This window comes from Rhinatrema bivittatum, chromosome 6 (genome assembly GCF_901001135.1).
Source record: "Rhinatrema bivittatum chromosome 6, aRhiBiv1.1, whole genome shotgun sequence".
Taxonomy (NCBI): Eukaryota; Metazoa; Chordata; class Amphibia; order Gymnophiona; family Rhinatrematidae; genus Rhinatrema; species Rhinatrema bivittatum.
The window spans coordinates 351,041,661-352,195,093 of NC_042620.1; the positions used below are offsets into that span (position 1 = coordinate 351,041,661).

The 1,153,433-nt window shown below is 46.4% G+C and overlaps 1 protein-coding gene, 3 non-coding genes and 1 pseudogene across 4 annotated transcripts; 4 read left to right on the forward strand and 1 right to left on the reverse strand.

Moving 5' to 3' along the window:
• The first annotated feature begins 19,568 nt into the window (after positions 1–19,568).
• On the forward strand, positions 19,569–968,024 carry MAP7D3 (MAP7 domain containing 3). The gene is given in 21 exon segments (XM_029607816.1): positions 19,569–19,819; positions 202,797–202,898; positions 202,999–203,079; positions 279,097–279,260; positions 332,799–332,913; positions 381,436–381,540; positions 449,747–449,845; positions 457,881–457,979; positions 465,902–466,027; positions 473,802–473,959; positions 521,400–521,533; positions 547,385–547,635; positions 597,928–598,063; positions 717,712–717,825; positions 717,827–717,890; positions 730,899–731,003; positions 759,553–759,606; positions 808,885–808,960; positions 819,418–819,625; positions 920,776–921,074; positions 965,268–968,024. Coding segments are annotated over 21 exon segments (2,544 nt in total). The 5' UTR covers positions 19,569–19,773; the 3' UTR covers positions 965,276–968,024.
• Positions 968,025–1,063,390: 95,366 nt separating this feature from the next.
• Positions 1,063,391–1,070,159, reverse strand: LOC115094736 (annotated as a pseudogene).
• Positions 1,070,160–1,123,136: 52,977 nt separating this feature from the next.
• On the forward strand, positions 1,123,137–1,123,209 carry TRNAV-CAC. Its single transcript has one exon. It is a non-coding gene; the product is annotated as a tRNA-Val (tRNA).
• Positions 1,123,210–1,125,459: 2,250 nt separating this feature from the next.
• TRNAV-UAC lies at positions 1,125,460–1,125,532 on the forward strand. Its single transcript has one exon. It is a non-coding gene; the product is annotated as a tRNA-Val (tRNA).
• A 3,842-nt stretch (positions 1,125,533–1,129,374) lies between these two features.
• On the forward strand, positions 1,129,375–1,129,447 carry TRNAI-UAU. Its single transcript has one exon. It is a non-coding gene; the product is annotated as a tRNA-Ile (tRNA).
• Positions 1,129,448–1,153,433: the final 23,986 nt, after the last annotated feature.

Here is a 1,153,433-nt window from a genome sequence, read left to right on the forward strand (position 1 = left end):
CTATCTCCGAGGGAAGTTCCCCCTCCTCGGGGGGGTCCGGACTGTCCTCCGAGACATCAGGGTCCGCATGAGCCGACTGCCCGGAGGCGGGTGCCCGCAATAAGGGCGAGAAGGACGGGGGGCTGGGTCAGCCGGAGCAGCAGCAGGGCCTGGACGGGAAGCCGACTACATCTGTACAAAGGCGTGGATCCCCTTAAATAAGTCCACCCAGGGAAATGGAAGCAGTCTCCAGCCGTCGGGGTACCAGGTCCCCCGGGATTCCTGGCTGTTCGAGACGGCCCGCTAGATCCGGGGTGGCCCCTGGGGAACTGTCGGTAAACCTCGGTTGAGACTGGTCCTTGGCCCGAGGCTCCCACGGCCTCCTCACATTGGGCACAAAGGGAGTCTGGCTCCTCGCTCTGTGTGGCTCTAAGCTGGCAAGGCTGAGCACAGGCCGAGAGCTTTCACGCCGGAATCAGGAGGTGCAGCCTCTGGAGACGCCGGGGCGTTTAAGTGTTCCATCGCGTCTTGTGAATGAAATATGCGCTCAATAATATGCGTTCAGCAATATGCGCTCAATATACAATATGCGCTCAATAATATACAATATGTGGTCAATATACAATATGCGGTCAATAATATGCGTTCAGCAATATGCGCCCAATAATATACAATATGCGCTCAATAATAGACAATGTGGGGCGGATTTTCATACTCCGCGAATAGGCCCTACTTTGTTTGCGCTCCAGGCGCAAACAAAAATACGCTGGATTTTAGTAGATATGCGCGGAGCCGCGCGTATCTGCTAAAAACCTGGATCGGCGCGCGCAAGGCTATCGATTTTGTATAGCCGGCGCGCGCCGAGCCGCGCAGCCTACCCCCGTTACCCTCCGAGGCCGCTCGAAATCGGAGTGGCCTCGGAGGGAACTTCCTTTTGCACTCCCCTCACCTTCCCCTCCCTTCCCCTACCTAACCCACCCACCCGGCCCTGCCTAAGCCCCCCCCTTACCTTTGTCGGGGGATTTACGCCTCCCAGAGGGAGGCGTAAATCCCCGCGCGTCAGCGGGCCTCCTGCGCGCCGGGACGCGACCTGGGGGCAGGTCCGGAGGGCGCGGCCACACCCCCGGGCCGCCCCGGCCCGTAGCCACGCCCCCGGGCCCGCCCCCGGAACGCTCCCGACACGCCCCGAAAACGCCGCCGGTTCGGGCCCGCCCCCGACATGCCCCCTCCGAAAACCCGGGACTTACGCGAGTCCTGGGGCTCTGCGCGCGCCGGTAGGCCTATGTAAAATAGGCTTACCGGCGCGCAGGGCCCTGCTCGCCTAAATCCGCCCGGTTTTGGGCGGATTTAGGTGAGCAGGGCTCTGAAAATCCGCCCCTATGCGCTCAATAATATACAGTATGCGCGTTCAGCAACAAGAACATACGCTTAGCAATCTAGATGCTGCGTTGTGCGCCCATCAACAGGCGCCTATCATGACGCTCAGTACCTGAACAAGGCAGACAAAATGGCGACCTCCACGGCGTGCCACATGCAGGCAATGCCGCCGATCGTCGTACCTCGGAGACCCAAAAAGTAAGAGATGTACGCCTTACCTGATCCTCGGCGCTTCCCGGCTGTAACCCGGGCAGTCTCCGGCTGCGGGGGGAGAGGGGAAATACCTTCACCGCCGCGCTTGAGGAAATGCACCCGCTGCCTCTAGGCCGCCGAACTCGTCTCGCTCGGGGCTTAGTCCACGCCGGCACCGATGGCGCCTCTCAGCCAGGCCCGAGCCCTTCTCGCTCGGGGGCTAGATCCCTGCCGCGATTCGGCCACCGGACCGAGGCGTAGACCTCCGAGGGATCACGGAAATCACCTCGGGAAACTCAACTGGGGGAGGGACCCGAGGGTATCACCGCAGGAGTGCGGGGCTCGTCTTCTGAGAAATTTGGAAAGTAGAAAGTAGAAAGTAGATTTGGAAAACACGCTCAGCGAGCGTGCAGGCGCTCCAAACTGCTTTGGAGACAGAAATTACTGAGTTGCTTCACTTCCTGTGGGGGTATATGTACCCGTGCTGACGTCAGATCCGTCTCCAACTGCTAGCACGAGCACACTATACCCACTTGTTCTGAGTCCATCTGCTACACGCTAGGAAATAGCCTCTTTCACCTCACCAATTAACCATGCCGAAATCGTTTTTACCTTCCTTCCACTTTTCTTAATGTGTGGAATACATCTGGACTGTGCTTCTAGGATGGTATTTTTTAACAATGTCCATGTCTCTTGCACACTTTTTACCTTTGTAGCTGCTCCTTTCAGTTTTTTTTCAAACTATTTTTCTCATTTCATCAAAGTTTCCCTTTTGAAAGTTTACCAGTAGAGCCTTGGATTTGCTTACTGTCCCCCTTTCGGTTATTAATTCAAATTTGATCATATTATAATCACTATTGCCAAATGGCCCCACCACTGTTACCTGTTTCACCAAATCCTGTGCTCCACTAAAAATTAGATCTAAATTTGCTCCCTCTTTCATCAGTTCCTGAACCAATTGCTCTATGAAACAGACATTTATTCCATCCAGGAACTTTATCTCGCTAGCATGTCCCAATGTTACATTAAACCAGTCATTAATGGGGTAATTGAAATCTCCCATTATTACTGCACTACCTATTTATTTATTTATTTATTTATTTATTTTAGAATTTTTATATTACCGGTGTTTAGTGGGGACATCACATCAGTTTACATATGAACAGCAGGTAAGAAAATTACATTTTAACAGGGCATGGGAACTGGGAGGGGGAGAACAACAGCAAAGCATAGAAGGATAGGGCAAACCAGTAACATTAAACGAACATTAAAGGCATTAGTAACATTAAATACATCAGTGACCTAAGGTGATGATAATGGGGTTTAACAAAATGAGAGGAGTCCAAGAGTTTGGTGCGTATCCGGGGAAAATTTAGAAACATGGACTATTCTGGGTAGGCTCGTTTGAATAGCCAGGTTTTTAATTTCTTTTTGAACTTGGTAGGACAGGGTTCAAGGCGCAGGTGAGGGGCATGGTGTTCCAGAGTGATGGGCTGGCAATAGAAATGACACGGTCACGGGCGAAGGAAAGTGTGGGCTGTCTTTAGTGGGGGTACACATAGTGTGCCACTGTTGGCAGTTCTGGTAGGGCGGGGTGGAGTGGTGGAAGGTTGAAAGGCATATCTAGCCAGTTAGAGTTGTGCGAGTGAATGGATTTGTGTACAATGGTGGGGGCTTTATACTGAATATGGGAGAGGATGGGAAGCCAGTGAAGATTTTGAGATGATTTGAGATGATTCTTGCTGTTGCATTTTGCAACATTTGTAGGGGTTTAATTGTGACGTGGGGGAGGCCCAGGAAGAGAGCGTTACAGTAGTCCAGTTTGTTAGCGATGGTGGCCTGGATCACTGTACGAAGATCTTGGGGGTAAAGGAGGGGTTTAAGTTTTTTTAGGACGTTGAGTTTGTAAAAGCCTTCTTTAAGTATGGAGTTAATGTATTTCTTCATACTTAATTGATGATCCAGGAGGACTCCCAAGATCCTTTACGAATGTTTGGGTTATGGCGATGTTAATATTGGGATCATTGGCAAATGGAGGGGGGAGGGTGGCATGTGGGGAGATAAGTAGGATCTCAGTCTTGATGGCACTGAGTGCTAGATGGAGGTTGGAAAGGAGAGAGTTGATGGCATCAAGGCAATTTTCCCAGTGCTTTAGGGCATGAGAGATGGAACTTTGAATAGGGATGACGATCTGCACATCGTCGGCATAAAGGTAGAATTTAAGGTTGAGTTCGGAGAGGAGATGGCAGAGGGGTACAAGATAGATGTTAAAGAGGGTGGAGGATAGCGATGATCCTGAGGGACCCCATGCGGAAGGGGGCGTGGGGTGGATATAGTTTCACCGATTTTTACAGAGAAATTCCTGTTCGAGAGGTAGGACCTAAACCAGGCGAGGGCAAGGCCTGAGATGCCGATGCTTTCTAGTCGCGTAATGAGTAGATTGTGGCTGATGGTGTCGAAGGCTGTGGAGATGTCAAGGAGGGCAAGGAGGTAGCTGTGGCCTTGGCTCAAGCCCCTGAGGAGGGTGGTCCGTTAGAGTGAGGAGGAGCAATTCGGTAATTGAGGTGTTTCCGGAAACCAAACTGGGAGGGATGGAGGATTGCGTGATTTTCAATGTAATCCATGAGTTGTGCATTGACAACTCTTTCCAATAGCTTGGCAATAAAAGATAGATGTTTAGCTTCCCTAATTTCTCTTAGCATTTCACTGTCCATCTCACCATCTTGGACAGGTAGATGTAGATAGAATACTCCTATTTAGAGATGTGAATCGTTTTTTGACGATTTAAAATATCGTCCGATATATTTTAAATCGTCAAAAATCGTTAGAAGCCGCGATACCTATAACAATTCCCCGATTTATCGTCAAAAAATCATAAATCAGGGGAAGGGGGGAGGGCGAAAAAACCGGCACACTAAAAAAACCCTAAAACCCACCCGACCCTTTAAAATACAATCCCCCACCCTCCCGAACCCCCCCAAAATGCCTTAAATTACCGGGATCCAGAGGAAGGGTCCCGCTGTGATCTTCCACTCTCGGACCTCCGGTGCTTGTAGAAATGGCGCCGGCGCTACCTTTGGTTTTTCCGTACAGAAAAACGATTCGCGGGCAGGAGATCGCTCCCGGACCCCCCGCTGGACCCCCAGGGACTTTTGGCCCAGCTTGGGGGGGCCTCCTGACCCCCACAAGACTTGCCAAAAGTCCAGCGGGGGTCCGGAACGACCTCCTGCAGTCGAATCGTGTTGTCTATGGCCGGCGCCCATTTGCGCCGCCATTTTGTGCAAAATGACACCGGCCGTAGACAACACGATTCGACTGCAGGAGGTCGTTCCGGACCCCCGCTGGGACTATTGGCAAGTCTTGTGGGGGTCAGGAGGCCCCCCCAAGCTGGCCAAAAGTCCCTGGGGGTCAAGCGGGGGTCCGGGAGCGATCTCCTACGCTCCTGACCTCGGGGGACAAAAACAAAATGGCGCCGGCGCTACCTTTGACCTGTCATATGACAAGGCAAAGGTAGCGCCGGCGCTGCCGGCGCCGCCATTTCTACAAGCACCGGAGGTCTGAGAGTAAAAGATCACACCGGGACCCTTCCTCTGGACCCCAGGTAATTTAAGGCATTTTGGGGGGGTTCGGGAGGGTGGGGGATTTATTTTAAAGGGTCGGGGTGGGTTTTAGGGTTGTTTTAGTGTGCCGGTTTTCCCGCCCTCCCCCGCACTGGACCATAGGTAATTTAAGGCATTTGGGGGGGGGGGTTCGGGAGGGTGGGGGATTATTTTAAAGGGTCGGGGTGGGTTTTAGGGATGTTGTTTAGTGTGCTGGTTTTCGATTTTCACAATTTTTAAAAAACCCAAACGGCAACGATCCGACTTCCCCTCCCAGCCGAAGTCGATCGTTAAGACGATCGATCACACGATTCACATCTCTAACTCCTATCACTATATTCTTCCCCAACACACAAGGGATTTCTACCCAAAAAGATTTGATTGTGCATTTACTCTCATACAGGATCTTTATCCTGTTGGACTCTATGCCATTCCGGACATAAAGTGCTACCCTGCCTCCTAGATGCTCTTCTCTGTCATTCTGATATAATTTATTACCCCGGCCATAGCACTGTCCCATTGTTTATCCTCCTTCCACCATGTCTCTGAGATACCAATTAAGTATATGTCATCATTCACTGCTATACATTCTAATTCTCCATCTTACTTCTTAGACTTCTGGCATTAGCATACAAACATTTCAAAGTGTGTTTTTATTTGTATTTTCATTCTGCTTTTTAATTGATAGCGATAAATTGGAATCTTTTAGCTCAGACGAGTTTTTAATTACAGGCACTTGGACTACTTTCTTATTATTGGAATCTCACTGTTGGGATGCCCTAATTCTATGCATCATTAGTATCCTTTGAAGATACCTCCCTCCAAACCATGCGCTGCTGAGCGACTTCAGCTTTCCCCTTTGTTCTAGTTTAAAAGCTGCTATATCTCCTTTTTAAAGGTTAACGCCAACAACCTGTTATGGCTTGAAGGTGTGTGGGCCCTGGACCGAGGTGAGAGATGGTACCGTCCACAGGGAGGAGCCCTGTGAGCCTCAACGTCGGGAGGCGTGGTCTCAGCAGATGTCAGACACAGCTGTGGAATAGAGCCTTTATTATCAGAGTAGAAAGGGCACAGTCCAAGGAGCAGGGGGGGCAGGAGGAGAAGAGATAAGGTCTGAGAAGGGGTATACCCAGAGGGAATGCCTCAGATGTGAATATCCAGTAATAGTCCGCAGAGCGGGGTACACCAAAGAAGTCTCGCCTAGTGATTGAAGTGGTAGTGGCCTGCAGCACAGGGTACACTGAGGTATTCCCCAATAAGAGATGGTATTGTAGAGGTCGGGGTATGGGTACACTGGTGAGTAACTCGTGGCAATGACCCTGCAACGCAGGGTACACCAAGGTGGTTCCTTACTAGATTCTGGTAGTGACCCCAGACCCAGGGAAACACCGGAGAGGATTCTGTAGCAATGACGTGGCAATGGCCTGCACACAGGGTACACTGAGGTGGTTCCTCACCAAGCTGGAACAGCAGTTGTCCGTGGAGTCAAGGTACTCACAGAGAGAGGTCCCGGGGAACAGGAACAAGCCGCAGTCAATGGCAGAAGGCCCTCCGAGGAGCAGATAGCCAGAGTCGAGAAAGGGCTCCCAAGGAGGTGGGTACCAAGAGCGTCTCATGCCGAAGTGCAGGAACTGGAACAGGAAGTCCGTACGAGGAGAAGCGGGAATCAGCAATGAGTGAACTCCTTGTTGATAGGCAGGGCAGGGCAGGTTAAGTAGAGCAGAGTGTAGACATAATCTGGAGGGTACGCCTCCGCGTGGTTCCCGCCATGATGTGCTTAATACTGGCCCATTCGCGCGCGCATGCCTAAGTGATCCCATGAGCAAGATGGCGGTCGGCAGCGCCCAATGGCTGTCCCGGGAACGCCAGGAAGTTTGGCGGGTAGCTGGCAGAGGTCGCCACTTTCCCCAGTGATATCAGGGCTGCATAAAAAGAGGGTGAGAATTAATGGTCACAGTCGTCTGTGACCGATGAGAATAACAGTATCCCCTTTTTAGGGTCCCTCCCCGTGGGTTTTGGTTTCCGAAGATGAGAGATGTGGAACTGTCTGATAGTTCTTTGTCGAGGATGTTGGCATGCGGGCTCCCAACTATTCTCCTCAGGACCAAAACCCTCCCATGAGATGAGATACTCCCATCGCCATTCCGCACTTCCTTACATCTAGGATGTCTTCTGCCTGATAGGTGATATCCTCTTCAGCTGCTAGAAGTTGGGGTTCAGGCAGTTTCCTAGAGAATCAGACACGATGAGTGGCTTTTAAGAGAGCGATATGGAAGGCATTGTGGATCCTAAGTAAAGTGGGTAATTGGAAGGCTGTAAGTAACTGGACCCGGCGGCGAAGGTACTGAAAAAAAGGCCCAATGTATCTGGGCACAAAGTGGGTAAAAGGCAGCTTTAGACAGATGAAGCGGGTACTGAGCCATACTTTGTCTCCAGGGTTCAACTGTGGAGCTGCCAAGTGATGAGCATCGTAGAACTTCTTAGCCTTTTGACCGGCTTGTTGGAGAAGTTGGTTAGGTGTGCTCCCCACAGTCGATGTAGTTCTTGTGCCGATGGCCTGGGCTGCAGGAGGATGGCACAGAGGACAGAGGCACTGGAAAGAAGGGGGCAGAGGCTGGGCGTCCGTAGACAATTTGAAGAGCAAGAATCCAGTAGAAGCAGACTGTTGGGATGTTTAAAAGCAAACTTGTGGCCCAGGAGGAGCACATCGGACCAGTCACTTTGCCTTGAGTTATGTCTGCCCGGAGAAACTGTTTTAAAGTTTGGTTCGTCCTTTTGTCTGTCCATTAGCCTGTGGATGGTAGGCTGATGTGAGGTCAAGGGCTATGTCAAATCTTTTGCATAATGACCTCCAAAATCTCGCTGTAAATTGTACGCCTCTGTCCGAGAGGATGTGTCTTGGGAGGCCATGGAGAAGAAAGATGTGGTGGATGAATAGCTTCTCTAGTTCTGGGGCTGAAAGCAGACCAGGCAGCGCCACGAAATGAGCCATCTTTGAAAAAGAGTCCACGGTGACCCAGATGGTGTTGTTGCCACAGGAAGGAGGTAAATCAACAATGAAATCCATGGCTATGTGTGTCCACGGTTCGCTGAGTGCAGGTAGTGGTTGAAGAAGTCCCCAAGGGTGGCCTGCCAGCGGCTTTTGATGAGCGCACGTAGGGCACGATTCCACATAAGCATGGACGTCTTTCTTCATGGTTGGCCACCAATAGAACCTTTGAAGGGTTGAAAGTTTTCTAGGTTGTCCGGGATGGCCTGCAAGTAGGGAATCGTGTGCCCATCTGAGGATGTGTGTAGCGGAGATGAGCAGCCTCGTAGGGTCAATGATATGGCGTGGAGTGTCTGGAACATCTTCTGTGGTAAATGAAAGGGGAGAGTGCATCGGCTTGGGTGTTTTTATTAGCTGACCTGTATTTCAAAAGGAAATTGAACTGGGTAAAAAATAAAGACCAGCGGGCCTGTCTATGGTTCAGGCGTTGAGCATGATGTAAGTACTCAAGGTTCTTGTGATCGGTGAAAACCGTTATTTGGTGTTGTGCCCCCTCGAGCCATGGATGCCATTCTTTGAAGGCTAATTTAATCGCCAGCAATTCCTTGTCCCCTATTCTGTAGTTACGCTGCGCAGGGAAGAAGTGTCAGGAAAAGAACGAGCATGGGTGCAAGGTGTGGTTGGCTGAATGTTGGCTGAGGACTGCACCAATGCCAACGTCAGAAGCATCCACCTCGACAATGGAAGGTGGTCACTGCCTCAGGAGACCACTGTGAGGGGTTGGCTCCCTTTCGAGTCATAGCTGTGAGTAGAGTGGTCAGTTTTGAATAATAGCGGATGAACGACCTGTAGTAGATAGTGAAGCCCAAGAATCTTCACAGTGCCTTAAGACCTGTGGGTTGCGTCCAGTCCCGAATACTCTTGGTCTTTTGTGGATCCATTTGGAACCCCCGGCTGGAGACCACATAGCCTAAGATGGGAACAGACTCCTGGTGAAACGAGCACTTTTCTAGTTTGGCATATAACTGGTTGTCCCTCAATCTCTGTAAGACGTTGGCGATGTCCAAATGATGGCTCTGTAAGTCTTGCGAGAAAACCAGAATGTCATCCAGGTATACCACTACACAGTTGTAAAGCATGTCCCTGAAGATTTCATTCATCATATTTTGAAATACTGCCAGGGTGTTGCAGAGGCCAAACGGCATTATTAAATATTCAAAATGGCCGTTGCGGGTGTTAAATGCGTTTTTCCATTCGTCGCCCCGGCATATCCTGATCAAGTTATATGCTCCTCTGAGGTCCAATTTAGTGAATATTTTGGCCCCTTGGAGCCTGTCAAAAAGTTCAGAGATTAATGGCAATGGATAGCTGTCCTTCTGGGTGATCTCATTTAAGCTAAGGTAATGTATGCACAGCCGACTCCTGGCTCCAGCAGGAGATTTAGAAGGCCGGATGAAGCCTTTCGCCAAATTCTCTTGTATGTACTCAGACATTGCTTTGGTTTCTGTCAGAGAAAGTGGGTACACCCTTCCTCTGGGAGATTCGATGTTAGGTAACAAGTTTATAGTGCAATCAAATGAGCGATGAGGTGGTAGAGTGTATGCCACTTTTTTGGACAACACATCGCTAAACAATGAATACTGCTGGGGAAGTGTTGCGATTCTGCTTGCGGCGTCTACCGCAAGCAGCCTCTCACCTCTTCTTGCAAGCAGCTGTGTTCCTGATGCGGCCCGGAGTCCGCCGATATCAAAGCCTCATTCTGCAGCAGTCAGGGCCTGCCGCTGATGTCGTCCCCCGTGGCCCGGAGGCCGCAGCCGGCTCCTGCCTTGCGCAGGGCAGCCTGTGCCATCTGACGCGTCCTCTTCGCAGCTGGAGCTGCTGCCGGGGTCCTCGAGCGGCAGAGGCTGTCTCTGCCGCTGCCTTCATGGCAGGAACACCACCATCAGCTGTCTCTGCTGCTTCTGCCTGCTTCTAGGCGCCGGCGCACGCCTATTCATGATATTTAAAGGGCCCGCGGCCGGATATGCCCTGGGCCTCACCTGATGCCCTGGGCCCCACCTGATGACGTCTTTCAGGGCGTCTTCCTGCTAGCCCTATAAAAGGCTTCTTTAAAAAGGAGTGCTGGAGAAGCCCTATAAAAGGGTTTCTCCAGCATTCCTGCCTTGCCTTGCATTGGAGTTTCCTGCTCCTGGAAGTCTCGTCTACCAGCACTCCGTCAGGTCTTCATTCCTTGTTCTTCATTGGAGCTCCATGTCCTGAGTCTTCATTGCTTCCTGTGGCTTCCTGATGTTCCATGTCTTCATGTTCCAAGGTTCCTAGTCCAGGCTTCCTGATGTTTCACTTCTTGATGTTCCATTTCCTGATGTTCCGAAATTCCGTTCCTCCTTCGCTTGTTCCGAGCCCTCTTGACCCTCCAGCTCCTTTGGTTCTCCAGATGACACCTTGTTGGGGTAAATCCATCTCATCGGTTCCTGTTCTTGTCATTGGAGTTTTGTCTTGGCTGGCTTCCCTTCCTGTGCTTGTCCTGCTCTCCGCGTGGTCCGTGACCAGCCTCTCCAGGTTGTGTAAGGCGTGCAGTGGGACAGGGTGGTCCGTGACTAGCCCATTGGATCCACCCGTTTCGGTGGGCTGTGTAGGGTGCCCTGAGAGACAGTGCTAATGTCTGAACCTTCCAAGCTCCTCGTCTCGTCCAGAGTCTTCCATGCACCTCGTCTCGTCCAGAGTTTTCCAAGCTCCTAGTCTCATCTATAGTCTTCTAGCTCACAAGGCCTTCGTCTGCCTGCTGTCCTCAATCCAGCCTGCTGCTTCTTGCCGATACCTAGTGGCAGGTTCGAAAGGGCTGGGAACAGTCTGAGGACTGTTCAGTAACCAACATTGCGTTGTTGGCCTTCCAGAAGCATGCAGGTCCAGTAGAGGGTCAGACCTTTAGTCTTCACCCATGCTGGGAGACGTCTTGTCTACCTCGGTGCTGCTTTGGAGTCTTCTGGGGTCATGCCGAAGCCCAAGGGCACACAATCCCCTCAAGATGGGACCGCTCTCCTAGCATTCCTAGAACAGGAAGACCTGGAAGAGAAGTGGGGTTGTCAGACAAGGCATATGAGTTATGACCTCTAAAGCACCTCCCATGGCAGGATTTGCCCCATTGATACAGCTGTAAGGTGTTCTAATTGAATTGTGGTGTGTGCATTTGTAACCATGGCAGTCCAAGCACCACAGGATGTATAGTCTTATCTTAAACCATAAAGGAAATGGTCTCCGTGTGTAGCGAGCCGGTGCGAAGTTGGATTGGTGTGGTGCAGAAGGTGACTTCGCCTGGTAATGGCTTGCTGTGAATTGAAGACAGTAGCAAGGGTATAGGCATCCAGATGGTGGGAAGTCGTAGGTGTTCCACGAGCTGTCTGAGTATAAAGTTTCCACCGGCCCCAGAGTCGAACAGAGCTAGGGTATGAAACTCTAAGGTGCCTGTGTTTTTTACCTTTTACCTTTAGAACCTTATCAATACAGTATATTCTATCTTGTTGAGTGGTGACTGTCAGTAATTCTTCAGGCTTAAAAAGAACCTCTTGAATGGCTTCCTCACCATAATCTGAATCTTGTACACTGATTTCTGCCCCCTGGCCTAAGATGTCAGTTTATTATAAATATCTCATCTGTTCCATGTTTGTCATAACCTTTTTCAAATTTCCCTTTAGTTTTTTGACAGTCTAACATGATCCCCCTTTTAAAAAAAGGCTTAGCAGGTTCTATTGGTTGTTATTGCCGTAGATTACTTTCCAGAACAGCAGAGAGTTTGAGGCTACCTACATCGATGGGGCGGGCCTGTATTGTTCTGTGAAAGCTGTGGTTATACTGTTCACAAAAGCCTGAAGCACATCTTCATATCGAAAAGTGTTGTGCACTGTAAAGTATCGCCACATTTTGGATTTTAAAGTCCCTGTTAAATCTATCCACAATCACAGCCTTAACCATTGTTGTTGGTCAGAAAATGACGAACACCTCTGTAATTAAAAAAACTTTTCACAGAGCTATTTAAAAACTCTTTACCCCTGTCTGTTTGTATTTTATTGGGAACACGGCCGCCTTTAAATATATTTTGAAATGCCTTGGCCACCTTATGACCTGTTTTTGTTTTTAGGATCATAGCCCATGTATATTTTGACAAAACATCTATTACTGTCAAAATGTATTTGTAGCTGCTGTTATAACTAGACAAGGCAGTCAGGTCAACCAGATCAGCTTGCCATTGCGCATCGACATCAGACACTATGGGCCAGATTTTCAAAGGGGTACGCGCGTACCCCCGAAAACCTGGCTAAAGTACCCCCTGTGCGGGCCGAGCCTATGTTGAGTAGGCTCGGCGGCGCGCACAAGCCCCGGGACACGCGTAAGTCCCAGGGCTTTCCTGGGGGGGGGGGGGGTGTTGCGACGGCGCGTCATTTGGGGGTGGGGGCCACGGGCGTGGTTCCGGCCCAGGGGCGTTTCGGGGGCATGGCCGAGGCCTCCGAAATGGCTCCCGGGCCTGGGAATCGCGCACCGGCAGCCGGCCCGGCTTCAGGCAGGCGTAACTTGTACAACAAGAGGTAGGTGGGGTTTAGATAGGGGTGGGTTAGGGAGGGGAAGGTGGGGGGAGGCGGAGGGAACGGAGGCAGGCTGCGCGGCTCGGCACGCGCAGGCTGCCGATTTTGGGCAGCCTTGCTCGCGCCGACCCTGGATTTTAATGCATACGCGTGTATCTATTAAAATCCTGCATACTCTTGTTTGTGCCTGGTGCGCGAACAAAAGTACGCATGGGCGCAAATTTATAAAATCTACCCCTATGGTTTTTTTTTTTTTTTAAATATACCTAGCAGGTTTGTGTAGTGAATAAGCATCTTGATCTGTAAGCCAATCAGTCACTTGTTTTTTGGTCACTGTCTGAATACATGTTTTAGCAGCCTGAAAAAGAGGATTTATACCAGCAAAACTACCTACAGCGCCTGGTTCATAATAAATTTTCTATAAGAGCTGCTGGTGCTCTTTGTATGGCTTGTAACCCAGAGGCCTGTTTTTTTTTTTTTTTTTAAAGAAAACTAATCCTTGCTTATTCACTTTTGAAGCCCCACAACTTCCAACACCCAACACCCTGCTGTTAATTATCCTCTGCTCAGATTTCTCTCTGCCAGGATAGGGGCGGTTGGGGCACGTGTATCTACAGTGAGGGGAGGAGGGCAGGGAAGGAGATTCTCCATGTCTTAGGAGCCGATGCAATAAAAAGCGCGGAAAGCGGGAGCTGAAAAGTCAGTGCCCGCTTTCTTAATGTGCGCATGGCACCCGAAAGTGTAAATAATCGATTCACATCTACTCATGATCTTAAAGATCTCTATCATATCCCCCCTCAGCCGTCTCTTCTCCAAGCTGAACAGCCTTAACCTCTTCAGCCTAGGTCTGCGTGTTTCCTGGACAGATAGGGCAGGTTTGAACTGCATGACCGGTCTATCCACAATACATGCACAGACCCATCTTCTTACGAAAGCGCATTTCTTTGGCGGTCAGATAACTACGACCTAATTGCCTAGGTTAGTCTTCTTTTTCAGAACTAGGTGAAGCCTAGACAGGAGTGGACGGCAGATTCCGTGAATGGATACCACTAGATACATGCTTCTTAGGAGGTTTTACTTCCACTGAACTTTCACGTATACGGTGGTCAATACGCCCACAAAGGTCCATCAGTGAGCTTAATGTGTCAGGTAACTCCTGGGCGGCAAGTTCATCTTTTATGCGGGAGTTAAGTCCTTGTAGAAATATTTATTTATTTATTATTTTTGTATACCGACATTCGATCTGAGATATCACATCGGTTTACATTCAGGTACTGTAGGTATTTCCCTATCCCCATAGGGCTTACAATCTAAGTTGTTGTACCTGAGGCAATGGAGGGTAAAGTGACTTGCCCAAGGTCACAAGGAGCGACAGCAGGACTCGAACCCTGGTCTCCTGGTTTGTAGACCACTGCTCTAACCACTAGGCTATTCCTCCTCCATGTGTAAAAAAAAAAAAGGGGGCATTCCAGGGCAGGACCAACATGCACAAAAGTAGCTCTTAGGCAACCTGAATCCCATAGGAGTTCGGAAGACAGGGTCTTGAATTCAATCACGTAGTCCGAGAGTGACTTGGATCCCTGTTGTAGGTCCAGGAGTGCTGAACCGGCGATTGACTGGTGAGCGGGGTCATCAACACTGACTTAAAGAGAGCCAGAAACCCAGGAAGTCGTTTAGGATGGGGTCATTACGTTCCCAAAGGGGAGAAGCCCAGGCCAGGGCTTTCCCGTCCAATAGGGACAGAATATACATAGTCTTGGTAGTAGCTTAAGGAAAGTAAGCTGGTTGTAATGAGAAGGGCATACAGCATTGATTGAGGAAGCCCCTACACAACAGGGAATCTCCTGTGAAACATGTGGGGGCTGGTAGAGGTACTATAGTTCGTCCGGTAACCACCGGGAGAGCTGCATTCTTGTTTGAAGTAGAAGAATCCTTCAGTCTGGAATTCAGCTGGTTAAAGGCAGTAGCCAATGTGTCGAGAGACCTCTGTTGCTCGTCGATCTGTTGGGCCAGGCCAGGAATGGCCTGTAAGGCTGAGAGCTGAGCCGGGTCCATGGAGTTAGCAATTTGTTACGTTCTGTGTGTCTTGAACTATCGTGGGCCCCTGGGTTGTGGTAGAGAAGACTCCACCCACAGGGAGGAGCCCTGTGGGCACTCATCACAACAGGCGAGGTCTCAGCAATGATGGACAGCAGAGGAGAATAAAATTTATTATACAGCAAACAGTGATCTGAGGAGCAGATCAGTAGGATAGGTCCATAGAGTAAGCCCTGCAGGCTGGTCCGTCTGTAGAGATCCGCAGTGCGGAATAGTCCAGTGAATACCTTCTTTAGGCGTAGCTTGTGCTGATAACTCCGGTAGTGGTCCGCAGCACGGGGTAGGCCGGGAGTCGCTGGTATAGTTGCACAAGACAGGATGGATCCGGTAGTGGCCCGCAAGCGGAGTAACCCAAGGATCCGTGCCACAAAGATATAGGAGCAGATATCATACTCACACCGGCAAGCTGTAGATGATAGACGATCAGGCACTGAGGAAAACCAGGAACTGGAACAGCTGGAGTTGTCAGAGGATGGGGCAGGAACTCACAGAAAGGATCAAGGAAGGCAGCAATGGCTCTCCGAGGAGCGGATAGCCCTGAATGCGGCAAGGCCCCCGAGTAGCGGGAACCTAGGTCACTCAGTTAGGACAGCGAGGTGAAGTCCTAGAATGGTGGAACTAGCAGGACAGGAATCCTTGCTAACTCGTATTGCTAGATGTCAGCTGGGTTTAAGTATCGTGAGTGGTTGATGTCATGTGGTGGGGACGCCCCCGAGGTTCCCACCTTGACACGTTTAAGAAGGGGACAGGCGCGCGTGCCTAGGTAACCCCTGATGTAAGATGGCTGCAGGGAGCGCCTACGCCGTCCAGGGCCCACCATGAGGGTCGGCGTGTGGAAGCGGAGGCCGCCATCCTCCCCAGACGGAGCTGAACAAAAGAAGGAGGTGAGCAGCAAAGGTTGCAGCCTCCTGCGACCGATGGGCGCAACACTCCTAATATGGAACCTAATATTGTGTAACTATAGCATGGGTTATTTTTCCATATATGCATTACCTTGCACTTATCCACATTAAATTTCATCTGCCATTTGGATGCTCAATTTTCCAGTCTCACAAGGTCTTCCTGCAATTTATCACAATCTGCTTGTGATTTAACTACTCTGAATAATTTTGTATCATCTGCAAATTTGATTACCTCACTCGTCATATACCTTTCCAGATCATTTATAAATATATTGAAAAGTAAGGGTCCCAATGCAGATTCCTGACGCACTACACTGCCCACTCCCTTCCACTGAGAAAATTGTCCATTTAATCCTACTTTCTGTTTCCTGTCTTTTAGCCAATTTGTAATCCACGAAAGGACATCGCCACCTATCCCATGACTTTTTACTTTTCTTAGAAGCCTCTCATGAGGAACTTTGTCAAACGCCTTCTGAAAATCCAAATAACCTACATCTACTGGTTCACCTTTATCTACATATTTATTAACTCCTTCAAAAAAGTGAAGATTTGTAAAGCAAGACTTGCCTTGGGTAAAGCCATGCTGACTTTGTTCCACTAAACCATGTCTTTCTATATGTTCTGTGATTTTGATATTTAGAACACTTTCCACTATTTTTCCTGGCACTGAAGTCAGGCTAACTGGTCTGTAGTTTCCTGGATCACCCCTGGAGCCCTTTTTAAATATTGGGGTTACATTAGCCACCCTCCAGTCTTAAGGTACAATGGATGATTTTAATAATAGGTTACAAATTTTTACAAATAGATCTTAAATTTCATTTTTGAGTTCCTCAGAACCCTGGGGTATATACCATCCGGTCCAGGTGATTTACTACTCTTCAGTTTGTCAATCAGGCCTACCACATCTTCTAGGTTCACCGTGATTTGGTTCAGTCCATCTGAATCATTACCCATGAAAACCTTCTCCGGTAAGGGTATCTCTCCAGCATCCTCTTCAGTAAACACTGAAGCAAAGAAATAATTTAAAATTTCTGCGATGGCTGACCTAACCCTTCCCTCCTGGAGACACATCCTCAGTGCAAAAGGACAATACACCACCTGGAGAGCAGGTCCTTGCTTCAGGATCCTTTCCTGCTATACCAGGTTAATGCTCTCCAATCATGAGAACTTCTTCCTCCAAGGCAGCACCAGGGCTGCCAGTCTGAAGTTGGGACTTGGCTACTATACCCCTTAAGCTCTCATCTATATTCCTCTCTGTCTGCCTCAGTTCCTCCAGGTCTGCCACTCTAGCCTCCAGAGATCGGACTCATTCTCTGAGAGACAGGAGCTCTTTGCATCGCATGCACAAGTACAATTTCTCATACATGTGACACTCAATGACTGGGAAGCCCCCCTCTTGCTGCTGGACTGCTGCCTTCATCTCAAATTCGTTCAGGTCCTAGTTAAGTTTTAGGTTGCTATGAGCGTAGGAATGTGTCTGTTATGCCCGGTCGCAGACGGCTGCGACCACTTATGCTCACCTCTTTCTTTGCTGCCTTGACACCATTGAGGAAAGTAGCGGCCTCCGCCAGCCACCTCCGGCCTGCCTGGCGTCCCCGGGACGCTGTGGGCGCTGCCGACCGCCATCTTGCCCCCAGGATCACTTACGTGCGCGTGCATGGGCCAGTCTTATGCACGTCATGGCGGGAACCTCGGGGGTGTCCCCTCCGGATGACGTCTTTACTCCACGATACTTAAGACGGCTGGCCCAGACCACTGACAAGTTAGCAACGAGCTCCCTCATTGCTGAATCCGCTTCGCTCACTACGGACTTCCCTTTCCAGCTCCTGCACTCTTGGCGTGAGACGCTCCGGGTACCCGCTCCTCGGGGGCCCTTTCTCATCTCTGGCTATCCACTCCTCGGAGGGCCTTTTCACCTTGGACTTCTGCATACCCCCTGCTTCCCAGGGCTACTGCTGGGACACTCTCTACTGTGAGTACCTAGACTTTATGGAGATCTACTGAACCATCTCTTGTGGGAGATCCTCTCTGATGTACCCCGCACTGTGGGCGACTACCGTACCATCTCTAGGAGACCTCGTGAACACTCTATTTATTTATTTATTTATTTATTTATGGCTTTTATATACCGACATTAGTATGCAAACATCATATCGGTTTACATTGTAACTAAAAGGAAGGAAAACACTCTAGTACATATTCATGTAAAGCTAATGCAGGAAAACTGCAAAACCATGCGCAAAAACTCTCAGCAGCTTTAGAGCTGTTTACTATTGAGAGCTATGATAAGAAAGTTAAGAAGTTGGGTAAAAGACATGGAAGGGGACGGGGAGTTATGTATGAGAACTTGTATTGCCCTGTATCCAAAATGGTAGGGGGACCATAAAGGGAAGTAAAAAAAATGACTTAAAGAGCATAAAATATTAACATGGCAAAATTATTTATTTAAAATATTTGTATCCTGCCCGGTCCAGAATCCACAATGGGTCAAACCATACATAAAAATAATAATAAAAAAATAAAACGTAATTGAAATACCACAGATATAACTCAACTAAATATAACCTCTTCAAGAAGATTTTCAAAGCTTTCCTGAAGGACTTCGCTATTATGAACAGCCGAATCTACTGCGAATATATTTCACTGATGTAAAATAATTTTAAAACATATCAATGATTCAAGCAATAGCACTTCTAGACGTCAGCTTCTAGACCAGGGGTCGGGAACCTTTTTGGCTGAGAGAGCCATGAACGCCACATATTTTAAAATGTAATTCTGTGAGAGCCATACTAACTACAACCCACCCTCCTGACTCCCCCAAGACCTACCAAATTCATTTACTACAACCCCCTACTCTCCTGACGCCCCCAAGACCTGCCAAATTAATTTACTACAACCCCCCATCCTCCTAAATCCCACCCCCCCCGACCTACCAAACGTCCCTGGTGATCCAGCGGGGGTCCAGGGCTCACAGACAAATCTTTAATAAAAAAGTAAAAATCTAACAAAACCCCCACCTCCTGATGCCCCCCAAGACCTCCAAAATTAATTTACTACAACCCCCCACCCTCCTGATGCCCCCCAAGATCTCTAAAATTAATTTACTACAACCCCCACCCTCCTGACCCCCCCAAGACCTGCCAAAAGTCCCTGGTGGTCCAGGAGTGATCTCCTGGACTTGGGCTGTCGGCTGCCAGTAGTCAAAATGGCGCCGACGGCCCTTTGCCCTCACTATGTCACTGGGGTAGACCAACGGCGGCGGTACCCCGTGTGACATAGTAAGGGCAAAGGGCCGTCGACACCACTGGCAGCCGACGGCCCTTTGCCCTTACTATGTCACAGGGGCTACCGCCGCCGTTGGTCGACCCCAGTGACATAGTGAGGGCAAAGGGCCGTCGGCGCCATTTTGACTACTGGCAGCCGACAGCCCAAGTCCAGGAGATCGCTCCCGGACCTCTCCTGGACCCCCAGGGACTTTTGGCAGGTCTTGGGGGGGTCAGGAGGATGGGGGTTGTAGTAAATTAATTTTGGAGGTCTTGGGGGGCGTCAGGAGGGTGGGGGGTTTTGTTAGATTTTTACTTTTTTATTAAAGATTTGTCTGTGAGCCAGATGCAGCCATCAAAAGAGCCATATCTGGCTCCCGAGCCATAGGTTCCTGACCCCTGTTCTAGACCAAGAATAGATTCAGATAATTATATTAACATGACAATTTTACGTCTTGCCAAAGTGATACATAAAGTGATTTAGAATAAAAAGGGAATATATGTATAAAACCCCTCGCCTTCTCATTTCGCTTGTTCTGGCAAAGCTCCTCGGGCAATGCTAAGAAGTTGGCACAGTGTCTGCATTTGCGGGAAGCGCAGCTAACAGTGCTGGGGACAGAGGAGGCGGTTCGGGCACAGTACTGCAGGGCCGCAGAGACGCAACCGCTACCTGGCAACAGCAGCATCTGGCGCATCCCCGCTCTCCGACTTCCCGCGTGCTCTGGAGCCTGCGCACTGCGGATAGCAGCAGTGGCAGCAGTAGTCGGGGAGATAGCAGCTCCGGACAGGCGGTAGAAGATGGCGGATAGCAGCACGTCTCTGAAGGGGTTGCGGGAGCAGATGGGTAAGACGGCGGTCTCTCGGTGTCTGCACTTGACAGGGTGCTGTTTCTCTTCGGCTGTTGCTCGTGACTCTAGGCTGCGGAAACAGCTCCAACGGCTATGTCGACTCCGTTAACTGTCTGGGGGGAGGGGGGAAGCTGGGATTGGGGAAATAACTTTTCTGGGGTTTCAGATTCTGTCTGGAAAACGTGTACCGTTCCCTTGTGCGTAGGCCTTCCTCCGGCCTGGAATTTGTAAAGTTTCTGTTGGGTGGGAAAGAGACACCCGGCTCTTCTGACGGCCGGAACCATAACAGAGAGGAGAGAGCGGCTCAGAGATTGAGGATGTGGGGGGAGGGGCTGCACCGCACCACTGCGGTTACCCCAAAATTTGCCAAAAATGTTTAACAAACACAAAAATGAATGTAAAGCGGCAAGAAAGTTTGGGGCCTGGCGAAGTTCATGGAGACGACTTCTGACGGCTTTATACCGTTAAGCTCAACGGAGGGAAATGCAGACTGTACTTGCTTATTGTAGGGAATCGGAATAAGATGAGCAGATAGTCAGATCGACTTAGTTTAGAGCGTTTTACTAAATAAGTATGGCATTAATGATATTCTATCAAAAGCATAATAATATTGACATGGATATTTTTAATTTCCAAAGTCAAAATTTAACTGCCCACTAGGTAGATTTGTATATAGATTAAGATTTTTCAAGTAGTTCCTTTAGAAGGTGGGGAGAAAACATATATGTAGTTAGAATGAGAGAGAGTATAAAATTAGTTTTCTCATGTGATAGCTCCGATGAACTTCTGGTAGAAGGAAACGGTTAATTAATTTGCAGATCACAGTCCTTTTAATATAATAATTGAAAATCTTCGTTCAGCATTTATTTCAAATTAAATATGCAATTGTTCTTAGCTTAGAATCTCTTACACAAGTTGTTGCTAATGAAATGAGAAGCTGAATCTGGAAACCTAATTGCTTCCGCTGGATGCAGATTTTTAAATGAAAGAAAAAATATGCAAACTTGATCATCTGTTCACTACAGAACCTAAAGTGTACTGTTCACTTCATTTTCTAGATGCTTTTGATGTGTGCTAGACATTATGCACACATTTTCTTCAATTTAATACAGGAGCGTACCATAATATAGTGTCTCGATGAATCATGTTTGTTTCAAGAGGATACAATTGAATATCAACAACTAAATTATGATGCATTATTTTTAATTCACTGGAGAGAAAGCAAACATTTTAAAGGTAGTCATACCAGGTAAGGTGGTGTATATGTGCAAGTTAGGGTTCACAAAGAAAATAAAACAGGTTATTAGCAACCTCTTATTTCTTTGGTTCAAATTAATATTTTTTGCTTTAAAGCCTGAAGCCCAAGAAAATTGTGCAGAAGTCAAAATTGATAGCACAGTTTAAGATTGACTAGATTCGGGCATATTTCAGCATCTGCAGTGAAAATTCTAGACTAGTTATTTGCCATGAGATATTCACAAACAAGCAGTTATGATTGGAATGGAATCATACCAGTGCTGTAAATGGTCCACAGATTTGCAGAAGCAATGTTCTGTGCACTCAGAATTTCTACTAAAATGAAACACGAAGACTAAATGCCTTGTTTAAAAACTGTAACTTAAGAGAATGTACATATAGAGGTTAATTTTAAAGCCCTACACATGTTATTTGGGTTGGTGCGCTGCTCGGATTGTAAGACGTGCCCAAGTACACGTGTATCTCCTGGGATGCGCATAAATCAAAAAATTAAAAACAGAGGCGGGGCATGAGCTGGTTGGGGGAAGACCAAGAGATGTGTGTGTAAATATATGCACAAGCACGTGCCGGGGGTCCCTACAGTGTAACTTTACTTCTGCTATGGCTGGCGTGTAAGTAAAAAAATAAAACAATCGGGCTAGTAGCGTGGTTTTAAGGGTCCGATCCATTAACTAGGCAAATTGGGAATGAACTGGGAAAATGGGTAATTGCATCAGTGTGTGTAACCTAGCAAAATCCCTTAACTTACACAGTAGAGCCGGCATTTGGGCACGTCCATATAAAATTGCTTGCACATGGTCATGTGTGCAGCTGATTTTATAACATGCGCACATATGTTGTAAAATGGCTATGTCCATTTGTGCGATCTGGCATACATGTGTACATATACGCCCGCACACCAGAATGAAAGTTACCATCATAGTATTTATTTACAATTTAAAGTCTGCCGTTTTACCATGATCTGTTCATAGTAGACTTGCATTACATATAAAAATGTATTTCAAAGCATTATGATTTGATTTAAGAATATTTTATAAAGACAAGATAGTATGGATTATGTACCATGCACACTTCCCAGGTGATTGAATGCATTCTGCTGTTTTTCCTATGTACCAAATGATCTGGAGAGGAATACGACGAGTGAGGTAATCAAATTTGCAGATGATAAAAAATTTATTCAGAGTAGTTAAATCACAAGCAGATTGTGATAAATTGCAGGAGGACCTTGTGAGACTGGAAAATTGGACATCCAAATGGCAGATGAAATTTAATGTTGATAAGTGCAAGCTGATGCACATAGGGAAAAATAACCCATGCTGTAGTTACACGGTTAGGTTCCATATTAGGAGCTACCGCCTAAGAAAGAAATCTAGGCTTCATAGTGGCAGTCAAAAAAACAAACAATGTTAGGAATTATTAGGAAGGGAATGGTGAATAAAATAGAAAATGTCATAATACTTCTGTATCGCTCATGGTGAGACCGCACCTTGAATACTTTGTACAGTTCTGGTCGCCCCATCTCAAGTTGCGATGGAGAAGGTATAGAGAATGGTGCCAAAATGATATAGGAGATGGAACTCCTGTGAGGAAAGACTAAAGAGGTTAGGGCTGTTGAGCTTGGAGAAGAGAAGGCTGAGGGGGGGATATAATAGAGGTCTTTAAAATCATGAGGTCTAGAACGTGAACTTGAATTGTTTGTTTACTCTTTCGGATAATAGAAGGACTAGGGGGCACTCCATGAAGTTAGCATGTAGCACATTTTAAAACTAATCAGAGAAAATTCTTTTTCACTCTGCACAATTAAACTCTGGAATTTGTTGCCAGGGGATGTGGGTAGTGCAGTTAGTGTAGCTGGGTTTTAAAAAAGGTTTGGATAAGTTCTTGGAGAAGAACCTGCTACTAATCAATTTGACTTAGAAAATAGCCACTGCTATTACTAGCATCACTAGTGTGGGATATACTTAGTTTTGGGTACTTGCCAGGTATTTATAGCCTGGATTGGCCACTGTTGGAAACAGGATGCTGGGCTTAATGGACCCTTGGTCTGACCCAGTATGGCAAGTTATGCTCTTATGCTATTTTTACAGTTCTACAGTAGCCATCATTCTTATTGCTTACAAGTAGAGAAATATTCTAAGAAACTTAGTGCATTCATATTACATAATGACCTGCAGACACCTGAAGTGTTAGTGATAATTTGCACTTTTTCATGTTTAGACAGTTTTGTCAAGTAGATGTCTTGTGAAGAAATATGAATGTTTGGTTTATGTTCTGAATTGCTCAGAAGGTATGCAATCATATTACATGGGAATTGAGATTTTTTACACTAGTGCCCTTTCAAACCTGATTTGCCATGGTTCAGATATGTGCTGTGCTTTTTTGTATTTGCTATACTGTATATGAAACTCATTAAAATGCAACTTTCCTAGCGTGTAGCCAGATGGACTCAGGACCAGTGGGTTATGTGTTCTTCTGCAAGCAGATGGGAGACGGAGTCAGATTTCAAAGCTGACATCGCCCTAGATATACCCCTGCAGTGAACTCAGCTCCTCAGTATCTCTCCGTCTCCTAGCAGATGCGGACACTATCCCACACACTAGCAGTGTTAGGAAAATTACAGCAAGAAGAAAAAAATTACCTTAAAGAAGATCGAGCCCCGCTCTCCTGCGGTGATACCTAAGGGTCCCTCCCCCAGTTGAGAATTCCTGAGGTGAATTCCGATATCCCACAAGAGGTGTGCCTTGGTCCGGTAGCTGGTTCCCGGCACGGACTTAGCCCCAGAGTGGCTGAAAGGCAGTGGGTGCATAACCGAGCACGGCGGTGAAGGTAAAACCCTCTCCCCCAGCAGCTGGAGACCATCCGGCACATGATCGATAAGCACCAAGACCAGGTAAGCAGAAATCATTAAATTCAGATCTCTGGTCTCCAGAGCTCGAATTGCCATACCGGTAAAAAGGGAGCACCGATTGGTTGAGCAGCCTTGGTTGGGCTAGGCCCCGATCCGGTGCAAGGGTCCACACACGTGGAGACCCTTGGGGGGGGGGGCGCCATCTTGCGCGCGGGGGGTTGTCGGCACCATCTTCCCTTCTCGACCGGTGGTACGCGAGGGGCAGGCCAGACGGCCTTGCGCCTAACTTGTGCGCGTCCAATACAGACACACGCACAATTGAACGCACACCGCGCACACAACTGAGTGCACTCCGTGCGCATAACTACATCCACAGCTGTGCTTACAACTACACGCGCATATTGAAACTTTACCTGTGCGCCTAGACGTAGAGACAATGGCACTGGCGTCCAAGAAGGCCAGAAGGCACTCTCTTTGCACAGCACATCCTGCCACATAAGAGCCACGCAGGCTGAACTGGAGTCCTGCCTATGTCAGCATTGCGAAGGAGCCCAGGGGGGACCAAAACCTGGTCCCTCACTGTCTGAAGATGGGTCCAGAACTGCTGTATATGATAGCTCCAAGATGGCTATGCAACTCCAAGATGGCTCCAAGATGGCTTCTCCACAAGAGGGCACCTCAGGGGCCCCTACCCCAACTCTCCCTGGGATTAACATGGACCCAGGAACCTTCTCCTGGTTAGAATTTTTCCAAGGGTTGCAAGCCTTCGTTCAGGCACAATCAGCCCCGGCTGCGCCCCTGGCTCAACCCCTGCCGGAAGCACAAAATCCTCCCGGCCCTACTCGTATGCCTAACCAAGAATTTCCCTGACTGGGACCTGGACACCTCAGATGATGATGGCGGCTCCCTGCAAGAAGGAGAAATCCCTCCAGGTCTGGAACCATACTGAACCATGCTTCACTTCTTCCACAGGGATGAGTTATCAGCCTTTGTTTCCCAGACTCTGAAGACTCTGGGTATTCCAGGCACAGACCCTATGGCGGAACCAAAGAAGAACCCCATCTTGGTGTCCCTTTGTAAAGCCTCATGCTACTTCCCAATGATGGAAGCCATCCAGGAACTGAGTGAACTGGGGTAGGATGCCCCGGAGGCCAGCTTTAAAAGAAGTTGGGCCATGGAAGCCTTATACCCTCTGGAAACGACCAAGGTATGCCTGCGTTTTCAGAAAGTGGACACCATGGTCTGTGAAGTCTCAAAGCGAACAACCATCCCCTTTGAGGGAGGGGCTGCATTGAAGGATACTCAGGATAGATGATTGGAATCCATTCTTAAGCAGGCCTTTGATGCAACAGCAATGACACTGCAGATTGCGTCCTGCTGCGCACTGGTGGCACGTTCCTGCTTGCTCCTCTCAAGAGAGGCAAATAACTCCAGAACTTATACCGGTGAGACGATGGAACCTGCAGCAGCCTTCCTGACGGGCGCAAGCTCAGATCTGGTGCATACCTCAGCCAGAGGAGTAGCCTCGATAGTGGCAGCCAGAAGACAACTATGGCTGCGGAATTGGTATGCTGATGCAACCTCTAAAGCAAATCTCACAAGAATGCCCTTTAAAGGATCTCTCTTATTCGGAAGTGAATTGGAGAAGTTAGCCAGCAAGTGGGGTGAATCTCCAGTGCCTCGGCTACCGGAAGACAGGGGTAAAAGATCCCAGTGCCCTCCACCAGAAGAACCAGCGGCAGAGGCTCATAATGCTTTAGATCCTACAGGAACTTGCAGTTCCAGGCACCTTGTCCCACCGGAAGGTCCCAACCCTTTTGGAACCGACAGTCCAAGAGAGGAACAGGCCCGGGGGCAGGCTTCAGCCATGCTCTCCAATGAGAATGGGCTGACCCATCCACAGGAAGAGGAAATAGGGGGTTGACTTTCCCTCTTCTACCAAAGATGGGTCAAGATCACGTCGGACAAATGGGTACTAAACATCATTCCAGAAGGTTACTCTGTGGAGGTCCGCAGCAACCCTTGGGACAAATTTATGATGTCACCCTGTCACTCCCACACCAAGAGACTGGCAGTGGAAGCCACTCTGGCAAGACTACTCGGTCTGAAAGCAATATCTCCGATTCCTATGCCCCAACAATATACGGGGCGCTATGCCATCTATTTTATTGTTCCCAAGAAGGAAGGATCATTCCGACACATCTTGGATCTCAAGAACGTCAACCATCATCTGTGGATACTACACTTACGCATGGAGATTCTTCGCTCCGTAATAATGGCAGTACAACCAGGAGAGTTCCTAACCTCCCTGGACTTCTCCGAAGCCTACCTTCACATTCCACTCCATCAAGATCACCAGCGTTTTCTACACTTTGCGATACTGGGTCACCATTACCAGTTCCGAGCACTACCCTTCGGCCTAGCAACCCTCCCCAGAACATTCTCCAAAATTATGGTGGTCGTGGCGGCAACACTGAGGAAGGAAGAGATCTTGGTACACCCTTACCTGGACGACTGGCTGATCAGGGTAAAGTCTTCGAAAGAGAGCCGGCAGGTGACCAGCAGAGTCAAGAACCTATTGCAGGAGCTCGGTTGGGTTGTGAACACAGGGAAGAGCAGTCTGCAGCCCTCTCAGTCTCTAGAGTACCTGGGGGCCCGTTTCGACACCAAACAGAACAAAGTCTTCCTCCCCCGAGGAGAAGGAAGCTGATGGAACAATTATGACGATTGATGACCAATGCATGCCCCAAGGTATGGGACTACCTTCAAGTCCTCAGCCTCATGGCAGCAACCCTGGAGGTCGTCCCGTGGGCAAGGGCCCACATGCGACCGCTCCAGCATTCCTTACTGTCACACTGGAACCCACTGTCCTAGGGCTACTCAATTCGCCTCCAACTACTAGCAGAGAGATGTTCTCAGCTTCAGTGGTGGCTACAGGAAGACCACCTAAGCAGAGGAGTAAGCCTATCCCTACCGAACTGGATCTTGCTCACCACAGATGCGAGCCTGCGAGGGTCGGAAGCCCACTGTCAGGAACTGATGGCCCAGGGACAATGGAGCAAGGAAGAGGCGGGATGGAACATAAACCGCCTGGAAGCTCGAGCAGTCAGACTAGCGTGCCTGCGATTCAGCCACAGACTCCGAGGCAAAGCAATTCAAGTAATGTTGGACAACACTACAACGGTTACCTACATCATCCACCAGGGAGGAACCAGGAGCCAGCAGGTGTCTCTGGAGATAGATCCTCTCATGGCATGGGCAGATATAAATCTACAAGGGATCTCGGCCTCCCACATCGCAGGAAAAGATAACATCTCAGCAGATGTCCTCAGCAGAGAGAGCCTGGACCCAGGGAAATGGACGCAGTCGACTAAATCGCTGGGGCCTCCCAGCCATGGACCTACTGGCCACCTATCTTAGTGCCCAAGTCCCCAGGTTCTTCAGCCACAGACGAGAGCCACACTCCCAAGGGATTGACGCTGTCGTTCAGACCTGGCCGGAGGAAGACTTACTATATGCCTTCCCCCCCATGACCACTACTGGGTAAGCTCATCCGCAAGATAGAACACCACAGGGGACTAGTCTTACTAGTGGCCCCGGACTGGCCAAGACGCCCATGATACGCAGACTTGCAAAGACTCCTTTCGGGGAGCCCTCTGTGCCTACCTCCACACAGGGACCTTTTCCAGCAGGGCCCGATTCTTCATGAAGATCCATCTTGATTCTCTGTTACGGTCTGGCCCTTGAGAGGACTCGCCTGAAGAAGCGCGGTTACTCAAAGCCCGTGATTGACACCCTGCTCCGAGCACGCAAGTTCTCAACATCCCTGGAATAAATACGGACCTGGAGAATATTCGAAGCCTAGTGCGAGGACTGCGAGATACTCCCGCAGACAGCTAAGATACCCATGATTCTGGAGTTTCTACAGGACGGTATGAAGAAGGGCTTGTCACTCAACTCCCTCAAGGTCCAAGTAGCCGCCTTCTGCTGCTTCAGAGCCGAAATGAACGGTATCTATCTATCAGCTTATCCGGATTTGACACATTTCCTAAAAGGAGTTAAGCATCTTCGACCATCCCTAAAGTGGCTGGTGCCCCTATGGAACCTCAATCTGATATTAGATTTCCTAGTGGGGGCTTCCTTTAGACCAACGTGCGGTCTGTCACTACGCCTCTTAACATTGAAGACGGTATTCCTGGTGGCAATATGTTTAGCTTGTTGCATCTCCGAACTACAGGCACTATCCTGTCGGGAACCATTCCTTAGGTTCACCCCTGTAACCATACAGCTGCACACTGTCCCCTCCTTCCTACCGAAAGTGGTTTCCAAGTTTCATTTGAACCAGGCCATCTCCCTACCATCTCCGGATGCACATAAGGTCTCAGAGGACTCCCGCCTTCTTCACCATCTAAATATTGGCAGACTCTTGGTGCGATACCTGGAAAGATCGGAACCAGTGCGCGGTTCGTTTTTCATAGCGGGAAGAAACAAGGAGAAGCGGCCTCGCGGGCAACCATAGCCCGCTGGATCAAGGAAGTAATCAAGGCAGCCTACATAGAGGCAGGAAAGCCTTTACCACTGCAGGGTGTTTTGAACTAGGGGTAGGCAACGGCTTCATTCTACTAGGGCCCAGGCAGTATCTTGGGCAGAAACCAAGCTGCTATCGCCCTCCGAGATCTGTCAGACGGCGACGTGGTGCTCCCTACACACCTTCTCCAGGTTCTTCCGCCTGGATGTTCAGGCCCGAGAAGATGCAGCCTTCGCAAGGGCAGTACTAATTGGGCCACAGGCAGCCTCCCGCCCTGTCCTGGAGTAGCTTTTGTACATCCCACTGGTCCTGAGTCCAGAATCCATCTGGCTACATGCTAGGAAATGGAGAAGTTACTTGCCTGATAATTTTGTTTTCCTTAGTGTAGACAGATGGACTCATCATCCCGCCCACGGCTGCTCCAGAGAAGGAGGACCCTGTAAAGCGAACCTCGAGAGTAAACAAATACGGGTAAGCCGTTGCCTACCCCTAGTTCAAAACACCCGCAGATAGTCTGGCGTCGGCGGTAACTTAGTTGAGTGCACTGGCGGTCTCCAGTTTTGAAACCAGTTAAATTAATTTAATCAAGTTTGAGAAGTTTAATCAAGTTGTTTATGCAAAGATATATATCCACAATGGCTTTTCGAGGAGGATACTGAGGAGCTGAGGTCACTGCAGGGGTATATCTAGGGTGACATCAGCTTTGAAATATGACTCCATCTCCCATCTGCTAGCAGAGGACTGCTCCAGCGGGCCTGTTCCAGCGGGACCAGACCGTGCGAGGCCTGCGCAGCCGGCGCCGAGACCCACCGGGGTAAGGCCCTAAATCGCACCCTCACCCCGGCAGACCTCCATGCCGACCACGAGGCACCGATTCGAGACCCCAGGCACCTCCTTCAGCCCTCTTCCGGGCCGGCAACCAATCAAAATCTACCGCAGCGCCACCAATCGCAGCAGGGCCAGGAGCCCTTTAAATCACCCGCGGCGACGAAAACCTACCTCTTCTCTGCCTGCTCCAGCGGGACCGGACCGTGCGAGGCCTGCGCAGCCGGCGCCGAGACCCACCGGGGTAAGGCCCTAAATCGCACCCTCACCCCGGCAGACCTCCGCGCCGACCACGAGGCACCGATTCGAGACCCCAGGCACCTCCTTCAGCCCTCTTCCGGGCCGGCAACCAATCAAAATCTACCGCAGCGCCACCAATCGCAGCAGGGCCAGGAGCCCTTTAAATCACCCGCGGCGACGAAAACCTACCTCTTCTCTGCCTGCTCCAGCGGGACCGGACCGTGCGAGGCCTGCGCAGCCGGCGCCGAGACTCACTGGGGTAAGGCCCTAAATCGCACCCTCGTCCCGGCAGACCTCCGCGCCGACCACGAGGCACCGATCTGAGACCCCAGGCACCTCCTTCAGCCCTCTTCCGGGCCGGCAACCAATCAAAATCGACCGCAGTGCCACCAATCGCTGCAGGGCCAGGAGCCCTTTAAATCACACGCAGCGTCTAGGCGTCGCACGCCGTGCGTCGCACGCCGAAGGAGCACGACAAAGGGGCTGGCCCCTTTGTGCGCCCCTTAGTGCAGCCCAGCAGAGCAGCCCAGAAGCCAGGTCTCCATCCCAATCGGCTTTCAAGGTAAGCCCAACACAGCCTCGCCCGCTTATTTAAGGCAGAGCCTTCCATTGGACCTAATTCTATTATCACTTGACTTGCCCCACGGGGTAGGACCCACACAGAGACCACCTCCCCCATCTGGATACTACTAACCTAGAGTTTCCCCTGCCTTCTGGCCATACGCCCGCTCTTCTCTCCACCATGCACCCCCTAACTATTCCCATCATCCACAACCAAAGGTGGAGAGCACCTAAGCTCCCTACACCCCCCCATAACTGCCAACAGAGGCTCAGGCCCATCCTGCTGACACCCGTCACCCAATGTCTCGGCCTGGCTCTCTTCTTACTCACGCTGCTAAACGCGCAATCCATATCCAAGAAAACTCATATACTCAATGACTTCCTATCCGACTCAAAACCTGACATCTGTGCCATCACAGAAACCTGGTTAAAACCCACCGACACAGCTCTAATCAATCAGCTTCCCATCCAGACCTACGACCTAATGTCCATACCCAGATGCAAAAAAAGAGGAGGAGGCCTCCTCCTGGCAGCCAAAAAAGTGCTAGGTCTGACATTGCAGACATCCAATACCATAGCAAATATCGAATTCGCTCTATTCAACTCTAAACATCTGACTATCGTGCTAATCTACGCCCCACCTGGAATGCTGGAATCAGACCCTTTCCCAATCATAGAACTAACAGCAAAACACCTAAATTCCGGAAAACCGGCCATATTGATGGGAGACTTCAACCTCCACGTGGATGTCCATCCTCATTCCTCCAACTGCAAAACTCTTCTCTCCTCCCTCAACCATATGGGTTTCAGACAAATTGTGAAAGAACCTACCCACAAAGCTGGTCATACTTTAGACCTTATATTCATAAACGAAGGATTTTCATCCCACACTACCCCAACCTGCCTTGCGGTACCGTGGACCGACCACCGAATCATCTCATCAATGTTAGAGATCTTCGAGCCTCCTCCCCAAACAAATCAAACAATCACCATATCCGTCAGGAAACAGTGCTCAGGAGATCACCTCAGCGAACACCTGACCAAGGAACTAATGAATCTGGACCTTACTGACGCCAACTCAGCTACATCATCATGGATCAACATCACTAACAAGGTTGCAGATAAAGTGTGCCCCATGACAACAAAATCTATCAATCCGGACAAAGACAACAGGAAACCTTGGTTCACCACAGAGCTGAAGTCACGTAAACACGAGCTTAGATGCAAGGAAAACCAATGGCGAAAAAGCCCATCTACAACAATCCTACTCACCTACAAATCATGCCTCAACTCATATAGAAACGAAATCAACAAAACCAAGAAAGAATTCTTCTCCAAAAAGATACACCACTTCTCATTTGACTCAAGAGCCCTCTTCTCTTATGTATCAGCCCTCACCAAACCCCCCGGACCCAGCATCCCCCAGGACCCAGCATCTCCGCACACAAGCTACGCAAGCAACCACAGCCCTCAAACATCGATATCACCCGTTCTACAACCCAACCCATACACAGCAATGCTCGAAACCCTTGAACCCACGTCCACCTTAGAAATAGTGAACATCCTTAAGAAGATAAAACCGTCCTCTCACCCTCTAGATCATATTCCCTCAAACCTGCTGAGTTCAATCCCTGACATCATTGCTAAACTAGTCGCAGATATCATTAACCACTCTCTCGCCCAAGGCCAAGTACCTAACCAACTCAAGTTGGCAATGCTCAAACCTCTCCTCAAAAAACCCAACCTTCCCACCACAGATCCTGCTAACTACAGACCTATAGCAAACCTTCCTATGATAGCTAAAATTATGGAGAAAGTTGTTAACAGACAACTCTCAGAATTCCTTGACGACAACAATATCCTCACCCCTAACCAATTTGGATTCCGGAAGACCAAGAACACCGAATCACTATTAGCCACACTATCGGACACCATTATCTTCAATCTGGAAAAAGGCCAACCTTGCCTCCTCGCACTTCTGGATCTCTCCTCAGCGTTCGACACCGTGAACCACTCGAGCCTCTTACAACGGCTAACTGACATCGGCATTACAGGAGCAGCTTTCAACTGGTTCAAATCCTTCCTAGAGAACAGAACATACAAAGTCAAGATAAACAACAAGGAATCTCACCCCATTCAATCCAAAATGGGGGTACCACAAGGATCCTCGCTCTCCCCCACCCTTTTCAACATATATCTTCTCCCACTCTGTCATCTACTTACTAACCTCAATCTAATCCACTTCTTATACGCGGATGACATTCAAATTCTCATCCCTATAACGGATACTATACACAAAACCATGGCTTACTGGAATAAATGCCTCACAAACATCAACAATCTACTCGCCAGCCTCAACCTAGTTTTAAACACTAACAAAACCGAAATCCTTATAATAACACCTGAACACTGTGTCCCGCCCATCTCCCTAACCACCAGCAATTCTCCAGATACCGCTGGATACACCACCTCACCTCAAGTCAGAGACCTGGGTGTACTTCTAGACAATAGACTCAGCCTCAACAAATTCGTAAATAACACTACAAAAGAATGTTTCTTTAAATTACAAGTTTTAAAGAAACTAAAGCCACTTCTACTCTACAGAGATTTCCGCACAGTACTTCAAGCCATCATTCTCCTGAAATTGGACTACTGTAATTCACTCCTTCTGGGCCTTCCCGCCTGCACCACCAAACCCCTCCAGATGGTCCTGAATGCCACAGCAAGAATTCTCACCAACGCCAAAAAAAAGGATCATATCACCCCTATCCTCCAGCATCTCCATTGGCTTCCTATTAAATACAGGATACAGTTCAAAACCAGCATGATGATTCATAAGGCCCTACATAGCATCTCGCCACTCAACTTAACCTTCCAGCTCCAGCTACACACTTCCAAAAAGCCGACCAGAAGGGCATACCAGAACAGAATGATCACCCAACCTGCAAGATCCTCCCTGAGGAAACGCGCACTATCAACAGCGGGCCCATCTCTCTGGAACTCTCTACCACCAGACATTCGCCTTGAGCCGTGCCATACTACTTTTAAAATGAAACTCAAGACTTGGCTCTTCCTACAAGCATTCCCAGAGAGCTAAGAGCAGGAAGAATGACAACCCTCATGTCTTACAGCAATAATGTAATGTTTATTTGCTTTATCTTTGTGTTTTAATTTGATTCATGTTGTAATCTGCTTTATAATAGTTTTAATTGTTCGATATGTTCCATGTAAACTGCCTTCCAGGCGATAGTTATCTCTGTTACCTGTAAACCGGAGTGATATGTATATTATACAGGAACTTCCGGTATATAAAAACCAAAAATAAATAAATAACCCACTGGTCCTGAGTCCATCTGTATACACTAAGGAAAACGAAATTATCAGGTAGGTAAGTTCTCCATTTTGACATCTGTGCATGACAAAGGTCCTACTGTAGGCACTCTCACTCTGAATTTATAAGGTATTGGATCTCTAAAATTTGTATTTTTCAGCATTCAGACAGGTTAATAAACACCAGTGGTTTATGCACTTCTACCAGCAGATGGAGACGGAGCAAAGTTGACGTCACAGTACTATATACTCCTGCTCTGACATCAGCCAGCCAGTATTCTCCATCTCCAACAGATGGTGGACAAGCATCTCCCTACTGGGGATTGCTTGTTTAAAAAAAAACAACAGAGAGAGGTCACGTGATGTGGTGAGCTCGGAGAGACGTGTCTACTCGGGGCTCCGGGTGCTGAATCGCCGAAACCAGTAAAAATTTAGCGTTTCATACCTCCTTAGGATCACGGGCAGAGCCTCAGCTTGAATATTGGGTGCAAAGCCTCTCGACGTTATCCTGCGAGCCGGAGATGACCGCGAAACCGCCGTGGAAAGAAAAAATAAAAACGCTGGGAGCCGAGTCCAAGATGGCCGATGGACGCAGAGCTTCAGACGGCACAGGGCTGGATGATGCGGCCGTGGAGAAGACTGACTGCGGTGGTGGTAGCAGCTTTGGAACACAAATTTGAGGGTATAAATGAAAACTTCCTGGCTGTGAAGGAGTCTCTAGGCGATATAGGACGCAGGATTGACAACGCGGAGGGCAGGCTATCTGCGGTTGAGGAAGATCACCAGGCCCTCACAGCACGTGTAACAGCGCTGGAATCCTTTGCAAAAATGGCGGAAAATAAGCTAGAGGACTTGGTAAATCGGGCCCGTCGAAATAACCTCAAATTCCTGGGCATTCCGGAAGATGTGCAGGAAGGGGATCTACAGGCTTTGCTGATGGAATGGCTCCCAAATGCACTAAACCTGCCAAATCTGACAGGGAAAGTGGAGATTGAAAGGGCGCATTGCCTTGGCCCCCGGAGGGACTCTGACAGATGCCCGAGGTTGGTGATAGCGAGATTCCTGAATTGGGCGCAACGGGCGACAGTTCTTACAGCCTTTCGCAAAACCAAAGAACTGAGAGATAAAGATCACAAGGTGGTTATCTTCCAAGATTTCTCAGCGGCCGTCGCAACCAAGAGGCGTCTCTTTTCTGGTATTTGTAAAGAGCTCTTCAATCAAAATATCAGGTTCGCCTTGCAATACCCTGCTTCGTTAAGAATCTGGAAAGAGGGCACTGCGTTCACGTTTGAAGACCCAGATAAGGCGGCTGCCTGGTTAAAGAATTCGTCCAATCCGCCTTGATAATACAGAAGGCCAGGACTACCCAGTATTCAGTATGGTCTAGGGCTTATACCATAACGCTGTTGAGACTTAAGGCTGCACATGAGTTATGAAGGGTAACTGAGAACGATATAATCTCTAACAGGTTCCACTGGGAGGAATTACATAAGTTGAGTATGTATACTGTTCAGCGTAAGATAAGGGGCAGAGCTCGGAGGGGGTTCAGCACCTGAGCACATATATGCTGACCTCTAGCCCGCTTTCTGACGGGCTATCATGTGTTTTTGGTTATTTATAGGGGGGTAGGGAGGGAAGGGTATATGGGCATAGGACTTCTTGTCATGCAGCGGGGATGTGGGGTATGTTCCTTTCAGTTTGGAGGGGGGTTGGTGGCCCAGGCTGGGGGGCCGTCACCACATATGGGTAATGTGTCTTTAACAGCATTTTCTACCGGTTTGGTGACCAGATAGGTAAGATACGCTATATATCTTGGAATGTGGGAGGTATTGGCTCAAGTGACAAAAAATATTGAGTGCTCTTCAAAAGCAGAAAGTGGGAATAGCTGCGCTCCAGGAAACCCACTTAACAGCTGCTGAAAGTTTAAAATTGAAGAGACAATGGGTCGGATATTGTTATTCCTCTCCGGCTAATAGCTGTAAGGCAGGGGTTTCAGTGCTGATTCATAAATCCTTGAAGTTTGAATTGTCTACCCAAATTGTGGATTAGCTGGGCAGGTACCTGATACTGATTGGGCAGCTACAAGGTCGAACTATTACCATATGTACTCTGTATGCGCCAAATGTGTACTATTACCAAATGTGAACTATTACCATATGTACTCTGTATGCGCCAAATTGTATAATTGTATATTTGTTTAATTGTTCAATCTGTTTGATGTAATTTTCTGTTCCTTGTTCCGTGTAAACCGAAGTGGTATGCACTAGTGCATGAACTCCGGTATATAAAAGCCTTTAAATAAATGTGTATGCACACTCTTTTTTCAGGGAATTAGCAGGTCGGATTCTCACTAACATGAAGGGACCCCTAATTATGATGGTGGATTTTAACTGTGTAAGCGACCCAAGTGTCGATAAATCTCATCCACCAAATATTATACCGGATTTATCTGGTAAGGGGGTTTCATACCTATGTTCTGAGCTTCAGCTGCTTGACATCTGGCGGACCATGCACGCTACTGAAAGGGACTACACACATGTCTCCAAAGCTCATTCTACCTTATCTAGGATTGATTACATTTTGGTCTCGACTTCTCGTTTGCTAGAGTTCCCCAGGCAAAAAATAGGACCAACAGAGATTTCGGACCATGCATTAATTTGGGTAGATATTGATGATGGTGTAGGGGAGAATAGGATACGCCTCTGGAGATTCCCAAGTCATCTTAAGTGGCGATGACAATTTTAGGGAATTCATGCAGAGAAAATGGAGAGAGTATGAGTATCATAATAAAGCACACAAGGGCGAACCCCTGGGCTTTCCTGGGCTACCAGTAAAGTGGTAATGAGGGGGGGCCATTACCTCATATATGATAGCTAAATCAAAGCAATGATCAAAAACATACTAGACCTGGAAAGGCATTTGGTACAGGCAAAGCGCAGCTTGGCTCAGTGGAATACCCACAAGCCCAAGTGGAATATAATGATATTTTGAGAGCATTGAACACACTCCTACCTGAGCGTGTCTCAACAGATGCTGAGGGGCGGGAATCAAATTCTTCCGATTCGGGAACAAGTCGGGGAGACTAATGGCCAACATGGTACGTCTGGCGCGGGGTTCTACCACTATAGATAAGTGGAAAAAGAGCGATGGCAGACCATTAGTGTTGGGGGTGCGGATATTTGCGCGGAATTTCGCAAATTTTACACATGTCTGTATACTGAGGACGGGGGAGGTCTCAGGAATAGGAATTCTTTCAAGGTTTGCATGTTCCACAAATTAATACACAACAGTTAGAATTCCTGAACAGACCCATTGGGATAGAGGAGCTCTGGGAGGCAATTCACTACGAGTAAAAACACACAAAGCCCCGGGACCTGATGGATAAGTTCAGAGTTACTATAAATGTTGGAGCACCAAGTAGGAGAGGATCTTCTCCGTTTCTACCAGGAGGCAACAGAGGGAATGGGCACTTCCCTGTGGAAAGAACTAGAGCTTTAATATGACAGTAATTGGAAAAAGCCTGGAGAAAGACCTGTCTTCTCCGGTGGCATATAGGCCAATTTCCTCTGCTAAATTTCGAAGGCTAAATTGTTGCTAAAATCCTGACGGATAGACTCAGTACGGTCTTTTCCAGATATTATCGCACCTAACCAGGTGGGTTTTGTTAAAGGGAGGGCTATTAGTACCAACATGACCAAGCTGCTTCCTTGCCATGGAAGAATGTAAGACAAAGGGGATTGCAGCATGCTAGTAGGCTTTGACTCAGAAAAAGTCTTCGACCGGGTTGTCGTGGGGACTATCTTTTTTCTGTTCTCCAAAGATATGGTTTTCAGGGAGAAATTTTACGCAGCATAGGGATGCTGTATCATGATCCCAGGTTCACGATCATGGGCTAACGGCCCACGTTTTTGCAGACTTTCGTTTACACAGAGGAACAAGACAGGGGTGTCCATTGTCCCCGTTACTATTCATTACTGTAATAGACCCCCTTTTATGTAAAATTGAAATGGATACACAGATACAGGGGTTTCGATGGAGAGGCCAGGAATTCATGGTGTCTGTTTTTGTAGACGATGTCTTAGTATTTCTGACTTCCCCGCAGAGGGTCTTTAGAACGGATTTTACAGCACCAGAGATTGTTTGGGAACCTTTGCAGGCCTGAAGATAAACATTGAGAAATCAGAGGCCATGGATCTGACTGCGGCAGTGAGGGCTGAATGGAGGGGGGAGTTCCCCTTAAAATGGGGTTAACAAGACCATGAAGTACTTGGGTATTCTCCTCTCTAGGGACCCGGCTAAACTGTATGAAGTAAATGTTCACCTGATGTTGACCAATATGACTAACAAATTTAAATTGTGTGAGAACTTGCCGTTGTCCTTGACAGGGAGAATAGCTCTTTTAAAGATGCTGAACTGCTGTGTTGGCTTTACACATCCTTCAATAGATCCCACTTTGGCTAACCTCGGGAGATATAAACAGTATTAATAAGATAGTGCGGAAGTTCCTTTGGAGAGGACGTAAAGCTAGGCTCTCACTGATACATTACGGCTTGAAAGAAATCAAGGAGGTTTGGTATGCCCGAGCTGGAGAGATTATAATCTTGTCTGTTTATTACGCCATATCCGAGACTGGTTGGATGGGAACAGGCATATACACACAATCGAATTCCTAATGGAATGGTGCAGTCCTTATAGCCCCGCTGCCCTTATACAGCTTCCGGGATCACTGGTACCAGCCCATTGTAAAAGGAGTATGATTCTCTGCTCGGGTAGGAAAGCCTGGCGTTTCTTATGCTTAAATAAACTAAAATTGGGGACATGTTTGACTCCACATATTCCGCTGAGGGGAAACCCCCATTCCCTGTACATACCAGGATCAGTCCAGACTGCTGGGTTATGCCTCCCCTCCAGCAGATAGAGTCAGAGAGAAAACTGAAAGCACCCCCTAGATATACTGGTGTGCCACCTGCCATCCTTCAGTATTTCCTCTGACTCCAGCAGATTGAGAGACATAACCTGCAGTCCTGTATATCCTGACACAAAATCTTTTTCAGGTGTCATTTATTAATTTCTTGACTTGTACTGTCTAGATCGATTAGTTATTTCTCTGTTTAGTTTAAAAAAAAAAAAAAAAAAAAGTGGGACTCTTTTAGTTTCTTGTTGTTTCCCTGTTTTCAGCGCAGCGTGCTATTCTTTTACAGGCAGGCTGAGAGAGCTTTGCTCTCCTTTATTTTCCCGGTTGGTGTCCCTTTGGTCGGGGGGAAAGTCGGGGGAAAGGTCCCGGTCACCCTCCCCCGTCTGTTCCTGCTTTATTCCCAGGGGTTTTTTTCCTCCTGAAGAGGGCTTCTGTTTTAAAAAAAAAAAAAAAAGCTTAAAGGCTATTTTAAATTCAGCGTGAGGACCCGTAAGTCCTGTTGGTGACAGGCTGTGGTCCCTTGTAGCCTAGCCTGCCGCGCGAACCAGGGACTCCGGAGGGGGTGAGGTCTCTTCACCCGGTGATTTTTTTTTCCCCTTGCTGTTTTTTTGGCGCGAATCCCTGCTCCCAACCAGATACTCACGGTTCTGCCGTAGGATGCCCCGAGCTTCGGCCTGCACGGCCTGTGGCAAGGCGGGGGGCGCGACTCTCCAGGGAGGGTCTCTGCTCCCATTGCATTGCCGGGGGCGAGGGACCCTCCCGGGGGCCGAGCGCTGCTCGCAGCGCAGCTTTTCGTCCCTCTTCAGTGCAATCAGGAGCCTGGCAGCCGCGCGGTCATCAGCCCCGCCCCCCACTGTTAGGGAGCCGGCGGCCATTTTGACCACGCGGCAGCCTGCTGATTCGGCATCGGAGGAGGAGGATTCTGCTCATATCTCTCCTCCTGCCTTGAGCCCGTGCAGTGGATCCGAATTGGATGCTCCTCGAGCCCCTCCCCCCCCGGGACCAGCCCGCGGGGGGCCTCCAAAAGGAAAGTACCCTTTTCTTCAAATTTGTCCTATTGATGCACCAGGCATTTTTAGACGCGGAGGCAGGTTGGGAGCCGGATGAACCCCCTCCCCCTAAGGTTCCCAGGGTCTCTCCTGAGCGGGGCAGAATCTCTCCTGAGCGGGGCAGGTCTGGGCCTAGGGACAACGCGGGGGGTTCATATCCCACCAGACTTTATTCATTAGGCGGCAAGGGGGTCCGGTAGCTCTGGATCTCACTCAGGGGTCTCCGGATGGCACAGGATCGCCGGATGGTACGGGGACAGAGGTCTCTGACGCTCCGGGGGCGCTCGAGGGCGATTGACCCCAGATCCTGCGCCTGTTTAGCAGGATGAGCTTAACTTTTTAATCCTTCATGTTTTGAAGGAATTAGAGATCCCCAGCGCCACAGACAGAACACTTACACTTCCACGGGGGACATAGCTATGGCAGGTTTAAGGGCTCCCCCACAGTCTTTTCCCTTACATGCCAAGGTTTTACAGCTAGTTTCCAAAGAATGGGAGGTGCCGGAGGCATCACTGAGAGTCAGCAGGGCCATGAATAAATTATATCCCCTGCCTGCAGATTCTTTGGATATTTTTTAAAGTCCCTGCCGTGGATTCTGCAGTGACGGCTGTGGTTAAGCACACTACCATACCTGTCACAGGAGGTGGTGGCTTTGAAAGATCTCCAAGACAGAAAGTTAGAAGTGCTGTTAAAGCGCATCTTTGAGATAGCGGCAATTGGGGGTCCGAGCAGCGGCATGTAGCAGTATGGTTCAGCGCGCTACTCTCCGCTGGGTCCAACAGTTGCTTACCACACAGGAGCTACCAGCCGAGGCTGAGCAGGGCTAATTGCGTGGAGGCAGCGGTTGCTTACACGGCGGATGCCTTGTATGATTTGTTGAGAACCTCGGCCCGCACTATGTCATCGGCGGTCGCTGCTCGGCGTTTACTCTGGCTTAGGCGTTGGTCGGCTGATGCCTCGTCAAAATTGCGCCTCACATCTTTTCCCTTCAAGGGGAGTTGCTGTTTGGGGAGGAGCTAGATCAGCTTATCAAAGACTTGGGGGAGAACAAAGTGTATAAGTTACCGGAGGACAAGCCCCGTTCGTTTCGCTCTTTTGGGAATGTACGATCCCGCTTTCGGGGACAACGCCGGTTCCGTATGGGAAGGGGGGCTCCTTTCCCACAGAAAACAGCAGGTTCCCAGGTTTCAGCCTTGGTCTCCTTCCTTTCGAGGCAGGCGGCCACAGCGTCTGGGATCCTTGCAGAAACCTCCTCCACCGGCAAGCCTTCGCAATTGAAGGCGTGCAGGCCCATTCCTCCCTCCCCTGCATCGGAGGTCGTTTGTCCCTGTTTTGGGAGGAATGGGTCAAGGTCACGTCGGATTCAGTGGGTTTCTCGACGTAGTTCTTACGGCTAACGAGTGGGACTTTGCTTGGCCCCTCCGGGATCTTTTTTATGGTCTCTCCCTGCGGTCCTCAGGAGAAGCGGCAGGTTATCGCCCACACTGTGCAACAGGTTGCGATTGCTGGGGGCGATATTGCCGGTTCCTCCGGAGGAGACCAGAACAGGCAGGTATTCCATTTACTTTCTGGTCCCAAAGAAGGAAGGTACGTTTCGCCCCAATTTTGGATTTAAAAAAGTGAACAAGGCATTGCGGGTTCCCCGGTTTTCGGATGGAAACACTAAGGTCTGTTATTGCGGCCTTCCACAAGGGAGAATTTTTTGGCTTCTTTGGATCTGGCCGAGGCGTACCTTTCATATCGGGATCAGGGAACGTCACCAGAGGTACCTCGGTTCACAGTTCTGGGGGAGCACTTTCCAGTTTTGCGCCCTCCGTTCGGGCTAGCCACGGCCCGAGGGTATTCACCAAGGTTCTCGTCGTAGTTGCAGCTATCTGCGACGTCAAGGAATTCTGGTTGCATCCCTATTTGGACGATTGGCTCATCCGCGCAAAGTCGGAAGAGGCGTGCCGACGAGCAGTCCAGTCGGTCGTGCAGCAACTTCAATCGCTAGGTTGGGTAATCAACTTTGCGAAGAGCCAGTTGGTCCCGAGTCAACAGTTGGAATTTTTGGGGGCGCGCTTCGATACCTTAGAGGGCAAAGTATTCCTCACGCAGCAGCGCCTAGAGAACCTGATGTCTCAGGTGCAGACCTTGCTAGCTCTACCGTTGCCTACGGCTTGGGATTATTTACAGGTCATTGGACATATGGTTTCTACTCTGGAAATGGTGCCGTAGGCCTTTGCTCATATGCGGCCTTTACAGCGAGCTCTCCTCTCCCGCTGGGACCAGAAATCGGAGGATTACGGTGTCCAATTGCCGCTGTTGAGCCAGCTCGGTCCAGTTTGGCTTGGTGGCTGATCCCAACAATTTATTGCAGGGGGTGGACCTAGAGCCGCCCCCCGTGGATCGTAGTGACGACGGATGCCAGTTTGACAGGCTGGGGAGCGGTCTGTCAGTCCAGCGCGGTTGCAAGGCCTGTGGACCCCTCTTCAGGCAGCTTGGTCCATCAACCGTCTGGAGACCAGAGCGGTACGTCTCGCCTTACGCCACCTTCTTCCATTGGTTCGAGGTCGGGCGGTGCGAGTTCTATCGGACAACGCAACCACGGTAGCGTATATCAATCGTCAGGGCGGCACAAGAAGTCGGCCGGTGTGGAGGACGAAGCGTCGCTGTTGATGGCCCTGGGCGGAACGTCACCTAGCCGCATAGCGGCTACCCACATAGTGGGCGTCGACAACGTACAGCGGATTATCTCAGTCAATACTTGGATCCCGGAGAGTGGGAGCTCTCAGCCGAGGCGATGGGCCTCATCACCCGACGATGGGGAACTCCGCATCTGGGACCCTAATGGCGACTCGGCAGACAGATGCGCAGGCGGTTGCGTTTTCTTCAGTCGACGGCGAGAGAGCACGGGTCGGAAGGGGTGGATGCCCTGGGCTTCCATGGCCTCGGCACATCCTCCTCTATGTGTTTCCCCAGTGGCCCCCTAATAGGAAAGGTTGTTAAGCGCATAGAATCCATCGAGGCCCAGTGATTCTAGTGGCTCCGAGAAGTGGCCAAGGAGGACCGTGGTTTTGCGGATCTCGTCAACCTGGCGCAGGACGGTCTCTCAGATTGGGTCATCTTCACCACCTGCTTCGGCAGGGACCGTATTTTTCGATCAGGCGGACCGCTTCTGTCTGGCGGCTTGGCTTATGAGAGGCGGCAGTTGAGGAGGAAAAGGATACTCAGAAACCGGTCATTTCCACGCTCCTTCGGGCGCGCAGGCCCTCCACTACGCTAGCCTACGCCAGAGTGTGGAAGGTGTTTGACTCCTGGTGCTCTGCATCAAAAATCCCGCCGCGAAAGGCCTCGGTAGGGGATATCCTTACGTTCTTGCAGACGGGTTTAAAAAAAGGGTTAGCTTACAGTTCTCTGAGGGTTCAGGTGGCGGCCCTGGGCTGTTTGAGGGGCAAGGTGGACGGGTATTCGCTCGCTGTCCACCCGGATGTGGCGCGTTTTTTGCGGGGCGTTCGGAACTTGCGTCCACCATTTCGACCCCCTTGTCCTTCCTGGAGTTTGAATTTGGTGCTCAAAGGTCTCGTCAAGGCCCCCTTTGAGCCCCTCAGGAGGGCATCGCTAAAGGATCTCACGCTCAAAACCGTGTTCCTAGTGGCAATTGCGTCAGCCCGTCGGGTGTCGGAACTCCAGGCACTTTCGTGCAGGGATCCGTTTTTACGGATTTCCAGTGCCGGCGTGTCGCTACGTACGGTCCCGTCGTTCTTACCAAAGGTGGTGTCGGCTTTTCACCTTAATCAGACCGTAGAATTACCTTCGTTCTCAGAGTCGGACCTAAAGTCTTCGCACGGTTCCGATTTGAGGCGCCTAGATGTGCGGCGAGTGCTCATGCGGTATTTGGAGGTAACTAATGCATTCAGAAGGTCGGATCACTTGTTTGTCCTGTGGCAGGGGCCCAGAAAGGGCCTACAGGCGTCCAAAGCAACTATTGCTCGTTGGTTGAAGAGTTCGATCGCATCCACATATATTGGCTGTGGTAAGTCTGTTCCTGAGGGGCTCAAGGCGCACTCTTTGCGTTCTCAGGCGACTTCCTGGGCAGAAAGTCGTTTGGTTTCTAGCCAGGAAATTTGCAGAGCAGCCACGTGGAAATCATTGCATACCTTCGCTCGTCATTATCGGCTTGATGTTGGCAGCACATCAGCTGATTCCTTTGGCAGCAGTGTCATTCGAGCGGGACTCTCTGGGTCCCACCCCAATTAAGGGGGCTTGGGTACATCCCAGCAGTCTGGACTGATCCTGGTACGTACAGGGAAAGGAAAATTATGTTCTTACCTGATAATTTTCGTTCCTGTAGTACCAAGGATCAGTCCAGACGCCCGCCCATTGTTGTCTATCCAGAGAGTCTGCTCCACTAGCCAATTCTTTTTCAATATTTCAGCACGGTAGGTACCAATCCCTTTTCTTTGATTTTAGAGGGTGGTGCCTTTTTGAGGTTCTGTTAATATTCACCAGTTTTTGGCGTGTGAGAGTTTAACTATTTGATCTAGACAGTTGCCATGGTTTATTCGTGGTTAAGTTGGCGGAGGATTGTTTTGGCTTTCTTCTGCTTTGTTATACTTTATACTGAAGGATGGCAGGTGGCACACCAGTATATCTGGGGTGCTTTCAGTTTTCTCTCTGACTCCATCTGCTGGAGGGGAGGCATAACCCAGCAGTCTGGACTGATCCTTGGTACTACAGGAACGAAAATTATCAGGTAAGAACATAATTTTCCTATTTATACCAGGGCTTTCGAGTTCGGTGTTCCCGTCTTGGGGAATAAAGGGCCTGAAAAATGTATATCAGCTATATGCTCCACGGACAGGGATATTATGGAGCTTTACGGAACTCCAAGAATTGTATGAGATACACAAAAATGATTTCTTTGCCTACTTGCAGATTAGGCACTATGTGTCCCAGGTTTTTGGGCTTCAGATAAATAGGGCTCAATGGGACAATTTAGATAATGTCATAGATCCAGGATGCAAAAAACGGCATTCTTGCTCTGTGTTCTCTCGAGCCTTAAAAGGTTTGCCAAACACCTCAGCGTTGGTATCTATACAGAATAAATGGGTCATTCATGCTGATATCTATTTATCAATACCGTCTATTATACAACTCTTGCAAAGTAGTTATAAGGTGTCAGAAAACGTGATTCTCCGTGAAACGAGGTTCAAAATCTTGCATTGCATATATATATCTCAATCCCAACTGTATATTGCAAAATTAGCTGACTTCGATTTGTGTATTAAGTGTCAGACTCATAAAGGCACATACTTACACGGTTTGTGGGAGTGTGACAAGCTGGGTTTGTTTTGGGAGGAGGTATTGGAAAGGTTGGGAGGGATTTTGGGCATCCAGATACCTAAGGATCTTACACTGTGTTTTCTGCATTTGCCAAATGATTCTCTTATAACGTTGTCCGACCATGATCAACAGTTTTTGCATAAGGCCCTGCTCGTAGCTGTTCAAGCTATTCTGTCAATGTGGATTTCAACGGAGAGACCTACGAGGGAGCATTGGCAAGCCAGACTTGAAACTTTATGTCAGCACGAACCTAGGACGGCGTCTACGCAGAAGTTGGTGAAACAGACTGAGTGCCTCTCCATATGGAATAAGTTTTGGTGGTCACTCCCAGTTTCCAAGAGAGACATTATTCAAAAAATCACCAGACATCAATACCAAGAGAATATGCGGCTATCATCTAATCATTAGGTATTCAAAATGGAGGGAGATACCTTTGCCTTTGTTAATGTTAGTTTGTTCTGCTGCAGGGGAAGGGGGTGGTGGGGGGGGGGGAACTAGGGGGTCTTGGAGGTCAATGTTTCATCTTTTACCCTGTTCAAGGTAACTTGTTAAGTTCTTTAAACTTGAAAATCCTAATAAAGAAAGATACAAAAAAAAACCAACAGAAAGAGGATTAACAAGCACCGCCTCTCCTGAGGTGATATCTTAAGGTCCCTTCCTCAGTTGAGTTCTCCTGAGGTGATATTTGGTGATCCCTCCCTCAGTTGAGTGCCTCGGTCCAGTTGCTGGCGTGGACTTAGCTGCCAGGTGAGATTCAGCTAAGAGGCTAGCTGGTGCAGGAAGAAGAGCATGGCAGTGAAGGCATTTGCCCTCTCCCCCATGCTGCCGAAGACCGATAGTGTACTTGGCCAGAATGGGCTGAGCTCAGGTAAAGAGTTATAGAAAAAAAAAAAGTATGAGTGAGAGGGACCCCTCTTTTGTTTTGGGTCTCCGAGTCTTGACGCGCCAATCGACATGTGTCCCCATCTGTGTCGGGGACTGGGGAATTGCAGTAGTTTGGCGGGGTTGAGCAGCCCTTTTGGGCTAGGCCCCCACTTTCAGGCTTCTCTGAGATGCCACGTCTCTGGTTGCGTCAGCATTTGCTCGCTTTTTCTGCATAAGTTGCTGCAAAAGCAGTGCATCATTTGGCTCGCATCCACATGCCCAGGCTGGGCGACCCATCTGGACCGTCTGTAGTTGGACATCTATAGTGTTAATCTGCAAGGGTTTGGGTGATATGATCTCTTCTGCCTTTTCCAAAACCAAAATAGGTTTGGTTTCTAAATTATCCATAGGGTGCCAAGATTTCTACGGTGACATAGTTTCAATAATATACTCTAAAGGGGAATGGGTTGGGATTTACCATTTATATGATTTGTTAGGATAATCATATATGTTATATACTGTCTGTCTAATTTAATACTTAAGTATGAGAAAATAATAAAATGAAGCAATTCTGCTTTTTAATAGGTGACTTTCAGAAACTGTGAACCGTTTGGATGCGTTTATTACTAAATGACGGTATAGAAAAGTTTTAAATTAAAATAAACTACCTCCCCCCCCTTCCCTGGCGGTGGATGGACTGGCTCGGCAACTCTTTTACCCTTTCCTCCTCCTGTGTGTAACTGTCCGGCAGTCCCTACTCCCTCCCCCATTTCCCAGCGGCGGAGGAACGGGCTAAGCCATTTCTCGGAGCGTGTTGCCGTGGCTCAGTGTGGTTTAATTTCACAATGGGCATTAGCTCTGCTCCGGCTGTCCCAATCCCTTCCCCCGGCGGAGGACGGACTGGCTTGGCGACTCTCTTACCCTTTCCTCCTCCTGTATGTAAGTGTCCGGCAGTCCCTACTCCCCCCCCCCCCCCCCCCCTTCCCCAGCGGCGGAGGGAATGGGCTGAGCCGTTTCTGGGAGCGGCGACTCGTCTGCCCTTTTCTCCTTCCCTCTGTGACACCCAGCACGTAGTGCAGAGCTCTATGGTCCGCACATGCGCGGTAGAGCTGCTCTCTACTGCGCTTTTGCAGTCCGTCGGTCAGAGCCCATTTATATTGTAGACAAGCCGTTAAGCCCGTTAAAACGGGCTACATCCCTCTGTCTCTCACCTCCCCCTCTTTCTCTCTCCCCTCACTCTTCACCACCCCCTCCCTCACCCACTCCTCCCACCCTCCCTCTCCTATCACTCAGTCCCTCCCTCCCACTCAGTCTCCCTCACTCCCTCCCCCTCTCTCCCTCCCTCTCACTCACTCAGTCCCACTCACTCTCACTCAGTCCCCACTCCCTCCGTCCTCTCCCTCAGTCCCACTCCCTCCCTCCCTCTCTCCTCCCTCAGTCCCACTCCCTCCCTCAGTCCCTCCCCCTCACTCAATCCCTCCCTCCCACTCAGTCATTCCCTCCCCCCTCCCTCTCACTCACTCAGGTCCCACTCACTCTCCCTCAGTCCCACTCCCTCCCTCTCTCTCCCAGTCCCACTCCCTCCCTCAGTCCCCCCTCTCCCTCTCACTCAGTCCCAGTCCCTCCCCCTCACTCAATCCCTCCCTCCCACTCAGTCCCTCCCTCTCACTCAGTCACTCCCTCCCACTCTCTCTCTCCGTCCCTCCCTCCCACTCAGTCCGTCCCTCCCTCTCTCTCTCTTCTCCCTCCCTCGCTACCGCCGTCGCCGCCCGCTGCCGGTACCGCCGCCGCTCGCTACCGCCGTCGCCGCCCGCTGCCGGTACCGCCGCCGCTCGCTACCGCCGTCGCCGCCCGCTGCCGGTACCGCCGCCGCCTCCCGCTGCTGCCACTGGACGCCGCAATTTTTTTTTCTTTCTGAAGCTGCCTCAGAGCGACGTTGCTCGCCCGCACATGCGCGGTAGAGCTGGTCTCTACTGCGCATTTGCGGGCCGTCGGTCACAGGCCATTGTAGATAGCGTGTGTTGCTTTTACGTCCAACAGATGGCGCTGTTTTTTGCAAAAAGCATGTTTTTACCTGTCACAGGTGTGACATCTATATAATATAGGTATATAAAAACATGCGCGAAATTGAATGCAACGTTGTGTCAAATTTGAAAGCAATCGGTGAAATGAAGAACTTTCGGAGATATAAGATTTTGAACAAACGAACATTTACATTTTATTTATATATATATATATATATATATATATAATATATCTATAATCTCTTCTATTTCGGGTTAGTACGCATAACATTTTAACGTTAGCACGCACTAACCGAAAAACAAATTTTTCCCGAAATTTCGTGAAAAATCCATTCAAGTTTCAGGGTCCTGAATGATACGTTTGATCACGCCAAAAAAAAGGAAACCCTTTCACCGCGTGATCGGGAGCTTAGGACTCCCATGACAGCATGGCTAATTCAGCTCTGCTATCAACTGGAAAAAGCAAGTTTGCTTACCATAAACGGTGTTTCCGTAGATAGCAGGATGAATTAGCCATGCTAACGCACCCACCTCCCTGGATAGTTTGTAAATTATTCAAGGACTGCTACATCACAGACTGGGGAGAGACTGTTTTTCTGCACAGGAAGGCACGCGCAGCTGCACAGAGCAAAGCTCTGTATTCTACTAAGAAGCTCCGCCTCCTAGCCTTGATGGACAGTTCCCATGACAGCATGGCTAATTCATCCTGTTATCTATGGAAACCCCATTTACGGTAAGCAAACTTGCTTTTTACAAAATTCTGGTTCCTAGACACTGCTTCCTTAACTCCCTTTAATTGAGACTCATTAAGTCACTCATGTTAGCTCTGTTTGCTGCCTCATTATCCCATCGGGGTCTGTGTTAGGATACTTTTGTTCTGTGGGGTCTCTTCACCCTGGTGGGTGTTCTCTTCCCCACATCCTCATCCCTGCTGCTCTGATCATAGCTTACTCTTCTCCCATAAATAAAATGCTGAGTATTGACATCAGTCCTGCCCATGTATATATATCAGGACCTAAATACTGATCTAATTGATCCGCTAATCCACTGGGATCATCAATTTCATTTCCTATTTAAAGTTTCTCACTTCCCCACTAGTGAGAGTATTACTCACGTATCCTATATTACCACCCCCTATAGGTACCTCCCTCAGGGGATACAGGGGTCTGAGTTCTCCGATCATTCTGATCTTTTATCTTTTCTCCTAGCCCCAGATTCTAGAGCATCTGGGAACGGATACTGCTCTGTATCCTTTATTAACTGCTTTAATTCTTTAGCCCCGAGGCACCGTGCTGGTGCCCTTATTCTTTTTGCCTTTCCTCTTCTCTCTGTTCCCTTGCTGCTGCTTCTTCTACTGCACCCCAATCTACTCTGGGATCACCATCAGTCTCCCCATGAACCCCCTTAACTATTGGGTGTTAGTCTGATTCCCCGACATCTTCACTTTCATATGCTGGGGGAGGGGAAGGGGCACTAAGGTGCATGCACTGGATCAGGACTGTGGCAAATGATCCAGGTGGTCCCATTTCTTTCCCTCTATTTCCAGGGAGGGTCATTTTTAGGAACTGTTCTTAGGCTATGATATTTTAATGGGCAACATTGTTTCCCTGCTGCCTGTCAAGCAGGTGGCATATTCCGCCTCTTCCTGAGAAAACGGTGTTTTCCTATTTACATAATAACCAATTCTCATCTGCCCCATATGTTGGCCAAAATACTTCTGGCTGTTTTATACTCTGGGCCATTTAAAACAACAATATTTTATCATTTTCTTTTCTTTTTTATTTCTTGTTCAAGACCTGTCCTCCCAGAACCCTTAGCATCCTCCCCATCTGGAGGAATGTCTGAGGGGGTCTTCCCAAGTCCCCCCTCCCCTTCTTCTTATCTCTGGCCATTTTATTTCCCATTGTGAACCATCTGAAGCCTCTAATCTCCACTCCCGTTGTTGCCGTCTCTGGCTTTCCTCCCGGGTCCACAACACGTCTCAAATCCCTTCAAAGTTCAAAATACCAACCAACAAGGTCATACTTACTAGTCATTTTTCTTATCTTGCTTAGTGCACGAAGTTACCCGGTTGAAGCTAGCTTTGCCTACTTGTTGTCCTTTAAAGTTTCACCAAGTTCACTGCCATGTACCATTTACCAGTCCAGACACTGACCCTGGTACCGACTCAAGGACTGTTGAAAAATGCAACAGGGCGCGCCTTCCTTCCCTCGGCACCTGACCTTCAGTACCTGGATGGCTCAAATTCCGGGCGAGCCCCCAAGCTGTAAGAAGTGGTAATGCACCTTCTCAGAAAATACAGTGAACACAAGAGTGGTGAAAATTTCTTTTTCTTTATTTTATGAACTTGCAAGCATGGGTGTCACAGAAGTAGGCATGCCCACAAAACAAAAACAATTTACTATTGTACATTCGCTTATCATTTTACTCCTCCCCATCTCAGGATACTCAGCCTATCTGATGCCTTCATTTCAGTGTTATCTCTGCTTCAGGCATTTTCTCATGCATCTCAGACTTTCCATATTTTTCATTCTGCTTAAAACAATATATTCTAATGCCAAGTTTTCAACTTTCAATTTTAACATACTGTTGCTGCGTCCTTCATCCCTGTCTGCCGTTTAAGAACAGCATGTAGGCAATTTTTCTTGTTAGTTTATATTGCCTATGAGAAAGTCTGTTAGAATCAGTTGCAGGGAGGGATGTGGGAGGAGATACATACTTACACATTCCTTTCCTTGTCTGTAACTATATGTGCCATCCTCAGCATAATATATCATGTTGTGTAGTTAGTGTTTCTCAGCAAGAAGAGGGGGAAGGGAAAAAAAAGGGGGGGGGGGGGTTGGTTGGGTCTTGCCACTCGGGCCTGCTACAGCTAGAGATTTCTTTACCAGAAATTAAAATATAAGAGAATAAAGAAATACAGTTCTATTTCTATATTATATTACCATCTGTAATAGCAAACATTAGTGAGTCCTAGCTCACAATTTGGTCCAAAATGTGTAAGGCATAGCTTCCCTCAAAGCCTGAACCCTTTCGTAGCTTTGTCTGGGCTCCCTCCATACAAGATCCTTAGCTCTCTTCTTTTTATCACCCCTATTCTCAGCTTGCTGTCTAGCTTTCTTTCAGGCTTTATTCTTACTGCTCCCTCTTCCACTTTGGGAGCACGGTGGCTACCATCATTACATAATCCACTCCAGCCAGTGCAGATTGAATGGCTGCTTGTACAGCCACCTCTCTTCTGGCCTGTGGAGGTCGGTTGACATGGTGCTGCAGTTGCTGCTGTCTCTTGGTCTCTATGCCAAATTATCTGGGGCAAATGCAGAATTCTGCACAAATTCTGCATTGGACAGTTGCATAGAGTTCCTCCAGGAGTAAGCTTCTTTGCAGTAACACATTTTAAAACAGGATGTTCACTCCCTTCAGGATTACGTTGTCCGGCATAGCAATGGCATTTCAGTATTCTGCATCCATGGAGAGAGGTTCAGCAGGAGACCACCAGGAGCATTCTAGAACCAGACTCACTCACATCCAAATTGCAGTCAGTAGCGCATGTACTGTGATAGCCTATGATTATTATAAGCGGATAATGTGCATGGTTTTTAAAAATTTACTTAAAGTAGTCATTTGTCATGTATTTGGGGTGGGTTTATGGAAATGGTTGAATCTAAGCATATGTCTGTGGTGTCCCGATCACATATGATCTGTAAAGGGATGAGAATCTGGCTAAGAGTACCAGAGGGGAGACTTGACTATTTCTTCTGATGTTTCTTGAGGAGCTCCTTGCAGAGTGCTGCACAACTAAGAAACATTCAACAGCTGCAAGAGGAGCGTGCCATTGATTTGAGTAGCAATGCCCATCTACAAGCGGCAGCTTCAGAGGATTTACTCTTGCTTGGAGCAGTTGTAAATTTATTTCTTCTGAAGACACCTTTTGCAATGTACTAGATGCTGTTGGAGTTGTGATAGGGGATGGAATTATGGTTGTCTATGGAATGTCACATAGTAACCCCTCCCACTAAATGATAGGAGTAAATCTCACAAGGTTGAGTCCAGAAATTCCCTAAGGAAATGAATATTTATTTATTTGTATTTATTTAAAATAATTTGACCATGCCCTCCAGTATTCAGAGTGGTTTACAAATAAAAACAGCATAATAAGGTAAAACTAAGAGTACATTATAAAAATAAAATACAAATCAAAACATAACATGTCAGCAGATAAACATAAAAACAACAGACCTTAAATAAGGCTCTCAGGGAAGATGGTATATAACGTTCCATATAATAGGGCCAGCAATGGAAAAGGCCTGATCTCCAGTTACTGCAAGCCTGGTGCTTTGGGGGAGGGAAACTTGCAAAATAAATTGGTTTTTTGATCTGAGGTTACGTGAGGGATTTGTTTTGTAACATTACAATAATTGCTACTGGTGTGGGAATATTGTAAGATTGGCTATTTGCATAGTTTAGGAATTCTGTAGAATAAAGGACTTCTAGTCTCCAATAGTGCTGGAAGGCATGCGTGATTTTCAAAACAGCATATATAAGTTGGTGTCTGTGGCTCTTGGTAAAATGGGGCCAATTCTTCTGAAAGGCACAGTTAGAAGTTGAAGAGCTTAACTCTGTCATGGTTGTGAACCCTTGGGCAGTGGTATGGTTGACATAGACTAGTAGACAAACCTACTAGGCCCATGCCGACAGCTAGCCAGACATGTCCTCACTTGAGACTGGAGCTGGAACTTCACCTGTACTAGCCCCATTCCCCACGGGTTGAACCTTTGGGTTCCATGGGTCGGCAAGAGTCCCTTAAGGAGCGGTCAGGTATGCCAGTGAGCAGAGGATATCTGGATCTAGGCCAAAGGATAGGGTAGGCAGTGAGCAGACGATATCTGGGGTCTAGGCCAAAGGATTGGGTAGGCAGTGAGCAGATGATATCTGGGTCCAGGCCAAGGATTGGGTAGGCAGTGAGCAGACGATATCTGGGTCCAGGCCAAAGGTCAGGGTAGGCAGTGAGCAGACAACATCTGGGTCCAGGCCAGGGGTTGGGGCAGATAGTGAGACAGATGTAAATTCAGAATCCAAGCAGAGGCCAGAACCGGATAATCGGGTCAAGGCAGAAAAAGACACTGAGGGACATGACAGGGCAAGATGGACAAAGCAAGGCACAACAGACAAGATAAGACTCCGAGGACCAGAACAAGGCACTCGGGTAATGGAGGTAGGACAAGGGCATGGACCAAGACAAGGCAATATAACAGGATGACAGACAGGCCACAGATCCAGCCAGACAAGGCACAAGGAGTAATCAACATTGCGCTGCAAGCCAGGAGGGCCTGTTGCTGAGGCATCTGTAGTAGCGTGGCTGGGGCTTAAGTACCCAGATAAGTGTATATCGTCACTAGGCTCCGGCAAGGAGGTTCTTGCTGCGGGGCCTTCAATAGGTAGTGCACCATGCGCAAGCCTTCTCGCTAGGGAGAACCAGGGGGAAGCGGTACGGCGGAGTGGCTGGCTAGGTTGGCGGTGGGCCCGAAGATGCCATGGCTATAAATTTGGCCAAAACGTTAGACTGTCTACAAGTAGCATAAAAAGGGAAGCTTATATCACTATCAATATAAACTGACATTTCAGTTACTCACTGTCTAAAAACATACTTGTTTAGTTTATTTATTTATTTAAAATCTTTTCTATACTGTCGTTAAGCGGGTGCCATCACAAACTGTTCACAATAGGGCACAAAACTATATGTTGTAAAAGTGTCTAGAATTCTAACTCTTAAAAAGGTGCCATCAAAATACTGTAACATAATTTCACAATAAATATTATTTGGGTGGGTGTTATAAGTCATGTCCAGTTTTTCTTACTCCACTATAAGATTAGTACTACTTAACTCTAGTTCTTTGTTGTTTAAAATAAAAAAGGAAGAATTTAGAATATAAAAAGAGAAAGACACGATTTAAGATGGTGTGTGTGTGTGTGAGTTTGCCTGATCGCCCCTACATTTCCCTGGGTTCTACTCTCAATTCTCTTTGTGGTATGCTTGCTTAAATAGCCAGTGTTTTTAAATTTTTTCCTGAAGCGTTTTGATGTCTCTTTGCAGTCTGATTTCCATCGGCATGGTGTTCCATATTATAGGTCCTGCTAGGGATAGGGCCCTATCCCTTACATGTGTTAGTCTGGCGTCTTGACTGATGGAATAGTTAGCAGGGCTTTGCTTGCTGATCTTATATTTCTGGGGGGGGGGGGGGTGGGGGTATGTACGCGGAGGCTATGTTCAGCCACTCTGCTTTTTTGTCGTGTATTAATTTATGAATGGTGCATAAAGTTTTGTATTGTATTCTTTGTTCAGTGGGTAACCAGTGTAATTCTATTAAGGTTTCAGTGATATGATCTCTTTTACTTTTCCCCAGTTAAAATTCTTGCTGCTGTGTTTTGTAGTATCTGTAATGGTCTTATTGTGGTGTATGGTAGGCCCAGTAGGAGGGCATTACAGTAGTCGGTACTGAAAAAAATTAAGGCTTGTAAGACTGAGAGGAAGTTGGTGGGCGTTAGTAGTGGGTTTAGTCTTCTAAGAGTCATAAGTTTGGCTTATGACTCTTTTTGAGATATATGTTGTTTCATACTTAGTTCTGGGTCAGTTATCTCTCCCAGGTTTCTTACTTTCTCAGCTAGTTGTATTTTTTGGTTGTTGTTGAGTGTAATTGGGTTCTGAATGATCGTTATGTTTTTTCGTTCTAGGTCTAAGAATTCAGTTTTCTCTATATTGCATCACTAGTTCCATTTGGTTTAGAAGTTGTTTTATTATATCTAGGTCCATGTTGGCTAAGTTTAATGTTTTCTCAATTGTGTCATCAATTGGGAGTATTAACTGAATATCATCGGCGTGGATATAGTGCGAAAATTCCTAAACCTGCTAGTAGGTGACATAAAGGCAGCATGTATATGTTGAATAGTGTGGCGGATAGGGCAGATCCTGTGGAACTCCTGTTTGCGCAGGTTTATTTTCTCTGACATTACTTATTTGATTTGCTCTTGAAAGTATCTGTTATTTAGGTATGATTTAAACCACTTGATTGTCATGTTGCTTAATCTATTTCTTCTAATCTATTTATCAATATGTCATGGTTAACTGTGTCGAATGGCGCTGATAGATCAAGCATTACTAAATGTACTGTTTACCACTGTCAAACCTCTCATGACGTTGTCTGTTAGTGCAAGTAGTAGTGTTTCAGTGCTGAAGTTTTTGCGGAAGCCATGTTGTGATGGGTACAATATATAGTTGCTCTCTAAGTGTTCTGTTAATTGTTTTTGTATGGCTTTTTCTATTAATTTTGCAATTAAAGGCAGGTTTGATACTGGTCAATAATTGCTCAGGATTAGATGGTCGCTGTTTTTTTTTTCTTTAAAATTGGTTTTACTATTGCTCCTTTTAGTGAGTCTGGCATGTTTCCTTCTTTTAGTGATAGGTTAATGATTTTTGTTAGAGTTGGAGAGACTACGTTGGCTACTTTTTTTAAGTCTACGGTTGGAATTGTGTCTTGTGCATGTGGGGCTGGGTTTAGTTTTTTTAGCATTGATTCAACTTCAATTTCGGATATTTCGTCGAATGCTTCCCATTGTTTAACATCTCTTTTTTGCTTGTTGGTTTTTTGTTTATTTTAGGGATTTTTGCTTTTAGATTCGTGACTTTGTCATTAAAGAAGGTAGCTATTTCATGACATTTGGTTATTGGTAGGCTCTGTGAATTGTCAGTTTTGTCAGTTGTGAGATTTTTTACTATGGTGAACAGGGCTCTTGGATTATTTGAGAATTTCTCTATCTTAGTGCTGTAATTGTTTCTTAGCGTTGAGAATTACTTGTTTATAGTAGGCTAGCTGTTTCCTGTATTTAGTCAGGTAGTCCGTTTTATTGGCCCGCGCCATTTTTAAAGATGGCGCCGGCCGTCCATTACTCCTACCATATGACAGGGCCTGGCCAATGGCACAGATACCCTGTCATATGGTAAGGGCAAAGGGCCATCGGTGCCATTTTTATTAGTGGCAGCCGATGGCCCCGAGAGTGGGAGATCGCTCCCGGGACTTCCACTGGACCACCAGGTACTTGTAAAAAGTTTTGGGGGGTTCGGGAGGGCGGGGAAAGCTAAGGGAACAGTTTTAAAGGGTCGGGTGGGTTTTTTTGTTTATCGGCTCGGGCGCAGCCGATAAACAAAACCGCGATCTGGCCGCACAAAAAAAAAATTAACGATGTGAACCGGAATCTGTTTATAATAGGCTAATGCCCTTTTGCAGTCCAATGTATGCAAAAGTTTTTCTCTTTCATTTTGATGTGATCTTGGACAAATCGTTGACTGTTCAATTGATTGATTCAGGTGAAATTGGGAGACCACCTTTGGTGAAAACGATGGGTGAGTTTTGAGGAGCACTTTATGATGATAGAATTCAAGATACGGGCTATAATGAACCAACGCCTGTAGTTTGCTAAACCGATGAGCCGATGTAATTGCTGTCAGGAATAAGACCTTCCAGGTGAGAAATTTGAGATGAGCCGAGTCCATAGATTCAAATGGAGATACCATCGGTTGTTCCAAGACGAGGTTCAGATTCCACGGCACTGGTGGTTTTGAAACTGGGGGCCGGAGATGTGTCAGCTCTTTGACAAAACGAGACACCAATCGGTTGAATCAAAATAGATTGACCATTGTGTAGTCTGTGGAAGGCTGCTATAGCACTGAGGTGAACACGGACCAAAGCCGTAGCAAGACCTGCAATGTATAAGGTGTGGAGATAATCCAATAAAACGTCCGGTGTACAGGTGAGCGGGTCAAATCACTTTGACTCGCACCAGGCTGCGTAACGCTTCCATTTGAATTGATAATTTCTTCTAGTGGAAGGCTTCCTGGATGCTAAAATATCTTGTATAGTGATTGAAAATCCTTGTTCTGTTAGAAGGATCTGCTCAACCTCCAAGCTGTTAGATGCAGGGAGGAGTGTAGCGGATGGAGAAGGATTCCCTACTCCTGTGACAGATCTTCCCGATTCGGTAACTGAATTGGTGTTCCATGGACAAGTGGAGGAGGTGTGTGTACCATGGTTGTCGAGGCCAGGCTGGCGCCACGAGAATTAGTTGCGCCGCCTCCTGCATGCATTTTGTAGTGTCCTTGTAATGAGTGGAATTGGAGGAAACGCATACAGCAGTGGTTCTGTCCAGAGGATGAGAAAAGCGTCCTGGGCCTCCCTGCGTGGGCTGGGCTAAATGGAGCAGAAGCGAGTTGCTTTTCTGTTGATCTCAGTGGCGAAGAGGTCGATTGATGGCCGTCCCCACCTTTGGAAGATTGTCTCTGCCACCTCGTGATTGAGGGACCATTCGTGTGGATGGAATACACGACTTAGTTTATCTGCTCGAGTATTGGCTATGCCTGGTAGGTATGTTACTTGTAACTGAATTGAATGGTGAGGGCTTCCTGGCAAAGAGTCCATGAACCGGACCCGCCTTGTTTGTTGTTATAAAACATGGCCACTTGATTGTCCATGTAGACCGTGACCCGGTGACCTTGCAGATGAGAGATTAAAGTTTTCAATGCGTAACGTATCGCCCTGAGTTCTAGGAGATTGATTTGAAATCTCTGTTCCTGTCTGGACCAGAGGCCTTGTGTCTGGAGATGATTGAGATGAGCCCCCCCATCCCTTGCGGGAGGCGTCGGTGGTGAGCACTGCATTGTGTGGCAACAGATTGAAGGGGGCACCCTTGGTGAGTGTTGTTTTGTTTAATCACCAGTCTATCTCCATTATCATTGCTCCTGTCAAGAACACTTTCCATGTTAACGGCTGAGAATGCTGTTTCCATTGTCGCTTGAGCTCCCACTGTATTCGTCACATGTGTAGCCTTGTATTGGAAACTGCGTGAATCGAGGCAGCCATATGACCCAAGACTGTTAAGACTTGACGAGCTGACGGTGATTGCGTGAGCTTGAGTTGTCTCAAGCGAAGGCGAATGGTGTATCTTCTGTCGTGCAGCAGAAAAACTCTGTGTTTGGTTGTGTCCAGACACGCTCCTATGAATTGAATAGTTTGCTTAGGTTGTAGGTGGGATTTTTGGTAATTGATGACTAGGCCCAATTTGTCAAGACAAATGATTGTCTCAACTCTCAAACCACAGGTCCTCATTGACTCAATAACACTAGCAGTCACAATGTTAATTAAGTCGCATTTCTCATTCAATTTTCAATGCTATACAGGTACAACAGAATATAATATTAAGATTAAAGCAATACATAGAAGCAGTTTTCAAGTTACAATAATGTTGGCAGTCATAATTGTTAATCAAATTGCATTTGTCATCTAAAGTTATACTGTTAAAGTTATATAGTTATAATGATAAAGCAGTACGTTGAGGCAGTTTTTCTTACAAGTTACAATGTAAAGATAACATGACCTGTTGTCACACTATCACACAAGTTGTCATGTAAACCGATGTGATACCCATGTTTGAATGTCTGTATATAAAACCAAATAAATAAATAGATAAATTAATGATTGTCTCCTGGAGATGCTTCTGTAGCATGTTAGGGTTGGAGGCCACAATTAGCCAATTGTCGAGATATGGAAATATTATGATTCCTTGCTGATGGAGGAATGCCACCACCACTGCCATGCACTTGGTGAACACCCTGGGTGCTGCTGATAGGCCGAAGGAAAGGACCTTGTATTGATAGTGCTGGCCATTAAATTGGAAGGATATGTATTGCCAGGAGGAATGGTGAATTGGAATATGAGTGTATGCATCCTTGAGATCTATGGAGCATATCCAGTCGTTGGGCTGGATTAGGGGCAATATGGATTTTAGGGAGATCATCTTGAATTTTTCCTTGACTATGTATTTGTTGAGCTCTCAGAGATCCAAGATCGGGCGGAGATCCCCCGATTTTTTGGGGATGAGGAAATAAGGGGAGTAGAACCCCATATTCTGGGTTGATGGGAGCAGACGGCGAATTGCTTGTTGTCGTAATAATGAAGCTACCTCTATCCCCAGCTGGGTGAGATCTGTTCTGCTCCCTCTGGCTGTTAGGTAAGGAAGCGGTGGTGGACTCAGAAATTGAATCTGGTACCCCTTGTGGACTATGTCCAACACCCAACGATCGGTGGTGATCTTTTCCCACTCTTGAATGTGCGATGTTATTCCTCCTGCTAATAACGTATGTGAGGGTGGCATGACTATCTTCAAAAAGACAGAGGAGTCTTGGATGCAGTAGGGGGGTTTTTGAGTGATGCATAAAGGGAAAAATAACCCATGCTATAGTTACTCAATGTTAGGTTCCATATTAGGAGCTACCATCCAAGAAAGAGATCTAGGCGTCTTAGTGGATAACCATTGAAATCATCGGTTCAGTGTGCTGCGGCAGTCAAAAAAGCAAACAGAATGTTGGGAATTATTAGAAAGGGAATGGTGAATAAACGGAAAATGTCATAATGCCTCTGTATTGCTCCATGGTGACTCCGCACCTTGAATACTGTGTACAGTTCTGGTCACTGCATCTCAAAAAGGATATAGCTGCGATGGAGAAGGTAGAGACAGGCGACCGAAATATTAAAGGTAATGGAACAGCTCTCCTATGAGGAAAGACTAAAGAGGTTAGGACTTTTCAGCTTGGAGAAGAGATGACTGAGGGGGGATATGATAGAGGTGTTTAAAATCATGAGAGGTCTAGAACGGGTAGATGTGAATCGGTTATTTACTCTTTCGGATAATAGAAAGACTAGGGGGCACTCCATGAAGTTAGCATATGGCACATTTAAAACTAATTGGAGAAAGTTCTTTTTCACTCAACGCACAATTAAACTCTGGAATTTGTTTCCAGAAGATGTGGTTAGTGCAATTAATGTAGCTGTGTTTAAAAAAGGATTGGATAAGTTCTTGGAGGAGAAGTCCATTACCTGCTATTAATTAAGTTGACTTAGAAAATAGCCACTGCTATTACTAACAACAGTAACATGGAATAGACTTAGTTTTTGGGTACTTGCCAGGTTCCTATGGCCTGGATTGGCCACTGTTGGAAACAGGATGCTGGGCTTGATGGACTCTTGGTCTGAGCCAGTATGGCATGTTCTTACGTTCCTGTGGTGATACCTAAGGGTCCCTCCCCCAGTCGAGAGTTCCTGAGGTGATTTTCGAGATCCCTCAGAGGTAAGCCTTGGTCCGGCAGCCGGTTCCTGGCGTGAACTTATCCACTCCGGGTGGCTGAAAGGCAGCGGGTGCAGAATTGAGTGTGGCGTTTAAGGTATTTCCCTCTCCCCCCGCAGTTGGAAACTGCCCGGCACGCAATCGGTAAGCGCCGAGACCAGGTAAGGTAGAAACCTTTAAATCTAAGTATCTGGTCTCTAGAGCTCGAACAGCAGTACCAAACGTTTCTCCCGGCGATGTTTAAAGGGCACCGATCGGGTTGAGCAGCTCTGGTTAGGCTAGGCCCTGATCTGGTGCAAGGGGCCACACATGTGGAGACCATGGGGGGGGGGGGGTATTTTGTAAACGGGATTGTCTGTGCCATATTCCCTCCTCATCTGGCGGCCGATGTGCCCAACTTGCGCCTGTCCAGCCTTGCCATACACATAGCTGTGCGCACAACTTAGTCACGCGCACAACAAAGCGCAACCTGTGCACACACCTAGGCACACCCAGCACGCACAACTAAGCACACCCGTGCGCATAACTACACACGCAGCCACCTTGAGGTTTTCCATGCGTACAAACATGGCACCACCGACCAAGAAGGCCCTTTGCACAGTCTTTCGCATAAGAGCCGCTCAATCAGAATTGGAGCCCCTCTTTGCCAGCAGTGTGAAGAAGCTCAAGGGGAACTGAAACCTGGCCCCTTACAGTCCAGAGAGGGGTCCGGTACCACTGATGATTGTGCTCCGGACCTATGTATCTCCAGCTCGGCGCCATCACAGGAGGGCACCTCGGGGGCACCTACTCTAACCACCCCAGGAATCAACATGGACCCAGGGACCTTCTCCTGGGTGGAATTCTTTTAAAGGGCTGCAAACCTTCGTTCAGGCACAACCAGCCCCTGCGGTGCACCACCCTCAACACCGCATGGAAGCTCAGGATCCTCCCAGCGCTACTCAAACCTCTCAAGATATGCCTCGCCTAACCAAGGGCCTTCCTATTTCAGATCCAGGCACATCTGAGAGCGAGAGCGACTCCTTGGAAGAAGGAGAAATCCCTCCAGGAATAGAACCTTACTGAACTATGCTTTGCTTCTTCCACAAGGACGAATTACCAGCCCTTGTTTCCCAGACTCTGAAGACGCTGGGCATCCCGGGCACTGACACTATGGCGGAATCAAAGAAGAACCCCATATTGGTGTCCCTCCGTAAAGCCTCATGCTATTTTCCCATGATGGAAGCCATCCAGGAACTCATCGACCTGGAATGGAATATCCCGGGGGCCAGCTTTAAAAGGGGGCGAGCCTGGAAGCCCTATATCCTCTGGAACCCGCGGCCAAGGAATGCCTGCGTTTCCCTAAAGTTGACGCCATAATCTGTGCAGTCTCCAAGTGAACAACAATTCCCGTTGAGGGAGGAGCGGCACTGAAGGACACGCAGGACAGACGATTAGAGTCCATTCTTAAGTAGGCCTTTGACACAACAGCAATGACACTGCAAATTGCTTCCTGCTGCGCACTGGTAGCACGTTCCTGCTTACTCCTCTCCAGAGACACAAATACCCTTCGGCCTAGCAAACCGCTCCCAGGACCTTCACCAAAATTATGGTGGTTGTGGCGGCGACATTGAGGAAAGAAGGGATCCTGGTACATCCTTAGCTAGACGATTGGCCGATCAGGGCAGTCTTCGCAGGAGAGACGGCAGTTCACCTACAAAGTCAAGAGCCTACTGCAGGAGCTCGGGTGGGTCGTGAACAGAGGCAAGAGCTGTCTCCAGCCATCTCAGTCAATAGAGTACCTGGGGGCCCGTTTCGACACCAAACAGAACAAGGTCTTCCTCCCTCCTCCAAGGAGAAGGAAACTGATGGAACACTTGCGAAGACTGTTGTCCAGTGCACGTCCCAAGATATGGGACTACCTTCAAGTCCTCTGCCTCATAGCATCAACCCTGGAAGCCGTTCCGTGGGCAAGGGCCCTTATGCGACCGCTCCAGCGCTCCTTACTGTCATGATGGAACCCACTGTCTCAGAATTACTCAATTCACCTCCAACTACCAGCAGAGGTTCGGGATCAGCTCCAATGGTGGATAAAGGAAGACCACCTAAGCAGAGGAGTAAGCCTATCCCCACCGAACTGGATTTTGCTCACCACGGATGCGAGCCTGCGAGAGTGGGGAGCACACTGTCAGGAGCTGAAGGCCCAGGGACAATGGGACAAGAAAGAGGCGGAACAGAACATAAACCGCCTAGAAGCTCGGGCAGTCAGACTAGCGTGCCTGCAATTCGCCCACAGGCTCCGGGGCGAGTCAGTGAGGGTAATGTCTGACAGTGCAACAGCAGTCGCTTACATCAACTGCCAGGGAGGAACCAAGAGCCAGCAAGTGTCTCTGGCACTAGACCCCCTAATGGCATGGGCGGAAATAAACCTGCAAGGGATTTCGGCCGCCCACATTGTGAGAAAAGACAATGTCTCAGCAGACTACCTCAGCAGAGAGAGCCTAGACCTGGGGGAATGGACACTGTTGATCACAGCCTTCCTGCTGATAGTAAATCGCTGGGGCCTCCCAGCCATGGATCTACTGGCAACCCGTCTCAATGGCCAAGTTCCCAGGTTCTTCAGCTGCTGACGAGAACCTCAATCTCAGGGAATCAACACTCTCATCTAGAACTTGCCAGAGCAAGACATACTGTACACCTTCCCTCCATGGCCACTACTGGGCAGAGTCATCCGCAAGCTAGAGCATCACAGGGACTAGTCCTACTAGTCGCCTCAGACTGGCCAAGACAACCATGGTACGCAGACATACGAAGACTACTTGCGGACAACCCTCTGTGCTTACCTCCAAACAGGGCCTGATTTTCCATGAAAATCCGTGTGTATTCTCTCTTTCGGTATGGCCTTTGAGAGGGCTAGCCTGAAGAAGCGTGGTTACCCAAAGTCTATCACTGACACCTTGCTCAGAGCACGCAAGTTTTCCACATCCCTGTCGTACATACGGATCTGGAGAGTATTCGAAGATTGGTGTGAAAACCGCGGGACCTACCCGCGGACAGCCATAATTCCCATTATCCTGGAGTTCCTACAGGATGGGATGAAGAAGGGGTTGTGTCTCAACTCCCTCAAAGTCCAAGTCGCCGCGTTGACCTGCTTGAGAGCCGAAATTGATGGCATCAGACTTGCAACCCGTCCAGATGTGTCCCGCTTCCTGAAAGGAGTAAAACATCTCCGGCCACCCTAAAGTGGCCGGTGCCCCTATGGAATCTCAATATTAGACTTCCTAGCAGGGGAGTCTTTCAGACCAACACGTGGTCTGTCACTATGCCTCCTAACATTAAAAACAGCATTCTTGGTGGCAATCTGTTCAGCTCGTCGCATCTCCGAACTTCAGGTACTATCCTGTCGGGAACCGTTCCTTAGGTTCACGCCTGGAACCGTTCAATGGCACACTTTTCCCTCCTCCTTACCGAAAGTGGTTTCCCGGTTTCACATGAACCAAACCATCTCGCTACCATCACCAGATGAGCATAAGGACTCGGAAGACTCATGCCTTCTTCGCCATCTGAATGTCGCCAGACTCCTAGTCCGATACCTGGAAACATCATAGAAACATAGAAATGACGGTAGAAGAAGACCAAACAGCCCATCCAGTCTGTCCAGCAAGCTTTGCACTTTTTTTTTTCTATCATACTTATCTGTTTCTCTTGGCTCTTAGTAACCTTTTGGTTCTATTTCCCTTCCACCCCCACCATTAATGTAGAGAGCAGTGTTGGAACTGCATCTAAGTGAAATATCTAGCATAATTAGTTAGGGGTAGTAACCGCCGCAATAAGCAAGCTACACCCATGCTTATTTGTTTACCCAGACTATGTAATTCAGTCCTTGTTGGTTGTTGTCTGTATATAGATCCACTTTTCTTCATTCCCCCTGCCGTTGAAGCAGAGAGCTATGCTGGATATGTGTGAAGTAGCGGTCTTTCTCCCCTGCCGTTGAAGCAGAGAGCTGTGCCGGATATGCGTGAAGTAGCGGTCTTTCTCCCCTGCCGTTGAAGCAGAGAGCTGTGCCGGATATGCGTGAAGTAGCGGTCTTTCTCCCCTGCCGTTGAAGCAGAGAGCTGTGCCGGATATGCGTGAAGTAGCTGTCTTTCTCCCTGCCGTTGAAGCAGAGAGCTATGCTGGATATGCGTGAAGTATCAGGCTTATTTGGTTTGGGGTAGTAACCGCCGTAACAAGCAAGCTACTCCCTGCTTTTTTTGTGACTGCAAATCCTTTTTTCCACATTTCCTCTTGCCGTTGAAGCTTAGAGCAATGTTAGAGTCGCATTAATCGTGTGTATGTTTATTGAATAAGGGTATTATCTCCAGGTAGTAGCCGTCATTCCCGCGAGCCACTCACTCTTCATTCACGTCCTCTAGACTTTATGGATCCACAGTCTTTATCCCACGCCCCTTTGAAGTCCTTCACAGTTCTGGTCTTCACCACTTCCTCTGGAAGGGCATTCCAGGCATCAACCACCCTTTCCGTGAAGAAATACTTCCTGACATTGGTTCTGAGTCTTCCTCCCTGGAGCTTCAAATCGTGACCTCTGGTTCTGTTGATTTTTTTCCGACGGAAAAGGTATGTCGTTGTCTTTGGATCCTGGGTGCAAAACGGATCACCTGTTTGTTTTTCACAGCGGGAAGAAGCAAGGGGAAGCGGCATCGCTGGCAACCATAGCCCGCTGGATCAAAGAAGTAATTAAGGGACCCTGAATAGAGGCAGGAAAGCCGTCACCTCTACAGATTAGGTCTCATTCTACAAGGGCCCAGGAGGTCTCCTGGGCGGAAACCAAACTGCTGTCGCCTGCCAAGATCTGTCGGACGGCACACAGCATGCACAAGGGCAGTATTAAGTGGGCCACAGGCAGCCTTCCACCCTGTGCGGGAGTAGCTTTTGTACATCCCATTGGTCTTGAGTCCATCTGGCTACACGCTAGGAAATGGAGAAATTACCGTATTTGCCAGCGTATAGAACGTGGTGGCGTATAAGATGCACCCCCTTTTGTCTACACACTTTAAGGAAAAAATAATTTTCTAACTTGGCCGGTGCAAGCCCCTTTTGCCCAGCACCAGCCAAGTTAGAAAATTATTTTTTCCTTAAAATTGTGAAAACAATCAAAATTCCCTGTCTTGTGCATCATTCTCCGGTGCTGGGCAAACCCCTTTTGCCCAGCACCGGCCAATCAAGCGGCGTGCCCTCGTTCCCTAACGCCACCGCATCACTTCCCCCCGGACGCTATTAGTAATTTCGATTATACTAACAGCATCCAGTGGGGTGGGGGGGGGGAGAGTGATGCAGTGGCGTCGGGGAGTGAGGGTGCGCCGCCCAATTGGGCGATGCTGGGCAAACCCCCTTTGCACCGGCCAATCGGGCAGCGCGCCCTCGCTCGCCGATGTCACTCCCCCCCCCCCCCCCCCCCCCCCCCCACCGGATGCTGTTAGTATAATCAGTAAAATTGTGCAGCTGAATAATCACATCGCATGGGAGATTACCCTGCGCTGGTGCTAGGGCTCTTATGAGCATGATCAATTTTAATAGGTTGCTTAGAAAGCCAATTAGAAAATAAGCAACTGGATTGTTCCTCAGCGCGTCACTTCCCCCCCACTGGACGCTGTTAATTTTCATTACCGGTGCATAGGACGCACTCCATATTTTTCCCCTATTTTGAGGGGAAAAAGTGTGTCCTATACGCTGGCAAATATGGTACTTACCTGATAATTTCATTTTCCTTAGTGTAGACAGATGGACTCAGCATCCCACCCACGGCTGCCCCAGGAAACGGCTGCCCCAGGATAACAAACCGTGAGACTAAAGTAATACGGGTAAGCCACAGCTTACCCCTAGCGCAAGATACCCACTGTCTCGTTTGTTGTCGGCGTTGATCAATTGAGTGCACTGGCGGTCTCCAGTTTGAAAATCAGTTGAAGTTTAATCAAGTTAATCTAGTTATTCAAGTTTATCCAAACTAATCAAGTTAGTAAACAAACATATATCCACAATGGCTTTTCGAGGACAATACTGAAGAGCTAAGCTTCCTGCACGGGTATATGTAGAGTGACGTCAGCTTTGAAATCTGACTCTGTCTCCCATCTGCTAGCAGAAGAGCTCTATACCCATTGGTCCTGAGTCCATCTGTCTACATTAAGGAAAATGAAATTATCAGGTAAGTAATTTCCCCATTGGTTTCCTTGCGTAAAGCCTCTTGTTTTTTTTTTTTCCTGTGATGGAGGACATTCAAGAATTGATTGATCTTGAGTGGCTAATTTCAAAGGGGGTTGGGTTCTGGAAGGCCTCTACACTCTGGATCCAGTGGTAAGAGAGTGCTTATGTTTTCCGCAGGGAAATTCCCTTGTGTGTGCAGTCTCCAAGTGGACCACTATTCACGTGTAATGAGGAGCGGCCTTGAAGGATGCGCATGATAAAAAGATTGAGTCTATCCTTAAGCATTTAAAGCAGCGACATTGCAGATCGCTTCTTGTTGTTCCTTGGTGGCTCACTCTTGTTTGCTTCTCTCCCAAAGGTTGATGATTCTGCGGTAAACTTCAGGGCAGTTATGGAACCAGCCACTGTCTTCTTGGCAGACACGGGCTGTGACTTGGTCCGCACTTCAGCCAGGGGATGGCTTTTATAGTAGCAGCCAGGCATCAATTATGGCTGAGAAATTGGTCGGCCGATGCGACTTCCAAGGATAACCTCACCAAATTGCCCTTTAAGGGCTTGTTTTATTTGGGAGTGAGTTGGAGGAACTGGCCAATAAGTGGGTCGAAACTCCGGTTCCTCGTTTGCCGGAGGATTAGAAGCAACACAGTGCTCCTATAACTTCACAGGTCGTGCTTGAGAATCCAGCCATTTTCGATCCTGTAGAGTAGCGACCTTTCAGAGGATTCGACCTTTCAGCAGGTCTCAGTCCTTTCGTTGCAGACAACCCAGAAGGGGCATAGACTCGGGTATTGGCACCTGCCGAGTCTCCCAATGAAGGTTTGCTGATGCATCCCTGGGAACAGGATGCCTCTCTCTTTTATTAGAAGTGGGTTGAAATCACAATGGATCCTGGAAGTGATGTGAGAAGGATATGCGATGGAGTTTCACAGTGTTCCTTGGGATGTGTTCATGGAGTCTCCCTCCCACTCCCTGCAGAAGATGTGGGCAGTGGAGAGAACACTGACAAGGCTCCTTAGTCTGAGGGCTGTGATCTCAATGCCCACATGTCAGGAAAATATGGGGCGATATTCCATTTATTTCGATGTGCCATAGACAGAGGGCTTGTTTTTTTCCATCCTGGACCTCAAAGGTGGAACATTTTTGCATGAATACCTTGTGCATGGTTATAATGGCCGTGCAGTCAGGGGAATTTCTGACCTCACTGGATCTGTCTGAAGCATATCTTGGCATTAATGTTTTCTGTGGTTTACAGTTCTGGGGTGCTGCTTTCAGTTTCTGGCGCTGCCCTTTGGTCTGGCCACCACTCCCAGAACCTTTTCCAAGGTAATGGTAGTAGTTGTGGCAGAGTTGAGAAAGGATGGAATCCTAGTACACCCGTAATTGGCTGATTCGAGCCAAGTCACCGAAAGAGAGCCACCTGGTGACTCGCAAGGTGATTTCTCTATTACAGGATCTTGGGTGGGTGGTGAATCTAGCCAAGAGCAGTCTTCAGCCTACTAAGTCGCTGGAATAGCTTGGGGTTTGGTTCAACATGAAGCTGGGCATGGTGTTCCTGCTGGAAATTCGAATTCAGAAGTTGCTAGCTCAACTTTATCTGTTGTTGAACACTCTGCGCCTGACTGTATGGTCTTATCTGCAAGTACTTGGCTTAATTTATTTTATTTATTTATTTATTTAACAGTTTTTTTATACCGACCTTCATAGTAAATTACCATATCGGATCGGTTTACAATTTAACAAAGGGAAAAAAAGGGAAAAAAACTAGAGTAACAAATTCACGTAAACGAAAGATAACAATAAGTAGGAATAAGTCAAAGTTACAATCAACAGGGGGAGAGAACTTGGAAGCTTGCAACAAGCTGGAAAGAAGATAGGCCGGTAAAAGAAATTTTACCATAGAGTGTACAAGTTAAAAACTTAAGGACGGTGCAATGGCAACAACCCTGGAAGTGGTACTGTGGGCAAGGGTGCATATGCATCCTCTTCTGTGCTCCCTGCTGTCTCTGTGGAATCCAGTCTCAGGACTATTCTATTATGGCTCCACCTGCTGATGGAGATCTCCTCCCAACTGCAGTGGTGGCTGCAGATGGATCATCTATGAAAGGGAGTTTCCCTAACCCCACAGGACTGGCTAGTATTGGCAAAGGATACGAGTCTCCTTGGTTGGGGAACTCAACTGTCAAGAGCTGACCGTGCAAGGTTGCTGGAGTGCAGAGTCTCTCTGGAACATCAATCGGTTGGAAGCTCGGGCTGTTCAGTTGGCATATTTACAATTCGGCGACAGGCTGCAGGGTCGATCAGTCTGAATTATGTCGAAAATGCAAAGACTGTGAGTTACATAAATCGGCAGGGAGGTACCAAGAACCAACAAGTGTCGCAGGAAATTGATCAACTTATGGAATGAGTAGAGGTGCATCTCCAGATGATCTCAGCCTCGCACATTATGGGCAAAGAAAAAGTAAGAGCAGACTTTGTCAGCAGGGAGAGTCTGGACCCAGGAGAGTGAGCATTGTCAGATGAGGCATTTCAGCTGATTCAGAATCGCTGGGCTCTCCCATTCCTAGACCTGTTGGTGACTTTGTGCAGTGCAAAAGTTCCGCGTTTCTTCAGTCTCAGGAGGAAGTCATTGGAGATCGATGCCCTAGAGCAGAAGTAGCTGGAAGGTAAGTGGCTGTATGTTTTTCCTTCATGGCCCATGTTGACGGATCAACCCCAGAGGGATGGTGCTCTTGGTCGCTCCAGATTGGTCCAGGAGACCGTGGTATGCAGATCTGCGGAGGCTCCTGGTGGATTTGACTCTTCGACTTCCAGCGCATAGGGCCCTGTTGCAGCAGGGACCTCTTCTTCATGAAGATACAACTCTATTTTGTATTATGATATGGCCCTTGAAAGGGCTCGCTTGCTGAAACGTGGCTACACTGAGGCAGTGATTTCCACTTTGCTAAGAGCTAGATAGTTCTCCACTTCCTTGGCCTATGCACGGGTTTGGAGAGTTTTTGAGGCCTGGTGTGAGGATCAAGGTACTCTTCCTTTCTTTGGTCAGGATTTTACTGTTTTGGAATTTTGCAGGATGGCTTGAATAAAGGCTTGGCTCTCAGGTAAATGGTGGATCCTTGTCAGCTCATCCTGATGTGGCTGTTTTCTGAAAGGAGTGTAACATCTTCGTCCTCCTTTGCAGTTTCCGGTGCCCCTATGGAGTCTTAATTTGGTTTGGGATTTTTTGTCAGGCCCTACATTTAGACTGCTACGTACTCTGTCCTTGCGGTTGCTGACCTTGAAAACGGTGTTCCTTGTGGCAATTTGATCTGCACGTAGGGTTTTGGAACTGCAGACCTTGTCTTGCCAGGAACCATTTCTCCAGGTGACTCCAGGAGCAGTACAGCTGTGTACTGTTCCTTCCTTTTTATGGAAGGTGGTCATTGAATTTCACTTGAATCAGTCCATCTCCCTGCTTTCTCTGGACAAAGAGAGAGATGTAGAGCACTGGTTCTGAACCGGTGTGTCGCGACACACCAGTGTGTCTCCAAGAACACGCAGGTGTGTCGCCACACTTCCCGGTCCCCCGCTGATCCAGCTGCTCCCCGGTCCTCCTGCGCCCGGGCGGAACGCGGCAGAACAGCTGGAGTCAGCGGCACCAGCATGGTCTGTTCTTCGCCTCCTCCCCCGCGGCCCGGAAGAAGTGGTGAGCAGCGCGTGCGTGCGCAGGAATAAGAGACCATGCTAGTGTGGTCAGCGTCGGCCCGAAGAACAGAAGAGAAGCGCGGCCGGAGGAATGAGCAGCGCGGCTCAGAGAAAAATGAAGAAGAACGTCAACCCCCGCATGTATGTATGTGATTGAAAGCCTGTGTGTGTAAGCGTGAAAAGATAGCATGTGTGTAAATGTGTAATTAAGAGCCTATATAAGTGAGAGAAAAAGCATGTGTATATGTGAGTAACTGAGAGCATGTGTGTATAGGTGTGTAATTGAGAGCGCTCGAATGTGACTCAGAGAGAGGAGAAAGTTCTAAGCAAACCGCACCTCCTCCAGGTATGCAGAGCAAAACATTTTTGTATCCTTATTTTTCATTACTGGGTCTTTGTGTCTGCTATTTTGAAATATTTTATTGGTATCTAGAAATGTTTTATATGAGTTTTTAATTATTGGATATTCCACTCAGCTGTTTCGAAATAATCTGTTCTTTTTGTTAGTATGGTTTTACTGCTACTGATTTTATTTCTCTTGATTTGTTTTATAAGGATGCGTGATGTTTCTTTTTTCCTTTATTACACTGCATACAGAGACTCTGGCTTGTTGCAGTTTCCAATTCAGTTTTTTCTGCATGCTTCTAGTTATCCGTTTTGGTCTCTTTAGTCTTTGCTAGGTGAGGGTCAGCACATGTGATTCAGGTGAGGTTTTCTGCTGGCGTGTAGTTTCTGTGTAGGGCTCTATAGCAGCCTGACTTGGTCTGTTTTCCTAATAGGAGGTGTATTGGTGTCTTAAGGCCTGGTGTAATATTTTCAGTGTTGCCTTTTCTTAGGTAAATGCTGGAAATTGGTGCTGTTTTGATGTGGGATGTTTACTATTTATGCAATTTCTGTTCAGACAGACTATCTATCCTTTCCTTGTGTCATTTTCAACATTAAAAATAATTACCGAACCTTTACTTTTTATTTCCGCCGTGAATTGAAATGAGCAGTGTGTCACACATGTGGGCGTGGCCTGTCAGGTGTGTCACGATGGGAAAAAGGTTGAGAACCACTGCTCCAGAGAATACCGTGAGAATTTATAATGGAATTAGCGGAACTTAAACTGTATAACAACTACTTTATGTATAATGACAAAGCAAAATTGCTTACCTTGTAATAGGTGTTATCCCAGGACAGCAGGATGTAGTCCTCACATATGGGTGACTTCAGTAATGAGCCCTATGTACGGAAAACTTCTTTAAAAAGTTTCTATGAAACTTTTGACTGGCACCAGAGTGCCTACTGAGCATGCCCAGCATGCCATGATATTCCCTGCCACAGGGGTCTCCCTTCAGTCTTATTTTGTAGGGAATTAGCGTTAGCCAAAAATAAAATAATAAAACGTATCGGACCCAACTCCGCGTGGTGGCGGGTGGGTTTCGTGAGGACTACATCCTGCTGTCCTGGGATAACACCTATTACAAGGTAAGCAATTTTGCTTTATCCCAGGGCAAGCAGGATGCTAGTCCTCACATATGGGTGATTAGCAAGCTAGAGGCTGAGTCATTTTAAGGTGAAGCAACAGTGAAGTATCGTTGTTGAAATGAATCAGCCGAAAAACACAGCAGGTTGGATGTAGAAGGAGTTGGGATTACACTGGAAACAAGTTCTTTAAGACGGATTGTCCATAGGCTGAATCTTGTCTTCCTTCTTTGTCTAAACAGTAGTGAGCTGCAAAAGTGTGTAGAGAACTCCATTTTGCTGCTTTACAAATGTCCAGAATAGGTACAGAGCGAAGGTGTGCTACTGAGGTTGACATCGCTCTGAGTGTGCTTTTACTCGCCCTTGAAGAGTAAGGCCTGCTTTGTCATAACAAAATTGTATGCAATCTGCTAGCCAATTTGACAAAGTATGTTTACCCTCTGGTTTACCAGGTTTGTTTGGATCATAGGATACAAATAGTTGATTGGATTTCCTTTGGACTGTTGTGAGGTTTAAATAGAAAGACAGTGCGCGCTTACAGTCCAAGGTATGTAAGGCTCTTTCACCTTGTGAGAGTGAGGCCTTGGAAAGAATGTTGGTAAAACTATAGATTGATTGAGGTGGAATTCCGTGACTACTTTTGGAAGAAATTTTGGATGAGTACGGAGGACCACCCTGTCATGTAGGAACTTTGTAAAAGGTTCGTATGTGACCAAAGCTTGTAGTTCACTGACCCTTCTAGCTGATGTAATGGCTATGAGGAATACAGTTTTCCAAGTAAGATATTTAAGGTCACAGGTATCTATGGGTTCAAATGGAGAACGCATAAGCCTGGTTAATACTACGTTCAGGTCCCATTGTATGCTTGGGGAATGAACTGGAGGTTTCATGTGAGTTAGGCCTCTCATGAATTTACTGACGAGAGGCTGGGTAGAGATAGGTGTGTCTTCCAGCTTGTTATGATAAGCTGAGATTGCACTCAAATGTACCCTTACAGATGAAGTCTTAAGACCAGAATCTGAGAGATGGTATAGGTAATCTAGTAGTGAGGTAGTGGGGCAAGTGAAAGGATCTAGTGCTTTCTGAGTGCACCACAAAGTAAACCATTTCCATTTGTAGGAATAATTCTTTCTAGTGGAAGGTTTACGTGAAGCTATCAGCACTTGAGATATAGTGGTTGGAAGGTTGAGTGGTTGTAAGATCAAGCTCTCAACATCCATGCTGTTAGGGACAGAGATTGAAGGTTGGGATGGCGCAGCTGACCCTGTTCCTGAGTTATGAGATTGGGAGCTACTCCCAGGCGAATTGGATCCCTGACTGAGAGATCTAGAAGTGTGGGAAACCATACTTGTCGAGGCCAGTATGGGGCTATGAGTATCATGGACCCCTTGTCCTGTTGCAGTTTCACTAGAGTTTTGGTTATGAGAGGTATCGGTGGATACGCATATAACAGGCCTGAATTCCAATGGCGAGCAAAGGCGTCCCTCTGTAGGCTGTTCTGCTGCCAGAGGAGAGAGCAGTAATTGTTCACTTTGTAGTTCAGATGGGATGCAAAGAGATCTATTGTTGGTTGACCCCAGCGTTGAAAGATCTTGGTTGCTAGCGCTGGGTCTAAAGACCACTAGTGTGGTTGGAAGTGACGGCTGAGGCGATCCACTACTGTGTTGTGGATGCCCGCTAGGTAGGTGGCCCGTAGAAGAATTGAGTGTGCTAGGGCCCAGTCCCAAATTTGAGCTGCTTCCTGACAAAGGAGGTAGGAACCTGTTCCCCCTTGTTTGTTGATGTACCACATGGCTACTGTGTTGTCCGTTTGGATCAGAACAGTCTTGTGTGAAAGACAGTCCTTGAATGCATGTAGTGCATAACGTATAGCTCGAAGCTCCAGGAAGTTTATTTGAAAGGAGGCTTCTTGCTTTGTCCACGTGCCCTGTGTCTTTAGATGACCAATGTGAGCTCCCCAACCCAAGGTGGATGCATCTGTAGTTAAAGTCACTTGTGGAACTGGTTGCTGGAAAGGTAGGCCTTTGAGCAAGTTGATCGTTGATGTCCACCAGAGAAGGGAAGATTTCAGGTCTTGTGTTATCTGAATGGGAGTGGACAATGGTTGAATGGCTTGAATCCACTGATCTTTGAGAGTCCATTGCATTAGTCGCATGGTCAGTCTGGCCATGGGAGTGACGTGAGCTGTTGAGGCCATGTGTCCGAGTAGGGTGAGGCACTGATGAGCTGTAACTCGAGACTGATTGATTGCGAATGGAGTGCACTAAGAGAACGAGAGTTTGAGCACGGTCTCTTGGAAGAAAAGCTTTTGCTGTGATGGTGTTGAGATCTGCACCTATGAACTGCAACTGGTGAGATGGTGTGAGATGGGAATTCTCGTAATTGATGAGAAATCCTAAGGAGTGAAGCAACTTTATTGTGAGCTGGAGAGAAGTGAGAGCTCCGCTGTGCGTTTGACTCCTGATGAGCCAGTCGTCTAAGTAAGGAAATACGTGCACTCTTTGTTTGTGAAGATGTGCCACCGCTACTGCAAGACACTTTGTGAACACTCGAGGTGCTGAGGCTAGGCCGAATGGTAGCACTCTGTATTGGAAGTGTTGACCTTCCACCAGAAATCGCAGGTATTGTCGATGAGGAGGAAAAATGGGAATGTGAGCGTAAGCATCTTGAAGATCCAGAGAGCAGAGCCAATCTCCTTTTTGAAGAAGAGGTAGCATGGTGCCTAACGATACCATCCTGAATTTTTCTTTCTTTAGAAATTTGTTGAGATTTCTGAGGTCCAGGATAGGACGTAGGCCTCCGGTTTTCTTTGGAATGAGGAAATATCGGGAGTAGAATCCTCTGCCCCACTGAGGCCTGGGAACTGATTCTATAGCCCTGGCACTCAGAAGGGTGGACAATTCTGCTTGTAGGATTGTGGAGTGATGAGTCACTGTCCAAGATGAAAGAGGAGGATTTTCGTTTGGTACAGTGAAGAAATCCAAGCGGTACCCGTGAGCTATAATTGAGAGTACCCATTGATCTGTTGTGATGGAGGTCCAAGTTTGATGGTAATAAACTATTCGACCTCCGACTGGTATGTGTGGTAGAGGGTTTCGAGAAGGGGTTCTGCTCTCTGGGTGGTTTTCAAAAGCCTGATGTGGATGCAGTAGGCGCAGGCTGCTGGGGCCTAGCAGGCCTCTGTCGAACTTGAGAACGCTGAGTAGGGCGTGGTTGTCTCGCTCTGGTAGCAGGAGGGTAATATAGTCGAGGGCGATTAATATGGTTTCCTCACTTCTCTTCTAGGAGGCCTCCTAGAAGGTTGGTGTGTCTCTTGAGGAAGTTGAGACAATTGTTTTAGGGTTTCTGTGTGGTCTTTTATGGTTGCCACTGCCTCTTTGACCTTGTCTCCAAAAAGGTTTTCACCTAGGCAAGGTAGGTCTGCTAACCTTTCCTGCACTTCTGGTCTAAGTTCAGAGGATTTTAACCAGGCCCATCTGCGAGCCGTGATACCAGAGGCTGATAAACGGGAGGCCGTTTCGAAGGAATCATAAGTGGCTCTCACCTCGTGCTTGCCTGCTTCTAGGCCCTTATGCACGAGATGGAAGAAACCCTCTTGAAACTGGTCTGGTAGTTGTTGGGAAAGAGCTTCAACCTTTTTCCACAGTTCACGCTGATACTGGTTCATGAATAATTGATAGGAGTTTATCCGTGAGACCAGCATTGCTCATTGGAAGATCTTTCTTCCTAAACTGTCTAGGAAACGACTGTCTTTGCCTGGAGGTGTGGAAGCATGTTGTTTCAGTCTCTTAGCCTTTTTCTGGGCTGATTCAACCACTACAGATTGGTGTGGCAACTGAGATTTTTGAAACCCTGGAATGGGTTGGACGAGATATGTGGCATCAGCTCGTTTGTTAACTGCTGCCACAGAGCCAGGGTGCTCCCACATCCGGTACATTAGCTCTTGCAGGACTTCGTGCACTGGAATAGCTAGTATTTCTTTAGGAGGATCCACAAACTGAAGGACCTCCAAGGTCTTTTGCCTAGTGTCTATTTCTGACAGGAGTGAGAATGGAATAGTGTCAGACATCTCTTTGATGAAGTTAGAGAAGGAAAGATCTTCTGGAGGTGATTTCCTTCTGTCTTCTGGTGGTGAAGGTTCAGATAAGATATCTTCTTCAGATGAGATATCATCCCCTGAGTCAGTACCAGTATCCAGTGGATGACCTGATGGTCTAAGAGGCTTAAAAGGAACCTCTGATAGTGGTGTATGTGGCCTCATAGGTGGAATAATCCCTGATGGACCAGGTACTGGTTCTGGAAGTGTATCTGAATCCAAACCTTGAGGTGAAGTAGAAAAAAACTTGAATTAGTGAATCCAATTTATCCATTAATGGTTGAAAAATGGAGGATTCTGGACCTGGCATCGATGGTGGTATCTGTGCCGGTGGCCGAATGGGAATCGACGGCATCGGCGGTCCATACGCAGGAACCGGCGGCATCGGCATCATCGATGGTATGGCTGGAATCGGCATAGAGGGTACCGGTGCTGGAACGGGCAATGTCATTGGAATCGGTGTCGATGGCATCGCTGGTGTAGAAGGCTGAGGTCGTGGCATCGACTCGATGAATGCATCTCTGACCGCTTGACGTATATACACATCAAGTTCCGCCCGCATGGATGGTGAAAACAGAGCACCCATGGGGGGAGGCGGTAATGGCGATGCCGGTACCTCCTCAGGGCCCTGAGGAGGCACGGTTCTCTGCGCCGGAATCGGCGGGAATCTCCCTGTCGACGGCTCCGAAGCCTGATCCTGGAGCCGAGGTTTCTTAGCCGCTGTACCGCTTTCTGTCGATGGCTCGCCGGGTAACGAGGTTGCAGATGCCGTATGCGGCCTACGGTGGCGATGGCGATGCTTTTCTTTTTCGCGGGCTTTTTCACTGCCCGATGTCGATGCCCTGGACGATGGTGAGGGGGAGGAAAAGGGAGCATCTCCCGACTCACCTGGTAGACGCTTTTTCAACACGACTTTTCGAATCGACCCAGCCGGAGACTATTGTGTTGAAGTAGATGGAGCTGATAAAGCTGTATTTTAAACAATTGCTCCATTTTTTCTAGTCGGAGACGACGGCCCTTTGATGTCATCGTTGCACATAAGGGACAAGCCTTAACATCATGGGATTCACCAAGACAGAGGACACAATCCTGGTGAGGGTCCGTAATGGACATGTTCCTGGTGCACTTGGGGCACTTTTTGAAGCCTGAAGCCATTTTGGGGCCAGACAACCGTCGACGGCCAATGACCAGGGACAACAAAGTTGTCGAAAACGGAACGGCACCGTGAAAATTCAAAAACTTACCGCGATGGTGTTTACTAAGGGGAGACCCTTTGCGGCTGAAGTTTTCTAAACTTTTTTGAAAAGTTAAAGTTGTGGAGAATTCCACAGGACTCCTAGAGACCGCGAGGCTAACTGCTTCACGGAAAAAAGAAGACTGAAGGGAGACCCCTGTGGCAGGAAATATCATGGCATGCTGGGCATGCTCAGTAGGCACTCTGGTGCCAGTCAAAAGTTTCATAGAAACTTTTTAAAGAAGTTTTCTGTACATAGGGCTCCATTACTGATGTCACCCATATGTGAGGACTAGCATCCTGCTTGTCCTGGGATAAATGTTATTTACAAATGCAGGGTATAGCCATGGGGTCCCCAATGGCCCCTAGTGTGGCCAATCTTTATGTGGCTGAATTTGAGGAGAAATCTATCTACCCTTCACAGTGGACACCCTTTTTTGAAAGCATGGTACTGGGAAGGCATGATTGAGTAACTTCAACTGTTTTTTGAACGGAATAATTTGTTGAATCCACGTTTGAGATTCACAGTGGAATATAACATGAGGATTATATCCTTTTTGGATATAAGCATCAAAATCTCGGGACAAACATTTTCCTCATCATACACTGGAAAAGCACAGAATGTAACAATCTGCTTTGGTTTGAAAGTTTTCATTCATGTTCTTTGAGAATGAATCTCCCAGTAAACCAATTCCTGCAATTGAGAAGACTTAAGTTCGGACAAGGAGAATTTTAAAATACAAGTGAAAGAGCTGCTAATTTGATTCATTCAATGCGGATATCTATGGACATCTGTCAAAAAAAACATACAAAAGGGCTCTCTATTCAAATAGAGAGTTGTTGAATTATTGTATTCCTAATGAAGATTCTAGGTTGAAGTATGTATCATGATATTCAGATAAATCCCAGAAAATTGTGGCAACCATTAAAAAAACACTGGCACATATTACAGGGTCACAAATCTTTACAAGAGGTAGAGGTACCATGTTTCGCATATACCAGGGGAAAAACAGTCAAAAGAATGTGACTAAAGTGGCATTCCCTTCTACATCTCATACTCGTATGGCAGTACAGGGACATTCCAAATGTGGAATGTGTGCCCATTGTCACAAACAATTGAAGGGGCGGATTGGTATCCCCCGAGGAAGAATCAGCATATTAAACTGAGATTTTCCATCAATTGTAAATCTAAATGCACGGTATATGCTCTGATTTGTCCATGCAACCTTATCTACATATGTCACACAAAAAGAATGATCAAAATCAGATTACATGAGTATAAAAGTTGCACCATCACCCAAAATATTACTGTCCCGATTGTACAACACTGTTTCATTCTCATAGTTTCATGGAATTGAGTGGATAGGAATTGATCACATCCCTGAACACATTCAGGGTGGCAATAGGGAGGCCAAACTCAATTTGTGTTAACGATATTGGATATATCATTTAAGCACAGTACAACTCTTGGTATTAAGTGAGAGAAAAGGCATGTGTATATGTGAGTAACTGAGAGCATGTGTGTATAGGTGTGTAATTGAGAGCCAGTGTAAGTGAGAGCACTGGTATGTGACAGAGAGAGGAGAAAGTTCCAAGCAAACCACACCTCCTCCTGATAATTCAGAACAATCTCAGGACACCTGGATATCAAATGTTCCCAGGTATACAGAGCAAAAAAATGTTTGTATCCTTATTATTCATTACTGGGTCTTTGTGTCTGCTATTTTGAAATATTTTATTGGTATCTAGAAATGTTTTATATGAGTTTTTAATTATTGGATATTCCACTCATCAGCTGTTTCGAAATAATCTGTTCTTTTTGTTACTATGGTTTTACTGCTACTGATTTTATATTTCTTAATTTGTTTTATAAGGATGGGTGATGTTTCTTTTTTCCTTTATTACACTGCATACAGAGACTCTGGCTTGTTGCAGTTTCCAATTCAGTTTTTGTTTGCATGCTTCTAGTTATGTATTTTGGTCTCTCTATTCTTTGTTAGGTGAGGGTCAGCACATGTGATTCAGGTGAGGTTTTCTGCTGACGTGTAGTTTCTGTATAGGGCTCTATAGCAGCCTGGCTTGGTCTGTTTTCCTAATAGGAGGTGTATTGTTGTCTTAAGGCCTAGTGTAATATTTTCAGTGTTGCATTTTCTTAGGTAAGGTGGTTACTGTTAAGTGCTGGAAATTGGTGCTGTTTTGGTGTGGGAAGTTTGCTATTTATGTAATTTCTGTTCAGACAGAATACTTATCTTTTCCTTGTGTCATTTTAAACAATAAAAATAATTACCGAACCTTTACTTTTTATTTCCACCGTGAATTGAAATGAGCAGTGTGTCACACATGTGGGCGTGGCCTGTCAGGTGTTTCACGATGGGAAAAAGGTTGAGAACCACTGATGTAGAGGACTGTTGTCTGTTGCAACCCTTGGATGTCAAGGGGCATATTGTCAGGTATCTGGAAGTTACTGAGCCTTTGCAAATGTCGGATCGCCTATTTGTCCTTCATGACAGCATTAGGCAGGGTGAGCCAGCTTCGCGGGGTACAATAGCTTGCTAGATTAAGGAGGTAGTCTTGGCTGCATACGTGGATGCTGGAAAGCCATTACCTAGTCATGTTAGGGCTCATTCCAGTAGGACTCGGGCAATGTCATGGATAGAAATTAGATTGTAGTTACTTGTCTAGCTATGACATGGTCCTCCTTACACACCTTTTGCAAGTATTATCACCTGGATGTTCAGGCCCGGGAGGACGCGTCCTTTCCATGTGCGATTTTGACTGGACCGCGGGCAATCTCCTGCCCTATTCGGGAGTAGCTTGGGTACATCCCACTTGTTCTAGATTTCTCTGACTGGGCCCTAAGAAATGAGAAATTATACTTACCTGATAATTTCCTTTTCTTTAGAACAGTCAGATGAATCCAGCTTTCCTCCCTTGGCTGCCAAATGATTGCATAATGATCCTCCTGTGTGCCTACATGTTACAGGGATTACTGGTAAGTGTTACTCCAGTCCCTAGACTAGTGTTGATACATTCTTGTCTGAGTGCAATGTTGCCTGTTGGCTGTTATCTGTTTTTAATCAAGTTTTTTGCTAATCTGATCACAGTTGTTTTTGAAGAAAATACTGGCAGGCTGATGCCACTGCAGGGGTATATGTACTGTGACATCAGTTTGCTCCGTCTCCATTTGCTGGTAGAGGTGCAAAACCACTTGTTCTGGATTCATCTGACTTTCCTAAAGAAAATGAAATTATCGAATAAGTAATTTCTCATTACCCTGTTAATGCGGGAAATTTAATGACAGCCTCTGAACTGGCATTAAGCCTTGCTGCATGTCAAGGGCTCACAAAAAACAAAAATTCCTGCTTTCTGTGGTATCACAACGATACCAAGTTGGAGGAACCACAGAAAGCTGTAGCATGACAAAATGAAAAGGGGAAAAAAATTCTGGGTGCACAGTATACATGCTCCAGTCCATGTATATTGTGCCGGTAGTGGGATAGAACGGATGCTCATATTGAGCGTCCATTTTCCTAACCCGCACACAGCCATGTATGTATCCTGGTGCTTGATGCCAAGGACGTGCTAGGGGCACACAATTTTCCCTAGTGCTTCCTTTTTAGCGCAGCAGCTCATTTACCTATTGCATTGGGCACCCAAGATGTGAATATGTGTGCTTAAAAAGACCAGCGCCCAGTTTGTACGCACGTTTTTTATGTGCACTTTACTATATCGACCCTGTGAAGTAGACCAAACTTGGAGGTAGATTTCTAGAAATGAAAGTTAAATGTATTAACCCTCAGCACTACTTGCAGTAGCCCCATATCTAGTTATGTTTTAGCCATACATAACTGTTAAAAAAATATATATATTAAAAAAAAAATAAACTTCCTCCTAAACCAGTCCTTACATACAGGATTTTTCTCCTCTACAATAGGAGGTACACCTTTTTGTGACACCAGGTGTAGCTTTAAGGGAGGTGTGAACCTAGGCAGTTGCCAGTAGTGGCTTCTAGGAAAATTAAAAAGTCATGGGATAGGTGGTGATGTCCTTTCGTGGATTGCAAACTGGCTAAAAGACAGGAAACAGAGAGTAGGATTAAATGGACAATTTTCTCAGTGGAAGGGAATGGGCAGTGGAGTGCTTCAGGGATCTGTATTGGGACCCTGATCTGGAAAGAAATAAGACGAGTAAAATAATCAAATTTGCAGGTGATACAAAATTGTTCAGAGTAGTTAAATCACAAGCAGATTGTGATAAATTGCAGGTAGACCTTGTGAGACTGGAAAATTGGGCATCAAAATGGCAGATAAAATTTAATGTGGATAAGTGCAAGGTGATGCATATAGGGAAAAATAACCCATGCTATAGTTACACAATGTTAGGTTCCATATTAGGTGCTACAACCCAAGAAAGAGATCTAGGCGTCATAATGGATAACACATTGAAATCGTCGGTTCAGTGTGCTGCGGCAGTCAAAAAAGCAAACAGAATGTTGGGAATTATTAGAAAGGGAATGGTGAATAAAACGGAAAATGTCATAATGCCTAGGTATCGCTCCATGGTGAGATCGCACCTTGAATACTGTGTACAATTCTGGTCGCTGCATCTCAAAAAAGATATAATTGCAATGGAGAAGGTACAGAGAAGGGCTACCAAAATGATTTTTATTTATTTATTTTTATTTATTTATTTAGCATTTGTTTATATACCGAGGTACAGCTGACAATGCCTTCACTCCGGTTTACATTACAACGAACCAGTTACATTTGAATTCATAACATTAAAAACAGAGATTGAAACAGAACATTAACTTAATAAAAGTTAATAAGTACATTGAACATTAGATAAGAATGTATGCAACGCTTGAGGTTGACGGTTGAAGCCGTTAATGAGAAGGAAGGTTTCTGCAAGTCGGGGCGAGTGTCAGAAGGATTGCTGGAATAAAAAGGAGCGAGAGATGGATATGAAAAGGATTTATGCTCTGTTATCAATGGGTGCACAGTCATTGTAAGACTGTGAGAGTAGCCATTCTTTAAGTTCTTTTTTAAAAGATTTAAGATTTTCTTGTGAATTGAGGTGTAGAGGTAATGAGTTCCATAATTTTGGACCGACTATAGAGATGGCTCTATTTCTGGTGGAGGAAAGTTTGGCTTGTGGTAATGAAGGGACATCCAGTTGAATTTTATATGTAGATCTTGTTGTACGTGATGATTTATGCAGATGTATAATATTGTCCAGGGCAGTGAAGTCTGCTTTGTGAATTGTCTTGTGTAGAATTGTGATGACTTTGTACTCTATTCTTTTTTTAACAGGTAGCCAATGTAAGTTGTGGAGTACTGGGGATATATGGTCGGATTTTCTTTTACCAGTCAGGACTCTGGCAGCTGCATTTTGGAGTAACTGCAGTGGTCTTAAGGTTGCATTGGGAAGGCCAATTAGAAGGGAGTTGCAGTGGTCTAGACTGGAGAAGATGAGGGTTTGAAGAACGGTTCTGAAATCCCGGGGGTGAAGCAGCGGTTTTAGGTGTTTGAGTATTTGAATTTTGAAGAAGCCTTCTCTTGTTTTTGTTGCGATGTGTTTTTTAAGATTTAGCTCATTATCTAGCCAGAAACCCAGATCTTTAACGTTGTCTTTGAGTTGGATTTGAATGTTGTCAAATTGGAAGGGAGGAGTCTATGTTATACCAGAGTTTTTTCTTGTAATTAGTATACATTCTGTTTTGCTCATATTTAAGCATAATTTTAGGTTGTTTAGCAGTTTTCGTATTGCTTCCAGGTGTGAGGCTGCTTTTGACATTGATTCTTCTAAAGATGAAGTAATGGGAATGAGAAGTTGTATGTCATCAGCATACATGTAGAAAATGATGTTAAGGCTAGTTAAAAGATGGCATAAAGGAAGAAGGTAGATATTAAAGAGAATGGGTGATAAAGCCGACCCTTGAGGAACTCCAGTATCCAGAGGGATGGCCTCGGATGAAAAGCTGTTGTAGGAAACTTTGAAAAATCTGTTTTTAAGGAAAGAGGAAAACTAGTTAAGGGTTTTTCCAGCGAGTCCGATGGATTCTAGACTAAAAATAAGCCTTTTGTGGTCCACTGTGTCAAAGGCTGCTGACAAATCGAGGAGGATCAGAAGGTGATCTAGTTTGTTATCGAGGCCTCTTAATAAGGTGTCAGAAAGATTGAGTAGTAGGGTTTCTGTACTGAGGTTTTTTCTAAAGCCGTGTTGTGTAGGAAATAGAATTTTGTGGTCATCAAGGTGTTCGTTTAGTTGTTTCAGAACCGCCTTTTCTGTTAATTTAGCAAAGAGGGGAAGGTTTGATATTGGGCGGTAGTTGTTTAAATCTTCTGGGTTGAGGTTTTTTTTCTTAAGTAGTGGCGTGATTGTAGCGATTTTTAGTTTGGTAGGAAGCTCACACTCAATAAGAGATTTGTTGATGATTGCTGCTATTGTTGGGGCTATGGGATGAGCGATTTCCTTTAGAGCTCGGGTTGGGATGGTGTCCATGTCATGATGTGCAGGGTTTATTTTTTTCAACATTTTCTCTGTTTCCAAGTTGGAGATAGGATTGAATTCAAGCCAAGGACTTATGTTTAATAAAGGATGCTTTTCTATGATTGATGGGGTGTTGAAGGCATCAGTAATTTTTGAAATTTTGTTCTTAAAGAAGATAGCTAAGTCTTGGCTTAAATTTTTTGTTGTGGTGGTATTGTGATTGTTGTTTTCGGCGATGAGGTTGTTTACTACGTTGAACAGTGATTTAGATTTGTTGGCGGAGTTATTTATTTTTTTACTGTAGTAATCGCGTTTCATGTTCTGGATGGTTTTTTTGTAGGCGGCTAGATGTGTGCGGTATGATAAGGGGAATGGAACAGCTCCCCTATGAGGAAAGATTAAAGAGGTTAGGACTTTTCAGCTTGGAGAAGAGATGGCTGAGGGGGGATATGATAGAGGTGTTTAAAATCATGAGAGGTCTAGAACGGGTAGATGTGAATCGGTTATTTACTCTTTCGGATATTAGAAATATTAGGGAGCACTCCATGAAGTTAGCATGTGGCGCATTTAAAACTAATCGGAGAAAGTTCTTTTTTACTCAACGCACAATTTCCTGTCATGTAGCCAGATGGACTCAGAACAAGTGGGTATAGTGTGCTCGTGCTAGCAGTTGGAGACGGATCTGACGTCAGCACAGGTACATATACCCCCACAGGAAGTGAGACAATTCAGTAATTTCCATCTCCAAAGCAGTTTGGAGAGCCTGCACACTCGCTGAGCGTGTTTCCAATCTACTTTTTACTTTCTACTTGCTAAACTTCTACAGAACAACGAGCCCCGCACTCCTGCGGTGATACCCTCGGGTCCCTCCCCCAGTTGAGTTTCCCGGGGTGATTTCCGCGATCCCTCGGAGGTTTAGGCCTTGGTCCGGTGGCCAAATCGCGGCAGGGACCTAGCCCCCGAGCGAGAAGGGCTTGGGTCAGGCTGAGAGGCGCCTCGGTCCCGGTGTGGACCTAGAGGCAGCGGGTGCATTTCCTCAAGCGCGGCGGTGAAGGTATTTCCCCTCTCCCCCCGCAGCCGGAGACCGCCCGGGTTCCAGCCGGGAAGCGCCGAGGATCAGGTAAGGCGTACATCTCTTACTTTTGGTCTCCAAGGTACGAGGATCAGCGGCGTTGCCTTTATGCGGCACGCCGCAGAGGTTGCCATTTTGTCGGCCTTGTTAAGGTATTGAGCGCCCATGATAGGCGCCTGTATCGTATTGAGCGCATATCTGCTGACTGCTTCTTATTGAGCGTATATTGTATATCATTTAGCGTATATTACTGACCGCATATTATTGAGCACATATTGTATTGAGCGTATATTGCTGACCGCATATTGTTGAGCGCATATTGTATTGAGCATATATTGCTGACCGCATATTATTGAGCGCATATTGTAGTGAGCGTATATTGCTGACCGCATATTATTGAGCGCATATTGTATTCAGCGTATATAGCTGCCGCTTATTATTGAGCGCATATTGTATTGAGCGCATATTGTAATGAGCGTATATTGCTGACCGCATATTATTGAGCGCATATTGTATTGAGCGCATATTATTGAGCGCTTATTGTATTAAGCGTATATTGCTGCCGCTTATTATTGAGCGCATATTGTATTAAGCGTATATTGCTGACCGCATATTATATTGAGCGCTTCTTGTATTGAGCGCATATTGCTGCTGCATATTATTGAGCGCTTATTCTTCAGCGTGCAATGGAACATTCGAACGCCCCGGCGTCTCCGGCGGCGGCGCCGCCTCCTGATTCAGGCGTGAAAGCTCTCGGCCTCTGCTCAGCATGCCAGCTCAGAGCCACGCACAGCGAGGAGCCAGACTCCCTTTGTGCCCAACGTGAAGAGGCAGTGGGAGCCTCGGGCCAGGACCAGTCCCAACCGAGTTTTGCTGACAGTTCCCCAGGGGCCACCCCGGATCTAGCGGGCAGTCTCGAACAACCCGGGATCCCAGGGGACCTGGTGCCCCGACGACTTGAGACAGCTTCCATTTCCTGGGTGGATCTCTTTAAGGGGATCCATGCTTTTGTGCAGATGCAATCAGCTTCTCGTCCAGGCCCTGCTGCTGCTGCTGCTGCTCCAGCGAATCCTGCCCCTGGACCTTCGCGCCCTTATCGTGGGCAAGCACACCCGCCTCCGGGCAGTCCGGTTCATGTGGACCCTGATGTTTCAGAGGACGAGTCCGAACCCTCCGAGGAGGGGGAACTTCCCTCGGGGATTGAGCCATATCGAACAATGAGGCGGTTCTTTCCCAAGGAAGATCTCTCCAACCTAGTATCTCAGTGCCTGGTGGAGTTGGCTATTACAGGCCCCAGCACTACTGTGCCTTCTACACAGAACCCTCTACTGGAGGGTCTTCGTCCTACAGCCCGCCATTTCCCCTTCTTGCAAGCCGCACAGCAACTGATAGACCTGGAATGGGCTGCACCAGCGGCCTCATTCAAAGGGGGTCGGGCCCTGATGGGCATGTACCCCCTGGATCCGGCAATCAAGGAGATGCTGGTGTGCCCTCAAGTGGACGCCTTGGTTAGCGCGGTGGTCAAGCACACTACCATTCCAGTTGAGGGGGGGGGCGGCCCTCAAGGAACCTCATGACCGGCAACTGGACGCCATCCTGAAACAGACATTTGAGCTGACAGCTCTGTCTTTGCGAATCGCAACCTGCTGCACAGTGGTGACGCGTTCCTGTTTGTCACAGGTCAGGAACAATGCTCCAGCAGCGGACATGGAGTCTGCTCTCTCGTTCCTCACAGATGCTGCGTCCGACCTAGTTCGTACAACAGCCAAGGGGATCTCATCTTCTGTAGCTGCCAGGAGGCAGCTCTGGATACGGAACTGGTCAGCCGATGCTCCTTCGAAGACACGCCTCACCAGAATGCCCTTTAGGGGTTCTCTGCTGTTCGGCAGCGACCTTGATAAACTGGCCAGCACATGGGGTGCCTCTCCAATACCTCGCCTGCCGGAAGATAGGTTCAAGAGGAACCAGCGCGCCTTTCCGAGGCCTTCCAGAGGCAGAAGCTCTCAGCGCTTCACTCCCTTTAGGAGTCGCTACCAGGCATCTCGTCCTCAGGCCAGGAACCAGTCCTTTCGGACCAAGCAGCATAAGAGGGGAGCCAGCTCGGGTTCAGGGCCCGGCCGTGCCTCCCATTGAGAATCAGCCGATCCATCCAGGGGACGGAGCCATAGGGGGCAGGTTAACCCTCTTCTACTCCAGATGGGTCGAGATTACGTCGGACCAGTGGGTCCTCGCCATTATCCGAGAGGGGTATTATCTGGACTTCCATCATCTCCCTCCGGACAGGTTTGTGGAATCTCCGTGTCCAACCCACAAGAAGGCAGCATTGGAAGCTACCCTGGCGAGGCTCCTGTCCTTGAAAGCCATAGTCCCAGTACCAGCATGGGAAATGGATTCTGGACATTATTCCATTTATTTCATGGTACCTAAGAAAGAGGGCACCTTCCGGCCCGTACTGGACCTCAAGTCAGTCAACCGATACTTAAGGGTCCCGAAGTTTCGCATGGAAACTCTGCGCTCAGTCAAGACCGCAGTACAGCCAGGAGAATTCCTCGCGGCCTTAGACTTATCAGAAGCCTACCTGCATATCCCGATCCATCCGGATCATCAGCGCTACCTACGCTTCAAGGTTCTGGGATGCCACTTCCAATTCCGGGCTTTGCCCTTCGGGCTAGCCACGGCGCCGTGGACCTTCACCAAGGTAATCGTAGTGGTAGCAGCGGCGCTCAGACGGGAAGGAATCCTGGTCCATCCCTACGTAGACGATTGGCTGATCAGGGCGAAATCACAAGAGGAGAGCCATCGGGCAACGAACAGAGTGATCGCCCTTCTGGAAAGCCTGGGATGGGTAGTCAACCTAAACAAGAGTTGCCTACAGCCTTCCCAATCACTGGAATACCTGGGAGTCCAGTTCGACACCCAGGTGGACAAAGTCAGTCTCACCACCAAGAGAAGGTTAAAACTTCAGACACGTCTCCGGTCCTTGATGGGAGCCAGCCGGCCTATAGCTTGGGATTATATGCAGGTTCTCGGCCTCATGGCATCCACTCTGGAAGTGGTACCCTGGGCAAGGGCCCATATGAGACCTCTACAAAGCTCCCTGCTCTCTCTCTGGAGTCCCCACTTCCGGAACTACTCCGTGCATCTACCTCTACCAGCCAGAGTGCGGACCCAGTTACGGTGGTGGTTGCAGTCCAACCACACGAGCAGGGGGTCGAAGATGTCCTCCCCCACGTGGATTCTGCTCACCACAGATGCCAGCCTGAGGGGATGGGGAGCACACTGCGAAGAACTCACCGCCCAAGGGTGGTGGAATAGAGAAGAAGCAGGGTGGAACATCAACCGCCTAGAGGCACGGGCAGTCCGGTTAGCCTGCCTGCAATTTGCTCACAGACTGCGGAACCGGGCAGTCAGAGTGATGTCAGACAACGCCACCACGGTGGCACACATCAACCGTCAGGGCGGAACCAGAAGCCGACAGGTGTCCCTAGAGATAGCCCCGCTGATGGCTTGGGGAGAGGCGAATCTTCAGGACATCTCCGCTGTCCACATTGCTGAAAGGGACAACATCACGGCAGACTTCCTCAGCAGAGAAAGCCTAAATCCGGGGGGAATGGCAGCTGTCGCCCACAGCCTTCCAGATGATTGTGGATCACTGGGGGATTCCGGACATGGACTTATTAGCGGACAGGTCCAATACTCAAGTACCCAGATACTTCAGCCGCAAGCGAGATCCGTTCTCTCACGGGATCGACGCCCTGGTTCAGCCATGGCCTCCAGGGACCCTGCTATACGCTTTTCCTCCGTGGCCCCTGCTGGGCACCCTTATCCACAAGATTCAGACGCACCAGGGCCTAGTTCTTCTAGTGGCACCAGACTGGCCAAGAAGACCCTGGTACGCGGACATGAGAAGACTACTGGCAGGGGAGCCCCTTCCCCTGCCTCCTCTCAGGGACCTGCTACGTCAAAGTCCCATCCTCCACGAGGATCCGGCTCAATTCTTTCTTATGGTCTGGCCATTGAGAGGGCTAGGCTGAAGAAAAGAGGTTACTCGGAGCCGGTGATAGATACACTCCTCCGAGCTCGCAAGTTTTCCACTTCCCTCAGCTATGTAAGGATCTGGAGAGTATTTGAAGCCTGGTGCGACACTCATGGCACCAATCCACATGCGACCACAATCCCTATTGTTTTGGATTTCCTACAGGATGGGCTTCAGAAGGGTCTCTCCCTCAGTTCCATCAAGGTTCAGGTGGCTGCGCTGTCTTGCTACGGTCCCAGGAGGGATGGCAAGACCATTGCCACGCACCCAGATGTTTCTCGCTTCCTGAAAGGAGTCAAGCACATTCGTCCGCCACTGAAGTGGCCAGTGCCTTTGTGGAACCTCAACATAGTTTTGGATTTCCTCGCGGGATCCACCTTCAGACCCCTTCGGGGCCTGTCTCTCCGTTCTCTAACTTTGAAGATGGTGTTTTTGCTGGCCGTTTGTTCAGCACGCCATATCTCGGAGCTACAGGCGCTGTCCTGCCGGGATCCCTTCCTTAGGATCAGTCCAGAGGCTATCCATTTTCGCACGGTTCCATCCTTCTTGCCGAAGGTAGTCTCACAATTTCACCTCAATCAAACCATATTCTTGCCTACCATGGCGGGTTTGAAGAAATCTGAAGAAGGGCGTTTGCTACGCCATCTCAACATCGGCAGATTACTGCCCAGATATCTGGAAATGACAGAAACAGTACGAAAGACGGACCATCTGTTCGTCCTGCACAGCGGGAAGAAACAAGGTGAAGCGGCCTCTCGGCCCACCATTGCCCGCTGGATTAAAGAAGTTATCAGAGCGGCCTACGTAGAGGCCGGGAAGTCACCGCCTCTGCAAGTCAAGGCTCATTCTACCAGAGCCCAAGCAGCATCTTGGGCTGAATCTAGGATGCTGTCGCCTGCAGAGATATGTAAAGCGGCGACATGGTCCTCCCTCCATACCTTCTCCAGGTTCTATCGTCTGGATGTCCAGGCCAGGGAGGACACAGCATTTGCGAGGGCAGTCTTACACGGTCCTCAGGCAGCCTCCCGCCCAGTCCGGGAGTAAAGCTTTTGTACATCCCACTTGTTCTGAGGCCATCTGGCTACACGACAGGAAATGTGGAGATTACTTACCTGATAATCTCGTTTTCCTTAGTGTAGACAGATGGACTCAGCATCCCGCCCAGCTGCCAGTATACATGGGTTTCACCGATTCAAGGTAAGCCTTATCACTTCTTACATGAGTGCGTCTACCCTGCCAGGTGTCGACGCCTTCCGGTTGGGAATGCTGGCGGTCTCCAGCTCCTATCAATTGGTCAGGGGAATCCTGTTTTCACTATTTCATTGATCGTCAGTACACATATATCCATAAAGCTTTTGCAAGGAAGATTACTGAATTGTCTCACTTCCTGTGGGGGTATATGTACCCGTGCTGACGTCAGATCCGTCTCCAACTGCTAGCACGAGCACACTATACCCACTTGTTCTGAGTCCATCTGTCTACACTAAGGAAAACAAGATTATCAGGTAAGTAATCTCCACATTAAACTCTGGAATTTGTTGCCAGAAGACGTGGTTAGTGCAGTTAGTATAGCTGTGTTTAAAAAAGGATTGGATAAGTTCTTGGAGGAGAAGTCCATTACCTGCTATTAATTAAGTTGACTTAGAAAATAGCCACTGCTATTACTAGCAACGGTAACATAGAATAGACTTAGTTTTTGGGTACTTGCCAGGTTCTTATGGCCTGGATTGGCCACTGTTGGAAACAGGATGCTGGACTTGATGGACCCTTGGTCTGACACAGTATGGCATGTTCTTATGTGTCTATCTTCAGTAGTTGCAAACTAGTGAGGACTGTAGCTCCCGGGTCCTGGTTAATTCTCTGCCTGGTTGAGCCAATTGACTTCTGGGATAACAATCCTTAAGCATTGTTTTCTGTCAGAAGAAGCCTGCTGTTAAAGAAAAAAATTTTTTCCTCTTTGTTTTTTTCCCTTAGCCTGTTCCCAGTTCCCCTAGGAGTCTGATAGATCATCTTTGGTAGCGGGTTTCCTCTCCTTTGTGAGGTAGGGGAACTGGGGTGAGTTGCAGGAGTTGTCGTTCTCCCTCTCCTCTTCCCCACACTTAGTCTCCTTTATGGCTCTTTTTTGCTTTTGCATTTGGGGATAAAGCTTATTAAAAAATAAAAAAGGAGAAGTGAAGGAAATTGGAGCAGAGATTTTGAAGAGTCTTGCCTTCAGGAACAGCCATCAGGCCCTCTTGGGGTGGTGATTAAGGCTGGGGTTGCCCTGTATTGATTTTTTAATTGGGATTGCGGTGTTGGGAAAGTTTGTTGCTTTGTATTTGACTATCCTGTAAGCTAATTAACTCACAGGTAACTTATGCTGTATAAGCTTTCTCCTTTGGCAGCCTCAAACAAAGGTCACAGGTGTGCAGCTTGTGGCGTGAGGATTCTCCCAACAGTGGCAAATTCCCTCTATCCCATTTGTGACAAGGACACAGAGCAAGTAATACAGAATGCTGTTACTACAGGGACTGCGCCTCCTCTTCACTACCCCTCTCCCCTCCCGGGAAGAAAGGGGTGAAATAGGAGGTGCACATGAGCACAGTTTTGGAGCTAAGAATATGGAGGCAGAAAGATTCCAGATCCCAGCACTCCTTTCTGAAGCCTCCTTCGCAGCTGGGTACTAAGCCCTGGCCTGTGCTCGACATTGTCCCACCAGACCTTCAAGGGGACTCCACTGTGGGGCCATTGGGGGCATCTTTTCCAGAATTTGTGCTGCTCATGCATTTTGTGCTATGAAAAGGCCTGGTATGGGGCTGGTTCCTTCCTTACCTGGCCATTCTTATGCCTTTTATTATAAATCCACTCCCTAGAAGTGACCTAGAGCCACCCCTAAAATCACAGGGTCTTCCTCTTAGAGGGGTCCCTGTCAGGGGAAGTTTCTGATCATTCAGATCCCTTGGGTTCTTCATATGAAGGGAAATGTTCTTTTGAGGAGGAAGAGTCTTCAGTTGGTAAGTTGTTCCACAGAGAAGAACTCTCAGCTTTAATCACTAATGTAATGGTCACCCTCAAAATTTTGGGGTCCAAGAAAGTGGGCCAAATGGAAGATGAACCCCCCCCCCCAGGCCTTTCCGTACACCCAGCTTTAAGGAGCATGGTTTTAATTGGATAGGATTGCCCCAAAGAGGATTGAAAGCCAGTAGATGTATAAGTAGGATTTATCCTTTGCCATTAGACAAAGGATAGTCTTGATAATTCCAAGGGCCAGTGCCCTGGTGTCAGCAGTTACTCACAAAATTACTATTCCTGTCATAGGTAGGTCAGGTTTAAACAACCCCTAAGATAGGAAGATTGAGGCTATTTTGAAATAAGCCTTTTCCACTAATACTGTGTCCCTGTGGAGGCAGTGTAACGCGGGCAGTAGTGCATTGAATCCAGCAACATCCTGAAAATGAAGATACAGCAAGAATTGAGTCCGGTGTACCTTTCTTTGCAGATGCATTGTATGGCCTCATTAGGGTGGCAGCCTAGAGGCTTTTTTGGTTCCGTAATTGAGTGGCAGATACAGTATCCAAGACTCAATTTTGCAAACTTCCCTTTTGTGGATGCCCGCTTTTAGAAAAAGAATTGGTAAAGTTGATCTAGGATATAGGTGAATCTGAACCTTAGAAACTTCCAGAAGACAAGCTCTGATCATGCGCACAAGGACTAAGGCACTAACATCGCTATGATTACTAAAAATGTATAATAAGTAAATACATGCTTCAGCAAGCTGGTAAGGAGCTAGAAAGGCCAAAGGTTATTCTACAATTACTATAGGCTTCAGACACCCATCCCAGTGGTATTCAGCGAGTCTCACCTGCAGTAATACTGAGAGGATGATGCCTCTGGTAATTTTGCACAAAATGAACCTGCATCACTTCAGACCAATGGATATTCAAGGAGGAACTTGTGCCTCCAGTCCTCTAGGCTTTTATAGCCTCTCCCTTCATCTGTCTGATCAAGAGAGAATCCATATGGGCCACACAGTCAAGGCTACAGGATCTTCAGCCTATAGTCCTAGTCCCTTCTGGAGAACTGGGATGATGGGATGAGGGACACGCTGAACTGATTTTGTGGCCTCAAAAAAGGATGGTTCCTTTCACCCTGTTTTGTATCTAAAAGGGGTCAACAAATGTCTCCAGGTACTTCATTTTTGAATGGAGATGCTTTGTTCTAACATCATGTTGATATGGAAAGGAGTGTTTCTTACATCCCTGGATCTGGCAGAAGCCTATTTTCATATCCTGATACTTGATACCTAAAAATATCTTCTCCGATTCTATGTCTTAAATAGGCACTTTCAATTCCAAGCACTTCCCTTTAGTCTTGCAAGCACTCCACAGACTTTCACCAAAGTAAGGATGGTGGTAGTGGAACAGGGTGTATTGGTTAACCCCTATCTGGATGATCAGCTTATTAGAGTCAAATCTTTCCAGGAAACCAGCAAGCTTCTCAGTACTACGTCTGATGGAACAGCTAAAATGGGAAGCAAATTATGCAGTGAGCCAGAGCACGTATGTGTCCATTGCCGTGATCTTTCCTGTTTTTTCTTGTGAATTGCGAGACTATGAATTTCATCTCCACCTACCTCAGATGGTAAGAAGAAGTCTGAAATGGTGGTCGGAGCCCCCCAACCTCTTGAAGGGCATGGCTGTAGAACCTCTCTCTTGGGACACCATAACCACAGATGCCATGGGTCACAATAAACACAGATGCACGTTGGCTGGGAAACTCATTGCTTGGGCCAGTACCACAAGGCCAGTGTTCAAAAAGTTAGTTCGACATTGTCAGAAAACAAGTTGGAAGCAAGAACCATCAGACTAGTCCTGCATTTCTTCCTGCCTGCAATAAAAGTAATAGCTGTTAGAGTTCTAGCAGACAATGCCATGGTGATAGCATTCCTAAAGAAGCAAAGGGACACCCAGAGTCGGGAGCTAGTAATAGAAGTAAACATGCTATTCGGGTGGGCAGAACTAAATTTACGCCTTCTGTCCACGTCCACATTGTGGGAATCAAGATTGTTAAAACAGACTTCCTGAGCAGAAACAGGATAGACCCTAGGGCAGAGCTTTCCAAACTTTTCATGTTTGTGACACACTTTTTAGACAAACATAATTTTGTGACACAGTAATTCATTCTACTAGCAAACCAGAGGTTAGGTTAAATGAACAAAATGTATTTCTTCAATTTATGTATATTTTCTTAAATATATATATAATAAAATGTTTCATGACACAACCTATCTTGTGAAAACCTTTCATTTATATTAAATATATATAATATTCCAAGATTAATGTTATTGTTATAATTTATGAGTAACAATAATAAAACAAAGTTATTGTGTTATTCAATTTACCTCTTTAATGAGATATGAGCTTGATGGCATGAACACAGCTTTTGAATATTTGATGTTAATAAAAAAGTCCAAAGGGTATGCTGCGTAATTTTAAAAAGCTGGCCAGTTTCACACTATAAAATTATTTGATAGCCTCATTCAAGTAATTCTATGTGACTGAGAGTGAAGTCTGGAATTTATAGGAAAGGACAAAATGTCAATATAAATCCTGCACCTCCAGTTCTGTAACTCTGTGCATCCACTGAAATTCCCCCAAACAATGGAACTTGGATGTTTCCCTTACAGCTAATCATACTAAAAGATATTTTCAAATTCTGTGTCACCTCACAGTAACAGCAGCACAAACACCTTCCACTGCCAGGCACATTGTGAACTAACACAAAACCCCGCAAAAAACCCACTCAAAATCTATATTGCAATCCCATTGTAACATAACAGTAATAACACCAAGGACTCAAACAACAATAACCCTACCTGTGAAAAAGCAAGGGTAAATATTACACTGGGTCCTAGAATACCAATACACTACTGAGGAAACAAAACAAACCAGATTGCGATAGATCCCTATGCTAGCAGAATCTATCATCATGGTCACACACACAGAGCAGAGACAGACCCTCACCAAATACAGCATACAAAATAAAGGAGCACAAATTAGGCAAAAACTGAAATGGAAACCCCAAGAAGCCAGACTCTGTGTATTAACAATGGAAAAACAGAACCACCATTCCTCATAAAACAAATAAAATCAAGAAACATAAAGCATCAGTTATAATAGTAAAACTATACTAATAAAAGAATATTTTTAAACTACTGATAAATAGAATTTCTATTAATTAAAATCATATACATGTTTTACAAACACCAATAAAATATTTCAAAACAGCACATATGTCAAATAACACCCAATAATTAAAACTAATAAGGATTTTAAAAGGCCCCTGCTTGTCCATACGTGGGAGCTCTTGATTTCCAGTCACCCTAATATTGTCCAGGATTAGGAGGTTATCCTCTCTCTCTCACACATACTCACATGTCCATTCTCTCTCACACATACACTGTGTGGTGCAGTGCGGCGCCCCTAGTGGCAGGTCCTTGGGGTGACTTCAGACTTGGAGGCTTCTTCTCAAGTACTACTGCAGCAGATTCCTTTGTTGCCAAGTCAACACTGAAGTTTCTCCTGCGAGTAATGCTGACAGTGTAACCTTTAGGCAGGGAAGCTATTGGTTAAAGCTACTTATATAGGAAGGCCCTCATAAAGCTGGGGAATTGAGACTGATCTGTACTCATTCCCTACTGGAGGTCAGTCACCTTCCCGATATAGCACCCCTTTGCCATAACTTAAAGTAAGATATTACACCCAGGCAGTAGCTTCATATAAGGCTCTGAAGTTTATTGAAATCAACTTCACAGCAGAGAAGTCACACATAACATATAAGTATAGCCTGAAATACATTTCCCCCAATCAATGTGACCTTGGGTCCCCCCCCCCCCCCCCCTTTTTTAAACCAAGGCTTTAACCCAAAACAACCAGCTCCTTCCTTGTGTTCTACTAGGCTTTCCTTCCTCATACCTGCAGGCACAGCTGGTTTAATACAATCGTAACTCCTAATTCTCCCAGCTATAAAGTAGTACTGAAAAACCCCATTAAAAGAGAGACTCCCTAGGCCAGCTACATGGCCCTAATTACAACTCTCAACAGCTGCCGTAGCTTAATGCAACAACCCTTTTTGCAGGGCTACTAGCTCCTAGTGCTGTTAACTCCAAAACATTTTTTTTACTTCACAGCACTTCCCCCTTGGTTCCCAACCACCAAAATAAGTGCTTTCAACATTTAAATAAAATCCTCTAGTTCCCTGTACATACCAGGATAATTCCAGACGGTGGGTTATGTTCCATGTCCAGCAGATGGAGTCAGAACACAAAATTCCCAGGGGAGGAACCATATAACCACGCCTCCCCTGTAACAGCTCTCAGTAACATTCTGACTCCAGCAGATGTGAGCAGGGGACTTGTGGTCCCCAGCTTGTTAGCTTAGGGCTACCTCCTCAGGGGGATCAAGTTTAAAAAAAAAGGAAGTTTTAAATTTACAGTTTAGGTCACTTTGCTAAGGCTCCTCTTACAGCAGGGGGAGAGCTCTCCGCTGGTGCTGGCTCATCGCTCTCTAGCCTGGTGACTTGCTGACAGGCTGTTGCCTGTTTTCTTTCTTTCTTTTCTCATTTTCCTCACTGAGGGCTCAGTAGGGGTAAGTGTATTTTTGTTTCATCTTCTTTTTCAGCAGAAGACTGCAATTTTTTGGACTCCGTTCGGCTCTCTGAGGTGAAAGTCGGTAGCGCCGGCCTCTCCCTCCTGACCCAGGTTTTCCCCCCTCCCTTTTGGGGAGCGACCGACGTCCCGACCTGCGGCCCTGCGAAGCTCCATTCCCCGGGGCCGCCTGCTGTCGGGAGGGTAATTTCCCGTCTGTTCTTCTTCAGGTCGGTGGGGGACCACGGCAAGCGTCCGTTGCCGGGTCAGCGCACATTTTAGGCGCGAACCACCTGTAGAGCCTTCCCCCCCCTCTCTCCCTGCAGCGATGCAGTTCGCGGCGCCTTGTGAGGGCTCCGACAGGGCCGGATTATTTTCTGAAGAGGGTCTGTGCTCAGGCTGTTTCCCCAAGGGGGAATGTGCGCCACCTACTAACAAGGACGTTTGAGCTGCAGACCGCGTGGGAAGGAAGCGCCAGGCCCCGTTCCCTCTCAATGCGGGAACGGCGGCCATTTTGTTGCAAGATTCTGATGCCGCGCTTTCTGAGGAGGACACGGATAATCCGTTCCCCACTTCTAGGCCCATTTTTGACCCTTACTCCGAGTCTAATCCTGGTAGGCAGAGGGGGGATCCCCCGGAGGGTGACCCCTCAGGATGCCAGGCCTTTTCCCCTGAATTCATAGTCCTGATGCACAGGGCTTTTCTTCAGAGCAGAGACACGACCTTCGGGACCTGGGGACCCTCTCCCCCCAAGATACCATGTCCTATCCCCCTCCTGAGTGGGACCCTCCCTCAGGCTTCCCCCCTTTAGTAGGCGGGGGAGCGGGGACATCTCGTGGCCCTACCGGGACACCATCGATAATACAGACTTCGGGGGAAGGACAATCCCAGGACCCTGACGTGGACGACCCCACCTTGGCTGCCCAGGTGGAGGGCGACGACCTTAGGGCCCTCCGCATCTTCCTAGCGACGGAGTTAGATGACCTCATTCCCTACATCTTCCAGGAAATGGATATTGATCCCCCTCCGGAACCGGTGGGGCCTGAACCGGCTCTCAAGAAGGGGGACCCCCTCCTAGCAGGACTGCGGCCTCTAGCCAAGTCTTTTCCCACTCATCACAAGATCTTGCAGTTGATCACTCGGGAATGGGATTCCCCGGAGGCCAACCTTAGGGTCGGTAGAGCCATGGAAATATTGTATCCTCTGCCGGCCGATTTTTTGGAAATTCTCAAAGTTCCCGCCGTAGATTCTGCGGTATCAGCGGTCACAAAGCATACCACTATTCCTGTCACTGGAGGGATGGCGTTGAAGGATATGCAGGATCGGAAGCTGGAGGTTTACCTCAAGCGTATCTTTGAGGTCTCGGCCTTAGGGATGCGGGCGGCTATCTGCAGTTCCCTCGCATAGCGAGCGGGTCTTCGGTGGGTGCAGCAGCTTCTCACCTCCCAGTCCTTACCAGACGCTAAGGCTCACCAGGCGGACAGACTGGAAGCCGTGGTTTCCTATGGAGCGGATACTTTATATGATCTTTTAAGGGTCCTAGCCCGAACCATGGTGGCGGCGGTCTCAGCGCGTCGGCTCCTTTGGCTTCGCAATTGGTCGGCTGATGCCTCTTCCAAGACTCGTTTGGGGTCCCTTCCTTTTAAGGGTAGGTATTTTTTTTTGGTGAAGACTTGGATCAGATCATCAAGTCCCTTAATGAGAACGCGGTGCACAAGTTGCCCGAAGATCGACCCCGTTCGTCAAGATCATATAATTACTCCAGAAACCGTTATCGTAACCAGCGGAGAGCGCGTCCTCAGAGGCAACAGCCACCTCGGGCTCCCTCTTCTCGTTTGCACTCCTGGAACCGGCCCTTTCGTGGGTGCCTCCAGGGTAAGGAAGCGCAGGGTGCTGGTACATCCGCTAAATCTACCTAATGATTCCAGACGGACCCATGAGGTGGTCCCTCGACTGGGGGGGTCGCCTTGCTCTCTTCTACGAAGAGTGGATCCAAATTATGTCGGATCAATGGGTTCTGGTATTCTAAGATGCGGTTACGCTTTGGATTTTGTTTGCGCTCCTCGGGACCGGTTCCTGTTTTCCCCTTGCGGGTCCTTAATCAAACAGGGAGCCGGGCGGCAGACCCTCGATCGTCTCCTTCAATTGGGGGCTATAGTGCCGGTGCCAGCCGCCGATCTGGGCCGGGGGCATTATTCAATCTACTTTGTGGTTCCCAAGAAGGAAGGTACTTTTTGTCCTATCCTGGACCTCAAGCAGGTCAACCGGTCCCTCAGAGTTCCTCGTTTCCGCATGGAGACACTCCGTTCAGTGTTAGCGGCAGTTCATCCGGGAGAATTCTTGGCTTCGTTGGATCTCACGGAGGCATTTCTCCACATACCAATTTGTCAAGCTCATCAGCGTTACCTACGCATCCAAATTTTGGGTCAACACTTCCAATTTCGCGCTCTTTCCTTTGGCCTGGCCAGAGCTCCACGGGTTTTCTCGAAGATCATGGTGGTAGTGGCGGCAACCTTGCGCAAGGAAGGCATTCTTGTGCATCCTTACCTAGACGATTGGCTCATACGTGCAAAGTCATGAGCGCAGTGTATCCTCGCAGTGGACAGAGTGGTACAACTTCTCCAATCTCTGGGATGGATTGTCAACTTCACCAAGAGCAGCCTGGTCCCGTCCCAGTCGTTGGATTTTCTGGGAGCTCACTTTGACACCAAGAATGCCAGGATTTTTCTGCACCCGGACAGAGCTCATTCTCTGCGTCAGCAGATTCAAGGATTTATGGCGCTCGAGACGCCCACTGCCTGGGACTACCTGCAGGTACTGGGGACCATGGCCTCGACCATCGATCTGGTTCCTTGGGCATTTGCGCATCTGAGGCCTCTGCAGAGATCCCTACTCTCCCGATGGCAGCCGGTGTAGAGAGATTTTCAGACAATCCTTCCGATTCCGAGAGGAACCTTCATCAGTCTCCATTGGTGGCTGGAACCGCGGCACCTAGCTCAGGGGGTGTCGCTGGAGGACCCAGATTGGGTGATTATCACCACGGATGCCAGCCTCACAGGCTGGGGAGCAGCTCAATCCAGGGTCGATGGACGGAGGAACAGTCGAAGTGGCCCATCAACCGCTTGGAGACCAGGGCGGTCCGTCTGGCGTTACAGGGTTTCTTCTCCATAGTACGCCATGAAGCAGTCAGGGTGCTGTCGGACAGTGCGACTACAGTGGCGTACATCAATCGCCAGGGAGGCATGAGAAGTCGGTTGGTCTCTCTGGAAACCGACAAATTGATGGAGTGGGCAGAGCTTCACCTCCAACGACTAGCGGCCTCGCATATAGCGGGAGTGGACAACGTACAGGCGGACTTTCTCAGCCGACAAAACTTGGATCCTGGAGAGTGGGAGCTCTCGAGCAGGCGATGCGGATAATAGTACGGCGATGGGGGACACTGCAAGTAGACCTAATGGCAACCTCCGGAAATGCAAAGGCTGCCCGCTTCTTCCGCCGCAGGCGGAAGCACGGCGCCGAGGGCGTGGACGAGCTGGTCCTGCCCTGGCCGCGCCACTGTCTCCTATATGTTTTCCCACCGTGGCCCCTCGTGGGCAAGGTCATCCGCTGGATAGAGGCACACTAAGGGCCGGTGATCCTTGTGGTGCCAGAGTGGCCCCGACGACCGTGGTTCGCTGATCTGCACAATTTGATGGTGGAGGGTCCCCTTCGTCTCGGTCAGCTGCCACGTCTTCTACGCCAGGGACCAATATTTTTCAAGGAGGCAGATCGCTTCTGTCTTGCGGCCTGGCTTTTGAGAGGCGTCAGTTGAGGAGGTGCAGTTATCCGGAGCCGGTTATTTCAACGCTACTGAAAGCACGTAAGATGTCCACCTCTGTTACCTATGTTCGAGTCTGGAAGGTCTTTGAGGATTGGTGTGGAGCGAATGACATTTCTCACAGGACAAGCAGGATGGTTGTCCTCACAAATGGGTGACATCGAGGATGGAGCCCACCACGGAAAACTTCTGTCAAAGTTTAAACAGAACTTTGACTGGCCCCTACTGGGCATGCCCAGCAAGGCACTGACCCTGCAGCCAGCAGGGGTCTCCTTTCAGTCTTCTTTTTTCCGCGCAGCAGTTGCCACGCGGTGAAAGGAGCTCTCTAACCACGTTCCTGACAGGAATTTGGAAGTTAATTTCCTAAGAAAATTTGCCCCTCAGGGGTCTCCCTTCGACAAATTTTTAGTCATCTTACGGAACCCGGTAAGTTTTTTGCCTTTTTCCATCGACTACCGTCGATTTTGGCCCTTGAGGCCTGTTGGCACTTACCGATCCCCAGCCTAAATTTTGGCTTCAGGCCATGGCAACGGGGTTTTGCCGTTGTCCGGATTGTACCCGGACTATGTCCATCACAGACCCCCACAGGGTTTGTGTAATGTGTTTGGGTAGTGAGCATGATGTCCTGACTTGCACCAAATGTGCCTTAATGACACCCAAGGGTCGCAAAGCCAGGATGGAGAAGATGGGGCTCCTCTTCCATGCACCTACCCCAACGCCATCGATAGCATCGACGTCATCGGAACCGGCACCGTCGAAGTTGTACCATTATCGTCAACCCTCCGGTGACCGTCCGCCATCGATCGCTTCTCGGCCGTCGACTCCCGTCCCTTCCCCGGATGGGCGAGGGGATCGGAAGGAAAAGCACCGCCATCGACGGCACAAGTCTCGGCCTGTCGAGGATCCACAGCCATCGACCTCTGCTCAAGCCGAGCCACCGACAAAGAAGCCGCGAACAGACTGGACACCCTCCACGTCTCGTTCGCCGGCATCGAGGAAACCCTCACCCTCTCGGGGTGTGGGGGCCGTGATCCCACCGGTTACGGTGGTCCCTCCGGCCCTGCCTCAGCCTCCCTCTCCCGTCGAGCCGGGTATGGTTACCCCTGGTCTCCGGGCAGAACTGGACCGGCTGGTCCAGGAGGCCATCGAGAAAGCGATGAAGAAATTGCAACCTCCATCGGCACCGTCTCCGGCACCGGTTCCAGTGCCGCCCCCGACACCGGCACCGGCTTCGCCACCGAGGAGGGAACCGACCACCGAGCCGTTGATACAAGCGCTAGCACTGCTACTGAGCCGCATGGAGGCGCTCCTGATGGCCCTTCCATCGGTGATTCCAGTACCATCGACAACACCACCGTCTCCGACTGGATTTTCATCGGCAGGAGAAACACCGTTCCGGATTCCCCCTTCCGGGGTGGTTCCATCGGTGCCTTCTGGTATATCTCCACCGATATATCCTTCGGTTCCATCCATTCCACGCCAGGCACCGATTCCATCGGCAGCACCGAAGCCATCGATGCCATTTCTGGTTCCACCTACGGCACCGATTCCACCTCTGTTTCCATCGATGCCTTCAGAGCCTCAGCCAGGTCCATCAGGACTACAAGCCCCGCTTGATCCCTACGATACCTGGGGTGATGATGATGATACATCTTCTGACACAGATTTGCCTTCACCACCATCTCCTACAGAGAGTAGAAAAAGATCTCCTCCTGAGGATCTATCTTTCATTAATTTTGTGAAAGAGATGTCAGAAGTTGTACCTTTTCAACTACAATCTGAAGCTGATGACAGACACCAGATGATGGAACTCCTTCAATTTCTGGATGCTCCAAAAATCATCGCTTCCATCCCTATACACCAGGTGTTTTTGGATCTGCTCAAGAAAAACTGGGAATCTCCTTCATCAGTGTCACCAGTTAACAAAAAAGCTGACTCCACCTACCTTGTCCAGTCAGCACCAGGTTTCCAAAAACCTCAACTGGATCATCGCTCTGTTGTGGTTGAGTCCGCGCAGAAGAAGGCCAAGCGTCTTAAGCCACACTCTTCTACCCCACCTACCAGGGACAACAAGTTCCTCGATAGTGTTGGACGGAAAGTCTATCATGGAGCTATGTTGATTTCACGCATAGCTTCATATCAACTTTACATGACTCAGTACAACAGAGCCATCCTTAAGCAGATGCAAGACTATGCTGACACGTTGCCAGACCAATACCAACCGCAGCTTCAAGCCCTTCTTCACAAGGGATTTGAGGCAGGGAAGCACGAGATTAGGACTGCCTACGACATATTCGATGCTTCCACAAAAGTTTCAGCCACAGCCATCTCAGCCAGACGTTGGGCTTGGTTAAAATCATCCAACCTTCGCCCAGAAGTTCAAGATCGTCTTGCTGATTTACCCTGCTTAGGCGATAATTTGTTTGGAGAGCAAATTCAGCAGATTGTGGCGGAGTTAAAAGACCACCATGAGACGTTAAAACAACTCTCATCTGTCCCACCTGAGCTGACCTCCAAGCAACCACAAAAGAAAGACTCTAAGAAGTCATTCTTTCGACCACGCCGTTATTACCCTCCATCGGCGAGGCCTCGTCCAGCTCGATCCTCTACTAGGCCTCAACCGCGTCAGCCTAGGAAGCAAAGGCCTACTGTAGCCCCTCCTCCTGGGCCTGCGGCTGGCCTTTGACTCCCCTGTAGGGAACACATGCCAAACCCCTCTTCCGGACGGTACAGTCGACCTCCCTGTAGGAGGTCGACTGTACCATTTTCTACAACCTTGGTTGCAGATCACCTCAGATCAGTGGGTGCTAACAATTATCGCACAGGGTTACCACCTCAACTTCATAACTCTTCCGGCAGACTCCCCGCCTCTTCAAGCGTGGAGTCTATCCACCCATTTGGCTCAATTACAACAGGAAGTATCCCTTCTTCTGCAATCAAATGCTATAGAACCCGTTCCTCCCTCTCAACGAGGCAAGGGATTCTATTCCAGATACTTCCTAATACCAAAGAAATCAGGGGGACTACATCCCATTTTGGACCTTCGAGCCCTCAACAAATACCTTCAAAAAGAGAAGTTCAAAATGGTAACCCTAGGTGCGCTGCTCCCTCTGCTACAAAGAGGGGATTGGCTGTGCTCTCTCGACCTCAAGGACGCTTATACCCACATTGCGATCACACAATCCCATCGCAAATATCTGCGGTTTCTAGTAGGCCACGACCATTATCAATACCGTGTCCTCCCTTTCGGTCTAACTTCTGCCCCACGAGTCTTTACCAAATGTCTCGTAGTGGTAGCAGCATTCCTAAGGAAGGAAGGTGTCCACGTCTACCCATACCTGGACGATTGGCTAATCAGGGCCTTCAGCCAACAGATAGCTCAATCCTCCCTAAAATTGACTATTCAAACACTCCTTTCCTTAGGGTTTCTCGTCAATTACGAGAAATCTTGCTTAGTCCCGTCTCAAACCTTATCCTTCATTGGGGCAGACTTGGACACCTTACAGGCAAAGGCTTACCTTCCTCTTCAGAGGGTCCACACCCTAATATCCCTGGCTCGCCAGCTCCAGTCTCAGAACACTGCCACGGCTCGCCAGTTCCTCATTCTCCTAGGGCACATGGCATCCTCGGTTCAAGTCACTCCCATGACCCGACTAGCCATGAGAGTAACACAATGGACTCTACGACACCAATGGATTCAAGCTTTTCAGCCTCTGTCCTCCATAGTCACAGTCACACAAGCGCTGCGCCTATCCTTAACCTGGTGGACGACTCAGGTCAACCTCCTTCAGGGCTTACCCTTTCTTCCACCGGATCCGCAAGTAATCCTAACCACCGACGCTTCTCACATCGGTTGGGGAGCCCATGTGGACGCCTTTCAAACCCAAGGGTTATGGTCCAAAGAGGAAGCCGAACACCAGATCAATTTCCTGGAACTTCGAGCAATCCGCTATGCGCTCCGCACTTTCAAAGATCATCTCTTTCATCAGATAATCTTAATCCAGACGGACAACCAAGTGGCCATGTGGTACATAAACAAGCAGGGAGGCACAGGCTCCTTCCTTCTGTGTCAGGAAGCTGCGCAGATCTGGGCGGAAGCCCTCTCCCACTCCATGTACCTCAGGGCCACTTACCTGCCGGGAGTAGACAATGTATTGGCAGACCAGCTGAGCCGTGTCTTCCAACCACACGAGTGGTCACTCGATCCTCTGGTAGCGACCTCTCTGTTTCACAAGTGGGGTTCTCCCCGCATAGACCTCTTTGCGTCCCCTCAGAACCACAGAGTGGACGATTACTGCTCTCTCATTCGGAGCCAGCACTCTCGGCCGAGGGATGCATTCTCCCTCCAGTGGACAACCGGTCTGCTCTATGCATTCCCTCCACTCCCTCTTGTGTCAAAGACTCTCGTGAAGCTACGCCAGGACGGAGGAACCATGATCCTGATAGCACCTTACTGGCCACGCCAAGTATGGTTTCCAATACTCCAGGATCTCTCCATCCGCAGGCACATTCCTCTGGGAAAGGACCCGCATCTGCTCACTCAAAACGACGGATGCCTCCTCCATCCCAACCTCCAAGCTTTGTCCCTGACGGCATGGATGTTGAAAGGTTAGTCCTTCAACCTTTCAGATTCCGTTTCTCGGGTCCTGATAGCTTCACGAAAGCCTTCCACAAGAAAGTCTTACTCATACAAATGGAAAAGGTACACATCATGGTGCACTTCTCAGTCCCTTGATCCCCTTTCCTGTCCAATCTCCAAATTCTTGGACTATTTATGGCATCTCTCTGAATCAGGTCTTAAAACCTCTTCTATCAGAATGCATGTCAGTGCGGTAGCCGCCTTCCATAAGGGTATTGGGGGTAATCCTATTTCAGTACAACCCCTAGTAACACGCTTTCTTAAGGGCTTGCTCCATCTAAAGCCACCCTTGCGTCCTCCGGCCCCATCCTGGGACCTTAACCTGGTTCTTGGTCGTCTTATGAAACCTCCTTTCGAACCTCTGCGCTCCTGTGACTTTAAATATCTCACTTGGAAAGTGTTATTCCTTTTGGCTATTACTTCAGCTCGCAGGGTTAGTGAATTACAGGCCCTAGTTACCTATCCGCCTTACACTAAGCTCCTGCAGGACCGGGCGGTACTCCGCACTCACCCTAAATTTTTACCTAAGGTAGTTTCTGAGTTTCATATCAATCAATCCATCATACTACCTATCTTTTTTCCCAGGCCCCACTCCAACTCTGGAGAGCAGACCCTGCATACCCTAGACTGTAAACGAGCTCTAGCTTTTTACCTAGGCCGTACAGTTTCCCATAGGAAGAGCACTCAATTATTCATCTCTTTCCATCCTAATAAGTTGGGACAACCTGTGGGTAAGCAGGCTCTTTCTTCCTGGTTGGCGGACTGCATTTCTTTTTGCTATGAGCAAGCTGGCATTCCTTTTCAAGACCGTGTTAAAGCACACTCTGTGAGGGCCATGGCGACGTCAGTGGCACACCTTCGATCGGTGCCGCTTCCTGACATCTGCAAAGCTGCAACCTGGAGTTCTCTCCATACCTTTGCAGCCCATTATTGTTTGGACAAGGCTGGAAGACAGGACTCCATCTTCGGCCAGTCTGTCTTGCGTAACCTTTTTCCAACCTGATGTACCAACACCCTTCCACCTACCCGGTTGGGTGCGGATGCCCTTTCCCAAATTTCTCCTCACTTATTGTGCCTGCTGCACACCGTTGGGTACATTTGGTGCAAGTCGGGACATCCTCAGCTCGGTACTCACCCATTTGTGAGGACAACCATCCTGCTTGTCCTGTGAGAAAGCAAATGTTGCTTACCTGATGTAACAGGTGTTCTCACAGGACAGCAGGATGTTATTCCTCACGAAACCCGCCCGCCTCCCTGCGGTGTTGGGTTCGTTTTATTCTTACTTTCTAGGCACTGCCTGTAGCTTTGAAAATCAGACTGAAGGGAGACCCCTGCTGGCTGCAGGGTCAGTGCCTTGCTGGGCAAGCCCAGTAGGGGCCAGTCAAAGTTCTGTTTAAACTTTGACAGAAGTTTTCCGTGGTGGGCTCCATCCTCGATGTCACCCATTTGTGAGGACTAACATCCTGCTGTCCTGTGAGAACACCTGTTACATCAGGTAAGCAACATTTGCTTTTTCCCATGCAGGCCTCAGTGCCACAAATCCGTTCCTTCTTGCAGGCAGGTTTGGATTTGGGTCTTGCTTACAATTCTCTTCGGGTTCAGGTGGCGGCCTTGGGGGCTTTTCTTCGCAGTGGAAATAAGGAGTTTTCTGTCCTCGCATCCGGACGTCTCCCGTTTCCTTAAAGGAGTGAAACACTTGAAGCCTCCGATTCGCCCACCTTGTCCGTCGTGGAATCTGAATCTGGTGCTCAGAGTCCTCTGTGGTTCGCTGTTTGAACCTCTAAGCTCGGCTACCATCAAGGACGTCACTCTCAAGACCATTTTTCTGGTGGCAATCAGTTCAGCAAGATGTATTTCCGAGCTGCAGGCCCTATCTTGTCATGAACCATACCTTCGTTTCACGCCTGAAGGGGTTTCGCTGAGGACGGTTCCTTCTTTTCTCCCTAAAGTGGTTTCGGCATTCCACCTCAACCAATCGGTGGAATTACCATCTTCTGAGTCTGGAGACCTGCGTAGACTGGATGTACGGCGGTCTCTGATATGCTATCTGTAGGTGATTAATGATTTTCGGCTCTCCGATCATTTGTTTATCCTCTGGTCCGGACCCCGGAAGGGTTGCATGGCCTCCAAACAATCTATAGCGCGGTGGTTGAAGGGAGCGATCATAGCGGCGTACCTTGGCGTAGGTAAGTCCCCTCCACTGGGTGTCAAGGCTCATTCTCTTCGAGCCCAGGCGACATCTTGGGCGGAGAGCTCCTCCGTCTCCACTCAGGAGATTTGTAGGGCGGCCACCTGGAAGTCTATCCATACTTTTGCGAGACATTATCGCCTGGACGTCGGTGTTCCGTCGGGCGGTCAGCTTGGAGACAAGGTAATACGAGCAGGGCTGTCTACTGCCCACCCGTGATGGGAAAGCTTTGGTACATCCCACCGTCTGGAATGATCCTGGTATGTACAGGGAAAAGAAAATTATTCCTTACCTGCTAATTTTCGTTCCTGTAATACCATGGATCATTCCAGACACCCTCCCTTGGTTTGGGGGTTTTGCTTGTGGGACATCCCTGCCTACCTGTCTTAACAATCTTTTACTCTGTATTTCGAATACTGCGCGTCTTTTTTGTTCACGCACTGCTGTTCGCAAGTTCACTGTTCAGAATTTAGTTGCTGTTTATTTGGACAGCGGTTATTTCAATTCCTTCTTTGATTACTTGATCCCTCTGTTTTTAGTCTCTCTCTTTTGGGCTTTGTTAGCCTAGTTACTGAGAGTTGTTACAGGGGAGGCATGGTTTTATCGTTCCTCCCCTGGGAATTTTGTGTTCTGACTCCATCTGCTGGACATGGAACATAACCCACCGTCTGGAATGATCCATGGTATTACAGGAACGAAAATTAGCAGGTAAGGAATAATTTTCTTCTGTGCTTCTTCAGTAATAAGAGCTAGCCCCTCTAATTAACCCCATAGCAGTGCTAGCAACTTTTATTCACCCAAACTGCTGCACAGAAGTAAAAGGGAAAGAGATATCTTAGAGCTGACTTAGCTTTAGAATAAAGGTGCGCCTGGGCACTGCTCTCCTTCTGCCTCAGCCTCTCCATCCTCCTCGCCTTCCATTGAGCTCTCTTCTATTGCCTCTCCTTTTCTGGAGGGTTCTTCTCTTTATGTGAGATAGACTACCCCCACCCTAGGAAGACACTGCCTCTTTGTTTCCCTGCCCCCAACCCTTCCTGGGGCCGACTACCAGGGCATCTGGAAAATGTAGTTTCCTTCCTGCAACATAACCTTCATACCTTAAGGAAACCACCCAAAGTTTTACAGCAGAGAGACTCACCTCTGGCTCAAATCACCACACACCCTCCCCCTTAAAAGTCTCTGCGCGGGGTATGTAGTGTTCCTATCCCCTTTTAAGTTCAAACCTAAACGCAAACATTCTCTGAGAAAAGAACATACCAATAGGGATATGTAGAAAGGCTTTATAAGCAGTAGCCTCATCTACTTTCCTCTGGTTTGTTCTGAGTCTTTGATACTTCGCTATAAGGAATGTCTCCGATTTCTTGAATGTCCACCACCCTCTGTCTTTTCTATTCCTGGCAGAGGATGTGTCAAAGATTTCTACTGGGACTTTGTTATTATCCATACCTTTGAGTGGCTGGCACCAACCCCTATATCCCCCAGATTTTCTTAATCTATTCTGTCTCCACCAGCTCACTCCCCTGATTATCTGGAACCATGAGGACTCCTTTCCCTCCTGAAACTGCCCTTTTTCCCTGTCAGCTGGTTGAGGCAGCTTGGTTTCCTCTTGATCTGGCTTGCGGGGCTCCTGTGACTCTGCTCTTAATAGAGTGAGTTCTCTAGCTAGCTGCATAATCTCCACTTCCCTCAGCAACCCCCCTGAAATCTCTTGCAGTTCTCCCTGAAGCTGATTCGTCTTGTTTCCCCACCTCTGTAATGCCTGGCCTTCCTCGACCGACTGCACTAGGCAACAGGGCTGTTCCTCATCCTGGATTTCCAAAGTCTGCTTGTTCAACTCCACTGGCAACTGACCCTTCTCCCCAAGGTAGGGACCATCCTCCCACCCACTTGATTGAGTCTGAACATGATGGCCTTGGGCTTCAGATACTTCACTAACTTCTGGCCTTACTGCTTTTGACTTGACTTGACAGGTAGACCCCAAGTGAAATACACACTGAGTCTCCCTGGTATCTAAGCAAGCTCTCTCTGCTCTTCTTTCAACCTCTCTAATTCTAGATTCAGATTCCTTTTCTCGATCTCCGCTTCCCAGTGCAACAACTTCTCTGCCTCCAGAGCCTCTTGCAGCCCAGTAACCTGAATTTGCCGTTCCTCTTCTTTCTGAGTTAGCTGTCTGACCCTAGCGTCAACTGAGACCTTGTAATTTTGGTCTTGCAGCCACTTGATCCTGCCTTCCATCTCCCATTGCTGTTTAGCATGCACCTCACCCTCCTGGTCTAATAACTGTTTTAATCTGGCAGCTTCCTCCTCAGCAACCTCCCAAAGTTGCTGTTGGGTGGCTACAAGGTCTGAGAGCTCCTGGCATTTTGACTCCCCCATTTTCACAATTGCTTCCTGCCTGCCCCTCTGTTCCTCTGTCACCCGTGTCCACCTCTCTTCCGACTCAGCATGGCTCTGGTGTGCTTGCTGCAGCTTCCCCTGTAAGCATGCAACTTCCTCCCTAGATGCTGAATGGCTATCAAGTAGTCCTGACATTAGCAAATTCAACTGCTGATATTGTTCCATTTGCTGCTGCAATAAATTCAGAGCTGTCTCCAACTCCAGCTCTACCTTCACCTTTTCCTGAAGGGCAAGTGTGAGTTGTTTGACTAAGGACCTTTCCACTGAGTCCGGGTCCCCTCTCCCAACTGGCTCGAACAGACTCCCCTGCTCAACCCGCATGTCTTGTACTGAGGAAATTTTCTCTTCTATCCTCATCTCAGAATCAGCTTGCTTCTTCCTTGCTTTCCTCGCCTTTAGACCTGGGGTCTTGCATACTTCCAGACTTCCTTCAACACTCCCTATCTTCAAATAACCCTCCCCCTTTAGACCACAGCATGGGAAGTCTCTTCCAGCTCTGTCAGTGGTGCTGCTTTCCTGTTCAGTATCACCAGTCCTTAACCCATTCAGAGCTATGCCCCCTTCTCTGGCTGGGAAACTAGCTTGGGGAAACTCCTTCCTTTTATTCCCCTCTACTGTCCCTTCCTGCCCAGAGAGTGACTCTCCTACCTTGTTGGATTCTGGTGAAAGACAAAGCCCTGTGAAGACATCTGGGTCATCCGCACCTTGAGACTGTGAGGTATTTCCTTCAGCGTCCCCCATCATTATCTGCCTAGCGTGACCCCCCTTAGTCTTCTAGGTCTTATTGTCGTTACTAAAACTTTGCCAAACTCCCATTGACCATTCCGCCTTCAGACCACTCCCATTCTCAATCTGGGTACAAATGTTCGAGGTACCTATAACTCTCACCCCTTCCATGTTGAGACACATCAGGGACTTTTCCTTCCCCAACCCACTCTCTGTATAACATTTCTAGTGGGTCTTTGGGACAAGTCTTCCCTTCAGGGCTGTCTTCCCCACAAATCTGGCAAGAGCTACTGCCCCACCGGCGTCCACCCCTTTTCCCCTTTCCTTGGGATGTCCCTCGGGCTCCTCTACTTACGACCCCTCCTGTGCCAGGCCCTAACTTTGCCACATTAATCTCCTGCCCCTCTCTGTGTACTTCTTCACACGGGCAATCTCTCTTAACATGGTCTGGCTGTGGGCCCAATAATCATTCCTCTTTCTCCTTTTTAGGCGCCTTCCCTGCCATTTCTATCTTTGGCTGCTGGTTGGTGGGTTCAGTCCCAACCACTGGGGCTCTAGCCTTCTTGGCCCCTGCTGTGTCAGTCTCCCACAGTTCCTCGTATATCCCTTTCTCCTGAGGACACTGCTCCTTATTCCAGCCCCTCAGGCTGCCTATAAAACCACCTGATATACAGTATTCCCCCTCAAAATCCTTTTGCAGTTCCCCGAATCCCTTTTTCACAAGGACACTGCTCCTTATTCCAGCCCCTCCGGCTGCCTATAAAACCACCAATTTTAACATCACAATCTACACCCTGTTGACACAGTCCCAGTGATTTCTTAACTGAAGGTATACAGTCCCATCTCTTTTTCCACAGTGGGTTGTAATAGCTTCTGTTCTGTGAATCACAGGCGTCCATTTCTCTTGGCTTTTCCATCGTTCTCAGGCCTCCTTCTCCCAACACGGCCAGCTTCTGCATCCTCTCTACGTGGTGCCTCTCGCTGCTTGCCAGGGTCTCTTCGTACAACCTCGTAGTTGTTGGGCACCTGGTAACGAAAGAAAAAGGGGATCCGAGTGCAGACTGCTTCACCAAAATCTGCCAGCCCCCAGGCTCTGCTTACACCCTTACCAGAAGAACAAATTACACCAGCACTTCTGCAGTATACATCCCCGCCATCGATTGTATAACCCCTGGACCTCTCCTTGGCACCACCACACACCACAGTACCCGGAGCCCCCTCTCCTTCCGAAGGTATGGCTAGCCCCAGGTACGCTTACCGGAACCTAGACACAACAGGCATCCAGAGCTCTCCAGGGCTAATCCCCAGCCTGGTCTGCTCCTCCCAATCCTGTCCGGTCCTCTCAGCGGTCTGGTCAGGCTCAGCAACCTCGTCTGTAAGTTGGGCACTCGTCTGGGCTGTATCCTCGTATAAAGTGTGATTCGATTATCCCACTTCTAACACCATTTGTGGTGAAGTGCGTCGCCCCTAGTGGCAGGTCCTTGGGGTGACTTCAGGCTTGGAGGCTTCCTCTCAAGGACTACTGCAGCAGATTCCTTTGTAGCCAAGTCAACACTGAAGTTTCTCCTGCGAGTAATGCTGACAGTGTAACCTTTAGGCAGGGAAGCTATTGGTTAAAACTACTTATATAGGAAGGCCCTCATAAAGCTGGGGAATTGAGACTGATCTGTACTCATTCCCTACTGGAGGTCAGAGTCACCTTCCCAATATAGCACCCCTTTGCCATAACTTAAAGTAAGATATTACACCCAGGCAGTAGCTTCATATAAGGCTCTGAAGTTTATTGAAATCAACTTCACAGCAGAGAAGTCACATAACATAAGTATAGCCTGAAATACATTTCCCCCAATCAATGTGACCTTGGGTTCCTCCCCCCCTCCCCCCCTCCCCTTTTAAACCAAGGCTTTGTTAACCTAAAACAACCAGCTCCTTCCTTGTGCTCTACTGGGCTTTCCTTCCTCATACCTGCAGGCACAGCTGGTTTAATACAACTGTAACTCCTAATTCTCCCAGCTGTAAAGTAGTACTGAAAAACCCCATTAAAAGAGAGACTCCCTAGGCCAGCTACATGGCCCTAATTACAACTCTCAACAGCTGCCGTAGCTTAATGCAACAACCCTTTTTGCACGGCTACTAGCTCCTAGTGCTGTTAACTGCAAAACATTTCTTTTACTTCACAGCACTTCCCCCTTGGTTCCCAACCACCAAAATACGTGCTTTCAACATTTAAATAAAACCCTCTAGCTGTGCTTCTTCAGTAATAAGAGCTAGCCCCTCTAATTAACCCCATAGCAGTGCTAGCAACTTTTATTCACCCAAACTGCTGCACAGAAGTAAAAGGGAAAGACATATCTTAGAGCTGATTTAGCTTTAGAATAAAGGTGCGCCTGGGCACTGTTCTCCATCTGCCTCAGCCTCTCCATCCTCCTCTCCTTCCATTGAGCTCTCTTCAATTGCCTCTCCTTTTCTGGAGGGTTCTTCTCTTTATGTGAGATAGACTACCCCCACCCTAGGAAGACACCGCCTCTTTGTTTCCCTGCCTCCAACCCTTCCTGGGGCTGACTACCAGGGCATCTGGGAAATGTAGTTTCCTTCCTGCAACATAACCTTCACACCTTAAGGAAACCACACAAAGTTATACAGCACAGAGACTCACCTCTGGCTCAAATCACCACAACTGTCACAAACATACACATTCATGATCTTATACCCACCATAACCTCTCACTCTCACAGACACTGACACACTCTCAGGCTCTAAGACACTCTCTCCCCATCCACCCCCCCCCCCCCCACACACACACACAAACTCTTACTCCCCTGGATTTTCTCATACACACTCATGCTCTCACTCTCTCTGGCTCCCTCACATACATACACACAAACACACCCACCCAGGCAAGCTCCCATTCATTTTCACACCACTCCCTCACCATCCCCCAGGCATGCACACATTCATTCTCTCACACACAGACCCCCAGGCAGGCACCAATTCATTTTCACACACACATACATCACACACAGGCAGGCACCTATTCTCACACATACAAACCCTAGGAAGTCACCCATTCATTCTCATACACAGACACACCCTCAGGCAGGCACCCATGCATTCACACACATAGACCCCCAGGCAGACTCCCATTCATACACATGCACACACTAAAGGCAGTCCCCCTCTCTTTCTTTTGCCAGCAACCTCTGAGCCTCTCTCATTATCTGCTGCCACTGTCACTGATGCTGCATGGCTATTGGGGAAGCGCTGATTGCTGCTACTGGCACTGAAGCCCATTCTGCTGCCTCCTATGTGCAGGCCCTGTGGGTTTCCACTTCCTCCATGTTAATCTCGTACATTTTGAGATCCGCATAGAGAAAGTGCTACTCTTGCACATTACCAAAGATGTATGTGCCAATTAGTAAAAAGTAATTTATTTATTTTTTACCTTTGCTGTCTGATCTTAGTTTTCTAATCGGTTGGTCACAGGCTTTTTTGTTCCACCTTCCCTTTCTTATTTTTATGCCAATTCCTTCATATTGTCTTTTTTTCTATTTCTTTTCTCTCCATCTATCTTCTTTCCTCAAACACACAGTCGGGTTCTCATTCTCACATGCTTCTCTCTCTCTCACACACACACAGGCTCTCACTCTCACTCCCACATGCTGTCTTGCTCAAGCACAGGCTCTCTCTTGCACATGCTCTCTCTCATGCAATCATTCATACACACAGGCTCTCACTGTCACATGCTGTCTCTCTCTCACACACACAGGCTCTCACATGCTGTCTCTGCAAACATTCAGGTCCTCACTCCCACACACAGTCTCTCAACTCACTCTTACCCACAGACACACAATCTCTCAACTCATCTCATACACGCACACAATCTCTCAACTCATCTCATACACTCTATGGGCCCTCAGCCTCTCTCTTACCTCTGGGCCTCCTCTTCATGGGTCGCTGCAGGATGGGCTCTGCAGCGGCCCTGATCTTCTCGGGCCGATCCGCGGTGGCGGCCCTGCTACCGGGTCTCCTCCTCTTCTCAGCCCGCTGCAACAACACTGCTCCTCTTCTGCACGTGGCTGATGCTCCTCCTCCTTCCTGCCCACGCAGCTCTGGCAACATTTTTCTTCCTGGGCCGCGCGGGCAGGAAGGAGGAGGAGCACCTGCATGTTTAGACGTGACCTTTTTCTTTGGGCCGTGGTGACGTGAGCTCCACCACGGCCCTGCCGATCTTCCTGCTGTGTGTCTCCGGCACAGCACAGTGATACTTCACTACTCAGCCGCCAGTGGGATGAGGTCCACCGGCGGCCGCATTGGCTCCCTGTGACCTCTCCTCGGTATACCACTTGCTCCGCCCAGTCATGTGCACCGGGTTTGCGCGACACACCGGCACACTGCAGGCGACACACTAAAGTGTCGCGACACACACTTTGGAAAGCTCTGCCCTAGGGAATAGAAACTCTGTCAGGAGGCATTTCATATAGTGGTACGCAATGGAGACTTGATGGCGACCTGAGCAAATTTTAAGATGGACGGGATCTTCTCCTGTCAGAAGGAACCATGCTTGAGTGGGATAGACACCCTGATAAGTGTAATGTTTGTTAGTCACGGGGTTGTCCCATGACAGGCAGCACTCACCCCAGGACAATGACTGCCTCCGAAGAGGGAGGAATGCTGCCATGATGCTGTCAGCAATGCTGCTCCCCAGGATCCCCTAGGCATGCATACATGCAGTATGGTGCCTTAGGAAAACCCCATGGTGGAAAACCCGGTTGCTGGCACACAGTGATGACATCATGTGATAGGTATAAAAGGTCCAGCCACGCTCCATAGGATTGCCTCAGCAATAGGTCTCCCTGCTCACTCATAATGTGTGTTGCTCCTGCTTCGTTTTCTTATACTACTTTGATTCCAGGCAGCCTTGCCCAGCCTGTCCTGCCTTGCTCATCTTGTCTTGCCTAGTCCACTCTGTCCTTGGCTTCCTTTTATCCCGGTCCTTTACCAGTCTATTCATTTCTGGTTTTTGCCTTGGACCCAGTCTATCCATTTGCCTGCCGCCTGCCACTAACCTCTGCCTTGGACCAGGATTATCTTCTTGCCTCCTGCCTACCACAGATCACTGCCTTGGTCCTGGATTTCCCTCTTGCCTGCTGCCTGCCACTGACTTGAGCTACGAACTCTGCTTATGCCCTGCTAGCTGCCTGTCTCAGCCTCCGGGTAGCTCCTGCAACTGTCTTTCTGCAGTCTGTCCAGACCTTGTCCTTGTCCCGTACTCTCTCTCTATACGCTATAGGGCTGTATAGGTGAAGCTCCAGTCTAATCCCAGTCCAGGGTGTGTTTGCCAGCTGCTGGCGTGGACCTAATAGGTTTTCCTACTAGGTTGTGTCAACCATGCCGTAGCACAAGGGTCCACTATCCTTACAATAAGGCCTTGGCTGAATGACTTACTCTTATACGTGTTCCCACCATGACCCTTTGATAAGAAAAAAACAAAGAAATGGATGCCACAAGATAGTCCTTTTCAACGTTTAATCAAGGAGACGTAAAATTCTTATAAACATGCCCGACTCTGGCCGAGTTTCGCCACCAATGGTGGCTGCCTCAGGGGCTACAAACAAATATATATAGGTGTTTAATAACCCATACATCATGTTAAAAGCATAAAAATTAAAAACATAAATAATCGTGAACAAATAAATACATCATTCAAAAGGATTTTTGAATAAATAAAAACTATGTAAATTCTATCAGAGTGACAATGGACAATGGAATTTCATCTTAAAAAAGGAGAAAAACTGCTTAAGAAGAACTACAAACAATTTCAACAATACAAAAATATTTTCAATAATGAATATAAAAGATACCTTGTTGGTCACAGAGCAGTATTCAGATGGTGGTCCAAATAAGATCAAATGTATATCTATGTCTATTTAAAAATAATAAATCATGATCAGCTATATTATAAAATATAATTCAGTGGTTCAATCATATATAAACCATACATTGATATATGATTCAAGTAATTAATGTTACTAATGTGACACATAAAACAAAATACTAGTGTAAGGAAATATTTGTTGTACAATCATTGGACTCAATAAAATCTGTCCTCTCTCCAGGTAGAGAGTCCATCAAGCTAGGTTGAGAAACCCTTGCCCAAATCTCATCTTGGAGTGAGTTTCCTCACTCCGAAGGCCAGCCAATCCTCACAAGAGACCACTGTTCTGTTCGTACGTCTCATGTACAATGTGAAAGCGGCCCCTAACCCCCTACACTCTTACCTAATCCCCACCTCGAGTTACTAGGTGGGCCTATCCTAGGGATACAAATACCTATGCATGGGACATGCTATTATGGCCAGGCTCGCTCTCTCTCTCTCTCTCTCTCTCTCTCTCATTGAAAAATGGGTCCCCCAGTGGTTGAATGCAGGAAATACATCAGGTTTGGCACGTATCGCAGAATATGAAGTGGTATCGCAATGTGCACTAACTTATCTCTTTGCATAGGTAATTATCGCAAAATCCGATAAATACTACATTAGCATAAACCACGCCCATTTTGCTATCGCATGCGGTACTTACCGCATTTTGATAAATCTAGGCCATAGTTTGTTACCCCACCTGAAACCCTGCCCCATTGTTAATTAGTCTCAGTTTTGGAGCCAAGTCAGTTGTAAAGGGCAATCTGTTCAGCGTCCTCCTTTCTTATCTGTTATTGAGAGGAGACGAATCGCTACGAGAAACGCGCGATTGGTGAGTTGTTCCGCTGACATTCAAAAGATATCTATCTTGTGAGGTTTTTTTCCACCCAGCAGTGCTATTTAGTTAGAAATATGTCAAAGTTTGATGGAAAGGTTTGCAGCACATATTAGAGTTATAGGAAGCCCAGCCAGACATTTTTATGTTTTATTTTCAATGAAAAGAGGCGTATTGTAAAAGATTTGGAACAGAACTTGCATAGCCATCTTTTAATTAGCGTGGCTAGATCAAAATTTGAATAACATTAGGTATGGTTTTTATTCTCACTTTGCTCCGATGTCCATAGAATTAAGTTTGCCTCAAATACCAGATTTAAGGGTAACCCAGTCAGGTGTTTCCACTCTACTGTTATATAGGCATTTTTCAATTAGCTTGCTTAGATCGATACTGCCGTTCAAATTCAGTTAAGATCCATAAACAAACCTTGCTTTCCATATACAGCAACTTGATCATTGCTGTTACCCTGCACAGCACTATGAGTGACCAAATGATATTACTAGCATGTTTGGAGTCATTTAACTTTTTTGGTTTTTGTTCTGATTTATTATTTGAGCATATGGGGTATTCTGGAGAGAGGACAGATTTTATTGAGTCCAATGATTGTACAACAAATATTTCCTTACACTAGTATTTTGTTTTATGTGTCAGATTAGTAACTTTAATTACTTGAATCATATATCAATGTATGGTTTATATATGATTGAACCACTGAATTATATTTTATAATATAGCTGATCATGATTTATTATTTTTAAATAGACATAGATATACATTTGATCTTATTTGGACCACCATCTGAATACTGCTCTGTGACAAACAAGGTATCTTTTATATTCATTATTGAAAATATTTTTGTATTGTTGAAATTGTTTGTAGTTCTTCTTAAGCAGTTTTTCTCCTTTTTTAAGATGAAATTCCATTGTCCATTGTCACTCTGATAGAATTTACATAGTTTTTATTTATTCAAAAATCCTTTTGAATTATGTATTTATTTGTTCATGATTATTTATGTTTTTAATTTTTATGCTTTTAACATGATGTATGAGTTATTAAACACCTATATATGTTTGTTTGTAGCCCCTGAGGCAGCCACCATTGGTGGCGAAACTCGACCAGAGTCGGGCATGTTTATAAGAATTTTACGTCTCCTTGATTAAACGTTGAAAAGGACTATCTTGTGGCATCCATTTCTTTGTTTTTTTCCTCACGGCTGTACTGGATCGCCTACCCTGCTGTTTTTTGGGCCCTTCGATAAGAAAGACACTAAAGAGAATGATGGTATATAAAACTCAATAAATAAATAAATGGCAAGTTTTAAATGAATTACAAAGAACTTTGCATTGAGTTGTTATCTGGAACGCTTGCTATATCTTTTAGCTGAAGACATTTCTCGGGGAAAGGTTACAGCAGTCACAACTGGTAATGTTCTTCTTAAAAACTGTATTATATCTCTGTTACTCATGTGTCTCGGGGTCAAATGAAATCCTAGGTCAGAGGACTCTGTCTGCACTCCTTTATGTAAGGTACCTGATACTGAGGATAAAGCACACATCCTTGTTATTGCTGCTTGAGGTTCCCGCTTGGATCATCAAGGACCGATGGGTACTGAAAATTGTGGAATATGCCTCTTGCTTATGCTTTTCTCACCATCCTCCAAGCCAACGGACTTTGGTCTTCAACTGCAGATGGAGGTAGAGTTGTTTCCTTTCAGAAGGTGGTTAAACCTGTACATATCCAAAAGTGTGGCCAGGGATTCTGTTCTCATTTTTTCCTAATCCCAAGAAATTGGGGGGATTGAGACCTTTAGAGGTTCAAGATAAACTCCGTCCAGATGATTCTTCCTTTCATTAATTGTGTGCTCTGGATCTAAAAGAAGTTTATTCATACATTCCTGTTCATCCCGCTCATCTGAGGTTCCTTGGGTTTGTGGTGGAATGTGCACCATCAATACAAACTGGTGTGATGTGGACCCAGGGATTCTGGTTCCCTGTAGAGTCATCTGCAGATCATCTGCAAGCCATTCTTAATGCTCTGAGAACTTTCATCTCTTTTGGGAAAGAGAATTTTAATCGGGTGGACACTCAGCCATGTTCTATGTATTCAAACAGGGAAGTATGGGCTTTTATACCTTCTGTGAGGAGGCCATCCAGATCTGGTCATGAGCAGGACATCACAATGCACATCCCCTCCCCTTGTAACCTACCTTCCGAGAATCCAGAATACTTTAGCAGACCGACTTAGAGTGGTCATTGAATCAGAGGATCACAGATGACTTGTTCAGCTGTTTGTATCAGAAATCAACGGGAAAGTCAGAAAGTTGGGCTCGGGGGTAGAGCCAAGATGATGGCATAAGCAGCTTTGAGTACAGGTTGTAGGATCTACGAATTATGTTTTTCTCCTAGGACAAGCAGGATAATAGTCCTCACACATGGATGACACCATCAGATGGAGCCAGGCACAGAAAACTTCTGTCACAGTTTCTAGAACTTTGACTGGCACATTGAGCATGCCCAGCATGTCAATGTGCTGGGCATGCTCTTTCACTTTCATGTCACTTTCCCACCTTTTTCAGTTATTATGTAAACCGGCGTGATGTTTCCCACGAATGTCGGTATAAAAAAGTTAATAAATAATAAAAATGTCACTTTCCACGCGTCAGGCGGGGTCCCCCTTCAATCTTTTTCTTTTCGCGGTGCTGTTGCTTCGTGGTTGTGGAGCACTTCTCTGTTTTTTTCAGAGATCTCATTTTTTGTGGTTTTTCACTTCTCATCTGCGCCATGTCCCTCTTCCTTAGGTTCCCTAGATAGTAGGGCAGCACGGTAAGTTTTATACCTTTTTTGTGGTTGGTTCCTGGGGTTTTTGGAGACTGTGTCTGCCCTGCACCGACTACTTGCCAGCCTGAAGCATGGCTTCTTATGGGTTTCTTCAGTGCCCCCAGTGCCTGCGGACCTTGTCTTTGACTGATCCGCATGAAGTTTGTATTCTTTGCCTGAGGGCATTGCAAGATGTCCGGGGTTGCTGGTTCTGTGATCAGATAACCCCGAAAGGTCATCAGGCACGTTTGGACAAACTGGAAAAGCTTTTCTGCTCCAGGAAATCAGGGCTGTCCACGCCGGCATCTAGTGAGTTGATGTCGTTGGGTCTGAGGAGCCCATGGACACTGTACCATTGGTGTCCACTCCCACTCTGGCTCCCCCAGAGAGGGGCACCAGGGATCGACCATTGTTGGTATCGTTATGCTCCAAGACGTCTGATTCCTCGCTCTCCTCGACAACGGAGGAAGACCGGGCCAAACACCATCTGAGATCAAGGAAGCACCATCACTGGACGCATGGCACCGGTTCCAGGAAGGCACTTGTATCGGCTGTGTTGCCTCCGCAGCCCTGTGGAGATGATGCTTTGCTCTCAATCGAGCCCGGGAGACCGAGGCGATCCCCACTGATGCCCACTGATGCCCATGCCAGGCACCGATCCCCCTCATTTTTAGGGCTATTTGGTGGTGCCTGCACCTCCTCCACCCACCTTACACATAGCGACCGTTGAGGAGGAGCTGGATCACAGGGTTCAGTTAGCGGTGCTCTGAGCCCTCATTGATATCGAGCCACTGGCCCCATCGGTGCCACTGCTGATGTCAGAGCCTACTCCTTTGATCCTAGCACTACTGCTGGAGCGCCTTGATGTCTTGCTGGACATCCTCCCTTGGCAGCCAGTGCCCAGGGGTTCCTCAGTCCCCTAGCGGCCATCATTGCCTCCCCACTCTGGGGTGATACTCATCGCCGGTTCCTCTAAGGAGGAACACTCGGCACTTCCAGGGCCATCAGGGCCTCTGCTGCCACTCCCGGCTTCGGTGCTGGGGTCTTTGAGGGCCTTGGTGCCCTCTATGCTGTCAGTATCCCCGGGGCCTAGGCCAAGGGCAGTGAGAACAGGTCTCCCACTGACCTCGCCCGGGAATTTCAGTGAGGAGGAAGCTCCGTATGACCTATTGGGGGACGATACTTCTGAATCCTCCTCGGATGTCATCTCAGAACCCCCCCCCCCCCCTCCCCCGAGGAGCTCCATTAGAGGACTTAATCTTTTCTGGTTTCATCCGCTCCATGGCGGAGTCTATTTCCTTCCAACTCCTGATGGAAGAGGATGTCAGACACCACATGCTGGAGGTCCTCCAGTTTGCTGCTGCGCCAGAAGAGGTTGTAGCTGTTCCCGTGCATGAGATCTTCAAAGAGTTACTCCTACGCATTTGGGAACATCCTGTATCCGTGTCATCTTTAAACAGGAAGGCTGACACTGTCTGCCTTGTACTGAAATCCCTGGGTTTTGAGCGGTGCCAGCTCTCCCACCAGTTGGTGGTAGTGGAGTCCGCTCTCATAAAGGCTAAACGGTCCCGGACCCATGTTTCCGCACCTCTGGGTCGAGAACATAGGGAATGGGATGCACTAGGTAGGAAGGTGTTCTGGGGGCAATGTTAATAGCCCATATTGCCTCCTACCAGTTGTATATGGCTCAACATTCCCAGAACCATTGGAAGTGGGTTCAGGAATTGGTGGAATGCCTTCCTCAACAGCAGCAGGATGCATTCCTGGCGCTGGTCCAGCAAGGCTTCGAGTGTGGTAAGCACGATATGCGTTCCACATACGATGTTTTCGTGACATTTGCTTGTGTGGCCGCAGTGGGCATCGAAGTCTGCAGGGTGGCCTGGCTCAGAGCTTCGGATCTCCAGCTGGAGGTCCAGGAAAAGCTGGTGGACCTCCCCATGTACAGGGGATAACCTTTTTAGGGATAAGGTTCTAGATGCTGTGGCTCAGCTAAAGGATCATCATGAGTCCCTCCAGCATCTTTTGGCTAGTATCTTGGATGCCCCTCCCGCCAAAAAGTCGATGAGGCAAGGGGCTCGTCGGTCCTTCTACTGCCAGAGGAAGTATTACTCTCCAGTTTCCTGTGGATGCTTTCAGCGAGTGTCCTCTAGAGGCTGATCTAATCAGCTGCGGGCCCCTAGACCTCAACCAGCACCTCAGATGAGTCCCACTATGGAGTTTTGACTGGGAGAGAGGGAGCGCAAGTCCAGTCACCATGACCTCGGCACTGGACCCTCCAGTAGGAGGCCGTCTGCGACTCTTTCGGGTTTGCTGGCTAGCGATCACCTCGGACCGGTGGGTCCTCTCCATCATTTGCCAGGGGTATCATTTTAGCTTCCTGAGTGCACCTGGGGATGTTCCCCGTGCCCCTCTTAGGGTCAGTCTAGTACAGTATTTATAAAAAGGGACACACTCCAATCTTACTAGGTATATGCAAAGTCAGAAAAAATAAAGATGATTGCACAAACTGAAAATATCAACTCTAAATTAAAAAGTAATAGGTCATGGCCAGATTAGATCATTAAACGAAATGTGGCAGAACCTCCCAGTCTGGCCACTAGATGCCACTATCCCTGACCTTAACACCTTAGGTAGGAGTCATCCATACCCTTCAGTCTCTCTCACTCGGAGGCTCTGGATTGGATGACTCAGTGTAGTTTCCCCTGCCATGTTAACATTCAGGGGGTTGAGTTAGATAAGAGGATCCAGAGAGTAAAGTTGTTTTTTTTCCACAATCTAGTAGGGCCTCCCAGTCTTGCCCTAAGGAGTTTTCTGTCAAAAAGGAAACCTCTTCATGCACTCCCTGCCACAGGACCCTTTTTACTTTAACTTACAGAGAGACAGAGGGTTGAGCCTGATACCCTTTGCGGCAAAATAGCTCTCACCAGAGGACCAAAGACCTGTCAGCCTTCTGTAAACCCTTCAAGGCAAGCACCAGCGATGGATCCTGTTGCGAGAGACAGCGAAGACTAGAGGAGTCCTGTTTTGGAAGGGACTGTGTTTCACCCTGTTCCTTTGGGGAAAGTCATCCTCGCCACCTACACCAAGAACAGGGGCTGAAGATCAAAGAGCTAATTCACAACCTGAATGTGGCAAGCCCTTGTGAGAGCAAGAATGCCAGCCTAGGAAGAAGTATCCAGTTTAAGCTTTAAGGTATTTTTTGGAACCAAAGAATAGTGGGGAGGTTTTGGATCCCCTTTCGCCAGATTTTTCCACAAGAGAAATCACCTGAAGAACAACCAAAATGAAGGAAGAACCAGAGAAGTGGACCCCCCATCTGGATCTCTACCATCTGTAGGACCAAGACAGGCTGGGTGTCTCAGGAGACACATCTATTTCTAAACCTTCAGTTCTTCTGAACACTTAGTGAAGCATCCAGTCTCACCAAAGCTTCCCCTCACCCCATCGAGCATTCAAAATGACCACTGAGGGCAACTTAAAAAGGATAGCTTGAGACTCACTGGGCACTGACACTGCAGGTGTCTGGAGCAATTGCACCTGCCGTTAGAGGGAGAATACATAAGAACATAAAATATATCATACTGAGTCAGACTAAGGGTCCATCAAGCCCAGTATCATGTGTCCAGCAGTGGCCAATCCAAGTCACAAGTACCAGGCAAATAACCAAACATTAAATACATCCCAAGTTACTAATCTTTTTGATTAATAGCAGTTTGTTGTCATCTCTTTTTTTAAACACAGTTAAAAATAGCTGCCGTTAAATAGCTGGCAGTAATTCCAGAACTTAACTATGCGTTGAGTGAAAATAATTTTGCCCAATTTGTTTTAAATGAGCTACATTCTAACTTCATGGAGTACCCCCTAGACCAGAGCTTTCCAAAGTGTGTGTCGCGACACTTTACTGTGTCGCCTGAGGTGTGCCGGTGTGTCGCGCAAGCCCGGTGCACGTGACACACCGGCAAGTGCAGGGGCCGGGAACCCATGGCTCCGAGCCAGATATGGCTCTTTTGAGGGCTGCATCTGGCTCGCAGACAAGTGTCGCCACGCTTGTCCCGCTGACCCAGCTGCTCCCCGGTCCTCCTCCGCCCGGGCGGAACGCGGCAGGACAGCTGGAGTCAGCGGCACCGGCGTGCTCTCTTCTTCCCGGCCCCCCCCGGAAGAGGAAGTGGAGAGTATCGGGTGCGTGTGCGGCAAGAAGAGGCCACGCTAGTGCGCTCGGCATCGGCCCGAAGAAAGAAGACTGCAGTGCAGCTCGGAGGAAAATGAAGAGCTTCAACCGCGGCCGATGGGACTCCGCCTCCGCGAGGGCTGAAAATGAAGAGGTTAGCGTTGGGAGGAGGCTGCTGCTGCCGCGAGTTCCCGGGGTGGGAGGGAGAGAGAGTGAATGAGCGAGCAAACACAGCTTGCTCGCTCATTCACTCTCTCTCTCCCCCACCCCCACCCCCACCCCGGGAACTCGCGGCAGCAGCAGCCTCCTCCCAACGCTAACCTCTTCATTTTCAGCCCTCGCGGAGGAGGAGTCCCATCGGCCGCGGTTGAACCTCTTCATTTTCCTCCGAGCCGCGCTGCAGTCTTCTTTTCTTCGGGCCGATGCCGAGCGCACTAGCGTGGCCTCTTCTTGCCGCGCACGCACCCGATACTCTCCAATTCCTCTTCCGGGCCGCGGAGGGGGGGCCTGTGTGTGTGTGTGTGTGTGTGTGTGTGTGTGAGAGAGAGATTGCATGTATGTGAATGATTGAGAGCCTGTACATGTGAAAGAGAGTATGTCTGTGATTGAGAGCCTGCCTGTGAGAGAGAGAGAGCATGAATGTAAGTTTACCATTGGGAACCTGTATGTGTAAGTTTGTGACTGAAAACCTGTTTGTGTGAAACAGTATGTGTGTATGATTGAAATCCTTTGTGTGTGAGAGAAATCATGTGTATGTATGATTAAGAGCCTGTGTGTATAAGTAAGAGAGAGATCATGTGTGTCTGTGTGTGATTGAGAGCTGGTTTAGGTGATGGAGCATGTGAGTATGTGATTGAGAGCCTGTGTTTAAATGAGAGAGAGAGAGCATGTGTGTCTGTGTGTGATTGAGAGCTGATTTAGGTGAGGGAGCATGTGAGTATGTGATTGAGAGCCTGTGTGTAAATGAGAGAAAGAGAGGGACATGTTTGTAAGCATGTGAATGAGAGTCTGTGTGTGAGAGAAAAAGACAGCATGTATGTGTGTGATTGAAAGCCTGTGTGTGTGTAAGCGTGAAAAGATAGACAGCATGTGTGTAAATGTGTAATTAAGAGCCTATATAAGTGAGAGAGAAAAAACATGTGTATATGTGAGTACTGAGAGCATGTGTGTATAGGTGTGTCATTGAGAGCCAGTGTGAGAGAGAGCGCTGGTATGTGACTGAGAGAGGAGAAAGTTCCAAGCAAACCACCCCTCCTCCTGCTAATCAGAACAATCTCAGGAGACCTGGATATCAAACGTTCCCAGGTATGCAGAGCAAAAAATGTTTGTATCCTTATTATTTTTCATTACTGGGTCTTTGTGTCTGCTATTTTGAAATATTTTGTTGGGATCTGGAAATGTTTTATATGAGTTTTTAATTATTGGATATTCCACTCATCAGCTGTTTCGAAATATGTTCTTTTTGTTAGTACAGTTTTACTGCTGATGATTTTATATTTCTTGATTTGTTTTATAAGGATGGGTGATGTTTCTTTTTCCTTTGTTACACTGCATACAGAGACTCTGGCTTGTTGCAGTTTCCAATTCAGTTTTTCTGCATGCTTCTTGTTATGCGTTTTGGTCTCTTTATTCTATGTTAGGTGAGGGACAGCACGTGATTCAGGTGAGGTTTTCTGCTGGCGTGTAGTTTCTGTGTAGGACTCTATGGCAGCCTGACTTGGTCCGTTTTCCTAATAGGAGATGTGTTGGTGTCTTAAGGCCTGGTGTAATATTTTCAGAGACTTATTGTACTTTAAAAGTGTGATCTTACATAAAATGCACACATTTACTTGTACTTAGTTTTAAACATATTGTATGGCTCTCATGGAATTACATTTTAAAATATGTGGCGTTTATGGCTCTCTCAGCCAAAAAGGTTCCTGACCCCTGGGCAAGTGGGAGCCAATGCGGCCGCCGGTGGACCTCATCCCACTGGTGGCTGAGCAGTAAAGAATCGCTGTGCTGTGTGCCGCGGACACACAGCAGGAAGATCGGCATGGCCGTGGTGGAGCTCACCTCACCACGGCCTGAAGAACAAGGTCACGTCGAAACGTGCAGATGCTCCACCTCCTTCCTGCCCACGCGGCCCCGGAAGGAAAATGTTGCCGGAGCCGCACGGGCAGAAAGGGGGAGGAGCATCAGCCGCGTGCAGAAGAGGAGCAGCGTCGTTACAGCGTGTGAGAAGAGGAGAAGGCCCCCACCGCGGATCGGTCCGAAAAGATCAGGGCCGCTGCAGAGCCCGTCCTGCAGCGACCCGTGAAGAGGAGGCCCAGAGGTAAGAGAGAGGCTGAGGGCCCGTAGAGTGTGTGCATGTATGAGGTGCGTTGAGAGATTGGATTGTGTGTATGAGGTGTGTTGAGAGATTGGGTTGTGTGTATGAGGTGCGTTGAGAGATTGGGTTGCGTGTATGAGGTGCGTTGAGAGATTGGGTGTGGGAGTGAGGACCTGAATGTTTGCAGAGACAGCATATGAGAACCTGTATGTGTGTGCGAGAGACAGCATGTGATAGTGAGAGCCTGTGCTTGAGCAAGACAGCATGAGGGAGTGAGAGAGAGAGAGAGCCTGGGTGTGTGAGAGTCAGACAGCATTTGCAAGAGAGAGACTGTATGAATGATTGTATGAGAGAGAGCATGTGAGAGTGAGAGCCTGTGTGTGTGTGTGTGTGTGTGTGTGAGAGAGAGAGAAAGCATATGAGAATGAGAACCTGACAATGTTTGAGGGAAGAAGACAGATGGAGAGAAAAGAAATAGAAAAAAAGACAATATGAAAGGAATTGGCAAAAAAATAAGAAAGGGGAGGTGGAACAAAAAAAGCCTGTGACCAACCGATTAGAAAACTAAGTTCAGACAGCAAAGGTAAAAAAAAAAAGAAATTACTTTTTACTGATTGGCACATGTAATCTTTGGTAATGTGCAAGAGTAGCACTTTCTCTATGCGGATCTCACAATGTACGAGATCAACATGGAGGAAGTGGAAACCCACGGGGCCTGCACAGAGGAGGCAGCAGAATGGGCTTCAGTGCCAATAGCAGCAATCAGCGCCTCCCCAATAGCCATGCGGCATCAGTGACAGTGGCAGCAGAGGAATGAGAGAGGCTCTGAGGTTGCTGGCAAAAGAAAGAGAGGGGGTCTGCCTTTAGTGTGCAAGTGTATGAATGGGAGTCTGCCTAGGGGTGTATGTGTGTGAATGCATGGGTGCCTGCCTGAGGGTGTGTCTGTGTATGAGAATGTATGGGTGTCTTCCTGGGGTTTGTATTTGTGAGAATAGGTGCCAGCCAGTGTGTAGTATATGTGTGTGTGTGAGAATGAATTGGTGCCTGCCTGGGGGTCTGTGTGTGTGAGAATGAATGTGTGCATTCCTCGGGGATGGTGAGGGAGTGGTGTGAAAATGAATGGGAGCCTGCCTGGGGGTCAGTTTCAGTGTGTGAGAATGACTGGAAGCTTGCCTGGGTGTGTGTGTTTGTGTGTACGTGAGGGAGCCAGAGAGAGTGTGTATGAGAAAATCCAGGGGAGTAAGAGTTTGTGTGGGGGGGTGTGTGTGGAGGGGGAGAGAGTGTCTTAGAGCCTGAGAGTGTGTCAGTGTCTGTGAGAGCGAGAGGTTATGGTGGGTATAAAAGCATGAATGTGTATGTATGTGACAGTGTATGTGTGAGTGGAGGAGCACAAAGAAGAATATTTGTATCAACTGAGGGAGACGAAGAAAACAATCAAGTTGGCAAAAAATCAAGCAGAAGAGAGGATTGCCAAGGAGATAAAAAATGGTGACAAAACATTTTTCAGATACATCAGCGAAAAGAGAAAGGTCCAAAGTGGTATAGTGAAATTGAAAGGTGGTAATGATCAATGTGTGGAGACAGACGAAGAAATGGCAGAAATATTAAACGAATACTTCAGCTCTGTGTTCACTAAAGAAGACCCTGGAGAAGGACCATCTCTACACAACAAGAAACTGGAGGGAAGTGGAATAGATGAAAATCCTTTTACAGTAGAAAATGTGTGGGAAGAGCTAAAGAACCTGAAAGTGGACAAAGCCATGGGGCCTGATGGGATTCATCCAAGGATATTGAGGGAGCTCAGAGATGTTCTGGCGGGTCCGCTGTGTGACCTGTTCAATAGATCCCTAGAAACGGGAGTGGTGCCGAGAGATTGGAGAAGAGCGGTGGTGGTCCTGCTTCACAAGAGTGGGAACAGGGAGGAGGCTGGCAACTACAGGCCGGTTAGCCTCACTTCGGTGGTGGGAAAAGTAATGGAGTCTCTGCTGAAAGAGAGAATAGTGAACTATCTACAGTCCGGAGAATTGATGGACCAGAGGCAACATGGATTCACCAGGGGAAGATCCTGTCAGACAAATCTGATTGACTTTTTTGACTGGGTAACCAAGGAATTGGATCAAGGAAGAGCGCTCGATGTCATATACTTGGATTTCAGCAAAGCTTTTGATACGGTTCCGCACAGGAGACTGGTGAATAAAACGAGAAGCTTGGGAGTGAGTGACAAGGTGGTGACCTGGATTGCAAATTGGTTGACGGACAGAAGACAATGTGTGATGGTAAACGGAACGGTTTTAAGTGGTGTACCGCAAGGATCGGTGTTGGGACCGGTCCTGTTCAATATCTTTGTGAGCGACATTGCGGACGGGATAGAAGGTAAGGTTTGTCTTTTTGCGGATGACACTAAGATCTGCAACAGAGTGGACACGCCGGAAGGAGTGGAGAGAATGAGACGGGATCTAAGGAAACTGGAAGAGTGGTCGAAGATATGGCAGCTGAGATTCAATGCCAAGAAGTGCAAAGTCATGCATATGGGGAGCGGAAATCCGAATGAACTGTATTCGATGGGGGGGGAAAGGCTGACGTGCACAGAGCAGGAGAGGGACCTTGGGGTGATAGTGTCTAATGATATGAAGTCTGCGAAACAATGCGACAAGGCGATAGCAAAAGCCAGAAGAATGCTGGGCTGCATAGAGAGAGGAATATCGAGTAAGAAAAGGGAAGTGATTATTCCCTTGTACAGGTCCTTGGTGAGGCCTCACCTGGAGTACTGTGTTCAGTTCTGGAGACCGTATCTACAAAAAGACAAAGACAAGATGGAAGCGGTACAGAGAAGGGCAACCAGGAAGGTGGAGGATCTTCATCGCATGACGTACGAGGAGAGATTGAAGAATCTAAATATGTACACCCTGGAGGAAAGGAGGAGCAGAGGTGATATGATACAGACTTTCAGATACTTGAAAGGTTTTAATGATCCAAAGGCAACGACAAACCTTTACCATAAGAAAAAAATCAGCAGAACCAGGGGTCACGATTTGAAGCTCCAGGGTGGAAGATTCAGAACCAATGTCAGGAAGTATTTCTTCACGGAGAGGGTGGTGGATGCCTGGAATGCCCTTCCGGAGGAAGTGGTGAAGACCAGAACTGTGAAGGACTTCAAAGGGGCGTGGGATAAACACTGTGGATCCATAAAGTCAAGAGGCCGCCAATGAAGAGTAGGTGACTCGCCAGAATGATGGCTACTGCCTGGAGACAATACCCTTATTCAATAAACATACACATGGTTACTGTGACTCCAACATCACTCTAAGCTTCAACAGCAAGAGGAAATGTGGAAAAAAGGATTTGCACTCACAAAGATGGGAGAGGCTGGCTTGTTACGGCGGTTACTACCCCAAACCAAATATCCAAATTACTACCTCCACCTTCCTCTATTCCTGATGCCTTTCAACTAGCTTGATCACTCCATTCTTATACTTCACTTTCAGTGCATATCCAGCATAGTTCTCTGCTTCAACAGCAGGGGAGAAGAAAAACTGTTACTTCACACATCCAGCAGAGCTCTCTGCTTAAACGGCAGGGGAGAAGAAAAACTGATACTTCACGCATATCCAGCATAACTTCAACGGCAGGGGAGAAGAAAAAAGGATTCACACTCACAAAGCGGGGAGTAGCTGGCTTGTTACGGCGGTTACTACCCCAAATCAAATGTGCCTGATACTTCACTTTCGATGCATATCCAGCATAGCTCTCTGCTTCAACGGCAGGGGAAAAGAAAAACTGATACTTCACGCATATCCAGCATAACTTCAACGGCAGGGGAGAAGAAAAAAGGATTCACACTCACAAAGCGGGGAGTAGCTGGCTTGTTACGGCGGTTACTACCCCAAACCAAATGTGCCTGATACTTCACTTTCGATGCATATCCAGCATAGCTCTCTGCTTCAACGGCAGGGGAGAAGAAAAAAACTGATACCTCACGCATATCCAGCATAGCTCCCTGCTTCAACGGCAGGGGAGAAGATAAACAACCAATAAGGGCTGTATAACATAATCTGGGTAAAAACAAATAAGCATGGGTGTAGCTTGCTTATTGCGGCGGTTACTACCCCTACTACCTCTAACTAATCAAGCTAGATATTTCACTTGGATGCAGCTCCATCACCGCTCTCTACATTAATGGCGGGGGTGGAAGGGAATTAGAACCAAGAGCTAAGAGAAACAGATAAGTATGAGAGAAAAAATGAGGGAAGCTTGCTGGGCAGACTGGATGGGCCATTTGGTCTTCTTCTGCCGTCATTTCTATGTTTCTATGTTTCTATATGAGAGAGGATAACCTCCTAATCCTGGACAATATCAGGGTGACTGGAAATCAAGAGCTCCCACGTATGGACAGCAGGGGCTTTTTAAAATCCTTATTAGTTTTAATTATTGGGTGTTATTTGATATATGTGCTGTTTTGAAATATTTTATTGGTGTTTGGGAAATTGTAAAAAATGTATGATTTTAATTAATAGAAATTCTATTTATCAGTAGTTTTAAAATATTCTTTTATTAGTATGGTTTTACTATTATAACTGATGCTTTGTTTCTTGATTTTATTTGTTTTATGAGGAATGGTGGTTCTATTTTTCCATTGTTAATACACAGAGTCTGGCTTCTTGGGGTTTCCATTTCAGTTTTTGTCTAATTTGTGCTCCTTTATTTTGTATTCTGTATTTGGTGAGGGTCTGTCTCTGCTCTGTGTGTGTGACCATTATGAGAGATTCTGCTAGCATAGGGATCTATAGCAATCTGGTTTGTTTTGTTTCCTCAGTAGGTGGTGTATTGGTATTCTAGGACCCAGTGTAATATTTACCCTTGCTTTTTCACAGGTAGGGTTATTGTTGTTTGAGTCCTTGGTGTTATTACTGTTATGTTACAATGGGATTGCAGTATAGATTTTGAGTGTCTTTTTTACGAGGTTTTATTTTAGTTCACAATGTGCCTGGCAGTGGAAGGTGTTTGTGCTGCTGTTACTGTGAGGTGACACCAGAATTTGAAAATATCTTTTAGTATGATGAGCTGTAAGGGAAACATTCAAGCTCCATTGTTTGGGGGAATTTCAGTGGATGCACAGAGTTACAGAATTGGAGGTGCAGGATTTATATTGACATTCTGTCCCTTCCTATAAATTCCAGACTTCACTCTCTCATAGCCATATATAATTAGTTGAATGAGGCTATCAATTTTATAGTGTGAAACTGGCTAGCTTTTTAAAATTACGCAGAAGACCCTTTGGACTTTATTAACACCAAATATTCAAAAGCTGTGTTCATCCCATCAAGCTCGTATATCTCATTAAAGAGGTAAATTGAATAACACAATAACTTTGTTTTATTATTGTTATTCATAAATTATAACAATAACATTAATCTTGGAATATTATATATTTTTAATATAAATGAAAGGTTTTCACAAGATAGGTTGTGTCGTGAAACATTTTATTATGTATATATTTAAGGAAACATACATACATTGTCGAAATACATTTCGTTCGTTTAACCTTTAACCTCTGGTTTGCTAGTAGACTGAATTACTGTGTCCCGAAATTATGTTTGTCTAAAAAGTGTGTCACCAACATGAAAAGTTTGGAAAGCTCTGCCCTAGACCTTCTATAATCTGAGAGAGTAAACTGATTTACATTTAACTGTTCAAGTCCTTTCATGATTTTGTAGACCTCTATCATATCCCCTTCAGCCTTCTCTTCTCCAAGTTGAACACCCTAACCTCTTCAGTCTTTCCTCATACAGGAACCATTCCATGACCCTTCTCATTTTAATCACCCTTCTCTGTGCAATTATATCTTTTTTGAGATGCGGCGACCAGAATTGCACACAATATTCAAGGTGCAGTCTCACAATGTAAGAGATGCAGAGGCATTATGATATCCACCGTTTCATTTACCTGGATCTCTTTCCTGGGTGGTAACTCCCAAGATAGAACCTAACATTGTGTAACTACAGCAAGGGTTATTTTTCCCTATATGCATCACTTTACACTTGTCCACATTAAATTTCATCTGCCATTTGGAGACCTAATCCTCCAGTCTCACAAGGTCCTCCTGCAGTTTATCACAATCTGCTTGCGATTTAACTACTCTGCATATTTTTGTGTCATCCGCAAATTTGATCACCTCACTCATCGTACTCCTTTATAGATCATTTATAAATGTATTAAAAGGCACAGATCCAAGTTCAGATTCCTGAGGCACTCCACTGTTTCCCTTTTTCTACTGTAAAAACAGACCATTAAATCCTATTCTGTTTCCTGTCTTTTAACCAGTTTGCAGTCCTCAAAAGGACATTGCCTCCTATCCCATGACTTTTTAGTTTTCTTAGAATGCCTTCTGAAAATCCAAATACACCACATCACCAGATCACCTTTGTCCACATGTTTATTCACCCCTTCAAAAAAGTGTAGGAGATTTGTGAGGCAAGACTTCCCGTGGGTAAATCCATGCTGGCTCAATCCCATTAAGCCATGACTATCTAAATGTTTTGTGATTTTATTCTTTATAACGGTTTCCACAATTTTTTCATGCACTGAAGTCAGGCTCACTGGTCAGTAGTTTCCCAGATCACCTCTGGAGCCCATTTTAAATATTGGGAGTTACATTGGCCACCTTCCAGTCTTCAGGTATAATGGATGATTTTAATGATAGGTTACAAATTAATTGTAATAGAACTGAAATTTAATTTTTGAGTTCTTTCAGAATCCTGGAGTGTATACCATCCGGTCCAGCTGATTTACTACTCTTTACTTTCTCAATCTGGCCTACTACATCTTCCAGGTTCATCATGATTTGGTTCAGTTCATCTGAATCATTCAGTTCATCTGAATCGTCACCCTTGAAAACCTTCCCCAACATCCTCTTCAGTAAACACTGAAGTAAAGACTTTGTTTAGACTTTCCATGATGGCTTTATCTTCCCTAAGTGCCCTTCTAATCCTTGATCATTTAATGGTCCAATGACTCCCTCACATGCTTTCTTCCTTGGATATATTTTAAAAAGTTTTTACTATGAGTTTTTGCCTCTACGGCCAACTTCTTTTCAAATTCTCTCTTAGCCTGTCTTATCAATAGTGATGTGCATTGGTTTTTGTTTTTTTTTGTTTCATGGTTTGGTTCAGGTCCCCCATGGGTAATTTCATTTTTTCCGTGGTTCAGGATTTTTTTTTCCGTGGTTCCCGAATTTCAAGTTACTGGGCGAAAAAATTTATGAATGCACATCTCTACTTATCAATATTTATTTATTTATTTATTTATTTGAAGTCTCTCCTATACCGATGTCCGTTCGCACATCGCATCGGTTCACAATAAACAAGAACTTTTAGGCGGAGCCCTTACATGAAACAGAAAAACAGAAAATATACAGTTAACTATAGGGTGGAGCCCTTACATATAACCAGAGAAAACAAAAACCAGGGGAAGGGTCAAGGGTAGGGGGGGGGGGGTCATGGGTCAATATCTTACAGTTAACTTGTCAATGCTTATGCTTTACCCTATTTTCTTCTGATGGATCCTTCTTCCAATTTTTGAATGAAGATCTTTCACTTCACGTTTTAACCATGCCGGCAATTGTTTGGCCTTCCTTCCACCTTTCTTAATGCGTGGAATACATCTGGATTGCACTTCTATAATGGCATTTTTTTTTAACAATGTCCATACTGTTGCACACTCAACCTTTGTACCTGCACGTTTCAGGTTTTTTTTTTTCAAACTATTTTTCTCATGTTATCCAAGTTTCCCTTTTGAAAATTTAGTGCTATCCAATTAGGAGATACTGTTGGCCAAGCTCTCCGCCCTCATACAAGCCAGCACGGTCAAGCCAGTTCCTCTATGGCAGCAGGGAACGAGATTTTACTCCTGATATTTCCTGATCCCCTAGAGGACTGGGGGACTCCGTCCCATCCTGAGATGACCTGAGAGCTTTGAACTGTTTCTCAAATGGGAAAAGTTCAAGATGCTCTCCCTTGGCTCTCTGATCACTCTCTTGCAGAGAGGCGACTGACTTTGATCCCTCGATCTCAAAGACGTGTACGCGCACATCGAGATCTCACGCAGTCACTTGAGATATCTCCATTTCCTGGTAGGCACCAGGCATTTTCAATACAGGTTGCTGCCATTTGGCCTTGCCTCCATGTCTTGTGTCTTCAACGAATGCCTAGGGCCGGTGGAAGAGCACCTGTGCCATCTGGGAGTGCAGGTGTTCTCCTACTTGGACGGCTGGTTAACAAAGAGAAATTCCCAAGGGAGAACGTTTCAATCTCTGCACTTAATCATTCAGGTGCTGGAATCTCTCGGGTTTGTCAACTACCTGAAGTCCCATCTGACCCCGTCGCTACACCTGAATTTTATTGCTGCTCACCTGGATGCGGCGGAAGCCAAGGCCTATCTGCCCCACAACTGGGCACTCACTCTGGCGGGCTCGGTGTGCCGGAGTCAGTGGGTCACCGGATGCCTTATGCTTCGCCTTCTGGGTCATATGGTGGCCACGGTCCATGTAACACCCTTTGCCCGCCTGCCTATGCGCAGGGCACCGTGGACCCTGTGGTCCCAGTAGTGGCAGATCTCCCTGGACCTCGATGTATGTATATGTATGTATATGCCGCCACTCCAGATCTCCTTGTCCTGGTGGGAGAACCTGGCCAATTTGGAGCAAGAATTTTTTTTTCCCAAGCCCCCTCCTTCCAGGTTCTTCTCACTACCGATATATCCACTCTGGGTGGAGTGCCCATGTGAAGGGGCTCCGCACACAGGGCCTGTGGTCGGCTGAGAAAGCTCAGTGCCAAATCAACTTCCTGGAACTCCAGGTGATCCATTTCAGTCTATTTGCATTCCTGGATTGCTTGGTAGCCAAATCGGTCCTAATCCAGACTGACAATCAGGTGGTGATATGGTACATCAACAAACGGGGGGGGGGGCTCGGGGTCATTTCTCCTGTGCCAGGAGGCAGTTCAGATTTGGTCCTGGGCCCGCTCTCAGGGTATATTACTTTGAGCTGTATACCTGGTGGGAACAGATAATGTAGTGGCGGATCATATCAGTCGGGCTTTTCAGCCCCACAAATGGTCCCTGGACCCAGTAGTAGTGAAAAAGATGTTCCGTCTTTGGGGCATCCTAGATGTAGATCTGTTTGCCTCCCCCTGCAACTGCAAGGTGTGGAGTCTTTTTGATCTCTCTGCGGGGAGGACGGCAAGCCAGCCTCGGATGCCTTTGCCCGCCATTGGGGCAAGGGGCTTCTGTATGCGTATCCTCTGCTTCTGCTGGTGATAAAGGCGCTCCGACAGGACAGGAGAACCATGATCCTCACAGCCCCCTATTGGCGTGGCAGGTTTGGTTCCCACTCCTGCAAGACCTCTCTGTTCGGAACCCGATCAGTCTTGGAACCTTCCCGACCTTAGTCACACAGGATCAGGGCAGACTGCGCCATCCCAACCTCACGGCGTTGTCTTTAACAGCCTGGATGTTGATAGACAAGTCTTGCAGCCCCTGGCATTGATGATGTAGCTCAAGTTCTGATTGCCTCCAGGAAGCCTTTGACTAGAAAGTCGTACAGCCTGAAGCGGAGAAGGTTTGCAGTCTGGTGTGAGCAGCATGGAATGGACCCGTTTACTTGCTCCACCCTGAAGCTCTTGGGCTACCTATTGCACCTGTCAGAAGCTGGTTTAAAGACCAACTCAGAGTGCATCTCAGCGCTATTGGGGCTTATCACGAGGTGAATGGTACACCCGTCTCATTAAAGGACTTGGTGGGACATTTCATGAGTGGTCTGCTTCAGTTGAAACCACCTCTGCATCCTGGGACCATAATGTGGTCTTAGCTTGCCTCATGAAGGACCCTTTTGAGCCTATGTGCACGTGACCTGAAATATCTGACCTGGAAGGTCATATTCTTGGTTGCGGTCACCTTAGTGCATCGGGTCAGCGAACTTCAGTTGTTGGTGACGTACCCACCCTATAATTCGTTCTTCCACGATAGGGTGGTTCTCTGTACTCACCCTAAGTTCTTGCCTAAGGTGGTATCTGACTTCCATCTAAACCAGTCTATCATTCTGCCCACCTTCTTTCCCAGACATGATTTGCACTCAGGCAAACAAGCTTTGCATATACTTTGGATTGTAAGAGGCCTTGGTGTTCTACCTTGAGAGGATGACAGGTCATAGGCAGTCCACACAACTTTTCATCTCGTTTGATAAGAACAGAATGGGAGTTGCCATGGCCAAGCACACCCTCTCTACCTGGCTAGCAAACTGCATCTCTTTCTGCTACGCGCAGATGGGACTGCAGCTTGGGGGCCATGTTAAGGCTCACTCTGTCAGAGCCATGGCATCTTCAGTGGCTCACTTAAGCGCGGTCCCTGTGATGGAGATCTGCAAAGCTGCGACGTGGAGTTCTCTCGCACATTCGCTGCTCACTATTGCTTGGACAGAGAAGGATGCCAGGGTAGTAGCTTCGGCCAATCTGTCTTCCGTAACCTTTTTTCAAGTCTAAACCCAACTCTCCACCTAGGGCCCTGTTTTTTCGGGTTCAGGCTGTCTTTCTCTGTTACCAACACAACCTAGATTGTTGTGCCCATTGACACCTGTTTGGTGACTGTTTGTCTGCTCTGTTCGGAAACAGCCTGCAGCTAGGTATTCACCCATGTGTGAGGTCTACCACCCTGCTTGTCCTAGGAGAAAGCAGAGTTGCTTACCTGTATCATGTAGTCTCCTAAGACAGCAGGATGTTAGTCCTCACCAAACCCACCCATTTTAAGTTTGTCATTTTATTTTTGTAATTCTCTGTAACGAGCCTGAAGGGGGACCTCATGTTGCCGTACGAATAGTGGCATGATGAGCATGCTCAGCGTGCCAGTCAAAGTTATAGAAACCTTAACAGGTTTTCCGTGCTGGGCTCCATTTGATGACATCACCCATGTGTGAGGACTAACATTCTGCTGTCCTAGAAGAACACCTGTTAAGGTAAGCAACTCTGCTTTCTTCCTTTTTTCTTTGAGATGCCATTGAAGAGGAAAGGGAGAGTGAGGGTGCATTCCTCTGAGGCCTTAGCTTCCACCTCTGTACAGTACTGAATTGAGTGCTTCACTCTCTGTACTCCTGGAAGTTCAGAGGACTCGAGTCCCTTTCTGGTGAAGGAGCATTGGATTGGCCAGAGAAGATGGGTCCCTAAATCCCTGAGATCAGCTGTTCCCATTCTGGGGAGAGTGTTCTTTGAGCCCAGCAGTAAACATGGCACAGATGGATGGTGTCAGCACAGGTAACTGTGGAGAGAGCTAGATTCCAGAATGATTTTCAATCAACTTTGCAGGTTGCAGCAGAAGGAGAGACTGGTTTGTGGTCTTAAGGTCAGAGAGTAAGCTGGAGGAATAGTTGAAATGAAAGGTGGTTCATTGGTGGAAGAATCTCAGGATAACTAACTAAATTGTAAATCTCCAAAGGGATTGTTTTGTACTATCTTGCCTTAGAAACACAAGATATATTGCAGGAGAAGAGCTCAGTAACCCACAATCCAATGGGAGCACTGATAGGAGAGAAACACCTTGCTGGAGGCTGAAGATAATCAGTAAGTACAGCTTGGGAACATTTTAGAAATTAAAAGTTTGGGGGAGAAGTAAACTATTGACGTATATTCTTTAGTGTTTCTGTATTAAATAGCTAGTCAGAAGGCAAACATAAACCAGGAGTTTGTTCATATTAAATTGCTAGTCAAAAGGCAGGCTATGAGGACTGGCCGAGCAAAATCCTCTGGGCTGGACCAGTAAACACTGAGGGGCGGATTTTAAGAGCCCTACTCGCGTAAATCCGCCCGGATTTACGCGAGCAGGGCTGGTGCGCCTATGTTCAATAGGCCTACCGGCGCGCGCAGAGCCGCGGGACTCGCGTAACTCCCGGGGTTTTCCGAGGGGGGCGTGTCGGGGGCGGGGCCGAGCGGCGCGCCGTTTTTGGGACGGGACGCGGCGTTTCAGGGGCGGGCCCGGGGGCGTGGCCGCGCCCTCCGGAACCGCCCCCGGGTTGCGTCTAGGCGCGCCAGCGGCCCGCTGGCGCGCGGGGATTTACGTCTCCCTCTGGGAGGCGTAAATCCCCCAACAAAGGTGGGGGGGTTTAGACAGGACCGGGGGGGTGGGTTAGGTAGAGGAAGGGAGGGGAAGGTTAGGGGAGGGCGTTAGCAAATTCCCTCCGAGGCCGCTCCGAAATCGGAGCGGCCTCGGAGGGAACGGAGGTAGGCTGCGCGGCTCGGCGCGCGCTGGCTACACGGAATTGGTAGCCTTGCGCGCGCCGATCCAGGATTTTAGCGGATACGCGCGGCTACGCACGTATCTACTAAAATCCCGCGTACTTTTGTTGGCGCCTGGAGCACCAACAAAAGTACGCCAACGCGCCGTTTTTGAAAATCTACCCCTCTGGTTCCAGCCTTTTCTCTTATAATTTCACTTTATAAACGTCATATAGCAAAATAAACTTCACAACACTGCCTACCTTCGCAGTCTTCTGTACACACAATTTCCCAGAGCGATTCAGGAGCTCCTACTCCTGAAGGGATGGGGCCTCTGTATCCCAGCTGGGCTTCCATTCCTATTTCCTCTCTAGTTGGTCACACCCTCTGAGTTCCTCCTGCCTTGTAGGGTCCTGTTCATAGAGTATTCTCCCTTTTGGGGATTTAAGGTGAACCAGGCATCTAGCCTAGTTCTGCATAAGTTTCTAGGGGAAAACTAGGGGCACTGTCTCACATACTCCTCTCCTCAGTTTGGACCCGTCAGGCCAAGCATTCTCACTCCCCCTGGATTTTAACCACAGAAGTGCTTCATATTGCCACTCCCCATCATCTGGCCTTCTGCCTGCTAGGCTTGGATCTGGGGTTCTAGATTATGCTCAGTGCCTCCTACTAGGGTTTCCCTAGACAGCACTACCACCACCACCCAATTTGCCATTCATGCAGTGTGCAGCCCCAGTCTTTTTACTGAGTCCTTTGCTGGCTCTAGGTTCAAATCCCACAACGAAGCTTCTTGCTGGAGGACATCAAGTGCTGATTCCTCTGTTACCAACCTTGAGCGCTTCCTGGCATCTGGTGTCTCTTTGGTAGATCCACCCCTTGGCTCTTCTGTATTTCCATTTGCTGGGGTCTCCACAGCACCACCCTCTGGGCTCTTCATGGTCTCCTCTGGGCTCTCTGCGGTTTCCTTTATGATCTCCACAGTACCTTCCTCCAGGCTTTCCGCGATATCTCCCTCTGGGATCTCAGTGACAGTGGCTCCATCTGGTCTCCCTGCATTTTCCACACTAGAAACATATAGAAACATAGAAATGACGATAGAAGAAGACCAATTGGCCCATCCAGTCTGCCCAGCAAGCTTTCTTACTTATTTTTCTCATATTTATCTGTTACTCTGACTGCTGAGGTCAGGGCCCTTATTGGTAACTTTTTGGTTCCAATTTCCTTCCACCTTTGCCATTGATGTAGAGAGCAGTGCTGGAGCTGCATCAATATGAAGTATCAAGCCTAAATGGTTAGGGATAGTAACCACCGCAATAAGCAAGCTACTCCCACGCCTATTTGTTTATCCAGCCTGTGCACTTTAGTCCTTGTTGGTTGTTGTCTGAATATAAATCCTCTTTCCTTCATTCCCTCCTGCCATTCACACACAGAGCTGCTTGGAAATGCAATGATAGTGAAGCATCAGGCTAACTTGGTTTGGGGTAGAACCGCCGCAACAAGCAAGCTACTCCCACGCTTATTTGTTTTTTCAGGCTATGCGATTTAGTCCTTGTTGGTTGTTTGAATATAAATCCTCTTTTTTTCTTTCCCCCGTGCCATTCACGCAGAGAGCTGCTTGGAAATGCAATGAAAGTGAAGCATCAGGCTAATTTGGTTTGGGGTAGTAACCGCCATAAAAAGCAAGCTACTCCCAACGCTTATTTGTGAATGCAGATCTTTTTTCCCACATTTCCTCTTGCCGTTGAAGCATAGAGCAATGTTGGAGTACATTAACCTTGTGAATGTTTATTGTATAAGGGTAGTAGCCATCATTCCCGCAAGCCACCCCCATGCCTCTTCTCTTCATTTCATTCCATCCTCAAGACTTTATGGATCCACAGCGTTTATCCCACGCCGTTTTGAAATCCTTCACAGATTTGGTCCTCACCACTTCCTCCGGTGTTGCAGCCGTCGCTGCCCGATGGCTTCACTCCGCTTACCTTTTTTTCTGCGGCGACTCCTGCTCCCTATGGATGTCTGGATGCCGCGGTGTCTGCCCGCCGTCCTCTCTGGCGTCCCTGGACCGGCTTGGGCGCTGCCTCCCGCCATGTTCCTCAGGTACCTTAGGGCGTGCGCGCCGCACGGCCCTCATTCTTATTTCCTCTATGGCGCGAACCTCAGGGGTGTCCCCCTGTGATGACATCACGCTGCCCGGATATTTAAGCCTGTTGTTTATTGCTAGCCTTTGAGTTAGCAAGGGGGGAATTCCTACGGATGGGATTCGCTCTCTGTACCCACCTACTCTGCCTCCAACTTCTATTTGGACTGTTTGCTGTTAACGAGGTACCCGATCCTCGGGGGCCTCTCTGCTTCTTTCAAGCCGCTATCAGGAACCGGTACTCGTTCCTCGAGGGCCCATGTTCCCTGACTCCGCTGCCTGTATCCATCTCCTCTTCTACTTGGAAGAATTCGCTACAGACACCATCTGTGAGTACAATTACCATCTACTCCTCAGAGCTGTTTCCCTGGAACCAGGTACTCGCTCCTCGAGGGCCTGTCTCTATTCCAGCACCAGTGTCATCTTCCACGGAGAACTGCTGTGTGAGTACTTGCCAACGAGTCTCTGTGCCCAGGGATCTGGTACTCGCTCCTCGAGGGCCAGCTCTCCCTATCTCGGGGCTTCTCCATAATGGGGATTCTGTGAATATCTCTGTACTCATTTTCTCAGTTCTTCCTATAGCACTGCTACCGGAGAAACCACTGTTCCAGCGCCCTGAGGAATACTTGCCCAGCCGGGCTCCATCTTCTACTCACTACCTCCACCTCTGGTGGCTTCATAAATTGTCTAATAAAAGATATAATCTGTGTTTGTGTGTCCAGAGCTGAGCCTGACCTGTGGCCCCTCACGGGACCTCCCCCGTGGGCGTGGTCAGCTGCCACAGTATCCAAGGGTCCACCCAAACCCTACAAAACATAACAGATTGCTAACTCCATGGATCCGGCACAGCTCAATGCTCTGCAGGCCATTTTGGGCCTGGCCCTGCGCATTGCTGAACAACAAGACTCATTGGAGAAACTCACTTCTGCGTACCATCAGCTACACGCACAGAAGAATCAAGGCGCTACTTCCAGTAATGAAGGTCAGCTACCTGAAGTAACTTTAAAGACAACTGCACCTCTGGCTGCTCCAGTTCGTTTCTCTGGCGAGATTCAAAGGACTAGAGGTTTTCTAAATCAGTGCTGCATGCATTTCGCATTACAGCCTTCTCACTTCCCCACGGCCTACGCCAAGACTACATACATTCTATCTTATCTTGATGGAAGGGCCTTGTTTTGGGCCTCAACGCTATGGGAACGTAAGGATCCAATTTTGCGGGATATTGACGGATTTTTGGATTTGTTTAAGTCCGTCTTTGACGAGCCTGCTCGAGTGACTGTTGCTGATTCTACCCTGGTGGACCTGAAGCAAGGCAACTGACCACTGGCTGATTTTGCAATAGAGTTTAAGACTCTTGCTGCGGAACTATGCTGGGATTCCAAATGCCTGAAAAACCTCTTCTTCAGAGGTCTGGATACTCGCTTGAAAGACGAGCTGGCTGCTCGTGAGACACCTGACTCTGTGGATGAACTAGTGGCTTTGGCTACTAGAATTGACCACCGGCTCCATGATAAGGTGAAAGAGCTCAAGCCTACCATTAGACCGGTTCAGAAGAAGGTTTGTGCTAAACCTGCACTCCAGACAGTTCCAGCAATACCTGTCGCCAGTGGAGAAGAACCGATGCAACTTGGTCGCAGTCATCTGACTTCAAAATAGAGAAGACTTCGGAAGAGGCGTGGCCTGTGTATGTACTGTGGACAGACTGGTCACGAAGTCCCAACATGCCCAATTCATCTGGGAAACGGACAGGCCTAAGTCCTGCGGGAGGACTGTTCTTAGGCCTTACCATGACCTCTCCTCCACTCTCTCTCCCAGTCTCCCTGATCTGCGGACCGTCTGAAGTTCAAACTCTTGCCCTGGTGGATTCAGGGGCAGGAGGGAACTTTATACTTTGATGCCTAGTGGAACATTTGAGGATTCCCCTCGTCACTTTGGAAGTTCCACTGCTCTTATCCTCCATCCATGGAGAGCCTTTGCCGAGTGACGTAACCTGGCGTACCGAACCGGTAACCCTTCGAACTGGAGCCCTCCATAGAGAATCAATTTCCTTCTTTGTGCTGGAGAAGGCTATGCACCCTATCGTTCTGGGGTTACCCTGGTTACAGTCGCACCAGCCTCAATTCGACTGGGCCACCTTGGAACTCTCCCGCTGGGGCCCAGGTTGTCATGGCACGAGCCTTAAGGAGGTGTCTCCTGTCCTCTGCATGCCTATGACTCCAGTGATGTCAGGACTGCCGCCTCAATACGTATTATTTTATTTATTTATTTATTTATTTATTTAAAATTTTTATATACCGACATTCATCCAGGATATCATATCGGTTCACATTGTAACGCAAAAACAAACGCACGGCATGGCGCTTTACATTGAACAGTAAAAAACATGATAACAAGGCATTAACGAGAGGGGGGAACAATAATATGGGAAGTTTTGCAATAAAATTATATACAAGAATTGCAATTATATACATATGTACAAAAGAAAGAAAACTATGAGGTTAATTTTAATCAGGCTAGGAGATAAGATGGGGAAGAGAAGGGAGGAGAGCAAGGAAAGAGGGGGGCAGAGAGAAAGAAAAGAAGGTGGGGGAGAAAAGGGAGGGGAGAGTGGGGCGGAAGAAAGGGAAACAGGGGAGGAGTGTGGAGAGTGGGAACAGTGGTGAGGTATAGTGAAAAATTAAGTGTATGCTTTTGCAAAGAGCCAGGTCTTGAGCTTCCGCTTGAAAGATTTGAGGCATTCTTCTTGCCGTAGTTCAACAGGCATTTTGTTCCAGAGGGTCGGCCCGGCTATCGATAGTGCACGGGCTCTTGTGGAAGTGAGTTTATAGAGTTTAGGAGAGGGGATAGGCATGGTTGCTAGATGTGCTAGTCTGGTGGGCTTATTAGACTGGTGTAAACGGAAGGATTCATTGAACCAGTTCATTTCGGGATTGTATAGGGCTTTGTGGATGAGAGAGAGAGCCTTATATTGTATGCGGGAGGCAATTGGAAGCCAATGTAGGTCTTTTAGAACAGGTGTAATATGGTCATGTCTACGTAAATTCGTCAAGATCCGGGCTGTGGTGTTTTGTAAGATTTGAATGGGATGGATGGCATTATTAGGTAGGCCGAGGAGTAGGGAATTGCAGTAGTCGGTTTTGGCGAAGATTGTGGTTTGGAGAACTGTACGGAAATCGGGGGGATGTAATAAGGGTTTGAGTTTTTTTAGTGTGTGGAGTTTAAAGAAGCCGTCTTTTAGAATGTTATTTATGAATTTCTTTAGTGTGACGTGACCATCAAGAATGATACCCAGATCACGGACTTGTTGAGTAAATTGGAACTGAGGAAAAGGGGGGAGGATCGGTTGGCTTTGGGGTGAGATGAGCATAATTTCAGTTTTATTGGTATTAAGAGCAAGGTGGATGGAGGAAAGGAGATTGTTAATGGACTGGAGGGTTTCATTCCAGAAGTCCATGGTTTTTGCTAGGGAGTCAGTGATGGGTATAAGCAGCTGAACATCATCAGCATATATGTAATGAGGGAGGTTTAGACTGGAGAGGAAGTGACAGAGGGGCAGAATGTAAATATTGAATAGGGTTGAGGATAGGGAGGATCCCTGAGGGACACCTCGGTTGAGGGGGATGGCCTTGGATACGTGATTTCCTAGCTGGATTTTGTAATCTCTATTACTAAGGTAGGAGTTGAACCAATTGTGGGCAACACCTGTAATACCGATTTCAGTTAGCCGCTGTAGGAGAATGGGATGGCTAACGGTGTCGAATGCGGAGGAGATGTCAAGGAAGGCAAGAATGTATGATTGCCCTTTCTCAAATCCTTTGATAATGTGGTCTGTCAGGGAAAGTAAAAGAGTTTCAGTGCTATGAGATTTTCGAAAACCGTATTGTGCGGAGGCCAGGATATGATTTTCTTCTAGGTATTCTGTGAGTTGCTTGTTGACAGTTTTTTCAAGTAGTTTAGAGATGAATGGAAGATTGGATATGGGGCGATAATTAGCTGGATCAGAAGGGTCAAGTTTGGGCTTCTTTAGAATAGGTTTGACTATTGCCTGCTTCAGGGAGAGCGGCACCTGTCCAGAGCTAATGGATAGGTTGATGATTTTTGTTAAAGGTTTGGCAATGATGTTGGGTATTGTAAGAAGATGTTTAGTGGGTATGGTATCAGATGGGTGGGTGGAAGGTTTGGCTTTCTTGATAAAGGTTTCTATTTCTAATGTTGAAGTGCAGTCTAGGGAGGAGAGGGCATTGGTGTAATTGCTGGTTTTTGTTTGATTGATGTTAGGTTCGAAGTGGTTGGTAGGATTGGCAGAGGAGGAGAACTTGGATAGCAAATTGTCGACTTTGGTTTGGAAGAATGTGGCAAGTTCTTCACATTTGGATTTGGCTACTACATCAGGGATGTGAGGGGTAGCTGTTTTAGTGAGAGAATTCACGTAATCGTATAATACTTTAGGGTTGTATTGGAATTGATGAATTTTGTTGGCATAGAAGTCTCGCTTTGTCTTGTTAAGTTTGTCACTATAGAGATTTAGGGAGGATTTAAATTGTGCCAGGTGCGTTTGTGAGGGATCCTTGCGCCAGATCTTTTCAGATTTCCGAAGGAGTTGTTTGAGATTTTTTAACTCTTGGGAATACCATGGTTTCTTACTCTTGTTGTTTTGTGGGCAGACACTTTTGGATTGTAGGGGACAGGTGGTGTTGGCTATACTATTGGTGATGTCAAACCATGAGGTAAGCGCTGTGTCTGCATTGGTGAGCTCTAGGTGGTCAAGTTTGTTGGCGAGAGCCGATGTAAGGTCGTCTCTTGTGCAATTTTTTCTGTAGTGAATGGTTATGTTAGTGTTGTCATGGCAGGTGGGTGTCTTAATGGAAAGAGAGGTTTCAATGAGGTGATGATCTGACCAGGGGATGGGTGTGTGGGAAGGGTGATCAGTTTGTATGAGGGCATTGGTGAATAGAAGGTCGAGGGTATGGCCCGCCTTGTGGGTAGGAAAATGGATAGATTGCTTATATCCTAAAGCATTTAGTGAATCAAGAAAAGCGTCACAGGAAGGGGTGCGAGGGGAGCTATCAACATGCAAGTTGAAATCTCCAAGTATGATGGCTGGAATGTCAATGGAGATATTCGTTGCAATGTATTCTATAAGGGTTGAGGGGTTGTTATGTAGGGTGCCTGGGGGGGCGTATATGAGACATAATTGTAAAGAGGGGGATTTGAAAAGGCCTATTTCAATTTTCGGAGGGGGCGGAGTAGAGTGGAGAATCATGTTGAACTTTTTCTTTATGATTAAGAGTAAACCTCCTCCTTTCTTTTTTGGCCTGGGGATGGAGAATGTATCATATGTTTCGGAAGGAAGCTGATTAAGGAGGACAGAGTCGGTATCCTTTAGCCAGGTCTCTGTTAAGGCACAAATATCTGGGTCTTGGTCAGAGAGTAGGTTGCAGAGAAGGGGTATCTTTTTGTTTAGAGATTGGACATTGAGAAGGACAAGAGATAGTGCAGTAAGACCAATAATTTGGGTAAGAGGGGGGGCGATCATGGAGGGGAGAATAGTTTTTATATGAGAGTGGTGTCGTGGGTATAGGGGGATGATGGGTCTGCGTTTGTTATAGTTGAGGATGGAGATCTGGTGCTGATGCATTTTGTAGGATGGGGTGTTGGGAGGAGGTGTGAGAAAGGAAAGAAGGAAACAAGAAAAAGAAAGGATAATGAGGGATAATTGGGTGATTGGTACAGCTGAGTTGTGGTGGTGGAGAGAGTCACAATAATAGGTAAATACTTCAATTTTGAGCACAGTGAGAGGAGCACAATGATAGGCAAAACACTTCACTTTTTGAGCACAGTTAGAGGAGCACAATGATAGGCAAAACACTTCACTTTTTGAGCACAGTGAGAGGAGCACAATGATAGGCAAAACAATTCACTTTTTGAGCACAGTGAGCACGTATTATTCAGTGATGTGTTCTCCAAAGATGTTGCTGACGTCCTTCTTCCACACAGATCGTACCACTGAAACCTAACACTGAACCTCCTAAAGGACGTGTCTGTCCTCTCTCTGCCATAGAGAACAAGGCTATGTCCGAGTACATCGAGGAGAATTTACAGAAGGGATTCATTAGACCATCAAAGTCTCCAGCCGGTGCAGGTTTCTTCTTCGTGGGGAAGAAGAACGGTACCTTGCGTCCTTGTATCGACTATCGAGGTCTGAATGAGATCACGATCAAAGCCGATATCCCCTGCCTTTAATCTCAGAGCTGTACGACCGGCTTCAAGGTGCCAAAATATTTTCGAAACTTGACCTGAAGGGGGCCTACAACTTAATTCGCATTCGCAGTGGCGATGAATGGAAAACAGCCTTCAACACTCGAGATGGTCATTTCGAGTACTTAGTAATGCTTTTCGGCCTGTGCAACGCACCCGCCGTGTTTCAGAACATGATGAACGACATCTTGCGGGACCTGTTGTACAAGAGTGTCATGGTATACCTAGATGATATCCTGATATTTTCTCAGGACTTTTCTACCCATCTAGAGGACATCAAACAAGTACTACGAAGACTACGAGAATATCGGCTCTACGCCAAGCTATCCAAGTGTGAATTCCATAAGGACTCTGTGCCTTTTCTTGGCTATATTGTGTCTAAAGATGGCTTCCAGATGGATCCCCAAAAACTCAAGAGTATTAAAAATTGGTCCCAAACTACCAGCCTGAAGGCCCTGAGACTATTTTTGGGGTTCACCAATTATTATAGAAGCTTTATAAAGAATTGTTCTTCAACTGTGCCCTTAACTGCCATGACCTGGAAGGGGGCCAACGCTTTTAAATGGTCTGCGGAGGCCATTTCCGTGTTTGAGAACTTAAAGATTGCCTTTTCCACTGAACCCTGCCTGCGTCATCCAGACCCCAACAAGCCATTCATCTTAGAGGTTGATGCCTCTGACATCGGTGTGGGGGCTGTATTGAGCCAAACCGGAGACTCCAAAGCATTACGTCCCTGCTCTTTCTTCTCGTGACGTTTCTCTCGGGCAGAGAAGAACTATGGATCGGAGATAAAGAGCTCCTGGCTATTAAATTGGCATTCGAGGAACGGCGGCCTTGGCTCGAAGGCACTCAACATCAAATTACCGTGTTTACGGATCATAAGAATCTAGAGTATCTCCGCCATGCGCAACGTCTTAACCATAGACAAGCCAGATACTCCTTATTTTTTAACCGTTTTGACTTTCTGCTCAAATATCACCCCGGAGACAAGATTACCAGAGCTGATGCCTTGTCACACTCCTTGCTCTCGGAGGTTGTTCCCGAAGAACCTCAGCACATAATTCACCCGAAGAAAGTCATCTTGGGTGCTACCCATTCTGTACCCACTGGTAAAACCATTGTGCCTAAACATCTCAGGAAGAAAGTGCTCTATTGGGCTCACGATTCCAAGTTGGCTGGCCATCCTGGTCAACGCCGTACCCTGCTGAAGCTCCAGAAGTATTATTGGTGGCCAACTATCAAGGAAGATACATTCTCCTAATGTCAACTGTGCCGAGCACAAACCTACTTCTGGCCAACCGTGGGGATTGCTGCAACCGCTTCCAGCTCTGGAGCAGCCCTGGACACATATCGCTACTGACTTTGTAGTTGATCTTCCCCCCTCTGGAGGTATGAATACCATTTGGGTCAAAGTCGACCGCTCAGCAAGATGGCCCATTTCGTGGCGCTGCCTGGCTTACCTTCAGCCTTGGAGCTTGCAAAGCTCTTTATAACCCACATCTTTCGCCTTCATGGCCTACCGAAGCACATAGTATCAGACCGAGGATCACAATTCACGGCAAAATTCTGGAAGGCCTTGTGCAAACTCTTCGACATCTCTGTAGACTATACATCAGCCTATCAAATGGCCAAACAGAACAGATGAATAGGATCCTGAAACAGTTCATTCGGGCCTATGAGATTTGCCGTCAGAATAACTGGGCCGAACTGTTACCATGGGCTGAATTCGCCATTAATCCTCATCCAGCAACATCCAATAGATCAACACCTTTTGAAGTGGTATATGGACATTTACCACCACCGCCACTTCCACTGAAGCTCTCAGTGAAGTCCCCAGCAGCTCAGTCCACTGCTGATGATATCCATCAATTATGGACTCAGACGAAAGAAATGCTACTCAAAGCGAGTGATCGAGCCAAAAGATGTTATGACGCACCATTTCAAAGTGCCTATCTTTGAACCTGGAGACAAAGTCTGGCTTTCCACTAAGCACCTTAGACTGAAGTTACCCTCCACTCGATTTTCTTCTTGTTACGTTGGACTATTTCCAATCCTCCGAAGTCTTCTCAACATCACTTACAGTCTGAACCTACCACCTGGATGGAATATCCACAGTGCATTTCGTGTTTCACTCCTGAAACCACTCATTCTCAGTGAGTTCTCTTCCAAATATCAGGAACCATCTCCCATCAATGCAGAAGATGACCTAGAATACAAGGTCGAAGCCATTCTTGATGTCCGAAGATGAGGCAAGACTTGGGAATACCTTCTTTCATGGAAAGGTTTCAGCCCCGAAGAAAATTCTTGGGATCCTCTGGCAAATATCCTTGTCAAAGAGATGCTCCATCATTTTCATCTCTCGTATCCTTGGAAACCAAAACCTGGTACCCGCAGAGGAAACCACCCTTTGAAGGGGGAGTACTGTTGCAACTGTTGCTGCCCGACAGCTTCACTCTGCCTACCTTTCTTTTTCTGCAACTCATACTGCTCCCTATGGACGTCTGGCTGCCGTGGCGCCTGCCCGCCATCCTCTCCAGTGTCCCCGGACCGGCTTGGGCGTTGCCTCCCGCCATGCTCCTCAGGTACCTTAGGGCGTGCATGCCGCGCGGCCCTCATTTTTATTTCCTCTATGGCGCGAACCTCAGGGGTGTCCCCCTGTGATGACATCACGCTGCCCGGATATTTAAGCCTGTTGTTTATTGCTAGCCTTTGAGTTAGCAAGGGGGAATTCCTACGGATGGGATTCGCTCTCTGTACTCTGCCTCCAACTTCTATTTGGACTCTTTGCTGTTAACAAGGTACCCGCTCCTCGGGGGCCTCTCTGCTTCTTTCAGGTCGCTATCAGGAACCGTTACTCGCTCCTCGAGGGCCCATGTTCCGGTACTCGCTCCTCAAGAAAGAGCCTGTCACCGTTCCAGCACCAGTGCCATCTTCTATGGAGAACTGCTGCGTACTTGCCAACGAGTCTCTGTGCCCAGGGATCTGGTACTCGCTCCTCGAGGGCCAGCTCTCCCTATCTTGTGGCTTCTCCATACTGGGGACTCTGTGAATATCTCAGTGTACTCATTTTCTCAGTTTTTCTTCCTACAGTAATGCTATTTATTTTATTTATTTATTTATTTATTTAACATTTTTTTGTATACCGTCGCTCAGAGTCCATCGAAACGGTTCACAACAAATAAATAAATACAATAAAAAATGTAAAATATAATAAAAGCCTAGAGCTAACCTACATTACTAAAATACATTGTAAAACCTAAGGCTAGCATACATCACATCCGTAACATAAAATCATTAACCTAACATTATTCCCCTACTTTAAAACTCCTAAAAGCTAGATTCCTTCAGGTCTTACAACCCCCCGGATTCTCCTTCAAAATATAAATATGTCTAAAATTACTACCAGCATCTCCTAATAAAATATCTCCTTCCTCTAATGTAAAATTGACATACTTCAGGCTCACCATAGAGATACTACTCTAGTCTATTTGTAGTAACAGAAAATGTATATTGAACTAACCCGGATAAGCTAAGCTAAAAAACCAAGTCTTGAGCTCCTGTTTAAACTTTTTAAAATTTGACTCTAGTCTCAGGGGCGCTGGGAGAGAATTCCAGATTCCTGGACCAGCCAGCGATAGCACTCTTTCTCTCACCTGATTAAGACGTGCTGACTGAACAGCTGGCAGAGTCAGCAACCCCTTATTTGCTGACCGCAAATTTCTCTGTGGAACATGTAGTTTTATGGCTGCATTCAGCCAATCTACATGCTACCGGAGAAGCCGCTGTTTCAGTGCCCTGAGGAATACTAGTCGAGCCAGGCTCCATCTTCTACTCACTACCGCCACCTCTGGTGGCTTCATAAATTGTCTAATAAGATATAATCTGTGTTTGTGTGTCCGGAGCTGAGCTTGACCTGTGGCCCCTCACGGGACCTCCCCCCGTGGGTGTGGTCAGCTGCCACAGTGTCCAAGGGTCCACCCAAACCCTACAAAACATAACATCCAGAAGGGCATTCCAGGCATTCTCAACCCTCTCCGTGAAGAAATACTTCCTGACATTCAGCTCGATACAGTAAAGTTCAGTTGAAGATTTCTCGTCTGTAACGAGCTCGCTGCGCACAATTCGGACGCGTAAGGCAAACCAGCGATACAGTCTCCAGTTTTGCGCGTCCGTAGCGCTTCTTAAAACAGACGCGTAACCCTTCCCGCACCCGGCATGTAAATGAACGAATTAGCTGTATAATGAAGGAATTAGCTATTCCCCTCCGATACCGTAACGGGCACTCAGGTTCTCTCATTAGTAACGCACTGTTTTGCCGCGGCCGTAACGTGTTAGTTTACCGCCTCCCCCTAGTAGGAGTTAGGACTGTGAGTCTAGTAACAAATCCATCGACACCGCTTAAGATACTCAAAAACAATAAAACACAATTTTAAAAAAAAGCCATACAGAGATGATCGAGAAAATGTAATGATGTGGGACACATAAAACCTGTCAGAAGAAAAAATAAAAATTTTTAAATACCTGTCGGAGGGCCGGCGGCGGCGGGAGCCGGGTGGTCGCGTGTTAAATCTAGGCCGCGGGTGGGTGGGCGCCTGTTCCAGGCGGCGGCGGGGGGACACGCGTTAGTTCGAGATGACCGGCGGGCGGCGGGTGGTCGCGTGTTAAATCTAGGCCAGGTCCGCACAGGCGCGCATTCATTCACTGCCGGTGGGGGCTGCCGAGGCAGCCCCCACCGGCAGTGAATGAATTCATTCATCCAGGCGGAGGAGCCGGCTGCTTTCGCCACCGGCTCCTCCGCCTGGATGAATGAATGAGCGCCTGTGCGACCCCTGCGATTCGGCGCTCAAGGCAGTCACATGCCGTGACGTCACGCCATGAGCGCCGAATCGCAGGGGTCGCACAGGCGCGCATTCATTCACTGCCGGTGGGGGCTGCCGGAGGCAGCCCCCACCGACACTGAATGAATGCGCGCCTGTGCGGACCCGGCCTAGATTTAACACGCGACCACCCGCCGCCCGCCGGCCATCTCGAATTAACGCGTGTCCCCCCGCTGCCGCCTGGAACAGGCGCCCACCCGCCCGCGGCCTAGATTTAACACGCGACCACCCGGCTCCCGCCGCCGCCGGCCGCCTGGACCCACGCGGCCGTCTGAAACTAACGCGCGTCCACCCGCCCCCCCCCCCCCCCCCCCGCCGCCCGGAACAGGCGCCCACCCGCCCGCGGCCTAGATTTAACACGCGACCACCGGCCCCCCGGATCCCGCCGGCCGCCTGGACCCACGCGGCCCTCCGACAGGTATTTAAAAATTTTGATTTTTACACTTCCTGGTGCCTGTCATTTCAAATGCGCTGGTATCTGTCATTTGAAATGACAGATACCAGCGCACCCAGGTTACTGTATAGGCGCTGTATTAAGCGCCTATACAGTAAAATGGGTTACGCGGGCATAACCCTTCCCTATCGCTTTAAAGCCGCGGCATGCATTTGCATGCGATTAGAGGAGAGTATCGGGGAGTTAGTGAAGAGAACTGTGCGGGGGGGGAGGAAGGGTGCGCCTGACACTACCTCACTGTTTCTACCTCGACCTTACTGTATCGACCTGATTGATTCTGAGTCTTCCTCCCTGGAGTTTTAAGTCATGACCCCTGGTTCTGCTGATTTTTTTCCAACGGAAAAATTGGTACCGCAGGCCACTGTATTCCATCCTAGCTGGGGTCTCTGGGTTGCTGCTTCCTGCTACTGCTACAAAGCTCCACCATGAGCTCTCTCTTTCTTCCAACACAGTTCTTGCAGGACTTAGCCCTTGGCACTCCTCCTGCCAGCTTGAGCTGCAGTCAGGGCAACCCTCAGCTGCTGGGCTCCCACTGGGATTTTTGCCATTGCTTTCTCAAGAAAACTGCCAGTATGTTGTTCCTACTCCCAGGCGGTGCAAATTCCCCTCTATACTGAAGGAGATGTGAGCTAACTGGGCTTCCTGCTTCTTTTTTTTCCTTAGCAAAGGAAGCTGGTGCTTCATGAGGCTCTCCTGTAATTTCCTTTGCCTTTCCAGGAATCTCTGAATTGCAGCTTGCAAGCCTCCTGCAGTCATGCTTCCAGACAGTTGCATTTTGGTGCTGCTTTATTTTTTTTTCTCTCTTCAAAGCCTGAGCCTATTAGGGCCAGGCCATGGGCACACACACTGATCTCTTCGGTGTACAGAGGGACCACACCCTGTTTCAGCCCCATGCACAACTGTGGGCTTTTTTGTTTGTTGTTTTTCTGCTACACTGTTTTTTTTTTTCCAAAAAGTAAAAAAAAGTAAAACAAAAACCTACCTCACTGGCACTTACTATACTTTAGATACAGGTCCTATCTTTGGACAGAGCTTGTCACTTTAGTCCACAGAAAACCTAAACCTACTCTTCTCCAGGCCCCACCACCACTCTGTGCTTTAAAGGCAGTTACTTAGCGTTCAGACAGTGGGTTATGCACTTCTACCAGCAGAAGGAGACGGAGCAAAGCTGACATAACGGTATATAAACTCCTGCAGTTACATCAGCCCGCCAGTATTCTCTGACTCCAGCAGATGGTTGACATGCATTTCTCTACTGAAGATTGCTTAAAAAAAAATAAATAAATAGAGAAATATTTTTCAAAGGAGAAGAGAATTATTTGCCTACTCTCCTGTGGTGATACCTTGTGGTCCGTCCCTCAGTTGAAAAATACTGAGGTGATTTCTTTGGATCCTTCCCTCAAATGAGTGTCTTGGTCTGGTAGCTGATGTTTCAGCTGGTGTGGACTTAGCTGTTAAAAAAAAAAAAAAAAAAAAAAAAAGCTGAAAGGCAAGCGGGTGCAGGGGAGACTGAGTGCAGCAGTGAAGGTCCTTGTCCTCCCCCCCCCCCCCCCCCCGCACTGGAGACCGACCTTGTACTAAGCCAGGGTACGCTAAGCTCAGGTAAAGGGTAATTTAAAAAAAAGAAGGGGAGTTATGTAGGGGTTTCTCCTCCCCCCCCCGTCTCCATGCTCGTTGTGCCAATCAGACGGTCATTCCCCCTCTGTGGGAGCTTAGGGGATGTGGGCAGCTTGGCCGATTGAGCAGCTGTTTTTGGGCTAGGCTCCCCTCTCAGGCTTGTTTTCTTAGTCGTCTGATAGGTTGTGATGCTGCTTTTATGCATTTTTCTATGCACAAGACTGCTCTCTTCAATTCCATCAGTTCGTGCTTGTGTGCCAGGTTGTGTGCCTGGTTGTGCATTTAGTTGGGTGCCTATTTGGGTGTCTGCTTGGGCGCTGAGTTAGGCACATAGGGGCACCTAATGGGGTGCTTAGTTGTGCATTCAATCACCCGCACACTCTTATTTGCGTGCACTATCTGAGTGTCCTGGTGGGAACTCAGTTTATGCACGGATCAAGGCACATTGTTGCGCGCCTAAATTTTGGGCACACTATTTATTACAAGACTGATGGTGCCCAGATGACATGGATGATAAAGTTGATTCCTTCCTCCCTGGAAGATGGGGAAATTCCTCTGGGATTGGAGCCATATAGAATTATTTTGTGTTTCTTTCATAGAGATGGTTTTGCAGACATTGAAGATGCTGGGATTTCCCTGGGTGGAATCCAATTCTTAGCCAAAGAAAGATCCATTTTGATTTCTTTGTGTAAAGCCTCTTGATTCTTCCCTGTTATGGAGGCCATTCAAGAATTGATTGATCTTGAATGGGGTTCCCTGGAAGCTAATTGCGAGAGAGCAATTGTGATTTCTGAAGGTGGATGCACTTGTGTGTGCCGTTACCAAGCTGATGACTATCCCATGTAAGGAGGAGTGGCCTTGAAGGATGCACAGGATAGGAGAATTGAGGCTATCCTTAAGCAGGCTTTTGAAGCAATGACAATGAGTTTGCAGATAGCTTCCTGTTGTTTCCTAGTAGCTTACTCTTGTTTACTTCTCTCTAAGCAGGTCGATCAATCTGGTGTGAATTCCAGGGCAATGATGGAACCAGTAGCCTGCATTTTTTGGCAGATGTGGGCTGCGATTTGGTCTGCACATTGGCTAGAGGAGTGACTTTGGTAGTAATGGCTAGGTGGCAGTTATCGCTGAGAAATTAGTCAGCCGAAACAACCTTGAAATCTAACCTTACAAAGTTGCCCTTTAAAGGCTTGCTCTTGTTTGGGAGTGAGCTGGAGGAAATGGCCAATAAGTGGAGTGACTCCCAGAGGATAAGAAACAGGTGCCACACTCCTCCAGCATGAGAGGTCGCAATGGATGTTTTCGACTCTATAGGGGACTAATCTTTCAGAGGACTTTGAATAGGTCTCAGTCTGTTCAGCCCAGACAGGGTGCAGGCTCGGGTAGTAGAGTACCCCGAGCCTCTCAATGAAGGTGTGCTAACCCACCCCTGGGATCAGGAGATAGGAGGTTGTCTCTCTCTTTTTTATTAGAGGTGGATTGAGATCACGTCAGACCAGTGGGTACTGGAGGTGATTAGAGATGGCTATGCACTGGAGTTTCGCAGTGTTCCTCGAGTCATTTTGTTGGTGTCTCCCTACAACTCTTTGCAGAAGAGATAGGCAATGGAGGTATGTGTCAAGACTCCTTAGCCTGTGGCCTATGGTTCCAGTGCCCATGTCTCAAGGAAATACAGATTGATATTCCATTTATTTTGTTGAACCCAAGAAGGAGGGCTCCTTTTACCCCATCCTAGATCTCAAAGGGGTCAACCATTATTTGCGGGTGACTCATTTTTGCATGGGCTGTGATAATGGCAGTACAGTCGGGGGAGTTTTTGATGTCTCTGGACTTGACCAAGGCATAGCTTTATCTTCCCATCTGGCTTAGAGTACCAATGATTTCTGCGTTTTGCGTTTTTGGGGTGTCGTCATCAGTTTCAAATGCTACCTTTTGATTTGACCACCACGCCCAGAACTTTTTCCAAGATTATGGTGGTGGTGGCAGCAGAGGGATGGGATGGGATGGGATTTTGATACACCTGTACTTAGACGATTGGCTGATTTATAGTAACATAGTAACAAGTAATGACGGCAGAGAAAGACCAAAATGGTCCATCTAGTTTGCCCAGCAAACTTCCCAAGGTAGTAACTGCTGTTCCCTGTAGATACCAGGATCATTCCAGACGGTGGGTTATGTTCCATGTCCAGCAGATGGAGTCAGAACACAAAATTCCCAGGGGAGGAACCATATAACCACGCCTCCCCTGTAACAGCTCCCAGTAACGTTCTGACTCCAGCAGATGTGAGCAGGGGACTTGTGGTCCCCAGCTTGTTAGCTTAGGGCTACCTCCTCAGGAGGATCAAGTTTAAAAAAAAAAAAAATAGGAAGTTTTAAATTTACAGTTTAGGTCACTTTGCTAAGGCTCCCCTTACAGCAGGGGGAGAGCTCTCCGCTGGTGCTGGCTCATCGCTCTCTAGCCTGGTGACTTGCTGACAGGCTGTTGCCTGTTTTTCTTTCTTTCTTTTCTCATTTTCCTCACTGAGGGCTCAGTTGGGGTAAGTGTATTTTTGTTTCATCTTCTTTTTCAGCAGAAGACTGCAATTTTTTGGACTCCGTTCGGCTCTCTGAGGTGAAAGTCGGTAGCGCCGGCCTCTCCCTCCTGACCCAGGTTTTCCCCCCTCCCTTTTGGGGAGCGACAGACGTCCCGACTTGCGGCCCCGTGAAGCACCATTCCCCGGGGCCGCCTGCTGTCGGGAGGTTAATTCCCCGTCAGTTCTTCTTCAGGTCGGTGCGGGACCGCGGCAAGCGTCCGTTGCCGGGTTGGCGCTCATTTTAGGCGCGAGCCACCTGTAGAGCCTCCCCCCCCTCTCTCTCTCCCTGCGGCGATGCAGTCCGCGGCACCTTGTGAGGGCTCCGACAGGGCCGGATTATTTTCTGAAGAGGTTCTGTGGTCAGGCTGTTTCCCTGAGGGGGAATGGGTGCCAGCTACTAACAAGGACGTTCGAGCTGCAGACCACGTGGGAAGGAAGCGCCAGGCCCCGTTCCCTCTCAACGCGGGAACGGCGGCCATTTTGTTGCAAGATTCTGATGCCGCGCTTTCTGAGGAGGACATGGATAATCCGTTCCCCACTTCTAGGCCCGTTTTAGACCCTTACTCCGAGTCTAATCCTGGTAGGGAGAGGGGGGATCCCCCGGGGGGTGACCCCTCAGCATGCCAGGCCTTTTCCCCTGAATTCATAGTCCTGATGCACAGGGCTTTTCTTCAGAGCAGAGACACGACCTTCAGGACCTGGGGACCCTCTCCCCCCAAGATACCATGTCCTACCCCCTCCTGGGTGGGACCCTCCCTCAGGCTCACCCCCCTTTTAGTAGGTGGGGGAGCGGGGACATCTCGTGGCCCTACCGGGACACCATCGATAATACAGACTTCGTCGGGGGAAGGACAATCCCAGGACCCTGACTTGGATGACCCCACCTTGGCGGCCCAGGTGGAGGGCGACGACCCTAGGGTCCTCCGCATCTTCCAAGCGGCGGAGTTAGAAGACCTCATTCCCTACATCCTCCAGGAAATGGATATTGATCCCCCTCCGGAACCGGTGGGGCCTGACCCGGCTCTCAAGAAGGGGGACCCCCTCCTAGCAGGACTGCGGCCTCTAGCCAAGTCTATTCCCACTCATCACAAGATCTTGCTGTTGATCTCTCGGGAATGGGATTCCCCGGAGGCCAACCTTAGGGTCGGTAGAGCCATGGAAAAATTGTATCCTCTGCCGGCTGACTTTTTGGAAATTCTCAGAGTTCCCGCCGTAGATTCTGCGGTATCAGCGGTCACAAAGCATACCACTATTCCTGTCACTGGAGGGATGGCGTTGAAGGATATGCAGGATCGGAAGCTGGAGGTTTACCTCAAGCGTATCTTTGAGGTCTCGGCCTTAGGGATGCGGGCGGCTAGCTGCAGTTCCCTCGCACAGCGAGCGGGTTTTCGGTGGGTGCAGCAGCTTCTCGCCTCCCAGTCCTTACCAGACACTGAGGCTCACCAGGCGGACAGACTGGAAGCCGTGGTTTCCTATGGAGCGGATGCTTTATATGATCTTTTAAGGGTCCTAGCCCGAACCATGGTGGCAGTGGTCTCAGCGCGTCGGCTCCTTTGGCTTCGCAATTGGTCGGCTGATGCCTCTTCCAAGACACGTTTGGTGTCCCTTCCTTTTAAGGGTAGGTATCTTTTTGGTGAAGACTTGGATCAGATCATCAAGTCCCTTAATGAGAACGCGGTGCACAAGTTGCCCGAAGATCGACCCCGTTCGTCAAGATCATATAATTACTCCAGAAACCGTTATCGTAACCAGCGGAGAGCGCGTCCTCAGAGGCAACAGCCACCTCGGGCTCCCTCTTCTCATTCGCACTCTTGGAACCGGCCCTTTTGTGGGCCGGTTCCAGGGTAAGGAAGCGCAGGGTGCTGGTGCATCCGCTAAATCTACCCAATGATGCCAGACGGACCCGCGAGGTGGTCCCTTGACTGGGGGGTCGCCTTGCTCTCTTCTACGAAGAGTGGGTCCAAATCACGTCGGATTAATGGGTTCTGCATATTCTAAGACGCGGTTACGCTTTGGATTTTGTTTGCGCTCCTCGGGACCGGTTCCTGTTTTCCCTTTGCGGGTCCTTAATCAAACAGGGAGCCGTGCGGCAGACCCTCGATCGTCTCCTTCAATTGGGAGCCATAGTGCCGGTGCCAGCCGCCGAACTGGGCCGGGGGCATTATTCAATCTACTTTGTGCTTTCCAAGAAGGAAGGTACTTTTCGTCCTATCCTGGACCTCAAGCAGGTCAACCGGTCCCTCAGAGTTCCTCGTTTCCGCATGGAGACACTCCGTTCAGTGTTAGCGGCAGTTCATCCGGGAGAATTCTTGGCTTCGTTGGATCTCACGGAGGCGTATCTCCACATACCAATTTGTCAAGCTCATCAGCGTTACCTACGCTTCCAAATTTTGGGTCAACACTTCCAATTTCGCGCTCTTCCCTTTGGCCTGGCCAGAGCTCCACGGGTTTTCACGAAGATCATGGTGGTAGTGGCGGCAACCTTGCGCAAGGAAGGCATCCTTGTGCATCCTTACCTAGACGATTGGCTCCTATGTGCAAAGTCACGAGCGCAGTGTATCCTCACAGTGGACAGAGTGGTACAACTTCTCCAATCTCTGGGATGGATTGTCAACTTCACCAAGAGCAGCCTGGTCCCGTCCCAGTCGTTGGATTTTCTGGGAGCTCACTTCGACACCAAGAATGCCAGGGTTTTTCTGCATCCGGACAGAGCTCATTCTCTGCGTCAGATTCAAGGATTTATGGCGCTCGAGACGCCCACTGCCTGGGACTACCTGCAGGTACTGGGGACCATGGCCTCGACCATCGATCTGGTTCCTTGGGCATTTGCGCATCTGAGGCCTCTGCAGAGATCCCTACTCTCCCGGTGGCAGCTGGTGTCGAGAGATTTTCAGGCAATCTTTCTGATTCCGAGAGGAACCTTCATCAGTCTCCATTGGTGGCTGGAACCGCGGCACCTAGCTCAGGGGGTGTCGCTGGAGGATCCGGATTGGGTGATTATCACCACGGACGCCAGCCTCACAGGCTGGGGAGCGGTCTGTCGGGACAGCTCAATCCAGGGTCGATGGACGGAGGAACAGTCGAAGTGGCCCATCAACCAGAAACCCTGTAACGCCAGACGGACCGCCCTGGAGACCAGGGCGGTCCGTCTGGCGTTACAGGGTTTCTTCTCCATAGTACGCCATCAAGCAGTCAGGGTGCTATCGGACAATGCGACTACAGTGGCGTACATTAATCGCCAGGGAGGCACGAGAAGTCGGTTGGTCTCTTTGGAAACCGACAAATTGATGGAGTGGGCAGAGCTTCACCTCCAACGACTAGCGGCCTCGCATATAGTGGGAGTGGACAATGTACAGGCGGACTTTCTCAGCCGACAAAACTTGGATCACGGAGAGTGGGAGCTCTCGCAGCAGGTGATGCGGATAATAGTACGGCGATGGGGGACACCGCACGTAGACCTAATGGCAACCGCTGGAAATGCAAAGGCCGCCTGCTTCTTCAGCCGCAGGCGGGAGCGCGGCGCCGAGTGCGTGGATGCGCTGGTCCTGCCCTGGCCGCGCCACCGTGTGGATAAAGGTGAACCGGTAAATGTAGTGTATTTGGATTTTCAGAAGGCGTTTGACAAAGTCCCTCATGAGAGGCTTCTACGAAAACTAAAAAGTCATGGGATAGGAGGCGATGTCCTTTCGTGGATTACAAACTGGTTAAAAGACAGGAAACAGAGAGTAGGACTAAATGGTCAATTTTCTCAGTGGAAAAGGGTAAACAGTGGAGTGCCTCAGGGATCTGTACTTGGACCGGTGCTTTTCAATATATATATCAATGATCTGGAAAGGAATACGATGAGTGATGTTATCAAATTTGCAGATGATACAAAATTATTCAGAGTAGTTAAATCACAAGCAGACTGTGATACATTACATGAGGACCTTGCAAGACTGGAAGATTGGGCATCCAAATGGCAGATGAAATTTAATGTGGACAAGTGCAAGGTGTTGCATATAGGGAAAAATAACCCTAGCTGTAGTTACACGATGTTAGGTTCCATATTAGGAGCTACCACCCAAGAAAGAGATCTAGGCGTCATAGTAGATAATACATTGAAATCGTCAGCTCAGTGTGCTGCAGCAGTCAAAAAAGCAAATAAAATGTTAGGAATTATTAGGAAGGGAATGGTTAATAAAACGGAAAATGTCATAATGCCTGTATATCGCTCCATGGTGAGACCACACCTTGAATACTGTGTACAATTCTGGTCGCCGTATCTCAAAAAAGATATAGTTGCAATGGAGAAGGTACAGAGAAGGGCAACCAAAATGATAAAGGGGATGGAACAGCTCCCGTATGAGGAAAGGCTGAAGAGGTTAGGGCTGTTCAGCTTGGAGAAGAGACGGCTGAGGGGGGATATCATAGAGGTCTTTAAGATCATGAGAGGTCTTGAACGAGTAGATGTGACTCGGTTATTTACACTTTCGAATAATAGAAGGACTAGGGGGCATTCCATGAAGTTAGCAAGTAGCACATTTAAGACTAATCGGAGAAAATTCTTTTTCACTCAACGCACAATAAATCTCTGGAATTTGTTGCCAGAGGATGTGGTTAGTGCAGTTAGTGTAGCTGGGTTCAAAAAAGGTTTGGATAAGTTCTTGGAAGAGAAGTCCATTAACTGCTATTAATCAATTTTACTTAGGGAATAGTCACTGCTTTTAATTGCATCAGTAGCATGGGATCTTCTAGGTGTTTGGGTAATTGCCAGGTTCTTGTGGCCTGGTTTGGCCTCTGTTGGAAACAGGATGCTGGGCTTGATGGACCCTTGGTCTGACCCAGCATGGCAATTTCTTATGTTCTTATGTTCTTATGTTTTCCCACCGTGGCCCCTCGTGGGCAAGGTCATCCGCAGGATAGAGGCACACCAAGGGCCGGTGATCCTTGTGGCGCCAGAGTGGCCCCGACGACCGTGGTTTGCGGATCTGCGCAATTTGACGGTGGAGGATCCCCTTCGTCTCGGTCAGCTGCCACGTCTTCTACGCCAGGGACCAATATTTTTCAAGGAGGCAGATTGCTTCTGTCTTGCGGCCTGGCTTTTGAGAGGCGTCAGTTGAGGAGGCGCGGTTATCCGGAGCAGGTTATTTCAACGCTACTGAAAGCACGTAAGATGTCCACCTCTGTTACCTATGTTCGAGTCTGGAAGGTCTTTGAGGATTGGTGTGGAGCGAATGACATTCTTCCCATGCAGGCCTCAGTGCCACAAATCCTTTCCTTCTTGCAGGCAGGTTTGGATTTGGGTCTTGCTTACAATTCTCTTCGGGTTCAGGTGACGGCCTTGGGGGCTTTTCTTCGCAGTGGAAATAAGGAGTTTCTGTCCTCGCATCCGGATGTCTCCTGTTTCCTTAAAGGAGTGAAACACTTGAAGCCACCGATTTCGCCCACCTTGTCTGTCGTGGAATCTGAATCTGGTGCTCAGAGTCCTCTGTGGTTCGCTGTTCGAACCTCTAAGTTCGGCTACCATCAAGGACGTCACTCTCAAGACCATTTTTCTCGTGGCAATCAGTTCAGCAAGACGTATTTCCGAGCTGCAGGCCCTATCCTGTCGTGAACCATACCTTCGTTTCACGCCTGAAGGGGTTTCGCTGAGGACGGTTCCTTCTTTTCTCCCTAAAGTGGTTTCGGCATTCCACCTCAACCAATCGGTGGAATTACCATCTTTTGCCTCTTCTGAGTCTGGAGACCTGCGTAGACTGGATGTACGGCGGTCTCTGATACGCTATCTGGAGGTGACTAATGATTTTCGGCTCTACAATCATCTGTTTATCCCCTGGTCCGGACCCCGGAAGGGTTGCATGGCCTCCAAACAATCTATAGCGCGGTGGTTGAAGGGAGCGATCATAGCGGCGTACCTTCGCGTAGGTAAGTCCCCTTCGCTGGTTGTCAAGGCTCATTCTCTTCGAGCCCAGGTGACATCTTGGGCGGAGAGCTCCTCCGTCTCCACTCAGGAGATTTGTAGGGCGGCCACCTGGAAGTCGATCCATACTTTTGCGAGACATTATCGCCTGGACGTCGGTGCTCCGTCTGGCGGTCAGCTTGGAGGCAAGGTAATACGAGCAGGGCTGTCTGCGGCCCACCCGTGATTGGAAAGCTTTGGTACATCCCACCATCTGGAATGGTCCTGGTATGTACAGGGAAAAGAAAATTATTCCTTACCTGCTAATTTTCGTTCCTGTAATACCATGGATCATTCCAGACACCCTCCCTTGGTTTGGGGGTTTTGCTTGTGGAACATCCCTGCCTACCTGTCTTAACAATCTTTTACTCTGTATTTCGAATACTGCGCGTCTTTTTTGTTCACGCACTGCTGTTCGCAAGTTCACTGTTCAGAATTTAGTTGCTGTTTATTTGGACAGTGGTTATTTCAATTCCTTCTTTGATTACTTGATCCCTCTGTTTTTAGTCTCTCTCTTTTGGGCTTTGTTAGTCTAGTTACTGAGAGCTGTTACAGGGGAGGCGTGGTTATATGGTTCCTCCCCTGGGAATTTTGTGTTCTGACTCCATCTGCTGGACATGGAACATAACCCACCGTCTGGAATGATCCATGGTATTACAGGAACGAAAATTAGCAGGTAAGGAAAAATTTTCTTCTCCGTGCCGGTTTAGCTTTTTTATTTATTCCCATCCTCTAGTTTTTTAGGGATCTACAGTGTATATCCCATGCCCCTTTTAAATCCTTCACATTTAGTCTTCACCACTTCCTCTGGAAGGGCATTCCAGGCATCCACCACCCTCTCAGTGGTGGTGGATTCAGTCCAAGAGTCTGGAAGAGAGCCTTCGGGTCTTGCACAAGGTGATTTCCTTGTTGCAGGAACTAAGTTGGGTGGTGAACCTGGCCAAGAGCAATCTTCAGCCATCACAGTCATTGGAGTGTTCAGTTTGACATGAAGTAGGGCAAGATGTTGCTGCCAAAGGGCCACATTCAGAAGCTGATGGTGCAGGTGCACCTATTGATGAACACAGTACTTTCGCAGTGCGGTCCTATCTACAAGTGCTCGGATTGATGGCGGCGACCTTGGAGGTGCTGCGGTGGGTGAGGGCACTTATGCTTCCTCCTCAGCGCAATCTGTTATCTCATTGGAGCTGACAGTCTAAATACTATTTGATTTGGTTCCACCCGCCGATGAAGGTCTGCATTCAGTTGCAGTGGTGGTTAAAAATGGATCATCTAAGAAATGGGGTTTCCCTGAGATCACCGTATTGGCTAGTGCTCATGTCAGATGCGAGCCTCCAGGGTTGGGGAGCTCACTGTTAGGAGCTGGCAAAGTAAGGGTGCTGGAGTGCAGAAAAGTGTCTCTGGAACATTAATCGGCTGGAAGCCCCTCACGGGCTTCCAGCCGATTAATTGGCATGCTTGCAGTTCGGCGACAGATTGCAGGGTCGAGTGCTCTGAATAATGTCAGACAATGCAATGGCAGCGGCTTACATTAATCAAGGAGGGAGGAACCAAGAGCCAGGAAGTGTCGCAGGAAATAGCCCAACTTATGGAATGGGCGGAACTGCATCTTCAGGAGATGTCATCCACGCCCTTTGGAGGAAAGACAATGTAAGAGCCGACTTTCTCAGCAGACAGAGTCTGGATCCAGGAGAATGGGAATGGTCAAATGAGGCATTTCAGTTAATAGTGGATCGCTGGTGCCTTCCGTTTACTGGTGACTGCTCGCAATGCAAGCTACTGTTTGCCTTTCCCCCGTGACCCATTTTGGGCAGAATGATGTGGAGGATCGAGAGTCACAAGGGGATGGTGCTTCTGGTGGCACCAGATTGGCCCAAAAGACCGTGGTATGCAGATTTGCGAAGGCTCCTGGTGGACTCTTCTCTCTGTTTTCTGGCTCACAGGAATCTGCTTTGGCAGGAGCTGGTTCTTTACGAAGATCCGACTCATTTTTGTCTTATGGTATGGGCCTTGAGAGGGCTCATTTGCTGAAGCATGGATAATCTGCTGCAGTGATTGCCACCTTGGTCCGAGTGCGAAAGGGTAAAAAATGCGGGTTTGGCGAGTGTTTGAGACTTGTGTGAAGATTGAGGGGTTCTGCCTCGTTCAGTTAAAATCATGTTCATTTTGGAATTTTTGCAGTATGGCTTGAGCAGAGGGTTGGCCCTTAATTCATTTAAGGTACATGTGGTGGCCCTTGCCTGTTTTCGAGGTCTATTGAATGGTGGACCCTTGTTGGCTTATCCAGATATGGCCTGTTTCTTAAAAGGAGTGAAGCATCTTCATTCCCCCTTGTGGTTGCTTTATGGAGGCTTAATCTAGTTTTGAATTTTTTGGCAGGCCCTACTTTTCGACCTTTCCTTGAACATTGAAAAGGTGTTTCTTGTGGCAATTTGTTCAGCACATGGGGTTTCCGAATTGTAGGCTTTGTCTTGCCGGGAGCCCTTTCTATGGGTGACTCTGGCAGTGATACAGCTATGTACTTGTTCCTTCGTTTTTGCCAAAAATGGTCTTGGATTTTCTCTTGCCGCCACTGGACAGGGAAAGAGATGTAGAGGAATATCGCTTGTTATGGCCCTTGGATGTCAAGAGGCATATCTTGAGGTATTTGGATGTTTCTAAACCTCTTAGGAAGACTGATTGCCTGTTTGTTTTCCATGGAGGAAATAAACAGAGCGAGCCAATGTCGCAGGTACAGTAGCCTGCTGGATTAAGGAGATAGTCATAGCTGCATATGTGGATGCTGAGCAGCTGTTACCTAGTCAGATTAGGGCTCATTCCACTACGGTTTATGTAGTGTCATGGGAGAGGTCTTCTGTCGACATTTGCCAAGCTGCGACATGGTGGTCCTCACACACTTTTTCCAGGCATTTCTGCTTAGATATGCAGGCCCAGTTTGCATGTATGGTGTTGATTGGACCATGGGCAACCTCCCGCCCTATTCAGGAGTAGGACTAGTATCCCACTGGCTCTAGATTTGCCTGTCTGAAAGCTAAGAAATCAGAAATTACTACTTACCTGATAATTTCCTGTTCTTTACTACAAGCAGGTGAATTCACCTTCCCGCTCTTGGCTGGTGAATGGTTGTGCTATGATCCTCCTACATGGCTGCATGTTCCAGGGAGTATTGGTAAGGGTCAGTCCAGTTCCTAGATTAGTGTTAATATACTCTTTGTTTGAACTCAGTGTTTTTCTTTTGGTTGAGTGTTGGAATGGTTATCTGTTAATAATCAAGTCTTGTTAGTTTGTCTACAGTTGGCTTTTGCAGAGAATACTGATGGGCTGATGTTACTGCAGAGTTATAAATACCTTGATGTCAGCTTTGCTCCATCTCCATCTGCTGGTAGAGGTGCATAACCCATTGGTTGTGGATTCATCTGTCTGTACTAAAGTAAAGGAAATGTATCAAGTAAGTAGTAATCTCTCCCTTCACTTTTTTTTTCTCTGTGTTCTGTAGTCCTAGCAGCGCTGCTTTTGTCTTCAACTGCTGCTGGTAGGCACCACGACAAACACTTTTCTCTTGTTCTGGAGGCTTTGGGCTTTTCTCATTATCAGGTTTAGAGAAAAAATCCCAAACATGACACCATATATGAGAACTGGCTGAGCAAAATCCTCTGGGCTCGAGTAAGAAACACTCTGACTCCAGCCTTTTCTCTTGCAATTTTACTTTATTAACTTCACACAGCGAAATAAACTTCATAACGCTGTTAATCTTCGCTGTCAATCTTCGCAGTCTTCTGTACACACAGCTCCTACTCCTGGAGGGATAGGGCCTCTCTATTCCTACTGGGCTTCCACACTTATTTCCCTTTTAGCTGGTCATGGTCTCTGAGCTCCTTCTGCCCCGCAGGGCCCATAGAGCACTCTCCCTTTTGGGGATTTAAGGTGGACCAGGCTAGATGCACAGGGTTTAGAGGGGAAAACAAGGTGCACTCTCTCATAGAGGCATAAACCAGGAGTTTGTTTTTTTGTGCTAAATAGCTAGTCAGAAGGCAAGCATAAACTAGCAGTTTGTGTGTTTGTATTAAATAGCTAGATAGAAGGCAGGCATGTGTGTTTGCTTTCCCTCCCTTTCACTTTTAGCTTATCCCTTGATTTATAGGCAGGTGACATTCAGCCTTTCAGCTTAAACTCAGGATTGGCCCCAGATCTTACCAAGTTTTTAACCATCCCCCTTGTAAGTCACTACCAGATAAATAGTGAATAAACTAATACATTTAAAGGGCTCTAATTGTATGTGAAAGAGGGTATTATTGCTAAACAAAAATACTTAAAAAATTGGAAGAATGATCCATCTGAAGAAAATAGGAAAAATTATAAGCCTTGTCAAGTTACGTGTAAAACATTGATAAGACAGGCAAAGAGATAATTTGAATAGAAGTAGGCCATGGAGGCAAAAACATAATAAAAACTTTAAAAAAATATATCTGAGGCAGAAAGCCTGCGAGTGAGTCATTGGACCGTTAGATGAAGGTTAGAAAGGCCCTTAGGAAAGATAAGGTCATTGCGGAAAGACTAGACAAATTCTTTGCTTCGGTGTTAGGATTTGGGGCGATACCTGTGGACAGTTTTCAAGGTTGATAATTCAGTTGAACTGAACCAAATCACTGTGAGCCTGGAAGATGTAGTTGGCTAGATTGACAAACTAAAGAGTAGTAAATCACCTGAACTGGATGGTTTACACTACAGTGTTCTGAAAGAACTAAAAAATGAAATTTCAGACCTATAACAGCTATAGACTGCTGAGCCTGACTTCAGTGCTGGTAAAAATAGTGGAAACTATTCTAAAGATTAAAATCACAGAGCATGTAGAAATAAGTGGTTTAATGGAACACAGTCAGCAAGGATTTACCCAGAGGAAATCTTGCCTCACAAATTTTCATTTTTTTGAAGGGGTTAACAAACTTATATAAAGGTGAACGGTAGATGTGATGTTGTGTATTTGGATTTTCATAAGAGTTTGACAAAGTCACTCATGCAATGTCCTTTTGTGGATTACAAACTGGTTAAAAGACAGGAAACAGAGTAGGATTAAATGGTCAGTTTTCTCAGTGAAAAAAGTTAAACAGTGGAGTGCCACCCAGGAAAAAGATCTAGATGTCATAGTGGATAATACATTGAAATCTTCAGCTCAGTGTGCTGCAACAGTCAAAAAAACAAACAATATTAGGAAGGAATGGTGAATAAAATGGAAAATGTCATAATACCTCCCTATCGCTCCATGGTGAGATTGCACCTTGAGTACTGTGTACAGTTCTGGTCACGGCATCTCAAAAAAGTTATGGTTGCACTGGAGAAGGTAGAGAGAAGGGCAACCAAAATGATAGAGGTGATGGAATGGTTCCCTCATGAGGAAAGGGTAAAGAGATTAGAATTGTTCAGCTTGGAGAAGACATGGCTGAGAGGGGATATGATAAGAGGTCTGTAAAATCATTAGAGGTCTAGAATGGGTAAATGTGAATCTGTTATTTACTCTTTCAGATAATAGAAGGACCAGGGGGCACTCCATGAAGAAAGCAAGTTGCACATTTAAAACAAATCATAGAAATTTCTATTTCACTCAGTGCACAATTATGCTGAGGATGCCAGAGGATGTGGTTAGGCCAGTTAGTGTGGCTGGGTTTAAAAAGGTTTGGATAAGTTTCTGGAGGAGAAATCCATTAACTGCTATTAATTAAGTTGACATAGGAAATAGCCACTGCTATTACTGGTATTAGTAGAATGGGATCTGCTTAATGTTTGGGTACATGCCAGGTACTTTTAACCTGGGTTGGCCACTGTTGGAAACAGGATGCTGGACTTGATAGACTCTCAGTCTGACTCAGTAAAGCAACTTCTTATGTTCTTATGTACTCCCATAGCAACCTAAACTGAACTAGGAACTGAAAAAAATAAAGATTAAAGCAGTGTCCAGCAGTCTTCTGCATTGAGTGTCATATATATGATTTTTTTTTTTATCCGCTGGTGAGAGGTTGTATGTGTGTGCCTGGTGGAAAGAGCTCCTGTTTTTCAGAGAACGAGCCTGATCGCTGAAGGCTAGAGTGGTGAACCGGAAGGAGCTGAGGCAGCCAGAGAGGCATATAGATGAGACCTTCTGGGACATAGTAGCCAAGTTCCAACTTCAATCTGGCAGCCCTGGTGCTGTCTTGGAGGAGGAAGATCTCCCGGTCAGAGAGTACCTACCTGGTGCAGCAGGAAATGTTCCTGTAACAAGGACCTGCTCTCCAGATGAGAAATTTTCCTCTCGCACTGAGGGCTACTGCTCAGGAAGAAAGGTCGGCTGTCATAGTTGGTGATTCAATTATTAGGAATGTAGACAGCTGGGTGACTGGTATGCATGAGGATCGCTAGATAACATGGCTACCTGGTATGAAGGTGGCTGACCTCACGCTTCACCTAGATAGGATTTTAGACAGTACTGGGAAGGAATCCGACTGTTGTGGTCCATGTGGGCACCAATGACATAGGAAAATGTGGGAGGGAGGTTCTGGAAGCCAAATTTAGGCTCTTGGTTAGAAAACTGAAATCCAGAACTGCCAAGGTAGCATTCTCTGAAATGATCCCTGTTCAATGTGCAGGTCCCCAGAGGCCGACAGAGCTCCAGTGTCTCAGTGCGTAGATGAGAGGATGGTACAAGGAAGAGGAATTCAGTTTTGTAAGCAAATGGGGAACCTTTTGGGGAAGGAGGATGTCTTTTCTGAAGTGATGGGCTCCACCTTAACCAGGGTGGAACCAGGCTGCTGGCGCTTCGAAGGATACTAATGAAGCACTAGAGTTAAGGTATCTCAACAGAGAGGTTCCAATAATAAGAAAAGTAGTCTTTACGCGTATAAGTATAGAATCACCTATGCTAAAAGATTCTAATTTATGCCTGCCAACTGAAATGTTAATACAAACAAAAAACATACTTTGAAATGTTTATATTCTAGTGCCAGAAGTCTAAGAAGTAAGATGGGAGAGTTAAAGTGTATAGCAGGGAATAATGACTTAATTGGCATCTCAGAGAATTGGTAGAAGGAGGATATCCAATGGGATAGTGCTCTACCAGGGTACAAATTATATCGCAATGATAGAGAGGAGCAATTTGGTTGCAGGGTGGCATTTTATGTCCAGGATAAAGATCTTTCAAGAGACTAAATGCAGAATCTAATCTTTATGGGTAGAAATCCCTTGTGTGTTGGGGAAGAGTACAGCGATATGAGTATACTACCTTCCACCTAACCAGAATGATGAGCTGGGCAGTGAAATGCTAAGAGAAATTAGGGAAACTCAACAAATTGATAGTGCAGTAAGAATGGGAGATTTCAATTACCAGAAAACAAAAAAGTGGAACCCAGCAAATACTTATAGAAGGTGTCAGCAAGCCTGACATTGTGTGACTTTCAATAAAAGACTCCGCTTTCAATAAAAGCTCCACTTTGCTCCTGATGATACGGTTGAGACTCTACGTCCTGTTTAAATGGGTTAAAGACTCTTGTTTACATGCTTGTTACATGAAGAAGCTAACCAGCGAAACACTGGCCGTGTCGGGCTATATAATTTAATGAAACATCTTCAAGAGTCTCTATTACCTTTATGGATGGAGGATTATTTTAAGAAAAAAGAAGAAAAAAAGCTATAAAAATAATTTGTTTAAAGTATTAAAATTTGAAGAAGGTGAATGATTGAGAAGACCGGTTGGTGTCTTTTATTGAAAGTCACACAATGTCAGGCTTGCTGACACCTTCTTAGGCTATTACTTATAAGTATTTGCTGGGTTCCACTTTTTTGTTTTCTGATTTTGGTTGTGGTGGTTAACCGTTGACTCTTTTTGATAAAAGATTTCAATTACCCACAAATCTAGATTGTAAGCCCTCTGGGGATAGGGAAATACAGTACCTGAATGTAAACTGATGTGATATCTCAGATCGAATGTCTGTATATTAAAAAAATAAATACATAAACATTTTAAAAAAAGTTCCTCCAACACCGGTACCGATCATGGAACCGACCGCTGACCCAATTTTGGCAGCGTTGGCATCGCTGCTCTCAAAAATGGAAGCGTTCATTGCCACTTTTCCACTGATGGATCCCGGGTCACCGATAGCTCCGGTGCCCTCTCCGCTTACCTTGTCATCGGGAGGAGAAACACTGTCCCGCATCCCTCCATTGGGAGTCCTACCAATGCCTCAGCCATCGATGCCGATACGTCCATCAATGCCGATATGTCCGTCGGCTCCACAATCCATTCATCGATGCCTGCACCGGTGCCTTCGATGCCTTCATCGGTGCCTCCAATTATTCCTTCGATTCCTTCAGAACCTAGACCAGGACCTTCAGGGATTCCACCATCCCGTCCCCCTAGGGCTCCTAGAGGGACAGATGCTGATCCCTATGATACCTGGACAGATGATTCGTCACCAGACACAGATGACTTGCCTTCACCACCTTCTCCTTCTGAAAGTAGAAAGCGTTCTCCTCCAGAGGACCTTTCCTTCATAAACTTTGTGAAGGAGATGTCTGAATTGGTTCCCTTCCAATTACAGAGCTCGATGACAGGCACCAAATGATGGAGTTGTTGCAGTTCCTGAATGCTCCCAAGGAAATAACCTCCATCCCCATTCACCATGTTCTTCTGGATCTCCTCAAAAAGAACTGGGAACACCCTGGCTCTGTTGCTCCAGTCAACAGGAAGGCTGACACCACTTATTTGGTACAGACAGCCCCAGGTTTTCAAAAATCTCAATTGGATCACCACTCTGTCATCGTGGAATCTGCCCAAAAGAGAGCAAAGAGGTCAAAACCTCATACTTCCTTTCCCCCAGGCAAGGAGCAAAAATTTCTAGATGCCATTGGACCGCCGGGTCTTCTAGGGCTCAGTGCTCATCTCTCGGATTGCATCTTACCAGCTAAATATGACCCAGTACAACAGGGTCTTATTCAAGCAGATACAGGACTTTGCAGAGTCCCTGCCGCAGCAATTCCAGGAACAGCTTCACACCCTAGTAAACAAAGGTTTTGAGGCGGGCAAGCATGAGATAAGATCATCTTACAATATCTTTGACACTGCTACCAGGGTATCTGCAGCTGCTATCTCGGCGAGAAGATAGACCTGACTCAAGTCTTCGGTCCTTCGCCCCGAAGTGCAGGAGAGATTGTCCAGCCTGCCCTGTATGGGAGACACTGTTCGGCGAACAGATTCAACGAACGGTGGCAGAACTCAAGGACCATCATGAGACCCTGAGACAGCTCTCTCTGATGCCTTCTGATTCTGCCTCTAAGCAGCCATTCAGGAAGGATACTAAAAAGTCATTATTCCGCCAAAGAAGTCCTATCCACCACCGTCTAGGACTCGTTCCACGAGACCTTTCCATAAGGCCCAATCTCGTCAGACACAAAAACAAAAGCCACAAGCAGCTCCTCAGCCGGGCCCTGCTTCCGGTTTTTGACTCCTGCATAGAGAGCAGCAGCCAGCTTCCACTGCCTCAGATACCAGTGGGAGGTCGATAGTGCCATTTCCACAACAAGTGGCACACAATCACCTCAGACCAGTGGGTCCTCGCCATAATCTCTCAGGGTTATCACCTGAACTTTCTCTCCATCCCACCGGACTCCCCACCTCGGCTGACGTGGGGAACATCCGACCACTCACCACTTCTGGAACAGGAGGTCTCCCTCCTCCTTCAGTCCAGAGCAATAGAACCAGTACCCTATTCCCAACGAGGCCTAGGATTCTATTCCCGGTACTTTCTAATCCCCAAAAAATCAGGCAGCGTTCGTCCAATTCTGGACCTATGTGCCCTCAACAAGTACCTCCAACGAGAAAAGTTCAAGATGGTAACCTTGGGTTCCCTCCTTCCTCTTCTGCAAAAAGGAGACTGACTCTGCTTTCTAGATCTCCAGGATGCATACACTCATATTGCAATAACTCCTTCTCATCGCAAATACCTGAGATTTCTGGTAGGTCCCAAGCACTATCAGTACCGAGTGGTTCCATTCGGCCTCACGTCTGCACCACGAGTCTTCACAAAATGTCTCGTAGTAGTTGCAGCCTTCCTCAGGACTCAAGGTGTTCACGTCTACCCCTATCTAGATGATTGGTTGATCAGGGCTCCCACTCAGCAAACTGCTCTGTCGTCCCTGCATCTTACCTTACACACCCTGATTTCGCTAGGATTTCTCGTCAACTAAGACAAATCCTACTTAGTCTCCTCTCAAACCTTATTCATAGGGGCAGACTTGGACACCTTGCAGGCAAAAGCTTTTCTACCTCGACAACGAGCTCTCACTCTCGTCTCTCTTGCACACCAGCTGCAGTCTCAGTGCTACACGACTGCACGCCACTTTCTCATCCTACTGGGACACATGGCGTCCTCAGTTCAGGTCACCCCAATGGCCCGCCTAGCCATGAGAGTCATGCAGTGGACTCTAAGCTTACAATGGACTTAATACATTCAGCCCCTGTCAACCATTGTCCACGTCACCGACTCACTCCGTCAGTCTCTCGCCTGGTGGAAAAATCAGATCAATCTTCTCCAAGGCTTGCCTTTCCAACCTCCAGACCCTCAAATAATTCTCACCACTGATGCTTCCAATCTCGGCTGGGGAGCCCATATGGCCAATCTGCAGACACAAGGAAATTGGTCTCCAGAGGAAGCCAAACACCAAATCAATTTCCTGGCACTGCGAGCAATCAGATATGCTCTCAGGGTATTTCAGGATCGCCTGTCCAATCAGGTCATCCTGATTCAGACGGACAACCAGGTGGCCATGTGGTACGTCAACAAACAGGGAGGGACGGGCTCCTACCTTCTGTGTCTGGAAGCTGTGCAGATATGGGCGGAGGCCCTCTCCCACTCGATGTACCTCAGGGCTGTGTACTTGCCGGGAGTGGACAATGTGTTGGCAGTCAAGCTAAGTCGCGCCTTTCAACCACACAAGTGGTCTCTCAACCCCGTAGTGGCAGACTCAATCTTCCAACAGTGGGGTTATCCTCATATAGATCTCTTTGCAACATGTCAAAACCGCAAAGTACAGAACTTTTGCTCTCTCACTCGCAGCCAACACTCACAACCAAGAAATGCGTTTTCCCTCTCGTGGGCAACAGGTCTCTTACATGCCTTCCCTCTACTTCCACTTGTCTCAAAGACTCTCGTGAAGTTACGTCAGGACAAGGGAACCATGATCCTGATAGCACCTCACTGGCCTCGCCAAGTGTGGTTTCTAATACTTCAGGATCTCTCCATTCGCAGGCACATTCCCTTAGGAAAGGACCTGCTTCTGATTACGCAAAATGATGGGTGCCTGCGCCACCCCAATCTGCAAGCCTTGTCCCTGACGGCCTGGATGTTGAAAGGTTAATCCTTCAGCTACTTAACCTTTCTGAATCAGTTTCCCGTGTCCTGATTGCTTCAGGAAGCCTTCCACGCGAAAATCTTATTCTTACAAATGGAACAGGTTTCAGTCATGGTGCTCTTCTTAATCCCTTGACCCCTTTACTGGTCCAATTACGAAGTTTCTGGACTATCTCTGGCACTTGTTGGAGTCAGGTCTAAAAACATCCTCCATCAGAATGCATGTTAGTGCGATGTTGGGGATGTTCCTATATCAGTACAACCCCTTGTAACACGTTTTCTGAAGGGCTTGCTTCACCTCAAGCCTCAACTTCATCCTCCGGCCCCTTCTTGGGACCTCAACCTAGTTTTAGGAAGGCTCATGAAACCACCATTCGAGCCTCTCCACTCCTGTGAACTTCGCTATCTCACACGGAAAGTGATTTTCCTTTTGGCAATCACTTCGGCTCGCAGAGTTATTGAGTTACAGGCCTTAGTTACCTATTCGCCTTACACTAAACTTCTGCAAGACCGGGCAGTACTGCGCACTCACCCAAAGTTTTTGCCTAAGGTAGTGTCAGAGTTTCATCTCAATCAATCCATTATACACCTACCTTTTTTCCCAGGCCCCATTCCAATCCAGGAGAGCAGGCTCTGCATACCCTTGACTGTAAACGGGCTCTAACGTTCTACCTAGACCGTATAGCTGCCCACAGGAAAAGCACTCAATTGTTTGTCTCTTTCCATTCCACCAAATTGGTGCAGCCTGTGGGTAAGCAGACTCTCTCCTCCTGGTTAGCGGACTGCAAATCCTTTTGCTATTAGCAAGCAGGCATTCCACTTCAAGACCGTGTTAAAGCACACTCTGTGGAGGGCCATGGCGACTTCAGTAGCACACCTACGCTCGGTGCCGCTTCCTGACATTTGCAGGGCTGCCACCTGGAGTTCTCTCCATACCTATACAGCCCACTATTGCTTGGACAAGGCCGGAAGACAAGATTCCATCTTCGGCCAATCTGTCCTGCGTAACCTATTCACAACTTGACGTACCAACACCCTTCCGCCTGTCCGTTAGGGTTCAGAATGCCCTCGGCCAAATTCCACACCAGTTGTTGTGCCTGTTGCACGTCATTTGGTGCATACTCTGACATCCTCAGCTCGGTACTCACCCATATGTGAGGACTACCATCCTGCTTGTCCTGTGAGAAAGCAAATGTTGCTTACCTGTAACAGGTGTTCTCACAGGACAGCAGGATGTTAGTCCTCACGAAACCTGCCTGCTGCCTCACGGTGTTGGGTTTGTAACGTTTCTTATTTTATTTTTCGGCTCTTCCTGTAGCTTTTTAAACAAGACTGAAGGGGGACCCCTGCTGGCTGCAGGGTTAGTGCCATTCTGGGCATGCCCAGTAGGGGCCAGTCAAAGTTCTAGAAACTTTGACAAAAGTGTTATGTGATTGGGCTCCATCCTGTGATGTCACCCATATGTGAGGACTAGCATCCTGCTGTCCTGTGAGAACACCTGTTACAGGTAAGCAACATTTGCTAAACTTTGAGGTGCTTGTTCTTGGGCACATTCTTAGGGAGGATTTCTTCCCTGAGAGAACTAGTTTCCATGGAAAAACGGCTCCTTCCTTCCTCCCTTCCTTCCTTTCATTCTGTATTATATTACCAAACTAAGAGAAGCCTTTAGAGTGCTGACACAAAGCTGGCAGTCTTAGAATAAATCTACATTCTTCTGTTCTGAAAACCTCATTTCACACTATTAATGTAGTAGTTATTTTACTGTGTTCATATCTATTTTTAAATGTTTAGAATATTTACTATTCTATTATAACTCTAATAAACCATCGCAGTGGCAATTTTAAGCATTGCACCGAGTCTGTACATTCTGCAAATTAGGGAAATCTAGTGTTGGTATTCTCTAGACAATTTATATCTATTTCCCCATAGTTGGCAAATTGACCATAGTAGATACATGCCTAAAATGGATTTTTCAGAAAACCTTATACTTATATTTTCTTTACTTTTGAGATTTTAAGAGAAATAATTTATTTTGTCTTATTTTCCTAAATTTTTTTTTATCATGTTTTCAGTTTGAGATTACCTTTTAATATTCAGCCATGGAATAGACAGTTTTGTAGCATGATAAGAAACTCAATATTTTTTTTAATCTTTTTGATTAATGTGTTTTCCATGTTTTAATTTCACTGCATCTTCACTGTTAGGCAACAGATCAGACAACTTCATAAATCAATTGCTGTAGCATTGTAGGTAATTCCTACTTGTGATATCATTCTACTTTCCCTAATTATAAATTATTTGGGGAACAAATCAAGTTTCACAGTAAGTTCACTGCTTCATCATCCAGTCAGGCTAGTCTAGACGTATGGGTTGTCCTACCGACCAGAAGAGAACAATAGGCTTGCTGACATCATCCCTTATAAGCATCCGTGCTTCCCTCAGCCTGCTGGAATTTTCTTTCTCCAGCAAATAGCTGGTCTCTACTGTTAGATTTAGGTCTGTTAGTCTGGGTGAAAAGGAAAAATTTCTGCTAGGCAGCTCTTGAGGTGAAATAATCTCCCTCCCTCGATTGAGCATGGCCCATGCTTGAATTTATGATTTCTATTTGGCAGCTCCTGAGGTAAACGTATTAACTCCCTCCCTAAGTTGAGCATGGTGGGGTGGACCAGAGGGCTACTGATGGGTGAGGTACTTGGTGTTCCCTCTTGCCTTTCCCCCTTCCACCCCCCCCGACTCCTTTGTTTTCCCCCTCTTCCCCTGGTCTAACCCTCTGTTTATCCTTTCTTGCTAGCCATTCTATTTCTTTCTAAGGCTGATGAGCTGAGTGCTAAAGGACAAAAAAAGGGGAGGAGCAAGGCATAGTGCAAGTGTGGAGCAGGATGCTGGCACCCCTTTCCTGCATTGAGGGGCTCTGGGAGAGACAGTGCAGGGGCAGGAGCACTCACTTTTAGTATGGGTGACTTTTACTAGGCTGTTCCCTGTACGTACAGGATCAGTCCAGACGGTGGGTTATGTCCCCCGTCCAGCAGATGGAGTCAGAGTAAAACTTCGAGGGTGCTGGTATATAAACTGGTGCACCCTCCTAGATCCTCAGTATCTCTCTGACTCCAGCAGATGTGAGGAGGGGATCTCGTTGTTTCCCCTAATTAGTGTTTATTACGCTATATATACTTTTTATTCTTCTCTCTTTCGTTGATGGATCAAGTTATTTAAAAAAAAAAAAAAAAAAAGTTTTGTTCCTGTCAGAAGGGAGCCGGGTTTTTTTCTTGGCTCCCCTGATCATCCTGCCATCAGGACTGCCTCTTACCTCGTTTAGTTACCTCCTCTTCTTGTGATCTTCAGGGGTAAGCTTGGGGGTAGTTTTCTTTGCTTGTGTTCCTTTTCTTTCAGCGCAGGTTTGGGCGCATTCAGAGGTGGATGCTGGTGGGGCCAGCCTCTCCCCTCCTTCCCGTTGCGGCGTCTCACCTCCCCTGCGGCCCTGCGACGCTTCATTCCCCGGGGCTGCAGGCGGCACGGAGGTCCCATTCCCCTGCTGCCCCTGGGGTTGAGGGTTTTTGGGCGGGTTTCTGAGGGCACGGCGAGCCCGCTCTTCCCGCGCCGCAATCTCAGGCTTTCCCGGGGGGGGGGGCTTCTCCCGGCGTGCTGCGCCCGACTTTGGCCTCGCACGATGCAACGCGCGCGCTGTCCGTCCTGCGGCGGCCCGGGCCAGGGCACCTCGAGGGACGGTCCATGCGGCCGTTGTCTCCCCGGGGGGGGAGACGAGCGCCGCCCCGCCGACAATCTCGCCGCCGCGCCCGGAGCGCCGCGGGCCTCGAGGGCTAGCCCCGCCCCCGTCTTTGGCGGGAGCGGCGGCCATCTTAGACCTGGAATGCAGCGCGGACTCGGACGCGGAGGAGCCCACTGAAGATTTCTTGCCGTCCGCCCCCCCGACCTCAGATTCGGGGCCTCTGCCTTCCACGTCCGGGCTCCCCAGAGACCCCCTGCCCCCTCCCTCGGCGGGTCCGCTCAGTTTTTCAGCGGACTTTGTGGTGCTTATGCACCAGGCTTATTTACAGAGCCTGAGCCCTCAGGGGGGGGCAGTTTTCTCTCCTCCCCCCGCCAAGGCCCCCAGGCCCTCGGGCGTTACGACTTCGGTACCGGGGACCGGAGGGGGCGGCACCAGGTTGCCCCTGAGTATACCTCTCTCCCTGGGGGGCCTGTCACCCTCGCCGAACCTGGGGGGCGACCCAGTGTCACAGGTGGATGACGATTTGGGCTTAACAGCGCACCTGGAATGCGATGATCCGCGGGTCCTTCGCATCTTTCGCAAAGAAGAATTGGCGGATCTCATTCCCCACGTTCTCAAGGAGTTGGACCTCGACCCTCCCGTGGAACCCCCGGGACCCCCGGCTCCTTCCGTAGCCTCGGCTACCTCCAAGGGTGACCCTGTCTTGGCAGGCCTGCGCCCCATAGCGAAGACATTTCCCATTCATGATTCATTTCTCCATCTTCTGGTGAGAGAGTGGGATAACCCGGAGGCGTCCCTTCGGGTCGGCAGGGCGATGGACAAGCTCTATCCTCTACCGGGGGACTTCCTGGACCTTCTCAGGGTCCCCAAGGTTGATTCAGCGGTGTCCGCCGTCACCAAGAGAACTACCATCCCGGTCACAGGGGGCACCGCGCTGTGAGATATTTCGTATAGAAAGCTGGAGGTCGCCCTCAAGAAGATCTTCGAAGTCTCGGCGCTGGGGGTCCGGGCGGCTATCTGCGGTTCGCTGACTCAGAGAGCCGGGCTTCGATGGGTTCAACAGCTCCTCACCTCTCAACAGTTACCGCCCGAGGAGGCAGCCCAGGCGGACCGTCTGGAGGCGGTCATTGCTTACGGGGCGGATTCTCTGCACGACCTGCTGAGGGTCCTGGCAAGGACCATGGCCTCGGCCGTCTCTGCCAGGAGACTCCTGTGGCTCAGGAACTGGGCGGCGGACGCCTCCTCCAAGGTGAGTCTGGGAGCTCTGCCCTTCAAGGGCAGGTTTCTCTTTGGAGAAGACCTTGATCAGATCATCAAGACCCTGGGGGAAAATTCGGTCCACAGGTTGCCTGAGGACCGGCAGCGTGGTTTTCGTTCGTACTCTGGAACTTCCAGGAATCGCTACCGCGCCCAGAGGCGTTACCGAGGCTCCAGGACGCAGAGCCCTAGGACACCTTCCACCAGGTCGCAAACGTGGATGCGGCCCTTTCGGGGTCGCAGACCTGCCAGGGACTCCTCGGCACAGGGAGCCTCAGGCAAGCCTTCACAATGATGCCAGGCCAGTCCACTCCTCGCTGCCCCGGATTGGAGGTCGCATCGCTTTGTTTCGCGAGGAATGGACCAACATCACCACGGACCAATGGGTCCTGGATATCGTAAGAGACGGTTACGCGTTGGAATTTGTGCGGGCTCCCAGGGATCGGTTCATCTTCTCCCCCTGCGGGTCAAGTCTCAAGCGCCAGGGGGTGCAGCACACGCTGGACAGGCTGCTGACCCTGGGAGCCATCTCGCCCGTCCCCTTAGGAGAGGTGGGCTCGGGGCATTATTCGATTTACTTCGTGGTTCCCAAAAAGGACGGAGCCTTTCGTCCCATTCTGGACCCCAAGGAAATCAACAAGGTGCTCCGGGTCTCCAAGTTTCGCATGGAAACACTCCGCTCTGTCATTGCGGTGGTTCATCAAGGGGAGTTCTTAGCTTCCCTCGACCTCACGGAAGCTTATCTACATATCCCTATTCATCCGGCCCATCACAGATTCCTTCGTTTCAAAATCTTGGGTCAACATTTTCAGTTCCAGGCGCTGCCCTTCGGCCTGGCGACCGCGCCCAGAACCTTCACAAAGATTATGGTGGTGGTAGCAGCCGCGCTCCGGAAGGAAGGCATTTTGGTTCACCCTTACTTGGACGACTGGCTCATTCGTGCGAAGTCTCTGTCGCAGGGACGGGCGGCGGTCGACAGAGTGGTGTCTTTCCTTCAGTCCCTTGGCTGGGTGGTGAACTTCATCAAGAGCAGCCTGCGGCCAGCCCAACAGTTGGATTTTCTGGGAGCGCGGTTTGACACGGCTCTGGGCAAGGTCTTCCTGCGTCCGGACAAGGTTCAATCTCTGCGGGATCAAATCATCCGGTTTGCGTCTCTTCAGACACACACGGCGTGGGATTATCTCCAAGTCCTGGGTTCCATGGCGTTTGCGATCAGCTTGGTGCCCTGGGCCTTTGCACACCTGCGGCCTCTGCAAATGTCCTTGCTCTCGAGATGGAAACCAGTCTCTCAGGACTACCAGGCGATTCTCCCGCTTCCCCCGGCCGCCAGGTCCAGCCTGAGGTGGTGGCTGGACCCCAGAAACCTAGCTCAAGGATGTTACCTGGAAACGCCGGACTGGGTAGTGGTCACTACCGATGCCAGTCTGTCCGGTTGGGGAGCAGTGTGTCTCAGGAGCTCGGCTCAGGGCAGGTGGACAGGGGATCAGTCTACCTGGTCAATCAACCGCCTGGAGACCAGGGCGGTTCGTCTAGCCCTTGTGCAGTTCCTGCCTCTGATCAGGGGCCGAGCGGTTCGAGTCCTCTCAGACAATGCGACGACGGTGGCGTACATCAACCGACAAGGGGGCACCAGGAGCCGCCTTGTCGCGTGGGAGGCCGCGCGCCTGATGGCGTGGGCGGAGCGTTTCCTGGATCAACTGGCGGCATCCCACATTGCCGGGGTGGACAACATTCAAGCAGACTTTCTGAGTCATCAAGCGTTGGATCCGGGGGAGTGGTCTCTCTCCGACGAGGCGATGTCGCTCATCTCCCGCCGGTGGGGGACGCCGGCGATGGATCTCATGGCGTCCGCCGCCAACGCAAAAGCTCCTCGTTTCTTCAGCCGCAGAAGGGAGCGCGGCGCGGAAGGCGTCGATGCTCTGGCTCTCCCCTGGCCCACTCAGATTCTACTTTATGTCTTTCCCCCCTGGCCACTGGTGGGAAAGGTTGATACAGAGGGTGGAGCGGCACCACGGTCAGGTCATCGTAGTGGCTCCGGAATGGCCGCGGCGTCCATGGTTCGCAGATCTGCTCGGTGTGTCGGTGGACGGTCCACTCCGACTCGCGCACCTTCCACGTCTTCTGCATCAGGGCCCAGTATTTTTGGAACAGGCGGAACCCTTCTGTCTTGCGGTGTGGCTTTTGAGAGGAGGGCTCTCCTGAACAAGGGCTACGCTATTCCCGTGGTGGACACACTCCTCAAGGCGCGTAAGGCTTCAACGTCGGTCGCCTATGTGAGGGTCTGGAAGGTCTTTGAAGTTTGGTGCTCGGCGCGGGGGGCCCTCGCGACCGCAGCTTCCCGCCATCACATCCTGGCGTTTTTGCAGGACGGGCTGGAAAAGGGTCTTTCCTACAATTCGCTCCGAGTGCAGATGTCGGCCCTCGCGTCCTTGGCTCGCGCCTCCGGCAGGCCGGATCCGTCGTCTCATCCGGATATATCCCGGTTCCTCAGGGGAGTTAAGCACTTGCGGCCGCTGGTGCGTCCTCTCTGTTCCTCCTGGAATCTCAACTTGGTGCTGAGAGCCCTGGGTGGGCTCCCCTTCGAGCCTTTGCGTCACGCTTCCATCGTCACCTTAAAGACGATTTTCCTGGTTGCAATAGCCTCGGCAAGGCGTATCTCGGAGCTACAGGCGCTGTCGTGCAGGGAGCCCTTCCTGCGGTTCACGGACTCCGGGGTTTCCCTGCGGACGGTTCCTTCGTTCTTGCCTAAGGTGGTCTCCTCGTTTCACATGATCCAGGTGGTGGAACTTCCAGCCTTCCCAGGGGACGCCCCTGCGGCGCTTCGGTGCCTGGACGTCAAACGAGCGCTTCTTCGCTATTTGGAGGTGACGAATGACTTTCGACTCTCTGACCATCTCTTTGTCCTCTGGTCTGGTGCTAGAAAGGGCCGACAGGCGTCCAAGACTACCATCGCGCGCTGGCTCAAGGAGGCGGTGGCTGCTGCTTACATTGGTTCCGGGAAGGATCCTCCGCTGGGTATCAAGGTGCATTCGTTGCGAGCCCAGGCCACTTCCCATGCAGAGTCTCAGCTCGTCTCCATACAAGAAATCTGCCGGGCGGCAACTTGGAAGTCTCTCCACACTTTTTCCAGACACTACCGACTCCATGTACCGGTGACGGAGTCTGGTTCATTTGGGGACAGGGTACTTCGAGCAGGGTTCTCAGGGACCCACCCGGTGTAGGGAAGCTTTGGTACATCCCACCGTCTGGACTGATCCTGTACGTACAGGGAAAAGAAAATTACTTCTTACCTGCTAATTTTCGTTCCTGTAGTACTAGGATCAGTCCAGACGCCCACCCGGTGTGAACCTGCTCGACTATTCTCTACTGTCCTTCTGTTCGCTGCTCCTTCCCTCTCGGGGGTAGTTGTCTTTTGTGTGTTGTTATGTTTGACAGTTCTCATTGCATGTTGCATAAATTTGTTCACAGTTTCAATCTTTCGGTTGAGTTTATGCTTGATCCATCATCCTTGGTCTGTCCAGTTTTCTGGCTTGGCTTTGATATTCTCGATACTGAGGATCTAGGAGGGTGCACCAGTTTATATACCAGCACCCTCGAAGTTTTACTCTGACTCCATGTGCTGGACGGGGGACATAACCCACCATCTGGACTGATCCTAGTACTACAGGAACGAAAATTAGCAGGTAAGAAGTAATTTTCTTTTTTTTACTCTGCTGTTTGCATCGTCTGTGACAGTGCGCTGGGGGGGAATGGCAGTGCCGCTGCAGCACTTGTAAAAGATGATTTTTTGCTGCCAGTGCACTGTAAGAAAGCCACTCCCAGGAGGCACTTTCAAGCTGTGCCATGACTGTTTTGAGGCCAAGGCAGTGCAGGGAGATATGATCTCTCCTCCCTCCAGGGTAAGTTGGATACAGCAGGAACATCTTGTTCATTGTCTCCCTCAGCAGGCAGTAGCTCCACAATGATTATTTTAGAGCCGCATGTGTTAGAAATAATTGGAGGGCCTCCTATTCCTGGCCCCAGTATACAGAAATCCTCTGCAGGAGTTTTCTGCAGCTTCTTTGGTGGTACCTGCAGGAATTTCACCAATAGAGGCTTTATGGGCTGCTATATCCCAGGAAATTTTAAAGTGCATGAGGCAAGTTTTGCTTTGGGACAGAGTTTAGCCCTAAGTTCACTCCAGGTTGTGTTGCTCCCTTGCTTCCTGCAACTAAGAAGGCCAAGACTGGAAGGTAGGGAGGCATGCCTGAGGAATCTCTATCGGAGTCTGAGGGGCTCTCTGGAGGATTTTTGGATGTTTCATGCGCCTGGGGCTTGAAGGAGGGAGAATTCCCTCCGGAGGAAGAGGATTGCTCTCCCATGGTCTGTTTGTTTCATAGAAATAAACTGCCATTAGTGGTTTCTCCAGTGATGAGCACCCAGGGTTTAGCAGAGTAGAGGTCAGAAGAGGAGACTACGCGATTCATAGAAGATCCCATTTTAATCAGTCTCAAGAAACCTTCAAGGTCCTTCTTGCTGCATGTCATTGCAGGACTTGATTGATCTGGAGGGGATTTCCCCAGAAGCAGATTTCAAAAAGCGGATGGTTTTTGCCTAGATTGTTCCCCTTGGGCCCTCAAGAGGAGGAAAAGTTCTTTTTCTGTGAGGACAAGCAGATTGGCAGTCCTCCACATGGTTGACGTCATCTGATAGAGCCTGGCACGAAAAACTTAATGTCAAAGTTTCTAGAACTTTGACTGAGCCTCTCTGAGCATGCATTATACCACACAAGGTCCCCCTCAGTCTCTTCTTTTCTGCGGAGCCTCGTGTGTCACAGGGAAATTGAGGCTCTCTGAACTTCTTAAATTGACTTTTCTCGTTGTTTTCTCAAGTAGTTTTCTTGAGGGATTGCGTGGTCAATGCGAGGTCCCTCCTGCTTCTCCCCCTTATCCTCAGTAGCAAGTTTCTTGATGTTTTTGGATGTTTTATTTTGTAGTGATTTGGAGTCTGCAAGTCCCGTGGGTTTAGGATTGTAGCTGCCCTATGTTGGGGTGCCCTGAATTCCTTTACTGCTTCTAGCTCCCCTGCTTTCACCACATATGTTGACGCCTTAGGGCCACATGGCTGCAACAGTATATATATCACTCCCTTGGCACAATTGCACATGGAAGAAGCCCAATGGACCTTAAGGTCCCAGTGGCTCCAAGCCACTTGATCTTTGTGACTGCATCCATTACTCTGCCTCTCTGGGATTCTAACCTGATAGAGGGTAAATTACAATCTAGAATGGACGGTATGCTTCCAAAGTCTTCAGGTTCAAATTGTGCTAACAACGGATGCGTCTACCCTGGGCTGGGGGAGGGGCGGTGGCTCATATCAATGGGCTTTGCTCCCAGGGTCTATGGATACCTAGGAAAAAGTGTGTGTAATCAATTTCCTGGAGCTCCAGGTAATCAGGTACTCTCTGAGGTCTTTCAGAGATCGGCTGTCTTCAGAATTGGGCTGATACAGACTGACAACCAAGTGGCAGTGTGGGATGTCATCAAGTAGGGATATACGAGATCGTGCCTCCTGTGTCAGGAAGCGTTCCAGAGATGGCCATGGGCCTTCTCCTATGAGATGGCGCTCAGGGCCATGTATCTAGCCAGAATGAAGAATGCACTTGTGGACAGACTTGAGTTACTCCTTCTGACCCCATGAATGGTCTGAGGACCAAGGAGTGGCAAATCAGATCTTCCGCCTGTGGGGAAGCTTGGAAATGGATCTGTTTGCTTGCCTTGGAACAAGAAGGTTCCTGTGCAGGAGGGGCTCTTAGGAAAGAAAAGGCCATTGCAGAAAGACTAAATGAATTCTTTGCTTCCGTGTTTACTAATGGGTGATGAGTCAGATGAACTGAATGAAATCACTGTGAACCTGGAAGATGTAGAAGGCCAGATTGACAAACTAAAGAGTAGCAAATCACCTGGACCGGATGGTATGCATCCTAGGGTACTGAAGGAACTCAAAAATGAAATTTCTGATCTATTAGTTAAAATTTGTAGCCTATCATTAAAATCATCCATTGTACCTGAAGACTGGTGGGTGGCCAATGTAACCCCAATATTTAAAAAAGGCTCCAGGGGAGATCCGGGTAACTATAGACCAGTGAGCCTGATTTCAGTGCCGAGAAAAATAGTGGAAACTATTCTCAAGATCAAAATCGTAGAGCATAAAGAAAGACATGGTTTAATGTCTTTCTATATGCTCAACATGGATTTACCCAAGAGAAGTCTTGCCTAACACATCTGCTTCATTTTTGAAGAGGTTAATAAACATGTGGATAAAGGTGAACTGGTAGATGTAGTGTATTTGGATTTTCAGAAGGCGTTTGACAAAGTCCCTCATGAGAGGTTTCTGTGAAAACTAAAATGTCATGGGATAGGAGGCAATGTCCTTTCGTGGATTACAAACTGGTTAATAGACAGGAAACAGAGAGTAGGATTAAATGTGGAGCAATTGGTTCAGCAATTGGTTCAGGAACCGACGAGAGAGGGAGCAATTTTAGATCTAATTCTCAGTGGAGCACAGGACTTGGTGAGAGAGGTAATGGTGGTGGGGCCGCTTGGCAATAGTGATCATAATACGATCAAATTTTATTTAATGACTGGAAGAGGAACAGTGTGCAAATCCAAGGCTCTCATGCTAAACTTTTTGGTTTGGAGGCCTATAAACCACTCCAATAAAAATGGATGTCCCATTTTAGGTTGGCCCATACTGCTTTTTCATTACTCCATCTTCCTTGCAGCTCAGATGCTTGGACATTGTTTGATATAAAGAGCCACTCCTCCACAAGTTATAGCCCGGCATTGCCATATCCCAATCGTGAGATTCCGTGAACCACGTCTCCGTGACAGCAACAATGTCCAAGTCCGCCTCCACCATTAGAGCACAGCATCTTGTGTCACGCATCCTCCTCCTCGGTGGAGCACAGGATTTGGTGAGAGAGGTAATGGTGGTGGGGCCGCTTGGCAATAGTGATCATAATATGATCAAATTTGATTTAATGACTGGAAGAGGAACAGTGTGCAAATCCAAGGCTCCCGTGCTAAACTTTCAAAAAGGAAATTTTGATAAAATGAGAAAAATTGTTAGAAAAAAACTGAAGGGAGCAGCTACAAAAGTAAAAAATGTCCGAGGCACGGTCATTGTTAAAAAAACAAAACAAAAAAACCATTCTAGAAGCACAGTCTAGATGTATTCGACACATTAAGAAAGGTGGAAAGAAGGCAAAATGATTACCGGCATGGTTAAAAGGGGAGGTGAAAGAAGCTATTTTAGCCAAAAGATCTTCATTCAAAAATTGGAAGAAGGAACCAACAGAAGAAAATAGGATAAAGCATAAATGTTGGCAAGTTAAATGTAAGACATTGATAAGACAGGCTAAGAGAGAATTTGAAAAGAAGTTGGCTGTAGAGGCAAAAACTCACAGTAAAAACTTTTTTAAATATATCCGAAGCAGAAAGCCTGTGAGGGAGTCAGTTGGACCGTTAGATGATCGAGCGGTTAAAGGGGCACTTAGGGAAGATAAGGCCATCGTGGAAAGATTAAATTATTTCTTTGCTTCGGTGTTTACTGAAGAGGATGTTGGGGAGGTACCCGTAATGGAGAAGGTTTTCATGGGTAATGATTCAGATGGACTGAATCAAATCACGGTGAACCTAGAAGATGTGGTAGGCCTGATTGACAAACTGAAGAGTAGTAAATCACCTGGACCGGGTGGTATACACCCCAGAGTTCTGAAGGAAGTAAAAAATGAAATTTCAGACCTATTAGTAAAAATTGTAACTTATCATTAAAATCATCCATTGTACCTGAAGACTGGAGGATAGCAAATGTAACCCCAATATTTAAAAAGGGCTCCAGGGGCGATCCGGGAACTACAGACCGGTTAACCTGACTTCAGTGCCAGGAAAAATAGTGAAAAGTGTTCTAAACATCAAAATCACAGAACATATAGAAAGACATGGTTTAATGGAACAAAGTCAGCATGGCTTTACCCAGGGCAAGTCTTGCCTCACAAATCTGCTTCACTTTTGTGAAGGAGCTAATAAACATGTGGATAAAGGTGAACCGGTAGATATAATATACTTGGATTTTCAGAAGGCGTTTGACAAAGTTCCTCATGAGAGGCTTCTAGGAAAAGTAAAAAGTCATGGGATAGGTGGTGATGTCCTTTCGTGGATTGCAAACTGGCTGGAAGACTTTCTGGAAGCTAAAGGACCAGAGACACATACTCAGAGAGACTGAGTGGTCATAGAATCAACCTCTCAACATCCAGGCTGTGAGTGACAAGACCTGGAGGTTGGGATGTGACAACCTGCCCCGATTCTACATGATGAGGTCTGAAGTAGTCCCTAGTCTTACTGGTTTCCTGATGGACATCTTTTGAAGGAGTGGAAACCAGTCCTGTCTCGGCCAACGTGGGTATGTGAGGATCATAGTCCCTTTGTCCATGGGAAGCTTCAACAAAGTCTTTCCCACCAGTGGAGCTGGAGGATACATTTTCAGGAGACCCTTGACAGAATGGCAAACAAAGGTATCCAAAGCTGGTCTGCCATATGTCCTATACAGAGAGCAGTACTAAGAAATTAAGAAATTGCCATGCTGGGTCAGACCAAGGGTCCATCAAGCCCAGCATCCTGTTCCCAACAGAGGCCAAACCTGGCAATTACCCAAACACTAAGAAGATCTCATGCTACTGATGCAATTAATAGCAGTGGCTATTCCCTAAGTAATGGACTTCTCCTCCAAGAACTTATCCAATCCTTTTTTAAACACAGCTATACTAACTGAACTAACCACCTCCTCTGGCAACAAATTCCAGAGTTTAATTGTGCATTGAGTAAAAAAGAACTTTCTCCGATTAGTTTTAAATGTGCCCCATGCTTACTTCATGGAGTGTCCCCTAGTCTTTCTACTATCCGAAAGAGTAAATAACCGATTCACGTCTATCCATTCTAGACCTCTCATGATTTTAAACATCTCTATCATATCCCCCCCTCAGTCATCTCTTCTCCAAGCTGAAAAGTCCTAACCTCTTTAGTCTTTCCTCATAGGGGAGTTGTTCCATTCCCCTTATCATTTTGGTAGCCCTTCTCTGTACCTTCTCCATTGCAATTATATCTTTTTTGAGATGCGGCAACCAGAATTGTACACAGTATTCAAGGTGCGGTCTCACCATGGAGCGATACAGAGGCATTATGACATTTTCCGTTTTATTCACCATTCCCTTTCTAATAATTCCCAACATTCTGTTTGCTTTTTTGACTGCCGCAGCACACTGAACGATTTCAATGTGTTATCCACTATGACACCTAGATCTCTTTCTTGGGTTGTAGCACCTAATATGGAACCCAACATTGTGTAATTATAGCATGGGTTATTTTTCCCTATAAGCATCATCTTGCACTTATCCACATTAAATTTCATCTGCCATTTGGATGCCCAATTTTCCAGTCTCACAAGGTCTTCTTGCAATTTATCACAATCTGCTTGTGATTTAACTACTCTGAACAATTTTGTGTCATCTGCAAATTTGATTATCTCACTCGTATTTCTTTCCAGATCATTTATAAATATATTGAAAAGTAAGGGTCCCAATACAGATCCCTCAGGCACTCCACTGTCCACTCCCTTCCACTGAGAAAATTGTCCATTTAATCCTACTCTCTGTTTCCTGTCTTTTAGCCAGTTTGCAATCCACGAAAGGACATCGCCACCTATCCCATGACTTTTTACTTTTCCTAGAAGCCTCTCATGAGGAACTTTGTCAAACGCCTTCTGAAAACCAAGTATACTACATCTACCGGTTCACCTTTATCCACGTGTTTATTAACTCCTTCAAAAAAGTGAAGCAGATTTGTGAGGCAGGTCTTGCCCTGGGTAAAGCCATGCTGACTTTGTTCCATTAAACCATGTCTTTCTATATGTTCTGTGATTTTGATGTTTAGAACATTTTCCACTATTTGTCCTGGTACTGACGTCAGGCTAACTGGTCTGTAGTTTCCTGGATCTGCCCTGGAGCCCTTTTTAAATATTGGGGTTACATTTGCTATCCTCTAGTCTTCAGGTACAATGGATGATTTTAATGATAGGTTACAAATTTTTACTAATAGGTCTGAAATTTCATTTTTTAGTTCCCTCAGAACTCTGGGGTGTATACCATCCAATCCAGGTGATTTACTACTCTTCAGTTTGTCAATCAGGCCTACCACATCTTCTAGATTCACAGTGATTTGATTCAGTCCATCTGAATCATTACCCATGAAAACCTTCTCCATTATGTGTACCTCCCCAACATCCTCTTCAGTAAACACCGAAGCAAAAAAAAACATTTAATCTTTCTGCGATGGCCTTATCTTCTCTATGTGCCCCTTTAACCCTTCGATCATCTAACGGTCCAACTGACTCCCTCACAGGCTTTCTGCTTCGGATATATTTAAAAAAGATTTTACTGTGAGTTTTTGCCTCTACAGCCAACTTCTTTTCAAATTCTCTCTTAGCCTGTCTTATCAATGTCTTACATTTAACTTGCCAATGTTTATGCTTTATCCTATTTTCTTCTGTTGGATCCTTCTTCCAATTTTTGAATGAAGATCTTTTGGCTAAAATAGCTTCTTTCACCTCCTCTTTTAACCATGCCGGTAATCGTTTTGCCTTCTTTCCACCTTTCTTAATGTGTGGAATACATCTAGACTGTGCTTCTAGAATGGTATTTTTTTTAACAATGACCACGTCTCTTGGACATTTTTTACTTTTGTAGCTGCTCCCTTCAGTTTTTTTCTAACAATTTTTCTCATTTTATCAAAGTTTCCCTTTTGAAAGTTTAGCACGAGAGACTTGGATTTGTCCACTGTTCCTCTTCCAGTCATTAAATCACATTTGATCATATTGTGATCACTATTGCCAAGCGGCCCCACCACCATTACCTCTCTCACCAAATCCTGTGCTCCACCGAGGAGGAGGATGCGTGACACAAGATGCTGTGCCCTAATGGTGGAGACGGACTTGAACATTGTTGCTGTCACGGAGACGTGGTTCACGGAATCTCACGATTGGGATATGGCAATACCGGGCTATAACTTGTTAAGGAAGGACAGAGAATATAGGAAAGGGGGAGGAGTGGCTCTTTATATCAGGAACAATATCCAAGCATCTGAGCTGCAAGGAAGATGGGGCAATGAAAAAGCAGTATGGGCCATCCATTTTTATTGGAGTGGTTTACAGGCCTCCAAACCAAAAGAAGAGGTTGACAGAGATCTGGTTGAAGATATCCAAAAGATGGGAAAGAAGGGAGAAGTGGTGATTGTTGGAGACTTTAATTTGCCAGATGTAGACTGCAGAATCTAACAATAGTAGAGAAATAGTGGATGCTCTGCAAGGAGCTTTTTTCAAACAAATGGTAATGGAACCCACGAGAGAGGGACTATACTCAATTTAGTACTCACTAATGGAGATAATGTCTCTGATGTCCAGGTGGGCGCCCAGCTCAGCACCAGTGATCATCAAACGGTATGGTTTAATATCACAAAAAGGATACAGAAAAGAAGCACACGGACCCAAGTTTTGCAGTTCAAAAACATGGACTTTGAATGAAATGGGGAAGTACCTGGAGGAAGAACTATTAGGCTGGGAGAATGAGAGATATGTGGAACAACAGTGGACCAAACTAAAAGGAGCAACTACCAAGGCAACTAATCTATATGTTAGAAAAGAAAAGCAAAAGAAAAATGAAACCTATCTGGTTCTCCAATGAGGTGGCTGACAAAATAAAGGCTGAAAGAACAGCGTTCAAGAAATATAAAGGATCCCAGAGGGAGGAGCACAAAGAAGAAAATCTGGTAGAACTGAGGGAGACAAAAAACGTAATCAAGACAGCAAAAAGTCAGCGGAAGAAAGGATTGCCAAAGAGGTAAAGGGAGGTGACAAAACATTTTTCAGATACATCAGTGAAAGGAGAAAAGTTCAAAGTGGTATAGTGAAATTGAAAGGTGAAAAGGATCAATGTGTGGAGAGAGACGAAGAAGTGGCAGAAATATTAAACTAATACTTCAGTTCTGTGTTCACCAAAGAAGACCCTGGAGAAGGACCGTCGCTAGTTAACAAGAAACTAGAGAGGAATGGAGTAGATGTAACTCCATTTACAGTAGAGAATGTATGGGAAGAGCTGTGGAAACTGAAAGTGGACAAAGCCATGGGGCCTGATGAGGTTCATCCCAGGATACTGAGGGAGCTCAGAGATGTGCTGGTGAGTCCACTATGTGACCTGTTCAATAGATCCCTAGAAACGGGCGTGGTGCCGAGTGATTGGAGAAGAGCGTTGGTGATCCCGCTTCACAAGAGTGGAAACAGAGAAGAAGCTGGTAACTACAGACCGGTTAGCCTCATCTCAGTGGTGGGAAAACTAATGGAGTCGCTGTTAAAAGAAAGAATAGTGAACTATCTACAGTCGGAAGAATTGCTGGACCAGAGGCAGCATGGATTCACCAGGGGAAGATCCTGTCAGATAAATCTGATAGACTTTTTTGACTGGGTAACCAAGGAATTGGATCGAGGAAGAGCACTCAATGTCATCTACTTGGACTTCAGCAAGGCTTTTGATACAGTTCCGCACAGGAGACTGGTGAATAAAATGAGACGCTTAGGAGTGAGTGCCGAGATGGTGGCCTGGATTGCAAACTGGTTGACAGACAGAACTTACTCTGAAGAGAGAACGGTGTTGAGCGGAGTGCCGCAGGGGTCGGTGTTGGGACCGGATCTGTTCAATATCTTTGTGAGCGACATTGCAGATGGGATAGAAGGTAAGGTTTGTCTTTTTGCGGATGACAATAAGATCTGTAACAGAGTGGACACGCCGGAAGGAGTGGAGAGAATGAGATGGGATTTAAGGAAACTGGAAGAGTGGTCGAAGATATGGCAGCTGCGATTCAATGCCCAGAAGTGCAGAATCAAGCATATGGGGTGTGGAAATCTGAAATAACTGTATTCGATGAGGGGAGAAGGGCTGATGTGCACGGAGCAGGAGAGAGACCTTGGGGTGATAGTGTCTAATGATCTGAAGTCGGCGAAACAATGTGACAAGGTGATAGCTAAAGCCAGAAGAATGCTGGGCTGCATAGAGAGAGGAATATCGAGTAAGAAAAGGGAAGTGATTATCCCCTTGTACAGGTGAGGCTTCACCTGGAGTACTGTGTTCAGTTCTGGAGACCTTATCTCCGAAGGGACAGAGACAGGATGGAGGCAGTCCAGAGAAGGGCAACGAAAAAGGTGGATGGCTTTCATTGAATGACTTATGAGGAGAGATTGAAGAATCTAATTATGTACACCCTGGAGGAAAGGAGGTGGAGGGGTGATATGATACAGACTTTCATATATTTGAAAGGTTTTAATGATCCAAAGACAGCGACAAACCTTTTCCGTTGCAAAAAAATCAGCAGAACCAGGGGTCACGATTTGAAACTCCAGGGAGGAAGACTCAGAACCAATGTCAGGAAGTATTTCTTTACGAAGAGGGTGGTGGATGCCTTTGGTCTTCACCACTTCCGGAGGAAGTGGTGAAGACCAAAACTGAAGGATCTCAAAGGGGCGAGGGATAAATACTGAGGATCCATAAAGTCTAGAGGATGTAAAAGAAGAAAAGAGGCTTCGTGGTGGCTTGCAGGAATGACGGCTACTACCTAGAGATTAATATCCTTATTCAGTAAACATACACACGGTTAATGCAACTCCAACATTGCTCTATGCTTCAACAGCAAGAGGAAATGTGGAAAAAAGGATTTGCAATCACATAAAAGCAAGGGAGTAGCTTGCTTGTTATGCCGGTTACTACCCCAAACCAAAAATGCCTGATACTTCACTTTCAATGCATATCCAGCATAGCTCTCTGCTTCAACGGCAGGGGGGGATGACAAAAAGATGATTTATATTCAGACAACTACCAACAAGGTCTGAATTACATAGTCTGGGTAAAATAAATAAGCATGGGTGTAGCTTGCTTGTTATGGCGGTTACTAGAATAATTATGCAGCCTTTACTTAGAATACATATCCAGCGCAGCTCATTGCTTCAATGGCAGGGGGGGTGAAGAAAAGAGGATTTGTATTCAAACAACCAACGAGGACTGAGTTGCACTGGCTAGGTAAACAAGCATGTCAGTAGCTTGCTTATTACGGCGGTTACTACCCCAAACCAGTTAGCTAGATACTTCACTTAGATGCAGCTCCAGCACTGCTATGTACGATGGTGGGGGTGGAAGGGAAAACAAGAGTAACAGACATGTATGAAAAAAAAAAAGTGTGAAAGCTTGCTGGGCAGACTGGATGGACTTTTTGGTCTTCTTCTGCCATCATTTCTATGTTTCTATGTTATTCCAGTTCGTCGACGCTCCTAAGGAGATCGTGGCGGTTCCCATCCTCGACATCTTCCAGGACCACCTCCTCCGGATGTGGGACCACCCAACCTCTGTTTCCCCTAATGCCACCTACTTGGTGCAGCAAGTTGTGGGGTTTGAGAAGCGTCATCTTTCCCACCAGTCGGTGGTTGTGGAGTCCACTTTAAAAAGGCCCGGCGCTTCTGCACCAGTGCCTCTGCCCCCCCCCCCAGGGCGAAAACATAGGGAGCTCAATGCCTTGAGCAGGTAGGTCTTCCAGGCACTACGCTGGTCTCCCATCTTGCCGCCTACCAGCTGTACATGACCCAGTACAACCAGAACCTCTGGAAACATGTTCAGTACCTCACAGAGGGTTTGCCTCAACAGCAACAGGAGGCACTTTCGGCCATCGTCCTGCTGGGTTTAGAAGCTGGCAAGCATGAGGTGTGATTCACCTATAATGTCTTTGAGTAGGTTTCCCGCACCTTCTCCTGAGGTACAGGAAAAGCCAGCTAACCTCCCCTGCACAATTGACAACTTCTTTGGGGGTAAGGTCTGGGTTGTGGAAGCCCAATTGAAGTACCAACATGACACCCTTCAACAGCTCTCCGCAAGTGCCTCCGACTCCCAGTCCTTGGCTAGGAAATCTTCCAGGCCAGGATCACGGAAATTCGTCTACAGGCAGAGGAAGTATTATCCTCTGGCCTCCTGGGCTCGCTTGCCACTCACTACCTCCAGGGGCCGCCCTCGCCAGCAGCGAGCACCTAAGCCCCAGCCGGTGCCCCGGCCATGGGCTTTTCACTGGTGGCGAGGGAGCGAGAATCAGTTGAACACACCCCTGACGCCGGATCCCCTGGTGGGAAGCAAGCTCCTCAGCTTCGCCCATCACTAGGAGGATGTCACTTCGGACTGATGGGTCCTAACCATCATCCATCTCAACTTCAGCTAGCTTCCAGGGACCTCTCCCCCATGTCCATCATGGTGTTTATCCGTCCAGCAGGTCATACTTCAAATAGAACTCTCCGCCCTTCTAACAGCAGGCGTGGTAGGTATTTCCTCACCCCGAAAAGGAACGGTGGCTTGTGCCCCATCCTCAACCTCAGGGCATTGAACAAGTTTCTCTCGAGAGAAAAATTCAAGATGGTCTCTCTGGGTATGTTGATTCCCCTCCTTCAAAAGAGGAGACTGTCTCTGCTCCCTTGATCTCAAGGAGGTGTTCGCTTACAGAGCAATCTTCCCCAGCCACAGAAAGTACCTCCGCTTTGTGGTGGGGAAGGCTCTTTACCAGTACAGGGTGCTGCCTTTTGGGATGGCCTCAGCCCCCCGCGTTTTCACCAAATGCCTGGCAGTGGTGGTGGCCTATTTCAGGCGTCAGGTAGTGCAGGTCTTCCCGTACCTAGATGACTGGTTGGTCAAGAGTGATTCCCACTCGGGGGGCCTTGAGTGCCCTAGCCCTTGTGGTTGTTCAGAGATCGGTGGACGCACAAGGAAGTCCTCATCTGGACAGACAACCAAGTAGCGATTTGGTATATCAACAAACAGGGAGGCATGGGCTCGTTTCTCCTCTGTCACGAAGCGGTGCAGGTGTGGACCTGGGCCCTGTCACAGGGGATGTTGCTGTGATCGGCAAAACTGCCTGGACATCTGAACATGCTGGCGGACCGCCTGAGTCGCTCCTTCCAGCTGCATGAGTGGTACCTCAACCCAGAGGTAGCGGCCAAGCTGTTTCGTCAATGGGATACACCAGATGTGGACATTTTCGCCTTCCCACACAATCACAAGTTGAGCAGGTTCTGCTCCTTGTCTGGAGGCAGACATCTGGCCTACGATGCCTTCTCCCTCCACTGGGGGAGAAGCCTGCTGTATGCATACCCCCCTCTACCTTTCCTCTTGAAAACGCTGCTGAAGCTTCGACAGGGGACCCCGATCCTCGTGGCACCCTTTTGGCCTCGAAAGATCTGGTTCCCGTTCCTACAGGATTTGTCGGTCAGGGCCCCCATCCGGCTGGGGACTGCACCCAATCTGATCACGCAGAATCAGGGCGCTCTGTGCCATCCGAAACTCCGGGCATGCGCGCTGACGACCTGGATGTTGAGCATGTAGTCTTTTAGTCCTTTGCTCTTTCGGACAGTGTCTCCCAGGTGCTGGTGGTTTCTAGGAAGCCTTCCACCAGGAAGTCATACAGCTTAAAGTATAAAAGTATAAAAGTCCAACATGTAATTCCCTACCTATTGTCAGTCCTAAACTCTTTACACAACCCCACACCGATGTTATCTGCCTCAGCCTATATTAGGCTTTGTATATTGTATTTCTTTGTTATTTAACCCCATATATTTATCTCCAAGTTATTTCTACCTGTTTTTTGTAAGACATTTTCTTGTCACTGTTATTGTTCAAAATGTAAAGCGAATTGATCAGTAATTCTGTTATTGGAAAGTCGGTATAGAAAAGTTCTAAATAAATAAATAAATAAATAATAAAGTGGTAAAGATTCTCCATCTTATGTGCGGGGCATGGCTTGGATCCCTTCTCATGCCCCCTCCCCCAGCTGTTGGACTACTTGTGGCGCCTTTCCGAGTCTGGGCTTCAAACCAGCTTGGTCAGGGTTCCCCTTAGCGCTGTCAGTGCGTACCATCGAAGAGTCGCTGGCACGCCCAAATTGGTGCAGCCTTTAGTAGGTCGCTTTATAAAGGGGTCTTCTCCAGTTGAAGTCCTCTCTTTGGCCTCCTGCTGCGTCCCCAGACATAAACATTGTCCTAGCGCAGCTCATGTGTCCTCCCTTTGAGCCTCTTTCTTCCTGCGACCTGAAGTTCCTCACCTAGAAAGTTATTTTCCTGGTGGCGATTACTTTGGCTTGCAGAGTCAGTGAGCTTCAGGCCTTGGTTATGTACCTGCCATACAAGATGTTTTTTTCACGATTGTATCTTGCGTAGGCACCCTAAGTTTCTGCCTAAGGTTGTGACTGATTTCCACCTAAATCGGTCCATCGTTTTACCCACTTTTTTCTGAGGCCTCATTCCCACCCAGGGAACGGGCTCTTCATATCCTGCACAGCAAGGAGGACCTTGGCTTTCTATTTAAATCACGTAGCCGGCCATATGCAGTCCACTCAGCTCTTTGTGTCCTTCGATACCAACAGGCTGGGTGTGGCAGTGGGTAATCAGACCTCATCCAACTGGCTGGTGGATTGCATTGCCTTTTGCTATGCGCAAGCAGGCTTTCCGCTAGCTGGCAGAGTAAAGGCTTGCTCTCTGTGGGCCATGGCGACTTTGGTGGCTCATTTGTGAGCAATCCCCGTCATTGAAATTTGCTGGGCCACATCCTGGAGTTCTCGTCACATGTTTGCGCGGCCCATTACTGCCTGCCCGTTCCCTGGGTGGGAATGAGGCCTCAGAAAAAAGTCTCAGGATAGTGCCTTTAGTCAATCCATCCTGCGCAGTCTGTTCCAGACCTGAACCCAACTCTTCGTGTTCCATGTTTCTGGTGGGGACCAGACAGTCCCCTGCTCACCTTCAACATCGCCGTTGTTGTGCCCGTTGGCACTTTGTTTGGCTGCTCTTGGTCTTATCTGCTGTGGGGACAGTCTGGAGCTTGGTATTCACCCACATGTGAGGACTACCTTCCTGCTTGTTCTAGGAGAAAGCGCAGTTGCTTATCTGTAACAGGTGTTCTCCTAGGACAGCAGGATGTTAGTCCTCAGGAATTCCACCCACCTCCCCACAGAGTTGGGTTCTTCTTCCAGTTTATTGTTCTATTTTTTCGCTTGTATTTTTTTCTGTTACGAGACTGAAGGGGGACCTCACATGGACGCGTGGATAGCAGCATGCTGGGCATGCTCAGTGTGCTGGTCAAAGCTTCTAGAAATTTTGACAAAAGATTTCCGTGCTGGGCTCCATCGGATGATGTCACTCACATGTGGGGATTAACTTCCTGCTGTCCTAGCAGAATACCTGTTACAGGTAAGCATCTGCACTTTCTCCTAGGACAGCAGAATGTTAGTAGTCTTCACAAAACCCACCTGCCACCCTGTGGAGTTGGGTTTCTCTTATTTTTATTTATCTTTATCGTAATTCTTTGTTACGAGACTAAAGAAGGACCTCGTGTGGATGCCTGGATTAGGGCATGCTGGGCATGCTCGGTATGCTCATTCAAAGTACCAGAAACTTTGACATAAGTTTTCCGTACTGGATTCCATCCGATGTCACCCATTTGTGAGGACCGGTGATGTTGGCTACAGTAGCCCGTTGAGTTAAAGGGATTATTATGGCTGCCTTTGTAGCTGCTGAAGCAGATTAGACCACATTCCATGAAGTTTCAGGCAGTATCGTGGGCGGAATTTAATTTGTTGTTGCCTACTGAGATTTGTAGGGCAGTGACGTGGGCATCTTTGCACACCTTTTCCAAGCATTACTGCTTAGATGTTAGGGCTCGGGAGGACTCTGCGTTTGCACAGGCAGTGTTGACTGGACCGCTGGCAGCCTCCTGCCCTTTTCGAGAGTAGCTTTGGTACATCTCATTTGTGATGATTGACCTGCCTGAATGCTAAGGAAGGAGAAATTATTACTTACCTGATAATTTCCTTTCCTTTAGTGAGGGCAGGTCAATCCCCAACCCACCCTCAGCTGTTGATGTTTGAATTTGTTAGTCTTTCTTTTGGTGAGCTATGAACAGTATGATTCTTGTTCTTCATTGAAGACAGTAAGTGGATTCCTTAGCACTTAGTTTACTAGATTTGTTCCTTCTTTTGGCTGAGCTCCATGTTCCTGTTGGTTTGAAAGTATGAATGCTTGATTGTTGATAATAATCAAGTATTATCAGTTTTGTTCTGGAAGCCAAATTTAGGATTTTAGGTAGAAAGCTGAAATCCAGAACCTCCAGGGTGGCATTCTCTGAAATGATTGTTCCATATGCAGGTCCCCAGAGGCAGGCAGAGCTACAGAGTTTCAATGCATGGATGAGACGACGGTGCAGGGAAGAGGGATTCACTTTTGTAAGGAACTGGGGAAACTTTTGGGGAGGGGAAGACTTTTCCGAAAGGATGGGCTCCACCTTAACCAGAGTGGAACCAAGCTGCTAGCTCTAACTTTTAAAAAGGAGATAGAGCGGCTTTTAAACTAGAACAAGGGGGAAAGCCGATAGTCACTCAGCAGTGCATGGTTTGGAGGAATGTATCCTTGAAGGATACTAATGAAACAGGAGAGTTAGGGCATCCCAACAGAGAGGTTCCAATAAAAGCAAATGTAGTCCATATGCCTATACGTAAAAATTCACCTGAGCTAAAGATTTCAAAATTATCCCTAAGAACTGAAAAGCAAGTTGTTAATACAAACAAAAAATACACTTTGAAATGTCTATATGCCAATGCCAGAAATCTAAGGAGAGTTAGAGTGTATAGCAGTAAATGATAAGATTGACATAATTGGCATCAAAGAGACCTGGTGAAAGGAGGATAACCAATGGGACAGTGCTATAACGGTACAAATTATATCGCAATGGATAGGGAGGATCAACTTGCTGGGGGTGTGGCACTTTATGTCCGGGAGGGTACAGAGTCCAACAGGTTAAAGATCATACAAGAGGCTAAATGCTCAGTAGAATCTATATGGGTAGAAATCCCATGTGTATTGGGTAAGAGTATAGTGATAAGAATATACTACCGTCCACCTGGACAAAATGGTCAGACAGATGATGAAATGCTAAGAGAAATCAGGGAAGCTAACCAATTTGGCAGAGCAATAATAAATAATGGGAGATTTCAATTACCCCAGTATTGACTGGGTAAATGTAACATCAGGACTTGCTAGAGACAAAGTTCTTGGATGTAATAAATGACTGCTTCATGGAGCAATTGGTTCAGGAACCAACGAGAGAGGAAGTTATTTTAGATTTAATTCTTAGTGGAACGCAGGATTTGGTGAGAGAGGTAACGGTGGTGGGGCCACTTGGCAATAATGATCATAACATGATCAAATTTAAACTAATAACTGGAAGGGGAACAATAAGTAGATCTGCAGCTCTAACACTACATTTTATAAAGGGAAACCTTGATAAAATGAGGAAAATAGTTAGAAAAAAACTGAAAGGTGCAGCTGCAAAGGTTAAAAGTGCTCAACAGGCATGGACATTGTTTAAAAATGCAATCCTAGACGCGCAGACCAGATGTATTCCAAGCATTAAGAAAGGTGGAAGGAAGGCAAAACAATTACTGGCATGGGTAAAAGGTGAGCTGAAAGAGGCTATTTTAGCCAAAAAAACATCCTTCAAAAATTGGAAGAAGGATCCATCTGAAGAAAATAGGTTAAAACATAAGCATTGTCAAGTTAATTGTAAAACATTGATAAGACAGGTGAAGAGAGAATTTGAAATGAAGTTGGCCGTAGAGGCAAAAACTCATAAGAAAAACTTTTAAAAATATATGCAAAGCAAGAAACCTGTGAGGGAGTCAGTTGGACCATTTTGATCTTTAGAATAGTTAAAGGGGCTCTTAGGGAAGATAAGGCCATTGCAGAAAGACTAAATGAATTCTTTGCTTCCGTGTTTACTAATGAGGATGTTGGGGAGATACCAGTTCCGGAGATGGTTTTCAGGGGTGATGAGTCAGACTAACTGAACGAATTCACTGTGAACCTGGAAGATGTAGTAGGCCAGATTGACAAATTAAAGAGTAGCAAATCACCTGGACCGGATGGTATGCATCCAAGGATACTGAAGGAACTAAAAAATGAAATTTCTGATCTGTTAGTTAAAATTTGTAACCTATCTTTAAAATCATCCATTATACCTGAAGACTGGAGGGTGGCCAGTGTAACCCCAATATTTAAAAAGGGCTCCAGGGGCGATCCGGAAACTATATACCAGTGAGCCTGACTTCAGTGCCGGGAAAAATAGTGGAAACTATTCTAAAGATCAAAATCACAGAGCATATGGAAAGAGATGATTTAATGGAACACAGTCAACATGGATTTACCCAAGGGAAGTCTTGCCTAACAAATCTGCTTCAATTTTTTGAAGGGGTTAATAAACATGTGGATAAGGATGAACTGCTAGATGGTAGTATATTTGGATTTTCAGAAGGCGTTTGACAAGTCCCTCGAGAAGCTTCTAAGAAAACTAAAAAGTCATGGGATAGGAGGCAATGTCTTTTTGTGGTTTACAAACTGGTTAAAAGACAGGAAACAGAGAGTAGGATTTATTGGTCAATTTTCTCAGTGGAAAAGGGTAAACAGTGGAGTGCCTCAGAGATCTGTACTTGGACTGCTGCTTTTCAGTATATTTATAAATCTGGAAAGGACTATGACGAGTGAGGTTATCAAATTTACGGATGATACAAAATTATTCAGAGTAGTTAAATCACAAGCGGATTGTGATACATTACAGGAGGACCTTGCAAGACTGGAAAATTGGGCATCCAAATGGCAGATGAAATTTAATGTGGACAAGTGCAAGGTGTTGCATATAGAGAAAAATAACCCTTGCTGTAGTTACACAATGTTAGGTTCCATATTAGGAACTATCACCCAGGAAAAAAAATCTAGGCATCATAGTGGATAATACTTTGAAATTGTTGGCTCAGTGTGCTGCAGCAGTCAAAAACGCAAACAGAATGTTCGGAATTATTAGGAAGGGAATGGTTAATTAAACAGAAAATATAATGCCTCTGTATCACTCCATGATGAGACTGCATCTTTAATATTGTGTACAGTTCTGGTTGCCACATCTCAAAAAAGATATAGTTGCGATGGAGAATGTACAGAGAAGGGCAACCAAAATGATAAATGGGATGGAACAGCTCCCCCTATGAGGAAAGGCTGAAGAGATTAGGGCTGAACACCCTGGAGAAGAGACAGCCGAGGGGGGATATGATAGAGGTCTTTAAGATCATTTGAGGTCTTGAATGAGTAGATGTGACTCGGTTATTTACACTTTCAGAGAATAGAAGGACTAGGGGGCATTCCATGAAGTTAGCAAATAGCACATTTAAGACTAATTGGAGAAAATTCTTTTTCACTTAATGCACAATTAAGCTCTGGAATTTGTTGCCAGAGGATGTGGTTAGTGCAGTTAGTGTAGCTGGGTTCAAAAAAGATTTGGATAAGTTCTTGGAGGAGAAGTCCATTAACTGCTATTAATCAAGTTGACTTGGGGAATAGCCACTGCTATTAATTGCATCAGTAGCATGGGATCTTCTTGGTGTTTGGGTATTTGCCAGGTTCTTGTGGCCTGGTTTGGCCTCTGTTGGAAACAGGATGCTGGGCTTGATGGACCCTTGGTCTGACCCAACATGGCAATTTCTTATGTTCTCTGACTTTTCCAGAGATTTCTGATGGGTTGATGTCGGGATGGGACGATATAGCTATGATGTCAGCTTTTGCTCCATCTCCATCTGCTGGCAAGGTGAATAACCCACTCGTGGGGATTGATCTACCCTCACTAAAGGTATGGAAATTTATTTATTTTATTTATTTATTTAGCATTTGTTTATATACCGAGTACAGCTGACATAGCCTTCACTCCGGTTTACATTATAACAAACCAGTTACATTTAAATTCATAACAGTGTGACAGAGAGTGAATCAGAACATTAACTTAATAAAAGACAATAAATACATTGAACAATACATTGAACAATAGATATGAGTGTAAGCAACACTTGAAGTTGACGGTTGATACCGTTAATGAGAAGAAAAGGTTTCTGCAAGATAGGACGAAAGACAGAAGGAGGGGACTGCTGGCATAAAAAGAACGTGAAGGTGGATATGAAAAAGATTTATGTTCTGTTGTCATTGGGTGAGCAGCCATTGTAAGACTGTGAAAGTAGCCAATCTTTAAGATCTTTTTTAAAAGATTTAAAGTTTTCTTGCGAATTGAGGTGTTGAGGTAGTGAGTTCCATAATTTTGGGCCTACGATAGAGATGGCTCTATTTCTAGTGGAGGATAATTTGGCTTGAGGTAATGAAGGGACATCCAGCTGAACTTTATATGTAGATCTTGTTGTACGTGAAGATTTATGTAGGTGTATAATATTGTCCAAGGCAGAGTAGTCAGCTTTGTGAATTGATTTGTGTAGGATTGTGAGTACTTTGTACTCTATTCTTTTTATAACTGGTAGCCATTGTAAGTTGTGGAGTACTGGGGATATATGGTCGGCTTTTCTTTTACCAGACAGGACTCTGGCAGCTGCATTTTGGAGTAACTGCAGTGGTCTTAAGGTTGAATTAGGGAGGCCTATCCGAAGGGAGTTGCAGTAGTCCAAACTGGAGAAGATGAGGGCTTGAAGAACGGTTCTGAAATCCTGGGGATGAAGCAGCGGTTTTAGGTGTTTGAGTATTTGAATTTTGTGTAAAGCCTTCTCTTGTTTTTGTTGTGATGTGCTTTTTAAAATTTAGCTCATTATCTAGCCAGAAACCCAGGTCTTTAACGTTGTCTTTGAGTTGAATGTGAATGTTGTCAAATTGGAAGGGTGGAGTGGAAGTTATACCAAAGTTTTTTCTTGTAATTAGTATGCATTCTGTTTTGCTCATATTTAAGCATAATTATCAGGTAAGTAGTAATTTCTCCTGTTCCTGTCAGTGGATCGATAGCTGTAAGACAGAAAAAAGTTATATAAGAGCTACCACAAAATTTGCAACCTGTTCAACTGTAAAAACTTGCTTGCCATGAAAAGCAGATGAATGGATTTTTAAAACCCTGTTTATGCACAGTGTCTTCAGTTCTGCCTAATGACTGATTTACTAGGTGGGCCTCCCATAGAGATATAAATACCTATCTAGGGTTGAGGGCATTATGGCTAGTCTCTCTCTCTCTCTCTCCTTCAAAACTAGTAAAACTGGCCTTTCAGAACAGATCGCAAAATGCAATCAAGCCTTAACGCTACTGAAAAAGGTGTAGCTAAATTCGGTGTTAAAGCCGTGCGATAGGAATTCGCAAACTGGTAAACCCAGCCCACTCCCGCCCCTAATTCCTCCTCTTTTTCGAATTTGCATACGTTATGGTGTGATCGCATGCGTTAAAAGCATTTTTGCATGCGTTAAGGGCTTATCGCATGCATTAACGGCGCTTTTCGCATGCAGTAAGCCCTTAATGCAGGCGAAAACGCCTTATAGCAATTTGATAAATGACCCCCTGAGTTAGCAGGATAAGCTAACTGTGCTATTGAGTAGGTCTAAAGTTATCTCTATACACTTATCTGCATATATTCAGCAGCGCAACCACACCGCTAAATACCCTAAATTAGCTGGATATTTAAATTTGGCTACCTTTCTTAGCTGGATTTTCTTTGAATATGGACCTCTACGTCTCTAAGGCACATTAATTACACTAGCTAACTCCTTAACTCAGAATTATTTTTGCAATTTAAATAATTTGATATATTAAATGTAAAAGTTTATTTGCATATTGAACGTCCCAATAAGCCAATTACGGAACTTTGGAGTTAGTGGGTTCTTGTAGCTCTTTGTTTTTAAAATTTCAATTTTTTTCTCCCCAAACAGTTGCTGCAGCCCAAGCAATAGCAGATGAACGAAGAAACCAAAGTGGAAATAGTGCTGTACTAATCCAATCTCCAATAATCATGAAGTCAACAACCAAACCAGGTATAATCCACATAGTGATACATTCAAATTGTACTTTCTTTGAAACTGTATTTTTAAATTCTGCTTTTTCAAAAATTACTTATTCATTTTTTTTAAACAGTGATAGATGGTTCTACTCTGAGAACAGATGAGAGGCAACGACTAGCCAGAAACCGGAGAGAAGAACTAGAAAAGCATAATGGTAAGTTCATGTTTACCTATCATGCCAGTAGTTGATGAAATGCATAATAACAGAATGACTGCATATTCTCTGTGCGAACAAGTTATATAATTATGGTCTTATTTTGAGAAGCACTAATACTAGAGAGCTATTTTGTGGTTTACAAACTTGCTCAAAGTTTTGGGGGTAGTTTTCAAAGGGTAGAGCCCCAGCTTCTCTTGAGCAACACCACTACTCTCCTTTCACCTTTTGCATAAGGTTTGTTTTCTGCTTTCAGCTATTGCTTGATTAACTAATATTTCCCCCATCTTGAGAATCTTTGAATGCTAATATATCAGTTATGGTCTTTGTGAGAGCCATATTTTTCACTTGTCTTACTATGTGTTCAACATAAGCACATGTAATTTTTCCCATTGATAGCAGGCTGATTTAGCCATGTTGTATGGGAGCGTGTTGTGACCTTCATAGGCAGAGCTTCCCTCAGTGAGTCACAGAGCTTATGGTCTTATGTTCTAATGGCTGTAGGATTTTCATAAAGATGTTGCTAAGAATGGTTCAATCCTACAAAAATAGGCTCTGTGTCTACCGTGCTGCTGAATTCAAGTCCAGCTCTGAGAAACTGGCCCCAAATGCTCAACAAATGAACCAGAGAGTTAATGATGGTCACACTGGTGACCAGGCCTTGCCAAAGAGGTGCTCAGCTTCTAGTGTCTCACTCTAAGGATGATTTTTGAGAGTTCAGAGCCAAATCTCACTCTCCCCACTTAAGTTTTCGCAGGACTCCAAAGACTTGCATCAAGAGCTAAAAGATGCAAGCACCAAGTTTCACGCAGAGGCTCTATGTCAGCTCAACACTTCAGTGTATGGCTTGAGAGCCAAAACACAACAAAGTTTCCTATTGTTTTGAAGCTGGTGTTCATTGAGGGTGCTCTGCACCACTATCCCTAGAGCTAGTCTGAAGCCTTTGAGCTGTCCCTCGAAGGTGCCATTTAGATTGTACAAGTGGCACTTTCATCTGAATTGTTCAAGACGAACTTAGATTAACTAAACGCTACCAAATATTCTCTAATGTAGTTTCAGTGTTGAGGGTTCAATGTTAAATTATTTTACCCTAATAGATGCATCAAATAATCTACCAGCTGATGTTATCTCCTTTGGTTCCAAGTGTGCTAGTGCTGATATTTGTTCAGCTCACTATGCCTTTGTCAAAACCAGCCCACTCTGAGATTTGAGATAATGATGCAGGCCCAGAAAACTGCCCATTTCTTCGCTATCCTTGTCATGGAAGATCCATTAAACAATTGCACTCATTGGTGCCATTACAACATTCATCACCTAAATAATTATGGCAAGCATTTTTCTGTAGACAGATAAATCTTCAGTTTTCCCTTCAAAGCCCTCTCTGCAACAGGAGAAAGTGCATTCTCTACCTGAGATCTTTTATATCTGAGGTATTTTTTCTTCTCAGGTTTTGTTCAAAGGATGGTTAAGGCTATCCACTTTGGTTAAAGGCAGCAGGAAAGCCCAGGGCACCTTTACTTAGTTTCATCAATACCTCAATTCTCCTAATGTTTTATCAGCACCTCTCCTCCCACACTTCCAGAATGTACCTACGAGGCTGCAAGAAACTACATATAGAATATTTCTTATGCGTGAGAAAATGGACACAAAGTGGCATGTCCAGATAGCTCAAGGATTCAACAAATCCCAGCTGCCATATCACAATGTGGTTATCGAAACTGCACTTAAAATATCCAAAGGCATTAAGACCTATATCTTGGTATCCCTGGGTTGTGAGTTTGATTTCTGACCATATTGAGAGGTACAGTTTTCAGAATGCTTTACTTCCATCCCATATAGCTTCTTACCAGATTATGTGGTTGAATATTTGCATAACATATTGCAGGACACACCGAGTCAGGTAAGATTTCAGGATGTCCATAATAAATATGCATGAGATAGATTTGTATGCATTGCCTTTGATGTATAAAAATCCATATTCATTGTGGATATCCTGAAAACGTGATTGGCTGAGTGTACCCCAAGGACTGGGTTGAGAGCCACTGTCATATTAGAATATTCTGTAAAATTTGCAGACTTTCTTACTCAAGTGAAATAAAACAAATTTTTCCATAGATAAGCAAGGATGAATTAGCCCTGCTGTCTAGGACGTCCTCTGGGCGCCAAGTGGTGGAACAAAGTCAGCATGGCTTTACCCAGGGCAAGTCTTGCCTCACAAATCAGCTTCACTTTTTTGAAGGAGTTAATAAACACGAGGACAAAGGTGAACCGGTAGATGTAGTATACTTGGATTTTCAGAAGGCGTTTGACAAAGTTCCTAATGAGAGGCTTCTAGGAAAAGTAAAAAGTCATGGGATAGGTGGCGATGTCCTTTTGTGGATTGCAAACTGACTAAAAGACAGGAAACACAGAGTAGGATTAAATGGACAATTTTCTCAGTGGAAGAGAGTGGACAGTGGAGTGCCTCAGGGATCTGTATTGGGACCCGTACTTTTCAATATATTTATAAATGATCTGGAAATAAATACGACGAGTGAGATAATCAAATTTGCAGATGACACAAAATTGTTCAGAGTAGTTAAATCACAAGCAGATTGTGATAAATTGCAGGAAGACCTTGTGAGACTGGAAAATTGGGCATCCAAATGGCAGATGAAATTTAATGTGGATAAGTGCAAGGTGATGCATATAGGGAAAAATAACCCATGCTATAATTACACAATGTTGGGTTCCATATTAGGTGCTACAACCCAAGAAAGAGATCTAGGTGTCATAGTGGATAACACATTAAAATCGTCGGTTCAGTGTGCTGCGGCAGTCAAAAAAGCAACAGAATGTTGGGAATTATTAGAAAGGGAATGGTGAATAAAACGGAAAATCTCATAATGCCTCTGTATCGCTCCATGGTGAGACCGCACCTTGAATACTGTGTACAATTCTGGTCGCCGCATCTCAAAAAAGATATAATTGTGATGGAGAAGGTACAGAGAAAGGGCTACCAAAATGGTAAGGGGAATGGAACAGCTCCCCTATGAGGAAAGACTAAAGAGGTTAGGACTTTTCAGTTTGGAGAAGAGACGGCTGAGGGGGGATATGATAGAGATGTTTAAAATCATGAGAGGTCTAGAACGGGTAGATGTGAATCGGTTATTTACTCTTTCGGATAGTAGAAAGACTAGGGGACACTCCATGAAGTTAGCATGGGGCACATTTAAAACTAATCTGAGAAAGTTCTTTTTTACTCAACGCACAATTAAACTCTGGAATTTGTTGCAGAGGATGTGATTAGTGCAGTTAATATAGCTGTGTTTAAAAAATGATTGGATAAGTTCTTGGAGGAGAATTCCATTATCCCAGGACAAGCAGGATGCTAGTCCTCACATATGGGTGACGTCACCGAACGGAGCCCAGGCGGGAAAACTTTCTGTCAAAGTTTCTAGAAACTTTTGACTGGCCCTGTGAGGCCACTGAGCATGCCCAGCATGCTATGATATTCTCTGCCACAGGTGTCTCTCTTCAGTCTTCGTTTTTCCGCGCTGCAGTTTGCATCGCGGTGTAGGAGCCTTTGAGAAGTTTCTCAATACCTTCGTGACTAAATAGTCACATATATTCATCGATATTCTCTGTCACAGCTCTCAGGGGGTTTTTTCTTCACCGGCTGGTGAGTACCCTATTCTCATATTATTCTCTTTAGGAGAAATTTTTTCTCACAGAAAATTCCGTTTTTGCCTCGATGGCCGTCGATCGCACTATGGCTACCGGTTTTAAAAAATGCCCGGTATGTGCCCGTAAGATGTCGTTAACTGATCCGCATCTCGAGTGCGTAATTTGCCTCTGTGAAAACACGACGTACAAAATTGCCCGCAGTGTGCCGAGATGACGCCGAAAACAAGAAAATCCCGACTAGAAAGGATGGAACATTTAACACCATCACCTTCGACGTCATCCCAATCGTCTCCGGCCGGAGCGACAAAGCGCTTACTGCTTAAAAAATCCACCCCGGGACCGTCGGGAGATCGTTCCTCCTCCTCGTCCACTTCGATGACATCCGCTGACCCGCAAAAGTCTAAACATAGACATAGACACAGACGGTCATCGACGACTGAGTCAGAGTCCCACGATCCGTCGACTACAAAGCGGCTACGTTTGGAGGAAACCTCGGGGTCTGGGCCTACTCCTCCGATCTCAACACCTGAACCCCTGCAGGGCCCTGCAGCGGTTCCAACGCCTCAGCCTTCGCCACCGCTTACAACTGCTCTGGTACCAACAGTTGTAACGCTGGAATTGTCTGAGATCATCAGACAAGCGATTTCAAAGGCTTTCAAGGAGCAACTAATTCCGACGGGATCGTCGATGCCGATGCTTCCAGCATCGATGCCGGCTATGTTGCCGATGCCGGTGGGACCACCGATGCCGGTGTCCTCCATGACGCCGAGGACACTAGAGGAATCGACGTCGACACCACGGATAATCACCACGTCGACGTCGATCTACGCGCAACTACCATCGACTGCTACGAGGTCTATGTTACCACCTCCATTGGAGAAAAGACCTCTCTCGACGTCGACGTCGAGACCAACACCAATACCATCGACACCCATACCTATGGATGAGGATGAGGTCCATGACCTACCATCTTTACAGCGTCTACTTCAGAGATACCAAGATGTCATCGACACCTTACCCAAGAAACCTGATAAACAGGTTTTTCCACCTACTCCAGCTGAAGACCCATTACCAGGTCCATCAGGTCTGCACTTTCCAAAAAGATCCACTCATAGACAAGAGGAAGAGGAATCCTGGGATAGCCAAGATACAGAATCCTCTTCAGAGGATTTCATGTTGGATCCCTCCCCTCCTGACTCCAGAAAGAAGTCTCCACCTGAAGATCTGTCATTCTCAAATTTTATACAGGACATGGCAGACACCATCCCTTTAAAGTTGGAAGCGGAACAGGACTCTAGGCAACATACTTTAGAGGTCCTGCAATTTGTGGATCCCCCAAAACAAGTTTTAGCCATCCCAATACACGAAGTGCTTTTAGACTTACAGCACCGTATCTGGGAACACCCATCTACAGTGCCAGCTGTAAACAAAAGAGTGGATTCATCCTATTTGGTACAATCAACTCCAAGGTACCAGAAGGCTCAACTACCACATCAATCTGTGGTAGTTGAATCTGCACAGAAAAAATCAAAAAGAATCCGGCCTCATTCCTCCAACCCACCTGGCAAGGATCATTGCTTCCTTGATTCCTTGGGAAGGAAGATCTACCAATCTTCAATGTTAAACTCCAGAATCTCTGCATACCAGCTGTACATGACACAGTATCAGAGAAATTTATGGAAGCAGATGGAGGAACTCACCAACTCACTGCCTGAACAGCTTCAAGAACCTGCACAAGCCATTATACATAAAGGCCTGGAAGCAGGTAAACATGAAGTAAGGGCAGCCTACGATAGTTTTGATACTGCCTCCAGGACTGCAGCTGTGGGCATCTCTGCACGAAGATATGCATGGCTTAAGGCCTCTGACCTCAGGCCTGAGGTCCAAGAAAAGCTGGTTGATCTTCCATGCAAGGGAGATAACCTATTTGGAGAAAAAGTTCAAGAGGCAGTCCAGCAACTGAAGGAACACACAGAGACTTTACGTCAATTGTCTCAGATGCCTCAGGATCCTTCCTCACAGCCTCCTCGTCGGCTTCCTCGGAGAGAAACAAGGAGGCCTTATTATAGACCGCGCAGATACTACTCCCAGACATCAAGGGGTAGATCCACCAGGCCTCAGCAGCAACGTGCCCAAACTAGACAGCCAAGGGCACCCCGTCCTCAACCCCCACCTCAGACGGGCCCTGCTACTGGGTTTTGAGATACAGCCCAGAGAACAAACCACTCCTTTAAATCCTCACACACAACTTCCAGTGGGAGGAAGGGTATCCCACTTCTACACTCACTGGGAAACAATAACAACAGACCAATGGGTGCTCTCTATAATTGCTCAAGGATACAAACTAAATTTCCTGTCAATTCCACCAGAATTTCCACCGAGAGCCACCCCACACCAAGAGTCTCAACTAATTCTTCTTCAAACAGAATTATCCACCCTTCTGAAAATCAGGGCAATTCAGTTAGTGCCCCGTTCTCAGAAGGGAAGAGGATTCTACTCCCGTTATTTCCTCATTCCAAAGAAAACAGGAGGCCTAAGACCCATCCTTGACCTCAGAAATCTCAACAAATTTCTAAAAAAAGAAAAATTCAGGATGGTTTCCCTAGGCACCATGCTTCCTCTTCTTCAAAAAGGAGATTGGCTTTGTTCTCTGGATCTTCAGGATGTTTATACTCACATCCCAATATACCCTCCTCATCGCAAGTACCTGCGCTTCATGGTGGGCCATCAACATTACCAATACAGAGTCCTTCCCTTCGGTCTCTCCTCTGCTCCCAGAGTATTCACAAAGTGTCTAGCAGTCATTGCAGCACATCTACGCAAAAGAGGTGCTCATGTATTTCCATACCTAGACGACTGGCTCATCAGAAGTCAGTCTCTATTTATTTATTTATTTATTTATAGTTTTTTATATACCGCCGCTCATCAAAGATATCACGTCGGTGTACAATGAACAGGAACTTACGCCGGAGCGTTATACATTTAACAGGATTAAATAAGCATTATACATTTAACAAAAGTAAGAATATATATATTTGAACATAAAACAAGTAGAATCTTTTAAAACAGAACTATCATTTAGGATTAACTGAGCTGAGTTAAACAGAGCTGGAAAGTAAAGGGATTTTAGGAAATTAGGTATGAGGTTAGGGACAGGTTAGGAGGAGATGGAGTTATAATTAGGAGTGATAAGAGAGGGGAGAAAGCGCTTCAGGTGCAATTAAGAGCAAAAGTATGGAATGGTATTTACAGTAAGGACATAAAAAAGGGGAAATTAGAGATAGTGTAGAGAAAGGGGGTGTTGGGTAAATAAGGCAGGGCATAAAAAGGGGAAGAAAGACATATATATTTCAGGTATAGGCATGTGTAAATAACCATGTCTTGAGTTTTTGCTTGAAAGTTTTGGGAGATGGCTCAAGGCGCAGTTCAGTGGGCAAGGTATTCCATAACAATGGGCCAGCAAAGGAGAGCGCTCGTGCTTTGGTGGAGGCATGGTTATATATTTTGGGTGAGGGGGTCTGTAATGTGGCGAGGTATTGATTTCTGGTAGGTTTAATAGAAGTTTGAAATTGCAGTGAATTATTAAACCATTTCATTTCAGGATTGTGGAGGGCTTTATGGATCAGTGTTAATGTCTTGTACTGTATGCGATATTGAATGGGGAGCCAGTGAAGGTCCTTCAAAACTGGCGTAATATGTTCCTTTGAGTTTGTGTTGGTAAGGATACGGGCTGCAGTGTTTTGCAGAATTTGTAAGGGGCGGATGGCATTTTTAGGTAGGCCTAGGAGGAGTGAATTGCAATAATCTGTTTTGGAAAACAACATGGCTTGTAAAACTGTCCGGAAATCAGATGCGTGAAGCAAGGGTTTCAATTTTTTGAGTGTATGTAATTTGAAAAAACATTCTTTAAGGATTGCACTGATAAATTTTTTGAGGGTCATTTGGTCATCAATAATGACTCCTAGGTCTCGGACTTGGTGAGAGAATTGTATGTGCGTTGGTGTTATAGGTAAGGTAGGCGAAGTATGTAATGGAGTAGGAGGAGATATGATCATGAGTTCTGTTTTTGTGGAGTTGAGGGCAAGTTGTAAGGAGGTTAATAGATTGTTGATAGCAGTGAGAGTAGTGTCCCAGATTTCAAGGGCTTTGGATATAGATTCTGTTACTGGAATAAGAATTTGTACATCATCAGCGTACAAAAAGTGTGGAAGTTTAAGGTTGGCGAGGAGATGGCAAAGCGGAAGAAGATAAATGTTAAAAAGGGTAGATGAAAGTGAAGAGCCTTGCGGGACTCCTTGCTTCAGGGGGATTTCTTTTGATAGGTGGTTGCCAATTTTGACTTTATAATTACGATTGGACAGGTAGGAAGTAAACCAGTTATGAGCGGTACCAGTTATGAGCTCTACAAGGAGCTCTCTATTCTCTCAAACAATTGCAACACTACATTCAGTGGGATTCTTGGTCAATTACCAGAAATCTCATCTCACACCAGTACAGCTGCTTCAATTCATAGGAGCAGAATTGAACACCAACCTGACAAGAGCTTTTCTGCCAGAGGACCGGGCAGAAACAATCTCATTACTAGCAAGGTGGTTCACATCACAAACACATGTAACAGCTGACCTGTTCCTAACTTTACTAGGCCACATGGCCTCTACAGTTCACGTCACACCCATGGCACGTCTAGCTATAAGAATAACACAATGGACTTTACGATCACAATGGATCCAAGCCATTCAACCATTAAATACTCAGATTCAAGTAACCCACCAACTACGTTCTTCTCTACTATGGTGGGTGAACAAGGACAATTTACGCAAGGGCCTACCCTTTCAACAACCAATTCCACAGATCACTGTAACTACAGATGCATCCACCTTGGCTTGGGGAGCTCACATAGGGAATCTCCAGACACAAGGCACTTGGACAAAACTCGAAGCAACATTTCAAATCAATTTCCTGGAACTTCGAGCTATACGTTATGCTCTACATGCCTTCAAGGACTGCCTTACACACAAGACTGTTCTGATCCAAACGGACAACACAGTAGCCATGTGGTACATCAACAAACAAGGAGGGACAGGGTCTTACCTCCTCTGTCAAGAGGCAGCTCAGATATGGGGTTGGGCCCTGAGCAACTCCATGTTTCTCAAAGCCACTTATCTGGCGGGCATTCACAATGTAGTGGCGGACAGACTCAGTCGTCAATTCCAACCACACGAATGGTCCCTGGATCCCTCAGTAGTGACCAGAATATTTTGCCTTTGGGGATATCCAACAGTAGACCTCTTTGCATCACATCTGAATCACAAAGTAGACAACTACTGCTCCCTATACAACCTGAACAACAAGCCAGCCAAGGACGCATTTGCTCGCCCTTGGAATTCAGGCCTACTCTACGTGTATCCTCTGATACCACTCATAACCAAAACTCTAGTAAAGCTATAACAGGACAAGGGGACCATGATACTCATAGCCCCATATTGGCCTCGACAAGTGTGGTTCCCCACTCTCCTCGACCTCTCAGTCAGGGATCCCATTCGTCTAGGAGTAGCTCCCACTCTCATAACTCAGGATCAGGGTCGGTTGCGCCATCCCAGCCTCCAATCCCTAGCCCTGACAGCATGGATGTTGAAAGCTTGATTTTACAACCACTCAATCTTTCATCCAATATATCTCAAGTACTTATAGCTTCACGTAAACCTTCCACACGGAAGAATTATGCTTCCAAATGGAAAAGATTCACTTTGTGGTGCACGCAAAACAACATAAATCCTTTCACTTGCACTACAAACTCTTTACTAGACTACTTATATCATCTTTCAGAATCTGGTCTCCAGACTTCATCTGTAAGAGTACATTTAAGTGCAATCTCTGCTTACCATAACCAGGTAGCGGATGCACCTATTTCCACACAACCTCTTGTCAGCAGGTTTATGAGAGGTTTGACTCACCTCAAACCACCAATTAGACACCCAGCCACACCATGGGATCTCAATTTGGTTTTATCAAGGCTTATGCGTTTTCCTTTTGAACCCATACATTCTACTGACCTAAAATTTCTTACATGGAAGACTATTTTCCTCATAGCCATTACATCAGCTAGAAGGGTGAGTGAGTTACAAGCACTTATCACATATGAACCTTTTACTAAGTTCTTACATGACAGGGTGGTTCTCCGTACTCATCCTAAATTCCTCCCTAAGGTAGTCAAGGAATTCCACTTAAACCAATCAATAGTCTTGCCCACATTCTTTCCACGGCCTCACTCTCATCAAGGAGAAATGGCCTTACATACCTTGGACTGTAAACGTGCTTTATCCTTTTATCTCAACCGCACTGCAGTCCACAGGAAATCCAATCAGCTTTTTGTTTCCTATGATCCAAACAAACCAGGTAACCCAGTGGGGAAACATACTCTATCCAACTGGCTAGCAGATTGCATACAATTTTGTTATGAACAAGCAGGCCTTCCTCTCCAAGGGCGAGTAAAAGCACACTCAGTAAGAGCAATGTCAACCTCAGTAGCACACTATCGTTCAGTGCCAATCCTTGACATATGCAAGGCAGCAACATGGAGTTCTCTTCACACCTTTGCAGCTCATTACTGTTTGGACAAGGAGGGAAGACAAGATTCAACCTATGGACAATCTGTCTTAAAGAACTTGTTTCCAGTTTAATCCCAACTCCTTCTACATCCAACCTGCTGTGATCTTCGTCTGACTCATTTCAACAACAATACTTCACTGTTGCCTTCATAAAAAATGACTCAGACTCTAGCTCGCTATTCACCCATATGTGAGGACTAGCATCCTGCTTGTCCTGGGATAAAGCAAAATTGCTTACCTTGTAATAGGTGTTATCCCAGGACAAGCAGGATGCTAGTCCTCACATATGGGTGACGTCACCGAACGGAGCCCAGGCGGGAAAACTTTCTGTCAAAGTTTCTAGAAACTTTTGATTGGCCCCAGTGAGGCCACTGAGCATGCCCAGCATGCTATGATATTCTCTGCCACAGGTGTCTCTCTTCAGTCTTCGTTTTTTCCGCGCTGCAGCTAGCATCGCGGATCCGGAGCCGTTGAGTTTACCTCAACTGTTATTCGACTTAATAGTCGTAAATTTGAAATTCTCTGTCACAGAAATCTCTCGGGGTTTGTTCTTGCCGGCCGGTAAGTAACCCAGTCAAAAAAATCTTGATTTCGGAGATATTTTTAAATTCTCCTCAGTCGAATCGACTGCCGTCGATTTCACAATGTCCACAGGATTTAAAAAAATGCCCTGTGTGTATGAGAAAAATGTCTCTTACAGACCCGCACACGGAATGTGTGATATGTTTAGGAGATAAACATGATGTCCATAACTGTCCACAGTGCGCGGAGATGACTCCAAAAACTAGGAAAATCAGGCTTGAAAAGATGGAACATCTATTCAGCCTGCAACTCATTCCTTCCACATCGCAGTCATCGAAGTCGTCTCCGGCTGGAGCGACTAAGAGGGTAATACTTAAAAAACCTCAACCGGGACCTTCGGGAGACCACTCGTCCCCTTCATCGTCCTCGACGTCGACGAAATCGATAGAAAAATCAAAGTCGAAACATTGACACCGTCATCGAAGCCCCTCGTTGTCCGACTCGGCTTCCCAGGAACCCTCGACAGCGAAGTGGCCTAAAAATCAGGAAACCTCGGAGTCAATAACGCCTCGGCCTACCTCTACTCCGATATCGACACCAGAGCCACCACAAGGTACGTGTCAGGAAATTGTGCTTCAGCCTACGCCACCGCCCTCAACCGCTCTGCTCCCAACGGTTGTGCGGCTGGAATTGTCGGAATTAATCCGTCAAGTGATTTCACAGGCTCTGAAGGAACAACTTACCTTACCGACTTCATTGTCGATGCCGATGTTCTCCATATCGATGCCGGCAAATTTGCCGATGCCGGTGACTACACCGATGCCGGGGTCAATTTTGGCTCCGACGGCTCAATCGACGTCGACACCAAAAATAATCACGTCATCGACGTCGATATACGCCCAAATCCCGGCTGTAATGTTACCACCGTCGACGGAATTGACACCGAGAGCATTACACTCGACATCTACTTCGAGGACACCCATCCTTCCCTCGACAATTACAGAGCAGGAAGATACTGAGGCCCAGGAATAGGCACTTTTTCGACGACTTTCACAAAAATATCAAAAAGTTGTCGATAAAACTCCTCAAAAACAGATGGACATAAATCCTCCAATAATCTCCATCGAGGACCCATTACCTGGACCATCAGGTATTCCTACTAAAACAATCCCAAGAACTCCATATCAACATCCAGATGAAGATGACTCTTGGGATGAGCAACAATCTGAGACATCTTCAGAAGAGTTCATGTCAGAAACATCACCACCTGAAGTAAGAAAAAGATCCCCACCTGAGGACTTATCCTTTTCAAGTTTTGTCCAAGAGATGGCGGATACAATTCCATTCAAACTTTCCACTGAAGATGATTCAAGACAGCATACCTTAGAGGTACTACAATTTGTGGACCCACCAAAACAAGTTTTGGCTATTCCCATCCACGAAGTTCTGTTGGACCTACAACAACGAGTGTGGGAACACCCATGCACGGTCCCAGCAGTGAATAAAAGGGTAGATACCACTTACCTAGTGCAGCAGGCACCAGGTTTTCAAAAAACACAGTTACCACATCAATCTGTGGTAGTGGAATCTGCCCAGAAAAAATCTAAAAGGGTACGCCCACATTCATCAGCTCCCCCAGGAAAAGATCATCGTTTTCTGGATTCTTTGGGAAAGAAAGTGTATCAAAGTGCACTTTTATCTTCCAGAATCTCTGCTTACCAACTGTACATGACACAGTACCAAAGGGATCTCTGGAAGCAGATGGAGCATTTCACGAATTCTCTTCCAGAGCAGTTTCAAGAGTCTGCACAATCAATCATTGCCAAGGGCCTAGAAGCTGGGAAACATGAGGTTAGGGCTGCTTATGACAACTTTGACACAGCCTCAAGAACAGCAGCAGCGGGCATCACTGCTCGAAGATGGGCCTGGTTAAAAGCGTCAGATCTCAGGCCTGAAGTACAGGACAAACTTGTAGATCTGCCATGCCGTGGAGACAATTTATTTGGGGAAAAAGTGCAAGATGCCGTCCAGCAACTTAAGGATCACACAGAGACCTTAAGGCAATTGTCACAATTACCTCAAGAACCAACCACCCAGGCCCCTAGACGTTTCCAACGTAGGGAACCTAGACGTCCATACTACAGGCCAAGGAGGTACTACAATCAACCTACGAGAACTAGACCTTCTAGACCTACCCAGCGTTCTCAAGCCAGGCAACCAAGACCAGCCCGTACCCAGCCTCCTCCACAGACGGGTCCAGCTACGGGTTTTTGAACACAGATCCAGGGATCAGACCCAACCTCCAAAACCCCAATCAAAACATACCAGTGGGAGGAAGAATTTCCCTTTTCCACAACAACTGGGAAAAGATAACAACAGACCAATGGGTACTTTCCATTGTAGCTCACGGCTACAAACTAAATTTTCTCTCAATTCCTCCAGAATTCCCACCAACTTCCTACCCACATCAAAATTCCCAAATAATTCAGTTACAAATAGAATTATCCACCCTTCTGACAGCCAGGGCCATTCAACCAGTGCCCAGGTCTCAGCAGGGCAGAGGATTCTACTCCAGATATTTCCTCATTCCAAAGAAAACTGGAGGCCTACGACCCATCCTAGACCTCAGAAATCTCAACAAATTTCTAAGAAAAGAAAAGTTCAGGATGGTTTCCCTAGGCACAATGCTCCCACTTCTTCAAGCAGGGGATTGGCTCTGTTCTCTGGATCTTCAAGATGCTTATGCCCATATACCAATATACCCTCCTCATCGAAAATACCTACGCTTCAAGGTGGGCATTCATCATTACCAATACAAAGTACTGCCATTCGGACTAGCTTCTGCTCCCAGAGTGTTCACAAAATGTCTGGCAGTAATAACAGCACACCTACACAAGCAAAGTGTACATGTTTTCCCATATCTAGACGATTGGCTCATCAGAAGCCAATCTCAACAAGGAGCAATACAGTCTCTCAACAAAACTATTGCTCTACTGCACTCCATGGGATTTCTCATCAATTATCCAAAGTCCCATCTCACTCCTTCTCACCTGCTTCAATTCATAGGAGCGGAATTAAACACCAACCTCTCAAAGGCATTTCTACCAGAGGATCGAGCAAACACACTGTCTCTACTAGCAAGCTCGATTCACTCCAAGAAACAAGCAACAGCACATCAGTTTCTCACGTTACTAGGCCACATGGCCTCCACAGTTCATGTCACTCCTATGGCAAGACTAGCCATGAGGGTAACTCAATGGACTCTAAGATCACAATGGATCCAAGCCATTCAACCACTTTATTCTTCAATTCAAGTAACCCACCAGCTATGCTCTTCTCTACTATGGTGGGTGAACAAGGACAATTTGTGCAAGGGCCTACCCTTTCAACAACCGGTCCCACAAGTAACTCTGACTACAGATGCATCCACCTTGGGTTGGGGAGCTCACATAGGGACTCTCCAAACACAAGGAACATGGACAAAGCTCGAAGCAACATTTCAAATCAATTTCCTGGAACTTCGGGCTATACGTTATGCTCTTCATGCCTTCAAGGACTGCCTTACAAACAAGACTGTTCTGATCCAAACGGACAACACAGTAGCCATGTGGTACATCAACAAACAGGGAGGGACAGGCTCGTACCTCCTCTGTCAAGAGGCAGCTCAGATATGGGGTTGGGCCTTGAACAACTCCATAATTCTCAAGGCCACTTACCTAGCAGGCATTCACAATGTAGTGGCAGACAGACTCAGTCGTCAATTCAAACCACACGAATGGTCACTAGATCCCATAGTAGTGACCAAGATATTTCATCGTTGGGGACAACCAACAGTAGACCTCTTTGCAACACATCTAAATCACAAAGTGGACAACTACTGTTGCCTATACAACCTGAACAACAGGCCATCCAAGGACGCCTTTGCTCGCCCTTGGAACTCAGGCCTATTATATGCGTATCCTCCGATACCACTCATAACCAAAACTCTAGTGAAGCTACAACAGGACCAGGGGACAATGATACTCATAGCCCCATATTGGCCTCGACAAGTATGGTTTCCCACACTTCTAGACCTCTCAGTCAGGGATCCCATTCGCCTGGGAGTAGCTCCCACTCTCGTAACTCAGGATCAGGGTCGGTTGCGACATCCCAACCTTCAATGCCTGTCACTGACAGCTTGGATGTTGAAAGCTTGATCTTACAACCACTCAATCTTTCAGCTAACATTTCCCAAGTTCTTATAGCTTCACGAAAACCTTCCACAAGGAAGAACTATGCTTCCAAATGGAAGAGATACTCTTTGTGGTGCAGGCAAAAAGACATCAATCCTTTCACTTGCCCCACAAAGTCTTTATTGGACTACCTGTACCATCTTTCAGAATCTGGTCTACAAACCTCCTCTGTAAGGGTACATTTAAGTGCAATTTCAGCTTACCATAATCAGGTATCAGATGCACCGATTTCTACACAACCTCTCATAAAAAGGTTTATGAGAGGTCTAATTCTTCTTAAACCACCAATTAGACACCCAGTCACTCAATGGGATCTAAATTTGGTTTTAACTAGACTCATGCGCTCTCCTTTTGAACCCATTGATTCCAGTGACTTAAAATTCCTTACATGGAAGACTATCTTCCTCATAGCCATTACATCAGCTAGAAGAGTTAGTGAGTTACAAGCACTTGTCACATATGAACCCTACACTAAGTTCTTACATGACAGAGTGGTTCTCCGTACTCATCCTAAATTCCTTCCTAAGGTAGTTACGGAATTCCACTTAAACCAATCTATAGTTTTACCCACTTTCTTTCCAAGGCCTCATGCTCACCAAGGAGAAAGGGCCTTACACGCCTTAGATTGCAAACGCACTCTATCTTTTTACTTAAACCGCACTGCAGTTCACAGGAAATCCAATCAACTCTTTGTTTCCTATGACCCAAACAAACCAGGTAAAGCAGTGGGTAAACATACTCTATCAAACTGGTTAGCAGATTGCATTTAGTTTTGCTATGAGAAAGCAGGCCTTCCTCTCCAAGGGCGAGTAAAGGCACATGCAGTTAGGGCAATGTCAACTTCAGTTGCACACTATCGTTCAGTGCCAATACTTGACATATGTAAAGCAGCAACATGGAGTTCTCTTCACACATTTGCAGCTCATTACTGTTTGGACAAACAAGGACGACAAGATTCAGCCTATGGACAATCTGTCTTAAAGAACCTGTTTCCAGTTTAAACCCAACTCCTACTACAACCGAACTGCTGTGATCTCGGCTGACTCATTTCATCAACAATACTTCAGCACAAAATGACTCAGCCTCTAGCTTGCTAATCACCCATATGTGAGGACTAGCATCCTGCTTGTCCTGGGATAAAGCAAAATTGCTTACCTTGTAATAGGTGTTATCCCAGGACAGCAGGATGTAGTCCTCACAGAACCCACCCGCCACCCTGCGGAGTTGGGCCTCATACCTTTATTATTTTATTTTTGCTAACGCTTTATGCTATATAACAGACTGAAGAGAGACACCTGTGGCAGAGAATATCATAGCATGCTGGGCATGCTCAGTGGCCTCACAGGGCCAGTCAAAAGTTTCTAGAAACTTTGACAGAAAGTTTTCCCGCCTGGGCTCCGTTCGGTGACGTCACCCATATGTGAGGACTACATCCTGCTGTCCTGGGATAACACCTATTACAAGGTAAGCAATTTTGCTTTACCAGCTATTAAGTTCACTTAGAGAATAGCCACTGCCATTAGCAATGGTAACATGGAATAGACTTAGTTTTTTCGGTACTTGCCAGGTTCTTATGGCCTGGATTAGCCACTGTTGGAAACAGGATGCTGGGCTTGATGGACCCTTGGTCTGACCCAGTATGGCATTTTCTTATGTTCTTATGTTCTCTTAGCACATAGAGTTTTATGTGTGTGCGTCTGCATGTAGATTCCCACGCAGCTCCTGGCTTGCCTCAGTCCTTTTCATACGCGCTACTGGTCGCACGTGGAGCTCTCTCACTCTCTTAAAAAAAACAAACCAAACAACAAAAAAACAAACATCGAAGAAAGCTTCAATGCCACGGCAGCCTGGCTTTAGATTTTGCCAGTGTGACAAGATCATGTCCACGACCGATGGCCACATCAGATTGTACATCTGCCTTGGTCCAGACCATGATCAGGCCGCCTGCAGAAACTGCGGCCGCTTGTCTCCTCGGGTCTAGTACCAACGGGCCATGAGGATTGCCAAACTCAGAGGCAGTGTCGGGCTCATATGCCCCCAGTGCCGGGTCTGCCCAGTCATCTCCGATACCCAGTCAAACCAGCCAGACCTCCAAGCACAGAAGGGCCTCCTCTGTGGGACCTTCGGGTCACCCAGGCTTCCTGCACATGCGTGCCCCCATTGCCCCAACGCAAGGAGCTTGTGCCAGCGCCGGTGAGCGCCGACCCACTGACACTCCATCATGACGCACTATGCACCGGCGCAGGTGCGTTGAAGCATTGGATGCATGACCACGTGTCAAAGCATGCCTCCAAACACAAGAAGGCATTGATGCAAGACGACGCTGGTCCCGATGCTTTTGACTCCATCGATGTATGCCTTATCCCGGAACCCCTCACTACCCACTCGTCCAGCCTCCAGCAGTGGGGATCAGCACGCCAAAGAACATCCAGTCCGAGCTCCTCTCCTGGACCCGCTACATTCCGATGTGGGGGCCCGCCTCTGACGAGGAGTCCACAGGATCCTCCAGGTCTACTTGGGCTTGTCCTTCGCCTCCCATTGCAGGTGCCCTACATCATGATTAGGCCATCTGCAGAGACCTGCGGCTACATGTCTCCTTGGGTCCAGCGCCAACGGGCCGCGAAGATTGAAAACTTAAAGAGGCGGTGTCGGGCTCATATGCCCCCAGTGCCTTCAGATGTTGCCAGTGCGGCAAGATCAAGAGAGAGGTGAGGAAGGTGATAAATATCTATTTTGAACAACCTATGATTTTAAAACTGAATTAAGACCTTCTGAAATGGCCATTGATGTCCACAGATTCTTATGGCTGAGAGTGTCAGGATTTAAAAAAAGCTTTAGTTAGTGCTGTACAACAGAAACTGTTTGAAGAGATGGTTCTCATAAAAGACCACATTCCATGCTTGAGACACACTCTTCTGCTACATCTGAGCCAACAGGCATCCTAGATGCATCTGAATGGTTAGTCAGAGAAGCAGGAGATGGTATCAGTGAACCTTTCACGGTAAACAGGGCTCATGACCTCGCCATTAAGATCAGAAAAGCTCGAAGGCCCATACCATCATTCAGTCAAAACCAGGGTTGAGGTTTTAACTGGATCCAGAGAAATAGCCAGTGTCTCAGTTTTTTTTTTTTTTTTTATATTTTATTAAGTTTTTGAACAATTAACATTGCAAAAAACCAAGAAAATACCCTTTTTTACATCAAACCTTCTTAACAGGCACAATACCCCTCACAAGCAAACAGTAACAGTAGTATCAAGTCCACATTACGGGAGGCTTATTACATAAAATTAATATACCAAAAATTTGTGTAATCACACATTACAAATTCGGAGAATATACATTTATAGCAGTTTAAACTTTCTCAACCAGCTTCTTTGTCCACTAGGAAGGACTCCAAATGGGAAGGGTCCTGAAAAATAAATTTATTCCTCAGATAAGACACCGAGCACTTGCAGGGAAACTTTAAGTAGAAAGTAGCCCCTAAAGCTACCACTCGAGGTTTTAAAGACAAGAATTGTTTTCGTCTCTCCTGCGTGGCTCTGGCCACATCTGGGAAAATTTGAATCTGTTGTCCACAAAAATTATAATCTTTATGTTCAAAATATTTTTGTAACACTAGATTTTTATCCTTCTCCCTACAGAAAGTTACAAGTAAAGTAGATCTTTGTGAGATATCATCTGTAGAGGCTTTTAAAAAGGAAGTTAAATTCGGGGAGTGTTGGACAACATCCATTTCTTCTTGTCCTTCTTATGTCCTTACTCTAGATTTAGGTATATAATAAAGTTTGGATATACCTGTATCATCAATTGTTGTAATAGATAATACTTCAATAAAATATTTTTTTAGCAATTCAATGGCAGACAATAATCTAGTTTCAGGGAAATTTAATAACCTTAAATTTCTATTTCTATTTTGATTTTCTAGTATTTCCATCTGCTGATGAATTGCCAAGCCATCTTTAATAAAGGAGTTGTTTGCTTCTTTAAGATTATCTATCTGATTAGACATAACTTTAGTGTGTTCCTCTAACTGTACCAAACAATTATTATGTCTTTCCAGCACATTTTTAATTTCTGCTGTGGTATTTCTATTTTGCCCAATTGAATTAGTTACAATTTTCTGCAGGTTATCCAAAGACATCCAAACATCCCTCAAAGTAATATTCTGAGGAACCATGGATACAGGGACTGTTGAAACCTGTCCCTGATTCAAACGCTCCTCAGTTTTCCCCATATTTAAAGAAACATTTGTTATCCCAGGACAAGCAGGATGCTAGTCCTCACATATGGGTGACGTCATTCACGGAGCCCTAAAGTGGGAAAACTTCTGGCAAAGTTTCTAGAAACTTTTAACTGGCAGCCTGGGGCTACTGAGCATGCCCGGCATGCCATGATATTCCCTGCCACAGGGGTCTCACTTCAGTCTTCTTTTTTCCGCGCTGCTAACTACATCGCGGTACACAGGAGCCCTGTGAGGTTCTCCTCACAACTAAAAAAAAATTAGTGTTAAATTTGCCCATTATGGGTCTCATCCGCTTTGTCACCGGCTAGTGACAAAGAACATATTTTCGCTAAAGAAAATACCTATTTTTCATTGACGGATGTCGACGGAAAAGACTTCAGGCTTCAAAAAGTGCCCGGCCTGCAACCAAACAATGTCCATAACGGACCCGCATGCCAAATGCGTTCGGTGCCTTGGCGGAGACCATGACATCGCGGCCTGTTCAAAATGCCAGGAAATGACGGTAAAAGGCAGAAAACTCCGCCAAGAAAAAATGGCACAAATTTTCCAGATTCAAGCAGGGCCTTCACCGACGACTTCCACAAAATCTTCGCCGGTAGGCCTCACAAAGAAGATACTGATCAAGAAAAGACTTCTGGAGGGTTCGGGGGATGCCTCCTCTCCAACACCCTCCGCATCATCAACAAGGTCGGTATCTGAGTCACGTTCAAAGCATAAACACCGACGGCATCGATCCATTTTGCTGCTTCCACCGCCGGAGGAACCGATCCCTAAGAAGCAAAAGATTTCATCCGCTTCCGTGACATCGGTTCCGGAATCGATACCATCGACATCGCAGCAAGTATCAACTTCGATTAACGACTTGACTGCTTTAATCAAACAGATAGTCACCGATGCCCTGCAGCATCAAATTCCGGTGTCATCGCCGATGCCGACCACCGTGTCGATGCCGACCACCGTGTCGATGCCGGCAGAATCGCCAATGTCTTTAACTTCGATACCGGCTTCACAGCCGATGCCGGCGACTCCACCGATAATGCCGATACTTCATTCGATGCCGGCATATACGCCGATGCCAGCGATGACTTCATCGATTCCGCTGATGACCTCTTCGATGACAGTTCCATTCTCACTACAAGAACCATTGATGACATCGATTCCTTCACAAAATCTGATGCCCACGATGACTCCTAGGCCAATTTCATTGATGATTCCAATATCGATGTTCACCTTCAATACTTCATCGATTCCACCTACTGCACAATCGATGTCTCTCTACACAATGGCACCATCTAAAGCACCTGTGCCAAGAAAAACACCTTCAGCTCAAAAGTCATCGGGAAAATTTAAACACTCTTCATTTACAGCTCCAGAAACTTCTACTTCTGAAGCACAGTTACATAGCATCCTCACTAAGAGGTACCAAGACCTCCTAGCCTCATTGCCCATAGCACCTGGTCAAGAAGAAGAGGACAGAGAGTATTCACCGGATCCTCAAGATCCCTTACAAGGACCTTCAGGAGTTCCTCCACCTCAAAGGCCGGAACCTCCTCAGTATCATCTTCCTATGTCAGATACTTGGTCAGACTCAGAATCTGAGCATTCCTCAGAAGATTTCTTGTCTGAGACTTCTCCACCTCAAGCCAAAAAGCAATCACCTCCAGAGGACCTTTCATTTTCCTCTTTTATTCAGGAAATGTCTGAGTCCATACCCTTCCAACTCCAGGCTGAAAGGGATGAGAGGCAGCAAACACTTGAAATACTGCAATTTGTGGATCCTCCTAAGCACAATCTAGCCATTCCAGTGCATGAAGTGCTATTGCAGCTTTAACAGAGGATATGGGAACATCCATGCACAACCCCTGCTGTAAACAGGAGAGTAGACTCTACTTACCTCGTTCAAGCAGCACCAGGATTTGAAAAACCTCAACTCCCTCACAACTCCCTGGTTGTAGAATCTAATCAGAAAAAATCCCGCAGATCCAGGACTCATGCCTCAATCCCTCCAGGAAAGGACAGTAGATTTTTAGATTTAATGGGAAGAAAAATCTACCAGGGAGCCATGCTCAACTCAAAAATTGCTGCATATCAGCTTTACATGACGCAGCACCAGAGGAATCTCTGGAAACAAATTGAAGAGTTCCTACCATCTCTGCCTCAGCAACAACAGGAGGCAGCACAGCAGATCATCCAAAAAGGCCTAGATGCAGGAAAGCATGAGGTAAGGGCAGCCTATGATGCTTTCGAAACATCATCTAGAACAGCTGCTTCCGGCATCAGTGCAAGAAGGTGGGCCTGGCTAAAGGCTTCAGATTTACGCCCTGAAGTCCAAGACAAATTAGTTGACCTTCCCTGTCAAGGGGATAATTTGTTTGGCACCAAGGTGCAGGATGCCGTTGCCCAGCTTCGAGAGCATTCGGAAACATTGAAACAACTTTCCACCTTACCTCATGACACTGCAACTCATACAACTCTCAGACCACCACGTAGAGAGGCTAAACGTCCCTTCTACCGACCAAAGAGGTACTATCCTCCGGCCTCTAGGTCAAGACCTCCAAGGTCTCAACAAAGACCGCAACAGAGACAACAACGGTCTGCAAGGCCACAGCCACCTCCTCAAACAGGTTCCACCTCGGGCTTTTGAAATAAATTTCAGAGCGCAAAGCCAATTACCCAATCCTTATCCCAAATTGCCAGTTGGAGGGAGAATTTCCCATTTCTACAAAGAATGGACAAACATTACAACCGATCATTGGGTCCTGTCCATAGTTCATCAAGGCTACCGCCTAGACTTCTTATCTCTCCCTCAGGAGTTTCCACCACAAAACTCCCATTTCAATCACATACCTCAGTTACAAACAGAATTATCTGCTCTTCTGAAGGCAAAAGCTGTGGAACACGTACCACACGCATAGAAGGGAAGAGGATTCTATTCCCGTTATTTCCTAATTCCAAAGAAAACCGGAGGCCTACGTCACATTCTAGATCTCAGAAATCTCAACAAATTCCTAAGGAAAGAAAAATTCAGGATGGTTTCGCTAGGCACCATGCTTCCACTAATACAAAAGGGAGATTGGCTTTGTTCTCTGGATCTTCAAGATGCATACACACACATTCCTATATTCCCGCCTCATCGCAAGTATCTGCGATTCACAGTAGGACATCAGCATTTCCAATACAGAGTGTTACCATTCGGCCTGGCTTCAGCTCCCAGAGTATTCACCAAATGCCTGGCAGTGATAGCGGGACATTTGCACAAACAAGGTGTTCATGTCTTTCCTTATCTCGACGATTGGCTAATCAAAAGTCAATCACAACAAGGAGCAGTAAACTCTCTGCATTACACAATACAGTTACTTCACAAGCTGGGATTCCTCATCAATTATCAAAAATCCCACCTGAACCCTTCTTATCTACTCCAATTCATAGGAGCAGAATTAAACACAAACATTGCACAGGCTTTTCTTCCAGAAGATCGTGCAATCACATTGTCCCGGTTGGCCTACTCAATTTCCAAACAACAACAAGCGACAGCTCACCAGTTTCTAATCTTACTAGGCCACATGGCTTCAACAGTTCATGTCACTCCTATGGCGAGACTTGCCATGAGACTAACCCAGTGGACTCTTCGATCACAATGGATCCAAGCCATTCAACCACTACATTATCAAATCCAAGTAACCCACCAGCTACGCTCCTCGTTACATTGGTGGACAATCAAGGACAATTTACGCAAGGGCCTACCCTTACAAAAACCAGTCCCTCAGATAACATTAACTACAGATGCATCCACCTTGGGGTGGGGAGCTCACATAAACTCTCTTCAAACTCAAGGAACTTGGGCAAAACTCGAAGCCACATATCAAATCAATTTTCTGGAACTTCGAGCTATATGTTATGCGCTGCATGCGTTCAATGATTGCCTTTCACACAAAACTGTGCTGATCCAAACAGACAATACGGTAGCCATGTGGTACATCAACAAACAGGGAGGTACGGGCTCGTATCTCCTTTGTCAAGAAGCTGCACAAATTTGGGACTGGGCCTTGACTCACTCAATGTTCCTACAGGCTACTTATCTAGCAGGAATTCAAAATATACTAGCCGACCGACTCAGTCGCCAGTTCCAACCACACGAGTGGTCTCTGAATCCCTCGATAGCGACCAAGATATTCCAACGTTGGGGACAACCAACAACAGACCTCTTTGCGTCGCATCTGAACCACAAGTGGACAACTTCTGTTCCCTACACAAACAGAAGAACCAGCCAGCCAAGGATGCTTTTGCTCGCCCTTGGAACTCAGGCCTACTATATGCATATCCTCCAATACCGCTTATCACCAAGACGCTGGTGAAGCTACAACAGGACAAGGGGTCCATGATTCTCATAGCCCCATATTGGCCTCGACAAGTATGGTTTCCCACACTGCTAGACCTTTCAGTCAAGGATCCAATACGCCTGGGAGTAGCTCCCAATCTCATAACTCAGGATCAGGGTTGGTTGCGCCATCCCAACCTTCAATCCCTATCCCTGACTGCATGGATGTTGAAAGCTTAATCCTACAACCACTCAATCTTTCAACTAATGTTTCTCAAGTGCTTATAGCTTCATGCAAACCTTCCACAAGAAAGAATTATTCTTTCAAATGGAAACGGTTCACTTGCTGGTGCAAGCGAAACAATATTGATCCCTTCACTTGCCCCACTACCTCTCTTCTAGACTATTTGTACCATCTTTCAGACTCTGGCCTTCAGACTTCATCAATCAGAGTACATTTGAGCGCAATCTCAGCTTATCATAACAAGATAGGAGATGCACCTATATCCACACAACCTCTCGTCAGTAGATTTATGAGAGGTCTAAATCACCTTAAACCACCAATTCGGCCTCCAGTCATTCAATGGGACCTGAATCTGGTTTTAACAGCATTGATGCGTTCTCCCTTTGAACCCATACATTCCTGTGATTTTAAATTTCTCACATGGAAGACTATCTTTCTTATAGCCATCACATCATCTAGAAGGGTTAGTGAGTTACAAGCACTAGTCACGTATGAACCTTATACAAAGTTCCTACATGACAGAGTGGTACTCCAACACACCCAAAATTCCTTCCTAAGGTAGTCACAGAGTTCCACTTAAATCAATCCATAGTTCTACCCACATTCTTTCCAAGACCTCATTCTCACCAGGGGGAAAGAGCTTTACACACTCTGGACTGCAAACGTGCATTATCTTTTTATCTGAATCGCACTATGTCCCTCAGAAAATCCAATCAGCTTTTTATATCTTATGATCCAAATAAGCCAGGTAAAGCAGTGGGAAAGCATACTCTATCCAATTGGTTAGCAGATTGCATACAATTTTGCTATCAAAAAGCAGGCCTTTCTCTCCAAGGGCGAGTGAAGGCGCATTCAGTAAGAGCAATGTCAACTTCAGTAGCACATTTCCGTTCAGTGCCAATCATTGACATCTGTAAAGCAGCAACTTGGAGTTCTCTTCACACCTTTGCAGCTCATTACTGTTTGGACAAACAAGGACGACAAGATTCAGCCTATGGACAATCTGTCTTAAAGAACTTGTTTCCAGTTTAATCCCAACTCCTTCTACAACCAACCTGCTATGACCTTCGGCTGCATCATTTCCTCAAAAACGCATCACTGCTACCTGCATGGACAATGACTCAGCCTTTAGCTTGCTAATCACCCATATGTGAGGACTAGCATCCTGCTTGTCCTGGGATAAAGCAAAATTGCTTACCTTGTAATAGGTGTTATCCCAGGACAGCAGGATGTAGTCCTCACAGAACCCACCCGCCACCCCGCGGAGTTGGGCCTCAGACTTTTATTATTTTATTTATTTATTTATTTATTTATTTATTTAATTTCTTTTACTATACCGATGCTCAAGACTAGGTCTTATCGTACCGGTTTACAATGTAACTGAGGGGAAACCAATTAACATCAAGGTAGAAAGTAAAGTTACATTAAACAGGGAGCGTAAAACCTGGGCAATGGAAGACAGTACAGAATTTAAACTAAGAAACAATTAGAGAGAGATAAATATATATATATAATCAACAAAACTATAAGATACGTAAACATAGATTTATCCTAGGCAGTTATTAGCATGGTATGTCCAGTGGGAGAAGGAAAGGGTGAGGTTGGGTGGGGGGGAAGGGGAGAGGGAAAAGAGGGGGGGGGTAGGGATTAAGGAGGGGTGGGAGAATGAGAGACAGTGATGGTTGAGGAGATCCTTCAGCGGTAGGCTTTTACTTTGCTAACGCTTATTGCTACATACCAGACTGAAGTGAGACCCCTGTGGCAGGGAATATCATGGCATGCCGGGCATGCTCAGTAGCCCCAGGCTGCCAGTTAAAAGCTTCTAGAAACTTTGCCAGAAGTTTTCCCGCATTAGGGCTCCGTGAATGACATCACCCATATGTGAGGACTACATCCTGCTGTCCTGGGATAACACCTATTACAAGGTAAGCAATTTTGCTTCACATCAATATTTGTTTTAACCATTTCTCTAGGCCCTGAAGAATTAAACTGGGATGCTGAGGCAGACTCCATGCTTGATTGAGATAACTGCAGTGGTCCCTGGGCTTCAGGGGATCCAGAGGAAAAAGAAATATCTGGAATTGTTCTTAAATTAAGTTGACTTACCCCCCTGGTAATGTGCGAGTCCATTGGTCCCCTCACAGGCAACCCTGGAGAGGAAGTCCAGACCTTTACTTTTCTCTTTCTGCCCATAAAAGCAGTAAAAGTAGCGAAAAATCTTTTTCAAGAAGGGGCGCGCCCCTTTGGCGCGTGGCTTAGGCTGCGCGCCGACAGCTGCGCGCCGTAGCCAGTTCAATTTAAAGGGAAAATCAAGCCGTCCCCCCGTCGATGACCTCACGTGGGGGGCGGAGCGTATCGGTCCGTGTAGATGTTCCCGGCTGCACTCTCAAGGGGCTGGAGCACCGACCTCCGTCCCGACCAAACCCTCTCACCAGAGGGCTCTCTCCTCCACAGCACCTCCCCAGTGTCTCAGTTTCTGATCTGAAAGTCTAGAGGCTGAATTTTTTTGTAATCCATTGGTCCATTATAAGCTTGGACAGCTGCTTTCTCTGAATCATAAGGGATGTTACAGATTGTCTACCCAAAAGAGCATATCAGCACTTATTTAGGTTAGAAATCTTCCGTTAGCCAAAGCATTTGAACCTGTCTCACCAAAGGAGAGGGGGTAGGATGTGTACTCCACATGTTTCCTGGTCCCCAAAAAGAGTGGAAGATCGAGATCCATCCAAGATCTAAGGGTCTTAAACAAAACGAAAAAAAAAAACAGATGGACTCAAAACCAGTGGGTTTATACTCTCCTGCCAGCAGATGGAGACTGAGCAAACTGATGTCGCAGTATATTTAGCCCTGCAGTGACTGCAGCCTGCCAGTATTCTGTCTCCAGCAGATGGTGGATGTGTATCTCCCTATGGGGATTGCTTCGAGTTTTTTGGAAGGAGAAATTTGAAATCTAAATTAAGGAAAAGAAAGTCCACTGTCCTGCGGGGATACCAAAAGGTCCCTCGCCCTGTTGAGAATTTCTGAGGTGATTTCCATGGTCCCGCAGAGGTGTGCCTTGTCCAGTAGCTGGGTTTCCCGGCATGGACTTAGCTGCTAGTTCAGCTGAAAGGCAGCAGGTGCAGGAGGCCGAGTGCAGCAGTGATGGCAGATACCCTCTCCCCCCACAGCTGGAGACCGTCTCTGTACTCTGCAGGTAAGCGCTGAGCTCAAGTAAGGTTTAAAAAAAAAAAAAAAAAAGCAGTTTTACATTTGAAACAGAGACAGTTAGAGGGGTTTCAAGACTTCTCCAAGGACAAACAGGATGATAGTCTGGCATGGAAAACTTTTGTCAAAGTTTCTAGAGACTTTGACCGGCCTACTGAGCATGTCCAGCATTCTGCTAATCACATGTCCATGTGGGGTCTCTCTTCAGTCTCTTCTTTTCTGCGAAGCTGTCGCCACGCGGTTCAGGAGCTTGTGCTTTTTTTCCAAAATTTGTTTTTTTCCTTGCTTCCATACGTCTCTTAGGGTCTGTCTCTCCTCCCCTTGGAGATCAGTAAGTTTCCTCGGATATTCGCAATCAATCATCGACTGAGCTCCTTCCGGATACTGCTGACCATGCGTCACGTGCTTTTTTCGATGGCATTGTCTTGCTTTCACCGGTGCCCCCAGTGCCCGCGGATTATGTCCCTCACAGACCCCCACGAGGTCTGTGTCCTTTGCCTGGGGGGTCTCCCATGATGTCCATGTTTGCGAATTTTGCACCCCAATCACCCTTAAGGGTTCCAGGGCTCGCCTCAACAAAATGCAGAAATTGTTTGTGGTGAAATGTCTGGAGCAGTCTCCGGTGTCAGTGCTGTTTGGGAAGGAGACTCTTCCTCTTAAAAGGACCGAGAGAGGGCATTGACCTCTGTGCCTCCTATGAAGTGATTTAAGGTGGAGGACGTCATTGCTTCCGAACCCACTGACGCCTCCAGGCGACATGCACCAATTCCGATGGAGAGATCGGTTCCCCTTCAACCAGAGGGTCCACCGATTCTACCTGCTCCTCCTCAAACCATGCTGTCTTCCCAAGTATTCGAGGAGGAGCTCGAAAGGTGTGTGCAGATGGTGGTGGGCCAGGCCCTGCAGGGCCTCGAGCCTCCAGTTCCGCCACAGGAGCCATGGGAGCCTGCTCCACTGATGCTCACACTGTTGTTGGAAATGCTCGACATGCTGCTCGGGATGTTCCCTACGCAGCCAGCACCGATGCCTCAAGCTCCTCAGAGGCCTCTGAGTGCACCACTGCCATCACCACCGGCCCCATACTGGTGAGCGACTCCTTGGAATAGGATAGGCCATCGGGCTCGTGGTGACCCTTCACCGTCCAGCTCTCCCAGGGCCCTCTGGGTCAATTGCACCGATTCCTTCGGTGCCCTCAATGCCAATGGTGCCTTCAGATCCCATGAGAATTCGAGGCCCTCCGATGCCTCCCTCTTCATGCAGGTGAACATCCCTCCTCCTGCTTCCCCGGAAGGCCCCTGTATGATCCCTGGGAGGGGGAGGCTTCCGTCTCTTCATTGTATGAGTCAGAAGATTTACCTTCTGAACCCTCCCCTCCAGAGGAACGGCGGCGATCCCCCCCGAAGGACCTTTTCTTTGCAGGGTTCGTCAAGGCCATGGCCGAGTCCGTCCCCTTCCAGCTGTTGGCGGAGCAGGATTCTAGACACAAAATGCTAAGATCCTGCAGTTCATTGGATGTGCCAAAAGAAGTAGTGGCGGTGCCCGTCCACGATGTCAAAGACCTGATAAACCCGCTTGTGAGAGCACACAGTCTCGATGCTACCAGTCAACAAAATGATGGACGCAATGTACCTGGTACAACCGGCCACCGGGTTTGACCAACGTCAACTCCGACACAGTCGGTGGTAGAGTCAGCCCTTAAGAAATCTAAAAGGGTACGCACCCATGCATCGGTGCTGCCGGGATATGAGCGCAAAGCCCTAGATGCCTTAGGTTGCTAGGCATTCCAGAGTGCCATTCCCCGCATAGCATGTTATCAGCTTTACATGGGGCAATATTCTCGAAACTTGTGGAAGCAAGCTCAGGAGTTCGTTGAGAGCCTTTCTCAGCAGTATCAGGAGGAGTTTCAGAGTGTGGTTCAGCAGGGCCTTGAATATGACAAACACGAAGTTCGTGCGGCTTACGACCTATTTGAGACTGCCATGAGGTTGGCTGCAGAAAGCATTGGGGCCCGTTGCACATCTTGGCTACAGGCATCCTACTTGCGCCCAGAGGTCCAGGACTGTCTCGCAGATCTGCCGTGCACTGGGGAGAACCTGTTTGGCAATTGGATCAAGAGGCTGTGGCTCAGCTGAAGGACTATCAAGAGACCCTTCAACAATTGTCGGCTAGTACTTCTGACACCCAGCCTGCTAGGAAGCCCAATCGGTCATATCCGAAGCACGCTTTGTTTCTGGCCCTGCAGGTATTACCCTTCTGCCGCAAGGATTAGGCCTCAGCGGCCAGTGGAGAAACCCAGGCAAAGGCAGTCTTGGCCCCCTCGGGCACCCAAGGCTCCACTGCAAAACCCTGCCACCAGTTTTTGACTGACGGCGAGGGAGCCAGAGCCAGCGCCAGCCACGGAACCCTGATCCTCAGTTGGGGGCCGTCTTCAACTCTTTGCTGACCGTTGGAGTTCGATTTATTTATTTATTTATTTATTTATGGTTTTTTTATATACCGGAGCTCCTGTATACAATACATATCGCTCCGGTTCACAGAGAACAGTAATAATTACTGCCGGGTGGCAGTTTACATGGAACAGTTTACATGGAACAGTTTACAAGGAACAGTTAACATGGCCATTTACATGGAACAAATCAGAATACTCGATCTAAGTAATAAGAAAACAAAACTAATTAGTCTCAACTTTAAACATATAAATAAGGCAATTTATAATCTTGGATAAATAAGGCAGTACATTAGAACCAAAGGGCAGGGGTTGTTATATCTTCTAGTTCTTAGCTCTCTGGGAATGCTTGCAGGAAGAGCCAAGTCTTTAGTTTCGCCTTAAAAGTAGTGTGGCACGGCTCAAGGCGGAGGTCTGGTGGTAGGGAATTCCAGAGGGAAGGGCCCGCAGTTGATAGAGCGCGTTTTCTTAGGGAGGATTTTGCGGGCTGGGTAATCATTCTATTTTGATATGCTCTTCTAGTCGGCTTATCTGAAGTATGTAGTTGCAGTTTGAAGGTTAAGTTGAGTGGGGATAAGCTGTGAAGGGCCTTATGCATCATCATGCTGCTTTTGAACTGTATCCTGTATTTAATGGGGAGCCAGTGGAGGTGCTGGAGGATCGGGGTGATGTGGTCTTTTTTTTGGCGTTGGTGAGAATTCTTGCTGTGGAGTTTAGTACATCTGGAGGGGTTTGGTGGAGCAGGCGGGGAGTCCCAGCAAAAGAGAGTTGCAATAGTCCAGTTTCGGGAGAATGATGTCTTGGAGTACTGTGCGGAAATCTCTGTAGCGTAGAAGTGGCTTTAGTTTCTTTAAAACTTGTAATTAATCGATCATGTTGGATCATTGGATCCTGTCCATCGTCCGCCAGGGTTACCGGCTTCATTTCCAGTGACTTCCACCCCACTCCTCCCCAGCTCCAGCGTGGGGAGCAGTACAGAATGATAAAATACTTTAGGTGGAACTTGTGGCCCTCCTTTCTGCGCAAGCGGTCGAGCCAGTGCCCGCTGGTCAGCAGGGCACAGGGTTCTATTCCTGGTATTTTCTTATTCCCAAGAAAACGGGAGGCCTCTTGCCCATTTTGGACCTGAGAGCCCTAAACTGGTTCTTTGTGAAAGAAAAGTTCAATTCCTCTTCTCAAAGAGGGCGATTGGCTCTGCACCCTCGATCTGCAAGATGCGTTTGCCCATATTTCCATTTTCCATGGGGAATTGGTAGTACATCCGTTTTCATGTGGGCCAGCAGCATTACCAATACTGCGTCCTGCCCTTCGATCTGACCTCTGCTTCCCAGGTTTTTACCAAATGTCTGGCAGTTGTCTGTACCCATCTTCGCAGGCAGGGGGTTCATGTATTCCCTACTTCATTAACTGGCTCATCAAGGGCAGCTCGATCCAGGGGGCTCGGACTGCCATGCGCCTCTCAATCGACAAGCTGGAAACCTTGAGCTTCTTGATCAACTATCCCAAGTCCCATCTTCAGCCGGCTAGACAACTGGACTTCATTGGGGCACACCTGGACACTTTCCAGAACAAGGCCTACCTACCTCAGTACAGGGCAGAAACCTTAGCAGCTCTTACACTTCTTATTTCCGGCTGCATCCAGGTCTCTGCTCGCCACTTGCTCCAGCTGATTGGTCATATGGCGGTGACGGTGCATGTCACCCTATTTGCTCGACTACACGTGCTGTGCACAGTGAACACTGCATTTCCAGTCGTGTTTGCGTCCCAGGACCTACATGCCCCCATTGTCACGGACGAGCTGCGTCATTATCTTCTTTGGTGGACTGTCCCCGAGAATCTATTATGGGGGTTTGCATTTCAGGCGGCTCCCCCCCAGGTCACGCTCACCACCGGCGCTTCTCAGATGGGTGAGGAGCGCACATCCTATGGCATCGCATGCAAGGGTTCTGGTCACCTCAAGAAAGGAGGCTCCAAATCAATCTTCTGGAGCTGAGGGCGGTTCGGTATGCCCTACGGCTGTTTCAGGAACTTCTAGTGAACAAGGTAATCATGTTGCACACAGACAGTCAGGTAGCCATGTGGTACCTGAACAAACAAGGAGGTACCAGGTTGTTCTCCCTCTGCCGGGAGGCAGACCTGGTTTAGACAAGGGCCATCGTCAGTGGTATAACTCTTTGGGCGGTGTATCTGCCGGGGGTGGACAACACCCTGGCTGATGCCCTGAGTCAGACTTTCAGGCCACACGAGTAGTCCCTCAAGCAGGAGTTGGCAAATCGTCTTTTCAGCCGCTGTGGGATCCCAGACGTGGACCTGTTCGCCTCCCTGGAGAACCGGAAAGTACGCCACGTTTGCTCCCTAGGCAGGAGGGGCAAGTGATCACTGGCCGATGCATTCTAGATCCATTGGGGGACGGGCTAGTCATATGCTTACCCACCCCTTCCCCTCATCTTCAAGATACTTCAGATGTTGCAGTAGGATCAGGGCTCAATGATCCTAATTGCTCCCTCGTGGCCCCGTCAGGAACTTGTGGTGCGTCTTCTAATCCGACTGGGAATGGCTCCAGACCTGATCACACAGGACCAGGGCAGGCTCCGCCATCCCAACCTCTGGTCCCTAGTCCTCACAGAGTGGATGTTGACCGGCTGATGGTTGAGGCCCTTGGCCTACCGGCAGAGGTATCCCATTTTCTTCTGGAGTCTAGGAAACTTCCACCAGAAAATCCTACAACCTGAAGTGGAAACGGTTCTCCTCCTGGTGTGAAGATTGCAGCTTAGACCCTTTCACCTGCTCCTCCTCGGCTCTTCTGAACTACTTGTTATTCCTCTCTGAGTCTGTCCTATAGACCGCCTCCGTGAGGGTACACCTAAGTGCATAGGAACATACCATTGGGATGTGGATGGTTCTGCTATTTCTTGCCATCCGCTAGTGGGACGTTTCATGAAGGGTCTCCTTCAGCTCAAACCCACTACTCGCGCCCCCCCCCCCCCCTGGCGGTTTCCTGGGATCTGAACGTGGTTCTCTCACAGCTCATGAAACACCCGTTTCATGAGCTGTGGAAAGTGCTTTTCTTAGTTGCGGTCACATCGGCTCCCAGGGTAAGTGAGCTGCAGGCGCTGGTGTCGTATCTGCCTTTCATGAAGTTCTGTCATGACAGGGTAGTGCTCCATACACATCCTAAGTTCCTGTCCAAAGTGGTGTCCATCTCAACCTGTCCTTTTTTCCCAAGGCCCCACACTCATCGAGGTGAATCTGCCCTCCAAACCTTGGAGGGCAGATGGTGCGATGGTGTGCCTGGAAAGGACGGCACACCATCGCACCTCCACTCAACTATTCATTTCGTTTGACAGAAATAGGTTGGGTGTCGCTGTTTCTAAACAAACGCTGTCCCACTGATTGGCTGACTGCATCGCCTTCTGCTACGCGTAGGCAGGACTTCAGCTTCCTGGCTCTTTTCAGGCCCACTCCGTCTAGGCCATGTCAGTTTCAGTAGCGCACCTATGGGCGGTTCCTATTCATGAGATCTGCAGAGCGGCAACCTGGAGTTCACTCCATACCGTTGCCTCTCATTACTGCCTAGACAAGGATGGGCAACAGGACTCCCATTTTGGACAATCTGTCCTACAGTATCTCTTTCAGCCATGAACCCAACTCTCCTGCCGTGGTTTCCCTTTTGGGTGACGGCCAGCTGCAGTTGTTGCACTCGTTTTTGCTACTCATAGTCAGAGAGACTTGAAGCTACTTAATCATCCAGTTGTGAGGACTACCATTCTGCTTGTCCTTGGAGAAAGCAGTGGGGATGGAACAGCTCCCCTATGAGGAAAGGCCGAAGAGGTTAGGGCTGTTTAGCTTGGAGAAGAGACAGCTGATGGGGGATATGATAGAGATCTTTAAAAACATGAGAGGTCTTGAATGGGAGGATGTGAATTGGTTATTTACACTTTTGGATAATAGGAGGACTAGGGGCATTCCATGAAATTAGCAAGTAGCACATTTAAGACTAATCGGAGAAAATTCCTTTTCACTCAACGCACAATTAAACTCTGGAATTTGCAGTTAGTGTAGCTGGGTTTAAGAATGATTTGGATAAGTTCTTGGAGGAGAAGTCCATTAACTGCTATTAATCAAGTAGATTTAGGGAATGGCTTCTGCTATTACTGGCATCAGTAGCATGGGATCTTCTTGGTGTTTGGGTACTTGCCAGGTTCTTGTGGCCTGGTTTGGTCTCTGTTGGAAACAGGATGCTGGGCATGGACGGACCCTTGGTCTGACCCAGCATGGCAATTTTTTGTTCTTATGTTCCAGGTGTTCTCCAAGGACAGCAGGATGCTAGTCTTCACTGAACCCGCCCACCTCCCCACAGAGTTGGAATTTTTTCTTATGGATTTTTTGGTTGTTCCTATTTTGCTAATTTTATGTTATAAGACTAAAGAGGGACTCCGCGTGGTTAGCAGCATGCTGGGCATGCTCAGTAGGTCGGTCAAAGTTTCTAGAAATTTTGACAAAAGTTTTTCATGTCGGGCTCCATCTGATGTCACTCCCCCCAGTTGTGTGGACTAACATCCTGTCCTTGAAGAACACGTGTTACAGGTAAGCAACTCTGTTTTCCTTTGGTCTCCATGCTTGGTGCACATTTATTCCCGCTTCTGTTGGGGTTGGGGAACTGGGCAATCTGGCGGGTTGAGTGGCCCCCCGGTGGGCTAGGCCCTGTAGTTAAGCTTTTTCTTGCATACCACTTGGTAGGCCACGCTGGTGTTTTTCGCACACTCCTGTGCAAGCTCTGCTGCCCTCTACAGGCCATCAGTCTCCGCAGTGTGTCGGCTTTGTGCACATGTTGTGTGCTCAGTTTTAGGTGCACCTTTTACACACACAAGTTTTAAAAAACTGTTCACATACTTAGCTTGGCACATGAGTTGTGTGTGCGTCATGCTGTGCTTCCCTTCTGCAGTGCTTATTTTTTTGTGTACGTAACCTCTTTGAGCGCTAGCTGTTCAGACGCACGATTACTGCTGCGATGACGCCGGTAAACAAGAAGCCTAAGCATCTTCCTATTTCTGTTGCCTGTTATGTTAGGGCTTCTCAGCCTGACCTGGCTTCTAACCTGTGTCAGCGCTGCTCAGGGCGAGTCGTCCGTGGATTTTGCTAAGCCTGGCTCCTCTCATTCTGATGATGGGTTGGAAATGGGCTTGGCTGGAGGGACGCCAGACCTTGATTCTCCCTTGACTGACTCCTCCGCAGGTGAGGGCAGTTCTGTGGGACCAGCTCCAGTTCCGTCTGGGCTTGGTCTGGATCCAGCTGCTTTTTCTTGGGTGGAATTTTTTCAAGGCTTACAAGCATTTCTTCAGGCGCAGTTCTCCGCTTTACCTATTCCTGTCTGGTTGGACCCTCAGCTAGTGGCTCCTCCCTCTTCCACTCCTATGCTTAAGCACCAGAGTTCACCTTGGCTCCCTGTGGGTGTTCCTGACAGGAATCCAGATAGCACTGATGATGAGTTTGATCCTGATTCCCTGGAAGATGGGGAAATTCCTCCAGAACTGGAACTATATCGAACCATGTTGTGGTTCTTTCATAGAGATGAACTGCTGGCCCTGATTTTCCAGACTTTGAAACAGCTGGGTGTCCCTGGTCCGGTGCCATGTCAGATCCGAGGAAGAATCCCATTTTGGTTTCCTTACATAAAGCCTCTTATTTTTTTCCCTGTGATGGATGCCATTCAGGAATTGATTGATCTGGAATGGGATGCCCCAGAAGCAAATTTCAAATGGAGTGGGACATTGGAAGGCCTGTATCCCCTGGATCCGGCTGTGAGAGAGTGTTTGCATTTTCCCAAAGTGGATGCACTGGTATGTGCCATCTCTAAGTGGATGACTATTCCCATGGAGGGAGGAGTGGCCACACGAGTGGTCTGTCAACTCCTTGGTAGCGAACTCCATCTTCCGACAATGGGGATATCCTCAGACAGACGTCTTTGCGTCCCCTCAGAACCACAGAGTGGACAATTACTGCTCCCTCATTCGCAGCAAACACTCTCAGCCCAGAGATGCATTCTCCCTCTCATGGGCAACCGGTCTGCTTTATGCATTCCCTCCACTTCCTCTTCTCTCGAAGACTCTCGTGAAGCTGCGTCAGGACAAGGGAACCATGATCCTGATAGCACCTCACTGGCCACGCCAAGTGTGGTTTCCAATACTACAGGATCTTTCCATCTGCAGGCACATTCCCGTGTCTTTATTGCTTCACGGAAGCCTTCCACGAGAAAATCTTACTCCTATAAATGAAAAAGGTTCACATCATGGTGTGCTTCTCAGTCTATTGATCCCTTTTCCTGTCCAATCCCAAAGTTTTTGGACTACCTCTGGCATCTGTCAGAGTCAGGTCTAAAGCCCTCTTCCATCAGAATGCATGTCAGTGTGGTAGCCGCCTTCCATAAAGGTGTCGGGGATGTCCCTATATCAGTACAACCCCTCGTAACACGCTTTTTAAAGGGCTTGCTCCACATCAAGCCACCTTTACGTCCTCCGGCCCTTTTCCTGGGACCTTAACCTGGTTCTTGGTCGGCTCATGAAACCACCATTTGAGCCTCTTCACTCCTGTGACCTAAAATATCTCACATGGAGAGTGATTTTCCTTTTGGCTATCACTTCAGCTCGCAGGGTTAGTGAGTTGCAGGCCCCTAGTTACCTATCCGCCTTACACTAAATTCCTGCAGGACCGGGCAGTACTCCGCACTCACCCTAAGTTTTTACCTAAGGCAGTTTCGGAATTTCACATTAATCAATCCATCATACTACCTACCTTCTTTCCCAGACCCCATTCCAATCCAGGGGAACTGGCTCTGCATACCCTTGACTGCAAACGAGCTCTAGCTTTTTATCTAGACCGTACAGCTGCCCACAGGAAGAGCACTCAATTATTCGTCTCTTTCTTTCTTTTTTTTTTTTATTTAATCTTTATTATAATTTTTCAAATTTTAAAGTAAGACAAAACTTACAACAGAAAAAGGATACAGCCTTATTCATAATTATGCTAATTATATATACATCCAAGATCAATAATCAATATAGTTGGCCAAAATCCTTTACAAAGAAATCTGAGGAGACGAATTTTTAGGAGCACTACTCAGGTATTTCTACATTTTCATATTATGTTGGAACGGCTAGCATTGGGTGACTGAAATTATCTAGATCCCTCTTAGTGCTCGCTAGGAGATATTACAGAAATCACCCTAGCATTTACAAATGACTTGAGTTGCTCTGGATAATAAAACACAAAACATTCTTCTTTTCGTTTTATAATGCACCTGCTAGGATATCTCAAGACATAAGAATAGCCCAAATTTTTAACCTGTGTTCTAAGCATCAAATATTCCCTTCTCCTTTGCTGTGTAACACGAGCAAGGTCCGGGAAAATTCTCACCCCAGCTCCAAAAAATGGAGTTGAGATGTTTTTAAAGAAATTTTTCATCACAATTCCCATATCTTGCACAGTAGCAAAGGTAACTAGAAGAGTTGCTCTATCACACAATTCTATTGAAGAATCTTCCAGATATTCAGTCAAATTTTCCATAATCTGAACCTGATTTTCAGCATGCGATCTAGACACCTGTGGGGGCTTTAAAAAAATTTGCTTGATGATGCAAGGTAAACCTTGTTCATCAAGTTTTAAATTTTCAAGAAAATATTTCTTAAGAGTCACTTCCATCGTTTGCCCCACAATCCTTGGAAAATTTGTAAATCTAAGGTTGAGATGTTTGGAATAATTTTCAAGATACTCAATTCTACATGAAGCTAAAGTGACATCTTTAACTTAGTTTGAACATTAACATTTTTTTCTATTACAGCTTCCATCTTATTTATTCTAGATTCACTTTTTTCTAATTTATCTTCCATTTTTTCCATCTTAGTATTGAGAATTCCAACATTTGCATTTGTCTCAAATAGAGCTTTACTCAAACCAGCCACTAAGTCCCATAATGAGTCAAGTGTCACAATTGCTGGCTTTGCTGGTACCGAGAAATGGGCTGACTCGCCCACCCTGTCAGCCATGCTTTCCTCCACCATCATCGGCTTTCCCATTCTTTCTCCCACTCCCTGCTCTGGGGTCAATGTTGATGCTACCGCCTCTAATCCTCCAACTACACCTACCGCGGCGCCTTCGGGAGATTCTGGAAAGCTGAGACACTCTCACCTGGGTTCTACTCCTGCCAAGATGGCCGCAACCCCTTCGGTTGACTGCTCACCGGCAAACACGGGTGAGCCGGTGGGTGACATCATTATTAGGCGGCGGGGATCGGGAGGAGACAGAGTCACTTCCCCTGACGGCGAGGGGGCTCCTACTTCCAACGCCAAAGCGGGGGCATTCTCCTCTGAAGCAGTCACCAACGCAGGAGTATATGAAGTTATTAAACGCCGACTTGTATTCGGGGGAAGTTTGGAGGGGTAGACCCGAACTCTCCCCTTCCTTTTTGGAGGCATATTTCAAGGAAATTACAAATAAAGTTCAAGCAGCTTACTCACTGCGTTTATATGCAGCCTTCTGTCTCCTCTTGGCGAATTGTGTTGCTTCACGGTTCCTCTCCACTCCACTCCTCCGTCCTGCTCCGGACTAAGCCGGTACAAGCCGGCGCGCCCCCTGTGCGCGTGCGGCTTGGCGGCGCGCCGGGGCGCTGCACAGGTACCGATTTTATGGGCGTCTCGTCCCCTTCCAATGACGTCAGGGGCTTCAGTGGTGGAGCTCCGATGTTCTCCCCGGAACTGCAGGCAGCTCTCAGCGTACAGGGCCAGCACGACGCCAAAAGCCAGATGGTCTCACCGCTCCCGGGTAGGTCCCTCTGCCGCCAGCACAGCCGCACCACCAACCACACAGGCGCCGATTTTATGGGCGTCTTGTCCCCTTCCAATGATGTCAGGGGCTTCAGGGGTGGAGCTCCGATGTTCTCCCCGGAACTGCAGGCAGCTCTCAGCGTACAGGGCCAGCACGACGCCAAAAGCCAGATGGTCTCACCGCTCCCGGGTAGGTCCCTCTGCTGCCAGCACAGCCGCCTATTCGTCTCTTTCTACCCCAACAAATTAGGGCAACCTGTGGGTAAGCAGACTCTCTCCTCCTGGTTGGCGGACTGCATATCCTTTTGCTATCAGCAAGCAGGCATTCCTTTTCAAGACCGAGTTAAGGCACACTCGGTGAGGGCCATGGTGACTTCAGTAGCATACCTACTGTCGGTGCCACTTCCTGACATTTGCAGGGCTGCCACCTGGAGTTCTCTCCATACCTTCGCAACCCACTATTGCTTGGACAAAGCTGGAAGACAAGATTCCATCTTCGGCCAGTCTGTCCTGCGTAACCTGTTTCCAACGTGACGTACCAACATCCTTCCTCCTGCCCGGTGGGGTTCAGGATGCCCTCTACCAAATTCCACCCCGGTTGTTGTACCTGTTGCACGCTGTTGGGTACATTTGGTGCATGTTCGGACATCCTCAACTCAGTACTCACCCATATGTGAGGACTACCATCCTGCTTGTCCTGTGAGAAAGCAAATGTTGCTTACCTGTAACAGGTGTTCTCACAGGACAGCAGGATGTTAAGAACATAAGAAAATGCCATACTGGGTCAGACCAAGGGTCCATCAAGCCCAGCATCCTGTTTGCAACTGTGGTCTATCCAGGCCATAAGAACCTGGCAAGTACCAAAAAACTAAGTCTATTCCATGTTACCATTGCTAATGGCAGTGGCTATTCTCTAAGTGAACTTAATAGCAGATAATGGACTTCTCCTCCAAGAACTTATCCAATCCTTTTTTAAACACCTTTATACTAACTGCACTAACTACATCCTCTGGCAACAAATTCCAGAGTTTAATTGTGCGTTGAGTAAAAAAGAACTTTCTCCAATTAGTTTTAAATGTGCCCAATGCTAACTTCATGGAGTGCCCCCTAGTCTTTCTACTATTCGAAAGAGTAAATAACCGATTCACATCTACCCGTTCTAGACCTCTCATAATTTTAAACATCTCTATCATATCCCCCCTCAGCCGTCTCTTCTCCAACCTGAAAAGTCCTAACCTCTTTAGTCTTTCCTCATAGGGGAGCTGTTCCATTCCCCTTATCATTTTGGTAGCCCTTCTCTGTACCTTCTCCATCGCAATTATATCTTTTTTGAGATGCGGCGACCAGAATTGTACACAGTATTCAAGGTGCGGTCTCACCATGGAGCGATACAGAGGCATTATGACATTTTCCGTTTTATTCACCATTCCCTTTCTAATAATTCCCAACTTTCTGTTTGCTTTTTTGACTGCTGCAGCACACTGAACCGACAATTTCAATGTGTTATCCACTATGATGCCTAGATCTCTTTCTTGGGTTGTAGCACCTAATATGGAACCCAACATTGTGTAATTATAGCATGGGTTATTTTTCCCTATATGCATCACCTTGCACTTATCCACATTAAATTTCATCTGCCATTTGGATGCCCAATTTTCCATTCTCACAAGGTCTTCTTGCAATTTATCACAATCTGCTTGTGATTTAACTACTCTGAACAATTTTGTGTCATCTGCAAATTTGATTATCTCACTCATATTTCTTTCCAGATCATTTATAAATATATTGAAAAGTAAGGGTCCCAATACGGATCCCTGAGGCACTCCACTGTCCACTCTCTTCCACTGAGAAAATTGTCCATTTAATCCTACTCTCTGTTTCCTGTCTTTTAGCCAGTTTGCAATCCACGAAAGGACATCGCCACCTGTCCCATGACTCCTAGAAGCCTCTCATGAGGAACTTTGTCAAACGCCTTCTGAAAATCCAAGTATACTACATCTACCGGTTCACCTTTATCCATGTGTTTATTAACTCCTTCAAAAAAGTGAAGCAGATTTGAGAGGCAAGACTTGCCCTGGGTAAAGCCATGCTAACTTTGTTCCATTAAACCATGTCTTTCTATATGTTCTGTGATTTTGATGTTTAGAACACTTTCCACTATTTTTCCTGATACTGAAGTCAGGCTAACCGGTCTGTAGTTTCCCAGATCGCCCCTGGAGCCCTTTTTAAATATTGGGGTTACATTTGCTATCCTCCAGTCTTCAGATACAATGGATTTTAATGTTAGTCCTCACGAAACCTGCCCACCGTCCCGCGGTGTTGGGTTCGTAACGTTTTGTTATTTTATTTTTCGGCACTGCCTGTAGCTTTCAAATAAGACTGAAGGGGGACCCCTGCTGGCTGCAGGGTTGGTGCCATTCTGGGCATGCCCAGTAGGGGCCAGTCAAAGTTCTGGAATCTTTGACAGAATTTTTCCGTGATTGGACTCCATCCTGATGATGTCACCCATATGTGAGGACTAACATCCTGCTGTCCTGTGAGAACCCCTGTTACAGGTAAGCAACATTTGCTATCTGCGGTACCACATAGTAGAGGAAAAGAAATTTATGACAATCCAGAGAAGTATATGACGCCCAACAAAAATTACTTGATCTCTTACCCTTCCTATCCCCTCCCGACCCATCAAACCAATTCGTTCCCCATTCTCTGTGGTGCACAAAAGATGTGGACGGGTGCCCCACCTCCGTAGTAACAGTTAGCGAGAGTTTTTCAGATAATATCAACAAATATAGCTAGTAACCAACATGGAAAAAGATTATATTGAAAACCTATCCAACAAGGTCTGAAACATTTCGAGAGGTCTTCAGGTGCAATGGGGAAGCCAATCACCTGCTGCTTCCAAAAGTGAACCAGCCAGCGAGCATCGGATAAGAGTCATAGTGGAAAGGTGTAATCACGGCCTGTTGCAGTCTGGTATATACAGATCAAAACAGGAGAGTTGATATATACCAGACTAGACCTAACCCAGCATCCCATGACTCTGTCACTTGAACTAGCCTGCAAGGCGAACCCGACGAAAAAGAGCACATTGCAGCAACATAAGAACTTCGCAGGAGCTTCTGTAGAAGATAAATAGCAGTTTGTAGAAAGGCGGGTTCTTCTGCGGCAGAGGCTTATGTTCCAGATTTGGTAAGTGCAGCAAATCCACGAATACGCCAAGAGGGTTGAAAACCCTATGCCTCTGAGGGCTCACCAGTCAGGGTGCAAACGGGGGCATTGAGACAATAAGGACACCCTGGAGTAGAGAGAAGCCGGCAAAGTTGAGCAAAGGTATCATAGGATGGACTTAACCCAGTCGATCACACCTTAGCCCGGATGTTTGTGCTGGTTTGCAGGTGTTCAGAGTCAGTAAGGCAGTGCTGCTGTGTCACAAGTAGAACATGGGGGTCATTGTAGGTCACTGACGATTGTGTGCAAAACGGTCGGCGGCTTGCAGTGCGAAGGTCAGAGTTCTTAGGTTGATGGAGTCAGCGTGGGAGCACTAAGAATCCAGTTGGAGCACTGAGAGGAGAGGATCACCTTGCTGGTGGCTGAAAGGAATCAGTAAGTTTTTACTTACTGCAAACAAGCAAACTTGCTTACTGCAAACAAGATTTTACTTACTGCAAATAAGTTTTTACTACTGCAAACAAGCCTTTCCCGAGTCTAATATCCATTGAGAGACCTTACTGCACAATGTACATAATATCCACAAAGAGACATTACAGCACAATGTAAATAATTCACCTCTGTAAAGTCTCTATTATTCTTGTCTATTCTTGTCTCCTTCCTCCCCCAGTTCCAACAACCCTGTTATATTGTAACTTTTTGCTTCTTCTTCACTTGTTAATAGAACAAAGTTATTGCACCCCCTGTTATTTGTAAACCGGCATGATATGATTGTATCATGAATGCCGGTATAGAAAAGCTTTAAATAAATAAATAAATAAATAAATAAATAAAAATACAGTTTTTGCTTGGGAAATGTTTCTTTTTTAAAAGTATTGGGGCGAAGTTAACTATTGGGGAATATTATTTAGTATGTTTGTGCTTTTAATAGTCAGTAAGGCAGCGAATTAACAGAAGTTAGTGTTTATATATTTAAAAAAAAAAAAAAAAAGGTAGCCAGAAGCTAGAAATAAGCTAGGAGCAGTGTATACCTAAGTAAAAAGGTTGAAAAGTTCAGGTCAGTTACTCACCTTGGAAAGATGTTAAGGTAGTGTGATTTGGTTTGATTAGGTACCAACATTTGTTAATCAAGAGAGCAGTGAGTCACTCGGCTGACTAACAGAAGGTAGACTGTATTTCCAAACCCTCCCACCCCTCACTCACCCACCCCTAGCTCATCCTTTAATGTATAGGCAGGTGCCATTTTCATACACAAAAAAAGCAAACAAAAAAACAGCCTTATTGAGAGTTTGATCATTCCCCTGTAGACTACTAACAGACATATAGTGAATTCACTAATACATTTAAAGGACATTAATTAGACACTGTTGCGTTCGTCGGCCTCAGACGGCTTCGACCTCTGTGCCTCACCTTTCTTCCTTCTCTCTCCTCAAGCCTTGGGAAGATGGCTGCTGCCACGTCTTCATGCCGCTCTCTCCAGCGTCCCCGGATTGGCAACGGCGATGGTGTTCACCATGATTTTCCTGAGGGCCTCCTAGGGTGTGCGCACGCACGCCACTCACGTCTATATCCACGTCGTGGCGGGAACTTCGGTGTGTCCCATCCAAGTGACGTCATCACACCCTGGAATTTTGCCTGCCCTTCGTTTGCTAACAAACCGAGTTAGCAAGGATTGGACTGCCTCCAGTCTAAACTGCTCTACTGCTTCCCTGCTACCGCAGGAAGCTTTCTCTGCCCTTCGGGGTATCTCTTCACTAACCTGGGTACCCGCTCCTCGGGAGCCCTTCTGCTCTATTTCAGGTGCCTATCTGGGATATCGGGTACTCGCTCCTCGAGGGCCTGCTTTCCCTAATCTGGTGCCTGCCACTGAACAACTTCTATCTGCCAGGACCTTCTACTATACAGCTTTCTACTTCAGTGAGTACTAACCCTTCAGTCTGTCTCACCTGCAGCTTCAACACTCTGGGTTTACATCCGGGACCTGTCCCTGCCACCCCGCGCTGCCATCCATCTACTCGAATGTGAGTCTGGTCTCCACTGCTGAGGACCCCTGGACTACTCTACTGGGTTACCTTCACTGCTGCCCGCTCCCCGAACAGTACCATCGAGCTGTGTAATAAATTCAACTTCTCTGTGTCTGCATGTACAGAGTCTAGGCTACTACTGCTGTTCTTCATGGGGCTCCTCCCCGTGGGAGTGGCCATCACTGCAGTACCCAAGAATCCAATCCAACACCTGATAACCATAACAGACACATTCCTACTCCCATACCAACCTAAAACTTAACTAGGAACTGAACAAATTTGAGATTAAGTCAGCAGTCCAGCAGCAAGAGGGGGGCTTCCCAGTCTTTTGCATCGCGTGTCACATGTACGATTTTTTACCCACCAGTGAGAAATTGTACAAAATGCATGCGATGCAAAGAGCTCCTGTCTCTCAGACAACGGGTCTGATCGCTGGAGGCTAGAGTGTTATTAGGAATGTAGACAGCCAGGTGGCTGGTGGGCGTGAGGATCGCCTGGTAACATGCCTACCTGGTGCGAAGGTGGCGGACCTCACGCTTCACCTAGACAGTGCTGGGGAGGAGCCAGCTGTCGTGGTACACGGGGGCACCAGCGACATAGGAACATAAGAAAATGCCATACTGGGTCAGACCAAGGGTCCATCAAGCCCAGCATCCTGCTTCCAACAGTGGCCAATCCAGGCCACAAGAACCTGGCAAGTACCCAAAAACTAAGTCTATTCCATGTTACCATTGCTAATGGCAGTGGCTATTCTCTAGGTGAACTTAATAGCAGGTAATGGACTTCTCCTCCAAGAATTTATCCAATCCTTTTTTAAACACAGCTATACTAACTGCACTAACCACATCCTCTGGCAACAAATTCCAGAGTTTAATTGTGCGTTGAGTAAAAAAGAACTTTCTCCGATTAGTTTTAAATGTGCCCCATGCTAACTTCATGGAGTGCCCCCTAGTCTTTCTACTATCCGAAAGAGTAAATAACCGATTCATATCTACCCGTTCTATACCTCTCATGATTTTAAACACCTCTATCATATCCCCCCTCAGACATCTCTTCTCCAAGCTGAAAAGTCCTAACCTCTTTAGTCTTTCCTCATAGGGGAACCGAAATAACCAAAATGATTAGCAACATTGTTGCTAGAATTTCGGTATATAAAAAATGTTAAATAAATAAATAAATAAATAGGGGAGTTGTTCCATTCCCCTTATCATTTTGGTAGCCATTTCTGTACCTTCTCCATCGCAATTATATCTTTTTTGAGATGCAGTGACCAGAATTGTACACAGTATTTAAGGTGCGGTCTCACCATGGAGCGATACAGAGGCATTATGACATTTTCCGTTTTATTCACCATTCCCTTTCTAATAATTCCCAACATTCTGTTTGCTTTTTTGACTGCCGCAGCACACTGAACCGACAATTTCAATGTGTTATCCACTATTTATTTATTTATTTATTTAACATTTTTCTATACCGACCTTCATGGTTAAATACCATATCAGGACCATATGACAGCTAGATCTCTTTCTTGGGTTGTAGCACCTAATATGGAACCCAACATTGTGTAATTATAGCATGGGTTATTTTTCCATATATGCATCACCTTGCACTTATCCACATTAAATTTCATCTGCCATTTGGATGCCCAATTTTCCAGTCTCACAAGGTCTTCCTGCAATTTATCACAATCTGCTTTTGATTTAACTACTCTGAACAATTTTGTGTCATCTGCAAATTTGATTATCTCACTCGTCGTATTTCTTTCCAGATCATTTATAAATATATTGAAAAGTAAGGGTCCCAATACAGATCCCTGAGGCACTCCACTGTCCACTCCCTTCCACTGAGAAAATTGTCCATTTAATCCTACTCTCTGTTTCCTGTCTTTTAGCCAGTTTGCAATCCATGAAATGACATCGCCACCTATCCCATGACTTTTTACTTTTCCTAGAAGTCTCTCATGAGGAACTTTGTCAAACGCCTTCTGAAAATCCAAGTATACTATATCTACCGGTTCACCTTTACCCCTCTGTTGTTTAACTCCTTCAAAAAAGTGAAGCAGATTTGTGAGGCAAGACTTGCCCTGGGTAAAGCCATGCTAACTTTGTTCCATTAAACCATGTCTTTCTATATGTTCTGTGATTTTGATGTTTAGAACACTTTCCACTATTTTTCCTGGCACTGAAGTCAGGCTAACCGGTCTGTAGTTTCCTGGATCGCCCCTGGAGCCCTTTTTAAATATTGGGGTTACATTTGCTATCCTCCAGTCTTCAGGTACAATGGATGATTTTAATGATGTTACAAATAGGTCTGAAATTTCTTTTTTTAGTTCCTTCAGAACTCTGGGGTGTATATCATCCGGTCCGGGTGATTTACTACTCTTCAGTAGTGTGGGAGAAAAGTTCTGGAAGCCAAATTTAAGCTCGTAGGTAGACAACTTAAATCCAGAACCTCTAGGGTAACATTCTCTGAAATGCTTCCTGTTCCTCGCACAGGTCCCCAGAGTCAGGCAGAGCTCCGGAGTCTCAATGCTTGGATGAGACGATGGTGCAAGGAAGAGTGATTCAGAATTGTAAGGAACTAGGGAACCTTTTGGGGAAGGGGGAGTCTCTTCCGAAGGGATGGGCTCCACCTTAACCAGGGTGGAACCAGACTGCTGGCGCTAACCTTTAAAAAGGAGATAGAGCAGCTTTTAAACTAGAACAAAGGGGAAAGCCGACAGTCGCTCAGCAGCGCATGGTTCGGAGGGAGGTATCTTCAAAGGATATTAATGATGCATTAGAATTAGGGCATCCTGACAGTGAGGTTCTAATAATAAGAAACGTAGTCCAAGTGCCTGTAACTAAAAACTCACCTGAGCTAAAAAATTCTAACTTATCCCTATCAATTAAGAAGCACAATGAAAATACAAACAAAAAACAAACTTTGAAATGTTTGTATGCTAATACTAGAAGTCTAAGAGGTAAGATGGGAGAATTAGAATGTTTAGCAGATAATGATAACATAGATTTAATTAGCATCTCAGAGACATGGTGGAAGGAGGACAACCAATGGGACACTGCTACACCAGGGTACAAATTATATCGCAGTGACAGACAGGAGCACCCGGGAGGGGGTGTAGCGCTTTATGTCCGGGATGGCATAGAGTCCAACAGGATAAACATCCTGCATGAGACTAAATGCACAATCGAATCTTTATGGGTAGAAATCCCTTGTGTGTTGGGGAAGGCTATAGTGATAGGAGTATACTACCGTCTACCTGGCCAAGATGGTGAGACGGACAGTGAAATGCTAAGAGAAATTAGGGAAGCTAACCAAATTGGTTGTGCGGTAATAATGGGAGATTTCAATTACCCCAATATTGACTGGGTAAATGTATCATCGGGACATTCTAGAGAGATAACGTTGCTGGATGGAATAAATGACAATTTTATGGAACAATTAGTTCAGGAATCGACGAGAGAGGGAGCAATTTTAGATCTAATTCTCAGTGTAGCACAGTAAGAGAGGTAACAGTGGTGGGGGCCGCTTAGGAAAAGTGATCATAATATCAAATTTCAATTAATGACTGGAAGGGGGACAGTAAGCAAATCCACGGCTTTCGTGCTAAACTTTCAAAAGGGAAACTTTGATAAAATGAGAAAAATAGTTAGAAAAAACGGACAGTAAGCAAATCCACGGCTTTCGTGCTAAACTTTCAAAAGGGAAACTTTGATAAAATGAGAAAAATAGTTAGAAAAAAACTAAAAGGAGCAGCTAGAAACGTAAAATGTGTGCAAGAGGAGTGGTCATTGTTAAAAAAAAAAAACCAAAAACAAACCATCCTTGAAGCACAGTCCAGATGTATTCCACACATTAAGAAAGGTGGAAGGAAGGTAAAATGATTACTGGCATGGTTAATAGGTGAGGTGAAAGAAGACTTTTTAGCCAAAAGATCTTCATTCAAAAATTGGAAGAAGGATCCAACAGAAGAAAATAGGATAATGCATAAGCATTAGCAAGTTAAATATAAGACATTGATAAGACAGGCTAAGAGAGAATTTGAAAAGAAGTTGGCTGTAGAGGCAAAAACTCACAGTAAAGACTTTAAAAAATATATCCGAAACAGAAAGCCTGTGAGGGAGGCAGTTGGACCGTTAGATGATCGAGGGGTTAAAGGGGCACTTAGAAAAGATAAGGGCATCCCGGAAAGATTAAATGATTTCTTTGCTTCGGTGTTTACTGAAGAGGATGTTGGGGAGATACCTGTGCCGGAGAAGATTTTTATGGGTAATGATTCAGATGGACTGAACCAAATCTCGGTGAACCTAGAAGATATGGTAGGTCTGATTAACAAACTGAAGAGTAGTAAATCACCTGGACCAGATGATATGCACCCCAGGGTTTTAAAGGAACTAAAAAATGAAATTTCAGAACTATTAATAAAAATTTGTAATCTATCATTAAAATCAACCTTTGTACCTGAAAACTGGAGGGTGGTTAATGTAACCCCAATATTTAAATAGGGCTCCAGGGGCGATCTGGGAAACTACAGACCAGTTAGCCTGACTTCAATGCTGGGAAAAATAGTGGAAAGTGTTCTAAATATCAAAATCAAAGAGCATAGATGTTATGTTTTCGAGCTGTTTGGTGGATTCTTAGTGGCAACAGTGGTAGTGACTCCCCTGGGGGGAACTGTAGCACCAGGCTAGACTCAGATGCACAAACACAGAGATTATAACTTTATTATGCAACTTGTAAAGTTCACCAGAAGTGGCAGTAGTGAGTAGATTCTTGCAGCAACATTCTGGGATCCTCGGCGGAAACCCGTCCCACAATGGTGGTATAGGGCTCCGATGCAGGTCTTCAATGAGGAGCTGTAGGTGAGACAGACTGGAAGGTATTATTACTCACTGTCTTGTAGCTGAATGATAGAGTTCCCAGCAGGCAGAAGAATAGTGGCAGGCACCAGGATAGACAACACAGGCCCTCAAGGAGTGAGTACCTGGATTCTGGATAGGCACCTGGAAATAAGCAAAGAGGCCCCCGAGGAGCGGGTACCCAAGTTAGTAGAACCCCGGAGGGTGTAGAGAGCTTCCAGCAGCAGCAGCAGAAGCGGCAAAACAGCTTAGACCGGACGAATCCAATCCTTGCTAACTCAACGGTGGTTAGCAAATGGGCAGGCTAAATAGTCGGAAGCCGTGACGTCACTCAAGGGGGATGCTCCCGAGGTTCGCGCCAACACTGCAATAACGACTTGCACAAGGAGGCCCTCAGAACACGGCAGGACTCCACGCCATAACCGTTCCAGGGACATCGGAACGGCTATGGCGTGTACAGCAAGTAGACTCTACGGATGCCATTCTCCCGAGGCTGGTGGAGAAAGCAGAAATTGAGGTGAGGGATGTGGGACGAAGCCGTCTGAATCAGATGGACGCAACAGGACCCCCCTTCAAAGGGCCTCCTCCAGACCCCCTACCTGGTTTTGGTTTCCGAGAATGCGATTGATGAAACTGGTTCATTATCTCTTTGTCCAGGTTATTAGCCATAGGTTCCCACGAGTTATTTTCTGGTCCATAGCCTTCCCATGACAGGAGGTATTCCCAAACTCTGCCTCTCTTCCTTACATCAAGTATAGCATCGACTTTGTACTCAATGTCCACTTCTCTGTCAACAGGAGGGGGATCTGGTGTCTTGGTGCTGAATTTATTGAGAATAAGCGGTTTCAGTAATGAGACGTGAAACGCATTATGGATCTTCATTGCTGGGGGAAGTCTGAGACAGAGAGGTTGCCCAGATGTCGGAGGATGGAGAATGGTCCGACATAGCGTGGAGCAAAGCAAGCTGATGGCAACTTGAGTCTAAGGTGCTTTGGAGACAATCAGACTTTATCACCAGGCTTAAATTCAGGAGCCTTGCCGTGATGCATGTCATAGTCTCTTTGAGCTCTGATTCCAGCTTTGATGAGCATCTCCTTGGTCTTCTTTCACAGTTGTTGAATCTCATCGGCAGTAGCTTGAGCTGCCAGGGACGAGACAGATAGCGGAAGTGGCAAAGGTGATGAAGGTAGTCGTCCATATACTACTTCGAATGGTGTTGATCCAGTAGATGTAGCTGGATGAGAGTTGATGGAAAACTTCAGCCCAGTCATTCTGGCATAAAGAGACATAGGCTCGGAGGAACTGCTTGAGGGTACGGTTCATCCTCTCAGTTTGGCCATTAGATTGAGGATGGTAGGATGAAGTGAAGTCGAGAGTGATATCAAACTTCTTGCATAGATCCTTCCAGAATTTGGCCGTGAATTGTACACCTCTATCTGAGACGATGTTCTAAGGTATTCCATGCAGGTGGAAAATGTGGCTGATGAAAAGTTTTGGTAGTTCACTGGCAGATGGTAAGCCAGGAAGCGCCACAAAGTGAGCCATCTTTGAGAACCGGTCCACCGTTACCCAGATGGTGTTATTGCCTCCTGAGAGTGGTAAGTCCCCCACAAAGTCTGTGTCGATGTGAGTTCAGGGCTTATCTGGTACTGGCAAGGGTTGAAGCTGACCCCCAAGGATGTCTGGACGGAGGTTTCTGTCTGGCACAGGTGGTACAGGCCACTACATAAGCAAAAGTGTCCTCTTTCATAGATGGCCACCAGTAGTATTTCTGTAGCTTCGCCAGGGTTCTCCGTTGACCGGGATGTCCAACCACTTTAGAGTCGTGAGCCCAGACTAGTATTTTCTTCCGGAGGTTGTTAGGCACAATCGTTTTGCCCGCAGGTACTGGGTGAGTAGCAGATAGAAGGACTCTCTCTGGGTCAGTGATGTGTTGTGGAGCATCAGGCACATCTTCAGAAATGAAAGAATGAGATAGGGCATCCGCTCTGATGTTTTTATCTCCAGGTCGGTATTTCAAGACGAAATCAAACCTGTTAAAGAACAGGGACCACCTTGCCTGTTTATGGTTGAGGCGCTGGGCGTGACGAAGGTATTCTAGGTTTTTATGGTCTGTAAAAACTGTGATCTGTTGTTGAGCACCTTCAAGCCAGGGTCTCCACTCCTCGAACGCCATCTTTATCGCCAACAATTCTTTATCTCCGATTCCGTAATTCCTTTCTGCCGGCTTAAATCGTCTGGAGAAAAAGGTACACGGCCGCAGGATCTTGGAGTCACTGGTTTGACTTAACACAGCCCCTACGCCAACATCAGAGGCATCCACGTCTACGATGAAGAGGCGTGCAGGATCCGGGTGATGGAGACATGGCTTGCTAGAGAAAGCGTCCTTCAGCTTTTGGAAAGCGGTGACAGCCTGTATAGACCAATTGGCAACATTGGCACCCTTCTTTGTCAGAGCTGTTAATGGCACAGTTGGTGAGGAGTAATTCTTAATGAAGGTTCTATAATATGTAAATCCCAGAAACCTTCTGAGAGCCTTTAGACCAATAGGTTGACACCATTTCTGAATGCTCTCCAGCTTTTGTGGCTCCATCTGGAACCCCTTGTTAGACACTATGTACCCCAAGAAAGGTACAGATTCCTTGTGGAATTCGCATTTGGACAGCTTAACGTATAGACGGTTCTCCTGCAGTTTCTGTAACACTCTCTTGACATCCTCCATGTGGGTATTCAGGTTTTGAGAGAAGATCAGGATGTCGTCCAAGTATACAACTACAAATTGGTAGAGTAAGTCACGCAGGATTTTGTTCATCATGTTTTGGAAGACAGCTGGGGCGTTGCATAAGCCGAAGGGCATCACCAAATACTCAAAGTGTCCGTCCCTGGTGTTAAAAGCTGTCTTCCATTCGTTGCCTGAACGAATACGAACAAGGTTATATGCTCCTTTAAGATCCAGCTTGGAGAAGATATTGGCCCCCTGTAGTCTGTCAAACAGCTCTGAGATGAGAGGTAAGGGATAGCGGTCTTTGACCGTGATCTCATTTAGACCACGATAATCAATGCATGGACATAGGGTTCCGTCCTTCTTCCTCACAAAGAAAAAACCTGCTCCTGCAGGAGACTTGGACAGTCTTATGAAACCCTTTTGAAGATTTTCTTGGATGTATTCAGCCATCGCTTTATTTTCTACCACAGAGAGGGGGTAAACCCTTCCCTTAGGTGGTTCAGTATTCGGTTTCAAATTGATAGCGCAGACATAAGATCTTTGTGGAGGCAGTATATCAGTGGTTTCTTTAGAAAACACATCTTGGAACGATGCGTATTGAGGTGGCAACCCAGGCATCAGTGGGATTGTAGGCATACAGGGTAATGATGAAACCTCCTTCAGACACTTGCCATGACAATCTGGACCCCAACGTGAAAGCTCCAGAGTAGCCCAGTTGAATTGAGGCATGTGCTTTTGTAGCCAAGGTCACCCGAGTACTAAGGGGGGTGCACAGCCTTCTCTAGCTCAAAGAAGGAAATGGATTCTGTATGAAGAGCTCCTGTCCTTAAACTTACTGGTTCCGTAAGTAGGGTTACCTCACCTGGTAAAGGCTCCCCATGGATAGAGGATAACAGAAGCGGAGGCTTCATTGTAGTAGTGGGGATCCACAGATGTTCCACTAGACTTCATAGTATAAAGTTCCCTCCTGCCCCGGAGTCCACTAGGGCAAGAATCTGGAATTCAGGTGGTCCGCTTATCAAGGAGACTGGAAGAGAGAGTGGAGGAGAAGGTGCAGTTAGACCTAAGAAGAGTCCTCCCACAGGACTTAGGTCTGGTCGTTTCCCGGACAGATAGGGCATGTTTGTACCGCATGGCCAGCTTGTCCACAATACATGCAGAGGCCTAATCTTCTCTGAGTTCTTCTCTCTTTAGAAGTCAGGTGACTGCGACCTAGTTGCATAGGTTCTTCTTCGCCAGCAATCGAATTAGACTGAATAGGCTAGGGCAGGGGTCAGGAACCTTTTTGGCTGAGAGAGCCATAAACGCCACATATTTTAAAATGTAATTCCATGAGAGCCATACAATATGTTTAAAACTAAATACAAGTAAATGTGTGCATTTTATGTAAGATCACACTTTTAAAGTACAATAAGTCTCTGAAAATATTACACCAGGCCTTAAGACACCAATACATCTCCTATTAGGAAAACGGACCAAGTCAGGCTGCTATAGAGTCCTACACAGAAACTACACGCCAGCAGAAAACCTCACCTGAATCACGTGCTGTCCCTCACCTAACATAGAATAAAGAGACCAAAACGCATAACAAGAAGCATGCAGACAAAAACTGAATTGGAAACTGCAACAAGCCAGAGTCTCTGTATGCAGTGTAACAAAGGAAAAAAGAAACATCATACATCCTTATAAAATAAATCAAGAAATATAAAATCATCAGCAGTAAAACTGTACTAACAAAAAGAACACATGTCGAAACAGCTGATGAGTGGAATATCCAATAATTAAAAACTCATATAAAACATTTCCAGATACCAACAAAATATTTCAAAATAGCAGACACAAAGATCCAGTAATGAAAAATAATAAGGATACAAAAAATTTTTTGCTCTGCATACCTGGGAACGTTTGATATCCAGGTGTCCTGAGATTGTTCTGAATTAGCAGGAGGTGGGGTGGTTTGCTTGGAACTTTCTCCTCTCTCAGTCACATACTAGCGCTCTCTCTCACACTGGCTCTCAATGACACACCTATACACACATGCTCTCAGTCACTCACATATACAAATGTTTTTTCTCTCTCACTTATATAGGCTCTTAATTACACATTTACACACATGCTGTCTATCTTTTCACGCTTACACACACACAGGCTTTCAATCACATAAATACATGCTGTCTTTTTCTCTCACACACAGACTCTCATTCACATACTTACAAACATGTCCTCTCTTTCTCTCATTTACACACAGGCTCTCAATCACATACTCACATGCTCCCTCACCTAAATCAGCTCTCAATCACACACAGACACACATGGTCTCTCTCTCTCATTTAAACACAGGCTCTCAATCACATACTCACATGCTCCCTCACCTAAATCAGCTCTCAATCACACAGACACACATGGTCTCTCTCTCTCATTTAAACACAGGCTCTCAATCACATACTCACATGCTCCCTCACCTAAATCAGCTCTCAATCACACAGACACACATGGTCTCTCTCTCTCATTTAAACACAGGCTCTCAATCACATACTCACATGCTCCATCACCTAAACCAGCTGTCAATCAGACACAGACACACATGATCTCTCTCTTACTTATACACACAGGCTCTTAATCATACATACACATGATCTCTCTCACACACAAAGGATCTCAATCATACACACATACTCTTTCAAACAAACAGGTTTTCAATTACAAACTTACACATACAGGGTCCCAATGGTAAACTTACATTCATGCTCTCTCTCTCACAGGCAGGATCTCAATCACAGACATACTCTCTTTCACATATACAGGCTCTCAATCATTCACATACATGCAATCTCTCACTCACACACACAGGATCTCAAACACACATGCTTGCTCGCTCATTCATTCACTCTCTCTCTCCCCCTTCCCCCCCCCGGGAACTCGCGGCAGCAGCAGCCACCTCCCAACGCTAACCTCCTTCATTTTCAGCCCTCGCGGAGGCGAAGGCGGAGTCCCATCGGCCGCGGTTGAAGATTTTCATTTTCCTCCGAGCCGCGCTGCAGTCTTCTTCCCGCGCAGGCACCCGATGCTCTCCACTTCCTCTTCCGGGCCGCGGGAAGAAGAGAGCACCGGCGTGCTCTCTTCTTCCCGCGGCCCGGAAGAGGAAGTGGAGAGCATCGGGTGCCTGCGCGGGAAGACCCGCGCAGGCACCCGGCTGACACCCGATGACTCCCGCGCAGGCACCCGGATGACTCCAGTCGGCGTGCTCTCTTCTCCTCCCCCCCGCGGCCCGGAAGAGGAAGTGGTGAGCATCGGGTGCCTGCGCGGAAGAAGAGACCACGCTAGTGTGGTCTCTTCTTCCCGCGCAGGCACCCGATGCTCTCCACTTCCTCTTCCGGGCCGCGGGGGGGGGGGGGGGGGAGGAGAAGAGAGCACGCCGGTGCCGCTGACTCCAGCTGTCCTGCCGCGTTCCGCCCGGGCTGACAGCATTTTAAGCCCGGGCGGCGGAGGACCGGGGAGCAGCTGGGTCAGCCGGGAACCGCGAAGTATGGCGACACGTGTCTGCGAGCCAGATGCAGCCCTCAAAAGAGCCATATCTGGCTCGCGAGCCATGGGTTCCCGACCCCTGGGCTAGGGTATAGTTTTGACTCGGATTTCTCCCTGGCTAGGTCTCTTGGAAACTTTGACCTCTTGAACCTTATCGCGAAGTCGGTGGTCAATTTGTGTGGCCAACTTCATCAGGTTCTCCAAGGTCTCAGGCATTTCTTGAGCCGCCAATTCGTCTTTCAGCTGGGAGTTCAAAGAAAAGGGTCTTCAGGCATCTTGAGTCCCAATTTAACTCTGAAGCCAAAGTCTTAAAATCGATGGTGAAGTCTGGTAAAGGTTGATTACCTTGCTTCAGATGAACCATTGTAGATCCTGTGGTAGTGTACCGAGCAGGGTCATCAAATACGGATTTGAACAGTTCCAAAAACTTGGTAAGATCCTTCAGGATGGGGGTCATCTCTCTCCCACAGTGGAGAAACCCAAGTTAGTTCTCTTCTGTCCAAATAAGACAGGATGTATGTGGTCTTGGCATAAGCTGTGGGAAAATGGTTAGGTTGAAGAACAAAATGCATACAGCATTGGTTGATGAATCCTCTACATCTCCAGGCTTCCCCTGAGAAGCGTGTAGGAACGGAGAGAGTCACAACAGTCTTAACCGTCACTTCTGGCAGTGTTTCTTCTTTACCTGTGGTAGTAGAAGCATTTATCTGTGAGTGCAGTAGATTAAAGGCCACAGTCAAACTATCCAGCGAGTTCTGTTGTTCGGAGATTCGCTGGGCCAGGCCTGGAATGGCCTGCAACACTGTGAGCTGAGCCAAATCCTTGGAGTTAGCAATCTTTTATGGTTTCGAGGTGTTTGGTGGATTCTTAGGGGCAACAGTGGTAGTGACTCCCCCGGGGAAGAGCCCCAAGGGGATGTATAGCACCAGGCTAGACTCCGATGCACAAACACAGAGATTATAACTTTATTATGCAGCTTGTAGAGTTCACCAGAAGTGGCAGTAGTGAGTAGATTCTTGCAGCAACAGTCTGGGATCCTCGGCTGAGGAGACCCGTTCCACAATGGTGGTATAGAGCTCTGATGCAGATGTTCATTGAAGAGCTGTAGGTCAGACAGACTGAAAGGTGTTATTACTCACTGTCTTGTAGCTGAATGATAGAGTTCCCAGCAGGCAGAAGAATAGTGGCAGGCATCAGGATAGACAACACAGGCCCTCAAGGAGCGAGTACCTGGATTCTGGATAGGCACCTGGAAATAAGCAAAGGGCCCCCGAGGAGTGGGTGCCCAGATTAATAGAACCCCGGAGGGTGTAGAGAGCTTCCAGCAGCAGTAGAAATGGCAGAGCAGCTTAGACCTGATGAATCCAATCCTTGGTAGCTCTACGTTGGTTAGCAAATGTGCAGGCTAAATAGTCGGAAGCAGAGACGTCACTCGAGGGGGACGCTCCCGAGGTTCATGCCAACCCTGCAATAAACACGTGGGGCGCGCGCCCTAGAAGGCCCTCAGAAAGAACATGGCGGGGCGCCACGCCATAGCCGTTCCGGGGATGCTGGTGCAGCAAGCAGATGCTATGGATGCTATTCTCCCGAGGCTGGTGGAGAAAACAGAAATTGAGGTGAGGCATGTGGGACGAAGCTGTCTGAGTCCAGATGCAACAATATAGAAAGACATGGTTTAATGGAACAAAGTCAGCAAGGCTTTACCCAAGGCAAGTCTTGCCTCATAAATCTTCACTTTTTGAATGAGTTAAAAACATGTAGATAAAAGTGAACCAGTAGATGTAGTGTATTTGGAATTTCAGAAGGTGTTTGACAAAGTTCCTCATGAGAGGCTTTTAGGAAAACTAAAATGTTATGGGATTGGTGGCGAAGTCCTTACGTGGATTACAAAATGGCTAAAAGACCAGGAAACAGAGTAGGATTAAACTGACAATTTTCTCAGTAGAAGGGAGTGGGCAGTGGAGTGCCTCAGGGATCTCTATTGGGACCTGTACTTTTTAATATATTTATAAATGATCTGGAAAGAAATAGGATGAGTGTGGTAATCAAATTTGCAGATGATACAAAATTATTCAGAGTAGCTAAATCAGAAGCAGATTGCGATAAATTGCAGGAAGACCTTGTGAGACTGGAAAATTATGCATCTAAATGGCAGATGAAATTTAATGTGGACAAGTGCACGGTGATTCATATAGGGAAAAATAACACATGCTATAGTTACACAATGTTAGGTTCCATATTAGGAGCTACCACCCAAGAAAGAGATCTAGGTGTCATAGTGGATAACACGTTGAAATCATCGGTTGAGTGTGCTGCGGCAGTCAAAAAAGCAAACAGAATGTTGGGAATTATTGGAAAGGGAATGGTGAATAAAACGGAAAATGTCATAATGCCTCTGTATCGCTCCATGGTGAAGACCGCACCTTAAATACTGTGCACAATTCTGGTCACTGCATTTCAAGAAAGATATAGCTGCGATGGAGAAGTTACAGAGAAGGGCTACCAATATGATAAAGAGGATGGAACAGATCCCCTATAAGGAAAGACTAAAGAGGTTAGGACTTTTCAGCTTGGAGAAGAGACAGCTGAGTGGGGAATTGATAGAGGTGTTTAAAATCATTATAGGTCTAGAGTGGGTAAATGTGAATCGGTTATTTACTCTTTCGGATAATAGAAGGACCAGGGGGCACTCCAAGAAGTTAGCATGTGGCACATTTAAAACTAATTGGAGAAAGTTCTTTTTCACTCAACGCACAATTAAGCTCTGGAATTTGTTGCCAGAGTATGTTGTTAGTGCACTTAGTGTAGCTGTGTTTAAAAAAGGATTGGAAAAGTTCTTGGAGGAGAATTCCATTACCTGCTATTAATTAAGTTGACTTAGAAAATAGCCACTGCTATTACTAGCAACAGTAACATGGAATAGACTTAGTTTTTGGGTACTTGCCAGGTTCTTGTGGCCTGGCTTGGCCACTGTTTGAAATAGGATGCTGGGCTTGATGGACCCTTGGTCTGACCCAGTATGGCATGTTGTTAAGTTCTTAGGATATAGTGTCGACATACTTCTGCACTTCCTGATGTGAGTCAAACAGTTTAACTTGCCCGTCCTTCCAAAGCTTATTTAGCCTTGAAAAGTAAGGCAAAATTAATTTGGCGTTTTGTGAGCTGATCACTGAGGGGAGAGAAACTTCTGTGCATGACTGTCACACGAGCGGAGTAATATTAGAAGACACGTACTTTCTGTGTATTGTAGAATTATGGGGTTTTACGGTAAGCCTGCAAGATGACTTGCTTGTGAGCAAAATCTAGGATCTTTGCGATCGTGATGCGTGGCCACTGCTTATTTTTTATGTGGACCCAGCCGGTGAGCTCTCTTTCTATGGAAAAAGATGAGTGCAGATCGGGAAGATTCAGGCTGTCTGGAAGCCATGATATAGTTGACACCATATCATAAGAACATGCCGTAATGGTTACTACCTTGGGAAGCTTGCTGGGCAGACTAGATGGACCATTTTGGTCTTTTTCTACCATCATTACTATGTTACTAGGATTCCAGAAAAGAACTGAGGTTACTGTCCTCTATAGTTTCGGGAATCCCCACAGAATGTAAGTTAGAGCCTTGGGAACTGTTTTCTAGGTCATCAAGCTTTTTGACTTGCTCAGCTAGGGAACGCTCTAGGGCCCCCAGTTTTATAGAGCTTACAGTCGTGTCGTCCTCGAGGACAGAGACCTGTCCTTGGACATGGATTAAGCTCAGAAAGTGACTTGTTAATCTCTTACAGCTGTGTCACTATTCCTGAGACTTTGTCATTCAAAGCTGCAACCAAAACAGCTTTAATCTCAGCCAGCACCATTTCATTGAGACTCGATGTTTCCCCAGGAGCCTGCGAGGCTGCCATCTTTACTTTCATTAATTTCATCAAGGAAATGTCTGAAACCACCACTTTTCAACTTCAGACAGAAGAGGACTCTAGGCACAAGATGTTGGAAGTACTCCAATTTCTAGATGCTCCTAAGGAAATCATGTCTATTCCTATTCATGAAATCCTGCTTGATCTTCTGAAGAGAAACTGGGAACACCCATGTTCGGTTCCACCTGTCAACCACAAGACAGATGCCACCTATCTTGTGCAGTCAGCTCCTGGCTTCCACAGTTGGAGCATCATTCTGTTGTTGTTGAATCAGCCCAGAAGAAGGCATGACGTTCAAAACCTCATTCCTGCATACCTCCAGGGAAGGAACAAAAATCCCTGGATGCTTTAGACATGGCTCAAGGCTCATATCTCGCATTGCCTCTTACCAGTTATACATGACCCAGTGTAACAGAGACCTTTTTAAGAGGATCCAGGATTTCTCTGATTCTTTACCAGAGCAACTCCAGGCTCAACTTCATACTCTGGCTCAAAAAGGTCTGGATGCTGGAAAGTACGAGGTCCGTGCTACGTATGACATCTTTGACACTGCCTCTAGAGTGCAGCGGGGATTAGTGCAAGAAGATGGGCCTGGCTCAAATCCTCGGACTTAAGACCAGAAGTCCAAGACAGGTTAGCAAATCTACCCTGTGTGGGTGATAATCTCTTCGGTGAAAAGATCCGAGAGACCGTGGCACAGTTGGAGGACCACCATGAAATGTTGCTCCAGCTTTCTTCTGTGCCGTCTGAGTTTCCTTCCGCCCCTAAGAGAACTTTCAGGCGGGACTCTAAGCGGCCGGCCTACAAGCCAAGGAAATTTTATACTCCGGCTTCTAGAGGACACCCTTCCAGACCTTACCAGAAAGGTCAATCCAGGTAGACTTGGTCTCAAAAGTTTCAGCCAGCTTTTCAGCCTGGACCAGCGTCAGGGTTTTGACTCCTTCCTAGAGAGTGTAAGCCAACCTCCTCTTCCATCTATACCAGTCGGCGGTCGGGTCTGTCACTTCAACAGCATTTGGCATACAGACACCACAGACCACTGGGTACGTGTAGTAGTCACTCAGGGTTACCACCTGAATTTCCTGACTGTTCCAGCGGTCTTTCCATGTCGGCTAACGTGGGGGACATCCGATCACTCTCCCTTGCTCGAACAGGAGCCCTCATCCCTCCTCAAATCCCGAGCAATAGAGCCAGTGCACCTTTCCCAGCAGGGGCAAGGGTTTTATTCCCAGTATTTTCTAAAACCAAAAACGTCAGGTGGCGAATGCCTGATACTGGACCTCCGCGCCTTAAACAGATTTTTACAGAGGGAAAAATTCAAAATGGTAACCTTGGGCGCTCTACTTCCTCTTCTACAAAGAGGAGATTGGCTATGCTCTCTAGATCTCCAAGATGCTTACACACACATCTCAATTACTACATCTCATCGCAAGTACCTGCAATTCCTGGTCGGCCCTCATCACTTCCAGTACGGTGTACTACCATTCAGCCTAGCGTCCGCTCCACGAGTATTCACCAAGTGCCCTGGAAGTGTTCGCAGCCTTCCTCAGGAATCAGGGTGTGCATGTCTACCCTTATCTCAACGATTGCTTTATAAGGGCTCCCTGTGTCTCACTATCCACACCCTGATCTCCTTAGGGTTTCTAATCAACTATCCCAAATCCAAGATAGTACCATCCCAACCCTATCCTTTATAGGGGCCGACCTAAACACTATACAGGCGAAAGCCTTCCTCCCCCAGGATCGTGCTTTCACCATAGCATCTCTGGCGCATCACCTACAGACTCGAGTATCTTCAACTGCTCGTCACTTTCTCATACTGCTGGGTCATATGGCGTCCTCGGTGCATGTCACTCCGATGGCTCGCCTAGCCATAAGAGTGATGCAGTGGACCTTAAAATACCAGTGGATTCAAGCTTGTCAGCCAACTTCCAGCATTATCCAGGTTATGAAACAACTCCGTCTTTCTCTAGTCTGGTGGATACACCACTCCAGTCTCATTCAAGGCCTTCCATTTCAGGCTCCAGAACCTCAAATTACCTTAACAACAGACGCATCCAACCTCGGGTGGGGTGCACATGTAGGCGACCTGCAGACTCAGGGAACCTGTCTTCAGAGGAAGCCAAACACCAAATACATTTCCTGGAGCTACGGGCGATCAGATATGCCCTCAAGGCCTTTCAGGATTGCCTATCAAACAAAGCCATCCTGAATCAAACCGACAATCAGGTTGCAGTGTGGTTACATTCAACAAACAAGGGGAACGGGCTCCTACCCCTCCTGTGTCAGGAAGGAGCTGCACAGATATGGGGCATGGGCCTTTCCCGCTCGATGTACCTCAAAGCACCTATTTGTCGGGAGGGGACAATCTTTTGGCGGACAGGCTGAGTCGCACTTTCCATCCGCACGAGTAGTCTCTCAACCCCACGATAGCGGGACATGATATTCCAACGCTGGGTTACCCCTCGGGCATAGACCTCTTTGCGTCGGTCCAGAACCACAAAGTAGACTTCTTGCTCTCTCATTGCAGTCACCACTCGCAATCTTTGCCCTCTCCTGGGCCAATGTTCTTCTTTATGTGTACTCTCCACTTCCCTCTCATTTCACAAAGGACTCTCGTGAAGCTCCGGCAAGACAAGGGAATAATGATCCTGATAGCTCCCTACTGTCCACGCCAGGTGTGGTTTCCAATCCTCCAGGACCTATCACTACGACGACACATTCCTCTAGGGAAGGATCCCCTTCTAATCACTCAGAACGAAGGATATCTGCGTCACCTCAACCTCCAAGCTCTTTCTCTGATGACCTGGATGTTGAAAAGTTTATTTATTTATTTATTTATTTGAAGCTTTTATATACCGAGGTTTAGCGCATGCCTTCACCCCGGTTTACATTGAAATGAAACAATGATACATAGAACAAGTAGTGAAACAAAAGTATATGCATATAACAGGTCATGGAGCAGGTTGTAACAGGAAATAACTAAAATATTTTAAGCCAAATAACGAAAATGAATATAGAAACGAAAAACGAGGAAGGTATATACAAACTCATGCTCTAATAACAGAAGTATGAGTGGGAAATGAAAGAAAGAAGGGGGGGGGAATGGGTGGGAGGTAGGGGTCGGGGGGATAGAGGGGGAGGCAGTGGGAGGAGGAAGGGGTAAATATCTGCGGAAAAGAGAAGAGGGGAGAAGGAGGTGGAGGCTTAAGGCATCACAATTGTAATTTGCTTAAATCATCATTGAAAGTCTGGCTGAAGATCCAGGTTTTCAGTTCTTTTTTGAATGATTTATTATCGATGATATTGGTGAGGTAGCATGGTAGGGCATTCCAGAGTTTTGGCCCAGCTATGGAGAGAGCTCTATTTCTGGTGTTCGTAAGCTTTGCCATGGGATATGTGGGTATTTCAAGAAGTCGTTTGTCAGAAGTTCTGGTGTTCCGTTGAGGTTTGTGGGGGTGGAACATTTTACTGACTGCGGAGTTATCTGTATTGTGTACTGCGTCATGGATGATCGTCAGGGTTTTGTATTCTATTCTCTGAATGATTGGTAGCCAGTGTAGACTTTTTAATACTGGGGTGATGTGATCCGATTTTTTATTTCCAGTCAGTACTCTAGCAGCGGCATTTTGCAGTAACTGTAGTGGTTTTATGGTGGATAATACTTTATGGTTAATACTCTAACCTTTTAACCTTTCAGAGTCGGTATCCCAAGACCTTGTGGCTTCTTGAAAGCCTTCAACGAGAAGGTCTTATCGCTCTAAGTGGAAGAGGTTTATGGTCTGGTGAACTTCCATGTCCATAGACCCCTTCCTGGACTACCTCTGGCACCTGTCAGAGTTAGGGCTAAAAACTGGATGTTGAAAGGTTAATACTCCAATCTCTTAACCTTTCAGAGTCAGTATCCCGAATCCTGGTGGCTTCACAAGAAGGTTTTATCGCTGTAAATGGAAGAGGTTTACGGTCTGGTGTACTTCTATATCCATAGACCCCTTCACTTGTTCCACTGCGAGGTGGCATCTGACAGAGTTAGGTCTAAAAACCTTCCTCTCAGAGTGCATGTTAGTGCAGTGTCTGCATACCATAAGGGTATAGGAGATGTTTCCATTTCGACACAACCCTTAGTATCACGTTTAATGGCTTGCTCCATTTAAAACGCCCTGCCCCTGCTTGGGTCCTTAATGTGGTTTTGGGACAGCTCAAGAAACCTCCGTTTGAGCCTCTCCACTCCTGTGATCTCTGATATCTTACCTGGAAGGTAGCTTTTCTTCTTGCGATCACGTCCGCTCGCAGAGTTAGTGAATTGCAGGCATTAGTTACCTACCCGCCTTACACTAAAATTCTGCATGATAGGGTAGTGCTCCGCACTCACCCTAAATTTTTGCCGAAGGTAGTGTTGGAATTTCATATTAACCAATCTATTATCCTACCTACCTTTTTTCCGAGGCCCCATTCGAACCCAGGAGAACAGGCTCTGCATTCTTTGGATTGCAAACATTCTCTAGCTTTCTATCTAGACCGCACGTCGGTCCACAGGAAATCTACTCAATTGTTTGTTTCTTTTGATACCATCAAATTGGGAAATCCTGTGGCAAAGCAGACCCTCTCCTCCTAGTTGGTGGAATGCATTTCTTTTTGCTACCAGCTAACAGGCATTTCGCTGCAAGACCGTGTAAAAGCATACTCGCTCAGGGCCATGGCGACATCAGTAGCGCACCTCTGGTCAGTACCACTTGCTAATATTTGTAAGGCTGCTACCTGGAGTTCTCTCCATACTTTCGCAGCCCATTATTGTTTAGATAAGGCTGGCACAGAGGATTCCATCTTTAGCCAGTCCATTCTACGCAACTTGTTTTCAGTTTAACTTTCCAACATCCTTCTACCGACCCGTTCAGGATGCCTTCCTAACCAAATTTTCACACCTATTGCATGTCTTTGGGTGCATTTGGTGCTTTGCTCTGGCATCCTCAGCTCGGTACTCACCCGATTGTGAGGACTACCATCCTGCTTGTCCTGTGAGAAAGCAGAGTTGCTTACCTGTAACAGGTGTTCTCACAGGACAGCAGGATGGTAGTCCTCATGAGACCCGCCTGCCACCCCGTGGAGTTGGGTTCGTTTTCATTTTTCTTCTTTTATTTTTCGCACATACATTTTTACTATAATTCGAGACTGAAGGGGGACCCCTGCTGGATGCAGGGTCAGTGCATTGCTGGGCATGCCCAGTAGGTGCTAGTCAAAGTTCTAGAAACTTTGACATAAGTGTTCCATGATTGGGCTCTATCCTGATGATACTTAATGCTGAACAACATCAAAAAAGTGGAAACTATTGTATCTAATATTTATATGGTGAGTGAAGACCTCATATATAATTTAGTGGAGGCAACTTGCTGTTTTACTTACACTAAATAGAGACAGTTCTTGCTCAATGTTCCCTGTAATTCCACAGGAACATTAAATCACCATCTGACATCCTGATGATGCCACCCATATGTGAGGACTAACATCCTGCTGTCCTGTGAGAATACGTGTTACAGGTAAGCAACTCTGCTTTCCTTCAAGGGGAGTCTCTGTTTCTTCCATTCCTTGGGAGTACCAACAGAAATCCCAGTGGAAGGATCTAGCCCCCAACTATTTCTCTCTACAAAAGAATCTATCCAGTCTGAGTGGGATACACGGGACACCACCCCTGTAACATGCCCTGGGAATAATTCCCTCTGAGATCACTGAAGACACTACCCTGATTGTCTTTATCATCGGTATCATCGGTTAGTGTTCCTTCACCTATAGGTTCCAAAGAAGGGTATGGAAATTCCCACAGACCTTTTACCTGATCCATTGTGGCATTCTTCACCACCAGACGACATCTCATGCTCCAGAATTGTGAACATGCTGAGTAAGGTGATGGGAGACAATGTCCATATGGTCAAGGATTTCCGCATTGAGGTCTTCAGACTTTGGGATTCTTGAAAGTCCATCAGAGACTGGAGAAATCCCAATTCACTCCATCCTTCTGCATTTACAAACAGGAATATGGGAGAAATCAGCTTTATGGTCTCTACTAGCCAGGAAATTGAAATATAGAGTAGAAGAAACCCCAGGGTTTGGAGTAGTTCAACTACCACGTCAGTCTGTGTTAGTGGAGTCAGTGTAAAACAAGTTATAAAACTTAGAATCTTTTCCAACATGCCACTGAGTAAGGACCCTATATTGTTGGATTATTTTCCAGAGCTTGATGCTCAGTGTCCGCATTGCAGCCCAATAATTTTACATTGTGCAATACTTACACAATTGCTGTGTTACGACTGTCGCTGCCTGACGTCTCCATTCCGCCCACCTTACCTTTTTTGCGACTCTTCTCGTGGTTGATGGACGTCTGGCTGCCGAAGGGTCCACCCAAAACCTTACAAACAATAACAGATTGCTAACTCCATGGATCCAGCACAGCTCAATGCCCTGCAGGCCATTCCGGGCCTGGCCCTGCGCATTGCTGAACAGCAAGACGCATTGGAGAAACTCACTTCAGCGTTCCATCAGCTGCATGCACAGAAGACTCAGTAAGGAAGGTCAGTTACCTGAAGTAATTTTAAAGACTTCTGTACCGCTAGCTGCTCCAGTTCGTTTCTCGAGAGAGATTCAGAGAACCAGGGGCTTTCTAAACCAGTGCTGCATGCATTTTTCATTACAGCCTTCTCACTTCCCCACAGCTTTTGCCAAGACTACTTACAATCTATCTTATCTTGATGGAAGGGCCTTGTCTTGGGCCTCAACACTGTGGGAATGCAAGGATCCTATTTTGCAGGATATTGATGGATTTTTGGACTTATTTAAATCCGTTTTTGACGATCCTGCCTGAGTGACCGTTGCCGATTCTGCTCTGGTGGACCTGAAGCAAGGCAACCGACCACTGACTGATTTTGCGATAGAGTTCAAGACTCTTACTACAGAACTCTGCTGGGACCCCAAATGCCTGAAAACTCTCTTCTCCAGAGGCCTCGATACTCGCTTGAAAGATGAGCTGGCCGCTCATGAAACCCATGACTCGCTGGATGAACTAGTGGCTTTGGCTACTAGAATCGACCACCGGCTTCGTGATAAGGTGAAAGAACTCCGGCCTAATAGAGCACCAGGTCAGAAGGAGGCTAGTGCTAAACCTGCACCTCGGATGGTTCCAGTAATTCCTGTTGCCAGTGGAGATGAACCGATGCAACTTGGTCGCAGTCATTTGACTACTAAAGAGAGAAAATTTCGGAAGAGGCATGGTCTGTGTATGTATCGTGGACAGGCTGGTCACGATGTCCCAACGTGCCCAATTCGTCCGGGAAATGGACGGTCCTAAGTCCTGCAGGAGGACTTTTCTTAGGCCTTACTACGCCCTCTCCTCCGCTCTCTCTCCCAGTCTCCTTGATCTACGGACTGTCTGAGTTTCAAACTCTTGCCCTGGTGGATTCAGGGGCAGGAGGCAACTTTATTCTTCGACGCCTAGTGGAACATTTGAGGATTCCCCTCGTCACTTTGAAGGTTCCACTACTCCTATCTTCCATCCATGGGGAGCCCTTACCGGGTGACGTGACTTGCCAAACGGAACCGGTAACCCTTCGCACCGGAGCTCTCCATACAGAGTCAATTTTCTTCTTTGTGTTAGAGAAGGCCATGCATCCTATCGTCCTGGGGTTACCCTGGTTGCAGTTGCACCAACCCCAATGTGACTGGGCTTCCTTGGAATTTTCCCGCTGGGGCCCAGGTTGTCATGGAAAGTGCCTTAAGGAGATTGCTCCTACCATCTGCATGCCTACAACTCCAGCTCATCCCGGGACTGCCGCCTTAATACTCATCTTTTAGTGATGTGTTTTCCAAAGAAGCTGCTGACATTCTTCCTCCGCATAGGTCCTATGACTGTGCCATAAGACTGAAACCCAATACTGAACCTCCTAAAGGATGTGTTTATCCACTCTCAGTGATTGAGAATAAGGCTATTTCTGAATACATCGAGGAGAATTTACAGAAGGGGTTTATTAGACAATCGAAGTCTCCAGCCGGCGCAGGCTTCTTCTTTGTGGGGAAGAAGGACGGTACCTTACGTATCGACTGCCGAGGTCTGAACGAGATCACGATTAAAGACCGCTACCCCCTGCCTTTAATCTCGGAGCTGTTTTACCGGCTTCAGGGGGCCAAAATATTCTGAAAACATGACCTGAAGGGGGCCTACAACTTAGTTCGCATTCGCTACGAATGGAAAACAGCCTTCAATACTCGAGACGGCCATTTTGAGTACTTAGTAATGACCTTCGGCCTGTGCAATGCACCTGCTGTATTTCAGAACATGATGAATGACATCTTGCGGGACCCTTTGTACAAGAGTGTCGTGGTATACCTGGATGATATCCTGATATTTTCTCAGGATTTGCCAACTCATCTAGAGGATGTCAAGCAAGTACTATGCCGACTCCGTGAACACCGGCTCTACGCCAAACTATCCAAGTGCGAATTTCATAAAGACTCTGCCTTTTCTTGGCTATATCGTGTCTAAAGATGGCTTCCAGATGGACACTCAAAAACTAGAGAGTATTAAAAATTGGTCCCAACCTACCAGCCTGAAGGCTCTGAGACGATCTATGGGGTTTACCAACTATTATAGAAGCTTTATAAAGAACTACTCTTCTTTAATAGTGCCCTTGACCACAATGGCCCGCAAGGGTGCCAACGCTTCAAAATGGTCTGCGGAGGCCATTTCCGCTTTGAGAAATTAAAGACTTGCCTTTTCCACGGAACCATGCTTGCGTCATCCTGACCCCAACAAGCCATTCATCGTAGAAGTTGACGCTTCGGATGGTGTGGAGGCTGTATTGAGCCAAACTGGAGACTCCAAATCCTTACGTCCCTGCTCTTTCTTCTCACGACGTTTCTCCCCGGCAGAGAGGAACTATAGGATAGGAGATAAAGAGCTCTTGGCTATTAAGCTAGCATTAGAGGAATGGCGGCCTTGGCTCGAAGGCGCTCAACATCAAATAACCGTATTCACGGACCATAAAAATCTAGAATATCTCCGCCATGCGCAACGTCTTAACCACAGACAAGCTAGATGGTCCTTATTCTTCAATCGCTTTGACTTTGTGATTAAATATCGCCCCGGAGACAGGAATACCAGAGCCAATGCCTTGTCACGCTCCTTTCTCTCGGAGGATGTACCTGAAGAACCTCAGCACATAATTGACCCGAAGAAAGTCATCTTGGCGACTACACATTCTGTGCCCGCTGGTATACCAACGTACCTAAACACATCAGGAAGAAAAAGTGCTCTCTTGGGTGCACGATTCCAAGCTGGCTGGCCATCCTGGTCAACGCTGCACCCTGCTCAAGATCCAGAAGTTCTATTGGTGGTCTACTATCAAAAAAGATAGACTATCCTACGTGGCATCTTGTACCAACTGTGCCAAAAATAAACCTGCTTCTGGCCAACCGTGGGGATTGCTGCAACTGCTGCCAGCTTCGGAATAGCCCTGGTCACTCATCACTACTGACTTTGTAGTCGATTTACCCCTTTCTGGAGGAATGAATACCATCTGGGTAACAGTCGATTGCTTCAGCAAGATGGCCCATTTTGTGGCGCTGCCTGGCTTACCTTCAGCCTTGGAGTTTGCGAAGCTCTTCATATCGCACATTTTTTGCCTTCACGGCCTACCAAGACATATAGTCTCATCACAACAAGATTCTTGAGGGCCTTGTGCAAGCTATTCGACATCTCTCTAGACTACACTTCAGCCTATCATCCGCAATCAAATGGCCAAACAGAATGGATGAATAGAACCTTAAAACAGTTCATTCGAGCCTACGTGAGTTGCCGTCAGAATAACTGGGCTGAACTGTTACCTTGGGCTGAATTCGCCATCAATTCTCATCCAGCAACATCAACTGGATCAACACCTTTTGAAGTGGTATATGGACGTTCACCAACACCGCCACTTCCACTGAAGCTCTCAGTGACATCCCCAGCAGCTCAATCTACTGCTGATGAAATCCATAATCTGTGGACTCAGACGAAAGACATGCTAAGTAAAGCGAATGACCGTGCTAAGAAGTTTTATGATTCTCACCATTCTCAAGCGCCTGTCTTCAAACCTGGTGACAAAGTCTGGTTATCCACCAAACATCTCAGACTGAAGTTACCCTCCACTCGTTTTGCTCCTCACTATGTTGGACCATTTCCAATCCTCCGACGTCTTGGCAACATCACTTACAATCTGAAGCTACCACCCGGACTAAACATCCACAACGCTTTTCACGTTTCACTCTTGAAACCTCTCATACTCAGTGAATTCTCTTCCAAGTCTCAGGAACCACCTGCCATCAATGCTGAAGATGACCTAGAATATAAGGTCGAAGCTATTCTTGATGTCCGAAGACGAGGCAAAACATTAGAATACCTTCTTTCTTGGGAAGGTTTCGGCCACGAAGAAAACTCTTGGGAGCCTCGGGCTAATATCTTTGATAAAGAGATGCTCCATCAATTTCATCTTGCGCATCCTTTGAAGCCAAAACTTGGTACCTGCAGAGGAGACCGCCCTCTGAAGGGGGGTACTGTTACGACTGTCGCTGCCCAACGTCTCCACTCCGCCCACCTTACCTTTTTTGCGACTCCTCCCGCGGTTGATGGACGTCTGGCTGCTGCGGCGTCTGCCTCCCATCCTCTCCGGTGTCCCCGGTCCGTCTTGGGCGCTGCATCCCGCCATGTTGTCCAGGTACCATAGGGCGCACATGCCGCGCGGCCCTGCTTCTTTTTCTCTCTTTGGCGCGAACCTCAGAGGTGTCCCCCTGTGATGACGTCACGCAACCTGGATACAAAAGCCTACACTTTTTGCTAGCTAATCGAGTTAGCAAGATGGGATCTCCTTACGGAGAGTACCTAGCTATTCTGCCTCTCCAACTTTTGGACTTTATCCTAACGGGGTACCTGCTCCTTGGGGGCCTCTCTCAATTTCTTTCAGGTCGCTATCAGGAACCGGTACTCGCTCCTCGAGGACCCATGTTCCCTGACTTGCTGCCTGAACTTAACTCTTCTGCTTGGAAGAAACTGCTGCCTACATCATCAGTGAGTTACCAACTTTATTTCCTCAGAGTTGTTCCCTGGAACCAGGTACTCGCTCCTCGAGGGCCTGCCTATATTCCAGCTTCTGTGTCACCTTCCGGGAGAAACCACTGTGTGAGTAACTTTATCAACAAGGCTCTATACTTGAACTCTGTGCATGCTCCACTGTACTCACTATCTCAGTTTTCTCCACTACAGCACAGTCATAGAGAGAATCGCTGTTCCAGTATCCTGAGGAACCCTAGCCCAGCTGGGCTTCATCTCTACTCACTACTGCCACCACTGGTGGCTTCTCAACTCTGTTTAATAAAAGAGAAAACTCTGTGTTGTGTGTCCCAAAGCTGAGCCTGACCCCTCTCGGGACTTCTCCCCCCGTGGGCATGGTCAACTGCCATAGGGGCGGATTTTCAGAGCCCTGCTCGCGTAAATCCGCCCAAAACCGGGCGGATTTACGCGAGCAGGGCCCTGTGCGCCGAGAAGCCTATTTTACATAGGCCTCCCGGCGCGCGCAGAGCCCCGGGACTCGCGTAAGTCCCGGGGTTCTCCGAGGGGGGCGTGTCGGGGGCATCGGGGGGCGGGCCCGGTCGTCGCGGCGTTTCGGGGGCGTGTCGGCAGCGTTTTGGGGGCGGGTACGGGGGCGTGGCTACGGCCCGGGGCGGTCCGGGGGCGTGGCCGCGCCCTCCGTACCCGCCCCCAGGTCGCGGCCCGGCGCGCAGGAGGCCCGCTGGCGCGCGGGGAGGCGTAAATCCCCCGACAAAGGTAAGGGGGGGTTTAGACAGAGCCGGGCGGGTGGGTTAGGTAAGGGAAGGGAGGGGAAGGTGAGGGGAGGGCAAAGGAAAGTTCCCTCCGAGGCCGCTCCGATTTCGGAGCGGCCTTGGAGGGAACAGGGGTAGGCTGCGCGGCTCGGCGCGCGCCGGCTATACAAAATCCATAGCCTTGCGCGCGCCGATCCAGGTTTTTAGCAGATACGCGCGGCTCCGCGCGTATCTACTAAAATCTACTTTTGTTTGCGCCTGGAGCGCAAACAAAAGTAGGCTATTCGCGCGCCTTTTAAAATCCGCCTTATAGTGTCCAAGGATCCACCCGAAAGGGTGCGGCCAAAGAGTCCAAGGTTCCACCCAAAAGGGTCCGGCCAGAAAGCTTTCTCTTCTCGGCCTCGCTTTTGGGAGTCCAGACGTTTTCATCAGACGAGGTCCTTGGCAGCCTCGGCCCCAAGACAGTCCTCGCATAGGCAACATTCCTTTCGAGGGGCTGGAAGGTCATCTAGAGGCGGATCCACCCAGGGTGTGGGTGGCAATAAGTCCTCACAATGAGATTCAGCAGGTCCACTTTGGTAATTGGGGGCAGGCTGGCCCGATTCTACGGGCAGTGGACCAAGATCACTTCCAACCGGTGGATGTTGAGCGTGGGGAGAAACGGCTACGCCTTAGAATTTTCTCACCCACTGCGGTTGGTCTTTCTGGAGTCGCGTTGTCTTTCCTGAAGCAAGTGGGCAACGGTCCAGGAAACGCTTCAGCGGTTGTTAAGTCTGGAGGCGGTTGCACCGGTGCCAGTGTCTGAACAGGGACAAGGCAGATATTCCATCTATTTTGTGGTGCCCAAGAAGGAAGGCGCATTCTGACATATCCTAGACCTGAAGAAAGTCAACCAGAGTTTGAAGGTACGACGTTTTCGGATGGAGATGTTGAGCACCGTAATTGCAGCGATTGACTGATAAGGGGAGGAGAGTTTTTGGCGTCTCTGGATGTCACCGAGGCTTTTCTGCATATCCCCAAACATCAGGAGCACCAGACGTTTTTCAGATTCATGGTTCTGGTACAGTACTATCAGTTTCAAGCGCTGCCTTTTGAGCTAGCCACCGCCCCGCGGACCTTTACAAAGGTGATGGTGGTAGTGGCGGTGGCGCTGCAACAGTTGGGAATCCTGGTGCACCCGTACTTGGACGATTGGCTGATACAGGCGAAGTCACTAGAGGAATCAGTGCAGTCCGTGGACCGAGTTCGGTTGCTCCTGGAATATCTAGGATGGGTTATCAATGTGCAGTAGCGCCATCTGGTTCTCTCCTGTTCCCTCGAATACTTGGGAGCCTGTTTTGACACCCAGCGGAGCAGAGCATTTGTTACAGACAACAGGGTGAACAAAATTCAGGAGCAGATAGCGCATCTGCTTCGTCTACAGGTGCCGAAGTTGTGGGATTACTTACAAGTCCTGGGCTCGATGCCATCCACATTTTAACTGGTGCTCTGGGTGTTTGCCCATTTGATGCCTCTGCAGAGAGCCTTGTTGTCCCGTTGGAATCCTCTGTCACAATATTTCCTGCTCCTGGCTCTGATGGAGTCAGCCAGGGCCAGTCTGGCCTAGTGAATGACGCGGAACAATCTGGAGAAGGGGATGCCTCTCGAGGTCCTGGAGTGGGTGGTGGTCACCACGGATGCAAGTCTTCGGGGCTGGTGGACAGTTTGTTTGGGCAGGTCTGCTTAGGGCCTTTAGTCGATGTCGGAACAGACATGGACCATCAATCGCCTGGAGACGAGAGCGGTGCACCGAGCTCTGGAGCAGTTTCTACCCTTGGTCCGCGATCGGATGGTGCGAGTTTTCTCGGAGAATTCGACCATGGTGGCTTACATCAGCCGCCAGGGAAGAACCAAGAGACCCACGGTAGCGCAGGAGGTTCAGCTGCTGTTCGAGTGGGCAGAGCTTCATCTCGAAGGAATCACCACCTCCCATGTCGCAGGAGTCAACAGCGTCCAGAAACTGCTCCAGAGCTCGGCGCACCGCTCTCATCTCCAGGCAATTGATGGATCATGTCTGTTCCGACATCGGCTAAAGGCCCTAAGCAGACCTGCCCAAACAAACTGTCCACCAGCCCCGAAGACTTGCATCCGTGGTGACCACCACCCACTCCAGGACCTCGAGAGGCATCCCCTTCTCCAGATTGTTCCGCGTCATCCACTAGGCCAGACTGGCCCTGGCTGACTCCATCAGAGCCAGGAGCAGGAAATATTGTTGTGAAAGAGGATTCCAACGGGACAACAAGGCTCTCTGCAGAGGCATCAAATGGGCAAACACCCAGAGCACCTCAGGCTGCAGGAGTTGGATCCGGGGGATTGGGAATTCTCTCAGAGGGCCTGATTCTCTGCAAACGGTGGGGAACCCCGCAGTTCGATCTCATGGCAGCAAGTCTCAATACCAAGATGCAAAGTTTCTTCAGCTGCCGGAGGGTGTCTGGGGCAGTGGGGCTCGATGCCCTTGTATGTCCATGGCTGACAGGAGTCCTCCGAGGCAGCTGATAGCAAAGGTACTCAGGCGTGTAGAGGGCCACGCGGGATCAGTGATTCTAGTGGCTTCAGAATGGCCTTGCCATCCGTGGATCTGGTGCAGCTGGCAGTGGACGGACCGTTACGCCTGACCCATTTACCGGATCTCCTGCGTCAGGTTCCTCTATTTTCCGATCGGGAGGATTGCTTTTGTTTTGCGGCCTGGCTTTTGAGAGGAGGCGATTGCGCATGAGGGGGTATTCGGAACCAGTAATTACCATGCTGCTCCAAGTGAATTGCCCTGCTACCTCTTTAGCCTATTCCAGGGTATGAAAGGGGTTTGAGACTTGGTGTGGACAACAGGGATTGGACGTTCTTCAGATGTCGGTATCCCATATTTTGTCATTTTTGCAGGTGGGTTTATCCAAAGGATTAGCCCATAGTTCCCTTCGGGTCCAGGTTTCCACTTTGGATTGTTTCAGAGGGAGAGTCTAGGGGAAGGCCTTGGCATCTCATCCGGATGTAGTGCGTTTTCTTCGAGGAGTCAAACATCTCCGTCCACCTCTGCGCTGCATTTGTCCGGAATGGAATCTTAATCTCGTGCTACAGGTCTTTTTCAAGGAGCCGTTCGAACCTCTGAATCGGGTTGGGCCTAGTTCTTGCATGGACTCGACCCTAAGGCTTTGACCCCTCCAATAAAGGGAGGGGGTATTCATCTTTTCCTGGAAGAGTGGCAGAAGATCACCAGAGCTATTGAATTGAGTCCTAAAACATTGTGGAGTCTGGATACTGTTAGCCCTTCTCCCATCCCACAGCACTGCACCATTGTTCAGCCTTCAATCCAGATCTGTCTCACTCGGCCCTCTTTGTTTTGAGGTGGATTAATTTCTTAGCCACCGGGTGATAGTTCTTCTACCCTCAGGGAGTTTGGCAGAGGATTCTATTCCTACTATGGCATTATCATTCTGGATTTACAAAAACTGAACAAGACCGTTACAAGAGAAGTTTAAAATGAACTCCCTCCACACCATTCTGCCCTTCTTTTAAGCAGGGGACCAGATGTGTGCATTGAAATGAAAGATGCATATGCTCACATACCCATCCACTGGAAATACCTCCATTTCTTAATGGATTCCTCTCACTACCAATACCTTATTCTCTCTTTTGGAGTCTTAGCCTCCCCGAGGGACTTCATGAAATGCCTGGCGGTAGTGGCGGCACACCTTTGTCACCAGGGAATTTGTGCCTTTCCTTACCTGGATGACTGGCTAGTGATGGGGCCTTTGCAAGGAAGGGTGTTTGAGTCCCTGTAAAAGACGATCCAGGTCTTTAGGTTGCTAGGTTCATTATCAACTTTACCAAGTTGAACGTTGTTCCTACCCAAAGAATCAAGTTCATCGGGATGTGAATAGACTCCCTAGAGGAGAGCTTTCCTCCCATTGGAACAAACATTTTGCCTTAGAGCCTTGATCCAAACTGTACTACAGAAGTGTCAAATCCTAACTTGAGAAATTCTTGTTGTCTTGGGACATATGGTGGCAGTGGTCAATGTAGTTCTGATATCTGCCTCTAGACGCAGATTATTCAGTGGGGTTTCCATGCTTGGTGGGATCAGTTGCTTCAGCCCTTATCGATCTGTGAAAGGGTCACTGCAGATAAGAAGGGAGCCCTCCAATTGTGGCTAGGCCCAAATGTTCTAAAGGTAGGAATTCCCGTTCGGTTCTAGTGCATCAAGTAATGCTGGCAATGGATGCTTCCAACAGAGAGTGTGAGTCGCAGTGTCCAAGCATATCTTGTCAAACTGGCTGGCAGATTGTATTTATTCTGTTATGCATAAGCGGGACTGCAACTTGAGGGCCTTATCAAAGCTTATTCTGTATGAGCAATGTCAGCTTCGGTGGCTCACTTTCGTGCGATACCTGTGAATGAGATCTGCAGGGCGGCGACTTGGAGTTCCCTCCACACCTTCGCCTCTAGCTGGCCTTCAGCTTGTGGACTCTTGTCAAGGCTCATCAAGTAAGAGCCAGGGCTACTTCAGTGCTCATCTTTGAGACATACCTATTGAAGATATTTTCAAAACTGCAACTTGGTCATCAGTTCACACGTTCACGACCATTAGTATGTGGATAATTTCTCAAGAATGATAGTAATTTTGGGCAAGCTGTTTTGTGTAGCCTGTTTACTCAAGAGTTCATGGGTGAGGGGAGCAGATTGTTTTTCAGTAAATGCACCGTTGCAACCCTCAGTGGGACTCCCCACGTATCATGGCTAATTCAGCCCAGCTTGTCAACGAAGAAAGCAATTTGCTTACTGTAAACAGGGGTCTCTGTAGACAGAAGGATGAATTAGCCATGCATATCGCTCGCCTGCCTCTCTGCAGAATCAACTACCTAGCTAAACTCCAAGGAACTGAAATTATACTTTCTGCTGTGATGTTGATCACCATGGTAAGTTATATCAAGTGCAATTGTTTAAGTTGACTGTAATCCACCTTGAGGCCAGTCTTGGCAAAAGGTGGAATATTAAATATTTATAAATAAATAATAAAGCTAAGCTCTGCAGTCAACTTTGAGGCTCATGAAGCAGCATGCACCTGGGAATTCTCGCACATGCCTAGTAGAGGAAAAGCTCTGAGTTACGAGAAATGGTCCATTCAGTGCTGTCAGATGATGTTACCCATAAGCAATTGCTTTTTCATCCTGCTATCTAAGGAACATTTTGTTTATGGTAAGAAAATTTGCTTTCTCATATTTTATCATCAGCAAACCTGGGAATGTAAAGATGCTTGTATAGTTAGTATTTATTCTAGAGTTTGATACCTATGGTTGAAAGCTCTAGCTGTATATTTAAGAAAGTTCAGAAATTACTTCCATTTTTATTTTTGTTATTGTTGAAATCGATGTATTCCAGATTATCCTCCTTGGTACGGCCTAGCAAGCTTGTCTCTTAGATTTTGCCAGAGCAGAGGTCAGGAGAAAGGAAACAGAGAGATTTTAAAGAGGAAATGGGCAAGAATATGTTATTAATTTAAGACATGCTGTTGTGCCATAACTCTTTTCTTACACCTATATTTCCAGCTTAACAAAAAGAAAATTTCATAGCACTGCTGAAGTAGATTGTCTTCATTTCGATGTAACATTCCAATATTTTGTCTTATTTGTAAGCTGCTAAAGAGTCACAGATATTGGCACGAGAGAAGAAAGCAAAACTTCAATATGAAAAACAAATGGAAGAACGACAGAGAAAACTGGATGAACAAAAACAGAAAGAAGAGTTGCGAAGAGCTGCAGTAGAGGAAAAGAGGAAACAAAAAGTAGAAGAAGAAAAGGTATAGCGGGTGCTTTTGTAGAATAGTTTTGTTTTATACATGGCCTTATACATGTACTACAATTCATTTGCTTTGTGGCTTGAAATGGAGGACAGTTAATTTTAAAGTATTTTTGTTGTCACAGTAGACCTACTGTTTCCTTTAAAAGAAAAGCAGGTGTGAAACCAATGGGGAAAAAGAGGCGGAGCTGTCTCAAAGACTGTGAGCATGCACCATTCACAGTCCTATTCTCAGTTCTGCTTTTATTATTGCTTGTTTTGAAAGCAGTACTAGCCATATATTGACAGAACTCTTCTGGAGCGCAGTGCCCTATACACCTTTCCTGGGCTTAAATTCAGTTTGGGGGAGCAATCATTGGTCATAGAGGAAAGGGAAGGGGCAAGTAGAGAATTGGAAGCAAAGGGGCATGCAAGTTGGGTTTACTTTGGATTCTTAAAGTTTGATAAAATCTTTACTGCAGCCACAAGGCAAGTGATTAAGAAGCTACTAAATGCCTTTATAAAAATCAGGGATTATGATAGCAAATTGATCGGTTCATAGTACGGATGTGCATTCATTTGCGACGAAATAGGAAATATAGACGATATTTCCTATTTCGTCATGGTTTGGGGGGGGTGTGTGTGTGTTTCCTGAAACGATAGGGAAACCCACGAAATTTCGTGTGGTTTTCTTATCGTTTTTTTTGGGGGGGGGGGGGGGAGGAGAGGGCACATAAAAAAACCCAAACCCCAACCCATCAGATTTAATTAATTACAATCCCCCAGCCTCCCGACCCCCCCACAAAACTTACCTAAAGTCCATGGTGGTCCAGCGGGGTTCCCAGGAGCAATCTCTTCCTCGGGCTGTCGGCTGCCACTAATCAAAATGGCGCCGGTGGCCCTTTGCCCTTACCTTGTGACAGGGGCTATCGGTGCCATTGGCCGGCTCCTGTCACTTGGTAGGAGCAATGGATGGCCCGTGCCATTTTTTAAGATGGCACCGGCTGTCCATTGCTCCAACCATGTGACTGAGGCCAGCCAGTGGCATCAATAGCCCTTGTCACATGGTAAGGGCAAAGGGCCACTGATGCCATTTTGTTTACTGGCAGCCGATGGCCCGAGAGCGGGAGATCGCTTCCGGGACCCCCGCTGGACCACAGGGATATTAGGCAAGTTTTTGGGGGGTCGGGAGGATGGGGGATTGTAATTAATTAAATCTGAAGGGTTTGGGGTGTTTTTTTTTTTTTTTCGGTTTGGGGCAGCCGAAAAAAAATCAGCTCGAACCGTGGGAAACAAAATTTCCCACGGCGGGCCGATAACGAAGGCCAAACCGAAAGGTTCTGCCAAATCACATCCCTAGTTCATAATGTTAAGCCACCAGATCCAAAGCTTGTCTGTTGATCCTTAGAACAACTTATTTCTGTTTGTTGTTCTTTATAGCTTTAATAGACCTTTAATGAGGTACTTCGTGTTTGAACAAAATATTAACTGTTTTGTCAAATAAAGGAAACCACCTTACAATTTAAGAAGCTTTTAATCCATGTTTATTGCTATTTTGTGTTTTGAAACAAAAATGTTTTAATGAGCTGTCCACTGACAGTGAGAAGAAACATTGTTCTAACTTCCTCCCTTTCCAAGATAATCCATGGTGCTACCTTCTTTTCCCATATCCCATACATTCCAATTGCTTTAATACTTTTTTTCATATAAAGTGCTGCCCTTTTCTGCCTTCCCTATCCTTCCTGAATAGATTATAGCCTAATACAGCCATTTCTAAGCCATGGAACTCATTGAAACAGCTACCCATGTTAGCAAAAATATCTGGATCCATCTCAACCATTAGTGCTTTCAAGTATGGAATTTTAATACTATGAGCATTTGTGTACATAGCCTTCCCAACATCTTACCCTACCTCGCCATTCCCTTTTTATAGACTCATACCTGCTTCCCTTGCATTTTCTTTTAATTACAGGTAGTCTTGTGACACTTTTTTGTGTTCTCTACTAACTGGATTTGTTTGTGCGGATGACAGCCTGATGTAGTCAATACTGCTGAGGAAATTCTGTGCAACAGGGGAATTCCTTTCTGTGAAAAATTTTAAAATTTCCTGTAGAATTTGGCTTTGGGAACAAGTAGCAAATATAACAGTGTCTGCATACTTGGGCCGGAAGAAGGAGGCAGAGACCGTATTAGCACATGTAGGCAGGAAGGGAGGAGACCTCAGCTAAAAAGGTGTTGGCTGCATCATCCTACTAGGGCGGCAAGAGAAGAGGAGGAGGCCAGGTGGCAGTGCTGCCATGGTTCCCGCGTCACGGTGGCCCGAGAAGAGGCCTGGCAGCAGGGCCGCTGCACATCCCATGTCGCAGCGGCTCGAGAAGATCAGGGCCGCCGCAGAGCCCATCCTGCGGCAACCTGTGAAGAGGAGGCCCAGAGGCGAGAGAGAGGCTGAGGCCCTGTATAGTGTGTGTGTGTGTGTGTATGAGAGTGAATTGAGAGATTGCATGTGAGAGTGAGTTGAGAGACTGTATGGGAGTGAGAGCCTGAATGTTTGGAGAGATAGCATGTGAGAGCCTCTGTGTGTGAGAGATAGCATGTGACAGTGAGAGCCTGTGCTTGAGCAAGACAGCATGTGGGAGCGAGAGAGCCTGTGTGTGTGCAAGAGAGACAGTGTGTATGTATGTATATATGTATGAGAGAGAGCATGTGAGAGTGAGAGCTGTGTATGTTTGAGATGGCATGTGAGTGCGAGAACCTGTATATGTGTGTGTGTATGTGTCAGCATGCATGTGCATAAGAGAGCATGAGAGAGTGAGAATGTGTGTCAGCAAGCATGTGAATGAGAGTATGTGAGGGTCAATGTGTGTATGAGCATTCCCGCTTCTTAATCCAGTTTTGATTGAGCCTGTGTGTGAGCAATAATGTGTGTTTTAATAGAGTGCGGGTGTGTTATATGAGAGAGGAGAAAGTTTGTGCACACCCTTCACCCCTGACTAATGCACGATAGCTTATTTGATTTTATATTCCCCCTTTCAGCCACTTCCAAGTGGATTTCATTCTCATGTCTGTAAAAAAAAAAAAAAAAAAAAAAAAAAAAAAAAGGTTCCCAGGTATGGGGAGTGGAGATTTGTTTTTAGTCATTATTAGTTTTAATTATTGGGTGTTACTTCAAACAGGATTCATATCAATTATGTTGTCGGTGTTTAGGAATTTTTAAGAAAGTAGTTTTTAATTATTGGATGTTCTATTTGTCAGCTGTTTTGAAATATTTTTATTAGTATGATTTTGCTATTATATTTTATTTTTTTTATTTTATGGTTTGATGTTTTGTGAGGAATGGTGATGTTTCTGTTTTCCATTGTTGCACTGCATACAGAGTTCAGCTTGTATTATCCAGTTATTTGTATTTAGTTAAAGTCTGGCTGTGTTCTGCAAGTTTGATTAAGATGAGGTATTTATTCTGCTAGCATGTAGTTCAGTTAATTTACTTTCTATTTATTTATTTAAAACTTTTATATACCGACGTTCATAGACATATCACATCGGTTTACAGGTAATGGGGAGTAATATTTGAACTGAGAGGGAAAGATAAAGTTACATGTAACAGGGATATAGATGAATTTGGGAGAGTAGGAGAAAATAAAGGGTCAAGTGACCTAGGAGAGGATTTTTCAAGAGAGAGAACAATAACTATATTACAATTGCTTGTAGATTTTGGGGGGAGGGGGAGTTAGAAGAGGAAAGTGACCTGGCGGAGGGAGATAATTCAAGTGTAGGCTTGTTCAAACAGCCAAGTCTTTAGCTTTTTTTGAAGGTGGCAGTGCAGTGTTCCTGGCGGAGTTCAGATGGCATAGAAGTCCATAATGTTGGTCCTGCTAAGGATAGCACATGTTTTTTTTGGTGGATATGAGTTGGGAGAGATTGTGAGTGGGAGTGGCTAAGGATCCTTTGTAAGTAGTTCTGGAGGGTCTATTGGAGGTGTGGTATTGGAGGGAGTCTTTAAGCCAATGAATGTTTTGGTTGTGCAAGGTTTTGTGGATAATTGTAAGGCTCTTATGGAAGATTCTAGTTAGCTTTTAGATCTCTACACCAGAAAAGAAGCTTGGCTTGATCTGTTTTCCTTATAGGAGGTGTATTGCTGACTTAGGGCCTGGTTTAATATGTGCAGTGTTGCTTTTTCATAGGTAGGGTTTTTGAATGCTGGCAGTTTTTGAATGCTGGTTTTTGAATGCTGGCAGTTTTGGCATGGGAATTTACTATATTGTAATGGTAATTGTTTTTTCATAAATTTCTGAGGGCTAAGCGTACACTCAATGATTGTTACAATAGGCCTAATCAAAAACAGGAGGATGTATAGCATCAAAGTATAACCATTCAATATATGTAACGTCAATTGTATTTTGTGAAAAAGTGTAGTTCTCACAGGACAAGCAGGATGGTTGTCCTCACAAATGGGTGACATCGAGGATGGAGCCCAACCACGGAAAACTTCTGTCAAAGTTTCTGGAACTTTGACTGGCCCCTACTGGGCATGCCCAGCACGGCACCAACCCTGCAGCCAGCAGGGGTCCCCCTTCAGTCTTCTTTTTTCCGCGCAGCAGCAGCCACGTGGTTAAGGAGCTCTTACCACATTCCTGACAGGAAATTCTTCTCGAACTTCTTTGAAGTAAAATACACCCCACAGGGTTCCCCCCTCTATCTAAATTTAGCCCGCAGTGTTTCGGTAAGTTTTTTGCCGTTTTTCGCCAATTACCGTCGAGTTTGGCTTTCGCGGCCTGCTGGCCGTCGACCGTCCTGCGGCTAAATTTTTGGTCAATGGCCATGGCGTCGGGGTTCCGTCGGTGCCCAGATTGTACGCGCACCATGTCTATCACAGACCCTCACAGAGTCTGTGTATTATGTTTAGGGAGTGAGCATGATGTCCTGACTTGCACCAAATGTGCCCTTATGACACCAAAAGGTCGCAAAGCCAGAATGGAGAAGATGGGACTCCTTTTCCATGCTCACACTCCGACGCCGTCCATCGCATCGACGTCCTCGGAACCGGCACCGTCGAAGTCCTTCCATCGTCGGCAACCTCCCGGTGACCGTCTGCCATCGACATCTCCACGGCCATCGACTCCCGTCCCTTCCCCCGAGGATCGCGGGGATCAGAGAGAAAAGTATCATCATCGACATCGCAAGTCTCGGACCATCGAGGAATCGAAGTCTTCGACCTCGATACCATCCGAGCCGCCACCGAAGAAGTCTCGATCAGAAGCGGCACCGTCCACTTCTGTTTCTGAGACATTGAGGCAACCCTCACCCCATCGGGATTTGGGAGCCGCGATTCCACCGGCGACGGTGGTCCCTCCGGCTCAGCCTCAGCCTCCCTCTTCCGCGGAGCCGGGTATTGTTACCCCAGGTCTCCGGGAAGAACTGGACCGGCTGGTCCAGGAGGCCATCGACAAGGTGATGCAACGGTTCCAGACTCCTTCGGCACCGACTCCGCCACCGAGAGTGGAACCAGTCATCGACCCGATTCCAGCAGCACTGGCACCGCTGCTCGCCCGGATGGAAGCGCTCATGACCGCCCTTCCACCGGTAATACCCGGGTCACCGACAGCACCGGTGCGCTCCCCGATGCCAACTTCATCGGGTGCAGAAACACCGTATCGAATTCCTCCTTCGGGAGTAGTTCCATCGGTGCCATGTCGTCCCTCGCCACCGATACATTCCTCCGGGGCGATACGCACATCGGCTCCATCAATGCCTTCGATGCCGGCACCGATGCCTCCAAGGGTATTTTCGATGCCCCCGGTGATTCCTTCGGGTTTCTCGGAGCCTCAACCGGGGCCTTCAGGTATCCAACCCCCTCGGGGTCCTACAGGTCAGCAACCTGATCCTTATGACACCTGGGGTGATGATTCTTCCACGGATACAGATGATTTACCTTCACCACCCTCTCCTGCTGAAAGCAGAAAGCGTTCTCCTCCCGAGGACCTCTCTTTCACCAATTTTGTGAAGGAAATGTCGGACCTGGTCCCTTTTCAACTTCAGTCAGAGCAAGATGACAGGTACCAGATGATGGAGTTACTCCAATTTATAGATGCCCCAAAAGTCATAACTTCCATTCCAATTCATCAGGTTTTTCTGGACCTTCTAAAAAAGAATTGGGAAACTCCTGGATCTGTTGCTCCAGTAAACAAAAAAGCGGACTCTACTTACCTCGTACAGTCAGCACCTGGCTTTCAAAAACCTCAGCTAGACCACCACTCTGTTGTGGTAGAGTCAGCACAAAAGAAAGCTAAAAGAATGAAGCCATACTCATCCATACCTCCTACTAAGGAGAGCAAGTTCCTAGATAGTATAGGCAGAAAAGTTTACCAAGGGGCCATGCTTATTTCTAAAATAGCTTCTTATCAGCTGTATATGACCCAATACAACAGGGTCATTTTTAAGCAGATACAAGAATTTTCAGATACCTTACCAGAACAATTCCAACAACAACTTCAAACCCTCGTGCTTAAAGGTTTTGAAGCTGGAAAGCATGAGATATGAACAACTTATGACATCTTCGATGCTTCCACTAGACTGTCTGCTACAGCCATCTCGGCAAGACACTGGGCTTGGCTTAAGTCTTCTTTCCTTCGCCCGGAGGTTCAGGACAGGCTCTCCGACCTGCCCTGTTTAGGGGATAATTTGTTTGGTGAGCAAATTCAACAAATAGTAGCTGAATTAAAGGATCATCATGAGACCCTTAAACAGCTCTCATCGATTCCTTCTGACTTCCCTTCTAAACAACCATTTAAGAAGGAACCTAGAAAGTCATTCTTCCGTCCACGGAAGTATTATCCCCCACACACCAAGTCCAGGTCAACGAGGCCGTATCAAAAGCCTCAGCCTCGCCAACCTCGAAAGCAAAAACCCACACCAGCTCCGCAACCAGGCCCTGCGTCGGGGTTTTGACTTTCAATTAGAGAGCAGATGCCTAATCCCTCTACCAAACATACCAGTAGGAGGTCGACTAAGCCGCTTTAGAGAACAATGGCATCACATCACCACAGATCAATGAGTGCTAGCGATAATTGCACAGGGTTACCATCTAAACTTTCTAACTCTTCCTGCGGACTCTCCACCTCTGCAAGCGTGGAGACTTACCGATCACTCTGTTCTTCTAGAGCAGGAAGTATCTCTTCTCCTCCAGTCCAACGCTATAGAACCCGTTCCTCTTTCCCCAACAAGGACTAGGGTTCTATTCCAGGTACTTTCTGATCCCAAAAAAGTCAGGAGGACTTTGACCAATCCTGGACCTACGGGCCCTCAACAAGTACCTTCACAGAGAGAAGTTCAAGATGGTAACCCTGGGCTCGCTTCTCCCTCTGCTGCAAAGAGAGGACTGGCTCTGCTCTCTAGACCTCAAAGACGCTTATACCCACATTGCGATAACTCAGTCTCATCGCAAATACCTCCGATTTCTAGTAGGCCAAAACCACTATCAATACCGAGTGCTCCCATTTGGTCTAGCATCTGCACCGCGAGTTTTCACCAAATGTCTCGTAGTGGTTGCAGCGTTCCTCAGGAAGGAAGGCGTCCATGTCTACCCCTACTTGGACGATTGGTTGATCAGGGCCCCAACCCAGCAAATCGCTCGGTCTTCCCTGACCTTGACAATTCGAACTCTACTTTCTCTGGGATTTCTTGTCAACTACGAGAAATCCTACTTACTCCCATCTCAAACCTTATCCTTCATTGGAGCAGACTTGGACACCTTACAGGCAAAAGCCTTCCTTCCTCATCAACGTGTCCAAACCCTGGTGTCCCTAGCTTGCCAGTTGCAGTCTCAACCCACAGCAACAGCTCACCAATTCCTCATTCTGCTGGGACACATGGCCTCCTCAGTTTATGTGACTCCAATGGCCCGTCTAGCCATGAGAGTCATGCAGTGGACTCTGAAATCACAATGGATCCAAGCCACACAGCCTCTGTCGACCATTGTTCGCATCACCGATGCACTCCGTCTGTCTCTTGCCTGGTGGACAAATCAATCCAACCTCCTCCAAGGCTTGCCCTTTCATCCACCAGATCCTCAAATAATTCTCACCACCGACGCTTCCAATGTCGGCTGGGGAGCCCACGTAAACAATTTACAAACTCAAGGATCCTGGTCTCTAGAGGAAGCCAAACACCAGATAAATTTCCTGGAGCTTTGGGCAATCCGATACGCTCTCCGGGCTTTTCAAGATTGCTTATCAAATCACATAATCTTGATTCAGACGGACAATCAGGTGGCCATGTGGTACATCAACAAGCAGGGAGGCACAGGCTCCTTCCTTCTCTGTCAGGAAACTGCGCAGATTTGGGCAGAAGCCCTCTCCCGTTCAATGTACCTCAGGGCCACCTACTTGCCGGGGGTAGAAAATGTCTTGGCAGACCGGCTAAGCCATCTCTTCCAACCATACGAGTGGTCACTCAATCCCTTGGTAGCGACCTCTCTCTTCCAGAAATGGGGTTATCCCCACATAGACCTCTTTGCGTCCCCTCAGAACCACAAAGTGGCCAATTACTGCTCTCTCATTCGAACTCAGCACTCTCGGCCAGGGATGCATTCTCCCTCCCGTGGTCAAACGGTCTACTTTATGCATTCCCTCCACTTCCTCTTCTATCGAAGACTCTTGTGAAGCTACGTCAGGACAAGGGAACCATGATCCTGATCGCACCTCACTGGCCACGCCAAGTGTGGTTTCCTATACTCCAGGATCTCTCCATCCGCAGGCACATTCCCTTGGGAAAGGACCCGCATCTGATCACTCAAAACGACGGATGCCTCCTCCATCCCAATCTCCAAGCCTTGTCCCTGACGGCATGGATGTTGAAAGGTTAGTCCTTCAACCACTTAACCTATCGGATTCAGTTTCTCGTGTCCTCATCGCTTCACGAAAGCCTTCCACAAGAAAATCTTACTCCTATAAATGGAAAAGGTACACATCATGGTGCACTTCTCAGTCCCTTGATCCCCTTTCCTGTCCAATTCCTAAATTTTTGGACTATCTTTGGCATTTGTCGGAATCAGGTCTAAAGACCTCTTACATTAGAATGCATGTCAGTGCGGTAGCCGCCTTCCATAAAGGTATCGGGGGTGTCCCTATTTCAGTACAACCCCTTGTAACACGCTTTCTTAAAGGCTTGCTCCATTTGAAGCCACCTTTACGTCCTCCGGCCCCATCTTGGGACCTTAATCTGGTTCTTGGTCGCCTTATGAAACCACCCTTTGAACCTCTTCACTCCTGTGACCTTAAATATCTCACATGGAAAGTGATTTTCCTTTTGGCTATCACTTCAGCTCGCAGGGTTAGTGAGTTACAGGCCCTACTTACCTACCCGCCTTACACTAAACTCCTGCCGGACAGGGCGGTACTCCGCACTCACCCTAAATTCTTACCTAAGGTAGTTTCGGAGTTTCATATTAATCAATCCATCATACTACCTATTTTCTTTCCCAGGCCCCACTCCAACTCCGGGGAACAGACTCTGCATACCCTCGACTGTAAACGTGCTCTAGCTTTCTATCTAGACCGTACAGTTGCCCACAGGAAGAGCACTCAATTATTCGTCTCTTTCCATCCTAACAGGTTAGGGCAACCTGTGGGTAAGCAGGCTCTTTCCTCCTGGTTGGCGGACTGCATCTCTTTCTGCTATCAGCAAGCTGGCTTTCCCTTTCAAGACCGTGTTAAGGCACACTCTGTGAGGGCCATGGCGACTTCAGTAGCACACCTTCAATCGGTGCCGCTTCCTGACATCTGCAGGGCTGCTACCTGGAGTTCTCTCCATACATTTGCAGCCCACTACTGTTTGGACAAAGCTGGAAGACAGGATTCCATCTTCGGCCAATCTGTCTTGCGTAACCTTTTTCAACATGACGTACCTACACCCTTCCGCCTACCCGATGGGTTTTGGATGTCCTCTACCAAACTTCACCCCAGTTGTTGTGCCTGTTGCACGCCGTTGGGTACTTTTGGTGCACGTTCAGACATCCTCAGCTTGGTACTCACCCATTTGTGAGGACAACCATCCTGCTTGTCCTGTGAGAAAGCAAATGTTGCTTACCTGATGTAACAGGTGTTCTCACAGGACAGCAGGATGTTAGTCCTCACGAAACCCGCCCGCTGCCCCGTGGTGTTGGGTTCGTTTTCTTCTTTTTTTTTTCGGCACTGCCTGTAGCTTTGAAACGAGACTGAAGGGGACCCCTGCTAGCTGCAGGGTTGGTGCCGTGCTGGGCATGCCCAGTAGGGGCCAGTCAAAGTTCCAGAAACTTTGACAGAAGTTTTCCGTGGTTGGGCTCCATCCTCGATGTCACCCATTTGTGAGGACTAACATCCTACTGTCCTGTGAGAACACCTGTTACATCAGGTAAGCAACATTTGCTTTCCCGCTGGCTTAAAATTAATAACATTGAAGTTATATATATTGAATGGTTATACTTTGAAACCACACATCCTCCTATTTTTGATATTCATTTGTATGTGTGTGTTTACTCTGCATCTTCAGTTTACAATGGCCCTAATACTATATGGGCTCCATGTTGCATGATATGAAAAAATGCAAATTGTTGCAAAAGAGAGGGAGGGAATAAACATCGCCCTCTGTTCTCAAGTGTCCAGTCGTGATCTGTGGAAAAGTTGGCATCCCTATATCCTACATAGTCCAGAGTAGAAAGAGCGTTGTGGGGAAGTGTGGGGGTGGGGGAAAAAAGAGCTGTTGGGTCATGCCTGAATGGGAGAGAATTTTTGGTTTGAATTTGAGTGGGAAGGGAAAGAATGTTGGGGTGGAGAGCTGTGAATTGACTCTGATAGAGGGGTGTGAAGGAAAGAACGGAGAATGAAGGTTAAGTCTAGGTGGGAAGGGCATTACCTTGTTACAGTATTTCTTGAAGAATTCTGTACAAAAAAAATTTAAAATTTCCTAGTGTGTAGATAGATGGACTCAGGACCAGTGCCACCAAATAGAGATGGAGCAAGCTGATGTCACAGTATATATATTCCTGCAGTGACCCCAGCCTGCCAGTATTCTCTGTCTCCAGCTGATGGTAGACATGCATCTCCCCACTGGGGATTGCTTCAGATTTTGGAAGGAGAATTTTAAATTGAGAACGAAAAGCCCCACTCTCCTGTGGTGATAGAAAATGGTTCCTCCCCCAATTGAGAATTCCTGAGGTGATTTCCATGTTCCCTCAGATGTGGGTCTTGGTCCAGTACCTGGTTCGCCAGCGTGGACTTAACTGATTGTACAGCTTAAAGGCAGCGGATGCAGGAGCCCGAGTGCGGCGGTGACAGCGGAATCCGTCTCTGTACTCAGTGGATAAGAGCTGAGCTCAGGTAAGGTTTAAAAAAAAAAAAAAAAGTAATTTTACTTTCAGAAACAGAGACAGAGGGATTTTTAGGACTTCATCTGGTCTCTGTGCTCGGTGCACTGTTCTGACGTTCGTTTCCTCTCCCATTGGGGTTAGGGGAACTGGGCAGCCTGGCGGATTGAGTGGCCCTGGTGGCAAGGCCCCACAGTGAAGCTTTTGCCTGCATGCCGTGTGGTAGACTGTGGCGGCGTTTTCACACGCTTCTGTGCCTGCTTTACTGCCCTCTACAGAACATTAGTGTGCGCAGTTTTGGGCGTGCCTTTTGCACGCACATGTTTTTAGTTTGGATATACGCTCAAGCTTTGGCGCACAAGTTGTGCATGTGTTTTTATGGCACTTATTTTTGAGACCTAGACCACCTGGCAACTTCTCGCAATGCGAAGGTTCCTCACTTTTTCAGTCTCAGGAAAGATCCGGGTTCCCTGGGCATAGATGCTCTCGTACAGGGATGGCCGGAAGATGAGTTGCTTTATACCTTTCCTCCTTGGACCTTGCCGAGCACGATAATTTGCAAGATCGAGGGCCACAGGGGGTTAGTATTCCTGGTGGCACTGGACTGGCCCAGGCATCCGTGGTATGCAGATCTGCAAAGACTCTTATTGGAGACCCCCTTTCGACTTCCGCCACACATGGATCTGTTGCAGCAGGGACCAGTTCTTCATGAGGATCCGACTCAGTTCTGTCTTACAGTTTGGCCCTGGAGAGGGCTTCCCTGTTGTAGCGTGGATATTCTTCTGTGGTGATTGCCACCTTACACTGTGCTTGGAAATTCTCCAATTCCGAGGCCTGTGTGCAGGTTTAGAGAGTGTTTGAGGTCTGGTGCGAGGAGCGTGGCATTCTTCCTCATTCAGTTAAGATCCCGCTCATTCTGGATTATTTGCAGGATGGGTTGAATAAAGGATTGGGTCTTAATTCCTTGAAGGTACAGGTTATGGCTCTTGCCTGTTTCAGAGGCCTGATGAATGGTGTTTCCTTATCATCTCATCCTGATATAGCCCTTTTTTGAAGGGAGTGAAGCATCTTCGGCTTCCCTTGAGGTTACCGGTTCCCTTGTGGAGTCTTAATTTGGTGCTGGATTTTTTGGCAGGCCCTACATTTCCTTGAAGAAAATGTTCCTGGTGGCTATATGCTCGGGGCATTGAATTTCCGAGCTGCAGGCCTTGTCTCACCGGGAGCCATTCCTTTAGGTGACTCCAGGGGCGTTACAGCCGCATACTGTTCATTTCTTCTTGCCATCCCTGGATAAGGTCAGGGATGTGGAGGAGAATCACCTCCGGCGTTCCTTGGATGTCAAGAGACTTGTGTGGTATCTGGAGGTTTCTGAACCTTTCCGAAAAATCAGTTGCCTGTTTGTCCTGCATGATAAAAGGAAGGAGGGCGAATTAGCTTCGCGAGCTATAGTAGCTCGCTGGATTAAGGGGGTCATAGCTGCCTGAGTGGATGCTGAAAAGCGTACTCAGGTTGGAGCTCAGTCTCCTAGGGCTCAGGCACTGTCATGGGCAGAGGTTGTATTGTTGTCTCCCATCTATATCTGCCGAGCTGCGATGTGGTTCTCCATACATACTTTTTCCAGGTTTTATCGTCTGGAAGTGCAGGCCCAGGAGAATGCAGCCTTTGCACTTGTGGTGTTTACTGGACTGCAAGCAACCTCCCATCCTGTTCAGGAGTAGCTTTGGTACATCGATCTGTCTTCAGGCTAGGAAATGGAGAAATAACCTGATAATTTAATTTTCCATAGTGTAGACAGATTGACTCAGCTTCCCGCCCATAGCTACCGACTGATTGTGTCAATAGTCCTTGTGTGGGGCTACGGGTCCCCAGGGATTACTGGTAAGTGTTCATCCAGTTCCTACATTGGGGTACCTATGTTCTTATTAGAATTCAGTGTTTCTTGTTGGTTGAGTACTGTTATGGTTACCTGTTTTTAATCAAGCTTTTTGCTAGTCTGTCCACAGTTGCATTTGAAGAGAAAACTGGCAGGCTGGGGTCACTGCAGGACTATATATATTGTGACATCAAGCTTGCTCCATCTCCATCTGCTGGAGCTTAACCCACTGGTCCTGAGTCCATCTGTCTACATTAAGGAAAACGGAATTATCAGGTAAGTACTCTCCTGTTTGTCAAAGGAGAATGGAGAAATTAATCAACCGAATGAGTGGGTTATATATCTGACAATGTGAAGACAGAAAAGCTATTGGTTTTTCTGTGCATTCTCAAGACTTCCTGTGCAGCTACTCTTGTATGAGTCTCCTACTCTTTTTTTCTTCCACTTATGCAAAGCTACTTATCAAATGTTTTTGCTTGCAGAGTTATGACTTCATTTCTTTATTTATTTGAGTAGTATTTTTTGTTCTTCGAGGGTCTCAAAAAAAGAAGAGTAGATTTTTTTTTCTAAATTGAAGGTCTGAAAATGAGTTTCAATGACTGATGAGAAACTGGGCTTCAAAACGTGTCCCAGATGGTCTTACCATTAGTGGATCTCCATGTCCTCTGCTTTTATTGTTTGGGACTGTCACATAATGTCCCTAAATGTGCTGCCTGCACCCAAATATCTCCCAAGGCCATAAAATTCAGGAGTTTCACACTCAAAGAATTTTTTAGTTCTCTTCAACTTTCTAGTTCAGCGAAAAGGAAATAATCAACAACTAAATAATCACCAATTGATGGACCAGAATCTAAAGCAAAAAAGACCAGAGTAATTTCATGCTGAGTGTCATGACTTGGTAAAGTGCTGGCGTAGACATCACTCCCCCTCTACGAAACAAGAAGAGAAATTACAATTTTTGGTACTGAAGCGGATAGGTGCCAAGTTGGATCCTGTCCACTCTGATGACCCCTTGGCACACAGAATTACTTTACTTCTTGGCACTGAAGCCTCACTGGCACCATCGACAAGTAAAGGAACTGTATGCTTGTCGATGTCAGCAGCTTCTCGGAACTGAGATGCAGATTCGGCACCAACCATTCAAAAAGCTTAATTCATTTGGAATCTAAACAAACTATGCAAGTTTTAGTTCTGCAGTTGGATAACTTTTCTACAGGGAGTCCTCCATATAATTTGAAATACCACTCCTTTGTGAGGAAAATGTGGCTTGACTTTGTCAAAAATTACTTTGATAACATTCCTAGTTCTCCTTCTTCTCCATTTCTGAGTTTGCTATTTTGAAATCCATTAGCCAGAAATCTGAAATTCCAGCTACTATTCCACCGTATAAGGCCAGACAAGAAATCATGCAGCCAGATGTGCATTTTAAATCTTAAGGTTCATCTTTGTCCAAGGATAGGACAACATCAGAAGAATCTGAAATATATAACATTGTCGGTCTCTCAAGAGGGATCACAATCATATGATTCTTTCTCACAGGACAAGCAGGATGGTAGTCCTCACATGTGGGTAACATCATCTGATGGAGCCAATCACGGAATACTTTTGTGAAAGTTTCTAGAACTTTGACTAGCACCTACTGGGCATGCCCAGCATGGCAATAGCCCTGCATCCAGCAGGGGTCTCCCTTCAGTCTCTTTTTTCCGCTCAGCTAACAGCCACGTGGATTATTGGAGCTCTTCACAGTTCTTGACTGGAAATTTTCCTCAGGAAATTATTTTCAAAACTTGTAAATGTTTACACCCCCTAGGGGCTCCCTTCTTCGCCATCGAATACCGGGTCGTGCGGTAAGTTTACCACCGTTTTTCGGTCGGTTCCCGGCGGGGACCTCTGTAGGCCTTGTCAGCGCCGACTACGGCCAGCCTAAATTTTCGACGGCCACGATGACAACAGGTTTTCGTCAGTGCCCTGCCTGTCCAAGGACTATGTCAATCACGGACCCTCATTTAGTCTGTGTTTTATGCCTCGGACTGTCGCATGACGAGGAGACGTGTACCGATTGTGCCCATATGACCCTGAAGGGCCGTAAGGCATGGTTGGAAAAGATGGCACTTTTATTCCATCGCCAGTCTCCCCAGGTACCATCGACTTGATCCTCGCCGAAGCTTAGAGGCTGAAGACACCCAATCGCTGTCCCAGTCCTCGGCGTCTACATCATCGATGCCGGAATTGAGGAAAGCGGACCGTCGTGAAAAGCACCGACATAAGCATCAGCGGCCGGTGCCCTCCGCTACATCGGTGGAGCCGTCGACAGAACCACCGATGAAAAAGACCCGAGATGAGGAGCGTCCCAGGCTCTCGAAGGCCGATGCACCGAGGTGTCCCGTGCCTTCGGTGGAAGGGGCTACCGAGACTCCACCGGGATCGGTGGACCCTTCAGTACTGCCTGTAGTGCCTCCCACTCTGGACCTGGGGCTCACCACCCCAGCGCTCTGAGAGGAATTGCACCGAATGGTGCAAGAGGCTGTGGTCCAGGCAATCCAAAGCCTTCCACGACCACCGATGCCAACACCGGTGCCTCTGTTGGAACTGGCACCGAGGCCCCTGGTGCTGCTGCCTCTCCTGGATAAACTGGATCTGCTCATTGGTACCCTACCAGGGGCACCGAGAAAATCACCGTTACCGATGATTCCATTGACGCCCAGCCCGCTTTCATTGGGAGAGGAGGATACATCACCGGAGCCGGTTCTGGGGCTGTCAGGAGTACCACCATCGAGGCCACCGATGAAATCCCCGATGCCTTCGGTTCCTGGGCATCCGATATCGATGCCAGATCTCGAGTTCTCGATGCCAAGACCAGGTCCCTCGATGCCAGCACCGATACCTGTCCAACCTGGACCTCCGGCTGGAGAAGTTCCAAATTTTCCACTTGGACCACCGAGGGATGCAGGGGATCAGCCCTATGATCTCTGGACGGAAGATTCCACAGATACCCAGGACTCAACAGAAGTTTCGTCGGAGCCGTCTCCTCCAGACAAAAGGCTCAAGTCTCCAGTGGAAGACCTCTCCTTTATTCATTTTATAAAGGAGATGTCAGAGACTATACCCTTTCAACTGCAGATGGAGGAAGATTCCAGGCATAAAATGCTGGAAGTCCTGCAATTCCTGGATTCCCTAAGAAAATCATGTCCGTCCTAGTTCATGAGGTGTTGCAGGACCTGATGCAGCGCAACTGGGAGCATCCTGGGTCGGTTCCCCTGTAAACCGGAAGACTGACACTATTTACCTAGTCCAGCCTTCCCTTGGTGGAGTCCGCCCAAAAGAAGGCCAAGCATCCAAAACCCCATTCTTTGGCGCCACCTGGGAAGGAACAGAAATTCCTCGATGCTTTGGGCCGCAGGATATTTCACGGAGCCATGCTTATCTCACGCATTGCGTCATATCAATTATATATGACCCAGTATACCCGTAACCTGTTTAAACAGCTACAGGAATTTGAAGAGTCTCTTCCAGACCAGCTTCAAGACCAGCTGAATTCCATGATAAAGAAGGGCTTCGACGTGGGAAAACATGAGGTCCACTCGGCATACGATGTCTTCGACACGGCCTCCCGTTTATCTGCGGCTGGTATCAGCGCCCGCCGCTGGGCCTGGTTAAAATCCTCTGATTTCTGTCCTAAAGTGCAGGACCATTTGGCCGACTTCCCCTGCACAGGGGATAACCTATTTGGCGATAAAATCCAAGAGGGTGGCCCAGCTGAAGGACCATAGTGAAACGCTTCGTCAGCTCTCGGCAGCTCACGTGGATCTTTCCACTCCATCCAAACGATCCTTCCGGCACGACACTAAACAGACGACTTACAGGACCTGTAAATATTATCCACCTGCGTCTTGAGGTCACTCGTCCCGGTCTTTCCAGAAGTCCACAACTTGATGGACCACTAGATGGTAGCCTTGTCCACATCACCTAGTCTCCTGGTGATGTGGACAATTGGATGATGTGCTTGTGACCACTGGGACTCTAATGTCCATTGAGTTACTCACATGGCTAGACAAGCCATTGGGGTTACATGGACCGAGGATGCCATATGCCCCAGCAAGACTAGTAGATGACGAGCCGTCGTGATTTGACGAGATCGTATGTTCTGCGCCAACGATGCCAGTATGTGAGCTCGGTCCCTGGGAAGAAAAGCTCTTGCTTGAATTGTGTCAAGATCCGCTCCGATAAAGGAGAGGAACTGAGACGGAGTCAAGTGAGATTTCTGATAATTGATTAGAAATCCCAATGAGAGAAGTAGTTGCACTGTAAGGTGGAGGGAGTGAAGAACACCTTCTGATGACTGAGCTCTCAGCAACCAGTCGTCCAGGTAAAGATAGACATGAATGCCCAGGCATCTTAAGTATGCAGCTACTACTGCTAGACACTTCGTGAACACCAGAGGGGCTGACGCTAGGCTGAATGGGAGGACATGTCTAGCCATGTGAGTAACTCAATGGACATTAGAGTCCCAGTGGTCACAAGCACATCATCCAATTGTCCACATCACCAGGAGACTTCGTCTCTCACTGGCATGGTGGATCCTGGAGTCCCATTTACTTCAAGGTCTACCCTTTCAAGCTCCAGAACCTCAAATAATCTTGACGACCGATGCTTCCAATCTAAGTTGAGGAGCACATGTAAACAACTTGCAGACTCAGGGAACCTGGTCAGCAGAGGAGTCGCAACATCAAATAAATGTTCTGGAGCTCCGAGCAATCAGATATGCTCTCTCTGCGTTTCGGGACTGTTTGTCCAACAAAACAATCCTGATCCAGACGGACAACCAGGTAGCAATGTGGTACATCAACAAACAAGGAGGAACTGGATCCTACCTCCTTTGTGAGGAAGCAGTACAGATTTGGGCTTTTGCTCTATTCCAGGCTATGCTTCTCAGAGCGACCTACCTGGCAGGTGTGGACAATCTTCTAGCGGACAATCTCAGTCGGGATTTTCAGCCCCACGAGTGGTCCCTCAATCCTGTAGTTGTGGACAGTTTATTCTGGAAGTGGGGGTGGCCAACCATCGACCTATTCGCGTCTCCGCAGAATCGCAAGGTGGACAACTTCTGCTCTCTGCATCGAAGTCACAATGTTTCACCTTGGGACGCGTTCGCCCTGTCCTGGAGGGAAGGTCTCCGAAATGCCTACCCACCACTTCCTCTCATCAGCAAAACTCTTGTATAGCTATGCATGGACAAGGGTCTAATGATTCTCATAGACCCTACTGGCCACATCAAGCTTGGTTTCCAATCCTTTGGGATCTCTCACTGCATCCAAAGATTCCTCTAGGCTCGGACCCGTCCCTGATATCTCAGAGGAACGGCCAATTGCGCCACCCAAAGCTTCAGGCCCTGTCACTGACAGCTTGGATGTTGAAAGGTTGATCCTTCAGCCTTTCAATCTTTCGGAATCTGTATCTAAGGTCCTTGTAGCTTCACGAAAGCCTTCTACAAGAAAGTCTTATCATTCAAAATGGAAAAGATTCTCATTGTGGTGCACTTTAAAAAGGTGAGATCCTTTTACCTGCCCCACGAATCAGTTTTTAGACTACCTCTGGCATCTCTCGGAGTCTGGTTTACAAACCTCCGCTATCAGAGTGCATGTCAGTGCAGTGGCCGCCTTCCATAAAAGTACAGGGGATCTCTCTATCTCAACCCAGCCCCTGGTGGTGCGCTTTATGAAGGGGTTGCTTCACCTGAAGCCTCCTTTCCGTCCACCGGCCCCGTCTTGGGACCTTAATATGGTTTTGGCGCAGCTCATGAAACCTCTGTTTGAGCCTCTGCATTCCTGCAAGTTTCGGCATATCACTTATTTATTTATTTTATTTATTTAAAGTTTTTCTATACTGGCATTTGTGATACAATCACATCATGCTGGTTTACGTATAACAGGGGGTGTAAAAACAGAAACAAAGAACATGTGCATAGAAAACTGTAAAGTTACATTAAAACAGAGTTTATCAAACTGGAGGAAGAAAGAGAGTAAGATGAACTATACAATAATGGGATTAGTTATTTACATTATATTGTAGTGTCTCATTGGAGTTAAAGCTGTGCTTCAGTTAGGATCTGGGAAGGCTTGTTTAAACAGCCAAGTCTTAAGACTTGGAAGGTCCTTTCCCTTCTGGCGTTCACTGATCCTGCGAGCAGACGTCAACTGCAGGTGCTGGTTACATAGCCTCCTTACACGAAATTTCTTCATGATCGGGTGGTCCTTCGCACTCATCTTAAATTTCTACCGAAAGTGGTATCTGAGTTTCATTTAAATCAATCCATAGTGCTGCCTATTTTCTTTCCAAAGCCCCACTCACTTCCTGCTGAGCGAGCTATCCATTCCTTGGACTGTAAACGTGCGCTTGCCTTTTATTTGGAACATACTGCAGGCCATAGGAAATCCACCCAGCTCTTTGTTTCCTTTGATAAACTTAAGCTGGGAACTCCAGTCGGAAAGCAGACCCTGTCCTCCTGGTTGGCGGATTGCATTTCCTTTTGCTATCAGCAAGCAGGCCTTCCGCTTCAGGACTGAGTTAAGGCGCACTCCATTAGGGCTATGGCAACGTTGGTTGCAAACCTTCATTTTGTACCTCTGATTGATCTCTGCAAAGCTGCAACCTGGAGTTCTCTTCATACCTTTGCAGCTCACTATTGCATAGACAAGGCTGGTACACAAGATTCTATCTTTGGACAGTCTGTTCTACGCAATCTATTCTCAGTGTAATATCCAACTTCCTTTTACACCTGCTGGGATATTTAGGCTGCCCATCTACCAAAGAAGCACCCCTGTTGTTGGGCCTGTTGCAAGTCTTTGGGTGTTTTCGGTACATGCGCGGGCATCCTCAGCTTATTATTCACCCACGTGAGGACTACCATCCTGCTTGACCTGTGAGAAAGCAGTTACCTGTAACAGGTGTTCTCACAGGACAAGCAGGATGGTAGTCCTCACATATGGGTGACATCACAGGATGGAGCCCAATCACAGAGCACTTTTGTCAAAGTTTCTAGAACTTTGACTGGCACCTACTGGGCATGTCCAGCATGGCACTAACCCTGCAGCCAGCAGAGGTCCCCCTTCAGTCTTCTGTTTTCCGCGCAGCAGTAGCCACGCGGTTAAGGAGCTCCACAGAGATACCTGACAGAAATTTTCCTCACAGAATTACTACAACTTTTTTTACCCCACAGGGGTCCCTCCTTCAATTGTTTCAAGCCGCGGTACTCCGCTAAGTTTTCTACCCGTTTTCGGTCGATTCCCATCGAGTTTGGCTCTTGCGGCCTACTGGCCGTCGACCGTACTGCGGCTCAAATTTTTCATGGCCATGGCAACGGGGTTCCGTCGGTGCCCGGACTGCAATCGCACCATGTCCATAACAGACCCTCATAAGGTCTGTGTAATGTGTCTTGGATGTGAGCACGATGTCCTGACCTGCACCAAATGTGCCTTAATGACACCAAAAGGTTGCAAGGCCAGAATGGAGAAGATGGAACTTCTCTTCCGTGCTCAAACTCTGATGCCGTCGATTGCATTGACGTCGTCAGAACCGGCACCAATATCGAACCGGAATCGACGACTACTTGGCCTTCAACCACCTCTACTCCCCGTCCGGACCGAGGGGATTGTAGAGAGAAACATCGCCACCAACATCGGAAGTCTCGGATAATCGAGGGTCCAGAAAATGCACCGACCTTTTTGGCGAGCGGGACACCGAGCAACCCTCACCTGAAAGGGGATTGGGAGCTGCGACTCCGCCTTTCACGATGGTCCCTCCGGCTATGGCTCTGCCTCCTTCTTCTGTTCCGGAGCTGGGGCTGCTTGCTCCAGGACTCCGAGAAGAACTGGACCGGCTGGTTCAGGAGGCCATCGGCAAGGCGATTGCATCGACTCCAAGTTCCTCCGGCACCGACACCGGTATCAATCATGGAACCGACCACTGACCTGATTCCGGCAGCGTTGGCACCACTGCTCTCGAGGATGGAAGCGCTCATTATCCCAGGACAAGCAGGATGCTAGTCCTCACATATGGGGTGACATCGGTAATGGAGCCCTATGTACGGAAAAACTTCTTTAAAAGTTTCCATGAAACTTTTGAATGGCACCGGAGTGCCTACTGAGCATGCCCAGCATGCCATGATATTCCCTGCCACAGGGGTCTCCCTTCAGTCTTCTTTTTTCCGCGAAGCAGTTAGCATCGCGGGCTATAGGAGTCCTGAGGTGATTTTCACCTAGTTAAAAAAGTTCGTTTTTTCGGAAAAAAATTACGCTCATCGCAGGGGTTTCCCTCGGTTATCACCGGCGGTAACTTTTTCCGTTTTCGGTTTCCGGCCGGGACCGATATTTTTAGGCCATCCTCTTTGGTGTCAAAGCGGACTCCTAAGTATTCTAAAGACTGTGAGGGTTGCAGACAGCTCTTGTTTGTGTTGACTACCCATCCGAGGCTCTCCAGTAGAGTTTTGACTCTGTTGGTTGCCTGGTGACTTTCCTCTGGGGATTTCGCCCTGATCAGCCAATCGTCTAGGTAAGGGTGTACGAGGATCCCTTCCTTCCTCAGTGTTGCCGCCACCACCACTACGATCTTGGTGAACGTCCGGGATGCTGTGGCTAGCCCGAAGGGTAGTGCCCGGAACTGGTAGTGACGGTCCAGGATTTTGAAGCGTAGGAAGCACTGATGATCTTGATGGATCGGAATGTGTAGGTATGCTTCCGACAGATCCAGGGATGTGAGAATCTCTCCCGGTTGTATCGCTCTTATTACGGAGCATAGGGTTTCCATGCGGAAGCGGGGAATCCGCAGGTGGCGGTTGACAGACTTGAGGTCCAGGATGGCCCTGAACGTACCCTCTTTTCTTGGGGACGATAAAATAAATGGAATAATGTCCAGTATTTATTTGTTGTGGAGGCACTGGGGTTATGGCCTCTACGGCCAGTAATCTGCTCAGCGTAGCCTCCACTGCCACCCTCTTGTAGGGGTCGTGCCAGGGGGATTCCACAAGCTTGCCCGGAGGGGTCCGGAGGAAATCCAGATAGTACCCCTCTCGAATGATGGTTAAGACCTACTTGTCCGAAGTTATCTCGACCCATCTTTGGTAGAATAGGGCAAGTCTGCCCCCTATGGCTTCTTCCTTTGGACGGGTCAGATTCTCATTGTGGGGTGTGGCTGGGGCCTGGACCAGAGCTGGTTCCCCTCTTGTTGAGCCTGTTCCGAAAGGACTGGTTCCTGCCTGTAGGACAAGGCGCTTGAAAAGTGTTTCTGTATGGATTGAAGCGCTGTGAACCTCTGCCCCTGGAGGATCGGGGGAAGGGTCGCTGGTTTCTCTTATTCCTGTCCTCCGGTAGCCACGGCAGTGGGGACTCGCCCCATTTGTCAGCCAGTTTCTCTAGTTCGCTGCCGAACAGGAGGGATCCCTTGAAGGACATCCTTGTGAGCCTTGTTTTGGAGGACGCGTCGGCCGACCAGCTTCGAAGCCAGAGTTGTCTCCTGTGCTGCCACAGCTGATGACACTCCTCTAGCTGCGGTGCGCACTAGGTCGGAAGAAGCATCCGCGAGGAATGATACAGCTGGCTCCATGGCTTCCCCAGGGGTGTTGCTCCTGGTCTGTGTTAGGGCAAGCACATGTTATCACAGTGCAGCAGGCGGCTTATCTGTAGGGACATTGCGGCGACATCAAAGGACTGTTTAAGGATGGACTCCAAACGTCTGTCTTGGGCATCTTTGAGGGCCGCGCCTCCTTTCACTGGGATAGTAGTGCACTTCGAGACTGCGCAGACCATGGCATCTACCTTTGGGCATGTCAGAAGGTCTTTGGCCGCCGGGTCCAGAGGATACATGGCTGCCATAGCCTGTCCCCCTTTGAACGAAGACTCTGGAGCAATCCACTCCAGGTCAATTAGCTGTTGGACGGCTTGTAACAGAGGGAAATGGCGGGAGCTCTGACGGAGTCTCTCTAGCAGGGGATTCGTCTTAAGCTCCCCCGAGGCACTTTGCCCGGGATAGCAAGCTCCTTCAGGCTGCGGGTGACCAGGTCTGGAAGCTCGTCCTTGGTGAAGAAGCGTCTCATGGTCTGGTCTGTCCCCAGGGGGAGTCCCCCCTCCTCCAGGGGCTCTGACTCCTCCTCCGAGATGTCCGTGTCCTCGTACGTGGGACTTCCGGGCTGTGGATTCCCTGGGCCTAGAGGGACCCGGAGCGTAAAGGTCCTCTGGTGAAGGCTGTGGCCGTGATATCGGAGGCTCTGTCTGCATGTGAACGAAGGTGTGCAGACTTTTGAAAAATTCCACCCAGGAAATAGACGCCTGGTCCAAGCTAGGGGGCGCTGTGTCCCTGGGGGGCCCAGTTTGACGGGGTGTCCCGCTGTGAATTGCTAGGCCCGGAGTACTTAATGAGGAGCTAGCACTCAGGCCCGGATGGGACTGGCCCTGGGCTTGATCCCAGAGGGCCTCCTCGCACTGGATACACAGGGCGTCGGCCTCTTCGTGTTGTGCGTCTCTACTGTGGCATGCTGGGCAGAGGCCCTGAACCTTGAGCTCCTTTTCCGGTGGTGCCATGGATATAGGCGCATAAAATTTCTTATGCGCTCCGGTGCGTCAAATATGTGCGCGTGGATGGATGTGCACCTAGGATGTGCGCGCTGGTGTGCGCACAAGTCACAGTTATGCACCCGACACAGTAAGCGCAAGTTGCGTGCGTAACCTGTGCGTACAATTCTTGAGCGTGTAATGTTGTGCGCACAAGAGATGCTGTGTGCAAGGCTCGTCCTATGTGCACGGATTGAAACGGTGGACAGGGCGGCGAACAGGGTCAAAATGGCAACGGTGACCATGCGGGCAATATGGCGACCACCTCGGGGGATCTCCACGTGGGAGGACCCTTGGATCTAACCGAAACCTAGCCCTGCTAAGGTGGATCAACCCAGTGGCACAGGTCCCGGCTGGCGACCTGTGCGACTCCTCGAGCTTCGGAGACCGGAGTCTTTAAAGAAGATTTCTACCTTACCTTGTCTCGGTGCTTCCCGGTTTCGTTCCGGGCGATCTCCGGCTGCGGGGGGAGAGGGCAAATACCTTCACCGCCGCGCTCGAGTTTGCACCCGCTGTTTCTCAGCCGCGCCCGAAATCGGGGGCTAGGTCCCCACAGAGGGTCGGCCGCTGGACCGAGGCTCACCTCCGAGGGACCACGGAAATCACCTCGGGAATTCTCAACTGGGGGAGGGACCAGAGGGTGTCACCGCAGGAGAACGGAGCTCGCTGTTGAGTAAGTTTTCTTCTTATTCTGGGTTTTCTCCGTTAATTTTGCTCTAACGCTGGGAGAGCATGCATGTAGTCCCTAACTGCTATGGAGACGGAAAATACTGAAGAGCTGCACTTCCTGCAGGGGTATATGTACTAGGGCTGACGTCAGATTGAAATCTGATCCGTCTTCAACTGCTATCAGGAGTACACTATATCCATTGGTCCTGAGTCCATCTGCTACATGCTAGGAAATGATCTGATTTTTCCACCAGGTGAGAGACTGACTGAGTCAGTCGGTGACGTGGACAATGGTCGACAGGGGCTGAATGCATTGAGTCCATTGTGAGCTTAGAGTCCACTGCATGACTCTCATGGCTAGGCGGGCCATTGGGGTGACCTGAACTGAGGACGCCATGTGTTCCAGTAGGATGAGAAAGCGGCATGCAGTCGTGTAGTGCTGAGACTGCAGCTTGTGTGCGAGAGAGACGAGAGTGAGAGCTCGTTGTCGAGGTAGAAAAGCTTTTGCCTGCAAGGTGTCCAAGTCTGCTCCTATGAATGATAAGGTTTGAGATGAGACTAAGTAGGATTTGTCGTAGTTGACGAGAAATCCTAGTGAAATCAGAGTGTGTAAGGTAAGATGTAGGAACGACAGAGCAGTTTGCTGAGTGGGAGCCCTGATCAACCAATCGTCTAGATAGGGGTAGACATGAACACCTTGAGTCCTGAGGAAGGCTGCAACTACTACAAGACATTTTGTGAAGACTCGTGGTGCAGACGCGAGGCCGAATGGAAGCACTTGGTACTGATAGTGCTTGGGGCCTACCACAAATCTTAGGTATTTGCGATGAGATGGAGTTATCGCAACATGAGTGTATGCATCCTGGAGGTCTAGAGAGCAGAGCCAGTCTCCTCTTTGTAGAAGAGGAAGAAGAGAACCCAAGGTTACCATTTTGAACTTTTCTCGATGAAGGTACTTGTTGAAGGCACGTAGATCAAGAATTGGACGAACGCCTCCCGATTTTTTGGGGATTAGGAACTACCGGGAATAGAACCCTAGGCCATGCCGAGAGTAGGGTACTGGTTCTATTGCCTTGGACTGGAGAAGGAGGGAGACCTCCTGTTCCAGAAGGATGGAGTGATCGGATGTTCTCCACGTCGGTAGAGGCAGGGAGTCCAGTGGGATGGAGAGAAAGTTGAGATGATAACCTTGAGCAATTATCGCTAGGACCCACTGGTCTGAGGTGATTGAGTGCCACCTATTGTTGAAATGGCACAATCGACCTCCCACTGGTATGTGAGGCAGTGGAAGCTGGCTGCTGCTCTCTATGCAGGAGTCAAAAAACGGAAGAAGGGCCCGACTGAGGAACTGCTTGCAGCTTTTATTTTCGTATCTGACGAGAATAGGTTTTTTGAAATGGTCTTGTAGAGGGGTTCTAGCCGGTGGTGGGTAGGATTTCTTCGGACAGAAGAAGGACTTCTTACTTTCTTTTCAGAAAGGCTGTTTTGAGAAGTACTCAGAAGGCATCAGAGAGAGCTGTCTCAGGGTCTCATGATGGTCCTTGAGTTCTGCCACCGTCCACTGAATCTGCTCGCCAAACAGATTGTCTCCTACACAGGGCAGGTTGGACAATCTGTCCTGTACTTCAGTGGGAAGGTCTGAAGACTTGAGCCAGGCCCATCTTCTTGCCGAGATAGCAGCTGCAGATACTCTGGTGTCAAAAGATATCGTAAGATGATCTTATCTCATGCTTGCCCGCCTCAAAACCCTTGTTTACTAGGGTTTGGAGCAGATCTTGAAATTGCTGAAGCAGGGAGTCTGTCTTGTATCTGCTTAAATAAGACCCTGTTGTATTGGGTCATATATAGCTGATAAGAGGCGATTCGAGAGATGAGAATTGAGCCCTGGAAGACCCGGCGACCAATGGCATCTAGAAATTTTTGCTCCTTGCCTGGGGGAAAAGAAGTGTGGGGTTTTGATCTCTTTGCCATCTTTTGGGCAGATTCTACCACCACAGATCCAATTGAGGTTTTTGAAACCTTGGGGCTGACTGTACCAAATAAGTGGTGTCAGCCTTCCTCTTGACTGGAGCAACAGAGCCAGGGTGTTCCCAGTTCTTTTTGAGGAGATATAGAAGAACCTGGTGAATAAGTACAGAGGTTATTTCCTTGGGAGCATCCAGGAATTGCAATAGCTCCATCATTTGATGCTTGTCATCTTGTTCTGTCTGTAATTGAAGGGAACCAATTCAGTCATCTCCTTCACAAAATGTATGAAGGAAAGGTCCTCTGGAGAACGCTTTCTGCTTTCAGTAGGAGAAGGTGGTGAAGGCAGGTCATCGGTGTCTGGTGAAGAATCATCAGTCCAGGTATCGTAGGGATCAGCACCTGCCCCTCCAGGAGCCCAAGGGGGGGGGGGGAACGGGACGCTGGAATCCCTGAAGGTCCTGGTCTAGGCTCCGAAGGAATCGAAGGAATAATGGAGGCACCGATGAAGGCATCGAAGGCACCGGTACAGGCATCGAGGGCATCGATGAATGGATCGATGGCACAGACGGACGCATCGGCATCGATGGACGTATCAGCATCGATGGCTGAGGCATCGATAGGACTCCCGATGGAGGGATGCGGAACGGTGTTTCTCCTCCCGATGACAAGGTAAGCGGATAGGGCACCGGAGCCATCGGTGACCCAGGATCCATCGGTGGAAAAGCGGCAAAGCAAAATTGCTTACCTTGTAATAGGTGTTATCCCAGGACAGCAGGATGTAGTCCTCACATAAGGGGTGACATCGGTAATGGAGCCCTATGTACGGAAAAACTTCTTTAAAAGTTTCCATGAAACTTTTGAATGGCACCGGAGTGCCTACTGAGCATGCCCAGCATGCCATGATATTCCCTGCCACAGGGGTCCCCCTTCAGTCTTGTTTTGTAGCAATAAGCATTAGCAAAAATAAAATAATAAAACGTAACGGACCCAACTCCGCGGGGTGGCGGGTGGGTTTCGTGAGGACTACATCCTGCTGTCCTGGGATAACACCTATTATAAGGTAAGCAATTTTGCTTTATCACAGGACAAGCAGGATGCTAGTCCTCACATATGGGTGATTAGCAAGCTAGAGGCTGAGTCATTTTGTAGTGAAGCAACAGTGAAGTATTGTTGATGAAATGAATCAGCCAAAGATCACAGCAGGTCGGATGTAGAAGGAGTTGGGATTATACTGGAAACAAGTTTTTTAAGACGGATTGTCCATAGGCCAATCTTGTCTTCCTTCTTTGTCTAAACAGTAGTGAGCTGTAAAAGTGTGAAGAGAACTCCATGTTGCTGCTTTACAAATGTCCAGAATAGGCACAGAGCGAAGGTGTGCTACTGAGGTTGACATCGCTCTTACTGAGTGTGCTTTTACTCGCCCTCGAAGAGTAAGGCCTGCTTTTTCATAACAAAATTGTATGCAATCTGCTAGCCAGTTTGACAGAGTATGCTTACCCACTGCTTTACCTGGCTTGTTTGGATCATAGGAAACAAACAGCTGACTGGATTTCCTTTGGGCTGTTGTGCGGTTTAAATAGAAGGATAACGCACGCTTACAGTCCAAAGTGTGTAAGGCTCTTTCACCCTGATGGGAATGAGGCCTAGGAAAGAATGTTGGTAAAACTATTGATTGGTTTAAGTGAAATTCCGTGACAACCTTAGGAAGGAATTTCGGATGTGTACGGAGGACTACCCTGTCATGTAGGAACTTTGTAAAAGGTTCATATGTGACTAGCGCTTGTAGTTCGCTGATTCTTCTAGCTGATGTAATGGCTATGAGAAATACCGTTTTCCAAGTAAGGTATTTAAGGTCACAGGTATTTATGGGTTCAAATGGAGAACGCATAAGCCTGGTTAAGACTACGTTCAGGTCCCATTGTATGCTTGGGGAATGAACTGGAGGTTTTATGTGAGTTAGACCTCTCATGAATTTACTGACGAGAGTTTGTGTTGAAATAGATGCATCTCCCAGCTTGTTATGATAAGCTGAGATTGCACTTAAGTGTACCCTTACAGATGATGTCTTAAGACCAGAGTCTGAGAGATGGTAAAGGTAATCTAGTAGTGAGGTTGTGGGGCAAGTGAAAGGATCTAAATCTTTCTGAGTGCACCACAAAGTAAACCGTTTCCATCTGTAGGAATAATTCTTTCTAGTGGAAGGTTTACGGGAAGCTATCAGCACTTGAGATATAGCGGTTGGAAGGTTGAGAGGTTGTAAGATCAAGCTTTCAACATCCATGCTGTCAGGGACAGGGATTGAAGGTTGGGATGGCGCAACTGACCCTGTTCCTGAGTTATGAGATTGGGAGCTATTCCCAGGTGAATTGGATCCCTGACTGAGAGATCTAGCAGTGTGGGGAACCACACCTGTCGAGGTCAATATGGGGCTATGTATCCTGGGACGAATCTTCGGTCCAAGGATTATAGGGCTGATCTCCAGCACCTAGTGGGTCTCCAGCAGGGAGAAATGGTGCTAATCCTGAAGGCATCGACAGCATTGGAGGTGACACCGACGGCATCGAAGGAGGCATCGACGGCGGAACCGATGGCATCGAAGGAGGCACCGATGGGACCGGTGACATCGATGGACGAGTCGGTGGTAAGATCCAAGATGGTGGAATGGGTATCTGTGTTTCCTCATCATCTGATGATAATGGAATCGGTGTAGAAGGCACTGGACCCACCAGTGCTCTCAGTTACATCGGAGGCAGGGGACCAATCAACGCATCCAGTCTACCCAGTAGCGGTGCGAGCACTACGGGAATCGGGTCGGTGACCGGCTCAGGGATCGGTACCGGCATCGATGGAGGATGGAAATCCTGAAGTGCTTTACCGATGGCCTCTTGGATCATCCGATCCAAGTCTTCACAGAAGCTTGGGGCATGGCACCCCGGCACCGGAGTAGGAGGCAGCACTGGCGTAGCCAGAGGATCCACCGGTGAAGGTGGAATTGCGGATCCCGGCACCACTGAAGGTGGGAAACGCCTCGGTGACCCGGTCTCAGAAAAGAATGAGGTCTTTTCTGGATGGTGCTTCTTTGTCGGTGGTTCTGTCAATGTCGATGCCAAGGACTTGCCTGGACTGAGCCTTCCGATGCCGGTGTCGACGTTTTTCGCGATGTTTTCCTCAGTCCTTTTCTTGAGGAGACAAGGAGGCAATCAATACCATTGGAATCGTCGACGCCGGTCGACCAGCAGCAGTGTCCCGGTGCTGGCGAGAAGTCGATGGCACTGGCTCGGACGACATCAAAGCTATCGATGGAGTCGGGGTTTTTAACTGAAAGAGAAAGTCCATTTTCTCTAAATGAGCCTTACGGCCCTTCGGTGTCATTTGGGCACATTTGGTGCAAGTTAAGACATCGTGGTCGGACCCCAAACACATAACACAGACCCTATGTGGGTCAGTGATGGACATTGTTCAAGTACAGTCGGGGCACCGACAAAAACCCGATGCCATGGCACAGACAAAAATTTAGCCGCGGTGTGGTCGATGGCCGGTAGGCTCCGAAGGGATAACTCGACGGGAATCGACCGCAACAAGGGTAAAACCTTACCGTTCGACCGCGGAATATGGATATCGATAGGGGGACCCCTATGGGGTAGAATGTTTATGAAAATTTTGAAAGAAGTTCCATAAGGAAAATTACTGTCAGGAATCTCAAGAGCTCCTTAACCCGCGTGGCTACTGCTGCGCGGAAAAAGGAAGACTGAAGGGGGACCCCTGCTGGATGCAGGGTCAGTGCATTGCTGGGCATGCCCAGTAGATGCCAGTCAAAGTTCTAGAAACTTTGACAAAAGTGTTCCGTGATTGGGCTCCATCCTGATGATGTCACCCATATGTGAGAGCTACCATCCTGCTTGTCCTGTGAGAAAAGTTATTACTTAAAGATGCAGAATTTTAAATATTTTGAGCAGTTCTTAGTACTGCCCCTCTCACAGGCTCCCTCTGTCCCTCCCTCTCTCACACACATGCTCCCTCTCTCTAATACACATACACACACCCTCATACAGGCTCCCACACATTCTTGCACACACACACACACACACACATACAGGGCCCTCTCTCTTGTATACACACCCACACAAGCTCCCTTTCTCTTTCACACATACATCCTCACACATGCTACCTATGTCTCTTTCTCATACAACCCTTCACACAGGCTCTGTCTCACACATACACAATCCCTTCACACAGGCTAGCACCCTCACATACACACAATCCCTTTTTCATACACACGAGCTCCCAATCTCTCACTCACACACAAACACACACACTCCTTCACAATCTCCTCATATAGGCTCCCTCTCTCTGAAACCCACACTCAAGCATCCCCCTCGCTCTCCCCCACACCCCTCCCCCACACCCCTCCCCTCTTTTAGGCTCCCTCTCTCTGAAACCCACACCCAAGCATCCCCCCACCCCCCCTCTTATCTCCCATGCTCTCTCTCACACCCTCCTGCTCTTTTGGCGGGGAGAAAGGCCGAGGCTGTTCCTCCGGGGGGTCAGAGGGGTAACCTGTTGAAGAACCAGGCAATGTAGAAGATGACTCGTAGGCAGAAGCTTCCTGAGGTGCGTCTCGAGGGGGCCTTAGTACTGGCCAGTCAGTGCCCTCACTTGGTGAAGGTGGAGCCCTGCGTGGGGAATGCGCTCCCTTCCCGTGAAACTGTTCCAGCAATGACAAAAACTGTTTCAGTATTTGCGAGATTTGTGTCATCGCCTGGGTCTAGGGGAGGGTTCCCTTGGAGGCAATACATCCAGTAGAATATCCGGGTCTGGTACTCTGGGCCGTATAGGCACTTGTTCTACATGAGGGTCCTGCCTGGTCTTTTTTCCAAGGGCTCTTGCAGATATGACCCTTCTTGCTTGCGCCTCGACGCTGAAGATAGATCAGAGAAGACCATGGATGACAAGGAAGATCCCGATGACCCATGAATTGACATTGGTTCCATGTTTGAGAATACAAGCTCCAGATCTAGAACAGGGTCCCCATGAAAGACTGGTGGCTGGGCGATAGGTGACAAGCCCTTATCCGCCGGAGAAGTACGTGGGACCCAATGGTTGTGTGGGTCTTCCCTGCTTTGATACACTCTTCGGCGCCGCATAGTGCCTCATAAATGGATCCCTGCATCAGTGCATCAACAGACGCTCTCCGGTACACTGATCCTGCGTTGCGATTCTTATGCTTTGACGCATGTGCGTCAGCGTGGTGTTGTGCATTGCGTCAATGCATCAGCATCGCCTGACACGTGCCTGGGCCTTTCAAGCTGCTGATCTTCCAGTGCTTCCTGCATCGAGTCAGCAGGGGCACCCTTCCGCGGGGCCCTTAAGTCATCTCAGGAGCCTACTGAGGATGTCCTTTTTGTCCTGGCTCTTGGGGGTTCCCGGATGAGCCCTGGAGAGGACTTAGTGGATCCTTGAGCTGGCTCTGTGGCGCAGGATCCTGCTGCTGCCTCCTTCAGCTTCTCTATCTCTATCTCTATTTGCTGCTTGAATGCTCTTGGGGACATGTGGCCGCAGTCCCTGCAGCTGGATGGGTCATGGTCGGGCCACAGGCAGATATAAGAGCACATGACCTTCTGTTACTGACATCACCTTTCTGCTATGGCAGAATTTAAAGCCAGGCAATCTCAACATCACTATCTGCAGTTTGCAGCAAAGCACTCACAAAAGAGTTAAGTTGTAGTCAAAAATGGCAACAGTAAGGTAGTCGAGGAGCTCTGCGTGCAGCCTGCAACATGGAAGAACAAGACTGAGGCAGGCTGGGAACCGCGTGGCAGAGGACACACATGGGCACATAGAGCAGAACTGTGTGTGCTTTGAGGAGCTCCGCCACATAGAGCAGTGGTCCCCAACCTTTTTTGCACCAGGGACCGGCTTCAAGCAAGGCCATTTTTCCATGGCCCGGCAGGGTGGGGTGGGGGTGGGGTTATGGAGGGGATTGGATTTTAGTGCATACTTATTTAATTATGACATTTTTAATGTGAATGTGACTCAACTCACCATACGTTTTCACATGCATGACACACTGACCCATGATCATCACGGGGCTAGATGTAAAAATACAGTTTGCATCCACGGGAACCCCCTGACCCACAATAATGGATGTAAAGCAGAATTATGACATTCCCCATACAACTCACCCTACAAAAAAGATATTCTGGTTCTGGTGTCATCTCAGTAACAGCAACTCAAACTCCTTCTATTTCCAATAGCCCTACTTATGAAAAGACAGCAGTTTACCACCAATGCATGTCCTCTTGAGAAAACACAACAAATAAGACTGATACAAACGCTTACATGCTAGTAAAATATCTCATCTCAGTAACAGACACAGAACCGACCTAACATACTCCCAGGATCTGTAGTAATGCACGTAAACTAATCCGCACACAATTACACCTGTATTATGGAATACACTCAAACAGGAGCACCCCTATCTATGAAAAGGCAACACTACAAATATTAAATCAGGTCCTAAAAACCAATACACCTCTTATTAGGAAAACAGAACGAGCAAGCAGCTATAGATCCCCACACAGAAATAATTGTAAAACTATACTAATAAGCAGAATAAATGTTTCAAAACAGCTATGAACAGAATAACATCCAACAATTAAAAACTCATAAAAACTATTAAACATTCTCCAAACACCAATAAAATATTTCAAAAAAGCAGACATCACATAATTAAAATGGCAGTCAATCAAGAAAAATAAACTTAAAACGCCACCTTTACTTACCTCCTCCAGCAGCTCTCCTATTCCCCTTCCATGCAGGCCATGGCACACACCAGAAACAGCAGTAGAAGCTAAGCTCTATACTCATGGTCCTCTTCCTTACTGCCCATGTCTCTCACACACACACACCATACCAGTCATGCCACCATGACCAGTTTCTGTCTCTCACACACCAATCATCTTCCAAACAGTCTTTGGCACACACACACCAGTCACCTTCCTGAACAGTTTCTCTCATGCCATACACCCACACAGGCGTCCCACTCCCGTGTTCTACTTACATATATGGGCTTCTCACTCTCATAATCACTTTCACTGTCTCTCACACACACACACTCACCAGTCTCTCACTCCCATGCTTGCTCTCTCCACATGCACAGGCTTCTCATTCCCATAATCACTTTCTTTCTCACACACACACACACGCCTCCCACTCCCATGCTCACTCTTCACATGCACAGGCTTCTCATTCCCATAATCACATTCTTTCTCTCTCTCACACACACACACACCCACCAGTCACCTGATCTCTCTCATGCATACACACATAGGCTTCCCACTCCCATGTTCTCTTTCAGATATACAGGCTTCTCCCTCCCATGCAGTGTCTCACACATACCCAGGTTTCTCACTCCCATGCTCACTCTCTTCACATGCACAGGCTTCTCATTCCCATAATCAATTTCTCTCTGTTACACATACACCAGTCTCTCTCATTTCCATGCTTACTCTCCACGTGCACAGGCTTCTCATTCCCTGAATCACATTTTTTCTCACATTCACACACACCAGTCTCTTTCTCTCACACACACCGTGACCTTACCAACCAGTCTCTCTCTCTCATGCATGCACATACACACAGATTCCCACCCCCATGCTCTCTCTCACATAATCAGGCTTCTCACTCCCATGCTTTCTTTCACACAACCCCCCCCCCCCCCCAACACCAGACTTCTTACGCCCATGCTTTCTCACATACCCAGATTTCTCACTTCCATGCTTTTTCTCTCTCTCACACACACACACATCAGTCACCTCCCTGACTGTCTCACACTCTCACATACACATCAGTCATCTCCCTGAGCAGTCACTTTCATTGTCTCGCACATATACACACACTCATCAGCTCTCTGACCATTTTCAATCATACACAGGCTCTCAATCATACACAGGCTGGCTAGCTGGCTGCTTCTCTCTCTTTCTCTCACTCACTTCCTCTCCCCCCACCCCAAGCAGAAATGGTAGCTGCAGCAGCCTCCTCCTTCAGCCCCCGCAGGCCAAGAAAGAAGAATCCTATCGGCCGTGGGAGGCTCATGCTGCTGTCTCCTTTCCTGATTACCGGCTGCTTCGATTACTCGGGGACCGCTGCTGCAGCCGCCGCTGCTACTTTTCCACGCGGCAGGGCTCTTTCTCCTTCCTGCGCACCGCGTATCACTTCCTGTTCCGGGTCACGGGGGGGGGCAGGCGCGGGAAGAAGAAAAGGCCAGCCGCGGAGCTCAGCTTCTTCTAGCACCGCTGCCGTTCCCACTGGGCTTGAATGTGCTGATAGCCCGGCGGCAACGGCAGCAGGGAAGGAAGAGCAGCGGGCGAGCCCGGGAGCACGCGACACACTGCCGGTGCTTGGCAGCGCCGCGGACCGGCAAAAAAACCCCCAACGGCCCAGTCCCGGTCCGCGGACCGGTGGTTGGGGACCCCTGACATAGAGGAGCGGAGGATGTTCCCCAGGCAGCATGGCTAATTCAGCCTGCTTATCTGCGGAAAAAAGTGCTATACCGGGGTACAAATTATATCGCAATGACACAGAGGAGCATCTTGGTGACAGAGTGGCGCTTTTTGTCCGGAATGACATAGAATCCAACAGGATAAAGATCCTGCACACTCGAATCTTTATGAGTGGAAATCACTTGTGTGTTGAGGAAGAGAATAGTGATAGGAGTATACTACCGTCCACCTGGCCAAGATGGTGAGACGGACAGTGAAATGCTAAGAGAAATTAGGGAAGTTAACCAAATTGGTAGTGCGGTAATAATGGGAGATTTCAATTACCCTAATATTGACTGGGTAAATATATCATCGGGACACGCTAGAGAGTTAAAGTTCCTGGATGGAATAAATGACAGTTTCATGGAACAATTGGTTCAGGAACCGACGAGAGAGGGAGCACAGGATTTGGTGAGAGAGGTAACAGTGGTGGGGCTGCTTGGCAATAGTGATCATAATATGATCAAATTTGAATTGATGACTGGAAGGGGGGGCAGTATGTAAATCCCTGGCTCTAGCACTACATTTTCAATAGGAAAACTTTGATGAAATGAGAAAAATAGTTAGAAAAAAACTGAAAGTTGCAGCTAAAGGTAAAAAGTGTGCAACAAGTGTGGACACTGTTAAAAAAAATACCATCCTAGAAGCACAGACCAGATGTATTCCATGCATTAAGAAAGATGGAAGGAAGGCAAAACAATTACCAGTATGGTTAAAAGGTAAGGAGAAAGAGGCTATTTTAGCCAAAAGATCATCAGAATGGTGGTAAGAGAGAGAGAAAGCAGAGTTGCTTACCTGTAACAGGTTCTCACAGGGCAGCAGGATATTAGTCCTCATATGTGGTTGACATCATCTAATGGAGCTAATGACGGAATACTTTTGTCAAAGTTTCTAGAACTTTGACTGGCACCTACTGGGCATGCCCAGCATGGCACTAACCCTGCAGCCAGCAGGGGTCCCCCTTCAGTCTTATTTAAAAGCTACAGGAAGTGCCGAAAAATAAAATAAAAACGTAACGAACCCAACACCACGGGATGGCGGGCGGGTTTCGTGAGGAGTAACATCCTGCTGTCCTGTGAGAACACCTGATACAGGTAAGTAACATTTGCTTTCTCACAAGACAAGCAGGATGGTAGTCCTAACATATGCGTGAGTACCGAGCTGAGGATGTCAAAGTATGCACCAAATGTACCCAGGTGTGCAAGGCACTAGGACTGGGGTGAAGTTTGGCCGAGGGCATCCTGAACCCTACCGGGCAGGCGGAAGGGTATTGGTACGTCAAGTTGAGAATAGGTTACGCAGGACAGATTGGCCGAAGATGGAATCTTGTCTTCCGGCCTTGTCCAAGCAATAGTGGGCTGTAAAGGTATGGAGAGAACTCCTGGTGGCAGCCCTGCAAATGTCAGGAAGCAGCACTGAGCGTAGGTGTGCTACTGAAGTCGCCATGGCCCTCACAGAGTGTGCTTTAACACGGTCTTGGAATGGAATGCCTGCTTGCTGATAGCAAAAGGATATGCAGTCCGCTAACCAGGAGGAGAGAGTCTGCTTACCCACAGGCTGCCCCAATTTAATGGAATGGAAAGAGACAAACAATTGAGTGCTTTTCCTGTGGGCAGCTGTACGGTCTAGGTAGAATGCTAAAGCCCGTTTACAGTCAAGGGTATGCAGAGCCTGTTTTCCTGGATTGGAATTGGGCCTGGTCAAGGGATTGAGAAGAGCACCATGACTGAAACCTGTTCCATTTGTAAAGGTAGGATTTTCTCGTGGAAGGCTTCCATGAAGCAATCAGGACACGGGAAACTGATTCAGAAAGGTTAAGTGGCTGAAGGATTAACCTTTCAACATCCAGGCCGTCACGGACAAGGCTTGAAGATTGGGGTGGCGTAGGCACCCGTCGTTTTGAGTGATCAGAAGCGGGTCCTTTCCCAAGGGAATGTGCCTGCGAATGGAGAGATCCTGAAGTACTGGAAACCACACTTGGCGTGGCCAACTTCACGAGAGTCTTTGAGAGGACTCTAGGCACAAGATGCTGGAAGTACTCCAGTTTCTTGATGCTCCTAAGGAAATCATGTCTATACCTATCCATGAAATCCTGCTTGATCTCTTGAAGAGAAACTGGGAACATCCATGTTCGGTCCCACCTATCAACCACAAGACAGATGCCACCTATCTGGTGCAGTCAGCTCCTGGGTTCCAAAAGTCACAGTTGGATCATCACTCTGTGGTCGTTGAATCAGTCCAGAAGAAGGCACGACGTTCAAAACCTCATTCCTCCATAACTCTAGGGAAGGAAAAAAAATCCCTGGATGCTTTTGGCAGGCGTGTCTTCCATGGCTCAATGCTCAAATCTCACATTGCATCTTACCAGTTATACGTGACCCAGTATAATAGAGACCTTTTTAAGGGGATCCAGGACTTCTCTGATTCTTTACCAGAGCAACTCCAGACTCAATTTCATACTCTAGGTCAGAAGGTCTAGATGCTGGAAAGCATGATGTCCGCGCTGCATATGATATCTTCCACACTGCCTCTAGTGTGTCTGCAGCGGGGATTAGTGCAAGAAGATGGGCCTGGCTTAAATCCTCGGACTTAAGACCAGAAGTCCAAGACGGGTTAGCAGATCTACCCTGTGTGGGCGATAATCTCTTCAGAGAAAAGATCCGAGAGACCGTAGCGCAGTTGAAGGACCACCATGAAACGCTGTGCCAACTTTCTTCTGTGCCTTCTGAGTTCCCTTTTGCCCCTAAAAGAGCTTTCAAACGTGACTCTAAGCAGCCGACCTACAAGCCAAGGAAATTTTATCCTCTGGCTTCTAGAGAACACCCTTGCAGACCTTACCAAAAAGGTCAATCCAGGCAGAGTCGGCCTCAAAAGTCTCAGCCAGCTTCTCAGCTTGGACCAGCGTCAGGGTTTTGACTCCTTCCTAGAGAGTGTAAGCCAACCTCGTCTTCCATCCATACCGGTCGGTGGTTGGCTCTGCCACTTGAACAGCGCTTGGCATACAGTCACCACAGACCAGTGGGTACTTGCAGTAGTCACTCAGGGTTACCACCTAAATTTCCTGACTGTTGCAGCGGACTCCCCACCTCGACTTATGGGGGGACGTCCGACCACTCTCCCTTGCTTCAACAGGAGGTCTCATCCCTCCTCAAATCCCGAGCAATAGAACCAGTGCCCCTCCCCCAGCAGGGGAAGGGGTTTTATTCCCGGTATTTTCTAATACCAAAAAAGTCAGGTGGCATGTGCCCGATACTGGACCTCTGCGCTCTAAACAAATTTTTGCACAGAGAAAAATTCAAAATGGTAAACTTGGGCTCTCTACTACCTCTTCTATAAAGAGGAGATTGGCTATGCTCTCTAGATCTCCAAGACGCTTCCACACACACACACACATCTCAATTACTACATCTCATCGCAAGTACCTGCGATTCCTGGTCGGCCCTCGTCATTTCCAGTACTGTGCACTACCATACAGCCTGGCTTCCGCAACAAGAGTATTCACCAAGTGCCTGGTGGTGGTTGCAGCCTTCCTCAGGAATTAGGGAGTAAATGTCTACCCTTATCTCGACAATTGGTTGATAAGGGCTCCAACTCAGCAGGGCGCATTAACCTCCCTGCGTCTCACTATCAACACCCTGATCTCCTTAGGGTTTCTAATCAACTATCCCAAATCCAAGATAGTTCCATCCCAAACCCTATTCTTTTTAGGGGCCGACCTAAACACTATACAGTCGAAAGCCTTCCTTCCCCAGGATCGTGCTTTCACCATAACATCTCTGGCGCATCAACTACAGACTCGAGTATCTTCAACTGCTCGTCACTTCCTCATACTGTTGGGTCACATGGCGTCCTCGGTGCATGTCACTCTGATGGCTCGCCTAGCCATGAGAGTAATGCAATGGACCTTAAAATGCCAGTGGATTCAAGCTTGTCAGACAATGTCCAACATTATCCAGGTTACCAAACAGCTCCGTCTGTCACTAGCCAGGTGGATGCACCACTCCAATCTCATTCAAGGCCTTCCATTTCAGGCTCCAGAACCTCAAATTACCTTAACAGACGCATCCAACCTCGGGTGGGGTGCACATGTAGGCGACCTGCAGACTCAGAGAACCTGCTCTCCAGAGGAAGCCAAACACCAGATAAATTTCCTGGAGCTACGGGTGATCAGGTATGCCCTCAAGGCCTTTCAAACAAAGCCATCCTGATTCAAACCGACAATCAGGTTGCGACGTGGTACATCAGCAAACACGGGGCAACGGGCTCCTACCTCCTGTGTCAGGAAGCTGCACAGATATGGGCATGGGCCCTTTCCCGCTCAATGTTTCTCAAAGCAACCTACTTGCCGGGAGTGGGCAATGTGTTGGCGGACAAGCTGAGTTGCACTTTCCATCCGCACGAGTGATCTCTCAACCCCACAGTATCGGACACGATATTCCAACGTTGGGGTTACCCTCGAATAGACCTCTTTGCGTCGGTCCACAACCGCAAAGTAGACAACTTCTGCTCTCTCATTCGCAGTCACCACTCGCAACCAAGAGATGCCTTCGCCCTCTCTTGGGCCAGCGGTCTCCTTTATGCGTACCTTCCACTTCCTCTCATTTCAAAGACCCTCGCCGGCAGGACAAGGGATTAATGATTCTGATAGCTCCCCACTGGCCATGCCAGGTTTGGTTTCCAATCCTCCAGGACCTATCACTACGACGACACATTCCTCTAGGGAAGGATCCCCTTCTAATCACTCAGAATAAAGGGTATCTGCGTCACCCCAACCTCCAAGCTCTTTCTCTGACGACCTGGATGTTGAAAGGTTAATACTCCAACCTTTTAACCTTTCAGAGTCTGTATCCCAAGACAATGTGGCTTCTCGAAAGCCTTCAACGAGAAGGTCTTATCACTCTAAGTGGAAGAGATTTACGGTCTGGTGAACTTCCATGTCCATAGACCCCTTCACTGCGAGGTTCCTGGACTACCTCTGGCACCTGTCAGAGTTAGGCTAAAATCTTCCTCTGGAAAAACACAAAGATAGATGCCTGGACCTTTTTCAGTGTTTATTAGACAGAGACGTGTTCATAAATTGCCCGACTCAGGCCAAGTTTCACGGCTCAAAAGCCACTGCCTCAGGGGCTTGAACACTTCACAGTCGTAAGTGAAACTCATTAGTGTAATTTCATCCAATATACAATCATTGATTGTCAGCAATGCATAAGACAACTTTCACACCAGTGTGCAGCGTATAGTCTCTGCTTCTATGTTCTCACCCTAAATTCTTGCCGAAGGTAGTGTCAGAATTTCATATTAACCAATCTAGTATCCTACCTACCTTTTTTCCCAGGTCCCATTCAAACCCAGGAGAACAGGCTCTGCATTCCTTGGACTGCAAACGTGCTCTAGCCTTCTATCTGGACCACACGTCGGCCCACAGGAAATCCACTCAATTGTTTGTTTCTTTTGATACCATCAAATTGGGAAATCCTGTGGGAAAGCAGACCCTCTCCTCCTGGTTGGCGGAATGCATTTCTTTTTGCTACCAGCAAGCAGGGATTCCGCTACAAGAACGTGTAAACGCACACTCAGTCTGGGCCAAGGTGACATCAGTAGCGCACCTCAATTCTGTCCCGTTTGCTGATATTTGTAAGGCTGCTACCTGGAGTTCTCTCCATAGTTTCGCAGCCTATTATTGCTTAGATAAGGCTGGTACACAGGATTCCATCTTTGGCCAGTCTATTCTACGCAACTTGTTTTCAGTTTAACTTCCCAACATACTTCCACTGAACCGTTTAGGGTTCAGGATGCCCTCCTAACCAAATTTCCACCCCTGTTGTGCCTGTTGCAAGTCTTTGGGTGCATTTGGTGCTTTGCTCTGGCACCCTCAGCTCGGTACTCACCCAAATGTGAGGACTACTATCCTGCTTGTCCTGTGAGAAAGCAGAGTTGCTTTCCTGTAACAGGTGTTCTCACAGGACAGCAGGATGTTAGTCCTCATTAAACCCGCCCGCCACCCCGTGGAGTTGGGTTCGTTTACGTTTTCTTATTTTATTTTTCGCACGTACTTTTACTATAACACGAGACTGAAGGGGGACCCCTGCTGGATGCAGGGCCAGTGTATTGCTGGGCATGCCCAGTAGGTGCCAGTCAAAAGTGTTCTGTGATTGGGCTCCATCCTGATGATGTCACCCATATGTGAGGACTAACATCCTGCTGTCCTGTGAGAACACCTGTTACAGGTAAGCAACTCTGCTTTTTCTGTATTAATTTAAAATGTATTTACTTAAAGACTGTCATGTAAATTGTGTTATTTTGACCAATATAAAGTTTGCAGAATTTTGCAGAATTTTAAGTTTGTGTACGCAGAATTTTACATTTTTTTGCGCAGAATTCCCCCAGGAGTTCAGTATGTCCAAAACTATATTTTCTCCTAGGGCAAGCAGGATGGTAGTCCTCACAAGTGGGTGACATCATCCGATGGAAGCTTTGACCTGCACACTAAGCATGCCCAGCATGCCACTATCCATGCAAGGTTCCCCTTCAGTCTCTTTTTTTTCGCGGTGCAGTTGCCTCGCATTTCGTGGAGCTCCACTTTTTCTTGTTTTTTGCTAAAAGTACAGTGTTTTTTCCTGATTGCATTGTTGGGTCCCCCTTTGCGGTTGGGGCCTCCTCCGCGTGGTAGGTCAAAATCACAGTTTTTTCGCTTTTTTGGGTCGATTCCCGGCAATTCGCCTTTCGGAGACCGTCGGTCATTGACCACATGTAAGGTAGCTTTTATGGTGTCATCCGGCATTTGTCGGTGCTCGGCATTTGTCGGTGCCCTCAGACCATGTCCATCACGGATCCACTTGAAATTTGTATCCTCCTCCTGCGGGCCTCACATGATGTCCGTGGGTGATAAGATATAGCAAATTTTTGGCTCCGCAAAGTCGGCTCCATCCACACCCACATTGGAGTCATTGTTGCTGAGGGCTCGAGGGGAGCCCCTCAATACGCTTCCTTTTGCTTATCCTCTCTCTACCTCTTCCAAGGATCGCGGGCACGGTGACTGATCCTCCATGATCTCATTGGAGTCCTGAACGTCTGGATGCTCCATTTCCTTGGCACCGGGGAAAGTCCGGGCCAAGCACTGTGGGAGATCCCACAACCATCGCCACCGATAGCCTTCAGTGCGCAGCTTCAGTTCCAGTGTGTGCCGGCGGCGGCCGCACTGTCACCGAAATGACCCCAGCCATCGGAGACTCCTTCCTCAGTCGCCCCCGGGAGTCCTAGGTGTTCCCCCACTGATATTGGTGCCGGGCACCATGCCACCTCGGAGGACCGAAGAAGAGCTGGTGACCTCTCACCCCCTTCCTTAGTCCTGGCATCCCTGAACTTTCAGGAAGAGTTGAACTGCAGGGTGCAGACCACAATGCTCAGAGCTCTTCAGAGCGTTGAGCTGCTCATGCCACCGACCCCCAGGCTGGTGCCAGAGCTCCCGCCGTTTGTCCTAGCACCTCTGCTTGAGCATCTGGACATCCTCTTAGGTGCCCTACCGATGCAACTGGTGTCTAAGGGACTTTCGGTTCCCCGGCAGCCACCGATGCCCCCCCTCCAGAGCGATTCCTATCTTGGGTCTTCTGAAAAGGAAGACATGACTGATGCCATGTTCCCGAGGCTTCAGTTCCCTGAGCCTTTACCAGGACCCTCTGGCCTCCCGTGGTCCCTCGGGGCCTTCGAAGCTGTCTGAGCCCAAGGCTGATATCCCCCACAGGCCTCACCCGCGTCGTGCTAGCCCTAGTGAGGAGGAAGGGCCTTATGACCACTGGGGGGACGATTCCATGGAGTCTTCTTTCGAATACTCGGATGACCCACTCTTCTTGAGGAATGGCATCGGTGCCCTCTGGAGGATCTGTCCTTCGTGGGCTTTGTCAGGGCCATGGCCGAGGCTATTCCCTTCCAACTACTGAGGAGGATGTGCGACATAAAATGTTGGACGTACTCCAGTTTGTCAACATTCCTAAGGAGATTGTGGCAGTTCCCATCCATGACATCTTCAAGGACCTCCTTCTTCGGATATGGGAGCACCCGATCTCCATCTTCCCTGTCAATAGGAAGGCAGATACTACCTATTTGGTGCAGCAACTTGTGGACTTCGAGAAGTAGTACCTCCCTCACCAGTTGTGAGGGAGGTTGTGGAATCCGCCCACATCTTGACCCCTCCTGGGCGTGAGCATAGGGAACTCGATGCCTTGGGCCACAGAGTCTTCCAGGGCACTATGCTCATCCACTGTATTGCTGCCTACCAGTTATATATGACTCAGTACAATTGAAACCTATGGAAGCGGGTCCAGGATTTCGCAGAATCCCTGCAGCAGCAGCAGGAGGCGCTTTCGGCTATTGTCCTGCCAAGTTTGGAGGCTGGCAAACATGAGGTGCGGTCCATCTACGATGGCTTTGAAACTGCGGCTTGTGTAGCTACTGTGGGCATTGGTGCCAGTAGAATGGCTTGGCTCATGGCGTCTGACCTCTGCCCAGAGGTGCAGAAAAAGCTAGCTGACTTCCCCTGCACAGGTGACAACCTCTTTGGGGATAAGTTCCGGGATGCGGTGGCCCAGTTGAAGGACCACCATGACACCCCTTCAGCAGCTCTTTGGTAGCGCCTCCGATGCCCCTTCATCTGCTAGGAAATCTTCTAGGCCTAGTTCCAGGAAGCCCTTTTACAGATAGAGGAAATATTATCCTCCAACCTCCAGAGCTCGCATGCCTCACACTAACTCTAGGGGCCACTCTCAACAGCAGCGAGCACCCAGGCCTCAGCCAGTGCCCTGGCAAGCCCCAGCTACGGAGTTTTGACTGGCAGCAAGGGAGCACAAGTCAGCTGAGTATACTCCTGATGCCAGATCCCGCTGTAGGGGGCAGGCTTCTCAGCTTCACCCATCGCTGGGAGGAAATCACCTCGGATCGATGGGTACTAGCTACAGTCCATCAGGGGTACTGACTCAACTTCAAATGGCTCCCAGAGACCTGTCCCCCAGGTCTGTCATGGGGTTCTTCCACGCAGGCAATACTTTGGACAGAACTCTGCCCTTCTCGCAGCAGGGGCGGTAGAGCCTGTCCCTCACCCTCAGCAGGGCTGAGGTTTCTAATCGAGGTATTTTCTTATACCAAAGAGAAGCGGGGGCTTGCACCCCATTCTCAGCCTCAAGGCATTGAATACACTTCTCTTAAAAGAAAAGTTCAAGATGGTCTCTTGAGTACGCTGATACCTCTCCTCAGAGGAGACTGGCTCTGCCCCCTCGATCTCTAGGAGGCTTACGCTCACATAGCGAACTTCCCCAGCCACAGGAAATACCTTTGTTTCATGTTGGGGAAGGTTCACTATCAGTGCAAGGTGTTGCTTTTCGGGCTGGCTTTGGCCCCTCATGTCGTCACCAAATGTCTAGTGGTGGTGGCGGCGTACCTCCGACGTCGTGCAGTACATGTCTTCCCATATCTAAACAACTGGTTGATCAAGAGCAACTCCCGCCCAGGGGTCCTGAGTGCTGTGGCTCTAACAGTGTGGATGCTGAAATCCTTGGGGTTCGTGATCAACTACCCCAAGTCGCAACTCTGCACTTCTCCTCAGCTAGACTTTATAGGGGCCAGGCTGGACATGGTGCAGGCCAAAGCATTTTTGCCTCACGACCGGGACCTTACCCTCATCTCGCTGACTACCTTTGTGCTCAGCAACCAGTATGTGACTGCCCATCTTCTGCTCCACTTGTTAGGCTAGATGACTGCCTCGGGTCATGTTATCCCTCTCACCCACTTGTGCATGCGCGGGGCGCAGTGGCAACAGGCCTCCCAGGACCTTGAGACTTCTCTTTTGTTCACGGAGCCTTTGAGGTTGTCCCAGTCCTGGTGGGAGAGCATCTCCAACCTGCAGCACGGAATTCCCTTCCAATCGGCACTGCCTCAGGTGCTACTCACAACTGATGCATCTCCTCAGGGCTGGGGAGCCCATGTGGATGGCCTCCGCACACAGGGTCTCTGGACCGCCTGCGAAGCCCACTGCCAAATAAACTTCCTGGAGCTTCGGGCGATTCACTGCGCTCTATGGGCATTCAAGGACTGGTTATCCCACAAAGAAGTCCTGATCAGGATGGACAACCAAGTAGCTATGTGGTATATCAACAAACAGGGAGGCATGGAGTTATTACTCCTCTGTTGCGAGGCGGTGCAGATGTGGTCCTGGGCTTTGTCACAGGGGTTGTCGTTCCGGACGACATACCTGCCTGGGAAGCAAAATGTGCTAGTGAACTGGCTGAGCCGCTCCTTTCAGCCACACGAGTGGTCCCTCAATCTGGGGGGAGGCAACCAGAATCTTCTGTCAGTGGGCTACCCCAGATGTGGATCTCTTCACCTCTCCATACAACCACAAGATGAGCAGCTTTTGCTCCCTGTCGCCAGGGGGGGGCGGGCATCTGGCCTGCGACACCTTCTCCCTTCACTGGAGGAGGGGTCTGCTGTATGCATACCTTCCTTTCCCATTCCTCTTGAAGACCCTGCTGAAGCTCCAGCAGGATGGGGGCACCATGATCCTCATGGAGCCTTATTGGCCTCGACAGGTCTGGTTCCCTCTTCTTTGGGATCTGTCGATCAGGGACCCTATTCAGCTGGGCACTGCGCCCAGTCTGATAACTCAGAACCAGGGCACCCTGCGCCGCCCAAACCTCCGGGCGCAAGAGCTCATGGCGTGGATGTTGTGAGCATAGTTCTCCATCCCCTGAACCTTTCAGCCAGTGTCTCCCAGTTTCTGGTGGCCTCTAGGAAACCTTCCACCAGGAAGGCCTACAGTTCAAAATGGAGACGTTTCTCCATCTGGTGTACGGGGCATGCACTGGATCCACTCATATGCCCCCTTCCCAAACTGTTGCACTACTTGTGGCACCTTTCAGTGTCTGTGCTTCAAACCAGTTCAGTCAGGATCCATCTCAGTGCGGTTGGTGCGTACCATCAAGGCATCGCCGGCACCCAATATCAGTACAGCCCTTGGTGGGTCATTTTATGAGGGGCTTACTTCAGTTGAAGGCCCCTCTTCGGCCCCCTTCTACGTCCCAGGACCTTAACGTTATCTTGGCACAGCTCATGCATCCTCCCTTCGAGCCATTGTGTTCCTGCTATCCGAATTCCCTTACCTGCAGTCCGATACAGTACAGTGCGCTCTGACGGAGCGCACTGTTAGCCTGCTATTGGACGCGCATTTTCCCTTACCCCTTATTCAGTAAGGGGAGGAAAACATGCGTTCAACCCGCGGCACCTAAAAGCGCCCTCAACATGCAAATGCATGTTGATGGCCCTATTAGGTATGTGCGCGGGATACAGAAAGTAAAATGTGCAGCCAAGCCGCACATTTTACTTTCAGAAATTAGCGCCGACCTTTGGGTCGGCGCTAATTTCTTCCGGCACCAAGAAAGTGCACAGAAAAGCAGTAAAAACTGCTTTTCTGTGCACCCTCCGATTTAATATCATAGCGATATTAAGTCGGAGGTCCCGAAGAGTAAAAAAAGTAAAAAAAATTGAAGTCGGACAGAAAACGGACGCTCAATTTTGCCGGTTTCCAGGCTCGAGAACCAACGCCGGCAAAATTGAGCGTCGGCTGTCAAACCCGCTGACAGCAGCCACTCCTGTCAAAAAGGAGGCGCTAGGGATGCGCTAGTGTCCCTAGCGCCTCCTTTTGCCCGGATTTACCGCCGGACCTAATATAAATACAGAATCGCGTGCGCCGGCGGGTCGGAGGTCCTGAAGAGTAAAAAAAAAAAAAAAAAAAAATTGAAGTCGTCCGAAAACCGGACGCTCAGTTTTGCTGGCGTCCGGTTTCCGAGCCCGTGGCTGTCAGCGGGCTCGAGATCCAACGCCGGCAAAATTGAGCATCGGCTGTCAAACACGCTGACAGCAGTTGCTCCTGTCAAAAAGGCGGCGCTAGGGACGCGCTAGTGTCCCTAGCTCCTCCTTTTGCCCGGATCTACCGCCGGACCTAATTTAAATACAGAATCGCGCGCACCGGCGAGTGGCCGGTGCATGCACCGGGAGAGCGGGCGTTCGCCCGCTCTCCCGCAGACTTTACTGTATCAGCCCGCTGGAAAGTAATTTTCCTAGTGGCAATTACTTTGGCTCGTAGAGTCAGTGAGCTTCAGGCCTTGGTCATGTACCCACCATACACGAGGTTCTTACCTGATCATGTGGTTTTGCATATGCACCCTAAATTCCTGCCTAAGGTAATGACTGATTTCCACATCAATCAGTCCATTGTTCTGCTCTCCTTTTTTCCCAGGCCTCATTCCCATCCAGGGGAACGGGCTCTTCATACTCTGGACTTCAAGAGGGTCTTGGCTTTCTACTTAGAACACACATCCAGACATCAACAGTCCACTCAGCTCTTTATGTCCTTTGATCCCAATAGGCTGGGCATGGTGTGGGTTAGCAGACTTTATCCAACTGACTAGCAGATTGTATCGCCTTCTGCTATGCGCAGGCAGGCCTTCAGCTGACTGGCCAAATCAAAGCTCACTCTGTGCGGGCCATGATGACGTCTGTGGCTCACCTGCGAGCAGTTCCCGTCGTCAAAATTTGTCGGGCTGCAATATGGAGTTCCCTTCACACATTCGTGGCTCACTACTGCTTGGACAAAGATGGACGACAGGACAGTGCAGTTGGTCAGTCCGTCCTGCGCAATCTTTTCCACACCTGAACCCAACTCTTCCAGCCTAGTGCCCTTGGTTGATACCAGGCAGTCTCCTGCCAACCAGCAGAGCCGCAGTTGTGTTGTGCCCGTTGGCATCTTGTTCGGCATCTACTGGTCTCTCCTATTCGGAGAGACAGCCTGGAGTTTGGTATTCACTCACATGTGAGGACTACCATCCTGCTTGTCCTTGGAGAAAGCGCAGTTTCCTGTCGTGTAGCCAGATGGATTCAGAACAAATGGGTATAGTGTGCTCGTGCTAGCAGTTGGAGACGGATCTGACGTCAGCACGGGTACATATACCCCCACAGGAAGTGAAACTCTTCAGTAATTTCCGTCTCCAAAGCAGTTTGGAGAGCCTGCACGCTCGCTGAGCGTGTTTCCAATCTACTTCTTCTTTTCTACTTCTATTACGAAAATCTTTACAGGAACATCGAACCCCCGCGCTCCTGCGGTGATACCACTGGTCTTTCCCCCAGTTGAGCTTCCCGGGGTGAGTTCCGTGCTCCCTCGGAGGTTTAGGCATCGATCCGGTGGCCGAATCGCGGCAAGGACCAAGCCTGCGGGCTAAGAGGCGCCTCGGTCCCAGCGTGGACCTAGGAGGCAGCGGGTGCATTCCTCCGCGGTGGTGACGGTACTTCCCCTCTCCCCCGCAGCCGGAGACCGTCCGGGTTCTAGCCGGGAAGCGCCGAGGATCAGGTAAGGCGCACAACTTTTGCTTTTGGTCTCCGAAGTCGAGGATCGGCGGCGTTGCCTGTCTGCGGCTCGCCGCGGTGGTCGCCATTTTGTTGGCCCGGTTCAGGTATTGAGCGCCCATGATAGGCGCCTGTATTGAGCGCATACGGCTGACTGCATGTTATTGAGCGCATATTCTGTTTAGCGTATATTGCTGACCGCATATTATTGAGCACATATTCTGCTTAGCGTATATTGCTGACCGCATATTATTGAGCGCATATTCTGTTTAGCGTATATTGCTGACCGCATATTATTGAGCGCATATTCTGTTTAGCGTATATTGCTGAACGCTTATTATTGAGCGCATATTGTGTTAAGCGTATATAGCTGACGCTTAGCATTGAGCACATATTGTTGAGCACATTTTGTTGTGCGCATATTGTATTGAGCGCATATTGCTGCCGCATTTTATTTTAGCGCAATGGACCAATCGAATGCCCCGGTGTCCCAGGCGGTGGCGCCTCCTGATTCCGGCGTGAAAGCTCACGGCCTCTGCTCAGCATGCCAGCTCAGAGCCACGCATAGTGAGGAGCCAGACTCCGTTTGTGCCCAATGCGAGGAGGCAGTGGGAGCCTCGGGCCAGGACCAGTCTCAACCAGGGTTTGTGGATAGTTCTCCAGGGGCCACCCCGGATCTCGCAGGCAGTCTCGAACAGCCGGGAATCCCGGGGGACCTGGTACCTAGGCGACTTGAGACCACCTCCATTTCATGGGTGGATCTCTTTAAGGGGATCAATGCCTTTGTACAGATGCAATTAGCTTCCCGTTCAGGCCCGGCTGTTACAGGGGCTGCTGCTCCTGCTGCTGCTCCAGCGGACCCTGCCCCTGGACCTTCGCGCTCTTATCGGGCACCGCCTCCGAGCAGTCCTGATGTCTCGGAGACCGACTCAGAACCCTCCGAGGAGGGGGAACTTCCCTCGGGGATGGAGCCATATCGAACTATGAGGCGGTTCTTTCCCAAGGAAGATCTCTCCGACCTAATATCTCAGTGCCTGGCGGAGTTGGATATTTCGGGGCCCAGCTCTGCGGTGCCACCTACACCTCTGCTGGAAGGTCTTTGTCCTTCAGCCCGCCATTTTCCCTTCTTGCAAGCTGCACAGCAACTGATAGATCTGGAATGGGCTGCACCGACGGCCTCATTCAAAGGGGGACGGGGCCTGATAGGCATGTACCCCCTGGATCCGGCTATCAAGGAGTTGCTGGCGTGCCCTCAGGTGGATGCCTTAGTTAGCGCTGTGGTCAAGCGCACTACCATCCCAGTTGAGGGGATGGCGTCCAGTCGCCTGTCATGAGCCTCAGGGAGGCTCATGACAGGCGACTGGACGCCATCCTGAAACAGATATTTGAGGTGGCAGCTCTGTCGTTGCGAATCGGAACTTGCTGCACAGTGGTGACGCGCTCCTGTTTGTCACAGGTTAGGAACAATGCTCAGGCAGCGGACATGGAGTCTTCTCTCTCGTTCCTCATGGATGCCACATCCGACCTAGTCCGTGCAACAGCTAAGGGGATCTCATCCTCTGTGGCTGCCAGGAGGCAGCTATGGATACAGAATTGGTCTGCTGATGCTCCTTCAAAGACACGCCTCACCAGAATGCCCTTTAAGGGGACCTTCCTGTTCGGCAGCGACCTTGATAAACTGGCCAGCACATGGGGTGCTTCTCCCATACCTCGACTGCCAGAAGACAGGTTCAAAAGGAACCAGCGCACCTTTCCAAGGCCCTCCAGAGGCAGACGTTCTCCACGCTTCAATCCCTATAGGGGTCGCTACCAGGCACCTCGTCCTCAGGCCAGGAACCAGTCCTTTCGGCCCAAGCAGCAGCAGAAGAGAGGAGCCGGCTCGGGTTCAGGTCCCGGCCGCGCCTCCCAATGAGATTCAGCCGATCCATCTGGGGGACGGGGCCATAGGGGCAGGTTAACCCTCTTCTACCCCAGATGGGTCGAGATTACGTCGGACCAGTGGGTCCTCGCCATCATCCGAGAGGGTTATTTTCTGGATTTCCATCATCTCCCTCCGGACAGGTTTGTGGAATCCTCGTGTCCGATCCACAAGAAGGCAGCATTGGAAGCTACCCTGGCGAGGCTCCTGTCCCTGAAAGCCATAGTCCCGGTACCTGCACGGGAAATGAATTCTGGGCATTATTCCATTTATTTCATGGTACCCAAGAAAGGGGGTACCTTTCGGCCCGTCCTGGACCTCAAGTCCGTCAACCAATACTTATGGGTCCCGAGGTTTCGCATGGAAACTCTGCGCTCAGTCAAGAACGCAGTACAGCCAGGAGAATTCCTCACGGCCTTAGATCTATCAGAAGCCTACCTGCATATCCCGATTCATCAGGATCATCAGCGCTACCTACGCTTCAAGGTGCTAGGACGCCACTTCCAGTTTCGGGCTTTGCCCTTCGGGCTGGCCACATCACCGCGGACCTTCACCAAGGTGATTGTAGTGGTAGCAGCGGCGCTCAGACGGGAAGGAATCCTTGTCCATCCCTACCTAGACGATTGGCTGATCAGGGCGAAATCGCGAGAGGAGAGCCTTCGGGCAACCAACAGAGTGATCACCCTTCTGGAAAGCCTGGGATGGGTAGTCAACCTCAGCAAGAGTTGCCTACAGCCTTCCCAATCTTTGGAATATCTGGGAGTCCAGTTCGACACCCAGGCAGACACAGTCAGTCTCACCACCAAGAGAAGATTAAAACTTCAGACGCGTCTCCGGTCCTTGATGGGAGCCAGTCGACCCACAGCTTGGGATTACCTGCAGGTTCTCGGTCTCAAGATTCAGAAGTACCGGGGCCTAGTTCTTCTAGTGGCACCAGACTGGCCAAGAAGACCCTGGTACGCGGACATGAGAAGACTACTGGCAGGGGAGCCCCTTCCCCTGCCTCCGCTCAGGGACCTGCTACATCAAGGTCCCATCCTTCACAAGGATCCAGCTCAATTCTCTCTTACGGTCTGGCCATTGAGAGGGCTAGACTGAAGAAAAGAGGTTACTCGGAGCCAGTGATAGATACACTCCTCCGAGCTCGCAAGTTCTCCACATCCCTCAACTACGTCAGGATTTGGAGAGTATTTGAAGCCTGGTGCGACACTCATGGCACCAATCCACATGCGACTACTATCCCTATTGTTTGGATTTCCTGCAGGATGGACTTCAGAAGGGTCTCTCCCTCAGCTCCATCAAGGTTCAGGTGGCTGCGCTGTCTTACTATGGTCCCAGGAGGGATGGCAAGGCCATTGCCACACATCCAGATGTTTCTCGCTTCCTGAAAGGAGTCAAGCACATTCGTCCGCCACTGAAGTGGCCAGTGCCTTTGTGGAGCCTCAACATAGTTTTGGATTTCCTCACGGGATCCATCTTCAGACCCCTTCGGGGCCTGTCTCTCCGTTCTCTCACTTTGAAGATGGTGTTCTTGCTGGCTGTATGTTCAGCACGCCGCATCTCGGAGCTACAGGCACTGTCTTGCCGGGATCCTTTTCTCAGACTCACTCCTGAGGCTATCCATCTTCGCACAGTTCCATCCTTCTTGCCTAAGGTAGTCTCACGATTTCACCTCAACCAGACCATATCCTTGCCAACTACGGCAGGCCTGAAGAAATCAGAAGGGCGTTTGCTACGCCATCTCGACATTGGCAGATTGCTGCCCAGATATCTGGAAATGACAGAAACAGTTCGAAAGACTGACCATCTGTTCGTCCTTCACAGCGGGAAGAAACAAGGAGAAGCGGCCTCTCGGCCCACCATCGCCCGCTGGATTAAAGAAGTCATCAGAGCGGCCTACGTGGAGGCCGGGAAGTCACCGCCTCTACAAGTCAAGGCTCATTCTATCAGAGCCCAAGCAGCATCTTGGGCGGAATCTAGGATGCTGTCGCCTGCAGAAATATGTAAAGCGGCGACGTGATCCTCCCTCCACACCTTCTCCAGGTTCTACCGTCTGGATGTCCAGGCCAGGGAGGACACAGCATTCGCAAGGGCAGTTTTACACGGTCCTCAGGCAGCCTCCCGCCCAGTCCGGGAGTAAAGCTTTTGTACATCCCATTTGTTCTGAGTCCATCTGGCTACACGACAGGAAATGTTGAGATTACTTACCTGATAATCTCGTTTTCCTTAGTGTAGACAGATGGACTCAGCATCCCACCCAGCTGCCTGTATACATTGGTTTCACCGATTCAAGGTAAGCCTTATCACTTCTTACATGAGTGCGTCCACTCTGCCAGGTGTCGACGCCTTCCGGTTGGGGAATGCTGGCGGTCTCCAGCTACTATTAATTGGTCAGGGGAATCCTGTTTTCACTATTTCATTGAGCGTCAGTACACATATATCCATAACAGCTTTTGCAAGGAAGATTACTGAAGAGCTTCACTTCCTGTGGGGGTATATGTACCCGTGCTGACGTCAGATCCGTCTCCAACTGCTAGCACGAGCACACTATACCCATTTGTTCTGAGTCCATCTGTCTACACTAAGGAAAACGAGATTATCAGGTAAGTAAGAACATAAGAACATAAGAAAATGCCATACTGGGTCAGACCAAGGGTCCATCAAGCCCAGCATCCTTTTTCCAACAGTGGCCAATCCAGGCCACAAGAACCTGGCAAGTACCCAAAAACTAAGTCTATTCCATGTAACCATTGCTAATGGCAGTGGCTATTCTCTAAGTGAACTTAATAGCAGGTAATGGACTTCTCCTCCAAGAACTTATCCAATCCTTTTTTAAACACAGCTATACTAACTGCACGAACCAACCTATACTAACTGCACGAATCTCAACATTGCTTACTTCTAACAGGTGTTCTCCTAGGACAGCAGGATGTTAGTCCTCACGAATCTCACCCGCCTCCCCGCGGAGTTGGGTTCTTCTGCGTTTTTGTTAATTTTTTCGCTCGTATTTTTCTCTGTTACAAGACTGAAGGGGGTCCTCGTGTGGATAGTGGTATGCTGGGCATGCTCAGTGTGCAGGTCAAAGCTTCTTGAAACTTTGACAGAAGTTTTCCGTCCCGGGCTCCATCTGATGATGTCTCCCACATGTTGAGGACTAACATCCTGCTTTCCTAGCAGAAAACCTGTTACAGGTAAGCAACTGTGCTTTCTGTTAAATGTCTTTTCTATAGTATTTTTAATTTAACTGAGATAGTATTTTCTTAATAGGAGCGGTATGAAGCAGCACTACGGCGTACCTTAGAACGTAGCCAACGATTAGAACAACGACAGAAGAGATGGTCTTGGGGAGGATCACTGACTTCAGAATCAGATAGCAAAATCAGTAAGTTAATGCAAATTTTTTAATGTATTAAAAACTAAATATTGGGGTAAATGGAATGTTTCTATTGGTAAACAGTTTTGAAAGAAAACTAATTTTGTAGAGAAACATAAAATATGGCAAAATATGAGCATGGAGACCATCTAGTCTACCCATCGTTTTCTTTTATAACCAGTGTTCGCTTTCATTTTTTCTGTGGTGTACACATAACTTTTGAAAGTGGGGGGAGTCCCCCATCTTTATTCCTCCCTCCTCCAACTCCATGAGCTATTTCTGTTGTGGTACTGCCACTTTCATTCTCCCTTATTCTCCCCTTCTGTCGTCTCAGCTTCCATCTCTGCCCTTCATTGGTATCGCTTCTCTTCTTACACTTCCTTAGCTTTACTCCATTCTTTTCTTATTCCTCTTCTTCATTTTCTCTTTCTTACCCTTCCATTCCTGTTTTGTCTCCCATCCCTTATCCATATAATGCCTCATTTCCCACTTTCAACCCTTGCCTCCACCAAACCTTCATTTTTTTCTCCCCTGCATTCATCCCCCTTGCTTTTCACCAGCATCTCCACATCTTACCACTCTTTCTCCAGCGTTCATCCTCTTGTCTTTCCCCCTGCCTCTCCCCCTTTTTCCTCACCATTTGCACTCTGCCTCTTCCCTAGCATCTGTTCCACCCTGCTACTTGGCCTCATCCTAGCATCTGCCTTCCCCCATCCCAGCATCTGCTTTCCAGCTGAGTGCATGTAGCCAAAATAATCAACCTCTGTCTTTTCTGTGCTGACACCACAAGCAACTTCAAAACTCACAGTGAGGCACTTACTGCCTGCAGATTATGTGCCTCACAATATCAGAAGGCAGGAAGTGCAAGGCTGAGAGTTTTGAAGTTGCTCGTAATGCTGGTACATACAAGCCAGAGCAATCAGCAGTTATTGCATGAACTCCATCACTCCTCCTGTCAGGTTGTGTGCACAATTGTATGTGCAGCATATGTGGCTACTGGAAGAATGCTATGCAGTTGTTCATGCTCTCACCTTACAGATAACATTGTTCCTGTACGTACCCGGATCAGTCCAGACAGTGGGTTGAGCCTCCTTTCCAGCAGTTGGAGACAGACTAAAACTTGAAGGATGCCCTATATCAGGACAGAGCCTATCCTCTACCCTTAAGTATTCGTCTGTCTCCAGCAGGTGCAGCATCTCCCCTTCGGTTCTCTGCTGTAGGCTAGTCAGCCTCTTCTTCTTTCTTTTTCGGCTCAAGCAAGTAGTTCTTTTGATTCCCGCTTGTTTTAGAAACAAAGAAAAAAATCTATGAAGGAAATTTTGCCTTTTTTTAGTGCTTTTACTGTTTTTGTGTGGGAGACGTCCGTCTCCCAGCTCTTGCCCGGCTCAGGGAGGCTTTGCCCCTTTTGCAGGAGGGGGTTCCCTGCATAGTCCTGAGCCCGTGGACGCTTCCAGGTGTGGGGACCGACGCTCTCTGGGCCTCGTTCCCCCTCTGGCTGCCGAGAGGGTTTTTAACCCGCTGCTGCGCTCAGTAAAAAAAAAAAGGAGTTTAAAAGTTTCAAACTTTCAATAAGTTGCAGGTACTCACCTACCTCTAACTTATTTGCAGCAGTTGACCAGCTTTTTTATTTTTTTCTGGTCATAGTAGGGCTAGAACCAGCAGCCAGAGAAGCAGAAGGCAGCAGGTTTCCCACCTGCTCTCTCCTGCTGTGCAGGCTGTCAAGCTTTTTTTTCCCAGCTTTTTTTCTTCAGCTGCGGCTTAGCTATGTCCCAGCTGGCAGCCTGCCTTTCTTGTGGGCTGCCCTCTTTGCGTTTTTCGCGGCAGGGCCTCTGCACTGCTTGCCTGCTGGGTGGGGAAGGTCCCACCTCGGCAGGACAAGCATATTTAGCCCGGGGCTCCACTCCTCCCGGCATGGCTAGGCCTTTCCCGGGTCGGCAGAGCCCAGGAACGGCCACCATCTTGGATTTTTCATAGGGGCCGATTTCAGTGCTCCCTGGGGTTGGGGGGCCAGATTTTTTTTGATTTAACCCCCGATTTGGCTCCCGCGGGTGCCCAGGAGGGGGGTCTTGACCTTCCCTCGCCCCCCCGCCTGCCAAATCCAGGGTCCCTTTTTCAGCGGATTTTGTTCTCCTCATGCACAAATCTTATCTAGCTAGCCTGCATGAGCTGGACGAAAGCCCCCCCGCCAAAAATCCCTCGCTCAGCGCCGTTGACCACTGGACCGGCCGCGGAGCCCCAGGGACCAGTTCGGGTGCGGGTGGTCCCGGGGGTGCCCCCCGGGTGTCTCCCGTGTCCTCGGACCCCGCTGCTTCCTCGGATTCGGCGGATGCCCCCCCCCCAGAGGGGGATGACCCTAGAGCCCTCAGTCTTTTTCGTAAGGAGGAATTAGAGCCCCTCCTCCCTTTTGTTTTGCAGGAGCTGGGTCTGGAGAGTCCCTCCGTGGATAATCTCATGGCCTCGCTCCCTAAGGATATGAACCCGGTTCTGGGAGGGCTCCGGGCTCCGGCCTCGGCCTTTCCCTTCCACCCCATGCTTAAGCTCCTTATCCTGCGGGAATGGGAGGCTCCTGAGGGTGCGCTTCAGGTGGGGCGTGCGATGGATAAGCTCTATCCCCTCCCGGAGGAGGGCTTGGAGCTGTTGCGATATCCATCGGTGGATTCTTATGTTTCTGCAGTGGCCAAGCACACCACGATTCCGGTGGAAGGTTTCACGGCCTTGAAGGATTCACAAGATCGTAAGCTGGAGACTCACCTGAAGCGCATCTTCGATGTTCTGGCCCTTGGGGTCCGAGCGTCTTGCTGTAGCAGTCTCATGATGCGAGTGGGCCTCCAGGGGGTCCAACAGTTACTCTGCACCCGGGAGCTTCTGCCAGTTGAGGCAGAACAAGCCGAACGTCTGGAGGCAGTAACCGTTTACGTATCGGACGCCCTCTACGATCTGGTCCGTATCCAGGCGAAGGCGATGGCTTCGGCAATGGCGGCCCGGAGGCTCCTTTGGCTACGCCACTGGTCGGCTGATCAGTCCTCGAAGACCCGGCTGAGCACGCTGCCCTTCAAAGGTAAGATGCTCTTTGGCGAGGATCTCGAGAAGCTTATGGACTCCTTGGCTGACAACAAGGTCCATAAGCTCCCAGAGGACCGCCCTAAGTCTTCCCGATCCTTCGCGGCCTCTCGCTCTCGCTTCAGGGGCCAGCGTCGCTTCCCTTCTCGGGGGCGGGGCGGTTCTGCGAGGGGTCTTCTCGTGCGCAGTCCTGGTCGCAGTCCTTTCGTGGCAGATGGCCCTTTCGCGAGGGCCAGCCCATGCGTGCCACCGCTAAACCTGCCACGCAATGAAGTTCAGCCGACCCATTCCTCGGTTCCTTACCTCGGTGGACGCCTCTCCCTGTTCTTCGAGGAATGGGTCAAGATCATGTCGGATCAGTGGATCCTCGACATTATCAGAGACGGGTACGCTTTCGACCTAGTCAGGGAACTTCCAGATCTCTTTCTTTTCTCGCCTTGCGGCTGGGCCAAGAGGGACGCGGTGGTCCAGACTCTCTCCAAGCTTCTGGATCTGGGAGCGGTGGTCCCAGTCCCGGAAAGGGAAATTGGCGCCGGCCAGTATTCTATTTACTTCACCGTGCCCAAAAAGGACGGGTCCTTCCGCCCAATATTGGACCTCAAGAGGTTCAGTCGGGCTCTCAAGATCCCCCACTTCCGCATGGAAACCCTGTGGGCGGTCATTGCGGCGGTCTGCCCCGGAAAGTTCCTTGCTTCCCTCGATCTCGCAGAAGCTTATTTTCATATTCCCATTCACCGCGACTATGAGAAGTGTCTCTGATTCCACATTCTCAACCAGGACTTCCAGTTTCGAGCTCTCCCCTTCGGCCTCGCAACCGCTCCTCGCACCTTCACGAAGGTCATGGTAGTAGTAGCGGCGTTCTTGTGCCAGAGGGGATTCTCGTCCATCCCTATCTGGAGCTCCTTGCCTCTCTCGGGTGGATAGTGAACTTTTCCAAGAGCAAGCTTCAGCCCTCCCAGGAGTTGGAATTTCTGGGAGCCCACTTCGACACCCGAGTAGGCAAGGTTTTCTTACCTCGGGCGCGAGCCCTCAAGCTGATCGATCAGGTCCAGACTTTGATTGCCTTACCTTCCCCGACAGCCTGGGATTATCTCCAAGTCCTGTGATCCATGGCTTCTACCATCGACCTTGTCCCCTGGGCTTTTGCTCATATGCGTCTGTTACAGAAAGCTTTGCTGTTCCGTTGGCAGCCAGTGTCGGAGCAGTTCCACGTAGTCCTTCCGTTCTTGAATTCTACTGCCGACGAATTACAGTGGTGGCTGTCTCTTCCTCATCTTCTGCAAGGGATGCCTCTTCAAGCTCCACAGTGGACGATAGTGACCACGGACGCCAGCCTGTTGGGCTGGGGTGCGGTCTGCCTTTCTCAGTCCACCCAGGGACTGGTCGCAGACTCAGTCGCGCTGGCACATCAATCGACTGGAAACTTTGGCGGTCCGCCTGGCTCTTCAGGAGTTCCTTTCCCTGATCCGCAGCAAGGCAGTATGAGTCCTGTCCAATAACTCCACCACAGTCGCCTACATCAATCGCCAAGGGGGCACTCGCAGTCCCGTAGCCTTTGGCGATTGATGTAGGCGACTGTGGTGGAGTTATTGGACAGGACTCATACTGCCTTGCTGCGGATCAGGGGAAGGAACTCCTGAAGAGCCAGGCGGACCGCCAAAGTTTCCAGTCGATTGATGTGCCAGCGCGACTGAGTTTGCGACCAGTCCCTGGGTGGACTGAGAAAGGCAGACCGCACCCCAGCCCAACAGGCTGGCGTCCGTGGTCACTATCGTCTCCTCGCTTGGGCGGAGCGTCACCTACAGTGCCTTGCGGCTTCTCACATCGCCGGAAAAGACAATGTTCAAGCCGACTTCCTCAGCCGGCAGTCGTTCGATCCGGGAGAGTGGGAGCTCTCGGACGCGGCCATGGCTCTGATAGTGGACAGGTGGGGTCCTCCTTACCTCGACCTCATGGCGACTCTGCACAATGCCAAGGCCAATCGGTTCTTCAGCTGCTGGAGGGAGCACGGCGCAGAGGGCGTGGATGCTCTGGCTCTACCTTGGCCAGCGGACGTCCTTCTGTACGTGTTTCCCCCGTGGCCACTGGTGGGGAAAGTTCTCAGGAGAATCGAGCTCCACCAGGGACCGGTGATTCTCGTCGCTCCCGAGTGGCCGCGAAGGCCGTGGTTCGCGGATCTCATCAATCTAGCGGTGGACGGGCCCCTGCGCCTCTGTCATCTTCCTCATCTCCTCCGGCAGGGGCCTGTATATTTCGACCAGGCCGATCGCTTCTGTCTTGCGGCCTGGCTTTTGAACGGCGTCGCCTGAGGTGCAAAGGTTATAGGGAGGAGGTCATCTCCACCCTGCTGCGAGCCCGGAAGCAGTCGACTTCTCTGGCCTATGTGCACATCTGCAAAGTTTTTGAGTCCGCGTGATGGAGGCGGGTGTCCCTGCGCGCTCCGCCTCGATTCCTTTGATTCTTTCTTTTCTTCAGAAGGGTCTCTCTAAGGGCCTCTCCTTCAGTTCTCTACGCGTTCAAGTCTCTGCACTCGGCTCTCTCCTGGGTCGGGTGGACGGTCATGCCTTAGCAGCTCACCCTGATGTGATTAGTTTCCTGAGGGGCGTTAGGCACCTCCGCCCCCCCTCTCGGGCCATGTGTCTGTCGTGGAGTCTCAACCTTGTCCTTTGTGCTCTCTGTGCGGCTCCCTTCGAGCCTCTTCGCCACGCTACGCTCAAGGATCTTACTTTAAAGACTGTCTTTCTGGCCTCTATTTCCTCTGCTCGCCGTATTTCCGAGCTTCAGGCGCTGTCCTGTCGGGAGCCCTTCTTGCGTTTCTCGGATTCCGGGGTTTCTTTCAGGACGGTTCCTCCTTCTTGCCTAAGGTTGTCTCCGCTTTTCATGTCAACCAGTCGGTCGAACTCCCAGCATTCTCTCCGGAGGAGATTGTGGGTACGGCGGGTGGCGACCTCCGTCGGCTAGATGTAAAACGAGTCTTGCTTCGCTATCTCCAGGTCACCATTGACTTCCGGGTATCGGACCATCTCTTCGTCCTTTGGAGTGGTCCCAACCGCGGGTAAACAGCTTCTAAGACCACGATTGCGCGTGGTTGAAGGAAGCCATTTCCTCGGCGTATCTTTGTCAAGGTTGTCCGCTTCCTGAGGGTCTGAAGGCCCATTCTCTGCGTTTCAGGCTACTTCTTGGGCGGAGAGTCAATCTGTCTCCCCGCAGGAGATTTGCAGGGCCGCCACTTGGACGTCTCTGCACACTTTTGCTCGGCACTAACCGTCTGGAATGTACACGCTCCGGTGTTGGTTCCTTTGGGCGGCAAGTGCTTCGAGCGGGACTGTCTCAGTCCCAACCGGTTTAGGGAAGCTTTGGTACATCCCACTGTCTGGACTGATCCAGGTACGTAAACAGGAAAAGGAAAAATTAGTTCTTACCTGTTAATTTTCGTTTCTGTAGTACCACGGATCAGTCCAGATGCCCTTCCCTGTCTGTCTTCTGTCCTCTCGAAGCTTGTTTTCTTGCAGGTCTGCAGATTTTCATATATTTCTTTGTGCAAGATTACTGAGCAAGAGCTTTACAGTTACTTGCTTGATCCTATTCTTGGGTTTGTTGTTTTATGCTTTGACATACGTTATACTGAAGGGGTAGAGAATAGGCTCTGTCCTGATATAGGGCATCCTTCAAGTTTTAGTCTGTCTCCACCTGCTGGAAAGGAGGCTCAACCCACTGTCTGGACTGATCCGTGGTACTACAGGAACGAAAATTAACAGGTAAGAACTAATTTTCCTTTTATATCCATAGCCCCTGCTTTTTGTAGCAGTTCACGAGGGTTCTATGGCAAGAGCTATAAAATATGGCACAGATTTTTGGATTATGTGGCATATGTACAAAAACATTGAAAATGTTTCTTTAAAATAAAATATTTATTTACTTTTTTATCTGAATCATTTGCTTTTTCTTTTCTAATTTAGCTTTCTCGCATTAGTTTTCATCACCTTTTTCTTCCACTTTCTTGCATCTCTTCTTTTTCTTTACTTAAATCTGACACTGACTCACTACAACCTGTATCCCTCTTCTAAAAATCTTTCCTTTTCATCCTGCTACACCAATCCAGATGTGTGGATTTATTCCTCAAACCAGCAGATGAATGCAGAGGAAACAGCTTTTTGGTGATACCATCACTGGTATTAGGATGTTGCAGCCCAGCAAAGCCAGTATTCTCTGTCTCCAGCTATGGCTGGATGTACTGTTATGATGCAACAGGATTTTATCTGTCAGCTTGAATCTTTCTTGCCTGGTGGAGTAATTTTTGGCAGTTCCTCCATTAGCAGCCTTTTATTTGCAATTGGAACATTCTGAATGCCAAGCTGCTGGGCTTTTCCCCAGTTTAACTTGTCCAGTTTGGAGATTATCAGTCCCGGAGGGGACTTGGTAGAGTTGAGGGGTACGGGGTAACTTTTGAAACTTAATAGAAACTTAGAAATGACAGCAGGAAAGGACCAATGGTCCATCCAACCTGCCCAGCAAGCTTCCCATGGTATATCTGCTGCACCGTGCAGTTACCCCCATGCAACAGTCAGTTTTGCTTGACATGCTTTGCTTATGGACTTGGCTGTAGAAGCAGCCCTGTGTTTTTTCCTTAGTGTCTGAGCATCAGTACCCAGACTGTAAAAAAGTCATTGCTCATGTTGGCTGTTTCTGAATCCAAATTTATCTTTCCTTTCAACCCCTACCCCCCTTCTTTGAAGTAGAGAGCAATGTTGCAGTGGCATCAAAAGCATCAAGACATATTGGTTAAGGGTAGTAATCCCATGCCGTCTGTTAAGGGTAGTAACTGCTGCTCTGTGCTGGTTACTGCTATCTCATCAGTTCCGCAGACCGTAAAGGTTGGGGCCCTCAGTTACCATCTAAATCCAATTCCCCTTTTCCCCTGCCATTGAAGCAGAGTACAATGTTGAAATTGCATCAAACATATCAAGGCTTATTGGTTAAGGTAGTAACCGCTGCACCAGCAAGTTTTCATAGGACAGGCAGGGTGGTAGTCCTCACACATCGGATGGAGCTCGACATAGAGCTTTGATCTCAAAGACTTTAGAGCTTTCAACATGCCGTACTGAGAATGTGCAGCTGTAGTCATGGAATAGATTTAGTTTTTGGGTACTTGCCAGGTTCTTATGGCCTGGATTGGCCACTGTTGGAAACAGGATGCTGGGCTTGATGGACCCTTGGTCTGACCCAGTATGGCATGTTCTTATGTTCTTCTTATCCCATTTCCATGCTTCTGGTGAATCAAAAGGCTGATTCTCTTTATTTGGTACTGCGGGCCTTGGGGTTTGAGAGGCATCAGCTCCCACATCAGTCAGTCGTGGTAGAGGCTGCCCTCAAAAAGGCCAAGAGTTCCCACACCCATGCATCCACCCCTGTGGTCGGGAGCACAGAGCATTGGATGCGCTTGGTGGGAAGGTATTTCAAGGTGCCATGTTGATCACCCGTATTACTTCCTACCAGCTGTACATGATGCAATACATTTGGAATCTCTGGAAGCAGGTCCAGAAATTATCAGAGCGCCTGCCCCAGCAACAGCAGAACACTGTTTTGGCAGTTGTCCAGCAGGGCCCTGGAATGTGGCAAATATGCGGTGTGCTCATAAGAATATAAGAACAATGAATACTGGATCAGACCAAGGGTCCATCAAGCCCAGCATCCTGTTTCCAACAGTGTCCAGTCCAGGCCATAAGAACCTGGCAAGTACCCAAAAACTAAGTCTATTCCATGTTACCGTTGCTAGTAATAGCAGTGGTTATTTTCTAAGTCAACTTAATTAATAGCAGGATATGGACTTCTCCTGTAAGAACTTATCCAATCCTTTTTTAAACACAGCTATACTAACTGCACTAACCACATCCTCTGGCAACAAATTCCAGAGTTTAATTGTACGTTGAGTGAAAAAGAACTTTCTCCGATTAGTTTTAAATGTGCCACATGCTAACTTCATGGAGTGCCCCCTAGTCTTTCTATTATCTGAAAGAGTAAATAACCAATTCCCATCTACCCATTCTAGACCTCTCATGATTTTAAACACCTCTATCATATCCCCCCTCAGCCGTCTCTTTTCCAAGCTGAAAAGTCCTAACCTCTTTAGTCTTTCCTCATAGGGGAGCTGTTCCATTCCCCTTATCATTTTGGTAGCCCTTCTCTGTACCTTCTCCATCTCAATTATAGAAACATATAGAAACATAGAAATGACGGCAGAAGAAGACCAATCGGCCCATCCAGTCTGCCCAGCAAGCCTCACACCTCTTTTCTTCTCATACTTATCTGTTTCTCTTGGCTCCTAGTAACCCTTGGCTGTATTTCACTTTCACACCCACCATTAATGCAGAGAGCAGCGATGGAGCTGCATCCAAGTGAAATATCAAGCTTGATTAGTTAGGGGTAGTAACCGCTGCAATAAGCAAACTACACCCATGCTCATCCGTTTCACCCAGACTATGTTATTCAGCCCTTGTTGGTTGTTTTTCTTCTCCCCTGCCATTGTAGCAGAGAGCTATGCTGGATATGCGTGAACTATTAGTTTTACAAGCAGAGAGCAACGCTGGATATGCGTGAAGTACTAGTTTCTCTTCTCCCCTGCTGTTGAAGCAGAGAGCTTCAACAGCAGGGGAGAATTATATCTTTTTTGAGATGCGGCGACCAGAAGTGTACCCAGTATTCAAGGTGTGGTCTCACCATGGAGCGATACAGAGGCATTATGACATTTTCCGTTTTATTCACCATTCCCTTTCTAATAATTCCCAACATTCTGTTTGCTTTTTTGACTGCCGCAGCACACTGAACTGACGATTTCAATGTGCTATCTACTATGACGCCTAGATCTCTTTCTTGGGTGGTAGCACCTAATATGGAACCTAACATTGTGTAACTATAGCATGGGTTATTTTTCCCTATATCCACATTAAATTTCATCTGCCATTTGGATGCCCAATTTTCCAGTCTCACAAGGTCTTCTTGCAATTTATCACAATCTGCTTGTGATTTAACTACTCTGAACAATTTTGTATCATCTGCAGATTTGATTACCTCACTCGTCGTATTTCTTTCCAGATCATTTATAAATATATTGAAAAGTAAGGGTCCCAATACAGATTCCTGAGGCACTCCACTGCCCACTTCCTTCCACTGAGAAAATTGTCCATTTAATCCTACTCTCTGTTTCCTATCTTTTAGCCAGTTTGTAATCCACAAAAGGACATCGCCACCTATCCCATGACTTTTTACTTTTCCTAGAAGCCTCTCATGAGGAACTTTGTCAAATGCCTTCTGAAAATCCAAGTACACTACATCTACCGGTTCACCTTTATCCACATGTTTATTAACTCCTTCAAAAAAGTGAAGCAGGGGGGCGTGGCCTGACACCAATGTGAGCGGACGTGCAGCGGCTCGGCTCCTCTCCCCACGGACTCCACAACCCCTAATTCCAGCTACTTTTCTCTCGTTTTTGGACGTAAATTGCCTCCTCACCTTCTGCTCATACAGCGGTGACTCCGGCTATGGCTAACAAACGAAAACCCACCGATCTTCGTCAGTTTTCGTATAGCAAAACGGCTATGGAGGGAGAACAAGATGGCGCCGCCGGCGGGGGCCCGGAGCAGACCGACCTAGACGACTCAGGCGAGCCTACCCCCGGGCCGGACAACCCGGAGTTGCCAAACGCAGCCCTCCTCCTTACGAGAGAAGAGGCTCGGCGCTGGTTCATTGAAATTCGCAGCGACTTGAAACAATACAAGGCAGACATTATGGCCTCCGTGGCAGACCTCAGAGAAGACATGGCAGCCATGGGCAATCGCGTCGATGACGCGGAAAACAGGATCGATGGCCATGGGGACGCGATAAATACGCTGTCGACTCGACAGGACGCAACAAATACAGATATAAAAGCTTTGCAGGACAAAATTGAGCACATGGAAAATAGAAGCAGGAGGAATAATCTTAGAATCAGAGGGGTTCCTGAATCATCTGAATTTGCTGATGCTAAACAGGTAGCTATGCAAGTGTGCAGTTTTCTCCTACAAAATGGCAGCGAAGACCTCTCTACAGGGGCGGTGGCCCCACCGACAGTGAGTCTGGAACGAGCTCATCGTGCCCTTGGTCCACGCAGGGATCAATCCCCTAGGGACATAGTGCTGTGCCTCACTAGTTTCCCAGTGAAGGAAAGCATACATGCTAGGGCTCGCCAGATGAAATCCATAACCTGGCAGAATCATCAGATCTCTATTTTCCAAGATCTGGCGCCCTCCACGTTAAAAAAATGCTACGAACTGCGAGAGGTCACTGCGGCCCTGAGGGCCAAAGACATTCAGTACCGGTGGACATATCCCTTTGGTCTTGTGTTTCAACACCAGGGGGCCTCTCATAGGATCACGTCCGTGGCCGAGGCTGGGGAGGTTCTCACCAAGGCTCAAATCCCGGTTTCTTTCTCCAGTACACAGGCGGCGGCCACAGCACCAATCAGGGATCAGGCACCACGTTGGCAAAGAGCCGGCAAAGGAGGGAAACGGCTCCGACGTCAGCATGAAGAAAGCAGGCCACAAGTGCAGGGCCAGGGCTGACGGCCAGACGGCGCTCAGATACCTTTACTTTTGCTGGGATGGGCCGGTCTGCTCCTGGCTCGCAAGGATGGTCTGATTGCTTTCCAGGGAAATTTATCTGGTTTTCAGGATTCATCCTTTGACTGGTTGGTTACAGTTATGGTGTTTCTTATTGTTTATTGGATTAAATGCACTTCTTCTGTTTTCCAGCATGTTGCATAAGGGGTTTTACACTCATGTTCTCTCTCTATAATGTTCATGGAGTCCGTGGGGGGGAGGGGGAGGGGGTCGAAGTCTGATGTGCCTGTCTCGGATTGGGCAGCCACGTGCTCCCTGGCGAGCATTATCCCGCAGCGAGTCTGGGGATACAGTAGGACGTCAGGGGTTGGGGACTGACCAATTGGGGATAAATGGGGAAGAGGTAATATGGAAGTCTTATACCACCTTATATTATGGGGATTATGGCCAGCAGGGGGTCCAAAGCGCACCAGGTTCCCTCGTCTATGGGGGGGGGGGGGGGGAGGATGTATGGCCTCTCTTTATGATTAACCATGGCGACTAAATTGCTGTCCCTTAATGTTAGGGCCTTAACCCCCCAAGAAAAGCGTCTCTTGCTCAAGAGGAAGCTTCAGCGGCAATCCGCAGGGATTGTCTTTGTTCAAGAAACGCATGTCCGAAAGCACCATGAGCGCCTTCTCCAATTTCAACATTATCCCACTACTCATTGGGCAGCCAGCACAGCCGCACATAAATATGCTGGAGTTGGCATTCTGATCTCCTCCTCCTGCATTCATGAGCTGCTCTCAGTTGTGAGTGACCCTAACGGCAGGTACCTATTGCTTAAAATCAAACAAGACAAGCGTATCTGTACATTATTAAATGTTTATTTTCCCAATAGTAATCAGGTGCCGTTTACAGATCAACTGCATACCCTCTTGCAGACACACGCGGAGGGAGAGTTGATAGTAGGAGGCGATTTCAATTTTGTTATGGATCCTGTTAAGGACTCTAGTTCGGGCAAGACGACCCAATCAGCCACACGACAAGCCTGGCGGAGCCTTATGGAAGCCTGGTGTCTAGTTGATATCTGGAGGGAGAGACATATACACTCGAGATCTTACACGTTTTACTCGTGCCCACATCATACATATACACGCATTGATTATGTTTTCACCTCAACCACCATGCAAGCCAGGGTTCAGAAGGTCGATATAGACCACATTACTTGGTCTGACCATGCACCAGTTTGGTTATTGTACGGCATGGGAGATGCTGGTGTGGGTCATCGGCCGTGGCGGCTCAATGACAACCTCCTTAAAGATCCCTCTTTTGTCACTACTGTTGATAAGCATTTAAGGGATTTTTTTTATTGAAAATCAGACGGAGGGTATGTCACCATTGACAGTATGGGAATGCTCCAAGGCAGTCATACGGGGCATTTGTATTTCCAGGGCGGCCTACTGTAATAAGGAGCGAAAGGCCCGCAGAATTCAATTACTTTTAGATCTTACTTCTCTAACCCAGCGGCATAGCAGATCCCACTCGGAGAAGTTGTACCAGAAGATATTAGCCGTGCGCGGCCAATTACGGTCCCTCGAGGACGCTGCTATTAGCCATCACTTAACCATCTTGAAACAAAACCATTTTGAGGGCGGTAACAAGGCGGGCAAATACTTAGCTCGCCAATTAAGGGTTGCCCAAGCCCAAACGGTGGTCGCCAAAGTTAGTAATGTCAGTGGTACGCTGGTTACCTCTTCAGAAGAGATCCGTCAAGCTTTCAACTGATTTCTACGCGCATTTATATGCACAGGGTGATGGTGCTCCCATAGAAAACATACAGGCTTATTTGGCGAATATCGATTTGCCCCACCTGTCCCCCCTCCAGCAACAGTTTTTGGACAAGCCCATCACGCCGCTAGAAGTTGTGGCGGCCATCAAAAAAATGAAACCTGGAAAAGCCCCGGGGATGGATGGCTTTACGGGGTTATATTATAAGAAATTCGCTTCCACGTTAGCCAGTCCCCTTACCCAAGCTTTTAATTCTCTATTGGAAGGCTCAAAATTCGCCCTTGACGCTAATACAGCGGGGATAACAGTGCTAGCCAAGCCGGGTCGTGACCCTACACAATGCAGTTCTTATAGGCCAATATCTTTGATTAAATTAGATTTGAAGATATTGGCTAGGGTTTTAGCCGCATGCCTGAATGGGGTGCTTCCAGAGCTAATTCATAATGATCAAGTGGGCTTCATACCCGGCCGCTTAGCTGCAGATAATGTCCGCCATATCGTGGATATTATCGATCTATTTATTATTTATATACCAACATTCATCTCAATTGAGATATCACACTAGTTTACATTCAGGTACTGTAGGTATTTCTCTATCCCCAGAGGGCATCATGAAGGCTTACCGGCGATACTTTTAGCGTTGGACGCCGAAAAGGCGTTCGACCTGGTGCGGTGGGAGTTCCTATTTCAGGTGCTTCATAAAATTGGATTTGGAGTCTCTTTTATCTCCTGGGTTCGCCAAATGTACGACCGTCCACGTGCTAGGGTTAAGGTTAATGGTGGGTATGGTCCCCCGTTCGCGATGCAGAGGGGAACTAGACAGGGGTGTCCTTTGTCCCCACTCTTATTTGCCTTATTTTTGGAACCCCTGGCGCATAGTATTAGACACTCAGATGCTGTTCGAGGGGTGGTGAAGGGACATACTCAGTTTAAAATATCTCTTTTTGCGGACGATATCCTTTTTACTCTTACTGATCCTGGCCGGTCCCTTGGGGAGTGATGGATGAGCTGGGACACTTTACGGCTCTCTCCGGCATGAAAATAAATTTTGATAAGTCCGAAATACTTAATCTCACCCTGCCTGTCCCTGATGCCACTGTTTTGCAAGCGGAATTCCCATTTAAATGGGCCTCTACCTCACTTAAATATTTGGGGGTATGGTTGGGGGTACACACTGACTCCCTGTATGACCTAAACTATAAACCTCTTACGGACACCATCCAGGCAGACTTGAATAAATGGGCGGAGCTTAGTCACTCATGGTTGGGTAGGCTGGCAATCGTTAAAATGAATGTCCTCCCCCGTTTTCTGTATTTTTTCACCACTATACCTCTCTTTCTACCATCCAAATTACTCAAAAACTGGCAACAGATGTTGGGTTACTTTATCTGGAGATGACGTCCCCCTAGGATTGCTAGAGTCATGCTATTTCATCCTAAAATTAGAGGTGGTCTACAGTTTCCGAACCTGATGTGGTACTATGGTGCAGCGCAATTGCGGGCACTGGTGGCGTTTCATGGTTCTAGGGATGTTCCACAGTGGGTCAAATTGGAACAAGCTTTACTGGGGCCCTTCCCTATTGCTGCCCTCCCTTGGCAGCCCCGTTCCTCGTGGGGGGGGATTGTTTACGAACCTTTTGCTTTGCGAACCACTTTGCGAATCTGGAGGCTTTGGCAGCCCTTGTTGGTGGGCAGGGAGCACTTCTCCATGATGACTCATGTATTCTCTAATCTTATATTGCCTCTTCGGGACTGCTCCAAGGCTCATCAACAATGGTTCCAGGCTGGTGTTCGTACTTTGGGGCATGTTTATAAGCAGGATGCTATAGTAACACAAGACTATTTATGGCAAAATCATGCTCTGGATCCTATTGATTTTCTTCTATATGCCAAGGTGTATCATTTCTTGCGTAAGGGGGTGCGGGAGGGCTCTATCCGGACTAGAGGTACTCTCTTTGAAACATTGTGCAAAAATGCATCCTCCATCCGGGGAGTGAACTCCAAAATTTACGCTCTTATCAATGGCAGAAAACTGGACCGTGTGAGACACCGGACTTTGTGGGAACTGGACTTTAACCAGAACTTGGATGATAAGGATTGGGAACGGATCTACACCTCCGCCCACAAGTGCTCTCCACAGGGCTACAGGAAAACTGCTACAAAATTATTTATAGGTGGCATTTTACTCCAGTTGCGCTCCACAAATTTGCTCCTGACATACCTGACACTTGCTGGCGAGGGTGCACGGATAAAGGCACTTACTTCCATATCTGGTGGACATGTCATAAGATCCGACAGTGCTGGGGAGAGGTGCTCGACTGGGTGGCCCAGCTCATTAATGTGCGCCTTCATGTCGACCCTTGGCATGCTTTACTGGGTGCCCCGCTTCCGGACGTCTCCCTTTCTACCCAACGGCTAGTCCTACAAGTGTTTATTGCCACGAGATCCGAAATTGCGCTTCACTGGAAGCGGGTGGACGCTCCATCATTGGCTACCATTCAGCAACGTCTGTACTCCTATTATCAATTGTACAGACTCACGGCACTTCATCAAGATCGTATTCTCCACTTCCGGAAAATATGGGATCCTTATATCCGCTGGCTGGAGCAGTTGGAAGACTCAGGGATATAAGCCGTGTGTGCCTGTACTGTTAGAGGGGGCCTTCCGTATGGGGGCACTGGACATTTAGTCTGCTTGTCTCAGGCTGTCTGGTTACTTACGGTTATTGTACAGTTACATGAAGGCCTCCTTTGATGGCCTATTGTAGATGTGCTTTCTGGTGACCTCTTTATTTTACTATACTTTCTTTTTGTACCCTTTGCTATTTGCCATTTTCCCACATATCTCTTTTGCTCTGATTCCTATATTCCTTTTTTCGGTGTCACAGTGGTGTATTGCCTCCTCTATAATATGCTCTCTATTGAATTGGTCAGGGGGGTGGGGGGTATGGGAGGGGGAGGGCGGGGGGTTGTATTGTTGGGGCATATCATGGAGCCAGTTGATGCTTTCTCTGTTCTGATGTCAATTAAGGTTTGACTCACATTATGTTATTCACTTTGCTCAACATGTATTATGCTACATACCTTGTACTGCTTTCTTTATGGTTCCTAATAAAAACCGTTTAAATATATAAAAAAAAAAAAAAGTGAAGCAGGTTTGTGAGGCAAGACTTGCCTTGGGTAAAGCCATGCTGACTTTGTTCCATTAAACCATGTCTTTCTATATGTTCTGTGATTTTGATGTTTAGAACACTTTCCACTATTTTTCCTGGCACTGACGTCAGGTTAACCGGTCTGTAGTTTCCTGGATCACCCCTGGAGCCCTTTTTAAATATTGGGGTTACATTAGCTATCCTCCAGTCTTCAGGTACAATGAATGATTTTAATGATAGGTTAAAAATTTTTACTAATAGGTCTGAAATTTCATTTTTTAGTTCCTTCAGAACTCTGGGGTGTATACCACCTATGACGTGCTTGAAATGGCAGCTAGAGTGGGGCAGCAGGCATTGGTGCCCGCAGAATGGCCTGGCTCTGAGCCTCTGACCTCCAGCCAGTGGTCCAGGAGAAGCTCGTGGACCTGCCGTGTACTGGCGATAACCTCTTTGGTGCCAAAGTGAGGGATGCTGTGGCTCAATTGAAGGATCACCATGAGGCACTTCAGCATCTCTCTGTTAGTACGTTGTACCCGCTGTCCTCTGTCAGGAAATCCTTGCGATGGGGCCAAGGAGGCCCTTTTATTGCCAGTGGAAGTATTATTCTCCCTCTTGTGTCTGTTCCCAGCGTGTGGACTCTTGGGGCTGCTCCAGATAGCAGTGAACCCTCAGGCCTTAGCTGGGGTTTTGACTGACTGCGAGGGAGCATAAGTCAATTGGCCGTACCCTTGACACCAGGCCCTCCAGTCGAAGGCCGGCTACAGTTCTTCGTGGACTGCTGGCCCAGTGTCACCTCGGACTGGTGGGTTCTGTCCATCGTTCATCAAGGGTATTGGTAAAACCTCCTGAGTGTCTCCTCGGACTCTTCCCTGTGCCTTTCTTGGGGTCTGTCCTTGCATTAGTAAATATTCTTGACGGAGCTCTCCGCCCTCGTAAAGGCCAGAGCAGTCGAACCGATTTCGCTGTGGCAGCAAGGGTGGGGATTCTACTCAAACTATTTCTTGATTTCAAAGTGAACAGGTGGACTCCGCCCCTTTTTGGACCTGAGAGTTTTGAACAAGTTTCTAAGAAGAGAAAAGTTCAAAATGGTCTCTGTGGGCACTTTGAGTCCCCACCTGCAAAGAGGGGACTGGCTTTGCTCCCTTGATCTGAAAGATGCATATGCCCACATCGAGATCTCCTCCAGTCAGAGGAGGTATCTTCAGTTCATTGTGAGTGAGAGGTATTTCCAATACAGGGTGTTGCCATTCAGCCTTGCTTCAGCCCCACATGTCTTCACCAAGTGTCTGGCAATAGTGGGTGCACACCTCTGTCAAATGGAAGTGCAGGTGTTTCCCTACTTGGACGATTGGCTGGTCAAGCGTGCCACACAGGAGGGAGCGCTTTGGTCCCTGCACTTGACCATTCGAGTATTGGAGTCCCTGGGGTTTGTCATCAGCTATCCGAAGTCCTATCTTACCCCGTCGCCTCAGATGAGCTTTATTTTAACTAGTCTATTGTCCTACCCACCTTTTTTCCCAAGCCTCATTCGCCCTAGGGCGAGTGGGCTCCGCACAGCTTGGATTGCAGGAGAGCCTTGGCCTTCTACCTGTAGCGGGACAGCAGGCCACAGGAAATCCACGCAAATCTTCATCTCTTTTGACAGGAATAGATTAGAAGTTGCGGTTGCCAAACAGATCCTGTCTGACTGGTTGGCAGAATGTATTTCCTTCTGCTTTGTGCAAGGCTCACTCTGTCAAAGCCATGGCGGCTTTGGTAGCTCACTTAAGAGTGGTCTCTGTGAGCGAGGTCTGTAAGGCCGCGATGTGGAGTTCTCTTCACATTTTTGCCGCCCAATACTGTTTGGACAGGGATGGCCGACACGATAGCAGCTTTGGCCAGTCTGTCCCTTGAATCTCTTTTAGCTGTAGAACCCAACTCTTCCTAGCTACGGCCCATTGTTCGGGTTCAGGCTGTATCCCTCTGTCACCAGTGTTGTTGTGCCCGTTGGCACTTGGTTAGATGCTGGTTAGTCATGCTGTTGTTCGGGAACAGCCTGTAGCTAGGGATTCATCCATGTGTGAGGACTAACATCCTGCTGTTCTAGGAGAATACCTGTTACAGGTAAGCAACTGTGCTTTCTCCTAGGTCAGCAGGATGTTAGAGGCATGGAAAAACTCCCAGGTGTTCTACTGGGACATCCTGCAGTCCTAGGAGAAAGCAGAGTTGCTTACCTGTAACATATATTCTCCTAGGACAGCAGGATGCCCCAGTAGAACACCTGGGAGTTTTTCTATCCATGTATTAGCTATATCATGGACTGAGGGGTAGGGTGATAACTACAGCTGCACATGCTCAGTAGGGCATGTTGAAAGCTCTAGATTCTCTGAGATCAGTTCTGTGTTGGACTCCCTATGATGATGTCACCCATGTGCGAGGACTAACATACTGCTGTCCTAGGAGAACTCTTGTTACAGATATGCAACTCTGCTTTCTCACAGGACAAGCAGGATGGTAGTCCTCACATATGGGTGACATCATTAGGATGGAGCCCAATCACAGAACACTTTTGTCAAAGTTTCTAGAACTTTGACTGGCACCTACTGGGCATGCCCAGCAATGCACTGACCCTGCATCCAGCAGGGGTCCTCCTTCAGTCTTCTTTTTTCCGCCCAGCAGTAGCCTCATGGGTTAAGGAGCTCTCTTGAGATTCCTGACAGGAATTTTCTTCATGGAACTTCATTCAAAAATTTTCAAAAAAGTCTACCCCATAGGGTCTCCCTATCGATATTCATACTTCACAGTCGAAAGGTAAAGTTTTACCCTTGTTGCGGTCGATTCCCGTCGAGTTATCCCTTCGGGGCCTACTGGCCATCGACCGCACCACGCCTAAAATTTTGTCGAAGCCATGGCATCGGGTTTTCGTCGGTGCCCTGACTGTACTCCGACTGTCCATCACTGACCCGCATGGGGTCTGTGTTATGTGTTTAGGGTCCGACCATGATGTCCTAAATTGCACCAAATGTGCCCAAATGACACCGAAGAGCTGTAAGGCCCTTTTAGAGAAAATGGACTTTCTCTTTCAGTTAAAAACCCCGACTCCATTGATAGCTTCGATGTCCTCCAAGCCGGTGCCATCGACCTCACGCCAGCACCGGGACACCGCTGCTGTTCAACCGGCGTCGACAATTCCAAAAGTGTCGCTAGCCTCCTTGCCTCCTCAGGAAAAAGACTGAGGAGAACATCGTAAAAAGCGTCGACACCGGCATTGGAAGGCTCAGTCCGTCGATCCAGGCAAGTCCTAGGCATCGAGTCGATAGAGCCACCGACGAAGAAGCCCCGTCCAGAAAAGTCCCCATCCTCTTCTGTGAGCGGGTCACCGAGGCGTTCCCCACCTTCAGTGGTGCTGGGATCTGGTATTCCACCTTCACCGGTGGACCCTCCGGCTATGCCAGTGCTTCCATCCTCCATCGACGCTGGTACCGGTCCCCGAGCTGGTCACCGATTCGCTTCTGGGTAGACTGGCTGCGTTGATTGGTGCCCTGCCTCCGATAGAACCGAGAGCACCAGTGGGTCTAGAGCCTTCTACACCAATTCCTTTATCATCGGATGATGAAGAAACACCGATTCCCATTCCACCATCTGGGATTTTATCACCGATTCTTCCATCAATGTCACCAGTCCCTTTGGTGCCTCCATCGATGCCGTCGGTGCTGCCATTGATGCCGTTGGTGCCTCCATTGATGCCGTCGGTGCCTAGGCCTGGTCCTTCAGGATTAGCACCCTTTCTCCCTGCTGGAGACCCACTAGGTGCTGGAGATTAGAGATGTGAATCGTGTGCCAGATCGTCTTAACGATCAGATTCGGCTGGGAGGAGAATCTGATCGTTAAGATATGTGAATTGGAATCGTTTCCGATTCCAATTCACATCGCTAAAGTAAAGATGGCGCCGGCCATCTTTACTCCTCAGCCCCTATTATAGAGTATAGTATAATAGGGGCTAATGAGTAAAGATGGCCGGCGCCATCTTTAAAGATGGCGCAGGCCATCCAGTGCTCCTACCATGTGACAGGGGCCGGCCAATGGCACGGATACCCTGTCACATGGTAAGGGCAAAGGGGCATCGGCGCCATTTTTTTTTAGAACAGGTGATGCCTGGGAACAGGAAATCTCTTCCCGAGGCCCCCCTGGATCTCCCCCCGAGGCCCCCCTGGATCTCTCCCCGAGGCCCCCCTGGACCACCAGGTAAATTTTAAAAGGTTTTGGGGGGTCGATTTAAAGGGTCGGGTGGGTTGTTTTTTTTAGCGGCGTGGGCCTCCCTAAAAAAAATAGGGTCGGGAGGGTGGGGGAGGCTAAGGGGGGGTCGATTTAAAGGGTCGGGTGGGTTTCTTTTTAATCGGGCCATCGGCGCCATTTTAATTAGTGGCAGCCAAAATGGCACCGATGACCCGAGAGTGGGAGATCGCGCCGGGACCCCCCCACTGGACCACCAGGTAATTTAACATTTTGGGGGGGTTTGGGAGGGTGGGGGAGGGTAAGGAATTGGTTTTAAAGGGTCGGGGTGGGTTTAGGGGTTGTTTTGGTGTGCCGGTTTTCCCGCCCTCCCCCAAATAATTCCCATGCCCTATTTAACGATACAATACAAATGCCCCTGACGATAAATCGGGGGCATTTGTATTGTATCGTGCACTCTAACGATAATTTTATTGTATCGTGCACTCTGACGATAATTTTGATCGTTCAAAAACGATTCACATCCCTACTGGAGATCAGCCCTACAATCCTTGGACCGATGATTCCATGCCCCAGGCTTCCGCGAGTAATTGGATCGAATGATCCAAGATGCCATCGGTAAAGCACTTCAGGGCTTCCATCCTCCATCGATGCTGGTACCGGTCTCTGAGCTGGTCACCGATCCGCTTCTGGGTAGACTGGCTGCGTTGATTGGTGCCCTGCCTCCGATGGAACCGAGAGCACCGGTGGGTCTAATGCCTTCTACACCGATTCCTTTATCATCGGATGATGAAGAAACACTGATTCCCATTCCACCATCTGGGATTTTATCACTGATACTTCCATCAATGTCACCGGTCCCTTTGGTGCCTCCATCAATGCCGTTGGTGCCACCATTGATACCTCCTTTGATGCTGTTGGTGCCTCCATTGATGCCTTCGGTGCCTAGGCCTGGTCCTTCAGGATTAGCACCCTTTCTCCCTGCTGGAGACCCACTAGGTGCTGGAGATCAGCCCTACAATCCTTGGACCGATGATTCGTCCCAGGATACAGATGATCTACCATCAGAGCCCTCTCCCCCACATAAAAGATGACGTTCTCCACCAGAAGATCTGTCTTTTATCAATTTCATCAAGGAAATGTCTGAAACCATTCCTTTCCAACTTCAGACAGAAGAGAACTCTAGGCACAGGATGCTGGAAGTTCTCCAATTTCTTGATGCTCCAAAGGAGATCATGTCCATACCTATTTATTTATTTATTTATTTTTAATTTTTATATACCGAAGTTCTTGTAGGGACTACAAATCACTCCGGTTTACATAAAACGAAGAACTGCTCAACAGAGAGCGGAGCTTTACATGGAACCGTAGAACATATGGAACAGTATAACTGGTTGACAATGTAACATAGTGCTAAATAAAATAATAATAATAGTTTAACTGGTAATAAATAAAGAAATATAATATTTTATATAAGAAGTTTAACTATTTAACATAGCAATAAATATAAATATAAACAATGCCAAATATATATATGAAATAAAGTGAATTTTTGAGCTCAAAGATAATTGTCCAGTTGCAGATTCTTAAAAGTAGTACTTGATACAATGTCCATAATTAAGGGATACCTAGTAATTAGGAAGTCTGTCCGTCACAGTAAGATTAAGCGTCTGGGAAAGCTTGTTGGAAGAGAAATGTCTTCAGTCTTTTTTTGAATTCTTGATGACTGGGTTCTAGTCTAAGATCTGGGGGAAGCGTGTTCCACTGGTGTGGGCCTGCTGAAGATAGCGCTCGTTTGCTCAATGATGATTTTATTTGCGGAGCATGCAGTGTTCCTCTGTATGCGCTTCTGATTGGTCTGGAGGAAGTGTGCGGTTGGAGTTGAGAGCTTAATGTGATGGGAGCTAGTTTGTTTGTCGCTTTGTGGATGATAGTGAATACCTTATAGAGTATCCTTTGTTTAATGGGAAGCCAATGTAAGTTCCGAAGGATTGGGGTGATATGATCTTTTTTGTTAGTGCTAGTTAGAATTCTAGCCGCTGAATTCTGAACCATCTGTAATGGTTTGATAGTGTTGGCGGGTATACCTAGTAGCAGGGAGTTGCAATAGTCGAGCTTAGAAAGAATGATGGATTGTAGTACTAGCCTGAAGTCGGAGAAGTGAAGGAGGGGTTTAAGTTTTTTGAGGACTTGCAGTTTGTAAAAGCAGTCCTTTGTGGTATTGTTTACGAACTTTTTTAGGTTTAGATGATTATCAAGCCATGCTCCAAGGTCTCTGACGTCAGATGAGAACGAGTTGTTTGTGTTTGGTAGAGAAAGGCTGGAAGAGATTGTGCGTGGATCCTGGGAGACAATGAGCATTTCGGTTTTATTAGCATTCAATACTAAGTTGAGGCTTGAGAGTAGGTTTTTGATGGGCTGTAGGCATTCGTTCCAGTACGTGATGGTTTTTTGAAGGGATTCTGTAATCGGAAGGAGGATTTGTATGTCGTCTGCATAGAGGTAATGGGTAAGCTTAAGGTTTGAGAGTAGATGGCAGAGAGGGAGGAGGTAGATATTGAAGAGGGTGAGTGAAAGTGATGATCCTTGTGGGACTCCTTGCTCTGTCAGGATTGGATGCGATTCTTTGTTGTTTATCCTTACTTTGTAGAATCTGTTGCTTAAGAAGGAATGGAACCATCTGAGGGCTGTGCCTTTGATCCCTATGTTGGCTAGTTGGTCTATTAGAGTAGAGTGTTTTACCGTATCAAATGCAGCGGAAAGATCCAGAAGAATAAGCAGGTAAGATTGTTTATTCTCCAGATTAACGAGGATTGTGTCAGTGAGAGATAGTAAGAGAGATTCGGTGTTTAGGCGTTTTCGGAATCCATATTGAGCTGGGGATAGAATGTTATGATCTTCCAAATAATCTAACAGTTGCTTGTTGACAATTTTTTCCATCAGTTTGGCGATAAGTGGTAAGTTTGCGATGGGTCTAAAATTAGCTGGGTCTGATGGGCAAGCGTTTGGTTTCTTTAGTAATGGTTTCAGTATTGCCAATGTTAACTGGTTAGGAACTAAACCTTGAGAAAGGGATGTGTTGATAATTTCTGCAATTGGTTTTGAGATGGTGTTTGGTATGGCGATGAGGAGATTTGTTGGTATTGGGTCTGATGGGTGGGAGGAAGGTTTGAATTTTTTGAGTGTGTTTTCAATCTCCAGTGAAGAAGTGAGCTCGAATGAATCCAGGCTTGTGGTTTGTTGCGGCAAGGATGTGAGATGGTGTGTTAGGGTAAGGCTGTTGGATGTGATTGATTGAGTAAGGTTGGTGATTTTTGTTTTGAAGTAGTTGGCTAGTTCGTTTGCTTTGTTGAGAGCTTGGTGGTCTGGGATAGTAGGAGGAGATGGTTTGGTTAAAGAGGAGACGTAAGAAAAGAGAGCCTTTGAGTCGAATATAAAGTAGTGTATTTTTTTTCCGTAGAATTCTTTTTTTGTTCTAAGGATCGTATTCCTGTAGTTGTTGAGGAGGGATTTGTAGATGGCATGTGTTGAAGTGGTTGGGTTTTTTCTCCAGCTTTGTTCTTTTTTTCTAAGAGATTGTTTAAGGGATTTAAGTTCGGGTGTAAACCAAGGTTTCCTATTGTCTAGTGTAGGTTGTATGGTTTTGGTTGTAGTTGGGCAGATTTGATCTGCAATTTTATTGTTAATATTGATCCAAGAGGTAGTTGCAGTTGTTGCGTCTGTGAGGTCTAGTTGCTTTAATGCTTCAGGCATCTTTTCACTGAGTATGTCTGGAGAGCATGGTTTCCTGAAGTGGATGGTGGATTTGTTAGTGGTTTGAGGTGGTGGGTTGTTGATTTTGAGGGTTGTGTGGATAACTTTGTGGTCTGACCATGGAACTGGTGAGCAAGTGGGGTTGGTATGAATGTTAAAGGGTTCGTTAATAAAGATGAGGTCCAGAGTGTGGCCTGCCTTGTGGGTAGAACTGTTGATAATTTGAGTAAAGCCCAAATGGTTGAGAGAGGAAAGAACTGTTTGGCAGTTGATGGATTGTGGAGAAGCATCTACGTGTAAATTAAAGTCTCCGAGGATTATAGCAGGTTTGTCGGCGTTTATGTGTTTGGCTATAAGTTCTATCAGTAGAGAGGGATCCAATTCTAAGGTTCCTGGTGGTGCGTAGACTAAAGCTATTTGGATTTGTTCAGATTTAAAGAGGGAGAATTCTAGTTTGTTGGAGGAGTTGGTAAGTTGTAAGGTAATATTAAGACCTTTTTTTGCTGCAAGAAGGAGACCTCCACCTCTTTTTTTGGGTCTTGGGACAGAGAATAAGTCGTAAGATTGTATGGGCAGTTGATTTATGAGTACAGTATCTGTGTGTTTTAGCCATGTCTCTGTAATTGCACAGATATCTGGGTTGGCTTCTATGAGGTAGTCACTGAGGATGTCCATTTTTTTTGGAGAGCGACTGAGCGTTGAATAGTGTTAAGGTAAATAAAGAGAGTCCTAGGAATTGTGTTATCGGTGAGATCATTATTGGTAATAGTCTTTGTTGTCGTGTGATGTGATGAATTGCAGGTTTTGTGTGCTTTCTGATTTTGTGCCAGATTTTAGGTATGGTGCAGAGGTGCATTATTGTGGCTCAATTGGTTGGGAACAGTGGTGTAATATTGAAAATGGTGCATTAGGTATTGGACAATCTGGATGAATGGTGTCGAGGCTAGTTGACTGCTGGTGTGGCTGGATGAGAGCTTTCAAGGCTGGATGATTGCTGGTGAGGCTGGATGATTGCTGGTGAGGCAGGATAATTGCTGGTGAGGCAGGATGATTGCTGTCGATGTTAATTGCAATTCATGAAATCCTGCTTGATCTCCTGGAAAGAAACTGAGAACACCCATTTTCAGTTCCACCTGTCCAACCGCAAGACAGATGCCACCTATCTGGTACAGTCAGCTCCTGGGTTCCAGAAGTCTCAGTTGGATCATCATTCTGTGGTTGTTGAGTCAGCCCAGAAGAAGACACGACATTCAAAACCTCATTCCTCCATACCTCCAGGGGAAGAGCAAAAATCCCTGGTTGCTTTTGGCAGGCGTGTCTTCCATGGCTCTATGCTCATATCTCGCATAGCCTCTTACCATTTATACATGACCCAGTATAACAGAGACCTTTTTAAAAGGATCCAGGACTTCTCTGATTCGTTACCAGAGCAACTCCAGACTCAACTTCATACTGTAGCTCAGAAAGGTCTAGATGCTGGAAAACACGAGGTCCGCGCTGCTTATGATATCTTCCACACTGCCTTTAGAGTGTCTGCAGTGGGGATTAGTGAATGAAGATGGGCCTGGCTCAAATCCTCGGACTTAAGACCAGAAGTCCAAGACAGGTTAGCAGACCTACCCTGTGTGGGCGATAATCTCTTCAGGGAAAAGATCCGAGAGACGGTGGCGCAGTTGAAGGACCACCATGAAATGCTGCGCCAGCTTTCTTCTGTGCCGTCTGAGTTCCCTTACGTGCCTAAGAGGACTTTCAGATGAGACTCTAAGTGGCCACCCTGATCTCCTTAGGGTTTCTAATCAACTATCCCAAATCCAAGATTGTTCCATCCCAAACCCTATCCTTTATAGGGGCCGACCTAAACAATATGTTGGCGAAAGCCTTCTTCCCACAGGATCGTGCTTTCACCATTACATCTCTGGCGCATCAACTACAGTCTCGAGTATCTACAACTGTTTGGCACTTTTCATACTGTTAGGTCACATGGCATCCTCGGTGCATGTCACTCTGATGGCTCGCCTAGCCATGAGAGTGATGCAGTGGACCCTAAAATGCCAGTGGATTCAAGCTTGTCAGCCAATGTCCAACAGTATCCAGGTTACCAAACAGCTCCGTCTGTCACCAGCCTGGTGAATGCACCACTCCAATCTCATTCAAGGCCTTCCATTTCAGGCTCCAGATCCTCAAATCACCTTAACAACAGACACATCCAACCTCGGGTGAGGTGCACATGTAGGCGACCTGCAGACTCAGAGAACCTGGTCTCCAGAGGAAGCCAAACACCAAATAAATTTCCTGGAGCTACAGGTGATCAGATATGCCCTCAAGGCCTTTCAGGATTGCCTATCAAACAAAGCCATCCTGATTCAAACCGACAATCAGGTTGTGATGTGGTACATCAACAAACTAGGGGGAACGGGCTCCTACCTTCTGTGTCAGGAAGCTGCACAGATATGGGCATGGGCTCTTTCCCGCTCAATGTGCCTCAAAGCAACCTACTTGCCGGGAGTGGACAATGTGTTGGCGGACAAGCTGAGTCGCTCTATCCATCCACACGAGTAGTCTCTCAACCCCACGGTAGCAGATGCGATACTCCAATATTGGGGTTACCCTCGAATAGACCTCTTTGCGTCGGTACACAACTACAAAGTAGACAACTTCTGCTCTCTCATTTGCAGTCACCACTTGCAGCCAAGAGATGCCTTCACCCTCTCCTGGGCCAGCGGTCTCCCTTATGTGTACCCTCCACTTCCTCTCATTTCAAAGACTCTCGTGAGGCTCCGGCAGGACAAAGGATTAATGATTCTGATAGCACCCCATTGGCCTAGCCAGGTGTGGTTTCCAAACCTCCAATACCTATTGGTACGCCGACACATTCCTCTGGGGAAGGATCCCCTTCTAATCACTCAGAACGAGGGGTATCTCCGTCACTCCAACCTCCAAGCACTGTCTCTGATGGCCTGGATGTTGAAAGGTTAATACTCCAACCTCTTAACCTTTCAGAGTTGGTATCCCGAGTCCTGGTGGCTTCACGAAAGCCGTCAACGAGAAGATCTTATCGCTCTAAATGGAAGAGGTTTACGGTCTGGTGTACTTCCATGTCCATAGATCCCTTTACTTGTTCCACTACAAGGTTCCTAGACTACCTCTGGCACCTGTCAGAGTTAGGCCTAAAAACTTACTCTATCAGGGTGCATGTTAGTGCAGTGTCAGCGTACCATTTCAACACAACCCTTAGTATCACGGTTCATGAGAGGCTTGCTCCATTTAAAACCTCCACTGCGCTCTCCTGCCCCTGCTTGGGACCTTAATGTGGTTTTGGGTGACTCATGAAACCTCCGTTTGAGCCTCTCCACTTCTGTGATCTCCGCTATCTCACCTGGAAGGTAGTTTTTCTTCTAGCGATCATGTCCGCTCGCAGAGTTAGTGAATTACAGGCATTAGTTACCTACCTGCCTTACACTAAAAGTCTGCATGACAGGGTAGTGCTCCGCACTCACCCTAAATTTTTGCCGAAGGTAGTGTCAGAATTTCATATCAACCAATATATTATCCTATTTACCTTTTTCCCCAGGCCCCATTCGAACCCAGGAGATCTGCATTCTTTGTACTGCAAACGTGATCTAGCTTTCTATCTGGACCGCACGTCGGCCCACAGGAAATCCACTCAATTGTTTGTTTCTTTTGATACCATCAAATTGGGAAATCCTGTGGGAAAGCAGACCCTCTCCTTCTGGTTGGCGGAATGAACATAAGAACATAAGAAAATGCCATACTAGGTCAGACCAAAAGTCCATCAAGCCCAGCATCCTGTTTCCAACAGTGGCCAATCCAGGCCATAAGAACCTGGCAAATACCCAAAACCTAAGTCTATTCCATGTTACCATTGCTAATGGCAGTGGCTATTCTCTAAGTGAACTTAATAGCAGGTAATGGACTTCTCCTCCAAGAACTTATCCAATCCTTTTTTAAACACAGCTATACTAACTGCACTAACCACATCCTCTGGCAACAAATTCCAGAGTCTAACTGTGCGTTGAGTAAAAAAGAACTTTCTCCGATTAGTTTTAAATGTGCTCCATGCTAACTTCATGGAGTGCCCCCTAGTATTTCTATTATCCGAAAGAGTAAATAACCGATTCACATCTACCCGTTCTAGACCTCTCATGATTTTAAACATCTCTATCATATCCCCCCTCAGCCGTCTCTTCTCCAAGCTGAAAAGTCCTATCCTCTTTAGTCTTTCCTCATAGGGGAGCTGTTCCTTTCCCCTTATCATTTTGGTAGCCCTTTTCTGTACCTTCTCCAGAATTGTACACAGTATTCAAGGTGCGGTCTCACCATGGAGCGATTATAGAGGCATTATGATATTTTCCGTTTTATTAATCATTCCCTTTCTAATAATTCCCAACATTCTGTTTGCTTTTTTGACTGCCACAGCACACTGAACCGACGATTTCAATGTGTTATCCACTAGACACCTAGATCTCTTTCTTGGGTTGTAGCACCTAATATGGAACCCAGCATTGTGTAATTATGGCATGGGTTTATTTTTCCCTATATGCATCACCTTGCACTTATCCACATTAAATTTCATCTGCCATTTGGATGCCCAATTTTCCAGTCTCACAAGGTCTTCCTGCAATTATCACAATTCTGCTTGTGATTTAATACTACTCTGCACAATTTGTGTCATCTGCAAATTGATTATCTCACTCGTCGTATTTCTTTCCAGATCATTTATAAATATATTGAAAAGTAAGGGTCCCAATACAGATCCCTGAGCGTAAGGCCCAGCCTTATGAGCATGGTGGGACCTTACGCATTCTGGGCAAATCTTTCAAGAGGCCCAGCCACGAGCGTAAAGGCTAGGACGCGATCAAGTCCCCGGGCCTCTTTGGAAGGGGCAGGCCGGAGGGCATGTTTTGGGCGGGGTGGAGGGGAGGTCCAGGACAGCGCCATTGTTCGCTGTCCCGTTGGTGTCCGCTCGCTGGCCGGCTGCTGGCGCGCAAGTTACTTCAGGTCGGGCCTTGAAGTAACTGGGAAAAAAAAAAGTTAAAAAAATGTAATTTGCTTTTAGAGGGGAAGGAGAAGAGGGGAAAGGGAGGTTAGGGTAGGCGATACCCTAACCTCCCCAGTCTGCTCCTAAATGTGTACAAGAACTTCACACCCCCCCCCGTTGCGTGTGCCACTGGTGCGCATGCATGTTAAAAATCGCGTGTAGTTTTAAAATCTACCTCGGTGTATTAGGACCTAAAGTTATATTCTGTTATAGTGTTCTAGAATTTATGGATGTGGGTCATTTTTTTAAAGCTTTATAAGACAAACTCTCTTTGATTAATTTTACTCAAGTTTGATAAATCCCACACCAAATGGGGGTTAAAAAATTATGTGATGGTTGAATGGCCTCATCTAGAGTTACCATTATTAAGGAAAATATACTGTTTTTAACTGATCTAAATCTGAATTTCATCCTGCATTTTCCCCATGTTGTAATTTTTTTTCTATTTATGTATGTCAAGTGTAACCACTCTTGTAGATTTAGTTGACAAAACTTCTTGTTCCACAGTCACCGGCTTGCAAATGAAGTGGTATTAATTTCAGAAGAATATGTTTGCTTTCTTTTTTACGCTAACCACTAATATTTTCAACTGAAAAGTCGTTTTCTTCTTTTGGGAAGAAAGGAAGAGTAACAAAATTGCTATATTTTTACAGATATTTCTGGAGATGCATTAATATTATGGGTGAACATTTTTTCCTGTTGATAGCAGGGCTGAATTAGCCATTTGTCATGGGAACTATCAGGCCTGGGAGGCGGAGCTTCAAAGTAGGCGTCAGAACTTTGCTCTGTGAGGCTGCGCTTGTGTTCCCGCGCAGGAAACCAGAATCTCCTCTGTCTGTTTTTTTCCACGTGCGGGAACGCACACGGTGCTTCAGTCTCCTCAGGACTTTCAGTTTGATCGTTCTTCAAAAAAAAAAAAAAAAAAAATGACAAAGGAGGATAGAAAAAATGCCACGACCCTCAGGATTTTAGCCCTGCTCTGCGGAAAAGAGATGGACATGACAAATGTTACTGCTGGCCTAGACCCAGACCACCGGCAAGAAATCACGCAAGCATCGTGGCCGCATGTCTCCAAGGGCCCGTCGTCAAAGGACCGAAAAAATCCAGGACCTAAAACAGGCAGTGGGGGGCTCGTATTCCCCTCCATCGGAGGCATATTCATCCCCGGGGCCTTGAAAGACACCGACTCTACCGGTGTGTAGAGCATCTTCAGTGGAGCCTACCACCTCCAGGCCTGGAGGTGAGCAAATTCAGAAAGAAAAAAGAAACCAATCGAGGGGTCTAGACCCCGAAAAAATGAGGGATCGCGGTCGCCACGAGAGCGAGGCATCACTGCGCCGTATTGAACAGGGTTCAGTGGCGCACGAAAAGGCCCACTCCAGTTTGAAAGCGCCGACTCACAAACCATCAACACTCAAGCGCCTTCCACACAACGCATAAAGCAACCGCTATTGACGCATACAGATCCGACGCGTGCACCACATGCATCTGTATCGACGCACATACTGATATTGCCGAAGCGAAAATAGTCGACTTCGGCTCTTTAAGCACCTTCACTGACACATACAGCATTGATTTCGGCACATGGACAGACGCCTACGGTACACTCCACGCCGACTCCGACGCAAGGAACGGCGCGATTGATGCACTTATCGGCGAATAAGAAGCAGCCATCTAAAAGACCAACACAGTCCACACAACTAACACAAATTCAAGCATCGAAACCCTCAAAAAGGAAGAAGACTAGTACGTCGACACATGAATTCGTCATTCCTCGACGAAGAGTATCTCCCATAAGACCAAATCCAAGATCACCCCGGAACATCCTCCACAGTGGAGTTCTCAACTCTCTAGACGTTCTGCTTCTCCCTTGGGCCAAAATACTCCGGGATCTATAGTTTGTTCCGTTGAAGAATGGGTCCAGGTAACGTCCCATTCTTCATCATCATCTTCTTCATCCTTACAGGTTTTTTCAGACCTGTCATCGACTTCTAGACACCGTAGCTCGGGATGCATGCTGCAAGAACCATTGACCAAGAAGCGTTCAATAATTGAGGAACTACAGCCCCAGAAACGAAAGCGGTTAGCACCGGACTTGGACATCTTATTAGCAGAGTTGCCATCACTGGGTCTGACGAGGCATTTCAAACCCAGCATGTTTTTACGCAGCTCTCTGCGGCCCTTTCAGGCTTCTTTGAGTCTATTCAGGCATCTTATACACTCCCACCGTCTTCGCCGAGCAGCCCTGCTCCTTCACCGAAGCTTAAAGAACAGCTGTCGCCCGACCGTCCAATTTCTCCATTACCTTCACCCCAGCCAAGACTGCAGAAGGAACCTCTGGATATTCTACAACAACCGGAAAAGCCGGACTCTCCACCGACGTCCCCAAATAATTCCACTGGGTCCCCTTGGACCCGCCGGATGAGCCTCCAGAACCATACTCCCCGCTGGAGGACTTAGGATATCCAAAATTCTTGGAGAAGCTAGGGTCTATTCTCCATCTGGATATTCAAAAAATTCCAGACCCATGGGCGGAGGCGTTAGGCCTCTTGAGGATTTTTGACCTCCCGGCAGAACCTACGTCTCTTCCTTCACATAAGGTATTGGACACCGTCTTAGAAAAATCATGGGAGACCCCGTTCACTAATCTCAAGAAAGGCAGACCTAAAATTTAAATGAAGCAATCACCGTACTATAACGCTTCCTCAGCTGCCGCATACATCAGTCGTCATGGAATCGGCGATGCACCGAGCAAAGAAAACAAGGCTACACTCGGCAACTCCTCCTGGGAAAGATTATCATTACCTGGACGAATTTTCCAAACAACCCTTCTCCACCCGATCACCTAACAACGTGGAAGTTGAGCGGGTCCTCCTAACCGAGCAAGGTTTCTCCATCACGATGCAGGACATCATTCTAGCATCCAGGAAACCTTCAACAGAAGAAATCACTACTTCGAATGGAGACGATATTCCTCCTGGTCCAGGATACAGGTATCAAACCATTGGACTGTACCCCATAAGCCTTTTTGGATTACCCTCCACACCTTATAAGCCAGCAGGCCTAGCAACTGCTTCCGTCAGAGTCCATCTTGTGCCATAGCGGCTTCCATAGGCCGCATCGAGGGTCAACCGATTTCAGCACACCCGATGGTATCCTCATTTTATCATGGTCTCTCTCATTTACGTCCCCCCTGTGTCCCAAACCACCGGTGGCTTGGAATCTACATCTTGTCTTAGAACAACTTATGCTCTCGCCATTTGAACTCATGGACTCGGCTCACATTAATAGCTCATGTGGAAAGTGGTCTTCCTCGTAGCAGTAACATCAGCTCACAGAGGTCAGTGAGTTGCAGGCCTTAGTTAACTATACCATCATAAAGTGGTCCTTAGAACTCATCCTTCGTTTCCTCCTGAAGATTGTCTCACAGTTCCACCTAAATCAGTCATTAGAACTGCCAACATTCTATCCAAAACCATATCAAAACGATAGATAACGCCCTCTTGCAGTCCAGCGTGTGCACACGCTGGACTGCAAGAGGGCGGTTAGCCTACTACAAGAAAAGAACCCACTCACAGTCATGAACCTCTCAGTTGTTCGTATCCTTCAACCCGAATGCAACCGGGTCTACCGGTAGCTAAACGTACCATCTCCTACTGGATTGCTCAATGTATTCAATTCTGCTACCACAAACAGAATTTAGTCCTATCTTCCCATCCTAATGCTCATCAAGTGCGAGCAGTCGCCACGTCGATAGCACACCTGAGACATGTCCAACCACTGGACAGTATGTAAGGGCGGCTACATGGTCATCCCTTCACAAATTCACGTCCCACTACTGCTTAGACCAGCATACTACTGAGATGCCAAACTGGGATCTGCAATTCTGCAATCACTGACAACCATAGAGGCCATAGTCGACTGCCCACTTCGACTGGATCACGCTCATAAGAACACTACATAATAATCGAAAACAAAGCATGATTGGGAGTTTAGGACTCCCATGACAGCAATGGCTAATTCAGCCCTGCTATCAACAGGAAAAAAGCAAGTTTGCTTACCGTAAAATTGTGTTTCCGTAGATAGCAGGATGAATTAGCCATGCTGACCCACTCGCCTCCCTGGACAGTCGACATACTCTATTTGCTATTCATATACTTACTTTATTACAGACTGAAGAGATTCTGGTTTCCTGTCGTGCGGGAACACACGCGCAGCCTCACAGAGCAAAGCTCTGACACCTGCTTTGAAGCTCCACCTCCCGGGCCTGTTGACAGTTCCCATGACAGCATGGCTAATTCATCTTGCTATCTACGGAAACACCGTTTATGGTAAGCAAACTTGCTTTTACTTTTTAAGTAAAAGCAAGTTTGGCTTACCTCCCCTCCTTTTCCCTCCCTCTCCCCTCTCCCCTTACCTACCCCCTCTCACTTCATAGTGCTGCCTAAATTTATATTTCATATTATCTCCAATTAATGTACATATTGTATATACTTGCAAATCTTGTTTATAATATTTAATGCTATACTCCCATTATATCTCCCCCCCCCTTCAATTTACTCTCTTGTTAACATGTTATATTTGTTCGATGTAAAGCGCCACCCCAGGCGTCTGTTTGCGTTACACTGTGAACCGATGTGATATCCTTGATGAATGTCGGTATCTAAAAATTTTAAATAAATAAATAATAAAGTGAATAAATATTAAATTATTCAGCATTTGACATATTTAGCTTATAAAGCTATTCAAACCTATCAGTATTATAAGCATTACTAACCTGTGCTCCATCTGCTTTTCACATTTGATGCAGTTTGTAGTAGAGGCAGTAGAAAACTTAATGGAATTAACTACTACAATTTTTCTTATTGTATGAATTTTTTTTCGCCATTGATTGCCTTATCTTGACACAGTATATAATTACAATTACTTAAGTGAAAATTTTAAAGCAGCAGTGCAGTGGTCTTTTCACCAAATGTTGGCTTGTTTTGAAATGAATCATAAATCTCATTTGGCTTATTACTTCAGTCAGTTTACTTCTTTGTTCTCAAAATTAGTAGAATCATGTTTTTAAGAATAATTGTTTAATATCTAGTTTAAAAGATGTCTGCCAGTGCATAACTTAGGTTTCTTAGTTTGTATGCTACCTCTTCTCTTACATTATGAATGGAAATAGTTCATGTTAGCTAAAAAGCAATGATGGGGAGAGAGAGGTTTACAGTTTTGCAAGGTACACTCAGATGAACAGAAAAGTAAATATGACCAGTACCAGGCTTTATCAGGACCAAACAGAAAAATGTGAATTAAAGATGAAATAATTGGAGAGAAGAATACTTCTAAGATGAAGAAAGTCTTATTACAACTTTTCTGGATGTTTCTGGGAGGCAACTGCTGATCTGAAAACAGTTTTTTGTTTGTATGTTTTAAATCTTTCCTTAAACAAAAAGCCTTTTTAAAAATATAGTCTTAAACTGCAAGTTTGTTTGCAGTTATCTAGGTTTACTGATTATAGCTTACAGCAAGCACACTATTTGATGTGTAATGAAGGGGAATGGTTCTGCACACATCTGAAACGCATTCTATCCTGAAAGCAAAACTATGTTGAACCTAAAAGTCACAACAGCAAAAGTGAAAAAATAAGACTAAGATTTATATGTGTTCTGCATACATCACATTTCATAGCATGGAAATAATAGTCACTCTAGTTTATAGTTAAAAAAAATTAATTCTTTGGGTGTAAGTGTTTTGTTTACTGCATAGTGATGTTGACTTATGAGACTTACTGTGTTCTTTTTAACTACAGGGTTGTTAGCAGATGATTGAGTGAATATACAATATTTTGTTACGATTGTAAACCATTTACAGTGTGCAGCAACTGCATAAAGAATAAATGATTTTTGAAGAAAACACTGAGATGTTATGATTTGGTAATCTTAGGACAGAAATATATGTATGAGATCAGTTTTATCTTTATTTTACAGAGTTATGTATAAAGTGAGTCCTTTATGAAGCATGTACTAGTAATCTGACAGTTCTTCTTTATCAGGGAGCAAAGTAATAACTGTTACTATAACAGGTCTGAATTGAAACAGCAGTGGTGCCTGTTTGCAGTAAAATAAATATTTTCACGTAGATAAGCAGCTGAATTGGCCATGCTGTCTGGGTACGTCTTCCATGCCACTAGGTGGCGGAGCTCTCTAAGTATAGCAAAGTCTTTCAGCCAGGTGCTCCCTCATATATCATCTCTGATTCACGTCAGGCTCCTCAGTCAGTTTCTTTCCGCGTGGCATTTGCTCTCCTGTGAGAGAAACTTTCTGAAGTAAAAAACCCCCAAAAAACGAAAGAAACCAGTGAAAAACAGCAGCGCTTCTTGAAATCAATAACAGAGAGAAGAATGCCACGTCCTGGTTTCAAATTTTGCTCTTGTGGCAAAATTATGTCGGCCACTGATTGCCACAAATCTTGTTACTTGTGTCTGGGACCTTCCCATGACCAAGTAAATTGTGAGGACTACGGACGTATGTCCCCATTAGCCCAGCGTCAGTGGGCAGCCAGGATACAGGATCTTCAAGCCAGGACCTCGGGGTCCTATGCCCCATCTGAGGCCTCGGTAAGGTCTTCACCAGGCCCAAAGAGAAGAAAAAAGTCTTCCTCAATCGAGGGAGCCTCCTCAGTAGACCCCCCCCCATGAAAAAATCGGGGGCATGGTGCTGGGGATGCATTGGTGGAATTATCGACACACGTAGCGTATCAACGATCAATAGTCAGACGCGCCAACGTGACCCAGAAATCAAAAGCATCGATGTATCAGGAGAAGTACAGCGCATCGGCACACCAAAGGACGTGAGATGCATCGAGGGCTTTTCGATGCATCGATGCACCAGAAGATGTCTGGTGCATTGGCGCAAGGACGCCTTGGCATCAAAACTGCCGACGCATCGATGCACAGACACTGCTGCATCGGTACCTCTTTTAAAAAGTGCATCGTCGACGCGTACCGGTGCACTGCTGACGCAAATACCACAGAAACAACACAAGGAACACCATTCGGGCCATACGAGACCAAGTGTATTTCTCCTCTGCCAATTGGGACCCTGAACCAGAATTTTCGCCTCCTGATATTTCGCCAACATCTCCTACTTCACATGGAACATTCTCATCTGAGTCCATAGTTTCTATTGGTACATAAGCTCTGGTCAACCTCAACCGGAATCCAGGTCATGATTCAGAGGACGTAATCCCATCTACTCTTCCGCCTGTCCTCTACTTCAGGTCTAGCTACTCAAGCCATGACCCAAATTACCAATATTCTATCTCATTTCCTACAATCAGTAGAAAAATCAAATATTCCACCTCAACCGGCTAACTTGCCGACGATTCCAGTGGTCCCTACCGTACCGGATCCGGTATCCAAGGTCCATCCAGTACCACATTCATCCCCAATTGAATACGATACTGATTCCTCTGCAGATGATTCCATGGGCTACCCATCCGATCCTGCAGAGGTACCTCCAGAACCATCTTCACCCCCAGAAGATTTATCTTACTCTCAATTCATCGAGAAGGTTGGCCAATTCGTAAAGGTTGAAACCAGGAAACTACCTGACCCACGTCAGGAAATGATGGGCATATTGAAGATTTTTTATGCCCCCACAGAACCGATAGCCCTATCTCAGCATTCTGTTCTCACACAGCTGATAGAAAAATCCTGGGAGACTCCACTGTCCACAACACCAACATCCAGGAAGATAGATATGAAATATAAAATGAAGGATTCTCCTTTTCATGCTTCCACTCAGCTTCCGCATAACTCGATTGTTGTTGAGTCGACGATGCAGAAGGCACGAAAACCTCGTATTCATGCCAATACACCATCACATAAAGACCATAAGATGTTGGATGAGTTTGCAAGGAAATCCGTTAATTCAGCAATGTTAAACACGCGTATTCAGAATCACCAATTCTATATTACTCAGTACCTGTTTGAAAATTTACAGGCACTTAAGTCGGACCTACAGCAGAAATTTCCGGATTTGGCTTTACCTCCTCAATACCACAGCATGGTAGAAGGCTTAAGGCACTTGCTCAGGACCGTTTATGAAGGATTTGATATCTTATCAAGGGGTTCAGCAAACGCTCTGGCTGCACGTCGTCTCGCATGGCTTCGTTCCAGTGTCATACGAGACGATGTCCATGACAAATTGGCAAATTTGCCGTGTCGTCCAGACAACCTTTTCGGAGATAAATTCACTGAGATGGTATCGAAGATTAAGGAGCAGAAGACGGCTGTCCTCTCCTTAACTTCACCACATCAGCTATCCACTTCTTGACGACAATATCCTAACCTCGGGTTCATCCCTTCAGGTCATTTGAACAGTTTTCAAACAACAAACCTCAGCCCTTACCAACCTTCGAGGCAACAGCCGTACCAACCTCAAGCGCCTCGCCAAAGGACAAGGGCCCCTCGCCCTCTTCGACAACAGGCAGACCCTCAACCCGCCAAAACTCAGACCAGTTTTTAAGAATTCCGCCGCCACCATCTCATCACCCCCCAGTCGGGGGTAGATTGTCAAATTTTCTTCCCGCCTGGAATCATATCACATCAAATCAATGGGTGTTATCGATCATAGCCCACGGTTACAATCTTCATTTCTCATCCCTCCCAACCCTTCCACATTGGGTTCCGCAAAAAACAATTAACATCTCACAAAGAACCTCTACTGAAAGAAATTCAGAATCTTCTACAGAACAACTACATTCCGAGGTTATCTTCCCAGCAATTCCGTCAGGGATTCTACTCCCAATACTTCTTTATTCCCAAGAAATCAGGGGGACTGCGGCCGATACTGGATCTGCGTTCCCTGAACAAACATCTCTACAGGGAGAAATTCAAGATGACTTCTCTCAAATCCATCCTTCCCTTTCTTCAACCAGGGGATTGGATGTGCTCCCTGGACTTAAAAGATGCGTATGCGCACATCCAAATGCACCCCAATTCCTGGTGTTATCTATGTTTCCAGGAGAACACTCAACATTACCAGTACAAGGTTCTTCCATTCGGCCTTTCTTCTGCCCCCAGAGTCTTCACCAAGTGTTTAGCAGTGGCGGTGGCGCACCTTCGTCGTCAGGAGGTGCAAATATTTCCTTATCTGGACAATTGGCTCCTGGTAGCCTCCAATCAGACTCTGCTGCGGGACAATCTCCTACGCTGTATCTCTTGCCTAGACAGTCTAGGCCTTCTCATAAACTACAAAAAATCACATATGCAGCCCACTCATACCTTACAATTCATAGGAGCCGTCATCGATACGATATGGAACAAAGCTTTCCTTCCCCATCTGAGAGCATTGACGCTCTCTATACTCTTGCTACCGATCTCCTTCAAACTTCGACGACATCAGCTCGCCATATCCTAACCCTTCTCGGCCACATAGCAGCGTCCATATATTAGTCCCACACACTCGACTCCACATGCGTTGCTTACAGTGGGGCCTGAAAAACCAATGGAGTCAATTCCTCCACCCATTGTCTACACCCATTACCATGACGAACAGTATGAAAACAGACCTTCATTGGTGGATTTCTCCGTCCATACTGCAGATAGGGGCGTCATTGAGACCGTTACGTCATCATTTCATACTAACCACGGATGCCTCCCCAAAGGGCTGGGGAGCTCATCTCGACCAATTAACAACTCAGGGTTTACGGTCAGCATACAAAAGGACTCAGCACATCAACCTCTAGAGCTCAAAGCGGTCAGAAACGCCCTTCAAGCTTTCGAAGAATCCCTTCGAGGGAAGATAGTCATGATTCACTTGGACAACCAAGTCACAATGTTTTACATAAACAAAGAAGGAGGGTCCGGTTCCTGGAATCTTTGCAGGGAAGCAGTCCAACTACTGGAGTGGGCTCACCAACGAACAATATCTCTTCAAGCAACTTATAATCCTGGAATTCAAAACTCCAGAGCAGACAAACTCAGCAGGATATTTTATCCTCACGAATGGCAGTTGGACAAGAAAATAGCTCAACGCCTATTCACGATTTGGGGGTCATCCCTCAATCGACCTTTTTGCAACAGAACGCAACACACAACTGGAAAATTTCTGTTCAATTACCTGAGCTCACAAAGACTCGCGTCGGATGCCTTTCTCGTAACTTGGTCTCACAACCTACTGTATGCGTTTCCCCCGATACCTCTCATCTCCCGTACCATACAGAGATGCATAGAAGACAAGGCCGATCTAATCTTAATAGCGCCAGCTTGGCCCAGACAACCATGGTACAGCTACCTAGTTCGACTATCGATATGCAACCCCCATTTCCCTGGGAAACAGCCCTCAGCTGCTAACCCAGGACAACGGATCTCTCCTACATCCTCTTCATTCCTCCCTACATCTCACAGCCTGGAGGTTGAGCAGGTCACATACCAGCACCTAGATATTTCTCCTGCTCTTCAGGACATATTGGTATCCTCGAGAAAACCTTCAACTCGACTCAATTACAAAAGAAAGTGGTTCCTCTATGCTTCTTCGTGTTCAACAACGGAAACAGACCGTTCACTTGTCCACCTGAACAGCTTCTCTCATATCTGCATTTACTCTATAATGAAGGTCTAAGCGACTTCCTCACTCCGAGTTCATTTAAGTGCTATTGCACATTACCATACTTACGTTAATGGAGAACCCATTTCGTGTCATACTTTAGTATCCAGATTCATGAAAGGAGTACTATGTCTACGCCCTCCATTGCAAAACCACCAGTATCATGGGACATTAACATAATCATCGAACAGCTAACGCTTTCCCCCCTTTGAGCCATTATATACTTGTCACCTTCGATACCTCTCATGGAAAGTTCTCTTCCTGGTTGCTTTAACATCAGAAGAGTAAGTGAACTGCAAGCACTAGTCCATGCAATTTCACCATGACAAGGTGACTCTTTGCACTCAACCCCAAAATTCCTTCCAAAGGTTATTTACAGTTTTCACATTAACCAGACCATAACCTTACCTATTTTTCAACCAAAACCTCATGCAAATGACAATGATAGAAAACTCCACACTTTGGACTGTAAATGTGCCCTAGCCTACTACAAGCAGCGCAACTACTTCACCTATCAGACCTTCGCAACTCATTCTATCTCTCAACCCAAATGCACAAGACCGTCCGGTGACTAAACGAACGCTTTCCCACATGGATTTCAACTGTATTCAATTTTGCTACCAGCAACGGTCGCAAACCTTTTCTTTCACTTCAATAGCGCACCAAGTTCTTGCACTGGCAGCTTCGATGGCCCATCTCCATGAAGTTCCCATCATAGATATTTGCAAAGCTGCAACATGGTCATCGCGGCACACTTTCACATCTCATTACTGTTTGGACAAACAACTGTGGATGATGCAGTAATGGGTAGTACTATCCTATAGAAGAGCACACGTTCATCGCATTTACAGCCTTCATAGGAACTGTCCGCCTAAAGACTTTGTATTGAGCAAATTACCAATCAATCTACATGACAGCTCAATACTTCAGCTGGGGACTCCCACGACAGCATGGCTAATTCAAGCACGTTTGCTTACCGTAAACGGTGTTTTCTGTAGATAAGCAGATGAATTAGTCATGCTTACCCACCTGCCTCCCCGAACAGTTCCAGCATCACCTGCACTTGCTTTAATACTGACTGAAGAGCCTGAGGTGAATCAGAGATGATATAGAGAGGGAGCACCCGGCTGAAAGACTTTGCTATACTTAGAGAGCTCCGTCACCTAGTGGCACCAGAAGACGTACCCAGACAGCATGGCTTAATTCATCTGCTATCTACGGAAAACACTGTTTACGGAAGCAAACTTGCTCTTATAGCAAATTAAGACAGTCCTTTCTGTATTAAGGGAGTTGAACACTCAAATGATTTTTCTAAAATACTTCTTTTCTTAAAAAAATTTGTATCAGAGAGAACTGGGAGATGAGAGCATACCCTGTGTGTCTTCTATTTCCCTCTTCCACCTTTTCTCTTCCTTTTGTCTTGCCCTTAACCACCAGTTGGTGAGAGGTGGTCAGGCTAATTAAAAGCCCTCTGGCCTTTCTTTGCTCTTAATTAATTCCATTTTAACTGCTTGTCTTCTGAGAATGCGGCCATTTTAGTAGAAAAGCTTGAATGGTTCTGCTTCCTTACTACAGGAATGATTGTCTCTACTTGTGACAGTATTTTAATTTAGCAGTGAATAGGAGGCCAAAAGAGGCTATGTAGTTTTGAGGGGGCATGCCCCTTTAATTTAAAAATGTTTTGGGGCTATTGCAAGTCTTAGTTTTAAATTATACAGAATTTTAGTGGGGAAAAAATAACAATTTTTTTTGCATATTTTCCTATGATAATTAAGTATTGCCACTGCCCTAAATGTTCCAGCATAGTCTTATGAATTAATTTTGAAACTTGTGATTGACTGTAATGATATATCCATAAAAAAATAATTCAAAAGCAGTAGTAAATTTGCGCATCAGTTTAACAATTCATTCCTGAGCATTATTTTTTTTTCCTCCTAGGACAAGCAAGATGGTAGTCTTCACACGCGGAATGACATCATTAGATGGAGCCTGGCACGGAAACTTCTGTCAAAGTTTCTAGAACTTTGACCAAGTGCTTTGAGCATGCCTAGCTTGCTACTATCCGTGCATTCATGCAGGGTCCCATCTTCAGTCTCTCGTTTTCCGCGGAGCATTTGTCTCACGGATGTGGAGCTTGCGCTTTTTCTACTTTGGAAAACTTCCAAATTGAGCCTCTCTCGGTTGTCTTCTCTTGCCAGGTCCCATCGATCATTCTCCAGTCCTTAGTTAGAAAGCGACATGGTGATTTCCCGTTCTTTATGGTTGATCACCAACGGTGCCGTCTCCCGGTGGCTGCCGTCCATCGACCGCTCTCGATCTCTTTTTTTCGATGGTGTCATCTGGGTTCTGCCACTGAACCCAGTGCCCCTGTGTCCACACAGGACCCTTGAGGTCTGTATTTTGTGCCTGTGAGCGTTGCACGATGTACGCAGCTGTTCTTTTTGCACCCAGATGATCCCCAAGGGTCGCCATGTGCGCCTTGATAAGATGGAGAATTTGTTTGGGCCCAAGAAGTCTTAAGCCCTTGACTCCTAGGGGTAAGGAAGACCCTTTAAGTACCAGTCCTGTCTTGCCATCTCCTCTACCGGTTCCCCAGATTGAGTTAGGGGCTGGGGATCGGCCCATGCTATTTCTTCCTATTCTAGGTCTGGTTCATTGCCATCGCCCTCAGCGCTGGGGAAAGACTGGGCTGAGCATCGTGGGAAAGTGATGAAGCACGGTCATTGGTCATCTTCCTCCCATGACACCATGCTTGGGAAGGCATCGACAGAGATGCCCCCGAAGCTGCCCCGCATCGACAAGGCATCGACCTCCATCGAGACTGAGGGCCCGAGGCGGTCCCCATCGGTTCCGGTGTCGGTCACCTGTCTCCCTCAGGATCCGAGGGAGACCCCAGGTACCACCTGTTCCTCCTCCTCAAGCTGTCCTGTCATCGGCAGCTTTCGAGGAGGGTTTAGAGTGCAAGGTGTGGTTGGTGGTCGGATGAGCTCTACAAGGCATTGACCTGCTGGCCCCTTGGGGCCACCACCACCACAGGCGCCTGCACAGTCTGTGTTGCACCATTGCTAGAGTGTTTAGATTTGTTCCCATCGCTGATTCCTCGGATAAGGAGGGCCAGTGATTATTCCTCCGCGGGCCCCTCCACGCCCGCATGCACTGAAGCAGCCGGGTCCATTGACACCGAGATGACACTGGTACCGGCGAAGCCTCTGGTGCGCTCTGTGCTTTGGGTGCCCCCTCCGGACCCTGGATGTCCTTCGGGCTGTCGGTGCCTTCAGGGCTTTTGTTTGGTTCTCTACTCGGTGCCTGCGAGCCAAGGCCACGTTTCAAGCTCCTCCACCGGTGTCACCGGGTGATCTAAGTGAGGAGGAGACCCCCTATGACCCATGGGAAGATGAGTCTTCCAAGTCTTCCTCAGCGGAATCTGAGGTTTACCTTCTGTGCGCCATCCCCGCTGGATGAGAGGTGCCGCTCTCCTCCAGAGGACCTGACATTTGTAGATTTTGTCCCGGGCCATGGCGGAATCCGTACCCTTCCAGCTCCAGATGGAAGAAGACTCTGGCACAAGATGCTGGAGGACTTTCAATTCGTGATGCTCCAAAGGGAAATGGTGGCAGTCCTGGTCTACGACATTTTCAAGGAACTGTTTGTGTCCGGCTCTGGAAAACACCCTATTTCAGTTCCTCCCGGTTTAACGGGAACCTGACTCTGTATATCTGGTTTCATCCCATCACTGGTTTGAGTGGCATCAGCTTCCTCAAACAGTCTGTGTGGTGGAGTCCGCCCTGGAAAAGGCTGAGATCCCACACCATGCCTCGGCTCTCCAGGATGTGAAGCACAGGGCCCTAGGGTGCCCTGGGGCTTAGTTTTCCAGGGCTCCATATTGGCAGCTCGCATAGCCGGCTACCAGCTGTATATGAGCCAGTATTCCAGAAACCTCTGGAAGCAGGTTTCAGGACCTGGTAGGCCACCTTCCTGGTAGGCCACCAGCTACAGGAGATTTCCTGAAGGTTGTGCAGCAAGGTTTTGAATGCGACAAGCATGAAGTGTGGTCTGCATATGACATCTTTGAGACAGTGGCCAGAGTAGCTTGGAGTAGGCATTGGTGCCCATCATATATGGCCTGCCTACGAGCCTCTGGCTGGAGGTTCAGGACCGATCGTATCACGGACTTGCCTTGCACCAGAGAGAATCTCTTCGGTCATAAGATTAAGGAGGCAGTAGACCAGCTGAAGATCATCATGAAACCCTGCAACACCTTTCAGCTAACACTTTCCAACCCACAGTTCTCAGGCAAAAAGTCTTCCAGGCAGGGGTCTTGGCGCCCTTTTTACTGGCCAAGGAACTACCTTGCAGCCAGTAGAGTATGGTTCTCAACGCCTTGGACTGAGGTCCCTCGCCCTAGACAGGTGCACAACCTAGCCTCAGCATTTCAGCCTAGCCCTGCCACGGGGTTTGGACTGGCTGTGAGGGAGCATAAGCCACACACCTGTGCCTGCGATGGCTGACCCTCCGATTGTGGGATGGCTGCGGTCTTTTGCGGACCGGTGGACGAGGATACCGGTTGCATTTCCAGGAGTTTCCTCCGGACTCTCCCCCATGCCCCTATTGGGGATCCTTAGTGGATCAGGAAATGCTGCTCAAGGAGTTTCTCCGCCCTCATATTGGCCAGGGCAGTCGAGCCAATTACATCCAGTCAGTGGGGCAGTGTCTTCTACTGCCAGTATTTCCTCATCCCAAAGAGAACAGGGGGACTTCGTCTGATTCTGGACTTGAGGGCCTTGAACAAATTCCGCAAGTGGGAAAAGTTCAAGATGGTCTCGCTGGGTGCCCTTATTCCTCTCCTGCGAAGGGGAGATTGGCTTTGCTCCCTTGATTTAAGAGACATATACACCCACATAGAATTTCCCGTGTCCACAGAAAATACCTCAGGTTTGTAATGGCCGGGAAGCATTTTCAATACCGGGTGTTGCCCTTTGGGTTAGCATCTGCTTCCCCGTGTCTTCACCAAGTTCCTTGCAGTAGTGGTAGCCTATATGAGGCAACTGCGTGTGCAGGTTTTTTCCTATCTGGATGACTTGTTCATCACGAACCCCCCCCAGGCATGGGGACACTGCAGCCCTTGGAAGTTACCATTCGTTGCTTTGGAGACCTTGGGTTTTCTGATCAACTACCCGAAGTCCCAGCTTGTCCCATCAACCACAACTGGACTTCATCGGGGCCAGGTTTGACATATCTCAGGCTTGGCATTCTTGCCCCGGGATTGAGCATTTACTTAGATTTGCTAGCAGGTAACAATCTCTTGATGTCCCTAGGTCACAATGCAACACCCCTTGGGATATATGGCTGTGACAGTCCATGTCACTCTCCTTTGCTTGCCTACACATGCGCAGAGCACAGTGGACCCTGTGATCTCAGTGTCACCAGCCACTCAGAGTCTTCGGGTGCACATCTGAGTCACTCTGCTGCTTCGGGACTCCCACTCATGGTGAATGATTCCATCCAACTTGGATATGGGAGATTCCATTTCAGTTTTCCCCCGCATCAAGTGTACTCACCACGGATGCTTACCACCAGGGCTGGGAGCCCATGTTGGGGATCTTCACACCCAGGGTCTTTGGTTGTCACAGGAAACATGTTGTCAGATCAACTTCCTGGAACTATGGTCGCTCTAGTTCGTCCTTTGGATGTTTTGGGATCGTCTGGTCAACAAAGTGGTCCTCATCCACACTGACAATCAGGTAGCATTGGTGTATCTGAAACAAATAGGGGGGGCACAGGGTCCTTCCTCCTCTGTCAGAAAGGCGGTCAAGATATGGTCATTGGCCCTGTCTCAGGGCATCTCTCTTCTAGCCATGTACCATGAAGTTAGCAAGTAGCACATTTAAGACTAATCGGAGAAAATTCTTTTTCACTCAACGCACAATAAAGCTCTGGATTTGTTGCCAGAGGATGTGGTTAGTGCAGTTAGTGTATCTGGGTTGAAAAAAGGTTTGGATAAGTTCTTGGAGGAGAAGTCCATTAACCGCTATTAATCAAGTTTACTTAGGGAATAGCAACTGCTATTAATTGCATCAGTAGCATGGGATCTTCTTAGTGTTTGGGTAGTTGTCAGGTTCTTGTGGCTTGGTTTGGCCTCTGTTGGAAACAGGATACTGGGCTTGATGGACCCTTGGTCTGACCCAGCCTGACGATTTCTTATGTTCTTACCTGCCAAGACAGGAGAACGTACTGGTGGACAACCTGAGTCGGTGTTTCCACTCACATGAGTAGTTTCTGAAGCAGGAGGTAGCGGATTAAATCTTCCGTCTTTGGGTGATCCTGTACGTGAACCTCTTTGCTTCTCCCAACAACAGGAAAGTAGATTGGTTCTGCTCATTCACTTGGGTGGACGGCAGACCCCTTCACTGGGGCAGGGGCCTCATGTATGCCTATCCTCTTCTTGCCTTGGTATTGAAGACCCTCCTAAAACTCCAGCAGGACCATGATTCTCATTGCACCCTGTTGGCCCCTGCAAATCTGGTTTCCTCTCCTGCAAGATCTCTCCCTGAGGAAGCTGATCCATTTGGCAATATCCATGGACCTAATAATGCAGGATTGGGATAGGCTGCGCAATCCCCACTCCAGGCCTTGTCCCTCACAGCGTAGATGTTGAGAGAGTAACCCTACAGCCCCTGGATCTCTCGGAGGGTGTGTCTTAGGTCTTGCTGGAGTCCCGAAAACCTTCCACTAGGAAGTCTTATAGCCTGAAGTGGAAGAGGTTTTCCGCTTGGTGTGGGAGCAATGGGTTAAACCCATTTTCTTGATCCATCTCCAAGCTGTTAGATTACTTCCTGCACGTCTTGGAGGCTGGCCTGAACACTACCTCTGTCAGGGTTCACCTTAGTGCCTTCAGGGCCTGTCAGCAGAGGGTAGATGGTACATCATTTTGGTATAGCCTTTAGTGGGCCATTTCATGAGGGGTCTGCTCCTGTTGAAACCTCCCCGGAGGCCCCCTGCGATCTCCTGAGACCTCAGCATTGTTTTGTCCACTCTGATGAAGCTCCTTTTGAACCCTACACTCTTGTGATCTGAAGTACCTCACTTGGAAGGTCCTCTTCTTGGTGGCGATTACTTTGGCATGCAGAATCAGCGAACTTCAGGCTCTGGTGTCATATCCACCCTACATGAAGTTGGTCCTACATACTTACTCTAAGTTCCTTCCGAATGTGGTGTCCAACTTCCACCTAATTAGTCAAGTGTCCCACCCACCTTCTTCCCTAAGCCTCATTACATTGGGGGGGAACGGGCTCTTCATAGCCTTGATTGCAAAAGGGCCTTAGCCTTCTACCTGGCATGAATGACAGGCCACAGATAATCCATAAAAGTCATCTCTTTCGATAAAAACAGGTCGGGGGTTGCTGTGACCAAGCAGACTTTGTCCAGCTGGCTGGCCAACTGCATCTCTTTCTGCTATATGCAGGTGGGCCATGCAGCTCGGGGGCCATGTCAACGCTCATTTCATTCGGCCCATGGCGGCTTTGGTGACCCAATTGCGAGCGGTCCCCGTGGACAAGATTTACAAGGCTGCAACATGGAGTTCCCTCCACACCTTTGCTTCACATTACTGCTTAGACAGGGAAAGCTGTCGGTCTTGCAGAATCTTTTCAGTAACTAAACCCAACTCTTCCTGCCTCAGGCCCTTTTTCCGGGTTCAGGCTGACTCCCTTTGTTCCAACAATATTAGTTGTTGTGTCCGTTGGCACTTAGTTAAATGCTGCTTGTGCGATGATTGTATGGGAGCAGCCTGTAGCTAGGTATTCACCCACATGTGAGGACTACCATCCTGCATTTCCTAGGAGAAAGCAGTGTTGCTTACCTGTAACAGGTGTTCTCCTAGGACAGCAGGATGTTAGTTCTCAGGACTCACCCGCCACCCCGTGGAGTTGGGTTTCTCCGGGATTTGTTATTTTATATTGTCATAATTATATATTACGAGACTGAAAAGGGACCCCGCATGGACGTGTGGATTGTGGTATGCTGGGCATGCTCAGTGTGCTTGGTCAATGTTCTAGAAATTTTGATAGAAGATTTCCGTGCCGGGCTCCATCTTATGGTATCACTCCACATGTGAGGACTAACATCCTGCTGTCCTAGAAGAACACCTGTTACAGGTAAGCAAATCTACTTTATTGATAAGATCAAAGAAAAAAATCTCAGAAGAAAGCTTTCAGGATATAATACATTTGCTTCTAAGAGTAGTGTCCAGGAGTTATATGAGAGGCCCTTTCTTAGGACACTTTTTGTAAGATATGAAGATAGCAATTATGGCATTGAAATGTTTTTTTTACAGCCAGCAAGCGCTCTACCTCCACCTCCAACCTTAAGCAAACAGAAATGGTCATTAGCAAACGTTTATCTTCATCGTCTGCAGTACTTCCAAACTCTTCTGACAAGAGTAAGGGGTTTTTATCATTTTGCCTATGAACGTATTCCCCTATTTGAGCTTTACAACTTATGTTTAAATTTGTTTAATAGGATATCTACAGATACATATAGCAGAGCGTTTATTTGTTCCTGTTACGTGCTATACAACAACATAGATTACAATAAACAATAAAATTGTTCTGTTTATATATGCTCCCCAGCATAAGTACCTACCACCCCCCCAACCCATGAATAAAATGAAAAAAAAAGAGATAAGGTAAGATGAGCAAAAGGGGGTAACCCATACATTTCAAACACATTTATAAATAATTACTTAGGACTAAGCTACGAGCTCGATGAGGTAACAATAAGGCATCCATAAGTCCAAAATCAGTTTCTTCCTGCTTTGGCGGACCGGAATGACATGACAGTTCCATAATCATTAAATTATGAATTCTGTTTCTCCAATGCATCACAGTATAATACACAGAGTTTTATCAGTAGAAAAACGTTGCCAATCCATAGACCTGGACCCAGAAAAGACAAATCTCCAAATAGGGCCACGGATGCATTAAAGGTCACTTTCTGCATACATAAATAACTTCTTCCAGAATGTTTGTATTGACCCACATGACCAAAATTAGAGAGCAAGTATGCCCTCTTCCAAACCACATTTAACACAGTTGTCGGAATCAGTTAATTGCACTAAATATACTTATCTTTATTTCGGATTTTTATATACCGGCATTCTCAATACAAGTATCGAATCAGGTCGGTTTACATAGAACAAAACTGTCGCAATAAAGGCGTTACATTAAACAGCGTTTCTTAACATATGAGTAACATATAACATATCATATAAAAATATAAATAAATAATACAAATTAAATATTACATAGACTATAATAATAATAATAACTCGTCAACAGGACGTAAATAAATACAAAGGATGTTTAAGGCATGAGTATATATCTTGAATAATTAGAGGGGTAGTCTAAATTGTGATATGTGGGTACATAGACCTTGTTGCTGTGCAAAGTCCGAGTTGTGCATGAGTAAAAGGAGATTGATGAATCAGAGAAGGAGTCTTAAACAGGTGTGTTGTTCAGATCTGACGTGGTTAGATCTGGAGGGGAGTATGGCTGATCGAGGATCTGATGTTGGACTATTTTTCTCTTTGACCGGTGTCGGAGTGATCTTGTGATTCTGTGTAGGCTTGCCTGAAAAGCCACGTTTTTAGGTTTTTCTTAAAAGTTGGATGACAAGTCTCTTGGCGAAGATCCGGCGGTAATGAGTTCCAGAGGGTGGGCCCGGCTGTGGAGAGTGCTCGTTTGTTCGTTTGGTTTGATCGGGGGAGCATATAAGGAACCTTTGTAGTTGTGCCTGATGGGTCTTTGTGAAGTGTGAGGGCGGAGTTGTGAGTTTAGATTTAGGTGGGCAATGCCCATGATATCCTTGTGGATCATTGATAAAGTCTTGTAGGTGATTCTAGCTTTTATAGGAAGCCAATGAAGGATGTGAAGAATAGGTGTTATGTGGGCTCTTTTATTTGTGTTAGTGAGTAGTCCTCGCTGCGGCATTCTGCACCATCTGTAAAGGGTCTTGTGGATAAGGCTGGAAGGCCTAGCATAGAGAGTTGCAGTAGTCCAGCTTAGACAGAATTATGGACTGGACTACTAGCCGGAAGTCACTGAAGTGAAGAAGAGGTTTAAGATTTTTTAGCACTTGGAGTTTGAAATAGCATTCTTTAGTTGTGTTGGTAATGAAGGATTTAAGGTTGAATTTGTTGTCGAGACGCACCCCCAGGTCTCTGACGGAGGTGGAGTGGTTAATAGTTAGTTTTGAGAATTGTGTAGCGCTTTGGGAGTTGGTAAGGGTATGGTTTTCGTCAGGTGAGATGATGAGGATTTCTGTTTTGTTTGGATTGAGTATGAGGTTCAAGCTGGATAGCAGGGTGTCGATAGCTTGTAAGCAGTTGTTCCAATGTGCCCAAGTTTTTTGCAGTGATTCTGTGATGGGCATGAGGATCTGGATGTCATCTGCGAAAATATAATGTTTTCGACATATTTGCTCTTTGCGACATATATGCTCTGATTGATAAATCCAAAAACAAGAGACATGTGAGGGCAAATACAATATATAAAAAAATCCTCACCAATTTATGAAATGCTGAAAATAATCTGCAAGGAGGAAAAAAAGCTCAGAAATCTTAGTCTATCAATATCAGGGCAATAAAAGTTTCAATCATGGGTCTAAAAAACCTCCCAAACCTCTCCTAATTTTATTTTATTTAGAAAATTGCTTTTAATCTCTTTAATTTGTATTGATTATTTAAATTTTTATGTTTTAGTTTTTGTATTTTTGTATTTTGAAAATCAATAAAGCATAATAATTGGCTTGACCCCGTGCTGGACTTAATGCAGAGATGGAATATACAATAGATGTAAACATAATGAAGATGCAATATCTGACAGCTAAACTCATGTATCTTATATTAGAACAAATTAAAAAAAACTTTTTATAGCACTTCTCTTATGGATACCAAAAAAATTGTTGTACTTGTCTCATCATTGTCCAGTTTTCACAAGGAAGAAAAATGTTGTACATCAAAGCACTAGACTCAGAAAAACAGAGCTGACTAAAGAACTAATGTTGGCCAGTGTTTCGCCAGGGTCTGCCTCAGGGCTCTTCAGCATTCTTGTCTTGATTACCCATAAAGATTTTAGAGCAAAAATGTTCACAGTGTTTTCTAACAATTAAATTTTTCCTAAACCAATACAAAATATTTGTCAAGGAAGACAGAGAATCAACAAACTAAATAAAATCTATACATTCACATCATTACAATTTTTCTCTATCACACATTTTTTAGTGGCAGTACTCCACTGTCTACTACTTGTTTCTAAGAGTTCAGCAACCACCCATGGCATCTCATTTCATCATACAAACCACAGACATATGATCACTATCCAATAAATCTAAGGGTTTGATTGGATTCTTCAAAACCCTCTCCAGATTAAAGAGAATGACCCCATGAATCAAAAGAGAAAGTTCCTTGAGCCGAATAGAACTCGACGCCATTCAGTGAAAACAGAAAGTCCCATAAGATCAAGAGAACTCAACTTTAACATTTCACACTGTTCCAGTGAACGCAGTAGTTGAGCATGGGTGTTCCCTTTCATAACCTTCTGACACTGTCCCGTGCCAGACATATCAAGAAATGGGAGGGAATGTACAGTCACAAATAGAACATTAGTTTTGTTGGATTGTAATTGGTTGAGAACTGATTGAGTCTGTGGTATGTCCCTGTTCTGAAAGATGTATTGGCATAACAACTAGATTTCATCCATATGTTTATTGGAATATAAAATAATTTGAAGATTGTTTGTATTGTGAGGTAAGTTTACGGGAAAGACAATATTTTCAGTTAAGGTATCTGTTCCTTCAGTCTTGTCCTTCTGACAGAGAAGACTGGAGGAAGGCATAATTCAAAAATCTCACAGAGGGAAGAGACTGATTCTGGCTTACTGCAAGGGACAAAGTCACAGAAGCTCTCGCTACTCTGTTGGATGGGATACTTTCTACCAGGGAGTCAAGAACACAAGAGCTCCACTGCAGATGGTCTACTTGACTTGTAACTTGAGCTTAATTTTAAAGGGATCTGGCCTCACTTCTTCTCAAGCCTCTTATGGCATCCTCTTTGTCTTGTGTGTTGAAGGCTGTCTCCTCAGAACCAACATCAGGAAACCTTTCTTCATGGAGAGGGTGGTAGATGTATGGAATGCCCTTCCGGAAGAGATGGTGAAGACGAAAGCAGTAAACAAATTAAAAAAGGCATGGGATAAACACTGTAGATCCCTAAAGGCTAGAGGTGGAAATGAAGAAAAGGGTGCATGGTGGGTAACCTGCATAGAGCGACAGCTACTTCTTCTAAAAAAGACATGGGGATTATTACCCTGAACGAATTAGCTTTCATGATTTTGATGCAACTACAACATCGTTCTCCGCTTTGACAGTTGGGGGGTGGAGGAGTAGTCTAGTACAGTGGTTCTCAACTTTTTTTGGCTGGGACACACCTGACAGATGGTTCTCACATGCGTGACCACTGAACATGTGAACATGTGACCAAATGTAAACATGCACTGTGCATCCACAGGAATCCCCTCAAATGCCAGCAATGAGTGCAAAGCAGATCTAGCGCATTACCCTGTACAACTCGCCATACAAAAAAGATATTTCCTAGCGTGTAGCAGATGGACTCAGAACAAGTGGGTATAGTGTGCTCGTGCTAGCAGTTGGAGACGGATCTGACGTCAGCACGGGTACATATACCCCCACAGGAAGTGAAGCAACTCAGTAATTTCCGTCTCCAAAGCAGTTTGGAGCACCTGCATGCTCGCTGAGCGTGTTTTCCAAATCTACTTTCTACTTTCTCCTTTCCAAATTTCTCAGAAGATGAGCCCCGCACTCCTGCGGTGATACCCTCGGGTTCCTCCCCCAGTTGAGTTTCCCGGGGTGATTTCCGCGATCCCTCGGTGGTCTAAGCGTCGGTCCGGTGGCCGAATCGCGGCAGGGATCTAGCCCCCGAGCGAGAAGGGCTCGGGCCTGGCTGAGAGGCGCCTCGGTCCCGGCGTGGACTTAGCCCCGAGCGAGACGAGTTTGGCGGCTTAGAGGCAGCGGGTGCATTTCCTCAAGCGCGGCGGTGAAGGTATTTCCCCTCTCCCCCCACAGCCGGAGACCGCCCAGGTTCCAGCCGGGAAGCGCCGAGGATCAGGTAAGGCGTACATCTCTTACTTTTTGGTCTCCGAGGTACGAGGATCGGCGGCGTTGCCTGCATGCGGCACGCCGTGGAGGTCGCCATTTTGTCTGCCTTGTTCAGGTATTGAGCGCCCATGATAGGCGCCTGTCGATGGGTGCACAACACAGCATATTATTGAGCGTATATTGCTGACCGCATATTATTGAGCCATATTGTATATTATTGAGCGCATATTGTATATTATTGAGCGCGTATTGTATATTATTGAGCGTATATTGCTGACCGCATATTATTGAGCGCATATTGTATATTATCCCAGGACAAGCAGGATGCTAGTCCTCACATATGGGTGACGTCACTCACGGAGCCCTAATGACGTCACTCACGGAGCCCTAATGCGGGAAAACGTCTGGCAAAGTTTCTAGAAGCTTTTAACTGGCAGCCTGGGGCTACTGAGCATGCCCGGCATGCCATGATATTCCCTGCCACAGGGGTCTCACTTCAGTCTTCTTTTTAACGCGCTGCCATCGACATCGCGGTCACAAGAGCCCTGTGAGGTTTTCCTCACAACGTGACAGAGAAAGTTAAAAATTTTCTGTACCAAATTTGCCCATTTTGGGTCTCATACCGTTTGTCACCAGCCGGTGACAACAACTTAGTTTTCGCTAACAAATTCAAAACTTTTTCCATCGACGGACATCGAGTCAAAATGTCATCAGGCTTCAAGAAGTGCCCAGCCTGCAACCGAACAATGTCCATAACGGACCCGCATATCGAATGCGTTCGGTGCCTTGGGGGGGAGAGCATGACATCGCTGCCTGTCGAAAATGCCAAGAGATGACGGCAAAAGGCAGAAAACTCCGCGAAGAAAAAATGGCACAGATTTTTCAAATTCAATCGGGGCCTTCACCGATGACTTCTACAAAATCATCGCCGGTAGGCCATACAAAAAAGATCCTGATCAAGAAAAGACTTCCGGAGGGTTCAGGGGATGCCTCTTCTCCAACATCCTCCACGTCATCGACAAGGTCGGTATCCGAACCACGATCGAAGCACAAGCACCGACGGCATCGGTCTATCCCGCCGCTCCCGCCGCCGGAGGAACCGATCGCTAAGAGGCACAAGTCTTCCTCAAGCACGGTTCCATCGGATCCAGAATCGATACCGTCGACATCACAGCAAGTATCCACTTCGATTACTGACTTGACTACTTTAATTAAACAAATAGTCACTGATGCCTTACAGCATCAAATTCCGGCGTCATCGCCGATGCCGACAACCATGTCGATGCCGACCACCGTGTCGATGCCGGCGGGATCGCCGATGTTAACCTACTCCTTTGATACCGGCTTCACAGCCGATGCCGGCGACTCCGCTGATGGTGCCGACGTCCCAGTTGATGCCGGCATATATGCCGATGCCACCGATGTCTTCATCGATTCCGCTGATGACTTCTTCGATGACGGATCCAGTTCCAACATACATACCATCGATACCATCGGTTCCTTTACAATTCCCGATTCCTTCGATGCCAGCCAGACCTATACCATCGATGATTCCAATATCGATGTTTACCTTCACTACTTCATCGATACCACCGATTACAAAATCGATGTCTCTCTACACCAGTGATGGCCAACCTTTTGAGCTCAGTGTGTCAAAATTCATAAAAAAACCGAGCATAACTCGGGTGGTGTGTCACTTCTAGAAAAATCCATAATTGTGATATTTGTAGCTCTAATTAATAACAAAGTTATAATTTTAATATATATACTGTATTTATTAATAAAGCAAAAACAAATAATTCTTTACCTTACCTGCTTAGTGACTTTTTTGTTGCTGAATTTCATCTGCTAAATCTTCAATTAAAACACTCTCTCCCCCTCCACCCAAACTCTTACTCCCCTGGATTTTCTCATACACACTCATGCTCTCACACTCACTGGCTCCCTCACATACACACACACCCAGGCAGGCTCCCAGTCATTTTCACACCACTCCCGCTCCATCCTCCAGGCAGGCACCAATTCATTCTCACACACACAGACCCCCAGGCAGGCACCCATGCATTCACACACATACACCCCCAGGCAGAGTCCCATTCATACACATGCACACACTGAAGGCAGACCCCCCTCTCTTTTGCCAGCAACCTCAGAACCTCTCTCATTCCTCTGCTGTCACTGTCACTGCTGCCACATGACTACTGGGGATGTTGCTATTCTTGCACATTCCCAAAGATTACATGTGCCAATCACTAAAAAGAATTTTTTTTTTACCTTTGCTGTCTGATCTTTGTTTTCTAATTGGTTGGTCACAGGCTTTTTTTTTTTCCACCTTCCCTTTCTTATTTTTTTTTTGCCAATTCCTTTTATATTGTCTTTTTTTCTGTTTCTTTTCTCTTCATCTTCTTCCCTCAAACACAGTCAGGTTCTCATTCTCACATGCATTTCTCTCTCTCACACACAGGCTCTCACTGTCACATGCTGTCTCTCATACAATCATTCATACACACAGGCTCTCACTGGCACATGCTCTCTCTCATACAATCATTCATACACACAGGCTCTCACTGGCACATGCTCTCTCTCATACAATCATTCATACACACAGGCTCTCACTGGCACATGCTCTCTCTCATACAATCATTCATACACACAGGCTCTCACTGGCACATGCTCTCTCTCATACAATCATTCATACACACAGGCTCTCAATGCACATGCTCTCTCTCATACAATCATTCATACACACAGGCTCTCACTGGCACACGCTCTCTCTTACAATCATTCATACACACAGGCTCTCACTGGCACATGCTCTCTCTCATACAATCATTCATACACACAGTCTCTCACTGGCACATGCTGTCTGACTCACACACACAGGCTCTCTCTCACTCCCACATGCTGTCTTACTCAAGCACATGCAGTCTCTGCAAACATTCAGGTCCTCACACACAATCTCTCAACTCATCTCATACACGCGCGCGCACACACACCCACTCACCCTCTACAGACCCTCAGCCTCTCTCTCACCTCTCTCGGCCTCCTCTTCGCGGGTCGCCGCAGGATGGGCTCTGCAGCGGCCCTGCTACCGGGCCTCTTCCTCTTCTCGGGCCGCTGCGACTTGGGATTCGCGGCGGCCCGTAAGCGCAAGCGATGCTCCTCTTCTGCACGCGCTGATGCTTCTCTCCTTCCTGCCCACGCGGCTCCGGCAACGTTACTTCCGGGGCCGCACAGGAAGGAGGAGGAGCATCAGCGCGTTTAAACGTGATCTTTTTCTTTGGGCTGTGGTGACGTGGGCCTCACTTCGGCCCTGCCTATCTGCCTGTCGCTGCGCCGCATGCGCCCGGGGGCATTGGGGGATACTAAAAAACTAATTTTAAAGGGTTGGCGCAGCCGATTAAAAAAAAAAAAAGGCTCGGCGCAGCCAATTAAAAAAAAAAATTTCGATAGTCCCGAAACACTACGCGTGTCAGCAAAAACGGTTCGGCAATGTCACCTCTGACACGCGTGTCATAGGTTAGCCATCACTGCTCTACACCATGGCACCGTCCAAGCCACCTTTGCCAAGAAGAACATCTTCCACACAAAAATCATCGGGGAAATTTAAACATTCTTCACTGAAGCCTTCTCCCACAGTTCCAGACACTTCTAGTTCTGAAGCACATTTACACAGCATTCTCACTAAGAGATATCAGGACCTTCTCGCTTCATTGCCCATAATGCCTGGGCAAGAAGAAGAGGATAGAGAGACTTCACCGGACCCTCAAGATCCCTTGCAGGGACCTTCAGGGATACCTCCACCTCAAAGGCCTGAACCTCCTCAATATCACATACCAACTTCTGATACTTCGTCAGACACAGAATCGGAGCCTTCATCAGAAGATTTCTTGTCTGAGGCCTCTCCACCTCAAGCCAAAAAAACAATCACCTCCGGAGGACCTTTCATTTTCATCTTTTATTCAAGAAATGTCTGAGTCCATACCCTTCCAACTCCAGGCTAAAAAGGATGAGAGGCAACAGATGCTTGAAATTTTACAGTTTGTGGATCCTCCTAAGCACAATCTGGCCATCCCGGTACACGAAGTGCTGTTACAGCTTCAGCAGAGGATATGGGAACATCCATGTACAACCCCTGCTGTAAATAAGAGGGTAGACTCTACCTATCTTGTTCAAGCAGCCCCAGGATTTGAGAAACCTCAACTTCCTCACAATTCCCTTGTAGTGGAATCCGCTCAGAAAAAATCTCGCAGAACCAGGACTCATGCCTCAATCCCTCCAGGGAAAGACAGTAGATTTTTAGATCTGATGGGAAGAAAAATCTACCAAGGAGCCATGCTCAACTCCAGAATTGCTGCATATCAGCTTTACATGACGCAGCACCAGAGAAATCTCTGGAAGCAGATTGAAGAGTTTCTACTCTCTCTGCCTCAACAACACCAGGAGGCAGCACAAATCATTATCCAAAAGGGCTTGGATGCAGGAAAGCATGAGGTAAGGGCGGCCTACGATGCTTTTGAAACATCCTCCAGAACAGCAGCATCCGGCATCAGTGCCAGAAGATGGGCCTGGCTAAAGGCTTCTAATTTACGCCCTGAAGTCCAGGACAAATTAGTAGACCTTCCCTGTCAGGGAGATAATTTGTTTGGCACCAAGGTGCAGGATGCCGTCGCCCAACTTCGAGAGCATTCAGAGACACTAAAACAACTCTCTATGCTGCCTCATGACCCTGCAACCCACACAACTCGCAGACCACCACGTAGAGAAGCGAAACGTCCCTTCTATCGCCCAAAGAGGTACTATCCTCCCGCTTCTAGGTCAAGACCTCCAAGGTCTCAACAAAGACCACAACAAAGACAACAACGGTCTGCGCGGCCCCAACCACCTCCCCAAACAGGATCTACTTCGGGCTTTTGAAACAAATTTCAGAGCACAAGGCCAATATTCCAATCCCTATGCCACCTTGCCAGTTGGAGGGAGAATATCCCATTTCTACAAGGAATGGACAACAATAACAACCGATCATTGGGTCCTGTCCATAATTCATCAAGGCTACCGCCTAGACTTTTACATCTCTCCCTCAGGAGTTTCCACCACAAAACTCCCATCTCAATCACATACCTCAATTACAAACAGAATTATCCACTCTTCTGCAAGCAAAAGCTGAGGAACAAGTACCACACAGTCAGAAGGGCAGAGGATTATATTCCCGGTATTTCCTCATTCCAAAGAAAACCGGAGGCCTATGTCCCATTCTAGATCTCATAAATCTCAACAAATTCTTAAAAAAAGAAAAGTTCAGGATGGTTTCACTAGGCACCATGCTTCCACTTCTACAAAAGGGAGATTGGCTTTGTTCTCTGGATCTTCAAGATGCTTACACACACATTCCTATATTCCCGCCTCATCGCAAGTATCTGTGATTCACAGTAGGACATCAGCATTTCCAATACTGAGTGTTACCATTCGGCCTCGCTTCAGCTCCCAGGGTATTCACCAAATGCCTGGCAGTGATAGCAGCACACTTACACAAACAAGGTGTTCATGTTTTCCCTTATCTCGACGATTAGCTCATCAAAAGTCAATCAAAACAAGGAGCAATAACTTCACTGAATTACACCATAGCTGTACTTCACAAACTGGGATTCCTCATCAATTATCAGAAATCCCACATGAACCCTTCTCATCTACTCCAATTCATAGGAGCAGAATTAAACACAGACATTGCACAGGCTTTTCTACCAGAAGATCGTGCAATCACACTGTCCCTGTTGGCACACTCAATTTCCATGCAACAACAAGCGACAGCTCATCAATTTCTTACCTTACTAGGCCACATGGCCTCCACGGTTCATGTCACTCCTATGGCACGACTCGCCATGAGAGTAACCCAATGGACTCTACGATCACAATGGATCCAAGCCATCCAACCATTACATTATCCAATCCAAGTAACCCACCAACTACGCTCCTCGCTACAATGGTGGACAGTCAGGGACAATTTACGCAAGGGCCTACCCTTCCAGAAACCGGTCCCTCAGATAACATTAACTACAGATGCATCCACCTTGGGGTGGGGAGCTCACATACACTCTCTTCAAACTCAAGGAACTTGGACAAAACTCGAAGCCACATATCAAATCAATTTTCTGGAACTTCGAGCTATACGTTATGCGCTGCATGCTTTCAAGGACTGCCTTTCACACAAGACTGTTCTGATCCAAACGGACAATACCGTAGCCATGTGGTACATCAACAAACAGGGAGGTACGAGCTCGTATCTCCTTTGTCAAGAAGCTGCACAAATTTGGGACTGGGCCTTGAACCACTCAATGTTCCTACAGGCCACTTATCTAGCAGGAATTCAAAATGTGCTAGCAGACCGACTCAGTCGTCAGTTCCAACCACACGAGTGGTCCCTGAATCCCTCAGTAGCCGCCAAGATATTCCAACGTTGGGGACAACCAACAACGGACCTCTTTGCGTCAACTCTGAATTACAAAGTAGACAACCTCTGTTCTCTACACAAACAACAGAACCAGCTAGCCAAGGATGCTTTTGCTCGTCCTTGGAACTCCGGCCTGCTATATGCGTATCCTCTAATACCGCTTATAACGAAAACTCTAGTGAAGCTACAACAAGACAAGGGGACCTTGATACTCATAGCCCCATACTGGCCTCGACAAGTATGGTTTCCCACACTACTAGACCGTTCAGTCAGGGATCCAATACGCCTGGGAGTAGCTCCCACTCTCATAACTCAGGATCAGGGTCGGTTGCGCCATCCCAACCTTCAATCCCTATCCCTGACAGCATGGATGTTGAAAGCTTAATCCTACAACCCCTCAATCTTTCAACAAATGTTTCTCAAGTGCTTATAGCTTCACGCAAACCTTCCACAAGAAAGAATTATTCTTTCAAATGGAAAAGGTTCACTTTGTGGTGCAGACAAAACAATATTGATCCTTTCACTTGCCCCACTACTTCTCTTCTAGACTATTTTTACCATCTTTCAGACTCTGGTCTTCAGACTTCATCAATCAGAGTACATTTGAGCGCAATCTCAGCTTATCATAACAAGATGGGAGATGCACCTATATCCACACAACCTCTTGTCAGTAGGTTTATGAGAGGTCTAACTCACCTTAAACCACCAATTCGGCCTCCAGTCACACAGTGGGACCTGAATCTGGTTTTAACAGCATTAATGCGTTCTCCTTTTGAACCCATTCATTCTTGCGATCTCAAATTTCTCACATGGAAGACTATCTTCCTTATAGCCATCACATCAGCGAGAAGGGTTAGTACGTTACAAGCACTTGTAACGTATGAACCTTATACAAAGTTTCTCCATGACAGAGTGGTTCTCCGAACACACCCAAAATTCCTTCCTAAGGTAGTTACAGAGTTCCACTTAAATCAAACCATAGTCCTACCCACATTCTTTACCTGCTGAGGAATATCGTCTTTACCTGCTGAGTATTATCATATCATTACCTTGCACTACTGTGTCTTATTTATTTATTCTCTTGGTTACTCACTACCGTTTCATTTTATTATCATATCTTTCCATGCACTACTGTGTCTTATTTATTCCCTTGATCACTTATTTTACCGTCTCTTATTTATGTACCATCACATGTATCCACATAGGCTTATTTATTTACTCTACTATACTATTTCATTAATTGGAAGAAATGTATATATTGCATTGTTCAATTTTCCCCCTATTCCAGCTCCAAGTTAATTTTCCCTGTTTTATTGTAACTTTCTCACACACGGTATTGATACACTGTATTTAAAGTTTCACAGTTTATTGGGAATATACGTTACGCTATGCTTTACACACATTGTTAATTGTAAACCGGGTTGATGTGATATCTGTCATGAAACTCGGTATAACAAAAATAATAAATAAATAAATAAATTCTTTCCAAGGCCTCATTCTCACCAAGGAGAAAGAGCTTTGCACACTTTGGACTGCAAAGGTGCGTTGTCCTTTTATCTGAATCGCACTACGTCCCTCAGAAAATGCAATCAGCTTTTTGTCTCTTATGATCCAAATAAGCCAGGTAAAGCAGTGGGTAAGCATACTCTATCAAACTGGTTAGCAGATTGCATACAGTTTTGCTATGAAGAAGCAGGCCTTCCTCTCCAAGGGCGAGTAAAGGCGCATTCAGTGAGAGCAATGTCAACTTCAGTAGCACATTTTCATTCAGTGCCAATCATTGACATGTGTAAAGCAGCAACATGGAGTTCCCTTCACACCTTTGCAGCTCATTACTGTCTGGATAAACAAGGAAGACAAGATTCAGCCTATGGACAATCTGTCTTAAAGAACTTGTTTCCAGTTTGATCCCAGCTCCTTCTACAACCAACCTGCTGTGATCTTCGGCTGCCTCATTTCCTCAACAACGCATCACTGCTAACATCACTGTTATTCCTCCCCCACCGCCCTGTTATAATGTATTTTCTACTCTTTTGTTGTCATGTGAACCGGCATGATGTCTCCTACTAATGCCGGTATATAAGTTATTAAATAAATAAATAAATAACTATATGGACAATGACTCAGCCTCTAGCTTGCTAATCACCCATATGTGAGGACTAGCATCCTGCTTGTCCTGGTATAAAGCAAAATTGCTTACCTTGTAATAGGTGTTATCCCAGGACAGCAGGATGTAGTCCTCACAGAACCCACCCGCCACCCCGCGGAGTTGGGCCTCAGACTTTTATTATTTTACATTGCTAACGCTTATTGCTACATACCAGACTGAAGTGAGACCCCTGTGGCAGGGAATATCATGGCATGCCGGGCATGCTCAGTAGCCCCGGGCTGCCAGTTAAAAGCTTCTAGAAACTTTGCCAGAAGTTTTCCCGCATTAGGGCTCCGTGAGTGACGTCATTAGGGCTCAGTGAGTGACGTCACCCATATGTGAGGACTACATCCTGCTGTCCTGGGATAACACCTATTACAAGGTAAGCAATTTTGCTTTATTGAGCGTATATTGCTGACCGCATATTATTGAGCGCATATTATTGAGCGTTAATTGCTGACCGCATATTCTTGAGCGCATATTGTATATTATTGAGCGCATATTGTTGAACGCATATTATTGTTGAGCGATATTATTGGCAGCATAAGCGCCGGCGCCCTGCATTCGCAAGACGCGATGGAACATTTAAACGCCCTGGCGTCTCCAGAGGCGGCACCTCCTGATTCCGGCGTGAAAGCTCTCGGCCTCTGCTCAGCATGCCAGCTTAGAGCCACGCAGAGCGAGGAGCCAGACTCCCTTTGTGCCCAATGTGAGGAGGCCGTGGGAGCCTCTGGCCAGGACCAGTCTCAACCGAGGTTTGCCGACAGTTCCCCAGGGGCCACCCCGGACTTAGCAGGCCGTCTCGAACAACCAGGAATCCCGGGGGGACCTGGTACCCCGACGGCTAGAGACCGCTTCCATTTCCTGGGTGGATTTATTTAAGAGGATCCATGCCTTTGTACAGATGTAGTCAGCTTCCCGGCCAGGCCCTGCTGCTGCTCCGGCTGACCCTGCCCCTGGACCTTCTCACCCTTATCGTGGGCACCCGCCTCCGGGCAGTCCGGCTCATGCGGACCCTGATGTCTCGGAGGACGAGTCCGAACCCCCCGATGAGGGGGAACTTCCCTCGGGGATTGAGCCATATCGAACCATGAGGCGGTTCTTTCCCAAGGAAGTTCTCTCCGACCTGGTTTCTCAGGGCCTGACGGAGTTGGCTATTCCAGGCCCCAGCATCATGGAGGCATCTACGCAGAACCCCCTGCTGGAGGGTCTTCGTCCCACAGCCCGCCATTTCACCTTCCTGCAAGCGGCGCAACAGCTGATCGATTTAGAGTGGAATGTGCCCCCTGGATCCGGCAATCAAGGATATGCTGGCGTGTCCTACGGTGGACGCCTTGGTTAGCGCTGTGGTCAAGCGCACTACCATTCTAGTGGAGGGGGGGGGCGGCCCTCAAGGAGGCTCATGACCGACGCCTGGACGCCATCCTGAAACAAACCTTTGAGGTGGCAGCTCTGTCTTTACGAATCGCAACCTGCTGCACAGTAGTGACGCGTTCCTGTTTGTCACAGGTCAGGAACAATGCTCCGGCAGCAGATATGGAGTCCGCTCTCTCGTTCCTTACGGATGCCGCCTCCGACCTAGTCCGTACGACAGCCAATGGGGTCTCATCCTCCGTAGCAGCCAGGAGGCAGCTCTGGATACGGAATTGGTCAGCCGATGCTCCTTCGAAGACACGTCTCACTAGAATGCCGTTCAAGGGTTCTCTCCTGTTCGGCAGCGACCTAGATAAACTGGCCAGCACATGGGGTGCCTCTCCAGTACCTCGACTGCCGGAAGACAGGTCCAAGAGGAACCAATGCGCCTTTCCGAGGCCCTCCAGAGGTAGAAGCTCCCAACGCTTCACTCCCTATAGGAGTCGCTACCAGGCACCTCGTCCTCAGGCCAGGAACCAGTCCTTTCGGACCAAGCAGCACAAGAGGGGAGCCGGCTCGGGTTCAGGTCCCGGCCGCACCTCACAATGAGAATCAGCCGATCCATCCGGGGGATGGAGCCATAGGGGGCAGGTTAACCCTCTTCTACCCCAGATGGGTCGATATTATGTCGGACCAGTGGGTCCTCGCCATCATCCGAGAGGGGTATTATCTGGACTTCCATCACATCCCTCCAGACAGGTTTGTGGAATCTCCGTGCCCAGTCCACAAGAAGGCAGCATTGGAAGCTACCCTGGCGAGGCTTCTGTCCTTGAAAGCCATAATCCCAGTACCTGCATGGGAAATGGATTCTGGGCACTATTCCATTTATTTCATGGTACCCAAGAAAGAGGGCACCTTCCGACCTGTCTTGGACCTCAAGTCAGTCAATCGATACTTAAAGGTCCGAGGTTTCGCATGGAAACTCTGCGCTCAGTCAAGACCGCAGTACAGCCAGGGGAATTCCTCACGGCTTTAGACTTGTCAGAAGCCTACCTGCATATCCCGATCCATCGGGATCATCAGCGCTACCTACGCTTCAAGGTTCTGGGACGACACTTCCAATTCCGGGCTTTGCCCTTCGGGTTAGCCACGGCGCTGCGGACCTTCACCAAGGTGATCGTAGTGGTAGCAGCGGCGCTCAGACGGGAAGGAATCTTTGTCCATCCCTACCTAGACGATTGGCTGATCAGGGCGAAATCACGAGAGGAGAGCCATCAGGCAACCAACAGAGTGATCTCCCTTCTGAAAAGCCTGGGATGGGTAGTCAACCTAAGCAAGAGTTGCCTACAGCCTTCCCAATCACTGGAATACCTGGGAGTCCAGTTCGACACCCAGGCAGACAAAGTCAGTCTCACCACCAAGAGAAGGTTAAAACTCCAGACCTGTCTATGGTCCTTGATGGGAGCCAGCCGGCCCATAGCTTGGGATTATCTGCAGGTTCTTGGTCTCATGGCATCCACCCTGGAAGTGGTACCCTGGGCAAGGGCCCATATGAGACCACTACAACGCTCCCTCCTCTCTTGATGGAGCCCCCGCTTCCGGAATTACTCCGTGCATCTACCTCTATCAGCCAGAGTCCGGTCCCAGCTACGGTGGTGGTTGCAGTCCAACCACACGAGCAGGGGGTCAAAGATGTCCTCCCCCACATGGATTCTACTCACCACAGATGCCAGCCTGAGGGGATGGGGAGCACACTGCTGCGAAGAACTCACCGCCCAAGGACGGTGGAACAGAGAAGAGTCAGGGTGGAGCATCAACCATCTAGAGGCACGGGCAGTCCGGTTAGCCTGCCTGCAATTTGCTCACAGACTGCGGAACAGGGCAGTCAGAGTGATGTCCGACAACGCCACCACGGTGGCATACATCAACCGTCAGGGCGGAACAGAAGCCGACAGGTGTCTCTAGAGATAGCCCCGCTGATGGCTTGGGCAGAGGCGAATCTCCAGGACATCTCCGCCGTCCACATTGCCGGAAGGGACAACACCGCGGCAGACTTCCTCAGCAGGGAAAGCCTAAATCTGGGAGAATGGCAGCTGTCCCCCACAGCCTTCCAGATGATTGTGGATCAGTGGGGGACTCCGGACATGGACCTACTAGCGGACAGGTCCAATGCTCAAGTACCCAGATACTTCAGCCGCAAGCGAGATCCGTTCTCTCACGGGATCGACGCCCTGGTTCAGCCATGGCCTCCAGGGACACTGCTATACGCCTTTCCGCCGTGGCCCCTGCTGGGCGCCCTTATACACAAGATTCAGAAGCACAGGGGCCTAGTTCTAGTGGCACCAGACTTGCCAAGAAGACCCTGGTACGTGGACATGAGAATACTACTGGCAGGCCTTGCATAGTCGGGGTCGGGTTTTCCTCTTCACCGCTATGGGGATGGTCTCCCGTAGCAGCCTTGCATCGTCGGGGTCGGGGTTTCCTCTTCACCTTTACGGGGATGGGCCCCCGTAGCGACCTTGCTTCGTCGGAGTCGAGTTTTCCTCTTCACCGCTACAGGGATGGGCTCCCATAGCGGCCTTGCTTCGTCGGGGTTCGACACTGCCATTCCTCCAACCCCTTCCCAGGGCTATGCGATGCCTGCCTCACCGGCCAATCAAAGGCTTCCTCCCTTCTTCCTACTGGCAGGTAGAAGGGAGGAGGCTTTCGAGGGGCAGTCAGAATGAAGGAGGCTTCCCATTGGGCAGTGAGGGTAGGAAGAAAGGAGGCTTGCAATTGGCCTGCGGGGGCTGGAAAAAAGAAGAAGGAAAGTACAACGGGCAGTGGGACACCGGGAGTCGCAACACACCTGCCAGTGTTTGGCAACACACTGGTGTGTCGCAACACACCGGTTGAGAAGCGCTGGGCTAGCGGTTAGAGCAGTGGGCTACGAACCAGGAGACCAGGGTTCAAGTCCTGCTATCGCTCCTTGTGACCTAGGGCAAGTCACTTTACCCTCCATTTCCTCAGGTACAAACTTAAATTGTAAACCCTCTGCGGATAGGGTACCTGAATATAATCCACTTTGAAGCACTGAAAAAAAATTGCAAAAAGTGGAATATAAATCATAAATAAATAAAAGGGGAATAGGATTCAGATGACAGCCAAGCTGGGCCCTGACTTTTACAGTCCGGAGTACTGATATGCGGACATTAAGGTTTATGGTTTATTTGGTTTTCTATACCGTCATATCAGTCGGAACCTTCATAACGGTTTACAAACATTTAGCAAGGAAATTAGAGTAATGCTATAGGAGAGTACAATAATGATATAGTAAAGGAATGATCACAGCTATAATATATATCAGAGGTAGGTCATTGGAAATAGCAGTTAAATAGGAGTGAAATAGCAGTTAAAATCTAAAATATTGTTGACTAATATATATAAATATCAGAAGACAGTAACAAATCGTGGGAACGTAATTAAATAACATATCTATGAGATAAGCAAAGCAAATGCCAAGGGTTGGTCACTGGTTTTCTAATCAGGCCTGTCCTTTTACCTAATTTACATTAGGTAAAAGGACAGGCCTGCTTCTATTGCCAAGTCCAAAAGCAAAGCATGTTGGGGAAAAAGCACGATTTCCTCTATGGCCATGTTCAAAAACAAAGCATTGGTTGAATTTATCAAGAAGGCTGTTCACACTGTAAAAAAGATGTTAGCAGTAATTTTTTTATGGCTTTGACAGTGCTTGGTTTTTATTGTTAATATTACTTCCCTTCACATAAGGCTTGGAGGTTACCTGCACTTACTACCATAAGAATCTTGCTGGGTTTTTTTCTGCTGTCATTACTATGTTACTATGGTGTCTTTTGGTAATTTTTAAAGGAAAAGGTATCTCTGCACTTAATACTTTCCTTCTTCTAAGGGTAATGTTTTATTTCTGTCAGAATCCAGCTTTTCTCACTTATGATGTTGAGAAAATCAGGCCAGGACAGGAATGGCCATTCACAAGTTCATTGTAGGTCATTTTTGAGAGTTTTGTAGGTGATAAGTTTTTCCTGGATGCTTCTTTAATGTGTACAATTAAAACACAGTGGTTTTGAAGGTATTGATTTCAGGATGAATCAAGGAAATGAGCACTTTGGAAAACTCCAGCAAGAGTTTTCAGGTCCCAAAGGGCTTTTGAGCCCACTCAGTAAGAGTGCAGACTGATAGGCAGAAGATAATGACAGTATAGCTCCTCTGTCTCTGTTGGCATCCCTATTCTGTGTACCTCCTTGCAGGTGTGCAGGCTGGGAAAGCCTGTGTCTTGGAGATAGGAGTCCTGAGCTATTGTGACTTCCTCCCACTTAGTATGGGTGAAGCTTAGGTACATCCTACTTATCTAGATGGGCTTGTGGCATACGAGACCTCCAGTCGCTAAGTCGCTGGTACCATGGGATCTCAATGTTGTATTGGCACAACTTATGAAATTACTTTATGAACTATAAGAGTTGGCCCCCTTGAAGCTCTTCACCTGGAAAGCAGTGTTCCTTGTAGCCATTACGTCAGCTATAAGAGTCAGTGAGCTTCAAGCAATGGTTAATTACTCTACATACATGCAGTTTTTCCTCAACAGTTGTGCTCTGCACTCATGCCATGTTTCTGCAAAAAGTAGTTTGAGCTTTTCATTGAATCAAGCCATTGTATTGCCCATGTTCTTTCCAAGATGCCATGCATAAGAAGGGGAAAAGGCCCTTCGTTTGCTGGACTGAAAAAGGGCCTTGGGATGTTATCTGAAGAGAATTCAACCACATCTTCAATCCACTCAACTTTTCATGTCTTACAATCTTAGGAAGACAAAGCTTGGAATAACAGTTGCTAAGCGCACATTATCAAATTAGCTGGCAGTTATGCTCTAACTGGCCTCCAGCTCAAAGGCTTATCAAATAAGAGTCATGTTTACCTCAGTGGGTCATCTGTGAGTCATGCCTATCGAAGACATTTGCAAAGCTGCAGCTTGATTGTCAGTTCACACCTTCATGTCCCATTACTGTCAATCTATCAAGAAGTGACAGTAACTTTGGGCAAGCGGTTTGTGCAGCTTGTTCACTCTCCATGAGTGGGTCTAGGTTGCTTTTCAGTAAATGCTACACTGCAACCCTCAGCCTGGTACTCCCCATGTGTCATGGCTAATTCAGTCCTATTTGTCAACAGAGAAAGCAAGTTTGCTTACTGTAAATAGGTTCTCCTTAGACAGCAGGATGAATTAGCCTTGCTTACTATCTACCCATCTCCCTGGAGAGTTGACTACATAGCTAAAGCTAAATTGTACAATCAGTTGAGGGGCTCATGAGGCAGCACACGTGAGGGAAGTCTCGTGTGCATGCTAAAAGCTCTATGAGCTAGGAGAGAAGCATCCATTTAGTGCCATCGGATGAGGTCAACCATGTGTCATGACTAATTATATATCAATCAAAAACCACTAAATGTAGTGATATAACAAATCAAGAAAGGAAGAAGAAAAACATCACTCAAAATTCATAGGAAAATTACCAAAAGTATTTATTTATTTAAAAATGTTTATATTCCACTTACAGCAATAGTATGTGCTAAGCGGATTACAGTACATGGTTATACATTAATAAAACAATACAAAACAGTATAAATAAACACTATATAAAAATAAAAACACAACCTGTTCAAGCTGCATTGGTACAAAATCAAGGTTGGTTATTTCAATTTATAAGCCTGCCTGAAAAGTACTGACTTCAAATGTTTTTGAAACTGACTAAAATCATTGAGCAAATGCAAAGTAGGTGGCAACAAGTTCCACAATAGGGGTCCTGAGACAAAGAATGATCTTAAACATGTCTCATTCAGCTACACCATTTTTACTGTGAGAACAAAAAGGAGAATTTTATCTGCGGACATCAATGTCCTTGAAGGGACATAGGTTTGCATTTGATTTGATAAATAACTGGGGGCAATAGACTTCATAGATTTATATACCAGAGTTAGAATTTTAAATCTAATCCTATATTCTATAAGTAACCAATGAAGCTCTTTCAATATTGGCGATATATGTTCTCAGCATTGAGACCCAGTAATTAAGTGAGCTGCAGAGTTTTGCAAAACATTTATCTCAATAAACAAAGAGTTACAATAGTCCAGAGTACTTAAGACAAATGCTTGAACGATAGTTCTGAAATCTTTTTGATTCAGAATATATTTAAATGTCTTAAAAGGAGAAGTATATAATACGTTTTTTCAGGATATTTTGGAAATGCTGTCTAAATGGTAGCCTACTGATGTGGTTCTGGCCGCGAGCACCGTGGCCAGGCCCTTACCTCCGGGCTCCCGGACCTGCTTCCGCTTCCAGAGGCCTGGTTTGCGGCCTGTTTGGCGGCGTCCCCGCTGGGGCTGCGCCGCTGCGTGGACTCTCATGGACGCCTGGCTCCTAGGCGCGTGCGCGCGCCACTTGGGCGCTTTTCTAGGCCGTTTCCTGCCAGTGGTGACTCCGCCCAACTCCTGACGTCAGACGCCACGGCCTTGATAAGCTGGCCGCGGCCATCCAGTCTTTGCCTTGCAACGGGTTAGCCTCTCGGTTTCCTGTTGCGCTGTGCCCCGGAGTGACTCACTTTGCTTCGTCGCTCCGTTCCTGCTACAGTACCTGCCTGGTTCCTGCCTGCCTGCTTGGTTCCTGCCTGCTATAGTACCTGCTTGGTTCCTGCCTGCCTGCTACAGTACCTGCCTGGTTCCTGCCTGCCTGCTATAGTACCTGCTTGGTTCCAGCCTGCCTGCTCCAATCCTGCTACAGTTCTTGCCTGGTTCCAGTACCCAAATCCTGCTACAGTTCTTGCCTGATTCCAGTACCCGAGTCTTGCTACAGTTCCTGCCTGGTTCCAGAACCCGAGCCCAGTTACAGCATTGCTACTGTCCTAGTCTGGTTCCAGTTACCTGTCCTAATCCACAACCTGCCTAAGTCCCAGCGGCTGGGCCCCTACGGGCTCCTCCCGGGGGGGCTTCGGCTTCCAAGGGTGAAGCCACCTAAGTCCCAGCGGTTGGGCTCCTACGGGCTTCTCCCGGGGGAGTACCAGCTTCCAGGGTGAAGAGCATCTACGTCCTGCCTGAACATCTGCCTCCCGGCCTGCTATTCATGGTGGATTGGCCTGCTTCTGCCTGTCAAGTCTTTGAGGCCCTTAAAGAAGCCTTCTTGTTAGACACCTGCCTTCGCCATCCGGATCCCAGCCGGCCCTTCGTGGTGGAGGTTGATGCCTCCAATGTGGCCGAAGGGGGCCGTACTGAGCCAGTACTCTGATTCTGGACAGCTGTTGCCCTGTTCATATTTCTCAAGGAAATTCTCCCCGGCAGAGAGCAACTACTGTGTTGGTGACAAAGAGTTGCTAGCCGTGAAACTTGCCCTGGAGGAATGGAGACAGTGGTTGGAAGGCGCCAACTATCTGGTTACGATTTACACCGATCACAAAAACCTAGCATTCTTAAAGCAAGCCTGAATCCAAGACAAGCCCGGTGGTCACTGTTTTTTGACCGGTTTGACTTTACATTATGCTACCGACCTGGCTCGAAGAACGTTCGAGCCGACGCGCTCTTCTGAGGTCGAAGAGACTCCTGATACACCCCAATATATTTTGGACCCTGAGAAAGTAGGCCTGGCTGCAACCTCAGTGTCCTCCCAAGGGACACTGAGGTTCCATGTCACTCCCGGAGGGCAGTTCTCGCTTGGGCCCATGACTCCCTCACTGGGGGCCATGCTGGTTGGAAAGGGACTTTGGACTTGTTAAACCGTTTCTACTGGTGGCCAACGGTGAGACAGGACGTCCAAGCTTTTGTGGGCTTGTGCCCTACCTGTACTGTTCAAAAGCCGCTCATCGGGAGGTCCAGGGGCCTGTTGCAACCATTGCCCATCCCGGTGGAGCCTTGGACACACATCTCCACCGATTTTGTCGTGTACCTTCCTGCCTCAGGAGGTAATTCTGTCATTTGGGTAACCGTGGACCGATTTTCCAAGATGGCGCACTTTGTCCCTTTGCCTAAGCTACCCTCTGTACCTGACCTGGCCGGCCTGTTCGCCCAGCATATCTTTAGACTTCACGGTCTCCCCGCAGGATATAGTCTCCGATCGAGGACCACAGTTTACAGCTCGTTTCATGGAAAGCCCTATGCAAATGCTTCAATGTGCAACTTAGCCTTTTGTCAGCATTCCATCCTCAAAGTAATGGGCAAACGGAACGAACCAATCGAACCTTGAAGACTTTTCTTCGTGCTTTCGTGAACGAACGACAAGATAATTGGGCTAAGCTACTCCCGTGGGCGGAAGTCCTCGATTAATAATCACACGCATGCTGCTACTGGAAGTTCGCCGTTCCTCGTTGTTTATGGGAAGCAACTTTGTCCACCCTTACCTTCACCTGAACCTAGTGCACTCCCGGCAGTGTAACTCTCAGCTCCCCAGCTTTATTCCTTGTGGATCTCTACCCAGGAAAAGATCCGTAAAGCCGCCCTGTCCACTAAGAAGTGGGCAGATAGGCATCGTCAGCCAGCACTCATCTTCCTCCCAGGAGACTGTGTCTGGCTTAGCACCAGAAATCTACAGCTACGTATCCGTCTAGAAGACTAGCCTCCGAAATTCTGTGGGCCTTTTCGAGTCGCCGAACGAGTGGGAGCAGTCTCATACCGTCTGCGCCTACCCTCCTCCATGCGCATACATATGACGTGTTCCATGTGTCATTGCTGAAGCCTCTCGTGTTATACAGGTACCACTCCTGGGCTCCTGAACCATCGGATCCTTCAGTTACCGGATGAGGTCAGGTATCAAGTGCGTGAAGTTTTGGATGTCCGGTTTCATCAATGCCGATGGGAATACTTGCTGGCCTGGGAGGGTTGCAGACCCGAGGATAATTCTTGGGAACCGGCACGTAACATCTCGACAAGGACTTATTACGGCAGTTCCATCTGGACCACCCAAGTAAAACCCGGACCGGCTAAGAGGGGGCGTAAGAGGGGAGGTACTGCTGCGGTTCTGGCCATGAGCACGCAGCCAGGCTCTACCTCTGGGCTCCTGGGACCTGCTCCCCGCTTCCAGAGGCCTGGTTTGTGGCCCTGTTTGGCGGCGTCCCCGCTGGGGCTTGCGCCCGCTGCGAGGACTCTCATGGATGGCCCAGCTCCTAGGCGTGCGCGCGCCCTTGGGCGTTTTTTTCTAGTCCGTTTCCCACCAGTGGTGACTCCGCCCAACTCCTGACATCAGACGCCGCGCATTGATAAGCCGACCGTGGCCATCAGTCCTTTGCCTTGCAACGGGTTAGCCTCCCGGTTTCCTGTTGCGCTGTGCCCCGGAGTGACTCACTTTGCTTCGTTGCTCCGTTCCTGCTACAGTACCTGCCTGGTTCCTCCTGCCTGCTACAGTACCTGCTTGGTTCCTTCCTGCTACAGTACCTACTTGGTTCCTGCCTGCTTGCTACAAGTACCTTCTTGGTTCCTGCTGCTACAGTACCTGCCTGGTTCCTGCCTGCCTGCCTGCTACAATCCTGCTACAGTTCTTGCCTGGTTCCAGTACCCGAATCCTGCTACAGTTCTTGCCTGGTTCCAGAACCCGAGCCCAGTTACAGTATTGCTACTGTCCTAGACTGGTTCCAGTTACCTGTCCTGATCCACAACCCGCCTAAGTCCCAGCGGCCGGGGCCCCTACGGGCTCCTCACGGGGGGGGGGGGGGTTTCGGCTTCCAAGGGTGAAGCCACCTAAGTTCCCAGCGGTTGGGCTCCTACGGGCTCCTTCCCGGGGGAGTACCAGCTTCCAGGGTGAAGAGCATCTACGTCCTGCCTGAACATCTGCCTCCCGGCCTGCTATTCATTAGAGACAGTGACCACCTTTCCCAGTATCCAGCAGGTCGGCCCAAGGGTCCACTAAACAGAGACTCTCATAACACCTACATGTTGAACAAAATACCTAAATTACGAACAGAGGCCCTAAATGGGATAATCTCATTTAGCATAGATTAAGGAACTTATAAGAATGTTAAGAACATGACATACTGGGTCAGACCAAGGGTCCATCAAGCCCAGCATCCTGTTTCCAACAGTGGCCAATTCCAGGCCATAAGTACCCAAAAACTAAGTCAATTCCATGTTAATGTTGCTAGTAATAGCAGTGGCTATTTTCAAAGTGAACTTAATTAATAACAAGATATGGACTTCTCCTCCAAGAACTTATCCAATCCTTTTTTAAACACAGCTACACTAACTGCACTAACCACATCCTCTGGCAACAAATTCCAGAGTTTTAATTGTACGTTGAGTGAAAAAGAACTTTCTCTGATTAGTTTTAAATATGCCACATGCTAATTTCATGGAATGCCCCCTAGTCTTTCTATTATCTGAAAGAGTAAATAACCGATTCACATTACCTGTTCTAGACCTCTCATGATTTTAAACACCTCTATCATATCCCCCCTCAGCCATCTCTTCTCCAAGCTGGAAAGTCCTAACCTCTTTAGTCTTTCCTCATAGGGGAGCTGTTCCATTCCCTTTAACATTTTGGTCGCCCTTCTCTATCGCAACTATATCTTTTTTGAGATGCGGTGACCAGAATTGTACACAGTATTCAAGGTGTGGTCTCACCATGGAGCAATACAGAGGGCGTTATGACATTTCCCGTTTTATTCACCATTCCCTTTCTAATATTTCCAACATTCTGTTTGCATTTTTGACTGCTGCAGCACACTGAACGGGACGATTTCAATGTGTTATCCACTATGTCCCCTAGATCTCTTTCTTGGGTGGTAACTCCTAATATGGAACCTAACACTGTGTAACTGTAGCATGGGTTATTTTTCCCTATATGCATCACCTTGCACTTATCCACAGTAAATTTTCATCTGCGATTTTGATGCCCAATTTTCCAGTCTCACAAGTTCTTCCTGCAATTTATCACAATCTGCTTGTGATTTAACTACTTTAAACAATTTTGCATCATCTGCAAATTTTTTTTTTTTTTTTTTTATATATTAATCTATTTGTATTGTCCCAACATGAAAAACAGGATAACAGGCAAAACAGGTACAAATTTACCAACCTCATCGTATTTCTTTCCAGATCATTTATAAATATATTGAAAAGTACAGGTCCCAATAATGATCCCTGAGGCACTCCACTGCCCCACTCCCTTCCACTGAGAAAATTGTCATAAGAACATAAGAACATAAGAAAAATGCCATACTGGGTCAGACCAAGGGTCCATCAAGCCCCAGCATCCTGGTTTCCAACAGTGGCCAAGTCCAGCCATAAGAACCTGGCAAGTACCCAAAAACTAAGTCTATTCCATGTAAACCATTGCTAATGGCAGTGGCTATTCTCTAAGTGGAACTTAATAGCAGGTAATGGGACTTCTCCTCCAAGAACTTATCCAATCTTTTTTAAAAACACAGCTATACTAACTGCAACTAACCACATGCTCCTGGCAACAAATTCCAGAGTTTAATTGTGCGTTGAGTAAAAAAAGAACTTTCTCTCTCGATTAGTTTTTAAATGTGCCCCATGCTAACCTCATGGAGTGTCCCCTAGTCTTTCTACTATCCGAAAGAAGTAAATAACCGATTCACATCTACCCGTTCTAGAACCTCTCATGATTTTAAACACCTCGATCTATCCCCCCTCAGTCGTCTCTTCTCCAAGCTGAAAAGTCCCTAACCTCTTTATCTTTCCTCAATAGGGGAGTTGTTTCCATTCCCCTTATCATTTTGGTAGCCCTTCTCTGTACCTTCTCCATCGCAATTATATCTTTTTTGGCCATAGAGGCAAAACTCACAGTAAAAACGTTTTACAATATATCCGAAGCAGAAAGCCTGTGAGAGAGTCAGTTGGACCATTAGATGATAGAGGGGTTAAAGGGGGTACTTAGAGAGATAAGGCCATCGCAGAAAGATTAAATTATTTCTTTGCTTCGGTGGTTACTGAAGAGGAAGTTGTGGAGGAACCCGTACCAGAGAAGGTTTTCATGGGTAATGATTCAGATGGACTGAACCAAATCATGGTGAACCCAGAAGATGTGGTAGGCCTGATTGACAAACTGAAGAGTAGTAAATCACCTGGGACTGGATGGTATAACACACCCCAGGGTTCTGAAGGAACTCAAAAATGAAATTTTCAGACTTATTAGTAAAAAATTTGTAACCTATCATTAAAATCATCCTTTGTACTGGAGGGTGGCTAATGTAACCGCAATATTTAAAAAGGGCTCCAGGGGTGATCCGGAAACTACAGACCAGTTAGCCTGACTTCAGTGCCAGGAAAAATAGTGGAAAGTGTTCTAAAGATCAAATCACAGAACACATAGAAAGACATGGTTTAATGGAACAAAGTCAGCATGGCTTTACCCAAGGCAAGCCTTGCCTCACAAATCTGCTTCACTTTTTGAAGGAGTTAATAAACATGTAGATAAAGGTGAACCAGTAGATGGATTTTCAGAAGGCGTTTGACAAAAGTTCCTCATGAGAGGATTCTAGGAAAAGTTAAAAAGTCATTGGGTAGGTGGCGATGTCCTTTTGTGGATTAACAAACTGGCTAATAGACCAAGCGAAGGAAATGGCTGATCGTTTTTTTACAACGCGGCTATCCGACCCAGTGTGTTAAGAAGGCATATCGGCGAGCACTCTATTCCAATAGAGATTATTTGTTTTGCCAAAAAATCCAGAGCCGGGATCGAACCCACAGACTGTGGTTTTGAAGCATACCTTGCTCTCAGCACCTATCAGTAGAGCCATGAGAATGCACTGGAGGATTATTCAGCAAATCCACCCTTTATTCAATCAACCCTTTACGAATTGCATATTCTCGAGGCAAAAACATCCGAGATCATGTTGTACGTTCAAACTGCTCAAAACCTGTAATAACGTTGAACCAACTCAAGCTTGCGCTAAATGCAAACTCTGTCCATTGAAATCATCCCAGACCCACATCACCACAGCATCGGGAAAGACAATCTGTTGCCTGAATTTTCCTGCCACTCGACTCATGCTGTTTACGCGATCTTCTGCCCATGTCCCTTAATTTATGTGGGCATGACTAAAAGGAAAATCAAGACCCGTCTTACCGAACATAAGTGTTGTATTAATACTAACCGGGTTGAGGAACCTTTGGTTTCTCATTTCAAGGAATGTAACACGAGTTCGATGAACATTAAATGGACAGTGCTTAAATGGCCTCTATGGCCAACTTCTTTTCAAATTCTCTCTTAGCCTGTCTTATCAATTTCTTACATTTAACTTGCCAATGCTTATGCATTATCCTATTTTCTTCTGTTGGATCCTCCTTCCAATTTTTGAATGAAAATCTTTTGGCTAAAATCGCTTCTTTCACCTCCCCTTTTAACCATGCCAGTAATCGTTTTGCCTTCTTTCCACCTTTCTTAATGTGTGGAATACATCTGGACTGTGCTTCTAAGATGGTATTTTTTAACAATGACCATGCATCTTGCACACTTTTTAACTTTGTAGCTGCTCCTTTCAGTTTTTTTCTAACTATTTTTCTCATTTTATCAAAGTTTCTGTTTTGAAAGTTTAGCATGAGAGCCGTGATTTGCTTACTGTTTCCCTTCCAATCATTAATTCAATTTGATCATATTATGATCACTATTGCCAAGCGGCCCCACCACCGTTACCCTCTCTCACCAAATCCTGTGCTCCACTTAGAATTAAAGTCAGTTTGTCTAGAGAATAGATCATCAGTTCTTCTGAATGTCCAAGAAGAGATGATTTTTGCCCACATCTAATTTGTTTGCCACACCGGTTAACTATTTTATTTTGAATTGTATTAAGAGCAAAATGGAGTTGTAAATCATCAGCGTACATCCTGAATGGTATCTGTTAGCTCATCAAGAAGCGTACAGATTGGGTTGCAGATGTATGTTTAAAAGTGCATTTGCCAGTACCAACCCTTATGGAACTCCACTTGAGATGGTTAACCAAGCAGACAGTGTCGTAACCCCCCTCCCCCCCCCCCCCCGATTACCCACTGCTGTCTTGATTTAAAATAAGAATAAAACCATCCAAGTACTGTCCCAGATATACGAGTTTATTTTAACCTCTCCATCAGAATACTGTGAGAGACAGTGTGCATTGCTGAGGGAACATTAAGAAAAAGCCCTATGATTGCCTCACCTCTATCTAAAAGACTGCATTAAAAAATCAATAACACATCTCAACAAAGTTTCGGTGCTTTGACGCTATCTTAAACACATTGAAATGGATGCAAAATCTGATTTGAAAATAAAAATTCTGATAATTGAGAATTAACCACTTTTCCCAGAAATGTTTACCCATGGAAAATAGATTGGAGATTGGACGAAAACCAGTGAAACCAAACTTTCACTAACCTCTTCTTGCAAGATATACAACAATGAGAATGGACAAGAGTCAACCAAACAATATGAATTCTTTACTTGACTCATTATCCTCTCAAATTCATAGATCCAGTTTCATCAACCCAGACTACCCTGGGTTCCTCAGTACCAGTCACAACTGCCGGGATTAAACTTTGGTCAACTTGACTATTATTAAAGTCACCAATGACACTCAATTTAGTTTTTAAAAAACTTGCAAATTCTTCAGCAGTGAAATTATAAGAGGTTTTAGCCTGATGAGGTTGTTCATTAATTCGTTTAATAGTACTATATAAATCCAATAAGCCAATTAAGTGAATTATGTAAGAGAGTTGTATAGTATCTTTTCCTTGCAACATTATAGGTATTTCTATATTCCTGATGACTACTATCAACAAATGATGAATTTCATCAGATTTGGATTTCCTCCCAGACCCTCTCATGATGCCTCATTGCCTGCTTTAACTAAATCAACGGATTCATCAAACTATAGGACTTGACAGCTTGGATTCCGTCATCTTCGCTGAACCATGGGGGGTGCAACATTCATAAATGGTAGCCAATGAATCAACAGAAGAATCGTCAATACTGTCAGCTGAGTTATTAGAAAGGTGATCCTTAATAGTGGCCCATCCAATTTTAAAATTATCTAGATCGGTCGAAGATCTTACCAATGTTTGTTATAATATTGGCACGACTCAAAAAAGAACTCAAACAATTTCCATCAAAAACAAATCAACAATGAAAAAGGAAACATCAATCTATGTGCCGCTTCCCAATAGAGTTTTATTAATTTTTAATTTTTATTTTTTATATATAATATCTAGCCGCATCACAAGCCTGTCGGCGTGCTTTCTTATGATGTTCAAAACGAGAGCCGCCCGGACTTCTAATCATTTGCGGCAGTCCTTGATATTCTTTTGTTATATATTATGATACTGTAGCCTTTCTTAAAAGCAATTCATTAAATCTTCTTTTCAAATCTTCATATTGTATTTCAAACAAAGCTCGCTCCTCATAGAATATTTTGAGAGGGCCATCATGGCAACAGCATAAAAAGCCAGAGAACAAGTATATTCCTAATATAATTGCTGGCAAAGTTGCCAGCGAAGGAACCGGCAAAAGGGTCACTGCCTTTTGCTGTGGCCATTTGCTGGTGGCCCCTGTGCTTTTTAACACTCCTGCATGACGCCATAGATATTGCTGACGCTAGTAGGGGGCAAGCAGCCAGCTCATATGCACCAATAGCATCGATGTACAAATTCAGTTCTGTCCTCAGACAAGCTTTAGTTGAATGAAATAAAGTGCACCCTGCATTATAGCAACAGGAACAAGTATCAATAGACCATCATAAAGAGAGAAATTATTGGTAAATAAAATTTAAGTTTTACTTAATACATCTCCTCTGTTCACTTCTCAGATATTGAAATAATGGTCTCAGGATACAATGTTTGTTTTTTTTTAAGAAACATTTTTCTTGAGCACTGCATGTAAAAATGGTTTAATTAAAGAAATATCAAAACTTAACTTAGAATATTTCCAAGCTTATCCACAGCCAGCTTAGAAATAGACCCAGTGTGCAGTCATCAGTGTAAGCATTGAAAAACAGCTTCCATCAGCGAGCCCAACAATGGCATATTCGGCATCTTCTTCAGGAGCTGCCTGCCTGAAACAACTCTCTTAAGCTGTAAAAATTAATTAAAAAAAGAATGTCCCGCATATTCAAATAAAAATTAACAATATCAGATACTCACTATTTGCTGCAAAACTTGTAAGCTAGTATGGATCTGTGCTGCCTGGTTTAATGAACCTGTGAAAGCATAACCCACTATTTATTTGAAACAACAACAGAGATAAGAAAGACTATTCATATTGCAGGAGCATGAATCTTTAAACCAACCCAGGTAGTGATAGAACCATACAGCTTGAACTCTGAAGCGGTAAACTTACATTACTTAACGTTCAGACAGGTGAATCCAAAACCATTGGGTTATGCCCTCTATCAGCAGATGGAGATGGAGCAAAGCTGACATCACAGTAATATATATTCCTGCAGTGACAGCCCGCCAGTATCCCCATCTCCAGCAGATGGTGGAGTGCATCACCCCATTGGGGAGTGCTTAAAAAAAACAGAAACGAGAAGGATTATTCGTCCCCACTCTCCTGTGGTGATACCTTATAGTCCCTCCTCAGTTGAGAATTCCTGAGGTGATATCCGAGGTCACTCAGATGAATGCCTTAGTCCGGTAGCTGGTTTTTAATTGGTGTGAACTTGGATGTTAAAAACAAAAAAATAAAACAGCTGAAAAGGAAAGCAGGTGCAGGAAGTGAGCGTGGCGGTGAAGGTACATGCTCTTTCCCTCTGTAGCTGGATACTGACCTTGTACTCAGTCGGGATGGGCTGAGCTCAAGCAAAGGTAAATTTAAAAAAAATAAATGATAGTAAAGAGAGAGAAGGGGAGTTAAGTAGAGATTGCTCCTCCCCACCAGTTTCTTGTGCTTGTCGTTGCTGTCTCTGGAGGAGCTCAGGGGACGTGGGCAGCCTGGCGGGTTGAACAGCTATTGGCTAGGCCCCGCTCTCAGGCTCATCTTGTTCACTGTTTTCGCATGCTTTTGTGCGCCTGGCTGTGGGGCCCATTGTATGCTTAGTTATGCGCCTACTAGGGCATCTAGTTTGGGGCATCTGATTAGGTGCCCAAACTAAGAGGAGTGGCCTACCAGGATGCTCAATTGTGCGCACACATGCACACGGTTGTTTTTTGTGCGCTTGATCGAGAGTCCTGGGGGAGCTTAGTTGTGTACTTATTAAGACACAGTGCTGACCACATACATTTTGGGCACACTACTGTCAGATGCCTGTTCAGGCGTATTGACTGACTGATGGCGCCTAAGTTCCTTGCCCTATGTATTGCTTGTCATATTTGGTCATCTCAGCCTGGCTTTCCCTCTAACTTATGTCACTGCTGTTTGGAGGCTCAGGGAGAATTTCCTTCATCTGATTTTACTAAGCTCTGTTCTTCCTAGCCTGTTGCAGGAACGGAAAAAGGGTCGCCTAACTTTGGAGCTTTCCTAACTGTTTCGTCAGCGGGGGGGAGGTAGTTCTGTGGGCACAGGGCAGGTTGCCCCTTGGTTTTGGCATGGATCCCTCTGCCTTTTCTTGAGTAGAACTTTTTCAAAGATTGCAGTCTTTTTTCAGGTGCAGGCCTCGGCCAGTCTTTGCAGGGCAGGGTTGCAGGCAATGAAATCCCGCATGCCTGGTGCTCTGGGTAAGCGTCGGAGTATGTCTGGATCCAGTTTTACCGTTAGGGACCCAGATGGCACGGATGATGAAGCTGATCCTTATCCCTTGGAGGATGTGGAAATTCCTCCGGAATTGGAGCCGTATAGAACTATATTGCAGTTCTTTACATAAGAACATAAGAAATTGCCATGTTGGGTCAGACCAAGGATCCATCAAGCCCAGCATCCTGTTTCCAACAGAGGCCAAACCAGGCCACAAGAACTTGGTAATTACCCAAACATCAAGAAGATTCCATGCTACCGATGCAATTAATAGCAGTGGCTATTCCTAAGTAAACTTGATTAATAGCAGTTAATGGACTTCTCCTTCAAGAACTTATCTAAACCTTTTTTGAATTCAGCTACACTAACTGCACTAACCATATCCTCTGGTAACAAATTCCAGAGCTTAATTGTGCGTTGAGTGAAAAAGAATTTTCTCCGATTAGTCTTAAATGGGCTACTTGCTAATTTCATGGAATGCCCTCTAGTCCTTCTATTATCCGAAAGTTAAATAACGGATTCACATCTACTCATTCAAGACCTCTCATGATCTCAAAGACCTCTATCATATCCCCCCTCAGCCGTCTCTTCTCCAAGCTAATCAGCCCTAACCTCTTCAGCCTTTCCTCATAGGGGAACTGTTCCATCCCCTTTATCATTTTGGTTGCTCTTCTCTGTACCTTCTCCATTGCAACTATATCTTTTTTAGATGCAGCGACCAGAATTGTGCACAGTTACCTGCGCTGATTTCTCAGACATTAAAGATGCTGGGAGTACCTGGGGCTGAATCTATGCCTGAGCCAAAGAAAGATCCCATTTTGATTGCTTTGCGTAAAGCCTCATATTTCTTCCCTATTATGGAGGCTATTCAAGAGTTAATTGTTCTTGAATGGGGCACCCCGGAAGCTAATTTGAAGGGAGATGAATCTTGGAAGGACTGGAAGTCTTGGAAGCTGTGTGGTCCAGTTGGCATGCTTGCAGTTCGGTGACAGATTGCAGGTTCGAACAGTGTGAATAATGTCGGACAGTGCAACGACAATGGCTTACATCAGATAAGCAGGGAGGAACCAAGAGCCAACAAGTGTCACAGGAAATTGTCCAACTTTTGAAATACAACACAAAGGGTTATATTCAAAATTCTTCTTTATCTCTAAAGTTAACAACACATACATAGAAGAAATCTACACCTCACAATATCATTATTGTATTTATTCAAAACAAGATATCACACCATCTTTCTAAACAATTAAAATCTGTCTCATACATCCCCATGCATTCAACATCCATACCATATAAAACATATAGGAAACATTTATATATGTGGCTTTTTTGGTAATATGTTTTATATGGTATGGATGTTGAATGCATGGGGATGTTTGAGATAGATAGATTTTAATTGCCTAGATAGATGGTGTGATATCTTGTTTTGAATAAATACAATAATGAAATTGTGAGGTGTATATTTCTTCTATGTATGTGTTGTCAACCTTTGAAATGGGCAGAATTGCATCTTCAGGAGATCTCAGCCTCGCACATTGCAGGAAAAGACAATGTAAGAGCCTACTTTCTCAGCAGACGGAGTCTGGATCCAGGAGAATGAGAATTGTCAGTCGAGACATTTCAGTTAATAATGGATTGCTGGGACCTTCCCTACTAGCAACTGCTCGCAATGTGATAGTGCCTCACTTCTTCAGATGCAGGAGAGGTACAAAGTCTTTGGGTATTGATGCCCATGTGCTGCAGTGGCTGGAGGACAAGCTGCTATATGGCTTTTCCCTGGGGCCCATGTTGGACAGAATGATTCGGAAGATCGAGAGTCACAGGGGGATGGTGTTTCTGGTGGCACCAGATTGGCTTAGAAGACCGTGATATACAGATTTGTGAAGGCTTCTGGTGGACTCCCCTCGGGTTTCTGGCACACAGGGATCTGCTACAGCAGGGACTTTTTCTTCATGAAGATCTGAATCGATTTTGTCTTAAGGTATGGCCCTTGAGAGGGCTTAGTTGCTGATATGTGGATATTCTACTGCGGTGATTGCCACCTTGCTATGAGCGAGAAAGTTCTCCACTTCCTTAGCCTATGCACGGATTTGGCAAGTGTTTGAGGCTTGGTGTGAAGATCGAGGGGTTCTTCCTCGTTTGATTAAGATCCTGCTCATTTTGGAATTTTGCAGGGTGGATTAAGTAAAGGGTTGGGTTAAGTAAAGGGTTGTATTCGATGGGGGGAGAAAGGCTGATGTGCACGGAGCAGGAGAGAGACCTTGGGGTAATGGTGTCTAATGATCTGAAGTCGGCGAAACAATGTGACAAGGCGATAGCTAAAGCCAGAAGAATGCTGGGCTGCATAGAGAGAGGAATATCGAGTAAGAAAAGGGAAGTGATTATCCCCTTGTACAGGTCCTTGGTGAGACCTCACCTGGAGTATTGTGTTCAGTTCTGGAGACCGTATCTCCGAAGAGACAGAGACAGATGGAGGCGGTCCAGAGAAGGGTGACCAAAAAGGTGGAAGGTCTTCATCAAATGACTTATGAGGAGAGATTGAAGAATCTAAATATGTACACCCTGGAGGAAAGGAGGAGCAGAGGTTGATATGATACAGACTTTCAGATACTTGAAAGGTTTTAATGATCCAATGACAACGACAAACCTTTTCCATAGGAAAAAAATCAGCAGAACCAGGGGTCACGATTTGAAGCTCCAGGGAGGAACATTCAGAACCAATGTCAGGAAGTATTTCTTCACGGAGAGGGTGGTGGATGCCTGGAATGCCCTTCCGAAGGAAGTGGTGAAGACCAGAACTGTGAAGGACTTCAAAGGGGCGTGGGATAAACACTGTGGATCCATAAAATCAAGAGGCCGTCAATAAAGAGTGGGTGGCTCGCCAGAATGACGGCTACTGCCTGGAGATAATACCCTTATTCAATAAACATACACATGGTTACTGTGACTCCAACATCACTCTAAGCTACAACAGCAAGAGGAAATGTGGAAAAAAGGATTCGCACTCACAAAGTGGGGAGTAGCTGGCTTGTTACGGCGGTTACTACCCCAAACCAAATAAGCCTGATACTTCACTTTCAATGCATATCCAGCATAGCTCTCTGCTTCAACGGTAGGGGAGAAGAAAAACTGATACTTTACGCATAGCTCTCTGCTTCAACGGCAGGGGAGAAGAAAAACTGATACTTCACGCATATCCAGCATAGCTCTCTGCTTCAACGGCAGGGGAGAAGAAAAACTGATACTTCACGCATATCCAGCATAGCTCTCTACTTCAACGGCAGGGGAGAAGAAAAAAGGATTCGCACTCACAAAGCGGGGAGTAGCTGGCTTGTTACGGCGGTTACTACCCCAAACCAAATAAGCCTGATACTTCACTTTCAATGCATATCCTGCTTCAACCGCAGGGGAGAAGAAAAACTGATACTTCACGCATATCCAGCATAGCTCTCTGCTTCAACGGCAGGGGAGAAGAAAACTGATACTACACGCATATCCAGCATAGCTCCCTGCTTCAACGGCAGGGGAGAAGAAAAACAACCAATAAGGGCTGAATAACACAGTCTGGGTAAAACAAATAAACATGGGTGTAGCTTGCTTATTGCGGCGGTTACTACCCCTACTACCCCTAACTAATCAAGCTTGATATTTCACTTGGTTGCAGCTCCATCACTGCTCTCTACATTCATGGTGGGGGTGGAAGAGAAATAGAACCAAAGAGCTAAGAGAAACAGATAAGTATGAGAAAAAAATGTGAAGCTTGCTGGGCAGACTGGATGGGCCGTTTGGTCTTCTTCTGCCGTCATTTCTATGTTTCTATGTTTCTATGTTTCTATGTTGGCCCATAATTCATTAAAGGTACAGGTGGCAGCTCTTGCCTGAGAGTCTGGTGAATGGTGCGCCCTTGTGGCTCATTTGGATGTGGCCTGTTTCTTGAAAGGAGTGAAGCATCTTATTCCTCCCTTGCTGTTACAGGTGCCCTTGTGGAGTCTTAATCTAGTTTTGGATTTATTTGCGGGCCCTACTTTTCGACTGATGCATAACCTTTCCTTGAGGTTACTGACCTAAAAAATAATGTTTCTTGTGGCAATTTGTTCTGCATCTCGAGAATCTGAACTACAAGCCTTGTTTTGCCGGGAGCCGTTTTTACTCGTGACTCCAGGGGCAATACAGCTACATACTGTTACTTCCTTTTTGCCAAAAGTGGTATTGGAAATTCACTTGAATCAGTCTATTAACACTAGCAGCCACCACTCTGACCCACTTGTCTGTCAACTCTACCTCCTTGTACCTTAGATGTACCTTAGATCACAGTTATTCATTCACTTGTATAAGATGGACCACACAGAAAGTGACGTTGGTAGAATAAGGCCACAGCTTTTATTTAACATATCATGTCAAAAACTTCCCTGGGTACCCGAGATGGTAAGATGTGTCCACTGCTGCCCGCCGTAGGGACCAAGCATGGCAGCATTACTCCATGGGCCCCTCGCCTTATCCTTGAGCAAGGGGCCCCAACCATTGGGGCCTTCCTTGCCGCCACCTTTTTGCACCTCCCCCAGCGCTGATTGGTTACTCAGCTGTCCTGTGATGCCACCGGCACCACATGCAATATGCCCAACCGGCCCGGGTCACCGCCCCTCTCTCCATGCTGTGACAGTGGCCCCAAACATTACATAACATTTTTAACTGAAATTCACTAACATAATTTCACTATCAACTGTCTGCGTAAACCTGTTGAACAAAGGTATGCATGCTAATATTATTATCCTAACAGCATAAACTGCTCCTCAATCATGTAATCTTTAAGGACATACGTTTTTGTTTTATTATTAACTTCAAATTGCAGGGTGGGTGGGTGGGTTTTCCTTGGAGGGATCCAAAAGGGATCACCTCCTGTCCGTCGTGGCCTTTTAAAGGCCTGCCACATCATTTTAATGCGTCGCCATTGCTCCCCTCCGCGTCATAGCCCTTGGCTGGGCTATGATACGACCGCATCCTTTTTCGCCACCCACGTGGAGAAGGGGGATATGGGGCTGCCTGCGACCCTCAAGGAGTGCGCACCAGTGCTCCTCCTCTTCCGACGCTGCCTCTCTCACCCCCTCCCCCGTCACTGTCCATCGCGGGGGAGCCCGTCGCGTTTAAGGGATGGGCTCTGGCGATTGTGTCAGGCCCACCTATTTCCTTGCCGTCTCTGCACAGGGCAAGAGATGCGGAGAAATATCTCCTGTTACGGCCCTTGGATGTCAAGAGGTATTTAGATGTGTCTGAATCTCTCAGGAAAACAGACCGGCTGTTTATACTCCATGATGGCAGTAAACAGGGTGATCCGGTGTCATGGGCTACAATAGCCCGCTAGATTAAGAAGGTGGTCACGACGGCATATGAGGATGCTGAGTACCCATTGGCTAGTCAGGTTAGGGCTCATTCCACTAGGGCTCAGGCAGTGTCATGGGTGGAGGTTAGATAGTTGCCTCCCATTGACATTTGCTGAAATGTGACGTTGTCCTCTTTACACAACTTTTCCAAGATGTATCTCCTGGATGTGCTGGCCCGAGAGGACACAGCCTTTGCACATGTGATTTTGACTGGACCACGGGCAGCCTCTCGCCCTGTTAGGAAGTAGCTTTGGTACATCCCACTGGTTTTGGATTCACCTGTCTGAACACGAAGAAAGGATAAATTGATAATTTCCTTTTCTTTAGTTCTGACAGGTGAATCCATCTTTCCACCCTTGGCTGCTGAATGGTCGTGTTATGGTCCTCCTGCGTGGCTGTGTGTTCCAAGGACTACTGGTAAGTATCAATCCAGTCCCTAGACTAGTGTTATTACACTCTTTGTCTGAGCTCAGTGTTTTCCTGTTGGCAGAGTGCTGGAATGGTTATCTGTTAATAATCAAGTTTTGTTAGTTTGTCCACAGTTGGCTTTTGCAGAGAATACTGGTGGACTGATGTTACTGCAGGGATATATACACCATGATTTCAGCTTCGTTCCATCTTCATCTGCTTTTAGTGGTGCATAACCCACTGGTTTTGGATTCACCTGTCTGTACTAAAGAAAAGGAAATTATCAGGTAAGTAGTAATTTCTCCTTCTGTCAACTATAAGAAGGACCCATCAAATTTTAGAAAAACATTTTTGGCCATTTACATTGTAGCAGTCAGAAAACCTTATCTTCTTAGACCAGAGAATGCCAGCGAATATTTTCATTGGATTGAACAGAGTTCAAAAGGAAAATCTACTGTTGTTCTTTAAAATTTAATATAGATTAATGTCTCCCCCACATTCAGATGAAGTCACTGAATTAATCACACTCCAACTCAATGATTCAAAAGAGTGACCGAGTGTGGTACAGTGGTTCACTATCAGAGCTTGCATTTTACCGGTCTTCAGGCAGCTACGATGCTCACTCTGTCTGGTTCTAATTGGTCTCTTGGATATTCCAATATACAGTAAAGGGCACAGCCCCAGCAGGTGTCAACGTAGTCCACCCAATGCCCCTTAGTAAACCAGCCCAGACCTACTCACTCCTTCCCCCATCCCCCCCCCCCCCCCCCCCCACACACACACACACTCCTTCCCTCTGCCCTGTCTGAAACCCACTGGGTAGGTAAAAGAAAACCAGACAGTTTTCAGGAGCAAAGCAACATTTTATCGGTATATAATTGTGCCGTAGCAATCAACACAATGCAGTCAAGTTAACAAAACACATGTTCTGAACTGTTATAGATAATTAACACTACTAACTGTAACCTAAAAAGAAGCCTCCACTAACTATAACCTAAAAAGAAACCTCCACTAGCAACACCCACTGCACCACAAAACTCCACAACGAAACGTCCATCAAGGAAACATCTTCTAACTCAGCCATCATGTCATTTAGAGGCAGCCTGCATTAATGGGGCAAGCAAGAAATGTGCGATGTAGCCGGGGAAAATCGTCTTCACGAGGTATGCCTTCACGGTATTGGTCATAAAGCCCAGCACTCACCGTAGAAAAGCGTAGTCATGGAAGTTGGGAGGTTAATAAGCTGTAGAACTTGATTCCTGCTGTAGATGTCCACCATGTGATCCCTGTCTGTTGAAGCGCGTATTCGTTAACCAACCGGTGGAGCGAGATTGCTGATAATGTTTGCTTTGGGTTGCCGTTGAAATGCATCCCCACTCAAACTTAACTCACGTTGGAGACAGAAAAACTATTTAAAGCATGTCCTTGCTAATATAAGGTTATCAAAATGCTGCTAAATGTGGGACATGTACGGCCACCCCTGCCACAGCATTTTGCAGTGACACTTTGCTTGCAGATCGTTATTAAATATATCTAATCCTTTGTCGGATAGGTGCACCCCATCCGGCCTGTATAATCTGGGACAGCTTTCATCAATGATGTGGTGTGGCATGCAGGATCACCCAACAGTACTCATACATTTTTGCATTCACCTGTTCAATTTCTTGTGATGTGAATCTATGATTATGCCACACTCTGCACAGGAGGATGAAGGACCAGAGAGTGTGAGTTGCTGGGAATGATCTGGCTATAGCTAAGCAGTCTTTCTGAAATTTTTGTACTAGTTCAATACTGGGGGTTGTTGTGATGTCCTTTCCTTCTAAATGGATAATAGTGACCCAGGGGGAGGCATGCCATTTCTTCGTCTGCAACAGCAAAGGCATTAACTGGTCCCAGGGCATCCCATGCTGACACATCAACATTAACAATATGCCCTTGGCTGTCAGTCCCAGGTGCTCACCCAATGGTTTTGCTAAAGCCCTCTTATGGGCCGACTGAATGAATGAATGCCCACAAATCCATACTTGGCAAAGGAGAATATTAACTGTGATGAAACAAAATAAGGCAAGCTTTGTAAAACATGCAGTCTCAATTTTCAGCAAGTTAAGGCCCAATATATAATTTGTATTGACTGGACTGCCATCCACCAATGGACATTTTTCGTGGAGGTATACACAGCTCAGCTGCAGTTGTCGTCATCCCTATATGAAATGAATGTGTACCATACAGTGATGCATCTAAACCTAAACTTATCAAGCACCTGTTCAAGGCCCCCGAGAACTGGGCCCTTGACAAAGGACAGCCGGCATTGTGTGTCAAAGAAAAACCCCTACTTGTTGCATAAAAGTTTGACCGGGCAAGCTCCATTGCCAGGCAGGCTCTCAGCATTTCCTCCTGGCCTTGTACTAACCAGTTGGCCTTACCCTTTTTGATCTGCAACACTGATCTGTCCCTGTTGTAGGAGACATTGCGTAATCATAAACCCAATGACTCCCCAGCTGTAGAGAACTGAGATGCCAGTTCGTTTGCTCGGAAGGCCCCAAAGAAGGCCAAAGAAAAGGCACATCAAAATCAAGTTTCAAAGGGTATTATAGCATTTAAGGGGAACCACATCCAAGAGTGCATGCAAGCATTCATATGTAGTAGGGCGGTGACTATCTGGCGAGCGGATCTTTTTGTGAACCCACCCATGCATCAAATGTCGTATGATGAAATTAGTAGAGGGGCTGGGACCCCTGTAAGCTTTTGAGAAAAAACTGATCCCTGCCAGCTGGCACGCCAATGCTGACCTCGACATTCCATTTCCTTTACAGGACAGGAGGCAGGCGCAGATGATTTATTTATTATTTATTTATTTATTGGTTTTCTAAACCGACGTTCGTAAACAAACATCACATTGGTGTACAACTTAATTTACAAATGCACTATTAAAAGCATTTGAATGAAAAAAACAAATCTAAAGAATGAACAAATGTCCCTTCTGCTTGATGAATTTGAGATAATCCTTCCAGACATTAGAGTAACATTTCCAAGGGCTCGCAACTAGGGAGTTCATCATCATGTTCCATGCTGTGTCTGCCCAAGTTCTCAAATCTGCTTCTTGCCTCTGCACAAGCAGCCAGGTATCTGAAGCGTGGCCACTTAAAATGGGAAAATGTTTCAGCAATCGCATTTCTTTTACCAGGCACATATAATGCTCAGAATGTAACATTTATGCATTAAACATTGTAAGACCATTTTCCTGAGCAGGCTTACAACCCTTTGCGTTTTAGCTACTAGCCAGTTGATGGCTTCTATGACTGCCATGTTGTCAGATCTAAACACTACCGATTTCACTCGCAGCCTGTCGCCCAAATGTGTAATGCTACAACAACTAGAAACAACTCCAGGAATATATCTCTAGTTAAGCCCTGTAGGTGCCAGTCCCCAGGCCACATTTCTGCTCACTTCGCTCCTTGAAAGCAAATTCCAAACCCTGCCCCCCCTTCCCCCAACCAAAGCATCAGTGAACAGTTCCAACTCACAAATGAAGATAGGAGGGGAAGGCCATAATTTACAAGCATTGTATGCTTGTAAAAAAGCTAACCATATGGCTAGGTCATCCTTAAAGGCTCGTGTTACTCATATAAAATGGTGACACCTTGCCGTCCCAGAGGTCACTAAGGCTAAACGCCCAGTGAAAACTCTGCCCATAGGATTGACTTGACTGGCAAAAGTGAGAAGACCTAACAGCACCTGGAATTGTCTCAACGTTGCCTTCTTTGCTAGTTTTAAGTTTTGCAATGCTTTGTGCAGTTTTGCCAATTTTTCCTGCAGAAGCCTGAATAGTCTGGCCTGAATGTCATTTTCTGTGCCCAAAAATATCAGGAATGTCGAACTGGGAGGCTATATTCTGAAAGGCAGAAAGCATGCTTTTGCATTTGGTGGCATGTTTTCCAACCAAAAAGAAATCATCTAGATAGTGAAGAACGCTTTTGTTGCCTGTGATTTGCTTCACCACCCAGTATAGGAAGGTACTAAATTTCTCAAATTATGCACATGAAATGGAGCATCCCCAGGGTATGCACTCCTCAAAATTATAGCTGTTCCCGAATGCAAAACCAAGCAGATAGAACTCGTCTGGGTGCACAGGAAGGAGGCGGAATGCTGCCTCCTGCCTGTGTCTGCCTTCGTCAATCACGCTTCACCATTGAGTCTCTAATGATAGACAGTACCTGGTCCAAAGTAGCTTATTGTACCAAGCACAGGTCTGGGGCTATAAAGTCATTCACAGATGTCCCTTTCGGATACAATAGATTGTGTATGAACCAGAATTTACCAGGCTCTTTCTTGGGAACAATCCCCAGTGGAGAAATAATCGTGTGAAAAGGGGATGTCTATGAATGGGCCTTTAATCTTGCCTAAAGAAATCTCGCTTTCACTCTTTTTTGCTAACTATGTACTGATGCTGATGGAGCAACCTGGTGTTGTTCTGTGGAGGATGAGGGGAAGCCTGGGGGCCACTGCATGGGATGGGAAAACCAGAAGTGAAACCTTCTCTTACGAGGCTTTTTACATTCTGTTGCGGGTACCTCTCCAACCACAGTATCAATGCCTGGAGTATAATTGGTGTTGGCACCAGCGACCTCAGTGAGTTGGGGGACTGAACCATCTAAACCTCTTCTGTCCCACAGGCTCTTGCACTGGGAAGTGAGGTGGGGGGGTGGGAGAAGGGAACTTTGCAATTCTGGCATAGATGCTTGAACTTGCAAGGGCTCCATGAACACTAACCTGAATTAAATTGCCTTCAGGTCGGCCTCCCTATATTACTCTAGAGGTTTCTGCTGCGCTGCCTGAGTAGTAGTATAAGACCTATTATTATTGAATTCACATGTCTTGTAAGGCTTCTCCAGATTACTGGACTTTAACAAGGTAATTTCATCTAGCCAGAGATCTATGACTCTGACACCAAGTAGTGGACTTATCCTTAGTCATACTTTTGTGAAATTTTGTATCTTAATTTAACCAAGTCCACTCTCCAAAATGCCTGTGGGCATGCATAATCGTATCCAAATAATGCACTTGATAAGGGCTCTTTTTTGACAATTACATTCATGAATCCAAAATTCAATCGAAGACACCTACAAGAAAACCTCGGCTCTACTTATCTCAATTAAACATCTCCTAAATTCTCTGAAGCTCATAATAAACATAAACAAAACTGAAATAATTCTCATGGACAAAAAACCCAATCCATCTCCGCCACCCCTGCCTTTACTTGACAAACAAATGAACTCTATATTCCCTACCACCCACACCAGGAACCTCGGAATTATCATCGATAAAGAACTTTCATTCAAGAACCACATATTGTTTATCATCTCTGCGTTTTGCTCTTTTTGGTACTACTGTATCTATGTAATTATTTATACTCCCCTCCCCCCCCCCCCGTTCATTGTATTTTCAATCTTTCAGTTGCAATGTAAACCGGCATGATGTTTGCACACTAATGCCGGTATATAAAAAATTTTTTTAAAATAAATATCAAATAAAACTAAAAAAGGATATCCCAGATTTCTAACCCTAAGACATTGAAAACCGTTTCTTAACCCTTATGATTTCAGAACTGTCTTACAACTACTCATTTTCTTCACCTTTGACTACTGCAACTCCTTTCTAATTGGAATACTTTATTCAAACCTCAAACCGCTCCAGATTCTGCAGAACTCAGCAGCCAGAGTTCTGACTGGAACAAAGAGAAATGAACACATAACGCCCATATTGATCTCACTTCATTGGCTCCCAATTAAAGCACGCATCGAACACAAATCAGTGACCATCATTCATACAATTCTAAACAATGATCATCAAGGACTAAATGACAAACATAACCCCCAGAATCCTCAAAGAAACCTACGTTCAAACAACTCAGGATGCTTAAACATCCCCCCCATCAGAGATGCACATCTCACAACTACAAGAGAAAGAGCCTTTTCCATTGCCTCCCCTAAATTTTGGAACTCCCTACCAAAAGATCTGAGAACCCACCCCGACCTAAAAACATTGCTGTTCCGCAAATTCTACACTGACCTTCATACTTCTGAACATCCTAACTCCCAATCGAGCTTTCATCCAAAAACCTCAAAATAATTTCTCTCCAACCAGAACAAAGAAGCCTCCTCCCAGTTAATGATACTTTCTGGACTTGAAATGTTTAACCTCTGTTTAATATGCACATTATTATACTTTTGCACAAATGTTAAAAGAGTTACAATTTAAATTTTGTAAACTGTTATGATGGCTTTACCGAATGATGGTTTATAAAACTCAACAAACAAACAAACAAATAAATAAATGAAAATGTGAAAAGCAGAAATCCAATTCTTAATCAATTTGTAAATACGGAGCTTCTTTTTCCTGTCATCACCCCCTACCAGTCTATCTTTTGAATCGCTACCATTTCCATCCTGGTTCCTCAGCAACAAGGAAAATATGTCAATAAACCTCTTTTTCGAAATCTTTTACTTGATTTTTTTTTTTGTTAGCACACCTTTAGCAAGGGAGTTCACCCCATATATCGCATCCTCTTGTGTCCTTTTTTCTCGCTTCAAAAGCAACTTTGGCAATGCCTTGGACTTGTTTTTCTTGGAACTAGAGCCCTTAGACCCCCACACGCTGCTAATGTCACTTTTCTTTTTCTTTATATATTTTAAACTTTTTAAATGCTTCCCGCACTACTGCAACCAACTTATCTTCCCCCTTCAGAGGAGGAGCCTGTGCTGGCAGTTCCTCCACTGCTGTCTTGCAAAGAGGAAGCTGACCTACCCAAATTGGAAGGCAATGATAATGGGAATGCACCCTTTCATTTTCAAGGCCACCCCTACCGATATGGATTCGCTGTGCTGTGCCTTCTTGGGTCTGCCCAGCTGTTGCCTTTCAGTCCTGTTATTAAGGCGCTCTTATAACCAGCTGGTGCCATGCTGCTCTTCTTGCGCATGGATCTCAATATTAGCCTGTTGAGGTCTTGCCTCTGCTCTGCAGAAACCGTACTGCTTTGCCGACTAGAGGGGTGTGGTAGCTGCGCCTCCACGGATGTGTGCCCCTTCTTTTTAGAAATTCCTTTGGGTGCAGCCTTCACTCATGCTTTCCTTCCAGCAGCCTTCTTAGGTGGCATGGTACCAGTCTGATGAATACGAGAATAGCTTTGAGAGAGAGAGATAAAAGAAATTTGTACCAAAAGGCATACCCCCAGTCGAACATTGTCAGTGGACCCTCAGGTTATCAGTTCCCAATTGCTTTAATCAAGATCAACAACCCTGCTTGAGCCATGCTTGTAGGAAAAGAAAAGCAAAACATTTTTCTTAGCGTCCAGTCAGATGAATCCAGGACAAGTGGGTCATGCACTCCTATCAGCAGATGGAGACGGAGCAAGCTGACATCACAGTACATATATCCCTGCAGTGACCTCAGCCTGCCAGTATTCTCGGTCGCCAGCAGATGGTGGATGTTCATTTCCTCACTGGGAACTGCTTCAATTTTAAGAAAGAGAATGCAGGATTTCCATGATTTCCATGGTCCCTCAGTGGTGTGCCTTTGGCCGGTAGCTGGTTTTGCAGGTGTAGACAGCTAATTGAGCAACTGAAAGGCAGCGGGTGCAGAAAGCCGAGTGCAGCAGTGACGGCACTTGCCCTCTCCTCCTGCAGCCAGAGACCGTCTCTTTGCTCATCCAGGTAAGGCTGAGCTCTGGTAAGTTATAAAAAAAATAAATAAATTAAACAGAGACTTAGTGGGAGGTTGTTTTTTTTTTTTTTCTGTCAGGGCTTCCTCCTCCTTTTGGTCTCCGAGCTTGGTGCACTGTTCCAACGTTCATCCTGCTCCCTGGGACGTGGGCAGCCTGGCAAATTGAGCAGCCTCTGTAGGTTAGGCCCTCCTCTTAGCTTTGTGCTGCGTGCTGGGTGGTAGGTCGCAACGGCTTTTTGTGCTCTTTCTTAGGCTGCCCTCTACAGGCTTGTCAGTCTGGTGTGTGCCTCTCGCTGTGCGCCTAGTTGTAGGGCGCACAGTAACGCCTTGAACTCTGAGTGCCCATGTTAAGCGCTACCTAGTGGCCGCATGCTTACATCAGCACACAAGTAGCACCGTGTGCTTAAGTTTTTTGTGCGCTTACTATTTGGCTGCCTAGGTGATCACCTAGGTGTGCTCGCATAAATATTGTATGCATACATTTTTTGGGCACCTAGTTGAGCGCTTATATATATATATAAAAAAACAAAGCAAAACAAAACAAAAACAGCTTGACATACGCCTCTGGCTGCTGCTCAGCACTTTGTCATCCAGTATGGCACCTGTACTTAAGCTTAAGTGCTTTTCTCTTTACACTGCTTGTCATATACGGGCATCTCGGCCAGGAATTCCTGCTGAATTGTGCCTGCGCTATTGTCTGCCAGTGAATTGTCATCCTCTGATTTCACTAAGCCTTGTTCTTCCCAGCTGGATGTGGGTCTGGGTAAAGATGCCTCAGGTGGGGCACCTAAATTTGGAACTCCCCTAGCTGGTTCCTCAGCAGGGGAAGGTATCTAAGTGAGTACTCGTCAGGTACCTCCGGTCTGGATGCTTCTACTTTTTCATGGGTTGAATTTTTCCAGGGGTTACAATCTTTTCTTTAAGCACAGTCCTTTGTTCTGACCCTTGCTTGTAGAGCAGAGGCAGAGGTGGGAAACTTACCTGGACCTTCTATTCCATGCCGGAATACCTCCTCTGGCTGGAGATCCGGGCGGCATGGATGATGACGCTGATCCTGCCTCTCTTGAGGATGGGGAAATCTTCCCTGCATTGGAACAGTAAAGAACTATGTTACAGTTCTTTCACAGAGATGAACTGCCAGCCTTGATTTCCCAGACCTTGACCATGCTTGGAGTTCCTGGGGCAGATCACGTTTCTGAGCTGAAGAAAAATCCTATTATCCCAGGACAAGCAGGATGCTAGTCCTCACATATGGGTGACATCATTGATGGAGCCCTATTGTGGAAAACTTTCTGTCAAAGTTTCTAGAAACTTTTGACTGGCCCTGTGAGGCCACTGAGCATGCCCGGCATGCCATGATATTCTGTCCCTTCAGTCTTCATTTTTCCGCGATGCTGTAGGCATCGCAGAGCAGGAGCCTTTGTAAGTTTCCTCACAGTTTTGTCTGACTAAAAATCAGATTTCACACCATTTATTTTCTCCCATATCGGGGTCTCTCAGGTTTCCACCGGCTGGTGAGTAAATCTAAGTCTCTTTTTTACTCTTTGAGTATATTTTTTTCCTCTCACGTTCCTCTCATTTTCATCGACGGCTGTCGAAGATAAAATATGGCCAAGGGATTTAAAAAATGTCCCAACTGTAATGGGACAATGTCCATTACAGACCCACACCTCGAGTGTGTGCTTTGTTTAGGGGAAAAACACGATGTAACAACCTGTCCCAAGTGTGCAGAAATGACCGCGAAGGGAAGAAAGGCCCGCCAAGAAAAGCTGGAGCATTTATTCCATCTACAACTTCTGCCATCCCCTTCCACATCGACTCAATCGTCTCCGGCCGGAGTCTCCAAATGCATAATTTTGAAAAAACGTCGTCCGGAAGGGTCGGGGGACCATCCATCGCCGACACCATCGATAGCATTGACAAAGTCAGCGACCAAACACCATCCGAAGCATTGCCATTGGCTCCGACACCCGTCGATACCAGAGGCGCTTCTTTCTCCGGAGGAATCGACCGCGAAACGGCCTAGAATCCAGGAAACATCGGTACCTCTGATGCTGAGGCCTTCATCCCATGGGGAAGCACCAGTTGTCGAACCTCCACAGGGCTCTGTGTAAGGACCATCGACACCTCCACCGCCACCACGTGCAGCTGCTCTGCCTGCACCAGCTGTCACGCAGGAATTGTCAGATTTTATACGTCAAGCAGTACTTCAAGCCTTAAAGGATCAACAGACGTTGATGCCGGTGCCCGCACCGATGCCGGTACCCATACTGATGCCAGTGGTTTCATCAAAGCCAGTGCCCGCACCGATGCTGATGCCGGCACCACAGCCGAAGTCGATACCGAGGCAACCATTGATACCGATGCCGATTCCATCGCCGATGCCTGACCCGATACCATCGATGCCAATGTCAGCGCTATTCCATCCAAGCCACGAGAAGAAATTCCTGAACGGATACCCGTAGATGATCCGCAGCCAGGTCCTTCAGGACTTCCTCGTCCACCGAGGTCTTTTCCAATGTCTCTACATCAGGACGATCCATATAATACATGGGATGACAGGCATACAGACACTTCTTCTGAAGGATTTATGTCTGATCCTTCCCCTCCAGAAGAACGGAAGAAATCTCCACCGGAGGATTTATCCTTCACAAATTTTGTTCAGGATATGGCGGACACCATACCGTTTACTCTGGTAGCCGAAGAGGATGCTAGACAGCAAACACTGGAGGTCCTCCAATTCGTAGACCCTCCAAAACATGTTTTGGCTATGCCTGTCCACGAAGTCCTCCTGGACTTGCAGCACAGACTCTGGGAGCATCCATGTTCAGTACCAGCCATAAATAAGAGAGTGGACACCACTTATTTGGTACAATCTGTCCCCGGTTACCAAAAAGCACAACTGCCACATCAATCAGTTGTTGTGCAGTCCGCACAAAAGAAATCAAAATGGATAAGGTCGCATTCCTCCACTCCTCCAGGCAAGGATCATAGATTCTTGGATTCCCTGGGCAGGAAAATTTATCAAGGAGCCATGTTAAATACAAAAATTTCATCATATCAGTTATACATGACTCAATATCAAAGAAATCTGTGGAAACAGATGCAAGAATTTTCAAATTCGTTATAACAGCAATATCAAGAAGCAGCCCAAGCAATCATATACAAAGGACTTGAAGCTGGCAAGCACGAAGTCCGAGCCGCTTATGATAGTTTTGAAACAGCCTCCAGAGTAGCGGCCTCTGGTATAAGTGCAAGATGCTGGGCATGGCTTAAAGCCTCGGACCTCAGGCCTGAAGTCCAGGAAAAGTTAGTTGATTTACCATGTGTTGGTGACAACCTTTTTGGTTCTAAATGCAAGATGCTGTAGCACAATTAAAGGAACACACAGAAACCCTGCGCCAGCTATCGTTAGTTCCACAGGACTCTGCTACCCCGTCATCTCGCCGACCTCCAAGGAAGGAATCTCGATGACCTTTCTACCGACAGAGGCGTTATTACCCTCCAGCATCAAGAGGCAGATCTTCTAGGCCGCAGCAAAGATCTCAGCCCAGGCAACCTAGGGCTGCTAGGCCTCAACCTCTGCTGCAGACGGACCGGCTGCAGGCTTTTGAGGCCATCACCAGAAACCAAAGCCATCTCTACAACCCTCAACCAGATCTACCGGTAGGAGGCCGAGTATCCTCCTTTTACAACCATTGGGTACAGATAACAACAGACCAATGGGTACTCAAATTAATATCTCGAGGATACCAACTCAATTTTGTCTCAATTCCAAGAGATTCTCCTCCAAAACATTTTCCATTAACGGAAAATCCCATAACCCATCTACAAGTAGAATTATCCATCCTTTTGAGAGCCAGAGCTGTAGAGCTGGTGCCCCGGACTCAGCAGGGCAGAGGATTCTATTCCTGTTATTTCTTCATTCCAAAGAAAACTGGAGGCCTATGTCCCATCCTAGACCTCAGAAATCTCAACAAATTTCTGAAGAAAGAAAAGTTCAGGATGGTCTCTCTAGGCACCATGCTTCCACTTCTTCAAACAGGAGATTGGCTTTGCTCTCAGGATCTACAAGACGCTTACGCTCACATTCCCAATATTCCCTCCTCATCACAAGTATCTGCGCTTCATGGTGGGTCATCAACATTTCCAGTACAGAGTACTACCATTCGATTTGCCTCAGCTCCCAGAGTTTTCACAAAATGTCTAGTAGTAATAGCAGCACACTTACACAAGGAAAGTGTCCATGTCTTCCCCTATCTAGACGACTGGCTCATCAAAAGTCAATCTCAACAAGGAGCTCTGGCTTCTCTCAGTCGAACAATTACTCTACTTCACTCCATGGGCTTTCTCATCAATTATCAAAAGTTCCATCTCATTCCGTCTCACCTGCTTCAATTCATAGGAGCAGAATTGAACACCATGCTTTCAAAAGCTTTTCTACCCGAGGATCTGGCAGAAACACTTTCCCTATTGGCAAACTCGCTATACTCAAAGAAACAAGCATCAGCTCATCAGTGTCTAACCTTACTAGGCCACATGGCCTCTACAGTTCATGTCACTTCCATGCAAGGCTAGCCATGAGGGTAACCCAATGGACTTTAAGATCACAATGGATACAAGCCATTCAACCACTGTACTCTCCAATTCAAGTCACCCACCAACTACGTTCATCTCTACTTTGGTGGGCAAACAAGGACAATTCGCGCAAGGGCCTACCCTTCCAGCAACCAGTCCCACTGATAACTACAGATGCATCCACCTTGGCTTGGGGAGCTCACATAGACAATCTCCAAACCCAGGGGACTTGGACAAAACTTGAAGCAACGTTTCAAATCGATTTCCTGGAACTTCGAGCTATACGTTATGCTCTGCATGAGTTCAAGGACTGCCTTTCACACAAGACTGTTCTGATTCAAACAGACAATACAGTAGCCATGTGGTACATCAACAAACAGGGAGGTACGGGCTCATATCTCCTTTGTCAAGAAGCCACTCAGATTTGGGACTGGGCCCTGACACACTCCATGTTTCTCCGGGCCACTTATCTAGCGGGCATCCACAATGTAGTTGCAGAGCGACTCAGTCGTCAGTTCCAACCACACAAGTGGTCCCTGGATCCCTTAGTAGTGACCAGGATATTCCAACGTTGGGGGCAACCAATAATAGACCTCTTTGCATCACACCTGAATCACAAAGTGGACAGATTCTGTTCTCTACACAAACAGAAAAACCAGCCAGCCAAGGATGCCTTTGCTCGCCTTTGGAACTCAGGCCTTCTATACGCGTATCCTCCGATACCACTGATAACCAAAACTCTAGTGAAGCTGCAACAAGACAAGGGGTCCATGATACTCATAGCCCCGTATTGGCCTCGACAAGTATGATTCCCCATGCTTCTAGACCTCTCGATCAAGGATCCAATTCGCCTGGGTATAGCTCCCATTCTCATAACTCAGGATCAGGGTTGGTTGCACCATCCCAACCTTCAATCCCTATCCCTCACAGCGTGGATGTTGAAAGCTTGATTTTACAACCACTCAATCTTTCAATCAATGTATCTCAAGTGCTGATAGCTTCACGAAAACCTTCAACACGAAAGAATTATTCTTCGAAATGGAAAAGGTTTACTTTGTGGTGCAGACAAAAAAGTATTGATCCTTTCTCCTGTCCCACAACTTCCCTACTAGACTATTTATGCCATCTTTCAGACTCTGGTCTTCAGACATCATCTGTAAGAGTACATTTAAGTGCAATGTCAGCTTACCTTAACAAGATGGGAGATGCACCAATATCCATACATCCTCTTGTCAGTAGATTTATGAGAGGTTTAATTCACCTTAAACCACCAGTTCGGCCACCAGTCACAGAATGGGACCTGAATCTGGTCTTAACAAGGCTCATGCGTTCTCCCTTTGAACCCATGAATTCCTGTGATCTTACATTTCTCACATGGAAGACTATCTTCCTCATAGCCATTACATCGGCTAGAAGGGTTAGTGAGTTACAAGCACTTGTCATGTACTCACTTTATACAAAATTCCTACATGAAGAGTGGTTCTCCGGACACATCCAAAATTCCTTCCCAAGGTAGTTACGGAATTCCACGTGAACCATTCCATAGTTTTACCAACATTCTTTCCAAGGCCTCATTCTCTCGAAGGAGAACGGGCCTTACATACCTTGGACTGTAAACGTGCGCTAGCATATTACTTAGACCGTACTGCAGTCCATAGAAAATCCACTCAACTCTTTGTATCTTTTGATCCAAATGAACCGGGTAAAGCAGTGGGTAAACATACTCTATCCAATTGGCTAGCAGATTGCATACAGTTTTGCTATGAAACAGCAGGCCTTCCTCTCCAAGGGCGAGTAAAGGCGTATTCAGTAAGAGCAATGTCAACCTCAGTAGCACACTATCGTTCTGTGCCAATTCTTGACAGATGTAAAGCAGCAACATGGAGTTCTCTTCACACCTTTGCAGCTCATTACTGTTTGGACAAAGAAGGACGACAAGATTCAGCTTATGGACAATCTGTCTTAAAGAAGTTGTTTCCAGTATTTATTTATTTATTTATTTATTTAGTAACTTTTATATACCGACGAACGTTGGGAACATCTCGTCGGTTTACATATAACAGAACTGAGCAACAGGCTTTACAATTTTTGCGTAATTAGATAATTAAATAAGGAACATTCAGAGCATACAAATAACAGATTAGATTATATAAGTAAAATTATAAAAGTGTGATACATGAAAGAGGTTATCTAAAAGGGGGTGGGTGGGGGGGGGGTGGGGAGGGGGAGATTCTGATATATAGGGGGGTATCCACAATTAAAGGAGGTATATATAATCCCAACTCCTTCTACATCCAACCTGCTGTGATCTTCGGCTGCCTCATTTTGAACAGCAATACTTCACTGTTGCTTCACTACAAAATGACTCAGCCTCTAGCTTGCTAATCACCCATATGTGAGGACTAGCATCCTGCTTGTCCTGGGATAAAGCAAAATTGCTTACGTTGTAATAGGTGTTATCCCAGGACAGCAGAATGTAGTCCTCGCGAAACCCACCCACCACCCCGCGGAGTTGGGTCCGATACGTTTTATTATTTTATTTTTTGCTAAAGCTTATTGCTACATACGAGACTGAAGGGAGACCCCTGTGGCAGAGAATATCGTGGCATGCCGGGCATGCTCAGTGGCCTCACAGGGCCAGTCAAAAGTTTCTAGAAACTTTGACAGAACGTTTTCCGCAATAGGGCTCCATCAATGATGTCACCCATATGTGAGGACTACATCCTGCTGTCCTGGGATAACACCTATTACAAGGTAAGCAATTTTGCTTTTTGGTTTCCTTGAGTAAAACCTCTTGTTTTTTCCCTGTGATAGAAGCCATTCAAGAATTGATTGATCTTGAGTGGGGTGCCCCGGAGGCTAATTTCAAAGGGGGTCGGATTTTGGAAGGTCTGAACCCTCTGGACCCAGTAATGAGAGAGTGATTACATTTTCTGAAGGTAGATGCACTGTTCCCATGGAAGGAGGAGCGGCCTTGAAGGATGCTCATGATGGAAAGATTGAGACTACCCGTAAACAGGCATTTGAAGTTGTGGCAATATCCTTGCAGATCACTTCTTGTTGTTCTTTGGTGACTTCCTCTTGTTTGCGTCTCTCCCAGGAGGTCGATGACTGGAGTAAATTCCAGGTCAGTTATGGAACCAGCTGCTGCCTTTTTGGCAGATGCGAACTGTGATTTGGTCTGCCCTTCGACCAGAGGGGTGGCTTTGATAGTAGCGGCCAGGCGCAAGTTATGGTTGAGAAATTGGCTGATGCGACCTCCAAGGCTAATCTCACCAAATTACCTTGTCATGTCTTGCTCTTGTTTGGCAGCAAGTTAGAGAAACTGGCCAGTAAGTGGGGTGAATCTCAGGTTCCTCGTTTGCCGGAATATAAGAGAGAGAGGCTCAGCGCTCCTTTGTCATGAGAGGTCATGCTAGAGGATCCAGGTGTTTTCGTCCCTATAAAGAAGCGACGTTTCAGAGGACTCGGTCCTTTCATACCCGACAGCCCAAACGAGAAGCAGGCTCGGGTGGTGGAACCTTCCAACTCTCCCAATGAAGGTCTGCTGACCCATCCCCGGAACAGCAGATAGGGGGTGGCCTTTCTCTCTTTTATTAGAGGTGGATTGAGAGCACATCGGATCAGTGAGTCCTGGAGGTGATAAGGAAATGCAATGGATTTCTCAGTATTCCTCGGGATATGTTCATGGCATCTCCCTGCCACTCCCCATAGAAGAAGCAGGCAGTGGAGGTTACATTGACAAGGCTCCTCAGGGCTGTAGTCCCAGTGCCTGCTTCTCAAGAAAATATGGGGAGATATTCCATTTATTTCATTGTGCTAAAAGAAGGAGGGCTATTTTCGTCCCATCCTGGACCTCAAAGGTGTCAACCGTCATCTTCCCGTGAGGTATTTTCACATAGAAACATTGTGCTTGGTGATAATGGCTGTGCAGTCAGGGGAATTTCTGACCTCTCTGGATCTGTCCGAGGCATATCTTCACATTCTCATCCAGGTAGAGTATCAACGCTTTCTGCAGTTTGTAGTTCTGGGGCACAACTTTCAGTTTTGGGCCCTGCCCTTTGGTCTGGCCACCACTCTCAGAACCTTTTCCTAGATAATGGTGGTAGTTGGGACAGTGTTGAGAAAGGATGGAATCTTGGTACACCCGTATTTGGATGACTTGCTGATTTGCGCCAAGTCGCTGGAAGAGAGCCGCCTGGTAACTCGCAAGGTGATTTCCCTGTTGTGGGAGTTTGGCTGGTTGGTGAAACTAGCCAAGAGCAGCCTTCAGCATACACAGTCTCTGGAATACCTGGGGGTTCGGTTCAACTTGCAGCAAGGCAAGGTGTTTCTACCGGAAGCTCGAATTCAGAAGTTGTTAGTTCAAATCCGTCTGTTGTTGAACACACTGCACCCGACTGTATGGTCTTGCCTGCAGGGCCTTGGCTTAATGGCAGTGACCTTGGAAGTGGTATTGTGGGCAAGGGCGCATATGCTGTTTCAGTGTATTCTTCAGTCTCAGGACTATTTGATTCATCTCCACCTGCCGATGGAGGTCTTCTCCGAACTGCAGTGGTGGCTGCAGGTGGATCATCTATGGAAGGGAGTCTCCTTGCCTCCACCAGACTGTCTAATACAGACAATGGATGCAAGTGTCCTAGGTTGGGGAGCTCACTGTCAGGAGCTGATGTTGCAAGGGCACTGGAGTGCTGAAGAGTCTTTCTGGAACATCAATGGGCTGGAAGCCAGGGCAATCCACTTAGCATGTTTGCAGTATAGCGACAGGCTGTAAGGTCGATCCGTCTGAATAATGTCGACAATGCAATGACTGTGTCTTGCATTATTTGGCAGGGAGGTACCAAGAGCCAGCAGGTGTCACTTGAAATAGATCAACTTATGGAATGGGTGGAAGTACATTTCCAGATGATCTCAGCCTCGCACATTGCAGGCAAAGACAAAGTCAGAGCAGATTTTCTCAGCAGAGAGAGTCTGGACCCAGGAGAGTGGGCATTGTCAGAAGAGTTTCAGGTGATTTAGGATCACTTGGGTCTCCCGTTCCTGGACCTGTTGGCGACTCTGCACAATGCGAAAGTTCAGTGATTCTTCAGCTGCAGAAGAGATCCGAAGTCATTGGAGATCGATGCCCTAGTGCAGGAGTGGCTGGAAGACAAGTTGCTGTATGCCTTTACTCCATGGTCCATGTTGAGAAGATTGATTTGAAGGATCGAATACCACAGGGGCATGATACGCTTGGTTGCTCCAGATTGGCCCAGGAGATCGTGGTATGCAGATCTGCGGAGGCTTCTGGTGGATTCTCCTCTTCGACTTCCAGCGCACAGGAACCTGTTGCAGCAGGGACCTGCCCTTCTCGAAGATGTGTCACAATTTTTGTCCTTGAAAGGGCCCACTTTCTGAAACATGGATACTCTGCAGCAGGATTTCCACCTTACTAAGAGATGGAAAGAGATGGAAAGTTCTCCACTTCCTTGGCTTATGTGCGAATTTAGCATGTTTGAGGCCTTGTGTGAGGATCGAGGTGCTCTTCCTTCCTTGGTCAAGATTCTGCTTATTTTGGAATTTTTGCAGGATGGCTTGAATAAAGTCTTGGTTTTTAATTCCTTAAAGGTACAAGTAGGGGTCAGGTAAATGGTAGATCCTTGTCGGCTCATCCTGATGTGGCCCATTTTCTGAAAGGAATGAAACATCTTCATTCTCCCTTGCAGTTTTAAGTGCCCTATGGAGTCTTAATTTGATCTTGAATTTTTTGGCAGGCCCTTCCTTTAGAACGCTACATACTCTGTCCTTGCGGTTGCTGACTTTGAAAACAGTGTTCCTTGTGGCAATTTGTGCTGCGCATAGGGTTTCCGAACTGCAGGCCTTGTCTTGTCGGGAGCCATTTCTCCAGGTGACTCCAGGGGTGGTACAGCTGCGTACTGTTCCTTCTTTTTACTGAAGGTAGTCACTAAGTTTCACTTGAATCAGACCATCTCCCTATTGTCACTGGATAAAGAGAAAGAAGCAAAGGAGTATTATTTGTTGCGACCCTTTGATGTCAGGAGACATATTTTCAGGTATTGTGTTGTGATGGCTGGCCACAGAACTACAAGACCAGCCTCACTCACCCCCCTGTTGAGCTTGTCCTGGTCTTTTGGCGCCTCCCAGGGCCACCACCACTGCTTCCTCTCCACGTGGCAGGAAGATGATGCCGACACACAGCCAGCCCCAGCTGCCTCTCGGCGCGTGCGGCTCTCCCTGGGATTTAAAGGGGCTGTGGCGGAAAAACTCCCCGAGGCCCCAGATGTGGATGTCAGCCCTCAGGCAGCTCCTGCTGCCAAATCCTTGCCTCAGCAGAAGGTCTAATTCATCTAAGCAGTGAGTTGCTCCATGTTCCTGCTTCCATTCCTGGCTCCGCATTCCTGCTTCCTTTCCTGGCCCTGCATTCCTGCCTCTCTGCTCCGGTTCCTGTCTCTGTGTTTTCTGTCCCTCTGACTGATTCACTGGCTTGACCTTGGTTTGTTCCTCTGACTTCAGATTGTCTGCTGCCTACTCCTGACCTTCAGCCTGTTTCCTGGACTCTGCTCTCTTCACTGCCTACCCTGACTCTGGCCTCTATCTGGACTTGTCTGCTCGCTGCCTGTCCTGATCTTCGGCCTGTCTTCTGGTTTCTGCTAGTCTGCCGTCTTCCCCGGATTCGTCACCCGAAGATATGTGCCTAAGCCCATCTGGCCCCGGTACCCAAGGGCTCAACCTGCGGGGACCGAGGGCTGGTATTGGTGAAGGTCCTTTGGGCTTCCGCATCACCTGTACCGCCTGCCGATGACGAGGACCTGCCGGGGGGCCTCCTTCTGCAGGTAGCATCAACCTCGTCTCAGTCCAAGAGTCCACCCTGTGCAACACTTTGCAGAAGTCAAGATCGCCTATTTATCCTTCACAGCAGTACTAGACAGGAAGAGCCAACCTTGCGAGCTACAATAGCTCGCTGGATTAAGGAGGTAGTCACGGCTGCATACATAGATTCTGGGAAGCCGTTACCTACTCAGGTTCAGGCTCATTCCACTTGGGCTCAGGCAGTGTTATGGGCAGAAGTTAGATTGTTGTCTCCCGTCGACATTTGCCAAACTGCAACATGGTCCTCCTTACTTACACACTTTTTCTAGGTATTATCGCCTGGATGTTCAGGCCTGGAAGGACATAGCCTTTGCGCATGTTGTTTTGTCTGGACCGCGGGCAGCCTCCGCCCCTAGCTTGAGTACATCCCACTTGTTCTGGATTCATATGTCTGGACGCTAAGAAATGAGAAATTACTACTTACCTGATAATTTCCTTTTCTTTAGGACAGTCAGATGAATCCAACTTCCCTCCCTTGGCAGCTGTGTGGTTGCATTTTACTCCTCCTATGAGCCTACGGTTATGGGAATTTACTGGTAAGTGTTACTCCAGTCCCTAGATTAGTGTTGTTATGTTCTTATCTGAGCTTAGTGTTGCCTGTTGGCTGAGTTATCTGTTTGTAATAGGGTTTTATGCTAGTCTGCCACAGTTGCTTTTGAAGAGAATACTGGCGGGCTGAGATCACTGCAGGGGTATATGTACTGTGACGTCAGCTTGCTCTGTCACCATCTGCTGGTTGAAGTGCATAACCCACTTGTTCTGGATTCATCTGACTATCCTAAAGACAAGGAAATTATCAAGTAAGTAGTAATTTCTCTTTTTTTAATATATAACTACACTGATCCTGGCCCAAGCAATTTTCAGTGAGCAATTACCTTTGTAAGACCCTTGCCTAAAGGATGACGCAGTGGAGTGGGGAAGGGAGGTGTCATATGAGCTAATCCGATTGGCTCATATCCCCCTGAATAGCACCAGCAGTGACTTCCGAGACAGAAGCCATGCTTCCCAGCCTGTTTGAGTTTTCCCCGATTTTCGTTATAATTCTTTGTTAGCTGCGCAGCCCCCTCCCCACCGGCATTGCATTTGCCAGATTCTGTCGCTTTTCTCCAGGCCGTGTACAGCTAAGCGCCATTTCTATATAATTCTTTGCTAGCCTTGAGGCTCTGCTCCTCGTCGCCATCAACTATGTGTCAGTAGGGTGCCCTATACAGCATAAATCCGCAAAAATACTTGTTTTATTTGATGTATTTGATTTTTTATTAACAGCCTGACCACCTGTTCCTCCCCTAGGATGGCGTTCTCCCTAATGATTTATTTATTTATTTATTTTTTGTTTTTTTTTATACCGATCTTCCTACATTAGATGCAAATCAAACCGGTTTACAAAGAACAAAAACTTGCCATAAGGCCTTACATGGAACAATAAACATATAAACATTTAAGCAACTTTAAGTAATAGTCAAAGAGAAGAAAAACTAAATATACGATTTAAATTACATAGAAATCTAGGTAGATAAGAATTGGATTACATAGTAATGATGGTCATAAGTGATAAGAGTCCAATAAATGAAAAATTCAAAGATTGTTGTGCTTGTACTTGGCTAAGATTAGGGAGAAGGAACTAAGAAGATATGTAGAAAAGGAGTGGAGAATAGCGGAAGAAATAAATGGAATGAAATAACATAAAATAAAATAAAATGCAATACAATACAATACAATACAATAAAATAAAATAAAAATAAAATAAAATAAATAAATCAAAATAATAAAATAAAAGGAAAAGTCAAAAAATTGACTGAAGGTCAGTGATATTATAGTAATGATATTTTTCAATGGAAGATACAATAAAAAACAACACTCCCTCCACCCCCCCCCCCCCCCAGTGTTGAATCTTCCCCAGGACCAGCTTTGCAAGTGGTGGGATGCGCACATATATTCCTGTTGAGAGGATCATTGTAAATATGACTTCAGCCTTATATTTCGGCATTAACACGATCTGCTATATGGGGGCTGGAAACAGAAACAAAGTGATTTGATCTGGTGGAGAAAAGTTAACAGAAAAACTGAGGCTGATTAATATGGTGAAAGTGATTAACATATTTAAGAAGTTGAAGCAGTAAAATAAAATACAGAAGTGATATATTAACAAAAAAACCCCAAAACTTTGCGTAGGCAAATCAAGAGTCTCCCAAATAAATAGAGAGGAAAAAATCTTCAGATTATCTTGTTGGTAGAGGGAGTAGAAGTAATCTCCCAGGAAAAGAAGGGAAGAAAATCTCTGATTTACCTGCTAATACCTGAAGTACAATATCCATATTTATTGCAAGTGGATGCAAGGGTCAAAATAAAAGTGAAAAAACCTATAGAATTGTGAACACTAAGAAGAAAAATGTTTTCTTTGCATTCTGCTCCTCTTCAGAAAAAGGAAACTAATTCTGAAAAATCACCCTGTATCTGATTTTTAAATGCATCCATAAACCAACAGCTACTTGGAATATAATCTTCTTATTCAGAATCTGACAAAAGATCTTTTTTCTGCTGTGAAGCAAAGAAAAAGCCAGTCCCAGTGTATGAAAATCATAGAATAGACATATTAGATGTCTCCATGCTAACGCAAATGAGAAATTAAAGGCCAAATTTTCAAAGGCCTACGCATGTAAAAACTGGAGTTTAGGTGCGTGGCCAGGTCTTGCGCGCAAACCCCAGTACACGCACAAGTGCCGGGCCCTGAAAAAGGGGCGAGCCGGGGGTACGTGGTCTGGGAGGAGTGGGGCGAGATGAAGACCGTCTGGGACAGTGGCCATGAGCTGCTGTTCCTGGGAAGCGCGCGCTGGCAGCTGGCCAGCACGCGTAACTTGCTTCTGCAGTATTAATAAAATAAAAAATTTAGGTAAAAGTAGGTTATAGGTTTAGGGGGTGGGGAGGAGAGGGAAAGAGGGAGGAAATGTAGAGGGGGTTAGGGAAGTTCCCTCCCAGTCCGCTCCTTAAGTGGACTGGGAGGGAAATGCTAGAAAAAAATGCCAGCTTAGAAACTATATGAACTGGCCGTTGGCTCATTGCAGATTCCTACAAAAAATATCTATGCTACCTTAATGGAAAACTATCTTTTTATGGATAATATGCTTGATAAAATTTTATCTTAAACTATATATTATTGAAGTTACCAGCAGAGACTGGAGTAAGACATATAAAATATTTTTATATTCTGGGTGAAAGGTATGCAACAGAAAAATTGATTGCTGTAAAAAAAAAAAAAGTTGATATTTTTTCTTTTTTTTTGGTGGTTCTTTTTTGGCGTCTATTTCCCTCACACAATTTTAAAAGCGGTGCGCGCCAAAACCGGGAGATATGCGCGTGTCTTGGGCTGGTGCGCGCCATTCAGATTTGAAAAAGCATGCGAATATACACGCATCTTCTGGTACAAGCACAAATCAAAAAGTTTAAAAAGGGGTGTGGTGTCGGCATGGTCTGGCTGGCGCATGGATGAGACTTGGGTGCTCCGGGAAATTAACTTGAAATGTGCGCTTAAGTATTTACTTCTGCTATGGATGGTATATAAAATTTTTTTTTAAAAAGTAGGCGAATGAGCGTGGTTTTAAGGGTCGGGTGAAAAGGGTAAAAGGGAGGCTAATTAATAGAGGGATAGGAAGTCCAATCCGTTAAATAGGTGAACTGGGAATGAACTGGAAAAAGGGCTATTGGGTCGGCATATGTTGTTTTTAAAATCCCACCACTTACACAGTAGATCTGGCATTTGTGCGCACATTTGCGTGCCCATTTAAAATTATGCGGATCTGTACGCATCTACAGGTGATTTTATAATGTGTGCACATAGGCGCGATGTTATAAAATGGCTGCATCCATTTGCACAAACTGACATATGCGCTTACATTTTTGTGCCTGTGCGCTGGTATGAAAATTATCCTCCCAGAGAATAAAATGTTATTTCTGCAAATTTTTTTACAGCCATCTTGTAAGGTCAATATATGAAGAAGATTACATTTTATAAAGCATTAATGGGTTAACAGCCTTCTTTAGGTATTTAAGTATACTTTTCTGGAAATTTAATATAATAAAAAAAATAGGGTTCTTAACTTACAATGCCAACAATTCAGGTGTAGTGTAATATAAGCAATCATTTTGTGTCATTATCTTATATCTATTATATTTTTTTTAAGTACTGTAGATAATTTTCTTATTTTTTTAAACAAACTTTATGGAGTCAATGCTAAAAGTATCTGCAACCTCCTATAGGCTTTGTTTTGTTAGGCCAGTAAAATGAAAAATCTAGTTGGTCCTTTGTGTGAGTTTTTAAAACTGTATTCACTTACTAGTAAGTACAGTAATTTACTTACCCAGTGGTTAGGATAGCTACAGATTGCGAAAGTTAGTCTTCACTAGCTTGATACCTGGAATCCTAACTTAAACCACAGGTTGTTTTCTAGCTGATCTTGTTCACCTTGACGAGTTGGTTACTTTAAATTTAATTGCTAAGTAACAAATCTAAGGTAACTTAAAATCTCCAGATGGAATATTTACAGTTGAGGTTTATGAGAGTGTTTACCTAAAATATTGTAAAGCCATGTTCTCACAGGTCAAGCAGCATGGTAGTCCTCACATATGGGTGACATCACAGGATGGAGCCCAATCACAGAAACGTCTGTCAAAGTTTCCAGAACTTTGACTGGCCCCTACTGGGCATGCCCAGCATGGCACTAACCCTGCAGCCAGCAGGGGTCCCCCTTCAGTCTTCTTTTTTCCGCGCAGCAGTAGCCTCGTGGTAAAGGAGCTCTGCAGAGATTCCTGACAGGAATTTTCTTCACGGAATTACTAAAAGTTTATTTGCCTCACAGGAGTCCCTCCTTTAACTTTTTTTTAAGCCGCAGTACTCCGGTAAGTTTTTACCCGTTTTTTGTCGATTACCGTCGAGTTTGGCCCTCGCGCCCTACTGGCCGTTGACCGTACCGCGGCTCAATTTTTTCTATGGCCATGGTGTCAAGGTTCCTTCGGTGCCCGGACTGTACTCGAACCATGTCTATCACAGACCCTCATAAAGTCTGTGTAATGTGTTTTGGACGAGAGCATGATGGCCTAACCTGCACCAAATGTGCCTTAATAACACCAAAAGGTCGCAAGGCCAGAATGGAGAAGATGGAACTTCTCTTCCGTGTTGAAACCCCGACTCCATCCGTTGCATCGACGTTGTCAGAACCTGCACCATCAACTTCGCGCCAGTATCGACCACAGGCCGGTGACATTCCGGCATCGATGACATCTCAGCCTTCGATACCTTCTACTCCCCCTCAGGACCGAGGGGATTGCAGAGACAAACATCGCCATCGACATTGTAAGCTTTCGGACCATCGAGGGAGCGAAGTCATCAACCTCGCCATCGTCTGAGCCACCGTCGAAAAAAACCCCGTCCAGAAAAGGCACCAACCTTTTTGGCGACCGGGTCACCGAGGCAACCCTCACCCGACAGGGGGTCGGGAGCTGCGACTCCGCCTTTAACGGTGGTCCCTCCGGCTATGCCTCTGCCTACTTCTTCTGTTCCGGAGCCGGGGCTGCTTGCTCCATTTCTCCAAGAAGAACTGGTCTGGATGGTTCAGGAGGCCATCGACGCGATGCAACGTCTCCAGGTTCCTCCGACACCGGTACCGATTGTGGAACCGAGCACCGACCCAATTGCAGCAGCGTTGGCACCGCTGCTATCCAGGATGGAAGCGCTCATTGCTGCTTTTCCACCAATGGACCCCGGGTCACTGATGCCTCCAGTGCCCTCTCCACTTACTCTGTTATTGGGAGGAGAAACACCGTTCTGCATCCCTCCATCCGGAGTCCTGCCTCAGCCATCGATGCCGATACGTCCCTCGCCACCGATCCAACCATCGGTGCCGATACATCCTTCGGCGCCACCGAGCCATCCATCAATGCCTTCGATGCCTTCATCGGTGCCTCCGATAATTCCTCCGACTCCTTCAGAGCCTAGACCAGGACCTTCAGGTATCCCACCACCCCGACCCCCTCTAGTTCCTAGAGCAGTGGTTCTCAACCGGTGTGTCGCGACACACCAGTGTGTCGCCAAGAACACGCAGGTGTGTCGCCACGCTTCCCGGTCCCCCGCTGACCCAGCTGCTTCCCGGTCCTCCTCCGCCCGGGCTTAAAATGCTGTCAGCCCGGGCAGAACGCGGCAGGACAACTGGATTCAGCGGCATCGGCATGGTCTCTTCTTCCCACCCCCCTCCCCTGCGTCCCGGAAGAGGAAGTGGTGAGCATCGGGTGTGTGTGCGGGAAGACGAGACCATGCTAGTGTGGTCAGCGTCGGCCCGAAGAAGAGAAGAGAGGCGCGTTCTGAAGAATGTGCAGTGCGGCTCGGATGAAAATGAAGAAGAGCGTCAACCCCCGCGGCCGATGGGACCCCTCCTCTGCGAGGGCTGAAAATGAAGGAGGTTAGGGTTGGGAGGAAGCTGCTGCTGCCGCTAGTTCCGGGGGGGGGAGAGAGAGAGAGAGTGAATGAGCAAGCAAGCATGTGTGTGACTGAGAGCCTGTATATGTGATTGAGAGCCTGCCTTTGAGAGAGAGAGTATGAATGTAAGTTTACAATTGGGAACCTATATGTGTAAGTTTGTGATTGAAAACCTGTTTGTGTGAAAGAGTATGTGTGTATGATTGAGATCCTTTGTGTGTGAGAGAAATCATGTGTATGTATGATTAAGAGCCTGTGTGTATAAGTAAGGGAGAGAGCATGTGTGTCTGTGTGTGACTGAGAGCTGGTTTAGGTGAGAGAGCATGTCAGTAAGTGACTGAGAGCCTGTATGAAGAGAGAATGAGAGAACATGTTTGTAAGCATGTGAATAAGAGTCTGTGTGTGAGAGAAAAAGACAGCATATATGTGTGTGATTGAAAGCCTGTGTGTGTAAGCATGAAAAGATAGACAGCATGTGTGTAAATGTGTAATTAAGAGCCTATATAAGTGAGAGAAAAAGCATGTGTATATGTGAGTGACTGAGAGCATGTGTGTGTAGGTGTGTAATTGAGAGCCAGTGTGAGAGAGAGAAGAGAAAGTTCCAAGCAAACCACCCCTCCTCCTGCTAATTCAAAACAATCTGCTATTTTGAAATATTTTATTGGTATCTAGAAATTTTTATATGAGTTTTTAATTATTGGATATTCCACTCATCAGCTGTTTCGAAATAATCTGTTCTTTTTGTTAGTATGGTTTTACTGCTACTGATTTTATATTTCTTGATTTGTTTTATAAGGATGGGTGATGTTTCTTTTTTCCTTTATTACACTGCACACAGAGACTCTTGCTTGTTGCAGTTTCCAATTCAGTTTTTTTTTTTGCATGCTTCTAGTTATGCGTTTTGGTCTCTTTATTCTTTGCTGGGTGAGGGTCAGCACATGTGACTCAGGTGAGGTTTTCTGCTAGCGTGTAGTTTCTGTGTAGGGCTCTATAGCAGCCTGACTTGGTCCGTTTTCCTAATAGGAGATGTATTGGTGTGTTAAGGCCTGGTGTAATATTTCAGTGTTGCCTTTTCTTAAGTAAGGTGGTTACTGTTTAAGTGCTGGAAATTGGTGCTGTTTTGGTGTGGGATGTTTACTATTTATGCAGTTTCTGTTCAGACAGAATACTTATCTTTTCCTTGTGTCATTTTAAACAATAAAAATAATTACCGGACCTTTACTTTTTATTTCCGCCATGAATTGTAATGAGCAGTGTGTCACACATATGAGCGTGGCCTTTCCGGTGTGTCAACTACGACAAATCCTACTTAGTCTTATCTCAAACCTTGTCGTTCATTGGGGCAGACTTGGACACCTTGCAGGCAAAGGCTTTCCTGCCTCGACAGCGAGCCCTTACTCTCGTGTCTCTTGCACACCAGCTGCAGCCTCAGCAATCCGTGATTGCTCGTCACTTTCTCATCCTTCTGGGACATATGGCGTCCTCAGTGCAAGTCACAGAAATGGCATGATTGGCCATGAGAGTCATGCAGTGGACTCTACGTTCGCAATGGACTCAAAGCATTCAGCCCCTGTCGACCATGGTCCACGTAACCTTCTCATTCCGTCAGTCTCTTGCCTGGTGGAGGCATCAGACCAATCTCCTCCAAGGCTTGCCCTTTCAGGCTCCAGACCCTCAAATAACTCTCACCACCGACGCTTCCAACCTCTGTTGGGAAGCCCATGTGGCCAATCTGCAGACACAAGGCTCTGGGTCTCCAGAGGAAGCCAAACACCAAATAAATTTCCTGGAGCTTCAAGCAATAAGATATGCTCTCAGGGCATTTCAGGATTGCCTCTCAAATCAAGTTATCCTGATCCAGATGGACAACCAGGTGGCCATGTGGTACATCAATAAACAGGGAGGCACGGGCTCCTTCCTTCTGTGTCAGGAAGCTGCACAGATATGGGCAGAAGCTATCTTCCATTCGATGTACCTCAGGGCCACCTACTTGCTGGGAGTGGACAATGTGTTGGCAGACAAGCTGAGTTGTATCTTTCAACCGCACGAGTGGACTCTCAATCCCTCGGTGGCGAACTCCATCTTTCAACAATGGGGATATCCTCAGATGGACCTCTTTGTGTCTCCTCAGAACCGCAAAGTAGAGAACTTCTGCTCTCTTATTCGCAGCAAACACTCTCAGCCCAGAGATGCATTCTCCCTCCCGTGGGCAACCGGTCTGCTCTATGCATTCCCTCCACTTCCTCTTCTCTTGAAGACTCGTTAAGTTACGTCAGGACAAGGGAACCATGATCCTCATAGCACCTCAGTGGCCACACCAATACTGCATGATCTCTCCATTCGCAGGCGCATTCCCTTAGGGCCGGACCCATTTCTGATCACTCAAAACGGCGGGTGTCTCCGCCATCCCAATCTTCACGCCTTGTCCCTGACGGCATGGATGTTGAAAGGTTAATCCTTCATCCACTTAACTTTTTTGAACCAGTTTCCTGTGCTTTGATTGCTTCACGGAAGCCTTCCATGAGAAAAGCTTACTCTTACAAATGGAAAAGGTTCACGTCATAGTGCTCTTCTCAGTCCCTTGACCCCTTTTCCTGTCCAATCACGAAGTTTTTGGACTATCTCTGGCATTTATCAGAATCAGGTCTAAAGACTTCTTCCATCAGAATGCATGTCAGTGCGGTAGCCGCCTTCCATAAAGGTTTCGGGGATGTTCCTATATCAGTACAACCCCTTGTACCACGTTTTTTGAAGGGCTTGCTTCACCTCAAGCCTCCACTGCGTCCTCCGGCCCCTTCTTGGGACCTTAATCTGGTTTGGGGTCGGCTCATGAAACCACCATTCGAGCCTCTTCACTCTTGTGAACTTCGATATCTCACATGGAAAGTGATTTTCCTTTTGGCATTCACTTCAGCTCACAGAGTTCGTGAATTACAGGCCCTAGTGACCTATCCGCCTTACACTAAACTTCTGTAGGACTGGGCAGTACTCCGCACTCACGCTAAATTCTTACTAAGGTAGTTTTTGATTTTCACCTCAATCAATCCATCATACTATCTTTTTTCCCAGGCCCCATTCTAATCCAGGAGAGCAGGCTCTGCATACACTTGACTGTAAACGGGCTTTAGCATTTTATCTAGACCGTACAGTTGCCCACAGGAAGAGCACACAATTGTTCGTCTCCTTCCACCCTAACAAATTAGGGCAACCTGTGGGTAAGCAGACTCTCTCCTCCTGGTTGGCGGACTGCTTATCCTTTTGCTAACAGCAAGCAGGCATTCCACTTCAAGACCGTGTTAAAGCACACTCTGTGAGGGCCATGGCGACTTCAGTAGCACACCTGCGATCGGTGCCGCTTCCTGACATTTGCAGGGCTGCCACCTGGAGCTCTCTCCATACCTGTGCAGCCCACTATTGCTCGGACAAAGCTGGAAGATAAGATTCCATCTTTGGCCGGTCTGTCCTTCGTAACCTGTTTACAACGTGACGTACCAATACCCTTTTGCCTACCTGGTGGGGTTCAGGATGCTCTCTACCAAATTCCACCCCAGTTGTTGTGTCTGTTGCATGACTTTGGGTACTTTTGGTGCATGTTCGGACATCCTCAGCTCGGTATTCACACATATGTGAGGACTACCCATCCTGCTTGTCCTGTGAGAAAGCAAATGTTGCTTACCTGTAACAGGTGTTCTCACAGGACAGCAGGATGTTAGTCCTCATGATACCTGCCCGCCGCCCCGCGGTGTTGGATTCGTAACGTTTTATTATTTTATTTTTCGGCAGTGCCTGTAGCTTTTAAATAAGACTGAAGGGGGACCCCTGCTGGCTGCAGGATTAGTGCCATGCTGCGCTGCCCAGTAGGGGCCAGTCAAAGTTCTGGAAACTTTGACAGAAGTTTTCTGTGATTGGGCTCCATCCTGTGATGTTACCCATATGTGAGGAGTAACATCCGGCTGTCCTGTGAGAACACCTGATACAGGTAAGCAACATTTGCTTTTCTACATTACATTTATTTAAATCATGCCTATTTAAATGTTGTTTATTAAGATTATCTTAACTGGTATAATTCACAAACAGATTTTCAAAAATATAAATATGTAACTATACATCACCTCAAAGAACAGAAAATAATGCATTGTTCTGAACATAGATGCCTAGTATCATGTTATCCAACCAAAAATAACACATTGTTTTCCCCATAATCATCACTCATTCAAACCACATTCAATATTCATGCATACCTAGTTGCTTGCCTTTTTAATTAGAATTGTTCCGAAAATAAATTATGTATTTCTTTTTTTGGTCAAAGGTACTTCAGCATACGTTTATTGATTATAAATTTTCAGATATTTGATTTGTTCCACTACAATTTTTTATAATTGTTATGAGGATTTTAATATTGTATTTTCTAGTTATCTTTTTAAGATAAGTTTGTTTAATGAGATCATTTACACTTTCACTTACAGGTATCAAACAGAGAAGTGCCTCATTAAACAGACTGAATAACAAAGCTCCTGTTCATTCCCAGCAGCTCCTACCCAAAAAGTCACATGTGGAACAGGAAGGTGCAGGAAACTGTTTCTTTGTAGATTTCTCAATTGCTAGAAGATCAAATACATGGAATTTGAATTTTCTTATTATAAATAAGATGTTTATTGCAGTAGCTTCTTTTCTCACAGGACAAGTAGGATGGTAGTCCTCAAATATGGGTGACATCACAGGATGGAGCCCAATCACGGAACACTTGTCAAAGTTTCTAGAACTTTGACTGGCACCTACTGGGCATGCCCAGCATGGCACTAAACCTGCAGCCAGCAGGGGCCCTCTTTAGTCTTTTTTTTTCCCCACGCAGCAGTAGCCAAGTGGGTTAAGGAGCTCCATAGAGATTCCTGACAGGAATTTTCATCACGGAATTACTAAAAACTTTCATACCCCACAGGGGTCGCTCCTTCGAATTTTTGACTCCACACTACTCCGTTAAGTTTTTACCTGGTTTTCGATCGATTCCCATCTAGTTTGGTCCTCGTGGCCTACTGGCCGACGACTGTACGGCGGCTAAATTTTTCAAAGGCCATGGCGTCGGGGTTCCGTCGGTGCTTGGACTGTACTCGCACCATGTCCATTACAGACCCGCATAAAGTCTGTGTAATGTGTCTCAAGTGCGAGCATGATGTCCTGACTTGCACCAAATGTGCCTTAATGACACCAAAAGGTCGCAAGGCCAGAATGGAGAAAATGGACCTTCTCTTCTGCTCTCAAACTCCGATGCCGTCTTTTGCATCGACATCGTCTTAACCGGCACCATCCACTTCGCGCCAGTATCGGCCACCAGCCGGTGACCGTCTGGCGTCGACGACTTCTCGGCCTTTGACTAACTCTACTCCCCCTCAGGACCGAGAGGATCATAGAGAGAAACATTGGCATCGACACCGCAAGTCTTGGACCATTGAGGAAGGAAAATCTTCGACCTTGCCATCGTCCGAGCCGCCATAGAAGAAACCCCGTCCAGAAAAGGCAACCCTTTCTGCCACCGGGTCACTGAGGCAACCCTCACCCAGATGGGTATCGGGAGCCGCGATTCCGCCTTTAACGGTGGTCCCTCCGGCTATGCCTCTGCCTCCTTCTTCCCTTCTGGATCCAGGCCTGCTTGCTCCAGGTCTCCGTGAAGAACTGGACTGGATGGTTCAGGAGGCCATCGATAAGGCGATGCACAGACTCCAAGTTCCTCCGACACCGGTGCCGATTGTGGAACGGACCACCGATCCGATTCCGGCAGCACTGGCACCGCTGCTCTTGAAGATGGAAGCGCTTTTTCACCAATGGATCCTGGGTAACCGATGGCTCCGGTGCCCTCCCCGCTTACCCTGTCATCGGGAGGGGAAACACCATTCCATATTCCTCCATCGGGAGTTCTTCCGATGCCTCAACCATCGATGCCGATGCGCCCATCAGTGCCACCGATTCATCCATCGATGCCCTCAATGCCTGCACTGGTGTCCTCGATGCCTTCATCTGTGCCTCCAGTACTTCCCTCTATCCCTTCGGAACCTAGACCGGGACCTTCAGGAATACCATCGTCCCGTCCGTCTCAGGCTCCTAGAGGGGCAGGTCCTGATCCTTATGACACCTGGACAGACAATTCTTCTCAGGACACCGATGACTTGCCATCGCCGCCACCTCCTACTGAAAACAGGAAGCGTTCCCCTCCAGAGGACCTATCCTTCATAAATTTTGTGAAGGAAATGTCTGAATTGGTTCTTTTCCAATTGCAGACTGAAATGATGGAGCTGTTACAATTCCTGGATGCTCCCAAGGAAATAACCTCCATCCCTATTCACCAGGGTCTTTTGGATCTCCTCAAAAAGAACTGGGAACACCCTGGTTCTGTTGCTCCAGTCAACAGAAAAGCTGATACCACTTATTTGGTCCAATCAGCCCCAAGATTCCAGAAACCGCAGCTGGATCACCAATCTGTGATTGTAGAATCTGCCCAAAAGAGGGCAAAAAGGTCAAAACCACACTCTTCCTTTCCCCCAGGTAAAGAACAGAAATTCCTGGATGCCATTGGCTGGCGTGTCTTCCAGGGATCCATGCTTATCTCTCGGATCGCCTCCTACCAGCTGCATTTGACCCAGTACAACAGGTCTTATTCAAGCAGATACAGGACTTTGCAGAGTCCCTGCCTCAGCAATTCCAGGTACAACTTCTCACCTTAGTACACAAGGGTTTTGAGGCAGGGAAGCATGAAATAAGATCTTCTTATGATATCTTTGACACTGTTTCCAGGGTATCTGCAGCTGCTATTTCGGCAAGAAGATGGGCCTGGCTTAAGTCTTTGGACTTGCGCCCTGAAGTACAAGACAGATTATCTGATCTGCCCTGCATAGGAGACAATTTGTTTTGCGAACAGATTCAGTGGACAGTGGTGGAATTCAAGGACCATCATGATACCCTTCGCCAGCTCTCTCTGATGCCCTCTGAGTATTCCTACAAGCAGCCTTTCAGGAAGGATACTAAAAAGTCATTCTTCCGTCCAAAGAAGTCCTATCTACCACAGTCTAGGACTCGTTCCACGAGACTTTTCCAAAAAGCCCAGTCTCGTCAACCTCTTAAACAACAGCCGCAAGCAGCAGCTCTTCGGACTGGCCCTGCTTCTGGTTTTTGACTCCTGCATAGATAGAGCAGCAGCCAGTTTCCACTGCCTCAGATACCAGCGGGAGGTCGATTATGCCATTTCAAGAACAGGTGGCACATAATCACTACAGATCAGTGGGTTCTCACCTTAATCTCTCAAGGTTATCGCCCGAACTTTCTCTCCATTCCAGCAGACTCTCCACCTCTACAGGCGTGGAGAACATCCGACCACGCACTACTCCTGGAGCAGGAGGTCTCCCTCCTTCTCCAGTCCAGAGCAATAGAACCAGTACCTTACTCTCAACAAGGTCTAGGATTCTATTCCTGGTACTTTCTAATCCCCAAAAAATCGGGAGGCGTTCGTCCAATTCTGGACCTACTTGCCCTCAACAAGTACCTCCAACGAGAAAAGTTCAAGATGGTAACCTGAGGTTCCCTCCTTCCTCTTCTGTAAAGAGGAGACTGGCTGTGATTTCTCGATCTCCAAGATACGTACACGCATATTGTGATAAAACCATCTCATCACAGGTTCCTGAGATTTCTAGTAGGCCCAAAGCACTATCAATACCGAGTGCTCCCATTCGGCCTGGCATCTACACCACAAGTCTTTACCAAGTGCCTCGTAGTAGTAGCAGCCTTCCTCAGGGCTCAAGGTGTTCACGTCTACCCCTATCTAGACGATTGGTTGATCAGGGCTCCCACTCAGCAAGCTGCTCTGTCGTCCCTACGTCTTACTTTACACACTCTGACTTCGCTAGGATTTCTCGTCAACTACGCAAAATCCTGCTTAGTCCCATCTCGAACTTTATCATTCATAGGGGCAAATTTGGACACCTTGAAGGCAAAGGCATTTCTGCCTCGACAGCGAGCTCTCACTCTCATCCCCCTCGCACACCAGCTACAGTCAAGCGCCGCACGACTGCACGCCACTTCCTCATCCTACTGGGACACATGGCGTCCTCAGTACAGGTTACCCCAATGGCCCGCTTGGCCATGAGAGACATGCAGTGGACTCTAAGGTTACAATGGATTCAGTCCGTCCAACCTCTATCAACCACTGTCCCCATCACCGACTCACTCCATCAGTCTCTAGCCTGGTGGAAAAATCAGATCAATCTCCTCCAAGGCCTGCGCTTCCAGTCTCCAGATCCTCAAATAATTCTCACCACCGATGCTTCCAACCTTGGCTGGGGAGCCCATGTGGCCGATTTGCAAACATAAGGAACTTGGTCTTCAGAGGAAGCCAAACACCAAATCAATTTCCTGGAGCTTCGAGCAACCAGATATGCTGTCAGGGTATTTCAGGATCGCCTTTCCTATCAGGTCATCCTGATTCAGACGGACAATCAGGTGGCCAAGTGGTACATAACAAACAGGGAGGGACGGGCTCCTACCTACTGTGTCAGGAAGCTGCGCAGATATGGGCGGAGGCCCTCTCCCACTCGATGTACCTCAGGGCCACCTATTTGCCGGGGGAGGACAATGTGTTGGCGGACAACCTAAGTTGTGCTTTCCATCCGCACGAGTGGTCCCTCAATCCCACAGTAGCGGACGCAATATTCCAATGTTGGGGTCATCCTCGCATAGACCTCTTTGCGTCACCTCAAAACTGCAAGGTAGAGAACTTTTGCTCTCTCACTCGCAGCCAACACTCACAGCCAAGAGATGCGTTCTCCCTCTCATGAGCAACTGGTCTCCTATATGCATTCCCTCCACTTCCACTTCTCTCGAAGACTCTCATGAACTTAAGTCAGGACAAAGGATGCATGATCCTAATAGCACCTCACTGGCCTCGCCAAGTCTGGTTTCCAATACTCCAGAATCTCTCCATTCGCAGGTACATTCCCTTGGGAAAGGACCCGCTTCTGACCACTCAGAACGCGGGTGTCTACGCCACCCCAACCTTCAAGCTTTGTCCCTGACTGCCTGGATGTTGAAAGGTTGATTCTTCAGCCACTTAACGTTTCGAAGCCAGTTTCCCGTGTCCTGATTGCTTCACGGAAGCATTCCCCGAGAAAGTCTTACCTATACAAATGGAACAGGCTTAAGTCATGGTGTTCTTCTCAATCCCTTGATCCCTTTACCTGGTCCACTATGAAGTTTCTAGACTATTTCTGACACTTGTCAGAATCAGGTCTAAAAACTTCCTCCATCAGAATGCATGTCAGTGTGGTGGCCGCCTTCCATAAGAAATAAGAAAATGCCATACTGGGTCAGACCAAGGGTCCATCAAGCCCAGCATCCTGTTTCCAACAGTGGCCAATCCAGGCCATAAGAACCTGGCAAGTACCCAAAAACTAAGTCTATTTCATGTAACCATTGCTAATGGCAGTGGCTATTCTCTAAGTGAACTTAATAGCAGGTAATGGACTTCTCCTCCAAGAACTTATCCAATCCTTTTTTAAACACAGCTATACTAACTGCACTAACCACATTCTCTGGCAACAAATTCCAGAGTTTAATTGTGCGTTGAGTAAAAAAGAACTTTCTCCGATTAGTTTTAAATGTGCCCCATGCTAACTTCATGGAGTGCCCCCTAGTCTTTCTACTATCCGAAAGAGTAAATAACCGATTCACATCTACCCGTTCTAGACCTCTCATGATTTTAAACACCTCTATCATATCCCCCCTCAGTCGTCTCTTCTTCAAGCTGAAAAGTCCTAACTTCTTTAGTCTTTCCTCATAGGGGAGTTGTTCCATTCCCCTTATCATTTTGGTAGCCCTTCTCTGTACCTTCTCCATCGCAATTATATCTTTTTTGAGATGCGGCGACCAGAATTGTACACAGTGTTCAAGGTGCGGTCTCACCATGGAGCGATACAGAGGCATTATGACATTTTCCGTTTTATTCACCATTCCTTTTCTAATAATTCCCAACATTCTGTTTGCTTTTTTGATTGCCGCAGCACACTGCACCGACGATTTCAGTGTGTTATCCACTATGACACCTAGATCTCTTTCTTGGGTTGTAGCACCTAATATGGAACCCAGCATTGTGTAATTATAGCATGGGTTATTTTTCCCTATATGCATCACCTTGCACTTATCCACATTAAATTTCATCTGCCATTTGGATGCCCAATTTTCCAGTCTCACAAGGTCTTCCTGCAATTTATCACAATCTGCTTCTGATTTAACTACTCTGAACAATTTTGTGTCATCTGCAAATTTTATTATCTCACTCGTCGTATTTCTTTCCAGATCATTTATAAATATATTGAACAGTAAGGGTCCCAATACAGATCCCTGAGGCACTCCACTGTCCACTCCCTTCCACTGAGAAAATTGCCCATTTAATCCTACTCTCTGTTTCCTGTCTTTTAGCCAGTTTGCAATCCACGAAAGGACATCGCCACCTATCCCATGACTTTTTACTTTTCCTAGAAGCCTCTCATGAGGAACTTTATCAAACGCCTTCTGAAAATCCAAGTATACTATATCTACCGGTTCACCTTTATCCACATGTTTATTAACTTCTTCAAAAAAGTGAAGCAGATTTGTGAGGCAAGACTTGCCCTGGGTAAAGCCATAAAAGTGTCGGGGATGTTCCTATTTCAGTATAACCCCTTGTAACATGTTTTCTGAAAGGCTTGCTTCACCTCAAGCCTCCACTGCGTCCTCCGGCCTCTTCTTGGGACCTCAACCTGGTTTTGGGTTGGCTCATGAAACCACCATTCGAGCCTCTCCAATCCTGTGATCTTCGCTTTCTCACATGGAAAGTGATTTTTCTTTTGGGAATCACATCTGCTCGCAGAGTTAGTGACTTACAGGCCCTAGTTACCTATCCGCCTTACACTAAACGTCTGCAGGACTGGGCAGTACTCCACACTCACCCTAAGTTCTTACCTAAGTTAGTATCGGAGTTTCACATTAATCAATCCATTATACTACCTACCTTATTTCCCAGGCCCCACTCCAATTCAGGAGAGCAGGCTCTGCATACCCTTGACTGCAAACAGGCTCTAGCCTTCTATCTAGACCGTACAGCTGCCCACAGGAAAAGTACTCAATTATTTGTATCTTTTCATTCCATCAAACTGGGGCAGCCTGTGGGTAATCAGACTCTCTCCTCCTGGTTAGCGGACTGCATATCCTTTTGCTATCAGCAAGCAGGCATTCCACTTCAAGACCGTGTTAAAGCACACTCTGTGAGTGCCATGGCGACTTCAGTAGGACACCTATGCTCGGTGCCACTTCCTGACATTTGCAGGGCTGCTACCTGGAGTTCTCTCCATACCTTTACAGCCCATTATTGCTTAGACAAGGCTGGAAGACAAGATTCCATCTTCGGCCAGTCTGTCTTTTTATATCTTGATGTACCAACACCCTTCCGCCTGCCCATTAGGGTTCAGGATGCCCTCTACCAAATTCCACCCCAGTCCTTGTGCCTATTGCACATCTTGGGTACATTTGGTGCATTTCTCGGACATCCTCAGCTTGGTACTCACCCATATGTGAGGACTACCATCCTGCTAGTCCTGTGAGAAAGCAAATGTTGCTTACCTGTAACAGGTGTTCTCACAGGACAGCAGGATGTTAGTCCTGAAAATGGTCAGTACAAGAGACATCAGAACTGAGAAAACAAAACCTAAGAAGACTGATTTCAGAGAATCTAATAGCAAGTGCATCCGGCAGAACGAGCATCCCTAGCAACAAGGTACATACACATGCAAAAATTAACAATTGGACATGGGATAAGGGGCAGACACCTTGTGATTGGCTGAAGGTATACTCTTATAACGCTGTGCACAAGCAATAGATCTCTGAGTAGGTTTGAGCTTACACCACTTGCTTTGTAACACTTGCTACTCCTAAAGAAACCACACATTTCTTTATAATAAATTTCTCTGTTTGACTTTTAAAGATGGTCTTTATTAGTCTTACTTTATCCGAGGTTTTTACAGTCCTCACAAAACCCTCCCGCCGCCCCACGGTGTTGGGTTCGTTACGTTTTCTTCCTGTAGCTTTAAACAAGACTGAAGAGGGACCCCTGCTGGCTGCAGGTTTAGTGCCATGCAGGGCATGCCCAGTAGGTGCCAGTCAAAGTTCTAAAAACTTTGACATTCTGTGATGTCACCCATATGTGAGGACTAACATCCTGCTGTCCTATGAGAACACCTTTTACAGGTAAGCAACATTTGCTATATAACACATCTTTTTAGAAAATATGGCAATACTTAGGCTATAGTCTTGGCTTTTGAACATATTTTTATTTTGTTTGTAGCCTTCAACCTGCTCAGAATTCTACTTACTCCAATAATAAAACACATTTCATCTCAAATTATGCTGCAAGATGTAAATCATATGTAATCCACAAGGAATTACTTTTGTAATGTTTGGCAATTTCTTTTAGTTTTTTTTTTTTGTTTTTTTAAAGAAGTCTAAGATTTAGTGTAAATTTAAACTATTGTGTTTTAATTACCGTAGCTTACTAATCAATAATATCCCTTTGCCATTGGTCTTTAGGACGATTAAACCAGAAGAGAAGCTCATCTTTGAGTAGACTGACTAGTAAGCCTCATTCTCCTTTACAGCTAGAGAAAGCGAAAAATGAAGAAAAACCAGGTGGCTAGCTATCCATAGATCCTACTGTTAAGCGTGTAACTTAAAAAAAACCCAAAAACAGTAAAGCTGGGTTGAATTTTAATAATGAAACAACTGCATTGGCTTGTTTGAAATAAGAAATACACTGATTTCAAATGTACAATTAAAATCTAATTAAACTGCTTTTGTGATCTGCTTTTACATAAAATATAATGTGTGAAATTATGCAGCAGTTGCTGTTTGCTCCAAAATGACAATGAGTTCTTTTTTATTCTAAACAGTAGATAGCTTTTCCCTATATGTGGGAAAATGGGGTTCTCACAGGACAAGCAGGATGGTTGTCCTCACAAATGGGTGACATCGAGGATGGAGCCCACCACGGAAAACTTCTGTCAAAGTTTCAGAAACTTTGACTGGCCCCTACTGGGCATGCCCAGCACGGCACCAACCCTGCAGCCAGCAGGGGTCTCCCTTCGGTCTGCTTTTTTCCGCGCAGCAGTAGCCACGCAGTAGAAGAGCTCTTAACCACGTTCCTGACAGGAATTTAGAATTTCTTATTCTGAAGAAAATTTGCCCCTCAGGGGTCTCCCTTCGACAAATTTTTCACTCCGCGGAACTTCGGTAAGTTTTTGCCGTTGTTTGGTCGACTTCCGTCGAGTTTGACCCTCGAGGCCTGTTGGCAGTCGACAGTCCCGCGGCTAAATTTTTGGCTCATAGCCATGGCGTCGGGGTTCCGTCGGTGTCCTGATTGTACCCGGACTATGTCCATCACAGACCCCCACGGCTTCTGTGTTTTGTGCTTAGGTAGTGAGCATGATGTCCTGACTTGCACCAAATGTGCCTTAATGACACCAAAAGGTCGCAAAGCCAGGATGGAGAAGATGGGGCTCCTCTTCCATGCTCGTACCCCAACGCCATCGATCGCATCGACGTCTTCGGAACCGGCACCGTCGAGGTTTCATCATCGACAGCCCTCCGGTGACCCCCCACCATCGACGATTGCACGGCCATCGACTCCCGTCCCTTCCCCGGATGGTCGAGGGGACTGGAAGGACAAGCATCGCCATCGACATCACAAGTCTCGGCCCGTCGAGGATCCATTGTTATCGACCTCTGTTCCGACCGAGCCACCGACTAAGAAGCCTAGATCAGATCTGGCACCGTCCACTTCTGGTTCGCAGGCACCGAGGCAACCCTCACCCCCTCGGGGTTTGGGAGCCGCGATTCCACCGGTGACGGTGGTCCCTCCGGCTCAGCCTCAGCCTCCCTCTCCCGTTGAGCCGGGTCTTGTTACCCCTGGTCTCCGGGCAGAACTGGACCGGCTGGTCCAGGAGGCCATCGAGAAAGCGATGCACAGGCTCCAACCTCCACCGGCACCGACTCCGGCACCGAGAGTGGAACCGGCCACCGAGCCAATTGCTGCAGCACTGGCACTGCTTCTCACCCGGATGGAAGCGCTTGTAACAGCCCTTCCACCGGCGATTCCAGTACCATTGAGACCACTGTCACCGACAGAGCTTTCATCGAGTGGAGAAACACCGTATCTGATTCCCCCTTCGGGGGTGGTTCCATCGGTGCCTTCTCGTCCATCGCCACCGATATATTCTTCGGTTCCACCGAGATTTCCGATGCCGGCACCGATTCCACGGCGACCGGCGCCGGTGCCCTCGATGCCATCACCGCCTCCGACTCCAGCACCAATCCCATCAAGGTTATTCTCCAAGCCCTCGGTGCTTCCTCCCAGTTATCCAGAGCCTCAACCAGGACCTTCAGGAATTCAACCTCCTCCTGGTCTTACAGGTCATCCTGATCCTTATGACACTTGGGGTGATGATTCTTCTTCTGACACAGATTTACCTTCACCACCTTCTCCTACGGAGAGTAGAAAGCGTTCTCCTCCTGAGGACCTCTCTTTTATAAATTTTGTGAAGGAGATGTCAGAACTAGTCCCTTTTCAGCTCCAATCTGAACAAGATGACAGGCACCAGATGATGGAATTACTCCAGTTTCTGGACGCCCCCAAAGTCATCACCTCCATTCCCATCCATCAGGTTTTTCAAGATCTTCTTAAAAAGAATTGGGAATCGCCTGCAACTGTTTCACCAGTAAATAAAAAAGCTGATTCGACATATCTGGTACAGTCAGCTCCCGGTTTTCAAAAACCTCAACTGGACCATCGCTCAGTAGTCGTTGAGTCAGCTCAAAAGAAAGCTAAACGACTAAAACCACATTCTTCTACACCACCTACTAAGGAAAATAAATTCCTAGATGCTGTAGGAAGAAAGGTGTATCAAGGAGCTATGCTGATATCAAGAATTGCCTCGTATCAGCTTTATATGACTCAGTATAACAGAGCCATCCTTAAACAGATGCAGGACTACTCAATTACCTTACCTGAACAATTTCAACCACAGCTTCAAGCCCTTATAGACAAAGGACTTGAAGCTGGGAAGCATGAAATAAGAACTGCGTATGACATCTTTGATGCTTCCACAAAAATTTCAGCCACAGCCATCTCAGCTAGACGTTGGGCTTGGCTTAAGTCATCCGATCTTCGCCCAGAAGTCCAGGACAGGCTCTCGGATTTACCCTGCCTAGGCGATAATTTGTTTGGAGAGCAAATTCAGCAAATAGTAGCTGAATTGAAAGAACATCATGAGACGCTGAAACAACTCTCATCCACTCCTTCAGACTTACCCTCCAAACAGCCATTTAAGAAAGACTCTAAAAAGTCCTTCTTTAGGCCACGACGATATTATCCACCATCGGCTAAGTCTCGGCCTGCACGTTCCTCTCACAGAACTCAGCCACGCCAGCCTCGTAAGCAAAGGCCTGCCACAGCTCCACCTCCTGGCCCTGTGGCTGGTCTTTGACCGTCACATAGAAAGCAATTACCAGACCCCTCTTCCAACTATCCCATTAGGAGGTCGTTTGTGCCATTTTCTACACAAGTGGCTTCACATCACCACAGATCAGTGGGTGATAGCAATCATTACACAGGGTTACCACCTCAATTTCACAACTCTTCCTACAGACTCCCCGCCTCTACAAACATGGAGTCTTCCCAATCATTCTGCTCTTTTAGAGCACGAAGTATCCCTTCTCCTACAATCAAATGCTATAGAACCCGTTCCTCCCTTACAACAAGGACTGGGATTCTATTCCAGGTACTTCATGATCCCAAAAAAGTCAGGGGGCCTTCGTCCCATCCTCGACCTGCGGGCTCTCAACAAGTACCTTCTCAGGGAGAAGTTCAAGATGGTAACCCTGGGTTTGCTTCTCCCCCTGTTGCGAAGAGGGGACTGGCTATGCTCCCTAGACCTAAGAGACGCATATACCCACATTGCGATTACACAATCTCATCGCAAATACCTGCGTTTTCTGGTAGGCCAAAACCATTACCAGTACCGAGTACTACCTTTCGGCCTAGCATCCGCACCACGAGTCTTCACCAAATGCCTCGTGGTAGTGGCAGCATTCCTCAGGAAGGAAGGTGTCCATGTCTACCCCTACCTGGACGATTGGCTAATCAGGGCACCAACCCAACAGATTGCTCAATCCTCCCTAACATTGACAATTCACACTCTCCTTTCCTTAGGATTTCTTGTCAATTACGAGAAATCTTGCTTAGTCCCATCTCAAACCTTATCCTTCATTGGGGCAGACTTGGACACCTTACAGGCAAAAGCCTTCCTTCCTCATCAACGAGTCCAAACCCTTGTGTCCCTAGCTCGCCAGCTGCAGTCTCAATACACAGCAACAGCTCGCCAGTTCCTCGTTCTACTGGGACACATGGCCTCCTCGGTTCAAGTAACTCCCATGGCCCGTCTGGCCATGAGACTTACACACTGGACTCTAAGACACCAATGGATTCAAGCTCTTCAGCTTCTGTCCTCCATTGTCACAATCACAAACGCATTACGTCTGTCTCTTGCCTGGTGGACACATCCAGTCAACCTTCTACACGGCTTACCCTTTCTTCCACCAGATCCCCAGGTAATCCTCACCACCGATGCTTCCAACATTGGGTGGGGAGCCCATATCGACAATCTACAGACTCAAGGAGTCTGGTCTCGAGAGGAAGCCAAACACCAGATAAATTTCCTGGAGCTACGAGCAATACGCTACGCTCTCCGGACCTTTCAAGATTACTTATCACATCAAATAATATTAATCCAGACAGACAACCAGGTGGCCATGTGGTACATAAACAAGCAGGGAGGCACAGGCTCCTTCCTTCTGTGTCAGGAAGCTGCGCAGATTTGGGCAGAAGCTCTCTCCCACTCCATGTACCTCAAGGCCACCTATCTGCCGGGAGTAGACAATGTATTGGCAGACCGGCTAAGCCGTGTCTTCCAACCACACGAGTGGTCACTCAATCCTCTAGTAGCGACCTCTCTCTTTCTCAGGTGGGGTCACCCCCACATAGACCTCTTTGCGTCCCCTCAGAACCACAAAGTGGACAAGTACTGCTCTCTCATTCGGTCTCACCTCTCTCGGCCGAGGGATGCGTTCTCCCTCAAATGGACAACCGGTCTGTTTTATGCATTCCCTCCACTTCCTCTTCTGTCGAGGACTCTCGTGAAGCTACGTCAGGACAGGGGAACTATGATCCTGATCGCACCGCACTGGCCACGCCAAGTGTGGTTTCCCATACTCCAGGATCTCTCCATCCGCAGGCACATTCCTCTGGGAACGGACCCGCATCTGCTCACTCAAAACGACGGATGCCTCCTCCATCCCAACCTCCAAGCCTTGTCCCTGACGGCATGGATGTTGAAAGGTTAGTCCTTCAGCCATTCAACCTTTCAGATTCAGTTTCTCGGGTCCTGATAGCTTCACGAAAGCCTTCCACAAGAAAATCTTACTCATACAAATGGAAAAGGTACACATCATGGTGCACTTCTCAGTCCCTTGATCCCCTTTCCTGTCCAATCTCTAAATTCTTGGACTATTTATGGCATCTATCAGAATCAGGTCTAAAGACCTCTTCCATTAGAATGCATGTCAGTGTGGTAGCCGCCTTCCATAAAGGTATCGGGGGTGTCCCTATCTCAGTACAACCCCTGGTAACACGCTTTCTTAAAGGATTACTCCATTTGAAGCCGCCTTTACGTCCTCCGGCCCCATCTTGGGACCTTAATCTGGTTCTTGGTCGCCTGCTGAAGCCGCCTTTCGAACCTCTCCATTCATGTGACCTAAAATATCTCACATGGAAAGTGTTATTCCTTTTGGCTATCACTTCAGCTCGCAGGGTTAGTGAATTACAGGCCCTAGTTACCTATCCGCTTTACACTAAGCTCCTGCAAGACAGGGCGGTACTCCGCACTCACCCTAAATTTTTACCTAAGGTAGTTTCGGAGTTTCATATCAATCAATCCATCATACTACCTATCTTTTTTCCCAGGCCCCACTCCAACTCCGGGGAACAGACTCTGCATACCCTAGACTGTAAACGAGCTCTAGCTTTTTATCTAGACCGTACAGTTTCTCACAGGAAGAGCACTCAATTATTCGTCTCTTTCCATCCTAACAAGTTAGGACAACCTGTGGGTAAGCAGGCTCTTTTCTCCTGGTTGGCGGACTGCATCTCTTTTTGCTATCAACAAGCTGGCATTCCTTTTCAAGACCGTGTAAAAGCACACTCTGTGAGGGCCATGGCGACTTCAGTAGCACACCTTCGATCGGTGCCGCTTCCTGATATCTGCAAAGCTGCAACCTGGAGTTCTCTCCATACATTTGCAGCCCACTATTGTTTGGATAAAGCTGGAAGACAGGATTCCATCTTCGGCCAATCTGTCTTGCGTAACCTTTTTCCAACTTGAAGTACCAACACCCTTCCACCTTCCCGGTAGGGTGCGGATGCCCTTACCAAATTCTACCCCAGTTGTTGTGCCTGTTGCACGCCGTTGGGTACATTTGGTGCAAGTCAGGACATCCTCAGCTCGGTACTCACCCATTTGTGAGGACAACCATCCTGCTTGTCCTGTGAGAAAGCAAATGTTGCTTACCTGATGTAACAGGTGTTCTCACAGGACAGCAGGATGTTAGTCCTCACGAAACCCGCCCGCCACCCCGCGGTGTTGGGTTCGTTTTATTTTTATTTTTTCGGCACTACCTGTAGCTTTGAAACTCAGACTGAAGGGAGACCCCTGCTGGCTGCAGGGTTGGTGCCGTGCTGGGCATGCCCAGTAGGGGCCAGTCAAAGTTTCTGAAACTTTGACAGAAGTTTTCCGTGGTGGGCTCCATCCTCGATGTCACCCATTTGTGAGGACTAACATCCTGCTGTCCTGTGAGAACACCTGTTACATCAGGTAAGCAACATTTGCTTTCTAAGGTGTAAAAACATAAGAGAACACCATAGATTTATCCCATTTTACAATATGACTATTGCAAAATAGATAATTGATACAAAAATACTCTAGTAATGTTTTTTATTTTTAAAATCTGAATTGCATCTTAATGTAAAATTTTATTAGTTATCCGTAAAACTTATCATAGTAGAATAGGCAACCTCGCTTCCTGCCACCCTCTAGCTTCCTGCTTCATTTTGGGAAAATATCTGCTGTGTTTTGATTTATGTATTTTCTGTATGTTGGTATTTAAATAATAAGGTACTAGCTTACTAATCAAACTATTTTCAAACAAATTTTAAGATTGCTTTTTAAACGCAAGTTTTTTATTGTTTTTTTTTTTTACTAACAATTTCCCTTTTGACAGCCAATTTAATACTTTACTACAGGCATCTGACAAGAAAAAGAAATATAGCATTTGATTAACATGCATTTAAAAATTATTTAGCACTATTCATAATAAAAAAGAGTCAAAGTGATACGGTTATATGGCAGGCAAAGGATCATTAAAATTTTACAGCTCAAATTTAAATAAAATCTTAACAGCTTAAAAATATTAAACTCATTTTAAAATAAAGTCTACAACTTGGCATTGCTGTCTCCTCAGGGGTATTGTCTTCATACTCCCGGCGGACGTAAATTGTACATTGAAGTTGTGATTGTTTGTACAGTGGAAAATAGCAGATTATTTACACATGAATGCATGCGTAATATCCACTATGGTTTTATGAAGTTAAATTATAAAAGTGTAAAAATGCTTTGCCCACTGTTAATCATTCACTAACATTTCTCTTCAAACGTTTGCCCTATGCTTAGTGTTTTTTGCTTTAGCACTTTTTTTCCTAGCTTGTATTATTTCTATTTACATTTTGTCTTCGACAAAACTTCCATGAACTAATCTTTTTGCATCTAGTTTCTAACTGAAGGATCATTCCAGAAATGTAAGATTCTAAATGCTTTTTATGCCTACTTTTTTTTTTTTTTAACATTTGTTAACCCTTACAATTAGACTATAATTTATGTCATCTTTAGATTTGTGCATGACAACAGCTCTAAAATAGGCAAGCAAAGGGGGTTATTTTCTAAGGCTATCGCATGCAAAAAGGGACTTTTCGCATGCGATAGCTTGCCCTGGTCAGAGTCGGGGCGGCAAAGAGTTGGACGCGGCGCTATCTTTGCTGGAGGCGATAAGGTAAGACACGTTATCGCCGCCAGTAGCGCGCCCAATAGCACCACCTTTCACGGTGGCGCTATTGGGTGCGAAAGCCGGTAGCGATAACATCGCGGTGCTGCGATTGCTGCCGGCTTTCGCAGGCCCCCCCCCCGTTATTGCCGGGATTCACCATTCTCTGCGAAAATGGAAAATCCCAGCCAAAATTTGGTCAGATTGACATAATTCAGCTGGAATATTGCTACATTTCTTTTTTATTTAACTTTTCTCTGATTTTGCTTTACTTTTCTTTTTGTTAATCTTAAAATATAATTTGTAACAGTGCTCATTAATCATTAGTGTTTTGCTTTGCTCTTTTGTTATTTTCTTCATTGTATAACTTCTACTTGAATCCCTTTTAATTTGTTCTCATCATTTAGCTCGGCGCTCCCAGATCAATCCTCTGGAGAGTAATATTATCAGTCGCCTCCTCGCCCCCACGCAGGCCTCCTTAGCTAGGAGTAAAAGTGCTGCTGCATTATCGTCTGATGGAAAACATCCCCCAGGTAACAGGCACAGAGTACAAGCCTGAAAGCTTAGCAATTGCTAATGAAGCAGAATCCAACTTATGACTATGTTTAAGCAAAAAATCATAATGTTATGTGCAAACACTGTGATCACTGTGGATTTTGCTTGTCCCTTTGTTAGCACAACTGTAGAAAAATGTATCCATATGCACAATGCATAACTGGCTTATATTAATTTGTGAATTTATAATATAATGTTGCTATTTTAAACTACTTGCTAGTTCAAATTTGTTTTTTTAAACTATTTGCCAGTTTAATCAAATTTGGAGTGGTATAAAGTTTGTCGTTTTACTGGCCTGTCTGAGATTTAGGATTGTACTTGATCATAAATTAGTATATCTGGCAACATTGGTTCAATTCTGGAAAATGATAGTAAGAGCTAAGAAAATTTCCTGAATTTTTTAACGGAGGCCTAAAAACCAAGAGTGAACAAATTATATTTCCTCTTAGTAAAAAAAAAAAAAAAAAAGTAGAATAGGTTATGAAGCTTGCCTTCAAAATTCTTAATTCTCTGCTGGATATAGAACTTTATAGTAGTCCTTTAGTTTGGAAAGTAATTTTCTATATCTACCCTTACATACACCACTGTCCATATATCTATCTATCTATCTATCTATCTATATTTCATTATTGAGATATGCTGTAACATTCATTTCAAAGTTTTTTTGTATTTGCATATTTTATTTTGTCTTTTGATACCAGTACCTATTGACAACTCCCATTCAAAGAAGTAACTGTTGCAAAGACGTAGCTGCTGTTTCAAAGGCTTTCCAGTTTAGTCTATTGGTCCATGAATATGTACTTGCTCAACTAAATTTCCATCTCTTCAATTTTTCTACTTCCCTCATCTGAGGAATATGCTTCTCCTAATATGCACTGAAGTACTAGAAGATTTTAATTACTGTGACACATGACCCTCATAGTTTGAAATTTAACTGCATGCTCAACAAGCACTCCCAGCAACCATAATTTTCAAAGTCTGAACATATTCATCTTGCTACTCTGCTATCGCACAACTTGTTGGGTGAAAAAACTATAGGTCTTACTACATAATTTCAGTAGATACTAGAAATGAAATGTTTATCCTCTAAATCACCCTTTTTGATATTAGAATGAATATAATACTTTGACTTTTTTAAACAGTAAAATATGTTCAGTAACTTATTTATTCTGATCCATGAGATCATATTTTAGTTATGGCCTATATATTGTAGGTTGATACTGTGAAACTATGTATTATAAATTTTTAGTCATACTAGATTACATTTCATGAAGACACCTACATTAATGTAGGTATAGTTATTTAAATCATAATGTTATATGTACCTGGATCGATTTATAAGCAAGTGATCGATCTGTGGACTGTTTTTATTCAGGGATCATTTACAATGACAATTCCTCCTGCCACATTTAGTTTATTACAGTTTAAAGATTCTTAAAATCATTATTTCTCCAAGGACAAGCAGGATGATAGACTTCACACATGGGTGACATCATCAAATGGAGCCCCCATGCGGAAAACTTTCATTAAAGTTTCTAGAACTTTAGGCACATTGAGCAGGCCCAGCATGCTCTATACCACACATCCATGTGGGGTCCCTCTTCAGTCTCTTCCATGAAGCTGTAAACCTCACAGTTTGGCTGTAATTAGCTTTGTAGAAAATGTTTCTCATATTTTGCTGATTTTTCTTCAAATTCCATTGCCGGTTCCCTCTCGATGCCTTCCCATAGTGTCACTAGTCAGGGTTTTCAGCATTTTGGGTAAGTTTCTTTTTGCGGTCAATTCCCCTCTTGGAGGCGGTGCCCCTATGCCAGACCGCCATCGACACATGCTGCCATCGCTTTTGGCTTTGCGGCCCTGTTGTTTTGCCCCGACATGGCCATGTCCTGTTTTCGGTGATGCCCCCAGTGCCCGAGGACCATGTCTATCTCTGATCTCCATGAGGTATGTATCCTCTGGGGACATCGCAAAACATCTGAGGTTGCCGCTTATGCGCCCAAATGACCTCAAAAGGACATCAGCTTCGACTCAACAAGATAGATCAGCTTTTTGAGTCGAGGAAGTCCGAGCTATTGGCATCTGCATCAGCGGCGACGGCATCAATGGACACCATGCCATCAACATCGGCGGTTCCATCAGTGCCGTCAGCGGATAGGGGTGCCGGAGACCCACCATTGTCGATCTTCTCCGGGCTGAGGATGTCAGGATTATCATCTTCGTCCTTGGCACTGGGGAAAGAATGGACCAAGCATCCGGGGAGGCCTAAGAAGCATCGGCAATGGTCTTTGTCGATGCACTGGCTTTTGCCACAATGCCCCCAGAGTGACCTAAGGCAAGGAGGGCCCAACCTCTATCGGTGCCGGGGATCCACGACAGCCTCCTCCACTCCAGGTGCGAGACACCTGTCCGATTCACGGGTCCAAAGAAGATGTAGCCACCCCTCCTTCCTTCCAATTGGCGTTGGCATCGGCAACGCTTGAGGAGGAGGCGGAGTTTCAAGTCCATGTGGTGGTGGATTGGGCACTGTAGGGCATCGGGCTTATGGCACCAACGTTATTGAAGCAGGTGCTGCCTGTCGTCCGACTGCTGCAGGAGAAGACCAGTGTGCTTATCGCTGCGTTACCGATGCAGCTGACGCCAGTTTCTGGGATGGCACAGTGGTCATTGCCGGTTCTTCTGAGGAGGAAGCTCCACCAAGGCCGGCAGAGACGCTGAGGCCTGAAGTCCCCTGTCCAGTTCTACTGGTGCCTGCACCTCTGGATGAAGGCCAAGCACCTAGGGCCCCATCCCCTGTAGCATACAGTGAGGATGAGTGTCCCTATGACCCCTGGGGGGGATGATCTCATGGTGTACTCCTCCAAAGACTCTGGCCTCCCATCAGACCCATCTCCAGATGAGCAAAGGAAGTCCCTACCTGAGGATTTGACCATCGCAGGGTTTGTGAGGGTGATGACAAAGGCCATCCCATTTCAACTTTTGACAGAGGAGGATGCCAGGCACAAAATGCTTGCAATCCTCCAGTTTGTGGAACCTCCTAAAGAGATCGTGGGGGTCCCGGTACATGATGTACTTAAGGAGTTGCTGCTGAGGATATGGAAACAACCGCTCTCAGTGCCTCCCATTAATAAGAAGGTGGATAGGGACTATCTCATCCAGAAGGCTCCCAGATTCGATAAGCATCAACTGTCTCATCAGTTGATGGTGGTTGACTCCACACTCAAAGGCCAAGCACACTTGGACCCATTGGCCGCTCTTGGGAGGAAGGTGTTCCAGGGCACCATACTTATTGCCTGCATCCCTGCCTACCATCTCTATATGAGCCAGTGCTCATGAGATATCTAGAAGCAGGTGCAGGACGTGGCTGAACAGCTGCCTCAACAGCAGCAAGACACCCTCATGTCTCTGGTGCACAAGGGGCTTGAGTGCGGAAAACACGAGGTCTGTGAAACCTATTATGTTTTTGAGACTGTCTCTGCAGCAGGAGTTTTCGCCCTCTGAATGGAATGGCTGCAGGCCTTGGATCTCCGACCAGAAGAACAGGAATGACCACTGACTTGCTGTGTACTGGAGAGAAACTCTTCAGAGATAGGGTGAGGTATTCTGTGGCCCAACTCTGGGACCACCATGAAACCCTCCAACAACTCAACACCTGTACTCTGGACTTGTCCTCCTCACCCATTGAGACCGGGGTCCAAGGAATTCTTTCCTTCACCAAAGGAAGTACTATCCTCTGTCTCCTCACTCCCGTCAACATGTGCAGGGCTCCCATGGTCGTCCCAGGCAACAGAGAGCTCCCAAGTCACACTGGCTTTCAGTCAATTCCAGGGACGTGGGGTAGGTTGAGGCTAGACCTTCCGCTTGGGGGCAGGCTGTGGTTCTTTGCAAACTAGTGGCCCAGTGTAACCCAGTGGGTTCTGTCCATTGTTCACCAGGGGTACCAATTGAATCTATTGGGTGTCCCTCCAAATTGCCCTCTGTGCCCATATTCGAGGCAATAGCACATCAGGAGGTACTACTAACAGAACTCCCTCTTGATGGCCAGAGCAGTCAAGCCCGTACCACCTAGGCAAAGAGGGCAGGGATTCTACTCCAAGTATTTTCTTATTCCATCGAATAGGAGGACTCCGCCCCATCCTCGACTTAAGAGCCTTGAACAAGTTTCTAAAAAAAGAAATGTTGAAGATGGTTTCCCTGGGCTCTTTGATCCCCCTTTTGCAAAAAGGGGACTGGCTATGCTCACTGGACCTAAAGGATGCATGCATCCATATTGAGATCTTCCCCGGTCACAGGAAGTATCTCCAATTCGTGCTGGGAAAATAGCATTTCCAGTACTGGGTATTGCCATTCGGACTCGCGTACGCTCCATGGCTCTTCACAAAATGCCTGGCTGTGGTGGTAGCGCATCTCTGCAGATTAGGAGTGCATGTCATCCTGTACCTAGACGATTGGTTGCTCAACAATATGTCTCAGAAGGGCGATGCCAGGTCCATGCTCTTGACCATTCAGGTGTTGGAGTCACTAGGGCTTTTCTCAACTACCTAAAGTCCCATCTCAGCCCGTCACCTCAATTGGACATCACAGGAGCCCTGCTAGACAAGGCTCAGACCAAGGCCATCATCTTGGTGACCATTGTGGCAGAGGTTCAACAGAGCCAGCAGGTGTCAGTCTGCTGGCTGTGTTGAGGTTGTTGGGCCATATATACGCAATATTCATGTCACCCCTTTGACACGTTTACACATGTGCAGAGCCTAATGGTCACTGAGGTCTCAGTGGTACCAGGAGACTCATTCTCCAGCATTGTATCCAAGTCACCCTGTCTGTTTGGGACTCGTCCTTATGGTGGGTACTTTTCAATCTGGAACTGGGGATTTCTTTTCAGAGTCTCCCTACTCAAATTGTGCTAACCATGGATGCATCTACCTTGGGGTGGGCAGCTCATGTAGATGGGCTTGTTACCCAGGGTCTGTGGTCCGCTCAGGAATATTCACTTTCTGGAGCTAAGGGTGATCCGGTGTCCAACAAAGTTTTCCTGATCCAGACCAACAGCCAAGTAGCCATGCGATATATCAACAAGCAGGGAGGCACGGGATCATACATCCTGGGTCAGGAAGCGGTCCAGATCTGGTTGTGAGCCCTGTCCCATGGAATGGTGCTCAGGGCCATGTACTTGGCCAGGACAGAGAAGATGGTAGCGGACAGGCTGAGTCTAGCCTTCAGACCCCACGAGTGGTCCCTGGATCCAGGGGGTAGTGAATCGGATATTCCACCTCTGGTGGAGCCCGAACATCAATCTGCAACAGGAAGGTGCCTTGGTCCTACTTCCTGTCAGATGGCAAACCAGCCTCGGATTCCCTTGTCCATCATTGGGGTAGGGGTCTTCTGTACATGTATCCTCCAATCCCCTTTGTGGCGAAGACTCTCTTGAAGCTTCGCGAGGACAGAGGCCAAGATAGGTCTGGTTTTGCTCCTACAGGAGTTGTCCATCCGAAAACTGATTAGTCTGGGGACTTCCCCAGATCTCATCATGCAAGATCAGGGTAGGCTGCGGCATCCCAAACTCCAGGGGCCATATCACTCACATCCTGGATGTTGAGAGGTTAATTCTGCAGCTGCTTGATCTTTTAGAGGATGTGTCTAGGGACCTGTTGGATTCTAGAAAGTCTTCCACTAGTAAGCCCTTGGATTGAAGTGGACGAGGTTTTCTGAATGGTATGAGGAGAAGGCCCTAGATCTATTCTCTTGCACCACACAAAACTGCTTGATTACCTTTTACACCTGTTGGAGGCTGGCTTAAAAGCCAATTCCATTAGCGTTCATCTTAGTGCGATTGGCGCTTACCACCATAGTGTAGATGGTACGCCCATCTCTGTGCAGCCTTTAGTTGTAAGTTTCATGTGGGCCTGCTTCAACTGAAGTCTTCCCGCTTTGTCTTTGCACCTCAGCATGGTGTTAGCTCAGCTGATGAAAACTCCTTTTGAGCTGCTGCTCACCTGTGACCTGCATTGCCTGACCTGGAAGGTCATGTTTTTGGGGGCAGTCACTTCAGCACACAGGATCAGTGAGCTCCAGCCTTTAGTGACTTATCCACCTTATACTAAGTGTTATCATGACAGGACATGCATATGCCCCCTAAGTTCCTGCCTAAGGTAGTGACAGATTTCCATCTTAACCAGTCAATCATGCTGCCAATATTCTTTCTCAGGCCCTATTTGCACCAAGGCGAACGAGCACTGCACAGTTTGGACTGCAAGCAAGCCTTAGCCTTCTATCTGTTTCTTTTGATAAGAATAGGTTTAGCATTGCCCTTGCCAAATATGCACTATGTAGTCGGCTAGCAGATTCCATCTCCTTCTGTTATGCCTAGGCGGAACTGCATTTTGGGCTTCATGTTAAGACTTGTTCTGTCAGAGCCATGGCAGAGTCTGTGACCTACTTGCGAGTGGTTCCTGTGGAGGAGATCTGTAAGGTTGCATCGTGGAGTTCTCTCCACACATTCACATCTCATTACTGTCTGGATATTGTTAGCCGTCACAACAGTAGGTTCAGCCAATTCATCGTCTGGAACTTGTTTGAGGTGTAGAACCCAACTTAGGATCCGTTATTTGGGTTCAGGGTGTCTCCCCCTCTGTTACCAACAGCATTGGTGGTATTGTGCCTGTTGGTACTTAGTTAGATATCTGTTGGTCCCCCTTTTTGTTTGGTGAGCAACCTGTAGCTAGGGAGTCACCCATGTGAGAACTTCCATCCTGCTTGTCCTTGGAGATGATGAGGTGTTCTCCGAGGACAACAGGATGTTTGACATCAGGAAACCTGCCCACCACCCCACGGACTTGGGTTTCTCCTATTTTTTATTTTAATCATAATTCTACCTTACGAGACTGAAGAGGGACCCCGCATGGATGAGTGGTGAAGGGCATGCTGGGCATGCTCAGTGTGCCTAGTCAAAATTCTAGAAACTTTGATGTTTTCCACATCGGGCCGCTATCTGATGATATCACCCATGTGTGAGGACTACTATACTGTTTGTCCTCTGAGTACACCTGTTACAGGTAAGCAACTCTGCTTTAGCAAGGATACTGGTTGACTAGGAATCCCTAGTTTAATGCATTATGTACAGGTTTTTTACATACTTCTCAACCTACTGACTTGGAAATGTGGAATATAACATGTTGGAAATATACAGTAGTTTTTCATATCTACTTAGTAGAGAACATGCATTAACACTTTTACTGCTACTACTTATTTCTAAAGTATTATTAAATGTATACAGCCTTGCTTTTTAAAAGCATGAGCTTTTCAGTGTGGTGCAAAACCAGAATATTTGTAACAAATGTATGTTAAACTATAGAGAGATTAGCAGTTTCTTCCATACAGTAGGATTTTTATGTCTTAAAATACATGCATGATTTCTTCGAAAGTCACCTTAACAAGATGGTATTCCAGGACAGCCAAGATTCATAAATTGCAAAGTTCTTTCTATTGCAGGTTCAGTTAGGTTATTGTTTGGAAAAGCATTTTATTTGTATTTACAAAAAAATGACAGCTTTTATTCTTGGTGCTGTTGCTTCTGAAGTACTAATTGTGTGCTGAACTTATGTTGTGTCTTTGATCTGTTGCAGTGTGTGTTTCCTGTCATGCATCCTCTGTATGGTTTCTAACAGCATGATCTTTTTCTCTTTCTCTTTCCTTGTTCTTCTTCTTATGATCTGCACTTTGTTCTCTGTTTGTCCTATTAAATTCCTAACTTTATAGAATCTCACCTCTGTCCTCGTTCAGCTTCAGCCACTTTCATCTGTCACCCAGTCCACACCCCTAAAGGGCCAATGCGTAGTCGCAGTATTGACAGACAGAAAGCAACCCCAGGTGCAAGTATATCATCAGCTGAAGCCAGTTCCCCAGAATCTGCACAGGTCAGTTGAAATGTTTCCTATTACTAGTAGCTGGAATTTCAGACTAGTAATGTATGAAAAGTGTGTGCCATACAGTTTGCTTCTTACTTGAAAATAAAGCATAAATGATAGTAAGTTGCTATAAGAAGATTTTTCTATATTTTACATGGATATTCAGATTCCATTGTCGTGTACTATTTCTTGGAGAGACTTATGATGAATTAAGTTTAATGTACATTTTTATTGTTTTTGTTTTGGTAAACAAGCCACCACTTGAATTATTAAGTACTAATACATTAACTTGAAGGTATAGAGCAGAGCTAGCCAACTCCAGTCCTCAAGAGATTTTCAGGATACCCATAATGGATATGCATGAGATATATTTGCATACAATGGAGGTAGTACATGCAACTCTATCTTGTGTATATTCTTTGTGGATTTACTGAAACCATATCTGTTTATGACCCTTGAAGACAGGAGTTGGGCCACCCCTAGTGCAGAAACACTGTTCTCTGTAAAAGTCTATCTTTTATGGTAGACAAGGGGTGGAAAAACTTTTTTTTTGAAGAGGGCCACATTGCTGGCACTTAGAGCAAAGGGCTGTAGTCCCTCTTAGAGCTTTGTGAGCATGAGGTAGGGAGGGACAGTTACACTGGCAATTATACCCCACAGTCAGAGGACCAAAGCAGCAACCATACCAATAAAAATAATAATTTAACACAATTTACAAATAAAATAACATCAAATGGTTAAAACCTCATATAAAAATGTTACAAACACCCATAAAATATTTCAAAACAGACACATCAAATAATACTCAATAATTAAAACTTGTATGGATTTTAAAAAATTCCCCGCTCTCTATATCTGGGAATTTTGATTTCTAGATGCCCTGAGTGTTGCAGAGGCAGGCCTCGGCCAGTCCCTCCTACCTGCTCTACCGCCAGCCTCCGCTGCAGCCCGGCGTGGCGCAACCCGCTCCACGGCAGGCCGACTGTGGCCTACCGAATGGCCGCGAACGCTATTCTCCTACGTCCAGCGGGGGCTCTCCCTAGGCACGCATGGGAGGCCCTGCCCTTTAAAGGGTCCACGGCAGGAAACCTTGGCCCGGCCCCGGGAGATGACATCACAAGGGAGGGATATTTGAACCCATATAGTCTGCAGTCCTTTGCCTTTGCAACAGGTCATCTCCTCAGAATGCGAGTTGCTGTTCCTGATGTCTTCATTCCAGTTCCTGCCTTGATCCTGTTCCTGGTTCCGTTCCTGCTTCAGCTCCAGTCCTTGTGTTCCTGTCCTGGCGTTCCAGTTTCCGCTTTCCTGCCCATGCCTTCGTTCCAGTCTCCGGTCTTTTCCTTGATCCTCAGTTCCTGTGACCCCATCCTCGGCTTGATCTCCTGGTTTGACCTTGGTTTGTCTCCACGTCTCTGCTTGTCTACTGCCCATCTTGACCCTTGGCCTGGTACTTCGTGCTTGCCTGTCTGCTGCCTGCCCCAGATCTTTGGTTTCGACTTTGTTCCATATCTTTGCTGCCAGCCCAGACCCGGACCTCTGACCCTGTCTACATCCTCAGCTCCACCATCTTCCTCGAGGCACTAGCACCTAAGTCCTGCCGGCCCCGGCACCCAAGGGCTCAACCTGCAGGGAACGAGGGCTGGTATAGGTGAAGGTCCAGCCGGGTTGTCTTCACCAGCTCCACCTACTGGAGACGAGATCCATTGGGGGCAATCCCTCAGTGTTCACATCACCACTCGCTCTGGTGCAAGGGTCCACAACCATAACACTGAGCTTGTCATGGATTAGCAGGCAGAGAGGAAAGGGGGGGAGGGGGAAGGAGTGTGGGAGCACTGAGAGGAGAGGATCACCTTGCTGGTGGCGGAAAGGAATCGGTACGTTTTTGCTTGGGACATTGTCTTTTTTTAAAGTATTGGGGCAAAGTTAACTATTTGGGAATATTATTTAGTGTGTTTGTGCTTTTAATAGTCAGCAAGGCAGTGAATAAACAAGTTAGACTGTTTGTATTTTTAAACAGTCAATAAGGCAGCTAGTAAGCAGTAGGTAGTGTGTTTATTTATAAAAGTCTGTAAGGCAGCTAGTAAGCAGAACTGAGTGTTTGTATTTAACCCCTCCCCCCCCCCCCCCAAAAAAAAAAAGTAGCCAGAAGCTAGAAATATGCTAGGAGCAGTGTATACCTAAGTAAAAAGGTTGAAAAGTTCAGCTCAGTTACTCACCTTGGAAAGGTGTTGAGGTAGTGTGATTTGGTTTGAATAGGTACCAACATTTGTTAATCAAGAGAGCAGTGAGTCACTCTGGCTGACTAACTGAAGTTAGACTGTTTGGATTTCCCAACCCTCCCTCCCTCCCCTCGCCCACCCACCCCTAGGTCATCCTTTAATTTATAGGCAGGTGCCACTTTCACACAAAAACAAACAAACAACAACAACAAAAACTTTATTGAGCGCTTGATCAGACCCCGGAAGGCCACTACCAGACATATAGTGAATTCACTAATACATTTAAAGGACGTTAGACACATTCCTACTCCCATAGCAACCTAAAACTTAACTAGGAACTGATCAAAATTGAGATGAAGGCAGCAGTCCAGCAGCAAGAAGGGGAGCTTCCCAGTCTTTTGCATCAAGTGTCACATGTATGATTTTTTACCCACCGGTGAGAAGTTGTACATGTGCATGCGATGCAAAGAGCTCCTGGCTCTCAGAGAAGGAGTCTGATCTCTTGAGGTTAGAGTGGCAGACCTGGAGGAGCTGAGGCGGAGAGGTATATAGATGAGACCTTCAGGACATAGTAGCTAAGTCCCAACTTCAGACTGGAAGCCCTGGTGCTGCCTTGGAGGAAGAAGATCTCATGATTGGAGAGCATCAACCGGGTGCAGCAGGAAAGGATCCTGTAGCAAGGACCTGCTCTCCAGGTGATGCATTGTCCTTTCGCACTGAGGATATCTCCCCAAGACCTACTGCCCAGGAGGGAAGGGTTAGGTCGGCCGTCATAGTTGGTGATTCGATTATTAGGAATGTAGATAGCTGGGTGGCTGGTGGGCGTGAGGATCGCCTGGTAACATGCCTACCTGGTGCGAAGGTGGTGGACCTCACGTGTCACCTAGATAGGGGAGGAGCCGGCTGTAGTGGTACATATGGGCACCAACAACATAGGAAAATGTGGGAGGGAGGTTCTGGAAGCCAAATTTAGGCTCTTAGGTAGAAAGCTTAAATCCAGAACCTCCAGGGTAGCATTCTCTGAAATGCTCCCTGTTCCACGCGCAGGTCAGCAGAGGCAGGCAGAGCTCCGGAGTCTCAATGCGTGAATGAGACGATGGTGCGAGGAAGAGGGATTCAGTTTTGTTAGGAACTGGGGAACCTTTTGGAGAAGGGATGGGCTCCACCTTAACCAGGGTCGAACCAGACTGCTGGCGCTAACCTTTGAAAAGGAGATAGAGCAGCTTTTAAACTAGAACAAAGGGGAACACCGACAGTCGCTCAGCAGCGCATGGTTCGGAGAGAGGTATCTTCAAAGGATACTAATGATGCATTAGAATTAGGGTATCCCGACAGTGAGGTTCCAATAATAAAAAAAAGTAGTCCAAGTGCCTTTAACTAAAAACTCACCTGAGCTAAAAAATTCTAACTTATCCCTATCAATTAAAAAGCAGAATGAAAATACAAACAAAAAACAACTTTGAAATGTTTGTATGCTAATGCTAGAAGTCTAAGAAGTAAGATGGGAGAATTAGAATGTATAGCAGTGAATGATGACAGACTTAATTGGCATCTCAGAGACATGGTGGAAGGAAGATAACCAATGGGACAGTGCTATATCGGGGTACAAATTATATCGAAATGACAGAGAGGAGCACCTGGGAGGTGGTGTGGTGCTTTATGTCCGGGATGGCATAGAGTACAACAGTATAAACATCCTGCATGAGACTAAATGCAAAATTGAATCTTTATGGGTAGAAATCCCTTGTGTGTCGGGGAAGACTATAGTGATAGGAGTATACTACCGTCCACCTGGTCAAGATGGTGAGACGGACAGTGAAATGCTAAGAGAAATTAGGGAAGCTTACCTAATTGGTAGTGCGGTAATAATGGGAGACTTCAATTACCCCAATATTGACTGGGTAAATGTATCATCGGGACACGCTAGAGAGATAACGTTCCTGGATGGAATGAATGATAGCTTTCTGGAGCAATTGGTTCAGGAACTGACGAGAGAGGGATCAATTTTAGATTTAATTCTCAGTGGAGCACAGGACTTGGTGAGAGAGGTAACGGTGGTGGGGCCACTTGGCAGTAGTGATCATAATATGATCAAATTTGAATTAATGACTGGAAGAGGAACAGTATGCAAATCCACGGCTCTTGTGCTAAACTTTCAAAGGGAAACTTTGAGAAAATGAGAAAAATAGTTAGAAAAAAAACTAAAAAGAGGAGCTACAAAAGTAAAAAATGTGCAAGAGGCATGGTCATTGTTAAAAAATACCATTCTAGAAGCACAGTCCAGATGTATTCCACACATTAAGAAAGGTGGAAAGAAGGCAAAACTATTACTGGCATGGTTAAAAGGGGAGATGAAAGAAGCTATTTTAGCCAAAAGATCTTCATTCAAAAATTGGAAGAAGGATCCAACAGAAGAAAATAGGATAATGCATAAACGTTGGCAAGTTGAATGTAAGACATTGATAAGACAGGCTAAGAGAGAATTTGAAAAAAGTTGGCCGTAGAGGCAAAAACTCACAGTAAAAATGTTTTTAAATATATCCGAAGCCGAAAGCCTGTGAGGGAGTCAGTTGGACCGTTAGATGATCGAGGGGTTAAAGGGGCACTTAGAGAAAATAAGGCCATCGCGGAAAGATTAAATTATTTCTTTGCTTCGCTGTTTACTGAAGAGGAAGTTGGGGAGGTACCCGTACTGGAGAAGGTTTTCATGGGCAATGATTCAGATGGACCGAATCAAATCACGGTGAACCTAGATGTGGTAGACCTGATTGACAAACTGAAGAGTAGTAAATCACTTGGACCAGATGGTATACACCCCAGAGTTCTGAAGGAACTAAAAAAATGAAATTTCAGACCTATTAGTAAAAATTTGTAACCTGTCATTAAAATCATCCATTGTACCTGAAGACTGGAGGATAGCTAATGTAACCCCAATATTTAAAAAGGGCCCCAGGGGCGATCCGGGAAACTACAGACTGGTTAGCCTGATTTCAGTGCCAGGAAAAATAGTGGAAAGTATTCTAAACATCAAAATCACAGAACATATAGAAAGACGGTTTAATGGAACAAAGTCAGCATGGCTTTACCCAGGGCAAGTCTTGCCTCAGAAATCTGCTTCACTTTTTTGAAGGAGTTAATAAACATGTGGATAAAGGTGAACCAGTAGATGTGTAGTATACTTGGATTTTCAGAAGGCGTTTGACAAAGTTCCTCATGAGAGGCTTCTAGGAAAAGTAAAACGTCATGGGATTGGTGGCAATGTCCTTTTGTGGATTGCAAACTGGCTAAAAGACAAGAAACAGAGAGTAGGATTAAATGGACAATTTTCTCAGTGGAAGGGAGTGGGCAGTGGCGTGCCTCAGGGATCTGTATTTGGACCCTTACTTTTCAATATATTTATAAATGATCTGGAAAGAAATACGACGAGTGAGATAATCAAATTTGCGGATGACACAAAATTGTTCAGAGTAGTTAAATCACAAGCAGATTGTGATAAATTGCAGGAAGACCTTGTGAGACTGGAAAATTGGGCATCAACATGGCAGATGAAATTTAATGTGGATAAGTGCAAGATGATGGATATAGGGAAAAATAACCCATGCCATAGTTATACAATGTTAGGTTCCATATTAGGTGCTACAACCCAAGAAAGAGATCTAGGCGTCATAGTGGATAACACATTGAAATCGTCGGTTCAGTGTGCTGCGGCAGTCAAAAAAGCAAACAGAATGTTGGGAATTATTAGAAAGAGAATGGTGAATAAAACGAAAAATGTCATAATGCCTCTGTATCGCTCCATGGTGAGACCGCACCTTGAATACTGTGTACAATTCTGGTCGCCGCATCTCAAAAAAGATATAATTGCGATGGAGAAGGTACAGAGAAGGGCTACCAAAATGATAAGGGGAATGGAACAGCTCCCCTATGAGGAAAGACTAAAGAGGTTAGGACTTTTCAGGTTGGAGAAGAGATGTGGCTGAGGGGGGATATGATAGAGATGTTTAAAATCATGAAAGGTCTAGAATGGGTAGATGTGAATCGGTTATTTACTCTTTCGGATAGTAGAAAGACTAGGGGGCACTCCATGAAGTTAGCATGGGGCACATTTAAAACTAATCGGAGAAAGTTCTTTTTTACTCAACGCACAATTAAACTCTGGAATTTGTTGCCAGAGGATGTGGTTAGTGCAGGTAGTTTAGGTGTGTTTAAAAAAGGATTGGATAAGTTCTTGAAGGAGAAGTCCATTACCTGCTATTTCCTTTTGTGTAGCAGATGGACTCAAAACAAGTGGGTATAGCGTGCTCGTGCTAGCAGTTGGAGACGGATCTGACGTCAGCACGGGTACATATACCCCCACAGGAAGTGCAGCAACTCAGTAATTTCCGTCTCCAAAGCAGTTTGGAGCTTCCAACGCTCGCTGAGCGTTCATCCAAATTCTACTCGACTAAATTCTTGAAGACTTCCATTTGAAGATCGAGCCCCGCACTCCTGCGGTGATACCCTACGGTCCCTCCCCCAGTTGAGTTTCCCGTGGCAATTTCCGTGGTCCCTCGGAGGTGAGAGCCTCGGTCCGGTGGCCGAATCGCAGCAGGGACCTAGCCCCCGGGTGAGAAGGGCTCGGGCGCGGCGTAGAGGCGGCCTCGGTCCCGACCCGTGCGCGGTGAGGACTTAGCCTCCGCGTGAGAAGGGCTTGGGCGCGGGCTTAGAGGCAGCGGGTGCACTTCCTCGAGCTTGGCGGTGAAGGTACTTACCCTCTCCCCCCGCGGCCGGAGACCCGTCCGGGTCGCAACCGGGAAGCGCCGAAGATCAGGTAAGGCGTACATCTTTATTTGGTCTCCGGAGGACGAGGATCAGCGGGGTCCGCCTCCATCGTGGCCATTTTGCCTGCCTGTTCACTTCCGTGTTATGTGCACATAGTTACGCGCACGTTGTTACGCGCACGCTGTTACACGTACATCATTACGCGCAGCGTTTGGTTAGGCGCAGGCCGTAGAGCGCACATAGTTATGCGCACGTTGTTCTGAGCACGCAGTTACGTGCACGTTGTTACACGCACGTTACTACACACACAAAGTTGGGCGCACGTTACTAGCATTACTACGCGCACGCTGCTGGGTTAGGCGCTCGCTGACAGGCGCACATTCATAGGCGCACAGCTTTCGCGCATAGCGATACGATACGCAATGGAGCGTATGAGAGCCCAGGCGCCCACGGAGCTGGCACCTCCAGAATCAGGCATTAGAGCTTTAGGCCTCTGCTCAGCATGCCATCTCAGAGCTACACAGAGCGAGGAAGCAGATTCCTTATGTGCCCAATGTGAGGAGGCCTTGGGAGTTCCAGGGCAGGGCCAATCCCAGCCCCTGCTAAGTGCCAGTTCCTCAGGGAACACCCCGGACCTAGCAGGCCGAAGTGAGCAGCCGGGGAATCCTAGAGACCTGGTGCCCCTGAGACCAGACCCTGCTTCCCTCTCCTGGGTGGAATTATTCAAGGGGATTCATGCCTTTGTCCAAATGCAGGCTGCTCCTCGACCGGACCCATATGTACCTGCTGACCCGGCCCCTGGACCTTCGAGGCCTAGGCACGGCCACTCGCCACCCGGGAGCCCCATTTATAGGGATTCAGATTGCTCTGAGGAAGAAGGTGAGCTTCCCGAGCACGGTGAACCTCCCTCGGAAGCCGAGCCGTATCGAACCATGAGACTCTTCTTCATTAAGGAGGATCTACCGGACCTGGTATCTCAATGCCTGTCGGAGTTGGCTATCCCGGGCCAGGGCACCCCAGGGGAATCTAGTATGAACCCCCTGCTAGAGGGCCTTCGTCAGACGACCCACCATTTTCCCCTCCTCCAAGCAGCACAGCAGTTAATTGATCTGGAGTGGAATGCGCCAGAGGCCTCATTCAAAGGGGGTCGGGCCTTATCCGGCATGTACCCCCTGGACCCAGCAACTAAGGAGCTGCTGGCGTGCCTTAGGGTAGACGCCATAGTCTGCGCAATGGTGAAGCGCACGGCCATTCCAGTTGAGGGAGGGGCAGCCCTCAGGGATGCGCACGACCGGCGCCTGGACACCATCCTGAGGCAAGCTTTTGAGGTGGCCGCTATGTCCCTACGAATCGCGACCTGCTGCACCGTAGTGACGCGTTCCTGTTTGTCACAAGTCAGGAACAACACCCCGGGGGAAGAAATGGAATCAGCTCTCTCATTCCTCACTGACTCTGCCTCCGACTTAGTGCGTACGGCAGCCAAGGGAGTGTCCTCATCAGTGGCAGCCAGTAGACAGCTCTGGCTACGGAATTGGGCGGCCGACTCCTCTTCTAAGGCACGACTTACCAGAATGCCTTTTAAGGGTTCTCTTCTGTTCGGCAGCGACCTCGAGAACTGGGCTACCAAGTGGGGCGCCTCTCCATTGCCCCGTCTGCCAGAAGACAGGTCAAGAAGGACCCAGCGCCCTCTGCCTAGGCCATCCAGAGGTGGAAGATCTCAACGCTTCAACCCCTACAGGACTCGCTATCAAGCACCTCGTTCTCAGACCAGGAACCAGTTCTTTCGGACCAGGCACAACAAGAAGAGAACCGGCTCGGGTTCCGCACCCCACAATGACAATCAGCCGACCCATCCGGGGGTAGCAGCCATAGGGGGCAGGCTAACCCTCTTCTACTGCAGGTGGGTCGAGATTACCTCGGACCAGTGGGTCCTCGCCATCATCCGAGAAGGGTATTACCTGGACTTTCTTCGGCTCCCGCCAGACAAGTTTGTGGACTCTCCTTGTTCCCCCCTCAAGAGGACGGCACTAGAAGTTACCTTGCGGAGGCTCCTGTCCCTAAAAGCCATAATCCCAGTGCCTGCAGGGGAGATCAATTCTGGGCATTATTCCATTTATTTCATAGTACCCAAGAAGGAGGGCACTTTCAGGCCCGTCCTGGACCTCAAGTCACTCAACCGACACCTACGGGTCCCCAGCTTTCGCATGGAAACTCTGCGGTCTGTCAAAAATGCAGTACAGCCAGGGGAGTTCCTCATATCCCTAGATCTGTCAGAAGCCTACTTGCATATCCCAATCCATCGGGATCACCAGCGTTATTTACGCTTCAAGGTCCTGAACCAACACTTCCAGTTCAGAGCATTACCCTTTGGGTTAGCCACCGCGCCGCGGACCTTCACCAAGGTCATAGTAGTAGTGGCGGCGTCCCTCAGAAAGGAGGGAATCCTAGTCCATCCCTACCTGGACGATTGGCTGATCAGGGCGAAGTCACCGGAGGAGAGCCACCAGGCAACCAACAGAGTTATAGCTCTTCTGGAAAGCCTAGGATGGGTAGTAAACTTGAACAAGAGTTCTCTACAGCCTTCGCAGTCGCTGGAATACCTAGGAGTCCGATTCGACACCCAGGAAGACAGGGTCAGTCTGACCGCCAAGAGGAGAGCAAAGCTCCGGAATCGTCTGCAGGCCCTGCTGAGCGCCACCCGGCCCACAGCGGGGGATTACCTACAGGTCCTCGGCCTTATGGCATCCACTCTGGAGGTGATACCATGGGCGCGGGCTCATATGAGACCATTACAACATGCCCTCCTATCTCGGTGGAGCACACGATCACAGAACTACACATTACACGATCACAGAACTACACATTGTTTAACCATTTTCTATCCTCTTTTCTATTTTTCCTACTCCAAGTTTGGCCACCTTGTTAAATGTAACTGTACCTTCTGTCACCACAGTTCTAGTTCTTTGTTCTTAAGTTCTATGTATTTTATTGCACCCCCATTCTATGTAAACCAGCAAGATATGTTTTCATGATTGCCGGTATATAAAAACTCTAAATAAATAAATAAAAATTACACCTACCTCTACCAGCCAGGCTGCGGACTCAGATACGGTGGTGGTTGCAGCCCGGCCACATGAGCCAGCTGTCAAGAATGTCCTCCCCAACCTGGACCCTGCTCACTACAGATGCCAGCCTGCATGGATGGGGAGCGCACTGCGAAGAACTCACCGCCCAAGGGCGGTGGAACCGAGAAGAGTCGGGGTGGAACATCAACCGACTAGAGGCACGGGCAGTCAGGTTAGCATGCCTGCGATTTGCCCACAGACTCCGAAACAGAGCGGTCAGAGTGATGTCGGACAACGCCACCACATTGGCCTACATCAACCGACAAGGCGGAACCAGAAGCCGACAGGTATCCCTAGAAATAGCCCCCCTGATGTCTTGGGCAGAAGTAAATCTACAGGACATCTCCGCCGTCCACATCACCGGGAAGGACAGCACCACGGCGGACTTCCTCAGCAGAGAAAGCCTAAACCCGGGGGAATGGCAGCTGTCGCCCACAGCTTTTCAGATGATTGTGGATCAGTGGGGGACCCCGGGCATGGACCTCCTAGCGGACAGGTCCAACGCTGAAGTACCCAGATACTTCAGTCGCAGACGAGATCCTCTCTCCCACGGGATCGACGCTCTAGTCCAGCCATGGCCGCAGGGGATCCTGCTATACGCCTTTCCTCCTTGGCCCCTGCTGGGCGCCATTATACACAAGATTCAGCGACACAGAGGCCTAGTTCTTCTAGTGGCCCCGGACTGGCCAAGAAGACCCTGGTATGCAGACTGCTGGCAGGGAATCCACTACCCCTTCCTCCTCACAGGGACCTGCTGAGACAAGGTCCCATTCTCCACGAGGATCCAGCTCAATTCTCTCTTATGGTCTGGTCATTGAGAGGGCTAGACTGAAGAAGAGGGGATACTCGGGACCGGTAATAGATACACTCCTCCGAGCACGCAAGTTCTCCACATCGCTAACATATATAAGGATCTGGAGAGTATTTGAAGCCTGGTGCGACACTCACAGCACCAATCCACACGCCGCTAAAATCCCTATCATTTTGGATTTCTTGCAGGATGGACTCCAGAAGGGTCTGTCCCTCAGTTCCATCAAGGTTCAGGTGGCAGCACTATTCTGCTACGGTCCCCAGAGTGACGGCAACAGCATTGCCACACACCCAGACGTTGCACGTTTCCTGAAAGGAGTCAAACACATTCACCCGCCACTGAAGTGGCCAGTGCCCCTGTGGAACCTCAACCTCGTATTGGAATTTCTAGCGGGACCCGCCTTCAGACCCCTTTGAGGCCTGTCCCTCCGTTTGTTAACCTTGAAGATGGTGTTCCTGCTGGCCGTATGCTCTGCACGCCGCATCTCAGAGCTACAAGCACTGTCCTGCCGTGATCCGTTTCTCAGAATCACTCCAGAGGCTATCCATCTTCGCACGGTTCCTTCCTTCTTACCCAAAGTAGTCTCACAATTTCACCTCAACCAAACCATATCCTTGCCAACCACGGAAGGTTTGAAGAAGTCAGAAGACGGCCGAATGCTACGCCATCTCGACATCGGCAGACTGCTGTCCAGATACCTGGAAATGTCAGAAGCAGTACGAAAGACGGACCACCTGTTCGTCCTTCACAGCGGGAAGAAGCAAGGGGAAGCGGCCTCACAGGCAACCATCGCCCGCTGGATCAAAGAAGTTACCAAGGCGGTCTACGTAGAGGCAGGAAAACCACCGCCTCTACGGGTCAAGGCTCATTCTACCAGAGCGCAAGCGGCCTCTTGGGCAGAAACTAGGATGCTGTCACCTGCAGAGATATGTAAAGCGGCGACCTGGTCCTCCCTCCATACCTTCTCCAGATTCTACCGTCTGGACGTCCAGGCCAGGGAGGACACAGCATTTGCGAGGGCAATCCTAAACGGTCCTCGGGCAGCCGCCCACCCAGTCCGGGAGTAGCTTTTGTACATCCCACTTGTTTTGAGTCCATCTGCTACACGAAAGGAAATGTGGAGATTACTTACGTGATAATCTCGTTTTCCTTAGTGTATGCAGATGGACTCAGCATCCCGCCCGGCTGCCGGTATACATGAGGATTCACCGATTCACGGTAAGCCATGTTTTCTTATATAGGGCATCCACCCTGCAGGGTGTCGACGCCTTCCAGTTGAGAACACTGGCGGTCTCCAGCTACTATCAAATCGGTCAGGGTAATCCTGTTCATTTCATTGATCGGTCAGTCACACATATATCCATAAAGCTTTTGCAAGGAAGATTACTGAGTTGCTGCACTTCCTGTGGGGGTATATGTACCCGTGCTGACGTCAGATCCGTCTCCAACTGCTAGCACGAGCACGCTATACCCACTTGTTTTGAGTCCATCTGCATACACTAAGGAAAACGAGATTATCAGGAAAGTAATCTCCACATTAATTAAATTGACTTGGAAAATAGCCACTGCTATTACTAGCAACGGTAACATGGAATAGACTTAGTTTTTGGGTACTTGCCAGGTTCTTATGGCCTGGATTGGCCACGGTTGGAAACAGGATGCTGGGCTTGATGGACCCTTTGTCTGACCCAGTATGGCATGTTCTTATGTGTTGTTGCACACACACGTGCTCTCTTTCTCTCCCTTACCCACATACACGCATGTTCTCACAGGACAAGCAGGATGGTAGTCCTCACTTATGGGTGACATCACAGAATGGAGCCCAATCACGGAAAACTTTTGTCAAAGTTTCTAGAACTTTGACTGACCCCTACTGGGCATGCCCAGCATGGCACTAACCCTGCAGCCAGCAGGGGTCCCTCTTCAGTCTTCTTTTTTCCACACAGCAGTAGCCACACTGTTAAGGAGCTGTGCAAGGATTCCTGACAGGAAGTTTCCTCACGGAATTATTAAAAGTTAAATTGCCCCACAGGGGTCCCTCCATTAACTTTTTCAGTCCGCCGTACTCCGGTAGGTTTTTACCCGTTTTCTGTCAATTTCCATTGAGTTTGGCCCTCGCGGCCTACTGGCCGTCGACCATAGTACGGCTCGATTTTTTTCTATGGCCATGGCGTCGGGGTTCCGTCGGTGCCCAGACTGTACTCGTACCATGTCCATTACAGACCCTCATAAAGTCTGTGTAATGTGTCTTGGACGAGAGCATGTCTTGACCTGCACCAAATGTGCTCTAATGACACCAAAAGGTCACAAGGCCAGAATGGAGAAGATGGGACTTCTTTTCCGTGCTCAAACCCCGACTCCGTCCATTGTATCGACGTCATCTGAACCGTCAACGTCACGCCAGCATCGACCACCGATCGGTGACCATCTGGCATCGACAACTTCTCGGCCTTCGACTCCCTCTTCTCCCCCTCAGGACCGAGGGGATCGTAAAGAGAAACATCACCACCAGCATCGAAAGTCTCGGACCATCGAGGGAGCAAAACCATCGACCTCACCATCGTCCGAGTCGCCGTCGAAGAAACCCCGTCCAGAAAAGGCACCGATCTTTTTGGCGACCGGGTCACCGAGGCACTCCTCACCCGACCGGGCATCGGGAGCCACGACTCCGCCTTTAACGGTGGTCCCTCCGGCTATGCCTCTGCCTCCTTCTTCTGTTCCAGAGCCGGGGCTGCTTGCTCCAAGTCTCTGAGAAGAACTGGACCGGATGGTTCAGGAGGCCATCGGCAAGACGATGCAATGTCTCCAGGGTCTCCCTGCACCGTGATCGGTACTGATAGTGGAACCGGATACTGACCCGATTCCAGCAGCTTTGGCACCACTGCTATCGAGAACGGAAGCGCTTATAGCCGCTTTTCCACCAATGGACCCCGGGTCACCGATGGTTCCGGTACTCTCCCCGCTTACTTTATCATCGGGTGGAGAAACACCGTTTCGCATTCCTCCATCAGGTGTTCTGCCTCAGCCATCGAGATCGGTGCCGATACCTCCATCGGCGCTATCGAGTCATCCACCGATGCCCTCGATGCCTGTGCCAGGGCCTTCATTGCTTTCATCGGTGCCTCCGGTTATTCCTTCGATGCCTTCGGAGCCTAGGCCAGGACCTTCAGGTATCCAACTTCCCCGTCCCTCTCCAGTTCCTAGAGGGACAGGTGCTGAACCTTTTGATACCTGGACACCAGACACCGATGACTTGCCATCACCTCCTTCACCCACTGAGAGTAGAAAGCGTTCTCCTCCAGAGGATCTTTCTTTCATAAATTTTGTGAAGGAAATGTCTGAATTGGTCCCCTTCCAGTTACTAACAGAACAGGACGACGGACATCAAATGATAGAGTTGCTTCAATTCCTGGATGCACCCAAGGAAATCACCTCCATCCCTGTCCACCAAGTTCTTCTAGATTTCATCAAGAAGAATTGGGAACATCCTGGCTCCATTGTACCAGTCCACAGGAAAACTGACTCTATATATTTGGTACAGTCAACTCCAGGCTTTCAGAAGCCTCAGTTGGATCACCAATCTGTAGTGGTTGAATCTGCGCAAAAGAGAGCAAAAAGGTCAAAACCTCACACTTCCTTTCCCCCTGGCAAGGAACAGAAGTTTTTAGATACCATTGGTCGCCGAGTCTTTCAAGGGTCATGTTAATCCTCCGAATTTCCGCTTACCAACTCTATATGACCCAATATAACAGGGTCATTTTTAAGAAGATGCAGGAGTTAACAACCTCCATGCCTCAGTCACTTCCAGAACAACTCCACACCCTAATTAACAAGGGTTTGGAGGCAGGAAAACATGAGATCAGATCATGTTATGACATCTTTGACACTGCAACCAGAATATATCTGCAGCAGCTATTTCAGCGAGACGATGGGTTTGGTTCAAGTCTTCAGACCTTCGACCGGAAGTCCAAGATAGGTTGTCTGACCTTTCCTGTATAGGTGACAATCTCTTTGGCGAGCAGATTCAAAAGACAGTAGCTGAATTAAAGGACCATCATGAGACTCTCAAACAGCTCTCTCTGATACCTTCGGATTATCCTTCCAAATAGCCTTTCTGGAAGGACTCTAAAAAGTCTTTCTACAGATCAAAGAAGTCCTACCCGCCAGCAGCCAGATGTCGTTCTGCGAGACCATTCCTCAAATCACAGTCTTGTCAGACCCGAAAACAAAAGCCACAGACAGCCCCCAAGCCGGGCCCTGCTTCTGGCTTTTGACTGTCGCGTAGAGAGCAGCAGCCAGATTCCATTACCACACATACCAGTTGGAGGAACGTTATGCCATTTCAACAACATATGGCAATCAATCATCTTGGACCACTTGGTCCTAGCAATAATTGCTCAGGGCTATCATCTCAATTTTCTCTCCATCCCACCGGATTCTCCGCCTCTAATTCCTTGGAAAACATGCGACCATTCATTGCTCCTGGAGCAGGAGGCCTCCTTCCTACTCCAGTCCAGAGCAATAGAACCAGTACCATTCCCTCAGCAAGGTCTCGGGTTCTATTCCTGGTACTTTCTAATACCCAAAAGATCGGGAGGCATTCGTCCAATTCTGGATCTACGAGCCCTCAACAAGTACCTCCAGAGAGAAAAGTTCAAGATGGTAACCTTGGGCTCGCTTCTTCCTCTTCTACAAAGAGGAGACTGGCTCTGCTCTCTCAACCTCCAGGACGCATACACTCATATTGCGATAACTCCATCTCATTGCAAATACCTGAGGTTTCTCATAGGGCCCAAGCACTATCAGTATCACGTGCTTCCATTCGGCCTAGCATCTGCACCACGAGTCTTTACAAAATGCCTCGTCGTGGTTGCCGCCTTCCTCAGGACTCAAGGTGTTCACGTTCACGTCTACCCCTATCTGGATGATTGGTTAATCAGGGCTCCGACTCAGCAAACCGCTTTGTCATCCCTACATTTCACCTTAACCACTCTAATTTCACTCGGATTTCTAGTCAACTACGACAAATCCTGTTTAGTCCCATCTCAAATCTTATCGTTCATTGGGGCAGACTTGGACACCTTGCAAGCAAAGGCTTTCCTGCCTCGACAACGAGCCCTCACTCTCGTGTCTCTGGCATATCAGCTGAAGTCTCAACGCTCGACAACTGCTCATCGTTTTCTCATCCTCCTAGGATACATGGCATCCTCAGTTCAGGTCACCCCAATGGCTTGCCTGGCCATGAGAGTCAGGCAGTGGACCCTGAGGTCGCAATGGACTCCATCCCTTCAGCCCCTGTCGAACATTGTCCATGTCACCAACTCACTCCGTCTGTCTCTCGCCTGGTGGACGAATCAAATCAATCTTCTACAGGGCTCGCCTTTTCAGGCGCCAAACCCTCACATAACTCTAACCACCGATGTTTCCAACTTCGGGTGGGGAGCCCATGTGGCCGATCTCCAGACACAAGGTTCTTGGTCTCCAGAGGATAAATTTCCTGGAACTACAAGCAATTCGATACGCTCTCAGAGTATTTCAGGATCGCCTGTCCAGTCAAGTCATCCTGATCCAGATGGACAACCAGGTTGCCATGTGGTACATCAACAAACAGGGAGGCACAGGATCCTACATTCTGTGTCAGGAAGCTGCATAGATTTGGGCGGAGGCCCTCTCCCACTCGATGTACCTCAGGGCCACCTACTTGCCGGGAGTGGACAACGTGTTGGCAGACAAGCTGAGTCACACCTTCCAACCCCACGAGTGGTCTCTAAACCCCTCAGTAGCGAACTCCGTCTTCCAAAAATGGGGTTATCCTGAAATAGACCTCTTTGCGTCACCCCAGAATCGCAAAGTAGGCAATTACTGCTCTCTCACTCGCAGCCAACATTATCCACCAAGAGATGCGTTCTCCCTCTCATGGGTAACCTGTCTCCTGTATGCATTCCCTCCACTTCCACCTCTCTCGAAGGCTCTCGTGAAGTTACGTCAGGACAAGGGAACCATGATCCTGATAGCACCCCACTGGCCCCGCCAGGTGTGGTTTCCAATATTTCAGGATCTCTCCATTCGCAGGCACATTCCTCTGGGAACAGACCCGCTTCTAATCACTCAAAACGACGGGTGCCTCCGCCACCACAATCTGCAAGCCCTGTCCCTGATGGCATGGATGTTGAAAGGTTAATCCTTCAGCCGCTTAACCTTTCTGATCCAGTCTCCCGTGTCTTGATTGCTTCACGGAAGCCTTCCACGAGAAAATCATATTCTTATAAATGGAATAGGTTCACGTCATGGTGCTCTTCTCAGGCCCTTGATCCCTTTACCTGTCCAATCCCGAAGTTTCTAGACTACCTCTGGAACTTGTCAGAGTCAGGGCTAAAAACTTCCTCCATCAGAATGCATGTCAGTGCGGTAGCCGCCTTCCATAAAGGTATCGGGGGTGTCCCTATCTCAGTACAACCCCGTGTAACATGCTTCTTGAAGGGCTTGCTTCACCTCAAGCCTCCACTGTGTCCTCCGGCCCCTGCTTGGGACCTTAATCTGGTTTTGGGTCGGCTCATGAAACCACCATTTGAGCCTCTCCAATCCTGCGAACTTCGCTGTCTCACATGGAAGGTGATTTTCCTTTTGGCAATCACTTCAGCTCGCAGAGTTAGTGAGTTACAGGCCCTAGTTACCTATCCGCCTTACACTAAACTCCTGCAGGACCGGGCGGTTCTTCGCACTCACCCTAAGTTCTTGCCTAAGGTAGTATCAGAGTTTCATCTCAATCAATCCATTTTACTACCTACCTTTTTTCCCAGGAGAGCAGGCTCTGCATACCCTTGACTGCAAACGGGCTCTAGCGTTTTACCTAGACCGTACAGATGCCCACAGAAAGAGCACTCAATTTTTTATCTCTTTCCATCCTAACAAATTGGGGCAGTCAGTAGGTAAGCAGACTCTCTCCTCCTGGCTAGCGGATTGCATTTCCTTTTGCTATCAGCAAGCAGGCATTCCACTTCAAGACCGTGTTAAAGCACACTCTGTGAGGGCCATAGCACACCTACGCTCTGTGCCGCTTCCTGACATTTGCAGGGCTGCCACCTGAAGTTCTCTCCATACTTTTACAGCCCACTATTGCCTAGACAAAGCCAGAAGACAAGATTCCATCTTCGGCCAGTCTGTCTTGCGTAACTTATTTACAATGTGACGTACCAGCACATTGCCCTTCCCCAAATTCTACCCCAATTGTTGTGCCTGTTGCATGTCTTGGGTACATTTGGTGCATGTCCGGACATCCTCAGCTCGGTACTCACCCATATGTGAGGACTACCATCCTGCTTGTCCTGTGAGAAAGCAAATGTTGCTTACCTGTAACAGGTGTTCTCACAGGACAGCAGGATATTAGTCCTCACGAAACCCACCCGCCACCCCGCGGTGTTGGGTTCGTTTTCTTATTTTATTTTTCGGCACTACCTGTAGCTTTTAAACAAGACTGAAGAGGGACCCCTGCTGGCTGCAGGGTTAGTGCCATGCTGGGCATGCCCAGTAGGGGCCAGTCAAAGTTCTAGAAACTTTGTCAAAAGTGTTCCGTGATTGGGCTCCATTCTGTGATGTCACCCATATGTGAGGACTAACTCACATATGGGTGAGACCTGTGAGAACACCTGTTACAGGTAAGCAACATTTGCTTTCTCCCTCACCCAATACAGTTGTACTCTTAAGTTTACATTTCCCTGCAGAATTTGTAAGTTGGGTAGCATTTTAAGAAAACAGGAGTGATCGGACAAAACACATCTGTTATTTTTAATGTGTGTTAAATTTAATTATTATGCATCACAGAATAGAACAATTATTAAACAAACCATAGTAATAAAGGAAATAATAAAATGGTTCTGTTCAAAAGTTTGCATACCTTAGTTCTTAATATCATGCATTTCCCCCTTTTGCATCAATGATGAGTAGCAGTCTTTTGTGATAGTTGTGATTAAGGCCCATTATTTTCTCATGTGGCAAAACGCCTCCAGGTCCTGAAAAATTCTTTCGTTGTCTAGCATGATCTGCTTGTTTGAGTTCTCTCTAAATTGGCTCAACGACATTGAGGTCAGGATACTAAGATGGCTACTCCAGAACCTTCACTTTCTTCTGCTGCAGTCACTGAAGGATCACCTTGGCCTTATGTTTTGTATCATTTTCTTGTTGGAAAGTCCAAGTGTGCCCCATGCCAGCTTTCTGGCTGATGAATGCAAATTCTCCGAAAATTAAGTAGAATGGTAATTCTCACACATGGGTGATATTATCAGTTGGAGCCCCAATGCGGAAAACTTATGTCACAGCTTCTAGAATTTTGAGCACAGTGAGCATACCCACCATGTGTCCAAATGGGGGCCCTCTTTAGTTTCTTCTTTGCTGCAGAGCTATAAGCCTTGTGGTGTGATTGAGCTCACTTTAAGCTGTTTTTAGCCTTTTGTAAAACTTTTTACATTGTTTCGTGGTTTTTTTCTTCCAATTCCGTCGTTGGGTCCCTCTTGTGCCATCCCGTAGTGTCACTACTCAGACTAATCGGTGTTTCGGGTAAGTTTCTTTTCATGGTCAATTTCCCTTGTGGTGGCGGTGCCCACTGGCCATCGCCGTCCACCACCATCGATTTCAACTTTGTGGCCCTTTTGTTTCGTCCCGTCATGGCCACGTTCAGTTTTCACCAATGCCCCCGGTGCCCGAGCACCATATCTATCACTGATCCTCAGGAGGTATGTATCCTTTATCTGGGGGCATTGCTTGACATCAGGGGTTGCTGCTTATGCGCCAAAATGACCCCTTAGTGACATCGGCTTCGACTTGCAAGATGGATCAGCTCTTCGGGTCGAGGAAGTCTGAGCCATCAGGATCAGCGACGGCATCAGTGGACCTTGGAGTCGTACCAATGGACACTGTGTCATCGACATAAGCCCTTCTGTCTATCCATTGGCAGATAGGGGCACCAGAGACCGACCATTGTCGATCTCCTCCGGGCCAAGAACGCTGGGATCATCATGTCCATTCTCGGCACCAGGCAAAGACCAGCCAAGCATTGATGGAAGCCTAAGTAGCATTGGCACTGGTCCCCGTCAATGCACGAGGATGCTCCGGCTTTTGCCATGAAGCCTCCGAAGCGAGTTGGGCCCATCCTCTAACAGTGCCGGGAGTCCAGAATTGTCTCCTCTGGTCCTGGCGCCAGTCACCTGTCTGCCTCGTGGCTGCCTGTCTGACCGCTGCTGGAGAAGCCCAATGTGATCATCGCTGCGTTAACAGACCCAGCCGATGTCAGTTCCTGGAACGTGGCACCGAGGCCTTCCATTACCGATACGGTGCTTGTTGCCAGTTCTTCCAAGAAGGAAGCTCCACCAAGGCTGGCAGAGATGCCGAGGCCTATAGTCCCCTGTCCGGTTCTACCGGTGCCTGCGCCTCTGGATGAATGCCAACCACCTAGGGCTCCATACTCTGTAGCATACAGTGACGGTCCCTATGACCCCTGGGAGGATGATCTGATGGTATCCAAAGACTCTAATGGTCTGACCCTTCTCCTCTAGTTGAGCAAAGGAAGTCCACGCCTGAGCACTTGACCTTTGCAGGGTTTGTGAGGGTGATGGCGGAGGCTATCCCATTTCAGCTTTTGACAGAAGAGGATGCCAGGCACAAACCTTTTGTGATCCTCTAGTTCATGGAAGATCCTAAGGAGATCGTGGCGATCCCAGTACACGAAATCCTTAAGGAGTTCCTGCTGAGAATATGGGAATACCCCCTCACAGTGTCTCCCATAAAATAAGAAGGCATACTGGATGTACCTCGTTCAGAAGGCTGCTGGATTCAATAAGCTTCAGCTACTTCACCAGTTGGTGGTGGTCAAATTTGCCCTCAAAAAGGCAAGTGCTCTTGAACCCATTTGTCAGCGCTGCTGGGGAAGGACCACAGAGCAATGGACACTCTAGAGAAGTTAGTGTTCCAAGACGCCATGCTTACGGCCCGCATCGCTGCCTACCTTCTCTATATGAGCCAGTGCTCACAGGATATCTGGAAGCAGGTGTAAGAAGTGGTCAAGCAGCTGCCTGAACAGCAGCAAGACACCCTCATGTCACTGCTGCACAAGGGTCTAGAGTGTGGAAAACATGAAGACCATGCGACCTACAATGCTTTCGGGATGGCATAGAGAGTATCTGCAGCAGGATTCGATGCCCGCAGAAGTATAGGAACTATACTTCTGGTCGGAGATACATTTATGTATTAGAGAGAATTTCTTCGGAGATAGTGTGAGAGATGCTGTGGCCCAACTCTGGGACCGCCGTGAAACCCTCCCAACAGCTCTTTACCAGTACTCATCCAGTAGGCTATCGAGACTGGGGCAAAGGAAGTCTTCCTTTGCAAAAGGAAGTACTATCCTCCACCTCCTCACTCCCATCAACAGCATCAAGGCTCCTGCGGCTGTCCCAGGCAGCAGAGAGCCCCCAAACCCCAACAGGCTCCTTAGTCAACTTTGGGGATAGGGATTTGACTGGATCGCAGGGAGTGTATTCCAGTTGCCTGTACCTGGGGCAGTGGACCCTTTGGTCGGACACAGGCTGCAGTTGTTTGCGAACCATTGGCCCAGTATAACCTTGGCCCAGTGGGTACTATCCATCATCCGCCAGGGGTACCAACTGAATTTATTGGGTGTCCTGCCAAATTGTCCTCCTTGCCCATATTGGGGGCCAGTAACACATTTGGAGATACTACTAATAGAGCCCTCCTGCCTCTTAATGGCCAGAGCGGTTGAGCCCATACCACCAAGGCAAAGAGGGTAGTGATTCTAATCCAGGTACTTCCTGATTCCAAAAATAACAGGAGGACTCTGTCCCATCCTAGACCATTCGGGTGTTGGAGTCACTAGGGTTCGTTCTCCACTACCCAAAGTCCCATCTCAGCTCGTCATCTCAAAAGGACTTCATAGGAACCCTGCTAGACACTGATCAGGCCAAGGACTTTCTGCCTCACCAGAAGGCTGTCGCCTTTGTAACCATCGCAGCAGAGGTTCAGCAGAGACAGCAGGTGTCAGCCTGGACATGTTGAGGTTGTTGGGCCATTTGACCGCAACCATCCAAGTCACTCCCTTGGCACGTTTACAAGGGAGTCACATGGATGTTTTTTATTTTCTCAAGCTTTCCCGCATGATGTTTAGTTAGTAGGGAGTAAGTTAATCGATAATACATTTATGTATCAGATCTTAAGGCTTGTATAAAATCTGCAGGCAGTTAGATAGACATTGGCATATTATTTATTGTATTTGCATATTACCTATGTTGTTATTTATGTTTTTTTGAATGTTTTTTGTTAGACCGCTTAGAAATTTCTATTTGTAGTATACAAGTTTCAAATAAATAAATGGACCCTGAGATCAGTGGTGCCAGATCACTCAAATCCTCCAGCCATGTCTCCGGACTTATTGTCCTGGTGATGGCTACTTTCCAATCTAGAACAAGGGATTTCCTTTTGGAGTCTCCCTACTCAGATTGGGCTAACCATGGATGCATTTAACCTTGGCTGGTGAGCTCATGTAGATGGGCTCGATACATAGGGTCCGCTCAGAAATGTTATTAAATCAACTTCCCGGAGCTCAGGGTGATCAGGTATGTGCTATGGGCTTCCAAAGATTCACTGTCCAACAGAGTTGCCCTGATTTAGCCCGACAACCAACAGGGATTGTACTTCCTGTGTAAGGAAGTGGTCCAGATCTGGTCATGGGCCCCTTTCCTGGGCTGGGACGGAGAATGTGGTAGCCTGCAGGCTGAATTGAGCCTTCAGACCCCATGAGTGATCCCTGGATCAGGGGGGTAGCGAATCAGATATTCTGGCATCCCCCTGTAACAGGAAGGTGCCTTTGTTCTGCTCCCTGTACAGGTCAGATAGCGAACCAGCCTTGGTCACCCTTGCCCATCATTGCGCAGGGGTCTTCTGTACGCGTATTCTCCGATTGCCTTAGTGGCGAAAATTTTCATGAATCTTTACGAGGACAGAGAGAATATGATCCTCATAGCCCCTTATTGGCGATTACAGGTCTGGTTTCCACTCTTGCAGGAGCTGTCCATCCAGAAATCGATCAGTCTGGGGAATTTCCTAGATCAGGGCAGGCTGTGGCATCCCAACTTTCAGGCATTGTTACTCACAGCCTGGATGTTGAGAGGTTAATTCTGCAGCCACTTGACCTTTCAGAGGATGTGTCTTGGGTCCTGATAGCATCTAGTAAACCTTCCACTAGAAAATCCTGTGGCCTGAAGTGGAGGAGGTTTCCATGTGGTGTGAGCAGAAGGCCCTAGATCCTTTCTCTTGCTCCACACAAAAAACTGCTTGATTACCTTCTATACCTATTGGAAGCTGGCTTAAAACCAACTCTGTCAGAGTTCATCTTAATGCGATTGGTGCTTACTACCACGATGTACAGCCTATAGTCGTACTTTTCATGGGGGCCTGCTTCAATTGAAGCCTCCCGTAAGGCCCTACTGTGTGTCTTGGGACCTCAACATGATGTTAGCTCAGCTGATGAAAGATCCTTTTGAGCCTCTGTGCAAATGTGACCTGAAATACCTGACCTGGAAGGTCATATTTTTGGTGGTGGTCACTTCCGTGCCCAGGGTCTGCAAGCTCCAGACATTAGTGACTTATCATTAGCAGGACCCACAATTTGGAACACAATGCCTCCAGAGATCAGATTACAAAGTGATCTCAAGGCATTTAAGAAAAGTTTGAAAACATGGCTTTTTAAACAGGCATTTTACAAGGAGACGGGAGAATAGAAATTATTCAGGAATAAGCAGATAAGCACCGACACACAGTACTTAGGACGATACAGTAGAGTAGTCTATGAACCCCACATCACAACTAGCATATTGATAACACTATGTATGATAAATTTACCCGTAAAAGTACTTTCAGTACACTCGGTCATGACCCACTTCTCTAAAAATTATTTTGTTTAATGATATATTGTAACCGAACCTTTGACGGCACCTGTTAGAATGTACTATAGTACACTTTTACCTACATTAAATATGTGCCTACATGTAAACCGTTGCGATGGTATATAACTTAGTGACGGTATAGAAAAGATTTTAAATAAAATATCACTTTATACTAAGTTTTTTCCTGTCGATAGCAGGGTTGAATTAGCCATGTTGTCATGGGATCTGTCAGTCAGGTCCGGGAAGCGGAGCTTGTCAAAGCAGAGATCAGAGCTTTGCTCTCTGCGGCTGCGCGTGTGTTCCCACACAGGAAAGTAACGGAATCTCCTCAGTCTGTTCTTCTCCTCAGTGTTTAAAAAAAAAAAAAAAAATGTCAAAATCGGGGTTTAAGCCCTGTAATTGCGGCAAGGTAATGTCGGTCACGGATGGCCACGATCGATGTTACCGATGCCTAGGACCAGATCACAATCGGGAAGATTGTGAATTTTGTTCGAGGATGTCACCCAGAGCACTGAAGCAATGGGCCTACAGGCTTCAGGAACTTTTTGCTTCACCGGAGCCATTGGAGGCTCATTCGTTGCCTGGCCCTGCAATTTTACGGGCATCATCGTGGGATCCTCAATCCTCCAATTTTGGAGGTAAGGATATGGCAAGCCGGCAAAGGCCATTGGATTTTCAAAAATCCATAGAGCCAGAATCGCCGGCGCAGGACTCACTGGTGCCAAAAATCTCGGCGCCTAAAACTTCTGCGCCTAAGCCCCTTCTGCGCATAAAACAGTGTCGGCGCATAACACTTCTGCACCTGAGCAAGTATTGGCGCACAACACTTCTACGCGCATGGCGCCGAAGACACTTGTGCGCACGACGCCAAAGGACCCTGCACGCAAGGAGCTGAAGACGTCTGTGCGCACGACCAAGGAAAACTCTGCGTGCACGGCTCCGACACCACATGCGCGCATGGCGCAGATACTACCTCCGCGTCCGGAGCCAAACATATCTGCGTGCACGGCGCCGGAGACATCGGCACCGATAACTCTTGTGCGCACGGAAACAAAATGATATGCGCGCAAGTCTAGATCCGCGCACAAGTCTAAATCGGCGCACAAGACACATGATCACCCATCTCATGTAATACATCATGAATTGAAACGACGACGTGGACCCTCACAAATGTCTTCTTCCTCCTCTCCATCAATAACTCCACCTCGTTCGGGTACTTCCCTTTCTTCGAGAGCTACTTCGACAGAGTTTACAATAAAACGTAGAAAGCGATCACCATCTTCATGTAGAAGTCATACAGACTCGTCGTCACACTATTATCATAAGCACTCACGACATTCCCACCACAAAAAGTCGGCAAAGAGGAGTGCAACATGGGAAATAAGCCCTTCGACTTCTAAATCATCTCATGTACCAACTTCAAATACCTTCTCCCACAGAGAGGTAATATAAGTTGCTTCCTCTAACGCTTCTATAGCTTCAGAGGATTCGATGGACATAATATGCGACAAAAAACAGAGAGACCAGAAAATATCCAGTACTTTACCTCAGAACACTCCAATGCAACCTAAAGCATGTGAGTCACAAGAATTTGATGATAGTACAATAATGCCCCCTCGTACAAAAGAGGCATTTTATCAATTGTCTCAATCCTTAGCAGGATTTTATGAAACTCTTCAATCATCATTCAAAATGACTAATATTGCCTCTTTCAGTTCTTTCGAACATAAAAAACATACTAATAGAGAACAGACGGTGGAACCTCAAACATCTCCCATAACAAACCAACCAACTTCACCAAATTATAAACAGGATATATCTTTTGATTCTCCTTCACAACCAACATCCCCATCATCATCTACGGGATTCCCATCGGATCCGCAGGAACAACCTCAGGAGCCGTATTCTCCTCCAGAAGACCTTACATACCCAAAATCTCTAGAAAAATTGGGTACAATACTGCATCTAGAGGTCCAAAAAGAAACAGACCCTAAGTCAGAAACACTTGGTCTCCTAAAGATTTTCGATCCTCCAGGAGAACCAACATCTCTTCCACCACAAGAACTCCTGCATTCAGTCTTACAGAAATCATGGGAAACACCTTACGCAATCTCAGCATTATCCAGGAAGACGGACATAAAATTCCGTATGAGGAAAACATCATCGTACTCTATACCACAATTACCTCATGCTTCAATTGTAGTAGAGTCAGCGATGCAAAGATTTAAGAAAACGAAGTCGCATTCTTCATACCCACCAGGCAAAGACAACAAATATTTAGATGAGTTTGGCAGGAAAATATACCATAACTCAGTGTTGAATGCCCGAATTATGCACCATCAATTCTACATGGTACAATACCTATATGAGTGCATGCAAGCTATAAAAGGTATGCTTGCCTCGACTGCGGATCAAATACCTCCACCTCTTCATGACATGGAGGAGTGCTCTCGACACTTTTTGAGGTCAATCTGTGAAGCATATGAAACCTCTTCCAGGGCATCTGCATGAAGCCATTGCAGCCCCGCAGACTGTGCAAGGTTAAGCTCAAGTTCGATATGTGAAGATTTACACGAGAAACTAACAAACCTTCCATGTACAGGGGATAACCTGTTCAGAGAACGATTCCAGGACACAGTGGGCAAACTGAAGGAGGAGGCTCTAGCAGTACAATCATTAACATCACATCCTCACTATTCGGCCACACGTCATTATAGTGGCTCTACTCGCCGGCAGTCATATGCCAGGAGACCCTACAGATCTTACCAGTCCTTTCGTACACAGCCTTACCCTGCTTACCAACGTCCTCCTCAACAACAGAATACCTCAAACCAACGTAGAGGTAAACCACATAACCAGAGACAGCAGGCACAGCAGCCGGCTACTGCAGTGAAATCAACTCCATCTTTTTAGTTACCCAGCCACCACCACAACATCAAGTACTACCAGGCAGGATTCATTCTTGCCTGGGCAGCCTGGGAGAGAATAAACATCCGATCATGGGTTTTTGGAGATAGTAAGTCACGGTTACCAACTCCAAATTTGTCACAAAACCTATATTACCTCATCTTTCCACCTCTCCAGATTCTGAGCTTTCAACCACAATTGGGGAGGAAATTGCTTTGCTTCGCAAACAACAAAGCGATATGACAAATATCCCCGGGGAGCCCAGTCAGAAGGATTTTATTCCCATATTTCCTCAGACCCAAGAAGTTGGGTGGCCTTCGTCCCATCCTAGACCTAAGGGACTTGAACAAATTTGTCACCAAAGAGAAATTCAAAATGGTATCGTTGAAATCAATCCGTCCTCTGATTCAAACCAACGATTGGATGTGTTCCATCGACCTCAAGGATGCTTACACACACATCCTAATCCATCCATCCTTGTGGCGTTACCTATGCTTTCGCTACAGACATCAACACTACCAGTACAAAGTTCTCCCCTTTGGACTATCGGCTGCACCCAGAGTTTTCACCAAATGTATGGTAGTGGCGGTGGCTCATCTCAGACAACAGGGTATAACCATCTTTCCATATCTGGACGATTGGCTCATAATTGCCCCAACTCCAAATATCTTACTAGATCACCTCCATCGGGTGATAAAATGCTTACAGGAATTAGGATTAGTGATCAATTTTCAGAAATCACACCTACAACCAACACAACAGTTACAGTTCATAGGAGCATGCCTGGACACTACTTGCAACAGGGCATACCTACCAAACGACAGAATATCACAATTCCATCACCTTCTACATACCTTGAACCATACTCTGAGACCTTCAGCGAGATAGGTTTTAGTAGTCCTAGGCCACATGGCGGCGGCTGTATTCACGGTCCCAATCACCAGGCTACACATGAGACGCCTGCAATGGGAACTAAAATGCCAATGGAAACAACACTCACAACCATTGACAGAGAAGTTATCATTGACCGCCGAAATGAAAAAAGATATAACATGGTGGCTCCTAAACTCCACCCTGTCCAAGGGAGCATTGTTCAGTTCCCCTCCTCACAACGCAGTCTTAACCACAGATGCATCTCGCAAGGGATGGGGAGGACATCTCGAGATTTACGAAACACAAGGGTTATGGACAATCTCGGAACAAAAACCTACAATAAATTTATTAAAACTCAGAGCGATTCGGAATGCATTACAAAGTGTTCCAAGACCACCTGAAAGGACGCAGGGTCATGATCTACACGGACAATGAAGTGGCGATGTTTTACATCAACAAACAAGGAGGGTCCGGTTCATGGTCTCTCTGCAAGGAGACCCTGATAATCTTCGAACACGCTCACAGGAATTGCATACATCTGCAAGCAACTTACCTACCAAGAGTGGCAAATACAAGAGCGGACAGGCTAAGCCGCATCTTTCATCCTCACGAATGGACACTCAATGCAGAAATAGCCCAAAACATATTCATGCAGTGGGGACGCCTTTGATAGATCTCTTTGCAATGGAGATCAATGCTCAAGTTCCCAAATTCTGCTCGATAAGACCAAGCCAATCCAGGATCGCTCAAGATGCCTTCCTCATCCCGTGGACGACAGGCCTCCTGTACGCCTTTCCTTCCATACCACTCATAACAAGGACAATTCAAAGTGCATAGCAGACAAAGCTCAACTAATACTCTTCGCCCCAGCCTGGCCGAGACAACCATGGTACAGTTTCCTTCTCCGACTATCCATCATGGATCCAATTCGTTTACCGAATCGCCAAGATCTTCTCTGCCAAGATCAAGGAACGCTCCTTTTAACAGAACAAGGAGTTTCCACTTCGGCACAATTCATTTTGTTAGAATCCAGGAAACACTCAAACAAGGAAAAATTATAGCTATAAATGGAAACGTTACTCGACCTGGTGCACTTCCAAAGGTGTACCACCACTGGACTGCTCACCTGAGTTGCTCATTATCTTCATATACTATATGCAGCTGGTCTAGCAACATCATCCATCAGAGTTCATCTCAGTACCATAGGGGCATATCATAGACCAGTTAACACTATTCCTATATCCAATCACCCCTTACTTTCTCGTTTCATTAAGGGGTTACTCACTTTTCGGCCTCCCATCTCTAAGCCTCCAGTTCCATGGAACCTTCAACATAGTTCTGGAACAGCTCATGCTTTTTCCGTTTGAACCCATGGACTTGGCATTGACTCTGGCCCCACATATTAAATACCTCACATGGAAAGTTGTATTCCTGTTTGCAGTAACATCGGCACGAAGAGTCAGTGAATTACAGGCCTTGGTCAATTATTCTCCATATTTGCAGTTTCAACACCAAAAGGTAGTTCTCCGAACTCACCCATCCTTCTTACCAAAAGTGGTTTCTCAATTCCATCTCAGACCATGGAATTACCCACCTTTTTCTCTAAACCTCATACAAATGATAGGGAAAAAAACTACTGCACGCCACTAGATTGTCAAAAGAGCTTTAGCATACTACAAAGTAAGGAGAAACTTGGACTTCCGTGTTTCTCAACTCTTTGTCTCCTTTGACCAAAAGGCATCTGGATTACCAGTGTGGCTAAACGCACAGTCTCCAGCTGGATAGCGCAGTGCATCAAATTCTGTTACGATAAACAGAAACTACAACTACATTCAGAGCCTAAAGCTCACCAAGTTTAGAGCAGTGGCCAGCCTTATTGGCACACCTAAAGAATGTGCAACCCATAGACATTTGCAAGCCAGCTACATGGTCATCGCTTCATACCTTCACATCTCACTACTGCCTTGATCAACAAGCAGCCACTGATGTGAAGATAGGGCAAGCAATCCTGCAATCTCTATCCTCCTGTCCCAGGTGACCACCACACTGTCAAAGATCACGTACAAATATATATATGTCATAAACAACGTGATCGGGATCTTGGGACTCCCATGACAGCATGGCTAATTCAGCCCTGCTATCGACGGGAAAAAGCAAGTTTGTTTACCGTGAACAGTGTTTCCGTAGATAGCAGGATGAATTAGCCATGCTGACCCACCCTCCTCCCTGGCAGTCACCAAGTCTTCGACTACACTACAGCTTAATCACAGACTGAGGAGATTCCGTTACTTTCCTGCGCGGGAACACACGCGCAGCCGCAGAGAGCAAAGCTCTGATCTCTGCTTTGACAATCTCCGCCCTCCGGACCTGATTGACAGATCCTATGACAGCATGGCTAATTCATCCTGCTATCTACGGAAACACCGTTTACGGTAAGCAAATTTGCTTTTATCATGACAGGGTGATCTTGCGAACACACACTAATTTCCTGCCTAAAGTGGTGATGGATTTAGATCTTAACCAGTCAATCGTCCTGCCAACATTCTTTCCCAGGTTCCATTCACACCAAGGCAAACGAGCTCTGCACAGTTTGGATTTCAAGCGACCCTTAGCCTTCTATCTGCAGCAGACAGAAGCCCATAGAATGTCCACCCAAGGCTTGTTTCTTTTGATAGAATTGGTTGGGCATTGTCGTTGCCAAACAGACACTATCCATTTGGCTAGCAGATAACATCTTCTGTTATGCCCAGAAGGGATTGAATCTTGGGGGTTATGTCAAGGCTCATTCTTTCGGAGCCATAGCAGCGTCATTGGCTCACTTGCAAGCAGTTTCCCATGGAGATCTGCAAGGTTGTGATGTGGATTTCTATCCACTCATTCATACTTCATTACTGTTTTTATAGGGATGACCAACACGACAGTAGGTTAGGAACATAAGAACATGCCATACTGGGTCAGACCAAGGGTTCATCAAGCCCAGCATCCTGTTTCCAACAGTGGCCAATCCAAGCCATAAGAACCTGGCAAGTAGGCAAAAACTAAGTCTATTCCATTCTACTGTTGCCAGTCTGTCCTTCAAAACCTGTTTTAAGTGTAGAACCCAACTCTCCCAACTTAGGGCCCCTTGTTTGGGATCAGGCTGTATCCCCTCTATTATCAACAGCACCGGAGGTGTTGTGCCCATTGTCACCTGGTTAGGTGTCTATTATTCCCCTTTTTGTTTGGGGTGCAGCTGTAGCTAGGGAATCACCCATGTGTGAGGACTACCATTCTGCTTGTCTCTGAGGAGAGCAGGATGTTAGTTCTCAGGAAACCCACCCACCACTGTGCAGTGTTGGGTTTCTCCTATTATTTATTTTAATCGTAATTCTATGTTACGAGTCTGAAGAGGGACCCCACATGGACACATGGGAGATCATCACAGAAAAAAGTGCTGCCCTTGCGAGCTTTTAATACTGTGAGGCCTGCATAGACTATAAGACAGGCTCAGTTCACCCAGCAATGTAGATGTGCAGCTTCTGTGCCACTGGGTGAACTGAAGAGATAGGCCTCTTCCTTTCTTCATCACTTATGGGATTGGGTCCATCGATGGCTTCTTATATTCTTCACTGCTGGTGGGATGGGATCCATCACACGGGCCTCTCCACAGCTGGGAGATGTTCCTGGTCTTCCTGCCTCGCTGCTGCTCTTCTTCCTGCCCTGCTGCTTCCTCTGAGTGGGACATCACCTCCAGGCACAGAAATCCAGGTCATAGTCATGAACAAAGGCTTGTGATGTCAGGTCATTGTTGATGACTTTAAAGGTGTCGTGGGCCAGATCTAATGGGGAAAATGGAGGAGGAGGGCTGGAAAAAATCTGTCATCTGCTGGGTTTGGCCCGCGGGCCTTAGTTTCCCCACCACTGTGGTGGTCCTATCAATATTAGCATTTCAAACAACTATAAGGGCATTTTAAGGAAACATAGAAATGACGGCAGAAAAAGACCAAACGGCCTATCCAGTCTGCCCAGCAAGTTCCCACACTTATTTTCCCATACTTATCTGTTTCACCGACCACCATTTTCAGGGCCCTTGTTGGTAACTGTTTAACTCGAATTTCCTGCCACCCCTTGCCATTGATGCAGAGAGTAATGTTGGAATTGCATCAAAGGTGAATCATAAGGCTTAATGGTTAAGGGTAGTAACCGCCGCATCAAGCAAGTTACCCTGATGCTTGTTAACCAAGGCTGCACAGATCAATGCCTTGTTAGGTGTTGTCTGAATGTAAATCCTCTCTTCCACATTTTTCCCTGCTGTTAAAGCGGAGAGCAACGCTGTATATGCATTCAAAGTGAAGTATCATGCTTAATTGGTTTAGGGTAGTAACCGCCGCAATAAGCAAGCTACCTCCACGCTTTATTTGTTTACCCAGACTGTGTAGTTCAGTCCTTGTTGGTTGTTGTCTGAATGCAAATCCTCTCTTCCACATTTCCCCTTGCCATTGAGTCAGAGAGCATTGTTGGAGTTGCATTAACCATGTGAAGGGTTATTGAGTAAGGGTAATAATCACCAGGTAGTAGCCACCATTCCAGCAAGCCACCCCCATGGCTCTTCTCTTCATTCCCATTCTCTAGCTGTTACGGATCCACAGTGTTTATCCCATGCCCCTTTAAAATCCTTCACAGTTTTAGTCTTCACCACTTCCTCCAGAAGGGCATTCCAGGCATCCACCACGCTCTCCGTGAAAAAATACTTCCTGACATTGGTTCTGAGTCGTCTTCCCTGGAGTTTCAAATCGTGACCCCTAGTTATACTGATTTTTTTTCCAACGGAAAAGGGTTGTGTGTTGGCATGGATCATTAAAACCTTTTAAGGTATCTGAAAGTCTGTATCATATCACCCCTGCTCCTCCTCTCTTCCAGGGTATACATATTTAGGTTCTTCAATCTCTCCTCATAAGCTATTTTATGAAGACCATCCACCTTTTCGGTCACCCTTCTCTGGACCGCCTCGATCCTGTCTCTGTCCCTTTGGCGATACGGTCTCCAGAACTGAACACATTACTCCAGGTGAGGCCCTGTACAAGGGGATCATCACTTCCTTTCTCTTACTAGATATTCCTCTCTCTATGCAGCCCAGCACTCTTCTTGCTTTAGCTATCGCCCTGTCACATTATTTCGCCGACTTCAGGTCGTTAGACACTATCACCCCAAGGTCTCTCTCCTGCTCCATGCACAATCAGCCCTTCACCCCCCACCAAATACAGTTCTTTCAGATTCTCCACACCCCATATGCATGTCTCCTGCACTTCTTGGCATTGAATCTCAGCTGCCATATCTTCGACCACTCTTCCAGCTTCCTTAAATCCCGTCTCATTCTTTCCACTCCTTCCGGTGTGTCCACTCTGTTGCAGATCTTAGTATGATTCGCAAAAAGACAAACCTTTCCTTCTATCCCGTCCGCAATGTCGCTCACAAAGATATTGAACAGGACAGGTCCCAACTCTGATCCTTGCAGCACTCCGCTTAACACCGCTCTCTCTTCAGCGTAAGTTCCATTTACCATCACACATTGTCTTCTGTCTGTCAACCAGTTTGCAATCCAGGCCACCACCTTGGCACTCACTCCTAAGCTTCTCATTTTATTCACAAGCCTCCTGTGCGGGACCCTATCAAAAGCTTTGCTGAAATCCAAGTAGATGAAATCGAGCGCTCTTCCTCAATCCAATTCCCTATTCACCCAAGCAAAAAAGAATATCAGATTTGTCTGACAGGACCTTCCTCTGGTGAATCCATGCTGCCTCTGGTCCAGCAATTCTTCTGACTGTAGATAGTTCACTATTCTTTCTTTAAGCATTACTTTTCCCACCACCGAGTGAGGCTAATCAGCCTGTAGTTTCCAGACTCCTCTCTGCTCCCACTCTTGTGATTTATTTATTTATTTATTTATTTATTTTTACTTTTTATATACCGGAATTCCTGTATACAATACAAATCAGTCCGGTTTACATGAAACGAAAAGATTGCCCTGGTCTGGGAGGTCAGACCGGGGTTTTTTTTACAAAGAACATTGAACAATAACATATAAAACATAGAACAATAAAATATGATACAATCCTTGAACATTGAACAATAACAATAAATACTTAAATATTTTCATAATTAAATTAAAATTAAGCCAATTAGCATGTTAAACTTAAATTAAACGTAAAATTAAATTTAAATTTAATTTTGGATAATATTGTATATTGTTAACTGTAATACCAAATATTCCTAAGTTCAGTCAGGATGAGTCGCTTAGTTAAATTCTTGAGATTGGAACGCTTGCCTGAAGAGCCAGGTTTTTAACTTTTTTTTGAACTCTGGTAGACTGGTGGTGGTCCCGCATCTGGTGATGCGGGACCACCACCGCTTTTCTCCAATCACTTGGCACCACTCCCATTTCTAGGGATCTATTGAACAGGGATCTATTGAGCAGGTCACGCAGTGGACCTGCCAGCACATCTCTGAGCTTCCTCAGACCCCCATCTCTGAACCTCATCAGGCCCCCATGGCTTTGTCCACTTTTTCTAGCTCTTCCCATACATTCTCTTCTGTAAACAGAGTTTCTTCTACTCCACTTCCCTCCAGTTTCTTGTTAACTAGTGGTGGTCCTTCTCCAGGGTCCTCTTTAGTGAACACCGAACTGAAATATTCGTTAATATTTCTGCCATTTTCTTCGTCTCTTTCCACACATTGATCCTTTTCACCTTTCAATTTCATTATACGACTTTGGACTTTTCTCCTTTTTCTGATGCATCTGAAAAATGTTTTGTCACCTTGCTTTACCTCTTTGGCAATCCTTTCTTCCACTTGACTTTTTGCTTTCTTGATTACTTTCTTCATCTCCCTCAGTTCCACCAGATATTCTTCCTTGGGATCCTCCCCTTGGGATCCTTTATATTTCTTAAATGCTGTTCTTTTCGTTTTTATTTTATCAGCCACCTCCTTTGAGAACCAGATAGGTTTCGTTTTTCTCTTGCTTTTCTTTCTTTTCCAATATATAGATTAGTTGCCTTGGTAATTGCTCCTTTTACTTTGGCCCACTGTTGTTCCACATCTCTCATTTTCTCCCAGCCTTCTAGTTCTTCCTCCTTCAACACAGTCCATGTTTTTGAATTGCAAAACTCGGGTCTTCGTGCGACTTCTCCATATCCTATTTGTCAAATGAAACCATACCATTTGGTGATCACTGATGCTGAGGTGGGCACGCAACCAGACATTAGAGACATTATCTCCGTTAGTGAGCGCTAAATCGAGTATAGCTCCCTCCCTCGAGGGTTCCATTACCATTTGTTTGAACAGAGCCCCTTGCAGGGCATCCACTATCTCTCTACTACTATTAGATTCTGCAGAAGGGATTCTCCAGTCTACATCCGGCAAATTAAAATCTCCAACAATCACCACTTCTCCCTTCTTTCCCATCTTTTGGATGTCTTCAACCAGATCTCTATTAAGTTCTTCCATTTGATTAGGAGGCCTGTAAACCACTGCAATAAAAATGGATTCCCCATCATCTTTTTTTAGGACAACCCATAATGCTTCTTCTTTGCTCCCTTTTCCTTTCAGCTCAGATACTTGGATATTGTTTTTGACATAAAGAACCACTCTTCTCCCTTTTCTATCCTCTCTGTCCTTCCGTAACAAATTATAGCCCGGTATGGCCGTATCCCAATCATGAGTTTCCCGCTGGGCTGTGTAACTTGTGAAATAAAGGTAAGTTTTTGTTTTTTCAGGCTGGAGGGCAGGATAGGGAGGGGAAGGTGGAGTGGGAAAAGAAAGTTCCCTCTGAGGAAACGGTGAAAGTCAGCTGGTCTCCCCGAGGGATCGGGGTGCGCAAGGTGCACTAGTGTGCACCTCCTTGCGCGCGCCGACCCCTGATTTTATAACATGCGTGCGGCTGTGCGCACATGTTATAAAATTGGGTGTACATTTGTGCGCGCCAAATAGCGCACAAATGTTGGCTGCACGTGTACCTTTTAAAATCTGCCCGTATGGGCTTGCAGATCTGGGATTTTATTGCCCAAACTACAAGCATTTGTGCTCATAGCTTTCCAGCTTTTCTCGTTCAGGTTACTGCTTTTCTTGGACTCCTTTTGTGACTTATTTAGCTGACTTTTGTTATCCATTTCACCCTTTTCCTTTGTATTTGGGGGGTGACATTCTAATTTCCTTCTGCCAGCCCCGACATCTAGTTTAAATGCCTTATGACTCAGGATTTGAATTTTTCTCACAGGACAAGCAGGTTGGTAGTCCTCACATATGGGTGACATCACAGGATGGAGCATAATCACGGAACACTTTTGTCAAAGTTTCTAGAGCTTTGACTGGCACCTACTGGGCATGCCCAGCATTGCACTAACCCTGCAGCCAGCAGGGGTCCTCCTTCAGTCTTCTTTTTTCCACGCAGCATTAGTCACGCAGTTAAGGAGCTCTGTAGAGATTCCTGACAGGAATTTTCCTAACGGAATTACTGAAAACTTTCTTACTCTACATGGGTCCCTCCTTCAACTTTTTCAAGCCGCGGTACTCCGGTAAGTTTTTTACCCATTTTTGGTCGATTTCCGTCGAGTTTGGCCCTCGCGGCCTACTGGCCGTCGACCATACCGCAGCTCAAATTTTTCAAGGCCATGGCGTCGGGGTTCCGTCGGTGCCTGGACTGTAGCCGCACCATGTCCATAACAGACCCTAATAAAGTCTGTGTAATGTGTCTTGGATGTGAGCACGATGTCCTGACCTGCACCAAATGTGCCCCAATGACACCAAAGGGCCGCAAGGCCAGAATGGAGAAGATGGAACTTCTCTTCCATGCTCAAACCCCGACGCTGTCCATTGCATCAACGTCGTCTGAACCGACACCTTCCACTTCACGCCAGCATCGACCACCGGCCGGTGACAGTCCGGCATCGACGGCTTCTCAGCCTTTAACTACCTCGACTCCCCCCCTCAGGACCGAGGGGATCGTAGAGAGAAACATCGCCATCGACATCGGAAGTCTCGGACCATCAAGGGAGCGAAATCATCGACCTCGCCATCGTCCAAGCCGCCGTCGAAAAACCCCTGTCCACAAAAGGCACCAAGCTTTTCTGCAACTGGGTCACCGAGGCAACCCTCACCCGGATGGGTTTCGGGAGCCGCGACTCTGCCTTTAACGGTGGTCCCTCCGGCTATGCCTCTGCCTCCTTCTCCCCTTCTGAAGCCGGGGCTGATTGCTCCAGGTCTCCGTGAAGAACTGGACCGGATGGTTCAGGAGGCCATCGACAAGGCTATGCATCGATTCCAAGTTCCTCCAGCACCGACACCGGTGCCGATCGAGGAACCGACCACCGACCCAATTCCAGCAGCATTGGCACTGCTGCTCTCGAAGATGGAAGCGCTTATTGCCGCTTTTCCACCGATGGATCCCGGGTCACCGATGGTTCCGGTGCCCTCTCTGCTTACTTTGTCATCGGGAGGAGAAACACCGTTCCGCATCCCTCCATCGGGGGTCCTATTGATGCCGATGTGTCCGTCGGCATCACTGATCCATCCATCGATGCCTTCGATGCCTTCCTCGGTGCCTCCAGTTCTTCCTTCGGAGCCTAGACCTGGCCCTTCAGGAATTCCACCGCCCCGTCCCCAATTGGTTCCTAGAGGGGCAGGTGCTGATCCCTATGATACCTGGACTGATGATTCTTCACCAGACACCTATGACTTGCCTTCACCACCTTCTTCTATTGAAAGCAGGAAATGTTCTCCTCCGGAGGACCTTTCCTTCATAAATTTTGTGAAGGAGATGTCTGAATTGGCTCCTTTCCAATTACAGACCGAACAAGATGGCAGGCATCAAATGATGGAGCTGTTGCAATTCCTGGATGCTCCCAAGGAAATAACCTCCATCCCTATTCACCAGGTTCTTCTGGATCTCCTCAAAAACAACTGGGAACATCCTGGCTCTGTTACTCCAGACTGACACCACTTATTTGGTACAGTCAGCACCAGGTTTTCAAAAACCTAAGTTGGATCACCAATCTGTGGTTGTAGAATCGGCCCAAAAGAGGGCAAGGAGATCAAAACCCCACTCTTCCTTTCCCCTAGGCAAAGAGCAGAAATTTCTAGATGCCATTGGTCACCGTGTCTTCCAGGGTTCAGTGCTCATCTCCCGAATCGCCTCTTATCAGCTCTATATGACCCAATACAACAGAGTCTTATTTAAGCAGATACAAGAATTGACAGACTCCCTGCCTCAACAATTCCAAGAACAACTTCAAACCCTAGTGAACAAGGGCTTTGAGGCAGGCAAGCATGAGATAAGATCATCTTATAATATCTTTGACACTGCTACCAGGGTATCTGCAGCTGCTATTTCGGCAAGAAGATGGGCCTGGCTCAAGTCTTCTGACCTTCTCACTGAAGTACAGGACAGATTGTCCGACCTGCCCTGTGTAGGAGACAATCTGTTTGGCGAGCAGATTCAACGGACAGTGGCGGAGCTCAAGGACCATCATGAGACCCTGAGACAGCTCTCTCTGATGCCTTCTGAGTATTCCTCAAAACACCAAGAAGTCATTCTTCCGTCCGAAGAAATCCTACCCGCCTCCGTCTAGACCTCGTTCTAGACCTTTCCAAAAAACCCAGTCTCGTCAACTACGAAAACAAAAGCCTCAAGCAGCTCCTCAGCCGGGCCCTGCTTCTGTTTTTTGATTCCTGCATAGAGAGCAGCAGCCAGCTTCCACTGCCTCACATACCAGTGGGAGGTTGATTATGCCATTTCAGCAACAGGTGGCACTCAATCACCTCAGACCAGTGGGTCCTAGCGATAATCGCTCAAGGTTATCATCTGAACTTTCTCTCCATATCACCGGACTCCCCACCTCTACCGACGTGGAGAACATCTGACCACTCTATCCTCCTGGAACAGGAGGTTTCCCTCCTCCTCCAGTCCAGAGCAATAGAACCAGTTCCCTACTCTCAGCACAGCCTAGGGATCTATTCCCGGTACTTTCTAATCCCCAAAAAATCGGGAGGCGTTCGTCCAATTCTGGACCTCCATGCCCTCAACAAGTACCTCCATCGAGAGAAGTTCAAAATGGTAACCTTGGGTTCTCTTCTTCCTCTTTTGCAAAGAGGAGACTAGCTCTGTTCTCTAGACCTCCAGGATGCATACACACATATTGCAATAACTCCATCTCATCGCAGATTCCTGAGATTTCTGGTAGGCCCCAAGCACTATCAGTACCGAGTGCTTCCATTCGGCATCGCTTCTGCACCACGAGTCTTCACAAAATGCCTCGTAGTAGTAGCAGCAGCCCTTCCTCAGGACTCAAGGTGTTCATGTCTACCCCTATCTAGATGATTGGTTGATCAGGGCTCCCACTCAGCAAACTGCTCTGTTGTCCCTACATTTTACCTTACACACTGATTTCACTAGGATTTCTCGTCAACTACGACAAATCTTACTTAGTCCCATCTCAAACTTTATCATTCATAGGGGCAGTCTTGGACACCTTGCAGGCAAAAGCTTTTCTGCCTCGTCAGCGAGCTCTCACTCTTGTCTCTCTCGCACATCAGCTGCAATCTCAACACCGCACGACTGCACGCCACTTCCTCATCCTGCTGGGACACATGGCGTCCTCAATTCAGGTTACTCCAATGGCCCACTTGGCCATGAGAGTCATGCAATGGACTCTAAGGTCACAGTGGACTCATTCCATTCAGCCCTTGTCGTCCATTGTCCATGTCACCGACTCACTCCGTCAGTCTCTAGCCTGGTGGAAAAATCAGATCAATCTCCTCCAAGGCTTGCCCTTCCAGACTCCAGATCCTCAAATAATTCTCACCACCGATGCTTCCAACCTCGGCTGGGGAGCCCATGTGGCCGAACTGCAGACACAAGGATCTTGGTCTCCAGAGGAAACCAAACACCAAATCAATTTCAAGCAATCAGATATGCTCTCAGGGTATTTCAGGATCACCTGTCCAATCAAGTCATCCTGATTCAGACGGACAACCAGGTGGCCATGTGGTACATCAACAAACAGGGAGGGACAGGCTCCTACCTTCTGTGTCAGGAAGCTGCGCAGATATGGGCGGAGGCCCTCTCCCACTCGATGTACCTCAGGGCCACCTACTTGCCGGGAGTGGACACTGTGTTGGCAGACAAACTAAGTCGCACCTTTCAGCCGCACGAGTGGTCTCTCAACCCCTCAGTGGCGGACTCGATCTTCCAACAATGGGGTTACCCTCATATAGATCTCTTTGCGTCACTTCAAAACCGCAAAGTAGAGAACTTTTGCTCTCTCACTTGCAGCCAACACTATCAGCCACGAGATGTGTTCTCCCTTTCATGTGCGACTGGTCTCCTATATGCATTCCCTCCACTTCCACTTCTCTCAAAGACTCCCGTGAAGTTACGTCAGGACAAGAGAACCATGATTCTGATAGCACCTCATTCGCCATACCAAATGTGGTTTCCAGTACTTCAGGATCTCTCCATTCGCAGGCACATTCCCTTGGGAAAGGACCCGCTTCTGATCACTCAAAACGACGGGTGCCTACGCCACCCCAATCTTCAAGCCTTGTTCCTGACAGCCTGGATGTTGAAAGGTTAATTCTTCAGCCACTTAATCTTTTAGAACCAGTTTCCCATGTCCTGATTGCTTCACGGAAGCCTTCCACGAGAAAATCCTACCTTTACAAATGGAGCAGGTTTAAGTCATGGTGCTCTTCTCAATCCCTTGACCCCTTTACCTGTCCTACCACGAAGTTTCTAGACTATCTCTGGCACTTGTCAGAATCAGGTCAAAAAACTTCCTCCATCAGAATGCATGTCAGTGCGATAGCCGCCTTCCATAAAGGCATTGGGGACATTCCTAATTCAGTACAGCCGCTTGTAACATGTTTTCTGAAGGGCTTGCTTCACCTCAAGCCTCCGCTGCGTCCTCCGGCCCCTTCTTGGGACCTCAACCTGGTTTTGGGTTGGCTCATGAAACCACCATTCGAGCCTCTCCAATCCTGTGATCTTCGCTATCTCACATGGAAAGTGATCTTCCTTTTGGCAATCACTTCGGCTCGCAGAGTTAGTGAGTTACAGGCTCTAGTCACCTATCCGCCTTACACTAAACTTCTTCAGGACCGAGCAGTACTCCGCACTCACCCTAAGTTCTTACCTAAGGTAGTATCGGAGTTTCATCTCAATCAGTCCATTATACTAACTACATTTTTTCCCAGGCCCCATTCCAGTCCAGGAGAACAGGCTCTGCATACCCTTGACTGTAAACGGGCTCTAGCTTTCTACCTAGACTGTACAGCTGCCCACAGGAAGAGCACTCAATTGTTTGTCTCTTTCCACTCCATCAAATTGGGGCAGCCTGTGGGTAAGCAGACTCTCTCCTCCTGGTTAACGGACTGCATATCCGTTTTCTGTCAGCATGCGGGTATTCCACTTCAAGACCGTGTTAAAGCACACTCTGTGAGGGCCATGGCGACTTCAGTAGCACACCTATGCTCGGTGCCGCTTCCTGACATTTGCAGGGCTGCCACCTGGAGTTCTCTCCATACCTTTGTCTAAGCAATAATGCTTAGACAAAGCCGGAAGACAAGATTCCATCTTCGGCCAGTCTGTCTTACGCAACCTATTTACAACTTGACATGGCAATACCCTTCCACCTGCCCGGTAGGGTTCAGGATGCCTTCCGCCAAATTCCACCCCAGTCCTAGTGCCTTTGCACACCTGTGTACATTTGGTGCATACTCGGACATCCTCAGCTCGGTACTCACCCATATGTGAGGACTACCATCCTGCTTGTCCTGTGAGAAAGCAAATGTTGCTGACCTGTAACAGGTGTTCTCACAGGACAGCAGGATGTTAGTCCTCAAGAAACCCACGCGACTGCCACCCCGCGGTTTTGGGTTCATTACTTTTATTTATTTATTTATTTGCTTATTTGCTTATTTAGCATTTTTTTATATACCGAGGTATAGCAGAGTTGCCTTCACTCCGGTTTACATTTATAACAACCTGTTACATTAAAAAATTTAAATTTTAACAAACTGAGAACTGGCATACCAAAGGATAGGTACACTGAAATATCTGAGTTCAAAACATAAAAAGAGACATCTGTAGTTTGGAAGCAGGAGAGATTGTCATAGGGGGAGATTGAATGTTAGAAGGCTATGGTATTATGTTTTAAGATCATTGTGCGTGCTGTCATTAAGAGATTGGCTGAGTAGCCAGGCTTTTAAGTCTTTTTTTTTAAAGATTTTAGGTTTTCTTGAACGGTTAGGTACTGAGGTAATGAATTCCATAACTTTGGGCCAATGATGGAGATTGCTCTGTTTCTGGTGGAAGAGAGTTTGGCATGTGGAAGTGATGGAATCACTAGTTGAAGTTTACTAGTTGTTCTTGTTGTGCGAAGAGAACAAAGGATATGTATGATGTCATCAAGGGCAGTGTAGTCTGCTTTATAAATTGATTTATGAAGTATTGCGAGAACTTTGAATTCTATTTTTTTCTCAATTGGGAGCCACTGTAGTTGGTTGAGAACAGGTGTAATGTGTTCAGATTTTTTTTACCTGTCAGGACTCTGGCAGCAGCATTCTGAAGTAGCTGCAAAGGTCTTAAGGACGTCTTAGGTAAGCCAATCAGGAGAGAATTGCAATAGTCCAAACCGTAGAAGATGAGGGCTTGTAGGACGGTTTTGAAATCATGGGGGTGAAGCAGTGGTTTTAGGTGTTTGATTACTTGTAGTTTGTGAAAGCCTTCTTTTGTTCTTGTAGAGATGTATTTTTTATAATTTAGATCATTGTCTACCCAAATGCCCAAGTCTTTTACGTTGTCTTTAAGTTGGATGAGGATATTGTCAAATTGGAAGGGTGGTATAGTTTCTTATTTTCTTTTTCGCCACTTCTTGTAGCTTTTAAACAAGACTGAAGGGGGACCCCTGCTGGCTGCAGGGTTAGTGCCATGCTGGGCATGCCCAGTAGGTGCCAGTCAAAGTTCTAGAAACTTTGACAAAAGTGTTCTGTGTTTGGGTTCCATCCTGTGATGTCACCCATATGTGAGGACAAACATCCTGCTGTCCTGTGAGAACACCTGTTACAGGTAAGCAACATTTGCTATCTCTTAGGATCATTTTTCCTGCCACAGACATCTTTGACACAGACATCTTTGACAAAGAGCTTTTTACTGTTCCGTACATGGCCCCAGCCCCCAATATATCCAAAACCTTGTTCCTTACACCAGGATTTGAGCCATACATTGAAGTTATCAATATGTCTTAGCCTCTCCTTCCCCTTCCCTTTAACAGGTAACTCTTCTGAAAAGGCAATGGTTGTCGCCATGTGACTAATCTGCTTCGCTAGAGACTGGAAATCTCTCTGTACTGCTTGGATGCTGTTTCTAGCAAGGTCATTGGTTCCCAGATGGATGATTATATCAACTTTAAAGTCTTTGCTTTCTTCTTTGATCTCTTTGACTATCTGAATAGCATTTCTGCTGGCCGATGATCCTGGAAGGCTTTTAATTGTAGTGTTTCCCTCGAAAAGAATTCCCAAATTAGTGCCTCTGAAGACAGTCACCCAGCACAATGAGCTTTTTCCTTTGATTATTGATTGTATTATGGAATTTTTGAATGCATTGGGTTTCTTCTTTCTTTTCAGCTACCACTTCAGTCTCTTTCACAAGAGCTTCTTCATTATCTAATACTGAGAAGGCGTTTTGTACTTGTGTCACTTGAAAGGCATCAGAGGTCTTACCCTACCAGAGCCCACTGTAATCCCATTGTTTTTTGGGTTCCTTAACACCCTGTGTGAGTGGGGGCATAGACATATGGGCTGCACAGATGTGATGAATGGGTGTCAGTGAGTCACAGGGCTTATCCTACTTGAGCCCACTCTAAACCTTTTTTTCCTTGACTTTTTTTTTCTCTGTGGTATTGGGGAATTAATTCCTGAAAACTGTAAAGTGGATGAAACTTTCTTTATTGCAGCTACTTCAGCTTTAACTTGAGACAGCTCCTTTTTCAAGGAAGAGAGTTCTGACACATGGGGCAAGCCCTAAGTTTCCAGATGATTTCCCTCAGGATAAAGGCTCCACAATAGTTACATTGGATAGTCTTCATTCTGGTAAATTTATTTGATGGATAACAGCTAAGGAATTAACACATTTCCAAATTGTTTTGCTGCCAATTATGTATTCAGGCAGACTATATCAGAAAAACAAACCCAGGGGTAGGTGGGTAGAGGGGTAGGGAGGGAGTTAAACAGTTAACACTTGGCAAGGGCTGTTCACTGGACACTGAATCTGCTATTGATTTTGAACAGACCCTCCCCCAGATTGGCTAGCTAAGTTAAGCTTTTTACTTAGCTCTTCACAAGAATCTGTAGTTATGGCTGTCTCCTTGAGGTTCAATGCAGACTGAAGACTTGATTGCCCCCTGCAATGCACTATAAGTCACCTGCCCAAAGCTGAATAGCCCAATCCCTTTTTTTTTTGTTTTTGCTTAAACAAACACACAGCAATTTAATGCAGCAATATCAATATCTATGAAAATATAGAGATTATGAGGATAGTACTACACAAAAAACAGAAAAATATGACCAAGAAGCCTTCTAAAATAAGGATAAATTAAACATTTTTCTTAACTCTTCACAAGAATCTGTAGTTATGGCTGTCTCCTTGAAGTACAAAGCAGACTGAAGACTTGATTGCCCGCTGCAATGCACTATGAGTCACCTGCCCAAAGCTGAATAGCCCAAGCCGCCCCCCCCTTTTTTTTTTTTGCTTTAACAACCACACAGCAATTTAATGCAGCAATATCAATATCTAGGAAAATATAGAGATTATAAGGCTAGCACTACACTGGACACCGTATCTGCTATTGATTTTGAACAGACCCTCCACCAGATTGGCTAGCTAAGTTAAGCTTTTTACTTAGCTCTTCACAAGAATCTGTAGTTAAGGCTGTCTCCTTGAAGTTCAATGCAGACTGAAGACTTGATTGCCCCTGCAATGCACTTTAAATCACCTGCCCAAAGCTGAATAGCCCAATCCCTTTTTTTTTTGTTTTTGCTTAAACAAACACACAGCAATTTAATGCAGCAATATCAATATCTAGGAAAATATAGAGATTATGAGGATAGTACTACACAAAAAACAGAAAAATATGACCAAGAAGCCTTCTAAAATAAGGATAAATTAAACATTTTTCTTAACTCTTCACAAGAATCTGTAGTTATGGCTGTCTCCTTGAAGTACAAAGCAGACTGAAGACTTGATTGCCCGCTGCAATGCACTATGAGTCACCTGCCCAAAGCTGAATAGCCCAAGCCGCCCCCCCCCTTTTTTTTTTTTTTGCTTTAACAACCACACAGCAATTTAATGCAGCAATATCAATATCTAGGAAAATATAGAGATTATAAGGCTAGCGCTACACAAAAAAACAGAAAAATGAAGGAAGCAAGATGGTGGCGTGAATCCGGAATATAGTCTGCTAATGTTCTAACGAATTACCTAAAAATATGCTGTCAAAATGGAAAGGGAAGGTCCGAGTTTACCCCTCTGACTCGACCCTTCCCTCTGGACTGCATCTTATTTCATCTTACACCGAGAAAGCAGCTTTACAGGGAGAGGAAGCCCCCGCTGCGGTAACCAATGAAGGAGCGTCATTATTGCTTGGGGATATTACCTTACGTCCCCTGGTTCCTCGAGCTCCAAATCTGTTAATATCTCCGGAACTTCCTCTTCCTGATGTGAAGCAAGGTCTCTGTGCATTTCCTGTGACTCCGGAGGGAGGGGGGCAGAGATGAGGAATGCCTTCGACCTTCTCACCTTGCGTGGAATTTTCGACAACCCCAGTTACATCGACTCCGGAGAGGGAGCAGAAGGAGTCTAAAGACAGTATAGCAGCTACCGGGGAGATTGTGCTGGTGGAAACCGCTGAGGAGAGGAAATTGGGTGAGTTAACCCATTTTCAGTTACCTTCTAAGCCAGCAATTGTGACTTTATTTTATTTATTTATTTATTTATTTTTAATTTTTATATACCGATGTTCCTGTATAGGATACATATCGCACCGGTTTACAGGAAACTGAACTGCCGCCGAAGGGCGGATACAATGAAACATGAATTACAATGAACATGCGGAAACAAAGGACATGTGGAACATTAGGAATACACTACAGTATAACAATATAATAATACTAAACGTAAAATATTAAAAATAATGATAATAAACAAACCATAGCAACAAAGGGCTGTGCCTAATGGAGCTTCTAAAATCTTTAGGAAAGATGCCATCGGGACGGGAAAGGAGGCGTAACTGATGGGTACTTTGGAAACAATATGGGACCTGGTGGCTGCTTTGGGTATCTCACTACAGGGACAAAATGCAAAGCTGGACAATCTCAGTATTAAAGTTAATTTATGTGAAGATCAGATAAGAGTTTAATCCGCAGATGGACTTGGTGGAAAAAACCTTGCAGAAAACACAGGACTGTAATGTTAAACTGATGAAGGATTTATCCAGTATGTCTCGTAGACTTGAGAACCTGGAGGACAATTCCAGGCATTTAAACCTACGATTACTGAATTTTCCTAAAATTGTGGGTGAGATTTCATATATAACTTTGAGAGAATATTTTTTGGAAATTCTCAAATTTGAAGAAGGAAAATGCGTTAGCAAGACATATTTTCTACCTGTTACCTCTAAAGAAAAGGTTTCTACGATTAAACGCCCTGAGATATTGGAAAATTTAACACAGTTCCTAGAAGATTCAGCAGGGGAAATTTATGAACGTGCAACTCTCCTGGTATCATTTGTGTCGGAGAAAGATCTAAGCGAAGTCATGAGGAAATATTTTAGATCTATATCTGCTTTATTCTACAGATCTCAAGTCCTTATATATCCTGACTTTGCACGCGCTACACAAGATAGAAGGAGAGATTTTTTGGCTTTAAAGGCACAACTTGTTTTGTTAGGTTATTCCTTTATATTGAGATACCCATGCAAATGCATTGTAAGATCGAAGCATGAATGTTTCATATTTTTTTTGCCCGAACAGCTTAAGTCGTTCATTAATTCAAGGAGTATAGTGCCAATCTCTCCTGACCTTGAGGTGCCATAGTTTAAAGGCCATAGTTTAAAGGCTGCTTAACGTTAAGCCTGTTTCTTTATTTTATTTCGTAATTTCTCCTGGATGTCCGCTTCCCTCCATATAATTACTTTTCTTGATGAAGATATGCATGTTTCTTGATCTATTGTTTATATAATTTGGCGTTGTTTGTTATAATTGCATTTCTTTTTACAATAGTAAGAATATATCTTATTTGTACTATGATGAAAATTAATAATAAGAAAAAAAACAGAAAAATATAACCCAGAAGCCCTCTAAAATATGGATAAATTAAACTTTTTTCTTAGCTCTTCTCAAGAATCTGTAGTTATGCCTGTCTCCTTGAAGTTCAAAGCAGGCTGAAGACTTCATTGCCCCCTGTAATTCACTATGAGTCACCTGCCTAAAGCTGAATAGCCCAATCCCTTCTTTTTTTTTTTTTGCTTAAACAAACACACAGCAATTTAATGCAACAATATCAATATCTAGAAAAATATAGAGATTATAAGGATAGCACTACACAAAAAACAGAAAAATATAACCAAGAAGCCCTCTAAAATAAGGATAAATTAAACTTTTTTCTTAACTCTTCACAATAATCTGTAGTTATGGCTGTCTCCTAATAGGAAATGTATGGCTAATATTTATTACACTATAGCATGAAAAAATTCTAATATAAAATGTCTGTCTTTGGGGTAGAAGTCAGAGATGGAAAAGCAGTTGACATCATTTGCTGGGAAACGCCCTCCTTCTCCTTCCAATGTATCTGCTCGTAGAAGGTCTCCCTCTCCTGCCAACATGAGAAAACGTCTGCCATCTCCTTCTTCACATAAGTAAGTTTTCAACCTCAAACAAGATTTTTGTTTTATTTATTGTATCATGACATAGTTTGTAAGGATTTTATTTTCATTTCTTTATCATTCTTACTAGACCGTCCAGATAAATGGGTTAAAATCCCTACCAGAAGTTGGAGACAGAGCTCAAGTTGTTTGATGAAGCCACCCTATATAGGGTCCATATTTACTTCAGCCTACCAATGTTCTCTGCTTCCAGCAGATGGTAGGGCAGTGATGACAAACTCTAGTCCTCATTGTGGATATCCTGATAACCTGGCCTGGTTGTCACACTCAAGAACTGGAGTTCGCCCTCACTATTGTAGTGTAACATACACATGCTCCTGAAGTTAGGACTTTGGCCTGGCAAGGAAGATTGGAATTCCTGGGGTGAAAGATTGGGACTGTTCCTCATCCAGCATGGTTGTAAAGTTGGTCCAAGGGCACTTTCAGTTAGAGGGACTGCACCCTTGGACTTTCCTCTGGCTGCTGGGTGGTCCGTCAATAAAGTTTAAAAAAAAAGAAAGGAGAATTTCTTAGCTTTTAGACAGGTGGATCCAGAACAAGTGGGTTATGCACCTCTTCCAGCAGATGGAGATGGAGCAAAGCTGACATTGCGTAAAGTTTTCAGAATGAGAAAATTAGAAAGAAATTAATTCGCCCTACTCTCCTGTGGTGATACCTTATAGTCCCTTCCTTAGTTGAGAATTCCTGAGGTGATATATATTGGATTTTCCCTCAGATGATTGCCTTGGCCCAATAGCTGGTTTTCAGCTGGCATGGACTTAGCTGTAAAAGACAGCTGAAAGGCAAGCGGGTGCAGGAAGCTGAACTTGGTGGTGATGGTATATGCCCTCTCCCCCTACAGCCGGAGACCTATTCTATACTCAGCCAAGATGGGCCGAGCTCAGGTAAAGCAAAAAAAAAAACGAACAGAAGGAGGGTTTTTTTTGTAGGAATTCCTCCTTCCTCCAGTCTTTGTGCTCAGCACGCCAATCCGACATTCATTCCCGTTTCTGGACTTACTAGCTCCTTCTTGCACTGCAAAGGTTTCTCGTTTCAGTCTCAGGAGAGATTCAAAGTCCTTGGGAATTGATACCCTCGTGCAGGAGTGGCCGGAGGGTGAGCTGCTGTGTGCCTGCCCCTCCCCCGTGGCCCATGTTAGGCAGATTGATCTGGAAGATTGAGGGTCACAGGGGGCTGGTACTTGTGGTGGCAACAGATTAGCCCATGATACCATGGTATGCAAATCTGTGTAGGCTCTTGGTAGATTCCCCTCTCTGGGTTCCGGCACACAGGGATCTGCTGCGGCAGATGCCAGTTGTTGATGAAGATCCAATTCAATTTTGTCTTACATTATAGCCCTTGAGAGGACTCACTTGCTGAAGTGTGGATATTATGCTTTGGTGATTGCCATCTTTCTGCAAGCGAGAAAGTTCTCCACTTCCTTAGTCTATGTGCGGGTTTGACGAAACATACATAGAAATGACGGCAGAAAAAGACCAAATGGCCCATCCAATCTGCCTAGCAAGCTTCCATACTTATTTTCCCATACTTATCTGTTTCATCGACCACCATGTTCAGGGTCCTTGTTGGTAACTGTTTGATTCGAATTATCTGCCACCCCCTGTTGTTGATGCAGAGAAGTAATGTTGGAGTTGCATCAAAGGCAAATCATAAGGCTTAATGGTTAAGGGTAGTAACCACCGCATCAAGCAAGTTACCCCGATGCTTGTTAACCCAGACTGTACAGATCAATGCCTTGGTGGATGTTGTCTGAATATAAATCCTCTCTTCCACATTTCCCCCTGCCATTAAAGCAGAGAGCAACGCTGTATATGCATTCAAAGTGAAGTATCAGGCGTAATTGGTTTAGGGTAGTAACCGCCGCAGTAAGCAAGCAACCCCCATACTTATTTGTTTACCCGGACTGTGTAGTTCAGTCCTTGTTGGTTGTTGTCTGAATGCAAATCCTCTTTTCCACATTTCCCCTTGCCATTGAATCAGAGAGCATTGTTGGAGTTGCATTAACTACGTGAAGGCTTATTGAGTAAGGGTAATAATCACCAGGTAGTAGCCATCACCATTCCAGCAAGCCACCCCCTTGGCTCTTATCTTCATTCCCATCCTCTAGCCTTTGTGGATCCACAGTGTTTATCCCATGCCCCTTTGAATACCTTCACCACTTCCTCCAGAAGGGCATTTCAGGCATCCACCACCCTCTCTGTGAAGAAATACTTCCTGACATTGGTTCTAAGTCTTCCTCCCTGGAGTTTCAACTCGTGATCCCTAGTTCCTCTGATTTTTTTTCCAACGGAAAAGGTTTGTTGTTGACCATGGATCATTAAAACCTTTCAAGTATCTGAAAGTCTATCATATCACCTCTGCTCCTCCTCTCCTCCAGGGTATACATATTTAGGTTCTTCAATCTCTCCTCATAAGTCATTTTATGTAGACCCTCCACCTTTTTGGTCGCCCTTCTCTGGACCCTTTGGACCCATTCTGTCTCTGTCCCTTTGGAGACACGGTCTCAACTGTACACAGTACTCCAGGTGAGGCCTCACCAAGGCCCTGTACAAGGGGATATTCACTTCTTTCTCTTACTAGATATTCCTTTCTCTATGCAGCCCAGCATTCTTCTGGCTTTAGCTATCACCTTGTCACACTTCAGATCGTTAGACACTATCACCCCAAGGTCTCTTTCCCTGTACGTACAAGGATCAGTCCAGACGCCTGGGTTTTGCCTCCCCTCCAGCAGATGGAGACAGAGAAAATTTTGACAGGCTCTGCCTTATACCCTGAGGTGCCAGTCTGTCAGTATTACTCTGTCTCCAGCAGATGGTGGAGGTTTCAAAACTCACAGTCTGGTGTTAGTGGCTTAGTTGGAAGATTAGTTTTAGACAGATAGGATTTCTGAAAGAAGGATATCCCTGCAGAAGAGGGAAATTTGTCAGATGAAGGAAAGATCCTTTAGCTTCCCAGGGGGTTGCAAGGTCCTGAGGGGACCATCCCCCCTGGTGTTAGAGGCCGCTGCGGCTAGGGGTCGAGGGCCCTATTAGCCACTGCCCTGCAGCAACTGGGGTGATACCGGGGAGCCTGGCTCACTCACCCGAGAGAGTCCAAGATTCACCAAAGGCAAGTTTAACTAAGTTTAACAAAGTTATATAAAAAATGTTTTTAAAGTATTTTTCAGCTCTCTTTCCCTTCTCTGCTGGGCAGTCTGGGGCTTTTCGTGGCGTTTGAGCGGTGTTCTCTCTGTTTTTTTCTTTGACTGCTGTGCTTGTTATGCCGCACAGGTTGGCCTGCCGCACGTGCGACTCGGCGCGCACACTCCTGTCTCGAGGCGGGCTCTGCTCCTCCTGCCTCCCCGGAGAAGAGGGACCCTCCGTGGCCCCCGGGGGGGGTTCCTCAGGGTCAGCTTGACAACACAGGCTTTTGGAGACCTGCCACTGCCATTTACTCTCCCGTTCCCGCTGAGTGCGGGAACGGGCACCATTTTGGACCTTATTACCACAGTGCTGCGAGTCGCAGCGGGGGAGAAGAATCTCCCACCCTCCTTTTCTCCACAGTGGCTAGCTCCAGAGGAAAAAATGCCTCATTTTGGAGGGCCCATGGATCCTGATCCTCAGGGGGAGAACCCCGATGATTTTTCTTAGAGCTCTCCCTCCTCTTTTTCCTTGGACTTTGTGCTGTTATTGCACAAGGCCTTTAAAGCCATAAAAGACCACAAGAGGCAGTCTACGGACAAATTGCCTTGCTTGGAGCGTCCTGCTCACGCCAAAAAGCTGTCCAAGTCAGGAGGAAGGGGGGAGGGCTCCTAAAGCGAAGCGCCCTTGAGATCTGGGACCCCTCAGGGTGATCCGGGCACTTCTTCTGATACTGCGGATATGGAGCAGGATCAGACTCTACCTTTCCCGCCCCCGAGGGCGGTAGAGGCAGATGGGGACCCACAGCAGGGTGCGGTATGTGGGTCCCAGGTGGTAAAAGGAGACGATCCGAAGATGGTCCGTCTCTTCGGAAAAGAGGAGCTCGCGCCTTTAATTCTTGCTATTTTAGGGGAATTAGGTTTAGAGACACCACAGGAGAAAGCCCGGTTAGGAGCTATGGATCCAGTGCTTTTGGGCCTGAGAGGTCCGCCTACTTCCTTTCCCTTCCATTTTTCGGCGACGGATTTATTGTTCAGAAAATGCGACACACTGGATATAGGTTTAAAGGTCACGAAGGCCGTGGACAGACTCTATCCTCTGCCGGAGGATGCCTTGGATATTCTTCGGGTTCCCAAGGTGGATGCAGCAGTGTCAGCGGTCACGAAAAAGACCACTATCCCAGTTACTGGTTCCACAGCTCTCAAGGATTTGCAGGACCGTAAACTAGAGGTTCAACTCAAAAAGGTTTTTGAGGTTTCGGCATGGGTGTTCGTGCAGCGATGTGCAGTAATTTTGCATTGAGAGCTGGCCTTCACTGAGTGTAACAGCTGCAGGCTAATGAATCCCTGTTGGAGGGGGAAGCCCTGCAGACGGGTTGCTTGGAGGCGGTAATTGCTTATAGTGCTGATGCTCTTTATGATTTGTTGCGGACTTCAGCTCGATTTATGGTGTCTGCTGTTTCTGCATGTCGGTTGCTATGGTTGCGAAACTGGTTGGCAGACGTTTCATCTAAGGCACAATTGGACGCTCTGCCCTTCAAAGGTAGATTGCTGTTTGGCAAAGACCTGGAGGATATGATTCAGTCTCTTGGGGAAAATAAGGTTCCCTGGCTACCTGAGGACAGACCATGACCTCGAGGGTCATTGTCTTCCAGATCTCGATTTCGGGGGAATTGGAGATCTTGGGGCTCTCGAGCTTCCATGTCCTCCTTTCAGCAGAATCCTGTCCGTCAGCAGTCATGTTCCCAATCCTTTCGCGGGTGCAGCTTTGACAGACCAGGTAGTACCCAATCTGCGCCAGGAGGTAAGTCTTCATAATGATGCACGGCCGATCTACTCCTCAGTTCCGGTGGTTGGGGAAAGACTGTCCCTGTTTTATGAGGAGTGGGCCAAAATCACGTCAGACCAGTGGGTGTTATTGGTGATAAGTCAAGGTTACGCTTTAGATTTTTCACAGCGCCTCCAACACCGATTCCTGGTCTCGCCATGCGGTTACGCGACAAAGCGTCGAGCAGTGAAAGACACGTTGCAACGCCTTCTGCAACTCGGGCCATTACGCCCGTTCCTTCCCCGGAGCAGCGAAAGGGCTGGTATTCCATCTACTTCGTAGTACCGAAGAAAGAGGGGACGTTCTGGCCCATTTTGAATCTGAAGCGCGTCAACCGATGTTTACGGATCCCCCGCTTCCGCATGGAGACTTTGCAGTCCGTCATAGTATCGGTGAGGGAGGGGGAGTTTCTCACTTCCCTGGATCTGACAGAGGCATATTTTCACATCAGAATCTGGTCCGACCACCAGAGGTTTCTGCGGTTCTCTATACTGGAACACCGTTATCAGTTCCAAGCACTTGCTTTCGGCCTAGCGACTGCTCCCAGGACTTTCACCAAGATTATGGTGGTGGTGACAGCACAGGGAAGAATTCCTGCTGCATCCATACCTAGACAATTGGCTGATCCACGCGAAATTGGAGGTGAGTTGCCACATCGCTGTCCACCGTGTGCTTCTGTTGTTGCAAGCCCTAGGTTGGGTGGTCAACGTTGCCAAGAGTCATCTAATCCCTTCACAGTCCTTGGAGTTCCTCGGGGCGCTTTTTGACCTGCAGGTAGGCAGAGTGTTTCTCACTACAGAGCGCATTGTCAAGCTTCAGGGTCAAATTCGGGAGTTGTTGTCCAAACGTCTTCCGCGAGTCTGGGACTACTTGTGGGTTCTCGGTTCCATGACTTCTACTCTGTAATTAGTATCGTGGGCCTTTGCGCATATGCGCCCTTTGCAGTCAATGTTACTTTCTCGGTGTAGCCCGTTATCCGAACAATTTCATCTGTCCCTGCCGCTGACCGAGTTGGCGAGTTTCCAGCCTGGAATGGTGACTGCTCCTGGACAACCTGAGCCGAGGAGTCCCTCTAATGATTCCTGAGTGGACAGTGGTCACTACGGATGCCAGTCTCTCCGGCTGGGGAGCAGTATGTCTGGGGAAGTCCATTCAGGGACGATGGTCCAGGGAGGAACCATGTTGGTCGATCAATCACCTGGAGACCAGAGCAGTGCGCCTATCATTACAGTTCTTCCTTCCACTCCTCCATGGGCGGTCGGTCGGTCAAGGTGCTTACCAATAACGCGACAACCATGGCTTACATCAATTGGCAAGTGGGGACCAAGAGTCAACCAGTGGCGATGGAGGCTCAACAGTTGATCAGCTGGGCGGAGCAGTACCTGGTCAGTGTAGTGGCATCGCATATATCCGGTGTCGAGAACATCCATGCAGATTTTCTCACTTGTCACCGTCTGGATCCCAGTGAGTGGGAATTAGACGACACAGCCTATCAACTCATCTGCGACCACTGGGGCATGCCCAGCATGGATTTGATGGCGACATTCAGGAATGCCAAAGCACCTAGCTTCTTCAGTCGACGCTGAGAGACAGGAGCCTCTGATAGGCAAGGTGCTTAGATGTATAGTATTGCATCCGTCAAATATAGTTCTTGTGGCGCCAGAGTGGCCGTGCCATCTATGGTTTGCAGATCTGGTCAACCTGAAGGTGGCAGGGCCTCTGCGGTTTCGGGAGCTCCAGACCCTTCTTCATCAAGGTCCCGTCTGTTTCGACCAGGTCGATCGCTTTTGTCTAGCGGCATGGCTTTTGAGAGGCAACGTCTGAAGGGAAAAGGTTATACCAAAGCTGTGGTAGCTACACTTTTGAGGTTTCGTAAGACGTCCACCTCCCTTTCGTATGTCCGGGTATGGAAGGTTTTAGAATCCTGGTGCACGGAGCATGAGATTGTACCTACCTGGTGTCTGTGCCGGATATCTTATGTTTTCTACAAGCCGGTCTGGCCAAGGGGTTGTCATGTAGTTCTTTGCGGGTATAAGTAGTGGCCCTCGGCTGTTTGCGAGGTACCGTACAGGGCATACTGTTGGCGCATCAGGACATGGTCCGTTTTCTTCGGGGAGCGAAGCATTTTCGTCCGCTGGTAAGACACCATTGTCCTTCTTAAATTTGGTCCTCAAGGCTTTGAGAGCGGCGCCTTTTGAACCTTTAAAGAGGACAACATTGAAAGATCTGACGCTCAAAGTGGTATTTTTGGTAGCTATTTCTTCTGTAGGTGATACGATTATTAGAAATGTAGATATCAGGGTGGCTGGTGGACATGAGGACCACCTGGTAACTTGACATGAGGACCGCCTAATAACTTGATGTGAGGACCGCCTGGTAACTTGCCTGCCTGGTGCGAAGGTGGCAGACCTCACGCGTCACCTAGATAGGATTATAGATAGTACTGGGGAGGAGCCGGCTGTCATGGTACATGTGGGCACCAACGACATAGGAAAATGTGAGAAAGAGGTTCTGGAAGCCAAATTTAGGATTTTAGGTAGGAAGCTGAAATCCAGAACCTCCAGGGTGGCATTCTTTGAAATGCTTCCTGTTCCACGTGCAGGTCCCCAGAGGCAAGCAGAGCTCCAGAGTTTCAATGTGTGGATGAGACGATGGTGCAGGGAAGAAGGATTCAGCTTTGCAAGGAACTGGGGAAACTTTTGGGGAAAGGGGAGACTTTTCCGAAAGGATGGGCTCCACCTTAACCAGAGTGGAACCAAGCTGCTGGCACTAACTTTCAAAAAGGAGATAGAGCAGCTTTTAAACTAGAACAAGGGGGAAAGCCAACAGTCATTCAGCAGTGCATGGTTTGGAGAAATGTATCCTTGAAGGATACTAATGAAACAGGAAAGTTAGGGCATCTCAACAGAGAGGTTCCATTCAAAGCAAACATAGTCCATATGCCTATATGTAAAAAGTCACCGAAGCTAATGATTTCCAAATTATCCCCAACAACTGAAAAGCAGGGTACAAATTATATCACAATGATAGGGAGGATCAACTTGGTGGAGGTGTGGCACTTTATGTCCGGGAGGGTATAGAGTCCAACAAGATAAAGATCATACAAGAGACTAATTGCTCAGTAGAATCTATATGGGTAGAAATCCCATGTGTGTTGGGTAAGAGTATAGTGATAGGAGTATACTACCGTCCACCTGGACAAAATGGTCAGACAGATGATGAAATGCTAAGAGAAATCAGGGAAGCAAACCAATTTGGCAGTGCAATAATAATTGGAGATTTCAATTACCCCAGTAATGTCTGGGTAAATGTAACATCAGGACTTGCTAGAGACATAAAGTTCCTGGATGTAATAAATGATTGCTTCATGAAGCAATTGGTTCAGGAACCAACAAGAGAGGGAGCTATTTTAGATTTAATTCTTAGTGGAATGAAGGATTTGGTGAGAGAGGTAACGGTGGTGGGGCTACTTGGCAACAGTGATCATAACATGATCAAATTTAAACTAATAACTGGAAGGGGGACAATAAGTAAATCTGCAGGCCTAACACTAAACTTTCAAAAGGGAAACTTTGATAAAATGAGGAAAATAGTTAGAAAAAAACTGAAAGGTGCAGCTGCAAAGGTTAAAAGTGTTCAACAGGCTTGGACATTGTTTAAAAATACAATCCTAGAGGTGCAGTCCATATGTATTCCACACATTAAGAAAGGTGGAAAGAAGGCAAAACGAGTAAAGTGAATAACAAATCTCAACTAATATCTCATAAGGAGTCCAGGAAAAGCAATAACCTTAAAGAGAGTACCTGGAAGGCTATGACCACAAATGCTCATAGTTTGGGAAATAAAATCCCAGATCTGCAGGCCCTAATGGCTGAGGCAGAATTGGACATTGTTGCTATCACAGAAACATGGTTCACAGAATCTCATGAATGGGATACAACAATACCAGGCTACAACTTGTTAAGGAAGGACAGAGAGGATAGAAAAGGGGGAGGTGTGGCTCTTTATGTCAGAAACAACATCCAAGCATCTGAGCTACAAGGAAGTTGGGGTAAAGAAGAAGCTCTATGGGTCGACCTAAAAAAAGATGACGGAGTGTCCATTTATATTGGAGTGGTTTACAGGCCTCCAAACCAAAAGGAAGAGCTGGACAGAGATCTGATTGAAGACATCCATAAGATAGGTGAGAAGGGAGAAGTGGTGATCGTGGGTGACTTTAATATGCCAGATGTAGACTGGAAAATCCCCTCTGCAGAAACTAAAAATAGTAGAGCAATAATGGATGCCATGCAAGTATCTTTGTTCAAACAAATGGTGTTGGAACCCACGAGAGAAGGTGCTATACTCGACTTATTGCTCAATAATGCAGATAATGTCTCAGATGTTACATTGTAAACCGGTACGATAAGACCTAGTCTTGAGCATCGGTATAGTAAAAGAAATTAAATAAATAAATAAATAAATGTCCAGGTGGGCGCCCACCTCAGCAGCAGTGATCATCGAACGGTATGGTTTAATATCACTAATAGAATAGGGAAAAGAACCACAAAGACCCGAGTTTTACAGTTCAAAAACACAGACTTTGAGGAAATGGGAAAGTACCTGGAGGAAGAACTTAAAGGATGGGAGAACGAGAGAGATGTGGATCAGCAGTGGACCAATCTAAAAGGAGCAATCACCAAGGCAACTGCTCTATATGTTAGAAACATAAAGAAAAGCAAAAGAAAATTGAAACCTATCTGGTTCTCAAAGGAGGTGGCTGACAAAATTAAAGCTAAAAGAACAGCATTCAAGAAATATAAAGGATGCCAAAGGGAGGAGCACAAAGAAGAATATTTGTATCAACTGAGGGAGACGAAGAAAACAATCAAGTTGGCAAAAAATCAAGCAGAAGAGAGGATTGCCAAGGAGATAAAAAATGGTGACAAAACATTTTTCAGATACATCAGCGAAAAGAGAAAGGTCCAAAGTGGTATAGTGAAATTGAAAGGTGGTAATGATCAATGTGTGGAGACAGACGAAGAAATGGCAGAAATATTAAACGAATACTTCAGCTCTGTGTTCACTAAAGAAGACCCTGGAGAAGGACCATCTCTACACAACAAGAAACTGGAGGGAAGTGGAATAGATGAAAATCCTTTTACAGTAGAAAATGTGTGGGAAGAGCTAAAGAACCTGAAAGTGGACAAAACCATGGGGCCTGATGGGATTCATCCAAGGATATTGAGGGAGCTCAGAAATGTTCTGGCGGGTCCGCTGTGTGACCTGTTCAATAGATCCCTAGAAACGGGAGTGGTGCCGAGAGACTGGAGAAGAGCGGTGGTGGTCCCGCTTCACAAGAGTGGGAACAGGGAGGAGGCTCGCAACTACAGGCCAGTTAGCCTCACTTCGGTGGTGGGAAAAGTAATGGAGTCTCTGCTGAAAGAGAGAATAGTGAACTATCTACAGTCCGGAGAATTGATGGACCAGAGGCAACATGGATTCACCAGGGGAAGATCCTGTCAGACAAATCTGATTGACTTTTTTGACTGGGTAACCAAGGAATTGGACCAAGGAAGAGCGCTCGATGTCATATACTTGGATTTCAGCAAAGCTTTTGATACGGTTCCGCACAGGAGACTGGTGAATAAAACGAGAAGCTTGGGAGTGAGTGACAAGGTGGTGACCTGGATTGCAAATTGGTTGACGGACAGAAGACAATGTGTGATGGTAAACGGAACCTTCTCTGAAGAGAGAGCGGTTTTAAGTGGTGTACCGCAAGGATCGGTGTTGGGACCGGTCCTGTTCAATATCTTTGTGAGCGACATTGCGGACGGGATAGAAGGTAAGGTTTGTCTTTTTGCGGATGACACTAAGATCTGCAACAGAGTGGACACGCCGGAAGGAGTGGAGAGAATGAGACGGGATCTAAGGAAACTGGAAGAGTGGTCGAAGATATGGCAGCTGAGATTCAATGCCAAGAAGTGCAAAGTCATGCATATGGGGAGCGGAAATCCAAATGAACTGTATTCGATGGGGGGGGAAAGGCTGACGTGCACGAAGCAGGAGAGGGACCTTGGGGTGATAGTGTCTAATGATATGAAGTCTGCGAAACAATGCGACAAGGCGATAGCAAAAGCCAGAAGAATGCTGGGCTGCATAGAGAGAGGAATATCGAGTAAGAAAAGGGAAGTGATTATTCCCTTGTACAGGTCCTTGGTGAGGCCTCACCTGGAGTACTGTGTTCAGTTCTGGAGACCGTATCTACAAAAAGACAAAGACAAGATGGAAGCGGTACAGAGAAGGGCGACCAGGAAGGTGGAGGATCTTCATCGCATGACGTACGAGGAGAGATTGAAGAATCTAAATATGTACACCCTGGAGGAAAGGAGGAGCAGAGGTGATATGATACAGACTTTCAGATACTTGAAAGGTTTTAATGATCCAAAGGCAACAACAAACCTTTACCATAAGAAAAAAATCAGCAGAACCAGGGGTCACGATTTAAAGCTCCAGGGAGGAAGATTCAGAACCAATGTCAGGAAGTATTTCTTCACGGAGAGGGTGGTGGATGCCTGGAATGCCCTTCCGGAGGAAGTGGTGAAGACCAGAACTGTGAAGGACTTCAAAGGGGCGTGGGATAAACACTGTGGATCCATAAAGTCAAGAGGCCGCCAATGAAGAGTGGGTGACTCGCCAGAATGATGGCTACTGCCTGGAGACAATACCCTTATTCAATAAACATACACATGGTTACTGTGACTCCAACATCACTCTAAGCTTCAACAGCAAGAGGAAATGTGGAAAAAAGGATTTGCACTCACAAAGACGGGAGTAGCTGGCTTGTTACGGCGGTTACTACCCCAAACCAAATATCCAAATTACTACCTCCACCTTCCTCTATTCCTGATGCCTTTCAACTAGCTTGATCACTCCATTCTTATACTTCACTTTCAATGCATATCCAGCATAGTTCTCTGCTTCAACAGCAGGGGAAAAGAAAAACTGTTACTTCACACATCCAGCAGAGCTCTCTGCTTAAACGACAGGGGAGAAGAAAAAAGGGTTCGCACTCACAAAGCGGGGAGTAGCTGGCTTGTTACGGCGGTTACTACCCCAAACCAAATGTACCTGATACTTCACTCTCGACGCATATCCAGCATAGCTCTCTGCTTCAACGGCAGGGGGAAAGAAAAACTGATACTTCACGCATATCCAGCATAACTTCAACGGCAGGGGAGAAGAAAAAAGGATTCACACTCACAAAGCGGGGAGTAGCTGGCTTGTTACGGCGGTTACTACCCCAAACCAAATGTGCCTGATACTTCACTTTCGATGCATATCCAGCATAGCTCTCTGCTTCAACGGCAGGGGAGAAGAAAAAAACTGATACCTCACGCATATCCAGTATAGCTCCCTGCTTCAACGGCAGGGGAGAAGATAAACAACCAATAAGGGCTGTATAACATAATCTGGGTAAAAACAAATAAGCATGGGTGTAGCTTGCTTATTGCGGCGGTTACTACCCCTACTACCTCTAACTAATCAAGCTAGATATTTCACTTGGATGCAGCTCCATCACCGCTCTCTACATTAATGGCGGGGGTGGAAGGGAATTAGAACCAAGAGCTAAGAGAAACAGATAAGTATGGGAGAAGAAATGAGGGAAGCTTGCTGGGCAGACTGGATGGGCCATTTGGTCTTCTTCTGCCGTCATTTCTATGTTTCTATGATTAAAAGGTGAGGTGAAAGAGGCTATTTTAGCCAAAAAAACAACCTTCAGAAATTGGAAGAAGGATCCATCTGAAGAAAATAGGATAAAACATAAGCATTGTCAAGTTAAGTGTAAAACAATGATAAGACAGGCGAAGAGAGAATTTGAAGTTAAGTTGGCCATAGAGGCAAAAACTCATAATAAAAACCTTTTTAAATATATCCGAAGCAAGAAACCTGTGAGGGAGTCGGTTGGACCATTAGATGACCGAGGGGTTAAAGGGGCTCTTCAGGAAGATAAGGCCATTGCAGAAAGACTAAATGAATTATTTGCTTCTGTGTTTACTAATGAGGATGTTGGGGAGATAACAGTTCTGGAGATGGTTTTCAGGGGTGATGAGTCAGACGAACTGAACGAAATCACTGTGAACATGGAAGATGTAGTAGGCCAGATAGACAAACTAAAGAGTAGCAAATCACCTGGACCGGATGGTATGCATCCTAGGGTACTGAAGGAACTCAAAAATGAAATTTCTGATCTATTAGTTAAAATTTGTAACCTATCATTAAAATCATCCATTGTACCTGAAGACTGGAGGGTAGCCAATATAACCCCAATATTTAAAAAAGGCTCCAGGGGTGATCCGGGTAACTATAGACCAATGAGCCTGACTTCAGTGCCGGGAAAATAGTGGAAGGTAAGGAATAATTTTCTTCTGCTGTGGCTCGTATCTGGTGCGCATGAGGTTTCTTGTCGAATTTAATTGAACGCTTTTCGTAGCAGAACTGAATGCATTGCGACAATCAACTGGCAGTAGTTTTTTTAGAGACTGGTTGACCAGGGTTGTTCGGGTTAAAGGAAAGGAAGAGCTGAGAAGGTCTGGAAGGAGATTGAGTTCTTTATTTATAGTAAGCTAGAGCTCTTTTACAGTCTAGTAAGTGTAGGAGGCAGTCTCGCTCATTTTGATAAGGCTTCGGCATGAAGATTGGTAAAGTGATGGTCTGGTTAAGATGAAAAGCGGATACGACTTTGGGAAGGAAGGTGGGATGAGGTCAAAAGGTAATCTTATTGGGGTAAAACTCTAAGTAAAGAGGGTAGTGAACCAAGACTTGCAACTCACTCACTTTCCTAGCTGATGTGATGGCCAACAGGAATACCGTTTTCCAGATGAGGTATTTTATGTGGCAAGTCTCTAAAGGCTCGAAGGGAGACATCATTAGCTGTTCTAGGATAATGTTAAGGTCCCAGGGTAAAGGTGGCTTTGTCACTGGCAGTCTGAGGTGAAGCATGCCTCGCATGAATCTGGAGACTAGAGGATGATTGGAAATGGGAAAGCCATTGTGAGGGTGATGAAAAGTCCCAATAGCACTGATATGCACTCAAACTGATGAGGTAGCTAGACCAGCTTGGTAAAGAGATTGGAGGTACTTCAGGAGATGTGTAGCAGTAGAGGAGAATGGATCTAGATCCTGCGGTTTGCACCATTCAGCGTAGCAATGCCATTTTCCTACATAGTTGCATCTGGTTGAAGGTTTTCTTGATGCTATATCTTCTTCCTGTGAAGGTAGCCCGAGGTGGTTTAATATTTGCCTTTCAATCTCTATGCCGTCAGATGGAGGGATTGATGCATTGAATGGAGGAGTGAGCCTCCTTCCTGTGTAAGTAGTTGTTGGTGGGTCCCCAGCGGAATAGGTGGGCATATGGAAAGCCGAATGAGATATGCATACCATGGTTGACTCGGCCAGGCTGAAGCTATGAGAATCATGTCTGCTATGTCTTGAATACATTTCTGAATTGTCCTTGAGATTAGAGGTATGGGAGGGTAGGCATACAGCAAGCCCTCCGTCCAAGGAATGAGGAAGGCATCCAGGACATACCAAATGTTGCTGGGGTAAATGGAGCAAAAGACCTGTGCTTGCCGGTTTTCTTCCGTGGCAAAGAGGTCGACTGCTGGGAAGCCCCATTGTTGGAATATGGTGAGGGCTACCTCTCGATTTAAAGTCCATTCATGTGGGTCAAAAACTCTGCTTAGGCAATTCACTGTGACATTGTCTAGGCTCGGTAGGTAGGTGGCCTGGAGAGATACCTTGGCTGCCTTCACCTAATGGAGTATCTGAAGTGCTTCCCGACAGAGTGTCCATGAACCAGACCCTCCTTCTTTGTTTATGTAAAACATGGCGACTTGGTTGTCGCTGTAGAGCATGAGGCGTTTCCCTTGGACCTGAGAGGAGACTGTCTGTAGCGCTCTCCAGATTGCCCGTAACTCTAGGAGGTTGATCTGGCATTTGGATTCCTTGGGAGACCACAATGCTTGAGTTTTGAGATCAGCAAGATGGGCTCTCCAACCTTCCTGGAGGCATCTGTCATGAGTATTAGCTGATGAGGAGGCACTCGGAAGGGAGCTCCTGTGGATAGGTTGTGGGAGAGAGCCACCATTGAATGTCCTCGATCATTGGTCTGGTTAGGTCTACCCTGGTTGTTAGCAGTTGCAGGAACTGAGACTATTGGTGTAAGTGACGCATGTGTAGTCTCGTGTGAGGTACCACATGAATAGCTGCCGCCATATGACCCAACAGTAGAAGTGTTTGACGTACAGAGGAATGAGATTGGCTGCACAAACATTGTGCCAGGCAGGAGAGAGTCAGGAGTCTGTCTTGTGGAAGGTAGGCTCTCTCCACTACCGTATTGAAGAGGGCCCCGATGAATTGCAGTGACTAGGTAGGTTGTAGGTGTGATTTCTCGTAATTTATTAGGAAACCCAGGGTTTGCAGACAATTGTTCGTGTGTACTGTGTGCGCCCTCAATTTGGGTCTGATTCTACTAAAAGCCATTCATCCAGATAGGGAAAGATCTGGATTGACATTTGCCTGAGATGAGCCACCACCACAGCTAGGCATTTCGTAAACACTCTCGGGGCTAAGGATAGGCCAAAGGGTAGGACTTTGTACTGATAGTGTCTGTTCTGGACTCAAAAACACAGATAGCGCCAGGAGGAGGGATTCATGGGTATATGCGAGTACGCCTCCTTCAGGTCGATGGAACACATCCCGTCGTTGGGTTGTAAGAGAGGTAGGATGTTCTTGAGAGAGGTCATTTTGAACTTCTCCTTCTGAATATGCTTGTTGAGGTTCCGTAAGTCTAGAATGGGGTGAAGTCCACCTGACGTTTTTGCAATGAGAATGTATTGGGAATAGAATCCTTGATTCCGTTGTTGATGCGGAATCTTTTGAACAGACCTTTGTTTGTTTTTTTTGTTTTGTTTTTAAAAAATGTATTAATCACTTAACACAATTGTAGTAAAAGGCTTGAGATTTCTGCCCCGAGTGATGGTAACTGGGTCGATGTCCTTCGAAGAGGGGATACATGAGGAAGGGATGGAGCAGCTATGAAGTCCAGGCGATAACCTTCTCAGATGATCTTGAGAACCCAAAGATCTAAGGTGATCGACTCCCAATTGCTGTAAAAATATTGGAGGCGACCTCCTATAAAAAGCGGTGGAGGTGGCTCGACGAGTCTCAAAAAGTAGGAGGCTGTTTTTGTGGAGCTGCCGGGCTCTGCCTAGGCTGCCTCTGTTGACGTGGGTATCCTCGAGACTGATGGGGTTGACTTGAGGGTCTCGGATGAATGTAATGTGGCGATCGGTACATGGGAAAAGGTCGGAATTGTCCTCTCGGGTTGGACCTTCGTTTGAAGAAAGAGTAGTACTTCCGAGTTGCTGTGTGATGTTCCAAGGGGGAATTAAGAGTCAGTACTGCAGTACTTTGCTCTTTAAGGTGAGAAACTGTTTCCCCAAATTTGTCACCGAAAAAGTTGTATCCCTTGCAAGGTATGTCTGCTAGCTTGTCATGGACACCTTCGCGAATTGTGCTTGCCCTCAACCAGGCAAGGTGTAGGGCAGCGATGGCAGCTGAAGACAACCTTGCAGAGGATTTGAACGCCTTGTAAATTGAATGAAGCAGATGGCATAGGCCCTCTTCCATATCAAAGAAGGGTTGTGGCAAGGTGTCCTGAGCCGAGAGATAAACTGGACTCAAGTTATGTAGACATTCGTACAAGTACTGTGTCATGTAGAATTGATGGTGGATTTTGGTAGAAAACATTGAAGCATGGTAAACTCTACGTCCAAAGTCATCTAAGTATTTATGGTCCTTACCGGGAGGTGCATTCGCATGAAGCTTCGACCTTTTTGCTTTTGCTAACACAGACTCTACTACAATAGAATTGTGTGGCATTTAGGTCGAATCATAAATGGAGGAATTCCGTATTCGAAATTTTAAATCCATCTTTTGTGATGTGGCAATGGTTGAGAAAGGGGTTTCCCACATCTTTTGGAGGTCTCCAAAACTGAATGGGGCAGTAAAGCCGTCGGTTCCGGTGGTATTTCAAAGATTTTTAATATGCCTAGAACCTCTGGATCCGGAATTTTACCCATCTCTACGTTAAGTAGATTTTCCACTTTTTCAATAAACTTCGCATAGGAGAGATCCTCTGGTGGCGAATATGGTTCTGGTAATCCCTCTGGTGGATCTGAGGGCATGCCTGTAGAGGAACTCGGAGATGATGCGGATGAGACTTGCGAATCTGGGCTGCATGGAGGAGCTGGAGACGGAAGATTGGCCAGATCAGTTGGTCTAGGAAGGGTTGTCGTCAGTGGCAAAGCCGCTGGAGACATCACTGGTGGTTTTGACCTCGCTTGCATAGACTTCAAATCCACAAAGAACGAACTTAGGGCCTGCGAAATCTGCAGCATGCCCCTAGATGCCAGATTGCCTGGTTGTGGAGGCATTTGACCACCATTGGATGGGGGTCTTGTAGACAGTGCTGCCAGGAGTATGTCCTGCGCATCAGTGCGCTTCAATTGAGGATCCGGTGGAATGATAGGAGACGCTCTATGTCTTTGCTGGAGCAGTACTTGCATCTGAGGAGACAACCTTTTTCTCCTGGAGACAGCTGATATGTTGGAAAAGGAGTCCCCACTTCCCGAGGGGCATCTCGATGATGTGGAGTCCAGGTCCGACAGCAGTTTTATCTCCACGTCAGGGCTTTCTCGTGGTCGCTTACATTGCATGGAATTCCTTGAATGTTCAGAATGCGTCGATGGAGGCCCATGAGTGTGGTCCTTGACATGCTCCGAGTGCTTAGGAAGCGATGAACGGTCTTTATGGCTGAAATGGGCCATCCGCGTCGTAGCATGCGTGGCATTCGTCGGATGTGTGGTGTGTGTCGAATGCGTCGGATGCTCTTTGCGCGTCGTGTGGTCCATGTGCGTCGATTGTGCTGGGTGCGTCGATTGCGTTGAACGCTTTGGATGCTCCTGTTGCGTCGATCGCTTCAACGGCTTCGGCACTGAAGGGCGTGGACGGTCAGGAACAGGTCCCTGAACCCCGCTCGACACATCCAGGGCCTTTTCTCCTGAGGAGGCAATTTGGTCAGTGCCTAGGACTTTTTGACGGGTGCTGGAGGTTGAGCTAACCAGGACCTGATGCCTGGAGCGGCGCAAAGGGGGTCCTGTGGGCCAAGTGAGGAGACCCTCTTCGTCGACGTTTTCTTTTTCTTCGCAGGTCCCGGCGAGGAGTGTATCAACGGTGTTAGGGCATAGGAGCTCGAAGTCGCGCCATTTTTTCGGTGTGCTGACGCTGTGCCCGGGGGGACATCCGACCACAGTTTCGGCAAGAGGCCTGGTCGTGGTTTGGCCCGAAGTATATGTAGCAATAGTTATGCCCATCTGTGATGGACATAACTTTGCCATATTGGCAGTATTTGAAACCGGATGACTTCGGAGACATCGCAGTGGCAAAATGTGAAAAAAGTTGACAAAAAACTTTTCCCTTTCATATGTCCCTCTTTTCCCTTTCATATGTCGGTCACTGACCTCTTGTTCCGGGAGTGGGACACTCTGGATCTAGGTTTGAAAGTCAGCCGCGCTATGGAAAAGTTGTACCCGCTACCGGAGGATGTGCTGGAGCTGCTCAGGGTACCCAAGGTGGATGCGGCAGTCTCTGCAGTCACTACAAAGACCACCATCCCAGTCACGGGAGTGATGCCCTAAAAGATTTGCAGGACCGAAAGTTGGAGGTACAGCTTAAAAGGATATTTGAGACTTCCTCCCTGGGAGTGCAGGCGGCCATGTGCAGCAATTTTGCTCTGCGTTGGGTGCAGTACTTATAATCTGGGGCATCCCTTTTGGAAGTGGACGCGGCTCAGGCTGGTCATTTGGAGGCAGCGGTGGCTTACGATATGGACGCATTGTATGATCTCCTGCGCACATCGGGAAGAACAATGGTCTTCGCCGTTTCGGCCCGCAGGCTCCTTTGGCTCAGAAATTGGTCAGCGGATGTCTCCTCGAAAGCTCAGCTGAGTTCATTGCCTTTCAAGGGAAAACTGCTCTTAAGTCGGAGGTCCCGAAAGTTTAAAAAAGTAAAAAAATAAAATAAAATTTGAAATAGGCCCGTGGCTCGCGGGTTGAAAACCAGACGCTCAATTTTGCCGGCGTCCGGTTTCCGAACCCTTGGCTGTGAGCGGGCTCGAGAACCGACGCCGGCAAAATTGAGCGTCAGCTGTCAAACCCGCTGACAGCCGCTCCTGTCCAAAAAGAGGCGCTAGGGACGCGCTAGTGTCCCTATCGCCTCTTTTTACCGCCGGACCTAATTTAAATAATTTTTTTTACTGTATCGCGTGCGCAGGAGAGTGTCCTGTGCGCGCACTGGGAGAGTGGGTGCTCGCCCGCTCTCCCGCGTTTTTTACTGTATCAGCCCGTAAGAAAGTGACTCTGATGTGGTGGTTACCGTGCTACTGCACACCTGCAAGAAGTCCCACTCTTTGGCTTATGTGAAGGTGTGCACAATTTTTCAATCTTGGTATGCAGAAAGGGCTTTATCGCCATGGAAGGCATCAGTAGCAACAGTTTTAAACTTTTGCAGGAAGGTCTGAAGAAAGGGCTGGGGCTTAATTTTGTTAAAGTCCAGGTGGAAGCCATTACTTGTTACAAGGGAAACGTGCTGAGGTCGTCCCTTGCAGTGCACCCAGGTGTTTTGTGTTTCTTAAAGGAGGTAAAGCATGTTCAGCCTCCCATGAAGAGTTGGTTCCATTGTGGATTTTGAATTTGGTTCTAAGAGTTGGAACTGATGCTCTCTGAAGTGGGCATCTCTGAAGGTCTTAACCCTAAAAGTAGTGTTTCTGGTAGAAATTTGCTCCATGAGAAGGATTTCTGAGCTTCAGTCTCTCTTGTAGGAAGCTGTTCTAAGATTCTCTGATGAGGAATCTCAATCTGCACAGTGCTTTCATTTTTTCCTAAGGTGGTATCACAGTTCCACTTTAACCAGAGGGTGTTTCTTTCTTCTTTCAGGAAGGATTCTTCGGTAGACTGTAAGCAAGTTTAGGGTTGCAGGGACCTGTCTGTTAAAGGACACTTTCAGTTGTCCTCCCACCTTCACAATTCTAAGCTCAGGAAAAAGAAAATATGTTCTCCTCAGAAATAGACTTTAATTTATCAGATATGGCAGGATATAGCATTTAGAAAATAACCATTCCTGTCTCTGACATTCTGGCTACTAAGCACCAGTTTACACTAAAGAAAGTTCTGTACCATGGGCGGGTTCACACATGCCATAAACCTTGCCTGCTTATATTATATTATATTAATACTTATGGCTAACTCACTTACCCCTGGTCCAACGTCAGGCGATCTTCCCTGTTTACCTTTGAAGCAGGCTCCAGCTGGAGAGCTGGAGACCTTGGGCAGGCGAGGAGACTTGGCTCTGGGACGGGTTCTGGTAGAGCTACCGGCTATCTGGGGGCTTGCTTCTGGGTCCCTTCCCATACTGGCAGAGCTGACAGGCTTCTCTTGGCTCCCCATCGCCTCAGATTGCTCACCACCGTCTCTTGTCAGGGCGTCTCCGATCTCCTGGCCACACCTAGTCTTCTCCCTCCTTGATAGCCAGGGGTGTGGGCTGCTTCAGGTTCGCTCTTTCTTTCCGGGCTACTCTTCTTGTTTCATCTTCAGAGTTGCTCTCAGGGTTTACTTTTTTTCTCCTTATTTGCCCCCCATCTTATACTTTCCAGCTGATAAATATGCATAAGCTCATGCATAATCACATGTTGGGTGGAGGACCTTTGCTTCATTACAGGTCTTTTCCCCCCTCCCCATTTCTTCACGGGGGAGGTCCTGTCATGTTGTATCTCTTTTTCCTCCTCCCTATTTCTCTGGGGGGAGAACTGCCACGTCTGTATGCCAAGCTATTATGCCAGAGTGTTTTTCTCTGTCTCAGACTGCCCCCCTCTTCCAAGGGTGGAGGTCTTTCTAACCTCTGGACTTGCTTGGCCGGTCCCAGACACCTGCTTATGAGCTTAAGTTGTTTTGTCTCTCTGTCGTCTTTTATATTAAAAAGGCACTTACAAACAGGCAGATCCAGATAAAGTATCCTTCAGTTCATCAGACAAGGTTTCTTTTTTTGCCACTGAGACAGTCTTTTGGGGCCTGTTGTTATTTGACTGCATATTTCTTGGTTATTATGAGTCATATTTGATGCTTTCAGTGGTAAAACATGGGACATTTCCCTACAAGAGGGTAGTGGATCTTCACCAGCTGAATGTGTGCAGGGTGCTTCTGCATTACTTGATGTTTAATTCCTGCAGGAAGTCTGGTCATTTGTCTTATTTAGTGGTTAAAGAAAAGAGGAAGCTGCTTCTAATGCATCGATTGCTTCCAGATCAAGGAAGCTATCGGTTCTGCTTACATCTCTAGAGATTTGACTCTTTCCAGGGGTTGAGGACCTATTCAACCAGAGCCTAGGCCTGTTCGTGGTAGAATTAACACCTGGTTTCTCCTTTGAATATTTACAGGGTAGCTACTTGGGTGTGTCTACATTAATTTACAAAGCATTATCATCTGGATGTCCCAGCTTAAGAGGATGCCACCTTTGGCTTGGGCATTTTGACAATGTCTTACTGTATCCCACCCAGGCTAAGGAATGGCTTTGGTACATCCCACTTATCCCAATTGTCTGAACTGGTCTGGCAGGGACGATAAGTTGAAATTTAGTCTTGTATGCTAATTTCCTTTCCTTGAATCCTGCCAGACCAGTCCTGGACCCTCCCAGACTGCTGCTGATCAGCTGCTCTCATCTTTTCATATTAATTTCTGTTGGTGGAGCTTGCCCCATTTTTGCTGAAGAGGTTACTCTATATAGTTTTATACTCTGCAGTTGCATATTCTGGCCTCCAAAGTTTGGAGGGTTGATGTATCTTTGTCCCTGTGAAGCCCCTGGTGTGCGGTATTGTTTTGTTGGGGAAATTGCTTGTTTGAAGCTTGTTACTGAAATACTGACAGGCTGAGGTAAGCATAGGACCCTATATTTATTTATTTATTTATTTATTTATTTGTTTGTTTGTTGAGTTTTATATACCGTCATTTGGTAGAGCCATCATAACGGTTTACAAAAATAAACATTTTTCTTAGCAGTTGTGTAACAGAAAAAACAATGTGAACGTTATACATTTTCTTAGCAGTTGTGCAACAATAAAAAACAATTTGAACAATATCAGAAATAAGCATATCAAGTCCAGAGAGCATTATTAGGTTGGAAGAGGAGAGTATGCAGTTCAGGGTGAAGAGAATGTATTAAGAGGTTTATAACTGAGAGTTCAGTTGAGAGTTGGAATGATCAGACATCTGAGGGTCAGTGTAGAATTTGCGAAACAGTGTTTTTAGGTCCTTTTTGAATATTTTTAGGTCGTGTTGGGTTCTTAGGAATTTAGGTAGGGTGTTCCAAAGTTTAGGTGAAGCAATTGAAAAGGCTCTTTCTCTTATGGTTGCCAGATGTGCATCTTTGATAGGGGGAATGTTTAGGTAGCCTGAGTTATTAGAGCGTAGGTTTCTTGGAGGATTTTGAGGGATTATGTTTAGGGTGTTAAGACCTTGATGATCATTGTTTAGAATTTTGTGGATTATGGTCATTGATTTGTAAGCAATATGTGCAGTAATAGGGAGCCAGTGAAGTGAGGTCAATATTGGTGTTATGTGTTCATTTCTTTTTGTTCCAGTTAGGACTCTGGCGGCTGCGTTCTGCAGTATTTGGAGTGGTTTGAGGGATGAAAAAGGTATTCCAATTAGTAAGGAGTTGCAATAGTCGAAGGTGGAGAAGATAAGAAGTTGAAGTACAGTTTTGAAATCATAGGGGTTGAGAAATGGTTTCAGGTGTCTTAGGGTTAGGAGTCTGTAGTATCCTTCTTTAGTTTTATTTGGTATGTGGTTCTTGAAAGAACATTCTTTATCAATGATAACTCCGAGGATCCTGGTGTGGGTGGTAGGGAGTATAGTTATCATTTGTTTGTCAAGTATTGTCTTGGGTGGCGGAGTTGGATTGGGTTTTTTATCCATGAGTATTATTTCAGTTTTGTCAAAGTTGATTATGAGTTTCAGGGAATTTAGGAGATGTTTGATTGAGATAAGTAGTTCTGAGGTTTTCTTGTAGGTGTCTTCAATCAAATTTTGTATGGGAATGAGGAGCTGAATGTCATCAGCATAGAGGAAGTGTGTGATTTCATATTCTTTTAGTAGTTGGCAAATGGGGAGAAGGTATATGTTGAAAAGGGTGACTGATAAAGCTGATCCTTGAAGGACTCCGGTGTTGAGGTTGATTATTTTTGATAGGTTGTTGATTAATACTTGGTATGTTCGATCAGATAAATAGGAAGAAAACCAACGTAAGGTATTGCCAGTTAAACCAATTTGGAATAATCGCTCCAATAGTATATTGTGGTTCACTGTGTCGAAGGCGGCTGAAAGGTCAAGAAGAATGAGCAAGTATTTTTCACCTTTGTCAAAGCCTCTTATAATAATGTCATTTAGAGAGATGAGGAGAGATTCTGTGTTTAGGTTTTTTCTAAAACCATATTGGGATGGAGGTAGGATGCTGTTTGTCTCCAGATAGTCATCTAGTTGAGTGTGTACGACTTTTTCAATGGTTTTGGCTATGAACGAAAGGTTTGATATGGGACGGTAGTTGGAAAGGATTTCCGGATCTAGGTTGTTCTTTTTAAGGATTGGTTTGATGACAGCAGATTTGATGCATTTGGGGCAGTTGCCTTCGGTCAGTGATAAATTGACAATTTTGGTGATGGTTTTTGATATGGTAGGTTCAATTGATTTGAGGGTTGTTATTGGGATGTTGTCTAATGGATGGCTGGCGGGGTTCATTTTATTTATTATAGATTGAATTTCAATGGTGGAGGCAGTGTCAAAGTTTGACCATGATGAGGTTATCTTGTTGTTAAGTTTGGTGTTCTGGTTGTTGCTGGTTATGTTGAATTGGATTAGATGAGATATTTTGTTGTTGAAGAAATCAGCAAAGTCATCACTTCCATGTTTGGTGCATGAAGACTCTTGGGTGGTTTTGGTAAGTTTCTGAACTATTGCGAATAACATTCTGGGGTTATGATGAAATTTGGAGATTTTGTTGGAGAAGAATTCCTTTTTCGCATTGTTGATGATATTTTTATATTGAGCTAAGTTGTTCCGATAATTACTTAGTGTGGTAGTATTTTTGTTTTTTCTCCATTCTCTTTCTTTTTTTCTGAGTATGCGTTTGGCAGTTCTGATATTTTGGTTGTTGTATTTGGGTTGTTATTTAGTCTTTGTAATAATGGGATTGATGTTGTCTGCAACTTGTTTTGTGATGTTTAGCCATGATAAGGTAGCGTTTTCAGAGTTAGATATATTGATGTTGTTTAATTCGGATTGAAGAGATTTTTGTAAAAGGTCTATGTTGAATGGTGGACGGTAGGATATTTTGTTTGGGGTGATTTGAGGAGGTTTAATATTGAGGTTGGTATGTAAGTTAGCTCGGATTAGATGGTGGTCGGACCAGGGTATCTCTGTGGTGTGGGTAGAGAATGATTTCCAGATTTCAGTGTTGACAAAAATGAGGTCAATTGTATGGGCTGATTTATGAGTTGGAGATTGGATTATTTGTTCTAGATATAGAGTTGAGAGTGCATCAATGATAGTTTGACAGGTTTTTGAGTGAGTTGGTAAGTTGAAATGTATGTTGAAGTAACCAAGTATGATTATGGGTTTGTTGAGGGAGATGTTGTTCATAATATATTCAATTAGAGGTGAGCAGTTTTTATCGAGTGCTCCTGGAGGACAGTAAATGAGGCATATTTGAAGTTTTGGTGAATCAAATAAAGCAATTTCAAATGGTGGAGGAATGTTAGATGGGTGAAGTGTTAGTTGCAGGCTTTTTTTTAGATATAAGCATTAAGCCACCTCCTTTTTTATTTTTTCTGGGGATTGAAGAGGTGTTGTAATCTTGGTTGGATAGTTGGTTTATTAGAATGGAGTCCGTGTTTTTGAGCCAGGTTTCCGTTATTGCAATGAAATCTGGTTTGTGGTCACTGAGTAGGTCATTGAATAGAGGGATTTTTTTAAATTATAGAACGAGTATTGATACTTCACTTTCAATGCATATCCAGCTTAGCTCTCTGCTTCAATGGCAGGGGGAATGAAGAAAAGATGTTTTATATTCAGACATCTACCAACAAGGACTGAATTACATAGTCTGGGTAAAACAAATAAGCATGGGTGTAGCTTGCTTGTTATGGAGGTTACTACCCTAAATCAAGCCTGATACTTCACTTAGAATACATATCCAGCGCAGCTCACTGCTTCAGCGGCAGGGGGAATGAAGAAAAGAGGATTTATATTCAAACAACCAACAAGGACTGAATTGCACAGGCTGGGTAAACAAGCGTGGGAGTAGCTTGCTTATTACGGCGGTTACTACCCCAAACCAATTAGCTGGATACTTCACTTAGATGCAGCTCCAGCACTGCTATCTACGATGGTGGGGGTGGAAGGGAAATAGAACCAAAAACATTATTTAAAGGGACAAGAGTAACAGAAAAGTATGAAAAAAAAAAGTGAAAATCTTGCTGGGCAGACTGGATGGACCATTTGGTCTTCTTCTGCCGTCATTTCTATGTATCAGAACCTGTATCAAAGTTAACAGATGTTGTAAGGGTAGCCATGTTTTAAATTGATTTTTGATTAATTTTTTTTACTGTGTTGGAGCCTGAAATGATGCACAAAATTACACATACCATGAATGAAATTGTGATTCCAGAGTAACGTTTTTGTCTTCCTGTTAAGTTTTTTTGCATAAATAATGTTTCCTTTGTAAATAGGCAGAATCACAAGAATCGACCACCTTCACCTAGTTTATTAAAGCAACGGCCACCATCTCCTACCACAGTCCTAAAACCAGCACCTATTCAGCGTCCTGCACTCGCACCAGCTGCTGCTTCATCTGTTACCAAAAAGAAGTCTGAAACAGAGACTAAACCAAAGGACAAATGTGAAGAAGGAGCAGAACAAGAACCTGGTTCACAGACCGACGAGAAGGAAATAGAAATAGTCTTAGCAAAGACCAAAGAAGGTAAGTTCTTTTAAACTTAGTATTACATACAAAGACAGAATGAACCAATGGCTCAGCATTCCCTTCCTATTAGTATTCTGCGTGCAGGTTGTATACAAAGTTGTTCTTAATGGCATTGTTACATCTGTGAATTGCAAATTTTATATCTGTCATGCTGTGTAATACAGTTTTTTTCCGAAGACAAGCAGGATGGTAGTCCTCACACATGGGTGACATCATCAAATGGAGCCCTGACACAGAAAATTTATGTCACAATTTCTAGAACTTTGATTTGTCACACTGAGTATTCCTAGCATGTCCTATATCACATGTTCATGCGGGGTCCCTCACCAGTCTTGCTTTTTCTGCAGAGCTGCAGCATCGCAGTTGATGAGCCTTGCTTTTTTTTGGCCTGTTTTTTGGAAAACTTTCCACTAAACAGAACCTTAGAAAATTTGAGAAACAATGGCAGAAATGCCAGTCATCTGAAACCCTAGGAAAATATAAAACTATCCTAACAAAATACTGCACACTAACTAATAATGCAAAATAAAAGGTTACCATGCTAAACAGATCCATGGGGATATATGTAATTCTAAATTGCTTTTTGATGTTGTTAAACATTTAATCAAGGACCCATCATCTTCCATCTCGAAACTATAACTTCTCAAAGGCTGCTTCCAATGAATATGCCACATCCTTCTTAGACCAAATCTATAAGTTGAAAACTCAATTCCCTATCTGTTCTCCCAAATATTCATATGGCCTGGTTAAGTGGACTGCGTTCAAAAGAGTAACTAAACTTGAAATTAGTCAAATCATTGCCAAAATTAATCCTGCTATTCACTCACGTGACCCAATTCCAACCTCTTCCTTGAAACAAGTACATGGTGTTATCAATTCGATAATCACTACATTAATTATCCATTCTCAGAAGGAATTGTACCAAATTGGTTAAAACAAGTTGTAATAAAGCCGATCCTAAAAAATAAAACTGGTAAAATTGACAATTGAGACAACTATCATCCAATATCCAATTCGCCTTTTCTCTCAAAAGTACTAATTTTAAATCCCAACTTTTAAATCATCTAGAAGTCCAAGATATTTTTCCCAAATCAGTTTGAATTTAGGAAACATTGTTCAATCTAGTCATTTCTCCTCTCATTAATGGACTCTATTTTACAAGGGTTTGATGTGAATCTTATTTTCTTGTGCTGATTGACTTAACAGCCGCCTTTGACCATACTCTGTTGTGTCATCAACTGAGAAATATTGGGATCGACGTTAGTGTTCTCAGATGGTTCATCTCCTTCCTCTCTAAAAGATCATTCCAAGTCAAATTGGACAGTCATATATCTGATACCTTCCATATTGATACAGGTGTCCCTCAAGACTCAGCCCTCTCAGCAACACTATTTAATATTTACATGCTCCCATTGTGTAAATTTCTGACAGATTTAGGAATTACTTTCTTCTTGTATATTGTCAGCATACAGTTTTACATCTCATTCTCCAAATCATTTGAAAATACAGTACCAACACTTTCAGCCAATATGAAAGCAAAACAGCAAGAACTTTCACAACTTAAACTAACATTAAACCTAATAAGACTGAAATCATTTGGTTAAGAAGAAACTCATCGATGGTTAAACCACCAGCTCTAGAGCTGGAGAATTTTCAAATTACCCCCTCAAATCAAGTATGGGATTTAGGTTTGAAAACCTTACTATGAAAAAGCACATCAGTAAATTAATTACCCCAGGTTACGCCAAGCTGTGAATATTACATCAGTTAAAACCTCTATTAACTTTTGAGGAATTCCATATTGTATTTCAAACTCCAGTTTTCTCAGACCTAGACTACTGTAACTCCTTATTACTCAGTTTTCCTGCATGTCTCTTAAAACCATTACAGTTATTACAAAATGCCACAACAAGACTTTTGTTAAGAACTTGGAAATTTGATCACATTACATTTCACTGCACTGGCTACCAGTACAATCCCAAAAATACTCTAAAGTATTAATGATAATATTCAAAATCATTCATTCCAGTAACACTGGTATGAGTGGCGTGACATTACAAACATAAACACCTCAACGAACACTAAGATATCAAAATAAAGGACTATTGACTGTTCCTACAATATGGAGCAGCACACATCTGACACAAGTAAGAGATCATATGTTTTCCATAGTGGGTCCACAGTTTTGGAACTCTCTACCTGAGATAGAAAGAGATTTAAATGTGAGCTGAAAACATGGCTATTCAAAAATGCATATAACCTATCTTAAAAACATCAGAATGTAGAGAGCTACAGTAACAAGAAGGACAAGAGATACTAATTGAAGCACGAGGAATAAATTCAGTGAGAGAATATCAACACAACATACTGACTAATATGTGAAATCTGTTATATTATTTTATTTGATGTCTTAGTTCTTTAGTTAATATGTTTTGTAACATTTCATGTGATAGATGTTAATGCCTTTTTATGAATACTACCGCTGTAACCCATCATTATTTGCTTCTTTATAGCTATGAATGTTACTTTTGTAGACTGTTGTGATGTTGATATGGAGCGATGGTATATAAAATGTCTAAATAAATAAATAAAATTTTTTTTGCATTTTTCTCTTGTTCACGGGTTTCTTTTCATGGTATCCATGGTATCTCGGTTCCTCCCTGTAGCATTCCTAGTTAGGGTTCTTGACATTTATCGGTAAGTTTCCTTTTACGATCGATTCCCCAGGGCAGCAGCGCTTCGGTGTCCGCATGCCATCGACACCCATCATCAAGTTTGATCTTGCCTCCCTTTTCGTTTTTTCCATCATGGCTGCTTCCAGTTTTAAGCAATTCCCTAGGTGCCTGAGGACTTTGTTCATCACTGACCCTCATGAAGAATATGTCCTCTGCTTTGCAAAAATGCCTTCTACTTGACAGAAACACCCAGTTCCCCATGACTCATAACCAAAATAAGTCTTGAATAATAACCCCCCCCCCCGCATAGCTTTGTTATGTTATATGTCTACCATTGTATTTCTTCTGTTTATTATGAATGTTTGTCCACCTTGTAACACTCATTTATAATTATGAATGTTTTACCTGTTAACCATTATGAACTAGTGATTCTCACATGGAATGATGGTATATAAACCATTTAAATAAATAAATGAATAAAGTCCGGGGTTGTTGCAAATGCACCCAGATGACCTTGAAAGTTCACCTGCTTCGATAAGATGGAGCATCTCTTCAGGTCGAAGAAGACTGAGCCATCGAGGGACCATGGAGCTGTACTAATGGACGCCAAGCCATTGACATCAGTGGGAGCGTTGGTTCAGTCGGTGCCATCGGTTGGTAGGGGCACTAGGGAAGGACCGTGTCGAAAATCGAAGGAAGCCGAAGAAGCATTGGTATCTGTCCCCTTTGATGCATGGTGCCGGGCACAGGGTGAGCCAGCTTATGTTGTGATGTCCCAGAAGCATCCCCATGGCAAGGATAGTCAGTCCTCCATTGGTACTGGGGGGTCCGCGACGGTATTCAACAGTCCAGGTGACAGCCACTGATCAACCTACTGGTTTCAAAGAGGTTCTGGCCACACCTCTTTCCTCCCAGTCGGTGTTGGCATCAGCAATTTTTGAGGAGGAGCTTGAGAGCGGGCGATGCGGGACATTGGTGCCGCAGTACTGTCTGTCTTGGAGCCATTGTTAATATCTCTGCACTCCTCATCAGCGTGTTACAGACACAGCTGGCATCTGTTCCTGGGTTGGCGTCTGGGCACCACAGCCTCTCCCTATCAATATGGTGGTCGTGGCCAGTTCCACAGAGGAAGAACCTCTGCCAAGGCTGCCTGAGACGCCGAGGCTTGCGGTCCCACCTCCAGTTCTGTTTGTGCCTCAGGGCCCCATCCTCAGTTGATGACAATGAGGATGAGAGCCCTACGATCTCTGGAGGGATGACACAATGGAGATCTCTGATGGTATCTCTGGTCTTCCCTCAGATCCCTCACTGGAGGAGGAGTGAAGGAGGTCTCTGCCTGAGCACCTAACCTTCACAGGTTATGTTCAGTTAATGCAGACACCATCCCTTTTCAGTTATTGACAGAGGAGGATGCTAGGCACAAAATGCTTGAAATCCTCCAGTTCATGGAGTCTAAGTTGGTGTGGTGATGCCGGTGTCTGGTGATGCCGGTGTCTTTAGGAGTTATTGCTGAGGATGTGGGAGCACTTTCTCACAGTGCCTCCCATGAACAAGAAGGCGGATGGGGTTTAACTCATCCAGAAAGTTTCTGGGTTCGATAATAGAGCTACGTGTTCTTGGACCCATTCCTTGGCATCCCTGGGGAAGGATCACAGAACGATGGACACTCTTGGGTGAAAGATTTTTCAGGGAGCTATGCTCTTTCTCTGTACGTACCCGGATCAGTCCAGACTCCTGGGTTTTGCCTCCCCACCAGCAGATGGAGACAGAGAAGTTTTGACTGACTCTGCCCTATACCCTCAGGTACCACCTACAGTCCATCAGTATTTCTCTGACTCCAGCAGATGGTGGAGGTGCATTCCCTACAGTCTGTAGTTAATTAAAAAAAAAAGAAGAAGTTCAAGGAGTGATTTTAGATAGTTAGGTTTTTTTTCTTTGCAGATGGTTCATTCCTTTCTTCCAAAGGTGGTTTCAGCTTTTCATTTGAATCAGTCGATAGAACTCTCGTCCTTTCCGGACTTGGACCACTCTGATCCCCAAGCTAGGGATCTGAGGAAACTAGACTTACGTCGTGTTCTTCTATGTTATTTGGAGGTTATCAATGGGTTTCTGTATGTCGGATCATCTTTTTGTACTCTGGAGTGGTCCCAAAAGAGGATACAAGGTGTCTAGGGCTACGATCGCCCGTTGGTTGAAAGAGGCTATTAATTCAGCCTACTTGCTTCATGGTCGGCTGCTTCCGGTCGGTCTTAGAACGCATTCTACGCGTTTGCAAGCAGCCTTGTGGGCGGAGTGTCAGCAAATTTTGCCGAACGAGATTTGTAGAGCGGCTTTGTGGAAGTCCTTGCACACCTTTCCTAGACATTACCATTTGGATGTTCAGGCCCCAGGATCTCAGGGTCCCTCTCCGGGTAGTGGAGCTCTGATACATCTCAGGAGTCTGGACTGATCCTGATACGTACAGAGAAAGGAATATTGGTTCTTACCTGCTAATTTTCGTTCCTGTAGTACCACTGATCAGTCCAGAGGCCTGCCCTTTTTAGCGTGGGGATAATGGAGAGTCCGCTCGTTCAATATTACTTTAGATTTCTGCAGACAAGTTCTCCATAGTTTTTTGAGGTTCTTTATGGGTCCTACTCCTACTTGGAGTTAGTGATCTGGGTTTTATCACCGGTCATAGCCGGTATGCAGTTCGCAATGTTGTGATTAATTGGTTTAGTTGGTTTTAAAATGTTCTGTTTGATACCACGTAATACTGACGGGACTGTAGGTGACACCTGAGGGTATAGGGCAGAGTCAGTCAAAAAACATCTCTGTCTCCATGGGCTGGTGAGGAGGCAAAACCCAGGAGTCTGGACTGATCTGGGGTACTACAGGAACGAAAATTAGCAGGTAAGAACCAATTTTCCTTTACTCACATAGCTTCCTACCAGCTCCACATGGCTTATGATGTTTTCAAAACATCATAGAGGGTCTCTACAGCGGGAATCTGCGCCCACAAAATGGCATGGCTGTGGGCCTTGGATCACCGATCAGAGATACAGGAAAGACTTGCTGACGTGCCGTTTACTAGGAAGAATCTCTTCAGAGATAAGGTGAAGGTTGCAGTGGCCCAGCTCTGGGAATGCCATGAAACCTTTCAACAACTTTCCACCAGCACTCCAGAACTGTCCTCCTCTGCTAGGAGGTTCTCGGGCTCAGAGCAGAAGAAGAGTTTCTTTTGCTCCAGGCAGCAGAGATTTCCCAAGGCTCAGCCAGCATCTCAGTCAATTCCAGGGATGGGATTTTGATTGGGTTTTAGAGAGCATAGCCCAGGGTGATGTATATACCGGTCAGGGGAAGGCTATGGTTCTTTGCGAACCAGTAGCCCAATATAACCAGACCAGGGGGTTCTTTTCATAATTCATCAAGGGCACCAATCGAACCTATTGGATGCCCTGTCAAATTGCCCTCCGAGCCCATCTTGGGGCCTGATAGCACATCAGGAGATACTACTAACGGACCTGTTCTCCCCCATAACGGCCAGAGTGGTCAAACCTGTTCCAACAGGCAAAGAGGGTGGGAAGTCTACTCCAGGTACTTCCTGATTCCAAAGGAAATAGGACGACTCCATCCCATCATAGACCTAAGGACCTTGAACAAATTTATTGAAAAGGAAAAACACAAGATGGTTTCTTCCAGGACAAGAAGGATGGTAGTCCTCACGTGTGGGTGAGGTCACTGGACGGAACCCTGTCACAGAAAACATTTCTGTTAAAGTTTCTAGAGCTTTTGACTGGCACACTGAGCATGCCCAGCATGCCATGATCCCTGCAGCCACAGGGGTCTTCCTTCCCTTCAGTCTCTTTTTTTTCCACGCTGCAGTTTGCCTTGCGCTCCAACCTTGTTTGGTGTCCACAGGCCATCGACCGTTTTTGGGTCTCAACCTCTGCCATTATGGCAACATGTTTCTAAAAATGTCCAGAGTGCCCCCGAACCATGTCGATTACCGACGCACATGATGTCTGTGTGCTGTGCCTCGGCTCATCACACGACGTGTCTCACTGCCGAAGTTGTGCCCAGATGACTCCGAAGGGTAGGCGGGCTCGCCTCGACAAAATGGAGAGACTATTCAAAATCAAGTTGGCTCCATTGATGTCCACCCAGTCGTCACCGGCAGGACCATCGAAGAAGTTATTACTTATTACTTCAGAAAGCAATCTATAAAGCAGACTACACTGCACTTGATGACATCATACATATCCATTGTTCTCTACGCACAACAAGAACAACTAGTAAACTACAACTAGTGATTCCATCACTTCCACATGCCAAACTCTCTTCCACCAGAAACAGCCATATCCATCATCGGCCCAAAGTTATGGAATTCACTACCTCAGTACCTTACCGTTCAAGAAAACCCAAAATCTTTTTAAAAAGACTTAAAAGCCTGGCTACTCAGCCAATCTCATAATGACAGCACGCACAATGATCTCAAAACGTAATACCATAGCCTTCTAACATTCAATCTCCCCCTATGACAATTTCTCCTGCTTCCCAACCACAAATGTCTCCTTTTATGTTTTGATTCCAGATATTTCAGTGTACCTATCCTTTGGTATATCTTGTTTGTTTATACTAATATTATATGCCAGTTCTCAGCTTGTTAAAATTTAAATTTTTAATTTTTAATGTAACAGGTTGTTATAATTGTAAACCGGAGTGAAGGCAACTCTGCTATACCTCGGTATATAAAAAAATGCTAAATAAATAAATAAATAAATAAATAAAGTTAGTCATCAAACCTCACCGGGAGCACCAGGGCAGCAGTGACCGTCTGTCACCAACTCCGTCTAAGGCATCCACATCATCTATCTCGGTGCTGGGGAAAGACGGGACTGAGCACCGAGGGAAGCACCGACTCGAGTCAACTCCCGGTGCTGGCACTAACCCCGCATCGGCCTCGATGGCTATCGAGCCGCTTGCGAAGAAGGCACGGGTAGAGGAGCCTCTAACACCCTCTCCACCCGAGCAACCAAGGTGATCCCCACCGATATCAGTGCCGGGTACTGAGGCCCCACAAGTCCCTGTGGAGGTGCCTGTAGTGCCTAGCCTGCCACCCCCTGTTGCTGTGATATCTACACCAGCTTTCAGGGAGGAATTGGACGGTTTCATCCGCCAGGCAATGCTTGATGCTCTCCAAGACCTACAGCCATCGAGGCAGGCCCCCATACCGGCCCCAACACCGGAGCCATCGACATTTGCACCGTTGCTAACCAGGCTTTGGCATCGGTTCCCTTCCAACACAACCCGGGCCACTGATGCCAAAGCAACCTGCAAAGCCTCTGAAATTCCCAATTCCCATTTCGGGATCCTCAGACGATGAAGGCATGGATTCCAGTCCTCTGCATCCAATGCCTGAACCGATGCCTGGTCCATCAGGGCTCTTGGGACCAAGAGGCCCTCATTTTCCATTGATGCCCCAATGCCATCCAAATCCGCATCGGTGCCACCGCATCTTCCATCGAGGCAATCGAAGGATCCATCGGTGTCAACCCATCCTACTGTACCAATCTTCTTCCCTTTCAGGATCTCGACAAGAGACCTTTTCTGTCACATGGGAAGATGTTGACACCGACACATCCACGGAGGATATCTTATCAGAACCATCTCCTCCCCAATTTTATTAGGGAGATGTCAGAGACAATTCCTTTTGAACTTAAAGGAGGACACACGTCAATCATTCAAAAACGATCTCAAAACTTGGATATTCCAACAAACATTTACAGATGGTGTTGGCTAAACTGATCGCTCACACTCTGGAGACTCGATGACGTTCTCGTGTTTCTATGTAATCTGTGTTCAATACCTGTTTGTATTCTGTTTAGACAATGTTTATACACAGTAAGACCTGTTTAGACTCTATTTGTACTCTGTTAACTGTAATATCTGTCCGTACGCTGTTTGTACACTGTAATACGTGCTCAATTCGCCTATATATAGAATGGTTTTAATGTGTTAAGTTAATAAGATTCTCGGTTTTATTTTTCATTATCTGTAATAAGTTGTGAAAATGTAAACCGGAGTGAAGACAGCTTGCTATACCTCGGTATATAAAAGATTCCAAATAAATAAATAAATAAATTTGTGGATGCACCAAAAGAAGTGATGGCTATACTAGTACACGAATTGCTAGTAGATCTGCAACATCGTCTCTGGGAGCATCCTTGTGCTGTTCAGCCTGTGAATAAGAGGACAGATGTAACTTATCTAGTCCAACATATTCCTGGTTTCCAAAAACCACAACTTCCCCATCAGTCGGTGGCAGTTAAGCCTGCACAAAAGAAGACCAGAAGACTGCGACCACACTCTTCAACACCTCCTGGCAAGGACCAAAAATTCCTTGATATCTTAGGTCGCAAGATGTTTCATGGTTCTATGCTAGTGTGATGCATAGTTGCATATCAACTTTACATGACACAGTATCAAAGAAATCTCTGGAAGCAGGTTCAGGGAATAGCCGAGTCTCTTCCCCAACAGCAGCAAGATAGTCTCAACGCCATAGTACATAAAGGCCTTGAGGCTGGCAAACATGAGGTTCATGCTGCGTACGACTCCTTTGAAACAGCTTCTCACATGTCAGCAATAGGAATCAGCGCCAGGAGGTGGGCCTGGCTAAAAGCCTCTGATCTGATACCTGAAGTCCAAGACAAACTTGCCGATTTGCCATGCACAGGTGAAAACCTATTCGGTGACAAGATACAAGACGTAGTGGCTCAATTAAAAGACCACAATGAGACCCTGCGGCAATTATCCATGGTCACTACCGAGGCCCCTTCTTCTGCAAGAAGATCCACTAAAAGGGACCCTAGGAAACAATTTTATTACCTACGCAAATACTACCCACCTGCATCTCGCGCGAGGCCAACTAGGCCAACCCAGAGAGCACATCCTCGACAGCCCAAGACATCCAGGCCTCAGCCACCACCAAATACAGGCCAAGCCTCTGGATTTTGAAACCTATCTAGAGAACAGTAGCCGTTCCACAAATCCAGATCCAGATTTTCCAGTGGGAGGTCGAATTCACCATTTCGTAACCAACTGGCTCAACATTACCACAGACCAATGGGTGATATCCATCATAACCCAGAGACACCATCTAAACTTACTCATGGTACCCCTGGACTCACCACCCAATCCTCTGTAGATACACAAAGATCACACAAGTCTTCTAGAGTCAGAACTGTCCACCCTTCTGGGCTCCAGGGCTGTGGAACCTGTGCCCCGGGCACAGCAGGGCAGAGGGTTCTACTACCGCTATTTTCTCATTCCAAAGAAATCAGGTGGCATCCGCCCCATCTTAGACCTCTACAATCTCAACAAATTTCTACAAAAAGAAAAGTTCAGGATGGTGTCCTTGGGCACCATTCTTTCCCTTCTGCAAAAAGGAGATAGGCTGTGTTCTCTGGATCTTCAAAACGCTTACGCTCACATTCCAATATTCCCACATCACCGAAAGTACCTGCGTTTCCTAGTGGGACATCAAAACTTTCAGTATCGGGTCCTACCTTTCGGACTTGCCTTGGCACCCCATATATTTACAAAGTGCCTAGCAGTCACTGCGGCCCATCTACGCAAGAAAAGCATACATGTCTTTCCTTACCTGGACGACTGGCTCATCAAGAGCCAATCCAAACAAGGAGCTCTCGACACTCTCAAGCTCACTATCAATCTGCTGCATTCTCTGGGATTTCTCTTCAACTACCAAATATCCCATCTGACTCCATCTCACCTCCTAACTTTCATCGGAGCAGATTTTGACACCACAGTGGCAAAGGTCTTCCGGCCCAACGACTGCACAGACACACTCTCCAGACTAGCTGTATCTCTGCACACAAAGAAACAGCCTAAGCCCATCAATTCTTAAAGTTGCTGGGACACATGGATTCCATGGTCCACGTCACTCCTATGGCCAGCCTGGCCATGAGAATGACTCAATGGACTTTGAAATCTCAATGGCTCCAAGCCAATCAACCATTTTCATCCCAGATTCAAGTAACCTACCAGTTACGTTTATCCCTTCTTTGGTGGACGAACAAAGTCAACTTGTTAACAGGTCTACCCTTTCGGCAACCAGTTCCCCAAATAACTTTGACCACAGATGCATCCAACTTGGGTTGGGGAGCTCATGTGAACAATCTTCAAACTCAAGGTACTTGGACACAGCTCAAAGCAATGTTTCAGATCAACTTCCTGGAGCTTCGAGCTATACTTTATGCTCTATGTGCATTCAAGGACTGCCTTTTACACAAGGCCGTTCTCATACAAACAGACAGCACAGTTGCAATGTGGTACTTGAACAAGCAGGGTGGCACAGGCTCTTATCTCCTCTGCCTGCCAAAAAGCTGCGCAAATCTGGGCCTGGGCCCTTGCACACTCCATGTATCCACGGGCCACTTATCTGGCAGGCATCCAGAATGTCATAGCAGATTGCCTCAGCCGACAGTTCCATCCCCACGGGTGGTCTCTGGACCCTGTGGTAACAGCCAGAATCTTCTAATGCTGGGCTCAACCAACAATAGACCTCTTTGCATCAAACTGAATCACAAAGTAGACAGGTTCTGCTCCCTGCACAGGCAACAAAACAAGTTAGCCATGAACGTCTTTTCTCGCCCCCGGAACACACAGGCCTCCTATACACATATCCCCCAATACCGCTGATAGCCAAAACTCTCATGAAGCTACAATAGGACAAAGGGTCAGTGATACTCATAGCCCCATATTGGCCTCGACAAGTATGGTTTCCCATGCTTCTCGACATCTCGATCAGAGAACCCATTCGCCTGGAAACAGCGCCCACTCTCATAACTCAGAACAAAGGCATGTTGCGCCGTCCGAACCTTCAGACCCTATCCCTCACAGTCTGGATGTTGAAAGCTTGATCCTTCAACCTTTCAACTGATGTCTCTCAAGTGCTTGTAGCCTCATGAAAGCCTTCCACATGAAAGTCCATTCGTTCTAAGTGGAAAAGATTCACCATGTGGTGCACGCAAAAAGGTATCAACCCCTTTTCCTGCCTCACTCCGTCTCTATTAGACTATCTCTGGCACCTTTCAGACTCTGGTCTCCAGACTTTTTCAGTGAGGGTTCACCTGAGTGCTATCTCAGCGTACCACAAAGGAGTTGGGGATGCCCCGGTAACAGCGCAACCCCTTGTGAGTAGGTTTATGAGGGATCTAATACAGCTCAAGCCCCCTCTATGACCACCATTCACTGAATGGGACCTAAATGTAGTATTTACAAGTCTCATGAGCTCCCTGTTTGAGCCTTTGCACTCCTGCAATGTTAAATTTCTTACATGGAAAGTTCTTTTTCTAGTAGCCATTACATCTGCTTGAAGGGTTAGTGAGTTACAAGCACTTGTCACATACTCACCCTATACAAGGTTCCTACATGACCGAGTGGTCCTCTGTACTCACCCTAAATTCCTTCCTAAGGTAGTTACTGACTTCCACTTGAATCAGTCTATAGTCTTGCCTACCTTTTTCCCAAAGCCTCACTCTCACCAGGGTGAGAGAGTTTTGCACATCTTGGAGTGTAAACGTGCACTTGCATTTTACCTAGACCGCACTGCAGTCCACAGGAAATCCACCCAACTCTGTTTCTTTTGACAAAAACAGACTAGGAGTTGCAGTGGGAAACAAACTCTCCAACTAGGTAGCAGACTGTATAGAATTCTGCTATGAAAAAGCAGGCCTTCCTGTCCAGGGACGAATGAAGGTGCACTCAGTAATAGCCATGGCAACCTCAGTAGCACACTACTGTTCAGTACCGATTGCTGACATCTGCAAAGCTGCAACATGGAGCTCTCTTCACACATTTGCAGCACATTACTGCCTGGACAAGGAAGGAAGTCAAGACTCTGTTTTTGGCCAATCTGTCTTGAAGAACTTATTTCCAGTATTTATTTATTTTGTGTCATTTATATACCAAAGTATAGCAAGCTGCTTTCACTCCTGTTTACAGGTTAACAACTTATTACAGTAGAAGAACATTAGAAACGAATAACTTATTAACTGAGCGACTTATTACAATCTATAAACAGCGAACTGAACAGGTATAACTGTGTACAATCAGGTAATGTTTAACATAATACGTAGTATCTTGAGTACATCATCAAACATATGGTGTGTTTAGATTTCTCGTGCTTGGGTGTTGTGCTCCGCGGCCGTGGTGCCCCACGACCGTGGCCCCCTACCTGATTCGCGGCGCTGCAGGAGCCCCGGAGGAGGGCTTCGACTCGGGCCATCGTGCCCGCGTGGCCTCCGGCGCTGCCCGTTGCAGGGGAAGCCGTCCTGCTTCCCCCCAGCGGCGTCTCCCCTCCGCAGGGGAAATCCAAGATGGCCGCCACCATGCTTGGGCATGAGGCCACGCCCCCTCCACAGAATTAAAGGGACCCATCCCTTTAAATGGCCTCACCTGTTTTCTATCAGCCAGGGCACAGGAAGTATAAAAGGCAGCTTCCTCTGCTCATCCAGTGACTTGGCAACGTCTTCCAGCGCTGTCCAGTCTGCTTGCTTCGGTGAGTCCTTGAACTTTGGATCCTGTTCCGTCTTGGTGTTCCTAGTTCCTGACTTCGGATTGGCTTACGGTGATTCTCTGGTTCCTGACTTCGGATTGGCTGACGGTGATTCTCTGGTTCCTGACTTCGGATTGGCAAGTGGTGATTCTCTGGCGTACAACTTAGGACTGGTGAGCAACGACCCTCTGGCACTGGACCTAGGACTTCTTCAAGACTACAGTCTCCAAGGGCCCGCCTAAGTCCCAGTGCCCGGGTCCCTAAGGGCTCCTCCGGGGGGGACCGCGGGCTTCCAGGGCGAAGCTCCAGTTGACCCTTGCACCGTTCCCTGACCTCCCTAGGTCCACCTAAGTCCCAGCGGTCGGGTCCCTACGGGCTCCTCCCAGGGGGACCGCTGACCACCAGTGGTGAAGACACAATGCCTCATCTCGTCTCTTCATTGCCTCCGTATTCGCCTCAGCCTCCAGTGCCAAGGGTCAGCTGGTCTGGCCTCCTGTTCTGCCTCGCCACCCGACGAGAGAGCCTACGGACCCTCCGAAAGGTTTACCATCCTCTCGTCAGCCAAGGGTCCACAAGCCTGAGCATAACACTTGGGTAAGTTGGGGCTGAGGGAAAGATCTTTTCACAGGAAGCGAATAGAGGCAAATCTTTGATTGAACAAATAAGGCATTCTTGGACACTGGATGGTGTGAATTGTCGTGAGAGGTGATCTCTCAAGAAGTTTAGGGCGTGTAAAACAGAGAGGGATAATGAGTCGGAGAGCTGCGTGCAGCTTAACCAACGCCATCTTTGAATATTTGGCTGAATATCCATATTTTGAGTTCCTTTTTTTTATAGTATAATCCCAACTCCTTCCACATCCAATCTGCTGTGATTTTCAGGCTGCCTCATTTTTCCCAACAGTACAACAGATGTTGGGCCTGTTGCACAAGTTGTACTCTGTTGGTCCACACAAATATGAGTCAGCCTGTAGCTTGCTAATCACCCACATGTGAGGACTACCATCCTGCTTCTCCTGGGAGAAAGCAGAGGTGCTTATCTGTAACAGGTGTTCTCCCAGGACAGCAGGATGGTAGTCCTCACAAAACCCACCTGCCACCCTGCAGAGTTGGGTCCGAAACGTTTTATTATTTTATTTTTTCGCTCGCACCTTTTGCTACAAACGAGACTGAAGGGGGACCCCTTTGTCTACAGGGATCATGGCATGCTGGGCATGCTCAGTGTGCCAGTCAAAAGTTCTAGAAACTTTGCCAGAAAAGTTTTCCGTGACAGGGCTCCTTCCAGTACGTCACCAACATGCAGGGGCGGATTCCCAATGATGGACCGGCCCGGGGATACGCCGGCCCCGGAGATACCATGTGGTCTGCGAGCACTCGGCAGACCACGTGACTAGAGCAACCAGCCCACCGGGGGATGCCCGATTTCCCGATAGGCCAATCCCCCCTTGCCCCTGGGCACCTTGATCCCCCTTTTGCAAAACCGGGACTTGCTATGTACCCTTGATCTGAAGGACATTAAAGTCACTGAAGTCTATGTTTCTATGAGATATCTCAGATTCGTGGTGGGAAAACAGCATTTCCAGTATCGCATGTTGCTGTTTGGCTCATGTCAGTCCCATGTGTCTTTATAAAATGCCTGGCTGTGGTGGTGGTGTCGCACCTATGCAGGCTGGGGGTGTATGTTTTTCCTTATCTGGATGATTGGCTGGTCGAGCACATCTCAGGCAAGGGCCGTCAGGTCACTAGCAACAACTACCAAAAGTCCTATCTCAGTTCGTCACCTCAATTGGACTTCATAGGAGTCCTGCTAAACACAGCTCAGGCCAAGGTCTTCCTGCCTTGTCACAGGGCCAGCCTGATGACCATCATGGCAGAGATTCAGCAGTGCCAGTAGGTGTCAGCCTGGCACATGTTGAAGTTGTTGGGCCATATCTCCCTCGGCACGATTGTACATGCGCAAAACCCAATGGACCATGAGGTCACCCTGGCGTCAGGCCATGCAGAACCTCCAGTATCGCATCTGAGCCATCTTCCCCTCTGGGACTCCTTGTCCTGGTGGCAGGTACTTTCAAATCTGGAATAGGGGATCTTCTTCCAAATTCCTCCTACTCAAATTGTCCTAAAAAGTATGCATCCACCCTGGGTTAGGAGGCTCATGTTGATGGACAATACCCAGGGGCTCTGGTCTGCCCAGGAACATTGTTGCCAAGTCTATTTCCTGGAGCACCAGATGATCAGGTACATGCTATGGGCTTTCAGAAATCAGCTGTCCAATAAAGTTATCCTGATTCAAACCGACAATGTGGCGATTGGATATCTCATCAAGCAGGGAGGTACAGGGTAGGAAACGGTCCAAATCGGGTCATGGGCCCTGGCCCACAGGATGGTGCTAAGGGCCACTTACCTGGACGGAATGGAGAATGTGTTAATGGACAGACTAAGTAGTGCCATGGTCTCTGGACCAAGGTGTTGCGGATCGGATCTTCCACTGTTGTGGTTCTGCTAGCGGAAGGGAGGAGCTAGCAGAAAGATTAGCAGTCTGATAGAATTCCCTCCACAAAGGGAGGGAATTGGCAATCTGTTATGCTTCTGCGCATCCCTGATGCCGGATCTCCCAGTGGGAGGTAGGCTTATTGGCTTTGCCCTTCACTAGGAGGAGGTCACTTCAGACTGATGGGTCCTTTCCATAGTCCATCAGGGTTACCATCTCAATTTCAGGCAGCTCCCAGAGACCTCTCCCCCATGTCCATCGTTGGGTTTGTCCACCCAGCAGGTCATACTTCAAACAGAACTCTCTGCACTCCTCGCAGCAGGCACAGTGGAGCCAGTTCCTCGCCCACAGCAGGGCTGAGGGTTCTATTTGAGGTATTTCATAATTCCGAAAAGGAATGGCGGCTTACGCCCCATTCTCGACCTCAGGGTGCTGAACAAGTTTCTGTCAAGAGAAAACTTGAAGATGGTCTCTCTGGATACGCTGATTACCCTTCTCAAAAGAAGAGACTGGCTCTGCTCCCTCGATCTCAAGGAAATTTACACTCGTATAGCCATATTAAGAACATAAGAAATTGCCATGCTGGGTCAGACCAAGGGTCCATCAAGCCCAGCATCCTGTTTCCAACAGAGGCCAAACCAGGCCACAAGAACCTGGCAATTACCCAAACACTAAGAAGATCCCATGCTACTGATGCAATTAATAGCAGTGGCTATTCCCTAAGTAAAATTGATTAATAGCCATTAATGGACTTCTCCTCCAAGAACTTATCCAAACCTTTTTTGAACCCAGCTACACTAACTGCACAAACCACATCCTCTGGCAACAAATTTCAGAACTTTATTGTGCGTTGAGTGAGAGAGAATTTTCTCCGATCAGTCTTAAATGTGCTTCTTGCTAACTTCATGGAATGCCCCCTAGTCCTTCTATTATTGGAAAGTGAAAATAACCGAGTCACATCTACTCGTTCAAGACCTCTCATGATCTTAAAGACCTCTATCATATCCCCCCTCAGCCGTCTCTTCTCCAAGCTAAACAGCCCTAACATCTTCAGCCTTTCCTCATAGGGAAGCTGTTCCATCCCCTTTATCATTTTGGTTGCCCTTCTCTGTACCTTCTCCATCGCAACTATATCTTTTTTGAGATGCGGCGACCAGAATTGTACACAGTATTCAAGGTGTGGTCTCACCATGGAGCGATATAGAGGCATTATGACATTTTCCGTTCTATTAACCATTCCCTTCCTAATAATTCCTAACATTCTATTTGCTTTTTTGGCTGCTGCAGCACACTGAGCCAACAATTTTAAAGTATTATCCACTATGATGCCTAGATCTTTTTCCTGGGTGGTAGCTCCTAATATGGAACCTAACATCGTGTAACTACAGCAAGGGTTATTTTTCCCTATATGCAACACCTTGCACTTGTCCACATTAAATTTCATCTGCCATTTGGATGCCCAAACTTCCAGTCTTGCAAGGTCCTCCTGCAATGTATCACAATCTGCTTGTGATTTAACTATTCGGAATAATTTTGTATCATCCGCAAATTTGAATACTTCATTCATTGTATTCCTTTCCAGATCATTTATATATATATTGAAAAACACCGGTCTAAGTACAGATCCCTGAGGCACTCCACTGTTTACCCTTTTCCACTGAGAAAATTGACCATTTAATTCTACTCTCTGTTTTCTGTCTTTTAACCAGTTTGTAATCCACGAAAGGACATCGCCTCCCATGTCTTTTTAGTTTCTTAGATGCCTCTCCGTTGAAAGAAGGAAATAGCGGGATTAAAATCCTCCTCCTTGTTGCACCCTAGGAATGGTACCCCGAGCCCTGGTCCTCAGTGGGATGGCCGCTGTATTGTCGGGCAAGATTGAAAAGTCCAGGAGCCTGCCCGACTGGTGGAGCTGGTGTAATGTGGATATCCATTGATCTCACACGAGAGTGTGAGCGGTAAATAGTCTTTCTAGCATCCCTCTCTGCTGTGCAAGAAACGTAGAGAGCTGTCGCAGGTCTCATAATGGTCTTGCAATTGAGGCACTGTCTTCTGGATCTTTTGCATGGCAGATCAGATGGTTTATTTTGGACTTCGGGCTGTAAATCAGAGGCCGGAAACCAGGTTACTATTGAGTACAGAGTCCCTTTATTGGCAACGGGAGGACGTCTCGAAGCAATCCCGTGTTGCTGGCAGAGAGGTTCCCTTGGTGTTGTGGCAAACATAGCTGGTAAATAGCGATATGTGACACCCATATGGTTCTTGGAAGATGTGACAACCTAGAACCTTCCGAGAACATCTGGCCTGTTTTAGAGACCAGATCTCGATGAGATTTGTGCCGAAGCGGGATTAGCGTGCCTAACGCCCTTCATGATGGAGTCAGAAGGACGAGTCGACGGCGATGATTTAGGCTGTCGTTGGTAGGTGTCGCACAAGGCCAACGGTGTGAATATCGATGGCTTCGGTGTTGTTAGATTCCGGGAGGCATCGAGGATAGCCTGAGGGACGTAAACGTCCAGCTCCACCCTGTAAGCTGGTATGGGTAGTGCAGCTACAGGGGAGACAGGCTAGGCGTTACTGACACTTCCACATTAATTTGTGGTGGCTCAGTACCCAACAGCGGTGTCAGTGGGGAACACTTTGGGTGCAGAGGAGCACAGAGACTCATGCACCCGGGCCCACTTCGTAACTGGCTCAATGGACATTGATGCCGGTGCAGTATCAGTGCCTGCACCGAATGTGAAACACGCCGGTTCTAGCGACGATGTTTCCCTCGGCACTTGTCCCGGTCATTCTCCAGCACCGAGGACGTTGCCACTGATGTCATGGATGGCGTCGGTGGCGGATGGTTACCATGCTGGTGACGATGATTCCCACGGTGCTTGGCCCGGTCATTCTCCAGCGCCGAGGAAGATGCCCTCGCTGTCTCAGATGGTATTGGTGACGGATCGTTACCGTGCCTCCACTGCCGAAGAATTACACGGGGCTCTGGTTTAGAACCTGAAGTATGGAGCGGTTTGTTTAGTCGAGGGCATTGATTGAGGTATAGATTCTATGGTAGTATCGATGGTATCGATGGCAGCATCGATGGAAACATCGATGGCATCGACAGAACCTAACATGGCATCAGTGGAATCGATGGCGGCATTGATGGCATCGACGGAATCGATGGGAGCATCGATGGAATTGACGAGGGCATCAATGGCATCGCCTTCTGCTATGCGCAAGCAGGCCTTCCGCTGGCCGGCAGAGTTAAAGCTCACTCTGTGTGGGCCATGGTGACGACGGTGGTTCATCTGCGAGCAGTCCCTATCATCGAAACGTCACAACGTGGAGTTCTCTTCACACATTTGAGGCTTACTATTGCTTGGACAAAGATGGGCATCAGGACAGTTTCTTTTGGTCAATCCATCCTGCGCAATCTTTTCTAGACCTGAACCCAACTCTTCCTGCCTTGTGCCCCTGGTGGGAGCCAGGCAGTCTCCTGCTGACCAACAGAGCCGCAGTTATTGTTGTGCCCTCTGGCACTTTGTTTGGCACCTGTTGGTCTCACTTGTTCATGGAGATAGCCTGGAGCTTGGTATTCAACGACATGTGAGGACTATCATTCTACTTGTCCTAGGAGAAAGTGCAGTTGCTTACATGTAACAGGTGTTCTCCTAGGACAGCAAGACAATTAGTCCTCAGGAATCCTGCCCACCACCCCATGGAGTTGAGTTCTCCTGGTTTGTTGTTTTATTTTTTCACTCGTATTTTTCTATGTTACGAGACTGAAGGGGGACCTCGAGTGGACGTGCAGATAGCAGCGTGCTGGTCAAAGCTTCTAGAAACTTTGACAAAGGTTTTCTGAGCCGGGTTGCATCGGATGATGTCACCCACATGTGAGTACTAACATCTTACTGTCCTAGGAGAAACCTGTTACAGGTAAGCAACTGCACTTTCAATAGGGAGTTATATTAATTATAATTCCTGAATTGTAAATTTGATTCAAGTTGCTATCTTGTGATCAAGACATGTGCTTTAGTATCCTCATCTAGCAGTTGGAGGTAGAGTTGTTTTCTTTTTTTGGTTTTTTTATGACATAACCTATAGTTATGTCGTGCATGGATCCAGATATAGCCTGTGTTCCTGTTCATACTCAGATCAGTCCAGACTCTTGGTTTTTGCATCTCTTCCAGCAGATGGAGGCTGAGAAAGGTTTACTGATACTGTTATATAACCTAGTGTGCAACCTGAAGTCCCTTAGTATTTTTCTGTTTCCAGCAGATATTAGAAGTACAAAACCTGCAGTCTGGAAAACTAGATAGATTTAAAAAAAATTTACAGAAAAAAAGAGAATTGCTCCCAGGAGGTTGTTAGGTCTTGGCGGGGCCATCCTTCCTGGTACAGAGATGGATGAGCAGGGGGTTGGGGACCCTTGTGAGGCTCGGTCTTTTTGCTGCCAGGGATGGACAGCTGGTGATGCCAGTTCCCTCTCCCTCAGGAGGACTCGTGGGATCCTGCTGCAGTTGCCTCAGCCGCATAGTTCAGATCTTTCAGGGAAGTAATCCTTTCTTGTTTTAATCATTAAAGTTTGGTTACAAAAAAAAAAGAGTAGAACTTTTTTCTGAGGGAAAGAGATGAGCGACCGAATTGAGTGGCAGTTGATGCAGCAGAGATCTCAGATTTCATGTTAGTGCTTCGGCAGCAACTCGCAGCTGCAATCCACGTGGTCAGGCCTGCATGGCTTTAAAGCTTGGAAATGGCACATGGCAGTGCTTGTCACTTGTGCGGTGATGAAGAAGATTTGTGAGGCAGGACTTGCCTTCAGTAAATCCATGCTGTGTTCCATTAAACCATGTCTTACTATATACTCTGTGATTTTGATCTTTAGAATAGTTTAAACTATTTTTCCTGGCACTGAAGTCAGGCTCACTGGTCTATAGTTTACCAAATCGCCGCTGGAGACAAGGCGATAGCAAAAGCCAGAAGAATGCTGGGCTGCATAGAGAGAGGAATATCAAGTAAGAAAAGGGAAGTGATTATTCCCTTGTACAGGTCCTTGGTGAGGCCTCACCTGGAGTACTGTGTTCAGTTCTGGAGACCGTATCTACAAAAAGACAAAGACAAGATGGAAGCGGTACAGAGAAGGGCGACCAGGAAGGTGGAGGATCTTCATAGGATGACGTACGAGGAGAGATTGAAGAATCTAAATATGTACACCCTGGAGGAGAGGAGGAGCAGAGGTGATATGATACAGACTTTCAGATACTTGAAAGGTTTTAATGATCCAAAAACAACGACAAACCTCTTCCGTAGGAAAATAATCAGCAGAACCAGGGGTCACGATTTGAGGCTCCAGGGAGGAAGATTCAGAACCAATGTCAGGAAGTATTTCTTCACGGAGAGGGTGGTGGATGCCTGGAATGCCCTTCCGGAGGAAGTGGTGAAGACCAGAACTGTGAAAGACTTCAAAGGGGCGTGGGATAAACACTGCGGATCCATAAAGTCAAGAGGCCACCAATGAAGAGTGGGTGACTCGCCAGAATGATGGCTATTGACACAATACCCTTATTAAATAAACATACACATGCTTACTGTGACTCCTACATCGCTCTAAGCTTCAACAGCAAGAGGTAATGGAAAAAAGGATTTGCACTCATAAAGAGGGGAGTAGCTGGCTTGTTACGGCGGTTACTACCCCAAACCAAATATGCCTGATACTTCACTTTCAATGCATATACAGCATAGCTCTCTGCTTCAATGACAGGGGAGAAGAATAACTGATACTTCACACATCCAGCAGAGCTCTCTGCTACAACGGCAAAGGAGAAGAAAAAGGGTTCGCACTCAAAACGCGGGGAGTAGCTGGCTTGTTACGGCAGTTACTACCCCAAACCAAATGTGCCTGATACTTCACTTTCCATGCATATCCAGCATGGTTCTCTGCTGCATCGGCATGGGAGAAAGACTGATACATCACGCATTTCCAGCATAGCTCTCTGCTTCAACGGCAGGGGAAAAAAAAAAAAAAAAAAAAAACTGATGCTTCACGCATATCCTGCATAGCTTCAACGACAGGGGTGAAGAAAAAAAAGGATTCGCAATCACAAAGCGAGGAGTAGCTGGCTTGTTACGGCGGTTACTACCCCAACCAAATGTGCCTGATACTTCACTTTCAATGCATATCCAGCATGGCTCTCTGCTTCTACAGCAGAGGAGAAGAAAAAAAAAACCAACAAGAACTGTACAACATAGTCTAGGTAAAACAAATAAGCATGGGTGTAGCTTGCTTATCGCGGCGGTTACTGCCCCTACTACCCCTAACTAATCAAGCTAGATATTTCACTTGCATGCAGCTCCATCACTGCTCTCTACATTAATGGTGGGGGTGGAAGGGGAATAGAACAAGGAGCTAAGAGTAACAGATAAGAATGAGAGAAAAAATGTGTGAGGCTTGCTGGGCAGACTGGATGGGCCATTCGGTCTTCTTCTGCCGTCATTTCTATGTTTCTAAATATTGGGGTTACATTGGCACCCTCCAGTCTTCAAATACAATGGATGAATTTAATGATAGATTACAAATTTTAACTAATAGATCTGAAATTTCATTTTTGAGTTCCCTCTGTAAATCTGGAGGAATTAGTGAAAAAAAAGATTATTTTTTAATGATAGGAGGTCTTAGTCATCTATCTGTTAAACCTTTTGAGGGCATGACCTATGGTTCTATTTATTTATTTATTTAAAAGCATTTATTGCCCACCATTCCTACGTTCAGGGAGGGGTACGTTAAGAACATATATATATAAGAACAAAATCATACAGCACATAGCTTTTCATATGACAACATATTGTAACACATGGCAGTTGACTCCAACAGAAATAAAAGGGCTAAAGGGGCCTAGAAAAGGTTATAACGGACTTACTTGAAGGGAGAGACGTCTGGGATTATCTGTTATTGCTTAGGTTTGGGAATGCTTTTTTGAAGAGGAAAGTTTTTAGTGCTTTTTTCAAGAATATTTTTTCCCAGCGGCATCTTATTTCATTTGGTAAGCTGTTCCTTAGAAGAGGATCTGGCTAAGAGAGAATTTGAAAAGAAGTTGGCCGTAGAGGCAAAAACTCACAGTAAAAACGTTTTAAAATATATCCGAAGTAGAAAGCCTATGAGGGAGTCAGTTGGACCGTTAGATGATCGAGGGGTTAAAAGAGGCACTTAGAGAAGATAAGGCCGTCGCGGAAAGATTAAATTTATTTATTTATTTATTTAATATCTTTTATATACCGACGAACGTTGGGAACATCTCATCGGTTTACAGAGAACAGAACTTAGCAACAGGCTTTACATTTGTCACATGATTATAATAGGAATAGTAGAAATAACAATAATAACAAAAACAATAACATACGAATAATATGGAAGTTATACAAGTAATAATTAACTAAGTGGGATACATGATAGTGGTTAGTCAGAAGAGGGGCAGGTAGATTCTGCTAGATATGATTGATATCAACATTTGTAGGAGGAATAAATTTGTATATACAATGGTTGTCGAGGAATATATAAACGTTTGTGAGTAAAAATGTTCTTATTTACAGTAAGCTGTCTTGATAAATTTGCTTTCCGGGAAGCATAGTAGAAAGCTAATTGTTAGGCAAGATGGAAAGGGGTGGTTAGGGGGTGGGAAGGAAAAAGGGGTGGGGGGGGGGGAGGAGGGAGGTTAGGAGTTAGGGAGGGGGGGGGCTAGTGAATGTGTGAATGTTAGGTGTATGAGTGTCTAAAGAACCAAGTCTTCAGGTTTTGCCTGAATATTTTTGGGCAGGTTTCTTGGCGGAGGGAAGTGGGTAGTTTATTCCAAATTATCGGTCCTGCTAGGGAGAGGGCTCTTTCGTTAGTGGTGCGGAGTTTAGTAAGCTTAGGTGAGGGGGTGTGTAGTGTGGCTAGATATTGTTTTCTGGTGGGTCTACTACTGTTGTGAAAGGAGAAGTGTTCTTTGAACCAGTGCATGTTGTTGTTATGAAGGGATTTGTGTATTAGGGTGAGGGCTTTGAAGGTAATTCTAGATGCGACGGGTAACCAATGTAGATGTTTGAGTACAGGGGTTATGTGATCATATTTGTGAGTGTTGGTGAGAATCCTGGCAGCTGCGTTTTGGAGTAGTTGTAAAGGTTGGATGGTGTTTTTAGGCAAACCTAGTAGCAAGGAGTTGCAGTAATCTATTTTCGATAATATGAGGGCTTGTAATATGGTGCGGAAGTCGCTGAGATGTAAGAGAGGTTTGAGTCTTTTTAGGGTGTGCAGTTTGTAGAAGCAGTCTTTGAGGGTGTTATTAATGAATTTCTTGTAGTTAAGATGACAGTCAATGAGTACGCCGAGGCTTCGTACATGGGTGGGGAAGGTGTGGTCAGTGGCAGGGCCATTGTTGTGTGTTTGTGTGGGGGTCATAAGGAGGGTGGGGGATATGTTGGGGGGTGATATTAGGATAAGTTCTGTTTTAGTAGTGTTGAGGGCGAGAAAGTTGTTAGATAAGAGGCTGCTAATATCAGAGAGGGCGGATTTCCAGGTTTCAATGGCTTTGTGTATTGAGTCTTTAATCGGAATAAGTATCTGCACGTCATCGGCATATATGAAGTGCGGAAGGTCAAGTTTAGCAAGGAGATGGCAGAGGGGGAGGAGATATATATTGAAAAGTGTGGACGATAGCGATGAACCTTGTGGTACTCCTTGAGAGAGGTTGTGGGGCTTGGAGGTGGAGATTCCCATTTGTACGCTAAATTGTCTTTCAGCTAGATATGAGTGGAACCATTGTAGAGCCAGGCCTGAGATACCAATGCTGCTGAGACGTTCTAATAGGATTTGATGCTTTATGGTGTCAAATGCAGCGGATATGTCTAGGAGAATGAGTATGTGTGAATGACCTTTGTCAAGACCTTTCAATATTTGGTCGGAGAGTGAAATGAGTAAGGTCTCTGTGCTATGATGTTTGCGAAAGCCAAACTGTGAGGGGGCGAGAATATTGTTTTCATCCAAGTAGTCTGATAGCTGTTTGTTTATAGCTTTCTCAAGAACTTTTGTGATAAGTGGGAGGTTGGAAATAGGACGGAAATTGGTGAGATCAGAGGGGTCAAGGGATGGCTTCTTCAGTATAGGTTTCACAATAGCATGCTTGAGGTTTTTTGGGATACTGCCAAGTTCAATAGACTTGTTTATAATGTTTGAGATAGGTTTGGCGATGATGCCGGGGATGGTGAGGAGGTGTTTTGTGGGAATGGTATCTGTAGGGTGTGTAGAGGGTCTGATTTTTTTAAGGATAGATTCTATTTCTAGGGATGAGGTGGTGTCAAATGATGAAAGATTAGTATTAGATTGGTGTTGTGTAGTATCTATGGATGTTTGCTTGGGGGGGAAGCGTGACATGATATTGCTGATTTTATTGTGGAAGAATAGGGCTAGTTCTTCACATTTTGTCTGGTTGTCTATGTCTGGTATGGATGGAGTGCAAGGTTTAGTTAAATTGTTTACTAGTTGGAATAGGGCTCTAGGATTGAATTGCAGGTGGTGTATGCGCTGTGAGTGGAAGTCTCTTTTGGTTTTGTCGATGTTAATTCGGTAGGAGTGCATGTAGGATTTAAATTTATTTAGTTGGGTGGCGGTAGGGTCTTTGAGCCACGCTCTTTCGAGCTTTTTTAAATTGGATTTCATGCTTTTTAGTTCTGGTGTATACCAGGGTTGTTTGTGTTTTTGAGACATGTCAATTGTGTGTTCTTGTATGGGGCAGATCTTGTTGGCAATCGTGTTGGTGATATGGTTCCAGGATGTGAGAGCAGTATCGACGTCTGTCAAATCAAGTGAGTTGATATCAGTGGACATGGCTGATATTAATTCTTCTTGTTTACAGTTACGTCTGAACTGTATGACTTTTTTACCTTGAGTGGGCTGATGGGTTTTAATAACAGAGCATGTCACATCGATGCGATAGTGGTCAGACCAGGGAATGGGTGTACAAGAGGGGGTGTTGGTTTGGATCTGTGAGTTGGTGAATAAGAGATCGAGGGTGTGGCCTGCTTTGTGAGTAGGTTGGGTGATAGTTTGTGAGAAACCGAGGGCGTCTAATGCTGTTAGTAGGGAGTCGCAGGCAGGAGATGTGGGGACATTATCTACATGGAGATTGAAGTCTCCAAGGATGATTGCTGGCATTTGTATGTTTATGTTTTTGGAAATGTATTCAATTAGGGGGGAGGGGTTAGCCTCGAGGAGGCCTGGTGGGGCATACACTAGGCAGATTTGTAGGTTGTGCGAGAGAAAGGTGCTGATTTCGAGTCTGGGGTGTGTGGGGATGGGTTTTCTGGTGAGTTTAAAACTCTTTTTGGATGCGAGGAGGAGGCCTCCTCCTCGTTTCTTAAGTCGTGGTATGGAGAAAATGTCATATTTTTCGAGTGGGAGTTGGTTGAGTAGTGTTGTGTCTGTGTCCTTTAGCCAAGTTTCTGTGATGGCTAGGATGTCGGGGTTATCGTCTAGTAGAATGTCATTGATGAGGGGGTTTTTTTTGATGATGGATTGGGCATTGATTAGGAGTATGGTAAATGTGGTGAGGCCTAGTATTTGGGTGAGTGGTGTGGCCATGATAGGGATGAGGTTTCTGTGGTGTATGTGATGTGTTTTGGGGTAAGGGGGTCTCGGTGGGAGGGGGTAGTGTTTGATAGATGTAATGGGGTATGTGTGCATGGCTGGTGGTGTGGTGAGTGTGTGGGGGTAGATAGGATGCTATAGAGATGGTGAGTGTGTGAGTGTGTGGGGGTAGATAGGATGCTATAGAGATATTGGGTGAGCTAGGGATGAGGAATGGGGATGAGGAGTGGGGTGGAGGGTGGAGGAGTAATGTGGGAGCGTCTAGAGATAAGTGAAGTCTTTGTCGCGTGGTTCAAGACAATCTCCAGGTGTGCCTTAAGGTGGGCCTCCAGGTATCCCAAAGGGTCATGGCCGTCTGAGCGGTGGAAGCGGTGTGAAGAGATTGTGTTGGTTTGGTGTCAGAGGAGTGGTAAAGCGCTTGAGTAGGAGTGCATTAACAATGCTTACCAGCGTTCTCCTGTCTGTTGCAGCTGGGTGAGCTTTAGGGTTGTATAGTTGGGATGGCCTCAGCGTTGGTTGAGGAAGTGTCACCCGTTCTAGTCTCTGTCGTGGTGTCAAGGTGTGGGGATGTTGGTGCCGGTGGAGGTATGGAGGTCCAGGTTGGTTGAGGTTGCTTGTCTTCAATGATCACTTGTGCTGGTTCTAGTAGTTAGTTTGGTGTCTTGTGGATGCTGCGGCGGTGTGATGTAGGACTCTGGCACTTCGGGGGCTGCACGAAGGGGCGCACAAAGGGGCAGGCCCCTTTGTCGCGCGACGCCGTGGAGTGCAGGGCCTTTTAAATCCTGCAGGTCCCGGCTCGATGACGTCACCCCTGCGCCCGGCGGGGCGTACCTCGTTGCGGCGTGTGGGGGTGGGGGTTCGCAGCCGTGCGGACGGAGGAGGCCGGATCGCGTTGGAGGCAGGCCGAGTCGATGTGGAGGAGGCCGGATCGCGGCGAGGGTTCAGGGCGTGCAGGTAAGTCAGGCCGGAGTAAGAGGAGGCTGGTGGCCGGCGTGGGAGCCCGATTGGGGAAGGCGGAACAGAAAGGCCTTACCCCGACGGGCTTTCAGCGCCGGCTGCGCAGGCCCAGTTCACCGCAGGTCCCGTTTCGAAGAGGAAGACGCCGGGGAGTGCAGGGCCTTTTAAATCCTGCAGGTCCCGGCTCGATGACGTCACCCCTGCGCCCGGCGGGGCGTACCTCGTTGCGGCGTGTCTGGTGGGGGTGGGGGTTCGCAGCCGTGCGGGCGGAGGAGGCCGGATCGCATTGGAGGCAGGCCGAGTCGATGTGGAGGAGGCCGGATCGCGGCGAGGGTTCAGGGCGTGCAGGTAAGTCGGGCCGGAGTAAGAGGAGGCTGGTGGCCGGCGTGGGAGCCCGATTGGGGAAGGCGGAACAGAAAGGTTTTGTCAATTTATATATGATTTCTTTTATATATGATATATGATTTCTTTTCTTCGGTGTTTACTGAAGAGGATGTTGGGGAGGTACCCGTACTTGAGAAGGTTTTCATGGGTAATGATTCCGATGGACTGAACCAAATCACGGTGAACCTAGAAGATGTGGTAGACCTGATTGACAAACTTAAGAGTAGTAAATCACCTGGACCGGATGGTATACACCCCAGAATTCTGAAGGAACTAAAAAATGAAATTTCAGACTTATTAGTAAAAATTTGTAACCTATCATTAAAATCATCCATTGTGAGAGTTGAGGGAGGAAGACTCAGTGCCGGAGAAAAGCCCTCTAATTTTGTTTCCTGGAATGTTGAAAGATTACCTTTGGAGGTGAGACCCGGTTCATGGGCGGGACCTGGAAGTGACGTCAGCGGGAGGCGCCCCGCGGGACGATAAAGATCAGCGAACTGCGGCGCGCAGCCGCCGGTGCGCAGCCGAAGCCGCGCTCCAAAGGGGCGCGCCCCTGATAGAAAAATATTATGGGTAAGAAACGAAAATCAAAAAATTATACCTCATCATCTACGTCTCCAGTGTCAAAAAGAATAGGACCTATGGACTGCCACATAGTTAGAGTGCGGGAATCCATTGAAGGAGGGTTGGTAGAGGGGGATATTTCTATAGGAGCCCCTCAATCCTCCAAGTCCTTACATCCTACCTTGTTACCTATAATGGAAGGTCCATTGGTTGGAGCTACTAATATTATGCCCCAGGAGAATTTAAACCACACCATGGCAGGAGTGGTGGGTAATCCTGTGGGTAATATATTAATAGGTGTAAATGATATGTGTAGCGAGGCCACAGCTAGGAATATTGCTGTTCCATGTCCATCAGTCCTTGAATTTGATAGTACGACAGAAGAAAATGTATCTGAACCTGAAACTATATCAATGTTGGACTTTTGGAGGTTGATGAGGAGTTTTGATAAAAAGCTCTCTGGGATGGTTTTAAAAGTTCATACATTCTCAGTAGAAACAAGGGAGAAACTGGTGGAATTAGATAATAGAGCTGGAAAAATGGAGCAGGCTGTGGCAAATTTGAACCCAATGGTTAAAAATATACAAGCAACCAATGTTTCTTTCATAAAAGATAATTTGTCATTACATACTAGAATAGAATTTATGGAGAACGAAATGAGATCTCATAATTTGCGTTTATTAAATTTTCCAATATCTAGATTGATGTCAGAAATTGAATTGTTTAACTAGTATGTAGTTGAAATTCTTTCCTATGAAATTCAGAGTATTCCAACAATATCAAAAATGTATTACTTACCCCAAAAGAAAACGACTCAGGCTGAAGAAGGAGGAGTTGATACACTAGAAAGCCATGCGGTATCAACTTTTCTTGAAGATTCTTTAGACAATATAGCATCCCGAGCTACCTTGCTTATTACTTTTTTTATTGAAAAAAGATAAAGATTTATTTTTTAATAAATATTTTCAAAATAAAAATTTCGATTTTTGCGGGCAAAAGATACAGATTTTTCCTGATGTATCTCGAGTAACCCAAGCAAGGAGGAAGCAATTTTTATCTTTAAAGCAAGCAGTCCTGGACATAGGTGCTACATTCTTCTTAAAGTTCCCGTGTAAATGCCAAATTACTTATGAAACTAATAAGTTTATTTTCTTTGATCCTTCACAGCTTCAGCATTTTATAAGGGATAAGACTTATAAGCCTTAGTAGGACAAGACAGTTTGTAATCCACGAAAGGACATCGCCACCTATCCCATGACTTTTTATTTTTCTTACAAGCCTCTCATGAGGAACTTTGTCTCATGAGGAACTTTGATGTGATATATAAATGACAAAAGGCACTTCTCTTATTTTCCCTCTCCTTCTCTAGATGTGGGCTAGATCAGTTGTTTCTTATACTGAGTTAAATGTTACTTTTTAAAGTGTTTTCTTTTTTAAACATCTGTATTCATGATTATATCATTTGATTGTAAATGTTATAATTTGAAAAATTATAAATAAATAAAAAAAATTTATCCATTGTACCTGAAGACTAGAGGATAGCTAATGTAACCCCTATATTTAAAAAGGGCTCCAGGGGCGATCCGGGAAACTACAGACCAGTTAGCCTTACTTCAGTGCAAGGGAAAATAGTGGAAAGTGTTCTAAACATCAAAATCACAGAACATATAGAAAGACATGGTTTAATGGAACAAAGTCAGCATGGCTTTACCCAGGGCAAGTCTTGCCTCACAAATCTGCTTCACTTTTTTGGAGGAGTTAATAAACATGTGGATAAAGGTGAACCGGTAGATGTAGTGTACTTGGATTTTAAGAAGGCATTTGACAAAGTTCCTCATGAGAGGCTTGTAAGAAAAATAAAAAGTCATGGGATAGGTGGCGATGTCCTTTCGTGGATTGCAAACTGGCTAAAAGACAGGAAACAGAGAGTAGGAGTAAATAGACAATTTTCTCAGTGGAAGGGAGTGGGCAGTGGCGTGCCTCAGGGATCTGTATTGGGACCCTTACTTTTCAATATATTTATAAATGATCTAGAAAGAAATAAGACAAGTGAGGTAATCAAATTTGCAGATGACACAAAATTGTTCAGAGTAGTTAAATCACAAGCAGATTGTAATAAATTGCAGGAAGACCTTGCTAGGCTGGAAAATTGGACATCAAAATGGCAGATGAAATTTAATGTGGACAAGTGCAAGGTGATGCATATAGGGAAAAATAACCCATGCTATAGTTACACAATGTTAGGTTCCATATTAGGTGCTACTACCCAAGAAAGAGATCTAGGCGTCATAGTGGATAACACATTGAAATCGTTGGTTCAGTGTGCTGCAGCAGTCAAAAAAGCAAACAGAATGTTGGGAATTATTAGAAAGGGAATGGTGAATAAAATGGAAAATGTCATAATGCCTCTGTATTGCTCCATGGTGAGACCACACCTTGAATACTGTGTTCAATTCTGGTCTCCGCATCTCAAAAAAGATATAATTGCGATGGAAAGGTACAGAGAAGGGCTACCAAAATGATAAGGGGAATGGAACAGCTCCCCTATATAAGGAAAGACTAAAGAGGTTAGGACTTTTCAGCTTGGAGAAGAGATGGCTGAGGTGTTTAAAATCATGAGAGGTCTAGAACGGGTAGATGTGAATCGGGTTTTTACTCTTTCAGATAATAGAAAGACTAGGGAGCACTCCATGAAGTTAGCATGTGGCACTTTAAAACTAATTGGTGAAAGTTCTTTTTCACTCAACACACAATTAAACTCTGGAATTTGTTGCCAGAAGATGTGGTTAGTGCAGTTAGTATAGCTGTGTTTAAAAAAGGATTGGATAAGTTCTTGGAGGAGAATGAATGAATGAATTAATTAATTAATTAAGTTGACTTAGATAATAAGCACCACTATTACTAGCAACGGTAACATGGAATAGACTTAGTTTTTGGGTACTTGCCAGGTTCTTATGGCCTGGTTTGGCCACTGTTGGAGACAGGATGCTGGGCTTGATGGACCCTTGGTCTGACCCAGTATGGCATTTTCTTAAGGTTGTTAATGATTTTCACATCAATCAGTCTATTGTTTTACCCATCTTCTTTCCGAGGCTTCACTCCCTCTCGGGGGAACGGGCTCTTCACATTTTCAACTGTAAGAAGGCCTTGGCTTTCTGTCTAGATCGCACTGCCGGCCACAGGCAGTCCACTGAGCTATTTTGTCCTTTGATTCCAACAGGCTGGGAGTCGCATTGGTTAAACAAAGCTTGTCAAATTGGCTTGCGGATTGCATTGCCTTCTTCTATGTGCAGGCGGGCCTTCCGCTCGCTAACAGAGTAAAGGCTCACTCTCTGCGGGCTATGATGATGTCGGCTCATTTATATGTAGTCCCCGTCTTCCAAATCTGCCGAGCTGCGACCTGGAGTTCTCTTTACACGTTTGCGGCTCATTATTGCTTGGATAAAGATGGACATCAGAACAGTGCTTTTGGTCAATCTATCCTGCGCAACCTTTTCCAGGTCTGAACCCAACACTTTGTGCTTCTGTGGGAACCAGACAGTACCCTATTGACCTTACAGTGCCACAGATGTGTTGTGGCCGTTTGTACCTTGTTTGGTCGCTGTTGGTCTCTCTTGTTCTCAGGGACAGTCTGGAGCTTGGCATTCACCCATATGTGAGGATTGCCTTCCTGCTTGTCCTAGGAGAAAGCTCAGTTGCTTATCTGTAACAGGTGTTCTCCTAGGACAGCAGGATGTTAGTCATCAGGAATCCCGCCCATCTCCCCTCGGAGTTGGGATCTCCTTCCAGTTTGTTGTTTTATTTTTTCACTCGTAATTTTTCTTTCTATGTTATGAGTCAAAAGGGGGGTACCTCTTGTGGATGCACAGAGAGCTGCAAGCTAGGCATGCTCAGTGTGCTGGTCAAAGCTTCTAGAACCTTTGACAAAACTTTTTCATGCCGGGCTCCATCGGTTGATGTCATCCACATGTGAGGACTAACATTCTGCTTTCCTGGGGAGAACACCTGTTAAAAAGCAACTGTGCATTATCTCACAGGCCTTTATTGCTTATAGAAAACAAATACAGTTTTAAAAAATGCCTGATATGCCATGTTTCGGCAAATGCCCTCATCATTAATCTAAAAAAAATACAATAGGAAGAACAATCAAATAACAAGTACATAAATGTAAGGATAAATGTGAAATATAATAGATGCATAAACCTGTGAATAAAACATGATAAGTAGCAAATTGAAACATTCAAAATCATGTGTAGTATGCTGTTTTATATTTACAGTGGCCCTTTTTGTGGGATTTTCAATTGTTTGTACCGCTCTGCTTGTTTATTTAGAAGGGCCTCAATGCCTGATCCTCGAAAGACAGCATTGAGGACTGCTGCCCTCTTGTCCATTTTTAGTGCATCAGGGACTTCTTCAAGGCACAGATGTTCATTACTGTCTAGATGCCAGTATCCAAGGGGTACTCTCACAGAGGCCTTGTCTTCTAGCCAGATGGAGACTCAGACCATCAGTCTGAATATTCCTGATCAGAAGGAGTCAACAGGTCTCTCCCCTTCTGGAGGAACTCTCCTTCACCAATTTTGTGAAGAGAATAGCAAAGACTATTACATTTAATTTACGAAAGGAGGAAGAGTCTAGGGCAAAAATGCTTGACATTCTCCAATTTGTGGATCACTTGAAGTGATCTTAGCAGTGCCCGTCCATAAAATCCTACAGGAGACACAAATAAGAATGTAGACCCCCCCCCCCTTCTGTGTGACCAGTAAACAAAAAGACAAACGCAATATACTGCATCCAGAAGGCTCTCGGATTTGAGATGTAACAAAATCCTCATCAATCAGCTGTATCTGCTTTCAAAAAGGCCAAAGGTCTCAAACTCACTCCTTGGTGCTCCCAGAGAAGGATTCTTGTCTCTTTGACCTGATTGGGAGAAAGGTTTATCTGGGTGCTGTGCTCAGTGCCTCCCCCCACCCCCACCCCCATCGCATCTTATCATATCTTCATGGGCCAGTATATACAAAATATACTGAAAGAGGTGAATAGACATTTAAAAAAAAACCTTCAGGCTTTAATTCATTGTCCACCTTTTATGCAATTCTTCCACAACAGGGTGGTGCTCCACACCCAGCCCAAGTTTCTACCAAAAGTAGTATTAACTTTCCATGTTAATCAGACTTTCATTTTTAACTTCATTGTTTCCGAGGCAATATTCACATGAATAAGCTTTTTTAAGCTTCCAAGTTTTGCAGTCCTTGTTAATGTAACTTTGTTTCTCCTGATTATAATAAGTTGTTTATGTTTACTGTTTATGTCCCTGTTCGATGTAAACCGACCTGATAAGGTATTTAACTTTGAAGGTCGGTATAGAAAAATGCTAAATAAATAAATAAATAAAGTGAGAAAGCCCTTCATACTGTAGACTGTAAAAGAGCCTTTGCTTAATACAAAAGAGGGACCCAACTATGTTTGTTTATTTATTTATTTATTTATTTATTTATTTATTTAAGGGTTTTTTATATACCGAGGCATGTTTGCAAAACATCACCTCGGTTCACAATGTAACATAACTTAGCAACAAGCTTTACAATAATATCATTTTTTAACAGGGAGTGGGTTAACAATTTTGGAGAAGATAATACGAAAATTATATACATATGTACATATATGTTTAACATGGGAGTTAATCAAAACAGTCATATTATTAGCAAGGGGAAGGTAATAAGAGTGGAGGGGAAGAAGGGGAGGAAATCCACAAAGGGTGGGGAGTAGAGAGAATAAATATATTGTGCGTGAGTCGATAGGATGGTCATATCATAGCTTTGGGGGGAGTCTGTTCGTTAGTCAGGGTACGCTAGTTTGAACAGCCAAGTTTTTAGGTTGTGTTTGAATTTTTTGTGGCAGGGTTCCTGGCGTAATTGGGAGGGCATTTTATTCCAGTGGGAGGTTCCTGCAATAATGAATGATCGTTCTCTAAAGGAGGTGTGCTTCATGAGTTTAGGAGAGGGAGTCTGGAGTTTAGCCTGGTGTTGCATTCTTGTTGGTCTAGTCGGATTGTGAAGCAAGAGATGTTCTGGGAACCATTGCATGTTTTGGTTGTGAATGGCTTTGTGTATAAGCGTGAGTGTTTTATATATTATCCTGGAGGTTACGGGGAGCCAATGTAGTGACTGAAGGACTGGAGTAATGTGGTCATGACGGTGAGTGTTGGTAAGGATGCGGGCAGCAGCGTTTTGTAATAACTGTAGTGGTTGTAAAGTACTTTTTGGTAAGCCTAGAAGGATAGCATTGCAGTAATCGAGTTTGGACAAAATCATGGCTTGCAGAACAGTGCGGAAGTCAGAAGTGTGAAGAAGGGGTTTGATTCTCTTCAGAGTGTGGAGCTTAAAGAATCCGCTTTTTATAGTGCCAGAAATGAATTTTTTGAGGTTAAATTGGTTATCTATCATGATGCCAAGGTTGCGGACTAGTTGGGTCTGAGGGCAGCCGGGTAGTGAGGGGGTGGGGGAGAGAGTACGTGAGGGGTTGTTAGGAGGAGAAAGAATGAGTAGCTCTGTTTTGTTAGTATTGAGTGCTAGGAAATTTTCAGAGAGTAATTTATTTATCTCAGATAGAGCAGAGTTCCAGATCTTCATTGCATTTGTAATGGAGTCAGTTATAGGGATGAGTATCTGCACATCGTCAGCATATATAAAGTGCTGGATACCCAGTTTAGAGAGAATGTTGTCAGGCTTTGCAACTTTTCATCTTTTATGATTCTAACAGACTGGGTATAGCACTGGAAAAAAGTGCATAGTCCAACTGGCTAGCACCAACTGGCTAGCAAGAGGCCTATCCAGAATAGATCTTCCCCCAGCTTGTCATCCCATGCGCCACTACATGGTGATTATACATTCCTTATGTTAAGGACCTCGTTGTTTTGTTAATCTATATTTCCACACTGCACTTTGTTACCCCCCTCCCAGTTCCTATTCCCTGTTAACATGTATTTTCCAGCCTAATTGTTCATAGAAACATATAGAAACATAGAAATGACGGCAGAAGAAGACCAATCGGTCCATCCAGTCTGCTCAGCAAGCTTTACACTTCTTTTTTCTCATACTTATCTGTTTCTCTTGGCTCTTAGTAGCTTAGGTTCTATTTCCCTTTCACTCCCACTATTAATGAGGGTGAAAGGGAAATAGAACCGAAGGTACTAAGCTACTAAGGGGTAGATTTTAAATACTTGCGCGATCGCGTACTTTTGTTGGCGCACCAGGCGCGAACAAAAGTACGCTGGGTTTTATAAGATATGCGCGTATCTTATAAAATCCGGGGTCGGCGCACGCAAGGGGGTGCACATTTGTGCTACCTGCGCGCGCCGAGCCCAGCGCGCGCTGCCTGTTCCCTCCGAGGCCGCTCCGATTTCGAAGCAACCTCGGAGGGAACTTTCCTTCGACCTCCCCCCCACCTTCCCCTCCCTTCCCCTACCTAACCCACCCCCCCCGGCCCTATCTAACCCCCCCCCCCCCCACCTTTGTCGGCAAAGTTATGCCTGCTCAAAGCAGGCGTAACTTTGCGCGTGTTGCCGGCAGCCCCGCTCCGTCCTCCGGTCCCGGGGGCTGGTCCGGAGGCCTCGACCAAGCCCCCGGGCCGGCGCCATGCCCCCGGACCCGCCCCCAAAACGCCACGGCACGCCCCCGGACACGCCCCTCCCGCCCCATTTCGAAAGCCCCGGGACTTAAGCGCGTCCCGGGGCTTTACGCGCGCCGGCGGCCTATGCGAAATAGGCACGCCGGCGTGCGAGTGCCCTGCGCGCGTAAATCCAGAAGGATTTAAACGCGCGGGCCTTTTAAAATCCGCCCCTAAGTGTACTAAGGTACTAAGCTACTAAGTACTAAGGTACCAAGCGCCCAGCAAGCTTCACACTTCTTTTTTCTCATACTTATCTGTTTCTCTTGGCTCTTAGTACCTTAGGTTCTATTTCCCTTTCACCCCCACTATTAATGGGGGTGAAAGGGAAATAGAACCCTAGTTGGGAGATGCACTTCCATCATCTGCTGGAAACAGAGAATACTGTTGGGCTGATATCACTGCAGGGTTATATATACTGTGATGACATGCTTACTCAGTAAATGCCCCACTACAACCCTCACATGTAATGGTTCATTCAGCCATGTTTATTGACAGAAGAAGCAAGTTTGCTTACCATAAACAGTTTTCCATAGATAGCAGGATGAATTAGCAATACTAAATGCCCTTCCATCTCCCTGGAGAGTTGACTACCTAGCTAGAATTAGCTCTCAAATCAAATGAGGGAGCCTGCAAGGCAATGCCCAAAAGAGAATTCCCGCACATGCTTAGTAGAGCAAATGCTCTGCTATGTAAGAGAGAGGAATCTGTTCAGTGCCACCAGATGTCGTCACCTACATGTAATGGCTAATTCTTCCAGCTAGCTATGGAAAACACCATTTATCGTAACAAAACTTGCTTTGATGGCATTTAGAAACTTTCCTCCTTTGCATATCTTGATGTGAGATTTACCCAATCAGTAATTGGGTAATTGACATCTCCCATTGTTATATTGCCCATTTTACTAGGCAATCTAATCTCTGTTAGCATTTTAAGTCTGTTTCTTCATCCTGGCCAGGCGGGCAGTAGTATATCCCCACTACTATACTATTTCCTTTTTCCCTTGGAATTTCAATCAGGCAGTGTCTCTTTTAGCTTTTTCGTGTATGGAGTGTAGAGATGACTTCAAGTGTCTCAGAGGTCTGGATGTCCAAAGACTGCTAATTAGGTATCTGGAGGTGACTAATGCTTTCCATAATTTTGATAACTTTTTGTACTTTTTGGGGCCCGTGAAAAGGGGGAAGTGACTTCAAAGGTCACTCTGGCACGCTGGATAAAGAAGGCCATTGTTGCAGCTTATTTGCTGGGTGGCAAGAGGCCTTCCTATTTGATTCGAGCCCACTCCGCGAGAGCACGGTCGTCTTCTTGGGCGGAGGTGCAGGTGCTTACGCCTGCGTACATTTGTAAAGCAGCCACATGGTCTTCCTTGCATATCTTTGTGAAACATTAATGATTGGATATTTTCGGTAAGGAAGACACGGTGAATGGGGCCAGGGTTCTCAAGGTGGCCCCTCGCTTCTTCCTACTCGGGGCAGTAAGGCCATGGTACTTCTATCCATATAGGACTGGACTGATGTATCAGGATGAGATGAAAGGAGAAATTATTCTTACCTGTTAATTTCCTTTCCATTGGTCCTGCTTCATTAGACCAGGACCCTTCTGAGAAGCAGGGCCGATTTCCATCAAGTGCTAGAATTTTCTTCTGACTGCTGCCTAACTGTACATTGTTGTATTTACCTTCTATCTTTTTCCTTCTGTGTTCAGTATAGGTTGGAGCCTGCAGGAGCCTGCAGGAGCCTGCAGGAAGCGGCAGAGTAGCGTAGACAAGAACGGATTTGAGTTCTTGCTAACTCGGGGAGCTAGCAAATGAGTGAAGGTAATATACCCGGATGGCGTGACATCAGCATGAGGGAACGCCCTCGAGGTTTGCACCAAGGGTGATACAAAGATGTGGGTTGCGCGCGCACACCCTAGTAGGTACCTGGGAGGAGCAATGGCGGGAGGCTGAATCATAGCCATTCTGGGGACACCAGAGAGGTCGGCTAGTAGATGCGGCGGTAGTCATCTTTCCCAGGTAAGCGGGAGGAGCCGTGAATAAGGTGAGGCAAACGGGGCGAAGCCGTCAAGGACCGACGGACGCAACAATACCCCCCTTCAAAGGGCGTCCACGCTGTCTCCTACCAGGTCTTGGTTTTTGAGGATGCACGTAATGAAAATCCTCTAGTATCTCTTTATTCAGGATATTAGACATTGGTGTCCAAGAGTTTTCTTCAGGGCCATACCCTTCCCATGACAGAGGTATTCCCATACTCTGCCTCATCTTCTCACATCGAGAACTGCGTCTACTCTGTATTTGATGTCTTCCTCTGCTTCTATCGGTGTAACATCAGGTATCTTGTTGGAAAACTCACTAAGACTCAATGGCTTCAATAATGAGATGTGGAATGCATTATGGATCTTTAAAGTAGATGGTAGCTTCAGACTGTAGGTGAGATTGCCCAGTCATCAGAGAATGGGAAATGGTCCAATGAAACAAGGAGCAAAGCGAGCTGAAGGTAGTTTGTCTTAAGTGCTTAGTAGAAAGCCAGACTTTATCAACAAGCTGAAGTCTGGAGCCTTGCAGTGATGAGCATCGTACCCTTTCTTTGCTCAAAGTCCTGCTTTAACAAGCATCTCTTTTGTCTGAGTCCAAAGTTGTTGGATATCTTTGGCAGTAGATTGAGCTGCCGAGGATGACACTGATAACGGAAGTGGCAGTGGTAGTCGTCCAAAGACCATTTCGAATGGTGTGGATCCAGTTGATGTTGCTGGATGAGAATTAACGGCAAATTCTGCAGGTACTGAGTGGGTAGCTGCCAATATGACCTTCTCTGGGTCAATGATGTGTTGCGGTTCTTCTGGAATGTCCTGGGAGAGGAATGAGCGAGATAGAGCATCAGCTTTGATATTCTTATCTCCAGGGTGGTACTTGAGCACAAAATTGAATCTGTTAAAAAACAGAGATTATCTTGCTTGTCTATGATTCAGGTGCTGTGCGTGGCGGAGGAACTCCAGATTCTTATGGTCTGTAAAGACCGTTACTTGATGTTGCACTCCTTTGAGCTAAGGGTGCCATTCTTCGAATGCCATCTTTATAGCCAGAAGCTCCTTATCTCCTATTCCGTAATTTTTCTCTGCGGGAGAGAAGCGATGGGAGAAGAATAAGTATGGTTATGGAACTTTTGAATCACCAGCCTGGCTTAATACGGCCCCTACGCCAACGTCCGAGGCCTCGACCTCCACAATAAACGGCTTGGAAGGATCCGGGTGTCGAAGACACGGCTTGCTTGAAAAGGCATCTTTTAGTCTCTGGAATGCAGCTGTAGCCTCTGGAGACCAATTAGCAACATTGGCACCTTTCTTCGTCATAGCTGTAAGCGGCACTGTGAGTGAAGAGTAATTCTTGATGAAGGTCCTGTAATAGTTGGTGAAACCTTAGAAAAGTCTGAGAGCTTTTAACCCAGCGCCCATTTCTTGATACTCTCCAGCTTCTGTGGATCCATTTGAAAGCCTTGATTGGAAACGATGTAGCCTAAGAAAGGCACTGACTCTTTGTGAACTTCACATTTGGATAGCTTGGCATAGAGATGATTCTCATGGAGCCTCTGTAGTACTCTCTTAACATCCTCCTGATGAGTGGTCATGTCTTGAGAGAATAACAAGATGTCGTCCAAGAAAATAAGAGCACATTTATAGAGGAGATACCGGAAAATGTCATTCATTAAAGTTTGAAAGACAGCCGGGGCATTGCACAGGCCAAAGGGCATCACTAGATATTCAAAGTGACCGACCCGAGTGTTGAAGGCCGTCTTCCACTCATCGCTAGCTCGAATGCGAAGTAAATTGTAGACTCCTTTCAGATCCAGTTTGGAAAATAGCTCTGATATCAGAGGCAGAGGATAACGATCCTTTATTGTTATTTCGTTGAGGCCTCTGTAATCTATACATGGGCGTAGTATACTGTCCTTTTTTGCCCCCAAAGAAAAAGCCCGCGCCAGCAGGGGACGGATGGTCTTATGAAGCATTTTTGGAGGTTTTCCTGGATATATTCGGAAATGGCTTTATTTTCCGCCATGGACAGGGGGTACACTCTACCCTTGGGTGGCTCCGTAATAGGCTTTGGATTAATAACGCAGTCATAAGGTCTGTGAGGCAGAAGTACATTTGCAGCTTCTTTTGAAAAGACATCTTGGAAAAATGCATATTGAGGCAGCAACCCCAGCATAACTGGGGTGGTAGGCATACAGGGTAATGGAGCTACCTCCATCAGGCATTTATTATGGCAGTCTGGACCCCATCTTTACAGTTCCAGTGTAGCCCAATTGAATTGAGGTATATGCTTCTGCAGCCAAGGTAATCCCAGTACTATAGGGTACATGGCCTTCTCTAAAACAAAGAAGGAGGTGGTCTCCGAATGAAGTGCACCGGTCCGTAGACACGCTGGTTCAGTTAGTAGTGTTACTTCACCCGGTAAGGGCTCTCCATGGATGGACGAAAGAAGTAGTGGAGACTTCATAGTGGGATCCGTAGGCGCTCCACTAACCGTTGTAGAATGAAATTGCCTCCTGCCCCGGAGTCCACTAGGGCAAGAGTCTGGTACTCTAAGGGACCGGAGACCAAGGATACAGGAAGAGAGAGCAGAGGAGAAGGAGTGGTGAGACCTAAGAAGAGTCCTCCCGCAGGACTTACATCTGCCAGTTTCCCGGCCATATAGGGCAAGTTTGGACAGCATGACCAGCTTGTCCACAGCACATACACAGCCCCAATTCCTTCCATGTTCTTCTCTCTTTTGATGTCAGATGGCTGCGGCCTAACCGCATAGTTTCCTCTTTGCCGGCTGCTGGGACCGAAGGAACAGGCCTGGGTGTGGACTTGACTCGAACTTCACTCAAAAAGGGTCTCCTGGGAGTCTTGGTTTCTTGAACCTTGTCGCGAAGTCGGCGATCGATCCTTTCTGCCAATTTCACTAGTTCAGCCAAGGTCTCAGGCCTCTCATGAACGGCAAATTCGTCTTTCAGACAGGAGTTCAGTCCTTCAAAGAAGAGGGTCTTCAGGCATCTCGGGTCCCAGGATAATTCAGACGCCAGCGTCTTGAATTTAATATAATTAATTAACTCAGATCACCCTACAGGATAATCAACAATTTTGACAACCCATCAATTTTACAATCTCTTTTAAATTGGCAGGCTTACCCATTTATTTTCCACTGTTAAATTACTATCACCTTTTCCTCTGTTCCAAGTTGTATTATGTCCCTGTTTTATTGTAACTGCAACTTTTTTCTTTTCTTTTAGCGGTCATTCCTCTAGCGCAGTCTGCTGTTCGGAGATCCGTTTGGCCAGGCCTGGAATGGCCTGCAACGCAGTGAGCTGAGCCGGATCCATGGAGTTAGCAACCTGTTATGGTTACATGTGTTTTGGTGGATCCTTGGATGCTATGGAGATGAACACTCCCACAGGGAGGAGCCCCGTGAGGAGCCACAGCACTGGGCTGGACTCGTACACACAAAACACAAATAGTTCTTTATTTAGACAGCTTGAAGAGAGCCACCAGGTGGCAGTAGTGAGGCAGTCTGTAGTTGCAGTCTCAGGGACCTCGGCAGAGGGAGCCCTTTTTTTCCTAGATGATGTCAGGAGGATCCACAGCAGGTCTCCCAGCGAGGAGATACTGTGGATGATAGAGACAGAGTTAGAGTACTCACTAGGTGTTTGCTGTAGCTGTGCGATTCCACCAGGTATGTTGTAGATGGTACAGGCAGGGAGAGCAGGCCCTCGAGGAGCGAGTACCTGTTCCCTGTAAGGCACCTGAAAGAAAGCAGAGGGCCCCTGAGGAGCGGGTGCCCAGGTTAGCTGTTACCCCGAAGGGCATAGAGAGAGCTTCTTGCGGCAGCACGGAAGTGGCAGAGTAGCGTAGACAAGAACGGATTCGAGTCCTTGCTAACTCAGGGAGCTAGCAAATGAGTGAAGGTAATATACCCGGATGACGTGATGTCAGCATGAGGGAACGCCCTCGAGGTTCGCACCAAGGGTGGTACAAAGACGTGGGTTGCGCGCGTGCACCCTAGTAGGTACCTGGGAGGAGCAATGGCGGGAGGCTGCACCATAGCCGTTCTGGGGACGCCAGAGAGGTCGGCTAGTAGACGCGGCAGTAGCCATCTTTCCCAGGTAAGCGGGAGGAGCCGTGAATAAGGTGAGGCAAACGGGACGAAGCTGTCTAGGACCGGACACAACAACAGGTAAGAAAAATTTCTCCTTCTCTGATACAGAGTCACTAAGGAATAGGAGAATGGAATGTGGAAACCATATAGTCCAATAGACTTCTGATTTTTTTTTTATTGCATCGAGAGCTTCTGTGATCAGGACTAACATCCACAGACTTGCATGGCTGTTTGCCTTAGATGAGATACCCAGGAAAGATTCATAGACATGCTATACAGGGAGAGAATATCTTTGGAAACAAGGTCAAGGAAGTGGTAGTGCAAGTTAAAGACCACTGGGCTGTTCTTCCAACTCTCTTCATTGCCACTCCAGATCTACCCTCCTCATTTAGTAGGTATTTGAGTGAGTCACCAAGGAGATCTTTCTATTCTTTCAAAGAGATGACATCCTTCACCCTTTCGCCTCCAATAGCAGTAAGGACCTTGCTCCAAGGGGGTGGTTATACTAGGGGAGGGTAGCAGGACAAGTGTCCAGCTAATGGCAAGAAGGGTAACAATAGCTCCTGCTTGTGGTCAAGCTTGTACGATGGACTACTGGATAACCACCTAAGCATAGAAGATGGTAGTAAGGGAAAGGAAAGTTACTTAGAGCTTATAATAGTGTGGGCAAATGCAACACGGCAAACTGGTTGGGCCAATTGGTCCTTATATGCCAACATCTGTTTCTATGTGATTGGATGAATAACTCCTTTCTCTTATTCTTCATACAGAAATACCATGACTTTTCCAGAGGGAACGTGTGCCCACATTTGTGGGGACCCCAAGCTGAGTTATCAGAAAATGGGGGAAAATATTTTACATACCATTTGCAGAATATAATTATTTGAATCTGTGCTGTAATCAATACTTTGCATTGTGGGTGAGAGTACTCCAGACTTATTCCTCTGAGAAAACTTTGGAGTTTCTTCTGCCATTCCCCACTACCACCACATAAGAACATAAGAACATGCCATACTGGGTCAGACCAAGGGTCCATCAAGCCCAGCAGCCTGTTTCCAACAGTGGCGAATCCAGGCCATAAGAACCTGGCAAGTACCCAAAAACTAAGTCTATTCCTAGTAATAGCAGTGGCTATTTTCTAAGTCAACTTAATTAATAGCAGGTAATGGACTTCTCCTCCAAGAACTTATCCAATCCTTTTTTAAACACAGCTATACTAACTGCACTAACCACATCCTCTGGCAACAAATTCCAGAGTTTAATTGTGCATTGTAAAAAAGAACTTTCTCCGATTAGTTTTAAATGTGCCACATGCTAACTTCATGGAGTGCCCCCTAGTTTTTCTATTATCCGAAAGAGTAAATAACCGATTCACATCTACCTGTTCTAGACCGCTCATGATTTTAAACACCTCTATCATATCCTCCTCAGCCGTCTCTTCTCCAAGCTAAAAAGTCCTAACCTCTTTAATCTTTCCTCATAGGGGAGCTGTTCCATTTATTTCCCTTATCATTTTGGTAGCCCTTCTCTGTACCTTCTCCATCGCAATTATATCTTTTTTGAGATGCAGCGACCAGAATTGTACACAGTATTCAAGGTGTGGTCTCACCATGGAGCAATACAGAGGCATTATGACATTTTCCGTTTTATTTACCATTCCCTTTCTAATAATTCCCAACATTCTGTTTGCTTTTTTGAATGCCGCAGCACACTGAACGATTTCAATGTGTTATCCACTATGACGCCTAGATCTCTTTCTTGGGTTGTAGCACCTAATATGGAACCTAACATTGTGTAACTATAGCATGGGTTATTTTTCCCTATATGCATCACCTTGCACTTATCCACATTAAATTTCATCTGCCATTTTGATGCCCAATTTTCCAGTCTCACAAGTTCTTCCTGTAATTTATCACAATCTGCTTGTGATTTAACTACTCTGAACAATTTTGTATCATCTGCAAATTTGATTATTTCACTCGTCGTATTTCTTTCCAGATCATTTATAAATATATTGAAAAGTAAGGGTCCCAATACAGATCCCTGAGGCACTCCACTGCCCACTCCCTTCCACTGAGAAAATTGTTCATTTAATCCTGCTCTCTGTTTCCTGTCTTTTAGCCAGTTTGCAATCCACGAAAGGACATCGCCACCTATCCCATGACTTTTTACTTTTCCTAGAAGCCTCTCATGAGGAATTTTCTCAAACGCCTTCTGAAAATCCAAGTATACTACATCTACCGGTTCATCTTTATCCATCCCCTTTCGCACACTACCTCCTATCCGTATATCACCATTCCCCCCCCCCCCCCCTTTCTCTACATTTAACTCTATCTAAGCTCTCCTAGCCTCAGCCTCCGAATATTCCACAACCCAGTACCCCCATACAAACAACGTAACACATGTCGTTGGAGCATCCCACCTCACCTCTTATAGTACTAATATATTATATTATATCATATGGTTATCCCAAAGTTCTTACGTTATTCCCTGTTAAAACTGCACCCTGTTTTTTAATGTATTGACCTCTGTTTTAATGTATCGAGTTGTTTTTAATTATAAACCGGAGTGAAGACCAACACTAATACTTCGGTATAAAAAAACTCATAAATAAATAAACTCCTTCAAAAAAGTGAAGCACATTTGTGAGGCAAGACTTGCCTTGGGTAAAGCCATGCTGACTTTGTTCCATTAAACCATGTTTTTCTATATGTTCCTCTGCGGTGCTTGCAGGCCTATAATCACTGGACTGAAAACCAGAAAAACAGAGCTGCTCCTTTTGTCCCAGCACCAACCCCCCAAACCCCTGATCTCCAATGACCCAGCCTTCAACACTATATCCTCCCAACCCTATGTAAGAGATCTTGGTGTAGCACTAGACCAACAACTGAATCTAAAAAAAATATCAGTTTTATCCTCAAAGAGGGCTTTTTCAAGCTCAATGTCCTAAAGAAACTTAGACCCCTCCTCCACTCTCACGACTTCCGGACGGTTATCCAAGCTACTCTATCCTCAAAGTTTGATTACTGTAATGCCCTTTTCCTTGGACTACCCTCCTCCACCATCAAACCCCTACAAATGTTCCAAAATGCGGTTGCCAGGGTTATCACAAACACACGTAAATCCGATCACATCACTCCCATACTCAAAGACCTCCACTGGCTCCCCATTGCATCCCGTATTCTCTTTAAAACCCTAACCATAATACACAAATCCATCCACTCCTACAACTCCAACTGGCTTGATGAGCCCTTCTGCCTCACACGCTCAGATCGATCAACCAGATCAAATAGCAAAGGAACTCTAACAATACCGCCCCTTAAAAGAGCCCGCCTCTCTGCCACTAGGGATCGTGCCATCTCCATAGCTGGCCCCAAGCAATGGAACTCCCTCCTGACTGTACTTAGACTCGAACCATGCTATTCGAAATTCAGAAAGAAACTAAAGACCTGGCTATTCCGACAAGCCTACCCAGAATAGTCTGTTTCCTATATTCCAATACTCTATTCATAATTCCATGATTATGCCCTGTATATAAGTTTACCACTGCATTATAGCTGTTTTTTGTTAATGTTTACTGCCACTGTTTTTTGCACTTTCTGTACTTCTGTATCTCTTTAAATACTTATTCTCCCTTCCCCCACCCCTGTTCTTTGTATTTTCAATCTTTCAGATGTAATGTAAACCGGTATGATGTTTGCACACTAATGCCGGTATATAAAAGGCTTAAATAAATAAATAAATAGTGAACCAGTGCCATGGGAAGTTTTTACCCTGTATACTTTGTAGGTGTGAAGTATATGGGTTAAAGCAGACATGGGAATTTCAGTATAGAGTAGGGAGCAATTTTTAAAGTGGATTTTCTTTTCCATGGGTAAACATCCATTTAGCCACTGAAATCACTTTTGATACCCACTAAATGTTAAGGGCTAATTTATTTGCCTGTTTATCCAGTCAAGAGATGACCATTCTCTGACTCATCCATCTCACTGATGTTTGCTAACTAAAACACTTGCATTTAAGTAATAAAAATATTCAATTTACTATAGTTACAAATGGCTGCAAAAAAAGGATTAACTGTTGAAAATAAGGGAGAAAATGGTTCAGGAAGCATTCTGTGAGTGCACTTAGGGAATCCTGTGAGCTCTTCAGGGAATCTTAAATGAACAGACCTTGACCAATTTTCTCTGGATCTAGGAGAGCCAACTCATACAAGTTAGGAGCCAGTGACTGAGGGTGCAGAATGGGGCAGGGAAAAATCTCTGTCTGAGGTCTGTTGCAGTTCATTTAGCTAAAAACTTAGATTGCAAGCCTTCTGGGGATAGGGAAATACTTACAGTACATGAATGTAATCTGCTTTGAAGAGCCTGATAGGTGGAATATAAATTTAAAAAAATAAATAATTTATTAAGGCTATTTTCCCATTCTTTGTCTATGTGTAGAAAAACATTTAGTGAATCAGACCCTTAATTTCCACCAGTCAATTTCTCTCAAAATCCCCTAACTCTGTCCCCAATAGGTTTTCTCTCCCAATCTCTCCTCATTTCCAGCTGTCACAACCCTCATTCTCCCAGCCAGCCAGCCCATCCCACTTCTCTCTCTGCCCCAGTCAGTCACCTCCACCCCCTCCCATCCAGGTTCATCCAGCAGCTTCCCCAGAAGCCAGCTACCCCCTCACCTTCTGGCTGTTGCTTCCCCACTACCAAAACAACTGTTCCTTTTTGGTGAAGGCCTGCAGTGCATGACTACAAGTTTGAGCCATTGTGATCTGCACTGGTCTCAGTTCTTGCAAGACTGAGATACCAATGTAGGGGAGTTCATGTTCCACATGGTTCCAACTCACTGAGAGCTGTGTGGTGCCAGTCAGCTGTTTTAATGCCATCTACTACAGCATTAGGGCATGAAAATCCCACGTGCCATGGTGGAATTTCTGGTTGTCATGGTGAGCAGGCACCTGGGATTTGTCAAGCCCTCTTCTAACAATTGTTGCAGTAAATTCTGTTTTTTCATGTTGTTTTCATATGAAATCAACTCAATTATATGGTTAATGTATAGGGTAGTTCATAACTTTACACTATCTCCTATATACTTATAAGTTGCAAAGTAAAGTTGAAATACACTACATATAATCACTGGGGAACAATTTTTAACATAATTCCTGTTGAGTTCTATTTTTCAGCTGTTTTAGACTTAAATACGCATGCTGATTTCAAAACTGCAGTTAGTTTTCTTCTATCATGTCAAGTTTTTTCTCTACAGCCTATCTTAGGCCTGGATTTATCAAAATGCACTAAATATTGCATGCGGTAGGAAAAGGGGCGTGTTTTATGGTAATAGGCTGTTTATCGCAAAGTGCGCTATCTTAGTGCTTCGCATAAGTATACCGCAAACTGCGATAACTTTTTTGCACTTTGCGGTAAGTGCCAGAATTGTTATAATTCCTACCTATGGCCATTGGGGGGGAGAGATGTTTTCACAAATAGCGTTTTCAGTATTTTAAGCTGCTAGGGGAGACAGAGCATAGCCTACCATGACTGGGGGGGGGGGGTGGGAAGGCAGAGCATAGCCTACCTCCACAGAGGGAGGGGGGGGGAGAGAGAGAGAGAGAGACTAGCTATAAGGCCCTCATACTAGGAAGGTATTTATACCTCTATAGGAGGCCCACCTAGTTAGTCGAGGTGAGGTTTAGGTATTAGTGTAGGGGTTAGGGGCCACTTTGACATTCAGAGTGCTATGTACGAACAGAACAGTGCACTCTTGTGAAGATTTTATGACCTTCGGAGTGAGGAAATTCACCCAAAGATGAGATTTATGCAATGTTCTCTCAACCTAGCTTGATGTTACCCATATAGTACTTTGATAAATGACTCCCTTAATGTGACCACTCTAGGCTGTTTTGAGCCTGAATCAAGGGAAGCACTAGTTCTCTCCTATTAGCTGAGAGCAAACCTCCCTCCCACCCCTCCCCTCGAATGGGGAGGGGTGGGAGATGACCTTGGAGACTAGCGACAGGTTCATACTTGTCTAGGCTATTCAGTTACACATGAGACAGTGTGGTGAGAGGGTGTGTGCCACTCTATATGGTGAATCATATTCCGAAGTGTAGTCCGAGTTCTTGTTTGTATACAAGGAGTTAGCAGAATTAATTTTTTTATTTACATACATACTTACTTTCTTTCCTTCAGATCATGTCTGCCTCTGCTATTTCCCGTCGTAAGTGCCTAAACAACCCTGATTCGTTTTGTTATATCTGTGGCAGTTTCACCATTCCCAGTCAAAGGACAAACATCAGCGCATTTGTCAGGCAAGCCTATTTCGCATATTTTAAAGTAAAACTTGGTGATCAAGATAAGTCTTGGGCCCCTCACAAGGTGTGCAAGCAGTGTGTCGAGAGTTTACGGATGTGGACAAAGGGAACACATGATAAATTGCCATTTGGTATACCTATGGTTTGGCGAGAGCCCAGAGATCATTCAAGTGACTGCTACTTTTGTATAATGAAAACGTCAGGATATAACAAGAAAAATATATCCTAGTCTACCATCAGCTATACGCCCAGTGCCTCATTCAGCTGAAATCCCAGTGCCAGTTTTCATTGAACTACCCTCTTTCGAAATACAAGAGTATGGTGAAGAACTAAATGACAGCAACGATGAAGATTTTGAAATTGAAGATGATTCAGTTCGTAAGGGATTTGATAAGCCTGAGTTGAATGATTTGGCATGAGATTTGGGACTATCCAAAAAGGCTTCAGAACTCCTAGCATCAAGACTGCACGAGAAAAACTTGATTGAAAAAGGAACGCAGGTATCCTACTTTCGATCAAGAGAAAGTGCATTTCTGCAGTATTTTCGAAGTGACGGTGGCTTTGTCTGTTACCATAACATACATGGTTTAATGGAGGAATTGGGAATTCCAATCTATAACGCAACTGAATGGCGACTGTTCATCAATAGCTCAAAGTGGAGCTTGAAGTGTATCCTCCTCCACAATGGCAATTTATTTGGTGCAGTCCCAATTGGCCATTCAGTTTGTTTTCGTAAAGACTATGAAGACATAAAGAGAGTCACTGATCTGTTGCAATATCACAAGCACAATTGGATCATCTGTGTTGACCTTAAAATAGACTGCTTCCTTCTTGGTCAGCAACACGGATACACCAAGTATCCCTGTTTTCTGTGTATCTGGGACAGCAGAGCTCATGAGAAGCATTGGGTGCAGTCGAATTGGCCTCCAAGATCTGACCTCAATCCTGGTGATCCAAACATTCTACATGAGCCACTCTTTGACAGAAAGAACATTATATTCCCCACCTCTGCACATAAAACTGGGTCTCATGAAGCAATTTGTTAAAGCTTTGCCAACTGAAGGAGACTGTTTCAAGTATCTCATTTTGGCATTTCCTAGCCTGTCGTTTGAAAAGATAAAGGCCGGTGTGTTTGACGATCCACAGATTCGGCAGCTCATTAAAGATGAACATTTCATCGGGACAATGTCAGAACTCCAAAAGAATGCTTGGTTGTCATTCAAAAACCTTGTCAAGGACTTTCTTGGAAATACATGAGCACAGAATTACAGCGAAATTGTCCAGAAACTCTTGGAGAGCTTCAAAATGCCTCGTTGCAACATGAGCATCAAGGTGCATTTTCTGCATAGCCATCTTGCTGACTTCCTGAAAAACCTTAGTGCAGTCAGTGATGAGCAAAGTGAACGATTCCACCAAGGTTTTGAAGGTCATGGAGGCACGGTATCAGGGTAGATGGGATGTACATATGATGGCTGACTATTGTTGGAGCATCAGGCGAGATTGTCCACAGATTGAACACTGCCGGAAAAGCTATAAGCATAAATTTGTACCTTAATTATGTATGTTTGGTAGCAGAACTTTACTACTTGTACCCAATTTGACTTACAGTAACAATATATAGCCTTTGTATGAATAAAATAACTCTAAATAAACAGTATATTCAGTAATTTTTTCTTTTATTTTCTTTGTATGTACATTTTGTATGGTTTTTGGGACAAAGGGAGGGTATCCTGTACCTTAAAAAGTTGACGTGATAGAGAAAAACTGGGGTCATTTTTTGATTCAGATGTCAAAAGTTAGTCAAAAACAAGTGTCAGATCTAACTCAACGAAAATTTATGTTCCCCGGTTAAATGAAAAGTCAAATGAAAGCTATGTGCATTAGGCCTAGAGGATGACCATACAAAAATCTGCTTTATAATATACTAGCTTAATTTTTTCTTAGAGCCCAGTAGCAAAAATATTTCAGGAACCACAACTGCAGAAGAGGCTGCTAAAATCCTGGCAGAGAAGAGACGCATTGCACGGGAACAAAGAGAGCGTGAAGAGGAGGAAAGAATTCAGAGACAGGAGGAGGAAAGGTAATCTGTGATCATTGACTGTCATTTTGCTGATTACAAACGTTGGCAGATTTCTGTTTTTAAATACATTATTGTATTTCTGATGCTTAATTTTTTATTTCTGTTTATTAATTTTGTAATTCGTATTCAGCACTAGGTCTAAATCACCATTGACAGGAAAATAAAACTGAATATTGTCAGCATAAAATCTAAAAAAAAAAAAATGGAATGTTGCTCCAGTAGAAAACACAAAGGCTGCATATAAACATTAAAAAGTGCTGCGGAAAGCACAGAAAGAACCCTGTGGGACCCCAGATGGGGTAGTAAATCATTCAGCACAAGAGTCCTTAAAGGCTACTTGTTCTTTTTTATTCAGATATGAATGGAACCAGGAATATACCACTCCCATGATTACAAAGTTTTCAAATGGTCTAACAAAATGATATGGGAGACTGTGTCAAAAGCTAACTACACATCTAAAAAGATTGCAATAACAGCTCCCTCTTTGTCAAACAGACTCAAAAGAAAATCGACCACAGATAGTTATAGGTTCTCAATGCTATGCTTGTGATGAAAGCCATATTGATAGGGATACAACATTTCATTTTTTGAAGAAAATCAGCAAACTGAGCATAAACCATTTTTTCCAATAGTTTGGCAAGAGTAGTTAAGTTGGAAATTGGCCGGTAATATGAAGGTAAATTGACTGCTGAATTATACTTTAAGACCTGACCGAACAACCACTTCCTTCTTAGCATGTGGTACCATTCCTCGTGCAGTGAATTACATATGAGTTTATCTATAACATCTGTCAACACATCCCGATTAGAGTATAAAACAGCAAACGGACATGGATGCAACTGACAGACCAAATTTTTTAACTAACCCATAAGGACTTCAATCTCAGACTGGCTAGTTTCATCAAAGGTGTTCCAAGGCATAATCCTATTGGAGGTGATGGCGTTATCTGAAAGTGGCTCATTTGGTAAAATGTTTAAAAAAATTGGCCAGTACAGACCACAACAGATTGAGCTTCTGAAGAGTAAAGTACACAAAATCTTGTGGTTGAAAGAGAAGTTGACACAGCTGCTCCTTTGGGTCATCTATTAGTGCTTTGTTGGTCCGAAAGAGCTCTTGAGGAATTTAAGAGAAAACTGGAGTTGGGCCGTAAAAAACTGCTTGCATCTTAGAAACAATTTTATTTCCAGCTTCCGCTAATTTACAGTGTGAGATTATCTTTATGAATTTGCTCCAAATTAAGAATTGTGTTCAGTAGCTCAACTTTGAGTGTATCTTTTCCTTTCTCTTTTTGCACAGCCAATGAAATCAGTTTACCCCGCAAGACAATCGGGGACATATCAAAATTATCTTTAAAATATAAATATTCAAAAATGTCATTCAACAACTGTTCTCATATATCATCATCTTTGTCCTAGGACAAGCAGGATGGTAGTCCTCACATGTGGGTGACATCATCCAATGGAATCCGGCACGAAAAACGTTTTCAAAGTTTCTAGAAGCTTTAACCAGCACACTGATCATGCCCAGCCTACTGCTATCCGCGCATCTACGTGAGGTCCCCCTTCAGTCTCTTCTTTTCCGTGGTGCAGTTGCCTTGCGGTCCGTGGAGCTCCAACTTTTTCGAATTTTCACTCGATTCTTCATGCTGTTTTTCAGGTCCTTGTCGGGTCCCCCTTCGCGGTCGGTGCCTCCTCATTATGGTAAGACTTTTTCAGTCAGATTTTTCCCAACTTGCTGTCAATTCCCGACTCTCCACCCCACGCTGTCCGTTGGTCATCGACCACACACCATATATATTTCATGGCATCAACCGGTTTTCATCGTGCCTGCAGACCATGTCCATCACGGATCCGCACGAAGTTTGCATCCTCTGCCTGGGGGCCTCGTATGACGTCCGTGGGTGCCATCTGTGTGACCAGATGACACCCAAAGGGCGTCGGGTGCGCCTCGACAAAATAGAGAAACCTTTTGAGACTCTGAAGTCCTCCAGCCCTGCGTCAGTTTCTTCGACACCTGCTTCCCCTCTGGCTAGCACCTCTAAGGACCGGAGAGAAAGGCGATCGATCCTCGATTGTGTCTCCGCTCGCCTGGACCTCAGGGTCATCGGCTTCCTCGGCGCAGGGGAAAAACCGGGCCAAGCACTGGAAGCAATCCCATAAGACCAATCACCGTCCAGACACAGTTCCGGTTCCAGAGCAGCATTGGCGGCTGCCGAGCCATCATCGAAGCGGCACTGGCCATCGGAGGCCCCATTCTCCGGTGCCCCCGGTAGCCCGAGGCATTCCCCATTGACATTGGTGGAGGGCGCCGTGCCTCCTCAGGGACCCGAGGATGAGCCAGCGACGCCTCATCCCCCTGCATCAGTTCTGGCCACCCAGGATTTCCAGGAGGAGTTGGACTGCAGGGTGCAATTGGCAGTGCTCAAGGTTCTGGAAGGCCTTGAGCTGCTGGCACCACCGGCTCCCATACCGGTGCCCAAGCCGCCGCCATCGATGTTAGGACCTCTCCGCCCTCCTTGCAGTGGGTGAAGTGGATCAACAGGGCCAAGGATTCTACTCGAGGTATTTCCTCATCCCGAAAAGGAATGGCGGCTTGTGCCCCATTCTTGACCTCAGGGCATTGAACAGGTTTCTCGTAAGAGAAAAATTCAAGATGGTCTCTCTGAAGAGGAAACTGGCTTTGTTCCCTCGACCTGAAGGAGTCATATGCACACGTTGTGATGTGCATACCTGGGGAATGCACATTTTCAATACAGAGTACTGCCCTTTAGGCTGGCATCAGCCCCCGCCTCTTCACCAAATGCTTGGCGGTGGTGGCTGCCTATCTCAGGCGTCGCTCGATCCATGTGTTCCCATACCTGGATGACTGGCTGGTCAGGAGCGGCTCACGCTCCGGAGCCTTGCAAGCTCTGACCCTGACTGTTCAGACCCTGCAGACTGTGGGGTTCGTTATCATCTTCACCAAGTCACACTTCTGTCCATCCCTGCAGCTAGACCTCATAGGTGCCAGGTTGTACAAGGCACAAGCGAAAACTTTCCTGCCCAAGGACTGAGCGATTTCCCTCGCCTCGTTGGCCACTCTCACCCGCAACAGCAGGAGGGTGCCGGCCCGTCTCCTACTCCACCTGCTGGGCCACATGGCGGCCTTCATCTATGTGACTTCCTTGGCCCACCTCCGCATGAGGACCCATCAGTGGACCTTGCGGTCCCAGTGGCAGCAGGCATTTCAGATGTAGAGGCTCCGGTCACAGTCTCGGACCCTCTCAAGCTATCCTTGACCTGGTGGGAAGCCCTCCCCAATCTAGAATGCGGAATTCCCTCCCAGCCCGCACCGCCCCAAGTAATCCCTCACCACCGATGCTTCTCAGAGATGGGGGAGCCCGCATGAGTGGCCTATGCACTCAAGGCCTTTGGACCGCTGCTGAAGCACGTTGCCAGATACATTTTTTGGACCGTCAGGCGATACAGTATGCCTTGTGGGCATTCCAGGATCAGTTGTCGTCCAAAGAAGTTCTGATCAGGATGGTCAACCAGGTTGCAATGTGGTGCATCCAGAAGAAGGGCAGTTCTGGAATTGGGCCCTCTCCTAAGGGATGTACCTGCGGGCGTCCTACCTGCTGGGTCACCTCAACGTGCTAGCAGACCGCTTCAGCTGGACCTTCCAGGCACATGAGTAGTACCTCAACCCAGCTGTAGCGGCCAGCCTATTCCGCCACCGGGGTACGCTGGATGTGGACCTGTTTACTTCCCCTCTCAAATCACAAGGTGAGCAGATTCTGCTCCCTAGTAGCGGAGAACGGCCATCCGGCCTGCGATGCCTTCTCTGTTCACTGGGGGTAGGGCCCTCCTGTATGCGTACCCACCTCTCCCGCTCCTCTTGAAGACTCTCTCGAAGCTTTAAGAGGATGGGGGGACCATGATTCTCGTGGAGCCCTCATGGCCTCGGCAGGTTTGGTTCACACTTCTCCAGGATCTGTCAGTGTATACGCCCATCCCGCTAGGGACAGCATTCGACCTCATATCACAGAAACCAGGGCAATCTGTGCTACCTGAAACTCTGGGCACTGGCCCTCACAGCTTGGATGTTGAGCGCATAATCCTCCAGCCCTTACAACTCTTGGACGGTGTTTCCCGGGTCCTGATCGAATCTAATAAACCTTCGACCAGGAAGTACTACAGCTCAAAATGGAAACACTTTTCCATCTAGTGCGGAGGGCATGGGTTGGACCTTTTCTCGTGCCCTTTCCCCCAACTGCTGACTGCCTGGGACACTTCTGAGTCTGGGCTCTAGACCAATTCCTTCAGAGTGCACCTCAGCGCGGTCAGCGCATACTATCGAGGTGTTGCTGGTACGCCCATTTTGGTCCAGCCTCTTGTTGGCCGTTTCATGCGGGGTCTCATTCAACTGAAGCTCCCTCTTCGGCCTCCAGCAGCTTCCTGGGATCTCAACGTTGTCTTGGCGAAATGATGTGGCCTCCCTTTGAGCCTCTGCAGTCCTGTGGCCTAAAGTTCCTCAACTGGAAAGTCATGTTCCCGGTGGCAATCACGTCAGTGAGCTTCAGGCCCTGGTTACGTACATGAAGTTCTTCGACGACCGTGTGGTCCTGCATACGTACCCTAAGTTCCTGCCCAATGTAGTGACTGATTTCCACATCAATCAGTCGATTGTTTTACCCATCTTTTTTCCAAGGCCACATTCCCACCCTGGGGAACGTGTTCTCTACATCCTGGACTGTAAATGGGTGTTCCCTGAATGTACCCGGATCAGTCCAGAACAGCTGGGTTTTGCCTCCCCACCAGCAGATGGAGACACAAAAAGACTATGTGGACTCTGTCCTATACCCCTGAGGAGCCACCTAGTGTCTGCCAGTATTTTTCTGTCTCCAGCAGATGGTAGAGGTGCAAAGCCTAGTGTCTCTTAGAGGTGCTAAGTTTAGGAGTAGTTTGTCTGCTTTTAGTGACTTAGCGCTGGTGTTTTTTTGTTAGGGGAACTTTGTCAGGGTTCCTTTAAATTAAAAAAAAAAAAAAAAAAATTAAAGCAAGGGATCAGCGGAAGCAGCATCTAGCCTCCCAGGGGGTTGCCAGGTCCTGGTGGGACCATCCCCCCTGGTATTCGAGGCTGTTGAGCAGAGGGTTGGGGGCCCTAAAAACTGCCGTGGCAAAGGGTGATGCCGGGGGTCTCGGCTCTCTCACCCTCAGCCAGCCTGATTTCATCAAAGTAATTACAAAAAAAAAAAAAAAAGGCTTGCCTTGGTGTGTGAGCACCCTCCGGCCGGGTGTTCGCTCCGTTTTCGCCGCGTTTTGGTGCGTTTTTGCCGCTTTTTTGGCCCGTTGTTTGACCGGGAAATTTGACAGATCGCCGCGGATCTTTTATCGGGGAGCCTAAAATCAAGCCCGGGGATATGCTGCGTGGTGCAGCCTGCTCTGCCTGTGGCAGTGCGTGCGCGCGGATTTCCCGTGCTGGAGTCTGCACGGCCTGTCTCTCTGGTGGGGAAGGCCCATCACAGGATTTTCAGAAGAAGGCTGCTAAGGACAGCTCCAGGCCGCGTCGGGAGCCCGATCGGGGGGGCAGAGCTCAGATCCTTTACGGCTGAGTGCAGGATCGGAGGCCCTATTGAAAACTTTTAGGGACCAGGAAAAAGCAGCGCTGGAGGTGCTGGGAGAGGGGTCCTCTCCTCCTCTGCTCTCCCCGAGGCCGGCTGCCCCTGGAGGGGGCGCAGTTCCGGATGCCCAGGAGGGGGATTTCTCGGAAGAGGACCAGAACCTGGAGTCCGAGGATTCTTCTTCTTAGTTCTCCTCAGAATTTGTCAGGATGTTGCATAAGTTCTTCAAGACCCACAAGTTGGAGAAGAGGTCATGCTCCAGGTTGCCCCAAGAGTCTTCTTCGCGAAAATGCTTCCGGTCATCCGTGGGTGGGGATGCCCCCAAAGCGAAGCGCCCTCTCCGGTCTTGGTCAAGACAGCCAGAGACGGTGCTCCCCAGTCCCACGGGGGCTCCAAGACTGCACAATGAAGTGAGGCCGGCCCACCCGTCCGTTCCCAGAATCGGGGGAAGATTAACTCGTTTTCGGGAGACAAAGGCCCAACTGACCTCCGACCAATGGGTCCTCAGCATAATAGAGCATGGCTACGCCTTAGATTTTGCTCGGCCAATCAAGGAGCATTACATAGTGTCCCCTTGCGCGTACCGCCTAAAGCGCCGGGCGGTACAAGTCACCCTGCAGCGCCTGCACGATCTGGGGGCCATAGTTCCAGTGCCTGCCGAGCAGCTAAGGCGTGGGCGCTACTCCATCTACTTTGTGATACCAAAAAAGGACGGAGCCTTTCGTCCCATTCTCGATTTGAAGCGGGTAAATCGCGCCCTGAGGGTACCCCGTTTTTGGATGGAGACGCTTCGCTCTGTCATAGCGTCGGTGCACAAGGTGGAGTTCTTGGCATCGCTGGACCTGATGGAAGCGTACTTGCACATCCCAATCCGTCCAGATCATCAGAAATACCTGCGGTTTGTGATCCCGGGGTGCCATTTTCAGTTCTGTGCCCTTCCGTTCGGTCTCGCAACGGCGCCCAGGGTATTCACCAAGGTGATGGTGGTGGTCGCGGCCGCTTTGAGACGGGAGGGAATTCTTGTCCATCCCTACCTGGACGATTGGGTAATTCGAGCAAAGTCAAAAAAGCCTTTGCAGAGCCGCGGTGACGCGGGTACTCTGGATGTTGGACTCCTTAGGATGGTTGGTCAACCCCGAGAAGAGTCATCTGGTCCCCTCTCAGACCTTGGAGTTCCTGGGGGCTTGCTTCGATGCGGCCTTAGGAAAGGTATTTATGACCGAAGAAAGGATTGTGAAGCTCACATCACAAGTGGCGGATTTGCGATCTCTCGATCAACCCACAGCCTGGGATTATTTGCAGGTCCTGGGCTCCATGGCCTCGACCATCGACCTCGTGCCACGGGCGTTTGCACATATGCTTCCTTTTCAGTCAGCCTTGTTGTCCCGTTGGAATCCTCTCCTGCAGCTTTTCCATGTTGTCCTGCCAGTGTCGGGGGGGTGGGGGGGGGGCGAGTTCCAGTCTTCAGTGGTGGCTTTCGCCGCACAACTTGCGTCAAGGAATGGACTTGGAGACTCCCTGTTGCCTCATAGTGACCACGGATGCCAGCCTCTCCGGGTGGGGAGCGATTTGTTGAGATACAGCGGTCCAGGGCCAATGGACCAGGCAGGTAGCCTCCTGGTCGATCAATCGCTTGGAGACCAGGGCAGTCCGATTAGCACTCCAAGCCCTCCTCCCACTGGTGGAGGGCAGATCGGTGAGGGTGCTCTCCGACAATGCGACGACGGTAGCCTACATCAATCGTCAGGGTGGCATCAGGAGCTGTCCAGTGGCGGCAGAGGCCCAGCTCTTGCTCCTCTGGGCGGAGCAGCATCTTTATCGGATAGCGGTTTCTCACATTGCCGGCGTAGATAATGTCCAGGCGGATTTTCTCAGTCGTCACCAACTGGATCCCAGGAAGTGGGAACTCTCCGACGCCTTTCATCTTCTATGCAACCGGTGGTCCAGACCGGCCATGGATCTGATGGCGACGAATGGCAATACCAAGGCTCCTCGGTTCTTCAGCCGGCGGAGAGAACCGGGGGCAGAAGGGGTAGACGCACTGGTCCTCCCCTGGCCCAAAGACGTTCTGTTATATGTGTTCCCCTCATGGCCATTGGTGAGAAAGGTTCTACACCGCATCGAAGTGCACGCCGGCAGAGTGATTCTCGTGGCCGCAGAGTGGCTGAGGCGCCCATGGTTTGCAGACCTCCTGAATCTGGCAGTGGACAGACCACTGAGGTTTCGTCCAACTCCAACGCTATTGCGGCAGGGCCCTGTCTTTTTCACAGAGGCCGATCGCTTTTGTCTAGCGGCATGGCTTATGAAAGGCGTCGGTTGAGAGTAAGGGTTACTCAGATGCGGTGGTGACCACGCTCTTACGTTCCCGTAAAATGTCTACTTCTATGGCGTATGTTAGAGTTTGGGGAGTGTTTGAATCCTGGTGTATCGACCACCAAGTACAGCCATCCAGGGCGTCTATTCCTGAAGTCCTGGATTTTTTACAGGCAGGCCTAGCCAAGGGCTTGGCATTCAGTTCGCTGCAAGTGCAGGTAGCGGCCCTGGGAAGTTTTCGTGGAAAGGTGCAGGAGACTGCGCTGGCCTCTCACCCAGACGTGGTTTGTTTCTTGCAAGGCGCTAAGCATCTTCGTCCTCCAGTCCAGAATCCTTGCCCATCGTGGAGGTTGAACTTGGTGCTGAGAGCACTTTGTTCTGCCCCTTTCGAGCCCTTGTGACATGCGACCTTGAAGGATCTGACTTTGAAGGCGTTTTTTTCTGGTGGCTGTTTCTTCCACGAGACGAGTATCCAAGCTACAGGCCTTATCCTGCCGGGAGCCTTTCTTGAGGATTTCGGATGCAGGGGTCTCCTTGAGAACCGTTCCTTCTTTTCTCCTGAAGGTTGTATCTTCCTTTCATTTGAACCAGTCTGTGGAGCTCCCTTCCTTCGCGGGGGTGGACTCTTGGTCTCCAAAGTCTAGAGATTTGCAGAAGTTGGACTTGAAGAGAGTTCTCTTGCATTACTTGGAAGTGACGAACAGTTTTCGGCTCTCGGACCACCTTTTCGTGCTGTGGAGTGGGCCCAGAAAGGGGCAAAAGACTTCTAAGTCAACGATTGTACGTTGGTTGAAGGAGGCAATAGCTTCTGCTTACCTGGTTCAGGGTCGCCCCATGCCGTCTGGTCTTAAGGCTCATTCCACTCGGTCTCAAGCGACTTCTTGGGCGGAGTGTCAGCAGGTGTCGCCACAGGAAATTTGTAGGGCGGCTACCTGGCAGTCTCCATATACCTTTGCCAGACATTATCGGCTTGATGTCAGGGCTCCAGAGCCCGGTTCTTTTGGGGCCAGTGTGCTCCGAGCGGGACTCTCTCAGTCCCACCCTGGTTAAGAAAGCTTTGGTACATCCCAGCTGTTCTGGACTGATCCACGTACGTACAGGGAAAGGAAAATTGGTTCTTACCTGCTAATTTTCATTCCTGTAGTACCATGGATCAGTCCAGACGCCCGCCCAGGGAGAAGATGGAGAGTCCGCTCGGCTAGTGGCTGGTCAACATTTCTGCAAGTTTTACTGACTGCCCCCCTTTTAGGGAAAGGTTTTGGGCATGTTTTGTTCATTCATGAGGTTTTTCTGTGTTTTCATATCCTCTGCTCTTCGGGGGAAGGTAGTTTTTCTAGTTGGTAATTCTGGTTTTTATATAATTTCTGCTTGGGTACAGTATAATACTGGCAGACACTAGGTGGCACCTCAGGGGTATAGGACAGAGTTCGTGAAGTCTTTTTCTGTCTCCATCTGCTGGTGGGGAGGCAAAACCCAGCTGTCCTGGACTGATCCGTGGTACTACAGGAACAAAAATGAGCAGGTAAGAACCAATTTTCCTATAGCCTTCTACTTAGATCGCACGGCGACCCACAGACAGTCCACCCAGCTCTTCGTGTCATTTGACTTCAACAGACTAGGTGCTGCGGTGGGTAAGCAAACCCTATCGAACTGGTTGGCAGATTGCATTGCCTTCTGCTATGCGCAAGCAGGCTTTCAGCTAGCCGGTAGAGTGAAGGCTCACTTTGTGTGGGCCATGGCAGCATCAGTGTCCCATTTGCGTGCAGTCCCATTGCAGAAATTTGCCGGACTGCAACCTGGAGTTCTCGCCACATGTTTGCAGCTCACTACTGCCTTGACAGGGATAGCCGTCAGGACAGTGCCTTTCGTCAGTCCGTCCTGCGCATCCTGTTCCAGACCTGAACCCAACTGTCTCTTCTCATGCTCCTTGTGGAACCAGACTGCCCCTTTTTCTCCACAAAGCCGCAGTTGTTTTGTGCCCGTTGGCACCTTGTTTGACTGCTGTTGGTCTCTCTGGTTGAATGGGGCAATCTGGAGCTCTGTACTGACCCTGAGGACTACCATCCTGCTTATCCTAGGAGAAAACACAGTTGCTTATTTGTAACAGGTGTTCTCCTGGGACAGCAGGATATTAATCCTCAGGAATCTCGCCCGCCTCCTCATGTTGTTGGGTTCACCTCCGGTTTCTTGTTTTCGTCTTCGCTCATATCTTTGCTGTGTTACGAGTCTGAAGGGGGACGTCGCGTGGACGTTTGGATAATAGCAGGCTGGGCATGCTCAGTCTGCTGGCCAAAGTTTCTAGAAACCTTGACAAAAGATTTCTGTGCTGGCCTCCATCGGATGATATCACCTACATGTGAGGACTAACATCCTGCTGTCCTAGGAGAACACCTGTTACAGGTAAGCAACTGTGCTATCTGACCTCACCCCTCCATAGAAACCCTGACCACCATTATGTAAAAAAAACCATTCCTGAACATACCCAGATCAGTCCAGACAAGCGGGTTTTATTCATCCCTATCAGCAGATGGAGGTAAAGAATAAAACTTTGGGCACTGCCACATATACGAGAGTGCCACCTGCAGTCCCTCAGTATTTCTCTACCTCCAGCAGATGGTAGAGATGCTCACCCTGCAGTACTGACCTACTGGATATTTTAAGGAAAATTGCTCCCCGAGGTGACAGGCTCCTGCAGAAGGGTCAACCCTCGGGTTGAGCCAGGCGAACGGGGGGGTTGAATATAAACATAGAAATGACGGCAGAAGAAGCCCAAACGGCCCATCCAGTCTGCCCAGCAAGCTTTCACACTTATTTTTTTTCATACTTAGCTGTTACTCTTGGCCCTTATAAGTAACTTTTTGTTTCTATTTCCCTTCCACCCCCACCATCCATATAGATAGCAGTGCTGGTGCTGCATCTTAGTGAAGTATCTAGCTAATTGTTTAGGGGTAGTAACCGCCGTAATAAGCAAGTTACTCCCACGCTTGTTTACCCAGCCTGTGCAATTCAGTCCTTGTTTGGTTGTTGTCTGAATATAAATCCTCTTTTCTTCATTCCGCCCTGCAGTTGAATCAGTGAGCTGCGCTGGATATGTATTCCAAGTGAAGTATCAGGCTTAATTGATTCTGGGTAGTAACCGCCGTAACAAGCAATCTACACCCAAACTATGTAATTCAGTCCTTGTTGTTTGTTGTCTGAATATAAATCATCTTTTCTTCATTCCCCCTGCCGTTGAAGCAGAGAGCTATACGGGATATGCATTGAAAGTGAAGTATCACTGGATATGCATTGAAAGTGAAGTATCCGCCCTCCGAGACGCAGCCTATCAGGACAGGCTTCACCGAGAAGTCAGCAGCTGCGGTAAGCGGAGGACTTAAATCCCAGCCGCTCCTCCCGACGTCGCGCACCAAAGGCGTGCGACAAAGGGGCCAGCCCCTTTGTGCGCCCCTTGGAGCAGCCCTAACCCTACTCTCTCCACAGAGTTCTAATAGCGCAATTTCTTCCCCCCAACCTTTGGGTCCAGCATCGGAATTACCCCCTAACCGGAAGCTACCGTCACCTCCGCCTGTCACTTACCTCTCATCTACTCCACGACCTCACTGGAGATCCCCTCCTCTCTATCATAAAAATGCGAATGTTCACCATCCCATCAATTAAATACCACCTGAAAAACAGAAAAAATCATGCTACAATAATCAAACCTCCCTCCACCTGACAACAGAGACTCTTACCAATTATGATTTCTCCATTCACACAGCTATTGGGTCTCTCACTCTTCACTCTCTCACTTATCAATGCCCAATCACTCACCAAAAAATCACACATCCTCAACAACTACCTCTTAGAAGTCAGCCCAGACATCTGTGCCATCACGGAAACATGGCTGAAACCCACGGACATAGTCATCACTAACGAACTTCCCACTCATCTGTACGATCTCTTTTCCATACCCAGACTTAAGAAAAGAGGAGGTGGTCTTCTATTAATGGCTAAAAAAGGGATAGGCCTCACCTTACAAGTTTCCAACTCTACTCACAACATAGAAGTGGCCCTTTTCAAATCACCTTACCTCCAAATCTGTCTTATCTAAGCTCCTCCAGGAATTCTTGAATCCAACCCCTCTCCCATCATTGAACTCATAACGAAACACATTAACGCAACCAAACCAGCTATTATACTGGGAGATTTTAATTTGCATGTAGACGCTTCCCCTCGATCTAACAACTGTGAAACTCTACTCTCTTCACTCAGCTACCTTGGCTTCTCTCAAATAGTTACCTGCCCACACACACAGCGGGCCACACCCATGACCTTATTTTCATCAATGACGGCATCTCTATCTCCTCCACGCCTGACAGCTCTCAAGTCCCTTGGTCGGACCACCGAATCATCTCCACATTGATGAATATCAAAGAGCATCCCCCACAATCCTTCCCCAAAACTACCATACAATTCAGAAAACCCTGCTCCTCTGACCACCTCAACTACCATCTTTCAAAGGAACTAATTCCGCTCGACCTCTCAGACGCAGCCATCACATCATGGATCAATATCACCTCAAAAGTTGCAGATCAAGTTTGCCCTACCTCCACCAAAGTCATATGCCCATCCTCACAGAACAGAAAACCATGGTTCACCCCAGACCTAAAGGCCCTCAAACAAGACCTAAGGAGAAAAGAACACATCTGGCATAAAAATCCTTCCACCTCTACACTTGCAGCCTACAAATCCCTTCTTAACGCTTACAGGATCGCCATCCTCAGAATGAAGAAAGACTTCTTTGCCAAGAAAATCCACCATTTCATCTTTGACACGAAAGCTCTCTTCGCATATGTCTCGGAACTCTCCAAGCCATCTCCCCCCACCATTCCTGATGACCTAGCACTCAACAAAGCCACTGAACTTGCACAATTCTTCGAGAAAAAAATCAATACCCTAACCGCTTCGTTTCACACGCCCCCTGGAACACCTTCTCTCACCCTCCCCTCTTCACCAATACCAAACTTAATGCTTGAAGTGTTCGAACTAACATCATCACTGGAAGTAGAAAATATCCTCAAAAAACTGAAACCAGCTTCACATCCTTCGGACCCAATACCACCAAACCTGCTCTTCAACATCCCAAACACCATCTCAAAACCAATCTCAGATATCATTAACCTACATAAGAACATAAGAAATTGCCATGCTGGGTCAGACCAAGGGTCCATCAAGCCCAGCATCCTGTTTCCAACAGAGGCCAAAACCAGGCCACAAGAACCTGGCAATTACCCAAACACTAAGAAGAACCCATGCTACTGATGCAATTAATAGCAGTGGCTATTCCCTATGTATAATTGATTAATAGCCATTAATGGACGTCTCCTCCAAGAACTTATCAAAACCTTTTTTGAACCCAGCTACACTAACTGCACTAACCACCTCCTCTGGCAACAAATTCCAGAGCTTTATTGTGCGTTGAGTGAAAAAGAATTTTCTCCGATTAGTCTTAAATGTGTTACTTGCTATTTTCATGGAATGCCCCCTAGTCCTTCTATTATTCGAAAGTGTAAATAACCGAGTCACATCTACTCGTTCAAGACCTCTCATGATCTTAAAGACCTCTATCATATCCCCTCTCTTTATCCCAAGGATCAGTACCAGACCCTTTTAAGCTCGCTATTCTTAAACCTATTCTAAAAAAGCCGAACTTATCTCCTACTGACCCATCTAGCTGTCGCCCAATAGCTAACCTTCCCATGATTGCAAAAATCATGGAAAAAATAGTCAACAAACAGCTATCAGATTATCTTGAGGAGCACAACATTCTCTCCCCCACACAACACGGATTTCGAAAAACACGAAGCACAGAAACCCTGCTCATATCCCTTGCAGACTCTATCCTATTAAACATGAAAAAAGGTCAAACTTATCTGCTCGCTCTCCTCGATCTTTCCGCCGCCTTTGACACTGTGAACCATAACATCCTTCTTGAACGACTATCAGACATTGGCGTCAAAGGTCTTGCACTTTGTTGGTTCAGATCCTTCCTGTCCAACAGGTTCTACAAAGTCAGGATCAACAATAAAGAATCTCCTCCTGTCCGTTCCAACCTGGGTGTCCCACAAGGATCTTCCTTATCTCCAACACTCTTCAACATCTACCTTCTACCACTCTGCCACCTACTCACAAAGCTAAAACTACCCACTATCTTTTCGCTGACGATGCCCAAATCCTCGTCCCAATCAAAGATTCTCTTCAAAATACTTTTAACCACTGGACCACCTGCCTCCAAGAAATTAACCAACTACTTTCCACTCTCAACCTGGTCCTAAACAGCGACAAAACCGAGATTCTTATCATCTCCCCTACCACCCTCTCATACACACCACCTACATATAACCCCTCACCCATCCACCCATACATACACACCCTCATCCACTCTCTCATATATACACCCCCAACCCCCACCCTCTCATAGATACGCACATCACCCCTACCACCCTCTCATACACACACTAGGCAGACTTGTGGAACCAAAGCAAGAAAGTAACATAACACAGAATCGAAACATGTATAGCTTAATCTACAAACTAAGTTTATAAAAATGTTAATATATTAACAATCATTTGAACTTTTTGGAAACTCTGTTAAACACTGAAACTTTGCAAACCATTGTGATGGCGAAACCGAACGACGGTATATAAAACTGGATAAATAAATAAATAAATCTCTAAGGAAATCCTCACCACACCCCCAACTCCACCGACTTCCTGCCATTCTATCAACTCAACTATTAAATCCTCTCCTTTCGTCAGAGATCTAGGCGTATTCCTAGATAACCAGCTCAACCTAAAGAACTTTGTGAACACCACCACGAAAGATTGCTTCTTCAAATTACAAGTCCTCAGAAACTTAAAACCTCTCCTTCACTTCCAAGATTTCAGATTGGTGCTGCAATCCATCATCCTGTCAAAATTGGACTATTGTAACTCCCTCCTGCTCGGACTCCCAGACAACACCATAAAACCTCTTCAAATGGTTCAAAACTCAGTAGCCAGGATCCTCACCAACACCAAAAAAAGGGATCATATCACCCCCGCTCTTCAACACCTCCACTGGCTACCCATCAAGTACAGGATCCTCTTCAAAATCCTCACTATCATCCATAAAGCCAAACACAACCTCATATCCCTTGACACCACTATACAATTCACACCATATACCTCATCCAGACCAATTAGAAGCGCCTACAAAGACACCCTGTTTGCCCCACAAGCAAAATCATCCTTAAGAAAGAGGGCCCTATCGACAGCAGGTCCTCATCAATGGAATGCATTACCTCTGGACCTCAGGCAAGAGCTTTGCCCATCTTCTTTCAAAAAAAGACTTAAAACTTGGCTATTCAGCCTAGCCTTCCCTGACTCCTAACTCTATTCTTCCCAGACGCCTGACTCCAGCCTTCACAGACTCTTAATTCTAGCCATATCAGACTCTTAATTCCTCCTCTGATACCCCAATCAGTCGACATAGTCTGTCAATTTCGCTCCTATTATGCTTCTTAGTCAATTTCGCTCCTATTATATTTCTTTGTCATCTTTCCCACACGTTCCCTTAGATGCCATGTTTTGTTATGATATGTCTGGTTATGTTATGTTGTCTCAGATACCTGTCCTTAGCGCTCTTCTAAGACGCCTTGTTTGTTACGAAATATGACGATAAGTTGAGTTATACCATATGTTAAGTTATAGTTATGATATGTTACGATATGTTAAGATATACGATATGACAAGTTACAGTTACGATATGTTAATTTATAACGCTTTCCTTATTTAATTTGCCTTCACTGTTCTATGTAACGCTCCTTAGCGAATTTTTGCAGTTACATTGTAAACCGGTGTGATTTGTATTCTTACAGGAACATCGGTATAGAAAAATTAAAAATAAATAAATAAATATCAGGCTTATTTGGTTTGGGGTAGTAACTGCCGAAACAAGCAAGCTACTCCCCTGCTTTTTTGTGGATGCAAATCTTTTTCCACATTTCCTCTTGCCGTTGAAGCATAGAGCAACGTTGGTGTCGCATTAACCATGTGTATGTTTATTGAATAAGGATATTAATCTCCAGGTAGTAGCAGTCATTCCCGCAAGCCACATCCATGCCTCTTCTCTCCATTCACATCCTCTAGACTTTATGGCTCCACAGTGTTTATCCCACGCCCCTGTCCTGCTTTAACCTGCAACCCCAGGACCCCTGACAGCCAGGGGTCTGGTTTCCTCGGTGGGCCCAAAGCCTCTCCGCCTGCCTAGGACAGGGAAGTATCCTTTCTTTTATTTTTGTGCTTTCCTGTGTGTCTGGGCCTTTAAATCTTTGTTGTAAAAAAAAAAAAGTCACCGGCAGCTGTCTGCTTTTGCAACAGCAGAAGCATGTGGCAGGCTGTGTGGCCTAGCAGGCTGAAATCCTTGGCGAGATCATCGGGTGCAGGCCGGGTAGTAAATGGGCGGATCGGGGGATCATTCGGAGGAGGGTGGACCCGGTCAGGGCAGATTCACTCCAGTGGGGGCTGGCTGTACTCCCGAACGAGCCGCACGGTTTTCAGTCACGGCAGCGGCCTGTTCACCGTGCCGGCGGGAAATTCTTGGGGCAGTGCGCCCTCTTCAGGGTTTGACAGCTGCCGTGTGGTGCACCCCTCGCGATCCGGGCCGCGGGAAAGCACGGCAAGCATAGGATTGCCTGTTTGGATTTTTATTTTGCCTTGCTTTATTTCTTGGTGCTTGTTATGACAGACAAGCAGCTCAGAGAGACCTGCAGGGCCTGTGGTAGCCCGTCGGTCGGCCTCAATGACCTCCTCCTCTGCACGGAGTGTGCTGGAGGTGGGGTCTGAAAGGCAAGCAAAGTCGCAGAGACATTTGCGGACCACGGTGGTGGCGCTGGGATCACAGGAGGGAGTGGCTATGGATAGGAGGGCTTTTCCTGGGGGGTCCGGGGGTCGCCGCCGCTCCTGTCTCCCATGGTTCGACCTGGGGAAAAAGGTCCGGATGTCTCGGGCCCTAGCAGCCCCAAGCGCCCTTCGGGGGCCCTGGGGAGGGGGGGGGCTTTCGCTCGAATTCGGACTTTTACTGCATGAGGCCTTCCTGCCTAGGCAGGCAGGTAAGTGTGATGTCACAGAAGGCCCGACGGGTTCGGCAAAGCGGGGGAAGGTCCCCACTAAAGGTTCCATGGGCCCGCGAACTCTGCCTCCCAAGGGACAGCTAGCACGATTGGAATCGGACTCGAAAGATTCTGACGAGTCTAAGCAGGAGGATGAGGTCTCCTCAGAGGCCGATCAGGATGGGGACCCAGGGGACTCTAAAACTGAACAGGGGTCCTTGGAGGGTCGGAGGCTGAAGGCAATGATCTGCGGGTGATCCTGCTTTTCAAGAGAGAGGAGCTTCGCCGCTTATACCTTAGGTGTTGGAGGAGCTGGGGATTAAGCTCACCCTGGAGGATTCAGATGCTGAAGGGGTTAATCCGGTTCTGGATGACCTACGGAGACCCCCAGCGCTTTCCCAATTCTAAAGAAAATCCAAAAATTGATCAACCGAAAGTTGGATTCCCCCAACTCGGGTCTGCGAGTTGGCAGAGTGATGTCCAAGCTTTATCCGCTTCTGCAGCACCATCTGGACGTTCTCAAGGGTCCCGAAGGTGGATGCAGCAGTTTTGGCAGTCACTAAGAAGACCACTATTCCAGTGGCTGGAGCTTCCACTCTGAAGATGTTCAGGATCGGGAGTTGGAAGTGCATTTCAAGCGAGCTTTTGAGGTTCTGCGGCTCAGCCTGTGGGTGGCGGTATATGCAAATCTGATGCAGCAGGCCTATTTATATTGGATCCAGAAGCCACAGGAACAGTCTGCCTCCTGGACTCTTTCCCCAGTCCAGGCGGCCCACCTGGAGGCAGGGTTAGCCTATAGCACGGATGCCGTGTATGACCTGGTGAGAACCACGGCTCGTGCTATGGTGTCAGTGGCAGCGTCCAGATGACACTTGTGGCCACACAACTAGTCAGCGGATCTGTCATCAAAATCGCAGCTCTGTAATCTGCCCTTTCAGGGGAAACTGCTATTTGGTGAGGACCTCGATCGTCTGATGAAATCGCTAGGAGAGACAAAGGGCAATAGGCTGCCAGAGGATCGAAAGTCTCGCTTTTGGGAGTCCAGACATTTTCGTCAGACGAGGCCCTTGGCGACCTCGGCCCCAAGACAGTCCTCGCCTAGGCAACAGTCCTTTCAAGGGGCTGGAAGGTCATCTAGAGGCGGATCCACCCAGGGTGTGGGTGGCAATAAGTCCTCGTAATGAGATCCGGCAGGTCCACTCCTCGTCTCTGGTAATCGGGGGCAAGCTGGCCCGGTTCTGCGGGGAGTGGACCAAGATCATTTCCGACCGGTGAGTGTGTTGAGCGTGGTGAGAAACGGCTACGCTTTAGAATTTTCTCACCCACTGCAGTCTGTCTTTCTGGAGTCGCGTTGTCTTTCCCGAAGCAAGTGGGCAGCGGTCCAGGAAACGCTTCAACAGTTGTTATGTCTGGAGGCGGTTGTACGGTGCCAGTGTCCGAACAGGGATAAGGCAGATAATCCAACTATTTCGTGGTGCCCAAGAAGGAAGGCGCGTTCTGACCTATCCTAGACCTGAAGAAAGTCAACCAGAGTTTGAAGGTACCATGTTTTCAGATGGAGACGTTGTGCGCCATAATTGCAGCGGTATGGGGAGGAGAATTTTTGGCGGCTCTGGATCTCACCGCTGCATATCCCCATCCGTCAGGAGCACCAGAAGTTTCTCAGATTCATGGTTCTGGGACAGCACTATCAGTTTCAAGTGCTGCCTTTCGGGCTGGCCACCACCCCACGGACCTTTACAAAGGTGATGGTGGTAGTGGTGGCGGCACTACGACAGGAAGGATTGCTGGTGCACCCATACTTGGACAATTGGCTAATATGGGCGAAGTCACTAGAGGAATGTGTGCGGTTCGTGGACCGAGTTCGGTCGCTCCTGGAATCTCTAGACTGGGTTATCAATGTGCAGAAGAGCCATCTTGTCCCCTCCCATTCCCTCGAATACTTGGGAGCCCATTTTGACACCCAGCGGAGCAGAGTGTTTCTTACAGACACAAATTCAGGGGCAGATAGCGAACAAAATTCAGGGGCAGATAGCGCATCTGCTTCATCTACAGGTGCCGAAGGTTTGGGATTACTTACAGGTCCTGGGCTCGATGGCGTCCACATTGGAACTGGTTCCCTGGTCGTTTGCCCATTTGAGGCAAACGCCCAAGGAACCTGCCCCTGGCTCTGATGGAGTTGGCCAGGGCCAGTCTGGAGTGGTGGATGACGCAGAACAATCTGGAGAAGGGGATGCCTCTCGAGGTTCCATAGTGGGTGATGGTCACCACGGATGCAAGTCTTCGGGGTTGGGGGACAGTTTGTCTGGGCAGGTCTGCTCAGGGCCTTTGGTCGATATCGGAACAGACATGGTCCATCAATTACCTGGAGACGAGAGCGGTGCACCGAGCTCTGGAGCAGTTTCTTCCCTTGGTCTGCTATCAGATCGTGTGAGTTTTCTCAGATAATTCGACCACAGTGGCTTACATCAGCTGTCTGGGGGGAACCAAGAGTCCCACGGTAGCGCAGGAGGCTCAGCTGCTGTTCGAGTGGGCAGAGCTTCATCTCGAAGGAATCGCTGCCTCCCATGTCACAGGAGTCTACAACATCCAGGCGGATTACCTCAGCCGGCAGCAGTTGGATCCGGGGGAGTGGGAATTCTCTGAGGGCCTGGGAGCTTATCTGCGAACGGTGGGGAACCCCGCAGTTCGATCTCATGGCAATGAGTCTCAATAACAAGACGCAAAGGTTCTTCAGCCGCCGGAGGGAGTCCGGGGCAGTGGGGCTCTATGCCCTCGTATGTCCGTGGCTGACCGGAGTCCTGTATGTCTTTTCTCCTAGGTCGCTGATAGCAAAGGTACTCAGGCGAGTAGAGGGCCACTCGGGGTCAGTGATTCTGGTGGCTCCGGAATGGTCTCGCCGTCTGTGGTTCGCGGATCTGGTGCGGCTGGCAGTGGACGGATCTCTACGCCTGACCCATTTACCGGATTTCCTGTGTCAGGGTCCTATATTTTCCGATCGCTTTTGTCTCAAGGCCTGTCTTTTGAGAGGAGGCGATTGCACGTGAGGGGGTATTTGGAACCAGTAATTACCACGCTGCTCCAAGCGAGATGCCCTGCTGTCTCTTTAGCCTATTCCAGGGTATGGATGGTGTTTGAGATCTGGTGTGGACAACAGGGATTGGACCCTCTTCAGGTGTTGGTGCCCCCTATTTTTTTTTTTTGCAGGTGTTTTTATCCAAAGTATTAGCCCATAATTCCTTTCGGGTCCAGGTTTCCACTTTGGGTTGTCTCAGAGGGAGAGTCCAGGGGAAGGCCTTGGCATCCCATCAGGATGCGGTGAGTTTTCTGCGAGGAGTCAAACATCTCCGTCCACCTCTGCTTCGCATTTGTCCGGAATGTTATCTTAATCTCGTGCTACGGGTCTTTTGCGAGGAGCCATTCGAGCCTCTGAATCGGGTATCTTTGAAGATCCTGACTCTGAAGACGGTCTTTTTGGTAGCTATCTATTCAGCTAGAAGGATTTCGGAATTGCAGGTGCTTTCGTGCCGTGATCCGTTTCTCCGGATATTGTCCAATACGGTGTCCTTGCTTACGGTACCTTCGTTTCTTCCTAAGGTGGTGTCGGTTTTCAATGTAAACTAATCAATGGAGTTGCCCGGATTTCCGGATTGGGCTCAGGATCCCTCGATGGGACAAGAACTTCACCTTTTGGATGTGAGACGGATGGTATTATGTTACTTGAAAGTCACTAACACTTTTCGTCGCCTTGATCATTTGTTCGTCCTGTTCGGAGGAGCAAAAAAGGGCGAAAAGGCGACTAAGGCTTCTTTGTCTTGTTGGTTGAAAGAGACAATGTCTGCAGCATATGTATCAAAAGGAACAGCAGTTCCAGTGGGTCTTATAGCACATTCGACTCGAGCTCAGGTACCGTCCTGGGCTGAGTGTCAACAGGTGTCTCCCCAAGAGTTCTGTAGAGCCGTGGTGTGGTCTTCATTGCACACTTTTACCAAGCATTACAGTTTGGATGTGTGGGCTCCGGAGGCGGCCCCCTTTTGGAGAGAGTGTTCTTCGAGCGAGTCTTTCGGGTTCCCGCCCAGTGTAAGAGGGCTTTGGTACATCCCACCTGTCTGGACTGATCTGGGAATGTTCAGGAAAGGAAAATTGGTTCTTGCCTGCTAATTTTCGTTCCTGTAATACCATAGATCAGTTCAGAGGCCTGCCCTGAGGATCTCTGCCGAAAGACTGCTTGGTCTACTGCTGTATTTATTTGCAAAGCAGATTTGCCATTTTTTGGCTTCAATTTCTAGGTTTAGCGTTTTCTGCATAGTTATCTAGTTGGTCAGGAGTATCCATGTTGGGAGCCTTTTTCACTTTTTATTTTTCTTATCTTGGCTTGGGTATCGATTAATACTGAGGGACTGCATGTGGCACTCTTGTATATGTGGCAGTGCCCAATGTTTTGTTCTCTACCTCCATTTGCTGGTAGGGATGAATAAAACCAACTTGTCAGGACTGATCTGAGGTATTACAGGAATGAAAATTAGCAGGTAAGAACCCTTTTTCCTCTCTTCTCCCTCCTCCAACCCACTCCTGCCCTAATCTGCATCCTCCATAGCAGATCATCACCTAAATGAACACCACAATCTATATTAATGTAACAACAGTGTCCCCAGTTCCCCAAATGAGGACAGAGCAAAAAGAGAAAATAAAAAAGAGAAAAATAAAAGTAAGAGCTTATAAGCCCATACCAGTCAAAAAACAGTGAAGCACTGGAACTGCAGTTAGAGAAATTAAAAAAATAAAGTCCACAAAAACTAAACCAACAGGAGGAAATGAGGCCAACTCGGCCATTAGTGTCTGTGGGAGAAACTGCACCACTGAAATTCCTCTGAAGCCTCCTGCCACCTTTTGGCACTCTCTGCCATTTGCAATATTCTCTCCTAGAAGGCCCAAACTTGGACTCTATAGGTAACTGTAATGCTATATCAGCAGCCCTTAGAATTTTGCCACCTTCTCGACAGACTTAACTTTGGAAATCACACCATTAATTGTAAATATAAGGGCAAAAGGAAATCACCACTGGTATCTAATATTCTCCCCCTTAATACTGCAGTTATATCCCTCAGCTCTCATTTCTTACAGATATTTATTGGAGACAAATTGTTATAAAGTTCTACTGTGTGGCCATCCCAGTTCAATGTGCCCATCTTGCTGGCCTGTATGAATACCCTCTCTTTAACTGAAAAATTATGCAACAAGCAATGGGGTATTTCTCTGATTTCCCCCACCCACCGAGATGTGTGTGCTCTATCAATCACAACGTCCTGCATTTCTTTAGGACTGGATTGCTTTACTGATATCTATGACCACTTATGTGCAATCCTGGTAATCAGGTGCGTCAGGGATGCCCCTGAAGCGCAGGTTACTGCACCTTGAACTGTTCTCAAGGTCTTCCAACCTGTCTTGGAGCTCCACATTGACTTTTTCAAACTTCTCCATTTTTTTGCATTTGAACCACTGAAGAGACTTGTTCCTCTTTCCTGCTTTCTGCCTCTTCCACGTGCCTCTCAACATCTATCAGGTCCTGGTGCATTTCAGATACATCTCTAGCAACTCTTTTTAATTCTGTGCATGTTGGCTTTTAGCTCCTGAAACTACAACTGGAATTGAGTGAGGGAGAGTATTTCCCTGTACGTACCCAGATCAGTCCAGACTCCTGGGTTATGCCTCCCTTCCAGCAGATGGAGAGAGAGAAAGTTTTACTGGCACTGCTACTGTTGAGAGCGCGGAAGAGTGGTCGCTTGTTCAAGAAAGTGTGCCCTTAGGCCACAGCACAACCCTAGAAGAAGAAACCAGGGTATGCGCTATGACAGGTGAGGCGTATCCGAGCACGGGCAAACCAGCTGAAGACTTGGAGCTCTCGGGCCTCTGCCGAACCTGAACGCACCAAGAGGAGACCCAGCAATGCAAGGCTGGTCTCTGGGGTAGCCCTCTCACCACTCGATAGCCCTTTCAGACCTGCCATATGGGAACGGCAAGTGCGTCAGGACGGACAGAGGTCGAAGAAAAGATGAATCTGGAACAAGGACAAGACATGGCAAAGGCACTCGGAGACTTGGACAAGACAAAGGCACTCAGAGACTTGGATGAGATGACACAGGAGGGCTGAAGAGTCAGACAAGGCACTGCCCCTCAGCACGCCTTACACAGCCCCCCATAGGCTGGTCACAAACCACGCTGTCCCACTGCGCCCTACACAACCTGAACAGACTGGTCGTGGACCACACGGAGAATGGAGCAGGCTCAGGACTGGAACTCAGGAAGGGAGAGGAATCCGGGCAGCACTTGGAAGGAGAATCTGGACCAGAACAGGGCTCCAATGATCAGGAACAGGACTCCGATTCGAATTCAGGCTTAAACTTAAGGGTTGATCAACTGGAGACTGGATCTGTCGGAAAGAAGCAAGCCTGAAACACCTGGACCCGGAACTGAAGAATCAGGAACATCTACACACAGGAACTGAAGAGACTGGAACATCTGGACGCAGGAACAAACAGGACACAGGATCCATCGAGAGACCAGAAACAGAACAAAGACAAAGGAGCTCCCACGAAGAACCGAAGACCTTCAAGAAGCGATGATGGACCTCAGAAGCCTCCTGGAAGAACAAGCTGGAACAGAGAATCCAGGAGCAGGCAGCCCCTTGCAAAGGCCCCGAGGAACTGGCAAAGAGCCCTTTTATAGAGCTGAAAATACAAGGAATGATGTCATCATTGGGGCTGCGGGCCTTTTCCCACTGCTGGCCCTTTAAAAATAGAAAAGAGGCTCAAGCACGCGCCTAAGCAGGAGCCGGACCAGGATGGAGTTGGTAGCAACAGCAGCGTCCTCGATACAGAAGTGGAGGTAATCACGGTGGCACTGCAAGCCGTGAAGAGCATAGGGCCCGGAGGCAATGCCAATGGCACAGGGCCACGAAGATCCGTAGCAGCGGCATTAGCTGCAAAGAGGCAGCAATGCCAGTAGCAGCTTCCCCGCCACAAGGAAGAACGGTGGCATCGGCGGCACCCGGGCTGTAGAAGGGAGAGCGGCGGCAGCACCCCTGCCGCGAGGAGCAACGAGAACGTCGCCCCCGCTGCGAGGCAAGACTGGCACCAGCAGCAGCACTCCAGCCACAACAAGGTGAGAGGCTGCTTGCGGTTCGGCCAGCAAGCAGCAACGCATCAGCTACTTTAACCACACTTGCTACCTGCAGTTCCTCAGTATGTCTTTGTTTCCAGCAGATGGTACATGGGTGCAAACCTGCAGTTCTGCGACTGAGACAATTTTCATTTTTCCTTTTGAGCCTTCCTCCTGGGTGTTTATTATTTTTCTGAATCCTGAGGGGTTCTCCCTGTCTGGTTGAGGCGGATGGGTGGGGAGTTGGTGACCCTTGCGTGTGCCCGATCCATGCGTCCGTGGGGTGTAAATCTGGTGGTCTAGATCCCTTGCCTTCATGAGGCTGCTTGGTCAACTGCAGGCTCTAGGTACTTTTTTTGTCTGAGTCAGTCAGTTATGGTACTTTTCATTAAAGTTTAATACAAAAAAAAAAACAATAGCAGCATTTTCAGTTTCAGTCCCTTCCTTTCAGATTGGCCACAGCGCCACACACCTTCACCAAGATGATGGTGGTGGTAGCGGTGGCACTCAGGAAGGAGGAGATTCTGGTACATCTGTATCTGGAAGACTGGCTTATCAGGGCAAAGTTGGAAGTTCTGTATCACCAGTCAGTTCAAAGGGTCCTATAAATGTTACAGTCGCTCGGTTGGGTGGTGAATGTAGCAAAGAGTCATCTGTCACCAACGCAGTCCCTGGAGTGTCTGAGGGCTTGTTTCGACATTCTAATCAGCATGGTGTACCTCTAAGAAGAATGCATTCTAAAGCTGCAGGAACAAGTTCAGTGGTTGTTGCAGTTACGGGTGCCCAAGGTATGGAATTACTTGCAGGTTCTGGGCTCTATGGCCTCGACGCTGGAGTTAGTGCCGTGGGCCTTTGCTCACATGAGGTCATTGCAGAGAGCACTTTTGTCTCGGTGGAGTCCAGTCTCAGAGGATTTTCAGCTTCAGCTACCACTCGATGGCGTCGCTCGGGAGAGCCTTTCCTGGTGGCTTCTAACTTTTAATCTGGTCCGGGGTGTGGACCTAGAAGTCCCAGATTACTACCAATGCCAGTCTCTCTGGTTAGAGAGCAGTATGTCAGCACCAGTCAGCTCAGGGTGACTGGTCCAGGAAAGAGTGTGTGTGGTCTATCAACCGACTAGAGACCAGAACGGTCCACTTAGCCTTGCAGGAATTTCTGCCAGTGATGAGAGGCCGGTCGGTGAGGGTTCTCTCTGACAATGCGACAACAGTGGCTTATATCAATCGTCAGAGCAGAACCAAGAGTCAAGGAGTAGCCAGGGAGGCACAGGAGTTGATTCATTGGGCAGAGCAACACCTGGCACGCTTAGCGGCACCCACATTATCAGGGTCGAGAACGTTCAGGCAAATTTCTTGAGTCGGATGGTATTAGATCAGGGCGAGTGGGAGTTGTTGGAGTCAGCGATGAAGCTCATTGACGAACAGTGGTCTCCTCCCATGTAGATGTAATGGCGACTCATCGGAATGCCAAAGCATCTCGGTTTTTCAGTCTGAGGCAAGAGCGCAGCTGAGGGGGTTTATGCGCTGATTCTCCCTTGGCCAAGATGAGTGCTACTCTATGTTTTTCCTCCTTGGCCACTCGTGGGAAAGGTATTATGTCGCATAGAAAAGCATCAGGGCGAAGTGGTCTTGATGGCACTGGAGTGGCTGCACCGTCCGTGGTTCGTGGATCTGATCAATTTGGCTGTGGACGGATCGATTCGATTGAACCATCTGGAGGGCCTTGTCTGACAGGGACCCATATTTTCCAACCAGGCTGTTCGCTTTTGAGAGGCAACGGTTAAGACATCGGGATTATCCAGAGACTACATTGTTGCAAGCCAGGAGAAAGTCTACTAATCTTTCCCATGTACGGGTCTGGAAGGTTTTCAAGTCCTGGTGTACCGCCAATGAAGTTCGCCCTCTCCGGTCGTCAGTCTCTGACATTTTATCTTTTGTGCAGGATGGTTTCGCCAAAGGCTTGTCTCTTAGCTTGCTTAAAGAGCAGGTAGCGGCTCTAGGTTGCCTTTTGTCAAGATTGATGGCTCATCTATTTCTGCACATCCGGACGTCCTTTGCTTTCTTCAAGGGGCGAAGAATTTACAGCCTCCACTTCGACGAGTTTGTCCATCCTGGAATCTTAATCTTGTCCTCAGGAGTTTGTGAGGCTCCTTTTGAACCACTCCGGAGAGCGACGCTAGGAGGATTTCTGAATTACAGGCACTGTCGTGTCATAATCCATTCCTCCAGATTTCAGAGTCGGAATCTTTTGAGAACCGTACCTTCCTTTTTACCAAAAGCGGTCTCTGCGTTTCGCATGAATCAGACAGTGGAACTTCCGGCCTTTCCCGGGTTGGACGTGTCTACTCCTCATGCGAAGGAGCTCAGGTTGTTAGCTTTCAGAAGAGCTTTATTGAATTACCTCAAGGTAACGAATTACTTTAGGAGGTCAGATCACCTCCTTGTTCTCTGGAGTGGCCAAAAGACGGGATTTCAGGCTTCTAAGGCTACCATTGCTCGTTGGCTTGAGGAGGATATTGGTTACACCTACATTTTTCAAGGTCAGCCGGTTCCAGAGGAATTCCGTGCTAATTCTACGCGTTCTTAGGTGGCCTCGTGGGAAGAGGCTCAGCTGGTTTCTTCACAAAAAATTTAAAGAACAGCGACTTGGAAGTTGCTACATACTTTTGATAGATACGGTTTGGATATGGGCCATACAGGCTCCCCATCCTTTGGCGAAAGTGTTCTGTAAGTTGAACTCTCCAGGTCCCACCCTATCTAGGGAGCTTTGGTACATCCCAGGAGTCTGGACTGATCCAGGTACCCTGTTTCCCCGAAAATAAGACATCCCCCGAAAATAAGACCTAGTAGAGGTTTTGCTGAATTGCTAAATATAAGACCTCCTCCGAAAGTAAGACCTAGCAAAGTTTTTATTTGGGAGCATGCCCATCGCACAGAACACCAGAGCATGCAGCTGTCATTTTTTTACCCTGCAGGATTCACAGTTAGTTGTCATCACAAACGGCATAACCAGACAACTATTCAGAATATAATAAATGTTCATTTTTTTGTTCAACAATATATGTGAATTCTTCTTCATGGAAAAATAAGACATCCCCTGAAAATAAGGCCTAGTGCATCTTTGGTAGCAAAAATTAATATAAGACACTGTCTTATTTTCGGGGAAACACGGTATGTACAGGGAAAGGAAAATTGGTTCTTAACTGCTAATGTTTGTTCCTGTAGTACCATGGATCAGTCCAGAACCCGCCCAGTTTTTTATAGTTGAGACTTTTTTCATGTTTTCATGTTCCTCCCATGACCTTTCCCTCCCCCCATCCCCCCTAGCACCTTCATTAAGATACCTTAACCTTCCAGTTAAATCAGGTACATGCCACGCTACATATTGTATCTGTGATTCTCTATTGTATATATTGTAAATACTGCTTCCGCTAATGAGATACCCTAGCCCAGTTCTAAAACTGAAATTACAATAACCAACCCTTAATATCTATCGTTATACTTGTTTAAATGTTCACCCACCAAGGTTTATCGCTAGACGTTTTAATGTTCCCCATTAAGGTTAATGTTACAATGTATAAATAGTACAACCCCCTGTCATACTATTCCAACTGTTATAATGTGAACCGATGTGATGTACGCCAATGAATGTCGGTATATAAAAGCAAATAAATAAATGTTTTTGTAACTTTTTAAAAGTTGAAACATTTTTCAATTTTGTTGTGATTGGCTTGGGTATAGATTAATACTGAGGAACTGCAGGTAGTATGTGTGGTTAAGTAGCAGTGTCAGTAAAACTTTCTCTGTCTCCATCTGCTGGAAGGGAGGCGTAACCCAGGAGTTTGGATTGATCCGTGGTACTACTGGAACAAAAATTAGCAGGAAAGAACCAATTTTCCTTTCCACACTCTCCGATGCAACAATCTCATATTCTTTACTGCCTCCCAATTTGGGCGATGCATATTCCTAGAGTTTCGTCATATTGCCTGTGTCATCCTGCCCTGCGCTGCTCCCGAGGTAGGAAAACTATCTTAAATTGCTAGCCATAAAACCCCCCCACCTGCAAGGTTTGAGTCTGCAAATACACAGTGAGCAGAGGATTCATGAGACTAAAAGACCAAGGTTCTGGTTTGCAGAGCAGAGAGCAGCTCTACTAAGTGGCCATTGAGCTCAATGACATCACTTCCTCTGAAACTTGATTGTTATGATCACTCTTTACCAAGTGGCCCCACCACTGTTACCAAATCCTGCATTGCTGTAAGGATTAAATCTAGAGTAGTCCTTCTTCTCATTGGTCCTTCTTCTCATTGGCTCCATAAAGTAGTCATTTATGGCATCTAGAAATATTACCTCCCTAGTATGTCCTGATGAGACATTTACTCATTTAGTTTTGGGGTAATTGAAATCTCCAGTTATTATTGTTTTGCTAATTTGTTAGTTTTTCTAATTTCTGTTAGCATCTACCTATCTACATCTTCATCCTGGCCAGGCTGATGGTTATATACCCCCACTGCTTTCCTCATCCCCATCATACATGGAATTCCTATCCATAGAGATTCCACATTGTATTTTATTTCCTGTTTGACTCTGCCAATCCTAACATATAATAGCACCACCCCACCACCAATTTTCCTAGCCCATCATTTCAATATAATTTATCCCCTGGTATCTATAAGGATTCCAGAGTGTAATTTGTTTCCTGCAATACATTTATCCTGCTTGACTCTATGCCATCCTGAACACTTATTTTATTTACAGAAATGTATAGCCTGCCTTACTACCAGACAAGCTGTTCAAGGTGGATAATAATGATAAAACATATATTTATTTATTTATTTATTGTTTTTATATACCGATCTTCTTGCATTAAATACAAATCAAACCGGTTTACAAGGAACAAAAAAAAAACTGCCTGTACGGCGATACATGGAACTAAGAACATACATTATAATAAACTGGGCAAACACAGTTAAAATTTAACTGAACAGTGAAAAAAATATTTACAATGCATAGTCATAAATGTCCTAAAGCATTCAAAGAAAGAATGTGATTAGTTAAAATGCAGATTCTGGAAATGCTAGTCTTCCACCCATTTTATCTGCCCTCTCACATTAATTTGTACCTTGGTGTCACAGTATCCTATTTGTTGTCCTCCTTTCACCAGGTATCTGAGATGCCTGTTATGTCTACATCTTCATTCAGCACTATACATTCTAGCTCTCCAATGTTATTTTTCAGTCAGACAATTCAAAGTATCTTATTTTAGCTTTTTATTATTTATAAATTAAAATATTGCATTATCAAGCAAATAACTTGAAAAACAATATAACAGTGATACACAAATAAGGAAACAAGGAAATCAATAAATGAAATACAATAATGTTACACTGATCCTAGTTCATAATACAGGATCCCATGGCTGTCAAAACTAAACTAAAATAAATCTAGAAGCAAAAGGAACAGAATGCTGATGATTCGAAGTCAGGATATGTAATAAGTAAGGGCATATCGTTTATACCAGTTTTATAACAGCTTATGGGGTTCTATGATAGAAGTATATTTTAATAGTTTATAAAAACAATCTTCAGTTAAATGGGTAGTTAGGAATCATTTGTCTTTGTTGACTTTTTATTTAAATGTAAGCTAGGCTACTTCCTTCGCCTTTTTCATAACCTTTCCATCGGGGATATTCTTATCTCCTCATTATGCCAGTATCCTTTGAAGACACCTCATCTCTGAACCATGTGCTCCAGAGTGATTGTCAACTTTCCCCCAATGATTTTGTTTTAAAAAAAGCTTGCTTTCTCCTCTTTTTAAATGTTAGCTGCAGCAGCCGAGGTTCTATCCTGGTTAAGGTGTAGCCCATCCTTTCTGAATAGGCTCCATCTTCCCCAAAATGTTGCCCAATTCTTAATAAAGCCCTCTTCCCTGCATCATCGTCTTATCCTTGCATTGCGACTTCAGAGTTCTGCCTGCTTCTGGGGTCCTGCGCGTGAAATGGGTAGCATTACCAAGAATGCTATCCTGGAAGTTCTGGATTTCAGCTTTCTACCTAAAAGCCTACATTTGATTCCAGAACTTCCTTCCCGTATATTCATATATATGATATCACATCTATACCTAGGCTCAACAAAAGAGGTAGTGGTGTATAACGATACTTTCAAAGAAGGAACTACACCTAAAAATACAGCAAATAAATTCAACCACCCAATTCGAAATAGCACTCTTAAATTCCCAGTGTCTACAAATTTGTTAATATCTAACGCACCTCAAGCTTATTAGAATTCAGTGTCTCTCCATTAATTGAATTTTTTGTTACTAACCTAAAAACTGAAATTCCAACCGTCAAACTCGGTGACTAACTTACATGTCGATAAAGACCCATTATCTCACAACTATAAGGCCTTCTTAAATTCAGTGTCAGCATTAGGTTTTCAACAAATAATAAATCAATCAACTCACAAAGCAGGACACACACTAGAACTTAATATTCATCAAACTCTTATATCAGATACCACTCTCAGTCCTACTATTAACCCAATCCATGGTCCTGATCATAAACTATTTCCAGTGATATTAATATCCAATACTCAACCGTAGTACCCCCAGCTTCCAAGACCAGACTAGAATGCAGGAAACCATGTCAACTAGATACCCTAACCGATCATCTCTCAAAAGCCCTAAATGACATACCGTATTTTTCATTCCATAAGACGCACCTGACCATAAGACGCACCTAGGATTCAGAGCGGGAAAATTTAAAATTAAAAAAAATGGTGTGCTAAACCCGCTCTGTTCCCCGGCATCTGTGCGTCTTATGGAGCAAATTAGGGACGGGCATAAATGTTTTTTTTGTCCCCATTCCCCATTCCAACCCTTTAAAATTTAATTAACTACAACCCCCCACCCTCCTGACCCCCCCGCCCCCCCCAAGACTTGCCAAAAGTCCCTGGTGGTCCAGCGGGGGTCCGGGAGCGATCTCCTGCACTCGGGCCGTTGGCTGCCAGTATTCAAAATGGCACTGATAGCCTTTGCCCTTACTATGTCACAGGGGCTACCGGTGCCATTGGTAGGAGCAATGGACGGCCAGCGCCATCTTGTGCTCCTACCATGTGACAGGGGCCGACCAATAGCACCGGTAGCCCCTGTGACATAGTAAGGGCAAAGGTTATCGGTGCCATTTTGAATACTGGCAGCCAACGGCCCGAGTGCAGGAGATCGCTCCAGGACCCCCGCTGGACCACCAGGGACTTTTGGAACATCTTTGGGGGGGGGGGGAGGTCAGGAGGGGGGGGGTTATAGTAAGTTTTTGTTTTTTTTTTTTTAATATTCGCTCCATAAGATGCACAGACATTTCCGCCCCCCCCACACACACACACACACACTTTTGGGGGAAAAAAATGCGTCTTATGGTGCGAAAAATACGGTAGATACATCAAACAGTGATAACGCAATCAATTCATGGTTCTCTTTAACAAAAGAAATAGCTGATAATTGCTGCCCACTTATTAAAAAAGATATTTCTATTAACAAGAAACACCACACCCCATGGTACAACAATAAACTAAGAATATTTAAAACAGCACTAAGAAAAGCTGAGAGACATTGGAGAACATCTCCCTCCACTGAAACATTAACTAACTACAAAACTCTGTTTCACAATGAATCCACCAATAAAGCAAAAAAAGAATGTTATTCTAACAATATAAATACATTTCAGTATAACCCTAGAGTACTGTTTTCATATGTAAAAGACCTGACCAATCCCATTGAAACTCCCACATTAAACAATTCTGTTAATTGTAATACAGTTGCACAATATTTAAGGAAAAAAACTTTAAAACATCTAAAAAACATATCTCCCCTGAATTCTAACCATATTGTACTACCAACTAATCCTAAGGACCATTTAACCTACTTGACACAGTTTCATCTCTTGAAATTGAAGGTATAATTAAAAAAATGAACCCGCTGCTCACCCAGTTGACCATATTTCAACAAAAACTATTAAAATCAATCACCAATATAGTCTCCAAACCTATTGCCGATATAATTAATGTATCCATAACTGAAGCTAATGTCCCACATATTTTAAAATCCGCAATAGTAAAACCAATCACAAAAAAACCACAATCCAATTCACTTGATCTTTCAAACCTAAGACCTATTTCTAATTTACCTTGTATATCAAAAATTCTTGAGAAAGTAATTAACAATCAACTAACAGATTATCTTGAAAAGCACAGTAAGTACCCTTATCCGGCACAACATGGATTTAGAAAATATTTTAGTACTGAGACCTTTTTAACTTCACTACAAGATATCCTCAGAGGTGCCGATAACAGCCAAACTTACTTCCTAATCATGCTAGATATTCCGGCAGCTTTTGATACAGTTAATCATAAAATCCTCCTTGATAGACTATAAGAAATAGGCATTAAAGACTCCGCACTGAAATGGTTTAACTCCTACTTAAAAAATAGAACCTTCAAAGTAAAATTTCTTGATAATGAATCACATCCAATCGATCTCAACTATGGAGTACCTCAGGGATCCTCTCTATCCTCAACCCTTTTTAATATTTATATGCTGCCATTATGTAGAATTCTAGCATGCCTCGGTCTAACACATTTTGTCTATGCTGACGACGTTCAGATTTTAATACCGATCCAAAAATCTATCCACCAAACTCTTAAGCTCTGGGATATATACCAATCCGCCATTGAAAAGTATTAACTCAAATTAATCTTTTCCCTAAATACTGATAAAACTGAAATTCTATACATCTCACCCAAATTAAGCAAGACAAAAGAGCTTGAAGTTCAAGAAGCAGCTAAAAATTACCCCATCTCCCTAGAAGTACGAGATCTAGGGATCTTCATAGATTGAGAATTCTCAATGAAATCCTGCATTAAAAAAATCATAAGCGATGGTTACTTCAAATTAAATATCCTAAAAAGATTAAAACCCCTCCTATTCCCAAAAGATTTTAGAACTGTTTTACAGGCAATTGTCTTATCAAGATTAGACTACTGCAATTCACTATTTCTAGGTCTACCCGCAAATGTTACAAACCATTGCAACCTCTGCAGAACTCAGCAGCTAGACTTTTGACAGGAACTAAAAGATCCGAACATATCACCCCAATATTAAAAGAACTTCACTGGCTACCGGTCAAATACAGGGCCCAGCATAAAATCTTGTCCCTAGTTCATAAAACCCTCTACAATGAAAAAATTAAATGGCTAACTTTATCTCTTCATTTCCACATCCCTTCCAGAATTACTAGATCAACTGGAGCAGGGATGTTGCCAATTCCTTCTCCCAAAATTGCGCATCTAAATAATGTAAGAGAAAGAACTATCTCTATAGCTGGACCCCAACTATGGAACTCTATCCACAGGAATTATGATTAGAAGCAGACATCAAATTATTTAAAAAGGGGATTAAAACTTGGCTTTTTAAACAAGCCTTCCAAGAGCTGTTAACATAGGGGTACATTTTAAAACACAGCGCGCGCACGTACTTTTGTTTGCGCTCCAGGCGCGAACAAAAGTACGCCGGATTTTATAAGATACACACGTAGCCGCATATCTTATAAAATCCGGGGTCGGCACGTTTGTGCAACTTGCGCGCGCCGAGCCCTGCGCGCGCTGCCCGTTCCCTCCGAGGCCGCTCCAAAATCAGAGTGGACTCGGAGGGAACTTTCCTTCCGCCTTCCCCTCCCTTCCCCTACCTAATCCACCCCCCCTTGGCCCTATCTAAACCCCCCCCAACCTCTGTCGCACAAGTTACGCCTGCTTGAGACAGGCGTAACTTTGCACGTGCCGGGCCGGCTGCCACGCGCCATGTTCCGGTCCGGGGGCTGGTCCGGAGGCTGCTGCCACGCCCCCGGGCCGAAACCACGCCCGCGGCACCACCCCCGGGTGACGCGCCGACTGTGTCACGCCCCCCGATGACGCGCTGATCGCGATACGCCCCCTGGACACGCCCCCCAAGAAAGCCCTGGGACTTAAGCGTGTCCTGGGGCTTTGCGCGCACCGGAAGCCTATAAAAATAGGCTCGGAGCATGCAGGGGCATTTTAAAAGGGTTACGCGCGTAACCCTTTTAAAATCCGGCCCTTAATGTTTTCAATCTACTGATTTTATACCAAGATAATGTATATATTTCATTTTATTATCTCTACTCTTACTATACTGCCTCTCTAATTGTTTAAATTTTATAATTATTTAGCCTACTATTTTTAGTTTTACTATTTTATTTATTTACATTATGAAACTATGTATTTACTTCCTTTCTTCTTTTGGAAATGCAAATATTTTTAAATGAATATTTGCTAACTACTGTAAATCAATTTGATATGCTCACATGAAAAGTCAGTATATAAAAATTATTAAATAATAAATATATCTTTGGTGCCCACATAAACCATGACAGCTGACTCCTCCCCAGCACTATTTAAAATTCTATCTAGCTGGAAAGTGAGGTCTGCTATCTTTGCATCAGGTGAGCAGGTTTCCAAGATATCCTTGTGCCTACCAGCCACCCAGCTACCTATGTTCCTAATGATTGAATTGCCAGCTATGGCTTTCCTAATCCTCCCTTCCTGAGCACATGCCTCTGAAGATACATCCTCATTGTAAGAAGACTCTGCATCACCTGGAGGGCAGGTCCTAACTACAGGATCATTTCCTGCAACATCAGGATTATGCTTTCCTTCCAAACAATCTTAGTCCTCCAAAACAGCACAGGGGTTGCCAGACTGTATACCACTGTGTGCCTCAGCTCCTCCAGGCCTACTGCTCTAGCCTCCAGATATCAAACGCATTCTCTTGAGAGCCAGAAACTCTTTGCACCAGCTTCATATATACAATTGCTCACCAACTGGTAGGCAAAACACTAGATAGCCCCTAGCTTGCTGCTGGACTGCTGTCTGCATCTTTATATTATTGAGTTCTTAGTTATTTAATGTTACTAAGGGAGTAGGGTTGCTTAATCTGATGTAAAGTCCCTTAAATGTATTTGGAGTATTAGTTGTCAGTGTCCAGCAGATGGAGTCAGAAACAAAACTTTAAGGCACTGCTACATAAGAGTGTCACTCCAGCAGATGGTAGAGATGCAACCCTGCAGTCTGAGATTAAGAAAGAAAAAGAGAGAAATTGAAGTAGGAGAGCAACGCTGAAGGCTTTGACTCTGAAGGCAGTGTTCCTGGTGGCCTTCTGTTCGGCCATTCAGGTTTTGGAGTTACAGGCTCTGTCTTCAAGAATCCCTTTCTGCGGATTTCCCATGATGGGATTTCCTTGCGGACGGTCCCCTCTTTTTGGGCTAAGGTGGTGTCCTTTCATGTTAATCAGTTGGTATACCTTCCAGCTTTTCCGGAGTGGTCTAAGGATTCCCCTGGGGCAGGGAGCTGCATCTTTTGAATGTGAGGAGAACTCTGTTTGCATTAGCTGGAGCTGTCAAATAGTTCTGGCAGTCTGTTCACCTTTTTGTCCAGTATGGGGGCAGGAAGAAGGGAGAGAAGTTCTCTAAGGCTACCTTTTTCCATTGGTTGAAAGCGGCTGTTTGCACAACCTATATTTGTAAGGGCCATCAAGTTAAGCAGGGCTGAAGGTGCACTCTACAAGATCACTAGCCCTGGGCAGAATATCAGTTGCTGTCATCTCAGGAGATTTGTAGGGCTGCGGTGTGGTCCTCGTTGCACACTTTACCAGACATTACCCCATGGATGTGAGGGCACAGGAAGAAACATTCTTTGAGAATGTTCTGCATGCGGGTCTTTCGGGTTCCCGCCCTGTCTTAGGGGTGCTTTGGTACATCCCACTTGTCTGGACTGATCTGGGCAGTTGTTGATCATGGTTTGGGGTTTTCAGGTTTAGTGTTTGGGGCTCCAGTTTTTGGTGGTTTCCAACCCTATAGTTTTCCATGGATTTTGGGGTTACATCTTGGCTTGGGTACAGATCAATACTGAGAGGACTGCAGGTGGCACTCTGTTATGTAGCAGTGCCTCAAAGTTTTCTTTCTTTGACTCTATCTGCTGGTAGGGAGGCAAAACCCCACTTATCTGGACTGATCTGTGGTATTACAGGAACAAAAATTAGCAGGTAAGAAACAATTTTCCTTTCCATATGAGGCCTCCCAAGGATCTGTACAGTGGCATTATCACCTACGTTTTCCTGCTTTAGAGGCAGCCCAGTATTCCTCTGGCCTTAGCCACCACCTTGTCCCATTGCTTGATCACCTTCAGATTATCAGACACTATCACCCTGAGGTCTGTCTCCCAATTCGTGCACATGAGTCTTGTTCCCCATCGCATACAATTCATTTGGATTGTGGTACCCCAAATGCATGACTCTGCAATTCTTGGCATTGAATCCCAACTGCCAAAACTTGGAATTCTTCTTGAGCTTTTCTAGGCCACTTCTCATTCTCTCTATTCCTTCAGGCATGCCCATTCTGTTGCAGATTTTAGTTTCATCTGCAAAAACATTCTTATTTACAGAAGAGAGTGTTTGGATGGAACTAGGAAAACTGAAAGTGAACAAGGGCATGGAGCCAGATGAGATACATCCCAGGATACTTAGGGAGCTCTGAGAAGTGCTAGTGGGTCTGACAACCAACCTGTCCAATGGATACTTGGAGTAGTGCCACAGGACTGGAGAAGGGAAGTTGTAATCCTGCTTCACAAAAGTGCTAGCAGGAAGGAGGCTGGAAACTACAAGCCGGTTAACCTAACCTCATTAGCGGAAAATTAATGGAGGAAAAGTTAATTAACTATCTACAATCCAATGGATTAAAGGATCTGAGACAACATGGTTTTATTAGAAGAAGATCATGTCAAACAAATCTGATGTTTTTTTGATTGGGTGACTAGAGAACTGGATCAAGGAAGAGTATTCAGTGTGGTTTACTTGGATTTCAGCAAGGTTTTGATTTGGTCCCACATAGGAGGCTCATAAATAAAATAAGACTGGGAGTGGGTCACAATGTGGTAGAATGGATTACAAATTGGCTGACAAATGTCAGTGAGTAGTAGTAAAAGGAACCTATTCTGAAGAAAGAAGAGTGATAAGTGAAGATTTATTATTTATAGGTTTTTATATACCGAGGTTTGGCGCAAGTCTTCACTCTGGTTTACAGATAAAAAAACATTTTACAGTAAAGAAGTCGTAACAGTAAATAATCATTTGAAATATGTACATTAAGATCTAAACATAAATAGAGTGGTATTGACATTGAAAAAATAAACAACATAATGTGCAACAGTGATTATATTGATTGTAGATGAGGACTTAGTATTTTCCTGTATAATGACATACTATGGGATTTATGCTATCTGAAGAGGGATTAGAAAGGGATTTCTCAAGGGATATTATAATATGTTTATCAGCATATGGTGAACAGTAGGCGGAAGGTGGAGCGAGACATGAATTTGATGAAAATTGAGTGTGTATTTCCTAGTTTGTATGTATTTTGTGGCCTCGGAAGTGCTTGGTGTTAGATGGGAATTACTGATGTTGTGTTTCGTGAGACTGCATTGTTTATCCAATGCCATCTTTGTAGGTTTGTTTAAATAGCCATGTTTTTAGTAGTATTTTGAATAATTTTGTTTTGCAGTCTTAGGGTTTCTGGTAGGGTATTCCACTTTTGGGGCTCAGCTATTGATAAGGCTCTCTGTCTTATGGTGGTAAGTTTGGCTAATGTGACTGGGGGTATCGCAAATAGGGCTTTATTTGTTGATCTGGTGTTTCGTTGCGGTTTATGTTTTTGTAGAATGTTATCTAGGCAGTTAAATTCATGGTTGTGCATTGATTTGTGTAGGATGGTTAGTGTTTTGTACTCTATCCGTTTTTCGATGGGAAGCAGGTGGAGTTCTTTTAGTATTGGGGTGATGGGCATGCTGGGCATGCTGGACATCTCCGCTGCCTTTGACACCGTAAATCATAACATCCTCATCCAATCATAACATCATAACATCCTCATTAGTATAGGAATCTCAGGTACTGCTCTTTCTTGGATTAAGTCCTTCCTCCAAAACCGTACCTACACAGTCCTCACTGACAACTTTACATCCCCCCCTGTCAATCTCGACTGTGGCGTTCCTCAAGGTTCCTCCCTTTCCTCCACCTTATTTAACATTTACATGCTCCCCCTTACAAATCTCCTCTCCAACCTTGGTATTACACACTTCATCTACGCAGATGATGTGCAAATCCTCATCCCCTTCACAAACTCTGTACTCATTGCAATCCAAAAATGGAACACTATTCTCACCTCCATAAACCAGCTCCTCACTGACATGCACCTAGCCCTCAACCCACAAAAAACCGAACTCCTCCTCATCTCCTCTAAACATGCATCCATACCCATTCCCTCCACTCTCCATTCCCCCAATTTGCTTTCTAACACAAGAAACCTTGGTATCATACTTGATAACCAACTTACCTTCAAACCATACATCAAATCCATCCTTAGCAGTTGCTATTTCAAACTCCAAACCCTCAAAAAACTCAAACCCCTTCTCTACTTCTCTGACTTCCGTACTGTACTCCAATCCTTAATTTTCTCTAAAATTGACTACTGTAACTCTCTCCTTCTTGGACTCCCTGCCACCCACATCAAACCTCTCCAACTCCTTCAAAACGCTACCGCTCGTATCCTCACTAATGTAAAAAAAAAAGACCACATTACCCCCACCCTCATTGATCTCCACTGGCTTCCCATTCACTCACGAATTATTTACAAGACGCTCACCCTCATCCACAAAAGTATCACCAACGAGCATTACAACTGGCTAAACCCACCTTTCCTTCCTCGTACCTCCACTAGACCCACCCGTTCATCACTCCAAGCAACCCTTATTCCTCCTTCCATAAAATCCACAAGACTCATTTCCACCACCAATAGAGCCCTTTCCCTTGCAGGCCCCTCCCTTTGGAATTCAATGCCTCTTCACCTACGCACAGAAACCTCCACTCCCACTTTCAAAAAGAATCTCAAAACCTGGCTCTTCCTCCAAGCATACCCCCAATCCTTTTCACCACCTTCTAACACTCTCACCCTACCTTCATCTCTCACCAATACCCCCCTAAAATCCTTTAATCCCCTCCAGGATCCACACCCTACACTTTACCCCCTTTCCCTCTAAGAACTTCAAACACTTCATTCAACCCTTACTTTAAAATAATGTGTCTGTTTTTATCTGCACTTATATAATTCCATATATAACCAGTGTACATACCATCTGCTCCTCAAATCCATGTATATATCTTATCCTTATGTATCTGTTCTCTCCCTCCCCCACCCCCCCTTGTTGTATCTATCCCTCCTTCCCCAAGTTATTTAGTTATCTGCTTTGTTACTGTGTTACATATTGTTCTTTGTAAAGGCCTCGCCTATATATTCCTTGTTATAAGTTACTTGTAAACCTGCACGATGTGCAAACGGTTGCCGGTATATAAAATAAAATAAAAAAAAAAAAAAAAAATGTGATCTATTTCTTTGTGTCTTGTGAGTATTCTGGCAGTGGCGTTTTGTAATATTTGGAGTGGGCGTGTGGTTGTTTTGGGGAGGCCTAGTAGTAAGGAATTGCAGTAGTCGAAGCTAGTAAAGATCAGGGATTGAAGAATGGTTCTAAATTCTGGTAGGTTAAGAAGAGGTTTTAGGCGTTTAAGGATAAGTAATTTGTTGAAGCCTTCTTTAATTTTCATCGCTATGTGGTGTTTGAGGTTCAATTCGGGGTCAATCCATATGCCTAGATCTTTGACATTTTCTATTGGGTTGATGGTGGTGTTGTCTATTACCATGGATTTGCAAGAGTGTTCTCCGGAGGTTTTTCTTTAGAGCAGAATGTATTCGGTCTTGTCCTTGTTGAGTCGGAGTCTCATTTGATTTAGGAGTTTTTTATATTATTTAGATATGTAGCTGATAGTTTAAGGGTATTTTCTAAGCTGTTTGATACAGGGATGATTAGCTAGATGTTGGCATACATAAAGTATGTGATTCCGAGACGCGAGAGTAATTGGCATAAAGGGAGGAGATATATATTGAACAGGGTGGCAGATAGGGCTTATTCTTGTGGTACTCCGGTTTCTAGAGGAATTAATTCTAAGTTATTGTTGTTGCTGTTTACCTGGAATGATCTGTTATGTAGAAGGAATGTGAACCATTTTAGAGTTTTGTCAGCCAGGCCTATTTCGTGTAGTTGGTTTAATAGGTTTTTATGTTCGACAATGTCGAAGGCTGCAGATAAGTCAAGTAAAATTAGTATGAAGCGCTGTCCGTTATTAAAACCTCTTAGGATTGTGTCTGATAGAGTTAGTAGTAAGGTTTCCATGCTGAAGAGTTTTCTGAAGCCATGTTGCATTGGTTGTAGGATGTTATTTTGTTTTAGGTGTTCTTTTAGTTGTTTGAGAACTACCTTTTCAGTTAATTTAGCTAGAAAGGGTAAGTTTGAGATGGTCAATATTTGTTTAGGTCATTCGGGTCCAGGTTCAATTTTTTAATGATTGGTTTGATTGTGGCCATTTTTAGTCTGTCTGGAATTTCTCCTTCCTCAAGTGATTTATTTATTATTTATTTATTTATTTTAAGGTTTTTCTATACCGACATTCGCAGAGCATCACATCGGTTTACAAGTAACATGTGGAGGAAACAGTATAACAAAAACGTAACTATGCATTACATTTGAAGAAGAACATGAATATAGGGCAGAAAATTAGAATATAATATAATAAAAATATAACAAAATAATATAGCTTATAATATAATATTTATTAATGATTGCCATGATTATTGGGGTGATGATTTGTGATATTTCTTTTTTTTTTAATATTATTTCTTTATTAAATTTTCCATGAATAAAATGTACAACTATGAAACGCAACATTTACAAATACCAGTTACAATTCACCCCCTTGTTCCCCCCTCCCTCTTTGATACAAGGTATATTGTCCATGTGCATGTTTATGTCAGCGGAACATCTTAGGTGCTCTCGAAGAGGCTGTATACCTTTTAAGGCAAAGTTTATTGTATAGGTCTTTTTTAAATTGTGGGATCCGAGCCCAGTAACCACTCCAAATCTCATCCCATCTGTGTTACATTCGTTGTGACTGACTTTGTGCCGTCATGAGTTCATGTTGTAGCATATTATCCAACCTGTTTTTCCATTGAGCGGTCTGTGGATGAGCATCCGTTGTCCAGTCTGCCATTATAGTTTGTAGGCCTGCCAAGGTGGCCTTACTAAGGAATAATTTTTGAGGTTCGGCTAAGGCTTCCAACGGGCCTTCATATAGGCGAAAAAGGCAGATTCGAGGTTCCTTCAGGATGGAGAGATCTAGAGCTCGTCCCATCTCTAGCATAATGGTATCCCAGAAACCCTGGATAATTTTACACAACCAAATACAATGGAAAAAGGAACCAGACTCCTCCTTGCATTTTAAACACAAATCTGAATCACAAAGTTGGGCTGCGTACATGCCTGTTCTAGCCATATACATACAGTGTAGAATTTTGAACCCCACCTCCCTTAAGCTAACATTTTCCGATACAAGGAAACATCCCTTTAGTATACTAACAACATCCTCTAGCATTAGGTGGATATTGGCTTGGGTTTGCCATTTGTCTTGTATAGTGAGGAGTGCGGTAGTATGGGGGATGTTGCGAAGCAGTTTGGAGAAAGTAGCACAGGAGTTTGATTTATGCCCCTTGACATCAAAAAAGGACCGCAGAACCCCAAATCTCTGCAAGTTGGGGGACTCTAATTTCAATGAGTTTATGTAGTGTCTAGCTTATAGATATCCGTAAAAATCTTTATTATCTAACCCATACATTTCTCGCAGCACTTGAAAACCCAATATTCCTCCCTGCCCCAGGTCTAGAAATTGATACACACTAGTCAAACCCAATGCCGCCCATTTGCTGAAAACTATAGATTCCTTACCATCCATAAACTCTGGATTCCCTATAAACATAAGATAGGGCGTGGATATAGATGTCATCCCGCATTTTATCTTAGTTAGATACCGCCAAGCCAGGCAACTAATTTTCAAAAGCTGACTGTGCCTAGTGCTACTCGGTAACTGCACCCCTGCGACTTGGAAGAGATTTACAGACCGAAGTGGGGATAACCAAGCACACATAGACTTGCATGGTATACATATAGATGTCTCCCGTATCCAGTCACAGACATGGTGTAACATACAAGCCAGATTGTATTCCCTCCAGTTCGGACAGGCCTAACCTCCTTGCTCTCTAGGCAACATCAAGGTTTGGAGGGTTAGCCTAGCCCGTCTGCCACCCCAAAGAAACTGGCGAATTGCTCTATGTATGCGAGTAAGTTCTGTTTTTGTAATCCACAAGGGAATTTGTTGTAACACATACAACCAGCGCGGCAACTCCATCATCTTTAGTAAGTAGATTTTTCCCGACAGGGATAAGGGCAGTTTTGTCCAAAGCCGTAGTTTTCCTTCCATATGATGGAGGAGAGGATCAATATTCGCCCTGTGTAGGCTCTATATATTCTTTGGAAGGCGTATCCCTAGATACCGCATCTCAGAGCCCACCCATTTCAGGGGGAAGGTACCTTCCCAATCTCCCTGTATAGAAGGGTCTAGAGCAGTGGTTCTCAACCCTGTCCTGGGGACCCCCCAGCCAGTCGGGTTTTCATGATATCCACAATGAATATACATGAGAGAAAATTTGCATGCACTGCCTCCATAACATGCAAATTTTCTCTCATGCATATTCATTGTGGATATCATGAAAACCCGACTGGCTGGGGGGTCCCCAGGACAGGGTTGAGAACCACTGGTCTAGAGCCATAGCTTCCGACTTATCCGTATTTATCTTTAAGCCCGCAAAGGAGCTGAATGGTCGTTGCCAGGCTAAGACCCTCGTGAGAGATTGTTGGGGGTTAGTCAGGAAGACCATGACATCGTCTGCAAATGCTGAGATTTTAAACTCTTAGTCTCCACTCCCAAACCCAGTGATCTGTGGGTCCTCAGGTATTTTACATAACAGGGGATCAATCGATAATATGTAAAGCAACGGCGATAAAGGGCAACCTTGTCTGGTGCCCCGGAACAGCTGAAAGTCCTCTGAAAGCTTGCCATTGGCCAATATCGCTGATTTAGGATTGTGATATAACATTTTAATACCATTAACTATCTCTCCCCTGAAACCATATTTCTCCAATACTGAAAAGAGATAAGGCCAGGACACCCTGTCGAAAGCCTTTTCTGAGTCAAATCCTACTATCATAGCCTTTATCTTCTGTTTCTTACATTCCTCCATGGCTAGAATCAGGGATGTGAGATTGGCAGAGATGGTTCTCCCCTTAACAAAACCAGCCTGTTTTGACATGATGATGTGGGGGAAACAAATACTTAATCTATTCGCTAGAATTTTAGCGAATACTTTGGCTTCATAGTTTACTAAGGATATGGGCCTGTATGAGGCCGGAGATGAAAGATCCTTCCCTGGTTTTTCCAACACTGTAATAAATGCCCTTGTAACACCGCTGGGGAAGCATTTATTCTCTTGGGCTTTACTATAAAAGTTCAGTAAGGGGTATCCAATTTGCGGTAGTAAGATTTTATAATATTCGGCATTTAAGTAGTCGGGGCCTGGGGCTTTATTTCGTTTACTCTCCTTAATGACAGAAGCCACCTCCCCCAATTGTAGAGGTCGATTTAGTCACTCCAGCTGTTCCGGAGATAGTTTGGGTATTTGGAGTGACTCAAAGAACATGTCTTCTTCTGCCTGTCCCCCTACTCGGTCTTCACTGTACAGAGTTTCATAAAATGCCCGAAAGCGAGCACATTCATCTTTGCCCGAGGTAAGTGGGTGGCCCCTGTCATCTCTTAACTTATCTTTATACGTTTTACCCCTATGGAGGCGGACCATATTGGCTAGTAGCTTCCCAGCTTTGTTTCCAAATCTGAATAATTTATGGGCACCTGTCTGCATTACTCTTTGAGCCCTAGTATGTAACAAGGCGTTTAAGGCATGCAGCGTATCGTAATAAGCTGCCCTATGCTGGCTATCATTATGTTGTGCTAGTTGCTGTTTAGCTAGCCCTAGCTGATGTTCTAATGCTAAGATCGATTTATGTAGTGCCTTGGATTTTGCAATCAAAAAGGAGGTAATTTCCCCCCTCATAACTGCCTTACTGGCTTCCCAGTATAGAATTGGGTCAGTGTGGTGTGCCTGGTTGTGTCTTTCATATTGTCCCCATCTTTCCTGTAAAAATTGCTTAAATTCTGTATCATCCGCTAGCTGGCCGGGAAATCGCCACAGCCGCTCATCCACCTCCTGGTTGTTATCCTTCAGGTCAACCCATACGGGTGCATGATCTGATATCTCAATATTCCCTATATGTGCTTGAGCTATTCTCGGGAACAAACAATCCGAGATGAGCACGTAGTCAATCCGGGACATGGTCGCATGGGCTCTGGAGACATGTGTATAGTCCCATTCTGATGGATGCAGCGTACGCCAAATATCTAAAACTTGGAGTTCCTGACAAAGATAAGTTATCCCTTTTGGTTGTCGGCCACTCCCCTCCCTACTGGCTGTGGGATCTATCCATACTTGGGTCTTGGACACAATTGAAATCACCAAGCAATACTAGGGGCCCATTCATAATTGATATCAGATTGCCAATCAGGTCTTGAAAGAACTTGTGATCATAATTATTCGGTGCATGCACCGAGCAAATGGTAATATCTTTACTTTGCAATTTGCCCGTGATTATGATGTAGCGACCGTCTGGGTCCGCTATTTGTTGTTAAGAACATAAGAACATGCCATACTGGGTCAGACCAAGGGTCCATCAAGCCCAGCATCCTGTTTCCAACAGTGGCCAATCCAGGCCATAAGAACCTGGCAAGTACCCAAAAACTAAGTCTATTCCATGTTACCGTTGCTAATGGCAGTGGCTATTCTCTAAGTGAACTTAATAGCAGGTAATGGACTTCTCCAAGAACTTATCCAATCCTTTTTTAAACACAGCTATACTAACTGCACTAACCACATCCTCTGGCAACAAATTCCAGAGTTTAATTGTGCGTTGAGTAAAAAAGAACTTTCTCCGATTAGTTTTAAATGTGCCCCATGCTAACTTCATGGAGTGCCCCCTAGTCTTTCTACTATCCGAAAGAGTAAATAACCGATTCACATCTACCTCTCATGATTTTAATCACCTCTATCATATCCCCCCTCAGCCGTCTCTTCTCCAAGCTGAAAAGTTCTAACCTCTTTAGTCTTTCCTTATATAGGGGAGCTGTTCCATTCCCCTTATCATTTTGGTAGCCCTTCTCTGTACCTTTCCATCGCAATTATATCTTTTTTGAGATGCGGCGACCAGAATTGTACACAGTATTCAAGGTGCGGTCTCACCATGGAGCGATACAGAGGCATTATGACATTTTCCGTTTTATTCACCATTCCCTTTCTAATAATTCCCAACATTCTGTTTGCTTTTTTGACTGCCGCAGCACACTGAACCGACACCTAGATCTCTTTCTTGGGTTGTAGCACCTAATACGGAACCCAACATTGTGTAATTATAGCATGGGTTATTTTTCCCTATATGCATCACCTTGCACTTATCCACATTAAATTTCATCTGCCATTTGGATGCCCAATTTTCCACCTTTATCCACATGTTTATTAACTCCTTCAAAAAAGTGAAGCAGATTTGTGAGGCAAGACTTGCCCTGGGTAAAGCCATGCTGACTTTGTTCCATTAAACCATTTCTTTCTATATGTTCTGTGATTTTTTTTTTTTAATAATTTTTATTATAATAATTTTTTTAAAATAAATACAAAAATAAAACACAACTTACAAATACAGAAATCAAAAACACAATACATAAATCTCATTTTTATAAACAGTCATACCACAATCACACAACATTCATACATTTACCCCATTATAGGAACCTCCATTTAAAACCAGTTATGTTTATAACCAGTATCAATCAAACTGGATTGTAAATCTTTTGAGAGTAACGCATAATATGCTTGCCAACAAGCACAGTACAATTTATCAGGTTTACGTGTAGCACTAAGAAAGTCCATAAACTCCATTTCTAGTAGTAATATCATTCTATTTGTCCACGCTAACTAGGCATAGCCATTGGGTCAATCCAATTTTAAGTGATTTCTTTCTTTTTGAGTTTTTATAAAATAATCGCCAATTTGCTTCTTTCTATCACCATAAGTTATATTATTGATATTACTCCCTTTGTATTTTTATTCTTACGTTATCCTATTACTGTTACTGTTGTTTTATTCATTCATTTATTTGTTTCTATTTTTGAGTTTTTTATTTATTCATTTTGTTTAGTATTAACTATACTCCTATTTTATGTGACCATTGTGACCATTGTGAACAGTAGTATTGCTGAAAAAACGGTATAGAAATGTTTTAAATAAATAAAATAAAATAAATCCAGTCCGCCAATATGGTCCTACATGCTAGCATAATAGCAAGACGTTCAAATTTTCGTTTTGAATTATTTCCAGGTAAATTTACCAAGTGAGAGCTAGCCAACAATATTTGCCCAGTAACAGGTATAGGCACATCTGTACATTTAGTAATAGTCTGTAACACAGAATTCCAAAATGTAGTTAATTTTGGACAGGTAAACAATCGATGGTATAATATCCCATCCGTTGTTCCACATTTACTACATAAAGAAGTAGATGCCAACTTCATTTTATTTCTACGTACATCATCTTGATAAAAACAATGAAGTATTTTAAATTGGACTTCCCGTAACCCTAAGTCAGGTAGAGACATATACAATACCTTAAAGCAAGATTTCAAATATGATGTTGTAAGTTGTATTCCTATCATATTAGACCACGAGTTGCCAAAGAGTCCAAACAAACAACTTTAATAAATTTCTTCCCTAGTTTTCCCCAACCTGTGATTGAATTTGTCATACTCGCTGTATCAATTATATTTATAGCAAAATTTGATTCAGCAACTAACATTTCAGAGCTCCATGAGAAGGATTGTAAATAGTGACGAACCTGTAGGTAAGCAAAAAATTGTTTTGCTGGAAGTTGATATGTACGAACCAAGGTTTTATAATCCAATAGAATATGGGAATCAAGATCAAATAAATGAAAAGGAAACAGTAATCCATGATTTGCCCATGATAAATAGACACCTTTATTCTCAATCCCAGGAAGAAAACCAGTATTACCAAGAAAGGGATTTAAAAGAGAAGCCTCTCCTGATAGACCTGCACGACGTCGCACCCATCTCCAAGCACGTACACATGGAATTAATAAGACTCTGGGAAATGAAAGGGTACATCTAAGACCTGGACGTAATTGAATAATACTTAGAGGAGAACTTGGGCAAGGCATACATTCCAACATCCCTTGCTCACAGTACTGATAGATTCCCGTAATCCATTCACCAATGAAACGCAATTGGGAGGCTACATTATATAAACGAAAATCAGGCATATTTAATCCACCCTGTTCTTTAGGGCCTACTAGAGTAGTATAAGCCATGCGGGCTCGACCACCCTTCCAAAGAAAATTATGAATAATAGATCGCAGATGCTGAAGATCCTTAACTTTCAACCAACAGGGAAGTATGTGAAGAAGATATAGAAACATAGAAATGACGGCAGAAGAAGACCAATCGGCCCATCCAGTCTGCCCAGCAAGCTTCACATTTCTTTTTTCTCATACTTATCTGTTTCTCTTGGCTCTTAGTAACCTTTGGTTCTATTTCCCTTTCACCCCCACCATTAATGCAGAGAGCAGTGATGGAGCTGCATCCAAGTGAAATATCAAGCTTGATTAGTTAGGGGTAGTAACCGCCGCAATAAGCAAGCTACACCCATACTTATTTGTTTACCCAGACTATGTTGTTCAGCCCTTATTGGTTGTTTTTCTTCTCCCCTGCCGTTGAAGCAGAGAGCTATGCTGGATATGTGTGAAATATTAGTTTTTCTTCTCCCTTGCTGTTGAAGCAGAGAGCTATGCTGGATATGCATGAAGTATTAGTTTTACTTCTCCCCTGCCGTTGAAGCAGAGAGCTATGCTGGATATGCGTGAAGTATGTTTTTCTTCTCCCCTGCTGTTGAAGCAGAGAGCTGTGCTGTATATGCATTGAAAGTGAAGTATGCATTGAAAGCCACATTAACTATCAACAAATATTGAATAAGCCTAATAATTGGTAATACCTATAGCCTTTGAACTCTCCGTTAATTTTACATACTCTTACCCTCCCCTGGGTTTTGTTGTTTTTTTTTTTTTAATTTGGAGATGGCAGCCCTCCATCCTTCCGCTCCGTGAAGGTGGAACACCAACCGCTGGCCACTGGCATCCCGCTCCGTGAATGCCTCTGTGGCTACTGCCGCTCCATGCAGTGTTTTGCTGCCTCCTCTTTATACACATCCTCTAGACCTGATGGACCTTATCTGTTACTCTTGGCTCTTAGTAACCTTTTGATTCTATTTCCCTTCTACCCGCACCATTAATGTAGAGAGCAATGTTGGAACTGCCTCTAAGTGAAATATCTAGCTTAATTAGTTAGGGGTAGTAACCGCCGCAATAAGCAAGCTATACCCATGTTTATTTGTTTACCAAGACTAAATAATTCAGACCTTGTTGGTTTTTTTCTGTATATAGATCTACTTTTCTTCATTCCCCCTGTCGTTGAAGCAGAGAGTTATGCTGAATATGCATTGAAAGTTAACTATGAGACTTCCTCCCCTGCTGTTGAATCAGAGAGCTATGCTGGATATGCGTGATGTATCAGTCTTTCTCCCATGGCGTTGAAGCAGAGAGCTATGCTGGATATGCATTGAACGTGAAGTATCTGACTTTCTCCCCTGCCGTTGAAGCAGAGAGTTATGCTGAATATGCATTGAAAGTTAACTATGAGACTTCCTCCCCTGCTGTTGAATCAGAGAGCTATGCTGGATATGCGTGATGTATCAGTCTTTCTCCCATGGCGTTGAAGCAGAGAGCTATGCTGGATATGCATTGAACGTGAAGTACCAGGCTTATTTGGTTTGGGGTAGTAACCGCCGTAACAAGCAAGCTACTCCCCGCTTTTTTTGTGAATGCAAATCTTTTTCCACGTTTCCTCTTGCCGTTGAAGCTTAGAGCAGTGTTGGAGTCGCATTAACCGTATGAATGTTTATTGAATAAGGGTATTATCTCTAGGCAGTAGCCGTCATTCCCGCGAACCACCCACTCTTCATTCACGTCCTCTAGACTTTATGGATCCACAGTGTTTATCCCACGCCCCTTTGAAGTCCTTCACAGATCTGGTCTTCACCACTTCTTCCGGAAGGGCATTCCAGGCATCCACCACCCTCTCCGTGAAGAAATACTTCCTTACATTGGTTCTGAGTCTTCCTCCCTGGAGCTTCAAATCATGACCCCTGGTTCTGCTGATTTTTTTCCGACGGAAAAGGTTTGTCGCTGTCTTTGGATCATTTAAACCTTTCAAGTATCTGAAAGTCTGTATCATGTCACCTCTGCTCCTCCTTTCCTCCAGGGAGTACATATTTAGATTCTTCAATCTCTCCTCATAAGTCATTTGATGAAGACCATTCACCCTTTTGGTCGCCCTTCTCTGGACCGCCTCCATCTTGTCTCTGTCTCTTCGGAGATACAGTCTCCAGAACTGAACACAGTACTCCAGGTGAGGCCTCACCAAGGACCTGTACAAGGGGATAATCACTTCCCTTTTCTTAGTCAATATCCCTCTCTCTATGCAGCCCAGCATTCTTCTGGCTTTAGCTATCGCCTTGTCACATTGTTTTGCCGACTTCAGATCATTAGACACTATCACCCCAAGGTCTCTCTCCTGCTCCGTGCACATCAGCCTTTCTCCCCCCATCGAATACAGTTCATTCGGATTTCCACTCCCCATATGCATGATTCTGCACTTCTTGGCATTGAATCTCAGCTGCCATATCTTCGACCACTCTTCCAGCTTCCTTAAATCCCGTCTCATTCTCTCCACTCCTTCCGGCGTGTCCACTCTGTTGCAGATCTTAGTGTCATCCGCAAAAAGACAAACCTTACCTTCTATCCCGTCTGTAATATCGCTCACAAAGATATTGAACAGGACAGGTGCCAACACAGATCCTTGCGGTACACCGCTTAAAACTGCTCTCTCTTCAGAGAGAGTTCCATTTACCATCACACATTGTCTTCTGTCCGTCAACCAGTTTGCAATCCAGGCCACCACCTCGGCACTCATTCCTAAGCTTCTCATTTTATTCACCAGTCTCCTGTGCGGGACCGTATCAAAAGCTTTGCTGAAATCCAAGTAGATGACATCAAGTGCTCTTCCTTGATCCAGTTCCTTGGTAACCCAGTCAAAAAAGTCGATCAGATTTGTCTGACAGGATCTTCCTCTGATGAATCCATGCTGCCTCTGGTCCATCAATTCTCCCGACTGTAGATAGTTCACTATTCTCTCTTTCAACATTGACTCCATTACTTTTCCCACCACCAAAGTGAGGCTAACTGGTCTGTAGTTACCAGCCTCTTTGTTCCCACTCTTGTGAAGGGGGACCACCAACGCTCTTCTCCAATCACTCGGCACCACTCCCGTTTCTAGGTATCTATTGAACAGGTCACACAGCGGACCCGCCAGCACATCTCTGAGCTCCCTCAGTATCCTGGGATGAATTTCATCAGGCCCCATGGCTTTGTCCACTTTCAGTTTCTCCAGCTCTTCCTATACATTTTCTACTGTAAATGGAGTTACATCTACTCCATTCCCCTCCAGTTTCTTGTTAACTAGCGACTGTCCTTCTCCAGGGTCCTCTTTAGTGAACACAGAACTGAAGTATTCATTTAATATTTCTGCCATTTCTTCGTCTCTCTCCACACATTGATCCTTTCCATCTTTCAATTTTGCTATACCACTTTGAACTTTTCTCTTTTCACTGATGTATCTGAAAAATGTTTTGTCACCTCTCTTTACCTCCTTGGCAATCACCATCTTTATCAATGCACAACGACCAAATAGAGAGAGTGGAAGAGATATCCAAACTTTCAGCTGCTCCTCTAAGCGTGTTATACAAGGAGGAATATTCAAGTCATATAATTTATCAAGCTGTCTAGGAATCCAAGCTCCCAAATACCTCAACTTTTCAGGAGCCCATTTAAATGGAAAGGGACCACTCCAAGTGGTAGATAAATTATCATTAAGTGCCAAGGCTTCTGACTTAGCATAATTTATTTTTAAGCCCGCTACTAAGTTAAATTGTTCAAATAAGTTAATAATAACAGGAACATTTTTACGAGGATTTCCTACAAAAAGTAGGATATCATCTGCAAACAGAGCTGATTTTAATTGATGCCCATTCAGACTAATTCCAACAAATTGAGGTATCTTTCGCTTGGAGGAGAAGTCCATTACCTGTTATTAAGTTCACTTAGAGAATAGCCACTGCCATTAGCAATGGTAACATGGAATAGACTTAGTTTTTGGGTACTTGCCAGGTTCTTATGGCCTGGATTGGCCACTGTTGGAAACAGGATGCTGGGCTTAATGGACCCTTGGTCTGACCCAGTATGGCATTTTCTTATGTTCTCATATTGCCCTCCATAGCTCTGCACATGTGCCGCGCATGTACATACACACACAACATTTTAGTACAGACCCAGGAACAGCCGGGTGCATGGGCTGTGCGTGTGCCTCACCGCGCTCCGTCTATGCGCGTGAAATATGTGCGCATATCACACAGAAATTTTTAAGTGTGAACCAATAGAACACAGTCACCGGCAGCCAAGAAACAGAAACGCCTTTCTTTCTGTGCTGCTTGTCATATTAGGGCTGCATAGTCTGACCTGGATTCCAGCTTATATCAGCACTGTGGGGAAGCCCAAGGAGAGTTGGCCTCCCCGGACTTTGCTAAACCCGGCTCTTCCCCAGTCAGAGGATGGGCTAGCCACAGCCTGGAAGTCCCTCGGATCTGAGTATCCCTGGGACTGGGTCATCCATGGGAGAAGGGAAATTCAGTTTTTCCTGGCACTGAAGTCAGGCTAACCGGTCTGTAGTTTCCCGGATCACCGTGAGTCACTCAGGCTGACTAACTTCAGTTAGTCAGCCTGAGTGACTCACTGCTCCCTTGATTAACAATGTTGGTCCCTATTCAAACCCAATCACACTACCTCAACACCTTTCCAAGGTGAGTAACTGAGCTGAACTATTCAACTTTTTTACTAAGGCATACACTGCTCCTAGCTTATTTCTAGCTTCTGGCTACTTTTTGGGTTGGGGGGGGGGGGGGTTGTGTGTGGTTTTTTTTTTTCAATACAAGCACTCAGTATTAAATACAAACACTCAGTTCTTTAAAAGTCTGGAGAACACTCAGTTCTGCAGACTTTTAAAAATAAACACACTACCTACTGCTACCTTATTGATTGACTAAAAATACAAACAGTCTTAACTTGTTTATTCACTGCCTACCTACTGCTACCTTATTGACTGACTAAAAATACAGTCTAACTTGTTTATTCACTGCCTTTCTGACTATTAAAGGCACAAAAACACAAACACACTAAATAATATTCCCAATAGTTAACTTTGCCCCAATACGTTTAAAAAAAGACAATGTCCCAAGCAAAATCTTACCGATTCCTTTCAGCCACCAGCAAGGTGATCCTCTCCTCTCAGTTTTAGTTCAAATCGTGTTGTTTTATGTACTAGTATCGCTGTCCCTGCCTTTCTTCCCACCGCAGGCGTAAAAAAGCATTGCCCAACCCAGCTTCTTTGTAGCTTCTTAGATTCCTCTGCGGTAAGGTGTGTTTCTTGAATCGCAGCTATCCCTACTTGTATACGTTGTAGGGCGCTTTGAATTTTTTGTCTTTTGATAGGGGTACCTAGCCCTCCCACGTTCCAAGAACATATCCTGATATAACTTATCCTATTCCTCTCACAGGTATACTCATCCCAGCTACAGTATGCATCTTCCGCCGGATGACCTCCCAGCCTAGGCCTCCAGCTCCCTTACCTCCTAAGGCACCCAGATATCCATTCACATCACATGCGTTCATCCATGTGCTTCCCTCCCCCCCGTGTGAGAAACCAAACCTTGTCAAAGAGCACCCACCCATCCCTTTCCCCTAGAATCCCCTTGCACGGTTCCGCCACCCTTCTGGTTTCCTAACCATTCCACAGCCCCCCTAACCCCAATTGCTCCATCATGAAACACCCCCTCATGTAAAAACGAGGGTAGAGATCAGTGTACTATGCGATCGGGTACCACCCCCCCAGCATCTTAAGTGTCACCAATCACAGGAGAAAACTGCTCTTAGCTGAACATCAGGAGTAACATATAACTCACAAAAAGTATAGGTTCATAGAAAAAACAAACCACTGTAGAACTGAGTCCTTGTGAAACTCGATGTTCCTCAAGTATCCAAGAGGTAAACTCCGGGCCTTTTACCGTAGAAGGGTCTTAGGCAAACGTACTCAGGCCCCAACTGTTCGCTGACTTCTCCCGGTCCTCGATCAAGTCAGGCTCTTCAGCCAGTCTCCTGCTTTCTCCGGGGCTTCAAACTGTAAGGTCTGTTCATCTTTCCAGACTTTCAGGATAGCCGGGAATTGGAGTGCGAAGCATATATTTTTCATGAAAAGGGAGCTGCAGGTAGTTGCAAAAAGCTTGCGTTTAGCCGCCACCACTGGTGAAAAGTCCTGAAAGATGATGACTTTGGCTCCCTTAAAGTGAGCTCTGCAGTTTTCCGAAACGCTGTTAATATCTGGGTCTTGTGGGTCCAGTCTAGGAATTTAGCGATCACCAATCGGGGCAGTTAGGCATCTCTCTCCTAGGGCCTAGTCTGTGCGCCCTCTCCACTATCAGCTTGCCTTCCAATGCGGGAAGCTACAACCCTCCAGCAGATCTTTAAGCTCACTGTCTGGGATGTTTTCAGGTATGCCCAGGAACTTCAAATTATTCCGCCAGGTTCGATTTTCATGGTCTTCCAGCTTATTCTCCACAGCGTTAATTGCTGATTCAAGTGTTGTGATCCCGGCTACCAGCACCATGTGCTCTTCTTCCGTGGCCGATATCCTTCCTTCTGCGATATCCAGTCTGCGACCCACATCCCCTATCGAATCTTTTACCGCTTATAGGTTTTCAGTAAGCCCCACGAATTTTGGCTCAAGTCCCGTTATTACCGTCGCCGAGAGACGGGCGATCGCCAGCTCGTCTAGCCCCCCTCCCTCCGGGCCTCCCCGTACGTCCGCCATCTTGGGATCTGTCTCGACCGCTTTATTCTTTTCTTTTCTCACCGATTTGCCGGGCATTCCCACCCGCGGCGACGTGCTCACTCTGAAGCGCTGCAGTTTAGAGGAGTAGTTCGCTAAATAGTAAGTCGAAAACAGCCAAATTTAGCTGGGGAGACCCGGTTTCAGGGGGGGCAGTACCCAGATCTGAGCAAGGAGTGACTTGCCCGGCTCACCGCATCACGTGATCTCCTTCTGTGATATTTCTTTTAGGGTTCGAGTAGGTATTTTGTTGAGTTCATGGCAGGCTGGATTAAGTGTTTTTACTAGAGACTCTATCTCTTTGGAAGAGGCAGGTTCGAATGTGGACCTTTATTGATTAGGTTTACGTTGAGTGTCGTGTTATTATTTAAGTTTTCTGTTTGTTGCAGAGCGCTCGGAGAGCGATCCCACTTCCTGAGAGAGGTGTGTCCTTGGGCCGCGGCTTGACCCCAGAGGATTCCGAAGAGGGCCGCGGGAGGCGTGGCATGCCCGAGCATGGGTAGGACGAAAGCAAGACTGGAGTGATGACCAGGCGACAGGCCCTCCTCCAGACCTGCACGCTTCGGAGGACCCAACAACGCAATGTTGGTCTTGTGAACAGTCCTCCGACCGTTCTCAGCCCTTTCGGACCTGCCGCAGGGTACGGCACGAAGCGGCAGGCCGGACAAAGGCCAGGACAGCGAAGACTGGAACATAGATTCAGACGAGACTCAGAAGCAGGGTACTGGAAGTGCAGACGTAGACTCAGAAGCAGTGTACTGGGAGTGCAGCCGTAGACTCAGAAGCAAGGTACTGGGAGTGCAGACGTAGACTCAGAAGCAAGATACTGGAAGTGCAGACGTAGACTCAGAGACAAGGTACTGAAGGTGTAGAGGTAGATTCAAAGGCGAGGTACTGAAGATGCTGAGGTAGGTTCAGAAGCGAGGTACTGAGGATGCTGAGGTAGGTTCAGAAGCGAAGTAATGAAGGTGCAGGTGTAGACTCAGGAACTAGGACTGAAGGGAGACTAGAGCACAGTCCCTCAGGGTACCCTGCTCAGACCACTCCAGGGACTGAGACACGGGCCACCCTGTCCCACGCATCCTCAACACTGCCTTGGAGGGCAGGTCACGGACCACGCAGAGAACGGGAAAATGCAGGAGAGAACCAGGCGAAGCGAACTCCGATGCTGGGATACTGACATCCGAAGCCCCGTCGGCTGGCAGGCAGGGGAGCTCCAAAGCGCAGGGACGAATCCCACCTGTTGGCCACTCCAGGGCCCAACAGGCCAGAAGGCTCAGGAGCCAGACAAAGACGAAGGGCAGCACATATGGGACTGAATCAGGAACTGGATCTGGCACCGACATCAAAGCAGCAAGGAAGAAGCTGGATTACTGCACACCGGCAGCCAAGGCAGGAGACAGGGTCAGGAACAAGGACTTCTCAGAGACTTAGAAACGAGGTACATGGCTTGCATCACAGATGGCCCTAATCAGCCCGCCCCGAGGGCTGGTCACGGACCACGGCGTGGCTTGCCGTGAGGTACCAGGACATTGGAGGACACAGGATCAAGGTGCTAGCTTTCAGGAGATTCAAGGCAAGGTACTTAGCTTTCAGGCGAGTTTCAGGATCAAGGTACAAGGCTTGTAACATCTGGACTGGATCATGGATGCCCGGTTAGGAATCAGACCTCAAGGCAGGAACAGGGACAAGCGAACATCAGGACTGGAACAACTGAAGACATCAGGACTGGAACACTGGACAAGAAGCTTCAACAGAAAACATGGAACACTGGACCTTGCAGAAGGCTGGAACACAAGGCAGCTCCTGGAACGAGGATCTCAGGATTGACCAACACCTTGCGAAGGCAAAGACAGACTGAACGTTGAATCCCTTTGTAGAGCTGAGGTGGACAACGCCCAGGGAGGAGCCAGCAGGGACCACACCTGGCTGGCCCTTGAAGAACAGACGAGAGGCGCGCGCGCTCGCGCCCTAGGGAGCTGGAGTGAAGAGCTGGAAGCTGGTGGTGTCCTCAGCCACGTGGAAAACCCAGGGAAGCAGCGGAGCAGCCCTGGGCTAGAGCTGGATGAATGCAGGTCGCTGGAGTGGCTCCCAGCCGCTAGGACTGAAGCAGAGAGAGAGAAGTGCTGGCTGCAGGACGAGCAGGGAGCTGTAGCAGGCTGCAGGCAGAGAGGTAAGGCTGGCTGCAGGGAGCTGTGGGAAACTGCAGGCACCAGCAGGGACGGCTCCCTGCCGGTCGAGGACCCGGGCAGAAGCAGGCACAAGCAGGGACGGCCTCCCTGCTGGCTGAAGCCCCGGGATCGGCAGAGACGCGTCGGGGAGACACAGGGGCTGACACAGCTGACTCAGCCACATGGGAAGGCTCCCGGAGGGCAGACCCTGCAGCGCAGGGCTGGAGGCAGCCGGGGAGGAGCCCAGACACTGCAGCAGAGCTGCCGCGGAGGTAGCAGCGTCAGCGGCCCAACTGGCCGCATGGAGGTAAGAGCCTGCCCGTGCTCCTCACGGGCAGGATCGCAACACTGTTATTTTGATTATTTTGTTTTTGAAGAAGTTTGCTAGATTTTGGCTGAGGTTTTTGTTTTGGTGCGTGTTGTTATTGTTGCTATCTGAGGTTAAGTTTTTCACTATGTTGAATAGGGTTTTTGGATTGTTTGAGTATTTTTGGATTTTATTGCTGTAGTATTCACGTTTTATTTATCATATTTTTATAGACTACGAGGTGTGTTCGATATCTTGCTAGTGTTAATGGGCATTTATTTTTACGCCATTCTTTTTCTTTTTTTCTTAGGGTAGATTTGGTGTCTTTCAGTTTTTGTTGAACCATGGGTATGTATTTTTTTTTTATTATCAGATTTCTTCATTCTTTCAGGGTTTATGTTGTTGGCTACTTCTGTTGTTATTTGCAGCCATGATTGTATTGCATTGTTGATATTTGAAAGATCTATGTTCTTTAGCTGCTTCTCGAGTTCTTCCTGTAGTAGGTCTAGTGGAAATGGTGGTCTATATTTGAAGAAGGTGGGGGTTGGGGTTTTTTACCTTGTGGTTTGTGTTAAGTGTTGTTTAGCATTGTATGAGATAGCGGTCTGACCATGGTATTGGTGAGCAGGAGACAGAGGGGTTTGAGGTGAATTTATCATTCATGAATATGAGGTCGAGAGTGTGGCCTGCTTTATGTGTTGTGTAGTTTACTATTTGTGTGAAGTTGAGGTTTTGGCTGGAGTGTGATAGTGATGTTTCATCGGTATGGAAATTGAAATCTCTGAGAATAATTGAGGATTTTTTGTGGTTGATATTTGATGTGAAGAATTCTAACGGGGGGAGATGTCATTTTCAAGTAGTTTGGCGGGGGGGGGGGGGCGGTTGTGGGCAGTAAACTAGGCATATCTCTAGGTTTTCTGAGTCGAATAATGCTACCTCATACTGTTGTGGGAGTGAGTGAGAGATTAAATTCATGGCAAATCGTTTTTTAATAATTAACATTAAACCTCCACCTCTACGTGCATTTCTGGTTATGGAGAATATAATCATATGAACTGTTGGTTATCTGATTATATATCACTTGGTCTGTTTTTTTTTAGCCATGTTTCGGTTATGGCCAGGAAGACCGGTTTGTGATCTTGTAGTATGTCAGAGATCAGCATGAATTTTTTTTATATCGATTGGGCATTTATGAGGAGGGAGACTAAGAAAATCATGTTTATTAGTGAGTCATTGATCTTTATATTTACCAGGTGTCGTCATCTTTCAGGTTGATGTTTTGAGGTTATGTGATTCATCTTTAGTTGTTTGTGGTTAGAACTGATGTAGGTCTCGGGCTTCCTTGCTGTGAATCTTGTAAGTTGGTTAGAATTTGCTGTTCTGAAAAGAGTCAGTGGAGCTGCTCAAATGTGCTGCTCAAAGGGGCGCTCTAAGGGGCAGGCCCCTTTGTCGCGCAGGGTCATCAAACGCCAGACGGAACTGGAGGAGGAACTACTGGAGATCCTGTAGCAAAGGGTCTGAGCGTTCCCACAAAGGTGATGCCCATTCTAGGGCCCTGCCATCCAGTAGAGAAAAAAATATATGCCACTTTACTTGCCTCTGTGGGAAACTGGTGGGGTAACAAGGTGAACCGTATTTGGCATTGGTTCAGGAACCCGCGGCAGGTCTTACTGTCTCCCGCATACCTGCTGGGAGCTGGCAACTGGGTATTGGGTGCGGCGTCAGATACTGAAGACCCTTGGCGAGTAGAAGCCTCTAGACGGGAGGCCAGTTGATCCACGGTGGCAGCAAGTGTGTTAATGCAGAGTTGCTGCTGTTGCAGGCGTTGCGCCATCCCAGGGATCGCCTGCAAGCTGGGGGACTCCGCCGAGTCCATGGCCTTGCAATCTGTTGCAGTCTGGGAAGCTGCGGTTCAAGAGTGGACCCTTGAGCCGAACCACCCTGGGTAGAGTAGCTCGGGAGGCGGAGCCACAGGCACAGGTCTTCACCCGGGAACCAGGAACCCCCCAGGAGGAGCCCGTAGGGTCCTGGAGCCTTGGGACTTAGGAGAGACACGTAGGGGTCTTCACCCGGGAACTGGGAACCCCCCAGGAGGAGCCCGTAGGGTCCCAGAACCTTGGGACTTGGGAGTGCAGCTAAGCTCTTCACCCTGGAACCAGGACCCCCCAGGAGGAGCCCGTAGGGTCCCAGTCCCTTGGGACTTCTGCACAGTGTTAGTCTCTCTAGGAAGGCTCGGGCAAGGAGTAAGCACAGAGTCCAGTAGCAAGAGCCAATAGGCCAGGGAGCACAGAGCAAGCGGAAGCAGGATCAGAATCAGTAATGTCTTGACTGGAACTTGCAGGGTGCAAGATGGGAGCCAGCAGCGAGTAGGCCAGAGCCTGGCAGGAAGTAGAAGGTCTCAGGACCCAAGACAGTCTGGCAGTAGTTCCAGCCCAGGCCTGCAGGAGGCACTGTCCGGAGGACAGGAGTGTAGCAGCTGCGGCAGTGAAGCCGTGGACTGAGGCAGGCAGCAGTCGAGTCAGGAACGAGCAGAGGTCGGTGGCTGGCGGCAGGCAGAAGCAGAGTCAGGAACGAGCAGAGGTCGGTGGCTGGCGGCAGGCAGAAGCAGAGTCAGGAACGAGCAGAGGTCGGTGGCTGGTGGCTGGCGGCAGGCAGAAGCAGAGTCAGGAACGAGCAGAGGTCGGTGGCTGGCGGCAGGCAGAAGCAGAGTCAGGAACAAGCAGAGGTCGGTGGCTGGCGGCAGGCAAAAGCAGAGTCAGGAACGAGCAGAGGTCGGTAGCTGAAGCAGAACAACGGAAGTGCAACTAAGAACTACACACTGTAGCGACCCTCGTTGCAAGGCAATGAGAGGACTGAGGGACGCCGGTTATATCGGGCTTGGGGCGTGGTGTGACCAGCTCAGGCGGGGCCAGGCTTCCAGTGAGCCTACGTCCATAACGCGCGTCCCCGCGTGCGCGCGGGGCGGCAGCGAGACGGCCCAGCAATGGCGGACGCCGTGAATGCTCAGCAGAGCCGCGGAGGCGGCGTTCCCCGCCTCAGAAGTGAGCCCTGAACACAGCTAGCAAGGGGGAAGTGGTGGAGACCGCAACACTACTTGCTAACTTCATGGAATGCCCCCTAGTCCTTCTATTATTCGAAAGTGTAAGTAACCGAATCACATCTACTCGTTCAAGACCTCTCATGACAGCTGAGGGGGGATATGATAGAAGTCTTAAAGACTTCTATCATATCCCCCCTCAGCTGTCTCTTCTCCAAGCTGAACAGCCCTAACCTCTTCAGGCTTTCCTCATAGGGAAGCTGTTCCATCCCCTTTATCATTTTGGTTGCCCTTCTCTGTACCTTCTCCATCGCAACTATATCTTTTTTGAGATGCGGCGACCAGAATTGTACACAGTATTCAAAGTGCGGTCTCACCATGGAGCGATATAGAGGCATTATGACATTTTTCCGTTTTATTAACCATTCACTTCCTAATAATTCCTAACATTCTGTTTGCTTTTTTGACTGCTGCAGCACACTGAGCTGACAATTTTAAAGTATTATCCACTATGATGCCTAGATCTTTTTCCTGGGTGGTAGCTCCTAATATGGAACCTAACATCGTGTAACTACAGCAAGAGTTATTTTTCCCTATATGCAACACCTTGCACTTGTCCACATTAAATTTCATCTGCCATTTGGATGCCCAATCTTCCAGTCTTGCAAGGTCCTCCTGTAATGTATCACAGTCAGCTTGTGATTTAACTACTCTGAATAATTTTGTATCATCCGCAAATTTGATAACCTCACTCATCGTATTCCTTTCCAGATCATTTATATATATATTGAAAAGCACCGGTCCAAGTATAGATCCCTGAGGCACTCCACTGTTTACCCTTTTCCACTGAGAAAATTGACCATTTAATCCTACTCTCTGTTTCCTGTCTTTTAACCAGTTTGTAATCCATGAAAGGACATCGCCTCCTATCCCATGACTTTTTAGTTTTCGTAGAAGCCTCTCATGAGGGACTTTGTCAAACACCTTCTGAAAATCCAAATATACTACATCTACCGGTTCACCTTTATCCAATTGTTTATTAACCCCTTCAAAAAAAAAAAAACTGTCTTAAAATTATTTTGTTATTTATTTTGCGCAGTAATAGAATACAGTATGAAAAGCAATAAGAGGCAATCAATTAATTCGCAATTCTCTTCCTGGGGGGGGGGAGCTTTTCTAATAGTCTGGTGGGAGAGTTCTCTGGTGTGACTTCGTGGAGCAGCCTAAGTTCCCAAGCTCCATCTTTATACATTTTTTTGTTCTACTGCAGCTATGTGAAAATTGTTAATTTATGCAGTTCTAACATTATATTATTTTTCTTTGTTTTTTCTAACAACTCCTTGGAAGATCCCCACTATCTCATCCACATTCCCCTGTTACAGTTGCTATTGCTCTTACTGGGCGTTTCGCCATCCAAGTTCATGTTGTTCCTCCAGATATGCAAGTTTTCCCAAAAGCTGTGTATGAAAGGTCAACTGTCATTAGTTTTTCATTAGGGCCAAGTTATTTCAAGTATAAATTGCCCATCTAATGTTAGTTTCAGAGTCGGAGGAAAGCGTATTAATGAGAGCAAGTAGAGCTGGGGTCAGTGGGTAAGCTGAATAAATCATTCCAGCATTAATAGACAAAGGCTGATTCATACATTCACAACATTCAGTAACATGAAAAGTAGAGGTTAGACTGATGACATACTTGATAATTTTCAGAAAGTAAAGGTTTTGCAGAGGTAGTTACACCAATTTAACAAGTGAAACGCAGAGAAACACTTTCAGAATTGCAGTACGATCAAAACAAAGAAATATCAAACTTAAAAAAGGAGCAGAAAGGCAATAAAGTAAAAAGAAAGAAAGAAAATAACCAAAAGAACTTTGAGTCCTTCAAAAGTACAAGGCCAAAAACAGTTCACTGCCCATATGGGACAAATGGACAGGGCCGAACACTGGGCAACAATGAAAGTGTTACTGACCTAAAAAGGTCCTACTCTGCAGTATCTTGATGTGCTGAACACGAATATGACCATGAAAAGTTTTTATTGGCTCTCGTTTTGAAGATATTTAATATAGTTCACTTTCTATGTTTAGTCGTGTAAATTTATCCAGTAGGACTGTAACAACATCCTAAATAAGCCTAGAATGATGTAATATTGCATAATACCATCATGCACACATCATCCAGAGTTTATTACATCATTTTCTGATGCAATGCAGTTCTACTGCCATGCTGCTGCTGAGTAAGCTGACATCAGCAGTGTAAAGGGTGGTGGATGCCTGGAATGCCCTTCCGGAGGAAGTGGTGAAGTCTAAAACTGTGAACGACTTCAAAGGGGCATGGGATAAACACTGTGGATCCATCAAGTCTAGAGGGCATCAATAAAGAGGAGGCATTCAAACACTGCACGGGGCAGCAGTAGCCACAGAGGCATTCAAACACTGCACGGAGCGGCAGTAGCCACAGAGGCATTCAAACACTGCACGGAGCAGCAGTAGCCACAGAGGCATTCACGGAGCGGGATGCCAGTGGCCAGTAGTTGGTGTTCCACCTTCACGGAGCGGAAGGATGGAGGGCTGCTATCTCCAAAAAAAAAAATAAAATAAAAACAGGGGTGGGTAAGAGTATGGGGTAAGGGTGTGGCCTGCTTGTTGCAGCAGTTGCTACCCCTAATTGAGCTGGACGTTCACTTGGATGCAGATACGGCGCTGCTCTCTAAATTGGTGGTGGGGTGGAGGGGAATTAGGGCTGGAGGGTACTGGAAGCCAATAGTAACAGGTGGGAGAGAAAAAAAGGGGAAAAAAATGGATAAAGTGCATAGCTTGCTGGGCAGACTGGATGGGCCGTTTGGTCTTCTTCTGCCGTCATTTCTATGTTTCTATGTTACTATATGAAGCCCAGCCAGAAAGGGTGAGCATTTGAAATATTCATGCTGGCTGACTACTGTTGGACACTCCGCAGAGATGCTCCTGAACAGGTGTACAAGAGACAAGCAAAGAAATCTAAGACGTAGTCTATGACTTCATTTTTCAAACGGTATTAACCGTAGGTCTCCTACTATTGGCATACAATTCAAGATGTAATTATATTATTGCATATTACAAAAAAACTAGAGCCAATTTTGCATTTTCACAGTCACATTCATGTTTAGCACATGGAAATTTATAAGAATTGACTAATTTCATTTCCATAACATGACTTTTGTGAAAATTTGTTGGCCAGTGAATGAGTCCAAACTGTGTCTCCAGCAAGTATGGCAGCAGTAGGAGTCACAGTCTCAATCAGGAAAAGTCCAGTGTGTATGGTATGCTTCCAAGTTATATGTGTAAAGTTCTTTCAGTAGACGAGGTCCCCCATGAGATAATGATACGGGGGAACAAAGTGGGGTGGTACGACAGTCCGTATGGCAGTTATTTGCTGAGTTGCCACCTGTAAATTGCGAATAAACACATACAAATCATCAGGTAATATAGGTCAACTCGGGGCATTGCCCTCAAAAGAGGACACACAGTCTTTTCAGAGCAAAGCTCAAACGGAGTAAGTTTACATGTCCATAATCATTAATGCAGCTGGCAAAGCCTGCAACCATGATTGACCAGTGGCTGTTATCAACTGGCGTAACTTAGTTTTCAGTAAACCATTACAGCGCTCAACAAAACCTTTGGAGGTGGGAGAGTATATGCTAACATATCTCCAATCAAATGATAAGTGCTGTTTTAAATCTTGTAACAGAGTATTGCGGAATTGTGACCCATTGTCAATAAGAATTCTCTGTGGCTTTCTAAACCGTGGGATAATGTTAGTCACAAGTACTTCAGCCATAATACTTGCTGTCTTCCATCTGTAAGGTACAGCTTCAGTCCATTGGGAGAAAACATAAACAAGTAAATAAAGTAATCCATTACATTTATCAATCATATCTTTAAAATCACAGTGTCATTCCAAATAAGGTCCTGTAGGCTTAGGAATATGTCCCTCGAGGATAACCACACCTCTTTTGGACACAGCAGTAATACATACCTGATAACAGGAAACAGTGTCCTCACATTGATGCATTAAATTGATTGTCCAAATTAGTTTTGATAAGGCAGTGTGCATAGCCACAGCTGAAAGATGCTGTGGGTAATGATATTCATATAGTAATGCCTCTAGAGGGCAACAAGACAAACCATTTGAGCCAAACAACCCACTCTCTTTTCATAAATTGCTCCATTTATGCTCCATCGGTACATTTCTTCCTTGGTAGCTTATTGTTGAAAATCTGATACAGACAACTGTGCAACTTGGGAAAATTTACTACGAGTCTGAACTTTTCATGGGGTGCACTTACCACTACCTTAGTAGCTACACCTGCTAAGCTATTTCCCTGAGTGAGCCAATTGTTAGGGTATTGGTGAACTTTCTGCCTGCAGAACGCAGTTTTGGCATTATTGTTATCACGTTTTGCTAATATTCCAAAAATCATTTCCCAAAGATTAAGGTCAGCAATTGGTTCCCTGAAACAGAAATGTAACCTCTTTTATTCCACTTCCGTGAATGTTCATGTAGAGACAGCACAGTGTAATGTGAATCTGATATAATGGTGATGTGTTCTCGTAGTGACATTTGTAACCAGACAAAACAAACAGCAACTAGTTCAGCTTGTTGAACTGTACTTCCTGTTATGTTTTTGTAAAGATGTGAACCCTGGGCCGAGATGAGAGGTGTCTCCGCCCACAGAGAGGAGCCATGTGAGCCTCATGGTAGGTTGGTCTCAGTAGCGTAGGACAAAGCTGTATGATAGAGACTTTATTATAAAGGAAAGAAAAACAGAGCCCGCAGAGCGGGAGATGCAATTAAGTACAGTTCTGAGCAGTGGTGTATACCCAGAGTGATACCACTGATTTGAAGATCCGGTAGTGGCCCGCAGAGCGGGATACACCGTGGATGTCTGTACTGTAGATAATGAAGAGGTGTTCTGAGGTGCAGGAATCCGGAAGTGGATCCTGTAGCTGGTGCGACAATATCCTGCAGCACAGGGTGTACTGGAGCAACTTCTACTGAAGAGGAACGGTAGTAGCCTGAGGCATGGGGTACACCGTAGAGAAGCTTCAGTAAAGCTGGTATCGTTGAAGTCTATAGAGAGGTACTCACAAGAGGTAGTTCCAGGAGAGTGACCCGAGAAGTGGGTCAGGTAGTAGTCCAAGGCAGGAAGGCCCTCCGAGGAGCGAATAGCCAGGAACGCGGAAGGGCCCCCAAGGAGTGGGTAAGAGCGTCCACACGCCAAGAGAGCAAACTGGAACTGGAAGTCCAAGAATGGAGTGGATTCAGCAACGAGGAAACTCCTTGCTAACTCGTTGAAGCAAAGGGCTGGTCAGCTTAAGTACAGCAGCAGGTTGACGTCATCGGGAGGGGACACCCCTGAGGTTCCCACCAAGACGCGTACAAAGGAGGTCCTTGCGTGCACGCACCCTAGGTGATTCCGGAGACAAGATGGCGGTCGACAACATCCATGCCATCCCAGGAACGCCGGGGAGGTCTGCGGTGGTTGGCAGAGGCCACCATTCTACCCAGGATTGACGATGCCAGGAAAAAAGAGGTGAGCCTGAGTGGTCGCAGCTGTCTGCGACCGGGCGTAACAGTACCCCTCTTCTTAGGGCCTCTTCCCAGGGGTTTTGGTTTCCTAGGATGTGATCTGTGAAATTGTTTGATCAAGTCCTTGTCAAGGATGTTGTTTGCAGACTCGCAACTATTCTTCTCGGGACCAAATCTTTCCCAGGATATGAGGTACTCCCAGCGTCTTCCGTGCTTCCTTACATCAAGTATATCTTCCACCTGATAAGTGATGTCCTCTTCTGCAGTGAGAGGTTGAGGTTCAGGTGTCTTCCTTGAGAATTCCGACAAGATGAGCAGTTTTAGAAGGGAGATGTGGAAGGCGTTGTGGATTATAAGATAGGATGGTAAGTGTAGCATGTACATGACTGGACCCAGGCGGCGGAGAATAGCAAAAGGTCTGGGGGCAAATCGAACAGAAGACAGTTTGAGGCAGATGAAGCGGGTACTGAGCCATACCTTGTCTCCGGGTTGTAACTGCGGAGCTGCTCTGTGATTGGTATCATAGAACCTCTTAGCCTATTGCCCAGCCTTCTGGAGAAGTCCTTTAGTGTGTTCCCAAAGTTGATGCAGTTCTTGCGCCGATGCCTGGGCTGCAGGAGATGATACTGACAATGGCATTGGTAGAGGTTGACGTCCATAGTCGAGTTGAAAAGGCGACGATCCTGTTGAAGCTGACTGATGGGAATTCAGAGCGAATTTGGCCCAGGGGAGCAACTCGGACCAGTCGCTTTGTCTGGAATTAACATAGGCCTGGAGAAACTTTTAGCGTACAATTCGTCCTTTCTGTCTGTCCGTTGGCTTGCGGATGGTAAGCTGATGTAAGATCCAGGGATATGTCAAACCTTTTATACAGGGATCTCCAGAATTTCGCTGTAAATTGAACCCCTCGGTCAGAGAGGATATGCTTAGGCATGCCATGCAGACGGAAGACATAACTGATGAATAACTTCGCTAATTCTGGAGCTAATGGTAACCCGGGTAGTGCCACAAAATGAGCCATTTTAGAAAAGCAGTCAACTGTGACCCAGATGGTATTGTTGCCATTGGACATAGATAAGTCGACAGTAAAGTCTGTGGCAATGTCTGACCACAGTTCGCTAAAAGCGGGTAGTGGCTGGAGAAGTCCCCAGGGAAGACCGGCCGTGGTTTCTGTCGTGCGCAGGTAGGACATGACTCCACGTAGGCCCGTAAATCTTCTTTCATGGAGGGCCACCAGTAGTATCTTTGCAGGGTGGTCATTGTTCTGGATTGTCCAGGATGACCTGCGAACAGAGAGTCATGGGCCCATCTGAGGATCTTCTTCCTGAGTGTCTGGGGAACCACTGTATTCCCGACTGGAACCGTGTGGGTAGCTGAGAGAAGTACCCTAGTAGGGTCAATGATATGACGCGGAGTATCAGGGACGTCTTCCGGTGAAAAGGAACGGGAGAGAGCGTCCGCGCGGGTGTTCTTGTCCGCTGGGCGATACTTCAAGAGGAAATCAAATTGGTTAAAAAATAGGGACCAGTGGGCTTGTCCGTGGTTCAAGTGTTGCACATGACGTAGGTATTCGAGATTTTTGTGGTTGGTGTAAACCGTTATCTGATGTTGTGCACCCTTAAGCCATGGGCACCATTCCTCAAATGCCAATTTGATTGCTAGTAGCTCCTTGTCTCCTATCCCGTAGTTTCACTCGGCAGGGGAGAAGCGCCGAGAGAAAAAGGAGCAGGGATGTAAAGTATGGGTGTTATTATCTTGACTAAGGACTGTTGCATCCGTCGGTCGCAGACGACTGCGACCGCTCTGCCTTACCTCTTTTTCTCCCCTTTCTCTCTCTGTGGGCCGAGTAATAATATAAATTATATAAAATCAAAAATACAGACAGAGTTTATATAATTTATATTACTTTTATGTTGGTGTATATGTTTATATTTACATGTACATGTTTTTATATGTGTATGTATTTGTTTTGTTTTGTCAGTCCCTGAAGCAGCTCAAAGAGCGAAACTCGGCCTGAGTCAGGCTTTTTATGATGTTTGTGTATAATAAAAGAACTCCTGGTGTTCACTGATCCTTTTGTTTTGGTTGCAACTGCTGTTTTGGATCAGTTTCTGGTTTGCTTTTTTGGACCTTCACTCTGAGTACCTCTACGATCCGGCGCTCCAACTCCACCCACCAGCCATTGTGTTACCCGCACTGCGGGCTCCTGCCTATTGTGAACATCTGGGTGAGACTATACTTCTGAGCCTGTTGAGCATATTGGCACTTCGTGGATCAGTGCCTTACCTTCCTTCTTCACCATCTATTTACAGCAATACAATAAAGACTCTACCCATTCTGTGTCTGCTATCTGTGTCAGCCTATTGCAGTGGTTCCCCATGGGGCTCCTCCCCGTGGGTGGAGTCATCTCCATTGTGAACAAGGGTCCACAATGCCTCAAACACAACAAGGGACAGTACCAACTCCGATGTCCGAAGCATCCACCTCGACGATGAAAGGTCGTCTGGGATCCAGATGGCATAGACATGGCTCTTGAAGAAACGCCTTTTTGAATTCCTGGAAGGTGATTACGGCTTCTGAAGACCATTGAGAGGATTTGGCTCCCTTTCGCGTCATGGCTGTAAAAGGCACGGTCAAGGTAGAATAGTGATGAATGAATGATTTGTAGTAGTTCGTGAATCCAAGGAATCTTCGCAGAGCCTTAAGACCAGTAGGTTGGGGCCAGTCCCGAATACTCTTGGTTTTTTGCAGATCCATCTGGAACCCCTGGCTGGATACCACATAGCCTAAAAAGGGAACGGATTCCTGGTGAAAAGAACATTTCTCTAATTTGGCATACAGATGGTTATCTCTGCAGAACATTAGCGTCATCCAATTGATGGCTCTGGAGGTTTTGAGTAAAAAACAGTATGTCGTCTAGATATACTACTACACAGCTGTACAGCATGTCCCTGAAGACTCATTCATCATGTTTTGAAATACGGCCAGGGCATTGCAAAGGCCAAAGGGCATGACTGAATATTCAAAATGGCCGTCGCGGGTATTAAATGCTATCTTCAATTCATCACCCTGGCGTATTCGGACCAAATTATATGCCCCTCTGAGGTCCAGCTTCGTGAATATTTTGGCTCCTTGGAGTCTATTAAAGAGTTCAGAGATCAATGGCAATGGATAGCGGTCCTTCATGGTGATCTCATTTAAGCCGCGGTAGTCTATTCATGGGCGAAGGGATCCATCCTTCTTACCCACAAAAAAGAATCCGGCAGAAGGCCAAATGAAACCCTTCGCCAAGTGCTCTTCAATATAGGTAGACATAGCCTTGGTCTCTAACAGAGAAAGTGGATACATCCTTCCTCTGGGAGGTTCGGAATTGGGCAATAAGTTTATGGCGCAGTCAAAGGATCGGTGAGGTGGTAGAGTGTCTGCCGCCTTCTTAGAGAATACATATTGATAAGACGAGTATTGCTGAGGTAGACCCGGAAGGGAGGTAGTAGTAGTCAGGCAAGGCATAGGAGCTACCATCTCTAAGCATTTCCCATGGCAGTCTTTTCCCCATTGGGACAGTTCTAAGGTACTCCAATTGAATTGGGGTTGGTATATTTGTAACCATGGTAGTCCGAGTACCACCGGGTGTATTGCCTTATCTAGGACTAGGAAGGAAATGGTTTCCGAGTGGAGACACCCCATGCAGAGACGAATAGGTTGAGTAGAATAAGAGACCTCACCAGGTAATGGCTTGCTATGTATAGATGATAATAGCAGTGGCGTAGGTGTCCAAACAGTGGGGATTCGTAGGTGCTCTACTTGAGTATGAAGTTCCCACCAGCACTGGAGTTCACTAAGGCTAGTGTGTGGAATTCGAGGGCATCCGAGATAATGGAGACTGGAAGGGTCAGTGGAGGAGATGGAGAAGTTAGACCTAGGAGTCCTCCGGCGGATCCTAGGTCTGCAAGTTTCCTGGACAGATAGGACAGGAGGGAACATAGTAGCAAGGTTGTCCGCAGTACATGCAGAGGCCTAATCTCTTTCGATAACGCCTCTCCTTAGCTGATAGGTGGCTGCGGCCTAGTTGCATGGGTTCTTCCTCCTCGATACTGGTTGAGGGAGTAGTCTGGGTAACAGGCACTGGACGAGAATGTGGAACCCCTGGTGGTATCTTTTTAGGATCCTTTACCTCATGTGATCGCTCATGCAGACGACAATCAATTTGTCCTGCAAGGTCATCGAGAGAGTCCAGAGTATCAGGCAGCTCACGTGCTGCTAATTCGTCTTTGATGCGGGAGTTAAGACCTTCCAGTAAAATAGCCCGCAGGCAACCCAGGTCCCAATGTAGCTCCGAGCATAAGGTTTTAAACTCAAGAACATAATCAGTCAAAGGTTTGGTATCTTGTAGATGCAGAAGTGCAGATCCGGCGACAGTCTTGTGATCGAGGTCGTCAAATACAGAACGAAAGAGAGCAAGGAAGCCTGTCAAATCATTGAGATTGGGATCATTACTCTCCCAGAGAGGAGAAGCCCAGGCCAGGGCTTTCCCGTCTAAAAGAGACAGTATGTATGTAGTTTTGGTCACTACGTCTGGGAAATAGGTTGTAGTGAGAAGTGCATACAGCACTGATTCAGAAAGCCTCTACATAACAGGGGATCACCTGTAAAACGAGTAGGTGCTGGCAAAGGCACAGTACGCTGTACAGGCAACACATGTGGCGAGGCAGTGGTCTTGTCAGGCGTTGATGTAGAGTTCAGCTGAGAGTTGAAGGCATTAGCCAAAGTCTCTACTGTCCTTTGCTGCTCAGCAAGACGTTGGGCCAGGCCAGGGATGGCCTGAATGGCTGAGACCTGAGCCAGGTCCATGGATGTGAAACCTGGGCCGAGATGAGAGGTGTCTCCATCCACAGAGAGGAGCCCTGTGAGCCTCACCGTCGATAGGCGTGGTCTCAGTAGCGAAGGACCCAGCTGTATGATAGAGACTTTATTATGAAGGAAGGAAAAGCAGAGCCCGCAGAGCGGGAGATGCAATTAAGTACAGTTCTGAGCAGTGGTATACACCCAGAGTGATACCACTGATGTGAAGATCCGGTAGTGGCCCATGGAGCGGGGTACACCAGGAAGTCCCTTCAGACGAGTATAGATTACCTCAGTAGTGTAGATCCGGTAGTGGCCCGCAGAGCGGGGAATGCCATGGATGTCTGTACTGTAGATGATGAAGAGATGGTCTGAGGTGCAGGAATCCGGAAGTGGACCGGTTAGCTAACAGACCGGTTAGCCTGACTTCAGTGCCAGGAAAAATAGTGGAAAGTGTTCTAAACATCAAAATCACAGAACATATAGAAAGACATGGTTTAATGGAACAAAGTCAGCATGGCTTTACCCAGGGCAAGTCTTGCCTCACAAATCTGCTTCACTTTTTTGAAGGAGTTAATAAACATGTGGATAAAGGTGAACCGGTAGATATAGTATACTTGGACTTTCAGAAGGCGTTTGACAAAGTTCCTCATGAGAGGCTTCTAGGAAAAGTAAAAAGTCATGGGATAGGTGGCGATGTCCTTTCGTGGATTGCAAACTGGCTAAAAGACAGGAAACAGAGAGTAGGATTAAATGGGCAATTTTCTCAGTGGAAGGGAGTGGAGAGTGGAGTGCCTCAGGGATCTGTATTGGGACCCTTACTTTTCAATATATTTATAAATGATCTGGAAAGAAATACGACGAGTGAGATAATCAAATTTGCAGATGACACGAAATTGTTCAGAGTAGTTAAATCAAAAGCAGATTGTGATAAATTGCAGGAAGACCTTGTGAGACTGGAAAATTGGGCATCCAAATGGCAGATGAAATTTAATGTGGATAAGTGCAAGGTGATGCATATAGGGAAAAATAACCCATGCTATAATTACACAATGTTGGGTTCCATATTACGTGCTACAACCCAAGAAAGAGAACTAGGTGTCATAGTGGATAACACATTGAAATCGTCGGTACAGTGTGCTGCGGCAGTCAAAAATGCAAACAGAATGTTGGGAATTATTAGAAAGGGAATGGTGAATAAAACGGAAAATGTCATAATGCCTCTGTATCGCTCCATGGTGAGACCGCACCTTGAATACTGTGTACAATTCTGGTCGCCGCATCTAAAAAAAGATATAATTGCGATGGAGAAGGTACAGAGAAGGGCTACCAAAATGATAGGGGGAATGGAACAACTCCCCTATGAGGAAAGACTAAAGAGGTTAGGACTTTTCAGCTTGGAGAAGAGACGACTGAGGGGGGATATGATAGAGGTGTTTAAAATCATGAGAGGTCTAGAACGGGTAGATGTGAATCAGTTATTTACTCTTTCGGATAGTAGAAAGACTAGGGGGCACTCCATGAAGTTAGCATGGGGCACATTTAAAACTAATCGGAGAAAGTTCTTTTTTACTCAAAGCACAATTAGACTCTGGAATTTGTTGCCGGAGGATGTGGTTAGTGCAGTTAATATAGCTGTGTTTAAAAAAGGATTGGATAAGTTTTGGAGGAGAAGTCCATTACCTGCTATTAAGTTCACTTAGAGAATAGCCACTGCCATTAGCAATGGTTACATGGAATAGACTTAGTCTTTGGGTACTTGCCAGGTTCTTATGGCCTGGATTGGCCACTGATGGAAACAGGATGCTGGGCTTGATGGACCCTTGGTCTGACCCAGTTTGGCATTTTCTTATGTTCTTATGTTCTTATCCTGTAGCTGGTGCAACAATAGCCTGCAGCACAGGCTATTGTACTGGAGCAACTTCTACTGAAGAGGAACGGTAGTGGCCCGAGGCACGGGGTACACCGTAGAGAAGCTTCAGTAAAGTTGGTATCGTTGAAGTCTGTAGAGAGGTACTCACAAGAGGTAGTTCCAGGAGAGTGACCTGAGAAGTTGGTCAAGTAGTAGTCCAAGGCAGGAAGGCCCTCCAAGGAGCGAATAGCCAGGAATGCGGAAGAGCCCCCAAGGAGCGGGTACTCAGAGCATCCACTCGCTAAGAGAGCAAACTGGAACTGGAAGTACAAGAATGGAGCGGATTCAGCAACGAGGAAACTCCTTGCTAACTCGTTGAAGCAAAGGGCCGGTCAGCTTAAGTACAGCAGTGGGTTGACGTCACCGGGAGGGGACGCCCCCGAGGTTCCTGCCATGACGTGTACAAACGAGAACCTTGCACGTGCGCACCTTAGGTGATTCCAGAGACAAGATGGTGGTTGGCAGTACCCATGCCATCCCGGGAACGCCGGGGAGGTCGGCGGTGGTTGGCAGAAGCCGCCATTCTACCCAGGATTAACGGTGCCAGGAAAAAAAGGTGAGCATGAGTAGTCGCAGCTGTCTGCGACCGACGGGCGTAACACTTCCGAGTGACAATAAACGCTGTTCACACTGGACAGAGTGGCCCTCCTGGGTGTACTGAACTAAGGCAAACCCCCACCACAGTATCACTACATGAGCCATCAGTAAACCAAACAGGTGCATCTGTAAAAGGGACTTTGCCTAAGATTACATTTCCTGGCAGGTTCAGATTCTCTATGCCACAGAGATATGAAATTGAGGGTCCTCCCTCTAAATAATCATTCAGAAATTGAAACGAGTTAGATTTTGCCAGTAGAATTATCACAACATTAGCATTTAACAGCATTGCAACATAGGTCCCTATGTTACCCTAGGGGCTATAAAAGTAAGTTGTAGGTGTTTTAGCAAAACCTTCCCATCGTGAGAAGTATGTACTTTGATAGACAAACCTGGTGCATGTGCTAGTAACTTTAAAACAGCTGCACTACTGTCCACCAACTCCTGTTAATAGATAGAAAAGTCTTTGTCAACCTGAGCGAATGTACCAGAGAAATAAGCAATGGGAATGCTATTATTATCCCGAGAAGCAGCTGCTGCACATCCCACATTATTGTGATATTCATAGAGATATACAGGCATGTGTAAGTCCAGAAGTGAGAGAAAGGGTGTATCAAGGAGTAAAGAAACCAATTCAGTAATGATCTCCTCATCCTTAGATGTCAAAATGACAGGGGAATTCCCTATTGGGTTCCCTTTCAAATGTCTTCGCAGTGGTGCAGTTCGTGTGATAAAAGCAGGAATCCATAATCGTCAGAAATTTAGTAAGCCCAGCAATCCCCTGATCTGTTCAACAGCATGGGGGGTGCTTAATCCATTCAATTCTTCATGCATCAGGTAGTGCAATTTCTTTCCATGCAACTCTAATGTGTAACCTAGAAAATGTACCTCTTGTTGACAGATTTGTGCTTTCCCTGTACGTACCTGGATCAGTCCAGACCCTGGGATATGTCACCAATCCAGCAGAGGGAGGCAGAGAAAGATTCTACTGACTCTGATGTATACCCTGGGATGCCACCTGCAGTCCATTAGTATTTCTCTGTCTCCCAGCAGAGGTGGACGTGCCTAACCCTGCAGTCTGTGGTATTTTTTTTCTTGTCAGGTTGTTTAGGAATTATTCTTAGTAAGGTTGCTAGGTCTTTTCTCTGCATGAGACTGTTCCTTTAAGATTAAAAAAAAAAAAGAGTAACTTCAGCGGTCTAGCTTTTGTTAGCAGCCGCCTCACTGCCTCCCAGAAGATTGGGAGGTCCTGAAGGGACTATCCCTCCTGGTTCTGAGGTCACCGGAGTTGGGGAGGTTATTTACCCAGCAGCCACTCCTGGTTAGGGTGATACTGGGGGGCCCGTCTCACTCACCCTATTTGGAGCAGCTCCCGGGGTCTGCAACATTTTGTCAGGTAAAAAAAAAAAAATATATATATATATATTATACTATTTTTTTCTTCTCTCTGCTGGCAGCTTTTGTGGTGGTTTATTTCATTCATTCAGTGTTTGGCGGCGCCATAGTTTTTACTTTTTGCGTCAGGGTGTACTTTATTCTTTTTCATTTTCTTCGCGCCGTTTTTTCTACTGATGCTGTGTTTGGAGATGCGTGCGTGCGGCTCTCAAGGGAGAGTCTTTGCTCTGCTTGCCTCCCCAGTGGGGAAGGCCCGTCTATTTTGACCGCAAAAGATGCTAGTCGGCCGGTTTGTGCGGCCCCAAAGCCTCAGCGCAGCTGCTCCCCCGCTCCGGACCCATTTCGCTGCAGTGCAGGTACAGAAGTGACACAGCAGGCCATGCAGGGAGCGTCGGACCCGCCTCCCTTGTTGCCGCAGCCGGCAGTTCCTGGTGGGGACAAGACGCGTGAAGATGAGACAGGTTTAGATGAGGAGAGCCTCGAGGAGGCCTCAAATTCCTCTTCCTCCTTTTCAGGGGATTTTATCAGGTTTCTCCATAAGTCCAAGAAGGAGCGAAGAAAGTACTGAGAGTACTCATCTGGGCAGGGTCTGAAGGTCTGCTCCTCCAAACGTTCGAGATCAAGCGGTCTTGGTTCTGATTCAGCTCCTAAGTGTCCCCTTCGCTCAGGTCGGGCTAATTCCACTATTTCTACTTCGGATGACTCCGAACAGGACCCTTTGGTTATCCAGGATAACTCCCTGCAGGATGTGGGTCTCGCCTTTGATCCTGGTGAAGGCAATAGTTCTGCCTCTCACATAGCGGATGGGGATGATCCCAAAGTGGTTCGCCTTTTTAGGAGGGAGGAACTTAGCCCTTTGATTCCGGCAATTTTACTTGAATTGAGTCTTGAGGCTCCGAAGAAGGATTCTCGGATGGGTGATATCGATCCAGTGTTGCTGGGCCTTAGGGGTCCGACGATGTCCTTTCCTTTCCATCTTTCTCTCACTGACCTTTTGTACTGGGAGTGGGATACTCCTGAATTAGGTCTTAAGGTAGGACGGGCCATGGACAAGCTATATCCATTACCAGAGGAGGCCTTGGAGGTTTTGAAGCTTCCCAAGGTAGATGCCGCAGTGTCAGCGGTCACTAAGAGGACAACTATCCCAGTGACAGAAGCTATGGTCTTTAAGGATCTACAGGATCATAAACTGGAGGTACAGCTCAAACGAATTTTTGAGGTTTCTGCACTCGGTCTGCGGGCGGCTATGTGTAGTAGCTTGGCTTTACGAGCTGGCCTGCGTTGGGTCCAGTCGTTGCAAAACAATTCTTCCCTCTCTGACAAGGAAGTACCACAAGCTGGTCGATTGGAGGCTTCTGTTGCCTACAGCGCAGATGCTTTATATGATCTTCTCAGGACTTCGACTCACTCTTGGTGTCATCAGTGTCGGCTCGCAGACTTCTCTGGTTGAGGAATTGGTCAGCGGATGCATCCTCAAAGGCTCAGTTGGGAGCTTTGCCCTTTAAGGAAAATTGCTCTTTGGGAAGGACTTGGAAAACATGATGCTGTCCTTAGGAGAGAATAAGATTCACAAATTACCGGAGGATCGTCCTAGAGCTCGAAGTTCCTTCTCATCCCACTCTCGTTTTCGGTCTGGTCGAAGATTTTGTTCTTCTCGTCCATCGGCTCCACCTGCTAAGCAGTCTTCGGGTAGGCAACAGAATTGGCCTCAGTCCTTTTGCGGCCGCCGTTTCAGACAACCGGGAAATTCCCAAGCTATAGGTGGAGCAAAATCTGCCCAATGAGATAGGGACGGTCCATTCCCCGGTTCCGGTTATAGGAGGCAGGCTGTCTCTGTTTTACAGAGAATGGACCAGATGGACGTCAGATCAGTGGGTTCTCATGGTGATAAGTCAAGGTTATGCTTTAGATTTTGTTAGGCACCTTCACGACCGATTTCTGGTTTCGCCATGTTCTTACCTGGAAAAACGCTGGGATGTAAAGGACTCTCTGCAGCGTTTGAGTGACCTCGGAGCTATCGTTCCAGTTCCTCGACCAGAGCAACGGAGAGATCGTTACTCAATTTATTTAGTCGTTCCAAAAAAGGAGGGAGCTTTTCGTCCCATTCTCAACGTCAAAAGAGTCAACCGTTGCCTACGGATTCTCAATTTCGAATGGAAACTCTCAGGTCAGTCATAGCCTCTGTACACAAGGGAGAGTTTCTATCGTCTCTGGACCTCACCGAGGCTTATCTTCACATCAGCATTCGCTCCGATCATCAGAAGTTTCTCAGATTTTGCAATCTAGGACAGCATTATCAATTCAGGGCTCTCCCGTTTGGGTTAGCCACAGCTTCCAGAACATTTACCAAGGTGATGGTTGTGGTGGCAGCGCAACTCAGAAAGGAAGATCTTTTGGTCCATCCGTACCTGGACGACAGGTTAATTCGGGTGAAGTCGGAGTCTCTTTGTCGCTCAATGGTCAGCAGAGTCATCGACCACTTGCAATCCCTAGGTTGGGTGATCAACGAGGACAAGAGCCACCTAGTTCCTTTGCAGTTGCTGGAATTTCTGGGCGCAGTGTTTGATACTCTTCGGGGGAGAGTGTTTCTACCAGAACATCGCCTTCTCAAGCTGCAAGTGCAAATCCGAGACTTATTGTCCATTCCTATACCACGTGTACGGGATTATTTGAGAGTCCTCTGTTCAATGGCATCCACTCTGGAGTTGGTTCCCTGGGCTTTTGCGCATATGAGACCACTACAGTCCGCATTGCTTTCCTGCTGGAGTCCGGTTTCGGAACAATACCGTCTTCCCCTTCCCCTTACAGGGGAGGCTTGATCCAGTCTGGATTGGTGGTTACAGTGGACAATCTGTGACGGGGAGTTTCTCTAGAGATTCACCACGGACGCCAGTCTTTTAGACTGGGGATCGGTGTATCAGAAAACATCTGTTCAGGGACAGTGGTCCAGAGAAGAAGCGCGATGGTCGATCAATCAGTTAGAGACCAGAGCGGTACGATTGGCGTTGCAGGCTCTTCAACCTATCCTTTGTTGGAAGTCGGTGCGGATTCTCTCCGACAATGCGACTACGGGTAGCTTACATCAACCGCCAGGGAGGAACTCGAAGCCAGCTGGTGGCATGGGAAGCGCGACAGCAGATCACCTGGGCAGAACAACATCTACTCTGCATCGCAGTTCTCACAACGCTGGAGTGGACAACGTCCAAGCCGACTTCCTCAGTCGTCATCATCTCAACCTGAAGGAGTGGAAACTATGCGAAGAAGCCTTTCAGATGATATGCAACAGGCGGTCCAGACCGGCAATGGATCTCATGGCAACATTTCAGAATTCCAAAGACCCTCTGTTCTTCAGCCGCTGGAGGGAACGAGGAGCAGAAGGAGTAGACACTCTGGTGGTTCCTTGGCCACAGGACATTCTTCTGTACGTGTTTCCCCCCGGCCTCTGATTGGCAAGGTCCTGAGATGAATAGAGGTACAACGAGCGGACGTTGTTTTAGTGGCACCGGAGTGGCCACGTCATCCGTGTTTTGCGGATTTGATCAGCCTCGCTCTGGACAGTCCTCTACGATTTCGGGATCTACCGTGCCTCTTGTCTCAGGGTCTCGTTTATTTGGAAGAGGTCGAACGCTTCTGTCTAGCGACATGGCTTTTGAGAGGTGCCAGTTAAAGAACAAAGGTTATTCCGATGCGGTGGTGGCGACTCTATTGCATTCTCGAAAATCTTCCACCTCGTTGGCATATGTCAGAGTGTGGAGAGTTTTTGAGTCTTGGTGTCTGGAGCACCAATTAGATCCGGCGCAGGCTTCCATTTCTGTCATTTTGTCTTTTTTACAGGCTGGCTTAGCGAAAGGTTTGTCCTGCAGTTCTTTACGGGTTCAAGTTGCAGCCCTTGGATGCTTTCGGGGTAAGATACGTGGAATGTCTTTGGTGGCGCATCCGGATATGGTGCGTTTTCTTCGAGGCGCAAAGCATCTACGTTCTCCGTTCCAGAACCCTTGTCTTGCATGGAGTTTGAATTTGGTTCTCAGAGCTCTGTGTACTGCACCTTTTGAACCCCTCAAATATACGACTTTGAAAGATCTTACGTTGAGGGTGTTTTTTCTTGTGGCCATTTCCTCGGCTCGTAGAATTTCGGAGTTACAGGCTTTGTCCTGCAGAGAGCCTTTTCTTAGGATTTCCGATGCGGGAGTTTCCTTGCGAACTGTGCCTTTCTTTTTACCCAAAGTTGTTTCTTCTTTTCATCTAAATCAGTCGGTAGAGCTTTTGGCTTTACCGTGTTTAGATCGTACGGATCCTTCCTCCAAGGATCTCAGGAAACTGGATGTGCGACATGTGCTGTTGCGTTATCTTGAGGTTACCAATAGTTTTCGAATGTCAGATCATTTGTTTGTTCTGTGGAGTGGTCCTCATAAGGGTCATAAAGTTTCCAGGGCTATGATTGCTCGCTGGTTGAAGGAGACCATACGGTCAGCTTATCTTCTGGCTCGTCGGGATCTCCTGGTAGGTTTGAGGGCTCATTTCACTAGGTCGCAAGCTACGTCATGGGCAGAGTGTCAACAAGTTTCTCCTCAGGAGATTTGTAAGGCAGCGACTTGGAAGTCGCTGCACACTTTTGCTCGTCATTACTGTTAAGATGTCCAGGCTCCAAGTTCGGCAGCCTTCAGAGAGAGTGTTCTCCGAGCGGGACTCTCTGGGTCCCAACCCAAGTAAAACAGCTCTGGTACATCCCAGGATCTGGACTGATCCAGGTACGTACAAGGAAAGGAAAATTGGTTCTTACCTGCTAATTTTCGTTCCTGAAGTACCATGGATCAGTCCAGAGGCCCGCCCTTTATGTCTGTGTATAGTAATTATTTTTTCGGAGAGTCAACTTGTTCACTGTTTTGGTGTATAAACCGCATTTCATGCTGTCCATTTTTTTCAGTGTTTGCTTGTTTATTTTCACGATTCCTCGGGATTCTGCACCCACTAGGATTTGTGAGTAGGAAGTATGTTAGGAAATTTAGTTAGCCAGTTAGTTTTATTGGTTAGATTTCTGCTTTGATATCGTTTAATACTGATGGACCACAGGTGGCACCCCAGGGTATACGTCAGAGTCAGTAGAATCTTTCTCTGCCTCCCTCTGCTGGATTGGTGACATAACCCAGGGTCTGGACTACAGAATGAAAATTAGCAGGTAAGAACCAATTTTCCTTTGTGGGGATTAACCTTATGGTCGGCTTGTGCTAAATGATAGCAGAAGTTCAGTATATTTTAAACAGTCTTCTGATGTCTGGGCTGATAAAAGCAAATCATCTACATAATGTACTAATTGAACATCATCTGGCAGGCTGTGCTCAAAACTTTCTAAATCTTGTGACAATATACAGGAAAACACTGAAGGGCTTTTGATGTAACCTTGTGGGAGCCTAGTTTGACCCCGATACTGGAAAGCCGTATGACTAATCGGATGGAGTAGAATACAGAAAAACGCAATGGACAAATCCAGCACAGAATGATACTTCCCTAATTACCGTATACACGTTGGAGAACTAGCAGGGTTTTCAACTTTAGGAAATTCTGCTAAAACTAAATCATTTAACCCACAGAGATCATGGACATTTGATTTCACCCTTTCGGATAGGATACAATGGTGTATTATATGGTAAATCACTAAGTTCTATAATATCATGTTTAAGGAGATTCTCAATCTCTGGCTTAATTCCCACTATAGCTTGTGTGCTTAAACTGTACTCTGCTCTTTTGGGTCCTGTATCCTGCATTTTGGGGATTATTTGCACATACTTTACTGATTTAACTAATCCATAAGGTTTCTGTTCTGTTGCCCAAACTTTATCGTGACCAGGCAAGGATAAGGTGTCCTGGCACATAATTTGTTTTGTTGTCTCTAGGAGGCACTGTAACACTAGCGTTTTATGGCAATTCGGGGCAAAATTTATTATTACTTCAAACAAAGAAAGTAAATCTCGTCCTATTAAATTTACTGGGCACGAGGGGGCATATAAAAAAGTAGCTTGTTATGACTTGCCCTCAAAAAAGACTGTACACAAAGAGGTTTCAGAAACCTTATTTCCTGTGCCTTCAAACCCAAGCGTATCAACAAAATGACTAGAGAGTTTCATATCTGGAGCTAACATTGTAATTACAGACTTTGTGGCACCCGAATCCACCAGAAAGGATTATTGTGTCACATTAACAGTAAGGGTAACAAATGGCTCCTCACTACCTGCTAGTATACGCACTGCTGCGGTTAGTCATTCATTTTTATATTCACCACTTCTGTACTTTTGTAGTTGATCAGCGGGGTCCCATATTGGGGCTGGGCGTCCTCTCCCTCTAGGAGGGGGATGGGGTCGTCCAGCACCTGACCCACCTCTGCACTCTGCTGCATAGTGCTCAACCTTCCCACAGTCCCAACACGTTATTACAGTTCTCCTATTTGGACTGGTATTGTCCTCCCTGTACGAGGGACCTGGATATCGAACACGTCCCCTTCCCGTCTCTTTTATCCTGCCATTTCATTGCTGCTGCTTGCAGTTCAGAATCAAGCAGCCTGCGTTTCCTCCAAAACCCTGCAAAGGGTTCATCATCACCGCTACTGCCTTCACTGCTGCTACTTTCTTCTCGCTTTCTCTGTTTAGAATTCTTCAGTTTCTTTCCCTCTCTCCCTCTCTCTCGCTACCAACCGTCACTTCTGCTGTCTCCTCAACACTTCTCCTTTTCTTGTAACTGCAAAATACATAGTTTTCTCTGTAACTGCACTAAATTCCTCTCTGGATTGTCATTTTCTTCTGCAAACTGTCCACAGAAGTTGAGGGATGTGCGCACATATCTCAGACCATTCTTTGCTCTCCATCCCAACTTTTCTGCTGGCATGGGTACAGTATTTTTCAGTGTTTGATAGAACAACAGTAACATACTAGGATCATCAAATGGGGTCTCTGTCAGTCTTACCCATTCTTCCTGAAAGGACGATGGACTCACTACTAGGCTTTCACCTCCTTGCCATTAGTCTGGTTAAATCTCTCACAGTGGGGAATAATTCCCTCAGTACATTCCAAACCTGGACACAGTAGGGGTTAAAAGCTACACCATCATAAGCGGACACAACACGTATAACACCACGCATTCCTGCTCTCCTAAAACCAGCATCTGCATCAATTCCAGACAGCCTAGCTAAAAGTGCTTTAATGGCTCCTACACACAGACTCATTCCGGTGGTTTGTGTTTTAAAGGCTGCAATCCATCCAGATGTACCTTTCTCTATGGCTGGTAACTGAGTCATTAAAATAGTAAGGTCAATAAAACTCCACGGGACATATTTCTTGGGGATTTGTGATGGATCTTGCCCAGGTTGTTGTTTCCCATATAAAATAGGGAGTAACTTTTGAGGTACCTGAGACTGTCTAGCATATTTCTCCCAAATTCTTAATCCCTCTTTCATATACTGAATATACCACTGGGGGCAAGAAACTCCACCGTTAATGCAGAGTCGAGCAATATTCATGTGTGTCTGTTCAGAAGACCCAGTACGAGGATAGGGAGTAGTCTGAGACATAGATTCCGTCCATCCCGATAAGTTATCTACCCATGGGTCAACAAAATAATAGGATTTTTCTCCAGTGCCACTACCTCCTTTGGAGACAGTTCACCTGTAACATTTTGATACATTGTAAGTACTCCACATTCCCTCATATACCGTTTAAAATCTGCTATTTTGGCATTCACCTGTTGGGGTTTCGGGTGAAATATGATTTTGCATAAGCTTTTATGTCTTCAATCAGAAGCTCTTAAAGCTCCTGTGACATGAATCCTACCCCTTATCAGAGCCTTTCAGAGTCTCAGGGTCCGGAGTAAGGAAGGAATTACTAGGGACAGAGGTCCCCAATTTTGGTCTAGTAACAGTTACATTGTTATTCCCTTTGGTTCTAGCTTTGTCTAAAATAATAGGTTTAAATCTGTCAGCAACTTCAGGGAATGTTTCATTATGGACCAGATTCAGCCTGACTGATCCAGTGGCATCAGACTTTCAGATTGCTTGTATGGCAGGGATTCTCTTGTAACTGTGATTTATCTCCCTGCTCCTAGTTAGTACATTCAAATGCTTGTCTGGCTTTTTTCTGCTCTTTCTGCCACAAGTCAAACAACTACAAATGCTTCAATAATTTAACCCCTTTCTAAGTATCTTCCAATAGGATCAGTAAATTTGTTTAATGCCACAGGGTCCAAACTCCCCTCAGCTGGCCAGTTAACAAAGGGATTTTTCTTAGCCAGTTGATACCATTTAAGACAATAAGCTCGTATTTCTTTTTCATTTATAGGATTTTCTTTATACACAGCGGCGGATTTTAAAAGGGTTACGCGCGCCGAACCTATTTTGCATAGGCCCGGAGACACGTGCAAAGCCCCGGGACGCACGTATGTCCCGGGGCTTTGTGAAAAGGGTGGGGGTGGGACCAAGGCCTCCGGCACAGCGGCTGTGCCGGGGGATCGCGTGCCAGCAGTTGGCCGGCGCGCACAAGTTACGCCTGCCTCTGGCAGGCATAATTTACAAAATAAAGATGGGGGGGATTTAGATAGGGCTGGGGAGCAGGGAAGGGAGGGGAAGGGGGGGGGGGCCGAAGGAAAGTTCCCTCCAAGGTTTGATAGCTTTGTTCAAGAATGTCGGTATAGAAAAATTCGAAATAAATAAATAAATAAATAAGGTGTTGCGTCCGTCGCTGCTCGATGCCCTCACTCCGCCCTCTTTACCTCTGTGGTGACTCCCTCTGGGTCTGATGGACGGCTGGCTAACACAGCGTCTTCATGCCATCTCCTTCCGGCGTCCCCGAACTGACTCGACGCTGCAACTCCGCCATCTTGCCCTGATGCCTAGGGCGCGCGCACGTCCCGACTCTTGTACCAATATTTAAAGGTCTTTGAAAATGCTAACAAATCGAGTTAGCAAGGATACTAACAAGGATACGAATAAGGATCGTAAGGGATTCGTTCCAAGCTACTCTGCCTCCTCGGACTTACCAGAGGTACCCGCTCCTCGGGGGCCTCGCTCTTTTCTATATTTCTATATTTTCTATATTTTCAGATTACAGATAGGAACCGGTACTCGCTCCTCGAGGGCCCATGTTCCTGGACACTCTGAAGATTCTCTACTGCCTGGAAGCTATCACTGCTACAAACAACTGTGAGTTATCATCGCTCTCTCAGAGCTTTCCCTGGAACCAGGTACTCGCTCCTCGAGGGCCTAATCCTTTCCAGCTCCTGAGCTTACTTGAGACCTTACGTGAGTTTTGTCATCTAGTTCTATTCATGAACTCTGCCTACTCTGCCTACTCACTTTCTACAGTTTCTCAACAGCTCAGCCATCCTGGGATCGTTGTTCCAGTACCTGAGGGATTACAGCCCTGCCAGGCATATCAGCTCACTACTGCCACCTCTGGTAGTTTCTAATAACCTGTTTAATAAAAGAACTAATGTGTGTCTGACTCCATACTCCAGCCTAGCCGGTGGTCCCTCTCGGGGTATCATCCTGAGAGCGTGGTCATCTGCCATCGGCCCAGAGTATGTGCACCCCCTTGCTCACGCCGGCCCCGGATTTTATAACATGCGCACACAAATGTAGGCCGCGTGCATAGGTTTAAAAATCTGCCCCATAATGTCCAAGGGCATTCCCTCAGAAATGTTTCCCTCTTATTTCCTGACAACGTATTCCTTTAACAGCAAACTTATTCTATCCTACACTATAATATTCTAAGTATGAGTATATTTATACATGAAAATAACAGAAAAAGAAAGAAAGAATGTTACAAATGACATTTTCAATCCTACTTGGGATTCTTCATCTGGATCACCTCCACATCCGAGTGGGTATCCCTCCAGAAAGCAAAACTCCATCTAGACAAACTTAAAACTGCGATCCGACAAAAGTAAATTCCCTGTACGTACCAGGATCAGTCCAGGACACCTGGGTTGTGACCCCGCACCAGTAGGTGGAGACAGAGCAAAACTTGTGGGCGGAGCCATATATATGCCCCTGTGCCAGTCACAGCCCCTCAGTCTTACTCTGTCTCCAGTAGGTGGTGCAGGTGCAGTCACAGCCTCTGCCTGCACTGATTTTGGTAGTTAGTCAGGTTTTCGGAATTTTTTTCTCTCTTAAATTTGATTTCTTTTAAATTTGGATTTTTTAAGTGAGTGGAGTCCTGTCCGCCCTGCCTCCCAGGGGGGTTGCGAGGTTCTGAGGGGACCACCCCCCCCTGGTTGAGGCCGCTGCTAGGGTCGAGGACCCGGCTTACCAGTAGCAGCGCTAGGGGTGACACCAGGGAGCCCGGTTCACTCACCCCTCTTGCAACAGGGCTCCAGGACCGTGGACAGTGACAAGCGGTAGGAAAAAAAAAAGGTTTTGAATTTTGTTTTTTGTGCCGGCTCTCTGCTACTTAGCGCTGCCGCTCCGGTTTCGTCGGGGGGGGAGGCGCCGGTCGCAGGGGTAGTCGTGGTGCTATTTTACTTTCGGTTCTATTTTATTTTATTTTTCTGTCAGTCCGTTTCGCTTGTGTTTCCCGCGTTTTTCGCCGCTATGCCTCGCGGCTCTTCTTGCTGGGCCTGCGGCTCGGCGCACGCGCGTCTTTCGAGAGAAGGCCTCTGTGCCTCGTGTATCCCGGGCGAAGAAGGCTCGTCGGGGGCGTCTCGGGGGGCCTGTTTTCGGACCGCGCGTTCGCCGCCGCGCGCCAGTGCTCTGACTGACAAACAGCAAGATCTTTTCCCGCACAGCGTGGGAGTGGCGGCCATTTTGGCCACAGGCAGGGAAGTCGCGCGGGAGCCGGCAGGGAATTCTGCCGTGCCTCCCGCGCTTTCCCCGCAGTCAGGACTTGCGGGGGGGGGGGGGGTCGCTCCGGAGGGGTCTCGGTCCCGGAAGGGCTCCGGACTCGATTCTTCGGATTCGGGTTCCTTTTCTGAAGACTTTGCGCTTCTCCTGCGCAAAGTTCTTAAGTGTAAGCGCAGCAGGCGCAGGCGTAAAGGAGCCCCTGAGGGGGGCCCTGGCCAGCACGCCCCAAAGAAGAGGAAGACTAGGGAAGTCGACGGGTCCGCCCGACAGCCCCCGCGAGGGAAGCGGCCTCTGCGGGGCGTCCCTCAGGAGTCGGAGTTTTCGTCTGCGACAGACATGGATTCCGCCGAAGAGCCCCTGAAGGGGGCCGAGGAGACGGCGGCGGACGGCTCCTCTCAGCCCGGAGTGAGCAAAGGAGCTCAGGCCGTGGAGGGGGATGATCCCAAAGTGGTCCGCCTCTTTCGTAGAGAGGAGCTGACCCCTTTGATTCCGGCCATTCTTCAGGAGCTAGGAATTGAGGCTCCGCCAGTGGTGGTCCGTCAGGAGGTCAACATGGATCCGGTTCTGCTAGGTCTCACGGGACCGGCAGTGGCTTTTCCTTTTCATTTTTCGTCAACTGATATTTTATTTAGAGAATGGGATACGCCGGAGCTGGGACTGAAGGTTAGTAAGGCCATGGATAAATTGTATCCACTCCCTGAAGATGCGCTGGACCTGCTCAGACTTCCGAAAGTGGACTCAGCAGTCTCGGCGGTGACAAAGAGGTCTACCATCCCTGTCACGGGAGCAACGGCCCTCAAGGACATACAGGACAGGAAGCTGGAAGTACAGCTTAATTGAGGTGTCCGCCCTAGGGGTGCGGGCCGCCATCTGCACTAACTTCGCAATGCGGGCTAGCCTGCGCTGGGCCCAGGTACTTCAGGCGAATGCTGGTCTATCCCCGGAGGAGGCGTCTCAGGCTGATCGACTAGAGGCGGCAATAGCGTATGGAGCAGATGCTCTACATGATCTATTGCGAACCTCTGCCAGATCCATGGTGGCGTCTGTTTCGGCACGTCACCTTTTGTGGTTACGGAACTGGGCAGCGGATGGCTCTTCTAAAGCCCACCTCGGAGCACTGCCATTCAAAGGCAAGCTGCTGTTCGGCAAAGAGTTGGATGACCTGATGGTATCCCTGGGAGAGAACAGGGCGTTTAAATTGCCCGAGGATAGGTACAGAGCGCGGTCCTCGTTCTCCTCCAGGTCACGGTTCCGTGGTTCCAGAAAGTCACGTCCACCACGTTCCTCGGGACCCTCATATAGGTCTTCTTCCTCCCGGACCCCTCAGTGGCAGCAATCCTTTCGAGGAAAGCGGTTCGGCAAACAGGGAGGAACCTCGGCCGCGGGAGGTCACAAGGGGCCGCAATGAGATGCGGTTGGCCCAATCCTCGCCTCAGCCTCTGCACGTGATCCCAAATGTCGGGGCGCGGTTAACATTGTTTTTCGAGGATTGGGCCAGGGTCACGTCGGACCAGTGGGTCCTCGACGTGATAAGACACGGTTACGCATTAGATTTTGTCGAATTCCAGCGGACAAGTTCCTAGTCTCTCCTTGAAAAGCTCCGGACAAGAAGGCGGCAGTGCTAGGCACCATCCGGCGCTTGGAAAGCTTGGGAGCTATCGTTCCGGTCCCGATCCATCAGCGCGGCGAAGGCCGTTACTCCATTTACTTCATAGTCCCAAAGAAAGACGGCACGTCAAGGCCGATCTTGGACCTCAAAGGCGTAAACAGATGTCTGCGCGTTCCTCACTTCAAGATGGAGACGATTCGTTCGGTGATTGCTTCGGTAAGGCCGGGCGAATTCTTGGCTTCTCTGGACCTCACGGAGGCGTACCTGCACGTGGGAATTCGGCCGGAGTTCCAGAAATTCCTACGGTTCTGCATTCTGGGGCGGCATTTTCAGTTCCGGGCTCTACCGTTTGGTCTCGCGACCACTCCTCGCACGTTCACGAAAGTGATGGTGGTAGTAGCGGCGCAACTACGCCGGGAAGGTCTCCTGGTTCATCCTTACCTGGACGATTGGTTGATTCGCGCAAAGTCCAAGCCTCTGTGTCAGCAAGCAGTGGCCAGAGTCCTCCAGGTGTTACAGTCTCTAGGCTGGGTGGTCAATTTCAGCAAGAGTCAACTGGTACCGACTCAGACCCTAGAATACCTCGGAGCTCTATTCGACACGAGGCACGGCAAAGTGATCCTGTCCCAGGAACGCAGGGGCAAGCTACAGTCTCAGGTGCGGCGCTTGCTCTCTCTTCACAGTCCTCGAGTTTGCGATTATCTGACGGTCCTGGGTTCGATGGCTTCAACACTAGCCCTGGTTCCCTGGGCGTTCGCTCATCTGCGGCCATTGCAGTCGTCCTTACTATCCCGATGGCAGCCGGTATCGGAGGAGTTTTTCCTGCCTCTTCCACTCGAGGGCCAAGCGAGATCCAGCCTACATTGGTGGCTCGATTCCAAGCATCTGTCCTGTGGAGTGTCCCTGCTGGTACCCAAATGGACGGTAGTGACCACGGATGCCAGTCTCTCCGGCTGGGGAGCAGTTTGCCTAGGGAGGTCGGTCCAGGGGCTATGGACATCGTCTCAAGCCCAGTGGTCTATCAACCGACTAGAGACCAGAGCGGTCCGTCTAGCTCTTCAAGCCTTTTCCCCGTTAGTAAGGGGAAAGGCGGTCCGAGTACTATCGGACAACGCAACCACCGTAGCCTACATCAATCGGCAAGGAGGGACGCGGAGTCCACAGGTGGCTGCAGAGGCACAGCGCTTAATGACCTGGTCAGAACAAAATCTCAGCAACATCGCAGCCTCTCACATTGCCGGGGTCGACAATGTACAGGCGGATTTTCAAAGTCGTCATCACCTCGATCCCGGAGAGTGGGAGCTGGCGGACGAAGCTTTTCGGTTCATCTGCAGGACGTGGGGAGTTCCCCACATGGATCTGATGGCCACATGGGACAACGCGAAGGCTCCGCGATTCTTCAGTCGGCGTCGAGAACGGGGAGCAGAAGGCGTCGACGCGCTGGTACTTCCGTGGCCGACGGATGTACTTCTTTACGTGTTTCCCCCGTGGCCAATGATAGGCAAGATTCTTCGACGCATAGAGTTGCACCCGTTCCATGTGATCATGGTAGCACCGGAGTGGCCACGTCGTCCGTGGTTCGCAGATCTCGTGCAGTTGTCGGTGACGACTCCCATTCGTCTCCAGGGGTTCGCGGGGCTCCTACGTCAGGGCCCCGTTTGTTTGGAGGATGCGGATCACTTCTGTCTTGCGGCATGGCTTTTGAGAGGAATCGTCTGAAGAAGAAAGGTTACTCAGATGCGGCGATAGCCACGTTGCTGAGGTCCAGGAAACAGTCTACGTCTCTGGCTTATGTCCGGGTCTGGGCGGTTTTTGAGGATTGGTGCGTGCAGCGAAGGGTGGATCCCATTTCCGCTTCGATCTCAGATATTCTAACGTTTCTTCAAGCCGGTCTGGCCAAAGGCTTGGCGTGCAGTTCGCTACGGGTCCAGGTGGCGGCGCTTGGATGTTTGCGGGGTAAGGTCCGGGGAACCTCCCTGGCCCTTCATCCGGATATCTCCCGTTTTCTTCGGGGGGCTAAACATCTCCGTCCTCCATTGCGTTCCCCCTGTCCGTCTTGGAACCTTAACTGGGTTCTTTCCGCCCTAGGCTCGGCTCCTTTTGAGCCATTGAAGCATACAACTACTAAGGACCTTACTTTGAAGACGGTGTTTTTGGTGGCAATTTCCTCGGCTCGGCGTGTCTCGGAATTGCAGGCGCTGTCCTGTAGGGAACCGTTCTTGCGGATTTCTGATTCTGGAGTGTCCTTGCGGACGGTTCCTTCCTTTCTTCCTAAAGTGGTATCGTCTTTTCACGTCAACCAGTCAGTGGAGTTACCGGCGTTCCGGTTCGGGGAGTCCACTGATCCCCAGTTCAGAGAACTGCGGAAGCTGGACGTGAGAAGGTGTCTTCTTCGTTATTTGGAGGTTACTAATCCGTTCCGGGTAACCGACCATCTGTTCGTTTTGTTCTCGGGGCCAAAGAAAGGGGCCGCTGCGTCCCGCACAACGATCGCGCGTTGGCTTAAAGAGGCCATTGGCTCCGCGTACTTGTTAAAGGGTAAGCCGCTTCTGTTGGGTCTTCGGGCTCATTCGACTCGTTCCCATGTCGCGTCCTGGGCGGAAGCTTCTCAGGTATCGCCTCAGGAGATTTGCAGGGCGGCTACCTGGAAGTCGATGCATACCTTTATCAGGCATTACCGGTTGGATGTCCGGGCTACCGATTCCGGGGGATTTGGAGAGAGGGTACTCCGAGCGGGCCTCTCTGCTTCCCACCCTCGGTAAGTTTTGCTCTGGTACATCCCAGGTGTCCTGGACTGATCCTGGTACGTACAGGGAAAGGAAAATTAGTTTCTTACCTGATAATTTTCGTTCCTGTAGTACCAAGGATCAGTCCAGGATCCCGCCCGCAGGGCTTCGCTACAGTAACGGAGAGTCCGCTCATAATTTTTTTCTTAGTTCTGCTGTTCGCTTGTTTAGCTCTCCCGGTTGGGGAGTCCGGTTCAAGTAGGAGTTTGGTGTTAGTTTGCAGTTAGAAGTGAATTTTCTAGCCAGTTTTGTTGCTTGGTTGCATTGCTACTTTGACATTACGTATGACTGAGGGGCTGTGTCTGGCACAGGGGCATATGTATGGCTCTGCCCACAAGTTTTGCTCTGTCTCCACCTACTGGTGCGGGGTCACAACCCAGGTGTCCTGGACTGATCCTTTTCCTTTCCAAACACAGTAATCACGTAGACGGGGTCACCAGTTGTTCAATTGACCTGCTGTATGTCACAGAGGCTGCTTGTCTTTAGCTGAACCTTCAAGGCACTTCTCCCCCTTTGGCTAATCACAAGGAAGAGAAAAACACAAGATCAAAACTGTCTTAAAATTATTCTGTTATTTATTTTGTGCAGTAATAGAATATAGTTTGAAAAGCAATAAGAGGCTAGCAATTCTCTTCCTGGGGACAGCTTTTCTGGTAGTCTGCTTCACGTAGTCACACCAGAGATCTCTCTCACCAGACTAAGTTCCCAAGCTCCATCTTTATACATTTTTGTTCTATGTGTAAATTGTTAATCTATGCAGTTCTAACACTATATTATATTTTCTTTGTTTTTCTAATAACTCCTTTAAAGTTCCCCACTATCTCATACACATCCCCCTGTTACAGGCCGATACAGTACAGTGCGCACTGTTAGCCGGCATTTGGACGCGCGTTTTCGACACGCTAGCTTTATCCCTTATTCAGTAAGGGGTAATAGCGCGTACAAAACGCGCGTCCAACCCCCCGAACCTAATAGCTCCTGCAACATGCAAATGCATGTTGATGGCCCTATTAGGTATTCCCGCGCGATTCAGTAAGTAAAATGTGCAGCCAAGCCGCACATTTTACTTTAGGCACTAGTTTCTCAGGGCACCGGGAAAGTGCACAGAAAAGCAGTAAAAACTGCTTTTGTGCATCCTCCAACTTAATATCATGGCGATTTTAAGTCGGAGGTCCCGAAAGTTTAAAAAAGTAAAAAAAAAAAATTTGGAATAGGCCCGCGGCTCGCGGGTTGAAAACCGGACGCTCAGTTTTGCCGGCATCCAGTTTCCGAACCTGTGGCTGTCAGCGGGCTCGAGAATCGACGCCGGCAAAATTGAGCGTCGGCTGTCAAACCCGCTGACAGCCGCCGCTCCTGTCCGAAAAGAGGCGCTAGGGTCACGCTAGTGTCCCTAGCGCCTCTTTTTACCACCGGGCCTAATTTTAAAACATTTATTTACTGTATCGCACGCACAGGAGAGTGTCCTGTGCGCGCGCTTTGCCCGCTCTCCCGCGTTTTTTACTGTATCAGCCCGTTAGTTGCTATTGCTGTTACTGGGCGTTTTGCCAACCAAGTTCATATCAGTCCTCCAGATATGCAAGTTTTCCCAAAAGCTATGTATGCAAGGTCAACTGTCAGCAGTTTTTCATTAAGGGCCCAAGTTAAAGTAATAACACTTTTAGAACTAGCCAGGCCCAAAAAACTGTTGTTAACCCTTATACTGCTGACTCTATAAAAGAGGCATTATGATATTCTTTGTTTTATTCTCCATTCTTTTCTAATAATCCCTAGCATTCTCTTTGCTTTCTTGGCTGCTGCTGCAGCACACTGAATAGAAGATTTCAACATATTATCCTGAATGGTGATTCCTAATGTGGAACCTTGCATGGTTTAGCTATAATTTGGGTTACTCTTCTCTAAGTACATCACTTTGCACTTGTCCACATTAAATTTCATTTTCTCCACACTTGGGAATCGTATATCCAAACGTTGCCCCACAAAGCCAGAAGTTTGGCTCTCAACAATTAAAGAAGTTATTTGAGAGAGCATACGACGACTACTTGAGATATCTTCGGTCTCCGGGAGGGGGGAGGGGGGGTATGTTGATGCATTGTTTTCAAAATAGGGTGACAATTTGAGGTTCAACATTCTGCTTTACCATGTATTCTGATTTACAATGTATATAGGTTTCTATGCTGTGCTCTTTCTTTGTCAGCTTCACCCAATAAAAACAATTTATACATAAATTTCATTTGCATGCTCAGTCTCCCAGTTTTGCAAGGTTCTCTTGCAAGTTCTTACGATCCTCTAGTGATTTAACAATTTTGAATAATTTTGTGTCATTGGCAAATTTAATCACCTCACTTGTTGATCACCTCATTCTTTTCTGCCTTCCTCTTTTGAGTTTCCTTGTATTTTTTGAATTCCAGTCTTTTTGCTTTTATTTTCTCAGCCACCTCCTTGGAGAACCATATCTGTTTTCTTTTCCTCTTTTCTTTTTTTTATTTAATGTAATTCTGTGTTTATTAAAAAAAAACTCTTCATCAAAACAACAGCATGAGTGTCACTTTCTGATTTTATACAAAGAAGACGTCAACAGAATCAGTACTATATAAATACATGTCAGACTTAAAGTTAGAATTATAATCATAAATCCCCCTCCATCCCATAACAAAGTATTCATATACATATAAGCCATATAAAAGGAGAGCAAAAGCAAGACACATCTGACAAAGTAGTTAAGGGCAGTAAGCATCCCCAAATAGTAAACTCTTGATAAATGTGTGTATACCGTTTGCATAGAGAGTAATAAAACCTAGTTCCACCCATAAGTGAGCTTGCAACAGGAAGCTATAAAGACTTGCAGGATTAGGGTTTGAATGGATTTACCAACATCAGGTACCGGGATACTTAATAGAAATAATTTAGGGTTCCTTATTTACTTTTTTTACATAAAGATTTGACATCTTTATTATAGCTCCTTTTAATTTGGTCCACTGTTATTCCACTTCACCCATGTCCCCCAGCTTTCTAGCTCCTCTTCGAGGTACGTTGCTATTTCACAAAAGTCTGTATTTTTGAAATTCAGAACCTTGATCCAAGACTTCCCTCCTTCTTGGCTGTTATATGAAACTATATCATCTTTATTTATAATGAATTTATAAGAGCAGAGTTACTCCCTTGTTTTCTGTAATTACCTTATTGACTCTTCTTGTGAAAATTTCCCTCTTGTCCTTTTAACTGGATTAAAAGTCTATAAATCAAAGAATGTGCTCGAGGTGGGCAAAAAGAGACAGGAATAAGCTAGTTTTTAAATGCTAGAGGCCAAGGACACAAGAATAAACTAGCTTTTAAATTCTAAACAACAGAGAACACATGAATAATCTGGAGGCCAAAATTCATAAAACTGAACTCCTAAATTTAGGCTCTTAAATTAGGACCCTATTGTAGTCAAACTTAGGACCCTAAATTGACTGAAAATTCACCTAAATTTAGGATTTAGGACTGCTGTTCATTTGCCTAGATTTAAGAATGCTGACAGGCCGATACAGTACAGTGCGCTCCGACGGAGCGCACTGTCAGCCTGTTCTTGGACGTGCGTTTTCCCTTACCCTTTATTCATTAAGGGGAGAAAAATGCGCTTCCAACCCGTGGCACCTAATAGCGCCCTCAACATGCAAATGCATGTTGATGGCCCTATTAGGTATGCGCGCGGGATACAGAAAGTAAAATGTGCAGCCAAGCCGCACATTTTACTTTCAGAAATTAGCGTCGACCCAAAGGTAGGCGCTAATTTCTTCCGGCACCGGGAAAGTGCACAGAAAAGCAGTAAAAACTGCTTTTCTGTGCACCCTCCGACTTAATATCATGGCGATATTAAGTCAGAGGTCACGAAGAGTAAAAAAAAGTTTTAAAAAAAAATTTGAATTCAGCCCGCGGCTGTCGGGCCGAAAACTGGACGCTCGATTTTGCCGGCGTCCGGTTTCCGAGCCCGTGGCTGTCAGCGGGTTTGAGAACTGACGCTGGCAAAATTGAGCGTCAGCTGTCAAACCCGCTGACAGATATTGATAGTGCTGTATTAAACTGCTGTGGGTTTGTTTAAGCAAAAAAAAAAAAAAAAAGGGGGAGGAGCCTCTTCAGCTCTGGATGGGTGAGTCACAGTGCATGGTAGGGGGTCAATCAAGTATTCAGTCTGCTTTGATCTTCAAGGAGACAGCACAACTACAGCTTCTTGGAGAAAGCTAAGGAAAAAGCTTAACTTAGCTAGCCTATCTGGTGGAGGGTCTGTAATAAAATCAATAGCAGATACAGTGTCCAGTGAACAGCCCTGGCCCAGTGTTAACTGTTTAGGGAAAGGGGAAGGAGAGACTATGCCATATTGATAACTTCAATGTATGGCTCAAATCCTGATGTAAGGAACAAAGTTTTGGATTTATTGGGGGCTGGGGCTGTGTATGGAACAAGAAAAAGCTATATATCGAAGATGGCTTACATCTCTCTGTGGCAGGAAAAAGGATCCTAAGAGATAATTCAAATCCTATGTCATAAGGCATTTAAACTAGAAGCCGGGGGTGGCAGAAAGAAATTAGAATGTCACCCCCCAAATACAAATGCAATGGAAAAGGGTGAAGTGGATAACAAAACTCAACTAAATAAGTCACAAAAGGAGTTCAAGAAAAGCAGTAACCTGAACGAGAAAAGCTGGAAAGCTATGAACACAAATGCTCGTAGTTTGGGCAATAAAATCCCAGATCTGCAAGCCCTAATGGTGGAGGTGGACTTGGATGTTGTTGCTGTCACAGAGACGTGGTTCACGGAATCTCATGATTGGGATATGGTAATACCGGGCTTTAACTTATTAAGGAAGGACAAAGAGGACAGGAAAGGGGGAGGAGTGGCTCTTTATGTCAGAAACAATATCCAAGCATCTGAGCGGCAAGGAAGATGGGGGAAAGAAGAAGCACTATGGGCCGACCTAAAAAAAAGATGATGGGGCTTCCATTTTTATTGGAGTGATTTACAGGCTTCCAAATCAAATGGTAGAGCTTGACAAAGATCTAGTTGAAGACATCCAAAAAATGGGAAAGAAGGGAAAAGTGGTGTGTGTTTGGAGATTTTAATCTGCCGGATGTAGACTGGAGAATCCCTTCTGCAGAATCTAATAGTAGTAGAGAGATAGTGGATGCCTTGCAAGGGGCTCTGTTCAAACAAATGGTAATGGAACCCACGAGGAAGGGAGCTATACTTGATTTAGTTCTCACTAATGGAGATAATGTCTCTAATGTCCAGGTGGATGCCCACCCCAGCACCAGTGATCATCATACGGTATGGTTTCATATCACAAATAGGATACGGAGAAGTAGCACAAAGACCTGAGTTTTGCAGTTCAAAAACACGGACTTTGATGAAATGGGGAAGTACCTGGAGGAAGAACTAGAAGGCTGGGAGAACGAGAGAGATGTGGACCAAACTAAAAGGAGCAATTACCAAGGCAACTAATCTATATGTTAGAAAAGTAAAGAAAAGCAAGAGAAAAATGAAACCTATCTGGTTCTCAAAGGAGCTGGCTGACAAAATAAAAGCTAAAATAACAGCGTTCAAGAAATATAAAAATCCCAAAGAGAGGAGCACATGGAAGAATATCTGGTGGAACTGAGGAAGACTAAGAAAGCAATCAAGAAAGAAAATTCAAGCGGAGGAAAGGATTGGCAAAGAGGTAAAGTGAGGTGACAAACATTTTTCAGATACATCAGTGAATGGAGAAAAGTCCAAAGTGGTATACTAAAATTGAAAGGTGAAAAGGATCACTGGGTGGAGACAGATGAAGAAATGGCAGAAATATTAAACGAATACTTCAGTTCGGTATTCACTAAAGAAGACCCCAGAGAAGGACAGACGCTAGTTAACAAGAAACTGGAGGGAAGCGGAATGGATGAAACTCCATTTACGGAAGAGAATGTATGGGAAGAGCCAGGAAAACTGATGGTGGTCAAAGCCATGGGGCCTGATGAGGTGTTCATCCCAGGATACTGAGGGACCTCAGAGATGTGCTGGCAGCTCTGCTGTGTGACCTGTTCAATAGCTCCCTGGAAATGGGAGTGGTGCCGAGTGATTGGAGATGAGCAATGGTGGTTCCTCTTCACAAGAGCGAGAGCAAAGAGGAGGCTGGGAACTACAGGCCGGTTAGCCTCACCTCGGAAAGGTATTGGAGTTGCTGCTGCAGGAAAGAATTGTGAACTATCTACAAGCAGCAGAATTGATGGACTTGGTTTCACCAAGGAAAGGTCCTGCCAGACAAATCTGATCGACTTTTTTGACTGGGTGACTAAGGAATTGGATCAAGGAAGAGCGCTCAATGTCATCTACTTGGATTTTAGCAAAGCTTTTGATATGGTCCCGCACAGGAGGCTGGTGAATAAAATGAGAAGCTTAGGAGTAAGTGCCGAGGTGGTGGCCTGGATTGCAAACTGGTTGACGGACAGAAGACAATGTGTGATGGTAAATGGAACTTACTCTGAAGAGAGAGCGGTGTTAAGCGGAGTGCTGCAAGGATTGGTGTTGGGACCGGTCCTGTTCAATATCTTTGTGAGCGACATTGTGGACGGGATAGAAGGTAAGTTTGCCTTTTTGAGGATGACACTAAGATCTGCAACAGAGTGGACACGCCGGAAGGAGTGGAGAGAATGAGACGGGATTTAAGGAAGCTGGAAGAGTGGTCGAAAATATGGCAGCTGAGATTCAATGCCAAGAAGTGCAGAGTTATGCATTTGGGGTGTGGAAATCCAAAAGAACTGTATTCGATGGGGGGGTGAAGGGCTGATGTGCAAGGAGCAGGAGAGAGACCTTGGGGTGATAGTGTCTAACGATCTGAAGTCGGCGAAACAATGTGGCAAGGCGATAGCTAAAGCCAGAAGAATGCTGGGCTGCATAGAGAGAGGAATATCGAGTAAGAAAAGGGAAGTGATTATCCCCTTGTACAGGTCCTTGGTGAAGCCTCACCTGGAGTACTGTGCTCAGTTCTGGAGACCGTATCTCCGAAGGGACATAGACAGGATGGAGGTGGTCCAGAGAAGGGCGACCAAAAAGGTGGGGGGTCTTCAAATGACTTATGAGGAGAGATTGAAGAATCTAAATATGTACACCCTGGAGGAAAGGAGGAGCAGAGGTGATATGATACAGACTTTCAGATACTTGAAAGGTTTTAATGATCCAAAGACAATGACAAACCTTTTCCTTTGGAAAAAAAATCAGCAGAACCAGGGGTCACAATTTGAAGCTCCAGGGAGGAGGACTCAGAACCAATGTCAGGAAGTATTTCTTCACGGAGAGGGTGGTGGATGCCTGGAATGCCCTTCCAGAGGAAGTGGTGAAGACCAAAATTGTGAAGGATTTCAAAGGGGCGTGGGATAAATACTGTGGATCCATAAAATCTAGAGGATGTGAATGAAGAGAAGAGGCATGGGGGTGGCTTGTGGGAATGACAGCTCCTACCTGGAGATTAATACCCTTATTCAATAAACATACTGACTGTTAATGCGACTCCAACATTGCTCTATGCTTCAACGGCAAGAGGAAATGTGGAAAAAAGGATTTGCATTCACAAAAAAGCGGGGGAGCAGTTTGCTTGTTGCGGCGGTTACTACCCCAAACCAAATAAGACTGATACATATGCATATCCAGCATAGCTCTCTGCTTCAACGGCAGGGGGGAAAGAGGAAAAGAGGATTTATATTCAGGCAACAACCAACAAGGACTGAATTACATAGTCTGGGTAAACAAATAAACGTGGGTGTAGCTTGCTTGTTATGGTGGTTACTACCTCGAATCAATTAAGCCTGATTCTTCACTTGGAATACATATCCAGCGCAGCTCACCGCTTCAACAGCAGGGGGGAATAAAGAAGAGGATTTATATTCAGACAACAACCAACAAGGACTGAATTGCATAGGCTGGGTAAACAAATAAGCATAGGAATAGCTTGCTTATTGCGGCAGTTACTACCCCTAACCAATTAAGCTCAGCTAGGTACTTCACTTAGATGCAGCTCCAGCACTGCTCTCTACATCAATGGCGGGGGTGGAAGGTAACTAGAACCAAAAGGTTACTAATAAGGGTCAAGAGTAACAGATAAGTATGAGAAAAAAAATAAGTGTGAAAGCTTGCTGGGCAGACTGGATGGGCCGTTTGGTCTTCTTCTGCCGTCATTTCTGTTTCTATGTTTCTTTATTTTTAAAAAGGCTAATTTAGGACCTAAATTCCAAATGTAGACATCTAAACTCTTTGAAAAATTATCTCTTACTATTTAAATTGTAAAGGCCAGAATACAAGAATAAACTAATATTTAAATCTAAAGAACCAAGGACACAGAGATAACCAATTTACCCCACTCTTCTCTCCCAAGCTTTTAAGTCACAATGAGGGTCATATTCAAACACCAATTAAACCCGGATAATGTAGTCATATTCAAACACCAATTAAACACCGGATAATGTAGTAGTTATCTGTCTAAATGGCTTAACCAGCTATATTCAGCCTGGGTAAATAGTTACATGGTTAGAATTTAGCTGGATTAATCAATGGTGTTCTGGGGATGGACAGGAGACACTCCAGGGGGGAGAAGTTAGCCAGATAAGTTAACCAGCTAACTCCGATATCCTACTAACTCTAGGAGGGTCATAGGTTTGTCCTAAAGTTAGCCGATTATAACCAGCTTACTTTGAGATAGAGGCTATATTCAGTGGAGCGGCAGTGTCACTGAATATAGGATTGGATAAGTTCTTGGAGGAGAAGTCCATTACCTGCTATTAAGTTCACTTAGAGAATAGCCACTGCCATTAGCAATGGTTACATGGAATAGACTTAGTTTTTGGGTACTTGCCAGGTTCTTATGGCCTGGATTGGCCACTGTTGGAAACAGGATGCTGGGCTTGATGGACCCTTGGTCTGACCCAGTATGGCATTTTCTTATGTTCTTATGTTCTCACAGGACAAGCAGGATGATAGTCTTCACATGTGTGTGACATCATCTGATGGAACCAATCACGGAATACTTTTGTCAAAGTTTCTAGAACTTTGACTGGCACCTACTGGGCATGCCTAGCATGGCAATAACCCCGCAACCAGCAGGGGTCTCCCTTCAGTCTCTTTTTTTCCGCTCAGCTAATAGCCACGCGGATGTTTGGAGCTCGTCACAGTTCCTGACTGGAAATTTTCCTCGGGAAATTATTTTCAAAACTTGTAAAAATTTACACCCCCTAGGGGTCTCCCTTCTTCGCCGACAAATACCAGGTCATGCGGTAAGTTTACCACCATTTTTCGGTCGGTTCCCAGCGGGGACCTCTGTAGGCCTTGTCGGCACAGACCGCAGCCGGCCTAAATTTTCGATGGCCATGATGGCGACGGGTTTTCGTCGGTGCCCTGACTGCACCAATTGTGCCCAAATGACCCAGAAGGGCCGTAAGGCACGGTTGGAAAAGATGGCACTTTTATTCCATCGCCAGTCTCCGCAGGTACCATCGACTCGATCCTCGCTGAAGCATTGACGTCGCTCCAAGGATGAAGACACCGATCGCTGACCCAGTCCTCGGCATCTACATCATCGATGCCGGATTCGGGGAAAGTAGACCGTCGTGAAAAGCACCAACATAAGCATCGGCGGCTGGTGCCCTCCGCTACGTCAGTGGAGCCGTCGACGGAACCACCGATGAAAAAGACCCGAGCTGAGGAGTATCCAGGACCCTCGAAGCCGGATGCACCAAGGCGTCCCACGCCTTCAGTGGAAGGGGCTACCGAAACTCCACCGGGATCGGTGGACCCTCCGGTATTGCCCGTAGTGCCTCCCACTCTGGACCTGGGGCTCACCACCCCAACGCTCCGAGAGGAATTGCACCGGATGGTGCAAGAGGCTGTGGTCCAGGCGATCCAAAGCCTTCCACGACCACCGATGCCAGCACCGGTGCCTCTGCCGGAACCGGCACCGATGCCCTCAGTCCTGCTGCCTCTCCTGGATAAACTGGATCTGCTTATCGGTGCCCTACCAGGGGCACCGAGGAAATCACCGTTACCGATGATTCCATCAACGCCCAACCCGTTTTCATCGGGAGAGGAGGATACATCGCCGGAGCTGGTTCTGGGGCCGTCGGGAGTACCACCATCGAGGCCACCAATGAAATCCCCAATGCCATCGGTTCCTGGGCATCCGGTACCAATGCCGGATCTCGAGTTCTCGATGCCAAGACCAGGTCCCTTGATGCCAGCACCGATACCTGTCCAACCTCGACCTCCGGCTGGAGAAGTTCCAAGTTTTCCACTTGGACCACCAAGGGATGCAGGGGATCAGCCCTATGATCCGTGGACGGATAATTCCACAGAAACCCAGGACTCAACAGAAGTTCCGTCGGAGCCGACTCCTCCAGACGAAAGGCGCAAGTCTCCGCCGGAAGTCCTCTCCTTTATTAATTTTATAAAGGAGATGGCGGAGACTATACCCTTCCAACTGCAGACGGAGGAAGATTCCAGGCATAAAATGCTGCAAGTCCTGCAATTCCTGGATCCCCCTAAGGAAATCATGTCCATCCCAGTTCATGAGGTGCTGCAGGACCAGATGCAGCGCAACTGGGAGGATCCTGGGTCGGTTCCTCCTATAAACCGGAAGACGGACGCTATTTACCTAGTCCAGCCTTCCCCTGGGTTTCAGAAGACACAGCTAGCTCATCAGTCGGTGATGGTGGAGTCCGCCCAAAAGAAGGCCAAGCATCCAAAACCCCATTCTTCAGCGCCACCTGGGAGGGAGCAGAAATTCCTCAACGCTTTGGGCAGCAGGATATTTCACGGGGCCATGCGTATCTCGTGCATTGCGTCATAGCAATTATATATGACCCAGTATACCCGTAACCTGTTTAAACAGCTACAAGAATTTGGGGAGTCGCTTCAAGACCAGCTGAATTCCATCATAAAGAAGGGCTATGACGCGGGAAAACATGAGATCCGCTCGGCATACAATGTCTTCGACACAGCCTCCTGTTTATCTGCGGCTGGTATCAGCGCCCGCCGCTGGGCCTGGTTAAAATTCTCTGATTTCCGTCCTGACGTGCAGGACCATTTGGCTGACCTCCCCTGCACAGGGGATAACCTGTTCGGTGATAAAATCCAAGAGATGGTGGCCCAGCTGAAGGACCATAGTGAAACACTTCGGGAGCTCTCGGCAGCTCAGGCGGATCTTTCCACTCCATCCAAATGATCCTTCCGGCGCAACACTAAACGGACGAATTACAGGACCCGTAAATATTATCCACCGGCGTCTCGAGGTCACTCGTCCCGGCCTTTCCAGAAGTTCACAACCCGCCAACCTCAAGTTCAGAAAGCTCAAGCTCCTTCCCATCCTGCTCCTACAACAGGATTTTGACTCACGACTTCAGAGCAAAGGCCATCCTCCATTGCCCAATCTACTTGTGGGCGGCCGCTTATGCCACTTATGCCACTTCTCCACCGAGTGGCTAACTACCGACCGCTAGGTGCAAGCAGTAGTCGCTTAAAGCTACCATCTCAATTTCCTCTCCATTCCGTCGGATACTCCACTCGGCCGGGGTGGACCTCTTCCGACCACTGTCTTCAACTGCAGCAAGAGATATCCTCCCTACTGCAAGCAAATGCCATAGAACCGTTGTTGTTCGTTCTTGTAGAACAAACTGTTGTTCGTTCTACAGCCATACAAGTGCTGAAAGTTATTAACCAAGTCCACCCATGTTCTTGCCTATCCAGTTTGATGTCACCCTTATTCGATGTATCCATTGTTCGATGCATCCATTGTTTAGATGTTATATACATTTTGCTAACCTTGTTCCCGCCTATCCCTGTTTGATGTCACCCTTATTCACCCTTATTCATTGTATCCATTGTTTGATGTAATTTAACCTTGGTTCGATGTAAACCGATGTGATATGTCTATTCATGAACGTTGGTATAGAAAAGTTTCTAAATAAAAATAAATAAATAAATAGAACCGGTTCCTCTTGCCCAAAGAGGACACGGATTCTACTCCTAATACTTTTTAATCCCCAAAAAGGTGGGAGGAATTCACCCAATATTATACCTAAGGGCCTTAAACAAACATCTTTGGAAAGAGAAATTTCGAATGGTAACTTTGGGCTCTTTGCTTCCACTTCTTCAGCAGGGGGATTGGCTTTGCTCTCTAGACCTAAAAGACGCATACATGCACATCGCAATTACCCTGTCTCACAGAAAATACCTCTGCTTCCTTGTCGGGAACCAACATTTCCAATACAAGGTCCTCCCATTCGGCCTAGCGTCAGCCTCTCGGGTGTTCATGAAATGCCTAGCAGTAAGAACATAAGAAAATGCCATACTGGTCAGACCAAGGGTCCATCAAGCCTAGCATCCTGTTTCCAACAGTGGCCAATCCAGGCCATAAGAACCTGGCAAGTACCCAAAAACTAAGTCTATTCCATGTTACCATTGCTAATGGCAGTGGCTATTCTCTAAGTGAACTTAATAGCAGGTAATGGACTTCTCCTCCAAGAACTTATCCAATCCTTTTTTAAACATAGCTATACTAACTGCACTAAACACATCCTCTGGCAACAAATTCCAGAGTTTAATTGTGCGCTGAGTAAAAAATAACTTTCTCCGATTAGTTTTAAATGTGCCCCATGCTAACTTCATGGAGTGCCCCCTAGTCTTTCTACTATCCGAAAGCGTAAATAACCGATTCACATCTACCTGTTCTAGACCTCTCATGATTTTAAACATCTCTATCATATCATATCTGCATACTTAAGACGACTGAGCATTCATGTCGTTGCTGAGAGCTCAGTCATCAAAAGGAGTTCTTCACTCCCTCCACCTTACAGTGCAACTACTACTCTCATTAGGATTTCTAATCAATTATCAGAAATCTCACCTGACGCCATCTCAGTTCCTCTCCTTTATCGGAGCGGATCTCGAAACAATCCAAGCAATAGCTTTTCTTCCCAGGGACTGAGCTCACACACTGGCGTCATTGGCGCAGAACATACGATCTCGTCAAACCACGACGGCTCGTCATCTACTAGTCTTGCTGGGGCATATGGCATCCTCAGTCCATGTAACCCCAATGGCTTGTCTAGCCATGTGAGTAACTCAATGGACATTAAAGTCCCAGTGGTCACAGGCACATGATCCAATGTCCAACATTGTCCACATCACCAGGAGACTTCGTCTCTCACTGGCATGGTGGATCCTGGAGTCCCATTTACTTCAAGGTCTGCCCTTTCAAGCTCCAGAACCTCAAATAATCTTGACGACCGATGCTTCCAATCTAGGTTGGGGAGCACATGTCAACAACCTGCAGACTCAGGGAACCTGGTCAGCAGAGGAGTCGCAACATCAAATAAATTTTCTGGAGCTCCGAGCAATCAGATATGCGCTCTCTGCATTTCGGCACTGTTTGTCCAACAAAACAATCCTGATCCAGACAGACAACCAGGTAGCAATGTAGTACATCAACAAACAAGGAGGAACCGGATCCTACCTCCTTTGTCAGGAAGCAGTACAGATTTGGGCTTTTGCTCCATCCCAGGCTATACTTCTCAGAGCAACCTCCTTGGCAGGTGTGGACAATGTTCTAGCGGACAATCTCAGTCGGGATTTTCAGCCCCACGAGTGGTCCCTCAATCCTGTAGTTGCGGACAGTTTATTCCAGAAATGGGGGGGGGGGGGCACCCATTGACCTATTCGCGTCACCGCAGAATCGCAAGATGGACAACTTCTGCTCTTTCCATCGAAGTCGCAATGTTCCACCTTGGGATGCGTTCGCCCTATCCTGGAGGGAAGGTCTCCTTTATGCCTACCCACCACTTCCTCTCATCAGCAAAACTCTCGTAAAGCTACACATGGACAAGGGTCTAATGATTCTCATAGACCCTACTGGCCACATCAAGCTTGGTTTCCAATCCTTTGGGATTTCTAACTGCGTCCACAGATTCCTCTAGGCTCGGACCCGTCCCTGATATCTCAGAGGAATGGCCAATTGCGCCTCCCCAACCTTGAGGCCCTGTCACTGACAGCTTGGATGTTGAAAGGTTGATCCTTCAGCCTTTCAATCTTTCGGAATCTGTATCTCAGGTCCTTGTAGCTTCACGAAAGCTTTCTACGAGAAAGTCTTATTCAGAATGGAAAAGATTCTCGTTGTGATGCACTTTCAAAGGGTTAGATCCTTTTACCTGCCCCATGAATCAGTTTTTAGACTACCCCTGGCATCTCTCGGAGTCTGGTTTACAAACCTCCTCTATCAGAATGCATGTCAGTGCGGTGGCCGCCTTCCATAAAGGTACAGGTTATGTCTCTATCTCAACCCAGCCCCTGGTGGTGCGCTTTATGAAGGGGTTGCTTCACCTGAAGCCTCCTTTCCGTTCACCGGCCCCATCTTGGGACCTTATTGTGGTTTTGGTGCAGCTCATGAAACCTCCGTTTGAGTCTCTGCATTCCTGCGAGTTGCGGCATATCACTTGGAAGGTCCTTTTCCTTCTGACGTTAATGTCTGCTCGCAGGAGCAGCGAACTGCAGGTGCTGGTTACATACCCTCCTTACACGAAATTTCTTCATGATCGGGTGGTCCTTCGCACTCATCCTAAATTTCTACCGAAAGTAGTATCTGAGTTTCATTTAAATCAATCCATAGTGCTGCCTACTTTCTTTCCAAAGCCCCATTCACTTCCTGCTGAGTGGGCTCTCCATTCCTTGGACTGTAAATGTGCGCTTGCCTTTTATTTGGAACGCACTGCAGGCCATAGGAAATCTACCCAGCTCTTTGTTTCCTTTGATAAACTTAAGCTGGGAACCCCAGTCGGAAAGCATACCCTGTCCTCCTGGTTGGCGGATTGCATTTCCTTCTGCTATCAGCAAGCATGCCTTTCGCTTCAGGACCGAGTTAAAGTGCACTCCATTAGGGCTATGGCAACAATGGTTGCACATCTTCGTTCTGTACCTCTCATTGATATCTGCAAAGCTGCAACCTGGAGTTCTCTTCATACCTTTGCAGCTCACTATTGCATAGACAAGGCTGGTACACAAGATTCTGTCTTTGGACAGTCTGTTGTACGCAATCTATTCTCAACGTAATATCCAACTTCCTTCTACACCCGCTGGGATATTCAGGCTGCCCGTCTACCAAAGAAGCACCCCTGTTGTTGTGCCTGTTGCACGTCTTTGGGTGTTTTCGGTACATGCGCGGGCATCCTCAGCTTGTTATTCACCCACATGTGAGGACTACCATCCTGCTTGTCCTGTGAGAAAGCAGAGTTGCTTATCTGTAACAGGTATTCTCACAGGACAGCAGGATGTTAGTCCTCACGAAACCCACCCGCCACCCCGCGGAGTTGGGTACGCTTGCGATTTATTATGTTATTTTTCGCATGCTCTTTTTTGCTATACATAAGACTGAAGGGAAACCCTGCTGGATGCAGGATTAATGCCATGCTGGGCATGCCCAGTAGTTACCAGTCAAAGTTCTAGAAACTTTGACAAAAGTATTCCGTGATTGGTTCCATCAGATGATGTCACCCACATGTGAGGACTAACATCCTGCTGTCCTGTGATAACACCTGTTACAGGTAAGCAACTTTGCTTTACTAGTTAGCCAGGTATGTACATACATTCTTGTTCACTCACTTGCACAGGCAGCTTCTTCTCTCATTACTCTTTCAGAATTGAGGGTAACTGAGATCTTGTCTTGCTGTATATCTGTACGTCTGAGGTAAATTTCCTCTGTCAAATTCTTTTTCCTGTTCATACCCAGATCAGTCTAGACCCCTGGGTTTTGTCTCCTTTCCAGCAGATGGAGACAGAGAAAGTTGTACTGACACTGACATATAACCTATTGTGCCATCTGTAGTCCCTCAGTATTTCTCTCTCTCCAGCAAATGGTAGAGGTGCTATCCCTGCAGTCTGAGAGAAAAAAAAAAACAGGGAAAAGAGAGAGGAATTCAGGAGATCTTCCCAGGAGGCTGCTAGGGCCTGGTGGGGCTATCCCTCCTGGTATTGAAGAGTACGAGGCGGGGGTCAGGGACCCTTGCCTGGCTCAGTTTTTCGCCACCGGAGGGGTGTACAGCTGGTGGGGCCAGCTCCTTCCTCCCTAGGAGAAGAGTTTGAGACCCGCAGCTCTTCATCCTCAGGAAAGTACCCTTACTTTTTTATTAAAGATTTTTGAGTAAAAAAAATAGAAAGGGAATAAGATATTGTAGGTGAGCGGCAGGGTGCAGCAGTCAGGAAGACTGTGTGGAGCCCTTGAGTTGCTCGCTAGCTGCGGGGAAGGGAGTTCTCTGACGACAGAGCGGGTTGGCTTTGCGGCACTTGTTTCTTCCATGCGGTCGGTGATCGCACTAATGGCGCGCGTGTGGCTTTCCCGCTCTGGTGCTCCCGCTGCCTCTCTGGTGGAGAGGGCGGGTTGGGGTCGGCAGAAGCCGAGTCAGAGTGGCAGTGTACACAGAAGTCAGACGTGGGGAGCCCCTTTGAATTTGGATGCCCCTTCCCCGCCGGGTGCGGGAAAGGTGGCCATGTTGTCAGGACCCCAAGCCCCTCAGGGCTGTTTCAAGGGTGTGATGATCTCCCCCCCCCCCCCCCCCCCCCCCCCATTATCTCCAGTAAGGGCAGGGTTCTGGCAACTGGAGGGGGCCTGATTCTGATGCTGGAGGGGGATCCCTTCCGTGATGGATAAGAACATAAGAAATTGTCATGCTGGGTCAGACCAAGGGTCCATCAAGCCCAGCATCCTGTTTCCAACAGAGGCCAAACCAGGCCACAAGAACCTGGCCATTACCCAAACACTAAGAAGATCCCATGCTACTAATGCAATTAATAGCAGTGGCTCCAACATCACTCTAAGCTTCAACAGCAAGAGGAAATGTGGAAAAAAGGATTTGCACTCCACAAAGCTGGGAGTAGCTGGCTTGTTACGGCGGTTACTACCCCAAACCAAATGTGCCTGATACTTCACTTTCGATGCACATCCAGCATAGCTCTCTGCTCCAACGGCAGGGGAGAAGAAAAACTGATACTTCACGCATACCCAGCATAGCTTCAACGGCAGGGGAGAAGAAAAAAGGATTCACACTCACAAAGCGGGGAGTAGCTGGCTTGTTACGGCGGTTACTACCCCCAAACCAAATGTGCCTGATACTTCACTTTAGATGCATATCCAGCATAGCTCTCTGCTTCAACGGCAGGGGAGAAGAAAAACAACCAATAAGGGCTGTATAACATAGTCTGGGGTTAAAACAAATAAGCATGGGTGTAGCTTGCTTATTGCGGCGGTTACTACCCCTACTACCCCCTAACTAATCAAGCTTGATATTTCACTTGGATGCAGCTCCATCACTGCTCTCTACATTAATGGTGGGGGAGGAAGGGAAATAGAACCAAGAGCTAAAAGAAACAGATAAGTATGAGAGAAAAAATGTGTGAAGCTTGCTGGGCAGAACTGGATGGGCCGTTTGGTCTTCTTCTGCCGTCATTTCTATGTTTCTATGTTTCTAAGTAAATTTGATTAATAGCCGTTAATGGACTTCTCCTCCAAGAACTTATCCAACCTTTTTTGAACCCAGCTACACTGGGTTGTGCGTTGAGTGAAAAAGAATTTTCTCCGATTAGTCATGAGAAGAAAAAAGAAAAACACCAGAAACTGAAAAGAAAACAGCAATGTGAGGGAGAGACCCGATCAGAAGCCCCCCCCCCCCCTCCCGACATCATCTAGGGCAGCTCCGACCGTTGAAAGGCGCCTTGCCACCAGGCGCTGCGTGCCGAAGGGGCACGACAAAGGGGCCCTCCCCTTTGTGCCCACCTTAGTGCAATCCGTAGTGCAAATGCCAGTTAATATCTTTGCAATTGAATATCTCTCCTTTGTTTAATATTCTTCCTGTTATGCCTTTTACTGAATTGTTAAAAATCTTGCATTTTGAGCTTTTGTAAACTGTTATGATGGTTTTACCGAATGATGGTATATAAAACTCAGCAAATAAATAAATGTGCTACTTGCTAACTTCATGTTCCCTGTACGTACCAGGATCAGTCCAGACTGCTGGGTTATGCCTACCCTCCAGCAGATGGAGTCAGAGAAAAGCTGAAAAGCACCCCCTAGAGATATACTGGTGTGCAACCTGCGATCCCTCAGTAATTTCTCTGACTTCAGCAGATTGAGAGGCATAACCTGCGGTCCTGTTCTGGTTCGGTTTGTGGTCCTTGGAATCCCCAGTTTAACCAATTTAATTGGATATACTGGCTAGATAAACTGGTTTCTCCTTTATTGGAGATTCTTTAAAAAAAAAAAAGTAGTCGTTTTGTAGTTTAATGTGTTTGTGTAGTGTTCGCGGCGCAGCGTGCAGGCAAGTGATTTGGCAGGCAGAGAGGGCATTGCCCCGTGACTTACCCGGAGCTAGGGTGTCCCAGTAGCTTGGGGGAGAGCTTACCGGTGGGCTGGTCACCCTCCCCCCACGATTCCAGGGTCTCGTGCTCTGAAGGGGGCTTGAATTTGGTTTTCTCTTTAAAAAAAAAAAAAAAAAAAAAGAGATAAATGCACTTAAGCCCTGTTGGGGACAGGCAGTGTCCTCGCAGTTACAGCCCCGGCCTGCCGCGTTTTATACTGAGGACTCCGGAGGGATGGCTGGCTCACCCGGCGTGCGATCGCTGACAGGGTACTTGCCTGCTTGTTTGTTTTGGCACGTTGTTCCTGCTGCCTGCTTGTTTTGTATTGGCGTGCTTTTCCTGCTGCCAGCCGGTCCCCAGATGCCACGATCTTCGGCCTGCACGGCCTGTGGGGGGTCGGAGGCGCAACTCTCCCAAGAGGGTCTCTGCTCCCGATGTCTTCCCGGGAGTGAGGGACCCTCTCGGAGGTCGAGCGCTGCCCGCAGCGGATCCTCTCTCCCCTTCTCAGCGCGGCAAAAGACAGTTCGGGGTTCCCGAGCTTCAGCCCCGCCTCCCATAGACAGGGGGGCGGCGGCCATCTTGGCCACGCAGCAGGCAGGGGAATCGGCGTCGGAGGAGGAAGTCTCCTCTCCTTCTTCACCACCTGCCTTAACTCCACAGAGCACGCCCAATTCAGAGGCGCTTCGGCCCCCCCTCCCTCCCCCGGCCCCGCGGGGACAGTCTAAAAAGGTCGGTGGTTCCTTTTCTCTCCGCGGTTTGTGCTGTTAATGCACAAAGCCTTTTTAGAGAGGCGGAAGCTGGTGTGATCCCCAGGGCAAGTTAGATATGAGGAAGGCTGGGGCTCGCGGCCCTGTCCGCTGGGGGGTTCCGGAGGCGCCGGACCTCGCTCTGGACTCCCCAGGGGCGCCCGGGTTGGATGTCACTGACGGGCAGGGGGCTGTGGAAGGAGATGACCCCCAGATGCTCAGATTGTTTGATAAGGATGAGTTAAGCTTTTTAATTCTTCATGTCTTGAAGGAGTTGGAAATCACGGCCCCACATCAGGAAGCTGACACGTCCACGGGGGATGTGGAAATTGGTGGGCCTGTGGGCCCCCCCCCCCCCCCCCGCAAACCTTTCCATTCCATCCCAAAGTTTTTCAGATCGTGTCTAAGGAATGGGACCTTCCAGAAGCCTCTGCAAGTTAGCAGGGCTATGGACAAGCTGTATCACCTGCCGGCGGAAACCTTGGATCTTCTCAGAACCCTTCAGTAGATTCGGCGGTCACGGTGTTGTCAACACACTACCAATCCCCGTCACGGGGGGGGATTGCGTTAAGGATCTCCAAGATCGGAAGTTGGAGGATCTTATTGAAGCGCATCTTTGAGGTTGCGGCATTAGGGGTCCGGGCGGCGGCTTGTAGCGGCCTCGTGCAGAGGGCCCAATTTGCGCTGGGTCCAGCAATTGCTTACAACGCAGGAGCTTCCTCCCGGCGAGGCGGAGCAGGCCAACTGCGTGGAGGCTGCGGTCGCCTATACAGCGGACGCTTTGTATGACTTGCTGCGGACCTCGGCTCAAATTATATCGTCTGCGGTTTTCCGCCAGGCGGCTGCTGTGGCTCCGTCGATGGTCGGCGGATGCCTCCTCTAAGGCACGTTTGGGGTTCTTTCCCTTCAAGGGTAAGTTGTTGTTTGGGGACGAGCTGGATCAGCTCATTAAGGACCTAGGGGATAATAAAGTGTCTAAGTTGCCCGAGGATAAGCCCGTCAGTTTCTGTCCTTCGGGAATTCCAGAGCTCATTTTTGGGGTCAGCAGCGGCGGTTCCGCATGGGGAGGGGTGGTTCCTTTTCCCTAAGACAGCAAGCGACAAGGTCCCAATCCTGGACTCCTTCTTTTCACGGCAGACGGCCTCAGCGTTCGGGACCCTCGCAAGGTTTTGTCCCCAACAAGACTTCGCAATGAAGGTGCACAGACCCATTCCTCTCTTCCTTGCATCGGGGGTCGGCTGTCCGACCCCCGATATTTGGGAGGAATGGGTCAAGGTAACTTCAGATCAATGGGTTCTCGATGTCATCCGGCACGGTTACGAGTTGGATTTTGCTCGTCCCCTCTGGGATCTTTTTATGATATCGCCATGCGGTCCTCCAGAAAAGCAGCGGGTTATCGCCCAAACTTTGGACCGATTGCGGACACTGGGGGCGGTATTGCCGGTTCCACCGGCCGAGCACAAGACTGGCCGGTACTCCATATACTTCGTGGTTCCAAAGAAGGAGGGCACGTTCAGGCTGATCTTGGATTTAAAGCTCGTAAACAAGGCTTTGCACGTTCCTCGTTTTCGCATGGAGACGCTACGGTCTGTTATTGCGGCTGTCCACAAGGGAGAATTTTTGGCTTCTTTGGACCTGACCGAGGCGTATCTTCACATAGGAATCCGGGAGCGTCATCAGAGGTACCTGAGGTTCATGGTGTTAGGGAACCATTACCAGTTTTGTGCCCTCCCGTTCGGATTAACGACTGCTCTGAGGGTGTTCACCAAGGTTCTCATGGTCGTAGCAGCTTTTCTACGACGTCAAGGAATACTGGTCCATCCTTATCTCGACGATTGGCTCATCTGGGCGAAGTCAGAAGCATTGTGCAAATGGGCGGTTCGGCTGGTGGTACAGCAACTGCAGGCGTTTGGTTGGGTAGTCAACTTCGCGAAGAGCCGGCTGGAACCGACCCAACAGTTGGAGTTCTTGGGTGCCCGATTCGATACCTTGATGGGCAAGGTTTTTCTGCCACATCAACGTATGATCAATCTGATGGCGCAGGTGCGGAACCTGATGGACCTCCCGGTACCTACGGCCTTGGACTATTTACAGGTCATTGGTCATATGGTATCTACTCTGGAAATGGTGCCGTGGGCTTTTGCGCATATGCGGCCTTTACAAAGAGTGCTTCTTTCTCGTTGGATCCCAGGTTCGAGGCTTACGACATGGAGTTGCCATTGCTGGAGCTGGCCCGTTCCAGTCTCACTTGGTGGCTAATTCCGGACCACCTTCTGCAAGGGGTGGACTTAGAGCCTCCGTCTTGGATAGTAGTGACGACGGATGCCAGCCTCTCCGGCTGGGGGGCGGTTTATCAGTCCCGAGCGGTGCAGGAGACGTGGTCTGCTCACCAAGCCACCTGGTCCATCAATCGACTGGAGACCAGGGCAGTACGACTGGCTTTGCGTCTCCTCTTCCCGATGTTACGCGGTCGGGCAGTGCGAGTTCTGTCGGACAATGCAACCACGGTGGCGTATATCAATCGGCAAGGAGGCACAAGAAGTCGTCCGGTGGCGGACGAGGCGTCGGTGTTGATGGCCTGGGCGGAACGTCATTTGTCCCGCATCGTGGCCACCCATATTGCAGGCGTGGACAACGTACAGGCGGATTACCTCAGTCGGCAACTCCTAGATCCAGGGGAGTGGGAGCTGTCGGCCGAGGCGATATATCTCATCACCCAGCGTTGGGGGGTCCCGCACCTGGACTTGATGGTGACTCGGCTAAATGCAAAGGCGGTGCGGTTCTTCAGCCGAAGGCGGGAGCACGGGTCGGAAGGCGTGGATGCTCTGGTGCTGCCATGGCCTCTTCACATCCTCCTATGTATGTTTCCTCCGTGGCCCCTGGTGGGGAAGGTGTTGAGGCGCATAGAATCCCATCGGGGGCTAGTGATTCTCGTGGCTTCGGAGTGGCCGCGGCGTCCGTGGTTCGCGGATCTTGTCAATCTGGTGGTTGATGGGCCACTACGATTAGGTCATCTTCTGAATCTCCTTCGACAGGGTCTGGTATTTTTCAATCTGGCGGATCGCTTTTGTCTGGCGGCTTGGCTTATGAGCAGAGGCAGTTGAGAAAAAAAGGTTATCCGGACATGGTCATTACCACTCTTCTTTGGGCGTGTAGATTCGACCACGCTTACTGATGCTCGAGTATGGAAGGTGTTTGACTCATGGTGTGGTGTCTTGAAGATCTCGCCACGACGGTCTTCGGTGAGGCATATCCTTACGTTCCTGCAGGAGGGTTTGAAGAAAGGTTTGGCCTATAGTTCGCTTAGAGTTCAGGTAGCAGCTCTGGGTTGCTTGAGAGGTAAGGTCGAAGGGTTCTCTCTTGCAAGTCACCCGGATGTTGCTCGTTTTTTGCCCTTGGCACCCGCCCTCCGGTGTGGGTGCCCTGTCGTTCCTGGAACATGAACCTGGTACTCCATGGTCTCTGTGCGGTACCGTTTGAGCCCATTAAGACGTCCTCGTTGAAGGATTTAACTCTCAAGACGGTGTTCCTAGTGCCCATTTCGTCAGCGCGTCGTGTTTCAGAACTGCAGGCTCTTTCTTGTAGGGAACCGTTCCTGTGGATTTCGGAGTCGGGAGTCTCCTTACGCACGGTACCTTCCTTCTTGCCAAAGGTGGTGTCGGCCTTTCATGTTAATCAGACAGTGGAATTGCCTTCCTTTTCGGAAGAGGAGCTTAGGTCTACGCAAGGTCAAGACTTGAAGCATTTGGATGGTCGTCAGGTACTCCTCAGGTATTTGGAGGTACCTGATGAGTTTCGAAGATCGGATCACCTGTTCGTGTTGTGGAATGGTCCCAAGAAGGGGCTTCAGGCATCCAAGGCGACTATTGCTCGATGGTTGAAGGCCGCAATCGCATCCACATACATTGGATGTGGTAAGGCTGTTCCTGATGGCCTGAAGGCTCACTCTCTATGTACTCAGGCGACTTTGTGGGCTGAAAGCCAGTTTGTGTCTTCACAGGAGATTTGCAGGGCGGCCACTTGGAAATCCTTCAATACATTTGCGAGGCATTATCAGTTGGATGTTCGTGGTCCGTCGTCTGAGTCTTTTGGGAGCAGTGTGATTCGAGCGGGACTCTCGGGGGTCCCACCCCATTTAAGGCGGCTCGGGTACATCCCAGCAGTCTGGACTGATCCTGGTACGTACAGGGAAAGGAAAATTAGTTTCTTACCTGATAATTTTCGTTCCTGTAGTACCAAGGATCAGTCCAGACGCCCGTCCAAGTCTGTTTGCTGAGAGTCCGCTTGTGTTTTTGGTGGCAGTGTTCTGCTCTTACAGGTTTTACTTACAAGCGTTTACACAATCTCACCAGTAAGTTGTTTGAGTTGCATTCTAATCTACTGTGTTTTCTGTCGTTCAAGGGAGTTACCACTTGATCTGGTCAGTGGTTTATAAAAAAAAAAAAAAAAAAAGGCATAAAGGGTTTGTTGGCGGAAGTGTTTATTTAGTTCCTTCTGCTTTGATATCGCATATACTGAGGGATCGCAGTGGCACACCAGTATATCTAGGGGGTGCTTTTCAGCTTTTCTCTGACTCCATCTGCTGGGGGAGGCATAACCCAGCAGTCTGGACTGATCCATGGTACTACAGGAACGAAAATTATCTGGTAAGAAACTAATTTTCCTGAATGCCCCCTAGTCCTTCTATTATTCCAAAGTAAATAACCGATTCACATCTACCCGTTCAAGACCTCTCATAATCTTAAAGACCTCTATCATATCCCCCTTCAGCCGTCTCTTCTCCAAGCTGAACTGCCCTAACCTCTTCAGCCTTTCCTCATAGGGGAGCTGGTCCATCCCCTTTATCATTTTGGTTCCCCTTTTCTGTACCTTCTCCATCAACTATATCTTTTTTGAGATGCGGCGACCAGAATTGTACACAGTATTCCAGGTGCGGTCTCACCATGGAGCGATATACAGGCATTATGACATTTTCTGTTTTATTAACCATTCCTTTCCTATTAATTCCTAACATTCTGTTTGCTTTTTTGACTGCTGCAAACAGAATGCTGGATGGGAGAACCCCCACAATGTTTTCTTCGAAGTTCATCCTCTTTATACATGAGGCATATTTGGCGAGAAAGGCGGCTGGGAGGCAGTCAGACCGGTCTCAAGGGACCTGTGGTCCGCATACTAGCTCTAAAGACTAGGCTGCTCCAAGGCTCCAGTTCCACGGCTGGCACCTAGGGTCCTTGGGATGAGGACAGTCCCGGGCTGTCCAGCTGTGGACTCGGACGATTCAGATGTGGTTCAGCAATTTTCTGCCTCTCCTGATCCAGCAGTGCCTGACAATACCCTGGGTGTACCAGACCCAGACTGAGGATTGAGCCAAGTGCCAGTGGTGTAAGGAAGAGTTATGGCCCTTAATATCTCATGTTCTCGAGAAGCTGGGGATCAAGTTTCCTCAGGAGGAGTCTAATAAGGAGAGAGTGGACTCCAGTCACGGATGGCCTATAGGGTCCGCCGAAAGCCTTCCCTTTTCACAGGTCAATGAAAACGCTGGTGGGCAGGGAGTGGGACACTCAAGATCAGCCGGGCAATGACAAAGTTATATCCGTTGCCTAAGGGCACACATCAGCTGTTGTTGCTCCCTAAGGTGGGCGCATCGGTGTCTGCAGTCACTAAAAAGACAACCATTCCTGTTGCTGATTCAGCGGCATTGAAGGACATTCAGGACAGGATGTTGGAAATTCATCTCAAGAAAATATTTGAGGTTTTTGCGCTTGTCATTTGGGCTGCTGTGTGCAGTAGCTTGATACAGAGCGCCAGTTTACACTGGGTTCAGCAGTTGCAGTCTACGAGGTCGCTTTCGGATCCAAGGCTAAGCAGGCCATCTGTCTGGAGGTGGCTGCAGCTTATGATGCAGATGCCCTATGACCTTATCAGAACTTCTTCAAGAATTATGATGTCTGCGGTTTTAGCCAGACAGCTCTTTTGGTCGAGGAACTGGTTGGCAGATTCTGGTCTAAGTCTCGTTTAGGAGCGTTACCTTTCAAGGGTAAGCTTCTGAATGGAGAAGACTTAGATAAGCTTGTGAAGTGTCTTGATGAGACCAAAAGGAGATATGCCTAAAGGAAGATAAGCCTAAAGGAAGCAATGACTCATTTACAAGGTATTCCCAGTTTCGGACAAACAGAAGGTTTCGTCTGCGTAGGCCCCGGCAGGGGCTCCGAGACAAGGTACCTGGAAGCAGCAATCCTGGAGCCAGTCCTTTCAGGGGGCCATAAAACCAGACAGAGAGGGTCTCGGCCAGGGTTCTGGTAGGGCAAAGTTCTCACAATGAAGCAAGGCCAGTCCACTCCTCTCTTCCTTCTATTGGGGGGCATTTAACGCTGTTTTACGAGGAGTGGACCAAAATCACGACAGACCAGTGGGCCCTCAGCATGATAAGAGTCGGTTATGCCTTAGAATTCTCTTGTCCACTGCGGGACTTGTTCACGGTTTCCCCTTGCACTCCATTCAGCAAGAGAAAGGTGGTCCAAGACACCATGGAGCGGTTGCAGGAGCTGGGGGCCATAGTTCTCGTTCCCTTGGGGGAACAGAGAAAGGGAAGGTATTTCATCTATTTCGTGGTGCCAGAGAAGGAGGGGTCCTTCCACCCAATTTTGGATTTAAAGGTGAATATGGCTCTCAGAGTTCCCCGTTTTCGAATGGAAACTCTGCGGTCGGTGATTGCAGTGGTGCACAAAGAATTCCTGGCCTATCTAGACTTGCCCGAGGCATACCTGCATATTCCAGTGTGCCCGGATCATCAATGGTTTATCACTTCATGATTCTCGGGAAGCATTTTCAGTTTTGTGCTCTGCTGTTCAGTCTGGCGACAGTGCCACTTACCTTTACCAAGGTGGTACTGATGGTGGCAGCGATGCTTAGGAAGAAGGGCATCTTGGTTCATCCATATCTGGACGATTGGCTCATTCGGGCAATGTCGGAAGACCTACTCAGGCGGTGCCTCAGGTTGTACAGCAATTGAGTTCTCTGGGCTGGGTGGTGAATCTGGCAAAGAGTCATCTCACCCATCACAGGTTCTGGAGTTCTTGGGAGCATACTTCGACACTAGGTTAGGGAAGGTTTTTCTTACAGTGTTGCATTCTTAGACTGCAGAAGTAAGTACACAAAGGGCCAGATTTTCAAAGGGGTATGCACGTACCCCCCGAAAACCTGCCCAAAGTTCCCCCTGCGCGCGCCAAGCCTATGTTGAGTAGGCTCGGCAACGCGCACAAGCCCCGGGACGCGCGTAATTCCCGTGGCTTTCCTGGGGGGGGGGCGTGTTGCGGTGGTGTGTCATTTGGGGGCGGGGGCGGGGGCGTTTCGGGGGCGTGGCCAAGGCCTCCGAAATGGCTCCCGGGCCTGGGAATCACGCGCCGGTGGCCAGCCCGGCACGCGCAAGTTACTCCTGCTTCGGGCAGGCGTAACGTGTGCAACAAAGGCTGGAGGGGTGGGTTAGGGAGGAGAAGGTGTGGGGGGTGGAGGGAACGGAGGCAGGCTGTGCGGCTCGGCGCGTGCAGGCTGCCGATTTTGCACAGCCTTGCGCGTGCCGATCCCGGATTTTAACAGATACGCGTGGCTACGCACGTATCTATTATAATCCTGCATACTCTTGTTTGCGCCTGGTGCGCGAACAAAAGTACGCGTGTGCGCAAATTTGTAAAATCTACCCCAAACTGTTGCAGGTGATGGTACCCAGGGTCTGGGATTATCTGCAGGTGTTGGGCTCTATGGCCTCGACATTGGAGCTGGTCCCTTGGGCTTTTGCGCATATGAGACCTCTGCAGAGGTCTCCTTTCCTGTTGGGATCCTTTGTCGGAGCAGTTTCATCTTCCATTGCCGCTTGAGGAGCCTGCCAAGTCTTTCATGGTGGCTTGGTCTGGAGCATCTAAGGCGTGGAGTGGAATTGGAAGTTCCAGACAGGGTGGTAGTTACCACCGATGTCAGTCTTTATGGCTAGGGCGCGTTATGCCAGAATCAGGGACAATGTTCTAAGGAAGAGGCGTCCTGGTTTATCAATTGTTTGGAGACTAGGGTGGTGCGGCTCTCGTTGCTTGTGTTTCTGCCTCTGTTAGGTGGCCGCTCAGTGCGCATCTTGTCTGTCAGTGTGACCATGGTGGCTTATATCAATCGACAAGGGGAAGCTCAGGAGTTGTTTCTCTGGGCAGAGCAGCATCTAGCTTTGCTTGCGGTGTCCCACATTGACGGAGTGGACAAAGTTCAAGCAGTTTTAGTCAGTTACCAGAAACTGGATCCCAGGGAGTGGGAGCTGCCAGGAGAGGCAATAGTACTCCTCTCCTGGACTTGATGGCATCATCAAGGAACGCCAAGGTGTCCCAGTTCTTCAGTTACAGAGCAGAAGGGGTGTATGCCCTGGTTCTGCCTTGGCACCGAGGGATCCTGATTTATGTGTTTCCTCCGTGGCCCCTGATGGGAAAAGTGATACAGCAAATAGAGGCTCATCCCAGGGAAGTGATCCTGGTGGCACCGGAGTGGCCAAGGCACCCGTGGTTCATAGACTGGTCTACCTGGCGGTGGACGCTCTGCTGCAGCTCTCCCATTTGCTGAAGCTTCTTCATCAGGGTCCAATATTTTGGATCGGGTGGATCACTTTTGTCTCGTGGCTTGGCTTTTGAGAGGAGGTGTTTAAGGGAGAAGGGATATCCAGGATGTCATTTTCACCTTGTTGCAGGCTGGAAAGACTTCCACTTCTTTGTGCTATATAAGATCTGGAAAGTCTTCGAGTCCTGATAAACGAGTCAGGGCATAAGATTGATTCTGTGATAGCTCACATCCTGGATTTTTTGCAGAAAGGGTTGGTGACAGGCTTGGCCTTTAAATCTTTTAAGGTTCAGGTTGCGGCCTTGGGTTGGCTTCGTGGCAAGACTCTAGGGTACCATCAAGTTTGGATGAGAACATAGTACAAAACTTCATCTTTTTGAAACTTTCCTCACTCCAAATGACGTAAAGTCTTCACCAAGGTGTACTGTGCTTTTCGTATGTCTCATTCTACATGTGAAACTGGCCCCTATACCCTAAACCACCACTGATACCTCACCTTGACCTATCAGGTGGCCCTCCTATAGATATAAATAGGTGCACACAGTGAGGCCTTCCCCAGAGAGAGTCTCTCTCTCTCTCCTCCACTCTACATATCCCCCCCCCCTCCTCCCCAGCCTGGAAATGGCCAAAATGCAATTACAAAAATCTATTGCGAATTGCGTTATGGCCATTTCACACATATCACATAGCTTAACACCACGGAAAAAGGTATAGTTTTTTCCAGTGTTAAAACCGTGCAATAGCATGCGTTAAGCTATTGCACAGTGCAATATGGCCCCTAATTTAACTAATTCCCACCCAAAACTCCTCCCCGATCCCGGCCTCCTCCCAAAAGAATTTGCATTTGCACCATGCGCTACAGCGTTTTTCGCATGCATTAATGCCATAACACGCTTTGATGCATGACCCTAATAGTTTGCTTCAAATATTGTAAGTTGTTATTTGTTTCAAAGTTAGCTACAACTCGAGTGATAACTAATTTCTCCCAGAAACATTGGATACTAACACATGGCCCTGTGCTCTCAAGCAACAAAATGGACTTTATTAAATCTTGCAAGATTTAATAAAGTCCATTTTATACCGATTCCACCTCTTGTGTTTGTTGCTACCAGCCATCTTGGATCGGTTACTGGTTTGTTTTCTTGGACCTGTGCTCTCAAGGTCATACCTTAAAGGGGCTGATTGGTCCCAACGAATAGGCCCCCCACAAGTATGAAAAGACCCCAAGGTTCTCTGTAAATCCACCATCTTACCCCACCCCTGCTGCCCTGGGAGGTGGCTGAAGTTGTAAAAATAAGTTTTCTTTTTTAAAAACCCCTCTGTGCAGGTCCTGCCCCCAAACCGTACTTTTTGATTAAAAAATAGCCTACCTTCTCAAACCTGGATTTACTAAAGTAGCCCTGGTGGTCTAGTGGGGTTCCCGAGTGCCTCCAATTCTGGAGGTGGCTATTTTCCAAAAGCAGCCCATGCCATTTTGGAAAATGACCACCACTGTGTCTGGAGCTAGGGGTTACTTTGCCCCCTCTGAAATGGGGACAGTTTTTTTGCCATGGGGAGATGTTGGGAGGTTGGGGGTGGGGCCTGTGCCTCGGAGTTTTGAAAACTATATATTTTTTTTTTAATTTATTTATTTATTTTTTTACAACTTCAGCCACCTCCAGGAGTGTGTGTGTGTGTGTGGGGGGGGGGGGGGGTTACATTGTACAGGGGGGTTCTACACTTTTTGCAAAATTGGGACTTAGTTGGCACTGATTGCATCCCTTAAGAAATGGCACAGAATTTGTGGGGTAGTAAAGTTGTGGTATTTTTCCCAGCAGTAATACTGCAGAGTTACTAAGCTGCAGTTCCAAGTACTACAGTTAATAAACCCTGCAGTATTTTCCCAAATACCGTGGTTTTGTAAATAATGCCTTTAGCCAGGTAAATGCCGATATTAAAATTCTTTTAAATAAATAAAAATTAAGCATTTTCTGGCTAAGTGAGCTGAATAACTTTAGGATTGCATGAAAGAAGTTGTAAAATTAGCTAGATAAAATTATCCAAATAACATTGACTTAGTGGGGTATATTCAGTGGCACTACTGAATATTCAAGCATAGGTTAGCCAGATTCCCTGCAGCTGAATATTGACCTAGTATTTCAATTTTGAAGGACAAAGGGCATAGGAATATTGATGCTTTTAGATTTGAAGCTTTTCTTGTTTAGTTTTCTAGTGAATCTGATTACAGTATAGTATCAAGATTTTAGGGTTTTTATTCCTATTCTTTAAATTAGCACTGTTAAAATTTGTTCTTTGTGGCATATTCATTGCAAAATAACTTTCAAAGATTGTGTTGAATTTTTGATTAAGATAAGAAATATCTATAAAATACACTGTATATAATAAATTATTTGGCTACACAAATAGGATCAGAAAAGAAGAAATGGCTAAAAAAGCAGCAGAAGAAAGGGCTCAAAGGGAGGATGAGGCACGCAAGCTAGAGGAAAAAAGAAAACTTAAAGAAGAGGAGGAACAAAAAAAGCAGAAGAGAGAGAGTTCTCCGAGAACTGGAAGAACAAGAACGCCTTGCAGAGCTTCAACAACAGGTTTGCTTAAATCTGGAATATGCATTTTGTAGGTGCTCTAAAGATAGTAGAAGTCCATATTTAGCCTGTTCTGTACATACCCCAAATAAGTCTAGACAAGTGGGTTTTTACATCCCTACCAGTAGATGGAGGCAGAGAAAATCTTTTCAGACACTGCTGTATAACTGAAAGTGCTACCTGCATGCTTTCAGTATTTATCTGTCTCCAGCAGATGGTAGCGGTGCACAACTGCAGTCTGGAGTTTTAAAATAAAGAAAGCCAATAAGGAAGAAGACTGTGCTCCTTAAGGTGCTAAATTCTTTCATGGGCCATTCCTTAGGTAGAGCTGGGCGAGCGGTGGGGTTGGATATCCCTGGTTCCCTGTACGTACCAGGATCAGTCCAGACGGTGGGTTATGTCCCCCGTCCAGCAGATGGAGTCAGAACAAACTTCTGAGGGAGGTGCTACTTAAGCCCTCACCCCCTCTATGCCTCTTCAGTATAGTTCTGACTCCAGCAGAGTGGAGGCAGGGGAACATCAGTTACCCAGCACTTTGGTTTATTTTTGCAATTCTAGCTCTTAGGTCTTTCTTGACTTACACTGTGTTTGTGAGGGATCAAGTTTACTATTTAAAAAAAAAAAAAAAAAGATTTCTGCAGTTTGTATCAGGGCACTTGCGGACAGGTCTGTGCGGGTTTCTTGCTCTGCCTTTCCTTCCTGTCTGTTTTTTCTGCCGCCGCTTTTGCGTCGAGGATGGTAAGTGCCTGCTTTGTGTTATTCTTTTTTTCCTTACAGATTTCTGCCCGCGCCACGCCGCTGGGGTTGCAAGCTGGTGGTTGCCAGCCTCTCCCTCCCCCCCCCCCCCTCGGTCGTCTTCGACCCGCGGCCCCGCGAAGACACATTCCCCGGGGCTTGCCGATCACCGGGAGGCTACATTCCCCGGTGGTCCCTGCATATTTTAGGATCGGAGGTGGGTGCAACAGCGGCCTGGGATCGAGCCTGACGTGCACGGCCTTGACGGTCCTCCTTTTCCCGCGCTTCTGACCTCCCTTCCCCCACTACGCGACAGGCCGCGATTTCCAGCCCGGGGGTCGCCGCTCCCAGGAAGGGACTATGTGCTGACTGCCTCCCCGGTGGGGAGGCCAGCTCAAGGCCAGTGGATGATTTCAGAGGCGCGCGGTCAGGACCATACTTACGGACCTGCCACCGTTCCCTTGGAGCGCGGGAACGGCGGCCATCTTGTCGCAGGAACAGGCTGCCTCCAGCACCTCTGAGGGGGACGTGGAGGCCTCCCTTGCTAATCTACCGTCGGTCCTGGAACCTATACGGGCACCGGATTGTCTGCTGCCGCTGGGGAGCCTTGGTCCTAGCTGATCCCGCCTTTTTTCTGGAATTCGTGGTCTTCATATATAACCGGTCCGTATGGCTCACGCTGTGGATTTTTCCCGGACCTTCCTCCACCAAGCTGGCACGGTAGGATCCTGCCCCCGGGGGAGCCCCCCACCAGAGTCTCAGCCCCCAGGGAGTGGGGGGTGGCGGTCCCGAACCAGGCTCCTCCTGGATCCTCCGGAGGGATCCACGGGGAAAGGGGATCACCCATACCTGGATTTGGCTACTGATGCCCCGCTACGGGCGGCTCAGAGGGAGGGTGACGACCCTCGGTCCTGCGCATTTCCAAAAGGGAGTACTGGAGGATCTGATCACGCACATCCTGCAGGAACTGGACATTGATGTACCGCCTGATTCTCCAGGACCCGACCCCACAGTAAAGGAGGGGGACCCTGTGCTGGCGGGGCTCCAGCCGCCGGCGAGAGCATTTTCCACCCATCCTATATTCCTGCAGCTGCTTTATAGGGAATGGGACACACCAGAGCCCCTCACGCAAGGTCGGCAGGGCCATGGAACAGCGTTATCGGCTACCGGAAGATTTTCTGGGACCTTCGTAAGGTCCCGACAGTGGACTCCACGGACTTGGCGGTAACCAAACACACACCATCCGGGGACAGGGGGCACGGCCCTGCGGGGCCTCCAGGACAGGAAGCTGGAGGTGTACCCCAAGAGAGTGCTCGGAGTGTCCGCGCTGGGAGTGTGGGCGGCCATCTGCGGTTTTCTGGTCCAGAGAGCTGGGCTTCGTTGGGGGCAACAGCTTTCGCAAGTCGCAGGCTCTGCCCCTGGAGGCGGTGCACCAGGCGGACAGGTTGGAGGCCGTGATTGCCTACGGGGCGGACGCCCTGTACGATTTGCTCCGGGTCCTTGTCTGATCGATGTTGGCGGCGGTCTCGGCTCGACGACTCCCCTGGATTCGGAATGGTCGTCAGACACCTCCTCCAAGTCTCATCTAGGTGCGCTCCCGTTTAGGAGTAAGTTTCTTCTTGGGGAAGATCTGGATCAGATCATCAAGAACCTTAGAGAGAACATGGTGCAGAGGCCCAGAAGTTCGACCGCGTTCCCCGAGATTCTACACTTTCTCCAGGACTAGATTCCGCACTCAATGCCGTTTCCACATCACAAGACAGCAGCCTCCGCGGACTTCCTCTCTGGACTGGATAGTACGGGACCGGATCGCTCTATTATGGCCTGGATTGGCCACTGGTGGAAACAGGATGCGAGGCCGGACGGACCCTTGGTATGACCACGTATGGCATATTCTTATGTTATGTTCTACGATGAGTGGGTCCGGATTACGTCGGATCACTGAGCCCTAGATGTTCTCAAGCACAGCCACGCCTTGGTCTTTGTAAGGCCCAAGAGACAGATGTCTCTTATCGCCCTGCGGATCCCTCCTAAGGCAGCTTGCGTTTCGCCAAACATGGGATCGGCTCCTCGCACTGGGAGTAATGGTTCCAGTGCCACAAGCAGAAGGGGGCCGGGGACACCATTCCCTCTATTTTCGTGGTGCCCAAAAAGGAGGGCGCTTTCCACCCTACCCTGGACCTCAGGTGGTTGAACAAGTCTCTCAAGGTTCCGTGTTTTCTGGATGGAGACTCTGCGCTCGGTAATATCGACTGTACTTCGAGGGGTGTTCCTGGCCTCCCGGGTTGTCACGGAGGCGTATCTTCACATTCCAATCCGCAGGACACATCAACAGTTCCTCCGGTCCATGGTGCTAGGTCAACATTTTCAGTCCCAGGCCCGGCCCCTCAAGTCTTCTCCAAGGTCATGGGGGTGGTATCGGCGAACCTGCATCGGGAAGGCACCTTGTTTCACCCTTACCTGGACGTTTGGCTCATTGGGACAAGATCCTTGCACCAGGGCTACCGGGCGCGGTCGACAGAGTATTGCAGAGTGGTCGACAGAGTTGCAACTTTCCCCAGTCACTCGGGGGGGGGTTTCCTCAATTTCGCCAGGGCGCCTCACATCTTTCACAATCATTGGCTCTCCTGGGCGCGAGATTCGACACAGCGGAGGGCAAGGTGTGCCTGTGGCCAGAGCATGCTCAGGCATTGCGGGATCAATTACAGGAATTTCACTGCTCTCCCGTCACCCATAGCTTGGGATTATCTACAGGTTCGGGGATCCATGGCCTCCACGATGGATCGGGTATCCTGGGCCTTTGCGCATCTGTGTACACGACAGAGGTCCCTGCTTTCTTGCTGGAAGCCGGTGTTGGAGGTTTTCTTCAAGCTTTTTTTGGCTCGATAGATTTTCAGAGCTTCAGGCTTTGTTGTGTAGGGAACAACTAGCTATATATTAGCTGCTGAAACCACTCTAATTTGCTATTTTAATTACTGCTGTTATTGTGACGATACTATTGGATTTATTTAAACAATTGTTTAAATAAATCCAATAGTGTGACGATACTATTGGATTTATTTAAACAATTGTTTAAATAAATCCAATAGTTTCGTCACAATAAGACTAATGACTATATAGAAAGAAAAACAAATAGTCTTTTGACATGAGCAATTTTATTAAAACTAAAAATAAGAGAATATAAGACCGGTGATTGAGATCATTGGCTTCAAAGCAGTTTCTGAAATATCAGATCTCTTGCCAATACTGAGGTCTTTTCTCTAGAATAAAAAAGATTTTGGATAATATAGTTAATTGAAATAAAGTTAAACTCTTTTTAACAGCAGTAATTAAAATAGCAAATTAGATGGTTTTCAGCAGCTAATATATAGCTAGTTGTTTTCTGTAATTGATTGTATACTAGTTATTCCCGAATTGTTTTGTTTGTTGTGTAGGGGTCCATTTCTGCGAATTTACAGATGAGGGGGATTTGTTGCATACAATCCCCTCCTTTTGCCGAAGGTTGTCTCTTCCTTTCACCCTGAATCAGGTGGTAGAGTTTACTGATTTTTGACATTTGTTGGCGGAGAAGCCATGTACGAAAGATTGTGCTTATTTAGATGTTCATTGGACTCTGTTGCATTATCTTAAGTTCACGAAACCATTTTCAGCAATTGGATCATCTCTTTGTCATGTTTAATGGGCAAAGAAGGATGCAAAGGCTTCAGTGGTGCATTGGCTCAAAAAGGCTATCTGCTCAGCCTATGTCTGTAAAAGTAGGGGCAATTCCAGGAGGACTGCGTACACACACTTAACAGGTTGCAAGCGCTTCCTGGGCGGAGTGTTAGTTAATATCTCTGTAGGAAATTTGTCGTGCTGCGACATAGTCTCCACTTCATACTTTTACCAAACATTAACCGTTTGGATGTTCCGGGGGCGCCGGCAGAGGCTTCATTTGGTGAAGGTGTGTTTGCAAGCTGGTCTTTAGGGATTCTGCCCAGTGTAGGGAGGCTTGGGTACATCCCTCGTGTCCGGACATCTGGGGTATGTACAGGAAAGGAAAATTGGTTCTTATCTGCTAATTTTCATTCCTGGAATAACACAGAGCAGTCCAGAGGCCCATTCCCGTTTAATTTCGAAAATCCTGGATTGTTGTGGTTGTAAATAGTTCAGAAGAGTTTAAAAGGTTTCTCACAGGACAAGCAGGATGGTTGTCCTCACAAATGGGTGACATCGAGGATGGAGCCCAACCACGGAAAACTTCTGTCAAAGTTTCTGGAACTTTGACTGGCCCCTACTGGGCATGCCCAGCACGGCACCAACCCTGCAGCCAGCAGGGGTCCCCCTTCAGTCTTCTTTTTTTCCGTGCAGCAGTAGCCACGTGGTTAAGGAGCTCTTACCACATTCCTGACAGGAAATTCTTCTCGAACTTCTTTGAAGTAAATACACCCCACAGGGTTCCCCCCCCTCTATCTAAATTTAGGCCCGCGGTGTTTTGGTAAGTTTTTTGCCGTTTTCGCCGATTACCGTCGAGTTTAGCCTTCGCGGCCTGCTGGCTGTCGACCGTCCCGCGGCTAAATTTTTGGTCAATGGCCATGGCGTCGGGGTTCCGTTGGTGCCCAGATTGTACGCGCACCATGTCTATCACAGACCCTCACAGAGTCTGTGTACTATGTTTAGGGAGTGAGCATGATGTTCTGACTTGCACCAAATGTGCCCTTATGACACCAAAAGGTCGCAAAGCCAGAATGGAGAAGATGGGACTCCTTTTCCATGCTCACACTCCGACGCCGTCCATCACTACTTCGACGTCCTCGGAACCGGCACCGTCGAAGTCCTTCCATCGTCGGCAACCTCCCGGTGACCGTCTGCCATCGACGTCTCCACGGCCATCGACTCCCGTCCCTTCCCCCGAGGATCGTGGGGATCGGAGGGAAAAGCATCGTCATCAACATCGCAAGTCTCGGACCATCGAGGAATCGAAGTCATCGACCTCGGTACCGTCCGAACCGCCACCGAAGAAGTCTCGATCAGAAGCGGCACCGTCCACTTCTGTTTCTGAGACATTCAGGCAACCCTCACCCCATCGGGGTTTGGGAGCCGCGATTCCACCGGCGACGGTGGTCCCTCCGGCTCAGCCTCAGCCTCCTTCCGCGGAGCCGGGTATTGTTACCACAGGTCTCCGGGAAGAACTGGACCGGCTGGTCCAGGAGGCCATCGACAGGGTGATGCAACGGTTCCAGACTCCTTCGGCACCGACCTCCGCCACCGAGAGTGGAACCAGTCATCGACCCGATTCCAGCAGCGCTGGCACCGCTGCTCGCCCAGATGGAAGCCGCTCATGACCGCCCTTCGACCGGGTGATACCCGGGTCACTGACAGCACCGGAGTGCTCCCCGATGCCAACTTCATCGGGTGCAGAAACACAGTATCGAATTCCTCCTTCGGGAGTAGTTCCATCGATGCAGTGTCGTCCCTCGCCATCGATACATTCCTCCGGGGTGATACGCACATTGGCTCCATCGATGCCTTCGATGCCGGCACCGATGCCTCCAAGGGTATTTTCGATGCCCCCGGTGATTCCTTCCAGTTTCTCGGAGCCTCAACCGGGACCTTCAGGTATCCAACCCCCTCGAGGTCCTACAGGTCAGCAACCTGATCCCTTATGACACCTGGGGTGATGATTCTTCCACAGATACCGATGATTTACCTTCACCACCCTTTCTGCTGAAAGCAGAAAGCGTTCTCCTCCTGAGGACCTCTCTTTCACAAATTTTGTGAAGGAAATGTCGGACCTGGTCCCTTTTCAGCTTCAGTCAGAGCAAGATGACAGGCACCAGATGATGGAGTTACTCCAATTTCTAGATGCCCCAAAGTCATCACTTCCATTCCAATTCATCAGGTTTTACTGGACCTTCTAAAAACGAATTGGGAAACTCCGGATCTGTTGCTCCAGTAAACAAAAAAGCTGACTCTACTTACCCTCGTACAGTCAGCACCTGGCTTTCAAAAACCTCAGCTAGACCACCACTCTGTTGTGGTAGAGTCAGCTCAAAAGAAAGCTAAAGAATGAAGCCATACTCATCCATACCTCCTACTAAGGAGAACAAGTTCCTAGATAGTATAGGCAGAAAAGTTTACCAAGGGGCCATGCTTATTTCTAGAATAGCTTCTTATCAGCTGTATATGACCCAATACAACAGGGTCATTTTTAAGCAGATACAAGAATTTCAGATACCTTACCAGAACAATTCCAATAACAACTTCAAACCCTCGTGCTTAAAGGGTTTGAAGCTGGAAAGCACGAGATAAGAACATCTTATGACATCTTCGATGCTTCCACTAGACTGTCTGCTACAGCCATCTCGGCAAGACGCTGGGCTTGGCTTAAGTCTTCTGACCTTCGCCCAGAGGTTCAGGACAGGCTCTCCGACCTGCCCTGTTTAGGGGATAATTTGTTTGGTGAGGCAAATTCAACAAATAGTTTCTGAATTAAAGGATCATCATGAGACCCTTAAACAGCTCTCATCGATTCCTTCTGACTTCCCTTCTAAACAACCATTTAAGAAGGAACCCAAGAAGTCATTCTTCCGTCCTCGGAAGTATTATTATCCCCCACACCCAAGTCCATGTCAACGAGGCCGTATCAAAGCCTCAGCCTCGCCAACCTCGAAAGCAAAAACCCACATCAGCTCCGCAACAGGCCCTGCATCGGGGGTTTTGACTTTCAATTAGAGAGCAGATGCCTAATCCCTCTACCAACATACCAGTAGGAGGTCGACTAAGCCACTTTACAGAAAAATGGCATCAACATCACCACAGATCATTGGGTGCTAGCGATAATTGCACAGGGTTACCATCTAAACTTTCTAACTCTTCCTGCGGACTCTCCACTTCTGCAAGCGTGGAGACTTACCGACAACTCTGTTCTTCTAGAGCAGGAAGTTTCTCTTCTCCTCCAGTCCAACGCTATAGAACCCGTTCCTCTTCCCAACAAGGACTAGGGTTCTATTCCAGGTTACTTTTCTGATCCCAAAAAAGTCAGGAGGACTTCGACCAATCCTGGACCTGCGGGCCCTCAACAAGTACCTTCACAGAGAAAAGTTCAAGATGGTAACCCTGGGCTCTCTTCTCCCTCTGCTGCAAAGAGAGGACTGGCTCTGCTCTCTAGACCTCAAAGACGCTTATACCCACATTGCGATAAACTGAGTCTCATTGCAAATACCATCCGATTTCTAGTAGGCCAAACCACCATCAATACTGAGTGCTCCCATTTGGTCTAGCATCCGCACCGCGAGTTTTCACCAAATGTCTCGTAGTGGTTGCAGTGTTCCTCAGGAAGGAAGGCGTCCATGTCTACCCCTACTTGGACGATTGGTTGATCAGGGCCCCAACCCAGCAAATCGCTCGGTCTTCCCTGACCCTGACAATTCGAACTCTAATTTCTCTGGGATTTCTTCTCAACTACGAGAAATCCTACTTACTCCCATCTCAAACCTTATCCTTCATTGGAGCAGACTTGGACACCTACAGGCAAAAGCCTTCCATTCCTCATCAACGTGTCCAAACCCTGGTGTCCCTAGCTTGCCAGTTGCAGTCTCAACCCACAGCAACAGCTCGCCACTTCCTATTCTGCTGGGAACATGGCCTCTTCAGTTTATGTGACTCCAATGGCCCGTCTAGCCATGAGAGTCATGCAGTGGAATCTGAATTCACAATGAATCCAAGCCACACAGCCTCTGTCGACCATTGTTCGCATCACCGATTGCACTCCGTCTGTCTCTTGCCTGGTGGACAATTCAATCCAACCTCCTCCAAGCTTGCCCTTTCATCCACCAGATCCTCAAATAATTCTCACCACCGACGCTTCCAGTGTCGGCTGGGGAGCCCACGTAAACAATTACAAACTCAAGGATTCTGGTCTCTAGAGGAAGCCAAACACCAGATAAATTTCCTGGAGCTTCAGGCAATCCGATACGCTCTCCGGGCTTTTCAAGATTGCCTATCAAATCACATAATCTTGATTCAGACGGACAATCAGGTGGCCATGTGGTACATCAACAAGCAGGGAGGCACAGGCTCCTTCCTTCTCTGTCAGGAAAACTGTGCAGATTTTGGGCCGAGAAGCCCTCTCCTGTTCGATGTACCTCAGGGCCACCTACTTGCCGGGAGTAGAAAATGTCTTGGCAGACCACCTGAGCCATGTCTTCCAACCACACGAGTGGTCACTCAATCCCTTGGTAGCGGACCCCTCTCTTTTCCAGCAATGGGGTTATCCCCACATAGACCTCTTTGCGTCCCCCTCAAAACCACAAAGTGGCCAATTACTGCTCTCTCATTCGGACTCAACACTCTCGGCCCAGGGATTGCATTCTCCCTCCCGTGGTCAACCGGTCTGCTTTATGCATTCCCTCCACTTCCTCTTCTATCGAAGACTCTTGTGAAGCTACGTCAGGACAAGGGAACCATGATCCTGATCGCACCTCACTGGCCACGCCAAGTGTGGTTTCCTATACTCCAGGATCTCTCCATCCGCAGGCAACATTCCCTTGGGAAGGACCCGCATCTGATCACTCAAAACGATGGATGCCTCCTCCATCCCAATCTCCAAGCCTTGTCCCTGACGACATGGATGTTGAAAGGTTAGTCCTTCAACCACTTAACCTATCGGATTCAGTTTCTCGTGTCCTCATCGCTTCACGAAAGCCTTCCACAAGAAAAATCTTACTCCTATAAATGGAAAAGGTACACATCATGGTGCACTTCTCAGTCCCTTGATCCCCTTTCCTGTCCAATTCCTAAATTTTTGGACTATCTTTGGCATTTGTCAGAATCAGGTCTGAAGACCTCTTCCATTAGAATGCATGTCAGTGCGGTAGCCGCCTTCCATAAAGGTATCGAGGGTGTCCCTATTTCAGTACAACCCCTCGTAACACGCTTTCTTAAAGGCTTGCTCCATTTGAAGCCACCTTTATGTCCTCCGGCCCCATCTTGGGTCCTTATCTGGTTCTTGGTCGCCTTATGAAACCACCCTTCGAACCTCTTCACTCCTGTGACCTTAAATATCTCACATGGAAAGTGATTTTCCTTTTGGCTATCACTTCAGCTCACAGGGTTAGTGAGTTACAGGCCCTAGTTACCTACCTGCCTTACACTAAACTCCTGCAGGACCGGGCGGTACTCCGCACTCACCCTAAATTCTTACCTAAGGTAGTTTCGGAGTTTCATATTAATCAATCCATCATACTACCTATTTTCTTTCCCAGGCCCCACTCCAACTCCGGGGAACAGACTCTGCATACCCTCGACTGTAAAAGTGCTCTAGCTTTCTATCTAGACCGTACAGTTGCCCACAGAAAGAGCACTCAATTATTCGTCTCTTTCCATCCTAACAAGTTAGGGCAACCTGTGGGTAAGCAGGCTCTTTCCTCCTGGTTGGCGGACTGCATCTCTTTCTGCTATCAGCAAGCTGGCATTCCTTTTCAAGACCGTGTTAAGGCACACTCTGTCAGGGCCATGGCGACTTCAGTAGCACACCTTCAATTGGTGCCGCTTCCTGACATCTGCAGGGCTGCTACCTGGAGTTCTCTCCATACATTTGCAGCCCACTACTGTTGGACAAAGCTGGAAGACAGGATTCCATCTTCGGCCAATCTGTCTTGCGTAACCTTTTTCCAACATGACGTACCTACACCCTTCCGCCTACCCGGTGGGGTACGGATGTCCTCTACCAAATTCCACCCCAGTTGTTGTGCCTGTTGCATGCCGTTGGGTACTTTTGGTGCACGTTCGGACATCCTCAGCTCGGTACTCACCCATTTGTGAGGACAACCATCCTGCTTGTCCTGTGAGAAAGCTAATGTTGCTTACATGATGTAACAGGTGTTCTCACAGGACAGCAGGATGTTAGTCCTCACGAAACCCGCCCGCCGCCCCGCGGTGTTGGGTTTGTTTTCTTATTTTATTTTTCGGCACTGCCTATAGCTTTGAAACAAGACTGAAGGGGGACCCCTGCTGGCTGCAGGGTTGGTGCCATGCTGGGCATGCCCAGTAGGGGCCAGTCAAAGTTCCAGAAACTTTGACAGAAGTTTTCCGTGGTTGGGCCCCATCCTCGATGTCACCCATTTGTGAGGACTAACATCCTGCTGTCCTGTGAGAACACCTGTTACATCAGGTAAGCAACATTTGCTTTCTTTGAACCTTCACAATTGAGAGCCTTTTTAGACTCGCATAATACAACTACAGATGCTGCTAACTGATATTATTACTGAATATTCGAAATAGTCTGTTGATCTCTTCTTTCTCCTTAGACTTTCTTTTTCCTATTGCCTGTTATTTTATTTTACACTCATTGACTCTTGGATCTCCCCATTACATTATACAAGGGTCTAAGGTAATTTTGCCAGTTTTTCTCCGCATTGATTTTGATAATATAATCTTGTTTTATTTACTATGACCCGCATTTCAGTGACAAGTTGTATAGTTGTCTGATTTTTTTGGAAATTTAATTAAAAAAAAAAAAAATCACAACAGACCAATGTGTCCAAAGAAGAGATAAGAGACAGTTATGCATTAGAATTCTCTCGTCCGCTGCAGTACTTGTTTATCGTTTCCCCTTCCATTCCATTCAGCAAGAAAAAGGTAATCCAAGACACCTTTGTTCCCATTCCTATGGGGTAACAAAGGACAGGAAGGTATTCATATATTTCATGATGCCAAAGAAGGAAGGGTCCTTCTGTCCAATTTTGGATTCAAAGAAGGTGAATGTGGCTCTCAGGGTTCCCCCTTTTTGTATGGTAACTGCATTCAGTGATCGCAGCAGTGTGCAAGGGAGAATTCCTGGCTTCTCTAGATTTGACCAAGGTGAATCTGCATATACCAATCCACCCAGATCAATGATTTTTGCGCTTCATGGTCCTCGGGAGACATTTTCAGTTTTGTGCACTGTCATTTGGTCTGGAATCAGTGCCACAGAGATTTACCAAGGTAGAAGGGCATTTTGGTTCATCCATATCTGGGCGACTGGCTGATTCGGGCAAAGTCCGAAGACCTTTGTACTCAAGTGGTGGCACAGGTTTTACAGCAGTTGAGGTCTCTAGGCTGGGTGGTGAATCAGATGAAAAGTCATCTCACCCCCATCGCATATTCTGGAGTTTCTGGGAGTGCGCTTTGACACCAGGTTAGGAAAGGTTTTTCTTACCGAGGGTCGCATTCTCAAGCTGCAGAAACAGATACACAGACTGTTTGATATGGCAGTACCCAGGGTCTGGGATTACCTGCAACGTTCCATCTGAATCAAACGGTAAAACTCCTGGATCTCCTAGATTTGGATGCGTCGACTCTACACGCTAGAGACCTGTGATGTTTGGATGTGAAGCGGGTTTTTTTTGCATTAGCTCAAGGTCACCAATAGCTTCAGGGTATCTGACCATCTTTTTGTGCTATGGAGTGGATCTAAGAAAGGGCAGAAGGCTTCAAAGTCCACAATAGCAAGGTGATTGAAGGAGGTAATAAGCTTGGCTTATATCTGTAAGGGGTATCCTATCTCATTGGGATTGAGGACTTACTCAGTTTGGTCACAGGTGGCTTCTTGGGCCAAGTGCCAGCAGGTGTTGTGGCAAGAAATTTGTCGGGTAGCTACTTGGAAGTTGTTACACACTTTCGCCAGACATTATGTCCAGGCCCCAGAGGCCAGGAGTTTCGGTGAGATTGTTCGAGTGGGACTCTCACAGTCCCACCCTAATTAGGGAAGTTTGGGTACATCCCAGGAGTCTGGACTGAGCCAGTTATGAACAGAAATGGAAAATTGGTTCTTTTCTGCTAATTTTCATTCCTGGAATACCATGGATCAGTCCAGAGTCCCACCCTGTGCGAGGAGAGAGCCCACTTGTATTTCTGTCATATTCCTATTGTATATAGGCTGCAGAGCTGCTCAGGATTTCAGGTTTGTTCTCCTGATTTGGAGTTGCAAAGAAAAGATTTTTCCAAGGCAAGATTCCGCCTTTTCTCCTACCTAATCTGTGGGAGGTTGTTGACTATTTCGTTAGAATTGTTATTGGATGAATCTTGGCTTGGGTACAGGTCAATACTGAGAGACTGCAAGTGGCACAGTAGCTTATATGCCAGTGTCAGTAAAACTTTGTCTCTATCTGCTGAAGGGGAGGTAAAACCCAGGAGTCTGAACTGATCAGTGGGATTTCCAGGAACGAAAATTAGCAGGTAAGAACCAATTTTCCTTTATACCATTTTAAGCTAAATGCAGATATTGCTATTTTCTTACTGTTCTCTTTTCTTTAGAAAGAGGAAGCTGAAGCTAAAGCACAAGAGGAAGCAGAAAGACAAAGATTGGAGCGAGAGAAAATTATGCAGCAGAATATGCAGGAAAGGCTTGAACGGAAGAAGGTGATATAAAGTTTTTATATAGATGGAAAAAGATTTGTCTCTTGCCCAGTGAGTATATTAAATCTGGGAGATGATTTAATTGAGGAATAATTTAACTAAATCCAGTTAGACCAGTCCAGATGCATGGGTTTATGCCTCCCAACCAGCAGATGGAAATGGACACTAAAAGGCTTGCTGACAACACTCAATATAAGAACATAAGAAATTGCCATACTGGGTCAGACCAAGGGTCCATCAAGCCCAGCATCCTGTTTCCAACAGTGGCCAATCCAGGCCATAAGAACCTGGCAAGTACCCAAAAACTAAGTCTATTCCATGTTACCATTGCTAATGGCAGTGGCTATTCTCTAAGTGAACTTAATAGCAGGTAATGGACTTCTTCTCCAAGAACTTATCCAATCCTTTTTTAAACACAGCTATACTAACTGCACGAACCACATTCTCTGGCAACAAATTCCAGAGTTTAATTGTGCGTTGAGTAAAAAGAACTTTCTCCGATTAGTTTTAAATGTGCCCCATGCTAACTTCATGGAGTGCCCCCTAGTCTTTCTACTATCCGAAAGAGTAAATAACCGATTCACATCTACCCGTTCTAGACCTCTCATGATTTTAAACACCTCTATCATATCCCCCCTCAGTCGTCTCTTCTCCAAGCTGAAAAGTCTTAACCTCTTTAGTCTTTCCTCATAGGGGAGTTTGTTCCATTCCCCTTATCATTTTGGTAGCCCTTCTCTGTACCTTCTCCATCGCAATTATATCTTTTTTGAGATGCGGCGACCAGAATTGTACACAGTATTCAAGGTGCGGTCTCACCATGGAGCGATACAGAGGCATTATGACATTTTCCGTTTTATTCATCATTCCTTTTCTAATAATTCCCAACATTCTGTTTGCTTTTTTGACTGCCGCAGCACACTGCACCGACGATTTCAATGTGTTATCCACTATGACACCTAGATCTCTTTCTTGGGTTGTAGCACCTAATATGGAACCCAACATTGTGTAATTATAGCATGGGTTATTTTTCCCTATATGCATCACCTTGCACTTATCCACATTAAATTTCATCTGCCATGTTGATGCCCAATTTTCCAGTCTCACAAGGTCTTCCTGCAATTATCACAATCTGCTTGTGATTTAACTACTCTGAACAATTTTGTGTCATCCGCAAATTTGATTATCTCACTCGTCGTATTTCTTTCCAGATCATTTATAAATATATTGAAAAGTAAGGGTCCCAATACAGATCCCTGAGGCACGCCACTGCCCACTCCCTTCCACTGAGAAAATTGCCCATTCAATCCTACTCTCTGTTTCCTGTCTTTTAGCCAGTTTGCAATCCACGAAAGGACATCGCCACCTATCCCATGACTTTTTACTTTTCCTAGAAGCCTCTCATGAGGAACTTTGTCAAACGCCTTCTGAAAATCCAAGTATACTATATCTACTGGTTCACCTTTATCCACATGTTTATTAACTCCTTCAAAAAGTGAAGCAGATTTGTGAGGCAAGACTTGCCCTGGGTAAAGCCATGCTGACTTTGTTCCATTAAACCATGTCTTTCTATATGTTCTGTGATTTTGATGTTTAGAACACTTTCCACTATTTTTCCTGGCACTGAAGTCAGGCTAACCGGTCTGTAGTTTCCCGGATCGCACCTGGAGCCCTTTTTAAATATTGGGGTTACATTTGCTATCCTCCAGTCTTCAGGTACAATGGATGATTTTAATGATAAGTTACAAATTTTTACTAATAGGTCTGAAATTTCATTTTTAGTTCCTTCAGAACTCTGGGGTGTATACCATCCGGTCCAGGTGATTTACTACTCTTCAGTTTGTCAATCAGGCCTACCACATCTTCTAGATTCACCGTGATTTGATTCAGTCCATCTGAATCATCACCCATGAAAACCTTCTCCATTACGGGTACCTCCCCAACATCCTCTTCAGTAAACACCGAAGCAAAGAAATCATTTAATCTTTCCGCGATGGCCTTATCTTCTCTAAGTGCCCCTTTAACCCCTCGATCATCTAACGGTCCAACTGACTCCCTCACAGGCTTTCTGCTTCGGATATATTTAAAAAGTTTTTACTGTGAGTTTTGCCTCTACAGCCAACTTCTTTTCAAATTCTCTCTTAGCCTGTCTTATCAATGTCTTACATTTAACTTGCCAGTGTTTATGCTTTATCCTATTTTCTTCTGTTGGATCCTTCTTCCAATTTTTGAATGAAGATCTTTTGGCTAAAATAGCTTTTTTCACCTCCCCTTTTTAACCATGCCGGTAATCGTTTTGCCTTCTTTCCATCTTTCTTAATGTGTGGAATACATCTGGACTGTGCTTCTAGAATGGTATTTTTTAACAATGACCACGCCTCTTGGACATTTTTTACTTTTGTAGCTGCTCCTTTCAGTTTTTTTTCTAACAATTTTTCTCATTTTATCAAAGTTTCCCTTTTGAAAGTTTAGCACGAGAGCCTTGGATTTGCACACTGTTCCTCTTCCAGTCATTAAATCAAATTTGATCATATTATGATCACTATTGCCAAGCGGCCCCACCACCGTTACCTCTCTCACCAAGTCCTGTGCTCCACTGAGAATTAGATCTAAAATTGCTCCCTCTCTCGTCGGTTCCTGAACCAATTGCTCCATAAAGCTATCATTTATTCCATCCAGGAACGTTATCTCTCTAGTGTGACCCGATGATACATTTACCCAGTCTATATTGGGGTAATTGAAGTCTCCCATTATTACTGCACTACCAATTTGGTTAGCTTCCCTAATTTCTCTTAGCATTTCACTGTCCATCTCACCATCTTGACCAGGTGGACGGTAGTATACCCCTATCACTGTAGTCTTCCCTGACACACAAGGGATTTCTACCCATAAAGATTCAATTTTGTATTTAGTCTCATGCAGGATGTTTATCCTGTTGGACTCTATGCCATCCCGGACATAAAGCGCCACACCTCCTCCCGACTGCTCCTCTCTGTCATTGCGATATAATTTGTACCCCGGTATAGCACTGTCCCATTGGTTATCCTCTTTCCACCATGTCTCTGAGATGCCAATTAAGTCTATGTCATCATTTACTGCTATACATTCTAATTCTCCCATCTTACTTCTTAGACTTCTGGCATTAGCATACAAACATTTCAAAGTTTGTTTTTTGTTTGTATTTTTATTCTGCTTTTTAATTGATAGGGATCAGTTAGAATTTTTTAGCTCAGGTGAGTTTTTAGTTACAGGCACTTGGACTACTTTTCTAATTATTGGAACCTCACTGTCGGGATGCCCTAATTCTAATGCATCATTAGTATCCTTTAAAGATACCTCTCTCCGAACCATGTGCTGCTGAGCGACTGTCGGCTTTCCCCTTTGTTCTAGTTTAAAAGCTGCTCTATCTCCTTTTTAAAGGTTAGCGCCAGCAGTCTGGTTCCACCCTGGTTAAGGTGGAGCCCATCCCTTCGGAAGAGATTCCCCCTTCCCCAAAAGGTTCCCCAGTTCCTAACAAAACTGAATCCCTCTTCCTTGCACCATCGTCTCATCCACGCTCCTGTGTTGACCTCAGCCTGCCAGTATTTTGTGTAACAACCTAAAATAAACATTTTTAATACACTAAACCTTTCCCTTACCCTCAGTGGGCTTCCAAGAGAGAAAAAACAAGAAACAGAACAGACATATCCTGCATTCCTTGGTAAGGTTTATTACCTTAATATCCATCTGGCACACAAGCAGTTATTGTTGCGCTCTTGCGGAGTCGTGGACCCTTGAGCCGGCCTGGAGGTTGGTATAAGGAAGGCCGGTAGGCGGAGTAGGTGAGGAATAGCAGAAAACTTCACCCGCGCGGTGCGGTACCCCCCAGGAGGCGCCCGTAGGGACCGACCGCGGGGACTCAGGCAAGAGACGCTCGGAGGTAGCTGGTATAAACTGGAACAAGAGCAAAGGAGAACCAGCAACAGGAGTTCAGAGTCTATGATAACCCTAGGGAAGGGTTAGAGGCCGGATGGAGAGTCGGGCTCCGGCTGGCAACAGGGAAAGGTGGGCGTGCCAAGCCTAGCGGTCAAGGTCCAAGCAGGGCCAGGGTAGGGGCCGAAGGCCCGCAGTAGAATCAGGAGCAATCCGAGGTCGAACCCCAGGGATCAGCAGCAAGACAAGAGTCCAAGGTCAGGAGACAGACCGGGGTCGAGGCAGGCAGGAACCAGGAGCGTCAGGAACAAGCCGGAGTCAAAGGCCAAGAGTCAGTAACAGAACGGGAGTCCAAAGTCGGTAGCCAAACCGAGGTCAGGGCAGGCAGCAAACAGGGGCGTCTGGAACAAGCCGGGGTCAAAAGCCAAGAGTCGGCAGCAGAACTGGAGTCCAAAGTCAGGAGGCAAACCAGGGTCGGGGCAGGCAGCAAGCAGGAGCGTCTGGAACAAGCCAGGGTCAAAAGCCAAGAGTCAGCAGCAGAACTGGAGTCCAAAGTCAGTAGGCGAACTGAGGTCGAGGCAGGCAGCAAACAGGAGCGTCGGGAATAAGCCGGAGTCTAGAACCAAGGATCAAGAGCGAGTCTGGAGTGCAAGCAGCAACTCAAGGCACAGAGGAACTGTGTGAACCTCGTTGCAAAGCAAAGTGAGGAAGTCTGGCGTCTGCTTATATACTCTAGCTGATGAGTGACCTCACCTCGGGGGCGGAGCAGCACTTCCGGGTACCGGAGCTGAAGTACCCAGCCCTCGCGCGTGAGGCCATCGAGGTGGGCGGAGTCTGGAGAGGCTTCGGCGGCGTTTTCGTGAGGCAAGGCCGGAGCCATGCAGCTGGACCCGGGCGGGCCACGGCGTCCTTCTCCGTGGACAGAAGGAAGGCAAGAGAGCCCAGGCTTGAGTGGAGCGAGGCCAGAGCCGCGTGGGGAGTCCTCGCGAGGAAGCACAGGAGCCATGCAGTCCAGTAGTCTAGAAGCAGGGTGTCCCCCTCCGCAGTCCCCGGAAAGGTAAGAGGCCCCGAGCCCGACGGGATGGAGGCGGTCGGGACCGCAACAGTTATTCTGAAAATGAATCAAGAGAATAATACACTTGGCAGAACAAGGAGGGTCTTGGAATAATCTGGCTGGACTTAAGGAAAGGAAATTATCAGGTAAGAATTAATTTTTCTTCATTTTTCATCCAGCCACACCAGTCCAGATGCATAGAATGTACCCAAGCTTTCCTTTTACTGGGTGGGACACTGCCAAGTCAGTTCTCAAGATTTCTGAACCAAAGGAAGTCCCTTGAAGGTTGAGATAATAGTGCTTCAAAGATGTTTGCAAGGAAGACCAGGTGTCACCAGGCTAAGCTCTGCATATGATGCAACCTGCGCCCTGGCAAAGTAAGTGCACCAATCCCTTGGATATGTAAACTTGCTTTATCATTTCCTTAAACCACAAGCTATCGAAGGCTTTGAAGCTACTCTGCCATTTCTAGAATCACTAAACAGAACAAAGTGATGCTCCAAGCTTCTGAAACTCTTCTCTACCTGTCCCATTGCAACGAAGGGAGAAATAAGTTAAGATAAAAAAGGAGGAATGAAGGAACAATGCAAATCTTCACTGTTTTGCTGAAGACCCCCAAAAAAGGCTTCCTGCACCTCAGAGACTACAACTCTAAAATTTGTCTGCCAGAACAGACTGCTACCAAAAAACAGCACCTTAAACAACGCCTCTCTGAAAGGTTCAAATGGATGACCAACACTTTAAATTCAGATTCCAGGCAGATACAAAGACTCTTTGTTATGATTTGTAGGTTTCTTGGGCCCTTGGCCCGATGTGGGAGTTGTTACCACCTGTAGGGAGGAGCCCCACAGGTCCACACCGCCAGGAGGCGAGGTCTGGTACAGCAGGAGCTCTAGGAGAGAATCTGTGGGAAGGTCTGAGGAGCAGGGTGAGAGACACGGCAATGAGGGACCCCCACAGGAAGCTGGTAGGCTGGAGGGCAGTACCTGGGTGGAGATCTCCAAGAGGGTGGCGCTAGGCAGGCCCGAGGAGCGAGAAGCACGAGACAAGGAGCGCCGGAGGTATACTGCTGAGGCAACCCCGGGAGGTGGAGCTGCATAGCGAGGGAGGTACTGATGTGATGACGTAGGCTACTCCGTGGAGTGGGGAAGCCAGAGTCGAGTCTCCAAGTGATGACGTAGATATCCCCGAGAAGCTATCACCGGCGTTGAACGTAGGCACAGCTCCTAGGAGAGGGGAAGCATGGACAATCTCTGGAGTGGAACATAGTCACTGCCCCGAGGAGCGGGGAAGCCCAGCGATAGGTCTCCCAAGTGGCGAGGGCGTCTCATCGGCAACTCCGAGGAGCGCGGGGCCAGTGGGCAGAGTTCCTGGAAGGCGCAGGGCTAGCCCGAGGAGTGGGGGAAGCCAGGAGACCAAGCCTCCAGAGAGAGTGCACACAGGCCCCCGAGGAGCGGATACCTGAGCCAGGGTCCAGAGTCCAAGAAGGGTCCGAGACTGCCACAACAGGTCCGAGGATACAGGAGCTAGTAAAGTAGCGATGGAACTCGTTGCCAAGTCGGCTAGCAGGGGACGAAGGCGGTGCTTAAGACCACAGATCCAATGATGTCATCAATCAGGGACTCCTGAGGTTCCCGCCGTAGCAACTTCAAAAGAGGGCGCGGTGACGCGCACGCACGCCTAGGAAAGCCCGGAGTCGGCAGAGTTGTCGGTGGTGTCCAGGCCGCCACGAGGGACCATGAGATACACGGCGGTAGAGGCAGGCCCGGAGAGGGAAGCAGGACAGTACAGGACGTGAGTAGACACAGTCGCAGCTGTCTGCGACCGACGGTCATAACACTCTCATTGAAAATGCTTCACTCCTTGAAGGAAACTAGATACATCCAGATGAGATAAGTGTCTGCCCATCAACTGGCCTCTAACATGCAATAGCCACTACTTGCACCTTTAGGGAGTAAAGAGCTGACCCTTACCCAATCTCTGCCTCCCCCTTGCAGGAATTCTTGTAACCCATTGCAGGCAGAAGGTAGGGAATTACCTTAACAGCACTGCTTTGGTTTCTGATACCTGTTTGTCTTACTTTTATATAACTGGTCTCTTACATTCTTTGATTGGAATTCTAAGTTAGCCAGCACCAAAGCTCCTCGTGCCAAGATGTTCTTAACTGAGCACCAAACCTCAAACAACTTCCAAAATTTTCATATATGCCAAGGATGTGGAAATTTTCATGTACCCCCTAAAAGGTATTTGCAACCTTCTGAGAGCATCCCTTGTCTGACAGATAGCCCTCTCAAGGGCCAAGCTGTAAGACAATACCAAGTTGGATCCACATGAACCACCAACACCTGAACAGTAGGATCTTTTTCTTTTTTTTTTTTCTTTTCTCTTTATTAACTTTTTCAAAATGTACATCAAGAAATCTTTCTCAACATGCATATATATGTATACAAAGTATTCTTCATAATTATAAGTGCTCAAGAAATATCAAATCTCAGATATACAATATTAAGTCCACAATACAGACTCCAGGAATAGCTATTAAACCCAATTATCAATTATTTTCATATATTAAGGAGAAAAATTTAAAACTAAAACTAGCATCGGCAGGTGCTACTATTATAACTATGAGGTGGTATATTCTCAGACATACTAAGGCTTCGGCAACTGAATATCCGAAACTCATTCAGAACCCTCTACGTGTTTATCACTCAAGAACTGTGTTAGCTGTGAGGGTGTAAAAAACAAAAAAGATTTATCTTTAAATTTAACAAACCATTTGCAAGGGAATTTAAGTAGGAATGATGCCCCTATCCGTAAGACCTGAGGTCTCAGCAATAAAAATTGCCTTCTTTTTTTTTGTGTAGTTTTAGAAACATCTGGATACACTCTAACTTGCATTCCCATAAATTTTTCAAGTCGATATTTAAAGAAAAGCTTCAACACCCATTCTTTGTCCATTTCTAGTGCAAAGGTAACTATTAATGTTGCAGGTTCCACCTGGGCCTGCCGAAGTTTCCAAAAAGTCTGTTAAGTTAAACCCATTTTTTGTTTCTTTTTCCCCTCCTGTCGCTCCCAACAGTTCTTTATCATCTCGCAAGATTAGTCTATTTGATTCTCCTCTTCTTATTTCTTTAGCTGGTATATAAACCGCCCGCACAAGTGGTGGAAGTTGCTCTTGTCTCACTTTCAATATTTCTTGAAGGTACTTATTAAACATATCTCTTGGCAACATATGTGGAATTTTCGGAAAATTCATCAAACGCAGATTTTTATTTTTTAAAGTGTTTTTCCAAATTTTCTATTTTACCAAGTAATGCCAAATTATCTTTTACCATTAACTCATGCTTGACTTTAATAGATTCTAATAAAGGTAATTTCTCAGCATCATGTTGATGTAATACTTTAACAGTATTTTCCAGCATTTTAATATGAACTTCATGGTTTTGCATATTTGTTACAAGGGGCTCAGTTCGTGTGATATCTAAATTACCAAGTCTCTCCATTACTTCCCACAATGATTCCAACGTTATCTGGGCAGGTTTTTGTAATGAAAAAGTAGGAATAGACAAACTTAACTGTTGGGGTGTTGATGAACTTCCAGGCATACTCAGTCCGGTTGAGCCTCTGTCTGGGCTACCTAAGGCCGCATCCAGCCCTTCGGGTCGATCTTCAATGCTGTCCTCTCCCGAATTGAGACTCCCTGGCCAGGTGCATCCCGCAGCTACTTCGGCCCGCGTTGCTTCCGGGTCTCCATCCGGGTTTCGCAGCGACGCAGGGTTCCTCGGTGCCTCCCTCATCATCGGGGATAGAGTGGTTTCTGAGTCCGGCAGGGAACTTGCTTCCTCCAACTCAGTTCCCGGATCCTGCGACTCACCTCCCGATATCGAAGCAACTCTTAGAACGTGGGCATCCATCGGGCCGGTTTTCGGCATCTCAGGGATATCCCCAGGGATGGCTTTCTCCCTGGCTCTTATCCAGTCAACTAAGTGCACAATAAATTTGATTTGGTCGTGGTTATAATAACTTCATTTATTTTAAATGGTGACTCCTTCTTTACATCCCACACAGATAAGGCATACAGTTTAACAGCAGTCCCCGACACGGTCCCGTGTTTCGCCTGTCGGCTGCTTCGAGGGGATTCTTAGTATATCTATAACATAACATAGTGACATTAAGACCAAATTCTAAACATAAAGGCTATCCGAAAAACAGACGAAATTCAGACGAAATTCTGATGTCACATACCTTAGTGGTTACAATCTTACAGGTCTGCAGGAGCACAATGACTCTGCAGCATTAGCTCAATATAAACCTTCACTCTGACTGTTTGGCGCTCAAAACGGCATTCAGCACAGATACCCGTGATTACCCAATTACCCAACATTCCACAGATGTCAGATCAAAGTCCCTAAAAAGTCATTGTGTATATAGCTCCAGAATTCACAAAAAATGATGCCACTCCAATTCAGCATTAAGTCCATTAGGAGCTAGAGTGTTTAAACTAAAAATCCACTTCTGTTCCCTTTTAATTAGAATCGAGGAAAAATCACCTCTTCTACTCGGGTTCGATACCACATCTCTCCCTGTGTTTATATTAGACTTATGTTCGATTATCCTTGTCTTAACTTTTCTCATGGTTTTGCCTACATATAGCTTGTTACATGGACATTTAATGACGTAGACCACTCCTTGTGTATTACAGTCTGAATTAGCAAATAATCCAAATATTTTGCCTGTGGTTGGATGTGTAAATTCTGACAAGGTTGCTGTGTGTTTACACACAGAGCAATGGTCACATAGTTTGTGTAACCCCCTCTCTCGTGTACTGATTTGCTGTGTAAATACAGAGTGAACCAACCTGTCTTTGATATTGCGGCCCCTCCGATATGTAAACCGTATTGTACTTCTCAAAAATGCATCCAACTTCAATTCATTCCAATACTTTCGGATAATTCTAGATATAGCATTACTGATTGTTGAAAATGGCAGAATACAGTTAGTTGTTGGAGTATCATCTTGCGAATGAGGTATAAATAATAGGTCCCTATTCACGTTATACGCTCTTTTAAATGCCCGTTTCAAAACTTTACTGGGGTATCCCCTCTGCTTAAACCGTGCTGACATCTGCTGAGCTTGACACACATAATCTGTTCTGGTTGAACAAAGCCGTCTCAGCCTCAAAAACTGACCTGTGGGAATGTTATTCTTCAAATGGTAAGGGTGAAAACTATCATACGCTAAGAGAGTGTTTCTTGTCCGTCTCTTTACGGTAAATTGTTGTGTAGAATTGAGCGTCTTGATAGATCACCATAACATCTAAAAACGATATTTTATGACGATCTATGACAAAGTTGAACTGTAAGTGGGGACTCAAATTGTTTAACCAATCAATAAATAAGAAAAATTGAATCTCTGTACCACGCCAAATCAACAATATATCGTCTATATATCTAAACCAATGGGCTATCAGAAGTTGCCACTCAGACGTGTAAACAAAACGTTCCTCAAAATCAGCCACGAATAAACAAGCTAAACTGGGGGCCATGGTGGCCCCCATAGCTGTGCCTTTAATTTGCTGATAGTATTGGGTTTTAAATGAAAAGAAATTGCGTGTCAGTGCTATCTTGGCCAATTCTACCAAGAATTGGGTTGGTGGCCGTAGCTGCGTGACCCTAGTGTTCAAAACCTTCTCTATGACTATTAAAGCTTCGTCCTACGGGATATTGGTGTATAGAGAGATAATATCCATTGTTACTAATAAACATGAATCAAGTGTAGGAGATATTTCAGCCAACAAAGAAATTAAGTGAGCTGAATCTCTAACAAATGATTTAATGTGTGGCACGAACGGTTTCAGAAATTTATCCACAAATTTGGATAGAGGTTCCAATACTGAACCTATCCCGGACACTATAGGGCGTCCCGGAGGGTTAACCAGTGTTTTATGTATCTTTATGGACTATATAAAATACTGGTGTTACAGGATATTCCACTATGAGAAAAGCAGACTCTTTAGACGTTATAATTTTTGCATCTTCTGCCTGCTGAACTATGTGTTTTATCATATCTTGCAATTCTTGTGTCGGGTTACATAACAATTTTACATAAAAAGTTTCATCGCTGAGTTGGCGTACCACTTCATTCTCATAGTCACTGGTGTTTAAAATGACAATCCCTCCCCCCTTATCCGCTGGTTTTATAGTAATCCGTGGATCATCCCTTAATGCTTTCAAAGCCACATTTTCCTCCCTAGATGTATTATAGTAGGTATACCTTCTATTACATTGTAATGCAGTAATGTCAGATCGTACCAATCTTTCAAACAACACTAGGGACGGATCAAAGGGTCCCGGAGGGTTCCATTAGATTTGGGGTGTACAATAGATATATCATAACCAGTAGGTGATTCCATAAAGAAGGCTTTGATTTTGAGCATTCTAAAAAATCTAAACAAGTGTATTGAATATCAAATCATTAGGTAACACTGTGGGTACAAAAGATAACCCTTTCCTTAACACTTGTAACTCAGTTTTAGATAAGGTCTCAATGACAAATTGAAGACAATATTCTGGTCTACTGTTTCCATGGGTCCTGATATTGTTTGGGAACAGAAGTGAATTTTAGTTTAAACACTCTAGCTCCTAATGGACTTAATGCTGAATTGGGAGTGGCATCATTTTTTGTGAATTCTGGAGCTATATACACAATGACTTTTTAGGGACTTTGATCTGACATCTGTGGAATGTTTGGGTAATTGGGTAATCACGGGTATCTGTGCTGAATGCCGTTTTGAGCACCAAACAGTCAGAGTGAAGGTTTATATTGAGGCTAGTGCTGCAGAGTCATTGTGCCTCCTGCAGACCTGTAAGATTGTAACCACTAAGGTATGTGACATCAGAATTTCGTCTGTTTTTCGGATAGCCTTTATGTTTAGAATTTGGTCTTAATGTCACTATGTTATGTTATGGATATACTAAGAATCCCCTCGAAGCAGCCGACAGGCGAAACACGGGACCGTGTCGGGGACTGCTGTTAAACTGTATGCCTTATCTGTGTGGGATGTAAAGAAGGAGTCACCATTTAAAATAAATGAAGTTATTATAACCACGACCAAATCAAATTTATTGTGCACTTAGTTTGACTGGATAATTTACGTTGTAAAGTGCACTTGGAGCTCTGGTTGTTTTGTTTGGTTTCTCCTGGCTCGCCATTTCCTGGCCGAATGGGGCATTTTAAACAAGATAAATTCTTAGGAAAAGTTCCAGAGGTAAGCGCCCCACGCTCACGATGCTAGCACTCCAACGCCATCTTGGAGTCCCCAGTAGGATCTTTTTCTGAGTCAAAAACAATGCAAGATTTGCCCACCAGGAACCATGGAGGGAACATGTAAAAAAGACCCTGAACCAGCCAGTCTTGAATTAGGACATCCAAACCAGATGAACCGCTTACCTTTCTTCAGTTGGAAAATCTTGCATCTATGCATTGCTGTTGACAGCCATCAATTCCTCCACTGGTACTCCCTGTTTGGTCACAATCTGATAGAATGCCTCCTGGGACAAACTCTGTTTCTCCAGGATCTAACCTGTTACACCTTAGAAAGTCTGCTTGTACATTGACCACTCCTCACTATATGAGTAGCAGAGAGTGCTTTAACTTGATTCTCTACCCAGTCTAACTGCAGATCTACCTCTTCTGGCATATGCTGATCCCTGCGCCCCCCCTTTCGTGAAAATACATACCACCACTTTAACATTGGCCAATAAGATTCTAACCACCTAATCCTGAAGAATGGGAGCAAACTGTAGTAATTACTGGATTACTTGTTCTTTCGGATTCCAAGTGACTTGAGCTGCTAGATCTTAACAATGAATGCTACAGCTCAAGGGATATCCAAGTTCATCTATTCAAACAGAAGATTCACGATCAACTTCCACTGTAGAAGTATCTGGTGTGGATTATCTTACAATTGATTAACAAAATGTATTCTGGTAACCTTATGATACAAATTCTTTAGTTTTTAGGGAGTATATACAGACACTTACGAGGTAATCAATCAGTTTATTAGCAGCATAAGGTAAAAACAATGTTTAAATGGTACAGATATTATTTTCTTTTCTTTGGTTTTGGTTTAGTTTTTTACTGTTTCAGTTTCAGAGCACAAGGCAGTGTAAGTAAAAGATAATCAGAACTTATAATCAGTATCTCTAAGTCCAACTCTGCATTTAGAATTATGCAACTGCCACACAAAGTAGCCCATTTGAAAGTAATTAAGCCAGTGTTCTTACCCCTCCAAGGTACTGCACAAGTCCAGGTATCTTTCTCAAAAACACAGGTAATCCAGCGAAGCCCCCTTTTGTTGATGAGAGAGAAAACCCAAAAAGTTCTCACAAACGTCTCTGTGAGTTATGACGGCAGAAAAAGGATAAGAGTTACTAATTGGGCAAAAATCTTTCAAGGGAATAATTGGCAAGAACAGCTTCTTCTTGACTACGGACCAGACTGTACTGAGTACCTGAAACTCAGTTTAGCTTGCAGGTTTTGCTGCAATAAGTTCTGGGGAGTCCGTGGAAAAATCATGGGGAGAACCCTTAGCAAAATATTTTTTCAGTTAATGTCTGGTGTCAAAGTCCATCTGGATAACTCAGAGTCCCTTTTCTCCGAGTCAGACCTCATTGAATGCTCAGTTCCATAAGGTTAAAACATTGATTCAGATTGGATGTCACCACCTCCTAAATACACTTAATTGGTGGGATGCAAATGATGTTGGCTGATTGCAGTGCGTAGGATTATTCTCATACAGGCTAATTTGCAGAACAAGTGCTAGAACAATATCCAATTTATAGCTGGATACAAACTTTTTACCCAGAGCATAATTTCACAGTTCTGGTGATAACAACTCCTCTATATGAAAAAAACAAATAGTCTTTTCTCCTCTGTGTGAAAAAAGTCTCATATAACGTTCCCAAAATCATCACATGGCTGCCAACTCCATGTTTGTATTGCTTTAGGCCTGCACTTTTTACTCAGTCTTTATGCATAGCAATAGGTGTCAGGGTCATGATGCACATACTGTTTAGGTTCACTGGAATTTACCTACACTACTTCCAGCATACCAGCTACCAAAGCAAAACTTTCCCTGGCTTACATTGTCAGAGGGAACCTCATGGAATACCTTGGAACTGAGGAGAGTAAAGCCCTCTGTAAATAATTTCATGTGCACTCCTGCCCAAAGAACTAAATCCAAGGCAGCCACCATGGAACCCAGTACCTTAAGATAAATCCATGTCATGGATCTCTGAATCCTCAAACCATGCAACTGGTTCTGCAACTTCTAGATCCTTACATGTGTTAATCGGATCCAGCTTTCCCTACTTTCTAAACTAAAACCCCCAGATACTCCAGGAATTGAGAGTGTATGGTTGCTCTTCTTGAAATTGAAAAACCTACCCCAGGTCTGCAATAATGGCATCACCGTAGCGTTCACTGATTCCGCTTCCTGTGGCTGACTTTGCTCAGATCAACCATCATCCTGACATGAATGCACTAAAATACCTTCTATACACAAGGCCTCCGCCATCACAGCCATCACTTTGGAAAAGATCTTCAAGCTGTGACCAACCCAAAAGGGAGAGCCTGACACTACTTGTTGTGTCCGTCGGTTGCTAGACGGCTTCGCCCTGTTCGCCTCACCTTCTTCACGGCTCCTCCCGCTTACCTAGAAAAGATGGCTACTGCCGCGTCTACAGCCGCCTTCTCCGGCATCCCCAGAACGGCTATGGTGCAGCCTCCCGCCATGCTCCTCCCAGGTACCTACTAGGGTGCGCGTGCGACACCCACGTCTTTATTCCAACCTTGGCGCGAACCTTGGGGGTGTTCCCCTTTGCTGACGTCACGCCATCCAGCTATATAAACTACTCTAATTTGTTAGCTTGTTGAGTTAGCAAGGACTTGATCCCAGATACGTTCCTTTCTTGTCTACACTACTCTGCAGCTTCCGTGCTGCTGCTGGAAGCTCTCTCTCTGCCCTACGGGGGTAACTGCTAACCTAGGTACCTGCTCCTTGGGGGCCCTCTGCTTTATTTCAGGTGCCTTACAGGGAACAAGTATTCACTCCTCGAGGGCCTACTCTCCCTGCCTCGGTGCCTGCTTCTTCCTGGTGGAATCGCATATCTACAGCAAACACCCAGTGAATACTCTAACTCTGTCTATCTCATCCACAGTACTTCATGGCTGGGAAACCTGCTGCGGAACCTTCCTATACCATCAGGGTGAGAAGGGCTCCCTCTGCCGAGGTCCCTAAGACTGCAACTACCAGACTGCCTCACTACTGCCACCTTTGTGGGTCTCTTCAAGCTGTACAATAAAAGAACTAATGTGTTTGTGCGTTTCTGAGTCTAGCCTGTACTGTGGTTCCTCCCGGGGCTCCTCACCGTGGGTGTGGTCATCTCCCACAGTACCCAGGGATCCACCCAAACACCGCTTAACCATAAACACTATTAGCATCCTATATCACAGCAAAGCAAGATATTCTGAAGCCCTTCTTTTATCAGGAAATGTAGATATGCCATTGTCAATCTAATGACATTAAATATTCTCCTTGTTGCACTACTACCATAACAGAGTTTCCATTCTGACATGGAGTACCTTCAAATCTTGTCAACCTGCATCAGATCCAGAATAGGGCAAAAGGTACCCCTACTACTTAGGTACCCCAAGGTAAGTTCAGTAATGACCCTGACCCCACTGAGAGGATGTGTGCAGAACCACCACTCCTATATGCAATAATCACAAAAGAGTCATCTGTATGGCTTTCTTTTCTGAACGGAGTGACAAAGGAAGCCATACATTATCTGAAATATGATGGGAAAACTCCAGAGCGTAGCTATCCCAGACAACTCCTAAGATCCACTGATTCAAGTAATGTGGATTAGGATTCGTAGGTTAGTGGGCCCTTGGCCCAAGGTGAGAGATGGTACTGCCCAAGGGGAGGAGCCCCCCTAAACCTTACCGTCAGGAGGCGAGGTCTGAGCAATTGGTGACACAGCCCATGAGTATAGGGAGAGCAGGAGACTGGGGTGTGTATGCGGTTGCCAGAATACATCCCACTAGTGGTAGAGTGCTGAGCAGGCCCTGGGGAATGCAGGCAAAGTAAGGAGGAGTGCTTGCAAGTGCGACCCTAGGGGGTGGGAGCCATAGAGAGTATCAGTACGGGAGGTATTATGAGGCTTACCCGAGAAGTGGGGAAGCCCAGGGGTCTCTGGCAGTGCAAGAGGACACTACCCCCGAGCAGCGGGGAGCGAACATAATAACAGTAAAATGCCAAGCGCTGCCCCGAGGAGCGGGGGGGGCGCAGCTCAGTCCCAAGTTCACAATGCGCTACCCGAGGAGCGGGGGTACGGCAGTCACAAGCGAAGGCAATGGCCTGCAGAGCGGAGTTCACTGGCGTTAGGTCTCTACGAAGCAGAGTGGTGAGGCAATGGCCCGCAGGGTGGGATACACCTTTGTTGCTCTCCACGAAGTAGTGAGGCAATGGTCCGCAGGGCAGGGCACACCACACTGAGTCTCCACGAAGCAGAGTAAAATGGCAATGGTCCACAGAGCGGGGTTACACCGATGTAGAGTAGTTCTTGGAGCAACCCTGAGAGCTGGGAAGATGGCAGACAGCGTCCGAGGTGCAAGGCCCCTCCAAGGAGCGGATAGCCAGAGACAGGAGCAGGGCCCCCCAAGGAGGCGGGTACCCGAGAGTGTCTCAACGCCAGGGAGCAGGAATCAGGAACCAGAGTCTGTAGCGAGATCAGCAGGATTCATCAAGGAGGGAACTTGTTGCCAAGTCGATTAGAGCCAGGCCCCGATGGTGCTTAAGAGTCCAGGTCTAGTGATGTCATCAAGGGGAGAGGGCCCCGCCCTGTCATCCTTAAAGAAGGGCCATGGAGCATGCGCGCCTAGGAAGGCCTGGAAAGAGATGTGGTCAGCAGCGTCCTCACCACCCTGGGGAGTCCGGGAACAGAGCCATGAGTGTCAGAAGCGGCTAGCCACAGCTGCAAGTCTTCCCAAAGGAGAGAAGGCAGCAACACACGAAGTAGTAATAATAGCGGTCATAACCATCCATCTAGTCTCCCACACCTTCATTAGAAGCTCCTGGAACTTTGCTCCTTCCCTTTTCCCCCCCCCCCCCCCCTCCGCCCCCCCCCCCCCCCCCCCCCCAAGACTCCATCTTTACGTCCTATCTTGGAGTTTCAGTAGGACAGAACCTACTAAAATGTCTAGACTACTGACCATCCGCTGACTTTCCTTGCACCACATGCTTGGAATCCCTAAAGTGGCTTTTAGCTGAATCTGGTAACTACTTATCCTCACGCAAACTGGGAATTTCGATTCCTTCACAGTTTCACCAGCTTTCCTAGATCTTCTCCAAAAGGATGTCCCTGAAGGAACGTTTGAACTTGGAAATTTGAATCTGCTAACCAGTTACATAGCTACAGCAAATGACAGCTACAGTTGAAGCCATATTAGTCAAAGCTTGGCCCAATTCATATGAGGCAATCTTCAAAAAAGGAACTCTTCTTCAATCTGGGCTGCATCCTGCAACACCATCTTCACACATTCCAAGGAACTTTCCTGTATGTGTTGAGACAAACGCAATCCTTTCCTAGCAACAATACCACTGTGCAGATGAGCAAGCAGCACCAAGCTAGCAGCTTCAGATGCCTGCTTAAGCACAGTCTCTATCTTCCTATCCTGAGCATCCTTGAGGACAGAGCCCCTTTCCACAAGAATATTAGTCCTCCTAGAAGCAGCACAAATAAACACATCCACCTTAGGAATTTTCAGCTTTCTCTTTCCTAAACTTTGCATATTTTTATCCCTTTTAAAATTTATCTTTTGTGTATCCATTACACAGAGATCAAATCTTTAACTGCCACATAAATGCTTTGGATGGTTTCCTTAAACTTGACATTATATAGTCATCTTTGGTAATACCAGACTCCTCTCCTTTTTCTTCCACTATGTTCATCATTCTTAGGGACTGTGAAATTATGGAAGAAAGATCTTCTTCATGGAAAAACTAAGCCATAGCTGAAACATCCTCTTCCCTAGGGGAACATTACACCTCCTCCATCTCCCTCCCTTCCACCTTCGATATAAATCCTTAAGGTCTGAAACCTCAGGAGTTCCTCCCCCTCCCAATCTCCTCTCTTGTGCTCTAGATTCCCAGAAGGAGTTTCCGGGAAGGGTTTCCTGCAGGAGAGAAACCAGAGCTGCACTTAGCCCTCTAGGAGAAAAGGTTAGATCTATTTATTTATTTATTTATTTATTTGTTTGTTTGTTTGTTTGCTTATTTATGTTCAACATTTATATGCCACTAATCAAAATTTCTTAACAATTACAATAAATATAAACACTTCACAGCTCCGTGGAAATAGAGACCCAGGAAGAGGATGGAATCACATCTCCATGTGAAGAAAAAGGAGCTACTCCTCTTGGAAACTCCACCCGGAGGAGCCAATGAGCAACATCCAAGACCACTAGAACCAGAGTTGGATGGCCCTTGCTCTGAGCTCCTATCATCTCATTGTTCCAAGATGACTACTATTCCAGCTGCATGAGCACGCACACCAGTGGGAACAGCCTACAGATGACAATGTGGCTCTCCTGGGACAGACAACTCCACATGCATCCCCTCTCCTCCCTACAAGATTATAAATATTTATCCCTCCTAGTGTCAGACAACATGATCACATGGAGTGTAAACTACTGAATGCTTCCTGAGCTCCTGAAAAGATGCCTCAATTTTCTTCTCCATCTCTCCTGCCTCAGCCCACAGTCCCTGATTAAATGGCCGAGAAAAAAAACTACAACTCATCCTCACATGGCAAACTGTTCTTCTAGTTTCCAGTTTTTTTCTTTCAAGAAGGAGAAATCATGGAAGAGGAAAGAAAAAATGGGGAGGGAGGAGAAAAAGAGAGAGCCCTGTTTCGATAATTGGAAGTCCTCTTGTCCACTGATGAAGGAAGTTCAAGACTTTACCTTAGGAGCTTCCCATCCACATTTAAATCTTTTTCTTCACCTAGCCTAACCAGGCCTCCGCTAACAGGACAGGATGCTTGCCTGTCATTAACTGGAAAAAGAGAATACTGGAAGGCTAAGATCAGAACAGGCAGAGACAAATTTGGGGTTTTGGTGCCCCTAGGCACTGTCTGTCCCTGTTACCCCCTCTCCCCCTCCTCAAAGTTGGACAACAGGGAGCAGAAGGTCTGAGGCACAGTCCCTGAGTTTCCTGTGGCAGTTCAGGATAGATTCTGTGGCAAAAAATGTAGAAATTCTGCAGCAACTGGCAAGCATTTACATCTTTTATATTACATTATAAAAATAAATAGCTTTACTGTATATTTATTAGTATAATTGTATTATGATTGGTGAAGAAAAGTGATCTCAAGTATCAGCACAGTGAGAAGACTTCAGGGATGGGAAGAGGAAAGGAGGAGGATCAGGCATAGGGTGATGGGAAAGGGGAAGGAGTGTGAGAAGGAAAGAATAGGGATGAGGAGGATGGGAGATGGATAAGATTAGGAATCTGGGATTTTTAAGAGAGGAAGGATTGGGGAAGTGGGTTCCAGGAACTGGTAAGAACGGAGAGGTAGGAAGGAAGGGAGGTTCCAGGATTTTGGGGATAGAATTCAAGATCAAGAAAAGAGGATTTGAATTGCAGTAGGATGGGAGGAGAGGTGGGAGTTGTCCCTACCATGCCCTGGTCCTGCTCCTTCTGTATCCCCTCTCTAATATCCCACCCAATATGACATCAAACCCTTCTCTCTCACATACACTGCCCCCTACCTTTGTTCCCCCCTCTCACACACAGACTTACATTCCCCAGGCTATCTCTCTCATCTCTCAGCCTCTCTTCAATGATCTTTACTCAAACGCTCCTAATATCCCAAAATGATCCCCCCTTTGCTCTGTCTGTTGCAGGCTCACTCTTCTCCTCTCCTGTTCCCTGCACCCTGAGAGGAATTAGGAAACAGAGTATTCTCTGCTGTGTGAGATTCAGCACAGCTGAAAGGCAGCAAATCTCAGCCAGTCTGCTGCCTCCCAGATTATTGCTGTCCTAGGCTCAGGCTCAATGTGCCTATTGACAAATTTAACCTGAGCACAGGAGATTATATGATGTGAAGTCTGCAAGCCTGTTAGTCAATTTCCATATACTGGTTTCGAACCATAAACCTATGCAACTGGACTGATTTGGCTGGATGAAGAGGAATTGATTTTATAGTTATTCTAATAATTGGTAATACTCATAAATACAATATTTTGCAAATTTTAAGGACCTAGTGATTATTTTTCTGTAGATAAGCAGCATGAATTAGCCATGCTGTCTGGGGACATCCTCTGTGCCACAAAGTCTTTTAGTGAGTTGTTCCTTCTTGTATCTTACCGCATTTCCCTGAGTCTCCTCAATCCGTTTTTTTCCGCACGACTGAGTACACGCAGAGCTCTCCTCCTCTGTGAGAAAAAGTGATTTTTGACAGAAAAAAGAAGAAAAACAAAAACCACAGAAAATGTCAAACATTTGATATGCCTCGTCTGCCAGGCTTTCAATTCTATGGGGTAGATTTTCAAAAAACGCGAATAGGTGTACTTTTGCTGGCGCATCAGGCGCCAGCAAAAGTACGCTGGATTTTAGTAGATACGCACGGAGCCGCGCGTATCCACTAAAATCCTGGATCGGCGCGTTCAAGGCTATGAATTCTGTATAGCCGGCGCGCGCCGAGCCGCGCAGCCTACCCCCATTCCCTCCAAGGCCGCTCCGAAATCGGAGCGGCCTTGGAGGGAATCCTCTAACGCCCTCCCCTCACCCTTCCCCTCTCTTCCTCTACCTAACCCACCCGCCCGGCCCCGTCTACACCCCCCCCTTACCTTTCTCCAGGGATTTACGCCTCCCGGAGGGAGAAGTAAATCCCCGCGCGCCAGCGGGCCTGTTGCGCGCCGGGACGCGACCTGGGGGCGGGTATGGAGGGCGCGGCCACGCCCCCGGACCGCCCAGGCCGTAGCCACGCCCCGTACCCGCCCCCAAAACGCTGCTGACATGCCCCCTAAATGCCGCGACGACCGGGCCCCGCCCTCCGACACGCCCCCCTCGGAGAACCCCGGGACTTACGCGAGTCCCGGGGCTCTGCGCGCGCCGGTAGGCCTATGTAAAATAGGCTCACCGGCGCGCAGGACCCTGCTCGCCTAAATCCGCCCGGTTTTCGGCGGATTTAGGCGAGCAGGGCTCTGAAAATCCGCCCCTATGTGTGTAGAAGATCATGTCTGCCACAGAGGGGCACGAGCGCTGCTACATCTGTTTGGGTCCCCAACCATGATCAGGCAAGTTGTAGGGACTGCGGACGCATGTCCCCACGGGCCCAATTGCAGAGGCTCCCCGCATAGTTCAACTTAGAGGAGCACCATCGGGCTCTTATGCCCCCTCAAGCTTCCACCAAATCTTCTCTGGGACCCCAACGAAAATCAAAGGCCCCTTCCCATCATTGGGCCACCTCTGCGGACCTCCCCGGTCCATCGGATCCGGCATGATACATGCCTGATCCAAATCGACGCACAGTGCAGGAGATGCGCCACCGGCACCAAAGCCGCACACTGCGTCGAAGGCATTGACACACCGACGCACCCAAAAAGCATCGACGAGGCTAAGAAACATTGACGCATCAAGTGAGCATCAGTACACTGGCGCTTCGACGCACCAGTGCACGGATGAAATTGTGTTGAAATCAGGTTCCATCGACACAGTGCTGATTCCACCACGGCCCTCTCCGATGCACCCGATGCAGTACCTTTGACACCAACGCTTCGGATGCAGCCTACTACCAGGTCTCCTAAAAAGCACTGTAGCAGACATAAAAGACCATGGGAACCTTCTTCCCTACTTATTGTGGATTCAGATGGTGGTCCATCTCCCCCAAGGATCTCTAGCAGCTCCTCGGCCTCTTCAGAGGTTTTTTTCTGGTCTTTCCATGGCCTCACACCACTGCGGAGGATCCAGTCTTCAAGACCCGCTATACGAGAAAGTCAGAAGCCCCCCAGTTGACATTGCTCAGTCCAGAGGGCCAGATAGTGATATCCTACTGGAGGCACTACCCCCAGCGGGCTTTCTGACACAACCGAGGCCACCCCCTACATCGGGCTTAGCCTCCCAAGCCATATCACAGTTCTCCATGATATTAACGCAGTTTGTCTGACCTCGGTTGAGGAATAGCAACAACTGCCATTTGACAAACCCCACGACTCTCAATTGTCCCCTGGGAGCTCCCTTATTCCAGGTCAGTAATGCAGAGAAGGAAAAAATAAAAGCTCAAACACTCCCCCAGGGGAAAGACAGCAAATACCTAGACGATTTTGGGAAGAAAGCATTCCAGTCAGTTATGTTAAATGCCAAAATACAGAACCACCAGTTCTATGAACCTTCAGGATGGGATGGGTCTCCAGATGCCCGCCTCCCTTAAGTATTCCATGATATGGAAAGAGGGTCTTTGTCACCTTCTTCGTTCAATCTACAAAGTTTTCAAGACATCGGCAAAGAGTACCGCAAATGCCATAGCGGCGAGACGTCTTGCGTGGCTATGGGTGAGTGCTATCAGAGATGATGTGCACGAGAAACTGGCAAATCTCCCCTGTCACCCGAACAACCTTTTTGGTGACAGGCTCACAGAGACCGTGGAGAAACTTAAAGAACAGAAGGTGGCAGTCCTGTCCTTGACCTCCCCGTCCGAAGGTCCTTTGTCTCGACACCATTTCACTTTGTACCGGAAGTCCAGTTACCCTCGACGCACGTATAGGCCACACTCATCCTACCAGCCTCCCTCTTACCAACCCAGCCGCCAGCAGCCCTTTCAGCAACATGGGCCATGCCAACACCCTCGTACACCTCGCCAACCTCATCATCCGGCAGATCCTCATCCCCTTAAAAACCCGCAAGGTTTTTAGGACTCTCGTCACCACTGCTACTGACACCAACTGTAGGGGGAAGACTGTCCCATTTCCTCCCAGGATGTTATGCTGTTCCATCCAACCTTTGGGTCCTAAACATAATAAAAGAGGGTTATTCCATCAATTTTCTATCTCTCTCAACCCTGCCGCACCTAGTTCCCCAAAACCATCACACGGGGACCTCTTCTTCAGGAGATCAACCATCTACTCCAACAAAGGTGCATATGAGAGTTGACTCCCTCGCAACTTCAACAGCAATTCTGTTTGCAATTCTTTCTCATTCCCAAGACGTCTGGGGAGCTTCAGCCAGTCCTGGACCTGCGCTCTCAACAAATACCTGCAGAGGGAAAAATTCAAAATTACTTCTCTCAAATCTATCCTTTCATTCGGCCCAGAGATTGGATGTGCTCACTAGATTTGAAGGATGCATATGCTCATATACCAATGCATCCCAAGTCCTGGCTCTTTCACGGCAAATGAGAGACACTTCCAGTACACTGTACTTCTCTGTTCGGCCTCTCCTCCACCCCCAGAGTCTTCACAAAATGTCTAGCAGTAGCGGTGGCACACCTCCATCGACAGGGGTTTCAAATATTTTCTTACCTGGACGACTGGCTACTGGCAGCCCCCAACTACTCTACCCTGCGAGACAATCTACTCCGTACAATATCTTGCCTAGAGAATCTTGGCCGCCTGATAAACTACGAGAAGTCAAATCTGCAACCTACTCAAACCTTGCAATTCATCATAGCTCATATCGATACCATTCAGGACAAAGCCTTCCTGCCACAGCCTGCAGCGCTTGCTCTGACCACACTGGCCAGTCGCCTCCTAGAGAGTACAACAGCTCCAGCTCGCCAAATCCTCACCATTCTGGGACACATGGCAGAGTCCATCTGTCGTCCTGCATACGCGACTACATATGCGTCATTTGCAATGGGGCCTGAAGACTCAATGGACTCAGTTCCTCAACCCCCTCTCCACTCCTATCACTCTGACAGCCAGCATGAAGATAGATCTACAGTGGTGGCTAACACCACCGGCGCTGACGAAGGGCTCACCTCTGCGTTCCCCTCGACATCAGAAAGTGCTCACCACAGGGGAGAGAGCAGGAGAGGGAGGGGCTGTCGGCCACCTCTCCCCGAGCGACCTGGCGGAGAAAAAGGACTTTCTTATTGACATCTCCGGCGAAACCTGCAGGTTTTTGTTGCCTAGAGAAGCCCTTGAAACCTTACATCTGCGGCAGAGAGGGACGCTGCCGCATACGTCACAGGGGGCGTGGCCACGGCATTTAAATCGGTACGTGGCGCGCTTTAGACCCGGGGAGAGAGCAGGAGAAGGAAGGGCTGTTGGCCACCTCTCCCCGAGCGACCCGGCGGAGAAAAAGGACTTTCTTATTAACATCTCCGGCGAAACCTGCAGGTTTTTGTTGCCTAGGGAAGCCCTTGAAACCTTACATCTGCGGCAGAGAGGGACGCTGCCGCATATGTCACAGGGGCGTGGCCACGGCATTTAAATCGGTACGTGGTGCGGCGCTGTGACGCCGCCGGCGCGACGCCTAAGCCACGCGTGCCGAAGGGGCGCGCAGCTTGGTCCGGCTTAGTCCGGGTGAGTTTGGGTGTTTGGCCAGGAAGTCTGTGTCAGTGAAAACTCTTTTTCGTGGATGGGGAAGAAGAGAAAAGGAAGGACATTGACCTCATCACCAGTGCCCCAACAACGCACCGGCCCAATGGATCAACATGTCGTAAGACAAAGGGTTGATCCAAATGAGGATGTGTTGGGGAGCTCATCGTTGGCTTCCCTGAGTCCTGGAGAAGGCCCTGTTTTACCACCGCAGCCAAGTAAAAGTCCATCCATTGAATTGGCGACTGAACTGGTAGGAATTAATCCTTTAGAAGTAAGCTTGGTATCCCAAGCAGAAAATCAAGGGATTGAAAAATCTTTATTAAGTGTGTTAACTGTTGATCCTATACCAGTTCTTACTCGTAGCATTGTCACGGATTTGCCCCCTGACAATGTTACCTTATCTGATTTGTGGAAAGCAATTTCAAATTTGGATAATAATATTACCACTATGAATAGATCATTGTCAGCTGTGATAAATGCAAATACAGAGAAAATTAATGAACAAGGGACAAAAGTATCAAAGTGTGAAAAAGATATATTTGATTTGAAGGAGAAAATGCAAATTGTTCAGTCTTCAGAAAATACCTTTATGTGTGATAGTTTAAGTATTCACAAAGAACTTGAGCGCATGGAAAATTTTTTGAGATTAAAAAATCTAAGGTTAGTAAATTTTCCTATAACTCGTCTTTTGTCCCCTTTAGAAATGTTTAAAAATTTTTTGAGGGAAGTATTAATGTATAAAGATGAAGAATTTCCTATTTTGTCTAAAATATATTATTTTAGAAACAAAAAGGAGAGAAATATTCCCAGTGGTGCTCAGGAGTCTCCTCCAAGTTTGGGAATATCAACCTTCTTGGAGGAGTCCCTGGATATAATTGAGAATAGGGCGACTCTCTTTATTTCCTTTATATCAGAACAGGACAAAGATAAACTATTCAAAAGTTTTTTACAAACAAGGATGTCTCCTTTTGCGGATATAAGATCCAGATTTTTCCGGATGTCGCCAGAGCCACCCAAGCAAGGAGAAAAACTTTCCTAGCACTGAAACATCGTGTGGTGGCTCTGGGGGCAACTTTCTTTTTAAAATTTCCCTGTTTTTGTTATATAAATTATAAGGGGAAAAGATTTGGGTTTATAGATCCAGTTCGTTTGGAGACATTTCTTTTGGATAAATCAGTATCTGAAATTGAAAGATTAGAGGTAAAGGGCCTTCAGGAAAATTAGATATTCCATTCTCCTTTTATTTGTAATTTTTGTCTAATGGAAGTCCCAAGCAAGATAATAGGGACTATACTAGATGAATAATTTTGCCTTAAAAATATGGTAATATTCTCCCCAATTATGTTTTATGTATTGCAATAATGATTACTTATATTTGTATACGTAAAAGTTTGCTTTAAATATTGTCATACATATTTGTAGAGTATTGCTTGATGTAACTGCTAAAAGTTAATAAAGAATAAATTACAAAAAAAAAGAAAGTGCTCACCACAGATGCCTCCCCCACAGGTTGGGGAGCCCATCTCACCAGCCTACAGACTCAAGGGCAATGATCCCAAAGGGAGCGGGCCCAACACATAAACCTCCTGGAACTTCGGGCCATCCGCGATGCCCTTTGAACCTTTGAGCGGGCCCTCCGAGGCCAGATTGTCATGATCCACACGGACAACCAGGTTGTCCAGGTGCTCTACATAAATAAGCAAGGAGGGTCAGGTTCCTGGAGCCATTGCAGAGAAGCTGTTGAGATCCTGGAATGGGCACACAACAGGGGAATCTCCCTACAGGCCACATACTTATCCGGAATCAACAACTCCTGAGCAGACAAACTAAGCAGGATATTTCATCACCACGAATGGGAACTACATCAGGATGTAGCCAATCACATTTGGGGTCTTCCCCAGATCAACCTCTTCACAGCAGAACGCAACAAGAAGGACAAACTGTTTTGCTCAGTGTACCCCAGCCCCCACCGATTGGCACAGGATGCGTTCCTCAAAGATTGGTCGCATGGTCTGCTTTACTCGTTCCTTCCGATACCACTCATCTCTCGCACAGTCCAAAGATGCATCGAAGACAACGCGGATTTGATTCTCATTGCCCCAGCATGGGCACGACAACCGTGGTACAGCAACCTAGTTCAACTATCGACACACAAACCGATCCCCCTGGGCAACAGCCCTCAACTGCTTACCCAAGAGGGAGGATTGCTGCTTCATCCACTTCATTCATCGCTGAATCTCACTGTATAGAGGTTGAAAGGCTCGTTTTCCAAAGCCTAAACATTTCTCTTCAACTTCAAGATATTCTGGTCTCCTCCAGAAAACCATAAACTAGATCAGCGAAAATGGCACGTTATGCTTCCTGGTGTTCGGCCGAGGGAACAGATCCATTCACCTGTCCACCAGAACACCTCCTGGATTATCTCCATCTGCTTTGCAGGGAGGGCCTTGCCACTGCTTCACTTTGAGTACACCTCAGTGCCATAGCAGCTTATCACACGCCTTTCAAAGGGGAAACTATCTCTTGTCATTCCCTCTCTACGTACGCATCCTAACTTCCTACCAAAAGTGGTTTCTACTTTCCACACAAAACCAGACCATCACCCAAAGTCTCATGCAAACAAGGGCGAGCAAAGACTCCACTCATTAGACCTTAAGTGAGCACTAGCCTACTATAAAAAGCGCACTCATTCTGCCTACAGAGCCTCTCAGCTCTTTCTCTCCTTCAAGCCAAATGCACCAGGACTCCCTGTATCCAAGAGAACACTATCGTCCTGGATCTCGAACTGCATTCAATTCTGCTACCAGAAGCGTTCAGAGACCCTATCCGCCACACCCAAGGTGCATCAGGTATGTACAATGGCTGCTTCAATTGCTCACCTCCACGAAGTGCCTCTCCTGGACATTTGTAAAGTAGCCACATGGTCCTCACTGCAAACGTCCACATCCCATTACTGTTTGGATAAGCAGACTGCAGATGATGCACACATGGGACAGACTATTCTCAAGAAAGGCACCTCTGCAGCACAGCAAAACAGCTCATGAGAACTGTCCGCCTAAATTCTACTGTATTGAGTGCATTACCTCACTATGTCATGGACACATTATTAAACAATTCGCGCTCAATACTTTGGCTGGGGACTTCCAGACAGCATGGCTAATTCATGCTGCTTATCTACGGGAAAAGAGCAAGTTTGCTTTACTGTAAATGGTGTTTTCCGTAGATAGCAGATGAATTAGCCATGCTGACCCACCTGCCACCCTGGACAGTTCCGGCATTGCATCTCTCATCTTGCTTTGACACGGACTGAGGAGACTTAGGGAAACGCGGGAAGATACCAGAAGGAATACCGCACTAAAAGACTTTTAGTGATCTTTGAGAGCTCCGCCACCTAGTGGCATGGAGGATGTCCCCAGACAGCATGGCTAATTCATCTGCTATCTATGGAAAACACCGTTTACGGTAAGCGAACTTGCTCTTTTTTTTTTACAATTTCTATTTTATTCTATTCTAATCTAATTATAGGATTCTATAGTGCCCTTTGATTCCCCTTTGGGAGCGACCTGGGGACTGGCTGGCAGTTGCTAGCAGGTAGTGATGGATGTGGGATTAAAGTGTTTTAGTATATTTACTGTGATAATGCTAATTGTTTTATTATGTATTTTTAATTTTATGCTTTTTTTGTATGCTGCTGTTTATATTTATAGTAAAGAAATTGGGAGAGTTATTTTGTGGTTGTTTAATGTACTCAATCCCTTGTCTAGTGAGAGTGAGGAATAGATAGTACTTGAGATTGCATTTGGGATTGTTTACATTATTTTGTATATGTTTTATATGATGAAAACTGCTTTGGGGCCTCTTGTGTGATTCATTTGTGCCTGAATTGTAGTTTACCTTATAATAGTAGTAAAAGTTGGCACTAAATGGCACCAGAATTACATTTTTTTTTTCTATTTATGATTTCTGTTAATCTTCTAACAGAGAATTGAAGAAATAATGAAACGAACTAGAAAGACAGAACAGAATGATGCCAAAGTAAGTTTCTCTATTATCATTTCTTGTGTTCACTAGTTTGCTGTTTGTAACCTTTGGATTACTAAATTTTCAACCATTTAGTGTATTCATATTTCCAAAGTTTTTGACAGATATTTATCTTGATTTCTTTTGTATTTCTGAAAATATAATTTTCTCTTTATCTAGGCAAGCCAGTCCACACCAGTGGGTTGTGCATGCCAGCCAGCAGATGGAAACGGAGAACGACGACTCGCTGATGTCACCTCATATAGCTCTACTCAGGTACCAGCCAGTCAGTATTTCTCCGTCTCCAGCAGATGGTGGACATGCATCCTTGCTTGTGGACTTCAGCCTGCCAGGGATTGCTTGGCCATTTTGACCTCCTGTGGTGATAACATTCGCTCCCTCCCTCAGTTGAGAGTCTGGAAAATGTCAGGAGAGAAAGGACAGGAGTGAGGTGAAGGCTGTGGCCCTAGCCCCCCTCCTGTCAGGAGAAGATCTCCAGTATGTTAAGGAGGCCATGGGCTCTACCCTGCTGCATAGTCCTCTTCTCTGGGTGGTCCTTCTCTCTTCCTTCTGCTCTCTGTTCCCTGTCATTGTGACTGCTGCGGGCCAGTTCAGTCTTTTTCAGCGCCACTGTCCTGGACAGCTTTGACAAAAAAAAAAATGCATGCATCAGGCAGCACTCAGAGCAGGTGCCGATGCGCTTCCTACAAGGCTGGTCAAGGAGGCAGCTGTAATCGCAGCCACTCTGGGCCACATGGTCAAGGATTGCTGCAAGGTTATCCTTAGACTAGCTGGAATTAGCGTGGCAGTGCAGGGACATGTGGCAGATGCCAATCTGGGGGTTTGTAGGCGCTGCTGAGAAACATGGTGAGAAGTGTTTGCTCATCTCTGTATGGGAAAGAGAGAGTGAGATGACGTCGGGGGAGCAGCATAGGAAGAGGTTTCACATCTGCTCTGCATGCCATATGAGAGTCCCAGGAGGTCTCTTAGTGTTTGTCAGAGGTGTGTTGCGGTTCAGGGAAATGTCTCCTTAGGGAAATATGTCCCTAGAGGCTCCTGCTTTTACCCTGACCTACCAATCCCCTCGGGAATGGGCTCAGAGAAGGATTTTACCTACCCTGGGGATGGATCTTTCCGCTATTTTACGTTGGACCTGATCTTTATCAACAAAGATCTTTATCAACAAAGATCTTTCCGCTATATTACGTTGGACCTGATCTTTATCAACAAAGGCATAAAATCGTCTTCCCCACCAAAAAAATATGAAGGTACCCTGGTCGGATCACTCCCTGATTTCTACCTCATTCTCACTGGAAAAATCTATTGCCCCTCATACACCTACTCCCTCCTTTAACTACAGAAAATCTTGCCACCCCGACGACCTCACCAATCAGCTGACCAAACACCTTCCTGCTATAGTTCTCACCGATCCCAATACTGCCTTACAATCCTGGAATACTATCACAGAATCCATAGCCAACAAGCTCTGCCCTCTAACAACAAAAAAATCCCACCCAGACGCCTCCAAAAAACAACCATGGTTCACCGACGATCTCAGAAGGCTAAAACAATATCTAAGACAAAAGGAATCTAACTGGCGGAAAAATCCTAGTGCTAGCATACTCTCAGCCTACAAACTCACGCTACAACAATACAAGGCCTGCACCTCCAAATCAAAAAGAGACTTTTTCGCCTCCAAAATTCACAACTTAGTCTTTGACGCGAAAGCTCTATTCAACTATGTTTCCTCCCTCACTCAAATACCCTCACCAGAATGCCCTAGTAATCAAGCTCAAGCCAAAGCAGATGAACTCGCTCTCTTCTTTCAAAACAAAATCACGAATCTTCTTACTCAACTTCCCTCCAATATCGCCCCCCCCAACACCAGCTCTAATGCCTCACATCAAAAACATTCATCTAGAAATGTTTGAACTTACTTCTTCCTCCGAAATCCAAACCATGCTTAGAAGAATGAAACCATCTTCGCACCCGGCAGACCATATACCCACAAAACTTCTCCTCTCAATACCAGACACCATCTCCAAAACATTAGCGGACATCATCAACTGCTCGCTTTCCCAAGGTTCCTTCCCAGAAGACCTCAAACAAGCCTCACTCAAACCACTTTTTAAAAAACCCAACCTGGACCTAAAAGACCCCAACAACTACCGTCCAATAGCTAATCTTCCTATCATAGCTAAGATTATGGAAAGGCTTGTGAACACCCAACTTTCGGACTTCATTGAAGACAACAAAATTCTATCCGCCTCACAACATGGATTCCGCAAAAATCGGGGCACTGAATCCCTACTTACCTCCCTTACAGACCTCCTCATCTTAGGTACAGACAAAGGACAATCCTTTCTATTGATCCTTCTGGACCTTTCAGCAGCTTTCGATACCGTAAATCACGCTATCCTCATCAACCAGCTAGCTGCGATAGGTATCTCTGGTTTAGCGCTCTCCTGGTTCAAATCGTTTCTAACCAACAGAGGCTACAAGGTAAAAATCCATAATAAAGAATCATCACGCCAAGACTCGACCATCAGAGTCCCACAAGGTTCCTCTTTATCCCCCACACTCTTTAATATTTACCTCCTACCACTCTGCCGACTCCTTACCAACCTCAATTTAATACACTTTCTCTATGCAGACGACATTCAGATCCTGATACCCATCAAAGAATCATACTCAAAAACCCTCGAATACTGGGAATCCTGTCACCAAGAAATCAAAAGCCTCCTCAACAGCCTAAACCTGGTACTAAACTCTGCCAAAACTGAAGTTTTACTCATAACTCCTGACAACAATCTCACAGCCTGTCTCCCAACCAACCTACAAACCACTCATGTGAGAGATCTAGGTGTGCTAATCGACAATAAACTGAACTTCAAAGCCCACATCAATAAAACCATCAAAGACTGCTTCTTTAAACTGCAAGTCTTAAAAAGGATAAGACCACTATTCCATGCCAAAGACTTCAGAACCATCCTCCAAGCCCTCATTTTCCCTAAACTGGACTACTGCAGCTCTACTCTACTTGGCCTCCCCTCCTCATACACAAAACCACTCCAAATGGTTCAAAACGCAGCAGCCCGTCTACTGACTAACACTAGGAGAAGAGACCACATCTCCCCAGTTCTACAAGACCTCCACTGGTTACCAATCCATTTCAGAGTCATTTATAAATCCATCACCTTGATATACAAAATCATTCACCAACATACCATAATCGACCTACAAATTCCGCCCCCGTTTACACAAATCCACAAGACCGACCAGGGAAGCCTACAGAGGATGCCTCATTGTTCCACCCACGAAAACCACTAAGCACAGCACCTTAAGAGACCGAGCCCTTTCCACAGCAGGACCACCGTTATGGAACTCCATCCCTCCAGATCTCAGAAACGAACCATGCCTCCTAACCTTTAGGAAAAGGCTAAAGACATGGCTTTTCAGCCAAGCCTTCCCGAACTCCACCTAACATGCACCATCAATAATTTCTCTGCTCAGAAGCTGTATATATTGGACTCCATATTTATATTGTACATTTGTATATAATTAACCCCCTCTATCTCTCTTTATTTCTTACAATCCCAGTTCATTAGCCCTTGTTAATTGTAACTGCTTCTTTTCATCACGTTTTATTATGTTTTTTGGTTGTATTCTTCGCACCCCTGTTTTCTGTAAACCGACATGATGTGAACGAGTTCATGAATGCCGGTATAAAAAAACCGTAAATAAATAAATAAATAAAATATTTCATAGGTAGAAGTTTTTAAGGGCCTGCAGGCTTTCTGTCAGGGGCAGGAAGGGCCCCAGAAGGAAGCTAGAGTTCTCACAGGACAAGCAGGATGGTTGTCCTCACAAATGGGTGACATCGAGGATGGAGCCCAACCACGGAAAACTTCTGTCAAAGTTTCAGGAACTTTGACTGGCCCCTACTGGGCATGCCCAGCACGGCACTAACCCTGCAGCCAGCAGGAGTCTCCCTTCAGTCTTCTTTTTTCCGCGCAGCAGTAGCCATGCGGTTAAGGAGCTCTTACCACATTCCTGACAGGAATTTCTTCAACTAATTTCTTGAAGAAAAATTTGCCCCTCAGGGGTCTCCCCTCTTCAAATTTTGCTCCGCGGTACTTCGGTAAGTTTTTGCCGTCGTTTTTGTCGACTACCGTCGAGTTTGGCCCTCGAGGCCTGTTGGCAGTCGACCGTCCCGCGGCTAAATTTTTGGCCTATGGCCATGGCGTCGGGGTTCCGTCGGTGCCCGGACTGTACACGTACTATGTCCATCACAGACCCACATAGAGTCTGTGTTTTGTGTTTAGGGAGTGAGCATGATGTCCTGACTTGCACCAAATGTGCCCTAATGACACCAAAAGGTCGCAAACCCAGAATGGAGAAAATGGGACTCCTTTTCCATGCCCACATGATTGCATCGACGTCATCGGAACCGGCCCGTCGAAGTTTCACCATCGTCGACAGCCTCCCGGTGACCGCCTGCCATCGACGTCTCCGCGGCCATCGACTCCCGTCCCTTCCTCCGAAGATCGCAGGGATCAGAGAGAAAAACATCGCCATCGACGTCACAAGTCTCGGACCGTCGAGGAATCGAAGTCATCGACCTCAGTACTGTCCGAGCCTCCTCCGAAGAAGTCTCGACCAGAAGTGGCACCGTCCACTCCTGTCTCGCAGACACCGAGGCAACCCTCACCCCTTCGGGGTTTGGGAGCCGCAACTCCACCGGTGACGGTGGTCCCTCCAGCTCAGCCTCAGCCTCCCTCTCCCTTGGAGCCGGGTATTGTTACCCCAGGTCTCCGGGTAGAACTGGACCGGCTGGTCCAGGAGGCCATCGACAAGGCAATGCAACGGTTCCAGACTCCTCCGGCACCGAGAGTGGAACCGGTCACCGAACCGATTCCAGCAGCACTGGCACCGCTGCTTGCCCGGATGGAAGCGCTTATGACTGCCCTTCCTCCGGTGATACCCGGGTCTCCGACACCTATCTCATCAAGTGGAGAAACACCGTACCGAATTCCCCCTTTGGGGGTAGTACCATAGGTACCATGTCGTCCCTCGCCACCGATACATTCCACTGGGGCAATACGCACATCAGCTCCATTGAGAATTTCGATGACGGCACCCATACCTTCGATGCCGACACCGATTCCTTCGATGCCGGCACCGGCACCGATGCCATCGAAGACCTTCTCGATACCCCCAACAATTCCTTCGAGTTTCTCGGAGCCTCAGCTGGGGCCTTCAGGTATCCAACCCCCTCATGGTCCTACAGGTCAGCAACCTGATCCTTACGACACCTGGGGTGATGATACCTCCACAGACACCGATGATTTGCCTTCACCACCCTCTCCTGCGGGGAGTAGAAAGCGTTCTCCTCCTGAGGACCTCTCTTTCATAAATTTCGTGAAGGAAATGTCAGAGTTGGTCCCTTTTCAGCTTCAATCGGAACAAGATGACCGGCATCAGATGATGGAGTTGCTCCAATTCTTGGATGCCCCTAAAGTCATCACTTCTATTCCAATTCATCAGGTTTTTCTGGACCTTCTAAAAAAGAATTGGGAATTTCCTGGATCTGTTGCTCCAGTAAACAAAAAAGCTGACTCTACCTATCTTGTACAGTCAGCACCTGGCTTTCAGAAACCTCAGCTAGACCACCACTCTGTTGTGGTCGAGTCAGCTCAAAAGAAAGCTAAAAGAATAAAGCCACATTCTTCCATACCTCCTACTAAGGAAAATAAATTCCTAGATAGTATAGGTAGGAAAGTATACCAAGGAGCCATGCTAACTTCCACAATAGCCTCTTATCAGCTATATATGACCCAATACAATAGGGTCATTCTTAAACAGATACAGGATACCAGAGCAGTTCCAACCACAACTTCAATCCCTACTAAATAAAGGTTTTGAAGCTGGGAAGCATGAGATAAGAACAGCTTACGACATCTTTGATGCTTCCACCAGACTTTCTGCTACGGCCATCTCTGCAAGACGCTGGGCTTGGCTTAAGTCATCTGATCTTCGTCCGGAGGTTCAGGACAGGCTCTCTGACCTGCCCTGCCTAGGGGATAATTTGTTTGGTGAGCAAATTCAGCAAATTGTTGCTGAATTGAAGGATCATCATGAGACACTTAAACAGCTCTCATCCATTCCTTCTGACTTACCGTCTAAACAGCCGTTCAAGAAGGACCCAAAAAAGTCCTTCTTCCGTCCACGGAAGTATTATCCCCCACAAACCAAGTCTAGGTCTGCGAGGCCTTACCATAAATCTCAGCCTCGCCAGTCTCGAAAACAACAGCCCGCAGCAGCTCCGCAACCTGGCCCTGCATCGGGTTTTTGACTTTCAATTAGAGAGCAGTTGCCAAATCCCTCTTTCAACCATACCAGTAGGAGGTCGGTTAAGCCACTTTCTAGAAAAATGGCATCATATCACTACAGATCAATGGGTGATAGCGATAATTGCACAAGTTTACCACCTCAACTTCCTGACTCTTCCTTCGGATTCCCCACCCATGCAGGCGTGGGGACTCACCGATCACTCTGTTCTTCTCGAGCAGGAAGTTTCCCTTCTCCTCCAGTCAAATGCTATAGAACCCGTTCCTCTCTCGCAACAAGGACTAGGGTTCTACTCCAGGTACTTCCCGATCCCAAAAAAGTCAGGAGGACTTCGACCAATCCTGGACCTACGAGCCCTCAACAAGTACCTTCACAGAGAGAAGTTCAAGATGGTAATCCTGGGCTCGCTTCTCCCTCTGCTGCAAAGAGGGGACTGGCTCTGCTCTCTAGACCTAAAAGACGCCTATACTCACATTGCGATAACTCAACCTCATCGCAAATACCTCCCTTTTTTAGTAGGCCGAAATCACTATCAATACCGAGTGCTCCCTTTCGGCCTGGCATCCGCACCACGAGTTTTCACCAAATGCCTCGTGGTAGTTGCAGCATTTCTCAGGAAGGAAGGTGTCCACGTCTACCCCTATCTGGACGATTGGTTAATCAGGGCCCCAACCCAGCAAATCGCTCGGTCCTCCCTGACCCTGACAATTGACAAGAAACACTACTTTCTCTAGGGTTTCTTGTCAATTACGAGAAATCCTACTTAATCCCATCTCAAACCTTATCCTTCATTGGGGCAGACTTGGATACCTTACAGGCAAAAGCCTTCCTTCCTCATCAACGAGTCCAAATCCTTGTGTCCCTAGCTTGCCAGTTGCAGTCTCAATGCACAGCAACAGCTCGACAATTCCTCATTCTTCTAGGACACATGGCCTCCTCAGTTTATGTAACTCCCATGGCCCGCCTGGCCATGAGAGTCATGCAATGGACTCTGAGATCACAATGGATCCAAGCTGTTCAGCCTCTGTCCTCCATTGTTTGCATCACCGATGTGCTCCGTCTGTCTCTTGTCTGGTGGAAAACTCAATCCAACCTCCTACAGGGCTTGCCTTTTCACCCACCAGATCCTCAAATAATTCTCACAACCGACACGTCCAACGTCGGTTGGGGAGCTCATGTAAACAATTTACAAACCCAAGGATTCTGGTCTCCAGAGGAAGCCAAACACCAGATCAACTTCCTGGAACTTCGAGCAATACGACATGCTCTCAGGACTTTTCAAGATTGCCTATCGAACCACGTAATCTTGATTCAGACGGACAACCAGGTGGCCATGTGGTACATAAACAAGCAGGGGGGCACAGGTTCCTTTCTTTTCTGCCAGGAAGCTGCACAGATTTGGGCAGAAGCCCTCTCCCGCTCCATGTACCTCAGAGCCACCTACTTGCCGGGAGTGAACAATGTCTTGGCAGACAAGCTGAGTTGTGTCTTCCACCCACACGAGTGGTCCCTCAATCCCTTGGTAGCAACCACTCTGTTCCAACAATGGGGTTATCCCCACATAGACCTCTTTGCATCCCCTCAGAACCACAAAGTGGACAATTACTGCTCTCTCATTCGGAGCCAGTACTCTCAGCCCAGGGATGCATTCTCCCTCACGTGGACAACCGGGTCTGCTTTATGCATTCCCTCCACTTCCTCTTCTATCGAAGACTCTCGGGAAGCTCCGTCAGGACAGGGGAACCATGATCCTGATAGCACCGCACTGGCCACGCCAAGTGTGGTTTCCCATACTCCAGGATCTCTCCATCCGCAGGCACATTCGTCTGGGACAGGACCCGCATCTGGTCACTCAAAACGACGGATGCCTCCTCCATCCCAACCTCCAAGCCTTGTCCCTGACGGCATGGATGTTGAAAGGTTAGTCCTTCAACCATTTAACCTTTCGGATTCAGTTTCTCATGTCCTGATCGCTTCATGAAAGCCTTCCACAAGAAAATCTTATTCATACAAATGGAAAAGGTATACATCATGGTGCACTTCTCAGTCCCTTGATCCCCTTTCCTGTCCAATTTCCAAATTCTTGGACTATCTCTGGCTTTTATCAGAATCAGGTCTAAAGACCTCTTCCATTAGAATGCATGTCAGTGCGGTAGCCGTCTTCCATAAAGGTATCGGGGGTGTCCCTATTTCAGTACAACGCTTTCTTAAAGGCTTGCTCCATTTGAAGCCACCTTTACGTCCTCCGGCCCCATCTTGGGACCTTAATTTGGTTCTTGGTCGCCTTATGAAACCACCTTTTGAACCTCTTCACTCCTGTGACCTAAAATATCTCACATGGAAAGTGTTATTCCTTTTGGCTATCACTTCGGCTCGCAGGGTTAGTGAACTACAGGCCTTAGTTACCTATCCGCCTTACACTAAACTCCTGCAGGACCGGGCGGTACTCCGCACTCACCCTAAATTCTTACCTAAGGTAGTTTCGGAGTTTCATATTAATCAATCCATCATTCAACCTATCTTCTTTCCCAGGCCCCACTCCAACTCCGGGGAACAGACTCTGCATACCCTTGACTGTAAACGGGCTCTAGACCGTACATTAGCCCACAGAAAGAGCACTCAATTAGTCGTCTCTTTCCATCCTAATAAGTTAGGGCAACCTGTGGGTAAGCAGGCTCTTTCCTCCTGGTTGGCGGACTTCATCTCCTTCTGCTATCAGCAAGCTGGCATTCCTTTCCAAGACCGTGTTAAAGCACACTCTGTGAGGGCCATGGCGACTTCAGTAGCACACCTTCGATCGGTGCCGCTTCCTGACATCTGCAAGGCTGCCACCTGGAGTTCCCTCCATACATTTGCAGCCCATTATTGCCTGGACAAAGCCGGAAGACAGGATTCCATCTTCGGCCAGTCTGTCTTACGTAACCTTTTTCCAGCATAAGGTACCAACACCCTTCCACCTTCCCGGTAGGGTGCAGATGCCCTCTACCAAATTACACTCCAGTTGTTGTGCCTGTTGCACGCAGTTGGGTACATTTGGTGCACGATAGGACATCCTCAGCTCGGTACTCACCCATTTGTGAGGACAACCATCCTGCTTGTCCTATGAGAAAGCAAATGTTGCTTACCTGATGTAACAAGGGTTCTCACAGGACAGCAGGATGTTAGTCCTCACGAAACCCGCCCACCACCCCGCGGTGTTGGGTTCGTTTTTTATTATGTTATTTTTCGACACTGCCTGTAGATTTGAAACAAGACTGAAGGGAGACCCCTGCTGGCTGCAGGGTTAGTGCCGTGCTGGGCATGCCCAGTAGGGGGTCTGTCAAAGTTCCTGAAACTTTGACAGAAGTTTTCAGTGGTTGGGCTCCATCCTCGATGTCACCCATTTGTGAGGACTAACATCCTGCTGTCCTGTGAGAACACCTGTTACATCAGTAAGCAACATTTGCTATCTCCTGCTTCAAAGGTCTCCCTCCTTGGGGCCTAGGTGCATTCCAAGGGTTCCTTCTCCTCTCTCAGGAGGAGGAAGAAGAGAAGGAGGCAGACTGAAGGAGGAGAAGGTAAGATGAGGATCTTTCAGAGACTCAGGTGGGGAGTCTGGATCCTCAGTGGGGGATCCTGATGAGCCATTCTTGGAAGAGGGGGAGATTACTTCAGATGCTGAGCCTCATAGAACAATGCTTCGGCTCTTTTACAGGGATGAGATGTCCGGTTTAATATTGCAGAACTTGAAGGCCTTTGGATGTGAGGAGACCTTGCCAGCAGTGGCTAAGGATCCAAAGAAGAACCCAGTAACGGTTAGCTTGTGCAAGTCATCCTGGTTTTTTCTTTTGCACGAGACCATCCAGGAGCTGATAGATTTGGAATGGAGCGCACTGAGGCTAATTTTAAAGGAGGTCACTCTTTAGCAGGATTATATCCTATGGATCCTAAAGCTAGGGAGCAGCTCTGATTTCTCAAGGTGGATGCCTTGCTCTGCTCGGTGACGAAGCAGACTACCATTCCAGTAGAAAGAGGTGCAGCTTTAAAGGACGCTCCAGATTGAGGCAATTTTGAAGCAGGCCTTTGAAGCGATATCCATGAATCTACAAATCTCTGCTTGCTGTTATATTGTGGGAAGGCCCAGGTTATAGTTGGCCCAGGAAGCTCTGGGAGAGAATAGCCCATATCTAGAACCGGGAGCAGCCTTGATGGCGGATGCTGGCTATAATTTGGCATATGCGGTGGCTATTGGTGTGGGTTCGATGATTGCAGCCTGAAGGCTCCTTTGGCTGTGAAACTGACCTGCTGATACTATTTTGAAGTTGAGCCTTACCAAGTTGCCTTTTAAGGGACACTTGTTGTTTGGGGAGGAGTTAGAGAAGATGGCAGATAGGTGGGGAGAGTTGAAATGTCCTTGGTTACCAGGGGATAAGAAGTCAATTCCCCAGTTCCCTGTATGTACCCAGATCAGTCCAGACTGCTGGGTTTTGCCTCCTTTCCAGCAGATGGAGATAGAGAAAAGATTTGAGGGCACCCCTTCTTAACCTGGTTTGCCACCTGCAGCTTTTTTTTTTTTATATATATATTTAGTCTTTATTGATTTTCAGTTTGATAAACAAGAAATTTTTCAATGTTCTACATATTCCACCCAGGTTACAAAGAAAATTTTCATTCAAGCAAATAAAAATACAAGAAACAATTTTAAATGTTGCCTGGATTATGTGCATTGATTTAATATAATATAAAAGAAATACTGGGAGATCAAGGGTGATTATAGCAGATATTTAAGGAAAATAAGATTAACAAAGAAATTCACCCAATTATACTGTGAGTTACACCAACTTAATATTCCTGTTTCCAACTACTTTAGGATTTTCAAGATTGCATAGGAGTATCTAAATGTTTCCGTAATTGTTCCGGGTCTGCAAATATAAACTTTGAATCACCACGAGATATTAAACAACGGCAAGGGAAACGCAATAAAAAACGTTCTCCTCTCTCTACTACTTCTTTCTCATTTCTAAGAATTTTTTTCGCTTAATTTGCGTGATCCTAGCTATGTCTGGGAATATACGTATTGGCTGACCAAAGAATTTCGCATTCTGAGATCTAAAATACAATTTCAATACATTATCTCGTTCTATCCTAGAGGAAAAATGAACAATTAATGTTGCTCGTAAGGAAATGTCCATCTCAAATGACTTTTCTAAAAAGTTTGTAATATCCAAAATTTCTTCCTCTGATACTTCTCGATTTTCTTCCCGCTTTGATTTTTCCTTCTCTCGAGCTCGCTGCTCTTGATAGTATACAGTTACTATTGCTGGAATATTCTCCGATGGTAACTTTAATATGTTGACGAAATAACTTCTCAACAAATCCAAAGGTGTTTGTAATTTCATTTTTGGGAAGTTTAAAAGACGTAAGTTTGCTCTTTTTGATATATTTTCCTGAAATTCCAATTTACTCTGAATTATTTTCTCCGATCTTATAAGATTTCCTTGTATTTTTCCTATCTCTTCCACCTTATCTTCCAATGTTACCACTCTTTTCTCAACCATACTCATCTTTTCTTCCACTTTAATAGTATTATTCATAGCTTCTTTCACAGTTAGCGTTAATGCATTTATCGATCTTTGCATCACAATCAAGATGTTTTTTATTTCCTCCAACGAGGGAGCTAATGTAGAAGTAGTATTGAGGAGAGAAATGTTGCTCATTGCAACTCCTACCTCCGAAAGTCCTTCACCGCTAGACTTCAGCTCTCCTGGGCCCTGCTGTTGTTGGGCCTCTTTCTCACGCTTCCTGGAGCCCGGTTCCTCCGGCCTCACCGAGGAGAAGTCCCCATCTCCTCTCTGGATAGCGTTCTCCAAGTCAGTTGTTCTCTTTGGCGGGTTTGGAATCGTTGGACATCCCGGGCTTAGAGATGTCTCAAGGGACAGGGGGCTGTGCTGCTGCTCCAACGCGGCCCCAGCATCCAAAACATCCGGGTCCAAAGATGGCGTTTGTGCGAAAGCAGCTTCAATCCTCATCTGTCTCAAAGAATCAGGAGTAGAGGTAATTTCTCGCACCCGAGCCTTCCTCTTAGTGTGCGGCATTTTCACAAGGAGAAACGCCAAGAAATATACAATGAAAAAGACATTTCTTAAGAGTTAACTGGGAGGAAAATGGCAAGGAGAGAGCTACGATCTGCACACCCTCACAGTTCGGCGGCCATCTTGATCTGCCACCTGCAGCTTTTTAGTATTTCTTTGTCTCCAGCATATGGAGCTGGTGCAAAACCTGCAGTTCTGAAACTTTTTTCCTGGGTTCAATGATACAAAAAAAAATTTTCAGGAAAGGCTATCAAGGGTAAGACAGGAAGCTTCAGCAGTCCTAGTTGGCAGGGCCTAGGAGGATCATCCTCCCTGGTCGTAGGCTTCAGGCAGCTTGGGTTGGTGACCCAGTTAGCGCTCTTATACTAGTACGCCGAGGGTGATAGCCGGTGGTCCAGCTCCCTCCCCTCTCCCTGCAGGGACCCGGTGCCAACTTGCCCTCCCTGCCGGTGCTCTTGCTTAAAAAAAAAAAGCAGAACTCAGTGTTCCAGTGGCAGGGCTGAGTAGTGGTGGCAGATCCTGTGGTGGCGTGCCTTCAGGGGTTGAGTTGTGTTCAAGGTGCATTCGGCAGTGGTTGCTCCCGGGTCCCGCTTCTGTTTGGGCTGATGGTCGGCGGCGCTGTCCGCTCTCACTCTTGTTCTGGCGGCCATGCCACATGGTGTCAGCTGTGAGGCCTGCGGGGAGCCGGCTGTGCGGCTCTCCTATACGGGCCTCTGTGTGCATTGCCTCTCTGGCAGGGAGGGCACAGTGGTGGGTCCGGCAGCCAGGTCCCGTGATGCAGGAAGGAGAGCGAGGCCAATCCATTCCTGCTGAGCGTGGGAACGACAACCATTTTGAATGTTTTCTCGGCTGCCACGGAGACATCGGGCAGGGAAGGGGATCTTCCCCTAGCACTATCGCCTGCAGGGAGGAGATCCCTGAGGATCACCCTGTTCCACCGGGGGGGGGGGGGCGATTTAAGGGGTCCACCTGGTTTTTCAGCAGAATTTGTTCTCCTTATGCACCAGGCTTATTTGGGTGGGCCTCGGCTTCTGGAGGGGCTGCCCAGAAAGCTTCCCAAACGGCTGGAGCCGCAGGGAGCCGTTCGGATCCAGAGAGTTTGTGGTCCCTCAGAGGATCTCGCTTCGGTGGAGCCCGGGCTAGGGCAGGCCTTCGGCAATGACCCTTCCTTGACTTCTTCGCCTTTTGTGAGTGCGGACCTGGGAGAGTAGCCAGAGAAAGCGGCCGTTGGACTGGGACGATCCTAAGTTGGTTCGCCTTTTTCAGAGGGATGAATTTAATCCCCTCATACTGCTTGTCCTGGCGGAGCTGGGTATCACAGCTCCTCCTGATGACCCCAGCCTGAATATGGTGGATCCAGTACTGGCAGGATTGCGTGGGAGGGCTAATACCTTTCTTTATCCCAGGACAAGCAGGATGCTTGGGTGACGTCACCGACGGAGCCCAGCACAGGAAATCTTTCTGTCAAAGTTTCTAGAAACTTTTGACCGGCCGTGTGAGGCCACTGAGCATGCCCAGCATGCTATGATATTCTCTGCCACAGGTGTCTCTCTTCAGTCTTCGCTTTTCCGCGCTGCCGTTCGCATTGCGGGACTAGAGCCGTTGCGTTCTCTGCAATTCTTGTGACTGAAAAAGTCGATATTTTTTCCATTTTTTGATATTCTCTCTCATAGGAGCTCTCAAGCTCGCCGGCTGGTGAGTACCATTCCCTTGATTCTCATATTTTCTAGGAATCCCTTTCCTCACATTCGCATCCATCGACGGCCGTCGATTCCAAAATGGCGACGGTATTCAAAAAGTGTCCGATTTGTAATAGGAATATGTCGATAACTGACCCGCATTTGGAGTGTGTACTCTGCCTCGGAGAAAAACACGATGTCAGTACATGCCTCAAATGTGCGGAAATGACAGTAAAAGGACGGAAAGCCAGACAAGAGGAGATGGAACATTTGTTTCAACTTCAGTTAATCCCTTCTCCCTCGAAATCATCGAGGTCGTCTCCGGCTGGAGCGACCAAGAGGGCTTTACTTAAAAAAAAACTGCGTCCGGATGGATCCGGTGATCAACCGTCCTCATCATCGTCGGTGCTATCGACTAAAGCGGCAGAACACCAAAAATCCAAGCATCGACGTCCATCGTCTTCCACATTGATGTCCCAGGAAGAATCGATGCCAAAGCGGCCCCGACAACAGGAAACATCGGCACCTTCGATGCCTGGGCCTTTGTCTTCGCCAATTCCAACTACAACTCACGCTTCGTCGATGGAGGCCTCCATACCGCCACCGCGTACAACATCGGTGACTTCACCACTTGTACAGCCGGAATTGTCTATCTTAATAAGACAAGCGGTCCTACAAGCTCTTCAAGAGCAAAATGTTCCGACGGTTCCGTCGATGCCGACACCGTCCATGTCGATGCCGATGCTTTCAGCATCGATGCCGATACCTACAGTATCGATGCCTCCAGCTTTGATCCCGATGCCTTCAGCATCGATGCCGGTAGTAGTACCGATGCCGGTGGCACCACCGATGACGGCGCCTTTCTTGCCGCCGAGGACTTCGACTGGTTTCATAACCACTACACCAAGGCTCTGGACACAATCAACATCACTCTTTGCTCATATTCCATCGAGCCCCTTGATGTCAATACCTCTTCCATCGACGTCGATGACTTCGGTGCCATTTCCACCGACGACGACATTGAGAACATCCCCGATACCATCTGGGCAACCTGCATTAGAACCTCCAGAATTTCAAGATGAGGCCTTTTATCGACGCCTTTTACAAAGGCATCAAGATGTGATCGATAAGTTACCATCTACTAGGCCACATACTACTTCTGCAGGATTTTCCATCGATGACCCACAGCCAGGTCCTTCAGGCCTCCATGTCCCATCTAAATCAATGCCAAAATCACCTTATAGAGAAGATTCTGAAGATTCCTGGGATGATGAACCCTCTCATTTTTCTTCAGAGGAATTCATGTCTAACCCTTCTTCTCCTGATCAAAGAAAGAAGTCACCCCCAGAGGATCTTTCCTTCTCCTCATTCATACAAAGCATGTCTGACTCAATTCCATTCAAGCTTACAGCAGAGGAAGACACCAGAGCACAAACCCTTGAGGTTTTACAGTTTGTGGATCCACCCAAACAAGTACTGGCGGTACCAGTACATGAGGTTTTACTAGATCTCCAAAAACACCCAGCTTCTACTCCTGCAGTGAATAAACGTGTAGACACTACTTACATAGTCCAACCAGCTCGAGGCTACCACAAGCAGCAATTACCACACCAGTCTGTAGTAGTGGAGTCGGCACAGAAAAAATCTAAACGTGTGCGCCCACACTCATCCATCCCACGTGGTAGAGAACACAGATTCCTGGATACACTAGGGAAAAAGGTCTATCAGAGTTCCATGTTGAGCACCAAGATTTCTGCTTATCAACTCTATATCACTCAATACCAGAGGAACCTCTGGAATCAGATGGAAGAGTTTGTAACCTCCTTACCCACTCAGTTCCAGGAGCCTGCACAAGCCGTAATAACCTAGGGACTGGAGGCAAGCAAACATGAGGTGAGAGCAGTCTATGATAATTTTGAAACTGCTTCCAGGACAGCAGCAGCTGGAATCACTGCTCGCAGGTGGGCCTGGCTCAAAGCATCTGACCTCAGGATTGAGGTACAAGAAAAACTTGTGGACCTGCCCTGTCTTGGTGATAATCTGTTTGGGGATAAAATTCAAGAAGCTGTACAACAGCTTAAGGACCACACTGAGACTCTACGTCAGCTGTCTCAAACCCCACACAAGCCTGCTACTCAGTCTTCTCGTCATCCTCCACGAAGAGATATGCAACGTTCCTATTACAGGCCACGCAGATACTACCCCTAGGGGTAGGTCTACCAGACCTACACAACGCTCCCAGGCCAGACAATCCAGGCCTGCTCGTCCACAACCTCCTGCACAGACGGACCCTGCAAAAGGCTTTTGAAACAAAGACCAGAGAACAGACCCAACCTTTCTATCCCAAGCCAAATCTACCAGTGGACGGAAGAATATCTCACTTTCACACAAATTGGCAAAACATAACATCAGATCAATGGGTACTTTCCATAGTCTCTCGAGGCTACAAACTAAATTTCACCTCAATTCCTCCAGAATTTCCACCAACTTCCTGCCCACAACAAAATTCTCAACTGCATCAATTACAGGCAGAATTATCCACCCTTCTGAGAGCCAGGGCCATACAACCAGTGCCCCGGACACAGCAGGGCAGAGGATTCTACTCCTGATACTTCCTCATTCCAAAGAAAACTGGAGGCCTACGTCCCATCCTAGATCTCAGAAATCTCAACAAATTTCTGAAGAAAAAAGTTCAGGATGGTATCTTTAGGCACCATGCTTCCACTTCTTCAAGCAAGAGATTGGCTTTGTTCTCTGGATCTTCAAGATGCTTATGCTCACATTCCAATATACCCCCCTCATCGCAAGTACCTGCGCTTCACGGTACACCATCAACATTACCAATACAGAGTTCTACCCTTTGGACTTGCATCTGCTCCCAGAGTCTTCACCAAATGTCTAGCGGTAATAGCAGGACACTTACACAAATAAGGTGTCTATGTTTTCCCATATCTAGATGACTGGCTCATAAAAAGTCAGTCTCAACAAGGAGCTCTTACCTCTCTAACACGAACAATCACTCTACTTCACTCCATGGGATTTCTCATCAATTATCAAAAGTCCCATCTTACTCCAACTCATCTGCTTCACTTCATAGGAGCAGAGTTGAACACAGATCTAGCAAAGGCTATTCTACCTATAGATCGTGCAGATGCCCTCATTCTACTAGCAAACTCCATTTCCTTACGGACCCAAACCACAGCCCAGCAGTTTTTGATACTGCTAGGTCATATGGCCTCCACGATTCACGTTACACCAATGGCAAGGCTTGCCATGTGAGTTGCCCAATGGACTTTACGATCACAATGGATTCAAGCCATTCAACCACTACATTATCCAATTTATTTATTTATTTTATTTATTTAAAATCTTTTCTATACCGTCGCTAAGTTATACACCATGGGGTAGATTTTCAAAAAACGCGAATAGGCGTACTTTTGCTGGCGCATCAGGCGCCAGCAAAAGTACGCTGGATTTTAGTAGATACGCGCGGAGCCGCGCGTATCCACTAAAATCCTGGATCGGCGAGCGCAAGGCTATGAATTCTGTATAGCCGGCGCGCGCCGAGCCGCGCAGCCTACCCCCATTCCCTCCAAGGCCGCTCCGAAATCGGAGCGGCCTTGGAGGGAATCCTCTAACGCCCTCCCCTCACCTTCCCCTCCCTTCCTCTACCTAACCCACCCGCCCGGCCCTGTCTACACCCGCCCCCTTACCTTTCTCCGGGGATTTACGCCTCCCGGAGGGAGAAGTAAATCCCCGAGCGCCAGCGGGCCTGTTGCGCGCCGGGACGCGACCTGGGGGCGGGTACGGAGGGCGCGGCCACGCCCCCGGACCGCCCCGGGCTGTAGCCACGCCCCCGTACCCGCCCCCAAAACGCTGCCGACACGCCCCCTAATCGCCGCGACGACCGGGCCCGCCCCCCGACACGCCCCCCTCGGAGAACCCCGGGACTTACGCGAGTCCCGGGGCTCTGCGCGCGCCGATAGGCCTATGTAAAATAGGCTCACCGGCGCGCAGGGCCCTGCTCGCCTAAATCCGCCCGGTTTTGGGCGGATTTAGGCGAGCAGGGCTCTGAAAATCCGCCCCCATGGGATGGGGAGCTCATGTAGACAGTCTCCATGTAGGCACAAATTTAATGTAGGTAAAAGTGTACTATAGTACATTCTAACAGGTGCCGTCATAGGTTCGGTTACAATATATCATTAGACAAAATAATTTTTAGAGAAGTGTGTCATGACCGAGTGTACTGAAAGTACTTTTACGGGTAATTTATCATATATAGTGTTATCAATATGCTAGTTATGATGTGGGGTTCATAGACTACTCTACTGTATCGTCCTAAGTACTGTGTGTCGGTGCTTATCTGCTTATTCCTGAATAATTTCTATTCTCCCGTCTCCTTGTAAAATGCCTGTTTAAAAAGCCATGTTTTTTAACTTTTCTTAAATGCCTTGAGATCACTTTGTAATCTGATCTCTGGAGGCATTGTGTTCCAAATTGTGGGTCCTGCTAATGATAAGGCCCTTTCCCTCACTTAGGTTAGTCTTGCTGTTTTAACTGAAGGGATGGTTAGGAGTGCTTTATTTGCTGATCGAAGATTTCTGTGTGGGACGTGTACCCGTAATGCTGTGTTTAGCCAGTCTGATTTCTCATCATGAATTAGTTTATGGATGGTACATAGGGTTTTGTATTTAATTCTGTGTTCAATCGGTAACCAATGTAGTTCCGCTAGGGATTCAACCAATATCCACCAACTAAGATCATCTCTACTTTGGTGGACAAGACAAAGACAACCTGTGCAAAGGCCTACCCTTTCAACAACCAGTCCCAGAGATAACTTTAACTACAGATGCATCCATCTTGGGATGGGGAGCTCATGTAGACAATCTCCATACTCAAGGGACTTGGACAAAACTCGAAGCAACATATCAAATCAATTTCCTGGAACTTCGAGCTATACGTTATGCGCTGCATGCGTTCAAGGACTGCCTTTCACACAAGACTGTTCTAATCCAAACAGACAACACAGTAGCCATGTGGTACATCAACAAACAGGGAGGTACGGGCTCGTATCTCCTTTGTCAAGAAGCTGCACAAATTTGGGGCTGGGCCCTGAACCACTCAATGTTCCTACGAGCCACTCATCTCGCAGGCATTCACAATGTGGTAGCGGATCGACTCAGTCGTCAATTCCAACCATACGAATGGTCCCTGGATCCTGCAGTAGCGACCAGGATATTTCAGTGCTGGGGACAACCAACAATAGACCTCTTTGCATCACATCTGAATCACAAAGTGGACAAATTCTGTTCTCTTCACAAACAGAAGAATCAGCCAGCCAAGGACGCCTTCACTCACCCTTGGAGCTCAGGCCTACTATACGCGTATCCTCCGATACCACTCATAACCAAAACTCTAGTGAAGTTACAACAGGACAAAGGGTCCATGATACTCATAGCCCCATACTGGCCTTGGCAAGTACGGTTCCCCACACTGCTAGACCTCTCAGTCAGGGATCCAATTCATCTGGGAGTAGCTCCCACTCTCATAACTCAGGATCAGGGTCGGTTGCGCCATCCCAACTTTCAATCCCTATCCCTGACGGCATGGATGTTGAAAGCTTGATCTTGCAACCACTCAATCTTTCATCCAATATATCTCAAGTGCTTATAGCTTCACGTAAACCTTCCACACGAAAGAACTATTCTTCTAAATGGAAGAGGTTCACTTTGTGGTGCTCCGAAAAGAACATAAATCCTTTCACCTGTCCCACAACTTCTCTACTAGACTACTTATACCATCTTTCGGAATCTGGTCTCCAGACTTCATCGGTAAGAGTACATTTCAGTGCAATCTCTGCATACCATAACAAGGTAGGAGATGCACCTATTTCCACACAACCTCTCATCAGTAGATTTATGAGAGGTTTAACTCAACTTAAACCACCAATTCGGCCTCCAGTTACAGAACGGGACCTGAATTTGGTTTTAACAAGACTCATGCGTTCTCCTTTCGAACCCATAGATTCTTGTGATCTTAAATTTCTCACCTGGAAAACTATCTTCCTTATAGCCATTACATCAGCTAGAAGGGTTAGTGAGTTACAAGCACTTGTCACGTACGCACCTTATACTAAGTTCCTACATGACAAAGTGGTTCTCCATACACATCCAAAATTCCTTCCCAAGATAGTTACGGAATTTCACTTGAATCAATCCATAAATTTACCCATATTCTTTCCAAGGCCTCATTCCCATCCAGGAGAAACAGCCTTGCATACCTTGGATTGTAAGCGTGCACTAGCTTTTTATATAGACCGCACTGCAATACACAGACAATCCACACAGCTATTTGTATCCTACGACCCAAACAAACCAGGTAAAGCAGTGGGTAAACATACTTTATCAAATTGGCTAGCAGATTGCATACAATTTTGTTATGAGAAAGCAGGCCTTCCTCTCCAAGGGCGAGTAAAGGCACATTCAGTACGAGCAATGTCAACCTCAGTAGCACACTATCGTTCAGTGGCAATCCTCGACATATGTAAAGCAGCAACATGAAGTTCTCTCCACACTTTTGCAGCTCATTACTGCCTAGACAAACAAGGATGACAAGATTTGGCCTACGGACAATCTGTCTTAAAGAACTTGTTTCCAGCTTAATCCCAAACCCTTCCACATCCAATCTTCTGTGATCTCCGGCTGACTCTTTTTCAACAACAGTACTTCACAACAAAAAGACTCAGCCTCTAGCTTGCTATTCATCCATATGTGAGGACTAGCATCCTGCTTGTCCTGGGATAAAGCAAAATTGCTTACCTTGTAATAGGTGTTATCCCAGGACAGCAGGATGTAGTCCTCACAGAACCCACCCGCCACCCCGCGGAGTTGGGCTCATATCCTTTTATGATTTAATTTACTAAACTCTTTTGCTACATACTAGACTGAAGAGAGACACCTGTGGCAGAGAATATCATAGCATGCTGGGCATGCTCAGTGGCCTCACACGGCCGGTCAAAAGTTTCTAGAAACTTTGACAGAAAGATTTCCCGCGCTGGGCTCCGTCGGTGACGTCACCCATATGAGAGGACCACATCCTGCTGTCCTGGGATAACACCTATTACAAGGTAAGCAATTTTGTTTTTCCCTCAGATGGTCCAACAGCTGATGGTCCGGGAGTGGGATACTCCAGAAGCAGGCTTTCACTTGGGTAGGGCTATGGATAAGCTCTACCCATTGCCGGAAGACATCCTGGAGCTCTTGAGGGCTTTAAAGTCCTGAAGGTCTTTAAGGGCCATCTCAGGCCCTTAAAGACCTTCAGGACAGAAAGCTCGAGGTTCACCTTAAGCGTATTTTTGAGGTCTCGGCCCTGGGAATCCGAACAGCCGTTTGCAGTAGCCTTATGCTCCAGGCGGGCCTGAGATGGGTGCAGCAACTCCTGAGTACCAGGGACCTTCCTCCTCAGGAGTTGGCCCAGGTGGAGCGTTTAGAGATGGTGGTAGCCTGTGGGGTGAATGCCTTATATGACCTTCGGACCTCCTCTAGAACTATGGTGTCTGCTATTTCCGCCAGAAGACTTTTATGGTTGCGCAATTGGTCAGGTGACATTTCCTCCAAGTCGCAGCTTAGCTTAGTGTTTCAAAGGAAAGCTCCTCTTTGGTGAGGATTTGGAACAAATAATTGTTGCGACCATCACTTCCTGACGGCTTCACTCCGCCTACCTTTACTTTTTTGCGGCTCCTCCTGCTCTTCACGGACGCCTGGCTGCCGCAGCGTCCGCCTGCCGTCCTCTCCGGCGTCCCCGGACCGGCTTGAGCGCTTCCTCCCGCCATGTTCTACCGGTACCTTAGGGTGCGCGCACCGTGGCCCTCATTCTTATTGCCTCATTGGCGCGTTCCTCAGGGGCGTCCCCCTGTGATGACGTCACGCTGCCCGGATATTTAAGCCTACAGTTTATTGCTAGCCATTGAGATAGGACGCCCAGGACCGCAAGCTCGAGGCACATATGAAGCGCATTTTTGAAGTCTTGGCGCTGGGGGTTCGTGCGACTTTTTGCAGCAGTCTCATGCTACAGACAGGTCTTAGGTGGGTTCAACAGTTACTCTGCAACCAGGACCTCCCGTCGGCAGAGGCGGAACAGGCTGAGCGTCTCGAAGCCATCGTCGCCTATGGGGCTGATGCGCTCTACAACCTCATTCACTTCCAGTCTAAGGCAATGGCCTCTGTGGTCTCCGCCAGACGACTTCTCTGGCTGCGCAATTGGTCGGCCGATCCTTCCTCTAAAGCCCGGCTGGGCACGTTGCCTTTCAAAGGTAAGCTGCTTTTTGGTGAGGATCTCGAGAAGCTTATGGATTCCTTGGGGGACAATAAGGTCCATAAGCTCCCGGAGGACCGGCCGAGGCCATCTCGCTCCTTTACACCCTCTCGTCCTCGCTTTCGGGGTCAGAGACGGTATACCCCACATGGCCGGAGTGGCTCGAGGGGTTATTCTTCTCGCACTCAGTCTTGGCCGCAGCCCTTTCATGGGCGTCGTCCCTTTTGTGAGGGCCAGCCCGCGCGCTTCACCCCCAAGCCAGCCACCCAATGAAGTTCACTTGGCTCATTCCTCGGTCCCCTTCCTAGGCGGCCACCTCTCCCTGTTTTTCAAGGAATGGGTCAAAATCACGTCGGACCACTGGGTCCTCGACATTATCAGAGACAGGTACGCCTTCAAAATTGTTGGCGAACTACCGGATCTTTTTCTCTTTTCCCCATGCGGGCGGACCAGGCGGGAAGCAGTGGAGCAAACTCTCGCTAGGCTCCTGAGTCTGGGAGCAGTGGTCCCAGTTCCGGAGAAGGAGCATGGCGCAGGCCAGTATTCTATTTACTTCGTCATTCCCAAGAAGGACGGGTCTTTTCGTCCGATCTTAAACCTCAAAAGAGTCAACCGAGCCCTCAAGATCCCACATTTCCGCATGGAAACCCTGCGAGCAGTTATCGTGGCGGTTCGCCCCGGAGAGTTCCTCACCTTGCTCGATCTGACAGAGGCGTACTTCCATATTCCAATTCACCGCGATTACCAGAAGTATCTTCTCTTCCATGTCCTCAATCAGGATTTCCAGTTTCGGGCGCTTCCTTTTGGCTTCACGACCATGCTGCGCACCTTCACCAAGGTAATGGTGGTGGTGGCAACGGCTCTTCGCAGAGAGGGAATTCTTGTTCACCCCTACCTGGACGACTGGCTCGTGCGGGCCAAGTCGGAGGCTCTTTGTTGGCAGGCGGTGGATCACGTGTTAGCTCTTCTCACGTCTCTCGGGTGGATAGTGAATTTCTCCAAGAGCGACCTTCAGCCCTCCCAGGAGTTAGAGTTCCTGGGAGCCCACTTCGACACCCGGGTGGGCAAGGTCTTCTTGTCGCGTGCGAGGGCTCTCAAGTTGATCGACCAGATTCAGAATCTGATCTCGCTACCTTCTCCAACGGCCTGGGACTACCTACAGGTCTTGGGATCCATGGCGTCCACCCTCGACCTAGTCCCCTGGGCTTTTGCTCATATGCGACAGTTAGAGAAAGCTTTGCTATCCCATTGGCAGCCGGTGTCGGAGCAGTTTCACATAGTCCTCCCGTTCTTGGACTCTACCGTCGCCGACTTGCAGTGGTGGCTTTCCCTTCCTCATCTTCTACAGGGAATGCCTCTCCAAGCTCCACAGTGGATGATAGTAACCACGGATGCCAGTCTTTCGGGCTGGGGTGCGGTCTGTCTTTCCCAGTCCACCCAAGGGATCTGGTCGACAGCTCAGTCTCGCTGGCACATTAATCGATTGGAGACTCGGGTGGTGTTCTTGGCTCTTCAGGAGTTTCTCCCCCTCATCCGTGGAAAAGCTGTAAGGGTTCTGTCTGACAACTCCACCACCGTGGCTTACATCAATCGTCAAGGGGGCACCCGCAGTCCGCTGGTGGCTCTAGAAACCAGCCGTCTCTTCACCTGGGCCGAGCAACATCTGCAGTGCCTGGTGGCCTCCCACATCGTGGGCAAGGAGAATGTTCAGGCCGATTTTCTCAGTCGTCAATCGCTTGATCCAGGGGAGTGGGAACTCTCGGACGCAGCTATGGCTCTGATTCTCGACAGGTGGGGTCCCCCCCACCTGGACCTCATGGCGACCCTGCGCAATGCCAAGGCAAATCGGGTCTTCAGCCTTTGGAGGGAGCATGGCTCGGAGGGCGTGGACACTCTGCCTCTTCCCTGGCCGGAGGACATCCTTCTGTACGTGTTTCCCCCGTGGCCCCTGGTTGGAAAGGTCCTCAGAAGAATTGAGCTCCACTGGGTACCCGTGATTCTGGTAGTACCCGAGTGGTCACGCAAATCTCATCAACCTGGTGACGGACAGTCCTCTTCGGCTAGGTCATCTCCCTCTCCTGCTTCAGCAGGGACCTGTATTTTTGACCAGGCCGTTAGCTTCTGTCTAGCGGCCTGGCTTTTGAACGGCGCCTGAGGCGTAAGGGCTACAAGGAGGAGGTCATCTCCACCTTGCTGCGGGCCCGGAAACAGTCGACTTCTCTGGCTTAACGTGCGTATCTGGAAGGTTTTTGAAACCGTTTGCGCGGAGTCGGGTGTCTCGGCGCGCTCCGCCCCAGTTTCGTTGGTCCTTTCTTTTCTTCAGAAGGGTCTTTCCAAGGGCCTTTCCTTCAGTTCTCTGCGAGTGCAAGTCTACGCTCTCGGTTCCCTCCTAGGTCGGGTAGAAGGTCATCCCTTAGCGGGCCACCCGGACATGGTCTGGTTCTTGAAGGGCGTCAAACACCTACGTCCGCCTTCTCGTGCCACTTGCCCGTCTTGGAGTCTTAACCTGGTCCTTCGGGCCCTATGTGCTGCTCCGTTCAAACCTCTCCGTCACACTACGTTAAAAGATCTTATGCTCAAGACTGTCTTTCTGGTCTCTATCTCCTCCACTCGACGGATCTCCGAGATTCAAGCGTTGTCCTGTCGGGAACCCTTTTTGCGTTTTTTTCCGATTCAGGGGTATCCCTCAAGACGGTCCCTCCTTTCTTGCCAAAGGTTGTTTCCAACTTCCATGTCAACTAGTCGGTAGAACTCCCTGCGTTTTCCCCAGAGGAGATTGTGGGTACGGCGGGGGCGATCTCCGTAAGTTGGATGTCAAACGAGTTCTGATTCGCTATCTCCAGGTTACCAACGATTTCCAGGTCTTGGACCATCTCTTTGTCTTCTGGAGTGGCCCCAAGCGGGATAAGTCGGCTTCTAAGACCACTATTGCACGGTGGTTGAAAGAAGCGATCTCCTCTGCCTCTCTTTGCCAAGGTCGAGCAGTCCCCGAGGGCCTAAAGGCTCATTCGCTACGTTCTCAAGCTACTTCCTGGGCGGAGAGTCAATCTGTTTCTCCGCAGGAGATTTGCAGGGCCGCCACATGAACGTTCTTGCATACTTTTGCTCGACACTACCATCTGGATGTGCAAGCACCGGTCTTTGGTTCTTTTGGGCGGCAAGTGCTTCGAGCAGGACTGTCTCGGTCCCACCAGGGATAGGGAGGCTTTGGTACATCCCACAGTCTGGTCTGATCCAGGTACGTACAGGGAAAGGAAAATTAGTTCTTACCTGTTAATTTTCGTTCCTGTAGTACCACGGATCAGTCCAGACGCTCTTCCCTGTCTGTTTGTTTTTTCTGTCCTCTCGAAGCTTGTTTTTCTTGCAGATTCGCAGATTTTGATACTTCATTTTTTGCAAGAATACTGAGCAATTACACCGGAAGCCTTGGTTGTTCAAATACCAAGTATATGCAAGAGCGGATAGTTATGCCATGTTTCTTACATTGTTCTACATTTGCTCCATTGAGCTTTATGGTTACTTGCTTGATCCTATTTTGGTTTTGTTATTTGCTTTGACATTTGATTTTACTGAAGGGTTACAGTCCTCATATAGGATATCCTTTCAGTTTTAGTCTGTCTCCACCTGCTGGAAAGGAGGCTCAACCCACAGTCTGGTGGTACTACAGGAACAAAAATTAACAGGTAAGACCTAATTTTCCTGTGTAAACAGTGCATCTGTTCTTTCACAGGCCTTGTAAAGAACATACATTGAGTACAACCTTTTAAAAAATGCAACATATATGACAGGACCAAATGCAGGTTTTTCTTTTCCATTCTTCAGCCGGTACTCATGTACTCATGTACCGGTATTCTTGTACACATCTTCACAAATACTCTTTTACTGATACAAAATCCATTCATGGGCCCAGGTCACAATCTTCCAGTAACTAGGGGTGATCAATGTAATTGACAGAAGTTTATCAGATAGGGAGGTATACATATTGTTTGTGGAGGAATGAGTGACAGCAACTCCTGACATGTAACCGTAACCTGTGAAACACCTCCTTTTCATATACTCAAGCCTCAACTTAGTAGTGTTTCATATACTCAAGTAGTAGTGTTTCATATACTCAAGCCTCAACTTAGTAGTGAATGCTAATAAAACCGAAATGCTCATTGTCTCCCAGGATCCACGCACAATCTCTTCCAGCCTTTCTCTACCAAACACAAACAACTCATTCTCATCTGACGTCAGAGACCTTGGAGCATGACTTGATAATCATCTAAACCTAAAAAAGTTCGTAAACAACACCACAAAGGACTGCTTTTACAAACTGCAAGTCCTCAAAAAACTTAAACCCCTCCTTCACTTCTCCGACTTCAGGCTAGTACTACAATCCATCATTCTTTCTAAGCTAGACTATTGCAATTCCCTGCTACTTGGTATACCCGCCAACACCATCAAACCATTACAGATGGTTCAGAATTCAGCGGCTAGAATTCTAACTAGCACTAACAAAAAAGATCACATCACCCCAATCCTCCGGAACTTACATTGGCTACCCATTAAACAAAGGATACTCTATAAGGTACTCACTATCATCCATAAAGCGACAAACAAACTAGCTCCCATCACATTAAGCTCGCAACTACAACTACACACTTCCTCCAGACCAATCAGAAGCGCATACAGAGGAACACTGCTTGCTCCACAAATAAAATCATCATTGAGCAAACGAGCGCTATCTTCAGCAGGCCCACACCTATGGAACACGCTTCCCCCAGATCTTAGACTAGAACCCAGTCATCAAGAATTCAAAAAAAGACTGAAGACTTTTCTCTTCCAACAAGCTTTCCCAGACGCTTAAGTGACAGACAGACTCCCTAATTACTAAGTATCCTAATTACCCTAATTATGGTCACTGTATCCAGTACTAATTCTAAAATATCTACAACTGGACAATTATCTTTGAGATCAAAAATTAACTTTATTTCATATATATATTTGGCATTGCTTATATTTATATTTATTGCTACGTTAAATAGTTATTCTGCTTATATAATATATTATATTTCTTTACTTATTACTATTTATTACCAGTTAAACTATTATTTCTTTATTTAGCTCTATGTTAAATTGTCAACCAGTTATACTGTTCCATATGTTCTACTGTTCCATGTAAAGCTCAGCTCTCTGTTGAGCAGTTCTTCGTTTTATGTAAACCGGAGTGATTTGTAGTCCCTACAAGAACTTCGGTATATAAAAATTAAAAATAAATAAAATAAATAAATAAATACTGTAAAGGTTAGCTGCAACATAGGCCATGCTATTGTGTCTGTCCAGGAACCTCAGTACCTACTTCCTAATGGTGTGCGGTTACCTTTCTTGCTGTGTGATAGCACACTATTATTTCCACCTTGGTCCATAGCAGCTTAATAGCCAAGTACACTGTGTGTAGCACAATTGCAAAGTATTATGTTTGGCATAACTGTAATAGAGTGGTTATGTTCTGCACAGACTCTGCATGTCACAGTCATTCATTGTATAGTTGTACAAATTCTGTTACAACTGTGAAGCCTCTTTAGCAACCATTAATGTCATAGTATATCTGTAGTGTTTGTTCAGGGTCAGAGATGTTAAGGTGCGTATGGTGACACTTGTAGTATCCAGGATGCATTGAAAGGTTACAGTTTTTGAGGTTTCTCTCACATTTCAGTGATTCACTGTGCAATCTCCTTCCTGGAACTAATTGTCAAGCCGATACAGTAAAACCCGCGAGAGAGCCGGTGCTCCGAGGCGAGTGCCCACTCTCCCGACGTGCGCACAGGCCACTCTTCTGTGCGCGCGATTTAGTATGCAAATGAGGGCCCATGGTAAAAAGAGGCGCTAGGGACACTAGCGCGTCCCTAGCGCCTCTTTTTTGACAGGAGCTGCAGCTGTCAGCGAGTTTGACAGCCGACACTCAATTTTGCCGGCGTCGGTTCTCAAACCCGCTGATAGCCACGGGGTCGTAAAACGGATGCCGGCATAATTGAGCGTCCGTCTTCCGACTCGCGGGCCCATTTTAAATTTTTTTTTTTTAATTTTAAATTTTTTTTTTTTTAATTTTGGGGCCTCTGACTTAATAAGAACATAAGAAAATGCCATACTGGGTCAGACCAAGGGTCCATCAAGCCCAGCATTCTGTTTCCAACAGTGGCCAATCCAGGTCATAAGAACCTGGCAAGTACCCAAAAACTAAGTCTATTCCATGTTACCATTGCTAATGGCAGTGGCTATTCTCTAAGTGAACTTAATAGCAGGTAATGGACTTCTCCTCCAAGAACTTATCCAATCCTTTTTTAAACACAGCTATACTAACTGCATTAACCACATCCTCCGGCAACAAATTCCAGAGTTTAATTGTGCGTTGAGTAAAAAAGAACTTTCTCCGATTAGTTTTAAATGTGCCCCATGCTAACTTCATGGAGTGCCCCCTAGTCTTTCTACTATCCGAAAGAGTAAATAACCGATTCAAAACTACCCGTTCTAGACCTCTCATGATTTTAAATATCTCTATCATATCCCCCCTCAGTCGTCTCTTCTCCAAGCTGAAAAGTCCTAACCTCTTTAGTCTTTCCTCATAGGGGAGTTGTTCCATTCCCCTTATCATTTTGGTAGCCCATCTCTGTACCTTCTCCATCACAATTATATCTTTTTTGAAATGCGGCGACCAAAATTGTACACAGTATTCAAGGTGCGGTCTCACTATGGAGCGATACAGAGGCATTATGACATTTTCCGTTTTATTCACCATTCCCTTTCTAATAATTCCCAACATTCTGTTTGCTTTTTTGACTGCCGCAGCACACTGAACTGACGATTTCAATGGGTTATCCTCTATGACACCTAGATCTCTTTCTTGGGTTGTAGCACCTAATATGGAACCCAACATTGTGTAATTATAGAAGAGACGACTGAGGGGGGATATGATAGAGGTGTTTAAAATCATGAGAGGTCTAGAACGGGTAGATGTGAATCGGTTATTTACTCTTTCGGATAGTAGAAAGACTAGGGGGCACTCCATGAAGTTAGCATGGGGCACATTTAAAACTAATCGGAGAAAGTTCTTTTTTACTCAACGCACAATTAAACTCTGGAATTTGTTGCCAGAGGATGTGGTTAGTGCAGTTAGTATAGCTGTGTTTAAAAAAGGATTTGATAAGTTCTTGGAGGAGAAGTCCATTACCTGCTATTAAGTTCACTTAGAGAATAGCCACTGCCATTAGCAATGGTTACATGGAATAGACTTAGTTTTTGGGTACTTGCCAGGTTCTTATGGCCTGGATTGGCCACTGTTGGAAACAGGATGCTGGGCTTGATGGACCCTTGGTCTGACCCAGTATGGCATTTTCTTATGTTCTTATGTTCCCTATATGCATCACCTTGCACTTATCCACATTAAATTTCATCTGCCATTTGGATGCCCAATTTTCCAGTCTCACAAGGTCTTCCTGCAATTTATCACAATCTGCTTGTGATTTAACTACTCTGAACAATTTTGTGTCATCTGCAAATTTGATTATCTCACTCGTATTTCTTTCCAGATCATTTATAAATATATTGAAAAGTAAGAGTCCCAATACAGATCCCTGAGGCACTCCACTGTCCACTCCCTTCCACTGAGAAAATTGCCCATTTAATCCTACTCTCTGTTTCCTGTCTTTTAGCCAGTTTGCAATCCACGAAAGGACATCGCCACCTATCCCATGACTTTTTACTTTTCCTAGAAGCCTCTCATGAGGAACTTTGTCAAACGCCTTCTGAAAATCCAAGTATACTATATCTTCCGTTCACCTTTATCCACATGTTTATTAACTCCTTCAAAAAAGTGAAGCAGATTTGTGAGGCAAGACTTGCCCTGGGTAAAGCCATGCTGACTTTGTTCCATTAAACCATGTCTTTCTATATGTTCTGTGATTTTGATGTTTAGAACACTTTCCACTATTTTTCCTGGCACTGAAGTCAGGCTAACTGGTCTGTAGTTTCCCGGATCGCCCCTGGAGCCCTTTTTAAATATTGGGGTTACATTTGCTATCCTCCAGTCTTCAGGTACAATGGATGATTTTAATGATAAGTTACAAATTTTTACTAATAGGTCTGAAATTTCATTTTTTAGTTCCTTCAGAACTCTGGGGTGTATACCATCCGGTCCAGGTGATTTACTACTCTTCAGTTTGTCAATCAGGCCTACCACATCTTCTAGGTTCACCGTGATTTGATTCAGTCCATCTGAATCATTACCCATGAAAACCTTCTCCATTACGGGTACCTCCCCAACATCATCTTCAGTAAACACCGAAGCAAAGAAATCATTTAATCTTTCCGCGATGGCCTTATCTTCTCTAAGTGCCCCTTTAACCCCTCGATCATGTAACGGTCCAACTGACTCCCTCACAGGCTTTCTGCTTCGGATATATTTTAAAAAGTTTTTACTGTGAGTTTTTGCCTCTACAGCCAACTTCTTTTCAAATTCTCTCTTAGCCTGTCTTATCAATGTCTTACATTTAACTTGCCAACGTTTATGCTTTATCCTATTTTCTTCTGTTGGATCCTTCTTCCAATTTTTGAATGAAGATCTTTTGGCTAAAATAGCTTCTTTCACCTCCCCTTTTAACCATGCCGGTAATCGTTTTGCCTTCTTTCCACCTTTCTTAATGTGTGGAATACATCTGGACTGTGCTTCTAGAATGGTATTTTTTAACAATGACCACGCCTCTTGGACATTTTTTACTTTTGTAGCTGCTCCTTTCAGTTTTTTTCTAACAATTTTTCTCATTTTATTAAAGTTTCCCTTTTGAAAGTTTAGCACGAGCGCCTTGGATTTGCACACTGTTCCTCTTCCAGTCATTAAATCAAATTTGATCATATTATGATCACTATTGCCAAGCGGCCCCACCACCATTACCTCTCTCACCAAGTCCTGTGCTCCACTGAGAAATAGATCTAAAATTGCTCCCTCTCTCGTCGGTTCCTGAACCAATTGCTCTATAAAGCTATCATTTATTCCATCCAGGAACGTTATCTCTCTAGCGTGACCCGATGATACATTTACCCAGTCAATATTGGGGTAATTGAAGTCTCCCATTATTACTGCACTACCAATTTGTTTAGCTTCCCTAATTTCTCTTAGCATTTCAGTGTCCGTCTCACTATCTTGACCAGGTGAACGGTAGTATACTCCTATCACTATAGTCTTCCCCGACACACATGGGATTTCTACCCATAAAGATTCAATTGTGCATTTATTCTCATGCAGGATGTTTATCCTGTTGGACTCTATGCCATCCCGGACATAAAGCGCCACACCTCCTCCCGAGTGCTCCTCTCTGTCCTTGCGATATAATTTGTACCCCGGTATAGCACTGTCCCATTGGTTATCCTCTTTCCATGTCTCTGAGATGCCAATTAAGTCTATGTCATCATTCACTGCTATACATTCTGATTCTCCCATCTTACTTCTTAGACTTCTGGCATTAGCATACAAACATTTCAAAGTACTGCACTCAGTTCTGGAGACTGTATCTCCGAAGAGACAGAGACAGGATGGAAGTGGTCCAGAGAAGAGCGACCAAAAAGTTGGATGGTCTTCATCTAATGACTTATGAGGAGAGATTGAAGAATCTAAATATGTACACCCTGGAAGAAAGGAGGAGCAGAGGTGATATGATACAGACTTTCAGATACTTGAAAGGTTTTAATGATCCAAAGATAACGACAAACCTTTTCCGTTGGAAAAAAATCAGCAGAACCAGGGGTCACAATTTAAAACTCCAGGGAGGAAGACTCAGAACCAATGTCAGGAAATATTTCTTCACGGAGAGTGTGGTGGATGCCTGGAATGACCTTCCAGAGGAAGTGGTGAAGACCAATACTGTAAAGGACCCGTGGGATAAACACTGTGGATCCATAAAGTCTAGAGGATGTGAATGAAGAGTGGGTGGCTCACGGGAACGACGGCTACTACCTGGTGATAATACCCTTATTCAATAAACATACACATGGTTAATGCGACTCCAACATTGCTCTAAGCTTCAGCGGCAATGAGTAAATGTGGAAAAAAGGATTTGCATTCACAAAAAAGCAGGGAGTAGCTTGCTTGTTACGGCGGTTACTACCCCAAATCAAATAAGCCTGATACTTCACTTTCAATGCATATCCAGCATAGCTCTCTGCTTCAACGGCAGGGGAGAATGTCTGATACTTCACGCATATCCAGCATAGCTCTCTGCTTCAATGGCAGGGGAGAAAGTTTGACACTTCATGCATATCCAGCATAGCCCTCTGCTTCAATGGCAGGGGAGCAAGACTGATACTTCACTTTCAATGTAAAAAACCAGCATAGCTCTCTGCTTCAACAGCAGGGGAGAAAGTTTGACAATTCACGCATATCCAGCATAGCCCTCTACTTCAACAGCAGGGGAGAAAATTTGATACTTCACGCATATCCAGCATAGCTCTCTGCTTCAACGGCAGGGGAGCAAGACTGGTACTTCACTTTCAATGCATAGCCATCATGGCTCTCTGCTTCAACGGCAGGGGGGAATGAAGAAAGGTGGATCTATATTCAGGCAACAACCCACAAGGACTGAATTACATAGTCTGGATAAACAGATAAGCATGGTTGTAGCTTGCTTATTGCGGTGGTTAATACCCCTAACTAATTCAGCTATTTCACTTAGATGCAGTTCCAACACTGCTCTCTACATTAATGGCGGGGGTGGAAGGGAAATAGAATAAAGGTTACTAAGAGCCAAGAGAAACAGATAAGTATGTGAGAGAAAAAAAAAAGTGCGAAAGCTTGCTGGACAGACTGGATGGGCCGTTTGGTCTTCTTCTGCCGTCATTTCTATATGTTTCTATATTAAGTCGGAGGGTGTACAGAAAAGCAGAAAAAACTGCTTTTCTGTACACTTCCCCAGCACCGACAGAAATTAACACCAGCCTTTGGGCAGGCGTTAATTTTTTAAGGTAAAATGTGCGGCTTCGCTGCACATTTTGCTTTCTGGATCGTGTGGGAATTAACTAATAGGGCCATCAACATGCATTTGCATGTTGCAGGCGCTATTAGTTTTGGGGGGTTTGGCCGCGCGTTTTCAACACACTATTACCCCTTACTTTATAAGGGGTAAAGCTAGCGCGTCGAAAACCCGGGCTAACAGTGCGCTCCAGCGCACTGTATTGTATCGGCCCGTGTGGTAGGGCACATAACACCTTATTTATTTATTTATTTATTTATTTATTTTAAAGTTTTCTATATACCGCACAAATGGATAAAGTATATCCATCTAGGCGGTTTACAAATGTTCAAAACACATGCATAATTTTTAAAAACAAAGATGCAAACATTTATAAACGACAAAAAATTAAGTACAGTGCATATAAAATGGATTGTAAAAATATTATTGTAATTGAAAAGCTTGAATGAATAAATGAGTTTTCAGTGATTTTTTAAATTCTCTGCGATTAGAAGTCAAACGGATACAGTCTGGTAAAGAATTCCACAATGTTGGACCTGCAACTGAGAAAACGCGTTTACGAGTTAATGATAAGCTGACAGATTTTATAGACGGAATTTCCAACATGCATTTGTCAAAAGAACGTAATTGTCTGGATGGTTTATAAATTCTCAACAAGGAGCATAACCAAATTGAATCAGTATTGTATATTAAGTTGTGTATAGTGGATAAAATTTTATATATTATACGGTATGATACTGGAAGCCAATGTAGTTGTTGTAAAATAGGAGAGATATGTTTGTTTCGGGGGATATTGTTTAGCATGCGGGCGGTTGCGTTTTGAGCTAATTGTAGTGGGTGAATTGTTGATTGAGGTAAGCCAAGATATAAAGCATTACAGTAGTCTAATGATGATAAAATGAGTGTTTGAGCAATCAATCGAAAATCATTAGGGTGGAGTAATGGTTTCAGTTTCTTTAACATGTGAATTTTGAAAAAAGATTTTTTTTACAATTTCAGATATGTTGTTTGTCATAGATAGTTTGGAGTCAAGAATTACCCCTAAGTTTTTTGCTTGCGATTTTATGGAAATGATTTGGTTCTCAAAGGTAAAAGTCGATGGCGGTTTATAAATTGAATCTGGGATGGTGGATAGATAAATTAATTCTGTTTGTTTGTGTTTAATTTTAGCCTATTATGGGAAAGCCAAGTTTTTATTGTGGACAGGTATAGTTGCAATAAAGAGAAAGTTTTGGACCATGAATCAGTGAAAGGTATAATGAACTGGATATCATCGGCATATATTTTGAAATTTAAGTTTAAACCGTCCAAAAGTCAACACAGGGGTAATAGATATAGATTGAATAAGAGAGCCGATAAGGCTGAGCCTTGGGGTACTCCTGTGGAGGTGGAGTACCAGTCTGAGTGGTGTTTATTTATCATAATTTTTTGTTGGCGATTTGTTATAAATGACATAAACCATTGCAGAGGGGCACCGGAGATGCCTATTTGAGTTAAATTAGTAATGAGGATATCATGATTTATGGTATCAAATGCGGCGGAAATATCAATTAGTATGAGTAAGTAATTTGTAAGTAACGAGTAAGTAATGTGCTTACAGGATGTCCAGCCTACCCACACTGAGGTATGCCACTGACCCTTGTGAATTCCTCAAGGGTGTTTGAGACAGGCAACAATATGCAGTTTAATAGTTAAGATATGCTGCATGGAACAGGCACTTAAATGAGTACATTCTGCTTGCTTAATACCCAAGATATATATATGAAACCATACCATAATGCAGGCAAGCACTCAGCATGTACATTCCTTTCTGTGTGTGGGTGGGGGTGGTTATTACTTCCTGGCAGCCTTCACTCCTCACAGAGGCATGTTGAACATGCTATTACTGAGCTCCATCTTGGTGTATGTGTTGTGTCTCTCATTATGTTAGTATTGAATGGCAAACAGGTAGGCACAGCAGGCCATCTTAACACTCCATCTCTGCATTGTAAAAAAAAAAAAAAGAAGCAGTGAATATGTGATGCTTATTGCCCCATTTCAACACTGTACCTTTTACAGTAGCAGGCTATGGGTTTGTTTTGTACCCAGGGAAGAGTGTTAGTTTCTGCCTTCAGCGTAAGCATGTATGCATGCAGCTATGTGGAAAACATGAAAACATGGCACAAAGCTGCATGCATGCATACTTGGAAACACGGAAGACACTGTAAAATGAAAAGCATTACATCTTATAAAACATGGAAATAGTACATTGTTTGCTGTTAGTAGTTAATGAATCTGCGTGGCATGTATGCTAAACTTGCTACTAACATTGGCTATAGCAATGTATATACCTGCAACCCTTTCACCACACAAGACATGGCTTCTTCACATTAACAAAGTACACAACTTTAACGCTTTACACTGTAAGTTATGTGACATATATAACATATGTGTTGCGAGAGCGCTAGGGAGCGATCCCGATTCCGGGGAGAGTTGTGTGCCCTTGGACCACGACGCGACTGCAGAGAGCTCCGTAGAAGCGCCGAGGCAGGTGAGACGTGTCCAAGCACAGGCGGACAGGCTGACATGTCCAAGCACAGGAGGTCAGGGACTCTGACTTGAACAAGACTTGAAGACTGAAGACTCAATCATAAGAGGACTCTTGAAGACATGATCAGATGATAGTCAAAGACAGGGTCAGACGATACTTGATAAGGATGAGGCAAGGCTGAAGAGAAGAACATCAGGGACACTTATGAAGACACTTGCTGAGTGGATAGACGAAAGAAGATTTAAAACTCAGTATGAAGGAATCCGGCCATGACTCATAGCAGCAAGCATTTTGGACTGAGCTTCGGAGATCCGGCGTGAACGACGTAGGCCAACCTGAAGAAGCGAAGGCTTCAGACCCAGCATGGAAGATGCATCAGAAGGTCAATACCAAATGTGAAGAGAGGACGGCCCTTCTACGAGGTAAATCCAGAACCAGGATATCCGAGTAGAAGGTTATCCTAACGTGGGACCCAAAGTGTATGAAGGCTTCCTTGAAGAAGGAGCTAAAAGGGTCTGAACGCTTGACAGCAAAAGAACTGAAGACGAAGACGTCAAAAGGATCTGAAGACGAAGACAAATTGACATGAAGACGTCTGGAACGTCAGGACTTCTGGACGTCATCCCCCAGGGCACTCAGTCAAGAGCATCATGGAGGTGTCGAGTGAACTGGAGAACAAGACATCGGAGACATCTGGACTTCGGACCCCCAACCAACCAAGAGCAGACCCAGAGAGGGCAGGAGAGTGGTGCAAGAAGTACGTACACGCGGTCGCAGCCGTCTGCGACTGACAGGCATAACATAGTGTTAATGAATCTCAATTATCTGTTGTTTTTAAATAAGCTAATCTTAAGTATACTAAGACAAGATAAAGGGAACATTTTAGATTAACTCTGGGAAGATCAGCGAGCTAGTGTAGATAGTTTCTTTCCTTTGTATTTGTCTAAAGAATAGCATAGTAGGGTTCTGGATCAAGATCATCAAGAAGAAGAGCTACGGATCCCACTAGGAGAGTGAAGAAAAACCTGTGCTCCCTAGCTACACAAGCTGAGATCACCAGTTCTGCTCTCAAATGGCATCCCCTAGCCATGGTGAAGAGACAGATCACCGTCCACGAACCTTGAACTCCAGCCTGCTTACTGAATTGGAGCACAGATAAGTGTATACAGGTCAAAAGTCAAAAATGTCTAGGTAGACAGAAACCTACACAGCAACAGAGGAAAAGTCAAAAAAAGAATATGAAAAATACAGATACAATGCACAGAGAAAGAGATAAAAACTGAACAGAGCAAGATAAATAAGAAACTAAGAGAAACCTATAAACAGCTTTTTATAAAGAAAAGACAGACAAAAGAAAAGTACAACAAATACTAACATAACATGCTTACTTTGCCTAACATCTGTAAGGTTCGCTTACATTCGAAAAACAAAACACATAATATCTGATAAACAGTTCTGCAGAACTAGTTAGCCTCAAAAGAAAAAGAGCTTGTATTACTTTATATTTTATTTGCTTGCATTTAAATATTGCCTTTTTCTCTATAAGTGTTACTATTTTTTTTTTAAATAAGAGAAATTATTTAATTTTGAAATATTCAAACACTAATCATTTTTATTCCATCTGATTTTGACTTTTTAATTCTACCTTCTCTCTCTATCCCTGGGAGACTGAGTGGGTTTCAGATCCTGTTTCCTCTACAGGAGAATGTTGTTGCCCACTCTGAAGGTAGTTTCTTCTAATCAAGAGATTAATCTATATTTCCTTTGTTAATAACCATGGAGTAAAGGTTTTTGGCTGCATAAGGTTTTGGTTGTGGTGATGATTTGGAAGCCAAAACAAAATTGCCTTCAGTTGTCTTAATTTGACATAGGATACTGAAGAGCTGAAGGCAGCACCAGAGGGAGACTGAAGTCAACATTGAGCTTTTTCTCTCTGCCTCCATCTGCTAGCAGGGGGGACATAACTCACTTGTTTGGACTGGTCTGGCAGGACTAAAGGAAAGGAAATGAACAGATGAGTTTAAATTTCATCTTTCCTTATATTACTTCTGAGTCTAGCCCCTTTTGCAATTATCCCATGATCCCTTGTTCCAGAGTCTCTTTTCTCTTGAAAGAGGCCCACGTCCTATGCAATGATACCTTGAAGGTATTTAAATGTTTCTTTCATATCTCCTGTATCTCGCCTTTCCTGTAAAGTTTAGATGGTTTAGTTTTTTACCACATGCTTTGCAACACAGAAACTGACCATTTTAATTAACGGGGCAAAATATTTTTTTTTCTTTGTGGCTTATTATTTTTTACTCATTCTTTTTTCAATTTTGCTGATTTTTTTCACTTGTGACTTTTGTTTTCTTTTGTCATGGCTATGTTTTAAATTGTTTGCTATTTTTTGTTTTGCTTTGTCTATTTTATGGGGTTGTTTTTATTTTTTATTTGCCTTTCCGTTTCCTCTAGTGTCTTTCCCCTTCTTCTCTTGCCTCCAGCTTTTACCTCTCCTCTTCCCTGCAGGTGGGGCAGTCCAGTTTGTAGTGATTCTTTTTGGGACCAGAACAGCTGAAACAGCTCTTCTGTGCCTAGGCCAGGATAAGGCAGCAGATTTTAACTACCTGCGCAACCTGGCATCCTGAATTTTTTTCACCCTATTTATAAATATTAACACTTCTAACAATATAAGACCAAATTTTAAAATGGCCATCCCATCAATCTCATACATGTAAAAATCAGGACTTAGACGCATGGCCGGGCCATGCACGTACCACGCGCATTTTCAAAAGGGCCTGGCCATGCACGTAATCCTGATAACGTGCACAAGTGCTGGGCCCTGAAAAAGGGGTGGGCCAGGACGGAGGCCAACCAGGACAGCGACCATTAGCCGCTGCCCTGGGGAAGCACGCGCGCCAACAGCCAGCTGGCGCACAGACTACTTCTGCTCCAGGGGAGCAGTAAGTCTAAACAAGACAAACCAAACGTAAGCCAATAGGACGGGTTTAAGGCAGAGCTTTCCAAACTTTTTATGTTGGTGACACACTTTTTAGACAAACATAATTTCATGACACAGTAATTCAGTCTACTAGCAAACCAGAGGTTAAAAGTTAAACGAACGAAACTTATTTCGACAATTTATGTATGTTTCCTTAAATATATACATAAATAAAATGTTTCATGACACAACCTATCTCGTGAAAACCTTTCATTTATATTAAAAATATATAATATTCCAAGATTGATGTTATTGTTATAATTTATGAGTAACAATAGTAAAACAAATAGTTATTGTGTTATTCAATTTACCTCTTTAATGAGATGTATGAGCTTGATGGGATGAACACAGCTTTTGAATATTTGGTGGAATATTAGATAAAGACACTCGCATGTCGTCATCAAGCATTTTTAAGCTTCCATGTTTTAATGTCATCAAATTTGTCATCGTTGAAAAGGATACTTCACAAGTGTGTGTAGTGGAAACCTGCAGAAGAATTTTTAATGCTTTTTTACTTATGTTTGGATGCATTTTTGAAACATGAATCCAAACGTTCTGTCACCCTCTTCATGCATCATTAATAGGCTTCAATTATTTTTGATTTCAGCAAATTCTTCTTCAATAAGTGAAAAGTCAATTGTTGCAGTTGAAAGAAATGGATTTCTGATCCAGTCATATTCTTGGATTTCAATATTTGGGAAGTAGTGATGAACTTTCTCTCCGAGCAATGCTAAATGGTCAACAATTAGCGAACTGATCTCACATTTTAGCTCACAGTCAGCAGTTTTGGAAAACATTTCAAAATTTCCTTCTGTCACTTTCCTTTTCCAAATTGCTATCTTGTCTCTCATAGCTCAAATTTTATCTACCTCTGTTAAAATATTTTTTCCTTTTCCTTGCATACTGCTGTTTATTTTATTCAAGTGTTCAAATGTCGGCAAGATATGATAGTTTTGTGCACCATAGATTGTTTTGAATTACATTGCAGAATTTATGTTGCTGATTTTCCTCAAAAAGATTAAGCATCATTTCCTTCAATTCATATATACAACGAAGCACTCGACCTCTTGAGAGCCACCGAACTTCTGTGTGTAGTATAAGGTTTTTAAATTTTGCTCTAATTTCTTCACAGATATGAGCAAATAATCTTGATTTAAGAGGTCTACTTTTAATGTAATTGACCATTTGAACCTCTTGATCCATAACCGCTCTTAATTCTTTACCAATGCTTTGCGCGACTAGTGCGTCGCGATCTAAAAAGCAATGAGTAATTATTATAATTTCATTCTCTTTCTTTGTTAAAACTGTAAAACCTTTGTTTGAACCAACCGTTGAAGGAGCGCCATCTGTGCATATTCCTGTACAATTTAACCATTGCAAATTATTTTCCTTCATGAAGCAATCTAATGTTTTAAATATATCTTCGCCTCTAGTTCTCATTGGAAGTTCTAGACAACACAAGAATTGCTCAATAATTCTGTCATGAATGAAACGTATAAAAACCAGTAATTGTGCTAAACCCCTGACATCTGTTGGTTCATCTAACTGCAATGTAAAAAGCATCTTAAAAAATATCCTTCATTTGAAGCTTTATGTCAGCAGACAAGTCTTGAATTCATCTTCCAATCATGTTATCTGCCAAAGGGATTTTATTAACTTCTATCTCAAATTCGGGCCCAAACATTATTCGAACAATAGCACAGCAAAATTCCTTTATAGTGGTTTCAGCAATAGTGTGTGACTCCTTATTTTTGGCAATTATTTGAGCAACCAAGTAACTTGCCTTTTGAGCTTTCTCTGATGGTGAACGATGAACGATGCAGACTGCTTCTTTATAGATTTTGAAAGTTCAATAAAGTATTCTACTGGCTTTTCTGACAAATGACTGTATTTTGAGGTAAAATGGCGCTTTAATTTGTTTGGTACCATACTTTCATTTGCAAGTATCATCCCACAAACTAAACACTGGGGACAACGATTGCTTTCATTACCAGAAAATGTGAACCCCAGTTTTATATAATCTCTGTTGTATAAATGAGGCGTGGAAAATTTTCTACACTTCTTGCTTACTAATACAGACCGTTCAACAGTTGATTCTTGTGTAGTTTTCTCTATAGTCGATACATTTTGTTCATCACAAACATTTTCGTCATATTGTCTTTTCTTAATTAGAAACTTATCCATTTTACCCCGATGACACAGATGGTTGGCCAACATTAGCGCTGCATCGTGTGCAGTCGGAGTTGACAGCGCAGAGTCATTAGGGCCTACCACTATGGATACCTAAGAACAATCCACCAGCTTTCCGTCCATATTCTTTGTTCTAGAATCTGAACAGTTCTTGAAATACGATGCCTCTGTAGCTTCCGCAGACGGGACTATTTAAAAAAAAAATACATTTTCATTAACAGCTTCCAAAACACTCCACACACTATCTCTCCCCCCCCCCCAGCACGTCTAGCCCCCACACTCATGTTAAGGAACCTCTGTGCCGCAGGTCCCGCGCCCCCCCCCCCAAAGTAGTAACATCAAGGTTAGTTGTTATATTCGGCGGAGGCGCCAGGGCCTGGGAGGAGATATGTTCCCTCTTATCACACCTGACCGCTGGCGGAGGTAAATTATTTCCATTTGAAGCACAAACCCAGGATCCAGGTGTAGTGTCGGTGGGCCTCCTGCGGCTCTGGGTAAGAAATAAGAGCGGCCGGTCGAGGGAGGGACCTGCAACCGGCCAAGCCCAATACCAGGGGCCGATTGCAGGAAAATATCAGCCCAGGGGATTTTTTTCAAAACCAGAACTAGGTATCTGTTTGTCTCCCTTGTGCATTCTCCTTGCAGCATGCGTTTCAAAAAGCACACCTAACTGACCCTTCATAGGTACCTGTGACCTGGAACCTGGCAGAACTGAGCCAAAAAGATCTCCAACATAAATGTCACATTTTACTAAATAACTAAGTAGTAGAACACAACTTAAACTAGAGCGAGGCTGTTCATTTTAACATTTCTGTGCTAAGGCAATGAGAACCCAGCAACCCGGGTACCGTCACCCTCTCTGGTGTGGCCTCTCTTCTTGATGTCTGCAGCAGCTCTGGACAAACGTCACTCTGCACATATGCAAAGACACATTGCAGTGATCACCCAGAGCTCCCAAATAAAGAATGAGGTGAGTGGGCTGAGGGGATCCAGAGGGAAGGGAGTGGGGGTGAGGGAGGGATGTGTAAGGAAGGAAAGGGAAGACTGATTTGGAGGAAAGGGGAGAGTGGAGGTGAGATGGGAGGTCAAAAGGGGGTATGAAAGAGAAGGGGAGAATGAGAGGGAGTCCAAAAGGGGATGTAAGAGCTCCTTTCACATCTTCTTTCGAATCCCCACTCATTCACCTCTTTTCGCATCCTATTTTGAGCTCCCACCTCCACTTTCCCCTTTCCTATCACTCCCCCTTTCCTTCCCTTTGTCACTCACCCCATCTCTCACCTTCCCTCTCATACCCATTGGATCACTCACCCCATTTCCTTCCCTCTCACTACCCTCTTTCTTTCTCTCCCATTTGACTCAACCTTACCCCTCCCACTCACTCTTCTTTCCCTTCCCCCACTCCACCCCTCCCATTTGACTACTTAACCTCCCCGAGTCCCCCCCCAATGGTCATCGCCTATCCTTTTTTCCTCCAGGTCATTCACCTCTATATTTGGGCCCAACCACACGTGTGCTTTTCTGCTGGCAGGATGTGGGAAGTTCCCTGTACATACCAGGATCATTCCAGACGGTGGGTTATGTTCCATGTCCAGCAGATGGAGTCAGAACACAAAATTCCCAGGGGAGGAACCATATAACCACGCCTCCCCTGTAACAGCTCTCAGTAACGTTCTGACTCCAGCAGATGTGAGCAGGGGACTTGTGGTCCCCTGCTCACATCTGCTGGAGGTTGCCCTAAGGAGGTTGCCCTAAGCTTGTTAGCTTAGGGCAACCTCCTCAGGGGGATCAAGTTTAAAAAACAAAAAATAGGAAGTTTTAAATTTACAGTTTAGGTCACTTTGCTAAGGCTCCTCTTACAGCAGGGGGAGAGCTCTCCGCTGGTGCTGGCTCATCGCTCTCTAGCCTGGTGACTTGCTGACAGGCTGTTGCCTGTTTTCTTTCTTTCTTTTCTCATTTTCCTCACTGAGGGCTCAGTTGGGGTAAGTGTATTTTTGTTTCATCTTCTTTTTCAGCAGAAGACTGCAATTTTTTGGACTCCGTTCGGCTCTCTGAGGTGAAAGTCGGTAGTGCCGGCCTCTCCCTCCTGACCCAGGTTTTCCCCCCTCCCTCTTGGGGAGCGAACGACGTCCCAACCTGCGGCCCCGCGAAGCACCATTCCCCAGGGCCGCCTGCTGTCGGGAGGGTAATTCCCCGTCAGTTCTTCTTCAGGTCAGTGGGGGACCGCGGCAAGCGTCCGTTGCCGGGTCGGCGCTCATTTTAGGCGCGAGCCACCTGTAGAGCCTCTCCCCCCCCCCCCCCCCCCCCTCTCTCTCTCCCTGCGGCGATGCAGTCCGCGGCGCCTTGTGAGGGCTCCGACAGGGCCGGATTATTTTCTGAAGAGGGTCTGTGCTCAGGCTGTTTCCCCGAGGGGGAATGTGCGCCAGCTACTAACAAGGACGTTCGAGCTGCAGACCGCGTGGGAAGGAAGCGCCAGGCCCCGTTCCCTCTCAACGCGGGAACGGCGGCCATTTTGTTGTAAGATTCTGATGCCGCACTTTCTGAGGAGGACACGGATAATCCGTTCCCCACTTCTAGGCCCGTTTTGGACCCTTACTCCGAGTCTAATCCTGGTAGGCAGAGGGGGGATCCCCCGGAGGGTGACCCCTCAGGATGCCAGGCCTTTTCCCCTGAATTCATAGTCCTGATGCACAGGGCTTTTCTTCAGAGCAGAGACACGACCTTCGGGACCTGGGGACCCTCTCCCCCCAAGATACCATGTCCTACCCCCCTCCTGGGTGGGACCCCTCAGGCTCGCCCCCCTTTAGTAGGCGGAGGAGCGGGGACATCTCGTGGCCCTACCGGGACACCATCGATAATACAGACTTCGTCGGGGGAAGGACAATCCCAGGACCCTGACGTGGACGACCCCACCTTGGCGGCCCAGGTGGAGGGCGACGACCCTAGGGTCCTCCGCATCTTCCAAGCGGCGGAGTTAGATGACCTCATTCCCTACATCCTCCAGGAAATGAATATTGATCCCCCTCCGGAACCGGTGGGGCCTGACCCGGATCTCAAGAAGGGGGACCCCCTCCTAGCAGGACTGCGGCCTCTAGCCAAGTCTTTTCCCACTCATCACAAGATCTTGCAGTTGATCACTCGGGAATGGGATTCCCCGGAGGCCAACCTTAGGGTCGGTAGAGCCATGGAAAAATTGTATCCTCTGCCGGCCAATTTTTTGGAAATTCTCAAAGTTCCCGCCGTAGATTCTGCGGTATCAGCGGTCACAAAGCATACCACTATTCCTGTCACTGGAGGGACGGCGTTGAAGGATATGCAGGATCGGAAGCTGGAGGTTTATCTCAAGCGTATCTTTGAGGTTTTGGCCTTAGGGATGCGGGCGGCTAGCTGCAGTTCCCTCGCACAGCGAGCGGGTCTTCGGTGGGTGCAGCAGCTTCTCACCTCCCAGTCCTTACCAGACGCCGAGGCTCACCAGGCAGACAGACTGGAAGCCATGGTTGCCTATGGAGCGGATGCTTTATATGATCTTTTAAGGGTCCTAGCCCGAACCATGGTGGCGGCGGTCTCAGCGCGTCGGCTCCTTTGGCTTCGGAATGGGTCAGCTGATGCCTCTTCCAAGACACGTTTGGGGTCCCTTCCTTTTAAGGGTAGGTATCTTTTTGGTGAAGACTTGGATCAGATCATCAAGTCCCTTAATGAGAACGCGGTGCACAAGTTGCCCGAATATCGACCCCGTTCGTCAAGATCATATAATTACTCCAGAAACCGTTATCATAACCAGCGGAGAGCACGTCCTCAGAGGCAACAGCCACCTCGGGCTCCCTCTTCTCGTTCGCACTCCTGGAACCGGCCCTTTCGTGGGCACCGCCAGGGTAAGGAAGCGCAGGGTGCTGGTACATCCCCTAAATCTACCCAATGATGCCAGACGGACCCGCGAGGTGGTCCCTCGACTGGGGGGTCGCCTTGCTCTCTTCTACGAAGAGTGGGTCCAGATCACGTCGGATCAATGGGTTCTGGATATTCTAAGACACGGTTACGCTTTGGATTTTGTTTGCGCTCCTCGGGACCGGTTCCTATTTTCCCTTTGCAGGTCCTTAATCAAACAGGGAGCCGTGCGGCAGACCCTCGATCGTCTCCTTCAATTGGGGGCCATAGTGCCGGTGCTCGCCGCCGAACTGGGCCGGGGGCATTATTCAATCTACTTTGTGGTTCCCAAGAAGGAAGGTACTTTTCGTCCTATCCTGGACCTCAAGCAGGTCCCTCAGAGTTCCTCGTTTCCGCATGGAGACACTCTGTTCAGTGTTAGCGGCAGTTCATCCGGGAGAATTCTTGGCTTCGTTGGATCTCACGGAGGCGTATCTCCACATACCAATTTGTCAAGTTCATCAACACTTCCAATTTCGCGCTCTTCCCTTTGGCCTGGCCACAGCTCCACGGGTTTTCACGAAGATCATGGTGGTAGTGGCGGCAACCTTGCGCAAGGAAGGCATCCTTGTGCATCCTTACCTAGACAATTGGCTCATCCGTGCAAAGTCACGAGCACAGTGTATCCTCGCAGTGGACAGAGTGGTACAACTTCTCCAATCTCTGGGATGGATTGTCAACTTCACCAAGAGCAGCCTGGTCCCGTCCCAGTCGTTGGATTTTCTGGGAGCTCACTTCGACATCAAGAATGCCAGGGTTTTTCTGCACCCGGACAGAGCTCATTCTCTGCGTCAGCAGATTCAAGGATTTATGGCGCTCGAGACGCCCACTGCCTGGGACTACCTGCAGGTACTGGGGACCTTGGCCTCGACCATCGATCTGGTTCCTTGGGCATTTGCGCATCTGAGGCCTCTGCAGAGATCCCTACTCTCCCGGTGGCAGCCGGTGTCGAGAGATTTTCAGGCAATCCTTCCGATTCCGAGAGGAACCTTCATCAGTTTCCATTGGTGGCTGGAACCGCGGCACCTAGCTCAGGGGGTGTCGCTGGAGGACCCGGATTGGGTGATTATCACCACGGACGCCAGCCTCACAGGCTGGGGAGCGGTCTGTCGGGACAGCTCAATCCAGGGTCGATGGACGGAGGAACAGTCGAAGTGGCCCATCAACCGCTTGGAGACCAGGGCAGTCCGTCTGGCGTTACAGGGTTTCTTCCCCATAGTACGCCATCAAGCAGTCAGGGTGCTATCGGACAATGCGACTACAGTGGCGTACATCAATCGCCAGGGAGGCACGAGAAGTCGGTTGATCTCTCTGGAAACCGACAAATTGATGGAGTGGGCAGAGCTTCACCTCCAACGACTAGCGGCCTCGCATATAGCGGGAGTGGACAATGTACAGGCGGACTTTCTCTGCCGACAAAACTTGGATCCCGGAGAGTGGGAGCTCTCGCAGCAGGCGATGCGGATAATAGTACTGCGATGGGGGACACCGCACGTAGACCTAATGGCAACCGCCGGAAATGCAAAGGCCGCCCGCTTCTTCAGCCGCAGGTGGGAGCGCGGCACCGAGGGCGTGGACACGCTGGTCCTGCCCTGGCCACGCCACTGTCTCCTATATGTTTTCCCACCGTGGCCCCTCGTGGGCAAGGTCATCCGCAGGATAGAGACACACCAAGGGCCGGTGATCCTTGTGGCGCCAGAGTGACCCCGTCGACCGTGGTTCGCGGATCTGCGCAATTTGTCGGTGGAGGGTCCTCTTCATCTCGGTCAGCTACCACGTCTTCTACGCCAGGGACCAATATTTTTCAAGGAGGCAGATCGCTTCTGTCTTGCGGCCTGGCTTTTCAGAGGCGTCAGTTGAGGAGGCGCGGTTATCCGGAGCCGGTTATTTCAACGCTACTGAAAGCACGAAAGATGTCCACCTCTGTTACCTATGTTCGAGTCTGGAAGGTCTTTGAGGATTGGTGTGGAGCGAATGACATTCTTCCCATGCAGGCCTCAGTGCCACAAGTCCTTTCCTTCTTGCAGGCAGGTTTGGATTTGGGTCTTGCTTACAGTTCTCTTCGGGTTCAGGTGGCAGCCTTGGGGGCTTTTCTTCGCAGTGGAAATAAGGAGTTTCTGTCCTCGCATCCGGACGTCTCCCGTTTCCTTAAAGGAGTGAAACATTTGAAGCCTCCGATTCGCCCACCTTGTCCGTCGTGGAATCTGAATCTGGTGCTCAGAGTCCTCTGTGAATCGCCGTTCGAACCTCTAAGCTCGGCTACCATCAAGGACGTCACTCTCAAGACCATTTTTCTCGTGGCAATCAGTTCAGCAAGACTATTTCCGAGCTGCAGGCCCTATCCTGTCGTGAACCATACCTTCGTTTCACACCTGAAGGGGTTTCGCTGAGGACGGTTCCTTCTTTTCTCCCTAAGGTGGTTTCGGCATTCCACCTCAACCAATCGGTGGAATTACCATCTTTTGCCTCTTCTGAGTCTGGAGACCTGCGTAGACTGGATGTACAGCGGTCTCTGATACGCTATCTGGTGGTGACTAATGATTTTCGGCTCTCCGATCATCTGTTTATCCTCTGATCCAGACCCCGGAAGGGTTGCATGGCCTCCAAACAATCTATAGCGCGGTGGTTGAAGGGAGCAATCATAGCGGCGTACCTTGGCGTAGGTAAGTCCCCTCCGCTGGTTGTCAAGGCTCATTCTCTTTGAGCCCAGGCGACATCTTGGGCGGAGAGCTCCTCCGTCTCCACTCAGGAGATTTGTAGGGCGGCCACCTGGAAGTCGATCCATACTTTTCGAGACATTATCGCCTGGACGTCGGTGCTCTGTCGGGCGGTCAGCTTGGAGACAAGGTAATACGAGCAGGGCTGTCTGCGGCCCACCCGTGATGGGAAAGCTTTGGTACATCCCACCGTCTGGAATGATCTTGGTATGTACAGGGAAAAGAAAATTATTCCTTACCTGCTAATTTTCGTTCCTGTAATACCATGGATCATTCCAGACACCCTCCCTTGGTTTGGGGGTTTGCTTGTGGGACATCCCTGCCTACCTGTCTTAACAATCTTTTACTCTGTATTTCGAATACTGCGCGTCTTTTTTGTTCACACACTGCTGTTCGCAAGTTCACTGTTCAGAATTTAGTTGCTGTTTATTTGGACAGCGGTTATTTCAATTCCTTCTTTGATTACTTGATCCCTCTGTTTTTAGTCTCTCTCTTTTGGGCTTTGTTAGTCTAGTTACTGAGAGCTGTTACAGGGGAGGCGTGGTTATATGGTTCCTCCCCTGGGAATTTTGTGTTCTGACTCCATCTGCTGGACATGGAATATAACCCACCGTCTGGAATGATCCATGGTATTACAGGAACGAAAATTAGCAGGTAAGGAATAATTTTCTTACACCCCCCCCCCCCCCCAGCACATCACTCAGTAAGCAATCTGCCCCACGGCCGCAGATTCCTCTACTGCTCTCTGGGAAGGGCCAGGGCCAGGGGGGAGTTTGTGGGTGGCAGAAGCCGGGGGACACTTTCTGCCGGCGACGTCTTCTAGTTTTGCACCACGCTTGGCCCCTGCTTAATTATAAAACCGCCTAATTCTACAATTAGGCAGGAGCCGCGGCTCTGGCGCAGGACCAGCCCACACCTTCATTCATTAACAAAGAGGGTGGGCCGGTCCTGCGCCAGAGCCGTGCCACCACGGGGTCTGCAGTGAAGTACTTTTTTTTTCTTAAGAATAGGCCAGGTGAACCTACAGCAAATTTGCTCGGTCGCATTCGCAGCTGGAAATCTTGCTTTTGCTGCGAGGAAGTGAAGTTGGTGATGTCACTTGCTCTGCCCCCTCACGTGCACTGGGCTTGCGCGACACACACTTTGGAAAGCTGTGGTTTAGTGGTTGGCGAAGAGAGAGGGGAAGAGGGAGGGAGGTAGGGAAGTTCCCTCCCAGTCCGCTCCTTAATTAGAGCAGATTTGGAGGGAACTGGGGGAGGCTCGATTGTGTCGCCACACGTAGTTAGCAAAAATTTGCCCTCCACGCGCCACCCGCACATGCGCGCAGCCATCCAATTTTATAACAGGCACGCGTCAGCAAGCACCTGTTATAAAATCAGCGTGTCTGTGTTTTAAAATCTACCCCATATTGTATACTGAGTAATATACAAAATAATAGACAAAAATATCAAAAAAGTTTTCAGTAAATATAGCAGTTACAAGTTACATGTTAATAGTTACAGAAAGTGATTTGATTATTATTGCTGACATTTTATTAATAGAATGAAGAAAGATCTGATCAGTGTTCTGAAGATAATGAAGAAGGTCTGATGCATCTTGAGCAAACCAATCAACTTGGTAAAGTGTAGAAACTATACATTTATTTTAGTGCTTAATCTGCTTTAGATTACATCTGTGTGCTATGATGAGAATCAAATATTTCAGTCATAGCTAATAAAGAGAGTTCTTTTTGTTTAATTAAACTATGTAGTATATTATATGTACTGTAAGGATAGCTTTTCTTTGTAAGGCACTTGCCTGAAACATTTCTGAAAGCTTGAGTTAGGCTTTTACCTCTGTGAGATATATAAAATCACCATGTATTACAATAATAGTTGTGTAATTTGCCTGCAGAGGTAAGAGTTTTTAGGATGTGTTGCACTATAGAACTACAACATTAATGAAATGTGCAAATGTAAACATTTTTTATGCTAGTTATTGATTCATTACAGGGACTTTTTTTTTTTTGCTCTCCTTTCATAGTACTCAGAGTGAGTGTTGTAGGTTATGACGTGGTTTACATCCATATGGTAGAAAAGACAATATGTAATAGAATAGATTGAGAATGGAGCATGGGGGTGTGACTTATAAGGTAAAAAGGCAATGTAGAACGATTAAATCTATTAGAATAAATTGTAAAGTGTAGAACATACCATGCAGAACAAGTTTATGTTATATAACTTACTGGACACAAATTATCTGTGTAGCATACTAGGGTCAATGTTGGTGACAGTGGGGGTCTGGGAGTGGAACAGAGTGACATGGGAGGTTAGAGGAGGCATTCAGTACCATAGATCACTGAGTTGCCCAAGGTGAAAAAAGCCAAGTTTTAACTGTATGACAAGCTTAATACATAGGTGGCAAGTCTGGCCTTTGCAGGGACAGAATTCCAGAGCTTGAGGAGCAACAGGAAAAAGGCTCCCTTGTGGGTTCAGGCCAGCCTGGTGTCTTTAGGCGAGGGGTTTACAAGAGCACTGCTATATCAGATATCAGCCTATCAGGCCGATACAGTAAGGACGCGTAAGAAAGAGTGCGGCAGTGCCGGGTGCACCCTCGTTTGCCGCGCGCACAATTTGGTTCACATACCGCCTGATACAGTATTCAAATGAGATGTAAATGCAAGCGGCGTCCAAAGTGCGTCCATGAAGTGGTAGGCGTGCACAATCCATTTTACTGTATAGAGCGGTATACAGCGCCTATACAGTATCCTGGGTGCGCTGGTACCTGTCATTTCAAATGTCATTCCACCAGGAAAGTGAATGGTTCTCCTACAGACACCGCTGCCTTGAGCGCCCGGCTGGACGTCCAAGCCGGATGTCCGAGGTCGCAGCTTGGACATCCAGCCTGGGCGCTCAAGGCAGGGGGAAGGCCCATGAACGTCTGTCGGCATTGAAGCAAGTACCACACACTAGTTACTCACCAAAATACTCTTTCTTCATGTGCAGCACCAGCTCCTTCTCCAATTGCAGGGACTGATCGCACAGGCTGGAGCGTCAGCCTCAGGGTCATCAGCCTCAGGCCGGCGCCGTCAGCCTCAGGGTTGCCCGGGGCCCTGTAGCTCGAGTCCGAGTAGCTAGAGTGAGGGCCGACGTGTTGCTGGTCGAAGCCGATGCCGCTGTACCGGTTGCTGCTGTGCTTGCTGCCTCTGTCGTAGCCGGTCAGGGTGCGGCGTGCGTTCATGCACCTTCCCGCTGCCTTGAGCGCCCAACTTGGACGTCCAGGCGGGTGCTCAAGGCAGCGGGAAGGTGCATGAACGCACGCCATGACCTCGAACGTCCAGCCGGGCGCTCAGGTCGCGGCGTGCATTCATGCACCTTCCCGCTGCCTTGAGCGCCCGCCTGGACGTCCAAGTTGGGCACTCAAGGCAGCGGGAAGGTGCATGAACGCACGCCGTGACCTGAGTGCCCGGCTGGACGTCCGAGGTCACGGCGTATGGTGTGTAGGGATAGGGCCTTATACAGGAGCTCGTGCTCACTGCAAGTCAGCGGCGATAAGGAGCCCAGACCCACGAGAAGGCCAGAGGAGCCCCCGGAAACGGTGTCCGTTATTCCCTACGGAACCGAAATACTCTGAGGTTAAGCGCGGTGGTGCCAGGTTGGGTTACTTTTTTCCCCCTTGTGCGAGAAGCATTTTTTTCTGTGGATTGGGTTGGTTTGGGACTGGGCGGCTAAGTTCACCAAACTAACGCCAGGGTCAGGGTAGGCAGTAAATTTGCAGGTTAAAGACGCGGCAAAATAGCTGGTTAAAAAGGCGATAATCTGGGTGCACGTTACTGTATCGGAAGGAATAGCTAATCCGATCTTTAATATATCATATACATGCGGCGGGCAGAAAGGGTTACGCATCGATTTCAGTAAGCGGTAAGGACGCGTAAAACCGGATACTGAATCGCGGGTTAGACATACGCGTCCAAAATGTGCGTACAAAGCGGGTTAAAAACAGGGTAACTGCGGCCGCGCTTTACTGTATCGGCCTGTATGAGAGGATTTATAGGGGGGGTCAGGCAGTCTTTCAGATAGCTAACGCCTAGTTTATTATGCAATTTAAAGGCAATGCAAAGGACTTTAAATTGGGCTTGGCAGGGAACTGGGAGCCAGTGGAGGTCTTTGAGGATTGTGGTAATTTGTTCCTGTAATTGCTTACACATAACATCCAGGCAGCAGTATTCTGCACTAACTGCAGGTGATATTGGAATTTTTGTGGGCAGCCCACATACTGTGCATTGTAGTAATCCAGTCAAGAAAGGATGAAGGCATAGGTCAATGTGACAAAGTGACTTTTCTCCAGGTTTCCTAGCAACTGTGCGTATATGAATCCAGGTGTTGTTTGGAGCCTAGATTGACCCCTAGACTCCAGATTTTATTGTGAGTAGGGTATAATTTACTAGCAGTTTGAGGTCAGCTGGTGAGGTGGGGGAGGTCTAGGACAAGCACCTCTTTAGGGTTTAGTTTGAATTTGTTGGAGGTGGGCCATTTTCAGATCTCTGAGATACATTTGTTTGTTTTATGTGCCACAGTGTGTCTATCAGAACCCAGTGATAGGAAGACATGAATGTCATCAGCATATACAAAGCACTGTAGTTCAATTTTCCTGATTTCATCAATCAGGGGTCTGAAATAGATGTTGAATAGGGTTAGGAAGAGGATTGATCCTTGCCTGACATCACATAGCAGATGTTTGGCAGATGAGGAGGCATCACCCACGGCAGCTTGTTATGTTCATCCTGTTAGGAATAATTGGAACCAGTTTAGGGCCGGGCCCTTGATGTCTATATCAGCCAGTCTGTCTATTAGTATTTCATGATCAGTAGTGTCAAAGGAGGATTTAGATGGAGGGCATCAGAGGTTCTGAGAAAAGGTGTTGAGTTAGAGAGAGGAGGACCATTTCAGTGTTGTGGCTCTTTCTGAAGCATGACTGGAAGTTGTCCAGGTAGTGCCTTTCCTCCAGTAGGGTATGGAGTTGATGGAAGGATGCTATTTTGATGATTGTTGTTGGGAGGGGGGGGGGGGTGCTGGAGATGCCCTATAGTTGTTTAAAATCTTGGGGTTGAGGGAGGATTTCTTAAAGAGGGGATAAACAATGACTTTTTTTTTTTTTTTTTAACATGGCTGGCATAATGTTGTTCGTCAAGGAGCTCTTCACCATTAGAGCAGTCTAGCTGGAAATGCTAAATGTGGCTGCTTTGATTAGTCTGGTGGGCTAAAGGTTCAAGTGAGTTGAATGATGGGTTGATGTTGGGGAGTATCTTAATTTTGTCACTGGAGATTTCTTAAAAGTGAGAGCGTGAGCCTCGTGCAGAGGATTTCTTGCGGGTGAGGGGAGCAGCAATGATGGCTCTGGGGATCTCTGTGTTTGGACTATCAAAATCTGGACAGAGCCACAGGATTTTGTTGGCAAAGCAGGCAAAACTTTTACGTTCTTTGGCAGAGAGGGATGAACGGTCACATTTGGTGTCCAGTGAGGAGGTTCTTGTGAATCTTGAACAGTTCTATTCAGCTATTCTTGAATTTCAAGATTAGAAATTATAAATAAATTGATTCACTGAATTCCTGAACATACCCAGATCAGTCCAGACCAGTGGGTTTATGCATCCCTACCAGCAGATGGAGGCAGAGAGCAAAACTTTTAAGGCACTGCTACATAACCGAGCGTGCCACATGCAACTCCTCAGTATTTCTCTGTCTCCAGCAGATGGTGGAGATGCATATCTGCAGTCCTGACTGATCTGGAGGACAATTGGGAGCTGCTCCTCGATGTGCCAGGTTCCTTAGAAGGCCATACCTTGAGTTGAGCTGGGCGAATGGGGGATTGGATACCCCTGGCTGTAGATACCCAAGGATTCCGGGGCTCCTGATAAGCCAGGGGACTGGCTCCCTCTTCGTACCCCGGGGTCCCCTCCTCTCAGCCACAGGCACCTTCAGGAAAGTATCCCTTTAAGAGCTTTTTCCTTTTGGGTAGTAAAGGTTTTGTTTAAAAAAAAAAAGAAGGCTGTTATTTTATTTTGCTAGCGAGGGACAGCCAGAACAGTTGGCTGGTGGTACAGGGCCAGGGCAGATGACTTTGCTGAGTGCTGGGTCGCTGAGGGAGTGGGAGCGATGTCTGCTGGCTTTCTGCGGGGGGTTCCCTCAGACCCCGGTCGCACTGGCACACCACAGCTTAATTTGGCTTTGAGCAGCTGTTGCTGTTTTTAGCCATTCGTTTTCCTGGCTGTCTCTACTCCAACCGTGCAACCATAGGGCCTGCGGTACCTGGTCTGCCCACCTTAATTCCCTCTCCCTCTGTGCATGGGCTGTGCCCAGGGGAAGAGCGACCCTCCGCTAAGGGTCCGAAGCCCGGAGGTTCTCTCAGGCCGCAGGTCCCACGGGTGGGGGCCAAGTTGGGGATCCCCTGATCTGGCTGTTCCTGAGGGGGATCGCAATCAGGGGGTTCTGACCGCCGGTGACTGTGCTGACTCTCTTCCGCCTGTCTCCCTTGTGGCACAGCATCGTGACGATGGTGTTGAGAGAGCAGTCTCTGAGCCCAGTAACCTGGAGGGAGTTGCTGAGGGCCTAGGGGTTTTTCTTCAGAATTTGTTTTGTTGATGCATGAGGCCTTTCTGGCAAGGAAGGCCACTAAGCGGAGGTTCAGGGACAGGCCTTCCGGACCTCCAAGAGACCTTGGGCGTCCGCATGGGTACCCTCGGTGCAACCAGAAAATCACAGGTTAGAGGCCATGTGTACGGATCCCACCCTGAGAGATCTGGAGGGGGACCCGGCTGCAGACCAGAGTCGAGATTTGGATGGGAGCAAGGACAAAACCGGACCTTGCAGAAGCTGCCAGAGCAAATGGGGATGACCCCCAGGTGGTGCATTTGTTTAAGAAGGAAGAGCTCCGCCCCTTATTCCTCAGGTGAGGAGGAATTGGGTGTTAAGCTGATTCAGGAGGAGTCGGACAACGAGGACGTTAACCCGGTTCTTGAGGGTCTGTGGGGTCCTCCCAGTGCCTTTCCCATTCCAAAGAAGATCCAGAAGCTCATTAATCGGGAGTGGGACTCCCCAGAAGTGGGCTTGAAAGTTGGAAGGGCCATGGCTAAATTGTATCCCCTGTTGGAAGAGCACTTAGAACACCTTAAAACGCCTAGGGTTGATGCGGCGGTGTCCTCAGTGACCAAGAAGACTACGATTCCAGTGGCGGGGGCAGCTTCCCTCAAGGATATCCAGGATCGTAAGCTGGCACTTCAATTGAAGCACATGTTTCAGGTGTCAGCGTTGAGTCTCCGGGCGGTGGTATGTGCTAGTATGATGCAGCCTGCTTCTTTATGCTAGATCCAGAAGCCGCAGTAGCAACCGTCCCCAGATGTGCTATCCCCCTCACAGGCGGCCCCTTATATGATTTGGTGTGCACCATGGCCAGAAGTATGGCCTTGGTGGTGGCGGCCCAGCGACACTTGTGGCTCCGGAATTGGCCAGCAGACATGTGGTCTAAGACTCAGTTGTGTAGTCTTCCATTTAAGGTGAAAGCTCCCTGGGGAGGACCTGGACCAGCTCATGAAATTCCTGCGGGAAGCAAAGGGCAGACGGCTGCCGAAAGATAAGAAGGACGTCAAGAAGAACTTTCCTGCTCGGCCTCGTTTTAGAGAATCGAGGAGGTTTCGGATTGGTAGAGGCTCCTGTTCCGCAGGGCAAAAGCAATCGTTGAATCATCAGCGTTCCTTTTGAGGGGGCTGGCCAGTCCTTCAGAGGTGGCTCCAGGCAAGGAACCGGAGCTGGTAAATCCTCCCAGTGAGGCCACAAGCGCCCACTCCTCATTGATGGTGGTAGGGGGCAGATTGTCCCATTTAACGAGGAGTGGGTCAAGATTACCTCAGACTGGTGGGTGCTGAAGGTGGTAAGGGACAGTAACTCCTTAGAATTTTCTCATCCTCTCAGCAACGCCTTCCTGGAGTCGCATCGTTCTTCTCGAAACAAACAAGAGGTGGTGGATGAGCAGGGGCAGGGAAGGTATTTCATCTACGTTGTGGTGCCAAAGAAAGAGCACACCTTCCTCGCGATCTTGGATCTGCAGAAGGGGAACTTGAGCTTGCAGGTGCCACAATTCCGGATGGAGACTCTGCAATAGTGATTGTGGCCTTCATTGGACCTCACAGAGGCTTATAGGCATATCCCTATCTGCAAGGAACACCAGAAGGTTTTGCAATTCAAAGGTTTGGGTCAGCACTTTCCGTTTCAGGCCCTTCCCTTCAGTCTGGCCACAGCTCTTTGGACCTTGGACGGGAAGGGGTGTTGGTTCATCCATACCTGGACGATTGGCTCATCCGGGCGAAGACGGAGGAGGAGTGCGAGCATTCGGTGCAGTGAGTGAGACAGCTTCTGAGCTCCCTGGCAAAAGTCATCTGGTTCCTTCTCAATCTCTGGAATACCTGGGCATGCACTTCGATACCTGGCAAGGTGTTTCTCACAGCAGACAGAGTGGCAAAGTTAGAGGCGCAAGTTTCCCGTTTACTGCATCTTCCAGTCCCCAAGGTCTGGGATTACCTGTAGGTCCTGGGGTCCATGGCATCGACATTGGACTTGGTTCCATGGGCTTTTGCCCACATGTAACCGATAAGGAGGGCATTAAGAACATAAGAAATTGCCATGCTGGGTCAGACCAAAGGTCCATCAAACCCAGCATCCTGTTTCCAGCAAAGGTCAAACCAGGTCACAAGAACCTGGCAAGTACCCAAACACCAAGAAGATCCCATGCTACTGATGCCAGTAATAGCAGAGGCTATTACTTGATTAATAGCAGTTAATGGACTTCTCCTCCACTAACTTATCCAAATCTTTTTTAAACCAAGCTACACTAACTGCACTAACCACATCCTCTGGCAACAAATTCCAGAGCTTAATTGTGCGTTGAGTACGATTAGTCTTAAATGTGCTACTTGCTAAATTCATGGACTGTCTCCTAGTCCTTCTATTATCTGAAAGTGTAAATAACCGATTCACATCTACTCGTTCAAGACCTCTCATAATTTTAAAGACCTCTATCATATCTCCCTTTGGCCGTCTCTTCTCCAAGCTGAACAACTCTAACCTCTTCAGCCTTTCGTCATAGGGGAGCTGTTCCATCCCCTTTATCATTTTGGTCGCCCTTCTCTGTACCTTCTCCATCGCAACTATATCTTTTTTGAGATGCGGCGACCAGAATTATACACCGTATTTGAGGTGCGGTCTCCCTATGGAGCAATACAGATGCATTATCACATTTTCCGTTTTATTAACCATTCCCTTCCTAATAATTCCTAACATTCTGTTTGCTTTTTTGACTGCTGCAGCACACTGAGCCGACGATTTCAAAGTATTATCCACTATGATGCTTAGATCTTATTCCTGGGTGGTAACTCCTAATATGGAACCTAGCATCGTGTAACTACAGGGTTATTTTTCCCTATATGCAAGACCTTGCACTTGTCCACATTATCTCACTGGAATCTGACGTCTGAGGAGTATTAAGTTCTCCTGCCTCTGAGGCGGGATGCCAAGGCCAGCCTGGCATGGTGGCTATAGCGGCCCAATTTGGACCAGGGAGTTCCTCTCGAAGTTCTGGATTGGGTGGTGTTGACCACGGATGCCAGCCTCAAATATTGGGGAGCAGTGTGCAATGGATGCTCGGCCCAGAGTCTCTGGTCGATGGCGGAGAAGATTTGGTCTATCAATCGCTTGGAAATGAGAGCAGTGTGCAGGGCTTTGGAGGTGTACTTGTCCCTAGTTCAGGGTCAACTGGTATGAGTGTTGTTGGACAATGTGATGACGGTGCCATACATCAAATGCCAAGGGAGTAGCAAGGAATCACATTGTAGCTCAGAAGGTCAACTGTTGTTTGCAATGGCTAGAGAGTCACTTCAAAGAGATTGTGGCCGTCCGTGTCATGGGAGTAGACAACGTGCAGGCAGACTTGTTAAGTCGACAACAACTAGATCCCGGGGAGTGGGAATTGTCCCTGGAAGCCGGGAAACATATTTGTGTCAGATGGGGGGGGGGGGGGGGGGGGGGGTCCTCAACCAAATCTCATGGTGATGGGGTCCAGCTCAAAGATGGTACAATTCTTCAGTCGCAGACAAGAGGTCGGTTCAGTGGGCCTAGATGCTCTCGTATTTCCTTGGCCGACAGGGATTCTTTATGTCTGTCCTCCATGGCCACTCATTGGACGAGTGCTGCGTCGCATAGAAGCGCATCCAGGCCCAGTGGTTCTGGTCGTGCCAGAGTGGCCACGTTGTCCGTGGTTAGCGGACTTGGTGCGCCTGGCGGAGGACGGCCTTCTCTGATTGGTTCATCTGCAGGGGTTGCTGTGGCATGACCCCATATTTTTGGATCGGGAGGATTGCTTTTGTCACGCAGCTTGGCTTTTGAGAAGCGGCGACTGCGCATGAAGGGTTATTCAGAGCCGGTTATTGCTACCCTTCTTCGGGCTAGGCGGCCCTCTACTTCCATGGCTTATTTCAGAGTGTGGAAGGTCTTTGAGTCCTGGTGCAGTCAGCAGAGGATAGATCCCTTACTGGCTTCAGTTCCACAGATTTTATCCTTCCTGCAACACAGTCTGTCTAACTGTCTGGCCTCTAGTTTGCTCCGAATCCAGGTTTCGGCTCTGGGTTGTCTCAGGGGCAAGGTGTGGGGCAGACCGTTGGCCTCTCATCCCGATGCCCTTCGTTTCCTGAAGGGAGTGAAGCATTTAAAGCCACCGGTTCGCAAGATCTGTCCGGATTGGAATCTTAACTTGGTCTTGAGGGTGCTGAGAGTCTCATTTTGAGCCTTTGAGTCGGGCCTCCTTGAAGAATCTTACATTAAAGATGTTTTTTCTAGTCGCAGTCTGCTCGGCCAGACGTATTTCAGAGCTTCAGGGTCTTTCTTGTCATGACCCTTTCTTACGTATTTCTTCTGATAAGGTGTCCTTGAGTACGGTGCCTTCCTTTTTGTCAAAGGTGGTTTCTGTTTTCCATGTGAATCAAACAGTGGAGTTACCGGGGTTCCCTGAATGGTCTAGGGACTCTGCAATGGGACGAGATCTTCACCTTTTGAATGTTCAGTGTGCGCTTTTGAACTACCTATTATATGTTTGTGCTATTGCGATTTTCATTGACCTCATTTGATATATGCTTGTTCTATTCTCAATTGATTGTAAAGCTTGTTGCTGAGTTATGGTTCATTGTAAACCGAGGTGATGTTTGTAACGTGCCGCGGTATATAAAAAATCTCTAAATAAATAATAAATACCTGAAGATTACCAATCCTTTCAGAAGGTCAGACCATCGTTTTGTTTTTTGTTCGGTGGAACCAAGAGAGAAAGCGTCGAAGGCTATGTTGGCTCAATGGATGAAAGAGGCTATTTCTTCGGCCTATATTGCTAAAGGTCATTCAGTCTTGAGTGGCCTTAAAGCTCATTCTACTAAAGTGCAGGTGGCCTCTTGAGCAGAGTGTCAGACAGTGTCTCCTCAGGAGATATGTAGGGCCGCAGTGTGGTCCTCACTTCATACTTCATCAAGCATTACCATTTGGATATTCAGGCGCCGGAGGATGCGACCTTAGGTAAAGTGTGTTGAGAGTGGTTCTTTCAGGTTCTCGCCCTGTGTAGGGTTGCTTTGGTACGATCTGGGTATGTTTAGGAAAGGAAAATTGGTTCTTACCTGCTAATTTTCGTTTCTGTAATACCACAGATCAGTTCAGAAACCCACCCTGGTTTGTTGCCAAAGACTGATTTTCCTTGTCCTTGCTAGTTACACCTGTTAAGTTGATTTCGTTATGTGGTTGCCAGGGCCTTGGAGGTCTTGGTTTTCATTGGTAGATCTCCAGTTCAGGGGATTCCAACCCCAGGTATTTATAGTTCACCAAGCAAGAGGGGAATTGTATGAAATCTTGGCTTGGGTAGTCAGTACTGAGAGACTGCAGGTGGTGTGCTCGGTTATGTAGCAGTGCTTCAAAGTTTCATTCTGAAGTTCCTATGTTAGTGGTTATTTTACTTGTGTGTAAAAACAAAACCTACAGATAAATAAATATGAATGTGTTTTCTTCTTTTAGATAAGGAAAATGGTTTATCCCAGGAGATAAAAGTGCTTTCAGAAAGTGGCTCAAAGATCACAACGTGTTTATCTTCACTAGATACTTCATTGCATGATACAGCAAACATGCAGACACATGATATATTTATGAATGGAGATGAGCAGAACATTGATCAGAAAAATAACAACAAAGAATGTTTATATTCAACTCAGCAAATGGATTCCAGGTCAGTGACATATAAAGTCTTCTACTGCAAATGTGTATTTGAATCACATGTGGCCTATCTAGTCTGCCTGTTCCTGATAAAGTACCATAGATCCTACCCAATTCTCAGGCTTTTTCTTTATGTCCTCCTAGCTAAGAATCTGCTTGCTTTATCTCATGCTTTCTTAAATTCTTTCACAATTTTGGCCTCCTCTGTGGGTAGCTCTTCCATGCATTCACTATCCTACTGGTGAAAAATTTATTTCTACAAGGACAAGCAGATCTATTCAGTCCTTGCAGACAGGTAACATCATTGTGTTACAGCGGCCGGCCACAGCACCCCGCAGCCGACCACACTCACCCGTCGTGCGGGTCCAGGCCTCCACCATCGCTCTGCTGTCCCAGGGCCTTCTCTTCGGCGTGGCAAAGGGCCTTCCCTGCTGCCGCCATGTAGCCAGCTGCATCATTCTAGACACACGCGCAGCTCCTCCCCCATCTTAAAGGAGCCACAACGGAAGACCTTCCCGTGGGACCAGGATGTTTAAGGCCCCGCTAACACTATTTAAGGCAGCCCCTGCAGCCCTAGCATTGCCTCAGCAACAGGTCTCGCTCCGTTTGGGCTACTAGTTCCTTCCTGCCTTCCAGCCCCATGTCTTCCAGCCTCTGTGTCTTCCTGTTCCTGGTCCCAGTGTCTCCGTTCCTGCCTCCTCCTCTGTCCCTTCGGCTTGCTCCTTTTGTACCTGACCCGGCTTGTCCTTGGATTCCGCTTTTGTCTGCTGCCCGCCCCAACTGTGACTGCCTGTTCTCCGTTTCTGCTGACCATTGCCTGCCTCAACCTCTGGCCTGTCCTTGGATTCCGCTTTTGTCTGCTGCCTGCCCCGACATCTGCCTGTTCTTGGATTCTGCTCGCCGTCAGCCGTGACTCTCAAACCGTCTGACCTACCTTGGTCTCACACCACCAGACCAGCTCGCAGAAGACCCGTTTCTAAGTCCTGCTGGCCCAGGCACCCAAGGGCTCAACCTGCGGGGAGCGAGGGCTGCTAAAGGTGAAGGTCCAGTTGGGTCTCCACCATCTACGTCTGCCCTATAGGGCGCCCCTACAGGCAGTACCTCCCTCTCCTCGGCCAAGGGTCCACATCTCGACGCAACAGGTTGCTGAGGCCATGGCTGGACCTCTCCGGTCTCCAGGCTATCCCAGGCCTGGCCTTGAAAATCCAGCAGCAGCAATTCCTGGAGACGTTGGCAGCCTCTTTAGAACACCTGAATGCTCGCCTCGACGCCTCCTCTACTGCACCTACGCCCTCTGCCTCCCAGGCACCCATGGTGTCCACTCGCCGGTTACCGGTTCCTCCTCTATTTGCAGGCGACTCCAAGCAATGCCGGGGCTTCATTAATCAGTGCTTTATGCATTTCACGCTTCAGCCTGCATAGTTCCTCTCGGATGCCGTGAAGACCACCTTCATTCTCTCTCTCCTCGATGGCAAGGCCCTGGCTTGGGCATCCCCCTATGGGAATGAGGGGACCCCCTTCTTAGGACCTACAACGTTTTGTTCAGATCTTTAAGCAGACCTTTGACAAACCGGATCGGCGGGCCACCAGCTCAGATATACTCCATCTCCGCCAGGGGGCGCACCCCTTATCGGACTACGCCATTGAATTCCGCACTAAGCCCACCAAGCTAAACTGGCGGGAAGACAGCCTGAGGAGTATCTTCTTGGCGGGGCTTTCCTCCCGTATAAAGAACGAGCTGGCAGCCCAGGATCTCCCCGAATCGCTGGTCACGCTCATTGATCTAGCCGCCCAGATTGATCGCCTCCAGCAGTGCGCACTGGAAGTACGGGTGCCCCACAGACCAGTCCCATTGGCACCATCCTTCTCCAAAACCCTGGTGGGGACCTCGACGGCGTCTGGGACCACTTGACAGAAGGAGCCCATGCAGTTAGGACGGAGCCCTCTGTCCACCGAGGAGAGACAGCGCCGTCGAACTCTGGGCCTGATCCTGTATTGTGCTGGGAAGGGACATTTTTTTGCCCTCTGCTCGGAAAGGCCGGGAAACTTCCAGGCCTAGAAACAGCCAGGGAGGTAGTTCTAGGTTTCACTAAGCCCACTCCCCAACTCGTGCTCCCAGTGGCCCTACTCATGGGCAAGTATGAGTTTCCTACCCTCGCCCTCCTGGACTCTGGCGCAGGGGGAAACTTTATTTGAAGGATCGCTCCCTGCAACGATTTTTAGGCTTCGCCAATTCTCCCAGGACAAGCAGAATGGTAGACCTCAAGTAGGTGACATCATCAGATGGAGCCCTGTCACGGAACACTTTTGTCAAAGTTTCTAGAACTTTGACAAAAGTCCCGCTTCCCGGGAGGATCACAGAGACCACTCTTCCCATTCGCCTGCGAACCGGTATGCTGCATCACGAAGATCTGACCTTTCATGTGATCGAAATGGCGGTCCATCCTATTGTCCTTTGATTACCCTGGCTTCAGCAGTATGCCCCCGTTCTAGACTGCGAGACGCTCCAATTGACCAAATGGGGTCCTCGGTGTCACCAGGAATTACTTCGTTCCGTTGCACATCCCCCCCTTGCTACTTGCCATGACCTCCCTGGGCCTACCTCCGCAGTATACCAACTTTGCTGACGTCTTCTCCAAGCAGAGCACCGAGATCCTGCCGGAACACCAGGTGTTCGATTGCGCTATTGACCTGGTCCCTGGAAGCATTCTTCCACAGGGAAGGGTGTATAAGAACATAAGAAAATGCCATACTGGGTCAGACCAAGGGTCCATCAAGCCCAGCATTCTGTTTTCAACAGTGGCCAATCCAGGCCATAAGAACCTGGCAAGTACCGAAAAACTAAGTCTATTCCATGTTACCATTGCTAATGGCAGTGGCTATTCTCTAAGGGGCAGATTTTCAAACACCACGCGCGTGGGTACTTTTGTTCGCGCCACCGGCGCGAACAAAAGTACACCAGATTTTATAAGATACGCGCATAGCCGCGCGTATCTTATAAAATCCGGGGTCAGCGCGCACAAGGGGGTGCACATTTGTGCAACCTGCGCACGCCGAGCCCAGCGCGGCCTGCCTGTTCCCTCCGAGGCCGCTCCGATTTCGGAGCGGCCTCGGAGGGAACTTTTCTTTCGCCCTCCCCCCACCTTCCCCCACCTTCCCCTTCCTTCCCCTACCTAACCCACCCCCCTGGCCCTATCTAAACCCCCCCCCCTTAACTTTGCGCGCGTCGCCGGCAGCCCCGCTCCGTCCTCCGGTCCCGGGGACTTGGTCCGGAGGCCTCGACCACGCCCCCGGGCCGGCACCACGCCCCCGAAACGCCGCATCATTTCGGGAACGCCCCCGGACACGCCCCCTCCCTCCCCTTTTCGAAAGCCCCGGGACTTACGCGCGCCGGCGGCCTATGCAAAATAGGCGCGCCGGCGCGCGCAGGGGTTTTAAAATCCGCCCCTAAGTGAACTTAATAGCAGGTAATGGACTTCTCCTCCAAGAACTTATCCAATCCTTTTTTAAACACAGCTATACTAACTGCACTAACCACATCCTCTGGCAACAAACTCCAGAGTTTAATTGTGCGTTGAGTAAAAAAGAACTTTCTCCGATTAGTTTTAAATGTGCCCCATGCTAACTTCATGGAGTGCCCCCTAGTCTTTCTACTATCCGAAACAGTAAATAACCGATTCATATCTACCTGTTCTAGACCTCTCATGAATTTAAACATCTCTATCATATCCCCCCTCAGCCGTCTCTTCTCCAAGCTGAAAAGTCCTAACCTCTTTAGTCTTTCCTCATAGGGGAGCTGTTCCATTCCCCTTATCATTTTGGTAGCCCTTCTCTGTACCTTCTCCATCGCAATTATATCTTTTTTGAGATGCGGCGACCAGAATTGTACACAGTATTCAAGGTGCGGTCTCACCATGGAGCGATACAGATGCATTATGACATTTTCCGTTTTATTCACCATTCCCTTTCTAATAATTCCCAACATTCTGTTTGCTTTTTGACTGCCGCAGCACATTGAACCGACAATTTCAATGTGTTATCCACTATGACACCTAGATCTCTTTCTTGGGTTGTAGCACCTAATATGGAACCCAACATTTTGTAATTATAGCATGGGTTATTTTTCCCTATATGCATCACCTTGCACTTACCCACATTAAATTTCATCTGCCATTTGGATGCGCAATTTTCCAGTCCCACAAGGTCTTCCTGCAATTTATCAGAATCTGCTTGTGATTTAACTACTCTGAACAGTTTTGTATCGTCTGCAAATTTGATTACCTCATTTGTCGTATTTCATTCCAGATCATTTATAAATATAAAGGATCATTTATAAATATAAAGGATCATTTATATATATAAAGGATCATTTGGGCTCTGCCCAAATGTTTTTGTTTTTTGTAAACCGATGCGATGTGTCAACGGATGTCGGTATAAAAGAGACCTTAAATAAATAAATAAAATAAATATATATAAAGGCTCCAGGGGCGATCCTGGTAACTGTAGACCAGTGAGCCTGACTCAGTGCCGGGAAAAATAGTGGAATCTATTCTCAAGATCAAAATCGTAGAGCATATAGAAAGACATGATTTAATGGGACACAGTCAACATGGATTTACCCAAGGGAAGTCTTGCCTAACAAATCTGCTTCATTTTTTGAAGGGGTTAATAAACATGTGGATAAAGGTGAACCGGTAGATGTAGTGTATTTGGATTTTCAGAAGGCGTTTGACAAAGTCCCTCATGAGAGGCTTCTACGAAAACTAAAAAGTCATGGGATAGGTGGCGATGTCCTTTCGTGGACTTTTTACTTTTCCTAGAAGCCTCGCATGAGGAACTTTGTCAAACGCCTTCTGAAAATCCAAGTATACTACATCTACCGGTTCACCTTTATCCACCTGTCCCTGCCTGAAACAGAGGCCATGGACAAATATATACAAGAACATCTGAAAAGGGGGTTTAATCGCCCCTCAATGTCACCGGTAGGGGCAGGATTTTTCTTCGTGGCCAAAAAGCAGGGGATGAGTGGAAGACCGCTTTTAATACCTGCAACGGTCATTATGAATATCTTGTAATGCCATTCAGGCTATGCAATGCCCCTACAGTATTCCAAGCAATGATGAATGAGATCTTTCGGGATCTACTCTATACCACTGTGGTGGTTTACCTCGACGATGTTCTCATCTTCTCGATGGACCCCAATCCCACCGCCATGACGTCTGACAGGTCCTCCAACGCCTGATTACCCACAAAATCTATGCAAAACTGGGGAAATGCATTTTTTGAGGTGGAATCTGTCCCCTTTTTGGGTATATTGTTTCCAGCACTGGTTTCAGGATGAACCCGGAAAAGGTGGCCTGTATCCGGGACTGGCCCCAGCCTTCAGGCCTTCGCTCCCTGCAACGATTTTTAGATTTCGCCAATTCTCCCAGGACAAGCAGAATGGTAGTCCTCACATGTGGGTGATGTCATCAAATGGAGCCCTATCACGGAACACTTTTGTCAAAGTTTCTAGAACTTTGACTGGCACATTGAATATGCCCAGCATGCCATAATCCCATAATCCCTGTGGCCACAGAGGTCTCCCTTCAGTCTCTTTTTTTCCATGCTGCAGTTTGCCTCGTGGGTTAGGAGCTCTGTGAGATTTCTCTCACCTTTTTTCCTCACGGAAAAACTTGAAGTTCCCTAACAGGGGTCTCCCATCGCACTTCATGTTCCTCCGACACTCTGTGAGTACTTTCCCGTGTCTCCGATCAGTTCCTGCCACCTTACCACTTGGTTCCCGTAGGCCGACCGTTTCGCATCCTTTTTATCATGGCAACTGGGTTTAGAAAGTGCCCAGAGTGTCTGCAAACAGTGTCCATCACGGACCCTCACACTGTGTGTGTTCTGTGCTTGGGCTCGATGTACGATGTGCGTCGGTGTCCCGAATGCGCCCAAAAGACTCCAAAGGGCAGACGTGCCAGTCTGGATAAGACTCTCTTCAAATCAAGATTAACTGCATCGACTTCTGCACAGTCATCACCGGCGAGTAAGAGTCCTTCCACCGACAAACCTCACTGGGAACGACAGGGAGACGGTGACCATCTGTCACCAACACCATCCAGGGCATCTGTAGCATCATCCTCGGTGCCGGGGAAAGACCGTACCGAGCACCGAGGGAAACACCAGCAGTGAAGCGATTCCACTCCCAGTGCCGGCACCGTCGTCTCAGTGGCATCGATGGCCATCTTCAGAGGATTTACTGTCAGAGCCATCTTCTCCAGAGGAAAGATGGTGCTCTCCTCCTGAGGATCTTTCCTTTGCCAACTGTATCAAGGAATAGGGATGTGAATCGTTTTTTGACGATTTAAAATATCGTCCGATATATTTTAAATCGTCAAAAATCGTTAGGGCCACGATACAATACCAATTCCCCCGATTTATCATCAAAAAATCGTAAATCGGGGGAAGGGGGAGGGCAGGAAAACCGGCACACTAAAACCCCCTAAAACCCACCCCGACCCTTTAAATTAAATCCCCCACCCTCCCGAACCCCCCCCCCAAATGCCTTAAATTACCTGGGGGTCCAGCGGCGGTCCGGAACGGCAGCGGTCCGGAACGGCCTCCTGCAATTGAATCGTGTTGTCTTCAGCCGGCGCCATTTTTCAAAATGGCGGCGCAAAATGGCGGCGGCCATAGACCAACACGATTCGACTGCAGGAGGTCGTTCCGGACCCCCGCTGGACTTTTGGCAAGTCTTGTGGGGGTCAGGAGGCCCCCCCAAGCTGGCCAAAAGTCCCTGGGGGTCCAGCGGGGGTCCGGAAAACGATCTCCTGCCGCGAATCGTTTTCCGTACGGAAAATGGCGCCGGCAGGAGATCGTTTTCCGGACCCCCGCTGGACCCCCAGGGACTTTTGGCCCGCTTGGGGGGGCCTCCTGACCCCCACAAGACTTGCCAAAAGTCCAGCGGGGGTCCGGAACGACCTCCTGCAGTCGAATCGTGTTGGTCTATGGCCGCCGCCATTTTGCGCCGCCATTTTGAAAAATGGCGCCGGCTGAAGACAACACGATTCAATTGCAGGAGGCCGTTCTGGACCGCCGCTGGACCCCCAGGTAATTGAAGGAATTTGGGGGGGTTCGGGAGGGTGGGGGATTTAATTTAAAGGGTCGGGGGTGGGTTTTAGGGGGTTTTAGTGTGCCGGCTCACGATTTTCACGATACTTTAAACACCCAAATGGCAACAATACGATTCCCTCCCCCTCCCAGCCGAAATCGATCGTTAAGACGATCGAGGACACGATTCACATCTCTATCAAGGAAATATCCGAGACCATCCCCTTCAATCTAGTGATGGAGGAGGACCTTGGAGGTTCTACAGTTTGTTGATGCCCCCAAGGAAATTATGGCCATTCCAATACATGACGTCCTGTTGGATCTCCTACACAGCCTATGGGGGCATCCTAGCACTGTTCCTCCAGTATATAGGAAAACAGATGCAGCGTATTTAGTTCAACATGCCCCAGGCTTTCAAAAACCGCAGCTACCTCATCAATCTGTGGTGGTGGAATCTGCACAGAAAAAGGCAAAGCGATTATGTCCGCATTCCTCAGCTACTCCTGATAAGGACCAGAAGTTCTTAGATGGTCTGGGTCGGAAAATTTTCCAAGGCTACATGTTGTTGTCCCATATAGAGCCTACCAGCTCTATATGACCCAGTACCAAAGATACCTTTGGAAACAGATCCAAGATTTTGCAGACTAATTGCCTCAGCAACAGCAAGAAAGCCTGACTGCCATTATCCACAGGGGCCTTGAGGCAGGAAAGCATGAAGTAAGAGCGGCATATGACTCCTTCGAGACTGCTTCCTGCTTGTCAGCAACAGGAATCAGTGCCAGAAGATGGGCCTGGCTAAAGGCTTCGGACTTAAGATCTGAGTTCCAAGACAAACTTGATGATCTCCCATGACTGGAGACAATCTCTTTGGCAATAAGATACAAGACGCAGTGACGCAGTTGAAAGACCACCATGAGATCCTGCATCAATTGTCCACAGTCACAACAGATGCTCCCTCCTCATCCCGTAAAAGCATGAGAAGGGACTCCAGAAGACCATTCTACCGCTCAAGCTCCTGCATCTAGAGCGCAACCAGCCAGAGGCCCTCAAAGGGGGACATACACGCCAACTCAAAGCACCCAGAGTACAGCCAGCCCCGCAAGCTGGTCCAGCCTCCGGATTTTGATGCATTTCCAAAGAACAGTGGACACTCATCCATGAAACCAAACCCACAAATACCCATAGGAGGCCGATTGCGTGATTTCCAAAACTACTGGCACCTCGTAACAACAGATCAATGGGTAATTTCCATCATAGCCCAGGGTTACCATCTAAACTTCCTCACAGTACCCACCCAAGCCACTGTGGGCCTGAAAAGATCACACATTACTTATAGAGTCAGAATTTCCAACCTTCTGTGAACCGTCCCCCTCACGCAGAGGGGCAGAGGGTTCTACTCACGTTATTTTCTGATTCCAAAAAATCAGGCGGTCTCCGCCCCATCCTAGACCTCCACAATCTCAACAAATTTCTTCAAAAAGAAAAATTCAGGATGGTGTCTCTCGGCACCATGCTTCCCCTACTACAACAAGGAGATTGGCTGTGTTCTCTGGACCTTCAGGACGCCTACACACATATTGCCATATTCCCACATCACCACAAATACCTGTGCTCCATAGTGGGTCACAAGCATTTTCAGTACCAAGTTCTACCATTCGGTCTGGCCTCAGCACCTCGAGTGTTTACAAAGCGTCTAGCAGTGGCTGCTGCATATCTACGCAGAAACACCGTACATGTATTTCCTTACTGGCTAATAAAGAGTCGATCCAAGCAAGAAGCTCTCAACTCTCTAAAGCTCACTACAAATCTTCTATACTCGCTAGGATTTCTGATCAATTACCAGAAATCCCACCTGAATCCATCTCACCTCCTTACCTTCATCAGAGCAGATTTGGACACCACAGTCGCAAAGGCCTTCCTGCCCAATGACCGCACAGACATTCTCTCCAAACTGGCTACATCTCTGCGCACATACAAAACAGCCTCAGCCCATCAATTCCTCACGTTGCTGGGCCACATGTCTTCCACGGTCCACGTCACTCCTATGGCCAGGCTAGCCATGTGAATAACTCAATGGACTTTGAAATCTCAGTGGCTCCAAGCCACTCAACCTCTTTCATCCCAGATCCATGTGACTGACCAGCTGCGTCTCTCACTTCTCTGGTTGACAGACAAAGCCAACTTGCAGATAGGTCTACCCTTCCAGCAACCAGTTCCTCAAGTGACCTTAACCACGGACACACCCAACTTGGGTTGGGGAGCTCATGTGAACAACCTTCAAACTCAAGGGACTTGGACACAACTCGAAGCAAAGTTTCAGATCAACTGCCTAGAGCTTCGAGCCATACATTATGCTCTATATTTGTTTTAGGACTGCCTTTCACACAAGACTGTTCTCATACAGACAGACAACACAGTTGTAATGTGGTACTTGAACAAACAGGGAGGCACAGGCTCTTACCTCCTCTTCCAAGAAGCTGCACAGATCTGGGCCTGGGCCCGGGCCCTTGCACACTCCATGCATCTCCGGGCCACTTATCTGGCAGGCATACAGAACGTAGTAGCAGATCGCCTCAGTCGACGTTTCCATCCCCACGAGTGGTCTCTGGATCCCTACGTAGCGAGCAAAAGCTTCCAACACTGGGGTCAACCAACCATCCACCTCTTTGCATCCGAACTGAATCACAAAGTGGACAGATTCTGCTCCCTGCACAGGCAACAAAACACATTAGCCATGCTCGCCCCTGGAGCACAGGCTTCCTATACGTGTATTCTCCAATACCACCAGTAGCCAAAACTCTCTCGAGAAGCTACAACAGGACAAGGGATCAATGATACTCAGCCCCGTACTGACCTTGACAAGTATGGTTTCCTGTGCTTCCCGACCTCTCCATCCGAGAACCAATTCGCTTGGGCAAAGCACACAATCTCATAACTCAGAACCAAGGCATGTTATGCCACCCGAACTTTCAGACCCTATCCCTTACAGCCTGGATGTTGAAAGCCTGATCCTTCAACCTCTCAACCTTTCAACTAGGGTCTCTCAAGTACTTGTAGCTTCACGAAAACCTTCCACACGAAAATCCTATCTTTCTAAGTGGAATAGATTTACCACATGGTGCACGCAAAAAGGTAATGACCCCTTTTCCTGCCCCACTCCATCTCTATTAGACTATCTCTGGCACTTTTCAGACTCTGATCTCCAGACTTCCTCGGTACGGGTACACCTCAGTGCCATCTCAGTGTACCACAAGGGAGTAGGGGATGCCCCAATAACAGCACAACTCCTTGTGAGTCGGTTTATGAGGGGCCTACTACAACTTAAGCCCCCTCTACGGCCACCAGTTACCGAATGGGACCTAAACGTAGTACTTACAAGACTCATGCGTTCCCCGTTTGAGCCTTTGCACTCCTCTGATGTTAAATATCTTACATGGAAAGTTCTTTTCCTAGTAGCCATGACATCTGCTCGAAGGGTCAGTGCGTTACAAGCACTTGTCACATACTCACCCTATACCAGGTTCCTCCATGACCGAGTGGTCCTCCGTATTCACCCTAAATTCCTTCCCAAGGTGATAACGGACTTTCACTTGAATCAGTCTATAGTCTTGCCCACCTTTTTCCCAAAGCCTCACTTTCACCAGGGCGAGAGAATTTTACACACCTTGTACTTTAAATGTGCACTTGCATTTTACCTAGACCGCACCGCAGTCCATAGGAAATCCACCCAACTCTGTTTCTTTCGATAAAAACAAACTGGGAGTTGCAGTGGGCAAACAAACTCTCTCCAACTGGCTAGCAGACTGTATCGTATTCTGCTTTGAGAAAGCAGGCCTTCCTCTTCAGGGACGAATGAAGGCACACTCAGTAAGAGCCATGGCAACGTCAGTAGCACACTATCGTTCAGTACCGATTGCTGAGATCTGTAAAGCTGCAACATGGAGCTCTCTTCACACATTTGCAGCACATTACTTCCTGGACAAGGAAGGACATCAAGACTCTGCATTTGGCCAATCCGTCTTGAAGAACTTATTTCCAGTATAATCCCAACTCCTTCCACATCCATCTGCCGTGATTTTCAGGCTGCCTCATTTTTCCCAATAGTACACCAGTTGTTGTGCCTGTTGCACAAGTTGTAGACTGTTGGTCCAAATTAAATATGAGTCAGTTGTCCATCCTGCTTGTCCTGGGAGAAAGCAGAGTTGCTTACCTGTAACAGTTGTTCTCACAGGACAGCAGGAATTATTTATTTATTTATTTATTTATTTAACACTTTTATATACCAAAGTTCGTATGTATTTTACATCGGTTTACAGGGAATGGATAGAGAGGAGGAGATGGAAGAGAAGTTACATTAAACAAAATAACTGGTTGAACAATGGAAGGTAGTAATAATAGAAAGGTTGTGATAATAGAAGGTTAAGAGGATAGAGGAGGAAGGATAAGCAGAGAAGAGGTAGAACAATAGTAACATAGTAACTTGATCAATATGATAATAATAAACTCTGAGAGGGAGTATATACAGGAGATTTGGATGTACGTGTAAGGAAGAATGTACAGGAGACCGGGGGCACATGTTGGCAAGGGGAGTGGTACGGGGTTAAGATGTGGTCCTCACGAAATCCATCCGCCACCCGGCGGAGTTGGGTCTGAATCCATTTTATTATTTTATTTTTCATTCGCACCTTTTGCTACAAACAAGACCGAAGGGAGATCCCTGTGACCAAAGGGATTATGGCATGCTGGGCATGCTCAGTGTGCCAGTCAAAGTTCTAGAAACTTTGACAAAAGTGTTTTGTGTTAGGGCTTAGTCTGATGACATCATTCACATGTGAGGACTACATCCTGCTGTCCTGGGAGAACACCTGTTACAGGTAAGCAACTCTGCTTTTTTACAGGCAGTTCATCCGTCATTACCCTTACGGCGCTCACACGGAAAGGAGCCAATACCCGAGAGAGGCCAACAGAGGCACTGGCCACCTTTGCAATCCTGAAACAGGCCTTCCTCCATTAACCCTACCTACATCATCCAGACCCCACAAGTCCCTTCATCTTGGAGGTCAGTGCCTCCTCCATCACTGTTGGAGCAGTCTTGGGCCATCTCACTGCCAAAAGAACATTCCATCCTTGCTCCTACTTTTCCCGAAAATTCTCTCCCTCAGAGAGAAATTACGGTATCGGGGATAAAGAGCTCTTGGCTATAAAACTGGCTTTCGAGGAGTGGCGACAGTGGTTGGGGGGAGCCCGTCACACTGTCACAGTCTATACTGACCATAAAAACCTGGAGCATCTCTGCCATGCTCAGTGTCTGAACGCCCAGCAGGCTCGTTGGTCACTACTTTTTAGTCGCTTCGAATTCGTGGTGAAATACCAGCCGGCTGCCAAGAATATCAAGGCCGACGACCTCTCTCAGTCTTTGGAGCAGGAGGATAATCCCGACCCTCGGGGCTATATCATTGACCCGGCACGCATCCTGGTAACCGCCTCACAAGCTATTCCCCAAGGGAAGACGGTAGTTCCAACCCGACTCCGGCAACAAGTTTTAGAGTGGGCCCATGACTCAAAGGTGGCTGGTCATCCCGGTTGTGCACGGACTCTTGCCTTACTTAAACAGTACTGTTGGTGGCCGTTGATGGATAAAAACGTGAAGGTCTATGTGGACTCTTGTCCCACCTGCGCTCTCCAAAAGCCCGTGGTGGGACGACCTTGGGGGCTATTTCAGCCGCTGCCGGCCCCCAAGAAAACCTGGACCCACGTATCTACCGACTTTGTGATAGATCTCCCCTCTTCAAGTGGCAACAGAATAATTTGGGTCGTCACTGACCGTTTTTCTAAGATGGCTCACTTCGTCACCCTCCCGGCGCTTCCATCCGCTCCAGAACTGGCAAAGATGTTCACCTCCCACGTTTTCTGCGTCCATGTCGTCTCCGATCACGGAGCTCAATTTTCTGCCAAATACTGGTGATCCTTGTGTTACAAATTCAACATCAAGCTAGATTTTACCACTGCCTACCACCCTCAGGTGAATGGCCAAGCAGAACGCACTAACTGCACTTTGAAGACCTTTTTTGCAGTCCTTTGTGAACCTGCGACAGGACAACTGGGCAGACCTCCTCCCTTGGGCAGAGTTCTCGCACAACTCTCATCCGAATGCCGCCACAGGATCCTCATTCTTCCTCGTGGTATATGGGAAGCAACCGCTCTCTCCGCTCCTGTCCGTTCCATCGCCTGCCGCCCAGTTGACAGCACAAGAACTTCAGTCCTTGTGGTCCCAAACAGGACCTGATTCGCAAAGCCGCCGAGAGAGCAAAGGTTGCCACCAACAGACACAGACATCCTGCTCCCTCGCTCAAACCCGGAGACAAGGTATGGCTGAGTACCCGCAATATTCGGCACCGGGTACCCTCCATGAGGCTAGTACCCCGTTATATTGGTCCCTTCTCCATCCTGCAACAGATTACCCCAGTCACATAACAACTCAAAAAAGATATAATTGCGATGGAGAAGGTACAGAGAAGGGCTACCAAAATGATAAGGGGAATGGAACAGCTCCCCTATGAGGAAAGACTAAAGAGGTTAGGTCTTTTCAGCTTGGAGAAGAGACAGCTGAGGGGGGATATGATAGAGATGTTTAGAATCATGAGAGGTCTAGAACGGTTAGATGTGAACCGGTTATTTACTCTTTCGGATAGTAGAAAGACTAGGGGGCACCCCATGAAGTTAGCATGGAGCACATTTAAAACTAATCGGAGAAAGTTCTTTTTTACTTAACGCACAATTAAACTCTGGAATTTGTTGCCAGAGGATGTGGTTAATGCAGTTAGTATAGCTGTGTTTAAAAAAGGATTGGATAAGTTCTTGGAGGAGAAGTCCATTACCTGCTATTAAGTTCACTTAGAGAATAGCCACTGCCATTAGCAATAGTAACATGGAATAGACTTAGTTTTTGGGTACTTGCCAGGTTCTTATGGCCTGGATTGGCCACTGTTGGAAACAGGATGCTGGGCTTGATGGACCCTTGGTCTGACCCAGTATGGCATTTTCTTATGTTCTTATGTTCCTGCATCGTTGAAAATCCACAACGTCTTCCATGTCTCCCTGCTTAAGCCGGTGGTTCTGTCCTGGCCAACCAGGAAGTTACCCGAACCGGAGAAGATCTCAGAAGGAGACGAGACTTATCAGGTGAAGGAGGTTCTAGATGTCCGTCGTCACCACTAGAAGTGGGAGTTCTTGATTGCCTGGGAGGATACGGCCCGGAGGAGAACTCTTGGGAACACAGTTCCAATATCCTGGATAAAGGACTCCTTAAAGAATTCCACATCGTACACCCAAAGAAGTCCAGGCCCCAAGGAGGAGGGCCTAGAGGAGGGGGTACTGTTATAGCAGCCTGCCGCGGCCGACCACACTCACCCGTCGTACGGGTCCAGGCCTCCGCTGTCCTGGGGCCTTCTCTTCAGCGCAGCAAAGGGCCTTCCCCGCTGCCGCCGTGTGGCCAGCCGCATTATTCTAGGCACGTGGCTCCTCCCCCTCTTAAAGGAGCCACGCCAGAACACCTTCCCGCGGGACCAGGATGTACAAGGCCCCACTGGCACTATTTAAGGCAGCCCTTGCTGCCCTAGCATTGCCTCAGTAACAGGTCTTGTTCCGTTTGGGCTACTTGTTGCTTCCTGCCTTCTAGCCTCTGTGTCTTCCAGCCTCCGTGTCTTCCTGTTCCTGGTCCTAGTGTCTCCGTTCTTGCCTCCTCCTCCATCCCTTCGGCTTGCTCCTGTGGTACCTCACCCGGCTCGTCCTTGGATTCTGCTATTGTCTGCTGCCCGCCCTGATCGACTGCCTGTTCTCTGTTTCTGCTGACCGCTGCCTGCCTTGACCTCTGGCCTGTCCTTGGATTCCACTTTTGTCTGCTGCCTGCCCTGACCATCTGCCTGTTCTTGGATTCTGCTCTTGCTGCCAGCCCTGACTCTTGGACCGTCTGACCTGCCTTCATCTCACACCACCAGACCAGCTCGCAGGAGACCCGCTCCTAAGTCTTGCCGGCCCCGGCACCCAAGGACTTAACCAGCGGGGAACGAGGACTGGTAAAGGTTAAGATCCAGTTGGGTCTCCACAATCAACATCCACCTACCAACATTAAGGGCCTATAGGGCGCCCCTACAGGCAGCACCACCTTAGCCTCGGCCAAGAGTCCACATCTCGACGCAACATATTGATGGTACCCGGGCTGTAATAATGACTACCAAATGAAGGCTTCTTACAGTGCTTATCCCCTTGTTTACAGATAAACAGACTCCGTACTCAGTCAGGTTAGAAGCATTTATTGGCATGAAAATAAGACAGAGTACCAGGAAGGGCCTGACAGTCACTGTTGGAGCTCCTTCAGTTTTCTGCGTGCACATTAGCTGCTTATATAGAATTTTTTTTTTCTTTGTTTACCACTTTCCTCTTGTCTCGGCATCATGATAGTTGGCTCTGTTTCTTTTCATCTTAGCCCACTATTGTCGCCTCAGCATTATATCTTTCCTGTTCCCACAGGTTGTTATCTCTCTTCTATCTGAGTTACAGCCCCATCTGGCATCAGTGGTGTTTGGCATCATGAGTCTCTCTTGTTTGGTTGTAAGATCACCCCGCTGGCAATAGTTCTTTTTCTGATATAGATCATGAGCACCACAACTGCAGTTCTGTGCATACACATTATGTCTGCTAGAGCGGTCTCTCGCTCTGCAGATATACATTAACTACAAGATTTTTCTATAGTGCTTTACTGAGCAAGTACAGATTGTCCTATGTCATGGCGTTAGCATGGGGACCCCCTCAGTCTATACTTTTCACAGAATCAATAGTCAGAGAATTTTTCATGTTAGTTTCCCTGTACATACCCGGATCAGTCCAGACTCCTAAGTTTTACCTCCCTTCCAGCAGATGGAGACAGAAAGTTTTACTGACACTGCTACTTCACCACACATGCCACCTGCAGTTCCTCAGAATTTCTCTGTTTCCATGGGGTGTAAATCTGGTGGTTCAAATCCCTCCCCTTCACAAGGCCTCTTTTTATTTTTATTTTATTTAACACTTTTTTTATACCGGCATTCGTAGGACACATCATGTCGGTTTACAAGTAACTGAGAAAGGAAATTACAATGAACAGGGGAGGGGGTTAACTGGTTGATATACAAAGGTACAGGAGAGGAGAGATGGCTGGGTGGCTGCAGGCTCCAGGTTGGCTATTAGTCTGAGGCAGTCTATTCTTTTTTTGTAGGCTTGTGTCTCAGCTATTGAAGTTTCAGTAAAGTTTTAAAAAAAAGGCAGTTTTCAGTTCTGCTAGATGAGCGGCTTCCTCCTCAGTTTTAAGCAGTAGGTTTATTCTCTCTTGGCTTTTCTTGTCTTTGAGCAGCTCCCTCCTCAGCTTTAAGCGGCAGCTTTATTCTTATTTTGGTTTTCAATGCCTTTTTGCCGCTGAGCATTCAGATGGGGTTTGTTTTTTTTGAATGGGCTGCAGTTCTGCCTGCCGCACATGCGGCTCAACACGGTCGTGTGCAGGCTCGGTTTTTTGAGCAGCCTGTTCAGAAAGGGTGGGAGAGCCCGCCCGTCCATCTGCTGTGAAACTGTGTCGGGGTCCTCCACTGCCTTTCCGCCGTCGCACCGGGTCGCTGGCCAGGGTGCTGAACCTTTCCCGATCGTGCATGAATGGCGGCCATCTTGGATTTGCATTTGGCTGTGCCCACGCTGCTGGGTGGGGGGGGAGAGGGATGCTCCTCCATGCTTGTCTCCAGCCTTTTCTGTCTCCAGCTGCAATCAGGGGGACTTTGCGGAGGTAGTGAGTCCCATACTGCCACTTGCTGGTTCCTTTCCTGCGAAGGCTGGAACTGTGAGGCCTTTTGTTGCAGACTTTGTGCTGCTGCTATACGAGACTTACCTAGCCAAGCAGCAGGCAGCTTGTGCAGTCAGGGAGCTTCAATCCCTTATGGCCCAGCCTATGGAGGACGTACAATGGACCCAAAACAGGTTCGCTCTGGGAGAAATTGGGTCACTCTGGTCCAAAGTTCATCAGGTTCCCCCTTGGGTTCTGGCTTGGGGGGATGACTCAGATGAGTCTGTCAGGGCTCTCATAGCGGCGGAGGAGTCTCAAGGCCAGGATGTTCTGGCGGATCCAGTACTTCCAGTGGCTGGAGAAGCAGGTGAAGGTGATGATATGATAGTCCCGGTGCCCGAAGGGGGATGGACCTGAAAGTGTTACGCCTTTTAAGGAAGGAAGAGCTTGATGCTTTGTTGCTGCTGGCCTTTCAGGTTCTTGGGGTTAAGATCCCACAAGAGGACTCTGATTTGGATGGGGCGGATCTGGTCCTTGATTGGATGCGTGGTCCCCTGACGGCCTTCCCGTATCACAAGTCTGTCCAGAAGTTGGTAGAAGCGGAATGGAGAGCTCCCAATTCCAGTTTAAAGGTGAGAAGGGCCATGGTGAGACTTTATCCGTTGCCGGAACAGGCGTTGGAGCTTTTTGCTCTTCCTAAGGTCGATGCAGCGGTGTCAGTGGTTACGAAGAGGACGAACATCCCTGTGGTAGGGTCCACCGCATTGAAGGATGTTCAAGATCGTAAGTTAGAAGTACACCTCGAGGATTTTTTAGGCCTTGGCCCTGGGGTTGCATGCAGTTATTTGTACTAGTTTTATGGAATGGGCATGTTTCCTTTAGGTGTAGTAGATGCAAGCGAACCTTCCAACATCTGATGAGGAGGAAGACAGGGCTGAGAGAGTTGAGGCGGCAGTTCATATGGTGTGGATGCTGTATATGATTTGGTTCGTCCCTTGTCTCGCATTTTTCTGGCTGCGAAACTGGGCAGCGGATGTCTCCTCTAAGGCACAGTTAGGCTCGCTGCTTTTTAAGGGTTGACTCTTATTTGGAGAGGACCTCGAGCAATTGATGCAGTCTTTTGGGGATAATAAAGTCCTCAGGTTGCCGGAGAATAAACCTAAGGGCAAGATATCTTTTCAGATACATTCTCGTTTTAGGTCGGATAGGAGGTCTCGGCCATCAAAGCCTGTGTCCGGGCCCCAAAGGCAGTTTTCTCTTTGGGTAACAAAAAACGAGAGATAGATCCAGAAGTCCTTGAGAAATATTTATTTAAAAAAATGAATTGCCCAGTAGTTGCCCGACTCTGGCCTGAGTTTTGCCCATACACAAAGGGCTGCTTCAGGCACTACAGAATATAAGCAACCAATAGAACAATAATTAAAAACAAGCATAAAACACATATAAACAAATAAGAAAGACATGTATAATATTGTTGTAGAAATCCCACAAAACTAAATACATTCTTAAAAAACACATAATACAGAAATAAAATAAGACAAAGCAGACAATGGACTGCAGTGAAATGGCAGCACATATGAAGAAAGACCATGGCACCACAACATGTATTTCAAATAATTTACCTATTTGTGTAAAAGGTGTGAATTACCTATTAGTGTTCATTTTTAATATTCGAAACCTATCAAGATAACATTAAAAGAACAAAAAGAAGACAAAAATCAAAAATAAACATTAATAAAAAGATATAGAGAAAAAGATGTATCAAAAAATAATAAAAATTGTGATGAATGATATAGGTAAATTACTTCTACCTTAATTGCTTGTTATATTCACAGAATGTGTGTACGACAAGCTGATTATTTTCTTGTTGTCACTCTTTTAACATTTTAGACTCGAACGGTGTAATAAAATATAGTAAGGCATACTTTCATTAGTGTATATATATTGTCTATGCTATTAAATATTAACTACTTGATCCTTCAATTTTAAAAGCATTGCGCCAGTGCACATATAATATTGTATTCATGTAAGATATCCGTAAACCCAGCAAGTCAATGACAGAATATTATTGTATAGCAAAATAATTCCACAAGTAAAGGGAATAACAGTACAGACTTCCATCGGTGTACATATTAATTACTTAAACCTTCTACTGTGAACCTGGAAGATATAGTAGGCCAGATTGAAAATCTAAAGTGTAGCAAATCACCTGGACCGGATGGTATGCATCTTAGGTTACTGAAGGATCTAAAAAATGAAATTTCTGATCTATTAGTTAAAATTTGTAGCCTATCATTAAAAACCATCCATTGTACATGAAGACTAGAGGGTGGCCAATGTAACCCCAATATTTAAAAAAAGCTCCAGGGGCGATCCAGGTAACTACAGACCAGTGAGCCTGACTTCAGTACCAGGAAAAATAGTGGAAACTATTCTCAAGATCAAAATCGTAGAGCATATAGAAAGACATGGTTTAATGGAACGCAGTCAACATGGATTTACCCAAGGGAAGTCTTGCCTAACAAATCTGCTTCATTTTTTTGAAGGGGTTAATAAATATGTGGATAAAGGTGAACCGGTAGATGTAGTGTATTTGGATTTTCAGAAGGCATTTGACAAAGTCCCTCATGAGAGGCTTCTAAGAAAACTAAAATGTCATGGGATAGGAGGCGATGTCCTTTCATGGATTATAAACTGGTTAAAAGACAGGAAACAGAGAGTAGGATTAAAAGGTCAATTTTCTCAGTAGAAAAGGGTAAACAGTTGAGTGCCTCAGGGATCTGTACTTGGACCGGTGCTTTTCAATATATTTATAAATGATCTGGAAAGGAATATGAAGAATGAGGTTATCAAATATGCGGATGATACAAAATTATTCAGAGTAGTTAAATCACAAGCGGATTGTGATACATTACAGGAGGACCTTGCAAAACTGGAAGATTGGGTATCCAAATGGCAGATGAAATTTAATGTGGACAAGTGCAAGGTGTTGCATATAGGGAAAAATAACCCTTGCTGTAGTTACACGATGTTAGGTTCCATATTAGGAGCTACCACCCACCTAGGCATCATAGTGGATAATACTTTAACATCGTCGGCTCAGTGTGTTGCAACAGTCAAAAAAGCAAACAGAATGTTAGGAATTATTAGGAAGGGGATAGTTAATAAAACGGAAAATGTCATAATGCCTCTATATCGCTACATGGTGAGACCGCACCTGGAATACTGTGTACAATTCTGGTCGCTGCATCTCAAAAAAGATATAGTTGCTGTGGAGAAGGTACAGAGAAGGGCAACCAAAATGATAAAGGGGATGGAATAGCTCCCCTATGAGGAAAGACTGAAGAGGTTAGGGCTGTTCAGTTGGAGACGAGACGGCTGAGGGGGGGATGTGATAGAGGTTTTTAAGATCATGAGAGGTCTTGAACGAGTAGATGTGAATCTGTTATTTACACTTTCGAATAATAGAAGGACTAGGGGGCATTCCATGAAGTTAGCAAGTAGCGCATTTAATACTACTTGCTAATCAGAGAAAATTCTTTTTCACTCAACGCACAATAAAGCTCTGGAATTTGTTGCGAGAGGATGTGGTTAGTGCAGTTAGTGTAGCTGGGTTCAAAAAAGGTTTGGATGGGTTCTTGGAGGAGAAGTCCATTAATGGCCATTAATCAAGTTTACTTAGGAAATAGCCACTGCTATTAATTGCATCAGTAGCATGGGATCTTCTTAGTGTTTGAGTAATTGCCAGGTTCTTGTGGCCTGGTTTGGCCTCTGTTGGAAACAGGATGCTGGACTTGATGGATCCTTGGTCTGACCCAGCATGGCAGTTTCTTATGTTATTAAAATACCGCATGAACAATGTGTCTACGTTGGGTATCCATTATTTCGGTAAGCCAATACTATAGCCAATTGTATAGCTAAAACAATATACAGTGGCATTGCACAAAATACTAATAATGATGAACCACTCATCGATTGCAAACTGGCTAAAAGACAGGAAACAGAGAGTAGGATTAAATGGGCAATTTTCTCAGTGGAAGGGAGTGGACAGTGGAGTGCCTCAGGGATCTGTATTGGGATCCTTACTGTTCAATATATTTATAAATGATCTGGAAAGAAATACGACGAGTGAGATAATCAAATTTGCAGATGACACAAAATTGTTCAGAGTAGTTAAATCACAAGCAGATTGTGATAAATTGCAGGAAGACTTTGTGAGACTGGAAAATTGGGTATCCAAATGGCAGATGAAATTTAATGTGGATAAGTGCAAGGTGATGCATATAGAGAAAAATAACCCATGCTATAATTACACGATGTTGGGTTCCATATTAGGTGCTACAACCCAAGAAAGAGATCTAGGTGTCATAGTGGATAACACGTTGAAATCGTCGGTTCAGTGTGCTGCGGCAGTCAAAAAAGCAAACAGAATGTTGGGAATTATTAGAAAAGGAATGATGAATAAAACGGAAAATGTCATAATGCCTCTGTATTGCTCCATGGTGAGACCGCACCTTGAATACTGTGTACAATTCTGGTCGCCGCATCTCAAAAAAGATATAATTGCGATGGAGAAGGTACAGAGAAGGGCTACCAAAATGATAAGGGGAATGGAACAGCTCCCCTATGAGGAAAGATTAAAGAGGTTAGGACTTTTCAGCTTGGAGAAGAGACGACTGAGGGGGGATATGATAGAGGTGTTTAAAATCATGAGAGGTCTAGAACGGGTAGATGTGAATCGGTTATTTACTCTTTCGGATAGTAGAATGACTAGGGGACACTCCATGAAGTTAGCATGGGGCACATTTAAAACTAATTGGAGAAAGTTCTTTTTTACTCAACTCACAATTAAACTCTGGAATTTGTTGCCAGAGAATGTGGTTCGTGCAGTTAGTATAGCTGTGTTTAAAAAAGGATTGGATAAGTTCTTGGAGGAGAAGTCCATTACCTGCTATTAAGTTCACTTAGAGAATAGCCACTGCCATTAGCAATGGTTACATGGAATAGACTTAGTTTTTGGGTACTTGCCAGGTTCTTATGGCCTGGATTGGCCACTGTTGGAAACAGGATGCTGGGCTTGATGGACCCTTGGTCTGTCCCAGTATGGCATTTTTTTATGTTCTTATGATTGTTAGCAAAGGGATACCGGCTGTACGTAAAAAATGAATAAATAAACCACTCGTAAAATATTAGCAGAGGGAAAATAGTGGTATGTAAAAAAAAATATAGCTTATTTCTTAACACGGTTCTAATCTGACTTGATTTTAAGACTGTGGCACCCTATGGTTTAAATCTGATAATGACTTTGCAGTCTTTCTGTAATTTATTTGGTATATGATCTTGTTTTCCTTTTTTACATTTTTATATTTTTACTGATTAGATACATATTATTTTAATGTTCTTTTTTTAACATTTGTTTTACCATCGAGACGATATTTGTAGTCTTCTGCTGTTTCTTATTTTCACCCTATAACCATTTTATAATTTAAGATTTTATTTTGGCTCCTTATAAGCATTTTACATTCATCACCTTTTTTCAGATTATTATGTAACTTTATTCTTCTAAATTATATTTTCATTTCCTTTTAATTTTTTAATTTTGTTTGTTTTTTTTTTTTTTAGTTAGTTTCATATTATTGACCTCGATATAGGTAGCTTTTAAATTTGGGAAGCAGTTTTTAGTTATCGCCATTCACAGCTTGATTGACTCCCTTAAGCCACTCCTTTCAGAGTTAGATTGACGTTATTTTTCGTGCCTCTTTGGACAGTTTAAACGTCCCTCGGCGCAAACGCTTCAATTACACAACATACTGCGGAGTACAAAGAGCACTTCAATACAGTGATAATAAGATCAGAGCTTAATATTCCTTATGCTGAATTTCTGTGCCTAGGTATATTTCATTTGTTAGCATTATGAAAGATTCTGCATGTATTTCTTTGTTATTAGCAAGTATTCAGCACTTTAATATTATCAATTTCTTTACTACACAAGAGGTTATGCATCGGCTTGGCAGGAACTCAGTTTTAATGTATATTAGCATGGTACTTTGTACAGTGAAGGGCCAAGTAGTTAATATATGCAGTATTAAAAGTATCGTTTTATTTTTATTTTTAGCAATTATATTTACCGCACTTTTACTACTTTAAATCTGCACAATGATTCCGTATATATAATTTTATATTATGTCAGTAAAGTTGATATATTTGTCGTTACAAATTAATGTTGAGATATTAGTTTTCATTTTTTATTTTTCTAATTTTTGTTGTGACTTAAAAGTTGATGTTTATGTGCTCTTTTGCATGGCACTTTACACCATTCTTTAATTTACCGGTTATCCACGCCTTTTACTTTAAACGCAAGAACTTCAATTACACTGGACAATGTTGAAGTCAGATTAGTACCATGTTAAGATATAAGCTATATTTTTTTACATACCGCTATTTTCCCTCTGCTAATATTCGATGAGTGGTTTATTTATTCATTTTTTACATACAGCTGGTATCCCTTTGCTAACAATCGATGAGTGGTTCATCATTATTAGCTAGTATTTTGTGCAATGCCACTGTATATTGTTTTGGCTACACAATTGGCTATAATATTGGCTTATTTATTTATTTTACTTAACGTGTTTTGTATACCGTCATTCGGTTTCGCCATCAGAACGGTTTACAGCATCATGAAACAAGATTAGTTAAACATCATCCTAGCAAATTGTTATGTGGTAGGGTTGTGGTTTTTGGGATTTGAGTGTTAGTTGAATACATAGTTGATTACATATAAAATTGTTGATACATATAAGAAATTCTGACATACAGCAAATGTTTTTACATATACATTATTTTTAATGTATAGGTGAGGACGAGAGGAATGTGTCTAGGTTGACTGAGTTTTTACAAGTTCAAGATATACTTAGGAGGGAGTAGTGTATATTATGTGAGGTTAGTTGCATATTATCTTAGGTATTCAAATGGTAAGAGTTATATAGTTGATCGAGGGATGTAGCATTCTTCATGGTGTTGGGTTGCGTGGTCCTTGGTAGACTGGTTGATTGAGTTAATTTGAGTAGGCTCTGGTGAACAACCAGGTTTTCAATTCTTTTTGAAAGTTTTGATGTTTGGTTGAGTTCTTATTTCAGTTGGTATTGAGTTCCATAGTGTGGGGCTGGCGATGGATATGGCACTCTCATGGGTTGTATTCAGTTGTGTGGTTCTGGCATGGGGTATTTTGAGGAGGCCTTTATTCGCAGAGCGTAGGTTCCGCTTTGGATTGTGGGTTATGATGGATTTGCTTAGCCAATTGTTTTGTTCTATGATTATTTTATGCAGGATTGTAAGTATTTTGTATTCTATTCGGTATTTTATTGGTAGCCAGTGTAATGAGATGAGGGTTGGTGTGATGTGCTCATGTTTTTTTATCCAGTCAGAATTCTGGCGGCTGTGTTCTGTAAGATTTGTAGAGGACGGATGGTGGTGAATGGTAAGCCAAGGAGTAGGGCGTTGCAGTAGTCCAGGTTGGAGAAGATGAGTAGTTGTAGGACTGTTCTGAAGTCATTATGTGCAAGGAAAGGTTTAAGCCATCTGAGTGTCAGAAGTTTGTGATATCCTTCCTTTATCTTTTGGTTATGTGGATTTTGAATGATAGTTCTTTGTCAATGGTGATTCCTAGATTTCGTGTATGGGGGACCGGGGACATTAATGTATTTGGGTTTTCTATTTTGAGTGGTTTCATAGGGGCGGTGATGTTTTTTTTTGTCGAGGACGATTAGTTCAGTTTTATCTATGTTTATTATGAGTTTCAGATCGGTTAGAAGTTGTTTGATTTCTGAGAGATAGATAGTTATTCTATCATATGTTTCTTCTAGCATATTCTGTATAGGGACCAGTATTTGTATATCGACAGTGTATAGGAAGTGGGTCAGACCTAGGCATTCTAGTGTATGACAGATTGGGAGGAGGTATATGTTGAAGAGTGTAGCTGATAGGGCAGATCCTTTTGGCACTCCTGTGTTGAGGTTTGCTTTATTCGAGAGGTTGTTGTTGAACATTCCATTGGGAGCACTGAGAGGAGAGGATCACCTTGCTGGTGGCTGAAAGGAATCAGTAACATTTTGCTTGGGACATTGTCTTTTTTAAAAGTATTGGGGCAAAGTTAATTATTTGGGAATATTATTTAGTGAGTTTGTGTGTTTGTGCTTTTAATAGTCAGTAAGGCAGCGAATAAACAAGTTAGACTGTTTGTATTTTTCAATAGTCAGTAAGGCAGCTAGTAAGCAGAACTAGCTGCTTACTAGCTGTTTAAAAAAAAAAAAAAGTAGCTAGAAACTAGAAATAAGCTAGGAGCAGTGCATACCTAAGTAAAAAGGTTGAAAAGTTCCGTTCAGTTACTCACCTTGAGGTAGTGTGATTTGGTTTCAATAGGTACCAACATTTGTTAATCAAGAGAGCAGTGAGTCACTCTAGCTGACTAACTGAAGTTAGACTGTTTGTATTTCCCAACTCTCTCACCCCTCGCCCACCCACCCCTAGCTCATCCTTTAATTTATAGACAGGTGCCACTTTCACAAAAAAAAAAAAAAAAAAAGAACAAAAGCTTTATTCAGAGTTTGATCAGTCCCTAGTAGGCCACTACCAGACATATAGTGAATTCACTAATACATTTAAAGGACGTTAATTAGACACATTCCTACTCCCATAGCAACCTAAAACTTAACTAGGAACTGAACAAAATTGAGATGAAGGAAGCAGCCCAGCAGCAAGAGGGGGGCTACCCAGTCTTTTGCATCGAGTGTCACATGTATGATTTTTTTACCCACCAGTGAGAAGTTGTACATGTGCATGCGATGCAAAGAGCTCCTGGCTCTCAGAGAACGAGTCCGATCTCTGGAGGCTAGAGTGGCAGACCTGGAGGAGCTGAGGCAGACAGAGAGGTATATAGATGAGACCTTCAGGGACATAGTAGCCAAGTCCCAACTTCAGACTGGCAGCCCTGGTGCTGCCTTGGAGGAAGAAGGTCTCATGATAGGAGAGCATCAACCTGGTGCAGCAGGAAAGGATCCTGTAGCAAGGACCTGCTATCCAGGTGATGCATTGTCCTTTCGCACAGAGGATATCTCCCCAAGGCCTACTGCCCAGGGTTAGGTCGGCCGTCATAGTTGGTGATTCGATTATTAGGAATGTAGGTGGCTTCTGGGCGTGAGGATTGCCTGGTAACATGCCTACCTGGTGTGAAGGTGGCGGACCTCACGCGCCACCTAGATAGGATTTTAGACAGTGCTGGGGAGGAGCTGGCTGTCGTGGTACATCTGGGCACCAACGACATAGGAAAATGTGGGAAGGAGGTTCTGGAAGCCAAATTTAGGCTCTTAGGTAGAAAGCTTAAATCCAGAACCTCCAGGGTAGCATTCTCTGAAATCCTCCCTGTTCAACGCGCAGGTCACCAGAGGCAGGCAGAGCTCCGGAATCTCAATGTGTGGATGAAACGATGGTGCAAAGAAGAAAGATTCAGTTTTGTTAGGAACTGGGGAACCTTTTTGAGGAAGGGGGAGTCTCTTCCGAAGTGCTGGGCTCCATCTTAAGCAGGGTAGAACCAGACTGCTGGCGCTAACCTTTAAAAAGGAGATAGAACAGCTTTTATACTAGAACAAAGGGGAAAGCCGACAGTCTCTCAGCAGCGCATGGTTCGGAGAGAGATATCTTCAAAGGATACTAATGATGTATTAGAATTAGGGCATCCCGATAGTGAGGTTCCAATAATAAGAAAAGTAGTCCAAGTGCCTGTAACTAAAAACTCACTGAGCTAAAAAAATTCTAACTTATCCCTATCAATTAAAAAGCAGAATGAAAATACAAACAAAAAACAAACTTTGAAATGTTTGTATGCTAATGCCAGAAGTCTAAGAAGTAAGATGGGAGAATTAGAATGTATAGCAGTGAATGATGACATAGACTTAATTGGCATCTCAGAGACATGGTTGAAGGAGGACAACCAATGGGACAGTGCTGTACCGGGGTACAAATTATTTCGCAATGACAGAGAGGAGCACCCAGGAGGTGGTGTGGCGCTTTATGTCCAAGATGGCATAGAGTCCAACAGGATAAACATCCTGCATGAGAATAAATGCACAATTGAATCTTTATGGGTAGAAATCCCATGTGTGTCGGGGAAGACTATAGTGATAGGAGTATACTACCGTCCACCTGGTCAAGATAGTGAGACAGACAGTGAAATGCTAAGAGAAATTAGGGAAGCTAACCAAATTGGTAGTGCGCTAATAATGGGAGACTTCAATTACCCCAATATTGACTGGGTAAATGTATCATCGGGACACGCTAGAGAGATAAAGTTCCTGGATGGAATAAATGATAGCTTTATGGAGCAATTGGTTCAGGAACCGACGAGAGAGGGAGCAATCCTAGATCTAATTCTCAGTGGAGCACAGGATTTGGTGAGAGAGGTAATGGTGGTAGGGCCGCTTGGCAATAGTGATCATAATTTGATCAAATTTGAATTAATAACTGGAAGGGGGACACTAAGCAAATCCACGGCTCTCGTGCTAAACTTTCAAAAGGGAAACTTTGATAAAATGAGAAAAATTGTTAGAAAAAATCTGAAAGCAGCTACAAAAGTAAAAAGTGTGCAAGAGGCGTGGTCATTGTTAAAAAAATTCCATTCTAGAAGCACAGTCCAGATGTATTTCACACATTAAGAAAGGTGGAGAGAAGGCAAAACGATTACCGGCATGGTTAAAAGGGGAGGTGAAAGAAGCTATTTTAGCCAAAAGATTTTCATTCAAAAATTGGAAGAAGGATCCAACAGAAGAAAATGCATAAACGTTGGCAAGTTAAATGTAAGACATTGATAAAAAAGGCTAAGAGAGAATTTGAAAAGAAGTTGGCCATAGAAGCAAAAACTCACAGTAAAAACGTTTTAAAATATATCTGAAGCAGAAAGCCTGTGAGGGAGTCAGTTGGACAGTTAGATGATTGAGGAGTTAAAGGAGCACTTAGAGAAGACAAGGCCATCGCGGAAAGATTAAATGATTTCCTTGCTTCGGTGTTTACTGAAGAGGATATTGGGGAGGTACCGTACTGGAGAAGGTTTTCATGGGTAATGATTCAGATGGACTGAACCAAATCACGGTGAACCTAGAAGATGTGGTAGACCTGATTGACAAACTGAAGAGTAGTAAATCACCTGGACCGGATGGTATACACCCCAGAGTTCTGAAGGAACTAAAAAATGAAATTTCAGACCTATTAGTAAAAATTTGTATCCTATCATTAAAATCATTCATTGTACCTCAAGACTGGAGGATAGCTAATGTAACCCCAATATTTAAAAAGGGCTCCAAGGGTGAACCTGGAAACTACAGACCAGTTAGCCTGACTTCAGTGCCAGGAAAAATAGTGGAAAGTGTTCTAAACATCAAAATCACAGAACATATAGAAAGACATGGTTTAATGGAACAAAATCAGCATGGCTTTACCCAAGGCAAGTCTGGCCTCACAAATCTTCACTTTTTTGAAGGAGTTAATAAACATGTGGATAAAGGTGAACCGGTGGATGTAGTGTACTTGGATTTTCAGAAGGTGTTTGACAAAGTTTCTCATGAGAGGCTTCTAGGAAAAGTAAAAAGTCATGGGATAGGTGGCGATGTCCTTTCGAGAATTGCAAACTGGCTAAAAGACAGGAAACAGAGATTAGGATTAAATGGACAATTTTCTCAGTGGAAGGGAGTGGGCAGTGGAGTGCCTGAGGGATCTGTATTGGGACCCTTACTTTTCAATATATTTATAAATGATCTGGAAAGAAATACGACGAGTGAGGTAATCAAATCTGCAGATGATACAAAATTGTTCGGAGTAGTTAAATCACAAGCAGATTGTGATAAATTGCAGGAAGACCTTGTGAGACTGGAAAATTGGGCATCAAAACGGCAGATGAAATTTAATGTGGATAAGTGCAACGTGATGCATATAGGGAAAAATAACCCATGCTATAGTTACACAATGTTAGGTTCCATATTAAGTGCTACAACCCAAGAAAGAGATCTAGGTGTCGTAGTGAATAACACATTGAAATCGTCAGTTCAGTGTGCTGCAGCAGTCAAAAAAGCAAACAGAATGTTGGGAATTATTAGAAAGGGAATGGTGAATAAAATGGAAAAAGTCATAATGCCTCTGTATCGCTCCATGGTGAGACCGCACCTTGAATACTGTGTACAGTTCTGGTCGCCGAATCTCAGAAAAGATATAATTGCAATGGAGAAGGTACAGAGAAGGGCTACTAAAATGATAAGGGGAATGGAACAGCTCCCCTATGAGGAAAGACGAAAGAGGTTAGGACTTTTCATCTTGGAGAAGAGACAGCTGAGGGGGAATATGATAGAGGTGTTTAAAATCATGAGAGGTCCATAATCGGTAGATGTGAATCGGTTATTTACTCTTTCAGATAATAGAAAGACTAGGGAGCACTGCATGAAGTTAGCGTGTGGCACATTTAAAAATAATCAGAGAAAGTTCTTTTTCACTCAACGCACAATTAAACTCTGGAATTTGTTGCCAGAGGATGTGGTTAGTGCAGTTAGTATAGCTGTGTTTAAAAAAGGATTGGATATTGCTATTAATTGAGTTGACTTAGAAAATAGCCACTTCTATTACTAGCAATGGTAACATGGAATAGACTTAGTTTTTGGGTACTTGCCAGGTTCTTATGGCCTGGATTGGCCACTGTTGGAAACAGGAAGCTGGGCTTGATGGATCCTTGGTCTGAACCAGTATGGCATGTTCTTAATTTCTTATGTTCTTAACTTTACTTGGAAATTTCTATGTGATAGGTATGAGGAGAACCATTTTAATGCGTTCTCCATGACTCCTATTTCAGATAGTCTGTCTAATAGGATGGAATGGTTGACTGTGTCGAAAGTGGCTGATAGATCCAGGAGGATTAATAAGTAACTTTGTCCTTTGTCGAATCCTCTAAGTACTGTGTCATTTAGTGAGAGAAGAAGTGATTCTGTGCTTAAGTTTTTCCTGAATCCAAATTGAGAGGGGTGAAGTATGTTGTTTATGTCGAGGTAGTCAGAGAGTTGGGAGTGGACAATTTTATCTATGATTTTTGCAATGAAAGGTAAGTTTGATATAGGACGGTAGTTTTGAATGTTCTCCGGGTCTAGGTTGTTCTTTTTTTATTAGTGGTTTAATGATTGCTAATTTTAAGCATTCAGGGTATTTCCCTTCGGTGAGAGAAAGGTCAACTATGTCTTATTGTTTTGGTTATTGAGTTTTCAATCAGTTTGATTGTCTGAATGGGGATACTATCGATGGGGTGGTTTGCTGGATTCATTTTTTTGATTATTTTTTGGATTTCCAGTGAGGATGTGTGGTCGAAGTTCGACCAAGTTGAAGTCATTTTTAGATGGAGTTTTGGGGTTTGGGCGTGTGTGTTGGTATTGTTGCTGTGGTTGTTTATTAGTTTTTTGATTTTGTTGGTGAAAGATTCCGCAAATTCATCGCTTTTGTCTGGAAGGTGTTCTTAGTTCATTTGGTGGTTTGATGAGGGTTTGTACGATGTTGAATAGCATTCTGGGGTTATGGTAGTATTTATTTATTTTGCTCAAGAAACTCTTTTTTTTGCATTATGGATCAGTTTTTTATAGTTTGCTAGATGGGTTCGGTAGGCGTTGAGAAGTGGTTCAGTTTTGTTTTTGCGCCAGGATCTCTCTTTTTTCCTGAGTTCGCATTTGGCTGATCTTATGCTCTCATTGTACCATCAATTTTGGTGTTTTGTGTTTTTTATTGACTTGATAATGATAGGGTTTATTCTATCTGCTAAGGCTTTGGTAACGTTGAGCCATAAGTTTGTGGCTGTTTCTGAGTTTGTAATGTCAATGTTCATGAGTTCATCTTGGAGATTTTGTTGCAGTGTTTCTATATCAAAGGGAGAGTGGAATGCGATGGTTCTTACGTTGTTTTCGTTATTGGTGGGTTTCGTGTTGTATGAGGGAGGCTTGGATGAGGGACTGGTCAGACCAGGGGATTTCGGTTATTTTAGTTTGGTGTGTATCTCAGGTGTCTGTGTTGATAAAAACCAGATCAAGGATGTGCCCTGCTTTGTGGGTTGGTCCCTTGACGATTTGTTCTACTCCCATAGTTGCTAGTGTATCCGTAATTGTTTTGCCTGTGGCTGTGAGGGGGTGGGTGTCCATATTTATTTATTTATTTATTAAAATCCTTTCTATACCGTTGTTAAGTTATATAGCATCTCCAGAGTTTACATATAGGTACATAAATTCAGTAGGTGAATGTGTACAATGGTACATTCTAACAAGTGCCAAAGGGTTCAGTTACATCATGTCTAAGTAAAAACTTGTTTGAAGGGTGAGTTAGATTTGACCATATATACATGTAAGTTACTTCTTTACAGGTATAATTCTCATGTTCTGCGTAATACTATTAAGTTAACTGTGCAAGTTGAAGTTGCCCAGGATGATGATTGGCTTATTTAGTGACGATGATGTATTCTATTACTGGAGAGCAGTTTCGTTCTAATGAGCCAGAAGGACAGTATACTAGACAGATTTGTAATTTAGGAGAGTCGAATAGTGCAATTTCAAAGGGGGAACAAATCTTGGAGGTGATTAGTTTCAACTGCAGGCTTTTTTGATGATTAACATGAGACTTCTACCTCCCTTTTAAATTTGGTCTGGGGATTGGTCTGGGTCTTCTATTTGATTGATTAAAACGTTGTCAGAGTTTTTAATCCAGGTTAAGAACATAAGAAAATGCCATACTGGGTCAGACCAAGGGTCCATCAAGCCCAGCATCCTGTTTCCAACAGTGGCCAATCCAGGCCATAAGAACCTGGCAAGTACCCAAAAACTAAGTCTATTCCATGTTACCATTGCTAATGGCAGTGGCTATTCTCTAAGTGAACTTAATAGCAGGTAATGGACTTCTCCTCCAAGAACTTATCCAATCCTTTTTTAAACACAGCTATACTAACTGCACTAACCACATCCTTTGGCAACAAATTCCAGAGTTTAATTGTGCATTGAGTAAAAAAGAACTTTCTCCGATTAGTTTTAAATGTGCCCTATGCTAACTTCATGGAGTGCCCCCTAGTCTTTCTACTATCCGAAAGAGTAAATAACCGATTCACATCTACCCGTTCTAGACCTCTCATGATTTTAAACATCTCTATCATATCCCCCCTCAGTCGTCTCTTCTCCAAGCTGAAAAGATCTAACCTCTTTAGTCTTTCCTCATAGGGGAGTTGTTCCATTCCCCTTATCATTTTGGTAGCCCTTCTCTGTACCTTCTCCATCGCAAATATATCTTTTTTGAGATGCGGCGACCAGAATTGTACACAGTATTCAAGGTGCGGTCTCACCATGGAGCAATACAGAAGCATTATGACATTTTCCGTTTTATTCACCATTCCCTTTCTAATAATTCCCAACATTCTGTTTGCTTTTTTGACTGCTGCAGCACACTGATTTCAATGTGTTATCCACTATGACACCTAGATCTCTTTCTTGGGTTGTAGCACCTAATATGGAACCCAACATTGTGTAATTATAGCATGGATTATTTTTCCTTATATGCATCACCTTGCACTTATCCACATTAAATTTCATCTGCCATTTGGATGCCCAATTTTCCAGTCTCACAAGGTCTTCCTGCAATTTATCACAATCTGCTTGTGATTTAACTACTCTAAACAATTTTGTGTCATCTGCAAATTTGATTATCTCACTCGTCGTATTTCTTTCCAGATCATTTATAAATATATTGAAACGTAAGGGTCCCAATACAGATCCCTGAGGCACTCCACTGTCCACTCCCTTCCACTGATAAAATTGTCCATTTAATCCTACTCTCTGTTTCCTGTCTTTTAGCCAGTTTGCAATCCATGAACGGACATCGCCACTTATCCCATTACTTTTTACTTTTCCTAGAAGCCTCTCATGAGGAACTTTGTCAAACGCCTTCTGAAAATCCAAGTATATTATATCTACCGGTTCACCTTTATCCACATGTTTATTAACTCCTTCAAAAAAGTGAAGCAGATTTGTGAGGCAAGACTTGCCCTGGGTAAAGCCATGCTGACTTTGTTCCATTAAACCATGTCTTTCTATATGTTCTGTGATTTTGATGTTTAGAACACTTTCCACTATTTTTCCTGGCACTGAAGTCAGGCTAACTGGTCTGTAGTTTCCCGGATCGCCCCTGGAGCCCTTTTTAAATATTGGGGTTACATTTGCTAACCTCCAGTCTTCAGGTACAATGGATGATTTTAATGATAAGTTACAAATTTTTACTAATAGGTCTGAAATTTCATTTTTTAGTTCCTTCAGAACTCTGGGGTATATACCATCCTGGCCAGGTGATTTACTCCTCTTCAGTTTATCAATCAGGCCTACCACATCTTCTAGGTTCACCGTGATTTGATTCAGGCCATCTGAATCATTACCCATGAAAACCTTCTCCATTACGGGTACCTTCCCAACATCCTCTTCAGTAAACACCGAAGCAAAGAAATCATTTAATCTATCCGCAATGGCCTTATCTTCTCTAAGTGCCCCTTTAACCCCTCGATTATCTAACGGTCCAACTGACTCCCTCACAGGCTTTCTGCTTCGGATATATTTTAAAAAGTTTTTACTGTGAGTTTTTGCCTCTACAGCCAACTTCTTTTCAAATTCTCTCTTAGCCTGTCTTATCAATGTCTTACATTTAACTTGCCAACGTTTATGCTTTATCCTATTTTCTTCTGTTGGATCCTTCTTCCAATTTTTGAATGAAGATCTTTTGGCTAAAATAGCTTCTTTCACCTCCCCTTTTAACCATGCCGGTAATTGTTTTGCATTCTTTCCACCTTTCTTAATGTGTGGAATACATCTGGACTATGCTTCTAGGTTTTTGTGATTGCTATGAAATCTAGTTTGGTATCTGTGAGGATGGGCATTTTTGTTACTATGGATTGTGCATTAAATAGTATGAATGATAGGAGCATGCATTTGGTGTAGGTCTTCAGATTGTTGTATGTAATGTTTGAACGATTGTATTCACTTTTTTTCTTAGGTTTTTGGCATTCTTCTTGAGGTGTGTCTTCTAATCGAGAAGTATTGGTTTTGCTTCGTTCGTTAGTTGGGGCGTGATGGGTGGCATGCTTGTTGTTGTACTGCAGTTGGGTTCAGAGCTGGATGCCGTGTATTAGGGATCGCATTGGGGGGACAAGTGCCGTATATTTTGTCTTTTGCAATGCCGGCATTTCCAGGCCTCTTGAGGGGCTGTCTCTTGAAGGATTAGTATGTTACAAAAGGAGCTCGGAGGGGATCATGAGAAGGGCGCACAAAGGGGCCTTTTGGGTCACAGTACTGTGCTGTCTGTGGCCTCTTATTGTGGTGCCTTCTGAGCGTGTGGGCGCGGTTTAGGTCGTCAGCGTGGTCTCCGTGTTGAGCTGGTGTGGTCTGAGAGGGTCAGCTGTGCTTACCGAAATAACGGATACCCATCACAGACACATTATTTATGCAGTATTTTGAACAGAAGGTTTAAGTAATTATTATGTACACCGATGTAAGTCTGTACTGTTACCCCCTTTACTTGTGGAATTTTTTTCTATACAATAATATTCTGTCATTGACTTGCTGGGTTCGTGGATACCGTTACCCCCTTTACTTGTGGAATTTTTTTTTCTACAATAATATTCTGTCATTGACTTGCTGGCTTCACGGATACCTTACATAAATACAATGTTTATATGTGCCCTGGCGCGATTCTTTTAACAATGAAGGAACGAGTAGTTAATATTTAATAACAAAGACAATGTATATACACTAATGAAAGTATGCCTTACTATATTTTATTACACCGTGCGAGTCTAAAATGATATAAAAAGAGTGACAACAAGAAAATAACCAGCTTGTTGTACACACAAAAGTTCTCAAAAACCAGGAAAAGACCGTGGTCTAATTGATCTGGAATTCTGTGAATATAACAAGCAATTAAGGTAGAAGTAATTTATGTATACCATGCATCACAATTTTTCTTATTATTTTTTGATACATCTTTTTCTCTATACCTTTATATTAATGTGTATTTTTTATTCTTGTCTTCTTTTTGTTCTTTTAATGTTATCTCGATAGGTTTCGAATATTAAAAAGGAACACTATCCGTCTTCCTTTGTGTTTTCTGAGTTTTGTCTTTGGGGGCAGTCCTGGGGTCAATCCTTTCGGGTGCTCAAAGACCATTTCAAGGCATGCCCAGGGGGGGGAGGGGGAGTGCTTCCGGTGTTAAGTCCTCGCAATGAGGCGAGGCTGGTCCACTCCATCGTTCCCATTAAAGGAGGTCGCCTGGCAGGGTTTTACGAGGAGTGGGCCAGTATTACTCAGTCCCCTTAGCCTTACAGGAATTTCTATCGTTGGTGAGAGGTCAGTCAGTGAGGGTTCTCTCAGACAATGTGACGATGGTGGCTTTTATTAGTCAGCAGGACAGAACCAAGAGTCAAGGAGTAGCCCAGGAGGCACAGCAGTTAATTCGCTGGGCAGAGCAGCACCTGGACCGAATAGAGGCATCCCACATAGCCGGGTCGAAAATGTTCAAGCAGATTTCTTGAGTCTGACTCTGAGATCCGGGCAAGTGGGAATTGTCCGAAGAGGGGCTTTCAGGCTTCTAAGGCAACTATTGCTCATTGGTTTAAAAAGGCTAATTGTTCCAGTTACATTATTCCAGGTCTTCCAGTTCTGGAGGGATTGTGCGCTCATTCTACGTGTTCTCAGGCACCTCGTGGACAAAGGCTCAGCTTATTTCTCCACAGGAGATTTGCAGAGCAGCTACTTGGAAGTCACTACATACTTTTGCGAGACATTATCGTCTAGATATGGGAGGTACATTTTCCCCGTCGTTTGGTAAGACTGTTCTGCGAGCGGGACTCTCCAGGTCCCACCCTGAATAAGGAGCTTTGCAACATCCCAGGAGTCTGGACTGATCCGGGTACATACAGGGAAAGGAAAATTGGTTCTTGCCTGCTAATTTTCGTTCCTCTAGTACCACGGATCAGTCCAGAACCCACCCAGTCTGTTAAGGGGGAGAGTCATCCGCTCATTCAATTTTTATAACAGAGAATATTAATTATTTTCATATTTTGTAAGTTTTTGAAAGTTGGGACGTTTTTCAAATTTGTTATGATTGGCTTGGGTATAGATTAATACTGAGGGAGCCGCTCAAAGACAAGAAAAACCAAGAGAGAATAAACATACCACAGAATTGAAAACTGCCTTTTTTTTTTTTTTAACTTTACTGAAACTTCAATAGCTGAGACACAAGCCTATAAAAAAAGAATAGACTGCCTCAGACCTGCAGCTGTCAAAGCGGCCTCATGAAGGGGAGGGATCTGGACCACCAGATTTACACCCCACGGAGACAGAGAAATTCTGAGGAATTGCAGATAGCATGTGTGGTGAAGTAGCAGTGTCAGTAAAACTTTCTCTGTCTCCGTCTGCTGGAAGGGAGGCAAAACCCAGGAGTCTGGACTGATTCGTGGTACTACAGGAATGAAAGTTAGCAGGTAAGTGCTAATTTACCTTTCTCAAGCCTTTTTGTAAATAAAATTAAAAAAAAAAATCTTTGCAGTGAGCCTCCCTCAGTTCTGTACATGAAAAAAAAAAAAAGACAAGGCAGGAAAACAAGAAAGAAATTCTTCCCAGGGGGTTGGCAGGTCCTGGTGGGACCATCCCCCCCTGGTAGTAGGTTATGGACGAGCAGGGGTTGGGAACCCAAATTGCTCTTTTCTGGTGCTCCGGGGGTGACAGCTGGTGGTCCGGCTCCCTGCCCTTCAGCGAGGATCGTGAGAAGCCTCTGCCACTCTTCTTCAGAGAAGTAGTTTGTCACTTGTTTCTTTGTAAAGTTTAAAAAAAAAAGGGGATAGGAAGTGACAGGAAAGCGACTACTCACCCCATAGCTGGTGGCAGCCAGATTCATGGCACTCAGCCAGTAGCGCTATCACAGCTCCCAGCTCCCAATCGTTCCTGCTGCATGGACAGAGTTGCTGCTCTGCCTGTGAAGAGCAATCTTTGTGGCTCTCCCGGGTCAGCCTATGCTTCCGCTGCCTCTCTGATTGGGGGGGGGGGTTTCATCCTGGGGTGCTGTAGCGGCATCAGGTAGGTTGCCGGCTGCCCAGGAGGATGAGGATGATCTGTTCCCGTTGAGCATGGGAGCGGTAGCCATTTTGAAAACTTTTAAGGCTGCTGAGGAGAGAGCGGCGAGGGGGGGGGGTGGGGAATCTCCGCTTGCTGAGTTGAGCCCCGACAAGGCCCTAGAAGAGCAGTCTGGTGAAGATCCTGATTCCTGGAGGGGGATTTGGGGGGGGTCTTTCTTGGTTTTGCCCGGACTTTGTGCTTTTATTGCACAAAGCATATCTGGCTAGTAAGTCCAAGCGGAGTTGCTCCCTCAGGCACAGACTTTCTGAGGGGCTACCCAGAAAAGTGCCCAGGTGGTCAGAGACTCTGGGGGCCACAAGAGTCTGGAAAGTCAAGGGTCCTGCGGTGCGGGGTACCACAAATGACCCTTGCTCAGAGGAATCAATCATGGGGTGCCCTTGGGGGATGGGCTTCCCAGTGCCCCCCCTTCTTTCAGTGGTCAGGATCAAGAAGAGAGCCAGGGAAAAATTTCCCATGGACAGAGATGATCCTAAGGTCATTCGCTTTTTTCAGAGAGAAGAACTATATCCTATGATCCTGCTTGTCCTGGCAGAGTTGGGAATAGCGGTTCCACAGGTGGAGCCGGACCAGGGCATGGTAGATCCAGTCATGGCAGGCTTAAGGGGCCAGACCAGGGCTTTTTCTTTTATTAGAATGGTTCAGCAGTTAATGGTCAGGGAGTGGGATACTCCTGAGAGAGGCCTCAATGTCAGTAGGGCTATGGACTAGCTTATCCCTTGCCAGAGGAGACTCTGGAACTGTTGAAGGTACTGTATCTGTGTCATGAAGAGAACCACAATCTCAGTGGCCGGTGTGGCAGCTCTAAAAGACCTCCAGGATAGAAGGCTCGAGATATCTTCTTGAGGTGTATTTGAGGTTTCGGTCCTGGGCATCCAAGCTGCGGTGTGTAACAGTTTTATCCTTTGAGCAAGCCTGAGATGGGTACAGCAGTTAGAGTGCCAGTGATCTCTTGCCCCAAGAATCTGAGCAGGCAGAACGTTTATAGGCAGCGGTGGCTTATGGGGCTAACGCTTTATATGATCTGCTTCATACTTCTTCTAGGACGATTGTGTCTGCAGTCTTGGCTAGGAGTCTTTTGTGGTTGCGAAACTGGTCAGCGGATGTTTAGTGCGCTCCCCTTTAAGGGCAAGTTCCTTTTTGGAGAAGATTTGGAACAACTGATAAAGCAACTTGGTGATAATAAGGTGCACAAGCTACCCGAAGACAAGCCTTTCTGCGGTTTGCTCTCACTTTCGGGGCAAAAACGCTTCCATCAGAGCAGGGCTCCGGTTGCAGGCCAGAGAAACCTCGGGGAGGTTTCAGTCCTGGTCTCAGTCTTTTCGCGGACGAAGAGAGAACCGAGATGGTTCTGACCAAGGATGTAGCAGAACTAAATCAGCACAGTGTGATGAAGCCGACCCACTCCTTGGTCCCAGTCATCAGGGGTTGGTTGACTCTTTTTTTACGAGAAGTGGGTCAAGATAACATCGGACCAGTGGGTTCTAAGCATAATAGGACAAGGCTACGTTTTAGAATTTACTCGGCCTGCCTCTAAGAAACTTTTACATTTATTTATTTATTTATTTATTTAAAGTTTTTTTATACCGATTTTCCTGCATAAAATGCATATCAAACCGGTTTACAATGAAACAGAATGAGCAGGAAGTAAAATTCCTTAGTCTAATACATTTAAACATCAATAATGAAATAATTTTAAACAAAGCAAAAAGCTAAATAACATTAATAAAAGTTAAATTATTAACATAAACATAATTATATTAGAAGGAGCACAAAGGTTAGCATGAAGGGGAGCACACCCGGCACGCGACGCCTGGTGTAATTGTGCCGTTAATCGGGTCGCCGCTGGCTGGTCGTCATGACGTGGGGGGGGGGGGGGGGGGGCAAGTCTTCACATCGCTGATTTTCTCTTTTAACATCTCAGTTCATTTTTACTATTACATATTACATAGTATCTCCCTGTTTTTTGCCAATGAAACTGATAGTTCAAGAGACCATTCAAAGGTTGAAAATGCTGGGGGCCATTTTCCCGTTCCCCAGGAGGAGTGAAGAATGAGACGTTATTTAATTTACATTGTGGTGCCAAAGAAGGAAGGAACCTTCAGCACAATTCTGGATTTGAAGAAGGTGAACGTTCCACATTTCTGGATGGAGACTCTCCAAAGCTCCCAAGGTTCCACATTTCTGGATGGAGACTCTCAGATCTGTCATAGTGGCAGTGTGCAGCAGGGAGTTCTTGGCTTCCCTGGATTTGACGAAAGCGTATCTGCACATCGGTATCTGCGGGGATTTTCAAAGATACGTCAGATTCATAATTCTCGGAAAACATTGTCAGTTTTGTGCTCTTCTGTTCAGCCTAGCCACAGCTCCAAGGACTTTCTCCAAGGTGATGGTGGGCAGCCCTCAGAAAGGAGGGGGTGCTGGTTCATCCGTATCTGGATGACTGGCTCATCCAAGCGAATTCGGATGAACTTTGCAGACAGGCAGTGGAAGTGGTATCACACCGCTTGAGATCCTTGGGCTGGGTTGTAAACCTGGCCAAGAGCCACCTTTTTCCTTCACAGATTCTGGAGGTCTTGGGTGCACACTTCAATACCTGTGTGGGCAAGGTCTTTCTCATCGAGGAGTGAATTGTCAAACTGCAGGTGCAAGTGCGGCACCTGTTGACCACCCAAGTACCCAGGGTCTGGGATTACTTGCAGGTCCTTGGTTCCATGGCCTCGACTCTGGAGCTTGTCCCGTGGGCATTTGCTCATATGAGACCTCTACAGTAAGTGTTGCTATCCCGCTGGGATCCGATGTCAGAGAAATTTCATCTTCCACTTCTGCTTACAGAATTCACCAGGTCCAGTTTTGGCTGGTGGCTTGCCCGGGACCATTTGGGGCATGGGGTGGACCTTGAAGTACCTCAGTGGGTGGTAATGACTACCGACGCCAGTCTCACACGTTGGGGGGCTGTTTGTCAGTCCCAGTCGGTACAGGGCCAATGGTCAATGAAGGAGGCGACTTGGTCCATCAGTCATCTAGAGACAAAAGCTCTGGAGAGGTTTCTTCCTCTTCTGCGCAACAGGGCAGTCAGTGTCCTGTCGGACTATGCGACGACAGTGGCCTATATCAACCATCAGGGAGAAACCAAGAGTCGGCCAGTAGCTCTGGAAGCAGAGATGCTGATGTGCTGGGCGGAGCAGCGATTGGCCTTGATAACTGCTTCACACATAGCGGGGTCCAACAATGTGCAAGCAGATTTTCTGAGTCGACAGTGGTTGGATCCCAGAAAATGGGATCTATCGGAGAATGCAATGGCCCTCATTTCCACAGATGGGGCACTCCTCGCATGGATCTGTTGGCAACTCAGAGGAATGCCAAGGCATTGTGTTTCTTCAGTCGCAGAAGAGAGCGCGGAGTGCAGGGGGTTGATACCCTGTTGCTTCCTTGGCCACACGATGTTCTGATCTATGTGTTTCCTCAATGGTCACCGGTGGGCAAGGTAGTAAGGAGGTCCACCCAGGAAAGGTGATTCTCGTGGCTCCAGAGTGGCCGTGAAAGCCTTGGATTGCAGATCTGGTCAACCTAGCAGTGATGGCCCCCTGAGGCTGGGCTATCTACCAAATCTTCTACAGCAGGACCCTATATTTTCAGATCAATCAGATTTCTTTTGTCTAGCAGCTTGGCTTTTGAAAGGAGGCAACTAAGGAAGAAAGGTTATCCGGAGGATGTTATTTCTACTCTGCTGCGAGCTCACAAGACCTCTACTTCCTTGGTATATGTCTGGGTTTAGAGAGTCTTTGTGGATGGAGCAGGGGGTTATTCCTCGGCACGCGTCAGTGGCACAGATTCGGACTTTCTTGCAGAGAGGTCTGATGAAAGATTTGTCCTTTAGATCCCTGAGAGTGCAGGTGTCTGCCTTAGGCTGCTTACAGGACAAGATTCATGGAACAACTTTGGGTACGCATCCAGATGTGGTGCGTTTTCTTCGTGGGGTAAAGAACTTGAATCCCCCTGTTCATAAGTTGTTTTCTTGGAGCCTTAATTTGGTCCTTAGAGATAGGTGTGAGGTGCCATTTGAGCCTCTTAAGAGAGCCACTATAAAAGATCTGACTCTGAAAGTGGTTTTCTTGGTAGCAATTTGTTTACCTAGAAGAGTGTTTGATCTTCAAGCTCTGTCATACAGGGAACCCTTTTTGCGGATTTCGGAGTTTCGCTGAGGTCAGTTCCCTCCTTTCTGCCGAAAGTGGTTTCGGCGTTCCACATAAGTCAGTCGTTGGAACTTCTAGCATTTACAAATCTGGAGATTGATACGCCTCATGCAAGGGAATTGAGGCGTCTAGATGTCAGGAGGGCCTTGTTGCAGTATCTAAAAGTCACAAACAGTTTTCGGCTGAGGGATCACCTTTTTATGCTATGGAGTGGTGCAAAAAAGGGTCAAAAAGCGTCAAAAGCCACAATAGCATGTTGGTTGAAGGAAACCATTGGTTACGGATATATCTGTCACGGTCAGCCTGTCCCAGAGGGGTTAAAAGCTCATTCTACCCATTCACAGGCGGCCTACTGGGCAGAGTGCCAATTGGTTTCGCCGCAAAAGATTTGCAGGGCGGCTACTTGGAGTCTTTACATACCTTTGCTAGACACTACTGATTGGACATCCAGGCTCTGGACGTCGACAACTTTGGTAGAAGTGTTCTTCAGTCGGGACTCTCACAGTCCCACCCTAGTTAGGGAAACTTTAGTACATCCCAGGAGTCTGGACTGATCTGGGTATGTACAAGGAAAGGAAAATTGGTTCTTACCTGCTAATTTTCATTCCTGTAGTACCACAGATCAGTCCAGAGACCCACCCAGGGGAAAAAGAAGGCTAAGGAGATGCAGGTGGCAAACTGGGTTACGAGGCGATGCCTGGAAAACTTTCTCTGTCTCCATCTGCTGGAAGGGAGGCAAAACCCAGGAGTCTGGACTGATCTGTGGTACTACAGGAACGAAAATTAGCAGATGATAACCAATTTTCATTTCTTTTTTTCGTGGCCAAGTATTTGCAGTGGTGCATATGCATCAAGTTGCATAGGATGGACTTTTGTTTTTTGAAATTGAATCGTTTGGTTTTACAGTAGCTGTTTTTCATTTAATGCTTCAAAAAGAAAAGGTGGCTAGCAGCATCAAGAAATGCTCCTGATACAAAAACATACTATCACTATCGTGATCTATGCATGCTGCAGCTGGATGATAGGCACAATACCCCTGAATATGACCTCTAAGAAAATGTTGATTAGGGGACTTTGTAACCATCAGAAGTGTATGCATAGGTTCTCCAGTTCAGATATGTCCAATCTAAGTGTATTGGCAGCATCCTCAAATGGTCTTGGGAACTGCATCAGCATAGAAGTAACATTAGTTGATACATAATGTCTTCAAGGAGATGCAGATGAGAATGTGGGAGACCCTCCTCTCTGTACCACTTATCAACAAGAAGGCGGACAGTAAGTATCATATTTACAAGGCTCCTAGATTCAAGAAACTGCAGCTGCCACATGTCAGTGAAGACTGAATCCACTATCAAGAATTCTGTAAAGTCAAAGAATCACTCCTCGATGCCCCAAGATATCCTTGATGTGGTTGGGAGAATGCTATACCTACTTCCTACATAGCATGTTACCAGCTCTTCATGGGCATATATATGCAAGATATCCTGCAAAAGGTGAAAGGCCTATCATTTTCTCTATCAGGACAAACATGATTATGAAGCAATGGTGTATAAAGGTAAGGAGTATGGAAAACACTTGATTGATTGACCTATGATGTTTTCAAAACAGCATTGAGAGTTACTCCCATTGCTATTGGCATCCACAGACTCTCATGACTATGGTCCTCAGACCCCCAATTCAGATGTACAGGATAAGATGTGCCCTGCAAGAGAAAAAATCTCCTTAGAGATAAAGTCAGTGGTAGCTAAAAGAAAAGACCACTAATCTATGCTTCAGACTCTTTCTGCAGCCACTTCTAACCCGCCTTCCACATCATCTAGGAGGTATTCAAGTGGGGCATTGTGGAAGCACTTGTATCCTCAGAAGAGGCCTTATATTCTGCTGCCCTCATCCTTGTCAGCAACAACAAGGACTTGTGTCAGACAATAGAGGACCTCAAAGTGACAGACAACTCCCCAGTCAAAGCCTGGGACAGGGTTTTGACAGGATCCAGCCAGACATATATAGGCTTTCTACCAAAAATTCTTCGGGACTTTAACATCTACTGGACCTTGAATTGTGTCTTCCTCTGAAGCAGCTTCTTGGTCTGGAGAGGCAGTCTATCTGGCCAAGAGAGAATTGCCAGATTCAACAAAGAGACGTGGAAAACATTGTAATCTGTAAAGATGCTGGCCATTTAAGCTTGTAATTCACAGGACCCAATTGTCAGTCAATGGGAAATGGGCCACGAATCGCAGTGCAAACTTTAAGGCCAGCATTTTCAAATGTAGGTTTTTAGTGCTGAGCCAAATTAGGTCTTCTGGGAGGAGTTGAGGCGCTGGGTGACATTTCTTGTCTGCGTGTTGTTTAAAACGCTCCGCCACTTGCTCTAGGAGACAATATGTTTTCTGCCAAAGTTCTTGGAGTTCCTGCCCGGTCAGGTTAGCTACTGAGCCAAGGGACAGAGATTGGAACAGGTCTTGGTATTACGGGGATGGTATCCGAACACGGGGATGATGTCCCTGTGGAACTGTTCACTTGCTTATTATGGCAGAATTCAACCCATGGGTGAAGATGTAACCGTATCTAAAAGTCAGTAAGGAGGCCCAGACAACTGATCCGTAAAGACAGACTTTTATTGCCAGCAAGATGCAGCTAAGACAAGGGCTTAGTACAATTGCATGCCACGCCCCCTCAGGAGCAAACTTTTATACACTTTACAGTTCTTATCTTTCACACATGCGTTCTATAATCCTGCTGAACAAGCATTTTCTAGCGTGGTTTTCAAGTAGGCGTAGCTCATAATCAGGCTATCGATTCGTCATTTAATTGACGTGTTAGACATTTTGTAGCGGCGATCGTATTAATACAATACAAATTATTATTTCAAAATGGAGACACGCTCCACTAAATGTCAGTACGTAACTGCGTCACTACGTAATGCATGCCGTTTGCTTTTCAAATGTTAATACATTCAAGATGGCTGTGCGTTTCACTGCTGGCATGGTTAGTTGAAAGTTTTCAGTCGTCTCATTCTTCAGACGTTCATAAAATCGAACTCCTTCATTCCCCCCTTTGATACTTCAACTTCGGTAGAAGGCAGAAGTATCACTTTCATCTGTGAGGTAGCTGAAAAGACAGACAATAGTTAATACAATTATCACTCAATGTAGGCCCTAATATGTTGCTAGGTTGTTGGTTTCTTCACGGGTTTGAGACGGGAGGGCCCTATTGGCGTCACCCCCCTTTGTAGCCCGGCTTACCCCAGCTAACAAAATGGCCCAGGTAAGTTAGTTGCATGAATGACATCATAAATTAGTATCAAAGTATTCATCTTCTGAGTCAGATGAATCTGATGAGGGAAATGTGGAAACTGAAGCATATTTGTTCATCATCATAATGTGGGCAGCTGCTCTCCGATCAGCAATTCTTTCAATCATGGAACGTAAGTTCCTGAAAATAAGAGGGAGACATAAAGGAAATAAAATACAAGTAATTAGGAGAAACAATAAAGGAATAAAGAGCTCTTTCAGCCCTGGAATCGAGGTAAGCCAGTTGGGCAATGACGCTGTCCAATCAAGAACTCCAGTCCACGTCTGTACAGGAACATGGGCTAGTCGTACCATCCGGTCAGTGATGTCCTCGATGACTTTGCTTTTATCATCAATCTGCAAACAACAATTAGACAGATTAAATTTCCCACACACACCTCCTTCCTGGACTAGGAGATAGTCCAGGGCTAACCGATTTTGGTAAACGGCCGTAATAAGTTTAGTGTTTTGCTTGGCTAGGATGTTGAGAGCCAGAGCAGAGTCATTAGTTAGGAGTTCTAATACTGCTTGAAGTCGAATAATACGATTTAGCATATAGATAGGGGTTCTATATCCATAAGAACTGTCTTCTGCCCATGTAGCAGGTCCATAATACTGCACAATTCGTTCGGGTGGCCACTCTTGGTCAGTCCAATCTCCAATAGAAACTTTATTACTTCTACGACGTCTGTTTGGTTTCATTGGACTGTACACAGGGACTCCTAATGTCTCTCCAGCTGTGATTGGTAATAGGAAGAAACTTGGGCGGATCGTTGCCAAGAAGCAGGTTCCATACCAGCTTGTAGGTAGTTGTTCATAAGCCCTTCGACCGCATACAAAATAATATCCATCAGGAGCGGTGAAGGAAGTAGTGGGTATTCCAGCAGTTGTCCATGTTTTGTTTAGAGTTGGTTCAGTCCAAAAGGGAGTAGGCATGGTAGAATTCTCCGTCTGCCACCAGGTATGATTGTTTATGCTGACAGTAAGGACCCCTGTGCAGGGGGAATTCCCAATAGGTACGCTATATAATTTTGAATGTTGTCGAGATATACATTGTCTGCCAATGACATCAGTCTGGAGAGCCCATTCGTATGGACTGGTTTTTCATTTATAAGTTACAGTTGTATTCAGAGTATTGAGGTCAGATTGAAATACCTCCTTGGCTTCCCAGGGCCATTGCTCTCCTGTGTTTGTACCTCCACATACAAAACAATTTTTGACTTCTAAAGAGAGAGCTATATTTTCGGCTAAATTCACAAACATATTTTTTGCTTGATGTGAAGTTGTATGTTTTTGTAATTCCTCAGTCAGTTGGGATACTTCATCGAAGAATGATTGATAACCAACCACAGTGGTTTGGTGGATGATGGGACGGGGTTTGTCTCTCCGCTGCGTGATTGTAATGTAGGTCATGGGATCTTTTCCTGTTCCGTCGATACCAAATCCCCAAGTGTCCTGCCATGGGGATCCTTCACTCCTAAGTGGCCATTGCAAGGACACAATGTTTCCAGTTGCTTTCGTTAGTCTACCTACTCCTTGGCAGCCTTGGTAACCCCCTCCAGTATAGTCACACACCAGGGCCCATCCGGATAGGGTAAGATCCCCAACACAAGGCATCCAGCTAGATGGATTAGCTGCTCGATTGTGGGGGCAGAGGTATTTATGATTGTAAGCATAGGATTCTTTCCAAGATTGAGATCCACAGTGGAGTGCATTGGGATGTTTATCAATTGCTTCACAGGCATCGAAAGTGAGCGTAACACTAGATCTTCCTCCCACTAGGATCTTGGTAGAGTTGATGTAGTACAAGATTCCTTTTCCCTCTGGTATGATGCTGGTTGTGGGACTCTTTGGCAACCCAGCAGTGAGGGTAATGTTGTAGTACTTGGGAGTGGTTGGAGAGTGACAAATGACTTTATTGCCGTCCAAGCATCGATGAAAGGATTGATATCCTTGAGTTGTATTTAAAGCACAGGCAGGTTGTGCTGTACAAGACGATGGGGGTTGAGATTGATGTATAATTGTAGAAACAAGTTGAAATCCATCTTGAGTTGTAGTACGTATTTGTTTGATGCATTCAGTACAATTCTTGCTCAGGGGAGGCTTAAGAGATAGGGTTGATGCACATGAGATCAGTAGTAAGACCTGTAGAAATCTTGACAGTCGAAGGAAGGAATCAGGAGCAGTGTAGATCTGGAGCTTTAGGCTGGGGTGGCACCCCATCTTCAGAACCTTTGAGGTGGCTATTTAGCACTTCGTTTTGTGATGAGGAGAGTTGAATTCATGTATTATCGTGTCTAAAAAGAAGGAAAGAAATGGATGCATTAGTATTCTTCAGTAATTTACTTAAGTCTTTTACTCAGGAGTACCTCTTTGCCTGCCTTGAATGAATTTTAATTTGTGGTCCCCAATCCTGGAGACTTGCCAGTGAGAGGAAGCAGGTTTGAGTCGAGTCCAATGAATCCATGATGGACATCCAGAGACTTTCACAGCTGTAGGAGTGGTTAATAGCACAGTATATGGCCCTTTCCATCGTGGTTTGAGGAAATCAGATTCATCCCATTCCTTTATCCATACGGAATTTCCAATTTGAAATGGATGAGTTGGTGTCAGCAAGACTAGCGGTTCAGTCTCACAAGTATAGTAACGGATGGCAACGACTGTGTCATACAGTCCTTTAAGTTGGTTGCTGAGAGACATTTCTCCTTGGATTTGCAGCGATTCAGGAAAGGATGGGAGAGGTGGAGGTCTTGCATACATCATTTAATAAGGTGTTAGGCCAGACTTCCTTGGACTGCATCGAACGTGTAGTAAAGCTAATGGTAGGATGTCTGGCCATTTAGTCTTTGTTTCTTGACACAATTTAGCTATTTGATTTTTCAGAGTTCTGTTGGCTCGTTCAACTGCTCCGCTACTTTGGGGTCTCCAAGCACAGTGCAAATGCCACCTGATACCCAGAATTTTACTTAATTGTTGAGTGACTTCACTGGTAAAAGCTGGTCCATTGTCAGAATTAATCTGCCTTGGCAATCCGTATCGTGGTAAGATTTGATGAAGAAGTAAGGACACTACCTCTTTGGCTGTTTCAGTTCGCGTAGGTATGGCTTCAATCCATCCAGTATATGTACAGACTGCTACTAACACTGCTTTGTATCCTTTTGAAGGAGTCATGTGAGTGAAGTCGATTTGACAAACTTGAAATGGTGTAGTTCCCCGTAGGATATGTCCAGGGGCAGGACCAGGTCCATTCCGGGGATTGTTTTTTGCGCATGTGACACATTGATTAATGGCATGCTTTGTTAGCTGAGTAATTCTGTTGATGTAATACGTTTTCTCCAATAGTTTTGTTAATGAGTCTCGACCAAGATGGGTTTTATTATGGGCTTCTTTAACTATAGTCCAAGCAATAGCTTCTGGTATCCATATTCGACCATCTTGTATAATCCACCAACCACTTTGCTGGTGAAACTGCTCATTCTGTGCCCAGTCGTTCTCCTCTACAGAATAAACAGGACTTTCATTTGGGAATTGTAGGAGTGGGCAAGCTTTAGCTGCTATTTGTAATGACTGCTCACGTGCTGCTTCTTTCGCTGTTTTGTCCGCCCATTGGTTTCCTTTTGCAATGGGATCTGACTTTCCTGTATGTGCCTTGCAATGCATGACAGCTACCTTTTTTGGTGCCCAGACGGCATTTAGCAAATTGTGTATCTCAGATGCGTTAGTTAACTGCTTTCCTTCAGCAGTCAGAAATCCTCGTTCCTTATATAAGGCTCCATGTACTTGGATGGTAAGGAAAGCATATTTAGAGTCAGTATAGATGTTTACGGTTTTTCCTTCTGCCAGCTGCAGAGCTCGAGTGAGGGCAATTAGCTCAGCTTTCTGTGCAGATGTCCCTGGGGGTAGAGGCTCGGCCTCGATGATGTCGTCTTCAGAAACTACAGCATAACCGGCGACCCGAATTCCATCTATAACCTGGCTACTTCCATCAGTGAATAAAGTCCAAGCTCCCTGCCAGGGCTGATCTCTTAGATCGGGTCGACTGGAATGTACTGTAGCCATAACTTCTTCACAATTGTGGGTGACTGGTTTGGGAGCTGGCAATAAGGTTGCAGGATTCAGGTTTTTACTGTCTTGTATTTGAATTTCGGGAGTTTCACATAATAAGGCTTGATACTTTACAAGACGAGAATTAGTCATCCACTTTGGTCCATGAGTTTCTAGTAGTCCTTGAATAGTATGAGGAGTTGTCACTTGCAGAGTTTGTCCAAAGGTTAATTTGACTGCCTCTGGAATTAATATGCACGCAGCCGCAATGCTTCGAAGGCAACCTGGCCATCCTTTTGCAACATTGTCCATTCCTTTTGACAGATATGCAACAGGTCGTTCCCATGAGCCTAGAGTTTGAGTCAATACCCCAATGGCCATTCCTTTCTTTTCATCGACGAACAGATGAAATGGTTTCATTACATCTGGTAACCCTAGAGCTGGGGGTTCAATCAAGGCTTCTTTCAGTTGGTGCAATCTTGCTAGTTCGTGTCCTTCCCATTGAAAAGGTTGAGATTCTGCTTCTTTACCCCGCAGCTTGTCGTACAGGGGTTGGGCAATAATTGCATAGTTGGCAATCCACAATCTACAGTATACTGTAGCTCCAAGGAACGCTCGAAGCTCTTTCTTACAAGTGGGTACAGGTTGATCTCTTATAGAACTAGTACGAGAGATTCCAAGACGACGGGTGCCTTCACGGATTTGGAAGCCCAAATATTCTACTTCCAATTCGCAAATTTGCGCTTTCTTTTTACTTGCACGGTATCCTTTGGAGTACAAAGTCTTTAACAAGTGGAGGGTGGATGCTGCACATTCAAGATACGTTTCTCGAAACAACAGAAGGTCATCCACATATTGTATGACTGGCCCATACATAACTTGATACATCTTTAAGTCTTTTGCCAGTTGCTCACCAAACAAAGTAGGTGAATGCTTGAACCCTTGAGGCAAACGAGTCCATGTATACTGCTGCTTTACTCCAGTGTGTACATTTTCCCATGTGAAGGCAAAAATCTTCTGACATTCCTCCGCTACCGGAACGGAGAAGAAAGCATCTTTGAGATCAATGACGCTGTACCACTTTGACGCAGGAGAGACTTGAGCCAAGATTGAATATGGATTTGGTACGAGGGCTTACTAGATCTGCTACTTGATTATTTACTCTCCTCAAGTCTTGTACTGGTCGATAATCATTAGATCCAAGTTTCTTTACGGGCAACAAAGGGGTGTTCCAAGCAGATCGGATTCGTCTGAGAATGCCCAAATCATACAGTCTCTGCAGATGTATCTGAATTCCTTGCCTGGCCATATATGGAATGGGGTATTGAGGTTGATTGATCACCTGTGCATTCTGTTTCATCTCTATCCATATGGGGGTAGCGTCAATAGCTATTCCTCCCGGGTTCTGTTCAGACCATACTTGGGGTACACTATCCATCAGTCGTCTTCGTTTTTCGTTAAGGAGGGTGTTATCTTCATATCGATGTTCGACGGTTCGTTCGACTATGGGAAGATGTAGTCTCCATTCTTCTTGGAGAGGACAAATGAGAGAGACTGGATTATCAGCGAAGGATGCTTTGATTTCACCATTGGAATCAAATTGTAAATTGGCTCTTAATTTGCAGAGAAGGTCTCTCCCTATGAGTGGCACTGGGCATCCTGGGACGTAAAGAAATTGGTGGGACACTAATTGCCCTCCCACCCGAACTTGTCGTTTCTGAAGGATGGGAGCTACCAGTGGCTTTCCAGAGGCTCCAACTATAGAGATGTTCTTTGAAGTGGGCGTGGTTATAGCAGTTGTCATTACTGATCTTTGCGCTCCAGTGTCCAGCAATCCTTTAAATGTCTCGGTTCCCACTTTTATTTCCACCAAAGGATCAAGGGGAAGATTTCCCTTGTCTAGTCATGCTTCACTTTCTTCGCCGGATGTTTCACCCAAGGCCATCTGCCATTCAGCTTCCTTAGATTTGGACGGAGTATATCCTTCCTGCTTTGATTGCAGGGACTCCGGGCACTCAGACTTCCAGACTTGTCTACAAAACGCACATTGATTAATTCCTAACGTCATTCTTCCGCCTCTAAACGGTCCTCCTCTACTCGGTCTTCCTCTAGGTGGCCCTCTAGAGGGCGATCTGCCTCTTCCTCTGTGTCCAGGATATCCTTGATAGTGCCTGGACGGATTCCCGAAATTAGTCTCTTCCAGAGCTGCGGCCAGCAAACTAACACTTTCTCTTAACTTTCGACCACTTTCCTTTTTATCCTTCTTTTCTCCGTCCGGTTCTCGGTTTACATAGACCTTATCTGCCATTGCTTTTAATTGGCTGATAGTCATTCCCTCAAATCCTTCTGCCTTCTGTAATTTCCGGCGGATGTCCGGACAGGATTGTCCGACAAAGCTCATCACTAGGATGGATTGATTTTTGGAATCTTCTGGATCAAATGGACTGTACTGCCGGTAGGCGTCCATCAACCGCTCCAAAAAATCTCCGGGGGTCTCATCTCTTTTCTGCACCACGTCCTGGATTTTTCCCATGTTTACAACTTTCTTTTTTCCCTTCTTTAAAGCTTCAAGAAACGCTTTTTGATAGGCAGCGATACGCTCGCGCCCCGATGAGGTCTGGTAATCCCAGGCTGGATCTACGAGCGGGACGGATTCTTTTACTGCCTCTTTGGGATCACCATCTGACCCGGCTCCTTGCCGAGCTGACTCTTCCATATTTAATTGTATTTGTCGTCGTTCTTCAGTGGTAAAAAGGATGGAGGCTAAATGCCGAATATCAGCCCAATTAGGATTGTGGGCTGTAAAAATTCCACGTAAAAAATCTGTCATCTGATCTGGTTTATCAGCATAAGAGGGGCCGAGCTGTTTCCAGTTAAAGAGATCACTGGAGGTAAAAGGTATGTAGGTAAATAATTTTATAGTCTGCGTAGTGCGATATTCGTTTTCTTCGGTCGGGACCAAGGGAACTACTGTAGACGTTTCCCTGATTGGTAGGTGCAAACTTGCGGCTCGAGTTTTGCTACGAGTGCCGTCTGCAACGGACGACTCGCCACCGTCTTCAATTTTCGCCGCCTCAATTTCAAGTCTTACTTCGGGAGACGGTTCTGATCTAGGATCGGCTTGTGCATAGGCGGGGGTTGGTGGCAAGTTATACAATTGAGGACAACTAGGAACATATGGCGGCGGCAAGAGATGTTCCGATTCGGATGGCGCTGCGGGCGGCAGGGGTTTAACTTTTTTTTTCTTGAGTCTCTGAATTCCCTTGCACTACAAATATGGCCGCCGCAGATGACGTATCATCTTTGATACTCAAGATGGCCGTTTTTTCCTTTCTCTTCCGGTTTGGGGACTTCCGGTTCCCCATTTTGTGCACCTGAGCCACCATTACGAGGGCGGCTCCCTCCACTAACTTCTTTGCCCATGACGGAGGATCTAAAATGACTGCAATCCAAGCAGTTATGTACGGTATATCTTCAGGACAACCCGGATTCCCTTCTTGGATAACTATTTTCTGGACCCTCGTGGCCGTTAGGAAATCGAAAGTTCCTGTCGGAGGCCAATTTACACACAAACTGGGCCACCTATGGGTACATCGTTGAATCATTCCGGGTTTTGTACATTTATGTCTATCGAACACTTCGCTATAGTGCTTCGTCATGACTTTTAATGGAGTTGAACTGCCCCCTCCCATTAGGATAGAATCACAGACAAAGGAGGGAAGGGAAGACGGATAGGTAAGGGGTCCGTATCCGTCAGACACAAAAGGGTCACACTCGCCTCGACTAGAACGCGGTCGCCCGGTCTAGAACTGCGAGGCCTTTCACTCTTTCACACAACAAGAAACCTATTCCCGCTATTCTACACTCCGTTACTTTTATTCTCATGCGCGTGGCTTTCAGAGCGGGATTCCTACTAACCACTGCGCGGAGTGTGATCAAGGCCCCCTCGGTCCGCTTGGTGACGGACCGGCTACTCGTTAATCTTTATCTATTCTTCACTTAATTCTCTTTTCCCCAAAATACTTGCCTGCAAGTTTCTTCCGATCGTCACGAAAGCCTTCTTCCCGGATCACCGGCCCAGAGGTCTCAGAAGAATTTCTGTGGAACGGTCCCCTCAGAAACCTGATCGCTGAACTCAGCGGTGGCCACTCACCAGGTAAGTCTGGGGGATCGCTCCGCCACCAAACTACCGGACCCACTGGGGGCTAAAATAGCCCCCGGTACCTCCTGGCTGGCTCGCCAAATGTAACCGTATCTAAAAGTCAGTAAGGAGGCCCAGACAACTGATCCGTAAAGACAGACTTTTATTGCCAGCAAGATGCAGCTAAGACAAGGGCTTAGTACAACTGCATGCCACGCCCCCTCAGGAGCAAACTTTTATACACTTTACAGTTCTTATCTTTCACACATGCGTTCTATAATCCTGCTGAACAAGCATTTTCTAGCGTGGTTTTCAAGTAGGCGTAGCTCATAATCAGGCTATCGATTCGTCATTTAATTGACGTGTTAGACATTTTGTAGCGGCAATCGTATTAATACAATACAAATTATTATTTCAAAATGGAGTCACGCTCCACTAAATGTCAGTACGTAACTGCGTCACTACGTAATGCATGCCGTTTGCGTTTCAAATGTTAATACATTCAAGATGGCTGTGCGTTTCACTGCTGGCATGGTTAGTTGAAAGTTTTCAGTCGTCTCATTCTTCAGACGTTCATAAAATCGAACTCCTTCAAAGAGAAGCCCTTTTATCCTGCTGTAAGTTCAAATAGGCTCATAGAAAGGCCTTGAGACTCTGATTTACTCACTTGATTTGTCCATTGCTCTGAGGATGGTAGGCTGAAGTGAAATCAGTATAATCCCTAATTTTCTGCACAAGCCTTTCCAGTATCGGGCTATGAAATGAATTCCCTGGTCTGAGAGGATGTGAAGAGGGAGCCCATGCAGATGGAAGATATGCTGGACCAAGAATTTAGCCAGCTCAAGCACAGATGGAAGGCCTGGGAGAGGCGTGAAATGAGGCTTCTTAGAAAATCTATCCACTACCACCCATATGGTGGTATTGCTGCCAGAGAGAAGGTCAGTGACAAAGTCAGTGGCCAAATGGATCCAGGGTTCCTTGGGACTGGCAGTGGTTGTAACAACCTCCAAGGTCATACTTTCACACTCTTATTTATGGCACATATGGGGTAGGACTCCACGTAATGCTTTAGGTTGGCTTTCATCTTGGGCCACAAATAGTCTTTGGATGATTAATTCCAAGATTTGGGTGATAGTAGGGTGGCCCAACAAGCGGGAGTCATGAGTCCACTGAAGAACCTTTTGCTGTAGGTGCCAGGGAGCCACAGTCTTCCCATGAGAAACTGTGAATGTGGCAGCAACCACAATCTTTGCTGGGTTGATGATATGCTGTGGAGACTCTAGAAAGCCCTCAGTATCAAAGAATCATGAGAGGACATCAGCTATTCGTTTTTTCTCAACTCAAATTCAAATCGATTAAAAAACCATGACCAGCAGGCTTGCCATGGGTTCAGTCTCTGAGCTTGAGTAGATGTTCTAGGTTTTTGTGATCTGTATAGATATTTTCTGGATGCTTGTCTCCTTCCAGTAGGTGTCGTCATTCTTCTAAGGCTAGCTTAACCACAATCACCAATGATTTGGTTCTTCTCTGCCAGAGAGAATTTTTTTTTTTTTTAAATAGAAGCAAGTCATGAGTGTACTATTATGATTATGCTATACAAGGTCAACACCTACCCCAAAGATCGACACTTCTACCTCCAGGATGAGGTAACTAATCTATATGTTAGGAAAGTAAGGTAACTAATCTATATGTTAGAAAAGTAAAGAAAAGCAAGAGAAAAATGAAACCTATCTGGTTCTCAAAGGAGGTGGCAGACAAAATAAAAGCTAAAAGAACAGCGTTCAAGAAATATAAAGAATCCCAAAGAGAGGAGCACAAGGAAGAATGGTGAAACTGAGGGAGACGAAGCGGAAGAAAGTCAAGCGGAAGAAAGGATTGCCAAAGAGGTAAAGTGAGGTGACAAAACATTTTTCAGATACATCAGTGAAAGGAGAAAAGTCCAAAGTGGTATACTGAAATTGAAAGGTGAAAAGGATGAATGGGTGGAGACAGATGAAGAAATGGCAGAAGATATTAAACGAATACTTAAGTTTGGTATTCACTAAAGAATGCTCCGGAGAAGGACCGACGCTAGTTAACAAGAAACTGGAGGGGAGCGGAATGGATGAAACTCTGTTTACGGAAGAGAATGTATGGGAAGAGCTAGGAAAACTGAAGGTGGACAAAGCCATGGGGCCTGAAGAGCTTCATCCCAGGATACTGAGGGTGTAATGAACGCTGCCCGCGGGTTTCCCCGTGAGCAGGCTCACTCACCATGCTGTTCCTCTTCAGCTAGCGCGGCAGGACGCCGCCGTCAGCCTTCCTACGCGGCCGGAGCTGCGGTCCGAAGTTCCTCATGCGGCACGGAGGCTGCCCGTACTTCTCCTGTTCTTCGCGGGCAGAGCCGCAGCCTTCTTCGGGGCTGGGACCACCCCCGACGCTGCCTTTCATCTTCGCACTGCTAAGGCCGCAGCCCCAGGCTGAAGTAGAGGCTGGAGCTGTCCCCGGGGCTTCCTGCAGCGGCTGGAGCCGCTGCCGACGTTGGAGCCTGCGTCCAGGCTCAGCCCTGCCTCTTCTGTCTTCTGCGTCGGTGCAGGCCGCTGTCCTGCACAGCTCCTGCTCTCTCCTTAGGCGCCAGCGCGCACCTCTCTACTGAATTTAAAGAGCCAGGGACAGGAAGTGTGCTGGCCCCACCTAGGGAGTGGACTTCCTGCTTCAGCCCTATAAAGGGCTGCTCCATCAGTCTGTTCTTGGCCTTGCATCGGAGTTACTTCACTCTGGAGGCTCCTGTCTGCCAGAGCTCCGTCAGGTCTTCTATTGTCTTTGTAGAGCTCCTCATCTCATCTTGTCTTCTCATCATGCCACATCAAATCTTCATAGCCTGAGGTCCTCGTCCAGGTGTCCTGGTGTCTTGTTGTTCTTCTACGTCCTGGTGTTCTTGCCTTCCTGGATGTTTGTTCCTGTGTCTTCGTCTTCTACGCTCCTGAGCCTTCTGGTCCTGTGGGCCGCACTCCCTCGGACGACGTCTTTCCCGGGTTGGAGTGGCCTGCAGGTGGACTGGTGTCCTCCGCTCTCGAGCCGTCATGTCCTGGATCTTTCCTGTGCTGTCCCGTTCTCCTCGTGGTCCGTGACCAGCCTGCAAGGGCTGTGTAGGGCAGGCAGTGGGACAGGGTGATCCGCAACTCAGTCCCGCGGGTGGCCTTAGTAGGGCGCCCTGAGAGACAGTGCCAATGTCCGCCTTCCCTACTTCTCATCTTGTCTGGATTCCAAGTTCCTCGTTATGTCTGCACTTCAGCGTCATGTCTCTAATGTCGTTGCATCGACCCTGGTCCGGGATGCTGCCGCATCAACCACTGGTCCGTGTTGTCTTCGCATCAGCCTTGGTGTCAAGTCTTCGTCTGCGATGCCGTTGCATCGATCCTGGTGTCATGTCTTCAATAGTCCTGGTGTCATGTCTTCAACCCAAGTCTTCGTGTCATGTGATGCCGTCGCATCAACCCAAGTCTTTGTGTCGTGTGATGCTGTCGCATCAATCCAAGTCTTCGTGCCATGTGATGAATCAATCTTCATAGTCTTGTCTTTGTGTCAAGGCCGTCTGCCCTCAACCTCAGGCCAGGCCTGCTGCTCCATGCTTTACAAATTTACAAATTACAAGTCCTCAGAAAGCTAAAACCCCTCCTACACTTCAATGACTTCAGGCTAGTACTCCAATCCATCATACTTTCCAAGCTAGATTACTGTAACTCCCTTCTACTCGGGCTACCCACAAATTCGATTAAACCTCTACAGATGGTACAGAACGCGGCCGCCAGAATCCTTACAAACACCAACAAAAGAGAACATATGACTCCAATCCTCCGTAACCTTCACTGGCTTCCTATAAAATTTAGGATCCTCTACAAAGTTCTCACCATCGTTCACAAAGCAACTAACCAACTCGCCCCCATCAGACTAAGCACACAACTGCAACCTCATACATCCACCAGACCCTTCAGAAGCGCCTACAAAGGCACACTTTATGCCCCACCTGCAAAAACACTACTAAGGAAAAGAGCACTATCTTCAGCAGGCCCCCACCAGTGGAACGCGCTCCCCCCAGATCTAAGACTTGAACCCAGTCATCAGGTGTTAAAAAAAAAACTAAAAACCTGGCTCTTCCGCCAAGCCTACCCAGATACTTAACGTAGCCTAGATGCTCGCATTCTCGCGTAATTTACAACAGAGTTACCAATCAAATCAACGCTTCCACATGTGCCCCCATTAAGATAATATTCTTTTTGTATATACCGCGCTTATTACTTTCGCGTTTACACTGTTTTAATGCATTATTTTTAACCTTTATTTATTTCAGTTTATTTTCAAATCTACCATACCCATTGTTATTTTTCACTATAATATGATATTGATATCAAAAGTTTTTCCTTCTCTTGTAACGATCTCTATACCATGTTCCGGTTGTACGTTGTTTTTTATAGTATTAGTTTTATAGTTATATCTAAAGCCCATTGTCTTATAGTTATATGTAAAGCCCCCTCCGCTTGGGCATCTCACTGTTTTATGTAAACCGGAGTGATTTGTATCTGATACAAGAACTTCGGTATATAAAAATTAAAAATAAATAAATAAAAAATAAATAAATGCTACTCGCAGCAGGTCCGAAAGGGCTCGGAATGGTTGGAGGACCATTCAACTTCCAACATCCTCGGATGTTGGCCTTGGGAGCTTTCCGGCAGTGGGTAAGACCGTCAGCCATGCGGAGCCACCGTCAACCCTTGGCTCGGCCCTGAAGGTCTGGGTCGGGCTGAGGCCCAGGGGCACACGAAACCACCCGTTACTCAACAGAATGCAAGGCCATGTGCCCGACGGTGGTGCCCCGCCAATGGATCCGCCTTGTTCCAGAGTCTTGTCTTTGTGCCCTGGACTGTTATGGGACCGGAAAATAATTTTCAGGATTTTTTATGTGTACGACCTACTGGAGGCGCCAGTTTGCCATTGTTACGATCTGCTGGAGGTACCAGCTGTCTGGATTTCTTTTTGTAATGACCTGCAGGAGGCGCCTGCATCCAGACCGTTTTGTCATCTTGTTGCCAGGTTGGGGTTTTTACGACCTGCAGGAGGCGCCTGCATCCCTACTGGTTTTGCTGGTTTTTCTTTGCCTGCCCTGGGTTCCCTTCCCCAGGTCTTCTTGGTGTTTCTGGGTGCTTCTTGTTGGTTCTTGCTTATTGCTCGCTTGTCTGTTTTGTATTGTCTGTGCTGTGTGTGTTGGTTGGTTGTGCTTGTTGTGTGCTGTTTTGTTTTGTGTGTGCTGTGTGTATTGTTTTATGTGTACTGTCTGTATTGCTTTGTGTGTGCTGTCTGTATTGTTTGTGCTGTATGGTTGCACTCATTTGTGCCGTATGTTTTTGTGTTTGCTTGTTTGTGTTGGGTGTCCTGTTTTGTTTTTCTGTGGAATGCTGCTATGTTGCTCTTGTGTTTGCGCTGTTTTGGTTGTGGTTGCCCGTGAGGTTGTGGTGGTGTGTTGCATGTGTGGATGCGTTGCTGCAGTTGGTTGTTTGATTGTTTGTCTGTGCTGTGGGGCTTGGTTGTGCTGTTTGGGGGTTCGCTTGTTTGTGCTGTTTGTTGGTGCGCGTGGTGTGTGTGTGTGTTGGTTTGTTTTGTTCTTTGTGTTGTATGTTTTGTTGTTGTAGGTTATGCTGTCCGTATGTGTTGTGCTGTATGGTTGCTTGCGTTGTGTGTTGGTGTGGTTGTTTGCTCGTTGGCGCTGTGTGTGGTTGGTTGCGCTGTGTGTTGGTTGGTTGTATTTGTTTGTGCTGTGTTCAGTTTGTTTGTTTGTGCTGTTTGGTGGTTCGCTTGTTTGTGGTGTTTGGTGCGCTTGTTTGTGTGTTGGTTGTGGTTGCGTTCATTTGTGGCTGTGGTTGTGCGTGTTGCTGCTGTATGTTTCTTGTTTGTGTGCTAGGGTTGGTTGGTTGTGTGTGCGGCTGCTGTATGTTTGATTGTTGGCGTGGTGTTGGTGTGTTTGCGCCGTGTGCTGTGTTGGTTTGGTTGCGTGTGCGGCTGCTGTATGTTTGGTTGGTATGTTGGTTGCTGTGTGTGGCTGCTATGGGTTTTGTTGTTTTTGTGGGTTGTGCTGTTTGTTTTGTTGGTGGTTGTTTGCCTTTTGTGTTGTGTGTTCTGTTTTGTCTTGTCTGGTTTCCTGTGGTTTGTCTTTTGTGTTTCTGCTACTTTGTTCTGTTCATGCTGTCCCCAGAGTTACCAGCTTCCATTTTTTGGACCGTCGAATACCTCCATCCGGTATGGACTGATACCCTTATCCTCGGACGGTTGATAGGAGGTTTGAGGAGTGGGTACTGTTATGAACACTGCCCGCGGGTTTCCTCGCGAGCAGGCTCACTCACCATGCTGTTCCTCTTCAGCCGGCGCAGCAGGACGCTGCCGTCGGCCTTCCTACGCAGCCGGAGCCGCGGTCCGAAGTTCCTCATGCGGCCCGGAGGCCGCCCGTACGTCTCCTGTTCTCCGTGGGTGGAGCCACGGCCTTCTTCAGGGCTGGGACCGCCCCCGACGCTGCCTTTCATCTTCGCGGCGCTAAGGCCGCAGCCCCAGGCTGGAGTAGCGGCTGGAGCTGCCCCTGGGGCCTCCTGCAGCGGCTGGAGCCGCTGCCGACGTCGGAGCCTGCGTCCAGGCTCAGCCCTGCCTCTTTTGTCTTCTGCGTCGGTGCAGGCCGCTGTCCGCGGTCCTGCACAGCTCCTGCTCTCTCCTTAGGTGCCGGCGCGCGCCTCTCTACTGAATTTAAAGGGCCAGGCTCAGGAAGTGTGCTGGCCCCTCCTAGGGAGTGGACTTCCTGCTTCAGCCCTATAAAGGGCTGCTCCGTCAGTCTGTTCTTGGCCTTGCATCCTTCCTGCCAGAGCTCCGTCAGGTCTTCTATTGTCTTTGTGGAGCTCCTCATCTCGTCTTGTCTTCTCGTCATGCCATGTCATGTCTTCATAGCCTGAGGTCCTCGTCCAGGTGTCCTGGTGTCTTGATGATCTTCTTCGTCCTGATGTTCTTGCCTTCCTGGATGTTTGCTCCTGTGTCTTCGTCTTCAACGCTCCTGAGCCTTCTGGTCCTGTGGGCTGGACTCCCTCGGACAACGTCTTTCCCGGGTTGGAGGGGCCTGCAGGTTGGACTGGTGTCCTGCGCTGTCGAGCCGTCATGTCCTGGATCTTTCCTGTGCTGTCCCGTTCTCCTCGTGGTCCGTGACCAGCCTGCAAGGGCTGTGTAGGGCGCGCAGTGGGACAGGGTGGTCTGCGACTCAATCCTGCGGGTGGCGTGAATACGGCGCCCTGAGAGACAGTGCCAATGTCCGCCTTCCCTACTTCTCATCTTGTCTGGATTCCAAGTTCCTCGTTATGTCTGCACTTCAGCGTCCTGTCTCTGATGTCGTTGCATCGACCCTGGTCCGGGATGCCGCCGCATCGACCACTGGTCCGTGATATCTTCGCATCAGCCTTGGTGTCAAGTCTTCGTCTGCGATGCCGTTGCATCGATCCTGGTGTCACGTCTTCAATAGTCCTGGTGTCATGTCTTCAACCCAAATCTTCGTGTCATGTGATGCCGTCACATCAACCCAAGTCTTCATGTCGTGTGATGCTGTCGCATCAACCCAAGTCTTCGTGCCATGTGATGCCATTGCATCAATCTTCACAGTCTTGTCTTTGTGTCAAGGCCGTCTGCCCTCAACCTCAGGCCAGGCCTGCTGCTCCATGCTGCTCGCAGCAGGTCCGAAAGGGATCAGAATGGTCGGAGGACCATTCAACTTCCAACATCCTCGGATGTTGGCCTTGGGAGCTTGCCGGCCTGGCAGAGGGTAAGACCGTCAGCCATGCGGAGCCACTGTCAACCCTTGGCTCGGCCCTGAAGGTCTGGGTCAGGCTGAGGCCCAGGGGCACACGAAACCACCCGTTACTCAACAGAGGGAGCTCAGAGATGTGCTGGCGGCTCCGCTATGTGACCTGTTCAATAGTTCCCTGGAAAAGGAAGTGGTGCCTAGTGATTGGAGAAGAGCGACGGTGGTCCCGCTTCACAAGAGTGGGAGCAGAGAGGAGGCTAGAAACTACAGACCGGTTAACCTCACCTCAGTGGTGGGAAAGGTATTGGAGTCGCTGCTGAAGGAAAGAATAGTGAACTATCTGCAAGCAGCAGAATTGATGGACCAGAGGCAACATGGTTTCACCAAGGGAAGGGCCTATCAGACAAATCTGATAAACTTTTTTGATTGGGTGACTAAGGAATTGGATTGAGGAAGAGCGCTCAATGTCATCTACTTGGATTTTAGCAAAGCTTTTGATAAGGTCCCGCACGGGAGGCTTGTGAATAAACAAGAAACTTGGGTGTGAGTGCCAAGGTGGTGGCCTGGATAGCAAACTGGTTGAAGGACAGAAGACAATGTGTTATGGTAAATGGAACTTACTCTAAAGAGAGAGAGGTGATGAGCGGAGTGCCGCAAGGGTTGGGACCGATCTGTTCAATATCTTTGTGAGCGACATCGCGGACGGGATAGAAGGTAAGGTTTGTCTATTTGTGGATGATACTAAGATCTGCAACAGAGTGGACACGCCAGAAGGAGTGGAGAGAATGAGACGGGATTTAAGAAAGCTCGAAGACTGGTCGAAGTAGTGGCAGCTGAGATTCAATGCCAAGAAGTGCAGAGTCGTGCATATGGGCTGTGGAAATCCGAAAGAATTGTATTCTATGGGGGGTGAAGGGCTGATGTGCATGGAGCAGGAGAGAGACCTGGGTGTGATAGTGTCTAACAATCGGAAGTCAGCGAAACAGTGTGACAAGGCGATAGCTAAAGCCAGAAGAATGCTGGGCTGCATAGAGAGGAATTTCGAGTAAGAAAAGGGAAGTAATTATCCCCTTGTACAGGTCCTTGGTGAGGCCTCACCTGGAATACTGTGCTCAGTTCTGGAGACCGTATCTCCGAAGAGACAGAGACAAGATGGAGGCGGTCCAGAGAAGGGCGACCAAAAAGGTGGAAGGTCTTCATCGAATGACTTATGAGGAGAGACTGAAGAATCTAAATATGTATACCCTGGAGGAAAGGAGGAGCAGGGTTGATATGATTCAGACTTTCAGATACTTGAAAGGTTTTAATGATCTAAAGTCAACAACAAACCTTTTGCGTTGGAAAAAAATCAGCAGAACCAGGGGTCACGATTTAAAACTCCAGGGAGGAAGACTCAGAACCAATGTCAGGAAGTATTTCTTCACGGAGGATGATGGATGCCTGGAACACCCTTCCAGAGGAAGTGGTGAAGACCAAAACTGTGAAGGATTTCAAAGGGGCGTGGGATAAATACTGTGGATCCATAAAGCCTGGAGGATGGGCATGAAGAGAAGAACATAAGAACATGCCATTCTGGGTCAGTCCAAGGGTCCATCAAGCCCAGCATCCTGTTTCCAGAGGTATGGGGCTGGCTTGTAGGAATAAACACTGTGGATCCATAAAGAGTAGAGGATGGGAATGAAGAAAAGAGATGGGGTGGCTTGCGGGAGTGATGGCTACTACCTGGTGATTAATGCCCTTATTCAATAAACATTCACATGGTTAATGGGACTCCAACATTGCTCTGTGCTTCAACGGCAAGAGGAAATGTGGAAAAGAGGATTTCATTCAGGCAACAATCAGCAAGGTAGCACAGTCTGGATAAACAAATAAGCGTGGGAGTAGCTTGCTTGTTGCGGCGGTTACTACCCCAAACCAATTTAAGCCTGTTACTCTACTTGGAAAGCATATCCAGCGCAGCTCACTGCTTCAATAGCAGGGGAATGAAGAAAAGAGGATTTATATTCAGACAACAACAAAGGACTGAATTGCACAGTCTGGGTAAACAAATAAGCGTGGGAGTAGCTTGCTTATTGCAGCGGTTTACTTACCCCTAACAAAGTAAGCCTGATACTTCACTTTGAATGCATATCCAGTGCATTCAAAGTGAAGTATCAGGCTTCATTCCCCCCTGCTTCAACGGCAGGGGGAATGAAGAATTAGGATTTACATCCAGCCAACATCTAACAAAGCATTGATCTGAGCAATATGAGTATACAAACATCGGGGTAACTTGCTCGATACGACGGTTACTACCCTCAAACATTAAGCCTTTTACTTCACTTTTATACAACTCCAACACTGCTCTCTGCATCAGAGGTGGGGATGGAAGGAAATTAGAATCAAAAAGCTACCAATAAGGGCCCTGAACTCAGCGGTCGGCGTAACAGATAAGTATGAGAAAATAAGTGTGAAAGCTTGCTGGGCAGAGTGGATGGGCATATTGGTCTTTCTCTGCTGTCATGTCTATGTTTCTATGAATGGCTTTGAAGGATCTGGGTGGTGCAGGCAGGGATCAAGTGTGAACTCCTCTTTGAGACGCTCAAAAGCTTGGATAGCATCCCTGTTCCAGTTTTTAGTGTCTGCACCCTTTTTAGTTAAGGCTGTGAGTGGAGCTGCCAAGAATTTGTAATCATGAATAAATTGCCTATAATTTCTGAACCCTAAGAGTGCTGCAGCGCCTTAAGGCCCGGGACTGGGGCCGCTCCAGTATGGCCTTGTCAAGAGATAATATGTCTCAAGAAGGGAAGTTCTTCCTGTTCAAAGGTAAACTTCTCTAACTTGGCATAGGGGTGGTACTCATGGAGTCTCTGGAGGACTTGTTTTACATGACGTCGATGATCCATCAAGGATTTAGAGTAGATTAGATATCATCCAGGTAAACTTCCAATTGGAAGTAGAGAAGGTCCTGGAAGATCTCGCTGACCATAAATTGGAAGACTGCAGGGGTGTTGCATAACCCAAAAGGCATCATTAGGTATTCATAGTGTCCATCACGGTGTTAAAGTCGGTCTTCCATTTTTGTCTTCTCAGATTCTGATCAGGTTGTATTGCCCCGCTGAAGGTCCAGCTTGGTAAATACCTGCACACTTAGAGATCAAGGGAAGAGAATAGTGATTCTTCTTGGTAATGGAGTTAAGTCCACGATAATCAATACAGGGACGTAATGATCCGTCCTTCCCTACAAAGAAGAATCCAGCCCTGGCAGGTGACGAAGAGGGCCGGATGAAGACTCTGTTCAAATTCTCTTTAATATATTTGGTCACAGCCTCTATTTCTGGGGCAAAAAGCAGGTATACTCTGCTTTTGGGTGGAACCTTGCTGGGGACCAAGTTTATGTCACAATTGTAGGAGCAATAAGGTAGCTGGACCTCCAGCTGCTGTGTACTGATCAAATCTGCAAACAATATATTGGGATGGTGGTCCCAGGAGCTCTGAAATAGCTGTCTGAGCCAAGAGTACCATAGTTGAAACTTTGGTGAAGCATTGCTTATGACAGCTAGGGCCCCATTTGGCAATTTGGGATGTGGCCCATTCAGTGTGGAGCTGATGGAACCTGAACCATGACAGGCCCAAGATGACTGCATTGACTGCTTTAGGCAACACATAGAAACTGATTTGCTGTCCATGCAGAATCCCTTTTTACATGGTAAGTGGTTCAGTAGCTCTTGTAATTTGTCGAGACAGGGGTATCTTAGGGAACTGTCAGTATCCGATAGTGATGGACCAAAGCCTCGTGGATGAACCTGCTGCCAGCGCTGGTATCTAGAAAGGCAAGAACATCAACAAGAATTTTGCAAAGAGAGACGCATTGGTACTAGCAATTGTGGAGTGGTGCAGGAGTGATCTAGGGTTGTCTTTCTCAACAGGCCTAGGTCCTTGAATTTCCCAGCTTATTCGGGCAATGACCTGCAAAATGCCTAGAAGCGGCACAATATAAGCATAGGTTTAGGTCACGACACCTCTGCTTCTTGACTGACAGCTTGAGACAGTCCATCTGCATGGCCTCTGGTAGTGCTATTCTCACAGGACAAGCAGGATGGTAGTCCTCACATATGGGTGACATCATCAGGATGGAGCCCAATCACAGAACTTCTGTCAAAGTTTCTAGAACTTTGACTGGCACCCACTGGGCATGGCACCAACCCTGCCTCCAGCAGGGGTCCCCCTTCAGTCTTTTATTCCGCGCAACAGTAGCCATGTGGGTTAAGGACCTCTCTAGAGATTCCTGACAGGAATTTTCCCTCCCAGAACTTCTTTCCAAAATTTCAAAAACATTCTACCCCATAAGGGTCCCCCTATCGATTCCATAGTCCACAGTCGTAAGGTAAGGCTTTACCCTCATTTGTGGTCGATTCCCATTGAGTTTTCTCTTCGGGGCCTACCGGCCATCGACCGCACCGCAGCTAACTTTTTGTCGAAGCCATGGCATCAGGTTTTTCGTCGGTGCTCCGATTGTCCTCGGACAATGTCCATCACAGACCTGCATAGGTTTTGTGTGTTGTGTTTGGAGTCAGACCATGACGTTTTAACTTGCACCAAATATGCCCAAATGACTTCGAAGGGCCGTAAGGCCCGCTCAGAAAAGATGGAGTTTCTTTTTCAGGCAAAGCCACCAACTCCATCGAGCGCTTCGACATCATCTGAGCCGGTGCCATCGACCTCTCACCAGCAGCAGGACACTGGGGCTGCCCACCCGGCACCAACTACTCCGAAGGCATTGACATCTTCCTCTTCGGCTCCGGAGAAGGACTGAGGAGAACATCGTGAAAAGCGTCGACGCCGTCATCGGAAGGCTCAGTCCGCTGATCCAGGCAAGCCCTCGGCGTCGACAGAGCCACCGACAAAGAAATCCCGTCCAGAGAAGGCCCCATCCTCCTATGAGACTGGGTCACTGAGGCGTTCCCCACCTTCATTAGTGCCGGGAGCTGCGACTCCACTTTCACCGGTGGACCCTCCAGCTACACCACTGCTGCCTCCTACTCCGGAGCTGGGGTTGCACGCCCCAGGCTTCCGCAAGGAATTGGATCGCATGATACAAGAGGCCATCGGAAAGGCACTGCAAGGCTTCCAACCTCCATCGACGCCGACACAGATGCAGGCCCCAGTCGCCGACCCGATTCCCACGGTGCTCGCACCACTACTAGGCAGGCTGGATGCATTGATCAGTGCCCTTCCACTGGTGGAAGCGAGGATACCGATATGTCCAACGCCTTCCACCCCGATTCCCTTGTCATTGGAGGACGAAGAAACACTGAAGCCGGAACTTATGTCCGGGCCGTCTGGGATCTTGCCCCCTACTCGCCCGATGTCACAGATTCCACCAGTACCTATCCTGCCATCGATACTGCATCGTCCTCAATCGGTGCCACCATCAATGCCGTCGGTGCCTAGGCCTGATCCTTCAGGAATAGCACCATTACTTCCCTCTGGAGATCGTATGGGAGCCGGTGACCAACCTTACGATCTTTGGACCGATGATTCTTCCCAGGATACTAATGATCTACCTTCAGGGCCATCTCCCCCTGAGGAGAGAAGACGTTCTCCTCCAGAGGACCTGTCCTTTATTAATTTTATAACGGAAATGTCTGAAGCCATACCATCCCAACTTCAGGCAGAAGAGGACTCCAGGCACAGGATGCTGGAAGTGCTCCAATTTGTAGATGCACCCAAGGAGATCATGTCATTACCTGTTCATGAAGTCGTCCAAGACTAGCTGAAGAGGAATTGGGAGCATCCAGGCTCTGAAAACAGATGCCACCTACCTGGTTTCAAAAACCACAGCTGTATCACCATTCTGTGGTTGTAGAGTCAGCCCAGAAAAAAGCACGACGTTTTAAGCCTCATTCTTCCATACCTCCAGGGAAAGAATAGAGGTCCCTGGATGCATTTGGCCGTCATGTTTTCCATGGCTCAATGCTTATTTCTCGCATTACTTCCTACCAGTTAGACATGACCCAGTGTAACAGAGACCTATTCAAGAAGATCCAGGATCTCTCTGAGTCTTTACCCGACCAGCTTCAGGATTAACTCAATGCCCTGGCTCAAAAGGGTCTAGATGCTGGCAAGCATGAGGTCCGCGCTGCCTTGACATTTTCGACACTGCTTCTAGGGTGTCCGCAGCGGGCATTATTTATTTATTTATTTATTTATTTAAATGCTTTTAAAATATACCGACATTCATAGGACATATCATGCCGGTTCACAATCAACATTGTAAAGGAGGAAGAGGAAATTACAAATAACAGGGAGGGGGGAGGTGGAGCAGTGAAGGAAAAAGGAGAGGATGGGGGTCAGGTGACAGTAAGCGCAGAAGTTGCGGGAAGGAGAAAGGTAGTGAAGTGCTAGGGGAGAGAGAAATTGATAGGAACTGTGTTAAAAAAAAAAACTGAGAATAAAAAATTAACAAATTTACAAAATCAGGAATTCCCTAGGATGCATCAACGGATTAGAAGGGGTAAGGGAATTGGAAGTGGCAGTGGCAGTGGAGGGGGTTTAGGTCTGATTGGAGTCAGGGTATGCTTGTAAGAAGAGCCAGGTTTTGATGCCTTTTTTGAAGTTGGGTAAGGAAGGTTCAAGGCGGAGATACGTGGGAAGAGAATTCCAGAGGGAGGGGCCGGCTATGGTAAAGGCTCTCTCTCTGGTAGTTGAGTGGTGTGCTATTTTGAGGGGTGGGATGTGTAAAGTGCCCGCCGTGGAGGCTCTGGATGGACGATTGGATGTACGGAAACGTGGTGTTTCCTTGAGCCATTCGTGGTCATTTTTGTGAAGCATGTTATGGAGTATTGTAAGGGTTTTGTATTTTATACAGAAAGGGATGGGGAGCCAATGCAGTTCTTTTAAAATGGGTGTGATGTGTTCTCTCTTACGAGTGTCTGTGATGATTCGTGCCATGGAGTTCTGCAAGATTTGTAGTGGTTTAATTGTGGCGTAGGGCAGGCCTAGGAGAAGTGAATTGCAGTAGTCTAATTTTGATAGGATTGTGGACTGCAATACAAGGCGAAAGTCTTGAAGGTGGAGGAGGGGTTTGAGCTTTTTGAGGATGTGGAGTTTATAGAAGCCGGTTTTTAGAAGGGATTTGATGTGTGGATGAAAATTAAGGTGTTTGTCTAATACAACACCTAGGTCTCTTACAGATGGCAGGATGGGGAGGGTTGTGGGGGTAGTTTTAGTGGAGGCCTGTGAGGTAACCTCGAGTTTGTTGGAAATGAGGATGATTTCAGTTTTTGCTGTGTTAAGAGCGAGTTGGAGGCTGTCTAAGAGAGAGTTAATGGAGGCAAGACAGGATTCCCAGAAGTTTAGAGTTTCTTGTAGGGTTTTTTGCATGGGGATGAGGATCTGTACATCATCTGCATACATGAAGAAATTGAGACCGAGGTTAGAAAGTAGATAGCAGAGGGGAAGAAGATATATGTTAAAGAGGGTGGAGGATAAGGAGGATCCTTGGGGGACACCCTGGAGGAGGGGTATGCGTGGGGACTCAGAGTTGTCAATGTTGACCAGGTATTCTCTATGGGTGAGATATGAGGTAAACCATGATAGTACAGTGCCAGAGATGCCGATTTCTGATAGCCGGGATAGGAGTATTTGGTGGTTGACAGTGTCGAAAGCAGCAGAGATATCTAGTATAGCGAGTAAGAATGAGGTTCCTTGGTCCATGCCTATATGAACATAAGAACATTAGTGCACGAAGCTGGGCCTGGCTGAAGTCCTCTGACTTAAGACCAGAAGTACAGGACCAGTTGGCTGACCTGCCCTGCGCTGGAGATAATCTCTTCGGGGACAAAATTCAGGAGACGCTACACCAGCTTTCGTCGGTGCCTCCTGATTTCCCGTCCACCTCCAAAAGGATATTCCGGAGACTAAGCAGCCATCCTTCAAGCCACGGAGATATTGTCGTCCTGCTTCTCGAAGACTCCCCTCCAAACCTTACCAGAAAGGTTAGGCCAGACAATCCCGGCCTCAGAAAACTCAGCCAGCCCCTCCACCGGGCCCAGCTGCTGGATTTTGACTCCTCGCTGGAGAGTATAAGCCAAACTCCTCTACTGTCCGTACCTGTTGGCGGTTGGTTGTACCACTTCACCAACATATGGCACACAGTCACTTCAGATCAGTGGCTACTCGCTGTACTTTATTTATTTATTTATTTACTTATTTGGTGGTTTTATATACCAACATTCATTAGAGATATCACATCGGTTCACAACAAACGAGAAACTGCGCCTAAGGTGCGCTTGACAAGTAACATGGGAACGAGAAACTGCACTTAAAATACAGTTGACAAGTAACTTAAAAACTGGTACATAATTAAAGCTGCTAAGATAATAAGAACATAAGAACATAAGAAATTGCCATGCTGGGTCAGACCAAGGGTCCATCAAGCCCAGCATCCTGTTTCCAACAGAGGCCAAACCAGGCCACAAGAATCTGGTAATTACCCAAACACCAAGAAGATCCCATGCTACTGATGCAATTAATAGCAGTGGCTATTCCCTAAGTAAACTTGATTAATAGCAGTTAATGGACTTCTCTTTCAAGAACTTATCCCAACCTTTTTTGAACCCAGCTACACTAACTGCACTAATCACATCCTCTGGCAACAAATTCCAGAACTTTATTGTGCGTTGAGTGAAAAAGAATTTTCTCCGATTAGTCTTAAATGTGCTACTTGCTAACTTCATGGAATGCCCCCTAGTCCTTCTATTATTCGAAAGTGTAAATAACCAAGTCACATCTACTCATTCAAGACCTCTCATGATCTTAAAGACCTCTATCATATCCCCCCTCAGCCGTCTCTTCTCCAAGCTGAACAACCCTAACCTCTTCAGCCTTTCCTCATAGGGGAGCTGTTCCATCCCCTTTATCATTTTGGTTGCCCTTCTCTGTACCTTCTCCATTGCAACTATATCTTTTTTGAAATACGGCGACCAGAATTGTAGACAGTATTCAAGGTGTGGTCTCACCATGGAGCGATATAGAGGCATTATGACATTTTCAGTTTTATTAACCATTCCCTTCCTAATAATTCCTAACATTCTATTTGCTTTTTTGACTGCTGCAGCACACTGAGCGAAGATTTCAATGTATTATCTACTATGACGCCTAGATCTCTTTCTTGGGTGGCAGCTCCTAATATGGAACCTAACATCGTGTAACTACAGCAAGGGTTATTTTTCCCTATATGCAACACCGTGCACTTGTCCACATTAAATTTCATCTGCCATTTGGATGCCCAATCTTCCAGTCTTGCAAGGTCCTCCTGTAATGTATCACAGTCTGCTTGTGATTTAACTACTCTGAATAATTTTGTATCATCCACAAATTTGATAACGTCACTCGTCGTATTCCTTTCCAGATCATTTATATATATATTGAAAAGCACCGGCCCAAGTACAGATCCCTGAGGCACTCCACTGATTACCCTTTTCCACTGAGACAATTGACCACTTAGTCCTACTCTCTGTTTCCTGTCTTTTAACCAGTTTGTAATCCACGAAAGGACATCGCCTCCTATCCCATGACTTTTTAGTTTTCGTAGAAGCCTCTCATGAGGGACTTTGTCAAACGCCTTCTGAAAATCCAAATACACTACATCTACCGGTTCACCTTTATCCACATGTTTATTAACCCTTTCAAAAAAATGAAGCAGGTTTGTTAGGCAAGACTTCCCTTGGGTAAATCCGTGTTGACTGTGTTCCATTAAATCATGTCTTTCTATATGCTCTACAATTTTGATCTTGAGGATAGTTTCGACTATTTTCCCCAGCACTGAAGTTAGGCTCACTGGTCTATAGTTACCCGGATTGCCCTTGGAGCCCTTTTTAAATGTTGGGGTTACATTGGCCACCCTCCAGTCTTCAGGTACAATGGATGATTTTAATGATAGGTTACAAATTTTAACTAATAGGTCAGAAATTTCACTTTTTAGTTCCTTTAGTACCCTAAGATGCATGCCATCCGGTCCAGGTGACTTGCTACTCTTTAGTTTGTCAATCTGGCCTACTACATCTTCCAGGTTGACAGTGATTTCATTCAGTTCGTCTGACTCATCACCTCTGAAAACCATCTCCGGAACTGGTATCTCCCTAACATCCTCATTAGTAAACACGGAAGCAAAGAATTAATTTAGTCTTTCTGCAATGGCCGTATCTTCCCTAAGAACCCCTTTAACCCCTCGGTCATCTAATGGTCCAACTGACTCCCTCACAGGTTTCTTGCTTTGGATATATTTTAAAAAGTTTTTATTATGAGTTTTTGCATCTATGGCCAACTTCATTTCAAATTCTCTCTTCGCCTGTCTTATCAATGTTTTACACTTAACTTGACAATGTTTGTTTTATCCTATTTTCTTCAGATGGATCCTTCTTCCAATTATTGAAGGATGATTTTTGTCTAAAATAGCCTCTTTCACCTCACCTTTTAACCATGACGGTAATCGTTTTGCTTTCCTTCCACCTTTCTTAATGCGTGGAATACATATGGCTGTGCCTCTAGGATTGTATTTTTAAACAATGTCCAAGCCTGTTGAACACTTTTAACCTTTGCAGCTGCACCTTTCAGTTTTTTTCTGACTATTTTCCTCATTTTATCAAAGTTTCCCTTTTGAAAGTTTAGTGTTAGAGCTGCAGATTTACTTATTGTCCCCCTTCCAGTTATTAGTTTAAATTTGATCATGTTATGATCACTTGCCAAGTGGCTCCACCACCGTTACCTCTCTCACCAAATCCTGTGTTCCACTAAGAATTAAATCTAAAATAGCTCCCTCTCTTGTTGGTTCCTGAACCAATTGCACCATGAAACAATCATTTATTACATCCAGGAACTTTATATCTCTAGCAAGTCCTGATGTTACATTTACCCAGTCAATATTGGGGTAATTGAAATCTCCCATTATTATTGCACTGCCAAGTTGGTTTGCTTCCCTGATTTCTCTTAGCATTTCATCATCTGTCTAACCATTTTGTCCAGGTGGACGGTAGTATACTCCTATCACTATTCTGTTACCCAACACATATGGGATTTCTACCCATATAGATTCTACTGAGCATTTAGTCTCTTGTATGATCTTTAGCCTGTTGGACTCTATTCCCTCCCGGACATAAAGTGCCACACCCCCACCAAGTTGATCCTCCCTATCATTGCGATATAATTTGTACCCTGATATAGCACGGTCCCATTGGTTATCCTCCTTCCACCAAGTTTCTGTGACGCCAGTTATGTCAATCTCATCATTTGCTGCTATACACTCGAACTCTCCCATCTTACTTCTTAGACTTCTGGCATTGGCATATAGACATTTCAAAGTGTGTTTTTTGTTTGTTTTAACAACCTGCTTTTCAGTTGTTTGGGATAATTTGGAAATCATTAGTTTTGGTGATTTTTTACATATAGGCATATGGACTATGTTTGCTTTTAATGGAACCTCTCTGTTGGGATGCTCTAACTCTCCTGTTTCATTAGTATTCTTCAAGGATACATTTCTCCAAACCATGCACTGCTGAGTGACTGTCGACTTTCCCCCTTGTTCTAGTTTAAAAGATGCTCTATCTCCTTTTTGAAAGTTAGTGCCAGCAGCTTGGTTCCACTCTGGATAAGGTGGAGCCCATCCTTTCGGAAAAATCTCCCCTTTCCCCAAAAGTTTCCCCAGTTCCTTACAAAGCTGAATCCCTCTTCCCTGCACCATCGTCTCATCCACGCATTGAAACTCTGGAGCTCTGCCTGCCTCTGGGGTCCTGCATGTGGAACAGTAAGCATTTCAGAGAATGCCACCCTGGAGGTTCTGGATTTTAGCTTCCTACCTAAAATCCTAAATTTGGATTCCAGAACCTCTCTCCCACACTTTCCTATGTCGTTGGTGCTCACATGTACCACGACAGCTGGCTCCTCCCCAGCACTATCTATAAGTGGATAAGTGCAAGGTGATGCATATAGGGAAAAATAACCCATGCTATAATTACACAATGTTGGGTTCAATATTAGGTGCTACAACCCAAGAAAGAGATCTAGGTGTCATAGTGGATAACACATTGAAATCATCAGTACAGTGTGCTGCGGCAGTCAAAAAAGTAAACAGAATGTTGGGAATTATTAGAAAGGGAATGGTGAATAAAACGGAAAATGTCATAATGCCTCTGTATCGCTCCATGGTGAGACCGCACCTTGAATACTGTGTACAATTCTGGTCGCCGCATCTCAAAAAAGATATAATTGCGATGGAGAAGGTACAGAGAAGGGCTACCAAAATGATAAGGGGAATGGAACAACTCCCCTATGAGGAAAGACTAAAGAGGTTAGGACTTTTCAGCTTGGAGAAGAGACGACTGAGGGGGGATATGATAGAGGTGTTTAAAATCATGAGAGGTCTAGAACGGGTAGATGTGAATCGGTTATTTACTCTTTCGGATAGTAGAAAGACTAGGGGGCACTCCATGAAGTTAGCATGGGGCACATTTAAAACTAATCGGAGAAAGTTCTTTTTTACGCAACGCACAATTAAACTCTGGAATTTGTTGCCAGAGGATGTGGTTAGTGCAGTTAGTATAGCTGTGTTTAAAAAAGGATTGGATAAGTTCTTGGAGGAGAAGTCCATTACCTGCTATTAAGTTCACTTAGAGAATAGCCACTGCCATTAGCAATGGTTACATGGAATAGACTTAGTTTTTGGGTACTTGCCAGGTTCTTATGGCCTGGATTGGCCACTGTTGGAAACAGGATGCTGGGCTTGATGGACCCTTGGTCTGACCCAGTATGGCATTTTCTTATGTTCTTATTTAGGTGGCGCGTGAGGTCTGCCACCTTCGCACCAGGCAGGCAAGTTACCAGGCGGTCCTCACGTCCACCAGCCACCCTGCTATCTACATTTCTAATAATTGAATCGCCAACTATGATGGCCTGCCTAACCCTTCCCTCCTGGGCACTGTCCTCTCGACATTATTTATAGGCAAGTAAATGTCTTTTTGCTTATAAAAGAGATATGAATGAGACTGAAGATATTGAATATTGGGTAACTTGTGTACATAGTAGGGGTGTGCATTCGTTTTGAACTTATATGTAAAACGCTACTTTTTTTTTTTTTAACTTAAAAAAGTGATGAGGCGAAAACGATCGGATTTTCAACTTATTCAACGGAACTTTTGGCCAGCTTGGGGAGGTCAGGAGGCCCCCCCAAGCTGGCCAAAAGTTCCGTTTGTGTCCAACGAGGGGTCCGGGAGCGGAACCGCAGTGGACCACGTGACGGCCGCGTCACTCCGACGTGACGCGGACGTCACGTGCTCCTCGCAAAGGAATAGAGGAATGGCTTCCTGACTCCCCGCTGGACCACCAGGGAATTTTGGTAAGTCTTGGGGGGGGGGATTAAGGAGGGTGAGGGGTTTAAATTTTTATTTAGGGAACCGGTGCACATATGGACATAGTCTCAACTTATGGAATTCTCCATATGTCCATATTGACCGAAATTGACCCCCCTTTTCGACTTATGGACTTATGAACATAAACTTTTTCTCTGCACATCCCTAGTACATAGCAGTCGAATTATTTATAATAACTTACAGAGTTACTAAATTGTGAGGATTCCCAAATTAGATAAAGGTAATGAAGCGGAAAACAGATGGGTGTGGGAGGGGCTAGGAATGTGAGGGGGGAAGGTGTCACCGGGCAATTGTTGCAAGAGGCAGGAGAGTGTCCGTATGAGGGACATCTTATGTGGGTATGGCTGAGGAGGGTGCTGGGAGAGTAAAGAGATTGAGCTTAGGTGTATGCTTGCATGAACAGCCACGTCTTTAGTTTTTTCTTGAAAATTTTTAGGCAGTCCTCCTGGCGTAGGTCTATGGACATTTTGTTCCATAAGGCAGGGCCAGCTATGGAGAGCGCATGTGCTCTGGTAGATTCCAGGTTGATGTTTTTTGGGGGAAGGTGTAAGTATGGTTTAGAGGGTTTGTGGTACCTCACTTGCCAGATCATTTATAAATATATTGAAAAGCACAGGTCCAAGTACAGATCCCTGAGGCACTCCATTGTTTACTCTTTTCTACTGAGAAAATTGACCATTTAATCCTACTTTCTGTTTCCTGTCTTTCAACCAGTTTGTAATGCATGAAAGGACACTGCCTCCTATCCCTCCTATTCCTTAGAAGTCTCTCATGAGGGACTTTTTCAAACGCCTTCTGAAAATCCAAATACACTCCATTTACTGGCTCACCTCTATCCACATGTTTATTAAACCCTTCAAAGAAATGAAGCAGATTTGTGAGGGAAGACTTACTTTGGGTAAATCCATGCTGACTGTGTTCCATTAAACCATCTTTTTCTATATGTTCTGTGATTTTGATCTTTAGAATAGTTTCCACTATTTTTCCCGGCATTGCAGTCAGGCTCACTGTTCTATAGTTTCTTGGTCTGCCCCTGGAGCCCTTTTTAAATATTGGGGTTACTTTGGCCACCCTCCAGTCTTCAGGTACAATGGATGATTTTAATGATAGGTTACAAATTTTAACTAATAGATCTGAAATTTCATGTTTGAGTTCCTAATGATGATAAAAAAAAAATCCCTGCTTTCCATATCTTCGGGGGCTAGTTGGACACCCCAACTTTATCCTCTCTCACTCATACACACACCCTTGAATGTTCATTCTTTCTCATACATATACATACATACATGCTCTCATACATACCCACATACTCTCATACATAGGCTCTAAGTTCCTCTCCCCCATGCACATAGAAGCTCTTTCTCCCCCAGATTCCCTCATACACACACAGCCTCTCACCCATACAGAACCCTAGGGAGGCACCCATTCAATCCCACACCTACAGTCCAACCCCCAGGCAGGCACCCATTCTCTCTCTATCTCACACACAGACCCCCAGGCAGGTGTTCATTCTCTCTTATATACACACAGAGACCCCCAAGGCGGGCACACAGAATCTCACACAGACAGACCCCCAGGCAGGCACTCATTCTCTCTCACACACACACAGACAAACTCCTAGGCAGGCACCAATTCTCTCTCCCACACACAGACAAACTCCCAGGCAGGCACCCATTCTCTCACACACAATCTCCTATTCATACACATACACACTCTGAAGGCAGGTACCCTCTTTGTTTTGCCGGCAGCCTCGGAGCCTCTCTCATTCCTGCTGTTGTTGTTACTGCCGCCGCATGGCTGTTGGGGAGGAGGTGTTTGCTCATCGCTGCTTCTGGTACTGAAGCCCATTCTGCTGCCGCCTCCTCTGTTCAGGCCCCGCAATATTAAAAATTGCTTTGTGAGATCAGCATTTTAAAAAAGTGCTACTCTTGTGGGTTCTAATACCGCAGGCCTGCACAGACAGGGTGTCCTTCTCTGTTCAGCCGCTGGTGGCAAGAGGGCCACTGGAGGCTTCATGGTCTGTTTTTCGGCTGCTGGTGGTATCGGCTCCACCGGTGGCCGCATGCAATTTCTCACATGGTACAACATTCGCGGCCTCCTGCAAGCTCGTATGCGGCCGTCCTGTTTTCGTACCCCTAGCCTATAGATATTAAAACCTCAGGGTTTATCTGGATAAACCCCTTTGAATATCAACCTCATACTATCTAATTGGGTAGAAAATTGCATGTTTCTGATGTGCCTAAGGAGGCTTGACTCTGGAGTAGCACATTCCAGGAGTCCTATTACTTTTTAGAGTTGTGACTATGAGCAGAGTTTGTATGACTAAGTAATACCTTTCTGAAAATACATTGCACGATATTAGGGCCTATGCAATAGACTTTAGCATGCAGGTTAAGGTTCTCTTGTGCATGCTAAAAATAGCAAGCTATGCAGGAAGGCCTTACAATAGACATTAAAGGTATACTGGAGAACATTAGCATAAGCATGCAAAATTTGCAAGCCCACATATGCAAATAAAGGAACAGCATATGTAAATGAGAGGTTAGGGAGCTCATGCTAAATTGTATGAACCAGGAAACCAGGGTTCAAGTCCTGCTGCCACTCCTTGAGCAAGTCACTTTACCCTCCATTGACTCAGGTGCAAACTTACAGGCCGATACAGTAAAGCGCGGCTGCGGTTACCCTGCTTCTAACCCGCTTTGTACCCTCAATTTGGCCGCGTTAAGTCCAACCCGCGATTCACTATCCCTTTTAACCCATCCTTACCGCTTCTTTAAATCAATGGGTAACCCTTTCCGCCCGCGGCATGTATATGATATGTAAACAATCGGATTAGCTATTCCCTCCCATACAGTAACATGCGCCCCGATTATCGCCTTTTTAACCTGCAGTTTTGCCGCGTGTTTAACCTGCTAATTTACCGCCTACCCTTACCCCTGCGTTAGTGTGGAGCGTCAGGACAGAGAGATGAAATTTCACGGGCAAACGACCCCCTCACCCCCCGGGACAAGACCTTTAGAGGAGCCAGGATCGGGCAAACTTTCCCCCAGCCCCCGCTCACCTGCCCTGGTCACGTCCATGGGTGCCGGTCCCTCGTGCGGGCGCGCTGACAGCTCCGGAGCAGGAAGGAAGGACCTGTTGTTTCCAAGCATAACCTAAACTCTTGCCTGCCCAAGCTAAAATCCAACGTACCGGGAAAGCCACTCTTCAGATCGCGACTAATCCCATCACTGGAAGGACGAAAGATTTTTTTAAGCGTCCCAGTTCCTCTCCACTATTTCAATGTATTCTCCTTTCCATTGCAATGCGAACTGTATTCTGAAAAATAACTTTCAAACCCAGGGTGGTGGAGCATTGTTGTGCTTGATAAAACCTGCACTCAACAGGATCGGGCAAACTTTCCCCCAGCCCCCGCTCACTTCCCTTGGCCGCATCCATGGGTGCCGGTCTCCGGAGCAGCCCCAGTCCTCTCTCCCCTCCTCCCGGGGGCAGCCGGCGGCGAGAACGCGAGCGGCTTCAGCAGCCCGGGGCGGATCGGGCGCTCCCCATGCGAGGCGGCTTCCAGCAGCCCCCACCGGTGAGGGTGCATGAACGCACACCGTGACCTGAGTGCCCGGCTGGACGTCCGAGGTCACGGCGTGCGCTCATGGCAGCGAAGGTGCATAAACGCAAGCCGTGACCTGAGCGCCCGGCTGGACAGGTACCAGCGCACCCAGGATACTGTATGGGCACTGTATAGGGCTCTATACAGTAAAATGGATTGCGCTTCATGGACGCTTCTTGGACGCGGTTTGCATTTGTATGCCTTTTAAATACTGTATCGAGCAGTATGTGATCTGAACTGTGTGCGCGGCAAACGAGTAGGCGCCCGGCACTGCTACACTTTTTCTACCGTGTCCTTACTGTATCGGCCTGTTAGATTGTAAGCCCTCTGGGGATAGGGAAATACATACAGTACCTGAATGTAATCCCTTTGAAGTGCTGAAAAAAAGTGTGAAAAGTAGAATATAAAAAAATCTAAAACAATCTAAGCTTATATGGTATACTCACCCTACATGCTATTTAGCAAGAGCTCCCTAACTAGATGCTATTTAATTCATACTAGGACCTGATGTTAACTTAATGTGAGCCTGTTATTTAAGTCCTCACAAAACCCACCCGCCTCCTTTCGAATTTGGTTCTTCATATTTATGTTTGAATAGCTGTGGAAGAACCAGGGTGACTCTATGCAACACAGTGATGCCAGTTGTGCTACATATGCTTAAGCAAGCATACCAAAAGCTTATAGAAGCTTTTCAGTAAATCTTAAAACACTGGGCTCCATCAGATGACATCGCCCAACATGTGAGGATTTATATCCTGCTGTCCTCAAAGAACACCTGTTACAGTTAAGCAACTCACTTTATTGTACCCTTGGTACCCTATATTCAAAAGCATTGAGACAAATAACCTAATGGCCAGTTATGCCATTCAGACCGATAACTGTTCTAGCCGGGTAAAAAAAGAAGCGTTTTGCAGCCATTACGGGGAGGGGCTGAAATATCTAACCTAAACAAATGTTGGATATATCCGACTAGGTTAGCCAGAATACTTTAGACTTTCATTGGAGCAGGCCTAAAGTTTTTGGAGGACAATTAGTATGGTAGTCCTCACACATGGGTGACATCATCAGATGAAGCCCTGATGCGGAAAACTTCTGTCAGAGTTTCTAGAAATTTGACTAGGCACCCTGAGATTGCCCTATACCACACGTCCATGCGGGATCCCTCTCCAGTCTCCCTTTTTCCATGGAGCTGTAAGCCTCACAGTGTGAGTGAATTCCCTTTTGTCTGTTTTTGGTCTTGTGGAAAATTTTCCTTTTTCTTGCGTTTTTATGTTTTTTTTCCATCTTATTCTGTCGCCAGGTCCCTCTCGGTGCCTTCCTGTAATATTTCTAGTCAGGGTTTTTGGCGATTCTAGTAAGTTTCCTTTCACGGTTGATTCTTGTGGCGGTGGTGCCTCAGTGCTCACCGGCCATTGATTCACCACCATCATTTTTGGTTTGTGGCCCTTTTGTTGTGTCTGAAATGGCCAAGTCCAGTTTTCGGCAATGCACCTAGTGCCCAAGGATCATGTCCATCACTGATCCGCATGAGATATATGTCCTCTGCCTGGGGGCATCACATGATGTTTGCGGTTGCCTCTTATGCACCCAAATGACCCCAAAATGCCATCAGTATCGACTTGACAAGATGGAACCATTCTTCTGGTCGAAGAAGTCTGAGCCATCATCATCAGTGGCATCGAAAGACCAAGGAGCTCTACTGATGGACACCGAGCCATCAACATCAGCAGGACTGTTGGTTCCATCAGTGCTGTTGACACTGGAGACCGACCTCTGTCGATCTCCTCCTGGCTATGCACATCTGGTACCTCGTCATCGGCTTCAGCACCAGGGAAGGACCGGGACAAGCATCGAGGGAATCCGAAAAAGCATTTGCACCAGTCATCATCAATGCTGGGCACAAGGATACATCAGCACATGCTGCGATGCCCCCAAAGAGACCTCGCAACGAGGAGTGTCAGCCCTCAATTGGTGCCAAGGGTCCACAACAGTCTCCACTGGTCCTGATGCCAGTCACCGATTTATCTTGTGGGTTTGATGAAGATCTTTCCACCCCTCCTTCCTCCCAGTCAATGTTGGCATTGGCAATGGTTGACGAGGAGCTGGAGCACCAAGTCCAGCTAGCGGTGGAACTGGTGCTGCAGGGCTTCGGTCCTGTGGCACCGATGGTACCAGACCTGGTGCCGCCTGTCCTCGTACCACTACTAGAGAAGCTCAATGTGCTCATCGGTGCTTTACCGAACCAGCTGGCATTGGTTCCTGGAGAGCATCGGTGTCCAGCAGGGCACCAAGGCCTCCCCCTACCAATACAGTGGTTATTGCCGGACCCTATGAGGAGGAAGCTCCACCAGGGCGGCAGAGACCCCGAGGCCTGCAGTCCCCCATCCTGTTTTATCTATGCCTGCATCTCTGTATGAAGACCAAGCACCCAGGAACCCATGCCCTGTTGCTTACAGTGAAGATGAGGACCCCTATGACCCCCGGGGGGATGATGCTTTGGAATACTCAGACTCTTTGGAGTACTCAGACTCTTCTCCAGAGGAGCAAAGAAAGTCTCCGCCTGAAGACGACCTTTGCAGGGTTCGTGAGGGTGATAGCAGAAACCATACCTTTTCAGTTGTCAATAGAGGAGGATGCCAGGCACAAAGGCTTGAGATCCTCCAGTTTGTGGAGCCTCCTAAGGAGATTGTGGGGGTCCCGGTACATGAGGTCCTTAAGGAGTTGCTGCTGAGGATATGATACAACCCCTCATGGTGCCCTCGTTAATAAGAAGGCAGACAGAGTCTACCTCGCCCAGAAGGCTGTTGGATTTGAGAAGCGTCAGCTGCCTCACCATCAGTGAGGCATCGGTGGTGGTCGAATCCACCCTCAAGAGGGCCAAGCATTCTCGAACACCATTCCTCGGTGCCCCAGGGGAAGGACCACAGAGCAATGAATGCTCTAGGGAGGAAGGTGATTCAAGGTGCCATTGTTATTGCCTGCATTACTACCTACCAGTTCTCATGGGACATCTGGAAGCAGGTGCAGGAGGTGGCCAAGCAGCTGCCTCAACAGCAGCAGGACACCTTCACGTCGCTGGTACATAAGGGCCTGGAGTGCGGAAAACACGATGTCCGAATGACCTATGATGTTTTCAAGATGCATCAAGAGGTTCTGCAGCGGGAATCGGCACCCGCAGAATGGCATAGCTGCAGGCCTTAGATCGCTGACCAAAGGTACAGGAACAACTCTCTGTGTACTGGGAAGAATCTCTTCAAAGAATGCCATGGCCCAACGTCGGGATGAAAAATAAATCTTCTAACAACTCTCCACCTGCCTCCAGGTGGAGGGGACCTGCCTCCAGATCTGTCGTCCTCTTCTAGGAGGCTGGAAAGACAGAACAGGAAGTTTTTCTTTTGCCAAAGGAAGTACTATCTTCTGCTCCCATGCACCCCATCAGGGCTCTCGCAACCATCCTAGGCATCCCAAGCCTCAGCTAGCACCTCAGTCAACTCCAGGGACAGGATTTTGACTGGGTCGTAGGGAGCATAGGCCAGTTGCCCGTACCTGGGATGGTGGACCCTCCATTCGGGGGTAGTCTGTGGTTCTTTGCGAACCAGTGGCCCAGAATAACCTTGGACCAGTGGGTTCTTTTGATCATCTGTCAAGGGTACCAATTGAACCTATTGGGTGTCCCACCAAATTGCCCTCCATCCCTGTTTTGGGGGCTGATAGCGCATCAGGAGATACTGCTAGTGGAGTTCTCCTCCTTTTTAATGGCCAGGGCGGTCGAGCCCGTACCACCAGGGCAGGCATTCTACCCCAAGTACTTGCTGATTCCAAAGAGAACAGGAGGACTGGTAGGCTGGTGGATATGAGGATCGCCTGGTAACATGCCTACCTGGTGCGAAGGTGGCAGACCTCACACATCACCTAGAATAGGATTTTAGACAGTGCTGGGGAGGAGCCGGCTGTCGTAGTACATGTGGGCAACAACGACATAGGAAAATGTGGGAGGGAGGTTCTGGAAGCCAAATTTAGGCTCTTAGGTAGAAAGCTTAAATCCAGAACCTCCAGGGTAGCATTCTCTGAAATGCTCCCTGTTTCACGCGCAGAGCTCCAGAGTCTCAATGCATGGATGAGACAATGGTGCAAAGAAGAGGGATTGTTTTGTAAGGAATTGGGGAATCTTTTGGGGAAGGGGGAGTCTCTTCTGAAATGATGGGCTCCAACTTAACCAGGGTGGAACCAGACTGCGGGCGCTAACCTTTAAAAAGGAGATAGAGCAGCTTTTAAACTAGAACAAAGGGGAAAGCTGACAGTCAATCAGCAACGCATGGTTAGGAGGGAGGTACCTTGAAAGGATACTAATGACGCATTAGAATTAGGGCATCCCGACAGTGAGGCTCCAATAATAAGAAAAGTAGTCCAAGTGCCTGTAACTAAAAGTTCACCTGAGCTAAAAATTCCAATTTATTCCTTCAACGGCAGGGGAAAAGAAAAACTGATACTTCACGCATATCCAGCATAACTTCAACGGCAGGGGAGAAGAAAAAAGGATTCACACTCACAAAGCGGGAGTAGCTGGCTTGTTACGGCGGGTTACTACCCCAAACCAATGTGCCTGATACTTCACTTTCGATGCATATCCAGCATAGCTCTCTGCTTCAACGGCAGGGGAGAAGAAAAAAACTGATACCTCACGCATATCCAGCATAGCTCCCTGCTTCAACGGCAGGGGAGAAGATAAACACCCAATAAGGGCTGTATAACATAATCTGGGTAAAAACAAATAAGCATGGGTGTTGTAGCTTGCTTATTGCGGCGGGTTACTACCCCTACTACCTCTAACTAATCAAGCTAGATGTTTCACTTGGATGCAGCTCCATCACCGCTCTCTACATTAATGGCGGGGGTGGAAGGGAATTAGAACCAAGAGCTAAGAGAAACAGATAAGTATGGGAGAAGAAATGAGGGAAGCTTGCTGGGCAGACTGGATGGGCCATTTGGTCTTCTTCTGCCGTCATTTCTATGTTTCTATGTTTCTATGTAATTAAAAAGCAGAATGAAAATACAAACAAAAAACACACTTTGAAATGTTTGTATGCTAATGCCAGAAGTCTGAGAAGTAAGATGGGAGAATTAGAATGTATAGCAGTGAATGATGACGTAGACTTAATTGGCATCTCAGAGACATGGTGGAAGGAGGATAACCATTGGGACAGTGCTATACCGGGGAACAAATTATATCACAATGACAGAGAGGAGCACCCGGGAGGTGGTATAGCACTTTATGTCTGGGATGGCATAGAGTCCAACAGGATAAACATCCTGCATGAGAATAAATGCACAATCGAATCTGTATGGGTAGAAATCCCTTGTGTGTTGGGGAAGACTATAGTGATAGGAGTATACTACCAGCCACCTGGCCAAGATGGTGAGACGGACAGTGAAATGCTAAGAGAAATTAGGGAAGCTAACCAAATTGGTAGTGCGGTGATAATGGGAGATTTCAATTACCCCAATATTGACTGGGTAAATGTATCAAAGGGACATGCAAGAGAGATAAAGTTCCTGGATGGAATAAATTACAGTTTTTGGAGCAATTGGTTCAGGAACCGACGAGAGAGGAACAATTTTAGATCTAATTCTCAGTGGAGCACAGGATTTGGTGAGAGAGGGAACGGTGGTAGGGCCGCTTGGCAATAGTGATCATAATATGATCACATTTGAATTAATGACTGGAAGGGGGATAGTAAGCAAATCCACGGCTCTCATGTTAAACTTTCAAAAGGGAAACTTTGATTAAAATGAGAAAATAGTTAGAAAAAAGTGAAAGAGACTGGAGGGTGGCTAATGTAACCCCAATATTTAAATAGGGCTCCAGGGCGATCCAGGAAACTACAGACCAGTTAGCCTGACTTCAGTGCCAGGAAAAATAGTGGAAAGTGTTCTAATATCAAAATCATAGAACATATAGAAAGACATCGTTTAATGAAACCAACACAAAAAAAACCACCAACACACCAATTGTGTATTCCAGTACACTAATTTGTAAACAAAATCAAAACGACAGTATACTGGTATTCTTTATAACGCACCTCACTGCCAACAAAGTTGTTGGACCCTTAAATCCCGAGTCAGAATTTACAACAGACTCGTTTTTGATATCTGGTCACTTTGCTTTTATTTAAGTAACATTTATATTTTCTTCCTATTTTTATATATATTTTCCATAAAAACCAATATCTCGGGTATGCTGACGAATTTCAGGTCCTCCAAAACAAATTGTCATTCTAGGTAATGCTGAGATAAAGCAAAACACTTTCCGGTCACAATCCCAATAACCTTATATTACATGATACTTATCGTCAAACAAAGCGTCAAAGTCCCGACATGGCCATGTTTCGAACCAAAGGTCCTGCTTCAGGGGAATGACTTCTTGTGCATCTCTTGAAAGTCCAAATGAATGTACCATTCCATCAGCATCTCAAATCGGCTGTTCTTGTGCAAATATTTTCTTCCCATGGTCCGCATTCAGACTCGCATGATTGGAACAAAGACAGCATGGCTTTACCCAAGGCAAGTCTTGCCTCACAAATCTGCTTCACCTTTTTGAAGGAGTTAAACATGTAGATAAAGATGAACGGGTAGATGTAGTATATTTGGATTTTCAGAAGGCGTTTGACAAAGTTCCTCATGAGAGGCTTCTAGGAAAAGTAAAAAGTCATGGGATAGGTGGCGATGTCTTTTCGTGGATTACAAACTGGCTAAAAGACAGGAAACAGAGTAGGATTACATGGACAATTTTCTCAGTGGAAGGGAGTGGGCAGTGGAGTGCCTCAGGGATCTGTATTAGGACCCATACTTTTCAATTTATAAATGATCTGGAAAGAAATATGATGAGTGAGGTAATCAGATTTGCAGATGATACAAATTTATTCAGAGTTTTTAAATCACAAGCAGATTGTGATAGACCTTGTGAGACTGGAAAATTGGGCATCCAAATGGCAGATTAAATTTAATGTGGATAAGTGCAAGGTGATGCATATAGGAAAAGATAACCCATGCTATAGTTACACAGTTAGGTTCCATATTAGGAACTACCATCCAAGAAAGAGATCTAGGCGTCATAGTGGATAATACATTGAAATCGTTGGTTTAGTGTGCTACGGCAGTCAAAAAAGCAAACAGAATGTTGAGAATTATTAGAATAAAATGGAAAATGTCATAATGCCTCTGTACCGCTCCATGGTGTGTCCACACCTTGAATACTGTGTACAGTTCTGATCACCGCATCTGAAAAAAGATATAGTTCCAATGGAGACAGTACAGAGAAGGGTGACCAAAATGATAAAGGGGATGGAACAGCTCCCCTATGAGGAAAGACTAAAGAGGTTGTGACTTTTCAGCTTGGAGAAGAGACTGCTGAGGGGGGATATGATAGAGGTGTTTAAAATCATGAAAGGTCTAGAACGGGTAAATGTGAATTGGTTGTTTACTCTTTCGGATAATAAAAGGACTAGGGGGCACTCCCTGAAGTTAGGATGTAGCAGATTTAAAACTAATCAGAGAAAGTTCTTTTTCACTCAACGCACAATTAAACTCTGGAATTTGTTGCCAGGGGTTGTGGTTAGTGCAGTTAGTGTAGCTGGGTTTAAAAAGGGATTGGATAAGTTCTTGGAGGAGAGATTGATTACCTGCTATTAATTAAGTTGACATAGAAAATAGCCACTGCTATTACTAGCAACAGTAACATGGGATAGACTTAGGTTTTGGGAACTTGCAAGGTTCTTATGGCCTGGATTGGCCACTGTTAGAGACAGGATGCTGGGCTTGATGGACCCTTGGTCTGACCCAGAATGGCATGTTCTTATATTCTTATTTTTTTTTTTTTTTAATTTTTTATTTATGCTGCTTTTGAATTTTACAGAAAGAAAACTTAGATAGTATTACAATATTAATGAATTTACGATAAGCAATACTTAATACATAATATAAATTTACTGTCAATTACATATTAGGAAATATATAGGAATTAATTTTACTCCAAGTAAGGAAAGGAAATATTAGAATGAGCGAGAAAAAAGGAAAACAGAATTAACTTGTACAACTGAAAAGAGTGACATTACTCCTAGTATTTCCATACTTTCTGCCTCATTCCTATACCATTACTAAGGGGAATGAGAATAAGAATCAAGGAAAGTACGAAGTTGATTAACTTCAAAGTAAACATATTTTTAAAAACCGGATACCCTCGGCGCCCTCGTTGGAGGAGCAACTAACTGGCTTAGTTTTACCTTGTTTCTTTGGAAATACGATCGATTGGGACCTGAGTAACGTGAAAAGGCAGCGGAATTCCACACCTGATCTCCTGCGGCTGGAACGAGGCGCGCTGACGTCATCACGAGGGGACCGGCGTTTTGTTTTAAAAACCGGATACCCTCGGCGCCCTCGTTGGAGGAGCAACTAACTGGCTTAGTTTTACCTGTTTCTTTGGAAATACGATGATTGGGACCTGAGTAACGTGAAAAGGCAGCGGAATTCCACACCTGATCTCCTGCAGCTGGAACGAGGCGCGCTGACGTCATCACGAGGGGACCGGCGTTTTGTTTAAAAACCGGATACCCTCGGCGCGCGTCGCCGTCCCGGCGCGTGTCGCAACAGGGAAAAGAGATTGCAACATAAACTTATCTTCAAATGGATGATTTACTACCTGACTGTGAGTAAAACCAATTTATAACTGGCTTAGTTGCTCCTAACCCCTCCAAGATAAGGTCTTTACATAGAGTTGACTACTGTAGGGAGGATATACGATACCATTAATTTATCCCTAATTAATAATGCCTCATACAAAAGAAAGGCAAAGGTTAGGGAGGTAATACATCCTCCCCATTGCCCGAACCATTTCAACACAGATATCGACTTTCTTCCCAGCAGTTCCTAGTCAAGAACCGGGTTGTAGGGGCCATTGGAGATACAGGTATGGAGCGAACACCTGTATCCCCGGCCGAAACATCTCTTAGCCCCGGGGCCCCATTAACTCCTCCTCCTCCTCCTCAAAAGACCATGGAGCAGTCTTTAGGACTAACTCCAATAAGAGAGGAGTTTGGAGTAACTTAGCCAATAAGGGGAATGTAGAAATGGACAAGGAAATGAAAATTTTGCCAACCAAGCCAGATGACATCACTATGGAATCATTGTGGTCTGCAATAACATCCCTTGAAAAAGCCATAGTTAATTTAAGGAAACAAACACTGGAATCTAACCTTCAATCTAAGAAATTGAAACATCAATATTAAAGACTGAAAGAAACCAAACAGCGAAATGGAGAAGAGGATAACAACATTGGAAACGTGTCAAATCTTGCATAATAAAAGATTGGAGATGATAGAAAACCATCAAAAATATCTAACTTAAGAATATTGAACTTTCCTAAGTGGATTTAACAACTCCCTTAGATATGTTTAAAGAGTATCTTTCTGGAATATTAAAGTGGCCAGATAAAGTGATGCCTACGGTTGCAAAAATTTATTATGTTGATAGTAAAAGCAATACTTCAGAAAAGAAAAAAGCAGCAGATCAATCACTAAATTTATCTGAAATTCTAGAGATAACCTTAGAAACCAAGATAGAGGTTAGAACAACTTTGCATGTCAGCTTTGTATTGCCAACGATTAGAGATACAGACTTTAGACTATTTATGAAGAAAGGTTAGAGGAGTTTCATGGTGGAAGGATATGGATGTATCCCGATCTTTCCAGAATGACCCAACTAAGAAGGAAAAGGTTTCTAGAGCTTAGATCAGAAGTGGAAAGTAAGGAGGAAAGATGACCATAAAATACCCATGTAGATGTGAAATCTGGAGAAGTGGATGTTCTTATATTCTTATGATTCTGTCCCATCCTAGACCTAAGGGCCTTGAACAAATTTCTAAAAAAAAGAAAAGTTCAAGATGGTTTCCCTGGGCACCTTAATCCCCCCTTTTACAAAAGGGGACTAGCTATGCTCCTTCGATCTAAAGGACGTATATACTCATATCGAGATCTTCCCCGGTCACAGGAAGTATCTCCAATTTGTGGTGGGGAGGAAACAGCACTTCTAGTACAAAGTCTTGCTGTTTGGGCTAGCATCAGCCCCACGAGTCTTCACAAAATGTCTGGCCATGGTAGTAGTGCACCTGTGCAGGTTGGGAGTACATGTTTTCCCTTATCTGGACAATTGGCTGGTCAAGAGCACATCTCAGACAGGGGCCGCCAAGTCCATGCGCTTGATTTTTCAGGTGTTGGAGTCATTTTGGTTCGTTCTCTATTACCCGAAGACCCATCTCAACCCATCACTTCAATTGGACTTCATATGAGGCCCCTGCTAGCCACTGCTCAAGCCAAGGCCTTCCTGCCCTTATCAGAGGGCTGTCACCTCAACGACATTACGGTAGAGATTCAGCAGAGCCAGGAGCCTGGAAAATGTTGAGGCTGTTGGGCCATATGGCCGCAACCCGTCCATGTCACTCCCTTGGCACATTTACACATGTGCTGGACCACTCGGAGCCTCCAGGATTGCCATCTGTCTCACCCCGACTCTCCAGGATTCACTATCCTGGTGGCGGGGTACTTTCTTCTCACAGGACAAGCAGGATGGTGTCCTCACAAATGGGTGACATCAAGGATGGAGCCAACCACGGAAAACTTCTGTCAAAGTTTCTGGAACTTTGACTGGCCCCTACTGGGCATGCCAGCACGGCACCAACCCTGCAGCCAGCAGGGTCCCCCGTCAGTCTTCTTTTTTCCCGCGCAGCAGTAGCCACACGGTTAAGGAGCTCTTACCACATTCCTGACAGGAATTTCTTCTCGAACTTCTTTGAAGTAGAATTCGCCCCACAGGGGTCCCCCCTCTATCTAAATTTAGCCTGCGGTGTTCGGTACGTTTTTTTGCCGTTTTTCGCCGATTACGATCAACGTTCGGCCTTCGTGCCCTGCTGGCGTTCGACCGTCCCGCGGCTAAATTTTTGATCAATGGCCATGGCGTCGGGTTCCGTCTGTGCCCAGATTGTACGCGGCACCATGTCTATCACAGACCCCTCACAGAGTCTGTGTATGTAAGTTTAGGGAAGTGAGCATGATGTCCTGACTTGCACCAAATGTGCCCCTTATGACACCAAAGGTCACAAAGCCAGAATGGAGAAGATGGGACTCCTGTTCCATGCTCACACTCCGCCGTCCATCGCATCGACGTCTTCGGAACCGGCACCGTCGAAGTCCTTCCATCGTCGGCAACCTCCCGGTGACCGTCTGCCATCGACGTCTCCTCGACCACATCGACTCCCGTCCCTTCCCCCGAGGATCGTGGGGATCGGAGGGAAAAAGCATCGACATCGCAAGTCTCGGACTGTCGAGGAATCGAAGTCATCTACCTTGGTACCATCCGAGCCGCCCACCGAAGAAGTCTCGATCAGAAGCAGCACCGTCCACTTCTGTTTCTGAGACACCGAGGCAACCCTCTCCCCCATCGGGGTTTGTGGAGCCGCGATTCCACCGGGTGACGGTGGTCCCTCTGGCTCAGCCTCAGCCTCCCTCTTCCGCGGAGCCGGGTGTTGTTACCCCAGGTCTCGGGAAGAACTGGACCGGCTGGTCCAGGAGGCCATCGACAAAGCGAGCTTGCAACGGTTCCAGACTCCTTCGGCACCGACTCCGGCACCGAGAGTGGAGTGATCCAGTCACCGACCCGATTCCGCAGCGCTGGCACCGCTGCTCGCTCGGATGGGAAGCGCTCATGACCACCCTTCCACCGGTGATGAACATGGGTCACCGACAGCACCGGTGCGCTCTCCGATGCCAACTTCATCTGGTGCAAGAAAACACCGTATCGAATTCCTCCTTCGGGAGTGGTTCCATCGATGCCGTGTCGTCCCTCGCCACCGATACATTCCTCCGGGGCGATACGCACATCGGCTCCATTGATGCCTTCGATGCCGGCACCGATGCTTCCAAAGGTATTTTCGATGCCCCCGGTGGTTCCTTTGGGTTTCTCTGAGCCTCAACCGGGACCTTCAGGTATCCAACCCCCTCGTGGTCCTACAGGTCAGCAACCTGACCCTTATGACATTGGGGTGATGATTACTTCCACAGATACCGATTGATTTACCCTTCACCACCCTCTCCTGCTGAAAGCAGAAAGCGTTCTCCCCCCGAGGACCTCTCTTTCACCAATTTTATGAAGGAAATGTCGGAATTAGTCCCTTTTCAGCTTCAATCGGAGCAAGATGACAGGCACCAAATGATGGAGTTACTCCAATTTATAGATGCCCCAAAAGTCATCACTTCCATTCCAATTCATCAGGTTTTTCTGGACCTTCTAAAAAAGAATTGGGGAAACTCCTGGATCTGTTGCTCCAGTAAACAAAAATGTTGACTCTACTTACCTTGTACAGTCAGCACCTGGCTTTCAAAAACCTCAGCTAGACCACCACTCTGTTGTGGTAGAGTCAGCTCAAAAGAAAGCTAAAAGAATGAAGCCATACTCATCCATACCTCCTACTAAGGAAAACAAGTTCTTAGATAGTATAGGCAGGAAAATATACCAAGGGGCCATGCTCATTTCCAGGATAGCTTCTTATCAGCTATATATGACCCAATACAACAGGGTCATTTTTAAGCAGATACAAACTAGCTCTACATCACTACAAGAACTCCACCCTAAAATCAAAAAGGGCTTACTATGCTAACAAGATACATGACCTTGTATTTGATGCAAAAGCTCTTTTCGCTTACGTTTCCAACCTGACACACATCAACACTCCAGATATTCCCATAGACCTAGCTCAATCCAAAGCCGAGGAATTGGCTATTTTCTTCCAAAACAAAATATCTAACCTGCTAAAGCAACTGACCCCCAGTAACAATTCTCACACTAATGCTCTGCAGATACTAAACAAAGGAACCTCCTTTGAATCATTCGAACCATCACAGCCTCTGAGATCCTTCTGTACTTAAGAAAATGAAGCCTTCCTCCCACCCCTTCAACCAAATACCTACAAAGCTCCTCCTTCTAATACCGGAAACAATCTCCAAAACTCTGGCAGATATCATCAACTGCTCTTTATCCCGGGGACTATTTCCAGAAGACCTTAAACTAGCTTCTCTAAAACCGCTCTTAAAGAAACCTAATCTAGACCCCAAGGACCCCAACAACTTTCGCCCGATTTCCAATCTTCCATTTATTGCCAAGATAATGGAAAAGGTGGTCAACCCTCAACTCTTCAACTACATTGAAGATCACAAAATACTTTACCCCTTACAATATGGATTCCATAAAGCATTAAGCACGGAAACTCTACTCATATCCCTGACAGACCATATCATCATGGGGCTAGACAAAGGCCAATCCTTTCTTCTTATTCTCTTAGACCTTTCGGCCGCATTTGATACCGTCAACCACTCCATCCTCCTCGATCAACTGTCGAACATAGGAATTTCAGGAACTGCACTATCATGGTTCAATACATTCCTCAGCAACAGAGGCTATAAGGTCAAGATCCATAACAAGGAATCTTCCCGCCATTCTTCTTCTTTAGGAGTTCCTCAGGGCTCCTCCCTCTCACCTACACTCTTAATATTTACCTTCTTCCGCTTTGTCAACTGCTAACCCACTTGAAACTAACTCACTTCCTATACGCAGACCTTGATCCCCATTAAAGAAACCATCACCAAAACTCTTGAATTCTGGGAACTCTGCCTTAAAGAAATCAATCTCCTCCTCACGAGTTTAAACCTGATATTAAATAAGGCTAAGACGGAACTCCTCATCATCTCACCAGAAAATAGCAACCCATCTCCGTGTCCTCAAACCAACCCACCTACCACCCAAACAAGGGACTTAGGAATAATTATCGACAACCGTCTTAACTTAAAATCCTTCGTCAAACAAACTACTAAAGACGGATTCTATAAACTTCAGGTACTTAAAAGAATCAAACCGCTCCTTCACCTGCGAGACTTCAGAACGGTCCTTCAAGCAGTTATCTTTTCTAAGATAGACTATTACAATTCTATCTTACTAGGTCTCCCTTCCGCTTCCATTAAACCCCTTCAGATGCTCCAGAACTCAGCTGCGAGAATTCTGACTAACACCAGGAGACGAGATCACATTTCTCCCACTCTCAAGAACTTGCACTGGTTGCCAATACACTTTAGAATTATCCACAAATCCATCACTATCATCTACAAGGCTATCCATCACCAAACAACGCTCGATCTACAAATACCACTCAGACGACACACATCCACCAGACCCATCAGAGAAGCCTACAGAGGATCACTCCTCGTTCCCCAAACCAAAACCACTCACCACCTAACTTTCAGAGACCGAGCCTTTTCCACAGCCGGACCTTCACTATGGAATTCTATTTCCTCCGGATCTGAGACAAGAACCATGCCTACCTACTTTCCGAAAAAGGCTTAAGACTTGGCTATTTAAACAAGCCTTCCCAGATCCCAATTGAATGATAGCTACTTTTATAAGAGACCTCACAATATAATGTAAATAATTAATCCTAACTACTCGGTTTATTTTACTCTAATTCTCTCCCCAGTTATAAGGATCCTTGTTGTAATGTAACTTTCTGATCTCTCTGCACTTGTTTATGTTCCATTTTTTGTTCACACCCCTTGTTATATGTAAACCGGCATGATGTGGTTTCTAATCACGAATGCCGGTATAGAAAAACTCTAAATAAATAAATAAATAAATAAATAAATAAATTAATTAATTTTCAGATACCTTACCAGAACAATTCCAACAACACCTTCAAACCCTCGTACTTAAAGGATTTGAAGCTGGAAAGCATGAGATAAGAACATCTTATGACATATTCGATGCTTCCACTAGACTGTCTGCTACAGCCATCTCAGCAAGACGCTGAGCTTGGCTTAATTCTTCTGACCTTCGCCCGGAGGTTCAGGATAGGCTCTCCGACCTGCCCTGTTTAGGGGATAATTTATTTGGTGAGCAAATTCACCAAATAGTTGCTGAATTAAAGGATCATCACAAGACACTTCAACAGCTCTCATCGATTCCTTCTGACTTCCCTTCTAAACAACCATTTAAGAGGGAACCTAAAAAGTCCTTCTTCCGTCCACGGAAGTATTATCCCCCACACACCAAGTCTAGGTCAACGAGGCCGTATCAAAAGCCTCAGCCTCGCCAACCTCGAAAGCAAAAGCCCACAACAGATCCGCCACCAGGCCCTGCGTCGGGGTTTTGACTTTCACTTAGAGAGCAGATGCCTAATCCCTCTACCAAATATACCAGTAGGAGGTCGAATAAGCCACTTTACAGGAAAATGGCATCACATCACCACAGATCAATGGGTGCTAGCGATAATTGCACAGGGTTACCATCTAAACTTCCTAACTCTTCCTGTGGACTCTCCACCTCTGCAAGCGTGGAGACTTTACCGACCCACTCTGTTCTCCTAGAGCAGGAAGTTTCCCTTCTCCTCCAATCCAACGCTATAGACCCCTTTCCTCTCTCGCAACTAGGACTAGGGTTCTATTCCAGGTACTTTCTGATCCCAAAAAAGTCAGGAGGACTTCGACCAATCCTGGACCTACGGGCCCTCAACAAGTACCTTCACAGAGAGAAGTTCAAGATGGTAACCCTGGGCTCGCTTCTCCCTCTGCTGCCAAAGAGAGGACTGGCTCTGCTCTCTAGACCTGAAGATGCTTATACCCACATTGCGATAACTCAGTCTCATCGCAAATACCCTCCGATTTCTAGTAGGCCAAAACCACTATCAATACCGAGTGCTCCCATTTGGCCTAGCATCCGCACCACGAGTTTTCACCAAATGTCTCGTAGTGGTTTGCAGCGTTTCCTCAGGAAGGAAGGCGTCCATGTCTACCCCTGCTTGACGATTGGTTGATCAGGGCCACAACCCAGCAAATCGCTCGGTCTTCCCTGACAATTCGAACTCTAATTTCTCTAGGATTTCTTGTCAACTACGAGAAATCCTACTTACTCCCATCTCAAACCTTATCCTTCATTGGAGCAGACTTGGACACTTTACAGGCAAAAGCCTTCCTTCCTCATCAACGTGTTCAAACCCTTGTGTCCCTAGCTTGCCAGTTGCAGTCTCAACCCACAGCAACAGCTCGCCAATTCCTCATTCTGCTGGGACATATGGCCTCCTCAGTTTATGTGACTCCAATGGCCCGTCTGGCCATGAGAGTCATGCAATGGACTCTGAAATCACAATGGGTCCAAGCCACTCAGCCTCTGTCAACCATTGTCCGCATCACCGATGCACTCCGTCTGTCTCTTGCTGGTGGAAAATCAGTCCAACCTCCTACAGGGCTTGCCCTTTCACCCACCAGATCCTCAAATAATTCTCACCACTAACGCTTCCAACGTCGGCTGGGGAGCCCATGTAAACGGTATACAAACTCAAGGATTCTGGTCTCTAGAGGAAGCCAAACACCAGATAAATTTCCTGGAGCTTCGAGCAATCCGATACGCTCTTCGGGCTTTTCAAGATTGCCTATCAAATCACATAATCTTGATTCAGACGGACAACCAGGTGGCCATGTGGTACATCAACAAGCAGGGAGGCACAGGCTCCTTCCTTCTCTGTCAGGAAACTGTGCAGATTTGGGCAGAAGCCCTCTCCCGTTCCATGTACCTCAGGGCCACCTACTTGCCGGGGGTAGAAAATGTCTTGGCAGACCGACTCAGCCGTGTCTTCCAACCACACGAGTGGTCACTCAATCCCTTGGTAGCGACCTCTCTTTTCCAGAAATGGGGTTATCCCCACATAGACCTCTTTGCGTCCCCTCAGAACCACAAAGTAGCCAATTACTGCTCTCTCATTCGGACTCAGCAATCTCGGCCCAGGGATGCATTCTCCCTCCCGTGGACAACCGGTCTGCTTTATGCATTCCCTCCACTTCCTCTTCTGTCGAAGACTCTTGTGAAGCTACGTCAGGACAAGGGAACCATGATCCTGATAGCACCGCACTGGCCACGCCAAGTGTGGTTTCCCATACTCCAGGATCTCTCCATCCGCAGACACATTCCCCTGGGAAAGGACCCGCATCTGATCACTCAAAACGACGGATGCCTCCTCCATCCCAATCTCCAAGCCTTGTCCCTGACGGCATGGATGTTGAAAGGTTAGTCCTTCAACCACTTAACCTATCGGATTCAGTTTCTCGTGTCCTCATCGCTTCACGAAAGCCTTCCACAAGAAAATCTTACTCCTATAAATGGAAAAGGTACACATCATGGTGCATTTCTCAGTCCCTTGATCCCCTTTCCTGTCCAATTCCTAAATTTTTGGACTATCTCTGGAATTTGTCAGAATCAGGTCTAAAGACCTCTTCCATTAGAATGCATGTCAGTGCGGTAGCCGCCTTCCATAAAGGTATAGGGGGTGTCCCTATTTCAGTACAACCCCTTGTAACACGCTTTCTTAAAGGCTTGCTCCATTTGAAGCCACCTTTATGTCCTCCGGCCCCATCTTGGGTCCTTAATCTGGTTCTTGGTCGCCTTATGAAACCACCCTTCGAACCTCTTCACTCCTGTGACCTTAAATATCTCACATGGAAAGTGATTTTCCTTTTAGCTATCACTTCAGCTCGCAGGGTTAGTGAGTTACAGGCCCTAGTTACCTATCCGCCTTACACTAAACTCCTGCAGGACCGGGCGGTACTCCGCACTCACCCTAAATTCTTACCTAAGGTTGTTTCGGAGTTTCATATTAATCAATCTATCATACTACCTATTTTCTTTCCCAGGCCCCACTCCAACTCCGGGGAACAGACTCTGCATACCCTCGACTGTAAACGAGCTCTAGCTTTCTAAGTAGACCGTACAGTTGCCCACAGGAGGAGCACTCAATTATTCATCTCTTTCCATCCTAACAAGTTAGGGCAACCTGTGGGTAAGCAGGCTCTTTCCTCCTGGTTGGCGGACTGCATCTCTTTCTGCTATCAGCAAGCTGGCATTCCCTTTCAAGACCGTGTTAAGGCACACTCTGTGAGGGCCATGGCGACTTCAGTAGCACACCTTCGATCGGTGCCGCTTCCTGACATCTGCAGGGCTGCTACCTGGAGTTCTCTCCATACCTTTGCAGCCCACTACTGTTTGGACAAAGCTGGAAGACAGGATTCCATCTTAGGCCAATCTGTCTTGCGTAACCTTTTTCCAACATGACATACCAACACCCTTCCGCCCACCCATTGGGGTGCGGATGTCCTCTACCAAATTTCACCCCAGTTGTTGTGCTTGTTGCACGCCGTTGGGTACTTTTGGTGCACGTTTGGACATCCTCAGCTAGGTACTCACCCATTTGTGAGGACAACCATCCTGCTTGTCCTGTGAGAAAGCAAATGTTACTTACCTGATGTAACAGGTGTTCTCACAGGACAGCAGGATGTTAGTCCTCACGAAACCTGCCCGCCACCCCGCGGTGTTGGGTTCGTTTTTCTTATTTTATTTTTCGGCACTGCCTGTAGCTTTGAAACAAGACTGAAGGGGGACCCCTGCTGGCTACAGGGTTGGTGCCGTGCTGGGCATGCCCAGTAGGGGCCAGTCAAAGTTCCAGAAACTTTGACAAGTTTTCCGTGGTTGGGCTCCATCCTCGATGTCACCCATTTGTGAGGACTAACATCCTGCTGTCCTGTGAGAACACCTGTTACATCAGGTAAGCAACATTTGCTAAATCTGGAACGGGGAATCTCTTTTCGGAGTCCCCCTTCCCAAGTTTTCCTAACCACAAATGCATCTACCCCGGGGGTGAGGATCTCATGTAGATGGGCTCAGCACCCAGGGTCTCTAGTCCACTCAAGAATGATCTGGAAAGGAATACAACGAGTGAGGTTATCAAATTTGCGGATGATACAAAATTATTCAGAGTAGTTAAATCACAGGCAGACTGTGATACATTACAGGAGGACCTTGCAAGACTGGAAGATTGGGCATCCAAATGGCAGATGAAATTTAATGTGGACAAGTGCAAGGTGATGCACATAGGGATCCCTTGCTGTAGTTACACGATGTTAGGTTCCATGTTAGGAGCTACCACCCAGGAAAAAGATCTAGGCATCATAGTGGATAATACTTTAAAATCGTCGGCTCAGTGTGCTGCAGCAGTCAAAAAAGCAAATAGAATGTTAGGAATTATTAGGAAGGGAATGGTGAGTAAAACGGAAAATGTCATAATGCCTCTGTATCGCTCCATGGTGAGACCGCACCTTGAATTCTGTGTACAATTCTGGTCGCCGCATCTCAAAAAAGATATAGTTGCGATGGAGAAGGTACAGAGAAGGGCAACCAAAATGATAAAGGGGATGGAACAGCTCCCCTATGAGGAAAGGCTGAAGAGGTTAGGGCTGTTCAGCTTGGAGAAGAGATGGCTGAGGGGGGATATGATAGAGGTCTTTAAGATCATGAGAAGTCTTGAACGAGTAGATGTGACTCGGTTATTTACACTTTCGAATAATAGAAGGACTAGGGGGCATTCCATGAAGTTAGCAAGTAACACATTTAAGACTAATCGGAGAAAATTCTTTTTCACTCAACGCACAATAAAGCTCTGGAATTTGTTGCCAGAGAAGGTAGTTAGTGCAGTTAGTGTAGCTGGGTTCAAAAAAGGTTTGGATAAGTTCTTGGAGGAGAAGTCCATTAATGGCTATTAATCAATTACACTTAGGGAATAGCCACTGCTATTAATTGCATCAGTAGCATGGGTTCTTCTTAGTGTTTGGGTAATTGCCAGGTTCTTGTGGCCTGGTTTTTGGCCTCTCTTGGAAACAGGATGCTGGGCTTGATGGACCCTTGGTCTGTCCCAGCATGGCAATTTCTTATGTTCTTATGTTCTCTTGACAAATTGACTTCCTGGAGCATCAGGCGATCAGGTACGCGCTGTGGGCTTTCAGAGACCGGCTATTCAACAAGGTTGACCTGATCCAAACTAACAACCAAATAGCCATGTGGTATGTCAACAAGCAGGGAGGTACTGGATCGTACCTTCTGTGTCAGGAATCGGTCCGGATCTCGTTGTGGGCCATGTCCCACGGAATGGTGCTCAGGACCATGTACCTGGCCGGGACAGAGAATGTGGTAGCAGACAGCCGGAGTCAAGCATTCAGACCCCACGAGTGATCTCTGGACCTGGGATAGTGAATCAGAGATTCCGCCTCTGGGGGAGCCCAGACTTAGATCTGTTTGCGTCCCCTTGCAACAGGAAACTGCCTTGGTTCTGCTTTTTGTATAGGCCAGATGGCAACCCAGCCTCGGATGCCCCTGCCCATCATTGGAGCAAGGGTCTTCTGTATACATATCCTCAGATTCCCTTAGTGGTGAAGACTCTCTTGAAGCTTTGCGAGGATAAGGGGACTATGATTCTTATGGACTATGATTCTTATAGCCAACTATTGGCCAAGACAAGTCTGGTTTTCACTCCTATGGGATTTGTCTATCCGGAGACCGATAAGTCTGGGGACTTCCCCATTTCTCATCACACAAGACCAAAGCAGGTTGTTGCATCCCAACCTGCAGGCCCTGTCGCTCGCAGCCTGGATGTTGAGAGGTTAATCATGCAACCCCTCGATCTTTCAAAGGATGTGTCTTGGTTCTGGTGGCTTTTAGAAAGCCTTCCACTAGAAAATTCTATGGACTGAAGTGGAGGTTTTCTGTGTGGTGTGAGCAAAAGGCCCTAGATTCATTCTCCTGCCCCACACAAAAACTGCTTGATTACCTTCTACACCTATCTACAGCTGGCTTAAAAACCAACTCCATTAAAGTTCATCTCAGAGCAATTGGCGAATTTTTAGTTGTGCCGCTCTCAGGATGGTCCTGCGAGCGGCCTTACCCCAACGCTGCTGGATCTGTGCTGCCGCAGTTGCCTCTAATCATCCATGGGCTGCTGACATTTCCTCCCTTGCTCTGTTCTCTAGGTGCATGGGTATACATCTCTGCCTCTCTTAAAAAAGAAAAGCCCGTGTCGCTCTTGGATGATGTCATCTCCTAATGCCCTATAAAAGGACTCTTCAGTCTCTGCATCTGGGCCTTCGCAAGGTCTTTTGTCCTAGTCTCTTCTGCTCGTTGGTTCCTGTTCTTCTGTGGTCCTTGTTCTGTTCCAGGTCTCCTGTGGTCTTGTCTATCCTAGGTCCGTCTTCGCTGGATTAGGTCTTCGAAGTCTTCTTGGTTTTAGAGTCTTATTCTGAGTTCCTGTGTCCTGTTCCTGGTCTTCGGAGAGCTCGTTCCAACCTGCGATCCATCCTGGTCTTCAGTGTCCCCCTGGTCCTTGTCTTCGGTCTTAGTCTGCCTCCTCATCCTCGCCTGGATCCTTGTCTTCAGCTGTTGCCTGGTTCTTCGTCATTATCTGAACATTATCTTAAGTCTTCGTCTGGTTCCTTTTCTTTACCTGGAACTCTGTTTTTAGTCTCTTATGGCCTTCAGCCTTGATCCTAGTTCCGCATCTCAAGCTTCGCATCTTTAGTCTTCAGTTCCAGCTTGGTGCTGCTGCAGTCTTGGTTGCTGTCATCTGTGGATCCTTATCATCGCCTAGCCCATGTACTGGATGCGCTTACTTGCCAGCGACATGGATTGCAATCAGCCCCAGGGTTGTGTCTGTTGAATCTTGGCACAGGGCGCACGCATAGCTGCGGACCAAAAGGGCCTTGGGAGTAGCCAGAAGGCCACCCCCAGAGACCAGCCCTGGCTGCTGTTTCTCTGACCCATAGAACTAGAGGCTGTACACCCATTTTTGTACAGCCTCTAGTTCTACGATTCATGTGTGGCCTGCTTCCACTGAAGTCTCCCCTAAGGCCTCCCACTGTGTCTTGGGACCTCAACTTGATGTTAACTCAGCTAATGAAAGCTCCTTTCGAGACGCTGCACACCTGTAACCTGAACTGCCCTACCCAGAAGGTCATATTTTTGGTGGCGGTCACCTCAACAAGCTCCAGGCCTTAATGATTTACCTTCTTATGCTGTTTTATCATGACAGGGTGGTCTTACAAATGCACCCTAAATTCCTGCTTAAGTTGGTGACGGACTTCCATTTTAACCAGTCCATCACCCTCCAACATTATTTCCCAGGCCCCATTTGCACCAATGCGAACGACCACTGCACAGTTTAGACAATAAGCAAGACTTAGTCTTCTACCTAGAGCGGTCAGAAGCCCATAGACAGTCCACCCAACTTTTTATTTCTTTTGATAGGAATAGGTTGGGCTTTGCATTGCCAAACAGACACTATCCAGTTATCTAGCAGTTGTTATGCCCAGGCCGGACTGCAATTCGGGGGTCATATCAAGGCTCATTCTGTCAGAGCCATGGCAGTATCAGTGGCTCCCTTGTAAGCAGTTCCCATGGAAGAGATCTGCAAGGCTGTGACATGAAGTTTTCTCCACACATTCACATCACACTATTGTCTGGATAGGGATGGCTGACACAACAGTAGGTTTAGCCAGTATGTCCTTCGGAACCTATTTGAGGTGTGGAACCCAACATTCCCTGCCTAGGATCCGTTGTTTTCATTCACGCTGTCTCCCCCTCTGTTGCCAACCTGTTGGCACATGGTTTAGATGCCTGTTGGTCCCCTTTTGAGTTGGGGAGCAGCCTGTAGCTAGGGATTCACCCATGTGTAAGAACTACCATCCTGCTTGTCCTTGAAGAAAGCAGAGTTGTTTAGCTGTAACAGGTGTCCTCTGAGGACAGCAGGATGTTAGCCAAGACAGGATGTTACAAGACTGGAGAGGTACCCCACGTGGATGCGTGGTTTAGAGTGTGCTGGGCATGGCTAGTCAAAATTCTAGAAACTTTGACTTCCGCATCGGGGCTCCATCTGATGATGTCACCCATGTGTGAAGACTAACATCCTGCTGTCCTTGGAGAACACCTGTTACAGATAAGCAATTCTGTGTTATTTGGCCTCTTGAAGTCAAATAACTAGTGCGCCTTCAAAAAAAAAAAAAAACTAACACAAGTCGCTGGCCTCCCGGTCCAATGCCTGCTCCCTACTCCACCATCACATCTCTTACCCCTCCCTCATCCGCTGTCTGATAAAAAGCTTGGTAAAACAAAAAAAAAACATTTTAAACTCCTGCGACACCGATCGCTGCCGATCTGGGCCTCCACCCACCCTCCCACCTAAAAATCTTACAAATTGCCTCCTCTACCTCCCTCTATAGCCACCCTCCCTCCCCCACCCCAGGATGACACCTACCCACCCACTCGTTACCTTTCAACAGTGTCCCTTTGTCCTGTTGGACGGTGGCTAACTTTAGCCAGATACTGAATATTGGTGTCTTGCTGTTTAGCCAATGTATTTTTGGTTTTCTATGCTCAAGAAAGGCATGATGTACTATTACTGACATTTTTATCATGAGCACACTAAATCTTTTTTCATAGTTTGTTAAGTAGCTTTTCAACAAGCCTGTTACGTTTTTGCAAGCCCATTCTAAAACAGGTTTTGTGTGAGTTTTATTGCATAGATGCTTTACTGTTAATTATTGAAGTACTTTAATTACCTTAAATAAAATGCACAGTTTATTGTATGCTTTTTTTCCCACCTAGTCCTCCATCAGAAGAAACTATTATTTGGAACTCAGGATCATTACAGGGTGATGAAGACAGTTCAACAATAGAAGAACTTGTACAAAACTTTAATGGGAAATCCAACACATGGACTTTTGAGCAGATCATTGATCTTGGAGTTAATTCCAAATCAACCAAATTATCTTCAGATAGCATTACTGCTGATAATTGTAATCAGAACTTGATAGATGTTGCTAAAATTCCTGCTAGTCCTATTTTGGCATTTGAGGAAGGAGGAGCGGTGAATTCCTTGACCAAACCTTTTGAAGCTGCATCAGGTGAGAGAAATGTCCTTTCATTTAAATTGTGGTGTGTGAATTGTAATATATGTATATATAGTAGGGATGTGCAGAAGGAAAACATTTGTTTCGTTTCATTTTTCGTTTCGCCAGGACCCAAATTCATTTCATAGGGGAAAAAACCAATTCGTTTATTAGTTTCATTTGTTTTTCGTTTGCCATTAAAGTCAGTGGGGAAGTATTTGCAGCCTATTTTTGGCTGCAGAATTGGGGTTTTCTTATCAATTTTGATGAAACTTCTGGGGAGCAATCATCAGAACAAGAAAAGAGCTCCAAGGTACTTAGACTGTGGCATAGTGGCGGCAAAGTGGCATGAGTAGCCTAAGGCACTGTAAAGGGACAAAGAGGTACCAGGAGTGGCAAGAGTGCTTTAACAGAGGTGCAAAGCAGCCGCGAGAGTGTCAAAAACCCACCACAGCTTCAAAAGAGAGCACTGATAACAGTTGCATGAACCATTGAAGGCTGCACGACAGGCAAAGTGGCAAGACAAGTGGCATCAGTATCCTACAGCACAATGAAGGGGGAACATAGCAAGCAGAGTTTCAGAAAAAAACACAAGGCGCTGATAAAGGAACAAAGCAGCAGAAAGACTAGCACCAACACACTGAGGAACCATGATAGTGGCAAGAACACCACAAGGAGTAGAGTGAGTTGTCTAGTATATGGCAGCAAGGCAGAGTGGAAGAAAGTTGATAGGGGCAAGACAGGCTTACAGAGCAGAGGTAGTCTGTTCCCTGTGGTTTTGATAGGGGCAAGACAGGCTGTAAGAGCTGAGGTAGTCAGGTTGCTGTGATGTTGATAGGGGAAAGATAAGGAGGCAAGACAAGACTAGGCTCAGCCAATGGATGGTGTTAGGCGGATAGTAGTAGCCCCCGGCACACCGGGACCAGGTCTCCTCAGAGTCGGGTTGTTTGAGAATGCAGCCGAAAGTGGGTGGTAAACTCCATCTAAGGCTAAATACCGGCATGAGACGGATAGTCAACAAGTAGTTCAATAAAAAAAAAAGCCTGGAGAGATCACGTGATGTGCTGAGCTGAGAGGAAGCACAGCTCTCTGGCTCCTAGGCCCACTCCTTCTATCAAGGCCCATCACCGCGTAGATCAAAGACATTACGGCTTCCCGATCTGCAGCCTGGGTGTCTCAAGAGAAAAAAATAGTGGCACTTCAAGAGAAAGTTGATGATTTGGAGAACAGGGCAAGAAGGGATAACCTCCAATTTATGGGCTTCCCCGAGGACGTGGTGGAAAGCACCCTTTGTGACCTTTTGACAGAGTGGCTGCCGAGCATACTAAATCTTCCTCAGCTACAGGGGAAATTGGTGATTGAGAGAGCACATTGCCTTGGGGTAAGGAACAATAATGATGGGAGACCGCGCCTCATTATCGCAAAAATTTTAAACTCAGCCCATAAATCGACAATTTGGCGCGCCACTCGAACCACCCCATAACTCACCAGGGAAGCCAGATTAGAGTATTTCAGGACTTCTCGGCTTCAGTTTCTGCCGCCCGAAAGAATTTTTTGCCGCTCTGTACAACCCTGCATCAGCAAGGAATTAAGTTTTCATTATTGTTCCCTGCTCGCCTGCGTATTTGGGCATCTGATAAAGTCCACGTGTTTGATAGCCCGGATGGGGCCCAAGCTTTCTTGAACAAAATGGCCGCCTGAGTGGGCAAGGGGTGTTCGTTTTCGGTTGGTCCAAGACTCTAGTTCGAAGGGCGGCCCGAACTCTGCTCGGTGTTAAACCTGGACGGATCACCAGTACCCTAGTGCCAGGCCACAGGAGAAGTTTGAAAATTGACTCTTTAAAGGTGGATACCTGTTGCTTTACTATAGAACATCCCGTGGTAAAGGACCTGGCGGCAGGTGAAGTTTCTGGTTTTTTTTGTTTGTTGTTTATTTATCTCAGCCAGGAGACTCAAGATTATCTGGCCAAGCAAACCGCTATTGCGGTCCACAGGAAAGACCATCGGTGGATTCGTTGGACCTGCGGTCGTTTCACGGCATGGCTCGCTGCACACCATGAGGAACCCCAGACTCAGATTTTGGGACTGATTATATGAGGAAGGCGAAGCGTTTTCTGGTAGTTTATACCTAAAGTTTCCAGCCGTGCTGTGTGGGCCTCGGGGACCAATTGGGGAACAGATTTAGCTTGGGGGGGCTGGGGCTGAGATTTGAGGCTACTAGTGACAGCCAGAAGGGATATTTAAAGCTGGACTATGAGAGGGAACTGTTAAAGACACTCATGTGCAAATGTTTATTATACTTTATTGTTCTTGTGATTAGCTGATTGCAGGCACCTATGTTCCTTTCCAAGAACTACGGGATGGGCCTGGTCACATTTATGCATGATCTCTGAGCCTTCTCACGGGAAGGCAATGACACAGGATTTAAGGAGAGGGGGGGTGGGTTCTCTTCGAGAGTATGGAAGGGGGACAGGGGTTGGGGTAGTGGAAAGGAGTAGGGGGGGAAGGGGTCTGGGTACAGTCCTAGTTCAATGCTATTGGTCCTTTTGCTGCTTTCTGGATATGGTTTGGGGCTCGAGTGGGAGACTAAATGGATGGTGGCCTTGGCTGGGAGGGTCATCATGATTTCGATTTCTATACAAAGTACTGACTTATATTTTTTGCTGAAGAGTACTGGCTAATTCCACCCGTCTGATATCCTGGAATGTTTGTGGCCTTAACTCGCCTATCAAACATTCTAAAGTGCTCACATTGTTAAAAAGAAAATCCACAGTAATCGCTTATTTACAGGAAACACACCTCACAGATATAGAACATGCCAAGCTCTGTAGGCAGTGGGTAGGGGAAGTTTGCTTTGCCTCAGCGAATTCACATTCGGGAGGGGTAGCAATATTATTTGATAAGAAACTTCTGGTGAAAATTCTCAAAGAAATTAGCGATCCAAAGGGCCGATATCTCATCCTGGTTATTGAAGTTTTTCAACAAAAAGCAGTATTATGTAATGTTTATGCTCCTAATGTTTATGATGCTAACTTCTTTAAAGGACTTTATGCTCATCTACTCCCTTATCTATCTGCGATATTGATAATTGGGGGAGATTTTAACACCATCTGAGACCCCCTCCTGGACACATCGCAGGGGCGTAGTCGAGAGCAAGGTCAGGGTCGGGGCCCCGCAATGCTGGAAAAAGCGTTTCACCTGCTAGATGTTTGGAGATTGCTTCACCCGACAGAAAAAGATTTTACCCATGTATCTCGGGCGCATGCCAAAAGTGCACGATTAGATTACTTTCTCCTAAGTGCACATGTCTTTACTCGAGTAGCAGCGGCGGGCATAGAAAATATTGTGATATCTGATCATGCCCCAGTTTGGGTGGATTTTAGTTTTAATGATCAGGGCCCCCAAACTAGTGTTTGACGCTACCCTTACTATCTTGCTACTGATGAGAAATTTTGGGAATACATCAAGGCCAAGTGGGAGGACTACGTTCAAATCAATAAGGCCCATGAATCAGAGCCTGTCCTGTTTTGGTATACCACAAAAGCGGTGCTGCGGGGTGAAATCATCTCTTATGTAGCTCAGCGTAGGAAGATTCTCAACCGCCGCATCCTGTCATTAAATGCTCAATTACGTAAAACTCATCTTTACTTGGTGTGTTCAGGGAAGAAGGAGGTAAGGACCCAGTATCTCTCTCATCAATATGCCTTGAATTCCCTGATTCACCAGAGAGAGAAAAAAAGCTTATTATATTACAAATTCAAGTTTTTTCAATACAGTAACAAAGCGGGGAAGTTGATGTCTAACTTAATTACAATTTCACGTGCGAGCCGCTATGTTCCGGCAATACGGAGTCTTTCAGATCAGGTACTGAGGGATACCCCGGGTATATTAAATAGTTTCAAGGACTTCTTCACTTCCCTCTACACCACAGGGGGCTGGAATGCGGAGGCCTGCGAAAAATTTTGTGACCAAGTCTCTCTTCCCAGGTTAACCACCATGCAAAGAGACGATCTCAATCAACCGATTACAGTGGGGGAGGTCCAACGGGCCGTTCAGCGCTCCAAATGTTTCAAGGCCCCTGGCCCAGATGGTTATACTGCAGAATTCTTTAAGCTCTTGGAGAGGCAGGTGTCACAGCCATTGGCATTGGGATTTACGGCACTGGTGCAGCAGGGGTCTTTCCCAGTAAACATGAATCTCGCTCATATAACTCTTATCCCCAAGGAGGGTAAGGATCCCCTAATGCCAGAATCATACCGCGCTATTTCTTTACTTAATTACGACCAAAAATTATTAGCAAAAATTCTGGCTGACAGACTAGCACTTCTTCTTCCTACTCTGGTGCACACCAAGTAGGGTTTATACGTCAAAGATACGCTTGGGCTAATATCCGTAAGATACTGGCGGCCATGACGATGAGCCAACAAATGAATACCCCATACTTGACCATTAGCTTTGACGCGGAAAAAGCCTTTAACAGGGTGGAGTGGTCCTACCTATTTAATATCTTGCAAAAGATGGGTTTTGAGGGGTGGTTCTTTAATGCGTTACACTTGTTGTATAAGGATCCACGAGCCCAGATTATAGCCAATGGAGCCTTGTCAGACATTTTTCCAATCTCAAGAGGTACCAGGCAAGGGTGCCCGTTATCTCCCTTACTGTTCATTTTACAGCTAGAACCCCTTTTGCTGGCTATAGAGCAAAGTACAGGTATCCGGGGCATTCGGATGGAACATACTATTTTCAAGTGTGTTGCATTCGCTGATGACTTATTAGTTTTCATCACAGACCCCCAACGGTCGCTGCCCCCTTTACTGCGGTTGATTTGGAGTTTTGGAATTTTTTCTGGACTCAAATTAAATGAATCTAAATCTCAAGCCCTAGCGTATCCAGAGGCCTTAAAGAGCCAATGGCCTGATACTTTCCCCTTACAATGGGCAGGGGATAAGCTTCGATACTTGGGTGTGTTCCTACCCTCAAACCCGGAGCAGATATATGGGGCGAACGTTCCCAGACTGATCCAGAAGACTGGGACAATATTGAATATGTGGGGCACTTTGCCGCTTTCTTTAAGTGGCCGTATCAATATTTTTAAAATGGTTATCCTGCCAAAGTGGTTTTATCTTTTGCAAAATATACCATTATGGCTGAGGAAGAGAGATCTTAATATGTTGAACAGCGCCATTCGATGTTTTGTTTGGCGGGGCAAGAAACCTAGGCTTCCCTTTACCTGGGTACAGGCAAGATGGGGAGATGGAGGTCTGGGCCTTCCTGATTTAGCTTTGTACAATTTGGCATGCAACTTGCGTGTGCTTCGCACATTGTTGATGGATAACAATCAAGGTGTTGTACAGGAGGCAGAGAGAGTGGTGACCCATCCCCAGGCACTTTCTTATGTCCTACAGTAGCAGGCCTCATCTCTCTCCCCCTTCTTGTCTAAGTCGGTGATGATTAAACCGCTTAGATTCACTTGGCAACGATTAACTAAAATATTACAGATTTCGCGTTTATGTGCTTACTTCCTTCCGATAAAAGGGAATGTAGATTTTACTCCAGGGTCTCAAAGTGGTTTCTTTCAGGTATGGGAAACTCGAGGACTTACCTGGTTGGGGCATTTGCTTACCAGAGAAGGGAAGATAATGAGCTTTACGGAATTTGGCCAAGCTTATGGGTTGGAGAACTCTCATATCTTCCCGTATTTACAGATTCGTCATTACATTACCTCGTTGCCAGAAAATTCAAAACAGACTTCAGGGTTTGAGGCACTGGATAAAATTTTTCATTTTGAACGTGCCAAGGTCCCGTCTCAGTCCGACTACTATAATTACCTAAGGAAAGAGATCCAGCAAGATGTAAGTCAACATTTGGTGACCCGTTGGAATCGGGATGGGGATTTTTTGGTAACTCTCCAAATATTAAGGTTGTGCTTTCGACGGGTAGCCAGAATCTCTGTTAACCAGTATTACTGAGAACTGCAGTATAAATTTCTGAGCCGAGCTTATGTATCCCCTCAAGTAGCATGTCAGCTATCTATAACAAACTCACTTATGTGCCCCAGCTGTCAAATGTCGGTAGGCACTCTCTCTCATGCTTTCTGGTCCTGCCCCCAAGTACATCGATTTTGGTGCCAGATAGCTGACTACATGGCAGATGTCTTCGACGTGGCCTTTCCCATTTCTCCATTATGGCTTTTATTTGGATGTATTTCTCCTATTTGGATACGAGATCCTGGCTCCCGCTTGTTGTTACATAAAGCTACTCTAGTGGGGAAAAAGATAATTTTGTCTGTATGGCGCTCTACGACTCCCCCATCGTTCTGGGCGTGGCGAAACCAATTCCATGCCTTGATGACCATGGAGAATCTAGCCTCGCATGTTAATCCCCGCAAGCGGAGAATATTCCTTAATATATGGACTCTATATTTACAACTACCACCACATCGAGCCTGGAGCCTGGTCTTGAATGACTGAAGAACCATCTCGCAGCACTGACTCAGTTTCTTTCATTGTTAGACAAATAAATTACTAGGACGAAGGGAGATAGAGGGGAAGGGTGGATTAGGGGAGGTTGGGATGGGAAGATGAATTATGTGAGTTTGGTTTGGTTTTGATAATTAGAGGATAGGTCAGGAACCAACCTTCCTCTGCTGTTTGTATATTTCTTGATTGTTTGGAAACCAATAAAAATTGTTTAAACTAAAAAATAAAAGCCTGGCTGCCTGGCAGGCACAGCAGCAAAAAAGAACAAATATCTTTTTCAGCAATAGAAAATTAATTGTAGAAATTAACAATAGTAATTGAATAAAGATTTGAGACACTCTGAGAGAACCCAAACAGCAAACAAGCTTCTCAGATAGAACCCAAGAAGAGGGGAGCAGGGTAAAGGGGGACAAGGCCCCCTGCATGCCTGTCAATGGGGCGTTCTGTCCACCTGATCCGTCTTTAAACACGGACCAAGGAGTCTAACACGCGTGCTAGGACCTGAAACATGATGACCTATGCCTGGGTGGGGTGGAGCTGCTGCAGGTGCAGATCTTGGTGGTAGTAGCAAACATTCAAACAAGAGCCCCAGGGAGAATTCCCTTTCCTTTGCGCAGGAAAGGGCTCCCTACAATGGGTTTGCCCCTAGAGTGTGGTGGTTCCGTTGGCGTCTAGTGAGCTCTCACTGGTCTTTTAAAATATGGTGGACGTAGCAGATATACAAACGAGAATTTTGAAAGCTGAGGCAGAGGAGGTTTCCATATGAACAGCGGTTCAACATGTGTCAGTGGGTACTAAGAGATAGACTACACCCGGGGAGAGTTCTCTTTCCTTTGCGCAGGAAAGGGCTCCCTGAAATGGGTTCGCCCCAGATTTGGGCCCGAGCCTTCAAAGTGTGGCGAAGTGGGGAAGGTTTCCATGTGAACAGCGGTTCTGGTTCAATGTGTGTCAGCTGGTACTAAGAGATAGACTACCCCCATGGAGAGTTCCCTTTTCTTTGCGCAGGAAAGGGCTCCCTGGAATGGGTTCACCCGAGCCTTCAAAGTGTGGTGGAGGAGGTTTCCATGTGAACAACGGTTCTGGTTCAACATGTGTCAGCAGGTACTAAGAGATAGACTACCCCCATGGAGAGTTCCCTTTTCTTTGCGCAGGAAAGGGCTCCCTGGAATGGGTTCACCCGAGCCTTCAAAGTGTGGTGGAGGAGGTTTCCATGTGAACAACGGTTCTGGTTCAACATGTGTCAGCAGGTACTAAGAGATAGACTACCCCCATGGAGAGTTCCCTTTCCTTTGCGCAGGATAGGGCTCCCTGAAATGGGTTCGTCCAGAGAGTGGGTCACGAGACTCGGAAAGTGTTGTGACGTGGAGGAGGTTTCCATGTGAACAACGGTTCAACATGTGTCAGCGGGTACTAAGAGATAGACTACACCGGGAGAGTTCCCTTTCCTTTGCGCAGGAAAGGGCTCCCTGAAATGGGTTCGCCTCGAGAGTGGGCACGAGCCTTCAAAGTGTGGCGAAGTGGAGGAGGTTTCCATGTGAACAGCGGTTCAGCAATGGTTAGCAGGTGTTAAGAGGTAGGTGACACCCGGGGAGATTTCCCTTTTCTTTGTGCATGAAAGGGCTCCCTGGAATGGGTTCACCCCAGAGTGGGGCCCGAGCCTTCAAAGTGTGGCGAAGTGGAGAAGGTTTCCATGTGAACAGCGGTTCTGGTTCAACATGTGTCAGCGGGTACTAAGTGATAGACTACACCCGGGGAGAGTTCCCTTTCCTTTGTGCAGGTATGTTGTGGTTTGATCTATCACTTCTTCCTGAACTGGTTCACTGCCAGAAGAAAATGGCATCTTTTTCATTTGTGAAAGATAATTACATAAGAACATAAGAAATTGCCATGCTGGGTCAGACCAAGGGTCCATCAAGCCCAGCATCCTGTTTCCAACAGAAGCCAAACTAGGCCACAACAACCTGGCGATTATCCAAACACCAAGAAGATCCCATGCTACTGATGCAATTAATAGCAGTGGCTATTCCCTAAGTAAACTTGATTAATAGCCGTTAATGGACTTCTCCTCCAAGAACTTATCCAAACCTTTTTTGAACCCAGTTATACTAACTGCACTAACCACATCCTCTGGCAACAAATTCCAGAGCTTTATTGTGCATTGAGGATGCTTTTGGAGCAATAGACACTGCCATTTTGAAGCAAGAACTGAGTTGGAGATTATTTGTGAATACCCAGATTATTTGTGAATACCCAGAAGCTATTAACTGTACTTATGCACTTCAGCTGATGACAAAGGAACTTGAAGAGCTCTCAGAAATAAGAAAACTGCTACTCAAGTCCAAATCTACAATATCATCCTATTTTGACTTTGTACCCTACACAGTGCCTCTGTAAACTATGGGAACACAGAGGATGAACTAGAGTACAACTACCACCAGTTTTCTATAGTACTAGAAACATTAATGTTGGCACCTAAGAAAGATTTAGGGAAAATGGCCCATATTATGAAGGTCATGAAAACTATTGAGCATATGAAATATGCAAGCTCCAAACATCTTAAGTCAGCTTTTTATGTTCTTACATTCCAAATGTTGCAAAACAGGAAAAAGAATTTTCTGGAAAGAAGTGATGCACAAATACATGAAACTGAAATTAGAGATACTAGAACTAAACTCAGACAGGCACAGCGTTTGGGGTCATGCCCTTGTAGTGACGTAAGGGCTGGATGGGCAGGCACATCAGTTGAGGTCAGGTCCTTGTAATGACGTAATGGCTGGACAGACACAGCGTTTGGGGTCAGGCCCTTGTATTGACGTAAGGACTGGACAGACAGGCACAGCGTTTGGGGTCAGGCCCTTGTAGTGACGTAAGGGCTGGATGGGCAGGCACATCAGTTGAGGTCTGGCTCTTGTAGTGACGTAAGAGCTGGACAGACAGGCACAGCATTTGTGGTCAGGCCCTTGCAGTGACATAAGGACTGGACAGACAGGTACAGTGGTTGAGGTCAGGGACATGTGCTGATATTATGTGGAGTATATGAGGCAGCTGGAGCTGCTGCAAGGCTTTAAATTGCTTTTATTCATCTTGCCATTCACAGGGGAAATCTGGAAACCCAAGCAAAGGCATGTTTATTTTCAAAAACACTAGCCTTGAGCAGTGAGGGTTCATGATCTCCCCTGTCATTAAAAATACACGTTCACTGGGCACACTAATTAGTGGACATGACAGATATCGCTGAGCCACTTTGGCTATATGTGGCCAGACAGTGGACTTGTGTGCCCAATATGCTAGCAGATCTGTCTGCATGTCCCCTATGGGCTCTGTGAAATACCGTGTCACTGACATTTATGCTGGTGTCTCCTTTGCTTGGGTGGACTGAGAGTCCTTCTTGCCAACTGCTTTTGCTCTAGCCCGTTCCAGAACAAATGATTTTTTAGGGGCAACATGGCTTTGGCGTACTGAAGAGGAGCTGCTGCTTGGGCTTGCACTACTCTCTGAAGTGCCCGCTGTTTCCTCCTCTACTTCATACCTAATCTTTCTCTGCCTATGGCGCTCCTGTTCTCGGACGTTTACTAACAGCAGGTCCTTCACAAATGTGAGACAATCGGACTGTAGGACAAGTTTCCCTTTCAATGGGGATCACAGACTGGGAGCATGAATCTGTGGTCTTTTGTTAAAGGTCTTAATCTCTTGCACCTGCTTCTGCAAAATGTCCAGACAATGCAGCACCTCTGTTGTCATTCCCTCTTCCTGTTTAAAGCCTGCAGAAAATTAACTATAGGGATGATGTCAGCCAAGATGGCACTTCTAGAACTCAGCTCCTCCGTGGTATCCTTGAAGGGCTGCAGGATTTTTACCAGCTGACTCATGACTAACCAATCATGAGTCACCTATGTCCATTTCCACAGAAAGGACATGAAGGGGTGTCTGCTGCTCCACTAACCTCTGCAGCATCATATAGATGGAATTCCATCGGGTGCCAATGTCTTGAATGAAACGCTTGTGAGGCATCCTCAAATCAGTCTGCTTTTCACAGAGAACCTGCCCCGCCTTCACACTTCTGTGGAAGTGCGCTGCTATGTTCCTGCACTTGTGTATTAAGGTATACAGGTTTTCATTCTCTTGGTGATTGGACTCCAACCCCAGAGCTGACTTCACTACCAGGTGCAGAGTGTGAGAAAAACATCGGATATGGGGAGCGAGTGAAGGAGAAGGGAAGGAGGTGTTCGCCCTCCCTGTGTTCGCCAGCAACCAGACAGCCCGAGATAAGATCGCGGCAGGAGAGGTCTGAGTCGCCGTGGAGTGACATCAAACAAGGATGTCCCCACTGACTTTAAAATCTGTGGAAGGGCAGCTCGCTGCCTAAGCCGCGTGCCGAAGGGGCATGTGGCTTGGACTGGCGAAGGCCGGAGGCCGGCGAGAAATTTTGTTTTATTAAAATTCCTTTTTATGGGTAAGAAAAGGAAGGCGAAATTCACCTCCTCCTCTCCAGTGCAACAACAACGCATTGGCCCAATGGACCAGCACGTCGTCAGCGTGCCGGAGACGCCACAAGAGGACACTTCAGGAGGTTTGTCGTTGACATCCCTTAGTCCTGGCGGAGGACCAACTTCCTCACCACAGCCGACAGCCGTAACATCTATTGAGACATCGCGAGAACTGGTAGGAGCCAACCAGGGGGATATAGGCTTGAATCAACAAACCTCTCCCCATGGGACAGATAATGTCATCATATCTGGTACTAGTGAAGTACATTTTGGGCAACCAGTTCATTTAGTAGGGGGCATTAGCCCGATGGTAATTCAGGACAATGTCACTCTAGCTGATCTAGGTAGAATGATTTCTAAGTTGGATAATAATATAATTAAGAGGAACGAATCACTTGTGTCTGCTATAAATACTAAAAGGAGTATGATAGATGAACAAGTGAAGAAGGTAGAGAAACAGGAGAAAGATTTGTTGGCCATAACAAATAAGATACAATTAATACAATCTTCAGAGAATGTTTTTATAAGGGATAGTATAATAATGCATAAAGAAATTGAACAAATAGAGAATCTCTTGAGATCTAAGAATATGAGAATAATAAATTTTCCTATAACGCGGCTATTATCTCCTTGGGAGATGTTTAAAAAATGTTTTTGAAAGAGTTCTTATTATATTCAGATGAGGATATCCCCAGAATTTCCAAGATTTATTATTTGATAAAAAAGCCTTCCAGTATTACTGGAGGGCAAAATCAGAATGGGGAGGTCCCATCCACCTTGGGAGTGTCGACTTTCCTTGAGGAGTTGTTGGATATAATAAATAATAGAGCAACTCTTTTTATTTCTTTCATAGCCGAATAAGATAAAGAGAAATTGTTTAAAATGTTCTTTAGATCTAAAGATGTGATGTTTTGTGGGCATAAAGTACATATATTTCCAGATGTAGCGAGGCCTACTCAGGCAAGGAGAAAGTATTTTTTGTCTTTGAAAATCGAGTCTTAGCAGTGGGAGCCACATTTTCCCTGAAATTCCCTTGTTTATGCTATATAAATTATAGAGGTAAAAGATTTTGCTTTACAGATCCAACTCATTTAGAAACATTTCTATCAGATAAAAACCAAGCTGAGGCGTTAAAGGAAGATGGTTAGTAAAAAAAAATCCAAACTTCTTTCTCCTTATTTTATAATTTTTCTCGTTGTGGTAATTTGCTTTGTTTTCCTCAGTCTCCCCTGATATGGCATATGTAACAACAGATAAGTTTGAAAGTGATTGCCTTATAGTTTATTTTTGTTGTATTACATATTTTCTTCTTCCATGATATAAGTCATTGATAAAAAAGTAATAAAGTTTAAATTTTAAAAAAAAAACAAAAAACATCGGATGTTCTGAAAGCGCCCGTCGGATATTGCCTTTACCATGTTTGCACCATTGTCTGTGACAAAGAACCCTGCCTGAAGATTCCTGTCTCTCTGGTATAGCTGCCAGCCCGCCAGCATCTGTCTGATGCATGCTGGAATACTGGCTGAGGTATGGGCCTCGTCCATCAGGTGGGTGTGCAGTAAAGCACACCTCCACCCTGATACTTGTTCACTAATAGAGTTGCTGCCTGCCCCTGCCTCAGCCAGGTCCCACCAGTGTGCTGTCAGGGAGAGGTAAGAGTGTGCAGCATTCATGGCGGTCTAGATTTCTCACAGGACAAGCAGGATGGTTGTCCTCACAAATGGGTGACATCGAGGATGGAGCCCACCACGGAAAACTTCTGTCAAAGTTTAAACAGAACTTTGACTGGCCCCTACTGGGCATGCCCAGCAAGGCACTGACCCTGCAGCCAGCAGGGGTCTCCCTTCAGTCTTCTTTTTTCCGCGCAGCAGTTGCCACGCGGTGAAAGGAGCTCTCTAACCACGTTCCTGACAGGAATTTGGAAGTTAATTTCCTAAGAAAATTTGCCCCTCAGGGGTCTCCCTTCGACAAATCTTTAGTCATCTTACGGAACCCGGTAAGTTTTTTGCCTTTTTCCATCGACTACCGTCGATTTTGGCCCTTGAGGCCTGTTGGCACTTACCGATCCCCAGCCTAAATTTTGGCTTCAGGCCATGGCAACGGGGTTCCGCCGTTGTCCGGATTGTACCCGGACTATGTCCATCACAGACCCCCACAGGGTTTGTGTAATGTGTTTGGGTAGTGAGCATGATGTCCTGACTTGCACCAAATGTGCCTTAATGACACCCAAGGGTCGCAAAGCCAGGATGGAGAAGATGGGGCTCCTCTTCCATGCACCTACCCCAACGCCATCGATAGCATCGACGTCATCGGAACCGGCACCGTCGAAGTTGTACCATTATCGTCAACCCTCCGGTGACCGTCCGCCATCGATCGCTTCTCGGCCGTCGACTCCCGTCCCTTCCCCGGATGGGCGAGGGGATCGGAAGGAAAAGCACCGCCATCGACGGCACAAGTCTCGGCCTGTCGAGGATCCACAGCCATCGACCTCTGCTCAAGCCGAGCCACCGACAAAGAAGCCGCGAACAGACCGGACACCCTCCACGTCTCGTTCGCCGGCATTGAGGAAACCCTCACCCTCTCGGGGTGTGGGGGCTGTGATCCCACCGGTTACGGTGGTCCCTCCGGCCCTGCCTCAGCCTCCCTCTCCCGTCGAGCCGGGTATGGTTACCCCTGGTCTCCGGGCAGAACTGGACCGGCTGGTCCAGGAGGCCATCGAGAAAGCGATGAAGAAATTGCAACCTCCATCGGCACCGTCTCCGGCACCGGTTCCAGTGCCGCCCCCGACACCGGCACCGGCTTCGCCACCGAGGAGGGAACCGACCACCGAGCCGTTGATACAAGCGCTAGCACCGCTACTGAGCCGCATGGAGGCGCTCCTGACGGCCCTTCCATCGGTGATTCCAGTACCATCGACAACACCACCGTCTCCGACTGGATTTTCATCGGCAGGAGAAACACCGTTCCGGATTCCCCCTTCCGGGGTGGTTCCATCGGTGCCTTCTGGTATATCTCCATCGAAATATCCTTCGGTTCCATCCATTCCACGCCAGGCACCGATTCCATCGGCAGCACCGAAGCCATCGATGCCATTTCTGGTTCCACCTACGGCACCGATTCCACCTCGGTTTCCATCGATGCCTTCAGAGCCTCAGCCAGGTCCATCAGGACTACAAGCCCCGCTTGATCCCTACGATACCTGGGGTGATGATGATGATACATCTTCTGACACAGATTTGCCTTCACCACCATCTCCTACAGAAAGTAGAAAAAGATCTCCTCCTGAGGATCTATCTTTCATTAATTTTGTGAAAGAGATGTCAGAAGTTGTACCTTTTCAACTACAATCTGAAGCTGATGACAGACACCAGATGATGGAACTCCTTCAATTTCTGGATGCTCCAAACATCATCGCTTCCATCCCTATACACCAGGTGTTTTTGGATCTGCTCAAGAAAAACTGGGAATCTCCTTCATCAGTGTCACCAGTTAACAAAAAAGCTGACTCCACCTACCTTGTCCAGTCAGCACCAGGTTTCCAAAAACCTCAACTGGATCATCGCTCTGTTGTGGTTGAGTCCGCGCAGAAGAAGGCCAAGCGTCTTAAGCCACACTCTTCTACCCCACCTACCAGGGACAACAAGTTCCTCGATAGTGTTGGACGGAAAGTCTATCATGGAGCTATGTTGATTTCACGCATAGCTTCATATCAACTTTACATGACTCAGTACAACAGAGCCATCCTTAAGCAGATGCAAGACTATGCTGACACGTTGCCAGACCAATACCAACCGCAGCTTCAAGCCCTTCTTCACAAGGGATTTGAGGCAGGGAAGCACGAGATTAGGACTGCCTACGACATATTCGATGCTTCCACAAAAGTTTCAGCCACAGCCATCTCAGCCAGACGTTGGGCTTGGTTAAAATCATCCAACCTTCGCCCAGAAGTTCAAGATCGTCTTGCTGATTTACCCTGCTTAGGCGATAATTTGTTTGGAGAGCAAATTCAGCAGATTGTGGCGGAGTTAAAAGACCACCATGAGACGTTAAAACAACTCTCATCTGTCCCACCTGAGCTGACCTCCAAGCAACCACAAAAGAAAGACTCTAAGAAGTCATTCTTTCGACCACGCCGTTATTACCCTCCATCGGCGAGGCCTCGTCCAGCTCGATCCTCTACTAGGCCTCAACCGCGTCAGCCTAGGAAGCAAAGGCCTACTGTAGCCCCTCCTCCTGGGCCTGCGGCTGGCCTTTGACTCCCCTGTAGGGAACACATGCCAAACCCCTCTTCCGGACATCCCTGTAGGAGGTCGACTGTACCATTTTCTACAACCTTGGTTGCAGATCACCTCAGATCAGTGGGTGCTAACAATTATCGCACAGGGTTACCACCTCAACTTCATAACTCTTCCGGCAGACTCCCCGCCTCTTCAAGCGTGGAGTCTATCCACCCATTTGACTCAATTACAACAGGAAGTATCCCTTCTTCTGCAATCAAATGCTATAGAACCCGTTCCTCCCTCTCAACGAGGCAAGGGATTCTATTCCAGATACTTCCTAATACCAAAGAAATCAGGGGGACTACGTCCCATTTTGGACCTTCGAGCCCTCAACAAATACCTTCAAAAAGAGAAGTTCAAAATGGTAACCCTAGGTGCGCTGCTCCCTCTGCTACAAAGAGGGGATTGGCTGTGCTCTCTCGACCTCAAGGACGCTTATACCCACATTGCGATCACACAATCCCATCGCAAATATCTGCGGTTTCTAGTAGGCCACGACCATTATCAATACCGTGTCCTCCCTTTCGGTCTAGCTTCTGCCCCACGAGTCTTTACCAAATGTCTCGTAGTGGTAGCAGCATTCCTAAGGAAGGAAGGTGTCCACGTCTACCCATACCTGGACGATTGGCTAATCAGGGCCTCCAGCCAACAGATAGTTCAATCCTCCCTAAAATTGACTATTCAAACACTCCTTTCCTTAGGGTTTCTCGTCAATTACGAGAAATCTTGCTTAGTCCCGTCTCAAACCTTATCCTTCATTGGGGCAGACTTGGACACCTTACAGGCAAAGGCTTACCTTCCTCTTCAGAGGGTCCACACCCTAATATCCCTGGCTCGCCAGCTCCAGTCTCAGAACACTGCCACGGCTCGCCAGTTCCTCATTCTCCTAGGGCACATGGCATCCTCGGTTCAAGTCACTCCCATGACCCGACTAGCCATGAGAGTAACACAATGGACTCTACGACACCAATGGATTCAAGCTTTTCAGCCTCTGTCCTCCATAGTCACAGTCACACAAGCGCTGCGCCTATCCTTAACCTGGTGGACGACTCAGGTCAACCTCCTTCAGGGCTTACCCTTTCTTCCACCGGATCCGCAAGTAATCCTAACCACCGACGCTTCTCACATCGGTTGGGGAGCCCATGTGGACGCCTTTCAAACCCAAGGGTTATGGTCCAAAGAGGAAGCCGAACACCAGATCAATTTCCTGGAACTTCGAGCAATCCGCTATGCGCTCCGCACTTTCAAAGATCATCTCTTTCATCAGATAATCTTAATCCAGACGGACAACCAAGTGGCCATGTGGTACATAAACAAGCAGGGAGGCACAGGCTCCTTCCTTCTGTGTCAGGAAGCTGCGCAGATCTGGGCGGAAGCCCTCTCCCACTCCATGTACCTCAGGGCCACTTACCTGCCGGGAGTAGACAATGTATTGGCAGACCAGCTGAGCCGTGTCTTCCAACCACACGAGTGGTCACTCGATCCTCTGGTAGCGACCTCTCTGTTTCACAAGTGGGGTTCTCCCCGCATAGACCTCTTTGCGTCCCCTCAGAACCACAGAGTGGACGATTACTGCTCTCTCATTCGGAGCCAGCACTCTCGGCCGAGGGATGCATTCTCCCTCCAGTGGACAACCGGTCTGCTCTATGCATTCCCTCCACTCCCTCTTGTGTCAAAGACTCTCGTGAAGCTACGCCAGGACGGAGGAACCATGATCCTGATAGCACCTTACTGGCCACGCCAAGTATGGTTTCCAATACTCCAGGATCTCTCCATCCGCAGGCACATTCCTCTGGGAAAGGACCCGCATCTGCTCACTCAAAACGACGGATGCCTCCTCCATCCCAACCTCCAAGCTTTGTCCCTGACGGCATGGATGTTGAAAGGTTAGTCCTTCAGCCTTTCAACCTTTCAGATTCCGTTTCTCGGGTCCTGATAGCTTCACGAAAGCCTTCCACAAGAAAGTCTTACTCATACAAATGGAAAAGGTACACATCATGGTGCACTTCTCAGTCCCTTGATCCCCTTTCCTGTCCAATCTCCAAATTCTTGGACTATTTATGGCATCTCTCTGAATCAGGTCTTAAAACCTCTTCTATCAGAATGCATGTCAGTGTGGTAGCCGCCTTCCATAAGGGTATTGGGGGTAATCCTATTTCAGTACAACCCCTAGTAACACGCTTTCTTAAGGGCTTGCTCCATCTAAAGCCACCCTTGCGTCCTCCGGCCCCATCCTGGGACCTTAACCTGGTTCTTGGTCGTCTTATGAAACCTCCTTTCGAACCTCTGCGCTCCTGTGACTTTAAATATCTCACTTGGAAAGTGTTATTCCTTTTGGCTATTACTTCAGCTCGCAGGGTTAGTGAATTACAGGCCCTAGTTACCTATCCGCCTTACACTAAGCTCCTGCAGGACCGGGCGGTACTCCGCACTCACCCTAAATTTTTACCTAAGGTAGTTTCTGAGTTTCATATCAATCAATCCATCATACTACCTATCTTTTTTCCCAGGCCCCACTCCAACTCTGGAGAGCAGACCCTGCATACCCTAGACTGTAAACGAGCTCTAGCTTTTTACCTAGTCCGTACAGTTTCCCATAGGAAGAGCACTCAATTATTCGTCTCTTTCCATCCTAATAAGTTGGGACAACCTGTGGGTAAGCAGGCTCTTTCTTCCTGGTTGGCGGACTGCATTTCTTTTTGCTATGAGCAAGCTGGCATTCCTTTTCAAGACCGTGTTAAAGCACACTCTGTGAGGGCCATGGCGACGTCAGTGGCACACCTTCGATCGGTGCCGCTTCCTGACATCTGCAAAGCTGCAACCTGGAGTTCTCTCCATACCTTTGCAGCCCATTATTGTTTGGACAAGGCTGGAAGACAGGACTCCATCTTCGGCCAGTCTGTCTTGCGTAACCTTTTTCCAACCTGATGTACCAACACCCTTCCACCTACCCGGTTGGGTGCGGATGCCCTTTCCCAAATTTCTCCTCACTTATTGTGCCTGCTGCACACCGTTGGGTACATTTGGTGCAAGTCGGGACATCCTCAGCTTGGTACTCACCCATTTGTGAGGACAACCATCCTGCTTGTCCTGTGAGAAAGCAAATGTTGCTTACCTGATGTAACAGGTGTTCTCACAGGACAGCAGGATGTTAGTCCTCACGAAACCCGCCCGCCTCCCCGCGGTGTTGGGTTCGTTTTATTCTTACTTTCTAGGCACTGCCTGTAGCTTTGAAAATCAGACTGAAGGGAGACCCCTGCTGGCTGCAGGGTCAGTGCCTTGCTGGGCATGCCCAGTAGGGGCCAGTCAAAGTTCTGTTTAAACTTTGACAGAAGTTTTCCGTGGTGGGCTCCATCCTCGATGTCACCCATTTGTGAGGACTAACATCCTGCTGTCCTGTGAGAACACCTGTTACATCAGGTAAGCAACATTTGCTATCACAGGTGAAATGCACCCTCCCCTCTGCCTTAGCTAGCAGCGCTTGGATGCGACTGTGACACTGGTTGTACAGGCTGGGGATGACCTTTCTGATAAATGTGGTTCTGGAGGGGACTTTGTAATTTGGAACTAAGACCATAGTGCAGTGCCTTGCTGTACACTACAACTGAGGCTGCTGTATGTGCACAAAAAAAAATTTAAACTCCAGATGCCTACTGGGGATTTGGAGTAAAAGAACACCGCTGTACCAATATATGTGAGTGTGGAAAACTACCCACACACATATACCGTGCAGTGCCTTGCTGTGCACTACAACTGAGACTGCTTTCATTATATTAAAATTTATTAATTGCCTATCACAAACAGGCCTAGGCGATATACAATAAAAAACATGCATAATATAAAATATCATATACATTATTGACAATAGACTTAACAGACAATAAATACCTTTAGTTTCATGGAAACTATAATATCCAATGCCTCATTCAAGGTAATCTAGATAATGCTTAATACTACATAACTCACAAATCATACCTATCACATAGGATAAGGAGATCATCTTACCTAATAGACTTTAGAATACACTAAAGGCACGATGGAGTAGGAAATCTTTCAGTAGACGTTTAAATTTTTTCAGATTGTCTAAGGAACGCAGTTCAAATGGAATAAGATTCCACAGAGCTGGTGCAGCAATAGAAAATGAAGTCTCTCTAGTGAAGAACAAATGTGCTTGGCGCACTGAAGGTATTTCCAAAAGATTCACTTGAGAGGATCTTAATCCTCTTATAGGTTTATAAATGCGCAACAATGCATTCGACCAATATGAAGAATCTGAATTGAGAAGTTTGAAAAAAATATTAGCGATTTTGAATTCAATTCGCTCAGTAACGGGTAACCAATTCATTTTACATAAAATTGGCGAAATGTGCTCAGAACGTTTCGTATGAGATATAAGCCTAGCGGCAGCATTAAGTAATAATTGAACAGATTGTAGTGTAACCTTATGTAATCCTATATAAAGACTATTGTAGTAGTCTATATGGGGGAAACCTATCAAGCGTACAACTGTGAGAAAGTCATGATCGAACAGTAAATGCCGTAATCCTGCAATAAGCCGGAGTTTGAAAAATCTGGTTTTGATTAGAGATCTAATCTGTGGTTTAAATGAAAAAGTCGCATCGAGTAAGACGCCTAAGCTCTTGAGAGGTTTATCAAGAGGAAATGAGATGTTGTCAATACAAACGGCATCTTGAAGTGGTGTAGAATGAGGACGATGAATTAAAAGAATTTCAGTCTTCTTGGTATTTAATGACAATTTATTTTGCTTTAACCAGCGCTTTATAGTGTCAATGCAAAGGTGAAGAGTATCAACTTTTCTGCCAGGGGTTCTGAACCTTAATGTAAAACTGTATGTCATCGTCGTAAATTTGGAATCCATCAGTAATGATAGCCAGAAGCTTGGCGATGGATGTGTGAAGCTCGCTGGGCAGACTGGATGGGCCGTTTGGTCTTCTTCTGCCGTCATTTCTATGTTTCTATGGATGCAAGATATAGATTGAAAAACATTGTCGACAATGTGGACCCTTGCAGCACCTCCACTTTTAACAGTTGAGGAGAGGAAGATTGTTGATTAATTCTAAAGAACTGATGACGACCAGTGAGATAGCTGTTAAACCAAGAAAGAACCTTACATGATATGCAACATTCGCGGAGCGAAATAAAAGGATCTTATGATCAACGGAATCAAAAGCAGATGATATATCTAATGAAACCAAAAGAAATTGTTGTCCTCCATCAAGACTACATTTGATGGAGTCAATCAATGAGATAAGGAGCAGCTCAGTACTCAAACCACGTCAAAACACAAATTGAGGATTTAGAACTTCATTATTCTCAAGATAATCTGTAAATTGTTTTAGGACAACACGTTCAATGACTTTTGCAATGAAAGGAAGTGAGGAAATAGGCCTATAATTTGCTGGATTGTTGACATCTAAATTTAGCTTTTTTTAAGAGTTGCTTAACTATAGCAGTTTTCAATGTATTAGGCATCATTCCAGCTGATAGTGAGGTGCTGACTATGTAAGTAATGGAAACTTTCAATAGTTCAAATATGGCTCTAAAGGTCACAGTTGAAACATTTAATATAGGATAGATAGTATTATTTAAGTGTGAAATTATATTCGAAATTTCCAAAGAAGAAACTGTCTCAAAATTAGACCAAACCGAAGTACTGATCGGAGTTATCATCAGAGAACCAAGGTGTCACATCTTTAAAAAGCAGAGAAAGATTCTCTATTTTCATTAAAAAAAATACTTAGCAAACATGTCAGCTGAAAGTATACTGGTACTCATTCTTTTTGCCTTCTGATCTTCAGTTAACTTATGTACTAAATGAAGCAAAGCTAGGGACTGTTTTTTAGTTCCTTTATTTTTTTTGAATAATATTCTTTTTTGGCTTTAAGGGTATCAGTTTGATATTTTACTAAAGATGTTCTATATGTGAGTGTGGAAAACTACACAAACACACAGTGCAGTGCCTTGCTGTACACTACAACCGAGACTGCTGTATGTGCACAAAAAAATTTTATTTTCCCTGTACATATCCGGATCAGTCCAGACACCTGGGTTGGTTGTGACTCCGCACCAGCAGATGGAGACAGAGCAAGACCTGTCGGGCTCAGCTACATATAGCAAGGTGCCACCCACAGCCCCTCAGTCTTACTCTGTCTCTAGCAGATGGAGCAGGTGCAATCACAGCCTCTGGGATCCCTGGGTAGCATTGTAATTGTTGCTTAGTTAGCCAGGGATTCTTTGGTAAGGAATATAGTTTAAAAGAAAATATATAAGAGAAAAAAAAAAGGAAGACAAGGCAAGAAGAGCGTCCCTCGTCATCCCAGGGGGGTTTTGAAAGGTTCTGAGTGGACCATCCCCCCCCCTGGTTGAGGCCGCTGCTAAGGGTCGAGGACCCGGCCTTTTCCGGTAGCAGTGTCGGGGGTGACACCAGGGAGCCCGGTACACTCACCCCCGCTGGAGCAGGAGTGTCAGGACCAGGGACAGCAGCGGCAAGTAAAAAAAAAAAAAAAAAGTACTACTGTTTGCGTTTTTTTCTTTGGTTGCCACGCCGACTCTCCGTTCTTCGTCTCCTTGGGCGTCCGGGTATTTAATTTAATTTTAATTTTAATTGTTGTTTGGTGCTTCGGCAGTGAGGCAGATGCCGAGGGGGTCTTCCTGTTGCGCGTGCGGCTCGCTCTAATTGTGTTTCGGGCGGCAAGGGGCCGTCCGAGGCCGGTCGGGGGGGGGCCGGTCTTGGCCGGCGCGATCGCTGACGCGCGTCGGGCAGAACGCTGAAGGGAGTGCAGAGCCGTTCCCACTCAGCACGGGAATGGCGGCCATTTTGGGAGCCATTCGGGAGGCCACGCGGCTGGCTGCTGGTAATGGCGGCATGCCTCCCGCGCTTTCCCTGCAGCAGCGGCCCTCTGGGGGGGGCGCCCCGGGGGGGGGCTGCGTCTCCGGTGGAAGATAGTTTAGAGGAGCCATCTTCTGGTTCGGAGTCTTCTTTTTCATCGGATTTCGCACTTCAGCTGCGCAAGGTGCTGAAGCACAAAATCTTCAGGCGGAAGGCGGGTAAGAAGTTGGCCTCGGGGGGCTTGGCCGGACAGTCAGGGTCCCGGAAGAGGAAATCCAGGGATAGGTCCCGGAGAAACTCGGACCCGCCTAAGGAGAAGCGCCCTTTGCGAGATGTCCCTCAGGACATGGACACCGACTCCACGTCTCCGGATAAGGCGGACCCGCCCCTGGGGGGGGGCCGATGGGGCAGATGGAGAGGGGCCAGTCCAGTCTGGTACCGGCAAAGGAACGCCGGCGGTGGATGGTGATGACCCGAAGGTGGTAAGCTTGTTTAGGAAAGATGAACTGGCCCCGCTCATTCCGGCCATTCTTCGGGAGCTTGGTGTGGATGCTCCACCGGTGGAGTCCCGGCCGGGGGCTAAAATGGATCCGGTGCTGTTGGGCCTTACGGGTCCAGCAGTGGCTTTCCCATTCCACTTCTCAGCGTCAGACATACTATTACGGGAATGGGATACTCCGGAGTTGGGACTGAAAGTGAGTAAGGCTATGGATAAGCTTTATCCGCTGCCAGAGGACGTGCTGGAGCTCCTCCGCCTTCCCAGAGTGGACGCAGCGGTGTCGGCAGTAACGAAGAGGTCGGCGATCCCGGTCACAGGGGCCACAGCACTCAAGGATATACAGGATAGGAAGCTGGAGCTGCAACTTAAAAAGGTTTTTGAGGTTTCTGCTCTGGGGGTCCGCGCAGCCATCTGTAGTAATTTTGCCCTGTGGGCGGGCCTGAGCTGGGCCCAGGTGCTCCAGGCCAATGCAGGTCTCTCGGAAGAGGAATCTGCTCAGGCGGATCATTTGGAGGCGGTGATCGCTTACAGCGCGGATGCTCTGTATGACCTGCTGCGTACGTCGGCCAGAGCCATGGTCTCGGCGGTTTCCGCGCGCCGTCTCCTTTGGCTACGCAATTGGGTGGCGGGTGGCTCCTCTAAGGCTCACCTTGGCTCGCTGCCGTTTAAAGGAAAATTGTTGTTTGGTAAACAGTTGGATGAACTGATGCAATCGCTCGGAGAAAACAAGGCATTTAAGCTGCCTGAGGACAGGCCCAGGTCTCGGACCGCTTTTTCCAATAGGTCCCGGTTCCGGGGGAGCAGAAGGTCGCGTCCTCAGAGAGCTTCAGTTTCCTCTTACCGTTCAGGCTCCTCCAGGTCGTCTTCGTGGCCTCAGTCCTTTCGTGGCAAAAGGTTTGGGAGGCAAGGTGGGGACCCTCTTCGGGAACGGGGTCTAAGGCTTCCCAATGAAATGCGGACGGTCCATTCCTCTTGGCAGATCCCGTCAGTCGTGCCAAACGTAGGAGCCAGGTTGGCGCTTTTCTCCGAGGAATGGACCAAAATAACGTCGGACCAGTGGGTCCTCAGCGTGACAAGTCAAGGTTACGCTTTAGATTTTGCACGGATTCCTGCAGACAAGTTTCTCGTGTCACCCTGCAAGTGCCGAGAGAAGCGAGTAGCGGTGAGGGAAACTCTTCGGCGACTGGAGGACTTGGGAGCGATAACCCCCGTGCCTCCGGGGCAACAACACGAGGGCCGGTACTCCATTTACTTCATTGTGCCAAAAAAGGAAGGCACGTTCAGACCAATTTTAGACTTGAAAGGGGTCAACAGGTGTCTTCGCATTCCACGCTTCAAAATGGAGACGATTCGGTCGGTGTTCGCCTCGGTTCGTCCAGGCAAATTCCTGGCTTCGTTGGACCTCACGGAAGCGTACCTTCATATAGGCATTCAGCCGTTTTATCAGAGGTTCCTCCGGTTCTGCATTCTGGGCAGGCACTACCAATTCAGAGCTCTTCCCTTCGGTCTCGCCACTGCTCCCCGCACGTTTACCAAGGTGATGGTAGTGGTGGCAGCTCAGCTCCGGAGGGAGGGGTTTCTGGTGCACCCCTACTTGGACGATTGGTTGATTCGTGCCAAGTCCGAGATACAGTGTCGGCAGGCGGTCGACAGAGTCCTACAGCTCTTGCGCTCTCTCGGATGGGTGGTCAATCTCGCCAAGAGTCGTTTGGACCCCACCCAGTCCTTGGAGTATCTGGGAGCGCTATTCGACACGAAGTAGGGCAAGGTGTTTCTCTCCAAGGAGCGTGTGTGCAAGCTTCAGAGTCAAGTGAGATGTTTATTGTCCCTACAGATTCCTCAGGTGTGCAATTATCTGATGGTTTTAGGCTCTATGACATCAACGCTAGCTTTGGTTCCCTGGGCTTTCGCTCATCTACGTCCGTTGCAATCAGCGTTGCTCTCCTGCTGGAAGTCGGTGTCGGAAGAATTCCACCTCCCGCTCCCGCTTACAGACCAGGCGAGGGCCAGTCTTCACTGGTGGCTCAACTCGAACCATCTGACATGCGGAGTATCCCTGCTTATGCCCAACTGGACGGTAGTCACTACGAACGCCAGTCTCTCTGGTTGGGGAGCGGTCTGTCTTGGACGGTCGGTGCAGGGACAGTGGTCCAGGGCTCAGTCACGGTGGTCCATCAATCGCTTGGAGACCAGGGCGGTAACTCTGGCGCTGCAATCCTTCCTCCCGCTGATTCGGGGGAAGGCGGTCAGAGTGTTGTCGGACAATGCAACTACCGTGGCGTACATCAATCGCCAAGGCGGGACAAGTAGCTAGTGGCGAGGAGGCGCAACGCTTGATGTGCTGGGCAGAGCAGAATCTCAGCAACATTGTGGCGTCTCACATCGCCGGAGTCGACAATGTTCAAACGGACTTCCTCAGCCGTCATCATCTGGATCCAGGAGAATGGGAGCTGGCGGAGGACGCTTTTCACCTCATCTGCAAAAGATGGGGACCGCCACACATGGATCTGATGGCCACCTCTCAGAACGCAAAGGCTCCACGCTTTTACAGCCGGCGGAGAGAGCGAGGGGCCGAGGGCGTCGATGCGCTAGTGCTTCCCTGGCCAACAGGCGTGTTACTGTATGTGTTTCCTCCTTGGCCCCTGATAGGCAAGGTACTTTGGCAAATAGAGCTGCATTCGTCGGGCGTGATTCTGGTGGCGCTGGAATGGCTGCGGCGGCCTTGGTTCGCGGATCTACTCCACTTAGCAGTGGAACCTCCCCTTCGTTTTCAAGGGTCCGCGGCTCTCCTCCGTCAAGGCCCCGTTTGTTTGGAGGACGCAGATCACTTCTGTCTCGCGGCATGGCTTTTGAGAGGAAACGCTTAAAGAATAAAGGGTATTCGGATGCGGTGATAGCCACCTTGTTGAGGTCTAGGAAACAGTCTACGTCCTTTGCCTATGTTCGGGTTTGGGCGGTGTTTGAGGACTGGTGTAGGGATCGTAGGGTGGATCCTATGACAGCGTCCGTATCCAATGTCCTAGCTTTTCTTCAGGTGGGTCTTTCGAAAGGTCTCTCTTGTAGTACCCTTCGGGTCCAGGTAGCAGCACTCGGTTGTCTCAGAGGTAAGGTGCACGGGGTGTCTCTGGCCCTGCACCTGGATGTAGCTCTTTTTCTTCGGGGGGGCTAAGCATTTACGTCCTCCGTTGCGTCATCCTTGTCCGTCCTGGAATCTCAATTGGGTACTTTCCGCCTTGTGTTCGTCGCCGTTTGAGCCGATCAAGCGGGCGACGCTAAAGGATCTTACTCTAAAGGCGGTCTTTCTCGTCGCGATCACGTCGGCGAGACGAGTTTCGGTGTTGCAGGCTCTGTCATGTAGGGAGCCGTTCTTACGGATCTCTGATTCAGGAGTATCCTTAAGGACGGTTCCTTCCTTTCTACCGAAGGTGGTGTCGGCGTTTCATTTGAACCAGTCGGTTGAGCTTCCCACTTTTCCTGAAGGGGAGCGGCCGGAGCCTGGGGCAAGAGATTTACAGAAACTCGATGTTCGCAGGGTTCTCCTCCGTTATCTGGAGGTTACGAACCCTTTCCGTGTCTCAGATCACCTCTTTGTTTTGTGTTCCGGTCCAAAGAGGGGTGGTGCGGCTTCCCGGACCACGATTGCGCGTTGGCTCAAGGAGGCCATTGGCTCGGCATATATTATGCGGGGGAAACCTGTTCCCCTGGGCCTTCGGGCTCACTCTACGCGGTCGCATGCTGCTTCTTGGGCGGAATCCTCTCAGGTGTCGCCTCAGGAAATTTGCAGGGAGGCTACTTGGAAGTCGTTGCACACTTTTACTAGACATTATTGGCTGGATGTCCAGGCCGCAGATTCGGGGGGTTTTGGAGAGAGAGTACTCCGAGCGGGACTCTCTGGTTCCCACCCTCGGTAAGTTGGCTCTGGTACATCCCAGGTGTCTGGACTGATCCGGGTACGTACAGGTAAAGGAAAATTAGTTTCTTACCTGATAATTTTCGTTCCTGTAGTACCACGGGTCAGTCCAGGAGCCCGCCCATGTTGTCTGTGTTGTCTGTTCTGAAGTAACGGAGAGTCCACTCGATGGATTCAATTGTTGGATTTGGTTGTACTTGTTCTCTCCTCTGGTTCTGGGAGTTCTGTTCCAGCTGGGGGTTTTTGAATCAGCCCTTGTTGAGGGCGGTTTAGTTAGATAGTCTGGTTGTTCAATTTCTGCTTTGACATTACGTAAGACTGAGGGGCTGTGGGTGGCACCTTGCTATATGTAGCTGAGCCCGACAGGTCTTGTTCTGTCTCCATCTGCTGTTGCGGAGTCACAACCCAGGTGTCTGGACTGATCCGTGGTACTACAGGAACGAAAATTATCAGGTAAGAAACTAATTTTCCTTTTTTTTTTTTTTTTAAATACTTTATTGGATTTCTCATACATTTTACAATGAAAAAGAAATATAAGCAATTTTTGGATTCCATTACATCAAATTTAAAAAATAAGAAAATAAAATCTATTCACATTTCCAATAATTAAGTCCTCATAATGAGGAGCTTAAATTTAAAGAAAAAAATTTCAAGGAAATAATCATAACACTTTATGAACTTTTGAGAGACTATATATTTTTTACCAGTTTACAATTTATCCATATTAACTGATTACAATGCCCTCGGCTACCTTTATCTGTAAGAAAGACTTCAAGATGAGAAGGTTCAAGGAAAACAAACTTATTTTTATGTAGTGTAATAATACACTTACACGGAAATTTGAGAAAGAATGTGGCCCCAAGGGCCAACACTCTCTGTCTCATCAAAAGAAATTGTTTCCTTCTCATCTGAGTATTCCTCGATACATCAGGGAAAACCTGGACTAATTTACCACAGAACATAAAACTTTTGTTTTTAAAATATTTTTGTAGGACTAGATTTTTGTCCTGTTCCATAACAAAGGTAACTATCAAGGTTGCCCTTGTTGGAATGTCATCTTCTGAAGCCTCTAAGAAGGATGTTAAATTTGAACTGTTAGCAGCCAACACATCAATTCCACCTTCTGGGGCTATACCTTCTGTCCTAGAATTAGATAAATAATATATCTTGGAAATAAGCATTTCAGATGAAATACTCAATATCTCTTTAACATATTTTTTAAATAACTCTTGCGCAGATAATAATCTCGTGAAGGGAAAATTTAAAAAACGTAAATTTTTCCTCCGCATATTATTTTCCAACCCTTCCATATTTTTATATATCATCAGAGTGTCTTTAATAAAGGTAGTCCCTGTTTTTTGTAAAGCTGTTATCTGAGAGTTCAATACTGCGTTTGTTGCTTCAATCTGATTTATTCTTTGTCCATGGTCGTCCAGTTTCCCTTTAATCTCATTAGAGAAAACTGTAGCTTGAGCCATGGATTGGGATAATCTTCTCTCCATATTTGTAATCGCTTTCCAGATGTCTACTAGAGATATATTCTCTGGATCTGGCACAGTCATTTCCCCCTCCACTGCTTCAACACTGGCTGTAGCCTGATCCAAGGACTTCAGTGCAGCCAATGCATCATTCACTGGCTTATCAACATCTGGTACCACCAGTGCATTACGTTCCTGAACACTCGACATGTCAAGCCTCTACATCTGTGATGCTCCCTTCCTTGATCATCAGAGCAAGCTTCAACATCATCTATGCACCAGGCGGTGGTGCTTCTGACATGACTATTCAGTAAATCACCAGTTCCTTCCATACACCTATGGAGATTAACAGGGGAAGAAGGCAGTATGTGTCAGTTACCTCCACCAATTGCAAGGGCAGTGTCTCCATCAAAACTATTAGAGCAAGGCTTGTGTCTTGGTACACCAGATCCCATTTACTCTGTGATACCCTTAATTTCTAACTGTGCTTCAGGACAAATTTTACAAAGTTCAGAGGATGTGAAGAAAATTCTTTCCTAGTCTCTCAAGAGGATGTTCCTCCCCAGTGCCCAGCCAGACTGCACATCAGCCCTTGGACCAAGTGGCAGATATGGTGAAGACTTTCTTTACCTCTCTAGTGGCCAGGGATACGGGTGCACTCTTCAACCTCTCTTTTCCAGGTTGTCGGATTTACTTCTGTAAGGAGGAGTCCCTTTTACCTCTGACCAAAGGGGTACTCCATTAGAACCTCTGTGAAGTGGTTCCAGCCCTTGCCAATTTCCAGCAGAGTTCATTCAGTCAGAAGAGGTTAACCAGCAATATACCCCTCTATGGCAACCGACTCCTTCTCAATCATCTACTTCATCATTGGAATCCTAGATCAGTGTCCCCTCTCCCCTAGGCTCAGAGCAGGAATATACCCTCTGACCCCCTACCTGAGCCTCCAGAAACCTCATCTCCACCTGAGGACCTCTCTTATTCCAGTTAGGTAAGGTGTCTGGTGTTAACGTCTGTAAGGAGATGGACAAGGACATTTTTGGTATTCTATAGATTTCCCAGTGGAACTGGCAGCCATTCCTATCCATGCTATCCTGCAAGATTTACAAACAATATGGAAAAACCCAATTTCTTGAGTCCCAATGGCCAGGAAGTTAGATCTAAGATACAGAGTGCGCACCAAGCTGATAATAGTGTTTTGCATTTAAAAGAGGCCCCACCAACAAAAAGGAAATCATCCAAACAGTGTATAAAATGCTTAAATCCTGATGTCTGTTCTACCATCCAGTGCACAAAGGAGCTGAACTTCTGAGACTAGGCACAAGATATTAAACAGCCCATGGGGGATGCATTTGTCAAAAAAGTATTAGCCTCTGAAAGCAAAGCCCAACAGCTGAAATAAAATGAGATGTACTGGGAGGAGACAAAAAGCTGATTCAGTATCTGCCTTCATCAGCATTGTGTGCTTATAAAGTTACTGATTATTTCTGTTGCTTGGCCTAGAGAGTTGTACAGAATTGAGCATAACTGCATGGATATGGAATCATTAATTGACTTGTCTTCCAGAAAAGATCGTTTATTGAATTAGCCTGAATTTTCCTTTCTTGGGCACTATGCCAAGTGGGAAGAAAATCAAATTTGGCAAGGGAACTCTCTTGAAGGGGTTCGCCACTCTTTCCACAGTCACCTCCTTTTCAATTTTTTGTCTCATCACAACTTTGTGTTTGTGAATGGACAAGAAATTACAACTGTAAACCACATACTGACCAGAGAAATGGCAAGGGATGGAAAATCTCAAGAAAAATCATTGGCAAGGAATGTTGCTTGCACCGATCAGTTTACCTGTCTATCCAAGGTACCATGATCCTAAGATTGATTGGGGATGGTGACAGCACTATTACTGGGCCAATGAGTTTGGTGCCCTTGAGTACATCTGTATCTGCATAACTGAGTGAGGAGTGACACATCTGGCACAGGGACACTGGAACTTGCATGGGTTCCATGTTCAATGGCCTAAGTACTGCCTGCAAACACATCTCCCCACAATCTATGTAGGTATTGACTGTGCAGTATTGTAGGTTATTTCTGAACCGAAAGGCCTATGGAGTCCAGCCATTAATCTACAACCCTGTGATGCCATGTGATAGACCTGTCTTCTGCCATGCTTTTTCTAACTGGGTATCATTGTTAAGCCAAGATCTCCCACCTATAATGCTTTTTTCTTTACTGTGCTATTCACTCCATCCTGATTTAGCAGGAGTGATAAAAAAGTATGAATTCTCAAGAGGACAAGCAGAATGGCAGTTCTCACACATGGGTGACATCATCGGAGAATGGCACAGAAAACATGTAAAAGTTTCTAGAACTTTTACTGAGCCTCTCTGAGCATGCTCGGCATGCATCCACGTGGGATCCCCTCAGTCTTTTCTTTTCTGTGGAGCCTTGTGTGTCATGGCAAATTTGAGTCTCTCTTTTTTTTCCCTCAAACTTCTTAGAAAGAAGTTTCTCCCTCCAGTTACTTCTCATTCCTGAGCAATACCAACACAGGTTCCCTCAAGTTCTCCCCTTATTGTCTGTAGCCAAGTTTTTCAGCGTTTCAGGTAAGTTTACTTTTTCAGTCGTTTCCACCTTGGCAGCAGTGCCTTTGGTGTCCATCGGCTATCATAGGCCACCGCCATCAAATTGGATCTTGCATCCCGTTTGTTTCGAGTTGGTATGTCCACCTCCAGTTTTAAGCCATGCTGCCAGTGCTCGAGGACTATGTTGAATACGGACCCATATGATCGATGTATGCTCTGCCTAGGGCATCGCACAACGTGCCCAGATGACACCTAAAGGGCATAAGATCTGGCTCGGTAAGATGGAACAAATGTTTGGGCCAGGAAAATCCGGTCCATCAACATCGGCATCATGGAGCCATAGAGTCGCACTGATGGACACAGAGCCATCGACATTAGTGGGATCATTGGTTCTGTCAGTGTCGATGACTGCTAGGGGCACCAGAGACATACCAACGGCTGCCTCCAAGTCAAAGATGTCTGATTCATCGTCTTTGGCCTCAGTACCAGGGAAGGACCGATCTGAGCATTGAGGCAAGCTGAAGAAGCATTGGCATTGGTCCCTGTCAATGCATGATGCTGGGCATGGGGCTGCACCGGCTTCTGCTTTGATATCTCCAAAGCATCCCCGTGCCGAGGAGAGACAAGTCTCCATTGAAACCAGGGGTTCACAACGGTCTCCATCGGCTATGATGCCTCCTACCGATCCTCCTTTTGGTTCCGAAGAGGATGTGGCTACACCTCCTAGGTCCTAGTCGGTCTTGGCATCTGCACTCTTTGAGGAGGATCTGGACAGTTGCCTGCTTGGCTATGGAAAAGGTAGGACGGGTCCTCAGCATTGAGACATTGACAACACCAAGATTAGCACTTTTCCGGCCAATCCGGTTCTCATCCACTGTTCCTCAGAGGAGGAAGCTCAGTTTAGGTCTGGAAAGTCACCAGGGCCCCTGCCTCCATAGCCACTTGAGTCAGTGCTTATACTCAAGCAGGAGGCTGAGCACCTATGGCCCCATCCCCGCCTTCTGGCAGTGAAGACGAGGGCTGTAAGCAAATTTAGAGGTGCAGGGACCTGTCTGCTACTTCCAGTTGCCCTCCCACTTCACTTTACGATCCTAAGTTCAGGAAAAAGACAATGTGTTCTCCTCAGAAATAAACTTTTATTTATCAGATTTGGCAGGAATTAGCATTTAGAAGATAACAATTCCTGTCTTTAACATCCTGGCCACTAAGCACCAATTTCCCCTAAGAAAGTTCTGTATCATGGATGATTATTTATTTATTTTAAAATGTTTGTGTACCGCCTTTACAAGTAAATGATCAAAACGGTTTACAATAAAAGTAAAATAAAATAAAAATATAAAAAATAAAAAAGTTAAAATAAAAACAAATATGAAGAAAAATTACAAAAACTTGGTTAATATAAAAACAAAGAATAAGATTATTCTTGTTTTTTTTACAAAAAGCAAAAGGAAGATTGCTAGTGCCTAATAACTATGTTGAGATTGAAAACATTTGGATATTTATAGGTATTATTCAGTTATTGGAATTATTATACGCCATCTGAAATAGATATGTTTTCATGGATTTTTTAAATTGCTGTCTGTTGGAAATTTGAAGGAGTGAGTTCGGTATGGTGTTCCAAAGAAAAGGACCTGCAACGGAGAAAGCACGTTTTCTTGTGAAGTTTTGGAGAGGGAATTTCCAGTAAATTTTGTGATAATGACTTTAAGTGTCTAGCTGGTTGATAGATACGGAATGTAGAACATAACCATGTAGCAGAGGAATTATATATTTATTTTATTTATTATTAGCTTTTTTATGCCGACATTCGTGGATACATCATGCCGTTTACAATATAGCTGAAGGAGGAAAGTACAAAAAACCAGGGTGGGGGGAGGGGAGCAGCTAGGAAGATAGAAGGGTGAGCGAAGAGAGGGAAAAAACAGGACAGAGAGAGGAGATATAGGAACAGTACCAGAAGGGGAGAAAGGTACCGAGATGGGAGAAACAACCGATGAACATTATATATAACATTGCAAATTATACACTCAAAAGGCACTATATGTAACATTATACACTATGGGGTAGATTTTCAAAAACCGCGAATAGGCGTACTTTTGTTGGCGCTCCAGGCGCAAACAAAAGTACGCTGGATTTCAGTAGATATGCGCGTAGCCACTGAAATCCGGGATCGGCGTGCGCAAGGCTATCGATTTCGTATAGCCGGCGAGCGCCGAGCCGCGCAGCCTACCCCCGTTCCCTCCGAGGCTGCTCCGAAATCGGAGCGGCCTCGGAGGGAACTTTCTTTTGCCCTCCCCTCACCTTCCCCTCCCTTCCCCTACCTAACCCACCCGCCCGGCCCTGTCTAAACCCCCCCCCTTACCTTTGTTGGGGGATTTACGCCTCCCGGAGGGAGACGTAAATCCCCGCGGGCCGCTAGCGCGCCGGGACGCGATCTGGGGGCGGGTCCGGAGGGCGCGGCCACACCCCCGGGCCATAGCCACGCCCCCGGGCCCGCCCCCAGAACGCTCCCGACACGCCCCGAAAACGCTACGCGGTTCGGGCCCGCCCCCCGACACGCCCCCTCCGAAAACCCCGGGACTTACATCGAGGAAAAAATGAACATGGGTGCAAGGTGTGGTTGGCGGAATGCTGGCTGAGGACTGCACCAGCACCGACGTCTGAAGCATCTACCTCGACAATGAAGGGTCGTCGGGGGTCTGGATGTCATAAGCATGGTTCTCGTAAAAACGTCTCCTTGAGTTTTTGGAAGGCGGTTACAGCTTCAGGAGACCACTGGGAGGGATTGACTCCCTTTCAAGTCACGGCAGTGAGTGGGGTGGTCAGTGTATAGTAGTGATGGATGAACGACCTGTACTAATTAGTAAAACCCAGGAATCTTCGCAGTGCTTTAAGACCTGTGGGTTGAGGCCAATCCCAGATACTTTTGGTTTTCTGTGGATCCTTCTGGAACCCTTGGCTCGAGACCACATAGCCCAGAAAGAGGACTGACACCTGGTGAAAGGAGCATTTCTCCAGTTTATCATATAACTGATTGTCCCTCAGGCGTTGTAAGATGTTGGCGACGTCCAATTGGTGATTCTGGAGGTCTCGTGAGAAAACCAAAATGTCATCCAGATATACCACTACACAGCTGTAGAGCATATCCCTGACGATTTTGTTCATCATATTCTGAAAATACTGCCGGGGCGTTGCAGAAGCCAAACGGCATAACTAAATATTCGAAGTGGCCGTCACAGGTGTTAAATGCTGTTTTCCATTTGTCGCCCTAGGTTATCCGGACCAAGTTATACACCCCTCTGAGATCTAATTTAGTAAATATCTTGGCCCCTTGAAGCCTGTCGAACAGTTTGGAGATTAGTGGCAATGGATAGTGGTCCTTCAGGGTGATCCCGTTTAGGCCGCAGTAATCTATGCATGGCTGGAGAGAGCTGTCTTTTTTTCCCACAAAAAAGAATCTGGCTTTGGCGGGAGACTTAGAAGGCCGAATGAAGCCTTTTGCCAAATTCTCTTGTATATATTCGGATATGGCCTTGGTTTCAGTCAGAGAAAGTGGATACACCCTTCCTCTGGGTGGTTCAGTGTTGGGTAGCAAGTTTATAGCGCAATCAAATGAGCGGAAGTGTGTCCGCGGCTTTCTTGGAAAACACGTCACTAAACGAAGAGTACTGCGGCAAAGGCCTGGCAAGGAAGCTGTAGTGGTCAGGCAAGGCATAGGAGACACGACCTCTAAGCACTTCCCATGGCAGGAGTTACCCCAGTGGGATAATTGTAAGCTGCTCCAATCGAATTGTGGCGTGTGCAGTTTTAACCACAGCAGTCCAAGCACCACAGGGTGTATAGCCTTATCTAGAACCAAGAAGGAGATGGTCTCCGTATGCAGCGACCCTGTGCGAAGTTGGATGGGGACCGTGGAACAGGTAACTTCGCCAGGTAGCGGTTCGCCATGGATGGACGACAATAGCAGTGGCGTGGGTCTCCAGACAGTGGGGATTCGTAGGTGCTCCACAAGTTGTTAAAGTATAAAGTTTCCACCAGCCCCGGAGTCCACCAGGGCGTCCGAATTTAAAGAGACAGGTAGAGTTAGTGGAGGAGATGGCACGGTCAGGCCTAGGAGGAGCCCTCCGGCATATCCTAGGCCTGGGAGTTTCCCGTACAGAATGGACAGGAGGGTATCACATGACCCAGTTAGCCACAATACATGCAGAGCCCTGATGACGTCTCCCTTGAGCGGATAGACAACAAGGAAAGAGGTAAGCATAAGTGGTCGTAGCCGTCTGCGACCGACGGGCATAACACAGGGGGTGCTGGTCAGCTTCGGGCTCCCCTTTCACTCTGGTTCCTTTCTTTCAGGGGTCCTTTTCAAGGGACCTCTCTCTGGTTTCAGAGTCCACTTCCCGGGTTTCGGGGTTGCTCTCTCTGGTTTCAAGGTCATGGAGTCTGAGATGGTGAGGGGTGAGAGCAAGCTGTCCCAGGTAGTAGAGAGGCACCAAGCCCCAGCCGGCCCTTAAGAGTTCTCCTCTTAATGGCCAGGGGCAGTCAAGCCTATACCTCCAGATTAAAGAGGGTGGAGATTCCACTCCAAGTACTTCCTAATTCCAAAAAGAACAGGAGGATTCCGTCGCATCCTGTACCTAAGAGCCTTTAGCAAATTTCTAAAAAAAGAAAAGTTCAAGATGATTTCCTTCGGGACCTTTATCCCACTTTTACAAAGAGAGGACTGGCTATGCTCCCTTGATCAAAAGGATATATACACTCACATCAAAAATTAGGAATTATTAGGAAGGGAATGGTTAATAAAATGGAAAATGTCATAAGCATGGTGAGACCGCACCTTGAATAGTCTGTACAATTCTGGTCGCCACATCTTTAAAAAGATATAGTTGCAATGGAGAAGGGACAGAGAAGGGCAACCAAAATGATAAAGGGAATGGAACAGCTCCTCTATGAGGAAAGGCTGAAGAGGTTAGGGCTGTTCAACTTGGAGAAGAGACAGCTGCATTATCCCCAAATTTAAACAGCTTACAGCATTACATGTATAGTTTAAATAAAGAACAAAACTAATAATGCTTATAGCATTTCCAGCCTTCTTATTGAAGCTTTGAGGTTTTCCTGTGGTCCCTCCATGCAGGTCACCAAGACCTTCTTGGAAGCCTGATGCTGTCGTACCACTGATTTTTAGGGTTGTAATTGACACCTGCAGTTTACTCCAATACTTTCTTGGAGGCTTGATGCAATTATACCATTCTTTAGAATTGAAATCACAGCTCCATGCTGATTACCCTAATGCTTTTCAGTCCAGGTATATTGCAAAATATAGAGTAGTTGTATGAGCATACATATTTCGGATATGTTTTTACTGTCTAAATGTTCTTGCTGTCAAACTCTAAATGTGGCCCATGATCAGAAGCCCCATGACATTTTTAATTGATTTTATTCAAAATTCATTAAGGCAAAATCTTAAAAAAAAAATCATTATCCCAGGACAAGCAGGATGCTAGTCCTCACATATGGGTGACATCAGTAATGGAGCCCTATGTACGGAAAACTTCTGTAAAAGTTTCTAAGAAACTTTTGACTGGCACCAGAGTGCCTACTGAGCATGCCCAGCATGCCATGATATTCCCCACCACAAGGGTCCCCCTTCAGTCTTCTTTTTTCCGCGAAGCAGTTAGCCTCGCGGTTACTAGGAGCCCGGTGGAATTCTCCACAACTTAACTTTGAACAAAGTTTTCGAAAACTTCAGCCGCAAGGGTCTCCCCTTAGTTAACACCGATCGCGGTAAGTTTTCTGTTTTTCGCGGTCCCGTTCCATTTTTTTGGAAAATATTTTGCCTTAGTCAGTGGACGTTGACGGCTGTCCGGCCCCAAAATGGCTACAGGTTTTAAAAAGTGTCCAAAATGCAACCGGAATATGTCCATTACGGACCCTCACCAGGACTGTGTCCTCTGTCTTGGTGAAGCCCATGATGTAAAATCATGTCCCTTATGTGCCACGATGACATCAAAAGGCCGTCGACTTCGACAAGAAAAAATGGAGCAGTTGTTTAAAATACGACTGGTATCAGCTCCATCCACCTCAACTCAATCGTCTCCGGCTGGGTCGATTTGAAAAGTCGTCTTTAAAAAGCGTCATTCAGGTGAGTCGGGAGATGCTCCCTTTTCCTCCCCCTCACCATCGTCCAGGGCATCGACATCGGGCAGTGAAAAAGCCCGCGAAAAAGAAAAGCATCGCCATCGGCACCGTAGGCCGCATACGGCGTCTGCGACCTCGATACCCGGCGAACCATCGAAGGAGGGCGGTACGCCTCCTAAGAAACCTCGGCTCCAGGATCAGGCTTCGGAGCCATCGACAGGGCGATCCCCGCCGATTCCGGCGCAGGGAACCGTGCCTCCTCAGGGCTCTGAGGAGGTACCGGCATCGCCGTTACCGCCTCCCCCCATGGGTGCTCTGTTCTCACCATCCATGCGGGCGGAACTTGATGTGTATATACGTCAAGTGGTCAGAGATGCTTTCATCGAGTCGATGCCACGACCTCAACCGTCTACGCCAGCGATGCCCTCGTCACCGGTCCCAAGAACATCACCGGTTCCAATATCGATACCCTCGATGCCGATTCCAGCAATCTCACCGCAACCATCGAGGCCGTCGATGCCGATGCCGCAAATTCCGGCACATATACCGCCGATGCCATCGATTCCAATTCGGCCACCGGCACCGATGCCACCATCAATGCCACATCAAGAATCCTCCATTTTCCAACCTTTAATGGATAAATTGGATTCCTTAATTAAAGTTTTTTCAACTTCACCTCAGGATTTCGATTCTGACCCACAGCAGGAGCCACAGCCTGGTCCATCGGGTGTTATTCCACCTATCAGGCCTCATACACCAATCTCTGAAGTTCCCTTCAAACCTCTTCAACCATCAGGGCATCCTCTGGATACTGGCACGGACTCAGACAATGACCTATCATCTGAAGAAGATATCCTGTCTGAGCCTTCACCACCAGAGGACAGAAGGAAATCACCGCCAGAAGATCTTTCCTTCTCTAATTTTATAAAGGAGATGTCGGACACTATCCCATTCTCGCTCCTCTCAGAGATAGACACCAGACAAAAGACCTTGGAGGTCCTTCAGTTCGTGGATCCTCCTAAGGAGATGCTAGCTATTCCAGTACACGAAGTCCTGCAAGAGCTAATGTACCGGATGTGGAAGCACCCTGGTTCTGTGGCAGCAGTTAATAAACGTGCTGATGCCACATATCTTGTTCAACCCATTCCAGGGTTTCAAAAAGCTCAATTACCACATCAATCTGTAGTGGTCGAATCAGCCCAGAAAAAGGCTAAGAGGCTGAAACAGCATGCTTCCACACCTCCGGGTAAAGACAGTCGATTCCTGGACAATTTAGGAAGGAAAATCTTCCAAGGAGCAATGCTGATTTCACGAATAAACTCATACCAGCTATTCATGAACCAGTATCAGCGTGACCTGTGGAAACAGGTTGAAACTCTTTCCCAACAGTTACCAGACCAATTTCAGGACCGTTTCCTTCGCCTCGTGCATAAGGGCCTAGAAGCAGGCAAGCACAAGGTGAGGGCCACTTACGATTCCTTTGAAACCTCCTCCCGGTTATCGGCATCAGGAATCACAGCTAGAAGATGGGCCTGGTTAAAATCATCTGAACTTAGACCAGAGGTACAAGAAAGGTTGGCAGACCTACCTTGTCTAGGGGAAAACCTTTTTGGTGACAAAGTCAAAGAGGCGGTGGCAACCATAAAGGACCACACGCAAACCCTAAAACAGTTGTCTCAGCTTCCTCAAGAGACACACCAACCTTCTAGGAGGCCTCCTAGAAGAGAAGCCAGGAAACCATACTATCGCCCTCGACGATGCTATCCTCCTGCTACCAGGGCCAGACAGCCAAGCCCTGTTCAGCGTTCCCAACCTCGACAGAGGCCTGCTAGGCCCCAGCAGCCTGCGCCTACTGCATCTACATCAGGCTTTTGAAAACCAGCCAGAGAGCAGAAGCCCCTCTCAAAATCCTCTTCCACACTTACCAGTCGGAGGTCGAATATCTTATTACCATCAAACTTGGACCTCCATCACAACAGACCAATGGGTACTCTCAATTACAGCTCAAGGGTACCGCTTGGATTTCCTCACTGTACCAAACGAAAATCCTCCCCTTTCATCTTGGACAGTGTCTCATCACTCCACAATTCTACAAGCAGAATTATCCACCCTTCTGAATGCCAGGGCCATAGAAAAAGTTCCCAGGCCTCAGTGGGGCAGAGGATTCTACTCCCGATATTTCCTCATTCCAAAGAAAACCGGGGGCCTACGTCCTATCCTGGACCTCAGAAATCTCAACAAATTTCTAAAGAAAGAGAAATTCAGGATGGTTTCGTTGGGCACCATGCTACCTCTTCTTCAAAAAGGGGATTGGCTCTGCTCTCTGGATCTTCAAGACGCTTACGCTCACATTCCCATCTTTCCTCCTCATCGACAGTACCTGCGATTTCTGGTGGAAGGACAACACTTCCAATATCGAGTACTACCATTCGGCCTAGCGTCAGCACCTCGAGTATTCACAAAGTGTCTTGCAGTAGCGGTGGCACATCTACACAAACAAAGAGTGCATGTGTTTCCTTACTTGGACGACTGGCTCATCAGGAGTCAAACACAAAGCGGAGCTCTCACTTCTCTCCAGCTCACAATAAAGTTGCTTCACTCCTTGGGTTTTCTCATCAACTACGAGAAATCCCATCTCACACCATCTCACCAATTGCAGTTCATAGGTGCAGATCTCAACACCATCACAGCAAAAGCTTTTCTTCCAAGAGACCGTGCTCAAGCGCTCGTTCTCCTAGCGCACTCTATTCACAATCAGTCTCGAGTTACAGCTCATCAGTGCCTCACCCTACTCGGACACATGGCCTCAACAGTTCATGTCACTCCCAGACTGACCATGCGACTACTGCAATGGACACTCAAATCTCAATGGATTCAAGCCATTCAACCATTGTCCACTCCCATTCAGATAACACAAGATCTGAGATCTTCCCTTCTCTGGTGGACATCAACGATCAACTTGCTAAAAGGCCTACCTTTCCAGCAACCAGTTCCACAAGTGACTTTAACTACAGATGCGTCCACCTTGGGGTGGGGAGCGCACATTGCTCATCTAAAGACGCAAGGCACGTGGACAAAGCAAGAAGCCTCCTTTCAAATAAACTTTCTGGAGCTTCGAGCTATACGCTATGCGCTACATGCGTTCAAGGACTGCCTTTCACACAAGACTGTTCTGATCCAAACGGACAACACAGTAGCCATGTGGTACATCAACAAACAGGGAGGTACAGGCTCGTACCTCCTTTGTCAGGAAGCAGCTCAAATTTGGGACTGGGCCCTAGCACACTCAATTCTACTACGGGCCACCTACCTAGCAGGCATCCACAACACAGTAGCGGATCGCCTCAGCCGTCACTTCCAACCACACGAGTGGTCTCTAGACCCAACGCTAGCAACCAAGATATTTCAACGCTGGGGTCAACCAACAATAGATCTCTTTGCATCCCATCTGAACTACAAAGTGAACAATTACTGCTCTCTCCTCTGGCAGCAGAACAGCCTACCAAGGGACGCCGTTGCTCGCCATTGGAACTCAGGCCTGTTATATGCGTATCCACCGATACCGCTCATAACCAAAACTCTAGTGAAACTTTAGCACAGGAGTCAGGAACCTTTTTGGCTGAGAGAGCCATAAACGCCACAAATTTTAAAATGTAATTCCATGAGAGCCATACAATATGTTTAAAACTAAATACAAGTAAATGTGTGCATTTTATGTAAGATCAAACTTTTAAAGTACAATAAGTCTCTGAAAATATTACACCAGGCCTTAAGACACCAATACATCTCCTATTAGGAAAACGGACCAAGTCAGGCTGCTATAGAGTCCTACACAGAAACTACACGCCAGCAGAAAACCTCACCTGAATCACGTGCTGACCCTCACCTAACATAGAATAAAGAGACCAAAACACATAACAAGAAGCATGCAGAAAAAACTGAATTGGAAACTGCAACAAGCCAGAGTCTCTGTATGCAGTGTAACAAAGGAAAAAAGAAACATCACCCATCCTTATAAAACAAATCAAGAAATATATAATCATCAGCAGTAAAACTGTACTAACAAAAAGAACATATTTCGAAACAGCTGATGAGTGGAATATCCAATAATTAAAAACTCATATAAAACATTTCCAGATACCAACAAAATATTTCAAAATAGCAGACACAAAGACCCAGTAATGAAAAATAATGATACAAACATTTTTTTGCTCTGCATACCTGGGAACGTTTGATATCCAGGTGTCCTGAGATTGTTCTGAATTAGCAGGAGGAGGGGTGGTTTGCTTGGAACTTTCTCCTCTCTCAGTCACATACCAGCGCGCTCTCTCACGCTGGCTCTCAATGTCACACCTATACACACATGTTCTCAGTACTCACATATACACATGTTTTTTCTCTCTCACTTATATAGGCTCTTAACTACACATTTACACACATGCTGTCTATCTTTTCACGCTTACACACACACACAGGCTTTCAATCACATAAATACATGCTGTCTTTTTCTCTCACACACACTCTCATTCACATGCTTACAAACATGTCCTCTCTTTCTCTCATTTACACACAGGCTCTCAATCACATACTCACATGCTCCCTCACCTAAACCAGCTCTCAATCACACACAGACACACATGATCTCTCTCTTACTTATACACACAGGCTCTTAATCATACATACACATGATTTCTCTCACATACAAAGGATCTCAATCATACACACATACTCTTTCACACAAACAGGTTTTCAATCACAAACTTACATATACAGGTTCCCAATGGTAAACTTACATTCATGCTCTCTCTCTCACAGGCAGGCTCTCAATCACAGACATACTCTCTTTCACATGTACAGGCTCTCAATCATTCACATACATGCAATCTCTCACTCACACACACACACACACACACAGCCCCCCCCCCCCCCCCCCGCGGCCCGGAAGAGGAAGTGGAGAGTATCGGGTGCGTGCGCGGCAAGAAGAGGCCACGCTAATGCGCTCGGCATCGGCCCGAAGAAAAGAAGACTGCAGCGCGGCTCGGAGGAAAATGAAGAGCTTCAACCGCGGCCGATGGGACTCCGCCTCCGCGAGGGCTGAAAATGAAGAGGTTAGCGTTGGGAGGAGGCTGCTGCTGCCGCGAGTTCCCGGGGTGGGGGAGAGAGAGAGTGAATGAGCGAGCCCTCGCTCATTCACTCTGTCTCTCCCCCACCCCGGGAACTCGCAGCAGCAGCAGCCTCCTCCCAACGCTAACCTCTTCATTTTCAGCCCTCGCGGAGGCGGAGTCCCATCGGCCGCGGTTGAAGCTCTTCATTTTCCTCCGAGCCGCGCTGCAGTCTTCTTTTCTTCGGGCCGATGCCGAGCGCATTAGCGTGGCCTCTTCTTGCCGCGCACGCACCCGATACTCTCCACTTCCTCTTCCGGGCCGCAGGGGGGGGGGGGGCGGGAAGAAGAGAGCACGCCGGTGCCGCTGACTCCAGCTGTCCTGCCGCGTTCCGCCCGGGCTGACATCATTTTAAGCCCGGGCGGAGGAGGACCGGGGAGCAGCTGGGTCAGCGGGAAAGTGTGGCGACACTTGTCTGAGAGCCAGATGCAGCCCTCAAAAGAGCCATATCTGGCTCGCGAGCCATGGGTTCCCGACCCCTGCTTTAGCAGGACAAGGGGTCCATGATACTCATAGCCCCATATTGGCCTCGACAAGTATGGTTCCCCACACTGCTAGATCTCTCAGTCAGGGATCCAATTCGCCTGGGAGTAGCTCCCAATCTCATAACTCAGGAACAGGGTCAGCTGCGCCATCCCAACCTTCAATCCCTATCCCTGTCGGCATGGATATTGAAAGCTTGATCTTACAACCACTCAACCTTCCAACCACTATAACTCAAGTGCTGATAGCTGCACGTAAACCTTCCACTAGAAAGAATTATTCCAACAAATGGAAACGGTTTACATTGTGGTGCACTCAGAAAGATTTAGATCCTTTCAGTTGCCCCACTACCTCACTACTAGATTACCTTTACCATCTCTCAGACTCTGGTCTTAAGACGTCATCTGTAAGGGTACACTTGAGTGCAATCTCAGCTTACCATAACAAGCTGGGAGATGCATCTATCTCCACACAGCCTCTCGTCAGTAAGTTCATGAGAGGCCTAACTCACATTAAACCGCCGGTTCATTCCCCAAGCATACAATGGGACCTGAACGTAGTATTAACCAGACTTATGCGTTCTCCATTTGAACCCATAAATACCTGTGACCTTAAATACCTTACTTGGAAAACGGTATTTCTCATAGCCATTACATCAGCTAGAAGGGTCAGCGAACTACAAGCGCTAGTCACATATGAACCTTTTACAAAGTTCCTACATGACAGGGTAGTCCTCCGTACACATCCAAAATTCCTTCCTAAGGTGGTCACGGAATTTCACTTGAACCAATCCATAGTTTTACCAACATTCTTTCCTAGGCCTCATTCCCATCAGGGTGAAAGAGCCTTACACACTTTGGACTGTAAGCGTGCGTTATCCTTCTATTTAAACCGCACAACAGCCCAAAGGAAATCCAGTCAGCTGTTTGTATCCTATGATCCAAACAAACCAGGTAAAGCAGTGGGTAAGCATACTCTGTCAAACTGGCTAGCAGATTGCATACAATTTTGTTATGAAAAAGCAGGCCTTACTCTTCAAGGGCGAGTAAAAGCACACTCAGTCAGAGCAATGTCAACTTCAGTAGCACACCTTCGCTCTGTACCTATTCTGGACATTTGTAAAGCAGCAACGTGGAGTTCTCTTCACACTTTTACAGCTCACTACTGTTTAGACAAAGAGGGAAGACAAGATTCAGCCTATGGACAATCCGTCTTAAAGAACTTGTTTCCAGTATAATCCCAACTCCTTCTACATCCAACCTGCTGTGATCTTCGGCTGATTCATTTCATCAACAATACTTCACTGTTGCTTCACTACAAAATGACTCAGCCTCTAGCTTGCTAATCACCCATATGTGAGGACTAGCATCCTGCTTGTCCTGGGATAAAGCAAAATTGCTTACCTTGTAATAGGTGTTATCCCAGGACAGCAGGATGTAGTCCTCACGAAACCCACCCGCCACCCCGCGGAGTTGGGTCCGATACGTTTTATTATTTTATTTTTGGCTAACGCTAATTGCTACAAAACCAGACTGAAGGGGGACCCTTGTGGTGGGGAATATCATGGCATGCTGGGCATGCTCAGTAGGCACTCTGGTGCCAGTCAAAAGTTTCTTAGAAACTTTTACAGAAGTTTTCCATACATAGGGCTCCATTACTGATGTCACCCATATGTGAGGACTACATCCTGCTGTCCTGGGATAACACCTATTACAAGGTAAGCAATTTTGCTTTATTTAAATTATATCAGGGTTGCAGATCTCATTGAAATTTTGTCTTGCTAGTTTACCAGTTGGTGATGAATAATTGGTGATGAAAATACAAAAATGCATGAGAGTATAACTGACAGTTGCTTCTTTTTTTCCCATAGAAATGTGACGCTGCAGTCTTGAAAGTAATAATCTGTTTGCACTCCAGTATCCGGTGTTGTACCAAGTACTGAAAGCCTTGTTCTGAGAAGCTGCTTGTTACCTTTTATCTGGACTCAACCTTGAGGGAAAAAAACTACACCTGAGAAAGGCTATAAAGTCCTAGATTTGCACCTTGAAATTTGTTCAGAAAGAATTCTTTTCCTTTTGTGGTAGTTTTGCAAGGTTTCCTGTTCAGTATCATTTGGTCTTTTCATAGTTTGCGCAAGCAAATCTTTTCTTTTCATATTAGTGTAATGTACAGTGGTGTGCCATTAACTGATCAAATTGACAGCTTTTTTTCTGAAGGAATACTTTGCAAAATTGTAAATTCCCTTCATTTGCAATTACCTGGAAATTGTTGCCCCTATTTTATATTCTTTCCACTTCCAATATATCCAGTCTGGACACTGCAGTAATAGTCCTGAGTCTGGAGCCAAGTACCAGGGCCCTTCCATTATTGACCCTGAATCTGACCACTTGGGGTTACCTTTGAGCAGTGACCATGACACCCTCCCTCCACAGCCAACCCAGAGAGTGGAAGGCTCAACTCTGAGATAGAACTGAGAGCTTTCCACATGACAGTGCACAGCACTGCTGCTGAGATGGCCCAGATGTTTTCTAGTTTGAAAATATTTGTAATTTCAAAATTAGTGATACACTTTAGTTAATGTAATTTGAACTTCAGTAAAGGCAATTTGCAATACAGTATACGCTAGTACATATGCATTAATATGGTGCAAGAATAATGTTCTTTACATACATATGTTTGTCATGATGCAGTTAGAATTTGTTATGCTTTTTAAAATAATTTCAGAACATATATTTAAGTTGCATAAACATGAAGTATTTTTTATATATATAAACAGTATTAGATTATTATGTCTTTTTTGTTGTTCCTATTGGTTGTTCTAAGCTGACTTTTCTAATGACTGCATTTTGCGTATGTATTCTGTTTCCCGCTGAAGTCAACTGTAAATCTGTACCAAGTGATAAGAAGCTTGGTACAGATTTGCTTATTACAGCATGATGAAACTAATATTGTTGGGAATGGCTGCTAATGAAAGTACAGTGCACCCTCTCATGGATGTATATTAGGTGTGTTAATAACAAAAAGAAAATTTTTTCAAAAATCTGCTTTACCTATTGATAGAGACCTTCATTTTCCATTTTTATTTTATTTCTCCAGGAAATGTATCTTTGGTTATTACAACAAGAATAAAAACAGGAGAGATCAGTGGAAAAAATGACACATTCCCTATACGTACCTGGATCAGTCCAGACCATGGGTTATGTCTCCCTTCCAGCAGGTGGAGACAGAGAAAAACTTGAAAGCACCCCTAGTTAAGCTGGTGTACCTCCTTCATCCATTCAGTATTTCTCTGTCTCCAGCAGATGGAGGTCGTGCAAACCCTGCAGTCTTGCCCTGTTCTGGGGTTTAGGCTATCCCTTAAAAGTAACTAAGAGTGAACTAGCTATAAGTTGTGAATCAAGCAAGTTAAAAAAAAAAAAAAGAAGACAGGAAAAAGTTCTTCTGCAGAGTTCCCTATCCTCCCAGGGGGTTGTTAGATCCTGCGGGGTCATCCTCTCTGATGGCAGGTTTTGGAGCTGGGGTTGGTAACCCCGTGGGGCTCCAGACAGGTAAGGAGCAGGGAAAGAGATTACGGTGGTCCCTCTCTTACCTTGTGCTGTTCCTGAGCATTGTGTAAAAAAAATCCAAATTTTTGAAAAATCTTTTTTGGTCTGCTGCAATCCAGGACCCCTCCTCATCGGAATCGCCTCATTTTTGATGAATTTTGCTGCGTTGTTTGAGCCGTTTTTCCCCCCCACGATGCCACAGCCATCTGTATGTGTGGCATGTGGAGAACCAGCCACGTGGTTTTCTAGAGCAGGTGTTTGCTCCCACTGCCTCTATGGAGGGGAAGGCAATTATTTTACAGGGTCTGCAGCAGTAACCAAGCCTCAAGGGGCTTCTAAACAATCTGCTCCAAGGGAGCTTCAGGCTGATACTTTCTCCCTCAGTGCAGGGACGGCGGCCATCTTAAGCACATTTTTTGCAGCTCAGGCAAAGGCTATGGGGGAGGGGGAGCTTCCCCCAGCACTGTCTCCAGTCCCTGCTAGTCCTGATGATACTTTAGATCAGGACCAGGATTTTTTGTAGGAGGATCCTGTTTTCCCAAGGGGACAGGATTCTTTTTCTTTAGATTTTGTCCTCCTTATGCATAAAGCATTTTTGGCTTCCAGGTCTCCGCAAGGTGGTACTTTGCCCATGAGACCTGCGCAGGGACCGCCCCCAATAAATACTGATAAATTCCTAGAAGAAATAAAATAAAAACCAAAAACAAAGGTCCATTCACTAATAATTCATCAGATGCAAAATGATAAACTTTGCAGCTAATATGCTTTTCATGCAAGCAATTTTGGTGGCATTACACATGTTCATTTCTTAAGAAAACTGAGTTAGCATAGAAATGCTCCTCCTTTCTAATGCTTCAAAACTTTGCAATTCTAAGTTTGGTAAAATGGTTGGACTAGAGCAGTGCCTTAGGTAACTATGTTTTTTTTGTATGAAAGCAGTTTTGTTTTGGCAAAGACAATCATTCTAACAGACCAGATGCTGAATTTTTTTTTCTGTGCACGTTTGTTGGATGCTCCGTTACAGCAGTTTATGTAAATATATGCGCATTGTTAAATAAACTTTACAGGTTACAAATGTTGAATTTATTGTAATATTAGGTTATTGATTATACTAAATATAACATTCCATTTATTTCTGGAGATGTGCTGAACTGTGAATAAATATCCACAGTCTTGGGATATACATGAAAAGATGCTACAAGTGACTAAACATGGCTGCATCAAAGTTAAAGTACTGAAAAGTTTTTTTATTTCCCCTTTATAGTGTGTTATAAAGATTTTCTTAGTGCTTTTTATATATTTCCTTGCACTATACTTTATTCCATCCCATGAAGAGCAAGCAGAGTGACACATTATTATTTTTCACTTTTATCCAAACATTATATCTTTCTTTTCCAGTTAGAGATTAACAATAACTCTGAGCTTATTGCTCTTGCCGCTCAGTATGTCAAAGAATTTCAGACTGATTTCACTGAAGACTAGTGCAGGCTATGCATTTTGTAAAACAGACAAATATATAAATAAATGTTTCTTAGCATCCACTCAGATGAATCCAGAACAAGTGGGTTATTCACCTCTACCAGCAGATGGAGACAGAGCAAACTGACGGCACAGTATATATACCACTGCAGTGACATTAGCCTGCCAGTATTCTCCGTCTCCAACAGATGGTGGACGTGCATCTCCCTACTGGGGATCGCTTCATTGTGTAAAAGAATTAAGGATATTACATTGCCCCTGCTCCTGTGATGGTACCAAAAGGTCCCTCCCCTAGTTGAGAGTTCCTGAGGTGATTTTCGTGGTCTCTCTGATGAATGCCTTGGTCCGGTAGCTGGCATTTCAGCCGGTGTGGACTTAGCTGCTTAAATGACTAAAAGGCAGCGGGTACAGGAAGCCAAGCATGGCGGGGACGGCATATGCCCTCTCCCCCTGCAGCCGGAGACTATGTCTGTACTCAGCCAGGTAGGGCTGAGCTCAGGTAAGTTTAAAAAAAAAAAAAAAAGAAAGAAAATATGTATTTACAGAGGCGTAAAAGGAGGCTTTTGTAGCATAGGACTTCCTCTTTTTTCGGTCTCTATGCTCGGCGCACCATTCCAATGTTCATCCCACTCCATGGGGGGGTTGAGGGACGTTGGCAGTCTGGTGGGTTGAGCAGCCTCTATAGGCTAGGCCCCTTTCTGAGGCTTTTTCCCTGCGTGTCACGTGGTAGTTCACAATGGCATTTTGCGTGCTTTTCTTAGGCTGCCCTCTAGAGGATTGTCGGTTCGACGTGTATGTCTAACTGTGCGTCCAGGTTTTGCATCCAGTTTTTGGATGCTTGGGTTAAGTCGTGCTTTAAGTGGCCGCACACTTACCTGTGTGCCCAAGTTTCATTGTGTGCTTAAATTGTTCTGTATGGCGCTTAGATTTGGGACACCTGAGTTTTGGATGCCTAAGTGTTGGACGCCTGGTGTTTTTTGGATGTACAAAAAAAAACAACAGACACACGCCTCCAGCCACCACTTAAGTGCACCGCTTAATGGCACCTATGCCTAAGAAACCTAAGCACCTTCTCTTTGCACTGCCTGTCATATTTGGGCATCTCTGTCAAGTGTGCCCGCTAACTTGTACCAGTGCTGTTTGGAAGCTCAGGGAGAATTGCTCTCTTCTGATTTCACTAAGCCTGTTCTTCCCAGCCAGATAAAGGCCTGGGTACAGACAGCTCAGGTTAGGCTCCTGATTTTGGAACTCCCCTAACTGGTTCCTCAGCAGGGGATGGTAGCTCAGTGTGTACACCTGAAGTGCCTTCTGGATTGGATGCTTCTAGCTTTTCGTAGGTAGAGTTTTTCCAGAGATTGCAATCCTTTCTCCAGGTGCAATCTTCAGCCCTATCTAATACTCCCAGAGCAAAGTCAGCAGTAGGAACCTTGCCAGGGCTTACTGTTAAGCACCAGAGTACTGCTAGTGCAGCCACGGGACTTCATGATGGAGGTCCAGATGGCACTGATGATGCTGCTGATCCAGACTCCCTTGAGGATGGTGAAATTTCTCAAGGATTAGAACCGTATAGAACTATGCTACAGTTCTTTCATGAAGATGAGCTGCCAGCTCTGTTTTCTCAGACCTTGAAAATGCTCGGAATTCCTGGGGCAGACGCTGTGACTGAGCCAAAGAAAAATTACATTTTCGTTTCCTTGCATAAAGGCATCTTTTTTTTCCATGATGGACGCCATTCAAAAATTAATTGATCTTGAGTGGGATGCCCCAGAGGCTAATTTCAAAGAGGGTCAGGTTTTGGAAGGCCTGACCCTTTGGATCCAGTGACAAGAGAGCATTTACGTTTTTAAAAGTTAGATGCACTTGTGTGTGCATTCTCCAAGCAGTCCACTATTTCCGTGAAAGGAGGAGTTGCCTTGAAGGATACTCATAGAAACATAGAAGTGACGGCAGAAGAAGACCAAACGGCCCATCCAGTGTGCCCAGCAAGCCCTCACACCTATTTGTTTTCATAATCTGTTACTCTGACCGCTGAGGTCAGGGCCCTTATTGGTAACCTTTTGGTTCCAATTCCCTTCCACCCCCAATTCCCTTCCACCCCTTCACTTGGATGCAGCTGGAGCTGCATCCAAGTGAAGTATCCAGCCAATTGGTTTGGGGTAGTAACCGCCGTAATAAGCAAGCTACTCCCGTTTGTTTACCCTGCATGTGCAATTCAGCCATTGTTGGTTGTCTGAATAAAAATCCTCTTTACTTAATTCCCTCTGTTGCTGAAGCAGTGAGCTGCGCTGGATACTTATTCCAAGTCAAGTATCATGCTTAATTGATTCGGGGTAGTAGCCACTGTAACAAGCAAGCTCACCCATGCTTATTTGCTCACCCAGACCATGCAATTCATTCCCTGTTGGTTGATGCTGATATAAATAATCTTTTCTTCATTCTCTCTGCCATTGAAGCAGAGAGCCATGTTGAATTATCAGTCTTAATTGATTTGGGGGTAGTAAGCGCCGTAACAAGCCAGCTACTCCTATGCTTATCTGTTTACCCTGACTATATAATTCATTCCTTGTTGGTTGATGCTGAATATAAATCATCTTTTCTTCATTTTCCCTGCCGTTGAAGGAGAGAGCTATGCTGGATGTGCATTGAAAGTGAAGTATCAGGCTTATTTGATTTGGGGTAGTAACCGCCGTAACAAGTAAGCTACTCCCCTGCTTTTTTGTGGATGCAAATCCTTTTTTCCACATTTCCTCTTGCCGTTGAAGCATAGAGCAATATTGGAGTCGCATTAACTGTGTGTATGTTTATTGAATAAGGATATTAATCTCCAGGTAGTAGCCGTCATTCCCGCAAGCAAGCCACCCCTTGCCTCTTCTCTTCATTCACATCCGGATTAGGACTATTCTTAAGCAAGCATTTAATGCAGTGGCAATGACATTGCAAATCGCTTCTTGTTGTTCCCTGGTGGTTCAATCTTGTTTACTTCTCTCCCAGGAGATCGATGACTCCTGGGTGAACTCCAGGCAGTTATGGAGCCAGCTGCTGCTTTTTTGGCAGATGCAGGCTGTGATTTGTCCCACTCTTTAGTCAGAGGAGTGGCTTCCATTGTAGCAGACAGACATCAATTAGGGCTGAGAAATTGGCTGGCCAATGCGACATACAAGGCTAACCTTAACAAATTTAACAGCTCGTTTTTATTTGGGAGCGAGTTGGAAAAATTGGCCAGTAAGTGGGGCAAATACCAGGTTCCTCGTTTTCCAGAGAATAAGAAGCAGATGCCATGTTCCTTTAACATGAGAGGATCCAGGCGTTTTCATACCTATAGAGGAACGATCCTTCAGAGAACTCAGCCTTTTGGTAGATCTCAGTCCTTTCGGCCCTGACAGCCATAAAGGGGTGTGGATTCATGTAGTGGAACCTCCCAACCCTCCCAATGAAGGGAACAGAATATAGAGGGATGCCTCTCTCTCTTTTATCAGAGGTGAGTCAAGATCATGTTATGGTTACATGTGTTTTGGTGGATCTTTGGGTGCTGTGGAGATGACCACGCCCATGGGGAGGAGCCCCGTGAGGAGCCACAGCACTGGGCTAGACTCATACACACAAAACAGAGTTCATAAGAACATAAGAAAATGCCATACTGGGTCAGACCAAGGGTCCATCAAGCCCAGCATCCTGTTTCCAACAGTGGCCAATCCAGGCCATAAGAACCTGGCAAGTACCCAAAAACTAAGTCTATTCCATGTAACCATTGCTAATGGCAGTGGCTATTCTCTAAGTGAACTTAATAGTAGGTGATGGACTTCTCCTCCAAGAACTTATCCAATCCTTTTTTAAACACAGCTATACTAGACAGCTTGAAGAGAGCCACCAGGTGGCAGTAGTGAGGCAGTCTGTAGTTGCAGACTCAGGAACCTCGGCAGAGGGAGCCCTTCTAGATGACGTCAGGAGGTTCCGCAGCAGGTCTCCCAGCGAGGAGATAACTGTGGATGATATAGACTGAGAGTTAGAGTACTCACTAGGTGTTTGCTGTAGCTGTGCGATTCCACCAGGTATGTTTTAGATGTTACAGGCACCGAGGCAGGGAGAGCAGGCCCTCGAGGAGCAAGTACCTGTTCCCTGTAAGGCACCTGAAAGAAAGCAGAGGGCCCCCGAGGAGCGGGTACCCAGGTTAGCAGTTACCCCGAAGGGCAGAGAGAGAGCTTCCTGCAGCACCACGGAAGCAGCAGAGTAGTGTAGACAAGAACAGATTCAAGTCCTTGCTAACTTGGGGAGCTAGCAAATAAGTGAAGGTAATATACCCGGATGGTGTGACGTCAGCATGAGGGAATGCCCTCGAGGTTCGCGCCAAGGGTGGTACAAAGACGTGGATTGCGCGCGCACCCTAGTAGGTACCTGGGAGGAGCAATGGTGAGAACCTGCACCATAGCCGTTCTGGGGACGCCAGAGAGGTCGGCTTGTAGACACGGCGGTAGCCATCTTTCCCATGTAAGCGGGAGGAGCAGTGAATCAGGTGAGGCAAACGGGGTGAAGCCGTCGAGGACCGATGGACGCAACAGATCACATCGGATCAATGAGTCCGGAAGGTGATACGAGAAGGATATGCGCTGGAGTTTTGCAGTGTTCCTCGGAATGAATTCATGGTGTCTTCCTATCTCTCGCCACAGAAGAAGCAGGCAGTGGAAACTACATTGGCAAGGCTCTTTAGTCTGAGGGCTGTGTTTCTAATGCCCAAGTCTCAAGAAAATATGGGTCACTATTCCATTTATTTTATTGTGCTCAAGAAGGAAGGCTCCTTTCGTCACATCCTGCATCTCAAAGGTGTCAACTGTCATCTGCGATTGATGCACTTCGCATGGATACATTGTGCACAGTAATAATGGCCAGTGGTAGGTGTTCCACCTTCACGGACGGAAGGATGGAGGGCTGCCATCTCCCAATTAAATAAAAAAAAAAAAAAACAGGGATGGGATCCATCAGGTCTAGAGGACGCATAAAAAGAGCAGGTAGTAAAACACTGCACGGAGCGGCAGTAGCCACAGAGGCATTCACGGAGCAGGATGCCAGTGGCCAGTGGTAGGTGTCCACCTTCACGGAGCAGAAGGATGGAGGGCAGCCATCTCCCAATTTAAAAAAAACAAAAAAAGAAGAAAAAACAGGGATGGGTTCATGGGCTATAGGTATTACCAATTATTAGGCTTTTCAATATTTGATGATAGTTAATGTGACTTTCAAGGCATACTTCACTTTCAATGCATATCCAGCATAGCTCCCTGCTTCAACAACAGGGGAGAAGAAAAACTAATACTTCACACATATCAAGCATTGCCCTCTGCTTCATGGCAGAGGGCAATGCTGGATGAAGCACCATGAAGCATTGCCCTCTGTTTGGTAAGCGGCACCATGAAGCATTGCCCTCTGCTTCATGGTGCCGCTTACCAAACTAATCAAACTTAATATTTCACTTGGAAGTAGCTCCATCACTGCTCTCTACATTAATAGTGGGGGTGAAAGGGAATTAGAACATAAGGTTACTAAGAGCCAAGAGAAACAGATAAGTATGAGAGAAAAGAAGTGTGAAGCTTGCTGGGCAGACTGGATGGACCGATTGGTCTTCTTCTGCCGTCATTTCTATGTTTCTATGGGTGTTTTTGACCTCCTTAGATCTGTCCAAGGCGTACCTTAATATTCCCATCTGACTAGAGCATCAACACTTTCTGCAGTTCGCAGTTTTGGGGTGCCATCAGTTTTGGGCCTTGCCCTTTGGTTCGGCCACCGCGCCTTTTCCAAGGTAATGGTGATAGTGGCAGCAGAATTGAGAAAAGATGGGATCCTCGTACACCCATATTTGGACGACTGGCTGATTTGAGCCAAGTCGCTGGAAGAGAGCTGCAGTGACCCGCAAGGGGATCTCCCTGTTGTAGAAGTTTGGTAGGTTGGTGAACCTGAACAAGAGCAGTCTTCAGCCTTCAGTTGTTGGAATACCTTGAGGTTCGATTCAAATCGTGGCAGGGCAAAGTATTCCTGCCAGAAGCGCGCATTCAAAAGTTGATGACACAGCTCCATCTGTTATTAAACACTCTGCACCTGACCATATGGTCCTATCTGCAAGTTCTTGGCTTAATCGCAGTGATCCTGGAAGTAGTCCCATGGGCGAGGGTACATATGCATCCTTTTCAACAGTCCCTGCTGTCTCAGTGGAACCTGCAGTCTCAGGACTATTCAGTTCAGCTCTTCCTGCCAGTGGAAGTCTCCTCCCAATTGCAATGGTGCCTGCAAGTGGATCATCTAAGGAAGGGAGTTTCCCTTGCGCCACTGAACTGGCTAGTACTGACAACAGATATGAGCCTTCTTGGTTGGGGAGCTCACTGTCAGGAACTGATGGCACAGGGGCACTGGAATACAGAGGAATCTCTCTGGAGCATCAATCATCTAGAAGCCAGGGGTGTCCGGTCGGCATGTTTGCAGTTCAGCGACAGGCTACAGGATCAATTGGTCCGGATAATGTTGGACAATGCAACCACTGTGGCTTGCGTCAATCAGCAGGGAGGAACCAAGAGCCAGCAAGTGTTGCAAGAAATAGATCAGCTTATGGAATGGGCAGAAGTGCATCTCCAAATGATCTCATCCACACACATAGCAGGAAAAGACAATGTAAGAGCAGACTTTTTCAGCAGAGAGAGTCTGGACCCAGAAGAATGGACCTTGTCAGACGAGCCATTTCATTTGATTCTGGATTGCTGGGGTCCCCCTTTCCTAGACCTCTTTGCGACTTTTCGCAATACAAAAGTTCCTCGATTCTTCAGTTGCAAAAGAGATCCAAAATCATTGGAGATTGATGCCCTAGTGCAGAAGTTGACCGGAAGACAAGTTGCTGAATTCCTTTCCCCCATGGCCCATGTGAGGCAGATTAATCCAAAGGATCAAGCACCACAGAAGGATGGTGCTATTGTTTGCTCCGGATTGGCCCAGGAGGCCATGTTTTGTGGATTTGCTGTGGCTCCTGTGACTTCCGGCACACAAGAACCTGCTAAGTCAGGGTCTGGTTTTTCACGAAGATCCAACTTGGCGTTGTCTTACGATATGGCCCTTGAGAGGGCTTGATTGCTGAAACATGGATATTCAGTGGCAGTGAGTTCCACTTTTCTTAGGGCTAGAAGGTTCTTTTCTTAGGGCTAGAAGGTTTGGGGCCTGATGTGAGGATCGAAGTTATCTCCCTCATTCAGCCAAGATTCCGCTCATTTTGGAATTTTTGCAGGATGGCTTGAATAAAGGTTTGGCACTTAATTCCTTGAAAGTACAAGTAGCAGCTCTCGCCTGTTTCAGGGGTCAGGTGAATGGTGGTTCATTGTCAGCTCATCCTGATGTGGCCTGTTTCCTGAAAGGAGTGAAACATCTTCATCCTCCCTTGTGATTTCCAGTACCCTTATGGAGTCTAAATTTGGTCTTGGATTTCTTAGCGGATTCTACGTTTAAACCAATGCGTAGCCTATCCTTGAGGTTACTGACCTTGAAACGGTGTTTTTGTGGCAATTTGTTCTGCACAGAGAGTTTCCGAGCTGCAGGCCTTGTCTTCCTGGAGCCTTTCCTCCGAGTGACTCCAGAAGCAGTACAGCTGCATACTGTTCCTTCTTTTTTACCGAAGGTGGTCACTGAATTTCACTTGAATCTGTCCATCTCCCTGCTGTCTCTGGACAGAGAGAGAGATGCAGAAGAGTATCATCTGTTGTGACCGTTGGATGTCAAGAGACATATCCAGTGTCTGGAGGTTACTGAGACTTTGCAGAAAACAGATCGCCTGTTTATTCTTCATAGCAGTACTAAACAAGGAGAACTGGATTTGTGGGCTACAATAGCCCGTTGAATTAAGGATGTAGTCATGGCAGCACACCTTGATGCTGGCAAGCTGTTACCTAGTCAGGTTAGGGCTCAGGCAGTGTCATGGGCAGAAATTTATTTATTTATTTAAAAGCTTTTATATACCGTTGCTGTCTCCCATTGACATTTGCCAATCGGCAACATGGTCCTCCTTACACACCTTTTCCAGGTTTTATCGTCTGGATGTGCAGACCCAGGACGCAGCCTTTACACATGAGGTTTTGCCTGGACAGCAGGCAGCCTCCTGCCCTATTCAGGAGTAGCTTGGGTACATCCCACTTGTTCTGGATTCATCTGATTGGACATTAAGAAATGAGAAATTACTTACCTGATCATTTCCTTTTCTTTGGGACAGTCAGCTGAATCCAGCTTGGCTGCCGAAGGTTTACAGTATGGTCCTCCTGTGTGACTACGTGTTACAGGGATTACTGGTGTTAGTCCATTACCCCTGTCCTCAACCAATTACAATGGCTCCCAATAGAAAAAAGAATTGAATTCAAAGTTCTATCAATAATCCACAAAGCAATCCACAAAGCCGACTACACTGCCTTTGATGACATTATACACATACATCGTTCTCAACGCACAACAAGAACATCTAGTAAACTTCAACTTGTGATTCCCTCACTTCCAAATGCCAAACTATCCTCCACCAGAAACAGAGCCTTCTCCATCATTGGACCTAAGATATGGAATTCGCTACCCCACTTCCTCACCGCGCAAGAAAACTTAAAATCCTTCATAAAAGACCTAAAATCCTGGCTTCTCAACCATACTCTTAAGGACAGCTCTCAATGACTTTAAATTATAATCCCATAAACTGCCAACTTTCACTATTCCCCTTGGACAATCTCTCCTGATTCAAGCTACTGATGCCTCCTTTTATGAAGAACTCAGTTATCTCTGTCTATCTATTCAGTGTACCTACCCTATGTACACTATGTTTTTGTTCATACTTCTTCTTTTTGATGCCATTTCCCACTATTGTTAAATTTAAAGTTTAAAAAATCTTTCAGTGTAACAAGTTGTTCTATATGTAAACCGGAGTGAAGGCAACTATGCTATACCTCGGTATATAAAAAAATGCTAAATAAATAAATAGATGTGTCTTAAAAGACATGCCAAAAGTATAGATTTGTATATTAGGACAGTCCATACCCTCCTCTCCCCAGGGGGACTGCAGCATATGTAGCACAACACGAGCTTGCTTCTTTCCCCAGAGAAACTTGTGCAGCCCCTTTTCCAATCCCCAAACATGGCTCCATTTAAGCCAGTCAGGAAGCATTTGTGTGACATTCAGCCAGCGAGGCAATTCCATCATTTTGAACAATTGTATTCAACCTCCCTGGGAAAGAGGCAGTGAGTGCCAGGCAGCCAATATATCTTGTTTTTGCCAGCATGGGAAATATATTACAATTGTACATGTTAGAAATATCTACTGGGATCCTAATGCCAAGATGTTTAATTTCCCTGATGAGCCATTGTAGTGGAAAAGTGCCTGGCCAACACAACCTTAAGTGACATCTAGAGCTTCGGACTTATCTAAGTTTATTTTATTCCTGAAAAAAGGCCAAATTGTCTTTAAAGCTCCATTACCCCATGCAAGGATCGTATTGGGTCAGTTAGAAAAACTAACATATCGGTGAAGGCAGCAATTTTAAAACTGTCTCCCTCCACCTCCATACCACGCACCTCCTGAGAATCTTCAATTTTTTGGAGTGGGGGTCAAGAGAGAGTATGTATAGTAAAGGGGAAAGTGGACAACCTTGCCTGGTATCACACTTGAGCTTGAATTCCTGTGAGATCAGACCATTAGCCACAATACTAGAACACGGCTCCTGGTAAAGCAAGGAGATATTGTGCACAAAATCACCCTCGAAACCGTACCTATGTAAGACAGAGGAAAGATACCTTCAGACCACCCCGTCAAAGGCTTTTTCCGCGTCAAACCTCACAACTAATGCAAGCAAGGCAGAGAATTTACTCTGTACCATAGCAGTCCATAATCTCAAGATATGTTTACTGACTGTTCTACCTTTAATGAAGCCCACTTAATTAAGGGAGATTAGGGAGGGCAATTTTACATGCAACCTATTTGCTAGTATTTTGGCGAAGTTTTAGATTGAAGTTTAAGAGGGAGATTGATCGATAGGATGCCGCTGATAGAAGGTCCATCCCCACTTTGGGAAGGATGGTGATATATTCCTTTTTTGCTTCCTTAGGAAAGGAGCCCTTAGTTAAGGCTTCTGAAAAGAAATTCCGTTACCGTTACCGTTATCTCCCCACGCATCACTGCCTTCCCAGCTTCCCAAAATAACAGAGGGTTCGACTTAAGTTGGCGATTATGGGCTTCATAGTCGGTCCATTTTTCTTTAAGGTATGCTTGGAAATCACCATCCCCTGCGTGGGAATTTCCATCTTCCTTGCCCTCTGCGCGGCCTTCCCCATTTAAATCTACCCATATTAACGAGTGATCTAAGAAAGAGTTCCCTATTTCTGTCCTCGCTACAGCAGCAAAATTGACAGTCGAAACCAAGATGTAATCTATTCTGGACAATGTCATTTGAACATGGGAGATATGGGTAAAATTCTTTTTCTTGGAGGAAGGACCCTCCAAATATCTAGAAGCTGAAAATTTTTATAAAGAAATGAGATACCTTTGTTATTACCCATAGCTGGTATTTTTACCGAAGAGGACCTATCAAGAGTTGGATCCACCACACAACTGAAATCCCCTGCTACCAACAGAGAACCTTGGGCTTGCATTGAGAGATCTTTCATTAAATTCACAAAAAAATGAATGTGAGTAAATATTCAGAGCATATAAACTACACTAAGTAAGAACTCGATTAAACAGTTTATCCACAACGATCACATATCTCCCCATGGGGTCTAAATAAGATGAGATAAGTTCAAAGGCAACCTTCCCCAAAAGGATTGCCACTCCCCCTTTTCTGTTTACTGCTGAAGATTAGAAAACCCTGCGCACCCAGTCTCCCTTCAGCTTAGTATGTTCCAAATCAGTCAGATGGGTCTCCTGGAGACATGCCACAATACTAGAACATAAAATAAGGCTGAGAGTTTTATACGTTTTACCAGTGAGCCAGTACTCGCTACATTCCATGAGAGAATTCTCAGACTATCAGACATATTTAATCCAACTTTGAGGAGTCTGTTAATCATAGATCCAACTACCAGTGATCATCAAACGGTATGTTTTAATATCACTAAAAGAATATGGAAAAGAAGCACAAAGACCAGAGTTTTACAGTTCAAAACACAGACTTTGAGGAAATGGGGAAGTACCTAGAGGAAGAACTAAATGGATGGGAAAATGAGAGAGATGTGGATCAGCAGTGGACCAATCTAAAAGGAGCAATCGCCAAGGCAACTGCTCTATATGTTAGAAATGTAAAGAAAAGCAAAAGAAAAATGAAACCTATCTGGTTCTCAAAGGAGGTGGCTGACAAAATTAAAGCTAAAAGAACTGCATACAAGAAATACAAAAGATCCCAAAGGGAGGAGCACAAAGAAGAATATCTGATTCAACTGAGGGAGACTAAGAAATTAATCAAGTTGGCAAAAAGTCAAGCGGAAGAGAGGATTGCTAAGGAGATAAAATATGGTGACAAAACATTTTTCAGATACATCAGCGAAAAGAGAAAAGTCCAAAGTGGTATAGTGAAATTGAAAGGTGGAAGTGATCAATGTGTGGAGAGAGACGAAGAAATGGCAGAAATATTAAACGAATACTTCAGCTCTGTGTTCACTAAAGAAGACCCTGGAGAAGGACCATCTCTACACAACAAGAAACTGGAGGGAAGCGGAACAGAGGAAAATCCATTTACAGTAGATAATGTATGGGAAGAGCTAAAGAATCTGAAAGTGGACAAAGACATGGGGCCTGATGGGATTCATCCAAGGATACTGAGGGAGCTCAGAGATATGCTGGCGGGACCGCTGTGCGACCTGTTCAATAGATCCCTAGAAACAGGAGTGGTGCCGAGTGATTGGAGAAGAGCGGTGGTGGTCCCGCTTCACAAGAGTGGGAACAGAGAGGAGGCTGGTAACTACAGACCGGTTAGCCTCACTTCGGTGGTGGGAAAAGTAATGGAGTCACTGTTGAAAGAGAGAATAGTGAACTATCTACAGTCGGGAGAACTGATGGACCAGAGGCAGCATGGATTCACCAGAGGAAGATCCTGTCAGACAAATCTGATTGACTTTTTTGACTGGGTAACCAAGGAATTGGATCAAGGAAGAGTGCTCGATATCATATACACATATACACATCATATACACATATATACACATATACACATATACACATTCTGAAAAGAATCAAACCACTTTTCCACGCTATGGACTTTAGAACAATCTTGCAAGCAATAATTTTTTCAAAACTAGATTATTGCAACTCTTTACTATTAGGCCTCCCAGCTTCGTATATCAAACCCCTACAAATGGTTCAGAACTCCGCAGCCAGAGTCCTTTCAAATTCCAGGAAAATGGACCACATCTCCCCTATCCTACAAAAACTCCATTGGCTACCAATCCACTATAGAATCATGTATAAATCCATCAACATCATATACAAGACCATCAACCAACTCACGCATCTCGATCTTCAAATACCATTTAAAAAATACACTTCCGCCAGACCTATCAGGGAATACTACAAAGAGTCACTCCAAATTCCAAATGCCAAAACCTATCAACATAAATCTTTGAGTCTCAGAGCCTTCTCTACAGCAGGTCCAGTTCTGTGGAACTCTATACCACCTGATCTAAGACAAGAGCCATGTGCTCTAACATTTAGGAAAAGACTAAAAACTTGGATTTTCAAAAAAGCATTTCCAAGCCTTGAATAAAACGCACTCAGCAACACAAACTCCTATGTAACACCTGGACCCAAATAAGAATCCTCCCATCACAAACTTCTCACTATTACCTTTTGAGTTTTATCATATCATCACCATTCACTACAATGTCATATTTATTCTCTTATTTATATTATCGCTCATATTTATGTACCGTCACATTCTCTCAAATAGGCTTATTTACTTACTCTGATACACTATCACTTGAATTGTATTAAATGTAAATATTGCATTGTTTAACCTCTCTCCCCTCTTCCAGTTCCAAGTTTATTTTCCCTGTTTCATTGTAACTTTCTCACACCTTTCAATTGATTCTCTGTATTTAAAGTTCAAATTTTATTGGAAATTTGTATTACGTTACGCTATACTTTGCACACATTGTTATTTGTAAACCGGGTTGATGTGATCCCTATCATGAAACTCGGTATAACAAAAATAATAAATAAATAAATAAATAAAATATACTTGGATTTCAGCAAAGCTTTTGATACGGTTCCGCACAGGAGACTGGTGAATAAACGAGAAGCTTAGGAGTGGAGTGCCGAGGTGTGGTGACCTGTTTGCAAATTGGTTGACGGACAGAAGACAATGTGTGATGGTAAATGAACCTTCTCTGAAAAGAGCGGTTTTTTTAGTGGTGTACCGCAAGGATCGGTGTTGGGACCGGTCCTGTTCAATATCTTTGTGAGCGACATTGCGGACGGGATAGAAGGTAAGGTTGTCGTTTTGCGGATGACACTAAGATCTGCAACAGAGTGGACACGCCGGAAAGGAGTGGAGAGAATGAGACGAGATCTAAGGAAACTGGAAGAGTTGGTCGAAGATATAGGCAGTGAGATTCAATGCCAAGAAGTGCCAAGTCATGCATATGGGGAGTGGAAATCCGAATGAACTGTATCGATGGGGGGGGAAAGGCTGATGTGCACGGAGCAGGAGAGGGACCTTGGGGTGATAGTGTCTAATGATCTGAAGTCGGCGAAACAATGTGACAAGGCGATAGCTAAAGCCAGAAGAATGCTGGGCTGCATAGAGAGAGGAATATCGAGTAAGAAAAGGGAAGTGATTATTCCCTTGTACATGTCCTTGGTGAGGCCTCACCTGGAGTACTGTGTTCAGTTCTGGAGACCGTATCTTCAAAAGGACAAAGACAAGATGGAGGCGGTACAGAGAAGGGCGACCAGGAGGGTGGAGGATCTTCATCGGATGACGTACGAGGAGAGATTGAAGAATCTAAATATGTACACCCTGGAGGAAAGGAGGAGCAGAGGTGATATGATACAGACTTTCAGATACTTGAAAGGTGTTAATGATCCAAAGACAACGACAAACCTTTTCCGTAGGAAAAAAATCAGCAGAACCAGGGGTCACGATTTGAAGCTCCAGGGAGGAAGATTCAGAACCAATGTCAGGAAGTATTTCTTCACGGAGAGGGTGGTGGATGCCTGGAATGCCCTTCCGGAGGATGTGGTGAAGACCAGAACTATGAAGGACTTCAAAGGGGCGTGGGATAAACACTGTGGATCCATAAAGTCAAGAGGCCGCCAATGAAGAGTGGGTGACTCGCCAGAATGATGGCTACTGCCTGGAGACAATACCCTTATTAAATAAACATACACATGCTTACTGTGACTCCAACATCGCTCTAAGCTTCAACAGCAAGAGGAAATGTGGAAAAAAGGATTCACACTCACAAAGAGGGGAGTAGCTGGCTTGTTACGGCGGTTACTACCCCAAATCAAATAAGCCTGATACTTCACTTTCAATGCATATACAGCATAGTTCTCTGCTTCAACGGCAGGGGAGAAAAAAACCTGATACTTCACACATCCAGCAGAGCTCTCTGCTTCAACGGCAGGGGAGAAGAAAAGAGGGTTCGCACTCACAAAGCGGGGAGTAGCTGGCTTGTTACGGCAGTTACTACCCCAAACCAAATGTGCCTAATACTTCACTTTCGATGCATATCCAGCATGGCTCTCTGCTTCAACGGCAGGGGAGAAAAAAAGAAAACTGATACTTCACGCATATCCAGCATAGCTCCCTGCTTCAACGGCAGGGGAGAAGAAAAACACCAATAAGGGCTGTTATAACATTTAGTCTGGGTTAAAACAAATAAAGCATGGGTGTAGCTTGGCTTATTGCGGCAGCTACTACCCCTAACTAATCAAGCTAGATATTCTCTTGGATGCAGCTCCATCACTGCTCTCTACATTAAAGGTGGGGGTGGAAGGAAATAGAACCAAGAGCTAAGAGAAACAGATAAGTATGAGAAAAAAAATGTGTGAAGCTTGCTGGGCAGACTGGATGGGCCATTTGGTCTTCTTCTGCCGTCATTTCTATGTTTCTATGTTACTATGGAGATCTGTGTTCGCTTTCCCCCAGCCTAGGGATCGAACACTCATACTAATGTGACACCCTCTCCCTGTTAAGCTAGATTTTAACAATCTACACCAGCTAAGAGCCCTCACAATGTCTAAAATCGCCTCCTCCCCCCCAACCCCTACTCGCCTGCTAATCCCACTTCCCTGTTCCCTTCCCCGATTTAATCCCCGCCCCAAAAGACACAGAGTTTCTAAAAAGAAGAAGCTTAGAGACCACATGTTCAAGCCGTGCCGGCTCCCCCTCCATTTTTCTTTTTGCTTGTTTTCCTTTCCTTGAACCACAGCAATTATCCAACCACAGAATGCCAAACATTCAATATCTCCCACATGAAAATTTGAAATTGCGATACTACCCATTTACAGAGACAATAGATTATTGAGTGGGGGGATACAATATGAGAGAGTCATTGCTGAAATAAGAGAATATAACACCTTACTAAAGTCATTGACAAAGCTGAAAGCCTGGCGCTTTCCAACTTGGTAACAGAAATCACTGCTTGGATAAGGATTCTAAAAACTGTTGAGCACTTTCAGCTAAAGTAAATGAGTGCCAAGATCCTTTATACTCCACTCAAAGTCTCGCTGGGTATTGCAATGTAAACTTGATGTGTCTCTTGAACAAATCTGCACAAACCCCCGAATATTCTCTTCTCTTTTGTGCCACCAATGCCTAGTAATCTTGAAAAATCAGTATCTTGCAATTCTCATACCGCAACTCAGGCTTTTTTCTGTATATTTGAAGAATAGATATTTTGTGTGAAAAGTTCAGAAATCGTATGATCACAATCCTTGGCCTAGTAGATCCAGGAAGGCGAGCACCAAGCAATGTGCACGCTGCATGCAGCAATGGCCCTGGAATTTCTGCAAGCCCAGTTGTTCCAGCAGCCAGCCCTCCAATAAAGAGTGCAGTCACGGTCTATGAGAGACTCTAGGAAGCCCACAAATTGGAGGTTGTTCCTCCGTGATCTGTTCTCCAGATCCTCTACCTTGGATACCAACCTGCAGACCTGTTGTTCCAAGGCCTCCTGTTTCTGCTGCAAAGCCTGTGTATCCATTTCCACGCCAGCTATTCTGGTCTGCGTGTCCTCAACTTGCCACTTGATCTCATTTAGAGTCATTTCCCGCGGTTATCTACTGAGAAATAGCTTGAAAGCGAGTGTCCAAAAGCAAAAAAAAAAATAATTCTTTGGATCCAGAATTAAGCAAAAAAATCAGAATTTTTAAAACGGGATGGAACAGCTCCCCTATGAGGAAAGACTAAAGAGGTTAGGACTGTTCAACTTGGAGAAGAGACGGCTAAGGGGGGATATAATAGAGGTCTAGCATAGATAAATGTGAATCAGTTATTTACTCTTTCGGATAATAGAAGGACTAGGGGGGCACTCCATGAAGTTAGCATGTGGCATATTTAAAACTAATTGGAGAAAGTTCTTTTTCAATCAACGCACAAGTAAACTCTGGAATTTGTTGCCAGGGATGTGGTTAGTGCAGTTAGTGTAGCTGGGTTTAAAAAGGATTGGATAAGTTCTTGGAGGAGAAGTCCATTACCTGCTATTAAGTTACTTAGGCCTGGAATTTATCAAAATGCACTAATATCACATGCAATAGGAAAGGGGGCGTGTTTTATGGTAATAGGCAGTTTATCGCAATTTGCAATAATACCTATGCGAAGCGCTAAGTTACTGCAAATTGCAATAACTTTTTCACACTTTGCGAATAAGTGCCAGAATTGTTGTATTTCCTATATTACAACAATAGGGGGGACCATTGTAGTAGGTCTAAGCTCCCGGGAGAGCCAGCCTAGCTATCAGAGAGAGACTAGCCATAATGCCATCATCCTAGGAGGTATTTATATCTATAGGAGGCCCACCTAGTAACTTGAGGTGAGGTTTAGGTATTAGTGTAGGGGTTAGGGGCCACTTTGACCATTCAAAATGAGACTTACGAACAGAACAGTGCTCTCTTGTGATTGATGACCTTCGGAGTGAGGAAGCTCCCCCAAAGATGAGATTTGTGCAGTGTTATCTCAACCTAGCTTGATGGACTCTCTACTTGGGTAACATCAAGCTAGGTTGAAAGAACATTGCACAAATCTCATCTTTGGGTGAGTTTCCTCACGCCGAAGGTCATCAAATCTCACAAGGGAGCACTGTTCTGTTCTTACATCTCATTTTGATGTCAAAGTGGCCCCTAACCCCTACACTAATACCTAAACCTCACCTCACGTTACTAGGTGGGCCTCCTATAGAGATATAAATACCTCCCTAGGGATGATGGCATTATGACTAAACTCTCTCTCTCTCTCTCTCTCTCCTCCCAAATGGTTTTAGAAGGGCCCTGACAGCTAGGTTGGCTCTCCAGGAGCTTAAAACAGCACAAAGCCCTATCACGTGGCTTTACGCAAATGAAAAATACACATTAAAGCTGTGCAATACGGCTTCGCAAAATTGTGAACACACTCAGTCACAAATCATGCCCCAAACTCCCCCTTTTTTTCTGATTTGCATCACACCATGCGTTATGGTACTTTCGCACGCGTTTTTGCATGCATTAAAGGGGCTTAACGCATGCGAAAATGCCTTAACGCACGCGAAAACGCCTTACAGTAATTTGATAAATGACCCTGTTAGAAAATAGCCACTGCTATTACTAGCATTAGTAGCTTGGGATAGACTTCGTTTTTGTGCACTTGCCCGGTTCTTATGGCCTGGATTGGCCACTGTGGGAAACAGGATGCTGGACCCTTGGTCTGACCCAGTATGGCATGTTCTTATGTTCTTAGATCCGCTCAAGAAAAAAAAAAACTATCTGGGAGAGAGAAAAAAAACTCTCAGGTTTTGCACTTTATCTGGCAGAGCAGACTTTATGTTCCCTGTACGTACCAGGATCAGTCCAGACGGTGGGTTATGTCCCCCGTCCAGCAGATGGAGTCAGAACAGAGCTCGAGGGCACCGCCTCCTGTACCAGCGCACCCTCTACTGGAGCTCAGTATCTTTCTGACTCCAGCAGATGTGAGTTGGGGAATCAGTGCTTCCCCAGGGTGACAGGTTCTGAGTTTTTATTTTGCTCTTTTGAGTCTCTCTCCTGTCATTTCCTTTGATATTAACAATTTGGATCAAGTTTGTTCAAAAAAAAAAAAAATAGTAAAGAGAAAATCTTCCTGTCAGTAATTTTGTGGAGGCGTGCTTTTTCTGTGTTCTGTCTCCTCCTGCAGCTTGTTTCACTTGCGCCTGGGGTAAGTGTGTTTTATTTGCTTTTCAGCTGCTTGTTCTAGGCGTTTGCCGGGACTGCCGGCACCTGCACACATTCTTCAGCGGTCCCTCGGCCCGGCGACTTCTACCTCGGGCCTGGGCGCGCCGGCAGCGGTTCTTCCCGCCGGCGCCTGGGGACCACTCGGGCGGGTTGTGTCGGCCCTCAGGCCCCCCCGCGCTGCGTTTTCGAATCGGCCCCCCCCCCCCCCCCCCGAGGCTTCTTTCTGGCGGCGTTTTTTCTTCTTATGCCGCGCGGGTCTCGTTGCGAGACCTGCGGCGAGGCGGGGACTCGTTTTTCTAACGAGGGAGTCTGCCCACGCTGCCTCCCCGACGGGGAAGGCGCTGCGCACGGCTCAGGTTCGCGCCCAGCGCCCCCCTCTCCACAGCCAGGGAAGCGCGGGCCGGCCACGTTCTCGGCAATGGCGGGAACGGCGGCCATTTTGGACGAAGATTTCAGCGCGGACCGCGCTCCGGATGAGCAGGACGCAGTTCGGGGAGCCCCCCGCCTGCACCGGGGCCCCGAGGAGGGCCTGTCTGCCCGGATTCCACAAGGGGATCCTGCTGCTGCGCCTTCGCCTGGTCTGCCGTTTTTTTCACCGGACTTCATCCTGAAGATGCACATGGCCTATTTACAAGGCCTGGCGGATCCGGGGGGTGCTCCCGCGGGACCTCCTGCGCCCAAGATCGCCAAGCTCGCGGTCCCCGCCTCCGGGTCCCTGGTTCCACCTGGGATGGCCACAGGAATCTCAGCTTTGCCATCCCAGTCGCTTGCGGTGGGAGCGGCTTTCCCTTCGGGCCCTGACCCCTCGGACCCTCCGGATCCTGCGCATTCGGAGGGGCAGGCCGAAGGCGACGATCCGCGAGCCCTGCGCATTTTCCACAAGGAAGAATTGGAGGACTTACTACAACGGACCTTGCAAGAGCTCGATCTGGACCCTCCGCCGGATCCCCCGGCACCTGTGGCCCCAGCGGTTGCAACGTGCTCCAAAAAAGGGGACCCGGTTCTGGCGGCCCTCAGGCCTAGGGCTAAGGCTTTCCCGGTCCATGAGTCGTTTCTTCAGCTCCTCACCGGGGAATGGGACGTCCCGGAGGCATCTTTGAAGGTCGCCCGGGCCATGGAGAAATTGTACCCGCTGCCGGAGGATTTCCTGGATCTCGTCTGGTTCCCAAAGGTGGACTCGGCGGTCTCGGCGGTGACTAAGCGGACTACGATCTCAGTTACTGGCGGAACGGCCCTACGGGACACGCAAGACCGCAAGTTGGAGACGTTCCTCAAGAAGGTTTTTGAGGTTTCCGCCTTGGGGATGCGCGCCGTCATGTGCACTTCTTTGACCCAGAGGGCCAGTCTTCTCTGGGTCCAGCAGCTCCTAACGTCGCAGCAGTTGCCGCCGGATGAAGCCGCTCAGGCCGACAGCCTGGAATCTGCCATCGCTTACAGGGCGGATGCTCTGTATGACCTCTTTCGCATCCTGGCCCGGTCCATGGTGTCGGTGGTGGCGGCTCGTAGACTCCTGTGGCTCCAGAATTGGTCTGCGGACACCTCCTCCAAGTCGAGCCTGGGGTCCCTTCCATTTCGGGGGAAATTCCTCTTCGGAAATGACCTGGATCAGATCATCAAGTCTCTGGGGGAAAACTCGGTGCATCGTCTACCCGAGGATCGGCAGAGACCTTACCGAGCTTTTGCTTCCACCAGAACCAGGGCTCGGGCGCAGCGGCGCTACAGATCGGGCTCGGGGCAGGGGAACCCCCCCGCCAAATCTGCTCAATGATGCCAGACCGGCCCACTCCTCCTGCCCGCCCATCGGAGGCCGACTCACACAATTCGCAGAGGAGTGGGCAAAGGTTACTTCAGACCAGTGGGTACACCGTATTGGATGGTGTATCCAATACGGTTACGCCTTGGAGTTTGTCCGCCCCCCTCGGGACAGGTTTCTCTTCTCTCCTTGCGGCTCCGACCTCAAGAGGGTGGCGGTTCAACAGACACTAGACCGGCTGCAGGCCATAGAGGCTATTGTACCCGTTCCCTTCGGCGAGGTGGGCTCGGGCCATTATTCCATCTACTTCGTGGTGCCCAAGAAAGACGGTTCGTTCCGGCCCATACTGGATTTGAAGGAGGTGAACCGCTCGCTGCGGGTCAACCGGTTCCGCATGGAAACGCTGCGATCCGTGATTGCCGCAGTTCATCAGGGCGAGTTCCTGGCTTCCCTGGATCTGACGGAGGCGTACCTGCACATCCCGATACGTCCGGACCACAGGCGTTACCTACGCTTCAAGATTCTCGGTCAGCACTTTCAGTTCCAGTCCCTACCCTTCGGACTTGCAACGGCTCCACGGACGTTCACCAAGATCATGGTGGTAGTGGCGGCGGCCCTTCAGAAGGAGGGTATACTAGTGCATCCTTACCTGGACGACTGGCTGGTGAGGGCAAAGTCTTTCTCGCATGGTCAGGACTCGGTGGCCAGGGTCTTGGAGGTGCTTCGCTCCCTGGGCTGGGTGGTGAACCTCCCCAAGAGTTTCCTCGTTCCATCTCAACGCTTGGATTTCCTGGGAGCAACCTTCGACACGCATCTGGGCATGGTGTTCCTGCGTCCGGACAAGGCTATCTCCCTGAGGGAACACATCCATCGTTTTGCGGCCTTGTCGGACCCTACAGCATGGAATTATCTTCAGCTTCTGGGAGTGATGGCTTCCACCATCGACATGGTGCCCTGGGCGTTTGCACACCTACGTCCACTGCAGGCGTCCCTGCTGTCTCGCTGGAAACCTGTGTCGCAGGAGTATCAGGTAGTTCTGCCCCTCCCTCAGTCGGCTCGGGACAGTCTGAACTGGTGGCTGGTTCCGGCTCATCTGGCCCGCGGCGTCTCGCTCGAAGTCCCCTCCTGGGTGGTAGTGACAACCGACGCCAGTCTCGTGGGTTGGGGCGCCGTCTGCGGCAGAAGCGCCACACGGGGGGATGTGGTCCCCGGAGGAGGCAAGATGGCCGATCAATCGTCTGGAGACCAGGGCGGTACGTTTGGTGCTTCAGCGTTTCCTCCCCCTGGTTCGGGACAGGGAGGTACGAATTCTCTCGGACAATGCGACGACAGTGGCTTACATCAATCGTCAAGGCGGGACGCGGAGCGAGCAGGTCTCCGCGGAAACCACGCTCCTGATGGCATGGGCGGAACTCCATCTTGTGCGTCTCACAGCCTCCCACATCGCCGGGGTAGACAACATTCAGGCGGATTACCTGAGTCGTCAGCGGTTGGACCCCGGCGAATGGTCTCTCTCCGCCGAGGCGATGGACCTCCTGGTTCAACGCTGGGGACCGCCACGGTTGGACTTGATGGCTACAGCCCTCAACGCCAAGGCCCCGCGCTTCTTCAGCCGCAGAAGAGAGCGCGGCGCGGAGGGGGTGGATGCTCTCGTATTACCGTGGCCGACAGGTCAGCTCCTCTATGTGTTTCCTCCCTGGCCATTGGTGGGCAAGATCCTCCGAAGAATCGAAAACCACTGCGGTCCCGTAATCCTAGTGGCCCCGGAATGGCCGCGGCGGCCTTGGTTCGCGGATCTACTCCACATGGCGGTGGACGGCCCAGTCCGTCTGAGTCATCTTCCCCGGCTCCTGCATCAGGGTCCGGTATTTTTCGAGCAGGCGGCACTCTTTTGTCTTGCGGCCTGGCTTTTGAACGGCGCCGACTCCGCCGCCGAGGCTATCCGGAGGCGGTGATTTCAACGATGCTTAGGGCTCGTAAGCCCTCGACCTCTGTTGCCTACGGGCGAGTGTGGAAGGTCTTCGAGTCCTGGTGTGTCGGTCATGGGACCCGCCCGACGGAAGCAACGATTCCCCTAATCCTTCAGTTTTTGCAAGACGGATTGGATAAGGGCCTGGCATACAATTCTCTCCGAGTACAAGTGGCGGCCCTGAATGCCCTGGTACAGACAGAGGTTTCTCTACCTCTCCAAGCGGATATCGCTCGTTTCCTGAAGGGGGTTAAGCATCTTCGGCCTCCGGTTCGAGACCCCTGCCCGTCGTGGAGCCTTAACCTAGTTCTCCGGGCTCTGGCGGGCGCTCCTTTCGAGCCACTGCAGGAGGCTTCCCTCAAGGACCTCACTATGAAGACAGTTTTCCTTGTGGCGATTTCCTCGGCTCGTCGCATCTCGGAGCTACAGGCGCTTTCCTGCAGGGAACCGTACCTCCGCCTTTCTGATGCGGGGGTTTCTCTACGTACCGTACCATCCTTCCTTCCGAAGGTGGTTTCTCCCTTCCACTTGAACCAGACGGTGGAACTTCCGGCGTTCTCGCCAGGGGAAGAGAGGTCCCTTCGTCATTTGGACGTCAAACGGGCTCTGCTCCGTTACCTGGAGGCTACCAATGAGTTCCGGGTTTCCGATCACCTGTTTGTGCTCTGGTCGGGACCTAAGAAGGGCTCCACTGCATCGAAGACAACGATTGCCCGCTGGATCAAGGATGCCATCGCGGCGTCTTATATCGGGGCTGGTCGTGCTCCGCCTACAGGCGTCAGAGCTCATTCTACACGCTCGCAAGCCGCGTCTTGGGCGGAGTCTCGGTCCGTCTCGCCACTGGAAATCTGCCGGGCAGCGACATGGAAGTCGTTGCATACCTTTGCTCGGCATTATCGGTTACACCTGCCGCTTTCAGCCCCTGGGCTTTTTGGCGATCAGGTTCTCCGAGCAGGGCTCTCAGGGGCCCACCCGGTTTAGGGAAGCTTGGGTACATCCCACCGTCTGGACTGATCCTGGTACGTACAGGGAAAAGAAAATTATTCCTTACCTGCTAATTTTCGTTCCTGTAGTACCATGGATCAGTCCAGACGCCCACCACTCTGGGATACTGCTCCCCTGCTCGGTCTTCTGTACGTGTCTCTGTCTCATCTTCTCTTTCTCTCTGGTTCTCTTTCAGAGTTGTACAGCTCCTCACAAGTTGACTAGGGCGACCTCGTTCTGGGTCTGCCTATCCATTGTTCTTGATGTTGGTTTACGTCAGGGTTTTTGATCCAAATTGTTCTGTTTTTGGCTCTTTTGGGCTTTGTTATTCATGATACTGAGCTCCAGTAGAGGGTGCGCTGGTACAGGAGGCGGTGCCCTCGAGCTCTGTTCTGACTCCATCTGCTGGACGGGGGACATAACCCACCGTCTGGACTGATCCATGGTACTACAGGAACGAAAATTAGCAGGTAAGGAATAATTTTCTTCTTGTCAATCTGAAAAAGAAAAAAAAGAAAATCTCACATATGAAGAGAGGTTAATTTAATCTTTTAAATCACATCACAAGGTAAGAATAGCTATAAGCAACTGAGCTACACAATTAAAGTGGAAAAACTCTACTTTAATTAACTTGCACAGTAAAAAAAAATCTCACTCTTTTATAATTACCTGATTTTGATTGCTTAAGCACAAGAACTGGAACAGTTTACAATCTTTTCTTGTGAGAAGAAGGAAGGAAGGAAAGAAAAAAGCTTACAAGACAGATTACTACCTATATCTCCTCTCCCTGCTTTATGAAAATTTTTGCTAAAACAATAACGGGCGGATTTTAAAAGCCCTGCTCACGTAAATCCGCCCGGATTTACGCGAGCAGGGCCTTGCGTGCCGGCGTGCCTATTTTCCATAGGCCGCCGGCGCGCGCAGAGCCCCGGGACGCGCGTAGGTCCCGGGGTTTTTGGAAGGGGGCGTGTCGGGGGCGGGACCCGATGACGCGGCGTTTCAGGGGCGGGGGTGCAGCATTTCGGGGGCGGGACCGGGGGCGTGGTTTCGGCCCGGGGCGTTTTGGGGGCGTGGCCGTGCCCTCCGGAACCGCCCCCGGGTCGAGTCTCGGCACGCGTGGATTTACGTCTCCCTCCGGGAGGCGTAAATCCGTGGATAAAGGTGGGGGGGGTTAGATAGGGCCGGGGGGGTGGGTTAGGTAGGGGAAGGTGAGGGGAGGGCGAAAGAAAGTTCCCTCCGAGGCCGCTCCGATTTCGGAGCGGCCTCGGAGGGAACGGAGACAGGCTGCGCGGCTCGGCGCGCGCCGGCTGCCCAAAATCGGCAGCCTTGCACGCGCCGATCCAGGATTTTAGAAGATACGCGCGGCTACGCGCGTAGCTTATAAAATCCAGCGTACTTTTGTTTGCATCTGCTGCGCAAACAAAAGTACGCGATCGCGCTGTTTTTAAAAATCTACCCCACACTGAATCATTAAAATAATGCAAATTTTAAGTTAGGTGTTAGCACATACAAAAGCATACACATCTGCTATACTAGCAACCTAAACCAGTAAAAGATGAAGCTAATTTCCTGGAAAGGAGGGGGAAAAACTCAACATGTAGAACTATGCACGAATAGAAACAGAAACTTTCAAAAAACTTTCATTTTAGTCCAGCCCTGTATTCTACCAGTTTCACAAAAATCAATGAAGAGTTTAGGTTATCAGCTGAGGCCAGTTACCTCATTCTTTAAGTAAGTATTGGGTGTGCCATATAGAGAATAGAAGGAATGGGGTCAACCAACCTCAACTTAATCCCCAGCCCTGCTGGGAGGGGAGGTAAATACTGAATGTGAAATCCACAGTCTGTAACAAGTTTTTGGCTGAATGTCCTTTTCTCCTACAATGAAAGCAAATGCCATAAAGCTTCACTGACTGAGAAGCTGTTTCATGTTTCTGAAGTGCAGGACTACTGGTAAAAGACTTGTCACAGATGCATGCAGTGGCGACATTCTCACTTCTGGATCATTTACTCCCCACTCTCCAGTGGTCTCTATATCATCATCTTTTCATTCTCATAATCAGAAATTTGGGTTGACAATGTTCATCAAAAGAATTTGTCTGCTGTGACATTAGGACCCCATGGGTTCTTTCCACATGCTGCTGCAATCTCCAAAAGGTACTTTCTCTTCTTTTCTGCTTTTAATTCTATCTTACTGTCCTTTTGACTCTTAACAAATAACACCTTCTTTGACCACATGATGCTTAAGTTAAATACACACAATATCCTGTACTCAGTAGGTTTTCTTATGCTCTATCCTGTTTTCTGCAGATTACAAGAAAAATTCTTAACACAAACTAGACAGTTGCAAAGAAAATCTGCCCTTCATACTAAAAGATCAAGAAATATACAGGCACAAATTAAAGTCTCACATAAACCTTTCACCTGAAATCCATCATCCTCATCACCAATTTTGTTCCGGGTTCAGACTGTGCATACTGGCATTCTGCCCAGGGGCTAATCTCACTGAGGTCTACACTGGGGTTACCTGAGGGGCTTATCACCTGTATGCACATAGAACTTACTCGGGGGCTATCCCAATATAAACACACCAGGATTATACCTGGAGGCTTGAACCCAGGAACTTATTCCCTACACAAATAGCCACACACACACTTTGATTCAGTACATCACGGTTTAGGTACTTAGGAAAGTAAGTTTATTTGAGCAATTGGAGGATAGAACACACAAAATCAGATCATACAGAAGTAGTAATGGTAGATAATAACAATTGCTATATATATATATATTAAAAAAAACTTACATTTCCAAATTATCTGCCTGTGCTATCACGTCCAGAAGTGCTCTCTCTCTCTCTAGCTGTTATTACTCCTTATACATTAAATGCTTGAGAAAAGCAGCGATACTCCATCCTTCTAAGTTCTTATCAATCTGAGATGCAGCTGTGTGGCCTTCATTCTCTCTCAGGCTTTAGTATAAGTTAATTGCTTGCTTTTTCATCATAGATCTATTGGAATAACTAATTATTCATTTATTTATTTGCTTTTATATACCGATATTCAGCTAATGCCATCACGTCGGTTTACATATAACAATTTGAAAATAAAAAGTGGATACAAAGTAACAAAATATAACAAATGAGGGGAAAAATGGGATATGTATATCAAGATATAAATGTCATATATGTTAAAAATAGGAGTATGATCAATGAAGAGGTGTTTCAGTACTGAGTGCTTCTAAATCCGTGCTTGACTGGGAAAAGAATTTTATTTTTATAAAGATGGTCTGAAAGTTGTTGGTTAACAATTTTCTCTAGTGTTTTGGCTATAAATGGGAGGTTGGAAATAGGTCTATAGTTTGCGATGTCAGATTGATCAAGATGTGGGGTTTTGAGTGTTGGCTTAATAACTGCACATTTTAATTTATCAGGAAAAACACCTTCTTCAAGAGAAATATTTACTATGTCAGCAATTGGCCTAGCAATAATATTAGAAACTAGTTTGAGTGTTTTTATTGGGATAGCATCAATAGGATGAGATGCTGGATTCATTTTTTGTATAATGTTTTGAACTTCAGTGGATGAGGTATTTTCAAATTGTGGCCATCTAAAATTATAAATATTTTAGATATCTGCAGTCAGATTTGTGGGATTTTAGTGATAATATTTAGAAAAAACAAAACAGTAAATATGAGTTCCCTCAGAGGTTGGCCTGTGGCCTGCAAACTAGTCTGTGACTGGGTGACAACTCTGAATCGATAGAACCTAACCTCTATGTACAGCATCAGCAAAAGTAACAAAAATGACTCCAACAAAGGGTATATATATACTGCGACATCAGTTTGCTCCGTCTCCATCTGCTGGTAGAGGTGCATAACCCACTTGTTCTGGATTCATCTGACTTTCCTAAGGAAAAGGAAATTATCAAGTAAGTAATAATTTCTCATTTTATTTTGGACTTGTAGAGAACAAATAGAAGGTATTCTGGTTTTGCTAAATAGCACATGTTGTCAAAGGCATTATTAGATTTTCTGTCAAAGTAAAAATATATGGGCATAGAGGAGGAGGAACCAATATAGTTTCTCCAATCGTGCTCTCCATTCCACCCAAAGTCTTGTCTGGAAAAAACATAATTATCCTATCACTATCATAGCTGCACCACTGTCATCATTTGCTTTGGGAGTATTTTGGCAAATTAAAATCATGTTTATGCTTGGAAAAGGAAAACAAGTAGCAATAGCTTTCTTTTACACTCACAGGTAATACCACCGAAAAAAATTTTTTCATGCAAATGCTGCTTTTAAACAACCACTGCAACTTTTCTTAACAAGGCTGACAGTGCTCATCTTATCATATCCACTTTGGCATAACTTAATGCCTAAAATCTTCATCATGCATAGCATCTTGTATCCTGATTAAAATGGAGTATAAACTGGTAAAAAAAAAAAAAAAAAAAGCATGAAAAGGCATGAGTTAAGGAATGTTTTCCAACATAGTTTTATAGATGGGCATGCTGGAAGTTAGTGCTTTTGGAATGATGGTAATCACTTCATTCCAAATAGACCCAGCACTTCCGGATGTGCAAACTGTACAGTCGCACAGATGGGCACATTTGGGGAGTAGCAATGGCGGACAAAAGGGAGAGGACTATTCACCATCATAAAGGACAGAATCCCAACGATCAAAAACGAGGATACGCTTTCCTCCTTAAACCAGTGGCAAGCTGTGTTTCTTTTAAGGTGCATGTATGTGCAGCTGTACACACCATACCTCACCCCAACACAGCCCAACCCAGAAGGGAGCCCATTCTGCCACTTTTCCTTCCTCGTTTGCAGGCCTGCAATATTCAGAACTGGCGGGGCTTGCATTTCCTCTAAGTTGAGTTTGCTATGCACAAGAGCAACATAGAGGAAGTGCAAGCTGCAGCACTTTCAATAAGATACAGGTTCGGCACATGGAAAGGAGCTGACAACCAACTCCTCTCTAGTGCTGTAGCGTTTGCCATTGCTAGGCCAGGACTGGCTCAAGAGAGAAGTTCCAACGAGCCGCTGGCAGAGCTCTTCCTACCAGCGGCTCAAGAAACGAAAAAATGAGACTGAGACAAGCCCCTGGCTGTGTGAGAGAGAAAAAATGTGTGTGTGTGTGAGAGAGAGACAAAGATGTGTGTGCAAGAAAGCATGTGGGTATGTAAGTGAGAGAATGTGCATCCCTGGATTTGTCAATAGACATCCATTATATCTATTCCTAGAGTGGCAAACTTTAGGGGCAGCAGGCTGGCTAAGATTTGCTGCCTTCCAACTCTGTTGAATCTCATTCAGTAGAGAACAGCCCTCTGCTTCGCTGTAACAGTCCTTTACAGGAAGTGAGGGGGGAGTGAAAACACCAAGGGGCGGATTTTAAAAACCCTGCTTGCGTAAATCTGCCTGGATTTATGCGAGCAAGGCCTTGCGCGCCGGCGGGCCTATTTTCCATAGGCCCGCCGGCGCGCGCAGAGCCCCGGGACTCGCGTAAGTCCCGGGGTTTTCGAGGGGGGCGTGTTGGGGGCGGGGCCGATCGGCGCAGCGTTTTGGGGGCGGGACGCGGCGTTTCGGGGGCGAGGTTTTGGGCCGGGGCGGTCCGGGGGTGTGGCCGCGCCCTCCGGATCGCGTCTCCGCGTGCCAGCAGCCCGCTGGCGCGCGTGGATTTACATCTCCCTCCGGGACGCGTAAATCCAGGGATAAAGGTGGGGGGGGGGTTAGGTAGAGGAAGGGAGGGGAAGGTGAGGGGAGGGCGAAAGGGAACGGAGACAGGCTGCGCGGCTCAGCGCGTGCCAGCTGCCCAAAATCGGCAGCCTTGCGCGCGGCGATCCAGGATTTTAGCAGATACGCGCGGCTACGCACGTATCTACTAAAATCCAGCATACTTTTGTTTGCGCTTGCGCTGTTTTATAAAATCTACCCCCAAAAATGTCTAGGGCCAACAAAATCTTAAATCTGTCTTTGAAAACATGTGAATGGGTGTGAGAAAGAGAAAAAAGTGTGTGAAAGAGAGATAGCATGTGGGTGCCTCTATATGAGAAAGCGTGTGTAAGAGAGAAAACATATAGGTATGTGTTTGTGAAAGAAAGGAATTGTGTATGAAAGTGTATGAGTGAAAGAAAGTGTATGTGTTAAAAAGTATGTGAGAGAGAGAAAGCATGTGGGTGTTTAACAGCATGTATGTGAGAGCACGTGTTATATGTGCATGAGAGGAGCCCATGTGTGTGTTGATTGAGAAGAGCGAACGCTTATCTGTGTGTGAGAGAGTAGAAAGTGTATGTGTGAGGAGAAATTTTGTGCTACCCCCTCTTCCTCCCACTAATGCATAACAAATTCAGCATGACTGGATACCAAAGGGGATTTTTTTTGTCCTTAGTAATTTTGATTATTGGTTGTTTGATGTATCTGCTGTTTTGAAAAAACATGGACATCCATAGTCCGAGCAGTGGGTAGATGAGAGGGCATCTGAGATCTCGTGCTTCCTGGCCCTCCAGTTTGGACCTGAATGAGGTTATTTTCCACAAAAATTGGGAAAGAGGTAAGAGAACGTTCACATGTGGTGGGCTAGTTCCCCTCCTGAACTGACAACATCTGTCCCCAGAGGAGGAGGACAGCTCCTGCCATTCTTGCTGAGGTGAGATTACAGGAACCGCTCCTCCAAAGGGAGGAGCACAAAGAAGAATATCTGGTAGAACTGAGGGAGACGAACAAATTAATCAAGACAGCAAAGTCAAGCGGAAGAGAGGATTGCCAAGGACGTAAAGAGAGGTGACAAAACATTTTTCAGATATATCAGTGAAAAGAAAAAAATTCAAAGTGGTATAGTGAAATTGAAAGGTGGAAAGGATCAATGTGTGGAGAGAGACGAAGAAATGACAGAAATATTAAACAAATACTTCAGTTCTGTGTTCACTAAAGAGGACCCTGGAGAAGGACCGTCGCTAGTTAACAAGAAACTGGATGGCGCCCTGACCAGACGTGGCTGAAGGAGCTCCTGAAATTTCTCCTCAATACCGTTTCCACAATGCCACACACCAAGCGGAAGGCTAGGGTTCGTGGAGGGGAAAGTACCTCCACACCAACCGAAGCCTCCCAGACGCAGATAGGAAACTTCTTCGCCATGCTTCCCCCACCAACGCCGGGAGACCTGGTTGCTATAGGGACAGTTGAGGAGCGTGAACTTTCCCTCTTGACTGAACCATCTTTGAGTCCCGGCTCACCAAAAAGACCGCCGCCGCCGGGACGTGGAGAAGATCAAGGGCAGCTGTATGCTATAGGGATGTGAATCGTTTTTCAACGATTAAAATTATCGTCCGATAATGTTTATATCGTCTTAAATCGTTATAGAACACGATACAATAGAAATTCTAACGATTTATCGTTAAAAATCGTTAAATCGTGTTAGTGCGCACTAACTCGAGTTAGTGCGCACTAACTCCCCGTTAGTGCGCACTAACTCGATTTAGTGCGCACTAACTGAAAATGATACAAATAAACACTTTCCAGGTCACTGAAGGTCAGTTAGGAATGAATATGTGTTCCTATTGGCTGGCTGCCCTCTTATCTATTGATGTTACCAAGGTTACCACTGAGGTGATGGTTGGGGGGATGGGAAATGGAACTGGAAACTAACGAACACCAACAGAAAATGAAACAAAGTGTTCACACTTCCCAGGTCAGTAAAGGTCACTTAGGAATGAATATGTATGTATGTATTCCTATTGGCTGGCTGTGCTCTTATCTATTGATGTTACCAATATGGTTGGGGGGATGTGAAATGGAAACAGTTGGAAGCTTGACAAAAAAAGTAATGTAATGATCAGCACTCACCTGACTAGAACTTGTTTGTTTATTATTTTTGTTAGCAGGCACCTGAAATGCTAGTGCATGTTGAATTTGCCAATCACTGTGCATTTTAGAAAGGTGGTCCTGGCTGGAACTGTACACAGTTCAAATATATGTAATTGATTGTTGGTAAGTGTATTTTTTAAGTAGCCACACTGGCACCAGTATGTTTACTTTTCCTCCTACTTAACTCACTAGCTCAGCTTTGTAAGAAGGGCTTCTCTGCTTGTGTGTTGTTTTTGTTTGGTGTGAGGAGAGCAGAAACATCAGATCTTTATTCAATCTACTACAGTCATCTCTTACAGTGCCCTATCCCTATTAATACCAGGAGTGTTGTGATCTTCCTGCACACAGTGCCCTAACCCTGATACCAGTCTGAGACAGCTCCCTCCCTGCATTACTAGTGAGAAGCTGGCTTCACAGACAGGGGGGGAGCTGCCTGACCCTCACTCCTGACTTCCCCCATGTCCCAGCTAGTGAATGGTGTGTGGGTGAGGGGGGGGGGGAGGATGGTGAAGTCTGAGACAGCTCCCTCCCTGCATTACTAGTGAGAGGCTGGCTTCACAGACAGGGGGGAGCTGCCTGACCCTCACTCCTGACTTCCCCATGTCCCAGCTAGTGACTGGGTGTGTGGGTGAGGGGGGGGGGAGGATGGTGAAGTCTGAGACAGCTCCCTCCCTGCATTACTAGTGAGAGGCTGGCTTCGCAGACAGGGGGGAGCTGCCTGACCCTCACTCCTGACTTCCCCCATGTCCCAGCTAGTGAATGGTGTGTGGGTGAGGGGGGGGGGGTGGATGGTGAAGTCTGAGGACAGCTCCCTCCCTGCATTACTAGTGAGAGGCTGGCTTCACAGACAGGGGGGAGCTGCCTGACCCCCTCCACTCCTGACTTCCCCCATGTCCCAGCTAGTGAATGGTGTGTGGGTGAGGGGGGGGGGAGGATGGTGAAGTCTGAGACAGCTCCCTCCCTGCATTACTATTGAGAGGCTGGCTTCACAGACAGGGGGGAGCTGCCTGACCCTCACTCCTGACTTCCCCCATGTCCCAGCTAGTGAATGGTGTGTGGGTGAGGGGGGGGGGGGGAGGATGGTGAAGTCTGAGACAGCTCCCTCCCTGCTATTACTAGTGAGAGGCTGGCTTCACAGACAGGGGGGAGCTGCCTGACCCTCACTCCTCCGGGGTATTGTGATCTTTCTTTCTGCACACAGTGCCCCACATCCCTGATACCAGGGGTGTTGTGATCTTCCTGCATGCAGTGCCCTATCCCTATTAATACCAGGAGTGTTGTGATCTTCCTGCATGCAGTGCCCTATCCCTATTAATACCAGGAGTGTTGTGATCTTCCTGCATGCAGTGCCCTATCCCTGATACCGGGATGTGTGCAAGAAGATCACAACACCCCGGTATCAGGAATAGGGCACTGTGTGCAGGAAGATCACAACACCCCCAGTATCAGGAATAGGGCACTGTGTGCAGGAAGATCACAACACCCCTGGTATTAGGGATAGGGCACTGTGTGCAGGAAGATCACAACACTCCTGGTATTAATAGGGATAGGGCACTGTGTGCAGGAAGATCACAATACCCCTGGTATCAGGGTTAGGGCACAAGTTCTAGTCACATTGACTGATCACATTACTTGTTTTGTCAAGCTACCAACTGTTTCCATTTCCCATCCCCCATATACTGTCAGTAGGAAACTTGGTAACATGAATAAATAAGAGGGCAGCCAATAGGAATAACATATTCATTCCTAAACTGACCTAAACTGACCTGAAAAGTGTCAATTGTATCATTTTCAGTTAGTGCGCACCTAACTCCCAGTTAGTGCGCACTAACTCGAGTTATGTGCGCACTAATCGGAAAAACGATTTTTTTTAACCGATTTTTAACTAAAAAATCGTGCCTAAGACGATTTCCTTGCCCTGCCAACAATTTCTATCGTTAAGACGATCTGGAAAACGATTCACATCCCTAGTATGCTACCTCCCCTCCGAAGAAATAGCGGAGGGGTAGAGATATTAGCATTAAAAGAGACAACATCGGGACTTGCCAGTATGGAGCAAGGTTGCTCAGATCCGCCGAAGGGAGGCAGGAGGACGAACTGATTCTGAGCAGACTGCAGGACCCGCCCCGTTGACAGAGAACAATGGCGTCGATGAAGCAGAAGTAAGGTGGGGAAGGGTAACCGAGGCTCGAGAAGCAAAAGGGACAGTGCTGATGATTCCCCCAGGGGAAATAACACTTTCCATGATTTGGACTGCACTTTAAATCTTTGGAGACCGCTATAGGAGGTTTGACAAGAGAGGTTCAAAGTATTAAAGAACAAACTAAACAAAATGCTAATGAATTGGCTATCCCAAAAAGAAAAAGTGTGAAAAAATAGAAGAACGGTTGGAAAAAGTGGAAAAAATACAGATAAATCTAATACAGACTGAAACAGATGTTAATAAAAGATTGGAAAGAATAGAGAACAACTTTAAGAGCCCATAATTTGAGGTTCATTAATTTTCCTGTATTTAGAAACATTTCCCCAATAGATTTGTTTAAGCTGTATGTCTCTCAGGTATTGAAAATTCCTGATGAAATTAAGCCTTTAGTTTACAAAAGCATATTACCTATTTCCTGCTGACTCTAATCAAGGTAATGTGGAGGAAATATCTTTGCCGGATTTAACAGCTCTCTTAGAATCCTCACAAGAGATGGTGGTCTCTCAAAGAAGACCATTATTAGTTTCATTTGCATTTTAATGGACAAGAACAATGTCTTTAAACAGATTTTCCGCATAATCATGTGTTATTCTTTGGGCAAAAAGATCTGGTGCTATCCGGACCTAGTCAGCAGACACAACAGCGAAGAAAATTATTTCTTAATATGAGATTGGAAGTACTCCAGATGGGGGGGAACTTTCAAGTTACAATTTCCTTGCAAGTGTCATATTAAGAGTGGGGAACAGAGATATATTTTCTTAGAACCATCTCAGTTAAGGTCCTTTCTCGATTCTCGAACCAACCCCACTTAAGCTTACTGTTTAGGTGTATGCAATTGTATAAGGTGGAGGTTTTAAGGGTGTTCAATACTTCAATATTATTTCTTGTATAATGCTCCTTGTTTCCAGCTCTCCCATATTTCTTTTATTAATTGAGTACAATGTTAATTATATTGTAAATGGATAATGGAAAATTTTTCATTTTGAATTTTGAATTACCTTATTGTACCCAAATTATTTCTTTAACAAGTTGAATACTTGTATGTATTTAAAAAGCAATAAATAAAAAATTTAAAAAAAAAACAAGAAACTGGAGGGGAGTGGAGTAGATGTAACTCCATTTACAGTAGAAAATGTATTGGGAAGAGCTGGGGAAACTGAAAGTGGACAAAACCATGGGGCCTGATGAGGTCATCCCAGGATACTGAGGGACCCGCTGTGTGACCTGTTCAATAGATCCCTAGAATGGGGAGTGGTACCAAGTGATTGGAGAAGAGTGGTGGTGATCCCGCTTCACAAGAGTGGGAACAGAGAAGAGGCTTGGTAACTACAGACCGGTTAGCCTCACTTCGGTGGTGGATGAAAAGTAATGGAGTCACTGTTGAAAGAGATAATAGTGAACTATCTACAGTCGGGACAATTGCTGGACCAGAGGCAGCATGGATCACCAGGGGAAGATCCTGTCAGACAAATCTGATTGACTTTTTTGACTGGGTAACCAAGGAATTGGATCAAGGAAGAAGCGCTCGATGTCAATCTACTTGGATTTCAGCAAAGCTTTTGATACGGTCCCGCATAGGAGACTGGTGAATAAAATGAGAAGCTTAGGAGTGAGTGCCGAGGTGGTGGCCTGGATTGCAAACTGGTTAACGGACAGAAGATAATGTGTGATGGTAAATGGAACTCTCTCTGAAGAGAGAGCGGTTTTAAGAGGGGTGTACCGCAAGGATCGGTGTTGGGACCGGTCCTGTTCAATATCTTTGTGAGCGGACATTGCAGACGGGAGAGAGAAGGTAAGGTTTGTCTTTTTGCGGATGACACTAAGATCTGCAATAGAGTGGACACGCCGGAAGGAGTGGAGAGAATGAGACGGGATTTGAGGAAGCTGGAAGAGTAGTCAAAGATATGGCAGCTGAGATTCAATGCCAAGAAGTGCAGAGTCATGCATATGGGGAGTGGAAATCCGAAATGAACTGAATTGGGATGGGGGGGGGGGGGGGGGGGGGGAAGGCTGATGTGCACGGAGCAGGGAGAGAAACCTTGGAGTGATAGTGTCTAAATGATCTGAAGTCGGGCGAAACAATGGTGACCAAGGCGATAGCTAAAGCCAGAAGAATGCTGGGCTGCATAGGGAGAGGAATATCGAGTAAGAAAAGGGAAGTGATTATCCCCTTGTACAGGTCCTTGGTGAGACCTCACCTGGAGTACGTGTTCAGTTCTGGAGGACCGTATCTCCAAAGAGACAGAGACAAGATGGAGGCGGTCCAGAGAAGGGCGACCAAAAAGGTGGAGGGTCTTCATTGAATGACTTATGAGGAGAGATTGAAGAATCTAAATATGTACACCCTGGAGGAAAGGAGGAGCAGAGGTGATATGATACAGACTTTCAGATACTTGAAAGGTTTTAATGATCCAAAGACAACGACAAACCTTTCCTTCCGCCCGAAAAAAATCAACAGAACTAGGGGTCACGATTTGAAGCTCCAGGGAGGAACCAATGTCAGGAAGTATTTCTTCACGGAGAGGGTGGTGGATGCCTGGAATGCCCTTCCGGAGGAAGTGGTGAAGACCAGAACTGTGAAGGACTTCAAAGGGGGCGTGGGATAAACACTGTGGATCCATAAAAGTCTAGAGGACGTGAAATAAGAGTGGGTGGCTCGCGGGAATGACGGCTACTACCTGGAAATAATACCCCTATTCAATAATCACACACATTGTTAATGCGACTCCAACATTGCTCTAAGCTTCAATGGCAAGAGGAAATGTGGAAAAAAGGATTTGTATTCACAAAAAAAGCGGAGTAGCTTGCTTGTTACGGCGGTTACTACCCCAAACCAAATAAGCCTGATACTTCATTTTCAATGCATATCCAGCATAGCTCTCTGCTTCAACGGCAGGGGAAAAAGACCGATACTTCACGCATATCCAGCGTAGCTCTCTTCTTCAATGGCAGGAGGAATGAAGAAAAATGGATCTATATACAGACAACAACCAACAAGGACTGAATAACATAGTCTGGGTAAAGAAATAAGCATGGGTGTAGCTTGCTTATTGCAGTGGTTACTACCCCTAACTAATTAAGCTAGATATTTCACTTAGATGCAGTTCAAACACTGCTCTCTACATTAATGGTGGGGGTGGAAGGGAAATAAAACCAAAAGGTTAATAAGAGCCAAGAGAAACAGATAAGTATGAGAGAGAAAAAAAAAAGTACGAACCTTGCTGGGCAGACTGGATGGGCCGTTTGGTCTTCTTCTGCCATCATTTCTATGTTTCTAAGAGCTGATAGAGGACACTGCTAGCATTTAGCCTCATTATGAGCCCATGGGGGCTTCTGTATCTGCCTCTCAGCCATTGGAGATTCTCATCATCGCAGGGCAGCCTGCTAGAAACGCTGATCCACGGCAGCTTGGAGAAGTTTTTACTCAGTCATCTCATATTAAATTCTCGGAGCTTATAAAACCCTTGTTGTTTACCCTTGAAGCTATTTGGGAAGCAATACAAACTTTGAACAAAAATATCTCTGCTCAGATTACGGCACTTGTGACTTCTGTTAATGATTTTGATTCCCGCTTGAAATATGTGGAAAAAGAGTCCAGGGAAATAAAAGAATCTTGTGAAACTTCAAAAAGTCAGTTGGAAAGTTCTTTTGCTTTATGGCAGTCACTGCATAAAGAAAACCAGTTGCTATCAAATAAATTTGAGCATATGGAAAACCAAATATGAGGGCGGAATCTCCGCTGCATAAATTTCCCAAAGATCCACTTGTTTCACCTAACATGTGGAAAAGATATTTAATTGACATACTTAAATTCCTGAGCAAGCTCTCCCATTAACTTCAAGGTGATATCACATACCTATTTTTATGAAATATCCTTCTGACCAAAATAATAAGCAGGTTTCTTTTACCTACTGAACCTGGGAATTTGAATCTCACTACAGTTTTGGAAACATCTGAGGAAATGTAGTGACTCCGACTACTTTAATTGTTTCCTTTGTATTATAGTCGGACAGAGACTAGATTCTTAAAATGTATTTCTGCCATCACTTGGAATCTATCCTAGACAAAGAAGAGGAGGAGACAATTTTTGTTAATGAAACCCCAGGTTTTAGAACTTGGAGCGTTTTTCTGCTTAAATTTCCTTACAAATGCTTGATAAAATATTGTGATGTTTCCTTTCTCCAAGGACTAGCAGAATGGTAGTCCTCACTTGTGGGTAACATCATCGGATGGAAATGGCATGGAAAAACCTTTGTCAAAGTTTCTAGAAACTTTGCCAGGCACACAGCATTCTGCTAACCACGTGTCTATGTGGGGGTCCCTCTTCAGTCTCTTCTGCGGAGCTGTCGCTTTGCAGTTTTGGAGCTCACACTTCTTTTTTGATAATTTTCTACAGCAAAGTGCTTTTCTTCACCTTCCATGCATCGCGTAGGGTCCCTCGGCCTTCGGTCAGTAAGTTTTCGGGTCATCACGGTCAATCCGCCTATGAAACATAGAAACATAGAAATGACGGCAGAAGAAGACCAAACGGCCCATCCAGTCTGCCCAGTAAGCTTTGCACTTTTTTTTTCTCATACTTCTGTTAGTCTTGGCTCTTAGTAACCTTTTGGTTTCTATTCCCTTCCACCCCCACCATTAATGTAGAGAGCAGTGTTAGAAACTGCATCTAAGTGAATATCTAGCTTAATTAGTTAGGGGTAGTAACCGCCGCAATAAGCAAGCTATACCTATGCTTGTTTGTTACCCAGACTATGTAATTCAGTCCTTGTTGCCTGTTGTCTGTATATAGATCCACTTTTCTTCATTCCCCCTGCCGTTGAAGCAGAGAGTTATGCTGGATATGCATTGAAAGTGAAGTATCAGACTTTCTCCCCTGCCGTTGAAGCAGAGAGCAATGCTGGATATGCGTGAAGTACCTGTCTTTCTCCCCTGCCGTTGAAGCAGTTTCTTTAAACTGTTATATACACCAAAGAATGGAAAAGCATTTGCTGTATGTCTCTCATAATTTATATTGTTTTGGCAAAAAAGCAGGACGGCTGATGGCCAATTTGGTCAAAGCTACAAGGGGACAGACTTTTATTGCAGCCATCAATGATCCTCAGGGGGTTAGACATATCTCCACCGTAGAAATCTGCAAGGTATGCAGGGCTTTTTACGAACACCTTTATTGCGAGGAATCCTCCGAGGAGGCGGAGCGTCAGGAACAGACCTTTTTCCAAGGTCTGAACCTACCGCAACACTCCCCACAATAATTAGAGTGGCTTAACCAGCCAATTCAGCTACCAGAGATAGTAGCAGGGATCAAAACCAGCCATCCTTACAAGGCTCTGGGACCCGATGGTTTCAAGGCGGAGTATTAGAAGATCTTGAGTACGGAAGTTAGCGGGAATCTCAAGGAATATTTCCAAGCAGCACTAGAGGGAGGGTCCTTCCCATAATCTGTGACTTAGGCCTATATCACAGTATTCCCTAAGAGTGGGAAGGATCTCTACAAGCAGCTTCGTTTCGACCAATTTCCTTATTAAATTTTGATACTAAATTATTTGCCAAAATATATGCACTAGGCTACATAGAATCCTACCCACCTTGATCTCCCTGGACCAGGCTGGCTTTGTGAAGGGCTGCACATCCACTATCATCACTCCTCTATATTTGTTCCCTGGATCCCCTTCTGAGGAAAATTGCCATGGCTCTGAAGATACGGGGGTTTGAGGTTCGAGATCAGTCTTTCAAATTTGTGGCCTTTGTAGATGACTTACTGGTGTTTCTCACAAATCCCATGCATTCATTGGCAAAGGTGATGGAGTTTGGCATGTTCTCAGGATTAAAAATTAACTTGGACAAATCGAGGCCCTGGACGTCACTGAGTCCCTCAAATGCAATGGCCAGGCACCTTCCCCTTATGGTGGGTTGACAAGAAGATGAAATATTTGGGGATTAAGATACCTAGCAATATAGACCCTCGTCTATGACTGCAATATTATGCCCCTATTGGCCAAAACTAATGGGAGGCTAGAAGGATGGAGAGCACTCCCTATCTCTATCAGCGGCCGACTTCAATTATTCAAAATGATGGAGCTCCCGCGCTGGCTTTAAATGTTTCAAATGTTGCCTATCTGGCTTAAAAGGAAGCATCTAAAAGAGCTGGAAAGGGGACTAAGCACCTTCATCTGGCGGGGGAAACTGGCTCAGGTGTCCATAATGACATTAAAACTCTCTTGGGACGGGGGGGGGGGGGGTATGGCCTACCCCAACATTCAAAATTACAATTTGGCATGTATTTTTAGGCATATTCAAGACTGGCTACTAGGGTCTGAAGTATACTCACTGGTTCGCTTCCTGCAAGCCTGCTGCAGTCCATATCGCCTTCAGAACTTGTTACAGGTTCCAAGGCGGAAATTGCACCAGATGACTGTATTTGAGCATATATCCGTGAAGAGCGCTACCCCTGCAAAATACAAGGAATTCGTGGACAGATGGACTGTATATCTTATGTCGCTGAAGGCCAAAGTTTGGAGCAGATTGTTTGACATACAATGATGGCCTCTCCACACTCCACTTTCAAAGAGAAGAGAACGATTCACAAGATCAGGTTGAGCTAGGCTCTTCCTAGGTCAACGACTCATGTTTAGAGATGGGGGACTGGGGTGCTCTGAGGGTTTGATGAATGTACCATATACTGATTTCATATTTGTTACTGTGATGGGTTGATTTTTGAAAAATTGAAAATAAAGAAATTAAAAAAAAAAAAAAAGTTGCTCACTTTGCAATTGTTGGGTGAGGTGAAGAGATCCACATCCGAAGTTCCCCACATGTGGAAAATGCGGGTTGCTGCTGCCGAATTTTAGTATCATATGTATGGCTGGAAAGAGTGGCTCAGGTGGTCCACCAGCACACTGAACGCCCCAGCCTGCTATGTCGCTCATAGGGAAATACCCTGCGACAGAGCTCAAGCCCAAATTTGCACCATCTCCTGTCAGAGCAGGTACAATCCTGTGCCTCCCTGTTTGTTGATATACCACATTGCTACCTGATTGCCTGTCAGAATCAGGATTTCTTTGTGGGATAGCCAATCCCGAAATGCCCAAAGAATGTAGCGAATCGCCCGAAGCTCCAGAACATTTATCTGGCACAGAGATTCTCGAGCTGTCCAGCATCCCTGTGTGTGGAGGCCATCCACATACACCTCCCCAGCTGTGGGGGGAGGCATCGTTGGTAAAAACTACTTAAGGCAGCGCAGGTTGGAATGGAATTCCTTGTTCCAGATCGGAGAGATTTTCCCACCGGGACAGGGAGATCCTTAGGTGCTGTGTGATGGAGACCCAAGCTCCTAGGTCCTGGGATGCCTGCTGCCACTGCGACCACAGAGACCATTGTGGGACAAAAATGCTCTTGCCTGAGTTGTGTCCAGCCTGGCTCCTATAAAGTCCAGCTGGGGAGAGGGGCAGAGATTGGACTTTGGGTAGTTGATGACAAATCCCAGAGAATGCAGCATTGTATAGTAAGGGTCAAAGCACTCAACGCTCCTTCACAGGAGTTGCTTTTGACCAACCAGTCGTCTAAGTAGGGGAATACATGTACCCGCCAACATCTGAGGTGCTCTGCAACCACTGTCAGGCACTTGGTGAAAAGTCAAGGAGCTGATGTCAAGCCAAACGGCAGTATCCTGTACTGAAACATGGTGTCTTCTATCGGTACTCACCAACCATCGACCACTCATCGGGCTCTTTTTCCTATGGCATCTACCAACTTCCCCCGGTGCCCTCAAACTATGTCCATCACGGACCACCACGAGGTCTGTGTCATCTTCCTCTGTGCCCAGATGACTCCTAAGGGTCATCTGCCCATCTCAACAAAATGGAGAAACTATTTGGGTCCAAGTGGTTGGAGCCATCCTTGGCATTGGGAACCACCACCCCGCTTGGTAAGGAGCCCCCCCGGCCCCAGCTCCATTTGGTTCTCCTGCCCCGGCTCTACCGGGTCTCGAGCTCGACGCAGGGGACCGACCGCTATACCTGTCTACCTGTTTCCGATCGGGATCCTCAATGTCACCATCGGCATCGGGCAGGGACCGTGGCATCGGTCATCTTATACCAAACCAGACTGAGAAGGCATTGACCTTGGTGCTTCCCACAAAGCGGTCAAGGGCAGAGGAGGCCATTCTCTGACCCCACTGAGGTCTCCAGGCAGCCTCCAGTGGACGGCTCAGTTCCCCTTCAGCCATGGGATGCACTGATTCCACTGGCTCCTCCTCAGTCCATTTTCTCCTCGCAGGCTTTTGAAGAGGAATTAGGCATTTGAGGAGGAATTAGGCTTGGCCGACTACCTAATTAGGTAGGGCCTGAGCCTCCAGTTCCCCAGGTGCCGCCTCCACCACAAAAGTCTGCTCCACCAGTGTTTGCACCTTTCCTGGAGTGGCTCAACATGCTGCTCAGTATACTACCCACGCAGCCAGCTCCAGTCAACGGTCTCTGGGTGCACTGCTGCCATCACCACCAGCTGCCATACTGGTGAGTGACTCCTCTGAGGAGGAAGAGCAATCAGGCGCGATGGTGGGCTGGAGACAAGCTGTGAAACCTCACCAATTAGCTCTCCCAGGACTCTTGGGGTCGATTCCACCTATTCCTTCAGTACCCGCAATGCCACCATCACCATCAGATTCCTCACCTCCCTCGATGGCGCGAGCCCCTTCGGGACCTCTCTCAGTGCCTTTGAGGACTAAGCCGCGCAGACCGCTGGGCCTTCGCCCCCCCTGCATCCCCGGAGAATCGCAGTGGAGGTGAGGCCCCCTATGACCCCTGGGAGGGTGAAGCATCTGTATCCTCCTCGGAGGATCTGCCTTCCGAACCTTCTCTGGAGGAATGAGGGCAATCTCCCCTCGAGGACCTCTCCTTTCCAGGGTTCATCAAAGCCATGGCCAGGTCGGTGCCCTTCCAGTTATTGACAGAGCACAGAGCAGGTCTCCAGGCACAAAATGCTTGAGATCCTGCAGTTTATGAATGCCCCAAAGGAGGTGGTGGCGTTACCAGTCCATGACATTTTCAAGGAACTGGTACCTCGCCTGTGGGAGTATCCCATCTCGGTGCCACCGGTTAATAGTAAGATGGATGCGGTGTAGCTAGTCCAGCCATCAACCGGGTTTGACCAATCAGTGGTGGTCGAGTGAGCCCTAAAAGAAGGCTAAGAGGTTTGTACCTATGCCTCTGTTCCGCCAGGGCATAAGAACATAAGAAAATGGCCATACTGGGTCAGACCAAGGGTCCATCAAGCCCAGCATCCTGTTTCCAACAGTGGCCAATCCAGGCCATAAGAACCTGGCAAGTACCCAAAAACTAAGTCTATTCCATGTTACCATTGCTAATGCAGTGGCTATTCTCTAAGTGAACTTAATAGCAGGTAATGGACTTCTCCTCCAAGAATATATCCAATCCTTTTTAAACGCAGCTATACTAACTGCACTAACCACATCCTCTGGCAACAAATTCCAGAGTTTAATGTGCGTTGAGTAAAAAAGAACTTTCTCTGATTAGTTTAAATGTGCCCCATGCTAACTTCATGGATTGCCCCCTAGTCTTTCTATTATCCAAAAAGAGTAAATAACCGATTCACATCTACCCGTTCTAGACCTCTCATAATTTTAAACATCTCTATCATATCCCCCCTCAGCCGTCTCTTCTCCAAGCTGAAAAGTCCTAACCTCTTTAGTCTTTCCTCATAGGGGAGCTGTTCCATTCCCCTTATCATTTTGGTAGCCCTTCTCTGTACCTTCTCCATCGCAATTATATCTTTTTTGAGATGCGGCGACCAGAATTGTACACAGTATTCAAGGCGAGAGCATAAAGCCCTAGATGCGTTGGGGTGCCGAGTGTTCCAGGGCGCTATGCTCATTGCTCATATAGCTTGCTTCCAGCTTTATATGGGGCAATTTTTCCAGAACCTGCGGAAGCAGGCCCTGGAGTTCAGTGAGCGTCTGCCTCAACAATTTCAGAAGGATTTTCAGGCCATCATCCACAGGGCCTGGAGTGTGATAAGCACAAAGTCCGCTCAGCTTATGATGTCTTTAAGACAGCCATGAGACCCACTGCAGCGGGCATTGAGGCCTGTCTGATGGCTTGGCTATGAGCCTCCGACCTGCGCCCTGAGGTACAAGACCGTCACGCCAACTTGCCTTGTATGGCTGAGAATCTGTTTGGGGACAGGATTAAGGAAGCTGTAGCTCAGCTTAAGGATTACCAAGAAACCCTTCAACAGTTGTCGGCTAGCACTTCCAACTCGCAGCCTACTAGGAAGCCCTCACAGCAATACCAGAGACAACACTTCTATCAGCCTCATAAGTATTACCCTCCCACACGGAGGTCCAGGACTCAGAGAACTGTTCCCAGGCCCAGTCAGAGGCAGCCTAGGCCACCCATGGCTCTGCCCTAGAACGCCACCACGGGATTTTGATTGGTGGTGAGGGAGTATGAGCCACCCTTCCACGCGTGACTCTCATCTCCAACTTTTCGCAGATCGATGGATCGTAATCACATCGGACTTTTGGGTCATATCCATCGTTCACCAGTGTTACCGGCTGCATTTCTGATGACCTCCATCCCGCTCCCCCCATCTCCCAAGTGGAGAGCAACAGGCGACATCCAGGTGCTTTGGGTAGAGCTCTCAGCCCTCATTTCCGCTCAAGCGGTCAAACCTGTTCTGACCAGCCAGCGGAACAGAGGGTTCTACTCCAGGTATTTCCTAATTCCCAAGAAAATGGGTGGCCTCAGGCCCATTCTGGACCTCAGAGCTTTAAACCGCTTCTTGGTAAAGGAAAAGTTCAAGATGGTCTTGCTGAGCACCCTTTGCTCAGGGCAGGGGACTGGTTCGGCTCCCTCAATCTACAAGACGTGTTAGCACATATCCCAATTTTTCAGGCAGATCGGCAGTACCTCTGATTTCTGGTCGACGGGCATCACAATCAGTATTGTGTTCTGCCTTTAGCCTGGCGTCTGCGCCCCAAGTTTTCACAAAATGATTGGCAGTTGGTGCCCATCTTCGAAGGCCGGGAATTCATGTGTTTCCCTACCTTGACGACTGGCTCATCAAAGGCAACTTCTGTCAAGGGGCTCAGAGGGCCAGGCACCTCACGATCTAAACTCTGGAGACCCTGGGATTCTTGATCAACTATTCTACCTTCAGCTGGCCATGCAGCTGTACTTCATTGGGGCACACCTGGACACTGTCCAGGAGAAGGCCTACCTACCTCAGGACAGGGCAGAGACTTTAGCAGCTCTTGCACAGCATGTATCCAGCTGCCCACATCTCTGCCCACCAGTTTCTCCAGCTGCTGGGCCATATGGCAGCGATGGTGCATGACACCCCGTTTGCTCGCTACCCATGCGCCATGCACAATGGATGCTACGGTGTCAGTGGTGTCAGGCATTGCAGGACATGCAACATGGTCACCGATTGCAGGACATGCATCATGGTCACCGAAAGCTTGCGGCAATCCCTTCTGTGGTGGACAATCCCCACAAACTTAGAGCGGGGTTGTCCCTTTTGGAATTCCCAGCCCCAAGCCACTCTCACCACTGATGTTTTTGCAGGTGCTTGATTCTATGGCATCTGTGCTGGAGTTGGTTCCTTGGGCCTTCGCTCACATGAGGCCATTACAGAGGGCTCTGCTCTCCTGTTGGGATCCCAGGTCAGAAGAGTTCAGGACTCCATTGCCACTCCAGGAGCCAGCCAGGTCCAGTCTCAATTGGTGGCTAATCCCCGAACATCTCAGTCGTGGAGTGGATCTGGAAGTGCCTCAGTGGGTGATCGTGACGACAGACGCCAGTCTCTCCAGTTGGGGGGCAGTTTGCCAGGCTTTGCAGGAGTTTCTTCCCCTCATTTTTCATCAGTCGGTACGGATTCTGTCCGACAATGCGACGACGGTAGCATATATCAATCGCCAGGGGGGAATGAAGAGCCGTCCGGTAGCCTTAGAGACGGACAAGCTCATGGTCTGGGCGGAGTGCAATCTCGCCCGATTGGAGGCCTCACCCGTAGCCAGGGTAGACAACATTCAAGCGGATTTTCTAAGCCGTCAGTGGCTGGACCCCAGAGAGTGGGAAATATCCGAGGAGGCAATAAGGCTCTTAACTGGTTGGTGGGGCGTTCCCTGCCTAGATTTGATGGCGACTCGGTCGCAGAAGGGAGCACGGGGCAGAAGGAGTGGATGTTCTTGTCCTTCCGTGGCCCCACAACATTCTGCTCTACGTCTTTCCTCCCTGGCCCCTAGTGTGCAAGGTTGTAAAAAGAATAGAGGCTCACCCAGGGTCGGTTATCCTCGTAGCTCTAGAGTGGCCACGGAGACCGTGGTTCACAGATCTAGTCAACCTAGCGGTGGACGGTCCGCTTCGTCTAAGTCATCTTCCGAATCTGCTACAGCAAGGTCCAGTATTTTTCGACCAGGAAGCAGTTAAGAAAGAAGGGCTATCCTGTCGCAGTCATCTCCACTCTTTTGAGGGCATGTAAGACCTCTACTTCGCTCACTTATGTTCGGGTCTGGAAGGTTTTAGATTCTTGGTGTAGTGGTTTGGAGGTTTCTCTGCAGCGCGCCTAAATAATTCAAATCCTCGCCTTCTTGCAGGAAGGGTTGGCAAAAAGGTTGGCATACAGTTCTCTAAAGGTCCAAGTAGCAGCCTTGGGCTGTTTGCGGGGAATGTTAATGGAGCATCCCTAGCAGCCCACCCTAATGTAGTGTGCTTCCTTAGGGTGCTAAGCACTTGAACCCTCAGTCCATGCTGTTTGTCCTTCTTGGAGTCTGAATTTGATTCTCTGAGGGTTGTACGAACCTCCTTTTGAACCTTTCAAACGGGCCATTTTGAAGGACCTAATGCTCAAGGCTGTCATTCTAGTTGCTATCTGCTCGGTGAGAAGAATATCTGAGATCCAAGCGTTGTCCTGTCGGGAACCCTTTCTTCGGTTTTCAGATTCGGGGGTGTCCCTTAGAACGGTATGGTCCTTTCTTACGAAGGTCGTGTCGACCTTTCACTTGAATCAGTCGGTGGAATTACCAGCTTTTCCGGATTTGGATCGTGATTCTCCTCATGCTCGCAATTTGAGGAGGTTGGATGTCCAACGGGTCCTCCTTCGACTTTAGGATTTCAGATCATCTCTTTGTCATATGGAGCGGTCCTAAGAAGGACATAAGGCATCCAAAGCTACCATTGCCCGTTGGTTGAAGGAAGCTATAGCTTCAGCATATATATTCTCCCAGGACAAGCAGGATGGTGGTCCTTACATGTGGGTGACATCATCAGACAGAGCCCTGTGACGGAATACTTTTGTCAAAGTTTATAGAACTTTGGCTGGCCCACTGAGCATGCCCAGCATGCCATAATCCCTGTGGCCTTAGGAGTCTCCCTTCATTCTCTTTTTTTCCGCGCTGCAGTTTGCCTCGTGGGTTAAGAGCTCTGTGAGATTTCTCTCACCTTTTTTCCTCATGGAAAAACTTGAAGTTTACTTCTTTAAAAAGTTCCCTAACAGGGGTCTCCCATCGCGCTCCGTTCCTTCCGATGCTCGGTGAGTACTTTTCCCTTGTCTCCGGTCGGTTCCTGCTGCCTTACCATTCGGTTCCTGCAGGTCACCGACCGTTTCGCGGCCTTTTTTCGGCATGGCGACTGGGTTCAGAAAGTGCTCAGAGTGTCCGCGAACAATGTCGGTCACGGACCCTCACACTGTGTGTGTGTTGTGCCTGGGCCTATCGCACGATGTTCGCCGGTGTCCCAACTCGCCGGAAGCAGCAGGGAGACGGTGACTGTCCGTCACTGACACCATCAAGGACATCGGTAGCGTCATCCTCGGTGCTGGGGAAAGACCAGCCCAAGCACCTAGTGAAGCATCACCACCAGCACCAACGCAATCCCACGCCCGGTGCCGGCACCGACATCGAAGCGGCATCAATGGCCATCAAGCCGCCTTCCAAGAGGGCCCGGGGAGAGAAGCCCCCATCCTCCTCTGCACCTCTGCAGGGGTCAATCAACCATCGACCTCTTTGCATCCGAACTGAATCACAAAGTGGACAGATTCTGCTCCCTACACAGGCAATGGCCGACATCGGTGCCGGGTACTGAGCCTCCACAAATTCCTGTGGAAAGGCCAGTAACGCCTAGCCTGCCTCCCCCTGTAGCTGCGCTAACCACACCAGCTATCAGGGAGGAACTGGACATCCTTGTCCACCAGCAGTCCTTGATGCCTTCCGAAACCTGCAACCGCCATCGATGCCGGCCCCCATATTAGCACCGACCCTGGATCCATTGATATTTGCACCGTTGCTGGACCAACTCGATACCCTCATCGGTGCTTTCCCAACTCAGCCTGTTCCATCGGCACCGAGTCGGCCATCGAGACCTCCACAGCTCCCGATACCTATTCCGGGCTCCTCTGAGAAAGACGACACAACTTCTAGTCCGACTCCAGCTCAAGATCCATCGATGCCGGAACTGCTTCCAGGTCCATCGGGGCTTTCAGGACCTAAACGTCCTCCATTCCCTTCGATGCCATCAATTCCATCAAAGCCTCCATCGATGCCGATACACATTCCATCGAAGCCATCAAGGCCTCCATCGATGCCTACGCCCCCTGGAATGTTGGACATTCTCCCTCCTTCAGGAACTCCCTATGACCCATGGGAGGATGTGGACACAGATACCTCTACATCAGAGAACTTGTTCTCAGAGCCTTCTCTTCCAGAGGAAAGACGACAGTCTCCTCCTGAAGACCTTTCCTTCGCTAATTTTATCAAGGAAATGTCTGAAACCATTCCCTTCAACCTAGTGATGGAAGAGGACACCCGACAGAAGACCTTGGAGATTCTGCAGTTTGTTGATGCCCCCAAGGAAATTATGGCCATTCCAGTACATGAAGTCCTGTTGGATCTCCTACACTGCCTATGGGAGCATCCTGGCACAGTTCCACCAGTCAACAGGAAAACAGATGCAACATATTTAGTACAACATGCCCCAGGTTTTCAGAAACCACAACTGCCTCATCAATCTATTGTGGAATCCACACAGAAAAAAGCTAAATGGTTACATCCGCATTCCTCAGCTCCCCCTGGTAAAGACCAGAGGTTCCTTGATGGACTGGGTCGGAAAATCTTCCAAGGCTCCATGTTGGTATCCCGAATAGCCGCCTACCAACTGAATATGACCTAGTACCAAAGAAATCTATGGAAGCAAGTCCAAGATTTCGCAGATTCCTTGCCTCAACAACAGCAAGAAAGCCTGACTGCCATGATTCCACAAGGGATTGAAGCAGGGAAGCTTTGGCTCCTTTGAGACTGCTTCCGGTTGTCAGCAACAGGAATCAGTGCTAGAAGATGGGCCTGGCTGAAAGCTTCCGATCTAAGACCTGAAGTCCAAGACAAACTTGCTGATCTCCCGTGCACTGGAGACAATCTCTTCAGAGATAAATACAGGACACAATGGCTCAGTTGAAGGACCACCACGAGACTCTATATCAATTGTCTACAGTCACAATGGACACTCCCTCCTCATCCCGCAAAAGCATGAGAAGGGACCCCAGAAGACCATTCTACTGCTCAAGCAAATGCTATCCTCCTGCATCTCAAGCGAGACCAGCTAGAGCCCCTCAAAGGGGACATACACGCCAGCCCAAAGCACCCAGAGCACAAGCATCCCCACAAGCTGGTCCAGCCTCCAGATTTTGAATCGCTTCCAGAGAACAGTGGCCACTCCTCACTGAACCCAAACCCAGAAATACCCGTCGGAGGCCGATTGTGCCACTTCCAATACAACTGGTGCCTCATAACACCAGTTGTATTGGAAGTGGCACTTCCAATACAACTGGTGTTGTATTGGAAGTGATGTCCATCATAGCCCAGGGATACCATTTAAACTTCTACACAGTACCCCCGGACTCTCCACCCAATCCATTGTGGGCCCAAAAAGACCACACATTGCTTCTAGAGCCAGAACTTTCTACCCTTCTGCAAACCAGAGCTGTAGAAGCCATCCCCCAGACACAAAGAGGCAGAGGGTTCTACTCACGCTATTTTCTGATTCCAAAAAAATCGGGCGGTCTCCGCCCCATCTTAGGCCTCCACAATCTCAACAAATTTATTCAAAAAGAAAAATTCAGGATGGTGTCTCTAGGCACCATGCTTCCCTTAATACAACAAGGAGATTGGCTCTGTTCTCTGGACCTTCAGGATGCCTACGCACATGATCCAAGCAAGGAGCTCTCAACTCTCTAAAGCTCACTACGAATCTTCTACACTTGCTAGGATTTCTGATCAATTACCAGAAATCCTATTTGAATCCATCTCACCTCCTTACCTTCATTGGAGCAGATTTGGACACCACAGTCGCAAAGGCCTTCCTGCCCAACGACTGCGCAGACATACTCTCCAAACTGGCTACATCTCTGTGCACATACAAAACAGCCTCAGCCCATCAATTTCTCACATTGCTGGGCCACATGGCTTCCACGGTTCACGTCACTCCTATGGCCAGGCTAGCCATTAGAATAATTCAATGGACTTTGAAATCTCAGTGGCTCCAAGCCGCTCAACCTCTTTCATCCCTAATCCATGTAACCGACCAGCTGCATCTGTCACTTTTCTGGTGGACAAACAGAGCCAATTTGAAGACAGGTCTACACTTCCAGCAACCAGTTCCTCAAGTGACCTTAACCACGGACGCATCCAACTTGGGTTGGGGAGCTCATGTGAACAACCTTCAAACTCAAGGTACTTGGACACAACTTGAAGCAAAGTTTCAAATCAACTTCGTAGAGCTTTGAGCCATATAGTATGCTCTATATGGTTTCAAGGACTGCCTTTCAAACAAGACTGTTCTCATACAATCAGACAACACAGTTGCAATGTGGTACTTGAACAAACAGGGAGGCACAGGCTCTTATCTGCTCTGCCAGGAAGCTGCGCAGATCTGGGCCTGGGCCCTTGTACACTCCATGCATCTCCGGGCCACTTATCTGGCAGGCATACTGAAAGTAGTAGTAGATCGCCTCAGTCGATGTTTCCATCCCTACGAGTAGTCTCTGGATCCCTGTGTAGCAAGCAAAATCTTCCAATGCTGGGGTCATCCAACCATCGACCTCTTTGCATCCGAACTGAATCACAAAGTGGACAGATTCTGCTCCCTGCACAGGCAAAAAAACATTAGCCATGGACACCTTCGCTCGCCCCTGAAACACAGGCCTCCTATACGCGTATCCTTCGATATCACTAATAGCCAAAACTCTCATGAAGCTACAACAGGACAGGGGATCGATGATACTCATAGCCCCATACTGGCCTTGACAAATATGGTTTCCCATGCTTCTCGACCTCTCTATCCAAGAACCTATTCGCCTGGGCACAGCGCCCAATCTTATAACTCAAAACCATGGCATGTTACGCCACCCGAACCTTCAGACCCTATCCCTCACAGCCTGGATGTTGAAAGCTGATCCTACAACTGCTCAATCTTTCAACTAGGGTTTCTCAAGTGCTTGTAGCTTCAAGAAAATCTTCCAAACAAAAATCCTATTTTTTTTTTCAAAATATTTTTTATTAATAGGAAGATGTTACACAAATCTGAGATAACAATAGCAGATGCAAACAGAAAAAAAAAAAATCTGCATACACTACAAGTGTTGCACAAAAATGCACTTGAACCAGGGGACTGGTTCAACAATCAGTCCCCTGTCAACGTACTCCCCGGTTTTCTGTTTTTATATCCTCCATCCACTCCTGACCCTACCACCCCCACCCCAAATACCCAGCTCCAAAGCATCCTCATTCATACTGCATGCATACCCCAGACAGACCGCGCATCCCCCCCCCCCCCCCCCCCAAATCTAACCCCCCTTGGAACCTCATTTAAGACCATATGGCCTTGTACTCAGTGTTACTAAGCTCAGTTTGGAGAGCCAGAGGAAACTGGGCATAACATGCATTCTAACAGGCAGTATATATCTTACCCGGTTTTCTCTTGCCAAGGTGAAAATCCATAAATTCCATCTGTAGTAGAGAGGCCATCCTGCCAAACCACGCATCAACTGAAGGCTGTGCCAAGGGGTCAGTCCAGATAGCCAGTATGGTATGGCACGCCATCATAACCGCTAGGCATTCAAATCTTGCTCTGGAACGCGTACCAGGAACCTGAGAGGACTGTTGATGTGCCATCAAAAGACAACCCGTATGAGGGAGGACAATACCAGTACTTTTATTAATCACGTCAAGGACTGACTTACAAAAAAGCGCCATGTGCGGGCACGCCAACAAACGATGATATAAGTTGCCCTCAACAACGCCACACCGGCTACATAAAGAAGACTGGGTAAGCTTCATATGAAATCGGCGAACATCATCACAGAAAATATTATGAAGAATTTTGAATTGGACCTCATGCAGCCCCTCATCTGGCAATAACTGGTATAGAGCCGTAAAGCAGCTCTTCAGGTAGGACGGGGCCAACTGTGAGTCCAACAAGGCAGTCCAATGAGTTGTAAGATACTGTAATCGGCCTGAGTGGCCCAAGGACTGCCCTAATTTTTTCCATCCAGTAATTGTATTATGGAGGCAGGCAGTGTCAAAAACCTTAGTAGCAAACGTTTCTGCTGCCAGTTCCTCTACAGACCATGCGAGGGATTGAATATAATGACAGGCTTGCAGGTACGCATAAAAGTCCTTAGTAGGCAGTTGAAACGTGCGTGTCAGAGTAGCGAAATCTTGGGGGACATGGGAATCGAGTTCAAACAAATGAAATATGTATACTACCCCACTGTTAGCCCAAGCCTGGAATACAGCCCACCTATCCCTCCTCGGCACAAAACTTGCATTCCCTAGAAAAGGTAAAAAAAGGGAGGCTATGTCCCTCAAGCCCCACTGTTGCTGCAACCAGCGCCAGGCTCAGATACAAGGTTGTAAAAATATTCGAGGGTATACCATAGTACTCGGCAGCCCCGGGCACATCTGAATAATACTTAAAGGGGAGCTAGGTTGAGACATCTTATGTAACATCCCTGAATCACAATAAGAGTAAGTTTCTGTAATCCATTCACCCACATACCGCAACTGACAAGCCACATTATAGAGTCTAAAATCCGGTAAATTAAGCCCTCCCTGCTCCCGGGGGCGCTCCAGGACTGCATAAGCCAACCGAGCCCGTTTCCCCTTGCACAAAAACTTTCGTAAACTAGCACGCGATTGCCGAAGATCCCCAGCTCTCAACCAACAGGGTATCATGTGCAGCAGATAGAGAAGCTGTGGCACCATTACCATTTTAATAAGAGCACTTCTACCAAATAGGGAAAGTGGCAATGGGGTCCAGAGCTGTAGCTGCACCTGAAGCTTAAGGAGACATGGGGCAATATTTAACTCATAAACCTGTGCCAGCTTTCGAGGTATCCAGACGCCCAGATATTTGATTTTTCCAGGGGCCCACTGAAAAGGAAAGGGACCGTCCCAGGATCCAGGCAGGTGAGCATTTAGGGCCAAAGCCTCTGACTTTCCATAATTGATTTTCAGCCCTGCAACCAGTCGAAACTGATCAAAAAGATGAATAATAGTAGGCACACTGGTGCGGGGTCGTCCCACAAACAGAAGGATGTCATCTGCAAACAAAGTAGTCTTCAAAGGGTGGAATAGCCTAGTGGTTAGAGCAGTGGGCTATGAACCAGGAGACCAGCGTTCGAGTCCCACTGTCGCTCCTTGTGACCTTGGGCAAGTCACTTTACCCTCCATTGCCTCAAGTACAAATCTAGATTGCAAGCCCTCTGGGGATAGGGAAATGCCTACAGTACCTGAATGTAAACCGATGTGATATCTCAGATCGAATATCGGTATATAAAAATAAATAAATAATCCCAGTGAATCCCAGGTCTCCTGTTTGCCAAATAGCCAGGGGTTCCAATGCCAACACAAATAGCAATGGGGAAAGGGGACACCACTGCCGTACTCCGCAGTGTAAAGGAAAAGGATCGGTGGATCCCCCATTAAGCAAAATAGTGATGCTAGGGTTACAATAAAGAGCCTTCAGCCATTGGAGATAGGCCCCTGAGAAACGTTGCAGAGCCCAGAACATGTATTCCCAGGATAAGGATTCAAATGCCTTTTCCGCATCCAGACTCAAAACCAGGGCCTCCGTTATCGATTGATAGCTTAATACCGCCAGCAAGCGCCAAACATTGCAGACCCCCCTGTCGCCCCTTAACAAACCCTGTCTGATCTCTATGAATAAGGAGGGGAAAAATTCCATTTAGCCAGGCCGCCAGGACAGCTGCCAGGATTTTAACATCTACGTTTAATAAAGAAATGGGTCTACAAGAACCCACCTCCAAGGGATCGTTTCCTGGCTTTGGGAGAACAACAATGAAAGACCGGTTAGAGTCCTCAGCCAGGCGGTCAGTGAACAAAAGGTCTGCATAATATTTCTGCATCGGGGACAAGACTGAAAATGTCAATATCTTGTAAAATTCAGAGCCTAGCCCATCCTGGCCCGCTGCCTTGCCCAATTTAAGCTTGGAAATAATATCACAGATTTTCCCCTCAGTGATAGGGCTGTTCAATGCAGTAATCTGATCTACAGTTAGCGAGGGCCATGAGATCCCCTGAAAGAGGGACTCAGCAACATCAGCGGCCATAGGCTTAGAGCCATAAAGAGACATATAATAGTCCCGAAATCTACAGGCAATGTCAGGTGAGGTACTCAAGTGGACTCCCTGGCTATCTCTAATCCCCATTATGGCTGCCCGTTGCCCCCTAGGCCGAATAAGGTGGGTCATCAGTCTACCTGACTTGTTCCCTTGTTTATATAAGTGATACTGATAGTAACGGAGTGATTTAGATGCCCTTTGGTGTAGTAAACCATTAAGAACAGCTCTAGCCCTGTCAGCCACCGCCTTGGACTCCCCCATCATGGAGGTCATATGTTGTTGTTGAGCTTGTTTAAGAACAGCAGTTAACCTCAGGATTTCAGCATTGCATTTTTTATTTGCTCTAGCCACATACGCTATTGTTGCACCTCACATCACAACCTTACCAGCCTCCCACACAGTCGCAGTGCTCATATCTTGGGTCGCATTATGTTTTAGGTATTCCAGCCATTGATTTTGTAAATAAGTCTGGAATACTTTGTCCAGATATAAATCGGGACGCATGCGCCAGGAGAATGGAGGGCGAGCCCTGGATCCACATTGCATTGTTGCCGTCACAGGGGTGTGATCAGAGATAGAAATAGTACCAATAGTGGCCTCCGTCACCCTTGGGAAACAGTTATCCGATACCAGCAAGTAATCTAATCGGGAATAAGACTGGTGTGGGTTAGAAAAAAACCTAAAGTCAGAGTCTCCGGGGTGCAATACCCACCAGATGTCCATTAATTGCAATTCATCACATAAGAGATTGACATCTTTACTCCTGTCTTGATTTTGCATAGGCTTGGGGGGTCTAATATCTAGCTGCATATTAGCCATTGTATTAAAGTCCGTCCCCCTCCCCCGACAACCAGGTGATAGGGAACTCAGCTGGACAACTCACCAAGGAAGCAAAAAATAGAGAATATACATTAGGAGCGTAAATAATACACAACACCATTTTCTGATCATAGACTGTACCTACAGCATCGCATATCTCCTTTATGGATCCTGGTATGTGCGCGCTAGCTGAAATGGTAAATTTTTATGGATTAGAATGGCGACCCCCACGCTTCCTCGAACTAAAGGAGGAAAAGTAGCATTGACTCACCCAGTCTCTTTGTAGTTTAGTGTGCTCCTTATCTGAAAGGTGCGTTTCCTGCAGGAATACCACCTGGGCCCACATGCGCTTAAACATTGTAAGTAACTTCTTTCGCTTAATCAGGGAGTGCACCCCGTCCACATTCAGTGAGACAATTTTAACCTGTGCCATACCTTGAATCCAGAAAGACACATTAAAAAAATGTCATTATCCACAGTTGGACTTCCAAGGCCCCCCAGCCTGGGCCTTAGAAAACAGCTTGGCATAAAATGAAACAGCCGCAAATACACTACGTCCTGCAAACAGAGGTTCCCCCTACACCACCCCCCCCCCCCCCCCAGCCACACACAAACCACAGCCACACATACCCCATACAAACCAAAGACATCCACACCCAGAACTCCTTGCTCCTCAAGAGGCACAAAGTACCCAGCGGCCCTGGAGGGTTCACTGGCTTTCCTCTGCCCCCTCTCCCCCCCCCCCCCCTGCCCCGACACTGTTCTTATAACATCAGGTATTTAGAACAAATTAAAGAGAACATGGGAGGTGAAACTACCAACAGAACCATAAGACAACGGCCCATTCCTCTGTATAGAACCAGAAACAGTCAATTATGTAATCCATTGGAGGAACAGAATAAAGACTGTGGCACTGGCATAGCAAAGCCAGTATAACTCTGCCCCTCAAGAAACATTGCCTGGCTCTAGCAAAGAGATAAATGAATTGGCATCTTCTTTTTTGCTGAAAAAGAGGACAGTTCCATTGTATTGAACTCGTAACTTAGCAGGAAAAAGTAGGGCAAACAGTATCCCCCTTTTATGTAACTCTGTGCAGGCAGGAGACATAGCTTTCCGTTGTGCAGATACTGCAGTGGAGAAATCATGGAAAAGCAGAATCTTGTGCCCCTGGTACTCCATTCCAGAGTGCTGCCAAAAGGCTCGCATAAGCTGAATTTTGTGAGACCAGTTAAGAATTCTGGCCATCACTGGCCGTGGTTTACCAGCATCGGTTCTGGGCGGCCCCATTCTATGCACTCTCACAGCGCAAGTGGCCAGTATTCAAAGTCAGGCCCAACTGACTGGGCAGCCAGGTTTCAATAAGATCATACAGTTCCTGGTCTGGCACAGATTCAGGAAGGCCTATTATTTTAAGATTATTACTGCGATTTATATTTTCTTGATCCTCTAGCCGGTCTAGCAATGAATAATTCTGTGCAGTAAGCATTTGTACTTGCCTTTCTGCTGCGTGTGGACTGTCTTCCTGATCAGACAATCTGTGCTCCGCTTCATCCAGCCTTTTAGCCTGCCCCTCAACAGCATTTACAACATCTTCAATGGAGATCTGAATTTTAAGGAGCCTGGCATCCACCACTTCAGCCAACTTTGCGGATATCTTGCACAGGACTTCTTCCGATACTTCAGCAACCGGAGTCGTGTGGTCTCCCGCGTGTGTGGCAGCCATTTTGGCCACACTATGATGGTGCTGAGAGGATCTCGCCGATCTATGGCGCATTACAGGCCCAGGAGCACTCTATTCCGTCCCAAAACGCGGCAATTCCGAAGCCCCAGGTGTCCTCTGCAACCCCCACAAATCCAGAAGCTAAATAAGGTACAGAGGATGGCTATCGATGCAAAGGGAGGGAGCTCAGGCCTGGGACACCAATGCTGTGGGGAAGGCCCCACTGATTTTAGATCCGCTTCGTTTCTGATGCAAATCGCGGCGAAACAGCAGCCCCCGACTCGCAGGTCAGACTCCCAACAAAAATGTTTAGGTATTAAAGCGTTCCAGGGGAGGATGGCTGCTGATTGAAAGGAACGGCATCCAAGCCCGAGACGCCGATGCTGTGGGGAAGGCCACGCCGTTTTTAAGTCCTTACCGGCCTCAGAAGCTTCATTTTCACTGCAGATCGCAGCGAAACAGCTGCCCCAGATACATTGATCCGACTCCCAGCAAAAAATTATATCATCAAAGTTTTTCGGGGGAGGATGGCATCCGATGGGGGGGAGGGGGGGTCTGGAGCTAGCTAGCTATGCTGCCGAGCATGGTGACGTCATCCAGGAAGTCCCATCCTATCCTATCTTTCTAAGTGGAATAGATTTACCACGTGGTGCACGCAAAAAGGTATCAACCCCTTTTCCTGCCCCACTCCATCTCTATTAGACTATCTCTGGCACCTTTCAGACTCTGGTCTCCAGACTTCCTCGGTACGGGTCAACCTTAGTGCCATCTCAGCATACCACAAGGGAGTAGGGGATGCCCCAATAACAGCGCAGCCCCTTGTGAGTTGGTTTATGAGGGGTCTACTGCAGCTTCAGCCCCCTCTACAGCCACCAGTTACTGAATGGGACCTAAACGTAGTACTTGCAAGACTCATGTGTTCCCCATATGAGCCTTTGCACTCCTGCAATGTTAAATTTTTTATATGGAAAGTTCTTTTCCTAGTAGCCATTACATCTTTTTGAAGGGTCAGTGAGTTACAAGCACTTGTCACATACTCACCCTATACAAGGTTCCTCTATGACCGAGTGGTCCTCCATACTCACCCTAAATTCCTTCCCAAGGTGGTAACTAACTTTCACCTGAATCAGTCTATAGTCTTGCCCACCTTTTTCCCAAGGCCTTACTCTCACCAGGGCAAGAGAGTTTTACACACCTGGGACTGTAAATGTGCACTTGCATTTTACCTAGACCGCACTGCAGTCTATAGGAAATCCACCCAACTCTTTGTTTTATTCAATAAAAACAAACCAGAAGTTGCAGTGGGCAAACAAACTCTCCAACTGGCCAGCAGACTATCGAATTCTGCTATGAGAAAGCAGGCCTTCCCCTTCAGGGATGAGTGAAGGCGCACTCAGTAAGGGCCATGGCAATGTCAGTAGCACACTATCGTTCAGTACCGATTGCTGAGATCCATAAAGCTGCAACATGGAGCTCTCTCCACACTTTTGCAGCACATTACTGCCTGGACAAAGAAGGAAGTCAAGATTATGACTTGGCCAATTCGTCTTGAAGAACTTATTTCCAGTATAATCCTAACTCCTTCCACATCCACCTGCTGTGATTTTCAGGCTGCCTCATTTTTACCAACAGTACACCAGTTGTTGTGCCTGTTGTTCAAGTTGTACGCTGTTGGTCCAAACAAATATGAGTCAGCCTGTAACTTGCTAATCACCCACATGTGAGGACTACCATCCTGCTTGTCCTGGAAGAAAGCAGAGTTGCTTACCTGTAAGGTGTTCTCCCAGGACAGCAGGATGTAGTCCTCACAAAACCCACCCACCACCCCCACGGAGTTGGGTCCGAAACTGTTTTATTATTTTATTTTTTTGTTCACACCTTTTGCTACAAACGAGACTGAAGGGAGACCCCGTGGCCACAGGGATTATGGCATGCTGGGCATACTCAAAGTTCTAAAAACTGACAAAAGTATTCCATGACATGGCTCCATCTGATGATGTCACCCACTTGTGAAGACTACATCCTGCTGTCCTGGGAGAACACCTGTTACAGGTAAGCAACTCTGCTTGTCGCGGGAGTGCAGTTCTGAACGGTCTAAAGGCTCATTCGATCCGGTCTCAAGCTGCATCTTGGGCAGAGGGTCAGTTGGTCTCACCGCAGGAAATCTGCAGAGCAGTGACTTGGAAGTCCCTTCACACTTTTGCTAAGCATTACAGTTTGGATATCCAGGCCTTGGATGTCGACTGTTTTGGGAGCAGTATCCTTCGAACGGGACTCTCTAGGTCCCACCCCATGTAGGGCAGCTTGGGTACATCTCAGCAGTCTGGACTGATACGGGTACATACAGGGAAGGGAAAATTGGTTCTTACCTGCTAATTTTCTTTGCTGTAGTACCACGGATCAGTCCAGACGCCCACCTAGAACGTTTTTTCAGTTGGGAGAGTTTGCTCGAATTCTTTTTTCTCTTCAACTTTAGCGGAAGATTACGCAGATTAGTTGAGATTTCAGAGTGCTCCTGTCATGTACATAGTTTTTCGAATTCCATTTCCTCAGTTTTTGATCTAACCATTGGATTTGGATGTGGTGTTTGGTTGCAAATTTAATAGTTCTATATCTGCTTTGATGATGTTTATACTGAAGGGATCGCAGGTGGTGCACCGGTCTGTCAGGGGTGCCCTTCAGGTTTTTCTCTGTCTCCATCTGCGGGAAGGGAGGCAAAACACAGCAGTTTGGACTGATCCGTGGTACTACAGGAACGAAAATTAGCAGGTAAGAACCAATTTTCCTTTTTTGTGTTTTTTAAAAAAATATTTGAACAAAAGTTAGGAAAAGCTTAGGGTTTTTTTGTTTTGTTTTTTACAAAACTGGCCAAAAGTTAGGAAAAGTTGAGTTTTTTACAAAACTGCTGAAAAGTTAAGAATATCCTATTTTTTGTTTTTGAAAAAAAACTCTTGCTAAAAGTTAGGAAAAGCTTTCTTTTTTTCATGATTGGCCAAAAGTTAGGAAAAGCTTAGTTTTTGCGTGTTTGAAGATTTGTACCATATGGGGTCAAACAAGCTGTGATAAAACCAATCCTAAAAAGTAAAACTGGTAGAATCGACAATTGGGATAAATATCATCCAATATCAAATTTGTCTTTTCTCTCAAAAGTACTTGAGAAACCAGTGATATCTCAACTTGTAAATCATTTGCAAGACCAAGATATTCTCTACCCAAACCAATTTGGATTTAAGAAATATCACTCAACTGAGACTTTACTCCTCTCATTAATGGACCAAGAGTTTGATGCTGATAAATCATAAATCCTATTTTCTGGGTGCTAAACGATTTAACAGCCGCCTTTGACACCATGGACCATAACCTATTATGCCATCAACTAAGCAATATTGGGATTAACAGTAGTGTTCTCAGATAGTTTGCTTCTTTTCTATCTAATAGGGCATTCCAAGTCAAATCGATATGTGATTGCACAATTTGACTTGGAATGCCCTATTAGATGTTGTTCTCTTGTTTCTTTCTCATGGCGGTGGAGAGGTTCTGCCAGGTGCCCGAAGATAGTGGGGGGGGGGGGGCACTCACTTTGAGGGCGCCGGTGCCCTTGGTGACGTCAGGGGGCGGGGTTTCCGATCGGGACTCTGTCTCTCATCACTGTTCCCTTTTCTTGATGTTTTTCTCTTGTTTCTTTCTCATGGCGGTGGAGAGGTGCTGCCAGGTGCCCGAAGATGGTGGGAGGGCACTCAATTCAAGGGCGCCGGTGGCAAGACGCCTTTCAATGGTCGGTGCCGCCCTTGGTGACGTCAGGGGGTGGGGCTTCCGATCAGGACTCTGTCTCTCATCACTGTCCCTTTTCTTGATGTTTTTCTCTTGTTTCTTTCTCATCACAGCTTGTTTTGCCCCATATGGTACAAATCTTCAAACACACAAAAACTAAGCTTTTCCTAACTTCAGCACTGTCAGCAACACTACTCAATATTTATATGCTTCCACTGTGTAAATTACTGACAGATTTAGGAAATTCTTTCTTGTACACCGATGACTTTCAGTTTTACATCCCTTTCTCCAAATCATTTGAAAATACCGCATCAACACTCTCAGCCAATATGAAAGCAATACAGAAACATAGAAATGACGGCAGAAGAAGACCAAATGGCCCATCCAGTCTGCCCAGCAAGCTATGCACACCCCTTTCTCATACTTATCTGTTACTCCTGGCCCCCAGCAACCCCCTGGTTCCACTTCCCCTCCACCCCCACCACCAATGCAGAGAGCAGTGTTGGAACTGCATCTCTGTGAAACATCCAGCCAAACCAATTAGGGGCAGCAACAGCCGCAACAAGCAAGCTACACCCATGCACACCTGCTCTCCCAGACCATGCAATTCAGTCCTCCCTGGTCACCGTCTGCACACAGATTCTCCCCTCTTCATTCCCCCCGCCGCTGAAGCAGAGAGCTACGCTGGACATGCATTGAAAGCAAAGCATCAGACTCTCCGCTGCCTTTGAAGCAGAGAGCCACGCTGGTCACGCGTGAAGCACCAGTCCCTCTCCCCTGCTGTCAAAGCAGAGAGCTACGCTGGACATGCGTAAAGCATCAGTCCCTCTCCCCTGCCGTTAAAGCAGAGAGCTATGCTGGATATGCGTAAAGTATCAGTCTTTCTCCCCTGCTGTTGAAGCAGAGAGCTACGCTGGATGTGTGTGAAGTATCAGTCTTTCTCCCTTGCCGATGAAGCAGAGAGCTATGCTGGATATGCATTAAAAGTGAAGTATCAGGCTTATTTGGTTTGGGGTAGTAACCGCCGTAACAAGCAAGCTATTCCCTGCTTTTTTGTGAATGCAAATCCTTTTTTACACATTCATTCACGTCCTCTAGACTTTATGGATCCACAGTGTTTATCCCACACCCCTTTGAAGTCCTTCACAATTCTGGTCTTCACCATTTCCTCAGGAAGGGCATTCCAAGCATCCACCACCCTCTCCATGAAGAAATACTTCCCGACATTGGTTCTGAGTCTTCCTCCCTGGAGCTTCAAATCGTGACCCCTGGTTCTGCTGATTTTTTTCCGACGGAAAAGGTTTGTCGTTGTCTTTAGATCATTAAAACCTTTCAAGTATCTGAAAGTCTGTAACATATCACCTCTGCTCCTCCTTTCTTCCCGGGTGTACATATTTAGATTCTTCAATCTCTCCTCATAAGTCATTCGATGAAGACCTTCTACCTTTTTGGTCGCCCTTCTCTTGACTGCCTCCATCTTGTCTCTGTCTTTTCAGAGATACGGTCTCCAGAACTGAACACAGTACTCCAGGTAGGCCTCACCAAGGACCTGTACAAGGGGATAATCACTTCCCTTTTCCTACTCGATATTCCTCTCTCTATGCAGCCCAGCATTCTTCTGGCTTTAGCTATCGCCTTGTCACATTGTTTTGCCGACTTCAGATCGTTAGAAATTATCACCCCAAGGTTTCTCTCCTGCTCCGTGTAGATCAGCCTTTCTCCCCCCATCGAATACAGTTCATTCGGATCTCTACTCCCCATATGCATGACTCTGCACTTCTTGGCATTGAATCTCAGCTGCCATATCTTCGACCACTCTTCCAGCTTCCTTAAATCCAGTCTTATTCTCTTCACTCCTTCCGGCATGTCCACTCTGTTGCAGATCTTAGTGTCGTCCGCAAAAAGACAAACCTTACCTTCTATCCCGTCCGCAATGTCGCTCACAAAGATATTGAACAGGACCGGTCCCAATACCGATCCTTGCGGTACCCCACTTAACACCGCTCTCTCTTCGGAGAGAGTTCCATTTACCAACACACATTGTTTTCTGTCCTTCAACCAGTTTGCAATCCAGGCCACCACCTCGACACTCACTCCTAAGCTTCTCATTTTATTCACCAGTCTCCTGTGCGGGACCATATCAAAAGCTTTGCTGAAATCCAAGAAGATGACATTGAGTGCCCTTCCTTGATCCAATTCCTTGGTTACCCAGTCAAAAAAGTCAATCAGATTTGTCTGACAGGATCTTCCCCTGGTGAATCCATGCTGCCTCTGGTCCAGCAATTCTCCTGACTGTAGATAGTTCACTATTCTCTCTTTCAACAGTGACCCATTATTTTTCCCACCACCGAAGTGAGGCTAACTGGTCTGTAGTTACCAACCTCTTCTCTGTTCCCACTCTTGTGAAGCGGGACCAGCACCGCAAGAGCCACAGCAAGAACTATCTCAATTTAAACTAATATTAAACACTAAAAAAACAAATCATTTGGTTAAGTAGAAATTCTCCTAGAGTTAAACCTCCGTCTGTAGACTTGGGTAATTTTCAAATTACTCCCTCAGATCAAATACAGGATTTTGATATCCATCTAAATGAAAACCTTACTATGAAAAAGCACATCAATAAATTAATTAATGCAGGCTATATCAAGCTGCGTATATTACATCGGTTGAAACCTTTACTAACTTTCAAAGATTTCCGTATTGTGTTGCAAACCCCAATTTTCTGAAGCCTAGACTACTGTAATTCCCTATTACTTGGCCTTCCCTGCATATCTCTTAAAACTATTACAATTATTGCAAAATGCATCAGCAAGACCTATATTAGGAGCAAGGAAATTTGATCAATTCACACCCTCGCTGATTTCACTGCACTGGCTGTACAATCCTGAATCTATTACAAAGTATTAACATTAATATTCAAAATCATTCACTCCAGTATTACTGATCTGACAGGCATGACATTACAACCTTACACACCTCAGCGAACACTAAGATCTCAAAATAAAGAAATATTGACTGTTCCTTCTGCGTTACCTGGAGGTTATCAACGACTTTAGTAGGTCAGACCACCTGTTTGTCTTGTGGAATGGGCCCAAGAAGGGGCTTCAGGCGTCTAAGTCTATTATCGCCCGCTGGTTGAAGGGCGCTATCGCGTCCACGTATATTGGTTGCGGTAAACCGGTTCCAGATGGGCTTAAGGCTCATTCTTTGCGTTCTCAGGCGACTTCGTGGGCGGAAAAATCAATTGGTCTCTAGTCAAGAGATCTGCAGGGCGGCCACTTGGAAATCATGGTATACTTTTTCCTGGCATTATCGGTTGGATGTCCGTGGTCCGTCCGCTCAGTCGTTTGGGAGCAGCGTGATTCGAGCGGGACTCTCAGGGTCCCACCCCAGTTCAGGCGGCTCGGGTACATCCCAGCTGTCTGGACTGATCCTGGTACGTACAGGGAAAGGAAAATTAGGTTCTTACCTTTGCTAATTTTCGTTCCTGTAGTACCAAGGATCAGTCCAGACGCCCGCCCACGGTTCTGGGAGTCCGCTCGTCTTCTCATATTCCACGGTCCTTCCTTGGCAGATTGTGTTCGCTACGTTCGGACCAGTTTTTAAGGGTAAGTTGTAATTCCTCAGTTTGTCTTTTACACTATTTGTGTTGTATTAGTCTACCTGGTCTTCTATGTTATCCAGGAAGTTTCTGTTTGATCTAGTCTTTAAGTACCTACATGCCTACAAAATTACAAGGGGGTACAGGAAATTTTTGAGGAAGTTGTCTGAAGTGGTCAATTACTTATTTCTGCTTTGATATCACATATACTGAGGGATCGCAGGTGGCACACCAGTATATCTAGGGGGTGCTTTCAGTTTTCTCTCTGACTCCATCTGCTGGACAGATGGAGTCAGAGAGAAAACTGAAAGCACCCCCTAGATATACTAGTGTGCCACCTGCGATCCCTCAGTATATGCGATATCAAAGCAGAAGTACAAAACTAACCATCGCAAATGCCACCCCCAATAAATTTCCATAATCGAACGGATTGTAGTGCAAACTGTTCCTACAATATGGAGTACAAATCTGATGCAAATAATAGAACATGAGTTTCCATAGTGGGCCCAAAACTTTGGAATTCTCTACCTGAGATGTTATGTTTGATATCAGATGGAAAGAGATTTAAATGTGGCTGTTCAAAAATGTATATAACCTAACTTAAAAAAAAAGAATGCAGAGAACTACAATAACAAGAAGGACATGAAATATTAATTGAAGCATGGGGAATAAATTAACGAAAGAATGTAACTATCTTAAGATAACACACTGACTGATATAAAAAAAAATGTTCTAATTCATTGTATTAGCATGATGTCTTAGATCTTTAGTTAATTAGAACATCTCAGTAGACACACACTGCCTTCCCCTGTTCCCTCCAGGCCACTCTGAAATCGGAGCAGCCTCAGAGGGAACTTCCCTACCCCATCCTGGATCTCAATGGTGTCAACCATCATCTTCGACTGAAGCATTTTCGCATGGAAACCTTACGCTTGGTGATAATGGCCTTGCAGTCTGAATTTCTGCCCTCTTTGGACCTGTCTGAGGCATATCTTCACATTCCCATCCAACTAGAACATCAACGCTTTTTGCGGTTCGCAGTTCTGGGTCGCCATTTTCAGTTTTGAGCGCTGCTCTTTGATCTGACCACTGCTCCCAAGACCTTTTCCAAGGTAATGGTAGTAGTTGTGGCAGAGTTGAGAAATGATGGGATCCTAGTACACCCATTTTTGATGATTAGCTAATTTGAGCCAACCTGGTGACTTGTAAGGTGATTTTCCTATTGCAGGAGCTTGGCTGGGTGGTGAACCTAGCCAAAAGCAGTCTTCAGTCCACTCAGTCATTGGAGTTTGGGTCAACATGAAGCAGGGCAAAGTTTTCCTGCCGGAAGCTCAAATTCAGAAGTTGCTGGCACAGCTTTGTCTCTTGATGAATACTCTGCCCAACCATATGGTCCTACCTGCAAGTACTTGGCCTAATCATGGCAACCTTGGAAGTGGTGCCGTGGGCCAGGGTGCATATGCTTCCTCTTTAGTGCTCCCTGCTTTCTCAGTGGAACCCACAGTATCAGGGCTATTTCATTCAGCTCCATCTTCTGATGGAGGTTTCCTCCCAACTGTGTTGATGGCTGAGGTGGATCATCTGAGGAGGGGAGTTTCCCTAGCACCACTGGACTGGTTAGTACTGACAACAGCTTAGTTTTTACAAAACTCTGTCCAAAAGTTAGGAAAAGCTTAGTTGTTTTTTTTTACAAAACTGGAAAAAAGTTAGGAAATGCTTAGTTTCTTAGCATCCATTCAGGTGAATTCAGAACAAGTGGGTTATGCACCTCTACCAGCAGATTGAGATGGAGCAAACTGACATCACAATATATAGACCCCTGCAGTGACATCAGCCTCCCAGTATTCTCCATCTCCAGCATCCTACTGGGAATTGCTTTGATTTGAAAAAGGAGAAATTTTTGAAAAAAGGAAAAATAAGGAAAATAAATTTGCTTTGGTCCTCTTCGGCGATACCAAAGGTTCCCTCCCTCCCCCCCCCCCCCCCCTTGAGAATTCCTGAGGTGATTTTCTTGGTCCTTCAGATGACTGCCTTGGTCTGGTAGCTGGTTTTTCAGCCAGTGTGGACGTAGCTGTTAAGCAGCAGAAAGGCAGAGAGTGCAGGAAGCCAAGTGCAGCAATAATGGTATATGCCCTCTCTCCGCACAGCCAGAGACTGTCTCTGTACTCAGCAAGGTAAAGCTGAGCTCAGATAGCTTCTTGATCATAAGGACATGCCTATACTGGGTCAGACCACAAGGGTCCATTAAGCCCAGCATCCTGTTTCCAACAGTGGCCAATCCAGGCCATGACTACCTGGTAAGTACCCAAAAACTAAGTCTATTCCATGCTACTGTTGCTAGGAATAGCAGTGGCTATTTTCTAAGTCAACTTAATTAATAGCAGGTAATGGTCTTCTCCTCCAAGAACTTATCCAATCCTTTTTTAAACACAGCTATAGAACTTTCCCCGATTAGTTTTAAATGTGCCACATGCTAACTTCATGGAGTGCCCCCTAGTCTTTCTATTATCTGAAAGAGTAAAAAACCGATTCACATCTACCCGTTCTAGATCTCTCATGATTTTAAACACCTCTATCATATCCCCCCCTCAGCTGTCTCTTCTCCAAGCTGAAAAGTCCTAACCTCTTTAGTCTTTCCTCACAGGGGAGCTGTTCCATTACCTTTATCATTTTGGTCGCCCTTCTCTGTACCTTCTCCATCGCAACTATATCTTTTTTGAGATGTGGCGACCAGAATTGTACCCAGTATTCAAGGTGCAGTCTCACCATGGAACGATACAGAGGCATTATGACATTTTCCATTTTATTCACCACTCCCTTTCTAATAATTCCCAACATACTGAAGCCTAGATCTCTTTCTTGGGTGGTAGCTCCTAATATGGACCCTAACATTTTGTAACTATAGCATGGGTTATTTTTCCCTTGTTGTGTTTGAGGTATTGTGGACCCTTGGTCACAATGGAGATGCCTCCACCCACGGGGAGGAGCCCTGTGGGGAACCACTGCGATAGGCTGACACAGATAGCAGACACAGAATGGATAGAGTCTTTATTGTACTGCTGTAAATAGATGGTGAAGCAGGAAGGTAAGGCACTGATCCACAAAGTGCCAATATGCTCAACAGGTTCAGAAGTATAGTCTCACCCAGATGTTCACAATAGGCAGGAGCCTGCAGTGTGGGTAACGCCACGGCTGGTGGGTGGAGTTGGAGCGCTGGATCGTAGAGGTACTCACAGAGAGAAGGCATCTTCCTGATGGTAGAATGGTGGGACCAAAGGTCCGTGGTGCAGGATATGAAGTAGATAGGCCCTCGAGGAGCGAGTACCCAATGGTCCAATATCCTGAAAATGAATAGAGAGAAAAGACCCCCAAGGAGTGGTTGTCTTGGTTAGTGAGGACCCCGAAGGGAAGTTAGAAGCGAGAGACCCCCGCAGAGCATGCTGGAGCGAGGCCCTTAGCGTAAAAGTGGAGTCTAAGCGCACAGCTTAGAACAGGCAGAGTAGCGAAGCAAAGTCTTTGCTAACTCAAATTGGTAGCGGAAGCGGAGGCTAGATATACCCGGATGTTCTGACGTCATGCGGTGGGGCCGCCTCCGAGGTTCCCGCCATGACGTGTATATGAGCATCGGAGATGTGCACGCTTGCGCCCTAGGAGGCCAAGGGAGCATGGCGGATGTGGACGCCCATGCTGGTCTGGAAATGCCAAGGCCCTCAGCACCGGAGATAGCCACCTTGCCCAAAGAGAGAGAAAGGGGAGAAAAAGAGGTAAGGCAGAGCGGTCACAGCCGTCTGCGACCAACGGACGCAACATCCCTATATGCATCATCTTGCACTTATCCACATTAAATTTGATCTGCCATTTGGATGCCCAATTTTCCAGGCTCAGAAGGTCTTCCTACAATTTATCACAATCTGCTTATGATTTAACTACTCTGAACAATTTTGTATCATTTTATTTTATTTTTTTTATTTATTTATTTATTTATTTATTTATTTAGAGCTTTTCTATACCGGCATTCATGATACAATCATATCATGCCGGTTTACAGATAACAGGGGGGTGCGATAACTTTGTACATTTAACAAGTGCAGAAGAAAACAAAAAAGTTACAATATAACAGGGTTGCTGGAACTGGGGGAGGAAGGAGACAATAAAAGAATATTTACAGAAGTAAATTATTTACATTGTGCAGTACAGTATCTTTACATAAGTAAGATATTTACATTGTGCAGTAAGGACTCTTAATGGATATTAGTGACTCAGTTAGACTCGGGAAAGGCTTGTTTAAATAGCCAAGTCTTAAGCCTTTTTCTGAATGTTAATAAGCATGGTTCCAGTCTGAGATCGGGTGGTAAGGAATTCCAAAGAGAGGGGTCCGCTGTAGAAAATGCCCGGTCTCTTAGTGCTAGATGGTGTGTAGATTTAGTTGGTGGGACAAGCAGGGAACCTCTGTAGGCTTCTCTGATGGGTCTGGATGATGTGTGTAGTCTGAGGGGGATTTGGAGGTTGAGAGGGGATTGGGAATGGATGGTTTTATGGATGATGGTGATGGATTTGTGTAGAATTCTGAAGTGTATTGGTAGCCAATGTAAATTTTTTAGAATGGGAGAGATGTGGTCTCTTCTTCTGGAATTTGTCAGGATTCTAGCTGCCGCATTCTGGAGCATCTGAAGTGGTTTGATGGATGAGGATAGGAGACCTAGCAAGATGGAGTTGCAATAATCTATCTTGGAGAATATTACGGCTTGTAGGACTGTTCTGAAATCATGGAAGTGAAGGAGTGGTTTCATTCTTTTTAGTACCTGCAGCTTGAAGAAGCAGTTCTTGGTTGTATTGTTAATAAATGTTTTTAGATTCAGGTGGTTGTCTATTACTACTCCTAGGTCTCTTGCTTGGGTAACAATGGTGTTGGCTGGAGCACTTTGTGGGGAATTGCTGTTTTCCGGGGTGATGAGGAGGAGCTCTGTTTTGGCTGAGTTTAGTATGAGGTTTAGGTTTGCGAGGAGTCGGTTGATCTCTTGGAGGCAGTTTTCCCAGTGTTTGAGTGTTTTAGTGATAGATTCTTTGATGGGGATCAGAATTTGCACGTCGTCGGCGTATAGGAAATGTTTTAGTTGAAGGTTGGTTAACAGTTGGCATAGCGGAAGAAGGTATATGTTGAAGAGAGTTGGGGACAGGGAGGAACCTTAAGGAACTCCTAGTGAGGAGTTGTAGCGGGTGGATTCTTTATTATTGATTCTGACTTTGTAACCTCTGTTACAGAGGAATATTTTGAACCATGTGTGTGCAGAGCCTGTTATTCCAATGTCCGAAAGGCGTTTGAGGAGGATGTCATGGTTTACAGTGTCGAAAGCCACCGACAGGTCCAGGAGAATTAGTAGGAATGATTGTCCTTTGTCCAAGCCCATGATGAGGTGGTCTGTTAGCGATAAGAGTAGGGTTTCAGTGCTTAAAGCCTTGCGGAGGAGGAGGGAGAGGAGAAAGACCTGACTGCTCGGGGTGAGGTTCCCGGCCCTGCGGCCCTGCTTTAATTGATTGACGTCACCTTTTCACGACTGGACTGCCTCCATAAAGACGCTGCTGCCACGGCGTTGTTTGAGGAGGGAGAGGAGAAAGACCTGACTGCTCGGGGTGAGGTTCCCGGCCCTGCTTTAATTGATTGACGTCACCTTTTCGCGACTGGACTGCCTCCATAAAGACGCTGCTTCCGCGGCGCGCAGCGTCTGCCAGCGCGTCGTCTAAGCCGCGCGCCGTCGAAGGGGCGCACGCTTTGGCGCGCGACTTAATTTCGACTTGCTTTCGACGGCTGGAGAAGGAGAAGCAGTATATATTTTCCTCGTTACAATACGTCTTTGATCTCTCCTGAACCTCCCAGAGGACCAAGAAATCTGTATAAGGAAATCCGGAGTGGTAAGAACCCTTTTAATTTTAATAAATAATTATGCCACACACTAAGCGGAAAGGACGTTTGCGCACGGATTCCTCTGTTTCTGCGCAACCTTCTTTAATGCAGCAAGTAATAGAAGGTTTCTTCACACCAGCAGCAGTCTCAACGCCGGGTGCTAAGTCCGCTGAAGGTCTAGGTTTGGAGCAAAGCCTTACCCTCTTGGACATTCAGACATCTCTAAGCCCCGGGGCACCTCATATACCTTCACATCCAACCCCGGGGAACTTTCAAAATTTTGCTCATGAAAAGCAGCTAAATGCTAGCAAATCCATGAGCTCAGAGGAAGAACTGGGAAAGGATCCTGTAAGGGAAATTGTAACATCAGAAAGATGTGAAATGACCCTGGCAACTGAAATCTCTAAGATTTCAGAGGTTTGCCAGGAAGGAGGGGAGTCTTTTAGTCTTAATTTGGAGAAAATAGTTCAACCTGATGTGATCACATTGGATTCCATATGGAAAGTCTTAATAACCATGGAAAAATCGATAGCACTATTAACTAAATCAATAAATGCATCTCAAAGTAAAATGAATAATATTGACTCTGTAGTGAATACTCATGATGTTAAGTTAAATGAGCTCTCGGCTCAGGTTTCATCTATGAAAGAAATACAGGTAAATCTGATTAAATCAGATGAGTTAATGAAAAGAAATTATGAAAAAATTTAGAACAGGATGAGATATTCAAACTTGAGATTATTGAACTTCCCAAGTGTGAAATTAATTTCACCAAAAGAGCAATTTAAAAATATCTGATGAACATCCTTTTAATATCACAAGATAAAACCGTTTCATGTAAACCAGCAAGATATGTGCTCATGATTGCCGGTATATAAAAACCTTAAATAAATAAATAAATAAATAAATAAATAAATATACCTGCTCTTTCAAAAATATACTTTGTTCCTAATAAAGGAGTTAGAGATGAAGCTAGAGTATAAGATGTTAATATAGAAGCTGAATTAACAGCTTTTCTTGAAGCACCCTCTAAAGAACAAATTGATTTCAGAGGGACACTGATAGTGTCCTTTGTAAATGAAATGGATAGAGACATGATTTTGAGAACATTTCTTCAAAATAGAGAAAAAATATATTATGGCCAAAAAATATGGATCTACCCAGATCTTACAAAGGACACTCAGACCAGAAGGAAATAATTCGTAGAAATGATGCATGAGGCTAGGCCATTAGGAATCCAAGCAGTTATTAAATATCCATGTAAATGTACTTTTTCGTATAAAAATAACAAATACGTATTTTATGAACTGGTACATTTAAGAGCTTTTATAGATAAATGTAAGAAAGAGATAGAAGACACCCCTTTAAGTTAATTTGAGGTATAAGTAAAGAGAGAATCTGTTTAAATTTCCTTACTTTGACTAGAATTATTATTTGGAAGCTCCTGTTAAATTTCTGTGGTCTTTATTGCCTCATAACTATGATACAGAAGAATAGTTTATATTGGTATGTTAAATTTCTATTTTATGGATTGAAATATGCTGTACAGCAATGTTATAAACTATCTGTTATCTGTAAAAGAAAAGAAAATGAATAAATAAAGAATTAAAAAAAAAAAAAGCCTTGCGGTACCCATTTTGTGTGGGTACAGTATTTCATTATCTTCAAGGTAGTCAGAGAGTTGCGAATTGACCAGTTTTTCCATAATCTTTCCTACAAATGGCAGGTTAGAAATTGGGCGGAAGTTGTTTGGATTCTTGGGATCCAGATCTGGTTTCTTTAGGAGTGGTTTAAGAGAAGCAATTTTTAGGGCATCTGGGAAGATACCCTGTGTTAAGGAACAGTTTATGATATCTGCTAGTGGTTTGGAGATGGTGTCAGGTATTAGCAGACGTTTTGACGGTATTTGGTCAAACGGATGGGAGGAAGGTTTCATTTTGTTTAACAGAGATTGGATCTCTAAAGCAGTGGTAGGTTCGAATGAATCCAGCGAGATTCTTTTGTTGAGGAGGTGGTAGAAGCTAATCATAGAGGTGGGGCTAGGGGGCAAGAGGGTTAACAGATTGGTGATTTTGCTTTGGAAGAATAGGGCTAGTTCATCGGCTTTGGATTGTGGTTGTTCGTTAGGGATAGATGGTGTGTTAGGTTGTGTTAGTTCAGATACGTAGGAGAAGAGGGCTTTTGCGTCGAAGGTAAGGTCGTGAATCTTGTGAGCGTGGAAATCCCTTTTTGCCTTTAGGGTAGAGTTCCTGTAGTGGTGGAGGGCGGATTTGTAGGCGGAAAGTGCTGGGACAAGGGGATTTGCGCCATTTGTTTTCCATTTTTCTGAGGTTTTGTTTGAGTTTCCGTTGGTCATTGGTGAACCATGGTTGTCTCTTTGGGGAGTTGGGGTTGAGTTTTTTTGTTGATAGTGGACATAATGTATTTGCTATTTCCTCTGTGATATTGCTCCAGGATGATAAGGCTGAGTTGGGATCTGAAAGGTTTAAGTGTGGAAGTTCTTTAGCCAGGTGAATGCTGAGGTCAGTGGAAGAACAAGATCTTCTGTAGGGAAACGAGGATTGAAGGGGTGAGGGTTACAGGTTTCAGATATTGAGAAAGTAGCAGAGATTAGTGAATGATCCGACCAGGGGACCAGTGTGCATACAGGGGGGGATGAGTGCGTGATGCTGGAGTTTATGAAAATAAGGTCCAGGGTGTGGCCTGCTTTGTGGGTGGGCTTGTTGATAATCTGTTGGAAGCCCATGGCTGTTAGTGTGGAGAGTAAGGCTTCACAGTTGGTTGTGAGTGTAGTGTTGTCGACATAGGGCATTTGCAAATTTGATTACCTCGCTTGTCGTATTTCTTCCCAGATCATTCCCAGATCATTTATATATATTTTGAAAAGTACGGTCCCCAATTCAGATCCCTGAGGCACTCCACTGCCCACTCCCTTCCACTGAGAAAACTGTCCATTTAATCCTACTCTCTGTTTCCTGTCTTTTAGCTAGTTTGTAATCCACAAAAAGGACATCGCCTCCTATCCCATGACTTTTTAGTTTTCTTGGAAGCCTCTCATGAGGGACTTTGTCAAACGCCTTCTGAAAATCGAAATACACTACATCTAAATTCAAAAAAATGAAGATTTGTCAGGCAAGACTTCCCATTAGTAAATCCATGTTGACTGTGTTCCATTAAACCATGTCTTTCTATATGCTCTACAATTTTGATCTTTAGAAAATTTGATCTTTAGAAAATTTTCCACTATTTTTCCTGGCACTGAAGTCAGGCTCACTGGTCTATAGTTTCCAGGATCGCCCCTGGAGCCCTTTTTAAATATTGGGGTTACATTGGCAACTCTCCAGTCTTCAGGTACAATAGATGATTTTATTGACAGGTTACAAATTTTAACTAACAGATCAGAAATTTCATTTTTTAGTTCCTTCAGTAGCCTAGGATGCATACTATCCGGTCCAGGTGATTTGCTACTCTTTAGTTTTTCAATCTGGCCTACTACATCTTCCAGGTTCACAGTGATTTGGTTCAGTTCATCTGACTCATTACCCTTGAAAACCATCTCCGGAACTGGTATCTCCCCAACATCCTCATTAGTAAACACAGAAGCAAAGAATTAATTTAGTCTTTCTGCAATGGCCTTATCTTCCCTAAGAGCCCCTTTAACCCCTCCGTCATCTAACGGTCCAACCGACTCCCTCACAGGTTTCTTGCTTCGAATATATTTTTTAAAGTTTTTATTATGAGTTTTTGCCTCTACAGCCAACTTCCGTTCAAATTCTCTCTTCGCCTGTCTTATCAATGTTTTACACTTAACTTGACAATGCTTATGCTTTTTCCTATTTTCTTCAGATGGATCATTTTTCCAATTTTTGAAGGATTCTTTTTGGCTAAAATAACCTTTTCACCTCACCTTTTAGCCAGTAATCATTTTGCCTTCCTTCCACCTTTCTTAATGCGTGGAATACACCTGGACTGCGTGTCTAGGATTGTATTTTCAAAACAATGACCATGCCTGTTCAACACTTTTAACCTTTGCAGCTGCACCTTTCAGTTTTTTTCTATTTTCCTCATTTTATCAAAATTTCCCTTTTGAAAGTTTAGTGTTAGAGCTGCAGATTTACTTATTGTCCCCCTTCCAGTTATTAGTTTAAATTTGATCATGTTCTGATCACTGTTGCCAAGTAGCCCCACCACCGTTACCTCTCTCACCAAATCCTTCGTTCCACTAAGAATTAAATCTAAAATAGCTCCTCTCTTGTTGGTTCCTGAACCAATTGCTCCATGAAGCAGTCATTTATTACATCTAGGAACTTTATGTCTCTAGCAAGTCCTAATGTTACATTTATCCAGTCAATACTGGGGTAATTAAAATCTCCCATTATTATTGCACTGCCAAATTGGTTAGCTTCCCTGATTTCTCTTAGCATTTCATCATCTGTCTGACCATTTTATCCAGGTGGACGGTAGTATACTCCTATCACTATACTCTTGCCCAACACACATGGGATTTCTACTCATATAGATTCTACTGAGCATTTAGTCTCTTGTATGATATTTATCCTGTTGGACTCTATACCCTCCCGGACATAAAGTGCCACACCCCCATCAAGTTGATCCTCCCTATCATTGCGATATAATTTGTACCCTGATGTAGCACTGTCCCTGGAGGTTCTGGATTTCAGCTTTCTACCTAAAATCCTAAATTTGGCTTCCAGAACATCTCTCCCACATTTTCCTATGTCGTTGGTGCCCACATGTACCACGACAGCCGGCTCCTCCCCAGCACTGTATATAATTCTATGTAGGTGACGCGTGAGGTCTGCCACCTTCGCACCAGGCAGGCAAGTTACCAGGTGATCCTCACGACCACCACTCTTGTTTGCTTCTCTCCCAGGAGGGTTGATGACGTTGGTGTTGAACTCCAGGACAGTTATGGAATCAGCTGCGGCCTTCTTGGCAGATGCATGCTTTAAATTGGTCTGCACTTCAGTCACAGCAGCCAGGCTGAGAAATTGGTTTGCCGATGTGACCTCCAAGGCTAACCTCACCAAATTGTCCTTTAAATGTCCTTTAAATGCACACTTTTGGGAGAGTTGGAGAAACTGGCCAGGAGGATAAGAAGCAGACACTGCACTCCTTTACCATGAGAGGTCATGCTAGAGGATCCAAGCATCTTCGATCCTATAGACAAGCAGCCTTTCAGAGAACACAACCCTTCAGTAGGTCTCAGTCCTTTCGTCCCAGTCAATCCAGAAGGGGCACAGGCTTGGGTAGGGTAGTGTAGTCTCCTGAACCTCCCAATGAAGGTTTGCTGTCCCACCCCTGAGAATAGGAGATATGAGGATGCCTCTATTTGATCAGAGGTGGATCGAAATCACATCAGATCAATGGGTCCTGGAGGTAATATGAGAAGGATATGCAATGGAGTTTCGCAGTATTCCTCGGGAAGCGTTCATGGAGTGTCCCTGCCACTCTCTGCAGAAGAATCATGCAGAGGAGGGTACATTGGCATGGCTTCTCAGTTTGAGGGCTGTGATTCTAGTGGCCATGTCTCAAGAAAATATGGGGCAATATTCAATTTATTTCATTGTACCCAAGAAGGGAGGGCTCTTTCACCCCATCCTAGATCTCAATGGTGTCAACCATCAACTGTGAGAGAAACATTTGCGCATGGAAGCCTTATGCTCTGTGATAATGGCCGTGCAGTCAGGGGTATTTCTGCTCTCTCTGGATAAATGCATATCTTCACATTCATATCCAATAAAAGCATATCTTCACATTCCCATCCAACTAGAACATCTACACTTTCTGTGGTTTGCAGTTCTGGGTTGCCATTTTCAGTTTTGAGCGCTGCCCTTTGATTTGACCATCGCTCCCAGGACCTTTTCCAAGGTAATGGTAGTAGTTGCGGCAGAGTTGAGAAAGGATGGGATCCTAGTACACCCATTTTGGACGACTGGCTGATTCAAGCCAACAAGCTGGAAGAGAGCCACCTTGTGACTTGCAAGGTGATTTCCCTGTTGCAGGAGCTTGGCTGGGTGGTGAACCTAGCCAAGAACAGTCTTCAGTCCACTCAGTCATTGGAATACCTTGGGGTTTGGATCAACATGAAGCAGGGCAAGTTTTTCCTGCCAGAAGCTCGAAGTTGCTGGCACAGCTTTGTCTCTTGATGAACACTCTGCCTGACCATATGGTCCTACCTGCAAGTACTTGGCCTAATCATGGCAACCCTGGAAGTGGTGCTGTGGGCCAGGATGCATATGCTTCCTCTTCAGTGCTCCCTGCTTTCTCAGTGGAACCCACAGTGTCAGGGCTATTTGATTCGGCTCCACCTGCCAATGGAGGTCTCCTCCCAATTGTGTTGATGGCTGCAAGCAGATTATCTCAGGAGGGGAATTTCCCTAGCACCACCGGCTAGTACTGACAACAGCTTAGTTTTTACAAAATTCTGTCCAAGTTAGGAAAAGCTTAGTTTTAGTTTGTAGCAACAACTCTTGCTAAAATTAGGAAAAGATTTGTTTTTGTATGCTTCTTACATAGAAACATAGAAATGACGGCGGAAGAAGACCAAACGGCCCATCCAGTCTGCCCAGCAAGCTTTCGCACTTTTTTTTTTTCTCTCACATACTTATCTGTTTCTCTTGGCTCTTAGTAACCTTTTTTTTTATTCTATTTCCCTTCCACCCCCACCATTAATGTAGAGAGCAGTGTTGGAACTGCATCTAAGTGAAATAGCTTAATTTAGTTAGGGGTATTAACCACCGCTATAGGCAAGCTATACCCATGCTTATCTGTTTATTCAGACTGTGTAATTCAGTCCTTGTTGATTGTTGCCTGAATATAGATCCACCTTTCTTCATTCTCCCCTGTCGTTGAAGCAGAGAGCCATGCTGGCTATGTATTGAAAGTGAAGTATCAGTCTTGCTCCCCTGCCGTTGAAGCAGAGAGCTATGCTGGCTTTGCATTGAAGTAAAATATCAGACTTGCTCCCTTGCCGTTGAAGCAGAGGGCTATGCTGGATATGCGTGAATTGTCAAAATTTCCTCCCCTGCCGTTGAAGCAGAGGGCTATGCTGAATATGCGTGAATTGTCAAATTTCCTCCCCTGCCGTTGAAGCAGAGAGCTATGCTGGATTTGCATTGAAAGTGAAGTATCAGGTATTTTTTGGTTTGGGGTAGTAACCGCCGTAACAAGCCAGCTACTCCACTGCTTTTATGTGGTTGCAAATTCTTTTTTCCACATTTCCTCTTGCCGTTGAAGCATAGAGCAATGTTGGAGTCGCATTATTGAATAAGGATATTCATCTCCAGGTAGTAGCCATCATTCCCTCAAGCCACCCCCATGCCTCTTCTCTTCATTCACATCCTCTAGACTTTATGGATCCACAGTATTTATCCCATGCCCCTTTGAAATCCTTCACAGTTTTGGTCTTCACCACTCTCTCTGGAAGGGCGTTCCAGGCATCCACCACCCTCTCGTGAAGAAATACTTCCTGACATTGGTTCTGAGTCTTCTTCCCTGGAGTTTTAAATCGTGACCCCTGGTTCTGCTGATTTTTTTGCAACGGAAAAGGTTTGATGTTCTCTTTGGATCATTAAAACCTTTCAAGTATCTGAAAGTCTGTATCATATCACCCCTACTCCTCCTTTCCTCCAGGGTATACATATTTAGATTCTTCAATCTCTCCTCATAAGTCATTCGATGAAGACCCTCCACCTTTTTGGTCGCCCTTCTCTGGACCGCCTCCATCCTGACTCTGTCCCTTCGGAGATACGGTCTCCAGAACTGAACATAGTACTCCAGATGAGGCCTCACCAAGGACCTGTACAAGGGGATAATCATTTCCCTTTTCTTACTCTATATTCCTCTCTCTATGCAGCCCAGTATTCTTCTGGCTTTAGCTATCGCCTTTTCACATTGTTTCGCCGACTTCAGATCATTAGACACTATCACCCCAAGGTCTCTCTCCTGCCCCGTGTACATCAGCCCTTCTCCCCCCATCGAATACAGTTCTTCCGGATTTCCACACCCCATGTGCATGACTCTGCACTTCTTGGCATTGAATCTCAGCTGCCATATCTTTGACCACTCATCCAGTTTCCTTAAATCCCATCTCATTCTCTCCAATCCTTCCGGTGTGTCCACTCTGTTGCAGATCTTAGTGTCATCCGCAAAAAGACAAACCTTACCTTCTATCCTGTCCGCATTGTCGCTCACAAAGATATTGAACAGGACCGGTCCCAACACCGACCCTTGTGGCACTCCGCTCAACACCGCTCTCTCTTCAGAGTAAGTTCCATTTACCATCACACATTGTCTTCTGTTCGTCAACCAGTTTGCTATCCAGGTCACCACCTTGGCACTCACTCCTAAGCTTCTTATTTTATTCATCAGTCTCCTGTGCGGAACCGTATCAAAAGCTTTGCTGAAGTCCAAGTAGATGACATCGAGCGCTCTTCCTTGATCCAATTCCTTGGTTACCCAGTCAAAAAATTCTATCAGATTTGTCTGACAGGATCTTCCCCTGGTGAATCCATGCTGCCTCTGGTCCAGCAATTCTTCCGACTGTAGATAGCTCACTATTCCTTCTTTTAACATCGACTCCATTACTTTTCCCACCACCGAGGCTAACCGGTCTGTAATTACCAGCCTCTTCTCTGTTTCCGCTCTTGTGAAGCGGGATCACCACCGCTCTTCTCCAGTCACTCGGCACCACTCCCATTTCTAGGGATCTTTTGAACAGATCACACAGCGGACCCGCCAGCACATCTCTGAGCTCCCTCAGTATCCTGGGATGAACCTCATCAGGCCCCATGGCTTTGTCCACTTTCAGTTTCCTCAGCTCTTCCCATACATTCTCTACTGTAAATGGAGTTACATCTACTCCATTCCCCTCCAGTTTCTTGTTAACTAGCGACGGTCCTTCTCCAGGGTCTTCTTTAGTGAACACAGAACTGAAGTATTTGTTTAATATTTGTTGTGGAGCGCTAGGAGAGCGATCCCACTCCTGGGTGATGTGTGTCCTTGGGCCACAGCTCGACCCCAGAGGGCTCTGAAGAGGTGCCGCGGGAGGCGTGGCATGCCCGAGCATGGGCTGGACGGGAGCAGGGCTGGAGTGACATGGAAGACAGGCCCTCCTCCGGACCTGCACGCTTCGGAAGACCCAACAACACAATGTTGGCCTTGTGAACAGTCCTCCGACCGTTCCTAGCCCTTTTGGACCTGCCGCAGGGTACGGCACGAAGCGGCAGGCCGGATGGAGGCCAGGGCAGCGAAGACTGGAACATGGATTCAGACGAGACTCAGGAACGACGTAGACTCAGGCATAGACGTGGACTTCAGGAACGAGGTGCAGGATGCAAAGACGTGGACAGGCACAGATGTGGACTCAGGACGAGGTACTGGATGCACAGAGGTGGAGTCAGGAACGAGGGCTGAAGGAAGACATGGCACTGTCCCTCAGGGCGCCCTACTCAGACCACCCGCGGGACTGAGTTGCGGACCACCCTGTGAGCGGGAGAGCACAGGGAAGAGCAGGTTGCCACACTCCTGGCAGCTCAAGGCTAGGATACGCTGCACTCCTGGCAGCTCAAGGCAAGGATACGCTGCACTCCTGGCAGCTCAAGGCAAGGATACGCTGCACTCCTGGCAGCTCAAGGCAGGTAGAAGCATCAGGATCAGGAACAAGGATTAAGACAGACCTCAGTGCTGGAACAAGGACATCTGGAACAGCAGGAACACGGATACTGGAACAGGAGACACACCTCAGGGCTGGAACATGGACATCTGAAACAGCAGGAACATCAGGACTGGAACACAAGTACTGGATCAAAAGACAGACCTTGGGACTGGAACGGCAAGCAGACATCAGGACTGGACGAGAAGCTCCGACAGGTAACACGAAACACAGGACCTTGCAGAAGTGCTGGAACACGGACGACTTCCTGGAGCGAAGGATCTCAGGAGTGACCAACTCCTTGTGAAGGCAAAGACACACTGAAAGCTGAGCCCTTTAGTAGGGCTGAGGTGGACAACGCCCAGGGAGGGGTCAGCAGGGGGCCACACCTGGCTGGCCCTTGAAGAGGAGCAGAGAGACGCGCGCCCGCGCCCTAGGGAGCTGGAGAGAAGAGCTGGAAGCTGGTGGCGTCCTCAGCCACGTGGAAGGCCAAGGAAGCAGTGGAGCAGCCCTGGGCTGGAGCTGGGTGAAGGCAGATCAGTGGAGCAGCTCCCAGCTGCAAGGACAGAAGCAGGAAGAAGCAGAGAGAGGTAAGGCTGGCTGCAGGCACCGGCAGAGAGAACAGAGAGCTGTAAGGACTGAAGCAGGAGAAGGGCTGACTGCAGGAACGGCTCCATGCCGTGAAGACAGCCCCAGAAGGAGAGGTAAGACTGCAGGCAGAGCAGAGAGCTGTAGCAGGCTGCAGGCACTGGCAGGGTCGGCTTCCCAGCCAGGCAAGGACCCGGGCTGTAGCAGGCACCAGCAGAGACGGCCTGCTGACTGAAGGGCCCGGGATCGCAGCAGCACGTCGGGGGAAGGCAGGAACAGAGAAGCCCGCCGCATGGGAACAGCTGTGAGGAGCCCCAGCTGATTCAGGGAAAAAGCATCAGCAGCCCGACTGGCTGTCTGTGAGAAGGTAAGAGCCTGCCCACGCTTCTTGCGGGCAGGAGCATAACATATTTCTGCCATTTCTTTGTCCCTCTCCACACATTGATCCTTTTCACCTTTCAGTTTCACTGTACCACTTTGAACTTTTCTCTTTTCACTGATGTATCTGAAAAATGTTTTGTCACCTCTCTTAATCTCTTTGGCAATCCTTTCTTCTGCTTGACTTTTTGCCATCTTGATTACTTTCTTTGTCTCCCTCAGTGCTACCAGATATTCTTCTTTGTGCTCCTCCTTTTGGGATCCTTTATATTTCTTGAATGCTGTTCTTTTAGCCTTTATTTTGTCAGCCACCTCCTTGGAGAACCAGATAGGTTTCATTTTTCTTTTGCTTTTCTTTACTTTTCTAACATATAGATTAGTTGCCTTGGTAATTTCTCCTTTTAGTTTGGTCCACTGTTGTTCCACATCTCCCTTGTTCTCCCAGCCTACCAGTTCTTCCACCAGGTACTTCCCCATTTCATCAAAGTCCGTGTTTTTGAACTGCAAAACTCGGGTTTGTGTGTTTCTTTTCCATATCCTTTTTGTGATATTAAACCATACCGTTTGATGATCACTGGTGCTGAGATGGGTACCCACCTGCACATCAGAGACATCTGCATTAGTGAGCACTAAATCGAGTATAGCTCCCTCTCTTGTGGGTTCCATTACCATTTGTTTGAACAAAGCTCCTTGCAGAGCATCCACTATTTCTCTACTATTGTTAGATTCTGCAGATGGGATTCTCCAGTCTACATCTGGCAAATTAAAGTCTCCAACAATCACCACTTCTCCCTTCTTTCCCATCTTTTGGATGTCTTCAACCAGATCTCTGTCCAGCTCTTCCTTTTGGTTTGGAGGCCTGTAAACCACTCCAATAAAAATGGATGTCCTATCTTTTTTTAGGTTGGCCCATAGTGCTTCTTCATTGCCCCATCTTCCTTGCAACTCAGATGCTTGGATATTGTTTCTGATGTAAAGAGCCACGCCTCCCCCTTTCCTATCCGCTCTGTCCTTCCTTAACAAGTTATAACCCGGTATTGCCGTATCCCAATCGTGAGATTCCGTGAACCACGTCTCCGTGACAGCAACAATGTCCAAGTCAGTCTCCACCATTAGGGCTTGCAGATCTGGGATTTTATTGCCCAAACTATGAGCATTTGTGCTCATAGCTTTCCAGCTTTCCATGTTCAGGTTACTGCTGTTCCTGGACTCCTTTTGTGACTTTACTTGAGTTTTGTTATCCACCTTTCCCTTTCCCTTTGCATTTGTGCAAGAGGAAAGATTAGTGCCTTTGGTGACAGATTCATCAAGCACAATTAGCTTTTTCCTTTGGTTACTGATCTGGAATTCCTGTATGCATTGGGTTTCTTCTCTCATTTCAGATAACACTTCAATCTTTTTCTCTAGAGCTTCTTCAGTATTTAATACAGAGAAGGCTTTTTGTACTTGTTGCACTTGATACAGTGTGTGTCTCTGCATCAGAGGTTCAATTCTTAGAAAACTATGGGTAAAAGTTAGGAAATGTTTAATTTTTGTGCGTTTGGCCAATAGGAAAGATTTTTGTGTTTGTTACAAAATTCTGGTCAGAAGTTGATAAAAGCTTAGTTTTTGTGTGTTTGTTAGAAAACTCCTGCCAAAAGTTAGGAAAATATTAGTTTTTGTGGGTTTCTTATACAAATGTCTGGCCAAATGTTAGAAAAAGCTTCGTTTTTGTGTTTTGTTACAAAACTCTGACCAAAAGTTAGGAAAAGCTTACGGGCGGATTTTAAAAGCCTTGCTCGTGTAAATCCGCCCGGATTTACGCGAGCAGGGCCTTGCGTGCCGGCGCGCCTATTTTCCATAGGCCGCCGGCTCGCGCAGAGCCCCGGGACGCACATAGGTCCCGGGGTTTTTGGAAGGGGACGTGTCGGGGGTGTGTCGGGGGCGGGACCCGAATATGCTGCATTTCGGGGGCGGGGCGCGGCGTTTCGGGGGTGGGACGGGGCGTGGTCCAGGCCTCCAGACCAGCCCCCGGGTTGGAGGACGGCGCGCCAGCAGTCCGCTGGCACGCGTAGATTTACGTCTGCTTCTCGCAGGCGTAAATCTACGGACAAAGGTAAGGGGGGGGTTAGATAGGGCCGGGGGGGTGGGTTAGGTAGAGGAAGGGAGGGGAAGGTGAGGACGAAAGAGAGTTCCCTCCGAGGCCGCTCCGATTTCGGAGCGGCCTCGGAGGGAACGGAGACAGGCTGCGCGGCTCGGCGCGCGCCGGCTGCCCAAAATCGGCAGCCTTGCGCGCGCCGATCCAGGATTTTAGAGGATACGCGCGGCTATGCGCGTATCTTATAAAATCCAGCGTACTTTTGTTTGCGCCTGCTGCGCAAACAAAAGTACGCGATCGCGCTGTTTTTAAAAATCTACCCCTTAGTTTTTTACACAACTGTGACAAAATGTTAGGAAAAGCTTAGTTTTTGTGGTAGGTTTTTTTACAAAAATCTGGCCAAAAGTTAGGGAAAGCTTAGTATTTTTACAACAGCCTGGCTAAACGTTTGGAAAATCATAGTTTTTTATAAAAGTGGGCAATCATTAGAAAAAGCTTAAGGACTAATTTTTAAAGCTCTGTGCACGTGAAATCCAGGAGATACACGCCGCAGGGATTTTCTAACACTCATGGTCTAGGAATGCTGAGTCTGATGGTATATCCCTCCCTAGGGATTGGGGGGGGGGGGAAATCTCCTTCGAAAGGGCTCCTGCTATATCCAACTCTTGTGCTTTTGTCAGCTCATGGCCTGGGACATTTGGTGTCCCATGCCCAGGGACTGCTGATATATGCAACCGTTGGGTTGTTTATTATTTATTTAAATTCTTTTAATATACCGATGCTCAAGACAAGTCTTATCGTACCGGTTTACAGTATATAACCAGGGTTGTGGCCATTTCCTTTCCTGGGGATCTTGTTATTTCATTCCTTGGAACTTCTGCTGTGTCTATTTCTGGGTCTGTCATCATTTCTTGCTCTGATGCTGATGGTAAATCTACCCCTGGGGTTGCAGACTTATTCTGCTCTGGTACATTGGTACATTCAGTTCTTGGTCCATAGACATCTCCTGCCCTGGATTAGCTTGTATATTCACTCCTTGGACTATAGGCATCTCCTGCTCTGAGGCTGGTACTATATTTATTTAATTTATTTATTTATTTAAATTAATTTATATACCGGAGGTTCCTGTATAATATACATATCACCCCGGTTCACAAAGAACAGTAACTATCGCTACAAATAGCGGTTTACATAGAACAGAATAAAAGAAGTTTTACATTGAACAAAAACAAAGTAATAAGTTTTACATTGAAGTCAGCATGTGTAAATTTCTGATTAACAAAGGAAGAAAAAAATAGATCTGAATAACTCGTTGTGGGCTTGAAAAGACTTTTCTTCGTGTTCTTGGCTCTAGGGGAAAGCTTGTTTGAAAAGCCAAGTCTTAAGTTTCCCTTTAAATGTAGAGTGGCATGGTTCTAAACGAAGGTCTGGAGGGAGCGAGTTCCAAAGTGAAGGGCCTGCTGTGGATAATGCACGTTTCCTCAGAACGGATTTCATAGGTTGTGTGATTAGTTTGTTCTGATAGGCGCTTCTGGTTGGTTTCACAGATGTGTGTAATTGAATTTGGAATGTTAGGTTGAGAGGTGCGATGTTGTGTAAGGCCTTATGTATCATCATTAAAGACTTGAACTGGATCCTGTATTTAATTGGAAGCCAGTGGAGATGGTGGAGAATTGGGGTGATATGATCTCTCTTTTTGGCATTTGATAGAATTCTTGCCGAGGCGTTCAGGACCATCTGAAGTGGTTTGATGGTACATGCTGGAAGGCCTAGGAGGAGAGAGTTACAATAATCCAGCTTTGGGAGTATGATGGCTTGTAAAACCATGCGGAAGTCTCTGTATAGGAGGAGAGGTTTGAGTTTCTTTAATGTTTGAAGTTTAAAGAAACATTCTTTTGTTGTGTTGTTGACGAATTTGTTGAGACTGAGTCTGTTGTCTATGATGACTCCCAGATCTCTAACTTGTTGTGTGGTGGAGAGCCCTGTGGTGACCGGATATTGATTAGTGTTAGAATGTGAGGAAGGGGTATAGTTTTCCGGAGTTATAATGAGGATTTCAGTTTTGTTTTTATTTAGAACCAAGTTGAGGCTGGTGAGTAGATTGTTGATAGCTGACAGACATTTATTCCAGAATGATATGGCTTTGTATATGGAATCTTCTATAGGGATGAGGATTTGAATATCATCCGCGTATAGGTAATGTCTTAGCTTAAGGTTAGTGAGAAGTTGACAAAGTGGGAGTAGATAAATATTGAAAAGAGTCGGGGAGAGGGATGATCCTTGTGGTACCCCCCTTTTGGATTCGATGGTGTGGGACTCTTTGTTATTTATCTTGACCTTGTATGTTCTGTTCTCCAAAAATGATTTGAACCAGTTAAAAACTACTCCTGTAATGCCAATGTCTATTAGGCGTTGCAGGAGGCATGAGTGGTTAACGGTATCAAACGCTGATGAAAGATCAAGGAGAGCGAGGAGGCAAGGTTGGCCCTTTTCTAGGTTGAAAATGATAGTGTCTGATAATGATGTTAATAATGATTCGGTATTCATAGACTTGCGAAAGCCAAATTGGTTTGAGGTGAGGATGTTGTTTTCGTCAAGATATTCTGTAAGTTGTTTGTTTACAACTTTCTCCATAACTCTGGCAATCAACGGGAGGTTTGCTATGGGTCTAAAGTTTGCTGGGTCTGAGGTGGGTAAGTTAGGTTTTTTGAGGAGCGGCTTGAGCATGGCTAACTTGAGTTGGTTCGGGACATGTCCTTGAGAGAAGGAGCAGTTAATAATGTCTGCTAAAGGTTTGGCTATGGTGTTGGAGATCAGACACAGTTTGTTGTATGGAATGTGGTCTGATGGATGAGAGGATGGTTTACTTTACTTTACAGCTATCATCATTTCCTTCCCTAATGCTACTGTCATATCCAACTCTGGAGGTGTCAGTGTCTCTTATACATGCTGATACATTCATGCCTCTGTCTGTGGGTATTTTCTGCTCCTGGGTAGCACATGTTTCCTGCCCTGTGGTTGATGGTGTATCTTGCTCTGGGGTTGTGGATATATGCTGTCCAGGATCTGCTGATGTCTTCTGCCATAGAGCTGCGGGTTTCTCCTTCCCTGGTTCATCCGTTCTCTCTTGCACCAATTCTCTCACTGTCTCTGAATTTGTGATGCTTGACAACTCCTGCCCTGTGTGTGTCTTTAAATTCTGCCCCGGTATGACTGGCTTCTCCTGGTCTTGCCAATGATGGATGGATGAGGGATCTAAAGAAAAGATAAATGGTTACCCACACATATGTCATCAGATAGAAACCATTTTATCCACTAACTTTGCCCACTTTTTTCCTGCTTACAGAACTGCCACATATCCTAGTCAATCACTGATCTCTTTCCCTTCTTCAGACACTTAAGGTCCAAATTCAGAAGGGTTATCTAGCTAACTTATATTGCTGTTTTAATTTTCTCCCCATTCCCTCACTGCAAAGCAGCCAGAATTTGTCTGGGAAAATTGTTGCCTGCATAAAATTTAGCTGGATGAAAGAGGCAGCACTGGGGAGTTCCTAAGAAGAAGTTTAACTTTAGTCAGTCAGTGTTGATATTCAGTGCTAGCCAACTAAAGTTTCCCCAGTGATTCTGGCTGGCCAGATAGCAGGACTAAAGTTACCTCCTAGACAACTTTAACTGGCACATTTTTCATTTGTTAGAAAACTAGTGCACATTCCTAGACAGGGAAACACACACACAGGTTATCTGAAAGGAATCGCAGAGCAAAAACACACACATATATTGCCCAGCTAACACATACTGAAAATTCAGTAACAAGGAATACACCCAGACAAACCCAAAGTTATCTGGGTAGATTTATCTGGATAACTTTAGGGCTACCTTGTGGCACGCATAAAGTTATCTGGATACCTTACCTAGATTACTTTGAATATCGAAGTTAATCGGCTAAGTTATCCAACAATGTTTGGCCCATGATTTATTTATTTATTTATTTCGGATTTTTATATACCGACATTCTCAATACAAGTATCGAATCAGGTCGGTTTACATAGAACATTAACTGTCGCAATAAAGGCGTTACATTAAACAGCGTTTCTTAACATATATTTTCTTAACATATCACATGTAAATATAACTATAAATACAACTTAAATATAAGTATAAATACAGTTTAACTTAAATATAAATACAACTTGAATATTACATAAACAATAATAATACTGATGATAATAATAACTCGTCAACAGGACGAAGATCAATATCAGGAAAGTTTAAAGCGTGAATAAATATCTTGAATAATTGGAGGGACAGTCTAAATTGTGATGTGAGGGTACATATACCTTGTTGAAATGCAAAAACCGAGTTATGCATGAATTAAAGAAGACTGATGAATCAGAGAAGTAGTCTTAAACAGGTGAGTTGTTCAGGTCTGGCGTGGTTGGTTCTTGAGGGGAATATGGGTGATCGATGATCTGATGTTGGACTATTTTCCTCTTTGACCGGTGTCTGAGTGATCTTGTGACTCTGAATAAGCTTGCCTGAAAAGCCACGTTTTTAGGTTTTTCTTAAAAGTTAGATGACAGGTCTCTTGGCGTAGATCCGGCGGTAATGAGTTCCAGAGGGTGGGCCCAGCTGTGGAGAGTGCTCGTTTTGTTAGTGTAGATTTGATCGGGGGAGCATATAAGGAACCTTTGTAGTTGTATCTGATGGGTCTTTGTGATGTGTGAGGGCGGATTTGTGTGATTAGATTTAGGTGAGCGATGCCCATGATATCCTTGTGGATCATTGATAATGTCTTGTAGGAGATTCTAGCTTTTATAGGAAGCCAGTGGAGGCTGTGAAGAATAGGTGTTATGTGGGCTCTTTTATTTGTGTTAGTGAGTAGCCTCGCTGCGGCATTCTGCACCATCTGTAATGGTCTTGTGGATAAGGCTGGAAGACCTAGCAGTAGAGAGTTGCAGTAATCCAGTTTAGACAGGATTAAAGACTGGACTACTAGCCGGAAGTCACTGAAGTGAAGAAGAGGTTTAAGATTTTTTAGCACTTGGAGTTTGAAATAGCATTCTTTAGTTGTATTGGTGATGAAGGATTTAAGGTTGAATTTGTTGTCGAGATGCACTCCCAGGTCTCTGACTGAGGTGGAGTGGTTAATAGTTAGTTTTGAGAATTGAGTTGCGTTTAGGGAGTTGGTGAGGGTATTGTTTTCGTCAGGTGAGATGATGAGGATTTCTGTTTTGTTTGGATTAAGTATGAGGTTCAAGCTGGATAGCAGAGTGTTGATAGCCTGTAAGCAGTTGTTCCAATGTGCCCAAGTTTTTTGCAGTGATTCTGTGATGGGCAAGAGAATCTGAATGTCATCAACGAAAATATAATGTTTTAGCTTTAGGTTAGAGAGTAAGTGGCAGAGTGGAAGCAGGTAAATATTAAATAGTGTAGGTGAGAGAGATGATCCTTGAGGTACTCCTCGAGTTGATTTGATAGGATGGGATTCTTCATTATTGATTTTTACTTTGTAGAATCTGTTCTCCAGGAACGATTGGAACCAGCTATAAGCTTCTCCTTGGATTCCTATATCGGATAGCCGTTCGAGTAGGATGGTATGGTTGACCGTGTCAAATGCGGCGGATAGGTCAAGAAGAGCGAGGAGGTGGGGTTGTTTTTTTTCGAGATTAAGAAGGATGGTGTCCGATAGCGATGTTAGAAGTGCTTCAGTGTTTTGAGATTTCCTGAAGCCGAACTGGAAAGGGGAGAGAATGTTGTTATCCTCCAGGTATTCCGACAGTTGTTTGTTGATGAATCGTTCCATTACTCTTGAGATCAGGGGAAGGTTGGCGATAGGGCGGAAATTTGCAGGGTCATCCGTTGAAAGGTTTGGTTTTTTTAGTAAAGGTTTCAGAACGGCTATTTTGAGTTGATCTGGGACCTTTCCTTGAATTAAGGAGCAGTTGATGATGTCTGCTATTGATTTAGAAATGGTGTTAGGGGTCGATAGGAGAAGATTGGAAGGTATGGTATCCAGTGGATGGGAAGAAGGTTTGAGTTTCTTGAGAATAAGTTCGATTTCCAATGATGAAGGAGTTTCGAATGATGATAAGCTGTATTCTTTGTAATGTGGTGAGGTTATTGGCTGAGAAACTGTTGAAGGTTGGGTAGATATAGGCTTAAGGAGGTTGGTGATCTTTTTATCAAAGTAGATTGCTAGTTCCTCAGCTTTGTTGGCTGCTTGATCATCTGGAATGATAGGTGGAATGGGTTTTGTTAAGGAAGATACAAATGAGAAAAGAGCTTTTGAGTCCAGTGCAAAGTTGTGGATTTTTTTTGCAAAGAAGTCTTTTTTGGCCTTTAAGATGGCTAATCTGTATGTGTTGAGATGTGATTTGTAGTTTAGCGTTGTGATGGTGGAAGGAGACTTGCGCCAATTGTTTTCTTTTTTCCGAAGTTCTTGTTTGAGGGTTTTGAGAGTCGGAGTGTACCACGGTTGTCTTTTTGCTTGGGGTGGTTTTACGGGTTTGGTGATTGAGGGACAAGTAAGATCTGCGATCTCGTTTGTAATGTTGTGCCAGGAGATGATAGCTGATGATGCATCAGTTAAATCCAGTCGGTCGAGTTCTTTGGAAAGTATTTTACTAAGATTGTCTATGGAGCAGGGTTTCCTGTAACGTATGGTGGTTACTGGAAATATAGGACGAGGCTGGTCTTTAATTTGGAGTTCTGCAGAGATGACGTGGTGGTCCGACCATGGGACTGGGACGCAAATAGGGTTGTTTGTTGGTGTTATGCCTTGGTTGAGAAAGATCAGGTCGAGGGTATGTCCCGCTTTGTGCGTGGGATCTTTAACTATCTGATTGAAGCCGAGGTGGTTGAGTGCTGAGAGAAGGATATCACAGTTATGGGTTAGAGGTGCGCTGTTTACATGTAAGTTAAAGTCTCCCATCAACATGGCTGGTTTGTTCTGGTTGCAATGTTTTGTTGTAAATTCAATAAGGGGAGAAGGGTCTGAGTCTAGAGTTCCAGGAGGTGAGTAGACTAAAGTTATTTGTAGATGGTCCGAATTGAAAAAGGCAATTTCGGTGTTCTTTATTGTGGTAGATAATTGGAGTGAGAGCCCTAGGCCCTTTTTTGTTGCTAGAAGGATCCCTCCACCCCTTTTTTTGGTTCTAGTGATTGAATGTATGTCATATAGATGGATGGGTAGCTGATTTAATAGAACTGTGTCTGTGGGTTTCAGCCATGTTTCAGTGATGGCGCAGATATCGGGGTTGTTGTCTGTCAGGTGGTCGTTGAGGAGGTGGAGTTTTTTTGTGATCGATTGGGCGTTGAATAGTGTGAGCGTGAATAGAGTTAATCCTAGCGTTTGAGAAATGGGTGAGATCATGATTGGAATCAATCTCTGTTGTCGTAAGCCTAGAATCCTGGGTTTATTGGGTTTGAGTTTAGGAGTGTAGTGGATAGTAGGTATAGGTGTAGGGTGCATGTTATGGTGCTGGTGTGTTGAATTGTATCCTTTCTTGGAATCCAGTAGTGGATGGGTGGCTGATAGAAGACGATTGGATGAGTGGTTGCGGTGTGGATGGAGGATGAGTGGATGAATGAATGATGTTAAGGTAGAAGGGAGGATGCAGGAATTTTGATGGATGCAGGATGGAACCTATCTGTTCTGGGGACTTGATTTCGGTGTGCTGTTGGCGCTCGGGAGTATCGATGTAATAGAGGGTTTTTTTTTTTTTGTTTTTTTTTCCCGCTGGCTCCTAAGGTGGTTGGGTGTTGATGGTGGTAAGGAGCGCTCCGGGACTCTCAGGGGCTGCACGAAGGAGCACGACAAAGGGGCCAGCCCCTTTGTCGTGCTCCTTCGGCGTGCGACGCTCGGCGTGCGACGCCTAGGCGCCGTGGTGTGTTTAAAGGGCTCCTGGCCCTGCTGCGATAGGCGGGTGGTTTTCTTTTTCTATTGGCTGCTTCCGGCCGGAGGAGGGCAGAGGGAGGCGCCTCGGGTCCCGGCTCGGTGCCTCGTGGTCGGCGCGGAGGTCTGCCGGGGGCAAGGGTGCGATCAAGGCCTTACCCCGGTGGGTCTCGGCGCCGGCTGCGCAGGCCTCGCACGGACGGTCGCGCTGGAGCAGTTCGGTCCCGCTGGAGCAGGTAAGCTGAAGAGGCTGTGTTTTCGTCGCCGCGGTGTGTTTAAAGGGCTCCTGGCCCTGCTGCGATAGGCGGGTGGTTTTCTTTTTCTATTGGCTGCTTCCGGCCGGAGGAGGGCAGAGGGAGGCGCCTCGGGTCCCGGCTCGGTGCCTCGTGGTCGGCGCGGAGGTCTGCCGGGGGCAAGGGTGCGATCAAGGCCTTACCCCGGTGGGTCTCGGCGCCGGCTGCGCAGGCCTCGCACGGACGGTCGCGCTGGAGCAGTTCGGTCCCGCTGGAGCAGGTAAGCTGAAGAGGCTGTGTTTTCGTCGCCGCGGTGTGTTTAAAGGGCTCCTGGCCCTGCTGCGATAGGCGGGTGGTTTTCTTTTTCTATTGGCTGCTTCCGGCCGGAGGAGGGCAGAGGGAGGCGCCTCGGGTCCCGGCTCGGTGCCTCGTGGTCGGCGCGGAGGTCTGCCGGGGGCAAGGGTGCGATCAAGGCCTTACCCCGGTGGGTCTCGGCGCCGGCTGCGCAGGCCTCGCACGGACGGTCGCGCTGGAGCAGTTCGGTCCCGCTGGAGCAGGTAAGCTGAAGAGGCTGTGTTTTCGTCGCCACGGTGTGTTTAAAGGGCTCCTGGCCCTGCTGCGATAGGCGGGTGGTTTTCTTTTTCTATTGGCTGCTTCCGGCCGGAGGAGGGCAGAGGGAGGCGCCTCGGGTCCCGGCTCGGTGCCTCGTGGTCGGCGCGGAGGTCTGCCGGGGGCAAAGGTGCGATCAAGGCCTTACCCCGGTGGGTCTCGGCGCCGGCTGCGCAGGCCTCGCACGGACGGTCGCGCTGGAGCAGTTCGGTCCCGCTGGAGCAGGTAAGCTGAAGATTTGTCCAGATTTTTTTGGCTAATGTGGCCCAGGTCCTAAATTCTGGTCTCTATGCCACTAGTAGTGGTATCCTTAAATTTTCTCACTTGGGATGATGGTAGTACAGAACAAGATGGCACTGTTATAAGAACATAAGAAAATGCCATATTGGGTCAGACCAAGGGTCCATCAAGCCCAGCATCCTGTTTCCAACAGTGGCCAATCCAGGCCATAAGAACCTGGCAAGTACCCAAAAACTAAGTCTATTCCATGTTACCATTGCTAATGGCAGTGGCTATTCTCTAAGTGAACTTAATAGCAGGTAATGGACTTCTCCAAGAACTTGACCTAGGCTATTCCTTTTAAGTAGTGTATTGAGCGTAACATGTGTACATGCAAGTCTAAGTTCTGAATAGGAGCAGTGCCCTTTTTCTAGGAGGTTTGTGTTCAGAGGGAGTAGGACCCTTCCTGGGTTCTGGGTATATCCCTATAGGCCTGCTGGATCTTCCAATCCAGCCAGTCTCCTCCTTTACAATGGTTACTGGTGTGCCAAAGAACTGCTCCTAGGTGCTAAGGCCTAGTAGTTTATCCAGAGCCCTAGGGGATTATGGACACAATTCCTCAAGGTCCCCTGTTGCTGATGGCCTCAGAGCTACTAATGAGTACTGCCTAGTGTTAATATGGGATCAAAGATTGCAGTTTCCATCTTTTTTGATTACTGGAGCTGCTGTGCTGTTTGTTGTTTTTCTGCAGTTTGGATCTGGTCACTCACTCTTTGTTTTGGGTAATTATAAACATTAACAAATTGGGATAATACTTTGTTGTGTGGTATGGGTTTGAAAGAGGCAATCTGAAGAAAGTCTAAGAAGGACTACAGTACTTCTCTTAGACAAACACAAGAGATAAAAGGCGTTTTGTATTCCAGTTCCCTGTCCTGCCAAATAATACACCCACTGCCATCTGAGCCAGGTGCAATCCAATATCTTAACCAATCATTGTTTTTTTTAACTCACAAGGTAGGTGCCAGGACCACAAAAAAGAACAAACACCAGGACTCTTTATTTTGTGCCCCTAGCAAGGGTTACACTAAAATGTTACCCAGATAAACTGGTCATATTGTCTCAGTATTGACCCTCTTATTTCTATACTGTGAGCTCAGTAAATGAAGAGATTGTTCAAATATCTTGTTATGCCCATCGGTCGCAGACAGCTGCGACCGCGCTTACTTACATCCTGCACGGTCTGCTCACGGCACAGGCCAGTCTCCACCACCACGTTCCCCATGGCTCATCGTGGCGGCTTAGATGCCGCCACCACCCAAGTCATCTCCAGGCCTTGCTAGGCATGCACGCGCACCACCAGGCCCTCCTTTGAAGCCTCTTCAGCGGGAACCTCGGGGGCGTCCCTGTTTCATGATGTCATCGGATCAGGTACTTAAGCTCCACCTTCACCCTCAGCTAGCCGACTTGCCAACAAGTTCCGTACGTCTCTACTAGCTCCTGCTCGTGTTCCTGTGGCTATGCTATTGGACTCCATTGGTCCTTGGACACTGTCTGGTACCCACTCCTCGGGCTGGCCCTGCGCTTCCTGCTCTGCAAGGCTCCCCGCTCCTCGGGGCTGCCCCTGGAATACCTTTACCTCTCAGGAGTTGCTATTGTGCTTCCCCACTCCTCAGGATTGTGCCTACGTGCTGTGTTGGACTGTCGGCACCTCCGAGCTCCTCGGGGCTGCACCCTCATTCGATACAAGAGACTCTCAGCACCTCGGGGCCGTGCTCTCATGCTACACTGTGACAGCCTGCGCCACCCCGCTCCTCGGGGCCGCACTTAAGTGCTACTAAGACTGCCAGCACTTCCCCGCTCCTCGGGACTGTGCTTCTCTATCGTACTGAGACTGTCGGTGCTCCCCGCTCCTCAGGTTTCTACCTACGTCATCACTGGAGACCTGATTCGGGCTTTCCTGCTCCGCAGGTTGGCCTACGTCACTGCAGCGGCATCGCCCTTGCTCCACAGCTCCACCCCTCGGAGGGTGTCTCCGGTATACCTCCTGCATGCCAGCCTCAAGCCTGCCTCTCTGCGGTCTATCTAGCACCTTCCCTCTCGGGGGCCTCACTCCAGGTACTAGCCTCAGCCTGCTTGTCTACTGGGGAATTTCCCTGACGCTTCGAGACCTCTCCACAGTCTCTCCGAGAGCTCCCTTCCGTGCCTGACATCACCTCCCGGCAGTGTGGGCCTATGGGGCTCCTCCGCCAAAGGTGGTATCAACTCACACCTCAGGCCAAGGGTCCACATACTCACAAACCTTAACACGTCTGAATCCAAACAGAAAGGGAAACTTTGATAAAATGAGAAAAATAGTTAGAAAAAAACTGAAAGGAGCAGCTACAAAGGTAAAAAGTGTGCAAGAGGCATGGGCATTGTTAAAAAAAAATACCATCCTAGAAGCATAGTCTAGATGTATTCCACAAATTAAGAAAGGTGGAAGGAAGGCAAAACAATTACCGGCATGCAAAAGGTGAGGTGAAAGAGTCTATTTTAGCCGAAATCTTCATTTCCTCATAGGGGAGCTGTTCCATCCCATTTTAAAAATTCTGATTTTTGCTTAATTCTGGATCCAAAGATTTTTTTTTTTTTTTGCTTTTGGACACCCGCTTTCAAGCTATTTCTCAGCAGATAACTGCGGGAAATGACTCTAAATGAGATCAAGTGGCAAGTTGAGGACATGCAGACCAGAATAGCTGGCGTGGAAATGGATACACAGGCTTTGCAGCAGAAACAGGAGGCCTTGGAACAACAGATCCGCAGGTTGGAAGCCAAGGTAGAGGATCTGGAGAACAGATCACAGAGGAACAACCCCAATTTGTGGGCTTCCTAGAGTCTCTCAAGACCGTGACATACACTCCTATTGGAGGGCTGGCTGCTGGGAGAACTGGGCTTGCAGAAATTCCAGGGCCATTGCTGCATGCAGTGTGCATGTTGCTTGGTGCTCGCCTTCCTGGATCTACTAGGCTAAGGCACCTACTAGGGAAAGGCACCTATCGACCAGGCACCGAGGCTCTCCGAGAAATCCGCCGCTACCAGAAATCCACTTAGCTGCTGATCCGCAAACTGCCCTTCCAGCACCTGGTGCGGGAGATCACGCAGGATTTCAAGACCGACATGCGCTTCCAGAGCTCGACTGTCATGGCCCTGAGGGGGCTAGCAAGGCTTACCTTGTTGGTCTCTTTGAGGACACTAATCTATGCACCATCCATGCCAAGCGAGTCACCATCATGCCCAAGGACATCCAGCTGGCCTGTAGGATCCAGGGGAAAGAGCTTAAAGAGACATAATCTCGCCCAACAACGTAAGACAAAGGCTCTCTTTTAAGAACCACCACCTCTACACTCGAAGGGCTTACGCTGCACAACGTAAACCTCACCTTTTGGGGGAGTGGAAGTGTGTCATAAAAGTTATTGATCTCAGTTTGTTATTTTTAAAACTTAAGGAATTACCGGATTACTGCGGCAGTCCCCTAGATTATGCAAATTGGGAGCCCTACAGAGCAGGCATGTTGGTGAGCATGACTGCCTTGTCCTCTCTAAGGAAGGAGTTAAGTCATCTTTTGCTCTTTCTGTGACTGAGGTGGTGGCTCTAAAAGAGCCAATGGGTTTCCAGAAAATCGTGGCAGCATTTACTCCTCACTTTTTCTTAGGAGCCATCTTACTGCTTTTAGCTGTTTTGGCCTTGGTAGGCTTAGCTGGACTCTTCTTTACCTTCGGTTTCACAGCCTTGGCTTTAACTGGGCTCTTGACCGCTTTCTTCGCTTTTACCACTTTGGGCTTTTTGGGGCTTTTTGCTGGCTTCTTGGTAGCAGCCACTGCTGGTTTCTTGGCTCTCTTGGGACTCTTTTTCACTCCGGCAGTTGCCTTTTTTGTTTCTTGGCCACCGGTTTCTTGCTCTTCGGGGCAGGCTTCTTTTTGCTCTCCGACTGCTTCTTGTTGCGCTTGAAGGAGCCCGAAGCTCCACTGCCCTTGGCCTGCACGAGGCTGCCATTGTTCACCAGGATCTTGCCAGCCAGCTTCAGGCAGCTCTTGTTCTTCTTCACATCATAGCCCTTGGCTGCCACAGCCTTCTTGAGGGCGGCCAGTGATACCCCTCTGCGCTCCTTGGAGGCAGATATGGCCTGCACAATTAGCTCCGAGACCTGGGGGCAGATATGGCCTGCACAATTAGCTCCGAGACCCGGGGCGCGAGGACGTGTGCACCTTCGAGGCTCCTGCCGCTTTCTTCTGATTTTTCTTGGCCATTGCTGGAGCAGGAGGTGCAGCGGGAGCTGCACTTGGGCCGTTTCAGCCATGCCTTTCCTGCAAACGAAAAAACTTCAGTCACTGAAACTCACCCCAAATATGTTTCAGGCACTTCCCCAAACAGCCAGTCCCCCTCTATTTATAGCAGGAAAGCCGTGCTCTGATTGGCTGCACCTTTACTACCCGCCTCCTCATCACTACCGGATCTTTACATTGGAGGTATCACCCTGGGTATACCCCTCTGCTCTGAACTGTACTTTAACTACACCTCCCACTCCACGGGCTCTGCTTTTCCTTCCTTCATAATAAAGTCTCTACCTTACAGCTGTGTCCTACACCACTGAGACCATGCCTACTGACGGTGAGGCTCACAGGGCTCCTCCCTTTGGGCTGAGACACCTCTCACCTCGGCCCAGGGTTCACACTCTTACAAAACATAACACAGGGCCATAACACAGCATGGGTTGCTTCTTCCCTTCAGCTAGAAATACCCAGAGATAATGGATGGATCATGCAAGATTTTAAAGGAAAATATTTTAATATTATTATCATTATATGTATGCGTAAGGGGGAATGGTACCCCACAATCCCCCACTCAATTGAAGCAAATACTGGGTGGAACATCACACCTATGCCAGCTCTTTGGTTTGTCGCATGTCACATCCTCCCTCTTTCTCTATCCTCTCCTCTGTTCTCGCAGCCCATGTCCCTTCTCTTAATCTGTCTCATCCACATAGTCTCTCTATTCCTCTCATACAGCTTCACCATCAGTGTACCATCCCTCAGTTTCTCTCCTCCTCTCCTAGCCAGAATTCCTTCTTTCAGTTCCTGTCCCAGACCTTCTGTTATGAATCCTTCTGCCTATGGGTTTCCCCGCGAGCAGGCACTCACCCCACGCTGCTTCCTTACCCGATGTGGCAGGGAAGCCGACGTCGGGCCTTCCAGCGCGGCCAGAGCCGCGGACTTTGTTGCTGCCTGCGGCCCAGAGGCCGCCCCAAATATTCCTCTTTGCCACGGCTGGAGCCGCGGACTTCCTGCCGTCCCCTGTGCGGCCGGGAACGCCGCCGACATCTTGTTCATCTTCGCGGCACGAAGGCCGCATCCCCGGGCTTGAGTGGTGGCTGGAGCTGCCCCGGGGCCTCCTGCAGCGGCTGGAGCCGCTGCCATCATCGGGCCTGCTCTCAGGCCCAGCCCTGCGATTCTAACGCTGTGCGTCGGTGCAGGCCGCTGTCCGCGGTCCTGCACAGCTCTTCCTGCTCTCCTTAGGCGCCGGCACACCTCTCTACAAGATTTAAAGGGCCAGGCACAGGAAGTGTGCTGCCCCACCTAGGGAGTGGACTTCCTGTACCAGCCCTATAAAAGGGCTGCACCGTCAGTCAGTCTTTGCCTTGCATCGGAGTTGCTTCACTCTGGAGGCTCCTGACTGCCAGAGCTCAGTCAGGTCTTCTTCGTCTTGTCCATGGAGTTCTTGTTGTCACGCCATGTCAAGTTATGTCTTCGTTGCCTGAGGTCGCTGTCCAGGTGTCCTGGTGTCTCGCCTTGATCCTCCATTTCCTGATGTTCCAGGTTCCTTAATGTCCTGCTCCTGTGTCTTCGTCTTCAGCGCTCTTGAGCCTTCTGGTACCTGTTAGGCCGGGGGTCCCTCGGATGATGTTTTGCCCGAGCGTGGACTAGCCTACAGGTGGACGTGTGTCCTGTGCTCCTGAGCCGTCATGTCCTGCCAGCTGTTGGTGGAGCTTCGGACGACATCGGCTCCATCGTTGGAGTTCTGCTTCGACTGGATCCTTCCCTGCGCTTGTCCCGCTCCCAGCGTGGTCCGTGACCAGCCTCCTCGGGCTGTGTAGGGCGCACAGTGGGACAGGATGGTCCACGACTCAGTCCTGTGGGTGGACTGAGTAGGGCGCCCTGAGAGACAGTGCCAATGTCCATCCGCCCAGCTTCTCGCCTCGTCTGGACTTCGTCAGTTCCTCGTCTTGTCCTGGATGCCGTTGCATCACTCTTGGTATCATGTCTTGTTCCTAATGTCGTCGCATCGACCCTGGTTTGGGATGCCATCGCATCGACCACTGGGGTCCGTGATGTCTTCGCATCAGCTTTGGTGTCAAGTCTTCGTCCGCGATGCCGTCGCATCGATCCTGTTGTCATGTCTTCGTGTCAAGGCCCGTCTACCCTCGACCTCAGGCCAGGCCTGCTGTTCCATGCAGCAGGTCCGAAAGGGCTCAGAATGGTTGGAGGAACATTCACATTCCAACATCATCTGCTGTTGGCCATGGGAGCTTGCCGGCCTGGCAGAGGGTAAGACCGTCAGCCATGGTGGTTCACGCCATCAACACTCGGTTCGGTCCTGGATCCGTCTGGGGTCGGGCTGAGGCCCAAGGGCACACTAAAACAACCCATACACAACACCTTCCTTTTACATCTATTTCCATTTGCCAGCTAACTTTGTCTGTCCTGCATTCTCAGCCTTTCTCTCAGCCCATCTCCCTCCAACTCCATAGCTCCTCTCTGTCCCTTTCCCTGTCCCCCTCACCTCTTTTGTTCCTAGGAAAAGGGCACCTACTATCGGAGCCCCCTGCTGCCCATTGGTTGGTCCATGGTCATTAAGCCCCAGGGTGGACTATCTATCTTCACCAACTATTAAGCACCCCACACATCCTCCTTGTAAAATAACACAACCACTAGAACCACATCAGGCAAGACATAGGTCCATCTGCTTCCCCACACTGAATGCGGAGTCATCTGTTTTCCCACGCTGCATGCAGGGCCATCTTGTTATCCTTCCTGCATGCAGGGCCATCAGGTTCCCTATCGATCATTTGGTTGTTTTTGGCTCGGCAACCAAATGTCAAACATTATAACTTACATTGAAAGAACAGCCACCAAGGAACATAGTGCCAGGTTTAATCCTGCAGATGGGAGTGCATGGACCACACGTTTAGCAGGGAGTGTTGCACATGCAGGGAGATGCATCTATGCAGGAAAATTCCTGAGGCAATACACAAGTTGTTCACTTCGTGTTTGGGCAGTTCACAGTCAGCATCTCCACAGAACCAGGGCCACAGCTGCATGCAGTGATTGCTATCTTCACCTTGAAATCCACAGAGATAACAGATATAAAAGAAGAACGATTGTAATATTATTTTTCTGCACAAGGGGAATAGTGCACTCCACAATAACAACTCTATTGAAGCAAATACTGTGTAGCACATCACAGAAACACAACTATGCCAAATCCTTGCTTGTCACATCCTTCCACTTTTTCTCTCCCCCTTCAATGTTCTCGCAGCTCATTTATTTATTTATTTATTTATTAGCTTTTATATACCGACTTCGTGGGTACATCATGCCGGTTTACAATATAACTGAAAGAGGAAAATACAAAAAACAAGGGTGGGGGAGGGGTGCAGCTAGGAAGAGAAAAGGGGCGAGAGAAGAGAGGGAAAAAGAGGAAGAGGAGAATAGGAACAGTACCTGATGGAAAAACAACCAAAGAACATAATATGTAACATTGCAAATTATACACTCAAAAAGGGACTGTGTATAACCTTATATACCTTATAAATTATACACTCCAAAAAGCACTATATACAACAGTATACATTATCTTTAACTAGTACATACAGAAGACACTATATATGACATTACAAATTATACGTTCAGAAAGGCAACTATATATAGTCTAGCAGGGGTTGCTGTTGGGAAGGTAGGGTTTAAGGACAGGGAAAAGGAGTATATAACGGGTATAAAAGGGGTAAATAAGGAGGTGCAGAGATATGAGAGACAAATTGGAGTAGGATCTCACCACACTGCACAGTCATTGTACCTTACACACAGTTTCTCTACTCCTCTCCATGACAGAATTCCTTCTTTCAGTTCTCTCCAAGACCTTCCTTTTACATCTAGTCCCATTTCTAGGCTAGCGTTCTCTATCATGAATTACCAGCCTTTTTCTTAGCCCATCATGATCCCTCCTCATAGCTCCACACTCTCTTTCCTTTTGCCAGTGCACTGATGGCCCTAGATGCAGGGTGCCAACCAGATGGCCCTAGGCCCTGGCTTGTGTGATGGCTGATATTTGAAATGTTTTAAAAGGAGGGTGTGAGGGGTGCTTAATAGTTGGTGAGGCTAGGTAGTTCATCCTGGCTTATTTAAATGAGGCAGGCATGCATGTGCAGGAAGTCCCCTATATGCAGGGAAATACAGGAAACCATTCACCATATTGCACAGTCTGAGTTCTGGTAGCTCAGCAGTAAGCATCTCCAGAGCAACCCCTTAGGCAGGCATGTGTGTATATGCAGCCGTCCCACTCTGCAGGAAAGCACATGTAATTTCAGTGGACACGGAGCAGATGAGGAAAATATGCTCATCGATGGAATGGGAGAGGACACTGTTCTGGTTTAGTTTTGCACATTTCTACACAGAATGACTCATGCCTCAAGAAGATAAAAATGAGGGGACAAGCACCCTCTATGGAAGGCAGTGGTGCACAAGCAGGGGACCCAGTCTCTGCAGGGAAGCAAAGGAAACTTCAAGTGACCCAGAGCAGAAGTGGAATATATAAACTTCAATGGCAGGAAGAGATCACTGTTCTGTTTTAGGATTGCACATTTCTCCCACAAACAATGCATGCCAAAAGAAGGGGCAGAGGAAGGGATGAGCACCACTTATGGCATGCAGGGGTTCCCATGCAGGGTTCCTCATCTCTGCAGGAAAGCACAAGAAACTTCAATGGCTCCAGAGGAAAAGAGGAAAATCTGCTTTTCAAAGCAAAGGAAGAGTTCACTATTCTGTGATAGGATTACACATTTTTCCCCCTGAATCATGCATGCCATTAAGAAGTGGCAGAGGAGGGGTGTAAGGGAAACTGCAGAATCAGCTGCAGCACTGACATTCGGCCCGGAGAAAAGATGACCTGACCATCCATCCTTGAGTCTGGAATGCATAGTTTAGACTGGGACTGTTGGCATAGATCTGATTCTAGGATAGTGAGTAATCCTATCCCACATAAACATAGACTAGTTTGGCACGCACACTTGTGTACATTAGGCTATAAAAGACAAACAGCTATGGCTGAAAAACAGGGAGAGCGAGAAACTTGCTTTTACTTTGCTGGCATGCAAAGTGATGTGTGTCCTTTGTAGACGTACAAAGTGACAGGACCCCTTTTGCCTGTGGTGGGCTCTCTCTCAGTCAGGCGGATGAAAAGGGTGTTGTGAGTATTGGCCGAAATGCAGTGCACGGATACAGATGTATATGCTTAGCAATATTTTTAATGCTTAGAACTGTATATGCTTAGAACTGTATATTTTAGTGCTTAGAACTGTATACCTTTAACACTTAGAATTGTTAAGATTGTATATCAATAAATATATTATTTTACTTTTACCTTATTCTCGCTTACCTCATTCCTTACAAGGGGACAAACACAAAGTATGGTAGTGAGGGGTGCATATGCACGGGTCTCAGTATCTGCAGGGAAGCACACGTAACTTCAGAGGATAGAGCAGAAGAGGAAAATCTGCTCTTCAATGGGAAGGAAAGGGTTACTTTTCTCTTATAGCAATGCTCATTTCTCACATTAATGACTCATGCCCACAAGAAGGGGCCATGGAGGGGACAAGCAGTCCCTACAAAAGGCAGGCTGCAATTCCAGGCATCCAAGTCTCTCCATGGAAGCACAAATAAATTCATTGGAACCAGTGAAGTAGAGGAAAGTAGAGTTGCTTACCTGTAATAGATGTTATCCCAGGACAAGCAGGATGTAGTCCTCACATATGGGTGACATCAGTAATGGAGCCCTATACGGAAAAACTGCTGTCAAAGTTTCTAGAAACTTTTGACTGGCACAGTGTGCCCACTGAGCATGCTCAGCATGCCATGATATTCTCTGCCACAGGAGTCTCCCTTCAGTCTTCTTTTTTCCGCGAAGCAGTTAACCTCGCGCTTAAATGGAGTCCTGTGGTGATTTTCACCATATTTCTAAAACAACTGAAAAACTTCAAAACCGCAGGGGTCCCCCGTTTTTTACCATCGCGGTAAGTTTTTCCTTTTTTCCATCAGTTCCGTACCGTCTATTAGCCAAAAGTCGTCGACGGCTGTCCGACTTCATAATGGCTTCGGATTTTAAGAAATGCCCAATTTGCTGTCGAACAATGTCCATCACGGACCCACACTTCGAGTGTATGCTTTATCTCGGTGAGAGACATGACGTCTTAACCTGCCCGAAGTATGCAGAAATGACGCCAAAGGCAGGAGGACTCCGGATGGAGAAAATGGAACACCTGTGCCATTTACAACTGATACCCTCAACTTCGACGTCCACGCAGTCATCTCCGGCTGGAGCGATCCGCAAACTCGCCCTGAAGAAAAGACAATCGGATGCAGCGGGAGATAGATCATCACCAACTCCGTCTATATCCTCGATAAAATCAACGTCGGTCATCGAGAAAAGCACCGACCACAAACAGAAGCATCGGAGGCCTCACGATCCCGAGACCAACCCGATATCCGGCGGCCCATCAAAGGATCCTGCACCAGCGTCTAAGAAATCTCGGAGAGAGGACGCTTCATCGAGGCCTTCCACCCCACGGCGATCCCCACCAATATCGGTGCCGGGAACCTACCTCCTCAGGGCTCTGCGGAGGTACCGGAATCGCCTTCACTGCCTCCCCCCATAGCTGCTCTGATCTCACCAGCTATGCGGGCAAAACTGGATGGCTATATCCGCCAGGCAGTCAGGAATGCACTCTTCGATGCTTCGATGCCAGCACTGTCTCCATCATCGATTCCATCGACACCAGTACCGATGCCCTTACCGGTTCCATCGATACCTGTACCGATGCCCCCACTGGTTCCATCCCCGGGTCCATCGATGCCAGTACCGATGCCTTTACCAGTTCCATCGATGCCAATACCGATGACATTTCCGCATCCATCGTTGATTCCACCGATGCCGATGCCTGATTTATCCCTTCTTGCACCGATTTTAGCAAAATTAGATACAATTATCGGTGCAATTCCTATAAAACCTCAGGAACTGCCAATACCACTACTGAGGGGAGAAGATACTGCCAAAGAACCACCGATTCCAGATCCGATTCCAGGTCCATCGGGCATTCCACGGCATTACCACCAATATCCCCATTGTTCCCATCGAAACCTAGGGGACAATCATCGATTGTCAAAGGTGTCTTGACCCTCATACACCTGATACATGAAAGGATACAGACACCTGTTCCGAAGAAGTCCTCTCGGAGCCATCTCCTCCAGAGGAACGTAGAAAATCCCCTCGGGAGGACTTATCCTTCTCCAACTTCATCAAGGATATGGCTGACACCATTCCTTTTCAGTTACAGTCGGAGGAAGACACCAGGCAAAAACCCTGGAGGTGTTACAATTCGTGGGCACCCCTAAGGAGGTTTTAGCCATACCAGTCCATGAAGTACTCGTAGAACTGTTATACAGGTTATGGGAGCATCCCTGCTCCAACCTCCAGTCAACAAGAGGACTGATGCGACATACCTGGTCCAACACATCCCAGGATTCCAGAAGACTCAACTACCTCACCAGTCAGTGGTAGTTGAGTCAGCACAAAAGAAATCAAAAAGAATAAAAACTCATTCTTCAACTCCACCAGGAAGAGACAACAGGTTCCTAGACAACATAGGTAGGAAGATGTTTCAGGGATCCATGTTAGTTTCCAGGATTGCGTCCTACCAATTATATATGACGCAATACCAGCGTAACTTATGGAAGAAAATATAATAACTCTCTGAAACTCTTCCCCAGCAAGTCCAGGAGTCTTTCTCTGACATAAGTCATAAAGGTCTGGAAGCGGGCAAACACGAGGTTCGTGCAGCATATGATAATTTTGAAACGGCATCAAGACTATCAGCCACAGGGATAATACAGGAGAAACTAGCTGATCTCCCTTGTGTAGGGGACAACCTCTTCAGAGATAAGGTGAAAGAAGCGGTTTCCCTCCTAAAGGAACACTCAGAAACCTTGAAACAACTATCTTCAGTACCTCAGGAGTCTCAAGTACTATCAAGAACACTCCCGAGAAAAGATTCCAAGCACACAAGGCGTTATTATCCACCTCCTGCCCATGGACCTTCATCCAGGCCAACTCAGAGAACACAGCCAAGACAACCAAGAGCGCCTAGAGCTCAACCCCCTCCGCAAACAGGAGCCACATCGGGGTTTTGAAGTAATTCCAGGGAACAGCAGCCTCTCCAACAATCCGACCCCAAATTTGCTGGTAGGAGGTCGGATTGCCTTCTTCCAACACAATTGGTTTCACATTACCACAGACCAATGGGTACTTTCCATCACATCTCAGGGGTACCACTTGGACGTTCTCACTGTACCAAAAGATACTCCACCCATCTCATTTTGGATGGTAAACAACCAATCAACACTTCTCAAAACAGAATTATCCACCCTTCTGAGAGCCAGGGCGTGGAACAAGTTCTCTGGCCTCAGCAGGGCAGAGGATTCTACTCCCATTATTTCTTCATTCCAAAGAAAACAGGAGGCCTACGTCCCATCCTAGACCTCAGAAATCTCCACAAATTTCTCAGGAAAGAAAAATTCAGGATGGTTTCTCTGGGCACCATGTTACCTCTACTTCAAAAGAGAGATTGGCTCTGTTCTTTGGATCTTCAAGATGCTTACGCTCACATTCCAATATTCCCTCCCCGTCGAAAATATCTACGATTCCTAGTAGGAAATCAACATTTCCAGTACAGGGTACTACCATTCGGCCTTGCCTCAGCACCTCGGGTGTTCACAAAGTGCCTGGCAGTGGCAGCTGCCCACCTACACAAGCAGGGCGGGCACGTGTTTCCTTACCTGGCTCATCAGAAGTCAAACAAGGCAAGGAGCACTCACCTCTCTCAAGCTCACAATAACTCTACTCCATTCCTTGGGATTCCTCATCAACTACCAGAAATCCCAATTCACACCATCTCACCTGTTACAATTCATCGGTGCAGAATTAAACACCATAACTGCAAAAGCTTTCCTTCCAAAAGACCGTGCACAGACATTAGGCTCTCTCCGTGCACGCACACAAATAACAGCTCATCAATGTCTCACTCTCTTGGGTCACATGGCATCCACAGTTCACGTTACTCCCATGGCCAGATTAGCCATGAGGCTCACGCAATGGACACTCAAAAGACAATGGATACAAGCCATTCAACAACTACGATCCTTGCTCCTATGGTGGACAACAATGAACAACTTGCTCAAAGGCCTACCCTTCCACAACCAATTATGCAAGTGACCTTAACTACAGATGCATCCACCTTAGGCTAGGAAGCACACATTGGTCATCTGCAGACTCAAGGTACTTGGACAAAACTTGAAGCTACATTTCAGATAAACTTCCTAGAGCTTCGAGCTATACGTTATGCACTGCATGCGTTCAAGGACTGCCTTTCCCACAAGACTGTTCTGATACAAACAGACAACACAGTAGCCATGTGGTACATCAACAAACAGGGAGGTATGGGCTCATATCTCCTTTGTCAAGAAGCAGCACAAATTTGGGACTGGGCCCTAACACACTCAATGCTTTTACGGGCCACTTACCTAGCAGGAATTCACAATGTAGTGGCGGATTGCCTCAGTCGTCAATTCCAACCTCACGAGTGATCTCTGGATCCAGTAGTTGCAACCAAGATCTTTCAACGTTGGGGCCAACCAACAGTAGACCTCTTTGCATCACAACTGAATTACAAAGTGGACAATTATTGCTCCCTGTTCAAGCAGAAAAACCGCTTACCCAGGGACGCCTTTGCTCGCCACTGGAACTCAGGCCTTCTATACGCGTATCCCCCAATACCGCTAATAACCAAAACTCTAGTGAAGCTACAACAAGACAAGGGGTCCATGATACTCATAGCCCCGTATTGGCCTCGACAAGTATGGTTTCCCATACTTCTAGACCTCTCGATCAGAGATCCAATTCACCTGGGCACAGTACCCACTCTCATAACTCAGGATCAGGGCAGGTTGCGTCATCCCAACCTTCAATCCCTATCCCTCACAGCATGGATGTTGAAAGCTTGATTCTACAACCTCTCTATCTTTCAACTAATGTCTCTCAAGTGCTTTTAGCTTCACGTAAACCCTCCACACGAAAAAACTATCGTGCTAAATGGAAAAGGTTTACCACGTGGTGCACACAAAATAGTTATCCCAGGACAAGCAGGATGCTAGTCCTCACATATGGGTGACGTCATTGAACAGAGCCCAGGCGGGAAAACTTTCTGTCAAAGTTTCTAGAAACTTTTGACTGGCCAGTGAGGCCACTGAGCATGCCCAGCATGCTATGATATTCTCTGCCACAGGTGTCTCTCTTCAGTCTTCATTTTTTCCGCGCTGCAGCCAGCATCGCGGAACCGGAGCCGTTGAGTTTTTCTCAACCTTCTTGTGACTAATTAGTCTAAAAAGTGATATTCTCTCTCACAAAAAATCTCTCGGGGTCTCTCCTTACCGGCCAGGTAAGTAACCCCAGTCTGAATTTATTTTCGGAGAGTAGAAAAAATTTACCTCAGTCGAATCGACGGCCGTCATTCGATAAAAATGTCGACAGGATTTTAAAATGTCCTGTTTGTACTAGGAAAATGTCACTCACAGACCCACACACCGAATGTGTGATGTGTTTGGGTGACAAACATGACGTACAAAATTGTCCGCAATGTGCAGAAATGACGCCGAAATCGAGGAAAACCAGGCTTGAATAAATGGAACATTTGTTCAGCCTGCAACTTATACCTTCCCCGTCGCAGTCGTCGAGGTCGTCTCCGGCTGGAGCGACTAAGCGAGTGATACTTAAAAAACCTCGCCCGGGACCGTCGGAAGATCATTCTCCTTCCTCGTCTTCGACGTCAACAAAGTCGTCCGAAAATCGAAGTCAAAACATCGACACAGAAGCCCCCCGTTGTCCTGATTCTGCTTTCCCAGGCAACCCTTGACAGCGAAGCGGCCTAGAACACAAGAAACGTCGGAGTCTTCAACGCCTCGGCCTACCTCGACTCCATTGATGACACCAGATCCAATGCAAACTACGTGTCAGGAACTGGTACCTCAGCCTGCGACACCGCCCGCAACCGCTCTGCTTCCAACGGTTGTGCGGCCGGAATTGTCCGATTTCATCCGACAAGCGATATCTCAGGCTTTCAAAGAACAATTTACAATGCCGACTTCATTGTCGATGCCGATGATTTCCACATCGATGCCGGCAAATTTGCCGATGCCGGTGGGCACACCGATGCCAGGGCCATTCTTGACCCCGACGGTACACAGGGACTCAACGTCGACACCGAAGATCATCATGTCATCGACGTCCATATACGCTCAAATTCCAGCGATTTCTTCGATACCCTTACCTTCCATGTTACCACCGTCGACGGACTCGACACCAAGGGCACCACCCTCGACAACTTCATTGAGGGACACCCATCCTTCCCTCGGACAATAACAGAGCAGGACCACTAGTGATACTCAGGAATTGGCACTTTTTCAACGGCCTTTGAAGAAATATCACAAAGTTGTCGACACAGCTCCTCAAAAGCCATGGAGTGACTCCTCCCACAATTTCTATCGATGACCCATTACCTGGGCCATCGGGTATTTTTACAAGGAAAATCCCAAGAACTCCTTATCAACAGCCAGAGGAAGAAGATTCTTGGGATGATCCAGGATCAGATACTTCTTCTGAAGAGTTCATGTCCGAACCATCACCTCCTGAAGAAAGGAAAAGGTCACCACCTGAGGACTTATCTTTTTCAAGTTTTGTCCAAGAGATGGCGGATACAATACCATTTAAGCTCTCATCAGAAGATGATTCAAGACAGCATACCTTAGAGGTGCTGCAATTCGTGGACCCACCAAAACAAGTTCTGGCAATCCCCATCCATGAAGTCCTGTTGGACCTACAACAACGAGTGTGGGAACACCCATGCACGGTTCCAGCAGTCAATAAGCGTGTAGACACTACCTACCTAGTGCAGCAGGCACCAGGCTTTCAGAAGGCACAATTACCACATCAATCTGTGGTAGTAGAATCTGCCCAGAAAAAATCTAAAAGGGTACGTCCACATTCTTCAGCTCCTCCAGGGAAGGATCATCGTTTTCTGGACTCCCTGGGCAGGAAAGTGTACCAAGGTGCACTTTTATCTTCCAGAATCTCTGCCTATCAACTGTATATGACACAGTATCAAAGGGATCTCTGGAAGCAAATGGAGCACTTCACAAATTCTCTCCCAGAGCAATTTCAAGAATCTGCACAATCCATCATCACCAAAGGCCTAGAGGCTGGGAAACATGAGGTAAGGGCTGCTTATGACAATTTTGACACAGCCTCAAGAACAGCAGCAGCTGGCATTACAGCAAGAAGATGGCCTGGCTGAAGGCATCAGATCTCAGGCCTGAAGTACAAGACAAGCTAGTAGATCTGCCATGCCGTGGGGATAACTTGTTTGGAGAGAAAGTACAGGATGCTGTCCAACAACTAAAGGATCACACGGAGACCTTAAGACAGCTATCACAAACTGCCTCAAGAACAACCACCCAGGCCCCTAGACGTTTTCCCCGAAGGGAACCTAGACGTCCATATTACAGGCCAAGAAGGTACTATAATCAGCCTACCAGAACTAGACCTTCTAGGCCTACCCAGCGCTCTCAGGCCAGACAACAAAGACCAGCCCGTGCCCAGCCTCCTCCACAGACTGGTCCAGCTACAGGTTTTTGAACACAAATCCAGAGATCAGACCCACCCTCCAAAACCCCAAACAACACATACCAGTGGGAGGAGGATTTCCTATTTCCAATCAAATTGGGAAAACATAACCACAGACCAATGGGCACTTTCCATTGTAGCTCACGGTTACAAACTAAATTTTCTCTCAATTCCTCCAGAATTCCCACCAACTTCCTACCCACAACAAAATTCCCAAATAATTCAGTTACAAATAGAATTATCCACCCTCTGACAGCCAGGGCCATTCAACCAGTGCCAGGTCTCAGCAGGGCAGAGGATTCTACTCCAGATATTTCCTCATTCCAAAGAAAACTGGAGGCCTACGTCCCATCCTAGACCTCAGAAATCTCAACAAATTTCTAAAGAAAGAAAGGTTCAGGATGGTTTCCCTAGGCAAAATGCTACCCACTTCTTCAAACAGGAGATTGGCTCTGTTCTCTGGATCTTCAAGATGCTTACGCCCATTATACCAATATACCCTCCTCATCGCAAGTATCTGCGCTTCCAGGTGGGCCTTCAACATTACCAATACAAAGTACTGCCATTCGGACTAGCTTCTGCTCCCAGAGTGTTCACCAAATGTCTGGCAGTAATAACAGCACACCTACACAAGCAAGGTGTACATGTTTTCCCATTTCTAGATGATTGGCTCATCAGAAGCCAATCTCAACAAGGAGCAATACAGTCTCTCAACAAAACTATTGCTCTGCTGCACTCCATGGGATTTCTCATCAATTATCCAAAATCACATCTAACTCCAAACCATCTCCTACAATTTGATAGGTTGGTGTTTAAACACCAACCTATCAAAGGCATTTCTACCAGAAGATCGAGCAAACACACTGTCTCTACTGGCAAGCTCGATTCACTCCAAGAAACAAGCAACAGCTCATCAGTTTCTCACATTACTAGGCCACATGGCCTCCACAGTTCATGTCACTCCTATGGCAAGACTGGCCATGAGGGTAACTCAATGGACTTTAAGATCACAATGGATCCAAGCCATTCAACCACTTTATTCTCCAATTCAAGTAACCCACCAACTACGCTCTTCTATACTATGGTGGGTGAACAAGGACAATCTGTGCAAGGGCCTACCCTTTCAACAACCAGTCCCACAAGTAACTCTGACTACAAATGCATCCACCTTAGGTTGGGGAGCTCACATAGGGACTCTCCAAACACAAGGAACATGGACAAAGCTCGAAGCAACATTTCAAATCAATTTCCTGGAACTTCGAGCTATACGTTATGCCCTACATGCCTTCAAGGACTGCCTTTCAACAAGACTGTGCTGATCCAAACAGACAACACAGTAGCCATGTGGTACATCAACAAACAGGGAGGGACAGGCTCGTACCTCCTTTGTCAAGAGGGTTGGGCCTTGAACAACTCCATATTTCTCAAGGCCACTTACCTAGCAGGCATTCACAATGTAGTGGCGGACAGGACTCAGTCGTCAATTCAAACCACACGAATGGTCACTAGATCCCACAGTAGTGACCAGGATATTTCAACGTTGGGGACAACCAACAGTAGACCTCTTTGCATCACATCTGAATCACAAAGTGGACAACTACTGTTGCCTATACAACCTGAACAACAGGCCATCCAAGGACGCCTTTGCTCGCCCTTGGAACTCAGGCCTATTATATGCGTATCCTCCGATACCACTCATAACCAAAACTCTAGTGAAGCTACAACAGGACAAGGGGACAATGATACTCATAGCCCCATATTGGCCTCGACAAGTATGGTTTCCCACATTGCTAGATCTCTCAGTCAGGGATCCCATTCGTCTGGGAACAGCTCCCACTCTCATAACTCAGGATCAGGGTCTGTTGCGCCATCCCAACCTTCAATCCCTATCCCTGATGGCTTGGATGTTGAAAGCTTGATCTTACAACCACTCAATCTTCCAGCTAACATTTCCCAAGTTCTTATAGCTTCACGTAAACCTTCCACAAGGAAGAACTACGCTTCCAAATGGAAGAGATACACTTTGTGGTGCAGGCAACAGGACATCAATCCTTTCACTTGCCCCACAAAGTCTTTATTGGACTACCTGTACCATCTTTCAGAATCTGGTCTACAGACTTCATCTGTAAGAGTACATTTAAGTGCAATTTCAGCTTACCATAATCAGGTATCAGATGCACCTATTTCTACACAACCTCTAGTAAAAAGATTTATGAGAGGTTTAATTCTTCTTAAACCACCAATTAGACACCCAGTCACTCAATGGGATCTAAATTTGGTTCTATCTAGACTCATGCGTTCTCCCTTTGAACCCATTGATTCCAGTGACCTGAAATTTCTTACATGGAAAACTATCTTCCTCATAGCCATTACATCAGCTAGAAGGGTTAGTGAGTTACAAGCACTAGTCACATATGAACCCTACACTAAGTTCTTACATGACAGAGTGGTTCTCCGCACTCATCCTAAATTCCTCCCTAAGGTAGTTACGGAATTCCACTTAAACCAATCTATAGTTTTACCCACTTTCTTTCCAAGGCCTCATGCTCACCAAGGAGAAAGGGCCTTACACACCTTAGATTGCAAGCGTACTCTGTCTTTCTACTTAAACCGCACTGCAGCTCACAGGAAATCCAATCAACTCTTTGTTTCCTATGACCCAAACAAACCAGGGAAAGCAGTGGGTAAACATACTCTATCAAACTGATTAGCAGATTGCATACAGTTTTGCTATGAGAAAGCAGGCCTTCCTCTCCAAGGGCAAGTAAAAGCACATGCAGTTAGGGCAATGTCAACTTCAGTTGCACACTATCGTTCAGTGCCAATACTTGACATATGTAAAGCAGCAACATGGAGTTCTCTTCACACATTTGCAGCTCATTACTGTTTGGACAAGCAGGGACGACAAGATTCAGCCTATGGACAGTCTGTCTTAAAGAACGTGTTTCCTGCTTAAACCCAACTCCTACTACAACCGAACTGCTTGTGATCTTCGGCTGACTCATTCAACAAAAACATAACACTACACAATGACTCAGCCTCTAGTTCGCTATTCACCCATATGTGAGGACTAGCATCCTGCTTGTCCTGGGATAAAGCAAAATTGCTTACCTTGTAATAGGTGTTATCCCAGGACAGCAGGATGTAGTCCTCACAGAACCCACCCGCCACCCCGCGGAGTTGGGCCTTCTATTTTTATTATTCTTTTTGCTAAAGCTTTTGCTACATACTAGACTGAAGAGAGACACCTGTGGCAGACAATATCATAGCATGCTGGGCATGCTCAGTGGCCTCTCTGGGCCAGTCAAAAGTTTCTAGAAACTTTGACAGAAAGTTTTCCCACCTGGGCTCCGTTCAATGACGTCACCCATATGTGAGGACTACATCCTGCTGTCCTGGGATAACACCTATTACAAGGTAAGCAATTTTGCTTAGTGACCCTTTTTCCTGCACTACATCATCTCTATTAGACTATCTATGGCATCTCTCAGACTTTGGTCTCATTTGTAAGAGTACATTTAAGTGCGATCTCAGCTTATCATAATACCAGGTTAGGGATGCACCAATATCAGTACAACCCCTAGTTAGTAGATTTATGAGAGGTTTAATTCAATTTAATCCAGCCCCACACCAAATTCAATTTAATCCAGCCCCACATTACCCATATCTGAAATAAAAAAGCTCCCTGAAATTACCGCACCAACCTTGGCAAAAATTATAAACTCCTCCTTAGGAGAAGGTAACATGCCAGAAATACTGAAAGGAGCAATCATTAAACCAATTCTAAAGAAAAAAAGCAAACTATAGACCGGTATCCAATCTACCACTAATGTCTAATTTAATTGAAAAAACAGTACAAAAACAATTATCTGAGCACTTAGACACTAACAATATCCTTTACCCATCACAACACGGGTTCCGTAAGCACTACAGCCACCGAACACTTCAATTGCACTAACATAGAAACATAGAAATGACGGCAGAAGAAGACCAAACGGCCCCATCCAGTCTGCCCAGCAAGCTTCACACATTTTTTCTCTTTATCTGTTTCTCTTTAGCTCTTGGTTCTATTTCCCTTCCACCCCCCACCATTAATGTAGAGAGCAGTGATGGAGCTGCATCCAAGTGAAATATCTAGCTTGATTAGTTAGGGGTAGTAGGGGTAGTAACCGCCGCAATAAGCAAGCTACACCCATGCTTATTTGTTTTACCCAGACTATGTTATACAGCCCTTATTGGTTGTTTTTCTTCTCCCCTGCCGTTGTGAAGCAGGGAGCTATGCTGGATATGCTTGAAGTATCAGTTTTTTCTTCTCCCATGGTGTTGAAGCAGAGAGCCATGCTGGATATGCATCGAAAGTGAAGTATCAGGCACATTTGGTTTGGGGTAGTAACCGCGTAACAAGCCAGCTACTCCCCGCTTTGTGAGTGTGAACCCTTTTTTCTCTCCTCTGCCATTGAAGCAGAGAGCTCTGCTGGATGTGTGTAGTATCAGTTTTTCTTCTCCCCTGCCATTGAAGCAGAGAACTATGCTTGTATATGCATTGAAATTGAAGTATCAGGCTTATTTGGTTTGGGGTAGTAACCGCCGTAACAAGCCAGCTACTCCCCTCTTTGTGAGTGCAAATCCTTTATTCCACATTTCCTCTTGCTGTTGAAGCTTTAGAACGATGTTGGAGTCACAGTAAGCATTACTAAGAGGATTCGACAGCGGAAAACATTACATTCTGATATTACTGGATTTATCGGCAGGCATTTGACACAGTGAATCACAAAATACTAATAAGGCATGAAGAAATTGGATTACATGGTAAAACAATCACATGGTTCAGGTCATATCTAAATAATAGAATATTTCAAGTACAAATTAAAAACACTATCTGAAAAAAATAATCCTAAAAACAGGAGTTACACAAGGCACTCTCAGCTACTCTTTTTAACGTATATCTACTTCCACTATGTCATCTCCTCGCAGGACTAGGAATCTTACACTGTGTCTATGCCGATGACATTCAATTAATCCTACCAATAGAGGACACTATTGAAAAAACAATAAGTTTAGCTATTATGTATCTTGACATTATAAAACAACTACTCAACCAAATGGAGCTGATAATTAACATCGATAAAACTGAATTCATACACTTAGAAAGAAAGAGCACAAACTCCAATAATTCTTAACAGTAACCAAAAAATTGAATTTGCCAACAAGGTACACAACCTTGGAGTAATAATAGACACAGAGCTAAACCTCAAATAGCACATAACACTAAAGGTTAAAGAAGGGTATGCTAAACTCATGATACTCAGAAAACTTAAGCCATTACTCTCGCTACCAAACTTTCGCACAGTGCTCCAATCACTGATATTTACAAGCACTGATTACTGTAATGCTTTACTACTTGGTTTACCTTACAATACATTAAGACCACTGCAAATATTACAAAATTCCGCAGCTAGAATTCCCACTGGAAAAAGTAGAAAAGATCACATCACAGATACACTGGCCGAACTACATTGGCTACCCATAGAACAAAAGAGTGAAGTTCAAAGCTCTTTGCACAATACATAAACTAGTCCATGATGAAAAAGCAGAATGGCTGAACACAGCACTCAGAGTACATGTTCCACATAGAAATTTAAGATCGGCAAACAAAGCCCTCTTAACCATTCTTTCTGTGAAAACAGCAAGACTAACCCAGGTTAGGGAACGAGCATTGTCCCTGGCAGGTCCCATATTATGGAACACAATGCCCCTTGATCTAAGACTTCAGAATAATCAAACTTTTCAAAACACACCTCAAAACCTGGCTTTTCACACAAGCCTTCAAGAAAGAATGACGCAAGCAAATAAATAAGGATAAGTGGACTTAGAAGCACCCAGCTTACAACTTCCAGATTCTGCCTGGAAATTATTTTATCCCTCGTATAATTGTAGTCAAACCGTTAGGTTGAATAGCAATAAAACATACAATCCCCCATGCGAATTTCATCAATGAAAATTCCACATCATAAACCATACTTTACTTAATGTCGTATTGTTACCGAATAATAATGGCACCCTATATTTAAAGTACGATCTATAATGTCCTTGATATATGTGCCCTATTGTAAACCGTTATGATGGTAAATAACTTAATGACGGTATATAAAAACTTTTAAATAAATAAACTTTAACCTCCACACCGACCACTGGTCACGCAATGGGACCTTAATGTGGTCTTAACGAGACTCATGCGTTCTCCCTTTGAACCCATGGATTCCTGTGATGTTAAATTTCTCACTTGGAAGACTATTTTCTTAATAGCCATCACATCTGCAAGAAGGGTTAGTGAGTTACAAGCACTTGTCACATACTCACCCTACACAAAATTCCTACATGATAGAGTGGTACTCCGTACACATCCAAAATTTCTGCCAAAAGTAGTTACGGAATTCCATTTGAATCAAACTACCATCTTGCCTATTTTCTTCCCAAAACCACACTCTCATCAAGGAGAGAGGGCTTTACACACCTTGGACTGTAAGCGTGCACTTGCATACTACTTAGACCGCACTACAGCCCATAGAAAATCCAACCAGCTCTTTGTTTCTTTTGATCCATACAAACCTGGAAAAGCAATGGGCAAGCAAACCCTGTCCAATTGGCTAGCAGATAGCATACAGTTTTGCTATGAAAAGCAGGCCTTCCTCTCCAAGGGCGAGTAAAGGCACACGCAGTAAGGGCAATGTCAACCTCACTAGCACACTACCATTCAGTGCCAATAGCTGACATATGTAAGGCCGCAACATGGAGTTCCCTTCACACCTTTGCGGCTCACTACTGTCTCGACAAGAAAGGAAGACAAGATTCAGCCTACGGACAATCTGTCTTAAAGAATTTGTTTCCAGTATAATCCCAACTCCTTCCACACCAACTTTTCGTGATTTCAGGCTGCCTCATTTTTCCCAACAGTATACCAGTTGTTGTGCCTGTTGCACAAGTTGTAACCTGTTGGTCCAATACAAAGATGACTCAGCCTGCAGCTTGCTAATCACCAATATGTGAGGACTAGCATCCTGCTTGTCCTGGGATAAAGCAAAATTGCTGGATTTCGTGAGGACTACATCCTGCTGTCCTGGGAGAACACCTGTTACAGGTAAGCAACTCTGCTTTCTCCCAGGACAAGCAGGATGGTAGTCCTCACATGTGAGTGATTAGCAAGCTACAGGCTGACTCATATTTAACTTGGACCAACAGTGTACAATTTGTGCAACAGGCACAACAACTGGTATATTGTTGGTAAAAATGAGGCAGCCTGAAAATCACAGCAGATTGGATGTGGAAGGAGTTGGCATTAAACTGGAAATAAGTTCTTCAAGACGGATTGACCAAAGGCAGCACTTTGGCGTCCTTCCATGTCCAGGAATTAATGAGATGCAAATGTTGCAGCTTTACAGATCTCAGCAATCTTTACTGAATGATAGTGTGCTACTGAGGTTGCCATGGCTCTCACTGAGTGCTCCTTCACTCGTCCCTGAAGAGGAAAGCCTGCTTTATCATAGCAGAATTCAATACAGTCTGCTAGCCAATTGGAGAGACTTTGCCCACCGCAACTCCTGGTTTGTTTTTATCAAAAGAAACAAAGAATTGGGTGGATTTCCTATGGCCTGCAGTGCGATCTACGTAAAATGCAAGTGCACGTTTATAGTCCAAAGTGTATAAAATCCTCTCGCCCTGGTGAGAGTGGGGCCTTGGGAAAAATGTGGGCAAAACTATAGACTGATTCAAGTGGAAATCAGTAACCACCTTGGGAAGAAATTTAGGGTGAGTATGCAGGACCACTCTGTCATGTAGAAACCTTGTATGGGGTGAGAATGTGACAAGTGCTTGTAACTCACTAACCCTTCCAGCAGATGTAATGGCTACTAGGAAGAGGACTTTCCATGAAAACATAAGAACATGCCATACTGGGTCAGACCAAGGGTCCATCAAGCCCAGCATTCTGTTTCCAACAGTGGCCAATCCAGGCCATAAGAACCTGGCAAGTACCCAAAAACTAAGTCTATTCCATGTTACCATTGCTAATGGCAGTGGCTATTCTCTAAGTGAACTTAATAGCAGGTAATGGACTTCTCCTCCAAGAACTTATCCAATCCTTTTTTAAACACAGCTATATTAACTGCACTAACCACATCCTCTGGCAACAAATTCCAGAGTTTAATTGTGCGTTGAGTAAAAAAGAACTTTCTCCGATTAGTTTTAAATGTGCCACATGCTAACTTCATGGAGTACTCCCTAGTCTTTCTATTATCCGAAAGAGTAAATAACCGATTCACATCTACCCGTTCTAGACCTCTCATGATTTTAAACATCTCTATCATATCCCCCCTCAGCCGACTCTTCTCCAAGCTGAAAAGTCCTAACCTCTTTAGTCTTTCCTCATAAGGGAGCTGTTCCATTCCCCTTATCATTTTGGTAGCCCTTCTCTGTACCTTCTCCATCACAATTATATCTTTTTTGAGATGCGGCGACCAGAATTGTACACAGTATTCAAGGTGCGGTCTCACCATGGAGCGATACAGAGGCATTATGATATTTTCCATTTTATTCACCATTCCCTTTCTAATAATTCCCAACATTCTGTTTGCTTTTTTGACTGCCGCAGCACACTGAACCGACAATTTCAATGTGTTATCCACTATGACGCATAGATCTCTTTCTTGGGTAGTAGCACCTAATATGGAACCTAACATTGTGTAAATATAGCATGGGTTATTTTTCACTATATGCATCACCTTGCACTTATCCACATTAAATTTCATCTGCCATTTTGATGCCCAATTTTCCAGCCTCACAAGATCTTCCTGCAATTTATCACAATCTGCTTGTGATTTAACTACTCTGAACAGTTTGTATTGTCTGCAAATTTGATTACCTCACTTGTCGTATTTCTTTCCAGATCATTTATAAATATATTGAAAAGTAAGGGTCCCAATACAGATTCCTGAGGCACTCCACTGCCCACTCCCTTCCACTGAGAAAATTGTCCATTTAATCCTACTCTCTGTTTCCTGTCTTTTAGTCAGTTTGTAATCCATGAAAGGACATCGCCACCTATCCCATGACTTTTTATTTTTCCTAGAAGCCTCTCATGAGGAACTTTGTCAAATCCCTTCTGAAAATCCAAGTACACTACATCTACTGGTTCACCTTTATCCACATGTTTAATAACTCCTTCAAAAAAGTAAAGCAGATTTGTGAGTCAAGACTTGCCTTGGGTAAAACCATGCTGACTTTGTTCCATTAAACCATGTCTTTCTATATGTTCTGTGATTTTATATTTAGAACACTTTACACTATTTTTCCTGGCACTGAAGTTAGGCTAACCGGGCTGTAGTTTCCCGGATCACCCCTGGAGCCCTTTTTAAATATGGGGGTTACATTAGCTATCCTCCAGTCTTCAGGTACAATGGATGATTTTAATGATAGGTTACAAATTTTTATTAATAGGTCTGAAATTTCATTTTTTAGTTCCTTCAGAACTCTGGGGTATATACCATCCAGTCCAGGTGATTTACTATTCTTCAGTTTGTCAATCAGGTCTACCACATCTTCTAGGTGCACCGTGATTTGGTTCAGTCCATCTGAATCATTACCCATGGAAACCTTCTCCAGTACGGGTACCTCTCCAACATCCTCTTCAGTAAACACCGAAGAAAAGAAATCATTTAATCTTTCCGCGATCGCCTTATCTTCTCTAAGTGCCCCTTTAACCCCTTGATCATCTAACGGCCCAACTGACTCCCTCACAGGCTTTCTGCTTCAGATATATTTTAAAAAGATTTACTGTGAGTTTTTGCCTCTATGGCCAACTTCTTTTCAAATTCTCTCTTAGCCTGTCTTATCAATGTCTTACATTTAACTTGCCAACGTTTATGCATTATCCTATATTCTTCTGTTGGATCCTTCTTCCAATTTTTGAATGAAGATCTTTTGGCTAAAATAGCTTCTTTCACCTCCCTTTTTAACCATGCCAGTAATCGTTTTGCCTTCTTTCCACCTTTCTTAATGTGTGGAATACATCTGGATTGTGCTTCTAGGATGGTATTGTTTAACAATGACCACACCTCTTGCTCACCTTTTACTTTTGTATCTGCTCCTTTCAGTTTTTTTCTAACTATTTTTCTCATTTTATCAAAGTTTCCCTTTTGAAAGTTTAGCACGAGAGCCGTGGATTTGCTTACTGTTCCCCTTCCAATCATTAAATCAAATTTGATCACTATTGCCAAGCAGCCCCACCACAGTTACCTCTCTCACCAAATCCTGTTCTCCACTGAGAATTAGATCTAAGGGCCTCATTTACCAATATCGCATTGGTAACGCATTAAGGGGCGTGTCCCATGCAAATGATGCTTTTTTCGTGCAGTGGGGAAACATCGCATGCGGCGATGTTTTCGTGATTTGCGCACGATAAAACCAACCAAAGAATTATCTGGGGGGAGGGAGAGAGAGAGAGAGAGACTGACTTGCTATCTACTCCCTAGACAGGTATTTGTATCCCCATGGTAGGCCCACCTAGTAACTCGAGGTGGGGATTAGGTATGAGTGTAGGGGATTGGGGGCCGCTTTCACAGTCAACATCAGACGTACGAACAGAACAGTGGTCTCTTGTGAAGATTTGATGGCCTTCGGAGTAAGGAAACTCACTCCAAGATGAGATTTGGGCAATGTTCTCTCCACCTAGCTTGTTGTTGTGTCCATCAAGCTAGGTGGAGAGAACATTGCCCAAATCTCTTCTTGGAGTGAGTTTCCTCACTCCGAAGGTCATCAAATCTTCACAAGAGACCACTGTTCTGTTCGTACGTCTCATGTTGACTGTGAAAGCGGGCCCCCAACCCCCTACACTCATACCTAATCCCCACCTCGAGTTACGAGGTGGGCCTACCATGGGGATACAAATACCTGTCTAGGGAGTAGGATCTATAGCAAGGCGCGCGCGCTCTCTCTCTCTCTCTCTCTCTCTCTCTCTCTCTCTCTCCCCCCCCCCCCCCCCCTCTGAAATAAGGTGTTCAGAATTGTCGTGGACCGTGATAAACCTTTACTGGCCTCTAGCGCACAATGTAACACGAATGAAAGGGTTGTAGCTATGAGCCGTGCTAACACTGTGGCTGTTTCGCGGCACACGGTAACTGTTTCCCGCTTTACATATGTTCTGCCCCCTGAATACCAATTTGCATTCACAAATCGCGTTAACAGCTGTTAGCGCGAATTTATCTCCCGCAGTAACTCCTTGGAAAATGACCCCCTAAAATTGCTCCCTCTCTCGTCAGTTCCTGAACCAATTGCTCCATAAAGCTATCATTTATTCCATCCAGGAACTTTATTTCTCTAGCGTGTCCCGATGATACATTTACCCAGTCAATATTGGGCTAATTGAAGTCTCCCATTATTACCGCACTACCAATTTGGTTAGCTTCCCTAATTTCTCTTAGCATTTCACTGTCTGTCTCACCATCTTGACCAGGTGAATGGTAGTATACTCCTATCACTATAGTCTTCCCCGACACACAAGGGATTTCTACCCATAAAGATTCAATTGTGCATTTAGTCTCATGCAGGATGTTTATCCTGTTGGACTCTATGCCATCCCGGACATAAAGCACCACACCGCCTCCCGGGTGCTCCTCTCTGTCATTGCGATATAATTTGTACCCTGGTATAGCACGGTCCCATTGGTTGTCCTCCTTCAACCATGTCTCTGAAATGCCAATTAAGTCTATGTCATTATTCACTGCTATACATTCTAATTCTCCCATCTTACTTCTTAGACTTCGGATGCACACTCCTCATAGATCATTAAGATCCTCCAATAAAGGGCTTCTTTATGTCTCTTGAATAAATACTGCACATTTAGCCTTAGTTCGGGACAGAGTAATCTCTATCACAGGCATTTGGAACACCTTGCCAGCTGAGAAGACTCGAAACAGAGTCAAAAATATTCAAGAAAGGGTTGAAAATGTGGCTCTTTCAGCAAGCCTTCATAGACAGATTAGAAGCAGAGTTCCAAATTGAGAATCACCTCTGCTGACCGCACTATATATTTGAATGTTTTAACTGTTTTATATCCTGCTATTGTATTTGATTGTTGTTTTCCTGTTGATGTATTTTTAATGCCTTAAGGTTTTTTGTACACCGTTATTAGGTAATTACAAATCACGGTATATAAAGTCTTTTAAATAAAAGAAAATAAATAAATAAAAATACAATCCTAGATGCACAGTCAAGATATATTCCAAGCATTAAGAAAGGTAAAAGGAAGGTAAAAAAAAACTAAAAACCTGGCTCTTCGAACAAGCATTTACATAATCCAACCCCACCCTACACTCATACGCTTCAACACCCCCACATATGCCTCAATAAGCCCCTTCTCCAACCCCCAATGTTATATTGCTTTATGTTACATCATATTAAGTTATACTTCCACGTGTTGCCTTAAATTACATTATATTGCTCTTTGTCATATTATAAGCTACATTATTTTGTTATATTTTTATTAGATTATATCCTAATTTTTTGCCCTATATTCATGTTCTTCTTTAAATGTAAAGCACAGTTACATCTTTGTTATACTGTTTCCTCCGCATTTTACTTGTAAACCGATGTGATGCTCTGCGAACATCGGTATAGAAAAACCTTAAAATAAATAAAATAAAATAAGGTAAAATGATTACTGGCTTGGTTAAAAGGTGAGGTGAAAGAGGCATTTTAGCCAAAAAAAATCCTTCAAAAATTGGAAGAAAATAGGATAAAGCAAAGCATTGTCAAGTTAAGTGTAAAACATTGTCAAGTTAAGTTAAGTGTAAAACATTAAAAAAACAGGCGAAGAGAGAATTTTGCAGTAAAAGAAGCAGATCTTCACCATTTCAGAGTGAGAAAATCACTTTTATATGTTTCACTTGCATTTTCTCCTCAGAGATGTACAAAACAGTCGAAATCTTGTTTCTAACATGCTTGGAAAGTGACATCTTGCAATTTTACACTGAATAAAGCATTTTCTCCTCATTGTATAAAACAGTTGAAAACGTGGTTCTGACAAGCTTGGGAAGTGATTTCCTGCAATTTTACAGTGAATAAAGCAGGTAACCATATCAGAGTGAGAGCACCATTTTTTAGGTTTCACTTAAAAGTTGTATTTTCTCCTCAGAGATGAGCAAAACAGTTACAAATTCGGTTCTAACAAGCTTGGAAAGTGATTTCTTGCAATTTTGCAGTAAAAGGAGCAGATCTTCACCATTTCAAAGTGAGAAAATCACTTTTATATGTTTCACTTGTATTTTCTCCTCAGAGATGTACAAAACAGTTCAAAATGTGGTTCTGACATGCTTGGGAGGTGATTTCCTGCCGTTTTACAGTGAACAAACAAGATAACCATATCAGAGTGAGAAACCATTTTAAAAGTTTCAATTAAAAGTTGCATTTTCTCCTCAGAGATGTACAAAACAGTTGAAAACTTGGTTCTAATATGCTTGGGAGGTGATTTCTTGAAATTTTGCACCACCAATTTTTCACCATTTAAGAATGAGAAAACCACTTTTTAAGGTTTCACTTAAAATGTGCATTTTCTCCTCAGATATGTACAAAACAGTCGAAAACTTGTTTCTAACATGCTTGGAAAGTTACAGCTTACAATTTTACACTGAATAAAGCTTTTTCTCCTCATTGTACAAAACAGTTGAAAATGTGGTTCTGACATGCTTGGGAGGTGATTTCCTGCAATTTTACAGTGAATAAAGCAGATAATCACTTTTATATATTTCACTTAAAACATGCTTTTTCTCCTCAGAGATGAGCAAAACAGTTGCAAACTTGGTTGTAACATGCTTGGAAAGTGATTTCTTGAAAATTTGCAGTGATAGAAGCAGATCTTCACCATTTCAGAGAGAGAAAACCAGTTTTTAAGGTTTCACATAAAACTTGCATTTTCTCATCAGAGATGTAAAATACAGTTGAAAACTTGGTTCTAACATGATTGGAAAGTGATTTCTTGCAATATTGCACTGAAAGAAGCAGATCTTCACCATTTAATTGAGAAAATCACTTTTATATGTTTCACTTAAAACGTATTTTCTACTCAGAGATGTACAAAACAGTCGAAAACTTGGTTCTAATATGTTGTTGATACTGCAGCTGCTGGGCCAACCCCAGCAGGTCCAAGGGAGCAGGTGCATCCGCCAAGTCCATGGCCTTGCAATCTGTTATGGGAGTCTCTGTTTAGTGGACCCTTGGGCCGACCTGCTGGAGACTGGGAAAGGTGGTTACTGTCTCTAATGAATAGCAGGCCGGCAGGCAGATGTTCAGGCAGGACGTAGATGCTCTTCACCCTGGAAGCTGGTACTCCCCCGGGAGGAGCCCATAGGAGCCCAACCACTGGGACTTAGGTGGCTTCACCCTTGGAAGCCAAAGCCCCCCCCCCCCCCCCCGGGAGAAGCCCGTAGGGGCCCGGATGCTGGGACTTAGGTGGGTTGTGGATCAGGACAGGTAATTGGAACCAGACTAGGACAGTAGCAATACCGTAACTGGGCTCGGGTTCTGGAACCAGGCAGGAACTGTAGCAAGACTCGGGTACTGGAACCAGGCAAGAACTGCAGCAGGATTCGGGTACTGGAACCAGGCAGGGACTGTAGCAGGCAGGCTGAAACCAAGCAGGTACTATAGCAGACAGGCAGGAACCAGGCAGTTACTGTAGCAGGCAGGCTGGAACGAAGCAAGTACTGTAGCAGGAACGGAGCGACGAAGCAAAGAGAGTCACTCCGGGGCACAGCGCAACAGGAAACCGGGAAGCTAACCCGTTGCAAGGCAAAGACTAGATGGCCATGGCCGGCTTATCAAGGCCACGGCGTCTGACGTCAAGAGTTGGGCGGAGTCACCACTGGTGGAAAACGGCCTAGAAAAGCACCCAAGTTGCGTGCGCTCGTGCCTAGGAGCCAGGCGCCTATGAGAGACTTCGCAGCGGCGCAGCCCCAGCAGGGACGTCGCCAAACAGGCCACAAACCAGGCCTCTGGAAGCGGGAGCAGGTCTGGAGCCTGAAAGTAAGGGCCTGGCTGTGGTGCTCACGGCCAGAAACGCAACAATTTCAGAGAGAGATAATCACTTTTATATGTCTCACTTAAAACTTACTTTATCTGCTTAGAGATGTAGAAAACAGTTGAAAATGGTTCTAACATGCTTGGGAGGTGATTTCTTGCAATTTTGCAGTGAGAAACAGATCTTCACCATTTCAGAGTGAGAAAATGACTTTTAAAGGTTTCACTTAAAATGTGCATTTTCTCCTCAGATATGTACAAAACAGTCAAAATCTTGACTTTCTCCTCATTGTACAAAACAGTTTAAAACGTGGTTCTGACATGCTTGGGAGGTGATTTCTTGCAATTTTACAGTGAGACAGATTTCTTGCAATTTTACAGAGTAAGAAAACCATTTTTTTTGTTTCACTTAAAACTTGCATTTTCTCATCAGAGATGTACAAAACAGTAGAAAAATTGGTTCTAATATGCTTGGGAGGTGATTTCTTGCAATTTTGCAGTGAAAGAAGCAGATCTTCAGCATTTTAGAGTGAGAAAACCACTTTTTAAGGTTTCGCTTAAAACTTGCATTTTCTCCTCAGAGATGTACAAAACAGTTGTAAACTGTTCTCACTTGCTTGGAAAGTGATTTCTTTTAATTTTGCAGTGAAAGAAGCAAATCCCCACCATTTCAGAGAGAGATAATCACTTTTATATGTTTCACTTAAAACTTGCTTTATCTGCTTACAGATGTAGAAAACAGTTGAAAATGGTTCTAACATGCTTGGGAGGTGATTTCTTGCAATTTTGCAGTGAGAAAATGACTTTGTAAGGTTTCACTTAAAATGTGCATTTTCTCCTCAGCTATGTACAAAACAGTTGAAAACTTGTTTCTAACATGCTTGGAAAGTTACATCTTACAATTTTACACTGAATAAAGCATTTTCTCCTCATTGGTCAAAACAGTTGAAAACGTGGTTCTGACATGCTTGGCAGGTGATTTCCTGCAATTTTACAGTGAATAAAGCAGAAAACCATATCAAAGTGAGGAAACCATTTTTAGGTTTCACTTAAAAAGTTGCATTTTCTCCTCAGAGCTGTTCAAAACAGTTGAAAACTTGGTTCTAATATGCTTGGGAGGTGATTTCTTGCAATTTTGCAGTGAAAGAAGCAGATCTTCAGCATTTCAGAGTGACAAAACCACTTTTTAAGGTTTCATTTAAAACTTGCATTTTCTCCTCAAAGATGTACAAAACAGTTGAAAACTTGTTTCTAACATGCTTTGATTTGCATATAATGTAAGAAGATCGGTATATAAAAAACAAAAAATAAATAAATAATAAATAAATGGTTGGAAAGTTACATCTTACAATTTTACACTGAATAAAGCGTTTTCTCCTCATTGGTCAAAACAGTTGAAAACGTGGTTCTGACATGCTTGGGAAGTGATTTCCTACAATTTTATAGTGAACAAAGCAGATAACCATATCAGAGTAAGAAAACCTTTTTTTTTGTTTCACTTAAAACTTGCATTTTCTCATCAGAGATCTACAATACAGTTGAAACCTTTGGGGTAGATTTTAAAAGGAGCGTGAGCGGCATTAGAACTACGCGCGTTCCTGCGCATAGAGCAGATGATAGTAATTTTGCATAGCGTGTGCACATCTGCGCGCGCTACTCAAAATATGCGCATATATGGAGGATGAGTTGTGCACGTACCTTAATTAACTGTGCGTGTGTGGTACGCGCGTGACTTGTGCGCGAAGGTATACTTGTGCGTACCGGTATTTGTGCGTGTGGCGAAATCGTACGCGCATGCCCATGCGCATGCGAATGTGAGGGCATGACCTCCCGTTGCCTACCACGCCCAGCACAAAATGGCAGGGCGTGGTAGGCAGCCCAACTTCACCACCAGGGACGTTGAACTGCTGGCGTCCCTCATGGTGAGGCAAGAACGGTGGCTGTTCCCGGTGCAGGGACGGTGAACGGATTTCCGGTAGCTCCGGCAGTCATGGAGGAGGCTGCAAGCTTCCCACCCCCGTGGAGTAAGTAGACTGTACAACAGTTGATGTGGTGAATGTGGGAGTGTCAATGTCAGGTTAGGAACCAGATTATTGTGGTCTCATATTTATCTACACTGTAGAAAGTGGGTTCTTTCATGCTGGTGCTTAACACTGGTTTGGATTGTGTTGTGTTTTGCCTCAATTGTCAATGCTGATAACTATTATTATGATTACTGAAGAACATCATGGTCGTCAGTCATTAATGTTGTCACACCGACATCCAAGTATCCTGTTACTATTCTGACTATCAGAGTACAGTAATGGTTCTCCCTCCTTTCTTTCTAATAGATAGAGGACCTGAAGAAGAAAGCCTGGTGGCTGCGTCTACATAGGCCAAGGTGGCTGGAGCGGCTGCGGGCACAGCGGGCTGGGCCTGGTGGTAAGTGACCCCTCCAAGCTACTGGAATGTGGTATCCCTCATCTGAACCACCTTCCCTCCCTCCCTCTCCCACCTTCCCTTCCACTCCCACCTTCCCTCCCTCCTTCCCCCCTCTCCCACCGTCCCTCCCTCCTTCCCCCCTCTCCCTCCTTCCCTTCCTCTCCCATCTTCCCTCCCTCCCTCTCCCACCTTCCCTCCCCCTTCCTCTCCCACCTTCCCACCCTCCCTTCCTCACCCAGTACAGTGTATTCAGACGTCTCCTTTTGTTTCACAGATGCTGATGAGGCCATGCCAGGCCCAGCTGCAGGAGAAGGAGCTGCAGCCGCTCCAGGGGGGGAGGCGGATTCTCCCCCCACCCCCGAGGAGGAGATGACGTCACCCGCCGCGGACCCTTCTCCGAGCACAGGGGCGCCCCAGGCCTTCCCCTAGCTCCCCCCCCCCCCCCCCCATAGGGCAACCTTCCCATTTTGCCCATGGGGATAGGAACACGGGGGCACACAGGGGCCAGCCTTTACTAGCCCAGGGAGGCATTCATGGCCCTCTTGTGTCTCATCGGCCCCCCTCACGGCACCAGCGAAGAGGACCATCCCCGGGGGCACGCTCCCCTAAGGATGAGCCTCTTACATAGGGTCAATTCCTGGCCTTCGTGAGGGGGGTCCAAGAGGGCATGAGGGCTATGAATGCCTACCAGGAGAGGATGATCTGGGCGATGGATCGGATCAGCAGGGGTCTACTGCTGCTTGGTGCAGCAGTACGGGTCCTGGGGGATCTGATCCATCGTCGCTGATCATCCTCTCTGGTCCCTGCCTCCCTAACCTCATGGGAGTTTTGTTTTCTGTAAATAGTTTTGCTCCTTAGACTGCCCCTCCCCATCCTGTTTTTTTTGTATATATTGTAAATATGTTTGGTTTAAAATACAATTTTTCTAACGGGACAGGGACAGGTGGAAGGGGTCCATGTATTGTCCGAGTGTTGGAGGGAGGGAGAGGAAGGGAGAGGGAGGGAAGGGATGGAGGGAGAGGGGGAAGGTGAGGGAGGGAGGGAAGGAGGGAGAGGGGGAAGGTGGGAGAGGAAGGGAGAGGGAGGGAAGGGAAAGAGGGACGGGGGAAGGAGGGAGGGAAGGTGGGAGAGGAAGGGAAAGGGAGGGAAGGGAAGGAGGGAGAGGGGGAAGGTGGGAGAGGGAGGGAAGGTGGGAGAGGAAGGGAGAGGGAGGGAAGGGATGGAGGGAGGGAGAGGGGGAAGGTGGGAGAGGAAGGGAGAGGGAGGGAAGGGAAAGAGGGACGGGGGAAGGAGGGAGGGAAGGTGGGAGAGGAAGGGAAGGGAGGGAGGGAAGGTGGGAGAGGAAGGGAGAGGGAAGGGAAGGAGGGAGAGGGGGAAGGAGGGAGGGAAGGTGGGAGAGGGAGAAGGATGGAGGGAAGGTGGGAGAGGGAGGGAGGGAAGTGAAGGTGGGAGAGGAAGGGAGAGGGAGGGAAGGGAAGGAGGGAGAGGGGGAAGGTGGGAGAGGGAGAGGGGGGAAGGATGGAGGGAAGGTGGGAGAGGGAGGGAGGGAAGGAAGGTGGGAAAGGAGGGAAGGAAGAGTGTATGGATGAGGCAACGTTGAAGTCCAAGCAGAGCAGCCCACAGAACAGCTTGGAGAACCATCTCATACACTGTAGAGGATATGTGCGCGCCACATTGGCTTCAGTAAAGTGTATGGGCCAGGCGGCCATCTCCAGTACAGTCTATGGGAGAGGCAACGTTATAGTGAAAGGACTAGGATCCAGTCCCACTTTAGCAGTACACCAAACCGCCTGGAGAGCCAGCCCATAGACTCTAGCGGACATGTGCGCCTGGCCCATAGACTGTAGCAGACATGTGCTCATGGCCCATAGACTCCAGCGGACATGTGCGCATGGCCCATAGACTCTAGCGGACATGTGCGCCTGGCCCATAGACTCTAGCGGACATGTGCTCATGGCCCATAGACTCCAGCGGACATGTGGGCCTGGCTCATAGACTGTACTCGAGATGGCCGCCTCGCCCATACACTTTACTGAAGCCGACGTGGCTCGCACATCGCTGCTACAGTTGGGCGCACAATGCACTGATATACAATCCTGAACACTTACAAAGCCAGTGCATTGCACGTCAGAGAGGCTGCTGAGAAGCCGACTACACATGTTAGACAGCGAAGGTCCCCCTTCCTATCAAACACTGGTGATCAGTTATCAGACAGTATACTGAAGTATCCCCGAATAAAAACTGATGACCCCTTCCAACGCTGCAGTAAAGCGACCTTAACTACATTTTTCCCCCTCTGGATCCGCCATCCGCAGCAATCGAGCAGTATGTGCAGAAACCTGGGAGCACTGCAGCCTACAGAGAAGGCCAACGCAATCAGGGCCAGCTGCTAATCAGCACCTCCCACAGACTGAGAAAATCACTTTTCTTAGATTTCACATAAAACTTGCATTTTCACCTCAGAGATGTCCAAAATAGTTGAAAACTTGGTTCTAACATGCTTGAAGTAGATTTTCATCATTTCAGGGTGAGAAAAACACTTTTTTTTAATGGTTTCACTTAAAACTTGCATTTTCTCTTCAGAGATGAACAGAATAGTTGAAACCTTGGTTCTAACATAATTTCAGAACGAAAAAAATCACTTTTCTTAGATTTCACAAAAAACTTGCATTTTCTCCTCAGAGATGTCCAGAATAGTTGGAAGCTTGGTTCTAACATGCTTCCAGTAGATTTTCTTCATTTTAGAGTGAGAAAAAGTCTTTTCTTAGGTTTTACTTAAAAGTTACATTTTCTCCTCAGAGATGTCCAAAATAGTTGAAAACTTGGTTCTAACATGCTTGAAGTAGATTTTTTTCATTTCAGAGTGAGAAAAAGACTTTTCTTAGGTTTCACTTAAAAGATGCATTTTCTCCTCAGAGATGTCCAGAATAGTTGAAAACTTGGTTCTAACATAATTTCAGTATGAAAAAAAATCACTTTTCTTAGATTTCACTTAAAACTTGCATTTTCACCTCAGAGATGTCCAGAATAGTTGAAAACTTGGTGCTAACAGTTATGACCACCGGCCGCGGCAGTCCGTGACCGGGGCCGACAGTCATGGCTGCCGGCTGCGGTGGTCCACGGCCGGGACCCAGCACTTACCCGTGGTGTCGGGTCTCTGCAGAGGCTCCTGCAGCAGCAGGGAGCCTCCAACGGCGTTCTCCGCGCGGTCTGGGCCGCTGCTTGGCCGGCCGCGGGACTCGGCTCCATGCCATGACTCCACCCCCTTCTCAGCTGCACTAGGGCCGCACGCGTGGCTGAAGACAGGATTTAAAGGGGCCACGACAGGAAGTGTCGTGGCTTCCTTCTGAAGCACCTCCTCCAGGGTTTTGTATTTAAAGGCAAGGTCTGCTCCTCAGACCTTTCCTTGGTATTGAGGTTTTCGCTTTTTTCCTGTGTTCCTGGTATCCTGGTTCTTCATCCCGCTTCTGCTCTGTCCTCCTTGCTGGATTGATTCTTCTGGACACCAACCCCTGGACTGGCTTTGGACCGCTCTCTGGACTCCGACCTCTGGATTGGCTTTGGACCGCTCTCTGGACACCGACCCCTGGACTGGCTTCGGACCGCTCTTTGGACTCAGACTCCTGGACTGGCTTTTGGATTTTCTTCAACTGCTCTATAGAGACGACCTGCAGGAGGCGCCTGCATCCAGACCATCTTCAGTCTTCAGGGAGTCGCCTAAGTCCCAGCGGCCGTGTCCCTACGGGCTCCTCCTGAGGGGATCATGAGCTTCCAGGGTGAAGTCCTCTCTACATCTTCAACAGGCCTCGCCATCTGATGGTAGAAACCGATGAGGGTTTTCTTCCTTCGCGGCAGTGCAGACCCCACCTCAGAACAAAGGTCCACGCTCCGGTTCCTAAAACTAACATCATTTCAGAGTGAGAAAATCACTTTTATTAGATTTCACTTAAAACTTGCATTTTCTCTTCAGAGATGTCCAGCATAGTTGAAAACCTGGTTCTAAAATAATTTCAGAATGAAAAAATAACTTTTCTTAAGTTTCACTTAAAACTTGCATTTTCTCCTCAGAGATGTCCAGAAGAGCTGAAAACTTGGTTCTAACATCATTTCACAGTGAGAAAATCACTTTTATTTCATTTCACTTAAAACTTGCATTTTCACTTCAGAAGTGTCCAGAATAGTTGAAAACTTGGTTCTAACATCATTTCAGCCTGAGAAAATCACTTTTCTTAGATTTCACTTAAAACTTGCATTTTCACCTCAGAGATGTCCAAAATAGTTGAAAACTTGGTTCTAACATGCTTGGAGTAGATTTTCATCATTTCACGGTGATAAAAACACTTTTTTTTTTTTTTTTAAAGGTTTCACTTAAAACATGCATTTTCTCTTCAGAGATGAACAGAATAGTTGAAAACTTGGTTCTAACATGCTTAAAGTAGATTTTTATCATTTCAAATTGATTAAATCACTTTTCATAAGTTTCACTTAAAACTTGCATTTTCACCTCAGAAGTGTCCAGAATAGTTGAAAACTTGGTTCTAACATGCTTGAAGTCGATTTTCTTCATTTCAGAGTGAGAAAAATAATTGTCTTAGGTTTAACATAAAACATGCATTTTCTCCTCAGAGATGTCCAGAATAGTTCGAAGCTTGGTTCTAACATCATTTCAGAGTGAGAAAATCACTTTTTTTAGATTTCACATAAAACTTGCTTTTTCACCTCAGAGATGTCCAAAATAGTTGAAAACTTGGTTCTAACATGTTGAAGTAGATTTTCATCATTTCAGAGTGAGAAAAAACTTTTCTTAGGTTTAACATAAAACGTGCATTTTCTCCTAAGAGATGTCCAGAATAGTTGGAAGCTTGGTTCTAACATGCTTGAAGTAGATTTTCATCATTTCAGAGTGAGAAAAAGTTTTTCTTAAGTTTCACTTAAAACTTGCATTTTCTCCTCAGAGATGTCCAGAAGAGCTGAAAACTTGGTTCTAACATCATTTCACAGTGAGAAAATCACTTTTATTAGATTTCACTTAAAACTTGCATTTTCACCTCAGAGATGAACAGAATAGTTGAAAACTTGGTTCTAACATGCTTAAAGTACATTTTTATCATTTCAAATTGAATAAATCACTTTCTTAAGTTTCACTTTAAAGTTGCATTTTCTCCTCAAAGATGTCTAGAATAGTTGAAAACTTGGTTCTAACATAATTTCAGAGTGAGAAAATCACTTTTATTAGATTTCACTTAAAACTTGCATTTTCACCTCAGAAATGAACAGAATAGTTGAAAACTTGGTTCTAACATGCTTAAAGTAGATTTTTATCATTTCAAATTGAATAAATCACTTTTCTTAAGTTTCACTTTAAAGTTGCATTTTCTCCTCAGAGATGTCTGGAATAGTTGAAAACTTGGTTCTAACATTCTTGAACTAGATTTTCATCATTTCAGGGTGAAAAAAACACTTTTTTTTTTAAGGTTTCACTTAAAACATGCATTTTCTCTTCAGAGATGAACAGAATAGTTGAAAACTTGGTTCTAACATGCTTAAAGTAGATTTTTATCATTTCAAATTGTTTAAATCACTTTTCTTAAGTTTCACTTAAAACTTGCATTTTCACCTCAGAAGTGTCCAGAATAGTTGAAAACTTGGTTCTAACATGCTTGAAGTCGATTTTCTTCATTTCAGAGTGAGAAAAAGTCTTTTCTGAGGTTTAACATAAAATATGCATTTTCTCCTCAGAGATGTCCAGAATAGTTAGAAGCTTGGTTCTAACATCATTTCAGTGAGAAAATCACTTTTCTTAGATTTCACATAAAACTTGCTTTTTCACCTCAGAGATGTCCAAAATAGTTGAAAACTTGGTTCTAACATGGTTGAAGTAGATTTTCATCATTTCAGAGTGAGAAATAACTTTTCTTAAGTTTCACTTAAAAGTTGCATTTTCTCCTCAGAGATGTCCAGAAGAGCTGAAAACTTGGTTCTAACATCATTTCAGACTGAGAAAATAACTTTTCTTAAGTTTCACTTAAAATTTGCATTTTCACCTCAGAGATGAACAGAATAGTTGAAAACTTGGTTCTAACATGCTTAAAGTAGATTTTTATCATTTCAAATTGAATAAATCACTTTCTTAAGTTTCACTTTAAAGTTGCATTTTCTCCTCAAAGATGTCTAGAATAGTTGAAAACTTGGTTCTAACATAATTTCAGAGTGAGAAAATCACTTTTATTAGATTTCATTTAAAACTTGCATTTTCACCTCAGAGATGAACAGAATAGTTGAAAACTTGGTTCTAACATGCTTAAAGTAGATTTTTATCATTTCAAATTGAATAAATCACTTTTCTTAAGTTTCACTTTAAAGTTGAATTTTCTCCTCAGAGATGTCTGGAATAGTTGAAAACTTGGTTCTAACATAATTTCAGAGTGAGAAAATCACTTTTATTAGATTTCACTTAAAACTTGCATTTTCACCTCAGAGATGAACAGAATAGTTGAAAACTTGGTTCTAACATGCTTAAAGTAGATTTTTATCATTTCAAATTGAATAAATCACTTTTCTTAAGTTGCATTTTAAAGTTGCATTTTCTCCTCAGAGATGTCTGGAATAGTTGAAAACTTGGTTCTAACAGAGTGAGAAAATCACTTTTATTAGATTTCACTTAAAACTTGCATTTTCACCTCAGAGATGAACAGAATAGTTGAAAACTTGGTTCTAACATGCTTAAAGTAGATTTTTATCATTTCAAATTGAATAAATCACTTTTCTTAAGTTTCATTTTAAAGTTGCATTTTCTCCTCAGAGATGTCTGGAATAGTTGAAAACTTGGTTCTAACAGAGTGAGAAAATCACTTTTATTAGATTTCACTTAAAACTTGCGTTTTCACCTCAGAGAGGTCCAAAATAGTTGAAAACTTGGTTCTAACATTCTTGAAGTAGATTTTCATCATTTTAGGGTGAGAAAAACACTTTTTTTTTTTAAGGTTTCACTTAAAACATGCATTTTCTCTTCAGAGATGAACAGAATAGTTGAAAACTTGGTTCTAACATGCTTAAAGTAGATTTTTATCATTTCAAATTGTTTAAATCACTTTTCTTAAGTTTCACTTAAAAGTTGCATTTTCACCTCAGAAGTGTCCAGAATAGTTGAAAACTTGGTTCTAACATGCTTGAAGTCGATTTTCTTCATTTCAGAGTGAGAAAAAGGCTTTTCTTAGGTTTAACATAAAATATGCATTTTCTCCTCAGAGATGTCCAGAATAGTTGGAAGCTTGGTTCTAACATCATTTCAGAGTGAGAAAATCACTTTTCTTAGATTTCACATAAAACTTGCTTTTTCACCTCAGAGATGTCCAAAATAGTTGAAAACTTGGTTCTAACATGGTTGAAGTAGATTTTCATCATTTCAGAGTGAGAAATAACTTTTCTTAAGTTTCACTTAAAAGTTGCATTTTCTCCTCAGAGATGTCAAGAAGAGCTGAAAACTTGGTTCTAACATCATTTCAGACTGAGAAAATAACTTTTCTTAAGTTTCACTTAAAATTTGCATTTTCGCTTCAGAAGTGTCCAGAATAGTTAGAAGCTTGGTTCTAACATAATTTCAGCCTGAGAAAATCACTTTTCCTAGATTTCACTTAAAACTTGCATTTTCACCTCAGAGATGTCCAACAAAGTTGAAAACGTGGTTCTAACATGCTTGAAGTAGATTTTCATCATTTCAGGGTGAGAAAAACACTTTTTTTTTAAAGGTTTCACTTAAAACATGCATTTTCTCTTCAGAGATGAACAGAATAGTTGAAACCTTGGTTCTAACATGCTTAAAGTAGATTTTTATCATTTGAAATTGTTTAAATCACTTTTCTTAGATTTCACTTAAAACTTGCATTTTCACCTCAGAGATCTACACAATAGTTGAAAACTTGGTTCTAACATGCTTGTAGTAGATTTTCATCACTTCAGGGTGAGAAAAAGATTTTTCTTAGGTTTCACTTAAAACTTGCATTTTCACCTCAGAGATATCCAAAAGAGTTGAAAACTTGGTTCTAACATGCTTGAAGTAGATTTTCTTCATTTCAGAGTGAGAAAAAGACTTCTCTTAAGTTTAACATAAAACTTGCATTTTCACGGCAGAGATGTCCAAAATAGTTGAAAACTTGTTTCTAACATGCTTGAAGTAGGTTTTCCTCATTTCAGATTGAGAAAATCACTTTTCTAAGGTTTCACTTAAAACATGCATTTTCACCTCAGAGATGTCCAAAATAGTTGAAAACTTGGTTCTAACATGCTTGAAGTAGATTTTCATCATTTCAGGGTGAGAAAAACACTTTTCTTTAATGGTTTCAATTAAAACTTGCTCCAAAACTCCAAAATAGTTTTCAACTATTTTGGACATCTCTGAGGTGAAAATCCTCAGAGATGTCCAAAATAGTTGAAAACTTGTTTCTAACATGCTTGAAGTAGGTTTTCATCATTTCAGAGTGAGAAAATCACTTTTCTTTCGTTTCACTTAAAACTTGCATTTTCACATCAGAGATGTCCAAAATAGTTGACAACTTCTTTCTAACATGTTTGAAGTAGGTTTTCATCTTTTCAGAGTGAGAAAATCACTTTTCTTAAGTTTCACTTATAGTACAGGCATCCAGGACATCACTCACTCGCATCCGTCCTTTCACAATAAATAATACACTGAACAATAAGTTTGGGTTAACAAGGCCGCAGCTTTAACTCGGGCACGCCGTAGCTTACGGACGACCGCCCCTCCCACCCGGGGGGCGGCAGGGGCCTGCCAGGAAAAATTATATAGGCTCCCGGAAAGGGCAAGGCTGGAAGGCAGGGCAGGGGGTAGGGTGGCAGCATGGCTCCGATGCCTCATGGCTCGGGGGGCGGCAGGGCCTGCCAGGAAAATTATATATAGTGAAGAAGGAAAAGAACAAGAGGGTAGCAAAAAGGGGGGAATGAGCAGGGCATATCAACTGCGAAAAGCATGCATAGCTTACTTGGTAGCTCTGCTAGCAAAGTTTTCAGCAATGGTAGTCCGCTTGGAAGCTGCAATCGGAGAATCCTCTGTCTCTGCTTCACCAGCGCTGGACTCGATCTAGTCTCTTATGCCGCTGCTTCTCCTGCACTGGAATTGGATTCGGTGAATCGGAGAGAAGAATTCTTCTGGCTGTTTTCCTGTACTGGGATCGCCACGTGGAGCTCTGCTTCCTCTTCGCTGTTGCCCTCGATTCCAGGCTGCAAATGTGCTCCCCCCACCCAGCACTACCTCTAAGTACCTGATCTCAGAGACGCCGCCTTCTTTGTCTCCTTGGCTCATGCTCAGGTTTGAACTGGCCCCACTAATCCTATTGTCCGCCCCTTTCCCCACCTAGCCCAGCCCTTGGGCTGTGCCGCCCCCCCCCCCCCCCCCCCCCCCCCCCCCCCCGGCCTACAGCACGTCTGCCCAGTTATACGGCCCTTGCCTCAAATGGCAGGGCCTCCTTAATAACTTGGAGGCCCGAGCCCCCACCTTTATTAACAATACAATTTAAATCCAGAACTCCCGAACCATCCGCCGCTGCGCCAGCAAGATGATTCCTTCCAGCCTCGCGGCTCGCCATATGGCCCCCGCTCCAAGTTCAGACTCCCACCACCTGCCAGCAAAGGAGCCAACCGAGTGGGCCTCCGCCGCCAACCAGCAAGAAACCAGGCCTGCCAGATGACTCCCGCCGCCTGCCAACAGGGAGCCCGCCACCAACAACTTCCAGTTGTCAAACATTTCCATTTGCCAGGTACATCACTCTTAACAGGTAACCAGTGCATTAAGCTGAACCGGCTCGGGCTATCCGCTGCGACAGAGAACGCACACACAAAACCATTACAACAACCATAACAATAAGGGCGGGTGGGAGGGAAACGCCGGCCGTCCGTACTCCCGGAGCGGTGCGCCGAGAATGCCGGCTGCGTCAATCCGCTCCGGGATAGACTGAGGGCCTGCCCACTGCCTGCTGGCTTGCCAATCCTGACCAGCCAGCGCTGCAGGAGCCCTCAGCTCACGAGCCAATCCCCCAGTTCCCCGTGCTCTCCTGCCCTAACCTCTCTATGACCTCCAGACCCTATCTCACCTCACTCCTTCCCCCCCCCCCCCTGGGGGGCGATCCCGCACCCTAAGGACCAGGCAAGCTCCCAGAGCGAGCCTGGGCCTGCATTATACTGGTCTGCCGGTCAGTGAGACCTGCAGACCTCTCAAAACTTGCATTTTCACTTCAGAGATGTCCAAAATAGTTGAAAACTTGTTTCTAACATGCTTGAAGTAGGTTTTCATCATTTCAGAGTGAGAAAATCACTTTTCTTAGGTTTCACTTAAAACTTGCATTTTCACCTCAGAGATGTCCAAAATAGTTGAAAACTTGTTTCTAACATGCTTGAAGTAGGTTTTCATCATTTCAGAGTGAGAAAATCACTTTTCTAAGGTTTCACTTAAAACTTGCATTTTCACCACAGTGTAGGCCAAAATATTTGAAAACTTGTTTCTAACATGCTTGAAGTAGGTTTTCATCATTTCACAGTGAGAAAATCACTTTTCTAAGGTTTCACTTAAAACTTGCATTTTCACCTCAGAGATGTCCAAAATAGTTGAAAACTTGTTTCTAACATGCTTGAAGTAGGTTTTCATCATTACAGATTGAGAAAATCACTTTTCTAAGGTTTCACTTAAAACTTGCATTTTCACCTCAGAGATGTCCAAAATAGTTGAAAACTTGTTTCTAACATGCCTGAAGTAGGTTTTCATCATTTCAGAGTGAGAAAATCACTTTTCTAAGGTTTCACTTAAAACTTGCATTTTCACCTCAGAGATGTCGAAAATAGTTGAAAACTTGTTTCTAACATGCTTGAAGTAGGTTTTCATCATTACAGAGTGAGAAAATCACTTTTCTAAGGTTTCACTTAAAACTTGCATTTTCACCTCAGAGATTTCCAAAATAGTTGAAAACTTGTTTCTAACATGCCTGAAGTAGGTTTTCATCATTTCAGAGTGAGAAAATCACTTTTCTAAGGTTTCACTTACAACTTGCATTTTCACCACAGAGATGTCCAAAATAGTTGAATACTTGTTTCTAACATGCCTGAAGTAGGTTTTCATCATTTCAGAGTGAGAAAATCACTGTTCTAAGGTTTCACTTAAAACTTGCATTTTCACCTCAGAGATGTCCAAAATAGTTGAAAACTTGTTTCTAACATGCTTGAAGTAGGTTTTCATCATTTCAGAGGGAGAAAATCACTTTTCTAAGGTTTCACTTAAAACTTGCATTTTCACCTCAGAGATGTCCAAAATAGTTGAAAACTTGTTTCTAACATGCTTGAAGTAGGTTTTCATCATTTCAGACGGGAAAATCATTTTTCTAAGGTTTCACTTAAAACTTGCATTTTCACCTCAGAGATGTCCAAAATAGTTGAAAACTTGTTTCTAACATGCTTGAAGTAGGTTTTCATCATTCAGAGGGAGAAAATCACTTTTCTAAGGTTTCACTTAAAACTTACATTTTCACCTCAGAGATGTCCAAAATAGTTGAAAACTTGTTTCTAACATGCTTGAAGTAGGTTTTCATCATTTCAGAGGGAGAAAATCACTTTTCTAAGGTTTCACTTAAAACTGGCATTTTCACCTCAGAAATGTCCAACATAGTTGAAAACTTGTTTCTAACATGCTTGAAGTAGGTTTTCATCAGTTCAAAGTGAGAAAATCACTTTTCTAAGGTTTCACTTAAAACTTGCATTTTCACCTCATAGATGTCCAAAATAGTTGAAAACTTGTTTCTAACATGCTTGAAGTAGGTTTTCATCATTTCAGAGGGAGAAAATCACTTTTCTAAGGTTTCACTTAAAACTGGCATTTTCACCTCAGAAATGTCCAACATAGTTGAAAACTTGTTTCTAACATGCTTGAAGTAGGTTTTCATCTTTTCAGAGTGAGAAAATCACTTTTCTTAAGTTTCACTTATAATACAGGCATCCAGGACATCACTCACTCGCATCCGTCCTTTCACAATAAATAATACACTGAACAATAATTTTGGGTTAACAAGGCCGCAGCTTTAATATCTTGGAGGCCCGAGCCCCCACCTTTATTAACAATACAATTTAAATCTAGAACTCCCGAACCATCCGCCGCTGCGCCAGCAAGATGATTCCTTCCAGCCTCGCGGCTCCCACCACCTGCTAGCAAAGGAGCCAACCCAGTGGGCCTCCGCCGCCAACCAGCAAGAAACCAGGCCTGCCAGATGACTCCCGCCGCCTGCCAACAGGGAGCCCGCCACCAACAACTTCCAGTTGTCAAACATTTCCATTTGCCAGGTACATCACTCTTAACAGGTAACCAGTGCATTAAGCTGAACCGGCTCGGGCTATCCGCTGCGACAGAGAACGCACACACAAAACCATTACAACAACCATAACAATAAGGGCGGGTGGGAGGGAAACGCCGGCTGTCCGTGCTTCCGGAGCGGTGCGCCGAGAATGCCGGCTGCATCAATCCGCTCCGGGATAGACTGAGGGCCTGCCCACTGCCTGCTGGCTTGCCAATCCTGACCAGCCAGCGCTCAGAAATGTCCAACATAGTTGAAAACTTGTTTCTAACATGCTTGAAGTAGGTTTTCATTAGTTCAAAGTGAGAAAATCACTTTTCTAAGGTTTCACTTAAAACTTGCATTTTCACCTCAGAGATGTCCAAAATAGTTGAAAACTTATTTCTAACATGCTTGAAGTAGGTTTTCATCATTTCAGAGGGAGAAAATCACTTTTCTAAGGTTTCACTTAAAACTTGCATTTTCACCTCAGAGATGTCCAAAATAGTTGAAAACTTGTTTCTAACATGCTTGAAGTAGGTTTTCATCATTTCAGAGTGAGAAAATCACTTTTCTAAGGTTTCACTTAAAACTTGCATTTTCACCTCAGAGATGTCCAAAATAGTTGAAAACTTATTTCTAACATGCTTGAAGTAGGTTTTCATCATTTCAGAGGGAGAAAATCACTTTTCTAAGGTTTCACTTAAAACTTGCATTTTCACCTCAGAGATGTCCAAAATAGTTGAAAACTTGTTTCTAACATGCTTGAAGTAGGTTTTCATCATTACAGAGTGAGAAAATCACTTTTCTAAGGTTTCACTTAAAACTTGCATTTTCACCTCAGAGATGTCCAACATAGTTGAAAACTTGTTTCTAACATGCTTGAAGTAAGTTTTCATCAGTTCAAAGTGAGAAAATCACTTTTCTAAGGTTTCACTTAAAACTTGCATTTTCACCTCAGAAATGTCCAACATAGTTGAAAACTTGTTTCTAACATGCTTGAAGTAGGTTTTCATCATTTCAGAGGGAGAAAATCACTTTTCTAAGGTTTCACTTAAAACTTGTATTTTCACCTCAGAGATGTCCAAAATAGTTGAAAACTTGTTTCTAACATGCTTGAAGTAGGTTTTCATCATTACAGAGTGAGAAAATCACTTTTCTAAGGTTTCACTTAAAACTAGGGATGTGAATCGTTTTTCTACGATTAAAATTATCATCCGATAATTTTAATATCGTCTTAAATCATTATAGAACACAATACAATAGAAATTCTAACGATTTATCGTTAAAAATCGTTAAATCGTGTTAGTGCGCACTAACTCCCTTTAGTGCGCACTAACAGAAAATGATACAAATTGACACTTTCCAGGTCAGTAAAGGTCAGTTAGGAATGAATATGTATTCCTATTGGCTGGCTGCCCTCTTATCTATTGATGTTACCAAGGTTCCAACTGAGGTGATGGTTGGGGGAATGGGAAATGGAAATGGAAACTCAGGAACACTAACAGAAAATGATACAAATTTTTGACACTTTCCAGGTCAGTAAAGGTCAGTTAGGAATGAATATGTATTCCTATTGGCTGGCTGCCCTCTTATCTATTGATGTTACCAAGGTTCCAACTGAGGTGATGGTTGGGGGGATGGGAAATGGAAACTGTTGGTAGTTGACCAAAAAAAGTTATGTGATCAGTCAATATGACTAGAACTTGTGCCCTATTCCTGATACCAGGGGTGTTGTGATCTTCCTGCACTCAGTGCCCTATGCCTGATACCAGGGGTGTTGTGATCTTCCTGCACACAGTGCCCTAACCCTGACACCAAGGGTGTTGTGATCTTCCTGCACACAGTGCCCTATCCCTATTAATACCAGGAGTGTTGTGATCTTCCTGCACACAGTGCCCTAACCCTGATACCAGGGGTGTTGTGATCTTCCTGCACACAGTGCCCTAACCCTGATACCAGGGGTGTTGTGATCTTCCTGCACACAATGCCCTAACCCTGACACCAGGGGTGTTGTGATCTTCCTGCACACAGTGCCCTATCCCTATTAATACCAGGAGTGTTGTGATCTTCCTGCACACAGTGCCCTATCCCTGACACCAGGGGTGTTGTGATCTTCCTGCATGCAGTGCCTTCTCCCGCCTGCATTACTAGTGAGAGGCTGGCTTCACAGACAGGGGGGAGCTGCCTGACCCTCACTCCTCCCCTCCCCCATGTCCCAGCCAGTGAATGGTGTGTGGGTGAGTGGGGGTGGGAGGATGGTGAAGTCTGAGACAGCTCCCTCCCTGCATTACTAGTGAGAGGCTGGCTTCACAGAGAGGGGGGAGCTGCCTGACCCTCACTCCTCCGGAGTGTTGTGATCTTCCTGCACACAGTGCCCTATCCCTGATACCAGGGGTGTTGTGATCTTCCTGCATGCAGTGCCCTATCCCTAATACCAGGGGTGTTGTGATCTTCCTGCACACAGTGCCCTATCCTTGATACCAGGAGTGTTGTGATCTTCCTGCACACATCCCGGTATCAGGAATAGGGCACTGTGTGCAGGAATATCACAACACCCCTGGTATTAGGGATAGGGCACTGTGTGCAGGAAGATCACAACACTCCTGGTATTAATAGAGATAGGGCACTGCATGCAGGAAGATCACAACACCCCTGGTATCAGGGATAGGGCACTGTGTGCAGGAAGATCACAACACCCCGGAGGAGTGTGGGTCAGGCAGCTCCCCCCTGTCTGTGAAGCCAGCCTCTCACTAGTAATGCAGGGAGGGAGCTGTCTCAGCCTTCACCATCCTCCCCCCCCCCCCCCTCACCCACACACCATTCACTGGCTGGAATATGGGTGAAGGGAGGAGTGAGGGACAGGCAGCTCCCCCCTGTCTGTGAAGCCAGCCTCTCACTAATAATGCAGAGAGGGAGCTGTCTCCGCCTTCACCATCCTCCCACCCCCTACTCACCCACACACCATTCACTTGCTGGGACTTGGGGGAAGGAGGAGTGAGGGACAGGCAGCTCCCCCCTGTCTGTGAAGCCAGCCTCTCACTAATAATGCAGGGAGGGAGCTGTCTCCGCCTTCATCATCCTCCCACCCCCACTCACCCACACACCATTCACTGGCTGGGACATGGGGGAGGGGAGGAGTGAGGGTCAGGCAGCTCCCCCCTGTCTGTGAAGCCAGCCTCTCACTAGTAATGCAGGCGGGAGAAGGCACTGCATGCAGGAAGATCACAACACCCCTGGTGTCAGGGATAGGGCACTGTGTGCAGGAAGATCACAACACTCCTGGTATTAATAGGGATAAGGCACTGTGTGCAGGAAGATCACAACATTCCTGCTATTAATAGGGATAGGGCACTATGTGCAGGAAGATCACAACACTCCTGGTATTAATAGGGATAGGGCACTGTGTGCAGGAAGATCACAACATTCCTGGTATTAATAGGGATAGGGCACTATGTGCAGGAAGATCACAACACCACTGGTATCAGGGTTAGGGCACTGTGTGCAGGAAGATCACAACACCCCTGGTATCAGGGTTAGGGTTAGGGCACTGTGTGCAGGAAGATCACAACACCCCTGGTATCAGGGTTAGGGCACTGTGTGCAGGAAGATCACAACACTCCTGGTATTAATAGGGATAGGGCACTGTGTGCAGGAAGATCACAACACCCCTGTTTCTCACTGATTCAGATGCTTGTTGGTTACTCCAGCTCTACCTGACACAAAAACCTGAAAGAAGTGTGAGACTTGGTGCAGGACCCTGCTGATACTCAGTAATAACCTGTCACTAATCATTCACAGAAACAGTGCTAATAAATGAATGTTATAATATATAAGAAAAGGATTTACAGTTAACTCAAAAGGCTTGGAAAACTGCAAACAGCAAAGAGGAAAAAAGGAAAGGAGCAGTAACTGCTGGTACTTAACAGTTTGTCTGCAGAGTGAAATGCTGCTTCCTTCCTAGTCAGATATGAGAGTGCTGTGTAACCTTTTCCTGTCACCCCACAGCTGTACTTCCCAGCTGAAACAGGTCTCTCTCTCTCTTTCTGCTAATTCCAACTCTCATTCTCTCAGCCTGTACTATCCCTCTAACAGATCCTCAGCAGCAGTGCAATGTCTGCTGAAACGAGCATCTCTCTCTCAGTGTTACAGTCTCTCTCTCTCAGAACTTAGCAGCAGGGTGAAGACATCGGTCCTGGGATTCATCCCCTCAGCTCCAGCTCCTGGTGCCAGTGGAACTCTGCGCTCTTATACTGCTGCCCGGCTGAAGATCATCTGAATAAAAAAACCTTCTCTCAATATACCAGGCAAATAACAAGTAAAACTCCTGCTCATCACCAACAATAATTTTCCAAGTGCGTGGCTCGACTTTTGTGCTGTACCAGAGAGACATTTGAAATTCTGCTGACTCTGCCCCTCCAGCTCTGCCTCAGCCCGATCCCTGAAACACCTCTGCTCGCTGGCTATAAAAGACTAAGGGTTAGAGCAGTGGGAAGCCAGGGTTTAAATACCACTGTCACCACTCCTTGTGGCCTCAGGGTCAGATTGTGAGCCCACTATGAATAGAGAAATAACTACAGTACCTGAATGTCATCCACTTTGAAGTGCTGAAAGTTGGAATATAAATAAAATTAAATTAAAAAAAAAAACTCAGGCTCCTGATTGATTTACCCCATGTAACCTCTGCAGTACCGGGGGCAGGGTTAGGTCGGCCATAATAAATGTAGATAGTTGGGTGGCTGATGAACGGAAGGACTGCCTGGTAACCTGCCTGCCTGGTGCGACGGTGGCACACCTCACACGTCACCCGGTGCTGCCTTGGATCAGAAAAGTCTCACGGTTGGAGAACATCATCTTGGTGTAGCAGGAAGTGATGATCCTGTAGCAAGGACCTTCTCTCCAGGTGATGCATTGTCCTCTTGCACTGAGTACAAGACTCCTAGGGCTACTGCCCAGGACGGAAGGGTTAGGTCGGCCATCATAAATGTAGCTAGCTGGGTGGCTGGTGGACATGAGGACTGCCTGGTAACTTGCCTGCCTGGTGCGAAGGCGGCACACCTCACGCGTCACCCAGATAGGATTATAGACAGTGCTAGGAAGGAGCTGGCTGCCGAGGTACATATGGGCACCAACGACATAGGAAAATGTGGGAGAGAAGTTCTGGAAGCCAAATTTAGGATTTCAGGTAGAAAGCTGAAATCTGGAGCCTCCAGGGTGGCATTCTCTGAAATATTGCCCATTCCAGGTGCAGGTCCTCAGAGGCAGGCAAAGCTCTCGGGTTTCAATTCATGGATGAGACGATGATGCAGGGAGCAGGGATTCAGTTTTGTAAGAAACTGGGAAACTAGAATGAAATCAGGCTGCTGGCACTAACTTTTAAAAAGGAGATAGAGCAGCTTTTAAATGGTTCGGAGGAATGTATCTTTGAAGGATACTAATGAAATAGGAGAGCTATGGCATCCCAACAGAGAGGTTCCAATAAATGCAAACGTAGTCCATGTGCCTGTAAGTAAAGAATCCAAATTATCCCTATCATCTGAAAGCAGGTTGTTAATACAAATAAAAAACACACTTTGAAATGTCTGTATGCCATTGCCAGAAATCTAAGAAGTAAGATGGGAGAGTCAGAGTGTATAGCGGTGAATGATGAGATAGACATAATTGGCATCACAGAGACTTGGTAGAAGGAGGATAACTAACGGGACAGTGCTATATCAGGATACAAATTATATCGCAATGATAGGATCAACTTGGAGGGTGTGGCACTTTATATCCAGGAGGCTATAGAGTCCAACAGTATAAAGATCATACAAGAGACTAAATACTCATTAGAATCTATATGGGTTGAAATCGCATGTGTGTTGGGTATGAGTACGGTGATAGGAGTATACTACCGTCCACCTGGCCAAAATGGTCAGATGATGAAATGCTAAGAGAAATCAGGGAAGCTAATAAATTTGGCAGTGCAGTAATAGGAGATTTCAATTACCCCAATATTGACTGGGTAAATGTAACATCAGGACTTGCTAGAGACAAAGTTCCTGGATGGAATAAACTACTGCTTCATGGAGCAATTGGTTCAGGAATCAACGATAGGGAGCAATTTTAGATTTAATTCTTGGTAGAACGCAAGATTTGGTGAGAGAGGTAATAGTGGTAGTGGTGGGGCCACTTGGCAATGGTGATCATAACGTGATAAAATTTGAACTAATGACTGGAAGGGGTCAGTATGTAAATCTACAGCTCTAACACTAAATTTTCAAAAGGGAAACTTTGATAAAATGAGCGAAATAGAAAAAAACTGAAAGGTGCAGCTGCAGAGGTTAAAAGTGTACAACAGGTGTAGACATTGTTTAAAAATAGAATCTTATGGTGGCCCCAATTTCTCTGCTTGAAATTCAGGCAGCTATCAAGTTGTTACCGGAGGGTAAATGTCCTGGCCCTGATGGGTTCCCTACTGGTGGTGGGGGGCATTCCCTGGGCACTATGGCTGATGCTACGATCACTCTCATTCATAAAAAAAAGTCACCCCTAGTATGCCTCACTGGCGCTCACAAATACAGGCTATTGCTGATCTGGAACAGCTACGATACAGTCTTAAGGGTAAGCATGCTAAATTTACCAGTACTTGGGGGCCATATCTTGATTATTTGAATGATACTTAAGCTAATTTGTGGTGCCACTTAGGGTTATTTTTTTATTTCCACTTCTATTGTCCCTCAATCGTTTGCTCCCCTATGTACTATCTTTTGCCATGTACCTCACTGCAATATGAGTTATTGCTTCTATGTACTTTTCTCTGTTTGTTTGGAAAAATATAAATAGTTATAACAATACAATCTTAGATGCGCAGTCCAGATGTCTTCCATGCATTAAAAAAGGTGGAAGGAAGGCAAAACGATTACCAGCAAGGTTAAAAGGTGAGCTGAAAGAGGCTATTTTAGCCAAAAAAAATCCTTCAAAAATTGGAAGAAGGATCCATCTGAAGAAAATAGGAAAAAGCATAAGCATTGTCAAGTTAAGTGTAAAACACTGATAAGGCAGGCTAAGAGAGAATTTGAAATGATGTTGGCCGTAGAGGCAAAAAGTCATAATAAAAAGTTTTTAAAATACATCCGAAGCAAGAAACCTATAAGGGAGTCGGTTGGATGACTGAGGGGTTAAAGGGGCTCTTAGGGAAGTTTAGGCCATTGCAGAAAGACTAAATGAATTCTTTGCTTCTGTGTTTACCAATGATGATGCTGGGGAGATACCAGTTCCAGAGATGGTTTTCAAGGGTGATGAGTCAGATGAACTGAACCAAATCACAGTGAACCTAGAAGATGAAGTAGGCCTGATTGACAAACTGAAGAGTAGTAAATCACCTGGACTGGATGGTATACACCCCAGGGTTCTGAAGGAACTAAAAAATGAAATTTCAAATCTATTAGGTAAATTTTGTAACCTATCATTAAAATCATCCATTGTACCTGAAGACTGGAGGGTGGCTAATGTAACCCCAATATTTAAAAAGGGTTCCAGGGGCGATCCAGGAAACTATAGACCAGTGAGCCTGACTTCAGTGCCAGGAAAAATAGTGGAAAGTGTTCTAAAGATCAAAATCACAGAACATATAGAAAGACATGGTTTAATGGAACAAAGTCAGCATGGCTTTACCTAAGGGAAGTCTTGCCTCACAAATCATATTTTTGAAGGGGTTAATAAACATGTGGATAAAGGTGAACCAGTAGATGTAGTGTATTTGGATTTTCAGAAGGCATTTGACGAAGTCCCTCATGAAAGGCTTCTAAGAAAACTAAAAAGTTATGAGACAGGAGGCGATGTCCTTTTGTGGATTACAAACTGGTTAAAAGACAGGAAACAAAGCGTAGGATTAAATGGCTAATTTTCTCAGTGGAAAAGGGTAAACAACAGGACAGCCCGGGACGGGTTCCCATCAGTCCTGTCCTGGTTTCAGCGAATGGCCTCGTTTCTCCAACTTGAACGTTTAGACTTTGTACTGGGCAAGCGGAAGTCGGATAAACTGTACTGGGCCTGCTGGCAGGCTTGTGTTCTTCTGATGCCGACAGCTGTTCAAGAAGGGCTGCGGGCAAGTGGCTATGAGCTTGAATGGTGCAACCCAGGGTCTCAGTAGAGTGAGGGGGCTTAGGGGGTGGAGGGGGGAAGGGGAGGGAAGGGTAGTGTGTGGTGGTGTGAATGGCGTGTGGTGTGCATGAGGCAAAGTGAGGTGCAAATGTTAGTAGTATGAGGGGAACTGGTATGGGGAGAAAACAGAAAAAACAGATAGGCTGTAGTTATGAGGGAGGTCTCTGTTGTTGTTAGTTTGTTTAAACAACTTGTGTTGTATTGGATGTTTAGTATATTGGTTGTATCTACTGAGTGTGGGATTCACTGCCTATTCATGTATCCTCCCAATAAAAATTATTTTGAAAAAAAAAAAGGAAAAGGGTAAACAGTGGAGTGCCTCAGGGATCTGTACTTGGACCTGTGCTTTTCAATATATTTATAAATGATCTGGAAATGAATATGATGAGTGAGGTTATCAAATCTGCAGATGATACAAAATTATTCAGAGTAGTTAAATCACAAATGGATTGTGATACATTGCAGGAGGACCTTGCGATTCTGGAAGATTGGGCATCCAAATGGAAGATGAAATTTAAAGGGAAATAAACATTCCTGTAGTTACAGATGTTAGGTTCCATATTCGGAGTTACCACGCAGGAAAAAGATCTAGGCATCATAGTGGGTAATATATTGAAATCATCAGCTCAGTGTGCTGCGGCAGTCAAAAAAGCAAACAGAATATTAGGAATTATTAGGAGTGAATAAAACAGAACGTCAGAATGCATCTATATCACTCCATGGTGAGACCGCACCTTGAGTACTGTGTACAACTCTGGTCGCCGCACCCCAAAAAAGGTATAGTTGCCATGGAGAAGGTACAGAGAAGGGTGATCAAAATGAAAAAGGGGATGGAACAGCTCCCCTATGAGGAAAGGCTGAAGAGGTTAGGGCTATTCAGCTTGGAGTAGAGACAGCTGAGGGGGGATATGATAGAGGTCTTTAAAATCATGAGAGATCTTGAACGAGTAGATGTGAATCGGTTATTTACACTTTCGTTTAATAGAAGGACTAGGGGGCATACCATGAAGTTAGCAAGTAGCACATTAAGACTAATCAGAGAAAGTTCTTTTTCACTCAGCTTAAGCTCTGGAATTTGTTGCCAGAGGATGTGGTTAGTGCAGTTAGTGTAGCTGGGTTTAAAAAAGGTTTGGATAAGTCTATTAACTGCTATTAATCAAGCTGACTTAGGGAATAGCCTGTCTAATCCTAGCATCAGTAGCATGGGGTCTACTTAGTGTTTGGGTACTGTGGGAAACAGGAAACAGGAATGCTGGGTTTGGTCACTGTTGGAAACAGGATGCTGGGCTTGATTGACTCTTGGTCTGATCTAGTATGACAATTTCTTATGTTCTTAGTGATGACATGGACCCATGGGACAGTGATTCCTAAAGGTACAAACCAGTTTCTACTACTAATTATCATTCCCATAGTGCTACTAGAAGTACATAGCACTCTACCAAAACATATAAGAGACAGTCCCTACTCAGTAGAGCTTACAATATAATCAAGACAAACATACAGGGCAAAAGAGACATTAGGCATTTCATTTCATCTTTTAAGGAAATAGGTTCCTGTTAGTACCCCAGATCAGTCCAGACGAGAGGGTTTATGCATCCCTACCAGCAGATGGAGGCAGAGAACAAAACTTTGAGGCACTGCTACATAAATGGGAGTGCCACCTGCAGTCCTTCAGTATTGACCTGCATTTCTCTGTCTCCAGCAGATGGTAGAGGTGCAAACCTGCAGTCTGGAATTGTTTAAAAAAAAAAAAAGATAAGAAGAGAGTTTGGCTCCCCGAGGTGTTAGGTTCCTTCTTGGGCTATCCCTCGGTTGGAGCAGGGCGAGCGGGGACTTGGTAATCCCTGTCCAGACTCAGCCCTTCTTGACAGGGGAAGTAGATAGCCAGGGGTCTTGGGTCTTTGCCGTGGCTGCAGTTTGAGGCAAGCTCGCCTTGATGCGGCCTCATTTTGCAGCAATGTTTTCTTCCGGGGCCGCGCATTCAGGAAGGAGGAGGAGCACCTGCACGTTTAAACGCGACTTTTTTCTTCGGGCCATGGTGACGTGAGCTCCGCCATGGCTCTGCCGATCTGCCTGCTAGGTGTCGCTGCTCAGCCGCTCGTGGGATGAGGTCCACCGGCGGCCGCCCGAGCCTCCCTGCGCCCATGGGTATTGGCTCCCCTCGGGATACCACTGCTCGCACTAGGCGAACTAGGCGAACCTTAGGCCCAGGCCTGGTTCGCCTAGTGCTTCCACCGGCCCTGGGAGGGGCGGGTACAAGGTACAAAGGGAAAAGGGATTGAGGGGTAGAAAGCATATAGGGCGAGGGGGTGAGAACATTTGCAGGAAGTCAGAAGAGGGGGGGGGGATCTGAAGGGAGGGAGTTGAGAAGAGGGAAAAGCCTTGGAAGAGGGGTGAGAAAGCATAAAAGCCTTTTATGGAGGGTTAAAAAGGAGGAAAAGCTTTTGAAGAGCGAGAGGGAGCGAGTGAGATGGAAAGACCTAAGGGGACTGGGGAGGAGCTGAAAGGCAGTGGAAGGAGCGTTACTCTCTTCATTTCTCACTTAGACCTCTGTCACCCCCCTCTCCAGCCCCTTCATTTCCCCCTTTGATTTCACTTCTCTCTCAAGCTCTTATTCCTCCCATCTTCACCCTCTCTGCTCATCCTCTCCCAGCCCTCTGACCTCTCTCACCGGCCCCAGTTCCTTCCCTGTCATTCACCTCTCCCGGCATGGCCAAGCCCCTTTATTGTCTCTCTGATCTCCCACCTACATTCCCATTCCCCCTTTTTACCTCCTCACTAGCCCCATTTCCAAATTCACCCCCTTCACAGTCCCCTCTCTTCTGTTTTGGTATTTTGCAGAGTGCAGGAAGGATTGCCTTCGTATTTCTCATCCTCCAGTATTGCACTGCTTATAGAATCTGGCTTCACGTTTTGTCCGCATGTTTCTGTTTCTGATTTGTGGTCCCTTGCTCTGTATTAGGCGTGAGTCTGTCCATGTTCTGAATGTGTGACGGAGGGGAGGAATTCTGCTTGCGTGTCGTTCCTGTGTGGGGATCTGTAGCAATTCAGCTTGTTCTGTTTCCCAATAGGAGGTGCATTGGTATTTTAGACCTGGTGTAATATTTGTAGAGCTGCCTTTTCGTAGCTAGGGTTTTGCTGTTTGAGTCTTGGAAGTTTATAGATTCTGAGGATCTTTTTTCACAGTTTTATGTTACTTTACAAAGTGTCAGTGGAAGGGAGTGGGTGTTGCTCTTCCTGAGGTGACATTACAATTTGAATATAAATTTTGTTGACTGATAAGTTGTAATGGGGAAATGTTCTACCTGCTTTGCGGAGGGAATTTCTGTGGTTCTGGTGTGTGTTACAGAACTGGAGGTGCAGGGTTTTACTGAGATTCTGTCCCACTCTGTGTAGACTCCAGACCTCACTCCCATCTAGAACCAATGGTTGAACGATGCTATCAAATAAAGACAATGATAGGTTTATTTGAGGGGGGGGGACTGAAACTGACTGGGGGGGTTCTTTGTGCAGAGAAAGCAAATGTTGCTTACCTGTAACAGGTGTTCTCACAGGACAGCAGGATGTTAGTCCTCACATATCGGTGACATCATAGGATGGAGCCCAATCACGGAACACTTTTGTCAAAGTTTCTAGAACTTTGACTGGCCCCTACTGGGTATGCCCAGCATGGCACTAACCCTGCAGCCAGCAGGAGTCCCCCTTCAGTCTTGTTTAAAAAGCTACAGGAAGTGCCGAAAAATTAAATAAGAAACATAACGAACCCCAAACTGCGGGGCAGCGGGCGGGTTTTGTGAGGACTAACATCCTGCTGTCCTGTGAGAATACCTGTTACAGGTAAGCAACATTTGCTTTCTCACAGGACAAGCAGGATGGTAGTCCTCGCATATGGGTGAGTACCGAGCTGAGGATGTCAGAGTATGCACCAAATGTACCCAGGTGTGCAAGGCACTGGGACTGGGGTGAATTTTGGCCGAGGGCATCCTGAACCCTACCGGGCAGTCGGAAGGGTGTTGGTACGTCAAGTTGTGAATAGGTTGCGTAGGACAGATTGGCCGAAGATGGAATCTTGTCTTCCGGCTTTGTCCAAGCAAAAGTGGGCTGTTAAGGTATGGAGAGAACTCCAGGTGGCAGCCCTGCAAATGTCAGGAAGCGGCACCGATCGTAGGTGTGCTACTGAAGTCACCATGACCCTCTCAGAGTGTGGTTTGACACGGTCTTGAAGTGGAATGCCTGCTTGCTGATAGCAAAAGGATATGCAGTCCGCTAACCCCCAGGATTATTAGAAACTAATATTTCACCAATTATAGAATATTTAACTCTTAATATCAACCCCGACAGGCCTTCAATTCTTTTAGGAGATTTTAATCTACACATGAATGCATCTCCTCTTTCTTCTTCATGTTGTATATTAGTCGAAGCCCTGCAAGCCTTAGGTTTAGAATTGTTAACCCCATGGGCAACTCATATTCATGGACATGCTCTGGATCGAATCTTTGTTAATCCAACACTAATTAAACATGAAAAAACACACATCTGGCCTGTCCCCTGGTTAGATCATTACTTAATTTGTTCTAAAGTTTCCTATATCAGGCCCACTCTAACTGAAGAAAAAAAGTTATGTACTTTTGAATATAGGAAACCCTATAATTCCGAAGTACTTCAGTCAGAATTAACTGAGTACCCATCTAAATCCCAAGCATCTCTAGATCCTACCGAGATGTGGTATAAGACAACTCAAGAAATAGCTGACAGAATAAATCCACTAAGACTCAAAGCAGTGCAACTTACTAAAAAGCAGAATCCTTGGTACAATAATGATCTAAGACAATTAAAACTTATATTACGTAGAAAAGAAAGAATCTGGAAGAAATAAAAAAACTATTTTAGCATTAACTAATTATCGTATCTTTCTTGCCCATTATCGTAAAAAAATTATTATAGCTAAGAGGATTTATTATGATAATAAGATTCAAAGGTTTGGGTCCTGAATCTTCTGCTCCAGCGGGGGTGAGTGAACCGGGCTTCCCGGTGTCACCCCCGACGCTGCTGCCTACCTCGGCCTGGTCCTCGACCCTCAGCAGCGGTCTCAACCAGGGGGGGATGGTCCTCTCAGAACCTTCCCAACCCCCCTGGGAGACTTACACCAGAGGAGAATTTTCTTCTCTTTTCTTCTTCTGAATGTCTTTTACCCTTTTTATGTATTTCTTTCTTCTTTTTTTTTTTTTTTAACTATCCCTGACTAACTACGAAAACATGAACCAGGGATCCCAGAGACTGTGGGTGGACCTGCCCCATCTGCTGGAGACAGAGAAAGACTGAGGGGCTGTGGGTGGCACCTTACTATATGTAGGGAGCCCGACAGGTTTTACTCTGTCTCCATCTGCTGGTGCGGAGTCACAACCCAGGTGTCTGGACTGATCTGGGTACGTACAGGGAACAAGTAATGACTCTTCATCTGAATAAAAAAGCACTAGGAGTCGAGTGGAATCATTTAGACTAACTGTTTTATTAAAGCATGAGCTTTCGAGGACACAGTCCACACCATCAGATGCATGAAATGATGTACAGTTGATGTGTACAATATATACAGAACAGTGAGAAGACATGGGAAAAGGCAGGAAACGGTGTGGAGAGAGTGTGAATAGGATTGTAGTTTAGCCTACTGACAACTGAGGTAAGTGTGAATAGACAGAATGATCAGACAACAGTTCAGTTTATGCATATTTGTAGTGAGTCATGAATCCATTGCTTCTGTTCAGCCCTTGGGTGATGGTATTAAGATTTTTAATGAGTTCCAATTCAGCAGTTTCAGGCTGGAGTGCTCCTTTGAAGTTTTCATGTAGGAGTATGGCAACCTTAAGGTCAGATAGAGAATGTCAAGGAAGGTTGAATGTTGTCATTTCTAACCTCAGGTTTAAATCCTTTTCCCTTGTCCTTATAGATTGTCCCGTTTGTCCTATGTAGACAGAAGCGGGACTTTGCTGGCAGGTGTTGGCATATATTAGATTGGAAGAAAAGCAGGAGAATGTGTCCCGCATGTTGCTGATGATGTTGTGTCCAGTGATGGCATTGTCTGGGATAATATGTGGAAAGTGTTGGCATCTCCTTTTCTGGCAAGGTCTGGGTCCTGGGTTGGTGTCCTTGTACTATTTGCAGCGGCTGATGAGTATCTTTTGAGGTTGAGGGGCTGCTACACCAGACTAGCACGGCTATCCCTCTGAAGATTTTTCATGTAAATCAGTGGAAGAAAATTTGGCTTTCACTGCAACCTCTGCAGCAACATTTTCTCTCTCGCTGAACACAGAAGATTGGAGAGAAAAACACTCACTGTTATCTGCACTCTGCAGCAGTGACACATCATCAAGCTCGTATGCCAGTTTCTTTAGCATAAAGCTGGCTCCTGCTGTTGTAGTAGTCCAGAAGAAATCCCTCTTCAGTTTCAGGGCAGGACCTCATTTTTGGTTTTTACCTGCCGGTGCCAGTGCAAAAGTGTGCAATTTTGGACACATTTAAAGTTACTTCATCTGCTCTGCCTTTCCCTCTCCCTCACATCATTGTATATATGTCACCGAGGATGTTAAGATTACAACAAGGATTTAACATTTTTCCGTGGTATTATAATGCCCACTGGCTAGTGCCCACTGCACACACTTTGCCTTCTGCCAGGCAAACAGTGAGTGTCATCCTGTCTGCTCTGTCTGCACTATTTCTCTGTCACAGACAGGCTTCACAATACAGGCTGTTATGCTGCACTTTCTGGCCTGCCTTCACTGCTCGCTTATGCCCAGTACTACCTAGCTCCCACTGCCCACACTGTGCCCACTGGCAGTCATACAGAGAATAAATAACTAATCTGAAGTGTAGCTAAGGCTTCAATCACGAAAAAGGATAAACAGAACAGCAAGCGAAGCAACACAAATCTACAATGATGCAGAGATATTGTGATGCCATGCTGCCTCCATGGTTTGTTTTCCTGTCTTGTGTTAATGGGCTGCCACAGCAAAAATCCTTACCAAGAACTCGGAGAGAGCTCAGGGCTATGCTTTCACACAGACAATGTCTAGAGAAACAATGCAGAGCAAGGCTGTGACATGCTCATTCTTCGAGCTCAGCATCACTGTAACCTGCTCTGCGGAATTATAGGAGACTAGGAAAATGCTCCGCTGCGATACATCATAACTCTCATTGCTTGACGGTATGCCAATCCGTCCCTTCTCTGCAGCCTGCCCGCTCCACAGTGTATGAACCTTTCTCCATATATTTGCAACTGTTGCTATGCCTATGATTTCCATGGGTCTTTTGACTATAATTGCTTATAGAAATCATTCTGTTTGACAGAAATGAAACAAGTAGGATTCCTTTAGTTCACGGGTCCCCTTCAGCTCATTTTGGACCCTAAGAGTTTAGAGTCAGAGTTTAAAGCTTTTAAAAAAGCTCTAAAAGCATGGCTTTTCGAACAGGCTTATATTGACTATCTTGAAAAAAAGGACTCATTGGTTTAAAGAAACATTATTTTTATCTTTGTTTTATGTTCTTTTATTAATAATTGATTAACAATTTTATTTTTTATGATATTTTACTGTACCTTTTAGATATTTCAGTTTGATTTTATGATTTTGTAACATGTAAACCGTTGTGATGTATATTATGAACGATGGTATACAAGAATTTTTAATAAATAAAATAAATAAATAAAAATAAACAAGTTGGCTCCACTGATTTCATTTTTATATTTTGTTTTCAATGAATGCACTTCTCTAGCTGAGATGCTTGTTCAATTAGTCCTCCTTTAGGCATGCATCAAGGGTTCGACGGTTGCTCACAGATTAAAAGAACAAATTAGTTGGTTTCATAGTGTAGTGGGTATCACATCTGCTTTACACGCAGAAAGGCCTGGGTTCAATCCCCAGTGGAGCCATTTTTAACTTGCTGCAGAAACAGGCATGAGTCTGAGTGCAAGGATTACTTAGAGACCGAAAAAGCAAGTTGAAGACCAATGGGTTCCATATATGTGCAGTGAAAACCCCACCTGTCAGGTTTTCAGGATACCCACAATCTATATGCGTGGGATAGATTTACAGGCCCTTCCTTCTATGCTTGCTACTTGATCTCATGCGAATTCATAGCAGATATCGTCTTCCCCAGAAGAAGTGTGGGAATGGTTACTGGAGACGAAATATGGAAGCTTTAGGTAAACTCCTAAGCCAACATCTTGTGTGGTAAAAAGAATTCAGCAGTGACTCTAGTAAAACAAATTTTTCATGGTAGATGGGATGGCTCTTGGAAGATCTATTTTTTGCCAAGAGTAAAAAATGTTAGAATGTGAATGGTGGCTGAGGCGATTATCCCATGAATTATTCAAACAGTATTCTAAAATAACTGGATAGGTGTTTGAAAGTGTAATAAGGAAGCCATCAGACAAAGAAATGGTTCCATGGTGTAGAGGTTATCACATCTGTTTCACACACAGAAGGTCTTGGGTTCAAGTCCCAGTGGAGCCACTTTATGTTTCTAGCAGTGGATGAGCATTTTATAGATGTTCAGCCATCAGCTGTATTGGTGTCAGTGAATGCTTGCATTGTTATGGGACCTTGTTAGGAACAGCTTGGGAGCAATCCTACAAAGATCTTGCAAGCACAGCTATCCAGGAGGGTTGAGTGTAATAGAAGACATTGACAATTACTGTCTTGCACTAGTCCTTTTGTCCCTGAGGTGGTCATCCCCTGTGATGGACTGCAACAGTATATCCTTGGCAGTATGGACTGGAATGACAGGGCAGAATGAATGCAAAAGTTGGTCATTTCCTTGCAGTTACTCTCTGAGAGAAAATTAGCATTTGTGGAAAGACCTCAGGTGCTAGTGGAGGATCCTCAAAACATCTTGCTTCACTTTTATCCTTGTAGTTCTATTTTCAAGCCCTCATTCTCTACTAGCTGCAGGGGCTGGCTATCACGGGCATTTATTTCAGAACTGCCCCTTTTTCTAACTTTGACTGCTGCTTCTCTCCTGTCCTGGGGCATTGCTATTGAAACCTGTTCCATTTCTTCCATCGTAGTTTTTCACTTCTCATGTTTGGCAGGGGGCTGCTTGCCTCTTACCTGAATGATGGAAAGGGTTGAGGGCATGGGATCAGATTGGGAAACACTTTTCCTCTTTTCTGCCACTTCCAAACTCCCCAGATGCTAGTCCTAAGGGCTGCTGCTTCTGTGGCTTATAAAGCATGCCAGTGTTAGTTAAATGCCCCATTTGTTTGCCAGGACCTGTGTCTTTGCCATGTGCTTGCATTTTGCAAAGCGTGGGCCTTCCCTTATTTAGAAATGTCTCCAGATCTTCCAAGTCCACTCTGATCCCTTCTCTACATACTTAGCAGAGGATGCTGCCACTGGAGCTGATATAGTGGGTGGACTCTGAGGAACAATGCCAAGGGCATCAGATGTGCTCTCTAACTGTGCTGCCTTCTCTTCAGCCACATCCTAATTTTGTCCTGCCTCCCCATCAAAGAACTGGATAAGGTGGCTAACACACTACTATAAAGGCCTCCCAAATTTTCCCCTTCTGGTACACTATCAATAGCTTTTATTTCAGGGAAAACAAGTAATGACTCTTCATCTGAATAAAAAAGCACTAGGAGCCGAGTGGAATCATTTAGACCAGGGGTCGGGAACCAATGGCTCGCGAGCCAGATGTGGCTCTTTTGATGGCTGCATCTGGCTCGCAGACAAATCTTTAATGAAAAAGTAAAAATCTAACAAAACCCCCCACCCTACTGATGCCCCCCAAGACCTCCAAAATTAATTTACTACAACCCCCCACCCTCCTGACCCCCCCAAGACCGGCCAAAAGTCCCTGGTGGTCCAGCGGGGGTCCAGGAGCGGTCCAGGAAAAATCTCCTGCAATTGGGCTGTCGGCTGCCAGTATTCAAAATGGTGCCGATGGCCCTTTGCCCTCACTATGTCACTGGGGTCGACCAATGGCGGCGATAGCTCCTGTGACATATTAAAGGCAAAGGGCCGTCGGCTGCCAGTAATCAAAATGGCGTCGACAGCCCTTTGCCCTTCCTATGTCACAGGGGCTACCGCTGCCATTGGTCGACCCCCAGTGACAGAGTGAGGGCAAAGGGCCGTCAGCGCCATTTTGACTATTGGCAGCCGACAGCCCAAGTCCAGGAGATCGCTCCTGGACCCCCAGGGTCCAGGTCCTATGATTTCCATGGGTCTTTTGACCATAATTGCTTATAGAAATCATTCTGTTTGACAGAAATGAAACAAGTAGGATTCCTTTAGTTCACGGGTCCCCTTCAGCTCATTTTGGACCCTAAGAGTTTAGAGTCAGAGTTTAAAGCTTTTAAAAAAGCTTTTCGAACAGGCTTATATTGACTATCTTGAAAAAAAGGACTCATTGGTTTAAAGAAACATTATTTTTATCTTTGTTTTATGTTCTTTTATTAATAATTGATTAACAATTTTATTTTTTATCACATTTTACTGTACCTTTTAGATATTTCAGTTTGATTTTATGATTTTGTAACATGTAAACCGTTGTGATGTATATTATGAACGATGGTATACAAGAATTTTTAATAAATAAAATAAATAAATAAAAAAGAAACAAGTTGGCTCCACTGATTTCATTTTTATATTTTGTTTTCAATGAATGCACTTCTCTAGCTGAGATGCTTGTTCAATTAGTCCTCCTTTAGTCTGGCATCAAGGGTTCGACGGTTGCTCACAGATTAAAAGAAAGAATCAGTTGGTTTCGTAGTGTAGTGGGTATCACATCTGCTTTACACGCAGAAGGGCCTGGGTTCAATCCCCAGTGGAGCCATTTTTAACTTGCTGCAGAAACAGTCATGAGTCTGAGTGCAAGGATTACTTAGATACCGAAAAAGCAAGTTGAAGACCAATGGGTTCCATATATGTGCAGTGGAAACCCCACCTGTCAGGTTTTCAGGATACCCACAATCTATGGGGTAGATTTTAAAAGAAGCGCGATCAGCCTACTTTTGCTTGCGCATCAGACTCAAGCAAAAGTACGCTGGATTTTAGTAGATACGCGCGGAGCCGCGCGTATCCACTAAAATCCTGGATCGGCGCGCGCAAGGCTATCGATTTTGTATAGCCTGCGCGCGCCGAGCCGCGCTGCCTCCCCCCGTTCCCTCCAAGGCCGCTCCGAAATCGGAGCGGCCTTGGAGGGAACTTTCCTTTGCCCTCCCCTCACCTTCCCCTCCCTTCCCCTACCTAACCCACCCGCCCGGCCCTGTCTACACCCCTCCCCTTACCTTTGTCGGGGGATTTACGCCTCCCGGAGGGAGACGTAAATCCCCGCGCGCCAGCGGGCCTGCTGCGCGCCGGGCCGCGACCTGGGGGCGGGTACGGAGGGCGCGGCCACGCCCCTGGGCCGTAGCCACGCCCCGTACCCGCCCCCAAAACGCTGCCGACACGCCCCCGGAACGCCGCGACGACCGGGCCCGCCCCCCGACACGCCCCCGACACGCCCCCCTCCGAGAACCCCGGGACTTACGCGAGTCCCGGGGCTCTGCGCGCGCCGGGAGGCCTATGTAAAATAGGCTTCCCGGCGCGCAGGGCCCTGCTCGCCTAAATCCGCCCGGTTTTGGGCGGATTTAGGCGAGCAGGGCTCTGAAAATCTACCCCTATATGCGTGGGATAGATTTACAGGCCCTTCCTTCTATGCTTGCTACTTGAGCTCATGCAAATTCATAGCAGATATCGTCTTCCCCAGAAGAAGTGTGGGAATGGTTACTGGAGACAAAATAAGGAAGCTTTAGGTAAACTCCTAAGCCAACATCTTGTGTGGTAAAAAGAATTCAGCAATGACTCTAGTAAAACACATTTTTCATGGTAGATGGGATGGCTCTTGGAAGATCTATTTTTTGCCAAGAGTAAAAAATGTTAGAATGTGAATGGTGGCTGAGGCGATTATCCCATGAATTATACAAACAGTATTCTAAAATAACTGGATAGGTGTTTGAAAGTGTAATAAGGAATAGATCAGTCAAGGGAATAGTTCCATGGTGTAGAGGTTATCACATCTGTTTCACACACAGAAGGTCTTGGGTTCAAGTCCCAATGGAGCCACTTTATGTTTCTAGCAATGGATGAGCATTTTATAGATGTTCAGCCATCAGCTGTATTTGTGTCAGTGAATGCTTGCATTGTTAAGGGACCTTGTTAGGAACAGCTTGGGAGCAATCCTACAAAGATCTTGCAAGCACAGCTATCCAGGAGGGTTGAGTGCAATAGAAGACAGTGACAATAACTGTCTTGCACTAGTCCTGTTGTCCCTGAGGTGGTCATCCTCTGTGATGGACTGCAACAGTATATCCTTGGCAGTATGGACTGGAATGACAGGGCAGAATGAATGCAAAAGTTAGTCATTTCCTTGCAGTTACTTCCTGAGAGAATTAGCATTTGTAGAAAGACCTCATGGGAAAAGGCAGGAAACGGTGTGGAGAGAGTGTGAATAGGATTGTAGTTTAGCCTACTGACAACTGAGGTAAGTCTGAATAGACAAAATGATCAGACAACAGTTCAGTTTATGCATATTTGTAGTGTCATGAATCCATTGCTTCTGTTCAGCCCTTGGGTGATGGTATTTAGATTTTTAATGAGTTCCAATTCAGCAGTTTCAGGCTGGAGTGCTCCTTTGAAGTTTTCATGTAGGAGTATGGCAACCTTAAGGTCAGATAGAGAATGTCAAGGAAGGTTGAATGTTGTCATTTCTAACCTCAGGTTTAAATCCTTTTCCCTTGTCCTTATAGATTGTCCCGTTTGTCCTATGTAGTCAGAAGCGGGACTTTGCTGGCAGGTGTTGGCATATATTAGATTGGAAGAAAAGCAGGAGAATGTGTCCCGCATGTTGCTGATGATGTTGTGTCCAGTGATGGCATTGTCTGGGATAATATGTGGAAAGTGTTGGCATCTCCTTTTCTGGCAAGGTCTGGCTCCTGGGTTGGTGTCCTTGCACTATTTGCAGCGGCTGATGAGTATCTTTTGAGGTTGAGGGGCTGCTACACCAGACTAGCACGGCTATCCCTCTGAAGATTTTTCATGTAAATCAGTGGAGGAAAATTTGGCTTTCGCTGCAACCTCTGCAGCAACATTTTCTCTCTCGCTGAACACAGAAGACTGGAGAGAAAAACACTCACTGTTATCTGCACTCTGCAGCAGTGACACATCATCAAGCTCGTATGCCAGTTTTTTTAGCGTAAAGCTGGCTCCTGCTGTTGTAGTAGTCCAGAAGAAATCCCTCTTCAGTTTCAGGGCAGGACCTCATTTTTGGTTTTTACCTGCCGGTGCCAGTGCAAAACTGCGCAATTTTGGACAAATTTAAATTTACGTCATCTGCTCTGCCTTTCCCTCTCCCTCACATCATTGTATATATGTCACCGGGAATGTTAAGATTACAACAACGATTTAACATTTTTCCATGGTATTTTAATGCCCACTGCCTAGTGCCCACTGCACACACTTTGCCTTCTGCCAGGCAAACAGTGAGTGTCATCCTGTCTGCTCTGTCTGCACTATTTCTCTGTCACAGACAGGCTTCACTATACAGCCTGTTATGCTGCACTTTCTGGCCTGCTCGCTTATCCCCAGTACTACCTAGCTCCCACTGCCCACACTGTGCCCACTGGCAGTCATACAGAGAATAAATAACTAATCTGAAGTGTAGCTAAGGCTTCAATCACAAAAAAGGATAAACAGAACAGCAAGCGAAGCAACATAAATCTACAATGATGCAGAGATATTGTGATGCCATGCTGCCTCCATGGTTTGTTTTCCTGTCTTGTGTTAATGGGCTGCCACAGCAAAAATCCTTACCAAGAAATCAAAGAGAGCTCAGAGCTATGCTTTCACACAGACAATGTCTAGAGAAACAATGCAGAGCAATGACTTCGAGCTCAGCATCACTGTAACCCGTTCTGTGGCATTATAGGAGACTAGGAAAATGCTCCGCTGCGATACATCATATCTCTCATTGCTTGACGGTATGCCAATCCGTCCCTTCTCTGCAGCCTGCCCGCTCCACAGTGTATGAACCTTTCTCCATACATTTGCAACTGTTGCTATGCCTATGATTTCCATGGGTCTTTTGACTATAATTGCTTATAGAAATCATTCTGTTTGACAGAAATGAAACAAGTAGGATTCCTTTAGTTCACGGGTCCCCTTCAGCTCATTTTGGACCCTAAGAGTTTAGAGTCAGAGTGTAAAGCTTTTAAAAAAGCTCTAAAAGCATGGCTTTTCGAACAGGCTTATATTGACTATCTTGAAAAAAAGGACTCCTTGGTTTAAAGAAACATTATTTTTCTCTTTGTTTTATGTTCTTTTATTAATAATTGATTAACAATTTTATTTTTTATCATATTTTACTGTACCTTTTAGATATTTCAGTTTGATTTTATAATTTTGTAACATGTAAACCGTTGTGATGTATATTATGAATGATGGTATACAAGAATTTTTAATAAATAAAATAAATAAATAAAAAAGAAACAAGAAACAAGTTGGCTCCACTGATTTCATTTTTATATTTTGTTTTCAATGAATGCACTTCTCTAGCTGAGATGCTTGTTCAATTAGTCCTCCTTTAGTCTGGCATCAAGGGTTCGACGGTTGCTCACAGATTAAAAGAAGGGGTCATTTGGTTTCATAGTGTAGTGGGTATCACATCTGCTTTATACGCAGAAGGGCTTGGGTTCAATCCCCAGTGGAGCCATTTTTAACTTGCTGCAGAAACAGGCATGAGTCTGAGTGCAAGGATAACTTAGATACCGAAAAAGCAAGTTGAAGACCAATGGGTTCTATATATGTGCAGTGGAAACCCCACCTGTCAGGTTTTCAGGATACCCACAATCTATATGCGTGGGATAGATTTACAGGCCCTTCCTTCTATGCTTGCTACTTGAGCTCATGCAAATTCATAGCAGATATCGTCTTCCCCAGAAGAAGTGTGGGAATGGCTACTGGAGACGAAATAAGGAAGCTTTAGGTAAACTCCTAAGCCAACATCTTGTGTGGTAAAAAGAATTCAGCAGTGACTCTAGTAAAACAAATTTTTCATGGTAGATGGGATGGCTCTTGGAAGATCTATTTTTTGCCAAAAGTAAAAAATGTTAGAATGTGAATGGTGGCTTAGGCGATTATCCCATGAATTATTCAAACAGTATTCTAAAATAACTGGATAGGTGTTTGAAAGTGTAATAAGGAAGAGATCAATCAAGGAAATGGTTCCATGGTGTAGAGGTTATCACATCTGTTTCACACACAGAAGGTCTTCGGTTCAAGTCCCAATGGAGCCATTTTATGTTTCTAGCAGTGGATGAGCATTTTATAGATGTTCAGCCATCAGCTGTATTGGTGTCAGTGAATGCTTGCATTGTTATGGGACCTTGTTAGGAACAGCTTGGGAGCAATCCTACAAAGATCTTGCAAGCACAGCTATCCAGGAGGGTTGAGTGCAATAGAAGACAGTGACAATAACTGTCTTGCACTAGTCCTGTTGTCCCTGAGGTGGTCATCCCCTGTGATGGACTGCAACAGTATATCCTTAGCAGTATGGACTGGAATGACAGGGCAGAATGAATGCAAAAGTTGGTCATTTACTTGCAGTTACTCTCTGAGAGAAAATTAGCATTTGTGGAAAGACCTCAGGTGCTAGTGGAGGATCCTCAAAACATCTTGCTTCACTTTTATCCTTGTAGTTCTATTTTCAAGCCCTCATTCTCTACTAGCTGCAGGGGCTGGCTATCAAGGGCATTTATTTCAGAACTGCCCCTTTTTCTAACTTTGACTGCTGCTTCTCTCCTGTCCTGGGGCATTGCTATTGAAACCTGTTCCATTTCTTCCATCATAGCTTTTCACTTCTTATGTTTAGCAGGGGGCTGCTTGCCTCTTACCTGAATGATGGAAAGGGTTGAGGGCATGGGATCAGATTGGGAAACACTTTTCCTCTTTTCTGCCACTTCCAAACTCCCCAGATGCTAGTCCTAAGGGCTGCTGCTTCTGTGGCTTATAAAGCATGCCAGTGTTAGTTAAATGCCCCATTTGTTTGCCAGGACCTGTGTCTTTGCCATGTGCTTGCATTTTGCAAAGCGTGGACCTTCCCTTATTTAGAAATGTCTCCAGATCTTCCAAGTCCACTCTGATCCCTTCTCTACATACTTAGCAGAGGATGCTGCCACTGGAGCTGATAAACAGATCGATACTCTAAAACCGTGGCAGAAAGAGTGCGGCATTGCCAGGTGCACCCTTCCTCCCCGCACGCACAGTTCTCTTGACCTAGTGCCTGATACTCTCTTCTAATTGCATGCAAATGCATGCCGCGGCTGTGAAGCGTTAGGGAAGGGTTATGCCCGCGCAACCCATTTTACTGTATAGGCGCTTAATACAGCGCCTATACAGTAACCTGGGTGCGCTGGTACCTGTCATTTCAAATGTCATTTCAAATGACTCCTGGTATTAATAGGGATAGGGCACTGTGTGCAGGAAGATCACAACAACCCTGGTGTCAGGGTTAGGGCACTTTGTGCAGGAAGATCACAACACCCCTGGTATCAGGGTTAGGGCACTGTGTGCAGGAAGATCACAACTGGTATTAATAGGGATAGGGCACTGTGTGCAAGAAGACCACAACACTCCTGGTATTAATAGGGATAGGGCACTGTGTGCAGGAAGATCACAACACCCCTGGTATCAGGGTTAGGGCACTGTGTGCAGGAAGATCACAATACTCCTGGTATTAATAGGAATAGGGCACTGTGTACAGGAAGATCACAACACCCCTGGTGTCAGGGTTAGGGCACTGTGTGCAGGAAGATCACAACACCCCTGGTATCAGGGTTAGGGCACAAGTTTTAGTCACATTGACTGATCACATTACTTTTTTTGTCAAGCTACCAACTGTTCCATTTCCCATCCCCCATATATTGTCAGTGGGAAACTTGGTAACATGAATAAATAAGAAGGCAGCCAATAGGAATACATATTCATTCCTAAACTGACCTTAACTGACCTGAAAAGTGTCAAATTGTATCATTTTCTGTTAGTGCGCACTAACTTCCGGTTAGTGCGCACTAACGCCCGTTAGTGCGCACTAATCGGAAAAAACGATTTTTTAACGATTTTTTAACGAAACAATTGTGCCAAACATGATTTTCTTCTCCTGCCAGACGATTTCAATCGTTAAGACAATAGGGGACACGATTCACATCCCTACTTAAAACTTGCATTTTCACCTCAGAGATGTCCAAAATAGTTGAAAACTTGTTTCTAACATGCCTGAAGTAGATTTTCATCATTTCAGAGTGAGAAAATCACTTTTCTAAGGTTTCACTAAAAACTTGCATTTTCAGCACAGAGATGTCCAAAATAGTTGAAAACTTGTTTCTAACATGCCTGAAGTAGGTTTTCATCATTTCAGAGGGAGAAAATCAATTTTCTAAGGTTTCACTTAAAACTTGCATTTTCACCTCAGAGATGTCCAAAATAGTTGAAAACTTCTTTCTAACATGCTTCAAATAGGTTTTCATCATTTCAGAGTGAGAAAATCACTTTTCTAAGGTTTCACTAAAAACTTGCATTTTCACCACAGAGATGTCCAAAATAGTTGAAAACTTGTTTCTAACATGCCTGAAGTAGGTTTTCATCATTTCAGAGTGAGAAAATCACTTTTCTAAGGTTTCACTTAAAACTTGCATTTTCACCTCAGAGATGTCCAAAATAGTTGAAAACTTCTTTCTAACATGATTGAAGTAGGTTTTCATCATTTCAGAGTGAGAAAATCACTTTTCTAAGGTTTCACTTAAAACTTGCATTTTCACCTCGGAAATGTCCAAAATAGTTGAAAACTTGTTTCTAACATTCTTGAAGTAGGTTTTCATCATTACAGAGTGAGAAAATCACTTTTCTCAGGTTTGACTAAAAACTTGCATTTTCACCACAGAGATGTCCAAAATAGTTGAAAACTTGTTTCTAACATGCCTGAAGTAGGTTTTCATCATTTCAGAGTGAGAAAATCACTTTTCTAAGTTTCACTTAAAACTTGCTTTTTCACCAAAGAGATGTCCAAAATAGTTGAAAACTTGTTTCTAACATGCATGAAGTAGGTTTTCATCATTACAGAGTGAGAAAATCACTTTTCTAAGGTTTCACTTAAAACTTGCATTTTCAACTCAGAGATGTCCAAAATAGTTGAAAACTTGTTTCTAACATGCCTGAAGTAGGTTTTCATCATTTCAGAGTGAGAAAATCACTTTTCTAAGGTTTCACTTAAAACCTGCATTTTCACCTCAGAGATATCCAAAATAGTTGAAAACTTCTTTCTAACATGCTAAAGTAGGTTTTCATCATTTCAGAGTGAGAAAATCACTTTTCTAAGGTTTCACTAAAAACTTGCATTTTCAGCACAGAGATGTCCAAAATAGTTGAAAACTTGTTTCTAACATGCCTGAAGTAGGTTTTCATCATTTCAGAGGGAGAAAATCAATTTTCTAAGGTTTCACTTAAAACTTGCATTTTCACCTCAGAGATGTCCAAAATAGTTGAAAACTTCTTTCTAACATGCTTCAAATAGGTTTTCATCATTTCAGAGTGAGAAAATCACTTTTCTAAGGTTTCACTAAAACTTGCATTTTCACCACAGAGATGTCCAAAATAGTTGAAAACTTGTTTCTAACATGCCTGAAGTAGGTTTTCATCATTTCAGAGTGAGAAAATCACTTTTCTAAGGTTTCACTTAAAACTTGCATTTTCACCTCAGAGATGTCCAAAATAGTTGAAAACTTCTTTCTAACATGATTGAAGTAGGTTTTCATCATTTCAGAGTGAGAAAATCACTTTTCTAAGGTTTCACTTAAAACTTGCATTTTCACCTCGGAAATGTCCAAAATAGTTGAAAACTTGTTTCTAACATTCTTGAAGTAGGTTTTCATCATTACAGAGTGAGAAAATCACTTTTCTCAGGTTTGACTAAAAACTTGCATTTTTACCACAGAGATGTCCAAAATAGTTGAAAACTTGTTTCTAACATGCCTGAAGTAGGTTTTCATCATTTCAGAGTGAGAAAATCACTTTTCTAAGTTTCACTTAAAACTTGCTTTTTCACCAAAGAGATGTCCAAAATAGTTGAAAACTTGTTTCTAACATGCATGAAGTAGGTTTTCATCATTACAGAGTGAGAAAATCACTTTTCTAAGGTTTCACTTAAAACTTGCATTTTCAACTCAGAGATGTCCAAAATAGTTGAAAACTTGTTTCTAACATGCCTGAAGTAGGTTTTCATCATTTCAGAGTGAGAAAATCACTTTTCTAAGGTTTCACTTAAAACTTGCATTTTCACCACAGAGATCTCCAAAATAGTTGAAAACTTGTTTCTAACATGCTTGAAGTAGGTTTTCATCATTACAGAGTGAGAAAATCACTTTTCTAAGGTTTCACTAAAAACTTGCATTTTCACCACAGAGATGTCCAAAATAGTTGAAAACTTGTTTCTAACATGCCTGAAGTAGGTTTTCATCATTTCAGAATGAGAAAATCACTTTTCTAAGGTTTCACTTAAAACTTGCATTTTCACCACAGAGATGTCCAAAATAGTTGAAAACTTGTTTCTAACATGCCTGAAGTAGGTTTTCATCATTTCAGAGTGAGAAAATCACTTTTGTAAGGTTTCACTTAAAACTTGTTTCAAACATGCCTGAAGTAGGTTTTCATCATTTCAGAGTGAGAAAATCACTTTTCTAAGGTTTCACTTAAAACTTGCATTTTTACCACAGAGATGTCCAAAATAGTTGAAAACTTGTTTCTAACATGCCTGAAGTAGGTTTTCATCATTACAGAGTGAGAAAATCACTTTTCTAAGGTTTCACTTAAAACTTGCATTTTCACCTCAGAGATGTCCAAAATAGTTGAAAACTTGTTTCTAACATGCTTGAAGTAGGTTTTCATCATTACAGAGTGAGAAAATCACTTTTCTAAGGTTTCACTTAAAACTTGCATTTTCACCTCAGAGAAGTCCAAAATAGTTGAAAACTTGTTTCTAACATGCTTGAAGTAGGTTTTCATCATTACAGAGTGAGAAAATCACTTTTCTAAGGTTTCACTTAAAACTTGCATTTTCACCTCAGAGAAGTCCAAAATAGTTGAAAACTTGTTTCTAACATGCTTGAAGTAGGTTTTCATCATTTCAGAGTGAGAAAATCACTTTTCTAAGGTTTCACTTAAAACTTGCATTTTCACCACAGAGATGTCCAAAATAGTTGAAAACTTGTTTCTAACATGCTTGAAGTAGGTTTTCATCATTACAGAGTGAGAAAATCACTTTTCTAAGGTTTCACTTAAAACTTGCATTTTCACCACAGAGATGTCCAAAATAGTTGAAAACTTGTTTCTAACATGCTTGAAGTAGGTTTTCATCATTTCAGAGTGAGAAAATCACTTTTCTAAGGTTTCACTTAAAACTTGCATTTTCACCACAGAGATGTCCAAAATAGTTGAAAACTTCTTTCTAACATGCCTGAAATAGGTTTTCATCATTTCAGAGTGAGAAAATCAGTTTTCTAAGGTTTCACTTAAAACTTGCATTTTCACCACAGAGATGTCCAAAATAGTTGAAAACTTGTTTCTAACATGCCTGAAGTAGGTTTTCATCATTTCAGAGTGAGAAAATCACTTTTCTAAGGTTTCACTAAAAACTTGCATTTTCACCTCAGAGATGTCCAAAATAGTTGAAAACTTCTTTCTAACATGCCTGAAGTAGGTTTTCATCATTTCAGAGTGAGAAAATCAGTTTTCTAAGGTTTGACTTAAAACTTGCATTTTCACCACAGATATCTCCAAAATAGTTGAAAACTTGTTTCTAACATGCTTGAAGTAGGTTTTCATCATTACAGAGTGAGAAAATCACTTTTCTAAGGTTTCACTTAAAACTTGTATTTTCACCACAGAGATCTCCAAAATAGTTGAAAACTTGTTTCAAACATGCCTGAAGTAGGTTTTCATCATTACAGAGTGAGAAAATCACTTTTCTAAGGTTTCACTTAAAACTTGCATTTTCACCTCAGAGAAGTCCAAAATAGTTGAAAACTTGTTTCTAACATGCTTGAAGTAGGTTTTCATCATTTCAGAGTGAGAAAATCACTTTTCTAAGGTTTCACTTAAAACTTGCATTTTCAGTTCAGTGATATCCAAAAATAGTTGAAAACTTGTTTCTAAGATGCCTGAACTAGGTTTTCATTATTACAGAGTGAGAAAATCACTTTTCTAAGGTTTCACTTAAAACTTGTTTCTAACATGCCTGAAGTAGGTTTTCATCATTACAGAGTGAGAAAATCACTTTTCTAAGGTTTCACTTAAAACTTGCATTTTCAGTTCAGAGATGTCCAAAAATAGTTGAAAACTTGTTTCTAAGATGCCTGAAGTAGGTTTTCATCATTTCAGAGTGAGAAATTCACTTTTCTAAGGTTTCACTTAAAACTTGCATTTTCACCACAGAGATGGCCAAAATAGTTGAAAACTTGTTTCTAACATGCCTGAAGTAGGTTTTCATCATTTCAGAGTGAGAAAATCACTTTTCTAAGGTTTCACTTAAAACTTGTTTCTAACATGCCTGAAGTAGGTTTTCATCATTTCAGAGTGAGAAAATCACTTTTCTAAGGTTTCACTTAAAACTTGCATTTTCACCACAGAGATCTCCAAAATAGTTGAAAACTTGTTTCAAACATGCCTGAAGTAGGTTTTCATCATTTCAGAGTGAGAAAATCACTTTTCTAAGGTTTCACTTAAAACTTGCATTTTCACCTCAGAGATGTCCAAAATAGTTGAAAACTTCTTTCTAACATGATTGAAGTAGGTTTTCATCATTTCAGAGTGAGAAAATCACTTTTCTAAGGTTTCACTTAAAACTTGCATTTTCACCTCGGAAATGTCCAAAATAGTTGAAAACTTGTTTCTAACATTCTTGAAGTAGGTTTTCATCATTACAGAGTGAGAAAATCACTTTTCTCAGGTTTGACTAAAAACTTGCATTTTCACCACAGAGATGTCCAAAATAGTTGAAAACTTGTTTCTAACATGCCTGAAGTAGGTTTTCATCATTTCAGAGTGAGAAAATCACTTTTCTAAGTTTCACTTAAAACTTGCTTTTTCACCAAAGAGATGTCCAAAATAGTTGAAAACTTGTTTCTAACATGCATGAAGTAGGTTTTCATCATTACAGAGTGAGAAAATCACTTTTCTAAGGTTTCACTTAAAACTTGCATTTTCAACTCAGAGATGTCCAAAATAGTTGAAAACTTGTTTCTAACATGCCTGAAGTAGGTTTTCATCATTTCAGAGTGAGAAAATCACTTTTCTAAGGTTTCACTTAAAACTTGCATTTTCACCTCAGAGATATCCAAAATAGTTGAAAACTTCTTTCTAACATGCTAAAGTAGGTTTTCATCATTTCAGAGTGAGAAAATCACTTTTCTAAGGTTTCACTTAAAACTTGCATTTTCACCACAGAGATGCCCAAATTGTTGAAAACTCATTTCTAACATGCCTGAAGTAGGTTTTCATCATTTCAGAGTGAGAAAATCACTTTTCTAAGGTTTCACTTAAAACTTGCATTTTCACCACAGAGATGCCCAAATTGTTGAAAACTCATTTCTAACATGCCTGAAGTAGGTTTTCATCATTTCAGAGTGAGAAAATCACTTTTCTAAGGTTTCACTTAAAATTTGCATTTTCACCACAGAGATGTCCAAAATAGTTGAAAACTTGTTTCTAACATGCTTGAAGTAGGTTTTCATCATTACAGAGTGAGAAAATCACTTTTCTAAGGTTTCACTTAAAACTTGCATTTTCACCACAGAGATCTCCAAAATAGTTGAAAACTTGTTTCTAACATGCTTGAAGTAGGTTTTCATCATTACAGAGTGAGAAAATCACTTTTCTAAGGTTTCACTAAAAACTTGCATTTTCACCACAGAGATGTCCAAAATAGTTGAAAACTTGTTTCTAACATGCCTGAAGTAGGTTTTCATCATTTCAGAGTGAGAAAATCACTTTTCTAAGGTTTCACTTAAAACTTGCATTTTCACCACAGAGATGTCCAAAATAGTTGAAAACTTGTTTCTAACATGCCTGAAGTAGGTTTTCATCATTTCAGAGTGAGAAAATCACTTTTGTAAGGTTTCACTTAAAACTTGTTTCAAACATGCCTGAAGTAGGTTTTCATCATTTCAGAGTGAGAAAATCACTTTTCTAAGGTTTCACTTAAAACTTGCATTTTTACCACAGAGATGTCCAAAATAGTTGAAAACTTGTTTCTAACATGCCTGAAGTAGGTTTTCATCATTACAGAGTGAGAAAATCACTTTTCTAAGGTTTCACTTAAAACTTGCATTTTCACCTCAGAGATGTCCAAAATAGTTGAAAACTTGTTTCTAACATGCTTGAAGTAGGTTTTCATCATTACAGAGTGAGAAAATCACTTTTCTAAGGTTTCACTTAAAACTTGCATTTTCACCTCAGAGAAGTCCAAAATAGTTGAAAACTTGTTTCTAACATGCTTGAAGTAGGTTTTCATCATTTCAGAGTGAGAAAATCACTTTTCTAAGGTTTCACTTAAAACTTGCATTTTCACCACAGAGATGTCCAAAATAGTTGAAAACTTGTTTCTAACATGCTTGAAGTAGGTTTTCATCATTTCAGAGTGAGAAAATCACTTTTCTAAGGTTTCACTTAAAACTTGCATTTTCACCACAGAGATGTCCAAAATAGTTGAAAACTTGTTTCTAACATGCTTGAAGTAGGTTTTCATCATTACAGAGTGAGAAAATCACTTTTCTAAGGTTTCACTTAAAACTTGCATTTTCACCACAGAGATGTCCAAAATAGTTGAAAACTTGTTTCTAACATGCCTGAAGTAGGTTTTCATCATTTCAGAGTGAGAAAATCACTTTTCTAAGGTTTCACTAAAACTTGCATTTTCACCTCAGAGATGTCCAAAATAGTTGAAAACTTCTTTCTAACATGCCTGAAGTAGGTTTTCATCATTTCAGAGTGAGAAAATCAGTTTTCTAAGGTTTGACTTAAAACTTGCATTTTCACCACAGATATCTCCAAAATAGTTGAAAACTTGTTTCTAACATGCTTGAAGTAGGTTTTCATCATTACAGAGTGAGAAAATCACTTTTCTAAGGTTTCACTTAAAACTTGCATTTTCACCACAGAGATCTCCAAAATAGTTGAAAACTTGTTTCTAACATGCTTGAAGTAGGTTTTCATCATTTCAGAGTGAGAAAATCACTTTTCTAAGGTTTCACTTAAAACTTGCATTTTCAGTTCAGTGATATCCAAAAATAGTTGAAAACTTGTTTCTAAGATGCCTGAACTAGGTTTTCATTATTACAGAGTGAGAAAATCACTTTTCTAAGGTTTCACTTAAAACTTGTTTCTAACATGCCTGAAGTAGGTTTTCATCATTACAGAGTGAGAAAATCACTTTTCTAAGGTTTCACTTAAAACTTGCATTTTCAGTTCAGAGATGTCCAAAAATAGTTGAAAACTTGTTTCTAAGATGCCTGAACTAGGTTTTCATCATTTCAGAGTGAGAAATTCACTTTTCTAAGGTTTCACTTAAAACTTGCATTTTCACCACAGAGATGGCCAAAATAGTTGAAAACTTGTTTCTAACATGCCTGAAGTAGGTTTTCATCATTTCAGAGTGAGAAAATCACTTTTCTAAGGTTTCACTTAAAACTTGTTTCTAACATGCCTGAAGTAGGTTTTCATCATTTCAGAGTGAGAAAATCACTTTTCTAAGGTTTCACTTAAAACTTGCATTTTCACCACAGAGATCTCCAAAATAGTTGAAAACTTGTTTCAAACATGCCTGAAGTAGGTTTTCATCATTACAGAGTGAGAAAATCACTTTTCTAAGGTTTCACTTAAAACTTGCATTTTCACCTCAGAGAAGTCCAAAATAGTTGAAAACTTGTTTCTAACATGCTTGAAGTAGGTTTTCATCATTTCAGAGTGAGAAAATCACTTTTCTAAGGTTTCACTTAAAACTTGCATTTTCACCACAGAGATGTCCAAAATAGTTGAAAACTTGTTTCTAACATGCTTGAAGTAGGTTTTCATCATTACAGAGTGAGAAAATCACTTTTCTAAGGTTTCACTTAAAACTTGCATTTTCAGTTCAGTGATATCCAAAAATAGTTGAAAACTTGTTTCTAAGATGCCTGAACTAGGTTTTCATCATTACAGAGTGAGAAAATCACTTTTCTAAGGTTTCACTTAAAACTTGTTTCTAACATGCCTGAAGTAGTTTTTCATCATTACAGAGTGAGAAAATCACTTTTCTAAGGTTTCACTTAAAACTTGCATTTTCAGTTCAGAGATGTCCAAAATAGTTGAAAACTTGTTTCTAAGATGCCTGAACTAGGTTTTCATCATTTCAGAGTGAGAAAATCACTTTTCTAAGGTTTCACTTAAAACTTGCATTTTCACCACAGAGATGTCCAAAATAGTTGAAAACTTGTTTCTAACATGCTGAAGTAGGTTTTCATCATTTCAGAGTGAGAAAATCACTTTTCTAAGGTTTCACTTAAAACTTGCATTTTCACCTCAAAGATGTCCAAAATAGTTGAAAACTTGTTTCTAACATGCCTGAAGTAGGTTTTCATCATTTCAGAGTGAGAAAATCACTTTTCTAAGGTTTCACTTAAAACTTGCATTTTCACCTCAGAGATGTCCAAAATAGTTGAAAACTTGTTTCTAAGATGCCTGAAGTAGGTTTTCATCATTTCAGAGTGAGAAAATCACTTTTCTAAGGTTTCACTTAAAACTTGCATTTTCACCACCGAGATGTCCAAAATAGTTGAAAACTTGTTTCTAACATGCCTGAAGTAGGTTTTCATCATTTCAGAGTGAGAAAATCACTTTTCTAAGGTTTCACTTAAAACTTGTTTCTAACATGCCTGAAGTAGGTTTTCATCATTTCAGAGTGAGAAAATCACTTTTCTAAGGTTTCACTTAAAACTTGCATTTTTACCACAGAGATGTCCAAAATAGTTGAAAACTTGTTTCTAACATGCCTGAAGTAGGTTTTCATCATTACAGAGTGAGAAAATCACTTTTCTAAGGTTTCACTTAAAACTTGCATTTTCACCTCAGAGATGTCCAAAATAGTTGAAAACTTGTTTCTAACATGCCTGAAGTAGGTTTTCATCATTACAGAGTGAGAAAATCACTTTTCTAAGGTTTCACTTAAAACTTGCATTTTCACCTCAGAGATGTCCAAAATAGTTGAAAACTTGTTTCTAACATGCTTGAAGTAGGTTTTCATCATTACAGAGTGAGAAAATCACTTTTCTAAGGTTTCACTTAAAACTTGCATTTTCACCTCAGAGAAGTCCAAAATAGTTGAAAACTTGTTTCTAACATGCTTGAAGTAGGTTTTCATCATTTCAGAGTGAGAAAATCACTTTTCTAAGGTTTCACTTAAAACTTGTTTCTAACATGCCTGAAGTAGGTTTTCATCATTTCAGAGTGAGAAAATCACTTTTCTAAGGTTTCACTTAAAACTTGCATTTTACCACAGAGATGTCCAAAATAGTTGAAAACTTGTTTCTAACATGCCTGAAGTAGGTTTTCATCATTACAGAGTGAGAAAATCACTTTTCTAAGGTTTCACTTAAAACTTGCATTTTCACCTCAGAGATGTCCAAAATAGTTGAAAACTTGTTTCTAACATGCCTGAAGTAGGTTTTCATCATTACAGAGTGAGAAAATCACTTTTCTAAGGTTTCACTTAAAACTTGCATTTTCACCTCAGAGATGTCCAAAATAGTTGAAAACTTGTTTCTAACATGCTTGAAGTAGGTTTTCATCATTACAGAGTGAGAAAATCACTTTTCTAAGGTTTCACTTAAAACTTGCATTTTCACCTCAGAGAAGTCCAAAATAGTTGAAAACTTGTTTCTAACATGCTTGAAGTAGGTTTTCATCATTTCAGAGTGAGAAAATCACTTTTCTAAGGTTTCACTAAAAACTTGCATTTTCACCACAAAGATGTCCAAAATAGTTGAAAACTTGTTTCTAACATGCCTGAAGTAGGTTTTCATCATTTCAGAGTGAGAAAATCACTTTTCTAAGGTTTCACTTAAAACTTGTTTCTAACATGCCTGAAGTAGGTTTTCATCATTACAGAGTGAGAAAATCACTTTTCTAAGGTTTCACTTAAAACTTGCATTTTCAGTTCAGAGATGTCCAAAAATAGTTGAAAACTTGTTTCTAAGATGCCTGAACTAGGTTTTCATCATTTCAGAGTGAGAAATTCACTTTTCTAAGGTTTCACTTAAAACTTGCATTTTCACCACAGAGATGGCCAAAATAGTTGAAAACTTGTTTCTAACATGCCTGAAGTAGGTTTTCATCATTTCAGAGTGAGAAAATCACTTTTCTAAGGTTTCACTTAAAACTTGTTTCTAACATGCCTGAAGTAGGTTTTCATCATTTCAGAGTGAGAAAATCACTGTTCTAAGGTTTCACTTAAAACTTGCATTTTCACCACAGAAATGTCCAAAATAGTTGAAAACTTGTTTCTAACATGCCTGAAGTAGGTTTTCATCATTTCAGAGTGAGAAAATCACTTTTCTAAGGTTTCACTTAAAACTTGCATTTTCACCACAGAGATGTCCAAAATAGTTGAAAACTTGTTTCTAACATGCTGAAGTAGGTTTTCATCATTTCAGAGTGAGAAAATCACTTTTCTAAGGTTTCACTTAAAACTTGCATTTTCACCTCAAAGATGTCCAAAATAGTTGAAAACTTGTTTCTAACATGCCTGAAGTAGGTTTTCATCATTTCAGAGTGAGAAAATCAATTTTCTAAGGTTTCACTTAAAACTTGCATTTTCACCTCAGAGATGTCCAAAATAGTTGAAAACTTGTTTCTAAGATGCCTGAAGTAGGTTTTCATCATTTCAGAGTGAGAAAATCACTTTTCTAAGGTTTCACTTAAAACTTGCATTTTCACCACAGAGATGTCCAAAATAGTTGAAAACTTGTTTCTAACATGCCTGAAGTAGGTTTTCATCATTTCAGAGTGAGAAAATCACTTTTCTAAGGTTTCACTTAAAACTTGTTTCTAACATGCCTGAAGTAGGTTTTCATCATTTCAGAGTGAGAAAATCACTTTTCTAAGGTTTCACTTAAAACTTGCATTTTTACCACAGAGATGTCCAAAATAGTTGAAAACTTGTTTCTAACATGCCTGAAGTAGGTTTTCATCATTACAGAGTGAGAAAATCACTTTTCTAAGGTTTCACTTAAAACTTGCATTTTCACCTCAGAGATGTCCAAAATAGTTGAAAACTTGTTTCTAACATGCCTGAAGTAGGTTTTCATCATTACAGAGTGAGAAAATCACTTTTCTAAGGTTTCACTTAAAACTTGCATTTTCACCTCAGAGAAGTCCAAAATAGTTGAAAACTTGTTTCTAACATGCTGAAGTAGGTTTTCATCATTTCAGAGTGAGAAAATCACTTTTCTAAGGTTTCACTTAAAACTTGCATTTTCACCACAGAGATGTCCAAAATAGTTGAAAACTTGTTTCTAACATGCCTGAAGTAGGTTTTCATCATTTCAGAGTGAGAAAATCACTTTTCTAAGGTTTCACTTAAAACTTGCATTTTCACCACAGAGATGTCCAAAATAGTTGAAAACGTGTTTCTAACATGTCTGAAGTAGGTTTTCATCATTTCAGAGTGAGAAAATCACTTTTCTAAGGTTTCACTTAAAACTTGCATTTTCACCACAGAGATGTCCAAAATAGTTGAAAACTTGTTTCTAACATGCCTGAAGTAGGTTTTCATCATTTCAGAGTGAGAAAATCACTCTTCTAAGGTTTCACTTAAAACTTGTTTCTAACATGCCTGAAGTAGGTTTTCATCATTTCAGAGTGAGAAAATCACTTTTCTAAGGTTTCACTTAAAACTTGCATTTTTACCTCAGAGATGTCCAAAATAGTTGAAAACTTGTTTCTAACATGCCTGAAGTAGTGTTACGAAGGACGAAATCCGGAAGTGGATCCTTAGGCCGACTACCCGAGGGGGCAGTCGGGAGGCAGAACTCCCACTGGGCAGATGGAGCTTCACCTGGAAACCCGTGACTCCTCCAGAGGAGCTGTGGGAGCCCGGGTCGCTAGGACTTAGGAGTCTTCGCCCTGGAAGCCCGAGGTCCCCCCGGGAGGAGCCCGTAGGGACCCGGACCGCTGGGACTTAGGCGAGGACGGAGAAGCCCAGGAGTGGAATACGAACCGGAGTCTAGGCAGGCTGAAGTCAAGCAGGAATCGGAGTCACGGACCGGAGTCAAGGCAGGCTGAAGACAAGCAGGAATCGGAGTCACGGACCGGAGTCAAGGCAGGCTGAAGTCAAGCAGGAATCGGAGTCACGGGCCGGAGTCAAGGCAGGCTGAAGTCAAGCAGGAATCGGAGTCACGGACCGGAGTCAAGGCAGGCTGAAGACAAGCAGGAATCCAGGAACCAGGCAGGAATCAAGCAGGCAGGCAGGCAGGCAATCAGCGGGGAACAGGAACAACGGCAACTAGCTCTTCAAAGAATTAACCTCGTTGCAAGGCACTTGGGTGAGGAAAGAGCCCGGTTTAAATCCCCCGGTCGGCGTCTGACGTCACGGGGGGCATGTCAGTACATCCGGGTGCTCACAGCACAAACGCTGCCCTTCGCGCGCGCGCGTTCCCTCGCCGAGGGGAGGAGTCTCTGGCGACGTCTCCCTCGTGGAGACGCCGCTGCCAAGCCGCGTGGAGGGCCCCGAACCCGGCGGTTCGCAGCGCGGGTGAGAGAGGTAAGCTCCCGGTCACTAGTCTAGTGACTGGGATCGTCACAGTACCCCCCCTCTTACGCCCCCTCCGAAGAGGACCGGCCTTCCCGGGATTGTCCAAATGAAACTGTGTCAACAATGACTTATCCAAAATATTACGGGCAGGTTCCCAGGAGTCCTCCTCTGGACCGCAACCCTCCCAGGACAGTAGATACTCCCATCGACGGTTAGCGAAGCGCACATCCCGAACTTCATGAACTTGGTACACAGGTTCCCCAGGAGAGGAAGCAGAAACATCATCTGGAGTAGGCCGATGAAAACGTGAGTATACTACTGGTTTCAGGAGGGAGACATGAAACACATTGTGAACTCTCAGACGAGACGGGAGGCGTAACCTGTATGATACCATGCCAATTCGTTCTGCCACGGAGAAAGGACCACAGAACCTGGGTTTTAACTTGTGACTGTGGCCTGGGAAGCGCAGGTTCTTGGTGCTCAGCCAAACCTTAGTACCAGGGACCAATTCTGGCGCAGAACGCCGATGACGATCTGCCACTGTACGAGTTCTCTGAGCTGCCATTGATAGTCGCTGCTGAAGGACTTTCCAGAGTCGATGGAGCTGGGAAGCTATAGACTGAACCGCTGGTGAGGGAACCTCCAAGGGAAGCGGTATTGGAGGCTGAAGATGTCTTCCAAAGACAACTTGGAACGGAGTACGACCCGTAACGGAGTGTTGGTGATTGTTGTACGCAAATTCAGCCCAAGGCAATAGAGAGACCCAATTATCCCTCTTTTCGGTGATGAAGCTGCGAAGAAACAATTTGAGTGACCGGTTCATACGCTCCGTTTGCCCATTACTTTGGGGGTGGAAAGCGGTAGATAGATTTAGCTGCACTCCAAACTTCTTGCAGATAGCACGTGAACTGTGAACCACGATCCGACACGATACTCTGTGGAAGACCATGTGCTCGGAAGATGTGCAGAATAAAGAGACGTGCCAACTCCGGGGCCGATGGAAGTTTGGGCAGGGGTACCAGATGGACCATCTTGGAGAACCGGTCTACCGTGACCCAGATCACCGTATGTCCCTCCGACGGAGGCAGATCCACCACGAAATCCGTGGCGATGTGGGTCCAGGGTTCGGCAGGAATAGGCAGAGGCTGCAGCAGACCCCAAGGACGTCCAACCAGCGGCTTTTGTCTGGCACAAACGGGGCACGAAGCCACATATTCGTGTACGTCCTGTCGTACTCGGGGCCACCAGTAGTACCGATTCAAAAGTGTCAAAGTTCTCCCTTGACCGGCATGACCTCCCGAAAGGGAGTCGTGGGCCCATTCCAGCACCCTCCTCCTATCTCGGCGAGGAACAATTACTTTGTCGGTTGAGGAAATACCGGTGCCTGCAAGGGAAACTTTAGCTGGATCGATGATATACTGTGGAGGATCATCTTCCTCCTCAAGGATGGAGATCCGAGACAATGCATCAGCACAAACGTTCTTAGTAGCCGGACGGTACTTAAGGATGAAATCGAATCGGCTGAAAAATAGAGACCAACGAGCCTGCCTTGGGTTAAGGCGTTGGGCTTGTGATAAGAATTCCAAATTCTTATGATCGGTATACACCGTGACCTGATGTTGGGCTCCCTCCAGCCATTGCCTCCATTCTTCGAAAGCCAGCTTAATGGCCAGGAGCTCCTTATCGCCGATCCCGTAGTTGTTCTCGGCTGGTGTAAACTTCTTAGAGAAAAAGGAGCAAGGTAGCAATTGACCAGATGCAGAATGCTGAGACAAAACTGCTCCTACCGCCACACTGGAAGCATCTACCTCCACTACGAAAGGGCGTAACGGGTCCGGATGGCGGAGGCAAGTCTCTTGCAGAAACGCATCTTTCAAATCTTGGAAAGCTTTGCAAGCCCCCGGAGTCCAGTGTTGTGTGTCTGCTCCTTTTTTAGTCAGAGCGGTCAGAGGTGCCACTAATCGTGAATATCCGGGTATGAAGTGCCTGTAAAAGTTTGCAAAACCTAAAAAACGTTGTAATGCCTTTAGGCCCACAGGTTGAGGCCACTTCTTGATGGCGGAGACTTTTTCGGGGTCCATGCTGAATCCGGTGGCGGATAGAGATGTGCTTCGTTTTTTTCTACCGGGTCGTTTTTCGGTTCGAGTACTTCGTGGTACATTTCGGGTTTTCTCGTTTCGTTTTTCCGAAAAACGAAACGAGGAAACCCGAAAACGGGGCCGAAAAACGGATCAGTAATCGAAGCTAAAAAAACCCACCCCAAGCACTTAAAAACGTTTTAAAGCATACATATACAACCCCCCCCCCATCCCGATCCCTCCCCAAGACTTACGAAGATCCCTGATGGTCCAGCGGGGTCCCGGCTTCTATTTGCCCTCCGTGCCCTCCGTGCCAGTGCAAGCCGCGCGCCTCCGAATAGCCCGAACTACCATGTCACAGGGGCTTTCGGCGCTATTGGCCAGCCCCTGTCACATGGCCATCGGCGCCATCTTGTGCTCCTATCATGTGACAGGAGCTGACCAATGGCGCCGAAAGCCTCTGTGACATAGTATGGGCAAAGGCTATCGGCGCCATTTTGGTTACTGGCAGCCGAAAACGAAATCGCTCCCGGACACCTGCTGGACCCCCAGGGATTATTGGCAAGCCTTGGGGGGGTCAGGAGCCCCCTCCTGACCCCCCCAAGGCTTGCCAATAATCCCTGGGGATCCAGCAGGGGTCCGGGAGCGATTTCGTTTTCGGCTGCCAGTAACCAAAATGGCGCCGATAGCCTTTGCCCATACTATGTCACAGAGGCTTTCGGCGCCATTGGTCAGCTCCTGTCACATGATAGGAGCACAAGATGGCGCCGATGGCCATGTGACAGGGGCTGACCAATAGCGCCGAAAGCCCCTGTGACATGGTAGTTCGGGCTATTCACTATTCAGCACCATTTTGAGGCGCGTGGCTTGCACTGGCATGGAGGGCACGGAGGGAAAATGGAGGCCGGGACCCCGCTGGACCACCAGGGATCTTCGTAAGTGTTAGGGAGGGATAGGGATCGGGATCGGGATCGGGGGGGGGGTATTAGCTAATTTAAATGTTTGGGGTGGTTTGGGGTGTTTTTTTATTTAAAAAAAAAAATTTGTGCCCCTCTCCCCAGGCAAACCCGAAAACCGAATTTTCCCCGAAAGTCGGGGAAAATTCATTTCGGGTTTCGGGGACAACGAAATGCCAACAAAGTAGGAAATTTCGTTGAATTTCCTACTTCGGGCGAAAAACGATACACATCTCTAGTGGCGGATACAATATACCCAAGAAAGGGCAACGAGTCCCGCTCAAAGATACATTTCTCCAATTTGGCGTAGAGCTGATGCTCTCGGAGGATTTGGAGTACTTGTCGGACTTGACTACGATGCGTATCCAAATCTCGTGAAAAGATAAGAACGTCATCCAAGTATACAATAACGCAGGAGTTGAGCAACTCCCTGAGTACCTCATTCATGAGGTGCTGGAATACTGCTGGCGCATTGCATAGACCAAAGGGCATAACCAGATACTCGTAGTGTCCGTCCCGGGTATTGAAAGCGGTTTTCCACTCGTCGCCGGGACGGATGCGCACCAGGTTATAGGCCCCCCTTAAGTCCAGCTTAGTAAACACCCGAGCCCCCTGAAGCTTGTCCAGTAGCTCGGGAATCAGTGGCAACGGATACCGGTCCTTCTTGGTGATAGCATTTAAGCCCCGGTAATCAATGCAAGGGCGTAAGGAACCGTCCTTTTTAGCGACAAAGAAGAATCCGGCCCCGGCAGGTGATTTGGATGCACGGATGAATCCTTTGGCGAGATTCTCCTTAATATAATCGGACATAGCTCTTGTTTCGGGCAGAGAGAGGGGGTACACCCTACCTCGTGGCGGAGTCGTATCAGGGAGCAGCTCAATAGAGCAATCGAAAGGACGATGGTGAGGTAATAATTCCGCCTTGTCCTTGGAAAACACGTCAGAGAAGTCGTTGTACTGGTCAGGAAGTTTCAACCCAGCATGAGCCAAGGGGATAGGCGGAACCACCGTGGCCTTGATGCAATGCTGTAGGCAATGAGAACTCCACTGTGCGATTTGCAGGTCATCCCAGCGAATCACGGGTGAGTGAAGTTGTAACCAGGGCAGACCCAAAACTATGGGATATACAGACTTCTCCAATACCAGGAAAGAGATCTCTTCTTCATGTAACAGCCCAGTGCGAAGGAAGATCGGAGTGGTGACAAGAGAGATACTGCCCGGTAAAGGTGTTCCTTGAATAGAGGTAATGCAGAGAGGTGGGTCACGGGGAACTGTGTCCAAGTGAAGCTTTTGTACCAGCTCTCGAGTGATAAAGTTACCCCCAGCCCCGGAGTCAATCAAGGCCTGAGTAGAAAAAGTGTCCTCTGAGAACCTCAGAGTTACAGGCACAGTACATTGAGGAGCAGCGTTGAAACAGCCCAGGAGGTACTCCTCCTTCCTTCCTAGGCGTGGGCGTTTCCCGGCCGTTCCTTACATTGGGAAAGGAAATGCCCCTTACCACCGCAGTAAAGACACAACCCCAGTGTCCGCCGGCGGCGTTTCTCTTCTTCAGTTAGGGAAGTGCGTCCTAACTGCATAGGTTCTTCAGCAGAAGCCTCGGCCGAGGCGACCGACGACCTGGGCATCGGAGTGAGCGGTCTCGAGAATGCCGGAGCTAGCGGGGACAGGCGTCTCGGAGGGCGTACTTCCCGAGCTCTCTGTTGCAAACGTAGGTCAATACGTCCAGCTAGCTCTATGAGTGAGTCTAATCCTTCAGGAAGGTCCCGGGCGGCTAGTACGTCCTTGATCCGACCAGCCAATCCTTCAAGGAAAATTCCCCGAAGAGCGTCGTCACGCCAACCCACCTCAAGAGCGAGGGTGCGGAACTCCAAGGCATACTCGGCCAGAGTACGGCCCCCTTGCCGGAGTTGCAATAATTCCGATGTGGCAGAGGTCTGACGGGCTGGCTCGTCGAAGGCTGCACGAAACCCAGCCACAAAGAGATCCAAATTGGTGAGAGTAGGATCACTTTTCTCCCACATCGGTGAAGCCCAGTGCAGAGCCTTCCCATCCAGTAGGGAAAAAATATAAGCAACCATGACAGAATCCGTAGGGAACTGATTCGGAAGCAAGGCAAACCGCACAAAACACTGATTCAAAAACCCGCGACACCCCTTGGCATCTCCAGCGTAGCGTGAAGGAGCAGGCAGCTGTGTAGGCGTCTGGAGCGTAACTACCGGCGTAGGTGTGACCACAGGAACTGGTGCCGGAGGTTCTGCGTCCATACGGGTAGCCATTCGCTCCACCGTGGCTACCAGGGAATCCAGAACCTGTTGTTGTACCAGGCGCTGAGCCAGGCCCGGAATGGCCTGGAGACCAGCGAGATCCGCCGGATCCATGGCCTTGCAAACTGTTACGAAGGACGAAATCCGGAAGTGGATCCTTAGGCCGACTACCCGAGGGGGCAGTCGGGAGGCAGAACTCCCACTGGGCAGATGGAGCTTCACCTGGAAACCCGTGACTCCTCCAGAGGAGCTGTGGGAGCCCGGGTCACTAGGACTTAGGAGTCTTCGCCCTGGAAGCCCGAGGTCCCCCCGGGAGGAGCCCGTAGGGACCCGGACCGCTGGGACTTAGGCGAGGACGGAGAAGCCCAGGAGTGGAATACGAACCGGAGTCTAGGCAGGCTGAAGTCAAGCAGGAATCGGAGTCACGGACCGGAGTCAAGGCAGGCTGAAGACAAGCAGGAATCGGAGTCACGGACCGGAGTCAAGGCAGGCTGAAGTCAAGCAGGAATCGGAGTCACGGACCGGAGTCAAGGCAGGCTGAAGTCAAGCAGGAATCGGAGTCACGGACCGGAGTCAAGGCAGGCTGAAGACAAGCAGGAATCCAGGAACCAGGCAGGAATCAAGCAGGCAGGCAGGCAGGCAATCAGCGGGGAACAGGAACAACGGCAACTAGCTCTTCAAAGAAGGAACCTCGTTGCAAGGCACTTGGGTGAGGAAAGAGCCCGGTTTAAATCCCCCAGTCGGCGTCTGACGTCACGGGGGGCGTGTCAGCACATCCGGGTGCTGACAGCACAAAACGCTGCCCTTCGAGCGCGCGCGTTCCCTCGCCGAGGGGAGGAGTCTCCGGCGACGTCTCCCTCGTGGAGACGCCGCTGCCAAGCCACGTGGAGGGCCCCGAACCCGGCGGTTCGCAGCGCGGGTGAGAGAGGTAAGCTCCCGGTCACTAGTCTAGTGACTGGGATCGTAACAAGTAGGTTTTCATCATTACAGAGTGAGAAAATCACTTTTCTAAGGTTTCACTTAAAACTTGCATTTTCACCTCAGAGATGTCCAAAATAGTTGAAAACTTGTTTCTAACATGCTTGAAGTAGGTTTTCATCATTACAGAGTGAGAAAATCACTTTTCTAAGGTTTCACTTAAAACTTGCATTTTCACCTCAGAAATGTCCAAAATAGTTGAAAACTTGTTTCTAACATGCTTGAAGTAGGTTTTCATCATTTCAGAGTGAGAAAATCACTTTTCTAAGGTTTCACTTAAAACTTGCATTTTCACCACAGAGATGTCCAAAATAGTTGAAAACTTGTTTCTAACATGCTTGAAGTAGGTTTTCATCATTTCAGAGTGAGAAAATCACTTTTCTAAGGTTTCACTTAAAACTTGCATTTTCACCTAAGAGATGTCCAAAATAGTTGAAAACTTGTTTCTAACATGCTTGAAGTAGGTTTTCATCATTACAGAGTGAGAAAATCACTTTTCTAAGGTTTCACTTAAAACTTGCATTTTCACCACAGAGATGTCCAAAATAGTTGAAAACTTGTTTCTAACATGCCTTGAAGTAGGTTTTCATCATTACAGAGTGAGAAAATCACTTTTCTAAGGTTTCACTTAAAACTTGCATTTTCACCACAGAGATGTCCAAAATAGTTGAAAACTTCTTTCTAACATGCCTGAAAGTAGGTTTTCATCATTTCAGAGTGAGAAAATCAGTTTTCTAAGGTTTCACTTAAAACTTGCATTTTCACCACAGAGATGTCCAAAATAGTTGAAAACTTGTTTCTAACATGCCTGAAGTAGGTTTTCATCATTTCAGAGTGAGAAAATCACTTTTCTAAGGTTTCACTTAAAACTTGTTTCTAACATGCCTGAAGTAGGTTTTCATCATTTCAGAGTGAGAAAATCACTTTTCTAAGGTTTCACTTAAAACTTGCATTTTCACCTCAGAGATGTCCAAAATAGTTGAAAACTTCTTTCTAACATGCCTGAAGTAGGTTTTCATCATTACAGAGTGAGAAAATCACTTTTCTAAGGTTTCACTTAAAACTTGCATTTTCAGCTCAGAGATGTCCAAAAATAGTTGAAAACTTGTTTCTAAGATGCCTGAACTAGGTTTTCATCATTTCAGAGTGAGAAATTCACTTTTCTAAGGTTTCACTAAAAACTTGCATTTTCACCACAGAGATGTCCAAAATAGTTGAAAACTTGTTTCTAACATGCCTGAAGTAGGTTTTCATCATTTCAGAGTGAGAAAATCACTTTTCTAAGGTTTCACTTAAAACTTGTTTCTAACATGCCTGAAGTAGGTTTTCATCATTTCAGAGTGAGAAAATCACTTTTCTAAGGTTTCACTTAAAACTTGCATTTTTACCACAGAGATGTCCAAAATAGTTGAAAACTTGTTTCTAACATGCCTGAAGTAGGTTTTCATCATTACAGAGTGAGAAAATCACTTTTCTAAGGTTTCACTTAAAACTTGCATTTTCACCTCAGAGATGTCCAAAATAGTTGAAAACTTGTTTCTAACATGCCTGAAGTAGGTTTTCATCATTTCAGAGTGAGAAAATCACTTTTCTAAGGTTTCACTTAAAACTTGCATTTTCACCACAGAGATGTCCAAAATAGCTGAAAACTTGTTTCTAACATGCCTGAAGTAGGTTTTCATCATTTCAGAGTGAGAAAATCACTTTTCTAAGGTTTCACTTAAAACTTGCATTTTCACCACAGAGATGTCCAAAATAGTTGAAAACTTGTTTCTAACATGCCTGAAGTAGGTTTTCATCATTACAGAGTGAGAAAATCACTTTTCTAAGGTTTCACTTAAAACTTGCATTTTCACCTCAGAGATGTCCAAAATAGTTGAAAACTTGTTTCTAACATGCCTGAAGTAGGTTTTCATCATTTCAGAGTGAGAAAATCACTTTTCTAAGGTTTCACTTAAAACTTGCATTTTCACCTCAGAGATGTCCAAAATAGTTGAAAACTTGTTTCTAACATGCTTCAAGTAGGTTTTCATCATTTCAGAGTGAGAAAATCACTTTTCTAAGGTTTCACTTAAAACTTGCATTTTCACCACAGAGATGTCCAAAATAGTTGAAAACTTGTTTCTAACATGCCTGAAGTAGGTTTTCATCATTTCAGAGTGAGAAAATCACTTTTCTAAGGTTTCACTTAAAACTTGCATTTTCACCACAGAGATGTCCAAAATAGTTGAAAACTTGTTTCTAACATGCCTGAAGTAGGTTTTCATCATTTCAGAGTGAGAAAATCACTTTTCTAAGGTTTCACTTAAAACTTGCATTTTCACCACAGAGATGTCCAAAATAGTTGAAAACTTGTTTCTAACATGCTTGAAGTAGGTTTTCATCATTACAGAGTGAGAAAATCACTTTTCTAAGGTTTCACTTAAAACTTGCATTTTCACCTCAGAGATGTCCAAAATAGTTGAAAACTTGTTTCTAACATGCCTGAAGTAGGATTTTCATCATTTAGAGTGAGAAATTCACTTTTCTAAGGTTTCACTTAAAACTTGCATTTTCACCTCAGAGATGTCCAAAATAGTTGAAAACTTGT